The 1,120,926-nt window shown below is 41.7% G+C and overlaps 108 protein-coding genes across 187 annotated transcripts; 50 read left to right on the plus strand and 58 right to left on the minus strand.

Annotated features, from left to right (window-relative positions):
* Positions 1 to 1,707: 1,707 nt before the first annotated feature.
* On the plus strand, positions 1,708 to 32,981 carry LOC132260688 (uncharacterized). The gene is made up of 20 exons (XM_059758971.1): positions 1,708 to 2,030; positions 5,352 to 5,532; positions 13,486 to 13,563; positions 14,517 to 14,656; positions 15,403 to 15,869; positions 16,095 to 16,863; positions 21,375 to 21,766; positions 21,835 to 21,887; positions 21,930 to 21,967; positions 22,006 to 22,602; positions 22,670 to 22,920; positions 24,259 to 24,452; positions 27,048 to 27,181; positions 28,279 to 28,413; positions 28,967 to 29,106; positions 29,185 to 29,351; positions 29,420 to 29,539; positions 29,772 to 29,842; positions 29,955 to 30,672; positions 30,734 to 32,981. Exons 1-20 carry the CDS (start codon positions 1,708 to 1,710, stop codon positions 30,887 to 30,889), a joined length of 5,124 nt encoding a protein of 1,707 aa, XP_059614954.1. The 3' UTR covers positions 30,890 to 32,981.
* Positions 32,982 to 33,296: 315 nt separating this feature from the next.
* Positions 33,297 to 60,523, minus strand: LOC132261341 (scavenger receptor class B member 1). Of its 2 annotated transcripts, none has more exons than XM_059760165.1 (6): positions 60,047 to 60,523; positions 40,593 to 40,845; positions 36,728 to 36,901; positions 35,819 to 36,387; positions 35,060 to 35,181; positions 33,297 to 34,257 (listed from the first exon to the last, which is right to left on the minus strand). In XM_059760165.1, exons 1-6 carry the CDS (start codon positions 60,084 to 60,086, stop codon positions 33,877 to 33,879), a joined length of 1,539 nt encoding a protein of 512 aa, XP_059616148.1. In that variant the 5' UTR covers positions 60,087 to 60,523; the 3' UTR covers positions 33,297 to 33,876. The 2 variants fall into 2 exon arrangements, with proteins under 2 accessions (XP_059616148.1, XP_059616147.1); XM_059760164.1 differs by lacking the exon at positions 60,047 to 60,523 and adding an exon at positions 44,328 to 44,419.
* A 2,656-nt stretch (positions 60,524 to 63,179) lies between these two features.
* On the minus strand, positions 63,180 to 75,848 carry LOC132260689 (uncharacterized). The gene is made up of 11 exons (XM_059758972.1): positions 73,932 to 75,848; positions 72,956 to 73,792; positions 72,093 to 72,345; positions 71,948 to 71,975; positions 71,219 to 71,834; positions 69,277 to 69,577; positions 66,463 to 66,554; positions 66,176 to 66,397; positions 64,432 to 64,722; positions 63,767 to 64,361; positions 63,180 to 63,693 (listed from the first exon to the last, which is right to left on the minus strand). The coding sequence occupies exons 1-11, from the start codon at positions 75,684 to 75,686 to the stop codon at positions 63,473 to 63,475; spliced, it is 5,211 nt and encodes a 1,736-aa protein (XP_059614955.1). The 5' UTR covers positions 75,687 to 75,848; the 3' UTR covers positions 63,180 to 63,472.
* LOC132259989 (suppressor of cytokine signaling 6) lies at positions 70,867 to 72,578 on the plus strand. Its single transcript, XM_059757869.1, has 2 exons — positions 70,867 to 71,754; positions 72,114 to 72,578. Exons 1-2 carry the CDS (start codon positions 71,093 to 71,095, stop codon positions 72,397 to 72,399), a joined length of 948 nt encoding a protein of 315 aa, XP_059613852.1. The 5' UTR covers positions 70,867 to 71,092; the 3' UTR covers positions 72,400 to 72,578.
* A 606-nt stretch (positions 75,849 to 76,454) lies between the features above and the next one.
* LOC132259987 (F-actin-uncapping protein LRRC16A) lies at positions 76,455 to 101,360 on the plus strand. Of its 8 annotated transcripts, none has more exons than XM_059757865.1 (22): positions 76,455 to 76,754; positions 86,080 to 86,177; positions 89,062 to 89,241; positions 89,354 to 89,437; positions 90,893 to 91,029; positions 91,355 to 91,444; positions 91,543 to 91,704; positions 91,792 to 91,889; positions 92,174 to 92,215; positions 93,211 to 93,398; positions 93,486 to 93,563; positions 93,649 to 93,830; positions 94,237 to 94,388; positions 94,460 to 95,265; positions 95,348 to 95,523; positions 95,985 to 96,147; positions 96,891 to 96,971; positions 97,679 to 97,699; positions 98,192 to 99,071; positions 99,221 to 99,391; positions 99,522 to 99,721; positions 99,895 to 101,360. In XM_059757865.1, exons 1-22 carry the CDS (start codon positions 76,706 to 76,708, stop codon positions 99,985 to 99,987), a joined length of 4,131 nt encoding a protein of 1,376 aa, XP_059613848.1. In that variant the 5' UTR covers positions 76,455 to 76,705; the 3' UTR covers positions 99,988 to 101,360. The 8 variants fall into 8 exon arrangements, with proteins under 8 accessions (XP_059613848.1, XP_059613849.1, XP_059613850.1 ...); XM_059757861.1 differs by lacking the exon at positions 76,455 to 76,754 and adding an exon at positions 80,348 to 80,696; XM_059757866.1 differs by lacking the exon at positions 92,174 to 92,215.
* A 120-nt stretch (positions 101,361 to 101,480) lies between these two features.
* On the minus strand, positions 101,481 to 102,157 carry LOC132259992 (GEL complex subunit OPTI). Its single transcript, XM_059757873.1, has 3 exons — positions 101,953 to 102,157; positions 101,778 to 101,881; positions 101,481 to 101,713 (listed from the first exon to the last, which is right to left on the minus strand). The coding sequence occupies exons 1-3, from the start codon at positions 102,055 to 102,057 to the stop codon at positions 101,527 to 101,529; spliced, it is 396 nt and encodes a 131-aa protein (XP_059613856.1). The 5' UTR covers positions 102,058 to 102,157; the 3' UTR covers positions 101,481 to 101,526.
* LOC132259990 (splicing factor C9orf78) lies at positions 102,156 to 103,581 on the plus strand. Its single transcript, XM_059757870.1, has 5 exons — positions 102,156 to 102,453; positions 102,530 to 102,644; positions 102,701 to 103,199; positions 103,261 to 103,457; positions 103,516 to 103,581. The coding sequence occupies exons 1-4, from the start codon at positions 102,320 to 102,322 to the stop codon at positions 103,398 to 103,400; spliced, it is 888 nt and encodes a 295-aa protein (XP_059613853.1). The 5' UTR covers positions 102,156 to 102,319; the 3' UTR covers positions 103,401 to 103,457; positions 103,516 to 103,581.
* Positions 103,582 to 103,724: 143 nt separating this feature from the next.
* On the plus strand, positions 103,725 to 115,458 carry LOC132259986 (cubilin homolog). The gene is made up of 8 exons (XM_059757860.1): positions 103,725 to 103,830; positions 103,897 to 104,169; positions 104,243 to 106,622; positions 106,679 to 108,445; positions 108,507 to 109,365; positions 109,430 to 114,538; positions 114,600 to 114,757; positions 114,815 to 115,458. Exons 1-8 carry the CDS (start codon positions 103,751 to 103,753, stop codon positions 115,364 to 115,366), a joined length of 11,178 nt encoding a protein of 3,725 aa, XP_059613843.1. The 5' UTR covers positions 103,725 to 103,750; the 3' UTR covers positions 115,367 to 115,458.
* LOC132259991 (CD82 antigen) lies at positions 115,411 to 126,004 on the minus strand. The gene is made up of 6 exons (XM_059757871.1): positions 125,562 to 126,004; positions 123,657 to 123,771; positions 122,282 to 122,380; positions 118,995 to 119,123; positions 116,127 to 116,309; positions 115,411 to 116,055 (listed from the first exon to the last, which is right to left on the minus strand). Exons 2-6 carry the CDS (start codon positions 123,720 to 123,722, stop codon positions 115,723 to 115,725), a joined length of 810 nt encoding a protein of 269 aa, XP_059613854.1. The 5' UTR covers positions 123,723 to 123,771; positions 125,562 to 126,004; the 3' UTR covers positions 115,411 to 115,722.
* An 8,893-nt stretch (positions 126,005 to 134,897) lies between these two features.
* On the plus strand, positions 134,898 to 140,435 carry LOC132259318 (transient receptor potential cation channel subfamily A member 1). The gene is made up of 12 exons (XM_059756891.1): positions 134,898 to 134,971; positions 135,188 to 135,344; positions 135,557 to 135,647; positions 135,716 to 135,911; positions 135,975 to 136,598; positions 136,668 to 137,465; positions 137,575 to 137,685; positions 138,512 to 138,619; positions 138,794 to 139,336; positions 139,390 to 139,506; positions 139,565 to 139,997; positions 140,057 to 140,435. Exons 1-12 carry the CDS (start codon positions 134,939 to 134,941, stop codon positions 140,356 to 140,358), a joined length of 3,513 nt encoding a protein of 1,170 aa, XP_059612874.1. The 5' UTR covers positions 134,898 to 134,938; the 3' UTR covers positions 140,359 to 140,435.
* A 228-nt stretch (positions 140,436 to 140,663) lies between these two features.
* LOC132259914 (zinc finger protein on ecdysone puffs) lies at positions 140,664 to 145,391 on the plus strand. 2 transcript variants are annotated; one of them, XM_059757732.1, is made up of 5 exons: positions 140,664 to 140,766; positions 140,946 to 141,300; positions 142,450 to 142,646; positions 143,747 to 144,858; positions 144,919 to 145,391. In XM_059757732.1, the coding sequence occupies exons 2-5, from the start codon at positions 140,950 to 140,952 to the stop codon at positions 145,251 to 145,253; spliced, it is 1,995 nt and encodes a 664-aa protein (XP_059613715.1). In that variant the 5' UTR covers positions 140,664 to 140,766; positions 140,946 to 140,949; the 3' UTR covers positions 145,254 to 145,391. The 2 variants fall into 2 exon arrangements, with proteins under 2 accessions (XP_059613715.1, XP_059613716.1); XM_059757733.1 differs by having other exon boundaries at positions 144,922 to 145,391.
* Positions 145,392 to 146,002: 611 nt separating this feature from the next.
* Positions 146,003 to 148,149, plus strand: LOC132259478 (uncharacterized). 2 transcript variants are annotated; one of them, XM_059757123.1, is made up of 3 exons: positions 146,003 to 146,297; positions 146,388 to 146,823; positions 147,154 to 148,149. In XM_059757123.1, exons 2-3 carry the CDS (start codon positions 146,401 to 146,403, stop codon positions 147,943 to 147,945), a joined length of 1,215 nt encoding a protein of 404 aa, XP_059613106.1. In that variant the 5' UTR covers positions 146,003 to 146,297; positions 146,388 to 146,400; the 3' UTR covers positions 147,946 to 148,149. The 2 variants fall into 2 exon arrangements, with proteins under 2 accessions (XP_059613106.1, XP_059613104.1); XM_059757121.1 differs by having other exon boundaries at positions 146,383 to 146,823; positions 147,154 to 148,147.
* A 3,959-nt stretch (positions 148,150 to 152,108) lies between these two features.
* Positions 152,109 to 153,586, minus strand: LOC132260046 (basic helix-loop-helix neural transcription factor TAP). The gene has a single exon (XM_059757951.1). It carries the CDS (start codon positions 153,538 to 153,540, stop codon positions 152,560 to 152,562), a length of 981 nt encoding a protein of 326 aa, XP_059613934.1. The 5' UTR covers positions 153,541 to 153,586; the 3' UTR covers positions 152,109 to 152,559.
* A 2,597-nt stretch (positions 153,587 to 156,183) lies between these two features.
* On the minus strand, positions 156,184 to 163,270 carry LOC132260690 (cadherin-23). The gene is made up of 5 exons (XM_059758973.1): positions 163,099 to 163,270; positions 162,465 to 162,608; positions 158,413 to 162,005; positions 156,624 to 158,050; positions 156,184 to 156,469 (listed from the first exon to the last, which is right to left on the minus strand). The coding sequence occupies exons 1-5, from the start codon at positions 163,268 to 163,270 to the stop codon at positions 156,379 to 156,381; spliced, it is 5,427 nt and encodes a 1,808-aa protein (XP_059614956.1). The 3' UTR covers positions 156,184 to 156,378.
* An 8,442-nt stretch (positions 163,271 to 171,712) lies between these two features.
* Positions 171,713 to 173,860, minus strand: LOC132259808 (uncharacterized). Its single transcript, XM_059757588.1, has 3 exons — positions 173,431 to 173,860; positions 173,164 to 173,352; positions 171,713 to 173,104 (listed from the first exon to the last, which is right to left on the minus strand). Exons 1-3 carry the CDS (start codon positions 173,816 to 173,818, stop codon positions 172,020 to 172,022), a joined length of 1,662 nt encoding a protein of 553 aa, XP_059613571.1. The 5' UTR covers positions 173,819 to 173,860; the 3' UTR covers positions 171,713 to 172,019.
* Positions 173,861 to 187,116: 13,256 nt separating this feature from the next.
* Positions 187,117 to 191,824, minus strand: LOC132260697 (mucin-2-like). Its single transcript, XM_059759001.1, has 2 exons — positions 191,760 to 191,824; positions 187,117 to 191,364 (listed from the first exon to the last, which is right to left on the minus strand). The coding sequence occupies exons 1-2, from the start codon at positions 191,760 to 191,762 to the stop codon at positions 187,117 to 187,119; spliced, it is 4,251 nt and encodes a 1,416-aa protein (XP_059614984.1). The 5' UTR covers positions 191,763 to 191,824.
* An 11,341-nt stretch (positions 191,825 to 203,165) lies between these two features.
* Positions 203,166 to 204,299, plus strand: LOC132259895 (keratin-associated protein 19-2-like). 2 transcript variants are annotated; one of them, XM_059757709.1, is made up of 3 exons: positions 203,166 to 203,293; positions 203,420 to 203,742; positions 203,986 to 204,299. In XM_059757709.1, coding segments are annotated over exons 1-3 (342 nt in total). In that variant the 5' UTR covers positions 203,166 to 203,275; the 3' UTR covers positions 203,987 to 204,299. The 2 variants fall into 2 exon arrangements, with proteins under 2 accessions (XP_059613692.1, XP_059613691.1); XM_059757708.1 differs by having other exon boundaries at positions 203,420 to 204,299.
* A 2,996-nt stretch (positions 204,300 to 207,295) lies between these two features.
* Positions 207,296 to 210,838, minus strand: LOC132260698 (neurotrophin 1). Its single transcript, XM_059759002.1, has 5 exons — positions 210,422 to 210,838; positions 209,595 to 210,352; positions 209,406 to 209,531; positions 208,265 to 209,367; positions 207,296 to 207,393 (listed from the first exon to the last, which is right to left on the minus strand). Exons 1-5 carry the CDS (start codon positions 210,836 to 210,838, stop codon positions 207,296 to 207,298), a joined length of 2,502 nt encoding a protein of 833 aa, XP_059614985.1.
* A 2,425-nt stretch (positions 210,839 to 213,263) lies between these two features.
* On the minus strand, positions 213,264 to 237,836 carry LOC132260401 (uncharacterized). 2 transcript variants are annotated; one of them, XM_059758473.1, is made up of 6 exons: positions 237,784 to 237,836; positions 231,693 to 232,435; positions 214,753 to 217,068; positions 214,493 to 214,692; positions 214,066 to 214,432; positions 213,264 to 214,002 (listed from the first exon to the last, which is right to left on the minus strand). In XM_059758473.1, exons 2-6 carry the CDS (start codon positions 231,841 to 231,843, stop codon positions 213,692 to 213,694), a joined length of 3,345 nt encoding a protein of 1,114 aa, XP_059614456.1. In that variant the 5' UTR covers positions 231,844 to 232,435; positions 237,784 to 237,836; the 3' UTR covers positions 213,264 to 213,691. The 2 variants fall into 2 exon arrangements, with proteins under 2 accessions (XP_059614456.1, XP_059614455.1); XM_059758472.1 differs by having other exon boundaries at positions 214,753 to 217,071.
* A 1,865-nt stretch (positions 237,837 to 239,701) lies between these two features.
* Positions 239,702 to 242,471, plus strand: LOC132259458 (PIH1 domain-containing protein 2). Its single transcript, XM_059757099.1, has 2 exons — positions 239,702 to 240,185; positions 240,726 to 242,471. The coding sequence occupies exons 1-2, from the start codon at positions 239,856 to 239,858 to the stop codon at positions 241,521 to 241,523; spliced, it is 1,128 nt and encodes a 375-aa protein (XP_059613082.1). The 5' UTR covers positions 239,702 to 239,855; the 3' UTR covers positions 241,524 to 242,471.
* A 4,448-nt stretch (positions 242,472 to 246,919) lies between these two features.
* LOC132259743 (uncharacterized) lies at positions 246,920 to 253,593 on the plus strand. Its single transcript, XM_059757494.1, has 5 exons — positions 246,920 to 247,092; positions 249,898 to 250,266; positions 250,344 to 250,510; positions 250,570 to 250,922; positions 253,340 to 253,593. Exons 1-5 carry the CDS (start codon positions 247,066 to 247,068, stop codon positions 253,486 to 253,488), a joined length of 1,065 nt encoding a protein of 354 aa, XP_059613477.1. The 5' UTR covers positions 246,920 to 247,065; the 3' UTR covers positions 253,489 to 253,593.
* Positions 253,594 to 266,246: 12,653 nt separating this feature from the next.
* Positions 266,247 to 268,361, minus strand: LOC132259982 (uncharacterized). The gene is made up of 4 exons (XM_059757854.1): positions 268,150 to 268,361; positions 267,939 to 268,076; positions 267,302 to 267,682; positions 266,247 to 267,238 (listed from the first exon to the last, which is right to left on the minus strand). The coding sequence occupies exons 1-4, from the start codon at positions 268,260 to 268,262 to the stop codon at positions 266,473 to 266,475; spliced, it is 1,398 nt and encodes a 465-aa protein (XP_059613837.1). The 5' UTR covers positions 268,263 to 268,361; the 3' UTR covers positions 266,247 to 266,472.
* Positions 268,362 to 272,166: 3,805 nt separating this feature from the next.
* On the minus strand, positions 272,167 to 272,935 carry LOC132260701 (general odorant-binding protein 70). The gene is made up of 2 exons (XM_059759006.1): positions 272,437 to 272,935; positions 272,167 to 272,370 (listed from the first exon to the last, which is right to left on the minus strand). Exons 1-2 carry the CDS (start codon positions 272,933 to 272,935, stop codon positions 272,264 to 272,266), a joined length of 606 nt encoding a protein of 201 aa, XP_059614989.1. The 3' UTR covers positions 272,167 to 272,263.
* A 268-nt stretch (positions 272,936 to 273,203) lies between these two features.
* On the minus strand, positions 273,204 to 288,328 carry LOC132261150 (2-oxoglutarate dehydrogenase complex component E1). 5 transcript variants are annotated; one of them, XM_059759737.1, is made up of 11 exons: positions 288,221 to 288,328; positions 284,943 to 285,049; positions 284,326 to 284,466; positions 283,957 to 284,142; positions 282,833 to 282,956; positions 280,255 to 280,333; positions 279,522 to 279,933; positions 277,594 to 279,357; positions 277,366 to 277,520; positions 275,974 to 276,228; positions 273,204 to 274,534 (listed from the first exon to the last, which is right to left on the minus strand). In XM_059759737.1, the coding sequence occupies exons 2-11, from the start codon at positions 285,036 to 285,038 to the stop codon at positions 274,435 to 274,437; spliced, it is 3,312 nt and encodes a 1,103-aa protein (XP_059615720.1). In that variant the 5' UTR covers positions 285,039 to 285,049; positions 288,221 to 288,328; the 3' UTR covers positions 273,204 to 274,434. The 5 variants fall into 5 exon arrangements, with proteins under 5 accessions (XP_059615720.1, XP_059615719.1, XP_059615718.1 ...); XM_059759736.1 differs by lacking the exon at positions 288,221 to 288,328 and adding an exon at positions 285,969 to 286,160; XM_059759735.1 differs by lacking the exons at positions 282,833 to 282,956; positions 288,221 to 288,328 and adding an exon at positions 281,342 to 281,444.
* A 294-nt stretch (positions 288,329 to 288,622) lies between these two features.
* On the plus strand, positions 288,623 to 580,762 carry LOC132261153 (arf-GAP with coiled-coil, ANK repeat and PH domain-containing protein 2). 5 transcript variants are annotated; one of them, XR_009468408.1, is made up of 8 exons: positions 288,623 to 288,963; positions 289,025 to 289,315; positions 289,394 to 289,664; positions 290,851 to 290,904; positions 290,983 to 292,302; positions 292,372 to 292,592; positions 293,816 to 294,097; positions 580,753 to 580,762. XR_009468408.1 is itself a non-coding variant. In XM_059759756.1 (7 exons), the coding sequence occupies exons 1-7, from the start codon at positions 288,911 to 288,913 to the stop codon at positions 293,973 to 293,975; spliced, it is 2,370 nt and encodes a 789-aa protein (XP_059615739.1). In that variant the 5' UTR covers positions 288,623 to 288,910; the 3' UTR covers positions 293,976 to 294,125. The 5 variants fall into 5 exon arrangements, 1 of the variants encoding a protein (XP_059615739.1); XR_009468410.1 differs by lacking the exon at positions 580,753 to 580,762 and adding an exon at positions 393,286 to 393,295; XR_009468409.1 differs by lacking the exon at positions 580,753 to 580,762 and adding an exon at positions 359,346 to 359,355.
* Positions 294,735 to 296,584, minus strand: LOC132261163 (transmembrane protein 11 homolog, mitochondrial). Its single transcript, XM_059759779.1, has 5 exons — positions 296,531 to 296,584; positions 295,953 to 296,286; positions 295,640 to 295,789; positions 295,230 to 295,410; positions 294,735 to 295,170 (listed from the first exon to the last, which is right to left on the minus strand). The coding sequence occupies exons 2-5, from the start codon at positions 295,988 to 295,990 to the stop codon at positions 295,006 to 295,008; spliced, it is 534 nt and encodes a 177-aa protein (XP_059615762.1). The 5' UTR covers positions 295,991 to 296,286; positions 296,531 to 296,584; the 3' UTR covers positions 294,735 to 295,005.
* LOC132261162 (hsp90 co-chaperone Cdc37) lies at positions 296,663 to 298,209 on the plus strand. Its single transcript, XM_059759778.1, has 3 exons — positions 296,663 to 296,822; positions 296,909 to 297,769; positions 297,832 to 298,209. Exons 1-3 carry the CDS (start codon positions 296,790 to 296,792, stop codon positions 298,060 to 298,062), a joined length of 1,125 nt encoding a protein of 374 aa, XP_059615761.1. The 5' UTR covers positions 296,663 to 296,789; the 3' UTR covers positions 298,063 to 298,209.
* LOC132260703 (uncharacterized) lies at positions 298,275 to 300,215 on the minus strand. The gene is made up of 2 exons (XM_059759007.1): positions 300,074 to 300,215; positions 298,275 to 300,011 (listed from the first exon to the last, which is right to left on the minus strand). Exons 1-2 carry the CDS (start codon positions 300,175 to 300,177, stop codon positions 298,301 to 298,303), a joined length of 1,815 nt encoding a protein of 604 aa, XP_059614990.1. The 5' UTR covers positions 300,178 to 300,215; the 3' UTR covers positions 298,275 to 298,300.
* Positions 300,383 to 319,795, minus strand: LOC132261151 (trafficking kinesin-binding protein milt). Of its 14 annotated transcripts, XM_059759752.1 has the most exons (6): positions 319,621 to 319,795; positions 318,113 to 318,303; positions 317,359 to 317,568; positions 303,795 to 305,344; positions 303,114 to 303,486; positions 300,383 to 302,476 (listed from the first exon to the last, which is right to left on the minus strand). In XM_059759752.1, the coding sequence occupies exons 2-6, from the start codon at positions 318,285 to 318,287 to the stop codon at positions 301,656 to 301,658; spliced, it is 3,129 nt and encodes a 1,042-aa protein (XP_059615735.1). In that variant the 5' UTR covers positions 318,288 to 318,303; positions 319,621 to 319,795; the 3' UTR covers positions 300,383 to 301,655. The 14 variants fall into 14 exon arrangements, with proteins under 14 accessions (XP_059615735.1, XP_059615734.1, XP_059615729.1 ...); XM_059759751.1 differs by lacking the exons at positions 317,359 to 317,568; positions 318,113 to 318,303; positions 319,621 to 319,795 and adding exons at positions 311,627 to 312,336; positions 314,213 to 314,241; XM_059759746.1 differs by lacking the exons at positions 317,359 to 317,568; positions 318,113 to 318,303; positions 319,621 to 319,795 and adding exons at positions 311,627 to 312,336; positions 313,516 to 313,867.
* LOC132260709 (transmembrane protein 209) lies at positions 319,230 to 322,577 on the plus strand. Its single transcript, XM_059759015.1, has 3 exons — positions 319,230 to 319,243; positions 320,808 to 322,347; positions 322,416 to 322,577. The coding sequence occupies exons 1-3, from the start codon at positions 319,230 to 319,232 to the stop codon at positions 322,542 to 322,544; spliced, it is 1,683 nt and encodes a 560-aa protein (XP_059614998.1). The 3' UTR covers positions 322,545 to 322,577.
* Positions 322,617 to 324,184, plus strand: LOC132259851 (phosphatidylinositol glycan anchor biosynthesis class U protein). Its single transcript, XM_059757647.1, has 2 exons — positions 322,617 to 322,889; positions 322,952 to 324,184. The coding sequence occupies exons 1-2, from the start codon at positions 322,754 to 322,756 to the stop codon at positions 324,115 to 324,117; spliced, it is 1,302 nt and encodes a 433-aa protein (XP_059613630.1). The 5' UTR covers positions 322,617 to 322,753; the 3' UTR covers positions 324,118 to 324,184.
* On the minus strand, positions 324,461 to 326,823 carry LOC132260710 (membrane-bound alkaline phosphatase-like). The gene is made up of 3 exons (XM_059759016.1): positions 326,742 to 326,823; positions 326,264 to 326,541; positions 324,461 to 325,856 (listed from the first exon to the last, which is right to left on the minus strand). The coding sequence occupies exons 1-3, from the start codon at positions 326,821 to 326,823 to the stop codon at positions 324,615 to 324,617; spliced, it is 1,602 nt and encodes a 533-aa protein (XP_059614999.1). The 3' UTR covers positions 324,461 to 324,614.
* LOC132260449 (importin-7) lies at positions 329,153 to 335,770 on the plus strand. Its single transcript, XM_059758561.1, has 6 exons — positions 329,153 to 329,334; positions 330,937 to 333,192; positions 333,391 to 333,536; positions 333,600 to 334,078; positions 334,152 to 334,295; positions 334,662 to 335,770. Exons 1-6 carry the CDS (start codon positions 329,251 to 329,253, stop codon positions 334,715 to 334,717), a joined length of 3,165 nt encoding a protein of 1,054 aa, XP_059614544.1. The 5' UTR covers positions 329,153 to 329,250; the 3' UTR covers positions 334,718 to 335,770.
* Positions 335,866 to 340,760, minus strand: LOC132260454 (rho GTPase-activating protein 68F). The gene is made up of 5 exons (XM_059758568.1): positions 340,289 to 340,760; positions 338,777 to 338,938; positions 337,810 to 338,356; positions 337,252 to 337,753; positions 335,866 to 336,506 (listed from the first exon to the last, which is right to left on the minus strand). The coding sequence occupies exons 1-5, from the start codon at positions 340,326 to 340,328 to the stop codon at positions 336,312 to 336,314; spliced, it is 1,446 nt and encodes a 481-aa protein (XP_059614551.1). The 5' UTR covers positions 340,329 to 340,760; the 3' UTR covers positions 335,866 to 336,311.
* Positions 341,553 to 344,269, plus strand: LOC132260450 (ATP-dependent zinc metalloprotease YME1L). 4 transcript variants are annotated; one of them, XM_059758562.1, is made up of 5 exons: positions 341,553 to 341,739; positions 341,853 to 342,527; positions 342,592 to 342,674; positions 342,743 to 343,961; positions 344,024 to 344,269. In XM_059758562.1, the coding sequence occupies exons 1-5, from the start codon at positions 341,713 to 341,715 to the stop codon at positions 344,207 to 344,209; spliced, it is 2,190 nt and encodes a 729-aa protein (XP_059614545.1). In that variant the 5' UTR covers positions 341,553 to 341,712; the 3' UTR covers positions 344,210 to 344,269. The 4 variants fall into 4 exon arrangements, with proteins under 4 accessions (XP_059614545.1, XP_059614547.1, XP_059614546.1 ...); XM_059758564.1 differs by having other exon boundaries at positions 342,758 to 343,961; XM_059758563.1 differs by having other exon boundaries at positions 342,604 to 342,674.
* LOC132260455 (fizzy-related protein homolog) lies at positions 344,388 to 347,303 on the plus strand. Its single transcript, XM_059758570.1, has 4 exons — positions 344,388 to 344,737; positions 344,980 to 345,499; positions 345,720 to 346,383; positions 347,004 to 347,303. Exons 2-4 carry the CDS (start codon positions 345,035 to 345,037, stop codon positions 347,288 to 347,290), a joined length of 1,416 nt encoding a protein of 471 aa, XP_059614553.1. The 5' UTR covers positions 344,388 to 344,737; positions 344,980 to 345,034; the 3' UTR covers positions 347,291 to 347,303.
* On the minus strand, positions 348,261 to 351,457 carry LOC132260453 (alpha-(1,6)-fucosyltransferase). Its single transcript, XM_059758567.1, has 4 exons — positions 351,118 to 351,457; positions 349,920 to 350,774; positions 349,700 to 349,853; positions 348,261 to 348,761 (listed from the first exon to the last, which is right to left on the minus strand). Exons 1-4 carry the CDS (start codon positions 351,339 to 351,341, stop codon positions 348,270 to 348,272), a joined length of 1,725 nt encoding a protein of 574 aa, XP_059614550.1. The 5' UTR covers positions 351,342 to 351,457; the 3' UTR covers positions 348,261 to 348,269.
* On the plus strand, positions 351,494 to 352,302 carry LOC132260456 (DET1- and DDB1-associated protein 1). The gene is made up of 4 exons (XM_059758571.1): positions 351,494 to 351,638; positions 351,747 to 351,885; positions 351,955 to 352,016; positions 352,086 to 352,302. The coding sequence occupies exons 1-4, from the start codon at positions 351,615 to 351,617 to the stop codon at positions 352,170 to 352,172; spliced, it is 312 nt and encodes a 103-aa protein (XP_059614554.1). The 5' UTR covers positions 351,494 to 351,614; the 3' UTR covers positions 352,173 to 352,302.
* Positions 352,311 to 354,884, minus strand: LOC132260452 (peptidylprolyl isomerase domain and WD repeat-containing protein 1). The gene is made up of 6 exons (XM_059758566.1): positions 354,715 to 354,884; positions 354,458 to 354,658; positions 354,204 to 354,387; positions 353,391 to 354,140; positions 352,735 to 352,974; positions 352,311 to 352,674 (listed from the first exon to the last, which is right to left on the minus strand). The coding sequence occupies exons 1-6, from the start codon at positions 354,788 to 354,790 to the stop codon at positions 352,311 to 352,313; spliced, it is 1,815 nt and encodes a 604-aa protein (XP_059614549.1). The 5' UTR covers positions 354,791 to 354,884.
* LOC132259054 (CDAN1-interacting nuclease 1) lies at positions 355,061 to 356,142 on the plus strand. The gene is made up of 2 exons (XM_059756600.1): positions 355,061 to 355,694; positions 355,796 to 356,142. Exons 1-2 carry the CDS (start codon positions 355,194 to 355,196, stop codon positions 356,135 to 356,137), a joined length of 843 nt encoding a protein of 280 aa, XP_059612583.1. The 5' UTR covers positions 355,061 to 355,193; the 3' UTR covers positions 356,138 to 356,142.
* On the minus strand, positions 356,158 to 356,957 carry LOC132259055 (zinc finger protein 706-like). Its single transcript, XM_059756601.1, has 2 exons — positions 356,732 to 356,957; positions 356,158 to 356,665 (listed from the first exon to the last, which is right to left on the minus strand). Exon 2 carries the CDS (start codon positions 356,650 to 356,652, stop codon positions 356,419 to 356,421), a length of 234 nt encoding a protein of 77 aa, XP_059612584.1. The 5' UTR covers positions 356,653 to 356,665; positions 356,732 to 356,957; the 3' UTR covers positions 356,158 to 356,418.
* On the minus strand, positions 357,142 to 363,955 carry LOC132261160 (ras association domain-containing protein 9). 2 transcript variants are annotated; one of them, XM_059759777.1, is made up of 5 exons: positions 363,595 to 363,955; positions 358,748 to 358,906; positions 358,212 to 358,344; positions 358,016 to 358,143; positions 357,142 to 357,947 (listed from the first exon to the last, which is right to left on the minus strand). In XM_059759777.1, exons 2-5 carry the CDS (start codon positions 358,895 to 358,897, stop codon positions 357,180 to 357,182), a joined length of 1,179 nt encoding a protein of 392 aa, XP_059615760.1. In that variant the 5' UTR covers positions 358,898 to 358,906; positions 363,595 to 363,955; the 3' UTR covers positions 357,142 to 357,179. The 2 variants fall into 2 exon arrangements, with proteins under 2 accessions (XP_059615760.1, XP_059615759.1); XM_059759776.1 differs by lacking the exon at positions 363,595 to 363,955 and adding an exon at positions 359,833 to 360,108.
* Positions 369,216 to 374,700, plus strand: LOC132260178 (facilitated trehalose transporter Tret1-2 homolog). Its single transcript, XM_059758141.1, has 3 exons — positions 369,216 to 369,954; positions 371,691 to 371,870; positions 373,255 to 374,700. Exons 2-3 carry the CDS (start codon positions 371,736 to 371,738, stop codon positions 374,605 to 374,607), a joined length of 1,488 nt encoding a protein of 495 aa, XP_059614124.1. The 5' UTR covers positions 369,216 to 369,954; positions 371,691 to 371,735; the 3' UTR covers positions 374,608 to 374,700.
* LOC132261155 (glutamate-gated chloride channel) lies at positions 376,053 to 432,915 on the minus strand. Of its 6 annotated transcripts, none has more exons than XM_059759758.1 (15): positions 432,549 to 432,915; positions 406,625 to 407,061; positions 398,670 to 398,999; positions 398,159 to 398,247; positions 396,323 to 396,409; positions 392,557 to 392,621; positions 392,260 to 392,480; positions 392,081 to 392,163; positions 391,446 to 391,586; positions 389,078 to 389,230; positions 386,794 to 387,008; positions 382,987 to 383,037; positions 381,072 to 381,293; positions 380,308 to 380,418; positions 376,053 to 379,865 (listed from the first exon to the last, which is right to left on the minus strand). In XM_059759758.1, the coding sequence occupies exons 3-15, from the start codon at positions 398,987 to 398,989 to the stop codon at positions 379,719 to 379,721; spliced, it is 1,905 nt and encodes a 634-aa protein (XP_059615741.1). In that variant the 5' UTR covers positions 398,990 to 398,999; positions 406,625 to 407,061; positions 432,549 to 432,915; the 3' UTR covers positions 376,053 to 379,718. The 6 variants fall into 6 exon arrangements, with proteins under 6 accessions (XP_059615741.1, XP_059615742.1, XP_059615744.1 ...); XM_059759759.1 differs by lacking the exon at positions 432,549 to 432,915 and adding an exon at positions 429,584 to 429,612; XM_059759761.1 differs by lacking the exon at positions 396,323 to 396,409.
* LOC132261158 (poly(rC)-binding protein 3) lies at positions 439,399 to 540,017 on the minus strand. Of its 6 annotated transcripts, none has more exons than XM_059759766.1 (15): positions 539,961 to 540,001; positions 539,292 to 539,461; positions 522,865 to 522,925; positions 506,525 to 506,559; positions 489,629 to 489,680; positions 476,031 to 476,579; positions 460,485 to 460,541; positions 455,757 to 455,873; positions 455,561 to 455,657; positions 454,508 to 454,671; positions 452,616 to 452,735; positions 451,328 to 451,459; positions 448,587 to 448,680; positions 448,119 to 448,395; positions 444,542 to 445,596 (listed from the first exon to the last, which is right to left on the minus strand). In XM_059759766.1, exons 6-15 carry the CDS (start codon positions 476,106 to 476,108, stop codon positions 445,155 to 445,157), a joined length of 1,578 nt encoding a protein of 525 aa, XP_059615749.1. In that variant the 5' UTR covers positions 476,109 to 476,579; positions 489,629 to 489,680; positions 506,525 to 506,559; positions 522,865 to 522,925; positions 539,292 to 539,461; positions 539,961 to 540,001; the 3' UTR covers positions 444,542 to 445,154. The 6 variants fall into 6 exon arrangements, with proteins under 6 accessions (XP_059615754.1, XP_059615749.1, XP_059615748.1 ...); XM_059759765.1 differs by having other exon boundaries at positions 539,292 to 539,485; positions 539,961 to 539,999; XM_059759771.1 differs by lacking the exon at positions 444,542 to 445,596 and adding an exon at positions 439,399 to 442,408 and having other exon boundaries at positions 539,292 to 540,015.
* Positions 525,358 to 527,519, plus strand: LOC132260748 (phenoloxidase 1-like). Its single transcript, XM_059759065.1, has 3 exons — positions 525,358 to 526,383; positions 526,442 to 527,072; positions 527,128 to 527,519. The coding sequence occupies exons 1-3, from the start codon at positions 525,358 to 525,360 to the stop codon at positions 527,517 to 527,519; spliced, it is 2,049 nt and encodes a 682-aa protein (XP_059615048.1).
* Positions 550,685 to 568,306, plus strand: LOC132261159 (uncharacterized). 4 transcript variants are annotated; one of them, XM_059759774.1, is made up of 8 exons: positions 550,685 to 550,751; positions 562,467 to 562,628; positions 565,049 to 565,192; positions 565,261 to 565,422; positions 565,482 to 565,658; positions 565,720 to 565,866; positions 567,446 to 567,735; positions 568,198 to 568,306. In XM_059759774.1, the coding sequence occupies exons 2-8, from the start codon at positions 562,526 to 562,528 to the stop codon at positions 568,270 to 568,272; spliced, it is 1,098 nt and encodes a 365-aa protein (XP_059615757.1). In that variant the 5' UTR covers positions 550,685 to 550,751; positions 562,467 to 562,525; the 3' UTR covers positions 568,273 to 568,306. The 4 variants fall into 4 exon arrangements, with proteins under 4 accessions (XP_059615757.1, XP_059615755.1, XP_059615756.1 ...); XM_059759772.1 differs by lacking the exon at positions 550,685 to 550,751 and having other exon boundaries at positions 561,433 to 562,628; XM_059759773.1 differs by lacking the exons at positions 550,685 to 550,751; positions 568,198 to 568,306 and having other exon boundaries at positions 561,433 to 562,628; positions 565,720 to 566,168; positions 567,446 to 567,591.
* On the minus strand, positions 569,283 to 571,627 carry LOC132261154 (heat shock 70 kDa protein cognate 4-like). The gene is made up of 3 exons (XM_059759757.1): positions 571,529 to 571,627; positions 570,961 to 571,290; positions 569,283 to 570,895 (listed from the first exon to the last, which is right to left on the minus strand). The coding sequence occupies exons 2-3, from the start codon at positions 571,283 to 571,285 to the stop codon at positions 569,292 to 569,294; spliced, it is 1,929 nt and encodes a 642-aa protein (XP_059615740.1). The 5' UTR covers positions 571,286 to 571,290; positions 571,529 to 571,627; the 3' UTR covers positions 569,283 to 569,291.
* Positions 572,164 to 588,272, plus strand: LOC132261157 (plasminogen-like). Of its 2 annotated transcripts, XM_059759764.1 has the most exons (7): positions 575,907 to 576,275; positions 578,240 to 578,814; positions 585,871 to 585,997; positions 586,057 to 586,240; positions 586,607 to 587,696; positions 587,759 to 587,895; positions 587,963 to 588,272. In XM_059759764.1, the coding sequence occupies exons 2-7, from the start codon at positions 578,740 to 578,742 to the stop codon at positions 588,144 to 588,146; spliced, it is 1,797 nt and encodes a 598-aa protein (XP_059615747.1). In that variant the 5' UTR covers positions 575,907 to 576,275; positions 578,240 to 578,739; the 3' UTR covers positions 588,147 to 588,272. The 2 variants fall into 2 exon arrangements, 1 of the variants encoding a protein (XP_059615747.1); XR_009468412.1 differs by lacking the exons at positions 585,871 to 585,997; positions 586,057 to 586,240; positions 587,759 to 587,895; positions 587,963 to 588,272 and adding exons at positions 572,164 to 573,117; positions 573,182 to 573,694; positions 575,039 to 575,467 and having other exon boundaries at positions 575,752 to 576,275; positions 586,607 to 586,712.
* A 114-nt stretch (positions 588,273 to 588,386) lies between these two features.
* LOC132259823 (uncharacterized) lies at positions 588,387 to 590,941 on the plus strand. The gene is made up of 5 exons (XM_059757612.1): positions 588,387 to 588,497; positions 588,600 to 589,829; positions 589,898 to 590,375; positions 590,452 to 590,495; positions 590,614 to 590,941. Exons 2-5 carry the CDS (start codon positions 588,604 to 588,606, stop codon positions 590,939 to 590,941), a joined length of 2,076 nt encoding a protein of 691 aa, XP_059613595.1. The 5' UTR covers positions 588,387 to 588,497; positions 588,600 to 588,603.
* A 385-nt stretch (positions 590,942 to 591,326) lies between these two features.
* On the minus strand, positions 591,327 to 593,015 carry LOC132259824 (inactive selenide, water dikinase-like protein). The gene is made up of 3 exons (XM_059757613.1): positions 592,883 to 593,015; positions 592,100 to 592,700; positions 591,327 to 592,019 (listed from the first exon to the last, which is right to left on the minus strand). The coding sequence occupies exons 2-3, from the start codon at positions 592,622 to 592,624 to the stop codon at positions 591,336 to 591,338; spliced, it is 1,209 nt and encodes a 402-aa protein (XP_059613596.1). The 5' UTR covers positions 592,625 to 592,700; positions 592,883 to 593,015; the 3' UTR covers positions 591,327 to 591,335.
* Positions 593,016 to 593,315: 300 nt separating this feature from the next.
* Positions 593,316 to 595,012, plus strand: LOC132259825 (CDK-activating kinase assembly factor MAT1). Its single transcript, XM_059757615.1, has 3 exons — positions 593,316 to 593,601; positions 593,663 to 594,374; positions 594,440 to 595,012. Exons 1-3 carry the CDS (start codon positions 593,478 to 593,480, stop codon positions 594,531 to 594,533), a joined length of 930 nt encoding a protein of 309 aa, XP_059613598.1. The 5' UTR covers positions 593,316 to 593,477; the 3' UTR covers positions 594,534 to 595,012.
* A 1,099-nt stretch (positions 595,013 to 596,111) lies between these two features.
* Positions 596,112 to 621,923, plus strand: LOC132259043 (histone H2A deubiquitinase MYSM1-like). 2 transcript variants are annotated; one of them, XR_009468306.1, is made up of 9 exons: positions 596,112 to 596,777; positions 598,936 to 599,448; positions 617,057 to 617,207; positions 617,267 to 617,387; positions 617,461 to 617,615; positions 617,679 to 617,933; positions 617,986 to 618,107; positions 618,172 to 619,760; positions 619,820 to 619,922. XR_009468306.1 is itself a non-coding variant. In XM_059756584.1 (3 exons), the coding sequence occupies exons 1-3, from the start codon at positions 619,699 to 619,701 to the stop codon at positions 621,876 to 621,878; spliced, it is 2,058 nt and encodes a 685-aa protein (XP_059612567.1). In that variant the 5' UTR covers positions 618,372 to 619,698; the 3' UTR covers positions 621,879 to 621,923. The 2 variants fall into 2 exon arrangements, 1 of the variants encoding a protein (XP_059612567.1); XM_059756584.1 differs by lacking the exons at positions 596,112 to 596,777; positions 598,936 to 599,448; positions 617,057 to 617,207; ... (2 more) ...; positions 617,679 to 617,933; positions 617,986 to 618,107 and adding an exon at positions 621,795 to 621,923 and having other exon boundaries at positions 618,372 to 619,760; positions 619,820 to 621,731.
* A 4-nt stretch (positions 621,924 to 621,927) lies between these two features.
* Positions 621,928 to 625,286, minus strand: LOC132259045 (serine/arginine-rich splicing factor 2). Of its 3 annotated transcripts, XM_059756586.1 has the most exons (6): positions 625,102 to 625,286; positions 624,562 to 624,839; positions 623,838 to 624,108; positions 623,572 to 623,712; positions 622,019 to 622,644; positions 621,928 to 621,963 (listed from the first exon to the last, which is right to left on the minus strand). In XM_059756586.1, the coding sequence occupies exons 1-3, from the start codon at positions 625,153 to 625,155 to the stop codon at positions 623,898 to 623,900; spliced, it is 543 nt and encodes a 180-aa protein (XP_059612569.1). In that variant the 5' UTR covers positions 625,156 to 625,286; the 3' UTR covers positions 621,928 to 621,963; positions 622,019 to 622,644; positions 623,572 to 623,712; positions 623,838 to 623,897. The 3 variants fall into 3 exon arrangements, with proteins under 3 accessions (XP_059612569.1, XP_059612568.1, XP_059612570.1); XM_059756585.1 differs by lacking the exon at positions 621,928 to 621,963 and having other exon boundaries at positions 622,002 to 622,644; XM_059756587.1 differs by lacking the exons at positions 621,928 to 621,963; positions 622,019 to 622,644 and having other exon boundaries at positions 622,912 to 623,712.
* Positions 625,287 to 625,401: 115 nt separating this feature from the next.
* Positions 625,402 to 630,237, plus strand: LOC132259720 (eukaryotic peptide chain release factor GTP-binding subunit ERF3A). Its single transcript, XM_059757466.1, has 7 exons — positions 625,402 to 625,729; positions 625,913 to 626,119; positions 626,879 to 627,374; positions 627,503 to 627,776; positions 627,902 to 628,165; positions 628,234 to 628,402; positions 628,470 to 630,237. The coding sequence occupies exons 1-7, from the start codon at positions 625,588 to 625,590 to the stop codon at positions 628,511 to 628,513; spliced, it is 1,596 nt and encodes a 531-aa protein (XP_059613449.1). The 5' UTR covers positions 625,402 to 625,587; the 3' UTR covers positions 628,514 to 630,237.
* Positions 630,238 to 630,272: 35 nt separating this feature from the next.
* On the minus strand, positions 630,273 to 634,097 carry LOC132259717 (solute carrier organic anion transporter family member 74D). The gene is made up of 5 exons (XM_059757462.1): positions 633,305 to 634,097; positions 632,304 to 632,536; positions 630,815 to 632,247; positions 630,545 to 630,750; positions 630,273 to 630,483 (listed from the first exon to the last, which is right to left on the minus strand). Exons 1-5 carry the CDS (start codon positions 633,486 to 633,488, stop codon positions 630,344 to 630,346), a joined length of 2,196 nt encoding a protein of 731 aa, XP_059613445.1. The 5' UTR covers positions 633,489 to 634,097; the 3' UTR covers positions 630,273 to 630,343.
* A 673-nt stretch (positions 634,098 to 634,770) lies between these two features.
* LOC132259718 (uncharacterized) lies at positions 634,771 to 640,429 on the minus strand. Of its 2 annotated transcripts, none has more exons than XM_059757464.1 (5): positions 640,187 to 640,429; positions 638,356 to 638,745; positions 637,424 to 638,286; positions 637,112 to 637,360; positions 634,771 to 636,244 (listed from the first exon to the last, which is right to left on the minus strand). In XM_059757464.1, the coding sequence occupies exons 1-5, from the start codon at positions 640,254 to 640,256 to the stop codon at positions 636,011 to 636,013; spliced, it is 1,806 nt and encodes a 601-aa protein (XP_059613447.1). In that variant the 5' UTR covers positions 640,257 to 640,429; the 3' UTR covers positions 634,771 to 636,010. The 2 variants fall into 2 exon arrangements, with proteins under 2 accessions (XP_059613447.1, XP_059613446.1); XM_059757463.1 differs by having other exon boundaries at positions 638,353 to 638,745.
* A 6,564-nt stretch (positions 640,430 to 646,993) lies between these two features.
* Positions 646,994 to 649,905, plus strand: LOC132260749 (juvenile hormone esterase-like). Its single transcript, XM_059759066.1, is given in 4 exon segments — positions 646,994 to 647,077; positions 648,206 to 648,755; positions 648,831 to 649,360; positions 649,417 to 649,905. Coding segments are annotated over 4 exon segments (1,653 nt in total).
* A 281-nt stretch (positions 649,906 to 650,186) lies between these two features.
* LOC132260750 (uncharacterized) lies at positions 650,187 to 654,193 on the plus strand. The gene is made up of 5 exons (XM_059759068.1): positions 650,187 to 650,868; positions 650,946 to 651,472; positions 651,528 to 652,011; positions 652,428 to 653,656; positions 653,726 to 654,193. Exons 1-5 carry the CDS (start codon positions 650,187 to 650,189, stop codon positions 654,191 to 654,193), a joined length of 3,390 nt encoding a protein of 1,129 aa, XP_059615051.1.
* A 1,232-nt stretch (positions 654,194 to 655,425) lies between these two features.
* Positions 655,426 to 658,149, plus strand: LOC132259719 (juvenile hormone esterase-like). The gene is made up of 3 exons (XM_059757465.1): positions 655,426 to 655,928; positions 656,468 to 657,514; positions 657,581 to 658,149. The coding sequence occupies exons 1-3, from the start codon at positions 655,740 to 655,742 to the stop codon at positions 658,043 to 658,045; spliced, it is 1,701 nt and encodes a 566-aa protein (XP_059613448.1). The 5' UTR covers positions 655,426 to 655,739; the 3' UTR covers positions 658,046 to 658,149.
* A 348-nt stretch (positions 658,150 to 658,497) lies between these two features.
* On the minus strand, positions 658,498 to 679,291 carry LOC132259721 (heme transporter FLVCR2). Of its 2 annotated transcripts, none has more exons than XM_059757469.1 (8): positions 678,711 to 679,291; positions 673,340 to 673,715; positions 673,147 to 673,267; positions 671,252 to 671,354; positions 670,950 to 671,078; positions 670,784 to 670,879; positions 661,056 to 661,197; positions 658,498 to 660,495 (listed from the first exon to the last, which is right to left on the minus strand). In XM_059757469.1, the coding sequence occupies exons 2-8, from the start codon at positions 673,467 to 673,469 to the stop codon at positions 659,798 to 659,800; spliced, it is 1,419 nt and encodes a 472-aa protein (XP_059613452.1). In that variant the 5' UTR covers positions 673,470 to 673,715; positions 678,711 to 679,291; the 3' UTR covers positions 658,498 to 659,797. The 2 variants fall into 2 exon arrangements, with proteins under 2 accessions (XP_059613452.1, XP_059613451.1); XM_059757468.1 differs by having other exon boundaries at positions 673,340 to 673,867; positions 678,711 to 679,290.
* Positions 679,292 to 679,388: 97 nt separating this feature from the next.
* LOC132260896 (uncharacterized) lies at positions 679,389 to 680,645 on the minus strand. Its single transcript, XM_059759287.1, has 3 exons — positions 680,539 to 680,645; positions 680,159 to 680,292; positions 679,389 to 679,864 (listed from the first exon to the last, which is right to left on the minus strand). Exons 1-3 carry the CDS (start codon positions 680,599 to 680,601, stop codon positions 679,444 to 679,446), a joined length of 618 nt encoding a protein of 205 aa, XP_059615270.1. The 5' UTR covers positions 680,602 to 680,645; the 3' UTR covers positions 679,389 to 679,443.
* An 810-nt stretch (positions 680,646 to 681,455) lies between these two features.
* On the plus strand, positions 681,456 to 712,803 carry LOC132260895 (mediator of RNA polymerase II transcription subunit 13). Of its 2 annotated transcripts, XM_059759285.1 has the most exons (15): positions 681,456 to 681,885; positions 690,861 to 691,191; positions 698,014 to 698,101; positions 698,171 to 698,254; positions 699,011 to 699,886; positions 701,200 to 701,451; positions 702,961 to 703,123; positions 703,191 to 703,747; positions 704,286 to 704,655; positions 704,718 to 707,162; positions 707,228 to 707,677; positions 707,749 to 708,594; positions 708,659 to 708,800; positions 708,868 to 709,019; positions 709,082 to 712,803. In XM_059759285.1, exons 1-15 carry the CDS (start codon positions 681,817 to 681,819, stop codon positions 709,460 to 709,462), a joined length of 7,206 nt encoding a protein of 2,401 aa, XP_059615268.1. In that variant the 5' UTR covers positions 681,456 to 681,816; the 3' UTR covers positions 709,463 to 712,803. The 2 variants fall into 2 exon arrangements, with proteins under 2 accessions (XP_059615268.1, XP_059615269.1); XM_059759286.1 differs by lacking the exon at positions 701,200 to 701,451.
* A 359-nt stretch (positions 712,804 to 713,162) lies between these two features.
* Positions 713,163 to 716,051, minus strand: LOC132260363 (cysteine dioxygenase type 1). 3 transcript variants are annotated; one of them, XM_059758420.1, is made up of 4 exons: positions 715,515 to 716,051; positions 714,405 to 714,738; positions 713,617 to 713,921; positions 713,163 to 713,555 (listed from the first exon to the last, which is right to left on the minus strand). In XM_059758420.1, exons 2-4 carry the CDS (start codon positions 714,653 to 714,655, stop codon positions 713,362 to 713,364), a joined length of 750 nt encoding a protein of 249 aa, XP_059614403.1. In that variant the 5' UTR covers positions 714,656 to 714,738; positions 715,515 to 716,051; the 3' UTR covers positions 713,163 to 713,361. The 3 variants fall into 3 exon arrangements, with proteins under 3 accessions (XP_059614403.1, XP_059614405.1, XP_059614404.1); XM_059758422.1 differs by lacking the exon at positions 715,515 to 716,051 and adding an exon at positions 714,888 to 715,448; XM_059758421.1 differs by lacking the exon at positions 715,515 to 716,051 and adding an exon at positions 714,829 to 715,448.
* A 2,294-nt stretch (positions 716,052 to 718,345) lies between these two features.
* Positions 718,346 to 720,140, minus strand: LOC132261264 (craniofacial development protein 1). Its single transcript, XM_059759989.1, has 2 exons — positions 720,020 to 720,140; positions 718,346 to 719,919 (listed from the first exon to the last, which is right to left on the minus strand). The coding sequence occupies exon 2, from the start codon at positions 719,907 to 719,909 to the stop codon at positions 719,172 to 719,174; it is 738 nt and encodes a 245-aa protein (XP_059615972.1). The 5' UTR covers positions 719,910 to 719,919; positions 720,020 to 720,140; the 3' UTR covers positions 718,346 to 719,171.
* Positions 720,141 to 720,255: 115 nt separating this feature from the next.
* On the plus strand, positions 720,256 to 721,710 carry LOC132261274 (transmembrane protein 170A). Its single transcript, XM_059760000.1, has one exon. It carries the CDS (start codon positions 720,563 to 720,565, stop codon positions 720,980 to 720,982), a length of 420 nt encoding a protein of 139 aa, XP_059615983.1. The 5' UTR covers positions 720,256 to 720,562; the 3' UTR covers positions 720,983 to 721,710.
* Positions 721,711 to 721,819: 109 nt separating this feature from the next.
* On the plus strand, positions 721,820 to 722,578 carry LOC132261266 (protein dj-1beta-like). Its single transcript, XM_059759992.1, has 2 exons — positions 721,820 to 722,014; positions 722,088 to 722,578. Exons 1-2 carry the CDS (start codon positions 721,844 to 721,846, stop codon positions 722,553 to 722,555), a joined length of 639 nt encoding a protein of 212 aa, XP_059615975.1. The 5' UTR covers positions 721,820 to 721,843; the 3' UTR covers positions 722,556 to 722,578.
* Positions 722,579 to 735,157, minus strand: LOC132261260 (transmembrane and coiled-coil domains protein 2). Of its 5 annotated transcripts, none has more exons than XM_059759981.1 (9): positions 734,793 to 735,157; positions 727,359 to 727,475; positions 726,520 to 726,726; positions 726,262 to 726,447; positions 725,819 to 726,193; positions 724,413 to 724,611; positions 724,006 to 724,339; positions 723,752 to 723,927; positions 722,579 to 723,684 (listed from the first exon to the last, which is right to left on the minus strand). In XM_059759981.1, the coding sequence occupies exons 2-9, from the start codon at positions 727,447 to 727,449 to the stop codon at positions 723,558 to 723,560; spliced, it is 1,695 nt and encodes a 564-aa protein (XP_059615964.1). In that variant the 5' UTR covers positions 727,450 to 727,475; positions 734,793 to 735,157; the 3' UTR covers positions 722,579 to 723,557. The 5 variants fall into 5 exon arrangements, with proteins under 5 accessions (XP_059615964.1, XP_059615962.1, XP_059615965.1 ...); XM_059759979.1 differs by having other exon boundaries at positions 724,413 to 724,623; XM_059759982.1 differs by lacking the exon at positions 734,793 to 735,157 and having other exon boundaries at positions 724,413 to 724,623; positions 727,094 to 727,474.
* A 572-nt stretch (positions 735,158 to 735,729) lies between these two features.
* On the plus strand, positions 735,730 to 736,710 carry LOC132261269 (mesencephalic astrocyte-derived neurotrophic factor homolog). Its single transcript, XM_059759995.1, has 3 exons — positions 735,730 to 735,846; positions 735,910 to 736,034; positions 736,097 to 736,710. The coding sequence occupies exons 1-3, from the start codon at positions 735,765 to 735,767 to the stop codon at positions 736,403 to 736,405; spliced, it is 516 nt and encodes a 171-aa protein (XP_059615978.1). The 5' UTR covers positions 735,730 to 735,764; the 3' UTR covers positions 736,406 to 736,710.
* A 43-nt stretch (positions 736,711 to 736,753) lies between these two features.
* Positions 736,754 to 739,756, minus strand: LOC132261270 (uncharacterized). 2 transcript variants are annotated; one of them, XM_059759996.1, is made up of 3 exons: positions 739,607 to 739,756; positions 736,940 to 737,361; positions 736,754 to 736,869 (listed from the first exon to the last, which is right to left on the minus strand). In XM_059759996.1, the coding sequence occupies exons 2-3, from the start codon at positions 737,334 to 737,336 to the stop codon at positions 736,772 to 736,774; spliced, it is 495 nt and encodes a 164-aa protein (XP_059615979.1). In that variant the 5' UTR covers positions 737,337 to 737,361; positions 739,607 to 739,756; the 3' UTR covers positions 736,754 to 736,771. The 2 variants fall into 2 exon arrangements, with proteins under 2 accessions (XP_059615979.1, XP_059615980.1); XM_059759997.1 differs by having other exon boundaries at positions 739,499 to 739,611.
* Positions 739,757 to 739,810: 54 nt separating this feature from the next.
* LOC132261261 (superkiller complex protein 8) lies at positions 739,811 to 741,100 on the minus strand. Its single transcript, XM_059759986.1, has 2 exons — positions 740,990 to 741,100; positions 739,811 to 740,904 (listed from the first exon to the last, which is right to left on the minus strand). The coding sequence occupies exons 1-2, from the start codon at positions 740,990 to 740,992 to the stop codon at positions 739,924 to 739,926; spliced, it is 984 nt and encodes a 327-aa protein (XP_059615969.1). The 5' UTR covers positions 740,993 to 741,100; the 3' UTR covers positions 739,811 to 739,923.
* On the plus strand, positions 741,101 to 741,811 carry LOC132261273 (NADH dehydrogenase [ubiquinone] 1 alpha subcomplex subunit 13). Its single transcript, XM_059759999.1, has 3 exons — positions 741,101 to 741,273; positions 741,343 to 741,563; positions 741,626 to 741,811. Exons 1-3 carry the CDS (start codon positions 741,186 to 741,188, stop codon positions 741,761 to 741,763), a joined length of 447 nt encoding a protein of 148 aa, XP_059615982.1. The 5' UTR covers positions 741,101 to 741,185; the 3' UTR covers positions 741,764 to 741,811.
* On the plus strand, positions 741,811 to 742,756 carry LOC132261263 (enoyl-CoA delta isomerase 2-like). The gene is made up of 2 exons (XM_059759988.1): positions 741,811 to 742,288; positions 742,343 to 742,756. The coding sequence occupies exons 1-2, from the start codon at positions 741,920 to 741,922 to the stop codon at positions 742,739 to 742,741; spliced, it is 768 nt and encodes a 255-aa protein (XP_059615971.1). The 5' UTR covers positions 741,811 to 741,919; the 3' UTR covers positions 742,742 to 742,756.
* A 37-nt stretch (positions 742,757 to 742,793) lies between these two features.
* Positions 742,794 to 743,587, minus strand: LOC132261272 (acyl-coenzyme A thioesterase 13-like). Its single transcript, XM_059759998.1, has 2 exons — positions 743,390 to 743,587; positions 742,794 to 743,170 (listed from the first exon to the last, which is right to left on the minus strand). Exons 1-2 carry the CDS (start codon positions 743,480 to 743,482, stop codon positions 742,799 to 742,801), a joined length of 465 nt encoding a protein of 154 aa, XP_059615981.1. The 5' UTR covers positions 743,483 to 743,587; the 3' UTR covers positions 742,794 to 742,798.
* A 2,008-nt stretch (positions 743,588 to 745,595) lies between these two features.
* Positions 745,596 to 749,030, minus strand: LOC132261164 (mitochondrial import receptor subunit TOM70). 3 transcript variants are annotated; one of them, XM_059759783.1, is made up of 3 exons: positions 748,833 to 749,030; positions 748,633 to 748,735; positions 745,596 to 748,573 (listed from the first exon to the last, which is right to left on the minus strand). In XM_059759783.1, the coding sequence occupies exon 3, from the start codon at positions 748,565 to 748,567 to the stop codon at positions 746,852 to 746,854; it is 1,716 nt and encodes a 571-aa protein (XP_059615766.1). In that variant the 5' UTR covers positions 748,568 to 748,573; positions 748,633 to 748,735; positions 748,833 to 749,030; the 3' UTR covers positions 745,596 to 746,851. The 3 variants fall into 3 exon arrangements, with proteins under 3 accessions (XP_059615766.1, XP_059615765.1, XP_059615764.1); XM_059759782.1 differs by having other exon boundaries at positions 748,825 to 749,030; XM_059759781.1 differs by having other exon boundaries at positions 748,800 to 749,030.
* LOC132260755 (neurogenic differentiation factor 2-like) lies at positions 745,738 to 746,298 on the minus strand. The gene is made up of 2 exons (XM_059759072.1): positions 746,210 to 746,298; positions 745,738 to 746,152 (listed from the first exon to the last, which is right to left on the minus strand). The coding sequence occupies exons 1-2, from the start codon at positions 746,296 to 746,298 to the stop codon at positions 745,738 to 745,740; spliced, it is 504 nt and encodes a 167-aa protein (XP_059615055.1).
* A 132-nt stretch (positions 749,031 to 749,162) lies between the features above and the next one.
* On the plus strand, positions 749,163 to 754,271 carry LOC132261166 (CCN family member 2). Its single transcript, XM_059759785.1, has 9 exons — positions 749,163 to 749,402; positions 750,925 to 751,022; positions 751,259 to 751,283; positions 751,674 to 751,756; positions 751,904 to 752,048; positions 752,135 to 752,361; positions 752,436 to 752,588; positions 752,662 to 752,844; positions 752,947 to 754,271. Exons 1-9 carry the CDS (start codon positions 749,372 to 749,374, stop codon positions 752,992 to 752,994), a joined length of 993 nt encoding a protein of 330 aa, XP_059615768.1. The 5' UTR covers positions 749,163 to 749,371; the 3' UTR covers positions 752,995 to 754,271.
* LOC132261167 (histidine-rich glycoprotein-like) lies at positions 749,399 to 750,455 on the minus strand. Its single transcript, XM_059759786.1, has 2 exons — positions 749,726 to 750,455; positions 749,399 to 749,667 (listed from the first exon to the last, which is right to left on the minus strand). Exon 1 carries the CDS (start codon positions 750,444 to 750,446, stop codon positions 749,727 to 749,729), a length of 720 nt encoding a protein of 239 aa, XP_059615769.1. The 5' UTR covers positions 750,447 to 750,455; the 3' UTR covers positions 749,399 to 749,667; position 749,726.
* A 155-nt stretch (positions 754,272 to 754,426) lies between the features above and the next one.
* Positions 754,427 to 757,147, minus strand: LOC132261165 (adenosine deaminase 2). The gene is made up of 4 exons (XM_059759784.1): positions 756,484 to 757,147; positions 755,571 to 756,393; positions 755,015 to 755,362; positions 754,427 to 754,946 (listed from the first exon to the last, which is right to left on the minus strand). The coding sequence occupies exons 2-4, from the start codon at positions 756,327 to 756,329 to the stop codon at positions 754,524 to 754,526; spliced, it is 1,530 nt and encodes a 509-aa protein (XP_059615767.1). The 5' UTR covers positions 756,330 to 756,393; positions 756,484 to 757,147; the 3' UTR covers positions 754,427 to 754,523.
* A 273-nt stretch (positions 757,148 to 757,420) lies between these two features.
* On the minus strand, positions 757,421 to 758,591 carry LOC132259515 (uncharacterized). Its single transcript, XM_059757181.1, has 3 exons — positions 758,058 to 758,591; positions 757,831 to 757,991; positions 757,421 to 757,765 (listed from the first exon to the last, which is right to left on the minus strand). The coding sequence occupies exons 1-3, from the start codon at positions 758,182 to 758,184 to the stop codon at positions 757,592 to 757,594; spliced, it is 462 nt and encodes a 153-aa protein (XP_059613164.1). The 5' UTR covers positions 758,185 to 758,591; the 3' UTR covers positions 757,421 to 757,591.
* A 97-nt stretch (positions 758,592 to 758,688) lies between these two features.
* LOC132259514 (selenoprotein F) lies at positions 758,689 to 759,441 on the minus strand. Its single transcript, XM_059757179.1, has 3 exons — positions 759,342 to 759,441; positions 759,163 to 759,281; positions 758,689 to 759,086 (listed from the first exon to the last, which is right to left on the minus strand). Exons 1-3 carry the CDS (start codon positions 759,375 to 759,377, stop codon positions 758,744 to 758,746), a joined length of 498 nt encoding a protein of 165 aa, XP_059613162.1. The 5' UTR covers positions 759,378 to 759,441; the 3' UTR covers positions 758,689 to 758,743.
* A 208-nt stretch (positions 759,442 to 759,649) lies between these two features.
* LOC132261267 (uncharacterized) lies at positions 759,650 to 761,703 on the plus strand. The gene is made up of 2 exons (XM_059759993.1): positions 759,650 to 760,134; positions 760,214 to 761,703. The coding sequence occupies exons 1-2, from the start codon at positions 760,063 to 760,065 to the stop codon at positions 760,769 to 760,771; spliced, it is 630 nt and encodes a 209-aa protein (XP_059615976.1). The 5' UTR covers positions 759,650 to 760,062; the 3' UTR covers positions 760,772 to 761,703.
* A 96-nt stretch (positions 761,704 to 761,799) lies between these two features.
* On the minus strand, positions 761,800 to 768,891 carry LOC132260756 (tyrosine-protein kinase Abl). The gene is made up of 7 exons (XM_059759073.1): positions 768,681 to 768,891; positions 766,137 to 767,659; positions 765,909 to 766,068; positions 765,715 to 765,835; positions 765,577 to 765,650; positions 763,469 to 765,440; positions 761,800 to 762,799 (listed from the first exon to the last, which is right to left on the minus strand). Exons 1-7 carry the CDS (start codon positions 768,889 to 768,891, stop codon positions 762,778 to 762,780), a joined length of 4,083 nt encoding a protein of 1,360 aa, XP_059615056.1. The 3' UTR covers positions 761,800 to 762,777.
* Positions 768,892 to 769,252: 361 nt separating this feature from the next.
* LOC132259039 (endothelial differentiation-related factor 1 homolog) lies at positions 769,253 to 771,154 on the plus strand. The gene is made up of 3 exons (XM_059756580.1): positions 769,253 to 769,490; positions 769,558 to 769,718; positions 769,792 to 771,154. The coding sequence occupies exons 1-3, from the start codon at positions 769,364 to 769,366 to the stop codon at positions 769,942 to 769,944; spliced, it is 441 nt and encodes a 146-aa protein (XP_059612563.1). The 5' UTR covers positions 769,253 to 769,363; the 3' UTR covers positions 769,945 to 771,154.
* A 1,367-nt stretch (positions 771,155 to 772,521) lies between these two features.
* LOC132261259 (locomotion-related protein Hikaru genki) lies at positions 772,522 to 794,619 on the plus strand. 2 transcript variants are annotated; one of them, XM_059759978.1, is made up of 11 exons: positions 772,522 to 772,543; positions 773,094 to 773,288; positions 776,604 to 777,161; positions 779,982 to 780,218; positions 780,582 to 780,679; positions 787,668 to 787,830; positions 788,411 to 788,719; positions 788,865 to 789,008; positions 789,072 to 789,281; positions 792,058 to 792,246; positions 792,864 to 794,619. In XM_059759978.1, the coding sequence occupies exons 2-11, from the start codon at positions 773,132 to 773,134 to the stop codon at positions 793,073 to 793,075; spliced, it is 2,277 nt and encodes a 758-aa protein (XP_059615961.1). In that variant the 5' UTR covers positions 772,522 to 772,543; positions 773,094 to 773,131; the 3' UTR covers positions 793,076 to 794,619. The 2 variants fall into 2 exon arrangements, with proteins under 2 accessions (XP_059615961.1, XP_059615960.1); XM_059759977.1 differs by lacking the exon at positions 772,522 to 772,543 and having other exon boundaries at positions 773,002 to 773,288.
* LOC132261268 (uncharacterized) lies at positions 785,126 to 787,046 on the minus strand. Its single transcript, XM_059759994.1, has 3 exons — positions 786,824 to 787,046; positions 785,708 to 786,035; positions 785,126 to 785,548 (listed from the first exon to the last, which is right to left on the minus strand). Exons 1-3 carry the CDS (start codon positions 786,930 to 786,932, stop codon positions 785,422 to 785,424), a joined length of 564 nt encoding a protein of 187 aa, XP_059615977.1. The 5' UTR covers positions 786,933 to 787,046; the 3' UTR covers positions 785,126 to 785,421.
* Positions 794,620 to 794,706: 87 nt separating the features above from the next.
* LOC132261262 (protein CNPPD1) lies at positions 794,707 to 795,863 on the plus strand. Its single transcript, XM_059759987.1, has 3 exons — positions 794,707 to 794,844; positions 794,901 to 795,320; positions 795,390 to 795,863. Exons 1-3 carry the CDS (start codon positions 794,776 to 794,778, stop codon positions 795,789 to 795,791), a joined length of 891 nt encoding a protein of 296 aa, XP_059615970.1. The 5' UTR covers positions 794,707 to 794,775; the 3' UTR covers positions 795,792 to 795,863.
* Positions 795,864 to 795,956: 93 nt separating this feature from the next.
* LOC132261265 (peroxisomal membrane protein 11B) lies at positions 795,957 to 797,104 on the plus strand. The gene is made up of 3 exons (XM_059759991.1): positions 795,957 to 796,153; positions 796,219 to 796,334; positions 796,396 to 797,104. Exons 1-3 carry the CDS (start codon positions 796,098 to 796,100, stop codon positions 796,926 to 796,928), a joined length of 705 nt encoding a protein of 234 aa, XP_059615974.1. The 5' UTR covers positions 795,957 to 796,097; the 3' UTR covers positions 796,929 to 797,104.
* A 1,251-nt stretch (positions 797,105 to 798,355) lies between these two features.
* LOC132259912 (RING finger protein nhl-1) lies at positions 798,356 to 807,346 on the plus strand. Of its 2 annotated transcripts, XM_059757728.1 has the most exons (11): positions 798,356 to 798,550; positions 799,028 to 799,170; positions 801,987 to 802,277; positions 802,339 to 802,481; positions 802,540 to 803,781; positions 804,024 to 804,739; positions 805,162 to 805,416; positions 805,580 to 805,683; positions 805,751 to 806,466; positions 806,533 to 806,750; positions 806,813 to 807,346. In XM_059757728.1, the coding sequence occupies exons 3-11, from the start codon at positions 802,007 to 802,009 to the stop codon at positions 807,024 to 807,026; spliced, it is 3,879 nt and encodes a 1,292-aa protein (XP_059613711.1). In that variant the 5' UTR covers positions 798,356 to 798,550; positions 799,028 to 799,170; positions 801,987 to 802,006; the 3' UTR covers positions 807,027 to 807,346. The 2 variants fall into 2 exon arrangements, with proteins under 2 accessions (XP_059613711.1, XP_059613712.1); XM_059757729.1 differs by lacking the exon at positions 805,162 to 805,416.
* Positions 807,347 to 807,351: 5 nt separating this feature from the next.
* LOC132260758 (origin recognition complex subunit 1) lies at positions 807,352 to 810,081 on the minus strand. Its single transcript, XM_059759074.1, has 2 exons — positions 809,891 to 810,081; positions 807,352 to 809,831 (listed from the first exon to the last, which is right to left on the minus strand). The coding sequence occupies exons 1-2, from the start codon at positions 809,992 to 809,994 to the stop codon at positions 807,437 to 807,439; spliced, it is 2,499 nt and encodes an 832-aa protein (XP_059615057.1). The 5' UTR covers positions 809,995 to 810,081; the 3' UTR covers positions 807,352 to 807,436.
* A 426-nt stretch (positions 810,082 to 810,507) lies between these two features.
* LOC132260124 (sodium-independent sulfate anion transporter) lies at positions 810,508 to 815,461 on the minus strand. Of its 2 annotated transcripts, XM_059758063.1 has the most exons (6): positions 815,365 to 815,461; positions 814,262 to 814,599; positions 812,576 to 813,201; positions 812,248 to 812,514; positions 811,509 to 812,181; positions 810,508 to 811,410 (listed from the first exon to the last, which is right to left on the minus strand). In XM_059758063.1, the coding sequence occupies exons 3-6, from the start codon at positions 813,164 to 813,166 to the stop codon at positions 811,133 to 811,135; spliced, it is 1,809 nt and encodes a 602-aa protein (XP_059614046.1). In that variant the 5' UTR covers positions 813,167 to 813,201; positions 814,262 to 814,599; positions 815,365 to 815,461; the 3' UTR covers positions 810,508 to 811,132. The 2 variants fall into 2 exon arrangements, with proteins under 2 accessions (XP_059614046.1, XP_059614047.1); XM_059758064.1 differs by lacking the exon at positions 814,262 to 814,599 and having other exon boundaries at positions 815,365 to 815,450.
* Positions 815,462 to 815,546: 85 nt separating this feature from the next.
* Positions 815,547 to 817,895, minus strand: LOC132260126 (protein RFT1 homolog). The gene is made up of 5 exons (XM_059758065.1): positions 817,668 to 817,895; positions 817,231 to 817,445; positions 816,953 to 817,167; positions 816,095 to 816,887; positions 815,547 to 816,032 (listed from the first exon to the last, which is right to left on the minus strand). Exons 1-5 carry the CDS (start codon positions 817,725 to 817,727, stop codon positions 815,636 to 815,638), a joined length of 1,680 nt encoding a protein of 559 aa, XP_059614048.1. The 5' UTR covers positions 817,728 to 817,895; the 3' UTR covers positions 815,547 to 815,635.
* Positions 817,896 to 817,969: 74 nt separating this feature from the next.
* Positions 817,970 to 822,938, plus strand: LOC132261035 (dnaJ homolog subfamily C member 5 homolog). Of its 5 annotated transcripts, XR_009468400.1 has the most exons (8): positions 817,970 to 818,175; positions 819,120 to 819,258; positions 819,422 to 819,574; positions 819,638 to 819,781; positions 820,914 to 820,982; positions 821,277 to 821,481; positions 821,678 to 821,790; positions 822,645 to 822,938. XR_009468400.1 is itself a non-coding variant. In XM_059759534.1 (7 exons), the coding sequence occupies exons 1-7, from the start codon at positions 818,156 to 818,158 to the stop codon at positions 822,671 to 822,673; spliced, it is 759 nt and encodes a 252-aa protein (XP_059615517.1). In that variant the 5' UTR covers positions 817,970 to 818,155; the 3' UTR covers positions 822,674 to 822,938. The 5 variants fall into 5 exon arrangements, 4 of the variants coding, with proteins under 4 accessions (XP_059615517.1, XP_059615518.1, XP_059615519.1 ...); XM_059759534.1 differs by lacking the exon at positions 821,678 to 821,790; XM_059759535.1 differs by lacking the exon at positions 821,678 to 821,790 and having other exon boundaries at positions 819,638 to 819,772.
* Positions 822,939 to 823,976: 1,038 nt separating this feature from the next.
* LOC132261034 (E3 ubiquitin-protein ligase parkin) lies at positions 823,977 to 825,773 on the plus strand. Its single transcript, XM_059759533.1, has 3 exons — positions 823,977 to 824,341; positions 824,415 to 825,398; positions 825,458 to 825,773. The coding sequence occupies exons 1-3, from the start codon at positions 824,087 to 824,089 to the stop codon at positions 825,662 to 825,664; spliced, it is 1,446 nt and encodes a 481-aa protein (XP_059615516.1). The 5' UTR covers positions 823,977 to 824,086; the 3' UTR covers positions 825,665 to 825,773.
* Positions 825,774 to 825,799: 26 nt separating this feature from the next.
* LOC132261036 (UPF0389 protein CG9231) lies at positions 825,800 to 827,206 on the plus strand. Of its 2 annotated transcripts, none has more exons than XM_059759538.1 (4): positions 825,800 to 825,961; positions 826,037 to 826,335; positions 826,405 to 826,514; positions 826,605 to 827,206. In XM_059759538.1, exons 2-4 carry the CDS (start codon positions 826,037 to 826,039, stop codon positions 826,736 to 826,738), a joined length of 543 nt encoding a protein of 180 aa, XP_059615521.1. In that variant the 5' UTR covers positions 825,800 to 825,961; the 3' UTR covers positions 826,739 to 827,206. The 2 variants fall into 2 exon arrangements, with proteins under 2 accessions (XP_059615521.1, XP_059615522.1); XM_059759539.1 differs by having other exon boundaries at positions 825,804 to 825,961; positions 826,405 to 826,496; positions 826,605 to 827,186.
* Positions 827,207 to 846,180: 18,974 nt separating this feature from the next.
* On the minus strand, positions 846,181 to 847,005 carry LOC132259687 (protein MIX23). The gene is made up of 3 exons (XM_059757419.1): positions 846,863 to 847,005; positions 846,465 to 846,737; positions 846,181 to 846,401 (listed from the first exon to the last, which is right to left on the minus strand). Exons 1-3 carry the CDS (start codon positions 846,902 to 846,904, stop codon positions 846,294 to 846,296), a joined length of 423 nt encoding a protein of 140 aa, XP_059613402.1. The 5' UTR covers positions 846,905 to 847,005; the 3' UTR covers positions 846,181 to 846,293.
* Positions 847,006 to 847,051: 46 nt separating this feature from the next.
* On the plus strand, positions 847,052 to 849,566 carry LOC132261033 (importin subunit alpha-7). The gene is made up of 5 exons (XM_059759532.1): positions 847,052 to 847,202; positions 847,396 to 848,278; positions 848,362 to 848,701; positions 848,776 to 848,935; positions 849,014 to 849,566. The coding sequence occupies exons 2-5, from the start codon at positions 847,398 to 847,400 to the stop codon at positions 849,196 to 849,198; spliced, it is 1,566 nt and encodes a 521-aa protein (XP_059615515.1). The 5' UTR covers positions 847,052 to 847,202; positions 847,396 to 847,397; the 3' UTR covers positions 849,199 to 849,566.
* A 108-nt stretch (positions 849,567 to 849,674) lies between these two features.
* On the minus strand, positions 849,675 to 856,589 carry LOC132261038 (condensin complex subunit 3). Its single transcript, XM_059759540.1, has 5 exons — positions 854,046 to 856,589; positions 853,699 to 853,949; positions 853,451 to 853,636; positions 852,764 to 853,380; positions 849,675 to 852,694 (listed from the first exon to the last, which is right to left on the minus strand). The coding sequence occupies exons 2-5, from the start codon at positions 853,879 to 853,881 to the stop codon at positions 850,030 to 850,032; spliced, it is 3,651 nt and encodes a 1,216-aa protein (XP_059615523.1). The 5' UTR covers positions 853,882 to 853,949; positions 854,046 to 856,589; the 3' UTR covers positions 849,675 to 850,029.
* A 110-nt stretch (positions 856,590 to 856,699) lies between these two features.
* LOC132261028 (phosphatase and actin regulator 2) lies at positions 856,700 to 929,593 on the minus strand. Of its 6 annotated transcripts, none has more exons than XM_059759527.1 (13): positions 929,293 to 929,593; positions 928,248 to 928,340; positions 895,572 to 895,739; positions 893,130 to 893,228; positions 891,168 to 891,542; positions 863,183 to 863,371; positions 862,805 to 863,113; positions 861,981 to 862,046; positions 860,707 to 860,992; positions 859,894 to 859,923; positions 859,014 to 859,366; positions 857,878 to 858,154; positions 856,700 to 857,807 (listed from the first exon to the last, which is right to left on the minus strand). In XM_059759527.1, exons 1-13 carry the CDS (start codon positions 929,378 to 929,380, stop codon positions 857,792 to 857,794), a joined length of 2,349 nt encoding a protein of 782 aa, XP_059615510.1. In that variant the 5' UTR covers positions 929,381 to 929,593; the 3' UTR covers positions 856,700 to 857,791. The 6 variants fall into 6 exon arrangements, with proteins under 6 accessions (XP_059615510.1, XP_059615508.1, XP_059615505.1 ...); XM_059759525.1 differs by having other exon boundaries at positions 929,281 to 929,593; XM_059759522.1 differs by lacking the exons at positions 928,248 to 928,340; positions 929,293 to 929,593 and adding exons at positions 911,027 to 911,594; positions 913,577 to 914,290.
* A 70-nt stretch (positions 929,594 to 929,663) lies between these two features.
* LOC132260774 (citron rho-interacting kinase) lies at positions 929,664 to 935,422 on the minus strand. The gene is made up of 5 exons (XM_059759096.1): positions 935,227 to 935,422; positions 935,058 to 935,155; positions 931,942 to 934,995; positions 931,384 to 931,870; positions 929,664 to 931,318 (listed from the first exon to the last, which is right to left on the minus strand). The coding sequence occupies exons 1-5, from the start codon at positions 935,420 to 935,422 to the stop codon at positions 929,775 to 929,777; spliced, it is 5,379 nt and encodes a 1,792-aa protein (XP_059615079.1). The 3' UTR covers positions 929,664 to 929,774.
* Positions 935,423 to 935,606: 184 nt separating this feature from the next.
* On the minus strand, positions 935,607 to 936,600 carry LOC132261172 (FGFR1 oncogene partner 2 homolog). Its single transcript, XM_059759790.1, has 2 exons — positions 936,360 to 936,600; positions 935,607 to 936,296 (listed from the first exon to the last, which is right to left on the minus strand). The coding sequence occupies exons 1-2, from the start codon at positions 936,492 to 936,494 to the stop codon at positions 935,688 to 935,690; spliced, it is 744 nt and encodes a 247-aa protein (XP_059615773.1). The 5' UTR covers positions 936,495 to 936,600; the 3' UTR covers positions 935,607 to 935,687.
* Positions 936,601 to 936,715: 115 nt separating this feature from the next.
* Positions 936,716 to 938,060, minus strand: LOC132261173 (zinc finger Ran-binding domain-containing protein 2). Its single transcript, XM_059759791.1, has 3 exons — positions 937,734 to 938,060; positions 937,472 to 937,649; positions 936,716 to 937,403 (listed from the first exon to the last, which is right to left on the minus strand). The coding sequence occupies exons 1-3, from the start codon at positions 937,799 to 937,801 to the stop codon at positions 936,954 to 936,956; spliced, it is 696 nt and encodes a 231-aa protein (XP_059615774.1). The 5' UTR covers positions 937,802 to 938,060; the 3' UTR covers positions 936,716 to 936,953.
* A 107-nt stretch (positions 938,061 to 938,167) lies between these two features.
* On the plus strand, positions 938,168 to 939,432 carry LOC132261171 (activating signal cointegrator 1 complex subunit 1-like). The gene is made up of 2 exons (XM_059759789.1): positions 938,168 to 938,359; positions 938,436 to 939,432. The coding sequence occupies exons 1-2, from the start codon at positions 938,248 to 938,250 to the stop codon at positions 939,356 to 939,358; spliced, it is 1,035 nt and encodes a 344-aa protein (XP_059615772.1). The 5' UTR covers positions 938,168 to 938,247; the 3' UTR covers positions 939,359 to 939,432.
* On the plus strand, positions 939,418 to 942,573 carry LOC132261168 (FAST kinase domain-containing protein 1, mitochondrial). Its single transcript, XM_059759787.1, has 3 exons — positions 939,418 to 939,860; positions 939,932 to 942,162; positions 942,359 to 942,573. The coding sequence occupies exons 1-3, from the start codon at positions 939,468 to 939,470 to the stop codon at positions 942,558 to 942,560; spliced, it is 2,826 nt and encodes a 941-aa protein (XP_059615770.1). The 5' UTR covers positions 939,418 to 939,467; the 3' UTR covers positions 942,561 to 942,573.
* A 78-nt stretch (positions 942,574 to 942,651) lies between these two features.
* LOC132261169 (uncharacterized) lies at positions 942,652 to 945,013 on the minus strand. The gene is made up of 3 exons (XM_059759788.1): positions 944,502 to 945,013; positions 944,291 to 944,434; positions 942,652 to 943,968 (listed from the first exon to the last, which is right to left on the minus strand). Exons 2-3 carry the CDS (start codon positions 944,369 to 944,371, stop codon positions 942,982 to 942,984), a joined length of 1,068 nt encoding a protein of 355 aa, XP_059615771.1. The 5' UTR covers positions 944,372 to 944,434; positions 944,502 to 945,013; the 3' UTR covers positions 942,652 to 942,981.
* A 127-nt stretch (positions 945,014 to 945,140) lies between these two features.
* On the minus strand, positions 945,141 to 946,650 carry LOC132259907 (solute carrier family 35 member F1-like). The gene is made up of 3 exons (XM_059757723.1): positions 946,485 to 946,650; positions 945,577 to 946,411; positions 945,141 to 945,520 (listed from the first exon to the last, which is right to left on the minus strand). The coding sequence occupies exons 1-3, from the start codon at positions 946,544 to 946,546 to the stop codon at positions 945,245 to 945,247; spliced, it is 1,173 nt and encodes a 390-aa protein (XP_059613706.1). The 5' UTR covers positions 946,547 to 946,650; the 3' UTR covers positions 945,141 to 945,244.
* Positions 946,651 to 1,026,636: 79,986 nt separating this feature from the next.
* On the minus strand, positions 1,026,637 to 1,061,116 carry LOC132261032 (homeobox protein araucan). Its single transcript, XM_059759530.1, has 5 exons — positions 1,060,202 to 1,061,116; positions 1,044,659 to 1,044,997; positions 1,038,786 to 1,038,892; positions 1,029,973 to 1,030,271; positions 1,026,637 to 1,029,562 (listed from the first exon to the last, which is right to left on the minus strand). Exons 1-5 carry the CDS (start codon positions 1,060,292 to 1,060,294, stop codon positions 1,028,802 to 1,028,804), a joined length of 1,599 nt encoding a protein of 532 aa, XP_059615513.1. The 5' UTR covers positions 1,060,295 to 1,061,116; the 3' UTR covers positions 1,026,637 to 1,028,801.
* Positions 1,061,117 to 1,077,228: 16,112 nt separating this feature from the next.
* LOC132260369 (homeobox protein araucan) lies at positions 1,077,229 to 1,108,992 on the minus strand. Its single transcript, XM_059758428.1, has 7 exons — positions 1,108,071 to 1,108,992; positions 1,101,211 to 1,101,633; positions 1,094,046 to 1,094,164; positions 1,085,058 to 1,085,383; positions 1,081,442 to 1,082,468; positions 1,081,308 to 1,081,379; positions 1,077,229 to 1,078,730 (listed from the first exon to the last, which is right to left on the minus strand). Exons 1-6 carry the CDS (start codon positions 1,108,116 to 1,108,118, stop codon positions 1,081,340 to 1,081,342), a joined length of 1,983 nt encoding a protein of 660 aa, XP_059614411.1. The 5' UTR covers positions 1,108,119 to 1,108,992; the 3' UTR covers positions 1,077,229 to 1,078,730; positions 1,081,308 to 1,081,339.
* Positions 1,108,993 to 1,120,926: the final 11,934 nt, after the last annotated feature.

The raw sequence follows: 1,120,926 nt of genomic DNA on the forward strand, positions 1-1,120,926 counted from the left end.
TCACGGGGAAATTTATATATAGAGTGTACAAAGTGATTTGTAACGTAGAAAATGTAAATATTTGTCAATTTTCTGTCACGAATACAGTCTTTGATTCCACGACTTCTCAACTCATTCATGTGATTGCGAGAGCGGATGTTGGCAGAGGAATTAATGGAGTTCAGTAAACGAAAATCATCATCATTTGAAGGAGAAAATCATATTTTTTTCCCTTTAAATTTTCTTTTTGTATCCGGCGAGAAGGAATCGCTGTTCTGTGCTTAAGTCCTAATTGAAGGGATCAGTGGTATAATTCAATTAGGCATCCGTTAATTCTTAAGATGCTTCCCAAAGGGTCTTGAAGTGCAGCGTGAAATATTGACTATTACTTCTGTGTGAACTCATTTAATGTCACTCTCCTTGACTTTAATCCCGCAGTGGGTTTTTCTCCTCCATCGAGCTTCTTCCTCAGAGCCGAAAAGAGAGAAGGAAGATTAGTGTGGTGCGAGAAGGAGTGAAAACACGAAAGTCCTTAAGGCTGAAAGGGAAAATCGATGGGAGGAAACTGTATGTAGCAATTCTACATCGCAACATATGATCCATATATAGTGACTTGTGAGGCGCTCCAAGTCAAGGAGATGGATAAAAGCTCAATTTCCTTGGTAAATGCGCGGGTGGGAGTGGAATGTGTGGAATAGTTGTCGGGATTTGGGCTGTGAAAATCGATTGGGATGGATTATGGTGGGTAACTTTAAAGGGATGTTTGGCAAATTTCACAATGTGACTCTCCGCAATTAGTCATGTATGTGTGTGCGTGTCCTCACAGTGGGTGGTTTGAGATGAAAATGAGATTATTGACATCCGTCATTAATTAAATAGGCAGCTTAAGTGAGGCAAAGTAGCAATGTAATTAATTTATAAATACACTTCCATTAGTTTCATCTCTTTCACATTGATTTGAGGATGGTAGGAAAGTGTGCAATTATCCCTTCATTTTCTTTCTCTTCTTCTCTCTCTTTGGCAGAGACTCCCCAGCGGCCCTTCGCTGGATGCTGTGCTATTTTGAGGGCGACTCCTGTGTATCACTATGGATGGCCTCTTAGCGTCTGATCCCAGATCAGCCAGCCAGAGCCTCGACACTGTGATGGAGGAGCAACGGTTTTGGGGCAAGGCGACCCCAAAATTGCATATTTAATCGGGGCCGATGGTGATTTGGGGCAACTTTTGATGGATTTTCACAGCAGGAAATCCCCAGCAGACCTCACGAGCATCGCGCAGAGGCCACGGAAGGGGGTGTGATGGTGAAAATGGCATTTTCACAGTGAATCTCATGATAGTGCTGTGCCACGTTGAACGTGAAGATAGGAATGATGGACGTGATCGAGTATCGCGGAGCATCCACTTCACATGATTATTTATGATACGTGCACGAGTCAGAGAACTTTAGGGTTGCATCTCAGTGTTTTTTCTCGGTAATTCCCATAGTGTTGTGCTGCGGTGCTCAGTGTCGGATTTCTCTGTGGCGCGCGGTGGCGAGAAAGAAGCTCAAGACACCGACCACAGAGAGTGTGTTTGGGCGCCTCGACTCCCCCCTTTCGGCACACCATGTCCGATGGCGTGAGGGCAGAAGCCATCCTCACATGCTTGTGCACAGTGGCTTGAAGAAGGACCAGGCAAACGGCGAGAGAGCCCGATAAGAGAGCCAGTACACATGACATAGTGGGAATCATGTTCGCATCGTCGATTTATGTGTTGTCACTCGCTGCATTCCTCTGCCATGCCGTCTCATCCCCGAGCGCCGCCACGGAGCACGCCAGCGACGATGAGGAGCCGCCGAGGGCGGAGGCGCTGGCGGGTCAGGTGGAGCTGGCCGACCTGCCGGTCTTCCCTCAGCGCTCCGACGCCGTGTACTTCGTGGTGGCGGCTGCGGGGGGCGCTCGCCAGTGGGGCCGCATCCTGGGGCGCACCCTCCTCGACATGGGACCACCGTTCAGTAGCCCCCAGGGCCCGGTGCTGCGGCCCATCTACGTGGATCTCCCGCAGAACGGCAGGTGAGCGGATCATTTTTTTTCGCCTTGCGCTGAATCTCAGCCAGAGATTCATCTCACTTCACATCCGTCTGAATATAAATTGCGTGCTATTATAGTGATTAAAATGAAGCTTTCACGGTGTTGGATTTCTTCCTCTTCCCGTGGCGTCACTCACGAGTTCGCACAATTGAGATCAACACAGTGAATGTGATGATGAAGAAGCCAGAAAGATTTATCGAATATTTACCCCGGGGCGAAATATCTCTGGGACAATTTAAAAAATCATTAATCTCACTTCTTGCATGCGGCAAATATTCTTCAGTGATTATTCGCAATTAGGGTGAGTTGGGGTGGCGGCGCGCGCGGCGTCTCTTGACGCCACGGCGCAAAACTGCGAGTAATTAGAATTGTCTCGTGGCGCGATTGAAAAATGAGAATGGGTGGCAAGTGGAGGATGGAACTTGATGATGTCTTGTAAGCGAAAACTCATTACAATGTTTATTCATATTTCCTCCTGTTTCCGCATATTATATGCGAAAAACTTTGGGGCTGCCGTGAGTGTGAGACACCCTCATATTATTTATGGTTCATCTGTCGCTATACATTATCTCGTGCTATTGTCTCAAACATGATAAATGACTCGGGAGGCACTTGTGATGGTGGGGCAAGCTGTAGGCCAAGGACAATGAGAGCCTCCCCATCCTGGCTGGGGTTTGACACACAAAAACCATGTTCTTTGCTTATGGAAAAACTCTCTCTCTTTCTCTCTTCCTCTCGCGCCTACACATTCTGCAAGATTTTCCAATGCCTTCCCTAAGAGAATGACCGTAATGAGGGATGAGGCAAAAAAAAGTCTCATCTTCCCAGATAAACTCGCCCATGAGTCATTAAAAGTGTGAGTAATGTGAAATCTGGAATTTTTCCCCATCTCAGCCCGCATTTCTCTGCCCCAATTTATTCTAATTACCGAATCATTCAACGTCTCGAGATGCTCTTCCCGCTGTGATTCATTATACGTATATTTTTCGCGATGCGCTTCTGGGTTTCAAACTTAACGTATAATATGGAATGCAGGTGCGAGAGAGATTCCACGGAGAATAAAGCGCGCATTGAGGAAAAATCGATTCAGCACTGGAGATTTAGTTGTGCAAGTGAAAATTGGGACTGAGAAAAACTGCAACTGCAGGTGTTTTGCAAATTGCTCACCAATTCAAAATTTTCCCAATCTATATATTTGACGAATCTTGCACAAATTACACTCTCAATATGAGATTTTCGAACAATTTCCAATTAAATCTCTCTTCAGTTGAGAGCGCCTAACTTATTCATCAATCCACGTGGCTCTGATGGAAAATTGGCTGCTGAATTTTTCATTACTTCATTTCGGTCTACAATTTCGAAAATAATCCATATAAATCGGACAGCAGCACTCACAGTATTTGCCCATGATATCAAATGCCGACGTTATTTGGGCCTCAGTTATTCTGAACGACACTTCCCACGCATCCTGAATTCAATCCTTTGTGTGTCATCGATGTTCCTCCACGTCCGGGAATTGCTATAAAGCTCATTAATCGCATTAGAGCGTCACAAAGGGAGCATTTTAGACTGACACTATTTGTTCCATATAGCTTCACTTTAATTCAAAGTCAACCGTCCGACTACATATAGTGGTGATTATTTAATCCTGTGCCACGCAGGATTAAATTTCAGACCAAAACCAACAGTTTATTAAACTATACAGAAATAATTGGGCGAGCCGAGAGAGTTTGAAATGCAAAATTTCCGCCTAGTGAAACACCTTAAGTAAAGCGATTCGCGGATTTTCTAGCAAAACATGATTATTCTCTGCCACTCCAATAAGCCACTGAGACGCGATATGCACTGTGGTAAAGCCTGGAGGATGCTGGGCAAACATGGCAAGTTGACATTCCCATAAGAATGTACCATCATGAGCATAAATTGTGGATTTTTACAATTTTACCATGTCAACTTCACAAAACTTGAGGGGTTCTTTTTGCAGAATTACACCAGCAGTGTGTGTTCTGTGGAGGAAACTGCGAGGGAAACTGTTGAAATATACCTCAAAGTGAGAAGAGGAAGAGAACTTTCACACACTTGCTCGAGGACAGATAATGAGGAAAAAATTGCAAAAGTTGAGAAACAATGTTGGCTGACGGAAAGAATGGGCCAGAAATTGTGGAAATCTCTGCCCATGACAAACTTTATATCATCATTTATTTTTTCTGCACACAATCGTTTTTATTTCCCGCCACACTGCAAATTTCCGATTGGAGCTTTTGCCCAGAAAGTTAATCGAGCCCTCCGAAGTGCGCTATATGTATTTGCGCTCTTCGGAGGAGTTTCGCCGACAGAAAGCATGTTTTAAATGAATTTCCAGCATTCTCCAACAACAGCCACAAAGAAGTACAAAGCATACAGAATGTGAAATAATAATCCTTTTTGCGAGCAAACAAGATCTGCATAGCATTTTCCACCGCGGGCGGTTGAAAATGTGTGATACAGAAGAGATTAAATTGAATTAAGCAATCGTGAGGAAGAAGGCACCGTCAATTAGGTTTTATGCTAAATACGAAGCACTCACTACATTATTTAAGATTTTCGTGCATTAATGTGCTTTGCGTGTGGCTCTTAAGAGGAACTGAAAAAGACATGAAATAGCGTTGCTGGAAAATCACATGGAAAAACACTGCGGGATGTTTGTGGAGCGAGAATTCGCGCTCGAAAGTCCCAACTTGTGTTTGATTATTCAAATTTTGCAAAAAGCTCAAGTGAAGCTGCCAAAATTTCACGTGCACACAGAGAAAAAGGATAAAGTACTTCTAAATTATATGCTTTTTTGCGTATTTTAATGCAGAACTGCTGTTCGCAGGAAGCTTCCTCATTTGTGCGCCCTTTTCTGCGAGTGTACGTCAAAGTGAAAGTGTGTCCTTATCTCTTGAACCCATAACGGATCACTGAAGGGATTCTTTTACCCTTCTCCCTGAGAGTGGCAAAAGTCTAGAATTTTCACACCTTTCTGTGCAAACACGCATCTGAGCTCTCCTGCTCAAGGGTGTGAGATGCTCCAAATGTGTGTCTTGTGTAATGACACGGCTTAACTGTGGGCTGAGGAGCCGCCCGGTGATTTTCACACCTTGTGCTCATAATCTCCGGCACCCAAAGTGACTCTTATGACGACATAACTCGGGGTGGCGTGACGAAAGTGGCAATTTTGCGACAACACGACGAGAAGTGTGACAAGTGGCGAGCCAAAAAGATGGATGAATAATTTATAGTGTAGCTCCTGAATAAACGCATCCTCTCTCTCTCACTCGGCAGGTTCTCCTCGAAGCTCCTCACGTCGCTGTGCCAGAAGACGGAGAATCAGCCACTGACTGGAATTATTGTGATTGGCGAGGGACAGTCCGCTCGGGCCACGGCATTGTCCGGATCGGCGATGAAGCTGCCGGTGCTCTGGGCCAAGGGCGGAACCGCCAGCCTTAATGGATTGCACAAAGAGGTAAACTTTTTCTCTCTCTCTCTTCACGTGTATTTGCATAAATCGATGCCGCGCTTCCCAAAGTCATTTCATCATCCTCCACGTCTTCATATCCGCTCCTCGGCGTGTGGCAGAAACTTCTGAGCATTTTTATGCCCAGGATCATTTCAAATGATGCTTCTGCGCCCCCCCAAAAAAAAACCCTCACAAGAAAAAGAACTCCGTCACTCGTGTGACCCAAAAACAACTTTCCAGCAAAAAAAAGAACCTTCTTGATGACTTGATCACTCACGAGGAGATTTAATTTGCAAAAAGGACCACAAAAAAATGCACAAAGTTTGGCATTGAGAGCTTTAACAAAGTATAAAAGCTTCCATGGCGGATAATTTTATGCGATACGTATGAAATTTTGATCAGGCAAAGAGGGATTATGTCAGTTTATTGTTAAAACACAGAATTTTATGCATTTTCATCCGCCTACAAATATGCTGTCACGTCCATGGAATTTTTGCATAACAGATCAGTGCTTGGGATGAATTAATTATCGCAGTTTTATCGAATAATTTCAAAAAATAATTACTTCGTGTAAACATAATTAAATAATAACACATTCATGACACAATTTCGATTGAAATTAAATGTTTTATCAGCCTGGATGACTGAGAATTCATTGGAATAAAAATATATATGTCAAGCATAGATTTGAAAAACAATTAGATTTATTCTCGTTGTTTTTTAGAGAAAAGGTTCTTTTAAATTGGACAAAGAGTGAATAGTGAAAGTCTCTTTTCGACCGAATTCAAACAGAACTAACAAACTTATGCACGAGGAATAACAGAAGCTCCGCTTTGCGACTCAGTGACCGTGAAGAAGCTCTCGAGTCACGAAACTTGTATAGAAATCCTCACAATTCCGCGCCGCATGCGAAATAAAGGAATGCTCGTTGTGAGGCTCTTCGGTGACTGAGAGACATACATTTTTGAGATTGTGTCACGATGTAAAAAATTCAAATTCTCACTCAATGTCAAATGCTAATGCACTATTTGCACAATTTAGCATCTTCTGAGCCATTCACTGGGTACTTTTGCGTTCCTCCTTTCGCTCTTATCTCGCTCACTCTCTTTGCATTGAGGAAAAGCGCTGGCGGAGTGAAGAAGCAGCATTTTCACAACGTGGAAACTTTCACCGAATTCACCTCAACGACTGCTGATATATACTGGGGGTCGTTGATTTTGTCAGGAAGAAAAATTCCCCCGAATAAGACACGTCTTCGTCATATTTGTTGTCACTAAACGCCCCTGGAATTTTATATTTCCTCCCATACATCAAATCACGAGCGTGAATGGAAAGAAGTGCAGAATGGGCCAAAATGCCATATTCCCCAAGGGTGAGAATCCCCTGCTTTTCAGTCATTCGTCTGCGCCAAGACAGTCGAATATGACGGCGAGATATCGCTTTGATGGGCGGGCGAAGAACTTGTGAAGAATGCTGTGTGATAAAAGTTTTCATATTTTTTGGGCGGCACTCGTCGCGTGAAGGATTGGAAAACATTGAATTAATTCGTGATTTCCTTGGTGTGTGAAGAAAAATAGTCGGTTGGGTGACAGGTTGACTGAACATGCATGCGGAAATCACACTGCAAAGCGTGGGAGTTGATTGATGATGAGGACCATGAGACTTTGCCAAGGGGGAGATAGTATGGTCAGAAGTGGTGTACAAGTCAGTAGAAGTATTTGGAAGCAAACGTGCTTGAATATTTTCAATATAGTGTGTTCAAAAGAAATTATCGCAAATACTTGGAGGATAAGAATTGTTCTTCACATCTTTCTAGGTTATGTTACTAATTTAAAATACATTTTTGCCACTAAATAACCTACAAAATCATTCATTTTTGCGCTTAATATGGTATAATTTCCATTTACTGGCTCAATAACAGTGAAATTTGATGAAAACTACAAGTTTTCAATATTAAACTGTGTTAATTATGCAAAGATTGATCATAACCTCCAAAATATTATTTCGGGATACAAAATTGTCTATTTTAATAGCTGTTTGATTGATTCTTTACTCGAAAATAGAAAATTTCAGCTTATTGTCGATTAATAACAGATTAATATTTCCAAATTTAGCTTTTAAAAGCATGATATCTGAAGGTGATTTTTAGGTTATGTTCCAAAGTGCATCCAAAAGTGAGACTGGAAATGGAATCAAATCAAAATGTCCACTAAAAACTTCAAATATTTTAGAAATACTGTTTCTCTGTATATTTTGAGAGTAAAAAAAGTAAAAATTGCGTCAATTTTTGAGTCAAAGACTCCTAAATTTGAGGTTATGATAATTTAGGCTGTTAAAAATCTATGAAGTTCATCAAAATTCAGAAGTTCAGACTTCTGTGATTCTGCACAGAAATTGTGGAAGTGCCAGGAAGTCTTGTACACTGTTTAGTCGTATTATCTCCCCCTTGGAGTGTGTGGTTGAAGGATTGACGTCGAGGGGCGGAAAAGTTCCCAATGCCGGAAATTGCTCATTGGTAAACAATTTGAAAAATGGCCATAATTAGTGAATATCAAATATTGCCGAAGTGAGCGAGGGAAAAATCGTTGAGAAATTATTGGCAATATATTGTCTCGATGGCAAATCATTGATTTCGTCGCCCCTCGTCGACAGAAGTTGACTCAAAAGGTTGGGGGGAAAATATGAATGGAGATTATAGTATATTTATGTTGGAGTCGGAGATGAAAAGTTTTCAACCGCCAAACTAAACACAACAAATAAAATTATATTTTATTTCACTGCTCATATAGGAAAATCTAGCAAAGTGCCACCCATTTTGGCCCATTGTGGTGGTGAAACTTTCACAACAATACACTCACGCCCGTGTCACGGGTTAAAAGGCTACAATCACATAAAGGCGCGCATGAAAAGCGATGTGAATTTCCCACACTGGAAATAAATAGAATAAATCCAACTGACGGTTTTAGTGAAATTGAAATTATTCATGAATTCAAAAAAAAAAGAGAAAAAAGATATCTTTTATTCGTTTCAGCGAAAATAATGTGGCGATAAGGAATAAATTTCCTTTTCACTCTGGCCGACAATACATTATATCCCACTGGAACTTGGCACAACCTTATGCCACGATAATGCAAAGGAGGTGAAAGTGAAATTTCCCTCAGATGAATAAATCTCAGGGGGTGACAAAGGGAGGTCCACACACTCGATGCTCTCGAAAGTCAGTCTCCAGAGCAAATCTTTCCCGCCATTTCACCTGGGCCGGAAGTGATAAATCGTCTCGCCATCGAACGGAGGGTCAATTACGCCTGGGTCAGATGGCAATTTAAAGAGAATATTTCTGCCCCAAAGATATACAAATATCCCAACAGATAAGCCGGCCATTTGGGCCAAATGATACAAGATAAGAGCTTCTACGTGGCGGGATTTGAAGTATTAATCCGCGCCATCGCGGAAGTCGGAAAGAATTATTTATTCACGCTCTTCACTGGCAACATTGCTCAATACCTTCCATTTCACGAGTAAAAATTTTTTTTCGTTCATTCCTATTTGAATTGCAGAAATAATGGCACTCATTTCTCATGCAATAAATTTCTGTCTGAAGGCACTTGCGAGAGCTTGTGATGGAAAGAAAGCACAAAACTTTGGAGTTTGGTGGACTGAGGCGCTTTTGTGGTTTTTTTTCTTCTTCACCCTCCTCGTATGCTTCAAATGGAAGAAAAGTCGCGGCATTAAAAGTTTTTTTTTGCATTTTCAGAAATATGAAAGGAAAAATCTTTGAAGGAAAATTTAAAGTGAACAGCTTTATTGCTGTGATCAAGTTATGTTTGTCTTTAAATGTTCAAACGAAGCCATGGCGAGAGTTACGTCATTCTTAGCTACTCGAAAATGTCCAATTTCCGCATATACTTCCTACTGAGACACCCGAAATATACCAGAGACTTTGTGGAAGAGATAATTAGTATTCCGGAAGTGTGAAGACTTGGAGTGTTGAATTACGTGAAATGTGCCTCTGACAGAATGTAAAAGCAGCCACAGTGACTTAATGATTCGATGAAGAGTCAATCATTGATTTTCTGCCCCCTTGAAAGCAATCCAAAAAGCCCCACGATGATCCCAAGGCACTTGTCTGCACTCATGTCACTGCGAATCCACCCCAAATGGAGGTTTTTGGTGCGAGAAAATATTCCTAAATCAGCACAATTTTACAGTGTTTCTCACGCGCAAACAATGGACGAAGAGCATTTTGGTCGTGGAGCGGCAAAACAAGTTGATAAGACAATCGAATCCCCACATATTTTTCATATACACAAGATGTTCCACTCTGGCAAAACAATCTCCCCACGTCGCGAGGCCTCCCCAAGCTTAACTCCTTTGCCGTTTAGGCTAAATCTACCCCAATAGAACAAGGCGCCAACCCCACCCGCTCGTTACGTCACTTCCGATAGTTGCCATGCCAACATAGTACAAGAATCAGAGATGAAAAACGCACTGGATCATGACTGTTCTTCACAATAATAAATTCCACTCTCGCCCTTGTCTCACACCCAACCATTATTTTGCTTATTTTTCTCCCCGCTGACAAGCGATTGATACATTTCCTTCAAAAAATTTACTCCGCCACTCGTGGAGATTTAATGGAAATCAATTAGAGAAGAATGCGTATTTGTCGCCGACGAGAGCTTTTTGTCTGGCACCGAACAATGGGCGAAGGGATTCAATATATACTCTTGAAGACTTTTTCTCACTCACTTTGCTCTTCTCGAAGATTCCTCATTGAGATATTAGACGAATTTTCCATACAATTTCACTGTTCATTGATGGATTTGAATGGCTTCAAAGTGCTCCGAAATCGATGTGAATGAACTTGGATATTTATTGTATTTTTTTTCTGCACAGCGTGTTCATGTAAAACATCCCAGAAGAGCCATTCAACACCTAATTAAATGTCGTGTAATTGCTGGAAAGCTGCTTACATAAATTCATGCAAATCCTTTGTAAGCATCAGTAAATTGGAAACGCGCATTTTCATCTGAAATCGACCACAAAATTGTGGTTAAAGACAAGATGATTCTTGTGTGCCCTTTCAAAAGGAAATGGAGTCAAATGTAAAAACAATATTTTGCTTAAATCAGGATTCAATTGATGCAAAAGTTTATCCAACTTTTCCATTTTCTCTCTGGGTGAAGTTTCTCTTCTTCAAAAACTCCCCTTTCATTGCCCATGGTAAATTCTCTTTGAGTGCGAATGTGGAAAAAAAAAGAATCTTGGGTGGAAATTTTGAGGAAAAATACACAATCTCTCATGGGAGAAATGGGAAAGGCTCATCCCTGGATGGGTAAAGTAATCCAATAAAGTCCGAAAAAGCAATAAATTAATCTCAGTGTAAGTGTTTACAGTTTCTCTGGGCAAATATTTCGACCCTCTTCATGGCGGGCGGAATGTTTCTTTGGCACAAAGTTTAATTGAGAAATGCTACAGATTCCGTGTGGGATGATATCCCTTCACCTGAGCAAAATTGAGTTAAATTCGCCCCATCTGATATTTTTGCAGGAATCTTCTGTTGTGCCATATCTTTGCGAAAATTTGTGGTGTTTATCTTGCAAACGGGAAATTGAACGTGAAAATTTCGCTGTGAGAAGAAAATTTTTTGGGAGATGGGCGGAGATGGCGTCAAGGGACTGGAGAATAATTATACGTACTTCAATGTATATGAAAAGCTCTCTCTCTCTCTCTCTGGGAAAAGTTTTCGAAATGCTCAAGCAGCCCGAAAATTTCTCATTAAATACTCCATGAATCGCCCATTAGGTTGTGAAATTATGCAATTTGAAAGTTCCTCAGCACCTTTCACGGCACTCCTTAGCAATTATGAATGGTCCATCTGAGTTAGAGAGTGCAATATTTGATATTTGTTATCGCGAAGTTATTGGTATTCACAACACCTGGCGTCCCCATTGCATATTCTGATATCGAATTTCCCTTTACAAACACGCCCGGAATACATTACACAAGAGTCTCACAGCATCTCATATTTACTTTTGACAGAATGCCATCAATACCACTATTACGCAATATGTCTTTGTCGTTTTTTCCCCTTAAAAATACCTCGAGCATCAAACAAGACTTCAAGACGAAACATCGCTTCACGAGTTGGCTGATGATTTTTTACAGGAAAAAACTGACTTTCAGAAGGCAAGGAGGAGATAATATGGATGAAATCTAAGCTTAAAATCACCTAATAACTGAGAATCTAACCGAAAACTAACTGAAATCTAACTGATAATTTAAAAATTCACGATTTCATACAAAATTTTATGATTTTCTTACGATAAAATTGCACTTTTGCGTATTTTTCTCGATCAAAATCCTACATTTTAAGTTTCTATTTTCTATCTACTCAAAATTGCAACTAATTTTTTCCTAAAATCACAATTTTCAGTGAGTAAAAGTACGCAAATCTACTGATTAAGTGAAAATGCTTTCATTTCAAGCACAGAAATTTCATCTTTTAGATGTTATTTAGTCTTGAACTTAGACTTTGATAAAAATTAATATCTGAGAATAAAATAATCCAAGTTGTGAGCCAAATATTGCATAAACTGCAATCCTTCTGACAATATTATCTCTTTAAGCTCTTGCAGAATATTTCTAGGCGAATTTTCTGTTCTGTCTTGAAGTATAATTTCAATTTTGACTTCTATTAGCCCATAAATATGTTAATATCGCTGTAATGTTATTGACGATTGCAATTCCGACGATGGCGTTCAATAACAAATTTCCAAAGCTCTCGAAACTTCCTCTTCACCGATTCTCAATATTTAACTGACGGCATAAGTCAGGACATAAAATATCTGCTGAAATATGAACTTTCTCTGTCAGTCACAATCAGAAATTCATCTGCAGATATGCAAATGCTACTTTTCCATCAAATTCAATAACTTCTTCTGCCCTCTGTGAATGCTGAAAATCCTCTGAAAGTCCCACAAAACCCACTTTTATGGCTGCACAAGTACTTTTCCCGCCAACTTTCATTCTCACTCGTGCAAACCAAGAGTCAGTGCAGATTTTTTGCATCTCGCCAACGAAAGCATATTTTATGGCTCGACTTTTATTGCCTCCTCAAGGAGTGTATTTGGAATTTAATTGTCTCTTGCGTTGTCAAGTGTGAAGGTGCGTGTGAAATACAACACTGTGCGGCGCGAAGTGCGCTCTTTTGAAGATGTTCGAGAGAGGAAATTTTGGCGAAATTGTATATGAAAATGGGTGGCTGGCGGCCGGGAAAACTGGGTCAGGAGCAAGCCGTGACAGTGTGAGGGAGCAAAATATGATTCAGCATCACCTCCATGTCACACAATGTTGATGTCTTGTGGATGCCATTGAGTCAATCAAATATGTATTATTTTCCCAACAAGGCACAATTTCCATCCGATGTGACCTTTCGTCAGAGGCAATTTGATATTGAGGAGTGGTAATTTTGCCCTAATTGTGTTTGCTGAACATTTCTCCCACTTGAGCGAATATCTCTCTCCTCGCCCAAAACCAGCACACTCCTTCCGAATTATATTTCACTTTTACACGCACTCACAAGGACCCTCCATCGCCTTCATGGCAGAAACGTGAAAATTTTCCCACTCCCGAGAGAGAGAGGATAATTATCATGCAGAGTAGTTTTGTGGCCAGTATCACCTCTACCAACGCTATCACGGCATTATCACACGTGAAAACCTCCTCCTTTTGCTGGAACACATCCAAAAACTCCTCTCGATTATTTAATTGCTGTTGGTCGTGGAAAACTTCCTCTCTCTCCCTCTCAGGCAAACGTGCAACTTTTGATCAAATTGCCTCTCATGGCATTTTAGTCATAACAAATTTAATTTACTCAAATTAAACTCCTTTTCTCTCACCTTGTGCATTTTCTATGAGGATAAACATTCTATGAATTAATCCTGTGCTCTCTTGCAGATCCAAACACCTTTTCAAGCGATGCTGCAACCGTCCTCGAAGGAAATTCTCGAAGCAATAAGAGCACTGTTTCTACAGGTAAGCTCGAGACACCCATTTGCGTCGGAGTAAACATTTGGGGATAATCAGGAGATGTTTGTGATTAATATCTAATGGGGTGAAGAACAAGGTCAACATTTATGTGGTTTTGGAGGGAAACAAGCGAAAGAAGTTAAGGCAAACCATCATATTTGCTTTAGGATTGTGAATTATGTATTAACGACCAACATATTCATTAGCTTCTTGTGTTCAATTAATATTTGTTATCTTTGTGCAATGAATGTTTCTCAGTTTCATCCCTTAACTAGCAATAGATCTTCTCCTGATGAGGGGAATTTGAGAGCATCTCTGAAACACTGCCAATGTTTGTTGTCAAAGGTAAATGTGAAATGGGGTGAAACAGGATTAATCACACCTTTGAGATGTTCACAGAATTGCATTTCCAAGGGCAATTATGCACAACCATTGAAACTAACAGCGTAAATGGGGGCAAATGAGATTCCTTCGCCTGTCGATAAATGGGGTTATACACGTTTTGCTGCTCAAGAGCGACAATATAAACGTGATGAGACGCTTGCATAGAGTTGGTCCTTTATCGAGTGGCGGGGAAAGAAGGCAACGGTCGAAATATCTGGCGCCACATTCATTGATTTTCCAGAGGGTGAATACCATTAAAAGATAAATGGCAACAGAAGATTTGCTCTCTGTTCAGCACGGAATCATTTGTACAACACTTGTGCTGGTGAACTTGGCGAAAGCTCATTAAATGCTCATTTTCGCCCATTAGGAGTTTGGATGTTAAATATTTTTTTCCTGATTATGTTTGTCTTTTAGGGAGGGTGTGATTCACACAGAATAGCAATGACAATTGACTTTTAATTAATATCGCGGCGAGAATGGGAGGCGCTGAATGAAAATTGGATTATTTTGCATGCTTTCCCATGTGCATCAGTCAATGCTTCATTAATCCCACTGCTGTCTTCTCCCCACAGACTCACTGGCATTCATTTTTTATCATGTCGGATGTGGAGGCGTCAATGATGCTGGGAGGAAGTGAAGGTGCACCACTGAGAGATCCACCACTTGTTCCTACAATTTTACCGCTTCCGGCAAACAACGACGATGTGTTCAGGTACTCTCTTCGCTCAATTCTTCACCACGAAGAATGCCCGCCTTTTCCATCTTCTTTACCCACCGTTTTTCACTTCACCATTTTTCCCGCACGTGCAAATATTGTCTGTCAATGAGTGTATTGTTGAGAAACGCGAAGTCAGCACTTTAATGAGCAAAGTTTAATAATGATCGAGGACACACATTTATTAATTAGTCTCTACTATTTGCTTTTAGTCACAAACAGTATAATTTGCGTCATAGACAATAGCATTATGTTAAAGTATGGTTCATGAATTAATTCATAACGCAATTTATGCTGTATTAATGTTCAAAACAGATTTATGTGTGGTGCGCTTTGATTGCCAAATAACATGTATATTCAAACATTTCAAATCTCGGAACTAATCTATTCACATCCGTGATAAAAATTAATCACACGGAACAGAAGATTGAAAATTTGAGATAAAAATTTCATAATAAACTTATCTCAAGACATCGTTGCGACAGAATCAAGGACAAATTCTTTGCCTCTCTTCGAAGGACTTCTTACATACATATGAAAAGAGACTTAATTCTGTGATAAGTGCTCTGAAAATTTCCATAAATGTCCTCATAATTTAGTATTATTTCTGTAATTATTTTCCCATTCATTTCCAAGTGAAACAAGTCGTCTAGCATAACTGCTGATCATGTCGTTTTCCATCTTCTCTCCACGGAGAAAAGATTGTGGTCTCATGTACAGAGTCAAATCTGCTCCCATTGCAGACAATTGGCCCAAGTGTCCAAGTCAACGAGGGGAGTTGTCCTGCTGCTGTGTGACTTGTTGGCAGCGCGGAAAGTCATGGCGGAGGCGCAGCGACTCAACATGGTCGGGGGGCACTTCATATGGCTGTGGGCCGACCCCAGCTCCTCCACTGAGTTCTACGACGTCACGCAGCCGTCCGAGGTGGAGCTGAGCGAGAAGCTGGAGAGTGAGAATCCCGAATTCACGGCCGCCATCCGGAGGGAGAGTGATTCATGGTTTGACCCCGTCGACGGGACACTCTCGCACCACTTGGACGACCTCGAGGAGCGCCGGTCGGACTTTGACGAGTACAGTGCAAGGAAGAAGCAGAGGGACAAGTCGCGGACGCTTCCCAGGCAGTTTGGTGGGCAAATTATCGGCCTGAAGGCGGACGATGGGGTGAAGTCTGTGAGGCGGAAACGAGAGGACGAAAGTGATTCATCCACTGGTGAGTTTTCTAGTTCACAGTCAAAAGTGCTCTTCGCCATGAATAGCATTTAAATTGCATGAGAATTTTACGAGGCAGAAAACGCTTCGTGTTCAATTCTGACTTCACTGAGAGGGATTTGCTAGTAAAATTCCGGATATTAAAGACAACTCCCAATTTAGAGCATAGCTTCGAGTGACAGTCTATTAATCACCCCCAAATCTCCATGAAATCCCCAAATTCCAGACACACCCTCGCAAGAGTCGTCTCTGGAGGCGAATTCCGGCGGCGCGGCACACGCCGAGGGCGACAGCGGCCCCTCCGACGACGACAGCAGTGACGAGATCCACCTCAATCCTGTGCACAGTGACAATAAGGCCGGCGCGGCGATCGACGGCGTCGCGGCGGACGCGGGCAAGCTGAAGCGCAACCCATTCCTGCACAACGCCACGGCGCACGTGCTCTTCCACCACTTCAACGACTTCCCCGTGGGCTTCCTGGCGCTGCGGCCCGTCCGGATGGCCGTGGACCGCCACTTCGTGCGCTCCGTGGTGCGCCTGTTCGCGCACACCTGGGCCACGGTGGAGCTGGAGGCGGTCGCCCAGGAGGCGCGGCGCGGCCGCGACCCGCCGCGGTCCAGCAGGCGTCTGGCGCGTCGGCGGCGCGCCAGCGGCAAAAGTGAAGTTAACAGTAGTTTTACGGCGAGAACCTTAACCACCCACAGTGACTTAAGTGTAGATTTAGGCAATAGACTTATGCGTGAAAACACAAGTGGCTTAAATGTTAATCACACAAGCAATAATCGAGCGGAAGAGAGCGTGAAAGTGAGCGTGTCCAAGAGGCAAAACACCTGGTGGTCGCTGAACAGAACGGAGCCCACGATGGCGACCCCGGGGCGCCCCAGAAGCCAGGTTGTGGAGAGATTGGGCAGGAAGTTCAGTGCGCCACAGTACAGAGGGGGATGCTTCGGCTCCCCCAGCAGAGTGGACGCTCGCCGGGCGGAGTACTTTGCCAGGTGAGTCAATATCCTCTATATATTATGAGCGTCAATGTGCACGAAAGCCCGCTGAAACACCACAACACTGGGGCGAATCCTGAGGATGTATCATCTGGCGAGAGGATAAAAGGAGGATGACGATGCGTAGAAAATCGATTAAGTGCTGGTGCCTTTCGCAATACAGTAAAATGACAGACGTGGTGTGAATGAAGCATCTCAAAATAGCGCCAAATTCACACTCAATCACTCCTCTTTCATTTTCACCACCCCTCGTGATATATCACAAGTTGAGAAAGTGTGTCATTTTGAGGGAAAATTTTCAATATTGTGCGCAGTTTTGTTGTGTGTATCAGAGACGAGGGAGGAAAAAAAAGGAGACTGAGAGCGCTGAAAGCAGGAAGAGCACAATATTGTGAGGATATTCAATTAATTTATTGTCGTTTCAGTCCTTCTCTGCGCATTATGTGGCTTTAATAGAGGTCATGATAGGCATTTTGCCTGCGTAGATCAACGTAGAGACCCATAAATAACCACCCTTATTAATCGGCCGAGATTTCTCGTCAAATGTCTTGGAGATGAGGGAGCTTTTGGAATAAATTGACTTCATCGCGTCGTCTTTCTATCGCTTGACACTCACGCTGTGGATCATTATAAATGTATAAAATTTAATTGTGAATATTCCCAGCAAATATTAAGCCTCTTCATCACTTTTTGCTGCGATCTAATCACAAAATTGCTGATTAAAGTTGTTGTCATATCAAAGAGAGCTCGACCCAAAATTATTCCAAATTGAAAACACTCATCTAATTAGACCGAAATTATAGTCTGCGGTGTTCTGTGCTTGAAATTGCAAATCGATTTATCAATTATGAGTTAAAATTCATTTGGCCAGCACATTATGTCGCAGCGTCTGTTGGGGGATGAAATTGGGTCACCAGTGGCAAAGTGTGCCAATATGTTGCAATAACTGTTCCCATTTAGCACTGACGAAGTGCCTGGCTGTCCTGTTTTACAAAATTTCACAACACCATTTTCGCAGGAATATCAATTTCACAAAAGCTTCTCGAGAATAAATGCCACACGCAACAGCTGTAGAGAAGTTGGCGAAATATGAACTAAAAGCTCACACAATTTTTCGCTGCAATTGAAAGCTTTCACATTGCACGAGAGGTGCTCCAATAAAAATAGTGTGTCTGTGAATGGGGATGAAGAGAATTCTGTCGGATAATGTGCCATGCAAAGTATAGAATAAATGCACAATAGAAATTTATTTCTATAGTTCATTTTTATTATACGAAATACACACCCGTGAACATGTGGGGAAACAGGGTTGAAAAGTGGAGGAAATCATATTTGCTGCCTGAAGTGGTTAGGTGTTCTCCTATATACAATATTTTGCGGAGGAGTTGTAGAAAATTGATAGGTCGAAAGCTCATTCCTTGAATCATTGATGGCTGCATGGATATAAATAAATAAATGGGATGTGAAAACAGCAATTTCGCTACCACGCAAGATATCTACTTACCATGGGAATTTCCTGGAAATTTACACCCCGCAAATATAGGTTATTTGGCCTCTGGAATAATAGGAATTCCCATTTGGCATCTCATTTTAACTATTCTCGATTAATTGCATTGCTCATGAAGCACTTTTCCCATTGAGGAAGTGCTTGTGTGGTCTTAAATCGCACAGTGACTCCAAATCAAATAGGGCCACCCGAGAATCTGAGACTGAGACATTTCTCCACCAATCTTCCCTCATTCATGAGTAATTACCATGCCAAGTTTGAAGACATTTAGCCTAATCCTTAATCCCTTAATGGCCCTCTGGAGTCGCACATTGTTCCCGCCCCATAACTTTATATTCACTTCATTAAATTTTGATATAAAACACTTATAAAGTTCAGATAAAATGTGAAAATCAACAGGACATTTATCCTGAAGACACTCCGGATACATTTAGACCTCATTAAGAACCTAAAACATCTTCAAGTGGCAATTCAAGGTGACCTTATTTGAGTTGGACAATTCATTACTGCTTTGGTTCAATTTTGACAAGTAATTGACAGCGCCAACGAACGACAGTCAAATTTACGCTGTCAAACTGTCGATCACTTCGTTCAGTTTTATCCCACCAATGAAAACGCGCCACGTTCCGAGTGAAGAGGGGAAACTTTCAAGCGGCAGCCATCTTTTTTCGGGTGCATTAAAAATCTTTTAAAAAATTGATTTTTGCATCTCTACGGTCACTTTTCGCCAGATATTTACGGCCAGTTCATCCACAGTTAATCAATTAACCTGAATATTGGTCCTTCGAGCCGGATAGTCTGTCCAGGTCCCATAAAACATCTCTTCTAACCTATATTTCCACACATTCAAGGTAATTGGCCTTAACAGTGATTAGTTATTAATGAGGGAAGATTGGTGGAAAAATTCAGATCTCTAGCTTTACGTGGAAATTCGCGGCACATCGATATGTCTCAGAGCCACGGGTGGCCCTATTTGATTTGGAGTCACTGTATGTTAAACTTTCACGATGATATCTAGTTGAATTATTTCCTCTCCACTTACTTGATGTCAAGCTTGAGGCACAGAATGGAAATTACTCAATTGAAAGTTCATATAAAGTGTCTTACAATATTCAAATGCAGCATAATTTTCAAATGATTCTCATGATTCCATATCATATTCAATGCCCTTATCTATGCTTTTGTGTGGCTTTTGGTGTGCGCGCTAAATTTGATTGATTTTTGGCTCAAGAATTATTCTCAAGGGAGGATTTGAAGCGTCTCCTCGCATTGTGCCGAGAAGCAATTTCATTGAGGAACACCCGCTGTTTCGTCCCCAAATCGATATACTGAGAAAAGACAATCAGAGAGCAGGAAGTAGTGCGAATGGCGAGGATTGAGGATGCGAGAGGACTCGGACTGTTTGATTGGCAACATCTCTTTGCGTGTGTGACGCAGAGCTTTCGCTTTTACCGGCCATGCGTGGCAAATGCACAATAAAAGACCATCGAAGTTTTCATTCTATTAAGGATGATTACGTGACTGGAAGGCTAATTCGTGCTCGTGATACTGTCGCATTAGTGGGCTCTCTGGTTGAGGCGATTTGTTACTCCTCGTGTTACCCATAAGCCGATGACTAACTGTTGATTTATGCAGTCAACACCGTTGTCAACATCTCGGATGTTTATAAATAAACCCCAGAGGACTCGGGGTGTGAGGACACGCCGAGGATGTGGGCGGAGGGACGAAAGTGTGGACAGAAATGATAGAATTCCCGGAGCCAAAAGTGGGAGCAAATCTCACCTGCTCGATGTCTCAATAAGTCTGGGGAGGAAATTGATTGTTCACTTTTGGCATGACAAGGGACTTTTCCTCTTCAGCAGCAGCAAATTTGATTCCAATTCCACTTCGGTGCGACTGCTAATGGACTCCAGGATGTTGTCTTCCCAATGGATAAGCTTTATAGCCTCTGCCATTCACTCCCAATCCCAATTAATGAATCAAGAAGTATTTCTCACTAATTACTGCGAATGTGCCTTTATTGCAGCTTCGCACTTGAAACTGTCGACACAATTAAATTTACTTAGGGATATTACTTCAATTACACACCACATCAGCAAAAACCCCCCTTTTCGCCGACACTTAGCGTCAATTTGTCCCGCACAGTGAATAAAGTTTGAATTTACGTGCTGACGTGAATGAGGTTTTGATTATACTCTGAAGAAATGCCATCTGCAGAGGGTGGCAAAAAGGGAATTCTCTCATATCTTTTACACAACAATGTATATGAATTTTCTTTATGACCTTCTCATAATTTTTGTTACCGTTATTCACAATGGTTTAAAATGAGGAAATTCTCTTATGGTAATTAGATTGGAATTTTCATACAATGTTTCACAAGTGATGAAATTGTATTGAAAAACGATTTCATTTGAAATTTCCTTACTCCTCCATCATCAAATACAACCACTTTGGCCTCAAAAGAGGGGGAAAAGTTGGGAAATAAATTCGAAAACGATACTTTTAGAAGGACTTTCAAAGTGGTCGACCAAGAGCAACTTTGCCCACCATTTCATGGTTTTCTCCGCCACCAGCAATAATTCTAAGTTTGCTTGTTTGGGAAATAGAGCAAAAGAAATATATCGAGATAAAGTTAATTAATCAATAGGTTTTGGAGAGGGAGAAAGGATTGCATTTTCTGTGACATTCTTGGCATTGGTTTCGATTGGTAGATTCAAAGTCGATTAAACAAACAGACTTTCAAGGGTTCAACTTTTATTGCCCTTCTTAATAACACTGGAAATAAGACGAATTTATCCAGATTAAAGTTTTGTATTTTCTCTAAATATCATCAGCAAATGGCTCGTGATTTTATCCTCTTGTCAGATAATAACATACTTTATAGATATGAATAACATCGTTGGATGGAAAAGCGTCTGATGCCGTGAATGGTGATTTAGCAATCTGACATGCAAGAGACTTTGAATAATGGCGAACATTTCTTGTCATTTCCTCCCCCCAGAATCTTGAGGGAGAACACTAAACTCGCCATGTCGGGCAATTTCCTGGTGGACGGCTTGCTGGAGAAGCCTTTAACGACGCACTTTGAGATCCTCAACCTCGTGCCGAGCGACATGAAGCTGCGCCAGTCGCCGGAGTACGGCTCGGACGCGGAGCCGGAGGACGACGGCAGCCGGAAGTGGCGCAGGGTGGGTCTGGTGTCCGGCACGGATGTGCACCTGGACACAATAGTGTGGCCAGGAGGGGACATTGTGGTGTCGGGACTCTCGGCACGACCGCGCTCAGTGTTCCGCGTTGTGACCGCTCTGGCCCCACCTTTTGTCATGGAGTCGGACCTGGACGAGGATGGATTGTGCCTGAGAGGACTGTATTGTCACCGATTGTCCACCGCAGGTGCGCCACTCAAGACAAAGAGCCACTCAATTGAATTGAAATAATGTGTCTGGGCGAATCCTTTTCAGGGCGACACAATCTCACGTTGATGTTCAATGATATAGAAACGAGAAATCGCCTCGTTAAGGGTGCAGTCGACCGAAGAGGTCACTCTCCTGGCCAGAACGACGAGGTGGACCGTCAGAGTGAGGCCAATTACAAGTGAGTATTTTTCATGAAGACGATTCTGCGAGAGAGAGAGAGAGAAAGAGGAGTGATTGGTGTGGGGAAAATGCTTTCAGGACAAAATGCTGCTACGGCCTATCCATGGATTTGCTGGAGAACATCGCCACGGAGTTGGGCTTTGAGTTTCATCTCTACATTGTACGTGATGAGTTGTACGGCACGAAATTGCCCCCAAGACAGCCGTGGGGACACAAATCCCCAAGCAATCACGTGGCGGAAGAGACAAAGAACCTGCCCGTGGCCACAAGTCACAAATCAACCATTGACAAGGACAGAGGCGATGGTGGGACAGCTGAGAGGTTCTCCGGACCGCAAGCCTACTTGGGCGCCACTCTCGGGGGCGCCACACTCGGCGGCGCCGCGGAGGACTACGAGCAGAAATATCGCCTGAACGCCAATTCCGACCCGAACAACATCTTCGGGCGCAGGAACCAGAAGAAGTACTTCACGAGGGGCGGCCAGAGGATTGACACCGCCCACGAGTCTGACCCCGTCAACATCCGCAGCCACACGGGCCGACGTGACCTGAGATCGGAGCACTGGAATGGGATCATCAGGGACTTGGTGTCGGGCTCCGCGGACATGTCCTTTGCCCCCCTCAGCGTGTCCAAGTAAGAGGAAACTTTCTTTCGTGTTGTCTGTGATTTATCACACTCCTCGTGACTGTGTTTGTTGCAGAACCAGAGCCGAAGCCATCGACTTCAGCGTTCCCTACTTCCACAGCGGAGTCTCGCTGCTCGCCGCGCCCAAGACCAAGTCCGACATTCCCCTCCTGGCCTTCCTGCTGCCCTTCTCGCCGGAGCTCTGGATTGCCATCTTCACGTCGCTCAACATCACCGCCATCGCCGTGGCCGTGTACGAGTGGCTCAGCCCCTTTGGCCTCAATCCGTGGGGGCGACAGCGCAGCAAAAACTTCAGCATGTCCTCAGGTGAGCTTATTGATGACATATGCAGCTGAAGTTTCACATTTCTCCCTTCCTTCTTGAAATTCACTTCCCTATATTAAAGCCCAGCAAAAGTAAGATGATTCTCGTTTAAAACACATAACTTGAACTATCAGCAGAATCAAGGGGGAGATAATATGGCTTCCACAATTTCTGTGAAGAATCACAGTCAATTTCAGAACTTCAGCAGTGCTTTAAACATGCGTTTTCATTATTTTCTTCTCTTTTCTCCGAACTTCATAGACTTTTCCAACCGCTTAAAGTATCATAACCTCAAATTTAGGGGCTTCTGACCCAAAAATTGACGAAATTTTTGCTTTTGTGAGTCTGAAAACTTGCAGAGAAACAGTTTTTAAGAAATATTTGAAGTTTTGAGCAAAAATTTTGATGTGAATCGCTTTTTTAGATCAACTTTGAATCATAACCTAAAAATTATCTTAAGATATTCAGAAGAATCTCTGAAAGAATCTTAAACGTAATGTTTTGAAGGCAATTTTGGGGAATATTAATCTACTTTAGAGTTTAAAATCAATCAAACAGCTCTCGAAATAGACAATTTTGTATCTTGAAACAATATCTTACAGGTTATGATCAATCTTCGTATAATTAACACAGTTTACCACTGAAAGCTTGTAATCTTCATCAGATTCTATTATTATTTTGCCATTAAAGGGAATTTATACCAGCTTAGGAGCAAGAAAGAATGATTTTTGATGTTATTTAGTGGAAAAGTGTGTCTTAAATTCATAACTTAACCTAGAAAAATGAGAAGAACAATTCTTTTTCTCCAAGAATTGCGGTTATTTCTTTTGAAAGTAGCTTTTTAACGCTTTTTAACCATATTGATGATATTGAGACACTTCTTAATACTTCTGCAGAGTTGTACACCACTTCTGACTATAATATCTCCCCCTTGAGCAGAATAATCAGACAAATTTGAGAGCACACAGTTTCTACTGTTTCTACAGTGACACAAAACTCTCACAGAGAGCTTTTTGAGTTCCATTTGATCGCATGGCATCAAGTTTTAAATTTTACGGCTCTCGTTAATGTCACAATAAAACATTTGAGGCCATCAAAGAGGGAATATCAAGTGAGGGTAACAATGAGGCTTACCGCAATTTTTCACTCGCAATAAAATGTTTATTTGACTGATTTTTGACAGATTTCTCCCATTGTGGTGTATTTCCGCACCGCGCTTTTTGTGCTATTCAATATCAAAATTGCATTATCCCGACATTTTAACCCGACACCGCACTTCACTTCACAAGTATTTGTCCACGCTGAGCCTCCCGATAATTGATCCTGTGCGCTTATTTTCAGCTCTGTGGGTGATGTGGGGCCTCTTGTGTGGTCATTTAGTGGCTTTCAAAGCGCCCAAATCGTGGCCCAACAAGTTCTTAATCAACGTTTGGGGTGGCTTCAGTGTGATATTTGTGGCTTCGTACACCGCCAACATTGCCGCCCTCATCGCCGGTCTTTTCTTCCACAACGCCGCCAATAAGTATGATGCATCGGTGAGTATTTATGTGTGTGAAAAAGGTGTGGAGAGGCACATTTAACTCCTGGCGAGACCTCTCTTTTGTGGTCAAATTGTGTGGCAAGTGAATGGAAAAATATGGGCCGGACAGCTTTTATGTGCTTCACAATTGCACATTTTATTGTTCACCACTCACGAGGAGATGGACTGAAGGAGGCTTTCGCCCTCCTCTGCAAATCCGTCTCCAAATTGGATCAGTGGTGCTTTCAAGGAGAGGATTTTCCCTGAGTGACCCAGGGATGGACGATAAAAATGAGATACGTTTTATGGTCCTATCGAAATGTGTCAGGATTAATTACGAGGACACGCTGAGCTCTTCCGCTCTCTGTCGGGCTGCTCGTAAAATGTTATGGAGCGACAGATAGAGTGAAAGAGAGCCCAACAGGAGGGAGGCTGAGAATGACTGCGTGCGAAGATGGTTAAATATTCATCTGAGAAAAATCCTTTTATTCTCTATTCAATTCACATGCTTTCTGACGATGAATTTTTTTTCCCCATCTCGAGGAGGACTTTTTCCTCAATACTGACAGATTTTCTCTTGCTCTTGATGTGAAATAAGGAAGAAAAAATGGCAGCATCAGCATAATATCGTACCGCATTTCAATTTTTTTTCATCATCATCATCACTGACAGAAATATTTTGGTAAAACCAACAAATTCTTCGTACACTCTTGATGACAAACCGATATAATTTCACTAGCACGTGAATTGGGAAGAATCTGATATACAGTAGCGAAAATTATGTTAGGACACCTATGAAATTTAGGACATTTTTCCTTTCAGTGCTAAAAATTCAATGTTTCTTGAGATTATTCTTGAAAGATTAACTTGAGCTCCTATTCTACATTTTATAGAAAACCTGTAAACAGGATTTGAGTCACGGTTGTGCGTAAGACATGAAGAAATGATTACAAAAACGTTAAACTTTAGCTCAAAACATACAAAAAGCAATTTAACAAGTCCAAATCCAGGCTCCTTTTAATGTAAATGTCTTCTAGACATTCCAAATTCATGATTTAATGTGATTATCAGAGTTAGTTTTATGATTATAACATGGATTTAGAGCAAAATATGCAGTGTCTTAAATTAATTTTTGCTGTCTTTTTGAGCACATCTCTCTGCATTTTGCAATATCTCAGCCCTGATTTGAGATATCATCATGATCTCACCGCCATTTGAAAGACAATTAAATCCTAGTTATTTCTTGTCTTAAGGTAATTGTCTCGAAAATTGAAAGAAACATTGAATTTTAGCACCAAAACGAAAAATGGCCTAAATTTCATATGTGTCCTAACCGAATTTTCTCCACTGTAAATTTCTCATTTTAAGAAAAGAATGCGGTGAATGATAGTTTTTGCGGTGAAATGATGCTTTTACTGCCATCTCATGTATCTAATTCTTCGTGGTTTTATTCTCCATGTTCATCGCCCAGTATTAAAAGTCTTCCATTGGCTTTTTTCTCAGTTCACTTCCATCATCAGTCTCCTCACTTTCCGCCTTTTTTCTCCCCCGCACACAAATGATACTTATGTCAATACCGTTCGCATTATCCATTCTCTTGTCCATTCTTCTCTTAAGCAGAAGCTAAGAGACGATTTCAGCGAAGGAGAGAATATCGTGGGCGATTTGTCTCCACATTCCTTCACTTTGCCATGCGACTAAGTCAGTTGCTGGAGGAAAAACTTGTGTCATTTTCCGCCAAGAAGTAAATGATGTGACAGAATCTACGGGAATCTTGTCCTCTTTTTTTCTTCCTCCCTCTCGATGAATAAACTTTTTTCTACCCTCCGTCGCTTCCATCCAAGTGAAATTGCAAGGAGGGATTATAGATAGCACGATACTTCCACATTATCCGCCAAATGATTTTCCATTGAGGAAAGCGACAGGCGGAGATGATGGGGCGAACCATGCGACATTTATTGATTGGCTGAATGTTCAATGAAGAAATTCTTGAGGTATGACTTCGGAGAAGGGGAAAAAAATTGAATAGAACACGCGAAGCATAATCAGACGAAAGTTTACTTCGAAACACAAAGATTGTGAGCAAAAATCCTGTTTGCAAACGACGCATTGTAAGTGAAACTTTCACTAGTTTCAGACTGCGAGTGTTTCTTCATCAGTAATATTCATTTTTTACCCGAAATGCATGGATTGAAGTCCATCTAGAATAGCCTCAAGTCAATATAGCATAGTGATTTTGCATCAAAAGACTTTTCGCGAAGCGTTACGAAAATTCATCAGCGAATCTGTGCCGCCAAAGCGGTCATTCTGTCGACAAGTCTTGCAGCAGGAAACGATGCATGATCTGCGCTGTATTTTCCGCTGCAATGCACAAAGTTCAAAATGAAATTCTCTCTCAATATAGACGGAGATATTTTTGTCAAAATTCCCCTCGCAGCACATGCAGGAGATATTTTGCCAATTTGTGCATTCATGGGACTTGATAAATATTGCTCACATCGGAAGCAATTTAAATGTTTTGGGTTCGGCACTTTGTGGCGCCCGCATGTCTTGTGCCTTTGCTATCAGATGAATGAAAAAACTCTCTAGTGACTTGATTGCCTACCCTCAGCTGCTTACCCAGCGCGTCGGAGCGCCAATCGCGTCAGCTGCAGAGACGTACATCCAGAAAAACGATAAGCACTTGTGGGAGCACATGCGGAAGTACTCGCTGCTGAGCATCGAGGAGGGCATTCGTGGCTTAAAGTAAGTGGCGTGGCATTACATTCACTCTTGTACAAATTTGAGAGCATGACAGAGAGAGAGGATTAGCCCAAGGGGCAAGTAATTTATAAAGCAATGTGCAGATTGCACGATAATCGTGCAATTTACGGACATGTGCCAAGGGGGAGATAATATGACTTTCTAGCAAGTGTTTCCAAAATAGGTTGCAAATTATAATAAGTATCCTAAGGTTTCATGCGATATTTGAGTAAAAATTCACTCAAAACCGCTTTTTTCAGCGTCTTATCCGACCATAACCTCAAAAATATCACTCAGAGGTCTTAAAAAACTCAATTTGGAAGCTTTCTAGGTGATAAAATTGCTGATTCAGAGTCAAAATCATCAAGAAAGTTGCTCTAATAAGCATTGTTCAAATCCAAATAACTATTTTTGAGGTTAGGTTTCACTTGTGAACACAATTTGTAGTGTTTTTGGCACCAAAGTTTCAGAATAGGAATATTTATCGCATGAAAATGCCTAATTCCGCCAATAATTAGCAATATTGGTGACTTTTGAATAAGAATTGATGTGATAAAATGCTGTGATTCCTTACATAACCTAGAAAAATATTGTTTCTGCTTACAATTCAAAAGAGATTCAAAAGAAATTCAAAGAATCAGGATGATTAGTCAGTAAAAGAAGCACGTAGGAAAGGAAGATTGTAAGTTTTTGAACACTTTCACTTCTCTTAAGTTGTTCTGCTGAGCTGTACACCACTTCTGACTGTATTATCTCCCCCTTGATATGTGCGATTTTATGTATATCTTAATTCGTATGACGATGTGGGAAGTGTAAAAGATGTGGTTTTATTTTTAGAAGAGCAGATTTTAGGAGATTTAGAGTAACAATTTAGCCTCATTCACTCGTTTTTTTGTGTATTTTTTTAAATTAAAACTGTGATTTAATTATGAAAGACCACAGAGTAGCATAATCTCTCTCTCTCGTGATGTTTCGCTTCACCACGAATAAATGCAATTACATGAAGTTTTGTATGAATTGAACGTGACAAAATGTGGTTTTGTCAATTGAAATTCGCCCCAAAGGGCGTCTCATAAATGCACTTTTCCACTCAAAACCAGAAATGGCTCGTTGGACTTGCTCATGGCAGACACACCAATACTCGATTACTATCGCGCCACCGATCATGGATGCAATTTGCAGCGCATCGGCGAGACGTACGTGGAAGACACTTATGCCATTGGAATGACAAAGGGGTGAGTGTTGACGAACCATGTATTTATTGTGCACAAATTTCTGTTGACACACACACAGTAGACGAAATTCAGCAAATTGAATGGCAAAATTGTGAGAGAGTTTCACAAGAGATGGAATTTAAGAGTGTGCATTTTGGTGGATGAAATTGAAATCATGTTTTGGTCATGAGAGCAAGATGTATTTCTTAACATTGCACCAGGGTTTCGGCACTCGATGTTTGTGAAATACATGGATTTTCGTGTGTTTTTCACTCGATGGAGAAGTAAAAGTTGTTCTCTTATTTTAAGAGTTGATGGATTTCATTGATTTGCCGTATTCATAAACTCACTTTCTATGCTTCAGTGCATTCGGAGAGACAGATAGAATCTCTGCACGAAGCCTTTGTTTCACTGGGGTAGTCGCAGAGGGTGGAAATATGGAAAAATTGCCAGAGTCGACAATATCAATAAATTTGGCAGAAATTCACATGATTCTTATTCATTCCATCCCACTCACATATTCTTTCACTTTCTCACCCCCAAACGCGCACCCCCCGACTAAATGGATGTGTAGCTTCCCTCTGAGAGATTCAATATCGGCACTGATAGCAAAATATTCGAGTAATGGATACTTGGACATCCTCACGGAGAAGTGGTATGGTGGCCTGCCATGCTTTAAGCTGGGCATTGAAATTGCTCAACCACGTCCGCTTGGTAAGGAAAAAAAACCCATGCCGAGGACCACCATTAGATGATTCTCATCTCGCTCTTTTTGCACCCCCTTTTCGGCAGGAGTTGCCGCCGTGGCGGGAGTTTTTCTTCTGCTCGGTCTGGGCATGATTCTCGGCTGTCTCATCCTCATCTTCGAGCACTGGTTCTACAAGTACGCCCTGCCCATCCTCAGGCACAAGCCCAAGGGGACAGTGTGGAAGAGTCGCAACATCATGTTCTTCAGTCAGGTACTGTATACAGTGGGTGTGTGTGGCGCTGCAGCTCCGCAAGTGATGTTCTTTCGGTCCATTTGCAGAAACTGTATCGATTTATTAATTGCGTGGAATTAGTGTCGCCACATCATGCGGCTAGAGAATTGGTGCACACGCTGAGACAGGGACAAATTGCCAGCTTGTTCCAGAAGAGTATAAAGAGGGTGCGTATTAATGTAATGCTTCAAGGGGAAACACCCCATTGACTCGGCGGATTAGAAGAATTAAGAAAGACTCTGCGCGTGATATTTTTCAATCCACTTAATTGCCCAGAGGGATGATTGCAAAATATCCACGCCTAGAGTCATAACAAGTGAATAAATTCAAACTACCCTCATATATGTGAATTGTTTCGTGGGTGAAGAGGAGCAATTATTTGATCGAAATTTGTTCTAGAAGGAAGATGAACAACGTCGCCGCAGGAAGAGCAAGGCGCAATTCTTCGAGATGATTCAGGAGATTAGAAGGTGAGCTCTTATCAGTGTAGTGTCGATAGTCTTCACCACCCAATTGGCCACCTCTCGATTCACCCACGCTCTGAACTCACTCTCTTCCTGATAGAATCAATTTCCTGTCCAGAGTGCAGCAGGAGGAGCGCGAGACGCCGCTGCCCGTTGTCGAGGAGATTGGCTCGAATCTCGAGATGGCAGCGGCTGCGGCGCACGAGAATCCACCCAAGCATCCCAAGGTGAGTCCCAAGCCGAAGCTCTTCGCCAAGAAGGACTCCCGCTCGCGCTCCAACTCGTCGGGACTCAACGTGAGGCGCTTCAGCACGGACAGCATTCTGGGCGAGAGAATGGACACAATTGGCAGGAGGCTCAGCCGAGACATCTCCTACTCGCCTCCTGACCTTGGTCACAGATTTGAGACCTTCGGGAAAGGTCTGGGCGCGTCGTCGTCCAAGTTTGACACCTTCAGCGGGACTAGAAGCAGTCTGCCGGAGGAGCCTGATGTGATTGGGAAGAAGTTCTCCAACAAGAGAACACCGCTGAATCTGGATGTGTACGAGGGCAGGAGATCGCAGGACAATCTCGATGCCATAACGCCACTCAAGGAGCGCCTGGCCCCTCCCATTTGCATCCTGGAGCCCGCGAGTGCAGTGCTGAGGGACAAGCTGCACGAGGAGCTGAAGGAGAAGTACGGCGGGAGCAGGAAGAGCAACCAAGTCCGCAGGAGTCTGTCGCAGCAGCAGGATCTGTCACCAGCGACAACTTCACGGAGCAGGAATACACTGGACATTGCGACGAGGAGTCAGCAGGCGACTCCTTCGCCGCACAGGACAAAGAGGGATCTCGAGGTGGGCGGGAAATTAACTTAGACAGTGATTTGGTTGCTATTGAATTCTTTGATCCTTTCAGTGCACTCGCGCGCCGAAAACCCCCGCAAAAACCAATGGCAAGAAGTACTCCCTGGAGCGCCTGTCCAGGGAGGAGCTGATGAGGCTCTCGCACAGTTCGCAGGACGAAATCCACGAGTACCTCGAGAAGGAGATACAGTCGCCCGAGCCCCCTTGACGGAAGGATTCGTACGAGGATGAAACCTCATGGATTTGATTGCACCGCGCAAGAGGCGACTCCTGGTGTGACAATCGGGAGTGGCCCGTCGACAATTGTGCAGGACTCTTTCTGGGCATCCTCGTCAGACAACTTGTTCATAGTTCCACGTGCTTGAGGGGATGGAAAATTTGTTAGAAACTGTGGTGGATTCAGGAGAAATCCTTAGTGGTAAGTTTGCTTGCAGGAATAAAAAAAAAATATTGAGTAAAATGAAAGTGAGGCAGAAATCAACTTAGAGAAACACAAATTAATTCAAAAGAAAAAAACAAGAAGATATAATCAAAAGACGAAGACCTTAGATTAAATTGCTTGAAATGAAAATAAAGAGAAAAATAAAATTGAGTTAGGAAGAATTTGAGGAAGCGATTCGTGAGCGAAACAACTCTTGTTAGCTATTAAATGAAATATACAATTGCAACGACCATTTTAGACTCTAGCTGAAATATTTATATTAGCTAATTAGGCGTGAAAAAAATGATAAATTCTATTGCGCGATGACACACTTTAAGGGCATCTATGATTTTCAAAACATTTTACTAAATTGAATGAAGATTTAAGAAGAAAAAAAATGTATTAACTTCTCTAAGAGACGAACTTTAGCCTTGAAACACCTTTTAAAATGAAGAAACTTAGTATAGCGATTGAGAATTAATATATCCCCCTCGTAGAGCAAGAAGGAAGTATTAAAAAAAAAACAATTTTGTAGTGAATGGTTGTCAATTTCAAAATTTTACTAGTGCTGAAAAAATCTATAAACAAGAAAATTATGAAAGAAGAGTTGAAATTTATTAGAAAACAAATAAAAAAAAATTTGGCTTAAGATTTTCGCAAAAAGTGAGAAACACTAAAAAAAAATTTCGAGCAAAGTAAAAACATCCGTTGACGTTCAAATCCTAATCAAAAGAAAAATAAAGATCAAGGTGAGTCAGAGGGAATAAAGAATCTTATTAGTAGAAAATAGTGTTATTGTAACTAAGAGAAGAGATATCGATTGATATATTTTTATCGCACAATTTCATGATAAAAAAAAAGAAAACATTTTTTGTATAATGATAAAATTGAAAGGAAAAAACCTTCAGGTGAGGAAAACACTGTAAATTCGCGCCTTTATCTCATGACACTTAAGAAGCCAACAGGATGACAAAGCGAAAAGAGAGGGAAGAAATTTGTTATTTATTGATACTTTCATACTGCCAAGTGGATTTACCTTTCATTGATGTGTGCGTGTGAAAAAAAGATGCACAAATGGAATGGCGAATGAGTATAACAAAAGAGATAACATTAACAGAAGTGAAACTAAAATCGTTAACACTAAGTAATGAAGGTATTTGAGTGGTGGGAAAACATTAACAAAATACACGAGTTGTTAAAATAACCTTTTATTAACATCATAAAATCAAATTGATAAAAATTTATTGAAATGTTAAAGAAAACACACTAAAAAAAAACTACTTTTTGACGAAATTGCACTCAAAGAGGGATTAAATAAATAAATTTAAAAAAAAATGTTATTTGAGAAAAAAAATTAGACGAGAAGTAAAGTGGAAGAATCTCTAAATTTATGCTAGTTATTCATTGAAGAACCACACAAATTATTTCTATCTAGATGAGGTTAGGCTAAACAAAGAGATAATCAAATTTAATAGAACAAATATCATCTCTTATGTAAAGTTCGACATAGAAGTGTTTGTAAATTAGCGAATTGCCTCCCGAGTGAGAGGGAGAGAGAGAGAGAGGGAGAAAGAGGGATTCATGCCAACAATGCACTTGAAACTTTAAATATTTATTGGAGACACTGAAGAGGGTTATTGATTTAGGGCTGAATTTCACTTTGATAACAATTGGAGATGAATGGAGAGAAATTTCCTAATGGAATTGTTCAATTTGTTTGGAAATCTGTTCTCTCAAAGTTATAATATATGATGAAGATGGATTCCACAAGAAAAAAAAAGAGTCATATTTAATTCTGTGAAAACGATGTAAATAGTGTAAATAGATCGATTAGACCAACAATAATAAAAGAAAAATGTTAACAAATTACTATTCTAAACATTCTTTTCTTTTTCCTTTGATTTTTTTTTCGGTTTCCACGAATAAAAAGACACACAGAGAAAATTGTGAATTTACAGTATTTATTAAACAAAAACCAACTTTATCACAAATCTTATTTTTTCTATCAATATTATCCGGAGAAATCCTTCATAATTTTCAACAACTTTTTGTTCACTTCCCAGCGATTTATCGCTCTGCTACACTATTTTCTTAGTATTCTTTTGGATTGTTCTTCGTATTATGTACAAATATTACAATTAGAGAAATATGAAAAAGGGGGAAATGTTATATTTTGCTCTGAGTTTACGTTACATTTAAAAAAGACACAAATCATTATGAAAAAAATTGGACGGTAATTATTAGATTGGACGGATTTATATTGCACAGTGTTGATCTTAACACTTTGCTTCGTGGTTTTCTACTCACTCAACCATTCAATTAATGGTCAATTTATTCTTCTCCTGTTTTCTTAACTAACACGATAGAGATAGGCTTTTACAGTGTGATAAAAAATTATAAATTATTTACAAATTATGGAGAAAATTACCATTGTCTGAGGGTTGGAAATTGGGAAAGTGAGGGCGCGACTATGGCAACGTGTGAAAAGAGGGACTTTGGAGTGAGCAAGGTGCGAATGCTTTATAAGATGTTCTGGGACAGGATGGGCAAGGATGCAAGGATGCAAGGAGGATTGAGATTGTATGGTAATTTCTTGTACACTTGCACTTAGAATTTCCCTATCAAAAAAGATATAAAACTTGTCCACATCATCTGGAATACCTTAAATACCACTCTTAATTAAATACACCAGTAATTACTGTATTTGTTTTCCATGTCTCAAATCGAGGTGAGTCCTACACACATTCCTACAGGCTACCTAACACGAAATTGGGTTAAAATCGCTCTTTGTTGTCCATCTTCGACTTCTTCTTGGCCTGATCGATTGACGCCGTGGCGAGGAAGTTGGACGAATCTAAATGCAGCGTGCTCTGCCGGTGCGAACTCCTCACCAGGCACGTCACGGCCAGGACGAGCAGGAAGGCGCCCAGGGCGTACAGGGCGATCATGAGGCCCAGTCGCGCCTTGGGCGGCAGCGTGTTGGCCAGCGCCATGAGGTCCGTCACCTCGTCCGGCAGGCTGTCGATGCCCTCCTCGAACCACAGGATGGGGAAGATGATGTCGGGGAAGTTGGCCACCTGCTTGATGTCCACCACTTGACTCACAGCCAAATTGATTTGAATACGAGCCCGGGCCCGAAGCGCTGTTCCCATTTCCTGCAACGGTCAGAGTGGGATTCGCATGAGTGACCAAACCAGTGCACATGAGCGATTGCCCGGGAAGGGCTTGAGGTTTCATGAAAATTCTCGCTAATTGCAAATCATCTATCTAAAGCAAGGGGGAGATAGTATGCCGTCAATCTGTACACCACTTCCAAACACATTTTCCACATTGATTCCCAAATTGTAATGAATCTCTTAAGTTTCTGTTCGATATTTCTGCAAGAATCGGGTTAAAATCGCTGTTTTTAGACATCTTTTCCAACCATAACCTCAAAAATATAACCAAAAGATCTCCAAATACTCTGCTTGAAAGCTTTCTAGATAAGAAAATCATCTCTTATGATCCTAAAATTACTGTTTCACAGTCAAAATTGTCCAAAAAGTTGTTTAAATGGGTATTTTTCAAGTCCAATTGACTATTTTGAGGTTATGTTCAATCTTAACACAATTTGCAGTGTTTCTTGGCAACAAAGGATCATAAAGCACTGTTTATTGCTTGTGAATACTTAATTCCACCAAGAACTAGCAGAATTTATGCACTAGAATGCGAATTATTCACTAAATTTATCCTTAATTCATTACATAACCTAGAAAAAGATTATTTCGTTTGTTTCTGAGTGAAAATCGAAGGAAACCCACAGAATCTGGATGACTGGTCAGTAAAGGAAGCACGCAAGAAAGTAATATTGTAGGTTCAAGTACTTCTGCTGAGCCGTACACCACTTCTGGCTGTATTATCTCCCCCTTGATTGAAACTTGAAACATTGCAGCATTAAAGCAGAACTACTGTATTTACCGGTTGGACGTCGATGTAGAGCTGATGCTTCTCTTTCTCAGGTGGCGAGATTCCCTCAACAGCCTCTCTGTATGTCTGATCAGCCATGTAAAAGTGCGGGAAACTCAGGAGAATCGGCGAATCTGCAGACAAAACATTGTTCACATCTCTTAGCCCATGATATAATACTCTTTTACAGTTTCTCTCTCTCCTCCGCATTGCATAATTGAAGCAAAATATGATTAATTGCTGGAATATTGTTTTTAAGCGTCTCACATCACTTCCAATGAGAGATTCCGCATTGGATTTTGTCCCACTGACTTTAATTGCATGTTGTTTTGCGATGGAAGTGCGTCGATGCAGTAGAATTCTCAGAATCTTCTGCTATTCTCTGAGTCATTGAAGGCAATTAAATATTGGTCGAGAATTTTGCCACAAAATAGCATGTTTGACAAACATCCGTGAAGCAAATGTATTGGCAAACAGTACAACTTCTGGTTCTGAACATGTCTGTCAGAAGCATTTGGCCAAGAATGTCTCAGCCCAGCAAATATATGTGTTTGATTGAGTACTTAATCAATTGCATAACAACATTTATGGAATTTTACATCATCCAAAATGAAATCTCAATTGAGGCAAATTGATCCAACTGTGTGGCTTCGATTATAAAACCAAACAATTTGATCCGGGTTAATTATCAGGGTTATTATAAAATATTATAAGGCGAAAGTGTGAGTTCGTGTCATCATAGCGATTGCGGCGGGGGGTTTTTCTCCTCACCGAATTGGCAAGCTGAAACGTTGAAGAATCCGTGAGGGGCACACGGGGGTCCCGAGGGGCAGAAGCACTTGTTGTCGGGGTTGTTCTCCACCGAGGCGAAGACGTCCTCAGTGGGCGTGAAGCGATATCCTGGCACGTTGTTCTTCGTGTTGACCTCCTTCTCGAACGTGAGCGGCATGAGGCGGCACAGGTCCTTCTCGTACACGAACAGCGTGGTGTTCTTCGTGATGTGCGGCGGGAAAATTGAGCCGTCGGAGCCATTGAGTCTGTTGCATCGCTCCTCTGACCAGTGCGGCAGATGCGAGTATCCGTTGTACTTGTCGATGATGCCGTAGCGCCTGATGTCGTCCACTCCGGACCAAATGGTCACTCTGTCGCGTGAGGTGCTGTTCTTGCCGTACATCAGGCCGAACTCCTCGTAGGGCAGCTTCTGCTCCTTCGGCACCACGTCCTTGGCCAGCTTCAGGAGTGGATCCTCGTAGCCCCAGAGCAGTTGGCCCACGGACACCTCCACGAAGGGCTTAATCTTCAGGATGTCCATTATACTGGCCATCGCCAATCGCAGGAATCTACAATGGAATCGGAACGTAAGACTCTTCGCCCGTTAATGGAATTCACAACAGAGTTGAGTTCAGACTCTGCGGAGTATTTTATAGACCAAATATTTTATTTATGAGTGTGAATATTTACCCAAAATGCTTTCAAACCATCAATTTTTGTTAATGTTTGAGCTGTTTTTAAATATTTCCGGTCATTTTCGCAACAATTAACACCGCAATGTTATTAAACTGTCGTATTTTCATAACATTTTCAGTATGCAAACAATTTCCGATGTTGTAAAAGGAAAGGATCTGGACATTTCGCAACTCTGGATGGTGAATTGAGATATAGACTTGGCTGAAGACTCACCTTGCAGCATGTTTGCTCTGTGAAGTTGCACTCAACATGGGGATGTTGGGCACTATTACAACATCGTCCTCTGAGCCACCTGAGAGCTCTTCACTGAAGATATACACCCTCTTGGCATTAAAGCTCAGCGTTCCATTGTCATTCTCCACAATATCCACCTTTTCCCACTTTTGTCTGCGAAATAAGAAGAAGGAAAATTGGATTAAGAGTAAATTGCCAACGCGCGCTCAACCTTTAGTCGCAACATGGAATCTGATCGAGGAAGCAGCATAATTCCAGTCTTTTTGCGTGCTCAAAACCCAACTCACAATTACTCTTGACTTGTTATAATGCCATCAATGGGGCATTTCAATTGTGTGTCAAATAAAAACACATGGATGGAAAACAACTTTTTTGGCAGCTCTTGTGCACCATGAACTTGAGCTTTTCGGGTGGTAATTGCGCGCTTTTGCCTTGGTTGTTTTTTCTCTGTGAGATTGGCAAAAAATAACCGCGGCACTCAACAAAGTCATATTAGAATTTTATATGCTTCGTTCCTGATCCCTCTCAAAGCAAAGCACACGTTCCCGGTCTCTTTCACCTTGAAAGTTGAATTTTTTAACTGCCAAACTTGATGGATTGCCATCGGAATCTGACTGATCGAGGATCGAGATATAATTACAGGGCCACGCAGAGTAACGATGATAATAATAATTTAACAGCTGGCGAGAAAAGAGATCATTTGACTGCAATTCTCCGGTTTAATGACAAGTCACTGATAATACCTCCAGTTTCATGTGATCATTGAACAGGTAAATTCACTTCTCTTTGCTTTCTTCTCGCTGCTGTGTTGTTTTCTTTTTTTTCTGCATTATACAACGCAGATATGCATCCACATATACTAGTATTTTTATGGATTACTTTCAGTTTTTTTTTCTCTCTACAAATAATACAGCGCGAATTGTGTGGCGAAAAAAAAAGTACACAATTATTAAATAAAGACGAAAAATATTTCACGAGAGTTCCGACTATATGCATTGTGTATTTTTGTGGCACACGCAGACCAAGAATGAGCGATGTGAAAAATATTTCCCATCGTAATTATAACATGAAAGAAGTGACATTTTGTAACGCTTGCAGAAAAATTGTGTTGCAATGCGTTCGAAGCACACTCCCGCCTTGGGAATCGCGCGCGATATTTTTCTTCTCCATTTTTCCCATGCGCACAATATGAAAAACACTGCACAAACCGAAAAATATGCAAATATTTTGTCAGGGAGTTTGTCATAAATCGCCAAGATTGCGTAAAATCATGAAACATGTTCGATATTAAGAAGAAACATGTCGATGAGAGAATCTTCGACTGGGCTGAGACAATTTAAGATGCTCTTATTGTTGAAAATTATACATTTCTCCGGTATCTGCGCAATCAATGTGGTTTTTTCTTCTCTTTCTTAACACGCTTTTTCCATCGAGTTGCTTCTCTGAGTGCGTCTTCCACGTTCATTGAAGAAAAACCAAAATGAGTCACTTTCTCGTGTGTAAAATGGCAAAATAACAAAGATTGATACGATATTGCTGTCAAAACTTTTGAAATAAAAACATCTGCACAGCATTTCACGATAAATTTCTGCACTGCGAGTGTTAATAATGTAATTTACGCAAAAATTGCTATTTATAGTTTGTGTTCTTCGTGATGGTATTTAGCGCTGCTGAGGCCGAAAAAAAGAGCAGAACAAAAAACCGGCCAACACCTTCGAATTGCGCGGCTTTTTGGGCGAAATGAAGATGCTGCAAGAGTGCAGACAAGTGAATAAATTAAATTTGCCGACTGTGTGTGGCCAGAAAACTCAATAGAGGGACTCTTGCGGAGCCAGATTGTTGGCACAAGAGCACACGAGAGTAATCCTCGGCTTTATCTGTTGACAAACTCGGTGGCAGTCTGGTTTGGAGTGACTTAATTGACCTCAGCAAATTTAATTGGGGACTTCTTGTGCAACTGGAAATTTGACAGACTCTTGACTCCGACAATGGGTTGTCTGTGAAACCTCATCGCCCGTGGAAAAGGTCGCGTATCGATGGATATAAAGAAATTAAGTCGATATACAAAAGACGCCATGAAGTACGTATGGAAAAAAGGAATTTAAATATCGCAATTGTGAGGCAACTTTCTCTCTTCGTGTGTGATTCTGCAATGCCTTTTTTTTCACAACATCAACACATTTTTAGCATATATTTCACTCCATGTTTTGTGTGCTGTTTTTTTCTCCTCCTTCTTTTGCCCATCGCGAGCCCAAAAATCAACATCCTCACCGGACAAATTGTGCGATCACGTGAAGAGGAGGAGCCCAAGTGGAGGAAATCATCAAGGTGACGTCGCACAGGTGTGAGAAGAAATTTAATTGACACTAGAAAGTCAACCAGAGTTGAGTTAATTTGTGTCATGTTCGGCGCAATGAGCAAAAATTCAATATTACCATTGTTGGTTGGCGGTAAATCTTATGTGAATCCATGTGTTAAATTGAAGAACGCCAGACGAAAGTGCCTCCCAATGTCTGCTTAAGACAATTAATGTGCCCACAAGAGGACTTTTTCGCGATCGCGTCTGCATGAAAAACATTGCATAACGAATTTCTGGCCTGTCTTTTCGCCGACACTCTCGTGAGGCAATAATCGTAATTCAGTGGGTGAATTGAAAAGAGGAATTCCCGCCGGGAATGTCCAAAAGCACCGCAGTGAAATTGTAAAAAGAAAGCGGACGTGCAATCTTGATAAAGCACAGAAATTGATATCTTGGAGACTTATTATTGTTTCTACTCTGCGAACATTTTTTTTTGGCAAAATATGAGTCATATCAATCGATAAATCAATATTGTTTGTGTAACTCTGCGTGCCCTTCAAATTCCCATATTCTAAGCAAACTCAGGAAAAATTCCATCTACTCAAGAACGCGCCATGACGCGATTTTACCATATTTTTTTCGCGGCAAAAATCTGCAAGACAACTTCTCTATTTGCTTCAGATATTCAAATCTCTTCCCAATATCTCGCCAATACTGTTTGACGCTCAATGAGTGTTGAATTTCAACACAATATTGACGTCAATTTACATATTTCTGAGTTTAGATGTTTTAATATTCATGATTACTCATTTCAAAATCCGCAGTTGCTGGTTTATTTGTAAAAATTATGATGTTCCGCTTGGCATTATCGCATGAATTAAAATTCAATCGGCGCAGTCGGAAAAGTCAAGGGGAAGATAATATGCCTTAAATCTGTACACCACTTCCTAACACTTCCAGCACTTGAAATTCTCAGACTATATCCACGCTTATTCATAAATTATAGTCAATTTCTTTTAGATTGCTGTCAGATATTTTGGCCAGAAACCAGTGAAAGAGGATTTTTCTACATGTTTTCCGATCATACCCCAAAAATAGTTCTAAGAAATCTTTAAAGTCACCGTTTAAAACCCTTCTAGATTACGAAATCATCTATTATGATTTAGCAAAGAACTCAAAATTGATAATTCAGACTCGAAACCATCCGGAAAGTTTCTTAAATAAACATTTTCCAAATTCACATTATTCTTTTTGAGGTTATGTTCGATCTTATTGCAATTTGCAGTGTTTATTGGCATCAACGATGCAGAATAGGAATATTTATTGCAGAAATCTGCCTATGAACATAAGAATTGATGTGCTAGAATGCGAATTATCTACTAAATCTATTCTTGATTCATTACATAACCTAGAAAAGTATTAATATTTCTATTTCTCCGTAAAAATCTGGAAGATTGTAAATTTTTGAACACTTCCACTTCTGCTGAACTGTACACCACTTCTGACCAAATTATCTCCCCTTGGGAAACGTGAGGCTTTACTTACAAGTAGACGTAGGGTCCCAGCTCGTCGAGGATGGGCTTGGAGCCGTTGTTGAGGAACTCATCGGCGTTGGTGACGTTGTACACGTAGAGGCGGATGAAGGGCTCAACGGGTGGCTTTGACCACCACCCGAAGGACTGTCCGCCCGGTCGAAGAGCCACTTGGTGGTCAATAACTAATCTAACTAGAGCTGAGAATCCAAATGTGACTAGAACACCTAAAACTAGAAGGCACAGCGCGAAGGCTATGACAAACCCTGCAACGACAGAGAAGAGAATGACGAGATTAATGGGTGTTAAAATGTTGAGAAGTAATTGTGGAATGTCTTCCTAATTGGCAACGGTTTCCTGCATCTAATTAGCATCTTGTACTGCCGTTATTGTTTAAATTCATCGTCATATTTGGACACAAATTTCTCGCGGTGTAATTAAATTAGATGCCATTGGCAAGGTGTTGTGAGCTTCTTCGCCTCCGCGAAGGTGAGATATGGTCATTGGACACTTGTCCGTGCATTTAGAGTGAGAAATGCTCGGACAATTGCTAGCTATTTCAGCTCGTTGTGGCGTCAATCGAGGGCATATGGTCAATTTCCCGGACGTGCTGTGCTGAGAAGAGAGTGTGAGAAATCTCAATGAATAATCCCCGAGTGTGTTTGCGAGGAGTTTAGAGTTCAGGAACAAATCGTGAATCAGTAATCAAGAATTTTATTCAACGCAATAAAACGTGCCAAGTCGCTTGGACTAGCATTGATTGCATGATTAGTGGTTTAACACGAGAGATGCTTTTACGATTCAATTCATCCGCATCTCGATCCAGAGATGAGATTCCACATTAGACACCCTCGTAAAGTTGCGAACATCAAAACTGTTGAGGACAACTCATTGACATAGAGAGAGAGAGAGAGAGAGAGAGAGAGAGAGAGAGAGAGAGAGAGAGAGAGAGAGAGAGAGAGAGAGAGAGAGAGAGAGAGAGAGAGAGAGAGAGAGAGAGAGACTTGAGAGCATTTTCCCATGGACCGCGGGAAAATTCATGGGCGAAGCGGACTTTTTTCTGATGAAATCTATTAGGCGAAACTAATTGAAATATATTTTGAGCAACAAATTCTGTCCTTTTGCCGCGCAATACTTCTTATTTCTCTCTCTTTTTGTGTGTCAGGAAATGTGAAATTTCATGTGTGAATCGAGTCAAGTCGATGCACTCTGTGAAATCCACTCTCGGATTTGCATTTCTTCGCCGAGAATTTCATGCACAACTTAATTCAGACACCTCAGATTCAGACACTGCAACACAACCAGGTAAATTGACGCCGAGAAATGGCTCGCAACAATGCCCTGTCAATCAGCCTGACCAATTAAATTAGCCACTCTTGCTCACTCCCTTAACACACTTCGATGTCTGGGCTTTCATGCAAATTGAAAACTGCATTATTGAGAAACCGTGTTGACTTTAGGAAATTGCCTCATTATGCATCTCTTAAAGCCCCCCAGAGAAAGTGGTACAGATTAGCACTCTTTTGCCCAGAGATTTTCACTTGTAAAAATATTTAGTTATACATTCTAAAAAAGTAAACATTTCATTGGCACATCGAAAAAACATTTCAAGTCCACATTTCAACATCCCAGTGAATGTTCTAACAAAAATGTAACCTTCAACTTTGTTATTCCGAATTTATATTCTATATATTTTTGTTGATATACAACAAAGTATATTCTTTTTTCCTGTTGCAAATTTTCCCTCAACAATTTTATTTAAACATTTTGTGCTGCGCAACAGTAAAAATAATAAAATAAATGTGTATGTGTTGAAATACAGGGAAACCTTCCTCTGAAACATTTCCTTTTATAGTTGAAAATTCCCTTTCTGCACATTATCACAAATGAAAGCACTTTGAGTGGAATGTTTTGCTGTAAATTTCCAAGTCAACCCGGCATTATAAGCAGCCAATTGAGTACTTTTGAGCTTGTTGATCTTGTTTGCCATCTTGAAATGAAACCTGTGCGATGGTGTAGATGCTGTTGATCTTCGGATGGCTGCTATTTTCTCAATAAATCAGCCAATTTATGTGAAAATGCCTGAGTATTGTTTGTACACCATTTGGCGGGAATGCGAGAGATACAATAAAACGAAAATCACATGTCGTATGTCAATAATACACGAAGATATTTTCTATGGAGAGGTTCACGCAAAATTCTCACACGATTGGCGTCTATTATCACAATGCTAAGTAAGAGATATTGAGCGTTTCCAGGTAAAATAGGCATCTTCCAGAAGCTCATTTGCTATTTATACTGCGCCTTTTAATTTAATTATCCGTCAAAAAAGACAAGAGAAAAAAGCGCCGTGAATATCCATAGTCGAGGCTTTCGCAATAATTTGCACTTTATTGAGAAGGTGGTCGTTTGCTTCCAAAGTGTCGCAATTTGTGGGAATTTCTGCCGCTCGCGAGTCATGCAACTTCCCACAAGAATTCATATACACAACGCGCGCGACTGTTGACAAGGGAGGATTTTCCGTCCCAACGCGTCTTTGTCCATCAGAGAGAAGAGAAAAAAGATTCGATTGTATTCACTGACCCCTCGACAATTTTATTTTATCACTTTTGTTAAAAATTTTCTCTTCGAGGTTCACTCGTGAGAAGGTCAGTCTTGCAACACGCGCTAAAACTCTCTCAGGGAAACCATAGTGCAATTCCCTCAACAATATGATGATTGACAGTCAGTGGGATTGTTAAGAAAAGTCCACTTTGAGAGTGACAAATTCCGATTTTCCCCACCCAAAGCGTCCTCGTGGCGAGACAAACGCAAAAAATGTCAATTAACCGGCTAAAAATGTCGCAGAATTGCGTGCCCAAGAGAGCTTCGTCGGTTTGCTGATCATGAGGACAAAGAGTGACGGATCGGTGGCCAATCTCCGGCGGCGATAATTTGGATGCTTCAGCCAGAAGGTGAGAGGAGTGAGAAAACATCCAAAAGTTCCCGCCAAGGCTCTAAAAAGGCACAGCATTTGAGAACAAGGTTGTCCAAATCTCGTTATCGCGCCCAATCTCTCGACGATATACTTGTAGTTATTAAAAATGAACCTAAAGGCATCGACACTTTATTAATCGAAATGATTTTTGCTGAACTAACGCACACACACACTGGGTCAATGCTGCCACTCAAAACACTTTGCATGGCGTTGCGAAAGAAGTACAAATCGCTCAGACAACTCACGTTTCCACCTTGGCGCGTTGCACAAAACTTTCAGGGCACTTCATTATGTATTTCAGAGATGAGCGATTTTCGGTATTGATATTCGGATCAACACCAGCGCGCGATTGCACAAAAAATGCCTCTTCACATCATGGCAAATGCAATTTTCTCTTGACACCCAAACGGCAATTTCTGCGATGGATTTACCTGCGGTGATTTATCGTTGACATCTATTAGAAGAATTCACATTGCAAACCCAAGATTTTACCGTCAAAACCCATTGAAATATGCCGAGAATTTATGATGAGTTTTTGCCCTTGCCAATGGCGACAGACTAATAGAGAGTTTCTATAGATAAATTAATATACAGTTGCATAAGCATAAATATACACCCTCAACATCCGCTAGATGGTTGGTCTATTACTATTGTCTTCACAGTATAATTTTGTCACGAAACAAACTGAAAGTTGTTTCCATTTGACAAGTATTTCTTGAGTCATTTCTCAAGAAATCTGGCCAATAAGCATAATTGCGTGATAAAACTTACACCACTTCCGAAGAAAAGCGCTGGACAACTTTGCACAGAGTTTATTCCTTCTGCCGTGCATTTTGCCAAAAGAGTCGCAACTTCAGTAGAGAAAATCGTGTCTCCTTCTGACCTCAATGATTGTCTCGAAGATCACAACAGTTTCTTCACTTCTCAATTCAACACCAAAATCTTCCACTGTTGAGTCCACTCTTGTCCCTCGATTTTGCACCTATCTCATTCTCGGTTTTGTTTTTGAATTTCCGGTATTGTCACTGATGCACAGAATTAATGAATTGATTGTGGAAACACGAAGAAATCATCTCTTGATCGAGTTGAAGGTGATTTCTTGGCATTTCGCACCCGAACCGGAGCTCCCTGAAGACGCCAAAACAGAGAGAATCGATCACCAAGGGGGAAACGATGGCGTGTTTTGGGGTCCATGGGCATGTTGTGTATTGGGTCAAGTTTACAGCATCAAAGTCACTTGAGCAATATGTCCACTTAATGTGGTTCAATCATCAGCCAGTTTGATTTTGTAATCGTCATCGTGTGACATTATCACGCAGCAATTTATATGTGCATTTATTTGAAATGCTTATTCGCGCCTTCTGAGAAAAATCACCGATGATTTCATGTTGGTTTTGAACTAATAAGCCCAATTCATACATTAATTAAAATATATCACACCGCAGTTTCAGGTTTTCCGTCTTTTTTCTCGTCACTTTTTCTCTGTCCGAATTCCTCTCGAATGTCTCACCGCCCACAATGAAATCACATCAGATTTGTCAGCGTGGAGAGGAAATATTGCATTACTAGAAAATCTCAAGGTGGAGATAATATGCCTTAAAATCTGTGCAACACTTCCGAACACTTCCAAAGTTGCCTGACACTTCTAAAACATGAAATTTGTAGTCTTTTTCCACATTGATTTCCAAATTATAATTAATCTCTCAAGTTTTCGCTGTTTTTGAACATCTTTTCCAAACATAACCTCACAAATACAACTAAGAAATCTTCAAAGACTCCATTTAAAAGCTTTCTACAGCACAAAATCATCTCTTATGATCTTAAAATGAGTGATTCACAATCAAAATTATCCAGAAAGTTGTATAAATGGGACCTTTTCAAGTCCAAATGACTATTTTTGAGGTTATATTCAATCTTAGCACAATTTGCAGTGTTTCTTGGCAACAAAGGATCAAAAATCACTGTTTATTGCTTGTGAATGCTTAATTCTGTCAAAAAGAAGCAGAATTTATGCACTAGAATGCGAATTATTCACTAAGTTTGTTCTGAATTCGTTACATAACCTAGAAAAAGATTATTTCGTTTGTTTCTGCGTGAAAATCGAAGGAAATTCAGAGAATCTGGATGATTCGTCAGTAAAAGAAGCACGCAGAAATAAAATATTGTTAGTTTTCCAACAATTCCACTTCTTTCGTACTTCTAATTAGTCGTACACCACTTCTGGCTGTATTATCTTTCCCTTGGAAATTCTAAATAATAAATAATTCATAGTGAAGTTCTGCGAAACATGAAAAAAATACTAATGCAACAAAGTGCGAAAAAAAACTCTCTTTTCGCGATCTTTTTCTCCCTCTAAGCACGAATTGATTTTTATATGATGTTTCCGAGAGAAAATTTTGCAGCATACCAATGTGGAAAGTCTGCTTTGGTCGAATTTATTTGCACACTTGAGGTATTTTTTTCTTCATCTGTGGAACAACCGCCAAAGAGCAAAGTCTTTGTTATTCCGTGCAATTACCAAGCAAGTTGTTGCTCACATAGTGAAATAATTCGTTTGAAATGGAAGAAGGGGAAAATGCAGACATTTATAGTTATGTGGTATCAATAATTTTGGATTATGTTCCAGCCATTTATCTGTCTAACATTTGGAAATGTGAGGCGCGATGAAGAAATGGAATGCCGAATGAGGTGCGAAATATGAAATTCACATTAGGAAAGTGAAAGATTTTTTTTTTAATTCTCTCGGGGCAAATTGGGACTCTTTTTTTCTTCAAAATATCACGTGCAGTTGACAATAGAATAAAAATGTGGTTTTGAAAGGTCTCTCAAAGCAATTCCTGAAATTCTGCAATAGCTGTGATTTTAATTTTTGCCTTCCAGTGAATAGAAAATATATATTGGAAGGAAATCAAGAGTACAAGGTGAAATGATTGTGGAAAAATATACACTGTGTTTGCTTGTTGTTTTGAGTGTTATGTCACTTTCCGACCGTCTTTTGCTGAACTATATTATTTCGCACTGGCCATGCGAAAACATTTTTCTGATTTTTAATCATAGATTTACACACCATAAAGTACGCCATGTGCGTTTTTCCACAAAAATGTTACGTCAAAATTCATACAGAAATTTAGTTTCACTTGAACTTGTCGCTTAACATCCAAACGACTTTATCCAACTACAACTTCTTATTAAAAGTCATTAATTGCTACAATGGGAAAAAGTTTTGAGGCTTTTATCATAGCAGAAAAATGAAATTGGGAATGTTGGAAACGCTCATAAATTTCTCATATGATCGGAATGTTAAGTGTATTGCAATACACCTGTAAATGTCTTCCTGGGTTGATATATCACCGGAAAAGCGAGAGTGGCGGTCTTTGGAGAAATACACGGAGAAGGAGGAGCGTCTTTTTTCTCTCCAACACGCACAAATTGATTCATACTTCTTCAAAAGGTGTATTTTATGCGAATTTTATACGTGGGAATTGCACAATTATGCAACATGAGAGTGGAGGAAAAGTGTTGCAGACAATATAGAGCAATAAATGAGATAATATTCCCGTGCATAATGCCGAAAAAAAAATACAGACAGAGGATTGGAGGTTTTGCCAGCAAGTGTTGCAGGAAGAGAAAATCTAGTCAATTGGCGGGAAATCGGATTTTCTGCGGGGTCATCATCGCAAAACCATGAGGTCATGGAAGGTGGATGATTGAGAAAGTTTCGAAGAAACGGAAGTGAAAACAGATGAAATACTCAATTGAGCAAATACAATAGATTTCGTGCTCTGTTTAGGCATTAATGAACTTCAAGCGTCTCTTGCCTAACTTTTTGGCACTTCCATAAAAAATTGGACGCTAAATCATCTTTCGATATCCATCAATAATCATTTTGTGTGATTGCACAAATTCTGTTGCAAGTTCTCATCCACGTTGTGCTTTCGCTTTAATCATTTTACACATCACAGAGCAGAAGGTCACCTGCTGATTACGCACATGTCATCAAATTTGTGTGCGTCTCACTCCGATGCTCGCACTTTGACACCTTTTCCGGGCATTATTGTAGTGCAGCAATTATTAAAATTACTCCAATTGATTTTTATAGTCCACATGACGTAAAGACAAAATGACTGAACACTCTGGTTATTCAATATTTCACTGTCTTTGGGGTTTTTTTCTTCTCTCTAATACAACAACCCAGCAAGATTGACTGAGTAAGACCTCAATTCCGATATGGGAGTCAATGAAACTTTTTTTGTACAATGTGAAAGACTAGTGGCTGAATTGAAGACCAAAAGAAGTCTATTAAATTACATAATGAAACTGACATATTGTAATATTTCGTGGAATATTTGTGGTTTCACTGCACGAGTGAGATGAACTCTATGGCATGAATATTGAAAGCAACGTAATTTATGTATCAAACTATCATGGATAATGCCTAACGCGGTGCTTATTTGCCTAAGAAATACATCGTGATGGGAGATTTTTTTCTTGTTTGCCAAAATTGCTACAAATACAGCCACATGGAAGAACGTTGCGAGAAAATCGGTGAGATTGTAAATTATGTGATGATGTTCACCATGTTCAAGTGAATGTCTTCAACTAAAAATACATTTCGTCCTTCAGTAAGCATGCATTTTGCATAGGAATTTGCATATATCGGAGACCTCTCACTGACCATCGAGTAATTTACCATTGCAGTGGTATTTATTGCATGGATCTGTCAGTAATTCTGAGGTTCTTCTGCAGAAGCAGTTAATCAAAATCGAGGAGATGCGCTTTTCTCGATCATGCTCATGTGCATTTCAAGAGCCCCAGCAATCCATACTTTTCTACAATATCAAATCTAGGTTAATGGATCATTATTCTCGCTTCAGCGCGAAAAATCTCATGGAAGGTGGGTTTTATCTTGGAAGCATATTTCTGACCAATATCTCTCTCTCCCTATGAGATTAACACCTTCGCAGCTCTGCTGCTCTGATCAATGTTTCTGGGCTCTCGTGGAAGGATCTCTCAATGAGATGGTGTTTCTTCACCAATTGACACACCGCAGAATACAACAACGATGCGAGTGTATCGAGAAAAAAAAAGAGAAGGAATGATTGAGAAAATTTCTAATTCGACTCGGGAAGTGAAATCTCGCTGTGAGATGTAATTGAATCATTGGCACAGCGTCTGAACCTTTCCCATGTCGCCCAAATGGACCACAGCGAGACCCTGGCGTCACAGTGGCAACCTTAATTGATCTACAGAGGCCTTATCGGGTTTCCCAAAGACGGCAGGAAAACTGCGCTAAATGTCACTGAAGCGCGCTACTCGACGGACACTCATTTCCGCGTGTTTTCATGCCTTTGATGCATTTGCTCGAGTGCCTGAGACTGAGTGCACTTTTGACCCACTAAACCACCTCACGATGGGCTGACGCCCAAAAGTTCGCTGAAGTTGTGCAAAAGGCGAAAATTATTCAACGGCGAAAGAGCTCCAGTTTTTGTCGCTGTTGGATTAATTTTCCGCAGTCTTCACTTTCGATTTTACATCCCAGAAGATGGAGAGACAAGTTTGCATTTAAATGCGATCCGAAGAGATGTCGATTCTCTCTGCTGGCTGTCTCACAATTCCGCGCGCCACGATTGGAAACGGAACCGGAATATTTTCACTTTGATTTTTTTGTCCTCTTCCAATGGAGTATGGAAAAAAGAGAGGTGATAATTTCCAGTTTTGATATAAGATGTTGCGTATTCACACTAAATATTGCGATGCATAAATCACTTGATTTGATGGAATTCTTTTTCTTTTCTGTCACCCAAAAGAGTGACAAATCAAAAAATTCACAAAATTTGGCTTTGGCGCGCGAGTTGAAGAAATTTTTGCCACCTGTGCAAGAAAAACACACTGCAGAAATTTTCACCTTGTACCACCAGAGAAAAGTATAATTGGAAAGGTAATCTCGAGTGCCCAACAAATCACAACACTTTGGACTTATTCGATCGCGACGGTGAAACGGTTGGAACGTTCTCTTCGCGTTGCTACCACTTCAAGACTGCGAGAGGCATTTTACTTCTTGTTTGCATCACCACACGAAACGCGCGCGCCACTCGCATACCACACTTTGCCGAGCGATGGTAGTGGAAATCGCTGTGCATACACACTTAGAGCCGATAATTTTCATTTTACACTCCATACCTGAGCACGTTTGGCTGCCACACCGACAACCTGGGCGAGTTGCTCGCGGTGTTGACGAAACCGCGCGCCAAGACTTTCATCTCCTCTCTGCAGCAATATCTTGCAGAGCTGGAGGACAAGAATCTAGCGAGATTGTCTACCTTCGAAAAAGCCAATTAATGTGGTTGTAATTGAAAAATTCCCACTGTCTTCGACAGGTATTGATATGTGCCTTCCTTTGCACAATTCCAGCCATGAGTTTTGAGCTTTTGGGAAATCTTAATAACCCATTCCGCACTTACATCACGAGCTCCCGATGAGTACACACATTTTCTCGAATGGTTAATGAATTTTTTAGCAAATTAGTCGTTCTACCGTCCAGAAAGTAAACCAACCTAGCAAGTCTTGTTTGCTATAATTGTTTTGTGTGTCAACATCTTAATTACAACCCGCTTAAGCATAATTTTATATTTTTCCACGAGGCTCAGCAACGAGAATTTCTGTGATTCACTTGAGCTTCGAAGAAAAGAGACTCACTGAAAAAATATATAATAATAATCTCTGGATAGATTGAGAGAAAAAGACTTGATTCATTACAGGGCTTTCTGTACTTATTAAGTATGTACATAACTTTGAATGGAATGTTAGAAATCGCAGAAGAATCGACAGAAATAATTGCTAATATATTATTCTCGTTATAATACGAACTTGAGACTAATCTAGATTAGATATCACAATTATATCAAGAGGATTTTTCATTGAATTTAAGACAAATGTTGCTCCGGTTTTTCGTGATAATTTATTCGCATTTTTTCCACAGTAATTCGAGGAATTCTCAAATATTCGCAAACTATTTCAAATATTGCCTTAACCACCCAAATTTTCTGGCCTCAATTGCATAAATATATTTCGCTTCTAACAAGTTTTTTTGGGCAGTGAAATTGAATTTATTAAAAGATCTGTGTCAAATCTCTTAAGAATTTTCTATATAGTCTTAATTTCTCAGATTCATAAGTTGTGAAGTAATAAAAGTTGGTGTCTTTCGCAATTTTTCCACACTTCTCGTGAAATCTATAAACCCTGAACGCGCGATGCACGTGCCTCAATAGATGAGTCGAATTGAAGCAATTTGATGCCTCTTTCACAAAGTGCTCGACAAGGTGAAAGAAATCAATTAATTGATCATATATTTTGCATCACATTTCCAGTGAGTAAACATTTTGCTTCGCCATCAATTATTTACACAATTTTGCCCCAATTGTCAGGCGTGTGACCTGGTAAAAGCATCTGGAGAGTATTCTCACCCATTGAGTCATCTTTTTTGGAGCACTCTTGACAGAAGCACATACTTTTGCCCATATTCAGAGCTGTAATATAAACTTCCTGAACTCCCTGGGATCACATCCCTGAAAACGCAACACTGCTCGTGATTTCTTTCACCTCAGCGCGACATTGCTGTCAAGTATGATTGCAGTGAAACTCACAGAGAACTCAATGCAAGAAGGTATCGGGGAAAAAATTTATGATTCATTAGAGAAAATGAATAAAAATGAGCGGCTGCTCTGAAGGTTAGACGATGTCGTGCAGTGTTGAGGAAAAATTTTCCTCGTACGCGCAAAAATTCCCGGCCGCGAGTCTGTATGGGCAGTTTGGATGGTGGCAGGAGGACGCTCATAGTGACAGGTATTTTCCAAGATTGCAACAGAAAGGTAGTCGTTATGAGAAAATTAAAAGTGTTGCAGCATTCACTTGAATGTGCACATGCTTTTCTGTGATATAATCGACAATTGAGAAATAACAACTCTCTGATCGTACAACATCTTCATAGAGAGAGGAAAGCTCTCCTTGCTCTCTTCACCAATTCGCACACTTGAGGCGCTTTTCCTTTTCCACAGCATTTGTGACCCCCAGGAAATGCATGTGGGAAAGTTTCACTCTGAAAATCAAAAACCCATCGTCAGCAAGGTTTTCACACAAAAACTCCACTGGCGTGTGTTGTCCAGTGCTCAACAATTAATGTGTCAGGCACTTCTGGCCAGGCATTTCCCAGACAAGGAAGCATCAACACTCAATTGAGATTTCTGTATTTTGCCAAGCTTAGCACTTCTCCGGCAGCCTAACAATAGCTTCGCATGATCTTTTTTCCTGCTCACCTCTTCGTACACCTCAATTACAGTCTCTCAGGCAATTTTACGCTTTTTTAACTTTATGATTTGCCTCTTCCACATATCACAATTTGACTATTATACCTCCAACATGAGCGATTCATGTGCCCATATGGCTTGTGGTGTGAAAAATTTCTTCCTCACACCGCGACATGATTTCCCCAATCCTATCGCGAGTGGAGTAAAATCTCACGATGAGATCTCCTGTCTTGCATGCTGAAAGTGAGACGATTTGGGGCTTCGCCGCGACAGGCGCAATTGTGGAGCAAATGCAGCTTGCTTAATTGCATGGAAGGTACAAAAGACTAGTGAATATCATTCAGATTGCATGAACAAGTATATTTTACAGCCATTTAAACCTCTGTGCAAATGACCAAAACGCTGTCCGAATGCCTCTAAAAAACACATACACACGTTACAAATGCCCAAACCTAAACCTCTCATGCGCAAATTTTCAGTTACTTCATATAATAATTCCTCAAAATACACTTTGCATATACTATTTGGCCTGAAAAATTCTTCTCAATACCGCGTGGAAAATGAAAATGCAGTTGATCATAATTCAGCAAAATTGCAGCTACGGAATCTCAGCACTGCACAACTTAATTGACTGTCCAAATGCGAATTTCTCAACATCCCCAATGAAACCAGTGCTAAGCGATCAGCATTTTTGCTGGTTCGCCTTCTTGGTTGCACTCAAACTGCAGCGCCGATGGATATGATGGATAAAAAACTGGAAAAGCGCGAATGCTGAGGACTGAAAAGACACACTCATACCTAGGAGGCCCGGTTAGTTTTCCATTAATGAGGTCAGTTAAGTTGTGACGCGTATTTTTTGACGGAGCTCAAAGACAGAGCGAGAGAGAAAAGCCCCACTTCGAGAGAAGTGGTTATGAAACGCTTAAGGTATAGAGTATAAAAGTCTCATGTCTCTATACAGAAATTCATGGTTTATTGTGGGGAATTATTTTTGATATATACAAACACCCAGACTCAATATTATATAACACAACCGACAAAAATTGTGCTCATGATCAATTGAGTGAGAGAAGAAAAAATATCCACATCGCCAGATCCTGCTTTGAAAGCTTTTTTTGTGCCTCACATCATCTGTGTTGGATCGCTAAAAGCTCTCGAATACCTCTTCAGCTCATTAAGAGATGATGTGGACTTTGGGATGACGATAGAAGAATTCCAGACGCGGCGGTGGCGGGGAAAAACGCCTGGGCTGAGATATTGTAGAACAAGAGCTGACAGACCGGTTCCAAATGGCACACAGAGACTCTCCATGTGAATAATTACAAAATGCAATCGCGAGACTCGCAGTCTTTCGGTCGCGAGGTTGTGACTCTCGCGCTGTATTTTCTGTCCCCGCGAACAATGGGGGCCTTAATAGAGTCACCGGCGAGGCTGCGGCGGGAAAAAAGAGCAAGAATTGCGCAAAAGAAATTCAAGTGCTCAAGAACGGATGAGCCTGGCCATTGTCGAGTCATAAATCATGACATGAGAGTCGCGCCTGGCCGAGGAGTTGCCATAGAGAAACGTGCCATGCACTTAAGGAGCTCCGCCACATTCCAGCCTAGCCAATGATCCGGCTGCCAATGTGATTGACCTGCGAGATCTCCACTCCTCACACAATCGGCTCAAGCAGCGATGAGACAGTGGTGTAAATGTGATTAGATCTTCTTGGTGATGAAAAGAGCGATGCACTGAGACAAATTTGTCCTCAATAACAAACTTTTACCATCACTTTATGCATCGCTTATCGGACACAAAAGGTCTCAAGATAGCACAATACCGTATTGAATTGATTTTTCTGCCACTTGGAATATCCATGAGATATTTTAATAAAACACACAATCTAAACTTCAGTGGAAGGAATCACAGAAATGTGAATTTCAATCGGAATATCCGACAAATTAGGCAATCAACGGAAATCCTATTACATTTACAAGAACAAATCCGCTTAATAAGCATATCAAGCAATTTTTTCAATGATTTAGGAATGAATATGAGGGAAGTATTTTGCTCTCAGTGCGCATTCTATCGGGTTCGTTGTTTGCCATTGAAGTCTTTCCTTCTAACACTCGTGGAAAATGCAAAATAATAGATTTTTCGCCAATTCCCCACCAGCATTGATTATTGCGGAAATTTCCATCTCCTCACACAATCTTTTCTCCAATTCATGTGCGCAATTGCAGTGAAATTCAATGTGAGATTGTCTCCCTGTATATGAAATTATATATGCATCATTTGCCGGCATAATTCTTGTGATTTTGCATAATGTGAGGGAAATTTTCCGCATAATTCCAACGACTCACGTTCACTTTGACACATCGCAACAATTGCTGTGGCTCTTGATGGATTTGCTGAGAGGATTTCGTGCCAAGATGAAGAGATTATAGACGGAGAGTAAATTCAGTACAAAATTACTCTTTTTCCCACTTCTTCGGCCCCAAAAATTACAATGAAAGGTGTTTTCTTGGCTCAGAATGGACCGCCTCAGGAGTGTCACCCAGAAATTTCACTCTCAAGATCAGCAATTTGGCGTCTCCAATTGTTTCGTCTAATAGCACAAAATTGCACCATTGTTCCCACGAGCTTTCACTTTCTTCTGCAATTCACTGGTGAGCTTTCATTTCCACACTTGGACGCAAGCTTTTGACTACATTCAGGCTCCAAAGCGATGACTTTTCAACCTGACCAGCAGTGTTTTTTTTTTTCTTTGCATTCGCTGTATTTATGGAGAGAAAATAGTTTGCAGAGCTTTTTGCCACCACGCGAAGTCAGACTTTAAGCAATCCATCAGTGTTAATAGTCTCTTGATCAATCAATTTATTGCTCAAGGTTTCTTTTAGACAATTTTTCATCTCGGAACACACTTCATTATTAATTGATTTTTAATGGAACTCGCCATGCTAAAGCTCTGGCTGACTGCATCGAAAATAGAAATTGCCAAAGTGCAGTGAATTTTTACGAGTGGGAAAAGCCTCATTAGGCACGCAAGGTCGTAGAAAATGCTGCATTTGGCAAAATCTCCGCCTGACAAATTCTATTGACATTTCTGATGTGGAGTCTTGAGACGATGAGAAACCGTTGTCCACATCCAGTCACAAAGGCGCGAAAAACAGCATTGTTTGGCTGCTTAAGACAATCAGATGATTGGCCAATTGTTTGCTGTATTTCCATATAGAATTCCTCAATTTCCTGATGACTAAACATTATGGATTTCAGTGGCGAAAACATGCGCTTGTCCAAGAGGCGATGAATGCAAATTGCTTGAGTAAAAATATTTGATGTTTTGTGTTTTTTATTTCGAGAATACAAAACAGAAGAGAATTGCACCGTGAGGCGATTGAACTGCAATTTCGGGAATGTGTCGAATCTAAACAAATGGCATTGTTAAGGTAAATTTCTCAAAAGACAAGGCAAAATTATGTCTTGCGTTTTTTTTTCATTGCTGAAATGCAAATAGATCGAATCATGTCTCTCTGGAGGCCGTCAAATCACACCAAAATCACAATTGCCATGGTGATTCGGAGGAATTATCACTGGCCAAAATTTGTGATACTCTCTGAAACATTCCCATTGTTTATGGCCAGAAATTTGTGGGCGTCAAAGGTCACATGTTGAGCCACAGCTTCACACGAGTCACAGTGATTTGAGATTTTGCTCTCAAAAGGCATACAAAAACCCCCTCCTTTTGGCAACAAGAAATTCTGACGATTGAGAAAAGCAAACACAGTGTTCTTTTTGTTGTCACAAAACGCACGCAAAGTGTTAGGAAAGAAGAAGAAAAAAAACCTGAAGAGAAGTGTAATTAGTTTTCAGTTGAATATCTCTACAAATTCAAATACTCATGAGAGACCTTCGGTGACAGAGTCTGAAATTTTTTCCTCACACTAATAACACGTGTCGCTATAATGGCCCAATATTAATTTTCTTATGTGTGGCGTTCTTTCATCACACCTCAGAGAGAGATCGCAGTTAAATGCATTCGCGCAGGTTCAATTGTGATCCAGTTTCGTGCAATTATTCATTTTCATAAATATATGACCAAGAATGGAAAATAATGCGTATTGTGTGAGGCTTTAATGGTTTTCGCCGATTTGACTGAAGAGAAGCACAATTCTTCGAGTTGCTGAAATTGAGTCACGTGCAACTGGTTGTGGCTTTGACTTATTTCGATGGTTTCACAATAGATCATCGCGAGGTGTATTATCGGCTCAGAGAACAACACCGCATGAAGCTTAGGCGAAGCGGTGAGAAAAACAAGTCAATTGCCCACTCAAGTGGATCATTTGCTGCGATGGAACCATGATTGACGCGCGCAAGAGCAAAGTGTATGATTAAGGAGTGCAAGAAGACTAGGTCAAGAGTCTGGATCTTGCACAAAGTGCCGCTACGAGTGAAAGAAAAAGTGAATAAACAACTCACTATGTTGGTCAATCGCTCGGCCCAGCATAAATTGTCTGAATCAAACCGGCCTCAAGTTAATCCAGAATTCACTAAAACACTCTCATTAGAGATAATCTCACATTGCGATATCTCAATATGATGGAAAACAATTTAACACTCTTTACCACATGCTTATCAAAGTGTTTTAGTCTCTTTTTCTCGCCAAAACAGTCTTTTTCTAAGTGATTCTTGAAAAACTTAATTGTTCTAGACATTAAGAATTGTCAGTTAAAGTGAATAAAACTCTTGAAAGTCACCTTAAAATAGCTATTGTAACTCTAAACTTATGTTTTCTTGCCTCATCCATAGAGAATGCATCATCAATTCTTGCTCATTTCTCTCCCTGAAATGTAAAGTGCAACAAAACACTGCTCAATTACAAGACAACTAATGGTCAGAGTGTCGTATTGTCCAAATGGATTGCACATGAGTCGCTGCAGTCGCTAATTATTTCGCAATTGCCCCTTAGATGCTCTTTGAGCGACACCGCTGAAGTGCCTCTGAAGTGCTAAAACGATCTTAAGGCTCGTCTTAAGGGTATACAGCGATGCGACGAGGTGAAGGTCCAGCTAATGCATTTCCATGAGCCGTCGCTATTTCATGGGAAGAGCATGTGGCACAAGACGACCCATTCATTTACCGAAAGCCAGCACTTGACGGTTAATTTGGGTTCTCAATTCGGGTAATTCATGCCGATGGACGTGATGAGCACTCAAAGAGCTGTGTAATTCACTATAAAAATCATTTCATGTATTCGGGTCGTCCGGACGGGACAGAGCGAGAGAGAGAGAAGGAGAGAGACTTTGGGGAGATTGATTATCCAAAAATGGATTGAGTGTGTTTGGCTACCTTCGGCAAAAACGCGTCTCTGATTAGCAATTTTGGGGGCTTTTTGCCCCGCGCGCGCATGCCTTTCTTGCATCACTCCAGAGAGAGACATACAGCGAGAGATCCACACAGATCTTTGGGGGCATGCAGAAAAGGCAGCAATTGTTGTCGAAATGATTTCGAGAAAGGTGGGATGACGCCAGCAAATTGCTCGAGTGTTGCAAAAGAAATAAGAAAAATTGATCACTGCGCCATGAATTGGTTAGAAAGGTTCGAAGGCAAAAAAGAGTGACACAAAACGACCACTCTGAGTATTTTGAAACTCTAATTGTTTGTTTTGACCGCGATTGAGCACCTTTTGATTTATTCCTCGATGGTACTTTGCGAAATTTCACTCTCCAGAAACCCACCAACTGTGCCGCAGTGTTTTGCCCACCAAGAAGGGTCAGAATTCCACACACACAGTCTTGGCGAAAAGTCGCAGCTTGTGTGCAAATAAATTCCATTGAGATCAATTGCAACAACTAACGCTTTGAGCCCCACAACAGATGAGGAATCAATAAAATCTAGCGGCAAAGAATGTTGTGAAACATCATTCGTCTCAGGTGCAAATTGACGCCTCGCAAGAAGCTCAGTCAAATATTTAGAAGACTCTCAAGCGTCACACTTGCTGTAATGGCCGCAGTTGGACAACATTTGATTCTCGCAATTAGATGAGCCATCAAATTATTGTGATTGTGAGATCATAAAGAGCCGCACCTAATCATTTGCTTTAATTTAATACAAACACGGAGGGAGCAGTAGCGCAGAGACAACAATTTGCTCTGTCTCACAAACATAATGATCGCTATTGAGAAGTCAAGGATGATCTCTCGGAAAATAAATCGGTTACGCCTTGCCAATAACCTTTAGCAACATGGTTTCAGTTCATTTGAGACACGATCTGAGGTCAATTTCTGCTCAGAATACTAAATTTTCGGGGAGAAATTCGCTACAAAATTATTCAACTTCCGTCTCAACTCTGTTTTTCGCTCATTTTTCTTCCTCTTTGCCTGCGATCGTGTTGGAGTTCTAATGATGATAAGGGAAATCTTCGAATAGTGATTGTCTGTTTAAGAGCTTCGTGAGGAATTTCCAGTATCCCAGTTTTTTTCTTTATGTAATACAGTTAAGACACAGTTCAATGGCAAGTGTGAATTCTAGTAATTATATTAAACATCGTGTTTTCCTCATTTTTTAATATACAAGAAAAATTGCGCAAAAAAACCATACAAACAGAAACATTTGAGAGAGCGTCAAAGGAAATTTTTTTGTGTGTGGAATTTATTGTTTGATTTTTTGGTGAGAGTAAACAAAAGGTCAAATAGAGTAATGTTTAGTGGAATTTCCTAGTCCAAATACACTTGTTCAAGGTACTTGATTTGGCCCCATGAAGAGCACAATCACATTTGGAGAGACAATAAAAGAGGAATCTATTAAACTAATATTGATTGCAAAACAAGCGTTAGTTGCTGGTTAACATGATTGATTGGTCAACTTGAGAAAATATAATTATATTGGGAAATAGCACGACACTTCCTCTACTGCGGGAGGAAATATGGATTCGTCGTTTGTCTCTAAGCAATTACCATGGGTGGTTGGCCAAGGAGTCTTTGGGAGTCACAGAGAATAGCCAATAGCGTCAATAGTCTGCTCATTAGCAACTCAAATGCCGCCGAAAGCAGTTGCCCAGCTTCATTAGTGGTCTTCAATGAGGCTCCATCCATTGGTCAAAGTGGATACTCTCGAGGAAAATTGCCCGAAGGCGGAAGATGGAATCGAAAGTTTGTGAAACCACGCGGAAAAATAACTATACTTGTACTTTCAGTTGATCGTCTGTCATATATTAGTTTTTTTCTACGCCAAATGACACGTCTGCTCCAGTGATTCTTGCAATTTTTAAGCCCTCATGTTCTCCTTCAGCACGACAATTATTGAGCGTCTTAAGATCATCAATACTTCACGCCAAGGACGAGTAGAGTTGAATAAAACAGCGCATGAATCTTCTTGGACACGGAGGAGCAGCGCAAGAAGTGGCAAAACCTTCCCGCAATGCACGACCTTGTCTCTGGTCAACTGCAAGTTCATCTGTCGCAATCCTCGCGGTTTTCACCTGATGGAAAATCGCGGAATTTGCATTTCGACGCCGAAAAGCTATTTATGTGCAAATTGCACAGCATTAGACAAATTTGGCGGTTGCGTAATCAACAATGCCCTGAATATTAATGTCGAAAGTTCATAATTCACTTTCAATTTCGGCCATTTTAGCGCATCATCATCACAATTAGGATGTGTTTTCCCTCCCCCATCAATTATTGCAACTATGTGCACGAGCTGTGGCACTAATTGATCTCTTAGTTTGAAAATGAAGACAACAAAATTGTGGGAAATGTTTAATATTCTAACGGAATTGTGTGGAAAATCATGGAAGAAAATCATTCTGTTGCGAGATAGAACTCGACAACATTGGACATATCAAGGAAATCTTGTTACAACTCACAGTCAATATCATTTTCTCTCACTCCATCTCACAATATTGTTGAATATTTGAGCCGAATGTGCACACCGTTCACCTTTCGTTTCGTGACTCTTGAGCATTTATGCTCTCGCCGAAGAAATTTTTATTGTATTTTTTTTCCATCTGCCGCGTGTATGAAATAAAATTGTTTTATGCCGAGAGAAGATCGGTAAAAAATAATTTATTTTTAATAAGTAAAAGTGGTGATGGCTCAGCCTCTCGGCAATTTCCGTGACACTATTAATCTACGGGTGTCCATTGTGCGTGGAGAAACCTGATAATCTCCCCTTAGAGAGCTTAACTTAAGCCTAAGTGAGACTCACATATTCGCATTTTTCTGCTGCCACCGACAATGTGACTCATGATGATTGCTTAGTTTTGCTGGTAAATCACTGAATTCCCGATGACTTTCTTCTCCAGATTCTACAGTCACAAATAATGTTCCTCGCGAAAAAGCTCCGCACTTTTCCACACCCAAAAAAATTCACCGTATATTTCTCTCCACGACAAAATTCACAAAAAATCACACTGCACAAGATGGCAATTTGAGGACAAATTCTCAGCAGCAATCGCACAAGAATGGTGGTGGAAAGGTAATTGAAAAAGAGTGACCGCGCTATTTCAATAGCAGCACGATACTGAAAGGTGCTCGAAACTGAGCCGCGCTCGCATCGTCTGTATTGTTGACTTTGCACTACACTTGTGTGGAGAAATACAGCGAAAAATCAGTTTCTGGGAGAGAAAACTTCGGCAAGGTAGTCCCACGGAGTTCGATGGGATTGGACCCAATCCGCACACAGATTTGCAATACAAAGCTAACCTTTTTTTACACTTAAAGCAGCAGCAAAGTTACTCGATTGATTCTGAGTCTTTTTTGCTTCTTAATCTCACAGTGATTGTTACTTAGACACTGATTGAGGCGATAAGATTCCAAAGTTAGAAAAAAATGCATCACAGCGATTGTCTCTGTTCCTGGAATTTTTTTGTGTGATGCATTTGAGCAAGAGGATATAATACACCTTAAATCTGTACACCACTTTCGAACACTCTCAGCACTTGAATTTCAGACTGTTTCCATCCAATATTTCTACAGGAATCCACTTAAAACCGCTTTTTAGGTATATTTTTCGATCATAACCTAAAAATATCACTAAAAGATCTTTAAAGACCCCGTTTGGAAGCTTTCTAGATCACAAAATCATTAGGTCAAAATTTTTAAGAAAGGTTTCTTGGACATTGTCCAAGTTTACATAAGTTTTTTGAGGTTATGTTAGATCTCAGCGCAATTTGCAGTATTTCGTGGTATCAAAGGCTGTTTATTGCATGAAAATACTTAATTCTGCCAATTACTAGCGATCTTCCCAACTTGAGTATAAGAATTGACTTGCTAGAATTCAAATTGATGAGTTACATAACCTCAAAAAGGATTATTGTGATTGTCTCTGTGTGAAAAATAAAAGAAATCCAAAGGATCTGGTTAATTTGTCAGCAAAACAAGCATTCAGCGAAGGAAAATTGTAAGTTTCTGAACACTTCCACTTCCTATAACACTTCCGCTGAGCTGTACACCACTTCTGACTGTATTTTCTCCCCCTTGCATTGGAGTCAATTTGTTGTAATTAATTTGCCATCGCGATGTTATGTAAGTTTTAAAATCAAATGGATATTGATTTCACGTGCTAAGCAGTGAGAAATCTAAAGGGCGCAGAAGGATAGTCATCTTCAGCACAGATCCACGTGTTCCATTAAAGAATTGCTCAATGATATTTCCTCATTTGTCTTCTCGGGAGACTTTCTAATGGTGTTTTTGGACGAAGCCTTGAAGTCAAAACTCTAATTTCCTATTGAAGGGGTCGATTGTGGTGCTTAAATGACTGACAATGCTACTTATAGTCATTCCTATTTGAACACTAATCGACACTCTCTTAGAAAATGGTCTGCAAAGAATCTCTGTGAGAAAAAAAAAACTCAGTAAACAGAACAGTAAGTAATCCTTACATCCGTTTATCACGTGCACAACGTATAGAGATGAACACAGCTTCAGTCCAGAGATCTTCTTTTGTTGGCGAGCTTTATTGTGGAATTTTTTTGCGATCATTTGAGAGTTGAGAATCGCGAAAATAAAGCAGCAAAAATGTACGGAAATTTTTTATGTAAAGGCGTCTTTCGGGAACGAGTTTTGGCACCTTAATTTAATACCATGAGATGGAGCAAAAATTATAATTCTTATAAATACCACTAAAGCGAGAACTTTGACTTTATCTCGAAGCTGATTAGTCCGGATTCTCCACACGGAGAATGCAAAGTGTAAAATCATCCGCTTCAGACAATTGTGCCAATTACCTTATTCGATATCGTCACTCCAACTCATTAATTAGTGCCTCTCTAATTATTCAAATTTGCTGCAATTCAACGCTTGCAGTCAAATGCCTTCTATTTCCACTCGAATCTCATTTCACAATGAAGGTGGTTTCTTGCAAAGACTGTACAAAGATTGATTCACATTGCCATTGCACATATCATGTGACACCGTCAATGAAATCTTCATCTACATTTTTTCTTTCCTTCGCAATTGTCTTTGCAGCACGAAGAGGCGTCTCTTCTCCCCCACTGAGAATGCACGTGTGATTAGATCACCTGAGAATTGCATTTGAACACGTATTTTGGCTGGAAATTCAATGACTTCTTCCAATCTATGCGGAATGCATAAATGCCACAAAGCATCGAGTGTTTACAAACATTTTATTATTCATAACTCACCAACTTTGGGTGGGAATTTCATTGATAATAATACTTTTTTTCTGGTGGAATATTCACGATTTTTGCTGCCTCTCTTTATTCACCATCCGATTCAACCTCGGGCGAGAAACACGGTGAATTTTAATACTCTTGCGCACCTAATTTTAGATGGTTTAATTCTAACTGTTGCTGCAATGCTTGTTTCACTCCGCAAAACCTCAATAATATCGCACATTTAAGCCTTCATACCGTAAAAAAATGTGGAACAATCTTGTTAAAATATGACCAGAACAATTTCGTGATTCTTCTGTTTCTAATTTATTATATCTTTTCCCTTAAACTCTCTCTCTCCTAGAGGTCAAGATTTCTTGGGCGAATGACTTACAGAAAGCGCTCAAATATTTGATTTGTCTGCGACTGAAGATGAAGTAAATTGAGACTCTGCAGAATGGTCGTCTCGAGAAAACAGTTACCGTGAAGAAAAACCACGACATGATTTTGCAATTAAAGATGTCTCAAAGTAAATTTAGTGTTTAAAGTTGAAACGAGTTCAAGCCTTTCAGTTTATTGAGCTGAAATTAACACCGTCTTTCGCCAAGTTGCACGCAACCCACAATGCAATTGCGCACTTTTCTCACTTCTCATTCTCATTTCCCAGCGCCCAGCTGAACTCGTCAACGCCAGAGGCAATTTCATCGGTACTAATACCACTCGATATGGTCTCTCATCAACAGTATATATTTTCAGTATAAAATCCTAAGGCTTAGCAACAGAAATTACAGAGATTATCCTCCTCGTACGCTACAGAGCACCCAAATCGTTGTGACGCTTGATAGGAATCTGCCTAATGATGATCGTGCTGTTTGGCTGGATGGTGGTTCGTCCCAATGTGGGTGAGATTGAGATGGTCTGGACGCAATCACAGCTCACACTCCCGGATGCCGGGGGGACTTTTCGGGCAAATCCAGCCGATGCGCGCGCCCAAATGGTTCTAGCTGAGGTCTTGGCGATTATTGCTTGGAGTTCTTGCCACGGTGCCACCAGACGCCGATGAGTAGGGCCAGGAAGGTGGCCGTGAGCAGAAGTGAGCCGTATCTCAGGCCGATCTGGACAGCATTGGCACTGAAGGAACTGTGGAAGATCAGCGAGATGAGCTCATCCGAGAACTCGCCGGGAATGACTTCGAGCCAGAGAACTGGGAGAATGTCGCCCTCCTCCAGCGGATCAATGCCTGTGTGGAGGGAAATAGAAGACAATATATGAGAATACAGTTGAGAATCTCAAACCAAAAACCATCCACTCACCGGACACAAAGGTCGGCGAGAAAACCTCCACGTTGATCTGAAATCTCGAGGCGCCGTTGATGGGAAACGCGAGTCTGGGATGAATATCTGCGTACGTGACGTGCTTCTCAGGGTCAGGCTTCAGACCCACGATCTTGTCGTGGAGTCTCTCGTCGCCGGTGAAGAAGTGCGGGAAGGAGAGGTAAATGGGAGCTCCGTAGGCGCAAACTGAGGAGTTGAAGAGGCCCGACTTGGGACACTCGTCAATCGGCTTGTGGCAGTAACACTTGTTATCCTCATTTTCGCTGGGATGGGCAAACACATCGTCCGGCGCTCTGTATCGCCACGCTGGAATACCATCGAACAGCGTCACATCCTTCTCGTACTCCAGCGGGAATTTGCGACACATATCCTTGATGTACACCTCGAGTTTGTCCTTCTTCCGCAAGAAGTGCGGCGGAAACTGGGATCCATCAGTGCCACCCATGCGATTGCACTCATCACCAGCCCAGAAGTCCACCGTCTTCTTGCCATTGAGGCTGAGAATCACGGCCAATTGCCGAATGTCACCTTCGCCACTGTGAATTGTGAAGTTGTCCCAACTCGTGGCGTTTCTCTGCAAGAAATAGAAAAAATTATGATGATCAAAAATCTTCCCACGGCGCTGAGAGTCGAGAATCTCATACATTTATCAGGAGACCAAACTTTTCGAACGGCGGCTGTTCATCTATCGGAAGCATTGCCTTTGAAATGCTGATGAGACCATCCTCGTAGCCCCAGAGGAATTCATTCACTGGCAGGTTCTTGAAGACCGTGGATTGGGTGCTTTTTAGTGTTGCATCCAGAGCCATTTGCACAAACACATTTCTTCCCTTGATCTTCTTCATCGCCGTCAGCATTGGGATATTCGGCACGATCACATTGTCCATGTCCGATCCGGTGCTCATTTCCGGCAAGTACCTGTTGACCCGCTTCTCCTGTGACACAGAAAGCCAGAAATCAGACACAAATCCATCACAGTCAGATTCTAGAGCACAGCATTTCAATCCATCTCTTATCAGTTCCATGTCAGAGAGTCGCTCAAATATTGCATCTCAGATCACAATTCTATGCTTGCGTGCAAACATTCTTATCAGCCCAACTGTATTCGTCAATACGTCGTTTATTTTTGTACTATCAGTTACGGAATCGATACTCAATTTCTCTCCCCTGGGAGAGATTACGCGCGGGAAAGTTCATGAGAGAAATCTGCGAGATGCCAAACCAGAGCCAAGCCAAATTGATCAGGAAGTGAATTTTTTTTCCCTCCTGACCTCACTTGATCTTGAGATGATCTTTTCGCATCTTTGATATTTGAATGAGATCGCGCGCTTCTTGGCGGCAAATTTCGTGAGATCTTTGAACTTGACGCACGCAAAGTTGCTTCTCCGCTCAAGGAGTTCAGTCGCGATCTTGGAGAGTTCAATTGCCCGAAATATCACAAAACACACCTCAAAATATTGTATGCTTGTGCGACTTTGGAATTTGAGGAAATCAATATGCTTAATGATATCACAATTTGTCCCAAGAAAACCATACAGAGAAAATCACAAGGAAGGAATTCCTCTGCAAAATCATTGAAGAGCATCGTCAAGTGTTATGATATGATAATGCCAATCAGAGTTGACCATGAACTCAAATATAATCTATATCTTCGCGAGATTACTCCAAATCCCAACTGAATTGTTTCACACAACGAAGAGGAATTTTTCCTCTGCATTCGCATACAAATCAACAAAAAAAAAGACCTCTAAAGTGGGAATTATTGTTATTTTTTGTAACGGAAAATAAAGTAAACACGATTGAGAAAAGAAAGTTTCACTATTGAATGTGTTATGATGACATGTTATTGAAGATTAAAGCGTTAAAATCCAAGCTGTAAAAGAGCAATAAATTTTTACAGGGCCAAATAAACCATTATAATTGACTGTATTCTCAAGAATTGTGTAATTATGTTGCCTCGCTCTTGATTATCCCCAAAAAAAATCGATTAACTAATGACTAATTCGTAACTCCTTTTTTTCCTTTGGAACTCAGTAATAAGAATCCTTCCACGATGAGTTGAAACAAAGTAGACGAAATGGAAGACGGAATGGAAATTTGCATAAAATCTGATAATAAATGAACAAATACTGATGGCTCAAATAAGTAGATTGACTGGTTTTCAATCGTTTAAACAACGCTTTTTTCCTTCTTTCTGGCAAATAATGACTTCTCGTGAACAATTCGCGGTCCGCGTGTGAAATGATTTCCACCCAACATTATCACTTTGACGCCTTATCACTTGAGCAAACTACTCCAAACTGTTTTGCTACAAGCGACACCATTAAAGTGCTACTGAATAGAGAATTTAGCCTTAAAGCATCAATGGAAAGCCACACAAAATCTCACCCTGTACGATATCGTGTTGTTCCCATTGAAGACAATGTGTTCTTTGGTGAGTTTCTCGTAGTAAACATATGGGCCAACTTCCTCCACATGAAGCTTCTTATCGGTGCCAACCAAGAAGCGATCCACATTTGTGTAGTTGAAGACATACACCTTCAAGTAGCTGTGCAGAGGAGGATTTGCCCACCACTCGGCGGCAAGTGTGTTTTCCTTTAAGACTAGTCTCTGCGGAAGGAAGATCAGCATGAGTTAATCGCCATTAATGGCAAAATTGCCACGATGACACTCACAGATATAAGTGTGTCATTGTAGATTTCCGTAAACCACATGATGAAGAGTCCTGTGGCACTTATCACAAGGCCCATTAAGAGTAGAACAATTGCTGCAAGATAAATTAAAATGCAAAGATCATCCACTGACAGTATGTAAATCGATTTTATCTCAACGCGAGCGTCCGAAGGCTAAGGATTTATGGTAATATCACACTGATGATGTGCACTTAATTTCCTCTACAGCTATTCTCACACGCGGCGCGTCTCCTCAATTTTCCCTCATTGCGCATCTGCAATTAATGCAGTCACTGGAAAACTGATAGAAATCTACAAGCTTCAGACTCTGTCTCAATAATATGCTGATTCTCAAGTCAACGCTGACATGCAAAGTGATGCAAACTGTTGAAATTTCCGAAATTTACCAGAAAAAGCCTCTTATCGTTTTTCCGCATTATCACAGCTTTGATTAATTAATTTGGGATGGTATAATATGGAAAACGATTATGTTTTAATTATAATGAGCACCATTCCTGTTATCGCTGGATTGTTAAGTCACTGCAAGCGCGCGATAATCAACCATTTATCGCGTTGTTCAATTCCCTGGTGCAATAAAAGTCAAAAAGGAAACAGTCTCGCGTGGAAAAAAGCCTCTTTTTTTTCGGGGTGGTGGGAAAAATTTGTTGTTGAGAAGAAAGAGAGTAATTGGACTTTATCTTCGATTGGAAAACATTTACAGAAGTCTGTCCATGACGAGATATCTTCTCCTCTGTCTTGCAAAACTGTTTACACTCATAGATAGTGGGCAAAATGTTCATTGTTTGTCGAGGAGAAAAATCTCACAATATCACTTTCAATGTCTCTTGAAGTGCTGAGCAATGCACTTTTCACAAGTAGCGTAATTTGTATTTTTTTTTTCTTTCTCTTTACAATGTGTTCACCACATTTTGCGCCCCGTTTAGATCACAAAGGATTGCTAGATGGGGGTAATTAAGTTAATATATGTCGTAATCAACTGTGACTCTCCAAGAATTTTCACATCAGCATCAGAAAAATCCACCAAGGGGGAGATAATACTGCTAAACAATGCACTTCAAGACAGTCAAACATGCATTTTACTTATTACTTCTTCTTTTTCTGGACTTTATAGAATTTTCCCACCGTCTAAAGTATCATAACCTCAAATTTAGGACTTTTTGATCTAAAAAGACGCTATTTTTCACTTGTGTGACTCTGATAAATTACAGAGAAACACTGTTTAAGAAATATTTGAAGTTTACAGTGGATATTTTGATGTGATTTTTTTTGCAATTGTTCTTTTAGATAAACTTCAGAACATAACCTAAAAATTACCTATTTGAGAACTTTTAAATGCAAATCTGGGGAAAAATAATTCGCTATAAATCCACAATGAGCTCAAATTTGCCATTTTAGAGTAGAAAATCAATCAAACAGGTCTTAAAATAGACAATTTTCTATCCCAAAACAATATTTTAGAGGTTATGTTCAATCATTCGTGATCAACATTTGATCACGAACCCTGAACTTTGCTAAAGAATATGAATTATTTTAATTGGAATGACTGAATTGGTGTTTCCCGATGTTATTTAGTCACTAAATTTTGCTTAAAATTAGTTACATAACCTAAAAAACAATTAGATTTTTTTTATCGTAGAAAATATTGTAAAAATTTTCAAAGTCTTGCGCTAAATTGCTTTGAAAGTAGTTCTTGAGCGCTTCAAATTGCAAAGATTCAAGCACTTTCACTTCTTAACACTTCTGCTGACTATAATATCTCCCCCTTGAAGTCCACTGAAATCTGCGATCGACATTGAGACACACATTAGCTTCGCATTGACGGAAGCTAATATTGTTATCGTAAATTCATCGTGTTGCATATTCATTCAGCAATAATTAATAAATTGTGGGCTTGACTCACTCCTGAACTGGATTGACTATTTCACTCGAGACTGGCCTGAAGGCTCTCATTTAATCTGACAATTCTAGAATTCTGCTCTCAATGTGCTTTGCAGTGAATGAAATACTTGAGAAAATATATTATTTATTTATTAACTTTGCTATCGACGAGACTATTGCAATGCAAATTCTCGTGATTTCTTGGAACACATAAAAAGCCTATAAAATATTCTCCGTTCACAACGTTCATGGACTATATAATTACGCATTGTAAATATTTTTCAAGGAATCACACATAAGAAAATAGGTGGAAATAATGCGAAAAATAATACTTTCATTAAGTTTTATGATTCGTCAATCAAATCATAGTGTTTTCCATCCAAAATAAATCACTAAACATAACTAATTTCTATCAGTTTCCGCTCGGAAAAAAACCATCTCTCGCATTCAATGAAATTTCCCTATCAGTCTGTCTTTAGAGGAAGTATTATAAAACATCTTTTATGACAAGTCACAATCACTTCTCTATTCCTCTGTTTCCCAGAATCAGTCAATATGGGGAAAAATCTCAGCACGATAAGACGCCAAGAAACTTCTGTCTATGTTTTCGTGTCCTTTTTTGCCGCTGATCTCTTTCCTCGGTGGCTTCTACGAAAAAAAAACCTCTGGTCGCTATCGGTGTTTTTAAAACTTGAACTCAACAAAGATAGGTCACACCAAGGGTCACAGCGTCAGCGATAAGGCCTCAATGATCGAGAGTTGGTCCCGAAGCTGCGTCGTGAGCAAGTCAAGTCGCGGGTTGATCGTCAAAAAATTTAGCTCAATACGCAAATTCTCAGAACGTCTTAGAAGTTGACTTTTCTTCCGCAAAAAATCCGTCCAGATTGGCGTGAGAATTTCCGCATTTAATAAACTCACCTAAGAGTGTGATTCTCTTCTTTTTGGATTCGCTAGCTTTGCTTTCGCTCTTCGACGAGCTGCCGAAGATGTCGAGGAGGGTGTCCAGGAAGGTCTTCTTCTTCTCCACCACCGGCGTGAACTGGTACGTGGCGGTGCTGGGGACAACGTGGTCCTTGGACGGGGACTGCAGCATGCGCTCCTCCTCGTCCCGATTCACGGGTGTCTCCTTCTCCTCCATCTCTCTGCGGATTGTGGGCGCGAAGATGCGTGTGAGGAAAGGCACTTCCGCGGGCTGAAAGCAATCTCTTTGGCACAAACTCTAACTCTACAGCGGCTCTCGAGGCATCCCTCGTCCCTAGAAAACTGCCCAGGCGCGCGTCTCCTGGCGAGAATCACAGAGTGACTGCTTCGCGATGCGGACTACAACTGAGATTCCCGAGAGCGGACTCGCTCTCCCATGAGATTGGGATGGAGGCGCCTTATCGCATGCCACATGGAGGGAGAGTCACAGTAACGAGTAGCGCCTGATAGCGGCCAGGAGATGATGAACTTGGTGCGTACCACTTTCGATATCACAACATTGGATAAACAGGCGAACTCTCGTGGGTTATCACACTCGTAGTATTGCACATGTTTGGCCAAGAGCGGCAGATTTGCCCAAGATAGCAGATTGCAGAAATTCTACTTTAATCCCAAACACTTTCCCATCTGAATCATGTGGAGAAATCAACGCTGAAATGCACTCGCCACTGATAAGGCCTTTCTTTTCGCAATCACACTCGAAGCAGGGCGTGACAGTGTGTGAATTTCCTGCACGGAAAATTTGATATGGACTTTGGAATTCTAAGAATGTCAAAAACAGAGTTTTTTTTTCTTCTTTCAAAACATCTGCGAAAACACCCACAATATTTCACCACCCAAGTCAAATTTCTAAATATAAAGAAAATTCTCCGCAGCAGGAAAATCCTTCCTCTCTCGGCGGGTGATAAGAAGAAACTGTGTTGACACGGGTTTTGTGTTCTAATATAGAAATCAATCTTGCATGCTTGCAAGTGTGATAAAATTGCACCTGTGCAATAATTACCTGTCATTTCCATTAACTAGCAATTCCCGCTCGCCTCCGCACGCACTTAGCATGTGTTTACGTGTTGCAGCGTCTGGAGGTTCGCGCTATCAGTCGAGATCTTCTCAGGTGATCCCTTTTGGGAAGCTGATCAAACCAGAACAATTCACAATTAAAGCGTTCTTCTCCGTTTTGCCGCATTTACCCGACTTTAACTGCCAGTGAATACGCTCAATTACCAGCTAATGATATTTTATTAACTGAGATGAGTAGGTGTTTATTTTACATATTTGCATTTTCTTTCAGAATTTCCCATGGTAGCATTTCGTGGGCGGTTTTCTAACAGTGAAAAGACCTTGATCAATTTGAAAATGTGTCCCAAAAGAGCGGGAACGACACCTTTGCCATCTACTGGAAAAAAAGTGAGTGACTGACTTGGAGGATTGAATGCACTGGAAAAAATCACACAAAAACTCGCTTCAAAAGCACTTTATTCGAGCCAAATCTATGGTTTCTATCATGTTTTCTAAACACATTCTCACTGCATATGGTTTATACCCTAATTGGCTATAAATAAGGGTGGTTTTTAGTACATTTTCACTCGTTGGAAGTGGAACTTTCTTTTCCCACGCATTGACAGTGTGCCGCCGCCATGATTTCTCGACTCACAATTCCTGAGCTCAGAAAGTAAATTTTTTTTTGGCAGAAATGTCGTGCAGAGATATTTCGTGAAAAACTCCCCCAAATTCCCCGTGAAATACTCCCCCAGGGATGAATGAGGGCGACAGAAGACTGAGTGGAGCCCTCGAGGGCGACGACACGGACAATCCGTACAAATTCAAGTGGTTCATGTCGCTAACGAGGCGAAAGAAGGGAAAGCAGTGCAACAAAGAGAACCAAAGTGACTTTGAGGGCCTCCCGGAAGTCCTGGGTGACGCCCCAACGCGCCCCGAGGCGCCCTACCACAGCACCAACATCTTCTACACGCTCCGGAAGCGCTTCAAGAGGCGCTTCTCGCGCTCCCGCAAGAGCTACTCGCTGCCCACTTTCGAGCCGGGGCCCCTGGAGCCCGCGCTGCCGCGGCCAGCGCCGGAAGCGGCCGCGGACACATCTGTGATAGCCGGCAGCGACACCGTCTCCTCGCCGCCGGAGCCCGAGGGCGCCGAGAGCCTCGCCGAGCGCACCAGCAACATCTACGTGAACATGAACGAGGTGCGCGACAAGGTGATGAGCAACGAGCGCCTCGTCCTGGCCAAGTACGGCTGGTATTGGGGCCCGCTGTCGCGCAATGCCGCCCAGAAGCGGCTCACGTCGCAGCTGAACGGCTCCTTCCTGCTGCGCGACTCGCAGACGGACAAGTATCAGTTCACGCTGAGCTTCCGGAGCGCCGGATGCACACTCCACAGCCGGATCGACTACAGGAATGGATACTGGTGAGTGCCCAAGTGCTGATAGCGATTGGCCTCGATTGCGGAGAAATGATAAGAGCGATAAGAGGGCTTGCCAAGGAAGGCTAGAAGACATTCAGCCGAATCTCTAACCCACAATTCTCCATTCTCAAACTGGAAAACTAGTCTTTTGTCACACTGATAAGACACTAATAATAATAACATCTTGAGAACTGACCTATCAAACTGGATCCAATTTGAGGAGACTGTATCACAAAGGAGCCCCCAATTGTTACGCATCATTCGACGCAATCGATATTTTGATCTACTTTAAGTGACCCGCAGAAGCCACACTTTCGCGATTCTCCAGGCCAATAAGTCACGCTGTGTTTTCTTCAAAACAGGCACATCGAGTCCGATCGCTACAAGTCCATCGTCGACCTGATCGAGGACACCATGCGCAAGTCCAAGAACGGCGTCTTCTGCTACGTGAAGACCAGCTCGGAGATGCTGCCCCCATTCCCCGTGCGCCTCACAATTCCCGTCAATCGCTTCTACGAGGTGACGTCGCTGCAGCACCTCTGCCGCTTCATCATCCGCCAGAAGATCAATCTCAACAATGTGGAGCAGCTGCCGCTGCCCAGCAAGCTCAAAGACTACATCCGCGAGAACTTCTATGAGAACTTGTAACAATTGCTCTATAATGTTTTACTTCTCTAATTTATCGCCTTATCGCGCCGCCGCCCCCATTCCGGGAGGAGACTCTTCGGGGGGCGCGCGCGCGCGTGCAGAAAAGATGGCCAGACAGTGGCTGAATAAACATTTAACGGTTTACACAGAGTCACTTTTGCACTTCACAACAATTCCTCCTCACTATCGCCGGTAATTCAATCCCAGCATGTTTTTGCCCTGCAAGAGAGAAAGGAGAAAACGTTGAGATGAAGAGCAAATAAGCACCGAAAAGTTCACATGCATTCAATGAAGTTTGTAATTTTGAAACCGATTCGGAAGATAATTTACTGTAATTAAAACGGGAACTCTATTGGTGTGCTTCTCAGCACGCAATCTTTCATCAATCTCTTCACTTCTCAATCAAATCTTTCCATGTTTTGCGCGGAATGCAGGAAAATGTGTGGACTTTTTCGCGGGAAATGCCTGTGATTGTTAAACATCTTTTTTTTTCTGGTCAATTACTTGAGTCAATAGTGCGAATAATTGCCGATCAATTGCAGCCAAATTGACTCACCGTCTCGAAAGCGGACGTGATGGCTTTCTGCATGTGACTCTTCGCCTCGTCGGACTGCGTGAAGAAGGAGTGCAGGAACACAGCGTCCTCCATGCGTCTCTCCAGGAACTTCCAAGTGTTCTGATGATCCACCGACTTGTCCTGCAGCATGTACAACTCTGTGATCTTGATGATCCCCGCCACGCCCACGCGTCTCGTGTACCAGGTAATCTGCCAGGACGAAAGGACACGCGCGGGATTAGCGAACACAGCACAAATCCAGAAAATAAAGTGACTCACATTCACAGCTTTGTCGCCTGAGTAGTAGCAAATATCATCGGCAAGAGTGAGGAGATTGGCCAGAGCCTTGGGCGCATTCTGCGGCAGAGAGAGAATCCCGATGGCCTGCGGCCATGTGGAGAGGAACGGCTGCAGCATCCTCAGGCGCGTCTCGATGGCACGACAGACGAATTGAGTGGGATTCGGCACCTTCTCCACGCCTTCCGTCTCCTTGCGCAGCCACTCCACCAGCCTGGCATTGCAGTCCGAGTAGAAATACTGAATAAGCTCAACGCCACCGTCCGGGAACATCCCGTGCGCCACGCCCGGAAAGCCCGCGCTCTCGGCACCCTTCGTGATAGCCTCTCGCGTCCATCCCTCGCTCGTGGCGAATTGCAGGGCAGCCTTCAGGATCTCACCGCGAACTCTCTCCTCCTCGGGATTTTCCGTGGCCTCCGGCGAGGGATTCACCTGATCCTGGGCCTCCTGAGCGCGGTGAGTCTCCTCAAATTGCGCCTCGCGAGCCTCTTCGCGCGCCCGGAAGTCATCTATGGTGGAGGAGGGAGGTTTGACGGTGTTCTGACTAGAGAAGTGTCTCCGAGGGAGAATCTGCAACTTCCTGACCGCCGGAACACAGGTCGGTGGGAAGGACGTCGACGGCACCAATATCCGAGAGAAGAAATTACCTGAAAGGTCGCATTTATTAGAATTCGGGGACATTCTTCAGGCACTCGTGCACCCTCGCCAGGACACTCTCGATCACATCGAGCTTCATCAGGGAATTGTTCATCACGTAGAGCTTCTGATCGCGCGTGAGCTTGGGCAGCCGCTCGCCCACAACATCCACCGAGATCTTCTCCGACAGCTCCTCATCCTCACAGTTGACAATCTTCGTGCGCTCCGCCTCGTAGTGCACTCTGCCCAGATCCATGCTCTGGCGAATGAAGTGCAGATAGTTCTCCTGCAGATCCGGCACGAGATCCCAGAAGGAGGTGCGATTCTCGTGATCTCTGAGCGCCAGAAAGCGGATTGTGTTGAGACAGGCGATGATCGCTTCCGCCTCCTGGACGAGATCCGTGGCTTCCTTGTCCTTGAGCGTGGTCAAGTGTCGCTTCATGATGCGCAGGAATCTCTCCTGAACCGCAAAGCGATTCTCATCCCTGGACAGAATTTCCGCCACGAAGTCTTTGAACTGTGTCGTGAGAAAGCCTCTGAGATTGCTGGAATTGCTGCTGTACTTTTCAAAGAGCTTCTCAATGATCAAAAATCTTCCCTCGTCGTCAAATTTCACCAAATATCCCTTAAAGGCGGCGATTGAAGTCTTCCGGATCTCCTCGGAAGTTGAGAAAATCATCAAATTCGTCACACCAAGGCAGAGATTCGCGTGAATCTGCAATTCCAGTTGACTGGAGGACAAAGTCTCCAACTCCAGATTCGCCAGAATGACTTGCAGCAGTTCCACAGCCTTCATTTTCACCTCCTCGAGATCACTCTCGAGCGAGGGCGTGATGAGGTACAGCATAATCTCGAATATGTAGACCGGAGAGTAGATCCGAGGGCTTTGGGCGGGGATTTGCCGGCCCACAAACACAGCGTAGAAGAAGATGAAGAGACTTGAGGTGGGAATGATGTTGTCGCTGAGGAAAATACTGCAGTTTTTGCCCTCCTTCTGCTTCAGCCAACGAAATCGCTCCTCAATCCACGGCAGGATGCAAAAGGGATCGCCTCCCAGGAGAGCTGTGATGCTATCCACCAGGAATCCCGAGCACTGTCTTGAGTAAGTGTTGATGGGCTTCTCCTCGGCCTTCAGATGGAGCCTGGCAAAGGAGTTTCCCAGCAACTTCATCAGGAACTTCAGGAGAACTCCTCGCCGAGTGTTGACGGGAAAATTAGCCGACTTGAGCAGTGGAATCTTGAGAAATTCATCCCTAATGGGCTCCAGAAACAGCGTCAGAGTGACATAGTTGGTGAGGAAGCGCGTTGTGTTCTTCTCGTTCTCCAGCAATTTCTGTCTCTCCTCCGCATAAGGCTCTCGGGAATCGTCTGCCAGCGGCAACTTCTCCACATATCCATACACAGCCTCGAAAGCGTGATCAATGGAGAGAATCTTGTTCTCCGGAAGCCGCAAAATGCACACTTGCAGCGACTTCAGGGCGCTTCTGAACTGATTGTCATCCTCGCAAGCCTCCACGACGGCCAGGATCTCCAGGAGCACCTCCTGCGGACTCGCCACATTCGTCACCGTCTTCAGGATGTCCTCGCAGGCTTGGTACAGCTGGGGATTCGCCTCGAAAGTGGCGGTTTTGAGGAAGCCCGCCAGCACAGCAATGGTGTCGTAGCAGTTGCTCTTGAGGCACGCGTGGAAGCGATTATCCGCCGTCACCTCCAGCGCCTCCTTCACCCGTCCATTGGTCAGGTGCTGCAGCAGACAATCCGCCAGACTGGTGTCCAGTTCAGGTGGTATTTCACTCATTTCAGCGGACTTTTGCGGCGTACTTTCCACCCACGAGAAAATGCGACGCAGAACTGTCACAGTGGCGTTTCTGTCCCAATCAATTTCACACTTTTCCAACCAAAAACACAGCTAATAGCTAACGGTGGAGTGCTCAGCAGATGCCCAGGAGTGTCAGGGAGTAGGGTAGAGGGAGGAGGACTTACCAGTATTCTTAATAAGGCGAAATTTAGCGATTTTTTCCAGTGCCATGACGTCCGAACAGCATGCAAACACTCCAAAATTTGAGCAACTGAGAACTGCGCCGAGTCGATTTCAGGCGGCGAGAGATGCAATTTTGTGCAATAATCGCAATAATGTTCCGTTCTGGGCTTTTGATTGTCGAATTGTGGCTTCTTATTGTGCTCGATTGAGAATTCAGGTTTAGGAATACCGCTGAGCATTGTAAGAAATCCTATATTTAGATAACGATCCGGATAACAGTGAAAGAAGAGAATTTTTGCACTCAGCCTTGAAAGTCATTTATACAAAATAATTCAATAAATCCACGAATTAATCTCAAATAATAAGATATATTTTCAAAGATATATCCTTGACTTGCTGAATTGCAAGGATTTCAAGCCTGCAAGACGATTTTTTTAATCTTCCCTTCGTCGCGCGGCAAAATCACCCATCGACGAGTCGACCATCAGGCGCGCTGTCCCACCGCCAGAGGCGCTCAGCGTCGCTGTCCCACGTAATCGATTTGTCGATTTGTCAGCCCGAGAGCCTCCGTCAGTTTTCTGTTTTTTCTGCGAAACAGTTTTTCTGCAAAAGTCACCTCCGCCAGTGGTTCGCGCGTGGAAAATGTAAAGGAAAGTTCATCGCGAGGGTGTCTGTGAGCGCCAGTGCCCTGTGAAGTGCGTGGAAAAGTCCATCTCGTCGCGCTGTGACTGGAGAGTTTGTTAGTGAGTTTGTGCAAAAAAAAAAAGTGCTCCTCCTGCGAGGCCCGAAATTGCGTGTTTTTCGCTGCTTACGGACTGCCAAAAAGGACATCCCAGATGTTTCACAAGATGTCGACGCGCTCCCAGCTCACCAAGGATCTCAACGGTGAGAACGCCTTTATCGATTTGCGTGGAGAAATCCGCACAGACTCCGGGAGGGAGTGTCTGCGGGTGACCTTCGGGAGGCCGCCATGGGCCCGAGGCCCCCTTTTTGCGCGGCCACGGGACGGCGAGACACAGACCCCGGCGACGCTCTTCCGCTCTCCCACCCGGAAAATCAATAAAGTCCCACTCCCCACCACAGCCAGTCCTCCGGGAACCGCATCTCCGGACGCTAAACCAATTACGTGAGCCGTGCACAGCCACCTTGTCGCCGCTTTTCGGCCTTCCGGAGGGTGAAAACCCCTAGAATTGTGCCACGGCGAAAATCCCATGCAATTGACAAAAGCGCCCGGGCGAGGGTTGCTCTTCCATTTTTGCCATGCGAATGAGATTTGGTGGAATATTTAATGAACTCCGATGAGCGCTCTTCGGGTCACTGGCTGACATACTTCCGCGGGATTTAAAGGGAAAGTGGCCTAAAGGACACTGTCGTGCTTGATTGATGGCCTGAAAAATTTTACGGGCTTTCCACAAGGGTTGCTCTGTCGCCCGGGATGAACTGATTGAGCGTTTTATTGGCAGACAAGAGCAAAAAACTGGAGTGTTTTGATTGGTTCAGCAATCAAATCAAGATCAAAGCCGTGTAATAAACATTCACCGAGCGCGGTAATTCTATTGGTCACTACACTCGAAGGTGTTGCAATTGATAAGGTTTATCAGAGTGTGTTTTCATCTGTATTGGTTGCTGGGCTTCTATCAGGGCCTGATTTGCGTTAATCAGTTAACAGATTCTAAAACTCTACAAAATTGTTTAACACAAATTCGACTGGTGAACCGAAAACTATAGAAAGTCAAAAGAACGTTACTTTTCAATTTACATCAAAACCCTCAAAATACCTTCTAATAAATACTTTCTGAATTTTTAAAATAAGTTTTATTGATATTTATTAAATTTTTTGATTGAAATATGGCAAAGTTAATAGAAAAACTTTTAAAAAGTTCTAAAAGAAACTTTTTTTTATATATAATATTATCTCTTATTTAAAGTTTTTAATTGAAAAAAAATAAAAATATGAGAAATATTCAGAGAAATTTAAAAAAAAATTTAGGAGTATTATTGAAAATTTATAATTACTTTCTTTGACTACAATTTGAGACAATTTTCATAGTTTACATCGCAAAACATGAAATTATTTTTACATTTGTGTTTTTTTGGATAAATAATATTTTTTTTACTATTGTCTCAAAAGGTAGGAATTTCAAAAATTTTGTAGTAGAGCAAAAAAAAAATTGACTAATCAGAGATTTTCTAAGCAAACACTTTACTCGGTTTTTCTTTACCGAATTGGGTAAAATCGTAAAACAGCTCAACTATGATTTATGTTGTGAAGAAGCACTTTATTGTTTGTACTTCCCACCCAAAACGACAGCAGCTGAACATGCCCAAAAAAAGATAGGTAAAAATAAAAATTGAAGGGAAAGGAAAACAGAAATTCCTCAGTTGTGTTTGCAAATGAGTTCCAGTTGACTAATTTCAATAGAGCTCTTGAGTAAATGTTTAGGGATGAAGAAGGATACATATTTCCACACTTTTGATTATATCGTTTAGTTCACTTTCTTTTCAATCGCAATCATTTTAAATCTCAGAGGAGAACACTTTATTTATCCCAGAGAGAGAGTATTTTGATCTCCGATCCTGAAGAATTCAACAGTCATTTGTAATTCTAAATGACTTCCTCAATACTTCAGTAGGAGAATTTGAAGAGAATATTTTGTGTAGTTGAATCGATGAAATGAGAAACTCCGTGTGTATTTCTCTGGGGAATTGATTTTTCACACAAAGAAAAGAGGTTCTTCTCTTCCTGGGAGATCTTTTCCTTCTGATAAATATAGGGGAAAGAGTTTCGTCTCTGGGCAATCAATCATTTGTGTTGTCGGTGGCGTATAATTTGAAAAACACTAAAACTAACGATAAAATCCCACATTCTTCTGCAATTGGTGTTTTGAGGAAGTTTGCGTGTGATTCTTGAGACATTGAGCGGTGAGGGTGGCAAAATGAAATGCCAAAATTTCACTTTAATTGGTTATTTATTGAGAGATTTATGGGTGAAAACGTAGAAAAAAGACATTTCCGTCAGAGGGAAAAAGGGTGGGAAAAAGGTGGTTTCCTGGATGAGACAGTGAGTTGTTCTTTTAGTGGTTTTCTTCCCTTATCACTTGACTATAAAGTGAAGAGGGAGAGTGTGTTTTCAGCGATGGCATGGGGATTATCTGATAAAAATCGATTTCCATCGTTTGCACACTTCCTGACCTGTCAAGTGCATCAATCGCGCGCGCGGGTGGGCGAAGAAAGGGTGGCAGATTGTTGATTTTTTCATCAACACAGCACTTTTTTTTTCACTGAGCTTCGACCAACAGCAACTCAAGAGGAAACACTTCACGTTAATCCCCATGGAAAAGAGCTTCAAATGTATTTTTTTCAAGCTTCTTCCGCGTGGATTAAAGACATACACTCAAACACGTTCCCTCAGACCTGCCATTGCCAATAGCAAAACTTGCAAAGAATTCACTCGGTTTTCTTTTCCATATGGGCAAAAATATGGTCGAGGAAATATATACACGTAAATCATATGCCTCATAATTTCTCTGAGAAGTAATTTCATAATTATTTTTCATGCTCTCGCTGCAAAAAGGGAAAGAAATAATAGAAAAAAAAGAGGCGAGAAAGAAGTTTCGAATGCGTATGAATGGAAAAGATGGGATTTCGCTAAAGTCATTCTTCACGTAACTGGAATTATGTTGGCTGTTTACCATTTGGATTTATCGCTTTCAATTTCCGCTCAATTCTGATTCACTCAGCACTTATATTTCAATATTTTCATCCAATGGACATTGAGACAAATGGGATGAGATGGCATTAGATGAGCGCATGAATTAATACATATATTGCAATTTATCTGTCCATTGATATCTCATAGGTTGTGGAATTATTATAACCAAGAGGCGTTTCTGGTCATGCAAAGAGGCTGGAAATGGATTTATTCACTTTATTAGCTGATTAGGAATTTCTGAGAAGCTTTTGGAGTAAATAAAGACTGTAATTCATTCAAGTTTTACTCACATTTTGTGTTGAGAAAATTATGAGACGTTTATTGATTGGGGGGTTTTTTGTGTAATTGTAGTTAAAATATTTAATCGCTGAAGAAAATTTAGGTCAAATAATCAATCTGTGGCTTGATAGAATATTTTTGGCGGCACTAAGAAAGTCAACAGGTTTTGTATTTTGACTCTAATTTTGAATTAATCTAAAATATTTGCATCTCCAAGAAACTGGTTCCGAAGACAAATGACTATAACAGTTACTGATTCACTTCTAATCTTGATTCGCCATCGTGAGGTTGGCAAGTTAGTGTGGGGAAAAATGTGGCACTTACAGCGAAATTACCTGAAAATTGTCGTATTTTTATCTCTCACTTTGATAATCCAATGCTTATCAGGCGCAAAGATTGGCTGGGCAATGCAATATTGAAAGTGTGTTATCGCAAACGAAGCACTCCCGATGCTCTATCTCGCGACGATTGAAGTCCCCGTTGTTTTCCACTGAATTTCTGTGTGTATTTATTAGCAATTTTCCTGTTAAACAGACGACGACAGAGTGTGAAACGGTCGGCGACACTTTTTTCGATTCAACACGGATTAGTTTCAGTTGAGTTCTTTTGCAGTTTGGATGTCGAGGAATCTGTCTATTTAGTGCGTGTCGAAATGGCAGAATTTTTGAATAGTATCCGTGGTAAATTTATCGGTGATCAAGTTGTGCCATCAGGCAAGAAGACATTATCAGCAATTGAGAATCGTCGCGAAATGGAGCACAATGAGATGCTGATGGTGGATGCGGAGAAGAATTTGCGTGATATCTTTCAGCAATTACTGAAGGGAGATGAAACAGGTCTTGAAAAATTATAATTTATTCAAAGTCACACGCTCGTTTTTCGCCACAGTGCGCGCACTTTTGGGGGACATTTTGAGACTGGTTTCAAAGGCATTTCAATATAAAAATTCCACCACATGCCTTCTTACACAACTCATTTGTGTGCACTCAATTGCAATCTCTCTCTCTGCTATATGTGAGTTTCGTCATGATGCGATGAGTGTGAGTGATGAATTTCATTTTGTGAACTTTATTGCTGACTTCAGAGAAGTCAATTCAGGCACTCTTCTGTTTGTGGGTGAAAATGGCACAGAGGAGTGACTTTTTCAGCCTTATCAACTGTGTGTCTTCTATCATATAAGTGTCTTGTGGGGAGAGAGAATGATGAAAGTCTCAGTTCAATGGTGTTTACATTATTCATTCGAAAATGCTCTGCTATTTCCCTCTTACTCGCCTTCAACTGACACAATCCCATCGCATTTGACTTGATAATGAAGGCACACAGTATAGACAAAGTGCATTTAACTTCTCTCTAAGTAAAGAAATAGTAGAAAACTTCTGCATGGCTGCACCTGAACAAAAAGCCTAGAACTTCCCTTCAATTCGCCATCATCAAATGAGGTTCAGTGGCAACAAAAAAGAGCCATTGTGAGTTGGAAATTTGAGCCACATTTATTCCGTGTCAGTTTGTTAAAGACATTGGCACGCATGCATTTCAATCAACGCAAAGAGATGGAAGGTGAATTCCTGCTGATTAAATCAACTCCCTGTTGTGTACCAAAACACCTCTCTTTCTCTCTGTACTTCCTCAAGTGGAGCAATTTCTCTCAAAAAGTCACTCTCCCATATTGTAGGATGAAGACGAAGAAGAAAAGAGATGCCTTTTTGGGAGGCCCAGACAAAATAAGATGCCATAGAGAAGAGACTCTCAGCCATGGTGAATGTTTAAAGTGTGGAGTCTTTAATTGTTTGTTTACATTTCACACAGCAATTTTCTCAGCATTGGATATATCGGTATGAAACATGGAGACTCGTGAATGTATTTTTTTTTTACTCTTCACATGCTATGATGGAATTTTTAATCTTTTTTTTCTACTTGTGGTTAATTTCAGGGGAATTTAAAAAGTAAAATGATACTCGGAAGTCTTTAGGCAGGTTTTTGTTTCAGTGTCATATCTTAATTAAAACAATTAAAGTGGGATTTATGTAATTTTACGAAATATGTTTGGGTTATTCATAAGTTTTATGTTCCTAGATGGCGCCACTATGCGGTAGTTTAACGCCAAAAATCATAGGCATAAATAATGCTCACTGTAGGTGTTACACTTACCAGGAAGCTCTGATAAGCGTTCCACTGTGATTTTACAGGCTTTTTTGGAGATACATTTTCATAATATTTTCGAATTTTTTCATAAACCTGAAGCATGAAATTTTTGGATATCTTCAAGAATTCCAGCTCGAAATCCTCCTCGGATATTGACCAGGCCGTCGAATCCTTTGCGGAGCTACTATGCAATGCCGCTCGTGACTCTACGCCGCCTGCCAAGGAGATTATCAACAGAGGATCGAGTGGCCTTTCCAAGCCAATTCGTGATCTCTTGGCCCAAAAGCGAGCTCAGAGAAAAAAATTCCAACTGTCGAGAGATCCCAAGGACAAGACGCTGCTGAACACCCTAACAAAAGAGCTCAAATCTGCTCTGAGTGATGCCCGAGAAAGTGATCTACAGAGATACCTCAGTGGCTTGTCGCCCGACGCGTCTTCTGACTATTCCCTGTGGAAAGCAGCTCGCAACTTGAAAAGGCCGAAGATCCCTGATCCTCCACTGAGGCGTGATAGTGGGGACTGGGCTAGGAAGAGCGAGGAGAAGGCTGAGTTGTTTGCTTCGCACCTGGAAAATGTTTTCTCTGCTCCTCAAGCCAGAGTTTCACTTATAAGGGACTCATCGCCTCCACCACCGGATTCTTCGATCAAGTGCTCAATCACAGCCCTCAAAGCCCTCATTAAAACATCCATTAATGTGAAGAAGGCTCCAGGTATCGATGGCATTAGCGGCAAAATGATTAAATGCCTACCCGAGATATGCGTAAGGTTGCTTGCATACATCTTCAATGCAGTGTTCAGGTCGGGTAATTTTCCTCAATCCTGGAAAGTGGCAACCATACGAATGATTCCTAAACCTGGAAAGGACATCTCCCTGGCTTCTTCCTACCGACCTATAAGCCTTTTACCAATTTTGTCCAAGTTATGCGAGCGAGTCATTTTAAACGACCTCCTTCCCGCCATCAGAACTCTTAAGCTTATACCTGATCACCAGTTTGGATGTAGGGCCAGTCACTCCACAGTGCAGCAAGTTCATCGCGTTGTCGCAACAATCCAGGAAGCCCTCGACGCTGGGAAATACTGCTCTGCTGTGTTCCTGGACATAGCCCAGGCCTTCGACAAGATATGGCATGAGGGGTTGCTGTACAAAATCCGCGGAAAACTGCCTACAAGATTTCACGATCTCTTGGAGTCTTACCTCACCGAAAGAGCCTTCTTCGTAAAAGTAGACTCAGCTCTATCATCTAGGCGCTTCATCCGGGCTGGGGTCCCGCAGGGCAGCGTTCTTGGGCCCACGTTGTATATGCTGTTCATGGCTGACCTGCCCACCTCTCAGGATGTCCAAATGGCCACGTTTGTTGACGATACAGCCATCATGTCAACTCATGCCAACATGAACACTGCTTCTCGTGAGCTGCAGACCCACTTGAACACCATGGCCGAGTGGTTCGCCCTTTGGGGAGTGAGACTAAATGAAGGGAAATCCGTACATGTCTCCTTCTCTCTAAAACGCAGATCCTGCCCAAAAGTCAGCATTAACAACGTGACTATTCCCCAGAAACCTGAAGTCAAGTACCTTGGCCTTCACCTAGACAAGCGACTCACATGGAAAAGCCATATCAGAGCGAAAATCCAGCAGATGAAGCTGAAAATGAGCTCCCTTTACTGGCTCGTCGGTAAGAGATCGAGTGTGTCTCTGCATTCTAAAGTGATGCTCTACAAGGCCATGATTGTTCCAATCTGGACCTACGGTATCCAGATTTGGGGCTCTGCCAGCGAGACCAACTTAAAAATGCTTCAATGCTACCAGTCTAAAGTTTTGCGTAGACTAGCAAACGCTGACTGGTATGTGACCAATGAAGTTATCCATAGAGATCTTCAAGTCCTGAATGTCAAACAGCAAATCCTACGGCTCAGCCCCCGCTATATCCACCAACTGGAAGTCCATCCGAATACCCTAGCCGCTCACCTGCCTACCACCAGGAGATACCGGCGCCTTAAACGTGTCGATCCTCTTGACCTTCCGTCTCGTTGGATCCCAGATTTATAAGTATTATAAATTTAGCGAGTTTCTCATGGTAATGTCTGCATTGGCTGTTCATTCCCACTATAACATTGTGATTTTTCCCTTATGTGAATACATTTACTGAATGTCCTCGGACAGCTTGTAAATAAAGTTGTGAAACGGTGAAAAAAAAAAAAAAAAAAAAAAAGAATTCCAGCTCAATTTGTTCCTAACTAGAAACTCTTAACGAACTTCTCCAGCAACTCAGACTTGATTCTCCATCATGTGTGAATTTTAGTGTTGTTATCACGAGCTTAAGAGCAGAAGTGAGGCACTCTTCTCGTTCACCATGTCAAGATGTGGAGGTATTTTGAAGTTTGGCTCCTGCAATGGCTTTTCTTGAGGAAGTTGTGGATGGCTTAATTACCATTCAGCAGCACCGCAGTGGAATCTTGAGTGAAAATTAACTAATTCGGGACTAGGCCTCCCACAGTGGATTTCATCATCTCTCACTCCTTTTCTACATTGTTGACGTGAGTTTTGGCTGTGTTTCGTCGAGGCGGAGGCTGTGCGGGATGAGTATGCTAGAATTGGGCATTTACTTTGCATTGTGATGTGAAATGTGTTTAATTGATTTTGCAAATCACGATGTGATGAGGATTTGGGTCAGACAAATTAGTTGCCAGGATGATTTTTGATATTTAAAATAAATTAACGTTCGCTGTTTTTCGGGAGGAGCGCGCAGACCAGCGGTCTTCCGCTTGAGTGTTTACAGTGAAAAAGAAAAGAAAGAAAATGATGAGAGACCTTTTGGCTTCCGTATTTGGGGAAAATGTCTCTTGAGAGAGTGATTAAAGTTGTGTGATGAACAATGACTGGCGGGGGAATTTCATAAACGAATTTCTTATCTCTTCCACAAGACTTTTCTGTGTGACAATGCAATTGAAAATCCATACAAAAGATTCATTGAAATTTTAATAATTTCCACTGGAGTGATTCATGTGGTTTTCTGTGAATGGCGCAGATTGAATCAAAATGATTTCATCTTTTGAAGGGATATTAAAATTAATATACCGCCTCGATATTTTTTTCTACTTCCATCGTGAAGGCAATAATTCTCGTCAGAGGGAAATAACACTTAAAATTTTTGGTATTTAATTTAATTCGAATTTAAGTGCAGAAGTAATTCATGTTTATGGAATATAATTTTTCAACATTGCTAAGACAGAGAGAGAGAACTTTCTCATTGCAATTTAATTGATTTGGATATTAATCTGTTGAAGTTTCTAAATGTGTTGTTTCTCTGTAATATTCTCCATCTGTTTGGAACAGGTGAAAATGATTGAAATTACGTCTGGTTGTAAACATTTTCAGCCATTGAGAATTTAACATTGGCAAAACATGTTGATTTTTCTCTCTTAACAGCATCAAATCATGCATACGGTATTTGATTTTCCTGACAGACAGAGAGAGAGAGAGAAAAGGAAGGAATTGCGTAGATTACAAGTTTATTTTTGACTTTTAGCGTCTCTTGTAATATCGCAACCCTTTTTGACCTTTTCCAATGATTCTTTTTTGCCCTCAGCACGCGTTTTACTGTGTGAAATGGTCAAATGACACGGAAATGTTATTTAGAGACACTTCCCAAGTGTCTCATTCTTTCCTCTCTCATCATGGGACAGAGAAAATTGCCCACGAGAATGCGATAAACACGATAAACAGGGAATTTCCTCACGAGGTCGTTGCTTAAAGAGGCCCCAAGTGTCCACTGAGTCATGTAATACTAATCTGTTGTTGTTGAACTTGTCTTGTTTGGGAGGTGAAGGAGTGAAAATGTTGGGTGTGGGCGTGAAAGAGGATATCTTCGTTGGTAAATCTAGGATTAAATTTTTCAGTCGTTTTTTGCTAAATGAAATTACAATTTGCTGACTAGAGAGATTTGTTTATTTTTTCAATTGTAATTTGTTTTCAAATAAGGGGATTTTGATAAGATAAAACCACACTCTTGCACGGGAAGGAAAAGGAAATGGCGTATTAATTGACTAATTGTTGATTCTCTTGTCTGTCTTTTGCAGAGAGTGTGAAAGCCCTGCTAGGTCGACACACGAAGATCCTGGTGAAATATATTGTGAAGTTGGAAACGAAAGGTGACAAGACAGAAAACAGGGTGCTGGTGAGTACAAAAGATGAAGAGATTTACGTACAACAAATGGGGATTTATGTAAAATTGCCACGAATGTATAAAAAAACATAACAGAGATCTCTCACAAAATTTTCTCCAACTTCTCTCACAATTTTACTTGTTTCTTTCATTTATTCTTCTCTCTTTCCCTCCTTGGAACTGTAATTCAATGAAAGTTACACCAAAACAGAGAAGAATCCACGCAAGATTAAGTATATCGTTTCGCCAGAGCATGGAAAAAAAGTGACTTTAAAAAAAGACTTGTACTTTCTAAATACGCGGAAATGCAATGTTTCTTTTTTTTCCTTGTCAATGATTCTGTGTGACAACTTAATAAGCTTTTGTGGGCTTTTGTAGATGATTTGATAAGGTTTTACAGTCAATGATAATAATAATAATGTTTTGTGTCAATGAACGGGATGTGATTCATGCGCAGAGTTTTGCAAATGACGCATGAATAACTAAATTAGTTGTGAAAATGACAGATTCAAAAGTGCTTTTCAGCCGATAAGAATACATAACAATAAATGCGATGTGGCAAAAGTGACTGTATTGATTTTTCACAAAGAAATTAGCACGAGCCGACAGCTTATCATAACTTGGCATAATTTCTCTCTCTCTTCGCTTGAATATATTCCTCACTTTCAGGCCTATTTGCAATGTGAAGAAAAAAATAGAATCTGCCACATGAAAATGTTTTACGATGGAAAGAAGTGAGCTTGATTGATGAATATCTTATGTAGTCTACAAATCTTGGGATCTTCACATAAGACGATGCTTTGCATGCATTAAATGCAAGTTAATTGCCTGAATAATGATGTACTTGGCAGTGATTACACTATATTATTATTATAGTTTCAAGTCCGGAGACTGCTCGAGAGATTATCATAATCGACAGAGAGTGAGAGAGATGATTGTGATTCAGGAGGAGGGTTTTTTTCTTAATTGAATTGAGACCACCTCTTAATTGTTGTAGCGGCAAAATGTGAAAGAAGAAGTGGCACGATTTTCCACCAAGACACCCACATTGACACGATTGGTGATGTTTTTTTTCTCCTCTTTTGGGGCGCTAGAATTTCATCGTCAAATCACCAATTAACATGCAAAGTTTATGAATTATTTCAGGTCTAGACACAATTTACTGTTACTTCTCTTCGATTTTTCTTTTGGAATTGTATTCAAAAGTATATTTGCATAATGTTGTCATGTGTTTGTGTGCGCCTTTTTCTTTCTTCACAAACTTTTTTACACATCATCGAATAATATAATTAATGTAAATGAATTTTTATTGACACTCATTGAGAAAAAGTGCCTCTCTGTGTGCTGTGCTTGTGCTTCATTTCTTTCTGACCTAGAGAGTCCATTCTACCAGATTGAAATTCCTCTGGAGGCGCTTACATAAAATGCTAAATTCAGACCCATGTTCCGTTACGTGTGATGATATAAACCGGGGGGGAAATGTATATCAAAATGTCAGTTCAGAGAGTTCAGTGTATATTTGTAGCCAAAGGAAAATAATAAAAAAAAAGTATAATTTCACTAACACAAATTAAATTAAAACAGATGAATGTGGCTATAAATTGACGATGAAGTGTACACAGGGTCATGATGAAAGTGCGATTTAATTTCATTTTGTTCATTGGGAAAATGAAAAAGGCAATTCTTTGCTCAGTTGCTTCACTTGCAAGTGCTCAATATTGGGACAATTTCATCAGTCTGCTTTGCTCAAAAGGCGCCTGAGAAGAGAAGAATTACAGGGTGAATTATGAGAGGAAATGGTAAAAGAGCACAATCTTGATTGAAAAATTACATGATGAAAGTGCTGAAATGTCTTGCTTATAACTTCCATCATCATCAATATTACATATTCAATCTCCTATTTATGTTGAAAACCAGATGACTTGTTTAGATAGGTTTTTTCTCTGTTTTTTTTTTCTTTGGTAAATTTATGGATTAATTAAAATGTTTTCTTGATTTTCTCACTACTTAATTGGCAATTTGGACCTTTTTTGGCTGAAGGCAAAGAGTCAAAAAATGTTAAGTAGTCTTTATGGCCTAAACACGCGATTATTTGTCGGAAAAGACATAGAAATGATACTAAAGTCCATATCGATTTGCTTAACTACACTTGGAAATACTGTCATTTTTTGAGTGTAGAAAACCTTGACTTGGATTTTTCTTCGAAGTGTACAAGGAAGTGTTGCTAATTCAGGACAGAAAGATGAAATTTTAACCACATTAGCTGAGTTAATGACATTTAAACTAACCCCTTAATGATCTCACAGGATTTAAATGGAAATTTGCTGAAATTAAATCATGCAAAATTGCGCCATGTCGGCTTTCGCGAAGGGGTGAGGAAATTAATGGGGGTGTGAGTTCCAGAAGATTAGTGGTGTAAGTCGAGTGGTTGAATATGTGGTGGAAAATGTTGCTTATTAGGAGGGAAATTGCCAAGGAAAGAGAGACTGGGAAGAATATACCTAGAGGAAAAAAAATCGTTATATGTATTTCACCTCAAAATAAACGATGCAGAAAATCTGAGTAGGGAAAAGCCTAGAGGGTGAATTTTCCCACATGAAATTGTTGTTTGCAGAGTTGTCTTTGGGGGGTGAAAAAGAAAAAGAAAGAGAAAAGTGTATTTAATACTTTTTGCACTCACAGTTGAAAGTCCTTCTAATGAGCCTTGATAGGTGAAATGTTGGTTGGATTTCTTTGCCACTGAGAGAGAGAGAAATTTGTCATTACTTAACATTTTTCCCTCTCGAGACTCTCGAGCATTTAAGACAGAGAGATAAGCTGGGTTATGTTGTGTCTGGATGATTAATAGCCTTTTATATTTTGCATGAGTAATTTTTTGGTTTAAAATTTCTCATAGGTTTTTACACCAGTTCGGATATACTTGCTGATTGCAAAGGTGCCCACAAAGATAGACTGCCATTTTCACTATTTAGATATTCAATCAATTGAAAGCAAGAGGCCAACACATTTTTCAATTACAACCAATGAACGCACTTACTCCTTCGTGACAACTGGTGATGCAGTGAATTTCAGCTCTGTGAGTATACACAATGCCTTTGGAAAAGAAGAGGAGAGATTTATTGAGACGTCGTGGATTGAATATTGCCTTCTTTTCTCTCCCCCATTTTTCATTTCTAACTTGCAACCAGAACGCCGATGTGATTCTCACTGATTTAACATCGTCAATAAAGCAGATATTTCCAACAGTTCCTCTCAAGTACATCATCAGGAAGGTGAGTGTAAAGTGCCTTCCCCCATCTTTAATGCGAAGCCCTCTAAGTGTTGTCTAGATATTGAATTAATATTTTAAGTGTTGTCACGTTCAAAAGACTCAACACACGCGGCGTAGTTGTATTTAATTTATTATTAGTGTGCCGATGGCGAAGAACATTTGCCCGCCAGGCTGAAGTATGTTGTTGTGTGGTGTATTTATGTGAAAAAGCAGACCATGAAGACGGGTCAATTTGTGTATATGAAATATAATTCCCATGTTGAGAAATTGACCAACATTGTGTGCAATCACTTTCACGTTAGTCGCAATTTCAATGACCAAACGCCATGCAATGGGTCAGACGTGCACGAGAATTGCTGTTCCGATCGTCAAAATTATGTTACACAGCGGTTATGAGATTGCCTTCTTTTTATCAATTAACGGCTTGAGTGTTCTTGTACATGCGTTATATAAGAAGCTTCCTCATGTTTTGCGTCTTGTTTACCACGCCATTTTTGCTGATGTTTATTGGGTGAAATACTAGAAATGCTTATCGTGTTAACACTGAAGACGGTTTTTGGTATTTGCAGGAAATTCCTAAGCATTTTCTTCGGACTCAATTGAAGTGACCAGACGTTGAATTGCTTGTGTAGGATTTATTGTGTGATTATTGGAGAAATTCTCAGTCAAATACAGACATGTTTTAGAGTTTTAAGCGATTCCACAATGTGTAAGAGAGGAAAAATGGTGAAATTTTCCTAAATTGTTAAAATGCAAGTAAATATTTAGTAAATACACGATAAAAACAATTTACTGCATATATCTTTAATATTCATGCTTGAAAATTAGAGCCACAATTGCAGATTTATCCATTTTAGCAAGATATTTGTGGATTCATATCTGTCACTCATTTGTTCTTTACACATTCCACATTATTTCAAACAACAACCTCTGGACGTCGTGTTAAATTACACATTCAGACGATACAAAATAGTTAAACATGTGTGATTCAGAACAGCAAAAGCGTGTGTTAAATCAATATAACACATTTTTAACATTTCTTGTGTGACTGAGAATTTCTCCATATTTTTATCAATCTTGTCTGATTTTATGAAGAATCAATTTATACTTAAAGTTTCTGATTTATTGAAATTATCCCGTCCTAACTCACATGATACGTTCGGTCACTTTCTAGTTTAGACAATATTCACAGAACATATACTTGGCATGGGTCATAAAACATGGTTGAGAAGTTGACTGGAATGCCACAAATGAATATAAAATAATCCGTGTTTAGTGGGATGATTCCACTGACATTGAGTGTGAATCACACCATTTAACCCTCTCTGCATTGCTGGAAATTATGGTTGAATGCATTGCCATTGCATTGTCGTGTGAATTCTCAGCATTTCGAGAGAAAAAAAAGTGTGTATGCGCGCTTCTATTTCATTCCAACCTTCTTTTCCGCCATTCGCAGATTGATGTACAGCCGACAGAACGTGAAACGATATTCTCAGACGAATTGAGGCCATCGGATCCGAGAAATTTGGGTCCATGTGGCGGTTTTAGCACGCAATATGCATGCATGTGTGATTATCATGGTGTCCCCTACAGGTGAGTAACACCTTCGTTCTTTTCACCTTGCTGACGGAGGGAGAAAAAGAAGAAGAGCGAGAGAGAGAGAAAAGTGGGAATTTAAATATAAAGTGTTTTTTAGTGAAATATGACAAATGAGAGTTCTCAGGTTTTTACCAGCAAAAATAAAACTACAATTTTCATTTCTTTCTCGCTCTCTTTCTCTCTGTGGAGAATAAATATAAATATTTTATGCAATGTGGAAAGGTGGTGTATAATATGGAGAGTAAAGTGGAAGAGTTCAGTTGAATATGGTAATAATATATTAATATATCTTTCCCACTCTTTTTACACTATTTTGCAGAGAGGAAGTCGCTTGGGATATTGACACAATCTATCTGTCTCACGATACGAGAGTACTGAATTTACGAGATTTCGATCACTTAGAACCAAAGTGAGGCTCTTTATCACGACAAAAATATGTGTGATGTTGTGGAATGGATGTGAAAACTTTCTCTTCTCTCTTTTTCACGCTCGCCCACGCAAATGAAGGGACTTGATGGCGATAATATCGGCCCTGGAATACAACACATTCTTTCGTGGATTAAAAGTTTCTCATACACGCCTTTCCAATGAGTCACTGGATAGAATCCTTCATGTTTTGCGACGGTCAATGTGGCTGGAGGAGTTACATTTGGAAGCTTTAGGACTTCGGTAAGCTCTCTCTCGATGTGGTGGCAAATGTTGTAATCTTCTTCTGTCCCAAATGGAGGGGAATTGTAATTGAATTTTCTCCGTCAGGTCTGACTTTCTTCATAAGCTGGCTGTATCTGTGATCACCAATAATAATCCAGCTCTTCGAACCATTGATTTAAGTCACAATGTCATCGAGGATAAAGGTGAATTGAATTTTTTTCTGTCTCTAAATAGACTGCAATGTGTGGAGATTGTTGTTGATTTGGTTCCTATTTTTCTTTCATTTTTTGTGTTGGTTGAGAGTATATAAAGAAAAGGATATAGAAGAGAAGATGAGGCAAAATTCAGAATATAACTTTGTTAACATGTAAAACAATTGGACGAGAGAGAATCAGATTTTAGGAGTGTTTTTTTGTTCGGTGTAAAAATCTTATATTAACTCGATTTATAATCTATCTGGCCTAACTCTTACATGATTGTCTTGTAGGTGCAACCTCCCTGTGCGCCCTTGTGGGGAAGTTAGTGCAAGGTTTGCATTCCCTACATTGTGTCCTCAATTTTCTTTGGCAACTATTTTTATTATTATATACTTCTGAATGTGCGCCTCTTTGCCAGTTTCATTCAACAATTGGCCATTTTTTTCATACTTCTTCCTCTGCTGTAGATGCATTTTGATTTCCCTTCACTCGTACTATTATTATTATTATTTATTCTTTCCATGCAGAGACAGAATTGGAAGAAAGTCTGACATATAGAAAACAGAAAGCAAAATTTCATTGATTTTTCTTTTAAAGGGGAGTATTTCAATGAGAGTGATTCGTCTCTGTATTGCAATTGATGAAGTGAAATAGATTTGCTTTTTCACTCTCTATGAAATACTCTGGTTTTATTTCTCAGTATCGAATTGAGTTGCAATGAATATTCACATTTCCAATAATAACAATAAATTATTATAGTTTTCATGTTGATTGCACGTGATATAGAAGAAAGCTAGAAATCATATTATTTCTGCCATTCATTTTTCATCTTCTTCTTCTGTTAAAAAATCCACTTAGGATAGGGAAAAAGAAATGATCATTGAATGTCTTCTTCTTCTTTGTCATGTGAGAAGAAGAAAAAAAACGTAAATGGGAAGCTTTTATTGAACTTGTGAAATGGATTTTTTATTTAATAACACATTTTTATTGAGGTTCTTTTGCTGCTCAATTCCAATCATTTTCCTCGTCATCATATATATACATCTCACACTCTTTTCATGTTTATTTTGAGTCCACAACACGCTACACAGTTTTGACACACGCAAGCATTAATGAATCCAAAAGAGAAGCAGGGAAAATCATCTTGTTGCATTATTTCCCTGTTCATTCGTTCTTTTTTTATATACTTGATTTAGTGACTCAATTTTCCTTACTTAATATACTTAAGATAGTTGACAAAACTCATCGCGATAGTTTGTGTTGTTGATGACAATTGAATTTTGGCCCAATTTGTTCATATTAAATGGTGTTTAATTGGATTTTTCAGGCGCCATTCACTTGGCCGGACCCATAGCAAAAGTGTCGAAGGGTCTGTGCAAACTCTCACTGTCTCACTGTGGATTAACGGCGAAGGGTGTTAATCAAGTTGCACACTCACTCTCCCTCAATCAGAGCATTTCCAATTCGCTGACCTATTTGGACTTGAGTGGAAACAATTTGAAAGATGACATTAACGTGAGTTGATGCAATTAAGAAGCAACATCACGCGTCAACTTAACATTTTCCACCCTTTTTCACTCACTGTTTTTTTTATTTCTATAGAATCTTTACAACTTTCTTGCTCAACCTAATGTGCTGGAACACTTGAACATTTCTGCCACGGACACCACGTTGGAAAATGTAAGGGGAAAGAGAGGCTCTCTGTGTGGAGGATGGAAAGTTTTAAATTAATCTCTCTCTCTCTCTCTTATCTTTGGCTGTGTAGCTATTTGGTGCCCTTTTGAGGGGTTGTGGAACCCACTTGGCGCACCTCAACGTATCGCATAATTCGTTCAACACGAAGAAAGGCAAGGAAATCCCACCGTCGTTTAAGCAGTTTTTTACAAGTTCACTGAGTTTGAAGCACATCAATATTTCCTACTGTAAACTCCCGATGGAGGCTCTCAAGTGAGTACTTTTCTTCTGGTTTTTGTAGACAAATTCTTGTATCCTTTCAAATTGGCACTTGTGTCATTTAACAAAAAGGGGGTCTTTTGAGGAGAAAATAGGGATTTTGCTGTGAAGAGTACTTAAGTGAATTGTCTTGAAAGCAAAACAATTACAAAAGAAGCATTTTACAATACATTGTAGCTACAGTTAGTTGGAGATTTAAAGAGAAAAAAAAAACACTCTCCACCTCGCGTATGTTGTCTAAAATTGTAATGAAATTTCCCTAATGAATTTCCCGTTTTGTCAAAATGATAAAAATACCATTTCCCTTGCGAAATGGTGGCGGAAAAGCGCGTGACAGGCGTTGTACAATGGAATAATGGTGAGTTGACTAATGACCTTTTGACTGCTTTCCCCCTGTCAGGCACCTCCTTCTGGGTTTGGCGTGCAATGAGTCCACAGCTGGCCTGTATTTAGACCTCAGTTGCAATCAATTGGGCTCGCAGGGTGCCCATGTACTCGAGTCATGTATCCATGGGGTTCGCGTGCTGCAGAGTCTGGACATCAGTGACAATAGTGAGTGTGCTCGCAATTGTTTCCCTGCCACGCAAAATACACATTTCACTCTCCTTCTCTTTTCTCTGCAGATCTTGATGCCGAACTGTCATCTGTTCTCACGGCAATTGGAAAGAATCCATCTATCAAGAGTCTCCACATGACGAGGAGTTTCACGGGAATGAAGGTGAAGCACATTGGATCTGTAATGGAGGCTCTTGTGGCGCTCGTGCAGAAGGATGACTTCCCATTGACGGAATTGGTGTTGTCGGAGAATAAGTTGCGCAATGATATTCACAATTTCATCAATGCTCTGGGCAGCAATCAGTCACTTCAGATGCTGGACATCAGTGGGAATCTCATGGGTGATATTGGGGCGCGTCTATTGGCAAAGGCATTGCAAATCAACAATAAGTTGCGAACAATTTCAATGGATCGCAATAATATTACACTTCAGGGCTATTCGGATATTGTTTATGCACTTGAGAATAACTACAGCATGAAGACAATTCCCTTTCCGGTGTTTGATATGGCGCCATGTCTCAAGAATCACCCGGAGAAGACGGACAGCGTGATGAGGAGGATGCAAGAGTTGCTGCAGAGAAATGGGAATGGCTTGAAGAGGAGCAATGGACAAGGATTTAGGCTTCAGCATGGATTCTTGCTGTCATCAACACATCAACTTATCGACAAATTGGTGTCTGAGACACAAGAAACAATGTCTCTGAGACAGAATTCAAATGACACAGGAGTTCAGAGATTGCTAGATGATGCTGAGAATTCGAAGCAACTTCTGCCGAAGCTTCAAGAAGCAGTGAGATGTGAAATGCATCCAATTGAGGTGAAACTTGGACGAATGGCGAGTGACTTGAGCTATGTTATTCAAGCTTATCTAGAGGTGAGACTCTCTCATATAATTTATCATGTTAATGCCGATTTATCAAAAAATTTTGACGCCTTTTCATGGAAAATAATGATAGGAAACGATGGAGACAATGCTGCGCACGGGGGTTGACCAGTGTCCGAAATCGCTGGGAAATCAGAATGTTATCAACGAACTGAGGAAGAACTGCCTGGAGAGACTCAATGTGTCTGAGGAATTTCTCACAAGTTGCATCGTAAATAGTGCTGGAAGTGAAATTATGAATAAAATCAGGTGAGTTTTGATATTCTTGGTGGGTGGCTTTGTGATTGAGAGAGAGAAAAAAGTGCCTTAAACGGCTTTTATTTTGTGCTGAAGTGACGAAAAAGTCTTCATTCTGTCTGTGTGTGTGTTTGTGGGTTATTTTTCCGTGTAAGAAAAACACACGGGAAGGTGATAAAAAACACTATCTTACACAATGATAACTACTACAGCACAAGGTTTGGCACTGAGTGTGTGATTTTTTGTGGGGTTAAGAAATATAGTGAGTGTGGATTGCAAACCATGGGCTGTGGCTGTTTCTCGTGGTGCTGCTGTTGCAAGAGGGAAAAATCCAGGAGAGCCGCAGGCTATGATGAAATCCCATTGAGAGCAGATATTGAGCTACAACATATCAAGTCTCAGAATCCCTTCAAAGTGTCTCGTGATCAGTGAAAAATCACCCACAATTTCTGTCTTTTCTTATTTTTTTGCAGTGAAGTGGAACAAGCGCTGGCCGGAGTGATTGCAGATCGTGCCACAGATGAGGTTGTTGAAGCTCTGACGAGATACAGAAGAGGACTTGGCATTGCCGATTCACCACACTTGACCTATGATGATCTCAACACGCCAGATGTGCTCAGGAGTAGATCAAATCAGGTATAATTCTCTTATCTCTTGTGTGCACTTCTCAAAGGCAGCTTTTGGGCGGTCGCTGTGATGATATTCAAGTTAATTAGCGATGTTGGTGTATAAAATCAAAAGTGACTCACAGTTATTCTCAGCATTTCTGGTCAGAAACCGACGCGATTCTCAGAAAAACAATCAAATAATGGAATTTATTGAATGGTTCAGAAGAATTTGTAGCTGAATTTGTAGATTTAAACGATGTTTTGAAGAACTTTTCTATAAGTTTACAGATTTTTTGACTGTTTGAATGTTTTTTTCTTCTTGCCACTGTTATAAATTGCCTAAAATCAACTGTTGCAAAGTGAATACTTTGTTGGAAGTAATTTGAAAAACAGAAGAATTGTGGAAGACAAGAAGGAATGAGGTTAAAGTTAATTTGCCTCCATGGAAAGCCATGTATTTCAATTAACTTGATTTATTCTCAAGAGGAAACCGTCTCAATGAAAACTCCCCAGTGTCAAATTAATGACTATTTCCCTTTTCTATCGAGAATCTTCACTGCTTAAGCAGCTCACTGTGTATTTTTCTTTCGCATCGAACTCAATTTTCTCTCTCAGTCGGTATTAATGTTATCAATTGGGTGGATAGGAAAAATATGCGTGCGATAAAATTGATGGTATCTCTTGTGTGAACGTTTATCACACTTGATCCTCTTAATTGTACACTTCCCTTTCGGCTGACTAAGACACACTCTTTCTCTCTTTGCTTTGCAGAACTTCAAAGACTCAATGGGTCTCATGTCGCTGGAGACTCATGGATTGGATCTGCCGAAGTTGGGTCTCGATTCACCCACTGTGAGTATTATCTTCATTGTTTAATCTTATTAAATCATTTGCATTTAACAGTGAGAGATGGAGCGCTGTTTTTTCGATGGGCTTTCTTTCTCTAATTCATTGCAATTGATGGGATGCTTCAGTGGGCATTTCACAGTGTCATTTAGTGGACACAATGGACACATTTTGGGAGTGAGACAGAGAGAAATTTGCATTTTTAACCAATTTCCAGGGTTGGGAGAGATCATGTTTCTGCTTCTTCGCAGAGCTTTGTGACTCATAATAAGTTGATGTAAATATTTTTGTGTGTGGTTTTTTTTTTTCCTTGTCACATCATTTAATACAATCACTGGTGTATTTATTGTGTTTGACGAGGAAGTGAAGGGAAGAATGGAAGAAAGATTGACGCATCAAAATGTGACGAGAGAGAGAGAGACAAAAGAGTGAAAAATTTCATAACACTTCACTTATGGTTCTTCTGGGAAATTAAGGAGGAAATTGAAGGGATATTTTATATTATATATGGGTGGCAAATAGTTACTACAAATGTTGATATTATATCAAAATAATTCATATACACAACACTTCATAATGCCGTTTATATTGACACACGACTAATTAATCCATTTGTGTTTGTTTATTGTTTCGTTCGCAACATCATCGGCACCCATAAAATTCCACTCTTATATATATATAAAATATATCACGACATTTCACAATACAAAAAGAAATTGGAGTATTTGAATCTCGTAAGTAAAATATCATATTTTATGTACAAAATGTTGTTGTTTGATTGTGCTTTTCTTCATTAACATTGAAAATAGAAATATTTTGGTGTGTTTTTGCAGGAGAAAAATTGTTAATTAATTCTCAAATCAAGCTTAATTTTACTCTTAAAGGACAAAATCATGTTTCCAACGATTAATTTCACTGCAAAAACACATCGAAGAGGTGTGAAAGTCATATTTCTGTAAATATCTGCTTCTACTAATTTAATATAGTGCCTTCTTTCCTTTCTTTTTCCCTCCTTTTACACCCAATTGACACGTGGAAATTATGATCAATTTAGAATATATACTTGGAGAAATTTTCCACATTTCTCTTCTTGTGATGACTATCATTTTATGATGATTGCTCGTGTTTTTTTTCTGCTCAGTTGTTCCTTTTGACCTTCCCAGATGGAGAGTGAAAGATAGGAATGGTTTTAACATGCAAATCTGTGTTTGATGATAAAATTATAGGCAACGCCCCATTTGACGTCCAAACGACGCTCAATTGCCAAGAAGGTGCGCCCGCAGTCGGTGGTGGGCTTGGGCATTGAGAACCTCAGCTTGGGTCACATTCCGGACTTGCTGGAGTCGCCGGTGTCCCATCGGAGTGGCGTGCACGAGAAGGTGGATGAGAATTGTGACTCGATCACGGAGTTGCCAAGCACGTCGCATCAGTTGCAGCATTTGGTGAAGGGGCGGCCGAAGAGGGCGAAGACGAGGGCGCCCACGCGACCGCTGCTGCAGGAGCACACAGTTCATGGCGATGGTCTGGATCAGTTCTTCCGCCCTGGCTCAGTCACACCCACCACAATCACCCCACTGGTCAGTCCCACGTCCGAGGAGTGCAGCTCGCTGAGCTTCGTGGACAGTCCCACGATGAGTCGCGACGAGAATGGGAAGCTGTCGAACATGACGTCGGGCGAGACGACGCCCATTCTCGAGGAGCGACGCCCGGTGAAGCTGGAGAGGAGTTCACCGCTGATGAAGGGTGTCGTGTGGACGCCCAGATCGCGCTCCACGGACAATCTGGAGAAGTGTTCACCGGTGATTGGGCGCAAGTCGCCACTGGTGAAGATGAACACCGACGCCAGTCCGACGACAGTGGCGGTGAATCATGAGACTGAGGAAAGACTGATCCCGCCTGTGAATCACGATGCGGGCAAACTCAGATCGCCCAGCAGTGAGTCGATCAAGAGTCACGTGGCGGATCTGAAGCCGGGCAATGGAATTGTCAAGACGCCTCTGATCAGTCCCAAGCCCAGGCCCTGGTCAGTGGCGGGAAATGAGGCGAAGTCCGACTATGGCAGCGGCAGCGATTCCACAAAAACCACTCCAGATGGCATAGACAATGGTGAGTGGAGTTAATTGATCAAGCTATCAATCAAGATAGAAAGCGAAGCTTTGGAAATTGTGCGTAATTAAAGAATTGTTTAAGTGGGCGGGGCTTTCAATTGGGCGGAGTCTAGCGTTCAAGTGCTGAATTCTCTTCTCTTTGGGCAGATGTGGACGTGGTTCCGATTGCTGGACAGGCTCCTGGTGGCTCAATTGTGGGAATCAGCCCGGGAATTGCTCTGGGCAGTGGCGGTGGCAGCATTGTGGGCATCACACCGGGAGCAGCGCTGGAGAGGAAGTCAGTTCGGGACATGGCGGCTGGATTGAATCGTCTTGGAGGTAAAGAAAAAATAGTCTCATCTTCACCATCTTGTATTTTGATTTCTTTATCACGACGCTTTTATATCCTTTCACTTTTGATTTTGAGCATCTGCGTGTGTCTCTTTCTCTCTCTTTTTTTTCTCTTTAGTTATTGACCCAAGTAAAAAGCCCATCCCCGTGCCCAGACATTCCCAAACCATCAGCAATAATAACAATAGCAGTAGTGTTAATATGAATGCAACGAATGCTGTGAATGTAGTGGAAAGTCCTCCTAGTCCTCCAGTGGATGCCGCCAAACCCGAACCCGTCCGCAAAATTGCTGGCAAACACATTTCCACCCTATTTGAGGTTTGATTTTGGATTTTTTTTTTTATTTCTTTGTGTTTCATTGAATTTTCTCAGCACATTTTGCAAGCAATTTAGTTTCTTTCTCTCTCTCTTTGGATTTGTGGAGAAAATCTTTGCTTATGGCATATTTTGTGAAGATGGATGGAATTAATGCGTTTCTGTTTCTCTTGCAGGAGACGTTAGTTGAAGGACTACAGAAATCCTACCTCCGCCAAACAGTCTACAAGGAGACGCAATACACCAAGGATGATTCAGTCGACGTCTAGAGTTTAGCATTTTTTACAAGCGACAATTTCTCTTTGTTCTTTCTTTTTTTTTAAAGTGTCTCTCAAGTTTTCTTTCCATCACGACCGAATCGTGTTTGAAATTTGTATGGAGGAGAAAAAAAGAAGAAGAGGAGATTTTATTGATGATTTTTCTTGTAAATACGAACAATTCGACCTTTTAACCCATTATTCGGACATTAATATTCAATTAATCGGACAAAAGTTGTGGTACACGTTTAATATATTTAATGAAAAAGCAGGGAGAAATTTAATCCGAAAGAATAGCAATTGGAAATGATGATTATTTCAGGACTGATGATTCGTCTTAAAGTATTAGAAAATCTTCCAGAAATTCAACTGTATTGAAGTCTTTTTTTCGGTTTTTATTGGCTTTTGGAAGGAAGAAGAAAAAGAAGATGATGAAAAAACGGTGCCAATTTTATCGTGCAAGTGAAAGAGAGCTGAGAGGGGCAAGATTTTTGCTCTTGAGATTAATTTTCAATTGAAAGTGGAGGCGGAGATAAGGAAAAAAAGAAAAGAGATGGATTTCTCGAGAGGAGAGAAAAAACATCCATTGTGAAAAATTATAACTTATACCCTAGTCTATTTGGAAAGTTTTCAATTTCAAACATATTTTCATATATAGAAAGGATTAAACGAGAAGAATCTATTAATCACAGTTCATATACAACACATAATTATATTTAAAAGAAGAAGAAAAAGAGGAGAGAAAAGAAAAGAGAGAGAAGAAAATGTGAAATAGTGTTTTAGCGAGAAGAGAATAGGATTAGAGTTGAAAACGGTCTTAAAGCAAAGAAGAAGAAAAAAAAGTATAATTCATTCGTAGTTTTTTGGAAAAATAATTCATTGAACGAGACAAACCCACGGAAAAAAACATAGTAATACAATATATTGTAGGTGTTTCAAGAAAAAAACCTTTTAGAGGTTTTTTTCCTTTCACTCTCTGTGAAGCATTTTCTCCCGGAGAAGAAATGAAAAGAAAAAAGATGATTTTCTTTCTGGACCATTTTGAAGGCATTTTTCTCACAACACTTGGCGACACACTTTATCCCGCAAAATGACACACATTCCAAATGTTACTTTTGAGATAGAAAAATTAATGATACTTTTGAGAGCCAGAACTGCCATGAAGGCCACAAAGGTGGATTTCTTTTTCCGAGACATTTTTCTGTTGTACATTTTATCGAGAGCGATGGCGAGAGGCATTTTCTGTCCTGTGATTTCTGTTGACTTTTTTTTTTTGTGTAACACTATAACAAAATCTTGCGTTTTTCTATCCAATTTTCTCGAGATGTGGAAACATAACTTGTAGCGGGAAAGTAATAATCTAAGAAATATAGTGTTCGATATGACGATTGTCTTTTCTATTCCCAGAGGAAAATGGCACAAAAGTCCCCGGAATCAGTCAATCGCAATAAATTATTCTTTAAATGGTATTTACACAGTAATTCCTTAACTGAAATGTCTTTGATCCATTGCTAACTCCCTTCCGGTGGCTTCAATCCAGTTCGCCCGGCGCTACTCCTTCACGAGTGTCTCGTAGTGCAAGCCCGTGTAGAAGATGATCCAGGTGACCAGGAAGCAGGCGAAGGAGGTCATGAAGCCCTCCTTCAGCAGTTCCCACACGCCGCCGTACGCCTCCTCGTCCACACCCTGGAAATTTATGCAGTAAAGGTACACGATACCGCAGTTTATTGCCACAAATCTGGAAAAGGAGGAATGAAAAGTCATCTTCCGGCTATTGAAATGCAGCCACAAATGCAACTCACAGAAACAGAGCAATGAATCCCTTCAGCGGTACAATTCCCCATGCAACACCTATCAGGATGCCCAGCAGCTGTCTCGCCCAGTAGACGACATCCAGAAACTCGTCCTGCAAGTGAAATTTCCCGGGAAATTAGCGATTTTCCCAGAATCGGGCTGGCGTAGTTGAGGTTATGGCACCTTGTCTACCCATTCACTCTTCGTGAACGCCTTCGCCCATATGGTGGGACCATCGCGAGCACGAGTACTGCTACTCTTCTCGATAGTGCTGGTTTTAGTGGACATTCTTGGCCGAAAGGGTGCGGAAAAACGAGAAAATTAGAGAAAACACGGCACTACAAAATTTCAACAATAAAGGGTTGCCACATCACGCGAACAGCAGCGACGCTCTGCGGAACTTCGACGCGATAAGTCGAAATATCCGTGACGTCATGAATCAGTTGGATTCAAAGTGTGGTTAGGAGTTCTTCTTGGCGTTCATAGCGCAAAACGTTTGGTGTTTTCATCCATTTCCAGCGACTTTAGTGCGAATAAATCGTGGAAAAGCATGTGCGACGAGGGAGAAAGTTCTGGTGCCCAGAGCGAAGTGAAATTCAAGTCCAGAGGAAAAAGATGCTTGCGACAGAGGAGAGAATCTTCCGGTTCCAACTCCAGCAATGAAGGAAGTGGAGAAGATCTGAAGTAAGAATTGACATACTTACATACATACATTGAGACATACTCAAATAAGCCGGAAGTAACTGATTGTGTGTTTCAGCTGCAAGCTTGAGGAGATGAAGGAGCGACAGCGGCTGCGGAGTCGCCCTCATGGCGTGAGTCTTGTAGGATTGGCGATTGGAAAGAAGACATCGATGGAGGAGGATTTAACAGTGGTAAGAAGTGTCCGGGAGCCTCAATTCCTCACTTAACATTCTCTTTGGACTTCCAGAAAGACCCTTTCAATGTCAAGACCGGCGGAATGGTGAACATGAAGGCGCTGAAGGCGGGCAAAGTGAAGACTGTGGATGACGCTTATGACACGGGAATTGGAACGCAATTCTCAGCGGAGACTAACAAGAGGGACGAAGACGAAGAGATGATGAAGTATATTGAGGATCAATTGAAGAAGAGAAAGGGCCAGAGAGAAGAAGAGCAGGATGAATTGCTCGACAGTTCTGGGAAGTATTTGAGTCCAGAGGAGGCGGCTTTGATGGCGCTTCCGGATCATCTGCGTCACGGTTCTTCCCAGAGATCAGAGGAGATGCTGTCAAATCAGATGCTGAGTGGCATTCCGGAGGTGGATTTGGGCATTGAGGCGAAGATAAAGAACATTGAGGCCACTGAAGAGGCCAAGCAGAAACTCTTGCTGGCCCAGAAGAACAAGAAAGAAGGTCCATCGCAGTTCGTGCCCACGAATATGGCTGTAAACTTTGTGCAGCACAACAGATGTAAGTCCTTATCGGTGGTTTTGTGTGATTTTGACCCTGACTTCGTGGCGTTCTATTGCAGTTAACATAGAGGACGATTCCAGGAAGAGAAAGCACAGGGAGCATAAGAATGAGGAGGGACAGAGAGACAAGCCAAACCAGAAGAAGGCAACTGATGATTACCACTATGATAAGTTTAAGAAGCAATTCCGGAGATACTGACCTCCGGCCAAAGATAAGGATAAAGAGTAGTTTTAACATCAAAGAGAGGAGAGAAAGGTGAGTTTTATTTATCTCAAATTGGTATAAATATTATACAATTTATTTCTATTTTCAGACAGACGATTTTTTATTTATCAATGAAAACTGAGACGATACGGCAAAGCAGACGATTTGGGGGTGGAATCTGGATGATAAGTTGTTCTATAAAAGCAGCCGCATTTTGTGAACTGAGCATCAGTTTTGTGTAAATACTGTAAATAGTAGTTAAAGTGAAAAAGCCCACAGCAGAAGGATTATCAGTGAAACTCTTAGGATATGTGCAAGTGAAGTGTTGAAGGAGGAGCTTCGAAATGCTCAGAATCAAATTGATTTGTGAGATTTTACTAGTTTTAGTCATTCTGGAGATCAATGCTGTTCCTTACGACAGCCAGTGAGTTGTTAGTCGAGGAGAAGTGGGTGAAAAGTTGAGTGAATCCACCCCTTTTGGGCATTTCAGGCCAAAATTCATCACTGAAGATGGGAATTTGTGCATCTCCTCGGCTGTGGACAGGAATATCACGTTGGATTTGAAGGGAAGAGGACGATTTCTTGTCAACAATCTCGATATCCTGCAGATCATTCAACGCAACTTCACGATCAGCGATGGAGATCGCATTCCTCAGGACTCAATGTCCACGACGAGGCTTCTGAATCGCGTCAACATCCTGTACAATGACGTCAGGGGTCCCAGGAGGGGAATTCTACAGAGATTGAGTCGCCTGGAGAATGGGTAAGTGGAGAATCCGCCCTTTTTCCGCCCGTGCAGCCAGATAATTCGATTACAAATCCGCCTCATTTGCCAGCTCGAGATCTGGCGCGAGTGGCTTTCAGCCGCGGAACCTTCGATTGAGAGTCTTGGCGCTGGAGACGAAGATGGACTCGCTGATGACGAAACTGGCGGAGGACGACTGTCGAAGCAATCCGTGCAACAACGGTGGCACTTGCGTGGACATGTTCGATGGCTTCCTGTGTCACTGCACGCCGCAGTATCAGGGCAAGACGTGCGTGCACGATGTGAATGAGTGTGAGAACTTCGACGGCACGGATTTGGGCTGCCAGAATGGAGCCACGTGCATGAACACGTACGGAAGCTACTATTGTCACTGCGCTGCGGGATTCCAGGGCGTGCATTGCACGAAGAGAGACTCCAACTGCCAATCGGCGTCCTCGCGGGAGCTCTGCGATCATGGCGTGTGCGTGCCCTCGGGCGATCCCACGGGCTACAGATGCATCTGCGACCAGGGATGGATAACGAACAATGTCACCGTAGTGTGCAGCACAGATGTGGACGAGTGTCGCAGTTCGGTGTCGCATTGCTCTCGAGATCCTCCGGTGCAGTGCATCAACACACCGGGATCGTACACTTGTGGCCCGTGTCCGGTGGGCTATTCGGGCAGTGGACACTACTGTGTGGACGTGGATGAGTGCCAGGTGAACAATGGCGGATGCAGCATCAATCCACACGTGCCGTGCATCAACACCAGAGGCTCTTTCACGTGCGGAAGCTGTCCTCTGGGCTTCAGTGGTGACGGGAGGAGTTGCATTCAGGCAGGATCTGGCGGCATTTGCCAGTCTTCACCTCACGTGTGCCATCCGGAAGCGGTGTGTGAAGATGTGGGACAGTCAATCATGTGTCGGTGCAAGCCTGGCTTCTCGGGAGATGGATTTGGACCGCACGGATGTGTTCGGGACTTAAGCACCTTTTGCAGCGTGAATCCCTGTCTCAATGGAGGATCTTGCAGAGTCAATGCCACATCTTTCGTGTGCATCTGTCCAGTGGGAACGTTGGGACCACGGTGTGAGGATTCTATGGCTGATCCGTGCTCTCTTCAGCCCTGTGCAAATGGTGGAACGTGCGTGAATAGAGCGAATGGCAGAGGATTCGTGTGCAACTGCACGCAATCGTACACAGGCACGCTGTGTCAGGCGGAAAGACGCTCCTGCGGTGGAACGTTGACTGGAGACAGAGGTGTCCTGAAGTATCCTGAGGACGGAAGCAGAACGTACAATCACAACTCCCGATGCGCCTGGCTAATCCGCGTGAACTCCACCAAGATCCTCAATGTGACATTCACAAAGTTTGAGCTTGAGAACTCCTTCGAATGTCGCTACGATTGGCTCCAGATTCACGATGGAAGATCATCTGCTTATCACATGATAGGCAGATTCTGCGGCAACAACATTCGTCCTGGACACTGGATGACATCCACCCACAATACTCTGTATTTGTGGTTCAGAAGTGACAGCAGTCAGAGTCGTGATGGCTTTGAGATCACCTGGGAAGCCATTGATCCTGTTTGTGGCGGACTTATTGACACAACATCCTTCGGGGTGATCAAATCTCCCGGATCACCGGGAACATATCCGCCGAACAGAGACTGTCAGTGGCTAATACGCGCTCCGGCGGGGAAGAGACTCCAATTTCACTTCTTCGTGATGCAAATGGAGTCTCATGAGAACTGCGAATATGATTACTTGGCCGTTTACAATGGTCCATCATTGGATTCGCCGTTGCTGGAGAAGTTCTGCAACACTTCGCATCCGCCGCCACTCACTTCACCCTCAAATGAAATCACAATGTTCTTCCACTCTGACGAGGACTCAACGGACAATGGATTCCAGATTCACTACTCAGTGGTGGAGGGTTTTCCGGGCTGTGGAGGTGTTTTCACAGCATACTCAGGAGAGTTTGGATCACCAGTTGAGGATGAAAAGTATCCGCACAATCTGTTGTGTGAATATTCCATCAAGTATCCGAAGGGAAGCAAAATCAGACTCACTTTCAAGAGCTTCCAATTGGAAGTTGCCGAAGAGTGTCGTTTCGACAGTTTGGAGTTGTTTGAGATTGCTGCTGATGGAACCCGTGAGTTGGTGAAGAAGTTCTGTGGTGACACACTTCCGAAGCCGTACAAGTCAATGGGGAACGAATTGCTGCTGGTCTTCAACACTGACTGGTCACAGTCGTTCGGAGGCTTCAGGATTGGCTATCAGATTGACTGTGGAGGAACTTTTGAAGCGGAAAGTGGAATCATCACGTCTCCTATGTATCCACAGCCATATCACGACTCCAGAGTGTGTGAATACATCATCCAGGCGCCGATTGGGAAGGTTGTCGCTCTGCAGTTCCTGGATTTTGACCTGGAAGAGAATTCCTATCCGGATTGCTATTACGACTACGTGGAGGTGAGTAATTCTTAGCTTCAGTGCAATAAACAGTTTGTAATACTCTTCTTTTCTAGATTTCTGATGGCGTTCCTTCGAGCAACAGCACCAAAATCGGTCGATACTGTGGAAATATGTCTCCACCGACTATTGTGTCCACTTATAATGCTCTCTTCCTCACACTGGAGACAGACAGTTCCATTTCTGGTCGAGGATTCAAGGCGAATTACACCTTTATCGATGTTCAATGTGGCGGAATAGTGACAACATCGGGAACTGTAATAAGATCTCCAGAATCAACAGAGAGTTCAACTTCATACGCAGAATCTGTGAACTGTCGATGGTTGATTTCCGCTCCTGCTGGTCATAATGTGCAGATCACGTGGATTAACTTCCAAATTGAGTCTGAGGATAGTTGTGCCTATGATTATGTGCAGTTCTTCGACAACAGCACTCATCCGGCGAGATCTGTGGGGAAATTCTGTGGCAGCAGAACACCTCCGGTGATCAACAGTGTGGAGACGATGATGACTGTGGTCTTTGTCACTGATGAGTCAGTGAATGAGGGCAGTTTCAGCTTCATGGTGACTTTCGTGGACATGTCGAAGAGCTGCGGTGGGAATTTCTACATGAGCTTCGGCTACATAAGATCGCCGGGCTATCCTGAGCCATACATGAATGACAGGCAGTGCGAGTGGGTGATTTCGGTGGAGAATGGTGCGCAGATTGAGCTGAAAGCCAATTCTTTTGACCTGGAGGAGCATCATGAGTGTGAATTTGACTATGTGGAAGTGAGAAATGGCGGAAGAGCAGATTCACCGCTGGTGGGAATATACTGTGGCAAGAAATTTCCATCGACAATACGTTCGTTCAGCAATCAGGTGTATGTGAAGTTCGTCTCGGACTCGAGTAGACCAGAAAGTGGCTTTGAACTCGAGTGGGATGGCACAATTACTGGCTGTGGAGGAACTTTGACGGCTCCCAGAGGATCTATTGTCTCGCCAAACTATCCTGAGCCTTATGCTGAGAATGCTCAGTGCATCTGGAAGATCACAGTGAGTGCTGGATCTGTGGTGCAGATCATTTTCAGTGATTTGGACCTTGAGAGGAGTCAAGATTGCGTTTATGACTACTTGGAGGTGTTTGATGGACGAGATGCCTCCAGTGTGTCGCTGGGGAGATTCTGCTCAGCCGAAGATCATCCACTTCATCTGCAGACAAGCAGCAATTTCGCCATGATTCGCATGCGAACTGACTATTCGGCACAAGGACGTGGCTTCAATTTGCGCTACAACACGAACTGCAATAGGGAAATTGAGAGTGTGGAGGAGACCATCATTGAGTCACCGAATTTCCCCAACGCCTATCCACATTCCCTGAATTGCTTGTGGACAATCCGAGTGCCGCTGGGCAATCGAATCTCCATTACGTTTCTGCACTTTGACTTGGAGAATGGTGACACGTCAGAAGACGAAGCATCGTGCAAATTTGACTACTTGATGATCGAAGAGAAGGTCAATTCTGTTGAGGTGGTGAAGAAGACGAAACACTGCGACAAGGCTCCAGAGCACTTCATCTCCGCCGGTGAGGTGGTTGAGGTGAGCTTTGTCACGGACATCAGCATCAGTCACACTGGATTCCGGTTGGAGTTTCACATTGAGGGATGCGGAGGATTTCTGCGCAATCCCACAGGGAGTATCAGTTCACCCAACTATCCTGGCTTGTATCCTCATCATGTGCACTGTTATTGGCTCATCTTGGCGCCATTTGGACACTCAATCGAACTGACAATATCAGATTTTCACCTGGAAGCGGCAGATCAGTGCTCTTATGATGGGCTTCGAGTGAGTTTTTCTTGTCATTCCTTGATTTTTCCTACTGTATTTCTTCTGTTGCTTCTTACAGATTTTCAATAGTGACAACATGACAATTACCACACTTTGTCATGTTCAGACAAAGCCAACAACTTACACCTCAAATGGTGCCATTATGAATCTGTACTTCTACACAGACATGTCAATTGCGGGAAAAGGCTTCAATTCATCATACAAGTTCATTCCTCAGAAGTGCGGCGGCACTTTGTCAACACAGGGCAATATATACTCTCCCAACTATCCCAATAACTATGACAAAGCGAGTTCATGCGAGTGGCTTTTGCAGACCGATGAGACTCACGTGCTGGAGATAAATTGGCTGGACTTTGACTTGGAATCGAGCTCAAACTGCCAACATGATAGTGTAAGGCTCTACTCTGGACCTACTATGGATCCTAAACACCTGACCATGACTTGGTGTGGATCAGAGCGTCCGAATAAGACACAGCAAATTCTGGCCACCAATCAGGCTCTGCTGATCTTCCGATCAGATTCTTCAGTTGAGGCAAAGGGTTTCCATCTCAACTTCACGTCGGCGTGCGGATCGCGCATTGTCACCAATGGCAGTGGCGAGTTGGTGAAGACTTATGGGATGTACGATCGTGTGGGCAATTGCACGTGGACGATCATCTCGGATGATCCAGTTGGCAAGCTGACTTTGACTATAAGTGAGCTGGACTTCTTCAAGTTCGACGTTGAGAATCGAACTCAGTCAATATTGGAAGTGTTTGACGGAGATTCAACAAATGCCACTCTTCTTGGGTCATACAATGATGCGCCGCCGACGCTGTACAGTTCTGGAAATGCAATCACGCTGAGAATGAACTCAGAACCGAATCACGAACTCATTATTTCAGGCTTCAAACTATTCTATTCAGTCTTTGAGAATTGTAAGTTGTTTGAACTTTAAAGACTTTAGACTTTAATAAATTGTTCTTTCTGTCTCATTTTCAGTTTGTGGAGGTGATTTGAAGGCCGAAAGTGGACAATTTGCCTCGCCAATGTATCCCAAACCGTATCCAGCGAACATTGAATGCATCTGGAACATTGAAGCGTCGCCGGGAAATAAAATCCTCGTGGAGTTTTCTGAATTCATCCTGGCAGATTCACCGACGTGCAGCGAAGAGTATGTGGAGATTAGAGAGAAGAATGGCGGCGGGAAGCTGTTGGGAGTGTTTTGTGGCTCCAATCAGCCCACGAATCTCACTGCAAGTGAATCATTGTGGATTAAGTTCCGCAGTGGAAGTGATGTCATCAATGAGATGAGGAAGTTTTACGCATCATTCGCTTATCAGAGACTCGTGGAGATTACAGATAAGGATGAAGGATTTGTCACGTCACCTTTATTCCCATCCTCGATTTATAGATCGATTGACTACAAGTGGAGGATCACTGTTGACTTTGGCAGTGTGATTAGTGTGTCTGTGAAGGATGTTTACATCCTGGGCGATTGTTATTTGTACGTGCAGATTTACGATGGCTTCAATGAGGACGCTCCAGAGCTGGGTGAGAAGATTTGTGGTGTGGAGCCACAGGAATCCGTGACAAGTTCATCCAATGTGATCTTCATCCATTCCAATCTCTACTATCCAAGTCTTTTAGGATCACACTTCCGCATCCAGTGGAAGAAGGTGCCACGTGTGCTGAGAACTTTTCCTGAACTGGAGGCTTCAGTGTGTGGCATGGAGAGTCTTGTTCTGACGAAGAATCACACCAATGTCAATATAACATCACCTGGATTTCCTTCTGGCTACGATGCTAATCTCAATTGCACCTGGATTGTCTCGTCGGACGATCCGGCCTATCATCCGGTGTTTGTGGTGAATTATCTAGATCTGGAGGACACGGATAGTTGTCTGACGGATCGATTGGTGCTGTCTCAGAGCAGAGATTTGATTGTTTGGAAGCAATTGGCGCAGATATGCAACATTGACTATCGCAATCAGCAGACTTACTATGGGAATCCCTATTTGAAAATTGAATTCCTGACTGATTGGGGCATGAACAAGACAGGATTCCGAGGGCTTCTCGTTGAGGACTGCGGCGGATACATGACAGATGCCACGGGAAAGGTTTCTGCTGGTGTTCAAATGCTCACCGAACGCTATGTCAGATTCCAAACGACGTGCGTCTGGGAGATTCATGTGCGTCAAGGCAGAACCATCAAGTTTGAATTCCAGGAGTACTATTTCCCGAAGAATAGAGAAAACAGCGTTTGTGACGGATTCATCATGTTCAAGAATGGTGGCAGTGAAGATTCTCCTCTGCTGGGCGAAGGAAAGTACTGCGGCGAAGGACAGAAGCCAGACATTCCAGAGACGATCAGCAATAGAGCGTATGTGAAGTTTGAATATGGCGGAAACTACCGAACACGCTTCCAGATGACTTACAGAGAGGTCAATCTTGCCTGTGGCGGCACTATTCATCTCACGGAGGATGTTAACAGCACAGTGATCACATCGCCAAACTATCCCAACATTCCGCATCCACACACGGAGTGTGTCTGGCTGATCTTCGCCCCCAATGGAGAGTCCATGAATGTTGACTTCGAGGAGAGATTTGACCTGACCAGGAGTCCAGGATGTGACAAGGAGTATGTGGAGTTGAGAAGTGGTGGAACGACAAACAGTGAGTTGCTTGGCAATTTCTGCAACACAATGCCACCCACAATTTCCACCCACTCAAACATATTGAGAGTGAAGTACTTCACGGATGTGACTGATCCTAAGAATGGATTCAAGGCTAAGGTGTCAATTGCCTCGTGTAGTGCGACATTAAGGCAGAATCAAGGAATACTCAGTTCACCGAAGTATCCGGGAAAAGGCGCTTATCCAGCGAATAGCGTCTGCACGTACAGAATTATAGGATCACCGCTGACATATCTCAACATCACCTTCGTGGACATAAATCTACCGCCGAAGGGAGACAATGACACCTGTGTGAGTGATCGAGTGTCTGTTTATGCTGTGATTCCTGGAGACAGTGAGGGAACACAGCAACAGCATCGAGGCACTTACTGTGGCTCAGAAATCCCAGAATCCTTCTTCATCGACAGCCACGAAGCTGTAATTGAGTTCACAACAACTGAGCATCAGGATCTCTACACGGGCTTCAGTATGCGCTTCAATGTGGGCAAAGAGACGTGTGGAGCGGAGATAAATGCAGAATCGGGCATTATAACGAGTCCTGGATATCCGACTGGAAGGCAGAATCGACGATTCTGCGAATGGTCGATCACTGTGCCAAAAGGCAGAAGAGTTAAGGTTGAACTGTTGGATCTTGATCTCATTCCAGCTTCGCACACTTACAGTCAACGCATTGGCTTCTACCACGATCATCGGTATCTCAGCAGAATTCGCTTCATCAAGGGTGAAGATCCGCTGCAGACTATTTACTCGAGTGGCAACAAAATGTTGGTCAATATGTGGGTCAGAGTTCCGAGTAATCATCGTGGCTTCAAGCTGGCATTTTCCTCAAATGAACCGACGGTGTGTCAAGGTGATCTGAATCTTCCGGAAGGTGACATTGAATCGCCGAAGAATCTCAGCACTTACTACTGCGAATACATCAGAGATGCCGGCTTCTTCTACCCTGAGGAACCCACCGTTGGGACGCTGGCGTTGAGAATCCAAGACGCCTTCATCGGTCGCTCAATCTCCTGCCGCTTAGCATCCACGAGGATTGCAGTGTCTTGGCTCAGTGGTCCTGATCTGGAGTCACCGTATCTGCAGTACCTTTGCGGCAATATTTCCGACACAACCGTGAGATCACCCTTCCCGGATACCAAATTGGAAGCCCGCCAAGGACTCTACTACGGACCAATATCATTTAGGCTGCACCACAAGATGCACAAGTGTGGCGGTATTATTAACAGAGCCTCTGAAATCACACAGCCCAGCTTCCCGGCGAACTACGGACGAGTGGATTGTGCCTGGCACATTCGACAATCCAGTGGATTTGCCATTCAACTGCAAATCATCAGGCTGGAGTTGAGTTCATCGTGTGATGATGAGTACATTAATGTCTACAATGGTGCCACACAGCTTAGTCCGCATCTAATGAAGATTTGCGGCAATTCTTTCGATGTGCGGCCAATAATGTCGGAAAATAACTTCCTCTTCATTGAGTACTTCTCAAGAGTGTACAATTCATCGGCGAAATTTACATTTAAAGTCAATCCCGCTGTCTCTGGATGCGGAGGAATCATTCACAAGTCCACGCAGGTTATCAAGAGTCCGGGCAATTCTTCATACTATCCCAACAATATCGAGTGCATCTGGGAATTCCGACCCGATGCGGGCTTCCATGTGGGTCTTGAGTTTATCGATAGATTCTACATTGAGGATTCTGTGAATTGTACCAAGGATTACATTGAGATCTTCGATTTGCGCAGTGGAGAGTGGCACAGTTTGGGACGCGTCTGTGGACGTGAAACTCCTCCGATCTTCAATGCAACGGAGTCAGAGCTGAAGTTGGTCTTCAGGACGGACGGAAGTGTGTCTGGTGATGGATTCTCCGTGAAATGGTATCAAAATTGTGGAGGACTTTATGAAGTTCGTGATAAAACACCCGAAATAATCTTCAGTCCAAATTATCCATCAAACTACGTGAGACTGCTCAACTGCAATTACACGTTCGTTGCGCCAACTGATAACTACATAATCCTGGATTTCCAGGACTTCCAACTGGAGGAATCCATTGGCAGATGCATCTTCGATAATGTGACTATTTACAAGGTTAGCGAGTGGAATCCGTCTCAGCCTTTCATGGAGCATGGAGTGTATTGTCGCGATAATTCGCCGGGAAAGGAGAGATACAAGAATAAGGTTTCAGTGGTCTTCCGCACGGACAAGTGGGTGGAGAGGAAGGGCTTCAAATTTACCTACTATTTGGACACTTGTGGCGGCGCAATCAACAATTCCACCTTAATCACCTCACCGGGCTTTGATACCATGACTTATCCTGGCGAAATAAACTGTGTGTGGAACATAACAGCGCCTGTTTCCAAGATCATCCTCATCAAGTTTGAGAAGATGGACATTGAGAGTGTCGATACGTGCTATGGAGATTACGTGAGTGTGTTCAAAGGACAAGAGATGAAGGACGAAAATAGGCTGGCGAAGTTGTGTGGAAATATAACAACTCCTCCTGCCATCAAGACAGACTCTTCTTCAGCAATTCTCAATTTCAAGTCGGATTTGTACAACAATATCGGAGGATTTTCCGCCGCGGTGCTCTTCATACCATCGTGTGATCGTCGAATAACACTGACCAAATCTTCACCCATTTACCACTTGGATGTGAGTGATTCTAACTACGAATATCTCCTGGATTGTCACTTTTACATTAAGGCTCCAGAAGATGACAATATTCGTCTTAAGTTTACACAATTTCACGTTGCTCCGTGTGACAATAACTCCACAAAGACCGACTGTTCGTGTGATTTTGTGGAGATTCGCGATGGTGTTGGACCTTTCTCGGAACTCGTGGGCAAATACTGTGGTCACGAACTTCCTCCAGACGTCCTCACGTCGCGACCTGCCATCTACATCCGCTTCGTGACAGACTCGAGAGTGAACAGCAGAGGTTTCACCGCTGAGATCAGCACAGTTGCGAATCCTTGTGGTGTTAGATATGTCAATATCTCCGATGGCGTTAGCAAATCCATCGAATCTGGACCTGCACCTTATAAGCCGAATATGAGATGTTCCATCATCGTTGAAACCACAATTTATGAGCAATTGCATCTGATCTTTGAGAAGTTTGACCTACAAGGACCGAATGCTGATGGAATATGCGCTTATGATCAACTTGAGATTGCCGATGAGGGTGTTCTGGAGTACAAGGATGTGGCTTTCGGTCAGGATTTGGTGTACAATGGTGTGGTGGGTGGACCAGTGGGCTTCTACATGGGCACAAGGCATCCCTTAGCTCATCACCACTACTGTGGCAATGGAACACCGGCGGATTATGTGTCGAGGACTCACAAGGTTCATCTCAATTTCAAGTCAGATGCTGAACATCAGGCAGCTGGTTTTACGATCTTAGCGGCTCCGATTAAGGGTGAGATAAGAAGAAAAGAATAATTTGTGAGTGTCTTTGACATTCTTTTCTGTTTTTTTAGGCTGTCACAGGAATTATACAGAAACCCAGGGAAGAATATTTGTCTCCCAGAGCAGAGATTGCGATTATCTTATTATTGTGCCTGAAAACTACACAATTTCACTCTACTTCCTCTCTATCACGTTCTACAATATGGATTGTGAGAAGAATGGGATAAAAGTAAGTGAATTGAGTAAAACACAAGGAGATTCTTCTAATAATATTATCTTCTTGCAGGTTTACGATGGAGACAATGAGAATCTGTTGGGATCTTACTGTGGTTACACTGTGCCTGATCCTGTCTTCTCGACCACGAACAAGCTTCGCCTGTCAGTTAAGGGGAACATGAAGGATTCCGGATACGTTTACGGTGGGAGTTATGATCTCACCTTCCTGGCCACGGACGCTGGTCGTGGCTGTGGAGGAGTTCTCTACAACTACGGCGGAACCTTCTCCAGTCCTCTCTATCCGCTGAACGAGAGGAACAACACGTCGTGCGAGTGGGATGTTCACGTGCCCAGCAATTTGCTGGTGGCGATGCGATTCAACGTCTTCGACATGGGCACGAAGGTGACTTGTCCGAGCAATTATGTGCAATTGATTGATGTAGATCCGGATGGGCAACAGACAGTACAGCGCCAGTACTGCGGAGATGACGTTCCAGCGGTGTACAAGAGTGGTTATAATCACGTTCGCGTGCGCTTCGTGAAGGATGTGAACTTTGCGGGCACTGGCTGGCTTCTGCAGTTCATGGCGGTGAACAGAGATGCTGAAATCTACAATTGGTAGTGAATGGATGTAGTTTCCTTATCAAACATAATCATAACAAATAATCGCTTCAGATAGAAATTATATTGCCTTCTTCTAAACAGTTTACACAATAGCTCTGATATTTCGTGATTTTTTTTCTCTCCTTACATCTAATTTTACTGCGCTCTTTCTCCTCAGTATAACAATTTGAAAGAATGAAAGAAAAAAAAACGTGAGATTCACTTGTGGGACAAATTATCGCATGAGGACACAAAGAGACATTGTACAATGAGTTTTGATTTATTCCTTTTCTTTTGATTGGGTTCGGGGGGCGCGGGAGAGAGGGTGAATTCGAGTGATTTCTCCGGGGTTTCCTTTTGTATGCTGAGCCCCATTTAGAGTCTCATTCCGCGGAATTTGTCAATGGCTTTGCACAGGCAGAAGGCGAGGAAGATGGCCAGGAGTTGAATGAGGCCAATTCCAATGCCCACGCCAATAATCAGGGTCTGATGTGACATTATCCACTCGAGGACGGTCTCGTAGCAACCCTTCCTGTAGAAGCTGTTGGACTCTGACGGTGAGTATGGGCAGTTGGGATCCCTCAGCTCCAGCATGGACTTGTCGGTGAGCACACAGCACGCCTCGGGAATGGTCCTGTTGCCCCGGTCACGCATCCAATTCTCCGACGAGCTGAAGTCTTTGTAGTCATTCACGCCGCAGCAAGACATCTGTGTGTGCGAAAGAGCAGATGGTCAATCACCCCCAATTAGACTAATTCGCTCCGCCAATTCCTTCCCACCTGAGCCATTATGTGATTCCACATGAGAGTCACGGCGTCCGTGTGCTCTTTCGTGGAGTAGTATCGCGTTATTGTTGACTGCAGGAAGGTCTTCGTCTCGGCCTTTGTGCGATCCTTATAGGCGGCCGCGATGCTTCCCACGGCAATCTCCGCCACGAGGATCAAGATCATCAGGGATGCGTACTGCAAAAGGGGGAAGGAAGAGAGAGCAATTAAATCAATTCACTCACTCTCTCTCTCTCTCTGAGAGCACTTCCTCTGCATAATGAGGCGAGAGACGATTTCATTATCATCAGCAAATGACCCGAAGAGTCTCCGATTTGCATATCAACTCAGGCGGTATTATTAATTTTTTGCCTCTCTGCACTTTAATTCTCTGTTGCAATTGAACATCGCCCACGTGGTATTTGCAATTATAACACACTTGCTCCACTCTCAATTGATTTATTGAGACTAATCTCGCAATCAACAATGGACAGACACACACTTACACACATCAGTGCGAGGAGTTTCTCTCCTCGTGATGGAGAATCAAAGGGCGATTTTGAAAATCATCTTCTATTCTCCTGTCTCTCCAATCCCTTAATTAATTACTTCCACCCACACGAATACTTCTTGCCCGACAGTCTTTTGCGCAATTGCGACTTCATTTTGCAAATTTATTCTTCACCGTCTGCGCACAGAAACAATCCCAAAGATTTTTTCGGCTATGCTCGCGACTCCGCGTGAGCAATTGCTCAATGTTGGATTGAAAATTTCCTCTGTTTGTAAATTGAATTAATTACATATATACGAAAAAATTCACGGGTTACTTGCCGAGAGGAGCGCACACAAAAAAATATTTCATCCATATAAAGTATTGCACAATATATTATTGAAATACAGAAGAAGAAGTATGAAAAAAAGATCGTGCAAAGTGGTGGAAATATTTACAAAATAGTGGTTGAGTGGAAATAAAAACTTTCACATTTTCCGCTTCCCCATGCACATTAATTAGAGTGCAAATTTATGGGTAATTTTTCGATGTCTGAGCAAAACCTTTACAATTGTAGGTCTGTTGAATTTGGTAGAAGAATGGAGAAAAAATAAAGCATGACTGACGCATAAGTAGCAAGGCCAATGTGAGATTTTTTCAAAAAAAAATACAAAACAAATTATCATTTTTTGGTATAACATTTGCGGAGAAATTAGAGAATATTTTACTATACTTTTGGTACATCGTTATCAATCTAAACATTGATGTTTACATCAAAACATGCCATTTGAAGAGCGCGATAAACAAATATTTATGCCAAGCCGCTAAATTTTTAGTTTCAGCTCTCACTTTTCCCAAGGGGAAAATAATATTGTGAGAAAATGTGTACAGATCAGTAGAAGTGCTTTAATTTATTGAATATTTGGCTTAGAACTTGGATTTTCTATTGATTATTTTACTTTCAGAAATTAATTTTGACATATTTTTCTAGGTTATGTCACTGATTAAAATCTCAATAACATCTTAAATTAGAAATTATTGCTCTTAAAGTGAAAGTATTTTTACTTTATTAGTAGAATTGTGTGTTTTTACTCAATGAAAATCGTGATTTTGGAAGCTGAAATATTAAGAAACAAACTAAAATGAAACAAAACCTTACTTTTCACTAAACAGTAGAGATGTAGAATTAAAAAGATTCTTTTCTATACCTTTGAAGGAATATTTAAAAATTAAGATTAAGAAAAATACGAAAAAGTTCAATTTTAGCGGAAGAAAATCTTAAAATATTGTATGGATACGTGAATTCTAATCTTTTCAGTTAGATTTGAATTAGTTTTTGGTTGATTTTCATGATAATAAAACTAAAGTTTGCACAATATCGCTGATTTTCAGCTCTTTCAATGTTCTTCGAGGAGTTCTGGCGAGTTTGAAGGATTTTTCATACGGTTTATGAATCGCATTGATTAGTGCAATTAAAAAAAGAAAATCATCTTCAAATCAAATATTGTGTAAAATTTCCATAGGACAGTTGGAAAATTAGAGTTACAAAATTCGCTGTTAGATTTCAGTTGATTTTCCATACAAATTGTGAAAGTGTCAGGAAGTGGTGTACAAATTTTAGCCACATTATCTTCCCCTTGACTTTTGCAACACAATATTTGCTTGATACAATTTTTGTGATTAGACCTCCGTGACTTTTTCCTACTTGTCAATGATCACAATTGAATGGAAGAGTATAATTTAGAGACAGTGTTTGAATTCAATTGATGAATTCACTTGTGCTTTTTTCAATGCGTCCTCTGAGAAGTCACACACTTCCGCTGCTCTCGCCCGAGAGTGATCGACGTCTTTTTGTCCATATGCAAGTGATTGGAAAGTTTAAAGTGAAAAAGCACGGGTAAATCGTGCATTTTAGATCACTTTGTCTCGCCCAGCATTTGACGAGAAAGTGATTTTTCAGTTATTTAAGCCTTCAATTATATTGCAAGAGTCACATTATGTTGATCATCTTTCTACTTGGCTGCGCCAGGGGACTTTCTAAGCGTGAAAATGTGAAATATACCAAAGCACCGGGGATTTACATTCAATACTTCGAAGGCATGAATGAAATATTAAATGCTCAAGAAGTGGTGACAAACTCTTAAGCATTTTTTCTCTCTCTCTCTTTGCCTCACATGATCTCAGGCTTTGCTGGCAATTTTCCTTTTGCAAAATGCAACAAGTATTTGTGTGAAAGAAGACAAAATAAAAAAAGGTGTGAGAGAAGAAAGTGAAATGAGTCCATTTTCTCAATCTCCCGCCATTGAGTGCGGCGGCGGTTGTTGGAAATTAATTTATTCCCGTCCACGAGTCGGTGTGGATTTGACTCCAGATTTCTATGCACGTATACTCACCGTTGTTAGGAGACATTTGCTCTCTCGAATGGCACCACAATAGCCCAAAAAACTGAGCAGGAATGTTACACTTCCGCAAACTATGAGGACATAGGCGAGTTGATCAATGACGGCGGGCTGAGTGAATTGCTGCAAAGAGGAAAGAGAGAAAAGAGATGTTGAAAGCTGCCACAGAGTATTTTTGCTTCAATTAATAAAAGACTCGTTATTACGGTGGTCAAGTGACTGTGACCTCAAGCAGGCAATGATAAAACACAGCCATCTCGATGGGACATTATCAAATTTAATTTGACTGGGGACTTTTCTTCTCAATTTATCACACGACCGGTCAAATTCTCATTTCGGTGGCACTGAGAATAAATTGCTCAGGCTGAAATCTCATCTCCTGGCGACTGTGAAATTTATTAAAATTGAGCATCATTTGAATAGACGACGATAAGTTGTGGTTGCAGAGTTTTGGATTTGGAAATTACTTGGACAAATACGTGACTTTCATGAATTGGAGTTGCGCGAGACCCAATTTATCGTTTTTTCTATTCTCCCAATTTACAGTGCGCGCGTACATAAGAAATTTCTCTTGAGGCGAAAATTTCCAACAATCGATTTCAATGATTTCTCAGCAAGAAATTGCCTATATGAGAGGAAATTCTCAAGGTGTGGGGGAACCTAAAAGCACCTCTTACAAGGTGTATAATGGGCTGCCAAGGTGATTCTCAGTAGATCAGAATGAAAGATTTTCTACCATCTTTTGCGTGCTGTTGTCCACTTAGAGACGATGGCGCTTCATAAATTCCTCCCATCGCCCTTCACCAGATGCTGAAGATATTCTTGTATCACTTCCCCTCGGATTTCCTCTTTTTCCACAAGCACCGCGTGAACAACAGTTGGGATTTTTCCACGCGATCGGCGTGATTTTTTTTCTCCATAAATTTCCACATAATAGATGAATTAGTGATTGTGAAGAAGTGTACTTTTGTCCGCCAGAACACAAGAAGGCAGATAGTCACAAATTGTGGGCTGTAGCGCAATTTCCATAAAGACATGCTAATTTAAATAAATTTACTCAATAAGAATTTGTGTACTCGAGTAATTTATGAAGTGCCTGCCTCTTTGTCTGTTATGCAACACACACACACGGAGACTCTCACCGAAGACCTGCCACGGAAAAGAACAAGTTTTCTTCATGTAAAACTTTTCCTCACTTCTTTCTCCTCACGTGAAAAAAAAGCACTGGAATTGACCCATTTCTCACCCAATATCTCGTGAGCCTGTTTCTAAAAAATTAATTAAGTCAGGTTGTCTCTGATTGCTGGACTTCCCAGGCGTATTTCACAATTTGGACGACATCCATATTTTATCGCCGGGGAAAAGAGTCTCTAAAACTCCCTGGGCAGACCAAAAAGTGAATGTGGCAAGTGTTTCAATAAACCACCTTTCTATTTTATTGGGCCTCTCTCTCCTTGGAGTGCTCTTGGTGTGCTTGACTAGGAAAAAAAACACACACCGAAAGGAGCCGCGCGATGGATTTTTGAACACTAAAATATTCACAGCACTTGTAATTGTATTTCATTCTTTCATCATTTCATAGAATTTCCCATGATTAATACTCGAAAACGGTGTTTTTGTACCTCATTCTTCTTCCTGGGTGTTACTTTTTAATGCAATTTTTGTGTCGACTGAACGGCAAAGGTTGAAAGTGAGGTGGATTTTGTCAGTCACTTCTTTACGATCCATTGTAGATAGTATAACTTAATATAAATTTAATGAAACAGAAATTCTAGACGCAGAGAATAAATTAATAATGTGAAGCCACGCCCACGCGGACGCCCCGCCCAGAAATGTATTATTATTGTAGAACTCTGAAAGTAAACATATATTTTTCCACTTTACATTTGTGCATTTTAGAAGACCAATAAATCATAGGAAACCCATCAAAAATATTCCTTGTTTTCCATTTCACTTTTTCTCTAACAAATTACACTATTGTCTCTCTTGTTGGCGGTGAAACAAGTCGAGTTAACAGAAAACTACACGACAATAATTCGTGTCTCTCTTCAGGAAAAAAAAATCAGATGTGCATTTAATTGTACACGAAAGCATAGGCAATGTGGAATAATTGCGGTATTTTGATGAAATTTATCATTTTGCGTGCTTGTTGGAAAGTAATAAAAATCACTCCTTTCACACAATTGAGAACATTATCGAAAATAATCGCTCTTTCTCTTCACTTTGCCATCCCGATAAGCGCGCACATGATGGAAATGAGCAAAAAGCCATTTCTTTTCCATTCTCTTGAGATGGTCGAACAACAGAGAAAAAAAAGAGCGTACAATGCCAATTTGACCCTGTCTTATTGCAACTAAACGTGCCCTAGAGTGAGAAATCCAATGGAAAATTGACTCTTCCCGATAATTTTATTTAATTTCACGTTTCCTGGGTTGGTTAGTCGTATGACCCATTTCATTGTGAGACACATTCGTGATCGCAGGTTATTACATCGGCGGGTAATATTTGTAATTTAGTGGCTTGCTGTTGGTCACTGTATATCGACCTAAAAGTGCATCGAGTGCAAGAGGGAAATGAACTCATTGGAAATTTATGGGGAAAAGTTGGCAATCAGGAGGAACAGACTTTCCACCCACGTGGCTTCGCTCATTGACTATGTCCGGTTGTCTACCATTTGATTTTATATTCTCTAATAACGTGATATTTTGCAGGAAATTACATACTCTTCACCAAAATGTTGAACTAGATTTTTCTTTTCTCTCTCCACAAATTGAGCTGCGCTTTGGCTCTTGTGGTTTTCTCTACTTCAATCTCTCTCTCTCTGTCTTCTAATACCTTAGAAATTCAATTAAGAACATAACCAATTTTAGCCACAAGAGTTTTGTTTTGTCTTGGAAAAAAGTGTGCTTGCTGGAGGATAAATATTTTCTAGCCCAATTCCAGTCCAATTTGCAGGCGAAAAAATTCACCTTGTTTATCCCAAATTGCTCAATTGACTGTCTGTTTTGCTTCATTGCCCGAAAAAATTCTCTGCCCAAATAAATACTCAGGGCAGTAGAAAGAAAAACAAACAGTTGCTCTTCAGTATTAATATTCAGTCCACATGTTAATTTTGGCGTTGGAGTTGCCGAACGGAAGAGAAATAGACCACTTTTTCTTTAACTTTGGCAAATATTTGCTGATGCAGTGCGAGAAAATTCAATAGCGGTAAGCTTTTGTATTTGTGCAATTGCTATCTTATCAGGAAAACTTGGGGAATACATTTCAATAATATTACTCACCTCCACGTGCTCATTCTCCACCATCTTCAGCAGCGCCACGAAGGACGATTTGTCCGCCGCGAGCCATATTCCAATGCCAAGAACCACTGTGCCGAGAATCTGCGGGTGAAAATGACGGAAAAAATCGTTTTAGATTGTAACACCTTGATCAATTCACGCCGTCAGACAGAAGGCATTCCGGAAATTTCTCTCTCACTTCTTCATTGCACATTTTCATAGTGATTCATGAAAATTTGTTGACTGAAAACCCGCGTGGATATTTTGTTAGGTTTTTTTCCTAGGGGTTTTACCAGAAATTCACATTATTTTTTAGACTTCCTGAATTTCAGCAAAGGAAATCCCTAAAGCGAGTCTTCCTACTTTATAGATAACAATCTTAATAAAAAATCGAGTGAATAAGAAGCACGGCATGCTAATAAATTTTATTTAATAAACTCCTTTGTTAGGCTGAAAGTCTGCAAGATTAGAGGAGAATCAACAAGTGAGTTTGCATGCGATGATTCACCTATAAAGCTCATGATTCACTGGAGACCATTTGGGAAACCTCCAGTAATTAGGCGTTACAAAGAGCAATTTCACTTTCGTCACTACTCAATTTTTCACCAAAAACTCTTGCAAGACTTCACACAAAAGAAAGTGTTATTTCTTCACAAGTCACTGGCTTTTCAAAGCTGATTTTTCGTCTCTGGAATGGTCTCTTATCGAAAAAGCACAATAACTTTGGCAAATACAGCAATTTTTTTCTTACACTTCTCTCTAAACAAATGGTGATGTAAAATATTTACAAATTGCACTGTGCAATTGATTGTTTCACATTCTTAACATGTGCTGCTCAATTTGCAGCTTCGTAAACTTGTGCGCACGTAAACTGTTTGGGAATTCAACAATTTCCGCCTGTAAATGATCACAAGTAAAGTAGCTCGTCAAGTTGAATTAGAAGTGACTTCCTCACTCAAACATCCACGCATTCATTTTGATTTATTCACGATTAATAGTATATCCCCACAAGGATTCGGGGAATTGAAGTAGTGAAATTAAGTCCATTCAACAAAATATCTTATAAATTATTTGTCCTACTGCTATAAAATATAAATGGTGAACGGAATGAGTAATTCACCGCCCAATAAAAATTCAATAATTGCAAGTGCTCATTGAAATCGAAAGTACTTGGTGTGACTGTGGGTGGCAAAGTGGTGAATCCAAAGCCACCAAAATCAAGGTTATCAATTTCGTCATGAGACATTTTCTAAATATTACACCGAGCGTTATGAAATGCCACAATATATCTTTCATCTCTCGCACACTTGATACAATTTGTCGAACACTCCAACGTTTCGCCTCGGATAGAATTGAGGTGTTTGCAATATCTACTTACGAAAAAGATGAAGTTGAATAGGCACAGCACGTATTTGGCGATCCATGTTCCACAATCCAGCGACATTGTTGATGTTCTGCGAGTGCACAATTGACACCGAGAGAACCAAATTAATCTGCAATTATAAAGGAATGTTTTGCTCTTATGAGCCACCTAATTAACATGTTCCACGCATGCAGAACTTCATTGCCCATTTTTTCTCACTCTCTCAAGGGGAGGCTTAAGCGGAACGTGATGCTATTTTTTTTTGCGCCCGAAGAATGGATGGGAAATTTTCCCCTGTCTTTTTCTTTTCTCAGGAGTGTAATCACAATTCCTAGAGAGTGCAGGAAAAAAAATGCGGTTGAGGTGAAAAGACTGCTCGGAGGCAGTCGCTCTCCACTTGTTGCATTGCATAATTTCCATGCCATTCTTGCACACGTATTGGTATGCTCAATTCTCTACGTATTTGCATGCTAACTCGGGGGAAAATCACTTCTTCAGCGCATTTATGTAGATAAGTATATGTTTATAGTAAATATTTTGATGTTCACAATCTCATCATATAAATATTTAGAAGTCTCAGAGTTTCACAGATGATTTATTAATTGCTCAGCATCTTAGCACAAATTTTTGAGGTGAAGGTTTTGTGGAATATTCTTCTTCTGTGTCTCAGGCTCAAATGTAACACGTTAGGGCATGAGATTACACTTGAGATTTACAAGAGGAAGCAAAAACTCATCACATAATCATCGTAACAATTTTTTATTCGTTGATTTTGTGGTTAATGAAGAGATCTCCACTAATATCTCAACTATATTTTATAAGAAAATATTACGAAAGTCAGCAGAAAGATGAGCCGTCGCTCTGGTTTTACGCAATCCAACAATTTATCAAGAAAAAAAACTAAATGACTGCACGATGATAGATGATTCCTCAAAATTCAGAACGGAGATGAAGAAAAAAAAATTTCGCTCGAAATAGTAAAATTTTCTCATATTATCACTCATTAGCCATCAATTTACAATACATCGTTTATTTTGGGACTACAAAGAGACGCTCAACGGTGAGATCTTCACGATATAGGTCAGAGGTTTTCTCTGGGTGTTTTTATGTACTCGCCACATTATCGTATTGTTTACAATTTTACGTAAAACCATCTCTCTTTGCGCTCTCACTGTATAGACTAATAATTTGCAGGTTGTTTCAGCTCTCCAATGCCTCAACACTTGCGCGCGCGATCCTCAATATTGGTCGCCCAGTGAGCAGAAAGAATGGGAAAAAAATATCGTAATGTGTGTTATTTTAGAAAACATCTGTCTATTTGGATGGGAACACGGCAAAAAAGCGCGACGCATGATATAAGAGAGGATGGAAGTTTCCAATTAAATATGCTAAAGAGTCTGTGAGAAGTGAAAAAGATAAGAATTGATTTGCAATTGTTTCCCCAGACTCACGAAATTTTCCTACATTTCACCGCAGATTTTGCCTCGTGCTTTGTTGGTTGAAATAAAATTGTTATAAGGTTGTTTAACATGTCGCAGAGAATCTTTTTTGTGATACTCGCGACTATTGCTTGCTCAAGAGTGTGGTTTTGGGAAGCGAAGAGAAATTCCCAATAGGTTGGATGTTGCATAAAATCAAAGGGGTAATCATCTAAAAAAAACATCTATGCATTGTTATGCTGACGATCGTGGCTGGAGAATTTTATCTTTTTCAATTCTCTCCCGAAAAGTGACTTCTCCTGCAAATGTAGGCCACTCTTGTATAAATTTTCATCGACTATGAGCGGCCCTTTAGGCCCCAAGACTAACTGTAAAAGTCCGCGAAAAGAGAGACAAGATATGTGGGCTTTTTCGGCTGCTTCTTGTGCGCGGCAAGAAATTCTTCAGCGAGCATAAAACATCGCGGCTTGTGGATACTCACCGAGAGAGTGTGTGAGAAGAGATTTATCTCATGTTACAAATCCAAGAAACACTAAAGAGTTCTCAATGGTCACTGTGGGAGAGTTTTTCTACGCACAAACACTATATAGGGATGTCCCCAGACACTCTCTTCAGGTCATTCGCACTGTCCTTTCGCAAAAGGTGAATGATCCCGCGCGCACACTTCCTTTTTCCTCCTGCCCTGGCAACACTCCTGGTGAAAGCACGCTTGATTTGCTAATCAATTTCCCCAGAACGCACTTGTGAAATTCTCAGAGCCACTCCGCAAGAGTGTCACAACAAGTGGATTTGGGCGGTGAACTTCCTCTCACACTCCTATTAACAGTTTCAAATGTAATTTGGCCACTGGTTGACGCGACAGCAACAAAGAACTCACTGCATTCGCCACCAATTCTCCTGCTGAACTGACACTCTATGCTTCGAACTGGAAAATCAACTTTTGCTGGCATTTGGTCCCCATACGCGGTACTTGAGTGTGTTGGAAAAGAAATCGTAAGAATGTGTGCAATGATGATGTGGTTTTCACATACATGAGCATTGTGTGTAAAACTGGGCGGGAAAATTTCAAGTAGGTTTCAATGATTTCAGTGTGTTTCTTCGGCGGGAAACTTTGAAAACTGCCATGAAATTTTGAGAAGATATCTTTGGATTTTAAGTAATTTACTCAGATTGATGGTTCTAGATTTGAATGAGAACAAAAATGCCTGAAATAAGAAACATTCAAGACCGGAAAAGTCTCCTTTCTACCCTCAGACTCGTCCAGTGTGCTACAATTAATTATTTTCGGTCTATAAAAATTTATTAGGACACTCAGCAAAAATTCGAAGCCTAACTCAGCAGCAATTCGCTCTCCAACACTGTGAAGAACGCGCCTAAATTGATTGCAGTTGTGTGTGCGCTCGAATACGCGCTCCCGAAGTCATCATCATTTGGTACGCACTTGATTGACGACGAGAGGGGACTCCCTTCATTCATTCAACTCCTCATACTCACACACCACGCCGCAGTCAATTTGGCGGGGGCCTGGCGTTGGATCTGTGCGGAGAAAAAAACATGCACTGCGTGGTTTGATTAGCGTTTTTAATTAGGAGACAATGAGAGACACTCTGTGGAACAACCGTTAACAGTCATGCTGTAGAAATTAGGAGAATTTTGAAACAAGACCACTTTCTGGAACACCGCGGAAATTTCCCGCGCAAAAGCAGATTCTGCGCAATCCACGTGCAAAGTGAATACGGCGGGAGACAGAGTAATTGCGCGGGAAAATACACGTTCTTTGTGTGAAAATTGATCAATTATCTGGGGATGACTGAGGGGTTTATGACAAACACTGTATTCAACGTGAGTAAGTCAATATTAAACAATGAAGGGTTTAATCCCCCGAGGTGTACGAGAAATTTTCGTTCTTGCATAGGTAATAATTTTTTCAATTAATTTCAGCATAATCGATAGAGTAACCAGTGAAACAAATGAGTATTTACTGTTAAATAAGCTTTTCTTTCGAACAATGCAGAGAATTCAGAAGAAGCTCATGAGAACGAGGAAGAAGAACAGCGAGCAGGACTTCCTTCTCAGCATTTCGGTGTATCAGGGGAAGGGTTTGCAGGTGCAGCATCTTAAGTCGTTTCTCGAGGTGTCTTTCAGTGGAAAAGTGAAAACGACTCGCGTGGCCAAATCCTCAAGCAATCCACACTTCAATGAGGTCAATCATTGCTCATGGCTCTTTTTAGTCTGCTCTGCCAATCCAGTCTATCGTGTCTCTCTCTGTAGTACATGGTCTTCGAGGTGCGATGCACTCTGAGCAGGCTGCTGAGGAAGAGCGTCACGTTCAGGCTGTACCACGAGGCGTGCGTGAGGCGATGCTCCGGGGAGTTGGTGATCGATCTGGAGGCAGTGTGGAATGCCGATGGAAGGGGTTTCTACGGAACTTGGGGTCGCTTGGTGCCTTGCGCCGGTTCAAGGGCAATCAATCGAGGTGAGAGGTCAGACTGTGGACTCCTCCAATTTGATCTGGTAATTCTTTCCGACAACACAATGCGACTGCCCAATCAATCTGACCATCAATCGAGTCAAGTACTCGAGGCCGTCAGGCAGAGAGTTCTGTTCAATTTCAACCTCCATCGCGGCTGCTTTCCCACGATTGCTGATTACTGTGTCGCGGTGACTCTTTGCGGAGTGAAGATGCACTCGAGAACTGCCAGAATGACTGAGTATCCAGAGTGGAACCAACAGTTTCAGTTCATGTGCTTCTTCCCAGCGCTCTGTGGGAATTTCGGCGTGAAGGTTGAATCTTCAGGTGCTCTCACCATGAAGACGATCTTCAAAGGGAATATTCTCTTGAAGGATCTCTCGCACGAGATCAATGGAGAGGTCACTCTGCCCACATTTGACCCTTCATGGTGGCATTTGTACAAGAACACGGACTATCTTGGAAGGATTCTCATCTCAATCCAGGCTTCTGTTCAGCCAGAGGGAATTCCCATCAATCGCTCAACTAAAGTGAATGGAATTAACAGATTCTTCGAGGTGATTGACATCGTTTATTAAATTTATTGCCTCTAATATGAAATAATTTATCTTCTCAGAATAATTACTGGACATATTCAAGATTCACAATTCACCTTGCCATCACTGAACTGGACTTTCTTCACACCTCTTCAAAGCACATTTGCCTCCGGATAATCTGTACAGAAGAATCTTCAGCTGATTTGAATCTCCTCTGCTCTGAATACAAAACCAGCAATCTCTTTTCCATGCAACACTCTGAGAAAATTCCCAACTTGTCCATGGAATTATTCCTCCCGGACCTCCGCAACATTCTCAGAGATGAAATTTTCATCAGGAAATTCATCTCGCATATTATGTCAAAGCGTTCAAAGCTCATTGATTTCCAGTGTATAGAAAATGCCCTTAGGGATCTGAAGAATATCCTCTCGAGAGAAGATGATGGTGAAACTCTCACGCCGTGGCATGTCAACTTCAGAGCCTCCATTGTGGCCTCCCTTGAAGCAATAATTGATGAATTGAGCGTATCGTCTTCAGCCACACAATCACTTGATAAATTGTTGGACAAATTAAATGATATAGTCAATCAGGGAGTGACTAAATGGCCGGATCTGTTTATACAACTTCTAGATAATCATGGAAGTGTATTTGGGATACACAGAGTTCGTCTGAAGGATATTGTGCATTGTGGCGGATTCTTAAGCGGCCGAAATTACAGCATTCTCTTCAAGAATCCCCAATGCACTCATGAAGACAGGGTTTGTGGCTGCATCTCTGGCCACGGAAGTGTTCTTCTCTGGATGGGAACGAGAAATGAACCATCTTCAACTGCATAATTAACAATCCATCCCTCTATGACACCCTCGTGGAGGTTTTCTTTGCCGGATACCATGGAAAGTTTTCTATTAATAGACAGAGTCACGTTCCGCACTGGAATAAAGTGTTGTGCTTTGACAAGATTTCCTTGGCTGGCGATGTGGAATCAATAATTCAGGATCCCCCAAAAGTACTCTTAAAGCTTCGTCATGGCAATGGAAGGATGCATAAATTATTGGGCATTGGATACACTTCGACTGAAGTGAAATTGAGCGATTCAACTCAATTAGAAGAAGTATTGAAATGGATTCCCTTATTTTTAAAGGGAATTTCCACTGCTCAACTCCTTCTTCGAGTTCAATTGGAAGAAGTTCACCCAAAAGAAGATGCAACTGACATTTCGAGTCCTGGAATAATTTACAAGGAAGTGGATATTCCTATAAAGAAATTTCACTTGATCTTCAGTCGCTTCGGCCTTCGATTGATGAATAAGATCGATGGAAGAAAGTCAGAAATATTCATGGAATTCTCAGATGTTACCCTATCAATGGGATCTAGTGGTAAAATCTTGGGCAAAAGTTGCAACTTTACAAATTCTGTTAGACATGCGGAAGTCTACTTGCCGGAAAACCTCGCTTATTGGCCTCCAATAGTGCTTAAACATCGAAGAGTGAACTCTAATAAATTGATAGGCATTAGTGTGATTTCGGATAGTCAGAAATTCTTGCGAAACCCTAAGTGGGAGTCGAGCAAACACAATTCCGTGAAATTAACTGACCCCAGCGATGACAGAGTGGAATTGAAAGTGTCCATAGAGGAGAAAATTGAAGGTGGAGGCCTTGATTTGGCTAAGAGCTTCATCAAGTTAGCAATGTCAAGGCTCCTGTGCACAGAAGAAGAGACAGAAATCTCCAAAAGTGTGAATGTGGAGATGGGAATGTCAAAGAAAGAGCTTGAAAGTTCTCAAAACTTTACTTGGTGGTCGAAATTCTTCAATTTGCTGTACGAAGGAAGCGAGAATTTTATCGAAACTGTCCACAAATTGAAGATTTACTCATCAGAACTGGAAAATCAACAAGAATTTGGACACTTTCGCGACTGGGCAGATAATTTTGAGTTGGCAAGAGCAGGAAAAGAAAACCCGCAGAGATACAGTTTCCTCAGAGGTCACATTGATATCTTCACGAAGACTCAATGCTCCATGAGAAACTCATTAGGTAAGAAGCTACTATTCAACAGGTGTTCTTGGTAGACTTTATTGAATTCTTTGCAGGTATCAACAGGTGTCTCAACACGCTCGCGAAGTGTCAATTGTGGTGAGAGTTTATGTGGTCAGGGGAATTAATTTGCGCTGCCGTGACGCTGGCAATTCCGATGTTTACACGTGTTTAGAGTTTGGTAAGACAAAGATCATGGATCGAGACAATTGTGTGAAGAATGAGATTCATCCCTTCATCGGGAGATGCTTTGATTTGAGAGGAAAAATTCCAGAAGACCACATTTTGAAGATTTCCATTTATGATCGAGATTTTAATGAGCGTTCCGATGATTTAATTGGAGAAACTTTCATCGATGTGGAGGATCGTCTCTTCACGAAGCACAGAGCATGTTTCGTTCCGATCGTCCAGGAATCGAACAAGGAAAACTCCAGCTTTGGGTGGAGATCTTTGGCAACAGTAAAATTCCTCCAGACATTGATATTTCGCCTGAAAAACCAGTTAAATATGAATTGAGAGTAATTGTCTGGAACACAGCTGATGTCTCTACGAAAGTTGCAACAATTCCTGGAGCAAAGATAAGCGATATCTATGTAAAATTGTAGGAAAATATAATTAAACTCACCTTCACAGTGCTAAAACTTTCAAGTTCATCCCTAAAATTTCGTCTGCAATTTCAACAGTTGGCTGATGAATCATGGGAAGGATTCCCAGAAAACGGATATTCATTATCGCTCATTAAATGATGTAGGAAAGTTTAATTGGAGAATGACGTTTCCCTTCAACTATACATGGAGTCGGAGAAGAAGGTAAGAATTCACTTGATCACGCAAGAAAATATTAATTGTGCATTAATTACAGGTAGTCTTCACAAAGAAAAGGCGTTTCTATGGGAAATTCGATGCCACTGTGAAAAGCCCACCGCTTCTGAACGTTCAAATTTGGGATAATGATACGATGTCTGCAGATGATTTCATAGGTGAATTCAAGCACGAGTTTTGAATTGTTTGTACATATTGATTACAATGTTTGGCTGTGATTTAATTAGGCGCCACGGTAATTAATTTAAATCATCTCCATGCGCCATCATCTCTGGCCACAAATTGCTCTCTGACGGTGAATTCCACGGCGGAATTAATCAATCTTTTCAGCAAGAAATCAATAAGGGGATGGTTTCCTATTGTGGGCAACTACAAAAGGAAAGAAGAATTGACGGTACAAATATTGAACTTGGCGCCAAATTTATCCATTTAATACCATCGGATTAAGTTTCACTGTTTTCCAGGGAAAGGCAGAACTGGAGTTGGAGCTCTTGGCGGAGACAGAAGCGAGGATGAGACCTGTTGGACGACAGAGAAAGGGCCCAGAGCCATTGGAAGATCCAAGGGTATTGATGACTTGTATTTGCCAAATAATTTTCGCAATCAGCGATAAAATGTTGTAATTGAGAGAATATGGTGAAAATCTCTCTCATTTCACAAGCGGTACTCGCGATTGAAAGTGATGTAATCTCAGGGGGGAGAAATCCCACAACGAGAAATACATATCGCACTTGTAGGAATTCCGTGAATAATTTGGCTTCCACTGGGGAATCAACAAACAGTCGTTTAATTACTGTATCGGACGCGACAGTCGAGCAGAGCATTGACTTTGTTGCTCATCTAATGAATTGCCATTCCATTTCAGTCGACCCGAGATCTCATTTCAATGGTACAAATCACCCTGGATGACGCTTCGGCACATCCACTTGCCCGGCATCATGGGCAAGTGTCCTGTGCGATGGTGTTACGTCGTTGGGGGCGTTCTGCTGCTGCTCATTGTGCTATTTTGGATACTGAGAGCACTTGCAAATGGGACGTTTAAATAAATTAGCAGTTGCAATTTATAATTAAGTACTTCACGCTCAATGAAAGCCCTCCAAGTGCTTCCAAAGGGGGCCTCAAGTGGTGACGTGACCGAGGAAAGGGTGTGTCTCTGATGGAGGAAGCTCATGTTTTACCAGCAAACGCGATGGTGTTTCATATCAAATAAAATGCGTACATGTCCGGGGGTTGGAGAGGATGGTCGTGGGTGGAGATTGAGAGTGAAGAGCCTGTCACAAGCATGAAAGTACAGACTGCTGCTCAGTTTAGTGAACACTACTGATGTGGACGGTTGATGGGGACAAAGAAAGGGACATAGGTTTTCAATTAGGGTGTGAATTAGAGTTTTACTGCACAAGGTTCCTCGACCTTTACCGAAAGGCCGCAATTTGCTGATGTGTGAAGAGTACTTCTTGGGAGCGGAAAGCAATTAGCTGGACAAGTCTGGAGATTCTTCTTGGAATTCTCACAATTGCACAGGATCCACTGGATACAATTTTCTTGTCAAGATGTTAACATGTCAGCGAGAAATTGTGAAATTGTGAATTTATATTATAAATGAAGTGAATGGACATCTGAAAGTGGGTTGTCACTCAGCGAAACAAGTTGTCGGTTAATATTTAATACTTGAATTTTTCTATAAAGTCGAATTGGGTGCATTTTCTGGAAAGTTCAACCTTGCAGACGCCGTGACTCAGTCACAGGTCACAGTCAAGGTGAAGGCATATCCTTCTGGAAAGCCCGCCAATCCATCATCAGCGTGTCCCATCTCCCCAATCAATAGCCAAGAGGTACGTGTTGGGAAGTCATCGAATTATTTGTGTAAATTCATAGAACGTGTCTTCTCTCTTGTTGTCTGAATAATTAATTAATTAATCGTTGTATATGGCAATCACTCATTATATGACAAGATTAAATATAGAAAGAGTTGCCACTACAGCCCAGGCATCGTTGGAAGAGAGCTTTCCTCATGCGATAGGATGATTTTCCATTCCATTACAGGGTTGATCTATCTCGCGTGATCGACGAAATTTCGAAACATTCTCGGAAATTGCGTATAAATAAACTTCCCCTAATCATGTTGATAAAAATCTCAAAACGCTCACAACCACCGATCAATATATTTTCATTTTGTTTCACCGCCTCACAGTTTCATCTTCACATATAGTTATCTATCACAAGAGAACTTGATAAACCCGGCGTCTCCACTTTTAATCATTTCATTTCACCCAGTGTTAACTCAATGAAATGATTCAATATATGAGAGCGGAACTGATTAGACCGAATGTGTGATTGTAATTCAACAGATGGCAATTATCACTGATATAGCATTTGGGTTTCTGCAAATGCAGAGTATCGATCAGTCTTTGTCTGTTTGCAGAGAGTGACTCTCGAGAGGAGCTGTTTTGGGGGATTTATGATACGCATATTCACCGTGATGCCAAGTCCCTTCTATATAATGCACAACACCAGAGCCGTCAGTCCTTGTGCAACGGATGCCAATGCAAATCAACAGAACCAGGATGATGTCCCGACAGTTGTAGTTTCCACTGATGTTCCCGAAATTAACAAACCTCTCAGCTTGAAGGTGAGCACAAAATGCATAGCTAGACTTTCTATAGACAAAATATGTGTTAAGTAGAACTGAAACTCTTTGGTAATGATTTTTTGGACGTTAATTTTAGAGAATTCAGTCAATAACTATGCAAGTAATATGAACATTTCAATGTTCATTATCAAGTATTGACGATCTGTTCGAGTCTATTTCTAGCATTTCTTATTTAAAGTCCTCCAAATCAGACCACATTTCTTCTTTTTACAATATTTAACACTCCTGGAATATAAAATGGGAGCTAAAGCTCTTGCCTTGTATTTAAATTGAATTTCTCTGCCAAGTTTAAATTGAATTCAGGCCATCAGCGATTTAATCGTGAGTATAAATGCCAGAAGCGTAAATAAAAAATTTACTCTCGTAATTGCTCAACAGACATGGATCCTGACTAAAATCATTGGGCAATCTCTTGAAAATATGCGGAAAGACGTGGAGAAGTCAACATCTGGGGCAGCTGAGAATGAGACTGGACAAGAGTTGCAGGCCATTCTCGCTCCGGCCGAGGAAGTGTGCCTCCTTCGCGACAGTCCCTTTCGGATCCTGAGGGTGAGTGAAAATGAAAATTACTTTCGCTGCTGCGAGAGTGTTAAAGTCTGAGTTAAAGGGTAAATGATGTATAACTCTTGCCATTGAATGCACGCGATATTGAGAGAGCTTTCGCTGAGCTTGGCCCAGAGTTTGCGTGAAGAGAGTGCACGAAGGATATGATGTGTTCGCGCTCTCCTTCTCTCGATGGTATAAAATAGTGGTGGCATCTTGGAGAGTTCGCCAGTTGCCGTCCAACCTCTGCATCTGGAAAGTCGCGTTCGCAACTTGAGGACCACAGGAAGGCCAAGGAGTGCTTCGTGCGACACTTGACTTCTCGATGTGGAAGATAGTGCTCAATTAGTGCTCGTGTTGTTGCAGGACATATCACTTTTAGCTGACAAGTAAATAGAAGGGCAAATTGGAGTTAAATAGAGGATGGGACTTGAGCTCTAATTTGTGTGGACAGCTATAAAAGTTGATGACTGAATATATGAATAGTAGATGAGCAAAAGTTTGCGTGCAGAACACGCGAGAAAGACAAAAAAAAAACAGGACGACAATTTACTCAAAATGCGCCTCTTCACGTGGCAATGATCCTAAAATCACACCTTTTCGAAGGGAAATTATGAGAATATCCTGTTGAAATAGTTCCGCGAATTCAATGGCAATTTCAATAGAGCAAAGTGGAAAAATGGCGAAATTCCAGAGAAATTCATATCGTGTCCTTTTCGGTGGATGCAATAATGGTGCCAACGTTCCAGTTCAAGCATCCCTGAGACTGCCCCGTGCATGGACGAGGGTCCTCAGACTGGCACCGATGCCCAAAGTGCCAATTGAGGAAATTATACAGGTCCAGAAATAAATCAATCTTTACAGACCTTCAAAAGTTCACGTTGAAAATTGCAGTGATTGACGAAAGGAAAGAATGTGTTAAAAAGCAATCAATTTGCATTTCTATAACACGCCACAGAAAACAAGCATTTGCTTAAGAAAAGCTCACGAGTAGCTTTATTTTCAACAATGAGGATAAATTTGAACAAAAATATCTTTCTCAAATCCTTTTCAGGCGGCTGAAGCAGGAAATCTTGAGCATTTTGCTCAACTCTTCAACAGTGACAACACAAGATTGAATGTGAAGGATGGCAAAGGACGAACGGCGGCTCATCAAGCAGCAGCAAGGAATAGAGTGAACATTTTGCAATTTATACGTGACCAACAAGGAGGTAATTAGTAAGAGTTTGACCAAGAATTTACTCAGAATGTCAATTGAATGTGTGATGGAACTATTATACATTGCAATACTGAAGCAGTCTTATTAAGTTATCAATCACATCTTCTTGAATCTTACCTGGAACTGAAGCGAAAGCGTAGTATTGCGAACTTTATAGCGTTTATAACCCAATTTTCTTTCCCATATTGACTATTAAATCTTCAGATCTCAACACACAAGACGCTCTTGGCAATACACCTCTTCACATTGCTGTGGAATACGATGCTCTGGATGCTCTTGATTTCCTTCTCTCAGTGTAAGTCATTCCCCGAATTCACTCAATGACTCGTGAATGCTGAAATGTGATGCTTTATTTCTCTGCAGACCCGTGAATACCACAACTCTCAATGATAAGAAGCAAGCTCCAGTGCATCTGGCTACAGAGCTCAATAAGGTGGAGGCTCTGCAGGTGATGGGAAAACACCGCAATGCCATAGATATTCAGCAAGGTGGTGAACACGGTAGAACGGCCCTGCATTTGGCAGCGATTTATGATCACGAAGAGTGCGCCAGGATTTTGGTGGGTGGCTTGAGAAAATTGAAAGAAATCAGAGCTTTTATTTATGCCTTTTACTGCTTCCAGATCACTGAATTCAAGGCTTGTCCCCGAAGGCCTTGCAACAACGGTTATTATCCTATTCACGAGGCGGCCAAGAACGCCAGCTCGAAGACAATGGAGGTCTTCCTGCAGTGGGGAGAGTCTCGAGGATCGTCACGCGAAGAAATGATTTCCTTCTACGATTCCGAAGGCAACGTCCCACTCCACTCTGCTGTCCATGGAGGTGATATAAAAGCAGTTGAGCTCTGTCTCAAGTCTGGCGCAAAGATCTCCACGCAGCAGCACGATCTGTCCACTCCAGTCCATCTGGCGTGCGCCCAAGGCGCCCTGGACATCGTCAAACTGATGTTCACTCTGCAGCCCAATGAGAAGAAGACCAGTCTCACGTGCACGGATGTGCAGAAGATGACTCCTCTTCACTGTGCCTCGATGTTCGATCATCCGGACATTGTGGAGTATCTCGTGGCGAGTGGAGCGGATATCAATACGTTGGATAAAGAGCATCGCTCACCACTCTTGCTGGCTGCGTCCAGAGGAGGATGGAGAACCGTGCACGCTCTCATCCGCTTGGGAGCCAACATCAGCCTGAAGGACTCGAACAACAGAAACGTCCTGCATCTGGTCATCATGAACGGTGGTCGTCTGGAGGTAAGACACTTTAACTTCCCTCTATTCCCTCAGTATATTCTAATACGCATGCGATGTGCTCTATCCGAGGAGTTTGCTATGGAGGTCTCAAAAGCACAGTCCCAGGCGCATTTGCTTCAGTTGCTCAACGAGAAGGACGACACAGGATGTTCTCCTCTGCACTATGCCAGCCGTGAGGGTCACATCAAGTCCCTGGAGAATCTTATTCGATTGGGAGCGTGCATCAATTTGAAGAATAACAACAACGAAAGTCCACTGCATTTCGCTGCTCGCTATGGGAGATTTAACACAGTTCGACAGTTGTTAGACTCTGAGAAGGGCACTTTTATCATCAATGAGAGCGATGGAGAGGGTCTCACGCCACTGCACATCGCCTCCCAACAGGGTCACACAAGAGTTGTGCAGTTGCTGCTCAACAGAGGAGCTCTGCTCCATCGGGACCACAATGGGAGAAATCCTCTCCACTTGGCTGCGATGTCTGGCTACACGCAGACCATTGAGTTGCTGCACTCCGTCCACAGTCACCTCCTGGATCAGGTGGACAAGGACGGCAACACAGCCTTGCATCTGGCCACGATGGAGAACAAGCCCAATGCCATCGCCCTGTTGCTGTCGATGGAGTGCAAGCTGCTGTACAATTACATGGACATGAGTGCCATTGATTATGCTATTTACTACAAATATCCCGAAGCGGCTCTCGCGATGGTGACACACGAGGAGAGAGCCTCCGAGATCATGGCGCTGAAGTCCGACAAGCATCCCTGTGTCACATTGGCGCTCATTGCGTCCATGCCGAGGGTCTTCGAGGCTGTTCAGGACAAGTGCATCACGAAGGCGAACTGCAAGAAGGATTCCAAGAGTTTCTATGTGAGTTTCCCCGACAATTCCCCCGTCTTTGATAATATAACAGACTTTTCCAGGTTGGACAATCTTTCAATTGTCAATAATGACTAACAAATTTTCCCATAACATGCAGATCAAATACTGCTTTAGCACTCTCCAATGTCCTATGATGTATGCTCAAATGGATGAAAAGACAGGAAATGCTGTGCAAATTTCCAAACCCATCCCATTGCCAGCACTCAATGTAAGACAAAAAAGGCATTTTTCCAGTATCCAACGCTGAAGAGCTTTGTCAAATGCGTTTGAACATTCCCTTAGATGTTCTTGTTATTGTTTGCAGAACATTTTTCATGAAATTTTCTCGAGTGCATTTTGCATTTTCCCCATAGGTGAGAGGATGACGAGACTACATTGGTGAATCAGTGCAGAGTTTGTTTGCTAGAAGCATGCTCTCCGATGGAGTCTCCTCTTTCCCTACAAAATTTGCATGAATTTTGAACATTCCCCGTATTTATCAAATATGCGCAGTTTATTGAATAGAAATGTGAACGGAAGGGCTTCATTGAAAGCTTATGAAATTTTAATGTGATTCAATTTTCTGCTACTATTCATCATTATTAGAATATTTTTATTAGAACAAATTACATTCTAATGTTTCACATACGGAAAATATTCCTGGAAAATGTCTAGAAATTTCTGTGTTCATCAACACGAAAATTGCTTTTTCTTTATTTTCACAGAACATTTCAATTTTCCTAATGATTGAAAGTTAAGGTCATTGAGAGCTTGATTGAAAGTTGAATTAATTTTTGAGCTTTAACTTCATTTACAAATCGATAGCACTTCATTAACTTCTTTCTCTCTAGTTTTTGACCTGAAAACTTGCAATTAAAAGTAAATTAACGTGACATTTTCATAAAGAATCTTGCTTTTTAAAGGAGTGAGAAAAGTGATTAAGAAGCATGACTTCCCATCAGTGAACTCGATATTTCCTGTCCGACTAATAGACCCCTTTTTTCCCCCTAATTAGTTGTTTGATTGGCTCTTTCTTTGGTTTTCTTTTCTTTTAGATAAAATATTCCTTTTCGGCGTACCAAAAATCCCAGAAGAAAATCGATGAAATCCGTATTCGTCTTAATGATCCCAAATGGCGACCTCCGCCTCTCGATGTTGTCAATGTGAGTCTCTTTTATTTCCCATTCAATCCTTAGCAGTTCTGCATGAAGAAAGTGTTGCATAAAGTGTTCAATATTGGCGCGCTTGAGCTTTTATTGACCTGACTCTTGACTGCCTTCCAACTTTTCCAAATTGACCTCTTATTTGTTCTACACTTTGGCAAACGACACAATCAGGCGATGGTAACACACGGCCGCGTGGAGCTCTTGGCACATCCACTGAGCCAGAAGTATCTGCAAATGAAGTGGAATTCGTATGGGAAATACTTTCATCTGGCAAATCTACTCTTCTACTGCGTATTCCTCTTCTTCGTCACGATGTTCTCCTCACAGTTGATGCACAATCACGTGTCGGCCACAGCAGATTCCAATGTGACCACCGTCTCGGACAATGTCACCGCCTTGCCGCCTCACCAGCATCATCAGCACTCAACTATGAAGCTGGAGATCACGACGGCGATGATGGTGTCTGGAATGGCCATCGTGGCCTACATTGCCATCAATTCCCTGAGGGAGATTGTCCAGGTGTACCAGCAAAAGTGGCAATACTTGCTCGAGCCGAACAACTTGATCTCCTGGACACTCCATCTCTCCTCACTGACCATGATATCCGCGCTCTTCTGCGGTGGTCACATCTCCGATGCTCACTACTCAGCCGCTTCCGTGACTGTCTTTCTCTCCTGGTTCAATCTCTTGCTGTTCCTCCAGAGATTCGATCAGGTACGCCCAGAAATCCTCTATTCAATTCTCCTACTAACTCTCTGTGATTCCAGGTTGGGATTTACGTAGTGATGTTCCTGGAAATTCTGCAAACTCTCATCAAAGTGCTGATGGTCTTCTCGATCCTCATTATTGCTTTTGGACTAGCATTCTACATTCTTCTGTCTAATGTAGGTTTTTCTTTTGAATGCTTTTAAAAGCACATATAATGATTCTTCTCTTCTTCAGTCTCTGTATCTGCAAACCACTTACTCGTTCTCCTCGATTCCGATGTCCCTCATGAGGACCTTTTCCATGATGCTCGGCGAGATGGATTTTGTCGGCACTTATGTTCAGCCTTTCCATCGCAATGAGCTCCCTTATCCGATTCCCGCCTTTGTCATCCTCTGCCTCTTCATGGTTCTCATGCCAATCCTCCTGATGAACCTTCTTATCGGTTTGGCCGTTGGAGACATCGAATCTGTCCGCCGAAATGCGCAGCTCAAGAGGCTGGCCATGCAAGTGGTTCTGCACACTGAACTGGAGCAGAAATTGCCGCAAATGTGGCTGGAGAAGGTGGACAAGATGGAGCTGATTGAGTATCCGAATGATACCAAATGTAAGCTGGGCTTTCTGGATTCCATTCTTAGAAAATGGTTCTACAATCCCTTCAACGAAGACGGTAAGACTGGTAATATTAGTGACAGAAAGCAACTCGTGTTCTATGTTGTTCTCTTTCAGCTGGACTGGATATGGTTCTGGACACCAATCCTGAGGACTATCTGGCAATGGAGATTGACAAGCAGAAGAGAAAGTTGAGAGAGATTACGAGCTCTCTTGAGCAACAGCATCAGCTTCTCAGATTAATTGTCCAGAAGATGGAAATCAAGACGGAGGCTGATGATGTTGATGAGGGTGTTCCTCCCAATGACTTGCGTCCTCTCTCAGCCACCCCTTTCAACATTGTTAGCAACTCTCGCTGGACTTCTCCCAGGATCCGCAAGAAGTTACGCACGGCTGTTAGTTTCAACAAGAATTTGTAATTCACGAGCTTCTGTGTGACCTTTTGTAATGTCAATCCCACTTATAGTATTGTTGCAATGCTTTATGTGAGAAATAAAGGAGATTTCTAGGTGTCAATTGAATTTCTCTCTATTAATATGATTGAAAGAATTCCAGAATCAGTTTGAGAATTTTAAATTCACGCGCCACTTTGCCATCTTTCGGGGAATCTCGATGTGCCGCTAACTTCACTGTGTCGATAAGTCGAACAAAGCGGCTTCACATCAGCTTGTCTCTTTCTGTCCCACTGCAGTTTACGGATTATATTTCCCCTTTTGCGCTTTCTCTCTCTCACTCTTAAATTCGCATTAAGTGTGGACGCCATTGGTGAAAAGTGAACAAATTTGTGCATTTTCTCCTGAAAACTCTCATCGTACAACATCTTAGAGGTAAGCAAAGTGTTTCCCAAGCAGCCACGCACAGGAAAGAGCAGAAATTTCCTGGCTGGGTGTTCTATCTTGAGTGTAAAAGTGACTTTTCCGGTGGCGTCATGGAGACTGTCATTGCGGCCCCCTTGACTTGTATTTTTCTCAATCCTTCAATGCGTCTCTTTGTAATTGCTTCGCAGAGAGATGGCTTATCGGAACAATCGGAGCTTCGATCGCAACAACTATGGCGGGTCCATCAGCCGCAATGTGGATCCGTGGGACACGACCAACGACTGGGGAATGCGCGGGGGCGGCGGCGGCGGCGGAGGTGGCAATTACATGGGCAACCAGGGCCAGAATCCCTCGGAAGCTCTGGCGCTAGCCAACAACCTCATCAACAACATCCTTCGCGGCAGCCAGCCGCCTTCGCTGCTCGACTTGCCGCCCAATGACATGCGCGGCGGCGGCGGTGGAGGCTTCGGCGGCGGATACGGCAGGAACACGGGCGGCGGCGGCGGCTACGACCGCTTCGACGATCGCATGGCTGGACGCATGGTGAGTTTTGGGGCTCCAGGAGAGTTCGGGAGGATTTGCAAAGTGTCCTAGCCGGTGGAATTTCACCGGCGGCGGCTGTATTCATATTCAAAAGAAGCTTTCTAAAGCACTTTTAATTAACCCTTTACGACAAGAGCGTTTAATAAGACTCAACTTCGATTTCACCAAATTCTCAGGGCAATTTTCTGTCACTTTCAACACTTCTAAAATGGATTTCAAATAAAGCATTAAAAGCATGCTTTGTTATTCCAAAAGAATCTCATTAATGCAAAATAAAGAGTATTTTGACACAGTTTTCGGGAGAATTCAACAAATTCATGGCAATTATCTTCTGGGAAATATTTCACCGCTCTGTTTGTGAATATTCTAACATCCTGTAAAACTAGAACTTCCAATGAAAACTCAAATCAAATTAAATTGCACTTCTGACCCATTTTAAGACAATCTACTGATTCAGCGATGTTGAATATCAGCTGACAATTTCTCTTTTCTCATCTTTTATGTAATAAAATTGGACGCCAACAGTTTGCCTAGCAATTACTCATTTATGGGGTGGTTCTATTTGCCTTCTCACGTTCAATTGATGAGTTGATATGAATACAGCTGCTTGTTGCGTGATTTCTGCCCGCTAAGATGCAAAATCCGGCGATAAGTGAGAGAAATCTGATGATATATAATTCTGAACGTTGCTTAGAAGAAGAGATACAATGGACGAGAGCTTCGTCTCTCTGATTGTCCTCTGATCGTCCTGAGCTCGACCCCAAATGCCAACTCGGGGCTGTTCCGCATGAGCTCAGCGTGCCCAGGCCGAAGTCCTCACACGTTTTCAGCATGAGCCAGAATACCCAAAGACCGAGGAATCTCGTGCGCCAGAGACAATTCAGTGAGATGATGATCGTCTTTCAGGGCGACATCTCTCCTTGTGCCGAATCAAGTGCCATGATTGCATCACGCAAGGATAAAATCATTTTAAGAAAGGAAAAAAAACTTTACTTCTGACCCGCGTGACTTCTCGCAACATCAATGCCAAACACTCACGACAGTTGACACACTTTTCACCCAAGAAAGGATGTTGTGATGTCAAGTGAGGTGGCAAAGACCGAATCGCGGGTCACACACGATTTCTTCTCTTTTTCTTATCTCACTCAGATGGGCAATCGCAATGCTGTTACCAACCGCAATCGACGTCCTGGCGTTAATGCTGGTCCGCGCAACAATAAGCCCACTAAACCGGGCGGCATTCGTAAACCCAATGCCACTGATCGATCTAAGAAAGTTCTGGCAAAGAATTCTAACAATTCTAAATCAACAAAACCGGACGACGGTACTAATAAGAATACTGAGAGGTAAGCCGATGATGATCAACATTTCTTCTTCTTTCATTTGCTCAGACAGAGAGAGAGAGAGTGAAAATTACTCCCCATTTCTCAAGTTTGACTTCCCCTTCTTGTTCGAAGCTTTATGATTTGTCACTCGATTTCTTCCAAAGTTTTTATACAAGAGACAGAAAAAATGTGAAACAATAAAATGCTTGTCCTCCTTTTTGAATGGATCAAAAAGGGCTTGGAAGGGAGAGCATTTGATAAGAGAAAATGTGTGTAGTTTCCGTGGCAAGAAAAGGGTCAACAACATACCAAAAAAAAAACCTTATTTGTTGCAGCATTTAAAACATGGAACCTCAGAGAAAACAACCCTTTATACCAAAGTGTTTCCAAATGTATTTTGAACTATATTTATGTAGTTGCATTTTCTTAGATGTTGCAAGAGAAGAGGTTCTTCGTCATTTTCTTTCATTTTACCATGCAACCTTTTTGCCACACGCACTGACACACACACGCTGTCACGAAAGAGTCCTCAAAGAGACAGATTTGACCATTGAGAAAACTCACACTGAGCATTAAGATGTGTCCCCCCCTCTCCCCTTTATAGACAATCATGTATTTTATACACTTTGTATTATTATAATTTATATATTACCTTCTCTCGTAAGAAAAAAAAAGAATATTTTTCAACAGTTTTTTCAAAGGTTTGTATGATGATACTAATTGGATTCCAGAGGGTTTATCTGGTTTCATTGATATAGAGAGAGAGAGAGAAATGACATTTAACATCTCTTCTGAACATGATTTCATACAAGATCTGAGTTGAAATCACTTCTTAATCGCTTCTTTGCAGAACTTGTTTGAGATGGAGCAACTTTTGCTGCTCATTTCCGCTAAAATCTGGTTTAAACAAAAATTTCAGCGCATTCTTTGTGCTTCAATTGACACTGTATAAAATTGGTAAATAGTGTAATTGAGAAGAAGATAAACCCTTTGAACTAAATCTCTACTGAAGAAGGCATTTGATGTGAAATCTTACATCATATCTCATCAATTCTCACTACTAATATTCTCTCAATTCTTCTCTTCCTTGCCGCGCGCCTGCAATTGACCATGCATTTTAGTGGTGAAGCCAAGGAGGACTTTGTGGAAGGAGATCCGCAGGATTCACTGTATGCTGATGTGCCGAGTGACATGTTCTATTGTCACATGTGCAAGAAGCACATGTGGGACTGTTTGTCCTTTGAGAATCACATCAAGGGGCGTTCGCACGCGATGATGAAGGAGGGTGTTGAGGAGAGCTATCGCTTGCGTGCCACGATGATTCGCCAGGAAGCGAAGATTGAGGAACAGCTGAAGAGTATTGAGATTGAGCGTCTGAAGCGCATTGGGAAGAATGTGAAGGCGACTAATGTGCGTCGTGAGTACTGTACAATGTGCGATTTGCACTTCTATGGACATTTGTCGTCGCATCGCAAGTCTGAGGGACACTTGACGCTGAAGAAGTTCCTCCATCCCAAGTGCAATGACTGCAGCATGGAGTTCCCAACGCGGATTGAGTATGATGCCCACTTGTTGGCGCCCAATCACATGATCAAGGCGTCCAAGAGGGCGCATCGTGCTGAGAAGCGTCGCAATCAGCTGGTGATTCACGGTGAGGCGGATGAGATGAAGGATTTGCGTGAGAAGGAGGAGAAACCGGCGGGTGAGAAGGTGGCCGAGGGCGAGGAGCCCGCTGAGGGGGCTGAAGTGAAGGAGGGCGAGGAGACAGCTGAGAATCCAGAGGGTGGTCAGAGTGAGGTGAAGCCCGAGGTGGAGAAGGAGCCGGAGAATGTCATTGTGGACTATGTGGAGGGTGTGACTGAGTTGCCGGCGGAGATTGAGAATCGCATTCCCAAGTACAATTGCCATCGGCAGTTGGGAAAGAGTCTGATTGGGAAGTTGGATTGCTATGAGTGTCGCATCTGCAATAGATACTTTGACAATGAAACCACGGCGGAGATTCACACCCGAACGATGTCACATCATCGTCAGTTCATCAAATTCCTCAATGAGAAGTGCAATGAGGTGAAGATTGCGGAGAAGAGGGCTGCGGCTACGCTTGAGAATGAGCGCAAGAAGAGGGCTCGCATGGAGGGTGAGCAGAATGGGAAGTCAACTGCTGAGAAGCCCAAGATTGATCCATCTGAACTCTATGATCCGTGTGAGGCTACTGAGGATGACGATAAGCCCAATGGTGAGTGTTAATAATTGTACACAGAGAGTTTGGAGATGAATATTGTGATTTCTCCCTCAGAAGCTGAAACCACGGAACCAGAGGTGAAGGAAGAGGATATGTCTGGTAGTTTGGACGCCACGATGGAGTCTGTGAAGGAGGATGTGAAGCCAGAGCCAGAGGAGCAGCCCGTGGAGCCTGAGAAACCAACTCCTGAGCCTGTCGTGGAAGCGAAGGTAGAGCCAAAGGCCTCACCGGCCAAGGCGCCGGTTGTGCAGACGCCAACGCCGACGCCAACACCGACGCCGACGCCACAAGCGAAGCCACCACAGCAGAAGCAGACTGCCACGCGCGGACGTGTGCCTCAGCGCGGTTCTCCGCGTGGTCGTGGCCGTGGACGCTACAATCGCTTCTAAGACGTGCGAAGAGAGAGAAGAGAGCCAATTAATGCTTCACAACTCATCTTTCGGCTGAAAGGTGTTCTTTCATTATATTGCACATTTTGCCCTCATCAACAGAGTCGACGGAATATTTTAGGAAGAGAAAGAGAGAAAGAGAGTAAACAGAAAGTAGTAGCATATGCTTACTTTAACACAATATTTTACAAGAGGAGGAAATTTTAAAAAGTACATATACAACATATTTAGAGATTTAACATATAATCTTAATCATACTTTTAATGTTTATTTTGATGTAGGTTGATGTCGTGACTCTTGTGAGATACAATTAATAATAAAGAGTGTAAGAGAGAATTGTGCTTTTTATTACTACGGTGGTGATTTATTACTTTCCTTGGATAATTGTGCACAGTGTGGCGTGGCCCTGATGTATGATGTGCTGATGAAAAATTACAAATGAGTTCACATTTGATAATTATTGTTGTAATGCAATTGCCGAGTAATATTTGTCTATTTGGCAACTTTTTGTTTACTTCAGCGAGCTGAAGACTGGAAAAAGGGAAGGAGAGTTTTGAAAACATGAGCTAATCAAACATCTCGATTGAGTCACAGTGTAAATCATTTGCAAGGCTAATGATCCTCATTTGTGCGTACTTGCTTCTGAATTTATTAACTCAATTGTACTTTTGTCAAATATAACTCTTTTACACACAGTTTGTCAACAGAAACTTCCGCGAAGCTGCTTTAGTATGTCTTCAGGATGACCAGATGATGCGCCGAGCGCCTAAAGTTCCCACGCTGTGTGATCTTACTGTGACCTTATCAGAGATTTCATTCAGCACTCCGCTTAGTATAATCTCGCGTTTGACAGTGATAAGTGTGCAATTGACTCTCTTCGCGGACAATCATGAAGTGCCACACCGTGGAAGTTGTCTAGTGTCATCACTTTCCCCCCTGCTCAATACAATTGTCCGTGAAGATAAGGATGCCTCAAGTAGCTTCTCTGCTGATCTGTTCAACGTGAAATTGCCGTGAAGACTGCGTGATTTCCCATGCAAATTGGTAAATTTGTGGCACACAAGAGAGTTTTTGTGAAACGCAATAGATCGAGTGTGTTGCACTGTGTTTTTTCTTCAATTTTTCACAGTATAGTTTCTCCGTCGCCATGCACGGAATCAAGAGGGTGTGCATCTTCTGCATGCTCACCACCCTCCTGCCCGCCATCCTGATCATCCTGCCACTGTACCTGAGACACAGCCGCTTCGCAGATGTCTCCTACTCACTCGCCGAGTCGGACATTGTGGAGATCAAGGAGGGCATCTCCACGATCTTCTGCGAGCAGCATATCCTCCGCATGAACACCTCCTTTCACGCCGTTCAGCTCACGCACAGTCCGGAGATCTCGAAGAAGCGACGCAAGCACATCCGCCTGAAGAAGTCCATGACGCTGCCCGACGACACGCTGGAGTACTGGGGCTTCTTCCTGCTCAAGGGCGCTTCCGTGGCGCTCAAGGTGTGCTCGCGCTTCGACGGCTCGCGCATTCTGGTCGTCAAGGGCGAGCGAAACCTCAAGACGTGTGGCCTACAGGTGAGTCTCCGATCAACCCAATTCTCGTTTTCGCTGCGCGGAAAAACCCGCATGAATTAGTCGATTGGGATTTCTGCAAAAAATTGCTCTGTTGATACACTAAAAACTGATTGTTTATGTGCAAATGTCGCTGAGTACAGTGGAATTTAATAATATTCATGATATTCATGAGACACATTATTTATTCTATGGCTGTGCCTGCCATTCAAAAGTGAGACATTGAGCAAACACTCTACAGAAGTCGTTAGAATTGCATGTAAAGCTTTTAATTCCATTAGTTCCTGTTATTAGTGGCAAAGTCTCTAAAATTGTAATTGTAATCCTTGTCAGGACCACAACAAGAACAAGCCTAATGGTGCGAATCTCGGCAACGGACTGGGCACTGTGAGTGTGACCTTTGAGACGGTGGCGGAGGAGGTGCACGACGATCTGCCCAAGTCATTCTCCTCCGAGGAGGCGAAGATTGAGGAGATGGCGAGGCTCAAAGAGGCGGCGGAGAAGTTCATCAAGAATCACCCCAAATCGATGCTCGCCGAGACGATTCTCGAGCTCAAAGCCAATCACACTGTTCGCACGCGACGGGATCTGGTGCTGGACAGGCGGATAAATCACGGCGGAACAGCGCTGAACTACACGGAGGAGGACTCAGACTCCGTGTCCAGCTTCGAGAATGGCCTCCTCACGTGCTACGACGGGCAGATTCTGGTGTCGCAGAGCTTTCCGCCCAGCACGCAGTGCACGAGCGTGAAGTTCCTGGAAAATGGCACGCACATGGTGATGAAGCATGATGCCACAGCCGATGGCTACTACTACTACATCTTCTATAGTGACAACGATCTCGTGAGCAACGACATCAATGCGATCTTCGACATCCACAAGCCAACATTCCAGTATTCGCGGCGCGAGGGCTCGAGGGACTGCGTGAACAGCACCACTTGCGTCTTTCCCATTCACTTCTTCTCCGACGAGACGGTGATCGTGGAAGTGCCGACGCGGGACGGCATTGAGCACGAGGACGAGGACTTCACCACGCTGATCTCGTCCTGCAAGCCCCGGATGGCGGTTTATGTGATCTTCCCCATTGCCATTCTCTTCCTCCTGGTCACGTGCAGCTTCATGTAGACTTACTCCTTGCCATGTGTTGTCCATCCACTTTTACTGTACTTGTATAAAAGACATATTTTACATATCAAATACGTTACTTGGAAGGCTTTTCAATGGCATGTGCGCTGCTTATGCTTCCATCGCGCGTATGCTGCACACGATATCCCGCCTTGCGGCTGTCAATGCGAGTCAATATTTGATTAGGAAGCTATTCTTCTGCGAGCTCTTCTCTCATTTTCAGGCACGAATTGCATTTTTTTTCGCCCAGGAAAAAATCATTCAAAGAGAGTATTTGAAGAGGAGGAAAAAAAACTATTTGAATTCCTCACTCTCTTTGCAAATATTCCATCAGTTTTTTGAGTGACGCGCAGAGCGATTCTTATTCATTTGCCTCGCGCGCATAATTGCCTCGTGAAAACACAGGCAATAAATCAAATAGATTTGTACATGGCAAGGAAAAGAAGGCTGGACGCCATGTAATCCTTTTCCTGTTCCCTCTGCGCCCCTTTTCCGGTCCACACACAAAAAAAGTGTGTCGAATTTCAGCGCAAACAGGCCCATTGAGCGGGATTTCATGCATCTGACTGGCTTGCGGCCATGGAAAATTGTCAAGAGAGGGTCAGAGGCGGAACGCCTCATTGGGACTTAATTAGATTCCCAGGCAAATAATGCTCCAGGCGACGAGTGAGAGATAGTGTTTGCACAAGGCGAAGGAGTGTATCATTGGCCACGAGCACGTGTCGCCAATCAAGTAATCGCCTCCTTAATGGAGTCTTCACACCACCCACTTGAGCGTGCGTCGTGGCCACGTGCCGCCCAGGAATCTGTTGCTCTCCACCAGCCCTCAAAACAACACGCAAATTGTCCGCACGTGGCCGGGAAACTGATCTTCTCGCGCCGCGACGGCTCATCTGCTTTTTTAAGGCCAACGGATTGCATCTCACGCGGACACGCGACGCCTCGATGGGTTCTTGTGCTGATCATTGAGATTAGTGCTATTTTATTGACAGGATCATCACACAGCCAGGAAATGTGTGAAAACTCACGACAGATGTGACCAATTGTGCTACAATGGATTTTTTATGCCATCGTCAGTTTTTTCCGAAAAGAGAACTCAACCGCAAAAAAATCTAGCGAAGTCTATTGTTGGAAATGTGTGATAATCCTGGGTGAAATTCGGAAGCTGGAAGTAATTCGTCAGTGATCAATTGTGACATCTTCCCATTGAGGAGGTCTTTTGAAGATTCTCTCTGTGTGTGGAGATAAAAGTGACCAGAGATTCGAGTTATTTGATCCTTCCGACTCCTCAGCAATATTTGCACTTCATCTCGAGGGAATTGTGCAGGGATTCTTGGTCAGTGTTTCCCTGTTTCGAGGGAAAGAGATTCCAATAAAACAATAATTGAATTTTTCAGCAGGATAAATTTTTAATGAGCCAATATTTGTATTGATTTGTATTCACTTTGATGTCAACAATGGAGAAATGGCAAAAACACGGCATAAATCTTGGGGAGTAAGAGTGTTAAGGATGATTTACAAATACTGCAAAATTGCAAAGTTCGACTCCTTTTATTTGCCATAGCATGAATTGCTGCATCCTTTCGGATACATTCTCTCGTCTCTGTGTCTGCATTTTCCACTCTATCCATCTCGTTTTTTACGACCCTGAAATATGATCCTGAATAATAAATGAGTTGCATGAATTGAAAATGTATTAAGAAGAGAGTGAGAGTTAAAAATTATTATAGACTTTGTACAGATTAGCTGAAAAGGGGGTGAGTTTTTCCTGTCAAGAGGGTTGTGCGCAGCAAAATACACCACAAAATTATGCATTCTGCATGGTTTTTCCTGTTCAAGAGTTCAGAGAGTGAGTAAAAGAGGAAGTTTTGTTTTAATTATTTTTCAAGCAAATCTCCTGAGAACCCCTAAATCCACTTCCAGTGACTTCTCACTCCCCAAAAATCGACGCCAATCGCTGGTCGTTCTGCATGGCTGAGAATTCACGGCTGAGGAAATTACTCACCAGCTGTGGTGGAAACATTTAACACGAATCTCAATTACAATCGAGGGTTGGCGGTCTTTTTGTCCGTCAAAAATCAGCGCCGGGAAGAGATTTCCTGTCGCCGGAGCTAAATTGCAATTTAATGTTGCAAAAGTCAGTGTTTGGAGTGTTTTTGAAACCTAACGTGTGCGACCCCTTTAAAATAACATTTGTCCAAAAATTTCTGGCCTTCCAAATTCATGCGACCCGGCTCAATTGCAAATACCGAAATTGTTGTTTGTTCTTCATATTTAAGGGATTTGTCAGTCAATTGAGGGCCGCTTTTGTGTGCTCTTGGCAGGATTGGCGCGACAGTGCGATGGCAGAGCTGGAAATGAGAATGTTTGATATGGTTAGTTAGAGTGTGAAATTTTGGGTAATTTCACAAATTTGGGAAATACACATCCCGAGAAAGCATCACATATTTACCTTCAGGGGGTGAAATTTATTTGATCACGGATCATGCCTCATGGCATTAGAATGCAAATCTCTATGCTGGAAATTCTGTCGCTTCCGGGCATTTCGGGGGTAGAAGAATTATCGGTGAAATCCCATGTGAAGCTGAAACGGATCAAATTTCTGGGTTTTGCAGTGATGAAAGAGGAAAAATGCACTGCATTTGTGATACTCAATCCTCAGTATATTCATGTTTGGTCGCACTTTCGAGGGTTTCGCATCTAATCTAATCTCATTCCACCGCGAACTTGCCGAGACAGTGACCAACAAAGCGCAACTTCGCATCTGCAACAATTTTTTTTAAATGAAAACACACTCGTGAAAAATGCTCGTGTTTTGATTCTCATGTTATTCTTTTATGAAATCCTCAAGTGGCCACTTATCGAGGACTATGTTTGGGCTATCTGAGTACCAGCTGCACGATGTAAACTGATGCTTAGCTGGGGATATTCTCATTGGGATTCACTTGCCATCGCACACTCATAAAGTTTCAATTAATCATCGAAAGATTGTAAATCTCCCGATAACATCTTGCCAAAAAAAAGGGGGAGGGAATTTATTGCTCGCATATGTAAATATCACGCAGAGTTTTCTTGTTCGCTAAACACCTCGACTGGAGGGACGCGCGAGGAGGAGAAGGACTAAAAAGCACCCATTCAGGGCATTAAACCAATCGGTGGAATAATCCATTGTCACTCTGATGGCAATAGTCGCAATTTTGCCGCCATTGTCTGTGAGCGTCGAACGAGGGCTTGTCTCACTGCTTCTTCGTGTTGATGTCCTGTGACCAGACACAATTGCAGAATGGCACAAAAGTGCTTAGCCAGGATTATTTATTGTCAGTTTTCCAATTGAGGTTTTATGCTGGACCATCAATAATTTTTTTTGTCTCCTCTTCAAGTTCAACTTGAATTGAAGTGATTCTTGGAAGGAAAATTGTAGGAATTTATAAAGCGATTTTCCTGCAAATGAAACAAGTGGAAAATTGTGTTTGTATGAGGCAAAATGACATATTTATTTGAAAAAAAAAATCTCTCTGCGAAACAATCATTCTTTTGCGACCTTTCTTCCTCAAGTGATCCATCCAAAATTTGCTTTGAAGACGATCAGACCTCACTTGGCACACATAAAAGAGTTGACGTGTGATGAAAGGGTGCCTCGGAAAATATCATAGGAATAATTGAGGCTCGCTTGATCTGAGCTTGAGGCTCGACTGCACCCCAGAAGAAATCAAAATACGAATAATTCAGAGTTGACACCTCAGGGGGTCTCTCCATTATTATAACTATTATTATTTCTATGAATTGTAACCCTCTTTTGCTTGCCAATTCCATTCATTTCCATTGAGCGGGCGAGGAGTTGTTCCCTGCCATTCCATCCCGCTAAATACAGGCGAGAGAGCGAGAGACTCCCTCGTCGGCGACCGGCGCTGGGGTGAGAGCAACAATGGACGCGATTTCACGTCACCTGCCAACCATTATAAGTGCGCGCCGGATAGTTGGCTTGCAACAGAAAAGCACCCCCAAATTGTTGTGATTCTTCCACAGGCCGTGGAAGGGTGAGCGCAACTGATTTCGCCTCAATTGGATTCTGACTTTAACGGCCATTTAGCTGGGATGCCTCAAGAAACAAACAACACATTAACAATTAGTTATGCTTTTTATTGGTGCCTTCGACATAAGGAAACGATCTTGCATCATTCTAACAATATACATTTGTCATTTATTGATGATAAATACAAAAATTTGTGCCTTCTGCATAGAAAATGTTGGTATAAACTCGTTTATAAGTTCCACTTGAGCACTTTATATTAAGGCAAAAACTTACAGCTAGTGAAAAAATGACTAGAATTGACTTTCATTTGATAAAATTGACAAAATAATATTGCTTCATGTGTGAAATTGCTTCTTCAAATTCAAATACAATTTTTTTTTTTCTAATGGATTTCCTTCTATAAATTACAAGCTAAATTAATACAAAAAGGATGTGCACAAAAAAAATTGGAATGTTATGAATACTTGGAGATTTTCTTCAATATACATTTTGTATGATATTCAATTCAAAAGATTGGCAAGAAGGAAATCCTCAACATTCCTAAGAAAAAATCACGAAAACCCTACGCCAAAGAATGTCCTTTAGAATCTCTCACTGTACTGAAAAGGCTCCACAATTGGGAACTCATTGGATTCCCGCCACGGAGGCGTTTGATTGTAGAAACTGCTGTTCTGATGATAATTCCTCTCGCTTGATCCAGATTCAGCTGCTGCTAAATTCGTCATCGGATAGCCGGTGTTCTGCTGAAGATAGTCATAATTGGTCATCGATGGATGCGTTCTGGCTGCGCTGTGGAAGGCGTTTCTGAAGATGTCGTAGTTCTGCTTGGAGAATCCTGGCTCTGGCGGATGAGGATTGGCGACAGACACGCTGTACTGCTGCATGCTGTGGTAGAAATCCATTGAGGAGAATCCCGCCGCCGAGGCGGTGAAAGTGCGCGGCGAGACGTTCCTGATGAACAAGGCGTGGAAGAGATCCTTCGTGATTCTCTCCCCGCTCAAGGTGATGCTCTGCAGCTTCTCCAGATCGAAATTCACCGACCCATCGCTCTCCAGCAGTTGCTCCAGCGAGAAGATGTAGTTGTGGGCGAAGCGAAGCGTCTCGATCTTGGTCAATTTGGTGTCTTCGGGAAATGTGGGCAGCGCCAATCTCAGGCGCTCTAGAGCCTCATTGAGCGTGTGCATTCTGTTCCTCTCGCGATCGTTGGCCTTCATCCGTCGATGTCGCTTAATTCTGAGGATTTGCGTTGGGCTGCGGGATCGCGTGACGCGATTTTTGCCGACGGCATACTTCCTCTTGGGCTTCTGGGCGCTGGAAGCGTCTTTGACGGGCGTTGAAGTGCCCAAAATCGGAGCGAAAGTCTCCATTTTGTCCTCTTCTCCTGCCATTCGGGGTGTGGAGGAAATCTCCGGGACTATTCCCAGGCCACAGCCGGAGTAATTCAATTGGTATCCTCCGGACAAGTCAGACGATTCATAGCTCTTCTCGAAGCCACTATCCGTGGACGAGACGGACTCGTTGAAGCCATAAGATCCATCATCGAAGCCACTGTAGCAGGACATTGCAACATAATTGTGCACAAACACTGAACAAATCAATTAAAAATCGATGAGGAAACACAAAATTTGGACACACACGAGCACGGCGATCCTCTCGAACTGACTCGCTGAGCGCCTTTACGCACCCTTAAATAACACCGAGAGTGCTGAGGACGTGTTTAGGGGTTGGTCTCCGGCGAGCGGCTCTTTTGCACCAATCCCTCCTGCTTAGATAAGAACGGTTTGCGCATGACTTCCTCATCACAGTGCATTTCCCTCTGTAGGAGGGAAATTCTCTCTCCCTCGTACCTGCTATTCAGCACACAAAAGCTGCAAGATGATCGCAAAGAGATAAATCCTCAAATAGTGGGAATTATAGACGAATTTCTGGTGTGCCAAATATTTGCCGAATAACAATAGGAGAAGACAAGAGAAGCATGGCAAGGAAAACTTCCATCAATTGGCATCGACTTTCCATTTTTCACCCCTTTTTTTGGTCGCAGAACAGCGAAGAAACAAACACGAAATCAAATAAATCGCATGAGATTCGTCACGATTGCAAAAAGTTAATGTATTGGAAGAGTGCAGAAAAAAGTCTGCAAAATTGCCATGAAAAATGAATTTGGGCCATTTTATGTTCATTGCACAATTGATAGGAGAGAGAAAGAGTTAAATGACTTCTTGTTACAATTATTGGGATGTGTAATTTGATTGAAAAATTGCCAGAGCAGATGGTTTTTTCGGCTATGAGACGAAATGGATTGGTGATGGGTGAAATGGCGATGAAAATCTAATGCGCCGAGAGAGATCAAAGGCGTGGCGATGAGAGTAGATGAAAGGATACAGTTTTTATTTTCAGCTGAGTGAAAGTGCTGAAAATTCGTTGAAATGACAAAAATGTTTCTTTGTGCCTCGGCGAGGGTGTCAAGAGTGGCGGCGATCAACACGTGAGGAAGCCAGGTAGCCCATGAATTGCTGGCGCGCGCGTTCCGCTTCGGTTATATATGAGAAAATACCATTTAATATGTCAAATATGATATTTCAAGTGGCCCTTATCAGTCAATATAAATATCCCTTACAAGTGTTTTACAAATAAAACACGTTCTCCACCAAATATTAAAACAATTGTACAAACAGTGAATTACTCACATATGTTCTGCATGCAAACTCCCAGTGACTTCAATTGGACTGTCTCTCGCCATCGTGGCCCTCAGCAAGAGTGGGTGCCACTGAGGGGGAGGCAGGATGCCTTTGTCACCTCACTTTGCCAACACTTTTATTGCCGCAATTCACGCCATCAGCAACTTCTGCGCGATCCGATCCCTTCCACGTGTTTGCTACTGACGATATGCCCGTGAGCAGCTTGGCATTTAATCATTTCTGTCCCACTTTCAGTGCAAACAAATTAAAATTGTCACTCTCCAGGAGGTTCCTTCAAAGGTTTTAATCCTTGGACACTTCGCAAAGGACTGGCAAAGATGAACATCGATTATTTCTGCCTAAAACCACACAACTTTATCAAAAAAGCGCGCAAAATCAAACTCAAAGAGCAGCTTAATGACCAATTAAAGCTGTTAGTTCAATCAGTGAGTTATTTTATTTGCTTGCATAATTATATTTCATTGTGTGTTGGGCGCAATATTTATTCAAAATTTTGTCACAGAAGAAGTGCGAGTCATTAAGCAATCCTTTTCCATGTCACACATTTCTGCATATTTCACCAATTGTTGGTAATTGGTGGATTTTTGCCTCTTCTCCAACTCCACATCCTATTGTTATTCAAATGACTCAAGAGTGTTGTCAATTCATTAATTTCTGACACACCACCGTCTCGTTATTTATAGTTGCTTCTGCCACGAATAACCAAATAAATTGCCCCTTCCCCTCGCCATTGCACAGCAAAAATGAAGTGCATTGTTCTTTCAATTCAATTACCTCCTCTCTTCACTCCGTCGAGGGTGTTTTCCAGCGCCGAACTTCTGTCCAAGGTGACACATTCACCCTTCCTGCGCTTGACTCTTTTTTTTTCATAGACTGACAAAATAGGCAGCCAAACTCTCTGGCATAATCATTTTCAGATAAATCCTCACCCTTCTGAGGAGCTTCTCTTTAAAATTTATGTTAAATGAATGCCACGATATTTACTATCAAGCCTCTTCGATAGTATAAAGTCACCCTCGCCGCTCCCTTGAGAGGTGCTGCTTGCCAAAGGGTGGCGAATTTGTTTTTCCAAGGAATTCCCCACAAAATCTCCGACAAATATTTGCGTGAAAATATTTAAAATGATGATTCTCGAAAATTAATCCCCCAATAACACAACAGTCACAAGCTAAGCCATTTGCCCCAGTGCATTTTAAATCCATCATTACATGGCTTAAGTTGGGAAAGATACACTGAGCGCAAAAAAAGTCGTGAAATTGCAGGAGAAAAAGCCCAACCAGGCCGAATTGCCATTGTAACATGTCGAGAAGGGGTTGAAAATTCGAGGAGGGACTTTAAAAAAAAACTGTTTTTGTAGCTCGACACGAAGGGGTGAGGGTTTAGGATTTAAAATTCAAAGACTCTTCAACTAGTCGTGTCGCATAATGATGACAAGATCAAGAGATTACATTGAATTTTTGGGCATTGCGTGAATGATTCCTAATCCTGTGTCGTGGATTTGGCGGCGGTGTTGATTGTCGTCTGACGAGTGATTGATTTATTGATACGCCCGAAACGGTCTTATCAAACAGTTTGATGACACTGTCGAATATATTTGATTGTGGCAAATCAACCCACACTCTCCGTCTGATAATCTTTATTAGGCCTCACGCTCACACTTTCACACTTAAATCACATTTGGTGGCAGTTGACTTCCGCAGGTCAGAATGGCCCATAGAGGACGGGAGCCCCGGCCCCGTACGGCTCAGGCGGCACACGCGGCGTTAGAAATCTCTTTGTCTGCACCTTGAATCTGGTGGGAAAGAAGAGCACAATTGCAGAACGATACACTGAGAAATACCTCATTAAGTCTTTACGAAATACATAAACAGTGGCTGTTGTGCACTTTGCAGCATTAATCTCTGAGCTGTTGTTAGAAAAGGTGTGAACATAAGTTGCCTAATTACCTTCTGAATAGGCAGAACGACGTGCAAGTCGCGATGAGAGCCGCCACGCCAATCAGAGCCGCCAGAATGACCAGCCACGTTCCCGAAGACGACATGAAGCTACCCGTGGCGAGATTTCTCTTCACGGCGCATGAGTCCACAGCTGACACTGAATACTCCACATATGTCGGGGTCAAGAGCTCCCTGATCTCATCAGAGTCCATGACCTTCTGCATCTCGTGTGGCGGAAGGGCTGAACCGTGGCGGGTGAGTTGGAAGCAGGAGCTGGTCGAGCTGAAGTCCAGACTGTGATCAGCCTTGGAGAGAACGTGAGTGTCGAAGATGTGCAGCTCTAAGGCTGACGAGTGAAGTTTCTCCTGGACAATTCGGCTGAATTCTCCAATCATCGAGCGCACTTCCGCCGCTGGCCGGCCAAAGACGAATCGCAGCAGAGATTTGTCCCTTATGATGAATAACTTGATAACATTGTCTGTGAATCTGCTCGCGTTGTGCGAGTTATTCGCCCTGATGGTGATCTCGAAGAAGCCATCGACATAGTCACTCAGGCTATTCAGGGTTCGAACTTCAGCAGTTTGATTGTCCAGTGAGAAAAGAGACCTCAGATTGTGGGATTTGTTGCTTCTCTTGTAGAATTGCGGAGTGTAAGTCACATTCACGAGTTCCAGACTCACCGGAAGGGCGTCAGGATCCCTGTCCGAGACCTCAACGGTCAAGAGACTCATGTCTATTGGGACATTGTGACGCACGCCAAGAGTTTGATTCGCCGGATGGAATTCCGGCAGATGATCGTCCACATCACGGACTTTGATTAGCACCTGAATCTCAGACATATCGTGAGGATTATAGGGTTTTCTTGAAATCCTCGGATTGCTGGTGAACTTGAAGCACTTGATGGTCAACAGATGAGACTCAACAGATTCCCTGTCCAATCGTCCATTGACTAAAATCATAGCGCTGTTGTTCTTGGTTCGGGAAATCTTGAACAAGTTCTCCTGATTTCCATCAATGATATCGTAATCAATCGCTCCATTTTCGTCAATATCCTCATCTACCGCTGAGATATTCCCAACAATTGATCCCAGACTTTGCTCTTCAGGAGTCTCAATCTCGAACGGTGATGCGTGAATTTCTCGCACAAATCTCGGTTTGTGGTCATCAATGTCCAGCACATTTATCCTAAGGACTCTCGTGGACGCCTGAGGAGGATCGCCCTTGTCCGCCACAACGATTATCACACTGTACGACGCCTGAGCTTCCCTGTCCAGAGGCTGAGTCGTGCTTATCAGACCCGTTTTGCTGTTGATCCTGAAGGACTTGGCGTCGTCAGTGTCATTCTGGATGTTGAATCGAAGCATTCCACTAGGACTCGCCGGACTGTCTGGATCACTGGCGATGACTTGGAAGACTGGTGAGCCAATGGTAGCATTCTGCAAAGAAAAGTGACACGAATTTAAAATTCAGTGACTTTCTCTGAATTTTTTGTATTATTGCACAATCATTTGCTTAATTCATTCAGGAAATGCATAAAATGTCTACACACTTTTTCTCATAGCGTGAGAAAGAGAGATAATAATGATTTCGGATAAAGCTTCGCAAACTAACGAAATTGAGGGTGGATTAGCAAGTAAGCCCCTTAACGAGATTTGATATTAAAATTACTGTCTCTCATTAAGTCGTCATAAGAGTTATCCATCAAGATTGTGAAGTTTATATGAGTGGGAACTCTTGAACTTTGATTGATGACATGATGGATGAGGTGCGAGAGAATACAGCATAATTGATTGCTCACCTCAGTCACATTGGCAATCTGGCCCACATGCGGGGCGATGAAGAAGGGAATCCCATCGTTGGCACTGACATCGCCAATGTAGAGGGTGAAGAATGCGTCGCTGTACAGCGATTCCTGCTTCGGAACCTGTCCTCCATTGTCCTGCGCCCGTATCACCAGCTGATAGGGCTCAGCTCTGCCCTTTCCCGTCAGCGGAATCTTCGTCTCCACCAGACCCGTGATGGGATTAATCCTCAGCAATCCATTGGCTTCGCCTTCATTCAGCAGATCATAGCGAATCTCTCCTCCAGGCCCCTCGTCGGGATCCGTGGCTGATATGTTGATCACCTGTGAGCCAATTGGCACGTTTTCCGGGATCACAGCGCTGTAAGTCTTCATGGCGAAGGCGGGTGGATTGTCATTGACATCGAGGACGTCGATGACAACATCTGATGTGCTTTTTCGGGCCTCAGAAGGCTTCCCAAGAGCGTCTTCAGCTTGTACGGTGAATTTCAACACCGACTGCTTCTCCCGATCAATTGTATGATTAGCGGCCACAACAATCTCTCCCGTTGTGTAATTGATTGTGAAGTATTGAGAATGCTGACCGGATATTGAGTAGCTAATCTTGTTAAATCCATTCACTTCATCTCTCTCCGTTAGCACAGCATCGTTATCTCGCGCCAGAACTGTTGCTATTTTCTCTGGGAACTTTACAGACTCCATGATTGTTGCTTTGTAGATTTTGCTCGAGAAAATTGGGACGTTATCATTGACATTCAGCACTGTGATGTTGACATTCGTGACTGTACTTCTCTGGCCATCTCTGCTTGTGGCACTGACGCTGAAGAGAACATAAGGAGTGGTCAAGTTTTCGTAGTCAAGACGTTTCTTCAGCAGAATCTCTCCACTCTGGCCGTTGATCCCAACATAGCCGCCCAGGTCAGGCGAGACGATGTCAAATTCCTTAATTGGCTCCTCTGTTATCGGATCATCAGCGGCTAAAGTGAACAAAATACTCCCAATAGGCATTTCCTCCTTAACGTCCTTGTATATCACTGGTCTTGTGCTCGTCCAACCCTTGTTCTTAAACACAGGATTTGTGTCCTTGAACGATTGTATGTAGAGCGTGACTTCAGTGGTGGTGACTTGTTGCTCAACATTGTACTCTGCATTCTTATCTCTCGCCTCAATCGTTAGAATGATAACCGATGCCAGATTGTAATCCAGCGAAGAGTTAACGAACAAACTCCCATTCTCCGCTTCGACCCTGAAGGCGTGCTTGAAGTCAAAGGCGTGCGTCGACGTGAGCTGCAGACCCGTCTTCGAGGTGGCTCTGATTGGCTCCACAATGCTGTACTCAAGATCTGCATTCAAGTCCGTGTCTGTGGCTGTGATGTCCAGCACTTTGCTCCCGATTTCTGCCCTCTCCGACACGTACGCCGAGTAACTAGGCTGCTTGAACTTGGGTGGTTTGTCATTAACATCTTGTATCTTCACGTAAACTGTGGCGGTGGCCGTTTCGGGAATTGGGAAGCCCGCGTCAATGGCATTCACAACTATTGTGTAGCTATCGGCATTCGAGTCACGATCGAGCCTCGCCTGTGTGGACACTGTCAATAAACCTGTGTCTTCATCGATCTCAAAATTATCACTCGCTCCCACGATCTTGTACTGCAGCAGCGCGTCAATGCCATCGGGATCGGACGCCGACACTGTCGTCACGTTGAATCCAGCTTCCGCATTCTCTGGAATGGACACTCTGTAGCTCGGCGGCCCGGGAATCGCCGTGTGCAGAGAGGAGAAGTGACCTTTGAATATCGGTCGCTGATTGCCAGATATTCCAACACGAATGAGGACTCGCGTTGTATTCTTAAGCGGTGGCTTGCCATAGTCAGTTGCCGCGACCACAAGTTCATATTGACCTCTCTCTGTGTCCATTGACGACACGTGAGTGAGAATTCCAATCTCTCCAGAGTCTCTGTCGATGCTAAAGACTCTTCCTGATATGCTATTCTCCGCCTCGATGGAGTAAGCAATTCGGCCGCCGCCTTGAGTTGGACCATCAACATCCGTTGCTCTGACAAAGAACTGAGGCTCGAATTCTGTGGCTCCTTCGCGAATCGTGCGCGTATATTCCAGAGACTCAAACTCGGGATAGTTATCATTCAAGTCAATCACGTCAATGAATAAATTGGCATTGGTCTCCAAACCGCCACCATCGACAGCCGCCAACGCCATGCTGTAGCTCTTCTGCTCCTCATAGTCCAGGTTCTTCTTCACATAGAGTCCGCCTGTTTCGGAATCCGTGTAGAAATTGTCCGACCCGAAGCCTTTGAGGATGTATTTAAGCTTCTTATTCACTCCCGAGTCTTTATCGGTGGCCTGAATTTGTGCCACTTGAAATCCAACCTTTGCATTTTCCTCCACTTTCAACTGATAACTATTATCTGTGAATATCGGGGCGTTATCATTAGCGTCTTGCAGATGAATTGTCACTCTTGATGAAGCCTGTTTCTCCCCATTAACTGACGCCACCAAGTCGAACTCGAGAGTTCGCAAATCCTTATTGGCGACATCGTAATCCAGACGATTGGGATTTACTACTTTCACTACCAAAGGAGTTCTTCCTTCACCGTAAGTTGGACTGACGGTGAAGACGCCGTCGGCGTTCTTTATATTCTCCAGAGACAGATTGTATCGACTGTTTGGCCCCAGATCTGGATCAATGACGTACACCGAAAGTCCTGGCAAAGGCGTGTCAAAGTCCAGATTCTCAGGGATTTCAATATCAAATTCAGGAGCATTGAACTTTGGCCTGTGATCATCGACATCAGTTAGGACGATTGTGACTTGTGTCAGGGCTTCATCAGCAGGAACTTGACCATTAATGAGCTCAGTGGCTTTGATATTAAACGTGTAAATCCCTCCATTCTGCAGCACATCAGGATCTTCGCGATCCAGAGGAACTTCTGTGGTCATGAGAACAGCTTCTCCGTCTCCCGTTGACTTCAGGCGGAAGTGATGGTTCTTCTCCTGGTCTAGAGACAGGAGGATCTCTCTGGGATTCCCTGTGTCTCCATCCATGGCTTTGATGGTCATCACTGAGGTGTCTGCCGGAGTGTTTTCCTCGATTGTTGCCGAATACGGAGCATTTACGAAGACTGGAGGCTGATCTTGCACGTCAATAACGTTTATAGCCACGCTCGCGAGGGCAGTCAATGGGTTAGAAAATGCCCCATCTTTCGCTTTCAGCGTCAGCAAGTACGACGGACGCGTCTCAAAGTCCAGTGGTTTGATCAATCTGATCGTGGCTGAGAAGTTTCCCTCTGCATTCCTCTCCGTTGTCACGCTGAACACATCGCAGACACTGTAGGTGTCCATCGATGCCTCCGAGAAGCAGGAGATCGTCACATCGGCATTCATGCCCTCATCGCGATCGGTGACAGTGATCGCTGGGGTGATTATCACAATGCTGCCCACAGGAGTTGACTCGCTGAGCGATGCCGAATACGGTCTGCCCGTGAAGATGGGCGGATTGTCATTGTAGTCCCTGATGGGAATCTCTCGTCGGAGTGAGACCGTGTTGGGTTCCGTGCCGAGAACACCTTCGTCTGGAAAGCGAAATGATAGAGGATGCATTTAGTGAGACGCGACGCTTCGGGGTGTGGGTCAATGAGGTGTTTTCACTGCATTCCAACGGAGGCAATTAGAGTGATCATCTCTGGATTTACATGCAAATGGGAAGAGAATACTTTTCCAATGTCGGAGAAAGGGGTTCAATCACTTTCAGTCCATGCCATGCATTCAATGCATCAGTGGATTAATTACAATGAGAAAATCACTATTCGTAATTAGAGTTGATGCATTTATAGATTAGAATATTGTGCAAACTGAAAGTGTGTGATGAGCAAAAACTGGAAATTCAACAGTCGAAAAAGTGTTGATTTTTAGTGAAATTTTACATTCTTCACGAGTGACTCATAGTTTCTCACGTTCTCTTTATCTAATCTATAAAGAAGTGCAACACGCACTTCTGTCTCTCTCTGTTGATAATGATGAAAATTACCCACCTGTGATGCTAATAATCACCTCCACAGAATCTTGTGCTTCGCGATCGAGCTCTTGCCGGAGTCGAACAACGCCAGTGTCACGATCAACAGTGAAAACAGGCCCAGAAATGCTGTACCGAAGATCACTCCCTTCAGGATCCACACCTACAAGAGAGCGAATGAAAGGAAGATTGTGGTAAATGTTAACTCATCTCATTCTCACACACGAATTATGGCTCAATTCATTGACGATGGAATCTCTCATGACACAGAAAATGGCTTCTTGTGTGTATGAAAATGCTGAGAGACCCAACTTCCCGTTATTTGTATCTGAATTTCTTCTCGCTGGATGCTGCGCGAAGTCATCTCCATTGACTCAGCAGTCTAACCCAGAATATTGCCCGTTCTTTGACTCTGACGGAGACAAAATACAGACCAAATCGACTGGAAATGCTGGGAAGAAAGTTACTTTCTGGGCGCGGGTTTCTCTTCTTGCGACAAGGAGGGATTTTTTTCTCACACGATTGTATGACAATTGGGCTGCCTTGAGTGGGACAATCGTGTTAATTGCTGGCTTGTGGGAGAGGAAACATCCACTCTCGATGGCATTGCTGAAATTCACTGTACAGTTACGCTAAGATCATCGCATACAGACCTCTCAATTGGTATACGGGACTGCCGACTGGAGTGTTCTCGGACAAGCTGAATCTGGACATGTCTCCGGAGCCGGGAATAAAATGGGGAATCCTGTTGATGAGCTGGCCAGCTGCCAGGAAACTCCTCAGGCCAAGGATGATGGCCAAAAGTCCCACTCTTGACCACTCCATGGTGAATTTTACCACACTTTTTCACTATAAAGCACTTTCCAACAATGACTCATTAGAGATTGTGAGCCTCTCTTGCTGCCTTCTCTCCCTCACACTCTGCCTCGAGACAATAACATTTGTCGATTCCCAAGATTTCCCGTCTCTCGTGGACTCCGGATTGAGGTCAGTGCACGGTTAACTAATTTTTCTCAACTCAACTTCGCCCCAAGAACGCGAGTGTCTTGGAGGGTCGACGCTGGAAGGAGGCCAATATTGCCTAATGCAAGACACTGTGGAGTGAATTTAAAAGACTTTTTGCACTTCACCAATTCGTCAAGGCTACCACTTTTGACCTTTCACTCACAGAAATGCCAGAATATGTAAGCACTGCACTGGGTGGTGATCTATTCCGGTTTCAGTGGCACTTTCTTGGACACGTTGACATCATCGCTGCTGAGCAAGAATGCTGAGGCATCTTCACACAACCGTTTCCAGTGAGACACCTCAGGAGAATGCTCTGGCCAGAGAGATGATCACTGCGGACGCCAAGGCACACAATACATGCAGAGAAGAGGCGGAGAGAGCGAGAGATTGTCCAGGTGCTCTCTCGCACACTCGCAGAACCGCCGAAGAAATTCCCTCTCGGAGTTCCGTGTCTTTCCAGCGCTCAACAATGCCGGTGAGAAAGAGCATTAAGTAATGCCGCTGTGGTATTGGTAGACATGCCGAAGTGACCTACACAGTCGAGGAATCATGTGCTGTGTTCGCATCGCACCAAACCGTCGATTCGGTCGGTGTGGCGAAAGAAAAAGTGTATATTTCCCTCACATGTCTTCACATGGTCAGCTCCGTTCCCTCCTGGACCCGATCAATGTTTACACTCAGCGCGAACGCATCGGTGTTAATCTCTCTCATTCTCTCTCCCTCTCAGCTAAACACACAGAAATCACTCATGCGAAAACAATGCATGCAAATGCGATTGAATCATCGTGATTATATAAAATGTCTTACAACAAATTGCAAGAGAATTTCCTCGAGTTCCCGCCGTTTTTTGCTAATCAGCCACTTGGCGGTTTTGCCGCCATGCCGGCGCTTTAGAAGCACTCGAAGAGTCTTCTGATTTATTCAAATTGTACGCATTGCGTTTCATTAAATACTATATTATTATGACTAATTTGCAATTCAATATTATATGCATCATTAAGTAGTGATAATAGAAATTTTTTTTCTTGATATTTTTTAGAGCATTTGTAATTGCTTCGAACATGAATTTAAGATGTTTTGCTTTGCAGAGATAGTTGAAGAATTCAGTTGATTTTTTTTCAAAGTTGTTCAACAAATTAATTTGCATAATTGAAGCAAGAAAATGTTCACGATTCCGCGTAAATATGTGCAATTACATTACAGCCTAACACGTCTAATTGAGATAATCTTAAGCATTCCTTGCAAAAATTTCAAAATCAATTAAATCTCTTGAGGGTTTATTGGATAATCTTCTAAATGTCTCTCTCTCTCTCTGTTGTACAACAATTGCTGGATTTGTGGAAGACAAAGAATCTTACTGACCATTTCTAATGCATCTGGATCGCGTCACTGGAGTCGAATCTTATCAATTCATCGGAGGGGATGTCGAAGTTTCCCATCTTATCTGATGTGCGCATTCTCGAATCGCGGAATTTATTCGCCGCGACGAGCATCGGATTGTCAGGCTGCTGAGAATTGTGCATTCTGAACTCATCATCCGCGAAGACTTCCGTTGACATCTCAGGCGGAATGTTTCCGCGCGGGTGGAAAACCTCCAAGTGACTCTCTCTCTCAGACTTTGGAAAGACGACAACAGCTCTGTTTCCCGGAAGCGTTTGGGGCGGATCCGATGGTGACAAGTCCACAGATTTCACAATTTCCACGTAGGAAGTGGCGTTGGGATAGTAGATTGTTGTACTCGAGTAGGGATTGATTGTCTTCGGGATCTCAATAGCTGTGCCAATGCCCAAATCTGGATCATCTTGCTCATCGTGGGGTTGAGAGTTGAAGAACACTTTCGGTCGCAGGGGCTGGAATGAGTCCTTTCCATTCTCAATGTTAGGTTCAGTTCTCTTATCCGCCTCAGAATCAATCCTACCCACCCTCTTCTTGTTCTTCGGATAGAGATTCAGGTGCACAATCATCTGGCTTGGCTTGTTGGTGGTGTCCTCAGTGGGAATTGGGTCTGGATATTGGATGTGAGTCCAGTGTTGATCTCTGGGAGTGCTGAAAGGTCCTCTGTAGTACATATTGTGGTAAAAGTTGTGAATTGGCTGGTGATTCTGAGGGATCTGAGGGAATGTCATGGAGCTGTAGTAGGATGAAGTGTCCAAAGTGCTGTAGTAGGGTTTTCTGGTGACAACAGGAGGCGTCTTGGCCTCATCTTCCTTCTCATTCACCGGATAAATGTCCAGCATCAGACTGAAAGGTTTCTTTTGATTAGGTTGACTCTCATCGCGATTTCCTCCGAATTTCCCTCGATTCTTCTCGCCTGATATGAGATCTTGGTAGAGATTGGAAGCATCTGCAGTGCTCTCCGTGGCGAAATGATAGAACGCCGGATGAGTTCCTCGTGCTGCTGGAGATTTGTAGAGATAAGGAGCAAATCTGAACTGCTTAGTGGCCATCAAGTTGACATCGCTGGGCGTTTGGGGCTTGTAATTGTAAAAGAGATCCGCCGGAGGAGCATTTGTGGTGATGTCAAAGCTTCTTTCAGTCGTTCTCGTGATGGGCATGATTGTGGTCCTTCGCGGAGGACGATAGTGAATCATCTTGGCGGGACTTCGATAAACCCCTGAGATGTGAACTCTTCTGACCCTTGAAGAACTGGCGTCCGGAGGTTCTCGCAAGTCTCTGAGAATGTCTTGGATGTTGTTCGCACGATTTACAGTCACATTTGGCTTCCGGAAGGCCGATGGAATGGGATCGTGCAGTTCATATTCAAATGGTCGCGGCGGAAGAGACGATCTCCGTTGACTCTCTGGGACTGGAGGTGGTTTTAAGTACTTGCTAGGGCGAAGAACCAGCTTCTCTGACACAATATCCGTAATGTTCTCCACCAACTTTGGGCTCATTGTTGTGTTTGACCACTCTTCGGTGGTGGTTGAAAGGGGGTTTTCTGTGGGAAAGTCCGTTGGTCGATCGAGAGATGGAAACTCGATGAATTCATGTCGTTCTGCGCACAATTCTTGTAGTATGAAGAATACCTGAAAACCACACACAATCCACTTAGCACTGAACTTTGCAGAAGAGTTGTTCTTTGAATTTACCGCCAATATGAGCAGAATTGAGCACCCGAGAATCATGTAGAGCCCAAGAGTGGGCTTCCAAGACTTCCTCGATATCTTCTCACTCTCACCATCATCGCGGTATAATCCAAATTGCGCCAGCCAATTTGAGCTGCCCTTAGCACCATCGGGCTGAGACATTTCACTGCCAATCACCCACTAAATCATTCAAAAAACGGACACTTCCTCCAGCTCAAAGTGGAAGATGTTCACTACTCGAGAGATGCTGAAGAACTGAGGGCGAATAATTATTCCAACCATCTCCATGTCGCGTCAGTCACAAAAGCTCAAGTAGCCGTAAAATTGCTCATTTATATCAAAATGCGTTTTTCCTCAAGCTTTCAAGATGCCTCGGCACGTGTGAAGATGTAGTGCGAAGATGGTAGAAATTTAATTGTACGTGAGACGTGTTCAATGCTCAGCCAAGCGCCTCTGCTGCATCTTCCAGCAATGTTCACATCACAAAACCACCCACCAGCGACGAATTCTTCCCTAGGCACGCCAAAGAAGTGAATAAAAACCGCCTCTTCAGCGTCTCTTGTAGATCAATTCGCATCTGAGGAATTCCAGCCAGGCGTTTCGATGATATAATTAAAATGTGGATAAGCACACGCTTTGCGTTTGCTCATCAATGAAATGAATCCTCGGAGTGTCATTGCTTTTGTAGTGAATTGTCCCCAGATAAGAGCTTGTTTACGCAGGAATGAAAATCACAGGGAAATGGGATTGTGCAGATGACATCAGGGAAAGTTCCTGGCTATAAACTTCCAGAATCGGAAATCAGCATTTGGAGAGAATGACATGGTATTTTATGGAACACGGTTAATGAGGAAATCAATAAACAAGAACACATTACTAAAAAACTAGAAAATGAACTTATATTATTATACTTTTTTAATATTCTGTTCAGATAAGAAATTTCATCAGGTAATTATTAATTTTCCAAGCAATTAGTAACTCTATTCACCGTGTAATTTTCATGAAATATTTTACTGATTACAGCGATTGCTTGAAGTTTATAAATTAAAAGACAGAATTTTTCATCATCTTTATTAGTGCACATTTCATAGAATCGAGATGAACTTCAGTGTGTTTGCAATCGTTCTGTTTATCTTCATGGCAGCAGGTAAACTTCTGCACAAGCTTCTACACGTAAAAAAAGGCATTACTTGTTTAATAGAGTGACTTTTCTTTTAGGTCTATGCACAGCTACTGTAAATCAGAAGTCTGAGTCTCGAAATGTTATTGGATCCAATGAGGAAAACATCGGCTTTTTCAAATGGTTGTCTGGAATTTCAGGATGAAGAAAGTGTGAAGTGATTTTTGGAAGTAAAAAGAAAAAAAAACCGTATATCTACTTTTTCAGTGGCTTTTTCCGGGAAATCAGCAGAATAGTGAATGGAATTTTGTGTGCAGTGGCAGGAGATAAATTTTCCGGGGGAAGTTGACAAAGACTCCGAGACTGTTAACTGTGTGACCTTTGACCTTCCATATCTCAGCTCCTAATGAATAGGGCATCAAAAGTAACAGGTCGTTGGAAAGGTCTTGAGGTCAGCTAAAACATACCACAATTTGAGCCCTATTCATGTCATAGGGACTGAATAATTGAGGAAAGAGTATTTTGGCGGTGCTCAAAATGGCGGACGGAGTGGTGGGGGTAGGATTTGACAAAAAATGTTCATTACCACTGCATACTTTTAACTCTTTGCCGCAAATCACGTGTCGATATCTCTTACCGTTTAGGCCCCACAAATTCGTTTGTCACGACGGACGAACGGACGGACGGAACGACAAAAAGACACGAAAAACCCTCCAATTTTCGTAATATTTCGCCATTTTAAGGTAACTTGAGTCGATTGAAGTTGATTTTGCGAGGTTCGATCTTCTGCGCGATTACATTAGCTGTGATGTAAATCTCAGCTATATAATAAGCGCAACGATTTGATTGTTTGCACTTGTACCTCATATCTCTGCACATGTCAAGGAAATCAGGTTAATCTCAAGTTCATTCCGCCACTCATATCTGCACGGAATTTTAGCCAGAGACAATGAAAGTCTTTTCGTCAGGTTAATTGTACTTTTACTCGAGAACTTTCTCAAAAAAACAAAACATTGGCACTATGCATCAAGAGGTTTCATCGCTCTATTGTTTGGCAGTGATAGACAGTGTTGTTACACTACATTACATTGTTAATATTTCGAACGATTTGGAAGAGAAAAATCTGCAACTTGTACAGCAAAATAATTTTACAAACACAAGTCAAGAGGCTATAATTATTGTTATAAGTTTCGACTTGTGTAATCATCACATCTGACAAATTATCGTTTGGTAGAAGCAATTCAAATAAATTCTGATGTTTATGTACATTTAGAGACATTTAAGCAACACTTTATGCTAGAGCGATGATTCTCTCACTGATGATCTCATTAGTTGTTAGTTTTTCAGCTAGTCTAATTGTCTATCTTAAAAGTTAAAGGGGTTGTTATTCTGAGACGGAACCACATAAACATATCCTCTCGGCGTCGTTGTGGTTGTTGTCGGCCTGGGCGAATAGGAGTAACTCCGCGTCGGGATGGGCCTCATTGTGATTGGCACAGGGATGTAGGTAATCTTGGGCAAGGGATTCATGCTGATGCTCCTCGGAGTTGTGGTCGTTGTGGTGTAAGTCGGTCTGGCCGGTGGCAAGTACATCGGTCCAGGCGTTGAGGATGCGGGAATTGGCAAGTAATCTCTGCTGGGCAGAATCGCGTCATATCCTGAAAATTCCTTAGGCCTTCCCGGTGGAAATTTACCCTCAGGACCAGTCGTCTCAATCACAATGGCATTCTTATTCAGCTTATCTGTCAACACAGCATTGATTAGCGCTTCTTCTCTTCAATTTCAAGACTTCATTCAAGATCAATTTAATTACATGTCTTAACTGGCGGAAGAATGTTGTTGGACAGGAAATTGGCTTCTCTCACACCCGAAATATCACATTTTGCCACGGTCAAGATGGCACTGATGAGAATTACGATTTTCTGCAATTTGAGAGACAAACATTCATGATTATTTTTTGTTCGCATTTTAAGACGGAAAACACCATCAATCTCCACGCCTATTATTATGGAAATTTCATTCTCTTCACCACAAATCACCTGAATTGACAAATTTATTAGCCTTCACAATTAGCGTGTGAGAAATCAATTACAAGTGTAGCATTGAACTATAAATTTATTGAGATCTCTGTGACAATGTGCAAAGAGAAATTTAACGATTTGACTATAAAAAATATGCTAATTGCCCCAAAGCACAAAGCTTTAATTGGTTACCTCGGGCAAATTGCAAATTGATAGTTATATCTTGACGTGATGCTTCTTTAATTGAATACATTCAGCCACTGTCTTTAAGACATAATGAAGGATTTCCCTTATTGGCAAAGTTCAGACAAAAAGAACACGTGCATTATGCAAGAATCACCACAAAGCACAACTTTTTCTCACCTATAGAGCTTTTGCATAATTTCTCTGCACAATCATCTATTGGTCACACATTAAATAATAATATCGAAAAAGTGACATTGAGTAATTCCATCTCGACAGAATTCCATCCTTCAAATTGCTAAGACATTCTTCCAAGTGTGTGGTAATTTGAAATTAATCATTCCATCAAACAGCACATCGTCAAATTATGTGTAAATTGTGAATTCGTTTTTTTCTGCAAGTCTATAAATTAAATATAGTTTCATGCACAACCTCAGAGTGAGTATCAAATTATCACAGGTGATTAGCACTTGAGCACTTTCATAATTCCACTGAACTCACTCTCAAGCACACTCCTAACGATGCAAATTTGGAGTTAAACTGCCGGAAGGACTTACCATTGTGGACAGACAAAAACCACCTCAATGCAACTTTATCAATCTGCCGAGCTTTTCGCAATGCGTCTTTGATACTGACCGATGGTCAAACAATTTCGGTATATTTATACCGAGGCGATAGTGGGAGATGCAGAGCCTCTTGCTGGCTCCAAAGCGCACACGCGTCTTCTACTGATGAAAATTACCAGATGAATGAGACATGTTTTCACGGAGCACACCTTTTCGCCAAGAATAATTTGCTGAATTTATTTTGGGGAGGGTGACAGTGCAATAAATCAAACAAGATGACGCGGTTCTGGCCATCTGCTTTGAGGAGGGACTGAGAAAATGCGGTTTGGATTTGTCATTAACGCGACAGCTTTTAAAAGCTTAACGATGTCATCGATTCCCCACAAATCTATAATGTATTCTCTATTATTTATTAGATTTTAATTGACGCGTTACTGCTTTCCTTGAAATGCATAAGAAGAACACGCACAGAATTCCATAACGAGCAATTGTCAAATAATGAGGTTTATTGATATTTCTGCAAATTCAATTCAACCATAACAGCCAATTAATTCTTAGAAATTTCTGCACACCATCAGAGATAAATTAAGGAATAAATCGTACGTTTGAATCTTGTCAACCTTCAAAATGTCCAAACATTTTACCTAAGACGCATCTCAAGTTTTATTCACTTTATTGAATTTTTTTTGCGCGTGGAGAATTCAATCAAAATATGATATTGAAGTTGATAAAGAATTTTTGAATAACATTTAAATAAATGAGCATTTCAAGAACTGGCGGTTACTTTTTAAAGGCCACACGCTTCTAACAGGATTTTACAGCAACACAATAATGTGATGAAAAAATCATTAAGACAATTGCTATAAATTAGAAAATTGCGATAAACGGTGTAGAAATTGCAGACTCATCTCGCCAATTTAGTACATTTTGTGGTGATATTAAATAATTTTTCATGATGCAATGCCAGAGACACACCCGCGAAGGCTATTAAACTGAATTTAACGATGATAAAAAATTATTTAGCGGCGAATTAATAAGCCATTTGTAAGCTGATTTTCTCACGGAAAGATGAATTTATTGGCATCGATGACTAAGGTTAATTCAAAATCGATATCAATGTGCCCAAACTATTGTATAACCGCCGAAGAGATGCAAGAAGCGCCCATTGTTGGTGTCAAATTTATGATTTTATACACTTTAGAGCGTTCGCTAGAGGTTTCTGGGTCATTGGGTGAACATGATCAGCTGTCAGAGAGTGAAAAAATTATGTTTTCCACAAGATTTATACTTTATTAAATTAACTTCACGAAAAGAATGAGTATTTAGAAATCTTTTGGACTGATTTAGCAATTTAGCACACCATTTTCATCAACTCCTCTTTGCCACTGTTTTCACAACAATGCAGAAATTGTCTTGCAAAACATTTATCAGTGAATTGGCAGTGTTTTTATAGAAGTTCGTCATGCGAATTTATAGGGTGTTTTCTGTTCCAATTCTCTAGTCTGTCTACTATTTGATCATTTAATCATTCTATCTGGTTCTTCGATAAGTTAACAAACAGCCACTCATAGAGTGGCAGTGACTCTTCTTTTAGAAATCGAAGGGAATTGCAGGCTTGGGGTAGAAGTATCCGCTGGGCTGGGGCGGCAGGTATTCCGGAGCTGGAGTTGTGGTGCGAGGACTGGTTACCGGCGGCAGGTACGTTGGAGTTGGTGGTGGCGCCCTGGGCGTTGTCACTGGAGGCAAGTAGATCAGCTTCTCAGTTTGGAAGACCTCTCTTGTGGTACTAGGGGGAAGATATGTCGGCGTTGGTGGTGGTGGTCTGGGTGTTGTCGTTGTCACAGGAGGGAGATACACTGGCTTCTCCGTTGTGTAAACCCTTTGAGTTACTGGAGGAAGATAAACTGGCTTTTCCGTTGTATAAACCTTCCTGGTTACTGGAGGAAGATACACTGGCTTCTCAGTTGTGTAAACCCTTCTGGTCACTGGAGGAAGATACACCGGTTTCTCCGTAGTATAAACCCTTCTGGTCACTGGGGGAAGATAAACTGGCTTCTCTGTTGTGTAAACTCTCCTGGTTGTTGGAGGCAAGTAGGTTGCAGGAGGAGCAGTTCTAGCTACTGTAACAATAGGCAAAGGTTTCTGTGTGGTGTAGACAGGAGGAGGAAGATAGGTCGGCGTTGGCCTAGGCGGGGGCCTAGGTGTCGTCGTCGTCACTGGAGGGAGATAAACTGGTTTTTCTGTTGTGAAAACCCTCCTAGTCGTTGGAGGAGGTAAGTAAGTTGGAGTGGGTCTAGGAGGTGGTGGCGGAGTCGTTCGTGGTCGCGTCACAGGAGGCAAGTAGGTGGGAGTAGGAGGAGGAGGAGGTCTTGGTGTGGTTGTCCTAGGTGGCAGATAGACGGGCTTCTCCGTTGTGTAAACTCTTCTGGTCGTCGGCGGCAGGTACGTAGCTGGCGGTTGCGTTCTCACAATCGGCAGAGGCTTCTGCGTTGTGTAGGTCGGTGGCGGAAGAGGCCTGCGAGTCGTTGATGGTGGAGGTAGGTACGTTGGTGTTGGTCTTGGTGGCAAGTACGTTGGAACTGGAGTGGTCCTGGTTACAGGCCGCTCAGTAGTATATACTCTGGGTGTAGGTGGTGGAAGGGCGAATGGTACTCTTGGGCGTGGGTAACTGTAACCTATAACATTATTACAAATTCATTATGAACAGTACATCCTAGGCATGCGGCTAACATACCTTCAATTACAGGTGCCTTTTGGACAATAACTACCGGAGGTGGCGGACGAGGAGTTGTGGGTGGTGGCAAGTAGGAGACAGTTACTGGTTTCGGCGGAAGATACAGAGGGGTTGTGGGAAGAGCCTTTTCAGCGGTAAAGACCCTCGGTGGCAGAGAGAAAGGTACCACAGGTTTGGGATAGTCATAACCTTGGAAGAGAGATAGAGAGAGAGAGAGAGGTTTATGAGGTGAGTAGTGTTGATGGGAGGATCACTGAAAAGTCAGACCTTGTTTGACAATAGGTAGGGGTTTAATGGCTGTATAGGTTGGCGCAGGCCTTGTTGGCAGAGGAAGACGAATCTCAGGCTTCGGGTAGAAGTAGCCATCGACAGGTTTGGGAGGCGCTGGCGTGGAAATAGGGACAGCTTTTTGTGTGGTGTAAACTGGCCTAGGAGTTGTTGGCGCTGGGCGAGGAGGCAAGTAATCGTTGAAGGGAATTGCAGGCTTCGGGTAGAAGTAACCATCGACAGGCTTGGGAGGCGCTGGTGTGGAAATAGGGACAGCTTTCTGTGTGGTGTAAACTGGCCTAGGCGTTGTTGGCACTGGACGCGGAGGCAGAGTCAGAGGAACCTTTGGAACTGGATAGACATAACCTGTAGAAGGAATCAAGTTCATTAACCATGTAGAAGTAAGTCATATAGTGGTTGAGTGACCTTTAGTTGGGGGTGGAAGGGTGACGGCCTTCTCGGTCGTGTAGATTCGCTGAGTCGTTGGCGCGGGCAGATTGAAAGGCACCACTGGTTTAGGGTACTCGTAGCCCCTCACCACGGGTTTAGGGGCTGTCGGCTGCGGGAAGGGCACTCTGGGTTTGGGGTAGTAGTAGCCCTGAGGTTCCACTCGCGGGGCCTTCTGCTCGACGAAGACTTGCCTCGGCGGCGGACGTGGCGTCGTTGGGGGAGGCAATGTGAAAGGCACTTGGGGTTTGGGGTATACATAACCGCTGGGCTTTGGTGGTGGTGGCAGGTAATCCGGCACGATTCTAACAGGTTTGTATTCCGACACGGGCGGGAATGGAATTTTGGGCTTTGGATAGTCATATCCTGAAATGGAAATGTATTGAGTTGCGACATTAGCATTTAGTGTTAATGATGATGTGGTTTTACCTTTCTGGACAATCACAACTGGTTCCTGGTATGTGGGAAAGGCAACCGCGGGTTTGGGGTAGAAATATCCATCGTCATTGGCGGAATTTAAGGATCCAGCCGATATCAGGGAGATATCAGCTCGTGCGAGGGCACAAATCGCCAACAGAGCCACGAAGACTCTCTGCAAGAAACAGGAAGTCATCGTAAATTTGACTGCATGTTGTGTGAAACGACACGACATCGTATCGAGTTTCCATCATTGTGTTTAGCTCCATATAAATTTTATTTGTTTTTTTCCTAACACTTGAGACAGTCGCTCTTCTTTGTGCCATCAAGTGAACCGTAGGATGTTGGTAATTGCTTGACAGATTAACTTAAGTGATTATGTTGTTGGAACCCACGCTCACCTAATTTACACATCGCAAGTCAATACCATAAATTTGACACTTAATCGATGCGAAATTTCATTGAGAGAGCTTTTACATATAATTTTGCATATTGAAAACACGGTCAGAGCGCGGAGTTCTTGCAAAAGACACCGAAGATGGCGAACCTTGAAATATTCCTATGGCATTCCGGAGTGCACAGCAAAGGTGTTTTCTGCTGCGGGGGATTTTAGCGCGCCATCCACAAAAATGCCATCTTGAGAAATATGACCCATGAACAAAAAGTGTTAGAAAGAGTAGCGTTACAAAATGCTAAGCATCACGAGGAAGGTATTGTCGACTCGTTCTCAAATGCATCAGTTTTGTCATAGAAGAAATTTCACTATTTCGCGGATGGTTTATGTTTATGGTTTTTCGCATTACGTAAAGTCGCGATCATCTTGATGAGATAGAGTATGGGTGAAGTGTTATGATTCTGCTTCAGTCTGTCCGGGTGTTCTTTGTCGAAGACAATAGGACAATAAAAGTGTGCGAATTTTCGCGTGCCTAAGGCTAATGAAGTCACTTTTGGGCAACATCACGTTCCATACAGCTTCTGTTCATTTTGAAGTTCAAAGCTGGTGCTGAAAGCACGAATTTGCTACCTGTTCACCTATCTTGAGGCGCTTCGGCCACTCACGATGGTCTCAGGTGTTTTATCGCACCTTTCGATTTCATCTTCAGTGGCTGTTAACATTTGCATGTGACCTCCAGATCCCACCAAATACTCAAATACACCTCATTGTCATTTAGGAAACTCGTAAAATTTATTAACACCCAGCGGACCACGAAACAGATGTGAAAAGGTGCTCCACATCTAACAACTCCTTCAAGACATGTTTCTGCATCAAGTCCAAATCACTTAGATGCCTATCGCGATGCCATCCTCAAAGTTCCCTCATTAGCATCAACATTCCAAGCAACACAAAGAGAGCTTTTCCGGCTCGCTGGCGATGTCGCAAAAAAAATGCGATCGATGCCACTGAAGGCTGTTCTTCACGCGAGATCATCTTTATGGTGACATAGAGAGAGCAATTTCAATAAAATAAATCTCCTGCGTGTTCGCCATCTAATCAATTTAGAGTGTGTGTTGCTCAATTTGCCAAAAATGCCAACAAACATTGGTAACTTTGGAGATGATTTTATATACCAAAGAATTGTGGTGTGGATTGACTCATTTAAATAGTTAATTCGTTTAGTCACACACGCGTTTTATTATTAATGCACAGCGTTTATAGAAACCTTGTCAAATGCCATCTTCTGGTCCAAGGTCAGAAAAGCCATACTGTGGCATTTTTCCATCGTGTGTGCGTCTGAGGGGAAAAGTGGTGTTAAATATTTCAAAGGAATGGCGCCAATTCCTGCTTTTAATTGCACTGCGGGAAAATCACCACATCAAATATTCGTTAATATTGATCACAATTCAACTTGATAATGACCCTCAAATATCAATCTTTATTGCTTGTTTTACGCCTTAAAAAATGTTTACGAGACTATTTCACAAGATTCGTGTTTTTTCTCCCAAAAAATATGTTGCAATTGCAGATGACTATTTTATCGGCGTGCCACCAATCGATTAATATTCCAAATGTGAATCTCATAAAGTGTTGAGCATTAAAAATGCCATGAGGAGGATGTCCCCGGTAAGTGGAGTGAATGTAGTTCAATTAAGCATAATTAATAGCATCTCTGGGTATTACGTCTAATTAAACTAAGCCTAGTGAGTTGATTAAGATGGCAATTGTGTGCGACGAGTGTGCAATCTCAAGAATTGCATACAAGAAGAGACGGGCACTTGGGAAAACTGAACGACATTGGACTCTATTTGTGCACATTTTTTGGAATTGCCACTAATTGTAGAATGTGGTGCATTTCATCATTGGTTCTCACAGTCCCAAAAACACGCGCGAAGACGGAAAATATTTGCTGATGCCTTCATGGACGGTCGGAAAGCAATTTATGTGTCGCACAAAAACATTCAGATTGTGACCTTTATGTAGACTTTGATATGATTTTCTCGTGTTTTTCTGTCTATTGTAATAAACTGCACGCCATTTCAACATCCCGAAAAAACACTTGAGAGAGTCGACAACTCAGGTGGACAGAAATAAAGCAGTTAACACATTTAAAAGACCACGTCCAAATCCACCCACAATTTGTCTCTTGGAGTCTTTAGTCACGGTGACGTCACTCCTGTGGCTTTTAAGGTGGTTTTCATGCCAAACATCAGACATCGCGCATTTTGCGGAATTTCAATCAATTTCACTGTGAAATATTTCAGAGACATGAAATAATTTTCATAAATTTGCATTGTGAAATATGTTTTCTCACGCGTCCTTGTTGTCAGTAAATTTTGTCGATATTGACATGCTTATCATTGTTATGAGACTGATATTGGCATAAATTAGAATAATTTATCAAGCCGATGACTTGTGCAAATCTCAAGTTTTCCAAATATTTCTCGCGTTTGTAATTTATTTGCCTATTTGGACACGAGCTGATCTTTTTATTCTAAAATTGGTTAAAAAATCAATTTATTAATCTGATTTCAATCTGTTCCATTCAAAAAATATTATGTTGCTATTCGTGACATCGTTTTGAGAGATAAAATTGCAAAAATTTCTTATCTTACTTATCGAGTTCAAGAATTACGCTTTTAAGATCATCTTATACAGCGTGGGCACTAATTATAGCTCCACTGTAGGTATCCAGGGTGTAGGTAGTCTGGGTCAAAAACAAAAAAACCAAATATGGTGTTTGATTGCCTATCCATAGCCAAAACAAAACCCCCAATATGAGGCCCCTCCGCCGGATCCTAGGGATTCTAGGGAACTTTATCACTTTCTGGCCTGGCACTAATTATAGATCCACTTGGGAAATTTCACTATATCTCAGCGAAAAAAAGTCGGAAAATTCTGAAAATCATAAGGATCCTTCATTTTGAGCCCAGAAACTATTTATCGTCGCCACACCCCGCCTCGGTCCTCCGTGGACCCCACTGTTAAAGGTCTTTGCCTTGCATAACACGATATTTCAAAATGGCTCCTCCGGATTGGGGCGGGTGGCCCAATGCCCATAAACTGCTTCATAGGGCAAGACTGAAGCCTTTTGAGCATAATTGGGCTATCTGACCCCGATTCCATCCTTGAATCCTGGCCTTAAGCACTTCTTCCAGGGTCTTTTTCTGCTTCTAAGAGCCCAAACCACCCCAACCCCCGGACTACCCCCAATGAAATGGGGCGAAAAGTTCTTAGGACACTTCTAGGAAACCCGTGGACCTTAGATCCGGGGATGGGTAGCGCCTCGGAGGGAGCGCCCTAACGTAGAACGAGAGCCAGTTGAAATTCAATGAAAAACCATACACTTTTAGGTGGTTTTCGACTGGGTCTCATTCCACGGTGTGGCGCTCCCTCCCAGGCGCTACCCATCCCCGGATCTAAGGTCCACGGGTTTCCTAGAAGTGTCCTAAGAACTTTTCGCCCCATTTCATTGGGGGTAGTCCGGGGGTTGGGGTGGTTTGGGTCCAAAGAAGCAGAAGAAAGCCTCGGAAGAAGTGCTTAAGGCCAGGATTCAGGAAGGGTATCGGGGTCAGAAATCCCAATTATGCTCAAAAGGCTTCAATCAAGCTCTGTGAAGCAGTTTATGGCCATTGCGCCCCCCGCCCCAATGCGGAGGAGCCATATTGGGCGATCATGTAGTACTAAGCAAAGACCTTTAACAGTGGGGTCCACGGAGGACCGAGGCGGGGTGTGGCGACGATAAATAGTTTCTGGGCTCAAAATGAAGGATCCTTATGATTTTCAGAATTTTCCGATTTTTTTTCGCTGAGATATAGTGAAATTTCCCAAGTGGATCTATAATTAGTGCCAGGCCAGAAAGTGATAAAGTTCCCTAGAATCCCTAGGATCCGGCGGAGGGGCCTCATATTGGGGGTTTTGTTTTGGCTATGGATAGGCAATCAAACACCATATTTGGTTTTTTTTGTTTTTGACCCAGACTACCTACACCCTGGATACCTACAGTGGAGCTATAATTAGTGCCCAGGCTGTATTGTATGAAATATTGCAAACATTGCAAAAAAATCATTCAATTCAAATACCGTAGAAATTTTCCATTCATCTTCTATACAGTCTGTGCGCCTTCGCAGCACAACGAGACACTCATCTAAGACATGAATTGTTGAGTCGAATGCCTGGGTAATGCAACATTGGGTCTCAGCAGTGACTCGTGCAGAAATCAAAACACTACTCACTCATGAATAATTCATAAACCGCTAAAATGTTGTCAAATGCCTGAGCGGCAAATGTATATTTCAAATATGAGAGAAGAACTTAATCCATGCTTGTGATCGCTGAGCAAATTGTTCATCTCTCTCGCCAGGTTTTCGCTTTCATGATGGAATGTGCTTAATTGAAGCCCACGTGCGATTTGGATCAACCTGTTTGAGGCGTCGTCAAAAGTCTATTCTTGGATCTGCTCAGTTCCGTCTCCAGACTCTCACTGATCGCCAAATTAATGTCGTATCGCTGCTCGTCATTAAAACGTGCCATCTCCGCAGGATTTCTTCAAATGGCCTTTTTTGACCTTCCCCGATCGCACAGAATTGCCGATCGCGAGAGTGTGGCAGTGATCAGAATGGGCAATTTAGTGTGGAAAAAGGCAAGAAGAACAATGGTAAATGATGAATGCTGCAAAAATCTGACTAATTTGCATCTGTGCAATTGAGAAGCAAATAAAAAATCCCGCATAATTCTTTTCATTAGCTCACTCAGGCAGTTGGACAAATAGCAATCAAATGGCGCATTTGGTGAGTGAGTCTTGCTAATATGATTGACATTGAAAGATTTACGGTGGCTTTTGCTCCATCGCAGAGCGCCCAGCATCTTTCTCAATAATGTGGAACCTCCGCTTATGAAGATTATTCCATCCATTGTGTGGTGTTTTGTAGTTAATTATGTTGATTAATAAAAATTAAATGGTTTATGCAAACAGAGTCTCTTCTCTTTGCCACGGGCAATGCGTGAGTTTTGAATTTTATGTAATCCCCAATTGATGGAATTTCTTCATCCACTAGCCGACGATATGAGTCTCCACTGAAAATTAGGAATCTAATGAGGATAAGTGCACGTTTGTGCCACAGAACACATCATTCTGTGCCACAATGGCAACAGTGTTAAGACACTAAATCGCATTGATGGCTCAGCTCCTCCACCAACGCAGGAGTGCGCGATGTTTGAAGAATGTCGCCTCTTTTGGCGGACAACGAAAAAATCCGTGGGATGACACAGTCTTTTGCAACACAATCGACACATCATTCAATGTCTCAAGTGTTGTGTTACTCCACGGTGCCAAGAAAGTTTCGTGATAAAACTGATAACAAAACATGCGTCTGTAACTGAACTTATTCGCCCTGTTTGTGTATTTTCCCATAGAGCTCTCTTTGACCAACTTTTTAGTGTTGAGGTCGAAATCGAAAGCATCGCATAAATAATTTATGTTTTTGGTATTTGTGCGATTAGAAGGCAGAAAAAAAAATTTCAGGAGAAATTGCATAACAGCCAAACACAACCTATTGATCAGCGTCACATCCAACTAATGTTAATTGCTAATGATGGAATTTTCTGTCTTTAGCACTATTATTATACAATTTATACCCCCATGATTAACCCAAGTCACATCGATAACTTCGCCATAATGGCTTTTCACCGTGTCACAGTGGATTTGTTTGTTTTCATCTCTCGTGGTTTCGCCTCTTTTTTATTATTGTTATTTCGCGCCACGTAAAAATGCAGCTGCGATGCATTCCAGTCAAGGTGGATATTAAGGACATCCACATCTTACGGCATCGGTTCTTCTTCCCAAAAACAACAAGTACAACTTGCATGCGACATGCCAGCGACCTTCTGAACTCCGCGGGTGTGATGTGGTAAAAGAAAAGAGAAGCAGAATCTCTGAAAGCAATAAATTTCAAGTGTATGGAGCCGCTTTTTGTGCATGATCATGAAATATTTTCCTAAGAGGAGCCACTTAAGGTACCATCACAATACCCTATATTCCCACAAGTAAATTTTAATCTATTTTGCAGACATGGATAGGTATTTCATCAACGTACACATTTCATGTGGATCTCTTGAATTTAGGAGTCATTTTTCAGGCGTGTAGGAAAATATACGTACAGTGGAGAGTGTGGAAATCTTAATGAGATCTTGAGATATTCAAAAGACACAACAGAATATGTTCTCAAAGGGAGCGCACACAAAAATTGAATTAATAATCCATTTCGTCACTGGATGGATGTCTCACTTGAGATTACTCACAACTGAGCGTGTAATTTTGTCATTTGGAGCGAGATAAATCAAAAGACTTCAACGTAATCAAGCGACGAACCCCACGCAATATCACACTTTAGGGATCACTTTGCGCTCTCCTTCATCCTGTTTCAATTCACTTGGATTCTTAACAATCAATTTCTAGACTTATTTAAAAAGGAATATGTGTGGGTGGCAGGCGGAAAATCACTCACCATTGCATGCACTTTAATTGTCCCTTTTTTTGCCTAAAAATATATTTGTAAATCCTCTTATTGGAGCACCACACTGCACCTCGTTCCCCACTCGCCCTGTCGAGAAGGGTCCAGAGCACTTCAACTCGGAGAGTCACGGCAAAAGTTTTTGTGGCAAAATTGTAATGCCAACTGAAGTATTCATATCAAGATTTGCCATATTTATACCGTGCGATGGTTCACAGATGGTGCGAAAGAGATCAACACTCTTGGGGATCAATGTCTATGGGTGATCTCAATGTGAGACTGTATATGTTGCCTTTATGCTCAGCTCTGCTTCCCGCTCAATAGCCCGATTCATCCTCCGTGTGTTGGCGGACAGTAGTTCACTTTTCCGATGACATGCGAGCCTCATGCTGGTCATGAGGTGATCTCCAAACATCACACCAACACATGCCAACACTGCCAAAGCGTTGGGGAAAAATCTAAGTCAGATTTCCATCGCGAAATGAGATCGTGAGCTGAAATTGAAAGGAGGCACACAATTGATGATGATCTTGATGATGAGTGTGATCGACTTTTCTCTACACATTGACAAATGGAACGGGTTTGCCTGTTTGATTTTTGAGTGACATTGTCTGTAGTAAAAACTTGTGTAATAGTTGAGACACATTACCGATATCCGCCAAGATGTTTATTTTTTACCATAGCGTCACACTCTCACAGCGTCGCCCAGTCCAGATGCTCAAGTATCTTTTGATGAGCTTCTCACGCCTTTTGCTACACAATTTGGCATGCGTGTCAACTCTTGGTGTGGAATTCGCTCCGAATTGTAACTCGCGATTTGCAAGGGTATATACAGGATAGGAGGGGCAAAAGATCATCCATCCAAAGTGGCTCCATAAAAACTCACCAGCGACAGAGTGGAGATAAAAAATGATTGATAGAGGACAATGAAAAATTTTATTGCATCCTCCTTGAGGTTGTTGGCGTTGCCGGAACCGCGAAGTAAATTTCCATAACATTTTTTTAATTGTCAATTTCGACAGAAAATCAAATAGATTCAGCTAATTTGTCTCACAAGAGTTGTCAATTGCTGATTTGTGGTTTCCTCAAATATTTGCCACAAAGCTCCAAAGAGCATTGACAAAAATTTTCTCGTGTATTTGGAAAATGCTTTCGAAATCCATATCGTCCAAGGCTAGTTACAGCGATGAGCTGAAAAAAACCTCCTCATAGTGAATAAATTTACCATAATCAACAATGGGGGAGATGAGAATTTGAGTGAATAGGTCCAATAAATTCCAAATTGGAGCACAAACAAGGACGCCAGTGAAAGATCACACATGCCATGTGAGGACGCAAAAAACCTGCTAAATTGCTTGAATATCGATGTGAAATATTGGGCAAAGAGTTAGAGAAGATAGTGCAGAATAAAGCGAGACGTTTAGGTGAAGATCAACGAACTGTCGCGTGGAAAAAAGTCCATTCTTATGAAATATTGCATAGAAGTCTGCGGAGAATTAATGGTGAGACAAAAATACCCGCTAATATATTAGTCTTGGACATGTCTGACGACGAGTTGAATGCTTTCCCATTAGTGAAGTATTTTGCCGCATGCAAAAAAGCTAGAACACTAATCGCTCAGCGAAGGCCCACATTTTTTTGCGCGGCAAGATCAACAGCATTAAATATAGAACTATGAATTGTTTTATATCAGCAGCAACGGTGTCTAGAAATTCAATGACCTCTTGTTGTGATTTCAGCGCGAGGCACATTTTTGCCCATGTTACAAAACAATACAAAAGGTGTAACCTCCTATTGCGTCAATTAACACTTGTCAGTAAGAAATTTGTCTCTTTTTCCCCCTCTTTTGCATGCTTTTCTCGGGAAGAAGACACCCAAGAGGAGAGGCAAAAAATCAACTGGTTTCCATAATGTCACACTCGCCAAACGACCCCCCATAAAACAGACTCTTTCCCGAGGAATGGATCCTTCTTCTCTTCTTGATTTAGAGTCCGGCACAAATTGTTCGCATAATTATCCTCCCCACCAAAAGGTGATTTGTTGATATTTAAAATGTTACGTCAGACAAAAGAAAACTAGTTCAGATGTCTCTCCAAAAAATTCCAATTGAGCCGAAGATGTGCCACAGACGTAGGAACAAGGTGAACTGTGAATAATGTCAAGGGGTTTCATCACCATTTTCAATTCAGTTGACAATTTCTCGAGGAAACGCCGAGCAATTTATATTTTCTTCCTCTCTCTCTCTTGCCCATCAGGCATTTCTTCAGTGGCATTGACCTTGCGGATTTTCCTGAAATTTAATTACATCCATTTTTTCCCCTCAATTGCTTATCAAGCCATTTCGCTGAGATTCAGCTGGAGAATACCATAAAACTCCTCATGTATCACCGCTAATCCGGTTTTAAAGCTAAAGACGTACGTCTCGAAGCCGAAAGCATGCTTGGAAGGAGTTGCGCAAGTTATGCCCGATTATTTGGAATGACAACAGTTGTAATAATATTTTTACACTCTTGGATAGAGTTCAATAGCAAAGCACGTGCTGTTGATCTTGCAACTATTAAATAAATAAATTACTTAAAGCATTATAACTTATGATATATTCACAAAGACATTTCCAATAAATTTATCCTGTAACACTGAAATTCTTAACATAAATACTTACGACATCGATTTGTCTCTCAAATTCAGACGTTTAGTAAGAAAACGAAGAAATCAAAGTCTATAATTCTTCTAAATCTAATTTTAACACGAAGAGGGGATTTAATTACTCTCTGGAAATTATGGAATATTCAATTTTCTTTTCCGTGAAATTTTCAATCATAAACTAAACACTTCACCATCGAGAGTGTTTGTGCGTTTTTCATTAGTAAATATCGTCTTCATATTTTTTGTGCATGTAAAATAAGTGATTCAATAAATAGTGTTTCATGAAAAAACCCGATCTTAAGCAACAGTCCTTAATAATTTTAAATGCTTCTAGTTTGATCATTTTTAAAACCGCCATTTCATCTCATTATGTTTACAATTTCAGAGTTTTACCATAAAAACACATACAGACGAAGATGGGCATTTCTTGCAAGCGCACCTAAAGCTCTTTTTTTTCGGCAGAAAAAGCAGTGATTTTCGCCCAAATTCAACCCATGGTCTTTTTCCAACAGCGCGTGTCTATGATCCGGCAAGGAATATTTCACAGAAAGATCTTCTTCAATCTCATTTGCATACCAGATGAGGAACTTTTTATAGTACCACCAGGGGCGAAACACTGAAAAAATGCCAATGTGAAAAAGTCACTCGAGTATCCCATTAAGTTGAAATTTATGAAAATGCTACCAATAAAGTGATCTCTTCAATATGATTTTTAGAGGCTGCTACAGGTGCGATTACTAATGGTTTTCATGCTTGATATCTCAAGCATAATTTAGGAGTTTTTTTTTCGAGTGCACTTGCAAGAAAAGCTGAGAATCCGGAAGCGAAGCAAGGACGACTTTGCGACTCTCTGTCAAGTATGAGAACATTTTCGAGAAGACACTCAGTTTTTGCCACGAGAGGTCAGGTGATTTGCAATAAATTTTCGGGAGTCCGTCTGAGTTCCGCAATCCTATAATGGTTTTTTTTCTGCGTTTCGCTCAAATATCTGTGGTTGACGCGCTAAAAACATTTCTTCCCATTGCCATGCCACACTCATTCCTCTGCAGATGCATAACTTTATGATTGGTCTCTCTATGTATTTTTTGATGAAACATTTACCACGCGATTATGTGCTTTTTCGTGGTGTGGAAAACCAGAAAGCGGGTCTCAAAGAGGATGACCTTTAAATCGGTAAATAAATTATTGAACTATCATCCGAAATATTCTTAACAAAGTTGCAAATTACTTTGGCAGATTTACAACAATAATATCGCACAGTTTTGTGATGTTCAGCGTTTGCAGTGCGCGATGGTCTTGAATTAAACACCACGCATTCTTTGGCTACACATAACACCTCGACTTGCAAAAAAGTCTCAAAAAGTATCTTATCTCATCCACTATTACGACAATTTGGCAAATTAATTCGTCAATCATATTCACATGAATTGAGTTGCAATTACCACGTGGCGGCAAAGTGAAAGACATGGAAAGACATTGTTAGTGAAGGAATGGGTGAGTTTGAAAGTTGATTAAAACATTTGTATTAATAAAATTCATTTATTTTCAACACGGCATTTTTTTCTTATCTGGCCACTTGAAGAGCCACAACAAGCCTACAATTGAGCCAGGAGAGTGATTTCAGAGCAGTATAATTAGGGAATGAGAGGGTTTTCTTTAAAAGTACCACGACTCGCGCAAATCATAAAGTAAAGCACAAGTCTGCCTACCTTTTCATGTGATAATCTCGTGGGTCTTCGCAAAGAGCCTAATTACTTGTGCAGCGGCTCAAATGAGATAGCCATCTCAGAGACATTTGACTGCTTCTTCAGGTGAATTTCCTCACCTGGAACACAATGTTCACGTGCTGAATGATGACTTAATGATAAGATATGTATTTGCCATCTATCATAACTTATAACCTTTAACGCAACTCAAACTATCGCCTCAACAGTCAAGGCGTTTTTGTCCCATCCAGCCAGCGAATAACGCCTGCGAAGATGTCACCAAATATCAATTCAAAAGCACTCTTTTTGGGAACACCTCTTTTACACATATTTGTTCGACAGGCCACCATCAATTAGCATTTTTTCTAGCGTCTGAGCGAGCGCCTATAAATATGTAAAACAAACAAGTTGAACTTTCACAAGAAGAGCTTTTTTTACTGTTTTATATGCCATATGAAAAGTGAATCTTATTGCACGATCAGTTGGCTCTCAGAATCCGAAGAGGTTTATCAAGAGAGAAAAAAAATAATAGCGTTCATCCATTTGATTTTGTCATCACTTGAGTATTTGATATTGAATAAGAAAAATTGACACGAATCTTGAGCAATTAACATGTAATTTCACTTTCAACGGAGTCTGTTCAAAGATTTGTCCAACCAGCCAGTGTTCATCATGTGTTCGTCTGGTGGATTTCACGTTTTCATGCGAAAAGTTAACACAACAGCGCATGAGGCTCTTGCGGCTGGTGTTGTAGCAGTGAAAATGGCAAAGGTGCGTTCGAGTCACATCGCGATTCTAATCGCTTCTTAAAATGTTAAATTGACTCTTAAACCTTTTTTCTTCGCTTCACTGAAAATCTCCCTGGATATCTTGCAGAGATTGTTGTTTCCATAGATCTCTGGTGCTCATCTTCAACCTTTTTTTTTGTGATGTCTGATGATATTTCCGTGGTAACTGGTCAAATTTTCATGAGGCCTTGGACCAGGCAGTGGACACAGGAGGTGGAGGAACATGTCGCAATAAATTCAGCAGCTGCCAATTTCCGATATCACATGGCTTCCCCCGAAAAAAGCAATCCGGATTTCACATACTGTTACAGCATCAATACAGCCGCAACAATCAGCGTCATAAAAACTGTACCCAGATTTGCCACTGAAGATGATTTCATTCAAGACCGACTCCAATGAAGACTACTCCGACAAGTCCCCTTTTCCAACTGCTAATTTCCATCGCGCGTCGCAGCGTTTAATCACCAAATACAGAGACAAACTCGGTGGAGCTCTCGCTCAGAGGCATCTTCCAATATAATAACATTGTATAATATAAGCACATGAACTTTCACGATTTTTTCTTTATTTTTTTTTAATTAATTAATTCGCTTTACAAAAAATGAGTCGTTTCAATGCATTTGAACTTGAGTGAATTCATTATGTAACTCTTGTATTTTTGTGGCCGCGTTGCTTCAAGCAAATTTTCATCTCGTTTTTTTGAGTCTGCTGCGTGGGAAACAATTTTTTTTTATTTAGAATACGAATGGCACAGCGGGCTTAGGGTAGAAGTAACCCTCCTGTTCGCAGTTCGGGTAGGTTCCAGGGCTTCCGGGTGGGCACACTGGACGAGGTGTTGTGGTGGTCGGGGAGTAACAATTCGGGTAGATGCCAACTAGACCAGGAGCACATCGGGGTGCTGGGGTGGTAGTTGGGGCGTAACAATTGGGATACACTCCCACAAGTCCGGGAGCGCATCTTGGAGCGGGCGTCGTAGTTGGTGGTGCACAGTTAGGATACACTCCGGTGTATCCGGATGGACACCTCGGGGCGGGTGTTGTGGTTGGGGCATAGCAATTGGGGTAGGTGCCCAAAAGTCCCGGAGCACAACGAGGTGCTGGGGTTGTTGGTGTGTAGCAATTGGGATAAGTACCTAATTCACCAGGGGCACATCGTGGAGCCGGGGTGGTTGGACGACGGCAATCTGGGTACCTTCCGAAAGTTCCTGGTGGGCAAACTGGCGCTGGCGTTGTCGTAGGTGCGTAACAATTGGGGTAAGTTCCCAGGAGGCCTGGAGCACAACGGGGTGCCGGAGTTGTTGTTGGGGCATAGCAATTTGGATAGGTTCCCAGGAGTCCAGGAGCACACCTAGGTGCCGGGGTTGTTGTGGTGGGTCTGCGGCAATCAGGATATCTTCCGAAAGTTCCTGGTGGGCACACTGGCGCTGGCGTTGTTGTTGGGGCATAGCAATTAGGATAGGTTCCCAGGAGTCCTGGAGCACAACGAGGCGCTGGCGTTGTTGTTGGGGCATAGCAATTGGGGTAGGTGCCCAAAAGTCCTGGAGCACACCTAGGTGCGGCTGTAGTTGGCCTGTAACAATTAGGATATGTTCCTAATTCACCAGGAGCACAACGAGGTGCTGGTGTAGTTGTGGTAGGTCTGCGGCAATCAGGATATCTTCCGAAAGTTCCTGGTGGGCAAACTGGCGCTGGTGTCGTTGTTGGGGCGTAGCAATTAGGATAGGTTCCCAGGAGTCCAGGAGCACATTGGGGCGCTGGCGTAGTTGTTGGGGCATAGCAGTTAGGGTAGGTGCCCAAAAGTCCAGGGGCACACCTAGGTGCGGCTGTCGTTGGTCTGTAACAGTTAGGATAAGTTCCTACTTCACCTGGAGCGCATCGTGGAGCCGGAGTTGTTGGTCGGCGACAGTCTGGATAGACTCCAACAAATCCAGGAGCACAGCGTGGAGCCTGAGTGGTCGTTGTGTAACGTGGAGTCGTGGTTGGAGGCAAATATGTATTACGCTCAGTTGTTGGTTGATAGCAATTGGGGTAGGTTCCCAAAAGTCCAGGGGCGCACCTAGGAGCGGCTGTCGTTGGCCTATAACAATTAGGATAAGTTCCTACTTCACCAGGAGCACAACGGGGTGCTGGTGTTGTTGTGGTGGGCCTGCGGCAATCAGGATATCTTCCGAAAGTTCCTGGTGGGCACACTGGCGCTGGTGTCGTTGTTGGGGCGTAGCAATTAGGATAGGTACCCAAAAGTCCAGGGGCGCACCTAGGTGCGGCTGTCGTTGGTCTGTAACAGTTGGGATATGTTCCTAATTCACCAGGAGCACAACGGGGTGCCGGAGTGGTTGTGGTGGGCCTACGGCAATCAGGATATCTTCCGAAAGTTCCTGGTGGGCAAACTGGCGCTGGTGTTGTTGTTGGGGCATAGCAGTTAGGGTAGGTTCCCAGGAGTCCTGGAGCACACCTAGGTGCGGCTGTAGTTGGCCTGTAACAATTAGGATATGTTCCTAATTCACCAGGAGCACAACGAGGTGCTGGTGTAGTTGTGGTAGGCCTGCGGCAATCAGGATATCTTCCGAAAGTTCCTGGTGGGCAAACTGGCGCTGGCGTTGTTGTTGGGGCGTAGCAATTGGGGTAGGTGCCCAAAAGTCCTGGAGCACACCTAGGTGCGGCTGTAGTTGGCCTGTAACAATTAGGATATGTTCCTAATTCACCAGGAGCACAACGAGGTGCTGGTGTAGTTGTGGTAGGCCTGCGGCAATCAGGATATCTTCCGAAAGTTCCTGGTGGGCAAACTGGCGCTGGCGTTGTTGTTGGGGCGTAGCAATTGGGGTAGGTGCCCAAAAGTCCTGGAGCACACCTAGGTGCGGCTGTAGTTGGCCTGTAACAATTAGGATATGTTCCTAATTCACCAGGAGCACAACGAGGTGCTGGTGTAGTTGTGGTAGGCCTGCGGCAATCAGGATATCTTCCGAAAGTTCCTGGTGGGCAAACTGGCGCTGGTGTCGTTGTTGGGGCGTAGCAGTTAGGGTAGGTGCCCAAAAGTCCAGGAGCACACCTAGGTGCGGCTGTCGTTGGTCTGTAACAGTTAGGATAAGTTCCTACTTCACCTGGAGCGCATCGTGGAGCCGGAGTTGTTGGTCGGCGACAGTCTGGATAGACTCCAACAAATCCAGGAGCACAGCGTGGAGCCTGAGTGGTCGTTGTGTAACGTGGAGTCGTGGTTGGAGGCAAATATGTATTACGCTCAGTTGTTGGTTGATAGCAATTGGGGTAGGTTCCCAAAAGTCCAGGGGCGCACCTAGGAGCGGCTGTCGTTGGCCTATAACAATTAGGATAAGTTCCTACTTCACCAGGAGCACAACGGGGTGCTGGTGTTGTTGTAGTCGGCCTGCGGCAATCAGGATATCTTCCGAAGGTTCCTGGTGGGCACACTGGCGCTGGTGTCGTTGTTGGGGCGTAGCAATTAGGATAGGTTCCCAGGAGTCCTGGAGCACAACGGGGTGCCGGAGTTGTTGTTGGGGCGTAGCAATTGGGGTATGTTCCCAAAAGTCCAGGAGCGCACCTAGGTGCGGCTGTCGTTGGTCTGTAACAGTTAGGGTATGTTCCAACTTCACCAGGAGCACAACGGGGTGCTGGAGTCGTGGTTGGTGGTGTACAGTATGGTGGAGTACCACTGTATCCTGGAGGGCAGCGAGGAGCTGGGGTTGTGGTTGTCGTCGGACGACGGCAATCAGGATACCTTCCGAATGTTCCAGGTGGGCACACGGGCGCTGGCGTTGTGGTTGGGGCATAGCAATTGGGGTAGGTGCCCAAAAGTCCCGGAGCACAACGAGGCGCTGGGGTTGTTGGTGTGTAGCAATTGGGATAAGTACCTAGTTCACCAGGGGCACATCGTGGAGCAGGGGTTGTTGGACGACGGCAATCTGGGTATCTTCCAAAGGTTCCTGGTGGACAAGTAGGCGCTGGGGTAGTGGTTGGAGTACGACAGTCGGGATAAGTTCCAACTGTTCCCGCAGGACAGTAAGGTGCGGGGGTCGTTGTTGGGCGACGGCAATCTGGATAGACGCCCACAAATCCAGGGGCGCACCGTGGCGCTTCAGTTGTGGGACGACGACAATCAGGATATCTTCCGAAGGTTCCTGGTGGGCACACTGGAGCTGGCGTTGTTGTTGGGGCATAGCAATTGGGGTAAGTTCCCAAAAGTCCAGGGGCACAACGAGGCGCTGGCGTTGTTGTTGGAGCGTAGCAATTAGGATATGTTCCCAAAAGACCAGGAGCACACCTAGGCGCGGCCGTCGTTGGTCTATAACAGTTAGGATATGTTCCTAGTTCTCCAGGGGCGCAACGGGGTGCCGGAGTTGTTGTTGGGGCATAGCAATTGGGGTATGTTCCCAAAAGTCCAGGAGCACATCGGGGTGCTGGAGTCGTAGTTGGTGGTGTACAGTATGGTGGAGTACCACTGTATCCTGGAGGGCAGCGAGGAGCTGGGGTTGTGGTCGTCGTGGGACGACGGCAGTCTGGATAATTGCCAAAGGTTCCAGGTGGACACACTGGACGTGGTGTCGTTGTTGGCGCGTAACAATTGGGGTAGTTGCCCAAAAGTCCCGGAGCACAACGGGGTGCTGGGGTTGTTGGTGTATAGCAATTGGGATAAGTACCTAGTTCACCTGGAGCGCATCGCGGAGCCGGGGTTGTCGGTCGGCGACAATCAGGATAGTTTCCGAATGTCCCTGGTGGACACCGTGGTGCCTGAGTTGTTGGTGCTACACACTTTGGATAAATTCCAGTTGTACCTGGAGGGCACTTTGGCGGGAGATACTCCCTATTTTCATTTGTCGACTCTTCACATGGTGGCCCTACTTTGCCATTCGCACACAATTGGATCTTAGGTATTTCATAGACGTACGCTCCATCGGCAGTTTGGGGTTGCAGTATGTGAGACACATCAGCACTCACGAAGGCGTTGAGCAACGCCACCACAATAAGTAATTTCTGCAACGAGAGAATGCAAAAATTTTCTTTCATTACTATCATAGAAAGGAGAAGTAAAATAGACGAAAAAAAAACTTTTCACCAATAACTTGTATAAATATTAATCTTTCTCTCATAATTCACAATGATTGACAAATCACGAAAATTTTAAACAAATTAACTTTGGTTGCATCTCTGCGCTGTAAATATTTGGCAATTCCGATTTTTATTATCACGTAATTCACTGTCCAACTTTGGTGGATGATGAGTGAAAGAAAAGAAACTGTGTGGCGATCCAAAGATTCACTATATATGCAAGATGCTGGCAATTAGCTTTTTGTGTTGCTTCCAAGACACTTTAGCACTTTTTTTTTATAAATCCCAAATGCTGGCTGCGAATGTTGCGTAAAACTCACCATTTGTGTATGAAATCTATGGCTTAAAAAGAGTTTACAACTGAACACCAGATGAGCTTGACTAGGTCGCGAATGAGCAGCAATTCGCCGTTCAACTTGTATTTATACTCGCGGGTGGATTTAAGAGACTCTTACAAGATGTGTGTGTGGACTGGTGGTCATCTTTAAACATTTTTCGTGGCTCTCTAATGTTTCACTATATACCACTACAGGGGCGAGAAAAAAACCGCAGAGAAGACTCTGATGGCCATCCGGATGTCCAAGGCGGGTACACACACTGAAATAACTTCTCGGAGAAGATGTGCTCACACTGGAAATTGATTATAAGATTTTTTGCTAAACGGAGTTTTCCCCCCATCACTCAGTAGTCAGCTTCTTTTTTCCCTCCCAACATCGTCTACTTCTTTATTGATTAGTATCTGTTAAATATGTAAAACAATGCTATTCTTTGTGTCATATATGTATGTATATGCACACCACCGGAGTGTGCTAACAATTTATTCATTCCAAGGCAGGATCTACATTATTTATGGGGGGATGGGATCGGGTCAAGATAGAAGTCACCAGGTATTAATATCAACGATTAATATTCAAATTGTGACATATGTATGTATACATATAGTATATAATAGAAAAAATGCACACATCCATCGATCAGCAAATTCCACAGCAAAAACGTGTGAAATATCACTTGATTTTTCCTCCTTTCCAGGTGCAATACCCTTTTGTGTGTGTGAAGTGTGTTTAGTAATTAAAAGAAAGTGCCATATGCAAATATTGACATATTCACTCTCATTTTCTATTGTCATACTTTGTACTGTGGCATAATTCGTTACAGAAAAGACCTTTCCAATCGCAGCCTCACTGATTATATTTTTGGATAAATGGAAGTCACTGTGCGTCCATTTTCATCGGCATAAAGACATAAAAGCCAAGAGACCGCATGAGGACAATTAGAGAGAGAAAAGGTGTGCGGTATTGAACTTTATTGGCCAAATAGTCAATCGCCGCTCTCGAGAAGGAGGTTTTCCACTCATTTCCTCCTTCTTGACTTTTCAGCCTCTCTTCCCCTACCACAAAAACTGCACGCGCAAAAGTTTACTAGTGTCAAACATATCCAATGTAGAGTATAAATCAACAATAAACATAAAGGTTTTGTTGGTTGACAATCAATTGGCTGTTAATAATTCAAAGTCTCAAGCATCTCATCACAATCTCCGCACACAGTCATGGTGTAACTTCAAGGTAGCATTTTCATCTGTGGCCAGAAGCTACAGTCGGATGTTGATGCTGGGAAGACGCTACTGGAGGATGAAATAATTCTGTGGTGCGTGTCAATCAGTTATGGTTGATGGGAAAGATCTGACCGTCAGGTGCGTGCCAGGTGGCCCAACAAGGTAGTGTTGATTTACTTCTAAGGTCTATGCGGGCCCACGCATCACCAGACCTGACTTTTCATTAGTATTTAGTGGCTGGTGATATGTAGAGGCGTGATTTGTAATTCAGTAAGCTATACGCTTTAGCTTCCTTGTAAGGCCTTTTACCCAACAAGGAACATCACTCATTAGCATTGGCCCATGATGCAGTTCTTGCTCAAACGCTTGATTTCATTTCAAAGTATATATTTTGTCGCAAACTGAATATTAACCAACATTTTTTCTTTTAAATTCGCTGAGCAAAATGTCTCGGAAACATCCCAACCGGTTTTTACGACACTTCGAGGCATTCTTGTGTGTATACATAAATATGTATCTATGTTTTCTTGTCATTTAGAAAAATCTGAATTTTTTGATTTTTCATGGTTGCGCCTCTTTTCACGCGAAAACGGCAATAATTCTCTGTTCACGGACCATCACAGTAAATTTGTGTCTATTTATTCATTACTTTAATTGAGTGTACTTTGCGATTTGAAATTCCGGGTAAAGAAGTAAAGAAGTAAAGTGGCAAATCCTGAAACGGTCAAAACATTCCCAGCAACCCAGCGAATAAACAGGAACTCCTCTTTTGAATCACCGTCTGATGGAGTGAATGGAACCACAGTGGATTTTCCATACTTTATCGTCACTGTCACGCAAATTGAATGGGCCGCTGAAGATGAGTTAGAATTTTCCCAGCATCTGACTTTTGCACTGTGTGGTTTTCACTCACTCAGACGCTAAAAGAAGATATTATGTACGCGCACATTATGCGGAGAAGAAATTTAACCCGCGCGACTCCGGGCCAACACAATAAACACGGATAATCGCGAGCCCAAAAAGTTTAAATGTCGTCATTTTTATTATTAAACGCTTCTTTTTTTTCGCCATTTCATCTTAAATATGCTTTTTATCTGCCCCACCACCCAAGGTCGCGTCTTCATATAATTTTATTATCGAAATCATTTCTATAGGATGGGTAGCGGTGGCAATATGTGCATGTGGCGTGTGTAGTGCCTCTCTAAACCGCAAAAAGATTCGAAGGTAGAAATTCTCGAGAGGAGGTCCTCATCAAATGGCCATTGGGCATCCCATGATGAAAAGCTGCTTATTACATTCCGTAATCTGCTAATAAGTAACTGTATCTGTTGAAATTTGAACTCTCAATTTCATCGATGATGATCCAGTCTGATCGGTTCTTCTTGCGTATGTATTCTGTGCCACCAAGGTACTGGAACGCAGCGTCATTGTGTATGGCAAAATGTGAATAAGAAGTGTTAAACACAGTGTTAAACAGAAAACTTTCGATTTCATTTTTGTTGTTCATTCACATGTTTGAATATCGCATTTGGAAGATGACTCCTCATCATCGAGATAATCCAAGGCCCATTTTTTGAGATTTGCCCAACCAGGCCTCAAGTCATCTCCAATCGTGTTGGTAAATAGAGGAGGTACATGTGTGATTGTAAGTGACTTTGTTAAATAATTCGAGATGACAAGTGTGTTGTTTCGTGATGAAATAAGGAAGATCTAATGTAATCCTATTAGTTGCTTGACGTGAGGTGCGAATGAGAGCTACCTTCTGCCTCTGTCATTCTCACATGCAAGCTTATACGCGCTAGATTACCATAAAGCTTTTTTCCCCCTCGCCTTCCATCTTCGTCACAGCGGCGTCGCTCTCGCTCTCTCGATTATCTGATTAGATGTGGACATTAAGATGAGAAACCACAATCGGGTCATTGATGCCATGATGAATTTCTTTTGAACAAATTTGGCATCTATCGCGACGACCCACCGCATTTCGCGTGGAATCACAAATAATTGCATTACACTTTATATATCTTCTTTCACTCTTTTGCAAGATGAATAATTACCATAAAATTTCTCACAACATAAAAAACTATATTGCTAATCCATTCAGTGGTCACATCAATTCACAACATAATAAAATATATTACTAATGTCCGTGATTTATTGTTATTTAATTATGAATCAAAAGTGCCATTTAATACCTCTCTCACTATCACCCCATTGTATCACTATTTGCAATGCTCCAATGATTTCTGCATAGCTTCTGGAGCTTATTTCATCACACCAGGCGCCTCCATCGCACCCGGCGCCTCCACTGTGCGCTGCATTTTCAGAAGTTTTCCCAAGTAGGAACACTTTTTGCTGCACACAACTGAAAATTTCCACACCTCGCCATCATCCTCTCTCGCGCCTGAGCTGAAAATTATGCAAACATCGCGTTAATTAATTTGTGTGGCGTCTGACATGCGTTAATAGGCAATTAACACATGTACAAGAAGTGGTGCATCCACCTAATTATGCACTAACTTCTCTGCACATAAAGTTGCGTCCCGTTGCTCTAATTTGAAATAATTCTTCGCATGACATTTCCCAGCTGCGGAATTAAATTTTATACACTTGAGTCGAGATGTTATCTCGATCTTGATACTAATCTCAAATATATCGCATAACATCAATTCGCAGAATTTCAAAGATGCTCCATGAGATGAAGTTGCTCTCCTTCAAGCCAAATCATGAGTAAAGCAAAAATATACATTCTTGATCTCTGTGGCAAGGAAATTTCGGTGAATGTTTGCCAATTTTATTTGGGTAATTAGTATGAGTGTGTTTAAATTCAAACAGATTGCACGGCAAACTATTTCCGAGTTGACGGCACACCGGTTTTCCAAATGTCTCATCAGAGGAGCTTTATTTATTTTGCGAATAGAGCCTATTTGATATATTGGCAGGTTTACATAGGAGTCTGACGATGTGACCTCTAAAATTCGAGATGGAAAATTTCCAGTTTGACTAAAGAACTTTCTCAGAGCATCTTGGCAATATTGCCACGAGTGACTGGTTCAAATCATATTAGGCGTATTCGCAGTAACTAGAGTAGAGATTTTAAGCACAATTAATCTAATTTTTGCGAAAATCATGTTAATAGAAATTGTTATATGAAGACAAATTTATTATTCATTTTGCAAATATTGTAATGTGTGAAGTGGCGCAAAATATCTCAGATATTATAATTCCATTCGTAAATCACACATATATACGCTTTTAAGTATGATTTTAATTTAATTTAATCTTCATAAAATCTCTTTACTTCCCAGTACTTCAATGATTTCAAATCTCTTCATCAAAAGCACAAGTTTAGTATTTTTTGACATAGCCTTTATTCACTTATGACACTACATTGTCTCGTTGTGACATAGCATTTTACAAAAAATAATAATAGCCATTGCGGTAGAAAAACACCCTTTTACAATGTTGCAATACAGTTGCAATTCACTTTAGAATATTAAGAGCACTTTTTCCGTCGAATCTCTCTGTGGCGCTTAGAAGGTGAAGGGTTTGCTTGGCACGCGATACTTGTAGCCATCCTCGTCCAGGGTGTGGCTGGGCAGGATGACCTCGGGCGCCGGCGGCAGATCGGGCTGCGTGGAGGAGATCACCGTCTGCTGCGTCGTGCTGCTGGGGATGAGGATGAGCGGCGGGGCCGAGGGGGAGGGCAGTGGGATGGGCTGCGAGACTGGCGGGAGATATTCGCGGGAAGTTGTGGGAATCACGATGGGCACGTCGTTGGAGGGACTGGGACTCGGGCTGGGCAGGTCGAAGTTGACTGTTGGCCTTGGGTAATCGTAGCCCGTGGTGTCTTCGGCGGCCACGGTGACTGGCACTGGAGAGGCGGCGGCCGGCGTTGAGCCGCGATTGTAAATCACGGCCGGAGGTGTTGGCGCGCGGAAAGTAGTGGTGGAGATGCGCGTCTCAGCCGTGGACGGAGGCAAATACGCGGTGGAAGAGACTCGCGTCTCAGAGGTCACTGGTGGGACGTAGGTCGAGGTGGCGACGCGCCTTTCGGTGGTCACAGGCGGCAAGTAGTCGCGATTCACGACTCGCGGGCTGACGGCTGAGGCTGCTGGGCGAAGGGGCGGCAGGTAGTCGCGGGACGCCACGAGGGGTCTGTTGGTCGAGGCTGCAGCCACTCGGGGAGGAAGGTAGCGGGCAGTTGTGGACGGAGCCACTATCGTCGTGGAGACCCTATTCTCGGCCACCGGAGGCAAATACTGGCGGTTTTCGTTCAAGGAGCTCTGCACGATGGACACTGAGCTGGGCGCTGGCAGGTCAAAGGGCACTGTTGGCTTTGGGTAATCGTATCCAGTGTGGTCCTCCTTGGACAGCCTCGCCAGGAGGTTCTGCGTGGCGGACGTGAAGAGTCTGGGCGATGACGTGATCTCATTTATGTTATTGGGGGCTCCGACCAGTGGCACGCCGTAGTCGAAGGAGGGCCCGTTGATGACGTGCGAGACATCAGGACGCGCCGCTGCGAGTGCCAGTGAGCAGAGTAGCAGGATGGGAAGCTGGAATTGCGGAGAACAATTGAGTAATTCCGTGTTAAGTTTTCGTGCTATGGAGAAATTTCTCTTTTGGCAGCGCGATCCTTGCGCAACATTCCGATATAATCAAAGGTGATATTCGAACAGAACATGCATCTGCCGCGTCTATTCAGCATAACACATTTTATTGCTCAAACACACTGTCTCGTCTGAGGAGGAATAGCGCGGAGTCCAATGGAGTTTTAATTAAGCACCAGATGAGCCTCCCAATTGATCGTTTATGCATTTATTAATAGTTTAGAGGCCAAACGGGCGAGAGATGCCCAGTCTTTTGTGGATTTATGCAGAGGTCAATACTGACAAGATTAGATGCTGAGTGCTTTTTCAGCAACACCTCATCAGCATAGGCAAAATTATGCTATATTTACGAGCCTATTTGTATAACTTCTCTTATTTTTCATTATTGCCGTACTCAATGGATGGCCTTCCTTCATTTCTCAAGAGATTTTTCAAGATCAAAAGTTAATTGCAACAGAAGGAATGGGCCGCAGTTATTATTAGATATTTTCAAGCATCCCGAAAATGTCTTGCGCGCTTCTCTTCAGCTTGTGGACTCCTATCGAAGCCTGATGCATAATTTCTTAATTACTAGTTCTTTGGAAGGTCTTAATTAGTGATATTTTTCAACAATTTCCACGTGCTCAATTCACATCACGCACACGACGCTATGCTCAAATAATAGAGGTGAGAAAATTGGTATGATTTATGACACACGCGGATAAATGGGAATCTCGCAACGCCATCGGGGAGTACGTCCACTGAACCACAGCCAACGGTCGCTTTCACTGCCACAAGAACTGATAAACTTACCATCATGGAGAGATTAGGTGTATCTTGATCACGAAAAGCCACCAGTGTTAATGGCGAGAAGTCCGGTGTGCAGCCGTTATTTATACGTTTCAGTGTCACCACCTCACCTGAGAGACTGACTTCAGTGGCCAGAGGCTGGCGTGCAGATGCCGAATGCAACACTAATGGCATTGTATGCATTTGGGTAAACAATGCACGCCGGGGAGGCTTTGCCTCCCACCCAGTGAGTGTGTCAGGAGGTGAAATAAAAAAGTTCATTGATACCCGCATCATCGGACACAGACAAAGTCCGCAACTGTGCCATTCATGTGGAGATTGGACAGAAAAAAAGGGTATGTGTGCTCATGAATAGTCTGCCGAATCATTAGCTATTCACTCCGCTACAGATTTGCATTTTCTCACTGGCCACAGAGACTTCGGTGAAAACACTTTCTTTCAGACGTCCATAAACACCTCATGATCCCATTATTTACTGTGATGGTCTTGTTGTCGCCAAGCTTCCACTTCTTGCTTCACATCTCGCGTGTCCAACGAAAGCGATAGTTTTCCCATGAAGGCGCGGATTGCAGAGAAGCACCAGCAATTTCTCACTGGATTTTCGTGAAATTCCTTCCCTGAAATCACAGAACAGATGGAATTTCACCCATTTACCCACTGCATCGAGTAATTTGCATAAAACACGATATAGTAACTTGATGAACTCGAGGTGATGCACTGAGAGAAAAACATCTAAGCGATGCACTTTGCAATGAGTGAGTGAGAAACTGCAGTGATTTTCCCTCAGTACATCCACGAGCCAACAATCAGCAAGTCTGTAATGTCTTTCAGAGAGCATAAACACTGGCTGTGACCCATTGTGAACTCCAATTGCTTAATCGTGTGTCACCCAGTGGAAAACTCACTTCCAATGAGATGATTTTTCACGAATTGTCGCTAGTCAGAGATTAATTTCTCTGGGCAGCAATTCAGGTTTCTTGCTCATCGTCATCCCAAGTCTTTTGTTCTAAAGCTCAACGATAGTTGCATTGAGGACAACATATTCTGTGTCGCTGTGGGTAAATTAATTTATTGTTGTCCGTATTTAGTCAGAAATATATATATTTTTCTATCGATTTTTTACGACAGAGCAGAAGATGCGACAGCCGCGGATACTTGACCCCAAAATTTTAAGAATAAATAATTCATTTGGCGAAAAGAGCGATATGGAAAAATGCCTGGTTAATGCGTCGATGTAAGAATCAACTCTTCAATTGCATAACTTACCTATTTTATTTATTAATATTTATACGAATTTGATTGTAAATTCAGGGCTATGCATGCAATGTTTTACATGCATGATTTTTCTCACTCAGTCACATGGATTTAACACGGATTTCTTACCTTTGCTCGATGCGAGAGTGACACAGCGCCAAAAGAGAGCTAAAGTGGCATAGGTCAGGGATTAAGAGCTACAACAGTCACTGAGCAGAACTCGTAAACGCACAAATTAGTAATAGTTATTTATGATCTACTTCGGAGATTCACTCATTTGTCATTGCCTTTGTGCGATTGATTTAATTGCCAATCGTCTAATGATGGTTCATAACGCCTTTTTCTGGTTAAAAGCTCATCACTTTATTAGTTCATGGCCACATAATATAATGTTTGTTTTCAAAATAACAGTGATAAACCGTACCATTTGGTGTTATAATCTCTTTCAAAGTCACTGTGCGAGATTTCACAGCTTTCCTGACTTACCGTCTTAAGCGAAAACTCCCTGATGTAGACAATAAAGCTCCGCCAAGCTTTTACTGGTAGCTTTATCCAAGAGGAAAGTTAAAAAAGAGGTTTGAAAATTAACGTTAACTCTTCGAAGACGCTTGACTAGTTTTCTCACAGCCATTAATCACTTATGAACGCTTTCAGTCATGTAATTTCCTGAGAATATTCTAAACATTCCTAATTGAGTATTTAATAACAGAAATTAATTATCTTTAACTATTTATTTCGATGTAATTTATTATGGTCAATTTAACCTGCTAAAAATACGGTAAGAATATTAATATTTGGTGAAGTAGAAATAACAATTGTACGTTAAACGACAAGGGGAAAGAGACTCACAATTTAAGACCATTAGTTCTGTGATTTTGATTGAAAGCTTCACTCTCGTGCTCAAATTTACTTCTCTCCTGCCCAGGATCACGCCAGGATGTCATAAAGTGTAAAAATGCGTGAAAAAACAGAGAAAATTATGCGATATTATTAGCGTTCCCCACGCCAACTTTGCTGCCCTCTGGCGGCGATATTTGGTGTAAATAAATCAGAATATATTATATTAGAATATATTGTGTTAAATTTTTGTTTTTTTGCAATTTAACGTGGAAAAAAAATTATTTTTGATTATTTTTAACTGAGACCATTAAGATTCCTCAAAAATCGTCTTGTGTCTTGCCTCTTGACTATTGAGGTGTCAGAAGCCAAGAAATTGTATTTTGGGAATAAGAATAGTGTGCAAATCTCATTTCCGCTTGTTGCTTTTATTTCATGTTCAGGTGTTGAAACCTTCAGAACATTCTCTTGTCAAGTTGAATAATTGCCAATTTGAAACAGTTGCACGAAGTTCTGTGAGAACTTCAGCAATTATAATATATAAAGAAGGTTTCTTTGCAATTGCAATAGTGACACAAGCGCACAGATTGTCTGCCCCACAACTTTCCCTTTTCGCTGACGACACGGAGTTTTAGGGTAGAAATTGATACTCGCCGTGCGCAAGAACTGACCTAACATTCACTCGTAATATTTCACCGGGTGGAACTTATGAAATGGCATTAGATTTCAGGTGTAGTTGTAAAATATTGCATGGTCTGTAAATCTCTCTGCGAACGTGATAGATAATTCTCTGTGGAATTGCAGAGATTCATCTCGGCAGAAATTGCTAAACATCACGCAGAGGCGAGTCAATTTTGCCCAATTGATTCTTCTCAATTTACCCACAAACAGCCAGCATAATGCATGAATTTGTTTGTGCCTCTGGTAAGGTGAGGATTTGTGAGCAATTTATTTGCAAAGAGCATGACTACTTATGTGCGATGCTTGTGGAAAATACATGAGATACATAATTGGCCACACCTGACCTTCGTTGGGAGCACAAGAATCGTGTGTTTGAGGTTCATGTGAGCTTATATTGAAAATTGTTTCACTCCCAATACCAACAATATGTAATAGTAGGTGTAGCTTTTCCAACGACCATGACTTCCTCTCTGCGGGTTGTTTCGTACCAGCGCAATTGCACAATCGCAAGCATAGTGCTATATTCTTTGCAGCAGACAATACACGAATTCTCTCACAATCTTTTTCTAAATTGCATGCATGATCAGTGCTAAGTCGTCGTGCCAGTGACTCTTAGCGAAAAAATCAATTCTAGTATTGTTTTTCTATACGCGCGCGCGCGCGAAGAGTAGTAAAAACAACCCTGGGCGGAAAATTGCCGGAGAGACAAAAAAGGGAATTATATGAAAAATTAATAATTACCGCAATTCTTCTCAGATGCATTCCGATATTGTGACTTGCACCTTTTGAATGCTGACATATGAGAAAGAGGTTGAGTCGCCTTCTTTGCGTGATGATCAGCCAAATATAAGACGTACTTTGCCGGCGTCCTTGCTGTATTTTTCCAGTCTTTGGGCTTGTCTTTGGGTGATTAGGGAGACATTAGGCGGCAGTGTATTGAATAAATTTTCAGCAAGAATGCGTCATTTATGCTTGAACATTAGGAAATCGGAAAATTCTTCCAGCAAGCTGTGCACACTTCGAGTAGGCGAGATTCTACTGAGAACACTGCAAGCTTTCTGTCTTCGTGAATTCTCTCTGTGCACGCCAGCAATAGCAGTGAATTCTTGATGGGCATTTTCCACCTGACAAACAAATGATAATACAACTTCAAGGCTGTGCTTGTGGGCAAAAGTGTGAGAACATTGATAGGGTAATCACCGCTTGCAATCGATTTCATAGCTAATTGAATTCTAATTTGCCAGAGAGACACTCCGGCAACAGACCAAATCCGATTGACAACAATCAGTTTATTATTTCCTTATTATCACTGACAATTTAATTGACTTCACCTTCGTCCTCGGTGGTGAATGGGAGTGATCTTTTTTCCCTGTGCCGCGAAAAACCATCTCAGGTGATTCTCTGCGGCCGCGCGCCCTCCTTGCCAAAGCTGCCGGAACGCTCGTCTCTCCTTGGGCAATAATCTATTGCCAATGCTGCCCCTCCCCCAAAATCGAAGGGATCCCCCGCGAGATTGACAAACCTCGCGCATCGGCGGAGAATGGGAAATCATGCGACATGCTTCTCGAAGACACGCAACATCGTCCAAGAAGTTATTATCATCTCTATTGACCGTCAATAGAGCCTCGCGGGGTTCCCATCCGTGTTGCCCAAGAACAAAAGAGCCGGAGAGCCTTGCCGTGGCACAGAAACAGCCCGCGCTGCCCACCAGGGGCGCACTGGGCATGAACTTGCCGAGCGGGAGGGCTTTTGGCACACATAGAGGGTTACGCAACTTTTCCAGAATTGTTGAAAGATCACACATGCCCATTGTTATTAATTAGCGATCGACCAACTAATAATAATGCACTGTGTGCTCAGCAATGCATGGAGGAGTCTCTTGAGGGAGTGAGTGGTGGCTTGGCATTCACGTGGTTTTCCCGCGTCACAATGGGAAAATTCAACTCGCGAGACATGCGGCCCACCCGTATATAAACAGGGAGCCAATCCGGCATCTTGGTCAGTTTTGTATCAGTCTCAGCTACTTGCTCTTCTCCTCGAGAGACAGTCTAGTGAGAATTGTGCATATTTTAACCTCTCAAATCACACCAAAGTGTCCCAACCAAATCCTACAATGGCTTCATTGAAAATCGTGAGTCGATGATTTAAGACTGTTTTTTTCGGAATATCGGTGCTGGAAAGTGGACAAAATTAATCGTGACTCGTCCTGGGGAATTGTGTGAACTCCTTGCTAAGCCCAGATATTTTCTTAACGCAGATCGTTCTCTTCCTCGCGGCGGTCGTTGCGGCTGTAAGTGCGGCTTCTGCTCCTCTGGCGGCCCGTGCTGTGCCACAGAACCAGGCTGAGGTGTTGCAACAGAGCGGAGCCGAGGCTCCTGGAGACCTGAAAGGATCCGCCTCCTACGGCTATGGCTTCTACGGCGGCTATCCCGGTTTCGGCTATGGCGGCGGACTCGGCTATGGCGGCTTCGGCTATGGCGGATATGGCGGCTATGGACTCGGATATGGCGGACTAGGATACTCAGGATACTACGGCTACCCCTACTACAGGAACTGGGGAGGACTTTACGGGGGCTACTGGTACTAAATGACCAAGAACTGTTCCAGATTTTTTCACCGACCATATTGCGAAAACTCATCTATTCTCTCTCACACACAACACAACACACCCAGCCTTTATACTATTTACAATCGTGAAGACTTTAGTGACATGATTTACTTGAACTCAGACTCTTCGGCTTGAGGCGGAAAAATATCTGCGACAGTTTTGTCTCTCTTGCACATGTGAAACGGAAACTGACTAATTTCTTTTCTCGTACGTAGATTTCATCACTAATCAAAGGATCTCAGTGGCCATCATTTGGTAAATGATAAGAAAATTGACATTGGACCGATCATGTAAAAACAAAAAAAAACGCATTCAATCATTTGTCTCTTCTCTTTTTCCTTCACTTTCCCTTTCATTTGTGTGTGATGTCTGTCGCTGAAGAACATCGCTCAACAACTCTTTTATTTTTGTATAAAATGTTTACCTTTTTAGTTCTATCTTTTTATTCTTTGTAATAAAATCTTTCTTCTCTATATATTGCACTGCTTTCAATTTTTACTTCGATTTGAGGTCACCCCAGAATTAAAAATAGCCAAGGAAAAGTCCACAAAATAAATAGTGTTTATTGTAAGAAGTTTTGCAAAAACCGAACAATTAGCAGCAGCTCAGTGGAGGATGAATCCCTCGTAGTGGAATTTTCGGTGCTTATTTCTCTTCAGGGCCAAGTATGGATGATTGCCAGAAGACATAATTGGATGTACAATAAGCTGAGACCTCACGGGTCGAGATGTAACCGTGTCTATCGTTGGGAAAACCGTGTAATCTTTTGTCTTGTGTGACACTCTCTTGTTTTTGGGTTTGTTCACTTTCCTCGGCTGTTTCATCACCGTCTGCTGTGGCTGGATTCTGTAGACTTTGCCACTCTCCGGCTGCATCAAATAGAGTGGTGGGAAGTACTTGGAAATATCAAACACGATGTCATTGTGATTCACGCTGTTTTGACTCGCCTTCTTCTCGTCGCCCCTCAGCAGATCTCTCATCCTCACCAGCTTCAGCTTCGGCTGGGGTTGGGGATCCACTGGCGGCAAGTTGAGGAATGCCTGGCGATTCCTCGCGTGCCGACTCACAGTGTCTGCCACAACGGCCGCCCTGATATTGCTTATAACATCATCGTACACATTAATCATAGGGTTCCGATGGTTGTTCACTTTCTGATGCTTCAAGGGATCCACATTCTCCGTCTCTATGCTGGCCGTGGTGGTTTCCTGGCCAACAAACTCCTCGCGGAAGATTGGATTGTCCAGAGGATCTTCTCCGAAGAATTTCTCTTTGATGCAATCGATCTTCTCACCCAAATTGTTGAGGCGCCTCTTTGTGCCCATATCCTTCTCAGGATCCACTTCCTGATCGATTTCTTCGCAAATCCTCTTCCTCTTCGTCTCGTAGAAGGTGCCACCGTGGCGAGGAAGGGTCTTTGGGGTTTCCGCGTATCTGCAATGGTAAAATTTCAATTTACGCTCGTCACTGTTCATTGTACAAATCAACAAAGGTTCAATGAAAAGAAACATTTTTCCGCAAAATATCTTCATTTAACAAATTCAACACACCTCTCAACTCTAAGCATACCTCAGCGCTGACGACTGTGGCAAATGTTCGGTGGATGGCAAATAATAGAATGGATATTTGGCCTTGTGCTCCGACTGGCGAGACTCACTCTCGATGGCGTCTGGCACTGGGAGTGTGAACAGCTTCTCAATCTCAGACTTGTCGAGGAGGTGGGATGTGAAGCTGAGGCGGTCGTCCTCGGGATCGTCCGGGAGGTACTTTGAGCTGTTCCTGATCACCTCCTCCAGATACTCCAGCACCTCCTCGCCAGTCACATTGGCACTGCCAATTAGCGCCAGTGCCACTGGCAAGTCTTCCTCTGTCTTTGCCACTTCCGAGTTTCTCTTCACACGGTCGCGGTGTTCCGCAAACTTTTCCTCATCACCGTGATCGTATTTGGCATCTTCGTAGCCATCTTCGGAGTAGACCACATGAACCTTCTTCGTCTGCAGCCTCTCGCGCGCCCGCGGCTCGTCCAGCTGCCGCGGACGGTGCTTCTGGGCGTTGGAGTGGCGCACTTGGGCGTACAGACGAGTTGGCACGAATCTCGTTGGGGCTTCCTCTGCGGTCTGATTTCTCTGGGGCGGCTTCCGTTTCCGCGACGGTGGCGAGATGTTCTGCTTGAAGTTCTCCTTCTCCCTGGCGAAGACTTCATAGCCAAGAGGCGGTTTTCTCTGTGCCTGCGAAGCTGTTTTCTTGGCATCAAACTGTGGCACTCCCTCCTCCTCGGCGAACTCATCAACGTGCTTCTGTCGCAGCACCTTGAGCTGATTCATCAGCGGATTCACGTCAAAGCCAATGGATGGGCGAGGTGGTGGTCTGGCGAAGAACTCCTTCTGCTGCTGATAGTGATACTGACGCGGATCAAACTGAATGGGCAGCGCTTTCAGTCCGGGATTGCCATAGTCAATCTGCGGTGACAACTTCACTCTGTTCCTGAGGTCACTTCTGGAGCCTCCGCGGAGGAACTCCTTGCCGCGCACATTGTCCGGCGGCTGGACAATCTTGATCACATCCTGGCCAAAGACGGCCGCACTCGAGGCACTGTCAGCATTTTTGGCGCGAATCTGAGGCGACGGTTGGAAATATGCGATCATCTGAGGCACTTTGGTGGTGGTTGTGTAATACTTTTGACGCACAATTGGTGACACTGTAATCCCAGAAGTCAGTGTCACCAGAGCACAAGACACTAGAGATAGCACGCCAGCAATCATCGCAGCCTCCACGTCGTCGCACTGTTCAATTTACAAAGAAACTGTAACGAAATGAATTGTCCGTGGTGCTTTTATATCTTTTCCACCGAGTCACCTTCTGTACACTTTCTCACCGAAGCCCACCACTAAGCTTTTGGCATATTGGGTTTGGGAGGCTGGCCAATTTATAGTCAGACTGAGAGATGTCTTGGAACAATTCGAGGAAAGGGAAAATGACTAGAATTTAGAGGTGGGAAATGTTGCGGGAAATTTATGAAATGTGAGTGAAATATACGGAGAATCTGACGATTGAATTGTGGATGGTTAAATTGAAAGCTCTTGAAATCTTGTTCGCCAGCAACTCTCTTAAATATTCAAGAGAAGAAAAAAGAAAAAAAAACCTCACTATATAAGGAGCAACTTTATTTCCACATCGTGATGAAAAGAAATTGATCAACACTCTGGTCGATTTGGAGTCAATTTACTCATTATTGGGTGAAAAGAAAGAAATCTCTCGCGCGCTTTTCACCCAAATTCAATTTAGAACAATTACCCGCGACATGGCAAAAAGCTGTTTCTTTTCTCCTGGGCGCATGATCATTAAATTTCATTGCTTCAAATTGCAACATTAATGGGCTTTTTTCCCCAACACCTCGTCAATTCCAAACAAATTAATTAAAATGAGCTCAATGGGTGATTCTGATGGGAAGTTTTACCTCCATTCTCAAGGTGCCACACTTTCATCCGAACTCTCTGTTAGGAGAGTCTCTCAATTAGGCGTCTATCTTCATGCGTAGCTCTCGACAGATTCCTCGGCCAGCGTGATCCAATCCAGGCCGCCGTGATAGACATTGGCATTCATCAGTACACATCGTGCCTGAGTTTCTGCATATTCCCAGCATGAAAAGCGCTTTCATGCGACTCTCGTGCCGCAGCACAACGCCCAATATTTTCATACGCTATTATGTGATAAAGTATGTAATTTAGCGCACTTAAAGGTCACTTGTCCCGCGCTAAACCACCATTGGTGCTCGCGTATCATTTGGGCGCCTGAGTTTTATGTGATTTGTGACTGAGTGTACACAAAATTACAGCGTGCAGACTCGGAAAGTGACACCTCTTTGGATGCTGAGCATGACAAAAAGAGTCTCTCAAACACGGGGTTTCGGTGTATCGGCCAGCAAATCTCTTTCTGGGCGCAAAAACCCGACATCACTGTCACTTTCCCTGTGTGGAAATGAAATGCGATCACTTTCTTTTCACGACCACCTCAACTGTGTCTCCCCATCAAAAATGCTAATCAATTGTTGAGGGCTAATTGAAAATTTTCTCACATGAAATTTTGCTGAGGGGTTTGTCAAACAGCCACAGCAAGAGCTCATCTAACATACATTTAATCAAACTATTCCTTACACGCGATTTTACGATTGTGTGGGCGGAGCTTCTGAATGGGCAGGACTTTAAATTCTCAAACTGTCTCTCTGAACCCAGTAACTTTTGTACCTCACGCCAATACTGACGAGCCTCTAGAATCTCTAGAAAAGTCTCTCATGCATGCAAAATCTCCCATCACTGTTCAATTTCACACATCTTTTTGCAAGGATCGCACCATTGAAGCACACTTACATCATCGTCTTCTACACATTCCTTTATTGGCTTCGCACATGCATTTTCCACCAATTGATGAATAAATACGCAAAAATAAATTACACCTTAGAAACTAATATATCTTGCGGCATTCATAGCCGCTTTTTGCCATTGATCATTGGTTGCCAATCGCTGGCGCTCGCGCCAATTCGCGATTCTTTTCCGGATGCTGCGGCCTGTGGCACTTCCACACCCCCCTTCACGGCCCCATTCTCGAAGAACTCTATTATCGGGTGGTAGTTGTAATTCACGCGACTGCTTCCGCTCTCGCTCTCGAGGCCCGTGTTGGGCAGCCGCGGCGTGATCTTCTCCTGACTGGCTCTGGTTGTCGTTGTCACTGTTGACCGCCTCTTGGGACGCTCGGTGATCGTCGAGAGCGTGGACGGAAGCGTGACTTCCCGATACTGAGTTGCACTCTCGGCTAGGTTCTGATCTATGCGACTTGTGGGCCTCTTGCGACGCTTGCCCGTGAAAGGTCCTCGCTTGAAGGACACCAGCTCCCCGAACTCATTCAGCGGAGGACTCAGATAGGGCTCTGGTGGGGTGTTGACTTGCAAATTGAGACCGTGACCAATGGGCAGTTTGAGCTGATCAACGCGGATCTTTGGAACGCTGGAACTGGACACGATTGCCTTGGAAGGCTTGCGAATCCTCTTGAAACCATCCCCAAACTGATAGGCGATGTCATCGTCTTCGTCCTCATCATCGCCATCCTCGAAATCCTCGTCATCGAGATCGTAGTCATCGAGATTCTCGCTGATCGCGGCATATGGCTTTGTCCGGGAAGATGATCCGAACAGCTTCGATGTGGTGTCCTTGTAGGAGTTGTACTGGCTCGTGCCTGTGGTTAAGGGTGGGTAAGCGTCTCTGTATCCATCAATGCGACATGAGCAGCACGTCGGAACCTTGAAGATGTCCACGTGAAGACCTCTGGTGTTGTCCCAACTCAGCAGTCGATGGTAGTTATACACCTGAACACATCTCGATTTGAAGTTCTCAGTGAGATATGTGCAACTCTCCTGGGGATTGCTGCATTTCTCAAGACGCAGGGTTTGCGTGTGCTTCCCGGTGTTCACAATGTACTTCCACTCGCCAGTGGCAGATCTTGCTTTCTGGGGCCGAGCATACCGGATGACGCTGTTGCACATGGCTCCAGGCTGTCCAGCGTTCACGTCCTCGCGTCTGGATAACAAGAAACCAATAAGTAAATTCCTTTGTAGGTTTTTATCAAACTATGCGAAGAAGTCTACCTTTTGCTTTCGTATAGTAAATCATCGGAAAAGTCAGCATCTTGTTCCTCAGCCTTGTCACTGTATTCTGCCAGCAAAGCATTCATTGCGTAAGAATGTCTCCTGATGCTTCCCATGATTTGGTCCCTGTTGTACAATACTTATAAGAAGTGGTTCTTTCTTAACTTCTTAACTCTGTCAAATACTTACATCGGATAGTCATCCACCCTTAGACAGATATTCCCAGTGAATCTCTCACAAGTGTGCGAACTGAGATGAGACGGTTGTCTGTAGAGGAAAGATGGCGGAGGCTTCTTCCTGTGCCTCTTCCTGCCAATCAGCATTTCCGGAGTGGGTAAGTTCTCCGAATCCGACTCTGCTGCTGGTGAATCTGTGGAATCCGTTCCATTTAGCGACTCAAATGCCAAATCCTCAATTTCCTCCAGAGTCAAGTTCCTCTCAATGGGACTTGCTCTGGTGAGAGTGATGGGCAGAGGCCTCGATTCCCCAACCAATTGATCTGTCGCTTCTGTGGGTGACTTTTGACTGTCCTGCTCGAGCTTCTGCTCGAATTGCGGCATCATTTGCACGAGTTTATCGTAGTGCGGAGGTTCTCTGGTCACGAGAAATGCTCGAGATTCGCTCTGCCTGGGACTCCTCTGACCCTCATTCGTTGTCACAATTACCCCATCATCTTCTTCAACAGACAATCGATCATCTCTAATGTTGCTCATTGGATTTGCGGTATCGAGACCTGCCGCGGCGGCCTCATTTCTCTCATCACTTTCCACCGTTGATTGGGTGTTGAAGCTTCGACGAAGCAGTTGCGCCTGAGGAATGGGTTCATTCTCGAAGAAAGTGTCGTACGTGGTGTAATGAGGTGTTGTGGTGGCGAATCGCACAAGATTTGCAATATCGAGAACCAGAGGCAGTATCAGATCTTTCCGGTCACCGAACATGCTTTTCACCTTTGCAGAGAAAAGGAGAGAGAAAATTGATTTAGTGAGCGCGAAAAACACAATGAAACATGGATTCACCTGGCTGAGATTCAATTCCCTGCCTGGCTTGGCATTGACTTGGGCCGAAACGAGAGCAGCCAAAGCCGTTCTCTGTTGGCTGGACAGCATGCGAAGAATAGGCAGAATTTCGGCAAACTTTTGCCGCAATTTCAGATTTGCCCACGCTTTCAACAGTGCTGCTCTCACTTTCTGCTCTTTCGTGTGAAAATTCACAACTTCTTGCCCATCTGACTCCGTTTCCACATCGCCCAGATCGTCCATCAGCGTGTTTCTGTGATTGCTGGCAACCACTTCGTCGGCATACTCGTAGTCATTGGTGGGTGTTTGCGTCTCAAATTCAAAGTCCACTAAGTCATCTGTCTCCTCACCATTCACAGTCACTTTCAGTAGTGTCAATAGTGAAAAGATCACGAGAGCTTTCGTTACAGTACACATTTTGTTGAGGCCTATTTCGGCACACCTTTCGCACGTGGAACCTGCAAATGCGTTGAGAGAGTGAGAGACTTTGGCTAATTGGTTATTTTCCTTTAAAATCTACACGTATTTCTTAAGTACTGGCTAAGATTAATGACTCTCTGCTTCTGAGGTCCTCTTGACTGACCTCATTAAACTTGACACTAAACATTCAAGTGTATTATTACAAATTTTCCTCTCTGGTTTTACTTCTAACACTTTCTCAGCGATAAAATCGCCCAAGTGTTCTTCTCAAATTTAGCATTTTCAGCAAATTACGTGTTCCCAAAATATCTCTTCTGCAGCCTCTTTCGGAAGGCAGCCGTGGAATTTTAATGAAGAAAAAATTCACAGAAGAAATACGGTAAATCTCTTGCAAGACAAAACTGTAAAAGACGCCAATTGAGATGCTTCCGTGACTGTCACCATCATTCACAGATGAAATGCGACACATGCGTGAAAAATTACTTTCCTCACAGTTTAAGGTTGAATAAACTCAAAATATCAATATCACGAATCTGTGAAGGCGCGCGAAACACCGAAAAAAATCACAACAAACTTACTGTTGCGGTGCAATTAAGCGTGTTGATCGGGCATTCTACATATAAACTGCCTTATTCGATTAATTGCCAGTCCAGTTAAGTCTCTTTTCACTCTGGCACTGCCACACTGGTGATGTTGTCCACAAGGAAAATCACGAGAAAATGATGTCTCGGGATTTCACTGCACAAGAGTTTAAAAACACTTAGCAAGCAAATTGAGCAATGATTGTGGACTTTTCACCCATTGGCTCTCTTAATGGCAGAATGAAATTGATGTCAATGACATAATCACTGATGAAAGCACCGAAAAGTGTCCACGAAAGAAAGACAAAAAAAAAACTGGTACTCCTCAGTAATTCAAGAGGTCAAATGCCATTTCAGTGGCGCACACTCTCTGCTTTTCCACTAATCTTGCCTGTTTTTCAACTTCCTCCTCATTGCACGCCAATTGCCTGGCCCTTTCACTGATTCTGAGATGGCCGAGCGATGGGAGTTCTTAGACCTTTTGCAACACACTGATCGCCGAGAGTTCAGACTGAAACTGATCTGTTGCTGAGGAATTGAAGACGCGGCAAGCGCCCGTGACCTAGAGACGGACTTTCTGGGCTCTTGTATGTGTTACTCGTTGACGATTTATTACACTGGCTATACAGAAAAAAAACCTCCCAATCCACATACACTTTCTTCAAAGAAAAATTACACGAGAAATCAACACCATAAGCTCCTCACACAGCGATCGAGATGGTATTGAGTGTGCAGCAATGGCTTCGATATCTTGTCTTGGAGTTGTGTGCGAGCGCGAGAAAACCCGCTTCCATGAAGTGAAGAAAGATGGAGAGGCAAAGACGTGATTATGGCAATTTCAATTACTTATCAAAAGTGAGTCATTGAAATTCAAAAAGAACCTTCAAACATTGATTGATTGTTGAGTTTTTGAAAATATCAGATGTTTGTTAGATAAATCCGATAAATCGAAGAAAATCACTTCCTCTCCATGCTGATGCGCTCAAAGGTCACTTCCTACCTTAAGACTACGCACCTTGAGAAGGTGGTTTGAAGCTGTGCGGAGAAAAAAGAGCCTGTGGAATGTAGAGATGTCCCAAGATGCAAACTTGCAGCACAAACTTGCTGGGCAAATGAAAGTTTGCATATCGGTTTAATGCACTTGCTGAATCGTTTTTTTTTTCTTTCCTCACCACCGGAGACAAGTTTTGACAAATGGACTCGTTTTGCTTGCCTTCAAGAAAGTTTCAATCAACGCGATATTGCACAAATGAGAGTATTTGCACCAATCAACATTCTGCGCCGATCAATTTCACACACAGAAATGGACACAGAGGCCAATGGGAGGAAAAAACATGTGGTTTTCTCATGATTCTGGGCTAATTCCGGATTAATAATTTCTTCAAGTTTCATTAGCAATTTCACTGCGCGTTTTATCTGCAATTCTCTAATTGCTCCAATAACTTCTTCCGACTCTTCGAGTCTCATCACCTCGCGATGGCCGACAAAACTGCGTCTCGCCCACTCGAATTTCAATGAATTTCGGGCGCAAGCAGTTAAGAAGGCGCCATGCTTTGTAATTGAATTTTCAAAACACAGAGGCTCTTCATCCCAAATGCTGAGACACACGAGATTTTCTGTCGTAAAACATCTCTTCAACGCCTCTGTCTTTGTCACTTCCCACCGCAATTTAATACCCCTTTCCCTCTGCTTGTATCGACAAATATATTCATTACGATAATTATGCAAAACTTATTGAACTTTCTCCATAAAAAAAGAGGCATTTCTCAATTGCCCGCAAAACTGTGCCACAAATTTCTCGGCTCCAAACACATACATCCAGAGTTGTTTTCACAGATCTTTTTATTCGATTAACGTCAACAATTTCAGATAAAGTAAAATTCATTCACTTAATAAATAATGAAGGTATTAAAATTCATTAAATTATACTTCCATTGTAAAGATTTTCAGGGAAATCATTTATCAATTCACTCTAAAATTGCTTTCCATATTTTTCACCTCAGCAGACTAGATATTTCTAAAAGAAAAAAAAAAACGAAGAGATTTTCTTGCCATCTTGAGCGCCATTTATACTCGAAAATATATATAATAATTTTACTTAGATAATTAGAGTCCAGGAAGAATTCTGAACTGCTAGCAAAATTTGTGTCATTACTATTTACAAGGAGTGTTATTGTCACAAAAACAAAGTCTAAGAAAGTCACGTGCAATCTTTTTCTAATACTTTGAGACTGGCGCAGCACCAGATTTGCCATTAGGGCGACTCTAGTCAAATATCGCACTCAAACTCTGATATTCGCCTATTGAAGTACACCATTCCGTGCTCGAGATCCTCGCTGAAGCCACTCACGTCGAGGTACTCCGAGGAGTTCTCCTGCTCGATCTCCCACTGGCGCAGGGCGTGCGCCAGATCGCTCCTGGCCTCGGTGAAGGACGGCCTCTGCCTGGGATCCTTGCGCCAAGTCTTGGTCATCAAGTGATACAGCTCAGGGCGACAGTCTGGTGGGATTTCCGGCCTGATGCCCGCAGGAACACTCCGCACCACCTCGCGACCGGACAGATTAGGATAGGGAGTGCATCCTGGAACAAATAAACAACTTTTAGCACAAATTCAACCAGCATCCTCTAAGCTAGAGCTCTAACCGAGCGTCGCAATTTCCCACAGGACGATCCCAAAGGCCCACACGTCGGTCTCCGCGGAGAAGATGTGATACTGCAGCGCCTCCGGAGCCATCCATCTGATGGGCAAGGCGGGTCTGACCTTCGTTCCGCAGGTCTGACTCTCACTGCGACACACGCCGAACTTCGTGTCCAGAGTTGAGAAGGGCTGGAATCTGAATCGCGACTCTCCACAACGACTGTGCGATCTCCTGAGGTGTGACTTCCGGGAATACAGAGTGTGAATCCGCTTGGATTTCTCCACGTCCAGAGACATGCCAAAGTCGCAAATTTTGCACACTCCATTGTGATCCAGAAGCACATTGCGAGCCGCCAAATCGCGATGGACAATCTGCAATTGAGGGTGAAGAATTAGAACACTTCTACCGCAGAGAATAAACAGTTTTCTTACCCTCTTGCTGGCGATGTATTCCATTCCTCTGGCGATGTCATGAGCGAATCCGGACAGCCTTCTGGGCGACAGTGGGATGGCGGCAGTCTTAGTTGTGCTGGGCGTTGACTGGGGAACAGAATGCACAGCACTCCTGGCAGCACGCAAAAGAGAGAGCAATCGTCCTCTCATGGCGAATTCCATGATGAGAAGATGAGGTTCTGCAACACAAACAATCATTACACAAATTGTCCTCTGCGAAATTGCCGCAATGTTCTTACCTTGATCTATACAAGCACCGAGAAGAGTGACTACATTCGGATGACTACCCAGCTTCCGCATTATGTCGGCTTCCATCTTGAGGCCACCGCAGCCATTCTCCGTCCTCTCAGTCTTCACCGCGACGATTCTGGTGGTGCCCAGATGGCCAGCCAGATCGTCCGCCTCCGCCTTCCACACCTGGCCGAAGTTGCCCTCGCCTAGCAGACTCTTGAATCTCAGGTTGTTGCGATTGAAGTCCCGCTCTGTCATGATGGACTCCTCCCCGGAGGAATCTTCCATCTTCACCACAGGACTGATGGGCTGGCCGTCATTCATGTACCTCTCAAGATCACTGGACTGCTTGGCTTCTCGCTTAAAGATCACCGTCCGCACCACATAGACAATGATGATGGCGATGGGGAACATTCCCAATCCCGCCAAAACGTACGCTGCCATGTTCATCCTGTGCATCTCTATAGTGACGTCGCCGTTGCGTCGCAGCAGAACGCCATCCAGGCTCGTTGGAGACTTCTTCGTGGCTGAGACATTCCCCTTGGGCACACTCATCGGCGGGAAGGTGGGAAAGATGGAGGAGATGTTGAAGGAGGCTGGAAGAATGGGATCGGAAATGTTGATGGTCTTTGGCGTGGTTGAATCTTCAGAAGCCTGTGAGCTGGCCAGAGGAGTTGACACGTCTTCTTCAGTGGTGCTGGGCGTCGAGCTGGATGTTGTAGGAACACTCGTTGATCTCACGGAAGTCGAGAATGTTGTTTTACTGACACTTTTACTGGTGCTTGAAGCGATCGGCAGCCTGATGGACTCCTCATTGTCCGGTGGCAAGGAAGCCGCGGTGGAAATGTTGGGGAAGATCGCCTTGATTCCAGGCACAATGGAGTAAGCCCTGGTGTTAGTGTCCTCCTCTGCGCTCTCCGGAGGCGTCAAGGAAGGAGGATTGGGAGTAGTTGTGGTTGATACTGGCGTGGTTGTGGAAGTTGACGATGTCGTCGATGGGGTTGTTGAGACGGTAGTTGTTGTGACAATTTGAGAAGTCGAAGGCGTTTCTTCTTCTGCGCTGGTTTTGGGAATCTCAGCAGCTTCCGTTGTTGGCTCAGGAGCCAGATCATGATTAATCGTCAGGATTTCACTCCCATTTATCACTGGAGCGACCTCAGACGGGGAAGGATTGCTATCGGGCGGCTTCTGCTTCGTGAATATCACAAGATTGATGTCCTTATCGCTGAAGGCTGACGACGGAGGATTCAGCGAGTGAATGTCCAGAGCTGGCAGGGACGACGGGGGAACCTCGAGGATGATCCCGTGGAGGTTCGGATGAGCCTTTTCTATGTCATAGGGCGTGGGAGCCGCATCTGTGCTCCTCAGAGTCACCAATTTAGCACTGCTGTTGTTCTCAGGAATGTGAATTACGTCCAGTGGCGCATCTACCAGGTCCCTGGAAGTGCTGGCGTCGGTTGAGGTGTTGGGCTTGGGACTGCCGAAGCCTGACATGTTGAGGCCTCGTCTGTTGAACGCCACGATATTCCTCGTGGGATAGTAGAGCCTACTGTGTTGCCAGAACTTGCTCTTCTCCGTTGTGGATGTCTTTGGCGCTGACACTTCCATGATCTCATCCTCGTCGTCTTTGGCCTTCAGGGATTGCTTGGTGCTTCCACTGGCGAAGTAGGGTGACCTCTTGGTGGTGATCACTTGGTTCTTGGTCTCCGTGATCTTCGTGGCCGTGATTTTCTGGCCGAAGAAGAAGTAAGGAATCAAATCGCCCTCCTCAACGGACTTGTCCGTTGAAGTCTTCTGCCGCTGCTTCGCGGCCTCGAGTCTTTTGCTCCTGATGTCCACATAGGATCGCGTGGGTTTCGTCGGCGTCGCAACATCCTTCTTCGACGAGTTTGCCGCCGCCTTCAGCTCGATGTCCAGGGAATTGTTGCTGCCACTCTTGGACACATTTCTGAAGGACTCCAGCTCGCGACTGGTGTGGATGATTGTCATGCCATGGGCAGACTCTTCCGTCTGCAGCAACTCATCTCGGCCATTGACGATCGTGTTGGACTCCGAGATGTTCTCCTCCTCCCGCGAGGACGCCGGCCGCCGCACGGCCGCCCCTCTGAGGGACGCACACCGCCTCATGCACTCCGGCGAGGGCTGAACGGTGAAGCTTCTGGTGCAGTTGCGCTCGCACTCGCGCACCGGCTCGTTGGAGAGTGTGGAGACTTGGCGGGAAGTCACGTGGCGCCCCCTGTCGCGCGCTAGAGCACTCCGCCGAGCCGCCAGCACCGACATGAGCTTGTTGTCACGATCCACGCTGATCCGCCGCGGTTGTGCTGCTGCTGAGAGAGAAGAGAGATCACGTTGAAAAAAGATGAACTCATCAAGCTTCATAATTGATAGGAAACATTGAAGGGAGATCACTTTCAAAATGAGCCCATTTGAACAGGGGAAACGTGACTCGTGGGTGGGACTGAAGTACGGCATTAGCTCTACAGTGTTCATTAGAGATCACAAATTGGATGCTCAACTCTCTGGTAGCGGAGCAACAGTGAGGAGATTTTATCGATCACTCGTGCTTCTACACTTCAATAAAATTGGGTTAACTCGAGCCACATTACCAACGTCAAAACAGATCATGAGGCGCGCAAATAAGGCTTAAAGTATCAAGCGTACCAGCGCGCGAAAGGTGGATGACCAGTGCGGTGTTTGGCGTATCTGTTGCGGGTTTTTTATGTGCCTCCTCAGCCTCTCCGCCGAGGAATTAGCAGCTCAAGAGTAAGAAAATGCAGTAAACAAAAATAATGTGTGTAGTGACCCAAATCAGTTTACATCATTTCGGCGGGTGGTGGGCAAATGGCTCAAAACAATAAAAGTTCTCACATTGGCCACATTAAAAATGTCTGATTGTTTAGGCTGGCTGTTGCAATGGGAATTGCACTGGTCGGTGTGTGAAGAAAATAAATTGACGAAAATTAATTCGTTTGCGCCTTTCATGTTGTCAATGTCACAGCTTTACCTCATCACTTTCGTTTTTATCCGCGCGCGCACTATTGAGCATTTCCCCGTTGTTTTTTTCCTTCGAGGGAGTGGCGCTTCCGAGGTATTTAAAAACAACAGATTTTGGGGAAGGACAGGGTCACAATCTCAGCATCTTCCTATACAAAATTGACATCGACAGAGCGGAAACACCGCGTGATAAAGAGAATTTCTGTTGAACATGTTCGCAACAGCGCGAAATGCAATGACGCTCCATTTGCTCAGCCCCGCAATTGTATCAGAGACTTCACAGGCAAAAGGCATTTGTTAAGGCTTGAAGAGCATTTTCCCAACTCACCTCCCATGCTATTTGTCGATTGAGCCTGAATCGAAGCGAAAAAAGAATCAACAAAACACAATTTCCTCCTCCAATAATTAACAATTTACACAATGACTCAATATCCATTGTGTTCTGCAGCGGATACTCTTTCAGTGTGTATACAAAAGTGCAATATAAATTGATGATAATTTCCATTATTTTCTAATGGCGATGGTGTAAATCCATGCCGGTCTTTTTTTCTGCTACACACTTCCATTTCAGAATTTCGTAATGGCCAAGATAATATTCACAGTCGCGTACATGGCTTTATTTTTATTTCACTCCACCAGAGAGTGCCCAAGACTTCACGATTTTATGTAACACGGCCGGTGATAGTGGAGCATTTCAATTGCCCCAGTGAAGACCAAATGGCAATAGTCGTTAATTCAATGCAAAGATGTTGCGTGGATGTTGAAAAATCCTCGGATATTTAGAGCACTTTTCTCCGCGAATATCGGCACGTTTCGCAGTCTTGTGTGCCATTTGTTGAAATATAACAACATTTTCGCGATATTTTGCCATTCAGATGGATGTTTGGAGAGTTCTCTGCAATGTGGTGAACAATGGGCGGAGCTTTCAAGTGGGAGGAGCCTAATTACTCAAGGGCTTCAAAAGAAGCCAACTTTATTTTATAACTTCAGCCCTGATTTCTAGGCTAAAGTTCTCTTAACTGCGTGATTTTGGATTTCTATACTGTCCGTCATTCTTTTATTCTTCCAAAGTCTAGCACTGATTATTGTTTTTTTCCTTATTTAATTATACTATCTTGGCGTCATTTCAATATAATAATCTCTGTTCTCGGTAATTTGTTTACCAACAATTCCCATCACTAATTATTCCACATGTTTGTCGCCTTTTGCACAGCACAAGAGCCTCAATCGCGCTTTACAACATCGTGCAATATATTACGTTTAATTAATAGCCATCATCATTTGTCAATAAAACCCATTTGTACTTCGCGCACCGGAGAATATATTCTCTGTACTGGATATAACAATAGTCCGGGAATGCTAATGAATGAATCAGTTTCATTTATATCACTATCTAAAATGGTCTGTGATTCAATTCTAATTGACTCGATACTGGCGGTTGATACAAATGTTATTCAATTTTTTGCGTGCACAATTCTTTTTGTCGGTGCATGGAATAAATCAAATTTTTCACATATGGGGAGAATAGAGGTGTTATATTTTCAAGCATGTTTTTCATTATATAAGAACGAAGAAAAATTATTATCGGTCAGATTCACTAAATTTTCCACATTACCAGGCGTGAACTCTGGCTGAAATTAACTCCACATGCAAACTGTATCGATGGCGGTGTTGATGGGAAATTTTTGGGTTTTGTGCGCACTTCCTTGCGAAATATTTGATCTCATTTCATCGAGGATTTACTTAAGTGTGTCTCTCAACACACACACACCTTATCGATCGAATTCCACGAGGAATCTCACTCTGTAAAATATTTGTGTCGCGAAACAGGCACAGCGCATTGCAAAATTTCTACCATTAAACATATCAAATGGTGTTTCTTGGCAAATAAAAATTTAATGGACACACCTCAGATTGGCAATGCGAGGTGCGAGCATGACTGGACGCTTTAATTAATTTACTCAAGTGATCCTCCACGGCGGACTTCGTCACAAATTGACACTGAGACGCGTCTCTTCATTGTTGACCCAGAAAAGCGCCAATAATAGAAGTTTCTTGTGCATTGCTCAACTTGTTGACAGAATTCTTCCGTGGCGAGAATTGGATATTTGCCGAGTGTTGGCGTTGAGGGGCGCTTAAGCCATGAAATTACTTGTGTTTTATTGCGGAAAGAGCAATTTAATTGATTTAGATTCACACATTGAGAGGTTCATTTTATTGACGTTGCGATATTAAATCACATCAATGGAGCAAAGCAAAAACTTGCAAGATCTGCGAAAGACTAATTAAACACCCCCAGAATCGCATATTGACCGTATATATTTTATTATTGTGTTGTGTCCCATTAAACCACTTTTCATGATAAGTAAACACTCTTGTGAGTGACTTTGTGAGTCAATGGTTTTGTGTTGTGTTTTTTTCTCTCTCTCGACCTGCCGAGGAAACGCAAATATAAATAAACGTCGGAAATATTTCATGCGATTGAAAAAAATAAATAAAGCGTCGCAACATGGAATATTTTAGCGTTTTGAGCTATTTTGGCTGTGAATTTCCGATCAAAATATCGCTCACTATCGGAGCGTGTCTCCGGCCTTAACAAAAGACTCCAATTCCCATCAGTCTCACCGGCGCGAGAGCCGAAGCGGTCAGAAGACCCACCTTAAATCAAATTGGGCATATAGAGGCGTGCGTTATGTAAGATGACCATTTGAGGAGAGTCCAAAGCAGAGGGAAGTGCAGCTTTTATTCAATTGCAGTTCCAGCTCGTCAGGCTCTGAGAATGCCTCACGAATTGCCAATATAACGACTGTGGGATTTTCAATTCATTTTATACAATCGACGCGCGAGAGAGTTTTGTTGCACCCAGAAAAACTCCGTTGTAGATGAACAGATCACTTTGATTCGCGAGAGACTTCCGTGTTTGTTAAGTGTTTGCCAAATGGAGTGCGTTTTCTAGCATTTACCAGACCCCAGAAATTGCACTGCCGAGTCTCATGGGAGATTTTCCCACAGTATCTTGAGCCGAGGGAAAAATACCTGACGTGCCGTTGGATCACTCAATAATAGACACACAAGTGGCGTAGGAACAATGTCATACTTTGCACGATAAGATTAATTACATCCGCGCAAAATATGAATAGCGCAAAGTGTCGGGCGGCAAAGTGTTCACGAAAGGTGTGTCAATAAATGAAAATTTCAGGGGAATTTTCCATACAATTTACATTACAAGGGAGATCCAGTGATTATTCCAATTTAAAACTGGATAAAAATGCCAATTTTGCCTCTCAGTGTCTCCAGGAAATTTCCCCTTCTCTCTTTTAATTGAGTCATTAAGTAGGAGACTTTACGAAGTATTTTCATTCATGGCTTATTTCTGAATCATCCTTGGGATGTTATTTTTGAAGACGCACAAAAAACATTTATTCATCTCCTTGGATCAATAAATCTCTCAAAGTTCAGTAAACTTCCGAAATATTTCCGCTATTAAAATTGTAATGTTTGCACTTCCGTTCAATCATGCAGACCATTAAATAAATTAACTACATTATGTCCAAAGCTATTATAGAACCTCTAAAACAAAGGTTCAATCACTTAAAATCACATAAGATGGGAAATATGAGTCTTCCTGGGAGAAATTTAGCATGAAATTTGCATTTCTGTCAACCAGTCGTTCGTCTTTGTTTTATACTGCAGAAATCCCATAAATAGCAAAAAAAACCTCTCTAAGATCTACACCTCAAAGCGGAATTTCGACTGGCTTTCTCAATATGCAAATTCGCAAATGCGATGAAAAAGAGTTGAAGCGCAGTCAATTAACCAATAGTAAAAATTTTATCATCATTTAATTGATGTCTTCTCTGCATACATAATAAATACCATCCACGCCACTTTTTCTCACAGGTCTTTTCACGCTGCTATCCTTGCTGAAAATCCGATCAAAGAAACACCCATCAATTTCTGAAGGTTCACTTAATGTTTGTCCATTAGATTGGATTCTTTCAGCGCCTTCACGAGTCAATAGAGCCGTTCTGAAGTGTAGCGAAAGATTACCATGAGAACACATATACTTTTTGCATTGAATTTTAATTGCCAAATTGGTATGTTAATTGCCATCCCAGGTGGAGTGAAGTGGCGAGAATGCCATGCAGACAATCTTGTATGACAATCTCCCGGCGATCATGTGGGCAGAGAGACTTTTCCTGCATCTCTCTCTCTGACAATGGCCCGCGGCTTCAATGAGGTGGCAAATGAAGGTGAAATTGGCACAGGGAAATTGCGGAGATTGTGGGAAAACGCGCTGGATTGACTAACAATGAATCAGAGAGTCATTATGCCGAGACAACATCAAATTAATGATTACTTCTTGATGAATTTCGCTCTCCGCAGACTGAGCGGGTGTTTCGCGCTGACCTCATGGCGATATCTCGGATTCTTTGTTATTTTTTTTCTCCTCTGGAACTGCGTTGAAAAATATATCTCCCAGTTCATAAATATTTCGCTGGATATTGTCTCTCGCGGTGTGTCTCAATGACTGTCCACAAAGTCCTTGATCACAGATCACCGGCCATTGATGGCTCTTGAGATGTTTTGTCGCGTGATTTTTTCGGCGGTGCGACGTATATTTTTTCGCGGTTTTTGTATTTGGTCGCTTCCTCGTAATTTTATTGTCCACCAGAAAAACACGATGAGGCAGTTGAAAAAGGTAAACAAGCGAAGAATCAATAATAAAAATTCCACGCAACAATCAGTCTCAATCGTTTTCCCACTGTATTTCGATGATGTTACAAAACACCTTATTTCTTGTGCACGGTGCATTAGTTTGGTGTGTGATTCAAACTTTCACTCTCTCAGCCTGCCAAGAGATCAATTGGACGGAGAGTTTTGTTCAAATCGATTTGAGATGCATGTTAAAGTGGTAAAAGACTGAAATTTATTGGTACTCTCGCGACTTGTACACTCTTGCTCTCATTCCCATGACAATTCACATGCCTTCGCGCCCAATCCGCGCGAGATTTATTAATAAGCAAGACTCCTCTGTGCCACTCAGACTAATCTCGATGGTATTGGCAAATATTCTGTACAGTATAAATTGAGTCCAATTATTTTCCAAACAGTTATAATAACCCAGAGACGCTTTTCTGCAGGGTTACGCTCGTTGAGAAGCCATATTTTCCACAACTGCACGCAGCCAAGGGGGAAATAGTATGGTCAGAAGTGGTGTACAACTCAGCAGAAGTATTTGGAACCTACAAAATCATTCATTCTTGCGCCTAAGATGGTATAATTTCCATTTACTGGTACAATAACAATGAAATCTGATGAGGATTACAAGTTTTCAATATTAAAATGTGTTAATTATGCAAAGATTGATCATAACCTCCAAAATATTATTTCGGAATACAAAATTGTCTATTTTAAGATCTGTTTGATTGATTCTCTACTCTAAAATAGAAAATTTCAGCTTATTGTCGATAAATAACACATTTATATTTCCTAGTGTTGCTTTTAAAAGCTCAATATCTGAAGGTGATTTTTAGGTTATGTTCCAAAGTAAGTTATCAGGGTAAAAAAGTAAAAATTGCGTTTTATTAAGCCAAAGACTCCTAAATTTGAGGTTATGATAATTTACAGTGTTAAAAAAATCTATGAAGTTCCGAAAAATGTGAAGAAAAAAGGAAAACGCATGTTTTAAGCGCTGCTGAAGTTCTGGAAGTGTCTGTGATTCTGCACAGAAATTGTGGAAGTATCAGGAAATGATGTACAGACTCTAGCCGTATTATCTCCCCCTTGCAAAAGCAAATCGTCTCCAACGGAACACTTTTTGCCGTGCCATCTTCACTTTGGACAATCATGGAAAATTGCCATTGTAATTCATCTCCGCCATCACGGCTTTTTTGTGGGCTAACGATTCTCACATATTTCCCTCGATTGGCATCCTCATGCCAAAGACATGTGGGTAATTTTCATTGTGAATCGGCCACCCACTTAATGGCCATGACAAAGTTGATTTAACCCAATGTGTATTGGCACTCTATGGCCAACAATGCACAAGAAATGATTACTTACAAACGCATTACATATCTCTCCTTGTGGTCGAGAAAGTCACGATTTCGTGGTCAGCCAATTTTATAATCACATCCACCTCTTTTCTCTCCCAGACACTTTTTCCCGCCTCTCTCGTGAGGTGTCAATGAAGAATTGGATTTAGTACAATTGTGAGGCCTTTTTGCCAAATGCAACACCACTTTAAATGGCAGTCATTGGCTCTAAAGAGAAATAAATTGAATGTTTTTGTCATACTTTCCTAAGTGATTTTCTTTCAAAAAGTGTCGTTGAGCAATTCGAAATACCATTTAAATGGCGTCTTTTAGAGCTAATAATAATGAAAAGCTTTTCAGCTCTCTTATGACGAACTCCTCTAATGTTCACCGCTTCCAATATCCAGAATCTGGCGGGAATAATTTAATGCCCACCAGAGAGTCCCACATTTGCGTGATAAATAAACAATGATGCAGCAAAGATAGCGCTCATATTAATGAGTTTTTTTATTATGGGTCTCGAAGATGTAAATTTGAGAGAAAATCCACTAAATGTTGGGTGAATATTTGAAAATTTCACATGGCAATTACAAATTAGCCTTTGCACACTGTTATTGCTTTCATATCAAACCATATAAAAGCGTCCCCTAAATCACCAGAGACACGGCAATTTATTGTTTTACACGCGACTGTAAATCCCAAGATGAGAAAAACACCGCGATGGTGAAAGTTGCAGATCATTGGCGAGTATATTTTTTCCTAATAAATCACCATCCAGTGTCGAGTTGGAAATGGATTTTGCCATCATGCTCTTCTAATGACAGATTAATAAAATACCACCAGTGATCAAGATGGAGATTGGAGAGCTTTGGAGGATTACACATAGTGAAAATTCCACTCGTGCCATTCCGCTCCAGTACGATAGATCATTTTATGGTATTTTGCAATACAATCTGCTGACTTGCACTAATGCGAATTGCGTGGGTGTCGCAATTAGCACATATAAGCTTCTTTCCTCCGTGACTTTTTGAGGTCTCTCACCAAACAGCCGCGAGGAAGCCCATCACTCATCCACGAAATTAAGAGCGTCTCACCCAGTAGCTGACTCGCACGCAGATTTATGCCTCAAATGGATCAGCTTCGGCTTGAAAATGCCATGTTACAAATTAATTCCCAACAAGTGGAGAACTGATACTCCGAAAAACACCTTTCTAATCGACAAGAGTATCGCAATTTTGCTCACCGCGGCGGTTGTGCATTGAAAATTGTCACTTGGAGAGTGGGTCATTCGCCTTAAGATCATAATATGCTGCCTGGCAGTCGATTGAAAAGTGGTTCCTCGCCTTATTGCCACACAAATGACATGCCGAGTGAGGAAAAAATTCCTATGCCCATGAAAGAGATGCAAGAGACAGACAAAAAGTGTCCTATGACTATGTTTTATATGAGACAAAATAGTGACGCAGGGCGCAAAAGTATCAACTTTTTCGTCTCTTGATTCACATTTCAAATCGACTCTGTGTTAGCTATCTGCCTCCTGGACTAACAGATTCAGCGATGGGAAACTCACAAAAACCTCTGAACTTCCAATGTGATCTTGTGAAATCAATTGAGCTTGGGATATTGTCGAAAATACACAGCTTTTTTTCCAACTCCCTCCGTGCCTTTAAATGCTTCCACGGTCTCGCGATCTCTCTGTGTTCACATAAAAATTATTTGTATAATTAATAAGTGGAAAATTGCTGTGCCGCTGGTATAGAGAGAATTTGAAAATGTCAAGCGGTCGAAATCATCGCGTCGAAGAGAGCCAACAAAACAGCAAACATCGCGGGGCACTATTGCAACAGAAAATGCCACAGAGTCCATGATTTTTCCCATGTACTATTCCCGCAAAAGGCACGATGCCGATGTCTCGGTAGAGAAAAAAAAAACCGCCATCCGAGGCTCTAACAGTACCGTGACCCATTGAAATTGGAACATTCGACCAAGAAAACGACTACAAGAACACAATATGGTTTTCTTCTTTATGATGAAAGTGTATAGATGGCATTTAAGCATCTCATTTCACCATTTTGCATCGCATATATTCCCCAGCAGTGCGCGGCATTTCTTCCTCTAAAAGTCTCAGAAAACGAAAGACTTGCGCGCGCGCAAGCGACGAACCTTCTCCATATCTTGTCCCGTACAAGACATTTCCATACCATCGAGTGGATGAATATGGTCTTAATGAATTTATTGATTCGCCAAGTGCCCTCTTGTGTGCATATTTCTTGTCTTTGATCTTATCTTTCGCGAATCTATGGCGGTCGCGCGAGTGGGAATTGGCAAAGAGTTTCGCCATGGATGCCATGAGACAGTTAGATGACCACTCACAAGCCCCAGCCCGATTTTTTATTTTCACATTCAGCCATAATCGATAAATACTAACAATTCGCCCGCCCAGAACAGACTCGCCAACAATCGTATCGATTGGGCAGATCTTAACAATATTATTTGGCTAAATGATCATGTAAAGCTAATTGAAATCTCTCAGTGGCAATATTTATGCTATTGGGAGAGCATTTGTTGCCCAATGCCTTCGGTTTTATTGCTCTTTCTCTCACTCTCTTGGGAAACTCTGCATCCAAAGATCGCGAACAATCCCAGAATGAGGCGCTCAGAGTGCAAAAGGTGAGAAGTCATTTTCACCGCAAAGAAGGGAAAGTTGAATGTTTGTTTTACAATTGCCTTATTCAAACAACTGCTATATATGCAAAATAATCCTATTTTTCATCAATTTTCCCGCCCATTCGTGCTCGAAACGAAAGTGTTTATTTGGGCGTGCTGAGCATCTCAAATGCCTCTCTCAAATAGAGGCGTACAATATCGATATAATTGATTGGATCTGCCCGAAACGCCACAGCCAACAATTAGAGAAATATTTTTTCGCCCAGATTGCAAATATGATTAGAAAAGTTTCGCTTTTCACGTGCATCATACCTGGCAATCCATCACTCGTGGCACTTTTTTTTCACTCACCAACACCTCCATAAGAAGTGATACAGTGAGATCAGGGCGTATGAAAAAGTTATTAATTTGTGTGATCGCACTTCTTTTCATACGCCTTTGCCTGCAACAATGTGCGGTGGATCAGTGACTACTGGTTCAGCAACTTTCTCTGCTCTTTCATGCGCTCTTCATGGGAGAAAGTTTTGGTGTCTTTGCACGTTCTGCGACTGAGGCGCACAAAATCTCGCTAAAGCATCACTGATGCTGGAATGGAGAAGAATGACTCCTCGCCCGAGGGATTTCCAAGGGAGAAAAGCTCAGAAATTTCATTGTGGGCCCACAAGGTGAAAAACGATCATCGCAAGTGCTGATAATGCAACCTCGCGAGTTTCACAACGTGCAAATTCGATATTCCATGTGGAGATTTATAGAGATAAATGATATGCAGTATGCATATAATGGAGGAAATTGTAATCGGACGAGTGTTTGCTCAAAACGACACGGATAAAATTGAGAGGAACTCACGTGTTGGATGCAATCATGCACTTCCATTGTAACGTCGAATTGCAATTTATGCTGTCACTCCAGACCTAATCAGCCGTACAGATGGAGAGACACACAATAATTATGAATTAAATTAAGAGGCACTGATGAAATTCGTAATCTCATGCGAAATAATAATCACCGACTCGTTCGGAATGCCAATATAGAAGCCACAGCATTGTTCCTCCGTGACCCTCTTGGATGGGAAAATCACGGGTTTTCTCCGTCATTACGCAATTTGTTGGAAAAATATTTTTCATCGAGCGACAAAGTACGCGATCATCTTGTGAAAATGCACCAACTGTGCGCAATTCACATATGGATTTCCACACAGCGAAATTACATCACGAGTGTCTCCAAGAGGCTATCCGAGGGCAATTGCTTACCATATAGGACTTTAAGACATCTAGGAATATGGCCAGATATTGCGCCAATCTATCGGGGAATATAGCATATTTTCATTGAATATTAATTAGTGCAGCGCGTGAAAAAATCTCACTCACACTTTCTCACTGAAATCTTCGGCGAGTAGCCTTTGTTCGGTTGCCACGTTCTGGAGGATTCAAGAATGCCAGCAAGTGGCCAAGACATGGCGCAGAAGAAGGAGAGCAGCGCGAGAGATTATCATTTGCATTCTGGGGTATAAATTTAATAAATTGCCACCATTCGTGATTTGTAAAAATAAAGTCGAAAAGCTCAGCCAATGCATGGTGTCACGATCAAATTAAGGTATGAGATTGTGTAACACGAAAACGATTGAATCCAACATTTATCGTCTGGTGGATGTTGCCACGCCTCGATATTCTAATAATTATTCTCCGATGCAATCGCTGCCAATTATTGTGTACAGTGTGACGTGTGGGCTCTTTCTCACCCGCCACAATAACTCACGGGCAGAGGTGACCGGCGGAGGCTCTTCAACTCGCGCCATCGGCTCAACGTCAATGTCTTGTCGGCAGAAAAAAGAAGTGACAATGCAGAGGTGGAAGCCACCAGGCTTAATATGCCGATCATAAGCCATCGGTGGAATTTTTATTATTGAGTTGTGGGTGAATTTTTGTTAGAAAGTTATCCATGAGCGACAGTTTTGCTGCGAAGGGAGCCACGCATGGTGGGATATTGATCAATTATTCCTATGACATAAGCATTTTGCACGAGCTGTACCAAACTACTTAGCATGCAGCTCGTGTCGCCAGCCTTTCAAACAATGCGATCCGCAATCGCGATACTTTTCTCTGTCTCTCTCCACATTGCAGAGGCTTCTTTGACGAAATAATTCGCTGGATGGCACGGGCTTTGACGCCTGAGAGCGTCATCGAGACACACACTCACTCCAATTGAGCCCGAGAGTGATTTCTCCCAAGGTATTTTGGTGGTTTCATTGCTCTGGAGGCAAGAAGACATGCTATATGTGGGGCCTTTGTGCGAGACAATACGCAAAAGAGGTGCGATTTATGTCTACGAAATGTGAGGGAAAGTGGTGAATCAATTGCTCAGAGTGGGAATAAAAATTTAATAACACAACATTACAACACCTCAAACCAATTTATGTGTCTCTGAGACCGGAAACCACCTCTGAAAGTGTCTTTTTTCCCCATCAACACCCGACAATAATAAACGAGAATTGCTTTAGTACGTGCCACTCGGTGCGTGCGTGAGAAACTCTCAAAGAAGGCTCACTTTCTACACACAGGGCACACTTCTTTGCGCCTTTATCCGCTGACCTCCGAATGGGAAATTGCACAATTTCCACGTCTGTGGTCAGCGTGCTCGAGCAGAAGAAATCATCTCCTGGCCGGAGCGTGATGGGGCGTGGCGTGGAAGATGTGATTTAACCCCGCGGAGACACTGATAGACCAAAGAATTAACCTTGAAAGTAGATAAAACGGAGACACTCAGTGCACGAAGATCATCAACCTGCGGATGATCTTCTTGAGAGGCGCTGAAAAAAGGTGATCCTCTTCGACACATCAGCTTGGGTGCGTTCTATCATGGCCAGGAAGGAGAAGAATAAGAAAAAACGCCCCGAGAGCGTAAGAATGTGCCGCCAAGTAATCATACAACAAAACAAACTCAATAATAGAAGCCTTTTTCCCCTGTCTTCACGACTTGATTGAGTGCATCCGTGTCGTCTTCAGAAAAATAGATGGAACAGGTTTTCCAATGAGTATCATTTGATTCTCGCAATTATTTCCTCGCCGCATTGCATGATCATTCCGGGAGGGGAAATTAATTAGACGTTCTTCGTCGTGATGCGAGACAGTGGTGAGTACCTGTGCTGAAGCATTTCATGACAATAAAATTGAACGTCTTGGAGATGATCATTGGGCACAAGACTCTCCGGCATGTGCTTGATGAAGAAGTTTTTGCATGGAGAGGCTTCTTCAGTTGCTCTCCTAGGCTGAGAGCATCAGATCACCTCTTTGGGAGGCAAACACACGTCATCTTCAGCGTGTAACCGCAAAATGTGCACTAAGCGATTGAGCTTCTTGACGTGCCCAATCACCACAGGTATTTTCTGTGGCAGACACTCGATCACTATCGTGAGCGCAAAACGCGCTTTTTTTTGTATGAATAAGCGATTGGGCTCGCGATTGAACTGGATTGAATCAATTTGCATTTTTCTGTCTCACCCGACGCACTCGGCCGAGCAAAAAATCCATGCTTTGCATACAAGATCAACTCTGTCGCATGTGAAGTATTATTTATGGCGAATTCCCTTGCATTGTATTCAATTGGGACTCAGCCTCGCACCCCTCTCGAGAGATCACATAGAGATCTCTGGAGACGCGCAACCTTCTTTTGTGTTACGTCCCCAGTGTCTCTCATTCAGCTCGCCAATGGATATTTCTCAAAGTGTTAGATAACGATGTATGAAAAATTCATTAAATCATCTTTAATCAGGAGATTTTTGCATGCTGAGGAACACACTTGTGTGTCAATGGAATGGCGAGAGTGAGAGAGAGAGAGAGCGCAGGTGTTGTAATAAGCATTTTCTCAGAATTGTTTCAAACCTCTGAGACAATCCCAGAAGTCAACGCCAATTGAATTCCTCCACCTTCACAATGCCTCTGGGCACAGAATCGCGCTCTGCCCGATCGATTATACAATTCCACCAGAGTGTCTCAGATCCATGGAAATGATCCGGAGCAGTAAAAGCGCCAAGAGAAATGAAGATGTCTCAGAAATTGCTCAAACAATTAAGTCACACTAAGAGGGATTGTTTGCCTCTTGGGCAATTTTCAACACAGTGAATTCCTCGAGCGCGACATGGAAAAGTACAGCAGACGCATTTTTGGGGCAAAGCTCAGAAGAAGGCCCAAACAATCCAAATAAGAGTGGATTTGAAGCCGGTTAAGGATGAAATGTCGATGAGAGAGAAAACAATCGGGTTTCGGCATAGCTGGTCAATGAAGTTATGTGTGTTATGTCTTGGAATATTTGCTATTTCAGTGGAATTTACGAGTCAAGACAGTCAAGAAGAAACTGGTAAGATGACGATCTCAGGGTAAATATTTGACTGGTTGAGAGGTTGTGGGTGTGCTGAGAAAAGCCAGTGTGGCTGTCATGTAATTAAATGATTGAGTCTTGGATTTTAGGATCCCGCCTTTTCTCACGCAAATGCTAAGATATTTCTTGACGAAAAAAAAGGTGCAAAAAACACTTCTGATATAAATGCTGTATCTCCGAAATCAGAGCAACATTTGTAAATTATGGAATTATATACAATGTGAGGTCATATTTGTAACAAACAATTTAGCAATGAAGGTTGCACATGGGATGTTGTTTAAAATTGAATTTAATAATATTCAACCATTTCAGATACAAGTGCTCGATATGAATTCTGATTCAACACAAATGTTAGCATTTAACCAGTATTATTAGAAGGGAATTTGTGCGGAAATTCTTCTTCGGAAGTACAAAACCACAAACGCAAGGTTTGTGTTTAAGCCGAGTGTGTTTCTCCTCAATTGATTTTCGATTTTTACATAATCCCAAAAGCTTCCTAATCTCACTACAATCAGCTTTAAGCATGTTTGTTGAGGTTGAAATTGAGTGAAAATTAATCACAAACATCTTCATAACGGATAATTGAGCCTTTGATTGATGATGAGTGATGCTTTGTTGCTCCACAAGATCAATTGTGCATTAATTCATGTTAGGAATTTTTCTCTATCGATCGCTTCGCGCTGCCAGTACAGTTAGTGCGCGAGAAGAAAGAGGCGCGATGGGAGAAATCTATTTGTAGAGTCCATTAGGCATCTCTGAATTAATCGCCGGAACACAGCAAACGGATTAGCATAGGTGGAATAGCGCAGTAAGACTAATTGCGGAAAGTGAAAAATTCTCAGACGCACAAGCGTCGAGAGACACAAAGGACTCACCGTGATCGGAGGTGCAATTTGCACGCACTGCCTGGCCATCGGGAGCGCTGCAATTGGTGGCCGGATTAATTGGCGATGGTGCGGTGGCGGCTCCTTCACTGAGGACAATCAGCAGCAGGATCAGCGGTGCTGACAAAAAGACAGATTGCATGCTGGCGCCGTAATCCTGTGTATCGCATTTAATTGGACCTTCTTCGGCATGGATGTCTCCGCGCGGCTACATCTTTTCGCGGATCCTCTCACTCGGGAAATGCCCCCCTCTTGTTCTTGCACTTGCAATTTCAATGCACTCACGCGGCTTTAAACAGCGAATTGCACACCTCCTTTACTTTAATTGTTCAATACAGCCTGAGCACAATTCGATGCTGAGAAATGCCTTCTTCACAGAGACACGAGTGAGCCGCAGCATAAATTCCATATATGAGAAGAATCCACCTCCAATGCAATGCGTGTAATTACACCGAGGAGTTTCTATATCCACACACAACACAAGAGAAACTGATGCAATTTATTCTTCTTCGATGTTGCCTTACAATTCTCTCAATTGAGAGAGAAAATACAAGAATATTGCTTCACTTTTTTTTCATACCTCGCGCCTCACCACTGTTATTATTTTAATGTTGAGAAACACTTCATCACTTTAAATACGCACTTTTTATCCATCACAGTTGTGGCATGCAAAGTAGGGTGTAATTGTGTCCACTTTCCATATATGCGAAGTGAGAAGAAACTGTCTCGATCGTCTGCAAAGAGAAGGCAAAGACTTGACGTGAGCAAAGAGATGTCTTGTAGGGCGAATCGCGGCTTTTTCGGCAAGCTGTAAATCTCTCGCTTGCAATGCAGCAATAAATTAATACGCCCTAATACCCTTTATTTCTGAAACTTTCATATCACTGGCTTATAAGCTTCTTGAGAGCACCATGGAATGGCATTAATTGGGACTTGAATGATTTTATTTCGAGGTGAAGATTTTAATCTTCCCGCTCGCTGTTTCACACGTGCGTGACGGTAAGATTCACTACCCGATTCTGAATGTTCTAAAATCCCCCCATTCTGCAGCATTTGCCACCAAAATTTATTGACACATCAAGTGTAATCTTGGTCCAATAGAGCCATAAAATACGCCGTGCCATTCAGATCTCCCAGAAGGACAGCGAGATTCTTCACTTTTCGATCGAGTGCTGAAAACATCGATCTCGTGTTGCGATATCGCGTCTCTGCAGATCGTATTTAACAATCAAGTGCTCAACAGATGAAAGTGGAACAATCTGGTAGCAGCAACTTCTTGTAAGAGGCTTTCATGATTGGAAAATTCACCCGGGAAGATTTATGATAAAAATGACGATGATGAACGGCTTATGATTTGTTACGCTGTTGATTTATTAGGATGTTAAATTCAATTAAAATATTTTAGACATCAATGATTTATTGGAAATTTGATGACCATTAGGGAGAATATGAGTTAGAAAATTGTTTTAAATCTCAAATGTGTAACGCGTGAAGGCAAGAAAATGCTTAAATCTCCTCAGATTGCTACATATAAATTTGTCAATCTATCAAGATGACCTTTCCAAGTGTTCCTCTCGAATTTCCCCAGAACTATATCTTTACGATTTTACATCACGTTGATATGGTTTGTGTCAACTTCTCCGAAAAAATCTTAATTTCACAAACTTGTCCAACAATAATCGAGAAGATCTCTCGCATATATTCTCGTCTTCACTTTATGGGCCTCGCAAGTGTCCAGACAATCTTGATAAGTTCAAGAGACCCGCACATCTGTGTCGAAACCACCACTCGAGATAGTGTGGTTGACGGGTGTTCTTGAGGGTCAGAGGCCCTATGAAAAATTCAACGAATTCTCTGATGCGTCCGAAAATGGAAATGGGTCAAATGTTATCTCCGCGGCCATGCATCAATTAGCGGGCTTTTCGGCTGATGGTGCTCTTGGGCGACACAATGAGGCCCCCGTTGGGCGTTCTAAGTGACCATCGCGAGAGTATGTTGGAGATTAGTGTGGGCCATCAACTCCCGACTGAACTTTCGCGCTGTGCAAAACACGGAGCTTTTGTATAATTTATTTGAGTCGAGGACACTCTCTTGGGCCCCATTGTTGCATGTGGGGAGATAGAGAGAGAAAAAATTCCATTCTATGAAGCGCTCACTAAATAATTTTATAGCATTAAATTCATTTGGTGCCGTATGAATTCTCTTCACGTGTTTCTCGCCTTAACCTAGTGCGAGTATCCAGTGGTGAATTCATGAGGCGCGCAACTTTTTGCTCCATCTTTTGTTGCTTCTTCTGCGCTGCTCTTCATATTGGATGTTGTCTGCAGCCACAAACTTGTCCCAATTTCGGCCACGCCGTGTGCGTTTTGCTGCACGGTCACGAGGGTGCAAAAAGAATGGTGCAAATGCAATTATGCACGGAGATACCTGAGCACTCAATCAGTGCGTACGCGGCGGAGTGAGAGAGTCAGTCATGCAGTGCATGGCTGCAGGTAATGTGCACAGGTGGGCGATCAGTTGGAAAAACTCGTGTGTTTCTCTCGATGGAGACCTCATATATTTGCATGGCATGGTTTGGGCGGGAAAGCCGCGCTCGCGCAGAGGTTCACCATTGTGAAAACATCGCGCCGTACAAATTGCTCTGCCAGCAATATTGAAAGTTAATTGACAAGTGGCCCAAGGTGAAAATTCACCGTTTTCGCTTCTCATCCAATTTTCCATTGATTCTTCTGTGGCATCCACAACTCCAAAATGTCTGGAATAGGCCAATTGTGCAACTGAGGAGGAAATCTCAATTACATCTGGCCAAACCGGAGGATGATGAAGGGGGCGGAACGATGGTGGGAAATTTATCCATCCGGCCAACAGAGACTTGCTCAACATGTCTGAATTATTGCTTTTTGTGTTCTAATGCAATCTCCGCAACATCCAGCGCGTCTCCAACTTCACAGCATTTATCGCCATAGACAGGTTTTACTGGCACTGTTGCGGGAAGGAAAATTGATTTTCTCATTGCTCAACTCACTCAATGTCCACTCGTATTCGTCAAATTGATGGCAATTAGACACTTAGAATATGATTAGCCAACATTTGCAGCAATTTCTCATGCGCTATTTATAGTGCAAGACATTCTTCAACTTCCTACCTGATTTCCTTAGCTCAAACTCTTTCGACAAGTGCAAAATTTTTTCCAGCAAAACAATTCAAAAATTTCATACCATCCGAAGGTCAAAATATCCAAGGCAGGTAAACAGGTTGAAGTTATCAAATTAGCAACTTTCATCTTACAAATCGTGCAAAATAATCACATGGTGAAGCACTCACCAATTTTCAAGCTCAGTAATTTTGAAATTAAATGCATGATTGTAACTTTTTCATAATTTGCGAGTTTGTAAAAATTGAAGAAACAGCTCAAAAAATGCAGATGCAAAAATACATGTTTTTCTGCCAACGTCAGTGTGTTAAAATTTGATCAAATTTCCCACACATTTCCGCGACTGTTATTAAAATGTTCTTAGAAATATGAAACAGCTTTCAAAAATTACAACTCTTTATTCGTGATGTGCAATAAATGTAAGAGTTTGAAAGCATAACTTTATAGGAAATTTTTAGGGAAAGAGCATGATTTGTGCCTTTAAGAAAATCTCTAAAAATATATTACTCAAATTTGCTCTGCTTTTACAACCTTTTACTCATTTATGGGCCGCAATAATAAAATTTCAGCATGAAAATCACCTCGAGACAATCATAATAAAGTTATTTATAAGCTTTATAAAGATTTTCGAAAGGCTATATTCCAGCTAAGGTCTCAAGTTTACCACCTTTCCATCAATGAATCGAATCGCAGGGTTTATCAGATTTTTAATTCATGCAATTAACAATTATCCCCAATGAATATTAATGCAAACTGTGCTATGATATGCGCATCTGATAAAGGTAATTTACTGCCGAAGATGAAGATCTGGAGAAGTGATTTGCTCCCGAAGAAGCTCGCATTTTGGGCTGAATGAGTACATCGTGGAAGAGTGGCGTGGAGGTCAGTTTTAATGAATTAATGAAATTTTATAATTATTTTTATCTAATCTAAAATTCAATGTATGAGTCACACAGCAAATGCGTTACGCGAATCATATTGTGTAATTTCTTGCTCAAACATCGTGCGAGTGTATTTTTTATTACTATTTTTTTTTGAGTGAGTGAGAAAAGAGGCAGAAGAACGCCTGCCAATATTGGTAATATTGAGTGATGGTCGCAGGTGAAATGCTTTCACTCTTCAATAATCTCTCAATTAGCCACACGCTGAGGAAAAATGGTTGAACAATTTTCTCAATTGACTCTCTGGGTGAGTGTCTTAATTTTTATATTTGGATTTTTTGTCCGCACTTTGCAGAGGAAGAAGACTTGGCGCAGAGCTGCTATTTCGCGGCTTTTTTTCTTCTTCTCTCAACTGACTTGTCTAGGAAAGACTGAAGAAGCGCGTAGGATTTTTTGTACTTCTCTCTCATTACATGAAAATGTTTCCTGTGTGTTTACCAAAGTGGCAAAGTCATCAGTTCACAAAAACCGAAGTACATGACAAAGAAAAAGGTCGTAAAATACCTCGAAAAGCATTCCAAAATTACATGGAGGATTTTTTTTTTCTTCGTACGCCTCTCTGTGTTCGGATACACACGAATTATTTGTTTAATTACTTTTCGTCGCGAAAATGTATATTCAAACATTGCGAAACCTTGTGTGAGAAAAAGATCTTGCGAAAAAATACGTTTCCACAGCTTGACTTAGTAATTAATTATGGTCTTTAATGTATATAAATTCTTATCTATGACTTGTGGGTGTCTTTTTTTCGGCATCTCGTGATCAAGGAAGCGTCATAATTGGGCCACAATTTGAGGGTGGATAAGTAAGTTAATAGTGGTCGCTTTTTGCAATAGAAAAAATATTACTAATCTCAAGGGGCAGATATTATGGTCAGAAGTGGTGTACAGCTTTGTGGAAGTGTTTGGGAACTGAGCAAAAGCTTCAGTTTTAACAAATTCGGGCATTTTCTATATAATTTTAATGAGAATAAACAATTTTTACTGTTTTTCTAGGTTATGTGATTGATTTAAAACAGATTCTATCGATTTAATAACCTTCAAATTCATCAAATTGTGCTTGAGCTGAGATTATTTCTCTTTTTCTCCACAGAATTGAGTATTTTGATCAAAAAACACTTGATATTGACTGAGAGAAAGCTTAAAAGTTAATCATAACCTCAAAAAGTCAAATTTCAGTCTAGAAGAATTTTTCTTTGTTTAGTCATTTTCGTGGTTTTTTGTTTTAAAGTGATCTGAAGTATTCATAAATTCAATATATTTACTCATTTTCAGGTTCATAAAGATCTTAATTAGCTCAAGAAGGAATTTTTAGGTTGAATTCATAACCTTTTAATTTGGTTAGAATTTTTCAAAGCATTTTCAGTCAAAATTGAGTGTGAGAAACAGCTGAAGAAGTCTAAAAAGCGACGAAAAATGCCTTTAAACACGTTCAGAAGTGTCTGAAGTGGTGTACAGTGAGGCATATTATCTCCCCCTTGACTAATCTAGAAATAATTGTCATACAAATTTTCCTCTGTTTATCATTAAATTTCGAATTGATTCAAACATTTGATGTAAGAGAAAATGGCTCAATTCCGATGCTGTCTTCTTATGGCATTTGTCAACCTCCGAGCCGGACGAACTTGTCTTGTTTACAGAAATACCTGCACTTTCGAAAATGGCACATTCACTCCAAAATCTCTCCTTGTCGCACGGGGATTACCCAATAATTTATATCACACGGATCTTTTTCTCACATCTGCCACACGAGCGACGAAATTAATTTCTCTCTCTCTCCATCATTTGCGCCGATAGAGAAAGATTGGCGACATTTTCACACAGTATAATCCTGAAGTGATGTGTTTCAGGGGGAGAAAAAACTACTTTGAATTTCTTCGATGGCACACACCAAGAAGATTGTTTCACTTTCCCCCAAAAGCGACAGTGACAATTTCTCGTGGTCGCGAAAAAAAGCGGCAATTTGCTGGGCGCAAAAACACACTTACACAGTGACAAAAAAATGAGCGTGATTCTTTCACCTCAATTGGTCATCGGGCGGCGATGGGTGATTTACGAGAGAACTCAGTTGATTGGCATGTTTGGCACCGACAAGAAGCCATACGCGCTCAACGAACGTGAAACTTGGACTGGCGAGGAAAGCCGCGGCGCATTGACTGGGGAGCTCTCGTGGGGCATCGCGCCCGCGGAGAGACACCAGGTGGGGGCCTTCGCGACTCTTACTCACGTACTACGCGAGCGTTCATTCAGAAAGCACGCGAGGTGCCCTCGAGGGAGTCCCCAGCGTCTCCCCCGAATTTCACAGCGCGACTCTCGCGGCTTCCCTTGCGCAACGCCGCAAAGAAGATGCTGGAATGCCTCATGAGGAAATAATTTGCATTCAGAGATGCTTAATTTAATCCGAATCACAATTGCACAGAGCGCAATGAAAAGCGCAAGTGATCTCTTTTTGCCTTCACACGGGAAAGCGCGCGCGGTGTTTTAAATTGGAAGAAAGGGCGAGCAATTCGAGAGATCCATTGAATGGCGATCAGTCTTGAGGTCTCGTGAAAGTTTTCTTCGCCAGATAATTTTGTGTAAAAGCAATAAAGTGATTCCATTTTTGCCGGGGAATTTCATTCAAAATACCTTAGAAAATGAGAAGAAATTGGAAAATCATGCGCTGAGTAATATTTTTTTTTCAATCTCTCCGTTTACTCATGCAGAGCACGTTCTAAATTGAAGAAAAAAAAATCTTCATTGCCGCGCGCTGTTAACAAAATGTCCCGCTGAATTAGCGTGTGGAAAAGATGCTGAATATTGAGTCTCTTTTAGTCAACTTTCTTAGCGGGAACATAACACAGATTTTATTACTAATATTCTAACAAGAATTTCATATATTGACATGCTAACGGTTTGTCATAAAATGTCTCAATCTTCTCGTGCTTTCTTCTGTATAAACATAATTATTACCTGCGCAAATTCAGTCACTTTAACGCCACACTGAATCAGAATACAATAGCAATATAATTTTTTCTAAGACACTCACTTTTGAATCTGCTCTGAAAATCGCTCACAAAAGATCTCTTCGCCATAATTCGACGCTGGAAGAGCACGAAATCTTTTGTTCGTCGTCACCATCAGAGCAAGTGAAATTTCCTAATGAGTTCTCAATTAATCGCCTCGCAATTACGTGGAAATTATCATTTAATTCGCGATCCACTCTCTCTCTCTCTTCTTGAGCCGTCTTTAGTCTTGATTTTTCCTTAATTCAATGCAATTCACGGAGTGTTTCATAACATTTCTGCGCTCTTTTGCCGCTTAATCCGCAGAAGATCGCCGTGTCAATATCTCACACTCCCAATTGCCTTTTCATGAGGAGAGATTCTGTTACCTGTGTCGCTGCTTTTATCTGCATTTACTGTTATGATGGAATTTTCGGGCTATCGCGAGGAATAACTGGATGCTGCGCGTTAAATTCTTGCGAATGACCCATTTCTCTGAGATTTGCTGTGGCGATCGAAACGGCAGGGAAGAGCGAAGCAACAGCTTGGGATAATAATTTCAAATTAACTCTCCGAAATGCACACTCAAGTGTTGAGGAGAATTTACGATTATCTTACAGATTTTGGAATAAAAATCTTCGTTGATCTCGTGCGAGAAAATTCTATAGAAATGCACAAGCTTCAGCGCAATAAGATATATCAATTGCCTAAGGTGGAAATTCTGTAGTTTATTTGATCACAACAAAACCAAAGAGTTATTTATATTTTCTTACGCCAGATGTAATTTATTCAGCGACTCTCGGCGCCAAGATGGCAGCACATGAGAAACTCACCCTCACCACACTGTGTCTCCGCTGCGGTTGAGGTGAAAAAGCTTCGAATGTGGAGCGAAGAAGAAGAAGAAGAGTGTATTTCGCTGGGATAAGAGAGAAAGGGAAACGCGAAACATTTTTAGACAATAACAGACTTGTTTATTCCTCCAGCAGCCCGTGGAAAATCCCATCCGCGGCGTCCAACTGCCCACGGCGGCGTGAGAGTAGTGAAAAAGGCACGAGCGATCCGGTGAGTGCGCGATTATGAGCAGTCCGCAGTCGCCGCAGCACCAGCCCGGCCGGGAGGCGCCAGGCATGGGCCCCATCGACGAGGCGGACGCCGCGGAGATGCCCGCGGCGGGGGTGACGGCGCAGCAGAAGCAGCAGCAGTTTCAAATGGAAACGGCCGAGCGACCGCCCAGTTTCCGGCACTCGCGCGCCTTCAGGAACTTCAAGAATCCTCCGCAGCCCAGGATGTGCATCCGGGACACCACCGTGGACGGCGAGGAGCTGTTCATCAACGTGATGAGCTGGTCCAGGATCGTGATGCCGTCGAATCCCAACGATCCGATTCCACTCTACGGCGGAATGAGGGTAAAAATCCTTTCACTTTTACTCCTTCGCTCTTCCAATAGGAAAGCGCCAAGGCTTGCAAGATTCTCCTTCTGTGAAGCGGACAAAGGGAACCTCTCGGAGATATTGACTTTCTGAGGAGGCAAAGTGACCAAAACAAAGCTCTGAAGAAACGGGACACTTTTTGCGAGACTTTGGCAAGCATTTTCGTGACTCTGATGTCTTTTATCGCTCGACCCGCAGTGCCAAAGCGATAAGGAATTGACATAGAAAAGCGTCGGATTTCAATTAAGTTTGAGACAGAGATGGATAGAAACGCAGAAGGAATTTGAGAAGAATGGCGAAAGAAAGTAAAGTTTATCAGATAATTTTCCAATTACTGGCGCGGTTGAGGAAAATCGCACAGTCGATGCGAGATTATCAAATGTTCGGTTTGTTCTGGGTCGCAAGAAACTAACTGCAAATTGCGTAAGAACTTCAATTGGATTACAGAGCGTGATAGAGTCGAGGCTGTGGGTAATGAAATTATGCAGCACTCAAATCTCATGTCTCCGTTTGCAGGTCTACTCAGGGAATCCTCGCTCGCCGCCGCTCGTCTTCGCCGTGATGGCCAATCCGGACGTGCTGAAGGAGACGGGGCGCAACATCAGCGCCGACGATCAGGCGCGACAGGCGCTGGTGGAGCTCATGTGCGAGTTCGTGGAGGCGATGAATCCGGGGCTGAAGCTGATGCGAAAGCCGGTGGTGCTGAAGGATCGCGACCTGTCGGGCGAGCTGAAGGACGTGTGGGGCGCCGTGCAGGCGAAGAGGGACATCGAGCGCGAGGCGTCCTTCCACGAGCAGATCGCCAGCGCGGGAACGAGTGAGTCGAACCTAGTCGTGTACACAGAACTGGGCCCCGAGACGGCGCCCACGTACAAGAGCAGCCAGGAGGAGGAGGAGGAGTGCTCGCCACCAAGTGCAATTACCAAAGCATCCGCCGAGGAGGAGGCGGTGGATGCCGGCAAGGCGGAACTGATCACGAGTGTGCACAACGATTCACTGCCAGAGACACCGCAGAATGCCTCAATAGCCAAGGGGAAGCAGGAGAAGAAGCTGACGGGCTTCCTGCCCAACGGATGTCACAATTTCTTCAGCAAGAAGCGGGACAAGGCGGCCGCCAAGGAGCCCAAGGAGAAGTCCAAGAATCGTGCCAGTATTAAGAAGTCCGGGAAGGAGGCTGACGGCAAGAGCCTGGAGTCGGAGATGGCGTCCCTGGACATCAGTGGGCTCGGCCAGGAGCGCGACGGTGTAGTTATTAAGGACGATGCATTCACGGACATCGCGCAGTCCGTGAAGACAGCCACAACGGCCAAATGAGACGCTCCTCGGCGTCCCCGTGACTCTTCACACTTCCTCTGCTCCTCAATTGCTCCTCCAATTTCTGAAATTGTAGACACAAGACTCCGTTTAATCTCTCAAGACGCTGTTAAGACATATTTCGAATTCCTGCCGTGTGGAACAGTTCGACTTCCTTCAACCTGGCAATATTTCATCTTCCAAAAAGACACTCCAATTCCCTATTTTCTATTCTTTATTTATGTACGCCCATGATTCTTTCGAATGTTACTAATCTTAAGCCACTTGAGCACTGAATCTTCTTGAAAAAAAAACGTTTTCGTAATTTGCCATCTGAGAATGAGATTGAAGAAACCCACGAGGTTTTGTTTATGAGCCTGAAATGCCACGAAAGATTATATTGATAGAGAAAAAAAAAGTGAAATTTATATATTTAAGACACAATTTCTGCTGAAGATTTCGCATTGACGATAAGAAGAAAACCATAGATTTTTGTAAGCGAGTAAAATTGATGAAGAAGAAGATGAAAAAAAACTGCAGGGAAAATGTATTGAGAAAATGTAATAATTCTCTATTTTCACACAAACACACACGACGCAAAATGTTCTCGATGTCCTTCGACACTCGCATTTTCCGCGTTTCTCTTGACGCAAGAAAGTTTTGCCATAATTTTTCCAGCATTTCTTTCTCCAACTTTTATCAACGGTGGAAATTTTTTTTCCAATCCAATTATAGAGTATTTTAATTGTATTCACTCTGATGATTTTTTTTTCATTATTATAAAGCGTGTGAACTTTTTACTTGTTCGATGTTTTTTTTTATTTAGACATTATTTGAAGACTATGAAGCGATGTTTGGAGCACCAGAGCGCGCTCTAGGCAAACATTCTTAATGTATTCTGCATTTTTATAGAAATTAATATACATTTTTTAAAGTCAAGCAATCTTTTCAATTTGTCTCCACACTCTTAGGCATATCGGAAGGTCTTCTTTATGGAGGTTTTAGCGGTTTTTCAGCAATGGTGAATTTGTGGTTTTCGTCTGGCAGATAATGCCTTGAGTCATTTGCCTTTAGAGAATGAAAAGGAGAGGAAATGATTGAAATATTTCATGACTTCTGACTCATTTGACTCCCTAAAAGTGAGCAGAATTAGATAAAAATCACTCAATTTCCTAATTGAATTTTCCCCAAATTACAAAATTAACTCCTCAAATCAATTTCCAATTCAATTATTGGTTTGTATAGTTAAACAAATGAGTATTTCTATGTTTCCTCTTCATCCAAACCCAGCATTATGTGGTTTTCACAATCATATTTCACTTAAGGCGAAAAGCCTCGACTGTCTAATTTAAAATTGATCGGCATTTGTGAGGCAAATTCTCGGGAGTGTTGATAAAAAAGACCCCAGTCATTATCCTCTCCAAACAGTCTCTTAATACGGTAATTACTAGGAACTCGTGGGTGATATCATAATCACTTGGCGGTCTTCCCTGTTGCCGGAGACTTTTGCTGATGGTATTTTGAGTCGTAGCGCGCGCGCGCGTCTGTTGTGCGGCCGCGGATTCTCGTCAGCAATGTTACATCACGTGGTGATTAGAAGATGTGAAAAACGCAATATAATCGCTCAGTGATATTTTTATCGAAAAAATTAACTAATTTTTATTGATTTGCACAACCAACACTGCGTAGAAATTCCTCCATTCCGACGCGACCTTCACCAGCCCCGAAGCTCGTCAGTTTGTTGGGTTTCTTGAGAGATATTGAGTTAATTGAAGCTCGCGAGATGAGAGCATCAATTGACTTTTTTTTCGTCACAAACACCCAGAAAGATAAATTGGTTTGAAAAATCTTCTTTTTTCCCCACCTGCGTGTCCACCTTCGCACGGTGACGCGCTCTTTTCAATCACCCCGGCCGACGAGGTAATTCTCTTATGGTGTTGTCTAACATTTTCCAAACACATGTAATCATCATTGGGCCAAATTAATCACTGGCTGGTTGGTTTCAAGGGGTAGATAGTATGCTCTCAGTCTGTACACCACTTTCTATCACTTGAAACTGCTTTATCAGTATCTTTTCCCGATCATAACCTCAAAAATAACACTAAGAGATTTTAAAAGATTCCAATTGGAAGCTTTTTAACACTTTTAGATGATGAAATTATCTTTTATGAGTCGCCAATAAACTCTAAATTGCTGATTCAGAGTTAAAAATTGTGCAGAATGCGGTTTAAATAAACATTTTCCAAGTTCAAATTACTCTTTTTGAGGTTATGTTCGATTTTAACACAATTTTTAGTGTTTTTTGGTATTAAAGGTAAAGAATAGCAATACTTATCGAATGAAAATGCCAAATTCTGCCAATAACTAGCAATCATGTTGACTTTAGCATAAGAATTCGTCCATAATTCATTTCATAACCTAGAAAAGCATTGTTTCTTTATACAACTCAAAAGAAATCCAAAGAATCGGGATTATTAGTCAGCAAAAGAAGCACTTAGGAAAGGAAGATTGAGAGTTTTTGAACACTTCCACTTCTTAAGTACTTCAGCTTGAGCTGTACACCACTTCTGGCTGAATTATCTCCCCCTTGGGTGGTTCCACAATTCGGCATCAGTGACCCGGTGAGAAATGTGGCCGGCTTTTTGTGCGCATCGTGACAATGAATGAGGCCAGAGAGTTTTGCGCGCGCGGGGCTGATAAATCGATGGACTTGTTGTGCAAAAGCCAGAAAGTGCAGTTTTATTTGCCAGCCATCCGCGTGGGTCAACCGTGAAGCCAAGGGAACCCATTTAGAATCACTTGTCATTTGCATTGTGGGAAACTGGTAATGAAGATATTTATTGCATTGAGAAATATCATTTTGAACGTTGTGTGAAAAAGTGCGTGACGCGATATAAGAAAAAAAAAGAAGATGATCATTGAAGTCTCTGGCAAATGAATAGGAAATCATGCTGTGTTTGTTTTTCTTCGTGGCTAAATAGCAAGGAAAATTATACCCAATTAGGAATAGGATAGGAAATTTCGTTGGAAATTGTTGCAATTTCGATTTAAAAAATATATATATTTAATAATTCCTAATATCCGTAAAGGTAATTTTCATTCTTACTATCACAGATAAAAATGCAGAAATTAATCAATTTTCCCATTAGTCTCTCATCAAGAATTAATATTTGAATAATTAATGGACATATCGGCTTTGAAAATACAGAAATAAACAAACTCGTGGCTTCACATTAGAATGTCTGGATGTTGTCTTTGGCTGACGAACCGACTGAGTTAAGAATTATTTTCATAACTTGAGCTGACGCCTCAGAAATGTGCCTTTTTCCAACCATATAGAGTGAATCACTTTCAATATCAAAGCTGATTTGCATTTCTAAAGCTCCCTTCCCCAAAAAAATTCCAGTTACAAATATTGTATTCAAATTAGCCACTTTTGTCACTAACAATCAGCGTCATTTCGCAGAAAATCTCGTGAAAATTGTCACTGAAACACTTCTAAACATGTGGCAAGGAAGTGTTCAGTTCAATGTCTATCTATTCTGCGGATACGTTTTGAGATTTTCATTGAGTCGCGCTAGAAAAAAGGTGTAGAGATCTGCGTGGAAAAATCATTAAGAAGTCAATTGAGAAGTCATCAACACGGGTGAGTTGTTAGCCCCATAACACTTGACATGAATGAGTTCATCTCCACTAATAGAACATCTCCTGGCGTGGACTTTTCGGGCCTCCGAATATTGTTCTGCCGTCTGAAGATGATAATGATAAAGGAGAGGTGCAAAAAATGTGAAAAATATGCAAATTAATTGACAAATATCAATCAATCGGTGACTGACTCTGGGGCAGGGCAAGTGATCTTATTTGCAAAGCTTCCACCTTGTTTACACGTAAACTAATCAATTCCATTTGCACGATAATCACTTGATTGCTCTTCCCGCTTCTCAATGATTTCCCTCACGATGCCACGCCAATAAATGGTGTGTGAATGTGCCTCTAACAATGGGACCATCAGAGAATCTTTATCAGCCACATGCGTAACTGCCTTTTTGCTCAACATCGTGTTAGAAAAATGTCTTTTCAATAAAAATCCCATTTGCGTGATTTTTTCCCGATGATGAAACGCTCCAGTCACTTCTCCAGTGAGGTAAGGCGTTATGGTCACCATGTACCACTGCCTTATCATTGTTGATGAATTGCAGCAAGAAACGTGACCTTTCAGCATCTTCGCGACTTGTCTCTTCGTCCGCCGTGAGGTGTCAATTATGGAAGATGCGCGCTTTTTTAGCAGGAAAAGCGAGACCTTCGCTGGGGCCGCCGCGAAAACCTCCAGCCGAGTCGCAAGCAAATTGTGCACATGTCGCACCGAGAATTACTGTAATATGTCGCGGAAAAAAGCCACACAGACATTGACTTTATTATCCTCTCAAGGTCGCACAATCCTCAAGCACAGCGTGATTGCAGATGAGTGCAGAGAAGAGTCTCATCGGGGTGCAACGAGGCGCATAGAGATGATAAAAGCATATTCTAGTGAATTATTTCACGGTTTCCTTTTTTTGGTTTTGCACATTTTGCACGCACAACGTTAACCCATTTCTGCTCGTAAATGTCTTTATCCTTTAAGAGCAGATAAAACTCAGAGGAATGGGTTAAAGTCAGTGAAATACATAATCCCAAGAAATTCCCTGAAAAAAGCTACAATAATGATAGGATAGAGATCTCAATGCAATATCAAGAAAATTCTCGAGAGCTTTCAGTGTAAACGTATTTTAATAAACTCTATAAAATAAAATGTGTGTAAAAATCCTCTCACTTCCCAAACCACAAATACAGGCTTAAAAAAACACTCAGTCAGCGCAAAAATGTAAATTGAACGACAATCGCTTCAATCTTGCGCGCTCGCCATTAATAGAAATGTTTCAATATAATCTGCTGTGCATTGAGAGAAAAAATCTAGAAATTCCCTAGAGTCGCCCAATTAGAATGTCTAATTGAGAGAAAAAGTAATGATTACGGAGGCAGTGGAGCCATTTTCGCTGTGAAAATTCTAAATCGTGTGAAAATGGAATAAATTTCCAGCGGAAATTGTTAGCTTCGTGCACAAAAGACTCCAATAGGCGATGTGAAGAGGAACCCTTGAAAGCACGTACTTTTCGGCTATGATGACAAGAGAAAAGCCCCAGAGAGTGGAGAAGCTTTTTCGGCTGTGGCCGATTAAGGGGGAGGGAAAAAAAGGCGCGATGGTGAAGAAGACAAACGATGATATTAGGTATCTTATTAAAAATAGAAAATGCAGAAAAAACAAGTCGCGGATCTTCGCTGTGAGTCTCATCGAAGTCATTCTCATTGTTCCTCCCCGAGATTCCACCACAGACGCAGCGCGGAGAGGCGAGGACTGCGTGGCGCTGCGTCTATAAAAGCCCGCGCAATTGAAGATTCTACGCTATAGTGGTGTCAGAGGTGGAGGTGATAGGATAGCTTTGGGAGAGACTGTGAAGGAAAAATTTGTGAAATTCGAGATCGAAGAATCCACTGTGACTCGGTGTGAGACGCGTTCTCAGATAAGATGAAGTGTCTTGTGATCTTTGCCATGGTACGTGCCCCAGATCCTTGGACTTGGATGATCTCTCGCTCCCTCTCTCTCTCGGTGATCGATCACTCCCAATTAGCCTTGTCGCCTGTTTATCATTAATTTGTGAGCAACAGCGTGATGTCACCGCAGAGTTTATTGTAACGCGCAACTCACGAAAAAGCCCAGCATCTTGTCTAACTATTGAGCAAATTTAAATGGTCTTTCGACGCAGAGAAAAAAAAACACCGCCAAGGCCGAAAAATCATCTTCCTCTCAATTTCCGCTCAAGAGTCGCAGACGTGCAAGAGCAATAAAAATAAAAAAAGGCGCGGGAATTTCGCGACATCCAGAAGATCATATTATATTCTGCAAGGGGTAAACATGTGGCGCAATCACGGTTCACTCAGAACGCAATCTTCGCAATCCCAAACGCAATCCGCAATCCCTAGTGTAAAATCGCAATCTTTGGGCGCAATCCGCAATCTTTGGGCGCAATCCGCAATCTTTGGGCGCAATCCGCAATCTTTAGGCGCAATCCGCAATCTTTTGGCGCAATCCACAATCCTTAGTGTAAAATCGCAATCTTTTGGCGCAATCACCGCAATTCTAAGTGCAATCTTAAGCGCAATCCGCAATCTCTAAGAGTATTTCGCGGAATTTGGGTAGTTTTTCTCGGAATTTCGCACGTATTCAGATTGATTTACTATTTTTAAATGGCGTGGTGAGCAAAAATGTGGTCTGTTCTTTGTGATATCTTACTAGTAATTCTCTGATCCAAGTAAGTAATTTTATTATTACTTTATACGGTCAATCACACAGGACGTAAAGGTATAAATTCTACCAGTGATCTCGTAAAAAAAATGTTTAGAATATTCTCATTTAGTGAATTCACTAACAAAATATATTTTTTTGGTTTAAACTTGGGTGTGAATTCCTTCAGATACCTGCTGCTCAAATGAGATTTCACGATAGGTATTTACTGGAATTATAAATATAGGCAGATTAGCACTTTTACATTGCTTCGAGTCGATTTTCTACCTGAATTCCTTGAAACAAGGGCAGATTTTTACAGAGCAAAATGCAAAATTTTGAACCACGTTGAGTCGTTGGCAAATTTTTTTCGAACGCAGGGTATAAATTTTAAACATGTTTTTGATCTGCATTTATACAGTGTGGCAGAGAGAAGAAAATTATTATCATTGAAAATTTGATTGATAATAATTGCATTGGACTGGCTATTTTCTGACCAGGTCATATTTGCAAGTATTAGTGTGAGTTCAAGCAACCCAAATAAACTTGGCCATTGAGAGAAAGTGTTGCAAAATGAATATAGGGATTATACATGGGTATTTCCCAAAGGATTCTCTGTCTCTGAAATTTTGCTAATTATTGTAACGAACTTTCTTCTTTCCTTAAACCAATGGTTATTACTTGAGAAAACGTTGAGTTGAACACTTCATATGCCTATTCAGACTCTCAGAAATTAAAATAGCAATTCCATCTCGAGGTATCAAAAAGTGTTTAGAAAAAACTTCCAGATGACCAATTAACTACAGATGAGAAGGTTTTCATGAATGTCTTTGGTTCCGAAGTTGTCCTCTCTGATCTAAGTCAATCTCTACCTGGATCTGCTTGAGGATCGTCTCTCGCTTTATTTTCATTTATCATCGCAAAATACAAATTTATTTAGGCAGTAAACATGCAATACTTGTGATGTTTCTACAACTGTAGGATATACGTATTTTTGGAAATTTCACGTCTCAAGGAAAAACAAAACAATTTTTTTTTTTTATATTTCTATGTACGCGCCGCACGTGGTTGACGAGTGAGTACAAAATTCTCAGAAAAACTACCCGAATTCTGGTCAAATTCCGTTTAATACTCGAAATTAAGTCGAATGACCCGAAATATTACCCAAATTCCGCTGAAACGCAATCCCGCAATCCCAAACGCAATCCACAATCCCTAGTGTAAAATCGCAATCTTTGGGCGCAATCCACAATCTTTGGGCGCAATCCGCAATCTTTTGGCGCAATCCGCAATCCTTAGTGTAAAATCGCAATCTTTGCGCGCAATCCGCAATCTTTAGGCGCAATCCACAATCTTTAGGCGCAATCCGCAATCTTTGGGCGCAATCCGCAATCTTTTGGCGCAATCACACAATCTTCGCAATCCGAGTTCACTCAGAGTGGCACATGTTTACCCCTTGATATTCTGGATTTCGATTGACTCTCTGCCACCCGGGAAAATGGCAAAGTTGAAGGTTTCTCTTTGGTGTAATTTATTGCGAAGATGTGAATTTCGGGAAAATTCGACACGAGTGTGATCTTCGTCCCATCGCTTTTAGAGGCTATAATCTGAAGTTTATTGGTCCTGGCGATGATCGTCAAAATTACGACTTGTTAATAAAGTGAGCTTGTCGATTTCTATTGTGATAAAAGCAAAACAAATAATAAAATTGAAGTTTTTCTCCTCTTAAGGGGGTTAATATATGGATCACATTTTGCACACGAGAACTATTTTTGGGGAATGTCATAAAAAAATAGATGAATATGCAAAATAGGTGAACGCTGTTCTGACTGGTGATCTTTATTCAATTTATTCACACTCATTGAACCAATTCTAGTTGAATCATGAGCGCGTGGAACAAAAAATATGATCACTTCTTGAGAGAATTCTTAAGAGAGCGTCAGTGAATTGACAATATTTGTCAAGACTCCGCGAGATCGGCAAATATTTGTGCTTAATTGATAAACATTGTGAGACAACCAGGAAAACTGCATACCTTTGCATAATTATGCCTCATCTCTCTCTCTCTCTCAACAGCTCGCCACCCTGGTGTGGAGTGAGCAGATCATGCTGCTGGATCTCAGTCCAGAGGAGGCCCAGAAGTACATTGCGGCACAGTCCCTGGATCTGAGGTATGCCAAGAAATTGGGTGAGGAGCGTCTCTCGACGCTGCGAAGCCTCGACGGTGAGAAGCGCGACTTCTACTACAACGGCCGCATCATTGAGAATCCCGAGGATTACGTCCAGGAGGAGTTCGAGGCCAACCAGTTCCATGGCCAGGACGGACTGGGACGTGCCATGTTCGGGTACACCGATTGGAATCAGGCGCGTCTGGAGGCTCGCAATGCCAACGGTGAAGTGCGAGGCTCTTACCAATATGTGGACGCCAACGGTGACGATGTCGTGGTAATTATCATAGTCAAACAGTGCGTAAGATGCTCGAGAGTGGGACACTATGTGGGCTTTTTAATTATCGCCAACAGGTGAATTACTGGGCGGACAGCTTGGGCTTCCATCAGACGGACAACCGACCTAAGGTGGTGCTCGAACCGGTTACAGACACGCCGGAGGTTCAGGCAGCCAGACTGGCGCACGAGAAGGCATGGGCGGAAGCTGCACGCGCCGCCAAAGTTAACCCTGACCCCAACAGGTGAGTTCACAGGCCACTGCCTCTTACCCTTTACTAAACCAGTATATCTTCCGCTCCAGTGACTTGTACAATGCCCATGCGAATCGATTGTACGACGATCAGGCGAAGCAGGAGCAGACACAGCAGCTTCTCTCTGTTGCCAACCAAGCACAAAGTCTCACCCGATACCCCAACCTCCCCTACACGATCACCCCCGACAAGTCTGCCGCATCCTCGCAGCAAGACTCAGTTGTGGTTGAGGTGCCTCAGCAGGCGAGAGCGCAGTACCAGCAGAAGTCCAACTACCGCCAGCAGCAGGAGGAAGAGGAGGAAGTCACGGGTGAGCCTCGTGGCTTCTTCTACAACTTCGACTACCCCGTGCAGCTAATCCGCACCCTCGAGGAGGCTCGCAAAGTCAAGAGACAGAGCTCAGGTAATGGCGGCAATAATCGCAGAAATTACGACCGTGAACGATCTCACACACGCATCGTGATTCACGCCAAGATCACGAAGTTCTCCGATCGCAGAGGTCGCTCACGACGCGATATGCCTTTCGATGCTTACATAGTTTCTTCTAATCGCATGTCTCTACCTCTCACTCCCGCTTTTGATGCTTCTTACGATACTAACTATTATTCCGAGATCAATCGGGCAAAGCGTGCCTATCAGGCATGGAATGCCATCAAGGATCTCATCAATGTAGATGCCCTACCAGAAGAGTCAAATTCAAGGTCAAAGCGCCAAGCTCCTTCATTGGACTCACTCAAGAATGACACCCTTCTAGATGCTATGCTTCCCAAACAGGCTGGAAATGACACTGCGAAAAAGACAAAGCGTCAGACAAATCCTATGGACACTCTGAAGAACATGATGAACAGTACTGGAGCTCTTCCGTCAATGTCATCCATTCCAGGACTTTCCAGTATTCCAGGAATGAGTAGCCTTCCTAAAATGAAGCGTCAGACAAATCCTATGGACACTCTGACGAATATGATGAACAGTACTGGAGCTCTTCCGTCAATGTCATCCATTCCAGGACTTTCCAGTATTCCAGGAATGAGCAGTCTTCCAAAGATGAAGCGTCAGACAAATCCTATGGACACTCTGACGAATATGATGAACAGCACTGGAGCTCTTCCTTCAATGTCATCCATTCCAGGACTTTCCAGTATTCCAGGAATGAGCAGCCTTCCTAAAATGAAGCGTCAGACAAATCCTATGGACACTCTGACGAATATGATGAACAGCACTGGAGCTCTTCCGTCAATGTCATCCATTCCAGGACTTTCCAGTATTCCAGGAATGAGCAGTCTTCCAAAGATGAAGCGTCAGACAAATCCTATGGACACTCTGACGAACATGATGAACAGCACTGGAGCTCTTCCGTCAATGTCATCCATTCCAGGACTTTCCAGTATTCCAGGAATGAGCAGTCTTCCAAAGATGAAGCGTCAGACAAATCCTATGAAAACTCTGACGAATATGATGAACAGCACTGGAGCTCTTCCGTCAATGTCATCCATTCCAGGACTTTCCAGTATTCCAGGAATGAGCAGTCTTCCAAAGATGAAGCGTCAGACAAATCCTATGGACACTCTGACGACATGATGAACAGCACTGGAGCTCTTCCGTCAATGTCATCCATTCCAGGACTTTCCAGTATTCCAGGAATGAGCAGTCTTCCAAAGATGAAGCGTCAGACAAATCCTATGGACACTCTGACGAACATGATGAACAGCACTGGAGCTCTTCCGTCAATGTCATCCATTCCAGGACTTTCCAGTATTCCAGGAATGAGCAGCCTTCCGAAAATGAAGCGTCAGACAAATCCTATGGACACTCTGACGAACATGATGAACAGCACTGGAGCTCTTCCGTCAATGTCATCCATTCCAGGACTTTCCAGTATTCCAGGAATGAGCAGCCTTCCAAAGATGAAGCGTCAGACAAATCCTATGGACACACTTACGAACATGATGAACAGCACTGGAGCTCTTCCGTCAATGTCATCCATTCCAGGACTTTCCAGTATTCCAGGAATGAGCAGCCTTCCAAAGATGAAGCGTCAGACAAATCCTATGAAAACTCTGACGAATATGATGAACAGCACTGGAGCTCTTCCGTCAATGTCATCCATTCCAGGACTTTCCAGTATTCCAGGAATGAGTAGCCTTCCGAAAATGAAGCGTCAGACAAATCCTATGGACACTCTGACGAACATGATGAACAGCACTGGAGCTCTTCCTTCAATGTCATCCATTCCAGGACTTTCCAGTATTCCAGGAATGAGCAGCCTTCCGAAAATGAAGCGTCAGACAAATCCTATGGACACTCTGACGAATATGATGAACAGCACTGGAGCTCTTCCTTCAATGTCATCCATTCCAGGACTTTCCAGTATTCCAGGAATGAGCAGCCTTCCGAAAATGAAGCGTCAAGCTCCATCTCCTGATGCAACAACGAATACAACCAACAGTACAAATACTCCAACTTCTCCAGCCACCCCAACGACACCAGCCAGTGCAACGACTCCCACCACTTTAGCTACACCAAAGACAAGACGCCAAACCAACCCCTTGGATATGGGAAAGAGTATGCAGAATAGTACAGGAAGTGTACCGTCACCTCCATCTTCTTCTGCTCTCCCAAGTGTCCCAGGAACGGACTCTTTGCCAAAGACAAAGCGTCAGGCGCCAACTAACACTACGACTTCTCAAAGCTCAACTCTAAAATAGAATCTGCTTTCTGTGCTTTCTGGCTTTCTCTTCTAAGCTTTCTGTCTAGAACGCTTTAGTTTCTTCAATGTAGTTGTTAGTGTGCTGTATATTAATGGTTGGAGATACTTTCCAGGCGCACCAGAAACAGTTCAGGTGTCTGCAAGGGCGGCTGCTCAGGGTTCAGTACCAGTTGATGCCGTGCACGACACCCAAGTGCACCCTAAACAGAAAGATAATGTTCAAAACAGCCAAATCTTGCCAGTCTTAGTTCATGACGAGTGAAATCATCGACCGCCTCATGGAATCGCAGTATAAAGTGTGAGAAATTCAATAGAAATGTATATTCAATATCATTTTGTACAACAATAAAAAGGCTGTTACAGAAAATTGGTCTCTAGATGGTCATTGGGATCAGGTACTGTGGCTCCTCGCCTGGGAATGGCTCTGGTCTGATTCCCATCTCTTTGTCATTCTTAATTTTTGGCAGGATGTATTTCTTTCTCTTGTCGCGGCTTTTCTTCCTCTTCCTGGGCTTTGACTCACCCGTTGTGCCCATGAGTGATCCCAGAGATGACGTCATGTAGCTCCACGCACTGCCAATTCCTGAGAAAGTGTCCGACACACTTAGCTCAATGGGAAGCCAAGGGACGGAATCGATAAAGCTCTGCAGGGCACCGGTGAAAATCCGGCCAGTAGATTCACTTCTCGTGGGCATTCTCAGCGATGCGGCGGATGAAAGTGAGAACAGCAGAAGATTCCCGAGCAGATGAAACACTAACAAACACCTCAACTCCATGTCTGTGCCACCGTTTGTCTTGAGGCCTCCACAATGACTAAACCACGATGACCGAATGTCTTTGACTTCATTTAAATCCGCGTCGCGCACGTAAACAGCGAAACAATGAGCTTTTCATACACTCACGAGCACACGATGCCAAAACTGATATATTAATAAACGATACTTTCTTTTCGCGATCGTCACCATATACAAGAACGCAGGAGAATACAGCTTGATGATAAATGACACGTCGCTGAAGATTTACGTGCAAAATCGCCATCGTAACGCATAGAAAACGAGATCAACTGTTGGATATTCATGAACAACACAGGTCATGTGCGAAATCGACTCTGTTTGATATGAGATAATGGAGGAATGTAGAGAATGTGGATGAGGAACATCAGAATAAATTACGCGACTTCACGACGCAGGCCAGAGTTTCCCGCCAAATGCAGTACGCAAAAATTCTCCCCACTTCGCAGCTCTCCTCAATTGTCGCTGGTTATTGTGGATTTCTTCTTGGCGATGAGCCACTTGAGAAAATACCTTATTCGCTCACCTGAAGCCACGCGGTGTTATTCATTGGCATATTTTCTACAAACACCATGAATTTGCTCTGTGAAAACACTCAAAATGATGGGGAAATCAGAGGCACAAGATTTGTACATTAGTTACTTGAGAAGATCTCAATATCACGTATTGATTTTAAGTATTACAGGTTTAATCAAGTTTAAGTTACTGTATTTTATCCTAAATTTAAAATAAAAACCAAAAAAAAACTCTGCATCCATTCGGCGAAATGCTTTGCCCTCTGCTGCTTTAAAACTTTTCATTGTCGCACGACCAGCTAATGCTAATAATTGCTGCTACCACCAAAAGATTCAATTGATATGGCATGTGTTGTGCATTAAAAGAAAGTTTAAACAATCAACAATTTTTGTATTACAAGCTATTCAGGAATAGTTCTCACTCTCGAGCATATAATAAAAGTTTGGCGGTGACCAAACGATGAATGATTGCGAAAGACGTTGAATTATTCGCCTGAAACTATGCGAAAGTGTTGAAGATTCGCGGTTTCCGACGATGAACTCCTCTATCAAACTCATCATCTCCCTCGCCGACATAAATGTATGTATCATTCTCAACGGAAATGGGTTTAGTGAAAGTGACATCAATGAGTTCTGAGCTGTGCTCAGGAAGATCAGAATACTGTGAATCTACTGCATACTCAGCTTGCTGAAAGAGTTGTGAGAGATACTTGGTGGTCGTGTGCGTAGGCTTTCGCGTAGTGGCGCGTGTCACTTTCTTCGTGGTTTTGCTGGGAATTGGCGATGGTTTTCTCGTGGTGTGGAGAGTAGATTTTATCGTGGAGATGCTGGAAATTGGTCTCCTCGTTGTGTGCGGAGTAGCTTTAGTGGGCAAGAGTGGTTTTCTTGTAGTGTAAGGATTGGCACTGGTGGTCGGGATGGGTTTCTTCGTGGGTTTAGCGGTCGAAGTTGTCCTGTTGGCCAATTGCTGCGCACTGTCCCATGTTGGTGGTCGACTCAGATCTTCATGGGCATATGTAGAGAACATAGATTGAATGCGTTGAGCCACCATTTCCAGAACCAGCGGGAATTTACTCTCCGATCCAGCGCCCACAATCTTAATCGGCGGCAATTTCACGACGCCCCCGTTTTGGAAGTTTGGATGCTTGTAGAGATTTGCGAGGGTGTCTTGCCAATTGGGAGCAGCATCGCTACTGTTATCTGGCTTGATGAAGGCATAATCCATGATCGGTGTGTATGGCAAATTGGCGTAGTTCTCCTGCGGCGCCTCACCCTCGAATGCCATATGCACCGCATTGTTGTTCTGCACGAGATTCGCGAGGAAGTTGCTGGCCACGGATGACCCCGGCTTGGCGGTGTGAAGGAGCACAGATGCGGCTGTGGTGGAATCAGTGCCATTCTGACTTAACGACCCCTCGTCTTGGGTCTCTGCTCTGGTCAGAGAGGCCAGCACGGCATTCCTGACCGGGTTCAAGGCTTTCCGATTGGCATCAGCCACTTTGGATGATGGCACTGGCGATGACCAAACCGGTGCGACGAGTATGCAAAGCACAGCATGACACGAAAATATCGCAATCATTGTATTCCTCGGGAGTGCTGTGCTGATTTCTCGCTGCCACGTTCCTGGAATCACTGCCAGAACGGCCAGAACAATAAAAGTCGCGAAAAGCACTGGTGGCATTTGCATATGTGACCAGTTATCACCGAGAACCACCTTCTTCGGGAACTCACCTCAATCTTCACTCTGAGGCAACAGAATCTCTTCCAAAATACTTAAACCACCAAACCAACTGGATACCACTTGGAGAGTGCTCTCAGCTTCAACTGCCAACGGATTTCATCTCCAAAGAGGCACTTTCCACCGTCCAGATGCGCTAGAAACCGGTTGAGAATTTTCTGGGACACTCTCGGAGACTATCTTTATGCAGAAACACTGCGCAAATTTCATTGATCGGCGATCATGTATTTTTTAATACTTTTTATGGCATTTTACATTTCTTATCTTTCTTTTTTTTCGATGATGATTGATGAGTATTCTTGATGAGATGATCAATGAGTACAAACGATCCCGTATACAGCCGCTCCTGATTTTGTGGAAAATTCTACATACATTTCAATTGTCGTGTCGGTGGATTTACTCGCCCTTCGGCTCCTCTCGTGGTTCCTCTCTCGGCGCCTCGTTGGGCGTCTCCAGATCGGCCTGCTGCACATCAGGGAAATCCCCGGCGATGGAAGTGGCAGTGGGTGAGGCAAATGCTAATCCGCCCCTGCTCAGAGACGCTGCCGTGGCCAATGGTTCAGAAGACGCCACTCCACCCAGTCCGGCAAAGGCGACTCCAGCTGGAAGTGCCTGAGCCACACTTGGATTCTCGGATTCAGCCTGATTCCTGGCCAATTGCATCAACATCTCCTCCCTTTCAGGCCCAGGAATGTCTTCCTCATTCTCTTCCCTCTTCAGCTCGGGCATTCCCTCAGGCATTTCCTCACGTCGTAAGTCAGGAATCTCCTCGCGTCGAAGGTCAGGAATCTCCTCACGTCGCATGTCTGGAATTTCTTCGCGTCGCATGTCAGGAATCTCTTCCCTTCGCATCGCCAAATTCTCCTGCATCATCTCCAACTTCCCAGCTTCAGCCTCATCCTGATCAACATCGTCGAATTGTCCCCTCTCGTCCAGGACGAATGCCTTCTCCTCAGTGGCATTGGGGTCAGAATCCATCCTCACAGTCATTTCAGAGATTTCACTTGGGCTCATCAACTGATAAAAATTCACAATTTAGAGCTTTCGAATAGAAGTAGAAGAAGAAAGATACTTACAGCGTCGTTTTGAGTCCTCGGGATCTCATTGTCTGTTGCCCTGGCTCCCAGGATCAGATTCTGAACTGGCGGCAAGCCAAAGACTGGATTCAGAGGTGTTGCAAAAGCATCGTAATTCCCAAAGAATTGGGGTTGTCCTGTCAGAACGAAGACTTGTTCTCCAGTCCCTTGGACAGTCTGACCCAATTGTTGTATGGGAGCATTGGGTAGTCCTGGCAGCCCTTGGGCGGGAAGATTGGGCAATTGAGGAAGAGGAAGATTGGGAACCTGAGGCAATGGCAAATTAGGGACCTGGGGATTCTGGGGGAATTGCAAATTAGGTGCTTGAATTCCCTGCAGATTTTGCTGGTTTATTCCTTGCAGAGGTTGCTGAGCTGGCTGCTGAGGTTGCTGCTGAGCTGGCTGCTGAGCTGCCTGTCCTCCCTGCGGAAGTTGTAAGTTTGGAATTTGTGGAACCTGCGGCAGCGGCAAGTTTGGAATTTGGGGAACCTGCGGCAGGGGTAGATTTGGTATTTGAGGAAGCTGGGGAACAACATTAGGGAACTGAGGAACAACGTTAGGAAGCTGAGGAACGTTAGGAAGCTGAGGGACAACGTTGGGAAGCTGAGGAACAACGTTAGGAAGCTGAGGAACGTTAGGAAGCTGAGGAACAACGTTGGGAAGCTGAGGAACAACGTTGGGAAGCTGAGGAATCACATTCGGAAACTGCGGAACCACATTGGGGATCTGAGGGAGCGGCAAATTGGGTATTTGAGGCAAATTAGGGATTTGAGGAATCTGTGGAATCTGAGGAATTTGAGGCGCCTGAGGAATTTGAGGAATCTGAGGCGCCTGAGGAATCTGTGGAGCTTGTGGAGCTTGTGGTGTCTGCGGAGCTGGAGAGGCTGATGGCAGCTGGGGTGCGTTTTGACTCAAAATTCCAGTAACCCTCTCAATGTCCACTGCTCCAGCATCAGGAAGGAGTGGCGACGGTGTCACAGGACGGGTTAATATTCCCGTGATCTGTGTGGCTGCAGGAAGTGATGGCAAGGAAGACGCTGGCGAAGCGGACGCCGCCTGAGTGGAAGTCGGTTGCGAAGGCAGAGGTGTGGATGGAGTTGAGGAGGCTGAAGGCGCCTGAGTGGATCCCTGCTGCTGTGGCCTCTGCTGGCTCTGCTGGTCAGTCCACCAGTTGTTGATGATTTGGAAAATATCGTAGCCACTGCCATCCTGGCGCTGGAACGATATCACTGGTCTATTGTTGGCTCCGGTTGATGCGCCATCAGGATAGTAGAGCACAATCCTCTGGTTGCCGGCCTCGATCCTGCCCAGCTGCTGAATGGGGGCAATGATGGGTTGCTGCTGTTGCTGTTGCTGCCTGGAGGGCTGCAGGAAGTACTGTGCCCGCGGACTGAGAAGCAGGAATTGCTGGGGCGCACTCTGAACCATCGCCACCGAGATGGCAATCCAGAGGGTTACTTGCATCATCTGCCGAAGACAAAGAAGTGGTTTTAATCGGCATTCCTCATCACATCGATCGCGACGCGCAAAGCCGATTGCATTGAGGCAGGTCATGGACTGACATGCCATACGAAAATTGATCATTTAGCACCAGAATGCACTGCCATTCGAGCTTTCGCGTGATCACACGGCACACAGCACACAATCGCGAATAATTTCCGGGATTCTGATGAGGGGTTCTTGATCACAGGAGTTGAGGAATAATTACCTTCGCGCTCTGTGTCGTCCGTTCTCGACACGATCCTCCCGTGCACTGTATGCCGTTGAGGGTTCCGCACTGCCCTTTATAGACTCGCCATCGATTCACGATGAAGTGCAACAATGCAAGTGCTTCTTATGTCTGCAGTCTTGCAGCTTTTTCCGCCACTCGCAGAAACACCTTGCATCGCACACACTATGGTCTTTTTTGCACAATTGGCTGCTCGCCGTTGTGCAATGCAATTGGTAATTGACGGCGAATTTTTGGCGCACTTCCACGAGTGCATCGAATCGAGTGAAATACTGGCTGAGAAAGCACTGCTGAAAAAGTGGACTAGGAAGCTTCACTTTTCACCACACCATCGAATGTGGCTTAGAAGGAGTAGAAATGAAGGTAAAAGTACTTCTCTTAACACTGGAAAGTTGCTCATTGCAATATATTGTCTTACCTTTGCGCATATGCAATGCGAAACCACGTCAATCGATTGCAATACAGCTTTTCTCTCGCAGAAACTCTTTGCACTGAATCCCAATAAATGATGTACAATGGGAGAAGAGAGGAGAGACTTTGAAGGTCGAGAAACCAGTTGTATATATGGATGAATCTGTCTTTATTAGGCGACTCTTCATTGCCTTCACAATTGCCAATCTTCCTCAACAGACGATTCATCAGTGCTTAAGAGTAGTCATGATGAAATGGATTGAAGACGGGGAGGAAGGGATAAGGCGGTGATCCGCCATGAAACTGATCACTAGGCGGAAGATATTGCGCCGGCGGGAAGTTGTTAAACCTCTCGGGATAGTCTGGACTGTCGAATCTGAAGTATGGCGGGCTGAATTGAGGAGGAATCAAGGGATACTGATTGGGAATCAACTCTGTGGGTGCTTCAGCGAGCTTCTTAAACTTCTCCATGGCAACAGTCTTGGCATCATTCTGCTCAAGATCAATCACGACAGTGTCAGGATCTTCAGCATCGATTTTCTTGTCACTGAAGCGAGACTCTGTCTGGAATCCCGGACCCACAAGGACGTTGACGCCATTGTCCAGGCTCAAGAGGCCATATCTGGAGGCCAGGGAGTTTCCTGAGCCGCCCTCCCGGGGAAAAGAGGGAACACTGCCGAAGCCAAACTTCTGGGGCATCGGAAGGTTCAGCATGGAAAACTGTTCCGGCGTGATGCCAGAGATTGCAGTGGCCACTGGACGAGCCACCGCGAGTCCATCCTTGCTCACAATGGCTGTGGCCACTGGCTTGGAAGCGGCCAGGCCTCCGGGACCAGCCACGGCCAATCCTATGGGCTTCGCCTCGGCAATTGGAGCCTCCTTGGGGGGAGCATTCACCGCAATTCCCTCCTCGCCAGGCACCTTCTGGGGCTCCTCTGTCGTCTGCTCAGTCTGCTCGGGATACTGAGAATGCTCCTCCTCGCCAACATTGTCAAAGTCTCCCTCACTCGGCGCATTGCCGCGTCTCGTGTCTGTGTCTTCGCGGTCCTTTGCAATTCCTACCCAGACAAGAGAAGAGGTACAAAAAAGCGCACTGAGTGGTGGTGGTGCAGAAAATAACATTCTCGTGTTACCTTGAAAGAGCAGATTGAGATCATTGTCCGCGGCCTCATTCTGCAGTTGCGCCAATTTCTGAGCGGAAATTCCCAGCATCTCCAAGTGATCGGCATAAATTTTCTTATCAGCCCCACTCAATTTTCCCGTCAATTTCACGCGCTCCTGCAGGGACACAAGGATTGCAGCCGCCTGTTGGATGGCGGTGAGATGGCTAGAAAAGTCCGCCGAAGGATCTTCATCGGCTTTCGATTGCTGCGCCAGAGTTTCTGTCACGAGACTTCCATCGGACTTCTTCTCAATCTTCAGAACTGATCCCCGCGCGCCTCCGTAGTAGGACAGGGTAGTCACCCCGTCAACCTCCTGAGCAGCAACATCATCGCCATCCTCTGAGCGGTGCTCCACTTTGCTGGGAAATCAATGGGTGAGAGAGAATTGCTATTCTTTAATGAAGGAATTTTGCTTTCTACCCAGTGGAAAATTAATGTATTCGGCTTTTCTGTTTTTTTTTTTTTCTTTTTTCATTCCAAACATGAAACACGTTTTGAAATAGATATTTTACACTTTCCTTTTACATAATTTACTCATTGATTTGTAGATTTGCAATTTCTTTCAAGTTTATAGGACAACATTCTACAGCCAATTAAGAACATTAGTCACAGGCTAAGAATTTGGAAGAAATTTCGCCTAAATGGCAATTTTTAAGACTTTCCGATCACAGAGAGTCATTTATAAAATTAGCAGGTGAGAAGTGGCATTAAAGATACTACTTGCCATTCATTACATGTTTACCAAAAACTTCGTCCCAAATTCAAGAAGCATTTTCCCACTAGCCATGAGTCAATAGAGCGACAGAGAAGTCAAGCGATCAACAATTACCTAATACGAACTCCACACGGCTACAAAAAAGTGCGCAAAGAATGCGAAATGAGATAGGAAAGTGGCGATAGATCGCTTTATTTTGCATATAAACTCTCTTCCTTCACTCGTAGGTGTAAATTTCCAAGTCGGAGTGGGCGTGAGCTCTTCCTCCAGGTCCAGCGATGGCCACAGCTTCGGGGTGAAAGATGAGCGTGGCTCGCGTGTTGGGTGGGATAACAGCTCTGGCCAGTGGAGTGGCAATTGCAGTGCCTCTCTCGCCGGCAACTGCTCTGGCCGATGGAGCCAAAAGAAGTGTGGACTCCGCTTGAGGAACAGCGGATCTTCCCTTGTGAGCAGGAGTCTTGAAAATGTACTTCAGAGGAGCCTGAAATATCTTTTCAATGACGAATCTCGAGCTGTGCTCTTGGGAATTCTTCGGTTGTTTCTGGATCAGCTTTTCAGGCTTCGCAGGAGCATAAGTCGGGGGTGGTTTTGTCGTTGGTTCAGTCTCACGAAAGCCCGTGCTTGGCGGTTCATTGTGAGACAAGGGCACGTCATTGGTGGTGTAATAGACAGGGAGTTGCACGATGGGGATTGAGAGAAGCCTCGGCAAATAGGGCCAATTTGGGGTGAATCTCCATCTAAATCAGAGGGGATTTCAAAGTCACTCTCAAGTTAAGGTCCGTAAAGTGTCAAGAAAACTATTCAACCCGATAAAAGTCAGGCAATCAGTCATGCAGTTAATAAATTAGTGACAGGAGTGTCTCCTGAAGATCTTTTATTGGATGTGTGTCTGTGAAGTATTTTTTGGCAAGAGTCCTTGTGACAGTGTTCAATGCTCCTTTATCTTCCCGGATTGTAATAAACTATCGGACCTGTTGCCACGATTTCAGTGGGAAAGGAAAAGTCCCTGGACGACGCTGTGGCATTTAGAGACACTTGTTCCAGATCCGTGGTCTCTGGAACTGAATAGATTTTCGCTCCAGGTCCTGCAATTGTCAGTCCTCGAGGATGAGTGAAGGCAATGCCACCTGGAAGATGATTTCACGTTAGCAAATTCCTTGATTAAAGAGAAGAGTCAAGATATTATTACCTGGTCCCACGATTGCTGTTCCTCCACTTCCTGCCGTGGCCACTCCTCCTGGTCCCGCGATGGCAATTCCTCCCTTCCTCACTTTGAGTCTCTGGATGATGATTCCACCTCCACTGTCCTTCAATTGCTCACTGGCAGGCCGAAAGAGAGCCCCGAAAGGCGATTTTTGATCCTCTGGATTGATCACATCAGTTGGCTTCTTTGTTGGTGGTTTCTTCGTCGTGGTTTTGGGCTTATTAGTCGGTTTGGTGGGTTGTTTATGTGTAATTGGCTTGGGCTTCTTTGTCGTGATCAGAGGAAACTTCCCTTCCTTATCCAAACTCTCTTCCTTCTCGAGATCTCTCTTGCTCGGCGCCACGAGAATATTCTTGTACAAATCATTAATGTATTCATCATTGTCCAAGCGCAAAGTTGATGAGTCCTCTTCATCGTCATCATCATCCACCATTTCATCAATAAAGACATCGAAAAGGCTGTTCTTTTTCAGCATTGGAGGCGCTTCAGTCCTCTCATTTTCCGCTTTCTTATTCTTTGAGGACTTCTTATTCCACTTCTTGGACAATCTTGCTGTTCGCGCGGAAAAGTGCGGAAATATCTTGCGAGAATCAGTCTTGATCGCCACGAGAGAGGGATTAAGTGGGATCAGCAGGAATTTTCTTCCTTCAGTCTTTCCTTGTCTCGACTCTTTCTTATACCTAATCCTCTGACTTTGGACCTCTTCTGGCTGTCGTTCACTGATCCGCCCGACAATAAAGGTAAATTTCCCAATCTTTCCCATCCCAGGGGGATGAAATGGCGTTTTGGGAAAGAACAGGGCATCAGCCAATCGTTGTGCTTCTGACACAGTCTCTTTTCTGGGCAGATTCTTCTTCTTATAGCCCAGAGATTCATTTATCCGATCAATCTCTTTCAAAATCCTCCTAGTTTCATCAATTTTTGCCGTAGAATTCATGGCGGTTATGTTGTAATTTCTCGATATATCCACCACATGGTGCTTTTCCACCCTAAAAACACCACAAATAACTTTAATATTTGATCACCACAGAAACCACTTTGTAAAACTATCAATAAAATCATCCATTTATACAGTAAATATAAAAATCCATCAAACTAAACATACCTTGTTTTACTAAATCTATTATTTCATTGTTATCTTCAATCCAGGTGTAAAACTATTCACAATATTCATAAACTTTATCGCCACAAAATATCCCGCAAACAATTTTTTTTCTGTCTGTACCAAATAATAATAAATCTGCAATATATTTACAAGAATTACAATTTATATCTAAAAAAAAATGTGTGTTGATCGTGTCTTTTGGAGTGTGTTAGTGTGAATGTGAAGCACTATAAACCAGCAAAAAAGTAGTTCATTAGCCCAAAAGCATTGAATTACAAGAAAAAAAGTGCCATAATGTCTTAACGATCATTTGTCTTTCCAGATGATCGTCCATTCAACTTACTCAACATTGCCGGGTCTGGCGAATATTTGGCCCAAAACCACCGTGAAGATTGCTATCTGGAATAAAGAGGAAGAAAAGAGGGTGATCTTCACTGATCTCCAAGTGATCATGAGTAGTACAAAAATGCAAACGAGTTCAATGATCGCGAAGATATTCTCATGTCTGATCCGTAGATTCTACTTTTTTATCACGTATGATGCGAGTTAAAATGAAAAGTAAAAACCGATCGCGAGTAGAGAAGATCTCTCAACTCCTCTTCCCCATCAATCGCAATTGTATCTCATTGGGCTGTTTGAGGATTTAATTGCACAAGTGAACCTCTTCATTACCTCCAGACACGATCGTCACTTCTGTGGAAGTGATCACAGGGGAAAAGTGTATCTGATCACACTTTTCTGGGTCGTTTCTCTCCTCAAGATTTACCCAGAAAAATTTGAATTTGGCTGACGATCAACTGATTAAAGTCGCTTTACGTGTTTTTATTCCATCCAGGCGTGAGAAGAAGTAAGAGTTGATCTCGTGGCCCCGATACACCAAAAAAGTCTCTCAATATTTAAGAGGTTTTAAGCAAAAATTCCGGCACAATGTCGTCTCTCATGTTGATCATCAAATAAATCTCTAAAGTGTACACAAATGCTCATTAAAGGCGTCAAATGCAGACTTGTGCTCCATTCGATCGCACACGATCATAGCACACTCTAATGTCTTTTCGTGTACCGATATTTGCATAACTGTAATCAGCACTTAGCAATTGAATTCCTCAATTTAACAGCCTTTGGCTCTTGGCAGTGATCTTTGCCGTGAAAGATCACTGTGAAGATCACTTACCACAAGAAATAACTTCATCTTTTGTCACTTTTCTGTTCGGCTAAAGACACAAGATCACTTGGAGATCACTCACGCTCACTTAGGATAACTTTCTGCTAAAATTACTCTTGATTAATGGTGTGTTGGTACAAGAGTGTTAACACCTCATTCCTCTGCGGCACTGCCTCGCCAACTGATGTCTTCTTCGGCGCGGGAAGAGATCACTGATCGTGTCAACAGTGTGTAATGAACTGTGCGATCTTTTGCCCAGGCAATCTGGTTTTAAGAGACCCTGACATTGTGAAAGACACTTGGTGGGGCTGACGACTCGCGGCCGAAGAATGAAAACGGTACATTTTTCGCCTCACGATTTTCAATTTTTGTTCCTCTTCTTCGCCAACACCTTCATTGCCAAAACAGTAACGCTGACTTAATTGGCCACCACACGATCACACACCCCTCGCAGATCACTGACTTTTTGGCCAAAACACACACAATCTCTGGACGAAGATCGTCGGATTTTCGCAATTTTCCACCTGCGATCACTTAAGATCACTTTTACGCCCAAAAATTTGCCATTCACATCTTGATTTACTGAGTAATCCCACGAGAAGTCAACGTAAACCCGTTATGTTGCAGCAGAGTAATTACGAAAAAAATTTCAGAGGTATTTTACATGCGAAAAAAATACATTTGATTGACGATGGAGACGCCGTGATGTGAATTAATCGCAAATTGATCATTTTAGGCATGTTTGCGTTTTATGTGAAACACTTTTGTGGTATTTTTTCTCCACAATTTGCTGAAAAACTAGCAATTATCTAATAAACATAAAATATTGTAAAGCATGAGTAATAATTGTGTCATCCAAATGTATAGAGAATTGTTAGACTTTCACTCTCTCGCTGAGTAGAGGAGCAAGAAAAAATTAGACGCAATTCCAATAATAGTAATAATGTGCGGAGGTGTGAAGAATGTTGATTTTTTGTTAATATGACAGATATTTCGTGGAATTATGCACTTAATCACCAATTTATAATCCCTTTCTGGGTTGCTTCTGGCTCTGGGAAGGTCGGACGGAGAACTTGAGAAAACAGTCTTCCGTGTGTCGTTGAACTTGACCATAGAAAATTCATAAGTTTTTGCTGAGAGATCTTGGCACGATCACGGAGCGATCGGATGAAAAAGATCATAAATCCAATTGTCTACTTCACACTTGGTTGCAAAAACTCTCAGTTTCACCACATTTTCACAGGGTTTTCATTCTCTTACCATCGCTTTTTTATTGCTCACATGGCGAAGATCAGTGATCTGTATTCATCAACGCATAGGAATTAGGCTGACGATCACTCTCGCCATGGACACTCGAGATCATCACTGACAAGATACACTAAAAAGTAGAATAAGTACCATAAGTGCAGTTATTAAATTAAAATTTATTCATTAGACAATATTAAATGATAAATTCTTTACAAAAACGTGTGGCATACCCTAAATAGAGATATTGGGCAAATTACTGTATAAAGCAAATGGTATTTATACACTATGTTGGGCAATGTATCATCACTGATCTGGATCTTCGGCCCCACTCACGGCCTGCGGATCCACTCAGTGAGCTACAGAGTATTGCGCGATGATATAGTCTCTAATCACAGATTTCGCTGTTCATCGAGTAGGAGCGCCTCTCCGGGAGATGGTGGTCTGCCGCCCTCGGGCACCAAGTCAATGTTCTGCACGTGCGCCCTGATGGCGATCCCAGAGGGCAGTGGCGGACGCTCGCGATCGTAGTTGGGATCTGGACCGCCGCCAAAACCGTCTTCATCCCCCAAATCCGATCCAGTGGCGTCGATTATGTTGGGCGTCACGGGCACATCTGTGTAGTCCAACTCTTCCGAGCTGCGTCGAGCAGGTGTTGTGCCGCGTCCGCGTGGTCGATAGGGTCTGGACGATGGCGGTGGCACAATGGCATTGGGATCTCTGCCCTGTGGCACATTGTCGTAGGAATTGTCGTTGCCGTCGAAGAAGGCTGGACCATCATCACCCAGATCACCACCATAACTGCCAGGAGTCGGTCGAGGAGTGCTGCTGAACTCCTTCCGATTGGGCCTCGGACTCACTGGACCGCGACTGGATGAGGTCAGGAAAACGCCGTCGTCATTGAAGTGCGGAGTGTCTCTGCCCAAGTCATTCGATTCCGGCGAGAGAACACCCAATTCGGGAATGGCTGGCCGAGGAAGATTGTGAGTTCCGGGACCTGTAGTGCTCTGGATGATCTTGTATCCTATTCCAGCGCCTGCGATGTACTGAACAGTCCTCTGAACACCTTTGTCATCGAGATAAGAGTAAGAACCACGAACGATTCCGTCAGGTCCAGTGCTTTCGGACCTTCTCTGATCAGGTCCGGAGGAGATAAAGCTAGAAAGTTCATAGCAGATGATCAGATCATGTCAGTACATTAAGGATAGTAGGAGTCCTTACTTGTACTGTCCTCCTGGTCCTCGCTGAATGGCAATCCTTCCCCTTGTTCTCTTGTTAGGTGACTTGTAGAGCGGTGAGCTGTACTTGACGAAGTTTGGCGCGTCCGGATAGGAGTTGATGATGTTGTATCCTTCGTCCGTGCCCGCGGCATAGCGCACCAGATGCTTCTCCCCAACGTCATCAACATAGGAGTACAAGCCCTTGACCCTTCCGGCGGGATCTGCGTCCTCTTGGCGCGTGTACGTGGGCGTCTTAAAACCGAAGCCGTAGCTGGGATCGTCGAAGGGATCCGCCAGTGGATCGTCGGGGCTCCCAATGGGCCCCCGACGGATCTGCGAGAGGTCCATTTTCCTCGCAATCGACGGTCCACGTGCCCGGAATCTGTGTGTCGAGATTGATGAAAACAATTGCATGTGAGATTTAATTGTTGGCCAATTAAAAGTGATCATGAATATGGATGTTGAATGGGGCAAAGTGGGTCTTCACCGTGAAGGCAACCCAGGGAGAGAGAGAGAGACTTTTCACTGAGGCGGAACAGCGCGCCAAATGGAAATGTTCTGCGTGAAGACACCCAAAAGTGATCCACTTGGCAAATGAAAGGGAATCTTTGAGTGTTACGTGATGAAATTACACTCACCCACGAGGACCAGCGGTGTAAACTGTCTCCTCAATTCGCTTCGAAGTGGGATTCCTGGAACCGAAGCGTCCTCGGATGATCGTCTTAGGATTGCCACTTGCCATGTGATAATGGCCACCGTTATCTTCGGTGTTCAAACTGATCAGGAGAAAGTATGAGAAAGTAAGATTGTTTGTTCTCTGTTGCGAAAGAATCATTGCTGATTTGTTACCCAAATGAAAAGGATCCGTCAGGATTCACATTGTTAAAATCCGATGCAGCATCTGGGAAAACACCGGAGATTTTGCACAAAATCACCAGAAAGATCACTAAAAGTCCTCTCATCTTGTGGCAAATTTATCAACACTTTAATCCTCTCGCAGATGTCATCCAATAATCCTAAAGCACAAGAACACAATCACTATTTTACTCCGACTACCTCGAATGCTAAGATACAAGTGACTACCTCTAGTCTCACGGAGGAGTCTTTAAATATGATGAATCCCTCTTCTCGCGAGCTTTTCGCGGAGTTCTTGAAAGTCTGAGTAGGAAAACGAGCAGAAATGTGTGAGAGTGACTGGGGAAACACCATGAATTGTACAATTTATCTTTTCCACCTCTCCCTCCCACTCTGGCAATATCAGAATGCTTCTGTTTGAAAGAGGCTGTAAAAGAATTTTTATGGTATACTTTTGATGTTGAAGGTGGAAAAGTTTTACAAGACATTCTTCAAAAAATTTTGATCATCTCTTACAATGACTGACCTTCCCTTCATTGGGTGTTTTGTGATGATCTTCTTGTGATTTCATCGTGTCCACGAAGAAATATCACTCTTCGCGCATGCCAAGCATTTCGCAAAAATATGCTCACACATCCTCAGGACCACATCATATCGATTTCCCATCATTCCACATGGCTGAGGAGTTCGTGTCATCTCATTTGCATACACGGACTGAGTATTGCCGAATTTCCCTTGGCGAATCGCATACATTGGGGGCCCTTATCTGCGCCTGAAATCATCTGGTTTTGATTGTTATGAAAGCCACACTTTGGGAGGAAGCCGCGCCGAGATGAATGATGTTGCTATTGTGAAACATTTTCCAACTTGTGTTGCTCCGCGTGCAATTTCTTCTGCACTTCAGCTGGTATTGATTTATGGAGTCGATGAAATGTTCAGGAAAACATTTTCGGGCATCGGCCAGGGTCAGAAGCCCCAGAAGACATCCACCATAGGACAGCCAAATTAGCAACGATAATTACCAAAGGCAGTCACCCGAAAGTTTGCTGACTTACGAAATCATCATACAATGCGCCAATCTCTCAACTTCCTTGTCACAACTACCGAAGAAGTTCACTCTTATGCGATAACAATGGACACGAGAGACAACACGGCAAGGATGTCCGAGCCAATCTCCCATATAAATCTGGATGTAAACATGCCGCTAATCCACGCAGTGATTCTCTCTGCTGGCTTTTGTGCTCAATCTCGCCGAGATGACAATGAAAAGTTCTCCTCCGCGTTTGGCGCGCGCGCGCGCGAGAGAGAATAATCTTCACCTCAATAGCATTAATTGCCCATCTCTGGGAGATTCCTCAGCAGCAGATAAAGCATCCCCGGTGACGAAACGGAAGCTGGAGTCGTAGCTTATGGGATGTCTTATGGATTCAGACCAGCGACGCACTCAAGCATTGTTTTTCCCATCGTGCCTGTACAAAGTGGAATAATTAGAGATTTTTCATATTTCTTTCAAAATACCCAACATAAATTACACCCAAGCTTGGAACGATAGACAGTCTCGGCAGCGCAAGTCAAGGTCCATCCGACTTTGGGCTTGGACGCTGTGTGAAATTTATCACACAGTCCAGGAAAAGTCTGCAAACTTTATTAAATGAAAAGAAAAAAAATTGCTTCACGTTTCATTTCACATTGCAAGAATGCGTTCTTGTGCAAGAGTGTTAGCAAGTTGGATGAACGTGTTGGAATCAGTAACAAGAAACTGAACAAGCAATTGCGCATGTCAATCAGAGTTTCAACTAATGAAAGTACAAATGATATCTAACAAAGTTTCGCCCACAGTTTTGCCAAATTACTATCATCAAAAATTGGTGCGAGAGAACAAATGTTTTCTTTAAGAAAACACGCGGTCTAACTTCTCTATATTTTGTAGAAATTACTGCCGTTGGCGTATTTAGGAACTCTGATTACTTACTATTCGCAGACAATTTATTCAAAGTAATTTCCATTTTTCCAATGTTTCACGCGTTTCACTTGAAAGTTTCTCGCCAAATGCCATCCATTGCGCTTCGCGCCGTCCATCATCGTAAACAGTCAGCGTATTTGCCGAGCATAATAGGTAATTTTGTATTAAAAATGGAACAAATTTGAATACACTTGAGGTTGGCTGATACATTCATCAAAACTTTGATGTGTTTTGTGTACACTTTACACCTTTTCCAACACTCTCAAACTCCCACCAACGGCTTCGCATTAAAAATAATAATAATAAAGATTCCGTGTGAATGATTTCGATTGTGAATGAATTTCTCACTGCAGAATTGATTGAACTTGCATTTGTCGGAGATTAATGAATGACACTGAAGATCATAAAGCGCACCACATCAGCGGAAATTGCCGCAGCATTCTCTTGGCGGAAATCTTGTGGAAAATGTCGTCGTTTCCTAATTGTGTCTCCAAGGAAGGGGAAACGCTCAAATTTGTCGTTTATTGTGCAATAAAAATTAAGAGAATCTCATTAGATGGACTTTAGCGTGGCACTGGAGCATTTGAAGTGTTCATTTGTGCCATTTTGCAATGGATTTATGGTGAGAAAACATTTGGAGTCTCTTTGAATTCCACCTGGGAAAGTTACCTAAATTCAAGTTTAACGGGTTAAGGGCGCCTTTCCATGCAGTAAAGCAATTTGACATGATATCAACTGCATAAAAATACACACAGATATTCTTGTATTTCATCTTCTGGGAATCATTAAGGCAAAAATTCAACAAACGCCAACATTTTTTCCCGTTCAAAAAATATGACAACAAAGAGGATGAATATTTTTCTCTTAAAATTGCCGTCAATTATTTCCACAATGAGTCGTAAGAATCAGAATTTAAATAAGAATTATCAGAATACGATGTTCTTTGTCTCCTTCTGGCCTCATTTTTCCTTTGTTTGGCGATTCTTTGAATCATCTTGAAAGCTCCACAAAGAAGTGTGCAAAGTTTTTACTAGATGGTCATCTTGATTATTTTGGGTCAAATGCGTGATATTTATTTGGACATTCACACAAACATTGAGATCATTTGATTCATTAGAAAGGAACTTTATCGCGCTGATGTGGAAAAACTTTACAACACAATTAGGCGCATCTTCGGATCGTATGGAGGTCAGAAAAATCAGAACAGCGCAGAATCTATGCAAAGATGATGGAATAAAAAATAGAATCTTGATAATTTCGCACAGAATCTATCTGATTATGGCTTTACTGAATTTAATACATCATTACTTTCTCAATTAAATCATTAAATCGATCCATTCATTTCCATATACTCTCCTATTAATTGCATTCATAAATACTGAGTGGATTCACGTGCCAAGAAATCTTCTGACACCGCAGAACTTCTTCAAAGCAAATAGAAAAGTGTTGAGCGAGAAAAAATTTGGCGTGACAAAGTCTAAAGAAGGCTGGCAATGAAGTGAGATGTTATCTGGACAATAAGAGCCTCATAAATTCCTTCCGATTGCAGTCATAAATATGTATTCAGATAGTGAAGCTCTTGAGAGAAAAGCGTGGATGGTTGAATAAATGCCGTAGGAATTAGTCAAAATAACAAAGAAGCGTCGTAAAATGTTATCTCAATTACTTAATTTACGAGTGCGAAAAAAACCATCGCAAGCCGAAGATGGCTTTTCAGCAAAACGCCTCTGTAGAGTTGGTAAAATACCAGAACTGTGGTGAATTTATTAACACCTCTTCGTGGGTTAGAACTGTAGCAATTAGTGGTGATATAAATTATATATTTTGGATTCTTGGAATATTTAACTGTCTGTTACGCAGATGCAGTCTTTTTTTAGCATAGGAATTCCGCACATCAAATCATGTGTGAAACGGCGAATAAAAACATTTCAGTTCATGTTTGAATTGTTTGAATTATACTTTTTATTGTCAGAATTAATATATTTTAGCAACAATGTATCAGAAACATTACAGCGAAATGTAATACTGGATGTTTGAGATCTCTTACCTAATCTTTCATTTTCCCTAGGAAAATCGAACATTTTCCGCCAAATCCACGGCATGCTTGACGTCTTGGGTTGAAGAGCAGTTGGTCAGCTTTGGAGATTAGAGAAAATCATTGGCAGGGAGCTGATGATCGCTGCAGTACTCTGTAATCTTGTCGTGCAGGCAGTCGAATACGTCGAAGGCGACATCGCAACTTTCACGATCAACTGGAATATCGGGCAGAGTGAGAAAATATTGCGCACATGATCGAGAGACGCTCTCACCGGCGTTGCTCGGGACGCTGTTGGCGTACTTGTGGGCCACGCCAGTGATGCACTGCTCGGCGGCGCGCAGGACCGCCATGAAGTACTCGTGATCATCGACGCCGTCCGTGTAGATCTGCACGAGGCCGTACAGAGTGGGATAGCCGAAGTAGTTGAGCGCCTTGTTGCGCTTGTAGAAGCACCGGAGGAGACATCCGGCCAGGCGCCGCTCCACGGGAGTCACTGTGTTGGGATGTTGAAACTCCTCGGCGTCTCGCTTTGATCGTCTGAGGGTGTCCAAGCGTTGAATCGATTGCGCGGCAAGGTCGAGCTGTGGCTGGACGCTGAAGAGCTGCAGATTTTCGCGCGCGAACTCATAACTCACCTCCTCTTTGCACTCGCCCAGTACCGCCTCAATCCTCTTGTCCACACTGGGCAGTCGCCGGCACTTGATGGCCTTCTTCAGGAAGTGGATGAAGAAGCCATCCGCCGTGGACACGAGCACGAGGATCACCAAACTAAGTCGCATTTTCACGCTCAATGCGCGTCACTCTGCACTCGGCGGACTCTTTTATAGCTCAATAGAGCCACAATAGCAGATTGCAGTGAGGAGGAAAGTGGATGGACAATTTCCAGTCTTGCAATTTTAGCACTTGCCATCGAGACTTTCTCTGTCGCGCGCAATTAATTAATTGTCTCATTGGGACACACACTATGTGTGCAGAGATCCAAGATCAAGAGCAATTGCATCACAGCAAAAAAAAACGCACGTGGCGATCCAAAGAAAAACACAAGTGTAAAGTTTTTGATGTTGATGTTCTTTATTTTGCGTCTTAAATTGAAATATCAATTAGAAATAAATAAATGATGAATCTTCCTCCTAAAATAATAACACTAATAAATCCGATTGAGTCAAGTGTAGAACATTCTTTTTTTTTCAACGTCAAGATTCCCAAAAATACATTTAAAAGGGGTTCACAAATTGGTGCGCGTCACGAGAGAAATCATGCACATCAGTAACATCATTTCATAAGTTATTTTTCTTTACTTTTATATATATTATCTCAGTTATCATTAAAGAGGTGAAGAAGGTGCAATTTTTGTTTTCTCTACAAACATTAAAGAATCATTTGTGGTAATATCACGCTTTTAAGCACTTTGTAGTAACATTCCTCTGAGTGGTAGTTTGTCCTCTATAACTTCTACTTGTTAGTTTATAAAGTGTCTTAAAAGCAATCATTTATAATCATCTTTCATTTCCTTTTATCTCTTCTTCTTTTTTTTTTGGTTAACAGATGCGAAAGTTTCTTCAATACTGACATTTTTTCTTTCTTCTTCCTCTTTGTATTCCATGCGGATTCCATTCAGTCCACCTGAAAAATTCCACTGTCTCTCTAGCACCCATTCAACAAAACACTCTCTGCAATGGTTCTCTTGCCCTCTCTCAGTGAATTTCCACCCCCAACCGCCCTCTCTCTCACCTGTATCACTTGAATAAATATATAGTCAAAAAGATTTCTTCTTTTCCTTTCCTCATCCTTGTATAGAATTCTGGCCACATCAAAAGGCAAAAAGAAAATAAATCTACGAATTCATAACATTTTTTCCTACATTTCTTTTTTTTTCTTAGTTCATATCATAATTTTATCTCTTTTTTTTATGTTTGCATCAATCTAAAGAAAATTACACATCGAACAAAACTAAAGACATCACACATCCTAAATATTCGTAATTCGATAGTTTGTTCTCATCAGCAGCGATTTCTACATATTTTCTTCATATCAAGATTTCTTCTTTCATTGTTGATTGTTTTTTTTTAAGATAAACAGAAAGAAAATATTTCTCAATACATGATAATAAAATAAATTACTTTTAAAATTCCTCATCATCATCATCTGTGTTATATGACAAAATACAGTGTTTCTCTCTTCTTCATTTTATCTATCAGGTTTGATTTATATCTGGTATTCAATTGAAATAAATTAATAATTTTCCTTAAGACATCAAATTTCTCCTTTCTCTCGCCACTTAAAGCGCCATCGCGTCCTCCAGGAAGTGAGCCAACTCCTTGTTGTGCTGTGCCTTCGATCCAGTGGCCGTTGAAGCAGCAGTTGGACGACCGCAGTAGCTAAATTCCGATAGGAAATCGGGCAAGAAAGAAAACAATGTTATTTTTGTACACCATAAAAACGCCACATTATCAAACTGTCGTCTCTTCTTTTCCAACTTATATAACTCTCAATTTATATTTAGGCGGTAATAGAGAAAAAAAAAACATATCGCTGAAATTTGGACAAGGATCCATAAACACGTTATTTTTTGAGTTATCAACATGCACATAACAAAGACTCTAAAATAATAAACACAGTGTTATCTTGAGAACATTTCTCTCTAATCGGCAAAAGGAAGAGTGTTTTAGAGACGAAAAGCCAACATAAATATAAATGAAATGGTATTTTATATAATGAAGTATGGACTGAAAAATGTATAATTTCTGCATGAAAAGCTATGAAAATGCTCAGCTGGAGGATTGTTAGTTTGCTACTGGCCAATTAAATGAGAACTGCGCGTTGTAACTAGCAAATAAGAATAGTTGTGATGGAATTATTGAGTGTTTTCAGATGTCAAGCAATGAATTTTGCGTAAAATCACTGTAAAAAATTAGCCAACATTCTGAAAACCCCCCAATAAATCCATCACAGAAATTAGAATGAAGAGTGGAAATTAATTCATATTTTTGTATTGACTTGAGAAAATCATATCTAAACTCATACAAGAAGCTCTGCAAAGAAAATTTCGGTGAGATTGCAAAGGGCGCAAAATAAGTGATGTACCAATCCTTAATGAGTTTAAATCAAAGAAAAGGAATATCAATGAGTGATTTGTTCATGAACAAAAAAGAATCTATGAATGACAAATTACAGAAAAATCATGGCAAAATTTTAAGCAATTTTTGTATCTTTTCAAATTTTTTTTTGTAATTTTCAAAGAGGCATCATTGTGTAGAATTGGTACATCCAAATTTCTAGAGTTATTTTGTGATATTCTTGCTTGTGGTTTCGGCTTATCTTTCATATCTACAACAAATTTAGTAATAAAGAAAGTAGAGTGAATTGTAGAGAAAATGTGTGATTTTTTTTTAGATATAGTTAAGCTTTTCTTCAGTACATCAGTGTTCTTCTTCTGAGACATGCCAATTTTATATAGTGTCTCACATTCTGTGTTAAAAACAATCACAGATCATTGATTATTATTAATATTATTTTGTTATCAAAATCACCTTTCCAGTGACATTCAAATTACTTTTATCCAAAGTATATTCAAAATCTTTGCAAATCTAGTCCTGCAACTTGTTAAAAAATAATAAAATATAGTCCAAAAATTAATATTGACATATTTTTTAAAAATAAAAAGATAAAACAAAGACTTCCATTTCTTAAAAAACTTAATTCATCCTTTTCACAATTAACCATTAATGTGTTTTTTTCAGCCTCTATATGTATTCTTACATAAATTATAAGAAAAAAAATGCATAATAAAAGGACAATCATTTCCCGTCCCCCTCACCTAATCGTTCTCGTCGTCGTTTTATATGATTTTTTCACTTTGGCCGCATATCCGTCAGACGGCCTATTAAAATCACTATGCGTTGGTGAAAAGTCGGTATTAATATTCGCATGCTTTTTCGGGCTCTGCGGCCCAAAAATACGACCCAACCATGTACCATCATTTGATTGGTCAGTAGTAGCAGACGATGATGAAGCGGAAGCACTGGACGCAGCAGCATCTGGAGTAATCTCTCGGTTTCCTACCTCATGACTACTGCAATTTTACAAATTAGTCTTTTTGTGTGTGGTTTCTTCATATGATAAACAATTAAACCCTATTCAATACCATTCATTCAATAAAGCCCAATCAAATTACTAAGAAAACCAGTTAAGAATTGCTTATTTCTGATAAAAAAAGGGGTTTTTCTTTTCTTTTCTCGACAAAAAAAATCAATTAAAATAGAGAGAAAGAAATTAGGAGATAAAATGAAATGTGAAATATGTGATAAAAGGGATGAAGAATGATTCAAAATATGATTTTGACCTCTGAGAAAATCAACGAGGATAATAATAAAGAGCTGTAATAATATATATATACTTTGTAATTGTGACGCTACTACTTTAAAGGAAAAGATTTACTGATAATTGTGCAATAAATTGTCCACAAGTTAAAACACCTAGAAAACCAACAATTATTAGACGATCATTGTATTAATAACTGAGGATCAAACAAGATTTTTTTTTTTACATTTGATACTTTTCAAAATAAAATAAATCCGAAATAAGGCTAGAATCAACTTTAACTGCATTTTTAGTTAACCTCTCCCCTTGTTTGCAAGAAATACCTAGAGAAATTTGGAGTTATTAGTGAGAAAACACATGCAAATAGGCGGAGCATTTAAGTGGGCGGAGCTTCTGAACATTTTCCAATCTTCTACTCTCTACTTCAATGTATTTATAGGTTTAAGTTTTCAATTGTCGAAGACTTTCTTAGGGAATCCTGCCTTAGTTTCCAGCATAAGGGGGGAGAAGCTAACTTGAAATGTTGTTAAAGTAAAAAGCCCAGAAAAAAGAGTGAGGACAATCCAAACGAGCATCAAAATCTTGTGTATATCGAAACGTAAAATTTTGACACCCTCACGCCAAATTTTCAGAGGGTATTTTCAACCAATATTTTGCGCCAAACAGAATTCATAGGAGAAAAAACTCTTTCAGACTCTAAAATGCATGCTTTTGCTCAATTTGGACACAGAAAAAAAAATAAGAGGGAAATTGAGTAGTCAGAAAAAAACCAAAGAAAATAAAGGGGAAATATAAGACTTACGCATAAAATGTGAGAAGATTACAATTTCTTTGCCACGAGACAAAGAAAATGTGAAGAGAAAACCCTAGGGGATTTCCAAGTAATTACCTGACTTCACGTGCTGCATTGAGAGCCGTGTGGAATCGCGGCTGAACATAGCACCAGGCTCCCTGATTCTTCGCCTCCTCCTGAGTCCAAACCAGCTCAGCGTTGCTGTACTTTTCCGCCTCCTTCTTCACCAGATCATACGGGAACGGAGAAATCTGCGCCACACACAATAAGAGTCAACAATTAGCCATCAGTGGTTTCATGAATGAAAAATGCCTTAAAACTCACCTGCTCAACACGAGCAATAGCAATATCAGATTCAAGTTTCTTATCACGTCGCGCCTTCAGCAAGTCATAGTAGACGCGTCCACTGCAGAAGATGACCTTCTTCACGCCAGAGGCATTATTGGCGGCATCACCGTCTTCCGGGATGAGACGCAGGAACTCCGTGTTGCCGGTCATCATGTCAAAGGAGCTCTTGCACTCCGGATGTCTCAGCAGCGACTTGGGCGTCATGAGGATCAGTGGCTTGCGGAAGGGCATGTGAATTTGCCGACGCATGATGTGGAAGTAATTGGCCGGCGTTGAGCAATTGGCCACAATCCAGTTGATGTCGTGCAGCTGCCGAATGGCAAACTCCTCAGACTCGGGTGGGAAGTAGTCGGGATCGTCAGAGGAGAGCTGCAAGAAGCGCTCAAGACGCGCCGACGAGTGCTCCGGACCCATGCCTTCCATGCCGTGCGGCAGGAGCATCACCAGTCCACTCTGTCGCACCCACTTCGCCTGGCCGCACGAGATGAACTGGTCAATGATGCACTGGGCGGTGTTCATGAAATCACCAAACTGGCCCTCCCACATCACCAGGGCATTGGGATTGGTCATCGAGTAGCCGTGCTCGAAGCCCAGCACCGCGAACTCAGACAGGGAGCTGTTGCAGACGGTGTAGGGTCCCTGGTCGGGGTACAGGTGGCACAGGGGCCTGTAGGTGGCCTTATCCACGCGCTGGTGATGCAGCACATGGTGACGATGGGAGAATGTGCCACGCTCCACATCCTGTCCCGACAGACGCACGTGAATTCCCTCCTTCAGCAGCGAGCCGAAGGCCATGGCCTCGCCCAGAGCCCAGTCGACGGTGCGCTTGTCCACCATCTCCTTGCGAGCCGCCAAAATACGCATGAGACCCTTGTGAATGGTGAATTCGGCCGCATTGGGCGGCGGCTGGGAGAAGCGGTTCCCAATGTGCACGAGTGTCTCCTCGTGAACGCCCGTGGGGCACACCTTCAGCGGGTCCTTGCCCTCGAAGAAGCCCGACCACGGTGAATCCAGCCAATCCTTGTACTTGATGTGTGTCTCCGTCTTGGCCAGCTCGAATGCCTCCTCACAAATCTTCTCATATTTATCCTTGACGGCCTTCACTTCGTCATTCGACACCACACCTTCTGTCACCAGCCTGTCGGAGTAGATCTCCAGGATGGGCTTCAGCTGCCTGATCTTCTGGTACATGAGCGGCTGCGTGAACATCGGCTCGTCAATCTCATTGTGTCCATTGCGACGATAGCACACCAGATCAATCACCACATCCTTGTGGTATGTCGCACGCCACTCCGCCGCCACATTGCACACGTGCATCACGGCCTCAGGGTCATCGGCGTTCACGTGGAAGATGGGCGCATTCACCACACGCGCCACATCTGTGCAGTACGGCGACGAACGTGATCGACGCGGATCCGTTGTGAAGCCAATCTGATTATTCACCACGATATGAATAGTGCCGTGAGTTGTGTAATCGGGCAAATCGGCCAAGTGGAACGTCTCAAAGACAACACCCTGACCACAGAATGCAGCATCGCCGTGCACGAGGATCGACATCACCTTCTTGCCCTCGCCATCGCCACGGTAGAACTGCTCAGCTCGCGTCTTGCCCTGCACAACAGGATTCACACACTCCAGATGAGACGGATTGGCAACAACAGCCAAGCGAATGTTCTTGTTCGTCACACGATTCAGACGCTCAATGTACGTGCCCAAGTGATACTTCACGTCACCTGATCCCTGTTCGAAGAGAGAATGAATATCAGTCAAATTCCACAGCAAACATCACGAGATTTTATGTAGAAATAGAGTTATTTTCAGCACTAATAAATCCACATTTTCCCGGAAAGTCTATGGAATTAATAATCCTGCTCTGTAATTTAACTGATCTTCGACAAACTTACATCATCAGCAGCCTCGAGACCGGCAAATTGTGTCAGAATCTGATGCAGTGGCTTGCGACAGACATTGGCCAGCACATTGAGACGTCCACGATGTGGCATTCCCATGATAATTGATTCAACACCAAGTCGTGTTGACACATCAATCACCTGCTTCATGGCTGGAATCATTATTTCGGCACCCTCGAGACCAAATCTCTTCTCCGACGAGAATTTCTTCGCCAAGAAGTTCTCAAAGCCAGCCGCACGACTCAATCGTGCCAAAATCAGACGCTTCTCATCATTGGTGAACTTCATTATTTCCGGCGTCTCAAACTTCTGTCGAATCCAGTTGCACTGTTCCAGTGAGTTGATGAACATGAATTCCACGCCAATCTTGTTGCAGTAAACATGCTCCAGACGATCGAGAATCTCTCTGCGAGAGGAAAAAAGGCAAATTAGAGAGTTTGCAGAGCAAAGTCACGTAAAAATGTTTCAGTCGTCGGACAATTTCATTCAATTATCACATGAGAAATCCGAAGCGCAAATAATCTAATTTGCATCAATTACATATAATTGCGCCAAATGTCATGGTCACAATGATAAGCGCCTCGTCCGGAATATTAAAAAGAAATCCAGATTAAAATTAAAATAATCATATTAAATGGAATTATTGTAGTTGGACGAAGCGTAAAATCAATAGTTTGTCCTATTTATAGACGCAATTGCTTGGAGAATGTAAAGTCAAACGTCTTACCTCAATGACAGATATTTCTCCTTTCCGCCAATAAAAGTGGTGCTTGGGAGTTTAAACACCCTCTCCATATCGTGTTCACCTATTTTTCCATTATCGGGACATGAGAAATATTGATTTTAGTCAATTTCATATAATGCCATTAGCCAATTGATCAATAAGATTGTGTGCATTAAATTTACTACTCTTACAAAAGTTATTTAATAATAAAAAAAAGAAAATATATCTAAACTTTTATTATTGAAATTCGGAGCGAAAAAAAATGATTAGATTACTTTTTATCAAATTTAATATATTTTGTTAAGTATATTTATGAGTTTTAGCACTATATTTTAACTTCTTATCATAATATGTATAATCCAATGTTTGCGCTTTTAACACCACTTTCCAGAGGATGAATTGTTAGTATTATAGAGTGTTAAGTGACAGAGTGAAGTCAATTTCTAAAATATAAATGAACTACATGTAGATATTTGCAATCAAACTTCCAATCAGTTATTCATGCTTGAGGATTTGGTGAAGAGAGAGCATTGAGTGAAACAAGTGAGAAAAGAGAGAGCATTAAAACACCATGCTTTAGAGAGAGAGAATAAGAAAAGGAACCAACTAACCTGAACCAGTGTGAAAAATACTTTTTGAAAAATATATTTTTAGCCAAAGTTTTCTGTTTTTTTTTTAGCATTCTTTTTTTCCATTACAACAAACCAGAAGTTACGCCAATTAATTTGTGTTCGTGGATTCGTTTAATAACAAAAGCAATCTACACAGTGTGGGAGGAATTCTAAAAATATATACTTTCAAACTAAGAAACAGTGAATAAAACCAAAAGAAAATATCGTTTTATCTCCCTTTTCCAAACAACTCTCCTTTCTACACACACATTTATATGTAAGTAGATTATCTATTTACAAATGAAGAAATCAAATTCTTTAATATTTTTATACAACAACATGTGTTTTTATCACTCGGAAATGATTTCTTTTCTTTTTTTTTTTGGAGTTTTGAAATTTTTTTTCAGAAAATAAAACTTTTGTCTTAATCTTTTTATTTTTGCTTTTTGGTGGGAGTGTGCAGGAAAATGTCTACTTACCGAAATTAAAATTCGCGTAAATTAACTTCGTTGATTTTTTTTCTTCAAGATTAATGTTGTTAATACCAAGAGGATCGGTTTGAGCTATATGATGACCTCGAATCTAAATTTCGTCACGGATTTTAAGGGATTCCCATCCGTAATAATAAGTAACAACAACAATAATAATAACAATAATTAAATGTGGATGAAAAATAAGATTATTCTAGCGAAGAAAATATTATGTAATTTTCTTCTCTATAAATTTAAAAAAAAAATCACATATAATAAAAAATAATTAAAGAATAGAGTAAAGAAAAATATGATAGAGTAAAATTATAAGCATAGAAAAAAAATGTGTCTTTTTTATATAAAAATGTATTTTTTTTTTGAGTCAAAAGAAAAGAAAGTGAATTCTCCGGTATATTTTGATAGAACTTAAAATCAATTTCCCTTTTCATCCCACTCTCGATTAGATGTGTTTCAACAAAAAGTGCAAAAATATTTTATTTACAAAATGTTAATATTATGTTTTTATATAAATTATACTCTTGTATGTAGGTAAATGCTTTTTTTAGTTTAGTTTTTCCTTCCACAATTTAATCAGTATAATGTTTTCTGTTGTCTGTCACAGTTTTTTTTTCTTCTTTCTTTCTTTCACATTTTCAGTGTCTCGTGTCGTAAAGGGTATTAAAAGAGAGTAAAAGAAAAGAAAGGAAATGAACACATATAAAAATTGACGAACTAAGCAATAATTGTAAAAATAAAATAATAAGAAAATGGAAAATATACAGAGGAAAAAAAACATTAAGAAGCTGTCAAAGAACACCACACAACTTTGCTCATAAGGAATATCAAACATACTTTGGTAAGAAGGATAAGAGAGAATCACCCAAAAACTGGTCTTTTTAAATAGGAATTACAACGCAATGTTTCTCCAAACAAACATAACAAGAATAATAATAAATAAATAAATTGAAGCCATGAAAGAGTGATTATAAAATTCCTCAACAAACATCTCAATTCAAGTTAAAATAAAAAATGTGCATCAGAAATTTTAATCACTACAACAAACTAATTAAGGAAAATCTTTCCACCCGCTTTTTTTCTTCTTATTTTTACCCCAGAAACAAATACAATTTGACCCATTATTAATTTTGTGAAGAAGCATTAGATTTGTCCAATAAAGTCTCCTCTTTCGCTTTATGCTTGATTTTTGTCTCAATTTTCCAGCGAAAAAAGGGCCAATTTTATTAACCCAATTTAACACAAATTTCTGTCCAAAGAGCCTTTCAAAAAAGCAGTGATTTGTCTGTTTTCCATTGTTTCTCCTAAAAATAATTCATCTAAATTTTTTTTTATTTACAAGGCGTGTTTTCTCCGAATTTCAATCGATTTTTGATTGTTTGATCTTAAATAAAAAAATTAGTATTTAAAAAAAATAATAAAAGAGAGTAAACTATTTGTAGAGAAAAAAAAATGGTATAAATTTTGACATTGAAGTCTAATTACCAAAATTCATATATTTTCTCGTCACTTGCTCATTAGCACGTCGCTTCACTCCATCCGGACCAACTTTAAGCTCAGAATTCAATATTCCGAGCGGATCCAAATCAGCCATCAAATGACCACGTGACTATTTTGGCGATTATCAACAGATTTTTAGAAAATCATAATTATTTTCATATGGGGAAAATATGGAAGAATATATAGGAAAGAAAACAGTAAATTGTAAAATAGAGGAATAAAGATCTGTTTGTTCACAAGAGTCAAAGTATAATATAAAGGTAAAGGACAAACTTAGACAAAATCCTTGCGAATGAATTTTATTATTCAGTGAAAATGACAAATTTTAAGTAAATTCATTCTTTCTTTTCGCAATCATTGATGAAAACAATCAAAAAGGGGATCAAAAGTAACTCAAACTTAAGGGGAATATTTTGAGAAATCTCCAAGAATTTAGCAACTTAAAAAATAATAAAAACTATAACTTCAGACATACAAGAAAATAAAAATCAAAAACACATTAATGAACATGGAAAAATTATACTGATAGTCTGTAGGTGAAAGTTGTCATTCATCCCAATTTCCCTCAATAAAATACACAATCTAGGACTAGAAGAATAATATTTATACGGAAAAAACGCAATATTTGCGCCACAATTGAGAAAAATAGTGTAAAAAACTGAAGGTCACATGCAATAGATCTCTTTTTACAATATCATTCTTCTTATTGTTTCGCTCTTTCTTCTCGCCCAACTCCCAGTGAATTTCTTCACGTTTCATTTTATTCCACACACGTTCTCTGTCCCCGATAAAAAATTGTACAAATTTTAAGCTTCACTGGTTTTGGAGGCGAGCTAAAAATTGTTTTAGTTTGAGACTTCTTCTTCTTCAAGATGCTCGCTTGATCATTAAAGGAAAAGCGAAATCAGTTAAAGTAAAGCTGTCATCGCAAAAATCTTTTGTACACCCCATTTTTCTACCCCTTATTTACACTCTTAAAAATCCCCCAAACTTGACTTGAGAAATTACAGGAGAAATAGAGGATATTTCCTTTATATTTTGACTCAAAACAATCATAGAAAAAGTATCAAAGAAAAGTCTATCAGTGGCAAATAAATATTCTTTCATACCTGATAACTCCGAATGATGGCCTGCACGGCCAGATGATCGTCAATCACCTTCTCATCAGACGACATGGCAGAGCCAATGCCCGCTGGGAGTCCACGGATCTCAGACAGAGCCACATGTCCCTTGGGAACCGGCGCCAATGATGGTGGCGCGGTGTATGAGTTGTTTCTGAAGTACGCATCCCAAGACTGTAAAACAACCATGTCCAGATAAGATTTGAGATTCATCAATGGGCAAAGAAATTATCGCGAGACACCAGTCTTAAAATTGCCCGTGTTGACTTTATAAATTTACAGCTCTTGTGCCGCATTTTTTTTCGACAATGTCACGAGTTTCCCGATAAGATTGACGTGTTCACACTTGATACGCACCGCGTGCACTGACGCCGGGTCTCGCAGCCAGGCATTGTACATGTCCTCCACGTAGTTTGAGCTGGAGCCATTGAGGAAGGGCTCCGCCGCAGCGGAATTGTACTGTCTCAGCGATGAGGCAGGAAGTAATTCGCTGGCAATCTGTAAATAGTTAGAATTTTCCACTTAACATTGACGGACAATTTTTCTCTGATCAACACACATATCTTCACATTTGGCAGCAACAGAAAAAAACAGTGACAATATGGTAAACTCTCATACACAAACAGGAAGGAACCAGTTGAATCCCATGCAAATGGATTTCCTAACATCGATCATGACTATTTCGCAGACATTTCAAATATACGTCATGATATTTTTCCAATTAGACAATCACGCGGGCGAATCGTCCTTACCACCACCACTGGTCTTTTGTGCCACATTCAGTACATTTCTTTAAGCACACAAAAGTCATCCAAGTGTGTGATAATGACGATTTACAATTCACATTAATAACATTATCAACCACAACTGGAAAATACCGCCTTCGTGGATGTTATGACAAATGCAAATCAGGCGCACAAAATGTGAGAAGATCAGATTTCACTGAACCATAAACAGGTGGAGGATTTTCTTACTCTCGATTTTGAGGCACTGCAATTCAGCCATGATGCGAAAGATTGCTGTCCGCTGGGGATCAGCATACAATTCAGTGCACTCCGTGCTCTATGCATTTTTCTGAGGGCTGCAATGAGAAGAAAAAAAACGGAACATTAGAGAGATCAATGGCGATTTTAAAGGTAAATTTATCATGGATTTTGCAATGCTACTTTGGAGGTCACAACACCACACAATCCGAATCGCCTGTGCATTCATAAACCAGTGTACAATTGGCGCTTTAATGATCACCCCGCCTTCCCTCCAATTTCCCCGCTCTGTGATTCACTTCAGACTGTGGAAAATGTGAGTCCAGTTGATTAACCCTGAGAAATTATTCAGATAAGATAGCAAAGACTGTGTCGTGACAGAAAAGTTTGAAATTTTTCCTTCAAGAACTACGCAAAAACACAGCAAATTTGAAGAAGTGAAATTCTGAGTGACAATTTTCTAGAAAAGAAGAGAAAATATCTCACGTGAAGAGATCTTTTTTCGCTTACGGCATGTCGAGCATGTTATATAATTAAATGTGAATATATTTTTTATTCTCCTTCTCCACACACAAACACACAATTCGTCTGTATATATTTGTGGCAAAAGCACACTTGTGAATTTCACAATCATCAACCTCTTTTGGGATTCTTAACACTCTCTCTCTCCTCTCATTCACACATTTCATTTCTTCTTTCAACTTCTTTTTGCATTCCTTCTAACGTCACATTTTTTTTTCCACACTCGCACGGCAAAAATTTTCCATTGAAGCCCAAATATTCACGAAAAACACCTCGAGATTTATGGATTTACTGTGGATTCCTATCATCTCTAAATTACGCGCTAATAACAATTGATTTTCACACACGCACAAGTAGATATTGTGGAAAATTTATTTCTCCATCATGAGAGAGGTCAACTCTTTCACTCTCGCTCTCGGTTCTCCAAAAAACGAAACAGCAGAAGAGAAAAAAATGAAACCTGCGCTCCCATAAAAACTTTATCTTAGCATTCACCTCTAAAAAGAAACACCGTATAAACAAGTCACTGATGCTGTCCTACTTTCATTCAATTCTACACAAACTCTGTGTTGCAATAAAAATACTTTTTGGTCTCTCGGCGCGCTCGTCTCTCAAGTCAAAAAAAAAAGAATTGGTTAGCGTTGGTGGACTTAGAGCCTATATCCGCCACATGTGCGAGAGCGTTTGAGCTCGTTCACTGCCTCAACTCGACTGACTCAGAGTTTGCGCCAAAAAGCCATGAGCAATGGGCTTCTCTCTCTTGGAAATATACACACATCGCAATACAACACACAAATCCATCCAAACATCGCGCGCCCGGACAACGTCAATGGATTTTGCCACACACCCATTTTGCTGCGGCATAAATTGCTTATCGAGTCTGGCCAAGGCATGTGATAAGCAAGTCAGCCACACATTCATGGAAATCCACGAGGAAGTCACAAAATTCACCTCTCGCCTGAGACACAAAATGAATCAAAGAAACCCTCTCTTATTGTGCACTTCTTCTTCTTAACGGGAAACCACCACAAGCCGTTCGGATTGGCGATTCACTGATCCGCATCGACTTTGCCTCCAAAAGGTGAACAACATGTTTCATTCCATATTAACCATTTTTCTTGCATTTTCTTGATTAAAGAAAGAAAAAAACACACGCCTCTTGTGGCCACGAAAGTCCAGCGATAAATGCTGAAAAACACTTTTACTGCCTGTGAAATATGTTGTATTAAATGTAATCTCGGCTTGAGTTATGTTTATGTAATGGTGAGTTTATCAATTTTCAACTTGAAATTGAAAGTTCAATTGATGAGAAATTGACTGAACAAAGGCTAATTGTAAGATAAGAGAACCACTCGCTCTACGAAATCCCAAGAAATCCCGAGAAATCTTACAGCGCTTTTCACTGATTATGGACCATTAATTGATCTATGAACTTTTCCAGCTGTTTCTGCCTTTGTCTTCAAGTCCAGAATTATGATTTTACTGTAAAAATATGTCTAAAATCAATCGATGATGTTGGAGATTTTTTGTGATCTGAAATTTCATGCTATTTTTCCCTCTCGCTGATCTTTTGGCAACATTTCAAGGACCATTTGGCGCACTTTCCTTTCAAACACACACACTTTCTATGTAGATTTAGTCTATTTAGTGTAGAAATTCCCTCCCACTTGCCCGATGATCTTGAGACCGGATTTCAGGCTTGAATCTTTTGGAGAAAATGATCGAGAAAATGTTACATGAACTGTTCAATGAGACGGCATGAAACGACATGTGATAAGAGAAATTATTATCTTAATTGTGAATAGTTTACTAGTGTGGTGATTTGTATTGTTGTCTGACCTACACAAGATCTTTCCCACTAAATCGCCACTTCACAGTTCCAGACAAAATAAAGGAAATACTTTTCTCAACAGGTGGAAAAGTACGATCGTCGAATGCGAGCCCGCGAAGACTTGAGCGAAATCCTCTGGAGAGGCCATAAATTTTCATCCTATTGTCGACACTTGCTTGATAACTTATCAAGACAAGCTCAACAGAGCTTGGGAAATAATAAGCGGTTATTATGAAATGAAATATACCAGAGAAAATGTGGCTGTAATTTTCATTTTCTCCTTCTCATCTCGTGGAATTGATGGTATTTTGGCGACAGAGATAATTTTGCCGCGCGACCCCGAGACCCCGCGACATTGTAAACATGCCAAGCGAGTGCAATTGGGGGCTCGTCCGGAATAATTTGATACAATTTCTGCCCTATCAAGATCAAGTGTTGTGACGCCTTTGACTTCCTCTTATCAACAGAACACCCTCGATTCCACTGACACGATAATCTCAAATCCCCTCAAGTCAACTCCGCAAGTCGCGCACACAAAACAGATGTTCGATCAGAAACATAATTTCCCCGAAAGTCAAACATTGCGTCACTATTTCCGGGCTGAAACTGTCATTCTATGCAAAAATCTAGGAGCCCCTGGGAGATAGGCAAGCCACCAGAGGGACTTTTCCCACATTTTCTAACACCTTTCCCAGGCTTTGAGCCACTTCGGACTGGGGCGAAAGGAGGAAAAGCGCAATTTTCACTTTGCACACTCTTCAAGGGTGTGTTACATAACGTGCCGAAAAACTCCCATTTTCCACCTTTCCCACCTACAATTCAAGTTCACTGCACGTGAAACAGCTTCAACACACTTTTCCACCCACTTTTCGCACTGAATTTAGCGAGAAAGTCTGCAAAAAACGAGCCTTTTTACCTGGAAAACTCCCGTCGATGCGCTGCTGCTGTCACACTGGCACGTTGTGGAGTTGCGCGGTGGAGAAACCCGTCAACGGCGAAAGTGGTGAATTTCGCTCCAATTGGAATCACGATGTTTTGTTTGCTACGTTTTGAGTTCAAATGCACTCAAGCAATTGCAGCTGTGTAGTAATATTGTAGCAGCACGTCAATGTGATAATAATAAGGAGTTTTATGTAATTATTCTGAGGGTTTTCGGCAATTATGCGGAGTTCTTTGGATTGGCGGGATTCTGCACGCTTTGAAATCGGTCAAAACAATATTATTTTGGCGCTAGTTGGCGCTGCCGTCTATGGGCACCCGACTGAACGTGCCTCTTCAAGTTATTTCATTTCAAATTATCTCATTTTCATCGCTACAAGACGTGCAAAACAACACTTCAGATGCTCAGACAAACCCCAAAGCAAGCAAATAATCTAAATATTGAGTGCTATCACACTTTTGGTAGATAAATCTGGTGATATTCTAGGTGAGTATGTCACGAGTGGGCATATCGCAGCGACAGGCAATGCGCAGTCAGTCGGGCATGGAGGAGAGCAAGAGCAGCGAAAAAGAAAAGTGAGAGAGAGAAAACAGTCAAACAAATTAATCATCACTGAGGAGATCTGAGAAAAGTGCTGTGGAATTCTGGAGTGTTGCGACGTCCACCATGAAGTCCAAGATCGATTTCAACGAGGCCCTGAAGGACTCACCGACGTTCCGGTGAGTGGCCAACAAGTGGCTCAAGTGGTGGCGTTTCTCTGCACAGTTTCCGTGTTTGTAGGTCAGTGCTGGACGAGGAGGAGGGTGACATCGATCACCTGGAGCAGAAGATCGAGCGTGTGCTGAAGATGTGCACGGCGGCCGTGGACTCGGGAAAGGAGTACGTGAAGAACAACTCCGCCTTCGCCACTTCGCTCTGGGACTTGCAGAGGCACTTCAAAGACGACCGGACGTCACACAGCGCCCTGGAGAAGGTCATCCATTGCCTGCAGGAGATGAACAAGTTCCACACGATCCTGCTGGATCAGGCGAGCAGGACGGTCCTGAAGAATCTCACCTCCTTCATCAAGAGGTGAGTTTGTGGTGCCAGAAAAGAGTGCTTCCGGGATTTACTGGTTCATTTCCTCCCGTTTTCTGCTTCTCTTCGCAGTGAAATCAAGGAAGTGAAGGACTACAAGAATCTCTTCCTCAAAGTGTCTGAGAATCTCGACGGGGCACTGCAGAAGAACGCCCAGGTGAACAAGAACAAGCCCACAGACGTGCAGGAGACGGAGAATTACCTCTCAGCCACGCGATCCTGCTTCCAGCACACCGCTCTGGACTACGTCAACATCCTCACGATGCTGCAGGCGAAGAAGAAGCCCGAAATACTCTCCACACTCCTCAGCTACGTGCAGGCGTGCAGCACTTACTATCATCAGGTGAGCCCATTGATTTTCCCATCCCTCCAGAAGCGCGCCCTCGGAGGCGTGAAAAGGTAGCTGGTTTTACGACGAAGAGGCACGCTTGGGGAATCCAAAGCGAAAAAGTGAGAGTGTTGGCCACGAAATGCCTCGCCGGAAATTTCTAAAATGAATTCTTAATCATGCCATTTCCATAAACAACCCAAACCCAAGAGGACGACTCGCATTGCTCCGGGTGAATTGAGGGCAGAAAAGGTTTAGTCGATAATTCTTATGACTGTTGCTCATGCCATTCGGGGGTTTATCTGTTGGAAATACTCAAGAGAATCTTTGGTGGAAAGTTGTTTTCCCTTGCAAATGCATTTGTAGAATTGGAATTTTGTAGCAAAATATTCGTACGTTTGAGCGTGAAGAAACGATAAATATACAATTATTGCGTTGAGGAATCGCACAATCCATTCTACAGTCACATAAGTTTGATGTGATGCAAGATTTTGCTTATGAAATTCATATTTTGGCACTGAATTGCTGAAATATTACACTTTTGAGAATGCTTTACATGAATTATCTGACATTTTATCACTTGTCCTAACTTTAGCACTCAAGTGCAGATAAAGTTTTATGGGCAAACATTGTCACAGGTTCGTAATTTGTAGGAATTTTTATGCACTGATTTTCTGCCCAGATAACACATTGTTGGATGGCGTGTGCGAAATCCGTTCTTTAGCAGTTGTTCTACAGTACCAGTTCACGTGCTGGTGAAATTAATTGAGTGGAGATATCAAGAGCGTATAGAGAAACTCAACAGTTGATTGTTTTTTTTTAACTGGCCAAGAGCAAAAGATTGTCCAGGAAATTTCTCTCTTAATGGCCATTTCTATATACCTCGATAGACTGACCAAGAAGAGAGAAGAACATAAAAGAGCGGGATTTAATGATAGTGATTGGAGATGTGTGTGAGCGATTTCACAAAGGTCTTCTTGACCTTTTTTTTGCGTGCACTTGTTTGGCGTGTCAAGAAGTCGCATGATTAATTTGAGAAATTACAACTCCTATTTCACGGGGTGTGTGAGTATTTTTTGGGCGGCGTGAGAGTGGCCGGAAGAGTGAAAGCTCGTCTTCTCTCTCTTCGTTTTTCTGCGATAAGGTGTGTGTGACATGCTTCTGACTGTCTCGATATTGATTAGCAATTTCCCGTTTGCAGGGCTCTGACTTGTGTGAGGATTTTGATCCGTACTTCAAAGTGTTGGCCGATGATGTGAGTAATGTGTGCTTTTATTAGACCCAACTCACGACGGCGTTTTTGTGAACAATGAAATCCTTTCTCTTGGCTCAGATTTGCACGATGCGTAGTGAATGTGTGTCGCTGGAGAAGACAATGCAGAATCGCCATGCGTCAGTGACGAACTTCGATCAGGGCCACACGGAGGGTTATCTGTTCAAGAGGACCTCCAAGGGCTTCAAGACGTGGAACAGGCGCTGGTTCTACATCTCCGGCAATCAGCTGCTCTATCGGAAGCGCAATGGGGAAGAGAGTCCCACGGTGATGGAGGAGGATTTGAGCATTTGCACCGTTCGGCTGGCCAGTGAGTGCGACAGACGCTTCTGCTTCGAGGTGATCTCACCCGCGAAGAATCACATGCTGCAGGCTGACTCTGCGGAGTCCCTGAAGGCCTGGATCTGTGCACTGCAGACTGGCATTGGGACGGCGATTCAGAACAACAATTCCAAGGCTCTGCTGACATCTGCGGACTCATCAAAGCCGTCTGGGGACTCGAAGAGGGTGAACTGGGAGTACTTCCTCACGATTCCCGGCAACAGCATGTGCTGCGATTGTGGACATCCGCAGCCCAAGTGGGCGTCCATCAATCTGGGCATCACGCTCTGCATCGCCTGCTCGGGCATCCATCGCAGCCTCGGCGTGCACTACAGCAAGGTGCGCTCTCTCACGCTGGACGCCTGGGAGCCGGAGATCATCAAGGTGATGACGGAGCTGGGCAACGGCGTGGTGAATAGAATCTACGAAGCCACTGCCGATGGAGCTGCCGTTGAACGGGCCACGGAGAATTGCGACATTTCCGTGCGTGAGGCGTGGATTAAGGCGAAATACGTGGAGAGGCGCTTCGTGGCCTCTCTCACGTCCATCACGGATGCTCTCTGTGCCGAAAGTGCACGCAATTTCGGCACAAATCATCGGCGTGGAAAGGCTTTCCAGGCTGCCAGATGGAGTGTGAAGAAGCTGAGGCGCAGACAGAAGTCAACGAGTTTGAAAGCAACTCCTGCCGCCGAGGAGACTGCCTCCGGTGAGTCCTCATCCGGGCAGGAGGAGCACGATGAGGAGGATTGCAATGAGGACAAGGACGATGGGGATGAGAAGCAACCGGTGAAGGTGGACGTGGTGTTTGGGGAGAATCTCAGTGAACCCCTCAATCAGGCGTCCTTCTGTCTGGACTCTGACGATGAGTCTGTGAATGACGAGGAACAACCTCAGGACAATGAAGACATTCAGAAACTCAATCCAGACGTTCTTCTCTACAAGGCAGCTCTCAATCACAATTTGCCCGTCATGAGTCAAGCTTTGGCTTTGGGAGCCAACAAGAACTGGACGAATGCCGAGGATCTCGACAGGACGTCACTTCATCAGGCTGTTTTATCTGTAAGGATTAACTTCGCAGGACGACATTCGCCGGGGAATAATCACAGCGGTTTCTTTGCACTCTTTCAGGGCTCAGTGATGGCTTGCGAGTTCCTCCTTCTCAACGGTGCCGATATTAATGCCAAAGACCGCAACGGATACACGCCTCTGCATCTGGCCACGGAAAAGGGTGGCACGGCACAGGCGTATCTGCTGCTGAAGAATAGGGCCAAATATGATATTGTGACAGCTGAAGGAAAGCAGCCAATCGACATTGCTGTTGACAATGCAAATGCCGACATTGTGACGCTGTGAGTAACTTTTTTCCCTACAACAGTTCTGTTTTATGGGCAAAAACAGAGAGCATAATGAAATTGTTCGTGTTTTCTCACTGAGTATAGAGTTTAGAGAGAGAGTTGAAATTGTTATATTCATATTCGAGATTTTATTAAGGCTAAATTCAACGGATTACAAAAAATCAATGTGCATCGCTCTCGGTCGCAAATTATATCTTGTAAATCTTGGGCTTCGAAAAGCGTATGTGCGACAGAGTGGACAGCGTATAAATGCAATTGATTGACTTAACATACAAGATTTCACATATTTGCGCATACAAATCCGACAAAATTCGTGCTCGCATTGCAGACGCAAAGCGTCAGTGATTGTTTCCAAGCAAATTGTACAAATTCGTTTTCTGGCAGCTGCAAAAGAAGCGAAACATTGCGAACAATTCTCTCTAAATGCCAATTATAATAACTAACCAAGACGGGCAGAAGTTCTTCTCACGGGGAAAATGGTGTCTTGACCAGCCATTGTGCAGTATTATTTCAATGAGACAATAAAGCTTCCTAAAAAAGTTACTAGGATTGCTTTGATTTTCCTGAAAATTCCTAGACAATTGCTTCATTTTTAACTCCACCTTCGATTATTGCAATATTTTTTGGGATTCAAATTGAGGGAAAATGCTGAAGAGGAAATGAATTGCAAAAATTCCCATGAAAGTTTAATGTGTCCACAAGTTGTGACGAACATTCGAGAGGCAGAAAATCTGTTTTTTTAAAGCAAATAAAGAGCTTCATTATTAATTAAAATGAACGATGACAAAGCCAATGACTAGTCGTGACTTGAGGCCAAAATCAAATGACTAACAATGACAATTTCATGTCAACTGCTGGATTTCTGACCAAACTTCTGCCTCAGCAAGGAAAGATCGTGAAATTCCTCAATGTGTTTACATTAATTCAATTGATACGCGCTGTGGAAATTGCGCTGAATTGTGTGTGGCGCGCGATGCTGCGGAATGTTCACTTGTGTGTGAATTAAATCGACAAGTGGGCACGTAATATTCCCATTGAGATAAATTGAAGAGAATCATTAGCAGCGAAGAAGACTTTCGATTGTAAATCTCCCCCTCGGAGGAAATAAGTGGTTGGGCTCTCGAAGCGATTAATTAGCGCATTTGTTTAGATGAAGATCTCTAATTTCCATTAGTGGCTGCGGAATGTCTTTTGACTCTCTTTCTCTGTCTCTGCAGACTCCGGCTGACGAAGCTGAACGAGGAGATTGGCCTGTCGGAGCAGGGATTGGGCGGTGATGAGACTTACAACGACGTGATGAAGGACTTTTCGCATTTCGCTATAAATCAGCCCCATCGCCTGCAGCGCCCGAAATTGGACGATCAGGAAGCGGAGTGAAAAACTCTAACGCAGAATCTCGTATGTTATTCCACTAACTGTAATTGTAAATTTGTGTTTTTTCTCATTTTCTAATTATTTACTGTTTATACAAGTTTATTCTATATACAAAAGCAAAAAAAGTGAAAGAGAGAATCGAAGTGTTGTTCCCGATTATGAACATTAAACGAAAAAAAAGGTATTATGACAAATGCTGGAATGTTTTTCCTTTTGGCGCCTCCTCGAATGGGGAACAAAAAAGGACGAGAGGGAAGAAAAGAAAACCACGCAGTTCTTGTTGGGAAGTCTATTTGGAAAAATATCTCAGGATTTCACTTCGTTTTACTAAATGTATTTCTAAATTCCTAAAATCAACAATTTTACGCTCTTTGTCTTCAACTAATATTTTATTCCCCCTTACATGCCTAACTTTGTGCCTTTTATTCAGCCATTTGACATCCTTTTTTTGCACGGATCAATTCGCCCTCGAGACAGTAACAAATGTGGACGAATTGCCGAGAAAGAAAAATGAATTTGACATCATTGAGAAAATTCCTAATACAAAAACTAACACAAAAAAAGACGTGGAAAGTCCTAAGAAAAATCCTAGATTAAATACACGAGAAAAAAAATCTAATCTTGAATGCCAAAGCAAATGAATAGAGTCACAGTTTCAAAAAAGATTATTCACTCTCTCTTTGCCACGAAACTTCCTTCACGCGCGTCACATCGTCTTAAATGCATCATTCTCACATTTTTTTTGAGATTTGTGTGTTTTCCTTTCTTTTATCTTCCTCACATTTCTTTTCTTTTTTTTGCCTAGTAAAGTTTATAATTTATGATTCCTATGCAGAGACTATTAAACTTCAGCCATTTATCCAAATCCACCATACAAATTACTATTGCTCTCCAGAAATCTCTCCTGATCACTCGTAATTTTCTTCACCATATAAAGCTCATTAAGAAAAATCGAATGCGGAGGAGAGAGAAAATCACGTGGACAGTGTTTGCTCAGTAATGGATAAAGATTCTTCCTCACCGCGATCATTCCTCACTTGAAGGACACGTAGAAACGCCAGGCGCAAAAGGCAGTGGCCAGGACAGTGATTGTGCACTGAAGATAGCACTGTCGTGAATTTTCCGTATACGTGAGAACGACAGGCTGAGCGGTTTCCTTGTCCGTGATCCTCTCCAGTGTCTTTCGATTCTTCTCCACCTGCAAACAGGAGGCACAAGTGAGAGATTTGTTGACGGGCAAGTGATTGCTCATCTCACCTGGTATTGACAACAGGGATCGTAGTACCAGGAAACTGTGTAGAGACTCGTGAAGATGATCGAGACGACACACAGAGGTGCACTCACGATGAAACGACCCGGCAGTGCGAAACCCGAGCCAATGGACAGTGCTCCGGTCACAATTGAGGTCTTACTCAGCAGATTCCCCACTGTGATCCACCTGAAAAAAGGGGGAAGTTTAATTGAATAATCTTCGCTATTTGACTAAAGTACAAGAATAAAGCCATAAATCTCTGGGTGTGATAAGAGAAATCTCTTGATCACATGAGATAAATGCAAACAAGATGCAAAAACACGACGTTCGCACACAAAAGTCCGCATTTTGGTGATTGCATAATAAAATCAATAATGTCCCACTTGTTTTGTGGGCCACGACGAGAGACACTTACCTGGCCGTCTCCTCGCCCAGACGCGGCGGCTCGATGACGATGTACTTGTAGCGGGCCAGCAGGGCTCTGTCCAGTTCAGACTCAAAGTTCTCCTGAGCATTGCCATCATCGTACACTTCCTTCACCACGAAAACCGGCGGCAAGTGTTCACTGAAAGAGAGAAGAAAGGACAGTCAATATCTTTGGCTCTGCCAAGCTTGGCGCATCTTGCATTGCTGGGCGATGAGGCGGTGATGAATGGGGGGTAAAGTGTGAGGGGTCAAATTGTGCGATGCATGATAAAAAAAAAGAAAAGTTGGAAGAAAACACTCACTCAATGGGACTGAGACGCTTGCCCTCGTGAAAATCCATTGAATTTCGACCAGAATCAGTGTCTGTTTACTATTTACCTCAATTCAGGGACAACTTGTGGCCACTCCCGGACGGGAATCACATGGAAAAACACACACACAAGTTTCCAGATAAGGCTCAAATTGGCAGAGATTCGGCGGAAGGGTGAACAACACTACCCGAAATGGGGCACAGTTCAAGGTTAGGCAAAGGGGATTCGCATTGCGGAATGACCAGAGGCAGAATGTGCACTGGATGCGAGTCAAGGAGGCGACACAGCAGCCGGGGAGGTGGACAGGAGGCAAGGGAGTGATGAGCTAAAATGATAAGAACCTTGTGAAAGAAACCTTCAAGCGGTGACTGGCAGCAAAAAGCGATGCCATTTGTGAGATGCGCAAGAGGTGCGGAAATTTTGGGGAGTGAAATATGGCACGTGACGACACTTTCTCAAGCGTATGACTGTCGCAATGGCGAGCTGACACTACAGGAGGATGATTGTAATGCAACAAAGACGCTCTCTGGCTTTGCTAGTGGGCTAAATCACAGGGAAAATCTCTCTACCTCATAGTTTTGTATCGGAAAAATAAAGGGAAAACACACACAGCTGTGACGGAAAGTGACAGCCGACTGCATTCGTGACATTTCTAGCACTCGTTCGGGCATCAAATACCGCCAGGAGGCGTTGGCGATTGCAGTTCGAAGAGCGCATCGAGAAGATTCGCAAAAACAAAACCGTCTGAGTACATTTTCTGGGGAAATCCACCCTTTGTGCTGGAAATTCAGTGAAATTATTCTGAGAGTGTGAAGGCAAAGCATCACCATGGTGGACTACAGCAAGTGGAAGAACATTGAGGTGAGAATTTAGGTGATATTCTAAATTGAGAGGGTGGGATTGGAGGTTAGGGAGTGATTTGACTTTGTGGATGAATTTCTGGGCAGATTTCCGATGATGAGGATGACACTCATCCCAACATCGATACGCCCTCGCTGTTCCGGTGGCGACACAGAGCCCGCGTTGAGCGCATGGAGGAGGCGCAGAAGGAGAAGGAAGAGTTCGAGGCCAAGAAGAAGGAGACGGAGCAGAAGCTGAAGGAGCTGCAGACAAAGGTGTCGCAGGAGCCGGAAGCGAGTGATGCGAAGAAGGAGCTAGAGAAGCTGGAGAAGGCGAAGAAGGAGCTGCAGGAGAAGGAGGAGGAGATGGTGAAGAAGGAGCGACAGACGCCATGGAATGTGGACACAATCAGCAAGCCGGGCTTCGCAAAGACCGTTATCAACACAAAGCCAGCACGTCCCAAGGATGAGGAGTTGACTGAAGAGGAGCGCGAGCAGAGAATGAAGGACTTTGTGAAGGAGAACGAGAAGTTGCTGAAGAAGTTCGGAATGTTGCGCAAGTTTGACGATTCGAAGCAATTTCTGGCTCAACATCATGAACTCGTGTGCGAGAATACGGCCAACTACCTCGTGATTTGGTGCATCAACCTGGAGATGGAGGAGAAGAAGGAGCTGATGGCCCACGTGGCGCATCAGTGCATCTGCATGCAGTACATCTTGGAGCTGTCGAAGCAACTGGACGTGGATCCGCGCGCTTGCGTGAGCATGTTCTTTTCCCGCATCCAAGTCGCCGACGTGGAGTACAAGAGTCAGTTTGAGGATGAGGTGGAGTCCTTCAAGCAGCGCATTCGCAAGCGGGCGGCTGAGAAGATTGCCGCTGCGGCTGCCGAAGCGGAGGAAGAGGAGCGACTGGCGCGCCTCGGACCCGGCGGATTGGATCCCGAGGAGGTTATCAATTCTCTGCCAGAGGTAAGAGAACACTTCCTAATCTTGCTTGGAAGCTTGGTTTTGATGCGCTTTTATTTCTGCAGGAGCTGCAAAAGTGCTTTGAATCGCGCGACGTGAAGCTGCTGCAGGACACAATCGCCAAGATGAATCCCGAGGAGGCCAAGTATCACATGAAGCGGTGCATAGACTCGGGCTTGTGGGTGCCGGATGCCAACAAGGGGGACGCTGAAGATGAAGAGGAAGGTGAGGAAATTTATCAAGAAGCCTCGTCGGAACTCCCCAAAACCACAACATCCACTGATGATGTCGATTAATCCCAACTTTTCCAACATAATTGCTATGCTTACAACGCTACCGAACACCTTTACTAACATTTCGGCTCTGAAATAACTTCTAATTTTAAAGTTTATTATTGATTACGAGTAGATATTCATACAATAAAGGAGGCAAATTGATTTTGAAGCCAGTATCAATTTTCCACAGTGATAAAATTTCGTCCCTGAAGACAAAAATACTCATTTTGGCCTTTCAGAATATTTATTGATTTGTAAATTAGGAAACTTGTTCCATTTTCCGCTTTTTCGCCTCATTTGGCCATCGAACGTCCTCTTTGAGGGAATTTTCCACTACTTTTTGGTCTCTTAAGGGAGATTTTCTCGAGGAAAATCCTTCCAAATCGTTGACTATGTCGTTCCACAATCTGAAAAGCGCTTCCTTATTAGCTTCTCCACTCCATTCTTGACCATTTTTTCGTGTATTCTCAAATCTGCTCACGATATTAGGATCAATCTTCGATTCTACGTAAGTTTTAATCCTCTGAATGTCTTCCTCGCTGAAGTTCTGTTCGGGCAAATCAGCCTGATCGTCTGAAAAGCCGCTCTTCTGTGTGATTTTAGGGACTTTAGAGTAATCCACAGCGTTGGAGTCGAAAGGAAAGAGCCCTGTCGTTACAAATCCTGATCTCACATCACTAGATATTTGATTGTCTGAGATGAAAGTGTTAAGAAGATCCGGGATATCAAATTTGCCAACTTCCCGACCATGAGTGGCTCTCCATTCCCTCTTGAGACTGCGCCAGGTGGATTTAAGTGGCTGGAAAACTGCCCCATCGAGAGGCTGCAGCAAATCTGTCGCATTCGGACAGAGCGCAATAAGGATTATTCCGCAGTCACTGCACAATTTGCTCAAATGCATGGTGAGATGAGAATTTCTGCCGTCCAGGAACACCACAACAGGCTTCCCGATTTCCTCTTGGTGCAGAAATGGCAGGAAATCCTTCTCCATGTACTCATAGAATGCCGATGCCTGCATCAAGCCGGATTCCGTGCTTCCAATCCGCCAGTTTAGAGGAGCAAACTTCTCAGCTTCGGATGGCATTTCTTCACTCTTAAAGACCGTCAGCGGAGGAGCAAATTCACCAGTCGCTCTCACGACGAACAGAGTCGTGATAATGTCTTTGTCACACTTGGAAGATTCCACAAAAACATTGCGATTCGTCGAGGAGATGATTAATTTTCCCGTGGGCGCAAGACAGATAGGAAAATCGTCCAGACAGAAGATTCTCTCCGGATGGCGCAAGACATCCGCATTTTCACCCAATTGTCCTTCGACATCGCCGAACCACTTTTTGAGCTTCCTCTGAGACGCACTCCATCGCGCCCTCTTGGCGTATTCCGCCCTTTTCTGGCCCACTTCCGGATGCCTTTGTAGGAAACTGTAAAACCATCTCTTCGACGGTCTGGTGTTCTTGAATTCATCCGGTTTGAACACTGAGCCGCTGAGGATGATCTTCTCCGCTGTCGTCTGCAGACCATCTTTGGTGACTGGGAATCCTGCGCTGGCGACAGAGAGCACCCATCGCACGATCTCATCCTCTGTCTCCCTGCCCAGAGCGCTGTGATAGCCTCTGTGTCCGGGAGTCTCCATCGGGGATTTGCCGGTGATCTTGTTGCGCAGAGTCGAGCGAGGAATCTGGAAGTGCTTGGCAGCCGTCGTCACGGGCATCCCATCGTCGATGGCTTTCAAAGCCACTCGCATCATCTCTGGCGAGTAGCCGAATTTCTTCTCCGCAGAACAACTCAATTTCCGATGCTGCGCCAAGACGCACGTCTTGATGTGGTGATTCCTGGCATGCGGAGATGTGAAGAGCGTCTGACAGTAAGGACACTTGTGTGTGCTCCTTGTCTTCGTCTTATCTGACTGGGATTTGTGAATTTCCTCCTGTTTAACATTCTTAACATCAGGGAAATCAGCATCTTCAAGTCTGGGAGGAAAAATGCAGTGTCAAACCAAAACACCTTTATGTTTGCAGCAATTCACACTCACTCGCTTTTCATCCATGAATTCTCCACTTCCTGAATGCAGTATTCTTCCTTCACAATGGATAAATCGATGGAATTATCCTCTTCCTTGACTTTCACAACTTCCATAATCTTGTGCACCTCAGTTTGCTCTGTTTACTTATCAAAATCATAGAAAACACACGTGGTTGAGTGTGTGAGTGTCAGATTGCCAGATGAAGAACGGCGCGAAATCCAAATTTATCAAAGACACACTTTGTCGCAATATCCTGGCCAATACACAAATGGGCGGGGCATTCCATTGGGCGTGTCCTGATAAGTGAAAGAACTCTCATTTCAGTGATGTCTTAAGCTATCATTTATTATTTCAAAATAACGATATATCTCATACAATGTCTATATTTATCATATCTCACAATATAACTTCAGAAGAACTCTTTCTAATGTTTTCTCCTTCCAGCGTCATACAAAAATATATGTATAAATTATAAGGGCAAATCTTCAAATAAACGCGATTTTCTTTGTCACCTCCTCAACACTTCCACAGAACGATAATCGTCCTGCAGAAGTGTCTTCGCAAAATCTGTTTCTCTCTCTATTTATTTACACACACACTTTCCATTGCTGGGGAGAAAGTCATACTAATAAAAAAAAATACTAGTTTCGTTCATAAATAAAATTGCTTCTTTTTTTCAAAATAATTATATATATATATATATATAGATAGAGTCCTCTTCAATCACATTCTCTTGTTCAAGAACAAACGGGGAGAGGCAAATAAATCTCTAAATATTGTGTGATCAGTGGATACTTTTTCTATCATGGTTCTTCATCCGATAAAGATTATTGAAGAAACTCCTAAACTGTCTAACAACTGTTTGTCTTACATTCTAGGCTTTCATTTCTTTGTTTAAGTTTTTTCTCACTTTTCTGTCAAAATTCACTTTCGCGACTTCTCTCTTCTGTCAGAAATATCAATTTTAACATATTTCATTCAAAATACATGTTTTTCTTTGCCCACCTTTCTTGGCTAATTCAACAAACACAGCGCCTCATCTGTTCTGCCAAATGATATTAAACAAATTGTCGCTCTTCTAATACAAAATGTTCGATGATTCAAAGAAAAGAAGAAAATGAAAACACAAGAAGCTAAATATTAGCATACTCTGAATACAAAGCGCAAAGTCGATCATAAAATGGTCCTTTCCAGCTCATCATCCAACATTCTTTCACTTCTCCTCTCTTTGCACGAAAAGAAAAAATATCATAATATTTCAAAATTATAAAAGGGTGTCACTCTCTCTCTCTAAATTTCCTTATAAACTAATAATCAAAAGAATATCAATCAGCCAGAGGGATGAAAGAGAAAGAAAAATGTGGAATGTTAAATCCTACGTCAAATCAAACTGGGGGAAAATCCTACAAAAATAGTCCTGAGAAAAACATATATCCACACTCCGACCATTTTACGAATCAACAACTAGAGAAAATCCAGAAAAAAGGATAATAGAAGAGAAAGAAAAAAGAACTGAAAAGAGGGACTGAAGAAAGTAGAGTGTGAAACACAGCCTCGAGTGACTGTCTTGCCGCCCCATCGCAAAGCACTTTTACAGCAAGCCACCCTTGCGTCCGAATAGCAATGAACTGATCGTGCCGACGAATCCCTGCGACGCCTGCTTCTGCTGCTCCTCCCTCTCTGGCTCCTTGGGCGCCGCTACACGCCCCAAATCCCTCCTCATCCTACCCCCACTGCTGCCCACTGTGCCCAAATCGGGCCTCTGTCCACCGCCAGCGGCGCTGATGAGACTCCTTCGCGACTTCTGGCGCTGCATCTGCTTCACGCGCGTCTCAATAGCACCCGTGCCCGGCCTGGCGGGCATCCCCATCGTCCCCGACGCGTCTGACACGTCCGATCGATCACCCATTGTGTCCTCAACACTCGAACTCGACGCCACGCTGCTGCTGCTCGCCTCGCTGCCGCCGCCCTCCTTTCGCACCGCGCCGCTGCCGCCCTTCATCAGAATCGCCTTGATGGCATCATTGCTGAGCAGCGCTCCCTCGCCGCGTCCCTGCAGGTTCTTCAGGCTCGTCAGCTGCGCCATTGGGCTGGCATTGCGCGACCTGGAGTGGTAGAGAGATGTGGCCGTTCCATGCACCGCCAGCGGACTGATGCCACGCATCTGTTGACCCGTGCCCACCACATTGTCCAGTCCCAGACTCTCCACCTTCTCCAGCAGCTTGATTGAGCGCAGCGCTCGGCGCTCCAGGCGCGACAGGCTGATCTTATTGTGAACACTCATGCGCGACGGACGCTCCACCGGCTGCGGCTCCACATGGCCGATGAGCTTGCGCCGCAGAATGTCCGCACCCGAAGACAGGAAACCCGAAAAGGACGGATCTGGCGACAGTGAACGTGTTGGAGATCCTTCTGCAAGACACAAAGCCAAAAGAGAAAGAAAGAAAACGAGAATTAGTAACTCTTCTTGCCACTTAACTTCAAGAAAAGGCTGATTAGCACAGATAAGATGAAAGTGTGTTCCGCCCTTTTCATTATTTTGTTGCCTCAATTGGTGGTTTCGAGAAACCTCCAATAAAAACATCTTATCAAAGTCTCTAATTCAATTATACAAATATTTCCATCATTGCTCTACATAATAGGACTTTCTCTCCTTCTCTCTCCAAAAACCTCATTACATTTTATATGTAATTTTCTGTAAAATATATAGAGCATTTTCTCAAATTCAATTAAACCCAAACAAAACAAACAGCAAAAGTATATCGAATGAGATAGTCATCAAAGAAGATACCTGAATTCAATTTATATAATTTTATGTTGCAGAACATCATAAGAAAACACAATTTCCATCAATTTGTTCAAAGCAGCAAATAGACAAATTTAATGGGAAGTGAGCTGCAGTTGATGTTCTGAAAATTGCTTTTTTTCCCAACCACTCTGCAATAAATTATGCACACGAGGCAGCGATAATGCAGCCGAAAAGCCGCTAGCGTGACCGATAATCATATTTTCGTGAAAGACCAGCCGAAAAAGCGATGGCCACACTCACCTGGACTGTTGCAAGGAGTGACTGTGGGGGAGAAATTGGGGCCAGCGGGTGTGTTGAGGGCGCTCGGGGTCACTGCCTTGATGCCGCGCTCATTGAGCATGGAGGCCAAGCCCAAATTCACGGAGAACGTCGAACACGAGTTCCGACGCGAGAGACTGTGACGCGGCGTCGGCGGCGCCGTGGATTGTCGTGAATTGCACTCAGACGCCACTTGAGATGTCATCTGTGATTGTGGCATGCTGAAGCTCAGCGTCGTGCCATCGTCCGGATGCATCACAGTGCTGTTTGTGTACGTGTAGATGCAGCCAGACGCTTGGAATCTCTTGCCCGGATGCTCCTCAGCGTCCTCCTCCACGTCCGACAGCGAGTAAGTCTGCAGCGAGAGACGGAGAAATTGAGATTGCACTTGTCGAGAAAAGTCTGGCCGCTCAATTGCAGCACACAATCACTTCTAATGCCTCAACACCATCACTTGGCCAGAAAATTGATTTTAATTGCAATGATTGCCGTTCTCCCCCGAGTTAAATGCACGATAAATTGGCCTTTCATTCAGAATTAGAAGCACAAAAGTGGAAATTATTGTAATCTCTTCCTCAATTAACATAACCACCAATATTTTATACTTCACTCAATCAACTGGCGGCTAATTAAACTGGAAGGAAGTTAAAAAGAAAAACTCACCTGCAAACCAAGTTCGTCCAGTTCTCTGCCGCCGCGGATCTTCACGCCAGGTCTGTCCTCCAGGAGACCACTGAGCGTTGGCGTGGCCAATCGTGACCAGTGATGTAGCGTCTGAGATCCCTCCATAGGCTTCACAATCTTCAGCTTCTCCGGCAAGCGCCACGAGGGATGATGCAGCGACATGCCCGACGATCCTGTGCTCATGATACTGTCCGGTGTTCTGTAGCCCAGCGGAATTCCCGATCCCATCTCGTCATAGCTGTACGTGCCCGCCGGCGCATGTGACAGCATCGCCCGCCTGGCCAGCACCTCAGACGGCGTGAGACGCTTCAGAGCCGCCTCGAGATCCTTCGCCCCCGGCACACCGGGCACTCCAGCTCCCGATGGCGCCGGATAGCTGTCGTCCGAGTCAGAGATGAGACTCTCCCGGGACTGCGTCCGGGCACCCATGGAGCTATCGAATGTGGGATAGGCCACAAGTGTAGAAGACTTGGTCGTCTTGGGCACCGTCGACACACTCGCGAATGATGACATTCGCGGCTGTGACGTGAGCGAAGTGATGGACATCGCCCCCAAGTTCGACACTGTGCTCGATGAATCCTGACTGCTGCTCTTCGAGGCGCACTTCACCGTCTCGAACACCTTCTTGAACACCGGCGTCGTGCCACCAGCTGTGCCTCCACGCTCCGACGCGATGCCCGAATCCAGGCTATTGTCTGAATACAGCGATGACTCCATCAATTCCGACTGCAGTGAGTCAACCTGAGGGATTCCCATGCCGGGAATGAGAGAACTCCTCACCGCCGGACGCTTTTGCACCTTCTTCAGCTGCTCTTGCGTCTCGTGCAGCAATGCCAACACTTCTTGGTAGCGCGTCTTGAATTCCGCCAATTCTCCCGCCAACAGATTCTGATTCTCTTTGGTGATGCACAGCAGTGATGATTGCTCCTCATTCTCCGTGGTGATCTGATGCAATCGCATCTCCGCGTCCGCCAGACGCGCCGTCAAACTCATTATCTGCTCATGTTGCAGCCTATTCTCCTCCTTGTAGCGCTCCAACTCCAGATTCACCCCCTCGAATTGGGTATTTGTGCTGGACAATTGCTGTGTGATATCCGCCACGAGGCGTCTCTCCTGCTCCTCCGCCTCATCGAACTCCCTGGCAATCTCGGCCGTCTCCATGCGCAACTGTCGATTCTCCTCCTCCAACGTGCCAATCTTCTTCTGCAGCAGATCCAGATTTATTGACTTGGCCGCACTGGGTGATGCATTTTCACTGCCACACTCATCACAGTCACTCGTGAGCACGGCCAGGAGTTCATTCTTCTGGTGAAGCTCATGTGACAACTGCGACAGATTCTCATTCACCGTCTTCACCTCCGTCTCCAGCTCAGCCACACGCGACTCCAGACGATTGTTCTGTGCCAACAGCTGATTCCCAATGTGCACCGTCAACTCTAGATCCTTCTGCTTCTCTTCCAGCAATCCTGTGATGGCCTCAATGTCATCGTATGTGCGGCTCATTTGGCTAACACGATTTCCCGAGAGAACTGCAAGACAGAGAGAGCAGAGAAAAACACCATTAGCTACTCCTCCCAAAGATTCTACGCATCCCGGAAAACCTCTTTATCTGCCTCTGATGCAGAAAGTCTGTCTGGCATGTGAAACACTATAAATTAACTCTTATGTTGCCTTCAAAAACCCCTATTTTACCCTCCTATGACCGTAGGAATCAACAAAGAGACTTTAAAACTGATTTTTTGTCGATTTCTTGCCGGAAATCCGCGAATTTTTCAAATTTTTCACACTTCCTCCCAGATAGTTATGACGTAAACTCAATATTTTTCAGCAATATCCATGCAATATGGATCCTTTTTCCTCGCGCAGACTCAGAACATTTTCGTGAATATTCACCTCACCGTGTTTGACCCCCTTTGCACACGCTCTTCTCTCGTCACACTCTCCTCGTGGGAATTTCACTGATACCGCAATTATTGAGCTACATTACATAACAACACTATTTTTGTGACACATCAATAGAGTGTAATTCTTGTCTAAATATCAACCCAAAAAGTCACCCCCCAAAAACCACTCCCAAAATTGCAAACTTGTGCGCATTATTAGCGAATAATGTGAAAAATTTCACCTAAAAAGCCGCTAAAAAGAGCAACATTTTCTTCATAATTGCTGAGAAAATATTACTTAGGCGCTCAGAGAATCTCTGACTGAGAAGAGAAGTCTTAAATTGGAAATGAGTCACACAGATGGAGAATGGCTTTGGCACGATTTCTGCATTAATTCAAACCAGAGCCTGAGGATTTTCTTCTCTTCTCATGACACAACTCATGACTTGAAACTGAAAATATAGAGTAGAATATCTGACGAAGATGAAGTCTCTCTTATCAGCAGTGTGAAAAATGTGATTAAACTTGAGGCACAACATGTGGAAGATTCTCTGAATTTTTTCCCCGTGAATTATCACTGAGACAAACACAAGATAAATGACATAACTTCGAGTGAAAACGAGTCAGTTTTAGCCATGAAAATTATTTTGTGGTTTTTCATGTTAACAACATTAACCCAGCAAAGCTCCGGACGCACATTAATATCTATATATTGATGTGATAGTTACAGAACATTCAACTCATAATGGGTTAACAGACGTTCAAGAAGATCTCTCACCATGAAGGTTTTTCCACGCTCTTGCATATTAATTTTACTAAACGAGACCTTTAACAGAACTCAACAGAAAATTTACATACAACATTCCACAAATGTGAATTGAGGAAAAATTCATATAAGGAATTTCTCTATAATTCATGTCTTTTTCTTGTCTTCTCACACAAAATCCATTGCAAAATATCACATTACTGGGTTAGAGGAAATTTCTATGCCCACGCAAAATATGCTAAAAGCACCTTTTATGCAGAAATGAATATACCCAGAATGAATGAATGCGCGTGAGATTTACTTCATACAATTGAATGATGAATTTGATGAGACGAGCTAGAATGTGTTATATAATACAATTGAGTGAATTTCACGTGCAAATTATCTCGTATAGTCAGACTAACTCTCCTCATCTACAATTAACTCTCAATCTAATGGTCTATTAAAAGAAATTGGCGCTTTAAATACACCTCCTGAGAGTGCAATGCTTCTTCTTCGTCATTTTCCTCTCTATTTCTCTAGAGATTAGAAGCGAAGATGCTGGGTAAAATGCCATCCAATGCCATTGACTTTTTATTTGTTCATTTGCCTCCCATTCACCCCAATATGCGCACATCTTCTTTACATCATTCACTAATAAACACCCAGCTTTCCTACTACTTTTTTCCACATCTCTTCTTCTTTTTTTGTCCCTCATTTAACACTCGCTTCACCGCAAACAATATATATTGTGAAGGCGCGAGGGAGACACTTAACTGAGAAGGTCAACAAAAGAGATGTGTAAATATTCTCAATCAACAGTCGAAAGAAAAACAGAAAATGTGAAAATTAAGATCAAGCACGTCACAAGATAATGCAGAGGGTGATGAAGAAAATACTCCTTATGTCTCTCTGTGGGGCTAACCTTTGGAAAAGAGTTGTTCACACTCTGAGTCAGTTAGTAAAAATGATTCCTTGAATTCTTGATAGTATAAATGACCATTGAGTGGCGATGATGATAGTTCACAATTATGGCTGATATTTGTACTGTTACAGTCTTCATTGTTGCGCCTGCGACTTCCCACAGCATCATAAGAATCTTCTCGCGATATGGCATGCACTCGGAAGACACTCTGTCTCTGCTTAGCACATCGAATTGTCTCACAGTTCTTGGATATGCCAAAATTTGCACCTGAATCACACTCATCCAGTGACTCTGCTAATTCATCATTTAATGAAATTTCCAAACCATCACACATTTCTTCACCATTCACTGCCTTTCTTGGCCTTTCCGCCAACCAACGGAAATTAACTTCACCATCAACATGACAATCATCATCATCTTCACTCATCCCGTCAACCAAACAGTGATTTATCTTGCCTAGATTTATTTATTTATTTTTTACCTCCTTTAATGGTTCTCAACTTCCCCCTCTTGCATTATTAAAACAATTTCATATCAAGCAAATTACATTCTTCAACACAATTTCTGGACTTTCTGATTGAAAACAGGCAGAAAAGAATAAGAGTGTGCAAAATGATGGAAAAAGTAGCGCTAATTTTTATTTATTTTTTTTCTTCTTCTTCGTCTTCTCCTTTTCTTGCACTGTTGCTCACTTGTTGTGTTTTTTTTTATGTAATAAAATTGTGAAAATATCGATCAAGCGTGTACTAAATGAAAAAATACGTATAATAAAAGTTGCACAAATACACCAAAGGCACACACAGCAACACCTTGAAAAACTATTACAGCAGCAGCAGAGCTTTTGCGCCCAAAGAAAACACACTCTTTCTTCACCCAAAGCAAAGTGCCTCCTCCATTTGAAATTACGTGATCTCACAAATCGACACAGAATCACAACCAACTCAGAGCAATTCACACGATTAACTGAGTCAAATACCACAGAGTTCAACCTCTCTTCGCGATGCTCTTTTTCCTACAATATCCAGCCAATTGTTTTGCACACCCTCGGCGATGGCAAATCTCACTCTCTGCATGTCACAGAACAGACAACAAAATGAGGATATAACATTCGAGTGGAATCAGGTCATTGGTGGATATTTGTGGATAAAAATATCCATGGTTGAATTGCAAAAAAAAACAGCAAATCGATAAATTTTTCAAAGAGAAGAAATCTCTTGCCAAGTTCATTGGCGAACATATTTCTTTCTTTCTTTGCAATTTCCTTCCCAATGATCACACGCAAAAATATATTATTATACGCAAGCCATTTGCACAAATATTTTTAAATTTGAGAAATCGTTGAGAAGAAATCTGCAATATTTGCCTTCTTTTAAAAATCATTTCAAACATTCATTACAAATATCCATTCTAGTGATGAAATATGCTGGATTTTATGATTTTCATTTTACTATTATAATATTCATACTTCATCGAACATTTTGTTTCAAAAAAGTGGTTTAGTGTCAATCAGAAGAAACTCTCAAGTGAGAAAAAAGAGGAAAAATTGTGTGTTGATTAGCAGAACAATCAAGTGTGAAAAACTTTGCTTTTTTCACATTTCTTGATAAGCATTAAATAAAGTAACTAATCTGTAGACTTGCTCTAAAAGCGAATGATTCTTCTTAGAAAATCTCACGTAAATTAGAGTCTTAAAATGCAACAGAGTCAAATTTAGTGCATCTGCGTGACAAACAGCAATCAACTTGCAGCCTTGTGCATTATCTTTTACAAGGAGTGGCTTAAGCTTGGTGGAAATTACCCACACAAATTTACTAGGGAAAGGAGAAGCTCATCTTCTTTCTCTCCAATCTACCTGTTCCCTCATTTACCCTCCTGAGAAACCAAACAGACAACAGCAAATATTGTATTTAAGGGAAAACGCAAGGCACCACTCACTGCCCATTATCACACAAATATTGTCGTATATTTGTTTAATTAACAAACATTTCATTTTTCTCCGGGTGTCGTTTGAGCGGAAAACTTCCTTCTCATGCCGACAATAAACAACTTAAGAGAGAGCCTCAATTATTGCATGAAAACTACAAATGTTAAATGTCTTTTTAAGTGTTCACAATAAGCATTATTCGTCAATCGCAAAAACCAATATTTTTCTGTTTTCTTTTTCTAATTCTCCTTATACTTTAATCATTATAAATAGGAAAAATTAATGCAATTCCTTATGGATCACTGAAATTGTGAACTCTCAAGCTAAAAATACACTCATTTTCAACCCAAAATTTCATACAGAAAAGTGTGAAAAAAAGTGAATTGTAATCCAATTGAGTGGTAAAAAGGAAATTTCTACTCAATTATTCATCACATGCCGACGACTTTCTGCCAATCTCCAAAAGGTGAGAAATTGCTAAGTCAAAGGCATTCTTCTGCCTTTTACGTCTCTCCCAGCATGAAATTCCTTATTCGCATGAGAATTCTCTCTATTTCAACTTCTTTTGGGTAAATAAATGACTAGAATTCTCAGTTAATTTGTGTTGTTATTCTCTAGTCACGCGAAATATTCTTCTGTCCACCCAAAGAGACTGTAATTAAAGAGATTTTAGTAAGTTGAAAATGAGGAAAACATGAATGATAAAAAAGCATAAATTCTCATGAGATTTGAATCTTTTTGTGTCGCTTCTTTTGGCAGCTTTTCACTCAATTTATCTACTAAGAATTCCCGAGAAGTGTTTGAAGATTTTCCCGGCTAATCCGACTGATTTTCCCTCTTCCGAAAATTGATTACCAATTAACCATAGATTTCTTGTGACCCTCAAAATTCACAATCATGGATTTCTACTGTTGGTTCATTAACTATAACCAGAGGAAATTGCTGTTTCTCATTAATTGCCGTACGTCATTGAACAGTGACGTGCTCTTTTCACGAAAAAGTGAATTTGTAATTCACTCCGAGTCTCGTGATCTAAATGGAACTTTTCCCCTCTCTTCAACTGTCTGTCTCTCGCGCCCCGCATGAAAAACAATTCTCGCAGCAGCAAAGTAAATCGGACAAAAAATGCTTAGGCACATTCAGCACACCAATTACCATAAATAGATCGTAGAAATGAACAAAAATATACCTGGTGAAAAGAAGCAAAAAGCTTTTTTGTGAAAAGAAGTGTGAAGAATTTTTGCAAAAATATTTGGCTTTGTCAATTCCACCACACGCGCGCTCTCCTTCCAACTACGCACAAGTGCGCTTTTCCATCCACTTTTTCACCAACTACTCATGTCCCCAACAGCACAGCAAATGCCTCATCATGCACTCAATATACTGCCAATGCACTATTTCAATCGAAATCTTCTGTTTTCGGTGGATTTTCTGCACAAAATCACTTTATTTTTGGGGCCTCCTCTCAACCTTCGCCGTCCAGACAGTTCCGTGACATTTCACCAACTGACAACCAAACATGCGCATATGCACGACGCGAAGTTTGCCGCACACACCATTCTCACCACTCCATCGCCGCGAGTCACAGTGGTGAAAATGTGAGAGCCGCAAACACGCGCGTATTTCATGTAAAAAGCACATGAGCTCGAATTGTTACATAAACTATTCGCTGAAAATAGCCTTATCAGTCTCTACAAATGCTACATTTTTCGCCAATTAATCCAACACTATTTACTCACGCTGTATTCTATACAATCTTGCTAATGCAGATCCCTGAGATACTCGCAAAATTAATCGATGATGTACACAAACGCAGAGTAATTTGATATACTATACAGCTAAATAATGGGGATGTTTCGTAACAACATTTTGTCATTTGTAAAATTGCCAGCTAATGCCAAGAATTGGAAGCATTTCATTCATTAAATTTGTCACAATCATCTCAAATTGGCAGTCATGATGATGATTAGTTTCATAGTTTTGTGATTCTGAACGTTATCTGAACACAAAGCCTCTAAGAATTTTTCAACATGTTGCATTCAGAATTGTTTTCGCTTGTAAAAATAGATGATAAAGATTTTGTTGAGCTTTATATTCGATTTTTGGGCGGTTTAATGTGAAGCTCCGCCTATTCAGATGCCCCGCCCACTTGAAATTTCCTTACTACTGAGATTTCTGCTGTGAAATCCTCATCCTATGCCTTAGTGCTAAAAACTTTATCAAGCACTAGAATCTCATCCACTCCAAGTGAAGTGTGCATTTAGACAATGATATCAGTAACCATTTCCACATACTTGCAAAAAAAAACGAATGAAATATAGCCGGAAAAATTACCTCTATCGTCTCTTAAATGCTTGATAACACGAAGGTAGAGATTTCCCGTGGGCTCTTTGGCAATGTGATACAAATAGTCCGGGCGTTCGCCCTCAGTCCTCAGGACATCTTCACCACCACACTGATCACTGTGCTGTTCGCCAGCCGGAATCACGGGATTCTCCGCGAGATCTCTGTGCGAGCAGAAATTACTGAGAAAATCCCTGAGCGAGTGATTCTCCGGCGTGTTTGCGAGCTCGCGAATCCTTGTCGTGGCCTCAAGTTCCAATTCCAGCTCAGTGGGAATCGGCGCGAGATCCTCTTGGACGTCAGACTCCTCGCTAATGGAGTGAAGGAACGCGGGCAGCACGAGATCTTCGCGCCTCGGCGACGAGACACTCTGCGTGAGAACCTTGATTGTGTTCCCGAAGCCACAGCTCGAGTCAAATGGAATGGATTTGGGTTTCTGTCTCTTCTCGCCACACTTCTCCTCCTCATAGTCACTTAACAGGCCACCCTTATAGTCACTACCGCGATCTACAGCGATCTCCTCCGCACATTCCTTGGCAACACTTCCTCCACCTCGGTAACTTGCCATTCTTCTTCTTTTCTTCTTCCACGAGTCACTCGGTCACAAGCATTCGTCATCACTGGCGTTTTTGGCTATTTTTAACACCACTTTCCCCACACACTTTGTATCCTTTTCCGCGCTCTACTCACGCTTCGCCACTCTGTGAAAATTCATGCGATTCACTATCGAAATGTGATAAGATGAAGAATTATATATTATATCAGCACAAAAAATCATTATATTGAAGCGACGTGACGAAAAGTAGAAGAAAAGAAGCGAGATAAGACTGAAGTGCAGAGTTCTCCTCTCTTTGGTATGTGTAATTAATTCACTCTTTGAAAAAATCATTCAATTGAAATATTGAGTGGAAAATTGCGTGATTTTTCCCTTCAAATGTATTACTCAATTATGGTTCATTCTGCTATATATGTATGTAATATAAAATGAATAGTAATTTATTCATAAATTAAATACTATAGAGGAAAATCCTCTATCATTACAGAGTGAGCCCAATTTTCTGTGCAAAAGATATCAATTAGATTCAATATTGTGTTATTTTTCTAACAGAAAACTCCCTTTTCTTACAAAGTGGAAAGCGCTCAAAGAATTGAAAGGAATAAAGGACGATTGCTGATTAAACTTTAGACAGAATTCACATAAAAGTGTACAACAATTACCACACCCTGTGAAAGTTATCCATGTCTAAATCGAGATCCAATTGAGTACTTTCTTAGCTTCTGCAGAACATTAAAACTACATTTTTTCTTCAATTATCTCAAGTACACATCTCAGCCCAAAAGGTGGGAGAGAAAATGCTGTAATTTTCTCTGTCTCGACACACTTTATCACACCAAGTAATTATTATTTGCTTTTAATACAATTCGAACAGAATTTACCAACTCTCCCAATTACAATTAATTTAATTTAATATCCAACTCATATATTTTTCTTCATTTGCAATTACAGATATGAAAAAAAAGAACTCGTGCTTTCAATTTGTAACTTCTTGTGTGTTTTTTCTCTCTCTTAACTCGCCAATGGAAAGAAAAACCCCGATTATATTGCACTAACGGCGAAAAATTACATATTCTCACATTAATTTCTTTTTTTTTTTCGACACGTCACAATAAACAGTTTATATTGGTAAACCGGTATAAAATATTGATTTATATGATTCTTCATATATCACACAACGAATTCATCATCATCATTTAACTTTTTAACCTCACTCACATTATTCGACAGATTGTCATACTTTTCTCTCCCACATGAATATAAATTTCCACAATTTACAAAACACTCTTCAATTGTGTCATCTCAACGCCCGAAAATCACTCACATTCTCTCTCTAGACACACAATAAAAATGTGTAGTTTCATCGGACTGCCTATAAATAATTATTAAATATTATTAACAAACATGTTACGTACGTCCGGCACTCACAGCGGTTCAGTCAATACTAACACACAACGCAAGTGCCTACAAAAGTATTTTCAGACTCGATAATCGCGCCTCTTTTCCTTCCCTTCTTTTCTCTCTCATTTCTCTCACACCCAATCTATATGTGTGCGCTGCCCATCGAATTATTATTTCATGAAATTGTAAAGTCATAAAATGCAGAGGTCTCAACAGAAAAAAAACACTCTGCAGATAAAATTGCCACCGGCTGAAAAAGAAGTGAAATTCTGTAGGATTAATCAAGAGGACTTAGAACCACTTTTATAAATAAAAACAATCTAATCAGCGCTTGCACGTTGGCTTATCGCACAGCAACAATAAATGTTGAGACCAGAATCATTTTTTTGGTAGCTTTACTCATTTCTTGACACCTTTCAGAAGGACCGCAAATGAATTATTCCATTGAATATATTCACTCACAATCGCACCCGACAAATTGTAATCATGATCGCAGTTGCAATAAAACATTCAATTTATTGATTTCCCCACCACAAAAAGAAACGCTAAAGAATCAGCCCAAAAAGATAACAAAAGGCCAAAAGAAAGCGACGCAGTTGGAGTAGAGAAAATTCACCCACAAGATAGGATGAGTGAAGGAGAAACACTGAGAAAATTCTGTGACTTGAGAAGCCAAAGTTTTCTGGAAATCGTTGGCACTATTCCAACTTAAACACACACACAAATACAGACAGAAACTTCAGCAGTAAATGGCCCAAAACACACTCGTATTTTTCAGCTAAAAGCCAGAGATAAAAAGGCACTAAAAGTGACCTATGACCTCTGTACGTATCTGAAAAGTTCTGTCCTACTTCCCTAGCTAGCTTTTGCCATCCAACAGACACGCTGTCGCAAAATTGATCCACACACCATTTTTATTCTCCCTCCCAAAAGAAAGCCGAGGGGACAGCGACTTGGGCGCTAAACGTTGCAGTGAAAAATGCATTGCCTGTGAAATATTGTGCAATTAGTGGATAGAAAAAACACGATATATTTTGACAATGAAAATGGAAAACCGCCAAGAGGTTATTTAAAGAGATTACGTGACACAAAACTCTTTTTCTTTCATTTCAATCACGAACTTGTTAAGCGAACAAAAAGAAAGGTTTTCACACATTCAAGTCGCTCTCCAGCGGGTTTTTTGGCAGAAGATGTCCAATTTAGATGACAGACGTGAACGAGAAAAAGCAATTTTTTTACCCGATAAAAAATAAGAGAAATTGTAACGATGCTCACGAATGATATTTATGATTAATCCTGTTATTGATGGGAAGGTGAAGAAAAAAAAATGGTGCAAAACACTTTGGAGAAATGTAAATTGATGCATTGCATAATTTGAGGAAGCAACCTTTTACTAATCCAAAGAGTTAATCTTCAGATCGTGACTTTGAAACTGAAGGAAGAGGAATTTTAACTACATCTTCGCTCTCTTCATTTTTATTCGATTTGTTTTATTTTTAAAAGCTTTTAACTCCATTAAAATCTCACAGTGAATACTCTTAATGATTCACCGAAAGTTCCCAGTTTGAGTGCTTCTTGATAAACCAAACTGAATTGATAAGCGAAATCATTTCTATGCGACTGCTAAAATTCAAATCTTTCCTTTTCTGTTTCTTTATCTTCCCTCGATTATTAATACCGTCGACCTTCGCCTAAAAAAGCCATTTAGAAAGTAAAATGAAATTATTCTAGTCAACAAAATACACGAAATGTCGAACACTGTCTCCATTCTCTGCCATAAATTCTTAATGACATTCTAATTTTACATCGCTGAGAAATTGCAGGTGGTCTGCGAGAATAAACTCTGGCTTGTTATATTTCTGATATTCTTTTCTCTCTCTCGGCAGATCAAACTAGATATCAAGAGAAAGAAAAAAGTCTCTGCGCTGGTCGAAAATACGATCATTTACGTCACCGAATTCTTCTCAAGTGCTTCACACGAGTGAAGTTCAATATAGGAAAACAAACAAGAGATAAATCTCAGCGCAGAGAAAAATCATTTGCAGAAATGTTCAAGTGTTGCATGGCGCAAAAGGAGAACATGTTCCCATATTTCGCACACTGTGGCCCAGTAAAGTGAAGATCATTCCGACAAATTCTTCTCCCTCAACGCATTGATTTGCAACACAACTAATTCATCTCTCACGAATGCCAATTCGTCACAAGGTGAAGTAAATAGGGAAAAAAACATGTCTATTATATATTTCTCCATATCACACACACAAAAAGGAGTAAAAAACTCAAATAACCAATGATCACGCGATAGCACAAATATGCTTTGCAAATCATACCAAAATTATTCAATTGTGAATTGATGTTCATTTTCATCTCAGGAAGCTTAATTGGCAGAAGATTACATTTTTTTTTATTTAATTTTGAAAGTCACTCTCTTTGCGAAATTACCATTTTATTATTATTATCTTCTTTTGCTATATTTTTGTTTGCACTCGCGGATGGAAATAAGTTTCTAGAAGTGAATTACCGTTGAATATTTGATATTTCTCTCTCTCTTCAGTTATTTTTTTTTATATTCATTCATATTATTTATTAGTCACACTTTGATTACCATTGCCGGATGGAGTACACACAGGGAGAATTTATGCTCCACATGAATAAAATTGTTGTAGATAAACTGTAATCAAATTATGGACAAAGAGAATATTTATTGCAACAACAATGTTTCTATATAGTGTGAATAAACTCACACTCGAGGGTCAATCGCGTGGTCAGTTTAATTCATCTTTGGCGCAAACTAATCGATAGATTGCGATGGCCTAAAGACTTCAATCAAGGCAGCAAATAAACTTCAATGTACAACACGCTGTTTGATATCATAGAGAAAATTACCTTTCTACATTGCGTTTTACTCAATGAAATTCGTGAGAAAATAGTAATGATTCATTGTAGAATTTGCTCACAACACAGCTCCGCCCAAACCCACTTCTTAAAAAGCCTCTTAATGTACAGTAAAGTCATATGAGTGGAAAGAAAAATCAATTTCATACACTCAAATTACGTGTCGCCAGAACTCCAGCAGAGAGAAAAAAAAGGTTCATAACAAGATGATTTTCTCTCTGCATAGAAAGCCAAACCAGAGAGAAGATTCGTCTGGTAAACATGGTTAAAATCGCACATATCTTGAGTGCAAAATTCATCATTTCACGAAGGCAATTTTGCTCACTTATCGCACTCAATCATGCATTGAAGTGGTTTAACAATGCTCAACAGGGCTCAAAAATGTTGAGAAACATGAGAGGAAGTCACCAATTAATGAATTCACGCTTTTCCACCTTCACGAGGAACTCGGAATTTTCCATCGTTTTTCGGGAAAACTCCACAAATTCACGTTGATTATCTTTTACACGGCTGTGATTCTGTTCATATGCAGTGTAATTAGAGAAATGCATACATAAATAGCATTCCATCTCATATGAATGGTCAATAAATTTCCAACTTAGACTCTCAGCACTAATTGTAACATGGAATTGTAATGAAGGAACACAAAATTCAACAGATAAACAGAAATCGCAATAAAGATTGTACAGAGAATTACTGTGATGACCTCAAAAATGGAAGCCATCACACACTTTGTGATTAATAACTCATCATTCTGCTGTTTTCACCATTATTCACTCCCGCACTCGACCTCAAAATCCGCCCAATAAAATCAATTGTGACGCCAGAACTTCGGCGACAGAATCAAAGAAGAGATATAAAATGTACTTACAGAAGTAATTCAGTGCCTCGCGACACATTTCCTTCGACAGAATGAGTCCAGCATCTGGTTGTGGAAGTGCCGGAAAAGGTATGAACCAATCTTCATTCTCATATCCACCGAATTGCGTCAGTGAGTCTGCTCGGAGTTTGTACTTGGGAATTTGCTCCTCCAGCAGTGAAAATATCTCCACTTCGGGCAAACAATCAGAACTGCAGAGATCTGAAAGACAAGAGAAAGAGAGAGCGAAATCAATTGAAATTCAATCAAAACAAGTGGAATAAATTGTCTATTTATCACATCTACTGACGATGAGACAGAATCTTTACATCTGCAACACATTTTCCAAGAGGGAATAATATAAATTACACTGACAACTCCATCCATTTCCTTTGAAAAATGACACATACAAATTTCTACATCGCGTATTCTCCAGAAAAAGTGATATCAGAAGATCAGCATACAAAATGCAAAAATGCCCTGTGAAGAAAGTTGTCTCTCATTGTGAATTCGAGCTGTGTTATTTTCTCTCAGGCCATTTACGCAATTAATTTTTCTGGCAATTGCCGCCTCTAACGCAAAAACCCCTTCCGCCCGCGTGAATGTTGCGCCATTTGGAGTCACGCCAAGTCGCCAGTGGGATGGGGATGAAGCCTCCCAGTCTATTCAACTTTTTCCACGCACGCCAATTGATTTTCCCGCCACTCTCTCTGTGTCCTCTTCCTTGCGGTAGCTCCTCTCCGTCATTCGTCCTTTGTCAACCCACCTGTGAGACACTCGGCATCGCGCTTCTGAACGACGTGAAATGTGGCGGACTGGATGAGACGCTTGGATGGCAATCCCGGCAGGTGTTTCTTGATGGTCGTCTGCGTGAGGGGACTCAGTGCGCTTCCTTCAAATCCTCCATGCCCACTGCTTCCGCCCTGGCCAGCCGGAATCATTGATTTAAGCTCTTAACTGGTGGAGACACACGAAAAACAAGAAACTCATTAGATTCTCGCTCCCCAAACACTTATAATCCCCCCACAAAATAGATTGCAGGTGATGATTGTGATACAGAACAAAGGCGCCCCTCGATTGATAACTCACTCAAATACCGTGGAAAAGTGACGAAAACGTGTCAGAGCTCATGCAACGCTGGAGAGACAGTCACAAACTGACCTCCAAACCTCTGGCACTGCCTTTCGCACCCTTGGCAATCCCTCAGGAGTGTGGGAAAGGGAATTAGCCTGCCAGAGTGAAGAATTAGGGATCAATTGTACACGAAAATCTTCCACATAGAGAGAGCAATTGATATTTTTAACAGGCTATTTTGAGGTGCATCTCTCACTCGATTATCTAACAGGGCATATATCTCAATTTCCTCCTCTTGCAGCCTCTTTGAATGCCCACACAATGTGTTTTTCGGGTCACGAGACAGGCTCGCAACTCACTCATCAGGTCTCCTGAGAAGTCCTGGAAAATTCCCAAGATAAGTGCAACATCTGCTTCGCATCTTCACGTGACTTTCTTCGCAAATCTACCTGATTCTCGTTATCTTTAACACCCCGCATAAATCAACAAAAGCCTTTTACTTTCTTTGACCTTCCCGGACTCCAATATAATCCATCCAAATAAAGACCTAAACTGCCAACAGCCAACAAGGTCTCTTCTCTGCTGGTCAATATATTTCGCAATTCTCTTGCAATTTTACACCTCTCCGCCTCAGAAGTCAGAATCGAGCGTGTAAAATAGATCGAGGGTGTTGGAAAATAGCTGAGGAAGTCATCTCTTTGCTCCTTTTGCCTAACATTTTGGATCACGCACTAAAAATAAACCATCAAGCAAACACATTTGCAGAAACTTTTGTGCTTCACAGACCGATTGTCAGCGAGAAAATCGCAATGGAGGCTCTCAAGTGAGTCTCACGGATGATTTCTGCACGCTCTCCGTGGGATTCTGGCCGGCACTGAGGCGAGAGAAGCCTCCTCTTTTCCTGGAAAATGCTCTACTTTTGTGGAAAACGAGCCACCATTAGGGGATGAGGGTCTTGTGGAGAAAAGCAGGTCAATCACACACGATTTGCCCTCAGAAATCGATGAAATCCGCGCTGCCAAGACTTCTTGCTTCTTTTCCTCGCACATTTATCATCCTCTGTCTCAAGTCCAAGCACTTTTGGGTGGCTTCTTGGCAGAATTGGGCAGATTTTAGCCGAAAAGCGAGGCAAGTGGCAAGCAATCGGGGGGTAAGCCTGTTATGTAAATACACAATCATCACTGCTTTTGCGGCATTTACCTTCTCGCTCAACCACAATTATCCTCTCAATTGTCTACTCCATTGCCCAATAAACAACACAACATCCATAAATTTCAACTAATATTCCTAGATATTTCACTATTTAACTTTTTCTCGCGTCCCTTTTAGCACCACACACAGAAAAGCAAAAATTTCCCTCTGACATTCACACTTGGTGGGGAGTTTGACATCGCGAGTGGTGAGTAGCCGTCGCCCCTGCCACCAGAGGGCCACATTCAAATGCAACGGACAATTAACACCTGGGTGATTAATAATTTGCACCTCCTCTCTATTTGCTCTTCTGATAAATTATCTGACGTCTTCGGGAAAATATTTGCCAAGCAAATGTGCTCTTTCGCGTCAGTGTCTCTATTGCGAAGGATGAATTTGATGAGAGGGTTTATTTGCAGTCAGAAAGCAGGTCATTTTCACTTTTTAATTCACCAAACAAACACTTACAAAACTTGGTAAATCCAAAACTACACGAAACCATGAAAGGCTAAAATTAGATCAATTATCAGACTTGTTTATAAACACTTTTCTTTGCCACGATTCTACAGATTTACACCCATGAAGCCACTTCCGGAAGCCGACTGATGGGTATGTTTGGAAAAGTCACAAAACACAAGTCTTATCGATCGATTGCTACCCCTCTTGCCCACCTTGGCCGCAATCTGGGCATTCCAAAATCCATTTGCTCACGAGAAATCGATAAAACTGCGGATTTTATTATCGCTCGCGAAAAAATAAATGATCCGAATCATCAACAAAATGTTAAGCGTCCCTTTACAGGAATTACACACTTGATGGATCGATTGTAATTTCTCTAACTTCTTTAGTTTTTCTCGTTTTTCTAGGCTCTCCTGAAGCGCCCCATTCCAAGAGGCGAAAATGTGGGATTGCGAAAGGCGGGAAAAGAGCAGAGCGCCATTGTCAGTGAAGCGGCGGATCGGCGAGCGTGTGTTTATGCTTCACGGACACCCGCTCTCGGCTTATTTTTTACTAATTTGGCCAGGAAATTGTGCACAAGAGTGAAGTGAATCCTTCTTCGGAGGCTTTTAAATATTTCGGTGCAGAATATTTCCTCATAAATTAATTAATAAAGGTGAGAAACGATTTTTCCTAAGAGCGTGGATTTGAAGGTTATGTTTACAAATGTAAATTTCCTTTATTTTCACAATTTTCAGTGATTTTGCGCAACGCCAAGGATCAAATCATGATTCCAAGGTAAGCTGCAAGTATTCCAGAAGAAACTGGATAGTAATCTTCAGCAATATTCGCAGATCTCCGGAGAAATCAAACGCTTCCATTGTCATCCAAAGTCAGCATATTAATCTGCAGGCGAAAATGAAGAGGGAATCCCTAAAATGGGGCGCTATAAATGTGGCTCTTCTCTCCTTCATCACTTTCGATCTCTCCAACAAGTGTCCGGACGCATTCTCGCGCTGGTTCTACGTGGAATACGCCGCAGCCGGCGTTCTCTTGCTGAGCATCATTTACTACTTCGGCCGGTATCTCTACTTCCTGTACACTTTCTCGCCTATCGTGGGCAGTGAGCAGCAGAGGAAGTTGCTGAACTTCGAGGAGAGCGACACGTCGTTTGTCCTGAAGCCGCCTAAGGAGAAAGTCCAGGATGTCACGTCGTCGCCGGTGAATGTTTCCGGACTAAGTTGGAATTCGTCGTTCAATGACTCCACCACGGCTCTGTCCAGCAGCTGGGCGTACAATCGAGGGTCTCCTCTGCAGGGCACCTTCAACTGCTCCCGTGGACCACTGAATACCAGCAACTCCTCACCAAACACCTCAGCGAACTTCGTGTCGCCCTACAAGAATACTTTCGCTAAGGATCAAATGATCACAGATGAGCAATCTCTGCAGAGTTACCTCAAGGAGACGTCCCTGCAGGAAGCCCGAGCGCTCCTCGAGGAGAATGCTGAGAACAGTCTGGCCAACAACTCCATAAACTCCTTCTGGAACAACTACAAACTCGATGACTATTCTGCTCTCCTGAAGATGTCCATCTACCAATTGTCGCCCACAGCTGCTGCCCCGAAGCCAGGCGCTGTGGACGAGGTGGGATTCTTCTCGGGCACCGATCTGAATGGATCCTTCGAAGTGGGCAAGAAAGTTTCGTCGGCAAAGCTGTCTCACTACGTGACGAATCTCAAGCGGTGGATTTCCTGCACGATTCTGGAGCCTCTCGTGAGTCAGATGGACTTCATTGACAAGGCTTTCCGCGAGATGGGCTTCACGGATGTCCAGCTGGGTGGCGTGGGGTTGGAAAGGTTGCGGAAGACGGCGGAGAATCAGCTTGTTCTCATGCGTGTTCCGTCATTGCCACTCGTGACGCCCTTCCTGGAGGTTTCGCCCAATCAAGAGTATCTCGTGCATCGCATCAGAGACTTGTCGCGCGGCACTTGCATCGCCGACTATCGCTGGAATGCCGGCGCTGTGCTGAACACGCACAAGTGGGATGAACATCTGCCCACGGACTCCGCCATCATCTTCCATCTCTTCTGCACGTACTTGGACAGCCAACTCATGCCGCTGCCGCAGCCCGGCGGAAGGCCGTTCAGCGATCGATACGTGATCGTGGGAGACAAGAAGTCCCAGAAGGAGACGCTGGCGGAGGTGCGCAACAAATCCAAGTGTGCCATTCTCTGCACAAATCCCATCAAGCCATTCTTCAATTTCATCTCTGACGACAAGATTCACGAGTCTGTTCACGTGAGTTCATTTTGTGCTCTCTTTGACTATTTAAAAATCATTTTTTGAGCTGCTTTTTCCAATTGCAGGACCGCAACAACTTATTTCATGTGCTCACCAGATTCATCATCCACATGAAGACTCACCACGAAGGACTCCTAGAGGGCGTAAACCTGGGCAAGAGCGGCATCAATATTTTGTGTGTGGTGGAAGACTGACCGTTCATTGGTTAATAAATTTGAATTTCTCACTTGCAAGATTCTCCGTTGACACTGAGGGCGCTACTGTGCAGTTTGTTTATCATTTGACTGAGATTTCGTGTTGCTAAAGAAAAAGCATTTTTCCACGTTTTTCTAGTGATTTCCCGAGACATGTGTTGATTGTTGGTGCTAGAGGAAGTGTTGAGGAAGATATTTCTGTAATCTGCATGAAAATGAGTGGCCGCGTTGGCGCGAGTTTCCTCATTGCCGGCTCCATTCGATATCTCTTGATGTGCTCCACGTTTGCGTCGTACATCCGAGATCGAGTGGAAGTGTCTACGCCTTTGAATTCCTGGAAGAGAGGTAAGAAGTGCCGTGCAGAACACTGTGGATGCGAGCTAAGGTGATTTTCTTGTGTCTTGCAGTACTCGAGGGGGCGTATTTGCACGAGAATGGAGTGGATCCGTACTCCGGTGACATGTACCATGAGAATCCGCTGATTCTAGTCACAACAAACGTCCTGATAAAGCATCTCTCCGCCTTCATACCGCACCTCTTCGTGGCCATCGATCTCCTGGCGGCTGCTTTCATCTTCGGCACGGCAAAGATCGTGGCGCGCCAGCTGATGGCGAAGCAGAAGCGCGAGCAGAGCACTTATGCCAAAGGCACTGAAGAACTTCAGTTGCTGCCTGAGGATCAGATAAAGATCCCGCTGTACTGCACTGTTGCATATCTCCTCAATCCCTACTCAATCCTCAATTGCGTGGGACAGACGACCACCGTGTGGAGCAATTGCCTGCTCGCGGCGTTCTTCTTCTTCATGGCGCGCCGGCAGATTGTGCCTGCCGTGCTGCTTCTCGTCCTGGAGACGCAGAGGAACTTCTATCCGGCTGTGCTGATTGTCCCTCTGGCGATCGATGTGTATCGACAGGATGGCAATGGATGTCGAAGGTGCTTAGCAATCCGGACGGTGGTGCTGTTCGTCATCGGCTTGGTGTTGGCCACAGTTTCCGGATACCTGATAACGGAGAGATGGACGTTCCTGGACGCCACGTACGGCTTCATCCTCAACCATCGGGATTTGCAGCCGAATATTGGGCTCTTCTGGTACTTCTTCACGGAGATGTTCGATCACTTCCGCGATCTCTTCATCTGGACCTTCCAGATCAACGCCACGGTGCTGTATCTCGCGCCACTGGCGCTCAAGCTGCGCCACGAGCCTCTGATGCTGGCCACAGTCCTCACCGGACTCGGCACAATCTTCCGCTCTTATCCGTGCATCGGCGACGTGGCGCTGTACATGTCTCTGCTGCCCATGTGGAAGTTTGGGCAGAAGTTCATGTCGCACAAGTTCATCGTGGGATGCTTCTTCCTCATCACATCGGTGCTGGGTCCTGTCGTGTGGCACCTGTGGATCTACTCGGCGTCCGCCAATGCCAATTTCTACTTCGGAGTGACACTGGCGTTCGCCACAGCGCAGATCTTCCTCGTCACGGATCTCCTGTTTGCCTACATCAAGAGGGATTTCTGCCTGAAGAACGGACTCACGTTCACGAAGGACGGCAAGGAGGGCAAAATGACCCTCGAATGACATGAGTTCTACATGGACATGAAATTCTAATTCGGCCACAATAAATTAGTAAGTTGACAATTTATTGATGCGGGCAGATCGTCTTGAGTGGGCATTTCTTGACCTCATTGACCTTGTTTGGGGGGCGAAACAGCAAATTGTTTCGGGAGTTTTTATCAAAATAGGGAAATTCTGAATGGACAAATTCCTCCGTGAAGCGTAGAAAATTGCTTAAACAGCTGTTCCGGTGGTTCTGGGAAAAGAAGCAACATTTTTCGCACTTTTTGCAAAGCAACAAGTTCGTGTTCTTGAGCTTGGAATATCCGGAGAATATCAATTTGAAAGACGGAAATTTTCTTCGCACATTCTATTTAACAACATTTTCTCTACCTTCTCTATGAAATAAGTTAAACATTTTAATCCTAATCTATGACTACTTCAGTGACTCGATGTACAGGAAAATCTGCAATCTTCACTCTCTTGAGGGAACTTTGAGTGGGTTTCTGGGCTGGGTTCTGTCAGTGCTTCCGCCTGTAGGTGCTGTAAGTGGCCAGGGGTCTTCGGCAGGCGGTCAGGCCTTCTCCTATGCAGGATGCATAGCCAATGGCGTGCGGGATGAGATTCTGCTCGTACATGCCCACGAAGAGATGCGCCCATGGACCGTTTGCGAACACGGCCACGTCGTCTCCGCCGTGCGTTTCGTCCTTCAGCGGCACATGTGCGGGATAGACGAAGTCATTGACGGTCGGATTCATCTGCGAGAGTCTCTGGGCGTCGGTGAAGTTGGCGCGCGGCATGGCGCCTGGTCCGTTGGCGTACATGAGAGTAGTGTAGGGCAGATTGTCCACATTGCTGCGCTGAGAGTTGAAGTCCAGGATGTTGTTTCCGCGCTCTGCATAGCCAGAGATGGTCATCGTGTGGCTGTGATCAGACGTGACGACAATGAGTGTGTCGCGGGCGTTCGTGAGTTCCGTGGCCATGCGAACAGCTTCGGCAAACTGAACTGTCTCGTCCAGGGCGAGGTGCGCCTTGGCCTTATGGTGAGCCATGTCAATGCGAGCGCCCTCGACGAAGAGGAAGTAGCCACGCTTCTCCTTGGACAGCATCTCAATTGCCGCCACCGTCATTTCCGCCAGCGACGGCTGCTCCTCGTGCTGCGCCTCGAGATTGTAATCCATGTGATCGGGCGCGAACAGTCCCAGCAAGTACTCCGTGGAGTTCGTGTCCACACCCATGAGACCCTTCCGGTCGGAGACGTAAGCCGATGGGCGGCGTTTCTTCTGCACCATCCACTCGTGGATGAGATTCACCCCATCGATGCGCTCACCTTTGCTGCCCTGCTCATCAACCATTCCCTTGGGCAGCAACTTGTTGCGTCCACCGCCCAAGATCACCTTCAGCTTCCGCCCAGGATCACTGTTGATCAGCTGACTGGCGATGTCTTGGCACATTTTGGGATTCTCCTTAGATTTCACCACATCTGCATCGGATTCCCAGTCGCGGTTCGCCGTGTGCGCATACACGCCGGCCGGAGAGGCGTGAGTCACGCGTGCTGTGGTGACGAAACCCGTTCCCTTGCCCGTTTTCTGGGCCCACGCGGCCAGTGAATCGACGTGAGTGGCGGTGTCTCGGGCGCTGGTGCAGTTGTAGCGCTTTACGGCTGCCGTGACGCCAATTGTGGCATAATTGGCTTTCACGCCAGTCAAGTAGGCTGTGGCTGTGCACGCAGAGTCAGCCACTTGCTTGTCCACGCAGTACGTCTGGAAGACAAGATCAGATTTCGGTTAGAATTGCGGAAATTGAAGATGTTCATGACCCAATTCGGCCCATGCAAATGTGAAAGTGTGACAACCGGAATTTTTGGGGAAAAGCACCGGAATTGCTTGCAAATTGGCGAGGAAAAACACTGCGTTAAAATTTGGCTGTTATCTGATATTCCCACAAATCGTCAAACATTTTAATATAAAAATCAATACAACCATAAAATGATCACGTTTCGCGGAATGTCGTCGCGAAGGGGGACAAAAAGAGACTATTATGTATCAATTTCACGTTCAATTAGTTTGATGACATTGAATTGCAAAGCGCGTCGATCGGAGCTGATCATTGAGAGTGAAAAATCGGCACAGGTGAGGGAGAGAGAAAGAGAGTTATCAAGATCACACACCTTTGCCAGTCCTGTGTACGGGAAGTCCTCGAAGAAGAGGCGCGACTCCTCGCCAGTGTGTCCCTGCAGCTGACCCAGGTACATCCGGCTGGCCGCCAGTGTGGCCACGGACATGCCGTCGCCCAGGAAGAGGATCACATTCTTGGCAATGTTGTGATTGTGTCGCACCGAGAGCTGATGCAGAAGGCGATGTTGTGCGTCAAAGTTCCAAAACTCCGCCAATTGCTCACCGCTGGCGGCACGTGTTGATCTTCGCGCTCTCCATTCACTTCCACTGGCTGCGGAGCAATTAAGAGAGATCACACAATTATATTGATCGGAGCTTTTCTTTCGCTAAATCACACTCTCGAGAGGGAAATGCATGGAATGGCGCAATTTGATTGAATTAGCCTTTAGGTGAAGGTTTTTCCCTCATGATGCAATTCTCGGGGGATATTGAGCACTTTCTGTGCGCAGGGATTCGCGCACAATCACTTACAGTGGTATTCATCGGCCTGCACACCGATGAGGAGGACTGTGAGGATCAAAGTGAGGATGATCGCGAGGAGATTCAGACCCATTCTGCTGCACAAAGTCTCACTGGTTTCACTCTGAATATATTGCACTTTTCGCCCTCTTCAGCGATCACACGATCGTGTGTGTATCTTGAACGATCTTCAGGCGGGAACTGCGAGTGCTGAACTGTCCTCGCCGAGCTTTTATACGAAAGAGAGCGCCTCAATGGGGTGTCTCGTGGCGTCACTGGCGCGCGCGATGTAAGAAGTTTCCCACGAAGAGGGGGAACATGTGCTCGATCGACATGCGTCGCACTGTCTTGGAGATTCCCTTCAACGCTTGTGATCTATATTAATCCGATGTGGCGTATTTCCCACACGTCTTCGGAGTGTGATGGTCTAGATTGAGAAAAACGCACAGTGGGGAAAATCCCTCCATAATCAGTATTCTTGATCAATTTCTCCCAAAGATGCCAAAGAATTCGCTGGAATTCAGAATGAAATCACACCAATCACGCCGTGATTTATGACGATTGGGAGTAACATGTAATCTTCTGTGCATCACTGGAAGTGGTGAGATGATCGTTTCTCGATTAAACACACTTGGTTGTAAAAAGAATTTTGATTATTCATTAATGCCACGCAAACCGTGTCGCACCAAAAGACTGTCTTCCTCCAATTACTCGGATTTGATTTTTAGCGAAGCAGAAAAAAAGCACATGGTGATAATCGATAAAGATTATCGCGCGACGTGATTTTGTGCCAAGACGACGACAAAGTGGACATTTGAGACTTTGAGGTCACAATTGGGTGTCTACGCTTTTTGTGTCTTTGTCCACATTGTCGCGACGTCAACAATGGGAAGATCCTTAAGTAGAATAAATGTGTTTGATTAAGATCTGGTTGTAGATTTGATCCTAGAATGTTGGACAAATCTTAATAGCCACACAAAACACAAGAGTCTGTCTTTCCATGTGTTTTGTGTGCTTTTAATTAGGATTGTTCAATAGATTCTTCAGCAGCTAATTTAATTCATGTCGCCAATGAACTGTAGACTATTAGCACATCTCTGCGGATTGGGCAATTTTCACGTGTTGAATTATTTTATGGGGAAGATATAATGATTTTTTTTTCCAATGCAAAACCACATTCACTGATTTATGCATATCAGCCAAAAGAAACTCCGTCATGAGACGATAAACCTGTTCAAGGTTCTGTATTGGATTCTCTTCGGCAGTTTTAATGTGATGACTCTCTGAGCACATTTTTTTCCATTTCATTAATCCGAATAAATCGAAATAAATTGATGTTTTATCATTCATTTTATTGTATTAGAAAATATAGTTTGCATATCAAGTGACTTTGGCTGGCAATGACGAAAGCGACGAAAGTGTTCATGGGGTTCATGGCATCGGTGGTTTTTCGTTTCCCAAGAAAGCACAGGAAGATTATTCCGTCGCCAGTGATCTGTATCCGTGACGTCTGAAGAATCGTCGATGTGTTTTATACATGACGGACAGGCAAGTTCCCAAGATGAATGCAGAAATAGCGCCGATGTAGATCATTTTGGGAAAATGTGTGTCACCAGAAGAACGAGGATCATCAGGTGATAGAGTGGTTGTAATTGGTGACTCAGTCGGCTCAGGGGATGGCGGTTGATTGTCTGAACAATGTGGTACGATGTATGGCAATATCAATGCTGTGATGGCCACGAAGTGAGACAAAAATGATAGAATATTGCCAAAAATGACAAAGGCGTTGCAGCACATTCCGCTGAGGGAAAGTACGCCACTTGATGCCATGCCAAAACCTGCACCAAAATTCTTCAATATCGGCAACCAATATGTGCAATTGAAATTGTTAAAATCAATTGCTTTTGTATCCGGACGATCCAGAGCTTCTTTCCTGTGATTTTCAAGGCTCGACTCTATAAAGTAGATTATCCAGAAAATAACTAAGACTACGTGAACGATTGCAATGCATACAGCAGGATGCATTGTGAATGAAGCTCAGGATGTGAAGATCAGGAGTGTTTATAAGAGCTGAAAAGAGAAAAACTATTACTCGGGGATTTCCCTTTTCGAGCAGCCATAATAAAAGATCCAAAAGATAAAGACGCTTGCAGAGGCGTGTCTTGAAAGGGCCACAGCCTTGCAGATAGAAAGTGAAATTGTTTTGTCATTATATTCCACTCAAGCAAGTCTTTAATTAAACAGAATAATCATCTTGATATTCACTGTTGTTTAGTAGAAAATACCACAGAAATAGCGCGATCACACTCAACAGCTGAGAATGGCGAGCGATTCTTGCAGATTTGTCGCCAGTGGAGTGCTAGAAAAAGCGCGGCGAAAGTTTGACAGCTGCGATTTCGCCGCGAAAATTCCCGGCGGCAGCAGAAGAAGAAGAAGTGTCATTCGTCCTCCGATGTCGATTTTCGTGGGGCCCCTTTTATGACAATTTTTCGGGTGAAAAGTTGATAGAAAGTGAGATAAAATGGACACACGGAAGCTTACCGACCTCCTGCGGGCCACCATGGACCCGAGCCAGCAGCAGCAGGCCGAGGAGCAGCTCAATCAAGTGAGTTCTCGGGAGGTGCTTTTAGGTTGTGGAATGCGGTGGCCACATTTTTTGGACTCCCTGGCTTTGCGCTGGCCATGTGCTCGTATTTCGCTCCCGGAATCGCCCCGACGGCGCTCGAGTGGCGCTCCCGAGGCGCTGTGCCAGCTGTGGGGCACGTTTTGGGGCTCGCAGGGAGTGCGGGGTGTGCAAATGGGGCGCCAGGAGGTGCATTTAGTGGGGAAAAATGGCAGAAAGTTGATGACTTGGCGTGCGGTTGTGTGAGTGGCGCGTCACAATTGGCTTGTCATGCGGCCGGGGATGGTTTTCTGAGAATTTCCCCGCTTTCGCGGCTGTCGGAGGCGGCCTGGGTGGGCGGTGAACACCCTTCGTGGGTCCTTGAAGACGACCCAGCGGGAAATTGTCACCAGCCACGAGAGATTCAGCGGGAAAATCGATAGAATGCCATGCGGAATCACGATGACGAATTGCCCCATTGATCGTGCTTGGAATTTCAATTGGATTCCCATTTATTCTGCTCACATTTTCACCAACATCTCAGAGCCCCCAACGAGGGCCGTGCTGGCTATTTGGGTGGGATTTCCGCGGGGAGTCACTTTAGGGATTCACTGTGAGGGAAAGTGAGAGTGAAATATCGCAAATATGCCGTGCAAAAAGTCAGTGGAACAAGAGGAAAAGAGGGTTGAATTGGGAGAGAGAGGAAAATGCGGGAGGGAAAAACTAGTAAAATGATATTGTAATTTATGCAATTCCAAGTCTGTGATAATATCCAATTTTGCTGCATGCTACTGCAAATTGCCATTGATATTTCGCTTCACCTCCTGACACAATGAAAATACTCAATCGTAAAGCAGAGAAGGAGAATTCTCAAACGCTGTGTAAAATCAATCAATGAGAAGATTATTATTATTATTGCTTGAATAGAGAGCTTTTAACGCTTGGGAGATTTTTGCACAGATTGAACATTCAACTTTGAAGACCAAAGTGTCCTTTCAGGCTATGGAAATAAGCACAATTAATATATTTCTGGTAGGAATCTTGATTTAACTCTCTAATAAAAAGTACAAAAACACATGAGAATCATATTCATTTTCAGTCCAATTATTATGTAAGATTGAGAAGAAATTGCAAATTTACCTAAACATCTCGCGAAGAAGCAAAGCAAACAGGATTTTCAGTTGAAGGACAGTTTACTTAAGGATGATCTGTGTTACTTTATTCATTGGCTGTGCAAATTTTCGCAGCACTCAGTGGAGCTGTTTTTCCACTCGGTTTTCCTTGCATAAATTACCATTGTTTAACTGAAATGATGCACTGATGAGATTCCTCTCAGTCGCCAGACATTCAAATGATGAGGGATCAATACGGTTGAATTCTCTCTCTCAACTCTGGGTTGATCATGTCTTGGGAGGGACTTTTTTTTTGCGCACTTCCACACGCTCTATTATTAGAATGGGGGAAAAAAAAAGGAAAATTCGCGAGAGAGAAAAAGAAGAAGAAGCCACGCAATTGAGAGTTGTATTGATTTAATAAACAGAGTGAGATTGGGGGAAGTCACAAATTTTGCATTTGACGGAGTCTTTCTTTCCTGTGCCTCTGCAGATCCACAAGATAATTGGCTTCGTGCCCACACTGTTGCGGATTGTCATGCAGAATGACTTGGATTTGCCGGTGCGACAGGCTGGCGTGATTTACCTGAAGAATCTGATCACGCAGAACTGGCAAGATCGCGACACGGAGCCGGGGACGCCGATGGTGTACTCCATCCACGAGCAGGATCGCGCCATGATTCGCGACAGCATTGTTGAGGCGGTGGTTCACTCGCCGGACATCATAAGGGTGCAGCTGTCGATCTGTGTGCATCACATAATCGTGTGCGACTTCCCGGGACGGTGGACACAGATTGTGGACAAGATAAGCATCTATCTGCAGAATCCGGACGTGAATGGGTGGACGGGAGCGCTGATATGTCTGTATCAGCTGACGAAGAACTATGAGTACAAAACGGCCAAGGACAGGACGCCACTGACGGAGGCGATGAACCTCCTGCTGCCGATGATGTACCATCTGATGGTGAATCTGATGCAGGACCCGGCGGAGCAGAGTGTTCTGCTGCAGAAGCAGATCCTCAAGATCTATCATGCTCTCACGCAGTACTCACTGCCGCTGGATCTCATCTCGCGCGAGACCTTCTCACAGTGGATGGAAGTGTGCCGACAGATTGTGGACCGGCCGGCGCCCGACTCCAGTCACATTGACGAGGATGAGCGTCCGGAGATGGCGTGGTGGAAGGTGAAGAAGTGGGCGATGCACATAATGGTGAGGATGTTCGAGCGCTACGGCAGTCCAGGTCATGAGATCATCAAGGACTACCAGAAGTTCGCCACATGGTTCCTGCCCACGTTCACCACGGGCATTCTGGAGGTGCTGCTCAAGGTGCTGGATCAGTATCGCAACAAGATTTACGTGTCGCCGCGCGTCATCACGGACATCTTCAACTATCTGAAGTTGGCCAGCGAGCAGGCGTACTCGTGGAAGCTCATCAAGCCCCACATGGTTGTGCTGATTCAGGATGTCATCTTCCCCATAATGTCCTACACGGATGCCGATCAGGAGCTGTGGGAGACGGATCCGTATGAGTACATCAGGGTGAAGTTCGACGTGTTCGAGGACTATGGCTTTCCCGTGCCGGCGGCGCAGGGATTCCTGCTGGTGAGCTGCAAGAAGCGCAAGGGCATCCTGCAGAAGACCATGCAAACGGTGATGACGATGCTGACGCATCCCAATTCCGATGCCAAGCAGAAGGACGGTGCGCTGCACATTGTGGGCACGCTGGCGGAGGTGTTGCTGAAGAAGAAGATGTTCAGGGACCAGATGGAGACGCTGCTCACGAACTACGTGTTCCCGGAGTTTGCCAGTCCCAATGGGATGTTGCGCGCGAGGGCGTGCTGGGTGACGCACTACTTTCACGAGATCAAGTTGAGCAATCCGCAAGTGCTGGCGGAGATCATGCGACTGACCTCGACGGCGCTGCTCACGGACAAGGAGCTGCCGGTGAAGGTGGAGGCGGCCATAGCGCTGCAGATGTACTTGACCACTCAGGATCACTCGCACAAGTACATTGAGGCGCAAATCAAGCCGATCACCATGGAGATCCTCACGATAATACGCGAGACACAGAATGAGGATCTCACGAATGTGATGCAGAAGATTGTGTGTACTTACTCGGAGCAGCTGCTGCCCATCGCCGTGGAGATCTGCCAGCATCTCGCCACGACGTTCAGTCAGGTGCTGGAGTCGGATGACAGCAGCGACAGTCGTGCCATAACAGCCATGGGATTGCTCAACACCATCGAGACGCTGCTGTCGGTGATGGAGGACCATCCGCAGATCATGTCGAATCTCCATCCGATTGTCATTCGCGTGGTGGGTCACATCTTCCAGCAAAGCGTGATTGAGTTCTACGAGGAGGCGTGCTCACTTGTGTATGACCTCACGGCCAAGGTCATCACGCCGGACATGTGGCAGATGCTGGAGCTCATCTACCAAGTGTTCCAGAACGATGGCTACGACTACTTCGTCGACATGATGCCCGCGCTGCACAACTACGTCACGGTGGACACGGAGGCCTTTCTATCCAATCAAAATCACCTCATTGCCATGTTCAACATGTGCAAATCCATACTGACAGGAGACCCTGGTGAGGATCCCGAGTGCCATGCCGCCAAGCTGCTCGAGGTTATCATTCTGCAGGCCAAGGGTCGCATCGATCAGTGCATCCCGAGCTTCGTCGAGCTGGCGCTGAGTCGTCTCACCAGGGAGGTGAAGTCATCGGAATTGCGCACCATGTGTCTCCAGGTGAGTCTTGATGGATTGTCAGGTGGAGAGCCGCCAAAATAGTTCAGTGTTGCGGCAAAAGAGATGATTTTCATGCATTTCATTAAGATTAAATCGCTGTATAAACACTCTTTGCCATGCAATTCAGCATTTGAAAGGCACACAGAGTGTGAAAATGGTTGATTTCATAGTCAATTTCCACTTGTCATTCACACACAGGTCGTCATCGCGGCATTGTATTACAATCCGACACTTCTTCTGTCCATCCTGGACAAGATGCAGTCACAGCTCCAGCAACCGAGCACAGAGTCAATTTGTTCGCACTTTATCAAGCAGTGGCTTCACGATACGGATTGCTTCTTGGGGTGAGAGAGATTTTGTACACCAAGAAGAAAGGAATTTTATACTGATTGTGTGTGATTTTGCAGAATCCACGATAGGAAATTGTGCGTTCTGGGACTCTGCACGCTCATGTCGATGGGCGAAGCACGTCCGCCGGTGCTGAATGAGCTGGTGGCACGCATTCTGCCCGCTCTCATTCTGCTCTTCGAGGGTCTCAAGCGTGCCTATCAAGTGCGCGCTCAGGAAGCGGAAGAGGAGGAGAGTGAGGATGATGATGATGATTGCGAAGAGGCGCTGTCGAGTGATGAGGATGATCTGGATGAGGCGAATCCCAACTTCCTGTCCAATCTGGCGGGGAGAATTAAGGAGAAGGGAGCGAATCACAATTTTGAATTCACAGAAGTCCTCAAAGATGCCGACGATGACGACTCAGATGGGAATGCAGATGATGAGTTTAGCAATGAGATCGATGAGACTGCTCTCGAGAGTTACACAACGCCTCTCGACGATGAAGAAGATCCTCAGACGGTGGACGAATACATTACATTTCACGATGTCTATCAGAGTAAGTTGGTTTTTTGGGTGGGAAAATTCTCTGTATTCGTGAATACTTTATTTGATGGGCTTTTCTCTTGCAGATTTAGCTAAAGTTGATGGCTCATGGTACGAAGCGCTGAACAGGTCGCTGAGACCTGAACAGATGCAAGCAATAAATGAAATTCTCCTTCTGGCCCAGCAGAAAAGACATCTCAAACAGTCGAAGCAGATCGAAAAGAGTGGCGGTGAGTTTGACTGAAGAAGTGACTGAATGTCTGAAGCATTTCAATTTGAGAGTAGATTTCGTATTCTTTTTTTTTCCTCCTGCTCCTCCTGATAAGAGCCAACACGAGCGCGTCATAATTATCTTAATTGAAAAGTTTTTGTCCATGTTTGCTGTCTATTGTTGCTGATAAATTTGTGGCTGATTGCTTGAGACAAAGGAGACAAATTACATCAGTGACTTTCGTGGTTGATTTAGACAGAGAAGATAGAAAAAAGACAATGAAAAGAGTCTTCAGACATTTTTTTCCTTAAAGGATGAAAGTTTTATTAAACATTTCCCTAATTCTCAATCTTTTCTTCTTTCTTTCTTTGTTCACAATATGCAGGTTACGCATTCACGCAACAAACTATTCCGACGTCTTTCAACTTTAGTGGATCATAAAAGTTCGACTACAACGTTTTTCTTTTCTAATTAATTTTTTTTTGTCTTAATTAAGCAACAAAATTGTGGATGACGATGAAAGGTGAAGAAGAAAAAATAGTCCGAGAGAAAGAAAGAGAGAGAGAGATGGTAGGATAGTTATTGTTAAATATTGAACAGAAAGATTGCTTTTTAATAAGAGTGAAAACAACAAAAATGATTAAGAGAGAGAGAGAAAAAAACCAAAATTTTACACACAAGAAAAACAAAACACAAAAATAGGACGAGAAAAAAAATTATTTTCTATAGGAATCCAACAAATCTATCCTTTTTGCTTAAATGATTCGTTTCAAAATAAGTGGGAAATGTGCATGTTTTCCACAATATTTTTTTTTAATATTCGTTGTTGAACATGATTAAATAGTGCGTAAAAAAAGTGTAGGTTTTCTTTATAATTTGCAAAAATTTAATTTCTTCTCACTGATATTTTAATTGATTTGTAATTTTTTTTTAAACTGTACAGATATTTTTCTGTTTCAAAATATCCTCTTTTTCCTATCTTTAATAGACAGATGAAGAAGAAATTATATGAAGAGAAGAAAAAGTGTATGTAAAAAAAAAATTGTAGCAGAGAAAGAGAAAATATTTTACGAGAGGTATAATTTTTAAAGGAAATAACGAAGAATTACAGATGTGAAGAAAAATACCAACTCTTTAGATATCTTTTAGGGATAAATAAATGAGCGAAAAAGATGATAAGAAAAAAATGAGAAGAACAGATGCTTGTAATAAATGAAATTATAAACTATTTATGTATACTTTTTCTATTCTCTTTATTTACGACATTTAAAGTTTTTATGTTTCTTTTTTTTGAAGTTTCTTCCCTTAAAACACTAATTCTTGTAGAATTTTCTCATCAAGTCATTATTACAGATTTATTATTTACACTAAATCCATTTTCTTTTCTTCTACATTCTAATAAAAATATACCTTTTTTTATTTAAAACTCTCTAAATATCTAATAATTATTATTTCTTCCTCTTTTCTTCAAATATTTTGATTAAATACTTTTTTTTTAGAAAAAATGCAACACTATTGTAAAATCTCTCAAGTTATCCCTTCTTTTTTCTTTGCTAGATTCAATATAGAAAAAAAGGATTGTTTTTAATTTGTTCAAATTAAGGACAAAAACACTCGCATTCATTTTTTTTAGTCATTCTTTGGTTAACTCTTCACTAACATTCCTCATCGTTCATTCGTTTCGTTCTCTACAGTCTCTAAAATCTACGTTAATCTACTTCTTCGTTTTCATCTTAAATCATAGGTTCACTTGAAGGATTTCTATACGATCATAAAATGTCATCATAGAGAAGAAGGGGGAAAACTATCAACAGCCATAAAGATAGATTCTCTGCAGAGATTTCAATGCTTAAATCGTGCATGAGTTCCGGAAGAAAGGATTGGGAGGAAGTAAGAAGTCAAAATATAATTCACTATTATTTATATTGAATGGTGGAAAAATATACAAATAAAAAGGAGCGCCGAATGCGCGCGAGGGAGAAAAAGGGAGAAAAAAAATCAAGAAGAACGACAAACTAAATTACAAAAGCCTGGGTTAATCAACAGTCTCTTTCGGATTGATGTCCACCATGTAGATGTCACGGTGATTCTGCAGCACGAACTCAATGAAGGCATTAATGGGATTCACCTCTTCCAGAGACATTTGATTGTGCGCCCAAATCAGATTCGGTCCAAACACTATTGCCAAGTTCGACGAGGTCATCTTGTTCAAGTCCTTGCACTCCATCACCTGCAAAAGGGCCAAAGGAAAAAGGACACAATATTAGCATTTCGTGAGCAAACTTTGTCAGATTTATCACTTCCACAAAACATTTTTCACCAAAACTTTCTCACTATTCCGGGCATAAATTCATGCTTTCATGCCGAGAAATCGATATTTTGTGCTGCCAAGGAAATATATTTCAGTAGGTTTTCCACACGTTCTGGAAACTTTATATAAACAAGATTGTAATTCATTAACTAGAAACAGGTTTTTTACTTTATCTACTAATTTTGTGACATGAAAATTCATGAATTTCAACAGTAATTACCACAATAATCTTATGAGAGCCAACACAAGGTTTTCCCATTCAACACTGAATGAATGCAATTCTCTCTCTCTCCCCAGTAATCAATCTTATTCTACAATTTCACTCAATCATTTCTTGTCTTATGCAACACTGCAACGAAATTTAATCATTCACCCTCTCAATAAAGCCACTCTAAATTCCCCAATCAATTATCCCAATTACATTGATGCACTTAGAAAGATCAATATATCCCTCATTGAAATGCAAATCACTTCGATGTGACCTCATAAATTTCAGCATCCAGCAGCAAATTTTACTGCGAAGAGAGAAACTGGATGCGAAAAATGTGTTGTCCAAAAATATACACCGAATGGCAACACCCTCAAATAGAAGAAGACCCGCGGTCAATTAGAGTGGCGCTGAGCGATGGCGACCAATTACACGCGGACGGCCTTCGACACTCACCTTCACCAAGAACTCGATGATGTACTTGAAGAGCTCATAATTCTCCACGGGCAGCTTTTCACGCAGCATTTGCTTCACATTGCGCGGTCGCTCCTCCTTGGTCCACTCCAGGAACTTGATAATCTCATCGTACAAGGCATAGGTGAGGAGGGGCTCATTGAGATCCCTCAGGAAGGTCTTCAGCAGACCAGCCACCACGTGTGTGTCCTCATTCTTGAAGTCCACATTCTCGCCCGCATTCACGGACGCCTTCAGGCTATTTATCCGCCCATAGTTGCCAGATCGCCGGAAGATTCCCTCCGTGTCAATCACTCCACTCACAGACAAGTGATCCACACACTTTCGCACCACCGGCGGAATGTAGTTGAGACACGGACTGTTTTGATTGATAAAATCCAGCGTCACGCCAAATTGCGTCGTCTTCGCCAGACTGGACTCATCTGATCTCCTGCTTCCACTCAATCCCGACGATCTTCGACTCGCGGAATTGCGATCGTCAAATCTGCAATCGAAAGACAATTAGACAATCACCAAAAAATACCTCTCAATAAGACTCACTCTGTGATATTATCCGGCAACTTGAGACTCCTCAAGCCAAGATTCTCCTTCAGCTCATCCAAACTGGACACGTAGAAGAGCTTGTTCTTGAACTTGACACTGATGAAGGGCTTGCAGAGATTCCAGATCACGCGAATGAACATCGTAGGATGGACGACATAGAGACGCTTCAAGTTCTTCTTGAAGCTCCTGTCCAGCTCCTTGTAGGAGTTCCACAGGAAGTCCACCGACGGCTTGCTGTCATCCTTCAGACCCTGATGGAAGTACACCAGCACATAGTCATTCTGCACGAACGCCTCCATCTTCTGGATGATGAAGTGAATGAAGGCCGTGTTGTTGAGCTCACTCTTCGGCGGCAATCGACAGGCAAAGATGGCAATGATATGTTGTCCCTGTTTGTCCGTGCCGAAGAACTCAATGAACTTGAGCTCCTCGAACGTCTTCATGCTGCTAAATTCGTCCATTTCCGACGCCACACGCAATTGCTCCTCGTAATTGTCCGCCTCCAAATTGGTCTGAATATCGTCAGGCGGAGTCACAAAATCACCTGCAAATGCCCGAGAAGAACATTCACTTCTAGGCCCAGCACAAAAGCCCAGCGGCCACAGAGTGACGCATTGGATTGATGTGCAGAGATAGGAAAAAAGTTTCCCTCGAGATAAGAAAAGTAAAGCCCAAATCGCCTGTGTATATTCACACTTGATAAAGTGTTTCTATTAGCAGCGAAATTGCGTTCCCAATAAATCATCAAAACTCTCTCTAGCTAGACTTAATATTTAATCTTTCTTGTCTTGCACAATCACACGCACTTCGCAATCATCCACAATGTTAAATAATAAAGCATTTATATGCTCCTTTTGCCTTCCTTCGGCCCCACAAGAAAAATCGATTCACTTTTTTTTCCTCTCGAGCGGGTAAGCAGAGAAGAAATTGAATTATTCATTCAAACACCAATTGTATTCCTCACCTGATATCAGAGCATCATCGTCCAGCGTCACAATGAGACGCGGATCGGGCGCCTGCGATAGTTCTGTGTCATCAAACTCCAAATTTGGCTCATAATCGTGCCAATCGGAGAGACTGGGATGCGGATCTTCCGTGTCCGTGAGCGAGGGTGTCAATGTTGGCCCTGAAAGTGGACGGAAAATTGGCATCAAAATCCCTCTTTTTTTGCCGAAAATCTGCTCAATTTCTCAACCGACTGGAAAGTGTCAATTTTTTGGGAGCACAATAAAATAATAAAACAATATCGTGCAGGGTGGGAAAGTGGAGCAAAATGTGTGTGTGTGACGAGACGATTGAAGACGTCGTTGGCTCTTGAAAAAAATTTCCCACAGAACAATTTTATTGTTTTTCCTCCTCATACGGCATTGATGATTACTTGTGCACAATCCACGCAAAAGTTGTGCAAGTATTTGCACAGCAATTAAAGGAAAATGAAGAGTATTTCTAATCTCCTCAATAAACCAAGATAACTTGCGCACTTGTTTATGTTTTTCATACTAGGAAATGTTTCGAAGCTCCGCCTACTTGTTAGCTCCGCCTCTTAACCTAGTAATAATCTGAACATGCGGTAATTTATAGAGCGTTGAAGCTGTAGTTCTTTTTAATGATAAAATAGGCAATGAATCCCTTACAATCCTCACAATCTAGACAATAATTACTCATATTTTCCAATTTGAAGAATTCCAACCAATAGGATAAATATAAGATTCACATTGAGTCACATTTTGACCACAAAACCAAGGAAGCGTTAATAAATGGAAGTTAAGCAAATGAGAGTGGAAAATGATGTGATATTATCATACATTTAAAAGGATCTAAAAAGTCAAATAAACGCTTCATTTAATCTCCGCTTTATCAGAATTTATCTTCTCGTCTTTTCTTCTTTCGACCCTCCAGCATCTCTTGTTCTCCCTTCTTCGCCATCAGTCTTTTGTTTTATTTTTAGGACACCACTTTTTCACTCTCTCTCTTTGGAATTCCTCCGCGTTTCTATGGCTGCAACACGGCAATGAGGAGTCTCATGACATCAAAACTGGCTCCTCATTTGGCCTTTCGGGCGCGAAAAGCGGCCACGGCGCGTCGTGAGAAAAAGCGAGAGCTTCTTGTGCGCTGGGAAAGAATGCGAAATGCACTTGATTTCGCGCTGCACTTGCGGCAGTTGCGGAGGGAAGGCGCGCTGAGTCACACACTTGATTTCATCTTTTCCCATCTTCTGCATAGACGAGCTTAATGAATCTCGCGCGGATGGGATTCACTTTCTGCCCCAGTGAGGCGCGCCCGGGGAGCGCGCGGGAGGAGAGCGTGCGTCCGGAAAAGACGGCTCGCGCGCGGCCTCGCAATATCGATGTTTTTCTTGCGGTTGGAGGTGGCCGGGTGACGCAATTTTCTTCACCTCGCACCTCGTGGGCCCGCTGAGGCTCAGGTAACTCGGGGCAATTGATTAAATACTGAGGCACCGAAGGAGAAAATTCACCTGGAAGTCGTGGCGTTGTTTGCTCCACAGATGTTTCCATTGTCCCACGAATTTTCGTCGCTCAGCCACCAAAATTGATCCGCGACTCTGGCGCAATTCTGAAGCACCACAGTGTGCCTTATCGCGGCCAAGTGCAGCTCTCGCCACTGATAAGGAGTTGCTTGGGTGGAAACACTTTTTTCACTACGTCTCAACTCTGCAAAAATCTGACGACCATTCAAACACTTTTTCTTTTGTGCCACAGAGAGAAGAAGACGTTTTCACTTTATGCCCGAAACTCCAGCGGAAGCGCCACTAGCAGGGACTCTTTGTTACCAACAGACGCACTGCACCTTCTCCCCAATCATTATACTGAAAATGTTTCGATAAATAAACGCGTTGTGTGATATTTTTAGCAAAAAATACACCTCTTCGTTTTTTCTGCGATGCCCACAGTCACTATTTCTTCCTGAACACCCTGTTTGACGTTTCACTTCGCGCTGGCAAGCCAGTGCGCGGCGATGTTTCGCAGGGGAATTTCGAAAAGCGAATATTTGTCAGGAGCACCGTTGGTTGTTTGTTTCTGGGTGTTTACAGCTGATTTCCTGGGCAAGAAGATAGCCTCGTCATGGATTCTCCGGCAGCGACACACCAAGATCTCCCCTCCGAAGTTGTGAGTATGGCTCTGCTGGTGGCTGTTGCCAAGAAGGAGAAGCAGGAAGCGCAGGAAGAATACACCGAGAGGATTGATAGAGCGGTCAAGAAACTGGCTGCATTGCGTGAGAAACTCGTCCACTTGGACGAAATTGTGCGTAAAATGCTCCATATGGCCAATATTCTGCAATTCATCGACAACTTGGCTCCGTCCCTCGAGGAGATCACGCAACAAATCGCAGAACACACGCTCAGTGTTGAGGAACTCAGTCACCAGATGAACATTTCGAACAATAATAATCTCTTCTACGGATCCGGAGTGGATGTGGAGCTTGAAGGGAATGTTCAGGAGGTGTTTGCGGAGAAATCCGAGAAGGATCTCAAGAATTTGTCAGAAGCTGTGAAGATCTTCGCTCAAAACACTAATAAGTGTGTGGAAGACTACAATAAAATGATCCAAGGGATGTTGGAGTACGCACCAATGGACTAATCTCAGGGATTTTGCTGAATAAAATCATGTTTTCTCAGCATGTTTTTGTGATTTTCCCTCCGGCTGAAAAACATCGCGCGTGTATTTTGAACATCGCGACTGGAGGGGAGATTGTTTCGGACGAGTCTTCTGTGTAAACCGGTTGAGGCGCCACTGCCGCAGAGGACAAATGTCAACCTTGTCGCCTTGCGATTTTTCTCAAAAAGTTTTTATTTGGCGATAAAACCCCCATTTATCGTGCATATTGGGCATTTGTGAGGCTCTGGTGGTACAGTAATAGGTAAATTGTGCAGAAGTGACAATGTTTTCCCTAAATCATCACAATCAAGTGAGTATTGGAGGCGATTTCATGGACTTTCGTCAGACCACCGAGTCTGCACGTAGGCCTTGGCCGACAGTGAAAAGTGGCCAGTTCACTCTCTGTGCCCTCGAATTTTCCAGCAAATCCTCTTCCATCTGAGCCAAATAACACCGCGGCGGAACAATGTGGCTCTGAAGAAACACAAGACAAAGAAGAACGCTGCGACTGAGAAACATAACCACACTCTTCAGTTAGATAAGACGATACTGTGTCCGCTGAGTATGCAGGAAGTCCTCCAGAGTATGCGATTTGCCCCCTTTCCCGCCCACCAGAGGCTCTCGAATGCACACCTCACGGAGCTCTGCGTCGTCCTGCACCCAGAGCGGAGGATACCACGGGATAAGTCACCGTGGAGAGTGAGTTACGTGCCAGAAGACTCATTTAGCATAAAGCCCACGACCAGCGGAAGGATATCGAGTTTCCCGGGAAGTCTCCTGGCCAATAATCTTAAGTGCAGCATCCAGATCCGCGGATTCAAGACAGACAGATCCATAGACGCCGAAATGAAGCGAAATCCGGGGCTGTTGGCGAGATTTCGGGGGAGTTTGGGGCCCAGCGGTCGTGCAGACGCCCCCCATGTTCCGGCCAGTGCCACATCCGGCAGCGAGACGCTGAACAAGCTGCTGCAGCAGGTGGAGGACGGCGGACTGAATGGGGAGCAGAAGCAGAGACTGAAAGTGGCCTTTGCCGAGGGTTACCTGGCGGCCAACAGTGCCGATGGCACCAAAGGGAGTCGAACTATGAAGTACCTCAAGGTAGGATCCGTGTGCGCGCCCTCGCCCCGCCTCGCCCTAGAGAGTAATCTTCCATTGCTTGCAGGTTCTCCAGCAGATCGTGATCATCATTGTGTTTATCGGGATATTCTTCAGTCTGTTCTCCTCGACGAGTGGATCGGTGTTTAGGTAAGGATATTTGTCTTGTCCTCTCGCTCTTGACTCATTGGGATTCACGCTGAGTTGTGTTTAACAAGTAATTCCCAAACTAGGATTCAGCTGGGCAACCAAGTGGAAGTGGATCCGGAGGAGATCAATGTGACTTTCGAGGACGTCAAGGGATGCGACGAGGCGAAGCAGGAGCTGAAGGAAGTGGTGGAGTTCCTCAAGAATCCCGACAAGTTCTCCAATCTGGGCGGCAAGCTGCCCAAAGGGGTGCTGCTGGTGGGGCCGCCGGGCACAGGGAAGACGCTGCTGGCGCGTGCAATCGCCGGAGAGGCTGGAGTGCCCTTCTTCCACGCCGCCGGGCCGGAGTTCGACGAGGTGTTGGTGGGACAGGGCGCCCGGCGGGTGCGTGATCTGTTCAAGGCGGCCAAGGAGAGGGCGCCGTGTGTGATCTTCATCGATGAGATCGATTCGGTGGGCGCCAAGAGGACAAACTCCGTTCTGCATCCGTACGCCAATCAGACGATCAACCAGCTGCTGTCGGAGATGGATGGCTTCCACCAGAATGAGGGTGTGATTGTCCTGGGCGCGACGAATAGGCGGGATGATCTCGATCAGGCGCTGCTGCGACCGGGGCGCTTTGATGTGGAAGTGGTGGTGCCCACGCCCGACTTTGGGGGCCGCCGAGAGATCCTCACGCTCTACCTGGCCAAGATTCTGCACAAGGACATCGACATTGACACACTGGCGCGCGGAACGACGGGATTCACGGGCGCAGATCTGGAGAATATGGTGAATCAGGCGGCTCTGAGGGCGGCGATTGATGGGGCGGAGGTGGTGACGATGAAGCACCTCGAGAGTGCCCGCGATAAAGTGCTGATGGGGCCGGAGAAGAAGGCTCGCGTGCCGGACGAGGAGGCGAACAAGATCACGGCCTATCACGAGGGCGGACACGCCATTGTGGCGTACTTCACGAAGGAGAGTCACCCCATTCACAAGGTGACCATCATGCCGAGGGGCCCCTCGCTGGGGCACACGTCGTACATCCCAGAGAAGGAGCGCTACCATGTCACAAAGGCCCAGCTCCTGGCCATGATGGACACGATGATGGGCGGCAGGGCGGCGGAGGAGCTGGTTTTCGGCCCGGAGAACATCACTTCTGGCGCCGGGAGTGATCTGAAGCAGGCCACGAGCATCGCCACGCACATGGTGAAGGACTGGGGCATGTCGGAGCGCGTGGGGCTGCGCACGATTGAGGGTGCGAAGGGGCTGCAGCCGAGCGAATCTCTAGGGCCCAACACAGTTGAGCAGGTGAGTGGGATGATGATGACTGGCCATCAGAGCAGAATGAGAGAGTCTGTGTTGTTCGGCAGGTGGATGCGGAGATTAAGAAAATCCTCAGTGATAGCTACGAGCGGGCCAAGGCGATCCTCAAGGCGCATCCCAAGGAGCACAAGGCTCTGGCGGAGGCGCTCCTGAAGTACGAGACTCTCGATGCTGAGGATGTCAAGGCCATCATGGGTGGCTCCAAGATACACCAAGAGGCGAAGGCGTCGTAGGAGAGAAAGCGCTTAAATTATCTTGTAATATTTAGTTCAAATAGAACGATTCCACTCTCACGCGTGATATCAAATAATTATTTGATATGCTCTTGAAAAATGATTCGAATTGATAGTGCAACGCCCAGTCGCATGGAGCGCTGGCGTCGGCAAGTGTGAGAATATGTCAACGGTTTTTTCGTGCTGGACAACCCTGTTTATGGCAATATTTGAAATCTTTTGTGAGGAAAAGATTCACCTGAGATGTTTATTTTAATGAATTAATGGCAAGAATTCAGGAATAATGCTATGTCGCGTGAAATACAATCGATTGGCGGAGAAATTGGGGAATTTCATTGAAGTGCGAGAAAAGTGAAATTTTCTGTCAATTTTTCCATTGGACAACCCTCCTTATTATGGCGTGTCAGTCGGAGTTTTGTATGTGGGTTTATTTGAGAAGGTGATATTTTGCGATTATCCCAATTTTGTGCTCGTAAAACCCACTTATTTTCGTGAAAACTCTCGCGGGAGTCCACGTCGGACGTGCAGGTAGTGAAATTTCCCGGAATGGGCGTGTGAAAGTGGCTGAAATGGATGAGTGTGAAATTTTTGCTTAGAGTGACAGAAATCCCGTTTTTCCACCAAGTCATATTGCTTCCAATTGCATAAATTAGTCACTCTGTGCGGTGCATTTGGGCTATTTGTGGGGTCGGGCGATAAGGGCATGGGTGTGAGTGAGAAATATGCTGGCCAATTGTCTCTCTATCGCCCCTTCTCATCGTCTTTCGCAGGCAGTCTCGCTCGCTGGAACATGATTGCGTGCAGTGACTGAGAGTGAACGCAGCCATGAATCCGGAATTCGAGGAGCGCATCCTCAAGCACTACAGCCCCACGTCGAGGCGCCTGAGTGAGAACAGTGGCTCGCCACTGGACAGATTCATTCCGTGTCGCGTGAACAACAACTGGCAGACGAACTTCGCCACTGTGACCAAGTCCGGAGATGCCACGACGCCGAGCAGTGGCAAGAAGCATCGCGACTATGGGGACTCGATGAGGGACAGCGTGGCGTACTCGTGCCTGCTGCGGAATGAGCTCCTGGGCGGCACAATTGACGACGTGAAGTGCGTGGATGATTCCACGCCCACGAAGCATCAGGCGCTGAGCGCCAAGAGGACACTGTTCAAGTACCAGGCAGAGGAGGACACCAGCGAGCTGTGCTCCTACTCGCTGTCGCCCATCAGTGCCAAGAGCCAGAAGCTCCTGCGGTCGCCCAAGAAGGCCATGCGGAAGATCTCCCGGATCCCCTTCAAGGTTAGTGCCGATGCACGTCGTGTGGTGAGGCTTCGAGATAAGCCGCCGTCGCTTCCTGATAATGCCCGGGGTCAAGCTGCCTTATCTAGCGACGAAGGGTTCCATCGGTTGCGTAATGACTGCATGTGGTGAATGTCAATACCTGGAACGCCCTTTTAGTCATGCCAAAGTCATCTGTGTTCTCCATTTCCGGCGCTAAAAATAGCATTCCTTTCCGCAGGTGCTGGACGCGCCGGAGCTGCAGGATGACTTCTACCTCAACCTCGTGGACTGGTCCAATCTGAACGTGCTGGCCGTGGGCCTGGGCAGCTGCGTGTACTTGTGGAGTGCGTGCACGAGCCAAGTCACTCGCCTCTGTGATCTCCATGCGGACAGCAACTCCGTGACGTCGGTGTCGTGGAACGAGCGCGGCACGTATGTGGCCGTGGGCACGCATCACGGCTACGTGACGGTGTGGGACGTGGCGGCCAACAAGCAGGTGAACAAGCTGATGGGCCACTCGGCGCGCGTGGGCGCGTTGGCGTGGAATGGCGACATCCTGTCCAGCGGCAGTCGCGACAGGCTAATCATGCAGCGTGACACGCGCACGGGCTCCGCCGTGCCGGAGCGCCGGCTCACGGGGCACAGGCAGGAGGTGTGCGGCCTGAAGTGGTCGCCGGACAACCAGTATCTGGCCAGCGGCGGCAACGACAATCGGCTGTACGTGTGGAATCAGCACGCGCTGACGCCCGTGCAGTCGTACTCGGAGCACATGGCGGCCGTGAAGGCCATCGCGTGGTCGCCACACCATCACGGGCTGCTGGCGAGTGGCGGCGGCACGGCGGACAGGTGCATTCGCTTCTGGAATACGCTCACGGGACAGCCGATGCAGTGTGTCGACACGGGTGAGTTTGGGTCATCATCATTGACCAATTTCCGGGGCCCAAAAACAGTTAGCAGACGACAGAGAAGGAGAGAAGAAAATGTGTGGTGGCAAAAGACACATTTGAATTGTGATGAGATCATCGGTTCTGATGGTCTTTCACCTTCAATTGGAATTTGCATGGGAAGTGCCGCGTGTGTAATTTAATTACGAACTGAGATTTGAGACTCTCTTTGTAGCCACAGAGAAAGAGAGAAACTTGTCAATTGACCACAAGAATATTATATGGGGACAATGGCAAATTTCAAAGGCAAAGTGTGCGACGGTGATAAAGAGTTAATTTGTGAAACAAACACTATCGGTGGAGAATTGGGTCACACACACGCACGCACTTTAGAGTTGTGCCTTTGCGAAAGAGATAGAAGAAAAGTGCGTTGGAAGTTCATTAGCACGATAAATGATACAGAAATTCACATAATAAAGAAAAAAGAGGTCAGAAGAAGTGCGTGAAAATGTCCAGACACGAATTGTGGTTTCTAATAATAGGAATTCTCTCTCTCTGTTATCACTTATTTATTGGCAGTGGAATTAGAGCAATGCCTGATCATGATCTTGATGCACTTTTCTCGTCTTTAATTGCAGGATCGCAAGTGTGCAACCTGGCGTGGTCGAAGCACTCCTCAGAGTTGGTCTCCACGCACGGATACTCGCAGAATCAGATCCTGGTGTGGAAGTATCCGTCGCTGACGCAAGTGGCCAAGCTCACGGGTCACTCGTATCGCGTGCTGTACTTGGCCCTCAGTCCTGACGGTGAGGCGATCGTGACGGGCGCTGGCGATGAGACGCTGCGCTTCTGGAATGTGTTCAGCAAAGTGCGCAGCCAGAAGGAGAACAAGAGTCTCCTCAATCTATTCTCGTCCATCAGATAGGAAAAATTATCCCCAATTTCTGTCCGCGTGACTGCGTGAGTTTTCTTTTCTATTTCCGATGCATTTTTTTCCGTTGTTAGGATTTCTTTTCTCACGGGAGAAAAGGAAAAGGGTGAAAATATCAATAGATAGAGATTGAGAGTGAAGAGCGTGTCAGCGTATCTCTAATTCATGCCGAAGAAATGTCAGCATTTGCAGTCTTTTTCATTGCGCGCAATGTTTGGAGAGATTTTGTGAAAATTCTAAATTGTGAGAAGATTCTCAATATGTTTTTAGCTCTTTTGATTTCTTGATACTTTTCTATTTCGGTGAATTTTGTTGTTTAAGGAAAAGACAGAATTACAGTGTAGAATTGAAAGTAAAAATTTGTGGAATTTTGAGAAAATATTTCCCAGTAAGTGAGAAATTTGTGTGTAATTGATTTTTTTTTCTAAGGATTCTTTTAGGGTTTAATAGAGTTAATAGAAAGTTCCACAACTCTCGATTCTACACTGTAATTGAATGTATAAAATGCGATATCTAAATTATACTTGAGATGCAGTGAATAAATCTCAAGAAAGTGATGTTTTTCGGACTGTTTCTGAAGCCAAAATTTTTGAATAAATTGCCCAAGAAAGAAATCACATGATCTCGCCTTAAAGGCCTGTTGAGAGTTTTTTCACCACGATTTTTAAGTATATTTTCCCTAGAATTTTCACATTTTCTCATTATGAAGAGACAGAAAATGACTGCAAATGCTAATTTTCTGCAACACTCTTGATTTTGTAAGAAGATTAAATAAAAAATGCAGTGTTTTCTCAATTAAATTATCACTGTAATTATGATAATAATAAAAAACAGACGATCTAACAATATTATTACGCTCTAGATTTATCAGATAAATTACCACAAAATGATGCACTTCCCAAATTGACAGAGAATGAAAAAATACTTGGCCTACGCGTTGTTTCTGCCACTGGGAATGTCTTTTTTTGCTGAGCTACGTCTTCTGGTTGTACGTGGGAAAGTCCGCCACCTCCACTTTGTCCACCACCTTGAAGGAGGGAAAGAGGCCCACTTGATTCGTGCGGGTGTTCTTGCCCTTGGAGAAGCCATTCCAGTGATTCCCCGCAATGCTGATTAGGTCGTTCTTCTGCATCACAATCTCGCGACTGTTGCGCGGCGTGTGCGGCAGCACGGCGCGCCGATTGTGGGCATTTTGGCCGCCATAGTAGTAAATATCGTCCAGTGACTTGAAGCGCTGCGTCGCATCCTCCGTGTGCAGCGTCTGCATGATCTCATAAGCCACGCGACACACTTGTGAGCTGAACGTGCACACGAGATAGTCGGAGAGAGAGAGCAAGTGCGTGTCCAGGATGATGCCATTCAGGGAGAAGTCCGTGTAGCGCGACGACACGGCCGCCATTCGGGCCACATTCGGATCCCCAACGACTTCGTAGTGAGGATAATTCGATCGCGCCTCTTCGATCACCTGAAAAAGGGTGAAAAATTGAGGGTTGTTCAGTCTCACGATTTCGCTCTTAAAAATCCATTCAAATCTCACATAAGAGAATTTAGCACAAGATCGTGAAGTCGCGGGTTCGATTCTCTCGCAATTGTGTTTTTTCACAACTCTTTCTCACTTCCCTTTTCTTTTTCGTGTATTTTCCTTCACTTTGTCGCTTTATATCGGCATTTATCCCTCAATTTTCGCCTAAAACCATCAGCTGATCAGCTGATGAAGCTGAAAAGCTTTCTTTTCGCGTTTAAATTCCTCTCTTTCCTGACCAGGATTACGCCAGGAAGTCAGCTCTCCAAATGAGTATTGTGGAATATGACATTTTTAGCTTTTTTTAAAAGAGTTCTTTGGAGAAGTTTCAAGCCTGAGAAAGGACCTTAAAGCATCAAAAAGAATGTTAGGGAATAAACTTAGAAAAAGAAAAGCAATTCTGAGCCTCAGATGGAGTTATTAGAGATAATTTCTAAGGTTTTTGATTTTTAATTTTATCTTTTCCTAGATTCCCGTCCATTCCTTGATATTCCTGCTGAAGTGATTCGTCCGTTCTTCACTTCAGCAACCCTCGGTGGGAAAAGTTAATAATGACTTCGAAAAACCGCCCAAAACTGGCACGAAAAGTACTCAACTACAAAAATACAAAGTAATTTGATGGTCTTTTTATACACACAATGATTGATAAATAGTTTATTCATCGTGCGTTTTGACCATGTAGAATTTATTTTCAGACTCTTTCTAGATTACGCTTTTATCACTGCTTTTCTGGGAGGAAATTTAACAACATTGATGAATACGCTAAAAACTCTTTTCTTAAATTTTGTATCTCCTTAATTGGCCAATTAGAGAAACATTTCTCTCTGGAAAATCCATTCATTATCACACACTCACGTTATCTCGCCTTAAATCGCGCTCACCTTGTAATCATCTGAAGCAATATAGACTCTCCGCTTATCAACACTCTGTCGCAGCTCAAGTTGATCGTAGAATTCATCAACGGCTGTCATGTACTCGGCGAGACTGTGAAACGCCGCCTCTGTGCCCACTTTATCGGTGCGTCGGATGTGAACGCTGTCGAGGAATTGGATTAATTAGATAAATTGGGAGCTAATAAAGCCATCTCCGTGCCAAACTCACCCAACAATGGGATTCTTGAAGCCCAGATTCCGGATTCCAGTGTCCAGCATCTGCTGTGTGGACGCTTGTGGTCGCAGCAGGTATTTGAGGAACTGGCCGACCCACCACACGAACGGATCGCCGTGAATGCGCGTGAGACGCGGCGCCAGATCGGCTGGAATGGCGAGCGGCAGGTGTTCAGGTCGCGGATGCAGGGAATCAATGATGGGCAGCGTGAGGACCTGGGTTGAGGGCTTCCCAGGCCAATTGGCGTGCGTCTTGCCATTCACATCCACACACGTTTCCGAGACAGGCTGGAAAATCTCCTCCCATCCGGCCTTGTGATATCGCCAGCCCTTGGACTTGAGGATGAGCGTTCGCTCAGTGGCGTAGGCCATGATGAAGCAGTACACGACGTGATGCAGCTGACAACCGTAGCCACAGCCCTTGTTCAGGCGACACACAATCTTCCTGGCATTGCTACAGTCCGCGGGATTCTGCAGTCGATGCAGTCTCTGCTGCACGAGGTTCGACAGATTCCTGAATTCCTGCTCGCGCCACTGCTCGTGTCCGTCCGATCGCCTCAGATCCTCGATGTCCGTGAGGAGGGAACCCTTGTGCTCCCTCAGCAGCTTCATCGCCTCGTCAACGGCGCTCACCACCTCGGGATTGGCCGTCTTGGCACGAATCTTGATGCTGCTCATCTCCGCATTCACGAAATTGTACATCTCCTGCGTGTTTGTGTAAATCCGACGGAGGAGATTATCATACTCTGCCGGCGGTGCGCTCTGGGTTTTGCTGCCTATCAGACTCTTTATCTTCACCTCTATCTTCTGCGCCAACTCCTTCTTGTCCTGCTCGTCGAAATTGCCATCCCTGGAAGGAGAGAAAATGCATTAGAAAAACTGGCTTTTAAGTGATCAAATCAGTGCGTCTCGATGGAGAAGTAATGAGAGAAAATAAGTGATTCCCAGAATCAGGAATACTATATTTAGAAACCGGTTTAACTTAAGTACTTCTCCCGAACTCCAGGCACTGATCTCTGCAGATTTTATGCAAATTTCCCACACCGGAAGCTTCAGTCCTATATTTGGCCATTCTATGCATTCTGTAGCGTTTATAATCTTGGTTTAAGTGGACAACAAAGCGATCTGTTCACTCGCAAACCTCCCGGTGTGCTTCCAGGAACGCCCTGTCATCGGGACACGTATGTACTCACTCCAGATGCTCCCGGAGGAGGTTCTCGATGTGATTATTGTTGGACTCGAGCATGTTGACGTAGGAAATGGCCCTGTTGAGCCTCCGCAAGTCATTCTCCATCAAGTGTTTACTATTGCTTCCGGACGATGTGAGATTTGTGAGCGACAGCAGAACCGTGGCGCCCCACAGAATTATCACAATAATGAACCATTGCACGCGACTGCTCAGGTTGAGGGCGCGCATCGTGGCCAGCCTCGCCGTGCCGAGTGGAAAGTATCACTGGGGAGTTCACACTGCTTTTCCTCCCGCATGAAAAGCCGCGGCACGATCGATCGGAATTATGTGTGTCGAACAGTTTTGCTGTCAGTCCGCCATTGTCCGACAAATTTCTGACAGTGTTTTTGCACGCCAAAAGCATAGAGATTTTCCAGGACGCCTTTTTCCACGAGCTTTTCCACCGCACCAGCAATCTCCAGTGATCTTGTGGGTGAAAGGACGCAGGTACAAAAGGAGAAAATGAAGACTGTAAAGGCCGATCAGGTGAGTTGCGAGGGGGAAAAACGAAAAACCTTCGCACTGTTTTGCATCGACTGTCTTGTGCTGATTGCCCCTTCTCGGGCCCTGAGGGGCTCTTTTTCTCGTTGCCAGACCATCACGGAATTCCTCAAGGATCTGCCCTCGTACAATGCCAAGAACTTTGCTCTCTTCAACACAGAAAACGGCCTGCGGACGTCCTCAAAGCGACCGCCAGTGTACCTCCCAACTGTTGACGTTCCAGCTGAACAAAGTAATTAAATTTGTGCTCGCAAGGCTGAATTTCTCACTCACAAAAACCCCCCGATTTCTCTCTTCCCAGTCATCGTGACGGAGAAGAAGAACATCCTTCTGAGATACTTGCACCAGCAGTGGGACAAGAAGGTAATCCGGAAGCGTGCAAGCGAGTCTCGTCCTCAAGCTCACTGTTTTTCCCGTGGGTTTTTCTTGCAGAACACCGTGAAAAAGCGAGACCACGTGGGAGATTCCGTGGAGGCGAACCGCAAGAGACCGCGACTGGACAGGGAGACCTCCAACTGAGCACCCCTTCTCAACGTCCCAGACTTCATGGTGTGATTTCTTCTGTTTTTTCATCATCAACTTCTTTTCTTTTTGTGCCCAAGCGGCGCGTCGTCTCTAATCTTTAAGAATAAATTATGTGTAATGGAAGTATAGATTCTAGTGCAGCTTTATTGACACAATCTTCACATCGTCGTAGGGTTTGTCCGACTTGGGATTCGTCTTCACATTGCAGATATTCTGCACCACTTCCATGCCCTTCAGCACTCTCCCGAAGACCGTGTGCTTGTTGTCCAGCCACGGCGTCGGCAGCACGGTGACGAAGAATTGGCTGCCGTTCGTGTTGGGGCCCGCATTGGCCATGCTCACCGTGTAGGGCTTGTCGTGCTTCAGCGTGGCCACGAACTCGTCCTGGAAGTCCGAGCCCCAGATGGACTTGCCGCCAGTGCCCGTGCCCGTGGGATCGCCCGTCTGGATCATGAAGCCCTTGATCACTCGGTGGAAGATGTGGCCGTTGTAGTAACTGGAGGATTGACTGATTAGCGTCCCGCAGCCTCAAAATCTAGTTTATCGTCCAACTTACCCATTTTTGCTGTGCGTGCAGAAGTTCTCCACCGTTTTCGGACACTGATTGCCGAAGAGCTTCATGTAAATGTCGCCCATTGTTGTGTGAATTGTGGCATTGTCGTAGATGATCTGACTTCCCTGCGCGTCGGACACAGAGATGATGTCTTCCTTGGAAGGTTTCTCATTGAAGATGTCTCGATCGCTATTCTGCACATAAAGTGGCGATCTGCGGCTATAAAGATAGAATCGTTGCTTCCTGGAAACAAAGAGAAAACAAATTTTGTGATTACGATCCAAAAGACCCAAAAAAAAGATGCTATAAATGCGATTCACACCTTTTCTCCTCACAAAATGTCGTTCAAGTCAAGTAATTTCCCACTTCTGAATTTAAAAAACATATTCTTCTTGAATGCTTTCTCTTAAATCCAGAAAAATGTTGAGAATTTTGCTTAGCTTCGCTAAAAAGCGTCTAATCGCCATGACGCTTTTCGAGAGAATGATCGAATGACGATCGACAGAACGCGAGAAACGACAAATTTCTAGCTTTTCTAGCACTCCTTGCCCTTCACGAAAGGACACAGAAATCCACCCTCTCACCTTGAACATTTCCTAGACATTTCCAAGGCTGTCTTGAGATAAATCGACGAACTGTTTCTACTTTTGTTTACTCACTTGTAAGCCGTTGCGAAGAGTGTTGGATCATTGGCGATCGATTGAAGTGTTGGATTCTCAGACGCTTCCTGTTCCATCGTGATGGCGCCCTTTGTCCTCCTCACTTTTCCCTGATACAGTGAAATGTGCAGCGGCCGGAGATTGTCGCTACTGCCCAGAATCTTGACGCACTTATTCGTGTCAATATTCACCAGCTTCACGCCCAACATCGTCGAGTACAGAATAAAGTGTCCGCTCCTGTCGAAGACTACATTAGATTGGGAAAGCTTGTCCGACTTCTCCAGATCCTTCTCATTGGCCATTCGTCGGCCGAACTCCATGTTCGGCAGCGTGGGATGTTCCTGATGGCGCTCGGAGAATCTCGCCAGCGATTCGTCATACACGCGCAGAAGTTTGCCCGAGAGGAAGGAAAAGACTCTCACCATCCGATCCGATGACAGAGTGGCAAATTTCCGACCATCTTCGCTGAATTCCAGACTGGAAACTATGGTTTTCTGCTTGGCGAACTCGAAGAGACTCGTGTCGAGTTTCGACTCGAAGGAGACGATTTTGCTGGGGAAGGAGTACTCATTCCTAGGCCCTGTGCAATACTCCAAAATCCCTCTAGTGTCCACAGAGACGACAATCTCGAAGATGGGATTGTATCGCAGGATAATAACGGGCGCCGTGTGGAGTTTGTCAAATGTGTGCAAGAGTTTGTTGTCTCCTTTGCCGTCATAAACGTAGATCGCATTGGAATCTGTGTCTGTCCTGCAAGGAATACGGAGAATAATTAGTTTCCCGGGAGATTGCAATGCTGAGACTCTGACTTACACCATCAAACTGGCTATTACGTCGGATCCTGAGTAAGTCCACTCCGTACATTTGGGCACATAGTCCACCCGGATCATGTTAATCATGTCAAAGTTGATGACATCAAAGACTTTGATGCTCTTGTCCACAGAAGCGGTGCACAGAAGATTCCCCTGACAATCCACAGACACACTCGTGATGGCATCTGCAAGAAAATGACATTGTAGACGGAGTCTTTGTGGGGCGAAATGCATCAAAATCGTCCTGGAACTCACTCAAGTGACTCCGGAAATGCTTCACAAACTCCACTCCCTCTTCCATCTTCTTCCAGAACTTTATGTGTCCATCCACGCTGGCTGTGACGATGAAATCCGTCTTGGTCGTCACCACGTGCGTCACCACATCCCTGTGCATGTAGCTCTTCTCGTAGGAGTCGGAATTGGGCAGATCGGCCAGATAGAGATCCTCATGATCCACTGGAAAAGACGAGGGAAGTTAGTAAACATAACCCAGAAAGCAGATTTTCACTCACATCTCCGTCGTTTCACAGGCGCTCCGGGTGTCTCCTGCTCCTCAGGCTTGGCGTCATTTGAGCTATCATCGGACATGGCGGAGAGGCGTATATTTGTCCAGGAAACAAGAGAAATGCAGGAAAAACAGTGCTGGATGTGCTGAGAAAACGTAAACAACACTGACAGGGTGGGGAAACTGAACGCTGTCAGTCCGCAGTTCGACAATCAGCAGTTTGAAGAATTGTCGATCAACGGAAATAATTTTCCAGGGATATTTTCCGTAAAATCAAGACTAAACTATTGAAAAGATGATGGAATTCTTAATAAATCCCTCATTTGTCTTTGTCTGCTCCTGATCCGTGGAAATAAATTCAAAAATTGTGATATTCCTCTCTTTCTGATCCTTTTTTTACAGTGTCGATCAGCTGTGACTTTGGGATTGTTTACAAACTGTTGGGGTGGCTTTTCTGGTGGAGAATCTCGTGAAAATCTTGCGAAAATGGTGGTTTTAAGTGTGGAGAAGTACAACAATATTGTGGAGTTCATCAGAAACTTCCGTGGTCTGATGATAGACTGCGAGAAGGAGCTGCAGAAGGCTTTCCCTGAGTTCTCCGACACTCCTCAAGTGCTGGCCAGCATTCTCTCTCGGGAGGTGCAGGCTCGTCTCAAAGGCACTTACTACGTCATCCAGGCAAAGTCTGCGCATCTCCTGCAGCAGTTTGAGAAGCAGAGCAAGGAGAATCCGCACAGTGATTCTCTGCTGCTGGAGATGTCAGTGGATTTGAGATTCTCTCCCGTGGGTCTGGCCAGATTGCTGCTGATGGAGAAGTACAAGGGCTCCCGCACGAAGAGTGACGTGAGCAACATGGTGAAGAATCCGTACTTAATTCCCGATGCGGCTCTCGGGATGAACGTCCGGAAGTGCCTGTTCAACGACAGCTTCGACGGTCCGCTCACGGACTTTATTCGGCGCTTCGTGGGCGAAGAGCATGAAATTCGAGTGAGTCAATACTCGCGTGTGATTGATTACTTTACGACGATCGCTTATCAGTGATGTTGCGATGTGGAATTGAGGGAAATTCATGCTCTCTTCACTTGCAGCTGAAGCAAATGGCCAAGGATGCTGGCCTGGTGTTCAATGATGAGGGCGATTTGAGGCGGACGGGCTATGACAAGACGCCAGATCTCAAGCTGGCTATTCCCTGTCTCTATCGAGGCGTGCCGATTCACTGGATCGAGAGCAAGGCGCTCTTCGGCGACACCAGCAATCACGAGAAGTACGTGCGTGAGCAGCTGTCGTGCTACCGCAATCGCTTCGGCGCGGGCATCGTCATCTACTGGATGGGCTACGTGGAGAGCGTCCTGGGCTGTGATAACGACATGATCTTCGTGAGGGACACGTTTCCGGAGGCGAGTGAGTTGACGCTGCTTAAGATTTGTTAGCACGTTTTTTTCTTTTTTATTACAATACACGGCAATTTATATAAAATGAAATATCACTATTGGCAATGCGACTGAAGAGTGTGTGACGATGAACTGTGGAGAGGAGGACTCTCGGAGAGATGGTGGAAAAATGAAAAGACAGATTTCACCCGACTCGTGAATGGCTATTTCTTTTCCCCTCTAAAATGTGTGTAACATCTGCGTTACATGCGTGCACATGAGAGAGTCCTGATCGTGTGATGGTGGAAGGGAGGGATTGAAAACGGGAGGATCAAGAGGTGCTAGACATCTTTGAGATCGGCCGGGAGTTCTGACTTTGGGTGTTTGTTCTCGAAGTGCTGTTTGTAGGTCTTGGGATCCGGCATCTGTGCCTTGCACACATTGCAGACGTGGACGAGGGCTTTCTGGGCGGCCTTCTTCTGCTCATTGGCATTGTGTCCCTGCTGCTTCTTCTGCTTGGCCTGCTTCTCCTGCGCCTTCGCCTGTGACTGCAGCTTCTGGTGCCCGCGAGCCATTCTGCTGTGTCTTCTGCAATGAGAGAAACATCGCATGATCGTCTCTTCTCTTTGTGATGCCCCTTCTTCGGCCACTCACATGAGGTGTCCCTATTTCTCGTGCCACACTCTCTCCAACTTCCTACGGCCTATTGCACGGGTATCCGATGATTTTGGGGCTCACGGCCAAATGCAGTCCAAGTGGGAGTGTTGTGGATGCGGAGGTGAAAGATAAAAGGAGGATTGCAGTGAAAATTGGTGAGAAATTCCTGTGGAATGCAGAAATTCTGTGAAAGCACTACACAGCGCAATGCTCTTGACAGTTTTTGGCACAATTTCCGTGGCGCCTCTCGCGGGATTTGCGCGAAGCCGCCGCACGCGCTTCTCCAGTTTCGAATGGCAAAACATAGAATAACCGTCGCTTGCCATGCTTTTTTCCGCGAGAATGAAAATACAAAGCGCTTTCATTTCTGCATAAATGCAAAAATTAACAATAAGAGACCCTCTAAGTGTATTAAAAAATGCCAAAAATTTATTATGATTGTTTCTCAAACAACTATTGTATCGTTGATATCACAAAATTCATTGATATTGTCAACAAATTCACTCTCCATGAACAATCTCTTCAGCTCATCTTCGCCAAAGCCACTCACGATGTCACTCTCGATCATCATGCTCTTGAGATCCTCAATGATTGAGTGGGTCTCCTGGATCTCCAGCTTCGTTCTGAACAGCTCATCTTCACTCTTGACAATTTCTTCAGTGCATTTCTGCAGATTTTTCTGCACACGCTCAATATTTTTCCCAGATTTCAAGTCTGTGTCAATGTAAATTTCATTTTGGCGCTTATATTCCTGGTTTTTCACTTCCAAATGCTCTATGAGCTCCTCTTCTCGATGCAATAAAGTCTTCAGGTCGTACATTTTGGCCACGATTTCCTTCCGAATGGTGTGAAATTGTAGGGAAGCTCTCTTGAATTCCGGTGGAATGGCAAAGTCGGATAATTTCTTAACAGGTGTTGAAGATTTGCCAACATTTTCGAGTTTCAAGCCAACAGAATGCACTCCACTGTCCAAATCATCACACTCATCGCGATCTCTCTTCTCTGCGAGTGCCTTTGTGGTGTCTTCGAGAAAAGTGTCCATCAAAATCTTCTTCCCACTCGGATTGCGCTCATCGAAAGCCTCGAGGTGCTCTTGAATGATTTTTCCTTGATTCAGAACGCGCCCAACGAGTTTCTTCAGTCTCTTGTACTTTTCCCTCTTGTTTGATGTTTTCTCTTCAGTCCTTCGGGCAATTTTCAGTCTGAATTTCACCTTTTGGTATAGAAAAGAAAAACAACACATTAGCAATGCAGCGTGCAATTAATTTCATACTATTTCACCTCATTTCTCGCCTCACCCCACGCCAGCCACAGGGGTGAAATCAACGTATCGCCGGATAATGGTTGTTCCGCAGAGCGCCATTTTTCTGTTATCACGTAATCTCTGACATCACGCGACGCTGCGACATCTGCAAAAGCATCGCCATGTTTCAGTCCCAACCCAGTATAATGTGTGAAATCTTGCTGGGGTGAATACCTTTCGGGGTGTTTTTCAGCTCATCCTCGATCAGGGCTTGTATGAGATCGCGACACGTTGTGGCTTCATTGATACCGGAAATGTATCTCGGTTCACCGCAGATCCAAATCGGGATCTCGTCATCTGCTTCCGGCTGTGGAAAAAGAGTGAGAAAATGTAATGCATAACTTTTAATGCTTCCTTTTTAGGGGTTAATGATCGAAATAAGTATGATTGTTGTCTATTTATAATTCTAAACATTCTAAATACAAAAAAAAACACTTAACCCCGTGATATCTTGTGCAGCTCTTGACGTCAGAAGCGTATTTTCTCCCCCTTAAAGGTGTGAATGACACCCTCTCGAATGGTTTTATAATAATAATAATAATAGTGGAAAGTTTTGAAAATTTCAGTAGATTAGGGCGCAGTGGTGTTACGAGGAGGGGATGAAGTATTTTTCACCCTCATTGTCAATCATTATGCAAATCAGGAGGGTCACACAAAAGCCATCGTTTGCGACATACATAACTATGGCAAGGTGTATAAACTATTTTTACCTGAATGGCTGTAGTTGAGGTGCATATTGATTTTCCCCTCAATGGACTTTCTTTTGGCTGGCCATGGGGTAAAATTGGACTGTAGCGACTCAAGTCTGAGGCTGAAGCAGCGACGTTTTCGTGTAATAACGTTGAGTTTTGCGGCGCCATTTATCAGCACTAAAATATTTAATCAATAAAAGCGAGGGGTTAGTGTATATAGCGGTGTGGGGGGATCACATATAGCAATTTCTCAACTAAAGCTCTGCACACCAGAACACGAAAGGCACGTATTATTGTGGTGATGGAGAGTACAGTGATTTTTGAGAACGATAAACTAATTTCATGTAGCCGTGTAGCGCAGCTAATCTAACTACCTTCCCATATAGGCGTCTCGTTTTCTTTTCAAACTACCCTCGCACCCCTTCCGCGGTCCTCGCCCCCGGGCGCCACCCACTGGGAGAGACGCTAAACACGCCCCGGTGGCGGGAAATTTTATGTACAAAGGTAGAAAAAGAGGAGGTGTATTAGAATTAGCATTGATTTATACCACCCACTCGGTGGATATAAATTTCCCACCCACTTTCTCAGACGTCGAAGTGACTTGAGAGGGTGAGAGAGTGAGAGAGCTATTAATTTTTCACTCCAGACCAGAAAGTCATTCATCAATTTATATGTTCTCTTCCAATTCTCTACCACCATTAAATAACCTTGATTGCATCAATTGGACGAATCCTCTTTCACGAAAAGTTTTATCAATAACTTATTCTTGTCCTCACCATGGAAATTTTTTAGCAAGGGAGAGCGACAGTGAAAGTTACGGGGCTTTTGCGGGGGTTTTGCGGTGTTTTTTCCCCCCTTAATCTCTGCTGATCGATGATGTCCTGTAAATTGTCTAACGATGGCACCAAAGGATCCACAGATACTCTTGCAAAAACACTGTGAATTCTCCCAGTGCCAAGGTTCTCCAATTTATGCTGAGTGTCGCCAGAAGATCGTCACTACAACTGTGGGGTCTGGACTTTGGACAAAGGGTGAAGAAAGAAGTTTTGTGGATTCTATCAAAGTGTGGGAAGGTGAAAAAATAAACATTAGAATTTACTTACGGGCTTGATTTTTTCCCAACAACGCCCACACGGGGAACCACCCCAGAATTGAAGCACTATTTTGTCCTACTTGAATTATTGATAGGATCACCTCTTTTTTCGTTCGATCTGTATTTCGAGGGTTGGAAGACCCTGTCCGGAAAGGCGCACGAGAAACATTATGAGAGAGAGGAATTGTCTGTGAGTTACTGGCTTGACGAGAGACTCTAACCACAACTGTCCCCTTGGGTGCAATTTGGCAAACTCTGGATCACGGAGCTTCCTGGCACAGTCGAGAGGGCCAAATGAAGCCCTCGGGCGCACCAAAGAACCGCGGCTGCCGAAGGAATTGTTTGGCGGTGTGTTGCTAAAGTAACTCCTTCTGTTTTGCCACGGAGTATCCTTGACAACTCCACCAAACGACTCACGAGGCTCCACTGGAGCGAGTGAGAAGGGACGAAAAAAACTATTTAACTAAAATACATACTCGCGATTGGAGTGTGAGAGCTAGCGTGACTAGAGGAGCCATGTTTGGTGGGCGCCAGCCACCCTCTCGCGGCTCCGTGCGATAGAATTCAATTTTTCCAGCCCCGTTCTGGCAAAAGTTTCAAAAGAACCCCAAAGATGGAAATGAAGCGCGATATTTGTTACGTAAGGACCGAAAGGCCTTTTAAAATGTGAGTTCATTAGTTGCCAAGATTCATTGCTAAGCAATAAGTGCAATATAAGATGTCTGAAATCTTGGCTAAGAATTGTTCACGGAAAAGTACATAATTTCATCTAGGAATGCTTTTAATAGTGCAGCTAGAAAGGCAAGTCACGGGGAATAATGTGTGGCTTCTTGTTTGAATAGTGTCAAAAATTTCATGGAAAATTACGCGGAATTTAGCAGAGCAGTCTGAAAAATTGCCAAAACAGTCTTTGTGTGATAATAAAAACGCGGAGGAGTGTAAAAATACACATAACAGCGTGTAGAATAGCTAGACGTGGGTGCGCATTTTCACCTGTTATGCCCATTCCTCATCTTCTCTTTTTCGGCTCTTTTCCATGCCCATCAACACTAGCATTTCGCGCGACGAAGAATCACACGCACACAGAAGCTGACTTGTGGGTTAGAAACTTGTACAACACAATTAGACTCCGGGCTGGAAGATTGTTAAATCGAAATAGCAACATAATTTTGTTGTCCTTCCACCCGTGCCGCGACAAAAAGTCCCCATGTCACGCGGAAAACACCAACAAAAGACACCCAATTCTGGGTATATTTTCTCTCTTTCGTCGTCTAAAGCCTTTTTCCACCTTTTTTCCCTTTGCGTTCTTCGTGCTGTGTGTGTGGGTGTTGGTTTGGGAAAAAGGTAGCGAGCAAGAGTGGAAAAAAAATGGGAATGACGCCAAGAGGGGAGGATGAGTGACGATTTAATAGTGAGGGTGGCTAGGGAGGGTTATTGCTTAGCACGAAGAGGTAAAATATGAAAAAATTATACTACAAGTCACAAAAATGGCGATCCAGAGACATGCACAAACCCTCCCCAGTATTTTTTTCTTCACCACATAAAACCAATTCCCACTCCACGCCTCTTTCCCACTTCCCCCAAAAAAACATACATGCTCACTTTGGGGAGGAATACAAGAAAACATATTTAACGATTTCAGCAATGACGAGTGAAAAAAAGCCTCCCAACCCAGCGCCAAAGGGGCGGCAAAAGCTATCGCCGGAGTCCCAGAAGGAGTGTAATTTTCGATTAAAAACACCGTCCACACAAATAAATAAATGCATCGAGGGTGGGTGGGGTGAGAAGTGCATTAAATGGTGACTTCACATATTGGAAATTCTATTTAAAACAGCCCCGGCGACCGAGTTCCAAGAACCGGCCGGCTGTCGCGACGGCTTTCGTGTGAGGCAATTCTTAGAATTCACCCGTACACAAATATTTAAATTAGGGGTAAGTGGGGCAGCTTCAGATTCAAAATGCTGTTCCAACTTTAGGATTTTTTCTTGAAAAATCGACTAAATATATTGAAATAATCACAACGCTCAAATAAACTCTTGTTTATTGAGCTTCAGAAAATGCCTTTCATTGGGCATTAAAACTGATCCTTTTTCCTCTAAAGGAGAATGAAAATAATATTGTAATTAATCTGAAACTGCCCCGCACGGGGATGTTTCGGATTGCTCTGGGGCAGCTTCAGATTTTCACTTATATTTCCTTAATTCCATGTGGAATTGTGATCCGGACAAATAATCACTTTGGTTTCTAATTACACACTGAACTGTTTATCCATCGCTTATTATTTTCGGACTTTGGCCTTGGCGTAAAGTGGCGAGATTGCCGTCATTTTTCTGTCGCGGTGTGCTTGAGCGCCGCGAAATGGCTCTCGAAATTTGCCTATCAGTGATTTCGCGTGTATTTTTTTTTCCACTAAGAAGTCGTTAACGTGATGAACAATGCAGCACAGAACGGCACTTGTGAAAAATCTTCAATATTTCCACAAGAAAATTCGACGTGATGTTGCGTCAGACTGTCAGAGCGCGCTGTGTCAGTCCGTGGGATCCGAAATGCCCCGTGGGTGTTTGTGTTTTCCACCACCACTGAAAGGGCCGTGAGGAGGAAAAGTTCGGGCATATTTAGAATCTCTACTTAATCTCAAAACTTTGATTGGTTTCACGCGAATTGTGGCTTTTTTAATGGAGAAAACACGCAATCAATCGGCAGCAAAATTCTAGTTTGTGAGTGATTTTCATTTTCACTTATTTATCTAAACAGTCAAGGCAATCCTGTGCAAATTTTCGTCAATTGTAGTCCTTAAGGACTACAAACATTGTGTGAAGACCAGGAATTTATTCATGCAAAAATCTCTGAGAAAATTAAGAAATCTGAAGCTGCCCCAATCTGAAGCTGCCCCATTTACCCCTACCTTCCGTGATGAGGGTATAAAAGCTCAAAGTAAAAGCTTTGGGGAGCGGAGTGTAACTTGCAATGCAATTTTCAATCAATTATTCCACTTGTGAATGTTGTCTAAAGTACAGGTTGAGTGCATTAATATATTATAAACGAAAGAATTGAAGGAGGAGTGAATGGATTTTTGTTTCTGAATGTCTTTGCATTGATTTCCTCATACTCATAGAGGAATATCATTCAATTTTTCAATACAATTGGCTACTTGTGGTTCTAATTTCGCTCTTTAGGCATTTTTAATTTCATAAACACATTTTACGTAATTTAATCGTATTCAATTTTAGAATAATTTCACATTAATAAAAAGTCACCATGTTTCCTCACTTTTATATCTGACTTTCCCATTGAATTACATTAAAACTCAACTCATTAATCAACACTTGAAAACCCCTTTTGGTAATTTTTTCATCATAAATTCGCTGCTCTTCTCAAATCCTATTGAAAATATTGAAAAATGCACTTTTCCGCTCGATTTTTTGCCAGCAATATCACTCAACACAACACTCTCGATGAAACTGTGGGGCTGAATTGAAAATGCCTGTGCATTATACGCCCCAATTGGGGTTAAAATTTAAATGTCATTCATTCTCATGGGATAATAGAAAATTTAACATCCAACAAAGGTCAGCGATTCCGAAGTGTACAGTCTGTTGTCCTTTTTGTATTCCAATCCCAAAAATAGATTGACTCTTGTCTGGCCTCACAAGAGATGTCTCTCTCTTTTGTCTCAAATTTCCATGTGGGTTGTTTGTGTGGAAAAAAATCTCATGTGTTGGATCTCTCTTGCGGTGTCGACAGAGTCGCTGGGAAGCAAACAATAACTCACCTCATCACTTCCGGAGTGCTCCGGTGCGGGCACAAAAGATTCCAATTACCGGGATGGTGGCTCAGAACTGTTTAATTGACGGTGATGTAATTGGGGAATTAGCGCTGCGATGCGATATGTCGCCGGAGTCGGTGTTGTGCGTGGGGAAGACACTAATCTCGGGTGTTTCTCGCCAATGGACTTGGCCGGGGGTGTCACTCAGGTGGTCGGGTCAAACACCAGAGCACTACTGAGGCAACCGATGGACTTACTAGTGGCTAAAGGTGATAGTTTGACGGATTACAAGCGCGACTGAGTGGACGATGGTGTAACGAACAGCGAGAGACCTATGGTTTGAATTAAATTTCAGGCCCATGCAAGAGAGTGAGGCAGTGGTGAAGGAAAAAAAATTATGCTCGCCGTATTTTTTCGTGTGTGCGTTTCGGGAGAATAAAAGAAAAATGTGTAACATGGGTAGGGAGGGTGTTCGGCCACACATATATATGTAAAATGTTTCACTGTGTATTCACGATTGTATTTACATAATGTACCTGGCACACGCTATATAGTCTTTTCGGGCTGTTGAAAAATTATATTCTGGAAAATGTTTTCCTTTCTGGGCGCTGGTGGAGAGGAAAGTTGAGTCAATACGCCAAGAGGTTTTCCTATCCTCCTGTGGTTCTACGATGGTTCTTAGGAGCTCATCGCAAGTGGTGCACAGGTAAAAAAAAAGGGTAGAATCTAATTAATAATCTCACCCCTTCGGGTGCTCGAAACTAGCATATTCATGAGGCAAATGCCGTGGCGTAATGGCTCTGATGGTGTGGGTGGGACCGCGGAGACTTTCGATTAATCACAAAATATATTGATCAATTTCTCGCCACGATTCTAATCACTTTGCGGGACACAAGCGTAGCGAAGAAGTCCATTGTCTCCGCCAGAGAGGCACTTTCTCAACTGAATACAACTATAATGAGTCAGGTGGTTGGCCACAAGGTGTTTTCCGTTGATATTTTTACACAAAAAGTCATACATTCTGGCGGTAACTCTCTTTTTGCCTCCCGTGAGACCCAGCAAGGTGAGCAAGCGAGCATGTGTTTGTGCCTTGCAGCTTCGCATCACTGCAGTTGCTGTCTCGTGTTCAGTTTCCCGCCAATTTCATCAATATACACCTCTCCTTGGACTCATCAACTTTATTTCACAGCACCCGAAACAGCCTGCGAAACAGGTGTTGCTTGGCGCGATCATGTCTTGTGCGGAGGATTAGAAGAAGTGCCATAAAGCGTCCCTTTGCAACACACAGTTAAACTTTCTTAGGTCAGGCGAGAGAAGTGTCTGGAAAATTTTGATAAAATTCAATTCTCTTCATGTTCTTTTGTTCGAGAAGGAATTTGAAGAATTTCTTGAAAAAAAAAATTCACATGATTTGCATTGCAAATAATGATGTGAAGTAATATATTTATAAATCCTATACAGACTACAGAACAATTATAAAGATTAAATACTTGCTGAGCCGTACTGGTTATTTTTATTGTACCTATCAATCAAAAGAGACTCACTGTTTGCGTAACTTACAAAATGCATTGTTTCGACGGTGGTTCTGTCTAAATATTAAGCAATTAAGACAAGCAATGGACTCGATTTGTAGCCGAAAAAGAAGCATAATTTGCTCAGGTAATTAGTCTCTATTCTAGAGCGTTCGAGTCGTTCGAGTGTTAAGTAATTTTAGCTGATAAAATGAGTTGATTGATTGTACATCAATTCATCGTATTGAGACACTTTGGTAGACTTATTAAATTTGACTTTATTGCCTCTCAATAAGCAAAGTCACGTACAATGTCCAAAGCTTCTTGTACTTTCTCTCTGCTGTACACCATTAATGTCTCTGCAGTACTTCCCCTTGTCATTAAGTCCTCTTTGTACCTCTTATTCCACCTGCAGACTTGATCTGGCTGCAGTCCATTGCGATCATAGCCTCTCGGCGCACAGCCCTGCCTTTAAAAGGACACCTCACTGTATAATGAAGTATTTTTTTGTACAATCCATTAACGGACAAATAAAATTTACTTCATGCTTGGGTGAATTTTTGCTGTTTTTTCAGCATTCAGTTGAAATTTTATGCTATGGCTGGAGCGAGAAAAAAATTGTTTCACTTGTCGTATAGTCACAGTGCGATGTATATAGAATACGCACACAAGGCACCTGTAAAACTGTTGAGGTGTTGAGAGGCACTCTTTTTTTACGTCCAAAGAAACTTCCATGGTGTAACATGTGTTCTTGCATTGCATTAGCATTTATAATTATATAGTCGCGATTTAATTTTGCATGAATTAATGCGGAGGAGGTTTTATGCGTTCGGTGATCGTGATGTGAGGAAAGTTCTGTTTGGTTGGAAACCTTGTTAAATGTGTATGCTTTCGGCCCAAATTGACTTTCACGCGAGAGACCATGTTCAAATTGAGAGGGAATAAATTTCCCATCGGAAATTCTGCTCTGTGTGTGCGCGGACTTGAAAAGGAGGGGTTGGAGAGGAACAGGAAAGGAATGTTTCGAGGAGAATTCCTTGCCGTATTTCCATAATGAAGATTAATTTAATGGGTTGGCGGCGCTTTCTTCGTGCGCGTCTGAAATCACAATTGAGGTCACAAATGAATTTCTTCCGTGATCGTGAGCTTGAAAGAGTCACTGAAACTCAAACAGTAAAAGTCAAGAATATTTGTGATTCAATTAAATTTATTGCATATATATTTCGTAAAAAAGGAAGGAGTATTTGTAGTGTTTCTCAACAAATAAAGAGCCGTGTGAGTTTTCTGCTGTTTGGATATTTTCCTTCTGCCGTTTGCTTTCGAATGGATATATGACTCTAGTGGCAAACAGAGGGCACGTGTGGCGACAGATTGAGCACATGTTTGTGAGAATTGGCCACAAGGGAAGTACATAAAATGATATTTTTCCAGCCTTTCCGATCTCTTAATAAATTGTGTTAAATAAGAAAACTGTGCCTGTGTACATATGTAAGAGTTCACGGAGATAACATGGGTAGCATTGCGATAAATCACCACACAATCGTCTTAATATTGCGGAACAATCTTTTTCTCGTGTGACAACGATCGCGCTCGATCATCTAATTAACTTGTGGCGCGGTGCGGAATATATGGGAAGAGGTATTGCGAATTGCCGAAGGTCCCCGTCTCGATCACCTGTAATTTGAATGTCACGAAAATGTGTCACAACAGTTGCACTTGATCAGGGACTCGCGAGATGCGATTGTAAAAATTACAACTATCTCAAGCATGTGCGCGCGCGAGATAAAAGCTTACCTTCACGCAAATCATCTAACATGATATACGGCAATGTGGTTCAGTGAAACGCATCGTAATTCTGTCATTTTCTTGGATGGTTTGATCAATGGAAAGAAATTGAAGTGCTCTCATCTTGGAATGTGGGTCAAATAAACATATCGATTGGTTAGTCTTTTTATCAGTACCACGAAATAAAAAAAATCGCATATTATTGAATTGTTCGTCAATAAAAGCCGATCAAGGGCGATTTGTTTTTCTCCTCCAACATGCATGAGTGTCCATTTTTGTTTAATATGATTGCGCGACTGCAAATTAGCGTATATTTCTTGTTAAAATACGTTTTTCGATTGCCTCAGTGATTGTCTTGTTGTGTTCAAATCTCTTCTTTCAGCGATGATTCATACGAAAAATTTAGATAATTTACATCTCTTTAATTATCAAAACAGTTCTGCCGAAGAGATGTGAGCCATCGCGGCCCAGGGGGAGGATTATGCGGAATTGGGCATGAGTGATTGAGTTGTTGGTTGAATGATGAAAATAGTTTTGGTAGCAAAATATTTGCACAAGGCACAGAATCAATAGAGCGACAATGTGACCGTGAGGCAAATTTACATTCACAATTAGAGTGGAAGGCATATCAATTTTTCTATTTTTGCTACAATATTAAAGCTCCATTGAGAAGAGGCATTCAGAGTTGAGAATGCTCTTTGTGTGCAATGATGGTAATTGATTCGTATAATATCGGTTAGGATCAAGAACCGCAAAATTGTGTCAAAATAACAAACATGTTTATATGCATCGAGGTTAAAACAGAAAAACATGGAAATTTTGACATTTTATTTACGAAATTGTAATGTTATTACTTGAGAAGAGTTCAGTGAACCGATTAAAAGTGATCAGATTAAAATGGGGAAATTTATCAATTAACCAATTAAAAGATTACCTAATGTAGAGATTAGGTAATTTTAGGGATTTTAAGAGCAATTTTGCGAAATTCTGTGCCAAATTTGCAGAAAAGTAATCATCCTTGACGAAACTCGGGGGATTTTTTTCTTCTTCTTTCAAAATGAGGAAGAGAATTCGTCATTTGGCTTCTTAAATAAAAACTTATTAGCGTCAAGTGACGATCAAAGTCTATGATAATGAGAATTGTAAGCAGTTATGATCCGAGCGGTGTCTTGTTAATTTTTTTCCCATTTCGGCAGTTATGCCAGTCCGAAAGTTGACTAAAGTTTTTTTTTCTTCTTAAGTAAAAGTGTTTCTGGGCAAAGTTTCCATGTCTCGAAGGCGTTTCCCAGCTGGCTCAGCGACTCTCATCTCCATGTCAGAATTTCTTGTATTGCGCCATCAGGACAGGTTGTTTCTGGATTAGCTTTCTTAAATATCAAAGTTTACGGTGTGGTTTTGTGGACAAAAACACTTAATGTTTATTGTGTTTTCAAGAGGCGCTGATGGCGAAGGAATCGGGTCAAGATCGATTAGACAGGCTCCAAAAATCTCTGGCACTCGAGAGGACATGTTTGAGTGATATTTAGTGAATGATAAATAAAGAGCTTCTTGATTATCATGACAGGATTTATGACCCGCCAGGATTTTTCATCCGATAATTGGGATTAAGTTATTAATAAAGCACACACTTGTATTATCACCTTGGTACACTTTTGCTCTTCACGCGGTGATAAGATTTGCAGTGTTTTTGCTGGTGAATTCACTCAATTTTTCGGCTCATCTTCACGCTCGGCGGCTTGTGCGGTTGGCAAGTGAGCGAAAATTGCTTCCGTAACTCTTGCAATTATGCAACATTGTATTGCGCTTCCGAGTTCTTTGGCGCGCGCGCGCGCACCTTTCGGCTCACAACTCCGCAACATTTTTGCAATTGCGAAGAGCGATGAACCGCGAGGTTCTTAGCCGGTGCATATAAGTTTATGAAATATCGGCGATTGCCTCATGCGATGAAATCAAATTTTCTCTAGTGTGACCGCCTTTTGGCGACCTTGAGCATTTGCGGCTCTTTAAAATTACATCGCGTCGTGCGAGTTGAATTTTAGAGGAAAAAAAATCAGGTCATGCACTCGAAGCCTGACACTGGGCGAGTGGCGATGCAACAAAGTGCCTCGGCGCTTTGCCTTCTGAGGGTGATCTGCCATGTTCGAGCTGAGCAACTTGTTTGTCATTGTTCACCTAAATGGAAAATTTCAAGGGGGGTTTTGCGGGAAGTGTGTGGACAATATGGAAATTATTTCCTAGAGTGGGAAGCGGAGTTTGAGGGATAAAAAATGGCTACAGTATCTCATAGTATCTCACTCAGCCCACCCACTCTGGCGGCCCTGTCTTCGGTACTGCGAGATAGTGCGTTGGAATAAATGTAATTTCACAGCGCGATTTAATCGTCAGTCTGCAATGAGTCGCCGATAGAGACTCATCCATATTGGATCGTAACTAGACAAAAGTCGGGAAAGAGATATTTTTGCGCCTTCGCGTGTGTTGGTCACTCGACGTGCACGATTGTTGCTTGGGAAACAGCTGACTCCTTTGCATGTGAAGTGTGTGTTTGGCTGATTGTGTTGATGAAAAAGAGGCACTTTTGTGAGGGAAGGCAAAGCCAAAGGCGCTTCGCAACAAGAGATCGGCTTGCCGCATCCGCGATCAGTTGCTCGTCAATATTTGCGGTGAAAAGAAGAAATTTCACTCATCATCGCGAAGACCAACTCTCCTCAACCATCTCGCAACTGTACCAAAAGTATTACAAAAGAAGTGTGGACTCTTTTTCCTACCAACACCGCCACTGTGTCCATCCATTTATTGACACTATAATTATGTGAAGCCAAATCGCTCATTGTCTCCAGAGTATTGATATGAGTGATTACAGCCCGAGTGTGTCTCCGCATTTATGTTCCTAACAAAGTGAGATCAATTGATCAGTTGAAGTGCGTGTGATAGCTCATAAAATCAGCCCCTCTGAAGGACTTTGCTTCCAGCAGAAACTGATAATCAATTACAGTCTATTTGTATCTTGTTAAAAAGTTATTTGACTCGCTGTGAAAAACATTGCGTCATTGGACACTTCTTCACAAGTCAAGTAAATAGCATTTAATTTTTTGTGCTCCCTCATCTCCGAATCCTATAATAAACCATCATCAACATGTCTTTGGGTAATGCGAAGAAGGAAAAAAAAACAGTGGCACAAGATACAAAAGGTGTACTTAGCAAGAAGCGCTAGGAGCAAATAAGTATTAAATGATGAGATTAAGGCATTTTTATGGAGCAAAATGCGATTTTATATGTGGCACTGTGTTTGAACAATTTTTTTACGACTCCAGCATGATGGCATTTATTGACTTGTCCTTCGTTTCTGTGCGCCAAATGTGAAGATATTTTTGTAAATACCGCTTTTTTCACTCCTTCTCCGACACCTTGCTGAAAACTCACAATTTTCTTTTTCTCCTGGACTTGTTATGCACTCAGGGAAAACCCGAAGAGCGCACAAAAGCTGACGTGGGTTAATGTGCTCAGAGTTGTGACTGCAAATTCTTGATGATTTTTTCTGAATTCAACCTCAAGTAGTTCATAATCAATTGTATTAGAGGAGAAGATATAACTGCGCTAAGTGTGGTCATTTTATCACTCTGTTTTGAAACTTGTTGCTAATATGATGGAATTTATTACGTACACTTAACCCTTTAATTCTGGGACGAGAGGAGTTTAGGAGAGTTTAACGACAGCGTGAATGCGCTTAGAACATTTTTTGGAATCATTCTCGTGTTTGTTTAGTACTTTCCGGCGTGTAATCACATCAAATGGGTCATTGTTTTTGTCCAGAATAAATCCGTTTACGACAATTTTCAGTGACCGATAAGATTTACAGACTGTTTTGATCCAATTCGCCTTCGTTCAGTTGAAGACTGAGCGGCTGAAAATACGTCCCAATGCGTGCATATCGATTTCTCCGAGTGCAAAAAATATACTCCATTGTAAATGATAATCTGAATGTGTGGTTTTTGTGCCGATTCCACGGCTGTATAGTGTTGAAAAAGCGTGTTTCGGTGGTATGTTTTGAAAAATACTAGATCCAGAACATGCGCGGCGCTGCAAAAATCTCAGCGAGAAGAGATGAAAATCTCGAGACGTCACAATTGCACTCATTGGAATATAATTGATCAATTTTCAGTGCGCGCGATCATAATGATATGCTCTAGCATTCACTACGGTGAGTTTAACTTGAATTGATGCCGATCCGTTTTGTGGAACTGCGTATGCAAATTCAGCAATTTAGATGATTTTATGCGATGAATTTTGCCAAGCAATTGATTCCCAATCAATGACAGTGACGAAGGATAAATGAGTGGTGGCCCAAGTGTTGTCCGTGTGACGACAAAGTGAAAGAGATCAACAGTTTCAAGAGCGCGACTTTGTGCATGCCAAGAAGTTCACCTGGTGTTGGCTTTGTTGAGGCAGCGGAGATGATTTTCTGTTCTGTGACGCGCTCAATAAATTACTCGTTATCGCTGGGTCGGTATTTAGCGATTATTGTGTGTATTAAAAGTTGCCCGATAAGATTGACAATGCGCTTCTGTCTCCAGAACTGTGCCACGTGAGGTCAAACGCCTAATTGCCTTTTCTTGTCCAATTTCCCAATGCAGTGCCAATTTTTTTTCTTTCATTACTCTTTTCACTTTCAACACTTTCATTTTTGCACTCCATGGAGTGTGTCTCTTTGTTCAAGCAGCGCGAAAAAATGCCGAGAGGCAAGCAAGACCGAAAAATGAAATTGTGTAATAAAATGCTTCGCCATGTCTCTTGGATCCTCTCTTGCAGACACTCGCACGCGTGCAGGCAGAAGGTTAGGGGCCGCGGGCAAGAATGCCAGAGGAGAAGGTCCATCAGGGTAAAATCTCTGAGCCGCTGAGCAAGGGCGAGAAGATTGAGCCATTCGAGGAGGATGAACTGATCTTTGGCAATGCCACACGAAAGAAGTTTTCACCGATGTGGCGACAGGTAAAGTGGAAAATTCCAATATGAATTTCATATGATTTGGGAGCTTTCAAATCTCTTTTTTCTGCTCGCCGAGCAACTATTCACTATGTCGATTGGCATGAGTCAGAGACGGCCAGCAATTTAGGGGTCGAGATCAGTTGAATTTTTGCCAGATATAAAAAGAATTAAGGCTGAAAAAAGGTGTTGTTTTTCTCTCTCTCTCAGACTGGATATCGGAGTCTTTGGGCATGTTCACAAGAAATCACTAAACGTCTAATACCGGTTCTTCACTTCTTGAGAACCGATTTTGCCAAGTCTGCCTTTGTCAAGCTGCGATATTAGCTTTCAGACTGTGAAATGGTTCTTTTGTGAGCTTTATTTATTTTTTATCATCTCGATACATTTGAGAGAAACATGGTAAATTTCCCACGATCAACGGCGCAGGAATTATGTATATTCTCATAGCCAGAGTTAAAATTAGAATAGAATAAACCGCGCTGTAAACATGTCGCCAAATGACTCGTAAAATATTTTTGGGCACTTTTAAAATTCACAACGAACACGATTGCATGGATATTGGAAATTTTGCACTACTTGATATTCACTGTTTGTGCCTAATCTTTGCATATGACATAAAAATCCATCATGTTTGTTTTTTTCGACCAATTTAGTGACCTTTGCTGTGTGTGCGTGTTTCCTTGACTTGAAATAAATACAATCGGTTTTTTCTCTCTCTTGAAATGCACCATCAACATGATAACAGGAAGTAAAAGTGTAAAAAGCGACGTCAGATTGCTCAGTTTTTCCAGAAGGAAGACTTTCAATTTGTCTCTGCAAACTGGATAAACAGATTTTCTGGAACGTGATTCTTATAACAGTGTTTACGATGAATGATTTTTTGCGTAGAAATAATACTTTACAGACCAGATTTTTTCAATTCTTTTTCCATACAACTTTTCGGTCACTTCCATGGGTGTTTTTTTTCGCAAAAATTTTGCTCATGTTGAGCTTGGAAATTGCACAAAACACCTTCAAGTCAGAGACATTTACAGATGTTTTTCTGCCAAATGTGACACACATAGTTTGTTATCATTATTATTTTGAAAAAGAAGTCAGGGATTTTGCTTTGATCTAGATTCTAAATGTAGATCTTGATTATCTGGCCGAATTGCTGCAAATTTGTTTTTGGGCTTAGCCCAGGAATTACCAAAATTTTAAGTCTTCCCTTCACACCTTTGTAGGTCCTTGGCTACAAGGATCCATCCAGAAGAAGACGATGGCCCTCTTATAGTCGGACGCCCCAATTGGACTGCAGGCATTTAGGCTTAAGCATAAACCTTGCATTTTATAGCGCACCTCCAAGAGCTTCACACACTAAACACCCTATCGTTTCTCCTTTGCAAAGGTATGGGCTGCAACCGGATGTATTTTAGCCACCATTTCCGCGGGAATGACCTCAGGATATTCCGCCACACTCTTGCCCCAGTTGCAGGCGAATGACAGTGAGATTGTCATCACGCACGATGAATCCACGTGGATTGCGTCGATGGCGGCCCTTCCCATGGCCGCCGGCTGCCTGATGGCCGGCTACATGATCGAGCTGTTTGGCCGCAGGATGTCCCACCTGATCCTGTGCGTGCCCTTCGTCGTGGGCTGGGTGATGATCGGCATGGCGCGCACAATTGTGTGGATTCTCATCGGCAGATTCCTCACAGGCCTCTGTGTGGGCCTCCTGGGGCCCGTCGGGGCGGTGTTCATCGGTGAGACGAGCGGCCCCAAGTACAGAGGCATCCTGCTGGCGGCCATCTCGCTGGCCATCGCCGTGGGGATCCTCATAGCGCACATCATAGGAACTTTTCTCAATTGGAAGGTGACGGCGATCATCTGTGCAATCTTCCCGCTGCTGTGCTACATTGTTGTCTTCTTTGTACCTGAAAGTCCCTCGTGGCTGCTGTCCAAGGGTGACGTGTCAAAGGCCACGGACGCCTTCTTCTGGTTGCGCGGCTACGACGAGGAGGCCATCGCTGAGCTCAAGAGTCTGATGAAGAAGTACCAAAAGAGCGACAATCAGAAGACCACGTGGCGAGAGACGTTCGAGAAGATCAGACAGCCCACATTCTGGAAGCCACTTGTGATCCTGCTGGTGTTCTTCTTCACGCTCCAGTTCTCAGGCGTGAACACCGTGGCCTTCTACTCAGTGACCATCATGAAGGACACCCTCGGAGATGGCATCAACGAGTACCTGGCGATGATCATTCTGGACATTGTCCGGACAATCATGTCGGTGCTGGCGTGCGTTCTGCTGCGAGTGGCCGGAAAGCGGCCACTCTCCATCGTCAGTGCCTTCGGCACGGCCATCTCCATCTTCGGGCTGTCGGGATTCCTGCTCTTGGCGCCGCCAAACTCCTCATCCCTCGCCTGGATCCCGCTGGTGTGCCTCGTTAGCTACATTTGCTTCGTCAGTATTGGTCTGATGCCCATCCCGTGGTGTCTCACCGGCGAGGTGTTCCCTCTGTCGGTGCGCGGCATCGGGTCGGGCATCTCGTCGGCCTTCAACTTCTTCACCTTCTTCGTGGTGGTGCAGACGGGTCCCTACATGTTCCGCAGCTTCACCACGCCCATCACGTTTGCCATCTACGGCTCCGTGGCGTTCTTCGGGGGCATCTTCCTGGTGTTCTTCCTGCCAGAGACGCGCAACAAGACACTCCAGGAGATCGAGGAGACTTACATGAGACGAAAAGACAAATCACAACCGTGAGAGATGCTCAGCAATCCTTAGGCCGTTCTATATCGTATGTGTGTTTTAGTCACATTCAAGCAATTAATTCGACTCTAGGGTACAACGAGAAATACAGTGATTTTTTATTTTACAAATATTATGCTCGTCTGTTTCACTCTTGCGATCAATCATACTTTTTATGCACACGCTAAGGTCATGGAATGGTCGATGGGAGCGTGTGTCGAGCGGCTCGATTGGGCGCAATAGAGAAAGGTTCTTGGGAGTGATAAAATTCGCGGAATTGCTCGTGAAACTGTTCAGATGAGGTGAATAACACGACAAATCGTCTTGAAGAGTGTCTACGGATTTCTAAGCAAACAAGAATTTGGCACACAATTCGTGTGGGCATTGAACATGTGGAAGAGGCCGCCTTTCAAGGTTGCCGCTCAGGTTACGAGCATAATCTGGCCGCAAAAGCTCGGCCGGAGAGCTTATGCTTGACAACGGAGGTGCGTAGAGTGGGATTGGATGAAGGTCGTTCGCATAATATCCAATTCTCTTCAACCCCCCAGTTTTGATCGTTAGGTTTTTGGGAAATACGCAAACTTGTTTTCAATTAACATTTCTTGTTTATCTGGAAGACGATGACTAATATTGAAATTGGCAGGTCTGCAAAAAAGCATCATCAAAACTTGATAGTTTATTGCTTCACGATGGGAATCCTCCCATCCATCTAGTGAATACATAATTTATTTGGAGAGTGTGAGGGTAAATATACTCGGTACAGAGTTTGCTCTTTCTCTAGTTTTCAAATAATCAGCACACTTCTCAGAAATGCGAGGCGAATCGCTCTTCAAATTGTTTTCAATCGTCTGAAGGAAGAAATTACCGAAAATTTGAGATGGAAAGCCTGATTACAAGTAATCCACAATCTCTATTACTTCCGACGTGTGTTTGAGCAATTTTTAAAAATTGCATTATTCCCAATGTTTGCGAAACACTCAAGCGAATTACTGAGTCTTTGGAGAACACGACAAACAACAAAGAGCAATGAAATTTATTGCATTTTTCATGGAAGACGTAAGTATGAGAATTAGATAAGGTTTGTCTGCACTCAAATGTTTGCCAACAATCAATAATCCATGAGTAGATCTGTGAGGCATTTTGAGACATATTCCAAGTTGATTACCCCTCAGAGTTTATGCGAGTATGATTTGCTTGAGTTGCTCTCCTAGCCAAGACACGCGCGCGTGTCTTTTAGACGAGTCTCTCAGAAATCTCACCAAGTGGGCAAATAAGAGACAATCTCTTAACGCGATTTATTTATTTATTTAAACTGACGTCTAAATTTAAATTTTACATTCATTCAAAGAATTGTCGAAATAATTTGACATCTGCTTAACAAATCAATAAAGGTAATTGTACAACTTTGTCTGTCAGTAACTTAACTAAAAATGTGTTTGAAACGTGATAAAGGGTTTCTCTTTTTATTTCAAATCTAAATAGACTCTGGTCTGCATTAATCTCATAAAATGATCAACTCTACAATTTTCTTCTTTTTTTTTACTTATATTTTCAGTCCATCCTTGAGTAATTTCCTCCATTTTCCATCATGTCAATCTCTTAACATTGTCCTAAGATAATCTCTCTTAATTTTGAATTCGTTTTCCATCTTCTTCTTTCTTTTTAAATTATCTACACTCTATTTACCATGTCCAGTATAGTAAATGTGTAAAATTTGTGATTCTAGTATTTACAACAGTTTCCCAATTCGTGATTTATATTCTCTTCATATTCTTGTATCTCTCAATTCTACACTCTTACACACTCTAATTGGCTGCATTGCGTGAATACTTTTATCTACTTATCAACTAAGATATCGATCTAATAGTATAAGGTTTTCTCTCCATGGATTGTGATATATTTTTCATTCAATAATTATTCTTACTTCTCCTCCTTTTTGGGGTGGCTTCTGAAATATATGCATTACAATTTGCTTCCTTTTCTTTTTGTCTTTTTTGAGCCTGTGAAGAGTTAATTGGCAAAGTATAACGAGGATGAATTAATAACATAACCAGGGTCTCTATTCACCTAGAAATCTTTATCTATAACGGTAGCAACGATAGTTAATGTGAAAAAATGTTTTGCACATTTTTCTTTATTTTCATATTTCTCTCTTTATCTACTATGCATGTACGATTTTTTCCCCTTAATTATACCCATATTGTTCGAACATTTTCTCATTTTATACTCTCCTTTTTTTCACCATTTTTTCTCATATATTTTTTTTCTTTGGCAAATTTGCAATGTAACTGTTGCACATTCTATCGTATGTCACTTCTTCTCATAATAGTTTTTATAATCACATTATTAGCTGAGCTGTTTTTTTTTATTTATGTTTACATTTATACTCTTTTCTCTTGGTGTAATTTCTCTAAAAAGTATTATTTTAAATTTAAAGGTATTTTTTCTTTGTACAGAAATTTTGAAAACTACAAAAGGTGTGTGAATGTGTGTGGAAAACAATCAGAGAAACTAAGAGATTGCAATTTGACGAAAGAAAAAGTGTATTGGAAAGTTATGAGAAGAGATCAAGACAAAATCGCTGATTGAAACACAAACGATATGTTGAAAACAAACATTTTTAACAGTTTTGTATCTTCAAGTATGCTGAGAAAGAAATAGTTTAAGTAGAGAAATAGATTTTCTTACGCTATGCAATGTTTCTTTATTATTTACTTTAAGATATGGTCTATCTATAATGGTATGAATTGTAGTTTTACTACGCACAACTATTACGAGATTTTTATACATGTTTTCTTTTCTTTTTAGTAAGTTTTATAGCTCTGGCAAATGTGAACGAAAAAAATAGTTGTCAAAGTTATTAAAAACTTTGGTTTTAAGTAGATTTCATTATTGAAATTTGAGAAAGATAGCTAAATTACTTAGAAAGTCTGTTCAATTCCGAGACGCTTTTTGCTCCCTCTGGTGGGGTGAAAAGGAAGGAAAGCATAACGAAAGGAGAAAGAAATGATTTTGTCTCAGAACTGAAGAGTCTTTCGTCGCATCCAAAATTATGTCTTATCAAAGAGTGGTTTTTTTTCGAAAAAATTTACATCTTCATCTCGTCGTCCATCAAAAGTTATTTGCTGTGAAATATTCACCGTCATTCTCGCTGTATTGCAAATGGTCTCGGAAGATAATGATTAAGAAGGAAAAATATGACATTTTAAGGCAATGATTTTTACCAACTAGTGCACTTTTGGTGTGATTTTCTTCTTCATTTTTTTTCTCTTTTACTTTCTTTCCAATCCGCTGTCGATGAAGGCGTGTTTTAATGTGTTAGAAATCGCTGGGAAAAGAACCGTTCGCATTAGCAATTTGTCATCTTCGACACTTTTTTCTCGTCCTTAAGAAAATAATTACCAAATATTCCACAGCAAATTGATATGTCAATGAAAATATTGGGCACAAAAATCACAAGATAAGCGCTGTTGTCAAAAATGTCTTAAGTAGTCATCTGTGTAAGAAATCCGTTTTTCACAAGTTTTCACTACTAAAATAGTTCTATTCTCTTCATTGTTCGCAGTTTTTTCTTCTTTACTTCTTTTTATAATATAAGTTTTAGCGTAAAAGTGATTTATAATTTGGTCCAATTTTTTCTTCCTAAAATATCTTTCTCGTTTCTTTCTTTTTTTCATTCTTTCTGAGAAATATTTCATACAGAATAACACACAAGTGGCTCTTCTTTGGAGGAAATTCTGAGCATGATTTCTCACAATATAATCCCATTTGCTTAATATTTCGCACTCGTCTGTTCCTTTCTCGGTTTTGTTTTTTGGAAAAAGCACGTGCAATGAAAAATTACAATTTTCCTTGTCTGTATTTAGAATATTTCCTATGTATAAAATATATTTTTTTTATGTATAGCATACTTTTAATATTTACAAAAGATAGGTGAGAAATAGCAGTGAAAATTCCTCCCATTTCTTATCCTTTTTTTTCATTACTTTTTGGGTGGTCGTAAAGAGAAACATAAATAAACATACAAAGTATGAGATACATAAATAGCTCTTTCTATGCATTTTTCTTTTAATTATAGGTATATTTTACAATATCTTAATATTTTCACTCGATAAAAATGTGTGAATTTTTTGGTATATTTTTCTGAGTGTTTTTTTTTTACCCCTTATTTTACAAAATAGTCTTATTTATTGCTCTAATAAATTAGGTTTCTTTTACTATTTTTTCTTGGGGAATATCCTTGTTGTTTTCGTTACTGTGACTCTCTTTGATTTTTTTTTGAAAAAAAATCTATTTGAATTATTGTATTTTAAATTTAAAGTTATTCCTTATGCAAAAATCGTCGCAGTGAGTATTCTCAGGATTCCCACATGTTATGTTTTCACCAATATATCTGTAAGTCATGTGCATTGATATAGCTTTGTCTCCATTTGTTTCCTCGCATCCCATCAGGCAATCTCCTTCGCGATGCTATATAATGTAGCCATGTTTCCGTTAAGAGGGTGGGCTTAAGAAAAGCACACGAAGCTTCAAATTTGCCGTGGCAATTAAATTTACTCATAATTATATATTATTCATTTTCACCTCGATACATAAAGTATGGATTTTATAATTGCGAATGTGTTTTGCATTCTAATGCATATTTTATACGATACAATGTAATAACATCCTTGACTTGCATTAAAGAAAGGCAGTATATTTTCTTCATTTTTGTTCTTGTAGGTTTTTTTTGTTGTTGCTGTTATTTTTCTTAAAGAAAATGCCGTGTCAATTTTTGCAATATTTGGTATAATTTTTGTTTGTAGCTTTGGTATTCCATGTGTGATATCTTATACTTCTATAATTGGTAGTTTTTTTTTCTTGTTTTAAATTCATCTTGCGTGGTTTTCACTCTTTTCTTACTCCCTCTTTTCTTCCTCTCTAAATACAGACATGAAGCACCTAAGTTGATTTTTCTCGAAATCATCCCCTTTTCCGCCCAGAAGATCGATATTTTATAGTTTAAATTTTTAACTCTATTTGTAGACTTCCTTCTCCACACTTCACATAACCAGGATATACAACTGAAGTGGAGTAATTGCAGCTGACTCGTCCATGTTGAATGATAATGCGATGTTGAGCCATTTCTAGGAGAATCCCTTGTAGTGTATGAAGAAGAATATGAGAAAGATGGCGTATGCAGTTGGAAATGTGATCCTAGCGATGACGTCAATTGTCTTGGCCACCCTTATTGGGTGGGGTGGTTCTTTTTTCCGCACTTGGACGAAGCACGTCTAGACACAGGGATTGAGAAACATTAGATCGAAAAATCTTCCTTTTTGAGGGCTTTAAAGTGCAAAGATATTTCAATGGGGGATTTTTAGAAGCTTCAAAATGTTTTAAAAGATCAAGTAAAATCCATTTCAAAGTCGGGTTTTTTGGAAAACAACAATTAATTAACTAATTTTTATGTCAAATTTAAATAATTGAGGTTGAAAGTTTTCCGTCAACTTCACAAGTTGTTCACACATTTGACTTTAGCACTCTCTCTCAGATTTATTTGTCGAAGCAGCTCCAATCCATAACAGCGCCTCAGGACGCTTTTCAGGAAGTTGCCTGAACAGTGAATTTTTAACAACACCCGCCACTTCCGCAAAGTTGGGGAGAAACTTTTCAACCGCTCGTTGAGATAAAAGCCTCGCAAGGGGGGAAGTGCATAGCAAAAAGCGTCCAAACCTCTGTTGCACAGCCGTTGTTTGCTGAATGTGTGCAAGGACTCGTTCCACCTCCGCAACTCGTGCACGCGACGATCTCATTAGGACCTCCGGACTCGCGCTTCTTCTCACCCTGTGCGGAGGAGAAGGACAAAGAGGGGTGTTATCAATTTTCCGACACTGTGCCGCGGGTCTTTCCCTCCGCCACCCAAAGCATGCAAATCCCACTCACCGGCTGCAAGGATTCCATCCCACATGGCGCAGCAATGAATTGAGAATGAGGTGGTGAATTAGCTTACAGGCAGTTTTCAGAGGTTATAAGTTTTAATAAGTTGTTTATATGTAAAATAGAGAATTATGGATTAATTGAGCATTGAGTAGCAAACAGGGGATAAATGCTATATGCACGAACATATCGCAATAAAAGGAACTAAAATAAGATATATAGCGACCTGCTCAGTATCGGCAAGTTTTGTGTGGAATCCGTTTGCAGGACTTTTACGTAATATATATCGATTGATGTGTGTTTGTGTGTGTGTTTGATGTGTGATTCGTGAGTGTGTTAGTTGAAAAATAAGAGGACTTGTTAGATAAGGTTATCAGCAGTTTCACGTGTAGACTGCATTGGCACGTGATTAAATACCACAGATATACACATTATAGGTCTCCAGCAACGCTCTAAGACTCTCTCAACACCTCGTGTCAGTGGATGCGTCTCGAACGGATATCATTAGTTGGTTTTTTTGGCGGGAAAACAAATCAGCACAGTCATGGAGAAAGACTCACGGGCTCCTCATCGTCGCAGTGGCCATTAATCGTGGTTTCGTATGGGACTGTGCGTGAGATTTTCCGCCGAGGTGGCTTCACGGGTGAATCGCCGCCACCCATTTCCACATCCTCCTCCTCCTCGTCCTGCGGCGCTTTCTTGGGCGCCGGCCCCTCCTTCCCTGGCGCCTCCGGTGGCTTCTCCGCACTTATGGCAGCCATAAATTCCGATTCGATCACTTCCTATTTGGCATTTGCAACATTATTATGTATATACCTCACAGATCAACTCCCAACAGTCACACACATGTTCTGAGCGCCTCTCGCACGCGCGTGTTAATCAAACATTAAAAGAGTGGAAAGACTCCACAGAGGTTAAAATTTATATCAATTTTGCATGAATCGTGTCTCCGAGTGTAATGAATATATCTTGACGATATCTTGTCATTTGAGTCTCTCTGTTAGTCTTTTATGTGCCACAACCGAGCTTTTTTTTATGCAAATAAGGGCAAGTGGAAAGGCAAGGGGTGGAAGAAAATCCCCACTTCTATGCCACGGAGACAGAAACATTTAAAAGCCATTTGATGGGTGAATGTATAGCATTTTGAGCTGACAAAATACTACAATGTAGAATTGAGGTCAAAAATTTATTTATATAATGATAATACCATGTCCCAATATTTCTATGAATCTTCGCGATTCACCCCAATAATGCGAAAATTCCACACAAACAATGAAATATGCTCTGCTCTCTCCCGAGGGGCGTTCAACTGGGCATCTCGGCGCCCCTCGTAGTCAAACAAAATTTTGATAGAATGTAAAGTTTTAAAGAGTACAGAAAAATGCTATCTATATCTGAATGGAAAAAAATGTGCATCAGAGTGTTGTGTTTCGTCAAGACGAATAGAAGGATACAATATTCATCGCCAAGAATCCAATAAATACGTGTTCACCATACAAAATCTACGGTCTAACATCGAATTTTTAGTCATTTTGTATCACTCACTTTTGAACCAGCAGCATCACTCTGAGTGGACGCAAAGTAAAGGGAAATGTCAGTTAATCACGAAAGCGGTTTTCACACAATTTTGTCATGTTCGTCATAACTTTGGAGAGTTCATACAGAGAACATTTACGGGAGAGAAAATCTACGGAAATTCAAAACATGTAATTCATCTGCTCTAGCTACAAATTATCACAGGAATATTGTATAGAACAACTCCCTAAGTTGGGTCTCATTCCTTTTCCAGAAGGTGCTACAAAATGAGCTTCACAAAATCATCGCTGCCCGCAGTTAAACGCCCCTCGTTGGTCTCTCGATCAAAATGAGTTTGCTGCATAAATTTCGATGTGATTGAATAGAGTTTACAATGCACGTTAATGGCATATCACAGTAAAAGCTTAATAGTTTCGAAACATGAAAGCAATTTTATGGGGTTTTCCTCATTTTTCACTCTTCCAATTTTATAACCACATGTCAAACAATGCATTTTGGAAAATATACATATTGGAGGAGGTGCAAAGTGCAGTTGCGCTATAAATATATGTATTATTTCTCAACCATATCGCTACCCGCTAAAACCATCGCCATTGATAAGGTGAGTTTTGGATGTTACGACAGGGTAGATGAAATGAAGATAAAGAGAGAGAGAGAGAGAGAGAGAGAGAAAAGAAATCTTGCAAGTGAGACACAAAGGAACAGAGAATCATTGTTGCAATGTTAATACAGAAGCGCAAAAATGGATAAATTAAAGATGAAGAGGACGGAAGGAATGTGACTAGTTCTTTGGCCATCCTGCAAAATGTCAGGGCAGAAAACTAAGGGAGAAACATTCTTCTATTTTCTTTTGCACAGAAGAAAGAGAGCCAGGAAGACGGAGTGGGGGAAAAAGAGAGAGGAAGAGAAGCAAGAGAATAAATAAAAGTGATAGCTTACCAAGGGACTTGCGAGAATAATTCCAATCCTGCTAAGGACAGCTGGAAGTCGCTGTAAAATGATAGAGTACACATATTGTTTGTAACTAAAAGACACACTTTGGACAAAAGAAGACATGTGCTTTTTTCTCTTCTCAGAAAACAAAATATATACCATTCTAGAGAGATTTGTTCTCTTTCTCATCTTTCAAAAATCGCAACCACAACACTTTGTCTCTGGCAATTGCTACACTTCTTTCTTTCTTTTTTTTTCTTGGTGGGTGCGGTGAAACATGGACTTTTACCACACAACACACACTTTTGTACACACAATTCGGTGGAGGGAACAAATGGGAAAGATGTACTTTTTTTGTTGAAGAAATAGTGTTAAACAGAGTTCTGTGATGTACAAACAATACTTTGACCTCACCAACATCATTTCATCGCTCTGCAAATTGACAACATAAACTTGCAACAGAAAAAACTCCAATTAGTGACACACACTCCCACTCTCTCTCGTGTTTCCCGCCAATGATGCCGATGTGAAACAAATAATTTGCATAAAATTAATTTTGAAATAATACAACATGGAGTGAAATGAACCAGAGAAAAGCTCAATTGAGCAGATAACTCACAAAACAATAAAAGGAACATCCAAATCTCATCAGAATTTTTGTCCAAAAATTTGTGTTTAATTCAGCCAATTCATTTGCTCGAAATACAATTTTCTGCCCAACATACATTGCGATTCACCCGATAAAGTGCGTGATCCATTTAAACTGACGACTACAGCTCTACATTGTGTGGCAAAATGTTATTTGGATAGTGTGTTTCATGTGTTTTTCTGTATTACAAAAGTTTATTTCAAAAATACGCGGTGCATTTGACAGAATTCCGCTCAAAATTCCCTACAAAAATCAAAGATCTTTCGTGTGTTATGTAGAAGCGAGATGACTTTAAGGACAAACAAGAAGACATACGTTGAAAGAAAGTGAGATTGAAATTCGTGCCAAAGCCACGCAATGCAAAGGGGATAGATAAATTGGATTTTCAGCATCAATTGATCATGCTTATCAGGAGTGAAGATAAGAGTATTAAATGCAGACACACTCGTGCAAATTGAACCAACTTTTTCCTCCGATGAAATATGTATGACTTGATGAAGAGTTCCGAACCCGACCAGAGAGAATTGATCCAAATTTCAATATTTCATCCCTTCACGTGGTGTAAGGAAAATTTGAAATACATTTGATGAAAATAATACCATACTTTTTGCCTGTCTTGAAGTACATATTGAAGTAAATAATATTGGATGATGGACGCTTTTCCTTTCCGCCCCAGGAAAAAAAAACATTATAATGAGATGAAGTGAATTGCGAATATATTTATTGATACTCGTACATGAAAGCTTGCAGTGCAAATAGTTTGAATTAATGAGAAAAGATATTTCATCTTGATTCATATCTCAGATGAATGCAATTCAATTTTCACATGAAAATTGCTTTGGATAACATCTGCATTTTATTCTCATATATTTTCAAATTATTTTCCGATTTCAACTGTCAGCGTCCAATTTTGCCATTAAAACCGCCCGTTCAAGTTGTTTGCAAAATTCAACAATTGCTATTTCTTTAATATCTTATTAAACATCATGAATTGAGAGCAGAGATAATTTAGGACAATTTAATTATTCGGCGTTGTTGCAACTTTGCTTTCATAGCTTATTAAATAAGCTGTCATAGTTATGAATTCGTAAAACTGCGCTGTTAGATTGCGATTCATAACATTTATGACAAGACAAGCCGGCAAAATTCCGGCTTGTGAAAAAAAGAGAGTAACGATGTTTTTAGACTGATTAGTACAGTATAATGCTATTTATCTATTTATTTATTATTGCTAAATTGAGGTTATGTGTTTCCGAACACCCTCTAAATCCTTTCCAAAAAAGAAATGGTTTTTTCACAGTTGAAATTCGTATTAAATAAACTCCCGAAATTCGCCTTTCATCGCCATTTCGTTCTGATTTCATTGTTAATATAAGCTATGAAAAGCGTAATGTTGCAACCCAAATTGGTAGCTTTCACGAACTGAAATCTGTAAAGTCGCAACGACTCATTTGCAACGATACTCAATTCACTTTAATGACACTTAAGCGGCATTTAAAGAATGGTAAGCAATCCTAGTTTATTAATGAGTTTAAATACAAAAATAGCCCCAATTTGTGGACATTTACTCTTCAAGTATGACTAAATATGCATCATTTTATAAATTTATTTGCTCTTCGCGCAATTACGAGTATGTTTAAATTAAAAAGTATACTGAGGGCGGCGTGTACATGGCAATTGGGCCGCGTGGGAGCTCTGTCAATTCGTCATCGATTGGAATTGATTGAAGCGTGATGCTCTTCGAATGTGTATTGGTGGATATTGGCGGAAAGGAAAAAAGCATGAGAAATCAACTGGGGACTTTCGTCGATACATTTTTGCCCTTCTTTGTGATATTTTCACTTTTTCAAAAATTCACGACGTCACGAAGTGAATATTGATGGAGTTGTTGAAGGAAAGCGCCTGGCTGGATTATGAATACGCAAGAAAAGCCCTTTGTCAAGTATGGGGAAAATGAGGGAGCATTTTCTACTCAGTTGTGTGTCTGGAGTGTGTGTTGGTGTGTCTTATTTGTGTGTGTGTGTGTCGCGTTGACTTTTGTATATTTATAATTATTATAAATTAGATTCCGCAGAGTGTGTGGATTTGGAAGTGGAGGGAAATGTTGGGTTGAAATTTTGTAATTCCTTAAAATAATTGTAGGTCTCTGTGGGTGAAATTACAAAGTCTCTTCCCGGGTAGCAAAGCTGTGTGATAACACTTTGTTTTCAGCCCTTTTGCAGCCCAAGCAAGAAGCTGAAGGAGCGTTGAAACAGTGACAAGATTATTTGCTCACACTTTTTCGCCAAATGTCAAAAAATTGCACAGCTTTTCAGCGTCTCAGAGCGTATGGAATAATGTTGAAAAGTACTTCACCATACACACCTTCTGCCTTTTCCCCCAGAATCCTTCCAGTCCACACAATATATATCTCACCCTCCGTGCTTCTTCACACGAGAGTGGGTATTAAATTTTAAATCCCGCTTCTCGTGCGATTTTCAATCCTCACACTCTCAGCATCTTATAAACTATACAAGATTGCTTATCTTCGCTGTGGCATTTTCTTGTTATCTGCTGGGTATACCTTCTAGTGTTTTATTACCTTTCAATGCATCGACGGGGTATCATCTGTACTATTTTGCTTTTCTTCCTCTCTTCTCTGTTTTACAACTACAGTCATACTTTATAGCTCACAGAGAGAAAGATCTCAAGATGGAAGAGAGAAGAGGAGGTACAAAGAAGCTAAATAGAGAGCCACTACATTTGTCTTTTACATAATTTCAAATAATGTTATAGGATTGTCTGAGAGAAGAAAGAAACACACTAATTTGGCATAATGCGAAAAATTCTTCAAGATCAATAGAGAGAGAGAACACATGAGATTTCCAGACAAAAAGAGAGAGAGAAAGAGAGATATAAAAGAGGAAAAGAAGAGTTTAAGTAGAGAAAAAACACAACATCTACAGCAAGAGCTGGAGGAGTAAGATAAAGAAGAAGTGGAATTGAGCCATAAGGAGGCTATCTAACAGGGTTTGAAGCATGTTTTGTACGGAGGTTATAAATTGTAAGACCATAAAACAGAGAGTATGTGAAAGAGTTGCAAGTATAGAAAATTAGATTTGGACTCTGGCAAATGTTTTCCTGGGCCCTATAACACTTCTTTTGCATGGTTATGTGCTATTTACCTGTGTAACAGGATTCTCGCCTGGTCGATAGACAACATTGTGGAGTGGACGCTTCCGTCCCACGTAATTAACACAGACAAATTCCAGCAGGGATGCATAGATGAAGCACATGCACACCCCATCCCACACGTTCATCGCTGTCAAATTGGACACCACCGGCAACGTGCTCCGGAAACCATTGGATGTTGTGAAAAAATTCAACATTGTTGTCACACCTGCAATGAGACAAAAGTGCTGAGTGGCAGAGTTCATTTATTAAGCACACACTTGGGAAAAAGCTCCGCCATCAGGAGTGTTTGTATTGCTAATTTCAGAGAACAGTTGACGTGACGGAAGATATCCTTTTTTCGCAATTTAACAGTGTGTATTATCTCTGTCAAATTGCTCATCAAGAGAGTCTCTCAGTCATTTAAACTTGCATGTTTCATACCAAGGGGGAGATAATATAGTCAGAAGTGGTGTACAGCTCAGCAGAGGTACTTAAGAAGTGGAAATGTTCAAAAACTTTGAATCTATCTTTCCTACGTGCTTCTTTTATTGACTAATCATCTAGATTCCGATTAGAAAAATCCTTTTCTAGGTTATGTCCCTAATCACGAACGGATTTAGTGAATATTTTGCACTCTAGCACATCAATTCTTATACTAAAGTCGCCAATAAAGAATTCTCAAGAATATCTCTTAGTGATATTTTGGAGGTTATGGTCGGAAAAGATGATTAAATAAGTGGTTTTTAGTGTATTTTAACAGAAATATCACATGAAACCTTGGGATATTTAGTATAATTTGCGAATTTTTGTCGAAACAGTCTAAAAACTTGAAGTGCCGGAAGTGTTTGGGATCGATGTACAAACTAAGAGTATACTTTCTCCCCCTTGTTTCATACAAATTACACATTTCGCCCGAATTCAAATCCTCAACTGTGATGCAGATTGTTTTACAAATTTGGCCAAAGCGAGTGGAAACAATACCCATTAATCTGACGCTGGCATATTCAATTAAAAGCCGAAATATTCCTTGTTTTGAAAATTCTCCTAAAAACTTTTCCTGCCCATCATAATAAAATAATTGGCTGGGAAAAACATAATGATGTGCTTCATTAAAATACCCCAAAAGCTGCTCGTAACTTTGCTCCCATGACGACAAATCCCCTCTTCTTCCAAATTGGTGTGTAATCGTGTGGAGGGCAATAAATGTGAATATAAATTAATCAATTAGATGGACAGCAATCGATAGTGCGTTGAGTACAGGGGTGGCACTAGCTAAACAACGGAGGAACTAGTGTACCAGCGTCTTTTCCACACACTCCAGGCCATATTGCTGATAATCACTATGCTATTGGGTGGAAATTTATTTATCCTACACATATTTATCGTGGGACACTTTAAGAGCTGCTGAGCTTAGTTGTGACGCGTTGTGTCATCTCGGCCACTTCCGTCCCACACTTACTATGGCTCAGTGAACTATTTAGCTGTGAGTGAACCTGGTGGGAGGCAAAAATCCATTGAACCACTTTTCATGGGGCATTGGTTATGTTTAAATATTCATTCGACAAAGAACTCTGACTGCATGAACTTGTGGCTGCTTCTCTTAGGACTTATGTATGTACAACTGGCACCTCTTCCAATCAATACACGCTTCCCACGTTACTCAGTGTTTGAGATGCACGTTCGATAGAAAATGAGGTCAATTCACAACTTTAACAATATCCGATAAGTATCCATTATAAGCATAGGGATTTACTCACACTCGGTGTAAATAATCATGCTAATTTTCCACCCAATCTTTGCATTGTGCGAATATTTTCCAGCATTAAATGGCCAACACTATGCAAATTCCACCCACAACCAATTTTCTCGGTCCGTTCCACTTGTTTGCTAATTATTATTAGTATAATATGTTCAGATAAGGGATTTCAATTGGATGCACCGTGCACACGATAAATTCCATTGTTACACCGCTGAAATCCTTTAATACGATTTTTGTAAAGCGTTTGCGCATTTTTTCCCACGTCATTCCTGATGGTGTTTTGCATAAACCACAATTAACATAATCCAAGATTGACACTAATGGCATTGTGGATAGTAATTTAATGGAAATAGTTGAAATTCATTCCGACAGTCGGGAAAACCTTGTCGGAAATTTGGCAATTAATCAAATTGATACGCCACACCAGGCGTCCCCACTGGCAGTGGAGACGCCGGGTTGGGCAGTGCTTGGAAGACATATTCAGGCGATGGAAATAACACAGTGTAGGGGGAAAATTCACTCAGGCTGTAACTTACCAATCATGACTCGAGCTGGCACAGCGTTCCATTCCAGCCAGAAATTAATGAATGAAGAAGTAACGAGTATAATGCCCGGTATAAAAACCGTGGTAAAGTAAAATGCACGATCCCTTGTGAATATTAGATCCACCTTGAGGCAGCTATAGTTCCCTGGCGAAGCACACAAGAAGAGGGAATCAGTTGGTCAGTTCATTCACTTGCCAGTTGAAGGAGAAAGAAACATAAAATATATAGAAATGTATGTGGATAGAGGAGATATGGTGAGGAATACTCGGGTTACGGTGGAACCAGAGTATTCATCTTCTGTGCAATGCCTCCACACCAAGGTTCTAACCAGTTCTTGTACAAATTTGTCTATACAGAAATCATCTATATTTACACAGTGTTGCTGCGCGAGTGATTCTCAAATTTTCTGGTAGCCTAAATTTGTATTTTACGGCCTTTATTCATGGAAATATTCAAAATTATAACTCTCTAAACTATTTTTAATAATAAATTTGAATACAACTTGCAATACAATACATAACTGAGGGGTGGTAAATGAACTAATAAAAACAATATTTCTCATTAAGACATCTACTGAAGACAGTAAATCAGATAAGAAATGACTCTGAATCACAAAACTGAGGGAAATAAAAATAAATGATCTGTAAATGTAACACAAAAAATGTTATACCTTGCTGTTCAAATCGTCTTTGACAAAGAGAGCACAAAAACTCCTCGTCTTCTCTAGACAGAGTCTGTCCATCAGCTATTTATGCGGGTAATTTTAAATTTTCTTTTATGTATATCATCTTTCAACTGGGATAAGATTTCATATTTTTCGCAAATATAAATTGTTATATGGAGAAATTAACGAAATTTGCTATTAACATTCTCTCAAAAAAAAATAAAGGAACAATTACGATTTTCATATATAAAAGCCAAGACCAGAAGCTTCTTCACCAGCTCTCACGTGAACGTACAAAATGGGAAAGTATGCGAAAAATGTTACAATGAGTTTTTCATCAAATATACCTTCTACATATATAATTACATATGTACAAGAATTATGTACAAACAGAAAATACGATGTTCAGATGTATCTGATTACGTGCGATGGCATATGACAAATTGAATTCATTTGGGAAGACCGATTGAAATGCTGCTGAGAAATCGTTCTGCATTGAATAAGATAGAAAATCAATGGTGTTAAGGATATTAAATAAATGCATACTTTGAGGGACTACACCGTCAAGTCCTGCAACAAAAGTAACGTTAAACACTTTGTAAAAATGGGCCTAAAATTAAATTAAAACAAAAAAGTATAGAAAGGAAACCGAAAATAAAGAGATGTGATAATGTGTGGAAGACCACACAAAGTGATACTTCTTGCTGAACAATTTATCATCTAAAGCGAAAGCTTCAATTCACCCCAAATGTATTTAATTTCATATCATATTTTCCTCGCAAATATATCTTCTCTTTTCTTCTCTCTTCCCACCCACAATTTCTTCACGCTGGGTTGTGTGAGAAAAAAGAGAAAATCAATTGTGTGTGAAAATTTATGTGACTCGTACAAATACATAAACATGATGGGAGAAAGGAAGATCCGATTGCTAAAGAGTGTGAGAAGAGTGTTTTTTCTTCGGCTTTTTTTTATATTTTCAATAGAGCCAAAAATTGGATAAAGAAGCAGAAAATTAGCATACATCATTCCTCTCGCTATCATGGGTAAATATTTGACATTGAGCTATCCATCATTCTCCTTCGGTGAGCCAAACTCAAAGTCAAATATTGGACAGAGCACATTCGCGCAGCTTTTGCGGAGCATTCCAAAATCCGTACGGGATTCTATGATACGTTTAGAGCCACTTGTTGATAAGCCAAAGTGGTGACCAGATGTCTTTGATATAGTGCGTTAGAGGCAGGACACATAGACATGAAAAAAGTGCGACTTTGGAAGCAGAGTTGGCCATCGAAATACGTAGACTAGATTTCTGATAAGGGATTTTACTTAACAAAAACATTCAAATCGATTACATTGCAAAGTTCGAAAAATAACGGATTTTTTTAACGAAGTGAAAAGTGTGAAGGAACTTTGTTTTACCATAAAATCTCTATTACTTCTCAACTCTACTCTTGCTTCAAATGTCCACATAAAAAGAGTTATTAACAATGAAAGCTGAGTGTGCTTGCTGAAAAGTTCGGTGCATTTATTGAAGCTATATGGTTTGAGATACATAGAATGACATAATAAAAAAGAGCATGTGTGATTTGACAGTGAATGGGTGGAAGAGTGTGTATATCTGTTGTAACGAAAAAAAGAGGCACTAATTGTGAGTGATAAAAGAAGAAATTATCAGCATGAAATTGTAATCCTTACCTCTCCAGCTGGCTTTAATGGGACACGCTATCGTTTGATTTTGAATAAGGTACGCATTGAGGGTCGTTAACGATGGACTTTTGCGTAGTGTATCCTCATCGTTCTTCCACACGTACGTTATGGCTGATTGCTCGTATGATACTACAAGAGACACATAGAATTTTCCTCATGAGAAGGCAATGTGGATTGGCTGGAAAAAGAATCGCTCTTTACGCGCCTACAAGTTGAGAGAAAGTAAGATGTGGCAAAAAGGCAGCGAAGAGAAAAGTGTGAGAGGACCAAAAAGAAGATGTATGGTAAAATAATAATGCTGATGCTCTGAAGATGGCTGAAAGAATTTTTCAAAAGATTTCTATCGCCACATGCCGCGCAAAAATGTATCTCTTTTTTTTACGGGTTGATGATGTGTTATTGCGGTGAAATATTGGCGAATGGTGAAGTGAGTTGAAATGAGTAAGAAAATAAAAAAAAAACAGGAGCCAAAAATATAGCATCTGAGAAAGGGGGTGGAATGGCGAGCGGTGTGATAGAGAAATATATAAGTTGTGTTGTGGTAGATTGCAAGAAGTGGCGGAAGAGCACAAAGAGTGGTGCGAGAAGGAGTGAAAATGGTGAAAATCAAATGAAGTACGTACTACTTTCGAGCGCAAACGAACATAAAGGATCGTCAAATGGAAATATATTCAGCCGTCCCTGGCACGATAAGATCAAATGGCGCCTATAAAAGGGGGAAATTGTCGGTTTATCTCTGTCCTTTACACAATTTATAACTCCAAAAAGACACATAATGCATCTGGTCATCATTTCACGTTACCTCATTAAGTAGTTGATTGTCCCATTTCGATAGATGCGCAATGCAAAGTGCATAGGAATAATTGGATCCTTAAAGTCACCATGCATTATGAAATAAGTATCTGGCAGCCATATATCTTCATGGTGATGAATCGCATTTAAATATTCGTATTGGGATTGATTGGCATACCTCAAGCGTGGATCGTACCACTGTTGCTGCAGTAAAAATTCAACTTCGTATTTCTGAAAGAGGGAAAACATTGTTTTCGGTGCAAAATTTTCCATTTAACTTGTGCGCTCTGCATTAAATAGAACTTACCAAACTAGATTCATCGGGTGATGCTAAACTTAGTAATAGGACGCTAACGTTAACTGTCAAGGTTCCTAAAATGAAACAATATAAATTCACAGAATTTGAGAAGATGAAGCAATTACGCAGGAAAATTCTGCAATTTGGGTTAATTTGCATAGAAATTTTCATGTTTGTGAAACAGAAACAAGTGATGAAAAGAAGCACAGAGACAGAGAGAAAAGTATAAAAAACAATAATAATAATAATATTCTATAGAATTCTCGCGCTTGACGAGTTTAATGAGAGAAATTGATTCCTTCTCTGCGAAGAACTGTATTACTTCCTCGCCGCCTTCGGCAAGTCCACAAGTTTGCAATTCTTTAATTACTTCATCCATTTCAATGGTGATTCCCACAGCAGGGGAAGTTTATCAGTCTCTCTTGGGGCGTATTGAATTAATTAATATATACCCACACACTAATCCTCGGAGATTTCTTGTGAAATTCCCCGAAATAAAGTTAATGAAAACACACCACCCATTCAATGGCGAAAAACCATAGCTCATTTACATTGAAAGTACAACTTGTTGGCTTTCTGGCCATGCATTAAGTTTCGCGCGATACAGCGATAGAGCGAAATGCCACTCACCCACAAATTCTGCACAAACACAGAAAATCTGCATGAAATCTTGACTTGAATTACAAATTATTTTTATTAAAATGTTTACATTTCCATTGCGTCTCAGAGGCGTGTCAGAGTGGAGGAGAGCACTTGAGTGCTTGAGAATATGAAAGTTGTATGAATATCTTCATCGCCACTCTTCTCGCCTCCTTCGCGTGTCCTCCATGGAGACATCGTAAAAAATGCGCAATTGAGTATGAATGAGGAGGTGGGAGGGTTGAAATTGGTAAAATATGCTGTAAAATTCTTTATATCTCCAGCGCCAAGGCGCTCAAAGACTATCTCGTGGCAATAATAGACGAAGGAATTTATGATCCTCTTTGAAGGCGTCACGGCGTTTGATTATCCTGCCCATTGAGACAGCACGCAGTGAATAAACACCCAATTCTCCTCATGCCCCTTTCCGAACTCATGTTATCACTTTGCTGAGTACATGTGATAACGTGATTATTCAGCATAAACACCAATAATGCCACTCAAGTTATTATACAGCGGAATTGTAAATTAATAGAGGAGGGTGCGAAACCGACCTGCAAATTAGTGAACATTTCCCCTGGAACACTGGGTGGAGCAAGTGTCTCATGTTGCCTCCGACTGGAGCATAATTCGATAATAATGAGCGGGACATTGAGACTTCCAAGTGATAAATCACGTTTAATTTCATAGCGACACAGCGCGGAACTTGCTTTATCAATCAGAACACTCTCTTCTCTCTCTGGCTCTCTTAGACCATGAGGAATGCTGTGTTTTGTTCCATTTTATCTCCTAAAATTCTTGAAATTTTTTTCATCAATCTTGCCCTCCTTGTTCAGGGGGAGAAAATCAATACATTCTCGTGAATGACATGTGAGGAATCGCATTCTTGGGACGAGAATTCTTCGGCGGTTGGGCAGATGATGGTGAATTGGCAAATTTGTCCTATTCACTTCCCGGCTAAAGATGTCAATGACTGTGCATTTTCGCTAAAGTGTGCAAGAGGAGAAGCTCAATCTTCACCCAGGCCGTTGTGTGGAGTGTTGGCAAAAAGGCCACACGCACAATAAGTGCTCAGAGAATATTACATTTGCTGGAACTGCGGCAACACGCGCTGTATCGGAAGTGACTCCACACTGTCACACCGCATTGAGAGTTAAAGTTGTGCCGGGACACGTCTTTGGCATTTAATGCGTTGGACCGAGGCGAGAAAAAGGGGTGTGTGTAATGGTTCTAAGAGAGGGATTTTACGAGAGGGTGAGCTGAAGAGTGAAAGCATAAACTTTCAGCAAGTTTGCCTATTTTACAACACAAACAGATTCATTGTTTTGCTATCGCTCCTCCTTTTTGGCTCTTCAACATGAAAACGCGGAAGGCAGGCAAAAAAAGCGAGAGCGAGGGTGAGCAACAGACGTCGAACAAACGAACTGGGAAATGCCTCTTCTCACCCACTCGATAAAGGCAGCCTCCATTGGGGGGTGTTGGGGAGAAACTTAAAGTGTCGCACACCATCAACAGATGAAAGTGGATGTCGTTATTAAATTTTCCATAAGGACTTTTTCCACTTCTCCAATACAAGGCACCCACGCGTCGTTTTGCGATGAAGGGGTGCTTTTCCGGGAGACTTCCGGATTATGTTCCTTTCCGCAAAAGGCAAATTTATCAACTCAAAATGCAATTACTTTGCTTTACAGGCACCACTAATTGCTGGGGATAAAATTAGCTCAATCATGATGAGTTTTTCTTGCCAAGTGCCGCAAAGAGGAAGGATTACATCAACATGTAAGCCTCTTAGCTCAACCAACAATTTTTTTTGGGGGATATTAAAATCATAATGCCACACTTGAAGTGTTCTTCTTCTGTTATCTTAAGTTGCCACTCAATATCTCTGCCTGAGATTCAATTATATCCAATCCAGCGATAGAGTGATATCTGCTAATTTATGTCTTATATCCGATCTGCTTAGAATATAATATCGCCAGTGAAATCGATTGATTAAGTGATAGGAATACAGATTCCTTGCACAACTGCCTTCAAAGGTACAATACTATAGCAATTAAGTCAAAGTGTTCCATCTTAGATCTAAATTTCATTTTAATTTAATTTTTCACTCGGAAACTTCACATGTTCCCGCCAAATAACCATGCTTTGCTATTCATCAGTCCCAATTTTCCTGTTCTGGCACACATAAAGCTCAATTAACCTCCTCCACGACAATCTCGTGAGTCTCTCCCCGGCACGAGGAGCTCCCATATTGCCCTTATTTCAGATGAAACTCATCCGAGGACTGAAGGAGAGTGTGTCTCACGATGGGAAGTTTCTCGTGAACTTTCTCCGGCTTTTTTCATGCTCAGTGAGCAACTTGAGGCAAATATTTTATCTCGAGACATCTGCTTATTGCACTCCCTGTCCAACAGAGCACATCTTCTCCCCACTTTCTCAATGTATATAAATCTACAATTCACAGTGAGAATATAATCTTTTGGATACGGGATGAGTTGTTTGCCATTCTCTTGAAATGTTTGAATATTTTTCTCCCATTCTCCGTCCACGGGGAGCACGAAATGAAGTTGAGAGTTGAGTTTGAACGAGATAAAACGAACTTAGAAAACTAAGTGTAGGAAGAGAAAGAAAAAAAGTCTCCGTGAGAAGAAAAGAATTTGGCGAAAAGAAGTGAAATTCAAATATATAAATTATATCTTTTGGATTAACATACAATTGGATATTGTAGGAAAAATTTTTCATGGTGAAAAGTCATAAGATTATGGTATAAAGAAAAGTTCGCCATGGAAACTTTTAACAAGGCAATGTCACCCGAGAAAACATACTTTAGATGTACTGAAAAATAAAGAAAACTGAACGGACTATCCGTGAAATTATCTCATTCTCACGAACAAGACTAAAAATATGCATTTAATTTAAAATTTTCTCTTCCATTTTCACAGACAGTTGTGCAGAAAAGAGGGAATTACAGTTTTGTGTATGATTTTTTTTCTCTGTACAATTGGAAGAGGTAGAACCGAAACAAGGAGAAAATTAACAGCACACACAAGACATGAACATAAAAAAAAGAACACTATATAAGTAAATTTAGTAATTTTCAGTGGTCTGGATTTATAAATTAAAGCTCAACACGGACCACGATTCTGTACACGTCCAGGTGTTGCTCGAATCGATAAGTTTTTTGCCATTTCCGGCGATTCCATACCGCAACAGAAATCTGCATCTGGAAATACAAATGCAAAAACCAACTGCAATGCCAGGATATGCAAGCAACATGTTTCTTAAGAGGCTCATTCAAAAAATCAGGGAGGACAAAAATTTCAATTTCTATGCTGATTCTCTGGAAAACAATATACCTAAATTCATAACAAGGACAATAATATGGAATACAAAAACAAAATCTCATCATTCCGAAGAGTTCCCAAAAAAAACAATCAATAAAGAAAACTGAAAGAGAAAAGTAAAGAAATTAACATGTTTCTGCATAGGATGTTATTTTATTGAAGAGAGTTTTTTTTCCAATTTAGAAATAACTTAGCCAAATCAGATATTTTATTTTCCACGTGAAAATTCATATTCTATTTGTATCCGAATAGCTAAAATCTCCTCAATTAACCCAATGGATAGAGAGTCGCGGTTCATGTTAGAGTGATTTGTGCAAAATGTGCATCTCAATTCAATCCATTTGACTTTTAATCTAATCGTGAAAAATCCATTTCAGCTTTTAATATTTAATGGCGATGCTGATGATTCAGTGAAAAAAATAAAAAGTTGTTTGACGTGTGAGGGAGAGACATCGCGTTTGTATTAAAATGAATAAAATTCACAAGAGTGAACTCCTCAATGGATCGTAAATAATTGATTTACGAGCGACAAGAATTCAGCTCATCGATTTTGCTATCTCTCGCAATATGGGTTTATTTTTGTATCATGTGTGCAAGTTGACTCTATTAAATTGCCAGATATCAATTTTCACTATCAGGAGTGCATCAATGGGTGCGATGGAGGTGAATGTTAAAAGCCTCCATACGACACTCATGGGAAAATTCACACCAAGAATCGCGCTGTGCAAAGTTCTTCAGAATTTTAAAATATCTCCAATGCATTCACCAAAGGTATTCGCCTATTTCCCCAACGGAATACTTGAGAGGAAGTCTTTGTTGCTAATTTTCTTCTCAGAGATATGGTGATGGAATTTGAAAAAGATCTTCACAGAAGCCACTCAATGGATTCCGGGCATTTGGATGAGAAATTCATATGAAATGGAGCAAGAGATTTATTGCAGGAATTTCCATTGTGTATCCATCTGAGAGAATCTTTCTCAGCTCACAATGGAGCTCTTCCTCAGACAGTTTGTACTACTGATTTTTCTTTCCCTTTATTTATTGTCTCTTATTTCATTGATGAATCCGTTGTTCTCTTGCTGCCAATATTTCGTACATCGAACATTGATGATGTCGTGATGCTAATAAATGAAAAAAATGCTCCTATAATCCTTATCTGTGAGCCTCGTCACGGGATCTGAATGTGAAATTTTCAACACTGTCAGAGGTGAAATTATGAGGAACACCTCCATTAGAATTGCCGAGTGTAATTTACATAATTTGCTTACTAATGCCCTCATAAAGGCATCATATATCCTCGATGATGGCACTACAATAATAACACTCTCATCCTCCTCAGCTCATGCGGGAGAAAGATGCGAGATAAAAGGCCCTAGAGAGTTGTAATTCAAATCAAGATTTATCCCTATTTGTTGAGAATTGTTTAATTATAAATGTGCTTTTGTGACACAAGAGTGTGGAAGAGCCCCGAAAAAGGTGCTGGGTAATAATCACTGGAAAAAAAATTTTTTTGCACAAAGGTCGGAAAAAACAGAACGGAGTGATGAAAATAAGTATAAAAGGATATAAAAATGGTTTGCACAGTGAGAGATTAATTAGAAATTTAGGGGGGAGGAATGTGTACTCACCGTCTACCGGCGGTAAAAGTCTCTTATCGTATCTCGAGTTCTTGAGAAGATGATCCAGAATTTCCTTATCAGACTTCCCCTCGGCGAATCTATATGTTGGAGAAATTTCCAGTGTTACGTATCGTCATATAGAAATTTTATGGCAACATAACTATATTTGTCTAGCGACGCACGCATTCCAAAGAGAGAGAGAGACCCTCCTCAACGCAACTTCAATTGATTTTCCCTTTTGGGCTTCTTCCGCACAATGATTTGTAACCTTCGAGTTTTTAGTGGATGTCGTTAACTAAAATTGTTTCATACACGAAATGACTGTATTATTTATATTCAGCACGCTTCTGCCCTATTTTGCGACGCGGAAAATCGATATGGAGAAGCGATACCGCGGTGGTGAGCTTTCGCCACGCTCCCCAAGAAGCGCGGCCTGTGCTTCGCCCTCGACTTGCTCTAATTGAATTGCCCGGCGAGACTCGGTGTCGGCGGGAAGGTCAGCGGGAGTGCATATGCTTACATGGGGTGTGCGGTGTCTGAGGCGGCTGTCGGGGTGGCTAGGTAGCACAGGGCGAGGATGAAGCTGGACGCCGCGTAGAGGCACAGAGAGTGCCGCACGAGGCAGTGGCTGCTGGTGTAGGAGGCCCTCGCGATGCTGAAGTTCATCAACTGCGATAGCTTCGTGGCGATGGCGTGCGCCACATCGGCCGACGTCAGGGCCGCCTCGCATGGTGCTTTGCGGCCTAGCCGGCGCCGGCGGTGCTTCCGCCGCGGTGCGCCATGGACCTCGGGCACCAGTAAATCCGTTTTGAACAGCACTCTTTCACATGGCAAGTCCATACTGTGACATCTGCAAGCAGAGCGAAAGAATTACTCAACAGAGATGACTAAAACTGGGCTTATTTCCAACAATTCGCCAACAATTCTTCTGCCAAAGAACCCCTAAAAAGCTCCTGAACAAACAGAATAGAAGAGCACAGGACTCTCGTCGATATCATTTCACCTAAGCATATGCTCTTTATATGCTTTGAAGTGTTGAATTTTAAAAGCTCAACAAGCTCCACGCGTCATTTTGAGTTTGTGTCACATGACATAAAACGTCGAAATAATTATATTTGAGTCACTCCTCTCGGCGGAGAAGTTCGTCATGAAACTTAAAACAGTCGCACCCGCATAAGTGAAAAGGTTACATTCCTCCTCGGCGGTGTCTTCATTCCGCACAGCACTTATGGCGGGTTTGGGGGGTTGAAGCGGGGTTTGTGATGTGAATAAATTAGGGTGACATGCTGGAAAGTCGAGAAAGGCACTTCAATAAAATCACTCAAACAACCCTCCGGCATTTCGAGACACCTTGACCACAAAATTGAGCAACTTATCTTCCTCGGGATGCGGACAAACTCCTCTTTTGGGGCTGCTGGTTTACTGATTGCTTGAGATCTGGAGATTGTATAGTTTTCCAGTGAGTCTCGTGAGAACAAAGACATGATTTTGCCATCGGATTATTCCACTCAATCAACCGACTGAAGGGTTTGTGAGGCGAAGATGAAGAAATCCTCAGAATTGCAGCGCATAATGTGCGCCTTTCACCATGAATTCGCCATTAAGGCTTCTACAGTGGCGGGTAAAAATTGGCTAATGTGAAAATGAATTTATCCCAATTTTATCCACATTTCAATTAATTCTCTGTGCATATTTCAGCAATGACGTTAAAACACACCCGTTTGGGGTGGAGGAGAAATAGGATAAAAAAAACAGGCCAAGTGAGATGATATAGAGTCCCAGTGGGAGGAATTTCACCCACAGCACTAATGACATTCTCCCTGTGGAGCTCTTTTTCCCCATTTCGAGAGCGGGAAAAACATGCAGAAAGAAAACACTCTGCGAAAGATACACCCGAGAAAACTCAATAAAAAATGTATATGGCAAAAGGGCCAAAGTCTGATCCTGTATGGCAAAAGCCTTCACAGTAACATGATATCTGCAGAAATGCACAAGATTGAATGGTGCTTTTCTCCTTCCAGGTGCTTCTTAATGAACCCATGCCAAATCATTTCTCATGCTATGGCTCTTGAGGTCTTTCAGGGTGCACGTCAAAGGGGTTGAACACGATTGTCCTGGAGGATTAGAGATGAATCTCGGAAATGCTACAAGCAGCGACTGTACATACAATCCACTGAATAAAGTATTTCCCATGTTGCTGTCTTCCTCCTGTTGAACTTCTCGTTGGCAAGTTGATTAAAAGTCACGGAGAAATTTCTGTTTTTTTTTTCATTCCTGCTTGGGAAACTTATCAAGCTTGCGCTGCTGATAAACACGATATCCTCGAAAGCCAATGGGGAAAATGGAGTTGTTTTTCACCACTCCATCGAATTGAAGGGGACTATTTTGGTGGGTGTTAAGCGAAAATTCTTGCTGCGATAAAAAATTTATGGCTTTCGATTTCTAAAATATCGCATACGGAGGGGTGTGACACTCTAAACGCCCATAAAAAGCACTAAATGATAAATTTTGGATCAACATTATACCTCGAGTGAGACAATGGGTTGTTATTCTCAATTGCGCGCTTTCTCGTCTTTTCCCCGAAAATGAAATATTCATGGTAATTCTGTGCGACAAGAGATTATGCGTTGCAGAAGTGCCAACTGTCTCGAATAATTTTATTCCATTTTTATTACTTTCCCTCCACGCGTGGCTCTGCGACACAAATATCTGTACGTGTTCTTGTCAATAGTTGTACGTATTTACGCCAGAACAACTTCCCCAAGCATTCAAGTAACAGGCAAAGTGTCTCTCACGGATCCGGCAAATCGCTGAAGAGGTTTTTTTTCTGCTTCATCCTTAACAGAGAAATTGCTTGTGTTTTCCCAGAGTCAGGCCAGATAATCCATATTTTCACAACATCTTCTCCCACTCTGGGCAACCATTCAATTGTACTTCAACTTCCTTCATTCACGTGTGCGCCCGAGGGGTTAATATCTCGGGGAAATGGGCTATGGGAAACACAATCCGGTGTGTGATTAATTTTTCAGCAAGTCACAAATTAATTGAAACATCATGCATCATTGACGAAGGGACTCACTTGGGACACTTTACTCAATTAGTTCCTGGGCTTTTGTGTACAGCAAAATTGAATTCTGGGGGATTTGATTAGAAGATTTCACTCCTGAAACCTTTAAGAACTAAGTGTGATTTAAAAAATTCACTCTTGGATTTCGTTGAGACGTTTACCCCTCACCAAAGCACTCTCGCGTGGCTGTGTGTGAATGAAAGCTCTCGTGGTACATTTGCTGAATTTGCGCCGCAGAACAAAAGCTCGAATGGATGATGAATTCCTTTTGAAATGTAGCGCAGCGTTTGCCGAATATTGACGCTCTTATGACTATTTAGTCGTGTACAGAAGAGCCATTCTGAGTATTTAAATGTTAATTTGCTGCGTTAATTCGCATTGATGCAAGACAAAGAGGCCACAGGGGCACCAAATTGCTGCTAATTCCCATGAATGTGTTAACTCTGGGTGATCATTAGGCATTCCACCTAATATGAGCACTAGAATTTCCAGTGAAATGTCGCAAGCATAAATTTATGCAAATGCAAAATGTTTTCTCAAGTATGGATTTATGCAACTACACACACACAAGAAGAAATTTTTGCCAGGGAAAGTTATAGTGAGAAGAGAGAGAGAGAGGGTTTGGAAAAATGCCACACGAGCAAAGTGAAGTACTGCAAACTGGGCTGTAAATTCATTCTTGTCACACAAATCAATCAAACCATTTTGTTACACACGAACGGCATCAGTGCGTGACATAGAAAAATTTTCTGATTAAATCAATAAAAATCACAGTGAGTGAAGCACATTGTAAGAGTGGCATTAGTGGTGGGAAAATTAATGTCACCCTTGGGATTTTACGCATTAGCACGTGATTTATTTCACTGTAAAAGCCGGTCGTTGGGAAGCCTTTCAAATTCTTGAAATATTTTTTTATGATCCGCTTTTCGCACGATATAAGTTTTGCCAGAAGACATTAGCATTTTGCAAATTCACTTTGTGCGTTCCCTTTTTTTCTTTTAACCCACGAGAGAGTGTAATTAGCGGCAATGGAGCGCAATGAGAGGGAATAATCAGTGTTCGGGGTTTGTGGCCATTGCTGCTGTTTAGCTACAACTCCCAGATAGTGCATCTGTAAAACACATAAATTATCGCCAATTTATGCCTCTCTCTCATTTCCATCCACATGCAGGAAAAATTGAAAGCCTCAGCTTGTGTTTTTTCGCAAGAATCCCCAGTTAAATGAGATCCCTCTCAATATTGCCGAAGGAAATTGCCCTCTTAGAGCAAGAAATGGCTTCTATACATTAATGTTGGCTTTGTTCATATCCCACACCCATAACTAAATCCATTGGGGTTCCCTATCCACCCCTCAATGGAAGCCCAGTTTACACTTAATTTAATCCTGAACAAATTTATGGTGAAAAACTACAAGTGACACGACAAAGTGGAACAACTTATGCCCACCAGGAAAATTTCCATATCCACCTTGCTGCCAGTTAAGTGGTTATCATGATTGCAAATAGAGTTAGGAAAGTTGGGAATGTGCTCATAACTTGCGGAACGTCGTCAAAACTATCCCCGAGCAGGCTTAGAGAACAATGTCATTGCCATATGGCCCCCTGAAGGTGAATGTGTGAGCCTGATTATGCAATACATCATGTTTTGGGTGAATTCTCAAGACGCCGGCATTCGGTGCAGAAGAAAGTTGCCTTTCGCACATAATCATCGTGTAGTTTTGATGCCAACCATTAAGGGGGTTCCTGCTAGTGCTGTACAGGGAGCATATAGGGAAAAAAAAGGCTGGCAAATGGAAAGGGGTTGGAGCTTCCTTATCTCCCAGTGCTTTGCTTGATGGCAAAAGTTTACTTCTTGTGGCACACAAATGAAAAGGGAAGGATAAACAGCCAAAAAGCACATTCTCTGCGGGAACAGGATATGAAACAGCAAGAAATTGCGAGAGCGTATATATTGCAGAGGAGGAGAATTGGAGCTGAAACACTTCGAAATGCTAGATAAAATTCTGTGTCTGTGTGTGAAAAGTATTGAATTCATAACAGCGAAGAAACACAATTGAGATTATCCAAGTTAACTTGAAGAGCATTGAAATTTAACTCCCTATCTATACATTTTCAAACACACTTCAACTCTAATAGATCATGTACTTCTCTTTAAGCAAATTCACCGATTTTTTTTCGCCATAGAGATCCATAGATGTGAGCTTATTTAAGGCTTTGCGACGTGAAACACAAAAGCTGAATGTGATTTGAATTTGAATCAAATTGATTGCTCGAAATGCCTCCAATGTTAATGCCGCTTTCTCTTGAGCATTCTCACACACAGAGTCATATTTTTAACCACGAAAAGCTACCCCAAATGAGAACTTGTGGAGCTGTTCTGGGGCCCGAGAAAATGAACGTGACTTTGCGTGTTCTTGAAAAATTTTCAATTTACCACTGTCCTATGGCGTTTGGGGCATGGCGGGGAAAATTCAGTGCCACGAGGCAATATTTAAGACGACTCCGGCGACAGTGTGACTGAGGCCAAGGCGCGGAAAAAGTGAAAGAATTCCTTGTGGGTGACCTTGGGTGTTGCATTGTGGGTGAGGCGGCTGATGGCTGTTTTACACCACTGAAAGTCATGCACCGAAGTTTTATTATGCTAATTAGGTGAACTGGCCAGAAATAATCTATAGTATTACTATTCGTGTGCCTCGCAATGTGTGTTTCTTGTGTGGCACGATTTCATCAAGGAATATCATGCAACTTTCATGCACTCCAACTAAACTCTCTCTCACTATAGTATGCCACATAGTTAGGGGCGGGGGAGGGACAAAGAGAATAACTTTAGTATGCTTTTTGTGATGTGATGGCGAAAAATCCATCGGGACAGCATAGAGTTACTCACCACAGGAGATGAGAAACGGCAGCTGCGATATTTTTATCGCGCCCGGCTAAAAACTTTCATGCGGACTTTCCTCCAGGGAGGGAAAAAAAAGCTCCAAAAGCTCTGGGATGCAGGGAAATGCAGGGGGAAAAAAGTGAACAAAGATGTTGGCTGAATTATTCAGCAATTTGCTCCGCTCTACAATTCATTTAAAATACACTCCACAAGCGTCGGTATATAAGCATATTCCACTTAATTACAAACTTCCTGCCTTCTTGCAATCACGATGGCAAATTTGTGTGGGTCCTGCTTTGGACAGCTCTACCCATGATCGATGTTGATGAATTACATGTAATTTGCATAGAGTGACACGCTGCCGTAATTATTACTTCTTTTTCCCCAGGATTAATCATGGAAATCGTTAAGAAGATTCATCAATCTCCCGCGAAGAGACAGGTGGAATTTCAAACAAAACACCACAAAATACTCAATTTAATATCAAAACGAGGCAAACAAAAGTTTGAGAAAGTGACAAAAAGTCTAATTAAGATTTCAGCACTGTTTGCAATTATATTTTTCCTTTAATCGATATTCTCCACATCGCATTCTATGCATGGCAGAGTGAATTTTCCCCCATTTTTAGTATGCACCCAATTCCTCTCAATTAGTCTCGTTGATTTGATGAGGTGTCGTGTGGCGTCTAACCGCCCAGCAACCTCATTTGACCCACTGTCCAGTAATTAACTTAAAAACAGACGTGCATAAAAATACATAGGTTTTTTTGTGTTACACAAGCCTTGTCAAACCTATGCACTCAATTGCATTGTGTGTGCCTATTTGTCGAACGCCTATCATCATTAACGAGCGCCAAAAAATAAACTCAATTTCCGCAGTTTTTGCAGGATTGTGTGATAAATTTTGTGACCATCCATCCCAAAATGGAGATCAAAGGATAAAATAATAATAATCAAGCGTTATTTTCGCTTATCTCTGCCCAATAGACATTTGCAAATAGTTTTTTTCCAATAATAACTTGATGCATATTGATTGAAGTGCTCGTTGGGAATAATTTTCTAAAATGCAAATGAAATCATTTGGAAGCTGATACTGAAACACAAATATTTATCCCAACACGAAAATATATAATTCGATAGGAGTGTTTTTAATGAAAAAAAAACGAGAGAATGGCTATTTTTATCAATTAAGATATCTGATTTTAGTATGTTGCTCCATTAATTTACAATTTATTTGTGACTCTGGCAATATTTTTTTTTAATTATCTACATAATAACAGCCTCGAAACTAATAACAACTGTGCAATTGTACTAAAATAGATGTTAGATTATAATAATGTATGATTAAAAAGACATGAATAGTTTTAAATTGTTTTTCAGATGAATATAAGTGGTTAAAGTTTCGCTCACTGATTGTAATCAAGATTGCAGTTTTTGTAAAGTAGAATTTACAATTGTGTTAATTGCAATTTTTTCACGTTCACCACAATTTAAGAGAGCAAAACCTATTTGTTCTCCTGCAATTGCTTAACAAAGTTTACCCAGAGAAATTAAACTTCAATATATGGTGCAACTAAAATTGGTTCTTTGTCTGAGCGATGAGATGCAAACACTATCTGCTGTTCAGACCATTAATTACAAATGAGATTTTCGTATCGTGAAATCGGGGGTGCAATGAAACACATCTCTTGAGCGATAATTTCTCAATATATCGACAGTATATCGATTTTGGGCGTATGTACTCAGGGAAGTAATTCCATGGGAAGACATTTACTTTGCACAAGAGAAACTTGTGCAACCCACTAATTCCCTCTGCAAATTCTCCGCCACGGGTAATCGAAGGGGTGATGTGCTTTCAGAGATTAACCATTTCCATTACAGTGATATGCTCGTGCTCTGAGTGTCGATTGTGCATCGCTGTGGTGCCATTTGGGACATTATGTAAATTCCGCGAATTAAACTTTCACACATCGATTGTTATTGCAACGATAAATTACGTGGGAATTACTTGTCTCTGCGATTTTTACTACTTCAGAGCTTTTTTCGGGGGTTGATTTAGAGAGATTCTGTCACATGTGATTCTCCTTCTCAATATATAGTTTGTGGAAAATCATGGAAAAGCGCAGAAAATTGCAGTTCTGTATACATAAAATTAATGGCATTTACATAAAGAGAGCGATGCAAAGTTCTCTCTAACTATAAGAAAGCATTAGATATGAAATTGTACGGTTTTCTCATTCTCAGAAAGTCCTTTTCATCGCATCTTTGTCGCAAGCAGTAACATTTTTCACCACCAATCTGCACAAGAGTGCATATTTATGAGTGCAACTTTACCCATTCGCTACCAACTCCACCACTATATTCTCGTGCACTTAACCATGCACTCTGTCATCTCTTGATGGTGCCTGAAAGGGGTAAAGCTCGCGAGCTTATGTAAAATGCGAAGAGCGAGCATTCAAGTTTTTCCTCGCATGTGTAAAAACGAGTGCCTAATTGTGAATCATGTTTCCCTCCCAAATTGCCACATACCTTCCTGTGAGCTCCAGCGTTGGTTCCAGCTCCGTTCCTTGTGCAAGGATCCGTCCTTGTGCTCTCGCGCACCGACACCCAAAAAAACCACAGACGCAATTGCTCGGTGACACCCCCGGAGACACCTGCCTAAAATCTATCGGTGACAAGGTTGCGCCCTAGTCATAAATCTTGCAGAAACTTCATTGTCTTCTGTAAAATTGCACACTCAGAATTGACTTTCCAACTAAGTCGCTCTGCGGAAATATTCTGAATGAATATATCTGTGTAAATTCACTGCTTCGCAGCTTCACTTGCTCAATCGAAGACTTTCCCAATTTTCCGGGTAATTTACTTTTGGTCTGTGTGAAGAGTGGAAAGTTTATGCAATTCTCCTTCCGGGAATTTAATGAAAGTTTTCAATGAGAAACCGTTCCAGTTGAGCTGCACTCGTGAATCTGCAATGATATAAAGATAAAAAAGGTGACGGCTTTAAAACAAATTATTTTTTATGAAATCACATAAATTTTTGTCAAAAGGAATTATTTAGAGAATTTGAGTAAAAGTGAAACTGTGCAGTAACTGAATTCAGTATTGAATTATCCAGATAAATTGAATTTTTGCATGGCCGCATGGAAAGGAGTGAAAATCAATTATTTGTGTAAAAATATTCAGAGCCATTTGGAAATGGGAGACACCAATGACACCTTCGGAATGTTATCAGGTCCCCAAAGTGCTTAACGACGCAACGAACACGGGTTCACCATTAAATTGTACTCTGGGTGATATTGTAAAGTCTAATCCCATCTGAAGTTGGTTGTTTTTCTTGCTTCGCATGCAAAAAAGCCAATTTTCTAATAAAGTCCATCAACGATGGGGTAATTGGGGGTGGCAGGTTTCGGTGTACACCTCTCAGGAGCCTCGCCACCACGCTCCAAGAGGCACATGCGAATTTTGCCAGGACGTACGCACTTTCAATGCGGAGAGTGCTTTTTGTGCTGTAATTGGATTAAGGAGAGCTTTTTTCATTGCGAAAACACTCAATTTTACACAACAATCAATCAATATTTACTGAGTGCTTGACAGAGAGCCAGAACGAATTTGGGCAACATTTATTCCATCTCTTTCTGGGGGGCGCTGAATATCAATGCGAAAAATATTGCGTGCAGATATTTTTGGCACCGGCGGTGCCACCCATTCGCGAGTCCACGTCCTGTGCAGAAGCAGCCCGAGAGTGAAATATCAACACAAGGGTGTTCTCATCGTGCTCATCAATTTAATGCAGAATTGGACGAAGTGAACAATTAAATGGGAACACGTTCCATATGGCCGAGCAGCCATTGGAATAGTGTCTATTCTGTTCCCCATTTTAAATATATCCCCCGAGTTGTGTATTTGCCAGTGACGCTGACATGTTCGAAAGGACATCATCCTCGTGTCAATGGCATTTACAGGGTGTTCCCATGATGAATGCAAATGTTGCGACATCAGGGAGTGGAATTGGGATCTCCATGAACACGGCTTCACCACCACCACCACCACTTCTCCACCCTCCGCCACTGCAGCAACTCTTGCACTCCATGGAGTGATGAATCATATGAAAAAATCCACCTCATCGTCGCTGAGACAAGGAAATATTCCCGTGAGAGACACAAACTATTTCAATAAATCACCTAAAAGTCAGTATAAAATGTGTGACGGTGAAATGCCATCGCCAAACACTCTCGTTACGTTTGCGAATGGCTGGGAAAAGCTGAAAAGTTCAGGGGGTCAATAACTTGATCCATACTTCTTTTGCGCTATGAATTTCTCACAAATGCAAATGTAATTTTTCTAACAACACAAGTGCTTGAATATTTCATTTTACCACTAAAATATACAGTAAAAGTAATGTCAGAAGCTCAGATTTACAAGTAACGACTCATAGCTTTCTTAAAGCGATTAAAGACTTGCCGGTTACCCTCGAACTGTGTAAAACTGAAGATCAGCGATAAGTCATGGTTAATCTCAGACATAATTCGTGGCTGAACTGGCGCTAAACACACTCAGGAGTTATTTTTCTTTATCGACACTAGCGACAATTTTCCTTCGTGCATTCAGCTGTCAGTTGATTTGTTTATTATCTCAAAATAATAATAAAAAGCGTGAAATTTTACGATAAAATTGCAGAAGAATTTAAGAATTTTAAGATTCCACGAAATCATTCGCAAGACATGCTCCATTTTGTTCATTTTGAGTTGTGAAATGTTTCAGCGAATTATCAGCGCAGAAATATCGGTTGAATCTTTGATATATCGGGGGATTAATCGCGTTTTATGGATCAACCAACTTTCAGTCACACACTCGCTCTCTCGCTGATCCTTCCGTGAATCACCGGCAAGTCTGTAATCGCTCTTATCAACTTACTTCCAATTGATTTCTCAACCACTTCCACGCTATTGATTCAACTGGTTGACTCTGCAGTTCTTCAATCAACATCCCTTGCTCCTTTATTTGTCCGACATCCGGAGTAAAGGCGTGCATCTACACATTTCTCGGAAATTAATCACAAAATGACGTTGTGTAATTCATCCATATCCCCTTGGCAAATATTTGCATTGACTTGCAGAATGTGTGCATGCTTGCTCGCCCCGCGTCTGGACTTTTGGCAGGACGAGAAGCTATTAAAGTTTTACCCCAGTGAATAACTTGGCTTTGCACAAATTCCAAACTCCCACACTCCATGTGACGCCCTGAGGACAAGCTCGGGACTCGGTGGCGACTCCGTGAGTGGATTAGACAATGTTAGTTTTCTGGGAGGAAAAAGCGCTCGCGATTAATCCTGGAGCGAGGGTGGGAAAAATAAATTAAAAGTCGCATTCTGCCAACGAAAGGGTTCTGCAAGCGTGAAGTTCATTGGTACTTGTGGAGTGACGTAATGAGAAAATCCGTGCCAGCACTGGGGTGATTGTGAAAAATGTCTTGCGGGTCTGAGAGCAAGGAAGGAGCCATAAAGGAGTCCTTCTTCCTCATGTATGACAGAGTGCTTCCTTCGCTGCGCCAATGATCGCGTGGTTGATGTAGGGTGGGGCCTCGTGAAAAACATGAAAAGTTGCTGATGAGGCGAGGAAAGCATTAATTAATTGATTTTCTCCGGTTGTGCCGACGTGGAACAATTGGGGATGCTCCCACTCGGTCTGCCAGCGCGAGTGCTGCGCCTTCGAGGCCAGGTTTTCGCAAATAATGAGATTTCATCCGTCGCATGGGAAGTGAATTGCAATATTAGTTGACTCGATTAGAGCCATAATTGAGCCGTCACAGAACATTGACTTGTACCTCAATTATTTCACGTAATTAATTTGCGGACGGGAAAAAAGGGACTTCCAACCGCAATTACCGGATGGAGGATCGTGGCGCTGTTGCTGACGGCATATGCTCATATTTTTTTTTAATTAAATAAATACAACTACATGTTTCAAAAGCGTTTCAACACTCTCAGCAGTCATCGTCGCAAAGACTTGCCATTAGTTTGACCCAATTTTTCACGTGAAATTTATAGTACACGCGCTCGAGGCGATGACTCACTGAAAAATCTCATCTGCTGAATTATGTTCTCAATTCTGTGTCAGTTTTCCTTGGTGTGACTGTAAATTGGGCTAAAACCCATTGTTTTCTCACGTCAGTTTATTTCAGTGGTAAACAACCACCTTGAGGAAGTACTGACTGCACTTTTCGCAATGCCCTCATTCATATTCCCCTGCTTTGCTGGACTATTTTCGTGCAAGACTTTTGCTGAATGGTTGAATGTAAGGAAAATAACACAATTTGCAGCATTCCAGTGAGGTGATAAATAAAAAGGATTCAATGTAGCGCTGAGTTGATGAAATATTTCACAGAGACTGCTTCTGGACAATTGAATGAATGGTTTCTTTGAGATGCAATTTTCCATTTTGCATAATCAAGAATACTGATGTATTTTTGAATAAATCGATGGTTAGTGGGGGAAAATTCTGCTTCCTTCCTCGTGCACAAAGTAACAATAATCATAGAATCGTCTCAATTTCCGACCAGAGTATCATAAAATGTGGCAGACGTAAGTAAATAAAGTGAATATGAGCCATTTCGTAATACTTAAATGCACCCATTGACACACTTTTCACTTGCTCTTCCTCTGGCAATTTTCCCATCTGGGGGTTTTCAAGTTTACCAATTGTTCCACACGAATGCAAAATGGAAAACACGCAAATTGTTTGTGAGTCTCCTCAACATTAGACCAGTCCTTGAGCCTCTGCAATTGATTTATGCTCTCCGTTCTTGACCGTCGCGCGCGGTGCCGAAAGACTTATCTGGCGTGCACATATCAAAATAAAAGTATGTATATAATGCCGACAAGCCGGAAAGAACTCCACTCTGAGTGGCATTAACACCCACTTTGAGATTTCCATTAGATGACTGTTGATGGAGGATTGACTGCTGCTATTTTTGTGTGCCGATTTACTATATAGGAAATCTTCTCAAATCCTGATCCACTTCTGCACACCATCAACTTGTCTATATTTCTCAAATCACTGCATTTTCATGTGTGTGAGAGTTGATTTTCCCAACAATACTTGTTGAGAGAGAGAGAGTGAGAGACACGTTTGAGGAGAAGCCACAAATAAATCTCGGTGAACCTTCTCGTGCTATTTTCATCTTGACCTCGACATTTTTGCCCCTTTTCTCCTCGCAGGCAAAACAGACATAAATTTGAGTTTCACTTTTTTAGGGGTTACATTTTGAGGAATTAACAGTGATTTTTTTTTCGGCCACCTCAACTTTTGCACGGTTCACCGTGAGTCATGGTCGCTATTTATCAAAAATATATTTTTCGTGCCGCGCCACCATCATTCTCGCAATATTTACCATGGCGGCGGCACCAACAAGAGCTGCGCCCGAGAAAAAAAAAACCGCCACACACATAAGAGTGTATGAATAATGATTACAGAAATTGGATAGTGTTCTCCGTGGCAGAAGAAAGAGAGAAGTCAAAATTTCCACACCATTCATATCGATTTTCTCTGAATGCCCAGAGAGAGAGAAATGCTGCTGTACAAGTTTGCCCTCTTCGGGCATATCTTGAAGTGATGCATTTGGAATTTCTTCCACAGACTTAATGTGGAGATTTATATATGTTCCACTTCGGTGAGGAAGCATGTGGTGAAGAATTTCCTGAGAGATAATTTTTCTTGTAACGAGTAATTTTCACTTTCAGAAGAATGTTTTCCGCAATTTTCACATGGTTTTTCACCGGGTGGAAAGGGCTTCGTTTTGTCAGATAAAAGGATACCGAAAAAAACGAAGAGCCTGCAAAGGGTGCTTTTCGTATTCCCAAATAAAAATTTTATGAAAATTATATTGCCTTTTAACTGATGGTTTTGCATATTTAATATAGGGAAAATCCGAGTAATCTTTATTCCATCTGCAAGCAATTTTCGTATTTTGGAATAATAATAATAAAAAAAACTGTATGAATAACTCAAATGTCACGTGGAGAGATTAAAATTTGAAGGTACATTTTTGCACAATAATAAATTGTGGAAAGGTTCTATTTTCGGGCTGTGACAGTATTTAACGATGCGCTCTCAAATATTAATGCCACTATTTAGTTACTTCGCATGATTTATTACATCGTGCCGACATTTTTATACGCATGTAATCGTGATGATCATGTGGACTTTTTGCGCAATGCTTTTTCCGTTGATGTTTGTTTTGCCGCGCGGCGAAGTGGATAAAAAAGCATCCAGACGCAAAAACATGTCGCATATTTCAAATGTTGAACGAGAAAATACACTAATTTTCACAAGAAGCACTATTAATTTTCTCTCATAAATTAATTTTCTCCCCACAAAACAACACAAACACTATACAAGCGTGAATATTAATTTGTCAGAGAGAGAGAGAGAGTGAGGATGGTTATGAAGTTATGAATTTTCATTGTAGTTAAATGTTCTCACAGAGAAAAGCCTCGAGTGGAAGCTCGAGAAAGCAATAGATTCCCGTAGAAAGGCGCCAATTGTTCTCGAAATGTAATTTACAGAGGATACTTTGTTGGGTCATGCTGGGTCGTTGACACAATGCGCCTTTCAGCTGCTAAAGCTCTGAAAGCTCTTCGGGCATACGTGAGCTTGGCAGTGGAGAATTATTGAAACAGCTGTTCCTCCGATATGACAAAAAGTTTCCACACTTTAGAGGATACATTCTGGCAGGGGAAAATCTTAATTCATGTATACAGACTCAGTGGAGTACGTAGATAAAGTTTATGGAAATTGAAGCAGATGTCTTGTCAATATTGAAAGAACATTTCTCTGAATAAAGAACAATCCTCATAGCAATTGTTCGTTATATTGTGTTTTTCCTCTTATTTTTTTTTCTTTACAGTAAAGTATAGTTTTCAGGATTTCTCTGGGGGTTCTCGTTTCGCAGCAATAACGTGAGAATTTGATGTGAAGGACAAAATGAGAAAATGTGTCACACAAAACTGCCGAAAGTCTGGATGTATAAAGCTCAAGTGGTTTCAATTAATCCTCCGCAGGCTTTGTGGTCAGAAACGGTGACGTCGCACAGAGATTTGATTGCGCTGAGGCAATGCTCAAAACTATGAAATCTCCAAATGTTGCCAAGGCGAAAAAAGAGCCGCACACATTGAATTAATCTTGGGAAGTTTTGTGGTTTTCTTGAGGCAACAATACGGAGTTGAGTGGAAGTGAGCCAAAAGTAATCCCTCACTCATGTTCCACGTGTCGTGGCGGGAGCCAGCTTGTATGGTTTTTGTTCATTAAACTTTTGGGTGTTCCACCCCCTCGCCCCCAAGAGGTCTGACAATTTCACGTTCTGCAGGGAAGCGCCACAGTGTCCCCAAAGGCGGGCGAAACTTTCCGCTATAAATACCACCGCAACACAATGGGTGTTGCATTAAGTTTCACATATGTACATATATTGTCAACTGAGGTAAGATGAGCTATTTTTATTATTTAGCGCGCATCATCGAGCATGGCAATGAAAGCCAGGCGGTGTGAAGCACACCGTATATTTATTGATATGCAACTCATCGACATTCAGCGGAGCCGCGGGCGAAAATATGCCATCAAAAAGCCTCAAATGCCAAGCTCCTTTCGGTCTTCATGGATGATGAACACCACGAAATTGCCAATGTTTGGCTGAACACAAATGGGCAATATTTTCTCTATGAGCTCCGCTTCGCCCACAACTTTTAACACACCACAATATTGAATTTTCATCCCCTTCTCTTTGCCGGGCGTTTTTTCCCCGAGGTCGAAGAACCGAGCTTCTGAGGTCAAACATTTACAAATAGAGATGGATAGCTTTCAGCCATCAGTATTATACATATGAGTTTAGCATGGGAAAAAAAGCCTTCATATATGGGTTTGCACAGTTATCAAAATTTGAATAGAATCGCTCCGCATAAGGTTTACACAGGCAACAGAGACATTATTCTGACCTGAATTTCACAAACCCACAACATTACATAAGATTCATTTAAATTTGGATAACTGTTTGACTGTGTTTAAGAGCAACGAGCGCTGCAAATCTCTATACTTTAATGGATTCATTCGTCAAAGAAGAATTTGCATATGAAATAGGGGATTAAATATGGAAGGAAGTCTTATGAGAAACTTCTCGTTGTGATCATGTTTCACATGCTAAATCTTTTACCCCCAAATAAAAGACTACTTCCTCTGCTAAATAGCTTATATTTTGATTTTAATCCCAATACACGAGTGACACTCAACTCCCACAAGTCACGAATTGCCACAAAAATAGAACCATCATCCGAAATAAAATTATTCTAGCGTAAAAGTCAATTTCTTTCCATCACAATTGTGCAAAATTCAATGTGAAAAATGAAACCGCAGAGCTGAAAGGCTGCCCAAAAAGTGACTCAATGATTGAAATGCCATAAATGTCATATTAAGGCTCACGAGACAACCCCTTTTTTGGCCAAATGATGAGCTTTCACATTGAATTTTGACTGTTTTCACCCCACATTTAATGTATTGGAAGGGAATTGGCGTATTAGAGTGTCGATCAGAGGTGGGAATTAACCGTGAAATTCACGTCAGGAGGTCTTCTTGTGGAAGTTATCAATAATTTTCCATGTCACACGAAACTTTTAACTCTGTGACTTTTATCACACTTTTCTCCAGTGAAGAGCTGAGCAGTTGCGAACACTTAAACTTTGACTTTGTGACCGCGAATTTGAAGTCCATCTAACTTTCTCTACAGTTTTAAATTTATTTAATTAAAAACCTTAATTTCAATTCAGAAAATTTGCTGATGTTTAAAAAAATTAACAGAATTTGCACAATTTTCCCTCTTCCTGAATATCTAAACTAGTTTTATTAGTGATTGAATTTAATTGTATTTAGAACCAATGCTGAAATGAACGTATTTGTGTAGAGAAAGCTGAAATGTTTATTTACAGAAAGACGAGGAGTTCATTAATTAAGAAATCCCCAGGAAAAAAACTCGTAAACAGAATTATTTCGAAACACCAATTTGAATTTTCAGACCATTAATTAGTGGAATCCGTGGTAATAGTTTCTGAATAAAAGCTCCCAAAGTTCCGGGTAAAAAAGCTTCGATTGGAAATTGAGTCGCTCACGGAGACTCATTTGCTGCATGGGAGAAAAAGATGAAAAGCTCAGGATTTACACAGAGTGCCATTATTTGCAGAGAACGTGACGGAAATACCTAAGGAATTCGCAATGCTCAAGTGGGAATCGCCAGAGATTTTCCACCCTAAGTAGACGACAATCTTCTAGTATCTTGACGTCGGCATTCACCATTTTCTCCAGCATTGGGGAAACATCATATGAAAAGGACGCAAATCGATACGTCAACCAACTCTGGGAGCTTCAATTAAAAAACTTGTCCAATCCTCGTCGGTTCAGACTCGCCGCATTCCTCTAATTTCTGACGTTATGTTCACGGGAAAAAAAGCAGACTAAACTCAGTCGCCTCATTGAAATTCATAAATTCTGCATACGAGCCATTCTCTTTTTTCGCCACAGTGCTCAAAAGCTCATCCTCTCGCATGATTTTATTCATGCAAGTCCTTTCAGTGTTATTAAAAGAGTTTAAACAATTACAGAAGCCCATCAGACACTTTTTCTCTCGCCATGTCTCGTCTCTTTAATGGGGTAGATTCGTGCCACCCTTTCCCCCCAGCGCTCAACTGTATACTTATTGCTCTATTATGCGAAATGAACACGTAAAATTTAAAACATGCGTAAGGGGATGGAGGGATGTTTAGAAAAAAAAACAGCGTGCGTCATTCTTAACGCACCATTAAGCGTCACATTGCAGCGATAGACCGTTGCAGAGGCGGAAAAAAGTCACAAATTTGACTTCGTGAGAAAGTTATTGCGATGCAAAGAGCTGGAGATGTGAGTCGCATTGGCGGTTCGACAGTTTGAGAAGCGTAGTTTTTGCGTAATTTTCCAGATAAATAATATAATCAAACACTCATTAATGCCACCACAGGATTTGGCTCACCACAAATAGAATTTACAATCAATATTTACTGCATGATTTCACAGAAGCATTGTAATTGTTCCAATGAATCACCCCCAGTTGAGAGTACAAAAATACATTTCACCGCAAAGCTCAGTAGGATGGATAAACAGTGATAAGCTTGCATATAATTTATATGTATTTGCCCGGATTGAGCCATGAAGCTCGGGACTAGCATGAGTCTTAAAAGCACATTTTGGTCGCTTTGAGGGATTTCTGACGCAATGGCTCACACTCCTGACTTTTTGGTGTATGGAATTGGCACGAGGCCGGGACTTTATATGGGGTATAACATTATAACGAAAGCCCCAGCGCGAAGCATGCAAAGGCAGGACAAGGAAATCTGGCAGAATATTTTTATTAAATGAATCCAATTTTATTGGGTGTGTTGAGTCGCCTTTCCTTGGAAGTCACAGAGGGATGTTGGGCGAAGGGTTGGGGGTGAAAGTGCGTGAGGGTGGAACAAGATTTCCTAGCCATATTTAAATCATGTACACAGAGAATTATTTATGAGTCACTCTGGGTGGGAAAAGCTGCTGGTGGCGTTGAGGAATGAAAGAGAGAAAAGCTCTGTCATGGACTGGACTGAAAGCCTGTTTGATGAAAGCACCTGGAGTCGCTGCAATTGAATTTCCCAATCATGCATACACACGTGGATAATTGATCACATTGGGGTGGGTGAAAATTAGCCATTTGTGTCGATGAAATGTCACTCTATTGAGTTAAAGCACTCACGGCGGCCCAGAGTAAATACTCCTGGGCATGGACTTGTTGACGTGAAAATGTTATGTGTGTCAAGATTTTAGAAGTGCCTCTGCGGAGGGCAGAAAGCCACCCCAGAAGAGGCACCGGATAAATTGCATCCGAGCCTCATTTGGTGACATTGTATGGCAATGCGTTCGTCAATAATTCATCAATGGGACGGCATCGCACGGATCGAGTCCCGTCCAGGACTGTCCAGACGATTCTGACCCCTTCTAATTACACCCAGTGTTATCCATCAGTCGATGGGCATTTCGAGTGAGTGAGTGAGAGAGCTGAGGGAAATGAAAATCGTGTGTAGAATAGGGAAGATCAAAGATAGACACTTTGCTGACCGACACTGGAGTATTGGAGCGAGGGAAATTTCCCTAAAGAAATTACCAAGTGGGACATATGAGGAATAATTTAGCATTTTATTGCAATGGCACTACACACTGTGGCTTCTATTTAATTTGGCCTGAGAGGACAAATGAGACAGGACATGCCATTTCTGTGGCTCTGAGGGATTTATATTTACAGCGTAAAATATACCAGAAAACCACATAAAATATTCTTCAAAACTTGACGGGGAAACTTAAATATGAATTTCTCCAGAAAATTGATTAAAAATCAAAGTAATTCGCAATAATAAAGTTATGTTTTATGTGCCACAAAATTAAGCGACAAGTTTTTACACGTAATTTTCCATCAATTCATGCGGAAGTGATTACCAAAAGAAAAGCGGAGGGAAAAGTTTGAAAACTCAATGGACACATTTTCTCTCTATGTACATTTCTTGGTACATTTAGGACAATCTCGCTGTATATTTTCATGTTCATGGCACTTTGTAGTGTTTCTGCCAGGCATTTCCAAACATCTTCATGCCTTCTCAATCTTGGAAAATGTTTGGCTTTATCACATGGAGGTGGATGAAATTCGGAATTCTCCTACTCCATCGGGCATGGAAAAAAGAGGAGGAAAGAAGCGAAACCTTAGTAATTCTTGCACCTCCCGTTGAGGGTAATAATTCAGTTGCTCAGCACAGTGCACATGAAAGGCGAATTTTCAGCAATATGGCCAAAAGGAAGGGAAAAAAAGCAAACAATTTCCATGAATACAGTAATGTGAACTGACGTGCTTAAATACAAATGCACTGTGCAACTCTTGCGAATTGCTTTTCCTCGCAGGCTGAATGTGGAAAAAAAATCTCTTTGCATTTATTCAGGAGTTTATATAGAAGTGGATAATTTATTGCCTTTTCTTATTCTGTTCACTAAAGAATCCAATTAAATTGATCACACACACAACTTGGTCATGCTCATTTGAGGAAGAAAAATGCTCTCTTTGGCTGCGAGAATGATAACACGAAGAAGTTATTTGCACAAGGATTGCTATGTTAGTTGACAATTTTAGGGGAAAAGATCATTTTACTCAATTGAGAAAGTTTTCACATCATTTTCGCTACTTTTCTGCTTGAACTTAGAATTTCATCTCTAGTCTGAACTCTGCGCCATTGCTGAAGTTGGTTGAAGTGGTGAAATTTTTTAATTGAGTCTCGCGAGCTTCTGTTTCAGGCTAAACTCACTAAATTAGAGTTAACAATATATTCAGGAGGTTGCAAGGTCTTTTTTTCCTGTAAAAATATTTAGTTAATGTGCAAAAATTCACTACAAATGCAAAGTTTCATTATCAAATTAGCTCTCATGAACACGTAATTGTTTCAGAGGAAACTTTGCTGCTGGGAATCAAACTTTTCGGATATGGCATCAGATGGAAACTATCAACATGGAAACTTGAACGGATATTTTCTTATTTGCAAAAGCACGTGAAAATTAGTTGGGAAAGTAATTTGTCAAAATGCTGCGCTGAAAAGATATTCATCCTGTCGGATGTTCGCGATTACTTGAGACATCGCGGAAGAAACATTCACTCTTATGTTAGCATGAGTCCAAAGAGGAATTCTTCATTAGCCAAGGGCGCTGGATGGGTTCTTGGCATAGTCAAAATGCTGCACATCCACATATTTGCGAGAATGGCAATCTGCAAAGTGGACAAATTGATCAAATGCAGCAGAATGGTGTTGTGGAAAATAACAATGTCAGTGTGGGGTGGCGATCGTAAAAAGGGGCGGCAAAATACCACGACGAGGGGTAGAAATCGTGCCGTATGCTCTCTCGGACCGTCTCATCACTGCTGGCAATAATAATAGTTCACTTGACACTTTAATACAATTCCCACCGTGGAGTTGTCCCCGGCGGGAGTGGGTGGCAAATATATCATTGGCTTTTCTGAGAGAATGCCATTCACTCCAAATGCCATGAATGTATTCATTTCATTTTTCACTGCGAAAGGATATTATTTATTTCACATACTGCGACAGATATTGCAACCACAGCGAGTGTGAGAAAGCCATACAAGGTTAATTCTCCCAAAGCTTCAGCCTTTCGGGGAATTATTTTCAATTTGTGTTGCTGCCTTTTTTTTCGGAACTCGAAATTGAGTGAAAGCCGCTCGAGACATACTATACACATGTGAAAATGCCAAAAGGCGATGAAAAAAGGTGAACTTTGTAATGGCAGAAAGACGGAAATTAGAAGAATGATTGCTTGGTGAATTTTTCACTTTTCACAAATATATAAATTGAATTCTGTCCAGGGGCACCGGAAAAAAATCCCACGTCATGTATTACATTGCAGTGTGTATAATATAGAGAAAATCATGATTGATCGCTGTAAAATTACAACTTTTGCCATTAGGATTTGCTCTGGTCGAGCAATATAACGATATGATGAAAATTCATTGCCCACCCAGACATTCCAGTGTGTTAATCATTTTTGCAGCCCACAGAAGTGGTGATGAACTAGAATGAAGACTGGAGCCGAGCCTTGGGGAGAGTCAGAAGGAAATTGTGAAAAGCTCTGCTCTAGGATATTCAACTCTTGTGGGCGAAATGGGGGATAAGAGACGATTCCGCCAAGCTGCACTTCCATGGGCGCGCACAAACAACACAAAATTGCCAAGACCATTAATTTTGGAGTCATAGAAAGCTCTTTTCTAAATCGCTCTGGGGGTGAGCTTTTCGCGAAGCGGGTGAGGAACGATTATTACAGTCAACCCAAGAGTGGGTGGGATAATTTATACGTCGTGTCTCTCTCCATTATCTCTATTCACTGCAACATGCGTTTATTGCTCATAAGCAAAATGTTTCACATATGTATGCGATGCAATTTCCTTCAGTTGGGAACAGCACTCCTGGGAGGAAAACTTATCTGCTAGTGATCGAATTTTCCCCTGGAATAGTGGGAAACTTTTCCCATTTCAATTTGGGGACGCGCGCTGTGTGTATTTTCTTTGAATATCACCACACCGTGACATTGCAATCCTTTAGTTTGTTACCTGGCAATAACGCTCTCCCCTTGGTCGTCACCGGAAGGTCCTGGTGATGGGTTCACACGGAAAATGTTCTCACATATTTTCCCGGGAAAATGTATGTCACAAAGCAAGCCAATGTGTGTTGTGTGACATGAAAAGTTTTCCACGGCATCTCTCGTCCCATCCTAGATACGTAATTGGTTAAATATGACGCCAGAAATGACACACTTTAACACTATGAATCATCCATTTAGTCATTGCTCCCCTTGAGTTTACCATGAAGAGCCAGCTAATGCATGTGACTCCATTTGGAATCCATTGACTTCATTTTATTTACTCAGCCAAGTGATGAGTTGTGTATATTTAATTAGCTTCTCTCGCTAAAACTTTAATCGAAATGGCAATGAAAGTTTTTCTTGGTATAGTGTCGGAAAATTTCACCCAATAATGGATAGCATATGTGTCAAGTTATCAGTGAAATCTTGACCTAGATTGAGCGTGAATAATATATTTCTATTTCAAAATCACGAATTCAATAAATAAGACTCAAAGATTTCATATATTTTGAACGAAACTAATAATTGTAAAGTAAATTTATTTAATATTACATTTCGTTGGGATTGTTCTGACCTTGTGATATTGTGCTATTGAGGTAAAATTGGCGGAAGTGTGCTGAATAAATGATATTAATCATATAGAACATGTTCTTCCACTGAAATTACCCTCAATTCAAAGTGAATGCTTTAGTGAGAGATTAAAGAAGAATTTTTCCGGTTAAAAGAGTAATAAAGAACAAAATAATTCATAATAGTAATTAATTAAATTATCCCCAACCGCAATAAAGAGGCACTAATTGTTCCAAGATTCCTTGCAATTTGTATTAATATCTCTGCCTGGGACTTCCTTTTTTCCACCTCATTCCTACGAATCGCCACTGGCGAAGGTGAGATGGAAGTGATTCTGAAATAATTTATCACTGTGGGAAAAGAAAAACATGCAATCTAATGGAATCAGAGATGGAGAGTGTTAGTGAAAATGCCTGGGCAATCATTAATAACCCCGACAAGGAGTCAAATTGGCCTCTGTTGAGTTAATCTTCGTGGTGGCTTTTTGAGATTTCACCACGATGGGCCTCGTAATGAGTGGGAAAGGGTGGAAAGGTGTAATCTGATGAAAATCCCATTGGCATTCCGCAACTTTTCACTCACAGGTCGGATGGGGGTGGGTGGGAAAACGACTCAATTGCGTTGAGGGATAATCCAAGTTAAACAATTCCAACCGCTTTCCGCCCGAAAATGCCTAAATCTCACTCAATTTCCCATCCAATTCATGCCCTCTGTCTGCCTTCCCACGCCCATGGACCGGAGAAATTCCAGAGATAATCGCCCGGAGAGAGTTCAGCAAATATTTTCCTTCCGCAACTCTTTCAACGACATGGAGATCGAATCACAAGAGCTCTCTGTCCAAATAATGCAGCCAATTTTCCTTCCATCCTGCGGGAAAACAAGCGACACGAACATCCATGAGGCACCGGAAATCAATGATGAATTAAGTGAGCGACAGGGCGTTGACACAATCGTGAAAATAGGGCGGGAAATTGGATATTTCAGCTTGCTTCGAGGGAAGATATCCGAATAAAATATATACCCATATAAAATTATGAACGATTCTGATGTGATGATCATGACATCGCGTTTACCAACTATATGTACTTTTCCTCCTTATCTCACGCCTTATTCTCGCGGGAGGAATAAAAGTGAGGAGAGTTTTTTTTCATCCCAAGAGAATCATTTAGGTGGACTTTTTTTGTCGCATTCTGAACGCGAGTTGCACATGAAATATCAGAGTAGAAAAATACATCTGGGGATAATATTTCCGTGTGAACCAGAACTCTTTTAGAGACATATATTAATAGATTTAGATATTTTATGCTGCAACTTTAAATTACTGAAACGAGGCGCGTTTAAATTCAGACTTACAATCGCATTGTGCATTTTTCTAGACACATTATTATAAAAAAAAATGAGAAGGAAAGTGTTCTGACATCGCGTAAAAATACCTCGTAGAATTTATGCTGTCTTGAATGTGATGAACAGATTGGTGTTTGTCAGAGTGTGGTAACGTGCATTCCATGGTTACTCTCTTGGGCACGAGGAGGGCGTTTGGACGGAAAAGTCTTGGCGGTAGCTTTAATTCAGGGTGTGTTCTGTGGCGTGCAATATTGAGAGTGTTCCATATGATTTCCAGCGGCATTTTCGGCCTCTGAAATAACCCAGCAAAATGCTCCGGCTGTAGAGGCATTGGCGCCAGGAGGGCCGTGTCCTTTCTCTGGCATGTCAAACATGCTGTAATTTTGAGTTTAAAGCCAACCCAGAGACTTTTTTTTCACACACCACATGAGAGCTTTAACGCTCCAACCCCTTATGACGGCTGTGTGAATGACTGGGGAATTAGTGACACGCGCACGGCCTGGCAACTGACAACGACGGACACCAGAGATGACCAGAGTGGAATTAGATTAAGGAGAAACACACTGCGTGCTCGCATGGGCCGTAAATATTTTATTATTGTACAATCATTGGAAGCCTCAACATCTTGTATCCCATATGTAATAAAAATCAAGTCACGAATCCCTTTTTGCACAGGATAAAAATGCCCACAAGAGCCCAAGGATTCATAATTCTCAGTACCATCTCGTCGCTTTTATTGCATTCGCATGCCATATTTTATTAATTCATGCCATTGCCGAGAAAATTCCGGAAAGTGTTGGAGGAAAATCATTTCCTCAATGTCTCAAAACTTTCCCATTGATGATAATGTGGTGTTCTGCAGCTAGAATGTTATTCTTTTTTTTTTATCTTACTCAACGATGCTTCTTCCGTTCTGAAATCCTTCCTCAGTTGCTTTTTCTATGGCGCCAAAGTGATAAATGGATTAAGAGTGGAAGTACAACTTTGGGTGAACAACTTTCGGTGAAAAGTTGTCAGATGCGGATTTCTCTTTCATGTTTTTTCCCCAATATTCATCCAAAACTGTTTTATATCGCAAAATAATCATAGTTTGCAATTATAAATTACGCATTGAACTATCTCGAATGCCATTAATTTAACAATCCGACATTTTCAGTCGTGTTGGTAATAAAATAGTCAAACGCTGTGCTCATATGTTTACACATTTATAAGCTTTAAACTGATTTATTTCTAAATAATAGTTTCCCGTGTTCTTTAAGTTTTCTGCACAAAGTCAAATAAACACAATTTCGCTCTGTTTGAAGTAGCAAAGTATACACATTTTCCGAAATGTTCATCTCCTCTTTTGTCCTTCATTGTACGGGCACATTTTTATGCAACACAATTAATTATTCTCTCCTCGAGGGTGTAATTAAAGACAAAGTTAATTGTGCTGAAGAGTTTTGCGAGGTTTAAGTGACACAATGCGGAAATTTATGGGTTGAAGAGCAAACACTAATTCTCCAGATGTCCATGAAAACCTGCATGGAATAATTCTACGTTGCAATGAAGGGTTAATTCCACTGATAAATTGGGTATGTTGTCTCCGCGACTGGAGAGAAATCCTTCAGCATAGCCTGACATATAGCATCGTGACATTAAATTCTTGAGTATTTCGTGGTGTGAATGAGAAGAAAAAATCACAATAAATTCACCACAAGTCTTGTTTGCAAAAGTTTCTCACTCATTTTTCACGAGTTGTTGAATCGGTTCAACACCAAACAACCCACTTGAAGCAACAAAGTCCTCACCGCACTTTGTTGGTCAACTCATTTCGATCATCTTTGTTGTGCTTCCCTTGCGTGGTGAAACTTTCGCACAATCGTGGCAATTATGTGTGTTCAATTAAGGGTGGGACTTTTGAGTGTTGATAAAAATGCTCGTTCGTTGGAGTTTTTATAGGTGTCGAGAAAAAAAAGCACCGGCGGAACAAGTTCTAGGTGAGCTTTTGTATGCGAAAGCTCGGCATTTGAATGTGAATGCCAATGGGAAAAGTCTCGAAATGGCACTTTAAAGAACAACATAGTACCCTCTATTGTCTCCCCAATACTTAATCATACGTTTTATGTGTGAAAAGTTTGGCTTTTTGGGGGAAAAAAAGAACATGCAGTGGAGGATGTGTGATGAAGAGAAGGGCGATGGGAGGCCCTTGAATAAAATAATAGCGAATAGGGAAGTTTCTCAATCTGCTCAATTCCTCAGCAATAGTCGGTCGGAAGGGCGTCATTGTCCCCTCTAGATGTTATATGGTAAATAGTGGAGGGATTTCCTCTTGGCCGAACAAAACTATCAGATTTCCATTTCAGTGAGGAAATGACATGATGCGGCCGGAGAAGGGGATAAATGGCTTGAAACAACAAACAGTGACTTCAATCTGGTCAAATCTCAATTTATGTCTTCAATGCCCTCGTCAAAATTGTCCTTCCATTCGGCATGCAAAAGGTGATTTTACTGCTTCTCCCTTAAGACTAAAATATCCACCTCTGCCGACCAACATCTTCACGGAAAATCGATTCACAACCATTTCCCATATCAATTTTTTGGATGAAAAATATTCTCACTGGTCGCCGTGGACTTTGGGAGTTGGTGGAAAATTGAAATTGGTTCCCAAATACTTTGGAAAAAACAATATAGAATTCCAATGAAGCACTTCTTTGTGAGTGTTTTCTCGGCACATTCACCAAAAGTTGTGTAATTGACTTTTACCCAGCAACGTACACATAGCATTTGAATGCATATTTAATTTAGAGTTTCGAACTTATCTGAAGTATTTTCTTTTTCTCGAGAAACCCATACGTCTCACGGAATTGTTTAATGTCAGTCAGCTCACTCACCTGAAAAGAGGAAGAGAAGAAAATCCAAAATTAGTAATTAAACAAAAAAGTTTATTTAAGGAGCAGATTGTGCATTTTAGTGTCATGTTTTAGAAAGTCTCTCTAAAACTCCATTAAATTTGGAAAATGCTTTCAATTGAAATTGAAATGGAGTGAAAACATAGCCATCAAAATATGCTCATTTCTCATTACAGTTGCAGGAGTTTCTGGTGTGTGTGAGTGTGGGAGAAGGTGAATGGAAATGACACATTTGATGATAAATGGAATATTTTGCGAACCATTGTGAAAATAATGGACACAGGATTTGTTATTTCACGACGACTTTTCAGAGTCCTTTTGGAAATGAAATTCGTGCCCAGTATATCGTGTGTGAGACATTCTCACATAATTGCTCCAAGCTTCAACTAGTAATTAAACCACATCTGCAGAAAAAACGCCGCTCAACCCTCGTTGGCGGATAATTTCGGTGCGACAGCTTTAGTGGATAAAAAGTTTCTTTTCCGAGAAACATGAGTGGAAAAGTCTCTCCTCCCCCCCGCAAATATAACATTTATTAGCTACTTGATATTTGCATATGAAACTTTTTAATGTGTATAGCACAGCTCAGAAGTAAGGCAGAGAGCTCCCAAATCACTCAACTTTTTACACCCCTTCATATTTTAACTTTATTGCATATGTATGTATCACAGTATATTACTCTGCTTTATCTCCTTTTATTGTCCCAACGCGCTTTTCGACTTGGGGGTGGAGCGAAAATATGCCACACGTCACAGGTCGAATTTTGTGCACGCGCCATCGGTCTACCAGGCGCCTCCACTGCGTCTCCTTAGGAAATTGTCCCCATTTTTTTTTTCGCCACACTCACCCACAAACCTGGCACGTGAGAATTGATTTTTACAGAGCAATTTGTCTCAGCACGGAATCGATGAACGACCCTCTCTCGGTCGAATCAATAGTATGGCAAGGGGCATAATTATTAATAAACAGAATTCACACACGCAGATCCTAAAAGCACGGCAAAAAGGAGGTAAGGACAGCACTTGCGGAAGCGACGGAGTCTTTCTGTGGCTCTCATGATGTGAAGAGTGACAGCAAAGGTGAAATATATTGAAGGGTAGTTCAGGATTTTGCACTAAACTCTCACAATTGACGAGTAGAGAAATTGCCCAGAAACGATTATAGTCAATGAAATATTAATGTTTTAAAACGAACATCCACAACTTTCACCAGTAACAATAGCATGGAGTACATTGTCTGCTCGTGGATGGCGTGGAAAAGGGTGAAAAAAAAAATGTGCCAGAAAATACCAGAGAGCAAACAAATACCCTCAACTAATTATATCTCGGGTGGAGAACAAACCATCGATTTTCTTGCTCACCCACCAGAAAATGTGCGATTCATGCTACAAACCATGATGCAAAAGTTGGACTATGTGCAGCCTGATTGAAATTCATCTACACTCCACTCGGAGTGTGTGAAAATTTGTGCATTTTCCTCCACCAGAGCGCTTTGTCATGCAAGTACTGCATATGCAAATTTCCCTCAAATACTTTCCTAAGGATCCACTTTTGCCGAAAAAAGAAGAACTGTGTGGCTCCACAGAGAAGCTCATGGAAAGTGTGAGGAAGGTACTATAAAATGAATTGCTTGCGATGTTGATAGAGCGAGAGAGAGAGAGAAAAATCGACACGAAAAAACCGACCATGACATGATGAAATTATAATAAAATCACAACACGAAATCGCGTTTCTCAGCACACTTTTCTGCTGGATCTGCCCCCCAAACGCCCCTTTATCCACCACGTGCCATTTCCTAATGAACGAAGTGGTTGGGAGATGAAGAGCGAGTTCTTCTGCGTGATCCTACTAACCATTCTGTCTGTCGCTTTCCACGCTCAAACGCCGTGAGCCGGCACTTTGGCTACGTTCCTGACGTTGGCGCAGAGGATTTCTTAAAGAGAGAGAGCGAGACACTTTCGCCGGTCGTATAAAAATGACAATCCAATTGAGTCGATTGAATTGGAGCAAGAAATCTGTTCACAACCCTCACCGTAAGTAATTGTATTTCAAAACTATATAATTGAATGAATTATTTCCATATATTCAGGCACTTCCACTCGATTTAGCCAAAAGTTGAATCACTATTTCAGCTCAATTCTCTGAAACATGGCAATTTAGTACAAATATTGATTGAGTGGTTGGCAAGTGTAGCAAAAAAGCTTGAAAGTTGGAGTGATCAATCAAATGGCGATTCTCACAATTCCCTTTGAAGTGTGAGACCAATGGATTCGTTTGATGCAGTCCGACTGTGCTTTAGCAGCAAGTGAAAGAAATCCCAGAATCTATCAATCCATGGGACGTGGCGCATGAAAAAGCTCTCGTCCATCGCCATGCGACTGCAGGAGAGATGTGCTATGTTTGGCCACATTAAATGGAATTACTGAGGCACTGGACGAGGCAGGTGATTGATTGTCTTGTGCGAATGTGTGAAATTCCACGGCTTAGTCTCCAATACAATTCCCAGACAACCATTTATCTCTGTGGCTCCGGCGCGCCATTAAGCGATTAATGCATTTTCACACACACACACACACACACATCCTCCATGGCCCCCGGAGACCCCAATCCACACCTCCCAATTGCATCCACCGAAAGAGCCTGGCCATTCTGGCACCCGGAGAACGCAAAACGGCCAATTCAGACGTAACCCGTCAGCCAAATTGTTTAATGTGCGCGGAGTGTTCTCAGGCAGCCATCGTGTCCGGAAATGTGGAGTCGCTTCCAGCCGGAGTATTGATCTGACCCAACTGATTTATAGGCCATGATGCCGGCTAGTATTCCCAATGGAGAGATGAGCTGACACTTTTCAGCATTTTCAGCCAAAACAGGTTCAGTTCCTGACATTCTATTCGCCATTGTAGACACCTGAATATGTGACACTCACAGCTTAGAAAATACGCAAATCATTTTCGTGATTAACCTTGCTGATTAACTTAACATGAGTACGAGTGAGGAGTGTCACAGCTTTAGCTCTTCAGGGACTCTCACACCCCCTAGAAAACATGTCCATTCAGCTGCCCCGCCCACTCCAATGCTCCGCCCATTGATTTCTCTTGGTGCTTCTTCGCTAACCCTCAATATTTCCACGCACGAGTTACAGACAAAATATACGGGAAAATTGCATTGAAAATTATTTCAAAATAACTTTTTTGTTGTCATTTTGTGCTGAAAATACAATCCAATAGAATTTTAATTTCGTGCCTCTTTGCTCGGTCCCATTGTCTACCACAAAACTCCATCTTCGACTGTCAAAAATTCCATGCGCCGCATCTCTTCTCCTTGCCTTTTCCCACAGAAAGTTTCTCTTGGCCACAACCACTGAGCAAACACATAAATATTTATCGGATAGTCGAATTCCCACTTGAAAAGTCTCTACAAATGCATTTCAATGAATGTGAACGACATGAGAGTCTCAACTGCATGTTCAAAGAACAGGGTGGAGCGTCTGCCTTTCTGCCTTGGGCAAAAGGGCCTCAGGAGTTTTGAAATTTCCGCTGCAATTGAGGAGTATTTTTGGCAGCCATAAAATCGAAAGCTCATATTAATTTCACTTTGTCATGCTTCGTAGTCGTTCTGCTCTGCGATTTGCGACTTGGTGGGGTTGGCTTGAAGGTGGGCTCAGGAGAGTTTGAGGAGCAGCGAAATGGGGTCAATTCAGTGGATATTCTTTGTTCTCTTCTGCCTTGTATGGGATTTATTGTGAAAATTCCACCTATTGATCGCGGACAGAGGTGGGAAAAATGATCCTCCACGGAGAGATTTCCTCTGGACTGAATAATTGCTGTGTGGAGATTCTGCATTGTCTTTCTGGCTCACCTGAAGCTTCGCCACACGAAAGAATGCTGAATTTTCAATTCCATTCAATCGGATTAGATTTTTCATGTGGAAAGCCATGCTAGAGAAAAGCAGATTTTCCCAGAGTGTGAGTGTGAGTGAGCGAGAGGCGAATGAATAGGATTTGTCATGTCTAACAAAAAGCGACAGCCACAGTGTGGAATAAGAGGAAGAAGACAATTTTGAGGTAACACCTTTTCATCTCTGACCAGTGTTTTGTGTATGTGAGAAAATTGTCGCAATTTGAGAACAGACGACAAGCAAATAGAAAGGTGGGAGTGTAAGGAAAGTGAACAATAACGATGAGCTTTTTGCTCGTCTCTCCTGTCTCTGAAGAAAATTTCGACAAGCTTTCGGGGTGGATTATGTGCCTCAAACCCCAACAGCAAACGGCAATTTGTGGCGGGAAGCGGAGCCCCAGCAATTGGATTTACCACCCACCCAGAGGTACACTTCCCCGTCTGTTTTATTTAGCAACAAAAATATGTTGACTCTTGCTCCAATATCTGCCCCACTGAGCCCACCTCCTCCATCAATTTCGATTGTTGTCACTGAATTCTTGTGTTTTATTTCTCTTACCTCCACTTTAACATGGCTTTTCGCTGTACACCCTCCGCCCCCATCGCCTGCGAAGCACTCCTTTTATTTTTGGTTTTCGGGGAGGCCTCAGTGTGCTATACATAAAAAACAAACCACGTACACCCAACTTATTCACGAGCAAATGCCCGACAAACTCTGATTAACATGAGTCTCTCGAGTTTCTCCCCGCAAAATGAAATTGACCGCATGGAAATAAGAATGATATTGGATGGTGGAAATCATGGAAGGAATGGACAAATATGCATTGGGGTGCTTGCCAAACCGTCGCCTTCGCTTCCACGCTCCTCCATGTCTTGCGTCCTTAGATATGTCCATGAGAGGAAAATTGGATTTTCCGACTTTTCACGGAACACCTGGAGAACAAGGAACTAACAGCCAAAGAATCCTCATTTCGTCGGAATTTTTTATTAAAAGCTTCTTTTGTTTAGAGAAGATTATTTGATCAATTTTCTTGAGGAAAAAGCTTGCATTTATTGATGTCTGTCATGTGAGTTGAATTTCAATATTGCAACTTGTTGTCGGGCGAACAGACTGAATTCTCGGAACGAATTATTCTTGTATTTGCTTGCTTATATGCAGAGGAAATTGCTCGCATTAAGTTGTTTTGCAATCTGGGCTTTAATACAGAAAATTTACTGTTTGCATTTTATAAAGAGGTATAATTTCTCATAAAACTCCAATTAATACATATTCATAAGCATAAATCTGTCTCAATTGGAGTCTTTGAAATATCCTTTAGAGACTTTAAGCATCTTTTACAACCAATGAATAGTATTGGTTTATCATTATTGTCCACCTATCTAACAATAAATTTAGTATTAATGACCGTAATTGAATATAAACATCTCAGCTATGAATAATGTAATGGTATAAAATAATAATGAGGTCGTTATGCAGAATGAATGGGGTTGATTTGAATTTAGTGCTCTTTGTGACGACACTCAAAAAGCGAGATGGAGACGCCTGGTGAGGAGACTTAAACTGGCAAATTTTCCCTCTTGCGCAACATCCCGTGATTTTCGGCCGTAAAAGTCTGCTCAGGGCGTGCAATGGGTGTCTCCAAAGAGCCCCGTGAGTGACAGCAACTCCTCAGCAGGGAGTCCAAAAAAAAAAATTTATGCAGAAAGTCTCACGCGTGTGCAAAAAGTTGCGCGCGGGGTCGCGTAGTGTTGGAAAAAGTGTGTCGCGCGGTGGAAAATGTAAAGGACGAGAGCTTGGCCGTGTGCCGCCCAAGGAGACGCGCGAAAATCCTCCAAGTTCTCCACCTGTTCCGCGGAATGTGGTTTCAAAGTCACCAGATCTTGACCCAGAGGCGCCGATACCCACAGTGACTCCCCAGCAGACGCCCGGCTTCTCTCACTCCCCCTTTCAGCCGCGCGCGGGTTTAATTTATTTTTGTCCCATCATGCAAAATGACGCAATTCTCAAGTTTAATGTTGCCTCTCCTCGCCATCGCTCTCTTTCACTGCCACGGCGGGCTCACGAGGAAATTGAGAGCACACACTCTCTTGTCAAATGGCCAAGTTGTTTTGAATTTCACTCATTTCTGCATTTCACTGGTGTTTTTGTCATGTGATTTGGGCACCGCGAAATGGGGTCAAATTCCTCCTCGGGATGGCGAACAAAAGTGCATTCGATTCCTTGCATGATTGCAAATCCACATTGAAAGAATGCATCAGTGCGGATAAATGTAATTTGAATGTTGAAAATAGCACCTGTCAGACCCATGTCAGTCTCTCAAACTCAAAAGCCCTCCTCTCCCTTATCGCAACACAGCGATTTCCATTGATAGTAATCTGTATATCCCAAAATAGCTCCCTATTCAACGGAAATGTTGTGTTTTTTTTCTTATTTTGAGGAAATAACCCCAGAAATAAATCAAATTATATGGCAAAAATAGAACACATCCTATAAGACGTTCCCAAAATACACCGGGGAAACCCGCATAAGCTCCTCCTGCTCCGTCAAAATGAGCTTTTCGGCAGTTTGATCACGTCGCAAAATTCTCTCGGCCATTCTTTATGCACTTCACCTCCCGTAAGCTTCCACTGACAATTTTTCTGCCGGCGCGAGGCGAGTGCTAATTGTCGCTGAAGGAGGATTTCCCACCCGCGATGGGTGACGTGTGGGGAAAAGCTGGGAGGATTTGTCAGGAAATTTCCAGCAGGAAGTATTGAGACGGTGTGATTGGTCTCCCCAACCAAGCGGATGGATCTTAATTCCGCTCTGTGGTGAGACATTTTCGGGATGGGTGAAGTGGAGACCGTTACACTTTGAAAATGTTTGAAAATTCCGCAACTCTGCGCACACCTCGGAACAAAGGAAAATCTCTTCTGCAGATGTAAAGTCAAGTGAATAGATTTCCCGGCAATTATCAGTGAGTTTCGGGCGGTGAAACAGTAAATTTTTCACTAGCAATTGTAAGCGGGAAGTGATGGTGTGGGCGGTTTGAGTGTTAAACACTCACTTCCTCCACATTGAATCCCCAAATAATTCCCACATTCAAATGGGCCACTCGTCTCTCTTTCTCTCTCGATTGGGGTCAATTTGAGAACAAAGGGGAGCTTTTCTATTTCGGTCATCTCACCTGACAGACTCTTGTGCCTTTTCTACGCGCCTCTCGGCTGAACTTTAATCACCACATCGCACTTCTTGAGACACCCTCGAGAGGACATCCCTTCGCGGACACTATATATATTCCTGGTTGGGTGGCGAGATCCCTCCCTACCCCTTGATTTTTCTTCTAGACTTTTTGGGGCAGCCACGGACGAGGAGTTATTTTCGAAGGTGCGATGATGAAAATGTGTGCGAGATCACGATGTCACTCACGAAAGTGTGATTTCTCAGTGTGAATTTATAACTATATGGATGTGTAGAGAGAGAGAGAGAATGAGTGTGAGAAAAAAAAGCGAACTTTTATCGTTTTCATCGCATAATTAATTACCTCACATTCGGGGTCTAAAATAAAATTAAGCCGCTCGAATGAAAATCGATGTTCAGTTCTTTAGCTGGGTGTACGTCGCCTTTTGCCCAATTGCCACCCCCAAATTGGTCACTCCTCCTTCTGTTGCCTCCGCGGCTTTTCCTACGGTGAAATATTAACGACTTCCTCCGCTCTTCTCTCTCGCAGTGACACAAAATAACAACACACACAGGAGTTACACACTTAAAGAGTCAAACAGAAAATTCTCATCAAGCCAAAAGTCCCTTTCTCTCAAAAAGTTCCCACACAATATATAGTTTCTTTCAGTAACGGATTGATTTTTTTTTGTTCTTCTTGCCCTAATAGATGAACTTTATACGATGGTCTGTACGGTTTAAATGTGAACCATTTGAAAATCCGCAACGAACTGAAAAGCCACGAGCGGTGCATTTGGGAAGGCAGCAGCGAAGGAAAAGCGACGCATGCGCTCTCTCTTCCCCTCATTTCTCAGAGCTTTTCGGATTTTCCACACGCACACATGCCTTTCTGCGGCACCATGGCACAGTGTCACACTGGCCCTCACTTCCCCTATGGGCAAACTGACGGAATTCCTGCCAGCTTGTCACGCGGACAGAGTGGAATGCCTTATGCGGAAAATGTCTCAATTATCTTGTGAGCTTTTTCCTTATTTGAATGCCGCCGCCTCGTCACAGCAGCATTGAGATGCACTCCGCGGCCTTCGCCGCCAAATGCTGTTGGGGGGTTTTCACGCCGACTCGTCGGAGACACACCCCGGCGTCGCGGGGGGAAATCCGTCCGTTGAAAGCTCCGAAAAAGCTCGAGAAAGGGCAGTTGAAAGACCTACACATGGACTTATTGTGCGAAGTAAGCGCAATTGCAAAAGATTGTGGACTGTTTTGTGAGAGGAAAATCCGGTTTTGGCTGACAAAAGGCAACAATGACGGCTTGTAAAACCTTATTAATTACTTGAGAAGGTATTAATCATCTTTGGGGCTTCTCGCGCTTGAATGCAACATTAATTAGAAGAAAAACAACACACATTTGTTAGCTTTTTCTATACACACAATTTTATTTAACTGTTTGTTTCTTTTTTTTCTTTATCAACAACAAAAATACATAAGACATAATACAGATCGGTAATTTAAGTATATAATATTGTACTAAACTTGATTCATTTTTACCCTTTCACCTCTGCAAGATTCACCAATTTTACTATTTCCTTGCAGTTTTTTCTTCTTCATCTCCTCACATGATTCAGTTCTGAAAGTCTGGCTTTTTTCACATCGTGTAATTATCATTTTAATTCTTGCTTTTTTCATATCTGTATACTCGAGAAATTTTCCTCCGAATCCACCAATCAAATGTTTACAATAAATACCTTCCATTAGCAATTATTGTGGATCAAAGGGGAAAAGTGTGTGTTTGTGTGGGAATTTTCAGAAGAAAAACGAAAGAAAAAATCCCAGATAATCCAATTCTGTGATGTGCTCGGCTTTCAAAGTGCATTTTGAAGAAAAAGAAAACGAGACTGTGAAATGCCTAAAAAGTGAATAATGTCAATATCAAATACATTTACGAATTTCTGTCTCGCACTTGTCAATTTGTTCCTTTTTTTGGGGATATTATTGAGTTATACTTTTTTTTCTTGTTAATTGTGATAAGACTTCATTTTTTTTTTGTATTCTTCTCCTTTGCATATTTTCTCATGCTCATTATATTCATGGTTCGCCATCGTTTCTTATTTAATAAATATATGTGGAAAAATGTCAATATTACTTTGTGATATTAAATACAATGAAATATTATGTGGGATTAATTATGTTTGTTCTTTATCGCATTTCCATCATCTCATTAAAAGTGTCCACTGGTGAGGTTAATCTTGATTAAAAGTGTCTTTATTTGCGCTAAAGTGTGATTAAAGCAAGAAATTAATTCATGTTTCTTTTTCTCATTTATCTTTCGAGCTTAGAGTGAAAATTTGATATGGTAGTAAGATTTTCCGTTATACTTGTCTTCTCATTTTCCTCAAAAAAATTGACAATTTTGATGATATTCACATCATTTTTCCGTCTCTAATATCTGGATAAGATAAAAATCTCTTATATTGAGTGATTTGGCTCCTCATCTCCGCTCTCCCTTTTTTCCTTCTTCTTTTTTCTTTGACTGTGTCCTGTCTTACAGTTAGCAATATTCCGATTAGATGTAATGATAACACGTAATGTAATAATATTGCCTAAGATATATATAATATATATTTTTTAAATATATAATACTATAATATTCATTATAAATATTTCCAAAATACACTACATTGAAAATATGTCAATATAATTTTAGTTTAATTTTCTTCTCATCTCGTGTCCTTCTTAAAAGATACTCCTTGTCCACCTTCTGTCCTTTCAACACAAACAACTAATTTGTCACTTCAATTATTTTCACGTCTCCACAAAGACTCAATATTGATCAATAGTATCTTTACTCTTTTATACTTTAATTAAACTTGTCTTCTCCTTTCATTTTTTCATCTTTTTTTTTTATTATATTTGGCGACATCATAAGATTGGCTTTTGGCACCTTTGCATCTAATTGTATACTCTTCACGATAAAATTTGCTTGTTCTTCTTCACTAATAAGACGTTTTCATCATCTTGTAATTTACCATTTAATATTCACATTAAGAAAATGATTGATAAAATTATAAACAATTTGTAAGAGAAGCGTGTAGAATTTTTTCTTCTTTATTTCTGTTTCCATCAATTTTCTTTTTTACTTCGCACAGCTGTAAAAGCCTTTTTCTTTGTCAATAATAATCATATTAAGACATTCTATCAACATGAAAATTCACGGTCTAAATTGCAGAACCGCAAAAATTTTCCCATTTACCGCAATTTTTCTTCCTGATTTCATTTTTTCCACTTCATTTTCTTCCTTGTATTTGTCCTCAAAATTCTCTGTCTATTGATTTGCTGGAGGTTCATTGAAGGTACACGAAAGATTTTCTATTTTCCTAAGCATTCAAAATACCTGCAAATCACCCCCATCTTTATTATGCTGTTTAATGTTGTTACATTGGAAAATTAGGAAAAAATCCTTCCACTCTCAAAGTCGCAACGAAAAATTTTTCCTATTTATGTTTCCTCTTTCTCTCCCTTTCTTTTTTTTAATGTATTTCCTTATGTAAATTGCGAAAGACCCTGTATATTAAAGGCTAAATTGGTTCCCGATTGAGAATGTCACTGATGCGCAATGCAAATGCTTTCGCTTTCTTGTCTTTGTTCTTCTTCACCGGCGCATTGAGCGCCAGAAACACTCTCATTTAGAACAATAAAATTGTAATTCAATTCAAATATGTCTTTTTTATGTTATGTGACGTAAATATTGTTGATAAATATTTTCTTTTATACCATTATTAATCCATGTTCTAATGTTTCCATCTTTTTTTTACATTTATCTCTTTTATTGTGTATCATGGGTCAAATTCTCATTGATTTCACATCTCATCTGCTCTCAATCCACTCCTTCACGCGTCTTGAATCTCGCATTTTCCCTCTCCATATAGTTTCTTCTTCTACAAAACAACAAAGATAAAGCTCAAAACCAATGGTTGTTTTTTTTTATCATAAAATTCAATTCAGAACTCTGTGAATGTTCAACTGCTTCAGCTGCACTTTCTTAGACAATCCACAGAGAGAGAGAGAATTTCTCTCATAAAGTTGCACAGCTGATGCAGTTTGTCACTAACCGAGGACTTGTGATTCTCCTAAATTGTATATATAATTAACATAGAGAAGGACAAAATGAAAATTCCTCACACTTGCAAGCTGTTCATCTGCCATTGCAGCTCAAAAGAAACATCTCATCTACAGCACAACAACTCTACACAAGGCTAGACCAAAGAACAATAATATCGCCAACGAAATATTGTTAAACGCAAGTGACAAAAAGGAACTGAGGCGGTAAATTCAGCTGTTGGCTCCTACTTTCACTACAAATCACAGCTCTAAGAAACCATCGCGAAAATATATTGTAGAATTGGTGTTTTTTTTCTTCTGATTGGCGCGACCCAACGCTCAAGTTCAAGTGCTCCTCCCTTTTTTGTTGCTCTCTTGCTTCAATGCCGCGGATGGATGATTTTCCCCAAACCGCGACCGCTTTAAAAGGTAAAACTGTGTGACTATTAGAATACAACTTCACAAAATGTTGCTTATTTTTTATCCCTGTTTTGCCACCTCGATAGAGTTTTTGTAATTCACTCTGGATATAGAAGTTATACAGTTCAATCAGGAGAATCTGCATGAGCGAGAAGAACTGAGAAGAAAACAATTACTTACCAAAAAGAATGGAGAATTTGTAAAAGATTAACACAGTGTGGTGGAAAATTGTCCAAATTACTTTGATAACTTTGAAAACCACACTGATAAACTAAAGAAAATCACCCTCCTCGCTAAGACAGTCTCTCCTGACTTTGCATGATTGTTATAAGAGTGGTGTCAAAAGAATAGTTTTGAAAATAGTGTAAAAGAAAGATGAGAAGCTATAAGAAGTTTGCACTATACAAGACTCTCTACAAGACAGACACATGGTTTAAAACTCGCCTAAGCAGCTTATAAATTTATTCACATTCACCACTCGTCTAAAGACATTTGTCCATTTATATCAAAGAAAAATGTCTGAAATTGTGATAGAAAAAGAAGATTTTTCTGTGTCTCTCTCTCGAAGCTCTCTCTATCAATATGATTGCCTTGCAACGATCTAGTTTAAAGTTGTCTTTCTCTCGGAATTGATAAGTTTTGCGCTCCTTCAACCTCCTTTTTTCTCTTCTTCCTCTTCTTCTTTTTGGCTCTATAATATAATGTAAAATTGTAACGTCAATCCTCAAAGTCGACTTACATGCTAAATTGATAAGGGGAAAATTGTTGTATTTTTCACACACTTGAAAGAATGTCTGAATTAGGAAGTAAAACGTCTAAGATTGAATAAACACCTAACTTTGCATTTAGAATGTACACTTTTGTGGAGCCAGTTGCCTTTCGACGCTTCAAATGTACATTATTTTTCCTCTTATATTCCTCACGACATCTCCTAAAACATCAATGAGTTGAAAATTATTACTTTTTTTTCCTTTTAGATTTGTTCCATTTGGTGAAATGGTAATGAGAATGGTTGTTGTGTGTGTGCTTTGTGGTGTGGAAAAGGGGAACTTTACAATGCAATTCTGATACGATTGTCCAATAAGTTATAGTCAAAAATTGCAATTATTGTAATTTCGTACATCAAAAGTTCTCATTGAAAATATTTAAATATTTGCCCTCTTATCGCCCCTTCTTTTTTCTTCACTTCTAAGAATGTGATAAAATATTCTGTGGTGGGTAAATACACATTTATTTACGTTTTCATGCTTCACTTTAATACCATTTAATTATAGTTTTTCATCATTTTGTCGCAAAAATTGTTTTTATACACACACGGTTGAGCTATGAAAGAAAGGAAAGGAAAACAATAAGCAATGAAAATTAGAAAATAAAAGACTTGCTCGTTTTTTAAATAATAACGCAATTTATTTCAGAGACAAAATAAAATATTAAGTCAAAGATTATTATTTTAAAATATAAATCGTAACAAGTATTTTCTTTTTAGAGTGAAATTTTGACAAATAAAAATCAGAGGAATTCAGTCTCATTGAAAAATCAAATGTAAAAGAAGAATCTCGATTTAAAACCAAAGTTTTCGTCACTTTAATATTAGAAATAATCAAAATATAATTAGAAATATTGTTAAAATAATAATTGTATAACAGAATGAGCAATATTTGTGTACCCTAAAAAAACCGTCTACAATTACCTCAAGGTTAATTTGCTAAAGTCTATTAAATATTTCTCTTCGCATTTTGGCACACAACAATACATTTTTATGTAAAATAAAAAAAAAAGAGTTTGAAAGTAAATCTTATGAAGCTTGTCTATTCTCAATAAAATCATATTATCTTCAGAAACCAACACGCCAAATAGGGTTTGTTTAAAAAAGAATTAGCCTTTTGTCTTTGTCGAGAAACTCAAAAATCCATTGGATAGTGAATTCTCCCTTTAAAAATCCTTTTTCTCATCTTGTTTTTTTTTTTTCTTTTAAACAGCCCTAAGTTACGTATTATACATATATAAATATCGTACTTTTAAAATTTTATTATTATTTAATAAGATTTTAGTTAATATTTTTGCATCTACTTAATTTTTTTTTCATCTTATTCTCAATACTTGCAACTATTTTCTGTTCTTCCTCATCATTCTCCACATTTTTCTTCTTCTCCTTCTTCTTCTCAGTATATAACAATAAAATTCAACGTGTTGCCGACTATGTTTTTTTTTCTTTATCATCTTCTATAGTTATTTTTCCTTATCATTTTATTTTCATCTTATATAGTATTTAATATACTTTCTTTAATATTGCATGATTTTTCTTCTTTCAATTACTTTAAAATTTACAATTGTCAAGAATGATTAGACAGAGATTTCTTAATATTTTCTTTTTTTTAAATAAGAAAAAAAAAACAAATATTTTATTTATTTAAAAAATGTTATTTAAAATATTTTCGAGAATACAAATACGATAAAAGTCGCAATAGAAAAAAAATCGAGGAAAATAATTACTTTAAGATCAAATTTATCATCTTCTTATCACAATTTGTATTTTTTTTTCAACTCTTCTCATTTCTAAAAATTCCGTGTTTTTTTTTGTTTTTTGCCATGAACAAAAATCATCAGTTTTTGAGAAATTACAATTAATTTGGCACTTTGAGTGCAGTTCTAATGAGAAAAAAATTTCACTCTTTTTCACATCTTTATGTCCATCTATATTTTTCTTTTATTAAATTAATGATTTCCATTTCTTTTTTTTTCACACTATATATTTATAAAATTCTTTGGCTTGATCCCATTTTCCGAAAAAACTACCAAAAATCATAAACTTGATGCATTTTCTTTTTGCAAAAAATTTCCTCTTATGCTGGAGTCAAAATGAGTTCGAGGAAACTCTCTTTTTCTTCTTCATTTTAAATTTCTTCGTTGCATTCTTACAAATATATTGTTTTTATGAATTTCTTTTTTTTCACTCTTCAGCTTGCTTTTTGTTCAATTCAGAATGAAATTTCTTTTTGGAAAATCACCAAGAAAAAAAATTCTCATTTCTATAACATTTTTCTTTTGTTATATTTAATATTGCTTTTTTGTCAAATTCTTTTACCATCGCTTTCTCTCTCGCTCTCATCTTTCACACATTTGTCGCAATATTTCTCCTTTTACTTATTAGATATACGATAAGAGGTCCTTATCATCGCATTTGTGTTTTTATCATTTGTTTCTCTTTATTCTTGCTTGTGAAATAATTTGACAATGCAACGTAAATTCGCGAAAACTTGTTTATCTATTATTCAATACTATTTAAAAATTGTTATTGAAGATATACTTTGCTTTTCATTCACTTCTTCTTCATTAAATATATATTTTTTTTCCAAGAATCTCCTTGTTTTTTTTTATTACCATACATATTTCACGTCAGATACATTAAGATTCGAAAAAAGAGTGTGTCTTCCTCTTTTGTGTGTGTGTGTGTTGTCACCATTTAAATCTACATACCATCAATTCATATGTTTATCATTTTTATCTACAATTAATATGACAGTATATTTGAATTAGAATTAAAAAAATGAATTGATATTGATATAATTTCTTATGATAAGTAATTAGAATTAGAATAACTTGTTCCCAATTTTCTCAGTTATTCATTTTATTGTGTTAAAATGATTTTTTTTTATTTACCTTTTAAATATGTTCTTCTTCTTTTTCTTTTTCATCTTCTCGCCCACTTGCAATAACTCTTCTTCATCATCACTACTACAATATATAATTCTTTGATAATTGTAATTATTTCATCATCTGCCTCCATATTACTTATTATTTACAAATAATATTGTCTTTTTTCTTAAACCTCCTCGCATTCCAAACTCCTTCACATTGTCATCTCTGTTTTTCATCTTCATCTTCTTCAATTTCTCATCATATGGAGTCTCTCAGATACTCTTATCAGCAGCGATTTCAGTTGCAAATTTGCTCATTGATTACCTATGCTTTTCTTACCATTTCTTGCTTTTAAAGTTGTACTTAAAAATTATGTAATAAAGTTTCAACACATTTCACCTTGTCCTCTATATTATCTCCACTACCAACTCCTCCTTTCTCTCCTTCTTCCTGCTGAAGACTATATGAACTCAAGTAAACGATAAAATCTTCTAGTCAGTTTCGCCCGTTTTTTTTTGTCTCTTCTACAAATTCGCTTATTTAAGTATTTTGTAATATAATAATAAAATTAGGAAAGAAAATCAAGTCGCTTTCTCTGTGGCTCTAAATAATAAAACAAAGAGAGAGAAAAAAAATCCAACACTCATTAATAATGCTACAAATATTGATCCTCATTTTGCCTTTTTTTTCACCTCATCTTCACGTTTTTTCTTCTATCTTTTTTTATTTTTAAATACTAAACTAAAGTTAAATGTCTCACGTTGTAAAAATAAATGTCTCGTATTTACTTCTTTTAGTCAATAAAGTATAATTTTTCTCATCATTTCATCTTCTTCTCTTTTTTTTTCTTCATCTTTCTCGCAAAAAATTATCACTTGATTTCCATCTTCTTCTCTCTTTCGCACAATCCTTCTATCTTCACCTTTAAAGTATCCTCTCGTCATCTATAGAATAGTATTTTATTGGATAATAAATAAGAATATCTAAAATACATTCTACCTAAATTACACGTATTTGTTACTCTTTTTTTTGCATTCTTTTCACTTTCTCAGCGCGCAGAGCTTTTCTTTCTTTTTTTTTCTCTCTCGCACAAAATCTCTCGCGCTCTGTCTGAACTAAAAAATTCTACACTCCTTTTTTATTTTACCTTCTCTAAAATATGCCCCGCGTTTGTCTTATCGGTGACATAAATAAATTCATCTCTGATAGCGTCTCCATTCGTGAAAATTGTTTAACATTATACCATGTTTTTCTTTACAACTTCTTTGACGAAAGAATAACCAAGTGAGGTTGTGTAAGTTTGGCACTTTCAATAAATTCATCATTATTCACTCCACCATATGAGATTGTGATATTGCTCTCCACTCATATGCGTGTGTGTGTGTGTTTTTCCTTAAGCATGGTGCTATGTTTCATCAAATTCCTTCTCACGATACGTCGACGAAAGTGAACGAAAATGGCATGATTGCTCATCTGTGTGACAAATTGTGGGAGATATGTTTGAAAATTGTCTCTGACAAGAGCGAAAATCCATCGTCAAGTCGGTGTGTAAGTGGGTAGAAAGTCACACAAAATCATGTTTTTATCTTTTTTTTTTTGAAAATATACTGAGATATGTGTAGTGTTTGAATTGAGATATGTTTTTTTTGGATACTTTTACAAAAATGTGTCAATTGAAACGCTGTTTTTCATTTGAATTGAGAAAAGATAACCCGACTACAGAGTAACCGTTGAATAGTGGCGTTAAAAGAGAACATTTCTCGCTAAAATCTCTCTCTGTTTCTCTCTCATCCGTCGGCCGCCGTGAAGATCTCACCGGCCGCCTTCCACAGGTGGGTGACAAAGTGCGGCCACCGGGTGGACGTGGTGGGAAAAGAAGCTGGAGGAAGTGATTGTGAGAATTGCTGTGGCAGAAGAAAGTATTCGGGCGTCAGTGTGTTGTAAATCTGCGGGCGCAGCATTCCAGATCTCGGCTGCTGATGAATTCAATGGATCGGCGCCTTCACTATGTGATTTGGGGCGATGTAGTGATAGCCGGGCAGCGGCAGGCCCGCAGTCTCCATGGAAATCCTGCAAAAAGCACACAAATCCAACATCAATTAGTCCAACATCGATTCCAAACACACCCACACGCACTCTATCAATTACTGTTGAGAGATAAAACAAAACTCCCAATAGAAATAAAAAGAGAGATAACATATGAAGACAAATAAATCCAAAAAAATTAAAATCAAAATAGACTATATTGTCAAATCTAACTAAGTAAAAAAAATAAAAAGAATATCTCTATTCACTTCTAGAGATGAACAAGATTTACAAGGAAAACATGAAATTATATTTGGAAGTTAAATCTACATTTGTGTGTTCAAAACATTTGTCCAATTGTTGCTTTTCATCCAATTGATGTCATCTCTTTCTTTTATCACACATCTCATCTGATCAGACTGGAAAAGGTGCATTGAACACATTTTCTCTATAGTTCAGCGCACAAAATTTCAATATATATCATCAGTAAAACCAAAAAGAAAAGATATATAATAGTTACTCATGTTGTTATTTACAACATCTTCTGTGCTTTTCCCACAATTAGTACATATTTTTTCTGGTCTGTTTGCAAATTGTAGTTGTTTTGCAAAGTGTTTTTTTTTCCTCCCAGTGAAAATGATGATTGGTTATTGACAAAGTATGACAAATCAGTACATATTTTTTTGTTAAAGCTGAAGTTAAATCACAAATGAAGTAGTAGTGATGTTTACTGTGAATTAATTTAAGCAATGTGTCCTTAAAAGAGCGTTAAAATGGCATTTCTTTCACATTCCATACAAAGTGAAACATGTGCGAAAGGAGGAGCATCCATGTGGGCGGAGCCTCCAAAGCCACGCCCACATGGAAGCACAGCAAAGTCTTCACAGTGAACATCCTATAGAGATAAATACTCTCTCTTTAGATGATGAATAAAATACCCTTCAAAAAGTACAAAGAAAAAAGAAGACATAAAAGAACAGAAAGAAGCTTTATGATAAAATTATAGGTAAAAAAACAATCTTACCGGAATTTTATGGTTGGATGAGGTGGACAAATTTGCTTGAAGGTGGAACATTTGATATGATTTGTTTTCATAAATCTGGATAAGTAAAGGATATTTGGTGGTCGGTCATCGTTCAGGTTGGTGGTTGGTAGTTGAAGAGGCAAATTGTGATTTTTACGATTTGTAAATTTGATAAACACGCTACTATATATTTAGCAAACGACGCGCGAACATACATACACAACGCCCTCCAAATCCCACATAAACAATAATGTCGTGATGGGCGAAATTAGTTCATTTTATTAATTGTTTTAGGGGTAATTTTGAATGTGCTGCTGAAAAGCAAATAGATTATTATTATTATTATTATTGATCGGTTATTTTGTGGAATCTCTCTCACGCACCGCGACGTGGCAAATATGAGTGAAAATACAATTGGGACATTTTGCATTATGCAATTTATTAATAATCAATTACTTTGGTGGTGAACAATATTGTTTTTGTTATCATTCACAATTAATTCACTCTTCCATGTTATTTAGCGGCACGATAAAATTACTATTATTAATATTTTATACTTCTTCTTTTTATCCTCTCAAATTGCCTGTGATGTATCACTTCCAAAAGTCCATTTCGTTTAAAATCTATTTTCAATAAATTGGGGCATTGATTTTACACCGCTAAATATTTTCACCTCATAAGTCTATTTATCATTTTTTCTTTTCCATTTGTATTTTATGTATGTATAGCAAGATAATTCCCATTATTACTTATTATCGCAAAAATGAAAAAGGAAAAAACACCTAAAATTTTGTTTCCTTGTTTCTCTTTCAGTTTATATATATGTATATATATAATCCCACACTATAATCTACAATATTCTATGAATAAATACACTTCAGTAATCGCTTTTTTTCTTTTTAATATTAAATTGTAAATTCATGTTTCATCATCATCATCGATAAAATATTGTCTTGAAAATTTCATAAGTGATCCATGATTTGTGATTTCATATTTAAAAAACAAAACAATTATAATTCGTGAAAGATTGAAAAATTTTCTCACAATTTGTGTGTTAATTTATAATTTTCTTTTTTTTTGTCTTGGGGGGAGGGGAATTGAGACGGAAAACTTAAGAATTTGGGTGCAAAAATTGCTTCTCTTTTTCATTTATCTTGGAATATTTTCTTCACGCGATGAAAATGAAACCATTCGTTTTTCCTTCCTTCTCTTCCTCTCTCTTAACATCTAGGAAATCTAATAAAAAATAGATTTTACACCTAACTGAGAATAAAACACTCCAAAGAAATATCTATCTATATATATATATGCTGAATAAATAAGGGTGTCAGAGCGGGGAGAATAAAGTGTTAGAAATCATGAGGGATTCCTACTTTTCCTCTCATCTCCCGAATGAATGACAGTCGCGATGCGATATTATATCATTTGTGATTATGACAAATACAATTTTAGAGATATATATATATATAATAATTTTAGGATGAATAACTATCAGCTACAGTTTTATATATTCTGTAAGGAGATTTCCGTTAATCTAATGGGAGGGGCATTACTACTTATATACTCCAGTGTAATACGTTATAATTAATAAAGAAAATCAGAAAAAATGGACACAGAGGTCGGACTGTGAAGACACTATTTGCTCACAAACTCTCGCAAAGACCTAATAATAGTAATAATGCTTAAACCGAATGCGAAGAAGAGTGACAGATGCACACACAGAGTGAGTGTGAAATCATAATCTTAGGGCGAGAGTTACTCCTCGTCCTAATAGGGATTGAACTTGTTTCTGTCACTCTTCTTCTCCGACCCGCCGGTGCCACTCGAGTTGGGCGACCGGAGACGCGGCGTGAAGGTCTTGGGACGGTGCACCCCCGTGGTCTGCACCGGCGGCCCCAGATTCGCCAGACCCCCGAGCAGATCCGACAGCCCACCCAGCGCACTCAGGCTCGTCAGCGCATTGAGCGCGCCCGGCTTTGACAGCAACTGCGCCAGCGGAATGGCGCTGGCCAGTGAATTTGACGTGCCACCCGTGGGACTCGAGGTGGCCGAAAGCGCCGTCTGCGCCGCCTGTCCGGACGATGAGTTGCCACCACTGCCACTTCCGGCACCACCATTATTACTACCACCACCACCATTACTCGCACTACTTCCGTTACTTGCTGTTTGATTGTTTGCATCGGCTAGATTCGCCTTCTGGAGTTCGACGCTGTGGGGATAAGAGAAGGAGGTTCATGTTAGGTATTGAGGCATGGGGATATTGGCAAAGAGAGTGTGAGAGTGAGAGCGAGAGAAAGTGAGATAAAGAGAAAGACAGGTGAAGATTGTCTCATGTTTTTCTTTCATTTATCAGTTTTCCTTTGACTAAAAGTGACTCAGTGTTTGGAATTTTAAGAATTCCCACCGCCAAAGTCACTCTAATAGGAACAACCATGTCAATATTCATCAATTTCTAGCCATTTTCTGAGACATCAAAGTATTCTAAATGATTTTCTTCAACTTTCTCACTATGTCTTCTCGAAAGATTTGTCGGATCGGTGGGAAATTTATCGGATTGAGAATTATCATCTATCACATTTCCTCTATTATCTAATTTGTTCGCACTTCATGACTGTTTATCAATAAAGGATTTATATTCACGTGAACGAGCACAAAATAAAAAAAACGACTACAATCGCCACCAAAATGTGGAAGTTTGCCTCCAGCTTTTATTCACCAGTTGCTCAATGTGAAACTGATATGAGACAATCTGGTGTGTGTGTGTTCTCTATTGTCTATTAGAGCCAAACTTTACATTTCCTTCCTCTTCCTTTTCCTCTCATCGCTTTTTGGTCGTTCCAATGTAATTTTATCAATTGAAATTGTAGCTGAAGGTGCATCGTTTGCTTTCAATATCACTTACACATCCTTTTTTCCAACTATTTTGCATGTTTTCGCTTTGAATTCTCTCTAACATTGCAGTTAATTCTATTTTCTTACATCCTTTGTTCATAAACAGTCTCTTTAATCGCTGTATTTCTTAATATAAACATTTATTTTATCTTCTTTTCCTCTCTCAAACATGTTCTCCGTGCTTTTTACAAGACATCCACACTTTGTTTATGTCAATTTTGTCAATTAATTCGACGAATCAATCGCGTGCTCCGAAAGCATTGAGAATCATGTGCAACAATGTTTGCAAAACTATTTATCTACACACTGCGCGACATTCATATTTGTCGATGACTCTTTTTTTATTATGCCTGAAATAAATAATTCATGTGACAGTATTTTTCACTGATAAAAATGTCCCAAATATAGAAACGGTAAAATGCATTCATAATGCAAAAATCATCATTCAAAATGCATTAAATATTTTTCAGCGCTGAAATCCAACTTTTCAATATGCTCTTTTATCAACGCGAAAAATCACTTCTCTACCAAGTTTGGGGGGTCTTTGGAATGGGTGGGAGAGATAACATGTGTGGGACGTTAAAAATTTGCAGTCATATGAAATTGGGCTCTGGATTCTGTTGCAAATTCTCATTTTTTTCAACACCATTGTTTTCGTTCATTTTTTCATTTCAGTTTTAGGAAAGAGTGAGTTGATAAGCGATTTTTCTGGCATTTTTTGTTGTTGTTTGCTCTTTTTTTTTGGGGGGGCAGGGTAAAGTGCGGGGGTTGGAAATTGGGTGACATTGTTTATTATTAATCACAATAGCAATTGAGTTAATATGGCAAATGGCATCTCCATGGAACAGGAATGGCAAGAGTGTTTGTGTGTTATATAGGAATTACATTTTGAGAGTAAAAAAAACATAACAAGTGATTTTTTATGTTCGCCTTTTTCAGCACAGGCCGCTTTTTGAGGGCTCAATTGGGAGTGGGGGATTAGTTTGTTGTGATGAAGAGAGCATGAAATTGTGGGATATTTTGCATGGCGGGGCTTTGATGACTTTTTGAGGGTGGTGTTCGGGGGTGGAGAGAGAGAGAGAGAACAGAGAGAGTGTGGGTTCGGAGTGGTTTTTGGGGGGTGGACGGAAGCACATAGTCAAAAAACGTGTTACACACATTTGTATAAATACAGAGAGAGAGAGAAAAAAGGACACAAGAGTATGAGGCAAGGAGAGAGAGAGAGAAACAGTAAAAATACAAACATGAAATATATATATGTTCTGTGGTGTGATATGATAATAACAAGGGGCGGAGGTAGAATGATTTTGAGTTGAAATAAATTTGATTGATAACAACACATCCCCCAGAGTTTGTGTCACTCCAATTGGATTTGTTAATAAAATTTCAGGATTATCCTATCACTCTGCGAGATAACATCTCCAATCTCACAATCCCTACCCCTCTTTAGTGATGGTTATATACTTGGAGGGTGATATATTTAATATGAATTAATCCCATGATTTACCTCTAAAGTTATTCATGTTAAAGAATATATCGTACGTTATCATCTTATCATCCCCTTTTTCAAAATATATTTACACAGGTGTTAATCAAATGTATTCAAATGGATCTTTCTCACCATTTGAAAGATAATTTCCTTCTTCTCTCATAATCCAAAACAACAAAGTGTAAACTATAGAGAGAAAAAGGGAGCACACAACCATCTATAAATATATATATCTGTGGATTGTGAGGGGAAAAACGATGTCACCCCACAATATCTGGTTGGGGGTGGCTCTTCTCTAATCGGGGGGATAAAAGAAAAAAAGGACAGCACATCAATTTCCCAGTACATACCTCATGTTGATGAGATACTGAGCCAGAGCCACAGAGTCGGGATTTCCACTGATTGTGATTGTTCGATCGGTGTTGCCACCTTCGCGCTCCTCACAATTCGAGATGCGAATCATGGCACCTGATATTTGTCGAATCTCGGCGATTTTGGTGCCACCTTTGCCAATAATGCATCCAATCAAGTCATTTGGCACCGTCATTTCATGCTGCTGCTGATTCGTCTGTTGATTGCGATTTGTGTTGTTCGAGCGCAGCTGAGATCCAGCCAAAGCGGCCAATGCTAGAGACAGAGAGAGAGAGAGAGAGAGAGGAATTAAATGGACATCAATTTAGAGAAAATGCAGAAATCTTCCCACCCATCAGTGTTTACCCACAGACTATATATGATAGAGAGGTTATGATTGCGGCTGAGGCTTTGGATGCCACATACATTCTCATCACTCTAAACCAGCCAATGCACCAGTTTATTACCTGTGGGATTCAAACCTCCTGTGTTTGCTGGAGCCATTCCAAGAGCACCCAGAGCTGCTAAGCCGGCCAAGGGATTCTTGGTGAGTCCGCCCATCTGGCAATTGGCACAAAAAGGAAGAGAAACAAATATCGAGACATTTAATTAAATTCAGCACACAAAATGGGCATTTTGTCAACAGTTATTGCATAAATTTGTGATATGAAAAAGTGTTTTTTCTATAATTTTCTTTCTTTTTTTATGTATAAGGACGAAAAAAAAATGAAAAAGTAAAACGGAATGGTTGAAGGATAGTCTGAAAAGAAACAGAAAACATCCATTTACATTCGCAAGGAGTACACAAAAATATGTTTTTTTTTTACCATTGAGACTCTACTAAAAAACATTTTTTTTTGGATACAGAAGGAAGGTGTCGTCCATCAACCTTTAGGAGAAGATTCATATTAATCATATTATTTCCGCCTAGTCTACAGTGTTATTAGTGGACAAGTCAGTCAATTGCTAAAAATGAATATACGGGAATTATACATAATTCTGGCTAATCATCTTGAAAAGGTGCTGCCCAAAAAGAGAATTCACGCTAAACATTTCTTACACATCATATATTCTCTTTCTTGTACAATTTCAAACATTACGCTCTGGGTTATTTTGGCATATAAATACATAAGAATACAAAATGCCAAAGAAAGTCTAAATTGAAGAGAGAAAAAAAAAGCTTCTACGCATAAAATTTTCCACCCATAAATTTAATCATCCACCCCTTTAATTAATTATTAAATATCCCACGTATTATTTTATTAATCGCACAAAATACTTTTGCCATATTCATTAATGCTTCCAAAATAACAGAGTGAATATCAGAGAGAGCGAGAGAGTCAATTTTGCTTTAAAATTCATTGAGATATTTTCCTGGCGAGTTTTCGGGTGGAAAAACAGGCAGGACAAGAGAGAGTGAGAGAGAAAAAAGGTTGAGGCAAAATGTTCGGTATACAAATTGATTTCTCGTCCGTGAATTGGGTTGTGTCAAAAGGTTTAATATGGAAGTCACTCTCAGAACATTCACTTTACATTTTTTTCTTCTTCTTCTCTTCTCTTCTTCCTTCCTACGCCGGTGTTGTTGGCTCTGTGTTTTTCCGCCCCCAAAACCCAGTCAACACACAGAAAACGGGGAAAATATAGAGGAAAAATCACATTGGAGAAGTGTGATCAAAAAGTGCGCGGCGGCATTTGGAGTAAAGAAAAAAAAGAGAGGATGGTAAGCTAATTTTTCATTCAACCTCCTTCAATCTCTTTTAATTTCAAATAACTTTGACACTTTGACACATTGCCAGCTTTCATTAATTTCAAATATTTACACACCACACTTTACATTTTCTCCTTCATTATATTGGGAAGACACAAATTAATCAAGATATCAGCCATTTCACCTTTTTCCCCGCCCATCCACTCTATACAGAGCTTCACCGATGGCATTTCGACAGCTGTGCAAGGAGAGAGACACCCGCGATAAGCGCATGCTATTTTGAGGGCACTTGTCTTCTATTTTCCCACCCGCAAATTCCACTTTATACCCAACATCGATTACATGCTTGAGAATTTTGGCCACTAAACATGTCTCAAATGTCACCGTTGAATCAATTTCGTCTCGAAAATTCAAACATCAAGTGAATTATTCTCCATTTTTCCACTCGTGAATTATAAATTTATCTTCTCAACAGATTTTTCTTATCCTGGAATTCTATAGAAAAACGTCTCTTAAAACACCCCAAAATAGAAACAGATTGTAATTTTTTAATGATAAAATACCTCGCTAGTCTCATAATATAAAAATAGCGTACAAAAAAGCATTTATCATTGAAGCATTTTGTAGTGACAGTGAATTTCCATGAGTAAAATCACCAAAAATAAAGCTCTTCGCCAACACACAAATAATAAATGAAAAATAACAACCTGATATTGCAGATAAAAAGCATCAACCAAAATGCGTGTTAGTATTTGTAGACCACAAATAAATTTTTAAACACGAAAAAGAGAGAGAGAGAAAAATAAATTGAACAATATTAATTGAAAATTGGATAGATATTCGCAGGCCATTGAAGCGAACTTTAATAAACTGTGTTGTTTCAAGCTCTGGCTACATGTGGAGTGCATTAAAAAGCGCTCTCCTGGCTAGAGCTTTTGCCGCCGTTGCCCAGAAACCATATTATAAGCTTTAGAAATTATAGCATAATGCGCCGCCAAAACAGATAATATATATATACACAGTATGCCTTTTCTCTCATTATCCTGTCACTCTCTCTCACCCTTTCACACACTCTCGCAGTCTCCCTCACGTCCCCTTCTCACAAATACCACTGGCAATCTACCAATTAATTTGGGATCGGATTAAAAATGTAAATATACATAAGAAGTATTAAAATTCGGGTGAGATAATGTGGGTTTTTGGGTGGTGGGAATTGAGGGGCATCGAGAAACGACTATTAAAAACATGAGATTATATAGCAAAGTATGGGGTTTAATGCTTTGCATGGAATGCGGGGGGTTTTTCAGAAAGTTGGATCGGATACTTTTTGGCAGAGTTTATCTTGTTCAATGATATACAATATAAAATTACTTTGATACTTATGCTTGTTGATATAGAGATTCTTTCTTTTTTTATTGTTCTTTTCAGATAGAGAGAGAGAGATGTTTTTTTCTGGATGGATTTCTGTAGGGGCAGCACCAATCAAAACGATTAACTCACATCAGGTATTTGCTGTAGATGATGTGGAGGCACTGCGGCTGGCAGATGTGCCCCTTTCAGGAGTGGATCAGCCAGACCCGAGATGCCAGCATGAAGGCCACCGGCCAACGCTAGTGGAAATACTGTGCAGGTCTATAATCGACCCGTTTATGCGCGCAAAAAACACAGAGAGATAGAAAAAAAGAGAGAAAATAAATCACAGATTAATTAATGTCCAAACACCATCACTGCGAGGACACAGGATCAACTTTGGGGGGACACAGGCGTCTCATCCTTTCACACTCTTTTCGGCCAGAGGGATGCGTGTACACGATGTTTTAGTGACGGAATCTAGGGGCTACGCAGTTCGATTACAAAGGTAAAACACTGGTGTGAATGAGGTATTAGCGCAAAAGGGGGGGTTGTTGGTTTCTGGACAAAAGGGCCACAACATGATGAATCTACAGGTAAAGAGAGCGGGGTCCAAATCATGTGGTGAAGGGCTCTAGAAAAGTCATATATACGCTCTATTTTACGTCATACATCCTCTTGAAATCACTACCACACAACAATCTAATCATCCACTCTCAATGCACCATTCCAGATGCCACCCATCTCTGAAGACAACAGCCATTTAGAATATCTCCTCTATCGTCGAGGAATGCTGAGGGGAGACACAATCTCTCCCCCCACGGCAGACGTGTGAAATATTGTCTTTCCCATCTAAACTACTCTAGGCAAACACATTCCACCCTCTTCCATCTAAATACAGTGTATTTCAACTAAGCAAAATATGTCCCTTCGAGAAGTAATACACACAGATATGTGTTTATAATTCCATTCTCTCACAATTTACCTGCACAACAGCATATGTCTCACAAGTAAATTGACCACTAAAGGTTGATATGACTCGCCAGAGACAAATTAATTCAATATATTGCTTCCTTGCATTTCTCACATACTCAAGACTGCCAGTGAATCTCCAAAATATCATCTCGCCCGCCTCGAAAGTGGAATTATAAACACACCATCAAGTGTACGGGAAACATTCATGAAAAGACTAAGTATTAATATGTCGCAGAGAAATGTTAAAATAGCACAAGACAAAGCGCCATGAGCACATGAAGCATTCTACCAACATGTAATCAATCACATTACTTTGCACAACTTTATTAATTAAACTTGATATGGCGTCAGCTCAGAATGTTTCTGTTCTATATATGTGTTAAAATAATGGTGTATTTATGTAGAGAAAAGCAAACCATCTTTATACATGGACAACAATATCACCATAAACGCTAAATGTTACCTCTTGAGCTGGCACCGCATAATTTCCTTGAATGGTGTACGCCTGTCCATTGGCCAGAATTACAGGACCATTCACTTGTGGTTTTGGTCTGTACGGAATTGTTGCACCCTTTGGTGGTGACTGCAAAATTACAAAATTAATGCTTTTATAATATCATCAAAAAAAAACCTTTGCACACTCTTGAATTCTTCCCACCAAAATACTCCACTCATCAATTAAATTCCACACACACACACACAAAGAAGATCAATTGGGAAATCCATCAATCATTTAATAACGAATTTCCCATAGTAGTATATGGTTCACCACGCTATTGAACTATAGATATCTCCCCTGAAAATCACGTTTAAAAAAAACAATTCACATTTTTCACTATAAAGAGTGTGAGTGAATAAAAAAACTGAGGCAAATCCCAACAATGGCAAATCAATTTATTTCCATCCACCGAAAATTATGTACGAATTGTGATAAAGTTGCAAACTCTGCAAGAATTTTCACAATCAATTCACATGTGGTGTATTATCGTTAACGCATGAATTTACTGTCATTTGAAAAAGAACCAAAATTCTATTGTTGACATCGCTCAATTCCTATTGATACAATAAAATTATTGTGGAAGATAAAATTGATTTTCTCATCTCAAAATCGCAATGAATCAATCAAACACAGAAATTACTTTTTTTTTCTACAGCTATTAAATTAAATCCACTCTTATTCACTTATGTTGCACAGATTTATGAGAGTTCAGAATAAGGAATGTTGTAGCAAAACAATCTAATTGGAGAAATTCGTGGATATTCCCAAAAGAAATTACGAGAGAAAATCCAAAACTGAAACTCCATTCATCCTTATTGGACCACTGTGGTTAGCATTCCTGTATATTTTCACCTCAACATTACTCATAACTCTCATGGGAATATTTACTGGAAATTCACAGGATTGGATGTGTGTTTTATATCCACATATAGTAGATTTGTTACTTGATATATAGCATCAACATTGCACTCAATTCTCAACGAAAAGAAGAGTCAAAACATATTGTAAACAATCGACTTCTCTGCACAAAGATTGAGCACACGACAAAGCTCCAACCTTTCGATGTATGAAATTTTTCTGTGCTTTATCACCCGTGGAAGGAAAAGGTAACAGTGGAAAAGTGAGTTTTCCCATTCCTCAGCCAGAAAAAATAAAATCTATTGGATGTGTATAGCAGAAATCCATAGAGGGAAAAAGAGGAGAGAGATTCAATTGTAACACATTTATCATTGGCAGAATATTATTGTGTAATGTTCAGTGTGTGTGTGTGTTGAAGTGGGAGATTTTTCGGAAAATTGAATTTCTTGACACACAATCGAAAATATATATTCGTCCTCTGTGTAAGGACATTCCTCACACAAGAGTGACAATAAAAGGCAAAAACCTTAAAGTTTATGAAACATTCATTCAAAATATACGCATCATATGGCAAATGTTTTTTAATTGCCAGTCATTTATCATCGAGTATTGAATTCATTGCGCCATTTTTCACCCATCAACCATTCTGGACAGCTCTTTCTTTCCTTCTTTCTCCCCCCCCCCCGCCCAATCGCACATACGATGAAATTGCAGAGAAAATTCTGCTAAAAATGCATCAAAACTGAAATTTCTTCTCCACCACACACAAATCGTATAAATAAAAATGGGAAGTAATTCCAGTTGAGCAATTTATATTGCTCCATTTCAGTCACAAAAGAAATCAATAAAAGAACAACAACAACAAAAAACAACCTCTTCACTCAACTCATACTGTATTATATCGCGCGGATTAATGTCTTTCCAAAGAGATGCCATAAAAAATTTTTATGAATGAAAAATCCCATAAATCAGTTCATGAGATATGATAGGCCACTCACCTCCAGCATCACATAGCAAATATGATAAATACACTGAGTTATTTGATCAGCAGTTCCACTCAGTGTAACAGCACGTTCCGTCGAATTTGGCAACATCTCACTAGCCACTTGAATGGAGCAACCAGTTCCCTCGCGAATTTCCTTGATTTTAGATCCGCCTTTGCCTGCGAAACAACACACACACAGAAAGAATGCAATTAATCGCTGAATTTCCATGCAAAATGACATTTCTTTATACGCAGCGTACGGAAAAGAACCTACAGTGACTCCAAATCAAATAAGGCCACCCGAAGCTCTGAGACATATCGATGTGCCGTGAATTTCAACGTAAAGCTACAAGTCTGAATTTTTGCGTTTTTCCTTTGTCGGTCTTGCTTATAATCCCAGACTCATGAAATCTGTTCCTCGCGGTATTAATAAGGATTGGAGAAACCTTAGAAAACAATTCCTAATGGATCTTAGAAGCAGACATGATGAAATTCACTTAAAACAACTGAAAGTTATTCAACCCTTTTTACGCAGTCAATTGCACTCCAAATTCCCTTTCTGGAATAAGAGTTCCTTCTGGTTATTACCTTGATTAAAAATCCTTTCTTGTACAGTAGAAAAATCTCTGGAGTCGCGTATTGTTCCCGCCCCATACCTTGATATTCACTTAATCAAATTTTGATATCGAATACTTATAAAGTCCAGATAAAATATGAAAATCGACAGGACATTTATCCTGAAGACACCCCAGATACGTTTAAACTTCATCAAGATCATTTAAAGGGGCCCTATTTGATTTGCAGTCACTGTATTCAAAGTGTTATGCCCTCTAAAGTACATCTGTAACACCCTCTCCTTATCCAATTGAATTTTATTCAGTCGATTTTGAGGGCATTGAAGGCACTGAAGACACTAAAGACACTCTGAGAGATAAACTGGGACACAAATTTGTCTTGGCGTTGTCGAAAAGGGGCAATTTAAGATAATCCACAGCACAATTCAAGAAAAATAACACTGCGATTTGTGATCCCTCCAATTGGCGAGCTGACCAATACAAATACTCACCAATTAGTGATCCACACTGACTTGCTGGCACAATCAAACGAATCGGAATCTGTGTCTTTCCACCTGGAGTATTGACATCATTGAATTGCGAACACCACTGTTAAATGAGATAGAAATTACGAGGGGTTCAATTTGCAGTTAAATATCAAGGTAGTGTGTCAAAATCAATGGTGCACGAGAAGGAATATCAATTTACCTCTTCAAATTTCTTTGTAATGAGTGCAAATGCCTTGAAGATGGCATTTGTTGATCCAGACACCGTCACAATTCTCTCCGGACATGATCCATCGGAAATATTTATTTTGGCACCCGACTGAAAAATTCATATGAAAAAATTTGTTTAAATCAGATGAGAAAATTTCATTGAGAAAGTAATGCAACTTCATAATTTCTCTCCCTTTCTTCTTATCCCTCAGAAAACTTCCATGACAAACTCACACCCAGAACCTCTTCTCTTCTCTCTTTTCATCCCTCTTCATGCCACATTATTCAGTTACTTTAGTTTAAAATCATGAATTTAACATCCAAAAACTTTCCCCTCATGTGTCTCTTTCACAGAGTGGGGAGAATGAGAAAATTGGTAACTTTATCGTTGTTGGCCAAAAATTTAGGTCACTTCTCTTCCAGGGAAGGGAAAACACTCCAAATTCACAATATCCTATACCTTCAAACTCTCTCTCAGCTATTTTCATTAAATTTTCCCAACAGAAAGTCATCTTCAGCGGCATCGCATGTCTCTTCACCCTTAAAATTTTAATCAACTGACATGTACACACCATTCACGTTGCATTAACATAAATCTATTCATTTTCTAACTACACCGCATGGCAACAGGTGAGAGAATATTAACGAAATTTGAATGTGAATAGAGGAGAAAGAGGGTGTCGTATGGGCTAAACTAAACTACCCTCAACAATTCCAACGAAGCTGTTCGCCAAAATATTGTATGTTCCTGTGTTAGTGTGTGTGTGTGTGTGTTGCGAAAAGCCAGCCGGTGATAGATGATGGATTATATGCAATGGATGTGGGTGAGATGGGGATAAAATTGAATTAAAATTTATGGAATAAAAATACAGAAAAAATACCCTTACTAATGATGCCGATCTTCACGATAATTCATCATCTTATAAACGAGAGCAATTATGATTAATGAAAGTAAAACTTCTCTCTTCTGGGTGGCTTTCTCGCCTCTGTCTCTCAACTCCCTCATTCCATATAATGCACTCACTTTTCTCACTGACCTCTGTCCATAGTTTCATTTTTATATAAATTGACCACTTCTTCTCCCCCCAATTCAATACCACGTGGCTATAAAGACAATTCTATGCTCTCTTAAAATCCAATTTATAAATTTAATCTCCAACAGATGATAAATGATTTATTAAATGCACTCAATAATTGAGTGACATTTCTCTTGTCTCTCGTCTGTCACGCTGAAATAATAGTTGCACTGATTAATCTTTAATTATGGTGACGAAAATAGTTCTAGCTGGAAAGTTTATAAAAAGGTCAAATCAATATTTTCAACGAAAACTCAAGTAAACGCGATCAAAAGTATCGCTTTCTTGTGAATGAATGAAGATTAAAAAAAATTCCCTGTAATGCCAAATGCATAAATTAACGTCACAACTTTATAATGACTATCGATGTTTGCCTCATCGCACTGATATTGGATTTTCCGCGAATTTTCGCTGTTTCATATATACATTGTGATAAGTCAAGTTAAAACTTTTAATTAGAGGTACGTTGTTCGCAATTTCCATGTACCATGCGCGCATGGTACACAGCCAATAAGCTTTTCCAAATTACCCCGTGACACTCTGACAGAAAATTACACTCACCATCGGGGGTGTGAGTGGCATGAATCAAAAGTTCATTTCTTTCCACCGAACAATATATATATAAGCGCGAATGCTGAGCGTGAGCTTTTCTCACAAGTCATCATTTTCGCGGAAAATTTATGTGTTATGCCAAAGTTTTCACCGTGAATGTTTTGAGAGAGGAATGTTTGTGTAAATTCTCTCCCTCTGAGAAGGGGAGCGGAAAAATGTCAATTTTCAACTCTTTTCACTCATGCGTGTCTCTTTTTCGACACTTCATGAGGAGGCGCGCACACATGTGTGAGTGATGAAGAAAATTCACCTTTCCACATATTAGCCCCAGTGTGACTGTTCACCTCACTCTGTGCCATATGTAGAAAACGCATCAGTCACCATACTGTGTTAATTAAGCTCAATATTTAATTAGAGAATAATTTTCTACAGTGAGAATTTTGTATTCTACCCAACATTCAAGCTCAAAATTCATACATGTGTACAGTATTTTCGTTGTGGTCTGACACAACTCCTCCCGCTCTTCTCACACATCATGATGGAAAATTCAATATGAAAATACTTTTCACAGAAATTCTGGCATCTAATTGGCACTGAAATGAATGCATGAATTCATTGCAAAATTCACCAGTCAGACAAATCATCTACCAAAGAGGTGAAATGTGCAAAATCACTTTCACTCAAAGTCTAAATAATAATAATAACAATTCTAACGAGACCTTATTTTAATTATTGTGCACATAGAGAAAAATCCCAAAGCTTACAGAAGGTCAAATTTATTTTATCAACAATAACAAATTGCTTTGGTTTAGTGTGAGTTTATCAAGAAAAAAAAAAAACAGTGAGAAGAGAAGGAAATTAAATAATGACACAAACTCTATTCAATATTGATCAATAAACAAATTGAAACAATATTAGATATAGGAAAGTTTCTCTTTCTCACTCTCCTCATTTAGATTGTGTAACACAGACAAGTTATGTATGTTTGAATTGAGCAGACTTTTCTCAACACCCACAGCAACCCTCCTTAGAAAACACTGACTTCTTCCCTCTTCACACTCTTTGTTAAACTTCATCTGTTTGGGGGTCTCTGTTCGCCTTTTCCCAGCCAACACTCGTAACTATTTGTGACTTTCAATTGAATGAGAATAAATGGAATCCACGTGAACTAATATCCTTGATTGCATCCATAAATTTCTCATCTATTTCCCTTAAGATTTCACCCAATTCTTTTCCTTCCACCCTCATCAATACACATTATGCTCTGCATTCTATGCGATATACATATGTAAGCAAATAAATGTATATTATTATTGCCAAGAAAGAAAATCCCAAATCGCACCAGGTTATAGTCAGTCTGTGCTTGTTTCGTGCTTTTCTTCTTTTTAACCACCCCCTCAACTTCACCGAAAAACCACCACACAACTACAATGTTGTGCGGTCACAAAATAATAAATAATGCGCCCCGCAGAAACTTTGCCATTTATCTAATTGCAAAATTAGTGAGCAATTTATTGATGGACTTTTCCCCAATTTCCAATGAAGGAAAAACATAAAAGACTTCTTCCAACAGCTATTCTTGGCACAATTAGTGTTGGAAAAAGGTGAGAATGAAAGGGGTGAGTTGGGTTGGAAATTGTGGTTCTTGGAAAAATATTTACTTCTCACCCAAAGAAGATTTATCTCATTTAAGGCAGAAAACCTGAAAAAGAGAGTTTATAACCCACTCCGGTGCACTCCACAGTGAGAACTCAAACTTTCAACTGTGGCAATGATGGTGTAGTAAATTGAACAATTATCCTAATTGTGTGTACAGTGACGACAGAAAAACAAACTTTGTCGCATGTCTCTCTTCAATTTCTTATTACATCTTCTGCCTCATTCATCTAGCAATTTCCTCTCAATCTTCCTGGACACGAAGCAGAAAAACCCACCCAAAAATACATCGCTCTCCTCCAACCACCTCCCCCCAATTTTCTTGTCATGAGGGATGAGCAGACAGAGGAAACCTCAGCTAATTTTATAATTGCTTTGTTTGATTAAAAAACTTCTTCAGCATTTTAGTCGACATCTTCAGTTCTGTCCCTCATCCTATATATATATTCTGCCTTTTTTTCCCTCCACCCACTTTCATCCACTTCCACCTCTGTCGCTTCTCTCGCCGCGGCGTTCCCACAGAAACGATGGAAACAATGCCATTCTTAATTTGAAGGATTATAAATTCGTAAGGGCGTTTTAATGGGATCTCTTTTCATCCACTTCCATACAGTCTTGGAGACAGCACACCCAAACCGCCCACCCCATTTTCCACCCCTCTCTCTCTCTCAGCCCAGACGGAAAATTGTGTCCAGGAACGCTCTAAAACACCGCAATTTAAAAACCCACCCACTCACCAACCCCCTTTCGCACTCGAGAGCGAGTTCACTGTAAATCCCACAGTCATTATCTTCAGCTTAGTAAAAAGTCACATCATAAAACAATAATAAAAACCCCTTAAATTTGTACCAAACCTCGCGAAATACCAAAGTGACAGACACGTACTGGGAAATGTTATAGTCTCTATTCTCCGTTTTTTTTATTACCCACAGAGCAAAGAGATTTTCTCAGGAAAAACTTTGAGCAAACATTTCATTAAAGGTGTATCTTAAGGACATATATATTCTCCCTCTTAAAACCCCTTAAAATATTGGATATGCCAAAATATTTTACATTAATCTGTCAAAGTGGCATAAAATGCCTTTTAACAGCAAACTTTGAGAAATAAATGAGGAAGGAAAATTTTTATGAATGATGATGGATGAAAAATAATGGTGATGAATGATAACTGATTCCTCAAACTCTCCAATATATATATACTCCTCTCGTCATTTAGTGGTTGTTGCCATCGCAAACACATCCGTTTCTCTCTTTCTCTTCCATTTTCTCATTTTTTTTATGCTAAAGCAATATTTTTCATAACATCGCCAACACTGACATTGCAGAGTTGATGTTGTGTGCAAAATAACCCCAAAGTGTCATGGAAATCAAATGCATTTCACAGTTTTGAGAGGGAGAGAGGAGAATCAAATCAAAAATATATATGGTTCACTTACCTCTTCGCGAAATCTCTTGACAATTTCACCCTTTTTGCCAATGATACTTCCCACTTCCTGCAAATAGAATGAAAAAAAACAGACAGAGCATTAGCAATTTTAGCCAGGAAAAAATGTCACATGTATTCTAAATTGACAAAGTGTCCACAGGAAAGAAAGTCTCCGGGAGCATGAGAAATGCTGAAATATGAGAATCACGCGCACCCGTTTCGCTGCAAAACGGTGTTTATGCCACACAGTGCGAATAAAGAGAGGAACTCTAAATAAAAAAGCGACCATTAAAAATATGCAGAATAGACTCAAAACACTCGCTATTCCATGTATGGAAGATTAAATTGAAAGAACCTTCAGATAAGCTTTCTTTCTTCCCCATCTCTTCACATTCTAATTAGTGAACGTTTATGCAGAGTGAAGAGAACAAAAAAAAAGTCCAGCGTCAATAAAAATCTAACCATAAATTTGATGGTTGGCTTGATTAAAAAATGTTGCCGTATTAGCATTGAATTTCATAGTATTTGCATAAAAACTGTAAAAGGATGACAAAGTTTCATATCGCAGCTTTAATATGAATTTTGATCAAATCCTAAAACCATTTTCCGCTCTTCATTTCACAGATCTCATTTTCCACTGTTCATCCGAACGAAGTAATTCACTTAGTGAACTAGCAAACAAATTCATGTAATTAAATTTCCCTCTCGGTAAAACCTCATAGTATCATCAACTTGATGTGTAAATCCAATCAGAACAGCAGAAGAACAGCCAGTTCATGAGGTGGCAAAAGACTCTCACACTCTTCGGAAGGTGAAATTCAAAGTAAAAAATTAAAATATACCAACAAACTGCAACATTCTGCTGTGTTTCAACCTTATTTACTCAATTTCGGATGAAAGAATAAACCTTCGTTAACCAATTCAACCACCTTGACACCATCAACTTGAGATACTTTTTCAGCAATGCTTGGCTGATTTCTCAGATAGATGGTTTGTTGACGTTATAGTCAGCCCATATAACAAGATATCGTTGTCGCGAACCAAGCGATTCTCGCAGTTTGGAATATAATACACGTTCCATCAGCCCGTCCACCCCCTTTCCACCCCCTCCCCCCCGTACACGCTCTTTTACATACAATATTGCAATTTAAATCGCACATCACAGCCAGCAGCTTTCAAAGTGCAGAAACAGTGGGAATCTTGTGCTGTGGCTCCTCTATATATTACATCCCATTCGGCCATATAGTCAAAACACCATCAACCATCATCATCCGACAGTTGAGGTAGTGGCAACCACAAATTCTCTCTCTGTCGTCACCGTTTTCGAGGAAAGCACAACGTGGTGTGCCTTACTGGTGTGTGATGTCGACTTATATATAATATTAAGGGAAAACAAGTAGAGAGAGAATCTCCTCATCTATACAATATTACATATAGCGTCAACCGTCGAGACAGGCGAGACATAAAGAATTTCAATAAACACACTGCCGCATGGTGTACAAATACATTTTGCATCCTACCATACAATATTCACAAACTGATATCTCTTTTCTCATCTCACTCACCCAACAATTGGATAAGAATAGCAAAGTGTGACAGAGATCACGGTGAAATTCTCACAGATTTTGCCACACATTGTGTACATGCAAAACTTAAAACCAAGAGAGAGAGAGAGAGAGAGAGAGAAGTGAAAGAGGTTGTTTACAGTGACAACACAGCATACAAGATTGAGGAATTTCTCTCTAGGAAAATCTCATTGTACAGCATCACCCCTTTTGCATATCCATGCAGCTTGCCCGTTAAAGTTCCAAAGGAGTAAATTAGAATAGATGTTACACGATGAATTCAAGTGAGGGAAAATTGCAATGCTCCTCTCAAACCACCAACAGCGCGCTGTGTCGGCTGGGCCATTTCACCCTGGCACATTCTCTCTCCTCGCCGCACACACACCCCACAGAAGAGAGCGACAATCCATGTGCAGAAACACACAATATATCACATCGTGAAGCTTAATATGTATGTACATAGCCAACAAGATAGACAATTACACAAATCAGTTTCCTGGCCAGAATCCCGAAGAGTTTATCTTATGCATTGCTAAATCCAACAACAACAACATCTCTTGAGGCATTCAAACTAATTACCACATCTATTGAAAGAGAGAGAGAGAACAGAACAACAGCTGCCCCGGTCACTCAATCAGTGGAGCGTGGAGATTCTTTGGATTTCGGGAGCAGGTCAGTTGAGTGGCCACAAAGATAAGAAGAAGAGCGGTGAGATTTGCTCCTTTTGACTGTATCGTGTCATATTACTCCTCAAATCACTCACTCGTGCAATTTCTCACCACACACTCTGCATTGTATTTATTCTCAATCTGACACCGGCACAGAATAGATTGAATATTTTCTTACATAAACTTTATCTACAGACACGCCATCATATCGTGTTATGGACACAAATGCTGACAAAGAAACCACCAAGATTTCTTCACATTCATAAAACTTTTCTTATCTACTGTAGCATTGATGTCTTTGCAAAATCCAAAATATGATAAAATATATTAAAAGGAAAAATTAAACTTTGGTAGAAGGTAAGACAAAAAATTTGTTACCATAATAAACTACATCTCTTCACATTGTTCTACAATTTTTGCGCCACAATATTCTATGTACACACGCCGTTTCATATGTCAACCGAAACACAAAGTCTCTCGTGTGTAATAAAATCAATATACTCTGCACGAATAGGCAAAGGCACTTTATGATCGTCTATATATAAATGCAATTTTATAAAGATTGTGTGAAATTCAAATGTTGGCCTAAACGCTGTAACCTCAAATTGTTTACCATCAAATTTTTAAACGTCCAATTAACATCTCAATGGTCTCATTAATTGGCACTATATACCAAATCCTAAAACTATAGTGTTCTAAATAAACTCACACAAACCGTCAAAAGTCATTAAAAAGTGGGGGCTTTTTCAATTTAATCTGCTCTTGATATCCGGAAATTCTTCTATGCATGTCATTGAGAGAGAAAAAATCTCTCTAAATCTACACTCATCCATCAACTGCAGTTGAAAATCACTTTGGTGAAAATTCCCCTCGTTGAAAGTGCCAAAGAATTCACTCTTATAAATCCACTGGTGGTAAATAGCCTCAACAACACAGAGTGATGCTTAACTGTCATAATATGTGAAATACAACAAATAGTCGCATGCAATTAAGTGAATTTATATTGTCAACAAAATTTCCCCTCTAATTCTCACACCAAACCCAAAGTGTGCACATCAAACCAATGAAAACATTAAATCAATGCTTTATTGGTCACATTATGGGTGTGTATTTGATTAAATTATCTCAAATATTATTATGTTTTGTAGTTAAGGAATGAGTAGCTCAACAAAAGGCCGTCAAAACCCCATTTCAGAGTGCATTGTCAGTGAGGGATTAATTTAGAAGTTGGCGTAAAACTTCTTCTTAATTAGATTGTCGACAGAGATTGTAGGAAAATTTTATTTCCAACTCATTGTAGTCCATCTTAATTTTAATATTGTCTGCACTGCATGATAAAGAGAGTTTGGGTTGGAGTTGAAGGAGATAAAAAGACGAAAGAAAAGCTTCTTTATAACCCTTGAAGACCAATTATCTTTTGATAAATTTCAATAAGCTCCCCTTTTGTGAATATTTCTCTTAACAATTTTCTCCCGCCGCTTTTTTTTTGCCTTTCACATTCGTCGTCCGTTCTTCTTCTCTTTTTGTGCATCAACACACAATTTATCCCAACTCTGACTCTTTTTTTCCACTCTCTCTCTCGCTCTCCTTATTCTTTAGCAAAGCTCTCGCGCGCGTCACTGTCAAACATGAACAACAGCGGACTTTTCTTTAAACATGTCCTTTATTCACCCACACATAGATTTATTATCCCTTCAGCGAGAATATCAACTTCCTTCTATCATATTCAATACATTATTCTCCCCCATTCTAATCTCTCCTTCGCCATGATCAGTAATCACATATTGACAAAGGAGAGCAAAATCTGTGACTGAATATGTGATCCAGCATCTGGATTGAAGAAAGAATGTTGCAAATTTGGATCTTTAACCTATTTTACACAAGCGCACTATTTTTAACCATAATCCAAAATGTGAAAATTGTCTTGAGAATGTCGCCCAAATATTCTCACTTGATATAAATTTAGAATAAATGAAGACCCTTTTCAACACATAATTTCATAGCAAAACCCATTGTTATTGCACGACAAATTTAATAGTGTTTCACACAGACTGAAAGATTTACGACTATCAGTATATTATTCCGCATTATTATATCTTATAGTGGCTCTAAAGCACACACACTTACAAAACCACCGAATGTCGAGCAATTTACATAATATTCAAAATTATTCTGCAAATCATTCAATATTTAATCTATCTACCTGACTCATACACGTTCTTACCCCAAAATTTTCATATGCAAATATATATATATGTACATAAACCCTGGAATTTACACGGTATTTACCTTTGAAATTATCTCAAGAGGAACACATGTGGCTCTTACTCATAATCGAATTAATCTCATTAATTTTATGAAGTGATCTCGAACGAATTACACATTTTACCGTGCATTACAAACACTAACTCGCGGCGTGATTCTATTTTAGAGTTTTGAATTTTGTCCTCACAAAACCACAAAGCACAATGTATGTAAAGTTGAACGCATTTCAGACTCAATTACGTGTGCAATTTGCAATAAGAAAAAAAAACACACAAACAGAGAAACAGCCATGATAAGTAGAGAAAAGAAGGAAGAGTGAGAGAGGAAAGAAGTCTTTCTTCTCACGTTTTGACCGAAATTTCCCCAAGACTCAATAGTTCAATAGAACAGAAAAACTACGATGCATAGTGTACATTGTAAGAAAAACTGGCAATTTCATATGTAGTTTAATATATTGTTTATGCATTGTACACTCATTCTTCTCAATGCGTGAGTATGAAAAGAAATTGATTGAATAACATGTACACACATTTGGCTTCAGCCTCTCTTAAGAGAGCGCACGATTTTGTGTATTATTATAACGGAAGAAGTCATTTAAGATCAGTGTCTGAGAGAGTTCAGAGATCCTCACGAATTTTCACCTGATACCACACACCGACCATCAGTGTGTGTTTACATTTTCAATCAGTCTTTTATTTATTCACGATTATCTCCACTCAAATTGCTCTCGCCTCAATACCGTTTTGCTTGCACTTCTTGTAACAATTTTCAAATTATTGCTTATGAATTTCATTATCTACTTATGTTTCGAAGCACACATTGTTTAACTTTTAGGGTTTCTAGAGATAATTTGAATATATAAAAAACACAGTTAAGATATCCTAAATATTTTAACCTCAATTATAGGCAAGAAACATGAAAATCTCTTCTGTATTTTCGTACGCCTTAGGGCTGCATATCTTTCACAAAATCAAGTAAATTACCTTTTCTTAACGGTTTTATATTCTAATGCCACACATTCAATCCCACGGGATTTCCCGTGCCATCTCAACACCCAGCAAAAGAGCGGCAAAAGTGAGCCAAGAGACGCGATGAGAAAGTAATTACAAATACATCAAAAACAGCCATAGAACTGAGTCGCAAAATAATCTAAGGAAAATATGTTTGAGGATTAAATAAATCGGTTCTCTTGTCAGCGCTTCCCTGCACACACACACTCACTCACTCCACTCTAGCCCATAATAATAATACTGTTGGAATATCCTCATATTCTATTTCAACATGACACTAATTGCGGTCATCATCATCTTCATCTTTCTCTCCAACACTTCTTATCAACACTGTTAGGTACACACACATGCTATTATTGTTCAAATGCGATGCTACCATATGCTTTTCCATTCTTGTCCCTCACTCAAGCCACACACCATATTCCAGTTGTCTCAATGCCACTATATAACAGTGTGTATAATCATATTTGCTGAAATCATACTTGTTCGCATTACTGACTGGTTTTGGTTGAGACTGGATTATTTGCCTCCTTTATGCTCTCCTCTCGCCCATCTGTAGAGTCTCCTCCCTCCTCCCCATTTACTAAATAATCCCCAACCACAAGTATATTCTATTCCCAAACATTCAATCCTTCCTCTTCAGCTCTCTCTCTCTCTGTCTTTTGCCATTTTCCATGCTGTGGCATTTTCTCCAAGTCCAGAAAGTATGAGGAGACCATTTTATCCTCTCGCACAGTCCCTCCACACACTCCGATCATCCTCAAAATGTGCTCACAAACACACACACATTTGTAGCATACAAACATACAAGCATGTAAAAGTACAATCACAGTATTTATACTTAGGAATATAACTAGATAAAATGTCACATTAATGTGCATTTTATTGGATGCTTGCCAATCTAATTTAGATTTACTCTTCTATCTCACTCACATTTTTTCCACCTCACCACCCAATACTGGCTTTTTGTTGAGTGTGTACAAATTTAGAAATTCAATTTAGGCAAAGGCACATCATCATGAATTTGTTACACTTCACTCTCGTGAAACCATTGCGAGACGAAGGCATCCAACAATTTTCATCTCCAATTCATCATACTCGTTATTTGATATACAGACACACGCATCTATTCAAATAATTTGCAAAATATTGCGAATATCACCATTAATTAATGTGTTAATACTAACAAGATGCCAACAGAGGAAGAACCATTTTATGTTTTTCCCATGTATTGTATACACCTTTGCCTACACAATTTTCTATACACCAAAACATTTTTGCAAAAATTATAAGCGCACATAGAGACGAAAGGGAAGCAGTTGCAGACTGAAAACATACATTTATCTCCCCCTTTATATATAGGTATCTCTGAATTTTCACGTAATGAATATACAACATTTAGTATATAAAATGAAATCTTTGCTCTGAAAGAATTTCTCTCTCTCTCTACAAAAGTGCGATGAAAAAAACAGAAGCACAAAGAATGGAATGCGAATAATTTTGTGGGAAAAGGGAGAAATGGAACGTTATCAAGGCGGCAAAAAAGTCCTAAAACTCAGAAAACTTCATATACAAGAAAACTCCACAGTGTTCTCGGTATCATGATAGTAAACTTTTTGCCATTGCAAAACTATATAACAACTTTTTCCTAACTCTTGAGAAGCACAGCCAGTTTTTTTCCGTTGCATCTTTTTATATTAATTTCCGTTGCACAAATTTTTTTTTCACTGGTTCAAGAATTTTGCGGGTGCATTCGTCATATTCGAATCAGAAAGTCTCTTCTCTCTCTCTCGCACTCAAAACATTGGCATAAATTCTTGTATAGCATACAAAATTTCACACAAAATATTCTCTCGCTGATTTATTGTGGTTACGGCCAAAGTTGGATTTGAGAAATAGCAATTGAGAATAATTCGAGGTCAATACTGTACTGCAGTAAGTACATCACATTGAATTGGTGCATAATAACACAATGCGACATAATAAATCTGTCTGCGATGCTAGAAATAGACAGTTTTTTTTGCTGCACGAAAAGAATATAACTAAAAAATTTCCTTCTGTTTAATTCAACTCTTAAGTATGAAAATAAGTTGTTTATAATTTTTTTTTAAACTGATTCTTAGAAACATAAGAGACATTTTAGAACCATCGAATCGTACAAAATTTATAGTTTCTAGTTTGTCTCTCAACAGTTGAATACAAAATGTGTCGACTTTATCTCTCATGCTGAACTGAAAAGTGTCGCTTTGGTCTCTCATCTTTTCCACCACATCGCACAAATCTCGCGAAGCTTATTCTGTATGTTCAACTCAATTCTTCCTTTCCATATACAGCCAAAAAGTGCATTATATTCCAATGCATAGTCATATACATTGTAAAAGTATTGCGCACATATTGGGCTTGCATTGAACCACGTCTCGGAATATAAAGGTAAGATCCACTTGTGCTGCTGTTAATGCTTGCACGTACATGTTTAGCACATGAATGAGATCTCTTTTTCAGCTCAGCTCTGATTAATTAGATCAATCGTTTTATTTTTCTTCTAACAACATAAACGTTTTATAATAAGAAATTTGTCAAAAAAAGCGTGTTAAAGTGCCACAAAAGTATGAATTTTGTAGGTTAGACCAACAATCTTCCAAGCCAAACACCAAAAACGGCTGAAGCTACATACAAAATTAATTTACTCCACACTGAATACCATCATTCACCTATGCAAGAGACATCTTTATGAGACTGTAATATGTTTGCCATGACTACGTACACGGAAAGACGACATTTGTCTTTCGTTTATTTTTTCTCTGTCCCGTCGTCTGTAGTCTCTCTTTTATGCACTTGTCTTCAATACCCTTTGTAGAATAGGGGCGCGCCTTGCAGTTTCTCCCCAAAAGCCCACCCTTTTTTCACCCCCCCACATTTTCTCCCCTAGCCATCTTCTCGCATACATTTTTCCCATACAAATTTTATACACGAGTAACGAAAATATCTTCATACAAGCCTGAGGAAAGGCGTCTGTCTGGAGGAAAAATTGCTCACTAAAAGGTTACCTATTCTCTGCCTCTTGTACATACATAGCTCTACACTTCCACCTTAGCACAGAGGACAATAAAATATTCGCTCATCCTTGCACAATTTCTTCTCTTTTCCATACAGAAACATATAGCAAAAGAAAAAAAGGAACGTATGTTCTCAATGCCAAAATACTCCACACATTTATGAATACAGCACGTAACTAATCAAATAAATTTCCTGTATATGCCATAGAATGCATCTTCTATAGTGCAAAATTACATTATAAATCTCATGTCTTTCTCTCCAACAAGAGCGCGCGCGCTATATATGTGAGTGAGTCATATAAAATTCATAATTTATGCACAGAAGTCTACACTTAATTTATAATTGTACATCCTCTACTTAAAATGCACTTTTGCACCATTTCCACAAGCGTGTATTACCCTCCATTGATGTGTTCACATTCAAAATATTCGCCACGTAATAATAAATTAATTGCACACACCGTTATTTAACATCAATGATGTGCAGAGAAAATCATCAGCTTCGAGAGCCTATAGACACATCTCCGACACTCTATAGTATTCTCAGCTATTATGTCTGATTAATAAATCTTCCACAGAATATCACAATGCCTAAGATATGAAAAGACATCCACTTGTTTGACAAGAAGATGCGACAAGGGAAAAATGAAGATTGTCTGTGTATGTAAATCGCATTAATAGCATAAATCATTCTTCTTATTGCACACGTAATTGCCTTTAATATCTCCCGATAGACTTTTCCCCCATTATGTCAACTCCCAAATAACACTCCAAAAACCAAAACTGTGTAAAAGGATCATTGAAAGGCGGAGAAGAAGCATAAATAAATTACAATTTTTCTTCCCCATTTTCAGAGAAATAAGAAAAGAATAAGAAAAAAATCAATGATAAGTTATGAGAATGGAATCATGCCCATATATTATTGCACTGATTCCACCAACTTACATCGAAAGTGGAAGTATAGGATTGCGATGTGGAGCCTGTAAATGTCGAACTCTTACGATATTTCATGATATCTGAATAGAATGGATGAAATTTGTTATAACATTTCCCTCTCTCCGTTGTTTCTACCCTTCACATATGGTTTACAGATAAAATATCCGTGATATTTTATCATGACAAAGAAGAGAGAATCTACACAAAGAGATTTGTTGTTTCACAAGAAGAAAAAGAGGAAGATTACTGAATTTGTGTCAAATATTAATGTCCCTCCTCTTCTGGAAAAACTTTCTGGTCACTTTGGAAATATTGTACATCTGAGAACATTTTCACTTCTTCTCCAACCCTAAAATCCGTTTTGGCGTGAAATTTCTTCCCCTTGGGCTCTTGATATTCCCATTGGAATATTTTACCGGAATTCCTCTCCAAAACATTGTGTAACTGATAAATTCCCCAGGTTCCGTGGATGAGCAAATACACAGCGTACTTTGGTATGAGGAGAAACTGCTAAATTTTCAATTGATAGCTTAAATCGATATAATTAACTTGTTCAACTATTTTCTCTCCCGCAAATTCAATTGATCCCCATCACACCCCGCCACACCTTCAGGCCATAAGCTCATATTCGTCTGCACACCGCCCGCCCATAAGTGCACTATGCATATGTATATCTCTGGCCCGTATAGCACACATAATGTATATTCCAGGTCAACTTGCTCCATCTTCCACATGCCTTTGCACCACTTCCACACCCACCCCCGCCTGCTTGCGGTAATGGTGATGTGCCCTCTGAAATGAATGAATCAATTGTTCAACCTTCTGCTTGTTCACGATGCCCTCCGACGCTATTCCACAGCCCCAACCAATTCACCCCTCAATATGCCACTGCAGCAAACCCTCAACGCCTCAAATCCACCCCCCGCCTACCCATCCCATTTCTTCAAGAGTGAACTACAGTGGTTTTACATTTCAAATGTGATGGCAGCCCGAGAACACTCTGAACTTCAGACACAATTTCTCAGTTTGTCCGATGCATAAATTCAATATGTATGTACGTTCATATCGTCTATCATCGTATGAATACGTTAATCACTATGAAAAAATTATGTTTTTGGATAAGATAAGTAATCTGAAAATCTTCCCAAAATTCCCATATCACACACCGTTCGTTGCAACATTATTTTCATAACATTATAAGTAAGCTGTCAAAAATATTAATTTATAAAAATGCGTTGCAAGATTACAATTCATAGAATTTACGAAAGTGGGGAATTTTATATACTTCGAAGGTAAATTAACACAAATTTGAGCCCATTTCAATGCACACGATTGAGGTTATGTGTTTCCGGACATCCTTCGACCATTTCTAAGGAAACTAATTGGGTTCCGAAGCATTTGCTTTGATTCTATTTATAAAATAGAATAGAATTGTCACTAGGAATCACTATTTCGTCCTATTGAATTGATTCTTCCCGTTTGACAGCTGACATCCATATTAAATAAACTATCAACTGCACCTTTCAATGCTTTCTCGTTCGTATTTCTTCGTACTTTACACTAGCGCCGCCTGGCGGCCCTTAATATAAGCTGTAAAAATCGTAAAGTTGCAACCCAAATTCATAGTTTTTACGAAATGGAAATACGAATTGCATAAAATTACAATCGTTCGTAGGTATATTTTAAGACAAGAATATAAAGTAATAGCTTGAAATTTCATATTCAGTCTCTGGGTAGAATATATCAAGTGTGCATTGCACACACGTTATATTGTGCAATTCCATGGGATTTACAAATGTGGTTGAGTGTGCAGAGTTTAGATCAGAGATGCTTGTTTTGCATTTGATTTGTGGTTTTTCAAACGTAATCACATTCAAAATTGCTTTTCTGATCCCTCACTGCTCTCCCCCGAGGTCTCTCTACACTCAATTTGCCCATTCTTTTGCCCTCTGCTCACCTCAAATGCTACAATCACTGCAACTGACATTGGCGAATTAACTATCACTGAGTTTTCCAGTAAGTAAATCAAATCGAGAAGTGAATGATGATGATTCCACCTCAAATTTTGCACACAGTTAACACACATACAATGTGTACATATTCATTGAATTCAACCACTTTTGGTAATTTAATCTCCACAAAAGGTTCAATGAAGATGTCTTGTCACCAATGTGTAAAACAAGTACTTTAAAGAGGATCCAATGAGTGCCTGAGTACATATAGTAAAGGGGCTTCAGGGGTGAAAATACACACAAATTGAAAGTGTCAAATAGACAAAGTGCTTAATTACAGTGACATTTTCATTAAAACAGTTTGTTTTTCCTCACAATTGTCTACATTTTGTAATTAACTGGCACTAAAAAGGCACACACAAACACTGTTTGCAACAGCAGGTAATTTAGAATCACAACGCTATATTTTCAATTAACTCCCCTATTTATACATTCTACCTACATATATGCATAGGTAATATCAATTAGAATCCCGCGCATACACTATGCGAATCGTTTTATGTTTGGATTATTACAAAAATTGCTCGAATCCTCTCAAACATCAACAATATTCTTTTATCAGCAACCCTCATTCTCCATGTCCTTTTCAAGATGCTCCACGTGCAACATGAATGCAAAAGGTAAACAGTTATACACATTTTCCACAGATATCCTCAACTTTGCAGCAACAAAACATGACGGCACATTTGGTTACACAGCAAACGTGTAGTGAAAGAGGGGTTGTTGGAGGTGAATCACCGTGTGCATTTGAAAAGTGTTTGTACACCATGTCCAGAATACTAATAGAGTGACAACACAATGAAATCAACTCTTGAGCATTTACCAACTTCACAATGTGTTGTGCGCTATAATAAGCCACAAAACATCATAAGACATGACCCCCCGAACCAAACTATAGATTCTCAATTACGAACACCATCAAGTGTGTGTGTTAAAAATTTCTTTTTCCACCATTTCTCTCGCTCTGTCTTTCTCTCAATAAAAATTCTTAGACTTCAGGCTCACGACATCTGAAATCGCATAATCTCAAGTGTATCGCGAAAACTGTCGCAAACTCATTTGCATTCGCACACATAACCATACATAACTGTGTTATACGACATTCAAGCAAAGAAATTCTTGCACTTTTGGATATTTTCAGTCTTTTCACACACTCTGTGTGAGTTTAGTTCTAATTTTATATCATTTTAAAACGAACGACAAATAGACGTGAGGCCATTGAACTAATAGATTTAATACAGCATTATGTACAATGAAAAACATTATTATTCACCCGTATTTTTCACACCTTTCCTCTCACTCTCTCTCTCACTCTCTTCCTTCACACCTCTTTAACGCTTTATGCTCAGAGTCTTGAGGTTTTTCCAACATATTTGTCTCACTGTGTGGAAAGTTTTGCTTTGTCAACTTTGTAATTCATGCTCAATTGGATTTGCCATTTATGCAATGTTTTTTCTCATTCGATTGTGCGATACGAAAAAAGGGGGAAATTAGATAATAATCACACAACAATTGAATCCTGTGTTTAGAAACCACGAAAAAGATATAATTAGGGATTTTCCCCGGCAAATCTTCTAATTAAATAATTTATTACTAATCATGAGTATTATTTGCCAAATCCGATATTAATTACATAAAATAATTTACTGATAATATGATAGATAATATTGAAGGTAAACCAATCTCGCATAAAGCAATAAAGCACACTATAATTGAAACATCAGAATCGGATTAAAGTTTCAAACCCAAAATCCAATAGTCAATTAACGACCATCAAACAACAAGCTTCTGCCATTTGCTGGGGCATTGCCACCGTATACACACAAAATGTGGGTGAATCTCATGAACTTCCAACCACTCTGCGTTGTGTATTATGTACCGAAATTCACCATATAAATGTTGCCACGAAAAACCTTTATTAGAACCGTCGAAAAATCTGTCGGAATGTCACGAAAGAAATGGCAAAACTGCATTACACAATAAGAGATTGAAGTATAGGAAAAAAAGCTGATATATTTACGAAAATTAGGTTTTTTTTCAGCATATTTTGCATGGCAATTTTTTGACATTCTTGTAACTATACCCTATATTATAGATTGTATATTGTATTGTTCCTCTCGCTTCACATTTACGTCCTATGCAAAACAATTTTCATCTCCTCTACTCACTGCATTTTTATCGTTTATTGCCCACCAGGCAAATTCATAACAATGAAAATTTGATGAAAATTTTTCAGCTACAAAATTTTGACTTAAACGGGGTTACAAGGATAGCCAGGCAAAATGGAGAAAATACCATTAAACAAAAAAAAAACTAGTCAATATAAAAATAGAATCTAATTTTTTCTCTCTCTCTCGTTGCACTCATGGACATTTTATGTGCCAAATAACGCGTTGGAAGCACAAATTTCGTGCCAGTCCTGACACAACAAACGAGAGCAAATGGTTTGAGTGGGGTTAGTGATAAAAGGGGTTAGAATGGCTATTTTGCGGTGTGACAGACTCGCGAAGCAGGACAACACCATCGAGATTGCTCCGCAGGTGCAACAAGGAAGTCCATGAGTGAGTTTAAAACTCTCTCCACACTCTCTACTGTTCACCCCCGTTCAACTCAATGTGTATCCACATTTATATTTATTCCGTTGCAGTGCCGTAGTTGTTCTTCTCCCCATTTTTTCCACCCTCTCTCACTCTCCCTCTCTCTCTCTCTCTGTGTACATGCACATGTATGTATCAAAAACATTCAACCCCCAACAGAGGAAAATTCAATGATGTTGACCAGGAAAAAGAGCAACTTTCTCCCACCCCCGCAACACTGCAGGTATTCTCTCTCACACAGCCGCCCAGCCAACACAGCCTCTCGCATACAGAATACATCATACGACACGTTATAGTTTTATGTGAGCTTCATAAATATCAATTCAATTTGATTCTGAAACACAAACACACACACAGCCAGACACACATTGGGGTCAGAGGGCAAAAAGGGAACAGTGAAAAGAGTGCAAAGTCAAAAAATGTATGGCAGAGAGCAAAAATTAACTCCTATATATGCCCTATATTACCTGTCCTTCTGGGATAGAACAGAAAAAAACAATATCAAATTAAATGTCTAAAGGGATACATAAATATTAATAATCCTCTTTTCCCCACACGTGAACATACATTTTTATACTGAATAGTAACATACGATATAAACATTTTCACCCAAACGCGCGCCACCCAGCCAGACGAAGACTATTTGAATTTTATGATGCTCCTCAATTCCCACAAGTGTGCCAATTTTTTTTTTTGTTTTTATACCACAAACAACCATTAAGCACATCAAATCGATTGCGTCTTAAAGACTCTTACAGTGTTGAGAATAGCCCAAAGAAACATGCTGAATTTCTTCCCTAAATTTGAATATATTGAAATTCATGCACAAATTGCACGCGAATTAGTTTAGTTAAGAAGTTAATTAACACTATACTATAATTTAAATTAAAATTTCCATCTTATAAATTCCCTTGTGAGAAAAACAAACAGCAAAATTCCTTCTCCACCTCTTGTCGGAATCACTTAAAAACCAATGAGTCCCCAATATAACTAAAGTGCTTCTAAATACTAACTTCTTTTTTCTACCTCTAACAAATTGAACATAAAAAAGTTGGAATTATCAACTTTTAAGTATCACATTTTATGAAGCTCGTTAACGCTATATAGCCTATCTTAATGTGTCTCGCGATTGAAAAAGGCCTCGTGCATTAAATCTCTCATTCTCACTGTTGAAACCAATCCGAATCATCTTCTATATAACCTCCCCAGTGCGCGAGTCTTTCTCTCTCTCCCTTTTTACCTCCCTGCGAAACTCACTCGAGCGATCGTAAATTCTCGAGAATAGACAAAGTTTCCAACTCGCTGTGCGGATTTAATTGGCACAGAGGCACTTTTGTGTGATTGAGGTGATTCTCTCTCTTGCTGGGACGATTGATTCTCTTCGTGTTGTTTCCACTGTATTGTGTACATATATATATAGTAATATGGCAGGCAAATATCAACTCACCTTTCCCTGCATTATGAGACGAATTGTGAGTGTCACTGATGGATCTGCAGACTCCATTTTCTTATTGGTTTCATCCATTTTGCCCTCACACTGCTCTTTCTCTTGCCTTTAATCCAACAATCTCTTTCTCACTTGCTCAATTTCTTCTTTAACGGATTCTATATAGGATATCTGGCCGTCAACTGAGTCACACAAGTGTTGTGTGCGCAATTTTCGCGATGAGAAAACAAACTGTCTTGATATTCACAGTGTGCAATGCGTATATTGCTTCTTCTTTTTGTCGTGTCGCCTCCTTGGCGAATTCAAAACTTGCTGGATGGCAATGTTTGCACCGAATTGAGAGAGATAATAATTGAAAGCTGTGAAAATGTGTGTGAAATTTTCGTCTCCAGACTTGAAGAAAATTGTTGCAGTTGCAGAGAGATCGCGCGCTTCTTCTTCGTTTCTTTCTTTCTTTTTTTCTCCTCCTGTCTTCGTCTCTTCTCACACACAGTTTGAAGACTCAGCACAGCTGTTCCACTGAACTTACAGTGAGAGATACGTTGGAAACTGCAAAAGAGACAAGGGAAGAATATAAATCAATTAATTCTGCACATAAATATCACATTATAACCACGCTATACACATAGGAAATTTGCCACCCCACTGAGAATTGCCCAAGAGGATAGAGGCAAAAAAGGGAAGCAACTCCTTCCCATATGGATTGCACAGTGCGACATAAAACTGCTACATTAATTTTCCACCCTTTTTTTTTGCTCCCTCGCCAGCCAGCCACAGTCATTTTTCTCCACTTGTAATCCCTCCTGATAGAGAAAAAATACGCACATTGTACGATATGTCCCGAACCCAATGCGTTGAGTTCACACCCACACACACACACGCACGAAGCGTCTCCACATCCGCCAGAATACATCTTATTTAATGTATGTAATTCCCCAATTCCCAAACTTTTCCCATACGTAATTTATCAATAATTCCATAGAGTACCATTTTCACAGTTAGATGGTATGTCACACGCCAATCTACCCTTTTCTTCGGCATAACGACAGGGTAGGGAAAAAAGCACCTTCCCTCAGCCATCATTGAATGAACTTTCCACCCTCTCCGCACTCACCCTTCCGTCAGGAGAGACATTCTTTAAATATTCACACACTTCCGCGTGCATCATGAAAGATTGAGAGGTGTTGGGAAGAAGGAGGAGAATAATTGAATCTGTGAGTGGTTTGAGACATCTTTTCCACTCTCCTAAACTCCGTCAACCCCTTGTGTAAAAAATAAGGGGGACGACGAAGATGTTCGCCATCGGGAAAATCTGTCCACTTGTTCTCTATCACTCAATTGTCCCTTTTCACTCCTCATTTCTCTTGTTTTCTCTCACCCCGCCTAAAGTGAATTATGTAAAATCAGTGAATCTTATCTTCTCCGTCTTGTAATCTTCATCGTGCCCGCAAAAAATTGCAAAAATTCATTGGCTTTTTACTAATGTGATGAAGAAGAAGAAGTGACAAATTGCAGTGGAAAAAAGACTCTGTCTGAAGTAGAGTAAATAATGTTTGAATTGATTCATGTTCATTTAACCAGTTCAACGCAACCGCAAAACTTTTCATTGCAAATAATTCATTGGAAACTGTTGCACTTTTCTCACATAAGCAAAAACACACACACACACTTTATCTCAAAAGAGGCGATAAAATTTCATTTTAATACCATTCTGTGCTCAGCCAAACACCGCATTTTACTCAACTCTGGTTCAACATTTTGCAGAAATTTGTTGTGTACTAAAAAGTACACACAAGGATTGATCTTCTCTCCATGAAGTAAGAAAATCCCCATAACTTTTTCCCCCCACACACACACACATCCTCTCTTCTAACAAGTAAGCTTTTAGGAAAAGGAGAGGAGAGAAAAGTTTTCCCTCTTCCCTTCTTGTCGATATATATTGAATTCTCCCAACTATTCTAATTCGACTTAGACAACTTTTGTGCAGTGAATGGCGAAGCCGAAACATGATATTAATACAGCAAATATTTCATTCTAGGGTGACTTCATTGAAAATTCCTCTCCAATAGGAATCCATGAACTTCACTCACAAAAATATTCAATATCACACAAGAAAGGAACCTAATAACATTTCTCAACTTTCTTTCAAATGCAAATACCATTTCCTTGTCTTCCTCACCACTCTCACTCACTCTCCTTGATCAATTTTGATCAATGGCATTCGTGAGGATTCACTTTTTCTGTGCGTCAGGTGAAGAGAGAGAGAGATATAAATCAAATTTCAACCCCGGAAGAACTCTTTGGGGCGCTCGCTTTCTTATCCCAGTCGCGCTACAGATTAGGGAGCCGCGCGATGTGTCTTGCAAGAGGGATTGAAGGATACCCAGAATAAAAAAAAAAACTGCCACGACGCAGAAGGCGCGCACTCTTGGGCACCATGAAGAGGGATCGAATCTCTGTATATATATCTCTCTTTTTGAACCAATTCCCACCATTTGACTGAATTATTGATTCCCATCCGAAGAGAAAAGAAGTTGGAAAAAGAGATCCATTTTAGCCAAACACGTTCCAATGACCTCAGAAAGCCACTTAACTTTATGAACTAATACACATGTTTCTTTTTCTGCACAAAGAAGAAAGAAGAAAGCAACCAGAGAGAATGAGTGAGTGGCGAAGAAAGAGGTGAATATGTGGAAGAGAAAGAGGAAAAATTCTCTCCATATCTCCCATTCTTTTATTCAACTTCTTCACCATCATCATCATCATCTTCTTTCTCTTGCCATTCCTGTTCTCCTCTCTTCATCCACACAACACACTCTCTGTTGTTGTTGTGTGTGCGCCTCACACACATTTTTCTTCTTCTGTTCTCAATTCTCTGGATGTCAGTGACTTCTTCTTCTGTTGCTCCCAGCATAAAAACAAATTGAAGAAGCGCGCCCCATCGATTGCCTTCTCTCTTGCCAATGTGATCTTCCACTTCTTCAGCACGCTGGCAAACACACCTCCTTATAACTCCTCTCTAAGCACCCGATGATTCACGTTTTCTGCAATGCCGTGGACCTCGGCATTCTCAAATCATTCCCGCGCGCTCTCAATTGAAGCCTCTCGCAGTCTTTCTCTCTCTCACTCTGTCCAGCATGTCCAAGACAAGAGCACACAAACACCGGTTAGAATTGTGAGAAAAAAGGGGCGATGCAGTTTAGAAAAATGCAGCCTTGCTGCACTTTTCAACACTCTCGCAATTCGTCTGTGTTTCAAAACCAGTTCAGAGCATAAAAAAAAAACAAATTACTGCCTTTCCACCCAAAAGCTAGGTTACAAATTTGCATTCGACAAGATGAACTGCGCGCGCGACCTTTAGCGATAAGAGGCAAACGACCTTCCCATTGTATTAGGCTGTCAACTGATACAGAAATAAAGCCTATCCAGAATCCTCCTTTGTCAGGTTTTTAATCAAATTGCAAAGTGCCGAGAATAGAATCACAACGATTGCGAAGCAAAATGCCTTTGTTGTGCTTCTGCCAGACTTCGAGACGCTGCTGGAGGCCTCCTTCGAGTACTCTGCCGCTTGGCGTGCAGCGCCCCTTGCGAGCCGGCGAGCGCTGGACGAAAAGGGGGCGCGCGCGAGAGCGAGAAAGACTCATCGCAGAGTCGAGTTCACATAACGGTGCTACCAGTTTGTCTATCGATTGACCAAACATGACCGTTTTTGTATATTTCTACTAAATACGTGGAGAACACACAAGAGTCTTGTGAAATTTCTACGGCTTTTCCATGTGATCGCTTTTCCTCTCTCTCTCTCTCGCATTTCACCCCAAAACAAATCCGCACACACAAGGCGCGCGCGGTGTGGCTTCCACGAGTTCACCCATCGCGCGAGTTGGGTTGATTTTTGTGAAGGCGGAATTCTCAGAAGTCGCTGAAATTTTCCGGGGGAAAATTGACAACATGATCCCCATGCAAACAATCTCAAGCAGTTCCGCTTATCATCGTTGAGAGGAAATTGTGGGAAAAGTGCGTAGAAGCCAAATAATAATAAAAAAAGTGTGACAGCAATTGTCAGCAGTCGGTATGGCAGAGCCACCCTGCCTTATCCACGTGGCATCGATTTTTACGCGTATGTAGTTTTTGGTTGTGAAAAACAACTCGATGTTTTTCTCTTTTTTCGCCCCTCTCAATTGCATTTATTGCAGTCCAACGAGACTTTTCGCGACTGCAATTGCATACAAGGTGAATAATTTGGCGGCGAGGCGATAAAAATAGACATTAGCGAGTGAGCCTCACCGTCGATGTGAGGCAAAAACAAAAAGAAGACCCACTCGAAGGAGGCTCTCGGCGCTGCACCGTTGAGCGAAAACGCCCCAAAAGTACCCACCGGAGGCGCTCCGGCCACCCCGCCGGCCACACAATGTTGCAGAGGAGTACTCACAAAATTGCGTCTTGGCGTTGCACTCTCGGCTTTTCATCTCAATGGATGGCTGGCATGGGTCATTTTTCGACAGTTCGCAAACACGCTCTCTTTGTCTCGCACTTTTCCTGGCGCCCTGCACGCTTCACTGGATGCGGTGTGGAGGTAGCGAGAAGGGGGGAGACACACTATTTTCCTGGGGCACACAATTACAAAAAACTCACTATATAAAATAAGAGAGAATTTCTGTTCTGGGGAATAGAATAAAAGGTATGAGATGTATCGCGTTCAGAAAGTGACTGACATTTTGCCTCGAACAGCGCATAGCGGTACCTCCGGTTCGCTCTAGTGCTCTCACTCGCACACCCGGCGCCGCGCCTATCGTGCCCTCTCTGTCGCTCGCACGGCACCAGCGCCGTTTAACGGCCAATGGCGAGAGCATGCATGCTAGTTCGTCTCATTCGCACGCGCTTACACTCAGAGAAATGAGCGAATCGCTGAGATTCGTGTGCATCAAAAGCGGCGAGTTGATAATAATTAGCATATTTCTGATATATTATGAGCAGAAATCAAGCTGATTTATGAATTTTTAACATCCTAAAGTCGTAACATTTTATTGTCATTCAACAAGCGCAGAAAGACGATCTTTTGTTTGTTGTTTTTACGTTGTTTTCAAATGTAATTACAAACAAACATATTCGAGAGAAACAAATAAATAACATGCTCTGTGAAAGTACTAAATATTTTATATATTTTTGAGGACTTTGCACAGATTTTACACAAAATGAAATGATGGAAAAGAATTTTTTAATAAACTCTTTGCTTTTGTCCCTTTTTCCAACTATTTTTTGGAAGCTTTATGTGCTGTGAACAAAATCATGTGGGTGGAATTTTATTAGAATGAAAAGGCATTCATGAATTTTTCCAAATATTCACGCATTTGCAGATTTGTTGTTTAAGTTTGCTTTTAATGCTCTCTATTCACTATATTTTCTAGCAACAAATATTCTTCAATAATCCTCAATAATCTTTCAGCATTTGTCGTAAAACTTCACACACACAGGAAGCTCTGAAAACCCGGAAAAACGACCGGAAAGCTGCAAAAGTCCGCAAATTTTGGCTTAAAGAGCGCTCTGAAAAGGCACATTGTTTGGGAAGAAATTGTTTGGTGGGCGAAACCGACTGTAGGACTGCATTTGATGATAAGTTCCGCAGGAGGAGCTTTCGTGGCGCAGCCATATATCGCATATGCCACCCACTTGGCAATTGAAGCGTCAGGGAGGTTGGCGGGATGATTGAAGTTTCGGCGGAACGACTGTGGGTGGCCCGGAGTTCAAGAGGCTGAAGCTCATCGAGGGAGCTTTTGACTGGCATAGAGTGTGTGTGTATGTGGAAAAGTGCAAGTATGAAGATGATGCAAAATTTTCCGAGCAATAACACATGATGCTCGCAATTTGTGTGCTGCAAGAGTCCTCCACAGGGTGGCCACCCTCAGGCAGCCCGGGTGAAACTTCATTCTCATGCACGAAATTTAATGAAATTCTCCAGAGACTTCAGCTCTCTGGGGAGAGAGACACACTTTTCACCTCCAGTGATTTAATTAATAATTCTTGGCAAAATCGAATAGAAATGCAAGTTTCGCCACGGGGTGGGCGAAGTTCGCAGTGGTCGGAAGATGTCTTGGCAAATTGGATTAGAGAAAGCCGTAAAAGTGCGTCCCAAAACCATAAAAGGGTCGCGCGCTCACAAACAATAAAAAATGCACATTCCTCGAGAGACAGAAGAAGAGGAAAAGTCTGAGCGAGGAAAGAGAATGGAAGCCAGATGATTGTTGGATGGGGCGGAGTAAAATCAATTTTCCTCAATAACGAGAATTTTTCTTACTCCTCTCGCCAAATAATTGAGTCATCGTCATTTCTTGTGAGTTAATCAAATCAGGGTGAAAGGAAATATTGACTCGAAACACTTTTCTTTGGATTTTTTCTCCCCCCCCCTTCCACATCCCGGGACGTCTTCTGAGGAATTTACTCTCCCCCCCAACCCCCTGTGACTCGAGTGACATCATTCGAGGAGCTCTCAAGGAGGAAAATCGCTCTGCAATCATTTTATATCGGGGGACAGTTTGTCGCCGAAGTGCTTCTCAAAACCGTGGCGAGAGAGAATTTCCATGGATTTGTTTTATAGATCAGATTTATACTAAGTTTCCTCCTGGGAAGTTATTCGTGTTAGTTGATGATCGTTGGTGTGCAAGAGAGTCTGCAGTGCTTTAACCCCCTGACAATTTGCTCCGCGCCCCAGAAGGCGAGATCAAATGGGACAATTTTAGTACAAAAGTGTGTGTGTGTATACAAATATTGAAAAACAAACAACGGAGAAGCTCAAAAAGCTCTCAAGCTACATGGAATTTTGTTTTCCTTTTGGTGAACTTTTACATCCTCGCTCCCAACTTTTATTGGGAATATTTGATTTTATCTCTCCTGCATCCGCCTGGCAAATAAAGTCACCCCCGCCCCTGTTGAAGTGTGTCTCTCTGGCTCCGGGAAGAGAGAGCTCCGCCACCATAGCTTGCATAATGTGTCCCATTTTACCGGCAACAGCACCTCAAAATCAAACACAATTGTCAGATTGATTGATTGAGTTTCGGGGTAGTTGAAAATCAGTGAAATTTCATGTGTGATTGAGAGCTTTCCCGATCATGCCAAAAACCCTTCACGAGGGGATGAATTGGGAATGAGAGATAAAATTATTCTATTTCTCCGAAATGTTACCAGAAACAGAGTCAGAGAATCTCTCTCTCTTTCTCTCACTTGCCCATAAGACACATTTTATTCACCGGCGTCATAGAGGAAAATTCACTTCTATTTAATGGTTTTTAGGGAGGCGGAAAGGCAGAGGGAGAGTAGAAAAATGGGGAAAAGCCCCAGGATGCACACACAATATTAATCTCAACGAAAAGCTTTCAGAGGTGCGGCAGACTTAGAAAAATAACAGTGCCTGAAGGTATTTTTAGTAGCATTTTTTGACTCTCTAAGGTGAAGTTGAAAATCTGAATTTTCACCTCGTTTTTCAGAGGACTCTCAAGTATAGCTTTGTTCAAGTTTTCTTTGCCATTGATCGACTTAAAGACATTCAAAGTCTCTCTTCTTTTTTTTGTTGGAGTTAAGAACTCTTGAAATGTGCAATAACTTTGATGCAAATCTGACGAACTATAACTTTCTTTTTGTGAGAAGCTGGATTACAGGGACTTTTAAAAGTATTCTTCTTATGAAATGTCACTTTCAACAGTTTCAATCTACTAAAACTGAAAGCTTCCTTCCAGTTTTGATTCTCTCTGGCGGAAATTACGTGGGCGGTGACTGTTTCCATCGTGGATGTGCTGAAGATTTATTCGGAGCCAGGGACAGAAGGTTCTTTGATGTTTCCACCCTCCCAGAAAATGTTAACATAGAAGGGAGTCTCTTTTTATTCATCCGAAAGTTTCCCTCTTTTGACAAAACGCTGAAAGCTAGAAAAAGAAGATATTAAAGTTTGATTCCCAGTGTGACAATATTGCAGGCAGTTTTGGGCTGTTTTTATTTACCCTTCCGCACGGGTTGGGCGAACAACCTGATAAAGGGGTGTAATAGATCGGAAAAGAGGCACAGCCAGAGAAAACATCATCCCCATTCGACAGGCCGAGAAAAAGGCGCGAATTGTGTGAAGAATACCCGGTCTTTTGTATGTGATTTCCGGTGACGAAAGTCTCTCTCCCATTGTTGTGCGGCTCCCCCGCTGATGGCCCCTCACAGGAGGGTGTCTAACATAATATTTCTTCCGCAATTTCATCCCCATGCGGCGTGTATATCTTTCTACCGCCGGAGCGGAACTTTGCGACGCGTGGTTGAGGGCGTTTTGTCGTCAAATCCACAATACTCGAGGAGAATATTCATATGCTCGGGAATTACAACAAAAGAAACTTTTCTTCCGTCTTGACTTGATGTTGAGAGTCCTTGTCAAAAATGTCATGCACGCCTTAAATAACAGCTGGATTGTCTGGCTGTTGTGCTTGATAAAAACGCGTAAACGATTCGCGTCAGGCTGAAGGAGGAAAGAAAGGATCTATCGGGAGCTGTCGCCATCCGCTGGGACGCTCTTTGGACGATGACAAGGGGAGAAAAGAATGCCGGATAAGACAACTTGCTGATATTGTGATGGATTTCAATATTCGAGCAGTCAATAATCACTGACTGTCTCTCTGGCATGTTGAATAGAATGGCGCTTCGCACAGAAAGATGCTCATAAATTGAAGATGATGTTCTTAAAGTGAAGCAAGAAATAAATTTCCCGCGTCCAAAGTCTGCGTGGCTTCATGTTTTAAAAAGGACAATAAATAAAGTGAAGATTGAGAGGAGATTTGTAAAATAATAAAATAGGCCCAGAAAATGTATCAAAAACAAACAGGAAAACTTCCCATCTGAATATTTCTGGTGAAGGAACATTGAATTTTGGGGATGCTATATTTGAGAGTGGCTGTCAAAACTTTTGTGGGTGGATATGTAGCATTTAAATTTAAAATTTTCCCTCACAAAAGGCAATATTTTGGCTCACTGTTGCGCACATCAAATATTCAAATGATGCCACAACACAGCCTCCACGCAATTTTCAATAACTTCCAATCATGCCGAGGCTCAGCGACCTTAATCACCCAATGAAGTTTATTGGGAAGAATACCGATACAGCACAAAAGCATGGGGAGAACACAAATGTACATAGTAATGCAAATATTTTGACTTGATAAAGATCATTTGTGGCACAGATAGCGAATAAAAGTTCGCTACATTTGTAGCGTTTTTAGGGGAAATCTCTGTTAAAATTCCGTTTTTTCGACATTTGAAAAAGTTTTCACTCTTGCTGATGCCGAATCGTTAGCCTGACGTTAGCATTTGAATCTCAAAAAGCACCTTAAAGTCCAGCAAGTTTCGCTACAGGTTATAAATCTATCAAATAAGGCCATGAAAATGCCCGTGAAGCTCTGGCCATAACTTCTCCATCAACTTCTTCAGTCGCGAAGCTTGAGAAACTTTCCCTGAAGCGCGGCCATTCATCTCCAACCCCAGGGTTAATTCTAGCCCTCTTTTAACCAGGAACTTCACAGCATGGAGAAAGTTCCTCCAGTGCAGCTCATTTGAGGAATGGAGTCGATACAGTTTTCATGCTCCAAAATGATCAAAATTTTAATACAAAGCACACCCCGCAAAATCGCCCCTTCCTTGCCCAGGAATTGCAGAGAGAACCTGTGCCAAGGGTTCATCATAGCGCTGAACCGACAAGCATGAGCATAATGACATTCCTCGCTGAATGGCAATCGAGACTGCCAAGTTGAAGCTGGGAATGCATTTAATCATTTGCATCCGGCATATGTTTGATTAATTGCTCGATTGTACTTATCAGATCACTTAAACATACCATCAGGTGAGCCTCTGTTGGCAGTTCTCCCTTCGACGCGACGACCGACAGCAAATATGTTTACACCTGATTACCTCAATTTAATGAGTCACGTGTGCATTTTACGTGTGCACAAGGATCATGGTGGAATCGGGATTCTCTCTGTGAATTGTTAAGCCCTCAACTCGAGACACTCTCTTCAGGTTTAATATCAATGCAATAAATTCGCCACACACACACACAACACACGCGCGCCACACTCTAGCAATCTCACCATGAATATCAATGAAAATTGTCTAAGCACGTAGACTAACAGTGAATTTATGTTGGAATAAATTTTGGCGCGGAGATTTGCCAGAAATCTTACCTTTCCCACAAATCAACTAATTGTTGCCAAATTCAGCTTCTTATGAAGCTTAATCTCACCACTTAGCTATATGTATAAATTTATACATCATTGTGTGAATTGAGCGTGGTAATAAATGTCAAGGGGCAGATATTATGGCCAGAAGTGGTGTACAGCTAAATATTTGCATTGCAAAAGGTTTCGTTTCAACAAATAGAGGCAAGAATTTCCAAAATTTTAATAAATTCGTCACTTTGAATTCATTTGAATTAAAATCTCTTCTTTTTCTACAATTTTTATGGCCTCCAAAAGGCAAATTGTTCGAAAATGAGCATTTAAGTGCTTTTAAGCTCTGTCACTATTCTAATCCTCTCCACTTCTTATCCCGAGCTTAGCACGACTCTTGCGGAAATGCTCATGCTGACTGTCGTCCGTGGAGACTGAGTTGGAATGTTGTTTCTAGTGAGTGTTGCATGAGGAAAAAAGAAGCTCTCCAAGGACAAAATGGGAATTGATTTTGGAATTTTCAAACCAAACACCAACAGAGTTCGGAAATACCATTTGGAATCTGTCGATTTCAGTGTTACCATCGAAAGTCACTCCACCACTTTCCTTCCCCACTTCTCTCCCTCTATCTCTGCTCTTTCCCCATATGAACTGGCACATGTCGAGACTCGAACGTGGTGCCTTTTCCTTCATCCCCTGTCGAGTTTTCCATATGCCGGGGCCAAATGCCAACGGTCGAGGCGGGTTGGGGGTGGCTGTGGTGCCGAAAAAGCCAATATGGATGGGCAAAAAAAGGGGAGAATGGATAAATAGGAGGACAATTGGGATACAAAGTGCCTGCAATCGGTGCGCCAGAGTCTCTAAATCAATTGACTCCCCGGCTAACGGCGCTGCGATTTATCTGATGATCGTGATTTTCAATTGATCCACACTGTAAGGAATATAATTGGTCAGTGGCCGTTGCAGCTGCGATTGTATTTGCACTTCTCCGGCGAAAATCACAACAAAATGTTAGCCCGATAGAGCGGAAAATGTTTACACTGGACAAATACGCCAAGTATTTGAGTAGCAAACTAACTGGAGGGACGCTGAATTGATGTTTGACTCACCCACTGAACCGGATGGCTTCCTGGGGATGTGCAAGCGCCACTGAAATGGGACATTAATGAATCGTGTGCGAGGATTTGCTGCAAATTGCAACATAGAATAACTTTTCACTCGGATTTGCCCTGAAAAGTGCAGCTGGAAAAAAGGTCTACTACAAAAGGTAAAAAAAAAATCACTTTGGATTAATGAGATTGACTGTGCCATATTTTGAAGGGCTTTTAGACTTTATCACACATGCAATTCCAGCATTAGAAATTACTGTGTGAAAAAAGAGATAAACCCCGTGCGAAGCATTTATGCAAGCGCACTGACTTGAGAAGAAAGGGGCGGGGCGTTCTGTTGGGCGTGGCTTTCGATATTCCCCTAAAATCTCGCTTAATTGGAAAAAGGGTAAATGTTGATTCGCAAATTGTAATTGCACGTTACATAACTACTTTCCCGAAAGGGCAAATCCACATTTTCAAAAGCAACCTGGAAAATTTACGCTTTCTTTTGCCTCTCACAATCAACTTTTCTCGTCGATGTAATTTTAGCGTGGCAGAATTTAATTGAATATGATTGAATTTTCAATTATGAAACTTTCCAGCGTGTGATTTTGGCAATTGTGCTCTTGGAATCATTGTAAAACATCACTCGGATGGAAATTCGATTAGAAAAGTCTATTATACCCCCAACACTTTCTATCATGATTGTCACCATTGTCACACTCGCTGGGTGTCACAATTGGTTATACTGCAATTCATACTGCTGTGAGTGCATTAATGCAGTCAAAACACTTCTCAAAGTGACATGCAAACAAATTTTCACACATGTGAGAGCTTTTCAGTGTATTTGATGAATTCATTAGCCATCTTTTTTCTTCCTCTGTTTGAGGGAATTAAAAGAAAAGTCACGGCTTTGCATGTTGTGTGGCATTGGCGTGAAAAAGTGAATAATTCTGAGGGAAGGGCGTGTAAAAAATTCAAACATTTCCCACCCCGTGTATCTCTGTACTTTTTGAATTATTCATATGAAAGTAATGTTATTTCTCATGAGAGATGCTTTCTCATGCTATAAAACAATCTTCGCAAATTGAGGATTTATGTGGCTTTCATTGTGATATATGTCTCAGAATATGATTGTGTGAGAGATTTACAAAGAAGTCTTACTTCTTGCCCATCAATTTTCACGTCTTCTCCGTCGTTTTTGCCTCATCCTTGTGTATGTGTGGGACGAGAAACAATTATTTAATTGCCCTGCAAATACTTAAGTAAACACAACTCCTGGGCTGAGAGTAGAATTCACCAAATTCGTGAGATGTTATTGAAATTACCTTCATACTGAATGCTTTCAGGAGAATTTCAATATATTTCTTTTTTTCTCTCAGCCCAGGAAATACTTCCAAAGATTGTACGCTTTGTGAAGATTCACTGCGCTTTTGCTCAACTTCGAATTAGAATGTTTCACATGAAAGGCACATAAATTTGCAAGAGATGTGAGTATCCGAGAAATTCAAATCAATTTCCCAGATCATTTTCGCCAAATTGGTCAAATAGTTCTGTATTCATTCTGTGAGTGTATAAGAATTTATTCTCACATTTCTTTCAACAATGTTTTAGAAGTGCCATTGAGTCACGTTCTTCCACGAGCAATGCTGAGAATATTTCACTTGATACTGCTGAAGTTTATTCATAACTGTCATCATGAAGATGATTGAGTGTCTATGAATGCACTTCACATATTCATGGATAACGAAAGGGACGAAAGAGGGACAAAAAGGAGCTTCCAAATTCAAAAATCTTGATTGTTGTTGCAGAAAATTTCAAAGATAAAGCTCAAATCTTTTTTTTTTCTTCACCCAAGAGGCAAACATTTGTGTGAAAGAGCCACAGAAAGAACGTTCGGGGTTCGTTAGAAAATATGATTGCAAACGAGTGGAGTGGATGTAAAGTATGTTTGCCGGGTGAGATGAGAATGAAAACGATAGTGAAATGCGACATTGAGTTATGGTTATTGCATTTACCTCTCTCTCTCTCTCGCTCCTTCTCTTGGAGGAAAAAGCTCGACTGCTTGAGCTATGAAATGTGTGATTATGTGTCTGGTGAGAATTGATTTCTGCTTTTGATGAAAGTGGCTGGCAAGACGGTAGATTCGATTGAAGGAAATCCATATCGGAATATTGGAATGTCTGAGGGTGGCAAGAAAAAAGGCCACAGCGAGGATGCAACTCAGACAGCCAATTTCCCCTCAGTTCAATTTGGACAAACTCACACACAGCAAATTGGTTACATTGCCAGTGGGACTTGAGGGAATATTGGTACTACTCACCAGTCTCCTCAAACACGAGTGCGACCCACCAAATTGACCCAATAGCCGTAATCTGCAATACAACAAATAATTGATAATTAATGACAACCACATGTAGTATATTTAGGCAATTATGTATGGCACATATATTGGGAATATTAGCAATTGATTGTGTTTACAGGTTCCTCCCTCGGGAGAGCGTCATTAAAGAGCCGTCCTTGCTGAATTTAATATTGCCGGATGGAAGCCACAGCATGTGAATTATGACAATTTCATTAGCACACCGAATGGCCCAACAAAGTGCCAGCGAGCTCGCGAAAATCGGGAAAATATGGGAAATCTTCTGCCACTTAGTATTCACCCATTGTGCTAAATATTGACTAGTTTTCTACAGTAGAATATGAGCATAAATTACCCAGCGGAACTTTTAGGTTGTTTAGCTGAAAAGTGCTAAGTTTACTGAGCTAAAATTTTAGCAGTACTCGAAGGAAAAGTGTTAAGCCGAAATATTGAAATGGAACCGAGGAAACTCTATAGAGCTACAAACACAGCAATTTCTAGCACAATATTAAGCCTATGTTCAGAATTTTTCTGTTGTTTCTCACTAAATATTTTGCTAAATTTATTGCTTTTTCTGATTAAAAATGATCAAGGATACAAAGATACAAGAGAGCATACAAATCTCTCAATTTTGAGGGTTTTTACATTGCTTTATTTATACAATTAACTTGAGTGTTGTTATCACGAAGAATATCATTGAAATTAAATGGTTTTACATGATGCGACATCTGTGCATTTAAGTGCGCAAAATATTAGCGAAAAATAGCGAAAATATTAGCTTTTTAGATCTTAACGTTGAGATCTTAGCATTTTGTGCTCGCTGGGTAATTAATATGAGTGTATTTGACGTGTAAACTTGTGAGAGAATCTAATTTAAATAATTTTTCTCGTAATTTTAGATGCTCTCGATAGAAAGCTCAAAGGTTAATGTTACATGGAATCCAAAACAGCGTAATATTCGTATACACAGCGCGTAATATACAAGCACCTTATTCACCTTCCCTCTGCTAATGGTTATATCCTTCACTGTTGGGGGTGAATTTAATACTTGCGCTGTAAATACCAGGACACCCTTCCCAGGTGGGGAGTCAAATTTGAGTGTCTTCCCATTGTTGACGGCGAGGAGGTGAATAGACGTGAATATCGCCATTGATTAAAATGTATCCCTGGTGAGTAATTAAATCAGCACAATGAGTTATGGGTGTGCTGGAGGGACTGAGAAAGGGCCATTGGAAGTGACAATCATTGCCGTCCTAATTATTTCCGGGGCGCACTTGTGGCACTCATGGTCCGAGCTTTCGCCTGAGCCACATTTCATAAGCTCCAAACCGAACGAACCACAACATTATTTTAAGCGCACAACAGGCAAAGTTCAGTGCTGTGCTTAAAGCTCACCCTTGGGAATGCACAGTGGACGGGCGGGAGGAGGGAATGGTGTGTAAAATTATTTTAAAGAGCATCCCAGACAATTTTGCAAATCCACCAAAATGAGCAATTTCTCCCAGTGTGATTTCTCTTTTATCCCCTCATTATGCTCTGATCCACTCTAGAAAAACCATGCAATTTGCATAATTACTTCTTCCACATGGAAATATGCTGCCGAAGGTGGAGAGAGAATGTAAGCCAGAAGAAATCTATCTTCATCTTGCATAAAGATGCCTCTGATGAGATGGGAGGTTTTACTAACTTCGTCATGAATGGAAAAATTTCACCCCAATGGAAAGCGCCCGATCATGAGACCATGACACGGACTAAAAGGGAAAGTCGCAGTGTATCAGAGAGTGGAAATATTGCAAAACTTTGTCGTTGTGATTTTTTTGTCGCTCTCCGCCTTCTTCTTACGCGCCGCAAGTCGTGAGAAACTTTCCTTTCCACACTCCATCTCATTAAGTATTTTGTCGGACACCAAAAAAAAACGCTGCCTCTTCACCTTTACACCTGGAGAGATCTTCATGATCAGAAGGAGGTTGTGACACGACAAAGAGGACTTTAATTGCCTTTCAAAATTCATTGTTACTTCACCATCACGAGCGACACGTTTTTGGGTCAATTCTTCTCGCATGAGAAGATTATGGAAATGGGGTGGAAGCACTCTGTGTGTGTGGACCTTCTTGTGCGTTTTATGGGTGTACACATAATTTCCTCCCTTTTGCAATTTTCACACAGGACGTGCGCTCACCACCCGAAAGCACCAGAGAGTGGAAAGTCAAAGAAGTGCATGCGGAAAGTCTCGTAAATCTCATACTCATGAAAATATGTTGTCTCCTCGAGTTGAATGCTAAAGCAATGGGCAAATGTAGATAAAATTGCAACTTGCCAAGATGGTAAATCAGCGAAAAACTTCCCTAAGCTATCGTAAATCATATCAAATGCTATCTATATACCTTCGAGGTGCTTCATAGCAATGAGCTGATAATCCACCAGTTCAGATGCCGCCATGGGGTTCATGTGAAACAACAATGATGATTTATGGGAAGCAATTGTGACCCTCTTTGTCGTCTATAGATCATCGAGTAGCAATTGGAGCTCAACTAGAGGAAAATTTGTTGAATTTGTTGAATTTTTTGGCTTAGAAAGGAGAAATTCAACAATTCTACAGCTTTCGAAAGTTGTGTTTCTCAAATTCAATCTCATCTTCCATCTGAAATCTCACAAGAAGTCCTGAATGTGTGCAGCTTTAGAGAGAAACTTCTTCAGGCATGATCTCCCCAGTCATATTTCCCCATATTGACTGTCTCGATGGTGGAAATGTCGAGAATATTTGCAATCTCATATTTCCACGCGACAACATCGCAAAAGCAACTGACTCAAGATATTTCCTTTTCGGCCACCAAAGATGCAGAGAGACATCCCAGAAATGGAATATAATTGCCTCAAGCCCTCAACTTGCCTCAATTGGGAAGTTTTTTTTCCGTGGCACGATAAATAAAAGTCACGAAGGAGTGGGAAGAAGTTGAGGGTGTGCCTCTCGGGCAGGACTTTTGCTTCCCCGTGTCACCGTGAGTTGAGTGTAATCTGCAGATGGATCTCAAGCTGAAGTGACTGGAGTAGATGTGTTCCTGGACGTCATTAAATTTAAATCGATTGCCCAACGCGATGGGATGATACTTGGGTAAATAATTGCACACGGAGAGAGAGCTTCGACTTCTTCTATTTTCGAGGGTGTTCGCGGGGGTGGAGAAGGCCAGTGTAATCTCCCCCACACGCTTTGGCTCCTTGAGAGACAAAAGTGGAGAGGAGATGAGTTTGGCATAATTTAGATTCGCCTTCGGAGAGTAGTTGAAAAATCCATGAGAATTATTATCTGTCTGAAATGGTGAATCCTCTTCGATTTAGCAAAGTGATTTTTATTTGGGATGCTAGCAAATCTCAAAGCACTTCACACCCGCCTTTTATGTGTTCATCCTTCATCCCCACCCACCGGATCACCCTCTCGGCTATGAAATCGTTTCATCTCAATCCCCACAGTCCACACATTGCCACCACCCGCCATCCCCAAGCCAGCCTCGGGAGTGTGGCGGCAAATAAATTGCTGAGAAAACAAATGTATTTTCTGATCGATATAATATATTGAATTGGAATGTAATCGCCTTAAATTTATCACGTCGTGATCGAACAAAGACACTCATATAAATATTCAGTTTGCTGGCCACGGTGCTCGACCTGACGATGGTAAATAAAGCTCACTCTCACCATCTTGAGGCTTTCCACCCCACTCTGTGCTCCCTCTCAATAAAAGTGGGAAAGCTCCAATTGTCGCTGACGCTGAATTAAATTGCTCCCTTTATGAAATTACACTCAAGAACACATATATTGCCAGAGTTGAAAAAGAAACGTTGCGAGGAGTGTGTAGAAAGGAGCACAAAAGACGCAGTAAATTGATTCGCCATCATAAAAGCACCAAATTGAATAATTCGTTTTATCTCGCGAAAGAGATAAAAAATCAAATATAATCTAATTTGCCGAGATTTTTATGAGGATACAGACAAGAAATGGAAAAATGTACTTTAGGAATTTTTCACAGATAAAAGGGAATAATTTGGGTTTTCCGCCCTTATCCGGTCGACTGAAGTATATAAATTTGAATTTCTTCCTTATTTTCGTTCCGTTGTCAAATGGCGGAAAACTATTTTCCTCTCTCCATTTCGACGGGTGAATTGAAAACTATGAAAAGTCAATTTATCATAGTTTTCGTCAAAAATGGCAATCAAACGCATAAAACGCTTTTCAGAAAATAGTTTTAGATTTTCAGAATTATCCTTAAATGTTTTTTAGATTTTGAACGAATATTTCTCATATCTTTTAAATTTTTTAACTTGAAAACTTCAAAGACGAGTTGATTTCTTAGAACTTGTTTGGATTAAATTGACTTTGGGAAGTGATATTTATTTTCTTTTAATTTTGCTATATTTTAGTGAAAAAATTTCAATAAATACCAATAAAATCAACTGAAATATTTACAAAATAATAAATACAGAGCAATATTTGCACTTTAACGGACGATTTGAAGGCATTTTGAGAGTTTTCAAGTGAATATGGCAAATTTCGCAGCTCTTTTAACGCTAAATTTTGAATTCGCTCTGCTGAAAGTTTGTGATTTTGACTTTTCATAGTTTTCGATTCACCCGTCGATTTATGACGCCCATGACTTTACACACACACATAATTCTCCATCACTTCACAGTATGTGATAAAACGCAAAACTCCCCACAAAGAATTGCCATGAAATGAAGCAAGTTCCATCCGGGAAAAAAGCCACACAAAGTTCCCCACTCGCGGCAATATAGTTTGTCCGTATCAGGAGTGCTCAGGAGACAAGATGAAGTGTGACATCATCTTTTCTGGGGGCTCCAATTGTGTGGCGGAGGATGTAATGTTTATTTAAAACCATATGACACTTCCTCGAGCAGGAAATTGGGTTTGGGTGTGCAACTTGGCGAAATAACGAGGAAACTTTCCACCCAAACTGCGACGACAAGTGATATTCACATGAGGAACTTTCACTCCTTTTGCCTTGCGAAAAATATCATCGCGAAATCTCAGCCTCGCGATCCCGAAATTTACTAGGGTGGCATATGCAAATTTTATGACAGCAGTTTGAGGAATGTATTTACTTTGCACTGCGCCGTACAAAGTTGATCCAAATTGCTTCACGTTTAAATTTACTGTACATATTGCAAATTTTCGGCAATGGTATTTAAATTGTCACTTTATTACTGCCTCACGATGTTTGCCATAGACTTGCAATGAGATTAGTCGTTTTTCCTGTGCATAGCAAAAACTGGGAGTATTTATACTCTGTTTCCAACCGGAAAATTACGGTGAGCAGAGACATTTGTGGGCAAAAGTAAGGCACATCACAGCATACATAATACAAGTTTTCATGGGTGAAAATGGAATTATACTTCAATGAAGCGTCCCTGGAGCAAAAACGAGCCATTGATGGCGGGAAAGTGAAGGAAAGTTTCTCCCAGAAGAATTCTGGATAGAGAGAGTGTGTGTGGGAAAATTTGTGAAAATGTGCCGACGATTATGACCAACTTTCTCATCCTATTTAGTTAATATGGAGACCTCAATGGCCATTTTAATAATGTGTATTTAGCGTGGCTATGGTTTCCTCCTCTTTCTCTCCCTCTCTCTCTCTCTCTCTCTCTCTCTCTCTCCTTGCAACATTGTTTACTGACTAAACGTCTTCACTAGTCGGGGATCCCGCGAACATTTTGAGCTCTTCGTCATGCATATTTGATGACAAAGAAGTCGCTTTTGTACTTTCACATGCACATTTATCTCGTTTCTAGGGGGTTGGAAAGTGAGTAGAATGCACACAATTTCCTGCACATGCAAATACGGCGGCAAAATAAATCGCGCAGCAAAATTCAAAGTGACTCAAAGTCCCACAAGAGCAGATACATATGTATTCTGTGGGTGGCCCTCGAAGCGCCCGAAAAAAAAAGAGACATCGCAGCGCGCGCAAAAAAGTTCCTGGCAAGTCCTTGCGACGATGCAGTATGCCTCGCGTCTTGTGAGCGCAGCGAAGCAGCTCCAGTGGCAGGAATGAAGACACGTTTTTATGTGTGGCAATTTTGCAATGTTGCTCACATTAATTTTACGGCTTCTGCCAATTTGCATATGGCGCACTCCGCCCGCAACTGCCGCCCCGTCGCCAGCCCACCACCGGCGGATTCCTGCCTCAGCATAAGTGGCATTTCATTCCGCGGGGCGCGCAAATGATCGAAGTGGCGCTGTGATGTGTGTTTACTTCCTTTTTGCCATTTCATGAGAGCCTTTCTATCTGATGACTCTATGTGAATTGGAAAGTTTTGCTAATTTCAATTTAATCTCATCTTCTGCAGCCACTCAAAAAGCATCATAATTCCGCACACTGGAAAATGTTTTGCCAAATTTATTTCGCGTGCTGTGCTTTTGAACGTGAACAACCCCACGGACAAAGTGAAGCACGAGCCACACACTCAAGTTCATCATTTGCCTCTGCGCATATGCATAATGCTCTGCGGCATCACTCTTCCAGCCACCCAACTTATGTTGGGGGGCTTCACCGGAGAGATGGATGAGTTGTGGGTTGGAAGAGAGTGGCAAAAGGGAGAAAAATAACATAAAATTCAGCGTAGAAATTATTTCAATGGCTTGCCAAGATTCCACCATGAAAATGTAATCTGCGTCTCGTTTCATTTTCTCAAGGGGCACATTTGGCTAAAGGACCTCAAAGCAATAGATCCACAATTTCGCCCTTTTTTCCCGAGGTTAATTCATCAGCCCGAGAGTGATCAAGAGGCTGTTTTTTTTTCTTCGATGGAAAAGTCAGCAGAAATGAAGGTAAGATGATGGGATTCTTTCTCCGTTTGAGGGAAATTCCACAGTTTTTTCCTCTTTGTACTTCCCTTTATTATTTTCACCCATCATCGAGACACATACACACTATAAAATAAATTATCTCATTTATCCCTGTCCTCGAAAAATGAAGCAATTCTCATAAGTATTTTTTTTCTTCTTCCTTTTGCTGCTTCTCAACTCACTTTCACGCTTTACTTGCAGGGGTGATGCGAAAATTTTTATATTATATAAAAATATTTATCACCGCCGAAAGCTTGCAACTTTTTTGCTTCTGCCATAAGAAGGAGATATTTCATGTATTGTGAGAGAATATATATTATACGCAGTTCCTCTTTTTGCTCCCGTGCGACTTCTTATATTTCTCATTCATAGCATTCCTCTTGGTCTTAAATGTGTGCCAACGAGAGAGAGAAGGTGAAATTCACTTTAGCGTGTAAAGAAAAACAATTTTTCGCTCATAAATTGAGATTACGGATATTTTTTTCCCCTGATGATGGCCTGAAAATTTTCACCAAGTGCGCCCAAAAGTTGTTTTCTCAATACGAACAAGGTTTCCACACTGGATAAATCCACCGTGCGATTTCTCAAGTTGTGTGTTTGAGAAATGCAGTGATTTTTTAGCAAACTTTTCCCGATCTGCGAAGATGAATTCGCCTCATTGGAAGTTCTGAATCAGAAATAGATTTTCTCCCAAGTAAATCGTCAAAATTCTCCGTGAACATAACAATCTCCCATTCCAGTGCCGAAGCGTCGTCATTACTTGAAACATTTCCTCTAAGTCCGTTCTTTCAGCTTCATCAGCCGATGAAGGACAAGTTTGAGGGTCTGTATTTTTGCGGGCAACGCCGAGGAGGAAGCGAAGAAGCTGCCATGATTGCCATTGTTTGTGGAACTTTTCCTTCATCTCATACAACTTTTATAATGTGTCATTTGCGATGATGTTTTTCGCCCGCCCATCCGTCGCCCCCTGAAAAATCTCACCCCCGCCCCGCCGGCGGACGCCCAGGAATTGCCCCAATCAAATTGAGGCAGAGACAAATGTGAAGATGTTAATTTCTCCGTTTGTACACACGAAATGCAATCAATAAATGTACGACAATGTGTTGTTGCTACCTCTTGATCCTCCCTACCCATCTGAGTCAGTATTAAATACCTCTCCTCAGGTTATTAGTCTCGTGCCAATGTTATATGTTCTTGTCATTCTCCGTAAATGGCTTTGCCAAGTCATGTGGAATGAGTGATTCTCAAGGAAAATGTTGCTCTTGCGATGGTGTGGGAAGCTATGGGTGTCACAGAACATTGCTGGCATTACATGGGAATCCTCAATTTAATAATAATACAACCATCACATTGAAGTTTCAATCTATGCTCGCCTTAAATTTCATACCATCAACTGTCAATGGGGAGTTCCTGGGCTGACGGCAAAGGAACAGTGCATCCCCATTGAAGCGCGGGACACAATCTAAGTGAAATGTGTGACAAGGAATTTTTGCCATTTTCACGACATTGACACGAATGGAAAGATAGCACAATAAGCAGTGTATGCAAGTGAAAAATCAATTTTGTCACGCAATTTAGTGTTGATCTTGATTATGCGATTGCAATGAAATGCCACATTAAAAGAGAATCTGAATGGGTGTGAAGGTATTAAAGTTAATTTTTCCAATGAGCAACCTAAAGTTTGCGGTGAAAATGCTCTCATCGTGAGACCAAACCGTCGAATCCACGTCAGAATCGATGCTTCGAGTAAGTATAAAGTTCTGAACTTTGCTGTTAGCAAGCAAGTAATTTACCCCCAGTTCAAGAGATGCCGTGACACATCGCCCAACATCAGAGAGCCATATTTCCGGACTTGTGCTGACATTCCGTGTGGCCCCCTCGGCAATTGGGACCCCATAAAAAATGCATGAGGCTAACTTATCCACTTGAGAAGATGCTGCTACACTTTCTTGCCCACCCAATGTGGCCTGGGCAGCCCTCAGCGTTGTGCATAGCTCCACCCCAACTGACATTGCCTCGTGAATTATAGAGAAGGACGTGTGAGTTGATTACCAATGGTGAATTATGTAGAGTCACAGACACGACATTGGGAGTGTTGGTGGGAAAAAGTGGCAATTCTGCAGCATCATTTGATTATGTTTATTTAGTGGTAATAGTTGTTTGAGGAGGGCTTCGGCCGCCACACCCTTGGGGATGAGGGCACTTGATGGGCATATGCTTTGTGAAATACCAAAATATTCCTGTACAGTCACTGGCCAGCATCGCAAGTCAATTGGCATCAGCCATCGCGGAATGAGATAAGAAATGCCATGAGCAGCGGCAATTTCTCATGTCACGGAATTACAATCGATGCGATAAAGGGAAAGGGCAGAACTTTTATTGCACTTGAAGCATCATTAAAGGCGGAAAAGGAATTGTTATCGGAGATTTAATCATAAAATGCAGAGAATGTTCCGAAGCAATTGGATTATATTGCGCGTCTCTCGTTCACCCAAAATTGATATGCTTTTCAATCAATTTCCCATCAATCTCACCGGGAGGGGAGATTTTATGATCAAACACATATTCAACTGAGGGTAAATTGATAATTTCTCTCGATTTTTGCAAAAATACTCCATGCAAACTCGCACATCGACTCAGAGAAGCTCTCGCGCGGCCATCAATAAATGTTCGACGAAGAATTTGCTTTGGTGATAAATGTTGTCTTGCATGGGAGAAATATTCATGTAATAAATTTTACCAAAAAGGTTCAACTGTGTCTACATTTTCTCCCAACAAAATGGTGTTACAACCGAAATTTATATCATGAATAATTATTAATAATTTTGTCATCTTCACCAAACATCTGATACTCTATCGCAATTACAGCAAAAGGTTCTAATTGAATTAGTTTGAGTGTGGGTGTTTTAATGAGTAAATAAGATAGATTTTCCAGCAGGGAAAATTTTCCCATATTATCTATTGATCTTCGACTAATTAAATTATGGCAATTTCGCCCCAATCTCATCTCCAAACATTTTCCAACGTCTTGACGTGAAGTTTGCGTGATTGGGGACAAACACACACATATCCTTGCTTGGTCAATTGAGGGATTATGTGAGATAAATTGTCCATCAAATGGATGGGAGAGTGTTAAAGGATTTCCAGATATGAGACATTCATCCCATGAGACAATATTCGCCCAATTATTCTCCCTCAGTCTGGCGCAATTGAGATAAATTGCAGGTTAATTAACTTGCTTTCTTTTGGCAGATGAAAGATTTCACTGGGAATTTTTTGCACAAACTCCACTCTGACATGTTCAATGTTTCTCACAATGTTCAACAACGTGTCACGGAAGAACTTTCATATAAATATTTACTCTCAAGACGAAAAGCTTTTGCTTACAATGCACATTATGTTGATATGTTGTAAAATGTGAAGAGTGAATTTTTGTATGCATCTTTTGTTACTCTTTGCATTAGCTATGCTTGGGTTAAACACCTTCGGGGCAGAAATGAAAAATCTCACAAGAAGTTCCTCCAAAACCATGCGCAGCATTCATGTTAAACATGAAAATATTTCCACTCAACTTTTCGTCAAAACTTTTTCCGTTTCCTATACTTTCTCTTTTCTCCCTCACAGCCAGTGAAAAACGACGCACGATTTTCTGAAAATGTGCAATCTCATTGAAATCTAGTGAGAAATTGCAATAAACTTCATAGCATTTTCCCCCAAAAATTTCCACACCAAATGAGACGGAAAAGCTCCACATCAACTCTATTTAGCGATGCGAGACGATGTCATATGATGAAATTCCTCAACCATTTGCACACAAATTTATTTGTCTTCCATAAACACTGTCCTCAGCCATTAACTGTGGAATTATCCTCCTCGTGATGCCAGCCAAAAATTTACAACACTGTAGAACTGCGCATTCTTCCACGATTTAATCTCACGAGAATTTTACACCCTCTCTGCCATATGACTGCAATCAGAAATAAATAAGATTCTTAAGGCACCTCGCAATTCCGCTGCGCAGTGCTTTTATTGTAAGAGTTTACTCGCGAAAGGGGTTGGGGGAGACGGTGAAGGGACTCCTTCAGGATGCTGTGAGAGGTTGCTGAGAAAAATTCAAAGTTTATTGACTCTTTTCCATTGATTGAGAACGTCGTCATTGCTCCTTGAAATACTGAATAATGGGGCGAAGTCCTTTGGCACACACAAAGCGTCCAAATGAAAAGGAGGTCTAATGGGGTAATTTGAAAGGAGTTGAGAAGAATGGGCGGGAAAATCTCATTTTAATGGGCCTTCGACTTTTTTTCCCTATAAAATTGATGAAATGAACTGTGGACTTTCGAAGAAAGATCGTAGAAAAGTGAGAAAAGTTGTGTGAAAATCCAGAAACAGCAAGTTTATACTGAATGGAATTAAGGGAAATGGGAGAAAAAGTGAGACTTTGACTTGTTTCAGTGCTTCTGCAGAATCTCAAGCAATAATGCCAGTTAAAAAATAAAATATAGAATTTTTCCCAATTTACATGATTGTTTTTTCCTCTGTTTTCTGAGTGTGTATGAAATATCTGCTCAGGTAGAAAATGCGGCAAAAAAAGGCATTAGAAGAGGATCGGCAGAATTGGGGCAAATTTTGAAAATTCCCCCCGGATAGTAAAGTTTCCACAGTTGGAGTTTTGTCATTTTCCGTATATATAAATTGTGTTGCGCCACAAACTACAAAGTTTTCCCTCTGGCACCTGATGTCAAATCACCACAATTTTCAACTCTGCATGAAAAGAGGATGCCTGACACTAAATGGACTCGATGTGAAAATGCCGACAAGGCTTTAATTGTTTCTTCTGCACAAGTTAGACTCTTTAAAATGTGAGAGTTTTAGACTTTTGAGGTCGCATGTTGAAATTCTGCACAATCACATAATATCGTATTTTCTTCAGTGTGAAAACATTTCTATTCTATACACGGAGATTTCTTCCTTAAAGCATTGCGAGCAAAGAGAAGAAAATGCCTAATCATGTTAGGAAGTTCATAAAATTACACAGTGGAAAAGGAAATCTGAGATGAAGTGTTGCGTTAAATTTTGCCAGGCTTGGCAAAAATAGCGATTAAGTTCAATTAGAGTGAAAATTGTTGGATAAAGTTTTGCCAAGATGCGAAGATGAGTCCTTGTTATGGAAGAATTCTCGGAGAGAGAGAGAGAGAGAAATTTTCCGTGAGTTTCATGGACAAGATATCACAAAAGTTCCGCATCACCCCAATTAAAATCATATTTGGTAGCAAAAACGTAACACCGTGAAAATTGCGATATTTTCCACCAATATATATTATATAGACAGTGGAGAAAACTCAAAACCTGCTATTATTATCCGTTTAATTGATATACAAAAGCAATTTGGTTAAAATTCAGTGACGGGAACTTAAATTCAGCCAGCAATTCATTTTGTACACCAACTATTCAATTGTGCGCCAACTGATTCAGTTGCAAAAACTCAGCAATGCGTTCCGAATACAATCAATCAAAACACCACACAATCAGCATATATGGAAATTGACAAAATCAGCGACAAATAGGACTCATTTGCCAGTGAATTTGTGCTGTGATGACACGAAAATGTACATTTATGGACTGTCTAAAGAGCGATAAGACGAGCATTGGGGCTGATAGAGTCGATTTATTCGGCTGTAATCCACTTCATTGGTGTGTCTCGGTAAGGAGATTTGTGAAATTTACTTAATAGTGCATTAACCATCCACTTGCGCACCCCCCGTCAACCCCTTCCCCCCGCCGCCGTCCAGGATTTATCCAATTTCATGCCGACCGGCGAACAGGGGTTGGGCGCTGGGAATTGCGCACATAGCAAACATCATCCCGGCAACTTGGCCCGTGCGACAAGATATAAAACCAAAAGACATGGGGTGGAAAAATGGAAAATGTCAAAACCGTTAAGTCACATTTTCCTACTTTCGCCAACCCTCGAAGTCGTGGCAAAAGACAACCCCCGTAAACCACTCAATCTGCCGGCAGTTTATATTGTGAAAATTGGAAATGGCACCGAGTGCTTTTAAGGCACAGCACTCCACAGTGTAGTGAGTAGTTTCACCGTCGAGCTTTTAAAGTATTTTGTCGGGAGAGCGAGAAAGGAAAAAAAAACTCGGAGAGAAAGTTTATAATATTTTAAAGCAGTCTTTTGAACATTGATTCCTCACACACACACTTTTCACCGCATCGATGCTGTGCAATTTATTTCATGGTGCTGGAGATTGTAGCAATTGATGCATATACAATTCGGTTTCGTATGTTTTTTATCCCTTCACAACACTTCTCGTGTGAATCAAGGGGGAGACAAAATGCCTTAAATCTGTACACCACTTCCAAAGACCTCCAAATTTTCAACTGTTTTCACATTCGTTCCCGAATTATAATGATTTTCTTAAGTTTCCATGCGATATTTCTGCTAGAATTCATTTAAAGACGCATTTTTTGTACAACTTTTCCAACCATAACCTCAAAAATATAACTAAGAGATCTTCAAAAATCCAGTTTCGAAGCTTTCAGAGTCAAGATTCAGAGTCAATATTGTGTAAAAAGTTTTCTAAGTGAACATTTTTCAAGTCCAAATGACTATTTTTGAGGTTATGTTCGAGTTCAATACAATTTGCAGTGTTTCTTGGCATCAAAGACTCAGAAAAGCGTCGTTTATAGCATGAAAATGCCTAATTCTGTCAATTACTAACGATTTATCGGACTTGGGCATAAGAATTGATTCGTTACATAACCTAGAAAAAGACTTTTACGATTGATTTTGCATGAAAATCAAAGGAAATCAAGAGAATAAGGACAATTTGTCAGTGAATGAAGCACTTGGGCAAGGAATATTGTAAACTTTTGCATACTTCGACTTCTTAAGTACTTCTTCTGATCTGTACACCTCTTCTGACTGTATTATCTCCCCCTTGGTGTGAACTTCTGTCAGGGTTTATCATGGGCACAGCATCTCTATGGCACATGCTCTATTGCCAGCTGGATAAAAGTGGAAAAACAAATTAATTTTCGAGCGTCATTACTGAGCGACGGTGTGTGTCGAAAGTTTCTGCCAGGGAAATATACTTTGGTGGGTTGCGGAGAAAAACAAGACGGGAAATCTATCTTGGATGTGCTGTAAACAACAACAGTATGGAGAATGATTTGCATAAATACATTTTGATGAAGCACTCATAATCCACGTGCACGGCAATCTCACAAGATATCCTCACACTTTCACCCAATGGCACAATTTTCGTTTCTTTTTCGCCACACTCTGGCTCGGTATGTTTGCAATTAGCCAGAGACAATGTCGTGGCATGAATTTATGCATGAAATTCGTCAGAGTTTGAAGATCGCAACCAATTCAATTTTGCAGGATTTTGCATTAGAAAGAACACACCCCTAGCAAGTAAAGCGCGGAGATTGAGCGCTCAGGGATGAGACAGGGGGTGGTTCGCAACCCACAGAGTTCCACGCGATGTGCTGAATCGCGTTTAATGAGTATCGAATGCTAAAATTACATTATAATATGCATGCGAGACGACGACGAGAGGCTCAATACAATTAGGGAATCATTAGTAACGTTGGATTTGGCATTGATTTCAAAGTGATGCACGCATTTGGTGGTCTGAAGGGCAACACGAATTGTCCTGAATCTCGTGCGACTAATTTCACCACCAACGAAATCGTCACGCCATGCCTTTGCCACACTGCGATATTCAATAAACTCACTCTCTCTCTCTCTCTCTCTGTGTATTTGGGGGGAGCGCAATTTGCAAATGGGAAAAAAATTGCCCAGGCATTGTGCCCAGGGAAAATGCTGGTAAATCATTTTGGATGAGTGTGAGGACATGGAAAAAAGTTCTACGCCTCAATAGGTGGGATTTTCTCTGGTGCGTGCTGGTGCGTGGAACTTGCCATAATCCATCCCTGAGAGCGTCCTGGGGTTGATCATGAAATCCATTTTGATGGCACAGTTGTGGCGGGAAGGCGCGCCCACCTCGCTTGGTAAACAGGAAGGATTTTGTTGATTCGAAAAATATTGTGACAAGGGTTCTTTTGTGTAATATTCTATCCTCTGAGATCACTTTAATACATGTGTGATGTTGCCACACAGCGAAACTTCTCCTCAGTGCCACATCAACAAGAAACGCACGCGGATCTCACGACAAACACACCCTCCTCTGCACCCCGCGCCAACCCCCTTGAAGTGCAGCAAAAACATACACATGCGCTTGAGACGGGATAATCGCCGCTGGTAAACATATCCCTTGTGCTTTGGACACTTTTGCCGCCAAAGTGTGTATATAGTTATGGTCGGGAAACCTCGAAGCTTATTCTTTTATTTATCAGTGGCTTAAGCCAGTGTTGCACTAACCGACAAACAGGGAGGGAATTTGCACACAGCGTGTGCTCATTGTTATCCTTTGCTGGTGCTGAGATTATTAAATATTTCTCAAATAGCCCCAAAAGGTTCTTGGCAAATTCAAATTATTAATTTCCCTATTTGCAAGACAATCTCAATCTCCTTGTTCTTTTTCTTCTCCCATTGCGAAAGAGAGTCAACTCTCTATTAGATAAATGCTTCCGGGAAGTGGAACTAAAGCGAGAGAGCAAACTTGAAGTCAGAACCAATTTAGCTTTCACTGGGGTAGAGTGTGTCTGTGAGAAAGAAAAATATTTTGTTGCTGAAGCTTTTCAACCGTTTCCCCGCCGCCGGTTTTTGTGGACAGAAAATTGCGGAAAAGTTAAAATCATGTGGCGTTTAAAGTATTTCCGCTCTCTATCTCCTCCTTTTTCACTTCCCTTCGCGATCACACAACCATTTCATATATCACATGAGCTGGAAAAAGACAATTTTCACAAATTTTCACTCACTTCATTTGAATATAATATGCATAGGAGAGTAATGCCATTTTGCGATACACATCTCAACTGATACAACACCTCGAGAGACGAGGCATAGTGAGCCCAGGGAATTCCGTGGGGATGTGCTGCAGAAAGGGGAGGGGTTATTTGAATTTTATAAGTTGAAGAAAAGTGGGTGTCTGTCTTGTGGGAAATTTATTCCCAAAAATTTTTCTCCCACACAATTCGAGCGATGATAGTATCAGAGAGGGGAAATGGCCTTCTTCGCCACATGAAGTGCGGTGAAAAGCGAGTGTTATTTTGCATTGCAGAGGCGATTTATGCTGTAGTTTCTGGAAGATTATCATATCGCGTGAAGCGATTAAGCTTCAGCCACAACTGTGGCATCATTTATAATGATGGAGAAAGAGCATCATGAATTTGTGTGACTAAAGTCAGAAGACTAATCTCAAATTTAATATTCACCGTATTCACCTTTGTGCAATCTCTCGCACTGCAGTGCAAATTGGGATTAAAATAAATAATGGCAAATGCTGCGGAAGTAAGAGCCTAACTTTCATCACACACACACATCAAATCAAGTTTGCCATATGGAAACTTCCACTAATCGTCTCACTGATACACCTCGATTGCACATAAATCAATTTGCAAGGATGAGAAAGCATAATTAGGCAATTTTGCTGCCTTTGATGTTTCCATGTGTATTTTCTGCTCTGCAGATTTCACCCCTCCTCGAAAACAATACATATATCCGACACACAAAATTATTATTCACGGCGTGTCCTTTTCCTCTTACTGAGACTCACTCTTCCGGAAACTAATTGGAGATGGTCGTCGGGGGCAACTTTGTACAAATTTCAATTTAATTCCCAATCGTCACTTTCCCCTCTCTCTCTATCAACCCTTCAGCGAGGGGGACATTTTTCGGTCCTGTCATCGATTATGAAGCGCCCAAAGGGGATGAAATGAGCAGCTCTTTCCCCGAATTTGCGAAAGGTGAAATCGATCGTGAACATTTGAGCAGTTATGTTAATTTATTATTTTCAGGTAAAAGCTTGGGTAAAAGGGCAAATTGATGAGTATTTTAAAACAGGTTCTTTAGGAATATTAATTACATACCGAATTCTTAGATCTCGAAGAGGATCAGCGAAGATCTGCAAAGACAAGAACACAAATTATGAAATTAGTGTTTAGTTGATTCGTTCTGATGGAAATGCGTCTCTAATTTGAATAAAAACCTCCGCCGAGCTTTTCTGTATAACCTCTAACTATCTCTATGGCTATAAATATTTCCGTGTCGACATCGTGGAAACATGGTAGGCAATATTGGGCCATTTTCCATGAGAACTCAATAGAGAGAAAATACAAACTGATGTGTTATTTGCTTGTCTGAAATTCGCTTCAATGGCTCCGAATGGCAGTCCCTAAGAGGTTGTCGCTGCACGAGGGCGCCTTTATTGTGCTTGTTACACAAAACATAATATTTGTAGGTGGAAAAGAAATCACTCTCCATTATTTGATATTCAAGTGAATTTGTTGATCTGGAAGTGATATTTGCAATAGACTTCATGAGGACATTCTCAAAGCAATGCGACTCTCAATCGCCGAGTGGCTTCGAGGAAGAAATCGCAATATTGCTGAGAGTCACCCATAATAGAGTCAGATGATTTATTGGCAAAGACGAAGCTCACTGCAATTTTTGTTTCTCACGCGAACAGGAGGTCTTTAAATTGAGCTTCTCTAGATTGAAAGTTGTATATATTAAGTGCGTGATTGAAAATGTTTACCATCTCTTTGACCTTTCACTTCCATCACTCATTTTCCGCGCCTCCCCCGTTTTGCGCGCCATCCCAAAACTCTGACCTGCCTTGGGAAGCTCTTTTTCAATTTCACAAAATCCAACTTGGAAACAACTGACAATACAATTTGTGCTTGCTTATCATTATTTTGTTACTCTAATTAGCGTTCTATTGTGTTGAAATGAATTTTATAGGGACGCCCCGAGGGCTTTCCTTCTATGTTTCTGCTGTCATTATTATTAATAAAGTGTATGAAAGCTCAACATCCTCTCTCTCTCTCTCTCGCACACATTCACACACACTATTGTGAAGCTGGAGAGTGGAATTCTCAAGTGGAATAGACAACAAATGAGAATCACATTCAGCATTAACCCACCATCTGATTTTCCGGCTCTATTACCCTCAATATGAACTTGCTATATAATTCACCATTAATCCAATAATTCTGCAAAGGATTTTAGACTGATAATTAAAATTTAATGCCACCACCCGGTCATTTTCTCGATTTTCTACGCGCTCAAGGCGACGAACGAGAGAATTGGTTGAAAAAGAAGTGTATTAAATTGCTCAACAATCTGTGTCATTACGTTCTTATCATGCTTTGCTTGCCAACTCGACGAAAAGCTCTCTGGGGGTGGAAAGGGGGAGATTTCACTCTTGATCTCACAATACCCCACTTGGCTTCAGAGTGACCGCCCTCATCAAACAGTGTACATCAATAAGTGGAAGCTTATTGCGTCCTTTTACATCTTTTTTTTTCTTTGCATGAAGGAAAGCAAATTGATAAAATCAATACATGATCTCGGATTTCTCTTAACCAAAATTCTATTTTCCACATTAATCACATTGCACTGCAACAGTGCGAGCAAAAGTCCTCTTTTCCGGGGGAAAAAAAAAGGATGAAAAAGTTGAGACCAAACAGTTTGTCACTGTCTGTGAGGCAAACTACAATTCTTGGCGTTGGGAGAATTCTACAAAAGCCAACAGATAATTTATCTGATTAATTAGGTCTTTATGCTTTTCTTCTCTCTTCTTCTACTTTCTGCACTTTTCCACTCTTCGCTGCCATCATGCAGGCCACAATGTCACCATTTCCTCGCTCAAGTCCACGCAGTGAAATTTTAAAGACACTCACTCAATTGTATAGTTTAATCCTATTGGGATATATCATCAAATGGAGAAAAAAGCTCCAGCGCACTTAAATTATATTGGAGTGTAGCATAAAAACGAAATTGTCTCCTCATCTTGCGGGTGGCAATCGCGCGAGCATGAGAGGATGAGTGAGTAAAAAGAAGATAAATAGAGAAACGAGAGAATTTCATTCAATTAGGATAATAGCAAGAAAAAGAGACTTTTACTCTGTAATGATGACTTCTCATGTTTTAATTATCTCCACCAGCAGTGGGAAATTTAATACCCCACTAGCGGATCTGGAGCTTTTTTCTCCACCACTTCTCCCCGTAACGAGTTGAGGCAGTGCACCTGAAAATGATAGGTATTGTTGGCAGTGTTTCAAATTGTCTTGCATGGTGAATTTTTACTGGGGAGATTCTTGAGCGCCCTCGAAACCTCAATTCTGGCCACCTTGGCAGTTTGTCGTGGTGTTCCAAGGCATGTGAAGACAAGCACGTGCTGGAGAAAATGTTGTGTGATTTTAATTGAAGCCTTCTTCTTTTCGACATCATTAAGACGTCGCGCGCTGGAAGAAGTGCTTCTCTGCACCCACTTTTATACTCTTGTCCTGGTTTCCTCTGCCGCCTATCTTGCGCCCCATTCCACGCCTCTTTGTGGGGGGGGGGGGGTAGTTCGAAGAAGAGACATTTTGTTGACAATAAGACACTTTTAATTGCAGAGAAAGTCACTCCGGGCAGCGCACTTCCTCGGGGCCTCGTCGACAAGACATTGTGCAACGCGTCCGTACACATTACGACTGCATTTTGCACTCTCAAAACGACTATACACAGCATGAGAAGTTGCTTCCAAGGGGCAAACTTTATGATTGTGTCTCTCCTGTTGCCACTCTCACCGTACTTCCTCTCGGAAAGCCATCCATTCACTGTCCTTCCGTTGGCTCATGAAGGTAGAAATGGACACTTTATCGACGGAATACAATCTGTCGATTCTCATGTAATCCATAACGCTCGTGATCCGATTAAATCAATTGATAGAACCTGAAGAGATCGTAATTATCAGGTGAAGGAAGAGCTCCACAAGTTGAAATCCTCTTGACTTGCAACGTCTTTCAACTCTTCTCGCTCGATGACTCGCACTCATCTTTCATATATAGTTGAAATTCAGCATTGTGTGGAGGTGAATATTTGCCGTGAATCAACGACTTGACGGTATAATTGGTAAATTAAGGGAGTAAATGTTAAAATCTCCTTGAATTTCTCACAAACTTTGCTTTCCGCCTGTCGAAGAGAAGATTATTGTAGTAATTCTTACAAAGAAGCTCCATAAGTTGATAATGACGAATTTTCCTCCCCTGTTAACCCTGCGGAAGTTCACTTAACCTCCCGAGTTTAGTAATAATATCAAATTCGTGAGAAACTGCTAATTAATGAGGAAACTGCGCTTATCAGAGTTTCACTTAAAAATACAGCAAATAAACATTTTATCTTGTGTTTAGAGGAGAATTTCTACAATAGCCGAAAGGTGTGTGTTGAGCCTGTGCATTGAGTGTTGTTTTCCACCATTGAAGTGGCAACAAAGGGGATGAATTTTCATCACTTGGTAAAATTGAAAATGCTCCGCACTCTTGCGTGGCACATGTTAAACAGCCGCTCTTCATTTATCAGACCCTCGCACGACAGGGTGGTTGACGATATGGGGATATTTGCGCCCCCGTCGCCGAAATCTGTGCACTTTGCAATATTGTAAGCACAGTGGCTCACAAGCGGATTCATTGTACATGCGACGAAGTTTGTGAAAAGGAAATTTACTGGTGTACCAACTAATGCTAATACAGAGTTCTGAGAGTTGCTGATAAATCTTATTACACATACAATTGAGTGAATCATTTCTTGTACTCAGCCCGGGATATTATATCTAATGAACTCCTCTCGTTCACCCCCCAAACCAACCCCCATGCGTCTCCTGCACTTCCGTCACTTTGATTTTCCATTTACATCCGCACTTCTTCATCGCCACACCCCCGTTTTCATCCCCCAAAGCAATAGTTAACAGTGGAAATGCGGGCAACTAGAGTTGATCACAAGTACAATATTGCATTTTGTATAGAGAATTTCTCTCACTCTAAGTTTTCCAATATCTCAATTCATATCTCCGATGATGTCTTTAACATGCCAAATACGGTAAGTAGATTAACCCAGAAAAGTTCACCCAAAACCCCAGGAATACTCGCAAATTACATTAGAAATGAATTCAGGAATTGAGAGCTTAGTATTTGCAAATTCAATTAAACTTTGAGCACTTGATTTAACTTTAATAACTATGGAGAAGCTTCCGGGTGCATTGAATTTTTGCATATGTCTGCATCTCTAATCTCTCATCTGCAAGTCCTCCAGCTCTTCGGAGGGCAAATTCACCCTTGGCCCACACCGTGTGGTCCCCCGTCTCAGCTACATGTGCTTTGACTGGCTTGGTTACAATATAAATTACAATTTCTAATTGATTTCGGATAAATAGAGGTGGAAATGCAGGGCGTGGATTCCACCCTCTGCCATTCGGGATGAATTGGATGAAGTTTTATTACCAATTACTGATTGTGCGACGCTGAGCAGGGAGTTTTGCTGGGAGGGGATGTAAAAGTTTAAAATCCTTGTTGTCTATAACACTTGAAATGACTAATGGAAGTAACATAAATTGGGGCTATGCCGGATACTATATACACAGATACCTACGGAACTCATGGGAAGTGCTCAGATTTCTCTTCTCATCCACACTTTGCCTAATGAATTCTGCATGCAACGATGCAAGGAACAACTTTCTGTTCATGACGTACACATTTATGCCATGAGATACTTCGGCTTCAACCCCTACAATGTCAGACTGTATTCAATTGTATATCCCAATGGGAAAAACCGATATACAATTAAAACTTTCTTTCGCTTGTTTCACTTGGCAATACTGATATAAGGTTTCGCGTGCTCCCTATTTAATTGTGTTTTAAAACTCTTGCAGTTTCAGCTGTAGTGAATAAATAAATTGAATCACTTATGAATTTAATTAATTATTTAGTCCAAGGATGAGTTGGAAAACTACAAAATCCCCCATGAGTGATCAAGGAGTTTTCCGGAGCAGACACTTTTTGGAGGACAAACGATCTCTGGCACAACTCACTTGTCTCCCCGCCGTGGGGAATTGTAAGACAGGTGAAGAAGGTCGCCGAGAGAGAAGCATTTTTAATAATTCATCCACTCATCTTGATCAATAATGGCTGCCTTGCATCATCCACCCCTTTTCCTCCCCTCGAGCGCCCAAATAGACGGCATCAGTGCCAAGTTTGAATTATCATTTGGATGTGCTCTGGGTGTTTTGTGAGTTGGCATGAATTTTATAAACACTAAATTGTAAGACCTCATACAGTTCCACATCAAGATATCGCAATATTGTAAATTGGAACACTGTTGCCATCAAAACACTCCCTCGTCTCATGAAATTTAAATTCCACCTCCATATATGTGGGATATTATACATTTCCAGGGCATATATAGATGGCAAGGCTTCCGATGAATTGAGCTGAGATGCTCTTAAATCAAAGAGGATGTTTCTCATCATGTGCCCTCCTCTCCTCCTCTTCGATTTTGGGCATCGGCACTGCCCATGATCGTCTCTGTTTTCACCTATTCTGGCAGCATCACTGCTCCTGACAGCTCCTTGCTCAATACACCTCTCCACTTCCAATCTGTCCGGCATCAGCCACCAAAAATATGTATCCATGGCACACACATTGATCCATCCAATTTGAAGGGTATTTGCCCAGAGCCATGATGAATTCGTACAATTCTGGCTTCACTCAACCAGCATGTGTAGAATCTACAGCTTTTTTCCCTCATCGCTTCAAAATACACTGCAACTTTGCACCAAATGTCAATTAAAACTTTATGAAATGAATTACAATTAAATATTTGGCATGAGTTTCGGACGAATCACATAATCGTCACTCTTGCTCACTCAGCAATGCTGTGAATTTTGAGAGATTTAAACTATAACAACATAAAAATACTATTTGCACTCGGTGTTGGCAATACAGTCGCATTGAAGATGGTTGTAATCGCCACGATAAGTGTGCAAAGAGGGAAGCACTGGAAGACCATCTGAGAAAAGAACATCTTTTAAGACTCCTCCTCGATGGGCGACAATTTTAATCCACTCCACACAGTCTGACATTCAGACAGTGAAGTGTAATTTTTCTAAAATTCTGGCTCAATGTCAAGTATTTCGAAGAGACCAACACTCCTTTTGGGCAATTTTCGGTGTCCAAATGGGCCAGTTTAATTGAATAGCCAGTGCGGAGGGATTAACTTTGACACAATCGTCAATTTGTTAATTAATGCGGCAGTTGATTTCACGTCACCCAGAGATCTCTAAGTGATTTGGTGAATTTCCGAGGCTCCAAAGAGGATTACAGCCTGAATTCATGTGTGGGTTGAAATTGGGAAAATGTCCGCGCGGCAATTGGAATTTGTCTCCACTTAAGTGATAATTTGCCAGCCATGAGATTTGCATTTTGCTCACATTTGTTATTCACTGGTGAGACGACACTTCTGGATTCTCACCTCCTCGAAATTTGCCAGCGTGGCCCAAAACGGAAAATCAATTGATTGTGCTGTTTATGGGCGCGCAAATTCTGTTCGATATATCCGTTCAACGAGAATTCCATACTTTGGATTTATTCTGGGGCTAATAATGAGAGAGTGAGGGGGGAGTTTTGGTATACATTCCATTGGGAGCATTTTCATTGAATGGCCATCAGTAAATTTTCAGCATTTGGCACCACACTAAAGCTTACTAAATCCCCTCACTGAAGCATTTATGGGGACGCGGTTACATTTTAAACCGCACGGTAATGGCACCACAAATACATTACATCTCTTGAATTAATACTTTGCCATTCGACAGTATGATACTTTCGATTAATGCTGAAGCCTTTCCAGAGGGGAGAATAATTTAGAGGACACCGCAAAACAAATCTATCGTTGACGTGAGCCAGCAATGTTGCGCAATTGAATATTATCGAGTTAGGCGAATAAAATTTATGGCTTCACTTGTACTCATTGATAATGCATTGCCAGTTTCCAGAATTTCCAAAATGCAGATGCATTATGTACATATTCCATGGATGGGTATTTCAAGCGAAAATTCAATGCACAGCCTCGCCTCACGTGAATGGATTTGCTATTATGTGCGGGTAATTCCATGCGAAATGGCCTTTTTATAGGTATAATTTTAATTCCCGCTCCCGGGAAAATACATTCATAGGTGAGAAAACTATTTCGCCATAATCTCTATGTTCTGGTTTCAAAATCACGATGTTAAAGCATCCAAAGACACAGTGTTGAGCTTGTTAAGTTTACCAATTACTCACTTTTCCACACATTTATTCTGCAACTTCAGTGGTAATTTAAACGATAAACACATTCAAGACAACTGTTGTTCGGGAAAAATCCACCTCAATCAAGGGGTGGAAATCCGGTGAGCAGCTTGTTTATTGAGCAAGCAAATTACACCACTGTGGCAAATGCATTTACCGCCACGAGAGATCAAATACATCCACCCTTTCCGCAGCAGGAATCACCCTGGCGAGTCCGCCGGAAGTGACACACCTCAGAATTCGCACACTCGGCCGAAATACAAGGTGAAAGAAACCCCCCAAACAACCCCTTCCGGATGCTCCGCCATCCTCTGGAATAATTATAATTGTAATGAAATTTCCAATGACAATTTTCCCCTATATGAGCCATGTTATTCAATTGATTACTTTCAATTTGCCACCATGCGGAGCTCATCTGATGTCGGGGATGAGCCATTGGGGGCTGCTTAGCAGACCCAGCGAGGGGATGATTCTCCGACAGCACAGTTGGTGCAGCGATTATACTTTTGGGGGGTGAAAATCAATTTCCTTTTTGTCAGGGAGATTTTCGATTTTTCTCCCAATAAATTCGCCCATCCATGGACAAAAGGCGTTATAATAAATTTTTCCATCAAACTCTATTAATTATTCATTCTTTGAAAGTGGATGATTTGAATGAATTTGCATGTCTAAAGTGCCAATGACGCCCCATTGCACGACTTTACGGGAATCTCATCTTTCAATCTTCCACTGTTCAAATTGATTTTCTGCCAACTCACCCTGCTTTCCGTGGCCCTTCGGTTTATTTCTGGCTTGGGAAATTTTATCGGAAAAGCAAGATAAACCGTGAAACTGTCTGCACGAAAGGGTCTAAGTCTCTATACTGCACATATTGTATGCACAATGTCAACTTGAAATGGAAACTCTGGCCGATTGCTTATATTTTGAGAGAATATATACAATGTAGAGATTTTAAATAGTGCCTCTTGTGGATCTGAGACATTTCGGTTTGCCGCGAATATTCATGTAAAGCTAGAATTCGCCTGAAACAACTGAAAAAATTCGTCGAAAAAATTATTTGCTGTTCAGTTCACGACACTTTTTCCACGAAATCAACCCTTTTTACGCGATCAGTTGCGCTCAGAACTCTCTTGTTGGGATAATAGGTCCTTCTGGTTATCTCCCTGATTAAATGTCCTTTTTTGCACCGTCGAAAAATCTCCGTATGATCCGATTTGGTGTTCATTTAATGAAATTTTGATATCAGACACGTATAATCCAGATATAAAATAAAAATCTATAGGAAAATTGTCCTGAAGACATCTCGGATTAACTTAAATGAATTTAAGAACCCAAAACATATGTACCGGACAAATAATCAAAGATTGCTGAAGCGGCGCTATTTAAAATCTCGGGCTATTTACTACTTTGCTTCGGTTTTGATATCACAAAGGGATTAAAGATTAGGCCGAATGTCTTCAAACTTGGCATGGTAATTACTTATTAATGAGAGAAGATTTGTGGAAAATTTCAGACCTCTAGATTTACGTGAAAATCAGAGTCGCGGGGGGTTATTTAAAATCTCTACACTGTATATAGTTCTCATTGTTTAATTGAATTTGATTCCTCGCAGAAGGATTTTCCATTATGCAGATATCGTTTTAAGCGAGTGAAAATATAAAATTGAATTCACTCTCTATTCGCCCAGTATTTTTTTCTCTACAATATACGGAAAACTTGATAGAAAAAATGGCAAGAAAGAATAAAAAGTGGTGATAAAAAAGTGAAAGAGTGTTTGCGGAAAAAAGTTGGGAGTTTTCACAATAATCATCAGGAGACCACAATTCTTTAGCCACAGGAAGTTGAATGAGATTGAAAAGTTTTAGCCTTTTCTGATACACTCATATGCCATTCTTCTCTGCTACTTTTTTTTTTGCTCTCATCGCGAGCCACAGCAAAAGGCCAGGCAACAGAGGCGAAATGGAATTATTTTCATTGAAAATGTTTGATGTTCTTTGCTGTGGCTTTTCACTCTTGCGCCACATAACTCAATAATATCCAATGCACTGCATCCCCACAATGGCCCGGTAAATTTCATTATGGCATTCGTCAGTTGATATTTGAAGGATTCTAACTGAGAATTCATTTCACCCCTTTTCCCAGGTATGTTATTTCACCTCGAACAATGGCCACTCTTGGCGCTCTCAAGCGACTGTTTACCAGCCCATTTTCTCCGGGTAATTTTCTTTCCCTGTCGTCCGGGTGGGAATTATTTCAGTGATTACACTTATCTACCTTTATCCCGGCGTTAATTGGTATCATAGATAATGCCCCAGAATGAGAAGTGGGTGACACATTAATGAGGGGCAATAAGACTTCCATGAGGACCGTAATAATACTTATTATTCAGGATCAGAGTTGAGAAAAACCATTTCTCGCTGTTTATCTAGTGCAGGAGTGAAATGAGGAGAAATTGAGGTCTTCTGTGTGAGTCTTGTCAGCTGAATCATTAGGAAAAATCAACCCCCATCTAGCTTTTTGCAGCTCTAACCCTAACCATGCGCCATCTAATGAATTACACCTGATGGTTCAAGAAGTCGTGCAGCCCCCAGGAATTGATTTATCGCGGAGGCATAAAAGCCAGCATTAGCGGAAATATGAAGACAGTCAATTCTCATGCGATAATCACAGGAAATTACAAGTTGTTTCCAGCAATTTTTCCCTCCGAGCACACACACACACACACACACTTTGCATGGGAAAATAGGGGGAAAATGTGTGTGACAAAAGGCATCCCAGACAGGATCCATTAGGGAGGTACTCGCAAAAGAATAAACGTGACAAAGACGTGTACATGCAACAAAGAATGTTAAATGTGAAAAGCAGTGTGCTTTAAGCTTTTCACTTCTGCAAAAATATTTTCAACACCCTTCCACAGCTCCTTTTGTGCTTTTCTCTTCATCTGTGAATTTTCTCAGCACACGCGAATTCATCGTCAAATAGTAGTTATTTCGAATTTAAATATTTACACGGATGCTTTATCCTTTCTCTGCTTTTTTCCACACCAGCGCTAATTTACCAGCACACTGAAGAGGTGGAGAAATGGGGTTTTTTTTGCTCTCTCTCTCGAAGCGAATCCCACGCTATTCCGTCTTTAGAACGAAAGGGAAGACAAATCAATTAATAACGCATAAATTAAAAAGTTTCTACTTTGTGCACAATCAAGTGTTGTATTTCCATGGGAAAAAAACAGATTTTCCTGTATTACTCAAGTTTTCATTTCAATACTCTTTAGCTCAGAGAAGGTTGGATGTTGCAAAATCCAATTAACCCTCAAAGTTCAAGTAACTTCAGAGATATTCTGGTGTTCATGAGCGAATAAAAAAAATTCATTTTTTCTCATTTTTCAACGCCACTTCTTCTAAGTAATTGTTGAGCTGTTAACTTCACAATTAAATTCATCCAAATAAGAATTCTAATTCAATTAACTTAATCATTATTCAATAATTTTGATTTTCGTGATTTTTATTTAAATTCAAATTATTTCACACAAATTTTAATCATTTTTATGTAGAAAGAGCAAGATTATAAGTGTTTTCCAAATTTCTTCTTAGTCTTTCTTTCAGAAGTTCGAATCAAGCTTGTGGCAAATTTTGCGGCTTTCTTCTGTTATTGTTGTAATATTTTTTATTAAATATTCAAAACATATATTTTAATATAATTTGATTATTTAAATAATTCAATTTTCGATTATTTTGCATATTTTTCTTGGAAAATAACCATATTTTTATTATTTTATGTAAATTTTGATTATTTTTCCCATACAAAGTAAAAATAATATTTACATATTTGATTGAGTCCATTAAAATTCTTCGAAAATCGTCTATTGAATTTCCTCTTGGAAACAATATATTCAAAATCCTGAAACGGTTTATCACAGCTTCTCTTTTCAATTAGAATAACTAAATGGAATATTGGTTGAATTTATGTTTCAGCATCACTTTACTGTGTGTGTGAGAGAGATTTTGTGGAGTATCGCTTTAGGAAAATCTCTCACGACATGCTTAATCTTCTGTGCATCAATTTCTACGTGATGGTACATTTGAGAGACAGTGTGACACGCACCTCTGGGAGCGCTGCTCCATCCCTGAATTCCCAATGCCATGGATTCCTCTCGAGACTGATTCGAGGAATTAAATGTGGGCAGACGAGAAGAAGAGAGAGATAGAGGAAAAAATCAATTGCTGTTTAAGTATCTAAGAGAGGAAAAGAGCATCGATGGACGTCTTGAGTCTCCTCTGGGAAACACTTAAAATATTAATGCCTGGATTAGGATAAAGGATTTCATCCAAATTGAATTCATATCTCATCATCCGCCAATATCTACATTTCACGGACGGAGATCCACAATCGTGAATAGAGTCACGTACGAGCTACCTCGTTGGAGCATTTAGGATTTTATTTGATTTTCTCGACGGTTTCCTTCCTTTTCGCCACCTTCGGCAGCAGTGCATCCCGAAGACACACCGCGCTCAACATCTAAATCTTCATTCTTTGCTCCTCAATTCGCCATCTATCGCTGACGCCATTGCGAAAGGATGAGGTGTGCGCAATATAGGAATATTTTTCACATAACTAGCATTCACTGTATCATGAAGAAGTATGTTACATGGTGTGAATTTTCCACGAGAATTCCTCAATGTCCCGGGATTATTGCTGAAGTGTGTTGCAGGAAAACTGTGTGCGGAGTTCGGAATCTCGAGTTTGTTGGTGCATGGATAAAGAACACATATTTACACGATAGCTCGGTTGCTTGGGAGGATAAATCCACAAACTCATGTGCAATTAACTACACTCTTGTCTTTTTCTGACACCACTTTGGCTGGAGAGAAGTGCAGACGGAACACCCCAGATCGAGTGCACTCTTAGAAATTGGAGCGTAAAGATCAACTATACTGAAGCGCTACCGAATTTCACCGAGCAACAATCCTCTGCCGCAGGGACACACAGTGAGTTAATGGAAAAGGATAGCATCGATGCGTGTGTTTTGGCGCGATACTTGCCACGTTATTTTAGATAAGTGTACACACCTTGCAGAAGACATATTGCACAACACGTCCAACGGTGAATCACTCTAATCACACCGACGAGCTTGGTGAAAAGTTTCCACCTCTTGTATGGTTTCCTGAGCCCTTGTGGAAATATTTACATTTGCCCTCAGAAAGTGCGAGAGAAAATCCCTCAACAACCCCACACCCTCGCAATTGGAGGAGCATTTAAATGCCTCTCCCGCCCATACTGTTCAATGAATATTACAGCTGTATATTCCGAACGTTTCTCTTTTTCCACACACACACACACACCGCATTTAACGCCCTGGGTAAACATCTGAAAATTTAGGCCATCGCACTCAAAGGCACAGACCGTCCGCAAGAGAATTTTCTGCGGAAGTGCCACGGGAAAGGCGATACTTCACAGCGGCAGAGAGAGAGATGATTTACACAGGTGACTCTCGGCCGCCCACAAGAGAGGTGTAGATGGTTCTTGTGAGTGTTTGCAGAGTGTAATAAATGTTTGAGAAAAATTAATTGGATTTATTCCATGGACTTCTCGTGCAGTTTTTGCCCAATTGAAAAGGGAGAAAAATGGGGTGGAAAAAAGTCCAGAGTGAGGATTCGCTTCTAAGTTTCGAAAGTTCTGTGGAAATCTCACGGGATTAAAATCCCCATTAATTGCCTAAGCTGAGGATTAAGGAAGAGCTGATGATAATTTATTACTTTGTCTGCGGGTGTAAATGTCTTTTGGCGTGAGATAATTGAATATTAATTGAAATCTTTGCAAATAAACCGCAATTTTTCCTATACTGAATATAAAGAGAGACGATTTTTCCATTAATTCAATACAGCTTTTGTCGTGCTGTTCTCTGTCACTTTAATGGTCCTTTTCTCACTTTTCACAAGTGTAATTCACCACAAGATTGGACCGCAGGATTTGTGATTGCAACTTCAAAATTTTCCCATGCAAGCTTCTCAACTCTTGAGTGGTAGGTAATTAATTTAACTTGAGATATCCTCTCTCTCTCTCATCCATTGTTTTCGCTAAACAAAAGCATCATGTCCAAGATCGTGTCCCAGATTGAAGAGCTTTGGGGGATGGAAAGGAGAAACAACTGGGGCAAATATCACTCGTCGTTCAAACTCAAAGTCCCTCTCTCTCTCTTCCCCAACAAAGTGGATGAAAAAAGTTGTAATTGAATTTAGAGAAGACTGGAAATACCTCTGCCAGTGAATGCACATGGAGATGGCGCAAATATGATGGAATTTCCTTATGCACCCATATTTTAAAAGTCTTCAGAGATAGGCGATATTCTCTGCACTGATTGACTTATAAGTTTTCCACTGAATACAGAAGCGACCGGCGGTTGGGGGGAAACCATAGGAAATACCCTTCGTTTCCCCATCATCTATGTGGGATTGGAAATTCCACCGCACTGTAATTCATCGGGAGTCGCACGAGGGCGACTCTCCAGCTGCACAATACAAAAGTCATAGATCCACACTCTGTACGTGGGAACAAAGAATGGGGATGGCTGAGATCCATAACTTTGTACTTTGATACGTACATGATGGTGCTATTTAAATGGAATTTTCTCGAAGCCGCAGAGCCGAGGAGGGGATGGTGGAGCTTCAATGGTATATTCAGTGTGGCCGGGAAAGCGCTGTATCAGCTGAAAAAGTGGAATACACCACTAGCGTATTGTGGGTGTTCTGTTGTTAATTAAAATCGATCATTATGTAAGTTTTGTGTGGAATATAGTAGGTGCTCACATGCTCCCCCTTAGACGTCTCTATTGCCTACCCTATTTGGCACAAATGAGGCCCCCGTGACGGGGCTTTTCACTCCAATAGCATGCGGTTGCCGGCTGGGAGTTAGCATAAAGGGCGGATGGGAGGGGGGGATGAAACTGGTGCTATACTGAAGAATATTGCGGATATGCTTTCAAAAGTTGGCATAAAATCTCATGGTGGAATTAAATTTTCATACCCAAGTGTTCGATGCAAAGAGCCATATATGACTACACAACAAGCTTTTATCCCTCAAAATTTTACTGGCATCACTTGTGAAAAGTTCATTGTGGGGAAGAAAGTGTACCCCAGACTTTGTGCCCCTGTGCTTCACCCCAACTGTTTGAAATCATATTGAATACGCTGCCGGAATACTAAATCCACCCCCACTTGAGTTTATTGAGAGTCAAGAGAAAGGTCTCATGGTGAGGACAACAAATCAAATACCTCGCAATTATACTTTGCAGTTCTGCTTCTTCCCCAAGCCAACCCCCAAGCCAACCCCTCTCTGACTCTCCCATGGTATGATTCTGACGAAAATTCCCCACCCAGGAAATGATGATATGAAAGACGCCTTAAACTTCCAACGACACCTCTTCTTTGTACATTTTCCCAATGAAGGAGAAATGATTCATACTCATGCGATTCCAGGTGAACAATGTACGACCACTGTGAAATGGTAAAGTTTGTGATTTGCAAGTTCTCTTCCTGCTTTTCTACCATTTCACACACAACACAGCCATCAGCAAATGCACAATGCCAATTGAAGTCTCCTCTATTCACTTAATTCAATCAGCGAATTGGGAAGATATTTAACTTTGTGAGAGATTCAATTGGAAATGTTTGTGAAACTAAAGGTAGGGGTGAATTTTCTTCAATTCATAAAGTGATTTCCCGAATAGATATCAAAGAGTGGGTTTTGCCGTGAAATAAGAAAGTGCGCATTGAGAAATTCTGAGATGTTGCAGAGCTTTCTTTTTTCAAAATTCCCTCCACAAATCGAGCTTAAACTACTGCATTTTCACTTCAGTATGTAATCTTGAAAGTTCTGCTCGATGAGTTCTGTGTAAAATTCAGCAGTAGATTCTGTGTGCCGTCAAGTGACCCCCATTGAGAATGACAATCGCAATTGGTCTCATCTTCAATCTAAAGCCCCTTTTCAATTTCTCAGTTGCATATTTGGTGAAATGAGATTTCTCATCTGTCCTTTTGTGCAGGCTCTTCATCCGCCTTGTGTCACTCTGTCGCCATCAGTGCTTTCGGTGGCCTTTTTCGAGATGAGGATTTCCCACTTAATCCCAGTGTGGATGGTCTTCTGGCGCTCTGGCTATCTCATCCTGCACAATTAGGGGAGTCTGGAGTGAAAATTGCTGAGAATGCCCGGCTGATGGGCAAACTTTTGATTGTAAAATTCCCATGTGAGCTCTGGCAGTGCGCAGAAATTGCTCACTTGAGTGCACAATTGGCATGTGAAGATACACAGCAAACTGAAGATGACACCAAAATACACACACACACATTTTTGCCAGTGGAACAATTCACGGGTGAAATTGTGCAGGTGCACAGCGTCAAATGCGCTCCTTGGGATGGTGATTGAAAAATGGGGAGCTTTGTCGGGAGGGGTGGAAAAAAAATCGCGGAGGAGAATTGCAGACTTTCCCTTGTGCTTATGTTAATCGCATGAGCGGATCTGCGATGCACCCGGGAAGTTCTTGACGTGGCAGCTAAATACGAGTAATTAGGGAAGTTCTCAAAGTTTCACATTTCAGGCGGGATAGTTTGAGAATTATCGGGGCTGCCAGAGAGAGCTTGGCCCACATGGTGTGAGAGGACACTTTTGCACAACACGATGTGCATTGTGTATATTGTTATTCCGATGGTGTCGGAGCGAGGAAAATTAATGTGCGTTTAATTGCTCAGTGGTAATTATCTTTTGTGATGGAATTATTCATTCTTCTGCGCCCCCAACAGTCACGTATACAATTTTTATCACACCCAAAGCCACGGGAAACAGAAGAAGCTCAGGGGCGGAGCGCACAAGGCCCGCACATTGGGCCGAGAGTTGGTCTGATCGTGCCTTAAATCGTCAAAAGAGATGCCACGCGGCGCCCCACACCCCATCGCCCACCCTCCTGGATGCTTCTGCGGTGGCTGCAGAGCCGTGGCACAATGGGCGAGAGACATTTCAATTTCCGCATAAAGTGAGGCGAGACACGAAATGAATTGGATGGATTTCATAGGAGATACGCACTCCATAAAAAAGTTCATTGCTACTCTTACCGCCTCCTCAAGATGCCGAGGGGTGCGTAGCTCAGCGGAAATCCACGGTGTTCTTGCCTGCCTGCAAAAGGAAGGAGAGGGAAGCATTGAATGTGAGTTTAAACTGCCGGCGGATTTTGAGCGCATAACAATCTTTTTCATGTGCCTATATGGCGCATAAATTGTGAACTTGAAAGTGAATTAGCGGCAGGCTTTTCGAGTTTGTGCGGGAGAGCTTTCACGTTCATATTTCATAAAGTATTCAATAGAAAATTTACGGGTTTGCCGAAAATTTTAACTACCAATACAACTTCTCTGTGGCTTTGAGTTCTATTTAACCTGGGTGTTTTAGGGGAAGTTTTTTGAACTTTAAGTTTGAATTTCATTAAAAAAAAAAAAAAGTCTTTACATTCTCCTTATTGTGTAACAATCAATATTTTTCTCATTCTTCAGAGCTTTTAAATAAGACCAGTGAGATTTTTAGGAAAAGAGTAAGAGAAGCCAATTGGAAAATATAGCAAACACTATTAAAAGTTGCAGAAGAAAGCGGAGAATATTTAATAATAATCACCAAAAGAGGCTCAGGAGAATATGAAGTTTGGAGGAAAAGTTTCGGAAAAATAAAACTGTAAATTTCCATCTCTGCATTAAAAGTTTTGAACCCTCGCCAAAATTGAGCAATCACTCACAAATTTGCAGTATTTCTTCCACTCACACCACGAGCGTGAATACATTGTCTCAGGAAATTTAAATACACAGGATGACAAAAGGTCGGACTCAGTGTGAAATTTCCTGAATAAATAAGGTGAAAAAAAGTATCTCCGTTTGAGTTAAGAGTGGTGGCAAAAGTTTTTCGTGATGTCTTTTTCCGTGCGGCGAGAGTGTTTTGCATGGCGTGCTTTTGGGAAATGCTGGAGTAATGAAATGAGAAAACAATTTCATTTCTCTCACGAGGGATTTTCCTCCCCGACTGAATGCGTGGCACATGGACGAGATATTTCAAATGTGATGAGGAGCAATAAAATGCGTTGGTCGGGATGAATTAGAAAATTAATTTTTGCCCTCTCTCACTCGGTGAAGGATGTGGGGGGGAAAGGGCAGTAAAATTCCGCAACTTTCATTTGTACAGGCATAATTGCGGGTGAGAGAAGCCATTGGGATATTAAAATATTTTTAAGACATCCTCGTGGCACAAGTTCCAGCAATAAATCCAACGATTAGAAAGCCATCATGCGCGTAGCGACAAAATAAATATTTACACTTCGTTTCCGTTTGGCCGTGTGTGCGCTTAAAGCTCAGACGAAAGCACTTTGATAGATCCCAACAGACAGACACGAGTATGTGTCTCTTTTCGTCCTCTTCACTGAATTTTCACACACACACACTTGCAGAGTTGCGAGCGAAGCAGATGAAGGATGACGAAGTCTGTGAGTTGAATCGCCATGAAAAAGTGCGATATTTATCTAGAAAAGCTGTCAACTCAGTAGAAACTCCCCAAAAAAACGCTAAAAGCTCACTTAATTGGTGGAATTCCGGGAAAATTCCTCATTAAAAGATTCCTATTCATCGCGATGTTGTAAAATCTATTGGGAAAACAATCCACGATTTTGCCCACTTTGCATCGCGATTGAGAAGAGGGCTCAGCCGCCAATCGCCTTTGATCGGGCGAGTGTGAAAATATTGCGATAAAGCTCGAGAGAAGAGGAAGAGCCGGTTGTGGTTTTCCGGATCATCTGTTGTCAGCCGCACATTTTATTGGAAGGTTAATGAAACGGATTTAGCTCTGTGCTGGGAGATGAAAGAGTCTGGACAGGCGAGTGGGGTGGGCCTCAACTGGAGGGTTTATCGTGCTTCACCCTCGACGGTTGCCCCGGCAGCCCGTCCAGATTGAGTGTTAATCGTGTGTGTGGCAGCAATCTTGCAGAAAGAAGAGGGTCATGTAGGGTACGTCGAACATGCTGTGATAAATTTGGATAATCGTGATGAGGTCATCACCGTGTCGACTTGCTCCACTGAAGATTTATGCCAGGGCCTCGGCGAGGTGGCTGGAAAATTCCGTGAGAAGGTGGAAAAGTCTCAAATTGAAATATCTCACAGAAAAAAATCCATTTACACAAATTTGAAATTCATGCGACTTAGATTGAATATTAAATCCCAGAATCTAAAGCTTTCCAGTTCAAGGAAATCTCAAAACTTTATCAGAACAACATGGAATTGCAGTGCTACACAATGTTGTTACTAAACTCGACCATTTTCCTCCAAGATGCTGTGCATTAACCACTCGGAGCTCCCCTAATGACTGGAAATGCCGCAGAATCTCTGATAATTACAATTTTAAGCATGTTTGCAACATTGTTGCAGTGCAACCGAGATAACTCTCTGTGGTTTCAAACCTCTTCTATGCACTCAATGTCAATACACTCAACATCCTCTCTCATTTCAGTATAAATACAGCACATTTGCACTCAATCTGCTCAGTTTTGAGATTTCGGGGCGTTGAAGGAGCGCGCAAAAATGTCGAAAAAAGACGACGTGTCCACAGACGTTCTGTATCAGTGTCTCGATGCGCTCTTCACGCGACCCAAGGAGACAATCCTGAAGCCGAAGCAGATTGAAGGTGGTCGATTCTATCAGTTCCAAGTGTCCGATCAGTTTGTGTCGAAGAAGTACCAAAAGTACGGCAGTGCATTTCTCGAGCACTGCAACAAACCCGTGAGCAATGGACTGGTGATCAAGATTGACGACTGCAAGAGCATTCCAGACCTCAGATTCGCCGATGACCTCAAACACGATGAGTTGTTCTCCATCTACATTCCACTGCATCAGAAAATTGCCACGCAACTCCTTGAGATCTTCATGAATTGTCCAACAATTGATCAATTCATTTCAACAATCGTTTACTGCCGAGAGCGCGTGAATCCGTATCTCTTCAACTGGGTTCTCACCGTCACTGTGCTCAATCACTCCCACACGACGGACTACTGTTTGCCAGTTGTGCCCGAAATCTTCCCCGAGAAGTTCTTCGACGGCAAGATCTACCAGCAAGCCGAGCAGGCTCTGAGGCTGATCCCCATTGAAGATCGCACACCAGTAGAAATCCCGCAGAACTTCACTGCCACACTCTTCGATCATGAGCAGCGCTGCGCTTACTTCCGCGAAGATATCGGTCTGAGCTTCTACTACCTCATCTACAGCTACGCCTATCCATTCTGCGGAACTCCAGATGTGGTGAAGAAGGAGCGCCGAGGAGAAATCTTCTATCATGTTCACCGACAAATCCTGGCGAGGTACAACTTTGAGCGCTTCTGCAACGGACTCCATCGTACAAATAGGCTCAGCAACTTTGAGAAACCCATCGAGGAACCCTACTTCCCGAAGCTCAACACAACAGTCGCGAACCACAACTATCCACCGCGCTATCCGGATTCCCATCTCGATGATCTCGCACGCGCAAGGGAAAGTCTCGTCTTTGACAAATCCGCTCTCAGTCGATGGCGCGATCGAATCCTTGAAGCTTGCGATCAAGGCGTCGCTCTGTGCGTAAGTATTCCAACCCTCTGCGATTCCCTTTCCTTTTTCTGACTTTGTGTGTTTGCAGGGCGATAAGAACACTGTCAATTTGAATGATGATTCCGGTATTAATACTCTGGGAAACATGATTCAGTCCTCGCTTGAATCTCCCAACCTCGAATACTACGGCGACTTGGCCAACACGGGCCAACTGGTCGTTGGCTACTGCCACGATCCTGACGGACGCAATCTGGAGGGCTTCGGCGTGATCAGCGACCCTGCGACATGTCTTCGAGACCCCGTTTTCTATCGCTGGTACTCTCTCATCGTGGACATGTGCGACCATCACAAGAAGTATCTGCCGCACTACACCAAAGACGAACTGGGCTTCCCCGGCATCAAGATCAGCCACGTGGAGACGTTCATCCTCACGAAGCAGGGATCTCCCGTGAAGAACGAGTTGCTGACTTACTGGGAGAAGAATGACATTAACATTTCCAAAGGACTGGATTTCTCACCAACCGAACCGATTTTCGCGCGCATAACTCATTTGCAGCACCAGAAATTCAGCTACAAAATTGTGGTGGAGAACAGTGGATCTCAGTGTGAAGCATCTGTGCGAATCTTCTTGGCCCCGAAGAAAGATGAGAACAAGCTTCCCTTCACCTTCAATGACCAGAGGAATTTCTTCATCGAAATGGATTACTTCAACACAACTCGTAAGAATTTTCCAACACTCTTTGTGGTTTTGTCTGAAGTTTTTACCTTTCTCAGTCCAATCCGGATCCAATACCATCGTCAGACGGTCTTGGGACTCGAGTATCCTGGACTGGATGAAGTTCACGGTCAGCAATAATTTCCGACAGAAGCAGAGTGAGAAGCCCAACAATTACACAGGCTTGGGATGGCCACTGAATCTGCTCGTGCCGAAGGGAAAGAGTGGTGGATTCGAGTGTGAACTCTTCGTGATGGTGGGAAAGGACTTGATTAAGCCTCACGGCAGTGAGAGGAGTTTGGGCTTCCCATTCGATCGACCTGCGCCATCGAGAGTTCACTCACTCAGTGACTTCCTCTGCGAGAACATGTTCGTTCAGCCAGTCAGACTCTACTTCCTGAATCAGACCCTGGACAAGACGGAAGGCACGGCGCAGCCTTTTGTCAATTGAGGCGAAGCATGAAGACATCTTTCACTAATATTTCAAGCAATAAAGCGTAGCTATTTAACAAAAAAAATTCAGAGCGCTCATCCTTTTGACGGTTTTTAACTCTTGAAGATCATCAAAATGTCTTGACCTTATTCCGCTTTCCCACCACGCCCAAGACATCACGCAATTTTCAACCCTGCAAATTGCTGGGGTAGAGAAAATCCCTCGTCGGCACTGAGATTGGCTCAATTAGGAAAGAGGATGCCTCGAAAATTCGTGGAATATCACGCAATTAGCGAGGAGTCAAGTGGAGCTCCCCTGTATTTTGCATGAGGGGATTATCTCATAGTAAATTCATCAAAATATAATTTGCTAATGCGTATTAAAAGAGAGAAATCTCGTATTATCATCAAATTTCTATGCCATGCCCATATTTCACATAGTAATTTCTCTAATATGAGAGCGGTGGGGCGGCAGCACCACCCCCGAAAACAGATTATATTCTCCTATTGCTCTCCCCGGGATTGCTCATCCCGCGCAGAGAGATGGAGAGTGATGTGTGCGGGCCAGAAGACGATGCCAACATCTCATCACGCCACGTTTATCATCTGTGCAATAAACAGCACAGCTCCGACAGTCTTGTGAGCATCCAGCAAAGACAAATTGAAAGTTCCCTCTCGTGCCGCACTAGAGTTGAGGGTTGAAGCGAAGCTCTTTGTGCCCAGTTAAACTACCACCACATTTCATTATGTTTATATTTAGCCGCCCGATGTACAGCTTTCGGGGGAGGGTTGGCTGTATCACGCAGTAATGCAATCTTCCCTTCGGTACATCCAACGACAACCCCTCGGATTTCACTCCATGCGGATAAACCTCTTTGGAGCGCACAGATTCAACTTTCCACCCGCTCTCGCACTTCCACGAAATTCAACGCAATACAACACGCTATAACAATCATTATAAAATATTACACAATATTTATTCAGCACAGAATTGGCCTTAGAACAGCTGTGGGAAAAAGTCGCTGTTGGGAGTTTGCCGTGTGGGTTTCACTCCGCTGCCGAAGAGAATCGGTTTGGAGAAAAGGCCAAATTGGGCGGTCGAACCCTTTCCCGTCGCCACTTCGATGAAATTACAGACTCTTGTGTCTTGCTATTTACTCTCCACCGGGAGGAGCTGTGCAAATATTGCGAGTGCCAGTCTGAAATTATTTTAGGCATTCTCTCCCTTAGTCAAAATTGCTCATGGGCCCCACTGGAATGCCTATTGGTATTTAATAACTAGCATTCCACTTTATTAAACACCTGCCCGGAATGACACAATTTTTCCCCAACACGTCACATGCATGTGAGAAAGATTTTTTTCCACCCCCGGCGGCGCCGCATCACGGAAAAACTCAGAGCTGGGCGAACGCACTTCACAAATCCATTTTGAAAGTGATGCTTGGGAGTGGCAGATCAGACAAATTGCCGTCATTCCACATGTTTTGTGCGCAATACAGCCATGGAGAGACAGAAAAAATATGTGCCACAGACGTGCAAAATGATAATTATTTCCAACTTATGCTCAACATTGACTGCAATTTGTGACACAGTTGACACTGTGCACTTTGTCACTTGTCGCCTTATCACACCATTTTCAGCCACTGCATTTCTCCCAATGCATGCATTTTTCATGTCACATTATTAATGACGAAGCATTAAAATTTCTTCACATCCCCTCAAAAGCACAATCCCAGTCAATATGCCACAGAGTTGAGACTCTCTCGGTTAAGGGATTTTAAGAGATACTCATCGACATAAATTCAGTGTTATTTCCTTGGCTTTTCCCGATTTAATGCGCTAAGAGCGATTACAGACTTGCGAGTTACCCTCGAATCGACGGGAACTAAGATCATTCCTCTGTGGATGAGCTTGGAATGTGTAAAGATCAGATCAGCGACAAGTTGTGGTTGATTTGACTTTATATACTCACTCAAGAGTTATTCTTGATTTGTTTATTTTGTCTAGATTTTACCAAAAGCGATGGAATTTTACGTAAAAATTACGAAAATGGAAGATTCACAGAAGAATTAAATGATTCTAATAGCCCAGGAAATCATTCTCAAAGTATTCGCCATTTTGTGCGTTTTGAGCTGTCAAATGTGTCAAATAATTCGGTGAATTTCGGTTGAGCGCGCTGCCGTCGGAAACTCCAAAAATATCGGCTGAACCTTTGATATATCGAGGGATCACTCGCGCTTTGGTGCAGAGAAAAGCTCTGAAAACAATCCAATTCAACTCTGTTATCTATTCAGGACTCACAGTGAATTGAATCACTTCAATTCATATTTCTTCCAGATCCACATTGAATTGTATTTGCTTTAAAATTCCTTGTAATACATGGCCAAAAAAGGCGACACGGGTGGAAGGCTTTCGGGGGAGGCTGTTGGCGATGGTGTGGGTGAAGCTGTACAACAAAACGTGGAATTCACGAAAGAATTTCTGCAGCTTTGGGAAGGTGAGGTCGCGCCCGGAAGGGTGGGCGCGCAAAAAAGGCGGATAAGGGTTGAAGGGGGTGGAGAAAAAACGAGTACATGAGCGTGGAGTGTATTTTGGAGGGATGAAGGAGTGTTGAGAAAATGGTCGGGGGCCACAGGTGAAGGGATTTCAGGCAGAAAAACTGATTTCTTTGCCTCAGAAGCTCATACACTGCGCCATTCTGCTAACATTTTATCGCTATATTCATTTATTGAGAAATTCGACACGAAAAGAGGGTGTGTGGGTGAAAAATGAATTTTTGATAGCATATGTACGTTCGGATGTCTATAGGTGGCTTCCTTTTCCTCCCCCCCTTGTTGGGGCGGGGGAGGGCAGGCCTCGAGGAAATTTTATATGTGTGTAACATAAAAAGTACACCTTACATCATTTATTGGGAATTTGTCATACAACTTCGTCTCCGGCAAGATCTTGAGCCCTTCGCAAAATTTTCTCCACTCCACTTCCTCTCGTTCGCCACGCCATGGTCGATGATGGGTATAAAATGAAATCCTGACTTGAAGACATTCGCTCCGTGCTCCACCAAGGGGGAAGAATAGGAGACTCCAAGATATTTCATCAGTTGAAATTTTCAACGTAAATATGCCGACGGCTATTTATTGTGCGGTACAGCGTCGCTGTCAATATTGAAAAACCTCTTGCCAACCGTGGCATCAACTACTTTTTGCGCAATAACTTCCATTCCGCAATGAAAGGACTCTCGGGGCAATATTCTACCTCTGTAATGCATTGAAAATTCCATTTATAGCTATTTCATTTCCACGTACATATGTATGAAATACATTTTTTTTTCCTGTTCTCACAATTTGGGTTTATTTTTTCCGTTACATATTTTCGCGCAACGACACAGCAAACAAGGCGACCGCAGTAGAGCAAAATATACTGATAAATAATGAAATTAGGATTAGGTAAACACACACCTTCACGCCACAGATCAATTGAATTTTCATGCAATTTATCCTCACCATATTTTAATTAAATGCCAACACTCCACCGGAACTCCCTGCCGCCCTCCGGAAAAGTGCATTTTCTCGTCCACAGAGAAATATTCATAACAACTCCATCGACTTTCATCTTTTCGCCATAGTGAAGAATTTTTGAAGCTTCTTCAGCGGAATTTTCATAACAATGTGCACCCAGAGTTTGAGGCAGGAAAAAAATGTTTCCACACTCCACCAACCATTCCCACTATCACTAATTAAATCCCTCTCGTGCCCCCCCCCCCCCTAGAATGGGGAAAAAGCGGAGGAGTTGTGGAAAAAGTCTTTCTGAATTGTAATTTTATCCAAGCCATGTAAGTGTTTGTGCGTTAATTTAATCAGATTGTGTGAATTTCATGCGGAAAATCCTCCAGAGTGTGGACCTCTTGGCGTATAAATCACTTTTCCTCTTATTTAAATGTGCTGAAATTTGCATAATAGAGTGACTTAATGGGAATTTCAGGGAGGATAAATATATTGGCTATTTTTTTCCCCGAGAATCACTCTGTCAGCAATTACCCCGCATAGTCATTTCATCACCAGCAAAGCCATCTCTGCAAAATTACCTCCAGGAAAAGTGCACAAGTTCGTTTTGTCGCCCCGAAAAGGAATCTCCATAAGCAATCAGATAATTAAGTGTCCTGCTTAAAATGTGTCTCTCTCATAAACACAAAATAACTATTGCTCAGAAATCCTCTCTCCCTTTGGATCATTCGGCGCAATTTCATCATCCCAAAATGAAGAGACGCGCTGTTATTGTCGTAAATGCAAACGAGACGGTGCGAGGCTGGCAAGGTTGGAAGTGGTGAGAGTATATACAATTTTTAGTGTAATATACACTCAGGAGAAATGGGTGTCATATTAAAATGGAAGAACGCTGTAGAGCCAGAGTGAGTTGATATTTAAATTTTATACTTTATAATTCATAAAAGAATACGAGAAATGGAAGGTGAATTAAGTTGCAGTTTCGCGTGAGTCGGGCTCATGGGGTTGAGGGTTGTTGACGGTGACACAGAGAGCATCCCCTTCGCGAGTTGGTGGGCCCAAGCGACTGAACGGACGCGCTGGAGAGCCATGAAAACAGTTTTGCAGCTGTTGTCAAGGGGGAGATAATATACATTCAATCTATACACAACTTCCAAACACTTCTAAATTTGCCTCACACTTCTAGAACGTGAAGTTTTCAGACTCTCTTAAATTTCCATACGATATTTCCGCAACAATTCACTTTAAATAGCTTTTCAGGACATCTTTTCCAACCATAACCCCAAAAATATAACTAAAAGATCTTCAAAAACTCCGTTTCAAAGCTTTCTAGATCACAAAATCATCTGGTTATGATTTCCCGATGAACTAAGAAGTTTAGAAAATTTTTAAATAACAATTTTCCAGGTGTAAATGACTATTTTTGAGGTCATGTTTGAGTTCAATACAATTTTCAGTCAGAATAGAGATGTTTAGTGCTTGCAAATGTTTAATTCTGCCAATGACTAGCGATTAGCACGATTTGAGCATAAGAATTGATGTGCTAGAATGCGAATTATTCATTAAATCTTTCCTTATTTGGAACATAACCTAGAAAAAGATTTTTATTATTGATTTCGCATAAAAAATCGAAGGAATTCAAAGATATGGGAAAAATGCGCAGTAAATTAAACACTCAGGAAAGGAATATTGTGAGTTTTTCTGAGCTTCACACCACTTCTGACTGTATTATCTCCCCCTTGACTATAGTTGTACAATTGAAAATTCAGGTATTCATTCTAAAAGATTCATCTCATCCCGAATTACTTTTTGGCCCCTGATTCCAGCTCTTCCGCCCTCCATTCTGGCCTCGTCTTTTTTTCCATTCAATAAATCTCGTTACGTAAATGTGTACACATACAAAATACAAGTTTCCCTGGGATTTGTTTTGTCTCATTCTTCATCCCTCTGGTGCTCCATCATCATCTTCATCTTCTGCAGCATCGCCCAAATGTTGTATTTATAAAATGCGGTGCAGCTGTAAAAAAGCTCTCGGGATTTCGATGTAATCTGTTTTTCATAATAACATCCGCAACATCAAATGTAATCCCTTCATCTGTGCACATTTGTAGGGAAAAATATACCAAATTCGCATTTCTCCTTTTGCTTCTCTGGGTGTGTTTTTTTTCTCCACACTCCATATTCCACACGGATGGGGAATAATTTCTCTCCACCCCCATTTTCATCACCATGAAGTTTTGCAGAAATTCCAAAAATTCCTACCACAGTGTCTGCTGAAATTATATTGAGAATACATGACAAAAGCCACATCTCAAATATCGCCACTGAAAGTATATCTTTTATTCATTTGTATATAATACGTGGATGATGTGAAAATGCAATTTCGCGAAATGCAAAATGCATGAAAATAATACGTGCAATTGAATAATGCCAAGAGATATTGTTCTAATTGCCATTGGGCGCTATTCTCTTGCCACGAAGCAGACATGCACGTCTAAATATACATTTTGCGCTTCTGAATCCGGCCCTCCATTGATCCAAATCACAGACAGCGACATCCATCCCTGCTTCAGTACCAGGAACACTGTTCTTCGTCATATCTTTTGATTTTCAGATTAATTAGAGTCCATTAAATGCGCCAATTGTGTGTGAGAATAGAATTAGGTACCATGAGGAAGATATAAGTGAGGCTCGTGTCAAGGAAAGGGGAATTTAAATGCTCAATTATAACGCTCTGACAGGCGCTCTCTAGATCTAATCAAATGTGTATAAGATATGTGATGGGCTATTGTTGAGGCTGTCATGCATAATCGTAATAATTAAGAGCCCAGCTGCATAATGGAATCATTTGTCAACACCCACAATTCAATAATGTCTCAATCCCATCATATTATCCATAGAATATTTGCAATTTTATTTACACCAACAGTGACAGTGATTCGATGATTAATGGTTAATTTGGCGAGAGTGCTTTTTACAGAAGATCACCATTAACAGGCCAACAAGCTGTCAACATCTCGTTGGCGATTAATGAGAAGCCCCTCGGCATGTGTAAAACAATTAAATGTTGTATGCACTTCGCATGAAACGACGCATCAGATACAGAGTGAAAACTTCTTTGACGGTGAGCAGAGAGTGAGACAATGCCTCGATGGTATTTGAGACAGTTGGGAGTGTTGCGATTTTATTTATAAAACAACTCACAGCCATGCAATCCTCCTGAGGAATTTTGCATTTCGTCTCCTATTGTGAATCACCGACAGATTTCCCCTTGGTGGCGCGCATCAACCAAATAAATAGCACTTTTATTTATAATGATTATAAATAAAATCAGAAAAGACACACAATCGTGCGCTATGGGGGACACTTTTTCACCACGCGGCACTGAGAAATTGCTCTTCATCAGTTTCACTCGCTAAGGCGGGTGGGGAAAGTCAGGTGGGTGGTGTGTGAAGGGGCGGACGAAAGAAATGAGTGGAAGATAACTTAGTGAATTCCTTCACTTCCATCGCCTTCGAGTGTTGGGGGGTTTCTTGGAGGTGGGAAGGAAAACTTGCCAAGGAATACAATGAATTCAATGAATTCACCTTCAGCCCCAAGAACAGTCCAATAACTGTCGAGAGCATCCTACAGGGCGCACCATACATATAGTGTTATTAGGGAAATGAATGGTACTTGTTTCCAATGGAACGTGGCTTTTCCGCTCTTCGTCTTAGTGGTAGAATGAAGGGTTGGCGGCGCCAGAGGAGGCTAAATAAGTTTTGCCAAAGAACACCCCCATAATTTTCCAATCGCCCACTCGAAATCACGGTAAGTGCACCGAAACTGAGTCTCTAAACACTTGTGGAGTTTTCAAACAATATTTCCACACTCGAGGTGAGTTCCTGTAGCTTTGGGTTTCTCCTTGAATTTCAATTAGATTGACTTCATCGAAATATTAATGCGCCATGGGAGTCTCTCTTTCTCTCTCTCTCTCTGTTGGATGTGCAAACATTTATTTTCGTCCCAAAAGTCATGTGAATATTTCCCCCCTTCGGAGATATTTTATTGAAAAGTTGAGTTAGTCAAGTCACCCAATAAATCCCCTATTATGAACCAAAACACACACTCTTGAGCATCCTAAAGACACGGCAAAATGGATGAGGAGTGAAAAGGTGAAGAGAGAGAGAGAGAGCTTCAAACATACCCGAAATGAATAAAGTTCTTCAATGAAAGTTGGTCTTATTTGTTTAACTTTCTTGAAGATTTCCGGTGTGTTTTGATTGAAATTAAATCCACCCACACCTCTTCTCCCCCTCCGCCCCAATGCCTTTTCATTTTGCGCCTTTTGCAACCATCTCAACACTTCACCCAATATACAATATTTATTTAGTCTATTACCATCACCTCACCGAACGCCTTTCTGCGCTGCGCGCCAAAGAAAAGTCTAATGAAATTCCACCTTGTGAATTCTTTCATGTGCAAATCATCGCAGGGAGGTGAAGGAAATGATACACCCAACATTTCTGCTGAATCGAATGGTAAAATTCACGAATCGCTGTCGTTATTATGCTTTTAATCTCCCACTCACACCCACATTTTTACGCGGATTGTTCATTTTCAGCTCATTTCCACGTTCTCTGGACTCGCGGGTTATTGGGGGAAGTTGGAATGTTTTGGCAAATTTATTGGAAAAGGGACATTCATCCACACAAATTGAGTCTCAAGTCTTTAGAATTACCCGCGTAGGATCAAAGGTTTTAATTAAGTGTTCTGTAATTTGTCTCATTTTCACAGAAGTACAAAGGATTCTTGTGAATGCACATAATAAATGACAAATGGTCAAATGATAGCAAATAAACAATTCAACAGGTATGATAATAGTATTAAACTAAACAATACATAACAATTATTATTTTTAGGACAATTTAACTTTCGGACGCAATGAATAAAATATCATTATTTCCACTATTTATGAATTTCCTATTCACAGCCATTTATATATTTATTTATAAATTGAGTATTACCAATTCAAATTTCATGGATAATAGAGCATTTGTATGCAATGCATGCAAAGTGTGTCCAGAAGAGTGCAAAGGTACATTCTGGCAAATATCCTCACTTCTGCACCCATCCTTTATGACTCCTCAGAGAGGAGTATTCGGCGAATAAGGAAAAACCTAATTCGCCAACCGGGGTGGGAAAGCGAGTGCGAGACGAGATGGCACATTTAGTGGGAAAGTCACGAACCATCTGTATTACAATTTTCGTCCAGTGGCTCAGTGGTCTGGCCCTTTCGGGGCGCAGCGTGTGGAACAAAGGGGGCGATTTATTGCAAAATAATTCCCAATTTATTGCTGAATAAAAGTTTCCTGGGGTGGCAACACTCTTGTCCGGCTCTTCAGCGAAGCACCACCAGAGAAAAAAAGCTATGTATGCTGATGGGTGTGAAATTTGTCGTGTTGCCTTGATGCGGATGTTGATTCTGACACACACTCACGACGATTGATGGGCCTTCAATGAAGAACTGGGTGGCAGATGATATTTACCCATGTGATCCATGTGATGCTTATTGATTTTGGACAGCGACTCACAAGCTCGGCCCCACGAAGAGCCCACATATTCAAATTTACTCAACCCAATTTTCATATTTGATTGTTAGCAAGCACTGTCATTGTGCGTGATTATCATTCATCCCCGTCATCATTCTGCACCCATTCTGACTCTCTCTCTTTCTCTCTCCCCCCCTCTCGAGCCCATTGTCGCAGCACCTCGGGTGAAAAGGACTTGAGCTTTCTGAATGGCAGCTCCAATTGAGACGCTACAGCTCACTCTCATCACCAACTCATTCACCATAGCAAAGCATGAGATATTTGCAACAACAGCGAATTGTGTACGTTTGCATTGAATATCCGTCAAGCTTCTTTGCCACACTTTACTTTTGTCTGCTTGCCTGGGAATATGATATAAATTTCACAGGCACAGATTGGATAGACTATGGAAATTGGCTTGTTTAAACTTATGCATTATCTTAGTTATTTTGCCACTTTTGATGCTTAAAATGGGGTGATTTGAATTTGCAACAAGAATAGAATTGAAATTCCAGGAAGCAGCAACTCTACAACGTCATTCACTTGAGGACTTTGAGATAAGGTGAAATCAAGACCGAAATATTGTCTGAGTTGACAATATCCTTTCAAATGTCCATAAATAACCGTAGAAATGGGGTTGAATTGACTCATATAAATAGAATATTTTGTTAAATAAAAGCTCTATTTTTACATTCACGTGGAACTCGTGTTGAGGATGGGTTAATGTACAATTCGTCCCTTTTCTGTCACTTCTTTTCTGATTTTTTTTATCCCATTTAATTCCTTCAGCATTATTCCGCTTCTTTCTGAGACATTTTAGGAATACAGAAGATCAGATGTTACTTAATAGGGAACAAAAATCTATCGATCTAAAAAAAATCTGACATGAAGGTTTTTTCGTTTCGGAGATGTTGCACAAAAGATCTTTTTTTTTACCAATAAGGAGTGAGTTAAAGTTCCCACAATGTTTTTCAAAGTTGTAGATAATTTCAATGTCTATCATTTGAGCTAAATTCGGAGAAAATCCGTGGAAAATTGGGCGAGATATGAGTAAATATGTGCGGCAAAGTTGGTGTAAATAAAGAAAAATAGGCTCCAAGAGGAGAGCCTGAGGGTCTAGAGAGCCAAGTGAGGCATCGTTGGAACGCTAATAACCCAAGGAATCTAAAAAGGGCAGAAATTTGTTTCCTATAGTGTTATCTAATGCAAAAGATTCACTTTCCACTGATCATTGTGTTCTATAATAGACAGATTACGATAGAGAAAGAAGCTCTATAGTTTTGAATATTATGGCTAAAGTTTGAGCATTAAAGTAATGAAAGCGAGCTACAATAGTGATGCTTGTGCAAAAGTTGACCATGGACTTCTCTCATGACAACTCAAGTGAGCTCTAATGAAAGATCTTTTGAGCTGTACAACAGGTTAGAATAATTGAGCACAGCAGTGAAAGCACAAAGGCCAGAGACAGAAGAAATAACAAACGCACCCTCCATCATTGTTTTCCTTCTGCAGCACCATCACAATGCCCTCGTCCATTGGCGAAGGGCTGCCAATGAGAATTTGCGAAACATTAGCAACTATGCCATTGAAGACCCTCCACTAATTCACATCGCCATTAATGGTACTTTGCGTGTTTTTCGAGTGTTCAATTCAATTGGAAGTCTACCAATGTGGGCGCTTTTTCACTCCACACAACCTCATGTGTGCTTCCTTCTTCCATACGCCATCGAGTGTGAACCACAAATTTCACCAGTTAATTTTCTCAGATGGCAGAAAAAAGAATGCGAGATGACTTTGAAATACTTGGAAAGTCTTTCTCTCTCGCATGACAAAAGTTACACAAGGCATCGTTGGCAAATGTGGTGGATGAAGGGATGATTTGGGAGCTGGGTGGAAAAGTGTTGTAGTTTGTCTTTCAGTCTACTTTCAAAATTTCCCCCTCCTCGTCCCTTTTTTTCCCTCTATCCCGCGCATTTCTTTTTCCCTTCTCTTTGTTCAGGCTCGCCTCAAGCCGACGCGAATTCAATTTGCACTAACGTTGTGGTGAGCAATTTAAGTTTCGAGACGACGAACATTCTCCAGATACCGGTGAAATGTACACATGATAGAAAGGTGAGAAAAAAATTAGAGGAAGACGAAGGATAATTCGAGAAAACTAAGTTTTCACGTTTCATTTCAACACGACATGACTCTTTTCTCTCCTCAAGCATTCCAGTGAGTTGCCGAGTGAGTCTCTTGAGACATGAAGTGTGCTTTTTTTCGGGTAAACAAACATGGAATTTTTAACAAGATTTCTTTCGGAAAATAAAGTCAGACACTGTAAAATAATTCATTTGGTAGGAGACAATAGTTGAAGCATTCCAGGAAACTTCCGTGAGAAAATGAGTCAATTTTAGCAGTTTTTTTACCCCAGTTTTCACTTCCACTCTGGAATTATAAATTTCACAAGCGTGTGGGAGCTGAAATTCTCCTCAAAAGTTTTAAACTTTTTTTTTTTACATATTTTGCAAATACTCTTGATACAATTTCACGCGTACGTTCAAAGGCTTTTGGGTTTTAACATGCTGCAAAATCGGCGAGATGAAGAATTGTCAATCTCCCTTCAACGGGAGACGGATGTCGCGAGGAAAGTCAATTTTCACAGTGTAATTAGACGGTGCAAAGGAGCGACAGCGAATCATTTTGGGTAATTAAGTCTAGAGAAAATTCAATAATACTTACAGGCAAAGTGAAATCCTGACTCCTCGTCGAGCAAAGAAAAGTCCACAGACACGAGAATTAACTCTGGGATAATTCACTATTCAATTGTTGCGGGATTTTTTTCTCTCTTTCTCCCTCTCAATTAGTTACTCAACCCTCCACCTCGTGAAACTTTCTCCTCGGCCGGAGAGCTTTAGAGTATATATAATATGCGACTGCACAACACACTTTAAGCGAAAGCCAGAGACAGAGTAGTATCGTGTGATTTGAGGGAAATCTACTGGAAATTGAGAAGGATTTCCAATTTTTCACTACAACTCTCTGGATTTCTCTCTAAACATTCGCCGCAGAAATCTTCCGGTGTGCAGAGCTTTCACCGCGATGTCTCTCCCAAAGGGTGGATTGACGCGCGCGGGTGAATGCCAATTGTCGACGCTTCACGTGGCTCTTTGGCTCCTTCGGTCTCGGTGACTATCTAGCCGTGATAGTTTTGGAGAAGAGAAGATGTGATTCAACAATTTGACCGGTGAGAAGTGTGAGCAGAGAATTCTTCAAAGAGGCCCAATTGCTAATCGCGGCGGCTCTTCCGGTGGTGACTCTGCCAGTCGGCCTGAGCAGAAGCTTGACGTTGTAAACACGGGATACCGGATGGGGAGTTGATTGGATTATGGCGGAACAAGAGAACTTTACTTGAAAGCGCGTCTGCACGCCCGCACAGATCGAAATCGCACAGAAGACTGAAGAGTGTTTTGGGGCGAGCACACCAAAGTGCTTTCCCTCAGCTTGGCATCTCGACGTGGTGCCTCCGAGGGGACGTCGTCGCTTGTTCGGTGACGACACACTTCACAGTTTTTGCCCTCCACTGCGGCGCCGCGGCGCGGAACAGGGACAACACCTCTGCAGCAGGAGTGCTCCTCGACAGGTGTGCTCTATCCATATGCCATGTGAGGGTGGCGACAGAGACAGACAGCCGCCGGCCGTCCCGCTCCCGCCGAATGCCCCTCGAGGAGGGAAAATGCAGTGTGTTTGCACGGAGGACAGAAAAAGGGGTTAAGTGATATGAAATGGATGAATAATGGAAGTGAGATGAATGCGAAGCAAGAATATTAATGATGAAGGGAAGATTCACAGCGCAAACCATAATTCACCGTATTTGATTTACCTTTGTCAATCTTCACATAACTTTCTAATACAATTCACCAACTCACTTGACTCGCAATCTCACGGATGAACTTTCACATGAGAAAGTATTCATGAAGTCAAGAATGTGCTCACATTTCACGCCGACATTCAGTTGAGGCAAATGAGACAGTTTGGAGAATTTTCTTTCTAAAAACAACTCACTTTTAGTTTGATGTGAAAAGGAACTAAGAATATAATTGACAATATTTCTTGTTGCTTAATTTTGGCATTGGCTTGACTCTGTTTCTGTCTCAGCGACGGAAAGCTCCGCCCATTTGAATGCTCCGCCCAGTGGTTATAAACGCCTATTTCTGCTCCACAGTTTCTTACAATTCCAATCATAACAAGACGCTGAAACTTTTTCTATGAAAAGTTAAATGGTTTTAATTTTACTTCATTGGAGATTTTGTCTTCTATTCTTTTTATTTCTTCAAACAAAAATCAATCTGGCGCACTTCTTTTGGAAAGCTCCCATGTACAGCTCAGCTGCTTCGTGTAACCATAAGTGAACTTTCTTGTCTGAATCCACTTTTGTTGGCCAATAGCAGAAAAATTCGCAAAGATGGTACGGACTTTTCGCAGTTTCCCATCTTGTCGTGTGATTTAATACAATTGTTTCCAGTTTACTCACTCAACCTGTTTATTAAATTGTTCTTGAGAACTTTCACTGGGTGGCAAAAAAGTTAACCCGCATGGCTTGGTCGGGATCAGCAAGAGTGGATGGTTTAGCGGAGTGTTTTCAATGGGCGACCGGAAAGTGGCTAGAAAAGTGACTAGTATATCGCAAAATCCACTCTATCTCAGTAATTTTCCACCACCACCCTTGTCACCTCCTTGAATGGGTGGAAAATCTGGGCCAGTGGAGGGTTAATGAGTGGACGGAAGTTGACTTGGTGAGAAGTTGAAAGTGTCTCTGGGCCTTTGGGGTGTGGGTGTGGGAATAAATGTTTACATGAGAAACAGGCAGATGCGCTGGCAGAAATGAAATTAATTTCAGCAAGAGAATAAAATTATAATTGCGTATTTAATCCCATATCCTTCAGAGACACTAGAGCATCCGCCGGAAAGCTGATGACGCGCTGACTCCCATGCGAAATCCGATCCGAAGAGCTCAAAGCCTCGCATTATATTCCACCACAGTATTATACACACATCTTCCACATTATGTGAACCATAAGATGATATTTACTTTGCCAAAACTCTTCTTGTATCTCTTTTTGTGCCACATCTCTTCCCTGGGCCTTGTTTGCATGGGCGGAATATTGGCAGGAGAGGGCGCACAGAAAAAAGGACCACAATTTTCCGAGAAGCGCCCCCTCACCCAGAGAGCTTCGGCGGGAGGATAAGGCGGCGGAAGGAGGGGGAAATGGAAGAGAGAAAAATACAATGATTATGGGAAATATCGTGCTAAAATACGACCAGCGTAGATTATTAACCCATTTCCCGTTCGGCGGCATCAATTTTTCAGCGCCCGAATGAAATTTGAGCCCAAGCTTTCCCCAAAGTTAATAATGTGAAAGTTTCATGAACTTGCGCGGCGCGCGATGGTGGGAAAAATTCTTCCAGAACTCATCACTTTTTTTTTCTCCTGCCGCTCAATATCAATTTGGGTGTGCTTTTTGCCACCGTCGAGGAGTGAGTCGCACCACATGCAAAAATGATTGATCTGCAATCGTCCGCATTTTTGTGTGCGGCGCAAAAGAATCAAGCAAATCAATCATTGTATGTCACTCAATGTGATGGGAGATGCAACCCGCACGATGCGCAATACAGGAGAGCTTTGGGGAGCTTTCTCAGGTCGCGTATAAGGTGGGAAAAGTGCACGTGAAAGGGTATGTAATGTGTCGATTTTCCGAGATTTTCCACTGCAAAATCTGCTATTTGTGTAGGTAATCCCTCTGCAAAAGGGGGAAAGAAAGGCTTCCTCCCTCTTTGAATCACAACTTCTCACTCCATTGACACACACATACATAAACAGCATCCTTTAAGAATTTTTACGAAAACTGCAAATTCCCTCTATTGAATTTCTAAAATCTCAGTTACCGCCAACAATGAAATATCTCCTCTCAAACCACTCAGATTCAGCAGAGACAGAGCGATCCCTCGAGGAGAAATTCAACGAAAGCCCGAGGGTAATTTTGCACAATTGAAAAGTTGTGTGAGTGTTTTTTTTCTTCTTCTCTCCTGTTGGTGAATATTGATTGATTCAGTTTTTGAATTATTTGCATACAAAGAGATGGTGTTTAATGTTTGATTTCCATCAAATTGAATTTATTAGCAAAACTGTTTATTTTCCCTCCACGTTCGCATTTCACCCCTTGGCAGGGGGTTGGTGCTGTGCTTTCCCTATAAATAAAATGGGTATTACAAATTAAATTATAATTTTCAGTGTCCGCCATAAAGTTACACGTATAGCATTACATTTAATGCTAAACCAGGTACTATACTCATCCCCCGGCTCGTCTGCACACTCCCTCTCTCCGCTTTTTATGTGCTCACCTCAACCACTCTGCGGATGCCACACACAGTGATCCACCGGCAGTACTCCACCCGGCGCCACCCCCGCAATTGCCTCCCTGCATGCGCCCCTGGAAAACTACCGGCGGAGGGTCTTTGAGGAGTGAAACGGGGAAAAATTTCATTATGTGGTTGAATACAGCGACTCGTTTTTCCCGAGGATTGACAAAGGTTCCGCCAAAAGCCGGTGAGTCAGTCTAGAAATTATGGGAAAAATGAAAAATGTTTAGTCACGCTTCTGCCAAGACGTAGTTTTACCACAAACCACGGATCAGTTGCAAAGTGTCTTGATTTTTGTGGTCAAGATAATACCTACAAATCCAATGTTAATTGCATGTTCTTAACACCTAATTAAAGTTAACTCGAAACAGATCAGATTTAATGAATAAGGAGGAATTGCATAAACACAAATTAGAGTGCATCAAATGTGTATCCTCTCATTTGGTTTAGAAATGCCCATTATTTGCATGCATCAAGTGCAGTGCAGCACATATTTCCACGCGATTTAGTCCACGCATTCATAGATCAACCCATCGGCCGCGCACGAGGGCCTGTGAAAACGAAAAACTCAGACAGTTTATAATTATTTTGTTGAAAAAGTTAATTTTGCATGAAAATGGCAGGACGTGTGTGTGACTGTTTCACACATTCGGAAGCTCGTGGGGGTGTGAGCAACTGCACCGGGGAGCGCCGAATGTGGATGAGACACCCTGCGTCACGAGAGGCGGGAAAAAAATGGCAGAAAAAGTTACTCATGAAAATAGATTTTCATGAAGGGAGTCGTAAATTAATGATATTTTCGAGTATAGACTCACGTGTGTGTGTGTTTTTTTTCCTGCCCCGTTGGTGGAAAAACTCCCTCGCTTCTGCAGCACCTCATTTGGCACATTAATGAAGCTCCGAGCGGAAAGTTTTTGCGCTTTTTGCATTGGCGCGTTGAAAGTCACCAAGGGGCAACTAATTTATGGCTCCTCAGCACGGGAAGTCTGGCGGTTCCCGAGATTGCAATTCTTCAAATTGCTGGCGGTATAAAATAGATGTGCGCGCGATTCATATTCATGAATATCCAGCGCTTTTGCACACTGAGTGATATCAGAATGTGATAATTAAATGCGACAGAATGTGATGATTTTTAAACGACTCTGGCAATGCATGTCATAATTGAAAATGACATGTAATTATTGCGTAAATTAATTGAAATTTATTTGTTGCTCCAATTAATGAAATCGTACATAATTGAACTTTTTAATCAAGCGCACAATATGGTTGTACTAATGAAGGGGAAAAGAACTCTTTCGCAATTTTTGCTAAAATGTTAAGAATTTCATCGAATTCTTCGCCCCTCAACTGCATGTTTTTCACATCATCCTATTATCAATAACACGAGTGAATGCGTACTGCGAGGCTACTTGAGCAGCAAAAGGACTTAATTAGTGTGTGTATTGCTAAGAAATAAATCGAAGTTAATTGTTTTTTCTACCCTCACCTTCAGCCACTGCACTCCATTCCTCGATGTGGAGTTGAAAAGCAGCCCGTGCACTCCTCTGGGGAACTCCCTCCATTTTTTCTGCAAGTCATAATACCCACTTTCGAGGATTAAAGCTCTTCCCAATGAACTTTGCGCATTGTATATGATGGGTATTATTGTAAGTAGATAGGGAGTTATGTACTGGGATTGAATGAATATGGATTTCCCATCAGCCCACCTCTCACTTTCACCCCTGAGGAACCCTCTCAATTTCCCTCCTCAGCCGGATCGAATTCCGTCCGGCTGAAATATGGGAAGAATGAGAGTGGTAGAATTCGATTTTTTAGCCCCCCTCAGACCCGTCTTTGCCGCCGTCTTTTCAAGTGCCGAACCCCCTCCGTCCAATTTGACTTTCGATTCTCACAAATATTTAAAATATTTAAATTCAAAGTGGAAATTCAACTCTTCACGCTGTCAACAAAATGACATGCTCTCCATGGAGCCCATATCCTCGTGAATTCCCATCTCACCATTCTTATCCCTCCGCCACATGCCCCGTGACTCTTCCCCTCGTCATGTATGTACATCGGGAGACATAATATATTAAAATGATGCCCGAGAGCTTCCCGTGGAAAAGAGTGAACATATCTACAGAAGGGGTGGTTTTCACTCTAGCGACGCACGACAACAAAATGTCATGAAAATTGAGATTTATGCTACTTTAGAAGGTGTTCCGGGCTCACACCAAACATCGTCCGCCTCATGTTCACCTTCTCAATAATATACTTGTGTGTCACACAAAAGTGCCACGAGAATTGGTCCTGCTTCTGTTCCACAACATACGCTGCAAGAATATTAAAATTCGTCACAGAATTTATCACATTTTAGCAGCGCGCAAAGCAAACTTTGGCCAACTTTTCAACCGAAAAAAAGAGCATTTCAGAGAAATCATATTACTAATATACCGTTCAGAAATGCTAGCGATAACTCATATGTTAATTATCCAAAAATTCTCCACCAAATTGCCTCTTTCTCAATGTAATCTATCATCCTAATTATTACTGACTGCCTAAGAGACTTACCTTCAATCTAACACGTCTGGGAAGCTTCACCCACTCGTCTCCGTGGCTAATCATTATATATAGGAAAATGCATTAAAATGTCACAAAATCGCAAACAGTTAATGTAGCATCGCGGTGGGTGGAAAATTGTCTGTCGCCCTTCGTGGAAAAATGCCACTGCGCGATGGAGTGTGAGCTAAAAAGCTGATGCCTCATTCACTTTATCGTAAAATTTTTACCGTGGCACTCATTGAATTTTCTGTGACAGGTTTTTCCGCGGAGGGGCGGACGAGGATGGATTATTTTGATGGATCTGCCGGTGCATGAAAATTCAGGGCGGGAAATGAGGACGACAAGATGAGGTGGAAAAGCAACTGTGTTTATGCCTCGTGGCATCTCCTTCAACTCCCGCACCCAACTCACCCCGTATTCCTATGCAAAAATACATTTTCGTCAGCTTGGAACATTCACATCAACATCCGCGATCCCGTGCCCGCTTTTCATATTGACTTTCAGCTCTTCGGCCAAATTTCTTTCACCTCAGTGAACTCCCAACCCGCAAACTTTTGCCCTTCTGCGCCTTTCACTGGAGAAATTCCTTTGCAAAATATCAATAATACCCCGCGGCAAGAGGACATCCTTTAGTCGTGGAAAAATGTTTTCCCTCCGAATCATGACTCCTCACAATTACAGACAGCTGAGCTTCCGAGTGACGCCAAAAAACACTTCACGGAAGTGTCTTAATGTACATCCAACGTGGAATGGCACGGAAACTTACCAAATAATTCCAATTTATCACACACGAAATGACAAAGTCCAACATTAATCTTCATTTTCTCACATTTATGATGTTCCACTCTAAATATGTTGCTCGTGATGTGTTTTTTTGGCAGACAGAAAAATTAATTATAGGATTAGTGGAGAAAGGATTACTGGCTGGCAAAATGCTGAAAGACAAAGGCATTATTAAAGGGGAAGTAATGTGGCATGAAAAGTGTTAAATTCTGTGTTTATACATGGATTTCCATCGACACACGAGCGAAGGTGGAGTGAAACTTTTTGGAATACACTTTTAATCACATTTTACGGGACGAGCAAATAAAGAGACAAGCACACTGCGTCTTGAGGAAGCAATAAAACAAGAGTTTTATTTGATACCACAAACGCAGGCGACCGAAATTCAGGAAGTATTTTTAGAACAAATCATTTGCTAATCGATTTCCCAGTGTCTTAAAAACATATAATTATGACACACTTTGAGGAATGTTCGAAAATAATTCATTGGAGTAAAGAAAACAATTTATTAATTGAATGGAAATATTTTGCTGGTGTTTTTAGGGATCAGAAAGTAGTTACTTACTTCAGTCCACCATTGATTGTCAGTTGAGAATGGAGTTCTCTAAGAGTTTCGGAATATTGTTAAAAATTCATAAGTTTGTATTTCTTGCAGACTTTGTAACTTGCAGTGCAAGAAAGAGATTTTTCTATGTCTTGTGGTTCTTTTTTTTAATTGCCTATATTATAATTTTAATATTTACATTAGGTCAGATAACAGCAATAGCAAAAAGTGAAGAAAAAAGATTTATAAACACGTTCAGTGATAAACCATCTCCAGTTCTAACTGATTTGTACATCTGGGAAAAATATTGTCTTATCCTTTGTTTTCTGTTAATTGTGATTCTTGTTTACACAAAGATAAAATCACACTCGGAATTATTGTGTTCCATAAATCGGTTTGAGACACTTTTGAAAGATTATCCAATACAATTGATACAATATCGGAATATTAAATTCTCCGCAAATTTGCAATTTTACATCTTAACAATTCATTACATTTTACGCATAGTGCTGCCAATTGCAAATATTCGCAATTTATACTATAAAAACCCAACATTCAGTAATTTTCTTAGTACTACTATTGATATTTTCAAATACAATTTTACTTTATATTCACTAAAACTATTAACTCTTTATATTACAAACTTTGTTAGGTATTTTTCCTTTGAAATCGATAAAGTGCATAAATTTATTTCTCAATACACCAATCAATCAAATGACAAACATATTTTGAAGCTCTTGTTAGCAATTTCGGAAATTACGAACCTTGTAAACGACTCTTTTGCCACTATTCTATTACTTTCAAAGAATATGGAAATATTTCACTTGACTTACTTTATTCATGTGCTCATAAGATGTATTCTATTGATGAACAGAAATCTGAAGAATAATATTATGATTGCTACTATGGGATTATATGCTCTTCCTAGCATTGCAATGATCATAATTATTGCCCATTGCGGAGAAGTTTTCAACAGATCGGCGGAAAAGTTCAACGCTTCAATAGGGAAATCCGATACGATCTTGTCAGAGCCTTCGTCCGTTCGTCAAATTCTCCTGAGACGATTTCACGTGCCTTTGTCATTGTCAGCTCACTTTGAACCTATGAATTACACCATCTTCTTGACCGTAAGTTTTACATTTACCGCTAAATGAGTGCAGAGGAAGAAAAATATTTGTTTCCATCACATTTTCAGATCCTCAATGTTGTCATTGTGTTCTTGCTAACCTTATTGTCGTTCGAAGATCTGACTGAGGATTGAAATAACTCAAGAAATCCGGATTCACGAACACTTCAATTGACATTTTCTGTGACAATGAGCTCTATGTCTTGCAGAAGCAATAAAACAAGAGTTTCATTTGATACCACAAAGACAAACGATCGAAATACAGGCGGTATTTTCAGAACAAATCATTTGCTAATCGATTTCAATGTCTGGAAAACATATAATTATAACACACTTTGTGAAACGTTCGAAATAATAAATTCAAGTAAAGCAAACAATTCGTTAATTTACTGAAAATATTCCGCTAGAGTTCTGAGGAGTCAGAAAGTGGATATTTCAGTCTATCATTGATTGTCACTTGAGAATGGAGTTCTCAAAGAGTTTCGGAATATTATTGAAAATTCATAAGTTTGTATTTCTTGCAGACTTTGTAACTTGCAGTGCAAGAAAGAGATTTTTCTATTTCTTGTGGCTCTTTTTTTTAATTACCTATATTATAATTTTATTATTTTCATTAGGTCAGATAACAGCGATAGCAAAAAGTGAAGGAAAAAAATTTAAAGAATTGTACAGCGAAAAACCATCTCAAGTTCTAACTGATTTGTACATCTGGGAAAAATATTGTCTTATCCTTTGTTTTCTGTTAATTGTGATTCTTGTTTACACAAAGATAAAATCACACTCGGAATTATTGTGTTCCATAAATCGGTTTGAGACACTTTTGAAAGAATATCCAATACAATTGATACAATATCGGAATATTAAATTCTCCGCAAATTTGCAATTTTACATCTTAACAATTCACTACATTTTACGCATATTTTTAGCAATTTTTAATATTCGTGTTGTATACTATAAAAAATGGACATTTAGTGACACTTTTCGTTCTTCTTTTGATGTATTGAAATACAATATTACTTTATATTCACTAAAACTATTAACTCTTTATATTACAAACTTTGTTAGGTATTTTTCCTTTGAAATCGATAAAGTGCATAAATTTATTTCTCAATACACCAATCAATCAAATGACAAACATATTTTGAAGCTCTTGTTAGCAATTTCGGAAATTACGAACCTTGTAAACGACTCTTTTGCCACTATTCTATTACTTTCAAAGAATATGGAAATATTTCACTTGACTTACTTCATTCATGTGCTCATAAGATGTATTCTATTGATGACAATCAGTGTTAAGCAAGGTGTTAAGAATACAATTATGGTTACTTTACTGGGATTATATGCTCTTCCCAGCATTGCAATGATCATAATTATTGCCCATTGCGGAGAAGTTTTCAACAGATCGGCGGAAAAGTTCAACGCTTCAATAGGGAAATCCGATACGATCTTGTCAGAGCCTTCGTCCGTTCGTCAAATTCTCCTGAGACGATTTCACGTGCCTTTGTCATTGTCAGCTCACTTTGAGCCCATGAACTACACCATCTTCTTGACCGTAAGTTATACATTTACCGCTAAATGAGTGCAGAGGAAGAAAAATATTTGTTTCCATCACATTTTCAGATCCTCAATGGTGTTATCGTGCACTTGCTAACCTTATTGTCGTTCGAAGATCTGACTGAGGATTAAACTCTGTGTCGTGAAAAGGAATTAAACAAGAATTTGAGCTGATGAATCAAAGAAAAATCACAGGACAATCGTAGGCAAATTAAAGGACCGTCCTATGAGATTCTGAAGAACTGCGAATGGAAAGTCATACGATATTTAATTTTCCGCCAATGCTTCACAGTGACCTCAAACACTGAAGTGTGTTTGAGAATTATTTATATATTTTTGTTGTTGTATTAATTGATTTGACATTCTTGAAAACATTAAATTATACCAATCTGTGAAATTATAAGAGGAATTCTTTGAAATCAATTAATTGAGTAAAGCAATCATTTATTTCTGTGTGGTTGAAATACTAGTAGAATTCACAAGCAATCTAGTTTGCTCCTTTCCACATAAATTGAAGATTACTTAATCTCGTGTAATGTTAGATTACTGCGAAAAGAAACGCCCTCATCACTCGGAAACCTTCCATCTTAACACTTTCTCGCCCCAACTGCGCCACACTTTATTCAGAGAGTCTTTCTCAACTCACTTAAGAGTTTCTCTAATGGTTTTTCTTCCCAGTATTGGTCATGAATTTTTCACTTGTTTTAGCCTCATTTTTCGCCGGAAATGAAAACTCCGCGATAGTATCTCATAGCCAGCGCCAGAGAAGGAGGAAATGTGACACACTTTGACCTTTCGCTACCCTCTATCACGTCTATATTTACCAGAGAGCTTCATTACAATGTTTTTTTTTATAAAATAAATTGTGTGTTAGCATTCGTTCCATTTCTCTCGGGCGGGCAAAAGAGAAGGAAGGACGTGAGCTTCCCAGTGTTCTAAATAGCGACAATATTGATGGTAAAGTGAAGCGAACATATAGAATTTCCTCTTCAAAGTGCGCTCTTTCCATCTCACCGATGAATATAATTTCCCTTTGGTTAATTGAATTATTTCATCCAAGTCCATGAACCATGAATGTGTATGGCAACAAATAAGTGCCTTTACAGCAGTATAGATTTTCTCCTCTTCTATTTTAGAACCCACCCCAAACTCCATGGCCTCACTGAGCTTTTATAATACATTTTATTGGGAGGAAAAGTGCTCCGTGGAGTGGAATAAATTGCAGTGAATGCAGGTGAGGACTCAATCATCGAATTAGTCCACTGAATTGATATCCACTTTGCTTGTTATTCGTCCGACAAACACCATCCAAAATCACTTACTGGGGAACTTTGAGTGCCGTGAGCTTTCCCCAAGGGCAGCGCGAAGCCACATGATATAATCACTCTGGATGCCATATCGCAGCAATCATAATTCATTTTCAAAATTAATGTGGAATTTCACATGCTTGGACCTACAAAAGCTCGCGCGCGCGCGTGTAAATGAGACATTTCGTCGGTAGAACAAGTGATTATCACAAGCTTAAAGTGTTAATTAATGTTTGAAGCAGATTGAAATAATTTCAGCTCTCGTAATTATTAATTTCCACCACATGAGAAGCACAACATGAGAGCTTTTCCATGCGCTTTTGGCACCATATGAAAAATTCCTCTACAAGCTTGGTGGTTAAGTTGTTAATTTGGAATGTTTCAGACGTAATTCAAGGCGGAATTTTGGGGCAATTTAATCATGCGTTACTTTGAAGAAATCGTCAAATTAATCGATTGCCAAACACTTTTTGCCTCACTTTCAGATCACTTAATAAATCAGCCCAGAATAAATGGTGTGGCAATTTTTCAGTCATCCAATGAGCTCTCAGCAGATCTTGTAGTCTATGGGGAAAAAATCCTCAGTGACTAATTAGTGGCATTCGTCATTTAAGCACATGTACATCCGACCACCACCTGTCCCTCCGCACGGCGATTAATTAGCGGGTAACAATCTCACCCTCGCGCTCTGGAAATGTCAGGGGAAATTGCGAAAAGCTGCACAATTTTCATCCCTCGACTCGTCAGTCCGTAACACGGTTAATCTCTTTTCGTATAATTATTTCTGAAAATTTATTTTGCCACTCGGCACAGCCGTGCGACTGGGGAATTCATCCAGAGAATGGCTGAATGGAGGTCGTATGCAAATTTTATACACCACATACTTCACATTGTGCTGCCAAGTAATCCGTCTGGTGTATTTCTTCGAGTCCCAATTTAGCAATAAAATAATTTATGCCCTATACAAAATAATTCATACGTGCCACTGGCGATGGTCCATTTGCAACCCTTCGGACTCCTTGTAATCACAGTGGATGCCGAGAGGCCGCCGGAGAGCTGCCCACATGGCGTGGATGCTCAGTCCATCCTCAATGGGGGATAATACTTTAATCCCTGTTTTATATATGAATTAGGACACATACGGAGTGGGTGAGAAAGAAGGGACTTATTGCTGGCTGTAGAGAGTCAGATATGCTTTTTATTATTATTTACATGACGTGTCGCATGTGCAGGGAGAAAAGGCGGAGAATCAACGGCATGAATATTGCTCCTGGGGAAACACACTGGCTCAAGAATTCATGGTCAGCATTGTGGGAGCTTTCATTTGAAACACTGTGCGAGTGTCTGGGATTATTAGTATTTTATTATTAATGAAGGTACTTTTCAGGGATGGCAAAACGTGCAGCAGATGCTGTGTAGCAGGACACACGCAGACAATGTGCCGTGAAGGTGCTTTATGCTTATCGACACTCTGCCATTTTGCTCAAAGAATCATTTGCGTTGGTATTAAGCTCGGCACATGAATATGGGTGTTTGCTGGGGAGTTTTCCCACGAAATTCATCAAAAACACCTCTGGGACATCTCCCCAGTGAAACATCCCGCACGCATGCGAAGGGTGAAGCAACCCTGAACCACTGAGTTCTATTGTGAAGTAAATCACTAAAAGAACAATAAGGATTAACTAACGAAATTACATCTATTTCCGTGATTCTCATCGAAAAATGAATAATGGGAAAAGCGAGGGGAAGTTTTTCAATTATTTACAAGATATCATTCATTTCGTAGCATCGCCAGCATTTCTCGAAGGACTATTAAGAATAACATCGTTGGATGATGTTTCCATAAACACTACGCAATTAAATATGTGGAGTGAGGGAATTACACAACATTGTCAATCAACTGATTCGGGCATTTGAGTGACAAAAGAGTTCATTAGGCAGATTTTGGACATTTCAGTGGCATAAAAAATTTACCAATATTTTCAATTTTCACAAATTTCATACATTTTCGATCAATTTGTTTAATCATCAATTTTATACATATAAAAGTATTCATGCAAAAACATACACTTTTTGTTACTCTTTGATCCTTCAGTGAAACAATTACCAATGTGGCATAAAAAAAGGCATAATGAATTCATAATTTTATTAATTGCAAAGTGCATTTCATGAAAAATTCACTAGCATCACAGTTGCTTTTGATGTGTGTGCTTCACCGGTAGAATTTAATAAATACATTAATTTTTTCGCTATTCAGAACAATTTTCAATCTCCGAAAAAAATACATATCCAATTAACTGGAAATGCATACAGGATTGATTACAGAACTGATTTGACATCGCAAGCTTTTGTGTGGTGACTTTTATGTACACTGAGGGAAATTTTTAGAGATGCCATGCAAATGAAATGAAAAAAAGGTGCCCGAATAGTGAAAAACTTAACCCTCTTTTCCATTGTCATCCCTATGATGGTGAGGGACAGGAAAGAAATCCCACTAGAACGTGGAGATGATGTGCAAAGGACGAAACATCCATAGGCATGAATGTCTCTGGTGCAGAAATATCACATTCTTCCTTCCGTTTGCACCCTCATGAACCGGATACTCTCTCAGGTACTAACCCGTCGGATTGTATATTAATCGTGAAAATTCAATTTGCCCAACTCCCCGGTCAAGTGCCGCGCTCCACGAGGACGGACTGCGATGGAGAGCGGCACTGGGGTGGCTCGAGTGTTGGAGCAAGTGAGCTCGAATTACACCTGGAAATTTTATTACGTATCCGAAATGGGATAAATGTGATATTTTTCACCCAGTCTCTCCTCGCACAGCGTCAAAACACGTTCCATTTGCATATGTGTCATATAAATTGAATAGAGATGTGCTGGAAGAACAGAGAGCACTTCGCAGGTGGATGGGGAAAAGGTGGAAAGGCGCACCTCTTTGCTGCCCGAAATGTGACGATCTCGCACCAACTTTTATTGCTCATTCACTTTTGCGGATAATGCTCAATTTAAGGAGGTGTTTTGAGGGTGATCAAAGTTGCTAAATTGTCTATTAGGCATCACTGAAGACCTGACATTATATTAAATAATGTTTAAGGATGTACTTTGAGAGCGAATTTCATTGCTCGATTCCCGCGCAAAGTTATAAAAGAATATTGATGAGGTTGAAAAGGATAATTGGATAAATTTTATATACTTAGAAATCTATTTCGAAATCATCAATTTTTGTTGCTAATTCATGTGGAAAATTGCCATCAAATTATATCATAACAATCATTGATTTTCAATATATGAGAACTATTATTGTATTGTTCCAATTTTAAGTTTATGGATGTGTTTTTGCACAAACAAACCTCCTGAATCCTTATTAAAAATCTTGATAGTATTCTTCTGGAGACAATTGCAACGTCTTCGTTAATGACGTGACATTTATAGTGAAAATCATTCTTAATTCCACAACTTAAGCAACTTCTGACTTTATCCAGCTCTTCTTTGTGGTCGTCAATTTCTCATTTCCATCTAATGTGGAAAAGAATGAGTAGTTTGTGTGTTTGGGAAATGGATGAGTGGAGGGAAAAATCAATTTTCAGAAGCAGATACAGACTCCAAAAGCTAGCAAAGTGTGACATGAGAACCCACGTATAACAAAGTGCCACCATAATTACTGGGAGTTGGTTGGAAAATGGGAAAGTGACAATTTTCACCAGCTACACTCTCCATAAGCTCCCATCCGCCCCGACGTCGCCCATCTTGCTGCATCCATATGCCAGGGGTGCGCGCGGGTTGAGGGGGTGGTGGTGGAAAAATATATGCTGACATGATACCCATAAATCAATAGCTTCTCGATGGAATACAGTGTGGCAGGTGAATAATGTTGAAGTTGACCATCTAGTCTGGCAGTTGTAGATTAACACACTCGAAAGCTCTACATTTTCATCCGCCACCCGCGCCGCAAATGAGCTTAAAGCTTGCGGATATGTTGGGATGAGTGTTTGTGTGGACATGCAAGTGGAATTGAATAAATGAGCTGGGCCAATGATCACCGATGATAATGTCGAAAGGGAATATGGGGTGATAAAGCGACGGTGACAGGTATGTGAGAGCTTCTGTCTGTGTCACATTCAAAAATCATTTTGTCGCTGACACACAACTCCGAGCGCGGTGCATATAACCACAAATGCATGGCCACTGCCAGTTCATCATTGACTAACGGCGCCGATCATAGGAAATCGCGAATAGTTGCGCTTCAATATTGCTACACTACCATATTTATCGCCAGCAAACTCCTAATTGGATTCTATGGCGTTCATTAAATCGAAGACCAAACATTTTCCTGCAATTTCTCAAAGTTGAAAAACAAGCCAAAAGCCCCCTTCGCATATTGGAATTTGTGCTACATTGAGTGTCCTCCTGAATGGAATGAAAATGAGTGGAAGGGGCCGGAGAATCTGGAGAAGTTGCGAGAGTTCAGCCATGAAGAAAAACAGTTGAGATACGCAATTTTATTCCTTTGGTGCTTTATCACTTCTTTTTCTCGGTCGTCCTTCCACTTGAGGAATTTTTGCTGCTCCACCAGTGAAATATATTCACTATTAAATGTTTTGGCGGCAACTGATGTCAGATATGAATTTCTTATGGCATCTTATTCCTCCCTATTTATACACCCATAACTCATCCTGCGCTCTCACTCTCTCTCTCTCTCGGCAATAAAGAGGTGGAAGGAGCTCTGAAACAATTCATTGGGGTGGCTTTTTGCGCACACCCATCATCACTGTGCGAGAAAAAAGGTAATTTATGAATAAAAATGTGGCAATTTGTGCGACACGGAGACATTTTAGTGATTTCCATTGAAATACTTCAAGAGAATTAATTGTTTGATTGCCGTACGTGAATGATATTTAATGAGTCAAATCCCTTCTTCGGCGCTCTTTTTTCACCTATTGCACATTTATTTTCGGCACGCTTGGTTTGTTTTCAACTCCTATATTTGCTCTATTTATCATCCTTCTGACACATTTATTTTTATCGCCACATTATATTGAATAATATTTTGCCAAAGTTTCAACACACAAATGTATGTATTTAAGGATAAAAAAATAGTAAACTCTAAATGAAGCTCATTCGTTTGTTGTTTGTATTTTCTTTTCAAATATTTGGTCTATCATTTGATTTTCATACAACATGTACAACATTTATGTAAAAGTGTTCAGATCAAAATGAAATTCTAATTTTTTCCCGGGTTTCTGATCTTGTTAATTTTGCTCATCAGAATTTTTTTCTATTTCTACGTGTAATTCACTTTAACATTTCGCTCACTTGTGCATTTTCTACAATTTTAGAGTTGCAACTCTCATTAGTAAAAATTCAAATTGAATCATTCATTTTTTGCTACTTCTCATGCCTTATTTTCTAATTTGCATAGCAAAGTCAACATTTTCAATGACGAAAGGCTAATTCGCTTCCCTCCACATCATCATCATCATCATGAGAAGAACCTTTCAAACATAACGTTTGACTGCATCAAACGTGAATTATTTTAATTGAAAGTTTTTCGGAGAATTTTATAATATAACCTAATTAATTGGGTTAGCTTAATTTCAGTTCTAAACCCAATATAAATGCACTAGAAGGACTTCGGATTCAGGGGAAAAATGGCACCAGGTAAACACCTTTTCACATGCCATTCCAGTTGACGACTCACGCTTGACGGTGAAAAAGTGTCGCCCAGAGGATGTGGAAAATAGTTGGTGCGAAAGGATGGAAAAAGTTCCCCCACGGACAGGATGCCGGATGGAGCTTTTTCCCTCCCTCCCCTCCATCCATGCGTGGCCTTTGGCACAGAACAAACACACTCTCACGTTTTAATATGTGATTTCGTATACCGTCGATGTGTGGTTGCATTATTTGGGTGTGGAAGCATATCAAATATTCATTAAATAACACCGAATTGGTTATTGATGAAATTGAAACCCACATTGACCAAACCTGGTCCCGATTGCCCCCCATTTGTCCCCTGACTCCGTGTGTGTGGAAACAATGGTATTTTCGTGCGTCCCATCCTTTGCCAACATTGCGAACCCCAGAAATGGACACAAATACAGTGGCTCGCAATTTTACTTATTTTCAATGTATCCTGACGCCGCTGTCAATTGCACAAAACATTTCAATATGGAATTCCAAATCACGAGTGGACGATGTTGCAGCCAAAGCTCAACACGCAGAACGCTTTTACATTTCCTGTGGCTTCCGCAGACAAGCTCTAACATGAATTGGCCCATGAATTTCATATGAGCATCGCCATGATCAAATTGAATTCAAAAAGCAAACCGAAGTCACCTTGTGCTGCACACTTTTCCACTGCACCCCAATGTGGAACAATGGAGACGCCTGGTATTCATCGCTTGAAGAAATATCATGTGGAAAAAACACACACCAAATTAATGGTTTTATTGAGCGAAATATAACTAAAAGTTGAGCAATTAAAAGAGACTTAAAAATCCACATAAAAACTTCCCCATTCAATGAGACTCTCATTAGTGTGAAAAGAACCAAGAAATGAGGTGGGAAACTTACAAGAAAAGTTTCGCTGAAAAAAAATGTGCGGGAAAATTACAGCGTAAAAAAGTAGTTTTAGTGTATCCTGAGGACTTAATTATTAAAATTTTTCACACATTACTTAACACAAAATACCAAAGACAGGATATTCTCTCACTACACTTTGAGTTGAAAAATTATAAGCATGATTATAAGTTTTTCAAAAGGAAGGGTGAAAGTATGTGAAATTGAATTCTGTGGCATAACAGCATTTTATCATTTAATAGAGTGTACAGTTGAAGGGTATTTTTATCTTCCTGCATTTGACTTCTCCCGGAGATTCCACAGATTGTGAGACTTGCGAGAATGTCGTTGGACTTTTCATCTATATAATTTGCTTCTGATATCTTATCAGGAACTTCGAAAAGGAGTAGAGAAAATCCCATTGATTCCCTGAGAAAATGCATAAGCCCCAAATCTGTTGAGTTGTGGGATGGAAAATGCTTTGGAAGATTTCATCGGAAACTTTTCTGCCAAATAATGGGAAACTGTTCACTTTTTCCACGAATTGTGGAAATGATTTTGGCTCCTTTTCATCCAACAAAGTTGTACAACGCGAAACACTATAGAGCTCTCAACTCACAGAGATTCTCTGTTAAGTGAGATAAATTTTGGAGTTATAAAAATTATTTATCTACAATTGACGAAGGCATGATTTCGGCAACTCTGGAGCGGAGAAAAAAGCTATAATAGCGAAACATTGATGTGGGCAGGTTTTATTAATAAAATATATGTAATGTATGTACATTCGACATATAGTCGAGAATGCTGATGGAAAAAGTTTTGTGAAAATGAAAATTCATTTCCCTGTGCATGTTTTTTCTCTCTCTCTCTTCCCTCAGCCTCCGCTTCTTTGACACCGCGCTCTGTGTTCCAGAGCAGTGTCCCTCGATGTATGATGGAACTTGTCGTGTATGGCGTATTGTATATCACCGTGTGTAGTGAATGATAAATTGCGTAGAGCGTCACAATGAAGCCTCCACCAGCTTCGCTTGCCCACCGAAAACACTCCGCCATGGACTTTGGGCACTTGTGCAGCTCACCTGTCGAGAAAGCTCCATTCACACTGGAGCTTCACGCACAACACAAAATATTGTGATGACGGATTAGATGAAAACATGCAACCAATTAATGTTTTTCACTCCCCCTCCTTGACCACCCACTAAAACAGTACACATTTTAAATGCAACCACAAGATAAACTCGTTTTGCCTTCGCCAGGTGCACATTTAATTTCACTGCACCGTCCACTGATATGAAGGCTTTTGTGTTCTCTAGATTGGATAATCTGCCCCTTACATTGCACCCTCCCCGGCCATTTTTATCCACCCACTCGTGCACTTCATTGTCTCTGCGAAATGAAATCCTCACAAAGTGTATGCTCAACTATTTCTCCTGTTCTGCATGCCCAACCTAATGCAGTGTGCATATCCATAAAGCCCGATTCATTTGTACACAAGGAAAGCTGAAATGACAATTGTTTTTGCAGGAAAAACACGGTAATAGAGGTTTACAAATGATATTCATAATTCAGAGAAGCACAATTAATCTCGGTCTACGCATGCTTACGTAGGAAGAAATCAGTGTAACTAAATGAAGTAGATAAATAAAGTAATTCTCAGTCACACAAGAAATGTTAAAAATGTGTTATATTTGTTGTTATTTGTGTTGTTATTTATACATGTTTTAAACTATTTTGTATCGGTTGAAATACAGATCAATCTGCAAATGTTGCTCTAATTTTCAAGCATAAACATGAATGATATTTACAGTCAAATCTTTTTACCGCGGATTTACTAATTATTTACTTAAAAATTAATATTTTCGGCATGTTTTACCATTTTTCTTCTCATACACATTGTGATGACGCTTAAAACTCTAAAACACAGTTTTAGCGAGAATAGCAAGGGCTATTTTTCTTTATACTGTTTAACATTCCTGTGTTTGACTGGGACTTGATCTAAAAATTTGTAATCTCCCAACGAAACACACAACTGATGAATAGAATTTCGTTCAATAACGACTGGCGACACATTTGGTTAAAAACAGAATTTTTGAAACATGAATATTGTCAGACGTAAACAGTTTCAAAGGGTTTCCAGGAAAAAGAGTTTAATTTGCACGGCAAATTAAAATGTTTCCAGCAAATATCACTTTTCACTGTTTTTAAAAATAGCAAATTTTGCGGAACGTAATTAATATGATATTTTGAAAAACAGGATAAAATGTATTTTATTTGTGAATATAAAATTACTTGAAAACCCACAAATCGTAATAAATATTAATTTTACACCAAGTTTTGCACTCAAATATCATTCTCCGAATGGTGAATCAATCTGCAACTATAGTCTATATCAGATTTCGCAAAAGTTGATGTGCCCTGCAGTGGTAAATGCCACACAGAAAAAGCAACCAAACTCTCTGAAAAGTTCCACATGTCAGTGACAGAGCTCAGTTTTAATTGAATATCGTCAAAATTGGGCGAAATAAATTATTCATTGTGAAATTAGGGAATTCAAACATGGCGTGAAAGTAAAATTAAATTAGCTACAGTGCGGATTTTCTCTATCAAACCCAGTGACTTTTGCAGATTTCCTCAGCTAAGCGCCATCAGATACGGCACATATGCATTGTGTATGTCGACAAACATATATGGTGTGTTTATCAAACATTTCCCCACTTTAATTTCCTCTATCCATTCCACAGCGTGTTCCGTGTGCGAGACAACGTGCCACATTATTTGCATTGATGACGCCAAGAGTCTCATCGCAACCACGGAATACCCATGGCAATTCGTGAGTGATAGGCGGAAGTTTTTGGGTACATGTTAATGGTGTGACATGGAGAGGTATTAAGAGGTGAGAGCGGCACATGTCCCTGCCTCACATCACTGCAGATCGCTGATGGTGCTGTGCAAAAAGTCACTTTAATAAGTTGGACAAAGTTTGTCCGGACGATAGGCGGCAAATTCAGCAGTCAATAGCACATCACACGAATCTTCCCAGATAGCTGAAAACGCTTATGATGTAATTGAATTACTCGAAATAATTGAGTTTCCTGTCACATCCATTAGAGTCCTTTATAGCCACCGCCTCTCGTACGGCCCTCCGCCATCCCTTTCCTCCCTCGCCCCGCTGCGGAATCAGTCACAAAGACAATTTGACTCCGATACCCCATCATGAAACTTCACATCAGAGTGCATCAATACTCATCGGCATCTACCCTCCGCCACTGCTCAGTCTCTCGTTGCGGAGGACTTTTTCCCGCCTAGGCCGTCCGCCTGGCGCATGCCAATAAATTTCCCGGGAAATTGATGATAATGGAGTGGGAATTGGATAGCATTCTCTCTTCTTGCAAATTGCGCATTATTTCCTTCATACTCTCATGCGTATCTTATTCACTATTCAAGGAAAACCCATAGCAGTGAGTCGTGGACGAGTGAGAGCTTTTGCAGGTAGCACGAGAGCTTTCTCGCATATCTTAGATTGTCGCGCAGTGAATGTGTCACTGATAGAAAAGCTCAATGCTTGTGGATAAAAAGGAGCTTTATCCAGACGACGGAGAACATGACAATGTATTGATAATCGTTGTATTCGATTTATTGCGCTCACTTGAGCCACAGCAGAACGAGTGGAACATAGTTTGAAGATTTTTATAAGAATTTTCTTGTTTGTAAGCATTTTATTTAGTACTTGAGTTATTTGAAGGGAAATTATAATAAAAAAATCATTCTTCAAATACAATAAATATTTATTCATTTTACAAAACACAGATTTTCATGTAAAATCTCAGGATAAATCCTTTTTTACAGTCATTTGCACATATTACATATTAATCAGGGAGCTTTCTGGAACCCCTTCAAGGAGAAAGCACTCGAAGTCGCCCAAGCACTCTGGAAGCTTGGCAGAAAGTTTGTGCGCGTGTGTTGTACTATTCTTTTCCCCGCGGGGGAAATGGCACGAGTGTGGTCTGTGAGGGTGAAAATATAACTTCGTACTTTGCCGGAGACGTCAGTTTACACCATCATCAGCGAAGCGATACACTTTGCAGGACGAGCGCACATTTTTGCATGGAAGCTCTGGTGAAGTTCATCTAAGAATGTGACCCAAATAGCATTTTCATCCAGATATTTTCCATCGTGAAACACAACTGGTTTCGCTTGCATTTGTGCCATTAACAGTGTCTTTCCCATCTGCTGAATGTGATTACTTTGGAGGTTTGCAGTGACTCTGTTTGGGGGTGAGAGAAGAAGGGTGTCGTGAAAAATTAACAGTGTCAACATATGCAGGTGTCTTCAGTGCACCACTCATGAATAACTTGAGAATTCCTCTGCGTGAACTTTCGTGAGCGGATGTGCTGATGTGCAGCGCAAATATCACCACCGAAAGTGCTTTAGAGGAGGGCGTTTTGGCTGCATGGGAGCTTCTGCCTCCCACTCGTGATGCAATAATTTTTGGCTGATGCCTCCAGGCTCCTAGATAGCACAGCTATGACGATTTTTCACAGGGCTCTGTGCACATAAAAGGATGCTTGAATGAGCCTGAGACGCAAGAAGCGACGACGAGGAGGAATTTTGCGTTTCATTTCACATCTCCGTTGAGCTCTCAATTGTGTTAAAGTGTTTTCGAGGGGTGAAAATTCCCATTCTGTCACGTAAGATTTTTCACAAAATAAAATAAAGATCGTGCGAAAGCTCACCAGGCGCCCCCATCGAGAGCATATCTTTTGCCGGGTTGGATAATGGCTGGAGTGTGAGAAAATTCGTGCATAAATTACTATATCATCTCCGTGTCACCTCATAAACAATGGGCAAGTGTGAAAAGAGCGTTGAATTATGACCCGCAACAAATGCTGTGTCAATTGCTTCCGACAGAGAATTCTTTAGTATTCCAAAGTGTTTCTGTGCGTGCTTTCGGCAAGCCCACACTATGAAAAGTGTCCGCTGGACATTGAAGCCGTGGCCACTCACCCTGTGCTCACGTCGGACCCTCTTTTGCTCGGCAATTATTGCAATTTATGGCTATTTAGCCGTTTCCCATGTGCCTCCAGTTTTGGCAATAAACGCCACCGCGAGGAAGTCCAGCGACTTGGCAGTGCACTCGAGAACAATGCCAGAAATTGCAGAGACTGCCCCAAATCTCGATGACGATGACGAGTACTTCGAGGACGGCGAAGATGCGGAGATTGAGGCCCTCAAAAGGAACGGATCAGGTAAGTTGCCAAGTGCATTTCACCTACTCTACAACTCCGTGTCGTGTGATTTTGCACCTGCAAACGCATGCGCTGGGACCACACATATATATCTAGGGAATACCCGCATTCGGCCTGCCCGCAAATTGCAAACACGTACCCATAAATAGATGCATTGAAAATGTAAATTGCAACTCTCAGGAGTGAGTGGGAAGATCATTTTTCAACTAATGAGAATATTTAGCAGTGCTACACGTGACACAATTTAAGGGTAGAAAGCATTCAAAGAATATAATACAGTGCTCATTAAAAATACCTTAAAATACCCTTTTGAATTCAGAGTGCTATTGTAGAAGGTTTAAATGGATTTTGGGGTGAAAGTTCTGTGTAAATATAGAAATAAATTCAATTAAAACAAAGCATTAAAACAATATTCTAAAAATAATATTGTCTGCTATATTTGAAGCTTATATAATGTACAGAAAACTGTGCAGGAGAAAGCGATTTTCTATTTTTAATACAGGTCAGGATTCCTCCTGAGCTTTTGTCGAATGGGAATTACTGTAATATAGCAAACATTCATATTGTACTTAATGAAATTTTCACCTGATGGAGAATGAAAGGAAGTTTAATGATCATGACATTTTTTTACGCCTTCCACGCAGTCTGATATTTTGCAAGATAGGAGATTGAAGCATAGCAGATATGCTTAGCAGGGAAGGATGTTCTGCCGAGGCAGCATAACCCAAGAGGGAGTTTGTAGATTTCGCAAATTTTGCTATTAATTAAAAAGAAGCGACCCTGTTGGGATAGACCATTCCTGAAAATTGCTAATTAGCTGTTTTGCACCTCACTGTGGGCATACATTATGTACAGCAATACATAAATATGTATCTGATGGTCTCTGAGCAGGAAAAGGGGGGACGAGGCGCAAATTGCAGGATGGTGTAAACATGAAGCTTTTCCACCCATCTTTTTCGGTTAATGAAAATGCCAGGAAAATAAACTCCCACGTGGAGGTCTTGATGAAAATTTTTAGAGGCGCAATCCCAAGCAAATAATACAAGACACCTGCCTTCGCAGTCTCAACGTTGAATCAATAATTCCTCCCGCGCTGACAATCACTGAAGAAATTTTATGATTCGCCAATTGACGGGTCATGAACTTGAGATCCGCATCCGTGACATTCGTGGGATTTTAATTACATTGTGGGTGTTTTCCAATTACATTTTGCAAAATGAAACCAACACCCTTTTCCGCAAGTTGAAGTTGCGAAAGTTTCTGGCAAAGCTCGGGATTTACAGGTAACATTTTAAGCTCTGTGTATTGCAGAAATTTTGAGTTTCATTCCATCGAACAGTCCTTGAATTGTTCAATGATCCGTTCGTCATTTCGAGTGTTTGATGTGGTATTCAGTAACTTGGTAACTCTCTCTCTCCCTCTAGTTTTCCAATGTTTTCCAACGGACCTGTCATTGAGATCGCAGAACAGAGCGAGAGAGAGAGCACGAAAAGAGCTCTTATTGCATAAAAATCCATACACGAAGGCTTACAATTTCAATTTATTGCCAATTGAAATTGAAATTTTAATTTATTTTTCGTCACCATGAAAGCGTGCTTGCAAGCAAAAATTCAATTTTCTCTCCCTGTTTGTTTTCCACAAATTTATTTCTCTGATTCCCAGAATTATTTGTGCGGAGTGAAATTGTCGGTGGAAATCTCTCTCGCAGACACATTACATCAAGAGGAAATGATGTGAAGATTTTCCAAGCCAAGGGCGCTCGTGAGTGGTGATAGTGTAAGAAAGCACACAATGTCCAAAAGCTTTCTCAACCGGAATTTCATCAGGACAGCGAAACAATTTTAAGCATTTGGCTATCTCTCCCTGTGATCTCAGCGCCTAATTGGTCTTCTCGTTTCGACCATCAAAGCCACTCACCTTTCACAGGGAGTTGAGGATGGAATGGTTGGAAGACATGCGGTATTTTTAGATGGAAAAACATTTCACATTTCACACAAATCGATTCATGTCGAGTGTGATTGAGAAAATTGCAGGAAAGCGCGAGAGCGAGAGACCCAATTCTGCGAGACAGTCACACAATTTCCAATGCAGAGTGGCATAAAAATAATTTGCACAAAAAAAATTATGCCATCGCATCCCAAGAGTAAATTTCAATATATGCAGCTCGAGATTTATGCGCCGTTTCGCGTAATCGCTGCACACTTCTTTTACTATCAAGTGCGCGCCAGGCCTCTAACTCAATTGTCATTCCTCAAATAGCAATCCACTGGCACCAGACTTTCTAGCATCTCTAAATCCCAAAATACACCAATTTGTTGTGCCACTGGCGACTGTCCAAGTCGTCCCGGTGGGATAATCTGAGCGGAGAGACCATTAAATTGATTCCATCTTCTTCCATTTCAACCACTCCGGCCGCCCAGCCAAAGGCATGTACATCGGTGCTGAATGCGAATTCACCTGCAATCCGAGACTGCGTCACGTTTTTTGCGACCCCAGCTCCAATACGTGTGGCTGTGAGAGGAATTATCCCGTGGTTATTGGCAAAACCAAAGGATGTGCCAAACGTAAGTCTCCCGAGGACCGTCTCGCGATGCAATCGCATCTGAATCTGACGTCTTTTTGCCCTTTGCAGCGAAGAAATTAGGTGATCAGTGCTTCTGGCATGAGGCGTGCATGTACAATGATCCCGAATCGCTCTGTGTTCAAGTCAGCCACAATGCAATATGTCAGTGCAAAGATGGCTTCCACTCGGTCAGCTACATAAAGCCAACGAAGAGGGTCTTCTGTACAGAAGGTAAAGTCATCGCATCCCAAACTAAGTGTATAATCTGACTCCTCTTCTTCCCCTTCCAGACATTGCTGCTATCACGTCAGATCTGCCGACTCTCCTGGGCGTCACGACAGGGATTGCAGTTCTGGCTGGCCTCATCTGCATGGTTCTGCATCTATTCTCAAAGACCAAATATCCGCGCCATCGGAACTTCGGTGACGCTAGTCTGCCTCCGCCTATACTCTACTCGAGCGATACAGGTAATCCATAGTTCACTGACTGATTCCTGGTTAAGGCTGTCCTAATCTCTGGCGTTTACAGGAATTCCTCTAACTATCCAATCGGCACGGCCCTCATCGAGATCTAGCATCCGGTCCAGCGGTTCTATTGGCTCCTTCACCACCCGACGTGCCTCGAGCGCCCCCCAGAGCGGCTCCAAGGGTGTCCTGGTATCCACATCGCGGACAGGTGCGGCCAGATCGGCCGCCATATTGCTTATCTCGTGTCACATTTCTGCACTGAAGGCCCAAAGTACTGAGAATGATTGTAATGCGAACATGACCAAGTATTTAGAGAAACAATTGAATCAGCAACGGCAGTTGCTGCACTTGGAATTGCCCGCGACCACCTCAAATAGGCGCATTAAAGCACTGCTGGGATTCCCGGCCGACACCGATGACGCCGAGGAGCACCTCTATAGTTTAGACTATGGGGGATCCCTCGCGGTGGGTGCACTTCCAACGCCAGCCAGTGACACAGCCAAAGTCGCGGTAAAAGTCATGCCACTCATACTTCATTGTCCGCCCTCTCTGACCAATTTGTCTCTTACCAACTGTATACCAATTGGCGCCCATGAGATGCTTCACCAAATCCCTGTCATAACCACTGACTGACTTCTCAGACGGCCATTTGTGCTTTCTGTTCGACCACCAAACTCAACTTTCCGTTCTTCCTTTTGTTTTTCTACTGGATCAGAGTTGGAAAGAGGACGATTTTTCGCAGATACGATGAAGAGTATAGCTTCACAAATTGATAATTGGATAATTGGCAATAATTGAGGATTAAAGTGACAAATCATTTCGGTGTATCAGAAATCTTCATCATATCTCTCTCTATCTCTCTAGTAACTTCAACTCTGCTCGTGATCGATGTTATGTAAAAATTTGATGGAATGTTGTTGACAATTTGTGATAAAATAATTAATTTACGTTTGTGTTGTAGACGTGTGTATATCGATGTTATCAAAGGGTATAGCCATATATCCTACATTCCTCTCAGCTCACAAGTCATTTGCCAATATGAAAATGTGCCAAGGAATGGCCAAAAGAGTGTCAGAGTCGGAAATGTAACACAAAAACGGGCAATATGGCGGTTCATTTCAATTTCAAACACTTAAAAAGCTCAAAGCGAACTTTGTGGTAAATCTCAGTGAAGTTTATCAATTTACTTCTTTTTACCGTCTTTCTCTTATTACGCTTTTAATCAAAATTCACCCCCCCCCCCAAATCCCATTCACGACAGCAGTGCTTTAAATCTCCACCCATGAATCAGTATTAATTCGTATTAATTGAAATTTTCTCGCAATTTGCATAATGTCTTCTCGCAGAAAAGCCTCCGCATACATATTCAAAAATTTTTCTAATGAAGCAATGATGATTCTAGGGATTCACGGGTTGTTTGCATGACTGTCTGGCTTTTAAGACACATTTTTTCACATACACTTACACAAAACACACATAATCGAATTCTTTTCTCTTCAGCGAATATGGTGAGAAACATTCTCAAGCACCGCTTATAGTATATCGTTCTTATCACAAGACAATCTTCGCCAATCAGTGCTAATTTGACATGATAATGCAAATTCTTCTTCACGTGCTTTCTGTTCTGTACTTTCGTGTAACTATGCTATTTTTCTAACCACTCTATATCTCTATTTCTTGGCGGTCTTTGCCCATTTTTGCCACCTTCGCAAATTGCTCAATTTCATTCAAAGTTCACTAACAGATTGTGTATTTCTCTCGTCGGCCAAACATTGATTCCGCCGCAGGTTCTCGACGACCAAGTTTAGCGTCCGTGCACAGCACGAGTTCATCGGTGAGGAGTTACAGCATGATGCGCTTCGAGAAGGAGCTGGAGCAGAAGCAGCTGCGCCAGGAGATGAAGGTGCGCCTGGCGCAGCTTCAGCGGCAGAACATCCTGATCAGCAACCGACCGCACATCACCATTGTGGACACAATGCACATGGCGGGACCGTCGAAGTCCTCCGCCGCGACGCCCAGCCCCATGACGCCCAACTCAACGGATGAACTCCTGCCCATCGTCGACGAGAATCAAGAGGTAAAAGCCTCTCTCTGCGGGCTAAATTTAACAAAATCCCTTTCACCCATCAATCCCACAATGTTTCACGTGGAAATTCAGCACAAAAAGGCCTAACAGAGCCATAACTTATTGATTTCACTCCATCCCCGAAAAACCAGTGAAGACGTTTGCTGACCTTTTTCAACTAAAATAGCACTGTCAATCTTAATATTGATACAATTTCCCAGATAAATTGTTTAAATCAAAAGTTTCCCGCTCTGTATTTATTCTAGGCATATAAAATTCTCTCATGAATGACAAGACAATCTACATTTCCCTCTCGAATTCAAAAGCTCTCTTCCTCCGGAATAGAAAAAAAGGAACACTGGGCAGAACTGATAGTGAACAAATGACTGCTCATTTCCTAAAAGTTTCTCTTTACGATGCAAAAGTGTTATCAGAAAATATGCTAATGTCCTCCCTCAATTCTCTCACTTGCAGTTCACATCACTCTTCACGAGCAGACCATCTGCATCATTCAGCGGAGCTGGAAGCTCCACGGAGGGTCTCCTCTAGATAATATCACAATAGGATAAACGGAAATAGGAAGATAATTTGTATGATGACTTCATTTGATTGCGCGAAAGTCTCCTTTTTCTCCTGGAAGTCCTCATTTTCCCTTACGAATGAGAATGACATGATGCGATGTAGTTTTGTAATATTTCGTAAAACAAAAGAAAAAGAATCAGTATAAAAGGATGGACAAGAACCAAAAATGTACGATAAGTAGATTCTTGTTAAATGTTCAATGTTCTGATTTACCATGAGCTATATCAAGTGAAAGAGGCTCTAAAAGCTACTCTTTATCAATTGAGTTGAAGCATATAAAGCATATCCTGAATGATTTTAAATACTTCCAGAAACAATAATCTTATTGCGAAAGCCTCAAGTTTGGGACTCTTGCCAGCTCTGTTGAAAAGATACATAAATCTTATAGGTGAAAAATTGCACCACTGAATAAACATAGTATGAATTTGAATGAGGCCATATTAGATTTTGCAAATCTACTGCATAAATCAATTTAGTTATAACGGAAAATATTTGTAGATAGATGAAATGAGTGAAGATGGGCAGTTTATTTATTGTGTTGACATTGTTGAATAGCCAAGATACAATAAGAACTTATACACAGGTGAAAAAAATGGTAGAATTTTCATAATCTTAGTGCAAGAGACGTTTTAAAAGTGAAAGGATAAACGCGTGAAGAGAAGCCTAAAAAATAGAGACGCGCCTAGTACTTTTGATTTCTATTTGAAGAATCTCTTTGTCAACTGTTTAACTTAAAATGAAAGATGAAATTTTAACAACGACAATTTTTGCTACACAAACCAATGATAATTTTCTTGATAATTCTTTTTTTCACACCTACAAAAAGACATCGTACATTGGAATAGAGATTCAGGAGAAAGATTATAAAATATTCTCATGTAATTTATGGGTATCTAATGTAAAGTTTATCATCAAAAGTACATAGCTGTGTATTGAAGAACATCCAAGGGAAGATAATAAATCAAATTTCGTGAAATCCTTCTGTCTTAGTCCACCTCTTCTATGGTTGGTCCTGCTCCGGATTGAGGTGGCGGTGGCGGTGGCGCTCCGCCTGGCATGTTAGGTGCCCCACCAGCGCCCTGATAGAGTCTCGTGACGATGGGATTGCAGATCTGCTCCAACTCCTTCTGCTTGTACTCAAATTCATCCTTTTCCGCCGTCTGATTGGAGTCCAGCCAGGAGATGGTTTCATTGCACTTATCCAGGATCGTCTGTCGCTCAGCATCGCTGATTTTGTCCTTGATATTCTGGTCCTCAATGGTACTCTTCATGTGGAAGCAATAAGATTCCAGAGCATTCTTGGCCGTGATCTTGTCCTTCTGCTTCTCATCCTCACTGCGATACTTCTCAGCCTCGTTCACCATCCGATCGATGTCCTCTTTGCTCAATCGCCCCTTATCATTCGTGATCGTGATCTTGTTCTCCTTCCCGGTGGATTTCTCCACCGCGGAAACATGAAGAATGGAGTTTGCATCAATGTCGAAAACCACCTCAATCTGAGGCACTCCTCGAGGCGCCGGTGGAATGCCAGTCAACTCAAATCTTCCCAGCGGATTGTTGTCTTTGGTCATCGCACGTTCACCCTCAAACACCTGCACAAGGACACCAGGCTGATTGTCCGAATAGGTGGTGAAGGTTTGAGTTTGCTTGGTCGGTATTGTGGTGTTGCGCTTGATAAGAACAGTCATAACTCCACCAGCAGTCTCAATTCCCAGAGACAAGGGAGTCACGTCCAGCAGGAGAAGATCTTGCACCTCTTCAGACTTGTCACCATGCAGAATTGCAGCCTGAACAGCAGCTCCGTAGGCAACAGCTTCGTCCGGATTGATGCTCTTGTTCAGGTCCTTGCCATTGAAGAACTCCTGCAGCAGTTTCTGCACCTTCGGAATCCGCGTAGATCCTCCGACCAAGACTATCTCATTGATCTGTCCCTTGTCCATCTTAGCATCCCTGAGAGCTTTGGCTACAGGCTCCATTGTTCCCCTGAACAAATCCGAGTTCAACTCCTCGAAGCGAGCTCGAGTGATGGAAGTGTAGAAATCCGTTCCCTCAAACAGGGAATCAATCTCAATGTTAGCCTGCGAGGAGGCCGAAAGAGTTCTCTTCGCTCTCTCGCAAGCGGTTCTCAGTCGCCGAAGAGCCCTTTTGTTGCTCGTGAGATCCTTCTTGTGCTTCCGCTGGAACTCCTGCACGAAATGATTCACCATGCGATTGTCGAAGTCTTCTCCTCCCAAATGCGTGTCTCCTGCAGTGGACTTGACTTCGAAGATGCCATCCTCAATGGTCAGAATGGACACGTCGAAAGTTCCGCCACCAAGATCGAAGATCAGCACGTTCTTCTCTCCAGAACCCTTCTTATCCAGACCATAAGCGATGGCAGCCGCTGTTGGTTCATTGATGATTCGCAGAACATTCAGACCAGCAATTACTCCTGAATCTTTCGTAGCTTGGCGTTGAGAGTCGTTAAAGTAGGCCGGAACGGTGACAACGGCGTCTGTAACGCTCCGTCCTAAGTAAGCTTCAGCGGTCTCCTTCATTTTCGTGAGAACCATCGAGGAAATTTCTTCGGGAAAGAACGTCTTCATCTCTCCTGAAAGCAACAAATGCAAAACCGGTGAAGATTCGCAGCTTATTTAACGCAGTCATCGAACTTACCCTTGTACTCAACCTTGATTTTAGGCTTTCCACCTTCGCTAACGACCGTGAATGGCCACAATTTCATGTCAGATTGGACAGTTTGATCATCAAAGCGGCGTCCAATAAGGCGCTTAGCATCGAAGATCGTATTGTTGGGATTCATTGCCACTTGATTCTTCGCCGCATCGCCGATGAGACGCTCGCTGTCCGTGAAAGCGACATAGGAAGGCGTCGTGCGGTTTCCCTGGTCATTGGCAATGATATCCACTTTCCCGTGCTGAAAGACACCCACGCAGCTGTAGGTGGTGCCCAAATCAATTCCAATAGCTGGTGCCTTTGCCATGATCCCTGAAATTAATTCAACATCTGCAATCACTGCCAGCCAAAATACATCAGTCATTGTGTTCGGGAAAAGTGTCTCGAAATTTCCACTCGCTTCTAATTATAGCTATTTGCTCAAGAAATTACACTTGTCTCCCGAAATAGACATCCCCGTCCCTTTCCATTTTCTATTCAATTAATAACCACATTCGAATTGTTCACATCCTGGGGGGGAAATTGTATCAATAAATCACACTAATCTTACCTTATAGAGAGAATGAGTCCTTCTTCCACCACAATTTATATGCAAAGTCTCGAGATAATGAGCTAAAGTATCACTTTCTTCAGCGGTTGCGACTGAACTGAAAGTACGACGATTCGGCAAATCTTTAAATACTCTCATCGTGGATTTTCTTGACCACTTCGCGAATTTTGACGTTCAACAAGTGGAAACTTCTAGTGAATGTGAACAGATGTTCTTGAGGCTTTACACATTAGTAGTGAGTTCAAGCACGAGATTTTCTCGTAGGCAATAACTCTTAGCTTTCAAACAGTGTAACATTTCAGTCAATCTCCGGTGATTATATACCACAAATATTGAATTTTAGGTAATAAATTAATTCTTTGGAAAGAAACTACGTGAAATTCTTCCATTCAAACGCGTCACAATTGGGGAAATGCATCAAATGCTTTCTTTTCGCATTCACATCAAGCTCTACTTGACCGTGAAAGCCTGCACCAGACTGATAAAGCCCCTTTAATGCTCTGGCCATCTATTGAGCTTGGCCATTGAGAATTTGCATGAGGTGCACGTTATCTTATCGTAACACTTTTCGCTTTCGATAAGGCGAGACTGCGATAAGTGCCTGTTGAGTGCTAATCTCGCCTCAATTCAGTCCAGCAAGGCACAGTGGAAACGTGCTACACAATTTAGCGAAGCATCTCACAAGACTCTATTGTCGTCCAGCATCAATTGATTGTGCTTCACTGTCAGTTGACGTCCTAATTAATCCTCAAGTGTAAAATTGCCCAGTGAATTGTGCCGATAGGGTGACACCCTGAGCAGAGTGTGTCATTGAGGAATAATTCCGGCTTTATCGCCCAAAAGATAAGAGCTCAGACTGGCTGAATCACCTTGTGAAGAGTGTGTTATTTTTGGAGACTTGGACGGAGAATCATCCGAGAGCTAGTGGTCAGTGTTTGGGGAACTCTCTCAGATTGATGATGTTTTTGTGGAGAACAAAAACACCTACATATTCAATCATTTTTCGACCGGTTTCCTCAGCGTCTTCGTCTCGCGCGCGCGGAAAAATTGGGAGTTTCTGTGAATTGTGCTAAAGTGTGCCTTGCGTCACCTGCAACTAATTAAAATTCCATCAAATTGTAAAGCACTTTGAGGTGTGTGTTTTGACAATTCACGGACAAATTCTTGCCAATTTGTGACCAAATCTGTTCAGCAGATATCATTTGATTCGTGAGCCGATTAGTGTCAAAGTGTGTGATGCAAATTGCCTATGCAATTATGTGATCAATGCGAATTGAGGCGAAAATTCCTTATTGATTGCACAAGAGAGTTTCATGTGAGAATTTATGGCAATGTCATTGTCGTTCAGCAAATTAAAGTCCCTCCTCAATGTGGCCGACAATGGCAAGTCCAATAGGAAAGTGTTCGAGAAGCTGGAACCCGTTGTGGGGTTCAAAATGCAACTCGTGCCCGGGAACAACACAGCGTCGCAGGAAGGCGGGAGTCAGAAGGTGGCATCGAATGTGCCTGAGCTCTGTGTTCATCTCATAGGCGCGCGCCATCTGCCCGTCACGTTCGGCCTGAAGACGGTCGAGGGCTATATGGTGATGGTACGCACTATCTGTGTGCACCGGCTCTCGAGGGGCGGCTAAGTAACGAAGTTTCCTCTCCCAGGTCAAACTCTTCCCCGGATCCGTGCGCTACAACTCGCCCATCGAGACATCGTCCTGGCCCAAGTTCAACGAGATCTTCAAGTTCCCCATGGCGAGCTCCACGAAGAGCTCCATGAAGCGCCCAAAGAACGCCGGCGTGGAGCAAACTCTACCTCAGAAACTCTTCAAGGGACACTTTGTGGTTCTCACCGTGTTTGCCTTGCTCGAACTGCCGCCCAATATGGGCTTCGCAGCCGGCATGAGACAGACCTACCACTCAATCAGGCGCAAAGGCAGTCTCCTGCTGAAGGACATCAACAAGAGCACGGACAAGCCTGACGAGGAAGTGTCCAGCGGGGAGATTCTCAAGCTCACCAAGAGCGAATCGAGGAGGAATGTCGGTTCAGTCACCTGCTTTCTTGATCCCAAACTCTTCACGGAGAACACTAGGACGGGGATTTTCCTGTCGGATGAGTTTTGGTTGCCTATCAAGGATATTACAGTGACACCGACAAACAGCACAATAACGAATTCAGTGAGTATAAAAATCCTACTTTATCTATCCCTTTCAACTTAAGAGAGTCCCTCTAAACTTCTGCAAATTACTCGTGTGATCTTCCTGCAAGACACAAGTCCAGATGAATGCAAGAATTGCGTGTTGAGGAACAATTTGTACCTCAATTTGCAATCCACTTTATTGAGTACGGAGGGAAAAATCAAAGTGAGAGACACAATAAATTCCTCTCAACACTCTTGTGAGATGATTTAAATGGAAATTTAATTTACTATATCGCCAATGCGGTATCTCTGTTTTGCCTTTATTGCAGAATAGGCCAAGATGTTGCGAAGAAATTGCAGTCTTATCGCCTCTCCGGCGAGATACAATAAATTCAGCCAATCGATCTAACATTAAATTGATAGAGCATTTTTCTGGTCCACTTTGTGCGTTATCAATCAGTGCGTCATGTAAACAAGAAAATGTCGACAGAATGCGGAAGATGGATCTTCTCTTGATCTTGAAATTTCCATAGAAACTTCATTTAATTCAAATTAAAAATTAGGCCTTTTGGCGATAAATTTGCCGGAAAAAACCCAAATGAATGTCGAATTGTGGAGAAGCATATTCCAGATGTTGATCCTCAGCCTAAGAAATGTTTCACGTGAAGTGAAATTGAGTGAAAATTGACACTGAAAGTGGGAGGCACGAGAAAAGCCATGAAATTGAGATGAATTGGTAAATTATGGGGCAAAAAAGACCATCTCAAATTGTCAATTAACGTCACACATCTGATGAACCAACACTCTTTCGTGTGTCTTTCCTTGGGCGAGAGGAGAGAAAGGCAAAATTGATGGCTCCTTCCTCCCTCATTGGAGGCGTCCCAGAAAAAGAAATGCATTAACATGCGAAGATGCGTTTTGTATATGCACTCCAACATGACTTTATGATGGATCTGTAAGTGTTTCTCGTATTTTCCACCACAATTGCTATTTCTGGAGTCAACTTTGATGCCACAAAAACCACCAAGATCTTCTGTTTCATATAATTTGATGTTTTTACTGTATTTACTGGATATTCTATCCCCCAAAAATAGCGCCCTTCCACTTCACATGCCAAGTGTATGCAATTCTGTACACAGAAAGAAATCATTCGGTGAAACTTCAGAGCATTCAATTTAAATTTTAGATCAATTTTGTAGTATATTCAATATTACTCTATCACGTTTTCCTGTTAGAATTACTATGAATTTTAAATTACTGGAAATTCTTTTAGAAAAACTTGTCTTTGCACTTCGATTGATCACTTTCTGTGTATCCATTTCCCCCTTCATAGACTGCACAGTTCTGGTGAATTAATTAAAATTGCACATTTCACTCGCAGATCAACTCCAGCACCAAAGGCCAAGTTGAGGTGATTCTAGAGCTGTGCGACCCCATCCAATTGCCGGCGCCCGAGGAAGACACCGTGTCTCAGATCTCAGACAATCGCACAGCTTCCAGACGATGGAGCATCGGCGATGTGAAGCGGAAGATCAAGAGCGTGACGCGCAAGGAGAAAGCCACCCATGGAGGACTCACGCTCAAGATTACAATGGCCAAAATGCGGTGCGCCATTAAGGTGAAGGAGGAGTTCGAGAACGTGGCCGGAACGCTTTACGTGAAGATGTCTGTGTTCGAGAGGGACATCCTGTTCAGCTCGTGGCGCAGTGACCCATTTCTCCCATCGCTCTCCACTCGATGGGACCCAAGTGACTCCACCATTCGCATTCCACTCACAGACGTCTCAGATCTCGATCACATTTCCATTAAGGTCAGTAGTCAATGATCACTCACTGATTGGAGATGAGAGGAAAACTACTCTCAATCTACTTGAGGAGTAATTTTTCACGGGAAAAAATGCTGAAATTTTCACAATATACGATTGAAAACCTTGAAAAGCAACAGTTTTCAGTGCTAAATGCAGAAGAACGGGAAAAATCTCTCTTTCAACTTGCTTAGCTTGAAAATTTCACTACATTTCCCAGAAACCCTCTGATATCTCAAGAGATGAAAGCCTATTTATCTAAGCCTCTTCTGTCAATTTCCCTTCCTCAGTTCTCCGTGGCCACCAGAAGCAAGATGGGCAAGAAGATCGTTCTCGGGACACTCATGATGGGCGCTCCGGCGAGCTGTGCGAAATTGGAGCACTGGGAGTCGATGATTGAGTCTCGTGGATCACCAGTAGCCATGTGGCACAGCTTCGAATGATAGTGACTCCAGCATAGCCTAAAATAAATCTTTGACCACGTGAATTGGGGCATTTTTCGCGGGAAGAGTCCATCGGCCGCGAATTTTCATGAGCGCGGCTCGCAGTGACGCCGTGGTGGGATTCCTAAGAAGGCACACATCGCAGAGTTTCACTGAACGAGAGATTTCAGTGCTGAGACAATCGCGCTGCGAGGCACACGAAGTCTTTCAGCTCAAGACGCGCGCCTCAGAATCACTCTGTCACTCGTCGTGTTCAGTTAATCTGTGTCGCTCTGGCAGGAAAAGTGCCCAATTTCCACCAACACTCGACCGATTAATGGAGAAGTGGTGATAAGGGGAGAGAGAGAAGGTCTCTCAGATCTTGCAATCAGGTAATTTTGTGTGAAACCTCGCACAATTCCATCATCTCTAAAGTGTGTATTCTAAGTGATCACTTGAGCAAAAGTGCAGAGTGACTAAAAATAATATTTATCATCATTTTTCTTCTCTTATTGTACAACTTCCTCGTGTGGACACAATGCCGCTCGTCTGGCTAAATTTACTGAAAATCGCCATTTTCCCCCTGAGAAAAGAACCACTTTCTCAGCTCCTCGCATCGAGTGCGTGAATGGCACTTAATTGAAAGTAATCGGAGAATTTCAATTTGCCGCATCAGTGTTGATGAAAAGGCGGAATTTCTCGCGACAGAGTGTCAATAGAGGAGTGCTGATAAGGCCACAACAGTGTTGCAAAAATCCCATGTATTCAACTTATCAATAAGCTGTCTTGCAAAAAATTCGGCTTGGCTTTTTTTCTCAGTAGCGCAGCACAATTTATACGCTTATTGTGCGTCTGCTTGTCCTTTTCGCAGCACTCGGCAAAGTCTCTTGTGCGATACTTCGCTGGGTGAGATAATAAATTGCGAGAGACGCCACGAAAGGAATGTGTAGTCTTGTAAATTACGCAAGAAAGTGATTAACAGAATTTTGGCAAATATTTTATATTCACATTCCTCCAGTGACGAAAAGATCCCGCGCATGACATGAGAATATTTTTTTTCTTCCTCGAGGGTATTTGCACAAAATTTCGCAAAATTACAATTCTCCTTATCAATCACCAGAAACTGAACACACGCGTGTCCTCGAGAATTCTCACCGCAGACCAAAGATGGTCATTTGATGTGGCCTCGCGACGGTGAATTTCTTATTCTCGCCACACAATCATTACATGTTCTCCATACTGAGCCTCTCAAGCTCTCTATCTCGCGAGATAATCTCGAGCGCACTGTGAAGTTTTGTGTCGTGGATATTTAGATGGGAGACAGCTGAGGGAAAACGTCACTTTATCATTTGGCGAATGGCAGAAAAATTCCTCCTTCTTGTAAACACTTTCCTGTGGCAATTTCATTCATAAAATGACTCAATAAATACCTCCGGTTGCTGTAAATTACGCGAGAGCGTAAAATTGTTGAGACAAAAATGCTAATTGCGCCTGTGGGTTTTGCAAACACCGCGAGCACGCCTCCGTTGGGAGGTTGGAGGGCAGATTTTATGCCATCACACACCACCTCTGGGATGACCCCGAAGCGGCAGACTTTCGCGACTGTCTTTATTCCTTTTTTGGCGGGAAAAGACAGTGAATTCAGGCCGTAAAATTACCCACTGAAAATCAACTCTCTTGCGGCTTTGCCATGCGTTCTGCCGAGGGGTGAATGACTCTGTAGTAAATCGAGAAATCTCTCTCCTGGGTGTGATTTACATTCAGCATTGATCTCCACTTATTCTGGGTGAAATCTAACAAAGAAAACTTTTGTCTTCCCTATCTCTTATCTGCAACTGGAAGGTTGAATAGCAAACAAGCCTAAATTAGAGCAAGAGTTCACAACCACTCTTTAACAAATTACTGTCTCGCTTATTCTCTTTGGAGTTTCTTCTCCTAATTAGTAAACATAAAACTACAGACTTCTCAAAGGGAGTGGGAGATTTCACTCTCTAAACACACACCTTGCAAATTTTCCCACGACGAACTTCACGCAAAGAAAAAAGAGGTGAAAATCTGGACAGAAAGTATGCCAAAAGTGCATATGAGGCAGCATAATTGCGTTTATTGTGCCTGCCACGAAATATTTTACACCTTTGAACGGTGTAAGTGCGATTCTCGTGATAATAAAGACTATCGCAAGAGCATAAACTTTGATAATATGCCGTGTTGAGTATGTACACATGCTCTCCAACATTATGTAATCGTCACAAGACGGCAATTTTGTGGATCATTTGACTGGGATTTGGAGGGTGATGTCGTTTAGAGGGTGATTTACCTTCCCGATCAAGAGCTTTCATGTGCTGTAAATTTTCAGATGTCGGACTGCGTGCGATTGTGTGTGGCGCCAATTGAGCATTCCTCCCACATCGTAAATTGTACTCTGCGGCCCGACTCGCGAGAGAGACATTAGAGAGCCATCGAGTGATCATTTGGCATGAGACAGAGGCTGAAAGAGTGTCCAAATTGCCCTCACGAGCCGCCCAGGAAATTCCACTGCCAGGAGCGATTTGTGGCCTAATGTGTGAATTATCGCCAATATTTTCCGATAAAAGGCGCGAAGGAGTCGAAAAAGTGCATCACTCAAGTGCGAAGAGCCCACAGTTTTTGCCTTAACTGAAGACTTGGCCATATAGTAAGAGCTGTGCTTGGATGGAGGTTGGACCGCTGTGCGATGTGCAACATTAATTTGCAATTGTGCGGCGCTCAATTTACGCCCACGGACGTGATTCAGCCACGCGCTGTAATATGTTAATTTCGTGGTGGATTTGAGTGATAAGGTGACAAGCGTGACCAACAATCAACACGAAAAGCACAATGGACAGGATTATCTGCAGCATATTTCTATTAATTTTCCTCCTCCGCATTGCAGCAGCCGCCAAGGGAAATCAGGTATGAAGAATGTTCCTCGAGAAAACCCTTAACAACGTCCATGATCACGCGATGGGAAGTGCAATCCGGGGGACAATCGCATCATAAACTATCTAGAAAGTATAGTTAACTATAGAATGTGATCGAGGGAAATACTTGTTTGTTAAGGCAACGACGGCAACAACACAGATTCTTTTCGTAAATCAAATGATTTCTCTCGATCGTGTAAATTTTAATTGAGTCATTATGTTGAGATTCGCCTGATAAGCCTAAAGCCACCGATCGCGATCGCAATATTTCACGGTTTATATATTAATTTCCCTCAATCAGGTAAACATGCTTGGCAATAGCCGAGAAATCTGCTCGATCGATCTCGCGAGTCAGTTAATCACCCCTCGACAGCAAACGAGTCGCGCGTTGGAAAATCACCTCTTAATAAATGTTCAATTGGCCAAGAGTGCATAGAGAGAATTGGATTAATTAAAAAGCCATTTAATTCCTCCTCAATTCACATCTCAATTAGTCATTCGCGGCAAGATCTTCATTTTCCACATGTCCAATGGATGTACTTAATTCAATGCACGTTAATCACCCGTGGCAGTTTCTCGCCTCACCAGAGAATCCAATTAGCCACCTAATGATGTATGAGACAATCCAGGAAGAGGACCCACCCACCCAGGAGTTTTATCGCCAAAGAAAGTTATGCCATTATTTCCATACCAACACCGTCACGTCTCTTTGGGGCGCAAGAGAGACTCGGCGGCACCGCGATCGCGTGCTTTGCCACGAGAGCCCATGTAATATTGAAAAGTGGACTTTTACAAATCACGTTCTGCACTTTTTGTTCACTTCCGCCCACTCACGCTTTAGCCATTTGATCTCGAGTGGCGTGGAATCAGGAATTGCAGTGGCCAGAGACTGATCTCATTGATCTCACCACGGACCACTTGGACTGCACTTTAATTGATTCCTGACGAGATCACCTCCATCTGCAGTTGGCAAATGGACTGCCAGTCGCTCCGAAAGAACTCCGCATAGCCAAGTGGTGAAATAGCCCGAGAAATTACAATTCACTATCTTAATGATTATCACTCCTTTGCGTTCTATATGCCTTCCATTTGCAACATTTTCTCCAATCTCACTCCAAAAGCCACTCAAGTTGCGGTGCGGAAACACTTGGGACACATTAGATGGCGCATTAAAAATAGACTTTATCGGGGGGGTTTTCAATCCCCCCGCAATCCCTTATAGATCCAGTCATTCTGACTATAGTAGATCAAACAAAAATTCACCAAATGTGATCAAGATGAATGTTTATCCACTCAACATTCGGAGAATGAGGCATTTTCTCGATGAAAACTATAAATCATGAACCTGAATTTCTCTTCTCCATCTGCCATCGGAGCCATTTTCGACAACTTATGCCGATTCACGAGCATTCCTGCGGTAACTTTTTCTCACATCTAGCGATATAAATTAATGACTTACTATCAATTAAGTGCATCACATCTTCAGGCAATCAGAAGATGATGCATGGGCGACAAGATCAATAAATTTCATCAATGCGACCTCATAAATATGCCCATCTTCCACGGCAACAGCGGAGATGAAGAGCGAAAAAAACAGAGATTTTCCATCCACTAAATCACAAGGCGGACGCGTAATTTGATGTAATTTGTCCATCTTGGGGAATCTCCACACATCAGCTGCCAATCCATCCCTTTTTCTCCCCATCGGGAATTGTAGTGCTTCTCTTCCAGTTGGAATTAATCGAACCCTGACCCAATTAATTTTCATTCGAAAATGAGTTTGAAAGCGATCTCGGGACAGAGTCAATCATCGAGTGCTAATTTTATTGCTCTGCGCCGTCCTATTAATTCACTTACGCGCATTGAACTCGTTTCTTATTCACTTCCCTCCAATTTTCATCAATTGACTCAGATTGAGTGGTTTATTTAGTGAAAAAGAGCCGCAATGATTTGATAAATTGTTGGATATTGTCTTCCTTTGATTTTTTGTCAAATTCAGGGGGTGAATAGCGTCTTGATGGGTAGATTTTGGCTGTTATTTGCGCGCAAATGTGTTGAGTAGAAATTAATCCACCAATATTTGTCTAAGATCTTCATTTCTCTACATTTTTCCCATATTTTGGTTGCGATACTCTCTTGTCGATACAGTACTCTCGACATGTTAAATATTTGCCTCCTCATCCCGCAGACTATTAGTGTGAATTTCATCTGAAGAGTGTGAAAGAACTGAAACACGAAAAAGTCACGTAAAACAAACTTTCGGGCTAAGAGCCAAGCAAAAGGTGAGACATGATAAAAGTAGTGAAATTCTTGCCAATTTCACTCTGTGGAGGAGTAAAGAGGGAGATTACAAAGTAATTTTCATTCATGGGTTGGGACAGGATGAAAAAATGGCGTGTCTGGAGACAGTAAATGGAAATAAATTGCACTTTTACCCGCGAGTGTATCTCTGTCTGTCAGGCAAATAAGAGAAGAAATATTTAACAATTTATTGTATGTACTTTATTGCACTATTATTCTCCCTCACATGATCTGCAATCTTGCCAGTGTTCGCACAAAAGCTGTGGGCAATTTGGAGGCGACTCTTTTTCCTTATAGTATAAATATGATTTAAATTCAGTGGTAGAATTTATCGATCTCTCCGCTCTGCACACATAGAATCCCATAACTCATCTTGTGAATGATGACAAAAGCCATAAATGTGTGACATCTTCGAGGCATGAAGACGGAAAAAAAGCAAGCTAATCCCAATGCTTGTTGATCGCTGCTGACAGGCTGTATTAAATGGAACCGGTTGAAAATTACACATGAGCACAGCATCTAAATTGAAATTAATTGAGGTGTCACTTTTTGAGGTGGTCTCTCGATCAATTAATAAATTTTCTGTATTTCCCCGCCGAACAGCCAATCCGTTATATCAACGGGCACGTGGTGGGGATAAAGAAGAGACATCCTATTAAATGAAAGTTTCCCACATGAGAGATCATCGCATTACAGTCAATATTTGATGTATAGACACCGAATTCCTCGTGTTCCCTGTCTCACGATGAATCGCCATTCATTCATCTGCATATCACCTCGACTCGATCATCCCAGCATTTTGTCCAACAAGCCGGCGAAGAATTCTCCAGTGTAGGCGAAAATTGAGACTTTTCTGCCATTCACCACGAATGATATCAGATTTTTGTGGGACTCTGAGAATTTTCTGAAATTTACACTCACTCAGCGAATTGATTAAACCCACAGTAGACTTATTGACACAAGTGAGGAAGTGGTAAACAGTCCAAATCGCCCGCTAAATCAATTTACATTGTCATTTATCAGTCAAATATTAATTATCCCAAGGGGGAGATAATACAGCTAAACAGTGTACGCCACTTCCTCAAGAGAATCATAGACATTTGCAGAACTTTGACAGTGCTTAAAACATACATTTTTCCTGTTTTCTCCTCCTTTTTCTGAACTTTATCGATTTTTCCAACCACCTAAAGTATCATAACCTCAAATTCAGATATATTTGACTTAAAATTACGCCATTCTTACTTTGAAAACTTACGAAGAAACACTGATTAAAAAATATTCAAAGTTTATAGTGGATATTTGCTACAATGTCCAAAAATTTTGATAAAATGCTTCAACTGAGTTGTACACCACTTCTGATCATAATATCTTCCCCTTGAATAAGCCTAGAATTATCTGAGACAAATGTTACTTTATGCTACACATGAGGCACTTTTCTCTACCCTTAAATAAATTTCCCAGTAAATCTTTACATACCAAATTCCAGGAAACACTCGCGATGTAGTGAATTGCAAATTTGGCAGCACAATGAGAAGATTCTCACTGGCGCACTCTGACCTTTGTCTTAATGAGAATTTATTCCTTCTTCCTTTTATCTCACTCGAGGCCAATGCCACGAGGTGAATCAACAAATTGTACAGCCGCCACGGTTTGTATTCACGCGGTACACAAGCAAGAGTTAATTAAGAGATGAAATTAATGGATATGCCTGTTTACATAATTTTGCGTATACAAAACACGAGGAACTTTGTCGCTTAATCATCGAATCTGGAAAGCGCGGGAAAAATGTGCAGCGAATGTCTTGAGAATTATACCTTAAAAACATCTTGGTGCGATCGTATCTGTATTTGGCGGGAGAAGAAATGCCACAAGAACTCGAAATGCGAGAGAATGAATTATCACGAATGGTTTATCGACTTGGACGAGGTGCAAAATGTGTGTCACAGCGCCGTTTAACATCAACAGGTAGCAAAGTTGCTGAATATATTTAATTACTCACCCGATGGATTTCCCACGTCACGCAATCGCGCGCGTCTTCGCATATTTTCAGCATTTTCATGATGACATTTCGGGTGGAACTCCGCTGGCAAAAAGGGGCTTAGAGAGGCATTTTTGCACTGGAATGCGCCTCAAGAGTGCCAGCCTGTGCTGGAGGTGCAAAAGTGGGCGATCGAGAGTGATCTCGTGTGATCGTATAGGAGCGTATGATCATGTGAAGTGATTGAAAGAGAAAATTGTACGTCTCGTGTGCGTTGGTGGGTGTCCCAAAGCGATCAACATCTTGGAGGAATGTAAGTGCCAGGGGATTTATTTATACACCAAAGTGCAGAGACACGACAAATTCTAATGATCATTTGACATATTATCTGATCCTCTGACGGAGTACAGCATTTGAGCTCTCGAAGAGCTGAAAACTTCCGCACGTTGTAGTGTTCAGCATCTCTGGCTTTTTTGTAACATCTTATAATTCATATATTATTAATACCAACACACGCGAGATCATCGCCCACGCGATCATTGCGGAGCAGATGAGGAGCGCGGAGTAGAAAAAAAGCTGTTCATTCACCAGAAGGCAGCACAGCAATTCCATTCATTCCATTCATGCGGTAAAACAATCAACCAGGCAATCTCCACTGATCTTGAAGACTTGTTTCATCGACCAATATTAATCGGAAGCATCGTAAAATAGCTCAAGATGATCATTTCCATGTACGAACGCCGAAATTTTTGGCTCTCACTCGAACGCCTATCGTCGCCCAAGTCATCGCCCATTAGTGCTGATGGAAACACATGGCAAACATAATCGAACATGATTTGTTTATAAGCAAAATGACAAAAAATACACGACACTTGCATATTTCGTATACATTAACCTACTGGTTTCTCAATTAAAACCAATTGCAAACGATTGCCTTTCGAGACTCAACAAGAGGTTTGTGTGCTTTTCTGGTAGGCGAAACAATGGGCGCCTAAAAGACTATGAAAAATCAAGACTGCAAACTATAGCGCAACGCACACTTTAGTGACATCTATTTGAAGAGAAGCATTCACTCACTCAAATACAAGGGGGAGATAATATGGTCAGAAGTAGTGTACAAATATTCCTTTCCTGAGTGCTTCTTTGGCTGCCAAATTAGCCTGATTCTTTGGATTTCTTATGATTTTTGCGTTTAAATTATCACAAGAATCGTTTGGAAATAGACTACAAATATCAAGTTCAATTTGAAAATGTTCGAAAGTGGTGTACAGATTTAAGACACATTATCTCCCTCCTTGGTTAAATATACAAGAAACAAAATTGAACATCATTTTCTTCGAAGATATTCGCCCAGAAAAACCCGATCAGAAGTGGAAAAATGCTGCTAATGGCGAAAAGCCATTGGTCGCTGCTAATTTGGCAATTTCTATTCTATATTGTGATTTAATTTGCCACCATCAATTGAGTAGGCACTCTGGACGTGTGATAAGTTTTTTTTTATGATAAAATTGGCGCCGAATATAATGGACAAATTCCACACACGCCCTTTTCCGCCTTCCCCCCCGGAAAAAGACACTCCATCTGGGCGCGATCGACATCGCAGCATGATCCCCAATTAATTAATATCCCCCATTAATCTCCTAGGATTGTGAAACACTTTAAATGTCTCGCGATACACTGGGGAAATTATGTGAATCGTTAAGTAGAACATGACGATACTTGACGTTTGGTTATTGTTGTTCTATGCAAATTTCACTTATTTTTCATCCGCACTCTCAAAATAGATATAGATTGACCTCCTCCCAAAAAACCACACCACAGAGCGCCCAAATTGATTTCCTCCATCAGTCGTAAAAATGAGATACACTCTCTTTCAATATCATGTTTATATTATGCTCGAATCACGCCTTAACGAATTATGAAGGAAAAAGATCATGATCTATTTTTTTCGTCTCACGCTGAAACATTATTTTTTTTCGCAAATTTCCATATGGGCGCCTCCATTGGAATTTTATGGGATTTTATTCTCTCAATATCAGGGACATTTTACGATCGTGGGTCTTAACCCTGTTTATTGTGGTGATTTATGTGACTCTGTGCGGAAAATGCTTTTTGGCCGAGTGATCCTCAGCATGATGAGCCACAGAAAATTGAAGAAATCAAATTGTGGGATGATAGTAAAAAAAAATCACTGTTTTATGTTAGAAAAACACTAACAAATTTCAGCTTGACAAAGTCTAATAATAAAATAATTTGTCTTTTTTTTCGTCTTTTCCTGGCTAAAATCATGCCTTTCGCAATTTCCCCGCATGCGAACCACTGAAGCAATAACCAATAGATTATTGCAAAATGTGATCAGTGAAAATATTTATGGATAAATGTTCCTTATGGCCGAAACATCAATTTTATAGGCTATTTCTGTGGCCATTCCCATCCTTGTTCCACTGCGCACACTCCCCGATCCGAAATGCATTCAAATGCTGCGATGCGTGCACTCAATGGGCAAGCTCTAGGCCACACAATCTATACCTCAAAGAATTCATTAACTTCACGTGCATAACTCGCGGTGGTTAATTGTTTATGGGCGTCTTTATGGGGATACTTAAGAGACAGAGTTTCAGTCACGCATGATCGTAAGTTTGCCATTCGCACGAATTTCAATATCGAGAGCCCCATTCATGGCACTTCCTTTGCCCCGTTGCGCCCATTGTGGCGGCAGAAAATTCATTAAGAGATTTCACCCCCATTTCCCCCTCACTCCCCGCGCAGACATCACACGTCCAGCCGGCCCGATCACGGCTCCGCGATGCCATCACTCATGATGCAGACCGACCGCATCACCTGGCCAACGATCTCAGCAGTGTCCGACATGATCTTCGTGATCGCCATCGAGCAGGTAATGATTTCTCACCCGCAACTCGAGAGGCTGGGAATTAATTCTCGCGCTGTGTTAAGGTGTGAGGCTGTCTGGACGGTCACGACGCTGGAGCCACAGAAGACGACTGGGCGGCGCGGATTTCTCACCGTGGTCCACATGGTCGCACTGTGATATTCACTGCCGACAGAAGCGCGAGCGTTTCTGCACCGTGCGCAGGAAATGCCGGGACACAAGACACTTCGAGGAGCGTCGATGTCGTCGGTGAGTTGCCCTGAATCCCTGTGTGTAACATCTTCACACCTGCTTTTCATAGTATCATTTAGCTTTTCATCACTCTTCCTCGCTGCAATTTCAATAATAATAATAATAACATTCCGACCTAATCTGTTCTTTGAGGAAAAGAGCCCGCTGAAAGCGAGCGTGATATCATTTGAAGTGACTAAACCTCGGAGATCCCATCAAATCTCCACTTCTGGCGTCTCTGGCTCGGCGCCAAACACGCTGAAGCGAGAATTCCGCCAATAATCCTCCAGCGGCAATTTATTTAGAGATGCGGAAAAGGCCGTCTCTCACAAATGTGAGTAATGTGTTTCTAATCGGCCACACTCTCTGCTCAATTGCATCCAGATGTGCTCCGCGGAGTGGTCAGCAATCCATCAGCCACGACGACAGCGACTACTTCGCCATTGACGGGGCGCATCAGAAGAATCTGCTGGTGAAGATCGTGAAGAAGAAGAGTCCGCGCGCGAATGCCACGACTTGGGACCTCAAGTCCGGGGACATTCATGGACAGGGCCTCATGCGGCGCCTGGGGGACATCGTGGACGACGAGGAGGACGAGGTGTTCGAGGATGAGGCGCCGAATGTGGCGACGCGGGGTCGCGAGAAAGCTGTGATCAACATGCCGACGACGGGCAGATACCGTCGCGTGTACTCCAAGTGGAGCAAGTGGAGCAAGTGCACGGCCAAGTGCACCACGAGGCGCTTCAAGCGCTGCCGCATGCCCGAGGTTTGCGGCCACGAGGTGCTGCGGGAAGTGGCCTACTGCTACACCGAGGGCAGCTTCTGCCAGGAGTGGATTTCCGCCCAGCTGCACACGCCCTCGCGGCCGCCCGCGCGCTCAGCCGCCTTCGCCATGGATCCGTTCTTCTCCTCCCGCCGCGATCTCAATGCCATCGCCACCCACCCAACGCAGCCGCCCGAGGATCACCCGGAATTCAAGCCGCAGGCGCTCAAGTGCGGCATTCCCGCGATTCGGCCGCGCCGCGACTACTGGCGCATGCTGAAGATCATCGGCGGACGCACGTCCAGGCGGGGCCAGTGGCCTTGGCAAGTAGCCATCTTCAACAGGTTCAAGGAGGCCTTCTGCGGCGGCACACTCATCTCTCCGCACTGGATCATCACGGCCGCGCACTGCGTCCGGAAGCGGCTGTACGTGCGCCTCGGGGAGCACAATCTGGAGGTGAAGGACGGCACGGAGGTGGAGTACCGCGTGGAGTACGCCATCAAGCATCCCAAGTACGACAAGAAGACCGTGGACAACGACGTGGCCATGCTGAAACTCCCGCGAGAGATGATCCCGTCGGCTTTCATAGGCTTCGCCTGTCTTCCAGACAAGCATCAATCCCTTCCCGTTGGTGCTCAATGCACCATCATCGGATGGGGAAAACGCAGGGATCAAGATGACGCAGGAACGAATGTCCTGCATGAGGCAGAAGTGAGTATTCAGACAGATCAATGCGCGAATTTAATTGCTGATCTTCACGCATTCCTCCTCAGGTGCCCATCATTACGAATGAGGAGTGCAAGGCTGTCTACTACGATTACACCATCACGAAGAACATGTTCTGTGCAGGACACAAGAAAGGACGAATTGATTCCTGCTCAGGCGACAGCGGAGGTCCAATTCTATGCCGGTGATCATTTCCCCGCACAAATCCTCCATTCTTCCTCAAATAATCCATAATTTCTCGCCCGTTTCAGAGACTACACGAAAGCCAGCAATCCCTGGACAATCTACGGCATCACCAGCTTCGGAGATGGGTGTGGAAAGAGAAACAAATTTGGGATCTACACGAAAATTCTCAATTACGTGGATTGGATCTGGTCCGTTGTGAATTGTAACGGCGTCTGCAAGCACCACAATGCTGCCGAGACGAGATTCTAGGCAACTCTAATCCAAGCACTCCCAATGCATTTAGCGAGTCACTATTTGTTTGTTGACGTATCATTCTTGTACATATTTCATCAATTTTGTGTAGAAAAAAGCCGATAATAAACTTGTGGTAACTTAGTGGCAGTTGCTGATATGATTATTTGGATCATTTGAAGAGCAGAGAGTGTTGGTGAGCAGATGGCGCTAGACGCTGTCGCTGAGTTTTCGGCATGTCGCTCAGTGTGCTGGATAACCTCACTTCAGTTGCATTTTCACCGTGTCTTGTAGTTGCGCAAATATATCTGGCATTTTCTGTGAAACAAACAGCTTTTACTGATTGACAGAAGCCAAGGAAGGACACAGGTATGTGAGAAAGAAGCTGAGATCTTATAATACTAAGTAGCTTTGCGAGAGATTGCAAGAGAACTCATATTTCATGTTCAAACTTTCTTTGTTCGCCAATAGAAGGATGGCTTCCTTATTGGAGTCAACGAAGACGATAGTGAAGTCCCTGCTGGTGTCCGTGGGCGGAACAACAACGGTGGAGTTGTTGGAAAAGGACTATATGAATATGGAAGAGGAGAGACTTCCCTACGGCATGCTGGGCTTCTCAACCGCTGAGGCTTTTGTCAGAAGCCTGAATGATCTCGTGCGCGTTAACGGACATGGACGATCGGCTGTTGTGGAGCTTCTCGTGACGAAGAACTCCAAGTCACTTCATATACAGCAAATGGTGAAAGCACAGAAAAAGGACAAGAAGTTCAATGAGAAATTCCAGCGAAGCGCTCGACAGCACAATAGTGGGAATTGGCAGCGCAGCCGCTACAGCACGAATCAGAGGAATCAGACGCAAACGACTTATCCTCCAGCGCCTCTCTTTAATCAGTATACAGCAGTACAATATCAGTACCCGATCCCGTTAAGTATGATACCGCTTCAGGCCTTGCAAAGTGTTCTAACAAGGAATGTATTTAGGGATAATTTTCCGGAATACTCACCAACATTTCCATGCAACGCTTCTCATCCCTTGTTCAGCAATGCTCCACAGCCAACACAGCATCCGCCGCAGTATTCCCAGAGGCTGATTGAGACGAGCATTCGTCGTGAGCCTGAGAGAACAAAGACTCCGTCACCGATCAGAACGCCTCCAAGGACTCCATCGCCGATCGAAAGGCCTCAGACTCCGCCAAAGACAGTGCCTCAGCTGGCGTCGCCCGCACAAGAGAGTCCAGAGCCTGTAGAGTTTGAGGATGAATGGGAAATCCCTGATGTGACGAGCATTCGTCCTCCGCCAGGATACACAGAGTCGTGTTTTGGCTCAAAGTCCAGCATCGGCAGCACAGAAGACTTCTTTTCCAAAGTCACGGACAACATTGCTAAGCTGGAGAGATTGAGTATCACTGAGGATTCGGTGCACACGCATCTGGACTCCATCTCGCTGGAGAGCTTGACTCTGGAGGCTTCCGGGAACATTGCGGATCCCGCACTGCCGGACTGGGTGTACGAGACCATGGAAATCGTCCCGGACGGCATGGCGAGCTACAAGGATGAGCTGAAGATCAATGAGCGCACTGACATCCTGACCATTGGGAAGTGGTCGGAAATCTACGTGACGGAAGTTCACAATCCGCACAAGTTCTTCTTCCAGACTGAAAAGGAGCAGGCGGAACTCAACGCTGTCATGGATGATCTCAAGTGCGTTAGAGTGATTATCTTATCTTCTGTCTCTCATTCTAATCCCGCTGTTTCTCCCACCAACACAGGTCCTTCTACTCGAGGTCATCCAATGACTCGCTGGAGCCGAAATTCCACGAATTGCGTCCAAAATTGCCGGTGGCTGGACTGTTTGAGAATGTCTGGCATCGTGGTGTCACACTTTCTGAGCCATTTCAGCTGCAGAAGCAGAATATGTGCAAGATTTACTACGTGGATTACGGCACGGTGGACAATGTGCCGCTGGCGGGGATTCGCTTCCTGCACAAGCGCTTCCTGGATCAGCCACAACTGTGCCATCGGGCCTCGATGAGTGGCATTCTGCCCTTGGGCGAGTCGTGGGACGTCAAAGTGACGCGATTTCTGCTGGCGCACGTGATTGGACGCAAGCTGTACGCCATCGCGAATAGCTTCTACGCCCCTGATCGCTCGTGGCACGTTGAGCTGGTGAATCCTGCCACAACGCCCAGCCTCAACATCAACATTGCCATGATTGAGGAGGAACAGGCGAGATATTACGACAGACCGGTGAGTTTGCCTCTGGGATGATTTGATTTATGGACGCTGAATTTCATGTGTTTTTCTCTTCTCTTCTTCACACCAGGATCTGGAGGACTACATGGATTATTACAAGAAACATCCTCCGACGTAGGTTTGATAGTCAAATTCTATCCTCATAATTAAGTAACTTAAACTAACCCCTTAAGTTGTGCTTAGCAATATTTCGGGCTCCTCGCAATATTATAATCGCCTCTCACTTCTACAGCTTCGATGAACTGATCTGTGGGCAATATCCGACGTATTCCGAGCTCCTGGAATACAACCGGCTGGGAATTGAGTATCAGATTGAGTTGCGCAAAGAGTCGCGTGCCACTGAGGAAAATGCGGAAAATGTGTTGTATCTCAGTGAAACGAATCCCTTCATTGAGATGTTGCGGGAGAAAAATTTCCGCGTCATTCCGATTCAGCGAAATTGCTCTTCCACTCAGAATTGTCTGGATAGTTATGAGAAGAAGGCAATTCCACTGGACAATTTGAACATTCCAATTGACAAGGCGCACATCAGCACAAATCCTTTTATGAATTACGACTAACACATGAAATCTCATCCCAAAAATATCGTGCTTTTTTTCCGTACCTGTCTTGTTCTTCATTATATCCTTCATCGCTTTATTGACGCGAAAGAGAGATTGAACTGAAATTCGTTACATTTTTGTTAATTATAGAAGAATTTATTAATCAATTAAAAGATTGAGGACAAAAACGATACTTCATGTTGAAAAACACGCCCAAGTGTGTGTGTGTTTGTTTTTGATTCCATTACAAAAAAAGAATAAGAAGTTGTTGCTTCCGGAAACGAAAGAAAATACCCTTACAACTAATCCTGGAGCGCCGACAGTCATCTCATCTCGGGGGAAGATTGTGGGTATGGAAACACGAAGAGAGATTGACGGGAATATCTAATTGCAGATAAGCATTGATGCTCAATTAGTCCTTGGCTGGCACCTCAATCACCCTCGGCTTGTCGATAATCCTGGCCGTCCTGTTGCCCTTCTCCACAATCCCGATGATCCAGGCCTGGTAGCCCTCCTGCTTCTCGATGTCCTTGCAGTACGCGGCCGCCTGCTCGCGCGGCAGGCAGATCAGCAGGCCGCCGGACGTCTCGGCCGAGTGGCCCTGAAGCAGCTGGAACATGTTGCCGCACGCCTTGGCCACGGCCGCCATCTTCGCGATCACCGGCAAGTTGTGGATCACGAAGCTCACCTCGTTCTTCTGATGGGATGCCAGGGTCTGCGCGTGGCCCAGCAGGCCGAAGCCCGTCACGTCCGTGGACCCGTGGGCGTTGTACTTGTGCATGAGGCGCGCCGCGATGCGATTCAGGCGCGCCATCGAGTCCATGGCACGGTGATACGCCTTCCGCACGTCCTCCTCCGTCACCACCAGCTTGATGCGGTTCCAGCGCTCCGGCTGGTCCAGCCACTGGTGTGCATTCACCGCCACCTGCGTGCCCAGCGGCTTCGTCAGCACCAGCACGTCGCCCACCACGGCGTTGTCCGGCACGATGTACTCGTTCGGCTGGCAGATGGTCGACGCCACGCCGCCGATCGTGCACCACGGGTTCACCACGCTCTGGCCGCCCGTCACCGAGCACCCGGCCTCCAGGGCAGAGTCCTGCGGAAGGGAGAACAGTGAGATTCGCTCTAGACTTTCGCAATCCAATAAAAGATCACACGGGAATAATTCCGCCTCACCTTGAATCCCCGCATGATGAGCGGAATGACGACGTCGCGCTCCTTCTCGGTCATCTTGGTGCTCACGGCCAGGAGCATGAGCATGTTATCGCACTCCGTGACGCCCATGGCGTAGAGATCGCTCAGCACGTTGGCGCACGCGATCTTGCCCATCATGTAGGGATCGTCGACGATGGGGTAGAAGAAGTCCGTGGTCTGCACGAGGCACAGCCCGCCGTGGCGCAGGGGCGTCACGGAGCAGTCCAGGCCGATGCCGATGCGCGGCAGGGACATGTGCATGAAGTGGGCATGCTCGTGTTCCGGCGCTGAGTAGTCCTGCTGCAGCGACGACACCAGCTTCGTGAGCACCTCCTGTGGCACTTTGCAGCCGCGCCCCTTCAAGTCGGCGAACCGCGTGAGCCGGAAAGTGGCCTCCAGGTCGTGGGCCGTGGGATCGAAGGGACGCCTGAGGCCGAGAGCGTTGCCCTGCAGCTCCACAGACGCCAGCCCCAGCGAGTCCTGTCCCACATTCTGATAGTCACCCATCTTCTCAGCGTGCTCAGCTACCTGTGCGGTGTCTCAATCAGCCAACAACTGTGCGGTGTGTGCCCCAAAAAGCCGCCTGAAAGGGAAAAACGGGCAGACGCTCAAGATGGCGGACAGCAAATAGTCGCATTCCCCCAAAGCCATAGAATGAGACAAACCATGGAGCCGCTATCGGCACCTTTTTCCCACATTTTTCACCTACTTCTCCTCCCAACTCCACCACCCGACGCGCCCCCGGGTGCTTCCGCCGCCACCTACCTCAGTGTACAACGAGGAAATCCAGTCAAAACGCCAATTTACGCGGAGAAATGGCAAACACAGGCAAATCGCCTCACCATATACTTTACGACTATGGTCAGTGTTTTGACGAGACGCATGCGCAGGGGAGATTTTCCCGCACGCTCATTGGCCGGTGGAATTTCAGGAGCCGTCAATTACTAATATGACTCCTCGTCGGTCTTTCAAAATAACTGATAAACACGGAATTTGTCGCGCAAACCGCCCAAGAGGGATGCTAACTCGGCCCCAGGGCTATCTGAATTCCTCTCCGGGCGTCTATGACACTCCTCAGGGGCATTTTCGCGATTTTCCGCGGAAAATTTGTGATCATCTTGTAGGGCGACAGTGGCGACACCATGTGGGCACCGCTCAAAAAACCCAGTGCTGTTGTCAAATTCGTGTCGCAAGAGAAACATTTTCCTCGCAAAATACCTCTTTTCTCAAGAATTGCAGTGGGATTTTTGCACAAATTGCTGGCAACAATGTGTCCTCTTGCGCCGCAGTGAAGAGAAGAGGAATTCCCAGTGATCTGCAGAGATTTCCACCCTTACAGCCTTCCTAACCTGAAAAAGCCATGGATGACCAAGTTTGTCCGCGATGCAAGACAACAAAGTACCGGAATCCCTCCCTGAAGCTCATGGTGAATGTCTGTGGGCATACGCTATGTGAGAGCTGTGTGGATTTGCTCTTCCTCAAAGGTGAGACGCCCGAGAAAGACTGTTGCGCAGAATGTGTTTTGCAATGTGATGTAATTTTCAGGCTCCGGCGCTTGTCCGGAATGCAATGTTCCCCTGCGGCGAAGCAACTTCCGCATCCAGCTGTTTGAGGATCCAATGGTGGAGAAGGAGGTGAACATCCGAAAGCGCATCCTGCGTGACTACAACAAGAAAGAGGACGACTTCGACAGCCTCGAGGAGTTCAACAATTACCTGGAAGAGATTGAGTTGATTGTGTTCAATTTGGCGAATGACATCGACATCGTGAACACCAACAAGCGCATTGAGCAGTACAAGAAGGACAACCGGGAGGTGATCACGAAGAACAAGGGCAGAATCGGTCGCGAGGAGTACGAGCTGGACGAGATGATTGAGGAGGAGAAGCAGATACAGGAGGAGCGACAGAAGCAGCTGCAGCAGTTGGAGCAGGAGAACAAGAAGAAGAAGCTCCGCGAGAAGGAGGCTCTGATAGATGAGTTGATGTCCAGTCATCAGAATGCGGCGGATATTGTGAGTGTGTATGCGAAGAAGGCCGAGCAGACGCAGGAGGAGGCCAAGGTGATCCCCGTGGCGAAGGCGACACAGTTCTCCACGGGCATTAAGTTCTCTCGGAGTGGGCAACAGGGATTCCTGCCGGTGCCGAAGCTGGAAGAGGGTCCATTGTACAGTTACAAGCCGCTGATTAAGACTTTTGATGGTCCGGAACCACCGCAAGAAGAGGAAATCCTTTCTTCGGGCTACATAAAACACATTCGGTGAGTATTGCTGGGCGAAAACTCTCTCAAACTCATTTCATAATGCTGGTGATTGTTCTTGGCAGTGCTGAAACCTCTCAGGAGAAGGCTGGAGGATATACGGCGATTTATGCGTGCCAGAGAGCTCTTCAGGAAGCTCTGCAAGGCCTCTACGACTGACCGTCCAAGATTTCTATAGGTAAATAGCTTTTAAAAATTGTTTTTTTCATTGAAATAAAAGAAGGACTCCCAATTGAGGGGATATTTTGGTCTTCTGGCCTGCGTGGCTTTGCATACATCCCGGCAGTGTGACTCTCAGGTGAGATGGTCTCTCTGGCGTGACTGTGCTTGAGGCTCGAGAGAGCGAACAAGGTGTAAAAAAGCGTCGGAGGTGGAGTTTAAATGGTCGGAAGGCGTGTCGAAGGCCTACGCATGCGTGCTGTGGCGCGGAAGTTATCAGAGATGCGGTCAGGAGTGGGTGAAAAAGGGACGACATGGCCATTTGGCGCGGATGATCGAGGAAGAATGGAAGTCAGCAAGGGAGATTTTGGCGGCCAAGCAGCCAGGAAACTTGTGGGTGGCTTTGGTGAGATGCTGGAGATTGTGCTCCACGTGGTGTGAATCCGTGGCCAGGCATCTCTGCCATTCGACACATCAGCGTGGCAATAAAAGATGATTATGTGAATTTCTATACGTGTTTTTTTTTCTTGCTGTAGCCCAGCGAGGCTCCTTGTGTTGGGCCACCTTTTCACATGTCTGGATCCTCGCCGGCCGCGCACAGAAGAAAGCCGTGCATGGGGCAAAACTGATGATTATTGCCAAAGGAAGATTGGGCGCGATGTGAATGAAGAAGACAAGTCAAAGAAGTCGGCAAAAGCCATTTACTTCACTGACCAAGAAGAAGTTGTACATAAGGCCTGTTAGATGTGGAAAAGGGAATTTTTTGATTCATTCCTTTGATCTCTGAGCGGTTTCCGTTTGCCGGCAATCCAAAGCTCCGTCCATTTCTCACTCGCGGGCCCCCGATGATCACTTTCAGAGATGCAGACTCCGCGCTACGACAATGCACTTCGATGATATCAATAAAATTACCTTCTCTTCCACACTCGCGGAGTCACGGTTAAAGCGGTGATACTCCAGCCAAAACCCCTAATTGATTTTACATTAGGATCGCGCGCATGGGGTATTTATGAGGGCATATCTTTGGTGGTTCAGCCTTGCTCAACCGGTATTATATGCAAAAGGTCGATGTCACTTTCGGGCTGAAATTTTTGCTGTAATCTACACAAGCCAAAATGATAATTTTCCTGGGCGAGGAGAGATAAGAGATCTGAAGGAATCGTCGCATTATATGATTTTACAGTCCTGTTTTCTCCTTCTGCACACTTTTCCAGGTATTTGCTGAAGATGTTTCTTCACTGCAATGCCGCTCTAAATGCCACACAATAGAGCTCTGCAGAGGTTTGCATAAATCGCAGCCTCTGCAGCCCCTGAGATTTGGGAATTTCCCATGGGTTTTCCCCCAAAAACGAGCCATTTTTTACACTTGCCTACACTTAGCCAAGGGTCCAGGCCATAGAGAGGATCACCATAAATGCATAAAAATGCCCGAAAGGCTGAAAAGCGAGATGGATAGAGGAGGCCAAGCGCTTGTCCAAGGAAGGGAAGAGATGCCGAATGAACAAAGCCACTTTTGGGGCGCATGTCGCTTCTCTTTGGGCAACCTTCATCCCCTCTGAAGTGGGTAGCATCAGTTGCTTGGAGGTTTTCGTCCTGAGCAGTTTGGGGTTGCTGACGCGAGAGGAGTGAGAGATTTTTTGGAGTGTGTGGAGGCAAAGAAAAAGAGAGGCGCTACAACAGCCCAGAAAAAGACACGAAGACTGAAGTCGGATTTTGTGTTGCGCCGGCTTCCAAGTCAACACACTTTGAGTCGTACTTTCAGTCCAATCTGAGTCTCTAACGTGGAATGTTGCGAGTGTGAAACACCCATGAGATTCTCGTGCCATCCCGTCAATAGTGAAGTCTCTCGCCTGTAATGAGAAAGTGAGAGTCTGAGGAAAGTGCAGGAAATCCTCATCAAGGCAAACAACTTGAGAACAGTGGACATTTAGCGAATTTTGTATAGAGAACAGGAAAAAAAAAGAGAAGAAACAGTGCGATTGAATTCCTCCCATTTGCACACTGGCGAGTGTCTCTCAAATGTATCCCGAGAGGAGTGAGAGTGTTGTGTTTGGATGATCGGGGAGTATTTAACGATTTAAATATAAATTAATTAGGGGAGACGCCGAGAAGTGTGTGCTTGGAAAGTAAACCGATGAAACAGATGTAATCTTCGAAATTACACCCAAGTTCGCTCAAATCGTGTGACGCTCAGCAGTTTCCAGCTAAAAATATTCCGCGAGAGGAAGGAACACAAGAGCAAAGGTATCTTATTTTGTCACCACTTTCATTACTCAATTTTCTCACTCCCTTTTCTCCCATTTGTGACCGTCATTCTGCCATCCTTTCCAACTCACTGTCTCAATTAATGTGACAAATTTCACATCATCTGCCTCTTGAAATGAGTATTCAAAGAGAGATATTCCCAGTGCCATGATTAATGTGAAAACCAGAGAACAAAGTGTTGATTTGCTTTAATTTGATGAACTTCTTAAACACCTACGGTTCTGCAAAATGTCCAAAAATCTTGACCCGCACTTCTCTATATCGAGAGATTTGTGTCTAATTGAATTGATAATAGTTTTTATCATAAAAGATTGGTGATTAATATAAATCTTTTGAGCTCATTTACAACATCATAATTTAAGATTTTTTCTGCTATGGTCATAAATTTTTCTTTACAATTTCCTAGACATTTCATTACGATATATTTTAGAAATTTATGGACAGCAAAGTCAGAATAGCAAAATAGCCAAAAAATCTTGTTGATTGAAAATCAACGAAAATAGCGCAAAAACTTGATGAAATTCAGCGAAAAGTTTGAGACTAAATTTTCTGGAAGAGCCTGAGTTATAAATTGTTTATCCATTGATGTGTGAAAAGGAGATCATCATGCCAATTAGCAAATTCCGCACAATAACGAATTTTTCAACACCACAATTTCCTGTTAAACTCTTCCCTCAATAACACACTCCGTACCATAAATCGCCGTTATTTGATGAAGAAAATTCTAATAAATCTCTAGAGTCGCACACACTCTAAACAAAGTGCGCTCTCCTACACTCTTCACCCTCCCGAAAAAGCCACTCTTCCTGGGCGCAACTTCCTCCGCGAAGAATTTGTGTGGCTCTTCGAGGCTCCACACGGCTGGCGATATTTACATACGGAGCTGTGTGAGGAGAAGTGCGGCGAAATTGCGCAAAATTATCATGTTCAGCGGTGGAAAGTATTTAGTGCATCTGTTAGTAAATAAATCACTCATTTCCACTTCATTAACTCCACGGCATTGGGTGTTCCGAACGCCCTCGAGGCGCAAATGTGTCCAGGAGGTGCCCGACAGCCCACCGCTCCCCGGCCCACATTAATAATGATGCCTATAAAGTTTGTTCTTTGGCCACCTTGCAAATATCCGAGCCATTTGCTGGCCGAAAATTATTATTAATATTGATGATGATGCTATGGTCATTGCCACAGTTTATGCAAATCACTGCCCAGACAGATAATCTCTTATTTCGCACAACATCATCAGCGTTTCTGGCGTTGGAGCATCATAACCAGAATTATTGAAGAAGATATTGGCTAATGGAGTGGCTGCGGACAACAAGGGGTTGGCAAATCAGGGATTTTGGTTAGTAGAGCGCTGGGGAAAACATTATCACGACATTAAATACAAACAAAGAGACTTTTTCACTGTGAAAAATCACTGTGAATGTGTGAAACTACGATAGTGGAATCTTTAAATTAACAATAATATCCTGAAATATCCCAAATCTACTCTAGAAGTCCTGTTTTTCGTGAGATTTCCTCATGTTGCGACATTCACAAGATCAAATCCTGATCCCAGCAATTCTTTTAACGCTTTTCACACCAATTATCCACCCCTGAGTGGTGGTCAGACACACAAATTTATAATTTAGTGAGCATAAAACGTCCAGCACTGAGGACTGATTTTCAATTTCATTGTCACCAACTCACCCACGCTCGTGTGCAAAAAGCCCCAAAAGCATTAAGTGCAGGAGGTTTTGAGACAAAGAGGAGCTCTTCGGGAGGAATTTGGACATTCCCCTGAGAGAGACAGGAAAAAAACAAGAGAGAGACTCTCGTGTCGAGATAAGAATGTGTAGAGGAAAATATGAGAATGTCAATATGAGATTTGATTAAAATTGCACCCACATTTTCATTGTTGTTCTTGTGCTCTGGCACAAGTCATAAATAACATGAATTTCTCGAGGGGTGCCTTTTCTTCTGGGCATCATGCGAGATTCTTCCCTCGACATTCTGGACGGGCATGAATGAAATTCCACAGAATATTATTAGCCAAATCCTCATTGTGCCACAATCCATCTGTGCTTTTTTCTCCTCTCCTCCATGGCCGCGCATAAACTCTGATCTCTCTCGCTAACTGGCGTTGTTGTTCTTTCAGGGAAAGCCAGGCTGCAGTGATCGGGAGGATGACCAGGCGGGTGCTGTCTCCAGGCCACAATGTGAAGTTCAATGCAGTGCAGTGTGTTTGCCATTGGCAAGAGTAATTGCAAAATTGTGTTGTGCGGCTGGTGTGAGAATATTTTTTTATTCGCCGCAAAGGCTGTTCGTGGACCGCTGAAGGCGATTTTTAGAACAATTCACAAGAGTCACAGAGACCATAAATAATTGTTGGGTGCATAATTGGCATAGTTGGTCCTCTCTCTCCCTCTCGCTCAACCCCCTTTTGGTGGACACTTAAATCTCCTGCACCACGAGTGGCAAATATGACCCGAATATATGTGAAAATATCGAATGACAAATTGAGCGGAGCGACCGAGTGCTGGGACGGCACCACGGCGACCACCATCTCGATGAGGAGTACCAGGAAGATGAAGAAAACTCACGTTTCAGCAATGGGCTTCATATTGCTGCTGCTGACGGTGCTCGTGGATTTGACCTCGGCGAGCTGGTGGTGAGTTGTGAATTCCATACTTTATTATTTATTGACATCCACAGCATGGCCAATTCTCTCCCATGACTCACTCTTCGACACTTTTATTCCGACCCAGGAGTGCCCCAACAGAATGGCGCACACAGAAAGCGGGGAATTCGGGATTGTTTGGCGTGAAGCATTGCAAAATATGAGAAATGATGAATGAATGTTTGAAATTTATCACCAACAGATTAGCAAATCTTGCCCAAAAAGAACAAACACTCCACTTGCTTGCACTCTAATCCACCCCACAGAGTCCATTTCATGGGGCACAATGGGTGAGTATTCCGTGTAATAAACGTGTCACAAGGCGGCAGGGCATGGAGGGATTTGTGGTCGAAAGAGCAATATTTAATGTGATTGTGCGGTGAAGAAATTTGTGATATTAGCCGCTCTGGTGATCCCATGAATAGTCGGGAGCCAGATGTGAACAACGTCCAGGGCGGCAATTGTGTCCCTCTCGGAGCAAAAGAGTGTATGGTTTATTGAATTCTTTTTCTGCTCTCTCTCTTGACACGGCATGCTTTTAATGGTTTTGGCTCTTGGGATGGCGCAATTCAATGAGATCCCCGGCAAGAGTGTCCAAATCTCACTATGTGCTCTCGTTGAAATGTAAACTATTAAGTGCCGAGGGGTGTGGAGTAATTAAAGTGGACAATTTCTATGCCACACACACATACACAAACGGTGTGGATAAAGTTTTGCACTCACGAAAATACTAGGATTGCTCATAAGCGGGCAAAGCCACGGGCTGGACAATTGATTGTGACAATAATAGCCCTCCTGGTGGGGGAGAATTTCATGCTTCTGGATGGTGAACAATGTTAATGATGCATATAATCATTTTTATGTTGTCGTCCGCAATTTTTCCACTTTGTCGGATTCAGTGGATTTTAATTTTGTCCGCCTCAGGCTAGCTAAAATATAATTTTCATCCGAAATTGCCGAGAAGTTTCAAATGCATAGGAGAATATGTGGCCCGTTTTCATGGTTAATCCTTATATGTGAACACCTTATGGCGCACCGTTAGTGGTATTTTGTGCAAAAAGGGGCCATTCTGGGTAGAATTCATGTTATCGTCTTTGTTGCAAAACTCTTGGCAAATCATTCTGCTGAAGCATCAGGAATATTTTGCAACTTTCATCATGTAGTTTTAATATCTGGTGCGGAACATTTTATGGGCACATTTCTAATCCTCCTGGGCTGGATTTAGAGTTGATGGAGTGTTGTTTGAAAGGCATGACGCATTCTTGTCTCATATCCAGACTTTAAATGTATACTCGGCTCCTCTTCACTCTGGCCATCATCTTACTCTTGAGTGTCTACGCGATCCTCCCTAATCGCATGATAATTGTGGAGTCTCTCCTAGTTTCAATATCAGACAAATTAATAAAGATAACCCCGACGAGGAAGACGAAGAGGAGTGTCTGGACAATGCGGACAATAGCTGCTCGTTGAGGGGAAAAAATCCCGTGATGGCCTTTTTATTCCTTTCCTCCTCAATCGCTCAAGGAATTTTAATAACTCCCCTGAAATGAAAAATTCATCCTCCTATCGATTGACTGGAGCAAGTGATTTTTGTTGTTAAACATAAATTCCTGCCTCGGCACTCATCGAACACTCCCTGACAGAAGGGGGATAATTTTCTAATGATTCCCTGTGTCATGGGAGAACCACCTATGGTGGAATATAAAAGGGTGAGTGGGACATGAGAATGGAGTGAGGAGGAGAGCAAGAGCCGAGAGTCTCGGAGGGCCACAAATTCCAGAGCATTTCATTTCTCACAATGAACCGTGAAAAATTTCGTGGGGTATTAATATGCCTCTTAAGTGCGTGGAGGATTTTCTTCAGTGCGCACAATGGAAAATGTTGCTAATGATGACGATGTGGAGTCTGGGATTCATTTGCTGTAATGTGTGTTTATCTCTTCATGTCTTATACAACAGGTATAAATACCCACTTTTCCCCACTTTTCTTTTGCCTTTTTCATCACAATTTGGGTGAATTGGGAAAAAAATATCGGAAGATTTTATTCAGTTGCCACTCCAGAGTTGATAGTCACTTGGAAAAGAGAAGGAATTGATGGTGGAAAAGGGGCTTATTTTGAAGAATCCCTAACTCTAGTTGTGGATCGAAACTCTCTCAACTTTCCAATAAGTGAGGAAATTTGATAAAAGATCTGAAATTTACTTCATACTCACTTGCAGAATTCTATGAATTCTGAACCTCATCTATTACTTGTTCAAATTTCTTTGGAATCGTTTTTTCACCAACTATCTTTGTTGATATGATTTCCAAAACATTATGTATTTGTATTTTATATAATAAATTAATTCTTGAAGCCGCTGAACTTGATCAGTTCTTCTGGAAAGTAATTAATTTGCAAGTTTATTTATTTCAATATTCCGCATTGGCCTATGAACTACTATTATTCCCATATAAACTAGAAAAGACTCTCAGCCTGTGAATCTCAAATCTAATTGAATATAGGAGAAGTACACATGATTCCTCTCCTTCTAATAAGCTCAATTTGTATGTCTGAATTCCCAATTCTGTGGGTGTAAACAAAACACATGATGAGATGAAGAGTGAAGAGGAGCCACGAAATCCTGGCGTTTTACGAGACTCACGTGTGAAAAACATGCCCTCACGCGTTCTTTCTCCGTTGAGAAGCTTATGGGAAGAATTTGTCACTAATTAGTCGATCGGATGGAGTGGCTGTTTCGTGGCTCCCACACATGAAGTTTCACCCATGGATTTGTGGGTAAATTATGGCTGATACACTCTTCGAATCTCGCCCGGTGGAGAGAAAAATCGCGTGAATGAAGACACAAAAATATGATATTCTTCCTCTCTAAGTCATTGCGCAATACGGGGGAGAGAATGAGTGTAGTTGCTGGATGAGACTTCTTGCTTGAGTATGCAATTATCAATTTAATACTGTAGTGATTGCAATCTAAGTAGAAAAAAAAACTCCTGTGCGAAACCTGCCATGATCAACATCGAAGAAGAAGAAGCAGAGTGGAGTTTACAAGGAGAAATGACACGACCACATGAGTCGCGATTCAATTTCTACCGCTAATTTATATTTTGTAATTATTAATTATTTTTTAAGAGGTGGATATTTGCGTAGATTGTACATTAACTTCTCATTAGTTCCATGCATTTGCAAATCGTCAGGGGAATAAATTGTGCAAATTTATTGAAATATCTTCTTCTGCAGCAGCAAATCCAACCCAAGTCACTCCGCAAAAAGGTGAATACAAAGTACAAGCACACAACTCCATTTCAATCTCACTTGGATACTCGATAGAGCTATTAAATTTTCCCTTTCCCTTCACTATCCATGAATCACATTCCAGCCGCCAATATTTTCATATCTCCGCGGAAATTTAATTACACTTAGTGCGCCGCTCCGTGTGCTGTTTCTCTTGGGGGTCAAAAAGGGAGGCCCCCGAAAATATGTGCAATCACACCGTGCAAACCATGGGAAATCACTTAAGGAGCCCTCGATTAAAATACCGTAAAATGCATTAATGATAGCAATTGAGTGGTTAATTAATGAAATGTACCCGCAACACAGATAATTTGTTCATTAAGCGTCATTTTAAAATATTTATGGAAAGTTGATTTAGGGTGATACATGCTATAAACTTGAATTTCTTACTGATATGCGGCGATTATGTCAATCAGATTTATGTTAAATTGAATTCAATAATTATTGCAATCTTCCATCAGTTTCGACTTTTTCCACCGAACGCACCTTCGCCCGTGCACATTTTCATCCCCAAGGGGTGTGCAACTGTGCGATGCAATGCATGGTAATCTGTGCGCAGACTTGGGGTCTGTGGCCCCTCGATGACTGGCATCGATTAGCCATAAACAAATGGCAAGAATGAGAAGGAAATTTGTGTGCATGGAAGTATTGAGGAAGCGTGATTTTACCTTTTAGCTGAGCGAGATAAAAGACATGAAGGGTACAAAACGAGTTCCATGGCACTTTTCCCAGCACCAACAGTCACACTGGAATTGGCAACGAGCTCCAGTGGGGCTCCCACTCGTCGCACATGGCTCATGCGGTGGGCCCCCAGTTGGGACACTCATGGAGTGTTTATTGCCTGAAAAATAAGTTAATAAGTGACTCTCTGAAATTCATCTCCTCAACAAATCGATTCCACATCGTCAGTCTCTTTGGAGACTGTGTGCCGGGCGAGCGGGGGGCCTCGAATGGGGGCGAATCGGCACAAGATTGTGTCTCTGAGAAATGAAGATGTTTTGAAGATGAAATATGAGGAGGGATTAATAGACACAATCTCTGATGGGACAGAGTCGTAAAAGTGGACTCTTTTACGATTGCTCCGAAGCATAACATCATCTCAAGTGCACTTTTGTGAGCGGAGAGGAACATTAGAGAGTGTCTTTATTTGATGCTGTCTGAGTGCTGAATTTTTCACCCAACCAGTTGTGTGATTGATTGATTATTTGTGTTTCGGCGGGACATAATTCACGCCAATAAATTCACCCGGATAACCTCGTGCTAATCCACAATGGAAATTCAGTGGGAAAATTCAGTCCTTCTTTGTCTCTCAGGGTGTGTTTTGATTTAATTCCGTGGCCAGATTCCATCCATGTCATGGCCATTGTGAGGAATCACTTGTCCGTGTGAGCGTTTTGTGGATTTTTGCATAGATTTGACACACATTGCATAGACACACGGAGTCAACATTAATTCCCAGTCACGATCTGTCCCTGGGCGGCAGGGGGAGGGGTGGGGGGCGAAGGGACGGGCGCGGAAAGTGGCCGGCGGAGCAGCATGCAGAAAAAATAAAGATCCGACGACACACAAATGATTTATCCAACCATGCAAGAGCACCTTCGAGATCATAAATTTCATTTCAATTACCCATCCGAGACTTCTTCTTCTCCCGACAATTCACGTACGATTTTCACATGAATTTCCCATCTCATTCTCGCTCTGCATTTCATCGTTTCACATTTCACGGATACACGATGGATTAACGTGTAATTTATATGAATTAAGAAATAATTACACGCACTAGCTGCAGCCACGGGAACGTCCTCCAGCAGGCAGATGGGCGCTCTCATAAATCACTCGTGCTGGAGATTCGATTCCTCGAAAAATGGCTCTGCCATGGAACGTGCGCACGCAGCTACTTCTCACGTTAATGGCACATTTCACACACGATGAATAATTTCTAGTCTCGACTTGGCCCCTCAGATTATCCCATGAAGATCACTCTTGTTCTCCTTAATGTACTTCTTCTTGTTTCCATCAGCGCAACTTTAATGGCAAAGTTCGGTTTTGCGATGAATGAAATCCATCTTTTTGTACACAAGAAGACGAAGAAGAGGCGCTTTACAATTGCACTGACAATCGTGCTGAATTAAGCACACTTAATAAGAATATCTAGGACGAAGGTGAAAAATTTCGTTATGGTATTTTCAATGGAATTCCTCCCCGGAAAAATTAATTTTGTCCCGTCGACAAAAAGCTCTTTAGCGAGAGTAATTAGTGAGATCTTTTTTTCCCTGTACTTCGCCTCCAATGGAGTCTCGGATATTACAAGACGTCTTTTGTATCCCATAAATGGACTAATATGTTTTGAAATTCTTGGCGTGTTTCTCTTCCTCTCCACTCTGCTTTTCGCGCGCACTTCGATCAATTTTTAATACACCTCTTCAGTGGCCATCGAGAGAGTATTTCCTTCCAATATACACTGCTGGGTGAGAATTTTTGCGATGAGTGGAAGAAAAAAAGAGAACAGGTTTTGTGCTTGGAGAAAATAATATTTTTGTAAATGGGCAAAATAAAAGATTTATTCTGCCAATATGTGAAACAGGGAAATATTTCATTTGTAATCTCCGGCAAGTCTCTGGCCGCCTTCGTCGCGCTCCTTCGGCTATTGGCTTGAGATGAAATTTTTCTACAATTTTGCCACAAGTGAGATAATTTCTGACCACACAAACTGGTTGATTGAGCCTCTATTGCACAACACGCTGGCCAAATGTGTCCTCAGCTGAAATGGCGCGTTTGATACATGATCAATTTGTCAGTAATCCGGCGTGATTTCTCTGCTCCTTCCAAATGATTTTGTAAAGATTTCCGACCTCTCTTGGCAACACTTCACTCCTCTCTCACTCTCTCGAGTGAGTTTTAATTGAGAATCCAACAAAGTGAAAACTCCGAGACATCAGCTCAGCATCTGCAGATGCTGCATCATGGCATCTTTTGCAAAATCTATCAAGCTTCTCACCTCCCATTTTGGCACAATTACACTGTATTGAGTGCAAAATAATGGGTGCCATGGCTTTTTCGGGGCGCGATACTCGTCTGGGTGTGTTTCAGCTCATTCTTCAGTGGCGAATTTCCATGGTGAGAGAGAGAGACTTCTTCTCTTCTGCCACACGGCGAAGATGTAATTAAAAGATAGCACATCTCCTCGAGGTTGCGGTGAATGGATCTCTCCCCCGAGAAGTGGTCTCTTTAGCATCTCAAGACGGACGGGGGGGAGCGAAAGGATTGATGGTGGATAAAAGAGTGAAGGTAGAAGACACATTAATTGAGAATTTCAATTCGAAACTTCGCATTGTGCCCTCACGGGGTATTAACACTCTCTTAAGAGAGTCAAATGGTGGGATTAAAAAGGATTTTCAAGTCATTCACCGCACGTAATTTTGATGATCATCAGCTCTTGGAGACGACGAGGAAGACGAACTAAAGCTCCTGAAAGATATTCTCTCCTTCCTTATGTGTTTGGAAGATGGAAAATCATTTGGCAAAACTTTACAAAAGAAGAATTCACTGAGATCAGTTAACCCCTCGACTTTCCAACACGGCGCACAACTTCATTTCAGTCACTGGGCGACACTTTATTGAAGTTCTCATTTGCTGGATTGTCCATTTATTGATAAATGAAGTCAAGAGTGACTCGTATCAATTTGCTGGCGAGCGAAACGATGGACACCGAAAAAAACTTAACAGGGGGGAAATTTCAGTGAAAGAAAGTATCTTTTTAGCAGCTGGAAGTGTTCATTAATTTTCATTTCTGAATTATCTCACCGTGTAATTACGTCTCTTTTCATGTTTGGCATTTTTGCAACAAGTTGACCTGTGCGGAAAGGCGAACGAAGAACTCCACGTTGAAATGTGTTTATCTCTGATTGGGGAGCCTTTTTTTTCTTGCGCCTCTCTTTCCTTCACCTGGGCGACAAAGCCTTGGCATAATATCTCACTCTCGTGATGAATTTTAAATTGCTGAGAAGGTGGAGAAAAGGAGCCGGCGAAGAAGTGTTTTATCGGTGGTAATTTTCAAAAATTACGCAATTATTTGTCCATTTCATTTGCAAATGGATCATTTGCAATCTCATGAATACCAATTTACTGCTAAAATATTCTATTAACCATGCGAGATCACTGGTTCCCATCACTGAGGCGATCTTCTCTGTCTATAATTAAAACATTTTCATGATGCTATTGAAATGTGAATATCAGACTCATATTTTTTGAGACTCTCGGGCAGGAAATTAAGGCAATTTTGTGCATATTTTCCTATGCTACAGACGTAGAATTTGGAAAATGCATGCTATTTGGAATTTATATACCGAAAAGGCGAACAAATCTTCGAGATTTCAGTCCCAAATGTGTATAGAAATTGCGCTTCCAGATGGTATCTCCATCCGTTTCATCACTGAAAAGTACACAGTGAGAAAATGCTGGTGCATAAAGAACTCTGCTCAACTGGAAGATATGCTCTCAATTATCATTAATTAATGTTTATTATTTCTGATCACTTCCACTGAAATGGGATTAACAAAAATGAACTAGATTTTTTCGATGGAAAGGCGCGCAGACATAAGAAATGTGTCTGTATGAATTTTTCATCTCACCCGGAAAATTTTATCAAGCAAAGGTGTTAAGGAAAATGCACTGGACGAAGATCAAAAGACTCATTTTACGGCACATTACATTTTTTCAGCAGCTTCTCAGCTGTCTTTAGAGAGAGATTATACAATGTGAAGCTCACTGGAATAGCGATGAAATGTTTAAGCGACTCCAAAGCAATCTAAATGGCGCATTCGCTGAGCACGAATTAATTCGAATTATGATTATGCATAATTATTGTGTAGTCTCTTTAGAGAGAGAGAATATTGATCTGCACTATGAAACACTCCTCCTTTGTTGCCTCCCTCGCTTGTATATCAAATAATCTCCAAGCCACAATTTGTTGTAAATGCAAAACACTGGCTCGACCACCGTTTGGTGAGCATTAGGAGTTCCTCACCCTTTTATATCATGTTTCAAAAATATTTATCTTCCATTGCCAAAAGTAGCGGCCAGAGAGAGAGAGCGCGCGCATGAAAGAGCGCCGAGTGAGATGCTAATATAAATAAATTAGGCAAAGGAGAGAAGTACCCTTTCGAGAGGGTCTTTTTATGTGCATGCGACACGTGTTTACATGTCATAATTTAATTGGCTGCAATTGGATTACATGTCGGAAATGTGTATCACTGCTTCTGCTACATTTAATAGCCTAATCTCGAGATTGGCGATAAAACACCTCGCGAGACTTGGTGATTAGATGTGGGCAATATTTCATCTTTTAATCACAAAGAGTGGCGGTAATTCCACGTCTTCCTTTTGCCATCTGAGGGGTGATCCCCACCCAAAATCCACCCCCTGATAATGATCCCTTTGCCGTACGCGCCAACCTCTTTCTCAACATGTTTATACCTTTCATTCATCTTCCCTCGACTCGGCGGAACAACAGCCAGCGCCTTTTTTCTGGGTGCAGGCATTCACCGTTGACTATAACATCTCATAATAAATTCATGGAAAATGCGCGCGGGGGGGGGGAGGAAAGATGCGATGCATATTTTTCCAGCGGTTGAGCAATTCAAACAGTGAACAAATGATGAGGAAACTATGAGGCATCCCGGCGAGAAGCGGGAAAATCACTCGTGGACTAATTATGATGAATGCGAGCGAATTATTCTTATTCTCTTGGCGCTCAGAGCAGGACATTTTACATTATGAATAATTCCTTTTGCGTCGTGCAATTGAGGGGTGAAGAAGAAGGATTGCAGCTTACACTGTATCCTGGAAATGCAGCTTCTCGGAAATTAGGTTGAATCTGTGAATTAATTAGATGTCAGTGGTATTAATTTCCATAGCTTTAAGCTACAGTAATTTCCCTTAACGGTTTTAATCTCATTTTGCTTCTTTACACACTGAAGACTTTCTCAACTCAAGAAGCTCATCGGAAATTGAAGTGTATGATAAAAAAAATAGACGCAATCACGAAATATTAACTCATCGGTAAGTCATGATAAAAATTTGACTCACTGCCAAGCAATTCCTTTGATGGCCTTTTACCATCAATTTTTTGGCAGAAAAAACCCAGAGATAAGAAATATTTTCAGTTTGTGCAAAAAAAACAAGAAATAAATAAATTTTCCACAGTGTTCGACATCAGGAGGACTTCTTTTCCATTAACTAATGAAATGCCGCCAAAAGTAAATGGTATTAGTGTACAAGGGTGAACGGTGAAAAGGTGAATTGAAGCGTATTTTCCAATGGACCAACTTTTCTCCCGCAGAGAGAGAGAGAAAGAGGAAAAATCACAACTGTGAGGGTAAGACAAGACAAAATATTGTCATTGTCTATTGTGTCTAATAACTATTCAGCAGATTTTACACAAATTGAAATGCCCAAGCGTAGATATCTGGTGTATTTTTCTGCAAGTGGTCAGGAGGAGAGACACATAAAATTCCGTCAACTGGAAAGTTTTTATTGCCCAGCCAAAAGGGGGTAAACACAATATCAATTGAAGTACATTCGATAATGTAAACTTTACAGGATAAATATATAACGTGGCATTTTCAGTTGAGCAGAATTACCAAATTATCTTCATGAGATATAAACAAACAGTTCTTGGCAAATTTGCTTATTTCTCTAATTTATTCAACATGCTCAATACGAAAATGTTCGACAGTTGCAAACTGTCTGAATTGGCGTAAAAACAGAGAGTTTATTTACTTTGATTTTTGTCCCACCTAAGCAGGAGATTTCTTGGGAAAAAGGAGCAATTGTGGGAAAGAGAGTGATGGTCATTTTATCCCCTTGAGCGAACTTTCTCTCTACCTTTGCGTTTTGCGGATGACTCAATGCGGGGGGGTTGAATTGCTCCCTGTCTCGGTCAGAGGCACCCTTGTGCGCCTCTCTCACCCTCGTCTTGAGCCGCATGGACGCCGAGGAAGGCGCGCACAGACGCATAAATCCCCCTTTTCACCGTGGCCTGGTTTAATATTCATTGGTGCAAATCACAGGATGTTTTTCTGCCCGCTAAAAGGGTAGGCGAAGAGCTCACAAATTCACCGACCCCACTTTTTGAGATTGCCCTCTTCCATTGATGACTATTTATATTGCGATGGGGCGCACAATTTCCCGCCACAGAAATGTGGCATTTTTGTCTCAGCGCGATGGTTTTCGGCCCCGGCAGATGCCGCATGAGCAGACACGATGATGAGGAAGAAAGAGGTGTAAACAGACTCCCTCGTGCATGACTAAATAAATATAAAATGATTTTCCTCCTTCAGGGCCGACTTTTTTTTCACAATCCCATTCGGGGCCCTCTTGCCAACCCCCTTCACACACTCACTGGCGTACATGCCGGCTTAATGACAAAGTGGTTGATGAACTCTCTCTCCCCCGCCATGGCCACGATGGAGATTGGGCCGCGCGCGGTTCATCGAGGAGCGGAGAAAAAAGCCACAGATATAAAATGCAAAATTAACATCATCCTTTCGCTTCATTATTTGCAGGTGAATTTCCATGTTTTCCACATACGTGCAAATATTTGTCAATGCTGAGGGATTACAGTGTCAGCATGTGGGGTGATGCACAGAATTGGTGGAACTGTAGATGAAAATACAGATACTCCAGGTTAAATAGAGCCACCCAAGGCTCTAAGACATATTGATGTGCTGCGAATTTTTACGTGAAGCTAGAGGTCTGAAATTTTCCACCTATCTTCTCTCATTAATGCGTAATTATCATGCCGAGTTTGAAGCCATTCGGCCTAATCCTTGATCCGTTTGTGAGACTATAACCGAACCTATGCATAAATGATTCTCCAAATTAAATGTGTGTTTGATATAAATATTTGATCAGGTGAATATCAATATCATAACTTTGTCGACGAACTGTTCAGTTGTTTTAGGCGAATTCCGTCGTGAATTACCGCGAGGAACAGATTTCATGAAATCTCTAGCTTCACATGGAAATTCGCAGCAAATCAATATTTCTTAGAGTAAGAAAATGCTAATTTCCAGACATTGTTTAAAATCTCAAATCTGTATTGAAAACCTTTGCCTCCGATCAACTCTGTTGAGGGAAAAGCAATGCTAAATAGTGTCTGCATGGTTGAAGGAATATTCATTACGAATTTTAGCATTAGCGCAGTTCCACCTTAATTCCCATCGGGAGTCACCGCGTGGCACATTTTCGTGATTTTTTGTACACCGCCGAGCCACAAAGCTTGAAGAGTGTGTGCGAGAGAGAGAGAGGTGCAATCTAGAAGAGGATTAAATTGAGATTTCGGAACGAGATACAACATTCAGTCTCACTTAAGTGGTACAAATAATATGTGAAGAGATAATCTCCAATAGTGGCAAATAAGCTGTGAGAAAAAAGACGACTCTGTGAATGACTGGGGAGAGGGAGGAGGCGAATTCTTGGAGAACAGGTAGCTTCAATCACTCCATCAATGGAGGTGAGGACACGGCCGAGAACAAGGGACTGAAGAATGGGATGAGAAAAGGCGCCCGGGGGAGATGAAACCAATAATTTGTGAGCATGTTTGCGCGAGGGCAAAAAATTGTGCCTCTGTCGGTGCCTGAGACAGGAGACAAAGGGAGTCAAACAGAGAGATTATCCTAGCCGAAAGGAATCGCTGCTGCTCTGGGGATACACTTGAATTCCCCATGAATGGACGAAGGTCAAAACTCCCGTCCGCACTCAATGGACAGCAAACAGCGCGGCTCTCTGCCAAGCTCCTCGAGGAGTGCATGTGAATTGCTTAAAGACACCGGCCGCTGGCCCAAAGACATCTCCATGCGAGATCACTGGCAATATTTGTACACAGTCACTTTCTCACGGGGTGTTAATTCATATCATCGGACACACATTATAAGTTATTACCACGAAAATAAGGTGCATTATTATTGGTGAAAAAGAAAGCGACGTGCGCAGGATCTTCAACATAAGGTTGTCTCTAAATGTTATTTATTTAAAAGCGTCGACAGGGTAAAAGACACGCATAAATAGTAGTTGATGCCGGTGTTCTTTGAAGATGTGCGCACACCATTAAAGACACACAACACACAGGAAGATGTACTAAGTGAAAATTGTAGAAAAATATTGAAAATTTTATTGGTGCTTAATTTTTATATACATTTTCTTGATGTCTATAAATGGGATTCCAAGAATAAATGAGTTCAAAAGAGTTTATTTAGACATGCATCACACGGACGAAAGTGATGAGACAAAAATCTCGTGAAGCACGTGAACAAAGGGAAGAACATTTTGAAGAGACATGCAAGTTGTTTTTTTCAGCAAGGATTGCAAACATTATTTTGTGGGTGAATCTCATTGGGGGTGGTGAAAATTCTCAACTTTATGGCTCTCATGAATTTTACAGCGGAAAAATTGGTATTTTTTCCTCCACTGTGACACTCAGTTTTCCATTCTGTCTCGTCAATGAATAATAAATTGAAGATGCTCTCCTCACATGATACCCTTCTTGTTTATGCATAAATGCCATAATACTTAAAATACACTCTTTTCGTCTGCACCACAAGAAAATGTCGACTCTTCGTGCCCCATGGCAAATTGCAATTAGGCGTTATCTATAAATAGATAAGGCAAATAGAGTGGTGAAAAACAGTGATGAAGATCAAAGAGGAGGAACAATATTTTATACCATGGTTCACACCGTTTAGACGCTTTATGGGTGACGACAAGGGAAAGATAATATGGCTAAAATCTGTACACCTGATTGTTTGTTTTATAACTTTGATTTTCAGTCTCTCTGCTTTTAATTTCACTTTTAGATATCAGTATTTATTGTTAATTATAATGATTCTAGCCTAAAATTTGGTATTGAAAATTAAAATTTAAGGTTATATTTGATTTGAACTCTCTTCGCGTTCAGAATCATGATTTGCATTGAGTGCAAACACGCAATTCTACACTTATGAATGCAAATAATTGCATTTTCAGTGAAAGATTTTCCATCTTAAACTCTTTTTCGTCCTAAATAGATCACATAACCTAGAAAATATGTGTTCAAATGAAGAAATTGATAAGAATTGATTCACAATTCGTATGAAAAGATTACTTTTTGATTATAATGAAAAATGAGGTTAAAATCAGTCTAATTTTTTAGTTTATTACCCTGAAAATCAACCGAAAACTATAACTGAAATCATAGAAAAATTTGTCAAAATTAGCAGAAAATCAAAGATTAAATATTTCAAAAATTAAAATACTTCCATTTCCTAAAACTCCTTCTGATCTGTACACCACTTCTTGCCATATTACTTCCTCCTTGGGTGACGAAAAGAATGCTGGCTCCGCTGGCAAATTAGGAGGCGCTCGGCATTGAATTAGGTGACAGAGAACCTTGCAGAATTGGAGACTCTTATAAAGCACAAAATTCGGCATTTTGCATTGTGTGAAATTTACAATACGCAGTCTCACTAATTGGATATTGAGTAATTTTGCATATCAAGGAAGTACTTTTGCGTTTTTTTCCTGCCTCTTCTGAAATACGTGGCTCGAATCTGCGGAAGAATGATTACTGAGGGTTGAAGAGGGAGGTGAAAGGAGAACTGTATTCATTGTATTCGTGAGTGGAGATGCTGCACAAAAACATCCTCTCGTCTAAAAGAAATATTATTAATCATAATTCCCTATTCATACATTTTTGATCCCCTGTCAAATGGTGGTGCATTATTTAATGCGGTGTGCAGGAAGCAGAGGATGAGCACAATAAAATTGTGTGGTGTGTAAATGGGGTTGAATTTCGTGCTCTTGCTGGCGGCAAATGAATTTCGTTGTGGCTGAAGTGGCTTGGAAAAAAAAGAAATGCCTCTGAATCGGCGCTGTTCATATTAACCAAGAGAAAGAGAGTCTTTCGCACAACATTGGAGTTTGCCTCGCAGTGCGACAAATTGAGCTTTAGTTCAGATCATCCCCCGGCTTGAGTATATATCTCTCCCAGTGCTGTCATCGTTATGTCGTCACATCCCTCACAGCAACAACATCCCCCGCAACAACATTGGAGCGAAAAAGAGAGCTCGCACGACTAATTAGCGAATTACGAACAATGCGCGGCAAAGGCCTTCGGTTATTGTTAATGTTGTGTTGAGGATTTTGTGCATTGTTTCCTCCCTCGAGCATTGGCGGGATGGTTTCATTAACCCTTCCTCACACTCCGGACCATCGCAGCCAATCGCATTCGAGTAATGGCTTTAATTTTCTCGTGTGCTTGCAATTTTATGAAGGATTTTTATTGAGACGCACATGGGGGCCCATCTGCTGATGAAGTACTGGCTCACAATGATTTTTGCATACACACACGCACACACAATGTTGAGATTTAGAAGACCTTTTGCTTTTACAGCACGTCAGCCTTCGGGCTTTCGCCATCGCTGCTTTAACGAAATAATACATTGTGCGAAAGTTAAGGTGTTGTCCAATGTCTGAGGAGTCTTCGGTGATTATCCATTTGATTTGTAGAATTTCCCCTTGATTTTTATTCAGCTGTTCTTCATCTCAAAATCAACAGCTTCTGAAGAAGACACTCGATACATTTCCTCCGGGGCTTATCAAGTTAGTGCTTTTTATGTTGTAGTCCTGCTGAACATAGAAATCATGTTTGAATATAACTAATTAATTTATTGCGAAAAGAGCTACAATTTTCCATCTTCATCTCTCTCTCATCGCATTGTGCCTCGCAAAGACTGGGCGCAACACCAAAGAGCGAATGAGGCCCCCAGGGCGGCGCGAAAGAGCGTGAGGAGTTGGGTGAAAAGACACCCATCATAAAGCAGATTTTCCATCAGAAGAAACGTGAAATATCCTCATCATAAAAGCGCTGTCTCCTCGTATCATTTCCATTTCCCAACACACGATATTAAGTGCAAAAACCCACCATAAACATTAAGAGAGTCATCGCTGGCAATAAAATTTTTACTGTGCATTGAGACTGAATTTCCACAATTTTTATATTTATCGACAACTCAAAGTGTGTCCCTACGACTTTTATCATCCTGTCACATGCACACTCACACACACAAACACACTCCTTATATGGCTATCAAACTCCGGGAGCTCGAGGGGTGGCCGAGAAGGGATGCCCTCCGCAGCTGGCGAACAAAGACTTGGTGGAAAAGTGCATTTGTAGCGCGCGACTTGATGCGAAATTCCAGTGGTAAATGACTATGAGATGGTTCTCCTTTGGCTGCTCTCGGATCCATAAAAGAAGATTGAATCACCGTGGAGGGAGGACAATTTTATTGGACTTGTACGTGCATTGGCAAAATTTAGACGTATAATCACACTCTCCTTCTGGCCATCCACCCCACCATATCATCTCTTTTATTTATGCAATTTCACCACACAACCAGGAAGTTTCAATAAACCATGAGACGAGTGCATGAGTCATGAGTCACGATGAAGGATACCTACACTCAAAAACCCCACCAGAGTTGCTCGATTGAATGCTCCGAGGATTTTTATAGTTGCTATTAAAGTAATTCAAACGAGATATAAATATTTTAGGCAAACAAATGTGCATTGAAATTTATAACTGGATAAATTCATGCAGCAAAATTAAATCCGTAATTTAGAATCACTCTTTAATCTTCCTTCAACAACTCTTGGCCATTCCATGAGCGAGGAAAATGTTGTCTTCCAATAGAGAGATTCCTTTCTCCTTTTTGTGTTCCTCCTTCGTGTGTTCTTGGGTGTTTAAATAATTTATTTAATGGACTTTGAGTCATACAAACAGGTGGAAATTGAAATGCGACAAAAGTAAATTTACACATGATGCTTAATTGTCTCTCTGCGGAGTTTATTTCAAACGGCAACTTTTGAAAGTCGGATGGCCGCGCGCCTCCTTCTTGGAAATCTCGTCATTTCCGATGCGCTAAACAACTCCACACTGATTAGTGTATTGCATTTGGAGGCCGCTAAGGCACAACAAAGGGCCGACCTGTGGACACACGGCGTGATTGAGAATAAACATTGGGCAAAGAGTTTATACACATCGCGCGCATTTTCGGACGCATGGATCTCTCATGATGGGCCCAAGAAGCGCGCCCCCACAGTGTCTGGGGGGGAGGAGAAAGAGAGGGCGGCCAAATTAGCTGGATAACTACTTTGTTTGTGCTTCTCATGCTCCAGATTTTTCTCTGTCCTCCACAGAAGTCACTCCTCATCCTTGGCAGCTGTTTTCCCGCCAAATGGACCGTGTATACAAATGTCTCTGTTGCAATCAAAACATCCACCCACCCCTCGAGTTTCCTCCCTCTTGGAGGCACAGTGAGAGAGAGAGAAAATTGATACTTAATTGGGAAATTGGGCGGAAATTCAGACCGACATCTTCTGCCTTTTGGCAATAATCAACAGATACAGCACGCATGGCGCTCGATGGTCTCACATTAATGGGAGTGTGAGAAAGAAAATCTGAGAATTTGATATTCGGATTGTTTGATTTTCTCATTTTTTTCCTCTATTTGTTTTTCCCAGCGTCTCAGGCAATGTTTTAGCCCTTTTACTATGCTTTTTCTTCGTCTTTCTCTACCTTCTCTCAGCGACTCTGGGCAAAGAGATGAGCTCATTTTCTACACAAAACCCGTGATTTTGCGTAAACTTTTGCTTATAACTTGAGAATTCAAATATGTATGACCAGAAATTCCAAGACATTATGAATATTTCCCTTTTTATGCAATTTCCTGAATCTCATTCAACACACCTGAAATCTGCGTGGAAGTGTTTTAGGTCAATACAAAGTGCCTAAATGAATGGTATCTTGTGCAATAGACCAAATACAATAACTGGAAGTAAAAAAAGATCTCTGTTTCTTATCAAAAGGCAAATTTTGAGACTCGCGTGTACTTTGAGATTACAGAAAAGTCATGTATTTTTCAACTAATTGATCGTTAATTGTTGGGCTTGGGTAAATGTTGAGCGCACGCGGTGGAGACTTTTGCGTTTGTCAATTGCGGAAAAGTTTTTTGAGAGGAAAATTCTGTATAAATAATAAATTAGAGACTTTGGAGCACAGCCGTTTCCCTTCTGCTGTGCCATTCATGTTTTCCGTTCTGGGGTGGAGTTGTGTGAGCAAATATTATTAATTGAGTCAATTCCGATGTGCGCACAAGAGCGCTTAAGTCAATGCTTAATTGCCAAAAATTTCCCCGCAACATGACAAAGTGTGTGTGTTTGCATTTAGAGAAATTGCATAAGCTAATTGGCCTCCAATTTTCTTCACCCCAACAGGCAACTCCCGATCATCCCCTTTTACTACTCACACGGCGGATTGCACAGTGAACCGTCACAGAAGTTGGTCAGAAGTCAACTGTGCAACAATTACGAGAACTCCTCATTCGACGTCCGCCGATTGTGTGCCATCAGCAATAAAGCCATTGAGGTGAGTTTGGCGTATTAGAGCGGAATCGGGAGAAATTAATCAAAATGTCTCTGCCGCAGATTGTTGTGCGAGGAGCAAGGATCGGCATGGAGGAGTGTCAGTATCAATTCCGTCACAGCAGATGGAATTGCACAGCAACGCCCAATTCTACGTCGCTCTACGGCGAAGTTCCGCTGACCAGTAAGGAAAAAAGCCTCCTTATTTGCTGCAAAACTCTATGGATTCCTCTTTTCTTCACTTTTTCCTCTTGCAGAGAGTCGCGAAACTGCCTACATTCACGCCATCAACGCCGCAGCTCTGGCATGGTCCATGACCCAGGCTTGCTCCAAAGGTGAACTCACAGAGTGCGGCTGCGATAACACCAAGCGGAAGCGGAAGAAAAAGTGGCAATGGGGCGGATGCTCAGACGTGAGTTCACGAGAAAGCTCTCCTTTGGGTACTTAACTAAAGAATTTCCCTCTCTTTCTCCAGGACATCAACTTTGGCGTGCAATTCTCGCGGAGGTTCATCGACATCGAGGAGGACAACAGCACAGAGACTGGCCTCATGAATCTGCACAACAACGAAGCTGGCAGGAGAGCTCTGCGCTCCAGGATGTATCTCATGTGCAAATGTCACGGAATGTCGGGCTCGTGCACAACCAAAGTCTGCTGGAAGCGCATGCCGACCATGCGTGTGGTCAGCGAGGCTCTGGGGCAGCTCTACGATGGAGCATCTCACGTGAAGGTGAGTTTGAATTAACCAACGCGCAGTTGAAATTCTAACTGCTTAATTGCAGTTTATCTCTCGCGGAACAAAGCCACCAAAGCTGAAACCCAAAGAACTCGATCACAAGAAGATCATGAAGACAGGATTGGTGTACTTGGAGGAATCTTCTGACTACTGTGAACGCAACGAAGAGTAAGAGCTTGAAGATCGCGTGAGCCATTTGGTGGCCCAATCTAACCACTTTCTGACTTCCCAGGCTGGGCATTCTTGGGACACGCGGCCGCCTGTGCAATCGAACATCGCCGGGCATCGACGGATGTCGTCTCCTGTGCTGCGGCCGTGGCTACCAGACGCGCGTCCGACATGTGGAGGAGAAGTGCAACTGCCAATTCGTGTGGTGCTGCAAAGTCAAGTGCGACATGTGCAATCACACGCGAGAGGAGCACATCTGTAATTAAGAGCGCAAGAGCCAAAAAATCCATTGTGACAATTCAGCATAGTTGGGTTATTCTTTGAGTTAAGGAAGAAGAAGGAAAAAAAATGTATTAACTTTCTCATTTTTATCATGTGTAGTACGCTGTATATATATTTATAGAACTTCCTTTGTGAGATATAAGTTATTTATTGCCAATATGGCGGATCACTTCGATGCATCTTTGACTTCATACCGGATAAAGTACTACTTACATTAGCTTTACACATCTCCTTAGAGCACACGCGCACTTCATATCGAAAGGCACTTTGCGAATAGACACGTTTTCCCCTCTTAGTTCGCCTGATCTTAGATCTTTAGCCTGCAGTATAAGTACTTAAAAAGTTTCGATGAAATGGAGTAGAAAAGTCGAAAATTTCGTATTAGATTTTACCTTCATTTTCTCACATGGTTATCGAATTCCGTGAAAAACTACTCAAATCCTGATTAAATTACCCGAACGACGATCAACCGCGATTTCACTCCAGAAAGACATGTTCATCCCTCAATTGAAAGAAACTGTTTTCTTCTTGTTCATCGGACTGGAGAATTCGTAATAATTGAAGAAAAATACCAAAGCTTCACTCATTTTTTTATACACACTAAGAAAACAAGTAAGAGAAGAGAAACTAAAAAATAGACATAGTAGTTATAACTAGAAAATAGCGAGGAAGCAAGTTAAATAAGTATTAAAAAAAAAGAAAGAATGAAATTGGAAAGGAGATAAAACAATAAGGAAAAAAAATACTAAATTATGCAATTAATACTCAGAAAATAGTATTCATGGATTAGAATTCCGCTTCGAAAAAAAACACAGAGAGAATAAAAAAAAACCGTGTAGATGTATAAAAATGGATGTAATTAAAGTAATTTATTGTGTAACCTTCAATTTAAGATAGCAATTTTAGCGATGAAAACCACGGAGAAAGCACAATTTTCTGAAAATATTAGAAAGAAAAGAAAAATCAAAGGCTGATGAAGTTTTTTCCAATGTGAAGTATTTCGTATTGAATTTGTCTCCAATAGACATCATAAACGCATTTAAAAGTATGATGATGAAAAATTTGTGTATGAGATGTAGTAATAAAAGTTTCAAATCAGATAATAAACGGTTTCTCTACTCGAGCAGCAATTTGTATGCGAAGCGTGGGGATGTTCAGCCGGGTAGCTGACAGCATCTCTGATGTCATTGCATAACCTCAAAGTCGCGCTGATTGAATTGCACTCGAGCCTCAGTAATCCGAGTAATCCCTAATTTTTCCTCAATGTTCTCGTGATTCCAGTGAGTGCAACGGCAAACAAAAGTCCCACATGTCTAAGACAATGGATGAAGAGGAGGAAATCGATATAATTGGGGATTACGAGAGAGAAATGTAAGTGAAAATGGGGAAGAAAAGTGTCTTGTTTACATTTTCTGTCTTCGTTCACCCAGCTCAAATATCAGCTCCGGGCAGATACTCTCCTGCGAGTACACTGTGCATCCCCGGTGGCTCACGGACAATGCGGACTTGTGGGCAGATAGCAGTGGAAAGGAGTCTCAGTCGAGGGAGCCAATTGAAACCATCGAATTGGCGGAGATCAATGAACTGGAGTGGTCCAATCAGCACGCCTGTGAGAATTTTATCGTTCTGGACAAAGATATCCCGGTGACAATAGAGGAGGAAGTTGTGGCATCGTCGTCAGGTGCTGGAAAGGGTGCCAAGAAGAAACTTCAGCCACACCCGCGAAGTTTGCTGAAGAAATCCTTCCTCCCAGACGAGATCTCAGCGGAGAATGCGTCTCATGAGAAGCTGCAGCAGTCGCCGGAGGCGCACGCCCGCCTCCGGTCACTGTCGGAAGCGAGTGACTGTGATAGTGAGAGAGTGACTAAAACCACCTCGCCACGGATTATGCCGACAATCCCCGTGAAGATGGCTCGCCGGGAAAGCCCAAAGAAGAGAAGAACTAAAGGAAAACACTCAAGTCGACCGCCGAGGCATAAGAAAAGCGACAGACAAGACTTCGGAGAGAACATCACAATCATCCACGATGTCACGAAGGGTGCAGAGTGTCAGGAAGGTTGGCTGGGCAGGGATTTCAATGTGAAAATCTCCCGGGAGGAGATAGAAAGTGACGAGGAAGTGGACATAGAGACGGAAGACAGTCCAGCCGAACTACAACCATCGGTTCCCAAAGAAGAGACATCAGTGCCCAGAGAAGAGACGAAGTTCCCCGGGATTCAGACTCAGAGACCAGAAGTGCCGCAGAACATCCGAGAGATTCTCGACAGCGTCGACATTCCGCATGAGGAGCAGAAAATCATCCCCACGGAAGTCACTCCGGTTGAGAAGTACTTCTTTGCCGAATTCTTCGACGGACGAGCCACGAAGACACCCGATCGCTTCCTGAAGATTCGCACGCACATCCTGAACTCGTGGACGAACGGGAAGCCAGTGTATGTGGGAAAGACGGCAGTGAGAACAGGACTGAAGAACTGTGGCGATGTGAACTGCATCAGTCGGATTCACACGTTCCTGGAGCAGACAGGAGTGATCAATTTCGGTCACGCTGGCGAATACTTCCACTACATCCGGCCACTGTGGCGTCTCCTGGACACTTTCACGAGTGTTCCGCGCAAGAGTTCTGCGGCCGAGGGGAAAATCATCCCCGGCAAGAGAAATCGCGTCCGGCACAGCGATGGAATGAATGTGACGATCCAGCACTCGGAGGAGAACCTCATGCGCGTGTCAACAGTACCTGAGAGGACGGACAAGTGGAAGAGATCGCGTGACATTGAGCTGGTCAAGTGTCGGAAGTTCTCACCGACAGATGTGCCGCCGTTCTCCGTCACAGTGAGTCTCAGCACACTGCTGTGCCTTCAGCTGCACTCCCTCACGTCCCACCACGAGGTGATGGGCTTCCTCGGGGGCCACTGGCATGGCGACAGCATCTTCCTGGAGCGCTACAAGCCCTGTCGCACGTCCAAGCAGAGTGGCACCATGTGCGAAATGTGCCCCGTGTCTCAGGTGGAGCAGAGTGATTGTCTCTTCATGGAGGGCTTCCAGTTGCTCGGCTGGTTCCACTCCCATCCACTCTTCCCGCCCAATCCCTCGCGCATGGACATTGAGACGCAGGCCGAGATGCAGCGCCACTTCTCGGCCGACGATGCGCCCTTCGTGGGCTTCATTCTGGGATGCGTGGAGATGAACTACAAGTGCATCTATATTGTGGGCGGCGGTGAGAGTCCCGAGGAGTCCGTATATGAGATTGACGTGCACGTGAGTGGTGATTCTGGTGCTCTCGCGAGAGATCTTCAGGACATTTTGCCACAATTTGCACCACTGACCAAGGAAACTGTCGAGAAGGTAAGAACACAGGCTATTTTCTTTTTATGCAAAATGTTACCACATTTTCCCTTCTCTCTTCAGTTCCACGCATCCGCAAATACTCTCTTCCAGCGACAGGGATTGAGCTGCGACATCGCGAGTCTCCTCAACATCACAGACTTCTGAGAGCAAGCGAGGATTTTTGTGTAAATAAATGATATTTTAACGAAATGAAGATCTTTATTTCTGACGCCTGAGTTGCGGACAGAGCCTGAAAAAGTGTGGGGTGAGGCGGAGGGGAAGAAAACAGGGCGGTTTTAACTTACCTCACGCACTCTCAAATAGAATGATGGATGATTCTGAAATAGAACTCATTAATTGGATGGTAATTTTAGAAGATTGTGTGTATATGTGGATTATTTCTATCTTCTCCCAATTTTATCTACTTTGTGCGAGTCGCGGATATCATTTTGCTTGAGTTCATGCGCGGGAAAAAGGTGTTTTTTTCTTTTCTTTTCCCAAATAAAAGAAATTTGGGAAAAACCTCAACCGGAGAATATCGAAGAGTCTTCAAAATTATTTGGAGACTTTTCGATGTCAATTTTTTTCACCTTTTTCTTGGCCATATCATATCTGGATCATGGGATTTCTTTCAAAGAGAGTGTGTTAAAAGCCATTACTCATATTCCGTGTCACTCTCTCTCTCTCTCAGCTCTCTGTCTCTCTGTCCCCTGTCTGTTGATGACAACAGCAACACAGGGCCACGAAGGCAGCGAGATCTTTGAAAACAGGATCCGCGGACTCAGCAATCAGCACCCGCAAGGCTGTTTGCAGCACACTCGGCAACCCCGCAAACACAGCAACTCGCCCGCACTTTCTCTCTTTCAAATCTCCCTTCTCATCTCAATGCTCTCTCTCTCGCGGCTACACCGGCGTCGCCGGAACTGATGGCCTGCATCAAAATATACTTTTAATCATTCCATCCTCAGGGACTCAAAAACAAAGAGATAAAGTTCATGACAGAACCAACACATCCTAAGTCTAGTCTGTTTTTCTTTTTTTTTAACTTTAAATATAAAAACCCGAGAATACTTGCCGGTAAAATTGGTTAAACAATTGTACATTTTGATATTTTTGCAATCTGTTATTTCTTTTATTCCTTCCTCTTAAAATGTGACAGAGTAAACTTTTACCATTACTAATTTTTCTTCTCATCCTCTTTTTAAATATCAAGAGTGTCTCTCTTGCAGTTTTGCTTATCGTCTATTCAGAAAAATAATTGTTTAATAATTATGTGCAGTTTCTAAATATATTTCCCAATTATTGTTTTTCTTCTATCTCTCTTTGCAGTCAAATAAAAATTGTTTTTACACTGCATCCTTATTAAATTCCTCTCTTTCTTCCTTTTTTTTTAAATAGTTTACACAGTTATTTTCACCTACAATGAGACAATTAACTCTTGTATTTCTATAGAACGGCTAACTTTTCTCATATCTTTCTTTTCTTCTCTTCTCTTATCGTCTATTGGAGTTAAAATTGTATGAATAGGATTTGTTTTTCTCTCATCAAATAGAAAAATCAACCCAAAAAAATCCTCACTTTTCTCTCTCATCCTCAAAATCTTGCTTATTTGATATCAAAATAAACTCTGGGCAAAATATTACAAATAAACTAAAATGCATTCCAAAGAGAATTCTTGCTTTCTCTTCTTATTAATAATCTTCCACTTTTCTTCTCTCACTACAAAAAAATGTTTCTTCATAAGTTGTAGAAAAAAAATTGATTTGAAATATAGTTTTTGTTTTATGATCAAGCTGATTTTTTTTTTATAATTATATATAAAATTATGTGTATTTTAAATTGGACTTTTTATATGTACCTTTTGCTCATCTCTGACATTTTTCCCACTTTTTCGGACATTCACTCTCTTCTCTGTAATATCTCGTCTTGCGGCGATCGGGGGAGGTTGTGTGGTGAGACAGGTTGCAAATGATCATCAAAATGTGTGTTTGGCGAGATGCTAAGAGAGGGAAAACAGAGAGAAACAAATCCACCCACGCCAGGCGTTAAGTGTTAATTACAGCACACAATCCCACGGACCATCGCCATCCACTCAAGAGGCGCTGACTTAAGAAACACACTCACCTCGTTAAAATCGCCAGCCAGAGTTCATCTCCTCGCCCTCTTCCCCGCGCGATCCTTCCCTCAATCGCGGCTGTTGCTGCGCGACATGCTGCGGCTCCGGCTGATGGACTTGGAGCGCGCGTGCACGGGACTGCGTGAGCGCGAGTCACGCCTGCCGCGTGACGACTTGCTGTCCGATCGTGATCGTGAGCGCGAGCGCGAGTACGATCGCCTGCCCCTGGAGCGGCTCCTGGAGCGCGAGCGACGACGATCGCGAGAGCGAGATCGGGACCTGAAAAGTGACCAAGTCATTTGCATTAACGTTTTCACTTCCATCTCATCTCATTCACCAATCCATTGATGGGAAAATTATGCTAAAATCCACCAGACGCGCGTCATCTCTCTCTCATCTTCTTCTTCACTCTTTTCTCACAAACAGAGAAGAACACGAGAAACAGTTTGGGCATTAAAAGTCAATTGATTGGCATTAGAGTATCGAATGATTTAAGGCTTCACTCAATTCCAAGATTTCAAGAAAAGCTCTGCAAGATTTAACGTTTTGTTCACTGAGAAAATCAAAATCTTCAAGGCTGTAAATATGAAGCCCAAAAGAAGATCCTTGAAAATTTCCCGAGGCCATTTGAAATATTGGTGAAATTTTCACAGGCTAACATTTCCCATCGAAATCTCTCTTTTGGTCGCGACTGTGCTTATCGCTAATGCCGCTAATGCAATGCATTCTCACCTGCGACGACGATCGCTCCGTCCGGAACGCCTGTGGGGGCTCGTGGGGCGACCGTAGCGCGCCATCTGGACACGAAGCTCCCTGCCGTCGAGAATCCTGCCGTCCATCGCCTCCAGCGCGTCCTCGGCGTCGCGCTTGTCGTAGAAGCGGACGAAGGCGAAGCCACGGCTCTCCCTGGTGAAGCGGTCGCGTGGGATGTAAATATCTCCCACTTCTCCGCACCGCTCGAAAACACGCCGCAAATCTTCGGGAGTGGTGCGATAGGTTAAGTTGTCAACCTATTTTTTCACACCCGCAGAAACACAACAAAAACACATTAGAATGACAAAATACTGCGTCAGAAGTGCTGGCATGTGGATGGGGAGGAGGATGCGCCAGCGAGATGAGGGAGATTGGGGTGATTTGTGCGGGAAAAGCGATTTTTCTCGATGCGGCTTCACCCCCACCGAGCGTGACGCCATTTTTCCATTGACCATGAAGCGAAGCATCCACTCGATGCCGCCTTTTCTGCTCAAAATACCCCCTTTCCGGGGGACTCACCTTCAGCGACACCATCCCATCAATCCGAGGCGGTGGTCTTCCACTCATTCTCATGAAATTCACGTGAAATTCGACTAAATGAAGCTGATAAAGTGGCAATGATAGCAGCACGCACAATTTTTTCCGAACCACTCAAGCTTGCCGTTTGACACTGCGGCGTTGCGCGCCTTCGCTGGTATTGCCCAATGCATATGGCGCGTGAGTGCAAGCGAAGCGGCCGCGGCGGTGCGAAAGAGAGGGCGCGCTTGCGGCGAAATTTCGCCGCGTGCGAATATTCTGGTACCACCAAAATCTGGGACAACTCATCTGGTACCACGCAGCGCCATTTTGAATTTGATGTGTCGAACGCGTGTGGAAAAGTTTAGATGTAAAATTTTCCATAAATTGTAATCTTAGCTTTTTTTTAGTGATAATAGTTAATTTTTGTAATATACTGTACTGAATATTGATTGTGAAGGCTCGTCTGCACAGCGAGAGACCGTCACCATGTCGCAGGAGAATGCCGAAATCAGTGCAAAGTTCTCCACACTCAATGTAAACGCAATGGAATTCGTGCCGAGCTTCTGTCAGGAGCGCACATCGTCCGTCACCACAGAGATTATCGAGGAGAACAGGCCCGAGAACAATGGTGAGTGTCCGGTGGGGTGGCGGCGCCGCGGACGGGCGGCCGCGCGAGGGCAGCGCGAGTGGTCGACAAAAAATGTGCCACATCGTCGCGAGAAGACATTTTGTCTTTGGTGGAAAATTTTCGGCATGACACACATTCTCTACCCCATCCTCATGGCCAACTCACACTCTCTCCCGCCCACAGCTACCGTGCCCGACAATGATCCCCTCGACAGCTGGGACGTCGAGGATGAGCCAGTATTAACGCCCGAGGACGAGGAGGCGGAAGAGGCGGAGGATGGCGATGGCGAGAACGACGTCGCGCCCAAGCAGTCCAAGAAGAAGTCCCAGAAGATCGAGGAGAGCAAGAGCAAGAAGGAGCACGTGAATGTCGTCTTCATTGGACACGTCGGTAAGCCCACACTAGTCGCTCATTGCCAGCTCAACTGGCCACAAATTCCTTCCTGATTGCGCCGCGACAGGAATGTGAATTGCGCGAGCCGGAGAGTTGGCACAACATGCCCACCATATGGTGACTTTTCCGGGTGGGCGAAAGTGGAGAGAGACTCTTTGTTGTCAAGCCAGAGAAGGAGTGTGAGGTTCTTTATCTTTATAACCTTCCTCACGGCCTCATTTCACTGGCTTCTGGACAGGAGATTCTCCGGAATTCTAGGAGAATGTGTCATTGAAGAGTAGAAGGAGGGTTTTTTTTTCCGAGAATCTGAGTAATTCATGGAATCATTGTACAGGTTACAGAGAAACCATGTGTAATTGGTCTTAAAATCAATACTTTACACTTTGTTGTTCTGCATTGGATTGAGTATTGCACGAAAATGCGTAATAATTTCACTCTCAAGGTGAGCATTCAGTCGGACGTTATTTCGTGGAATGCAGAAATAGGACAAATGATTGATGATCTGTTGGTGCGCTTGAAGTTAACCCTTTGAGAACCACAAGGTTCTGGGCGAGTGTGTGAACATGTATTTTGCACGTTGAGGGTAAAAATCATGACATGAATTCACAAGGGGGTTGCAAATTAATCAGGACAGTATGTCATTCTGTTCTTCAGAAGTTGAGGAAATTTCTCAGAACTCAATTAGTCTGGAATGTGTTGTGAATGTGGGTGAGAAATGTGACACAGTTTGAGATGATTTTCCCTGTATTATTGCAGATGCGGGAAAGTCGACAATTGGCGGGCAAATCATGTCGCTCACGGGCATGGTGGATAAGAGGACGCTGGAGAAGTACGAGCGTGAGGCGCGCGAGAAGTCACGAGAGAGCTGGTATCTCTCCTGGGCGCTGGACACTAATCAGGAGGAGCGCGACAAGGGGAAGACGGTCGAGGTGGGACGTGCCTATTTCGAGACGGACAAGAAGCACTTCACGATCCTCGATGCGCCGGGGCACAAGAGTTTCGTGCCCAATATGATTGGTGGGGCGGCGCAGGCGGATGTGGCCGTGCTGGTGATCTCGGCCAGGAAGGGGGAGTTCGAGACGGGCTTCGATCGGGGTGGACAGACCCGAGAGCACGCGATGCTCGCCAAGACCGCCGGTGTGAAGCACCTCGTTGTCCTCGTGAACAAGATGGATGATCCGACAGTGAACTGGGATGAGAACAGATACAACGAATGCCGAGACAAAATTCTGCCGTATCTCAAGAAGCTCGGGTGAGTATGTAAGCCACAATTTTCACGTTAACGAGTCAAAAGAAAAACCGGCGTGTGTATTGATTGACACACGCACGAATAATTTATAGAGAAAAAGAGTATTAATTGTGAATGATTCGTGTTTACAGGTTCAATCCGGCAAAGGATCTTACTTTCATGCCATGTTCTGGGCTCACGGGTCAGGGCATTAGGGAACCAGTGGATCCGAGTCTCTGTCCATGGTACTCGGGCCAGGCATTTATTCCATTCATCGATGAGTTGCCCTCTCTCAATAGAAAAACAGACGGTCCATTTATAATGCCTATTGTAGATAAATATAAAGATATGGGTACGGTGGTGATGGGAAAAGTGGAGTCTGGTTGTGCGAAGAAAGGACAAAATCTACTCGTTATGCCCAATAGAGTGAGTATAATATCTCTCTTGCTTGTCACACACTTATCACACATTGCGCCAAATGTGTTTGTTGTGTTGTCTGTGCGCCTTATCAATATCTAATTGGATGTGGGGGAATTTTCACTGTTTTGCAGACTCAAGTGTCGGTGGATCAGCTATGGTCGGACGATGATGAGGTGACAGCTGTTGGTCCCGGTGAGAATGTCAAGATCAAGTTGAAGGGAATCGAAGAGGAGGATGTGTCGCCTGGTTTTGTGCTCTGTGATGCATCGAATCCAATCAAAATTGGCAAAATCTTTGATGCTCAAGTCGTCATTCTCGAGCACAAGTCCATCATATGTGCAGGATATTCGGCCGTTATGCATATTCACTGTGCAGCTGAGGAAATTACTGTAAAGGTGAGAGAAAATCATGACACTTTCTATCGCTGTTCAATGTTAATTATTTGTTGATTGATCTCTTGCAGGCACTAATCTGCTTAGTTGATAAGAAAACGGGCGAAAAGTCACGATCAAGACCACGATTTGTGAAGCAGGATCAAGTGGCAATCATGCGAATTGAATGTTCCGGATTGATTTGTCTCGAGCAGTTCAAATTATTCCCACAAATGGGACGATTCACACTCAGAGACGAGAGTAAGTTTTCTTTTTTTTTTGCAGAGTTATTGAAATCAGAAATTTCAATGTCTAATTGTCTTTGCAGATAAAACCATTGCAATTGGAAAAGTGCTTAAGGTGATCGAGTAAAGAGTGTGTGTCTGTTGAAGCGACTTTATAAATGTAAAACACCATCAACTATCATGGCAAAAGAAAAGCGAAGAAAGAGAGGGACAAAATCATCAAATACAACAAGAAGAAGACGAAGAAAAATCTACTGAGGTGAGTAAATAAAAAACAACAGATTGAAGTGAAAGAGAGAAATTGAGAAATATTGAAAGATGAGAGCATAATATCGCAGAGAAAGATTTAATGTATGATATAAATTGTTATTATTATTCTTATATATAATTTTTTTTATCAGAATAATGAATAGAAATGCAGAATTGAAATCACTTATTGATATATATATATATAAACATCTTTGAAGAGATGCGGTGAATAAATACTGAAGAATTTTTCATTTTTTACTATTAATGTCCGAAAATGTGGAGAAGAAGAGGAAAGTTTGATTCTAATCTTTAATCCAAGAAGAAATGAGCTAATTCTTTTTTAGATGAACTCTTATATTTGTTCGGTTGAAGTGACGAATCGCAAGGGTTGGAAATCATGTGAAATTTAAAAGAAAAAAAAATCGTATCTTATTTAATTTAAAAAGAAGAAAAAAAGAATATTCTTATTAACTCATATTCACTACTTATATTGTTGTAAATATTTTTAATATGAGAGAAGATTCAGGTGAATATTGAAAATATTATGAAATTGAATATTAACAAAAAAAAGAAGAGAAAATGAAATGAAGACATTTTTTGGATCAAAAAAAAACAACGTCAACAGAATAAAAAAGAAGCACAATATTTCACAGAGTTTGCAGAGGGAAGAATAATTTGAGGACAGATAATAAATTTAAAGAAAAAACAATGACAGCTAATACATGTACATAAATGAAATAGAAAGCAATTGGGAGGAAGTGAGGAGAATATACTTTGATAAATCTCATTTGATAAGAGCCAGTTTTGATGTTTCCCAATTCCAGGATATTGAGAGAATTTTTCAGTCACACTCCCTGTTTTATGAGAAGCGAGGAAGAGAGAGAGAGAAGCAGAAATGAATATTGAATCCAGAGGACATAACAAAATAGAATGATAGAGAAACAGTTTAATCATTTTCTATTGAATATATAAAATATTCTTTGTTTTTTTTATTAATGAAAACTCTAATCATTAATCGCTGAAAGTTGCGTGAGAAGAGAAAATAACGAAAAATGTCTGTAAAAGTTTTTTTTTGGTGTATAAGAAGATACAAAAGATGAGAGAAAGAGTGCGAGAGAGAGAGAGAAATGATTCTTTTCGATGGTCGTGGATTTATTTCATTCAGAGCGCTGCCTTACAATCAACCAAAATATTTGTGGTAAAAAGAAAACTAAACAACAAATAGTAATGAAGAAGAATTAAAAAAAAAGAAAAATGATGAAAAGACACATAAAAATAATAACGTGAATAGAAAATGAAGAAGTTGAAAAGAAAGAAAAAAACAATACAAGAAATACCTAAAGATAAACATTTTCACATCAAAAAGAAATAGAAAGTTAATAAAAAAGAAAAAAAGAAAAATAATGAGACGAGTTGAGAAAATGTGAGAAAAAATTTGTAGATGAGAAGCGAGAGAGAGAATTTCAATTAAACATCTCATAGACGAAATGGTGAAATAATTATTAACTAAAAAAAACAACAAAAAGAAGGAAAAGTGAAAGAACACACACAAACCAACTGTATTTGCTGGAATTAAACTGTTTTCATAATATTAAAAAAAAACCATGAGAGAGAAAAGATGACGAAAAGCCAAGTGATTGATCACTTTTTCCACTTTATTTTGTTAAATACGCGGGCTAAAATGACATAACAAATAATGGCTTAAATCTCAGCTTTCGACGGGTTTTCGCCTGGTTTTACTCCTGAGCTGTTTCTGATTAGTTTCAGCGTAGTCTTCGCTGTAGAAGTCCAGATGTCTGCCGTGATACCACACGAGAAAGTCGAAAACCATGGCAATAGTCGTGAGAACTGCAAGAAAAGGGTGGTTTTTACGGGGGTTTTTCTCTTTAGAATTGTCTTAAGGACTCACCAATGGCCGTCGCGTTGACGTAAACACGGAAATCACGCTGATTATACATCTGGCAATTGCCAATCGTCTCGCAACGATAGTTCCACACCATGCAAGTCTGATCGATGATCCAGCCGTAGAGAATTGGTCCGGGAATCAGGCCAAACAGGCTGAACATCATCAGAGCGAGTCCTTGGGTGAAACTCTTGTCCTCCACGGAAACAGCCCTGGAAATGCGATACGCAGTTGAATGAAGGGATTGAGTGTGAGATTAGTGAAGACAAGGATTACCTGTAGTTGACCAAGACATTGCCGATTTTCCCGGTGGCGCCCAGGAAGTTCGTAATGCTGGAGACGAGAGAGAAGAGAATGAAAGCTTGAGTGCAGCCTGCCATGCAGGCTCCCGGAATGGTTGTCATGGTCTCCACAGTGGCGTCTAGAGTGCTTCTCCGCCGCCTCGCTGAGATTGTCTCGTCCGGAGGCGTTGTCTCTGTGCCTGGAGGACTCTCTTCGGCGCTCTCTGTGAACTCCACCGTGATCTCTTCGTACTCACTGTCGAAGACGGGCCGGATTGGCTGCGATGGCTGAAGCCACTTGAAGTGTGACTCATTCTGAGGGGCTGTTTTGGTGGCCAGACACGAGCAATTGCCGTAGAACTTCTCGCTGGAGTTCCACTCGGCGCAGCCGGCGTGACAGGCGGAGAAGTAGGTGGTGCCGGTGGCCTCGTTGCAGACGGGATTGTAGGGCACGTGGTCGCAAGAGCAGTTGCTGTTGCAGCTCCTGGTGAGATTGAGGCGACCGTTGACGGGCGTCGGCATGTTCTCCTCGGGGCACGTGAGGAAGAGGTAGCTGGCCGTGCCGGCCACGTAGACGCAGCCCAGGATGACGTTCCAGAAGAGCAGACGCGACGCCGTGGGCTTCTTCTTGGTGATCACCCAGCCGGAGATCAAGAAGCCCGCCACCATGCCGAAAAGATTGATGGGACCGGCAATGATGGTGGAATCTGAGCGGGTTTTGTGGAATTGCACCTCGATGTACTTGGCGAAGAAGGTCATGTAGCCACTGGCGCCCAGGATGTAGAAGATGCCCGAGATGAGGTTGAACATGATGACTTTGTTGCGAAAGAGACGCGCCAAGGCTGCCGGGAAGTCCTTCATTTGCGCCTTCGCTGGTTGCGTCAACACAGGCGGTTCTTCTGCGGGCACTTCGGGGATTGCTTTGGACATTCCCTTGAGTGGCACAGCTTCCTCAGTGATGGCATTGGCATTCCCATTCACCCCTGGTTTGGGCTTCTTGGGCAAATCCTTGGGAAACATGCCAATCAGCACGGCGAAGACGATCATGACGGAGCCCATGACGATCCAGCCCATCCACCAGGCGCCCATCCAGCGCGGATCGGCGGGCGTGATGAGTGGCGTCTTGGTGGGATCGATGTAGGTGTTGAGGAAGCCAAAGGCGACGAAGAAGCCAATCAGTGGTCCGAACATCCTCAGGGAGAAAGCGTAGCCCAGCAATTGCGGTGTGTTTGTCTTCTTGGTGTTGTCGTCCAGGTAGGCTTGTCCCAAGGAGTAGTACAGCGTGTTCCCGATGCCCAGCACGAATTGGGAGAGGAAGATGAGCACCAGCGGCACCACGGAGAAGAGCTCATCGCAGTCGTTGGCGTTGGTGGGATCGCTGGAGGAGCAGAGGCGCTGAGAGCTACTGTCGAAGAGGCTGGAGGAGTTCTAGAATCACAGTACATTATTACACCCTGTTATCCTAGAGCACGGCAAGCACTAACCGCGAAGGTAACGGGGCTCTCGCGCACGAACTGGTCCTGGTACTCTTGTGTGAGGCGCAGGGCGTCTTCGCCGGCGCCGTAGATGAAGTGCGGCAGCGCGAGGATGAAGCAGGAGAGACCGCAGATGGCCACTCCCCATGCTATCCACAGTGGCCTGTTGCGCTGGCCGCCGAAGTAGGAGAGGAAGAGCGACAGGAGGATCTGCGAGATCTCATTGCCGCTCATGATGATGCCTGACATAGAGAAGTGTTGAGGTAGGAGAAGAGTCTTATCGCGCGACACGAGTCAATAAAGTGATATATTGTCGTTTTGGAAAAGCGCAAAGTCGCGATGAAACGGCAATATTTTGGCGCCAAACACAAGCTTTAAATATAATACCGGCCAATAATCTTGATAAATTATTGTATTCAATCCCTAGACACACACAGGCTTAATTCTCCCATCAAGCAGAGCCTAGTTATAATAGTAAATTACCCCGCCAAATTGGAAGTTACGCTCAATTACTTAATTGCACATAAACTATCCGTTTAGGTATTTTTCCGAGGGAAATTCATTTATGTTGTGCAAACTTGTAGTGCTGAAATTCTCACATAAACCTCCATTAGATCAATATTGAGTTTTCTTCTGTGTCCTCAATACTCTCAACACCAATTCTTATCAATGAACGCTGAAGTATTTGTGAAAAAAAAATCAAGACATCACTTGAGAATCACAAGAAATGGTCACTTTTGCCACAAGTGAGCTCTTCATATCTGCACAATCGCGCACTGCGATAGCGCTTAACTTCAGGGCATCCGCGGGGAAGCTCTTGAAGAAATACACATAATAATTCATATAAAACTACTGTGAGGAAAAAGTTCAAACACTCTTCATTATCACGCTGTCTTATCGGATGTTTTTTTTTTATGGTCTGAGGCCATTGAGAGGGGCTTAAGCGAATTCCGCGTTTTCTAACCCTGTGCGGATTCGCGGTAATCTTCTTCCCACCTGACTGAGCTCACCTGTTGTGTGGGAGGGAATCTTGAACCTTCTCTCGATGGTGGTGAGCGTGATGACAAAGTACATGTAGCACATGGCCTGCGTGGTGCCCAAGAATCCATAAACCACAATAAAAGTCCTCGTATTGGCGAATCTCTGGAGCCATTGAGGCCTCCACAGACCCACGCCACACTCCGTCTTCGGCATCTTTGCTGCACTCGCGCGCTATCTGACTTCCAAAATTGTCCCGGGAGACACAGAGTGAATTGGCGGCGATGCTCTGGGATCGCATGAGGAACATTCACTGTGTCTGCGAATGGGTTTTGTCACCTTCGAGAGCGCGTGAAACGACCACAAATCTACCCGTGCCGATAGTGGCCAGGGAGGGCAGTCTGGTGATTAGATTAGACAGCCACTGATAGCGCACAGGGTCCACACAGTCGCCTCCCCGCGGGGAAACTTTCACCGCCCAGCCACAGACACGAGAGCAATTCCCAACTATTTTGCCACTAAACTGCCAACTTGAGGCCTCAACTGATGCAAAGGTCAATTCTACTAAATTAGTGATTTCCGTGCCTTTTTCGCGGGAGACAATCTTCAGCTTCTCTACGCGCCGAAAAAGCTCTCTCTCTCTCTGTCTTCCCACAAAAGTCTGAGTCAGAAAAACGACTCTGTGGCGATGAGAGTGACCAGGAAATCCAGATAAACCACCCAAAGGTCTTCTGGCGAACGTTATCAGTCAGAATACATCCAATCTACACTTGAGAGTATTTCACTCGCAAACCATTTGGGTTAAAGCAACATAAAGTGACCTTCTCAGGTCTAAAGTGCAGGAAGAAAACAGAAAATTGCGTTTCACATCCTCCTAAAGGCATCGTGCATATGCTCTACATGATGCACTGAGAAAAACACACGTTTTTCTAAGGTGAATGTGAGAGTCGATTTATTTCCTAGATATTCTCCTCTTTTTTCTCTTTCTCTCCATTTACAATTCTCTTCGCAATCAATCCTCTCATTAAACATTAAGACACAACAGCAACAAGACAATATTCTCAAATATTTCTTCAGGGATATAATCTTTGTCTTTCTGCTCTTTAACCATTTTTTTTTCTTTTTCACTTGTATTAAGCAACATTATCAAACATTTTTTTTTGTGATTATAGTTTTATCTTAATTGGATTTCTCCCAGAACTCTTCTTCTCATTTATCTTTCATTTAATCTCAGTTTTTAGTTGTTAAAAATAAACAGCAGAAAAGGTAAAATTGAATCACGTACAAAAAAATGATAAAAAGTAGAGGAAATAATCACAGTAATATTTTATCTTTTATTATACTTCAATTAAGAGAATATGTAAACGTTATTTTTTACTTATGGATTTACTCAAATTTATTCTTCTCAACCACGAAAATATTAGATTATAATTCGATATCTTATTCTTTATACCACACATTTAATAAAACTTACTACGAACTCTTCTTCTTATCTCGATTTTACTCATCTAAAATATTGTATAATTAAAACGCTTATATAAAATATTGACTTCTGCAGTTGTCTGATAATGCATACAAAATGTATTATAAAAAAGAGAAATACAACGGAGAAAGTAAAGGTGAATTTTTATGTATCGCTAAACGCTATAAAAATCAAAAAATGTAAATTTTCTTCTTTCATTCTTCAGCAAATCTGGGGATGGTTAAAAAGGCACCTCAAAATATTCCATCAATTTCTTCTTCTGCTCTTCACAATCTTTACAACATTTCAGCACAATTTACAATTTGTTCTTCATTGCAAAAAAGAAAAACGTAAAATTTATCTAAATTTCCAGCAAAAAGGGGAGGAAAAATTGTCTCAAACAAAACATTATACAATAAATTGGAAAACGAGCTACAAATCAGATGCAAAATTGAAAATGATTAGAAAGTAATTCCGCTGTCATGAATTCGATTAAAATTAATAATATCATAAATAGAAATCATAGATGTTATATTTTATTAAGTCAACTAATCGATTTATGTACATTCTCTCCGACAAGAAAAATGCTTTTAATAAGGTCATAAAGAATAATTAGTGTGTGTTTTTTCCCATGTTACAACTTCACTTCTTTTCCAATCCTACTTTTTTTTTGCTCAGGGAATATTCTTTTCTCTCACATATTTCTTCTTCTTTTTTTTATTAATATTAATTCGCGCATCAAATTTATATTAATTATTCTCTTTCATGGAGTTACTTTGCGTGATTCGCAATGTTTTCTTTTTCTTTTTGTCTACAATTTTTCTGCCTAAAAACGTTAAATTACTACACATGAACGACGCTGTATTTTTTTTTATATTCAAACGAATTAACACGAGAATTGTACTTTTCCTCTCAAAAATATCAATAATAATAATATTTATATTCCACGACAAAGATTTTACAATTCTCTGATGTTTTTTGTGATTTTGTGCTTTCAAAGTATAGTCAATTTATCTCATTTACAATTTTTCTCTCTTTTCCCGAAATAAACAACCAAACTAAATTCCTTCCCACCTTCAAAGTGGGCATAAAAATGGGAGAATCCACATCGTGATCAAAGTCTGCAGACTCACCGAGAGAGAGGATCCGTCGTGGACAGCAAATTGGGCGTCAGCAGTGGGGAATTTTGTCATCTGCATCAGCAAAAGCGCGCGCGCGTGATATTCGAGTGGAGAAGGATGTGTCGCCGTCCGCCTCAATTAGAAAAAAAACCGCCCTAATTAACACCATTGGAGTCGCCATTCTGGGCCTGATTCATGGCCATCCGATTCTTCCTCTTCAACTCCATCAGCTGCTTCCGCTGAGCCTCCCTCTTCTGGGCCGCCAGCGTGGCCGCTTCGGACTTCTTGGACGCAGCAGCAGCTGATGATGAACTCCCCTTGGCGCTGCCCAGCGGCCTCTTCGTCAGCTTAGCGCCCTGAGGCGGCGCCGGAGCCTCCACGGATTTCTTCTGTGAAAGAAAAAAAGACAGAGAGAAAGCCCACGTTAATCCTCAAATTTATCATTTCAATCACCATCACACAAAAGCCATTTGGTGATTTATGCAACTATTATTATTATATTTTATCGTTATATGCAAAAGAAAAAGTCACTCTTTTCAAATATGTCACACACTTCGAGGCGATTATCCGTTGAAATATTGCATTTTATATTGAGAGCGACTCTAAAATTAACACACTACTTAGGTTTACTATCTTAATCAGGGAATAACAATTTAATATTAGCATGTTACACTTTATATAATGTACTATTCTATATTATATGACGGTGAAAGAGGCGAATTTTGGAGATCAAACTCCTTAATCTTGAACGGAATTAAGTTTTGTTCATTTTTTTCGCATTAATCGTAATAATTTTCTTTTAATTTCACTCTATTAATATTCTTTTACTAACAAATGTATAGAAATTTTTGGCAAATTTAGAGCTGAAGCAAAATTATCTTCTATATATTATATATTTGAATATCTTACGAATTGTAATATATTTTGAGTGTTTAATAAAAATCAAAGATTAAACCATTCTCTCTCTGTCAATTCTCCATGCCAAATTTGTCCATTTCTCAAGATCGTGAGAAAGACAATGTTTGACCACCGCCAAAGATTTTCAACCCAGTCGCAATTGAGATAAAAGCAAAAGCAAAAGCGTAGGAACAACACACGCCTTGAGTCTTCTATTTTCCTCTTGGCTGTTTTGAGTGTGCGAGAGAAGTCAACATGGGCCTCATAATCCATTTCAAATGGCCATAAAACGACACTTCTTGTCTGCTCCACTTGGAGTTGGACATCAGAACCATTGTGGGTGGGATTTTTAAACTCACCTTCCAGTTGTTCACCTTCAGCGCTTCAATCTCATCAAACAGCGAATCCACGTGGTTAACCTGAAGCATCACCATGTCCCAGAATCCTTGCAAATCTTCATCCGTTGTCTGGAACTTCTCACCCGGCGTTTGGGTCAGATTCGTGTGACACAATCCCTCAAATTGCTTCATCTTCTGCGCCGCCAAGAGTCTCGCTTTGCCCGTAGCAGCTCTCAAGTAGCCAATAGTCTCATCCGAAATGTCCTTGTCCTGCAAAACCCACAACAGTTGAGAGAGAAATCCTCTCAATTCCACCTTCCAGTGATACTTTACCTTCACCTCCTCCATATATCCATCCACCTTGTCAGCCAGAGAAAGAATTCTCTGTCTTTCCTTCGTCAAAATGTCCAAGAAGTAGTTGCCATCCTTCGTCCTCACCGACTGACTCGCGGCAACATTCTCCACAATTTCACCGGGTTTCTCCTCAATCTCTTCACTGACAATCCTCTTCTCCGGAGAGCTCACCGTCTCGATGCTCACCATGTGGATCGTCTCACTGGGCTGTCGCGCCCCATTTGTCAACACACTACTGTGAGTCTCCTTCGTTGGCGGAACATAGCGACGTGGTGATGTACAAATTGGAAGTTGCTCCCTAAATTCCGGCCTCAGGTGCCTGAGAACTGGCAGTGCGACCTCCAGATCATTGAGATTCTCCAATCCATTCCCATTAACACTGCCATTCGCGCTCCCATTCGCCACGGCCTCCTTGCGCGTCATCTTCACCACTGGCGAAAAGTAGTTGCGTGAGTTCATGGACTTCTCCGTCAGCACACACGTGGCCTGGCCATTCTCCATGGAGCGTCGATTGGTGTGAAAGCCCTGCGCTAGAGCACCGGGGCCAAACAGTCTCTCCACATGCTGCGCTATACTGCCCGTCTTGTACTGCTGCTGCTGCGGCACTCCGTCGTCCACTATCTTCTTCGTCGTCGTCGTGGACACTGTGTGGATGTATTTTGTCGTCCGGAAGTGCTTGACATTGTCTGTCGTATCATCTCCGCCACCATTCGTCTCCGTCACCATCATTTGCTGTGTGAAGAGTCGCTTCTCCGGCGACATTAGTGACCTGTGACCCTCCATCAAATCCCCTGACAGTCTTATCGTGGCAACCTGAGGTGGCACAATCAGATGCTTGACACCTGAAAACAGCCACAAACACCCATTTAATTCAATTTCTCAGGGAGAATATACCTGAATCTCCTCACCACTCGAATCCGCCTTCGTGTAGGACTGCAGAGAGGCGTAAGTGATGGGCCGAATGGGTGACACTTCCCTGGATTTATTGATATTCTGCCTCAACTTCGAGTCATACGTCGTCAAATGCGAATAGCCATTCACGCAGCACGCCAAATTCAGATAGCTCGGCTTCTTTGGCTCTTCCTCACCCGGCGGCGGACTCTCGACAATCGTCGGCGGTTGTTGTCCCGATATGATCGTATTCACGCGTCCCGATTGCGGATCCAGCACTATTGACGTCTGCTGTCGGAACACGGACTGAGGCGGTGGACACTGACTCCTCTCGTGAATCCGCGTGATAAACTCCCTCGGGAAATCCTTGGCACTCGACGGTGTTAGCAAATTAAAACTGCCTGATGTATCTGTGCCAAAGAAAACCAAGATGAAAAGTGCATTAGAAATTTTCCCTTCCTCTTTTTTCTGTGCTTTTTTTCCTCTTCATTTCCCTCACAACTCCCTTGCCATCATCATCATCTCACATGCCAGAGAAAAGAGCCCCACTTCTCACTGTGCACTCTCGAGAATTCCTCACACATTCTAACAATATCAATTAATTACCGAGTCTTTCCTGCACTTTCTTCCCATCCATTCAATTTCCTGCGGAAAGAATTACAATTATGCTGTGTAAAAGGTGATTTATTTGATAAAGTTGAGATATTCTCAACTCTCTTGCAATAGGAAATTTATATCAATTCAATGCCACAATGAAAATTGAAGTTTTTCTGTTTTGTTCTCAAAGCTTCCCTATTTTTTGCCACAGTAAATAAAAAAACTACAAATTCCACTCATTTTATTATCAACTGTGCTTGAGTGCCGCGAAATTTTTCTATCACTCACGAATAGTCCAATTTCATAACGTTCTTTTTTCTCTTATCAGAATCAACACAAGCTGAAAGTATTTATATTTCTCAAATTGTAATAATATGTTTTTTTATCTTCAATGTATTTATGTAACATTGGAAATTCAGTGTTATGTCTGTTATTTTCCTTGAAAAGTTTGCCTTCTTATACTCACTCTCAAATAGTTTGAATATAAAAGTTGTGATATATTTGCTTTTCGACTGATCATCTTTGCTAAACATCTTCTCACACAAGATTTTTCGATACTTTTTCACACAACAATTCAACAAGTCACTCGTGATTGGAAATGAAACTGTTTTCATACCAAAATCCCATCACAATACCTCTTCTTTAATATAGTATATCTTATCATGCGGGCTAACTTGGCATTTCTTTCGGCTTGATAAGAAACCTTCTCTCTCTCTCTCGGTCGTGGGAGAAATGCAGATTGCATTGTCCGTGGACAATTTGATGAGTTGCTAAACTGTGTTCTCTCTCTCTCTCTCGGTAGGAAATTGACACAGAAAGATGATTGAGAATGTGAATGAGGTGAAAGAAGGTGTAAAATCATAAAACCTAACCGATGAGGTGAAAAGTGGATGATGAAAACCAACTTTTGGGGGAATGTTTAAGCAAGAAAAAGTGAACAAGATGATGATTAAACACCACACAATCCATTGCTCAATGCGAAATCTCATCTTCTGCTTTTTTTTCTCCGTGAAATTCACACCACAAAAATTAATAGTGTTCTTCTGCTCTCCTCCTCCTCCGGCTCAACAAACTTCTTTCACGCCATTCACTTTGACACTCCCTCTCGCAAAAGAAAAATAAAATAAAACATCAGATGTGAAGAAGTGCGTTGGCAAAAGAAACGTTGGAAAAAAGGGTGATAAAATTCTTGTGTGGCACTTTCCGCGAAGCAAAAGAAAAACACAATCTTTTCTTCTTTTTGTCTTGAGATACCTGAGAAATCAGTGGACTCAGCATCAACATCGAGGGAGCAGCTCCCGATGGAATCCACACTCCTGTCCATGCTGCGATTCTCACGCTGCGGCAGCGCTTTCTCACTGCCCTCCGTCGTATTGAGCAAGTAGATGTGATTTGGCGCCTTGGCTGGCGGATGATCGTCAATTATGATTGCTGAGCACTCACGCTCGCACGACACATTATTCCGCCGCGTGCACACGACAGGGATGAAGCCACACAGGCCACAGGAGCGCGTGACGTGATCACTGCCCGCGCTTGCCGGTGATATTTGGCGTGTCGTGTCGCGATTCTGGAGGAACTTTTGCGTATTGAGGACAAATTGTCGACTCGTGGCCACTTTGACTGGCGGCAGATGTGTCACATTCTTATCATCACCAATCCGCCCGTGTGTGATTCTCGCGCCGGCACCGCCTTTTGCATCATGCCCAGAGATGTACAGTCGCCTCGGCGGTGATGCAATGATTGATCGATGCGACTCCCCAAAGATGAAAGACTCTTCTCTTCTTCCTCACACACCAAACTTGAAAGTCTCTTTTTCTCTCACTCCCAGCCAATTGCAATATCTCTCCCTCTTTCTCTTCTCTGTCTCTTGATGTTTATGCACTGTTACAAATATAGAATATCATAATTTTATGCATCAATTTATCCATTGATTTCCATCCTTGTCTCTTTGTCTTCTTCTCTACATCATCAACTCAACAATTTAACAATTCTTTTATTATGTAGGTGTGTTGTTTTGTGTCTTATGCTCAATCTCATGTTATAACTTCCTCAAGAAACAAAAGAGAAAAAACAACATCAAGAGAAGAAGGATAAAATATATATAAATTTCTCAATTAAAGATAGCATTCTTTATACATATTATTTCACAAGAAAAACTCAAACAGAAAATTATACAAAAGTCAAAAGTGCATAAATCAAAGCCACAGAAAATTGAGTGTTTGTGTGTATTCATTCTGTACAAATTGCATTCTGGCTCAATCAGGAGGGTGTGTTTGTGTGGGTTTTGTGACAAAAAGTGTAATTATAGAGACTATCAATAGCATTAGAAATAAAGGTATAATAATAATAAAAAGACACATTCAATCGCTAAGAAATAAACAACATTAACTCGTGCATAACAATAAATTTGTGCAATTAATATCTTCTTCATCGTTTCACTTCCCCTTCACAGAGAAAATCCATTCAAGCACAAATTCAATCAATTTATTCCTCTTCCCTCCTTTGCGCATTTTAGGAGAAGGCAAGTCTATTTGTGATAGGACCCGAAAATACCTCACAAATTCGCGTAGGATATCAAGCAGTCTCTCAAAGGACGGATCGTGAAAGGATTCAGTTTAGTTAACAGACATAAATATCCAAGTTGAAATATTCTATTACAAATTCACTGCTGAAAATCGCTCTGTTCTCTTTCTCTCTCTTTCTTCCAACAAAAACGCCTCTAATTAGACGAACAGCCACATCAACAAGAGAAATGGTGTTAGAAATTTGGGGAATAGGAAGAAAAATATGCTTAGAAAAGAGAGTAGATAAAACTTTCGGGACTTAATGAATCAATCATTCATTCATGCCAGAGAAAATCACAAGGAAAATCCCATCCAAATATACCAAAGATTCCCAATCCAAATCGACATTCAATACAGTATAAAAGATGTGGTAAATTTTATGAACCTCAAATGCACCACATAAAAAGGCCGTTTTATGATCAATTTCGAAAAAGACCAAAACAAACTCCTATTCACACGGAAAAAAAACACACACGACCAACAATGTGATCATCAGTGAAGACAAAACTTGCACTTGTGAGAAAATTGTTGCTCTCACGAAAAAAAAATCTATGCAGATTTCTTTGCGTAACTCGTGAACAATTTCATTTCATCCCATTACATTTTTTTTTTTGGACTTAACCAAATTGCATTAACTGGTGGAATTTATGCTATACAAAACTTTGTAATGCAAAATAGGAGGAAGCACACATAAATTTCACGCAGACCTCTTCACTAAATCACTCTGACGACTCACATTTTTCACCATGGTTCACAGATTGAGAAGACCTGCCCAAAATTCAATATTACGCGACTTCCAACATTCTCAGTGCTTTGCTCGTCTGGGAGTAAATAAATTTATTACCTCGATAAGCTCTTATTTCTATCGCTTTGTCGGATGAAGAAAAATACAAGGCGGAAAAGACATTAAACTTCATAGTTTTCTGAGCGCAAGAGAAGGCAAACATTCTCGATGGACTTGTTTTCTTCTTTTATTTTTTTTTCATAAGAGATAAAAGTAAATTTTTAAAGGAACCCAACAATTCACTCACCCGAAATAAAACTCTGTGTCTGAAGTGAGACAATTTAAAGAAGAAATTGAGGCTTTCTTCCAGTGAACTTTCACTTAAAAATCAATTACTCCTTCATATATGGGCAAAAGCAGCTTATGCACTTTTATTTCTCCCGAACTGATAAACTATAACTCAAGTCAATGGACGATGATGTTCTTCACGAGTGAAGCACAGCCAAAAGTCCACCTTCTAAGGCCCACAAATATGTGTGCACAAGAGCGTCTCGTGAGACTGACTGGTCTCTGGTGACTTGGAGAGAGATCATTGCTCTCCGCGTGAATTCCGTCATCGTGAGCCAAAGGCGAGCAAGAAAGCCCGCAAGAGGAGGGAAGAAGTATAAATAAAAATGCAACATCACACAATTTTCACATGTAATTCCGGTGTGATGTTGAATTTAACACACACTCCACAATCTCAAGAGTCGCACTCCGAGTGTCACTCACGTTCAATCTATTTTCAGAGTCACCCATAACACAAAAAGAAGAACCACAAGACATTTCTTCAACCCATGAAGGAGCTGCAGAAAGACAAAATATCCTAAAGATTGTCAGTAAAAATTTCCACCGTCAGACTCGCTTCACGAGACATTCAGTGCAATTTTCTCCAACCGCAAGAACATTATTTTGACCAAAAAGGAAAACACGCGGCGCGCCATCGAGAGTCAGATGAAAAAAAGTCACAAGGGAGAAAAGAAGTCTTTTCTTATAGCGATAAAACCACATGCATACCCAATTTTATCATCATGAAAGTTCACGTACACATACTATACCAATAAATCCCCTTTATTTTATTTATAGGTATTTTTCCCCTCTAATTATTTCACTTTCAGCGCGACGACACGAGAAAATTTCTCTATTAAGAACAAAATTTTCTCATTAGTGGTAAAAATATATATATAATGGAAGAGTGTTGGAGGGGAAGAGGCGAGAAGACAATAAAAAAGAAATGATATTAATTGTGTGGAATTAATGAAGAAATCTCATATATATATACAAATACTTAATTAACCCATGTGAGATTTTCAATAACACGCCGCTAAAAAGATCATCCGCCAATACAAGAATTCAAAGAAAAAAGAAATAAAAAACCTTCCCGATTGTCTAATTTCAAGATCATCGACCAAAAATTATGCAAAAAGTGAAAAGAAGTTTATTTTAAATGCAAATGAGCACTCACACTCTTTTTGGCAGCACTCTTTTTTTTCTGTCCAGTTCACCTTATTTGCAAAATCTCCGCCGAAAGAGCATCGAGAGAAGTATAAAAACACACACTATTTGTAGAGTCATTATATGATTGAATTATAATTTCCATAATTAGTTAAGAAAGTCGATAACTATCTTCACGAGAAAACCAATTCAATTGATCAGCTTCTGCATCCACGATGAATAAACATCAAATTAGTCAAATGAAATATCTCTTTTTTGCACACTAAATGAGTGAGAGTGTAAAAGCATCACGGTTATCAAATTTAACTGCTAAAATGCCTCTTTTTTTGCATAGAAAAGGTGTGAAGATGTTTATGCTAAACAAACATGATGGATAAAAGGTAATTATATCACTGAGCCATGGAGTGCTATTCAAAATCAATTTATGCAGTTTTCTAGTTAATTATATGTGTTTAAGTAGAACAAGGGTGGAAAACATTGAGATCTTAGTTACTCTGTTTACTTATGATTAAGGATAAAATACTAGTTTTATCACTATCTTGCCACTGTCATAGTTTCTTAAATCCCGCCCACTTGTAAGCCACGCCTACTGGTCAATGATAAGCAGAGGTTTTGTGAAAAAGAAAACTTAATTTAGGAAAAAATCATATTTAGCGTAAAAAATTATAGTCAAGAAATACTTTCTTATGAAAAAAGACTGCAATTCTCCCGCAATGCACCGCAAAATCTTCAATCTCAGCAATCATATTCACAATACCTCATATTTTAGTAGAAAATATTGCTCTTAGATCACATAAAATGATCTTCATTGATGCATGATCATCTCACAAATTGAGATAATCCCTCTCGCCTAGACAGACAATGGGTTAATCATCAAGTATCGGTGAGAGAACATGATGGAGAAAAAGAGCAAGAAAAAAAGACGTGAAGAACAGTTAGTACAACTGAAATTCATTTTGACAAAACACACCGAGAATTTTCAGACCATAAATTCTTCTTCTTCTCAAGCACAATCAACCAATTCGCCTCTCTTTTTATCCACACAAACACACAAGACACTTAAAGAAATGGCACATCGATTGACGATATGGCATAAATGCAGAAATAATAGAACAACGTGAATGTGTAATCTTTTCTCTCTCTCCTTATTAAAGTTACATTTCATTCGTGAAAATGTTTCATTTCACCCGGTGATGATCGGTGAAAATCAATCATTAAGTCACAAGAATAAAAAACATTAAGTAAGATATTCAGTCAACCAATTAATCATTGTAATTGTTTTCTGCACTTCAGCGGAAAAGAAAGAATGTCTCCACTTTGCCCGGTGTGTTGCCAAAGACAGTGTGTTATACATTTATATTATTGGCGGTAAAGGTGAAATAGTTAAGACTGTATTTGTGAATCTTGTGTGGGAAATTCAAGTTATTTATTGAGCATTGACACAATTTCCAAGGAAAAAAAGAAAAAAAAAACGAGACACAAGCAGCACTGGTGCGCAAGAAGAAGGTGAGATGAGAGCGAGAAATGGAGGAATTCGCTTGAAGGCAGAAAGGAAACTGAAAGAAGACTTTTATGCAATACAATTTTGTGTGGTTAAAGATGCATGAGTGACATATCGATAAAACAAGACAATCGTCGCGGACTATCGAACACCAGACGAGCAGAAACAGAAGAGCAGACAGTGCGGGTTCAATTGACCAAATTGAAACAAATGACAATCATCAGATATTCAACACGGTGTCCAACAATGAGTATCCCAATGCGGAGGCGGGCTGTTTTGTTCGTGAACCACTGAATGAATTTCCTTCCATCGCGCTCGCGAGTCTCTCTCTCGCATCGGCGAAACACCAGACCAAATATTGGAGTGGCACTCTTTTCTTCTTTTTATCCATATCCACTCGCCCAACGCAACCACACAGCAACAGACAATTTCAATTCAATAATAATGCTAATATGCAACTCCATTCAGTCTTTCCCAATACACTTTCCTCATTCACCATTTTTTCTCGCCGCCGACACACCTTCGGACCAAAAAAAACACTCTCTGAAAATATATGATCAGCAGCATTGCAAGGCTTCTCAACACGTCCACTCAATATCCCAGTAAGACAAATTAGGTCACAGTTTGACTAATATAGAGAGTGTCTTTCTCTGGAGAAAAACATGATTCACACCATTCGGAAAGTTACAATTACACTTATCTGTCTTTCTTCTTTCTTCTTGCCTTGTGGAAATGGAAAAAAAACGTTGAACATTTCCCGAGAAACAAGTCAGTGAATTTATGGAAAGAATTTCATGCTAATTTGTTTTTAAATGCCACAATTAAAATAGGCATAAATTTATATCATTATTAGAAATCCACTGTATTATTTTCCCGCACGATTACAATCAAGTTGTGAAAAGTGTTCAATACCTATTGAGAATTTTTCCATAAAACACTTTTTTCACTCTTGTTTTGCCCATTAAATTTGCTTGCTTATGAAGAAGTTAATAGCAATAATTTCAAGTTCAATGAGTAAATGTCACAATTTAGATGCTTCGCATAGTAAACAAAACATTTACTGTATTGGATGATTGATGATAATATTATATTGTAAATGATGAGTCAGAAAAGTAACAGTTTAATTGAATTTCAATGCACAGATCTCTCGATTGCCATGCAATCAATTCGAATAGCCGTTAGATTGACTGATGAAGATAATCAAAAAGAATTCATTTAGAGAGCATTTTTCTCATCAACATCATTGAATTCCATCAATTGTGCAATCTTCTAAATCCCCTTCCTTCTTAGCAGGACTAAGATTAAGGCTGGATTAGCTGAGAAGTTCACAAAGTTCAGGCGAAAAAAGTGTTTGAGGCCTAATATGAGATTCTCTAGTGTTCTTTGTACAATTTTTACTATTGAAAATCAATCTCTGCTTCACCCTGAACACCGTGAATATTCATTTATGCAAATCCGCATTGAGTTGCAGATATTTTGTCTCAAAACAACCTCTTTCTCAAGCTCAACTTCTCTGACTCTTTCAGAGCGCTCTCTTTCGAGAGATCAGCAAGGCCGCAGAGTTTCCTGTGAATCTTCTTCTTCTCTTCCCTCTTCTGAGAATCTCTGCTGTGCGCCTCGTGGCTCGAAACGGGAGAACTTGTGGCCACCTGTTCTCGGTGGTCATTGATGCAGATGCCTTTCTCGCCACAGTTCGCGAGCATTGCAGAGTCGGATGTGGAAGTGAGCGCGCCAGCGAGAGAGAGAGGGAGAGAAAAGGGGGAACAGTGTGGGTGGAAATGGGCTCTGCGACCGCGTCCGGCGACAAGTGTCACGTCCTCGCGAAGAGCCCCATCATGGGGCTGTGATTGCGGAGTGGGAGAGCGCAAGAAGGAGCAACATTGCACACGAGCAGTGCGGAAAACTGTACGCCCAAAGATTAATGGTCTTGTGAGTGATATAACGGGAATGTAATGGTGGTATAAAGGCCAAAAATTAGTCTCAAACATGCGATTTTTTCGGGGCACACACAAGAGAGAGAGTATTCTGTACAATAGAGTTTGGGGCTCCTCTGGCACCGTGTGGCATTCGCTCGCGATGCCCCAAGAGAGGGTGTGAGTTAACACAGGAATTAAAGCACATAAATTAAATTATGTCAACAGAAATGTGTGTGAGGAGTGTGTGCGATGTAGTTTCTGGTCATCCACAGTTATTATGCTACTCACGTCTCTTGGGAAAAATTGAATTTTCCACCCAGCTCGCGGGGCCTCCTTGGCAGGCGCTTCCCTGGAATCCTCGCACTTTGCACTCGTCCACACCAGCGTGGCCCTGCAATTTCACCCCAGATCGCTACAGTTACGGACACTTGGCCACATCAATTTCACGGACACGCCAGAGAGCTTGCAGATATGCCAATGGAAAGGCCGAGAAATTAGAATTATTGTGATGCGAGAGCGACGAAATTTGCACTCAACACGTCAAACACTAAATCGAATACACTTCCCCCTGGCGACAATGGCCACAAGCTCGATCGAAATCCAGGTGTTGCCATAGCAACTGCGCGGTTCTCATTCGAAGACGTGTTTGAATTTTCAAATCAGACTCTGCAATGCGATTTCTGCGCCATCTGCTGGCTATGCATGAGCTGGTAAGAAATTCATGCTTCGTGTATCCGCTAAATTAACCTATAACACAAGAGAAATACTGAAAATTAAACACTGGGCAAAGCGTTATTGAGAAAATACAATAATTCACGTTTCCTAATTATTATTGTTGGATGGTTATAGATTTTTCATGTCGTTCCGTGGCTCACGACATTTTCCGCGCACGACTGAAATTGTATATAAATGAAACTTTTTCCATGAGTTGGACAAGTGAAAATGAAAGTTTTAACTCTGCTAATCCTCGCGGTGATCCACGGATCAGTTTGTGCGAATGACCAGAGAAATAGTTTAGTGGTTTCTGTGAAAAATGGACTCTTGAAGGGAAAACTTTGCTATGGCAATGAAAAGTCTTACGAAGCCTTCCTCGGCGTTCCTTACGCCAAACCGCCAGTCGAGGACCTGAGATTCTGCAGTCCAGTGCCTTGCGGAGCCTGGTCCGGAACCTACGACGCCACGTATGCGCGGAATGAGTGCCTCCAGAAAGTTTACCTCGTGCCCGAGCCATTCATCAAGGGTAGCGAGGATTGTCTGTACCTGAACATCTATCGTCCAAGGAGAAGAAATCCCAACGAAAAACTGCCTGTTGTGGTTTACTTCAGCTTCGGAGCTTTCGCAACGAGTTTTACGAGTCCTGAAAATCTTTCTCCTGATTATTTCATGGACACCGAGAAAGTGATTGTAGTTATTGTTCAAAGTCGTTTAGGTGCTTTTGGATATTTGAGTTCAGGCGATGAGCATTGTCCTGGTAACTTTGGCCTCAAGGATCAGGCTTTGGCTCTTCAGTGGGTGCACGAGAACATCGAGTCATTCCAAGGAGACTGCAATTCTGTGACTCTTGTGTGTCCAGCTGATGCAGGTGCTTCGTGTCAATATCACTGGCTTCATCACGACACATCGAGTGAGTTTCGTCAGCACCTAAATGTGCCAAGCCAACTTTAGTCGAATTGGTCACTATGTCACGATTATTTTCCAGAGCTTTTCCATAAAGTCGTGCTGAAGAGTGGAAATGCCTTTGCAATCTGGGGACTTCTTGAGCAACCAAAGCAGCAGTTCCTTGACCACGCAAAGCTGATCGGAATTGCTGATCCCACAAAACTGACTTCATTTGAGATAACGGAAAAATTGAGGAAAGCCGACGCTAAGACGCTCCTGAGTGCTATCGATAAAATTGGCTTTTGGATAGAAGATAATTATGTTTACTATCGTCCAGTGGTTGAAGTTGACTGCAAGGATGCTTATGTTAGGAAGAATCCTAGAGAAGCCTGGAGATTTGGACATTTTGATCCTAAGCCACTTTACGTCACTTTTACTCCTAACGACGGAAATGTTAGATCATCACTGCTCTTGGCTCCTGAAAGGAGGAAGATTTTCAATCAGGATGTTGATTATCACCTCTCCGAAATATTTACAGTCAATCCTGTTCATCTTCAGACATTGAAAGACTTTTACTTCTTTGATAAATCGTGCAAACTAACAGATAAGACGGTCTTTACATATCTTGAGGTATATATAGGTTGATGAATATTTACTTGCACTATTAATTGAAAATAATTTTTCAGCTCCTCACTATGAGGCTATTCCATCAGCCAATTTACAATTTCCTCAAATACTACGTCCGGCACGTGAACACCCAGAAGTATCCTTTGTTCGTTGAAAAATTCAACTTCGATGGAGTTAATCACTTCTCAACAGTTTTCTCTAATTATTATGTGGATCTCAACGTTGGATTCTGCGATGATCTTATTTATCTCTTCCGCTTCCCTTCGCTCTTCCCGGACTTCGACAAGAATTCCATTGACTACCAGATGAAGAACATTTACGTCGACACTCACGTTAATTTCGCGTGCACCGGCGTGGCAAACACGTGGATGACTGTTGCTCCATGCGACGACGAATACTTCAGAAAGTACGGCTTCTGCGAATATCAATTCTTCGCCAATCAAACTGCGTTCGTCGATGGAGTCCTGAACAATCAGGTCACCGTGGATATAACGAACTACTTCCCCCTAGAGGAGGTTCACATGTGGAACAGAATCACGGAGAGTTGAATGAAGCTCAACATTTAGTTGTAACTTCACTTCAGTTTGTTGATTTATCCTTTCTCAATACATAATTATATAGAATTAAACCATAGTATGAAGAATATATATATATATATATATGGATTTGCACGAAATCTATCAGCGTAAAATCTTGCATTTAACCAATGTTGCTGGGCAGTTACTGATTTCATACCTTTTCGTGTTTCACGACCTTTTCCGCGCACGACTGAAATGGTATATAAAGGAAACTTTTGCAGGAATCGAATCAGTGAGTTGAAGAAGTGAAAATGAAAGTTTTAACTCTGCTAATCCTCGCGGCGATCCACGGATCAGTTTGTGCGAATGACCAGAGAAATAGTTTAGTGGTTTCTGTGAAAAATGGACTCTTGAAGGGAAAACTTTGCTATGGCAATGAAAAGTCTTACGAAGCCTTCCTCGGCGTTCCTTACGCCAAACCGCCAGTCGAGGATCTGAGATTCTGCAGTCCAGTGCCTTGCGGAGCTTGGTCGGGAACCTACGACGCCACGTATGCGCGGAATGAGTGCCTCCAGAAGGTTTACCTCGTGCCCGAGCCATTCATCAAGGGCAGCGAGGATTGTCTGTACCTCAACATCTATCGTCCCAGGAGAAGAAATCCCAACGAAAAATTGCCTGTTGTGGTTTACTTTAGCTTCGGAGGCTTTGCAGTGAGTTTCACGAGTCCTGAAAATCTTTCTCCTGATTATTTCATGGACACCGAGAAAGTGATTTTAGTCGTCGTGCAAAGTCGCGTGGGCATATTTGGGTATCTGAGTTCAGGCGATGAACATTGTCCTGGCAATTATGCCCTTAAGGATCAGGCTTTGGCTCTTCAGTGGGTGCACGAGAATATTGATGCATTTGATGGAGACTGCAATTCTGTGACTCTTCTGTGTGCAGATGACGTTGGTGGTTTGTGTCAATATCATTGGATTCATCACGACACGTCGAGTGAGTTTCGTCAGCAACAAAACGTTTTAAGCAACCCTATTTATGACTTCATTTACTATGTCACGATTATTTTCCAGAGCTTTTCCATAAAGTCGTGCTGAAGAGTGGAAATGCTTTTTCACTCTGTGCTCTAAATGAACATCCACATCAGCAATTCTTCGATCACGCTAAATTGATTGGAGTTGATCCCAAAAAGGTGACTTCCCTTGAGTTAACGGAAAAACTGAGGAAAACCGACGCTAAGACGCTCTTGAGTGCGACTGATAAGCTTGACTTTTGGATAGAGGATCAGTTTGTGTTTTACCGTCCAGTAGTTGAAGTTGACTGCAAAGATGCTTATGTTAGGAAGAATCCTAGAGAAGCCTGGAGACTTGGACACTTCGATCCCAAGCCGCTCTACATGACTTTTACTCATAGCGAAGGAAATGTTAGATCGTCTCTTCTCTTGAATCACCAAAAGAGGAAGATCTTCAATCAGGATGTTGATTATCACCTTTCAGAAATTCTCTTGGTGAATCCCGTTCATCTTCAGACGTTGAAGAATTTCTACTTCTTGGACGGAATGTGCAATCTAGCAGATGAAACTCTTTTCACTTATCTTGAGGTGAGAATTCATCCCACAAATATTTTTTCACTCTACTAAATTGCTTTTGTTGTAGCTTTTCACCATGCCGCTGTTCCATCAGCATTTGTACAATTTCCTCAAATACTACGTCCAGCATGTGAACACTCAGAAGTATCCTCTATCTGTTGAGAAGTTCAACTTCCATGGAAATCATCACTTCTCATCAGTCTTATCAGGATTTGATGTGGATCTCAACGTTGGATTCTGCGATGATCTTATTTATCTCTTCCGCTTCCCTTCGCTCTTCCCGGACTTCGACAAGAATTCCATTGACTACCAGATGAAGAACATTTACGTCGACACTCACGTCAACTTCGCGTGCACCGGCGTGGCAAACACGTGGATGACTGTTGCTCCGTGCGACGACGAATACTTCAGAAAGTACGGCTTCTGCGAATACCAATTCTTCGCCAATCAAACTGCGTACGTCGATGGAGTCCTGAACAATCAGGTCACCGTGGATATAACGAACTACTTCCCCCTTGAGGAGGTTCACATGTGGAACAGCATCACGGAGAGTTAATTTTATGTTCTCATATTATAAAATATAATTTTTCAAGAGGGTAAATCAGAAAATCAATAGCTTTAAATTCAAATCCGTTATCTCCAAGAAGTCGCGTGTCTTAATTTCTTTTATGGAATTAACTCTGACGTCAAACACTTTCGAAACACAAAAAGTTATTTGAAGAAGTAAAAAATCAACCTATTAAATTAAAGCAATTCCCAAACGTTCTGAAGTCATCTAGAACGAAAATGGATTGGTGACTTTCAACAATCTCTTTTATGACATCGTTGCTTTGCAGTTCTTGATACTATAAAATAAAGTGTATCTCGTTTCAATTCTCAGCTGTTCTCCATATCACCTTCTCTTTTTCTCACCGTTATGATTGAAGATGTGGATCAATTTCGGATGGGTCAACAACTCTTCGATCAGACAGAAGAAAGTGCTCAAAGATGAAGGTTGCATTCGTGCTGTGCTTTGTCGTTCATCTCTGTGTGGCGACATTCAGTGATAAGGGAGATTTGATCGTGTGTCCGCCGATTGGATGCATCCAAGGCACGGTTATTCCTGGTCACGTCAGATCTTATGAGGCATTCATGGGGATTCCCTACGCCAAGCCTCCCGTTGGAGAGCTGCGCTTCAGGAATCCAGTGCCAATCGACCCGTGGGGATCGAAAGTGTGGAATGGAACTTACTCCAGAGACACTTGCATGCAGAAGATCTTCGCATCTCACACGACAAGGAGTTATGGCGCAGAGGATTGTCTCTACATGAACATCTATCGTCCCATCCGGAAGCTGAAGACAAAACTCGCGGTGATTGTCATGATAACTGGCGGAGGATTCTCATCTGGAACTGCGCAAATTACTGATTTCGCTCCCGATTACATGATGAACAGGAAAGACATCATCTTAATTCTGCCGGAGCATCGTCTGGGAGTCTTTGGCTATTTGTGCTCGGGAAACAGTGTCTGTCCGGGCAACTTCGGCCTCAAGGATCAGCAGATGGTTCTCGAGTGGGTCAGAGACAACATCGAAGAATTCGGTGGGAATCCCTCGCAAGTGACTCTCCTCGGCCAAGGATCAGGATCAGCCTGTATTCAGATGCACATGATGAATGTGAAGTCGTCGCTTCTCTTCCATCGTGTGATCCTGCAGAGTGGCTCCTTGGCCCATTGGGCGCTCCTGCGGAATCCCAGGAGTCAGTTCATGCGTCAAGTGAAGTATGCCGGCATCAAAGGATACAAGAACATGACCACAAGCGAAATTATGGAGAATCTAAGGAATGTGGATGCGGTGACGCTGAGAGAGACTGTGGACAAATTCAAGTTCTGGCACTTTGAACATCTCGTTATTTATCGTCCGTGCATTGAAAAAGTGACCTGGGAGGATGCCTTCCTCACCGAGAATCCCTACGATGCGTGGAGAAATGGCAGATATGTGCCTAAGCCCGTTTTAATTACTTTCACACCAAATGACGGGACCTACAGATCACCAATTTTAACCAACGATTCCGCCATTAACGACTTCAATGCGAGAATGAGGAAAATCCTTCCGAAATTTCTCGAGTTCCCTTCCAAATACGTGGATGATGTTGTAAAGTTCTACTTTGGCAACCACACTCCTCACATTGGACCACAAAATGAGGAGGTTTTCATAAATGTAAGACACACTCACCCTTTTCCTCCTCAATATTCCTTGATTAATTAACTCACAGCGACTCTGCTCCAGATGGTTTCCGATAGATACTTCCATCAATCCTTGTACAACACCGTTCAGCAGCTGAGGATGAATCGCTTCGCGAAGATGCCGCTCTACCTGTACAAGTTCAATTTCAACAGCGAATTCAGGTACACCAAGAGGACAACACTGACGGACAAGAACTTCGGCACAGGATATCGGGATGATCTGCTCTTCATGTTCCGCATCGCGAGTGTCTTTCCCGCCATTGAGTTCGACTCCGTGGAGGCTCGCATGAGTGACTTGTACGTCGGAGTGTTGGCCCACTTTGCCACTTTTGGCCGCGAAAAGTCGTGGCTGAGTCATGAGAAGTGCTCGGGAAGTGTGAACGGGTTTTGTGAGTATCAGGAGTTCCAAAAATTTTCCGACAACACCACAAGTGAGGTGCTCGTGAAGGCATCTCGCCAATTTCGCGTGGACGCCGCTGAGTTCTGGAACGAGATTGACGGGAGAAAGTGATGCAATCACTCAATTATTTTCCCCGTCTCCTTTTGGGATGCATTTCGCGAGTGCTCCACTTCTGCGCTGACCTCAAAGTCTCAAAATCTTCTTAATCCCGCGCGCCTTTTATCGAAAATAAAACCAGTGTGACCCAATTTCTGGCACACGAGCCTGTAATCATTCCACAAATAGAAATAATAATGCCTTGCCCGAAAAGTGACATGAAATAATGACTTTTTTCGGGTATTTGATAATTGATTGCCAATACATTGTTTCTAAGAAGCCACGAGGGAGACGCATGTGGAAGTGTCTGAAATTCGCACCTGATTTATTTCATTTTTCTTTTCTTATAATTAAATAGTAAATATTTTGGTGTTTAGTCACTTCTGTCTTCTGACCACTTAATAATTGTTTCACCGCCAAGCGACATAATGTAGTTGGCGGAAAAATACCGCCACATTCAGCAATTAAACATCAATTTTTTATTACATCAGGTAAATGGTGAATTGTGCCATGAAATATGCGTTATTGCGAACATTTTATCACACGTCATATTGCTTTCAATTCATCACTTTCCAATCATACATAAAATATTGTGTATCTTCTGTGAGAATTTCATTATGAATGGAATAACGATTAAAAGATTACACGTGTTCTTAATTGAACTCCAACACCGTCATCGGGCTGAGAAACTACCGAGCAACACACGATGTGCTTGGCTTCTCTGTGCAAAACTATCTTAAGAACAAATATTTGGTGACTGTCCTTGAGTGTAGTTGAAAAAATATAATTCTTACCTGAATGAGTGGTGATTAATTTGCGTCTCTTGGCGTCTAATTCGGCACAGTTGAAAACCATTTGAAAGCAATGCATTCCACTAATCGCGTTTCGCTGGAGAGGCAAAAAGTGGCGCCAAAATATTACAGGTGAGTGTCACAATGTGTGGTGTTATTATGTAGGCATTGGTTTACATCAAAATAGCGCATTTTCTATAAAAATAGCACGAGTAACATGTTTTGTAGGGTCAAAACTATACGCACAACCACACGTGCAGCAATTGCAAGCGCTCGCAATTAGTCAGGGAACAGCTTTAGATGTGCATACAATGTATTTTCTGCACCTCTGTAGACACATTACATTGGCATATATTACAATAAATTTTAACAAATATCATCGCGTGGAGTATTTTGCGAGTGTGTGTGAATTTTAAAATATATAAATTTTGCCTCAAAGCTCTCAACGTCTTCAGTATAGCGTGGTTTATTCGCGTGTGAACAGCCACTTTTCCCCCCTTCAAACACTGGGTGAAGTGATCTCGCAAAAGCTCTTCTCCTTCGCCTCTAGACGGTTTTTTTATCGGCCATCCGGCAAAAAATTTACACCTGTGTAAATCACCGAAAGATTGCTGAGCGATAACAGTGGCAGAGAAGATGAAATACATGTAATTTGTCTATAGAGAAGGTCCAAAGCGTAGCGGAAGAGTGCAAATATTTAACTCCATTGTGATATACTCGTGCCAACAAACATTTATTACTGCGTTGAAACATTTTTATCACCCCCCAAAATGGGTCCAATTCCGCTAATACTATTGGCAATAATTGGTCAGGTGTTCTCTGTGCCGCTCGTGTGTCTCAAGGAAGGCCAATGCATATTAGGATCGACCATTGCGGCAACCGGAACTAAGGCGAAGAAGTTCGACGCCTTCTATGGGATTCCATACGCTAAACCTCCTGTCGGAGACTTGAGATTTGCCGTAAGCTTTTATTAGCTTAACACTAAAGATTTCTTTTGTGGATTTCGCGCGCGAATATTCGTGTAAAAACTTACAGAGTCTTCTGCTTGACCTTCGCCTTGAGAGGCTTAAATTACTGTGGAAAAAATGTGATATTTCTTCAAGAATCTTCAATTTATTCATTCTAAAATTGAATTGCACTGCAATTCAGCGACAATTTATCTTAAAATCTCTGTTATGAGAAAGTTTCTAAAACTCAGCGATATGAATATTAAATTCTAGACAACTTCCTAAAGCGAAACTTTTCGTTGTCTCAAAAGTTTCCTCCATCACAATCAAGATTAAAAAAGAATTGCCGAAAAAAAATCACAAAACCGACAAAACATAAATTCGAAATCTTTATGAGTTGAGAAAACTCATATTCTTAACACGGTATCATTAGATGGTCATTAAAAACAGCTCAAGTATCACGAAGGGTAGCAAATCCACATTTATAAGATGTAATGAAGACTTTTGATGTGAGACAAAGCATTAATTTCGCATTACTGATTCCGTGATAGGATCCTCAGCCGGCGGACAAGTGGAACGGAACACTGGACGCCACACTGGAGAAGCCGATGTGCATTCAGAAGAATGTCCTCGTGCCATCTCCCACTGTTCAGGGTGAAGAGGATTGCCTGTACTTGAATGTCTATCGACCGAGAAGTGCCAATGGGTGGCTGTTCAAGAAGAGCCTTCCGGTGATGATTTTCATTCACTACGGGGGTCTCTTCGCAGGCGCAATCACGCCATACCTCCTCGGGCCGGAATATTTTATGGACACCGGCTCAGTGATTATGGTTATGATGCAGTATCGATTGGGGAGTTTGGGATTTCTCAGCACGGGAGATTCTGCCAGTCCCGGAAACTATGGCTTCAAGGACCAGGTGATGGCCATGCGCTGGGTCAAGGACAACATCGAGTGCTTCGGCGGTGATCCCACCTCTGTCACGCTCTTCGGACAGAGCGCCGGAGCCGTTTCCACCCACATGCACATGCTGAGTCCACTCTCCAAGGGACTCTTCCACAGAGCCATCGTGCAGAGTGGAAATGCCATTGCACCCTACAATTTCCCCGTGGACGATCCTCTGCAACAGGCTCGAGAGCAGGCCAAAGTTCTGGATATTCCCAATGCCTCGACTCTGGACTCCGCCAAGATTGTCGACGAGCTGAGGAAGGTGGATGCCAAGCGTCTGGTTGAGAGCTCGGACAAGATGAAGTTCTTCTCCGTGGATCCAATTGTGCTCTTCAGAACTGCCATTGAGCCTCCCGGGCCGACGGCTTTCATGAGCGAGAATCCCATTGACATCGTGAAGAGTGGCAAGTTCCAGCACGTCCCTTGGATGACTGGTTTGGTGCCCAACGAGGGCATCGTCAGAGCAGCAGCGATTCTGACCAATGAAACTGACTTGAAGGAATTGAACAGTCGCTTCGATGAGTTGATGCCAAAACTCATGCAAATCAATGCCACTGCTGAAGAATTGGCGACTTTCTGGCCAAAGGCGAGGGATTTCTACTTCAATGGCGAATCCTACGTAAATGACTCCAACGCGCAGAGATTTATTGACGTAATGCACAAAGTTTGATATCGATTTTTCCAGCATGTTAAACACTTCCTTTTTTCGCCATAACAGATCTTCACCGATCGCGCCTTCTACCATCCATTCTACAAGACAGTCGAGGCTTATCTATCCTATGCAGACACCACTAAGAATCCCCTTCATCTCTACAAATTGTCTTACAAGGGCAACTACTCGTATTCAGTGGTTTATACGGGAAGCACGAGAGATTTTGGTGTGGTTCATTGTGACGATCTGCTTTATCTCTTCCGCACGCCAGCAGTCTTCCCTAAAGGACTCCCGCCAGACTCCTCGGATGAGAAAATGAAGAACATCTTCGTGAAGACATTCACATCGTTTGCCACGAGTGGAAAGCCAAAGGAGTGGACAAATGTTCCCGATTGCAACAAAGCGTCTATGAATCCAATTTGTCACTATCAGCACTTCAACAATTCGCCCACCGGCGATATTCTGGTGAATTCCTCACAGCAATTCGACATGGCGCCCGTGAGGTTGTGGGATGAGTTGAGGGAGTATTGATTTAATTTGGCATAAGCCTATATTATTTACCTAAAGTGATCCTCAATGTAAGATATACTTTGTCTTCCAATAAGAGATATTTCAGGAGCAATTATGCTTATCAATCCACATGTTTTTATTTCTGAGAGATTTTCCCACGAAAGCAGAACGAAAATCTACTACAAGCTGATGATCCCTGAGACCCCCGTGAAAAAGTACGACAGAATCATGTGAATGACCGAGATTGCGAAAGATTATTATGGTTAATATGAGTGTAAATATTTTGCCTTCACTTACCGCAAATGTGATGAGTCATTAATCAGCGGGCGGACGAAAATATGACGAGTTGCGGCACGTGCCGAAGAAAAGACGCGGGAAAATGAAGATAGTGTGTGACAAAGGAAATTATTGCCACCCATGCGATTCTCACGTTGTAATTGTTTATTGCGAAAAATCAGAAATCAATAAGAATATAACGTCTTATCTGTATTTATTTTCTCTATTATTCTCAGTAACGATCCATTAATTCTGAACATTGGATGTTCTCTATAAGCATCACACATAGCTAGAAGGAGCAGAATACAAGTAAATCTCACTCTATTGCCTTTCTTTTTCTAGAGTCTCACAATACTGAATTGCACAGCTTTTCCTTGAGGAGATTCAACTCCTCACGCATGTTTTGGCCTTCAAATTTTGGGGGGAGGAAAAAATTATTGTCACGAAAATTTTCTAGTGGCGGGCTTTCTTTTTTCCAGTGAGTTCTTCTTCTTTTCCTTAGGCTCTCCATTCTCGAAGCTTGTCTATAAGTAACAATTCACTTTTCTCTATAGTTTTACACATAGAATGGTATTTTGATAGAGTCAACAAGATAAAATCTATAGTGAGAGAAGATTTATAGATCAACATCATTCTTAGTGACAATCTCTTATCACTCTTTTTCACAACATGTTCAAATCTCTTGTCTTTTTTTTCAGCTAAAGGTACTCAAAGTACAGTAAAATTCTTAAAATCACAAAATTGATTCTCTCTTTCTCTCTTTTCCTTAACTTTTTTGGCGTCACAATAATTTCTAAATTTGCCACACTTTTAATCTGCTTTCCTCTTCAAATCTCTCACAGTCTACATCTTAAAAGTCTGGTGTTTGCACAACAATTTTCTGGTGAGCAGGTGGATTTTTTTGTTCCTTATCTTCCTAAAAATACATTATCATTTAAACATTATCCTTACTGTCTAATTCAATTGCATGGGAAGTGAGAAGATTTGTTCTGTTGAAGCCACCGGAAAGAAAAATGAAATTGTGTTCCTTTTTTTGTATTTTATGGCAAGACGAAGAAGCCAAGTTTTATTCTAAGGAGTAATACTCAATTTGCATAGAATTTTCTCCTTGATATAATATTCATTTTGGCAACATTATTGTCCACTAAAAAGTATACACACACATCAGAGTACATTCTATTGCTCTATAACTTTCCAACCTACACAGTTTGAAAGAGGGAAAATGGGAAAAATACTTGAAATATATAGAGATTGACTTGGCTCAGGAAGTGAAATATATCATCTGTGGGACGTTGAAGAGTATCGAGAAAGTATTGCACTAAAAATTTCACATATCCACTTACATTATGTACAACTTATCCTTATACTGAAGACAATTGATATATAATTTTTTTGAGTTACAAAAATAAAATATAGCAACAATTTGATAAAATTCTCAAAGTGTTAACGAGAAGTAGGTCGATTGGTGGAATTACTAAAAAAGAGAGAAGCACGAGCTTATGCGTTGGGATTCTGGGCTTTCTGGCGCCTGAGGTCAGAGCCAATGACCCCAGTGACTACCGTGCCAATAATCAGCATCACGCCCATTGTCACGTTGGCCGAGATGTCGCCGAAGTGGTTGAGAATCTCCGCATAGCCCATGGTGAAGATGATGCCGAATACCTGTGCGGCGGCATTCAGGATGCCCGCAGACGTGCCCTCGGGCTCGGGGTAGGTCAGTTCGGCGGCAAACTCGAAGCCAACTGGCAAATAGCCGGTCATGAAGAAGCCCAAAAGAGACGACGTGACGTAGACCACCCAAATGCCGCCCGTGTTGAGGGTGAATGTGTAGATCCACATGCAGACCATGGAGAGCGCGTAGACGGCGAGGGTGGTCTCTTTGAATTTGTGCGTCTTATCCAGCACAATTCCTGACACCACCGAGCCAGCCATGCCCAGCAGAATGATGCACAGCCCAATTTGGCCGGCGTCCAACTCATGGCCGGGGTAGTGGAGCAACACGATCTGGTTGAGGAGTGTGGAGATGGCATAGAAGACGCCCACGTTGACGCCGTAGGACACCAGCAGGAGGATGTAGTTCTTGTTTGTCATGAGGCGCTTGATGGAGTGGAGGAAAGGTGAGGACTGGAGAGGGTTGCCAGACATTGTGGCTTCCTGGGCGGCAGACGGCGGAGTTGGCGGCTTCGCTTGAATGACTTCAGGTGTGAGGATGAAATTGCAAGAGAGAGAAAAAAGCCTCAATATCTCAAGCTCTCTGCCGGAGAGACAAAGTGGCTGCATTCTGAGTGGATTAAGCCCCACCAATCAAAAGTGTCACTGCACTGCAACTCTTATTATCTTAAGTAGATCGCGCGAAGTGGTAGCAGTGTCTGTAGCAATGATTAACAAGTGCATTTTCTGGAGGAGTTCAACATTTTCAACAGATAATGCGAGATAATGTGGAGTGAGTGTTAGTATTGTCATGTGCAGTTGTGAAATGAAATCTTGTCTGTGTTGTATTTATAAAATATATCAATAAAATAGATTAACTTCACAGACGTCAGCACAAATATCGTCAATTGCATCACCATTTGTCCTATTTTAAAATTGAGGGCTTTCACCACATTTAAAAAGCTCCAAAGAACATTCATCCCATTCTTATCTGCCACACGAAACTCCTCTAAAACTGCAGCCCACTTTCTTGTACAGGGCGAACAAACAGTTTCTAATTTCCCACACCATTTTCCCAATTTCTTCTGCATCCCAGCATACTTACAGATAAGCACGAGGACCACCAGCAGTGATGTGTATCCAGCCACTAGGTAGAACATAAATTTGAGGTCTCGCCCCACCAGTTCCAGGTCATCGTGGTTCCTCACCAGAATTGGTGGCATTACGAAGCCAATGGCGATGCCCAGCTGCAATAAAGGAGGAATTAAATTCACTTTGCGAACTTTTCCATCAGCTCATCGAATTGCTCACAACTTCCAAACCATAGAGAGAAGGAGTCATGAAATTTTGATAGAGTGCTTATACTCTCTATTCTCTCCATCACGATAAAAACCCACGACGATGTGGTGGGGAAAAAAAAGTGCCTTCATCTATTGCTAAGTGGCAATTAATGCCTTTCATGCATAATTTCATAAATCGTCAGAGCGTGAAGTATTGGGATAAAATATATCGTAAAGAGGCTCCGGGGAAGCATCTCATCCGAGCAAGTAGACACAGATACGCTCCCCTTTCCCCCCGGAAACTACTCTCCAGCGTCTATTTTTCCTCTCCTCTCCCTTGGGCTTGTGCTTGTGAATAAACAAACAGATACAAAGTAACGAGATTCACATTGTCTGCGCGATATTGATTTGAAATTGGGCGTAGGATGAGGACTTGTAAGAATGGGGACATATGGAAAGCTCCGGTATTCACCCTCGCAAAGCCATTATATGGAAGATGTGGAGCTCTCGGCGAGAGGATTTGGCGACAAACACCCTTGCCTGGGATTATACCCTGTGAATTGGATCAGACGTTAATCGCCTGACCCTCAGCAATTGCCCCCCAAAAACTTCAAGCACACTCGAAGAAAAGGCCTTTCACAGCGACTCTGCCAGGATTTCCCACACTCTCTCTCTCGCCCAACCTCAGGCACGTGTGCTGGAGGAGAAGGAATTTAAAGTGCTGGCAGATTCAATGAAAATAATTACATGAATTACATTACACAGGAACTGAAGAAGATCCTTCTTGCGTTCTTCCTTTTTTTCTCTCTCTATCTCCGCGCTTTCGCTCTAGGATATGTGGGAAAAATATACATTTTGACCCCTTTTTATTCCACACCGAATGTGATGAGGGTGAATGTATCCACCATCCGCTAAGAGAGAATGCGAAAGTAAAAGAATTTTCATGTTGTTTTTCCCAATTTGCAGTGGTACGTGTTGGTTTTTGTACGATGTGAAAAGTTTCTCGTGTTAAAATTCAATTTGTGAACCGTGCAAGTGCACAGTGTCATATTCATAGGGGCATTTTTCCCCATTTCCATTTGTGGAATATAATGTATTACATTTGTTTAAATATCATATTTGCAAGAGAGTGTGTGTAGAGAGTGAATCATATTGTCAAATATGATCTTATATCTCTGGTGTGCAAGATAAAAATCTCCTTATTCATATTTTTCCACGATAGACGGACAAAAATTTTCAATATATACACATTTTGCCAAGGAAACTTTCAAAGCGAAGAAGCTTTTGTATTCCTTTCTCGAATATCACATAAAATATACCATCTGAATAGGAAAGTTTCTCTCGTGTAGAGAACTGAAAAAAATGAGATAAAATTTTTGTTTATATTCACAATAAACATTTCCATGTGTTTGCAAATCACCTTTTCATGAGATTGTTTGCACTAAAAATAGCGCCAGCGCCACTATACAATCCCTCTGACTCCGTTTCTCCCACCTAATTTCGTGAAATGTCACAAAAATTCATTACCCGTGGAAGGACATTTTGTAATTTCCGCCATGGAAGGGAAGGGCAAAAAAAACACATCGAATTCAAAGTGAAAACCACGGAGCAGAAGTCACACAGGGCCATTGCAATTTTGCAAACTTATCTCCCACACTCATTCAACGCGACTTGCATGGAAATTGAAATTGCTGCTCGTTGTGAATTCTAAATTAGACTGAAATTGATGGAACTCAGTATCCTTGTGTATAATGCCACTGTATGGGGATCTTTTCAGTGCGACAAATGATTGTCTCCTGCAGCATAATCATTGTTTACACTCCAAACCGCCAGATAGTCATATTGTGTGCAACGCTTGGAATAAATCCATTTTGCGCGAAGGGAAGCTCAATAAATCCGCAGCACGAAGAAAGGATGCTGCAGAAAATCCCGCGAAAAGTCTCCCGATAGGAACATAAGAAGGCGGAATTCATAAATTGCACTCTGGATTAAATTCAGTGCGATTGGGTGGAGTGAAATTTATATGTATCGCTCCAAAAACTCACTGTGCTCAGCCTGAGAGGATATAAATATGACTCCCTATTCTCTGGCTTGTCTTCTTGACTATAAAGTGATGTGAGAGATAAAAGCTTGTACAATAGAGTGTGTCTTTATTGTGAAACTTCGGACATATCCTCAGGATCACCACTGAATTGCTCTCATTCAGTAATTTCCCATCGTACACACTTCGGGAAAGTTCTCTTAGGGTGTCACATTCAAAAATATGGAATTTCTTCTCAGGCATCTTCAGAAACTCCCAGGAAAACCAGACTCCAAGGGGGAGATAATACGGCTTAGCAGTGTTCAGCACAATTTCTGTGAAAAATCACAGACAATTTCAGAGCTTTGGCAGTGTTTTCGAAACTTCATAGATTTTTCCAACCGCCTAAAGTATCATAACCTCAAATTTAGGTCGTAATTGTTATAAAAAAAACTAAATTTTTACTCTGAAAAAAAAACCTACATAGAAGTATTAAGGAAATATATTAAGTTTTCAGTAGATATTTTGATGTGATTAAATTTTAAACGCTCATTTTGGTGCACCGTTGATCATAACCCAAAAATAGCCTTGAATATTTAAAAAAAAATCCTAGAAATAAATTTATTGGTGTAGTAAAATCAGGTGTGACAATCAAAATCCCACCGATTTCCATCAATATTCAATTGTTATAAATTGACAATGAGTGGAAATTTGCTATTTTAATGTTGAAAATCAATCAAACAGGTTTTAAAATAGACAATTTTATATCCTGAAACAATATTTTAGAAATCATGACCATTCATAGCGTAATAAACACAATTGAACAATTTGAATATCAATTACTCCAATTTGAGTGCATAAAATAGTGTTTCCCGATGTTATTTAGCCACTAAATTTTGCTGAAAATTAGTTACATAACCTAGGCAAGCAATGAAATTTTTATTGAAAAAAATAGTGCAAAAATCTTCAAATTTTACGTGAATTTACTTTGAAAGTAGCTCCTAAACGCCTAAACACACTTCTGCTGAACTATACACCACTTTTGACCATAATATCTCCCCCTTGTCAGACTCCCTAAGAACACCCCCAAGAGTATTATTAGTAAATTCACATCCGGAATCTCCTGAATGGCAAAAGTCGGACAACATTTCATCATTTTCATGTGAAAGACTTCATGGCAATGCATTCAACTTGCAGAGTTTAATGATATTTTAAGTGTGAGTGAAAATACCTATCTATTGTCTAAACTTTCTGGGTAAATTAATTTATGAATAGAGAATTGAAGGAAATTATCTCACTTTGCTAAATGTATTCTCCACCTATTTCAGACTGATAAATTTCTATCAAGCCGATTAAGCCATATTTATGCACATCCATTAGGGTTTTGGTCATGAAAATGCAATTAAAAAGTCACCAAATTTGACACTTAACAAGATGACTTTATATTTATTATATGTAATTAATAGTCACGGTTTTGTGCGTATGTCAAAAAAATATGTATAGAGACTCTGGTATACGGAATTACGTTATCGTTGGCTGTAGTAATAGATTAAAATATGTAATTTAAATATTTCATTTTGCAGAATTTATTTACATACCAGTCACTAAATGCATAGTCACATTATGTTCGCATGAGATGAGCATAATTAATTTTGCCACATTCGCTGCAAATGAGGAAAATCTCGAGGAAATTTGCATAGCCAAATAGGGAAAGTTTTACCAGACTTTTGCAGACTTTTCCACCGTGACGCACATATTTTCCAATTAGTCGCTCAGCAAGAATGTATAGCAATTATTCTTACTTTCTGCATCGTGCAAGAACTTTCTGATGATTTCCTCTGAACACTTTTCTCCAATGGGAATCTTTTTTTTCTTCTCGCGCCATATATTTTATCCGTCATAAATGATTGCGTCACGCTCGGCACATTTATGGGCCAACATATTTTGTGTGTTTTTTTTTATAACAAATCGCATTCCATTGGTCATTTTTGGATAAAGTATTATCGCACTACATCGAGATGCATAATCAATCATGAAAATTTGTGGCCATTCATAAAGTAATTAATGCCATCCACACCAAATGCCACCACTTGAGACAGAAAATTCACCACTCTGAGCGACATTTTTCACATAATTTTCATCCCGAGGATTCATCCCCAGTCAGAACAGGTGCCACAGTATTGCTGGGTTATTTCACATTTCTCACTTCATTACCGCTGTTTTTTCTGCGGGGGAGGTTGGGGGGAAAAGTGTGGCCTAAATGAAATTAAAATATGGCACCATGGAGGATTTTCGTCAGCACAATTTACCACTCTCACTCGAGCAAATTCGCCCCGGTGAAAAGGATGTTTCTATATAATGAAGAAGGAGCACCTTCAGTGCAATTCTCCAGGTGAATGGGTGAATTGGGGAGATAAATTCCGGAGCGGGAAAGTTGTGATTCACACACACACAGCGGCAAATTTTCATTATGTGAAACAATGAAAAGGAAGAGTTTCAATTTTGCAGGTACAAGAAGTAAAATTCCCATTTTGAGCTTTATTGCCCATTTTCCTCTCGTCACGTGGGAATTTCACCTTGAATTCGCCAATGCGAGGATTACACACCCCATCCCCACCAACACAGCACATTCTCTCACTTTTTCACAGATTATATATGAAATATATCTTCGTCATGCTCGTGGTAGACAGATTTTTATTTTCCCGCTGGATTCATGGGTAGCGCAGCGGTGCACAGTGACGCTCATGGGAGTGATAACACCTGTCTGGTGTTTGAGAGATGAACCCAAAGGTGTAATAAGCAAACAACAGCCCGTGAAGTATTACATCGATCGTGTGGACATCTTAAGAAAGTATCCACAGAATGATAACTCAATAAATCCTCACTCTAATCCCTCGAAATCTGAGAAGTTCTCCCATAATGTTGCTATTCCAACGCACACGAGTGTACATCAGGTTCCATTAGGAGATGCTTGAAGGGTGTAGGAAAGTGCGCTGTTGTGTCTGCATGAGAATGGGAAATTGTAAATGGAGTGAGAGAAGGGAAAATGCTGGGATGCAACACCGCATTTGTCTGTTGTCATGGACAGAAGCCATGGATGAGAATCCGCCTGTGTAGTTTTTCTCTACATCTCGCCACGATTGGGGCAGAGCCAGCTCGTGTGTGGAGGAGAGACCAGTGAGCAGCCCCTGAGTCGTCATTTGCAAACAAACTGAGAGTTTCTGTGCCGCGGAAGCGGAAGTAGCACGTTTGCACGTAAAATTTCGCAAGTGAACACCTTCCAGTTATGCTAGCCCCGAATAAAGCATTCCGCCCTCGTATTGCGATCATGCATGAAGTGCTGGCTGGCGAATGGGGAAAATCCTCGAGGAAATGTGTCCATTTTGGAGTGTGTGTGCGAGAGAGCATTAGATTAATGGATGATGTGAATGAAGCCACGCGAAATTGTGGCATTACTCGGGAGAGAGAGTGTGAGCAAATGATGCTGATGGTGCCATATTTTCCCTGTTTTTCGCAAACTTCCGTAGTAAAGAAAGCGATACTCTGTCCACGCTGACTTTCCTTCCTTCTTCCTTACTGTGTTGCTGCACTGCAATATGCTTCCCCGAAACCTATCGCCCATGAATCAATTGGCGAGTGTGCTTTGTCAGGAGCGTTAGAATGTCCTGCGATGGGTGATAAAAACAGTGCCATACATTTGCTCCTCTCTCGAGAGTGGCAGCTTCATTTATTCTGCACGGCACTTTCTGGCTTCCCGCGTGAAAAAACAAAAACTCACCAAACATGACACATTGCAATCAATCTTCAGTCGCTAAAATAATTGATTTTGGAACGTGTGGCTCTCGCCTTTTCATCTGCCCAGGCAGAGAGCTGTAATCCCCAGCGGGCACATGGAATGTGGTAGAAAAACATCCCAGAATGGGTGACCAAAAAATACAGTCTCTGGGAATTTATCACGCTGAATGCCCTGAATACCAAAGTTCGGGTATCTCACATCTGGGAAAAGTGTGTCACTTGAGCACCACTTTAGGTGTTGGAAGTCACAAATTGCAATTGGAAACTAATTAGCGAGGAGAAAAGTGAGGAAGTTGTTATGCAAACAATTCTGTGAAATCATGTAATTTTCTTCTCCAAAAACACTCTTGGCATGCAATGAGACACCCTAGCAAATATCTGGCTCTCGTGTAACTTAATGGAGATGCTGTGGGCAGAAATATTGCCTCAAGTGTATCGATTTATTGGCAGAGGATTAATAACAAGTAACGATCATCCCTTTTCTGCATATAAAGTAGTTTCTCTATCACACTTCTTCCTTTAAACATCACTTAACCAAATATAAATGTACAATATATCTCACGATATTAAAGTATGAAAAGGATATATACATAAAGTAAAATACAAAGAGCCATAAACTATCGTATTCGAAGGAGAAGATTCAACTTTTAGAGAACATCTACTTTCCAGCCAGTATTTCTTCTCAACTTTCCGTTATTGCACATCTTGATGGTTTTAGACCAATTCTCTGTGCTTCATGACTTGAATTTTCATCTCCATCGAATACACTTTACTATATTTATATATTGTGTATTTCTTTAGGTGTTTGCAAAACTTCTCCACACAGATACATTATACAATATATCCACTTCCGTTTACCATAGAAACTTGAGAAAGTTGCTGTGTAATTATTATGTACCCAGCGAAGAATTCCCATGAAATGAACTTTCCTCCAGAGACACTCTTCGGTCGCATCGGCGGCATTACATTTCAATGGTGCGATCATTTTAGGGAAAACTTGATAATGTGATAAGTTTGCACCATTGATTTACGATGGTTGTAAGCGGAAGATTAATTTTTGCAGTGTGAAAAGGCAATATTATAAAATGTCTAATAGTGAGAAAGAACCAAAAGCTTTTAAGACTCAACAAAATTGCAACACCAGAGAGATGAAAGCTTTCAGAAGTTTTCACTTTATATTCCAGTCTTCGTTCTTCAATGTTTGATGTTAAATATGGAATGGCATTTTCACATCGTCAAGAAGGCGAATTCTATGGAGAAAAATGTCCGTGTGAAGCAAGTGTTGGAAAAACTCATGAGAAAGTTGATATTCCATAGAGATTCGTCCATCTATTGATTTTACCATTCAATGAGCGACTCTGTGACTTATGCCTGTAATTATACCCAATATCTGACACACTCTTCCAACACTTTGTGCCCATAAATAACACCACATTACAGAGACACAGTGCGGGAATTGCGAAAGAGCGCTGAAAATCTCCTTCGCGAAGTATAGAAAAGAATGAGAAGAGACCAAAAGAAAATCAATTTCCCCTCCGAAAGTCACCCTTCTCACACTCCAATGGATGAAGAATAACGAGAAAAAATCTATTTCCGTCCAAATCTTTTTTTTTCGCCATGCAAAAATGTAAATTCTATATCACACTGATGAAATATTACCCCAGATTCATTGATATATTGACCTTTCTCCTTTGGGTTAATGAAAATCAGATGAATCTCAATGGGAGCCGCAAATTGAATGTCCTGTGAGAATCGATGCTCGAGCTTTATGAAGGATGTGGGGGGAAGAATTTTGAGGAGAGATGGAGAAATCAATAGATAAGAATAGGAAGATAATACTCCTGTGCAAATCCTTGGAGATGTTGACGTGTCCACTTAGGCATTGATACGAACTGCTGAGCACCAATGACTCATTGATGATTGCAAGTGTCACTTGAATATCCCCAGGTAAGTCTCGATAGCACAAACGACCCCAATTGCAGGGTTGAAGCCAAACATGAGCACACTATGTATTGCAATATTGTATTAAATAATACAATAACCGACAGGACGTGTTGATCCCTTTCGCTGAACTGCACTCTATATAATTGTTAGGGGTTGAGATTTTAATCGTGTGTTGCATTTACACTGGCCAAATTTGGTGAAATCACTTCATTAATCTCAAATTAGCATTTCTCTCCTCATTTCAACTAATTCAACTTGGGGAACAAAATGAAAACGTAGACAAAAATTAATGCAAATTCTCACCCTTCAAACTCTGGCGTTTTTTTTTCCTCCTCCTTATCGCAATTTCACAGTACGACAGTCACAATTTACGTATATTATACCAAGTTAGATCGAAAGTGTTGAGCATGAAAAATAGGCAAGTTTAATCCTCCTCACTTGAGTCTCAACTGGCGCCTCCATTCACTTCTTCCCGCCCCACTTTCCACCCCAATTGTCAGGGACTTTCAATAAAATACCATCATTGCAGCCTTCGAGAGATTCAAATGCAAAAACTTGTAACGAGTTGGACACTTTTGACGCTTGCAAAATTACCAAATGGATGCCTTTAATAATTTCCCATAAACTTTCATTGCCTCATTTTCTCACCTTCGACATTTTTATCTCGGCATTGCTAATAGGGAAGAATTCCCATAAATTCCAACATGACCATCACATAAAATCACAATGCAATTTTCTTTGTTGACCAACGCCGAGGGCGAGATGGGGCGGAAAAGATGGTAATTAAGAAGAACAATATCGTGCTGAGAAAATGTTCTACGAATTGCCACAAGGGACGATATGAGACGCAAAAAGCGGCCAAGACGAGCTTTCTCGGACACGATAATAAGGGGAAAAATATTAAAAATATCGCTAAAAGGCGTTCAAGAGAATTCCAGCGAAGGCTCCTTCGTTATCAACAATTAAGTCATTTCCCATCAGAAGCTGTTAATCAAATTTTACGACACCCCAGTATGACTTTAAATCCCTCGCCCGGACTGGAAGATGTGGGATATTTTTGGCTTGAGTTCACCCAGCGGAAATGGCCTCCATTTAATTGCATAATAAATTGCTGATGGTCTGTTTGGATCCTTGTACAGACAAGTCCAAATATATGCTACGAAGGAAATTCATCATAAAATGTAGAGGCGGCAAGGGGCGCTGAGAACCGATAGTGTCCACAAGCCCACACCATTTTTTGTTCATCAAATCGCATATAAAGAGTTGTGATAAGCCAAAACCTCAATCCCTCAGCTCTGCCCGATATTCATTACAATGAGCATTGGGCCCGAGCCAGGGGATGATGGTTTTGCATGCAGAAAAAAAGCAGAACAACCACAAATGTCGCGCTCTCGTGATGGGCGGAAAAAAAGTCGTCAGCAGAAAATTGTGGAATTTATTCTACCATTTCCACTTGACTCCACTTCGCGCTGTTTGGCGTGCACCCGGGAATGGAAGCGCTGCCCCAGTGAAAATTGGCAAAACGGATGGCCAGAGTGGCTGTGCCAGAACCAAATGGCACGTCCTGAGTGGACAGCTTGTCAGGGTTAAAGTGATTGCCTGCTAACTTTGGTCGACACGCTAGGACGCTGAGAGAAATGAGATCACTTGACTGTGGAACAGGCCGAAGGGAAGTTTTCACAAATGGACAAAGGCTGTTTCCTCTCACACCATCCACTTGACCCTCGAGGTGATTTACCCCAGCATTCAATGTCCTGATGATTAATGCAAATGAGGAGAAAGTTTCATACTCACTTGATTCCCAAACACACCGATGCTGCAGGCGGAAGAAACTTGGTCAGGACCGAACCAGAGAGCGGCCAGGCGAGCCGGCAAGGAGAGAATAAACACCTGAAATGGCGGCAAGTGAGTTTATTGATCACCCAAAGTCCAGGATCTTGTCCAGGAGGGAATAATTCACCTGTGACGTGGCCACAATGCTCTGCCCAATGAAGGATACATAGAAGAGATCTGGTTGCACAGAGAACACCTTAATCCACGCACCCAGGCATGTTCCCAGAACACCGCAAATTGCAGCCACCCGCAGACCCTATGATGGAACAGAGAATAGTCGCATTCAATGTCGCTGAGCTGAATCTATTTCAATTGATAAATTGGTGGTTCTTTGTGCGAACGCCGCGTGTAATGAGGAAGTCATCATAGACAAATTGCCTCTCTCTCTCTCTGTGCAGAGATCTCAATGTCACAATGCGAGAGTCTTACCATTTTGTCCAGGAACCAACTGGCGGGAAAAATGAGAGGAATGTAGAGCACCATGAAGATCATCGAAGTCCAATCCACCCAGGTACTGGTGATGCCATAGTATCTGCAAGAGTCCACATAACAACTTAATTTAACCAAGCATTTCCACCCAGATTTTACACACAAGAACGCTCTCTTTGCATAAATTTTCACCTGAACGGGAATCTTCATGCTTTTCCCCTTTTTGGGAGAAACTTTTATCCCCCAAGAAACTTTTACAACCCATAGTTTATCTCCTCAATTGCTGGGAAGAAAGTTAAGTGTACAAGTACATGTCACGTAAAGACTGTCTCTCGCTCTAGAGTTTATAACCATGAGTTTGCTGTATTGTCACAACATCCTCCACAAGAAGCATAAGGATATTTACATAGGAAGTTTAATAACTTGGCAAAGTCCACAGCCAGCAATAACTCAAGTAATTCACTTGAGCATAAATGTGCGACTTCTAGGAATGCACACAGTATTGCTTCATGAAGAACACTTCCGTGACACATTTCAATACAAGAGAGACATTTTGAGAAAGCGAACAGTGCACAATTGATCTGCTATGTGAGCTTTTCAACACTCTAAACTTCTGCACTCAACACTCTCAAAAGAGATTGAGTTATGTGCTCTGATCAACAGATAATGTTCACTTCTGTGCCAATGCATTCTTCATTTCTAATGCATTTCACATGTGATTGCAAAAAATAAAGCGTACAAAAGACGTCTGGCCATCGTCCAATCCCCAATTCAACTTCCTGCGAGCTTTCCAATCGAACAGCGAATATCCCCAATAAATCACATTGTTTTTAATCCATTGACTCTCTCACTCTCTCTCTCTCGTCTCACTCCACCATCCAGGATATTGAGAGGAAGAACTCCGCACCCAAATCCCACTCGGCGGTCTCCCCAGATTCACACACGAGGCCGCGATACATATTTCACCAGCGAAATTCATGAATTTTCGTGCAAACAACACAAAATATTCCATTAAACCTTTTCGGTTCTGTTTGCCGTGTGCCACAGAAATGATGAGGAGGTGCGCGGGATGTCAGACCTCCGCAGCTTTTTTATTCCCCAGCAACTTTCGGCATGTCTGGGTAGCTTTTGGTGTCCAATTTCAATTACGCTGGCCGTACTTCAGGCTGGCATTTTAATTCGATGGACGGATAATTTTCCAACACTCTTATTTTTAGCACAATTTTGTGGAAAATCCGCAAATTTAATTGGTTTATTGTGCAAATTCCATAAGAGTGAGAGAGCTCATAAATTTAACAGCAGAAATACGAGTTCCCGAATAATTATATTCTGTGCGGTTTGAGTGAAAAGTTATCGGATTTCTGTGATAGGTCGAGGACGAGTTCGCAAAATTACTCATAGATAATTCATTAATATCAAATTGTTCTCTTTTTCTGACCATAAATCACGCTCATCTCCGAGGTTCACTTCAAATTTCCACTGATAAAGTTCGTAAAAATGCTTCGCATCCTATCAGAATGTTAGCGATAAAATTCATGACCTCGACGACAAACTATAAAGTTTAGTCGTAAAGAGATTGTTTTGCAAATAGGCATAGATTATGCTCCGCTCGAACATTTCTCTGCACATTTCCCGGCGCAAGACACAATTCGGGGAAATAATGTTTATCTGTTGGTGAAAGATGTGTGTTTTCGTGTTTAAAATGCTCACAAAGTGAGACTTAAGTCATAAGTAATATGCTAGACATATTTGCTTATGGCCCTCAACTTGGCAAAGAGCATAGCGAAGTCGTTGGCTTTTCCGGCAAATTTCATATTCCACCTCAAAAGCTCCTCGTCAGCGTCACTAATTGGAAAGAATTCGCAGAGAAGTGCAAAAGGGTGAAATATACTCACCGTTGCACGATATTCGCTATGATGCTAAACTGAATCCACTGGAGTGCATTTGATGCGGAGTAGAGGCAAAAAATGGCCAGGACAATCCATCTTCTCTTGTAGACACGGAATTCACCAGCAGCTGCAGGAAGGGATTCGCACGCGGCGGTGATTAATTACGGGCGTGAGGAAATGGGAAAAGGGATTAACGTACCTGGCTTCTGGCTCTCCAAGTGATCATCTGACGCCGATGGTGGCTTTATCAGATCCGTTGACTTGCTGTTGGGCACAAAAGTCTCCACCGAAGTGGTGGACTCCACAGTCTTTGAGTGCTTCAAGTCCATGATTAGTTGATGACTTCCTTCCGCGGGCCGGAAATTTTCCCCCCGAAAAGATCCTCTATCTTATATCTTGTTCTTCCTTCCGGTCACAATGCCAGAAATTCAGTGAGGCTTGTCCTTCCTTCTGGCGCTTTTTTACTCGCTCGTTCTCTCTTCCTCTTCTATGTCCTTGCTCAAATTATTGCCACGCGCTCTCTTGTTTCATGCCCAGGCAATTTTGTGAGCTCATCTGAGATATGGGTTGTCTCTCTGTAAATTACCAAATTCTAACTCAGTACACCTTTATTCACACAGGCCTCAGAGTCACTTCCGGCGTGATATGATTGTATTTGCCATCGCGTGGCGGAGTGAAGACAAATTTTCCGGGGTTTCCATGGGACGACGGATGGTGGCAACGAGTTCTGCGAAATGAGAGTGAAATGTGAAAAGGATGAATGATATTTGCACAGCACAAAAGCCATTTATTCACACTACAGACATGAGCAAAAGAGGACGGGTGACCGAGTAACTCAATGCCACAATGAAGCAATTTATAGCCAACAATGATTGCTGCAATAAAATTTATACCGCCCCATGTATCACCTCCATCGTGAGAATTGAGCAGCTATCATTGGGACTCCCTGGTAAAGTGTGTCGTCTCTCAAAGTGGTAATCACGGCATATTCTCGTCCTAAGAAATTCATTGCTGCGCAATCAATTCCGAATGGCGACGATATGGGAGGATTAAGCACTTATCATTACAGAGCCATTTTCACTCTTAATTGCCATAACATTCAAGTTCGCCCGTGAATTTGGGGGGAAAATGTGAAAATGGCACAATTAACTATTGATTGTATTCTGTGAGAAGCAACACGCTCTCTCTCTCGAGTTGCTAAAATTGAATTAGCTCTATCATGAACTCCTATTTAAGCATCTCACAGAGAATTTACCTGCCATAATAATATAAAAGAGCGCACGCAAAACTTCCAGCGTAAAGTTTGCGAGAATCGTTTCGCCACATTTCAACCCGTGGAAGGAAAGAAAATTCCAAGTTGCTTTCACTCTTCTTCGCAATTAGTTTTACGTTTCTTTGAATGAGAAACGCTGGATGTGAAAGGAACATTAAGTAGATGAACCAAGGGAATGACAGAGAGTAAAGAGAAGTGTACACAGTGGAGATGTTTCACGGGATCCTTCTACACTTCTTTCACCCACGTACACCACATTCCCACCCATAAAACTCCCCTTGACAATGCATAAAAGAATCTCCTCACTCGCTCTCGTCTTGATTATACTTGAGAAAGCATGAGGAGATTTCATGAGTGAAATTCCCTTTGATACATTTGGAGAACTGTTGAATAGCCCGAGGAAAAACTGAATTCCACTCTTTATATGCTCTCCAATCCAGTATATATGACTCATGATAATTGCGGCCCATTTGATATGTCTGGAATATTTTCAAACAGACACTTTCCGCAAGTGTAGCGATAAGCTGCCTTCCCAGAGACCATCTTACGATTCTTTTCAACAACGTCATCCTCTTATCGCAGCCATCCACATGCTCAAAACAGTTCAATTCCCATTCGCATTCCCCCATTCGCCGATAATCAATCTCCCAAAGTCATATACTCCTCAAAGAATCTTAAAACGCCCGCGCGGACTTTGCACGGAATCAGACGACTTCAGCGGCATCATAAATCAAACGCACCCCCGCTTTCTCGTCTCCATTGCTATTTATTGGCAATTTATTTCCACTCGGTCTAGCTTTAAGTGGGGTGGCATAAAACTGCACAGAAATCTCCCTTGGCAGCTCAGCTGGGCTCGTTACAGGAAAATATTTCGCAAAGCAACGGAAGTATGATATATATGCGATGGGGGGAAAATCTCACATTTCCATTTTACGGCATCCACGAGATACGCGATGCCATGGGAAATTCTGAAATAATCACAATTTCTCGCGAATCACTGGCATACAAAGCATAAATCAATAAATTGCATTCATTGTGAGACGACATTTCAGAAGCTTCTCATGCCATTTAAAATTGAATTTGCCATATGCAACGACAATAAGTTCCAAAATCAACTTTCAAATATAATTTCGCGAAGATGTTCTTCTCCACTTTTTGCCCTCGCCCCGCGAAAAACTTCTTAGTTGGATTAAATATAAAATTGGCGTCGGGGCAAAAAGTTAGTCAGGAGTTTTTGGTAATTTACTATAGCAATTAAATTGCATTTATTATGAAAATAGATTACAATTTGTGCACGAACAGAAACGTTAATTATAGTCAATATAGTCAATATTCATTAAATAGCCAATTAAGTGAAGGATTTGCACAATTCCTACTGAATTCTCTCTCTCATCAATATTTGTAATATTGTATGTTATATACATAATGTTTATTATTCATTTCTCCCCATTCAGGAATATTGAATCTTGATAGAGTTATAATTAAATGGAAATGTCAACGAAAAAATACCTCGAATGCTTACTAATGTTTCGCTTCACTGACATTTATTGATTCAAGGAAGCGATTTACTGTGTATTCAACTATGCAATTTTTTGCCACTTAAATAAAGTGAACCACTAATTAAAGAAAAGTGCACATAAATTTTTATACATTTCGCTAAACTATCAATTAAAACTTTTCCAGAAAAGAACGAATTAAAAGTCTGTTTTCGCACAATATGTTCAACTGCGCTTTTTGCCTTATTTTTATTGCATTCAACAGAAGATTTAAGACTCAACTCTTCAGTCGAAAATTGTCACGATTTCCCATATGTATATTCATTAGATCTTGAACATGATTTATATCACATTACTCAAGCACAAGCTCAAGCATGTGTGTTTGGCAAAACCGAAAGTTTCGTGCTGAATAATGCAACTTTGCTGGGGAACTTCAAGGGAGAGGAACTTCTGTCTCTTGTTGAACAACAGAACCTGTTGTCGTGCGGATGCACTGTAATTTTCGTCTTCAGTTTGTAATACAGTTAGCAGAGTTACTCCTGTGGCAAGTCTTTTACACCAAACAGAAACTCACTCTGTGCCTGATTGTTGTTCTGGCTGTCGAGGGATTGCAATTGGATTTTCAGCCCAGGTAAACCACGCAAATCTGATTAAATAATTCATAATGGGTCTTTGCATCCAGGCAGGGGAATAATGAAGCCAAAGTGGGGCGTGTTCGTCGAGGGGTGAGCTCGCGTTTTGTCTAATTTGTGACGACAGCCGCATTTCAACCCCATTCAACCCCCACAGCGACTCTCATGGCTGATGAAATTCGTGTGAATCTATTTTGCTGGGAAATCCGACTATAAGAAAAGAAAATCCTTCGCCTGAGCTCTCCACAGTGAGTGCGCTTTTGCCGAGAGCCGGAAGAAAAGTCCCAATCAAAATGGTTCGCCCCGATTGGGGCGAGAGTTTATGCCAATTGCTGGTGCCAGAAAACCTCAATGGAGCACTTGTAAATCTCATTTATCCCTCCATTCAAAATTCAATTAGTGTGATGCATTTTTTCCAACTCTGCCAAAGCATATAGAGTTTTTTCTTCACTGTGCAACTCAACAAGAAAATTTCCCTCTGTGTCTCAACTCATAAATCATGTAAACGCTAAACTTTGAGAGCAAATAATCTCTAATTTCCTCCGTCGTCGCCTTAATTCACCGCAAAAGCGTCAAAAGTATCGCTGAGATCATTTTGTGGTTTCCATCGAGATTTTCTCTCTTTCTCTCATTTCAAAAAGGCGTGAACTTTTGCATTTATTGAGCCACCCTTTCTGCAGAGATGTTTATTTTTATCACGATTGAGATAAATTGTATTCTGGAGAATCACCATGGAAATTCAAATGGGAAACTTCACCCTCGTGATGCTCGAAAGTGTCGCCCGAAACTTTTAATCCATTCTACATCCTCTTAAGCATTTAACAGCAAATCTTTATGTCACACAAAATGTTATAACATAGAGTCAATTTACATTTTAGATTATTTTTTCTTCCTTTCTTTCAGGAGTTTATGGCAAAATTAAAGACACAATTTTGTCAGGGAATTAAATTCGAGGATAAAGAGGAAGATTGTTACAAATGAGTCACGGATTTTTCTGACGATAAATAATGTCTCAATTTCATGGAACAACTTGAGTGGGCATCATTATCGAAACGACACTAAATTATTCATTGCATGCTGAGAATAATTCACGAGATTAAGTATGATTTGCCTCATTGTTTGAACAAAATACATGGTGAAAAAGTGTTATTGGCAAGCAATGAATGCGATTATGAAATTCACGTGATAACAGACAGAACAAGCAGGTTAAGATAAAGTGTAGTATTGAAGGTTCTTTTCGAAACCTCAGTCAATGATATGGAATCACTGAACTGGGTCGCAACGTCGGAATTCTATGAGAGACGCTGAATCAGGCGAAAAATTCCCCGCGGTAAATACACTACAAACCTGATTTGCTCAGGTGTTTTTGAACACGTTTTTGCATTAAATGTTCTTCACCTCTCTCTCTGCGGTAAATACACACCAAAAGCCCCAGTCAACATCGATAATTATTATTTACACATGAAATGAATCGCGAAGCAGAAGCCATGATTCTCCTTCGACAATGTGGAAAATCCAAAAGACAACGCCATTGGAATGCAAAACATGGAAATTGAGTGAGGAAAGAATCGTAAAACTCGACAAAATTGCACTTCTATTAATATTATTGTGATAAACAACGGTCACAATTAAGAACAACAATTTGTCGCTTCACACAAAGGCACGCAGAACAGAATGAAGTTACAATTTTCACAGTTTATTGCTTTTATAGTATTAAATTTTCTATATACCAGTAAATTCAGTGGAGGAAAAAAAACCGATCAGTTTGCGAGAGTGCCGGAGGAAAAACATAGATTGTTGCTGACATCAGAGATATGGTCAAGTGTATGTGATGTAAATGAAATTATCCCTTTTTTGTGACATAGTTAGACGAACTATTTGGGATCGCTGGACGATGGGGAAGGTTTTGTGCTTCCTGCTGTAACGAACATCCGATTGAAATATTCTACAGTGGGACAATTTAGTAGATGAGCAAGCAAATCCCATGGAAACTGTCGATGCAGCATGAGAAAAAAAGGAACAAGTGGAGGAAATTTCCTATGTCTCCAAAGGGAGCATTTAAAGTCGTTCCTAGGAAACGACACACTTGAGGATATCTCAGGCCTGATAAGAGGTTGATACTCTCCAAATTCAATTTTTTCCTGGTCTGATTATAGTTGATAAGCTCACCTGAATTAGTGCTTCGACCTATTTGTTATCCATACAGTGAATACAATTGAGCATTTAATACTCCCGCCTTTTTTTTACATTGTCTCGCGCCACACACAGTTTGCGCAAAAGATCACTGAATTAGCACGTTAGCCACAAATTACATGAAATCTTGTTATGTTGAACAGTCACGTGTGACGTTGAGGCAGGAATTCAGCAGCGTCCACCTCTGACGACGGCTTCCGAGCGACTGCCCAGATGAGAAGAGCTCAGAGCGATCCGCCTTCCCGAGAGACAGCGTGCCAACTGTGCACTTCCAGGCGCCCGGACTTATCTCCAGTGGCACTGGAAGTGCTGCCTGGAGTGGGAGAGCGCGTGTGTGTTGGAAGGAGGGAGGGAATTGGCCACCCCATTGATACACCTTGACTCCTTCAGCCTGCAGAACCCCATTCAGCGCCTCTTCACGGGCAAATCAATGGACTCCTGCTGAAGACTAGGCGTGAAAGAGGCTGATGACAAAGGAAGTGAGTGGAAAACGGAAGAAAGAAATCTATTCACTGTGCCGGAAAAGAGAAAATCAATAGGGATGCTGAAAGCTCCACGGGTGGGTGGGAAAAGCTCAGAGAATCCACTGGACCGCACCCTCCGTTCGTTGCCGCTAGAGGCGCTGTTGCCACTAAAGAGTCACTTCAGAGCGGGAATCTCTTTATTCTACCGAACTTTGCGATACAAAATACTAACAGACTTTTGCCTTCTATGGCCAAGATCTCTTGGCAATGTGGCCTCGGTACTTCTTCCTGTACGTCAGACCCGTGACGAGGGTTGAGCTCTTTGGGAATGCACTCACACCGCCAAACATTGTGTCCTCATCGGGCAGGAACCTCTTGAACTCGCTCTGAATGTGAAGATTCACCGGCAAATCCTCCTGTTTGAGCGTGTCCAGCGGCAAAGTGCTATCCACTGGAGTCTCATAGAACTCAATGACATCCTGCACACCCTTCAGCTTGTGCAACTGCGAATTGGGCACTTGGTGATTGAAAATCTTCCGGCACTCTTCTAGGAATTTGAATTTGTCATCCAGCGAAGAAAAGACCGCAGTGCCGGCATAGCCCAAGTTGCGTATCTGAGCCGCTACGTCGTGTGGAGGTGTGTATGGCTGGCATGACCGGAGGAATCTGCAACGTGAGAGATTTTATTGATTTGAGGAAAATTTGCCAATGAATCCGAACGACACTCTGCTGCCATCTCGCGATGCACTTGGTAAGAGGTGCACGCATGCGCCAGCTGATTCACCACCGTTGCCGTCTCGCTCGCGTCGCCCTCGGCGCGAGTGCACGCGAGCGAGACGGCCTCTATGTACAGGCGCTGCGAGTGTGTGCGCGGCGGCAACAGAGAGTCGTCAGACGAGTTTTTGGTCAATTGAGAGCCAAGAGAGTGTAGTTTGCTTCGATTCCTCTAACTGTACACACCCTCTCGAGGCGAGTGATTGTGCCACAGAGTCAATTCGCTGTCCTCCAGTTTGCAACTTCTTCTTCGGCTTCTTTGGCTCCCTCGACGGCTTCGTGCGGTAGTTGACTGAGCTCACGCCGAACCATCTCGCTTCCTGCAAAGAGTGCATTTCCGGGGTGATTCGTGAGCAATTGCGCGGAGAGATATTCGGTGAACGGGATTGTGGCGGTTGCGGAGATGCGTGTTCTCCTGTGACGTCACCGAGCACTCTGTGACAGTGTGCGTGTGGTGGAAAAGTAGGTGTCGCGTGGTGGATAAGATGAATAGGGAAAATGTGCCCGAAATCATTCCGGGAGAGATATAATTGATGGTGTACAATTGAAAAGTTGTCGGTACTTACGAGTGTGCTGGAAAAGTGTTGACCTGTTTTCCACACAGTAAAATGTCGAGCAACCGCCGCCATTTCTATTGTAATACAGCGAAAAAGCCGCACCACTTCATCGACTGACGTTGAGAAATCTCACCACAGCTCTCCGTCCGCGAGAGAGACTGCACTATGTGAATTGCTGTACGCCGAGGTGCGGAACAGAGTGAGAGAGAGCAAAATCTCGAAGACGTATGTCGAAACTAGGGTGTGTGAGTGCCAGGGCGCTATGGGTGTTCGTGGATGTGCGAGCGGGACAGGTGACCCATTGATTCGGTTCGCCCTTCGGTCGCATTCCGGGAGCCCCGAGTGAAATTCGAACACAGTGTTGTTTGAGAACCAGTTGAACCCTACAAGCCAGAAAATGAGCTTAATGGCCAGAAAACCGTGCACTCTCATCAAATATAGCAGTAATTTGTGAGTGAAAAATCGGTAAAATTACGGTATTTCGTGAGGAGTCGGCGCTCGTGAGCCGCCTGCGGTTGGTGAGAAGGACACTCTTCCTTGCTGAAAGCCTGCGTGAGTGAATATTGGCGGAGGATTTTCACGAAGTGCACGGGAGACTGTGCAATATGTGAAGAATAGTGACAAAAGTGATTGGGAAAGCTAGTGCGAAGAGCCAAAAAGTGGTGAAAAAAGAGGTCGGAATTACAGTGGAGCAGAGGAGTATGTGTGTAGCATTTGTATTCAGTGCGAAAATGGAAATTTTCCCCAAGTTGAGAATGGTGAATAAGGAAAAATCACACACCACACTTGGTCTCCATTAATTCACCATTGTTGGCTGAGTGTTGGAGGTGAAAGAGAGAGATTGGACCGAGAAGAGTCTTCCGACACGAGCGAGAGGCGCAATATTCGCGGCTGGCGCGGGTCAGTGTGTGCGTGCGTGCGCGTGAGTGTGTGTGCGTTTCTTGCGAAAAGCACGAAACGTCAACCTGACAGGGACGTTTACAAGGTGTTGCAGCGGTGTGCGTGGCGAAGTGGTGTTGGTGAAGGCTCTGTAAATACTATCACTATCTCCCTCTGATATATTCACCACCCAATCCATCGTCGAGTGCGTGAGTGAGACAGTGGCACAGAGTGACAACTAAAGTGAGATCTGTCCGCCATTTTCTAGTCGCCATCGAAGGTGAAAACCTTACTAGATGTTGGTGTTAAGAGAATTTTCTCATTTCTAGAGTGATTTTGCCACTGTTTTAAAGTATTTTATGGCTAAAGTGAAGTGTTGTGTGACATGAAAATGTATTTACTGCAGCAATGACGCATCAAAACCACCAAACTAACGGCGCCAGTTTGGAGGATTGCCACACAAATTTTTTCGCCTTGGTAAGTCTCTCAGGGAGGCCTCCCCACCTTTCGGCCACAGTCCGCACTCGGGAAAATGCCCGAGTTGTTTTCCATGAAGGAAGAGAAGAAAAAAAAGTGTGTGTGTTTGCAAGTGTTTTCCCCAATGTGGAATTACATTTTCCTTGATCGTTCCATGTATAATTGATGTTGGATGAGATGTGTGAAAGGAGAGGAGGAATTGTGTATGAGGGAGAGAGAGAGAAGAATTGTGGCATTAAATTGCGACGCAAGATAAATTGATTAGTTTGTGTGTGTGAGTGTTTTCTTGCCTGGCTACGAAAGAGAGTTGAGTGAAGTTTTCTAAAAGGGGGCCCCAATTTTTCGGTGATCTCTCCCACTCATTGGGGAGCACTTTGGCTTTGAAGCATATACACAATATGCTCTGAGTGAGTGTGAGAAAGGCCGAAGATCGACTTTTCGATGAGTGAAAAGTCTATCTTTTGACTGACTGTGAAAAGTCTGTTCTATATTCAGTGGGATGCGTTCCTTTCTTTTTCGCCGAACTTGCGATCGCGCTCTCCCAAATATTGGAAATGCCGTGAGCGAGGCTGAGTCGTGAGAGAGAGAGAGAGAGGGAGAGCGAGAGAGGACTTTCGATTATGTACTTTATGAATGGTAAAGATGGGCTGTGAGAGTGTTGGTGCGGTGGAATGAAAGAGTGTGCTTGATGAAAAACTGTTACAATTTTGATGTTTCTGTTTATTGTTGAGAGGAGGTGGAAAAATTATGTGTGGCCTCTTTGGCAATTGAGATGCTGGGAAAAATGCGGAAATTTTCTACTTGGGAGAAGAAAAAAAAGTCCGTCGATTTGGATGAAGAGAGTTTCTTTTTGGGTGAGGAAAAATCGATTGCGGCGCTGTGTCGGTTGCAAGACTGCAAACGAATGTGAAAGTCGGACCCGCGGAGAACAAGCCTCTGCCATCGCCATGTTTCATCACGCAGGCAGAGTGTATTTTTTTCTTCTTCTACAGTATAAATCCAACTATCGATTTGAAATTTACAACAAGGGAAAACATGGCTGAGAATTTCGGTGTGCGAAGGAAAGAGCAAGAGAGAGAGAGAGAGAGAGAGAGAGAGAGAGAGAAAGAGATTTCATGGTGCGTTTGTCAATATGAAGAAATCCTTGATGTTGGGCTCGCCGGGAATGGTGAAAAATTATGTACATTTCCACTGTGAAAACCCCCTTCTTTGCAGCGGGCGAATGTGTGTGGGGAAGAAAAGTGCGGGATGAGTGGGGGACAGAGAGGAGAGTCATTACTTTAATAAGAATTTAATCGGTGGCGCGAGAGAGGAGAGAATTAATGACTCTGGAAACGGTTTCTTCAGATGCTCTGCTGATGATGATGTTTAGCTGTATGACTGTGTGTTTGCCTGAATGTGTGTTGTGCGTCTGACATTCTGCTATATACAAGACGGTTTTTTTTGCCTCCCAATGTGGCCCTCTTCTCATTCTCCCAGCGAGTGAGAGAGAGACTTTTTCCATGATGTATGTTTTGTCGTGGAGAAATCACGACTCAATTGATGGCGAGCCGTGGAAGAGAAAAAAATCTTTGTACGCCTTTCATCAGGGGGCTTTGCAACCCTTTCTTTCGCCCAACAACACCCGATGCTTATCTGGATTTCAATTCACTCCTCTGGGCCGCCGCTGTACATACAGTGCGATTTAGACTGCAGGGAGAGAGAGGAGGCTTGACTCGTCTTGAGCGGGCCACACAGTACATAGTCGGGGTAATAATCGAACGGGAGCGCGCCGTTTTCGTCACGTCTCCACACGCCGAACATTGTCGTATCTTGGTCGTCGGAGTCTCTTTTGTGCCATCTCTCCACCTCCTCGTTTTGTATTCATCAGCCTCACTTCATCTCACTCTATCCAATTTCATGGAAATATAATTGCAAGAGGAGGACGGAATGATGGTTAAATATTCCACCCGATATGTACATATGTAGTGAATTGAGTCGACGTGCTTTAAGAGCTTTCTGATTCGACGTCTCTCTTTGCGTCCCATTAGTTTCTCTCCTCTCTCTCTCTCGTTCTCTCTCTCTGGCTGTGTGTGTCTTCATTTTCGTCGAGTCTCACTCTCTCTCTGTGGAAATGTCAGCCAAATTTTCCTTTTTGTGTCTTTTGTCGTGGAATAGGTTTCACTTCATCAAAGTCGCCTAATCGATTAACTAAGTAAAGAAACTTCAAATTCGTATGAAATTATCTGCGTTTCTTTTATTGTCTAAGAAATCTTAAATTCAAAATTTCTTCTGACTTCATGTTTCAAATCCAAACTGCTCTTGAGCTTGACCACAGTTAATGCCTTAATTTGCATTTTCTCCCCCTTCATTTTCTTGCCCTCCAGAGGAAAGTCGCTGGGCAAGACGAGAGGAGAGTTTTTCACTCTTATGCGCCAATGGTTGGGGCCTTTCGCCATGTAAGCGGGCGCGATTGATTCAAAGACGAAGGTGTATACAGTTGAGAGAAAAAAGATATTGCCAGTGTAACATGAATAACACGCGAGAGAAGAAATTAAAATCTCCACATAATATATTTTAATGTGGAGCTTTTTCTCTCTCACAGCAGCAATATTATTTCAAAGAGGGAATTGAAGATGAAGAAGAAGTTGGAGAGAAAAAAAAAACTTTGATGTTTGAGAGAAAATATATTTATGCTTATGCTGTGCACGAAAGAGACAGAGATTCTTTCCATTCCTAAACTGTACAGCCTTAATGTGGTTTTTTTTCGGTCTGTGACACAACAGATTTCTCATTAAATAGAATGGAACGGTATGTTTCTCGCTGTTTCTCTGCGATTCTCATGAGTCAAAAATGATACATAGGTTTTTGGGAGATCATGTGGCAAAATCTGAACATGAGTTGCTCAACGGCAGGGTTTTGATTACACACTTCAATGATGTGGAGTGAGTTTAAAGGAAGAATGTTAAGTGGCACCTGTGAGAGAGTGTCTGACTGACGAGAGAGCGTGCGAAAAAGAAGTGGAAGCGGATGTTGTACAGCTTGCATTCAAACACAATATCATCTTTATTATTTGGGGTGGAATTGTGTTTATTCTGTAGATAAATTTTCTGCCTAGATGCCGATGGAGTGTTTTGCTGGCTGTCAAGTTTCTCAGAAGAACATATTCTTGCACACCGAAAATGGTGTGTCCTTCGCAGAGTAATAAGAGGTTTATTACACCTAGGGTGGTGACTGTGGGTAGAGAAAAGGTAGATGTTGCGCTTCTCGCAATTGACTCCTTAACAACTACATACCTCAGTTGTGTTGCATCTGTTTGTGTTTGCCATGGAATCTTTCCCATGGGTCTAATTCCACAATGAATGTTTCTCTCTACCTCTGAGTTTTCTAATATTCCTCAATTCCGCCGTAGCGATTGTTGGACGATGAGATGTGTTGAGCACGAAGGAGGGTATTTGAGGAGGCCTTTATGTGGAGTGACGCGCTGTGAACCCAAATCGTTGGGTACTTCTTGCAGCCCAGAGAAACATGTTCACCATACAAAATAGTACATGTATAATTATAATCGTGGTAGTAATAATGGACTCTCTTCTCAGTTATGTTTGCGCTCGAAAGTAAATAAACATGGTTTGAGGAGAAGAAGAAGAGCATGTCAAGAAGAAGACTTAAACTCACACACGCGCTTTGGTGTGCGTGTGTTGCCGCTTATGTATTCAAATCTATTGGCTTTTGAGCCATATATTTTCCTCATCTGAAGATTGCGATGAGAGAGAGTGGGTCTGGAAACCCACGTTGAGGGTTGAGAAATCAAATACTACGACACAGTATTTGAGAGTTGCATTTCGAAATTTGATGGGAGATTTCGGTTTATAGTTCAGCCACGGAGAGCAGAGAGAAAGAGCGTGAGAGAACGAGAGACGAATTTATTTTAATGCAATTATGTGTGCATTGATCTTGTGTATTTGGGAGAAATATGAGACGACTCCGGGAATATGCTCACTTCCATCCGATTCTATGTATGGAATGGAAGAGAGAGATATAAGAAGAGAGGTTGAAGTAAGGAGGAAAAAAATGTGTATGCCTGGAAGTTTTGCCGGTTGCCTGAGTCGCTCTTGTCCACTCTTGTCTTTTTTTTCTCTCCTTCCCATGCCGTCTGCCTGGCCTCACTTCTGGCCCAGATGCAGGTTCCCACCGTCAGGTACCCTAGAGCACTGTATAGGGGAGATTGTGTGTGAGGCAGACGTTGTGTATTGCAAATTGAGTGCGAATACGCTGAGCGAGTGGACGTGTGCTGGTGAGTGAGATACTGATGGTATTTTCGTGTGAGATAAGAGGAGAACTGCGAGAAAGAGCTCTGGCCTGAGGTGAAAAGGCATAGGGTTTAGTGGTATGCTCCATTTCCTAACCATTGTGCTGCACAGGCTGCTCTTCTCGACTGTTGACTAAAATGTGTGTTGTGATCTTGAAAGTCTACCCGAAGGTCGTTAGCATTATGTTCGCCAGTGTTGAGCCTGGCTGATGCCAAGTGGCATTTTAGGAAAATGACACATAACATGTATTGAGGAAACTTATAAAGAATCTCTCAGCCGTCGTCAGCACAAGTGTTGTCATTGTTGAAATGCTCAGTGAGGATTTATCAAAATTGCGGTAAACCTAGGTCCGGACGATAAGGTTGTTATCAAGTTCGAGAATGCCTACATGTATGGCACTTTATGATTATGTCAATGTGTTTTATGTATCCCTATCGTCACCCTGGCTCGTGTCACAGTCGTGTTGATGCTCTGACCCCAATTATTTAGCACGATTCAATGCTTGATGTTCAACATTGTAAATGGAGGGTTGGTTAAATTGGCAGAAGGAGCTTGTTTTGTACAACACTTTTTTCTTTCCTCGGCGTCCGTGTGTGTGTGTGTGTGTGTGAGGATAAAATTGATTGTAAGATATTTATTATCTGCAAAATTTGCTATCTCGCCTCACCCACTATCTTCTCACTCACTCTTGATAGTGGCTATCAACTGATATGCGCGATTGCAGACGTGGGGCTCTCCGTTCTGGTCGCGCTCTCTCTCTCCAATGTAATCGGCGTCTCGTTGGATGGCAACTTCAAAATATATCTCATCAATATACAACTGGGAATGCGCATGTTCTTGCATGTGCGCTAATCAAACCGGTGCGGTGTCTTTTGCCGACTTTTTTGTTCGCTTCTCTCTCTCTCTCTCGTCCATTGGAAAGAAGAAGGAACCTTGATGGAAAATTTGCCCAATGACTCCGCAAATGGCTGTATTTTGCTTTTCTCCTTCTCAACATTCTTCTCTCTATCTTGTGTATAATATTTACATCAAAACATCTCTATTGACACATGTGGCATTTAATCAAATATATATATACATATATTTATATATGTATTTTCCTCTCAATTCCATTTGATGAGAGAGAGAGAGAGAGAAGCAGAGAAAGAGAGTCGATTGAGGGAAAAACGTCTAAATGTATTTAATATTAAATGGATGCCACGCGAGAGAGGGAATTAAAAGTTGAATTGATTTTCTATTTGAGTGTATACTTGTATAAATTATACATTTTTCCCATTGTTTGTACTCAAAGTAGATTTACTTTTTGAGTGAGGGGAAGAAGAGGTGAGGAGGATGTGTAATGTATAAAGTTCCATTTGTGTGTGGCGGTTATGAATAAAATATAATCATGTCTTTATTATTACTTTTGGACAAATAAAGGAGAACGCCGCTAAGGAAGTGGCAATGGATAAAAGAGACAGAGGCGTTGAGCTTGAAATACACATGTGCGTCGTTTGTTCTTGTCCAATTATCTGTTGCTATCTCTTAATGGTGTTTCTTTGTACCTCAGAGTGCGAATGAGATGGAGAGAAAATCCACACTTATGATATGATTATTGCATGCTGGCTCTGTACACATGCGCGCCACTTCGTCCCCGACATCCTTCGTCTGTCAAAACAATAGGGCAGCAATAGTACGATAGGCGACCGTCTGTGCTGTGCGGCGGGGGGAGGAGGAGGAGGAGGAGTTGATGTAGGGAGAGAAAGAATGAGGCGAATTCGATGATGGAAAATGGTAACTGTGTGCAAGAGATGGAGGTGAATTGATGAGAGAAGTCTGTTGTTCAAGTGATTACATAAAACTTGTTTTCATGCTTCTCACACCCTCACAAACAATGCATCCGGAGAATTCGGAAAGAATATTATTTAACCTTATACAATTTCTCTGTCAAAGAATGGCAAAATAGAGGATTTTCAAGTCAAGTGTAATTAATTTGGCTCTGAAAAAAAAGTGCCAAACATTCTGTTCTACAGCAAGAAATAAACCCTTGTTTCTTGATTGTGTTGAAAGTGTTTGTAGAAAATGATATTGCACATATTTTCTATTGTTCGACGCGAGAGAGAAGTTTCTCAATATTTTTCCCACTTGTTGATGTTCCTTTCTTATTAATTTCATAAGATTCATCTTTGCCTCACTTTTGGAAACAATCCTCTATATAGAAGAATGTGTTACAAAAGTCTCTCTTCTCTCTCTCTTTTTCTCTCCTTCTCGATGCACAATCAAACACCTTGTTGACTGAATGCATTGAACGCGCGACTAAACATTTGAAATTGAGTCTATTTAGTTGGCGATAGAGCCAACAACCGATTATCTATCTTGCGCGGCCTTACTTCTGTTCAGGCTGTTCGGTATGTGTTAATATGAGTTCTTATCACTCGCCCACAGAGTGTGTTTCTTTTGGGTGAATGGAATGAAGAAGCAGAAGAAAATTGGACAAAAATAAGCTTCGCCACAACACAAACCTTTCTCTACGAGGCATTTATTGGGTCATGATGATTTTTATTTAGCATTGTCATCACTTTTGTAATTTAACATTGCTTTGAGACAGACACTCTTTTGCATTCATTCTGAAAATATTTGGCTTTTGCTGTTGTTGCTGTATTTGTGGCCTTTTCCACAAATCCACCACGACGCGCGGTGTGCGCAAAGGCGCAAAAAAAAGAGGCAAAGAGTGTCAAAACTAAAGTGGAAGCATGAATATAAAGAGTAAGATTGGGTGTTTGCGAGTGTGTGTTATTTAAAGAAAAACAAAGCTTTCTCTGCTATAATTAGAAAGTCGATAAAATACTTATAAGTGGAGTCAAATATAGCGCTCCATTGCGATGCAATTGTGTTGAGATGACTGTGAATATGAAGCCTTTTTCTTCTTATACACCAAAGTTTGTTTGCTATTTTTCCTTCATGTTGCTGAAATCTCAGAGTTATATTGTTTTTGACATTTGCAGCATGTCAGCAATATTTGAGATTCATCATCATCATCATCATCACCAACATACATTGTTGGTATGTTGTGTTGTGTGAGCTTGTGTAAAGATATAATTTTCCCGTATTCACCGTTAGTCATGTAACAACAACACAAAAGAAGTTAAGTGAGTGAGACGCGTTATGAAGAGATTACATACTTGCTGAGATTTTACTTTGAGCCATTATAAGAGAGACACACAGAATCTTGACTTGGTTCTGTTGATGATATGGATTTAATAAAGAAAATCCACCTTATGTCTTTCAATACACACGGGTGTAAATATTATTATTATTATTGTGTGTGAGTTTCTCTTTGGCTTCTTTTCTATCTTTTCTCGTGTGTAAAATGCGAAATTTGAATAATAAGTTGGCGTGCTGTGTGAATGTATATTACAAGAGAGACGGAGAGAGAGAGAGAGGAGAGAGAAAAGCAAGTAAAATAAGATTACTATATACATATATATTTTCAATGTGAAAACACCGATTTTTTCGCTATTCTTCTCTCCGTTCCGAAAAAAAGAGAGAGCCATTGTGTGTGGAGAGAGAGAGAACTGTACGAGAGAGAGAGAGAGAGTGTGTTTGTGTGTGAGTGTAAAGAGAAGTAAAAAATCTCAAGGCGCGCATGCAATACGAGAGTTTGGAGGTAACAGAAAAATTTCACAGAAAATGAGGAATGCGCAAGCGAGAGGCATGGATGGGTTGTAATGTGGGTGATTGGCGGTGTTGAGAGTGTGTGAGCGAGAGGAGGATATATCGATTCAAATAAATTTTGAGAAAAAATCTCAGTGGCAACATCGCGGTATACACGGTGTCGGTCCGTTATCGGCAAAGGTCGGTTTTTCCGTTTAATATGACATACACACACACACGCACACACCCATGTGGGCCAGGGGAGTTTGTCACATGTGTATATTTTGATATTATTTTTAATTCGCTATGTACTCCCTGCCGTGACTGTGGCAAAGTGTGCACAATTCATTGCAAATGTACATTAGGCACACACGCCGCGCTCTTGGCGCGTGTGTGTGCGCGGTATAACTTTAACTGGTTGACTGGATTTAGCCAAATTGTGTGAATTTTCCATTTAATTTGACAGACAGTGAGAGAGATATAGAGAGACTTTTCTACATAATGTAGAGTCAGAGCTATACATTGTTGAAACATAAACATTATAATTGATATCGCAGACTTTTCAACACAATCTCATCCACTTCAGTCATTATCACTCAGTAATCCACCACAAGCGACAATATTAGTGTGTTTTAAATTATCACGAGTGATTTTTTTTGGTATTTAGCCAATTGGAAGTAATTCCTTTTCAAAAAAATACACACAAAAACAGAGATATTGGATAGAGATTTTTTCTTGCGATATTTCAGTGAATTGCGTGCAATGACGAAGGAGAGTATACGCTTTATTTTGTATTTTTGTTGGAAAATATTTATACCACTTTACACACATCAGGCAAAGAGTCCTTGGCCCAAAATTAACCTTATGGAGAAATTGTGTCGATCGTGAATATTAAGAGAGGTACAAATACAATGGTTAATTTAACACATTCGAGTAGTTAAGCATGTTGAACATGATATATTTATGTTGCTCTGAACTGAGAGAGAGAGAGAGCATCGCAGGCAAGGTTGTTGATAAAGTGCAGCTTCTAATTGAATTTTTGTCTCCTTTCAGACCGATCTTTGCGGCATAAAATGGCGTAAATTGGTCATAGGTGAACGACCGAATGCGTCCAGTGATCCACTGGACGATCCAGTATTGCGTTCATACTCCCGATGTTTAGCCGCCGATATGCTGTGCGTTTGGCGACGTGTCGCCGCCGTAAAATCGGAACCGTCCGGTGCTTTATACGACATAAGTTTGCCGGTACAGGCTTCCACGGGCAATGGATATGTGGTGCATCCACCCCTGTCGCTCAGCGCCGCCAAAGAGCTCTGGATCTTTTGGTATGGCGAAGAGCCAGACCTGACTGATCTGGTCGTGCCCGAACTTCTCAAGGCTAATGGTAAGTTAATCTCCTTTAGACTCTTTATTAACCTATAAAACCGCTGGATTGGGCGATATTCTGTCATTTGCACATTGTCACAGATTCGATAAACATCTCCTAAACCACTCTTTGGCATAATTGGCTGTTTTACGGGGAGGGTGGCGACGCCCTTGGGATATTTTGTCACGGGGTTTTGGGGGAATATTTGCGTAATTGCATTGTCATATGCATTTAACCACCTTCGGTCAATGTGCATAAATTATTTGTGTGGTAACATATTCAGTCAATTTGGTCATATATGAAGGGAATTTTTGCTCTGTGCCACTTCTCTCTCTCTCTCTTTCACTGTATTTATCACTTGAATTTCAAGTGGCAGAAGGTGGAAGATAGATTCTTTTGTGTGACAAAGGGAATACCTGAAATACCAAGCATGCACTCAATTGCTCATTTTTTGGGGGGTAAAAATGTGGCATTATACAATTATATATAAACACACACACATGAGCAATTTCCGTAGCTTTTTCCTTCCTCTTTGGCGTTTTCTCTCTGCTGGTGGTTTTGTACAAAATTGCAGCAAACTGAAAGAATTCGCGGGAAATGCCTTGTGAATGGAGGAACGATAGTTTCTTCAGAAATGTATAAGTAGTAAATCAACTGGCAACAATTGGCCATTTAGTCATTGTATGAGGATTCTTTTCTTAGTCGTTTTTCCTTTGGTTGTTGCTCTCTGTGCCAACCCCTTGAAGAAGCATTTCACCCCATTCCTCATGGCTTCTATTTACCACTCACAACACAATGTATGATCGATAGAGCGTGGCTGGTGAGGTGTTGTTTTTCCTTCTGCCGTTTCGCCGTCACACCCGTGGATGGGTTACAATAATCGACTCTCTTTGGCAAAGTGTTAAACATCTAACGGAGAATTGCTTGTGAGGAAGAAGAAGTACACACATTGGCAATTGGGCGGGCAATATATGATGTTTCATTCACGGTTTCTCTTCTCTCAGCCCGGGTGGTGGATTTGCAAGTGTCGCATGCCTTTCTGGTGGCACTGCTTTGTTATCTTTGAAATCTGCAAGTCTGCAGAGACAAACAAATGGAGGGAAGAGGAAGATTGAGTCCTCTGAACATGATTACAGTCAATGAGCCGGTGAGTGCGGAGGCATTGATAGCGAAACGGGAAGGAATGGTGTATGAAATGTGTTTTGCCGTATCATATTGGGGTGTGTATTTGGAAGATCTGTTTCTCTGGGGCTCAGGAATTCGAGAGGGTGGAGGAGGGGGGGATTGTGTATGGCATCTCTATTGAAGACGAGAGCGTGGATTGCGCGCCCCACATAGGAAAGGGAGGCGAGCGTCGGTGGCAAGAAGACAGAGAATGAGAGACAGAGAGAGAGGGAGTGGAAAGGCAAGGAGTCGGATGTGGTGTGAGATGGGCAGATTGTACGGAAAAGTTGAGGAAACTCCCTATGTAATGTTTGCAGGAGTTTTTGGACTGGGGTTGCTGCTTCTCTGTGATACTTTGAGAGTGTCTATCCCACTCTTGCGCCAGCCCAGAGACTCGTGTGGCGGGAGAGAATGAGAAAAGATATGATGAAACATGTATTGGATGGGGAATGCTATTGTACATATTATATTGAATACAGAGGAGTTGGTTAGGCGAGAGAGAGAGAGAACGAGAGAAGAGTTGTTCGCAGTGTTGGGCTATATGGTGATGATGATGATGGTGAAATATAGAAAAGGGACTTCTGCCAGTAAATGCCGCTTGTTGTTCCTGCCTGAATAGAGGCACACAGTCTACAGACAGCGATATAGGGAGAGAGAGAGAGAAAGAGAGAGCAAAGTAGAGAGAGAGAGTTTGGATCAATACAAGAACGAAATATAAGCCTGAATTTATATTGATTTTACGTGCGTGGCTTCTATTACTTCCTCCACACAGCTCGGGAGCCTTTCTGCCACTGCTTATGGTTTGGGCTTCAACAGTCCTCTGGTTGGGAATCAGGAGGAAAAAGAGATTGATAGTTGTCACATAGGAAAATGAGACGATAAATTGTCATGTTTCATTGATTCACAGGATTCACACATTGTTGAGCATTTGATAGAGATAATTTGATCCACATTCTCTCACTTGGCCATGTGATCAGTGTTTGAGGGGGTGGAAAATGTGTCCACTGTCGTCCACTCGTCATGATGGAATTACCCGAGTTATTTCACCCATAAGCTCACATTGCGGTTTTTCCTGAGTGGAAAGTTGCGCCCCTCAGCATGGGGTTGTTATGTGTGTGCGGTGCTTTTTCTCATTATCCCTCGAAGCACTGTGAATTGTATATCAATTAAGTGTTTTGTTCATTTGCTACAATTCTCAGGGCAGATGACACTGCATTTTTCCTATGCATCCAAATAGCTTTGAGGGAGAGACTTTTCTCAATTTTCCCATATATGTATAGAGAGTGTGTGATGAAGGGTGTGTGTTGTGTGGCTTAATAGAGAGAGAATTTTCCAACCCACATTGTTACTTTTGTCGGACATGTATGTACATTCTTCCCTTATGTATTGTGTCATGCGGAAGGTAAATGCTTGGACAGCACTTTCTTTATCTCAATATGTGAAAGAGGTGGTGATCTTCTGGGGGTGGTTTGAGGGCCTCTCTGCCTTCCACTTGACCACACATATTTCCTCCTGGCTTGTGTTTTTCACACCTTTTTCACGTGTGATGAGGAGAATTGGAATTGTGACAAGGCGGAAAATATGGTCAATTTCCTGGGAAATTGCTCACACGTAATAAGAGTGAAAATATTCCTTTTCTTTTAGTACATCATAATGAAGCTGTTGCTCTTTATTGATCCATAAAAATTACACAACTCGTTTTTATTTGTGACGTGGACTTTTCTTATGAACCAGACACACGGAGTGTGTCTTTTATTGCAGTGGGTGGGATTTCAGGGGGGTGGGAGTCAAACTACATGTCATGGAGAAGAGAATAAGAAGTTTTCAGTATTTCTGGGCGTTGGAATGATGTGTGTTCCTTCTGCACGGCGGCAGAAAAAAAAGAGTCGTATGGAAGAGAGATGCTTTTGTGAGACTGAAAGCTTTTATTATTATGTGTATCTATATTTCTTCAACTGTAAGTCTCTCCATGCTCTGAAGCATGAGTGACGTTTATGGGACTAATGTTGCGAATCATGGGTATGAGGAGGGAAGAATAAATGTGTCGACTGAGACGTGGAGAGAGAGAGAAAGATGCTTTCTTTTCTCATGTCATGTGCATTTTTACCCACACACAGAGTCGTGAGATTTGCTGTCTTTTCTTCTTCTTCTTCTCCGCGAAGAGTGGCGCGATTGGAGTGGGTGGGAAAAGTTCCCCTTGAAGGCAAAAGCGCGTCTTGCACAGACACACTGTACATAGTAATGCTTTCGGTGTGTAGATTTTCCCGTAGATGGGCGAAATTGTGGAGAGAACATTTTGTAAATCGATCGATATACAGCGCAACACATATAACGGTGGTTGGAGCTTTTGGCGAGCTTATGGAGATTGTGTGGCTCGAAATGCTTCCCTCTCTCGAGTGTGACAGTGGCTTGAATGGGTGGCGGAAGTGATGGGGATGCTCCTGGCAGAGAGCCGAGGGTGTTGCGGCAATGTATGTATTTTTTTCCCAAGCACCGGGGGCGGCAGATTGCTGGCCGACGACGACGACGAGAGGTGGCAGTGTGTGTGGGTGGCGCAAAAGCGAAGAAGTTTATTGTGTCTGCATTTTGGGTGGGATTGAAAGAGACGACTGGCGTGTACTGGAAAATTGTGGGAAATGCTGTGGGCGAAAGGGCGCACTGTGCTGTGCTGTGTGTGACGAGAGTGAGTCCTAGAGTTGATTCCCTCGTCTATGTGGGTGGGAGAGATCTCTTTCCAGGGTGGTTGGGTGGGTGGGTGGCGGTGGAAAATGGCAAACATATTTCCATAATGAAGACAAACGTGAATTTGTATAGAATGTGCCAAGAAGTTTCTCACGAGCTCGATATCCAGGGCGGAATGGAGTCTCTGTGCCGGAGAATTTATGGTCACTAATCACGATAAGAGGGAGTCTCTCTTCGCCTAGCCATCCTCGCCTCGTGGCGCCGAGCGATGAGGGGATTATGTTGATAGATTTTTGTCATGAAACTTTTTCCACTACATTTTCAAATGGTATTTCCGAGGTGACTCTCCTGCCACGAGGATTAATTGGGTATCATGAGTTGTTGAGAAACTGTTGATTCTTCAGCGTCGTCGAGTCACACTTGCTTCTTCTCAATCCGCGCGACCTTTTCTCTTTCTTCCCTCCCAAGTGCAATTTGCACAACAATGTTCTTATTTGAAATTGTAATTTCCTTCTTTTTTTTTTGCTCTATAACTACACATTAGAGTTTTTCCTAACCATCCCCGCTCGTGAGGTGCGTTGAGTTGTGTTGTGTGTTGTGTGTGTGCGGATGTGTGTTTGTGGTTTAGTTTTGGTTCTCTGACCATCGCAAGAGTGAAGGATGTGACCCAAATTCCTTTCACAATGCCTTGGTGTCGTAATGCCACCACTAATTTGTGCGTAGGTCATTGATTTTCACAGCCAAGTCACCCCCCAAGTGTGGGGTCGTGGAGACTCTGTGACCTGTGAGATATTTGCACCTGCACAGACTGTTGGGGGGGCAGTGTTAGACGCATTTTGGACGTTGGTGACCACAAAATAATATGTATGCTGCTGGGGGGGAATCAAAGATTTCTCGGTCAACCACCTTCTTTCCGTATATGTAGTGTAAAAGGCACAAGAGTGCGATGGGTGTGTGTATTTGTGTGCGCGCGCGAGAAGTTCTCTCATGGGCCTCATCAAAGTTGAGAAGACGAGACGAAATAGCATATTTTTCCGCTTCTATGATCGCGCGCGCATTCATTTGTATCAATATCCACCACATATGACGACGGACTTGGCACACGACGACCTCCAACTTTCCAATTCGAGCTTGTGGGTGAAATTCACACTTGTGCGCCACTCTTTTGTCTCTCGAATACTTAGTATTTTATTGAGAGTCACGCAGGGGTTTTTGCTTGAAAATATACAATATACAATTTGTAATAATTGAAGCTTTGAAGAGCGTAGAATTTAGTTTGATCTAAGATCATTTTTCTTGGCACATTCAGAAGGATAAAATAAGCTGATAAGATGACAGCAATTGTCGGTTAATATGATGGTGAATGAGAGGATGTTGAGGATATAGAAAAAAGGAGAATTATGGATGAATATCTTTGATGTTTAGCGTTCATTCATGAGGTCAATGTTTTTACACTCTTCTCTGTCCAATAGTCTCTTAGAAATGTATTCTGTGATGACTTTAATCACAGGAAGATTATTCTTTATTCATCAATTTCACCTTCTCGTGTATTTTCCACCCACACACAAAGAGGCGAAGCGATGGAAATGAAAGTTGATTTCATTCATTGCAAGAAATGGTTTTGGAGAGAAAAAGAAAACCTTCGAATTATTTTAAATAAAATGCACAATTAGTTTTAGTTTATTGACCCTCATGAACTACCTTCAAGTCGCAACACACAAAACACATACACAGAGAGAGATACAAATGAGCGCTGAAATGGACGGAAGAGTGGGAAATAGTCATGTAATCAAAATGAAGAAAATGTACACATTTTATTATATTCTTTTATATGGGGATATTTTATAATAAATGTGTGTATTGAAGCGGTGGAGAAACGGTTTTCTTTCCTATGCCTTTTTCTTGCATTTCATACAAAAGTCGCACGGTTTTGTCCGTTGCTTTTAACATCGCGCCATCAGCCATACATTTTAAAAGATGAAATGAAATGGGTAAAAATTGTGTGTCTTCTCTCGCTAGACTACAAAACGCAAGTCGTCCACTGCATGGGTGCGAGAGATAAGGAAAATGTGTTGGTGAATTGACTATTATTTACTGCGGGGGGCTTTGACGTGCTGAAAAAAAAAGTGCCACAAGTGATAAGCGAGTGCCTTATGATCAGTGCTGCGGAATCTTCCACACCGGGGGAGATTATGAGGGTGTGCGTGGGATTTCCTGGGAGTGTGGGCAAATGATGACGTAGAGAGATATGCTTTGGCGTGTGACCTTGGCGGGAAAGACACCTCAAATCGCGCAATTGGGCAATGGTTCTCGCCACAATCGTCACCAGCGTGATAAAAGGTATAAAAGAGAAATGAAATTGAATTGAGCCAGTGCGTTGAATTTGCCCTGAATGAAAAGAGTATTGATTAGAAATTGTCGGCTCTCCCTTTGGACACTTTTCACCCTCATCTTGACTGCTGCTGCTTCTGCGACTGTGGTTGTATTGTATATTTTTCGTATATAATTGTTTTTTAAGGGAGGGTGACACAATATCATAAGCCGTGTAAAACATTAGCTTTGGGAGATATTTGTGTACTTAATCGTGAATGTCTAGACACACTGGATGATATTGCAATGATTCAGTGTGTCTCTTACACTTTCTCTTTCATCCCACTTTGGGGTTGTTTGGCTGTGAAAATTTTGTGATTCTTTTCTCAAGTGATGCGAGAGAAGTGGGAAAAAGAGAGGAAGATGAAAGGCGCGCACATTGAGCGTTTGTTGACTCTTCTGTGTGTGTTGGCTCTGTTGGCACCCTATTCATACACTCAATTCCTTGCACAAGAGAGAGAGAAAGAGACTCGTCGAGAGAAATGGTCTTGGTTTGAAAGTTAATAACCACCGAGGGGAGCGGCGAATTATGGGATTTTTGAGCCCTTTCTTTCCGTCACAAATTCCCGAATATTGCTCTGCAATTTTATTCACTAATGCGTGTCTTTTCTCCTTTTTTTGCAGAAGGCAGTGAACAAGGATCGTGGGAAAGCGCCTTATCTTATGAATGCCGTTCTCTACTCTTCAAAGCGTTGCATAATCTCATTGAAAGGTGAGTGGATGGCATTTTTTGGACTGTTGTGTGAGCGCAACAATATACGTGTCTTCTTGCTCTCCTCAGGAGTCTTCTGTCGCGAGATGTTGTCCGCCTTGGCAGGTGGTTCGTACAGCCGGGCTCAGGTGGCGATCGTGCATCTGGCAAGAGGTGAGTTTTCACACACAACGATGATCCCTTTTTTTGTACGTTTGCGAGTGTGCATGTGGACTCTCTGTGTTGCTCTTAATATTTTCAAGGTGGGAAAGTGTATTTATGTAAAACATTCTTGTTTATTAGTTATTAATTTGAGCAAGGTGAAAGAGAGATGTACGTGTTGGTGGAGAAATCACTCTGTTGCATGTTGAGCAATAGGGCAAAAATAGAATTTTCTTCAAATTGTGCCTATGTAGATAGGAAAATGGGATGTTTCTTTTTTTCTATTTTGTTTGTTCGACACACAGGGAGAAGAGAAGAGTGAGAGAATATAGCATGCATGATGAGTGTTGTTAGAAAATTGGAACGTAATCGAATTGAAATTGCTGATTGAATGAAATATCATTTAATCGTGAAATGCAGTGCAATTCCAATTTGATGCCTTCGGGCAAGTGTGTTCCAACAGTAAAGTGCGGGGTCTCTGCAGTTGATTCTTTCACCGTTTAATGAATCAATCTGTCGTTCACTTCGTCACATTCTCTCCACCATTTAGTTCCAATATGAGCATGATCTGTTGGACAGGACAGTGGGTGGAGGTGTTTTCATTTCCTCACTTGATTTCCTAATTCCGACAAGCATGAATCTTCAAATTGTCCGTATTTGTGGAGAAGTAGAAAAAAATTATTGATTGATTATATCTCTTATGTGAAATGAAATATATATTTATTCATCTTCTAATCTCTGAATATTGTCCGCTTTGTGTTCCAACAGCTCCCACCATCTGTCATTCTCATTTGCATTCTTCGTGCACGGCGACAGCACGGTGTGCGCCTCGATGGACCTGCGAGAGCATCCAGTGGTGCGTCGGCTGACGCCAGAATATCTGGCGGAGGCGCAGGCGAATAGTGGCGGCGAGGTGCGCCCGAAGCCCGTCATCCTGGCACCATTTGGCCTGTCGGCGACCTTGACGGGACAGACCTTTCGGTCTGGATCAATGGATCCGGTCACGCAGAAGGCACTGGACGACTGGTGTGCCTTCTATCCGCTCAACACCAGCGCCAAGGAGGCCACGGATCTGCCGCCCATGGTGGAGGTCGTCTCGGGCGGCATTAAGCTACGTTACCCATCGAAGTATGTCCTAGTCACGGATATCGATGACAGTGCCGCAACTGTGGGCAAATCACTCACCGCCGGGCCCCAAGGGATGCCCAATGGTGTTGTGAGTGAGAAGTGTTCAGCTGTGGTCTCGGAGAATGAAGTCACATCACACTCACTGCCTGACATCCCCTTCAATCACAATGATCTGGGCAATCCGCTCAGCATGCATCTGGCACCATCTGTGGCGACGGTGTTGCCGGAGCGCGTGTGGCAGGATTGCATCACCAGTCCACTGGCTCAGGCCTCCACGGCGACCTCGTCCTCCTGCGGCAATGTGGTGCCCATGTCGTCGACATCGCCGAGTGGGAGCAGCAGTAGCAGCAGCAGCAGTAGCACGGGGAATTCGGGCAGTCAGGGCATCACCATTAAGCAGGAGCCCGGCGAGGTGGGAGCAACGCCACCATCAAATGGTGGCAGTGACATTGTTACCTCGACGGGCAGTTGGAACTTCACAGATCCAACGCTGAAGGCATCGTGCAGTTGTCTCAGGTAAGTTTGCACACGTCTTGTGTCTTTTCCATTAGTTCTTATTACCTCCAAAGACACCCGCTCTCGTGTTTAAGAAAGTAACCGTGGTGATAAGCCGAAGAACAATGAGAGAAAGAACTTTGATAGTTCCTGGAAACAAAAAACAAGAATCCCTTAGACTAATTCGCTAAACTGAGGGGGAGACATTGACGATATGCTACTTGTCTATTTTTTTGGTATTCTTTTCTCCAATATTCTAATATATTTTTATTCATTATTATGTACTGCGCACCTTGGAAGAGAAGAATAAGAAAATATATATTGTTGTGCATTTTATATACCTACTATAGGATGTTGAAAATAGAGTCTGCATAAATTTAGCTGCACGTTTTTTTGTTAACTATTTTTAGTAGTTAAATGGCCGAGTATATTTATTATTATTTTCTATAAATATTCCTTTTAGTTCCTTCCATTGAGACTTGCTGTATGAATATATACAAAAAAAAAGAATCGTTAAAGTTTGATACCATTTACACAAGGAGTGTGTGTATTAGGGGTGTTTTATTTCTGACAATAATGGGCAAAAGAAGGATGTTTGGAGTGGGAAAAGAAAAGGAGAGCAAGAGAATTTCAATGAATATAATTTATAGTGGTTCAACTCTCGCTCTTTATGTATTTATTATCACACTCTGCTCTTCAATATAGGGTGTCTCAGGTTGTGAAACTCTTTAGATGGAAATGAATTGCAGAATAATATCTTCCTTCAAGAGAACTGTGCTTTTTGTCAGGCATTCAACAATATTATTATGAGTATTATTATTGTTGTTGTGAAAACATTTCATAAAGTGAGACACCTTATCAAATTTGACTCCTTCTTTCTCTGTCAATTGTCTGTAGTTTCTAATAATGGCTTTTCCGAAAATTCTCCTTTGAGTTGAGCGTATCATTTTCAATGGCATTTCTTGAGAGTTTTTGACAAAGTTTGTATAGAAAAAGAGAAAAGAAGCAATCCTCATTCCATGCTTTTGCGGTAATTGTGTTAATTTGAATGACATAATTGGAATTGATTATGATATGTGCTACTGTTGCATAGATGTACTTTTGAACTTCCTTTTTTTCTGTGTTAATGTTGGCGTTGTGAGATGATCATCATTATTATGGGAGATGATAAGTAGATAGAAAATGAAAGTATTTGATATTCAAGGGTTTTTGTTTGGGTGGGTGAAAAATGATCAGAGAGAGGTGCGAAAATAGGAAGAGTTCTTTCTCCACGAGAGTGAATTAGTGAAAGAAAAAAAGCACTACACTGAAGCATGGGCCAAATTGGCTTTCAGGTGTAGAAAAATGACTGGACGCTCGTCGGCGACAAGTGGTGGGAAATCGAGTGGTCGGACTGAGAAGGGCGGTCGCTTGAATCGGGTGCTGTTCCATCGGCGACCCAACTCGATGGTGTTGCATGGATCCGGTCCGGCTGGATCAACAAAGCCATCCGCATCGCCTCAGTCGTCCCCGTGTGCATCCACGATCGTCGCCACAACTGGCAAGGATGCCTCCACTTCCTCTACTGCCACACCGACCAGTCAAAGGTTTGTCCCTGTGAAAGACACTCTGTTGAGCCCTCCTCCACTGCATCAATCATCATCCCCACATTGGCACTCAGGGCAGGCTCGCTCTCATTCTCACACGCTACACGCATATCTTTTTCTTACCTCTGATCCACGCCAAGTTTTTGCATGATGTGTTTGAAGGGTGTGATGATGGTGGTGAATACACACACAAGACACTTTTGTATAAAGAAAAGTAATAATAATAATGGCATTTTTCTCCCTATAATTATAGCATTATTATTGAAACTTTCTTCCACGTATCTTTTCATCTAATGTTTCTGTTTTCTTTCTAATATAATTTTCTCACACTTCTCTGGCCTTCATTTCGTCCTTGAAGACTAAAAGACAGCAATGAAAATTGTATAAAAACATCTTGTGTGAAAAGAGTTATGCGAATTCGACACAAGAAAGTACACAAAAAGATAAGCTGAATTCCATTGAAAGAGTTGACACACTGCTTGTGATGCTTTTACGCTATATGGTTTCTGGGCATCACACTCTTCGGTGGCAAATTTGTAGATTAAATTGAAAATTAATAATATAATTCACTTTTCAGATTTCCAGCACTTGATAGAATGTGTGCTTTTGACTGACTTTAATATTTTGACTTGTAATAAAGGTGGTGTGTTGATTGTATTTGCTTAATCTGTTTGATTGTGTGTTTTTTCGACTGTAAATACAATATTTGTGTATTGTTGTTGTATTATATGAACAATATTCTGTACATTTTTACGCTACATTATATTTGTTTTCACTTGCATGCCTTCAATTGGTTGCATTTCATCATTAAATATGTGCATTTCCGTCTCATTTTTTTTAAATACCTTTTTTCTCTGGCCCTGTCATATATTTATATGTGAAAAAAGTATTTGTATATTTCATGTTAAACAATGTTAATGGTTTGTGTGCTAAAAGGGATTTTGTATTTTCCCAAATTCATTTATTTAATTGGCACAAGAGTTAAAAGGCTGATTTAAAAATGCGATTTAAAAATTCCTGATGCGAAAGTCGAGGAAAGGGGGTTGTGAGGTGCATTTTTTTGTGGTGTTGGAACACAACGAACGCATTCCTCATTGTTGCATTAATGTATTATGATTTATAATCAAATAACATCAATCGATGCTCTCTTTCATAGTGTTTTTTATTTCTTTATTCATTATTATATTCTGTGCGATGTATTATCTGTTTTTTTGACATTATTATTATTATTATTTGTGCAACATTGTGCCATACAATGCGATACAGAAAGAGAGAGAGCGAGAGAGAGAGAGTGAATGTAATGGACAGAAGCAGTGGTATATCATTCACAATTTTACTTCTCCATGATTTTCAAATATTAAACGAAAAAGTGGACACATTTCATATTCACGGGAAGCGGTGTGCAAATTTAATATAATAATGTATAACATAATACGATATTTTTTTTTGTTCAGCTCTGCAAATTGAATAACAAAAATGCAAAATGTTAATTCATGCTGTTAATTGCAGGGTGGGAAACCAGCAACAGAGCCATCCATCATATCCAAGACACTCGTCGCTGGCTGAATCTCTAGCCCCAATACCGTCCGTCGGATCTCCAGGCAGTGCGGGACCATCGCCTCATCCCAACTCCACGCAGTCACAGCCCACGTCTGTTCCCTCGGCGGATCAGGTGAGTGTTTTATCCTTCTGAGCTTTTCTGTGCGAAAGACAGACTAATTTCCTTCCCACTTGTGCAGATGCTATCAACCATATCACCGCATCCACCGTCATCTGTGAGCGCCATCGTTCAGCCACCGACGCCAATTGAGGCGCACCTGGACAAGAACACGCCCGCCCCGACGCCAACGGACCAACACGATGCCAAGGCGGTGGCATCGCCATATCAGCAGCAACAGCAGCAGCAGCAGCAATCGATATCTGGTGATATGACTGTGGCGACGCCGACGAGTCAAGCCTCGGCTGTGGCGTCCAGCGCGGCCACCGCGACGGCGTCCTCGACGGCGCCCAAGAGTGAGCAGCAGATGCTGCAAGTGAAGAAAGTGGACCCGAGTGGTAGTCTGAAGACTACGACAATTCTCAGTAACAATATTAGCAGTAATGTTTGTAATTTAAGTGTTAATAACAGTGCTAGTAATTGTAACTTAAGTAACAATAGTGGAATTAGTTGTAATAGTAGTAGTTTTGTGTCATCACTGAAGAGACCACAACTTTGTTCGAAAGACTATGAGAATATCATTGATGATGACTACGTGCCGCACCAGCTGCTCTATGATTACTCAACATGGGAAGCATGGTGAGTTGAGAATTTTTCCTCTTTTTCAATACTGTGTGTGCGCTTTTTCAGTGCACAGACTTTCTGTGTGCATTCCTCTTTTAATTGTATGGAAATAAGAAGCAATTTGACTTCTGTTGCAAGAGAGATTTCTTCGTTACCTCCGAAATATCTCTCTTGTGATGCATCATTGTTTGGGTGTTTGATTTCCTCAGAGCGCGCGATGATCTATTGTGCATCTTTTTCAAGCGGAAGCAACATAGTTTGTCTAGAAGAGTGAGAGAGAGAGAAACCTGAGGGAATTATGCAATTATCAGCAATGTGTTGGTGGTTTATCCCACACTCGCGCTCTCTCAACACTTTCACTCTCAATTCCATGACACAGTTTTGGCCAGAGAGTCTCCACAGGGTTTGGTAGTGTCACAGTATGACTACTGAACTATCTTAGGGCTCTAACAGCAATGACTTGCCACACAATCGTGGTCAAAGAGAGTGGGAGGATGTCTTTCTCACATACGCTTAACTAATAACATGATACTATGCATTGTCCCACTTACAGGCTCAATCATCCAGTAAAACGGTACAAACCCAACGAAGAATCAAAGGTAAATCAAAGCTACGACTTGTACGCGGGCCGAATTCACACGCAGCCTCATTTTCCACCCGTGACGCCACCGTTGGCAATTGAGGGACAGGCGAAGAGTGCAGTGAGTGCGGCTGGAGCGATCGCCGCCACACCGATGGATGAGGAGGTGGCGTCGCCGCTTCTGCAGGCGCACGAAATCAAGAAGGAGGCCGCCGATACTGAGGCTGGCAAGGAGGCCAAGTGTCTCACAGAGAGTCTCTTCACCAGCGAAGGTCTCCAGGCGTCCTACAAGGATCTGGATCAGATCTTCGACAGTTCAGATGAGACATCAAATGATGAGACGGTAAGTGACACTGATTTTCTTCATTGGGATTCAACACTAAAGTCTCTCTTTCCCTCTCACAGATACCCGTCAATGTTCACACCCCACCTGGCTCCAATAAGTCCACCAGTGGCATGGATGAGAAGCGATGCGTGAGCAATCCCAGCACCGGTGGCATCAGGCCGTATGGGAATGAGGAGTTATCGAAGATGTTTCCCACGCCGCCGAGTCTGGAGCATCATCCCAACTCCAGTCCGTGTGGCGGAGCTCTCTCAGATGTCCCCATGACAGACATACACAGTCCAAAGCTGAAGCTGGAGAACTACCCGAATCTGGGCAGCCCCGGCGATGAGCCCATCGAGGATTGGACGTATGTGTTCGTCCCGCCGAATATGACAAAGTTCGTGGGTTCCTCCAAATACTCCCCGCTGACGAATTTACCCAGTCAGTCGCTGATGCCGGTGTCACTGCCGTCGATGGCGATGTACAAGCCGTCCTGGTTGCAGCAACAATTGACAAGCAGCAGCAATAGCAGCAGCAACAGCAGCAACAGTGGCTCGGGTGGCACGACTAGTCTGCCGAGTGGGAGTGGAGATCGCGGTGGTGTGACGCAGGTGAAGCAGGAGCGCGTGGAACCGCCACTATCAACGCCAAACACACCGGCAATGCCAACACCGCCAAACCCCATGTCCCGACCGTCGCCTGTTGGCTTGATGGGCGGACCCATGGGCGGTGGACCGCCACCGCCGCCGCCGCCCAACATGATGACGCCAAATGTGATGATGCCGATGGGGATGAATATGATGGCGAACGGGAACTATGGTCAGGGACCGCCGATGCAGGGCCATCCCGGAGCGATGCTCAAGCCTGGCATGTCGCCCATCTCACCGGCAACTGGTCAGTTTCCCACTGTGGGCAGTCCCATGCATGGTTTGCAGCATCCATTCAGGCGGACACCAATTCCACCGCCGCCACCGTATGAACTGGCCATCGCCAGTCCTGCCACCTCCACCAGCAGCTATCTCAACAAGCAGTTCAACTCACAAGAGCCGGCGACGCCGTCAATGGGGCCTCGCGGGGCGCCCGAGGCGAATGCCCTCCTCGTGAATGTTCTCCTGTACGACACCCTCCTCAACATTTTTCGTGATCACAACTTCGATAGCTGTACAATTTGTGTGTGCAATGCGGGGAAGAAGTGCGTGGGGAACATCAGAGGATCGGACAGTGGAGTGTATCTGGCGCTGCCGGGAACCACCTTTGCCTCCATGACATCAGCACTGGGGAATAACAGCTTGTATGGTGGCGGAAACTTCGGTATTGACTCGCCGGCGGGCATGGGAAATGGTCAGAATGGATATTTTGATGAGGATCCCATCAAGTGCCAGTGTGGCTTCAGTGCAGTGATGAATAGACGACTGGCGCATCGCGCCGGGCTGTTCTATGAGGATGAAATGGAGATTACGGGCATGGCGGAGGATCCGAGTTGTCACAAGAAGCGCTCTCTGTTGACCATCATTCTGGGACAGGCGACTGGTGATGGATCGCCTGGCGGTGATGCGAAGGATGTGGTGGTGAAGCAGGAGAAGACGAGTGATGGTGGAAGTTCAAGCAACTGTGATAATATGCCGCTGGTACTGATGGATTTGCTCCGGGAACAGTGTGCAGTAGTACAAAGTTCATCCAATTCCATACAGCGTGCAATCAAGTGTTTCCGGGGACTTGTGGCGACGTCCACAGTGGCCAGCACATCCTCTAGTGTCACACTCAATGTGCTAGACTACACTGATGCTCAGGATGTGATCAGTTTGGCGCTGGAGCAGGGCAGAATAGCGTATGAGACGAACATCATTTGCAAGATGGAGATGGATAGTCACTACAATTCGAGATTGGCAATGGTGCCAGGACCGCCGGTGAAGAATGGTCTGAGTGTGCACAAGTGGCCGTACGTGAGGGCGAATGGACCGCGGAGTAATCAGGACATTGTGAGGATTATGAAGTCGATGCAGCCTCTGTTGCAGGATGCATTCCACAAAAAGTGCACCACTCGACTCTGGGATGCGCCGTACACTGTCCAGGGGCCGCTCACGTGGCGACAATTCCATCGATTGGCCGGCCGAGGGACGGGACAGTGTGAACCGCAGCCCATTCCGTCAGTTGTGGTGGGTCACGAGAAGGATTGGCTGTCCGTGGCGCCCTATGCCATTCACTACTGGGACAAGTTGCTCCTCGAGCCCTACTCTTATGCTCGTGATGTGGCATATGTTGTCATAACGCCGGACAATGATCATGTTGTGAATCGGGTGAAGACGTACTTCAAAGAGCTGAGCACGACGTACGAGATGTGCAAATTGGGACGCCATACGCCCATCAAGGGATGGGAAGGAGTGATGCGAGTGGGCAGGAATGTGAAGAATCTCTCAGCTCTGCCCGGATTGACACCAAATGCCACGAGCAATGACTCCATCGATGAGTGGTTCACGATGTTGGGTGACAGCAAGATAAGCGAATACCTCAAGTTTTATGCACAGGTAAGAGATTCACGCTTTAGGCGCTTAAAATGTATCAGAAATTCATGCTTTTATCCCACTTTCAGGCGTGTCAGGTGCAATTGGTGCCGTATCTCAACAAAGTCTCGACGGACAAGAGTCTCCTGGATCCACCGGAGAGTGCAAATTCAATTGGGAGCGGAAATCTCAACAAGGATCGCTCACTGCCCAGTCCAATGCCACCACCGAGCACGCCAGAGTCATCGCAGACATCCGACAAGGCGCCAAGTACACCAAAGTCTGACAATGATAGTGAAAATCAGCGAGAATCACTCAATACATCGAGTTCAACGCCCAACAGTCATTCTGATCCTTTGGGATCGTCTGAAGACGATGAGGTCAATCCTCCCTGTATTGTTGTGTACATCGTTGAGCCCTTCACATGTCTGTCAAACACATCGGATAAGCAAAGATTGGCTGTATTGGCACTCCTGCGCTGCTACTCAAACATCCTATCGTCTGTGCCGGAGGGAATCAGGAGTAATATTCAATTTCAGGTGAATATTTCTCATCAATCACAAATTTGACATGCTTTTAACCCATCCAAAATGTGTGTGTTGTTTTGCAGCTGATTTCACAAGAGAGCATCATGGAATTGGGCAGGAGTCGGGATCAGTTGCGTTTCAGTGATGAGATGCGCTGCCTGGCTCTGAGTGTCTTCTCACAATGTCGTCGCTTCCTCACGCACACGAGCAATGTGAAGAGCTTGACGGGCTTCGGAACAGCAGCTAATATGGAATTGTTCTTGAAGAACAAGGACGAGAAGAATCGCGAGCCTTACAAGTTGTACACGCCGCCGTACATTTTGGCGGCGCAGCATGAGAAGAGTGAGAATGCGGAACTCTTTGGCACGGCCAGTATTGAGCAGCAGTCTTCAGTGCTGTACTGCAGCTATTGCTTGTCAGAGGATCAGAGTTGGTTGTTGGCCGTGGCGACGGACGAACGGGGTGAATTGCTGGAGACGGTGACGATAAATATTGACATCCCGAACAGGAGTCGACGGAAGAAGGCGTCAGCCAGGCGATTGGGCTTGCAGAAGCTGATGGACTTCATTCTGGGTGTGATATCGCAGAGTGTTCAGCCGTGGCGACTGGTTGTGGGTCGAATTGGACGGATTGGGCATGGTGAACTGAAGGGGTGGAGTTGGCTGCTGAGTAAACAGAATCTCCTTAAGGCTTCCAAGCAGCTCAAAGACATCTGCAAACAGTGCTCTCTCATGTATCCTCATGCCGCACCCAGTATCCTCAGTGCATGCCTAATCACGCTAGAGCCAGACTCCACACTTCGCGTGATGCCCGATCAATTCACGCCGGATGAGCGCTTCAGTCAGATCTCAATGCAGAATCCCTTGTCGACACCTCAGGATGTCACATGTACGCATATCCTCGTCTTTCCCACCAGTGCCATTGCTCAGGTGAGTTTCATATTGAGATTTGTGGTAGTTTATCAGGGAAATAATTGATTTTTTCCACGCACAGTCATCACAAACCGCCTTCCAAGACATCCAGCACATCAATGACCTGGATGAGGAGTTCTTCCCGAGCCTGGACGATGGAGAGGGCATGGATGAGATGGATGCGACCATGAATGGGCTCGGGGACATTTTCGATCAATGGGACAGTGAGTTTGGCAATGATTTGTAATGTTGCAATTGGTGATTAATTTGCCTTCAATATTCTCCCTTTAGCCGAACCACAAATGCCGCCTGCAAGTCCTGAACGTGCCTCCAAGTTGGGGAGTCCTGGCGGAATGGAGGACAACAGGAGTCGCCAGAGTCCGGGTCCCAGCGGTGGGAATTGTCAATCGAGAAATGCTCACTCGTCGCAGGACACGGAAGAGGTGAGAATTGGGAGGATGAATGAGTGCACGCAGAAGTCTGCATTGTTGTGTCTGTTTTGCAGGTTGGCCAGTTGTTGCAGCAACCACTGGCGCTGGGCTACTTGGTCTCCACGGCGCCCACGGGCCGGATGCCGTCGTGGTTCTGGTCATCGTGTCCGCACATGGAGAATGTGTGTCCGGTGTTCCTCAAGACGGCCCTCCATCTGCACAGTCCGGCCATTCAGCAGAACACGGACGACTTGCTGCAGCAGAATCACTCCTCCGCCACGGATCATCCGCTGGATTCGCAGTTCACGGCAGATGTGCTGCGGCACGTGCTGGAGGGCTACAATGTGCTGTCGTGGCTGGCGATGGATGCCAACACGCGTGACAGGCTGTCGTGTCTGCCCATTCACGTGCAGGTTCTCATGCAGCTCTATCACATGACGGCGGCGCTCGCGTGAGCGGAGTTGGACGAAATACTCACAGGAAACTGACTTCCGTAGATTTTTAGGCTTGATATAAGAGAGAGAGACGCGAACGCTGATTGGTTTGAGTCTATCCGGAAGGAGAGAGTTGTACCAGAAAGAAATCCTGTAGAATATCATTTTAATTATATTGATTATATTGAATAGTTGATTTACATCCGCATAATGGCCTCCTCTTTGGATTATCTGTGATACTAGATACTAATATGTGAATGATGAGCGAAAGGGAAGAGAGAGAGAGAGAGAGAGGGAGTAAGAGAAGGGACGATAGTGAGAGAAAAGCATACAAGTAAATTATATAAAGAGACATAGAGATGAGAGTATATTAAACAATTGAGAAGAAAACACACGTTTCAAATGTATAATTCTTAAGAATTGTAGCTGAATATTTAAAAACAATATTGTATTTATATGCAATTTCAAAATGATTTTTCAAAATATTTTTTTTTAATTAGAAAATATATATATATATTTAATTTTTTTCTATATATACAGAAATGATAATTGTATAAAGAGCAGCATATAAAGGTAGTTAATTCTAATGATACTGAACGAAGGTCTTCTGTGGAAGAACACACAAAAAAGCAACATAAGAAATGTAAAGTTAAGTGGAAAAAAAGTCCTTAAGTTTGTCTCCCGTTTTGCCCATTTTTCAAAAAAAAACAGTGAGAAAGATGGTGAAATTGTAGGTAGAAGAAAGAAAGAAGTGTGAAAGGGAAGTAGAGAAGGTATTTTTTTAGTTAAAATTTTTTAATTTGCAAATAACAAAGGCGACTATAATTACTCAGAAAAAAGGAGAAGAAGATAAAGAGCGACACTAACATTTATTGTGAATAGCAGAAGAGATGTAAAAAAATTTATCTAAAGTTGATTTAGGTGACAAAATTTGCGTAAAAAATTGTTGGTATGAGAAATTTTTTGATTTAATCGAAATTATAATGATCAGAAGATGATCAAAATGTTTAAGCATGTTTCGGCAAGTTTTTCACACACACACACACACATCTTTGTAAATCTTAATCATTTTCCTTTTAATGCTTGTAGTGCAGAGAAAAAGAAAAAGTGCCCAAAGACTGACTTTGTGGCCTCTGAAGCCACACAGAAGAATATAGAGAAGATTTCTTTCACATAATCCACTCTCACATTTATAAAAAATAGGGAGGAAATGAAAATTGATTTCACAAAGAAGAGAAAATGCGGAATTTGAGGTGGAAAGAGAAAATATAACGTACGTAAAAGGTTTCAATGTGAACAAAGTTGTGTAATGTCTTAACATTTTTTTTTTAATTTTATAATTTGAACAAAGGTTTTCCATGAGAATTTTCTGTTTTTCTTTGTCTTTCTGTATTCCTGTTCTTTTCTGATTCTTGTCCTTTGCCGTGACGGTGAAATGGGGAAAAAAAAACTTAACTCAAAGTCAATATTTAATGAAGACAATTTAAAAAGAGCAAATTTTAATAAAATATAAATGATGATGAAGAAGAAAAAGTTAGCGATAAAACGGGGCCAAACTGAATGCGTGGGGCGAAAAAACTTCCATTCATTAACAAAAATGAAATTCTTCCTCTTTAATGAATTATTTTACTCTCATTTTCTATCACACTTATAATAAATAAAGAAAAAAATCTTCGCACTGTCCTCGAGCGCCCTGCGAATTTTTACATGACAAGATATGAATGTTTTTTGGAACCATTTTTATCAAAACCACTCCACAATTCGTGCGTGTGCGTGAAGAGAGAACATTTTATATCACCAGTGAAAATAAGGGTGGGGGAAGAAAGCGCAGTGGAGGAGGAAAAGTATTGGGAAAATTCTCTGTAAACAATGTTGAACAAAAAAAAAGTAAAGAAAAATAGAAGGAAAAATCAAATAAATTCTGGCAAAGTTGAGAGAGAGATTTTATTGGGCGGAGGCGAAGAGAGAAAGAAGCAACAAGAATAGTATAAATTGTGTATTAGAACAGAGTCACAAAAGTGTTTGTGACACTCAAGTAACTGATAAGCGGATGAAAAGTGGAGTAAGTCTAATAAAAGTGAAATTATTACAATTAAATGTAATGTTAAAACGAGAACAAAAACCAAATATTCACAAAAATCTGGACACAATATTAAATTATTAACTATTAAATTACTAATTGTAGCGTAAAGTGAAGTTTGTATAAAGTTGAGAGTGAGAAGAGAAGTAGAAAGAAGGGCGAGAGAGTGAGAAATTATTTGAAGAACACAAGAAGGAAGAAGAAATCAATTTATTAATTAATAACTAACAAAAAAAAGAAGATATGAATGTAAATTATTGAGGAAGAAAAAACAGCACATGATCACATTTAAAAAAAAATGGTAAAGAAGATATTTAAAGTTGAAAGGAGGAAAATCCGTAGTTTTCAGTCAATTTGTAGAGATTATATATTTATTGATTCCTCATCCGCGCCCTTCCTGACTAAGAAAAAGAAGAGAAGAAGCAAAAAACAGTGTTTCAAATGACGGCTCATTTTTGTGAGGTAAACAATTTGAGGAGGAAAGATTGAAAATCACTCATTATAAAAAGTAATTCATAAATTAAAGGTATAAACAATTGTAAAAGGGGGATTTAAGTGATTTATTTTTTAGGAAATAAAAGGAAAGCATCTAAATTAAATCTTGTACATAGTGAACATAATTTTAAATTAAATTATATTTAATTCAATGATGAAATTACAAAAAAAATATATTAACTTAACAAAATATTGTATTAATTATTGACAAAAAGAAGATGAAGAAGAGAGAAGAACCTACATTAATTATTGCTGTATTTAATGCGAAAGAGATGACGAATTCTTAAGGATTTATCTAAAAAAAAAAAACTCACTCCTAATTAATACACATTACACAAAGAGAGAAAACAAGCAGTAATTTTAATTTTAGTGATATAAAGTGAACATTTTGAAAGAAAAATGATGAAAAGTATATATTAAATGTAATTATTAAACTGAAACATGATTGATGGCAAGGGAGACGCGGTCATTGAGCAACAATACCAACTGTGTTGTCTGGAGTGACGTAATGTGGAAAGGAGACTGATATCCCATTTAATTTTCCTATTATCCTTCGCTCCTCACTTGACAAGAAAACCAACAAAATACAAACTTTGTAGTGTGTTTAGACGAGAAATGAAGGTTTATTCTCAAAGTTCATCCCGCACACGAACCCTTTCGGCTTAAATCACTCTGGACAAAGTGTAATTATATATTCGAGGAGAGACACAACACAAAATATTATTACGATGATTATTAATTATTATTATTGAACTTTATAGGAAGAGAGATGAAAGAGAGAGAGAGAGAGAGAGAAAAAGAGGAAATGTGAGAAGCGAGAAAGGAGTGAAAGTAAAGAAATTATACCTTAATAGGCCAAAATTAAAAACTGTAATATATTGCAAGGAAGAGAGTAACTGTAAATGTTAAGATTTCATTTTTAAAAACCCAATAAATGGAAATCTATACTTGAAAAAACATTCTTGGTTTGACTTGTTTGGCGCGTTTTTGTGCAACTAAGCGACATTGAGCGACCTCTGTGAAGAAATGATGAAATAGCACGAATCCCGCCGAAGAAAGCTGCAAAAGCTGCAAAGGTGAGTGCTCTCGGGGTTTTTGATCTTTTTTCCACCATTTCCATGGTGATTTTGCATGAAAAACCAGTGATAGATTGACGAAACTTTATTCCCATGTAACATAAGTACAGTTGTAATACCACTAAACACAGTAATTGCGGCAGGAGAGGCAACATGCTCTCTCCATTGTTCAAGAGATTAAAAGTAGTTTCTTAACATATTATAGCTTTATTCTTAACCAAATATATTGTGCTCCTTAGAAACTAAAATGGGGAATCAATTCTGCACTATTACTTCTTACAACACGAGTCTCCATTGCCCATGTTCTCGTCGTACTTGCTCCAGAAAGTCACGTTGCAGTTGGTGCGCTTTCCGGTGTTCTTATTGAAGACGGAACAACTGTTGAATGGCGGACAGTACAAATGCAGCGACACGGCGACATTTGAGCGGTTCGGATTCTCAACTCGATGCAGACCGAGAGTGTCTAGAAGGGTGATGGGGGGGATTAGGGCTGCTTTGGGGTGTTTTCATGGGTTCTTTCTTACCATTGATGTAGCAGACTCCGTTGAATTCCAGAGCCTTTCGCGAGAGCTCCTTCAGCTCCTCGCCCTTGCTGTAGCCGCTGCCGTTCTCATCCAGGATGCCAATGTCGGCGGTCACCTCCTCGTCCAGATCAAGCAGCTTCTGCTTGGGCCAGGCATATCGCACCTCCTGCAGCTCACCCATCAGCATCTTCATGAAGCAGTGCGAGTCGGCATGATCGTGAATCGCCGATCCGTGTCCTTCGCCCCAGCACAGGATCATGAGATTGAACTTGCCATTGCCCGAGTCCACCAGGTTGCGTGTGTACCTACAGAGAGAGGACAACCCAATTTACTTTCTTGCCGCCACTCGAGAGCCACTCAACAATCAATCTTCCTCCCTCATTGCCCCTCAAGATAATTGCAAGGCAATCTATCGACGCCACTCCACAATGATGATAGAGTCTTTCCTAATGGCAGAAAATTAAGTGGTTCACGCGCGCTGTTATCATCGGGCTGTGTGAGAGATGTGTATGAAAACAGCCTCAAGAGAGTGCGAAATCTTCCGCATTTTCCACGGTGAAATCTCCTTAAGAGAGCATTTATAATTATTTGATTGCGCAGAGTGGCACTTTTGCAAGAAAATCACTCCTGCCAAAGCTTCCTGGTGTGCATTTTGTGATGCACACAATCGCCAGTGAACTCTGTAACGGAGCCCAGAGATAGCGGAGAAAGATCCAAATTTGCTGATCTCACTTTGTCAATTCCCAAGAGGCACGAAGAATGAATTGGGGGGAATAAAAGACACTCACCTGAATCTGTCGAATGAGGTGAACTTGATCCAGTCCACGGGATTGGAGTTGTAGCTCAGCAACAGGTGGTTCACGTACTCAATATTCACGCTGTCCTTCTCGAACACGCGATGCAGTTCTGTGATGAGATCCGCCAGGGAGTCAACGCCGCGGGCATTCTTCAGCGGTCTCTCGATTCCCCGGAAAGTCTTTGTCAGCTCCCTCAGCCTCCGCTCGCGATTGATGTTGTTCAGCTCGGCCAGAGTGGACATGATTGCCAGTCACTTTGTTGATCACACTTGTTGTCCGTCCAACGGGAGAAGGCACAATGAAGAGGGCTTGTGTGTGGCTTGAACTGTAGAAATTCCCAAAATATTGTGATGATGAGTGAGGGAGAGAAAAACGCAGCTCAGAAAGCTTTTCTGAGATGAAAATAAATACACACGCTGCGATGATTCGGATGGGGTGAAAGATCAGGCAAATTAATTCAGCAACAATTATCACCTCTGGGCCGATGGGGCGCTCTGTGTGCCTGGGGGGGCAGCGCGGTGGGGAGATTCGGTAGGAAGTGACCTCTCTGGGGAGATCCAGTCGTCTTGTGGATGCCAAGAGATCACTTTTGGGGTGATTAGTCGTGACTTCTGGGGGCTTGTTGGCACTTGTTGCCGCAGCAACACTCAGACTTTATTGCGACTCAATTGGAAGGGGAGATTAGGGGGTATTTTGCCTGTTTTTTCATCTCTGAATGATGGCAAAGTGGGGAAAACCTTTCCTCCCTTTTGCCACACATTGGCTACTGCTTTGCTGCTGCTGGAGGAACTCCAAAGGTTATCTGGGATGAGTTTGGGACTCTCTGACGCATACAAGTGAAAAAATTTCCACACAAATTGTACACTCTGTCATACTTAGAAACAAGATCTCATGAAATATCGATCATGTTTTGCGGTATTATTGCTGAATTACTTGTAAACATGGCAAATCAGAAAAGGTTTTTCTCAACTCTATCATTTCTCCGGCGATGAAAGGATGAAAAATTGAGATTTCAGAGGGGAAAAGGTCGTGTGTGATGTTGTTTATGATCAAATTGATTGCACGTTGTTTGTGAGGAGAGACTGAATAATTAGCACTTACCTTTCTTCACCAGCTTTGAGGTCACTTTCAAGTGGTTAATCTTTCTCCGCAAACACGCACTTTTATAATATATTTTACTTTCTTTTTTATCTATGCTCTTTCTTCTCGCACACAAAACACACACTCTCCGGATGATCAGCGGATCACAAAAGGCTTTTTAGAGAATTTCTTGAGAGTATTTTTTCGCACAAGCAGCAAATATTGGCAGGAGAGTTCCCAATCACTCGATTCGAGGTATGAAATTAAACTGCCACTAAAGGCAGAAATTGCCAAGATTGGAACTTTCGTCTCACCCTCTCGCTCGCACACTGTGCGTCCGTCTCGCTTGCTCGTGTCGTGACGATTTGCAAAGAGTGTATTTCAGTTGACTGAGAGACGATGGACGGGCAGATCTTCGTGTGGCTCCTCAAGTACTATCACCACTTCCATCCCTTTCTCTCTCTCACTCGTGCTCTTATCACTCTCAACTGCAGGGAGGCACGATTTATTCCTCTCCAACTCCTCCTGTGCAGCCAAAGACGATCGCTATCGAAATGTATGCTTCTTGCATATTCTGTTGAAGGGGGAAAAAAAGAATGTTAATTGGAAGAGTTTTCTTCTTTTTCTTCCTTTCCGCCGCGCGATCCAGTTTTGAGATTGCGCGCGCACTCTTGAGAAGAATTCCAGATTGTTAATGCACGCTTTTTTCCCCTTCTCTTCCGCTGATTATCTTATGCGATGTTGCTGATGTTCTTGAACCTAGTTTGACTGCATTAATGCATCAAGTGACCAAATTTGGCTTCTTTCAACATATATTGATGGCTTCCTTCTTCATCGCATTGATTTGCGCGACTGGAAAAACAGAGATTTAGCATTATCTCGTCTTTGAGGAATTGTCAAGGGGGAGATAATATAGTCAGAAGTAGTGTACAGTTCAGCGGAAGTCTTGAGATGTGGAAGTGTGCCAAAATCTACAATATTTCTTTCTTGAGTGCTTCTTTGTTACTTTTCCTCTCGGTTTTTACGGAGAAACAATCATAGTAATTATTTTGATTATTTTCCTAAGTTATGTGACGAATTAGGGTTAGTTGTTATGAGCAATTTGCTATTTAAGCAGATTTATTCTTATGTTCAAGTCGGAATGATCATTAGTCATTTGCAAAATATGAAACATGTAATAAATATTGCTATTTTGAGCTTTTGATGCCATAAAATACTGTAAATTGTGTTAAAGTGCAACATAACCTCAAAAAGAGTTGAAAAATGTTGATTTTGATAACTTTCTGCACGATTTTACTCTTTATGAGTAATTTTACGTTCATTAATAAGACATAAGAGATGATATTGCGATCTAGAAACCTTCAAAGTGGAACCTTGAAAGATCGTTTTGTGCTATTTTTAGGTTATGGTCAGAAGAGATGATCAGAAAGAGTAAATTTAAGTAAATTCTTACAGAAATATTGGATGGAAACTTAAAAGATTGATTATTTTTTGAAATTATTGGAAGTGTGACCCAGATTTGGAGTGTTCAGAAGTGGTGTACAGATTTAGGGCATATTATCTCCCCCTTGAGAATTGTAAGCAATAAAATTTTGTGAGTTACAGCGATAAAACGGCACAATTAGTCAGCATTTCTCAAAGACATTCTTAACCTTTTTTGTGCGTGTGCGACTTCTGAAAACTCGTGATTTTTCATTCACGCATTATCGAGAGCGCGACTGTTTTTGTTGTTCAGATCAGTTTGATGCTCTTCAACCCAATTTTTCGCTAATATGTGTTTTAGAAAATATTTATGATCCATCCTTATCACACGTGCGCATCAGAATTGCGTTAAATCTACGCACTTTTATTTTTGCTTTTTCACACATTTTTGCAACTATTCGTCATGTTTTGATAACATGTCGATTGAGATATTTTTGTTAGGACAAAAAGGAATAGAAATCAGGAGATTATCCCTCATATCAATCACATTCTCAGCACTCGAGAGGCTTTTCAGTCTGTCATTGATGTTTTGTAGAATGCACAGAGCAATTTTGTTGCAAAATAATCTATAATTGGCACATTTTTTCCCATTGTAATTATCGATGGGGGAAAAACAAGTCAGACCAGCAAATTTCCTCCGCCTGTCGTTAAGGTGACTTCACTTTGTGGCGAGTGAAAATGACCGGCAACGATAGATTTCATATCACTAACGTTCATAGGTTGATTTCCCATTGATACGCGACGAGCCTCTCGACAAGTGTTTTAACATCAAGTTCCAGTGTGAAAATTTCCCAACTTTTCCACCGTGTCGCGAACGCTTGGCTGCGGTGTGTGAACAAAGTGGGTTGTTTTGAAGCTTCGCAGAGCGACATAAATCTAATTTAATCACACTCCTTGTCACTGTTGTTTACCATTAAACCAGTAATGCCAGCAAAATAGCAGCAAATCACAAGACAAATCAATCACTTTGGTGTATTCATTCATCTCTGGGGGCCTCCAATCTTGGGTGTTGATCGCAGATTTGCAGCGAGATAAATCGAGTTCGGGTCACCGGACTCGAGTTGATCTGTACTTGATCTGGAGCTTTTTGCAACATTTTACTAATGATCATATTTATTCATTTTCTGCGTCACTGTGATGACGACTTTTTGATAACAACACTTGATTGGAACAAGTGTGCCCAAAATATTATCACACATTCTCAGTGTGTTTTTTTCTCCAGAAAAACCATGAGATTTTCCAATTTTTAGCCATGTTTTATAAACAATTTCGAAGGGAATCTCAACATTTCTTCCCCCTTTTTTAGATTTCTAATCTTTTGGGAAAATCCCACAAGTGACTAAAGCATCTAAAGCTGTGCTTAAATTCCACTCTCTTGCTGTGAAGCATCTTCTGATAATCGCTCTATAAATATTGCATCGTGAAGCGTGTGAAAATTGTCAATTTTCTCAGAATCTGTCTTCTGAATCTTCAATTTTTATGGCGTATTTGTGGTATTTGCTCACTTATGGAACCATCTTTTGCTCTCTATCTCAAACAAAGCTCTCTTGCAACATATGTAGTAATAATAGAAGCTTATAAAAGCAACACGTGAAGGGTGTGACATTCATTTTCGGGGAATTTTGTATTTTTGAATGTTAAATTTTATTGTGTTTTTGCGGTATTTGTACAGTTAAATTCCTTTTTATTCTTCTATACAACATAGCAATGACTCTGTGGATTGTAAAAATACGTGTAGCATTGTAAAAGGTATTTTTGTTGAATATCAGTTGATTTTCGTACATTTATTTCCGCTTCTGATATCGGATTTGTTGATTAGCAAGTGTCATTCTAATCATAATTTTTCTGTTCTTTGCTATTTCACCTCTCAACTCAACGAATATACGGCGGAAATTCCGAAAAACACAAATATTTTCCTCACTAGAGTACTTTATTACTCAATTGTAGTTATAATATAGTCATGTCTGATATTGAGTCACTGCTTTTGCGTCGCTCAATTCACATTTTCATTCATTAATAAAATATTTTCGCTTGAGGGGCAAATTAATCTCCACGTGCGATACATTTTTGATAGACGCACAAGACTTCTCGCGAAGGGTGAAAGTGCAGGCGACTCACATCTTATCGTGATATCATTTGAGACGTTTTTATTGAGTATATTTTTCTCAATTTCTGATGTGGATTTACGTGATAGAATTATCTAGAGCTGCGCTTTTTCTGCCTCATGTCGCGCTCCAAGTCAAATTGGCGATAGTCCGTGCGCTCCAGGAAGTCCTGCCGCTCCAAGTAGCCATCCTTGCCCTTGTTGAATGTGGCCAACTCCTCGTTGATGCCTTCGGTGTTTTTGAAGCGATCCCAGTCCAGCTTCGACTTCTCTAGCGTGCCCATCTTGGGCTTCTTCCCAATGGAGCCCAGAATGGACGAGAGTCCTCCACTGCTGCGACTTGGACGCGCTGTGGCAGCCGGTGGAGGTCTCTTGGTGGCCTTCTGGGCACTATCTACTGGAACTTTAACTTCCTCTCCTGCGAAATTGAATACTTTCTCGACTGGCGGTAACTTCTCAGCTTTCTGGGGTGTTTCTCTGACGGATTGTGGGCTTTCTTCCACTCTCTTAGCCACTTTTGCCTCTTTCGGTGCATCTTCTCTCCGCGGTGGTGGATCCACGTCGCTCAGGAAGTCTGCCCAGAGTGCATCAGCGTGTTTCTTCTCTTGCTCATCCGTCACGGTTTCCTCGACTCTGTCAGGTGTTCCATTGTCTTTCTTTCGTCGCTTCTTGTGTGGCTTTTGGCTCTTCTTCCCTCTCGATTCACCATCTGAGCTGTCAGTGGCGTCATCGGAGTCCTCCTCACTGCCCGGACATGCCTCCCCGCGCTCAGGCTTGTAGTCTTCATCGTCACTGCCATCGGAAGTGTCGGGCTCCTCAACCTTGGACATTGTTGATTTCCTAGTGGAAATTCACAACATTGCTGACTCACATTTTGGCTCGCGATGTGAGAAAAAGCTCAATGTTTGCGTGCATTGTGATTCCGTGGGAGTTGACTTACCGAATACTGATGCGATGGGCAGAGTTTTCACGGGAAAAGTGGTGAAAATCAATATTTTCCGGCTTCACAAGAAAGCGTGATTTTTGACGTTCACACTGACAGCATAAAAATCATATGTTGCCTTCTGTTACCCGTTCGCAGAGGGCGCCGCCGCCGTGGTATTGTCATGTGGCAACCCCACTGTTTTGGGAAATGTCAAGTGTGAAGAAAATATTTTGTGTTTTATCGTCCCTGTGATTTCTCATTGCGCCCCCCGAAAATCATGGAACAAGTGGTCAGTTGTGATGTGTACTGAGCTAAGGGATAACTGTGGCGTGTGGTGCGGCGTTTGAAGGGACACAGGAGATGGTGTGGTGAAAAGGAGACACACTTCAAGGATTTCAAACTTGTGCTGTCCGCAAGTTATTGATTTGTCAACACGCATCGAGATTTTCCAGGGGGAGAGCAGCAGCAGCAGGAGGAGGTCAACAGCGTCCGGGAGACATGAGGTGGACTGCCGACAGCCAGACAGACACAATATAAGAGGTGCTGCGGGGACCTTCGATGTTTGAGCAGAGAACAGCAAGACAAGTGATGATCAGCAACGACCAATCCGACACCTTTGACTCCATTCAAGATGTGATAGGGTTCACGCAGAACAACTCCCTGCACACATTCCGGGAGATGTGGTATCACATCTTCCTGTGGGCGCTCTTCTCCTCCATATTCGTCCACACGATAGCCGCCCTGGTGGCCTTTGTCACGCTGCGGAAGCACAAGTTCGGGCGCTTCTTCTCCATCCTCATCCTCATCATGGGCGTGGTGTCGCCGGCCACCAGCGGCGTGATCAGTTCGGCGGCCATCGCCTTCGTCCATCGGGCGTCCAGCCTCCAGATGAGTCCAATTTACGCCATGATCTGGGGTGTTGGCCAGACACTCCTCTCCGCCTGCATTGGCTTCACACGGATCCTCGCCACGCTGTAGGAGTCGCAAGTTCTCGCCTCCTGTGCGCATTCGTCCCTCTGGACTGTTGAGAGAGACTCTGTCTGCATACTTTTACTGTGCGTGTGTGATTTTTTGGCTCTGCATCTGGAACAGAGCGCTCCTCTTCACTATACAATGATGTAATTTTCCAGTTTTTCACTATATAGAGGCATGTTGATACCATTAATACACATAACATTATATACCAATTCAGAAAAGAAAAGCTCACACAAGTGGCAAAGTGGAAAAGTGCGTTTGCCAGTTCAAAAAAATCATTTTTCTTTCAATAAGAGGATAAAAGAAAAACAACTGTTCACAATCATATCAAAAAACTGTCTTTTCACAAGTCCTGCAAGGACGAGTGAAAGGCGCGAAAAGAAATGGGAAAAGTTGTAAAGGAGTATTTTTTATAAATTGTAGATTGCAGTGAAACTGTAGTTGTGAAGATCTTTGACTACAATTTTCTCTCACTTTACTGATTGTATTCTATTATAGGTCTCTTGTACAATTATATACGATTTATTGATAGTTACTATATTGATGGGACGAATGGGAGGCGAAAATGTGCAGAAGGAGATTTAAGGAGGAGAAGGAGGAAAATGAGAGAAAGCGAGGACGATTGTTCTGTAGAAATTACACTTTTATTTGTTGATGACAATGTTGGTGGGCATATAGCGTAAATAAACAAATATCTAAGTAGATAGTGAGCTAGAAGGTATCTTTAAGTGTACATTATGTAAATAAAGATTTGAGGAAAATTGCTACAGTCGCCGAATTTAAATCACACCCTCGTTGAGAAGCATGTCAAATGCCGCTGCGCATCAGTGTTGAGTGTTTGTGTGTGTGTGTGTGTGTGTGCGGATGTCATCCATTGTCAGCCGGTCTACTTTGCGAGTTTTCCCCAGAAATTCCCTCTCTGGCCAGTTGCTGATCAATCTCAGGAGGATGTCCAAGAGTGCTCTGGTGATTCTGGCTCCTGGAGCCGAGGAGATGGAGTTCGTCATTGCGGCTGACGTTCTGCGCCGCGCCGAGGTAAGGACAATTGCATGACCTTCATGACTCTGATATCGTCGCTATCTTAATTGCTAATTTGTCTCTTGGCCAGGTCAAAGTCACTGTGGCTGGATTGGGATCAGCGGGACCCATTAAGTGCTCGCGCGACGTGGTCGCTGTCCCTGATGTCTCACTGGCCGACGTGGCTGGGCAGGAGTTCGATGCAGTTGTGCTGCCGGGAGGTCTTGGCGGCGCCAAGGCGCTGTCTGAGTCGGCGGAGGTGGGAAAAGTGCTGAAGCGCCATGAGGAGAGTAACAAGCTGATTGCGGCCATCTGTGCGGGTCCCACGGCTCTCGTGGCGCACAAGATTGGCGTGGGAAAGTCCATCACTTCCTACCCAAGTGTCAAGGATAAGGTAACCGAGGACTACAAGTATGTGGACGACAAGACGTGCGTTCAGGATGGACAACTGATCACCAGTCGTGGCCCAGGAACGGCCTTTGAGTGGGCCCTCAAGATTGCGGAGAATCTCGCTGGACCTGAGAAGACTCAGGCGGTGAAGAAAGGCATGCTTTTGTAGAAATAAAGGGAGACATTTTGCCATACTTTTGAGTTTTCTTCTTTTATTTTTTACCGAAAATCATCTCATGGAATTACGGACTTCTCTTTTTAATCGTCTAACTACCGAATAATTCTAAAGCCTGCAACTACTTTTCGTTATATAATTCCTTTTTATAAAGTGAAAAGTTGGTGCATGTTTTCTCTTATCGCCTAAACACATTATCTACAAAAAATTGGTTTCTTTTTTCTTCTTTATTGAATTGTTTGTAACCAAGGGCGATAAATTTCCAACAAGAAACTCAAAGAAAAATTCAAAATAATTGTACATGGCATTAATGAAAGTGATGTATAGGGATTATTACAGTTATTATTTTATAAATTCTAGAGTTTCGTCTTTCCAATTTCATTCACTTCTTTTGTCTTGCTCTTCTTGGTTAGCAATCTTTTTGCTTTGCTCTTCTGCTTCTTCTGCTAAAGGACTGTGTCTAGAGATTTTCAAGGTTTATTCGTTGATGTCTTAACAATTATTTCAACTTTTTTTTGCCTAAAATTATTTATTTACACTTTTCTTAATGCATTATTACAATGAAATTGAGCGTTTGCAGTGTCTAATCAACAGTTGATCAATGTATCTTCTCTTCATGTTCTTCTTGTTCTTCTTTTTTTTGGTGTGAGAGCCTCACTGAGAATTTGTTCTCATGTAACATACCATTTTCTTCAGCCTTGCTATACTTGTTTAACACTAGATTTCCTCTACGCTACATGGATTGTAATTCTACTAACTTTCTCCACATTATTCATCACCACATTGATATTATTATACTTTTTTGCCTATAATGTCCCTCCCACTATTCAACCCAGTTTTTTTTCTTCTTCTCCTCCTCACGCGCTTCATTAACTAGAGGTTTTTTGCTTTTCCTCGCGAAAAGCGAGAGAGACAATAAAAATAGTTAGTTTTATAGTTATTATTATTTATAAACCCGGAAATGTTGAAATGATCACAGGACCACAATGATCATGTCTATTTGACAACAAGAGACTCCTTCAAGTGTCGCACCATGTGAGAACCGATATCTCTAACGTCTGGCCACTGGCGTATCACAAAGATGATCACTAGGATGAAGAAGACTGTCGTGAGGACACGAACTCTGCAAGATAAGAGAAATTTTCTGTCAGTGCTGCTAAATTCCGTGATGTTTTGCGTTTGTATTTTACCTCGTTTTCAAGAATGGCATAATAATCCCTGCCGCCGTTGCCACAAGCAGTAGCACCACTTGCAGAACTGTGAGGACAACGTTGATCAGCTTCACAACAAGCGCCCGGGCATTTGAGTTGTCAATTCCCTCCACAGTCACGTATTGTTGCTGCGACAAGTGCTCCATTTTCGATATCTGCACAACAAACAGAGAGAAAAGAGGAAATCAGTTGCTGGACAATGTTTCCGGCAAAGTGTTTAACCGCCGACTCACCCTCGTCTGACAATTCTCCAACACCTCATTCACATCCCTCAGTCTTTCGTCACTCTGATACTGGACCTTCTCCTCCATGTCCGCCATGGCCTGCTTGAGGTTCTCAATTTCGTTCTGGTGCAGCTCCGTTAGATCATTCACCTGCTCCTCGAGGCGCTCCGCCCTGTAGCGCTCCGTCTCGAGCGCCAATGCCAGATCGGACAACTCCTTCTGCATCGTCTCGAAGCGCTCCATCTTCTCGCGCAGCTTCTCACTCTCATCCCGGCGCTCCTGCAGCTCAGCTATGATGGCCTTGAGGACGACTGTGTTGGCTCCCAGCTGGTTCTTCCCCGATCTGCAAATGCCAGAGATAAGATATCAGTTGGCTGATTCATCGCACAAAGAGTGACTTGATTTCTGCGCCTCACCCAGCTGGCAGACTGTCACTGGTGACACTGCTGCACTCGCTGTCGTTCTCACTGTTGAACTTGCCACTGCCTCCTCCGGCGGTGCTGGCCTGATTCGTCGGCGGCATCGTCACGATCATGGTGTTGTTGGGCGTCGAAGTGCCACCAGCGCCCAATTGCGCCTCCATGCCGGCCAGATTGAGGGTGTTGAGCTCGGGATCTGTGTACCAGGCTTTAATTGAATATCCCCTTCTAATTAGTCCAATTTCACGGGAAGGTCACACAACATAATTTCCACACTGAGCGCTAATGATCCATGCTTTTTGCTTCTTGTCGCTCTCTCTCTCTCAACTTACTTGCTTCACCCGCAAGATTATGCTTCGGACAGCAGATGTTTGTCGCAAAGCATCTGAATATCGAGGAGGAACCATTCGTTGATACCATTTGGACATTCCTCACCACACTGACCTCTCCCGCGATAACGAATATACTCACTCTTTCTCCTTTGCCTTCTTCTTCTTTTTTTCTGCTGTATATCGATAACAGAGCCAAAGCCCACAACTCTCCAGCCCCACAATATACAATATTGCATATCGCTTGAGTATATAGCACACCGCCACAATAAATTGAGCAGGTATTATTAAAAGTGAGACAGACATAGATAAACTCTGTGTAGAAACAATGGAACGACCACAGGTGATTTAGAGAGAAGTGAAGTAGAAAAAAAGCCAAGTCTGCGCTTGTGGGTGTTGTTTTTCGTATATTGAGGAGGAGTTCACTGTGGTGTGCAATAAATTGATCTTCTTCGCTAAATCATTCTCCACACAGCAACAAAAAAAAAATTGGATTCCATCAATATTTACACACAACATCAATGCGGTGTAGAGATAAATTCCAACTGGAAGTGTTTAACTTTGTCTCACAGCATTTTATACCCTCATATTGTACTGTATTTTGTGCAATTTTTTTATTTATAACTTTTCCCCCGTGAACGCCAAGTTTTCCCCACTCGTCAATCCACCTGAATTCAATTTGTTGTAATGCTGTTTTGTGTACAATTTTAGGTAGGAAGTATAACTTGTGCAGATATAGTTTGTACTTCATTACAGCAAAAATAAACTAAACTAAATATAATACCATTAATCTTGGCAAGTGTAATAAAACCAACTTAATTGAGTAAGTTGAGAGAAGCGAGTCGAGTTGAAGGTGAGAAAGAAAATCAAGGCATTTCAACTGTGCGAAAGTGTCATGCAACTAAATGGATTATGTGCTATGTATTCCTCTTCTAGGATTTGTCTTGTTTACACACTGCTCAAATGGAGTGCCTTTCAAGAACATGAGCGACAATCACACTGTGATGTTTTTTTTATGTATTTAAGGAAGCTTAAAGCCCATGCACAATTCAACACAATCTCAACACAACTTACTTGATGATAGTTGATTGATATTGTCTGCACTGCCGAATTTGTTCTTAATCAGATGGGCAAATTCTCTCGGTTTGGACATGACAGAACCACCGAGTCCTGTGATGCCATCGCGAATGTTGCCACCGACATTCTTGAGGCCCTGACCAACGTCTCTGAGCACCTCACGCGGCTGACGATGGCTCTGGTGCTGGCTCTGCTGCTGCGTCCGCTGACTCTGCAGATCCTTCACGCGCTTGCTGTAGGACTCCAGCTTCTTCTGCAGCTGCGATATCGTGTGGGCACTCTTCTGGTTCTTCTTCTCGAACACCGCCTTGATTCGCTGCAGCTGCTGCTTGTCCGCGTTGGCCGCTAATTTCAGGTACTCATTGACATTGTCTGGAATAGAAGACAAAGATTTAGTCATACAACAGTTCATGATTACTCTCTGGAGTGTTTTCAAATACCATCTCTAGCAGTCTGTTCCTTTCTAATTGACTCTTTAGTACAGGCAATTTTGGTGTTGAGTCGATCCAAGGCCTGGCAACTATTGGTCCTCTGATGGTGCCGCCCTTCACCGTGACCGGACATCTGTTGTCCATCTATGATCTCCTCTGTGCCGGCAAATGTCTGGTAACCAATTTCCTCGGTTCCTGCAATTCACAAGGCGGAGAAAATTCGCTCAGATTGGATGCTAAAGCGCATATTACGCATTGTTGACTCACCAGACAACCGAGAATCGTCAAAAATGTCCGAATGATCCGCCGTCATGTTGCCACGATCTTCAGCTCCACTCTCCGTGTCCCTCTGTGACTTGTCAGCACCGCCTCGCTCCCGCTCTCTGCTGCGCCTGTGCGTGGACGGACTCTGGTTCCTGAAGCGCATTCCTCCTCCGCCCGAGGCAGAGTCTGTGGCGTCACGATCTCTGGACACTGTGAGTGTGTGATTTATGGCGGGAAGAGTGTTTTTGGGGGGAGGAAGAATATGGAAAGTCTTATTCTCAATTCACTTCGCTACCACACAGATCCTCTATCATCATGATCTGATGTGATTTGGTTACATTTTTTCGCATGTGTTTTTATTGTATGTATTTTGTTGGTTGTGTGAGTGTTGCGCGTGAATGATAAAATGCAGGTGAGGAGGAGAAAGAGAAAGAAGAAACATAATGTAAAACACAAAAATGCCGGACAACCACACAATGAAATAAATCAGAAAAAAATAAAATTGGCGAGTAGATGAGCAAAAGTGAGAAAAAAACAGGGATAAAAGGTGAAAATAAAAGAAAATATAATACAATACCTAAAACACTTAAGCTATAGACAACTTGCATGAGTCGCTTCAACCCAAGCACCATCTTTTCCAGTCTCTCTCTCTTGAGAAGTCAATTTTTCTTTTTTGGTTCTTTTCTGCTGCTATAATAGCCAATTGTGTTAAGCAAGAGGAAACAAAAAAAGGTCTGCAGAATAGATAGTGGACTAAAAAGCAAGATGATAGCGGTGGTGTTGTGGTGGAGGTTTTTCTTTTCTTTTCTTTTAGTTTAACCACACATATTCCTAATTATTACTTTGATCAGAGCGACACGGTGATGCGGCACGACTTGATGTCTTGCTACTTCCGGTTGTTTGACTCTGCGAACACACTTGCAATGTGTCCATTCTGACGCTCTAACTCATTGAGAAACCTGCGAATGAAGAAGAGAAAAGGCGAAATTACTCAACAGCTATAATTTATTCACTATACATTCTGCATGTCTATAAATGGTAAATATTCAAATCTATGCGATGCTAATTGAAATACATATATTAATAAATATGTGAACAGTGCGTTTTGACAGTCATAGCAGCCATCAAATATTTCTTCAACTCATACATTTTTCCCACCACAACTTTACTTATTCACACCGCATTTCGCCTGTTGACCCAATAATGGTTTGCTATTGATTTCTTTCCAAGTATTCCCATTGTCTCATTTTCGCAATATTTCGTTGTTGATTTTTCTTCAATATTTTCTTCCTGATTTGGAGTGACTAATAATCTGTGGAGTTGAGTAGAAATATTTCCTCACAGAAATACACAATTTTCAAGTGTTTATACTTCTTGGTACTTTATTTTAATCAAAAGTACAACTCTCAAAATGTATAAAATGAGTTCAATTGCCACGACAGTGTCTTGTATAGCATATTCTTGTGAAGTGTCAGAAAGATTCATTGTTGGGACGTTTGAATGATAAAGCTTTTTGCGTAACATCATAATTAGACGTACTGTATGGCATTCAAACTATTAAGCATATACAATTTTTCCTCACACGACAGCAAATTCATCAATTGATCACGCGCCAAATTAGCGCACTATAGAGTGACTCACATGATATGGAGAGTCATTATTAAGTTATGAAGCAACAAAATATGTATGTACAATCTTGCTTGCATTGGGAAAAGTGTGTATTCCGTAATATTGCGAGTTTTTTTTTCGTTTCATTTCGAATGACGAAAGATCACGTACTTTAATCTCTCTTTGTGACTTCTCTGTCAGGAAATTGACTTGTTGTCTCTCCATTATCACAAACTCACTTGACTCCTCTTCTTCTGATACTATATATTTGTGTTAAAATTATAGTTTATGCTGCCACAAGGAAATCTTTCGCAAAACTTCACATTCATCGTCACTGGTCATTCATCAAACAACCCGAGAAGAGTCTCTCTTGATTGCTGAGGCATTCTTGGATAGCAACCACAATCCGCAGTGTTTGATGATAAAGTAGGGCATTCTCATGATTACAGTGATGTTTCTATATAAGAGTTGAAAAAGTGCCGGTTTTTTTTCGGTGTGAAATGTTAAAACATCTATCTAATCACTTGCTCTAATAAAATCATTAAACAGCTGTGGGTCAATGTATTGCCCCTCAACTCACGCACCCAATATGGGGAGAACGAACAGATGTTGAGGCCACAGTGTAAAGTGTGTGTGGAAAAAAAAGAGAAGTGACGAAGAAAAATTCCTCGATAAGAAGTCAATCGTAGACTTATCGCATGATTTTTCATCATACGTTATCGCATAAATGAATCAGACGCGAGCGCAATTTGAATTAAAACAAGGAAGTGAGTTCAAAAAAATCATCTCGCTCAATAAAAATTGCCTTGAGACCGGAATCAGACACTCCGAAATTGATGGTCGCGTGGAAGTGGCATAGCATCAAATCCTGAAGACTTCACGAGGGTCATAAAGTTTCATAATATCACTCTCCTCCACTCACACACTCTTCAAATTATTTTATAAACAACTGTGCACGCTCGTGCGCCATATGGCGGTTTAAATGGTGGCATTTGGGAGATGGATTTGACTGAATAAAATAAAATAAAATGAGACGCCCTAGCTAGAAAAAATATGTGTGATAACATTTTTGAGTATATTTTCCGCAATTTTTCTGATTGAAATTATCTGCAAAGCAGTGACCATAAAATACGCTTTCTGATCTCGTTCGATGAACTCTGACACTCGAATTTTATTCCGAAATGTTCCTTTTTTTGATAATATTTTGTGTGTGAGGAAATTTGATTAAAAATAGACCCCATTTGATCGTCATTCGCGTTACAGATCAACCACAATAATAATGTTAAAATTTAGGTTAAAGTTATTAATAAATCATTAATTGCAAGACGAGTGTGAATTTATGTCTGAATCTAACATTTCGTTACATGTTTTTATGCATGTTTTTCTCTCTCTCTCTCTCTATAATGCAGAAAAATTGGTTGCCATGGACTTGTACGCCTTAAGTAATTGTGAAATAATGTTAGTCATCCAATTAACCTAAACTCATCCTAATACACTTGATGTTGAAGAATACAAGTCTTTAATAATATGATACTCTTTCTATACCTTAATGAATTTATTATCATCACCCTTCAGCGTCATTGTTGCCTCTCTCTTTCACTTTATGCCAGTGAATAATGAAGGAGGTTTTGTAAAATGGGCCTTTTTTGCTCATGAATGTATCGATTTATTCACAAGAGGCTTAAATTAGAGCAGTAGTTCCGTCTCTTGTGCTTTCTGTTAAGATATCAAAAGCGGAGTGTGAAGTGTAATGAGGCAAAACCACTTAATTGAGTTGCGCTGTAGCAATTTTCAATATTATGAATTCCTTTAAAATATGTCTCTTTTTTGTGTGTTTCGAAGTAAACAAATAGAATTACTGAGAAATAAACTTTAACAAGCTGATATTTTGCGTTCCCTTTTGGTCCTTCTCTGCCTTTTTTCTGCCCCTCTGAGGAATTGCGTTAGGCGAACGCCCACTTTCTCAGACTGTGTCTGCAAAAAGCCACCCTTTTTGTCGCCACGTCTTTTATGCGTCCACCCACAGTTTCTACTTCAACCAGCAAATAAATCCAATATAGAACGTATAACCTTTTATGTGTTTTTCCGTGTATTTTCTGCTCTCGATGGAAAATTTCAGTATCAAAGATTGACAGTGAGATGGTTTATTTATCATCAAGGCATTTTGCCATGGCAAAAAAAACACTCCCTTATGAATTAGCCTCTTCTTTTTTGGGAGCTTCATTCATTCCATTAAACTCATGTACGCGATTTACTCTCTTCGAATTCAATTGATTCAGTCAACCACTCTTATTCCATTTGATTATTATAGTTTTCCATTCGGTGCTGGGCTTTTGATATTCACCATCACAGATGAGTTGAAAAGGGAGAGAATTTTATTATCATCAGCATAATGATACGGATGAGTTGGGTGAGAGAGATTTGGTGTGATAGCACGACCACAGGAAATTGCTGTACAAGCCATGTGGGAATGGATGGTCTTTATTAAATTTAATTTCATTGGTGTATTTTCACATCTTTTTCCTCACTCACATTTCACAATGCGCTCTCTTCTCTCCTCAATTCTATTCTAACTCACATTTTCCGCCACTGCAATTGACCCAGAAATTGTAGGACATCGTTTATCAGTGCATTTCTCATCTGACCTCAAACATTTGACCCTCGGAAAGAGGTTCGCAAAAGCTCTCTGATGGGCATTTTAAAAGCTCTCTTTCTCTTCTTCCCCTCTAGAGAAAGTGGACTTAACCTGAGAGTTTCTGGTTAAGAGAAGTGAATAAGTTTTTACAGAGAGAGATAGATAAAATACACTGAAAAGAACAGGGTTTATATATACAAGGTGGTAAAAATAGCGTGATTGAAAAAAATATTTATGGCATCCACTTCCACGGGATAGTTACATATTTATCATCTCACTCACTCTCTCTCTCTCTCGTAATATGTTCTCTCCTCGTGGGACACCCTCAATTGACTCCCGCATTTATTAATCTAATAGATTATGTGGCGGAAAATAGAATTGTCGGCATATTAAGACAAAGTGGCGCAGAGAGATGAGAAATATTGAATTAGATGTGACTTGCGTAATAAGATTACTAATGCCTTTATACGATCTTTTTTCTGTGTCTACCTAAATGCAAACGACATCGTTGTCAGGCATTTATTCTATATCCAAAGCAGTAAATGCACATTCACTGTGCAAATGCTATTTAGACATGTACAGTGGATATAAAGTGTGTTTATGGTACTTTGCATATGGAAGAAGTGTATTGCGAAAGGCATTAATTGAATTACTCGCATCTCCCTATTTCCCTGTGCTCGCAACTCCTCGATTTGTGTGGCATCGAGCTTGCAAACGTTGCAGAAGAATGAGGTGTGTGTCAGTGGACAGAGACAGAGCGAGAGAGATAAATGGCAATTTTTCCTCAATACTTCCTATTAAATTACGACACTCTTTCACTCTCTCTCTCTCTCTCTGTCATTCTGTTAAATGCCCTTTGTTTCTGCACACTCCCTCACTCCTCCTCCTCCTCCCTCGACTGGATGAGCCGCAATGCAAGGCCAATACTTATGTGATTCTGTGGCCCAATTCACACCGTCATCAATTAGAAGCGCTTGCATTCGTGCCATTTCCATATGTCACGTCTCTTCCCTGCCCTTTTGCCACTTCGTCGCTCAGCTCTGTGGCTGCTAAAATTGTAAACAGTGCCATTCTACACTTTGCCAGTGCCACAATGTTGTAAATAGCTAATTAAATAAACATTTTCATCGGATTATCTGTAAAAATGCTGACTCGCGCTGCTCCTCTTCTGTTAGTGTCTCGTGTTGTAATGAGAGGCAAAGCAAAATTATTCGTGAATCACGTAAATATTTAAGTATCATTATATTGATTCTCTCTGACACAGACAAAATAACTGCGTGATAAATCATCTGACGACGCGGAGAAGGAAGAAGTTCAGGGATACGCACGTACAAGACTTGAGAGACTTTGTAGCATATATTGTCAATTAATTCACTTGAATTTGCTCACTCTCTTGCAATCTATTAAATCCACTACACGCAAACATGTTTTCCCTCCCCAACACCACATTGACTTTATACAAAATATTATGACTCATTCGCTTGGTGAATTTGAGCCATAATCAGAGTCCATTTCAAAATATTGTATCTCATATGTTGTGTTGTACTCTGTATAATAGTGACTGAAGGCAGAGCTGTAAATTCCACGGAGACCCAGAGTTGGAGAAAATAAATAAAAACGCAATTTGACATTTTTTTCTCACACACTCCCAGTGGCAATAAAAAGGGAAATTAATGCTTAACGGAGACGCAGAATTGCACAACATAAAAAAACACCAGGTGAAACGATCAATAGAAATCCATCAAAATTAAGCTTTGCCACAATTTTGCAAATGTTGATTGATTGGAGGACCTTTTCCAGATGCCAATTCGTCCACTATACAGAGATTTATCACAATCTATGTCATACTTTAAAAACAATTTCACTGATAAAGCATTCCAGCAGAATTATTACACATCAAATCTCTCTCTCTCTCTGCGAGAAGTTATGACCTTAGGAAACTTCTGGAGTATTGGAAGAAAATTGATACACTTCAACTCTAGCCCTCTGCCCTTTTTCAACCTTTTTCCTATATACTACACATACTATCTGGGATGGTCAAATATAGAGAAAGTTCTTTATTTTTGGATGACTCACTCGGTGAGACATTTATTTGACTTTTCTCTCGTTGATATTTTACGACACGACACGCACAGTGAAAAGGGGAGAAATCATTAATGTTCTAAAGTATTTATCATTTCAAAGAAAATGGGTAAAATTATCCCCCTTTTATCATATATTTATTCTTAACACTTCCACGAATATTGTATCGTTTATATGCTTGATTTCACCACTTTCTGCGAACAACAACGTCCTCGATGTGTTAAATTGATCACTCAGAACTCTGTCGCCGCCAAAGAGTTAAGGCTGTCATGCTAAATATAACTCTCCGTTCTTGTATTTCCTAGAATTCCTGATATAAAGTGTGTGATTCGGTTCTTTATCTCCAATAAATTGCCTGTTTTAGGTGAAATTGATTAACACTGACTCAATGTAAAACCCCACAAATTTTTTTTCCGTCTCTTCAGCCTTTCCTGTTTTGGGAAGCTCTTCACAGTCCCTGACCTGGGCCAATGAAAGTATTTTCGGACAATAAATGACAAATTCCATTAGTCGGCAGTCTTTTATGTGAAAATATTTAATTCAGTTATTAGCCATCGAACATTGGTCATAATTATGGCAATAAATTGAAATAGAGATTCATCCACTAATTAAAAATCAGGCTAATGTGCAGTCTTGCTAATTGCCTTGCTCTGGCGCGTCGAGGCTTAATGGGCAGCTGAGCAGTGAATATTGGCTAGGAAAGCTTCCATTCTTCTCGAGTGCTCTCGACTGCTCTTAACGATCATTGCGGTTCCCTTCTATATTTGGGTGAAAGTGTCTGATTGCAGAGATAAAACACATTCCATCAGGTAGAAAGAAAAGCCCAAAAGCTATTAGAGATGAAGTTCAAGCTTTGCGTGCACTTAAGCAAGTGTTTTTAGGTGTGAGCATGAAGAAGCGTCTAGTGAGGTGATAAGACATGGTTTGGCCTTTTCCCCTGTCTCTCTTTGGTGGATGGATTAAGGAATTAGCATTACGGTTTTCCCCTAAGACTGAATCACTTTATGCTATGTTTTTATATATTGGAATGTCAAGTCTCGCTCGCTTTTATCTTGCTCGTGCACGAAGGGGTTAACAAACAGTCACCCGCAGAAAATATGCACATTTCAAATAAACTCTCGAGTGTCAACTTGTTGTGAGGTCAGTGAGCTCTAAATAATAGCTGCAATGGTGATTATTGCTCATGAATGCACTTCTTCAACACAAGAACAAAGTGTGCAACAAGAGACACTCGAGAGAGTGAATTGAAGTGATTTTATTCACCGAGAGAGCTCTGTATTGGCCATGAACTCCTCCGGCAAAGGCGCATTCTCTCTAATCAGTCACACAACATCCCGGAAAAATGGGCAGTTTTCTGGGGAAATTGCAAATAAAATTCTTCAATGTGTTTGCCTCTGTCCTTGGTGAATGGTGAGAAAAAGGTTTATAGTTGTTGTCACAGCCCGAAGATTGGCCAACAAACCCACCAAAACATTGGGTGGCTTAGGATTGAGAAATTGCAGCTGAGAGAGGTCACAGAAGAGGTGGGAATGAACGAAAGCCCATGCCAATGAGTTGTTTTGACTTGCTATAAAAATACACACAAACACACACATAAAAAAGGGAGGATGGCAAATAGAAAAAAAAAGAAAAACGTTGCATGGCATGATGCAAGTGAAAATGAAAATGCAACGCGCAGAAACGCCTTAAAAGATCGTCGTCTCCTCACCCTGCAAAATTGCACTTTCTCTACCCCAGCTTTTCTGCCTCGTTCACATTTACACACTCATCAACCTCGGAAATAGAGCTGAGAAGTAGAAGGAGAGAGAAAAGAAAAAAAGATATTTCCGCATTTGCTTGACTGTCGAGGTGAAAACACCCACTTTTTTTCCTCTCTAATGATACAAAAACTCTAAAATTTCACTCCTCTACACATAATGCCCAAAAATAACAGCATAACTTCTAAACTTACATTAAACTCCGAAGGTGATTCCGAGTTAGAGAGAGAAAGAGTGTGTGTGTGTGTTTTGCGGGGGGGTGCCTTTACACGATGGGCGGAAAATTCTTTGTTGAATGGAGAAGAAGAAAAAATCACCCTGCTTTTGCACTAAACACAAAATCGTGTGTATTCTTGAGATCAAAATTGCAGTTCAATTGTTTATGGTGGACACACGAGCGTTGTGAACTAGCACAGAAACATGTTTTCAAAGCACTTTTCAGCTGCCCCAAATCTCCACGGCGGCCGCACTTGGGCAGTAAGTTGAGTTTTTCACAAACAAGAAGAAATCACTACATAAAATACAAGACCAAAATTGACAACCACTCAATGCAGACTGAAGGTAGAGCATTGACAGCACTTGCGGGTTTGGGACAATGTAGGGGGGATTGTCACAGAACGCTGGGATGTGGGACAGATGGATTAGGCTTCGGTACTTTTCCTCACATCAGTTCTTGGAAAAATATCTTTGAAAGTCTGCAAAAATCCTCACCACACTGAAACTGATAATACATTGCGAATAGAGAGTTTGTCTATCGAATTCTGAAAGAAACTCAAATCAGAGCTTTCGGAGAGCCGAAAATTTCGCACACTTCTGCGAAACATAACGTGGAGGGGAGGGTCACAATTGTGGGACAGCGGACCGCTTTCGCCATCTGGCAACACATTCCTCGCCGGCCAATGAGAAGAGGCCAAGTTGTTCCCGGTGTCAGAGAGGCGATTTGTTCTCGCAGGCACTTTTGGTGAAATTCTTTTTTATATCATTTCCAGCTCAGCCAAGTGGTGTGCAAGAAGATACACGTTGTGATAAAAAAACATTAGCAAGTAATTACCCTTTCGTAGTAATTTGGTGAGTGTGGAGAGTAACTAAAACGATTGTATTCTCTGGTCTAACCTAAAATTCTGATTTCAGGAATAAAAAAGTGTTCAGGAGAATTCTGTGTAAGGATGAAGACTTATATTCTGTACGTGGCAGTTTTGTCCTTGTCGTGGACACTATCGTCAGCACTGAAGGAGGAGGATTGCGAAGGTGAGATCACGCGGAGGAGGATTTTTCTGTTCAGAAACATTGAGATATGTGCTTTAATTGCAGTGTGCATCAAGACCGTCCAGAGATTCGCTGACTCGCTGACGGACAATTTGAAGAAGGACACAAAGAAGATCGAGGAGAAGTTCAAGGAGTTCTGCAAGACGCAGAAGAACAAGGAGCACAGATTCGTGAGTGCTGCAAAGAGTGACGTGTCCCTTGGAGAGCGTGACTAACATGTGTTTCTTTGCAGTGTTACTACTTGGGCGGCCTGGAGGATTCCGCCACTGGCATCCTGGGTGAGCTGTCCCGGCCGCTGAGCTGGTCGATGCCGGCGGACAAGGTGTGCGAGAAGCTGAAGAAGAAGGACGCACAGATCTGCGACTTGCGATATGAGAAGCAGATCGACTTGAACACGGTGGATCTGAAGAAGCTCAAAGTGAGGGATCTGAAGAAGATCCTCACAGACTGGGACGAGACGTGCGACGGATGCCTGGAGAAGACGGACTACATTAAGAGGATAGAAGAGTTGAAACCTCAATACACAAGGACTGAATTGTAGGGTTATTCTTTTCCACGCATCTCGTAATATATTTAGGAAGGATCTTTATAAAAATGGGCGAGGAATAAGATGAACATTTTTTTGTGAAATATAATTCCTCCGGCAATTTGCAAAAGAAAACCCAGTTCTCTCCGATGCACAACAATCCAGACGACATTATTTAATCTCTAGAGTTAATTTATTTGTATCATCCTAAGTTTATGGCTCTATTCATTTTATACAAAAAAAAAGAAGAGTAATGAAATGTTTTGCAAAGAGTCAGTGAGGGGGATGAGGAGGTAAATAAATTATTAAGTTGCTGTAAACGTCTACAAAACACACAGTCAGTTGGATTATTCACATCTCCGACCAGACAGGCACTTTTCTTCAGCGACGATATGGTTGCGAATATCTGCCGCGGTCGTTATCTTCTTTGAGTATCATGAAGAAGCTGTATGTGACCATCCACATGTAGACGTAGATCACTGCGGAGGAAGAGACAGAGAGAGTGATTAGGCGGAAGAGGAGGCGCAGTGATGAGGAGAGAAGACTCACCGACTGACAGGAGGCCAAAGATGAGCCAGAGAATGCCGGCCAGCACGAATCCGTCGATGAGGAACACTACGGCTGTGTAGATGACACTGACGAGCAGCCCGACGGCCAGCACAATGCCCAGCACCACCCAGGGCAGCATGAGATAGTGATTCCTCTTCAGCACGCCCACGATCATCAGCGTGCAGATGAGTATCGTCATGCAGAGATTGATGGCGAGGATGATCTTGACCACGGACGAGGGCAGCCAGTCGATCACGATGGTCTTAAACTCCACCCTGGCCACGAACATCACGATGAGCGACGCGATGGCCAGCAGGATGCCGCACACGCCGGAGATGATCGCGCCCGTGCGCAGAGATTGGCAGTGGCAGCACGTCTTGAGCAGTGGACCCGCCATCCTGAATCCGTGTCTGGTGCGGTGGCTAAAATTAGAGGGGCGAGAGTGAGTGTGTGCCGTGCAGAGTCATCTGATGCCATCAGATGTGACTCCCGAGTTGGGTGACCTTCCCCAGCAATTGCTTTGGATACGCGCGCCGTGCGAGTGTGATATAAACCCAAAAACCCAGAGAGACTGAGAGTGTTTCAATTTTCTTCCCTTGAACACATTGCGCTAATTTTAAACTTTGATGCTCCGCCGTGAGGCTGGATTTCCTCACGGGAATGAGTGTCAAGGCTCTGTTGTGTGAAGCGAATTTATTTACACACATAACGCTCAATTAAATCTCTGTGGCCACACTTTCGCAATCAGCTGAGCGGATTTGATGACGAATTGTAAAATTGGAAAGACTCTATCTAAAAGGAAGTGCAGTAAATCACATGAATTAATGGGAAACTCTGAAAAATGATTGTCATTTCATTTATCAAAATGAATGAGCAATTTTATGTGTTAAAATCAGAAGAAACAAATATAATACAAATGGTTATTAGTCCTCATGAGACTAATTAGAATGGAAAAGGCGCTGAACTGCATGTGAAATGTGCGAGAAGAGTTTCTGACTTCTTGTTGGGCGGAGAAAAAAAAGCGTCTGTGGCCAAATTGGAATTATGTTTCTAGTGTTGGAAAGAGGAAAACATATAATTTGACGAAATAAAAATAAATAGGGATCCGCTACAAGCTCGTGATTGATGTGTGAGAATTTCCACTGGATACTCGTGAGTTTAAATAACACTGAAATTTCACACCAGCGAAAGTGAAATCACCGGCCAAGTCACGATCTTCGCTCCCTTGTCTCAGAGCTCAAATCTTATAATATGTATATAAATCCATTAGAGAGACACACATCAAGTGGAAACCACTGGATTTCAATATCTTTATTCTGAGAATATTGATTTAAGAGAGGAATTTCCTGTTTCTCATTCAGGTCTCCTAAATGCTAAAAAATAATATTTGTCATGGACACGCGCGTGTGGGCTTCAGCTGAATGTGTTTTTACTTAATAATCAGAATTCCCATTTAAATATCTCTCGGCATCGCGCTGCTCGTTGTGAAGGAATCTGCAGCCTACACAGAGCCAGTGAGATGCGCCTCACGAGACCTTTTTCTGGCGACTCGGGAAATGCTCTTCCAAAGTGATTTACATAAAATAACAATTGGATTCACATGTGCTGGGTGTTAATAGCATTCTGACCAACATGTTTTCATTCTCTCTCTCTGACTTTGCTCTATTCGTGGCTTCTCTATTTGTGTTGTGCATCGGAAAAGAGCGAAGATTCGTCATTATGGCCACGGTTGCTGCTTCGGTTGATGAGTCGAGACGTTCCCACTCGCGGTAAAATGGCAAGTTTTCAGCCCGAAAAACTCAATGGCCAAGAGCACTAATGTGCGAGGGAGAGACCGAGATTGGCATTATTTATGTTCTCTCGCGCCTATTTTTACCACCAAAGAAAATACACATCGGCAAACGGTCAAATTGCCTCCCTCGACTTCTCTCCTTTGGCCAGTCTGGCGGAAATTGGGTGTCTTCCATTGCTCAATATCGACGCTGATCCTCTCTCTCTCTGTCTCCTCATTCACGGATCGGATATTCTTCTACTTCTTTTCTGTTTTGCTTCTGAGAAACGCGAGGAAGTTGGCGAATTCACTACCACATCAGCACCAGCAGCGACACAGAGAGACATTTTTCTTCAACTCATTGGCGAACACAGAGCATAGAAATACGATATTATTACAGAAAAAGTAGTCCAACAAATATCTTGTTGCATCACATATTAAATTGAACCATTGCGCGTATTTTTTCTGTTCACATTTGTCGTTCTCATTAATATCAAGCGTAAAGTGGGGAATAAAAACTGAGTGGCGGGGAAAATGCATGATCAATTTATGCTCTCAATTAGACAAACAAAAAACGGACAAGACAACACGCGTATGAAATCTCAGAAGCACTTTGGCACTTTTCCCGGATCCACCCTGTGTGGGGCTGTGGTGATTCCGATGGATTGGATAAAATGTGCAATATTGAGGAGTCCAGAGAGTGTGAGGAAAGAGAGAAAAATCAAATATCCGCCTTCTACAGAAGGGAGGGTGAGATGCGATTGAAGTAGTATTTTTAGATGAATTACGTTTTGCTAAATTCCACAGATGAGAAGCTCACATATGGCCAATAATCGGGTCAATTTGGCGGCACGGAGCGGCTCATTTGAGCACAATGGGGCGCCCCAGTGACCCACCTTGCGTGAAATTATCCTCCCACTCCTGGGCAACTGCGAATCCTCGCGATTCCTGTGACTGTGCGTGGGGGATTCACTCGCGCAAATCAATTTTGTGTGACGACTCGAAGCTTCGCGATGGACTGACTGCGGTCGCTTTTTAGAGAGACTGAAGGCAAACTGGCTCTCGGTGTCTCTGCGGGGCGGAGAGGCCCCTCTTATCGTTGTGTTGATTCCGCGGCCACTGAGCGCGCGGTGATGTAAGAAAATGATGTGTGAGTGTAAAGTCGCACGCAATCAGTTTCACGCAATTTATCTCTTTCGCTCCACTTAAGACTCTACACAGCATTCTTGGGGCAGTCGTACAGGTTGATGTTCCTGTCCTCGGACACCGACACCACCTTGTTGCTGTCCGGACTGTAGCTCACGCCCCACACCTGGTCAGCGTGCTCTGTGAATGTGTGCAGACAGCTGCGAGTCGCCACTTCCCAGATCTTCACGGATTTGTCACTGGAACTGGAAGAGAAGAATCGTCCGTCGCCCGAGAAGGACACCGACAGCACCCAGGAAGCGTGTCCAGACAAAGTTCCCACCACGTCTGAGTGAGCCACGTCGTACAGCTTCATGTGACCATCGTCAGAGGCGGTGAGGAGCATCTGGGAGTCTGGAGAGAAGCATAAACTCCTCACAGACATTGCGTGTCCCTCCAGCGTTTGAGCCACTTTCCCCGCTGACACGTCGAAGATGTTGATGATGCCGTCGATTGCTCCGCTGGCAATGTACTTCCCATCCGGACTGTAGGCTATGCTGAGGGTGAACTTTCCGTTCTGCGGATCCAGAACCTGCTCAGGCTTGCCGGTCTCCACGCTGTACAGCGAAATCTTGCCATCGTGAGAGCCTGAGATGACGTACTTGTCGCACGGAGAGAAGGCCACAGTCCAGAGATCAACAGGTCCCAGGGAGACTTGATTCAGGAGTTGACCGGTCTCTGAGCTCCAGAAGCACAGGCTGGAATCCAATGAACTGCTGACGATTGTCTTCCCGTCAGAGCTCACGGCCACTGACACGACTCCCAGCGAGTGACCGGTCATCTGATGTCTCAGCCGGAGGCGATTGTCAGTGAGATCCCAGACTTTGACGATGTCATCCAGTCCGCCGGTCACGATGAAGTCACTGATCTTGTCGCCTACATCGCTCGCCATCGAGTCTCTGCTGTTGTCTGGGTCATCGTCGTTGCGGCTTGAGGATGTCGTTCTGCCCCAAGCACAGGACCAGATGTTGACATCGTGGGCATTCTCCTCCTTGTGCAGCAGAGAGTACTGAAAGAGCGACCGAGGTTAGAACATCAAATCTCTGGACATACTGCAAAATTATTGTAAATAACTGCCCAGAAAGGTAACTTACCATCTTGAGAATGGAATAAACTAGAAATATGTGAGGAAAAGTGTTATTTTCCAGGAGTTTTCCGGCAAAATGCAAGCACGCTCGTCAATGCAAATTGTAAACAATGGACTGACATGCTGTGAGTTCCGGAAGTGTCAAGAGTGGCTGTCATCCGTGGGTTACATAAAACGCAAGGCTCGCAGAGCTCCTGCAAATTATGGCCGCGAGGACTCAAGATCTGCCCCCAAAGGGGGGCTATGCGTCCATTCCGTACAAGAGAATACCACCCAAGTCATACTTCAAAGGCAAGTCCATTCAATCGCTGAATTAGCACAACAAACGACTGACCATGATTGCCGTTCTTTTTTCTCTAGGACCCGCGATATTTGCAGGATTCATAGGTATCTCCACAGTTTCTTTCTACCTGTACGGCCTGAATTACAAGAGAGTCGAGAGAGAGGAAATCGAGATGCGCTCTGCCCGGAATGCTATTTTGCCTCTGCTCAAGGCGGAACGTGATCGCGAGTACCTGAAGCAGTTGCGCAGGAATCGCGACGAGGAGGCCGAACTGATGAAGAATGTGAAGGGATGGGAGGTGAGTGGATGTGGAAGAAGCGTGAGGAGTGAGATTCTTATGATTTCGTGGTTTTTTTTCAGGTGGGCACTTGGTATGGTGAGCCTGTCTTCAAGACTCTCCCGAAGGACGCCTTGGTCGAACCAATGTTCAAGGAGTTCTACGTTCATGCACCAGAGAAAGCTGCAGCTGAGAGGGCTTACGTGAAGCTCTGGAATTAAATTGTTCAGATACTAGTAGAGAATTTGCAATAAAATATTGTGACGAGATTGCGAGTTTATTGAAATTCCTGGAAGAGGACGCTGCGAGGCCGACTTCATCGCAAGAGAAACAAAAATAAATTGCCAATTCACTTCGATAAGACAAGTTAAGTGAGAATGTCCGTGATCAAAGTCGAAAACCGGGAGAGATTGAGAATAATTACCATTGACAATGTGAAGAAGAGGAATGCCCTCAACCGAGAGGGTTATTTGGCTCTCACGAAAGCCCTGAGAGACGCTGACGAGGATGAAAGTGTCTCTGTGGTGGCGTTGACTGGAGCCGGGAACTTCTACAGCTCCGGAAACGACATCATATCTGCCATGAGCAGCACTGATCCTCCTGAATACGTCATGTCGGTGCTGAGAGACCTCATCCGCGCCTTCTACAGATGCCGCAAGATTCTCGTGGCTGTCGTCAATGGACCGTCGATCGGCATTGCAGCCACAACTGCCATCCTCTGCGATGTGATCTATGCAGAGAAGGATGTTAGTGAACCCAAATCTCGACTTCCTCCCATTCTAATCCTCCTGCACTTTCAGGCTTACTTCTACACTCCATTCACTGCCTTGGGGCTCTGTTGTGAGGGATGCTCGTCCTTGACATTCCCCCAGATCATGGGAAAGACCAAAGCGAGCGAAATGCTTCTCTTGAACCACAAGATGACTGCCGAGGAAGCGCTTCGGTTCAACGTGGTGTCAGAAGTCTACACGAGAGATGAAGCGCAGACGAAAATTTGGCCCAGGATTGAGGCATTTGCAAAACTGCCTCACAAATCTCTCATCATAACCAAGGGTTTGATACAGAAATTTGATATTGACGCCTTGGAGGCGGCTAACAATGCGGAAGTGGAAGCCTTGCGAGAGAGGACAAGTTCTGAGGACTGCATTCAAGCTGCCATGGAATTTGCGCAGAGGAAACTCAAGAAGTCATCACTCTAAATCCGACTCTTGCATTGGATGTATATTTCAGGTATTTGGGAACTAAAAGGACATGGTTTAGGCTGAAATATTCTTGGAGTAATTTGTCTTGACCAAGTCGACGAATTTCGTTTGACTTCCCTTGGCAATCAGTGCTCCGCTGTCTTTATGCGTCAGCTGGCATTCCAGAAAAGCCAGCGATCGGCCTGTCTTCACTGTAGTGGCATCCACGAGGACTGAGTCTCCCTCCTTGGCAGCCCTGAGGTAGCTCACTTGCAGGTCCACGGAGACTCCTGGATGAGTGTCCGTCGTCATGAGAGCCACGGTCGTCAGAATATCGACTAGAGAAGCCGTGAAGCCCCCATGAAGGCCTCCGGCACTGTTCAAGTGCTCAGGCAGTACCTTAAACTCCGCCTTCAGTCTCCCATCGCCACCGTCCAGCACCTGGATCTGTGAATTTCACAGGAAATTAGGATCTCAAACGGAAATCATGTTTGAACGTGTTTTGAGAACAGTTCGGAAAAAGCTCCACAATTGTGGCGATGCAGATGTCAAACAACTTAGCGGTATGCTATCATTTTCTCACTGTTTATGCGATTATCTTGCAAATACTGCTCTTTTATCATCATGAATGTGTGATACGAAAGTCAAAAAAGTTGTTGAACTCACATTCTTCAGACACGCACCGCCGAAACTCCCATCATTGGCCATATACTTCACCACACTTCGCATAAAGTCCACTCCTTTCTTCACTGAGGACATTTTCAGGTAAATTAATATCTCTCACAGAATATTACAGGTGAATGAGAATGTGGAATTCCACGTGTGGTCAATTCCACTCGGGGGCAAAGGTTGACTAAGAATTATGTGGACCTTTTTAGGGATTATGTAATTTATTGTTTTGTTTACCCGAGATTTCACGCACAAGTAACAGGTTTCACTATTTCATTTCAGGTGACTGTGATGGATTTGAATGAGATTTCAACGTTTTCCCACCGGAAGCAGAAGATTTCCCGGAAATTCTGCCTCAGGACGTCACCTTGTGGCCGCTTCTATTGCCTGATGTTGCTGGACTCTGCGGTGGTGAGAAAAATCACGCATTCGCCCATCGCAGACATTTCCGTGGTGAACTTCCAAGTGAACAGCATAAAGTGTCCTGAAGGAATCGCTACCCAGAATCTCCCGAGGGACTTTGAGGCAATCTACGATAGTGCCAGCTTTGAGCAGAGAACCTCAATGGTTCTCAATCCAATGATGTGCATAAAAACCGTGGAAAATGTGTCGATATCGCTGATCGACTTGCAAATCTCTCCGTGCATCAGTGGAAAGTCGGATGTACTTCTGGCTGCTGTCCAGAACTCTATGGGATGTCTGTACTTCTATGTGCCACAGCAGATGGAGAGGGAATGGAGAGTTGTGCTAGATGTCTCCAAGGAGATTATCGTGAAACGGAGGAATAATATGGAAGTGATCAAGACATATTCGGATTTGAAGACAAACATCCAGAGTCACACAATCTCTGCCTTCTCCTGGACAATGACAGACCAAGAGAGTGTGTACAAATTCTGCGTGCTTATGCAGAGCGGAGTGGCTGTCTTCTGCACCTTCGATGGCCAGAAGCTGGAGATTGACTTCGAGAGTGATCTCTTGATTCCCGACGCCAATCGAATCAAATGGTTTCACTTCCATGGCAAATCCTATGTGATCTCTTCCGTCGTCTCGGGAGAGATTTACCTCTTTCGCGTCGATGAGCAAGCGAAAGAGTGCATTGGAGTGGCGACTCTCTGGACAGATACGGACTATCTTCAAGTAGATCATCTAGAAGTGAACACTACGGGCGAGGATGCGCTGCTCTTTGCTGTGAAAGACTGCTTTCTCATCACTTTTACACTGAGCGAGGCGGAGAATATCTTCTGTCGCTGTGACGAGTTGGGCAGAGCGGCAATTATTGGACTGAATCATGTGAATTCCTGGGATTATTTGATTATGTTTGCTGACCGATTGACGAAATTCATCGAAGTCAGCAACTCAGGAACCGAGATAAATCTCAACGAGAGCGTCGTCAGCAATAATTTCAATGAGAAGTACACTTTATTTGGAGCCATTTCCTCACCACACAAAGTCTTCTGGATGCTGGCCGCTGAACTGCTTCAGCCTCATGATATTCACACATGGGCGAATTCTTCAGTCATCGTCACAATTGCCACTTTCTCACTTGGCAATTGTCCACTGGAGCTTCTCACGAGCGCCCCCACAGACTCTCTGTCCAGAGAAGATTGCCAGGAAGCTCTGCGAGTGCGCTGGTTCAAGGAAGTCGACGTGAATCCGCACTACTTGGAACTCGTGGGACAATCAGTGGGAGTCGACGCAGAATCTCAGATAAACCTCCGCAAAAGATTGATTTATCTGGGGGCCAAGAGTGGCTCTCTGAAAATTGGTCATGAATCTCAATCTTTGCTGTTTCTGGAGGAGTTCAGGTACATCAGGAGCACACTGGTGGCTATAGGATTCTACAGGAGTTTCATGAAGCTGAAGAGGAATTTCCAAGAACACAAAAGCATCACAACAATCCAGGCGAATGCAATGAAGCACTTCAAAGTGGGCATCAGAGAATTCCTGCTCACGCCGATGCCTGAAGAGTACGATGCAGGACTGGAGAATCTCAGGATAACGCTGGAAGAGGTCACCATGGAGAGAGATGTGGTGAAATGCATGAATCCCTGCCAAATGTGCCAGAAAGAGTTGAACGAGACAAACTTGACTTGTCCAGAGGGACATGAGATAAAGAGATGCATCCTGACCAATTTCCAGGTAAGTTTGGGCGCGTGATTGGCTTGACTGAGAGAAAACTTACATTGGGCATCTGTCTTGCAGGTTTTTATTCTGAATGAAGGTGTTTGTTCTCAATGTGATCAAGTGATTCTCAATGATCGCGTTGTGCTGACGGAAATCCTCCTCTTGAAGGCTGACGAGGAGGTGATTTGTCCAGTCTGTGACATTCCCATAAAGGTGGCTTGTTAGAGGGGAAACTCGAAGGCATCGAAGTCCATCCAATCCGTTCTGGAGTCACTGGAGGTGCCCGAGAAGGTGTCACAGGAGTGGCAGGAGCACCAGAATCTCATGGAATTCTCATCTGCAGAGTCTTCAATGAGACACTGAGCCAAATGGTATTCCAAGTCAAAGCGTAGGCGAGCTCGCAAGAGATTCACTGTGGTTTGACTCAATCCTCTGGACAGAATGTAAATCAATTCCTCATAGTGAAGCTTTCGGCCCCACGCCAGACTCTGTCCCAAGGCGCTGATGTAGTTGTACGCCAGCCGAAGTGTTTCGATCTTGGACAGTTTCTGATTGTGATTCTGGTCGAGTTCCACAGTGGCCAGAGTGGGATTCAAGGGTACTTTTGTGCGTAGATTGTCGAGAGCGCGATTGAGGCTGTGCAGAGATGATTAGTGAAATGTGGGTGAATATCTGTTTGTTGCAAAACTTTACCTGAACATGCGATTTCTCTCACGAAAATTGGCTTTTGACCTCCTGACGCGTGCCTTGAGACTCCTCTCTTCCCGATCCTCCTTGACCATTTTTCCACTCTAATATCCAACCACTTTTCACGCTATCTCACCCCATTCTGACGGGCGTTATCGGGAAATTGGAGCTCTCCACACGGCAATTTAGAGATCCTCCTCAATTAGCGCCCTTTATCTACCCATCAAATTACTCTCTGTTTGCATATCGGCAGATATCGAGGCATAGCTAATTATGTCGTGGATTGATAAAATATTCAAGCATTGATTTTTCTCCCTCAAACTCTCAGGTGGAAAATGCAAATAAAGTGAAAAGTTTTAGCAGTTGGTTTTATAAAAAGAAAAATCTTTATTTATGCGGGTTTTTCTTGAACAACACTCTTCTTCATCTCGCTTTTATTAATCCATAATGTGACTCTACTCAGCAATTCCACTAAACTGTACATGAAAGTGTATAAGTAAATGCGCGGTTGTGGGTAAAATGTCTCTACAATTACACAACAAAAGGAGAGGTAAGGAGTCTCAGAAGAATGTGGGGAGAGGAAATGTGTGGTCTAGCGCCAGACTTTTATATTAGAAGTCTCTCTCTACACAGTGATAAACAGGCGATTTAGGCCATAGCACTGGCCGCGAGAGCCGACAGACTGCTCGCCTCCATTCCCATCCTGCTGGCCACATTCATCTGCGCGATGGCGGCATCCTTGAGGGAGAAGAGATGTCGCAGCTCCGTCTCGGATTTGGCCAGATTGATGGCAGCATTGAAGAGATCAATGGCCTTCTCCATATTTCCGCGCTGCACTTCAATGGAGGCCAGCGTCTCGAAAGCGAATTCACACTTGTCGTCCACCTCAATAGCGTGCTGGAGGTATTTCAGGGCAGTCTCCACATCGCCGCGCCACTGCAGGTGCAGAATTCCACGGTGAACGAGCAGAGTGGCGTTGCCGGGATCCATTTTGATGCTCTTCTCGAACAACTGGTCGGCCTCCTTGTACTGTTGCTGCTCTGTGAGGATCTGAGCCATAATACTGTAGCACTCCACGCACTTGGGAAAGCGCTCCATGGCGTCACGGAACTTCTCAAGTAGCTGGAACGACCTGACAGGATCCTCCGCCATCAAGGCATTCCGATACTCCACATACAGCTTCTGCACGTACGCCATTCCAAAGTTCGGCACCAACTCTATCGTGCGCTCAAAGTCCTCAACGGCCTCCTGCAGGCGCTGCAGCAGCACATACATCTGCCCACGATGGTAGTACACGTCTGGATTGGCGGAGTCGATCTTCTGGGCCTCGCTGAAGTCATCAAAGCATTCCTCTATATTGTCCAGCTGCACTTTGATGGAGGCACGCTTCACCAGCGCATTGACGCGGATCTTGGCGCTGACTGTGCTGTCGCCAATGAGAGTGGCAAAGTCCTCCAGGGCTTCCGTGAACAAGCCCATCAGCTGGTACATCGTGCCGCGTAGCAACAGGGACAAGGCCCTGTATTCGCTGTTCTCATTCTGCAGCTCTTCTGTGCACGCCGGAATCACCTTGTCCAGGTTCCTCTGGTCAAACTCTGTCTTGGCTAGCATGAAGCCACGTGGATTGATGGCTGCCACGGCGATGTCCTTCAGGGGATCACAGGAGAAGGCCTCGCAGAAGGAGGAGACAAAATGCGACGATGGAGGCACAGGTTTGCGCTCCTTGATGGCTTCGGTGGCGTGATGAGCGCCCAGCGTGCGCAACACCCGATCAGCAAAGGCAATTGATGACTGATTCTGGAACTGTTCGAGAATGCATGTGGCCGTGATGTCTTCCAGGCTCTGCGAGAGATCCTTCAGCTGCTCATGAGCCTTCGCTCGTCGATTGTACGCTTTGACGTATTTGGGATTGAGGCCTAGCGCCCTTGTGCAGTCCTCGCGCACAGCTGACCACTGCTTCAGCTGCTCGTGGGCTGCGGCTCTGTTCTGGTAGAACGTGGCCAGCTCCACTGTGTTGCTGCCCGGACACGCCTCGATGGCCTGCCGGTAGAAATCGATGGACTCGTCGAATTTCCCCAGTCTATATCTCTCATTGCCGCGGTTTTTGAACTCCATCGCCACTTCCAGTGGGCTCTGCTTCGCCGCCGCTTCCACCTTGGTGGGCCCATTCAGGTGCTCCTTCGCCTCGTCGCCGTCTATGGAGACGGACTTGTCCGCCTTCGCGAGCTTCTTCTTCCTGTCTTCGCTCTCGCTGTGCGTCTGTCGCCGGTAGTACAGGTAGCCCAGAGTGAGAGCCACCGGCGCCCCCAGGATGATGGCCAATTGCCACTTGGGGAACGTTGATCCCGTGCTCCCGGTCGTCATCTCAGTCTGCAAAGGCAGATATCAATGCGGTCATGCCATGTGAGGTTATCTCCGCTTCGACTCACCACAAGTCCTATCCCGTGATTTCAGCACACTCGGCAATTTATTCCTCAGCTCTCGCCTCGCCGCACGCTATCAGAAGTGGCCCGAGATTGGAAAATAATCCGGCTGTCCGGGCGATGCACGGTTGAGTGTTTTATGTAAGTTGAGGATTAAGTCTTATGTAACTCACACGCATTTATATACCAAAATGCCACCTGAGTACCCACGCTTGCCCCCAGCACGCTGCTTATCACTCACGGCACGCGATACAATGAACGAATGTAATTTTCCACGCACAAACAAATTTCACTGAAATTGCATGACACATGGAGCGGAATCCGCCATTAGCGAACAGCGGCAACTATCGGGAAAGAAGAGTTTCAGCCGGGTAGCTGGACTTATTTTGGCGATTTTTAGCAGATTGAGGGAGTGTCGCTGTCCAAACTGTGTCCAGTGTCGTGCCAGAGATTTGTGTTAGCTCATGTGGAGGGCAGTTGTTGCTGGGAAATTCTTTGTTCACTGAGTTTTCCCAGATATTCTTCGCCAGGCAAATTTGCCGTCGCCGAAGGAAATGCCAAATGGCGCCACTGTCGATCACCAGTGGCTCCCTCAGTCTCTTTCCCTCGTCATCGGATTTTTTCAGTCCCTCTCCGTGTGTGTTTTGTGCTGAAAATGATTTAAATCTATCCGCAGTTCTTGCTATAAAGTGGTCCCAGAGAGAGTGTGTGATTCTGTTTGTCCCCAGACTGAAGTGACTGGACGATGGTCTTCGCCGTGCAATTGCGACTCAGTGGTGAGTTCGGGGTTGGCTTTTTATTTTGTCATGGAGGAGAAGGGGTGGTTTACAAACACAACAAATAAATCAACAATAGCCCAAGGCAGTCCTTTGCTGGTAGGGAGTCTCACCCCCGGCGGGTGAGGGGCGGCCCTGGGACTGGGTAAGTGCTTCCGGAGCGACTCTGGCGAGTGGTTGAGTGCTGTCCGGAAGGGGGTGATTTTTGGGGGTTGGTTCCGGGGGTGGAAATGCTATCCAACACTCGGCGGAGAGCGTCTGTAGCCTGAAATGTCGGTAATTAGTGAGGGGCTGAGTGGGGGTGGGAAGTAGTGGGGACCCACCTCAGTCTTCATCCCTGTCGTGGGAGTAAGCGGTTTCCTGGACAAGTGCTGGGGCGCTGAAGTCATCCGCCCGATGGCTGATGTAGTGGCTGTGGGCGCCGTAGTGGGGGTAGCCGACCTTCTTCACGTCCGCCACGAAGCCCCCCTTGGGATCGGAGTGGTAGGAGACGATGCGCTTCGTGCCGTCAGGCTCCTTGACCGTGTACTCTCCCTTCACGTAGTCTCCCAGGCGGCTCTCCCAGGCGCTCTTGTGGTCTCCCGAGTGGTAGTCCTCCACGCCGTACTTGTAGCTGTAGTGAGGGATGTGATGACTGTGGATTTCGCGCTCCTGATAGGCGCTTCCGTGCGAGTATCCGTGGTGCTCTGTCGTCTCGTAGTGCTTTGGGGCCTCGTAGTGCTTCGGGGACTCATGATCGTGGTAGTCGTGGTAGTAGTGCACTTCGTGCTCCTCATGGTGTCCACCACCGAGGCCGCCGAAGAGCTTCTGCCGAAGAGCCTCGTACTTGTGCTTGTTCTCCTTGATGTGCTTCGACACGGCAGGAATGACGATGTGCTTGAGGGCTAATCCCTTGATGACTGCTCCCTTGATGGCGGCCGCCTTGAGGACGGCTCCCTTGAGTGCGGCGGCCTTCAGGAGGCCACCGACAACAACGGCCTGCTGTACGCTCGCCAGGGCGCAGGTGGCCACCAGCAGCAGGAGACAGATCCTCAGCAGAAGCATCCTTTCTTTTGAGGGAGGGAAAATCCGACTAGTTGTAATCCAATGCACAATCGATATTCACTCAATCACTGTCGAAATGCAACTGCTTGATAGACGGACTCCGCTCCTCCAATATATATGCTACTGGGTTAATTTTGGCCGCCAATTAAGTGGTGTATTTCGATCGATTGTTATGCGATTGGAGAATTTACACGAAGACACATAATCCAACAAGTGTGGAGAGCATTGAGGTGTTTCCTCTTTGCGTGTGCATTATGGGCCACCGGGAGCAATGAGCATGCATCCAATTGAATAATAATAGGGTCGATGGGGGCAAAGTGGCGCTGATATGTGTGTAAAAAGGCGCCAAATCAGTTGCGTAATTCATACAATTGCGTGGAGGAATTATTTAAGTGATGTTTTTTTTTCATAGCAATTAATTATAGTGTAGGCTTAAAATGTTGTAGGAAGATTTTGTTGCATTTTGTCCCTTTTGCAGATCAACACGAAATCATGGCGCAAATCTTCACAGGATGTATTTTACTTCCCCTTCTGTTGTCCTCCTCGTTGGCATTCTCGATCAACACAGACAATGAGGTGAGGATTGAGTGATTTACTCAACTGTGAAATATGGATGAATCTCGTGAATTTGACGCAATTTTTCGCTAGATAGAATATACATTTCCCTCCCCCTCAGCGTCATTTTTTTATGGTTCCTCTTGTAAGGCGAGATGATAAATGATGCAAATTCCATCATGATTGCAAATGAGAATCCTCGTGTGTGCGTCTATTTTAAATCCACTAACAACACAATTCATCTCCTCTTTCTGCAGGTTGATCCGGTGAGGACAAATTTGGGTGAGTTGATGGGAAGAAAATTCCATAATTCATGAAGATATTTCCCAAAAATGAAGTCAATTTATTCATGAGGAAAATCCATCCCACACCACAAAAATATATGACTCTCTTGACTTTCTTTGGCGCTGGCAAAAGTGAACCAGGCAGAAAAAAAGTGGAGTATAACTTCAGAGTCTCTATTCCTCCTTTCATTTGCTGAAGACAAGTTGAACAAATTAATTCCTCTTCCAAGTTCACTTTCAAGTGAACCATCAATTTATTGAAGTGGTTGGGAAAATTGAATGAATATTGGGTGATTTTGCATGGTGTACATTTGTCCAATTTTGATTATTTGCACGCAACTCAACTGTTCGCGTCTTTTCTCCCTCTCTTTTCCATTGCACAACACAGAACAAGACTGCACAGTCGGAAATGCAACATTTCTGCATGGGGAAATTTTCAAAGTGAACTGCAAGACTCAGTGTGTGTGCCAGGTAAAATGCTCACAATATTCATAATAACTTTGAGAGAGAGAGAGAATGACTTTATCACATGAATGGGTCTTTATATATTCCACATCTCTTTCCCCGTGGTGGCATTGTTGAATGAATATTTGATGCGATGGCGATGAATATTTGAAGAATGGACGACACGCCTGCTCCTCACTCTGTCCCCATGAGAGCATCTCGCCACCCGGGAGTACGTCGGAGTGTCGCTCGCCCAGACTTGTTGAAGTTTCCGGCTATTGCTGCAAGATTTGGCTGTGCGAAATGCCCAGCACGGATGGTAAACTTTTCCTCTTCCTTCACCTCTTATTCCTCGCCATTTGAGTGAGAGTCTCGAGAGTTCCATCTCTCCGTCTATTCTTTCAGTGAATGTCACCTGTGGGAATTCCTCAACAACCCCATGGACTCAGTGTTCGGAGGAGTGCGGCGTGGGTGTCTCAACGAGACATGTGGAGACGCCAATTGGATGCCGGGATCTCACTTCTGTTCGTTTGTGTGAGAATCGCCAGTGTGTGAAGGAGGACAAGGTGGAGGAGGACGATGAGGAGGTGCATTCTGCCAAGAAATTCCCTCTAAATCTCTACAAACATCGGGTGAGAACCACAACCGTTTTCCACTTTGTCGACAGGAAGTAGTGATTAGTTGTGTGTTGTTTTCCCATCTGCAGAAGGGACATGGATGTCGAAAGATGCAGAAAATGGGACCGTCTAGGATTCGATTGGGGCCTTGTGTTTCGCGAAGACTCTATCGTCCCAAAATTTGTGGCCTCTGTCAGAATTCCAACATGAATTGTGTGCCTTCGTTATCTACAACTATACAAGTGAGTCTTTTCTTCAATTATTCCTCTCTTCAAAGTGACTATTTTACAGTGAGATTGTTATTGATGATTTCAGGTAGAATTTTTATGTCCTCTCAACTCGGGAGATCCCATCAATTTCATCGAGACTGGATACGATCTGTGGGACAACAGTTGGCTGGATCCAATCGATCAGGAGCTCCTTCACTCCCGGAATATCCAGATGGAGAACAAATTCATTGGTGTTCAATGGATTCTCAAGTGTTCCTGTGGATCAAGGGTGAGTTTATAAATCATTTTCACCCTTATTTTATGCATATTTATTGACAAATTTCCATATTTTCACGCTGCTCTGGATATTAATAATGTTTATTGTCTGTAGTTTTCTCTGTTGAGAAATATCCTCCAAAATGACTATGACAGTATGTAATTTTGGAGAAACGGGTGCTTGAAGACGATCACGAAACATATCTAAAAACTTGACAAGATAATTCTATAGAAAAAAAATCACTCTAGCGTTAAAGAAGAAAAAAAAAAGTGTGTAAAATGTCTAAATTGACCAAAAGTAATCTCCTATCTTTGGCATATCTTCGAAATGATTTTATTTCAATATGTGATCTTATTTTAGGCTAATGACTCGTATTGATTGCACAATCTACCAACTACAACTAAATTGCTATACTCAACATTTTAGGACATAAGGGAATTTGCATAAAATATATAGAGAAAAAAAGTAAGCAAGCAAGAGTAATTGTTCACATGAAACCACTGCATACCTAGTGAATAATGGTTTCAAAATTCTATGTACAGAAAGAGAGGGAGAAAGAGAGAGAGATGACGGCGAAAAAAAAGTAGAAAACAAGTTAGAGGAAGGAAGAATTTAATATTTTTGCGGTTTTGTGCCTCACGAATGCTTTTCGTCGACTGTTTAAGTATTTCTGGCATAATTTACTCTCTCACCCACCCGGGTTAAATCCTCTTTGGTGGAATTTCAAATGACTTTGCGACACAATTTGCAAGTTTTGTGCACTCTCCATGGACTCTATTCAATTATTCAGTGATATAAATAGGTTTGATGTGATGATAGCTTTAAATTGCTTTCTCAAATTTGCCCAGGGGAAAAAAGGAAAGGTGGTGTAGTGTAATTATTTTCCCACGATAATTAGAATGTTTGAATGAAAGCAATATATTGGATCGCAAGAAGTGGGGTTAATTTTTTTCCACGTAATTTTTGGGCACCAATTTTTAGCAGCAACAATTCGAAGGAGGTGAATTGAGGTGGTGGTGGAGGAGGAGGAGAAGATGATAAGCAAATGATACGTATACACAGTGTCTCGTCACATATCTTTAGTGAGAATAGAAGGAGAAGGAAAAAATTTACACGTCCTATTTGTGAGATAAGTGTGGAGGATTACGTGGATTATAGCCGATAAGATTGATAAGGAATGATTGTATAAATTATATAGTTAACAGTATACAAATCTACACACAAGAAACACATGCAAAAATGCAATTTTGAGCATTGCCGGATTCACGGTGAGCAGAATTGAGGACAGAGTTTTGTGCTTCTGTTCAATTTCTGTCTCATTGATGATCTGATCTACATAATATATATATGTATGTATGGCAAGAAAGCTCACAAAATCACACAAATTCTAAAACACTGAAAGTAGGCACTTGATAAAATGAAATTGAGATGGAAATAATGGAATGAGGTGGAAGAAAAATAAAGTGTAGCAAAAAAGCGTGAAAAAGCGAGAGTAATCAGTCTTACATGATGGTGTGTTGTTTTCTCATGGCGCTTCCAAGAATGCGGCATAGCAAAAGAGAATAAGAACACATGTACAGCATATGTACATATTCCGGAACAATAGTTCTCTTTATTGACGTCAATCGCGGCCCAATACATTCGAATAATGATAATATTCAATTGATAAGGCGCAATTGTATCTCTTTGACTTAAGCGGCCAATTCGTCGATGAATTTCTTCCACTCGGCTTCCCAGAGACGCATGGCGTTCATCTTCTCAAGTGGCGTCATGGCGCTGTACTTGATAGAGTTGATGGCCAGCTGCTTGAGGAGACCCAGACCCTGGCGTCTGGACGCGAGTCCCATCAGGGCCATGTAGAAGTCGTGGCTGAGAGGCTTAGCCTCCCAGAATGACGGATCATCGGAGCTGATCACCACGGGGTACTCCTTGTTGGCCAGCAAGACAGATCCTGGATGGTTTCTCTGGTCGGCGACGAGGCGAAGGACTTGATTGGAAACCGGACACACTTCAATGGCGATCTTGTCGCGCTTGACTTGCTTCAGCACGCGAGGGTGTTTGAGAATAGCGTATCCGTGACCGATTCTCTTGGTCCCCAAAAGGACGGCGTCAATCTGAAAGGGAAAAAGTGGATGAGAATGGGTGAAGAACTTCAATCAGATATCATTGTTGATTTACTTACTAAGTTATCATCTGTCATTCCATCCCAATTCGTCTCGCCGGCGTGGAAGAAGAAATGGATGGAATCGCTCAGTGACATAATCCCTTCACTGAAGTCAATTAGGGGTCTTCCCTTGTCCTCCTGGCCCACAAGATCGAAACCGGCCATAAAGTTGGGATACTTCTCATGCAGATTGCGTACTTTATCCATCAATGGTGGGATACCTTCGTCATCGACCACTCTCACGGGGGCGTAAATAATTTTGGCGCCAATAAAGGTGGGATTGTCCTGTTTGAACTCCCTCGTGGCATCCTGGTAGATCTGGAGGATCTCTTCTTCATTGTAAATGTGTCCATCGAGATCGTAGAGCTGCGAAATGTTATAATTTCATCGTTATCAGTTTAGGAAACTTTTCTACTAATCAATCGAACGGAAAGACTCTGATAAGACATAACATAGTAACATTTTTTTGTGTGGTTTAACGGTCAAGTGCCTCTTTGATATGTGTGCATATTTTTGGAGCATGTTGAGCAAGTCACTTTATGATTAAATCTTCTCATCTCCAGGATTTACTCACCGGCGGAAGGGTGCTTCGCAATTCCAAGTATTGAACGCCATCCTCCATCATCTCCTTGAGGAATTGCTTGTAGTACTTCTTCCACACGGGCGCATAGCAGAGGAGACCGTCATTCACGCCGAAAATACCCATGAACTGGCGCCAAATGGAGTCCACATCGCGATTGTGATTGATGGGATCCTCGTTGTACATGGAGAGTTGCGACCTGAGATTGGAATTGTACTTCTCCTCGCCCAGTTTTGTGCGTTCATCAGCCGTGCGACTCCATTGGCAGTTCTCAGTGTTGGCTGGCGCCTCTCGGGAGAACTTGAATGTCAGAGCGAGCGTCGTGGGATTGGTGCACTGCCAGAGATCTGGCTCGTAGGTGAGTGAGATGACGTAGTCAGTGCTGCAGAGGGCCGTGTCGTGGGCATGGAGAATGCCACCCTTGGGCATGCGATGGATGATGTCGAAGATCTCGGAGGAGTTGATGCGATAGAGGACGTCGAAGAGATGATTCCACGGTATGAATTCGGCTGGATTCTCGAGGCCTTCCTGGAGTTCGGCTTCCTTGAGTGCCATAAGACGGGCATTGACGAACTGCTCCTTCGCTGTCAGCTCAATATCACTGCCCACGGAGCGATCCTCCTCCTCGGCGATGTAGTAAGCGCGCTTATTCAAGTATTCCTTGTACTTTCGCTCCATTTTCCAGGCGCGAATGTCAAAAGCCGCATACACAGCACTTGTGGCCAGCAGCCAAACAACTAAATGCGATATCATTTTCACACCGTTGCGCAAAGACAGTCGTTGGCAAATTGGGTGGTGCAGATAAGAGATGCGATAACTGGCGATCAAGTTCAACAATGTTTCACTGATAAGCCCTTTTTCGCGTGGGTACACGATAAAGCTGAGAATAGGAGAGAGCGCAGCTCACCTGTGCTGGATGAACCAGAATCTCTCTATGAAGACTAGTTGGATCGGTGCGGATTATTTTATATGATAGCCCACAACTTCCGAAATATTAAACACAGAAGTTCCACATGCGTAGGCGTAATTAACATTATCTGTTCAGGTGGTCTTTTTTCATAAACACAGAAATTCTTCAGTCTTTTTCCCTACAAACTCGTGCAAAGATGTTTTCATCGGTTTAGAGCTCATTAGGTGATTTTTTTTCCACTCACTTCTCTTCAATTCCCCAAGCAATAGATCACGTTACAATCACTTTTTGCTTATTCTCCGCTGGAAATGTTGTGGGTTTGGTGTCTGTCTTTGATAAATATTCACTTATTTGATCAAATACTTTTGTAGTGAGAAAACTCGTCACTAGAATCCATATGGTGGATCAGTGTTGGAGAGAGAGAATTGGGAATGTCTTCCAGTGGGGGCGAGCGCGGCAGGAGGACAGACTGGGAAGCACGACAATCTGGCTGTGCTCCCAGTTAATGACTGAAGGGAAATTGTTGATTTATGAATGTTGAGCCTGTCGAAGAATCAACGCAGACGCGACACTCAGAAAGGGTGATTTAATTGTGTTGCGCGCTTTGTTGCTGTATCCAAAGGAAGGGGAAGAAGAAGAGAGAGAGAGGAGATCATCATTTCTGGATATTTCTGGTTAATTGCTTTGAGTTTTCTGTTCAGCATGTTTTCGAAATAATTTGCATTTCTTTAATATTAAAATACAGTAGAGAAGATAGGTAAGAATGGGGAAAATTCGTGGAAAAAAAAACCATTATTTAAATGACTTAACGGGTTCCTTAGAGACTAATAAATATTTAATAGTTTGTTTTAGTATCTCTTAATTGAGCTCTTTTACACAAAAATTTACTGATGAAATTCAGTACACTTCGTGAAATAACAGTCATAACGGGTTTAAAGAATATAAAGCGAATGAAGTGATAAGGTGTGATAAGAAGACTCATTTCCAAAAGCTTCCGCAAAACAACTTAAATTCCTGAAAGTATGCAAGATTTCTGTGGTTTCCTGCATCTTTATCAATTTTTATTTGATCAATCAATAATATCTGAATGGCCAATTGATGGAGTTTAAAATGGGCAGCAAGCCTGTCCAACGTCTCCTGGCGTGATGCACTGTCGTCCCTCGAAGCGACACACGCTGTTCTTCACCACCATCTGGTGGATTTCATCGTCGCTGAGGGTGAAGGAGCCCTCAGTCCAATCCAGGAGATCCATTGAGAAGTCTTCTGGTGTGGAAATGGCCTGAAAGTGGGAAGAATTACTTCCTATTCTCTACAATTTTCCCTATTCATCTCTTTGCAGCTTACCCTGAGGGTCTGATAAGTCTCTGATGAGAGATTGATGTCTTGAGGCAACTCCAGAGGCTCAGTTTGCTTGTCCTTAGCTGAGCGAGTTGGATCGAAAGGCGTTGCGTGCGCGCGTTCATTCAATCCCAGCGCCAAATGCAAGGTAATGAAGTGGTTTTGTTCTGCGGATGAGTAAATATGTAACAATAATGTTTTCCTTTAATGGAAGGAAATTTTCACAGTCTTACCTTGAATAGGAACAGAATCGAATGCCATTTGATTGGGATTATTCCAAAATTGTTGTTTGCCCTTTGATCGTCCTTCGATAGCACACAAAGTGCAGTAAATGATGAGAATGAGAAATTTGATCTTCATGCTTGACACCACTTGATTATTGAATTGAATGGAAAATATTGCGAAATGCACGAGAATTGTTCACTTGTGACTTCCTCAAACGGTGGAAAGGAAAGAATTAAAGTGATTTCGCAGCGTAATTCGGTGGTCAATCGAAGTGAGGATGAGATTAAGAAACGAGGCGGTTATGATGAAAAAAGCAGCAATTCATCTTATCTTTATTGTCTTGCTTTTCAAACTTACTTGATCGGCCTTTGGGTGTCTTTGTGCTGAACGTCTTAATCACTAGATAATCGATTAATTCTTCGGGCTACTTTTAAACTCACCGTAATTGGAATCATAAATTTTCATCAGACGCTGCAATATGTGACTCTTTTATTGGGAGTGTATCATGATCGTTGAACAGTGAACAGTGGCGGGAGTTCGTCATGAAAACGGGGGCTTCTTGTGCACGGGATGACTGTTGAAATGTGCCACTGTCTCACATCCGGACGGAGGGCGTCACGTGAAAGTCATAAATTCCGGTTTTCAACCTCTTTTCGCAACTTTATCTATTCTCTCTGTTTATGCCTACACGCGGCTATACACGGTTCGTCTTTAGATAATCTTCCTCATCGTCACCTGCGTTCTCTTTCTCCAGGTGTGTCTCGAAGAACTCCTGCACCGTGTCGGTGTTCCACTTGGTGATGGACAGAACTTCCTTCACGGCTCCCGTCTTGTCCAGGAGTTTCACGGTGGGATCCAGTCCGCGCAAGTACTTGATCTGCAGATTGGGGAACTTCAGCGGGCGATCGCTCTTGATGAATGCCTGAATCTGGGGATATGCGCCGAATTTGCAGGTGCAAACTTCCAGGATGGCCTTTGGATACTTCCGGCTCACAGGTGAGTCATTATCTTTCTGACAACACTCCAGACAAATGTCTCTGCAATGGTGAGAGATGATGAGATGAATAAAACACAATTCTAGCAAGTGCATTAGATGCCAAAGAGTGTCCTTACTTGAGTTCCTGGAGAGCAAAATCCAAGTTATCACACGATGAACACAGCAATTGACTCTTGATGAAGCCCAATTCTCGGCAGTCTTGCGTTGAGTATTCCGCCCTGGACAGGCAGGCAAGCTGCAAATGGAAGCTGGATTAGCCACAGTAGTTGAGAGAAATGATCTGGAAACTACTTACAAGGGAAAATGTGACTAAAAACACTGATTTGTTCATTTTCAGCAGGTTAGAAAACGTCAGCACCAAAACACTATGTTTTTTTTCGATGAGGGAAACCCAGCTGAACGCGTCGTCGCTTTTCGCTGGTATTCGTCAGGTGTTTTCCAGGGTTCAAAATAGTCCGTTAATATAAATGCAGACATGCCTTGAAATTTTATAAGAATGATTAGAAAATGTTCTAAGCTTGAAATACACTTGATTTTTGCTCAAAAACTAACAAGAAATTCTCGTGCAGTATAAAATTAAAGTTATAAAAGAGATTTCCTTACATTTTCCCCTTTGAACTTTCTCAAAGCCAACATCACGCGAGTCTCGTGATGTGGACAATGGCGTGGAAAAAGCCGATATATTTGGTGAGACAACACAGAGAGGAGGAATGCTGCGTGCGCGCGTCGCATAGAAAAGTCAATGATAAGCATCTATGCTCCGTTGGAGATACAAATTAAATTACACAGACTTGATGTTTCAACTAATTATTACACTACTTAGCACCTGTTGTGACTCAGTTTCTTGGGTAAATTGTGCGAACATGCAATACGATCAAAATGTTTACCCTATCTCTCGGATTCTTACATATTCTTAACTTTCCACTATGTGTGTGGCTTCAGCCCCACCAGATCTCTCATCTCTCTCTCCCAGGAGTGGCGAGAGTTTGTGGTATAAAAACCACTGATCACTAGAGATGATCACGTATTTTCGCAGCAGTGTGAAGAAAAAGGAATACAGCAAGATGTCGCGTCTTCTCAAGATAACAGTAAGTTTATACCAGGAATTCTCAAAATGACCTCAATTTAGAGTCGCAAATTGGGTTTTGTTTTTTGCCCGTTTTCTAGTCTCTCTTCCTGGTCTTCGTGGCCATTGTTGGGGCTTTTCCGACCAATCAGGGCCCAACAAAGACCGGCAAGATTCAGCACATCTCCGAATACTACTCCAGTGATCACTTGAGTGCACGCCCAGGTGTTCCCAGTCGGCCAACTCCCATCAATCCGGACATCAAGAGCGAGCCGAAGCCTGAAGAGAAGATCCATCTGATTCCGCCCAAGGATGAGGAGAGTCATCGTCAGCGACGCTACGTGGACGAAACTGAGGCTCAGGATCAGCCGACAACGGCCAGGCCAACTCGCGCGTGGTGGAGGAGGATGAATTATGAGCGATCAACCAGGCAGCCTGAGCAGGCGGCTGCCGAAGAGGCTCCAGCCAAGCTGGAGGAATCTGCTGAGGAGGACAAAAGTGCCCAGAAGGAGCCGACAAAGGAGGAGAACTGCGAGAGTGAGGAGCAATCGAAGGAGATTGAGAAGATCAACAAGCAAAGCGTCAGCATTCAGCGCATCCAAACGCAATCCTTGCCAGTCATCCAGCCGCACAGGGAGGAAGAGGATGAGGAGAAGTGAAGTGAAAAGCAGTGGTTTTTTGTACATCCGAAGGTAGATTATTAAATTATATTTACCATCTCAATCAGCTGGTCTTCTTATTTGCCATCGCGGGGAAACTTTCACGCGCGCGCGCGAGGAGTTACACAAGGCCGAGTCTTTATTTAAAATCAATATTTATTAAATCTCACTAATATACTTATTGTGATACATTTTGTTGTCATGTAAATCCTTTTTTTTCGTCATGTTTATATCTCACTACGATGTAATTAAAATAAAATTATTACACATTTTTCATCGTCCATCTGCGCAATCCTAATGCTTGCTAATTACACAATATTCTACCGAAGATTTCCTTTACTCATATAATGTCGTTATTATCTATCAATATTGTTTATATATATAATATTGTATATGAAATAATGGCAATTTACCTTTCCTTTTTTTTAGAGGGCATAGCTAAACTACTTTCCTTTCGAAGAACGCATCCTCATTTTAAATACGAATAATTTATTATAGCAATACCTTAAGCTAGAGATTATTGATATTTTTTTTTATTATTATAGTGTGTCTCATCGTTAAATAGCCTTTTTGCCTTTGGACCTACTGAAATGCGCGTGCTTTTGGAAATTCAATCGACAACTAAATACAAAAAAATTCTCTCTCTCTCACTAGCGCTCACTCTTCTCTGGGACGACAGACACATGCAGACCAATAAGACCTTTTTATGACATGCACTGGAAGTGCGTGGAAATGATAGGAAATCTTTGAAGGTCCCTAAAGTATTACATTTTGTTTAACAAAAAAAAATCCTATGACACGAGTCACACACTAAAAATACGAATCTCTGCATAAATTAATACGATTTGAATGTTTCTTGTTTTTCTTTTCGTCACGCAAACTCTCTGAAATTTGCGTTATCATTAGCAAAATCGCGCTTCAGAACTTTTCTTGAGCATTAGCTTACTTATCAATCTTGAGCTCCCATTCTAGATTCTACAAATATATCTTCTTTTTGCTCCACTTCCACGGCAAATCTCTATATCATGTTTTGTTTTTTTTTAAGTTAATACAAATATTTATTTCGTCAATATATTGAAGAAATTGTTTAATAATATTGGTCTTACATAGTTTTTTTTTCTTTAATAATTTTTTAAAATACCTAGACTTTCACCTCTCTTTTATGCATCATCAATGAAATAAGTCGAAAATCATTCTTTTATCCTTTCACTTTAGTTTCGTCTCACAGTAAAAATACACAGTAAGATAATTGTTTTCTTCTTCTTTAAACTTATCTGACATTGAATACTTGACTTTCTATTAAGAATTATTACTTTAGCTGTGGCTACTGGACACTAAAATAGTGTATCGTTTAAAACGTGTTGGTTTTTTTCTTTCTTTCTTGTAGTAGTGTTGAAAATTCACTGCTGTTAACTTGCGAAGGAAAAAATATATACGATTGGATAAGAAGACTATCTTTGGGGTAGTTTTGAAGAAATATCCTACATTCCAATATTTATTATTTCCCATCTATCTAATCATGACATTTTTTCTCATAAGATCTGCATTTATTATTCTAACAAAAAATAATAATTGAAATAAAACGCAAGTTATTCACTACTTCACCTCTGATCTCCTGTTTTTCTTCCTCCCTCGCCCGATCTTCATTGTAAAAATTACACAAAGAAAACAAAAATGAACAAAGGAAAAGCCTTACACCCTTATCACTACGACTAGAATAATGTATTGTAAGTTTCCTAAAAGAAAAAGAATTTTTTCACTCTTCTTTCAATACCTTTTCTTCTCTCTCAATCTCTCCCTTCCAACTTTATTTTTCCCTACATTGTTTCCACTTTTCTTCTCTTCACTATCTGTCACTATAAAAAAGAGTACATTAGGTTTACATTCTTTTCATCATTCCACTATTGCATTTAATGTATATTTCTTTGCAAATTATATTGCAAAAACAACTCATTTCTCTCTCTCTCTTTCTGTCTCTCGACTCTCTCTCTCTCTCTCTCAAGAACTCAATAACTTTTCAGTGGTTTGCTACGGAAGAAAACATAATTGGTTCTATTGAAAATGGGGGAAAAAAATTATAATAACATAAAATGATAAATAATAATAATGTGAGTGGAAAAGGAAGGAAATTTTACATAGAAATTTCGTGTCTAATCGAAAACTGTGATATCGAATTCTCGAGATGTTCAACACGAAATTCTTATGCTTTGGGAATTGTTATTTAGACGATAGAAAGGAAAACTGTGATATTATCCATAGAAATCACATCATTTTGATGCGTTCTTCTTCTATTTTTCTGTCTTTAACTGCGCGCAAAGAGAGAAAAGCGAAGAAAGCGCTTTTCTCTCTCTCTCTCTTTAGTCTCTTAAAAAAAATTGTTCCAAAATATATCACAGTGTCTTCACTAATGGAACAATGTGTCTCTTTGATCATCTTTTGCATTTTGAAGAAGGAAATACGTTTGGGGGAAAAATGGGAAATTTCATTGTATAAGTTCTCGAAGAATAGTTGAGCTCTTTTGTTATGCTTAAAATCTGCACCAATCAGTGGATTAAATTTGGGCAGAATTGTCATTTCTTTTCCATTAATGCAGAAAGTTAGTGTGTCTTTTATTATTAGACATTATCGACGAAGAAGAAGTGTTAAGAGAGAATAAAAAGGGGGGAAAATGTCTTCACACAGTGCAAAGAAATTTACCTGTGAAGTGCATTTGATATCTGCTTCAGGGACTGTCCCACCTCGAGCACGAGCTTCTCATTGTCCTGGACATTCTTGCTGCCCGCAGAACGAAGACTCCGCGATTGATTTTCCACACGGGTGACGAGCTCGCGGAAGTGGAACTTGGAATGTGGCGGCATTGTCTCCTTATCTGCAAAAGTGACACAGGAGTTTTGCAAAATGTTGAGCTTATCGCTGAGCTGGAGCCACTGTGAGGCCGAGATTGCGGTGACGGGAATCTTCAGGCTGCCCTCCAGCAGAGTCACCAACTCCAGAATGCCCTCGCGACTGATGGTGGCCGTGATGGAAGTGTTTTGCTCCTGGGCGGGCGCCTTTGTCGGAATTGGCGTGGCGTAGATTGTGAGCTTAGTGGGCTTCATGGGAACAGCGGGCTTCTTGCTGGTGCCCAAATTTGCATTCTGGCCCTCTTCCGGTGTCTCCTCATCACCAGTTGATGCCTTCTTGAGGCACAATTTCGGACTGAGCTGAACCGGTGGCGGATTCTCCGGAGCCATTGTGTCTTTGGACTCCCACAATTTCTTCAGACTATTGATACTTCCTGTACTCTTCCTCTTATCCTCCTCCTCACCCTTCTCCGGCGCCTTCTCACCCTGGATATCTATTTTGATTTCAGTCTTTTTCACCTCCCTCGCCTCGCCATTGCGCTTCTCCTCGTGGCCACTCTCTTCCACGTCACACTCCACCTTGCGTAGGCGCGACTTGAAGTCAATTATGGCCTCGTCCTTCTTCTCGCCGAGCACCTTCTTTGGTTCCACCTTCTTCAGCTGACTCTTGAATGTCGCGTGATTATCCACCATGGGCTTCGGCGGTAGTTTCTTCATGTCCACACGGCCCTGGTTCATGCTTTCCGCCAACTCATTCACCAATTGCGACACGGGATCCACGCCTTTGGCCTCAGGTGGCAATTTTGGCACTTTCTGCTGATCACCAGCACGCTCCTTTATCTCCGCCACCAACTTCATCTCCAGCTTCTCCTTCACATTCCCCTCGGCAATTGCGTCCACAGCTGGACTGCCCAAGGAGTTGCACGAGTCTGTGGAGGGCTCTCGCTTGCGCAGACTCACACCGAATCTCGATGAAGCTTCCTCCACACTTGGCTCCGTGTTGGAGACGTCATAGGATGGCGTCAGGATCTGCGATTGAGTAATACCAGCAGCCGAAGCGGGCTCACGAGGTGGCAACACGTCAATCTCCATAGCAGGCGTCTCAAATTCCTCAGGCGGCGGTGGAAGATCCAGTGGAGGTGGTGGAAACTCCAAATCGGCAAGTGTTGGCTGAAAACTCCTCTTCGGACTGCCACTGACAGCTCCTCGGAAAGAGGAGAACGTTATCATACTCCCATCCGTGGTGGTGCGATGACGCTGCAATTTATTGAGACTCGCCGATGCGGAATTGGCCATTGTCACGCCACCTGAGGAGTTACTGCGGATCATCTGTGGCTGACTCTTGATATGATTCCTCGGTGACAGGACACTCGCAGCTGCTGGCGGCGTGGAATTCACCACTTCAGCTCCAGCACTATTCTCTTGCGTGAGCGATGACTGGGAGGTTGTTGCCGTGCCAGAGTCTGGCGTTGTGTTCTGCCTCAGAGATTCCAAATATGCCCCAATTCGTGCGCCTTTCGGCAAAGTGCCGTAGCGATTGATGGCTCTCTTGACATTCTGCACCTCCAGGGCGCCCACAGTCACTGGCGATGCAGTCTCACCGCCAGATGAACTGCCCGTGGTCGCTGGCTCCTTTCTCTGTTGGAATCTCTTGCTATTGCGCGTCTCCAAGCCACGATTCCCCATCACGGGTGTCACACGTTTGAAAGAGCCACTCTGCTGTCTTTGGTGCATCTGTTCCTGACTATCTGTGTCCGTGTCTGGTGTCACTTCCGCTCCGTCATTCTCCGAATCGCGATTTCCCAGCGTACCATCGCGTGTCATGCCTTCAAAGAAATTGTATCACTGGTTATTGCGTGATCTATGATTGTGATATAAATAGTTCATTTTGCAATTTTCACAAATTTTCAATTCAACCTGAGCTTCAGAGAGCATCAATGATTGTGCATAAGGACAAATTACCATTGGTATTGAGCTCGTCTAGCAACTTTCCGTCATCCTCACGATATGTAGAGTCCCGGCTCGTGGAGAGAAGGCTGAGAAAAAGGAGACAAATCAAGTATTGACGGAACTTTAGAAGAAAAGAACATTGCATTTTACCTAGTTCTCTTCGGCGGAGCAGGAGCAGTCTTTCCCTTCTTGTTAGTCGTCCGTCTCATCTGGACACTTCCCATTTTGGCGGTTGAAAAAGTGCTCAATTTCGTGGACGATGAACCAGTTTCTACAGTGTGTTGCAAATGGCATTTCATTTAGCGTCAATCTCACAAAAGCCACCTGAGCGCAAAAAGCATTACCTGACATCGGTGTCGTCACAACCTGCTCGTGTTGCTGCTGCGGCGGCGGTGGTGGACTGTGAATGCTCATTTGGCTCTTCTTTCCCATCTGCGGCGTTAATGTGGGAACCTGCGCTACACCTTGCAATTGTTTTTCTACGGCTTCAGTGATGGAAGATTCCTGGGCAAATGGCAAAAAGTGTCGCATTAGCATTTTATTCCATCCCCCGCCACAGTTCATTCCCTCACCTGAAACATATGCTCAAGAGCATGATGGATGCTCTTGAATGTGGGCCTGTCTTGGGCATTCCACTGCCAGCACTGTCTCATCAGATCATACACTTCGGGCGGACATCCAGGCGGTCTGTCCATGCGATAGCCAGACTCCAGCTTGTGGAATACATCTGTGAGATCAATTCCCGGATATGGTGACATGCCATATGTGGCGATCTCCCAGAGAAGCACCCCAAAAGCCCACACGTCGGACTTTGTGCTGAACTTGTTGTACGCCAAGCCTTCGGGAGCAGTCCACTTGATGGGAAACTTCGCTCCCGCATGAGCTGTGTACGTGTCATCACGCATGAGCCTGGCCAGCCCAAAGTCTGCCACCTTCACCAGATTATTCTCTCCCACGAGACAATTTCGCGCCGCAAGATCTCGATGAATATAATTACGACTCTCCAAGTAACTCATCCCAGATGCGATCTGAGTTGCCATGTAGAGCAATGCAACGGCATCCAGTGTTTCCCGGGCGGCCGTCCTGAGGAAGTCCAGCAGATTTCCGTGACTCATGAATTCCGTGATGATGTAGAAGGGCGGCTCGCGAGTGCACACGCCAATGAGCTGCACGAGATTGGGATGCTTCATCTCCTTCATGATGGACGCCTCCTCGAGGAAGTCTTTGAGAGCCATTGTGTCCTCTTTCAGCGTCTTCACCGCCACCGTGTTTCCGTATCTCTTCCACACCGCCTCGTACACTTCGCCATATTGACCGCCGCCCAACTTATGCCTCATCACGATGTCCGTCCGGCTGATCTCCCACTCATCTGGCTCCGGACTGAGCGGGAACACTGTGGGCTTATTCTGCTTGGGCGCCGGATAGAGCAGCGGTGTAATCAGTCCGTGTCCCTCATGCAGAACACTGTGGTGGTGCACAAGTTCTGCCAGAGTGTTGAACTTCGCTTCAGTCGTCACATAGACCTTCCCGTCTGAATCCTCCTGTATCCTGTAGTGATACACTCTCCCCTCATATCTCAAGCTGATGCTCCTCTGGCCCGGTGAGCTCTCACTCTCGCGCACCAAGAAGCTCCCATTGATGCCAGAACTCAGCAAATATTCAGCAGCATTCCTCGATATTGGTCCATGATACCACGAGTGCTTCTCCAGTGAATTCACCGGCGTCACGTAGTTGGATGGCACCCATCCCACCAGTCCGCTGTCACTGTGCGCCTCACACCACTCGCCCGACTTGTTGTACGACAGGATGCGCACCTGCTCGCCCTTCCGCAGGCTCAGCTGATTCTCCCCGCCGGCCGTGAAGTCATACAGTGCCACGAAGAGCTGTGGATCATCCTCCTCTGGACCGGGCGTGAGCAGATTCTCCTTGGATGTCCAGCGGTGAGCCGCTTCGAAGCTCACCTGCGACTGCTGAACACTCTGGGCGTTCGTCAGATGGCTGATGTCCGTGCCCTGGGCAATTATCTCATCCGTCAGACCCACCACGGTGCCCGGCGGCGGGATGTGGGGCAAGGGGCGAGATTGCAAGAGGGCCTCTGCGGAAGAGAGAAAAGTCGGAGAAATTTGCGGTCATTTTCACGGAAATTTTGGAGAAAGATAGGAGAAAGAATTAGATTGTTTTGAACGTCATGGTTCAATTGAGTGACTGAGAAATCTCCAAATCTTAATCACTAGCGTTAAATATCGTGCTTATTCACTGAACAGAGAATCACTTTTCCTCGGCGGCTGCTGGCATTCGTGAACAGCGCGTCTCCGCGCGCTCATTTTGCTACATTATCACCATTAGTCACATTGATGATTGCTTTCGTAGGAAATTCGACTACGCTCTGGAGGTCTTTTCTGACAATTTGCAAAATATGCCTCTATATAGACACACACAGTCTTCTCATGGGAATCCTAACGCAGTATATTTTTTTCGGGTGCTTATGTGGCAATTTTTTTGCCAGATCTCGGGAAAATACCTTCCATTGTTTCACTGGTTGGCAAACTACGAGTGAAGCGGTAATAAGACCTTTTTCTGACCAATATTTAGTGGTGAATTCACCCGTGAAAATAACAAACATTTTCACAATGAACTTGGGCTGTTGTAGGCAAAATGTTTTGGATCATATTTTCTTTCATGCTCTCTTCGGTGTTGAGAGTTTTTAATTATTACTTCACATAACTCGCCATTGCATGGCAAAAAATTATTATTTTAAGTGTGAGATTTATCACTGCTGCTGAATTTTCCATTTTACTCTCTGGGCAAAAGTACTGAGACGAGATGTGAATTGGATAGAATGGTTCAATGGAGGCATTGAAGGGGTAAAAAGTGAAAATGGACAAGGACGTCTCGGCGTTCTTGAGCTAATATTCTCTCACTTTTTCTTTTTCTTTGTTGGTCTGCTGTTTGCCATTCAGAAGTCAAGAAAAGCCACCTCTTCTTCACTCCAGAATCTTGCCAGCATCCCAGCAAAACACATGCATACACACTTTTCTCTCTGTCTAGTCCGAGGAGGAGGTAAACAGGAAGCTCTGGCGCGGGGGCCTTGAGAGTGAGGGGAAAAAGGAACTTGCCACTGTGCTCGGTGAAGATGTTGGAGCCCAGGATGCCGCGCTGCTCCTTGGGGCGCGGCTTCATGCGGCTGGAGCGGAGGGCGCCGTGACCCAGGGTGCCTCCGCCACTCGAGATGGTGCCCCCGGCGCCACCCACGGCGCCTCCTGACGCACTCCCAGCCCCGGGCGCGCCACAGCTGCCGGAGCGCTCCTTGCCCTGTTGCTGGCCCATTTCACCCGACTCGCGGCACCTTCAGCAGATGGCCCCGGACGACATTGTTGCCCCACAGTGAAATTTTCAACACGACGACTGAGAAGACTAAGAGGGCATCGCAGACGGACTTTTTCACACCCACCACAGGGCGCACAGGGAGCACGGCGCACTCCCGTCTATGCACTTTAACGCTAACCCACACGATGCACTACACTTTGGGCCCCTTTTTCGGCCAATCCATTAACTTTCCGTGCAGTTATTTCACAATAACTTTTCACTTCCCGACACTTTTTGGTGTCCACTTTTGACAGCTTGTCGCGACGTCCACAGTGAAATGCCGCAAGGTGGCGTGCGTCACGCAAGAGAGGTGTGAGCCGCGAAGCGAGTTGTCAAAATCTGCCTCATTTTTGGGAATTTGCCTTGCTGAAATTTCACAATTTTGCTTTAGAGTGATATTATATTGGTAGTGTGCACCTGGAGAGAGTGGAAGATGTCGTCAGACTGGGATACAGTGACTGTGCTACGCAAGAGGGCCCCCAAGGCGTCTGCCATGAAGACGGAATCGGCGATAAATCAGGCAAAACGGCAGGGCCTCCAAGTGGACACCCAACAGAAATGTATGACGAACTTACATAAATGGTGAGCCTTTATCTGCACAAATGTTAATTGGCCCGGTATCTGCAGATGGTGCTGGTACAAACAAGCAACACGTTGCCACGAAAAATACTGCCAAGCTGGACAGAGAGACTGAGGAACTGAAGCACGAGAAGATACCGCTGGAGGTTGGGAAGCTCATCATGCAGGGACGTCAGGCGAAGGGAATGAGTCAAAAGGAATTGGCGACCGTGAGTCTCAAGTCCTGCGGGTCTTCATGGAATGTCCTCTTGTCAGGATAATGCTGATGTTTGTCTTTTGCAGAAAATCTGCGAGAAACCTCAAGTGGTGAACGAGTACGAGGGCGGCCGCGGGATACCCAACAATGTGATTCTGGCCAAGATGGAGAGGGCGCTTGGAATAAAGCTCCGCGGCAAGGAACGCGGCAAACCGATGGTGCCTCCTGCGAAAAAGTAATTCCGCGGGAGGCACGGCAATACATCCACCCCCTCGTCCCGGAAGCACCCACACAACAACAGCAACTCAGCCCAGGATGTCCTGGGTCAGGTTGGGACGAGGGGAGGACAAGAGTTTTCATTGTAGATTTCCAGCGGTTTAATCTCATTGTTGAAACTTGATTCTTTCTCATCGGAGCTGCGATTTTAAACTTTGTAAATTTCCCTCTGTGCATTTCAATTTATATTATTAACTATTCTCCCTCCGGACACAAAAATGCAAGTTCAAGGATTTGTAAACACTGAGAAAATTCCTCGTAGGCATAAAAATGTGCGACAAAGAGCAACAATTCCTAAGTTTATAAACACAATACACGATGATAATTTAGTCATTAGATTTAGATTGCTCGAGCAATAAATGCATTTTTTGCAAACTTGTAATCCTTCAGAAGCCAAAATGATGAGTAAATAGTTTGCTGCGCAATAAAAGGATAGAAAGTCACTTTAGGGGATGTGTCGATTAGTTTGCAGATGTAGTGGAAAAAAAATTTGTCATTTAAGATGTTGACTGGAAAATAAGTGTTTGCGAGAAATTATCATATGAAATTGTAGGTCCATTGATTGAAATTTGTCTGTGTGTATATAAAAAAAAATTAATTATAGTGGCATAGAAATCGAAAAAATATTCGTGAAGAGTCTGAAATTCTTTCAATTCCGTCATTATCAGGATTAATCAGTGACTTTGAGTAATTTTGGGTTGAGGGATATACATAGAAGCTAGTGTAATCATACTTAAAGTTTGTAATTCATAAGATTCTGTTGATTTATACCGAATAACAGCTCTCATGCATTCTATTCATCACTTTATAAGAATAATAATCAACATCAACTTGTACAAGACCGGCTTAAGCAGAGTAAATTTTAGATGATTTGTATTACGAGTTTCTCTGAACTGAATCCCCAACATGATCACAATCAATATTAGGAGAAGTGAGAGGGAGGAGAGGGAGAGAGGTCATAAAGGAGGTTATGAATTTTGTGTGAAAAACCTCATCGTCTTTTATGTGTGGAAAAAGAGTGAGAGCATAAAATATTCGGCACATCCCTTCTTTTTACCCTTCAATTGGGCATCATCTGCAATTCTTTTTTTCTTTCTTGAGCCTCTTTCAAACTGTAACGTACAGATTGGTGTATTTTGCGAAGTTTAAATAAACATTTATACTAATCATCTCAATCAATTTACCCAATCTTTCAGTTGCGATGCGGAAATCTTGTCGTGGAAGTGAGTGGCAAATTAAATGTTGTGTGCCAGCAGTTGTGTGTCAAAGGACATTCATCAGTGAGTTAATTGAGGATATTTCTCACAATGTAGCACAGCAACTGCGAGAGCACAGAATGATAGTGAGCCATGGAGAATTTGTCTTATTGTGTGAGAACTTGCCTCAAGTTTTAATTTCCACTCCATTTTCCACCCTATTGTAACACTTGTTCGCACTTTGTTGGGTGAAATGGGGCGGCAGAGGGTCGCCACAGCCGAAAATCATAAAAGCTCACCCATTCCATGAAAGTAATGCGGTAGGTGAGTTTAGCACCTGAAAATTAACAAACTGTTCACCCTCCCGCTCTCGCAACCCCCGGTGTTGTCGCCTTTTGTTGACGGGCCCCCGGAGGTGGGCCATGGGTCCCTCTTGCAAGGACTGTGCGCGGGGCAGGGTAGAAAAAGGCACAAGAAAGTTTGATGTCATTCATCCCTCGGAGTCGCCCTATAATGGTGTCGAACAGCGTGAATTGCAGGAATTTCAAATTGGATTTTCTTCTGGCTTTTCCTCCATACATCAAAACTCTCCATATGGAAATGTGTGTCCCAAGGTGTGTGTAGTGGTGATTTTCATTCTTCCCGAAACACGACAAAATCGTGTTCTCCCAATCCACCCCCAATCCACCCTGTAAAGCTTCGTGTCTACCACATTCTTCATTTTCCACTCCGATGCCATCCGCAGAGGTGCCATGACGATAGATTAGGGACAGGTTGATCTCAAGATGTGCAATCTTTCACGTTTCACTGCTTGAGCAAAATTAATACTCCCACCTTTTTGAATTTATATCTGTTTGCTTTTCACTTGGTGATTAGCTTGAGAAATCTTGTGATTAACCATGATTATAATTTTATTAAGATATATTCTCCCAAGTGTTTCCTTGCAAAGCATATAGATTAGAGAATATATTTTGTGTATATTGATTGTATCCTTTATCTGCTTCCTCATGGCTTTTCCTCAGACTCATGTAACGGATTGCAAAGGACACTGGCTCTTCGCACGCCCAAAACTTCAGCCATAAGCCGAAGGAGATGAAAGCGATTAGACCGGTGAGACAAATCCACATCTAATCTTGGAAAATCCGACCGCCAAGGCCTTTGCAACTCTGGCATAGATGAGTGGGAGGGCGGAAAAGCTGGCAACTCGTGCCCCATCCGCTTCAATTCGGGCTCGCCTTCGTCCTGCCATATTTTCCGTGTGTGTGACGGTGGAAAAGTGCGAACAGTCAGTCGCAGATGGGATTCCGCGCGAAGTGGTCGCATCACTGTCACCCTGGGCATCATCCCTGACTGTGTGCTTTCACTGGTGCCACCGGAATAGTTTGTGCTAATTGAATTAATTCCACCAGCACTGTGTGGTCACTTTGTCCAATCATTCTCCAGCACATTCCCCCAAATAGTCCAATGGACAGATAGGCAAACAAGTGGGTGGCTAATTGGACTTGATTGTTTCTCGCTGGAGGGCGAGAAAATTGCGTGAATTTTCCGCTGAGGAGGTGAAATTATTAGAAAACTTTCAAGGCTTCTCCCCTTGTGCCACACTCTCATATTTTTGTCTCCGGGCCGAAATTGTTTTCTCCCTCTCCTCCTTTTTTGGCATTCGCATCCATCCCATGAGGGATCCAATTCGGGACGGTGAGCTGGAGGATCCTGGAGAAAAACTACACTTCTAATTGAGAGATAGAAAATGTGCGATGGAGTAAATTTTGTGTCCAACACGCAAAAGTTGATCTCAATTAAATGTGGTATCTTTGCTATCATTAATCCTTAAGCCACTGTTGTCAGTTGGTTTTTTTCCTCCTCCCCCTCTTCTGCTGCCCCTCGTGTGCTCGTGTTGCGAATCTTATCACTGAAAGTGGGTGAAAGGACTGACAAAAAGCGGACGAGTGAGAAGATGAAGGCGTCTGTGGGGAGAAAAAGTGGCCGGAGTGTTGAAATTTGTTCAATTCTCATTCTGATGATTGCTACAAAATGTTTGGCATCATCATCGTCCACATCGTCGGAGGAGGAGTCCACTGAATCCACAGAGTTCACATCCACCATAGAGCCGGGTAATGAAATCATTCTCTCACTTCTATATGTGTGCTTTCGCGGTATGCTCGCTCCCCTTTCATTTCACATGCCCATACCATTTATGCATCCCGCATCACTATCACGAGGAATTTATCTTAATTGACGATTAGGTGTATTTTTTAAATGGACCCAAAAATACCTCTGTATCCTCAAAATTCTGCGTATTATGTTTGCTTTATCTCTCTCTGAATGTTTTCGGCATGGCTGCATGAGCTTTACGTGATGAATTTCTCTATACACGTTTTATTATGATAAAGAGTGAGGTAGGAAAAAAAAAATCAGACAAATTCATCAATAGACGTGACTAAAATTATTTCGCCTAATTTACCCACAAATTCCGTGGTGGATTTTATAAATTTTGGGTCGAAGGGTGAAATTTCAGGAGGGAATTTTGCAATTTATAGCGGGAAATGCGAAATATTTTAATCACTGCAAAACATCCAATGATTTATAGATGGAATTAAAATTATCGTGATTATCTTTGAATTGGTTTAGTGACACAATTTATTCTCATATGACTAATCAATCTGCTGTAATTAATTTTACTTCTTTTTCCCATCGGTAATTTCAGTTTGGATAAAGAGAGGGAGACCAAATATTTGACCAATGTCCATGGGTGTGCGGAAACCAATCAACAAACACTTTCGCGAAACCATTTATGTTCCAATTTACAATTCATTTCAATATGAATCGGTTTTATTTGGATATTGATAGGATAATTAATTTTGTGTGAACACAAAACAGTGTCACACCTTTTGAAACGCAACACTGAGCCTTTTTTTCCGCGTTAGAAATATAACACTGCAAAAGTGGGATCTAAAATACTGAATATTTATGCATTTAGATTTGATCGCCAGATTAAATATAGTTGAAATGCTTTTGTACGGTAGATTTTCAGTGCAGAAGAGCGCAAAAGAATGTTATGCAGTAGTATTGCGAGGAGAAAAAAAGCACGCGAGGGTAGATTTTTATACACTCCACTCGTTTGCAAAATAATTCATGGTGCAGAGGCAATATAGGGATATATGAAATTGTTGAACAATGCGAGGCTTGAAGAGGGCGGCATGTATCCATTTGCTGGTGTAGTCTATTTGGCGAAATAATTTATTGATGATCACATGATACTAATTTCATGTTAAAACCCAACTCATTTTGTTTTGAAAATGCCTGTATTTAGTAGGAGTGTCAGACAAATACCATTTCTCGCAGGCGATATCAAATATCCAATGTTGGGAAAGTCCAGTGTGTGTGTGTGTTGTAATTTATGGGTGGCATTGCGAGGGGGTGGGACAAAGGGGTGGTGGCGAGATTTTAATTCAAAAAGTTTAACACACCAACTCTACGATTAAATTTTGTTCCCCAGCTCGCCAGAAAGTTGATGAAGTAGGAAATATTAAAGGCGTCAGGAAAATGTGAAAATGCTAAAATAGATATAAATTAAGTGGAGTACTTCCCCGGTTGAAACATTCAAACAACTCACAACTGAAATTAGTCACTTTGAACATAGTCACAAGGGCGCGCGCGACGGGAGGTGGCATGCCAACACTTTCCGAAATGTTGTAAATTTTAATACTCCACATTGCTACAAAAGTCCAAAAGCGATTCCTTTTTTTCTCCCTTTCGCCATTTCCCCATCAAGCACCGCCGCGGGGTGCAACACAGAGAGTCCCTCCAATTAATCAACAAATGGGGCGCACGAGGCAGAGAGAGAGATGATGGAAATGATTCTAAAGTCCCTCATTCACAGCGGAATTATCATTCTCTCGTCTGAAGGGAAACATCATTAAATCTTCGGCGATGCATTAATTTTTTTTTCTCCACCCCTGGAGAACAATGAGAGACAAATCCTCGCGCAAAAGCTGGCGAGCATTTCTCACGCCAAGAGCTCGCGATTTTATTCAGCCATAGCAACATCCAGTGGACACACATAAAAACTAGGAGATGAAATATCTCTTCGGAATGTTTGCATGTGGAAAATGTTTCGTGATTTAAGTCCTGAGTGAAATTTGCATTTCTGGGTCACGAACTAATTACCAAAGCGGGGTGGGCAAAAATCCTGCAAAGAAATTCGCCATGCAAGCGAGAGATCTCAAATAAATTTTCTCAACTCCCTGGAAAGGCAACTAATGGTTGAAAATAATCCAATAATTTTACCAATCCTCGCTTTTTCCATAGCAGCATGGCAAAAAAGTAGAGAGAGAGAGAGAAGAAGAACTCGTGTGCAAACATATTGAAGGGGATTTGAGATTAATTCGATGCGAAATCCTCAAGCTTAGAGTGGTATTTCGGGGTGGCTTCATGTTTACCTTTTGGCAGACAGATTAAAATATCATCTTTACCCTTACCTAATGGGAATCAAAGTCATTTTAAGAGAAATTTCCTGGGAAATGTATTGGGTCAAAGGTCGTACATCATATTGATTAGTTTGCCCATATATTCACCATATAGTACAATTAGAGGCGACAGCGTCCATGACAGTGTTTCCGAAGGATTAGAAATGCATTTTCTCTCGCGCGGCTGATGCTGAAATAATTCCCTGGCACTCCAATTGTTTGTATTTTGAGAATTTATAGAGTATATTTCATCATACCGATGGTTGGTAAAAGCTTTGCTGAGCATTTAGTAGAAATTTCATTCTCCACAATTCCATTAGGAAATTACGCTCTGTCACCATTCATGTCTGCATGTATCATGAATTTGAGCTGTTAAAATTTTCTAAAATCTACACAAAAGTTATACCCTAAAAGGGGAGTGAAATAATTTACAAAGTATGGGATTTGTGCCAAGATTTTGAGTGCTCTTCTCCCTTTCTCTCTCTTTTTCTCTCTCGTTTCTTTGTATCCGTCTATTGATTGACATTCAAGACGGAATTTTATTAAAAATTGATGTTGACATGGTGAAAGTGGAAACCCTCTAACTCTGACTGGGGGTGAAGTTTGCAAACTCCTAAAGAGTGAATAACTTTCTAACTTTAATCATAATAATAATTTTAAATTTGTCGGAAAGAAAATTAATTGGGGTCATTTAATGTCTGGAGTTATATCAATTTGTTACAGTCCTTAGACAACAATGTGAATTTTGATGGGATGAAGATAGAATAGATGGAAGAATGTAAGAAAGTTTTCCGTGAAATGTGTTGCAATGTGATAAGATGCATGCAAATATTTCAGCCATAAATTTCCATTGAGCACTCTACTTTATCATCATTTCCGTATTTAGCGGGGGTGAATGCATGAGAGAATCATCCACTGACATGAAGACTAATTCCTTCCTATGCTCTCACGTTCATGCAGATGCGGCTCCCGGATGCAATCCGCCGAAGATAGTGAGGCCGGTGCGCGAGGGCACCAGCACTGCTGCACCGATAATGTCCATCGAGACGACGACCATCTACCTGCCGGAAGATTTCACCACGGCGGATTTGGAGTTTGTGGACGCGAAATCCTTCGTTGAGCCCTCAGAGTCGCGCTACACCAACTTCTCGCCGTACTCGCTGAACCAGCAGAAGAGTCGCGCCAAGAGGCGACGTCGCAGGGGGTTGCCGGTGGTGGAGAAGGAGGCAGCCGATGCCCATATTTATATCCAATCGGCGGATTTGGTGAGCAGTCTCGCCTCGGGTGAGGCAAATAAATCCGCAGGCGAGAGTGTGTATTATGGATTGAACAACAGCGGCAAGCGGGGAGTGTTTAATGAAACATCAGACGCACATAAATCGAATGGATCAGACACAGATGCTGGTCTGCCACATCAAAGGGTGAAGAGAAAGTCGGGAAAGACCACAGGCGCGCTGAGTCGCCCCAAACCAGGACACTCGGATTCCAGCTCCAAGAGTACCAACCGGAAAATGCAAGGTAAAAGGTCACATACTCTGCCATCTCCCCTTCGCATTTGCCCTCCCCCCATACTCTTCTTTCGCACACTTTTTTGGCAACATCACAAGACGAAGTTCTCATGGTTTTCCGAGTGGCTTTGATGGTGGTGGCGAAGTGACTGGGGGCAATTTTAAAACACGCTGGGATCCATGCATAAAGCGCTCAAGTGTCTTGAAAAAGTTAACCTTTGAGAGGATGCCCCATCCACTGGCAATCTTTGGGGATATTTTCAATTAAAATCTCAGCCAAGAATGCGCATATTATAGCTGAAAAATTGTTTTCCGCCGAAGAGTTTGGGGAAAATCGTTCTCCCGCAAAATTGATTGGCCACCCGTGGAGAGCAGCTCCTTGACGGAATATGAATGTCACTAGCAGAAGGAATATATTTAAAAGACTCTCCATGACTGTGATGTGATGCTTGGAGAGTACATTTTCCAACTACTCATGGTGAATATTATGGGGACACAGAGAAAGGCTATTTTGTGGCATATTCGGGCGCGGTGATCTGCACATATATACACAAGGAGAGCCACAAAAGGAAGCTCGAGTGCAAATAGTTTTCAATTAATCTTATCACTCGGAGCTCCGTCAGAGGGACTTTCTCTAAGGTTCATCATCTCCATGAGATGAGAGAACAAATTGACTCGGTTTGCCGGGGCTTCTGTCTGTTCTGTGTGAAACACAGCATCCCTAATTGAATCCCACCTCAAAGACATCCCATTTTTCCTGACACACACCACACACATAAAATCCTCGGGGCCTACAAAATCGCACTCACTGCTCGTCTCGAGAATGTTGGTGAGACGCGCGAAGAAGGAGGAAAATCAAGATAATAATTTTGGCAATATATACTATAAATAATTCTCCCACTCTTTCCAGAAAGAGAGTCGTTTGAATTAATAGCCCAACCCACACACATTTCCACTCAATATAGCCGCAATTAATATCTAATAAGTGAAAATAATTCACGGAATATTCCTATTGTTGGTAAATGATGGTGTGAGAAGACATAAAAATCTCTGTGCAATTTAGTCCCGCCACGACTTCACGCCCGGGAAGGAAAGACTTTGGAGACGATTTCAATTTAAGTTTTATTACTTTGTCAATGAACAAAGTATTTCACAGCTTAAATGCTCCTCTCTACACAACATCATCACCCATTTCACCGTCTCACCCTTCTTTTGAACATGATACTCACTCTTCTCACCCTTCGACACACTTCACACTGGTGGCGTGGCAATTTTTCTACGCCACTTTTCCAGCTGTATTTAAATAAGGATGTTACCAACATTTCAGCTATTATTCTTTCGGCACTTGATAATGTAGGGGTTTTTGGCACTGAAACTCATGCAAATTGAATTACAATTGAAGTGCACATTTTCGGTTTTATTGTTCATATACACATAATGTTCAGACAGAAATTTCATTGGCCTTTGTCTCAAATTGATGATTGAATTCCATGCATTTGGTGCAAAGAGAGATACGAATAATTTTTCCACCCATAATGTTAGCAATATTGCAGACAATTATCGGAATAACATGTTAATTTAGCCTCTCGTTTGGTTTTCCAGTCATTTCCATCAGTTGCAATTATGATAACATAAATTTTACATTATGGTTTAGCTTTTAGTATAATTATTAATCTGTGTTTCAATGAGCCCAAAAAAATTGGGCTACTCGTATAGTTCCAATTATTGTGCACTAAATGGCAAACCCGAGAAAGTTATGTTCAGAAATCTTAGACGATACCTTAGGTGTAGACTTTTCCCCTCGTTAAGTGAACCTCGCATTATTAGTTGGACTGAGTAAAGTTCTGAAGATAGCGAAGAGTTTTCAGGGCAGCAGTCTTGTGTGTATAATTAAGGAAAATACAACATACTCAATTTTCGGGACTGTGATTCTCAGAAATCCTTTTTTCGGCACTCCAATATGGGGATCGTGTTTGAATCCTTAAAGGACTTCTCACACCTAAGCAGTGTTGTTTATTTATAAACCTGTCTATCTCTTTATGTATAATGAGGCAAAACAAGTCTGGTAAATGTAATTAGATACAAACAAGTGAGTAATTTCATTAGTTACACGCACACAAGATGGTACAGATTGACGCGTAATTTATCACCATACGCCAAGCATACGTACTTTTTGCCTGGAAACATCAGAGAAAATCGTTATTTATTAATGAAAGTCGCTTGAAGATGTTTTCTCCCGCGTACTAAATTGCTGCTTAAGATTGAGCCCATCCTGACTCTGGGGTGTGTGTGTGGTGTGAGACAAAGAAATACGAATTGTACACCATGGAATGAAAAGGCGTTGATTTGACGATGGGGCGCGATGGGGAGAGTCACATCGCCCTTCCAACTGTTGGAAAATTATTGACATTGCTCTTCTATTCTGTTAAACATTCCACCCCCGTGAGCATTTATTGGGTGGCACTGGGGCGGAGGAGAGACCTTTTGTTGTGCATGCATGTGAGGCGAGAGAAAAATGGGATTTAATTTGAATGAGCTGCCAGAGCGGCTGAGGAGCTGGGGTGGACTGTTAATAGAATTACAGCCATTGAGGACTTGACGACAAACTTCTCAGTATGAACTTTATCGAACGTGAAGGGGAAGTCAAGAGCTGAGATTTCCTCGAGAGTTTAGTGAAAAATTGAGGAAAGTTTCTCGGAAAGATATTTTGCATAGTATGTAGGAGAGGAGGTACTTACAGTGTATCCAAATCCCATTGTGTATTACATATTTCCTGAGAAAGAGCAGAGAACATCCATTTGATTTTGCTCCTTGTTTGTGCATTTTGCAGTTGGACCTGATGATGGCAGCGAAGATCATAGATTACCCTATCCGGGTGAGTATTCGGAGTCGGAGGAGGAGGAATCTGAGGAGGATGCCGAGGAGAAGGAAATCAATCAGTTCCGCATCGTGAGCGAGATTCGCTTTCCGAGCGAAATTGGACCACTTGGCGATCGAAGGCTATGCAAGATTAAGTGTATTAAAGGAAAGTGGGTTGGACCACTATGCGCTGCATCATTGGACGAAGGTACTGGTGCAATTTATCCAAATATTAGAGAGTTTATTTATCAATTGAGACATCTACAACTTGATTTTCCCATCAAACTTGCCAAAACAAATAAACTTTCCACCCTCGTGGCGCAAGGGAAACTTTAAGCCCCTCTGCCTCACTCCTGTACCTGGGTGTGATACACAGCCAAGAGGAAGACATTACGCAGGGTAGGGGGCGATGTTTCCCTTTAAAGCCTCATAAATTGACTTATTTTTTCCTCAATCACTTCTATTGTTATTCTTTTTATGGGATTTTTTATGGCATAATGTTGAATTCCCCCCTTTCTCTATCTTTTTTCTTTTCTGCAATATCATATTTTTAAATGGAACTTCCCGGCAGACGAATACGGAAATTTCAAATTTCAACCACTCTACAAAAGCTGTCACGTCAATCGGATTCCACCTCATTTACTCTTGAGCTACAGAAATGTTTCAGTGGTGAGTGAAAGGGTGACTGTGGGCTGAAGGAATATGTATTGAACAACAGCAAAAAATAATAGAGGATATTTTGTGGAATATCTCTCGCTCGGCACCCCCCAAAACCATATGCTCTGCCGCTTCTCCCGTCCCTTCTGGGGCATCCTCGAAAAATCCTTGTGTATTGTGTTCCTTCTTCACCCATGCGAAGGCAAAAGCTGCAAAGATTTTCGCCCATCGTCGCAATTACTTATGCGAAAATCTTCTAATTAGTATAATTTAGAGTTAATGAACTTTCTGCATGTAAATTTATGTTTATTGCCTCGGTGGGCATTAGCGTTCGTCTTTTTTCTCGCGCGTCCTCATCTATTTTAAATCTCCCCTGTTGAGCTCTTCAAGCGCATATTTTGGAGACTTTGAGAAGACTTTCTTATCAAAATACCAACGTGGGAGGCATTGGGAACTTTCACCCTGTGAAGAGGGTTTCTCAGTCCACTTGGCAGAGTCACCGCATGCTTTCGCAGTCGCGAGTGGAAGAGATAAATTTCAATATGTTCCACTGTGCGCGCCAGTGGTATATCTGAGTGAATTTTTCATTCTTGTATAAACATTTTGATATGTTTCCCTCCCACACTGCCATTATTTTTAAACCCACCGCATTTTCTCTCTGACTGGTCAAACGAATATTTGTGGGGGATGAAATGACGTTGATGCTGAAACATTTTTATGATGCTGCGAGTTCATGAAGAGCTTGGCACTCTGTGGGAAATAATAATATGGATGAAAGAGGCTCAGTGTAATGTGTCTGCAACAAGCGTTTAAGGGCAGTGGAGTGAGAAATGTTGCCACGGACATTGTATTATTTCCTGCAAAGTCTCTCAAATTACATTTATACATTTGCTACTGACTTTATGAAAGGGGTTGAGAATGTCGCGCAAAATTCCTATGAAATATAATATGAATGTACTAAGTATAGTTTTTCTGCAGAGATGTGTTTTTTTTCCTTGAGAATGGAAACCTCTTGGTTATTATTTCCCTCAAGAGGAATCACAATGTGACTATGAATTGTCTGTGGGCTATATAGAAGAGAGTCAAATAATTTTATCATTGCACATAACATTTACTTATGTATCTCTTTTTATTTATATCGTGTACTTTTTTTCATAAAACTTTTCCCTCCCCTTGTGTGCTGTGAGTGTGTGTGTGTGTGTATATGTGTGTGCCTTGTTTTTATGAAGCAAAAGAACTTCACTGAATTTTAATAACAGGTGAAACTCATCTGTAATCTTTCCCTTTTTAAGACAATATTTCTCCCCAAAGTGCCATGAAGTGTAGCTGTTCTGTCTTCACATCTTTTTTTTCGTCTTAGTGTTGCTGAGAGAAATATTTTGTGAAATTATCATGCGAAATTTTTACATAAAATATTACATTATATTCAAATTGTAAGACATCACTTCATACAGACAAAGGAGAATTTTATTATGTTTGTGCCCCGTAAAGTGAGGGGTGGTGAAAGGGACGAAGTGAGAGGGAAATTTAATGAATACCAGGCTGTTTTTATTCTCTGATATTGTGGTGAATATGCTGCAGACTCTTTTTTTTCTTCTTCTTCATCTCACATGTATTCTCGGAGTAACTTTTTTTCCGGAGGGGGAGAGAAGAGAGGAAAGGAATATATGTAGATGCCCTTTCCGCCCTCCTGGGGTGCAAACAGAGGGAAAAATGTGAGAGATACCCGGAGAGCCTGGGAGCATAATCTTTTGGGGCACGGAAGAGAGCTCTTTAATTGGGTGATTTTTTATGACTGACACTGGGGGATTTTTTATGATATCACGCAAAGTATCTCTCGGTGAGAAATTTTACAATATCAAAAATTGCACAATGGTTCTCACCATTCCTCGCCCACCCATATCAGCACGATATATTTAATATGAGGGCTACACTCTAGCATTCCACATTGCCCATAAATAATCAAAATTAAGTGAAGTGTGTGTATGGCTGGGAGAGATACATTCCCTTTTTTGCCAACCACACAGATGTACTTGATTGTGGGCCCCAAATGGACTATTGTGAACTTTTCCCTCGACATTGACTTCCTTGCCATTTCTCTTGGAGTCTCTCTGCGTGGTATTCCCCATTGTTATAAAAGGATTACTGGAACTTTCTTATGCTATTAATAAGTTTCGCTCAGCTTACGCATTTCCTCTCTGTCGTATCAATTACATTGGAGGAGAAAAGTCTCATGTTGCAGAAAAGGATTTCTCAAGCATCTCCACACTCCAGAGTCGAGGGGGTGAAATTATTGATGTCGAGTGAGGATTCTCTTGTATTGCTATTCTATGAGGTGACTCACCCATTCTCCTTTGCAATTTTTCAAGAAGCCAGCTACTTTATATAAATACAGAAATTGATTGAAGAAAGCAAAGGGAGCAAGAGTGTTTTCCGGAACACAGACGCAATTTCGCATCCATCGAGGAAAAATACGAGGGAATTGGAGGAAAAGCGATGAAACCAAATGAATGAGAGGTTGAATTATTGGCGATGGGGCACAATGCAATGCAGGCAAACACCTTTTCCAATTCTCTCCCTCGTCGAAATTGCGGGAGAGCTGTAAAAATTTTTCCCCGGAACTTTGTGCTGATCAGAAAGCTGAGAGCATTAGGGATTTCGTGGTGAATTTATTGAAGGTCATTTGTTCACGAATTTCCCAGCTATACAGTTAGCGAAACATGATTGGAATCACCTGCTGTGTATAGTGTAGGCTTCCTTATCCTTGAGACCATACATCATTGATTTTGAGATTTAGATAAATGAAACAAATTTCGTAGCCCAATGAGAGGATCACAATTTAAGCGGGGATATTAAGTAGATGTTGAGCGATTTTCTATTCACACTTTAATGATTGTATATACATGGCGGTATAGTTGTTATTAAAGTTTCTTTAAGTGTAGTGCTTCTATTTTATCAGCACGAAAGTCTGGTGGCACGCAAAATTTTCCGTATATTTTGAACATTGTGGAGAAAATGGAGAAAACAAATGTTGTGTATATTGATTAAATTTCAAAAATAGCACCACTTTCTGGGGCTTGTTGTGTGCTCACCTTGTGAATTTATGCGACAGAGCAAAATGCAGTTGGTGTGTTCGATATCCTTATCTGCTTTAGTGGCTCGAGTCAATTTCATCGCTCGATGCTCTTCGGGGGTGATAATAGAAAAATTCCGTTGAGACAATATTCCCAGTCTGGTGCTCCAGCAAAAACAATTCAGTGGAAACAGTATGTTGCAAATTAAATTTTCTCTCTGTTTCTTTTTATTAAAATTAATTGTTGAATTTGTTATTATATGGTTTTCGGACAGAAGTCTTGGGAGTCCACAGTCTGTTTGAATTAAATGGGGAAAATTTGCAAGGGATGAGCTGTGGAGGGTTGAAAGGAAAGGAAGGAGTTGTAGAATTTATAGGTCCTTGCAAAAGTTCATAAACACGAATTGTTCTGCACTGAGTGCTGAGAATGGAATGGGAAACTTCCCGTTCGCAACAGAGGTTCAGTTTGGTGTATTTTATTTTCTCTTGGTAGGAAGAAGCTCTTGAATAAAATTAACACACTTTTTCGTGCGCCCAAGTCTCGAGCAAAAGATGTAGTGCTAAAGCGGGGAGGCTTAGAGTTTGCCTCCACTTTTGGGTGAACATATCTCTCTTTGATTTGAAAGTGGAACGAAAAGTTGTTATGTAAACTGAGGAGAGAAATATCAAAGGGATTATTTGTACTACATAGAAAAGGGGCTTTATGGTCAGAAGAAGCTGAATTTTAATTTGTTTCACATTATTTCACAGGGGGTGAGGATTGACCTCGAGAAAGTTGCTCAGGTGGGTTTTTTAGATCAGAGGTCATCATCGCAATTCTTCTTAATTCCCTGTTGATTTTACTTTTTGAATTAAAACGGGGCGTGAATAAGCAAATTGGGCGGTATATATTTTCCCCTCAAACCCCCAAATTCTCGAATGGCTTTAAATTTACTGGGATTTCTCTCAATGATGTGTGTAGGAGATACGCTGAAATGATTGATGGTGGGAAGTTTTCAATAAAGAAAATCGTATGTTAGGCGATGAATGGAGAGAAGGGATTTTCTGTATGGTAAAATCCACCCCTAATACTTGCATTCTATCATAAACCATTTTTCAAGTCATCCGGAACAGTCCCAGCAGTGAAATATTTCTCTTTTGTGGAAATCTCCACCAGATCACCTTATAAATGTGAGTGATACTGAAAAACTCCACCCGCTCCACCTTTCCTATATATATACATATTGGGGGAGTGGGAAATGCTCGATGGGAATCACTTTTTATTAGAAAATTTACTCATTTCACCACAATGCCACTCTTTCAGGGTTTTGAGCGGGTCTGATCCATCCCAGCTTCAGTCCACCCACGTCCTGTGGTTTACGGTTGAAGGTTGGTCTTTCTCTCTCTCTCTCTGTCATCAGAAAAATGATTTATTGCTCAAACCTATATAGCATTCAATTACAATTTCCACTCCATTATATTCCCTTTTCTATACATATTTAAGTTGTGCCACAAATTATGTCAATTTTCTGATTTTCTTATGTAATATTTGAATTTTTAATGCCCCGCCGTGTTCGTTACTCGCTCTTCTGCGACACCCGCCGGCGGCTCTTTGATGTATTGGACGCTTTAGAGTTTTTCATCCTGACTCCTGCTCCTGCTCCTCCTCCTCTTCCTCTTCCATTAGTGTTGAGATTGAAGTTTACCTTTTCATGTCACTCTTTACGTGCATAATTTCGATACTTCCTGTGTGAGGATTTACGCTTACGTAGAAGTTTACCGAGAAGGTGACTTGTTTGACCAATTTGCAACTTTCCACACTTCCCATTCTTTGATGTCAATAGTGTGTGTGAGTGTGTCGGAGGTCCGCACGGGATGATGATGGGATTGCATGGCGAGGCAGAGAGAGAATGAGAAAAAGGAAAAAATCGATTAAATATATAAATAGAAAAAGTCTTTTCGGGATTCAATGAATGTCTCCAATATACTTATGGGATTCTTCCGGCACAATATTTGGCTTCAGTGTGACGTGATTCGGGGTGCTATTTTTCACATAAACTTGCGACTTTTCATCAATTTCGTGAGATGGTTGCTCCGCTCCTGGCGTCGTGGCGTCATTTGCCGCATTCTCCTCATGATTCTCAGTTCCAAAAGGACGAGATATTTGAATATCCCCATTCTCATCGAGATTGCACACATTTAGAATGTCCTCGTCGCTCTCGTTCCACAATTTGTACTGATCCAACTCCTCTGGGGTGTAGTAGGTGATGTAGTCGGGGTATTGACCGTGGACCACGTAGTAGCAGCACGCCTCGACTGTTGATAAAGCGCGAAAGGGGGAGGCACAGGGAGAGAAATATTAAGATTTATTGCGTGAAATTAAATCCCCAAATAATTTCCTAAGAAACACTCAAAGATTCAATGGTATTTCACACTCGGTTACATCGCAATTTTCCGCGGAGAATTCAAAAGTATTTCCCCCTGGACTGTTACAGCCGTTCAATTTTGGTCCAGTGAATTTTACTGCTTATTGCAAAAGGGCTTGTCATTTTTCACAAATTTCCTTCAATAGCACTCGCTGGTCACACAGACAAATCGAATTTGGGAGAGAGACAGGGCTTCACGAGGCGCAGAATGTCTTTCTATTCTAGTTTTATGAGCCATGAAATATTCTTGTTATTTATTCTATTACGTAGAAAATTGCCTCAGACGGGTAACCATGATTTAGTGACACGCTTTGATGGAGATTTGTAATACAAAGTGTGTGCATGAGGAATAATCCCCTATATATACATGGTGTGGAAAGGAAATTTGGTGGGATTTTAGGGGATGGTTTCAAGATTTTTGTCACGTACTGTACACCAATATTGCTTCCGTTTGTCCGGTACTAATTAAAAATTTAATATTTCACTCTGGAAGGCAAACGTGGCAAGAAATTCCAATATCCATGATACTCCCAGTGTTATTTCATGCTTCTAATCTCTTCTAAATATTGCAGCACTTTTTGCTGATAGAAATCTGGTACATGAGCAAGAGAAGTTTGTGATCATCTGACAAACCCCTTGATTAATTCTAGAGAATCTCTTAAACCCTGAATTTATTACGTCTTCTCGATACTCTGGACTTTCGGACTCCCACGGTGCCAGAGAGCAGTGCCATGAGGATTACGAGGGCCAAGACTGGTCGAATTATTTGATGGAGACTCTGTCTCATTTTAATTTCATGATATAGTTCTGCACATTAAACAGTCCACTCAATTTTTATGCACAGCACTTTTTTTTCGCCCAACTACAGCAGCGGAATGATTGAAACAGAATGCGACTGTGGGGAAAAATGGGGGGGAAACGAGCAATTACGGAGACAAATGATTATTGCTTCTCACACACAGTGCAAACAGTCGTGAATAGGTCTAATTTCATTAGAATATAAAAATATTTTACTACCCCCAACAAGGCACTATTTTTTGCCATATGGAGAAAAACTAAAATTTTGTATCCAACCGACTCGGGAGAATCAATTTTTATGTTGTATGAATAATTTAGCTTAGTGGGTAATTTATTATGGCGTGTATATGTGCTTTTTTTCTCTCTGTGTTTCTTTTCCATATTTATTATAACTTTTTCCCCGTCACACTATTCACAATGCGGTCTCACACTCTGTGACGTGGTGAAATTCGCTCACATTATCGATTGTGTATGTGGGGAATCCCTTTTTTCTCCCGCATGAAAAATGGCTCAAATGAATTCATGCTCAGACACGCAAATATTTACTAAATGCTTGATAAATCCTCTCCTTCAGTCCCCATGAGTGGCGAGCTGTGGGCGCCTCGAGAGATGGGATAATTGTTATTAATTTCTGGGTGGGCTGCTGCTTCTGCTTTTCACACCATCGCAATATGTCTCTTCCGTGCAAGAGCGCCCATTATGTTAATCACTGCCACCCTTGCAGACCGTCGGCTGGGATCTGCCCCACGGTCACTCACTCCAGGCCAGATGCAAGGATTTGGGCATGTACAAACTTCTGGGGGAGTCTCGTGTTTTGTGCTCCAATGGCCTCTGGGCACCACGGATGCCGTCATGTGTTCCAACAACACTTCTCACCAACTATTCAGGTGGGTGTTGGCAAAAAGAAACCATCGCCACGAGGAGACGAAGAGGGAGAGAGAGTAGAAAAGAATATAAATTTTCAAGTGGAAACTTTATGATTCTCTCCAAGAGCACAGACTTAAGGCCACGATAGATGGGAGATTTCTTTTTCTCTGTTTCTTGCGAATATATTGCTGAAGAGAATTAAGGGAGTGTGTAAAGCATTTCTATTGCCGTCAATTTGTCATGAGCTTTTAATTTATCATCACGCTAAAGTTCATGTTTCAGTAGCTCTGGAGAAATAATTAATTCAGACAAGTGTACATTGTGCTCTTGCCATCAACACTTTCATCGCTCATGCTCGGCGCTAAATCTTATTAATCTCCTATCTTGGATCTGGCTGAGATGGTTTCTGTGTAGCCTGTCTTGATGGCCATGCGAAGAAGCTCCTCGGGGGAAAAATCATCGGCTGGAAGGATGTGCACTTCTTCCCTCATATGGGGAGATTTGCATAGTCTTGCCGGTCGTTCAATCCCTCTCTCACTCTCCCTCTGGGGAGTGTGAGTGAATTTTAATAAATTGATTGAAGTCCCTCCCTCTCTGCAGATGACAGCCCACCGTCCATTCGGATAAAGGTGGGTGTGGGGTCGGGTGCCTTCGAGCCGAGTGGTGTGCTGGCAGTGCTGCCCGGCAGCACAATTCATCTCGACTGTATGTACCCGAGGCACCGTGGGACGCCAGAGTGGACATGGACGGGGTACTTTCGTCAATATCTCACAGGATGGTCCACGATGCCAGAGGAGAAGGCCACCAAGTACCGGCTGACGATAAAGGATATTCAGAATCAGGACACTGGCACCTACACTTGTGCCTCGCCACGCGGTTTGACCAACAGCATCGTGATTGTTGTCGCTGGTGAGTGGCTTTGGGTTGGATTAGTATATGTTATAGTTGAATGTGTTAAGGGAGGGAAGACCTCAACTGTTATTTATGGAGAAGTTTATCGCTGCTGTACAAGCAACTTTTTCCTTTCTACAATGCCATGACTTTGCCCTTGCAGTGTCTCAGTGTCCGATGGTGCCGGATCCGCAAGCTCCGCTTCAGCTACGTCTCGAAGGCACGAAGCTGGGCCAGAGAGCGCTCTATCGATGCCCCCTGGGATACAGTCTCGATGGAGTTGCCAATTCCACGTGTCTGGCAAGCGGTAGGATTTCACTCAATTGTCCCATAGGCACCCTCTGACAGTCTGTATCGTGTCCACACTCAGGCAATTGGTCATCACCACCACCCACCTGCCATCCAGTTCAATGTCCGTCGCTCTACCTGGAAGATCCCCACCTGAGTCTGGTGGAATTGAATACATCGGCATGGGGACGAGCTGTGTTCAAGTGCTCCTGGGGCTATCGTCTCAGCGGTCCGCCAGGCCTGGAGTGTGAACCATCTGGTGTGTGGAGTGGACCTGTGCCCCGATGCCGAGGTGTGTACATATGAGAACCCTTTTCCAACACCTCAGACTCAAGTGGATCCGTTACTGGCTCCAATGCAAATCCCACCCAAAAGTAATTGTGGTGTATAAATTCATTTACAATCTTCCCCGTGGGGATGCATTTGCCCATCCGACACTTGCGATTTCATCCACTTAATGGGGCTTCGTTCACACATATATTGGATTTTGGGGAATGCAATTTGTTGTGGCCAAATCATGTGCTAAAGCGTCCCTGCATTATTCACCTTATGGCAAGAAATAAATTGCCTTTTTCCACTACATTGCATAAAATTATTTATAGATTTGTAGAATCACGAATCGTCCACACACGAACGGTGACTTTTTAGTTGAGTTTTCTCAACTTTAGGAATTTCATGCACATCGTGTCTACTTAATGAGTGGAAACGAAGACAAACTGAATAATAATTTAAAGTCAATAAAAGTTAATGCGATAAATTGTTCTATTAGCAATGTAAACTAAGCACTGAAAGAGCTACTAAATTTATAATTTTAGAGCGTTTAAGTAAAATAACAATCACGAATATGCTGAATTTATGAATTCAACAGAAAACATTATCCAACGGTATTCAAAAGAGTCTCAAAATTGTTATTATTTTTCAGGAAAATATTGTTTGATGTTTAATAATTGAATTGAATTATTCAAATAACCAATCTATGAAACCAAGCGCAAAGAGAGAGTGTGGGACAGGCTTTCACATAGGTATACACATATATCTCATAGTAATGAATATTTAATTACTTCTGCATAATTGGTAAAAGCGGCAAAAAAAAGTACATTATTGATCAAGTATTGGCAAATTAAATGCAAACATGCTTTCAGGTTAATTCGCCGCATTAAACAGATAAACCCGTATATTGAGGTTACAGCAAAAAAAGAAAGATGTTCTTGCATTGGACGATTTTCTCGGTGTATCGGTGAAAAATTGCAAGAATGCTTTATTTGCTCCTTTGCACATACACACATCGTCATATTGGGCTTCTTCTTTCCTTTTCTTCGCCAGCTGTCGAGAGGGCGAATAATGTTAATTCATCATTTCTGACCTCAAATCAGGATAATGTGGGAAAAATGCGAAACAGAACGTGTTTAGTCGATCCATGGGATTATTTGCATAATTCTTATTTTGCATAATTTATGTAGGATGAATATTTTTCTTAGAAATATCCTCCTCGTATATCCTTAAAGCCATATACAACACCAAGTGGCTTTTTGTTCGTCTCTGCACGCGATCGATATGTCTTTAAGTGGAGGGACTTTTTTCTTCCTTTCCAAAATATTAGTGTCACATTTCCATTTAATTCAAACACATGTCATTTGCATAATGCCATTTTTGTGAATATCCATCACTGGGTGGGATATAATTTTTGGCTATGGCAAATCCCAAGCTGAAATCGAAATATTTGCATTGGCATCTTTTTGTGTCTTCTACCACAATTTGGGAGGTATCTTTTCCTATATCAATAAATTGCTTGGGAAAGGGGAAAAGCATGCAATACATTCAGAGATAGCTTTTTCCAGTTGTCACGCAGGGAAATCAATGTGAAAATTTGACAGAAAAAAGTCATCAAATAGAAAATCTCAGATCTGAAATTTAGTTGAAAGTTTAATATATCATAGTTTTGCCATTCTGAGCTTCGAATTAATATTTCTGGGTTCTATTATAGCCGGGAAAAAGTTTTTAGTGCAAAATGTGAAAAAATTCCGAATCAGAGCCAATTTAATTGGGCAGAATTTGTAAAAGATTCCGAGAATCAAATATTATTTTGCCATCAAATTAATTTCATGCTTTGGGAATCGTCAATGAATTGATCAAAGTCACGGTAATCGAATATCAATTAATATGCATTTGTAAACTAAATCCGTTGATAGAAATTTTCGATATATTAAACAGAAGTTGTTATTTTGCCATTAATTATAATAGCAACGATGATAATTAAATATCAAACATTATTTGACTCGAGAGGTGATGGGAAATTCACGGGATTTTCCACACACACTCGCGCGCGAGTGATGGTGAGGGAAAAATCCCAGGAAATTAATATAATCTTAAAGCGTAATCTCATTCAAGAGAGTTACTTTGCAAGTGAGTGATTTTCAAAGCCTGACTGATAAGATTGTAATCACTTTACACGGCTTTGTGCTCCAATGAATCCCTTTCACCGTGTCCCAACTGTGAAGCATTTTATGTTTAAATATAATAATGAAGTCTCACAAGCGATTTTCATGCGGCTGCAAATGGTAGCCAGATGTACTCTGGGTTTTTTTTCACATCTGAGAGCGTCGTTAGTGCTATTTTTCAGCAGATTTAAGCTGCGACAAGTCTTTAATGATGGTTAGTGAGGGATTGAAAAAAAGCAGTTGTGTTGAACAATTCGTCGTGATGTATGATGGTAAATGCGCCATAAAACTTCCGTTTTTTTAATACCACGCAAAAGCTTTGATTAAATCCATCAGCGTGCATGAATTATATATTTTTTATTTGATATTTTGATGGCTTTCCTCGCAAACGAGGCTCTCCAAGAATTATTTTGTATTTGAGAGCAGCTTCAGAGGAAATCCCTGTGCTCCATTATCGGCACACCCGGGGCATTAAATCAATTTCCAATTAGAGGGATGATAGGATGCAAAGAAAATTGGGTGGCTGTGGGCGGAGGGCGATGCACAACATGGGAATTAGTGGAGGGAGGGAGAGGAGTGTGTGGGAGCATTGTTGGAATAATACAAGGTGTGTCTTGTCGATTTGTACAGCAATCCAGTGTCCGCAACCTCTGGTGCCAATAAATGGTCGCATTGATGGAACAAGTGGCTCCAACAGCCAACGACGCTACCCCGTCGGCGCCCTGGTCATGTTCAGCTGCACTGAGGGGCACATCCTTGTGGGTGAAGCGAGTATTGTTTGTGCCGAAACTGGGTTGTGGTCCCAACCACCTCCGTTCTGTGAGTATATCTTTTAATTTCGACTCCACTTCGCATGAGAGCAATAAGAGAGAAAGATCCCCAACTGAGAATCGATAGATGGGATGAAGAAGAAAGTTGCGAAAATCCATATATACAGAAAGAAGGGAAGAGATACTGCACAGCCACAATTGCCGGGGAAATCTGTAACATTCAGCATTAAATTGAGGATTTCAAGTGGGAGATGAAATTCTTGGCAGACTTTTAAAACGGGAAATTGGAATTTTTTTTTGGTTGTTGTTCTAAATCAAACGATTCAAACAATTTAAAAGATTGAAAGATTGGTGTTAGATATTTTCCATATAGTATTTTGGGGGTATTTTCAATGCTCTGTTTAAAGTTCATCCTCTATTTTTTTTTGTCCTTGACTTATCTGACACAGAAGAGAAAGGGAGACAAAAAATCCCTCCCACAATAGCTGCGCTAAATTATTTCTACTCTCAATCTTCCACGTAGTTGCGATTGGTGGTCCAAATGCAGATGGGAGTAGAGCGAAAATGAAGCCAAGGGGAAAAAATTATGAAATGAATCTCTCGTGTGCTGTATGATATGCTGCTGTATGTTTGTGGTGTTGTAATTAATTATTTGTGTGGTTTTAGGTAAAGCTCAGTGTCCATACCCCGGAGATCCGCCCAATGGTTTAATCGCCCCATTGAAATTTCATTATGATCCTGGAGATTATCTCAGTATCCAGTGTCGGCCGGGCTTTGTGGAGTATGGGGCCAATGGGCCACCTGAGCGGCCACGATGCCTGCCGGATGGGAATTGGTCGTCACCTGTGCCACAGTGCAAAAACTACGAAGATGTATAGGAGTAAGGAAAATCGACATCTCCCCGAGGCGTACTATTTTCCTCAAGAGTCGTCATTCCGCTCCGGAGAGCAAGAAGAACAAGAAAACAGTGGAGAGAAAAGGCACCACATGGGCGAGAGTGGCATAAGAGATTATTCTAAAGCAAGAGCGTGAGAAGGTATTCATGTAAAAAAAGGAGTATTTTTTGTAAATTAAGCAAGCAGGGTGATAACTATATGGTTAGAATGATAGATAAAGTCCTCCTTTAGATAGTCATTCTATGAATATATAACAGAAAATCCCCCCTTTGACGCATAATCATCTCCAACAAAAGCACCAAAGCCGATTGAAATATTGACCACAGAACCATTAAAAGTATTCAAGCAGCTACTATGTGTACAAATCATCCCCAGGATCTTGGGTAATGCCATTGAGAATTTCCGGGAATTGCACAGACATTTTCAAAATTCATGACTTGCACGAGCTTTCCATTTCAATTTTTCCTTGCCAGTGTTCAGTGTGATCAAGGGGAGATTATTAGATTGGAACGTGGTGTGCAAGCATTGCTCAAAACTTTGACACTGGTTATTTTGGCACATAAATTACATACATATGTATATTTAAGGCATAAAAAAGAGCATTTTAATCTGTGCTGAGAAAATAGATGGTAAAAAATTTACATTTTTTACCAATTGTCACACAAATAATTTTCAACCATGCAGCAGAATTTGCTGTGAGGTTGTTTTTTTTTCTCAGTGTTTCAATGCTGTGTGTTCATGGGGTGAGCGACAAACGTTGTGTGAACACTATTATATGGTGAATAATGCAAAAATGCATGGCAAAGTTTATGGAATACGAAATTGAGTGATAAAATGCTCCTGCATGAATTATTTCTCTAGCAAATTTTCTCTCGTGGCATCAGCAACAATTATAACTTTATCAATATTAAGAAAATGATATTGAAAAAGTTAGCAATTGGAGAATCCATTTGAAATTGGAAATTTCAAGCATGAGCAACACGAGGTATTGTTGCAATTTAAGCTCTCGCGTTGAGTCTCCCCTTGACGTTGTTCTATTATTCAGTCTAAGTGTACAATTATTAGATAATCCACCGATAATCTCACCATGGCTTCTCTGACCTATAATCTTTGCAAAGAAAGTGACTCTAACAAAATGCATATCACCAGAGTATTTCTTCATAATCCCTCAGATGACTCAGTAATATTGTTATCACAGTGATCTATTTATCAATGAAACAAGTAGTGTATAGTCGATAGGATCTCAACAAGGAATACTAGCGATGAAATGGTATTTGAAGGCATTTTGTTAATGAGGACAAAAAATGTTGATAGTGCATTGAAAAGTATCCGGAAATTGAAAAAAAGGAAGTGTGCAGAAAATTTATGTAGCATTTTGAGATCAACACGATTGTTACATTTTGTAGTTTATATTTATAAGGAAACTATTATCCAGTATTGTGTCATATCGCTGTGTATGTTGAATAATTAAAGTAAAAGTCATTGAGATGTATTCAATAAAAGGATGTCCAAGGAAGTCCTCATAACCGTTGAAGTTTGATTTTCGCCTCTCATCGGTTCGATGTATCGGTTTCTGACGGCGATATATCGTCAGTTGACAGCCCATGACGTCATGCGCTTTTATTGTGCAATTTCGTTGCTTTTTCGAGCAGTTGGATCTGATTTCCTAGCCAAATAGCACGATGAGGAAGCGCGTGAGTGTGAAAAATCTCAACGTACCTTTGAACCCCAGTGATATTCTCTCCTATGAGGTAGGAGATTTCGTGAAAACCCATCGGAGAGTGTCCTAATATCACCCTTTTTGCAGGAGTCAAAACATCACAACATCATGTTGCGCATCCAGAAGTCTCTCTACTACGGTGGCTTCCAGATGCTTCCGGAACTGGAGAGCATCAGCGGGCCTTTGTGCGAGATGGCAGCTGGTTTGTTCTCCAATTGCCACCGTGGCTATTCGCTGCAGCGCCTCAATTCCGTGACAATTGGGAAAGTGCGCTCGTCCCCATTTCCACTCATCATGAGCCTCGTGTACCTGGACCTGCTGCAGGAGCTGGATCCCACCTTCGTGCAGACCGTGACGCCCACTGAGCTGTTTGTCTGCGTGATGGTGATTGCAACGAAATTCTATTGCGGATATGACGAGGAAATCTGCTTGAATCAGTGGGCAAAGTATGCCAAAGTCACGGTTGAACGACTGAAGAAGATGGAATTGGAATTGCTCAAAGCATTGGTGAGAAATTTTCACTTTTGGTCGTAGAAAACACTCGTGTGTAATTGTTGGCGATGTGTGCTTTTGCAGGACTGGCGGATTTACATATCTCATGACACCTTCTTCCGGAAGTTGTGCACCATCGAGAATCTCCTGGCGCAGCAGCAGGGATTGCGTCGTGGTTGGCTGACATACACAGAACTCACGCAATTGATGCCTTCCTCCCTTCTGCCCATGGAGATCGTAAGTCTGAGCTCAATGCTGGCGCTGTGCTACATCGTCGCCCTGGCCGCCGCTGCAAGTGCCTTTCTCGTTGTCCATCACATTCCCGGAACCATATTCTATCACAACCCCTACCCAGGCATCACAGAGACCCTGACTGCATCACACCACTGCCTCCCAATGCTAGACATCATCGCCACAAGGTGCATTCCCTGCGACCAGGGAATGGTCGAGAGGGCGGCTTATTCTCTCTTCCTGCACGATAGCTAGGAGTTGACAATGTGACGCATTAATCATATCAGATAAATACATCTTTGAGGTGAATTCAAGGATTTTTTCTAATTGCGTCTTTCTCAGAAAAGCTATGATGCAGTTTGCAATGCGGGATGAGTTTTTCAGGTAGCATATACCCTAGACACCAACCAGAAATTGCCCGAGAGATGTCGCGGTAGAGTTGACAGCTGAGCGGCTGGAAAAAATTGTGATTTCACTTTCCCTCGCGCTTTATTCAACTCATTTGTGCTGAGTTCCCGGGTGGAGAAGTTGCAGCATGGTGAGGAGATCCTCTGCCCCAGAATGGACACGCTAATACGTCTCAATAACTCAACAGCTGGTCGGGACAAGACCGCCAGGTATGATGCAATTCCCTAATTGTTTCACCAGGACAGGATTGTTATGGCATTTACTCTGATTCCAGACTCATCCAGTACCTCTGCAAGGCCCTGTGGGACACACTGGATGCCAATGATATCAATAGCCACCTCATTGATCAGCTGCGAACCTTTGAACTCAGTTTAAGCACATTCCGGAAAAGTACACGCTCAATTGGTGTATAATCTTATCAGTCATCTCAAGAGTTAATTGTTATTTGCAGCTTTACGACTTGGAAAGTGTATCGATACATTCTACGCCTCCCTCACGTCTCTCCACTATGCGGATGCTGTGGTCCGGATGACGGTGACGCTCAGCAAGCTGGCCAGCTCAATGTTCCTGTTCTGCGATCACATGATCTGGTTCGCCCGGACGGGCTTCGTCAAGGGCGTAAATGTGGAGAAGTGGAACAAATTAGCCAATAAGTACTGGCTATTTTCCGTGGTGATGAATCTCGTGAGAGATTTCTATGAGATCCAGCGACTTCTGGCCACGCAGACGCCAAAGAAGGCAACTGTGGATCAGGGCTGTCTTCAGGAGGTGATCAGCTTGCCACTGCAGACTGTCAAGTGCATCTGCGGACACAAACCAGTGCTGTGGGATACGGTGAAGAATGCGTGCGATTTGTTCCTGCCTCTCAATGGACTGGGATTCACCAAATTGAGTCCACGGACGATAGGAGTGCTGGGCTTCATCTCCTCTCTGGCCGGACTGATACCACTCGTGGAGCCTTCGGCGAAACTCTCGCCCGCCTGAGCCGGCGATGGGTAGGTAAATGTTTTTCTATGTGGGCCAAAGGTTAATGAATGAGGTTGAATTAGCATTTCTTTCGCTCTGAGGTATTTTAAAGCTACGGCGTGACTGTAAAATTGTAGGAATTTTCACAATAAATTAATTGTTGTAAAGGGATTATGAGCTTCACAGTGTTTGAAGGGTAAATATTTACCATATTTCTAGAAAGAAGAATTTTTTCATTCGTTATTTGTTGTGATATTTCAGCAAGTTGGCAGTTGACATTTAAGATGTTGTGTTTTGCCAGCATTTAGGCTCATTTTGGGCCACTTGATGGGCATTTTTCCGCGAGGAAAATTCCACGCGAGTCGAATTAGTTCGTCTGTTTTGTGTGATGTACTACAAATTATAATTTATCATAAAGACATTTCATTGCAGGCGTTGGTGAGAACGAAGAGTGAGAAGATGTCAAGACCAGAAACTCATTCATGATGTGAGAAGAAGACTTGAGGCATTAACACTGGGTGAGAATCCACATAAAAATAGTTCATTTTTCGCCAAAGTCTGTGTGAAAGATTTCTGCTTACTCATTTTCCATCCTACCTCATTGAGGAAAATATTTACCTGATTCACCAGCTCAAATAAAAATAAATGCGCGATAGCTAAAGCTGACGATGATGGAATATGCTGAGTATTTTTCTATGATAAGCAGGATGTTTTTTTATTTTTTAATTTTAGATCACTCGAGGACAGAAGAAAATAATTCCCACGCGTTTATTCCCTTCCTCATAAATTTGCACACACTTTTTATTGGCTTTGCCACGAGGTGATCATCGCATTTTTTTTGTCAGATGTTTCAAATTAACCTTTATTGTCTGACGCGCGTCTCTCTCTAAATGATCTGGAGTGCGACAGGAGATGTGATAAGATGACTTTTGTTGCGGTGAAAGTAAATAAGAACATTAGTCAGTTATTTATTGTGACGCCGATGGAAAATATTCGCACGTTTTTCACACATCTCTTTGAGCTTTTCTCTCACTTCAAACTGACCATTAGCGCATTATTATGTGGCCAACAGAATTGCAGACAGAATTTGAAGATAAATCATAAGAGATGTTAGTGAAATACAATGGGCAGCATTAAGTATGTGTAAATGTTAAGACGCACTCTGGCCGGCAGTCCTTTATGCTCCTCTGCGATGTATCATAAGCAGTCGCCCACGCACTGACTGACCGAGCAAATGGCCCATCTCGCATCTACGAGCACTTAAACTCTGATCTCGCTCTCGCGGGAGAAGCAACACGGGCAAAAAGGAAGAAGAAAGGAAAATTAATGTCAGAGATTGCGGCTCTCGTCTAAATTCACGCAGTGCCGATCGGTCGGAGAGCGAGATTCCCGCCACTCTTGGCACCCGATAATACCACATTCTAACGAGAGTGCCGTCTCAGTACCTTAGAGGCCTTCGGGCCTTGATGACCGCTTTAAAACTCCGGATCAAGAAAGCATTTAGAGAGAGAGCGGGGATTTTTCCTTAGAGCAAATTTCCCCCCATTTTCCCTTCAACACACTTTGAGAGTGTGTTTGCATGAAAGGACATTTCGGTGGGAAAGCCGGTTTGTGCGAAAAGTTAAAGACATTCAATAGACGTAAGTAGAAATGGGACGCGGCGCAAAGTGTGATGCTTGAAGTGCAAAGGAAGTGATTGTATAATTAACTGTGTGGATATCAATTTAGTGATCAATGAAGATTGAGTGTGAAATTTTCCTCTCAAAAAAAAAAATGCTCCTTGTCCTCTACTGCGAATATTTCTCACCCGCATTTTTTCGCCTCTATTTTTACATGAACGAAACACTTAAATTTATGACATGACACATGCTCATCTCAAAAATTACATAATTATACCCACAATTCCTCACACAACAAATTGTCCATGATCGTGTGTGGCGTTTAGTAACTCTTTTACGACCACTTTTCATGGACGCGCGAATCCTTGAGTGTGAAAATGAGAAGAAGTGCTAATTTTCCTTCACTTTCACTACTTGCCGTGTGCGCTAGAATTATTTACCAGTGAATCTCAAGATGAAATGTGTGTGATTAATGCTATTTTTATCGTGTTTGTACAGATAGGAAGAAATAAAGTGACCAAGGAAGCCCCTTCGGGGTGCCTCGGAGAACCGCAACGATCAGAGACTCTGTCGAGAGACATAAATTCTACTCTTTCCCTTGGGAAAAGAAACCCTTCAAGGATTTCACTCTCTAGCTCAAGGTGAGTTCCTTTTTCTCAACTGCTTCGTTATTCAAGCTATTCAAAATCTCAAGCGATTTGAAGTGTGTGCCAAGATGTAGGCAAAAGTGCTCGAGTATTTCTCGTGAAAAGGGAAATTCCGTGAATTTTCCATCGTTAACAAAATGACAAACATGTTCACTTGTGCTTGTGAAGATGATGTGCCAAAAATTTTGGACCTAGTCAATCTCAGGCGGAGAAATCTAATAATTCCCGTGATCTCTCACGCACACTCGTTGGCACGAGAGAATCTTCTAGGTGAGACAGAAATAGCACGAACGTCTCTCGAGGCACTGCGTGTCCCATTGAATGTTCAGAGAAGTGTATAGAATTACACGGCGAGGAATCAATGGAGAAGTGGTGGCTGACTTGCGCCAAAATAATTAAATTGCAGGCGCCTTCAGCTCATGAGAAAATGATTAAAATGCAGTGTTTAGCTTAAAACATCACATCCTGCATAATTACCCATGCAATGTGTGCACAGTGTTGATTTTGGGCACTCAAAGATCAGCTTCACTGCAGCTGCAGACAGATTTTGTCTCTGGGAAAATGATGAAATGTCGAGAGTTTGCAAGGAAATGTATCACAAAATAGGAGGAAGGAGAAATATTCCATTGCAAAAATTACAATTAATTACTAATGTGATGAAATGTTGATGTGAGGACGGCAAAATACATTCTAAACACAATGGAATATATATTTTTCTGCGACATGACGACAGGGACTATTTCAGGGGCATTGACGCAATATTTTCGCCATTTTCGCTATATTGGTGAAATTGTGGATTCAAGAGCGTGGGATTTTCCTCTAAATATTCCCATTTCTCACTCTACTGGACTCTCATTTCCTCTCAATATTGAGAATACGTTGGGAAAATGAGTGATCTTTTCAGGGTGAAAGAACGATAACTTTTGGAAACAACGACTTCCCTTGATTAGTTTTAAAAATATACCACTCAATATATGAGTCATGAAGAAATGCGTCCCTACAATAGTTAATCGCACATTGATCTATTTCAGTGCGAACAAGAGAGGTGAAGAGGTCACATTGTGACTGAGAATGGGATTTATTTTTGTCCAGAATTTCAAGTTTACCCGGCGCGTTTGCTCGCCAAAAAGGCAAAACCCGCCAAAAGCGAGAGAAAGAGATCAATTGGACGTGATCGCATGTGGTTTGATTCCCTCCCTCCACGCCGAATTATTTCTGTGGTGCCTTCTAAATCGGAGTTGGAGGATTCTAGACCGTCTGACGTGCTGGTGTGATCTTGTAAATGTTTATGACTTGAGGGCTTCCACGCACTTATTCTCCGGATGTTAATGTGACGATCGGCTGACGCAAGAAGATCTCCGGCGGCTCAGGAAGTGAGCAAGCATTTTATTTTATTTTATTCTCTGGGATGCACACATTGTGAAGGAGTTATTAAAAATAAGTCACACTTAACTATGTCACGTCAAGATTGTATTTTTGACGATGATGGAGTGTCATCGAAAAGTTGGATTTCTATCGCACGTCGATCACAAGATGCTCCAAAAGAATGAATCTTTGTTTGCCTTTCTCCGAAATTTCCCTTTTGCAAGCGCCGATAGAGAGAGAGATGCTTTCCCGCGTGCGTGATTCACCCTGTCGTTGAGTCTTTCTCGTGATTTCGTTGTAAAATTTAAATTTAGAGATTGCGATTCGATGATCTATTTTTGTAGCCGGAGATATTCTCCCAAATGCGAAACACCATGAAGAGTTTTAGTCAGTCGTAAGAAGTGCTGAGCGTCAGTCTCGCATTATTCGCGTGAAAAGCGCACAAAGAAGTGAAGATTTTTTCCAAAAAAAAAAACGTAGGCATTTTTGTGTTTTCCAATATTATAGAGAAGACGAAAAAATACACGTGAACGAAACTCTTTGTAATAGAATATATATTTAGAGAGAGACAGTGAAGAGCATTGTGCACTGATCATGATCTTTGTCTCATACTGAGACCTCGTGAGTTCAGGAAAAAAAAGAAGTTTTGCTGGCCGATAAAAGACTGAAGAGATCCTCCATTGGCGAGAGATAATCCAATCTTGCAAGAGCACCAGGAAATCACATGTAAGAAATATGTGTGTTGGGGAAAAATGTACTCTCTGTCTCGTCGATCGACGCCACTTAACCGTCGCGCGGCGGGTTAAATTTACCACGTTATGGGGGGAAATGTGTGGCAAATGATAAGTTTATGAAATGCCTCTCGTACAAGTACTTGGCACAAATTTCCCCACTCATTCATTCATTGTAAATCAGCTTTGCAGTTTAACCCAAATTGCAATGACCCAATAAGGATCCTTTTTCTGGCAAAAGAACGCCCTCAATTTCACGATACAAAGATTGAATCATGAAGGCCAATAACTAGCAAATTAGGAAAAAGTTCAATGTCGAGATCGTGTGTTGGGGAAATTTCACGAGGAAATCACACATGTTGGCTGACAGCCTGAATGTAATTTCCTCAAACTACACACGCATATATAATAAATTACACAGCAATTGTCTTTCCCTATGCAATGATATCTCTCTTTTGTCACTCTTGCATATTTTGCTGGGTTTTCAGCACCATAACTTGTGTTCATGATCATTGGTCTTTGCGTTCAAGGAAAATCCCGCAAAATTTTTACGATATAAACCAGAGATCGCTGATTTTTTTCCTCTCTTTGTTAGTTTTCCTAACAAAAATATCTGCGACTTCCCTTCATGCGATGGCCTCTGGCCAGAAATAATCACCACTCGAGGCTGACAAACTTTTTTTTCATTCCTCATTTCTGTGGTTTCTCTTGCAGAGAAAGCGTGTGCATAGGAAATGGAGCAATTTGAGCAACTTCTCACGTGCTGCGTGTGCCTGGACAGGTACAGGAATCCGAAGCTGCTGCCATGTCAGCACTCCTTCTGCATGGAGCCGTGCATGGAGGGCCTCGTGGACTACGTGAGGCGCCAGGTGAAGTGTCCAGAGTGCAGGGCGGAGCACAGAATACCCTATCAGGGTGTTCAGGCCTTCCCCACCAATGTCACACTGCAGCGCTTCTTGGAGCTCCACATCGAGATCACAGGAGAGCTCCCGGATCCCACATCGGGTAGGAAGACTGGCACATGTTGCTGACTCGCCGGAAAGACTCTAATCTCGGTGTCTTGCAGGACAAGTCATGGAGAGATGCAACGTCTGTTCGGAGAAGGCTTACTGTGCCGCATGTGCTCACTGCGAGAAGAAGATCTGCGAAGACTGCAAGAGTGCTCACATGGACATCCTCCGGCGAGAGATCCTGAGAATAAACAGCCAGGTGAGCTTCCAATCTCTGAAATTGTCTTCGGCAATCTACTATGGCTTTTCGTCCGCAGGTGCGCCGTGGAATAAATCGCTTGCAAGATGCTCTGGCGATTGTGGAGAAGAACACCCTGAGTCTGCAGTCAAACTGCGTTAGTGTGTCAGAAGAGGTGGATGAGATTTACAGGCGTCTCAACAAAGCCCTGAAGGATCGATCAGATCATCTTCGCACGGAGATTGATCGCTACTTGGGCACAGAACTGCGCAATTTGACGAATCTCAGGGAGAATCTCGACCTGGAGATTGGAAACATCCAGAGCAACTGCGACTTGGCGGACAAGTACATCACAGAGTCCGTGGAGTGGGATGACAACGAGCTGATGGACACCAAAGAGATCTTCCTTAAAACAGTGGAGTTCTTGAGGAACTTCGAATATGAAAATGCCGACTACAGTCGACGAGTGAGATTCCTCATGGCCATGGATCCCAATCAGTTGGTCATTAATGTGTCCACGTTTGGAGATCTGAATATCGTACAGCCCACCACGTCCAGTCCCAGCGGAATGCTTCAACCGCCGAATGCGGGTCCTGGACTGATGCGCAGCAAATCGGACCACAGATTAGCCACTCAGTTCCGGCAGCAGGAGGAGCAGCGAGGGCACGGATACGACGATGAGCCGCCACTCAGTGGACGGAAGTTTGGAGAGCGTCATGCTGGACGCAATGCAGATCGCTATGGTGGTGATCGCTACGGGCGGGATTATGGAGGTGATTACGAGTATGATGAGCCCTCTTCGCGACCGGGCAAATCCAGATTCCGGTCGCGCTTCGTGCGTAGCCACCAGGGTGACAATGACTCAGACACGGAGCCCAGCCGCAGCGTGAGATTCCACGAGAAGGAGAAGGAAAAGGAGCGTGATCGCGTGATTGACACTGAAGATGTGGCCAGAGGCCAGTTGAGTGGAATTATAAGACTCACGGATTCTCCGCGCGTGATGAAGCGCATCCAAGAGCAGAGCAGGGAGAAGAAGGAGCCCACTGTTCAGGTGGCTCCGGCTCTGCTGGCGCAACAAAAGACTGCGGCCGTGGCGAAGAAAACACCGGCGCCGGCGGGTCGTCAAGTGTCTGAGGATGATGATATTTCGAGGATAAAGCGACAGAACAAGGGAGCCCCGTCCGGGGCCGCGGCCGCGGAGCCAGAGCGTCCGGCTGCTGAGCGCGTGACAGCGCTGAAGAGGACCACCGCCGGTACGGCGTCCGACGATAGTGATAGCTCGAGGAACTCAACAGCGAGAAAGACGCCTCCGCAAGTTGAGGTGAGTTACGAATTCGAGTTCGATGATTAAAGATTCTCTCCCACCCCCTCACACGACAGAAACCATAGTACAATAGACAGAAGGGTATCTCCAGCGGGATTCCCGAGAGTCCCCCACTAGTTTTCTAGAGATTAAGGCTGACATGCGATCGAGACTATATTCAAAATTTTCACCCACCGAAAGACAGTGAGAAATGCTCAACTCCTGGACACCACACTATAATCCTCCGTTCTGTCCAACAGTCCACGAACTCAGGTGCCCCAAAAGCACCCACGCCGGCACCCAAGAAGACCACGAGATCCGCCAGTAGTGACTCCAGCACGTCCACAGATAGCTCGAGCAGTGCGACAGGACCGAGGAATACTGGAGCCGCGTTCACCACGGAGGAGGTGAAGCAGAAGTACCTCCAGAGGAGCAGCATTGATGCCACGGCGGACGCCACGCCGCCCAGGACTCGTCCGTCCGAAACAACTTCCAGTCCCGCCACCACAACAACGGCCACTGGCGAAAAGAAGCCCTTTCAGAGCCGATTTCTCCCCAACCACCAGTCCCCAAAGCCCAAGGAGGAGTCAGAGTCCAGCACAGAGGAGGAGACCAGCACCGAAGAATCAGAGGAGGAGGAGGAAGAGGAAGAGGAGGAAGTGAAGCCGGCTGTAACGACTGCAGCGCCCACTTCTGTGGTCAGAACTCCTCCCAGAGATACGGCAATGAAGACGGATATTGGGCCGTTGCTGGCGCGGAGCTCACAGGCCAGGGAGACAGGAGAGTCGCGAAGAACTGCCCGGGAAGAGCCGAAGAGCTACACAGGATCCACCAATAGTTATAGGAATTACGAAAGGGACACTAGTCCGAAGTACGGCGCCGCGGGAAGCTCTGGAGTGAGATCACGCGCAAGTGCAGCCCATGCTGAGCCAGAGGAGCACTCAAGGTACGGCAGTGGAGCCTCCAGCGGAAGCAGGTGAGTGACCGGGAAGGACTGTGTGTATTATTATTGATGCGAATGAGTGAGTGGACAGAGAGACTTGGCGAGTTGAGATGCTAACATTCACGATACTAACCAAGAGCGCTCAGGTGCCACAGCCAGCCATTCCCATTCCTCTTGGTCTTTGAGCTTCTCCTCTCCCCACGTGAGACCTTCAAGTCCAGATGAACTAAAGAGCTGTGTATGATTGGCAGGCATCGACCGTGCATCCACATCTGAGTTAAGAAATGAGAAATAATGGAACACGGGAAATCTAGAGCTTCCCAAAATCCGGATGTCATGTTTAGTTGTAATAGAGATGTGTCTCGCTGATGTCCTCCTCCTCGTGCCACTGTTTTGGTCTGTGTTTTTGTACTTTTTCGATTTACTGAAAAGAGCCCCAAACGTAAATTTTACAGCTACACAAGCCGCTTTCTAAACAAGAGCAAAAGCACGGCCGTTGTGCCGCCGGATGAGGATCGAGATCTCAGCACAGCTGAGGACTCCGACAGCCGATATGGGAGCAGCGGACGGAGTCGCTATTTGGCGCTCAAGGAGCGTCGAAATCGTCTCGCCAGGAGTCGTTCTTCACACAATTTTGGCAATGATGACGACGATCTCGATGAGCCACTGTCGCCCACCACGGCGTCCCCATCTGCTTATCTCGCTTCCAGGTGCGCCCATCTCTCTAACTTCACCTCCACACACGAGTCTCACTTTGTCAGATGACGACGAGAGTCGCTCGCAAAATTAACAAAGAGAAATTCAGCACAATAACATGTCCTAAGGATCTTTTCGTGCTGATCACTTACTGGATTTTGTACATGCATGTTTCAGATATGGAGCATCATCTTCTCTGGCCTCACAGTCATCAGATCTGTCCAGAAGCCGTTCGTCACATGCCTTGAAATCCCGCGAAAACTCCCCGGACAGGAGCACTGGTGAGTTGAATTCATCCTCCCTCTTGAGGTGCGCATTCACTGATGGCTTCCTCTTCGCGTCGTTTAGGTGGTGACAAGGATGGTGCTGCCCTGAGTTCTTGGGCGCGCTACTTGAAGAATAAGTACGGCAATCGATCTACAGCCAAGGACGCCCGTGATCCTGGGCCGTCGTCCACATCCAGTGTGGCCTCGTCGTCGGCATCGAGACGCCTGAGTCTCGGACTGCCGCTGCGTCAGGCCAATGAGCTGGCAAGTTCGGATGATGACTCAAAAAACGGGCTAGGCTCCCCTACCTCTCCTACGGTGGCAGCAGTCGGTATAACAGGAGCAGCAGGTATCCTAGACAGGTTCCCTAGGACGCAGTACCTGCAGAAGCGCCGACAGCTGTTCCAATTGGGAGGCCGGGGGAGCGAGCCCGGTAGTTTCACGTGGCCACGCGGCATCGCCGTGAGTCCGGACAATAACATCGTCGTGGCGGACTCATCCAACCATCGTGTCCAGATCTTCGATGCCAATGGCATCTTCATGAAGGAGTTTGGCGAGTACGGCAACGCCGAGGGCGAGTTTGATTGCCTGGCGGGTGTGGCAGTCAATAGGATCGGTCAGTACATAATCGCCGATCGCTACAATCATCGCATACAAGTGCTGGATCCCGCGGGTCGCTTTCTGCGCGCCTTCGGATCGCAAGGCACGACAGACGGGAAATTCAACTATCCCTGGGGCGTCACCACAGACGCCCTGGGCTTCATCTACGTGTGCGACAAGGAAAATCACAGAGTCCAGGTAAGATATTGCAGGGATTCATCAGTTTGTAAAAATTCCCTCCATGATGAGATCCTCTTTCGCCAGGTTTTCCAGTCTGATGGCACTTTTGTGGGAAAGTTTGGCACTTGTGGCAGCAAAGAGGGACAACTGGAGCATCCTCACTACATCGCTGTGTCCAGCACGAATCGTGTGATCGTGTCGGACTCCAACAATCATCGCATTCAGATATTCGACGTCAACGGACGCGTTCTGTCGACGTTCGGCAGCGAGGGTTGTGAAGATGGCCAATTTAAGTTCCCCAGGTGAGTGTCTTCATCGGTTGAAAATCTTTATCTCAATTGTGACATTGTGATGATGATTGCAGAGGCGTTGCTGTTGATGATCAAGGGTACATTTGTGTGGCGGATTCTGGCAACAATCGCATTCAGATCTTTACGCCGGAGGGCAGTTTCTTGCGCGCCTTCGGCTCATGGGGCTCCGCAGATTCGGAATTCAAGGGGCTCGAGGGTGTGGCCATCATGTCGAATGGAAATATTTTAGTGTGCGATCGCGAGAACCACCGTGTCCAAGTGTTTTAGGTGATTAAGGAGGGGAAAGAAAAAACCCTATTGGCCACTCATACTTACCATCCTCTCTTCACTAAGAATCGAGGGTTATTCGCATATCTAACTAACAGCCCTAAATTTATAGATTGTCGCGTGTGTTAACTCATTATTTCTCTCTTTTTCTCTTTGTTGATTGACTCTCAATTTAGTTGTCATGATTAAATTGATCAGTCGCTCGATCGCAGTTTTTGCTCGAAAAAAAAAAATTATAAAAACGTTGATTCTTATTGTTGAGAAAAAAAAATCTATAGCAATTTGTATAATTTCTTTGTAATAAACCATTTTTATCAATAGTTATGATCGCACTTTATTCATTTTAAAACAATCAAACAACACTCTATAGAATTGGTTAAATGTGTAAAATTCAACTATGAATTGTGGAATTAGGCGGTCTTGTCCTGAAGGGCATAATGGACATCGTCGGGACTTACATTCAGCAGGACTTTTTGGGCGAGATCTGTGCTGCTGTGCTGTCCAATGAGGAGACGATAGGCTCCCAGGCGACTGCAAATCTCCAGACTCCTGCTCACTGTGGGCGTCAAATGGCCGGTGATGGAGATGATTGTCTGGAATTGGGCATAGACGCCCATGAAGGTGGTCTCCTCGACGCCCGTTCTGAGACTCTCAGCTATGACGGCTTGCAGGAAGAATTGCTCCATCTTCGAGCACGCCTTGATGGCCTGAACTTTGGGATTGGCAATCATCTCCGCCAGCGCCTGTTCCACGTGATTCATCGCCACCACGTCTTTTCCACCTCTCTCGGCGATTTCAACAGCTCTCCGGCAAATGTCCAACGTTCTGCGCGCATCTCCTGACACGGCAGCCACTTTCCTGGCCACCAACTGCATGGCGTCGCCGTTGAAGGCGTCGAAGCCCGTGAGGCGCGACGTGACGATCTGCTGCAGCTGCCGGAAGGAGTAGGGCTTGAAGGTGAGCCGCGTGAGACCGAGTCTCGATGTCACCTTGCCCTTGAGCAGTCTCTCGGGCAGATCCATGGTGTTGGCGATGGTCACCACAACCAGATGCGCCGTCCTGCTTGACGGCCAATCCAGCAAATTGTACACGACATCCTGGCGTCTGTTGCAAAGCATATCCAGTTCATCCACCACGAGTACAGTGACACCCTTCTTGGTCGCTCCACCGCGGAATCGCTTCTCCAGGAAATTGTACGCCTGCATCCAGGGCACCGTCTTGCCCTGCAACTGTCGATATATGTGCACATACGCCTGTCTTGGCTCCGTGAGGCGCATTCCGTTGATCTCCAAGTAGTCAAACTGCGGCAATTTCTTCTTCTCTGCATTCGCCTGAAGACAACGGATCACTTCAGTCACTGTGGCAGTCTTTCCGGTGCCCGGAACCCCGGAAATGTACATGCATCCTCCACAGCCGTCCTTGATCTTGCCTTCGAGGAACTGGAAAATGTCCTTGAACTCATTCTCCCTGCACGGGAGACTTTTCGGTACTGTTGACACGTGCAGTTGATCCCTAGCGATCTCCAGCTGCGATTTCCTGCCCTTCACAGGCCCCTCGCGATTCCCAACTGTTGACGAGATTACTCCCTCGCGCAGCATCTTCATCTTTTGACTGGGAGTCGTTGTTCTTGAGGCTTTTGGCGTCACTGCTGATTTTGGCGTCGAAGGAGTTTTGACTGCTTTCGCACCACGAGGCGTCCTGAGCTCAGGAGAATCCCCAGCATCGCAGTAGAATCCGATTGTCTGACGCCTTGTACACAGTCTTGAGGGCCTCGCCGAGGAGCTCTCCTGTGGGATGTCTGAGAAAACGATGCTTTTCCTGGGTGTCGCATTGTTAAGCTTCGACGATGGCGTCCTGAGAATACTCTTGCGCACGGCAGGAGTTGCTGCGATGCTCTTGCGTGACTTTCTCGGGGAAGTTTTCAATTCTTCCTGCGGAGAACGCTTCCTGGGTGATTTTGGTACTGTCTTTTGCCTTTCAGACACTCTAAGACGCACTTTCAGAGCATCATTCTCCACATTGACGATGGAGTAGTTTAAGGTGTCAAAGTCCTCAGACTGATTGAGACTGTCGTTGAGATTCCTGCGCACTCGAGACGTGTTCAGCGAAGATCTCTTCCGCGGAGTGCCGAGAGGATCGTCGGAGTTTCTTCGTTTGTTAGGCGACTCGTTCTCAGCATCACTTGACTCACTGTCCAGTGTTTCCCTCTTGACAGACTTGGAAGTGGACTGCCTCACAACACTTCTGCCCACGATTTTGATCGGCGACACGGTTTTCCTCGCTAAGATAGACTGTTTTCTCTCGGGATTTGTATGCGGAGTGATTTCCGACAGTTTCCCACTTCTCTTTGAGCTGTAGTCGTTCAAGTAAGGCACCAGCTCGTACTGTTTCGCCGTTCTCCTGACTAACTTGTACCGACAGATGTACGTGAGCGTCTCCGTGTCACGCAGTGAGGGATTGTCCGCCAAGAGGGAGTGGACAGACATGTCCTCCGGAATGTGAATGATGTTACACGTCCCGGAAATCGTGCCTAGAGAAATGTTGCTGTCGTACGAGCGCCAATCCTCCACAATCTCCCGTTCGGGATCCTCAAATATTACACTGGACGTGACGAATTTGTTCAGAGTGTCTGCCCAGGAGTACCACTGGACAATCACCCTCGCCCGGTCATACTTGTAGTCCTCGTCAGTCACGCAAAAGAGATGAAGAATCTTGCCTATATCTCCCTTCTTGTTCTTATGCTTGTAGTTGGCCACAACGACGCAAGCATCCTGGTATAAGTCAATGCTTCCGCACTTTGCTGAGCTGTAGAAATCAATGAATTAGTGAGAAAATGCCCCAAGAAGTGGGAATACCAAACTAACCTATAAAACGTGACCTCTCGATTCTCGAGCTCTTTCACTTTTACACCACTCAATTTCCGCCCCCATTTCACGTTAGTCGGACAGCCATAATCCTTATTCATCATTTCATGCACAAAAATTTGCAGGTGGGAAGCAATTAAAAGCGCTTTTGCGATTTTTTGCTGATGTACGCAGAACTAAAAATATGTCAAGAGCACCTGTATGACTTTCCCGCCAAATGCAACCGATCAGCGTTCGGAACCCGACTGATGCGCACTCAGGTGACACACAACTTACGTGAAATACATCAAATTTATCACTCCAAATTATATTTACTTATTAGATGGCCAGAAAATATGATCGACAAGGTCCTGAAATTCCTCCGTAGCAATTAGCAAGGATAAAATCAAGTAAATCTAATTGCAAAACACTCGAAGTAGAAGCAAGAATGAGACGCCATCTAGCAGTAAATATCATCACTTGACAACGCTGATTCGCGTTGCGCGTCACCTACATTCGGATAGATCATGGCGCGTAATAAAAATATCGCAGATCTGATAAAATAACTTACACGCTTTGCTTATTTATGTGAAACTGGGATTGTGGAGGCCAGATTTTCATGTTTTCGGACTGTTTTGAGATGACAAAAATGTTAGCAACGATGTTTACAGAGGAAAATTAAAACACGCACATTCTTGATATGAAATATTTACAGAAAAGACATTGCATTTGAAGATAAGCAATAACGTATTGCAATAACAGTGTCTTTTGTCTTGCAGAGTAAAACAATATATCTTTTTCTTAGTTTAGCATACGGAGTATGATCTTTTGATATGATTATTGCAACTGGTTTAACTCAAGGTTCTTGTTTCACTCCAAACTTAACGAGGAGCATTTTTATAAGGAAAATTATCTTCTGCTTCCCTTTACAATCTTCTCTATTTCATTTGTAGAATTTCAAGTACGACGCATTCAAAACTTTTTCATGAACCAAAATTAAGCGGAACGTTTGGTATTTTCCGTTTTTTGCGCATTTCGCACCAAAAGCAAATTACATTCTTCACAATTTGCTAAATCGATCTTATGCAGCAATTCGGTGGTAACTTGTGACAGAAATTTGCGTGACTGCATTCTGTATGGTTGGCAAATTGTTCAGGAAACTCCGTTTCTGACTTCTAAAAAATTGTGTTACGTGGAGAGCAGAAAAATAAAGACAAAACACGAGAAAACTAAGGAGAAATGCTTAAGACTATCGCTAGATCATTATGTACTTCTATCGCCTAGATTATTATCTAATTCGTTTGCATTTAGCAGTGGCACGACGACCTCCTTCATCTCATTCTTTGCATTCTCCGATCGAATCTCCTGCAATTGCCTGTCCAGCTCCGCATCGTTTGGAGCCTCTGATATTGCTATATTGATGGCACCCTTGAGAACTGATGTGACCTCCTTCGGCGGCCCCAGAAGCACCAGAATCACCGACGAGGCGGCCAGTTCCTTGTGCAAATCCCCCAATCCTCTGGCCGCTGTGAAGTCAAACTCTGCGCAATGCAAAAAATTAATTAATTTCTCAAACGTGCCGTGAAAAAAACAACAACTTTACGACACTCGTGATTTGCACATAAAAACCATGACTCACCGTGAAGATTTCTGCAATCCAGCACGACTGGGGCTTTTCCGTGCTCCTTCACTGCCTTGGAGATTCCATTGCGAACCCACTCAATGGCAGGGAAGTAGAGATAGCTGTGACGTGGCCTAACCAGGATGTACTCCATTCCGGACATTGTCACTGATCGCTCCACGATGAGTGCAGGCCGAGCGGCTCTGTAGACGAGAAAGCCCAGATCCGCCACAACGCCGGCCAGCAGTCCGATTTCCACCCCGAGCCACAGGCTGAGGATGAAGGTGATGGCACCGGGAAGAAGCTCTCGTCGGCTGCAGCGCCACAGCGGCCGGATCACTTCGTACTCAATCATGAAGATCACCGCCGAGATGATTACGGCGCTGAGCGCGGCGCGCGGAATATAGTGAAAATAGGGCGTGAGGAGGCTGAGCGCAAGGATCACGAGGGCTCCTGTGTAGATGCCGCCGATGGGCGAGCGAACGCCGCTGGCGTGATTCACGGCGCTGCGCGAGAACGATCCCGTGACTGGCATGGAGGAGAAGAATGAGCCCAGAATATTGCTGAGAGACAGCGCGAAGAGTTCGCGCGTGGCATCAATTCCACTCCCGCCGAACGCCTTGGAGATGGCAACGTTGCCCAGGACGGCGATTATCGGCACCAGAGCAATCGAAGCTCCGAGTTCAGAGAGCTGCAAAGTCACCAGCAAACATTACCAACTCTGCACATTATTCATTGATTTTGTAAGTTGACTCACCATGTCTTTAAAGTCCATTTCCACCAACGTTCCGTTTGTACCTGCTCTGGTGGTTGAGAAGGGCGGAAGGGAAACATCTGGCAAACCACTCCGCACAGTTCCTGTGAGGATGAAGGGCGTTTTCCCAGATTGAGCAGCAGAATAAGCTCCCAGACTGGTGAAGAACACCAGCAGAGCATTTCTGGAGGTTCCAATCAGCCAGAGACTTCCGTAAAATATTCTCTTCCTCTGCGTCGCATTCTCTGGTGCTTTGAAGTCTTTTAGTTTCTAAAAAAACCAATCCAGAATAAGCATATTTCATCACATATTCATATACAAAATTCCTTACGCGCAAGAGAAGAAGAATTCCGATGGAACAAATCCCAAGCGCTGCATCTGGAAGGCGAATTTGATCTGCCTTCGTGAAGACAGTCTGCATTGTGGCAATAAATCCAGATCCACCGCCTCCCTTGAGGCCCAGAAGACCTTTCAGCTGCGACGCTCCGATGATCACAGCCGTGGCTGAGGTGAATCCCACTGTGACTGGCGTGGAGATGAGATCCACAAGAGCGCCAAGGCGCAGCAAAGCCATCAAACACTCCACAATTCCTGCCAGGAAGCAGAGTAGAATCGCCAGATGCGGTCCAGATGTGCCTCCCAAGCCAGTGTGACGACTGGTCATGAGAGACAGCAGAGCCGTCGGTCCGATGGTCACTTCACGGCATCCGCCGAGGACGGCGTAAACAACGCCACCCATGAAGGCTGAGTAGAGACCGTACTGGGGCTCCAGGCCAGCCAGAGTGGCATAGGCCAATCCCTGTGGCAGCACCGTGAGACCAACGGTGATCCCGGCGATCACGTCCGCCACGGCGCTGCGTCCTGTGTAGCCGCGAAGCCAGCGCGCTCCCGGCACCCACTTCTCCACTTTACTCAGTCCCATCCTTGCCAGGACTCAGCGTCTCAGCACCAAGAGAGCTGCGAGAAGAAGAAGGAAGGCAAAAGATTGATTCTAGATGAAACGCTATTCGACGTTCGCTGACCGGCAAATGCCGGTATCATTAAGAGCTGCGGACAGATTGATAAATGCTTGTGTCGAATAAACACGTTTTTCGTATAATCAGCGACACGCTGATTAAAAATCTCACATGACACATGTGAGATTTTTACCAGAAGATCAGCATTGATTTTACACGCAATTTTCCCCTCGTGATCTCTGTTCTTGTTCCAGTCTTTATCACGCATTTTTACCTTGACATTTACTCACTCTTTTATATATGTATGTCGCAGTAAAATATTTAACTCTATGACTTCCAGTAAAATGCAATTTTTGTACTTAATCACTCACGAGAAAATAAGATATCGAATTGCAGAATAAGCCATGAAAATTGCAAATTTCGCTAACTAATCGTTACGTTAGAAATTCTGAACAGGGAAGTCAAATCAGCTCGATATCCTTGTCGTGAAAATAAGACACGAGGGTGTGTTATTCGCATGTTATTTGGTCAATTCTAGGAATCATCAAAATTAAAAACACGGTGATTTACCAGTAAATCGCGTGGACAATGTTGTTCAACCGAGTTCCGTTTATATATTCTCATCATTCTCATTCATTTAAAATTACATACTTCACAAAAAGCCGGTTGTTAAGTAACTTTTTGCAATGCCACAAATAACTAAACCAGATAAGCTACTCATGAGTAGTAATTTCCATCAAGATATTGAATGAAATTTGTAAAAAGAATAATAAGAAGATTTGTACATTTATCATTTATGATCATAAAACATTTCAAATTTCACTTCATATGCGTCATAATGCGTGTTGGAAAAGATTTAAACGTGGAGAAAAAGGGAAAACTGTGTAACATTCTGAAGCACACACCACAACGAGTTCTTAAGTCGGAATTTTGCAATTTTCACTCAAAACCAAAATATCTCACATTCTTTTTCCCGAAACACACAATAATAACACAAAATCTCAAAGAAATAACGGCAAACAAACCATCATTCGACTCAATCACCATCTAATTGTGTTTACCTGGGATAATGAGAAAAAGAAAGTATAATTTTCAGCTGAGTCTTAACCAAGCAGACACACTTTTCCTCTTGGGCGAAGAGATGTAAACAAAAGTTTTGTGCGGCACGGCAAAACCAGTCTTGACTGCAGTGTAGAGCATCTAGAGACAAACTGATACCGCGACCAGTTCCTGCCACTATTTTCATTTCGTGACCACTCGCTGCGATTTTGCCTGATTCGTTTCATTGGCATGAAGTGCCGAGTCGTCACGATTCCCCCATAAAGTAGGTAAAATTGCTACAGTTGGAAGTTGGAGCCTCGCCGGAGGTTTTTCTGTCATCTTCTTCGTCTTTTAATCTCTTTGGTTCGCTCCAGCATACACACACAAAAAATGAGCGAGCTATTTTGTCAGGAATTCCGCGGTGAAATTAAATGACGAATAGCGAGAGCAAAACCCTTCCCTTTCTCTCTCTAAAACCTCCAACTTCAAATTCTCTTTCTACACACACGCGAGAGAGATGGAAAATTGTGAGAGAAATGTGCCTCACAGCACACGAGAGAGATGATTCATAAATTTTCTCATTACTTTATCTTCCCAACTTGCATACTAGGGCTACTATATATCCGTTGCCCTGATGAGATGAAGAAACATTTTGCTCCCTTATCACTTGAGAGACGACAATCGCAGAGCTCGTGAATTGCAAATTGGCGGGAAGTGGATGAGGAGAGCGCGTGATTGAAGTGAATTGTTGTCTAATCAAGACAATTAGGCAAATCAAACATGTTTGCAATCATGTGAAAGATCCAGAATCATTGAAATCTCCAAGACGATATGAGAATTGAGCTCATTTCCCAATCCACACTTGAAGAATTGAGCGTCTATAAATGATTACGAGGGCCTCTAATTTGACTATTGTTCCACATTGAACCTCAGGGTGTCCCCCAATCCTATCACCCCTGTGGCAAAAAGAGCGACCTTTCTGCACTAACTTGACCAGAGACGCAAATTGTGGCGTGAAGCTGGAAAATTGAATTGCATGGTGTGTAATTTGACCTCCGTGAATTTGACGCGATTCACTGAGTTTAACGTACTATAGCCCTGAAGTGTTTCTATAGCGAATTACCTGTGAATTGTGCATCGTAGATGATATAAGATGAGAAAACAGCAGCTTTTCTACTTCACTCTCAACTGCAATATTGCAAGCCCAATAAGGCAAACCCATTGACATTTCAAACTACACTGCGCGCGCGCGAGGCAGTTCGCGTGGCGCTCAAGGAGTCGTGTTTAGGTTCCCCGAGAGTCTTTTGGCGCGAATCAGACTGTTTCGTCTTGAACAAACTTTAGAGGCTCTTTATTCACATCGCGAAAAAACACATTTGCACACTGAATTTCCACTATTGACTCTTTACTTTGGTGCGGAATTTGCTAAAGCCTAGCAAAATGAGATCCCTATTCTCATAAGACCAAACGCCTAGTGACACTACAGTGCAGAATGCACCTATTACAAGGTGATAGAGCATAGACGCTGGCAAAATCTTTGCCTCAGAGATCTTACAAATCACCCCACACGCAATGAGAGTACTCAAAAAGAGTGGTCCAGGAGGAATCTTCCTCAGAGGATTGTCACCAACTGGCCTGTACTGTCGATGTATGAAGCTGATGCTGTAGCCTATTCGGAAGATCATGTTGGCACAATTGGCTAAGATAAATCCTACGGGTCCCAGAAGATTCGTCAATTGGTAAGAGAGCAGGAGGAAAGTCACTGAGAAGATCGCCATGTAGTAATTGTATCTGACAAAGAACAGAAATAAATACAGAAATGGAGGATAAATGAATGCCATTCTGTCTCTCACCCATCAATCTCTTTGCTGGTATTTGTGGCAAACATGTAGCCTTCGCTGATACCATTCACCGCCAACAGAATAATCGCCAAGCTGTGCCATCGCAGGAGAAGTTCTGGCAATCCTCCAGCCACGAAATCTCTTCCGCCATAGAGCAGAAGAATTGTCCCAGAATAGCTCTGTCCAAAGACAAAACCCATGAGACCAATTGACAACACGACTTTGCACACATTGGCCAACACTTTGCTGGCCTCGGACACTTTCTCGGGCTCCTGCTCCTTCAGTTTCAAGTTCCTCGCAATGGTCTGGGTGAAGTAGAAGTAGCTGCTGTCCTCGATGGGACGGAAAATGAAGCGAGCCGCCAGACTGCCCATATTGTTCACCACATCGTAAGTGGCTTGCTCGCTGAAGGACAGCACAGGACTCACAGACATTACATACTTTTCTCCCTCAGTAAGGATTTGCTTAAGGATACCTTGCTTCACGAAGCTGAGGATGAGAATTTGGAGATCAGCGTTGAGTGATTTCATTCCACTGGGTTGAATTTTGGGCAGCAGATCAGTCAATGACTTGAGTGGAAAGTCCTCCATGTGATCAAACTGCGAGCCCATCTTTTCCAGCAGAGATTTCTTTTCTTCCTCATTCTTCTGCCGGAAATCATTCAGCCTCTTTGTGTAGATGTAGAAGAAGATGTAATTTCCCAGAATTATGGTCAGAGCGCTGGAAAGTTGTGCTGTTCCAAAGGCATATATAGCGATGGACTTGTTGTTGCTCACAATGGTAATAAAGACCACAGATCGAACAACTGAAAATCAAGAATATTGTGCGATTACTCAAATGATTGGTGAGAAAAATGGCCAAATTACTCACAAATGTGCAAAGTGTCTAAGACAACTTTCAGCCTTACGAAGCAGAAAACCTGCCCCAGAAAGACTGGAGCCTCTGCGCACATCTCAATAACACAAGAGACAGCAATGGCATAGCAGCCGAAAGCGTATTGGTCCTGGAGTTGTGGGTCAACTGCTGAGAGTAAATTGAGCCAAATATACAGGAAGGGGAGGCAGAGGAATGCACAAATGGGAACTCTGCCAAAGAGAGGAAGACAATTAGTCTCTGTATCAGATAGGCTCTGGCGGCACAGCACTTACGTCAGCCACATTTGATTAATCAACTGGGGCCAGGTGCAGGAGCTCCGCTGAAGACTCGTGGCGCTCAGGGCAGCCCGGCTGGTGGCTTCACGGGAGAGGAATAAGAGGGTGCTCTCGAGAAGCAACAGCCTCACATTCATGACGCCCAAAACATCACGTCCCACTGAGCGCACGATGTAAGCATTGATGGCAAATGTGACGCATCTGCAGAGGATCTGTGGAAGCGAAAAACTAAGATTAGAGCAAAGCCTGACTTCTGCGCTGAGAACTCGCGGGGACTCAAACTTTTCGATGCAACACCCTCAGGTCACAGCTGACCGAGAGACGTAATTTTGGTGCTAAATATAGATACACCTCGTCATGGTGTGGGGATGCAAAGAATTATCACCTGTGGATGCAGATGGGTAAAAATTGGTGTATAAAACATAGTGAAATACCTGGAAAACAATGCTGAAAGATGCATTCTGGAGACTACTCTTCAGTATGTTTCTGCCCATATTTTCGTCAAGTACACAATTTCACAACTCTGGCTATAGGTGGAAAAGCACAACAACTACATGTTTTATAGATATTAAGGGAGGAAATTGTGTGTCATCCTGTAAAAAGATGAGAAAACTCGAAAGTTTCTATTGCCAGCAACACACCTCCGCTTGACGGAATATCTGACGTGTTCGACACTGGCGCCACTGCGCGGACATTTTCCCCCCGAAATCACCACCACAGGAGGGAGAGCGCTGCAGTCTATGTGTCATCCGCCTCGAGGAACTAAACAAGTTCCTCACTTTAAGTGTGCTCAGAATAAATGGAGATTTTTAACACTAAAATCAAGCTTCATTAATCGCAAAGTGATTGAAGAGTGACCGGTGGACTATTTGTCGAGATTCTGAATTGTTTGCTTGAGTGATTTTGCAACAGAAGACGCAAAATGGACAAGAGAAAATTGTCGTAAGTAAAAAGGGCTGCCTCGCCAGACGGAGGCGATCGATATTAGTACAGTGAGAAAAAAGCCATTCATTGTCACATGAAAATTGGTCTGGAATATGTCGCCAAGTGTATGGAAGACGCGGAATTGGCTGCGAAAACTCATAAATCGCAGACGTGGATTGTCGAGAAGGCGTGGGAGACCGTAAAAGGCGCTCCAAATGTCAGAATAGGGAAAGGAAGTTGAGGCATATTAGTCACTTTTCACGGAGTTTGAGAGTGTTAAATTTGGAGCTCCAATTCTATGGTCGCATTTTATAGATAGCCAGAGTGATAAAATGTGACGGAATCTCCTAGATTCCAGGACAAATGCACCGCGAATTGTAGATTGAAATGAGGACAGCTGCCAAATTGTGGCCTGAGAGAAAAAAGCACAGGGGTGGCCATAAAGTGCGTAACACTCCTCTAAATGATTGGTGACAATTTTATGAATTCGCATCTGAATATGTTGCCTGAATACACACATGTTGTGCATATAGTCGGGGGAAATTTAGAACAGGAGTTATTATTTTCTGAGAATAACCTTGTGGTAGCAGCAGCTGCTTAAAGCGTTTCTTCTTTTGCGCGGACGCAATTTGACACGAATCACAGAGAGAGCCCCAATTCAGGGGTGGATAGGTCAAGGCAATCAACAGCGCACTTCAAAAGTCCTTATGAGAAAGTTCCCAAGGAGCGCCAGATCTCCATTCCAACGCGTGGAGGACAAGTGCATATTCTCACGGTTGCCGTTTTCTTCTTCCTCCCTGTGATTCTTGCTGCATGAAGAAATCTTGGGAAAAGGTGTTTTTATCACAAAATCCTACTATCTTCGGGTATCAGGGAATCGCGAGAATTGTGTTGATAACGTGATAAATTTTCATGTTAAAGTTGTTACATGCTTTTTTCCTTCTCTCTCTGTGTGCTTTTAGAACTGCCGGAGATACTCTTTATGAGACTCTGGGATTGCCCAAAACTGCCACGGCTGATGATATAAAGAAGACTTATCGGAAACTAGCATTGAAGTATCATCCAGATAAGAATCCCAACAATCCAGAAGCGGCTGAGAAAGTGAGAACACAGCTATTTTCTTATGTTTGTTTGCATGAATTTTTCTGTGCATGATAACGAACTATGATTTACTTTTCTTCAAGTGGATAAAAACCATTGTTTATGATAGGCTTTCTCGCATGAGTCACAGTTTCACTGATAAAGCTCAATATTATTTTCACAGTTCAAAGAAGTCAATCGAGCGCATTCCATCCTTAGTGATCTCACCAAGAGGAATATTTATGACAACTACGGATCTCTCGGTCTCTACATTGCCGAACAGTTTGGCGAAGAGAATGTGAATGCCTACTTTGTGGTCACTTCACCGGCATGCAAAGTAAGCTAGAGTGGATTTGATCATGTAAGGAGTTGGAGGATTAAATACTGTTTTTCTTCGTAGGCGATCTTCTTAATCTGTGGCATCGTGACGGGATGCTACTGCTGCTGTTGCTGCTTCTGCTGCTGCTGTAACTTCTGCTGTGGGAAATACAAACCAATGCCACCTGAACATTCCGGAGACTATCACCATTTGAACGTGAGTGGTGTAGGTTGACGCTTTCATTCTCAACTAACATATCTCTGTTGTGTGACCACACATGTTCCTCACTGAACAAATCAGTTTACTTTTGATTACAATTCCCTATGTAAGATGCTAGAGAAGACAGGGCACATGCAAGAGCAATTTCTGCATGAGAACACACTCACGAAGGTGTAGTAGAGATATGGTGTCAATGTTTGTGAGGGGGGTGAAAAAGGAGGTGAAGGAGGAAGGTAAGTGCTTCCGTTTTTGCTGAAAAAAAAGAGCATTTTGATGTGTAAATACTTTTTGCCTCCCTCTCTCTCTCTCTCTTTGAGGGGAGAGGAAAAGATTCTCATGAGATTTCATCATCATTAAACTGGTGGCTGAGTGAGGGTGGGTATTCGAGAACATCATTGAATCATTTATAAACTGTCTAAAGCGCAAAATAATGTGAGACGAATGATGAGAATTAATGAACGGAAAGTGGCATAATTCAGGAATAAACAGAGATATTCCACATCATATAAATATTTATGTAACATTCATTATATTTAGAGTCTCTTAGAATTCATTCAGAGTTCTAATATTGAGTCTTTCAATGGGTGTGTAAGATCTATGATGGAGAAAAAAAATCAAAATCATCGGCAAGAAGTTTTGCATGCTTTCTTTTCTTACTCTCCAATTTCATCTACTGATCCAGTGTGTTGTTTTTTGATGAACTAATATAATTTGATACTAATGTGAATTTTGCTGAACTAATTCTATTATTAGTAGATCACATCATTGCAAAGTGGTTGTACTCCTGCTACTGAAAAAAATATCACAAAATCATCAATCATAATCATCTTCACACTTTCACATGCTGTTGTTTTTCTTGTTTTTCTGTTTTTGAAGATGACAAATCAGATTTTGTTCAAATTAACCTTTTTCTTATGAGTTCTTTTTAACCACTAAAACACAGTCTTATGTCATAGGAAACTGTACTGTTTTTTATTATTTAGTTTGTGTTTCTTACAACTGAGTTTGTTTTTTGGATTGGAACTTTTTTTTGGGCAATGAAGAACTTTTTTGTTCTAAACTTCATGCGGCATAAGTTTGTTCCAAAGGAATATATTTGGTTTTTGTTCTTTTTCTTTCTTCTTTTTATGTTTGTTAGCGAGATGGAGGCAATGCTAGTAATATGCCTGGAGGATCAGGTCCAACGACTCAACAGCCTAGAAGACGAGTGAGTAGAGACTTCTTAAGCCTCATTTCATCCACACCCACGAAAGAGAATCAAACCATTGGCATTATTCATGGCTTTTTATTTATATCCCTTTACTTTCCTTTGAGTTTGCATGATAATCTTAATATATATATATTTGTCAATTTCTCAGAGATAAAATCAAAATTAGTCCCCAGATCAAGTTATTCTCGCTGTGTAGAAAAAAAGGGAGTAATAGAGTAAAATTGTCAAATTGGGTGTTTTCCTCTGTGCTGTGGGAGAGACATTAGTGAGCGTCTGTTTGTCTGTTTGCAGGAGGATTTGGCTGATCTGGAGGATGTGAAGGTCGGCGGGGCTCCGGTGACTTCTCAGCCGACAGCTGGACAAGCCAGTGGCGCTGGAATGCCCGTGTACGCGATGCCACCGCCGCCGTCAGCTGCTCCTAGTACAAATCCCTTCTACGCTGGAGCAACAGAGTCCACTTCACTTAACACTAGTGAGCAAACCACTTATACTCCCGGTAAGTTGATGCCACGCAATCCATCATGCACTTAATTTGTTGTATAAAATATTCAAGGATTACTTTTTGGTGAGAAATTATCCAAGATATTGCTGTGTATATTAACACTTACAAATATTTCTTTTTCTCTTTTTCGTTTCGTCTTTCGCCTTTCCCAAAAAATATTCTCAAACAAACAAACAAAAAATACCTTCAGGACAATAAAAACATGCTCATTAAATAGCAGATCGGAAGAGTTTTCCAAAAACAATATTATACCTTTTCTCATATAATGGAAAATAAGCAGAAATGTAGGAAATATGTGTTGAGGTTTGTTTGATCTTTCTACTATTTTCACCTCTTTCTCTATTCTAACGAATTTTGCACACTTTTTATCCTTGTTTTTGATTGATATGGAATGTTCAGAGAGACATTTTTAGATGAAATCCTTTTGTAATTAAAAATTTTGAGTGTTTGATCTGCACGCAGAGTTGAAGAGGTTTTCTTTTTAAAATTAAAAGACTAATTGACTGTATATCTAGAATTCTATACTACCTAATCAAAGGTTGAGGTTCTTAAAGAAATCAAGTTGAAGGGCGATATTTTCTTTAACAAACACTGTATTCAATCTATTCTATGCTAATGATACTTTCTCTTCCAACTGCTCACAAATCTCTTATCATCCTTGTTAGAATGCTTTAGTGTGGTTGAGTGTTTTATTGGTTTTCTTTTGTAAATTATGTAAACTAATTGAAAAATGTTTTTGCCTTATTTTTAGAGATGAAAACTCGCTACTGACAACACTTTGTAGATAAATAACAGTGTTTCACAGTATTTAACAAAGCCATTATACATTAAAAAGCATTAATTAATTTTTATTGGAAGTAAGTTTTCTGTATTTCTCATCTTATCGCACTTTTTCTTGCTTACAATAATAATAACTCATAGTAAATTACCACTTTACTCTCTATACTTTTTTTCACCTCTCTGTTCACATTCATAGCTTGTATTGTGCTAATAAAATATAAATATGTATTCACACTTTTTCTGTATTGTTGTGCATTATTGCAAACTCACGAATAATATTTCTAAGTGTGTCAAAATTCTTTAAAATATCTTTATTTCTTGTGCTGAGTAGTTTTTGTGGGCATTTCGTAAGATGCTTTCTGATTTCTTTTTTGCAGGAATGACTTCATCTCCGCGACATGGTTGAACCCAATAAAAGAGAATTTTAATGTTAGTGTCGTAAAATTAAGTGGCGATGAAGTTAAAGTGAAGGGAAGCACTGAGGAAGTATACACACAAGGATATAAGAAAAAAAAACAATTCTAATCATGGAATTATTCGTTCGATGTACTTTTCAAATGGCATTTTTTTGAGAAGGAAAAGCCAGAAGAAACCAATAAAAACCAATCGTAGCACCAAATAACAATAATGGAAAGTAAAAAAAAATGCATCTTGAAGTATTTTCACGTGAAGAAAGAAGAAAGGAAAGTAATGGAAAATCTAGTAATCTTAATTGAACTTCACCTATGCTGCAGATTTATGATTAAATATTAATGAACATTAATTAAAAGAATATGTATTTAAAGAAAAGCAAGTAAATATTTACGTGTCTATTACATTTAAATTTATGAAAATAAATATTGTATGAACGGAAAAATATATTTACCTTGCTAGATTTGAAAGGAAAAAAAACCAATTAATCAAATTTGAGAAAAGGAATTTGACGTGTTTTTTCTTGATCTTTGAAAAAAAAAGTATATTTTTGTAAATATCCTAACAGAAAACAGCAGACGAAAATCTAGTATTTTTTACTAAACATTCAGCTTGAATTTGAAAAAATCTTTTTCGGTTTCACCCTTCATATTTCTTATTCTCTTTTTTTAACATTAGACAAGATAAATGAATATAATATATACTTGTTTGATAAAATTTCTATTTCGTACGAATATAAATGAAGTTAACTTATTGAATCATTTGCCAACAAAATTGATGTTTGAGGAAAAAAATCATTGAAGTCACGGAAGATAGTCATTTTACTCTTGTTAATATTCTTTAGACATAAATTTGTTAGAAGAGTATGTAAATGTACATTTGAAAGGTAAATAAAAGGAAAAATACCTAAATGTTAATTGACGAGTTAATTGAGGGAATATTTATTGAATAATTTTCAAGTATTTTGTATTTTTAGTTTATGACTTGAAATTGAAATTGAGATTGAGTCAAGAATTAGTGAATACACTTTTAGACAATATCGTAATCTTTAGTTATCACATACATATATCTTGATATTTTCTTTCATTATTACCTATAATAAAAAAATTCAATTATTATGTAAATGCTAATTATAGTAATGCAGAAGATTTTATGTATATCAACGAATGAAATAAAATCTGTATCACGTATTTAATCTGTTCATTTTCTCATTACCTTTTTGCTTTTTGCGGTGTGCAAACGAACCTGAGAAGCTTTTGCTTCGTGATTTTTCACAGTGTATTTTAGGAGATCATCAGCTGTCAAAGTGAAAGGTGGAGTGAAAAGACGAAAACAGAGTTCCATTCTGTGATTTTTCCCAATTATGATAGCAATTTCTCAGAGAACAATTGCGTTGTGTTGAAGTACAATGAATATTTTTGAGATCTTGAGGAATTTCATTGCGAAAATGTTACAAATACTGCTGAACAAGAAGAAAATCTCGAATGCCCTCAACGTGTACGTGAAGTGCAGCACGGGCAGCACGTTGTCCCTGGAACTGGACCCCAATTGGGACATCAAGAATGTGAAGGAGATCATCGCTCCGCAGCTGGGCTTCTCCTCGCCCGACGAGGTGAAGATCATCTTTGCCGGGAAGGAACTGAACGACGCAATCACCTTGAACGTAAATAGAATTGCGAGGCTCATGTCAGTTTTCGAGGTTCTTATGAAATTCTCTCTCAATCTCTGGGCTTCAGGAGTGTGACTTGGGCCAGAAGACCATCCTGCACGCTGTGAAGAGCAGAAGACAGCCGCTGAAGCGCCCTGGGAATCCCACATTGACAGAAGATGAAGCTGAGGCGGAAGAAACCTATCGACCCTTGTCTGAGAGTCTGCTGGAGGGCGAAACTGACACCCTGCCGAATGACCCAGACGACAGTGAGCTCCGGAAGACACCGCAGAAGGCTCAGTTCTTCGTCTACTGCTCGCAGTGCTCGAAACTGTGCGCAGGGAAGCTGCGAGTGCGTTGTGGCACGTGTCGCGGAGGCGCCTTCACTGTCCATCGCGATCCTGAGTGTTGGGACGACGTGCTGAAGCCCCAAAAAGTCAGTGGTCACTGTGAGTCTCAGCACATTCCCTGCGTGGCGAACATCTCAGAGGGAGATCCGCCCTTCGCTGAGTTCTACTTCAAGTGCGCCGAACATCCTTCCCAAGGTGAGGAAGACTACGCAGTGGCACTCAATCTGGTAAAGGTGAACTCCAGAGAAGTGCCATGTCTCGCCTGCACAGAGACCACTTCTCCTGTCCTTGTCTTTCCCTGTGAGGCTGGCCACGTGACGTGCCTGGACTGCTTCAGGGACTTCTGCCAGTCTCGCCTCGGCGAGAGGCAGTTCATCACGACACAGAATCTGGGATATACTCTCTCCTGTCCTGTGGGCTGTGCCGAATCCTTCATCGAGGAGACACATCATTTCCGATTACTGCCCAGGAACCTCTATGATCGCTACCAGCGCTTCGCCACTGAAGAGTTCGTCCTGCAGCAGGGCGGAGTGCTCTGTCCGCAGCCTGGCTGCGGCATGGGACTGCTGGTGGAGGAGGATTGCCGCCGTGTGCAGTGCCAGAATGGCTGTGGCTACGTATTTTGCCGCCAATGCCTCCAGGGATATCACTTGGGCGAGTGCATTCTCGACTCTGCGGCTAGGATGTCGGAGAATTTCCAACAATTCTCCGTAGATCCAAATGTAAGACAATCCAATTTACACTGAATCCCAGAGATTAACAATAATGTGGCATTTTTCAGAGAGCGGCCGAAGCAAAGTGGGATGAGGCGACTAAGACGACGATCCAGATCTCCACGAAGCCCTGCCCAAAGTGTCGCACGGCCACAGAGCGGGACGGCGGCTGCATGCACATGGTGTGCACGAGGGCGGGATGCGGCTTCGAGTGGTGTTGGGTCTGCCAGATTGCCTGGAGTACTGAATGCATGGGAGCCCATTGGTTTGGCTAAGTGACTGAAACTGATTTGTTTTCTGCATAGTACTGAGAAAATTGTAGATAAAGGATAAAAGCGATAAAAGCAATATTTATAAGCGTTGCCAACAAATTTACTGTGTATCCGTTGAAATTCAAGAAATCTAGGTTCCTCTCGGTGTTACCTGATGGGACGTCGCTGGCACAGTGTCAAGTGCGGAATATTAAGGAGTCTGATTTCATTTGTCTGGGAAAATTCTAGTGTAAATTTGATCTTATTAGAGACTACTAATAAACATCTTAAGCAACAGAAGGATTCCGCTGTTAAATCAAGGTGAGAATTCTCGACCACTTGATTGTGCAATGTAATGTGACGTTTGAGTACCTAATAAATTTTCTCCCCTATCAGATGATTCCTTCAGCATCAGCAGCGAGATTGAGTCTCTACCGACTCTCGTACCTCCAGAAGTCCGTGCCGAGTACTTTCAGCCTCCGATATTTGTCCTGCAACTCCAGGCAGCTGCAAAAGGAGACTTCCGGCGCACCAGCTTCAGTTCCCACCGAGCCGGCAAAGTCAAGTTCAGAGGATGCAAAAGAGGCAAAGCAGGCTTCGATAGGCAATTCGTACAAACCCGATAACTTCGATAAGCGCGTTTTGGTTTGGGCCAAGAAGTACAAAAGCATTGAAGATGTTCCCAATTATGTTAGGTAAGTCCTGTCTTTCTTCTAAACACCTTTGCAACTCTCGATCTAATTATTATTCTGCCTTCCATGCAGTCGCGAAGAGATGGAGAAAAGTCGCAGCAAGACGAGGATTCGTTTATCCAACTGGATGATTCTGGGCACTCTCTTGGGATGCATAATTATGGGTAAATTTCTTCCATTCGGTGGGCAAACTTCCATGAAAATCCCTTTGGGCAGTCAAAACTTATGATAAATAACAATCTTATCTTCTTCCCTCCGCGCACGCGGAACAGTTTACAGCGGCAAGCAGGCAGCTGAGAGGGGAGAAAGTGTGAGCAAGATGAGCCTGGACTGGCATGCTGAGCTGAAGGAGCAGAAAAAGGCGGAGGACGAAGCTGCTTTGGCTAAAGCGTACAATACCAAATAGAAGAAAATTGACGTGTCCCAGTGAAGGAAGGCATCCATCGAGATAGCAAGAGTGTATATATTCTCAAACTACCCCTTAAACTGTGTATAAAGCGCAGGAAGATGAAAAAAGGATTGATTGTTATGAAAGGGAGTCTTTCTAATGGCATGTAAAGCAGGAATTCTGTCTCTCGGAAGAGATTTATTTATCCAAGTCATTCAAACACAACGTTGCATTTGAATGTGTTTAATTGCTTTGCTTGCGCCCTTTTTTCCTTGCCCATCTTTGTGGTCGAGAGACGAAAGCATTAGTCTGTTAATCATAGTGAAGAGAGAGCAATGTGACTTCTCCATATTCTTCGTCCTTTTATTCACATATACGAGAGTATGTTAGAGTCAAATATGATAAATGCTGTTGAAGATGTTTCACAAAGAGATAATTGATCAAAGAAATATCTACATTGTTGATTCCTACGTCGCCTTTTGTGTGGAGAATCGAGTGGAAAATCCATAATAAGAGATGTGTAGTCATCTCATCTTGTTTCTTTTTGGACACTTTGAATTACTAAAGTTGCCGGGAACTCTTAAATTAAGAGAAGGCACTCAAGAGGTTTGTGATTTTGATCTTTGAACATTCCGTGAGACTTTATATGGATTTTCAGGTATTTTTCTCCAAATAATCATTAAAGACCATTAAGGTGGTTGAAAATTCCTCCTCTAGTTAGGCATCTTTGTTAACATCTCGGAAATCATTTCGATTTTCTCTGGAATTTTTCCTTCATTAGTGTGGCAAAAGACACACATTTTGTGCGTTCCGTGAAAATTTACTTAAGATCCAGAGTCCATACACCACGTGTCATTGAAAAGTACTTTGCAAACATTCAGTGGAATTTCATGTGCTCACAATGTGAATTGTCTCTGGCTCTTCTGGGGTCTCTCTCTCGAAGGAGGGTAAGAAAAGATTTACCTGTTGAAACAGGAGGGAAACACACAGGTAGTTTCCTTTTGTTGTAACTTTGGAATAGTGTGCATGAGTCTCTCTTGCTTACCTCCTCTTTCAACTTGCTTTTTGTTCACCAGAAATACACAATTCCATTCAAAGCGATGAACTCTGAACGCTGAAGGTGCACAAAGAGGAGTCGAGAAAGGACTCATGAGGGTGAATCCTGGAAGAGGGAGAGTTAAATGGGAGAGATAAAAACTGAATTCGCCCAATAAGAAAAGGCCACGAGGAGATCTTTTTCCGAGAAAGCCAGGAGGAACTGAACTCTTTTTGGGAATACATTTTCAGGCCTTTTCAGAGCCACAGAAATATCCACTTTCCAAACAAATTACCTGCACAATCACACCGGTCATTTTTTTCTCCCTCCTGCGCTCCTCACATGCTAATCTTCGGTAATGAATCAATGTGATTAATTTTTCGTGTGCCACGGAGGGAGAAAGAGTTCACGATGAAGATTGAGTGACTCTTTTGTATAGTGAAGAGGATCCAGCAAAAGAGGGAAGAAAAACCAATCCAGCTCATGAGCATTGGGATTCTTTTGCACTGTCCAGAGGTTATAAGGGATAAAATTAATCTCGCCTGGCAGTTCACAATAACCGCGACTCTCTCATCGACACACAATGCCGGTCAACTAATGATTCACGGCACACACAATTTGTGGTTTTTCAACTCATCTCAGTGAAATGGCGCATAATACACACCTCAACCGAGATGCTGTTTCTCTGTGAGCGAAATTTTCCCCTTGAATTGAGTCACGGTGCTTCTCAGAGGCCAGCGCGTCCATTCGCGGTGCTCCATCATACGCCTCCGCGAAAATCTCAAGTTCTAGCCTCGTGCGACCGCCACGATTTGCGCGCACTCTGCGATGCTGAAGAACAGGAAAAAGAGACATTTGACCTCGGAGAAATATTGCGCGGAATGCGTCAGTGATTTCTATCTGTCTCGATACTCTTGGGGGGCCTCCGGCTCGCGCCCACCCCTTGACGTCACTCGCGATTGCAAGTCATACATCTTTTGAGACAGTGAAGACTGCGGCACTTTGGCAGTGTTGGTCGGAAAAATTTCCAATTTTTGCAATACACTCCAGATCAATTGTGCACAATCACTCTCAAAGGGGCGTTCCACTCACGATGATTTCCCGCGAAACACCGCGCGGAAGAATAATAGAGACAGTTGTGTTCTTCAACTTAAGAATCTGAAGATTTAAAGCAACTTATAAAGTGTGTTTCTATCCCATTGATTCTGACTGTAAAGTCTTCAAGTATTTACAAAGTAATATAAAAAGAGACCGAAAAGAAAGAGGGCAAAAAGCGACTGGCAGTTAAAATAAGAATTAAATGATAGAGATATGATGAAAAAGGAATAAGGAATCACATTTGCAAATATGAAGAATAGAGCAATTTGATTTAGACAGTTGAGAATCAAGCAGCAATCTCTGTGGTAAACTTCAAAAGAGGTGGAAAGAATTCATAATAAAAACTGACATAGCTGGAAAAGAAGCATGATTACACTTGAGCACTAAATGAAGAAAATTGCTCTCAATCTCTAGGAAACGAATAAAGACATTCATTCTGAGCGCGCGTTGCTTGCGATTATATGATGATGGAGTGATTTTTAATAAAAATAAGCAGACATTAAACCTTTTTCAGACACTTCTTTAGTGATCCTTTTCTTTGATTAAAACCTCTTTTTTAGGTTTATTCACAGATTCCAAGAAATCAGAAATTAATTATCAATTCAATCCCCATTAACTTCTCAGCCAGTCAGCTTTTCAAGAGACTTTCGAAGATAGAGAGCCTCTCGTGATTGAGGATATAGAGAAATATTTTCTCTGGCTCTAATGAGATTCTTCTGACGATCATAAAACCCAATTTGGACTTCTTTGACCTCTCAATGTAATTTCCTCCAATTAGTGGCATATTTGTCCACCAAACATGAGAGTGTTTTCTTTCAAATTTTGTCGCAGAAACGTGCCAGACGAAAGGAAGCGTTTAACAGTAAAGGTTCTGTCGATTAAATGAGTTTTTACCAACTTATTTCAACATCTATTGACTTCCTATTGAAACGCCAGAGAGCAATTTGAGTGCACGGATCATAAAAATAAATTAATATTCAATAGAAGCCAGAGTCAGGAACCAGCAAATTAATTAAAACGCATAAGTAACGATCCAATAAGACAATAAATGCGGACAAAATCAATTTCGCTCGGGGCTGATGAAGAAACTGAGGAAAACAGATGCTTCCTGTATGATCTCTGGTAGCGGCAATAATGCCTTAGTCTCTCTGAGCCTCGCAAACAGACACAAATTTATTCTACGGATATTAATTGAAATATGCGGCTGGTAGCATCTCGAGGGCTGGAAAAAAAGTGACCAGACAGCGGAGAGCAGCACTGGAGGAGATTGCGAATTGGAAAATATGAGTGGATTGCGCTGAAAGACAAGGGGTGCAAAAATGGAATTGGTGAGGAACAAAGTGCAGAGTAATTGGCGGTATGCGCTGCAGATCATTATGTTGTGTTCATGTGCAATTTCATGTGCTGTGGCAGAGCAGGAAAAGTTGCAGTGAAATGCAGAGAAACGAGATACCTTCAATTAAATGGCAATAAATATTTTTTTATATGAATTACATATTTCATTGGCCATATCGGTGAAGACTGAGTTTTAGAAGCCATACAGACATATTTTATATCTTTTGCACTTTAAACTGACTCGTTTGCCCGCCAATGCACTCAATATTTTCATGGTGGAAATTTGCGATGCGAATGAAGAGGTTTCAGGAAAGTATTTCTACAAGTCGTTAATATTAAATCTTAGTAAATCTTCTCATATCAAGATATATCTTGAAAGAATTATTGAAAATATCATAAGGTTATTTCTCTGTGTAATCCAATGCACGAAAAGCAAGGGTAGAAAGCCGAATGAAATGAAGAAAGACGGGAAAAATGAGAAATGCCATAGTTGAAAATCAGCCAAGTTCGTGGCCAGAGGAACAAGCTGAAGCTGAGAAGTGATAAACCTCCTGCTGATTGTTGAAAATTCCATGAGGTAAGCGTAATACTTTTATTGCACAGAGAGACTTAAGATGCCCAAGAGAGCTTGCGCGAAGATGAAGACGAAGCAATGGCGATTGGAGAGGAAAAAAAAGAAGGATTGAATGGTTCTTTTCTCATATCTAGCGCGTTTTCTTATTATTATATTCCTCTGTGGTGTGTTCTTCATCTCCCGCCCTCCCTTTTGTGCGCTTCTCGCGGGATTCTGAAATGATTCTTGGCCCTCTTGTGTGTGTGTTTTATTTTTTTTTATTATTTTTCATCTTTACCTCCTCTCCGCATCTCGATTTTATGTTTATTCACTCTCCTCCTAGCATGTTCCCTGACTTTTGTACATTTTTCGTGTTGAAAAATAAATTTCCAATCCAATGGCAAAAGGAGTCTCTGGGGTGAGTGAGGAGAGCTTGAGATACAAGAAAACCTGTTTTAGGAATACATTTTGAACATTTTTATAGCATCATCCACTCAACGAATTCCATTTCTTGGCGATCAAATAATAATTGAATCCAAATATATTCTCTTGCCTTCCTTGCAGCAATGTCTCTCTCTCTGTCTTTCTCGGTTTCTTTCTTCTCGTTTTTCGCCTTTTTTTCTTTTCTGCGCTCAGCATCTCGAGTCTCTGTGCCCATTTTATCCTCCACATGGAGTCATCTCTACTTTTATACTTTTTTCTCCCGAGCAGAATTCCTCCTTGTGTTGTACACTTAATTTATACGATTTATAATTTAAGAAAATAATCTCACCAATAGATCAAGAACTCGAGTCCAAATGCAAAGACTCTTTGGATGGCGTTTGCTAAATGGAAATGACCACGCAAGGGATCTATTTCAGACGACATGCCAGCGAAATTTTCATCCAGAATCTTTCATTGGAACAACTTCAGCTCAATCAGGCGATCAATTTGCGAAAGATTGAGGAAACTTTCAAGCTTTTCAGCAGAAAATCACTAACTTTGGCGCAATTGAAAGCCATCCTCATCGAATGGATGGTCTTCTATTTGCGGTTTCACACAGTCTTCTCAAATTTATGCCCATGTCCGTGGTTCTCCCATGTTGTGCGCGCGCGCGATAAGTTAGAGGAGCTCATTGAAATTCCTCCGGTTCAATTCATCAGGCGCAGAAAAAGGTTTACGCCGTGCATCCAGTATGCTGATGAGGAGAGTACCAATTGCTGACAATTGAGGCGGGTGCAGAATCACGAAAGTCACTCGCGTTAATTAATGTCCTGACTAAAAGGTCCGCACAATTTTCTCCTCTTCCCTCGCGCTCCACACAAGACTATTTATAGCCAATTTCGAGTAAGCTTAATTGCCACAGACTTGTACATCGCTTCTCGCGAAAGCGTCTCTCCTATGCCTCGTAGCATCTTGATGCACCACCACTCGCCACACAGTCGCCAATCGTGTCCCTTCTGCTGTCCATTCTTCAACCCAAGTCGCACTCATTAGACGTTTGCGCGCTTTTGAAAATTGCAAGGGATTTGATCTAGGGGAAAATTGATTGCAATTTTGATTAATTGCATTATAATTTCAAGAACCTTTTGCAATACACACCAAAAGGAGGAGACACACTTTACGCAGAAATTTCAAACACATGGCAATCGATCGTCCAACGCCAAAACACGCATGCATTTTAGATGCATAACATTAATTTGCCTTCCCTACAATTATTAATTATGCCTCTGGTGAAGATTGGCACAAAGAGAGACGATAACATGCGCACTCGCAATTAAAGTGTAGCTGCTCCCATGACAAAATTAATAATTAAATTTGGCAGGGTTCATCAATATTCCCTCTTTTGTGGTTTTGATCACACCAATAATAAGACGAACAAAGAACCACAGAGGATAAGAAGAAAAAATCAAGAAGCAAGCAATGAAATGTATGATCTTCTTTGCATGGTTATCACGGTAATTTTACACAAATTTTCAATACAAATGATGAAGAAGTTTTAGATTTTTACTCAAGATATTAAACACTTCGTTTATAAAATTTGACTGTGACTCTATTAAATAAATGTGACTCAAAATATCAAATCTCATCGATTTATGACTGAGATTGATGTTCGGTTCATTTTGGAAGAGATTCTATCAAATTGATTGATGAAAGTTTCTACCTGTAGAAATCATTAATTGAACCCAAGAATGGCCAATAAACGATGAGATGTAAACTTTTTCTGCGTCTACCGATCACAAATCGTACAAATTCAATTAATTATCTCATTTTCGTACAGCCAAAAGACATGAAATTGCATTATTTTTGCCGTTGAAATTCCCAGAGGCACAGTGCGATGCGCTTAAACAGAAGATTCTCTGGCTCAAAGTTGAATATGGCAGAGATTTTTATTTATACTAATGACGCAATAATTTTTTTTCCTCTCCTCACCGCGAGTTCAAGTCACTCCTCGATAGACACGTTTCTTGTGGTTCGTCTATAAATAGTCTTTTAACAATATAAATTGAATAAGAGTGTTCAGCTCTCCCGAGACATTTTAATGCCTGATTTGAAGGCACATGATGCGTGGATGGCCATAAGACGATGGACGATCTATTCCCGAAGAGCGATGTATTTCATCTCCAGCACCCATTATATCTCCATACTGACAGTGTTAATGATTGATCATAATGATGGGCCATCAAATTGCGCTCCATTCGCCCAGTGAATACAACCCGGAGATGGGGCACGACGTGGAGAAAAATGGATACACGAGTTATACCAAGAAAATTTTGAGAACGCGTTGGTATCTCTCTCTCCTCCTTTACAGTCTCACCTCTCCATATTCCCTCCGCCGAGCATAATAATTCTCCCGATATCTTGACTCTGGCCGTATCCACCTTCTTTTTTGTCGTTCTCTTTCTGAACATTCGCGAAAAACCGGTCCTGGATAAGCACAAAATTCCACTCCACATCCCAAAAATCTCACCCATGTCTAGAGCTATTTTGCTGCATACATATACATAATGTTCCCCATCCAGAAAATATGTTCACAAATACAAGCTCGATTCAGTTGAGATAGCAGAGAATTTCGTGAGATGCCTAAACTGCATAGAAACCTTAAAAAATTAGAGACTCTCCCATATCAAAAGGGGTTAAATTGTGATATCCTAAGTCAATTGGTTACACTATAGCTCTTCTTCTGCACTCGTGAACACGAGTTGGAGGACCACGAGAGATCGAGATGGTTAAAAAAGACCCCCTGCAATTAATAGCAGCGATGGAGAAAGATTCAGGTTCGTCGTCTTATGTTGCCATGAAGTCTTTCGTTTTTTTTCTCTCTCTCTTCTCCTTCAGTTTGCCCACGAAAATGTGCGTACAGAGAGAAGATATCTCTTCTCAACTGGGTGGAAAACTAATGAATTTATAATTCCTCCGCGTGATCAACGATTGTTCACGTCGGATAATTTATTCTTCATCTTCGGCCCCACCACAAATGACCATAAGAGAAGGAAAAAGCAACCACCAAAAGAATCATGACCAGTGGATGTGATATTGAGAGGATTCTGGATGGAGTGACGCTAAATTTTAACCAAAACCTGTTCTTTCGAGCAAAAATGTGTACACGTAAGAGGCTGGAGGAATAAAAAACGACTCAACGCGCTCTGAGATAGTGTGCTCAAATGGTATTTTTGACCGACACACAGCCTCCATCCACCTCTACTGACAGCGCGACTCCAGTGACTCCAGAATACAAATATCTCGTCGAGAAGACAAAGTTGCAAGTGATAAAATACGATGAGATTCTCTTCACCATGAAATTTCGCAAAGAAAAATATTACTTTTTTATTGTGATTCCCGATCAATACTTGAAAGCATAATTTGAAAATTCCAACGGAACTTCTTCAACTACCCAGAATAACCACTCAAAAATTCATTCCTCCGATTTCCTCCAGTCCAAAGTCAAAATTTGCCGGTGTTGCGAGGCACGAGAAAGAAAAAAAGATACTCATCCCATGCACATGCCTTCGCCTGTACCCATCAACATCATTGGCGTTTTTTCTACCACCTCAGCATCACTCTTGGAAATTTCAGGTGATAGGAAAAAAGGGAGCCGGTTCAGTGGATTTTTTCTGCCGTCTCTCCTTCCCTGAATATCTTTTTCGATCGCCTCTCCCTCGAGCATCTCTCTCTCTCTGTCTCTCTCTTCTCATCGCTGCCTCTCTCGCCACACGATTCTATTTGTTGGATATAATTCTGGGCTATTGTGTAGAAATCACGCCAGACAATCTGAGTTGAGAAAGAGCCCACACCATCGAGATGCCATTTGATCCCACCCCGAGAGATGGTGGAAGAAAAAATTCCAATCACATGCGTCTCACCGGATGATTCGGACCAACGGCCATATCAATAAATTTCCACTGAGCATCTCTCGCCCAGACAGCAGCATTCCACCTCCGCGCAACAGTGTGAATTTATCGGTAAAATATTATGCAAATATCCATCCCATGTCTGCCATCGATCTCGTCAGGGAATCTTCTCTCCTGTCGAGGTCCTAAGAACACAATTAATAAACTGACATGATCATATTGCAGGCATTTCAGCAATTAAACCCAAATTGCCAATAAGATTAAATATCACCTCAAGGTTCCACGGCGATGTTTATGACTGTAAAATCTCCGCAAAGCCACCCTTAATATTGTGGAATCAAAGAGAGACAGAGAAGAAACCAATCAAGTGCATATTTTGACCTGCTGAAGTGTATCAAAGTAAATAATATTTTTTGCACTCGCACTAAGTGTTAATGATAAAATTTGGATCAAAAATAAATCAAGCAGACACATGAATAGAAACGCGTAAGGAAAACTTTGAATATTTATATGCACTCCAAACTCGTTCAAAGCACTTACAAAGTGACTTTTATTGCACACATTAAAGATATTTTATCGTGTTCCTATTTTATTATTAATTTTTTTTCTTCTTCTATTATAAAAACTTTTCCCTTCAGCTACTGGGAAATTAAATGCCGAAGACGAGTCGAGATCATTAAAGAGAAATAGTCAATTTGTCAATTTCACCATCAATTTGCTTTGTGGTTTGTTAAATGACCGCTTGTGCGTCTATTCACGCGAATTTAATAGTGTCAATTTTGTCTGAAAAGAAGGTCATTATCTTCTGAATGTCAAGATGGCCATTCGCTGGATAATTGTCTAAAATCTACATTGACTTTTGGTTCGTCCCATGCAAAAAAAATTGGGTAAGAAGCTGCTCTGCTTAGCTGATTTGCAGCTGGGATTCTTGAGGACAACTCGAACTGTGGAGAACTCAATTTGAAGCTGAACTCCAGCGATCTGGAACCAGAATTAGAGAAATAATTTGTACTCCGCAACACTTAATTTCGCGATTTTGCGACAGAATTCAGAGAGTGAGAAGCTTGTTTTTATATTCAAGCTCCCAAAGAGATTGTATGGAAAATTAATTTTAAGAAAAAATAGCAAACCAGTGGATTTTGCAGCACGTCTTTTCAATGGCAAATTCCACTGGACGGCACCACAAAAACCCTCAAAAGCATGATCGCCTTCGACCGGTGAAAAGTGGTTGGGTGAACCACATTGGCGAGGGAATGGGAGTATGCGGTGTGGCGGCAAAAAGAAATCCTCTTGCTCCTCAGCAACTATTCACCAGTTCAGCCCATACAACAGCACAATCTCCCCGATAAGTATCTATTGCGAGAGTATTATTATTCATTGCCAATAGTCATGGCAGAGAGTAATAATAAAAATTATTGTACATTGTGTTGTAGAGTCTTAAAATCTCCGCTGTGAAGTTCAATTCTACTTATTGACTTCAATTCATCAAAGGCAACACACATGAGAGAGGGAGATGTGGTCCTCTCCTCCTCCACTGCCATCCACCATCGACCCGAAGCATGAGTTTTGTATCTCTTATTTTGCACCATCAAGAACAAGTTCAAAGAAGGCGAATTCTTTTTGCCGTGGCAGCTCGCCAAGAAGCTACAGATATTGTAGATGAATGCAAAGAAGCTCATGTCCAAAAGTACTTTTAATATAAGACATTAGTCACTTTAACAGTTTCTTCAACTCTTTTAGTCCCTGATGAACTTTGTGATCCGATTTTATTTCAGTTTCAATTAAACTTCAGATCTGTACATTCCAAAATCCCACAAGAATCATTACATTTCCCACAAACCACGTCGGCTTCTCTTATCTCGCGCACTCTAAGTCAAAACCACCAAAAGTATAGGATGGGGAAGAAAAGAGGTTTCAGTTGTTCTTTCAATTTTTCTCTTCTATCTTTCGTTATTGTGAGTTTATCTCGAGTTATTTTTTCCCTGATCTTCCCTCCCTCTTTTCCATCCACCCATCCATTTGCCTGAACCATCTTTGTGCACCACAAAAACATCCATTCTCTCCATGTCTGCCTTCTTGCAATACCGACGATTTTATATCTTATAATAAACAATAAATTCAATTCAATTGAAAAGTCAACAACGAATTCATATTGTAAATTTCGTGCTCTTGTATTCGCATGATCATTCTCCAATTTTGCCTCCCATTCAATACCGCAGAGCATTGCAAATGGGGGGCTGTCCTGAGGACTGAGAGAGCGCACTGCATCCCAAGGAGGGGGATGCACAGCGGCCTGAGAGATGGTTAATGAAGGCAAAGGTATAAGGGGAGAGGGAGAAAAAAATCTTGCTGCGAGGCGCGTTAAAACACATACTAGCAATTAAAGTTAACGATTTAAAATCGCTTCATGGATGTTTTTTCGTACACGATGGAATACACAGCCTGTGTGCTCTTCATCTTTGTTTCTCTCGGCTTTTGTCTTTATTGCTGCCAAGCAGTAAAAGCAGTTTTATCCACTTCTTCCATACCATCTTAGCTACATTTCACATTGACTTGGTATCGTTATAAGACACGAATTTCAAAATAAAATAACATTTTGTATTTTTCGCTTTTTCCCTCGCTCTTCATTTTAGTACACACTACATGTGGCTCTCTTTTCACCATTCTACTTAATGCCCCTCGCTTGCCTTTTCGCCGCTTCCATCCGCGTTTCGCCAATATCGATTTGGAGATGAATATACACACCATAGGTAATATTCACTTGAATTACTCTCTCGTTGTTGAGGTGTTTTAATCAAAAAATTTCTATTTAATTCTCTCCCATTTCGGCTTTTCATTCACCTTCTTACATTCCTCCGCTGGACTAATCAAGTACAATCAGTGGTTTTCAGGGAAAAATTGCATTTTCCGGTTCATCAATTCATTTGTGGCGGTAATCATCCACCCAAATAATGATAGGTAACTATCTGGGATGTATGAATTAGAGAAATTGGTGGATGATTCGAAGAGTAATACAAATTTTCACATCGATAATTCCCTTGAGACTTTTGGTCCAATTGAACAGGTCTTTCCTCCGCGACCTTTTCATATCCCCGATAGAGAGATTAGGTCAGAAAGCCATCCATTCCCTCTTATTAAATTCAATGTTAGATTCCCCTTGTGAGACGAACTGGAAGAGATGCGAGGTGAAAAAACGGCAAGAAAGAATTTTAAGGGAAGAGGTGGAAAAAACAAACTTTTCGGTATCCAAAGACATTGAAAAGAGACAATTCTCTACTTCAGGCTTTTTCCACCTCTCCCGAGAGACCACGTCCACCAACTCTCGTGGGTAAATGGTATAAATGTGAGAGGTGGGTTTCAAGCGAGTTTTAGGAGCGATTGTACTCTCAAGTGTCTCAAGAACAAGTCACATACAGACGTGGAGAAAAATCTATTGAGTGCCTTGATAGAGAGCACGTTGCTGCAGAAATATTCAAATTCCATGTCAACAGCACCTGGAGATGAATACAAATCAGGGTGGGAGAGAATGATTAAAGAGGTGAGCGAAGCATTCACCTTGTGTGTCATTCTTCCATGGATTGAACTTAAATTGGCGAAGACAGAAGAAATTGACAACATTTTTCAATCAATTTCCCCACCGCACTGTGACAATCTGTTCGTCATTCTGTCCATTCTTTCAGACACCAAGAAATGTGTGTTCTCTCGAGTCCAACAAGTGAACTTCTCAGCCACCAGAGGTGGTTAGACCAGTCGTTTGAAAATGATTTAGACTAAAACATATTTATACCAATTGACTAGTCCTCTTCTCTCTGGCTTCGCTCGCGACTCCGCGGCCATGTCAATAAAATGCCAAATGCGAAATATCTCGTATTCCAACCTCAGGAGAGAACACACAAAAGTCGTTAATCTCTCATCCAACACAAGCTGGGAATATTAAGTATTAAATGAAGAAAAAAAAATTAGAGGAGTATAGTTCTAGAAAAGACTCTCTTAATGTGTTGAAAACAGTCATCATTTCCATATAAAGCACTGTGAAACGTGGAATGAGAGTGGGTGTCTCCTGGCCAGATCAATTCCGGAAAATCACACGCTCACAGGCAGTCTCTTTACCCACACCGAGTCATCTCGGAGGCTTGGGAATCGAGCGCTGAAATTTATTCAGAATTTTATCATCGCGACCACTCGGGGCCAATTGAGATCCGCCTGGAACTTGGCCACGACCACGATGACGTCACTTGGATACCTTATTATTCACAAACTTGTCTCCCTCTCTCCCACCTCTGAGGCCATGATGCCTTGTCATCTCGCTGGCGACGTGGAATTTGCCAATTTTGCATACGCATGCAAAGTGCAAGAGACTTTCGGCTTCTCGTCTCATCGCACATTCGACTCTTTCCCCGCTGGCAATCTCCTCATCATTTTTATTCTTTCGAAGGGAAAGGGGTGGAAATTACCCGAAAAAATCATAAACCCAGAGCATTATTGTCACGAAATGTGGATATTTTTCATGCAAGAGACTCACTTTTTCACTCCACATTGAGGTAGATTTGATGGGAAAGCGGTAAAAACGCCCCAAAATGTAGCATATGGTAATTTTCACCATGTTCCTCCCCATCGGTATATTCAATCTTCTCTTTTGCCTCGCAAACTCACCGCGTGTGGAGCCAAACGAGCAGAGAGATGAATTCAAGTGATCTTATGGTGAGGCTGAAGACAAGAAGATTTAAATACAATCCCAACTTTGCCGCCAAGAAGAGTTTCTTCAATTCCCCCATCAACTCTGTGAGCGTCTTTTGGCTTCATCATTTCTTCTTCTTTTTTTTTCTTCTCCCAGGCCCGGTTTTTTCGGTGTGTGCACCTCTCTCGCTCTGCTGGCAACTTGTTGGAATTCACTTGAACTCCCCTCATCCACATCTTCAGCAGAGCACCATTGAAAAATCTCTCCTCTTCACTTCTTCTACCACACATCTCTCATCCACACAACAGAGAGAGACTCTGTATGTGCGTCTCCAATGGACAAAAACCGCCAAAACCACGCTTCATACCATCAGATCTCAACTACATCTCTTTTTTTCTTGCTTGCATCACATCTTTCACTATTAAATTTAATGACGATGCCAATAATAATCACATTTTTTTTCGGTGAATATCGAGGTGAAAAAGGCGTTGAAACGATAATAAATTGCTAAAGAAAAAAAAATCTCTACACAGGATTGGAGAGTATCAAAAAGTGATGCTGGAATATGAAACATCCTCTGATTCTGATTTTTGGAGAGAAGAAAAAGAAAAAAAATCACCAACGGAAAGCCAAAGAGACCATTTTTAAAGAAACCTAAAAAAAATATCTTGAGACACCATCTCTTGCCTCTTCTCCATCTTTCTCCCTATTAAGCCGCACTGGTGTTGGTGTACACCTTCTTAAGAATCTCGATGGTGGACAAGGTAAATTTTCGAGAGCCTGAGAAGCCAGTGAAAAGACAAAAAAGACTATTAAGGTAATTTTTCGACATGGGAGTGAAGAATTCCACCTTCCTCTCAACTCTCAGAGCCGGATATTCAGAGAAGCCATTTGAGAATTGATATAAGAATTACAACTTAAACCTATCAGAGCTGAACCTTGCTTGTTTTAACTGCAAAGCTTTCTTATAATATTTTAAGTGTCAAAACTTGATATTCAAGGAATGCAGGTAGTTTTCTTACCCTCAATTTTCATTCAATAGTGTCTCGAAGAGGTTCTTTTAGAGGTAAATCACAAGACTATGGGAAGTAGTCTAGGTATTCCAGACGACGTTCAACCTTCTGCGAAAAAGCCAGTTCGGCTTTTCAGTGCCACAGCGACAGAGGCAGTACTCCCGGCACCCATTCTCAGATACTGTCTACATGCGGGCATTTTTCACTTACCTGGCAAACACTCTCCGGTGCCCGCACCTCCCGCATCCGCGCTCCCTCCATCCAGTCAGGCGGCTCAGGTGTGTTGGTGTCCAGTGTGAGGCCGGGCGACCCCCTACCGCCGCCACACCGGCAAGCGCGGCTGTGTGTTTGTGTGCTCAAGTGTTTAGCAAAACTGATCACGGCCACAGACGAAACTTCAACTTTAGTCTTGTGGTGTTTGGCGTCAGGGAAAATACGTTTCGCCCAAAAGTGCTCGTTTGCTACCTCCTCGCCACCCGTCGTTGCTTTTTCATGAGCCAACCAGTGTGTGACCAAAGTTTTCAAATCCCACACAGTATTCTCTCTCTGGGGTCCCCACAATTTTACCGGAAGAAAAGCCCCACTTCTTTCCGGGTTTTTTCCCATTGCAACTTTTCTGCAAAAATAGACAGACAGACAGAAAGAGAGAGTTAGTGGAAAAATAGTGGGAAAATTCCGTCATTTGACAGTCATCAATGTGATCATTTCTGGCATATTGATTCTTCACGCGCTCATTCGACTCCAAAATTCAAGCTTCACAGTGAAATTTTTGGCGGGAAATCATTTCTCCCTCCTCCTCAACCCGTGATTAATCTAGGATTCTCGCTCTCTCTCTCGGAAAACATCATCGCCAAGTGTGATGTGAAAATAGTCTCTGAGTAAGACAATTCCTGAGGAAAAAATGAAACACGCAAATACGATAGAAAAAAAAATTATCCAGTACTTTGGCTGTAGCGAAGCTCGATCTTGAGTAAATATTTAATCATATACATTGAGTAATTGTCATTTTACCAATCCCCTCGCAGTGCTGCTTCTTTTTGAGTCAATATGCCATGGAGATGTAATATTTCCGCAAGAGAATTTCTGCTAAATTATGCCATAGTATGAGCGACGACACACCATCATGGGAATAGCGTGAATAGGAATTATTGATGAAATTCACTTAATTATATTTCTTCTCTCTCTCTTTTCTTCTGCCCTGTTTTGGCACATTTTTTCGGAATATATATATATATATATATGTATATTCTCAAGCCCAAATTCCCGCCACGGTGCAAAGACACCAAAACTCCTCTCTCTGTGTTCACGTGGAGATATTTGAGAATCCCACGCTTCATAATTGAATTTCACCGTGGCAAATTGAGGAGAATTCCAGCCAAAGTTCACTCCATCGCCGGCTCACTTCACACACTCCCAAGAGAGTCACCCTCATGGACTGGTGGAGCCGAGGAGGGAATATGAGAATATTTCAGCAGGCTGAAAATATTCTGCATTCACATAAAATACTCCATCAAGTCTATTTTTACTAATTATTTAAATGTACAAGTCTTCTTTTTATCTCCACCACCCGTTCCATTTGGTCTGTGAAAAATCTTTCGACTAGAAACAACACCCAGAGAGTTCCAAGAGTCACGGGCCATTGTAAAGTGTGTGTATGTGAAACGCGCGGCCCGGAGTTTCCATTGCGGATGAGACGGCCGAGAAGGCATCCAAACAGTGCCCAGCGTACCACTATATTTTCGTGACCATGGTCCGGTGAGTTCAAAATTGTATATATACACTCTAATATTACAAAAAATATCCATATAATAGTTTTTCACTCGAGGAAGGTACTTGAAATACACCCAGAAAAACTATTTATACAATCTTCTTGACCACTTTTTTTCTCTCTCCTAACATGTAACAATCTTCTCAAATTTTATTTTTATTATGTGCTAAATAAATGGTTTTCTCACTCGCTGGACGCGATTGAATTCATCTCCGCATTGCCAAGAAAAGCACCCAAAAGCAAGAACCACTCTACATAATCATCGTGAATGGCATTTTGTTAATTGAAGGGTGAAGAAAGCCGTCAAGACAGAGGAAAATCTCTGTCCTCCAGCGAGTCAGGGAACCACGAAAAACGGCCACGTTGTACATTGAATGTGGTGGACTCTTTGCTTGGAAATTTGTTCTTCTTGACTGCTCATTTCGCACGTTTTCTCAGTATTCCCCCATCACCAAAAAGTCTCTTCGCGCCACGCAAATGGTAAAAAATAGCGCAAATACAGAGCAGCCGCACACAGAGAGATAGAATATAATTGAGTTAACTGATTTGAGACGTGACTGATACAATAATCTTATCAGTTGCTATTCCTCCCGACGGGAAATTCAGTCACACTTTCCTACAAACACTCTCTCACTCTTTCTCTCTCTCTCTGCTTCCCTGTCTATCTCGCGCATTCACTCTAAGCGTCACTCATAAAAGGTAGAACCAACATACAATTTTGTTGTATACTGATAGGAACGCGCTTGGTGGAAAAAAAGTTTAGAGAGTGATAAAAACATGAAGTTACGCTTTTCCCATCAATTACAATCACCTCTATTTTGTGACACCCTCCACTCTCTGTCGCGCACTAAATTCACTTTCGGCATTTCCTGCAACGCATTTTCACCTCAATCACGCACACAAACTCCCAGCTTTAGTGGCCATTCTTTACTCGGGGATTGGAGAGAATTTATTTCTACTTCTTCTTATCTCTAATAGACAGTCACAGAATTGAGGTTGATCTGTAAATACAGAGCACAGATTGGCTTATAAAAGGCATTTTATACAATAAATCGTTTCCCGGTTGATTTTTGATCATCGCGAAACGGACAGAATTCGAAAGTATATTCACGCCAACAAGAAGCGTTCTTACAGTTCACTGACTTCGCATATTCTTCTCTTTTTTATTCTCACCTCTGCAAAAATTAAGAAGATTTGTTCTCCCACTCAGTGACTAATTTCTGCTAAATTCAACCATCATTTTCCCACTGTAAAGTCCAAGTCGATAAACCCGTGAAATTTCCATGAAGAAATGAAGAGTTTTTGAACTAGTAAAAAAAGCACACCTGAATCGTTGATCGCCCTCATGTTCAGACATTATATTCGTTCTCGATTATCATTCCTACACTACACAGCCAGCAACCGAAATGCCTTCTCTTTGCCATCAATATTGAGTAACTCTAGTTAAAATTAAATAAAAAAATTATAGAGATATGAGACGTCAAGAGCCAGTTTTCCGCCATACAATTGCCATCAATTAATTATATCATTGGAAACCGGTCTCATACCCGAAAAATCTTTCTTTTCTCGCACTCCTTTTTCCCACTCATGGGAGCGCTCCATCGACAAGAGTCAGCGTATAAGCTGAAAAATATCTGTGAGAGAGAAACAGGTTTTGGGGATTTCATCGGCATTTCATTGGATTTTTCTTCCAAAAAAAGAAAAAAAGAATTATAATTCCTCTAGAGAGACAGCCAAAGTGAATTTGATACTATTTAAGAAGCCGCACCCCTTTATTCAACCTGCCCAAACACCCTCTTCCGCGCTCTCACACTTTCTGTCTCGTGGGCAATCAAAATACCACCTTGTTGAGCGCCTCTTGAAAAAATATTATTTTCCTGGCATTGTGTGATCATTTTCCTGTCAAACAGTGCAATTTTATTGAATTTCATTGCGCACCACGCATTTTTATCCGCCTCGGCAATTCATGGGAAAAAGTGTTGCACTTTGGCTGTGGTGGCATTGTGAAAGAAAGACTCCAAGGAGAGGAGAAACAATCAATGTCAAGAACACTCCTAATTTATGACTTGTGAATACAATGAATCTCTGCTCTTTCTCTCTTCTTTCTCTCTCTCTTTTTTTCGGGAAGGTGAGTGTATAGCGAGACAGAGAGAAAATTAGACAGTTTCTTTAAGGGAAAATATTTCTTACCAATTTGACTTAATTGAAGCTAATCACGGTGACTTCTCCCCTCGTGTCTTCTCTCTCTTTTTTTGTCACTGCACCTCATTCATTGTGGGGGCCTCACACGCAGATTCCAGGATTGTCGAGGGAGCGACAAGTGTATTCTGAAATAATTAACACCAATAAATATGCGTCAAAGTGATAATGGAATTATACATTTATTCACCTTCTTCGAAAAGGTAGAAAATAGCAGCGAGGTGCCAAATAGATAAATCTGCGCGGGACACACTCACACACAATAGCCACCACTTATGAATGTGATCAGCGACTTGGGAGGAAAACAGAAGCCACGACATGACGGAGAAAATTCCCCGTGCACACTTTTTTCTCCCGCATTCCACCGGCATCGGCTGCTTGGTGGCAAAAGAAGAAGTAGTTGCGCCTCTCTGTACAATGGTGATAAAAAGTGTCACCAAAGTGAATTCTTTTGATTATACTCATGGTGTCTTTTAATTCCCTCTTTCCACATGCCACATTTTCTCCGTGAAGCACAAGTCACGATTTTCCTGTTTGATCGTCCGTTAAACACGATTCGTTGTTCTTCTCTCGCTTCTGATTGCCCTTTATGTCTCTCCCTCACATATTTAGCCAATCTATCTCTTTATTTTTTTTGTCTATTCCCATTACAGCAACAAATTAATTCAACTGAAGTGCCCATTTTTCTGCCCCACAGTCCAGTTAGTTAAACAATTTTTGCATTTTTCAGGCCTCCGAATCACCACCAGACAATTTGGATTCCTCACTTGCCATCGATAACTCGGGCGCTATAGTTGTCTTTGGTTATCTAGCTGTATGAGTGAAATTAACGTCATAAAGCTAGTTTACCGAAGTTAATATTGGTGCCTTTTCACCTCGTGCCATCGAACCCATCTTACCGAATTCATCGAGTTTTCCACCCATCAATCACCGCGGAAATTATCGGCATCATTAAGAATGTGTGGCCAAAATAATCTCTGTGTTGTGGTGAATGTTATTATTATGTTCGCAGGAGTTGTAATTCCATTTTTGAGAAGAGTTTACAATAAAGAGTTTTTGCCGAAGAAATTTATGATGAAGAGAAAAATACGTTCACTATCTTTTATTACGGTACATGGAGCAAAAAGGTGAGTAAAAGTCTTTTTTAAAGTCAGTAAGAGATTAGGAGGTAAAGTAGGAAGTTAATTCAATTATTGCATGGAAATTATCATTTTCTTTCGACATTACTCTTCACAAAAGGGTGTGAAAGTTTGTGAATTTTCAGTGCTTGACTCTTTTTCCATAGAGTAAAGTCGCGTTTTATGTCGAGACAGTTCAAATTCTACAACTGCCATTTTCAAGTCAATAGTTTTGCATACTTTCAGGGGATTTCATTCCAAATCACAGACACGAACCATTCCGCACTGCGAAGGAACCTAGAAAGCCCAAAATTAAGTCTGCTCTTTAAACCATCATCAAGTTGTTGTATTGGCAATAGAAAAAATCTAAGAAATCTATGAAAGTCAATGGAGTTCCTACCACTCTTCCCAATTTGGGAAGAGATTTCAGCTTCTCCCTCAACATCACAAGGAGTCCGGCTTGAAGAACAGTCGACATCGCTCAGAAAATGCCTTATGAGTTCTCTCCTTAACAATATCCTCAACATTCAGTTCAGACTGCAGAAGCCGCAACTACCAAGAGAGGCGGCAATTGGAGATCATTCCAGAGAGAGACTGATAAGATGACAAACTCACCTTCCGCTGCTCCGCTTTAAATGACTTATCTATCCCCACATCATCCCTGTTTCCATCGCGCTCTTCCCGCAGAACCTTCACCCTGTCCGCAGCAATGACAATACAGTTCCGGATGGCCTGTTCGCGTTCATTGTGCGCCACTTGAAGCTGCCGGAAGAGCCCTTCGCACGTTCCTTTGGCATCCACCTGACCCTTAAATGACTCCGTGGGTATGCTGGTGTTCAGCGCATAGATGATTTTGTCGTCCACCTCACGCATTTTCTTAAGAGACTCCTGCCAAAGAGAGAATCACGGAATTCAGATGATTTTATATGGCATGTCTGATAGGGAAATGTAAGGTTATGCAACAGCCGATAGGATTTCCACCCTGTATCTCACTATCTGCAGATGATTCTTACTTGAAACTCCAAGAAATCACCGCAGACATACTTTATTGCCATTATTTACATAAAATAATGTTGGAAAAATGCGGAGAAGTGTGGAAAAATGAGTAAATTGCACAACTGAAAGCTCTCGGGTCGAGCGGAGGGATGATTGCGACTGTGACGCCGCGGAGTGTCGATCACGCGGAATTAATCCGCTGGCAGCATCGCGTAGCGTAAAAAGTGGGAAGTTCGCTTGACAGAGCTTTCGTGGAAAAGAGGTGATTTTAATGAGGTTTTTTCACGGCAATTGAGAGTATATTTTGACTAATTTTCGTGCAATTTTACTGAAAATCCAAGAACAAATTATACATAGGTGAGTCCCGGCGAGTAGTTGCCCCGGAAGACTATCGCACCATGGTTTGTGGGGTGGAAGAAAAACGTGTGAATTTTGACACACACACCTTCCCATTTTTTGGGTACTTTTTTCTGGGTGGGCTCTGTTTCTCAATTGATCATACATTAATGGCTCTAATGCAATTCTTTTGGCCATGCGTGCGTCCCAGCAGAGATGTCCAGCACACATAAACATCGGTACAAGAATGTTGGCATGGACTCGTCGGAACTGCGCCGTCGGCGAGAGGAAGAGGGCATCCAGATTCGCAAGCAGAAGCGGGAGCAGCAGCTGATCAAGAGGCGGAACGTGCAAATGCCCCATGTAATCGACGACGCGTCGCTGCCCAGCGCCGAGATGCCCGTGAGCAGCTTCGAGGGTAACACACTGGTGAAGAAGGAAATGGTGATGGCGCTGTACAGTGACAGTGAGCAGGAGCAATTGGCGGCCACGCAAAAGTTCCGGAAGCTTCTCTCGCGTGAGCCCAATCCACCCATTGACGATGTCATCCAGACGGGCATCGTGCCGCGCTTCGTGGAGTTTCTCAAGAATGAGAAGAACAGCACGCTGCAGTTTGAGGCGGCGTGGGCGCTCACCAACATCGCCTCCGGCACGTCCCAGCAGACGCGGATCGTGATCGAGGCGGGCGCCGTACCCATATTCATCCGCCTCCTCTCGAGCCCGTTCGAGGATGTGCAGGAGCAGGCTGTGTGGGCGCTGGGAAACATCGCGGGCGACTCCTCAGAATGCCGTGACCATGTTCTGGAATCGGACGTGCTCACGCCGCTTCTGCACGTGCTCAGCACGTCCAATCGCCTCACGATGATCAAGAATGCCGTGTGGACACTGTCGAATCTCTGTCGAGGCAAGAATCCACCGCCGGACTTTGCCAAAGTCTCCAAAGCTCTTCCGGCACTGGCGCGCATCATTTACCATGTGGACCCGGATGTCCTCAGCGATGCCTGTTGGGCCATCAGCTACTTGAGCGATGGACCCAACGATCGCATCCAGGCTGTCATCGATTCGAATGTCTGCAGGCGACTCGTGGAGCTCCTCATGTGAGTTAACTCCTCAAGAGGAGGCTAAGGATGAAGCGCTTTTGGCAGAGATCCAATACAGTCCAATACTTTTCCCATTTCAGGCACAATGAGCAGGGCGTCGTGTCGGCAGCACTGAGAACTGTGGGCAATATTGTGACGGGTGATGATGTGCAGACGCAACTGATCCTCAACTGTGGTGTTCTGCCGTGCCTCGTGAGCTTGCTCATGTCGAGCAAGGATTCTATACGCAAGGAGGCATGTTGGACAGTGTCTAACATCACGGCGGGCAACAGACAGCAAATTCAGGCGGTGATCGACATGAAGATCTTCCCAATTCTCATCGATATACTGCAAAAGGCGGAGTTTAAGACGAAAAAGGAGGTCGCCTGGGCCATCACGAATGCAACGACAGGAGGAACACCGGAGCAAATCAAATACTTTGTATGTTGAGTTGAATGATTTTTGGTGATTTTTGAGAATTGTTTGATTGGTAATTGTGTGTGCTTCTCTTTCAGGTCGTGATTGGATGTATTCCACCACTCTGTGACCTACTGACCGTGGCAGATCCGAAGATTGTTCAGGTGGCCCTCAATGGACTGGAGAATATTCTCAAAGCGGGCGATCAACGCAATACTAAGCCCAATCCGTACGCTGTTGCCATTGAGGAGTGCTATGGTGAGTAAAAAAGTGGTCTGCAAATTTGCTTCTCAATCTCATTGATTCGCGCGCTTGTCTTTTATTGTGATTTGTCAGGCTTGGACAAGATTGAGTTTCTTCAGTCGCACCAGAACATTGAAATCTACCAAAAGGCCTTTGACATCATCGAACACTACTTTGGCAGCGAAGAGGAGGACGCCCGCGTGGCACCGTCGACGGAGAACAATCAATATCAATTCAATCCAGACCAATCTGTGCCAACTGGAGGCTACCAGTTCTAACACCCAAACAGCACTGACGAGGACGGTGGAATTGATGACACAGGAAGGGATATTTAGACAAAAAATACGCCCCAGACTCTCTTCTTCAGGATAGCGAAGAGCCAAGAGAAAATAGCCTCCCAATTGAGATAAACTATCAAAAGGAGAATAAAACAATGATGATGATAAACATTATTTAACTATCAATTAAATTAATAATCTAGCAAAAAAAGGGATGAACTTTAACCCGAGTCAATCGTGAAAGAGCATAGAAGCGACACACAAACACATGAAATTTCCAGTGTAGAAAAAAGGAAAAGAAATTTGTTGTGAACAAATTAACTTTAAAGAAAAGAAAAGAAAAGAGATACACAGCATTACAAAGAGATGGTGGAAAAAAAAGATAATAAAACGACTACGTAACTCTAATTTCACGTAATCATTGGATTTTTACACTTAGAGAAAAAGAAACAGTAAATTTGCAATTTAATTAAAAAAATATATCTAACTTGTGCTTCTTTTTTTACCTTATTGCATACAAAGAAAATATAAATTTTTTTGTTATTTGTTTGGTAGGTAAATTGCAAGTGCGGAGGTGAGAAAAGAAAATGAGAAACCCAATTTGTAAATAATGAATAAAAAAAAAAACAATTAAATGTGTATGAAAATAGAAGGAATTCTTTTTTATTCAATGCGAAGACTCATTGCCATTGACAAAATTATCGCTCGCATATCTTCCAGACATCACAAGTGTGAGATAAAGTCTGGCGACGCTGCATTTTTTCCCCCTCTGAAGAGAACACATGAAGAAGCAAAGGTACGTAAATTTAGTAGAGTTAGTGATCGAGCAGATTACTTCTTCGATTTCGGTTTAGTCGCAGATTTGCTGCGCGGAATTCTGCTCGGTGACAAATTCTGACGCCTCGTGCGGGTCATAATGTTGCTCTGGATGTAATCATCAGTTGTGGCACTCCTGGTTCTGGGACTCTGCATCTGGCGCTGAATGAAGGAAGCGCTCAATGGTGACACCGCGACGACGGGATCTTTCATGCGTTTGGCAACACTCGGACCCACGGAAGTGACGCTGCTGGCTGAGGAGGATTGCGACAGAGTCCCTTCGACTTTCTTCTTCTCCTTCTGGGACAGTTGCTTGCTCTGCTTCGGCTCCTTGTCCTTCTTCTTGGCCTCAGCAGGAGTCGTCGCAGCGGCCGCGGCGCTTCTGGTGATCTTAGTTCTTGCATTGGGCGTTCGTGTTTCTATGGTGCGCTTCTTCGAGGCCTGCAAAGTCCTTCCGCTTCGGGTCACTGGAGTTTTCGGACTGGAAACAGTAGATCTTTCCGCAGAGACACGACTGCGAGTCATTTGCCTTCTTGTGAAGATTTTGGTAGTTTCATCCTCAGATGGCTCAATAACTTCCGCTTCACTCGATTCAGCAGATTTCAGGCTTTCGTGCAGGAACACCGAATCATTCTCTGTCTCATTCAGATCCTTCGCCTCTGTTGTTCTGGAATTCTCCTCCGTCACTTCGACAATTGACTCCAGTTGAGCTTCTTTCTCAGTCTCTTCGATTTTGTCCTCTTCCTCCGAATCCCGCTCCCCGGCAAAGGTGGACGTTGTTATCCTCGTGGAGGAGAATGTAAGAGAAGGACGCTTGATTCCGTCCAGCAGATCTTTGAATGCAGAAATATTTCGTGCAACTTTCTCATCCAATCCAGTGACTTTCAGCAATTGTTCGCAGGAATTTTTCAAGTCTGTGCGGAAATTGCGATCATCTGAGATCTCAAGGAGTAGAAGTCCCTTGGACAGCACCTTCAGCACCTCCTTCTGCGTCACATTATCCTGAATGGCACTCATAAATGACATCCCAATGGTGTTGTGAATGTTCAGACCGTGACTGCAGAACTGTGGCCTTGTCACGTCAATCACGAACTTCATCACCTTCTCCGGCTTGATTTCTTGCAGAGGACTATCGTGCGGAGCCTCAAAGATGAAGAAGAGTGTGGGCAGTAGTGCCGGCTGCAAGTATTCCTGCTTCCGCTCCGATGTCAGATTTTCAAAGAAAATTCCCAGGATTTGTGTGATTTCCGCATCTGTGGCGGGATTGAAGTAGAAGAGCATCAACTTGGACACAATATTGGACTCCGTGTAGTGTCCGTGAAGGACGAAGCGACAGAATCCTACCACCAGCGCCTGCAGGATGGATCGGTGCTCACAATTCTCCAGCAGCACCGACAGATGGCCAATCACCTCCACCAGACTGAGCGGCGCCTCCTGATCGCTCTGCAGCAGCGTCGACGTAGAGAACAGCTGACGCGTCTTGCTCCTGCCCACAGTCTTCTCCAGCACTGTGTCATCTTCCGAGGGGGCGTCCATGAAGAAGTCCAACCCATATCGATCCACCAACTCGAAGAGACACTGAATGGCCGTTGTCCAGATGCGAATGTTCTGATTCTTCACGAACTGCTCCGAGAGCGTGCGTGACACCTCCTTGGCCAGCATTGAGTACAACATGCTGCACGTTGTGGCACACTTGAACGCCCAATCGCGCACATTCACCTGTTCTGAGTTCATGTGGCGACATATGAACTTGTTGTAGAGATCCACAACGGATGGCGTGATGGTTTGCGTGTGCGCCGAGCAGATGATATGATACGTGATCTGGAGGCATCTGAGAGTTGTCTCAGTGCCGATCTTGTGCGTGGCCTTCAGCAGACTCGCACTCAGTGAGGTTTCATCGGAATTCCCCTGATCCGCCAAGAGTGGCTGTAGCAACTTGATGTACTCCTCATTGCATTGCTCCCACTCTTCAGTGGCCTTCTGGGCATTGACGTAGTCCTTCTTCTGACCACACACATTCTCCTGCTCCTTCAACTCCATCATCTTCACTTTCAGCGACGACAATCGCAGCTGCAGATCAATGCCCGCCTTCTGGAACAGTGCACTCTCCATCTCACTGTTAATTGTCGCCGAATTGTCGCCAAGTTGAAGAATATCACTCACAATCGTCATCACTGTATTCAGACGATCGTCCGTGATTGGATACACTTGCTCGAAGATTCTCGCCATCACGCAAATGTTCGGCTCATCCAGATTGTACTTTGACATGACCGTCGAGAGCAACTCTTTGAGATTATTCCGACCCACTTCATCGCCCAGATCGTACTTGGCCACAATCTCCAGCAGACTCAGCAGGATGTACTGATTCTTCATCTGCTGCCACTTGTCACTCTCATAGTATGTAGATTCGCAGTACTTCTCCACGTATTGACAGAAGACCGTGAGTTCTGGCAGAATCACATTCAGCTCATCAAAGTCATTCTGTTGCAGATAATCCACGGCTGCTTCCCAGTACACGGCAACTTCCACGCTCAGCTTCTTGATGGGCACACAGCGAGGGAACTCTTGATTGTCTGTTGTCGTTACGTCTTCCTCCTCATCCTCATCATCGGTGTCTCTTCGCGTGGGATCAGGCGCATCGAAGCCCAGCTCCGTCACGATCTTCCCAGCATCGGCTTTCCTGCAAATCACACAGTTAACAGACACTAGAAATCTTCTTGCAACACGGAAAAAAACCCTGAGAACTCACTTGAAGATGTATTGCAGCACTTGAAGAGCACACTTCTTGAATCTCTGCATTTCCTTGTCATTTGTGTCCATCTTGAGAGCGCCCAGGAGAGCGATATAGTCGTGATTGTAAGTGTCCACCCACCGCGGCAGCATCACATTGACAGTGGCTTTGCGTACCAGCTCACTGTTGTCATTGAGGCCCTGCTCCAGGAACTTTAGACGCTCAGCCACCATGTACATGCGCACGGAGTGCGTGCTCATCTGGATGATCACGTGACGCCGCACTTTCTCATCCAGATCCCACAGTCGCTCGATGATGTGCGGAATGGTGATCATGTTGCGAACAATGCACGTGATGATCGTCTGGCGCACTTGCGCACTGGGATCAGTGCTCAGGTGGAAGAAGTACTGCTTCACCACCGTGTCGTTGGGCTCTTCGGGAATCTGGAGACGCTGCAGAGCCAGTACGGCTTGGATACGAATATTTGGGTTCATATCGCTCAAGCGAATGCACATGTACTTGAGGATTTTGTCGCAAATATTGTCGTCCAGCAGTGCATTCTCTTCCAGCGAATTCAGAATCATATTGACAAACTCACAGAGTCGCAAACGAATATTTACGTTATTGCTCGTCATCTGCAAGTGTGAAAGAGACAAAATTGCTTTAGCAGAGTGTCTTTTGCCCAGTGAAGATACCTCAACTTGCCTCAAGCACATAATTGAAGACATCTGTGACCAGAGGATGAGTCTCTCCGGTTTCTCTCTTGTTGTGGGCAGCAACAAACTTGGCACAGAACTTCAAGGCATTCGTGGTGTATTCATTTGAGACATCCTTCACCGCCATTGCACGGAAGCAGATCAGGAAATCACTCAGAAATGTCTTGTGGTTGGACTGCAAAGACATTAGCAGATACATTAGTGTCTGAAGCATTCTCCCAGGAAGCTCCAATTCACCTTCGCATAAACACCCTTCAAGTCCTTGACGTAAATATCATGCTGTGTTACGGAATCCTGGCTGCGACAGATCACTTCAACGATCTCCTTGTTCTTTGGCGCTCTCGAGTTGGATGAGTTTGCAGGCTTAGCTGGTGGCTCATTCTCATTCTGAGCAACCCGTATTTTCCTCTTCCGGGGCATCTTCGGCGCTTCGCTTTGTCTCTCCCTAACCTCACAATCAAGCGTCACTGGCAGATGAGATATTTATGCTAAAAAAAAGGAGTATTTTCACGAAATCTTCACCACTGAACTGTGCTGGAGTTCTCAGAGAAGAATTTCAAGAATACTTCAAGCACAACACTTACCTTAACCAAATAAAATCGGCGATTTGCTGCAGATGAAACACTTTGTAAACAACAAACGACCGTAAACTTCGTCAGAACCGTTGTGTACTAAGAGAAATTGGAGGGGATAGACCATGTACTAAATTTGTCACAAGTTTGAAATATCAAACTAACGGTCGTGTGACATTCCAATGAATGTATAAGGATTTAGTCTGCTTTTCATTGGGTTTTACGAGATTGGCAGAACGCCGAAATATCCTTGCGAAGTCCAGTGAAGGCAAATAAAAGAGCAAGTGAAAGTTTCTACACTCTATTTTGTTCTTTCTTTGAGAATTTGCACAGTAAAAAGAAAGTTCTTTCTCAGCAAAGTCTTCTCAGTTGAAATTGTTTTTTTTTTTAATCATTTTTGGAACTTGGTAATTCTTCATCAAAAATTTACTATATATGAACATTAGTCTGTTCTTTTGACAATTTATCCACTCTCTCTCTCTCTCTTTCTTTCTCTCTTTCTTTCTTTAATGTAATCTCACTTTTCATCAATATTTAATTAATTATTAATTTTTAGTTTTATTTATAGATATCTCTTCGTCTTGCTAAGCTAAATTGCGTATGTTTTACATCATTTATTTCATTCTTTTTTCTCCATGCCAAAATCATTTCTTCATTTTCTCTTATTGTTGTAAAAGAGGAAAAATCGCGGCCATGTGAAGAAGTTGTCAAGTAAAAAATCGACGCTATATTTGCGGTTGATTAACTTATCAATTCCATTGATTAGGAGGCGATTAAATGAGACGCCAAATCAATGTTTTTTAATAAGTTTTCATCACACCGAAACAAAACAGTGTCGAATCTCACTTCTTCACCTTTGCCAAAAACTCCTCTTCTCACTTATCTTTACAAGAAATTATTTCATTGTATAGTACAAAAGCATTGTTTTTTTATAACTTTATGTTATACACAAATTGTAGATTTCTCTGATAGTTATCAATGTCTTTTATCTATTGCAGGGGTTTGAGGAGGGGACAACAAAATGGGTTTCTCTTGCGGAAAAGCAATTTTCTCAACGAGTTATCTAAACTCATTTAGCAGTTTGGTGAGAAATTAATTACACTCTTCAGTAGAATGTTTGCATTTGTCCAAGGGGAAAGTTTTGCCCAACAACAATTTGTTGCACAGAATGGAAAGTTTCTTGTGGTTAGAAACTGATTTTGGGGGTGTTTTTTTTCTTATTCAGCTGTGAAAAGTTCCACAAAGCTCTCAATCATTCTCAATTTTTTATTTTTTACGTTTTATTATTAACTGTGTTTTTTTTCTGTCAAACAATGCCTCGAAAAAGCACCATTGCATTTAAATATTCAGATTTTCTCTCACCTCTTCTCACTCAAATACAATTACGAATATATTTTTTTTTTCATTACAATGAGTACTTTTTTCTTCTTCTTCCTTTAAACTTTAGCAAATTTTTTTTCATGTCATTTTATTAGAAGCAGCAGGATTACAATTGCATGTAGTAGATTTTAGTCAAGTGATTTTTCCTTCCTTCACTATAATATGTATTCTCTGTTTTATTCAATAATTTGAGGATAATTTCTTTCTTTTTATTTCATCTTCTCTGGAAAAATAAATGATTTCTTCACACTATTTCTTGTTTTTTCTTCTTCCTAAAAATCTCTCACAAATTTTCACCATTTTTATCAACTTTCAAATTGGAATGATTCTCTATTTCACTTCGCCATAAAACCTATCAAACTATTTACAAATGTCTTATGGTTTCGTCTCACTTCTCGATCAACATTTCTGTTGGGGGTGGAAAAAAACTGTGCTTGAGTTTAAATGAAAAAAAAAATTCTTCTCATCAGTGCGAGGGAAAAATGGCATTTTGGCGCAATTCTGTTTTTCTTCTCAGTTTTTTTTCTTCAGGAAACTCTTTGTTGAATAAACATGTTTTCTGTTGATTTTGTCCAATATGACTTTAAACACAGCTTTTTGTAGAGTCAAAAATTTGATTTCTTTCACCCTAAAAGTTGTCGAAAAAGTTCAACACTTTTGCTCGCGCTGTCTCTAAATGTTAAAAGTTTAAATCGTCCTTTTGTGTGTGTCAATTACCTGCAACAATTGTCCAATGGAAACCTCAATTTACACGAATATATACTTGTTTATTTTATAGTCTCTATATATTCCATACTCAAGTAGAAAAAGACATTAGAGATGTACAAAAATGTTTGTTGTGAATTTCTCTGTTGATGAAATCAAGTAGGAAACTTAATATTACAATCTCTCTTTGTGACTTTCTTAGCAAAAATTTCAGAATTTTTTCTTCTTATTGCTTTTTTAACATTTTGGTCATCATCAAACGCTATTATTCATCATCTCGTCAGCTTTTCTTTTCACACAAAAAACACTCTTCTATTGCATTTTGTAACGGAGGGAATAAAGTAAGAAATGAACAAAGTTTCAACACTTTCAGAAGAATGTGAAAGTATAAAGAGGAAAAATTCGTTTCTTCTCTCTTTCTCTCTCTTCTTTTTTTCTCAATACATTTTCGGTGTGCGCCAAAAAGTCCTCCTCATCGCAGACAAATCGCATTAATAATCCCTTAGAGAGAGCCTCTGGGGCTTTTCTTCCAACACTCTCCAAAACCCACTTTTCTTTCACCTTTCTTCTCACTCTCTTTCTTTTTGATTATTTTTATATATTTCTGTTCATTGCTAAATATATTTCTTACTTGTATTTTTTTACGTTTAAAGGGTTTTTCATCTAAGATTTCACTTCAATGTGCCAGGGACATTATGAAAATTATGTCACAAATCTTCCCTTGCACGCCCCTGTCGATCCAACACTTCGCGAAAATTGCAGATCTTCCATCTCATATTTTTTTTCTTCTATTTCTTCTGCTGATTCTCATCAACAACCTGCTGTTGATGGTGTGTGAATTGGTGACAAAAAAACAAAACCATATTTTCTTTTACTCCAACTAAAAGTATAGAAAATTACTTAAAAAATATACGCAAAACTTCTTCGATATGTACAATACAACTAAATATAATTCTCTACATGTTTTTCTTCATTTCTATTTACTGTACCAAGAACGACTGACTTTCTCTCCTCGTCGGCAGAGCCAGACAACAATTTCCTTCTCTCTCTCTCTCTCTCTGACTTGTGTCTCTCTTGTCTCAGTCGATGGAGATTGATGTTCTTCGCATCTTCTCATATTTTACCAATTAATTACAAGAACATTCATAGGAATTTCTTGCGACTTTTCTCTCTTTCTCTTTTTTTTCTTTCTTCCACCGCGTGGCCATGAAGAAGACACATTGTGTCCTCGAGGAGAGAGAGAGAGGAAAAAGTGCCATCATTGTCTTTTCATTTCAATTGAAGTGGAATTTATGGAGACATAATAATCTCCTATCATTCCTCCCAGGCAGAGACAATTCTCTGTCTGTCCTTCGTTCTCCACCGTTGAGATAGAAAAAAGAAGTGTTCAATGAATTTCTTTTTCTTCTTCTTCTTCCTCCTGCAAAGTGTTAAATGAATCTCGTGTTTCCTCCTCAGCTTTACATCTCTTGCCTAATTAAAATGAATGGCGCTCGCTAAAAATTATTAACGTCAACAGGTCTATCACAGCAACTCGCTTCGTAGCAGCAGTTTTTCACTGTCGGCACTTTAGTGTACAGAAAAGAGTCAATTTCCGGAAGGATCAAGTGTGACAGCAAAATCAGTAGCATCATCTCTGCGCCCATGTCCATCGCGATGAAGCATTGCAATCGTCATGGTCTATGGAATCTGCATTGAGGCCGTCAGATAAGCGATTAGAGTCACATTTATCAGGTGACATCACACAAAACAAACATACCTCGTGAGATGACGACTGCCTTCGTGCACAGCCATTTCTGAGCTCTTGAATTCATTCAACTCCTTCCGGATGGCGGCCTTATCCTTGGGCGTCAAGCGAGTCCACGGCTTATCCGCCCTCCGATCGTAATCATGTGCCTGAGTCACTTCAATGTAGTCATTGAAACGGATGATTTTCTTCTCCTTCAGCTCCTCAACAGTTGGCCTGAAGCTCAACTTTCTCAGCAAATATCTCTTCTTCTCCTCCTTCTGCTTCTTCTCCTCGGCGGGTGTTTGGGCTGTTTGGCGAGAAAGACAGCTAGTAAGACAACCACACACACTCGCACTCACATCGCGTGAAGAGGTGTGAGTGCCAAAAAAGGGTCTCGAGGTGTGAATGCCGAATTATATATCCACTTGAGCATATTTCTGAGACTTTTCCAAGGTATCTTGGAATCTCAGCTGCTACGAGCTCTTCAAATATTCATAGAATACATTAGGAAATAATTTAAATAATTCTACTCTCTGATTTTCTGTCTCTCATGTCAATTCCAACTGTTCACTTTTCCACAATGAAAAAGCCAAGGGGCCGACAAATCGCTTTGATAGCGATGGGTCTTGATAAGAGGGAAAAAAAACCACCCTCTTAGAAGATTAAGAAAGAAAGAAAAAAAAAACCCTTCAGAACATTTTCCTAATACAGCACTTCCCGAAATCACGCCATTCACACAAATCTCTCTAATCTCTTCCCCATCATCGTGAAGAATGATAGGTATTTTCTGATTTGAATTCTAATACTCAAAATCTCCATGACGGGATTTTTTTTCTCTTGTTTACTGCTTAGAAAATTCCCAAACTCATTTATGTCCCCACCAATAACATTAATATCTCCTTCACAGTTTCCACCTGAACTTTTTTTTCTAACAAATTAAATTATTCCCTCTTCCACAATTTCTCTCAACATCTTCTTAACAGCAAGAAAAAAAGGGGGGGGATGAAAAGAGACAGTAAATTGGGAAAATTGTCAATTTAGATGTTCACAAATGAATAAATAACAGGGGTTAATTTGAAATAAATTGAAAAATTCTCAAATGTCAAGTGGATATCGCTTGTGTGCACTCTTCCTTTGATCTCTTCTCACACGATGGATTTTCTTACTTTTGAGAATGTTTCGCTCCACCAGCTCCTCAGCTGTTGGTCTCATGGATAGACGCCGGATGAGCTTAGCACCAATTGCCTCCTTGGACTCCAGACGCTCATTGTCCGACTGCGCGTGCAGAATGTTGCGGTTGATGAGATCCTGTCGATCCGGACGAAGGGCCAGCTTCAGCGAAAGGCTCTCCTTGCGCGCTATCTTGGCCGCACGATCGCTCGCCGTGTCGTCATCGCGATACAAGATTGGACCATCGCTTTGGTCACTGTCCGTGTCCTCACGCACGACATACGGGCGGGCATTCTCCTTGTTCTCCATCGTGCACGGCAGCCCAATCCCAAAACGCATCGGTCGCGCACTGTTGAGAGAAGACAAACTCAATTTCACAACATCAACATCACAAATTCACATATGAATAATAAATTATTGTCAATTCTCATTATGTTGCCAATTGAAAAAAAGCGAGGAAATAGAATTAGGATAAAAAGAAATTACACCTTAAGCATGCCTTAAAATGTTGCTCTCAATTTCTATTTTTCACATTCTTTATTTTCTCCTCATTCGCTGACAAATGGGGATGATAAAAACAGTGGAAAGCTCTTGAGTGTCCTTTTGGAGAGGAGATTATAGGAAGAAAAGAAGAGAGCAAGACAAAGAAGTTTGATGTGACAAAAAGACAACAGAAAAGGGATAATCGAACTCATTAGAAATGCTGCAGACACAATAATTAAGGGGCGAGTTGTGAAGATAAAAAAAATATATATTCAAATATGCATGAGAGGCAAGAGAACGAAACAGAAATTCCTTTCGGTGTAATAAGAAACAGCAAATGATGAATGATAAAATTAAACAATAAATTGAGTTATTGAGTTACAAATTAATTACCATATTCTAATCCTTGGCCGCAGGATGGGCCTATAAAATTTTCAATAAATACAAACAACATTAGACAGAAATTTCTCCACAAATAACCTTCACACATTCGCATCATCTCTCTCTCTCTCTTTCTGTTAATCAAAATCCTCTAACATTGAATTGAAGAGGACCCAGTTTTCCTTCACGCTTGATTTTGCAGCGCACCCAATTTTCAATAGAACGCCAATTTCTCAACTCTGAGAGAATTCCAAATTTCCCTATTCACCATTCAATATTGATGCATGACGGCAATGGCGATATTCATCGCCTCCCCGAGATTCTCTCTCCTTCGCACAGAATTTCCCTTGGTATTTCACCTCTTCGCCAATGTCAAATTGGACGATAAGGAGAGATACAGACAAAGTGACAAAGGTCATGAGATATCGACTAACAAGACACTTATTGGATTCACATTAGTCTAATGCGTCTCTCCGCCTTTTTTCTCCCCCATGGAAACAACCCTTAACGTGACTTTTAGGGGGAGAAAAATACTCGCATTTTATCCCCTCAGAGATTTTTCTCCATGGACACTGAAATTCTCAGAAATTATCAGCTTTCACATTTGCCTAACTTCTTGTGACTACACAGAATCTTCTGTAGTTCAACAAGAAGAGATTTTGTATGCAAGAATATGGGAGATATGAAAATTTAAATTTCATATTTAGTGTCTCAATGCTATTCCCAAATCCAATCCACTCAAAATCCACCACCACCAATTTGGACACCATCCAAGAGAGTTCAGGCAAAGTTGAAGAAGAACTTTTGGGCATATAATCAACTCACTTGAGAGACGAATTGTTCTCCTGACGAACAACCAATGGACGATTGTTGCTGTTGTTGTCCTGCGTCGGAGTGCCTGGACTCGAGCCTGCTGACGTTCCCACACTCCCAGGGCCCGAGTTGCTGATCTTCTTCTTCAGTGCAGACTTCAGGGGCACGGCATTGAAGAGGGGCTCCTTGGCGGGAATCTCCTCCACACGCCCCGTGTCGATGTTGGGATTCGGTTGGTTCATGTGGAACATGTACTCTTCATCAGAGTCCAAATCCTCACCATCCAACTCATCTTGATCTGTTGTACAGAGGAAGAAATACACATGAAAATCTGTACTGAGTAAATTTCAAGCAAAACCATGAGATTCAACATTCAACCCTTTTGCTGACAATTTCCGCCCTTTTGAGAAGGTGTTTCTCAGAAAATGCCTCCTTTTGAGCTACTCATTTTATCATCATGTGGTTAAATTTTGTGACAAGAATGTGTGGTTTTGTGTTCAACTAAAATCCAAACAATTACAGTCAACTTTCTTACTTTGTGATGGCGTTGCAATTAAAGTATAGTTTATGCAGCAATAATAATAGAAATTTTGATTGTTTTGTTTAAAATTCTACACAAAGAAATTTTCTCAATTTAAGTGAATTTGCTCTTGGCAATTTTGTTCAACCGTGAAACATGATTTTGCAAATTGGTTTAAAAGGAAAGAAGCTTTTATGCTCATTTCATCATTTACTCCATATTTTGCACGATGATTCTTTTTTTTCCCGCCTGTGTTCTCATTTTAAAAGCAAATTAGGAGGATTTTGCTCTCGTTTTCATTTGCATTTGTGCACACAAAAAAAAAAAAACATTTCACAATGTGCAAAACCAGCACAAATTAAATATAAATTGCGATGAGTGGTGGAAACAAATTACTGAATATTTTACTGTGTGCATCAAAATATTACCCTCTCCAAATTAATCTAATTTAGCTCAAGATATTTCTTGCATTGTTCTCTATTCATGTTTTGACGAGGTAATTTTGCGCCAAATGCTTCAAACCGACGTGTTTACATCTTCAAAATTGCAAAACAGGATTTATATTTCTGAAAGACTCACTCATCAGTGATGAATTTGCGAATTATTGAGGAACACAAATTGTGAAGTGAGATTATAATTTTATATAGGTGAATAAAATGAGAGCAAAAGAGCATTTGGGTATTAAGCGTGATTCGGTGCAATTTTTGATCATTTTTAAAATTTTAAAGAAAAGATTTCTCTTCAAATTCTTAATCACTCAACATACATGTTACGCATTTCAGATTTTGGCGTTTGCAGATTGCTAGCTTCAGTTCCATGCTAAAATAGCTTACTAAATGGGGGAAAAAGAGTGGGAGAAAGAAAGAAAAGAGAGAAATGCATTGAGAGAACGATTCAATATCAAAAATAAATGCTTAAGAACTAAACTTCTCTAGAGTTTAATTGAAAATTTCGTCTCCTCTTGAGTTTGCATTAATGTAAATTAGAGTTTTTGGTGCATCATGTTAATCTCTTCAAGTGGAATATTCTATTATGGGAGAGTCAATGAAATGCCACTAAGTTTTCCAATTGAACTTTTCTCTCCCATTAAAATAACTCGTGATAATAGATTTTAACACACACACCAGAGCATTGCAAATGTTCATCACAAAGTACTAGAGAAGGAAAATTCACTTTAAGAGAGACTGGCAATCAATTTTTGTCATGAGACGCGAGTTAACGCTTGATTCTCGTGATATTGTGTGTTGAGAGCCAAAAAAGAATGGGACGATCGTGAGGAAATAAATCACGAGACGTTTTCTATATAGCGCCATGTGAAATGCGGAAATGAAAACGCCTCAATGCGAGTGTATGATGAAGTGGAAAGAGTTCAGGGGGTGTTTATCTGAGATGTGAAAATGGGGGTTAAAGGATTATTGCTCATATTTTTGTGTGCACAAAAATGATCGATTGCGCGCCGACAAGATCTTCAAGAGATGTTTCCACCCCCATTCGAGTCACATCGCGCACAGAGAAAAGAAGGATAAACACCCCCGGGCGTTGGGAATGCAAGAGGATGACTAAGAGTGCTCGTGAGAAGCAATTACACACCGTCGTAGTCGTAGTCTGCCAGCTCGAGTTGTGCGTTGTGAATACTGCCAATGCCGCTGTTGGCACCGCCATGCATCTGAGCGCCGGGCCCGTGCGGCCGGCCGGCTATCAGCGTGGGACTCGGCGTGGAGAACATGGGCGGTGGTGGGATTGGTCCAATCTCTGACACTGGAATCGGTGGTTCCGGTAGCTCAGACAGCAAGATATGGGCCGACAGTTGCTGCTGGTGTCCATCGCCTGACGGCGTCTGCTGTTGGCCGGATGGCGGGGGAGTCGGCCCACGGATTCCACCCTGTGGCTGCTCTCCATCTTCAAGAGGAACCACCACATGATGTCAATAGATAGACACTCACCAGAGCTGCACAGCAGCACACTTACAGTGATCCCCGTGGCAGAAGATGATGCGTCTGGACAACTTCGTGGGACCCAGAGAATTGGGACGTTCTGGCTTGTTATTGTCACCATTTCCGCAACTTCCCGGCGGCAGTCCAGAGCCCGGCTGATCTATGCTCGGAGAGAGAGCACTGTTACCACCGGCATTAGCGTCAGTCTTCTCTTTCCTCGGTTCTGCAAAGAGGGAAAAAACAAACACACAAGCTCATTAAAGAGAGAACATTCTTTTCAGTTACCACCAGATTTAATATAAATTCTCTATACACGAATAAATAAACACATGAGGTGAGAATTGGTCTGGAATTCCACAACGCACCCAACCAAATTCTTTGTTCATTATCACCACGAAAAAAAAAAAAAAAATCCATTCAAGTGAAATTTTCCATTCACACAAACTTCTTCATGTGGTTACGTCGTCATCATCAATTTTACATCATTTCACCCACGCGAATTGCATGGCAACTTTATAATTTCTCAGGGAAAGATGGGAAAGATACAGGATGAGGAAGAGAGAGAGAGCGAGAAAACTCAGTGAAAGATTGCTAAGAGCTTGTTCAAGTCATGTGTTGAATGAGATTATAGGCACTTGCTGAAATGATGCGTGAATTTGCAGACATTTTTACGCCGATATGATTTGCATAATACCTCATTCTAAGCTCCCCAACGATTGAAATCGCTGATTTACGGATACAGAAGGACTTCTGTGGTGTGAAAGTTAGCATCGTTAGCATATAGAATTTATATTTTATTAACATAAATTCCTTTAAAGCTGATCAAGGGAGAATTTTCCTGGATTTTTCTAGCATTTCAATAGAAAATCCACCTCGATTATGTAGTTTGTAAAATAGTTTTTCCTGCAAAATTATGCATTGGGAGTTCTCTTGCCATTTCCTCTCCATTTCATCGTGAGAAATTTATCCCATAATTCTCAGTCCTCCATCCCCGCAGTTCCTCTTATGACCATTACCACTTTCCACGCGCTTGAACTTGGGCGCTGATATTGATGTGACTGTTTTTCTAGTTCGTAGGAAAAAATTCCGTGGGACAGAGTCTATGCGGCGACGTCATCGTCAGACGCTACAGTCCAACAAGTGACGCCAACAGGCGATGATCATTAATTATATTTTTACACTCATTCTGCGTTCTTTCGCATCCACACACATTTTCTGCGCTGCCAAAGCCGGAAATTCTACCATTGGGACAATCGTAAGAGTGCCAAGGCAGTTTCCACACCGGAAACTCATATTTATTTAATTAATTTCACACCCTCTTGCCACAAGTGCGTGGCCTGATGATGAGAAGATCGAGTTCGATTGTGTGTTGAATTTAATTGAATTTTTCCTATCTTACACACATCACTCAGCTTATTGGCCAAGGGATTCACTCCGATCCTCAAGATTGGCTTCCCACTCTCCCTCTCTTGTCTGTCAACAATTCACCCTCACTCCCTTTGTTTGCAATGGGTAGAAACCCCACAATATTTTATCCATTCTGCACACTGTTTATCCATTTCCCACCGCCTTGTCAGTACCACTGTCTGATTGTGGTGAAAGCGAAGTCACGCGGGTGGAAAATCTCTCTCCTTAGATATATTTCACAAGATTAAGGATTTTTCTTTCTTGCTCACACCGAGAGCAATGGCTCGACACACACACAGTACGCCAGACTTTGCTTAAAATATCACCGATACAGTGCATTTATAACTTTCAAGTCGCAATCGCACAACAATTCTTCAGCTCAAATTCCCTTCATTCTTTCCTACTTAAACTAAAATTCACGTCTAATTTTATAATATTTCAATGAAGTGGTAATTTTACACTCAGACAACATATCTGTGAAGTGAAAGAAATCGAAATAAAACGACAAAACGAGAAACCCATATCAAAAGTGCTCATGGATCATTTCTGCCCTTGTTCTCTTCCCTTCGTTCTTTTTTTTACAGTAGAACCAGTAGAAGTATAAATCAAAGTGACAAAAATCCCACCACGTTGAAAAAGCAACCAACATTAAATCTCCTGAGAGCGCAAAACTTGCAGGAATTTTCAGCTGATACGCTTTTCCCGCCAACGCCAAGTGAATATTCAAGCTACAAGATGAAACAATCTAATATTTATGTGTAATTTCTTGGCAAGAATGCTCTCATGCCTCTGGCCATCACGCATTTCCTCTTCCCTCACGCCCAACAAGAATCCTCCTCAATACAGAAATCCATTACATTAAATGACAATCTAACGATTCTTCTTGTACGCAAGGTTTTTCTTGGCATCCATCTCACTCCCATCCCTCTCAGTCTCTCACTCTACGCAAGGACGCCACGTGAATCTTCCGTCATCCTGTTGGGATCTACTAGAGAATGGCGAGTAAGAAAAGCAATTTCGGCCAGAAATATGGTGTGTCTTTATTACTCACTATATACACACACTTTTTGCCCATCACAGACCCATAACACCCCCCATGAAAATGGAGTGTCGTGTGAGTGATTTTGAGTTTACTTAACTTGTGATTGTCAGTGGGTGAGACAGTCTGATAAGAGGACTTTTGTCCATCAATCCGGCGCCTTCATGTCTCATTTCCCCACTATTTTCACCCTGTAAAAGAGTGCGTCTCGCCGAAAGTTATCATTTCCCATCTTTCTCCCGATCATTTTTGTGATTTTCCGATGAAAACATACTCAATGAATGTGTTGAGAGACAGAATTCAATTTCATATCTTTTTCATTTCTTGTCATGTTTTCATATAATTTTCAATAAAGATTCTCTCTCGCGCTCAGGAAACTTTTAAGTTAAAACAGAATTTATATTGTTGATCTTTCTTAAGTGATTTTCGACCAACGCGCAGAATACAACAAGCTGATTGATGAGTTTGCATTAAAGTCTGTGTAATCTCAGAGTGTAAACTCGTACTTTAATATTCAGATAAAACTTTCATGGAATTTTCCAGATGAAACACTGAATGTTTCGCATATTTCTGCAATGATATGCCAACAACGCTTCTTTCGAAATAAAAAGCGTCCTTGGAGGAGCATTTCTTGAGAAGGTGTATTAAAAATTGAAAAAAAAACATCCCTCAATTCGGATAACAAGTTAGACTCTTGGCAGGCCTTTATCTCACACCAGATGCCTCTGGAATGGGAGGGAGGGCGAAGGGAGAGGCATTTGCTGTACCAATTGATGTGGGAAAAGGTAGGAAAAATACTCTCTGGGGCTTTCCGTAAATCTTGATTGCCTCTCTCCCTCAATTTCCTTCTTCCAATTCCTCATTCACGCACACAGACAACACTACAACTGACTTTTTTTCCGGAATCTCTTCATGCTTGACACCCCTTTCCATGTCTTGGGACACTTGGGTGTTTTCCTCATGGGTTTTCCTTCATCACCACATCACTCAAGTCTCTATATTTTTCATCCACCCCTTCGCATGTGATTGACAGACGCACGGAGAAGAGAGAGAGAGAAAGACAGGAGAAGATGGTGTGACACGTTTGTTCTTTGTGTAAATTAATGAGGAAAACTACTTTCTCACAAATTAATTGTGCACGATTAAATTTAGAAAAGCATGTCAAATCGACACGATAGTCACAAATTGGCCAAATTCCACATTCATGTCGTAGATAATGCCACACTATATTGCGATGGTGGATACGAGGAGGCCCAAGAGTGTATAAATAAATAAAAATCCTCAACACGATCACATTCACAGCGTCATGCAAGAGAGTGTTAATGTGCGAAAAGCACCATCTAATGTCGCCTGTTGCCATTTGATAAAAACACTTAGTAATAGACAAATATATAAATAAAAATGCGTAGACAGGAGGAATTTGGACTTGTTTTGCGAATATTTCGCGTGGTGAATGTGGAAATTTTTCTAGGTGAACCAACAGGAATAAGCGCCAAGAGGAAATTGGGGACAACAACCGACCATTATTAATTAGTCAACCCCCCCAGGCCTGAAATATCCATGCGAGGAGCCAGTAAAACATTTAATTCAGCCACTGCGCCAATGGAATATAATTAAGACATCATGGGCAGAATTTATGAATTAAACAACAATCCGCTGCTGATTGATTTACAGCCGGTAATTGTGCGTTTTGGCACACACGTTGAGTCAAGTTTTATATTCCGACGTTGGTTCAAATTAAGCTAGTGGAAGTGTGAAATTTGTGCCATTGGTGGGAAGATCACTAATGCCGCATTTGTGGCATTTAATAAACATGTACACAAACAATTTTTCTGCAATATTTCCTTCTCCACCTTCTGCATCAAGTCTTCTCTCCTTGTGTGTAAATTAAAATATCAACATCACATATACTTAAAGTCTTTTGCAATTCCGCAATTTCATATCACTTTGACAGTGTCATAAAAATTCAGCATAAAAGTCAAATATGAGGAGCTGAAGCCTCTTGGCAGTTCATTTAGCACGTTTTATGCCAGTGAATAGGCTCAGGACGATATGAAAAGGCTCCCATCCACAAATATATAGATGGTATTAGGATTATTTGTGCTCCAAAGGAGTTACCAAACTCCCAGTAATTACACACGGCGTGTAAGTAAAGAATAATTTCCTTGCGAGAGTAATCAAATAAGCTGATGTGTTCTATCACTTCTTGGTGTCCACAAACACCCACTATTTGATAGGACAACGCCCAGCACGTGATTTCCAACTACTCCGCCTCCTCTGTGACTAAGTAGCTCCCAAGGATTCAATCATAGGGAACACGCGCGCTCACAGCCTTCCATCGCGTCCTTCATCTTGTCTTATCCAAGAAATCTGGGTCACAACATCCCATCTTCACTTGGAAGCAACCAGATATTCCTTGGGTGCCACTTTGAAGGGGCATTTCGAGGTATAGCCAGAAACTTTATACTTGTCTTTTCGTTCTATCTCACCTCGGCCAGAAAAACCTGCCCAAGAAGAGAGAAAATAAAACACGCACGTGGAGAAAAATTCAACATTTATCGCTATAACCAAAGGTAGGTAATTTTGGGCGAAGGAAAAACTCACATTAAAGTGTAATGAATTCTTTTGGGGACCACAGAAAAATATCCCAGGGAGAGAGATGAATACACATGTCTTGTTTGGAAAATTGTGAATTTCTCTATGAGACCACAAAGTTAAACTCTCTGGTATTTACTCTGACGACGTCAAAAAAATATCCATTTAAACGCGTGCTGATCAACTAAGGATGAAATTAACTTTTCTCTTTGTTGTGTCAATATTTTACACAAGAGAACAGTCAAATATGTCTTAAGATGCTATGTTTACACGCATATATATATTTAAAATAGAAACACGTGCGACATCAAGTTGTCAATTATTTTCATTATATTTTACCCAAAAAATAAATAAAAGCAATCCTTATTAGATTATTCCTCAAATGACCACAAAAATTAAGCCAAATGTCCTCCTCACGTCCAATCCAATCAGTTTAATCAAATCCATTATCTCGTCTTGCGAATCACAGCAAATCCCCCATAAATACCACAATTACTATAAAGTTACCCCAATAAATTAGAGACAGAGGGATTCTCTTTGCGAAACGGAAAAATTCAATTTCAGCATTATTTCACATGTACAGTGTTATCCACCCCCCAATTGATGTCATAAAACACATCTTAATATTCCTTCGGCGGCATTGTTTGGCTTCGGTGAGGAATTTACCAGCGCCAAAGGATCCCCCTTCCCAACACAGTGGCTGTAAAAAGGCAAGCAAAGGATGGTGTCTTCCACCTGCTTATTTGTATATTTATTTTCACGATACATTCAAAGTTTTCCGTATCGATTTCATTCACGGTGTGTTTTGCATTTTATATGCGTCAGTATGGCAAAAAAAATATCTTCATTCAAATTCAAATTGAACCCAGAGAGATATTTCGCTCTCACACTCTCACTCACATGTAATACCATCGCTTTTTCCGCTGATATGCCATACTTTCTTTCTGTAAATATTTTTCAGTGGGGGCTTTTTTCACAGTTTGTGTGAAGAAGGGAACAAAATAGCATTACCCTCAAAGTACACAAAAGTGGGCATGAGAGAGAGAGAGAGAGAGAGAGAGAAATGACAGAAAAAGGAGCTCGTCGAGGATTGTATGTGAATTGTACGAGAATTGCGGAGCTTCCTCCTGGACGAGCTTTGAATGCCAAAAAGGCTTCATCACCGCCAACCTCTCTCTTGTGCTGCCGGGCTCTTTGAGCATCCAAAAATCCACATTCTGTGGCAGTCTATCAGGCAAATTGTCGAACAACGAATACACCCCACAGTGTCTCTCCTCACTCTTTGTCAACCTGATCCACTCGTGTGTGGAGAGATAATAGAGAAATCACTGTTCAGACCTCACATAGGAGAATTGTTCAAACAGCCAGAAAATAAAGTGACAAATTAAGAACAATGTCGTACGAAAAACACATGAATATATGGACTTGGCCTTTCTGTGAATTTTGCAAAATTTCACATTATTCCTCCGTATTTTGACGACTTTTTTTTCCACATATTGTACACATTTGAGCCGCGAAAGAGGCCAAAACTTTTCTATGACTAACAGTCGCAAATATGTTGGCAATTTGCCTAACTTCATTTCACATTTTGAGTACTAAATAAATGCCAAAATACAGCCACAAAACACTAGAGATCAACCTACGACAGGCTGTCCTTGCTTATGACACATGAGATTCTTCAGTTGAGGCAGCAAGATTTGATAGGCGCGTGGAATTGTAAACTAAATAAAAATGTATAAGAATAGACATTTGTATTTTTACTATATCATTAATCTATTCAATTACAATAGCCGTTAGACTTTCCTCAATTCTATTTAAGTGGACACAGACACACACACATGAAACCGCCAATGTTCAAAGATTCATCAATTTATGCCTCTCCATCCCGCATTCATCTGACTCATCTATGCAGGCGAATTGAAAAAAGCCCCCTAGACAGGTGGTGGGTGTGCACGGTATTAAAATATCACTTGCAAAGCAAGAGTGGTAAGCTGAATTTCCCAGAGAGAACACCAGAGGCTAAGGTCAAGTATCAAATTAACAAACAGACCCACGATCAGCAACATGGGCATCCGACAAAATTGGCTCCCCGAGTTGAATAATTTCGCATACATGACACACACACACACAGGGATTATCCCTGATGGTGGAGTTGATGGAGAGAGGATTTTTACAATTGGTCCTGGGCTCCTTTTGACGTCACCGCGCGCCGCCCTCGTCCAAATTCATGTGAGATGGAAAATCAATAAAATGCACATACGAATGAGACCCCAATCCTGCTCCCGAAAATCTCCATTAGTCCCTTCTTTTCGGGGGATGACGCTTAGGCGCCGTATCGATTTGCAAGGGTTGGGCCATTCGAATGGCAAATAGGAAAAAAAGTAGCGTAAAATGATAGAGATTGCGGACAAACTGGGAGAAGTCTCGGGTAATATCCTTGAATTGCAGCAGCAGCAGCAGCAGCAAAAAAACCCACCCTCGACATCCATTGTAAAGTCCTTGGAAAATACCGGAAAGCCTGAAGCTTCCGAGGTCATGCAACAATTGGTCAAGGGAATGACAATGAAAATCAGGGGGATTTTCCCGCTGGGAAATATTCCACCTACACTCTCAGTCATGTGCTCAGGGCCCTGGCGAAAAAGGGATGGATTGTTGCAATTTTCACAAATTTCCTGCTCTCACACAATCCATGACGTCTGCATCTCTCTCACCCCTTTGCTCTGGCGCTGCAGTCCAGTGTACGCAAGCGTCAAGACCTTGCCGTGATCTCGTCATTGAAGCTGTTCAAGAGCAAAATGAATTGTTGAGGATGTGGGTGATGCTCTATCTTGTCGAGAATAAATTGAAAGTGCCCCATAGACTTCCCAATACCTCATTTTGCGGTCGCTTTATTGACTGGGAATGGACAGATTAGATAGACAATTCGTCCCATGGAAGTGACATATGAAGAATGTTATCTGACCATGAATTGACTTTGCATTTCTCTACAATTCGAGCTTCCGGAACAAGTGGAGAAAATATACACAGTTTTCAAATGAATATTTTCCTAGGTATAAAGAGATGTTAAAGCAGACGTTTTAACATTCCTCCGCCTACATGGCATTTGACAAATCATATAATTGGACTTTACACTTCACGGAATATTAAATTGTCAGATTAAATAAAATAAAACACGCTCCTTTCCTTTTAATTTCATGCTGGTGGTTTTCCCTTCAAATACACTCTCGAATCCTGCGAGTGAAACGTTTAAAGCACTTAAAGATATAAATTCTCGCTTATTCCTTCTTTCGTCATCCAAACCACTGGATTTTATTCACTTAGAGTCACTCCTCAGCCAATTTCTACCACGGCCAAGACGTGTGGACAACGATGAAGGAAGAAAAAAAAAAAAACACTGGAAAAGTCATCATGTTAACCCAAACGACCGACCAATGGTGGGAGGGAATTGGAAAGAAAAATTTAATGGTTGGGAAGAAAATCAATAAGCCATCAGAAGACGGGGGCTAACATTGCAAAATTTTATATAACCCACCAAATAACATCTCGAAGGAGAAGAGAATTATTATGGGCTTGCCTGGAAATCACCCATCTTCCAACGGTACCAACCCCAAACCCTCATCAACCTCATCATTACACCCACACCGGTACATCATTACAATATATTTCCGCCATCGTGAAAATCTAACAATGTTAAAAATGAAAATCCTCAAATTAAATTTCGTTAGTCGTACTTTATGTGTATTTACTCAGACACTCCCCCGGAAAATTCACTCTCTGCCCCCCCCCCCCCCTTTGCCTCCTCCCCCACTCCTTCATGACGATGGCAAACAAGAGAGCGCGAGAGATAAAGTTTCAAGTGAAGGAGGAAAATCACCCTCGCATCACTTTCTGATCTTTCCCCAATGGAAAGAATGGGAATTGTATGGGGATAAGGAGCGCACGAAGACTTTTCAATTTCAAGTGGCTTCCTATTCATTAGCATTTGAGAGAAACATGGGCGTGTGCGTGTGTGTAAAGACATTTTCGGGTTGCTTTAGCATGATATTCTACTTACAATTTTCACACCATTATAGCCATCAATGGCAAAATGTGTGACTCTCACCCAGACCCCAATGCTGGGACCATCATAAATTACAATTCGTACATCATCCCTTCCCACCAACAAACACGATATACCCCCAAGAATTTCCACCATGTTCCATCACTCCTCCACGGCAGCATTCATACATAAATAATGAGACGATTTCCCGCATCTTTCCCATTGGGCTCCCCAGTGCTGCTGACTCACACCCCAAAATCTAATCTGAAGAATTTTCCTAAACCACATCCGTACACACACACACACACTCTGACAACGCACCCATTTCACCCACACTCTGCACCCCTCGCCCTCCATCCCTTAAATAAATTTAAAGTAGACAAGCTGGTAAATTAATCCAATCTCGCCCCTGGCTGTGTAGCCAAACACCTTGGGGCCTTATTAAGCGGACGCGTCCATGGAGGAAAATCCTCCCACGATTCATAATGATAATTACACATTAGTTAATTTATTTACTATATTCCCACCAGTGGAGGCAAGCAAATTGATGCTTATATGGGGAGAAGGAGAAAAAAAAAACGTGACGAGGGGTCCTGCTGACACTGCATCACACCATCCAGAGTCAAGTCAAGGCTTGTGCCGAGAGTGAGTTCATTTTGCTAAAATTATGGCTGTTTTGGCATAATGATCTCTATATACTTATTAGCTGTACGAGAACACTGTCTGCTACACTAATTTCCCTAATGACTTTTGTGTCTTCTCGATGATAGACCATCTGCGGTGCTTAGAAATACGTCTACTGCCAATTTGGCTCGAGCAAGTTCAGCGAGAGAGAGAGAGAGAGAGTATTGTCTTGATTGTTGAACATGAAACTGAAAGCTTAACAATTCAATCATCGCTGTCGTTATAATTCTGTATTACACTTCCATGCTCGTTTACTAAAGCCACTATATATTGTAGCCACATTTTGACCCCAACAGTGAACATTTCAGTGATTTCACTCATTCATTCCCAAGCGGTGATCGCAAATCTCCGACAAAAAGGACACTAAGAAGACTTTAGCGTGAACATTTGCATGAGCATAACCAGAACAAACGAAGCGAGTTGATCCCATCTGTCTAGCGCCTCTCCAACTGTCTGCCAATGATGACAAGTCTCAGCATAGCTTATGCTTTCCAGCTAGCACACCAGATTTCGGCAGTGACTCCCCAGCTGTTAGATTATAAAGTTAATTGGCAGCCTGATGGAAATTTAAGGGCTGTGTGTGATATCTCTCGCCCACGAACGACGGAAGAAGCGATAGAGACGTGGAACGTGCTCAAATTGCAATGGGATTTTTCACCTTGAAGGAGCACAGCCGTGGCTGGCCGAAGTGAGACATCTCAGGGTGTGGTGGAGAGTGTGTGTGTGTGGTGGAGGGCAAGGTCGCTCACCTTTCTTCTTCACGGTGGATGGGCGTTTGTAGTTGGGTGGCCTGAAGGCGGCCGGCGGCGTGATCGGTGGTGCTGGGATTGAGTCCCAACATGGCACCACATTCGGTTGCTGATCACTGCCATACAGTTCGAGATGTTGCCTCTCGCAGCGACGCCTTCGCCGCACGCCGCCTGATTGGGGGGCAAATGGTTTCATTGCCGTTAATACGTCACTCATCCTAACGCTTCTAAACTCTCTGTTTTTCTTTTATTCTGCCTTTTTTTTGCACAAAACCAAAAATATCATTCAACTCCTCTAAACAGCGTCAAACGTAAAAATCCTTAATCAAGCACAAATAAATGAATGGTGATCTTCGAGCCTGTCTCCGTCACGCTCTTTTCTCATCTACCAATGGAACCAAAGTCACTACTATGCGCAAATGCCTTTTACTAAATGATAACAAAATAGAAAAACACAAATAAATGTCTGGCGTGTGCTCTTCTACCACAACTTGTGACAAAAGACGCAAATCAAAGTTTCCAAGTTAAAATACAATTTCAAGAGGGCGGAAATTTTCACTACTTTACTTCTCTCTCTCTTTCAATATTTTTAATATTCCCTCAGCAATAGACACTCTTATATCTATTGCTGAGATTCTTTTCGACCGTCTCGAAAGAAGGAAAAAAAACATAAGAGACAAATGAAAAAGAAGTAAATAGCTTGAACGAATAAAACAAAATGAAAATAGACAACGATAAATCTATCAATATTTTGAATCTCTCCTTAAATCAATTTACTTGAAGCCATCTGTTATTGCTGCCAATTGTGAAAATTAACACTGCACGATGTCTCAATTAAAATTTTACTTTCTCAGTGATACATTTCTTCAAAACGAAGAAAGAAACATTCATCTCTTTGATATTTCTCCGTCCTTCTGCGCTCAATGTGCAGATTCATCTTCGCTCAAATCTCTAGCATTGACACACATTTCAAAATTAAATGTCGTACACGGAATTTTATATTCAATTCCAATTATTTTTTTGATCTCTCTTGCTCGTTAACAATTTTAAACAGCCATCTCTGAACTGTAGGCAATAACACTTAGTGTAAATATTTAAAACTCTTCTCAGGCGCCAAACTTTTAGCGTTTAATTTTGTTTTACAACAACAAAAAGAGTGACTCTAGCGAAACAGAAATTGATTGTGACTTTGACGGCAAATTGAATTTTGGACACTGGGATCCAAAGGAATCCTCTGAATCCGCCTGAGGAGCGAATACAAGGAGCTTCACTCACAACCTCACCACTTGATGTACAAACTGACACTGAATGGACCACCGAGGTCTGACGATGCGGATGGAAAATCTCATCGAGACGCCGTATTGAGCTGCGTCGCGTCGAGCAGGACAGAAATATATCGACTTTGGGGTCGAGAATTGAGAGGAATTCTTTAGCTTATGGTGCTACACTTGCAAACTTTACTCATCTGATAAATATAGAATTAAATTTTCAAGGATTCCCCCACTCGTCTCACTCACTCTCACTCATTCCTCAGCATCTCTCTGCACCAACTATTGATCGTCTCCTTGTGTGCGACAGAGACTACTACACAGTTTCAAGTTCACTAATTTCCGCTCCTGTCCAAACACACAAAACACACTCTCTCTCGCATACTATTCATGAGCATCAGAGTCCCTCAAAGGACAACCTCCCATCCATCTATCGGGCTTCTACATTTTGCAACAATACCAACTCCAGCCCACCAACTTGATCCCAATAACATTCCCACCCACATGAACTTGAAACTTGAATGGAGTATCGAACAGGTTGTTTTTTCCGCCCTTCGCCACACCTCAAGAGCAATTTCCCAAATTCCTCCCCGCCCCACCTCTCCAATGTCAACCCAATGGGGATGTTCACGATTTTTGCCCTTTCCGACAATTTTTCACATAAACTCTCACGCAACACACTCCGACAGAAGTAGGAAGATAAGATGCCTTTTGGCAGTCTATGAAATATTTGCTTCATTTGCCACACAGATATATTATGTGCTCCAAGACTGTCCTTCGATCTTAACCTCCAAAGAAAAACCCTATAAAAATTGAATGTCAATGTTGTTCGTGGAAATTGCCACTACTTGTGTGGAAATTCACTCAGATCCGGAACACTTAACGAGGTACTTAGAATAAAATACAAACCATTTTAATCATTTAAACATCATTCGAAGTAGAAACTTTTACTGTTTCTTAAATTGACATTCTTCTAACCACACAATTGGATATAAAAGTACCTCTTATAAGATGCTAAAGTCTATATAAAACTCCTAAACCCCCCTATAAAATACTTGGTTCGATGTTCTATCCTTTGCCCGTGATGAAAAATTCATTGGAGGCACACAAAGTGGGTTCGTGATTAGTGAAAATTCATCAAAATTAAGCAAGTAGTGTAGCAAACTTGTTGAATAAAGTGAAGGGATCGCCGTTATCGACATAATTATACAACATTCGCGCTGAGTTATATACATTAATCAAGAGGAGTCCGACACTCAATGTATATTTTAATGAGCTTTAGTGCTGAAATGAATGGGACAAAAGCCACCCCAAGACCCAAGAAATTTTCCCCCACAGATATTTATCATTTTTGGGGAGGCGATGGCAGAAAACTTTCTGATGTATTCAATATTCACAACCTAAATACCACACACTCACCATTTTAATCCATCAGCGAAATCAATCAATCCCTACTCCTCCGCACCCCGGAAAAAGGCCAATTTTTTTTTTCTTAGAAGGATTCACACACAGGAAGCGACGCAGCGGAGATCCTCAAGACAGCATGTCGATACACGCTAAGGCAATAATTTATTAATTAAATCAACAATTAACTTGACACGCACCTGCGACTCTAGCAAACACCCACAAATTACTCTTCTCAACTCTCTTCAAGACATATTTGCCGATACTTCGAATAAATGAGGGAATTTATGCGAAACAACAATTCTCCCCGTGGGAAAGAAGATAGATAGAAAATAATAATTGCTGTGTATATATATTCGATTTGTGTGTATTCTTTGGCAAGTCAAGTTTGGTTAAATGTGTATTTTGAGGGTTGTGCAAAATTGCCTTAATGCCAAAGTGAAGGTAATGTTGAAAATGACTCTCAACTTGAGAGAGATTTTCATTCATTTTCTGCTGAGATAATGGTGAAAAGCTGTTAATTATGCATTAGAATTCAAATCAACTTGGTAAATATTGAAATTTCTCCTCATTCACTTTATGACAGAGTGAGAAGGATATATATATATATACTTTCGACTGCTCACTTCATCTGCATCATGTTCACTTTCAGGGGAAAATGTCATGTTCAGCGTGTGGGTGTTGGGAAAGTGTAAATGAGAGCAAAAGAGAAAACTCACACGAAAAGTCTCTCTCGTATTGACTCTATCTGGAAAACTAAGTTTTTCTCTTTTCATCTGTTATTGGAAGCTTTCGCTACTCACCACAGAATAGCGCCAGAATTCGCGAAGGAGAACATTTCGACAAAGTGTAAATTTAACGAATCCCTCCCAACGTACACACACTCTCTCTCTCTCTCTCTCACACACATCAAAAACACTTCTCATTGTATAGACGTGGAAATCACGAAATTATCCGTCTCGTTGGTAATCTCACCGCCTAATCCTAACCGAAAATTTCTCCACAACATCGCACTGTATCATTTCTCTTTCATTTTTCATCCCTCAGCGCTGTTGATTCTTGCCAGTCATACATTATATACACCACCATCAACATTTTAATTAGAAAATTCTCCGACATGAAAATACCTCGAATCATCCCCCAGATTTTTCACCCGCCCCAAAAACTTGTCTCTCTGTCTACTTGTCCTGGAAGTCTCCACCCATAAGATTTCAATTGCAATTTGCCTCTATTTAGCATCTTTCGCCCCACAATTTCCTCTCACAATTGACACTCACATAAAACACCCATTGAGCAAAGTATCCTAGGTTCAGCATTACGAAACTTTCCCTATACAGCAAACTTCCTCTCTGCTCAACTCAATTGGTAGAGACCATAGACCAGAGGCTGTAAACTTTCATCCGAATATCCACTATGCAGACTCTGTTGCAAAATATGTACAATATTCAGACTTCAATAGACATTCTCAAAGGTCCTGTAACTACGCTTATTCCCTCTAAAAGTGAATGCATTCATGTTCAGTGGTATTTCACATCCAGAAACTTTGTAGGAAGAATATTTCGCTGTGCAAAAAATTGTGATAAATCTGAAATTGGTCAGTAACGAACAAATTTCCGCCACAGTGGAGTAAATAGATTGTGAGAGAATTTAATTAAGAGATAAATTATCACCCAATTAGCCAGGAAATAATGATGTATGTAATTACCACCGTGGCTAATGAGTAATATTTTAACATCTCCCACAACCACAAAGGGATTCACTGTGTTTAGAACTCCCATTACTTATTTCCTTTATTAGATTCTAGACATTCCAGAAGCAAAATGGAATAAAAAACCTTGAGTTTTTTATGCTCGCAGATAAAGGGTCTTCTTTTTTGCATTCTTCATTGACTCATGCAAAATTAATTTGAATTACCAGGAAAAATCCTTTCAATTTTTCACGAAATAATTCATCTTTCACATCGGTTTTTTTTCCACCTTTTCACCCCATCATGTCGATGAAAGAGCGGAAAACTTGCCAACATTTCACTGGGTGTACTTTATGTTGAAGGAATGAAGCATATCTCGTAGGAGCAGAGAATTGTGAATGTCGGATTTGTGGTGTGCACGAGTACAAAATGTAGAGAGACGAACAAGAAAATTCATCCCCTATAAATCGTGATTAATGAACAACATTAGTTTCAAATTCTTCCATTCTCCGCCTTTTCACTTGCATCAAATCAAATGTAAGAGCAAACTGAAGTTCAATTTTCCTCCCTTTTCCCCCTCCCTTCCATTTTACCCATGAATTTTTGGTAGATTACAAAAAAGTAAAGTAATTTTTCAGGGCTTCACTGCAAAATTCTTATGTGTTTGTGAGGGTTTCTCCGGAAATGTTTGATTTTTCACTAATCCTCCTCGTGCTTGCGAAAAGTACACGCAACTTGTGACTTTGCCTACCATCAATTTTCTTTCTTTTCACCCTCAAATCCTTCCATGTTGAGCAAGAAACAAATCCACCCTCGTGAATTACTAATTGCACACAATCACGTCAGCGTACATTTAATTTTATAATTTCATTTTAATTTCAGAAATCTCTTTTGCGCATTTTCGCCAGCCTATGAAAAACAGTTAATATTCCTAAAAATGCATTTTTCTGACAACGCCAATTGTTATCTCATAAATAACATTCTCATACACCCGATAAACCACAAAAAGCGCCAGCAAAGTACGGGAAAAAGTCATAATCTGATAAGACTAGCAAAAACTCTTAACCACATTTGGTCAAAATAACAGACTTTTAGCCAGAGAATATGCACGATGAGACACAGCGATAGCATTCGCAAATTGCATTAGGAAGACAGTCAAATTGACTCTTAAAAGCGGAATTTGCATGAAAAAGTGTGAATTTTCACATCTATTTCCATTGTGACTCCGGAGATCTGCTCAATTTTTTCCGCCCCCTTCTTTGCCACATGATTGAGTGCACAAAAGGGGCACAATGGAAAAATTTCTGCACAACACCGCTAGAGAATAATCCTATCAAAAACGAGACAGAGTTTACTAGTTCGGCAGAGAGTATATCCTGCACAACGTATGAAACTTCCCCATTTTATGTATTTTCACCATTCCTCTGATTTTTTTCATCCTTTTTCCCACTCTCTCTCTCTCTCTCGCTTTCTATATATATTTCACGAGAATGCCACAAATCTTTTTGCTCTGGCACCGCAAGACAGATTTTCCTCCACATCACACAATGGATTGGCAAAGGCTTGTGCAAAAGAAATACCTCCAGCCCTTTTCTGGATGAAAAACTACGCAGATTCACATTCAATGGAATTCCATATAGATTTAAATTACATCGAAGGGAAATGTAATTCTCTCCATAAAAGCATCTCATTTGCTATGTTGTTTGTGTTTGGAGTAAATAAAATTTCACACATGCTTCTGACATAATTTAAATGAAAATTTCCTCTTTCGTAAAATTGCAATGTTTATCGCTTAATGAAATATGTATACACTCTTAATAAAGCCAACATATATAGTATAAAATGGGGTGGGGGTTGTTCTTTAAAATGGGAAAAGTTTCACACACTTCCAATTTTAATCATAAATATTAGGGTCAATATATGTACATTGTGAGTAGCGCGTGTTTGATTTACTCAAGAAATTGAATTTCTTACATGATCTGAAAAATTATAATAATCACACACATATTTAAAGGGTGGAAAAGATCGAACCTTTGAAACAGGCACAGCCCATAATGTATCCCATCATCGGAACTGTTTCTGTTGGATACGACGTGTGATAAATGAATGGAATCTAATGGATTGTCAGTAGATCTGTTGGTCCACGGCGATTTTCTGCTCTCTGCTCGCAATGCAGTCGACAGTGGTGAGTAATCCTTGTCACAGCACACAATTCCTTCGCAAACTGACGTGTTTTCTTCACACCACCCACATTCCCGTATTTTATGTATCATTTCACTGTGAGATATTTGGCCATGTGCAGAAAGAACGCCACAACTCGCCTTTTTGCCACACAATTGTCATACACTTCACGTATATGGATTCCACACTAGCACTTGTCCATTTTGCCTCTGCATCATCATCATTATCATTGCCCCATAGCCAGAAAACTACCCACCAAATCCGTGTGGTGTTTACGCAAAATGTCGAAATATTTTGCGGTGCGGAGATAAATGTTTATTGCGAATGGGGTGCAAAAATAACGACACAAACACCCACTCCAAATTTCACCCCCTCAGGTTATCAAAGCGCCAACGAGGGTCACGTGTCAGTTCATTGGTGGCACCGAGAGTGATTAACAGTTCGCCCAAATTCACTTGCACTCTGTGCACTTTTCCAGCTCACTTTTCCAGTTCACTTGTGGCGTGGATGAAAAAGTGTACCAACTCTCTTGCTTCAACCATCTATCAATTATGCCCACACTATAAAATTGAATTAATTTGTCAATCGATTTTTTTGCCACCAAATTCCTCGTCATTTCCTCTCATTCCCTCAATACTTCGCTCTCTCTCTCACTCTCTCTCTCTGTTTGTGTGTTGGGGAAAATTGATGAAATTTTCACAATGAACAATGTCAAGTGAAGAGAAGAAAAAGGGTTTTGTTTATGGAATAAAATCGATTGCCAGCGACGTCTGCACTGCATAATGACTCACAAGCTGTATAAACAACCACCTGGAAATATGGTGCGTCCAAGATATTCAACTTTGCATGCCAACCATTGGCATAAAGTATGAAAGGGTGTATAAAAGAACAGAATTGTGAGATATTTGCATGCTAAATTTGTCGATGCAACAAAATTCTCGAAAGAAAACCTTGATAATCCGATTTTTTTTCATGCCTCTTCAGCTATGAAAAGACCATAAATTCCTCAATTCTGCAGTCAGAAATACATTGAGAGGTAAGGATTGTGGAGTTAAATCAAAATTCCTTGATTGCCAATCATATTCTTCAAGATTTTCCTCCCTTTTCGCACAAACACACACACACAGACAATTTTAAAAGAAACATAATGGTTGTTCCAAAGCACTTTCGTCTAAAATTGAGTCACTCTATCGTGAGAAATGTAATCAATGACCATCTCAGGGCGAGAGATTGTGAATCTTTCACCCCATTAAACGCCATTCCAAGCTCCGCGATCGCTGTGATAAAATTGAGATGAATGCTCTTCAAGGGGAAATATTGAATGGTTCGTAATTGCTGAGTAAATTTACAAAATATATAACATGCCGATGGAAAATTTTCCATTTATAGGGAGGCATAATATACAAACATTAAATATATTCGAGAGGGTGGTGGAAAATTCTTGACACGAAACCACCATAAAAGTGTAACACGTCACACAAGAAGTGATTTTCTCTCTCAACTCATTCACTATAACATTATAGCGAAAATCCGGATATACTTTGAGCCAACACAAAATAGCGAAAAAGCAAAAAAAAAAAAAATACAGAGGCACAAGAAAACATCGCGCACTTCCAATGACGCACGAATCACTTTACTCCTCATCTACTCTGATATATGTACATAAGATTCTTCGATTTGTGAATTCAAAAGGAGATCTAATACTCAAGTGGCTCTGGCGCGATGGAGAAGTAGGAAAAACTTGTATTTTTGCACCTTGTTGAGTGTCAATAAAATCCTACTTTGCCAAGTGCGTCTGTTTGTTTGGTTTGATTCATCTTTTTGTGTGTGAAAATACCATCACTTCACCTCTTTCGCCACACTCTCTGGATGGACACACTCAGGAGGAAAACACTTTCAGTGGGTGGAGAAGTGGAAATCCAAAGGAAAGCGTCAAGAGCACAGCATGAGGGTGAAAATTAAATAAATGGAAATGTAAAACTCACACGTTAAACGCTCTCTAGCGAGAAATTGCTTAAATTTGAATGAAAAGTACATATTGAGGGAGAGGGAGAACAAGTACATCGACCGACCATTTGCAGTTCTGACCGTGAATAGATTGAGTGTCGCGACCATTTTTTGGCTGACGCTAAAACACCTCCATTTCCACACAGAACTACATACATGGGAAGGAAGAGCGAGCCAAGAGAGGAGGAATAAATGAAAATTGCCTTTCACCCGGAAACTTCAGACCGGTATCATCAATCATGTCTCCTTTTTTTCTCTCTCCTGCTTCCACACTCTTCTTGCAGCCGTTCATCCGACAGAAAGTCAAATATTCCACCAGTCGAAGATCCCAGGCGTGAGTCAAAAAGGAGTGAAAACTTCCCAGGGAAAATTTAATAAAATGTTAAATAATTTTTTCGCTCCATTTGTAATAAAAATGTGTGTATACAGAAAAATCGCTAGCAATATTTTATCCATATGCAACCGCTATAGTATCCGGAACGGAAGGGCTGTTGCTCTCTCCCAGCAAAACACTCAAGAATTTTGCATATGGTTGAGTTGAATCCGGGCTTGCCGGGATGAAATGTGTGTGAAAATTTCTCCTCCGGAGTAAATGGAGGGACATCAGAGCGCCGAAGCGAGCTTTTGCAATGGTTGCCATGTGAAACACACTCAGCCACTCTCGTTACCGGACACAAATTGGATTGGTTCACCTGTGAAATTTATTATTTCACTCCTTTTTGCCCTTTGGCTGTTCGCTTTCTCGCGAAAAAGTCAAAACAAAAACAACGAAGGAATATATTTGATAAATCCTTTGCATATTTCGTCCAACAACTGAAATGGCGCATTGTTGTATTCAAATCTCACACTATTTTGCCAAAGTTTATTCCCTCTAAAACATCCCCCTTTTTGTCAACAAATGAACAAAAGCATCAGCAGTACAAATTACCGGAAGAAAGAAGTAATCGAAAGTGGGACAAAAGAGGGACAACTCCAGTGTCCGAGGAATCATTTAATTTTGATGAGTCTTGAAAGAGCCGGATGGTATTTTCAACACCAATTCACGTTTATTGTCATTTGAGCGGATCAAAAGAAATACAATTTTCTCTCCTCCAAAAAAAAAAACACACTCACACTCAACAATATATAAATGCTGAATGGCGAGCAATTCCACTCGCAGTATTTGCTCCGTACACTCGAGGAAGAAATGGACGATCTTTTGGCAAATTGTGCAATGCTGAAGAGACACAAGTGCGCGAGACAAGCACAATGTGAGCTCCAGAGTGTGTATTCTCTATTGAGGATATCGCAAATCGACCAATTAACGCCAATCAACCTTAATAAACGCGATCCAACAACAAAATGACTCCACAGTCTATATATAAACCACGCTCACTCTCTCTCCATTCATTCGAATAATCAGCGCGACAACATTTGATGGCCAACAGTAAAATTGTAGGCGGATTTAATGAAATCGACTCATGCACTGTTGAATTTTAGATGGAAAGAGAGAGAAAAAAGGGTTGTAATGCTCTCTATTCCCAAGATAGACGAAAAGGATTTCTTTCTCTTCTCACTCTTTTCTTACATCTACTCAGGAAAATTCCAAAACGCCCTTCTCAGCACATCTTTATTTTGCCATAAAAGTTTTGACGTGGAGAAAAAAAAACACATATATAGCTGCAGAAAAGGGTGGCGAAAAGGGCTAACATCACACTTTTATAGTTAACAAGAAACTTCCATTGGAGGTGAAAAGTTGAGAAGGAAAATGCATCGAGACACAAAATATACCCTTGTAAATATCATAAAGTGTCTGATTAACTGGAAAGTTAAATTTTTTTCATGTGAATTTGCATACAATCGCCTAGAGGACTTGTTTTTCTCCACCATCTTTTCCTCCATGGAAAAATTAACAGAACAATTTCATAGAAAATAGAATTCACTCACACACAAGAACCTCATGCTACTTAGGCGAAAGAATGAATAAAATAAATAATAACTTTTCATGAATAATTCAAAAAATTATTCCCCCCCATCATCATTCGTCTAGGCTTTTTTTTCTCCACCACCCCACAACTCTGGTGCTTTTCTGCCCACATATTATAATCTGTTACATGTTCAACTTTTCACCCTCATCTCTCATCCACCAAGTGTGGAGTGTATATTGTATGAATTCCATTAATGTAAATCCCATTTGTTGGATTATTCTTTTTCTTCCTTGTCCATAGAGAAAAAAAAGGAACGATCCACTCTCTCTCTCTCCTCCTTTTGTTTCGCCTCTTCATCACTCTCATCACATTTACACCACTTGTGCCATCATCTTCATTTTCTCATGCATTTTTGCGGGCAAATGAATGAACCATCGCAGGTGTTTTGCCACCCCAGGATGATATTCGCTTTGTCCAAACTCTGGCGTCCAAAACAGACATCGATCTTCAGATAGGACAGAACTTTTGACTGTGGTTCAACTGTATTTCCCTTGTGATTTTCCATGAAAACAATCACCCTCCATCTGGTACAGCAGCAATATGAAGACAAGGAAGAGCGAGAGAGAATTGTCTCAACCCTGAGCATTTTTTTCTGTTCTGCACAATTCATCCCTATTGTTTTCCACCACACATTCACGCAAAATCGATTGGAACAGGTGATTTTTTTTTGCCCTTTGCCATCGGTCAGACCATTTGGATTGAGCAAATTTGGGGCTTCTCTCCACATGGTTTGCTGTCTTTCCCCAACCGATCCACATGTGCCAACATGACACAGGAAAGCCACAATAATTCGCAATGCCAATAATTAAGTGTCACACACTCACGAGAGTTCGTTTAATAGGTTTCCTAATGCGACCTTCTTTTTTCTCTCCCTCTCTCTGCCGAGGGGATATCACAACAGCTCCCCGCACATTCAGCACCTTTGCCGGGCAAACAGACACACCAACAACACTCTGTCGACATTTTCCTCGCCTTATGGCATCTCCAGAGCAATGATAAGAATGAGAATGTTTCTTCAATTTGGCCCCCTTAAATCACCCCCCGACAGAGAGAATTGGCAAAATGATGTGCCAAAGGAGTTGGGGGAGTCAGTCAGACTGGAGGGTTGCGAATTTTTGTGTACTTTTCGGCACCCACGAGCTAAATTGTCTCCCATGGTCTGAAGGAATCCTCTTCCATCGTCAAAACTAACGTATTTTTTTTCCTCGCTGTCTCTCCTCCTCCTTCTCTTCAGCAAATAGAACGCCAACAAATAGAATCAGTCAGAATCACAAGAGAATATATATCTACTTTGAGAGATTTTCCACTATATAAATGTGTATATTGTAGCCAAGCACTTTTCTCTCAACTTCTCCTTTTTCGCCAATTTTTGTCATCGTCTGCTGAACCATGACGAGTTGTCCAAACCGAGGATTAATCCAGACACTGGCGGCTAAAGAGTTTTTTGGGGGTGGAAATGCTTATGGCGACAGATGGAGAATGAAAATTTATTTTGCATCCATGTTTGGATTAATTTTTCATTTCAGCCAAAGTTTAAATCTTGTACCTCTGTCAAGGTAATTATATGATGCCGAAACTTGGCAGATAAATAAGAAAACATATGGCATGTAAGAAAGAGGACCTTCCCTTTTTCACCCTCATTAGTTCAATATGAAATTTTGCAAACTTCCTTCTTCAAATATGGCATATTAAAGTGGATGCAAATGAGGCATAGCCTGAAGGGGTTTACTTCACAGCCCCTGAGAAATTAAGTCAGCACCGCTAGCACGGAAAACAAATCAATTAACCATGTCGAAGGGTAAGGCACTAGAGTTTCCTCTTGACTGAAAATACCTCAAGTGAGAGAATCGATGGATTAGACATATTTTCCAGTTGCACTGCAAATTGAACGTTATAAATCTTCACAGGGTTTTAGCAGCAAGTAGAGAGAACACAAAGTATGCCAAAAGACAGGCCATAAAGTAATTGAATGCACCATCTTCTCTGCCTCGTCTATTATCCTGTGGAACATTCACTCCCTTCTGTGGGTATTCAAGCAAGGAGTCTCACATTCACGGGCACAAAGTGATTGGTATTCCGTGGAATTCATTCAAAATTGAAACTTTCGCATGAAAACTTTCGCCAATGGTGCAACCAGAGGGAGAGAAAGAGGGGCGCGCTTTTGTGGGTGTGAGAGAACTGAAGGAAATGCTAGACCGCGCACTTTATCACCGTGAAAATTAGACGGAGCACCAATCTTGGATACGACGCGAGCCTTACTGACCTACACTGGCAACCAGTGAGCTGCTTCCACCCGAAAAGTCGTGCACTCTTCAATATTACACTCCCCCTCGATTCCACACAGACACACAGGCCGCTCCAACGCAGTTTTCTGCGCTGACATCGTACGCGAAAACTACCAGTTCCACACTCATAATTAGTATATCACCCCTCACAAATTGCTGAAGTCACCAAGGGAAAAAAATGAGCGTCTATTTCACCCACAGTCATGGCAGAGTAATCAGAACTTTTATTATTATTTCCACAAAAGAGGAGAGAAATCATCTCCCAACACCGGAACACAGACACAGGATGGCAAATGTACCGATATTTCGTTATCGATAGGTGAGAAATATACCGACTTTGATGGCTTCTATGCACAAGCAATATCACACAGTGTGGGCAAATGTGTGTACAACAAACTTTTATACTAAATACAACATTTTTCACTCACGCCAGAAACACACAAAACGACTGCTGGTCATGCGCATTGCGATGCCACCTTCTGTTTTTCGCCCTTTTCTCACTACCCTGCTTCCGTTCACCCTGTGAACAACCCCCCTGTCGGCTAGCTGGCACAACCACACTCCCCACTTCGCACTCACACACAGCCACATTTGCCAGACTGAAAACCGCATTTCCATTTTCTTGAGCAGGGATTAAAGATGAATTCTTGCGTAATTGAAATTGCAAAGATTCTACATATTCCTAGAAATCCTTCCATGGATGAATAGAGGCATTTCTGTACACGGAACCAAGAGATATTTGCTTCACTTTGATAGATTTTTCAACTATTTTCTTGTCTTCTTTACTCACTGTAGAAAAATTCACAACTTCCCGTCTTAAAGTATGTGCAGAATTTTTCTCATCAATTCAATATTTATCCTTCATCTACAGTGTTGATATACTCTGGTGACAAAGACGACGTCGGCGTATAGTCGTCGACGAGTAAAAGTCACTGATACGCTTGTTGTTCTGACTCACAGAATTCACCAAAAAAAAAAAAACAGAACCGGGAGGCAACGAGAGGAGGTGGAAAAAGGTCTCCGAAATTCCCAGCCAGACAATTTAGCAATATTTACATTCATTTTTCCATCCACGGAAGTGAGTTGCTTTGATGTGTCTTCGCGGGATGGAGGGAAAAAAGAGAGAAAAATCACACACACAGAACATCCCTGGGAAGAAGAAACCCTTTGTGACATTGAGAGAATTAATTGAGAAATTGTGTGAAATTCCATTGAGACGTCTTAGTCTGAAGAGAATTTTGCAAGGCATTCATATCCCCATGATATTCCTTCCCCTTTCTCGCTCTCTCTCTCTCGCTCTTTGCCAACTTCCCAAGTTGAGGATGAACGGAAAATTCTCAAAAGCAAAGTTATTGCTGCAATTTAACGAACACATTCCCCGCTCTTTTACCTCTCTTATCACTTTCCGCCTCTTCGCACCCCAACTTTTCTGCCCCAATCACGATCAATTTTCCCACCCGCTCGTGGGGTGTAAGACAAATAGGTCACTCACCTGAAATGAGAGGAAAAAAAGCTGCAATGAGTACAATTGAAGACGAATTGGTTGGGGAAGAATATTGAATATTCAGTGGAGCGGAAAGGTTGAGGAGAGATATGTTCAAAATTTATTGGACTCATTAAAATTCCTTCACTCTCGAGGTAAGCGTTCTGTGTCAAATTCCATCTATTTATTGGCACTTGACCTCCCTTCGCGCCAAAAGAGGGAAATGGAAAGCAGACGGAGACCAGTAATAATGTCAAAATTCCACCGGCAAAGATATGACACCACCCAGGATACAATGGCATAAAAGATCATAGAGAACAATAGATTGTGAGGAAATAATTGGAATTTCAAATTCAATTCGTCATATACACTTTAAGTGTTTCAGTCATTCACTGCGTTTCAAGCAACAATCAATCGCCTCAGATTTAAATTAGAATTCAAAACTCTGTCAAGAGTGTCTAATGTGTATTGACGAGACGCAATTAGCGATAATTGAATTTATGGTCCAGAAATGTGTGCGTTCTTCATTTTGAAAGGAGCATTTGAGGAAGCAGAAAACAGTTGAGGCAATTTTCTCAAAGTCATGACAATATTTAGTCAAGAATAGTTGTGAAGAGCTTCACAAACATTCCTTAAATGAAAAGGTGACGCATATAAGAGAAATAACAGTCTGCAACTTTGATACAAGCGCCTATATACAGAATTGTATGTTTTCCACAATCATTCCAACGTTTTCCTCCACCCAAGCATTTCCCTAAAGACTAATTTGTGCTTTTGCAAGAACTTTATAATGCACTACTGAAAATATCACACATGAAACTTTAATGATAGTCTGTGTGGCAAAGAGTACATCAACCTTAATCCACACTTTTTCCTCTTCGCCCCATTTTCCCATGAGAAACTCTCTGGGTGAACACACATAGAAAAAAGAGGAATACTTTTCAGTTCAGAGAAATGAGAAACGCCACATTTTCCTCGCAGTGCACAAAATTCATATGCAAACCAACACACTTGAAATCCTTCAAATTGAAGAGATTTTCGCAATGTGTAAAGTAATTTAACACACAGAGCGAGGAAGATGAAAAAAATGAAATGCTGCTAAACAACTCAATTGCGTATGCGAGTCCAGGGGAAAGAAGTGAAAAAAAACTCAATTGCTCTTAAGACGAAAAGACGGAGAGAAACATATTCAATTTGTTTAAGATAAACTCCCATTTTGTCATTCCTCATTCCAATCCCCCCGAAAGTCCTCATCCACAAGAAGATGAAATTAGAGAAGAAACCTCCTTATGTTACAATTGGAATACATATAGCAATTTTTCCCCCAAACACACACACAAACACAGAATGTGGGACAGATGATATGGGGAGCCTCATTGTCATGTACGAGACATTGAATGAGAGTCTCTGAGGCCTGGGAGAGGATCATCTCTTTTTGCTCGCAGCCTTTTTGGCCGCACTATTGCGAAAAGGGAGAGGCGGCGGTTGGTGGTGGTGAAAGCCATAGAGGAACATCACAAAGTCAACCCCCCTAATTTCAGTCTCCAACTCACGCTCGCCCCCAGTGTTGCTCCAAGAAATATTTATACAATGCGTATCGGGAGAAGAAATACTTTGGACATAGACGACGATACGAAGCAGAAGAGAGTGAGAAAATAGGCAATTTATATTGTGATGCGAGAGTGTATGAAAGATAGTGGTGAAGAGACAAAATATCACCCATTGTCTATGCCATCATGGGAATAGGCAGTCTGTTCAGGATGTCGTGCTAACATCTAAACTGCTTAGTTTTCACTTATGTCTTACTCAGAATTACCAACTGCATTAAGTTGTATTTTCCACAATAGCAAAACAATCTGCAAGAAGCAGAAACAAAGCCTGGATAAATACACAAAATGATTATTAGATTTTCCTGAGACTTTCAAATGACAATTTCAGCTACCATTTTCACCCCTTTTTCTGGAAACTTTTCCCCCTCACGTAGATTGGATTCAACAAGAACACACACACCCATTTTCCGGAGAAAATCGATGTGTTAAATCACAATTTAAGGACAAGCCATCAAACTCTGGACACACAGTATTCTATGTATGCCTTTGCATTGAGATCCTTTTGATAGAAATTTCTTTTCTCTCTCTCGCTAGAGAACAATACAAACAAGGGATTGTCTGACTTAAAAAAAAAAACACACACGCAAAAGACTTTTATCGACTTTTCCACAGAATTCTTTTACACTGATGTTGACACAAGGAACAATGCACGAATGTCATTTCTCTCCTTCCCAACTTTTGCGGCATTAAAAAAAAAGAAATCACCAGAGAGATATAAAAAAGGAGTCAAGCATTATCATTAGTAAGTTTCACGACTTTTCATCGTCAGCACATGAGAAGCGCCGGAAAATTGATCTGCCTGAACGATTATCATCATCTTAAATGCAAGTGGGAAAAATTTACATTGGAAAAACGTTTTCACCATCAACATAAAAGTGAGTGTGTATTGAGTACTAAATCCACCCCATAGCATCTCAACATTCAATTTATCCTGAGCGACAATTCAATAACAATAAAGAAGGAAAAAAAATACACCAGAAGAAGGCGTGGAAGCAAAGAAAATATTCTTAATGCACTTCAGAGTTTAATTTTTCTCTTCTCACCCAAGCACTTCGCATCACGTGTCAGTCATAATTAAAAATTATGTGATAATTGGCAATTTTCTCGAGTGCATCCTTGAAACAAACAGGAGCTATCCAACCATTAAAATGTTGTGTGAAATATTAGTGAGTGTTTATCTTTGCGCGAGTGCAAAAGTACTCTGACCATTATTTTTCCTATTTTCCTCTCGTTCGTTTCTCTCTCTCGTTCCGTTCCGCTTTTCTTTTCCCATGAGGAGTGACAAAGAAAGGCAATTTTCTTGTAAAATATTGTTCACGAACTTTTCTACAGTGTCTTTTCTGTGTGTGTATGTTTTGCGAATATCACCCTGAATGTTGGGGTAATCTATATTGAACTATGAGAGCGAATACACCCTGTGTAAAGTCATTTCCACGGGATCAAATTGTCGTAAAACCCGTGAATGCCTTTCTTCGGGCAAACATCGTGTGTGGGGATGAAATAAAACGAAGGCAGACACATAAAGTCCCAACGTGAGAAATAGGCTAAAAGAGTATCCCCGCCACTGAAGGACAACATTGCATGGCAAAGGAGAGCATCGCTCAGGACACTCACCGAGGTTGTTATTGGCGAAATGCTGCTGCAGCTGCTGATGGAGCGCCTGCTGGTGTTGCGCCATAGGTGTCAGTGGCGCCGCTGGTTGGAGGCCCAGCTGATGCGCCGACTGTGAGTGCGCAACGTGACTGCCGCCGGTTCCGCTGCCCGCCATGAGAGCCGCAATTCCCGCCGATAAGTGGCTGCCGCCAATCTGCTGTGCTGACTGCGACGAAGGCACATGCCCCGAAGACATCGACACCGTGCTGGAGTTGTTGTTGTGATTATTGTTGTGGTTCTGCGATAGCAGTGACTGATTGTTTGGATTGGTCGGACTCGTGAGGACGGCATTGTTTGTACCGTTGGGAGATGGACTGTAGAGGGACGAATCGTCACCTGAAATATTTTGTCGAAAAGCAAACATTCCGTCAGTAAATGCTCAAGACCAGAGAATCTCAGGCACACTCGTCGTCATCCAATACATCCACCACCAGAACTACCACCAAATCTAAGCTACAAGAAGTGCGCGCGACCCTCGACAAAGCTCCACAATCCTGCCGCGCTTTTGTGCGCCTCAATTCCAGAGAAGAATACACTTCCCACAACACTAATTGATCTCTCGCACTCTGCAATTGTCACTATTAATGGCAAAGTGAAGCAATCTTGTACAGTTACTCATCGATGATTGAACAGAGGGGAAAATTAGACCGGATGCAAAATGCATAGTATAAATAGAATATAATCCCAACGTGATGAAAACTATCAGATTAACAGTGTGAACATCCGTAAAAATAAAGCTATAAAGGCATATAATTTACTCACTGGGGGAAAAAAACTACCGCATTAATTGAGGCATTTAAATAAGAAAATAAAATTGTGTAATCACAAAATATACAGAATAATAATGACTTTCGCACGACATCATAATATGAAAAAAATATGATTATAAATCGCATAACGAAAAAAAATATATTTTATTTGTATTTTAGATGCTGCATTTTTACTACATATAATTTTAGCGTTTATTGAAAATCACAAATTTATAAATGATTCATACAAAAACACACAATTTAACATGCATTTCAACATCTGTGACTAGAAATATTATTCAACACAATTTTATGCAGACACTTTAAAAGCTCAGCATTACCATTAATACATGATAAATGGATCTATTACGAGTCTATTAGTTATAAATCCAGTGATTTAAGAGTCGGAAATCATGCTAGAGTGTTTAAAATATTATGATTTTTCATTAATTCCGCAAAGCCAGACTCAAAACAAGCTTTAAACTACACAAAACACCAACAAACTTTGCTAATTGAAGTAACATTTGCAAAACTTATACACAAAACTAGTGGAAAGTTTCGTCATGCAAAACTACACAAGAAAACTTTTCAACACACTTCAAACAGCCAAAATATTTTCTATGTCACTCAAAATTTCAAAAATCACACAGGAAGAAATTTCAAAATTCTCCACATAAAATGCATAAACAAGCATTTCCGTCATACTTTCCTACAAAGCAATATCATACCCAAAATTCATGGTGAGAATGTTGGGGACATAAATAGCAATGTGACAAGTCTGTAATTTATATATCATTTTGCCACATCTTTAAATATGAACTACACCCAAAAATAGAGACAGACAATTAATGGCTATAAGTCTCAAATCGTCTAGACTCCATATCACACATCAGCGCACGAATACAGTGAATGGGTTGGCTGACGATGGCGAAAAATGTACCAGCCCATGAGTTAATTAGGACAATTAATGTTAGGCAATGAAGATAGTGCAGAGAGAAAAATTAATTACAAGCTCTTATGGAGATGTTAGTGACAAATATGCTACAAATGTTCGTAGGCAAAAGCTCTCTTGACCCCAAACAGCCTCAATTCTTTCCTCCCCCTCCGCACTAAACCTAAAAGCATCTCTCCACACCCACGTGTGGAGCAAGAGTGGATTGATATGTCTCTCTACCTGACTCTGGAATTGTTGAAATTGGCGAATCCGGCAAAAGAATTCCCTTTTGAACTAATTCTTCACGATTGGCACGGACAGAAATTTTTCTCTCTAGTGCTATAAAGGAGAAAAAAGAACAAAAAAAAACAGAGCGCCACAAGAAGTGGCACAAATTAGATACCAGTAAAAAAAAAATACATCTGAAAGAAAATTAAATAAAGTGAATTGTGTTTAAGAAAGAAGAATCAGTGCACAGAGGAAAGAATAAAACATTTTGTTGTTTAACTTGTAATTCGCATTCACACCAATTTGTAATTCAAGTCAATTCAGTAATATTTCCAATTTCTTCTTCTTCGTTCAAGTTCTTAGCCTCATTCGGTGCTTTTCAGCAACTTCTCTTGCAATTAATTATCACTTTGACAACATATAAATCATTATTTCCTCCTTAACTTCCATCCCAACATCGATTCACGATTAGATAGATGATATTTAAAAGCAATTGCCACACACACAACATTATATGTTACATATATTGTGAAATACACGATCCATGAGATATTTTAATGACTCATTGGCAAAAGAATAAATAAAACACACAATCAGAAGAATATTGAATTAATTCAGCGTCTTCACATTCAAGGAATTTAAATTGCTCTTCAGACTTGCAATCAAACTAATGCTTGCGAGAAAACTGCAATTACTCAGATAATATTGATGTAGCAAAAATGTGAATAAAGACTCCAAGTTTGTACATTCGTCGCTCTCGTCACGTCAGAGATGCGCGCGTTAGAGGCAAAATTTGCCAAAGTGAAGAGAAAAAAATGTCAATGTCACTGAATTATATAGCGAAAAATGATCATCATTCGCGGAGAGAAGCAATAAAGTCTGTAGCTTTTGTATGGCGCAAAAGTCCAAAAGCATTGTGAATAATACCCTGACCTCATCATCCCACTTAATTTCACGTTTCTCCAATCATTTTAATGGTGATGTTAATGAGCAAATAATACACGCAGAAAAGATAATTCTTCTCGCTTAAGTAAATTTTTTTTCCAAAAAATCATCAAAATTTGTTGAAATAAAATTGTGATTTAATATAAAACTGAAATTGAGAGTAATTTGAAAAATACACAAAACATTCACGGGGGTATTTTGACAAAGGTGTCGAGCATGCAAACAATCTGATAACGTTTACCCAGTGAAACATGCTCTTATTAAATATTGATATTACGAGTCATAAAGCCATAATAAACTTTGCATTAATCAACATTCCAAATGCTTATGAAGCTGAATTTATGAATTTCATTGATGCATTTGCTGAATTAAAACCGCACAATTTGCAATGTAAATTCAAATCGTGTCCCTTTTTGGCATCCCTTCCAAGGTGGGACACGAGAGAACCATTTATTACATCAGACACATTCCGTTTAGTCAAATGAGACAAAATAAAATTCTCAGAATGACATGAAGAAAGAATAAAAAACCTCACGATGACAAAGAATTACTGACAAATGGCAAAAAAAAACATTTTCCCCACGTATTATTAGCAGGTGAGAATCTCTCAAAGAATTCAACCTGAGAAAACAACGTGCACTTTTTGTATAGCTGAAGATTTTCCTCTTGCAAATTAATTTCACGAGTATTCTTCTTCTCTGTTGTCTGTTGAGAATCTCATGTATAAAATATCACCAAGAGCATATTAATTTGCTGCGGTTTCATCTATTACACACACCCACTAAAGATCATTTTGTCCGCCTCTTTTCAATATTAATAAATGCTCTGTTATCTCCAGATATTATCCCGAAGCCAATAATTTCACTTCTTCTCAACCGGGAGAAAATTAGTGTTCCTCTTTTTCAAGTGATAAACCACACAGTCTATTCAAAGACCCACACTGGATGGCATTAAACGGTGGAAAATACACTTGAGAAACTGCTGTGATGTTAAGTGGTGTTCTACATGATCCACTTTTGAGGTGAACAGAGTGAGATCCATTAGTATCTGGAGAAAACACACCTAATAAATAGACCACCCATGGAGGCAAGTTTCTATTAACTGGCAATGACACATTGACTTCAACCCCTTCTGTTAAATTTTCACACTTTACTTCTGGCTCAAATCCCTGGTGAAAATGTTATTAGACTAAGTGAAATTCAATTACAAACCATCTTCTTGGTGGAAAATATGTAACATCAGAAACTAGTTTGTGGTGTGTGGGAATGTAAATGATAAGACATCGCGTGAGTGATATGATTGAAAAATTAATAACTTCGCGACAAATTGCAATTTTCTGGCTAAATAAATGATGATCATCGCTGTGGCTCGCGAGTGCACTCGCTTAAGGCAATCGCCCTCGGAAATCTAATACAATTACAACGGGAAAATGAATCTCTCTCACATCCTTCTCTTCACACACAACCATTATACAAATATGAGGCATTTTATCATCCAATTTCAACTCACATTTCGATGTAGCTTCAAATTTTTCACTCTTCTTTTTTCGTCGCCACTTCCATGGTTTGAAAAATCGTCCGAATGCACTAAATTTGCTCTTTCGCTCAATCGGCGGTGTCCTAGTTCCGGAACCTAAACTATTTGTACGCAGTGCAGCGCCGTTGTGTTGTTTTTTCGCTGTAAAGAGACAGAAAAAAGACGAGAAGAAAAATAATTAATGAGAAGAATCATTATGCATTACACTGGGATAATGTTGAATAATAAATCTTGCAGTATTTCAACAATAATGATGTGTATATTAAAAATTTACTATATCCATTAGTGTCTTTAAGCCAAGGGTAAATTCATTAAATTTCTGTCAGCACAAAATAATAATAATTTCAGAGGCATCAAAAATAAACAAGGGTTGCAAAGGGACGTTTAAAAAATGTTGTGTGAAAGACCAACAACATTATTTTGTCTGTTTCGTGACACTTTTATGAGGATACTATGAAAAACTCTGTCAAGAGTTAAATTTAATCTAATTTCAAGGGTTTCACCTTCGCAGACGGTGAAGAAAACTCTCCACAAATAGCCAGGATAACCCTAATGTATTAGAGATAATTGCTTTCAATTCTTTTCATCCCCTCGAAAAATCTGCTTAATAGACTTTCGAAGAGGAGAATTAATTTTTAGACAGAGAAAATGATTAGCTAACCGTCTTGGTAATGATTGTAGATAATTTACCAACCCCTTCGATTCTCAACTTCGTTAAACCACCAATTTGCTTGCACAAAAGTCTTTCACCACAACCAGTAAAAATTTGGGGAAAATCACCCTCAACTCACGAGTGAGCTATAGGAAAATATATATCACTGGAAATTCTTCACGTCTTCACGAATTTTCCTCTTCAACGATAAATTTTCATTGAGTGAGAAAAATATGGAGAAATTGTGAGACGCATGGGAGGAATAAAGAAGGGAGAAAGTCACAAAAAAACGTACACTCGTTTTTCATATGAAGGTATGACATGCTTCAAATTCTCCATATAGATTTCCGGTAGGAAATATAAACACCGTCACAATACATTCGAAGGGAATTTCACAAAAATCTTTCCATAAAAATGCAGCACAGAAGAAGTTATCGAATTGCGACTGATAATATTCAAATGGAAATTGATTGACACATCTCTCAGAGATTCTATAGATCCTCTTTCCCCTTAAAATATTACAAATTCGCAAATTGACAATTTCCTCAATCTTCTAATGGTGGTCACATTCACCATACAAACACCCTCAACATCACACATTCACTTCTCACTTCGGAAGTCGTGGCTCTTCTGCTGCGCCTTTGGGGGTGAAATGTGAAATGCACTTTTGCAGTTGATGTATTCTTGAGCACTTTGTACCAAGTCAATACCAACAGAACTCCTCCACGTCGAACTCCACCCACACGTTTGTCCGATTTTTCACTTTGAGTCACGCAAAGAAAATCAATTATATATTGCCTTCACTGTCAATTCCCATGTGTCACCTTAATTAATTAACCAGATAGACAATATAAACAAAATATTGCCTCCAAATCGTGACTCAAAGCGGTCAATTTCAATGGCCAATGATTCGAGAAATTATTGACATACAACAACAAAAGTAGAATCTTTCCGTTCTCTTTCAGTGGCCTAACAGTATCTGTAGTAAAATGGTTGTCTTTATTGTCTATTGAACTGGATTGCACAGTGTTATATACAACATCAGCGGAATTTCTGCAATAAAAGCTTATATATATGTTTTAAATGGTCATAGCTTTAAATACACTCTCCATGAGAGACGAATATGAATTGAAAAAGAGAGGCAAAATTGTTCAAATTTTCACATAAAACATGAGTAACGCACATTCAAAAAAAAGGCGAACAATTCACCTCTCCAAAGCCTTTTAATGGGAACTTTAGGGAGGATTTTCCGCACAAGACAGGAAGAAAATCCTGAGTAGCCATTTAGCTGCTAAATCAATATTGATATAAGGAGAAAAGTGATGACATTGCATTGATTTTTTTTCCACTTCTAGGAACTTGTCAAGCATGATATGTCGGATACTGAAATGGGAACTTCACCTCTTCTTGACTTTAGCCATTCCTGAGGAATGTTATCCTCCAGCAAAAGGGATTCTTGAGGAATGTGTAACTTTTTTGTACTCAATATACATTTTCTTCCGTGCACTTGCGAAAATTGATTTAAATTATTAATCTCAGTGTAATTCACGTAAAAAGGGGACCGGGAAAAAATTTCACAAGAACAAGTAAAACACGTAAAACTCGGATATATAAAAGCTCTCTGTTCATTTTCGACGAAATTTCCGTGCTAAAAAGCCTAAGAATAAAATCCCATCTTTTTATTATCGCCTCTTTTCTTCTCAGCAATTTGAGCTTTTAACCAAAAAATGATTATCACCTTATTTGGCTGGTCATTTTCCGCACAAATTGGAACATGGAAGCGCCCATATTGTGCGTATGTGTCGTAAAAGTGAGATTTTGATCTATTTTTGCAAACCTTCGCCAGAGTTCTTGCTCTTGACTTCCCGCGAAGAAAGTCAAATGCCAAATAATTAATTTAAATTCTCTCTTTCCCTCTCTCACACACTTTCTCGATGCTATTTCTGTACCAATCTCACCACCCTATTAGAGGCGCCCATTGAAGGTCTCCGCGCGCGCGGGATAATGCGACGAACACGAGGCGCACCTTCATTGTACAGCATTCACAAGATAGAGTCAATCTACTGAGATGTTTTATTGTTATTTTAGATGCGCTCCGCGAGGCATTTTATATAGAGAAACATTTTCCAGTTATAAATAATGACTAGGCCATCATCAGCGGCACCAATGTCATTTTTCATGGTCATCCGATTATTTATGTTACACATATTGTAGAAAGAAGCCAAGTAGGAGAGAGAAACACACACCCGAATCATCAATTCAATATACAAGATAGCCAACCAGCATTTTACAAACAAAACCCAGCAGCAGCCACAGCTCGTCTCGGATGGGAAGAAGTGAATTGTGTATATAGATGAAATCTCCACCGCGATGTTACTAAAATATCACACTTTCCGTGTCGACCAGAAATATCCACCGAGTGGCTACTATATCGATTACTATCGCGAAAAGGAGACAAAAAAGCGCATATCAAACATATGAATCATTTAGCCATCCACTTGTATTATGCATTCCAAAAGCTCTCTTTGACAACACCGCCGAGGACTGACTTTCAGCAACACCCAAATTCCACCATCCAGCTCAATCTCAAATCCTTCAAACATTTACACAGTTCGCCTTAATTTCCTGTCTTCAGCTCAATTTCCATCTGCCTGCTTATGCGAAGCAACAGATTCCACCCTCCTCATTCGGGGGACACTTTGCCACGATGACAAGAGACAATTGAGAGAAGCAAAATAGGTACAAGAAGCCAATGGAGGAAAATGCGAGGCATCAGTGTTCATAATGTGGGAGAAAATAGCTTTTTCGCCACCTCTTCACTCACCTTCTCCCTCTCACTCTCTCCGCCAATGACTCTGTATCTCACTTTGGCCCGCAGAGGCCAAAGTATGAGGAAAAGTTCGCACAGAGTGTGCAGAACAATTTGTTATGATTGAAGTTGGAATATTGGCACTGTGTCAAATTTGCTTGAACCATTATGAATTTATCTCCATTCATAAATCGTCAAGTTCATGAAATTTATTTCATTTCCAAGATTATTGCGTGAGATTGAATGGTTTTTCGGATAACAATGGACTAATACAGAAGCATTTCATGCACCATTTAACTCATACCAAAGTGAGATGTGCCACTCCAGAAGCAGCTGTCTCTCTCTCCATTTGAATCAATCTCCTCTTGTTTGCCTCCAATCCATCCATAACCATCGGAAATTATTGCCAGAGGAATTTCTCATTGCTTATTTACAAGCAGCAAAAACCCTCGAATATATGTACATATTGAGCACAAGAGATGAAAATCAATTGTCATTAATTTTAAATTCAACATTTTGATACACATGCAAACACTGATGGTGGAATTCCATGGAAGGAAACTGATGGAAATCCTCCTTATTTCTCCCCCTCAAACATCCCAATTGTATACATAAAACCGACTGGAATTGTATAGCATGAGATATTTGAGAGACAGAACTGTTGAATGAGTATCGAAAAAAAAAATTCACATCACTCAAAAGTGCAATGATACACGCAATTTTTCCCAACTTATTTTCCGCACACGCCCAGAGGGCATCACAGATCATACAATTGTGCAAGAAATCATATCTCTTTCACATCGAATAAATCATAGAGTGAAAATATAGGAATTAAAGTGCGCTTCAATTGCAAAAGGTGATCAAATATGCAGACAAGTAAGAAAGAAAGAAAGAAAAAACCGTACATGAACCATTTTTATTTACGACTCTCAACTTTCTTATTCTCGCGCATAGATTTTTTCCCATCATATATATCCACCCAACTTCCCATTCGATGGAATTTTTCACTTAAAAACTTTTACGACTTCATTCATCGTCTTCAAAGTACGTATTTTGCTTCATATTTCACTCCCTTTGCGCGCCTCCTACATTGGAAATGTAATACACATTTCGGTGTTTGTTACGCCTTCTCATGAGAGCATGAGGATGACTGTATCTATATAGTCAGTTTGTTTGGTGAAGAACTCGCGCGAAATGGTCAAAATTGTTCTCATACTTTCCCCCCTAACAGCATGGGAAAATTCTCATAGTCGGCACCAATGTTTCCCCATTTTCCATTATATTCAAAACAGCAGTAATGGAAAAAGATGCCATGGATATGTTCTTTTCACTATACAGCATGGAGAAAAGCAATAATAATTGCATCTCTACAATGTGATTATTAGTATCAGAAATTTAAAATTCAAACGATGAAGAATATATTCACACAAAATCGTGGGTCGCGTCAAATAAACCCCATTATGCAATTTGCAATCAACCAAAGGAGTAACAAAACACCGATGTTGTCCACAAATCACATCTCCACTTCACTCACACTCACTCTGTGCAATTTTATAAGCCACATTTACATGTAATTGATTGCTATTGACTCACACCTCAAATCACCATTCGTACACACAATTCTCTCTCTCTCTCTCTAAGCACCCCACATTATTTACATGCCAATATATAATTGTGACGATATGTTTAAATATTGGCACACGCAGCAAATACAAGAAAAGTCAACCAATTGTGCCAATGAGCATAAAATGCTCCAGTCAGGCGGGAATTCGCCACTATTTTCCCACCTGAATTTCACAGAACCAGAGCACAATTCAGGAGGGGATGGGAGAATGTTGGGAATTTGAGGACAACCTCCGTATTTCTCTCCCACAACATGTTCATTGGCCACAAAAAAGAGGCGAAGTGGGTCGATTGAATTGCCATTATGTACAGGTCACTTATCACGGGTGGAGTGTTTGGAGATTCCATCGAGAATTTGTGCCCAGAAATACCGAATACAAGTCACAAGCAGAGTTGAAAAATTCAGAATGCACCAATTAGATAAGATAGGAGAAGCGGAAGTCCAAATTATAGGTCACTGGAGACGTAAATAAATATGGATATCTTTTGTGTGCTTTACCAATATTTCCTTCTTCATGTCAATTCTCATCGAAACTGTGCGACTTTTAGATAAATTTGATAAATTTCACTGTCTCTTTTTCATATAGATTTTTTCTATGAATAGATCTATAAAAATAAAAAAAATTACATTCTCCAACTTGTGATCTAGAGTTAAACATAACAAAGATAGAATATTGAGGAAGTGGAAAAAGTCTAATAAAAAGATACGCCAACAATTACTCACTTGGCACTTTGCCAAATGAAATGATTCTTTCAATATCGCACAATTATTATGAGAGGAAATTAATAATAGAGAAAAATTTCTTCCGCAAATTGCCATTCATTGGGAATCAAATGAAAAACTCGGAAGTTGCTATTTTACAATGTTTTTAAATACCTCACAACAGTGCCATTGAAGAGAAAATCAATTTTCTCTTATTATAACTAAATCAATCTTCCCTTAATTAGCCAACTTGCTCCGCACAGGAGTCTTTAAAGTGGGGGATGGTGGTGAATGGCCCTCATTTGAAGGGTGGAAGTGTTCTGAAATAGAACTGTCCTCGTCAATTTGCAAGGCCTTTACATCAACCCTCTGTTGTAGAAGTGGAAAAGCCGCGATTTATCCACTGCAATTTCAATGGTTGATGATCACCATGGAAACCCGCTGCGAAGAGAGAGAGAAAACTGTCTTTTCGCAAACATTTCCCCAAATACGCTCTCCTGGAAAACTCACTCACTCTCTCGCAATCTCCACTCTCGGTCTGTCTCTCGGAATTCCAAGTTGAAATGGGCTCGTGGACACGGAAGATATTGGCTACAGAAGGAAAATTAGAGCAAGAATTCAAGATAAACATGATGGATAAGATTACTCTTGTGGAATAATTGTAACAAACCCAGAAGAGAAGCCACCTTTTGTACATACAATGCAGTTGAAATGTTCGACAAAGTCACAATTGATTCACAGATAGTTCTTCTGTCTCTCTGAAACTCTGAAAAGCCACGAAGATTATCCATCTTCATATGTGTATATTGTGAAAACATGACGAACTGTTGATTCACATTTCCCATGTATATGAAATGTCTTCATTTTGCCACAAATCCCATTTGAAAATGTGCCAGAGAGTCACTCTTAATTGTGGTTAGAAGCAATTTATTACAAAATGTATCGCACATCTTTAAACAAATTGCATTCATTTTGCCATCAAGTGCAATTAATGAATGGAAAGGGAGAATTGTGTTCTTGCACACACCATTACAAAAGAGAGTTGGCCGTTTTTCACCAGATGCCACAGCTTAAATTGATGATTTACTCAATTCATGCCTTTCACTGACTAATCATTACTCATCTCTCATCATTTTAATAGAACTCCTTGGCTCTATAGAGGAATAAAGAAGAAGTGAAAAGATCGTGAAAAACTCCAGAAATGTGCACATCCGCGGAATTTAATATTTCTCCTCATTAAGCCACTTTAATATCTCCTCATGATGAATACTGACTCGGAATTAAATTGTACAGAATGCAATAAGATTATGCAGAATTAAGTGGATTGTGTTGAGTACTGAATGATTAAAGGAATCACTTGAATTAGCATTTCATTGCTGAAAATTAAATATCAATTTGCATAACATATGGAAGAATTTTAACCAACAAAATAAACGAAAAATATTTGTTGCTTTACATGCGAGGCAATTAAGTAACATAAAACGGTAATAATATAGGAAGAATCTCGTGTAAACTATCACTTAAATCCACATGGTTTCAGAGAATTCTCTGTGCACAGAGTCATCAAGTGCAGAGATGCGTCAAAAACAATCATGAAAATAAAAATCTGAGAATATTCCTAACACAATAATATAAACGCATCTTCGAACTCACGTGTTAAAGATAATAAAATCATCAAATTTAGTGAGAAAATTCAATTGATAGTCAGAGAAACTTTTTTCTCACTGTCTCACAGAATTCCCACTATTATGAAATTTCAAATAAAATTTCGAATCTCACCAAGAGACTTGTATTGAACATTTTTACGGGATTTTTCCTCTCAGTTTTGCAAACTCAAGGAGAAGATTTTCAACTTTGTTTTGTATTTATTTGTACACTGAACTGTTACACGCAAATGAAATGCGTTAATTATGCGCGGCTCTCGATTTGCATAAGTTTTTTTCTTCTTCTTCTAGTATTTTGTGCAAGTAAAGTTGCGTATAAGAATTTCATAAGAGGAACAAAGTAGATAAATATAGAGGAAAGAAAAGAGAGTATGTAATGAGTATCTTTCGTTATCGTTCTCCTTGTTGAGTGGAGAAACGGTCTATTTGCAACATCAAACACCCAATACAGTAATTAATAGCGATCTTTGATAAATAATTTATTTTATCTCCTCTCCCTCGTGACCCAACCATATTAACAGCAATCATAAATTGTTTGCTTGAGTATTTGTGGAATTTATGACACCAGTCATGAAGAAAAATTCTAAATTCTTTCTTTTTCCGCCAAGACGCGCTCATATCGCCAAGTGAAAGAGGGAAAAGATCACCACTGTGCATGATAAATGGCATGGAAATTAAGTGTGGAATTCTTCTCAAAAGTGACTCCATAAGGTTATTCTCTTTTTTTTTCGCCGTGTCACGATTTGTGAGCATAGAAATTCACCATATAACACATAAATAATCACACCCAAATATCATTCTCGACAGATATCAATTCAAAATCTCTGCCTCTCACGCGACAAATTAGATTAAAAACACAACGCGTGGATATTTATTCAAGAAAAGGAATCTCAATAAAGATGATGTATGCATTGTCATGTGGGTGGAAAATTTATTGTTATTACACACACTCCTCCTCATCGCCATCTCTCTCACTTCTTCTGGATCCACACAACACTCGAGGCTGGGCGAAAAAATTCAATAAAGTCAAGATTGAGTGAGATGTTAGGAACTCCTAAATTAAAATAAACTCTATCATTGAGATACCCCCAAAATATTTTGGATGGCGTCCAAGAAAGTGCGCGGGAAATGCTGCCTTTTCATCCTATACTCTTCTAGCACACTGGGAATAACACCATCCACAGTGCAGAGGCATGTGGGAAGTTCACTGGTGAGAAATTCCTATGTCTCACCATCCTGGTTGAGTTCACTTTATGAATGGATGAGCGCCAAGGCGCACAAATTAACTCTACGCGCGTGGATTCTGCTGACTTTGCAGTTTTTCAGTTAGAAAAACATACATTTTGTACGGAAAAAAATAGCATACGTTTTCCTCCACTTGGAAAGTTACCAGCAGAAATTAGAATCAAATAGTGAATTCCAATCGTTTCTAGCGACTTATTGAGATTATTTTGGTCAGAAGGGCCAGGAAAAGAATAGCTCAAGTGCAGTTGCAAGTGGCGAAAATGGAGGAAAAGACACTTTTTGGCTCATGGCCAAGGAAAGTCGTCCACATTGTAATATTATTCATGCTGCGACTGCGACAATGAAACACACACCCTCTTGAGAATTAAATTTACAATTCATTGAGCCACTTATAGCTAAGCAAATGAAATTCCAATTTTCCACCAATCTCTTTTATTACATACAATTTTACTTTCATTCCGCCATCCGGTCTCGTGAAAATTTGCATCAATGAGAGTGATTTAACGGAAAAAAACACCGCATGCATGAAAATGCCATTAATATTGATAGATCGGCGAAGAAACACTGCTCGGCGGTCAATTTGGAGCATAATGAAAAGGCGTCTCTCTCTCTCTCGTGCATGAATAAATTAATTAAATATCAGGTGTTTCCTCTCCGTCTACAAGTCCGTATCGTGTTCATCAAATTGGACATCTTTTCCATCTTTTTGGCCTGACTTTTTTTTTCCACCATCCAGAGACAGAAGAGACAGTCTTCTGCTGAACCTCCTAATCGCCACCACTCATTCGCACACACGAGAGTGCAAAACTTTCATTTTCTACACTCAAGTGTTATTGACACCGCACAAGCAACAAATATCCAACAGAAAATTATGTGAAAATGAAGTTAGCCAGACATCAATTGGTTTTTCATCTTATTCTATTTCCATTTTATTTTACTTTGCTGGACTAATTGAAGTGAAAACTTCATAATTGCGTTGGAAGAAAAATGAAAATCAATCACATTTAGTCTTTCTTTCCCATCCAATTCATTTTCCCTCAAAGTTTCACTCAGATGAGGAAAAGACGTGCGCCCATGGAAGAAAATATATATCCATGAGTTCACATTGTGTGTGAAAAAAAAGCTCTAGAGATGCAATTAATTATTTCTCATTTCTTATATGACCCATCCGAGCGTCTCAAGTGTGCTTCGCAGCACAATTTCTGCAAGTGGCTGATTGAATAGAGTTGATTTGTTCGACCGTGATTGATGCGAATAAGAGAGAGAGAAGAAAAAAACTCTAATAGCCAACCAAGATCAAATGCAATAATATCGACAAATATGACCCCAATGAATTTTGCAATATTAAGTAACATTTCACAAAAGCTCTCTTTCCCATTTTCCATATAATACTCAAAGTTGGACTGCTTGGAATTTGTTGCGTTGTTGTTCTGAATAACTGGAATTCAAACATAAACAAGAATACTTGTATTTTGCCTCGTGAAACCCATAAACTAGACACTTGGAGGACTGAAAATGTCTATGAGCAACTTTTACTATATCACCCAAGAGAGATACGCGAAAAAGACACACAATTTTATTGCTCTCTTCCGAGGGGTTTCTCACACTTTACCATCTTGGGCAATCTTCTCCTCCTAGACACACGTGTGTAACTTAAACGTTTCGAAATAAATCATTACACAAATATATTTACAGCATTTGTGAACACAGGAAATAAAAGGCTCTCATCTCTATTCTCAGGAAAAAAATTTATATCTCTTATCGCACGCAATAAAAATCCCAATGAAAATTAAAAAAGAATGACACCCACAAGACTCCTGATTTAAATAAAGAATAAAACTGTGACATTCAAATCATCATCTTAAGACAAGATTCCTTTGAAATTGCTCGTTTCCGTAACAACCAAATGTATTCAGTGCCGTTTCTTGTGATTCGCCCCTGAGCAATTTTCCATCATCATGGGCACTTGTACCCGAAAAATCCTCTTGCATTTGCCGAAGAGTGGCAATAAGATGGCATACATGAGCAGAGAAGCTACTGAAGGGTATGTTGTTTTGGATTTATTGAGGACTGAAATAAAATTCTCTCTCACTCTCTACATAGGCATCATATTCGAGCGCCACAACTTGTTCTCTCTCCCTCTCTTTTGCCCCTGAATTTTCTCCACTGTGTATTTTTTTTTCATCATCATATATAATTCTCAAACTCTCCTTTGTCTTGGTTTCACAAAATCCATCTCAAGCGCCTGTGAGAAAATATACGAAAAACCTGTTCCACTCTAGACTTATTATTTTCTTCTTTTTGGCATTTTACACACTCCCTTGCCGAGGCTCTCTCTCTCTCTCTCTGCCATCAGCCAAGATCATATAAAGACATGCGATCAAAATGTTTTGTTTACATCAGCCAACAGACATCAGAATATCAAAGAATTTCGACATATTTTTTTCCACAGAGAAAAAAAATGGAAGAAATAAAATCTTCAACTCTTCTCTTTGGAATGAAAATCATACACATTACAAATGATTTTTAATTACAACACACTGAGTGATATTCACAGTTACGATTAAGAGCCAGCTAATTGATACATATTCTTTTCGATTCCACTTCACAAGAAGCAAGAGAATAATGATAAAAATAAAATATTACAGATGAAAAGAAAAGAAAAAAAACATGAGTAGAAAACAGTGAGTTATTGATCGGAAACACTCCCCGTTGTTATGTTAAAAAGCAGTTGCAATTTTTTGCAAAACTTCTTCTTTCTCTCTAAAAAAAAAAAAAAAAAATCTCTTCCTGATACAACCGTAAGTATTCATCCAATATTCAGGTAATTTCACGCACTAAATAATAATTGCAATTTAATAGGGAATTTGCCTATTAAACCCATTGTACGCAGTCATCGACATTCGACGGCGCTGTTTATTTTGCTAATAAATTTCAAAATTGGATGTTTATATGTGGAAGGAGAACTTCACGTGAGCATATAAACACAAGAAGCATGAATGGAAGGTAGGCAAAGGTACAGATCGTTGCTGAATTATACAACAAACATGAGATACATTATATTGTTAATTATTTTGGTATTGATATTGGTCGTCATTTCAATTGAATTCGAATACTCTTAGTCTATATGTACTTAAGAGCTCACAGTCTATCTATTTCAATTAGCAATTATCAGCAAATTCATTTGTAATTATTATCAATTCAAATTTCATGCTTCTCTTCTGAGGAGAACTTTAAAGGCAAAATCACCATAAATTTAAGCAAATTCATTGCTTTATTGTCGCACAATTTTATTCGGATTTATTGTGTAAAATATTCCGAATTTAAATATTTTGCATCCAAACATGCATGAAAATTTGATTAATATTGAAAAATATACTAAAATATAAAAGTATATTGCGATTGTCGTGATCAATCTCGACGGCAGTAACTCAATTTCAGTATAAACAATATGAACCAATGTGAGAAGCTGAAACACGATACTGGGTGATTTTAATTAAAAGCTAATAGGAATTGGAGGAGAGGAAATCTCATCTATTTCCATCTAATTTTACACGACTCTGGCCTGTATGAATTATTGATTTTCCTCCCCTTCTGCAACCCTTTCGCCACCATTGATTCCCCACTGAGTCAGTTGCAGGAGTGGGAAAAACCGCATAAATTCTGTCTTCCTTGTTTCCACTCCAAACATACAAATTGATGCATACATAACTGTTCGACACAAGTTGCAGAGAATCATTGAAAGGTGGAAATGAAGAAAAGTTATGAAGAGACGCATAAATAGAAGTGTTTGTTCAGCACCTTGAAGTGCAAAAAGGTATGAAAAAAAGCACCAGATTTCCTTATCTCGCTGTCTTTCAACACTGCCATTATCTTTCATGTTGATATTTTGATATCACATTTCAAAGAGTGTAAAAAAAACACGTCTTCACCTTTATATTGCAACTTCATCGTGTGCTTTGAGAATCAGTGGAGTGATGAGATTTTTCTGCACAAACTCTTCTTCTTCATCCATTGGCATATTGCACATTTATGTACATATATATGCACCAATGTAGCCTTGAATTGCAGCAACATCAATTTGCATTTTGTGCGACATGAATGAAAAATTGAACATGAGGAAAATCTCCTTGAACAATAAAATTCTCTTCATGTTCCAAACTCCTTCATTGAGATTTTATATGCCAACGACAATGAAGGTACTCTGCTTCTCCTCTCATTCAAACTTCCCTGGCCGTGTTCAGACATTTGCAGATGAGCGCGCGCGATGCTCAAGCCAACAATAGCTCTATAATACATGCTTTTTTGCAAATTGAAGCAATACATACAATATTGAAGCTTGAAGGAAAAAAAAGAGCCGATTTAAAATAGAGAGAAACTCACAAGAGTACAACTTTTCATTTCTCAATTTGCAGCGCTAAGCTTTTTTCCACCTCTTTTCTTCCTCCTCTTGTCACAATTTGATGAATCTTCAATGATTTTCCATGGTCTCTCTGCGCTATTGTGTCTGATCCTCCTCATCCGCACCCTTTTACAGACTCTCTCCTGACTGTTTGCAATTCATATTAATACCCTTGAATGCAGGTGTGAATAGTCAAAAGGAAGAGGAATGCCATTAATCACTGCAGCATTTCATTTACCAATCCGCCAAAGATGTTTTATCACTCTCAGTTGAAAAATGTCTTTGAACAACAAAGTGAGGTTCTCCTCTCACGGTATTTATAGAAAAAAGAAGAGACATGCATGCACAATTGTTTTCCTCCTCTCCAAACCCAACTTCACAATCTTATTACTCACTCTACCATATCTCCAGATATATTTGTCGTGTGCAATCTTGCACAATAACTCATTCATTTCCGTGTAGGTAATAATTAGAATTTCAATTACCAACGATGAATCTGCAATACGGACTGTGACTATTAAGGCATTACCTGTTGCCATTTCAGGATAAGACAAGACAAGGACAAAATTTCAGTCTTAGTTCCAATATGTGAGAAAAGTTTCATAATAGACAAGTTTTTTTTTCTGTGAAATCTCATGATTTCACGTCATAATTTCATACACTTCACCCGTGTTATTTCCTCCCCGTTTTTCTTCTTTAAGCACGTGAAACGATAACATCACGAACAGCATATTTTGGATTTCTTGCATCAAAACACTCTTCCTGAGGAATTCTGTCATGGAAAATTTCACAAATAATCCCATCATCTTCGCAGGAAGAATATTTAGCATGTGTAGAAGGTGAAGAAACATAGAGAAACTTGTAGTATAATTTATGATTGATTCCCTGTATTCTCACAGGAATGTGCCTCTATTGTAACCCATAATTATTTCACCTGGTTTCACATCTTGCCATCAGCAGCCCGAGCGCATATTCTCTCCAATACCTCAGCATATAGTGTCAAAAAAAATCGTATACAGATTACAGAACAACATACCAGAGGATGATCGTATTAAAAGTTAGGTAGATTACGCATTTTGAGATGAAATGTACAAAACACATACGAAAGTAAGAATATGGTGAGAGCCACGCCGAGGGAATAGTGCGGTATTTATTTTTACCAACCCACATCATCTGAAGAGAAGAGAAAAAGAAGCGACGAAAACCCATAGTTAGGCTTCTCTCTTCTTCCTATATTGGCTCAAGTCAAATATTGTCTAAGAGACTCTTTCTCCTATATTCGGTGCTTTTCTCCCGCTGTTACCTTTCTTCCATTCTCACCTCCTCTCCCTTCGACACCTCATAGTTGTATATGCAGGCATCAAGCATCTTCTTTTTTCTTATATGGAACAAACATTCCATGCGTCAGTTAAAATGTCGGGGAGAATTGAATTTGAATTTTACAAAGCAATTTGTGGAGTGAATTTTTGAGGTTTTGAGGAGTGGCAATTTCCTAGCCAAAATACCCAAGGCAAATGGTAGACACATTTTAGCGTATACGCTTTTATTTACTATTCCATAATGCTCACACAGTGTCAATGACCCCAAAAGAAATCCGGTCAATTGAACACTCAACATAGCTTTCTCACCCACTTTGTCGTCGATACTTTTCAGGTCATCTCACAGGATGATAATTTCTCACATTCATAGAATAACATTCGAATTTCCCAGTCATCATCAAAGTCCAGAGTTCAGTGACCTAGACCAGAGATTTAATTTACAATTGAAATCGAACAAAATCCCCAGGTGAGCCTCACAAAGAGAGAGAAATTCTCTCAGATGCCTGTTGTTGTATAAATTCAATAAAACATTGCCCATCCCAAAAACCGGAGTAAATTACAGTGATTCAACAGAAAGATTCTCTCTCTCTCTGTGCGCAAATAATTTTCTTGGAATCATTATTATAAACACTTTGTCGTAAGAGGAGGAATTATAGTGATTTGCAAATAAATGCACAGCTATGAAAACAGCCTCTATTTGGTGTATTTTTTTTTAGACAAATTCCTATCTTTTGACACCCATTGAAGGGTGAAAAAAATCAAACAATATTTGCAGATTGATTAAAAATCAATACATTTTGCACTCACGTAACAAATATGCTTTCTCCTACATTATTTCAACACTATCCAGTGAATTTTCCTAAGCGGAAAATTCTCCAAAGGCTCGATATTACATTCTTTCCACAACCATTATAGCGAAATCTCGTCAATTTTGCAACGAGAAACACAAACACACAGACACATGAGGAGGAATTCTTGCAAAAGATGTGCACATAAGTTATGTGGTCGTACCTATAACCGTGTTCGCTGCCACCTCTTTGGCCGCCGCTGCCGCCGCCGCGGGTCCGCAATGCAAAATATCCGACAGCGAAAGTGACGACGCGATCAATTGGCGCTTCTCCTCGAAGTTCAAATAATCGAGCGAATTGCTGCGCTGTGGCGTGACAATTGCCACGGATTTTTGCATCACAACAATATTATTGGCACCACTATTGTTGCCACCGCCAATACATGGACCACTGCCACCCACATTTGGCGATGGCTGCTGCGGAACCATTTGGCTCCGCATCGACATGATCGTCTCACGCTGAATTTAACGCACTTTCTTCGCAAATCCCAAATTCTTCACTATCGCCGCGCACTTTCCTCTAATTGAACACACACAAAAAAATTGATAATCAATACAGCACACACGCACTCCTTCGCACAATCCTCAACGATGGGCCATTGTGGCCAAAACAATCTCCCAGAAATTGCTTGTTTGTATCAAAATATGCACATTTCATTTTGGGAATCACTATTATTGGCACTCAAAATACCCCACTTTGGCTCTCTCTCACTGCAATCTCTACAAAATACTCTGAAATAGCATTTCCATATTATTAATTTTGCCAATATATAGAAGTCCAAAACGCCCAGTGTTTGTGCCTTTTTCCATCCTCCAGTGTTGCAAAACCTATTTTTGGCCAGATTTATTTGCCCACCCGCCTCAATGTGTAGCCAGAATAACTGACTCACGGGTGATTACCAACGGAATTTCCACCCGAAAATTATCCATTTACGACGTTTATTGGCGTTCAGCCAATAAATTATTTATTTTTTTGCACACTCAAAGCATTCTTTCTCTACATATTAATACGGAAAAAAGAGCCTCTTAATTGACTGGTTTTGGGTAGCGCTTCATGAAGCCCAAATATTCCACAACTGTGTTTTCGATAACAAAATTCTTTCCCTCTATAATTTCATCACTATACATACATATCTTCATGAATAATTGAAAGTTGTTGGATGAGAACAATTTTTATGTTGAATTTCTGATTTTCTAAACCAGCCGAAAGAATTTTTTCATTAAAAATTCCAAACATCAGCCACGTGAAATTCCTTCCCGAAAAAAGAATCAATAGATAAGGGCACCAATAACTCCACAGCCTCAGTATCTAATTGCCCATTAATCTGTGAATAAATTGACTAGAATGCGTAAAATTTGACATTCCTGACTCATAAATTACTAATCAGTGCCTCGAGTTGACCTCCAAAGCGAATGCCTATTGTCGTCGTTGATCAAGTTCAGGCTCTTATGTGATTTCTCACATGATTCCAATCACCTGGTCTGTGACTAAGACGCACTTCTCGGACCTACATTTATTGCTATTTGAAATTACTATTGGCACATTCCTCTATTTGCCATCATGTTAATCATCAATTACATAAATTCGTTGTGCTTCCTCACTTGAAAATTAAATGAAAATATAGAGCTCTGAATTACATGAAGCAATTCGGTGTGACGCCGAGTCCATTTCTTTGTTCACAACCCAAACAACACTCCTCATATCTTGTTTTTTGAGGGGCTCAAGCACACCTGCCACCTGCCAGGCCCACGGGAACCCTCCTCAAACACACTCACGTATAGTTTAATGTACAACTTTATAGGATTGTCTGGTCTCAACTTCCCCTGTCTGACTTTTCACCCTATCGCCGTTCCTCTTCCACTCACAACATCGTGCATATATGCAACTTATGTGTGATGTCGCAGACAACAGAGAACCAGACATTGGCTAATAATATTATTGGAAACTGGATAAAATGTGAAAGTGCTTAGGAATATCGTTAGATTTACAACTTGCACGTCCAATTAAGATGAAATAGAAGAGAATATGAATCAAAGCGCACATGCTTTACAAAATTTCCACCCAAATCCAATTGTAGCTTCACATTGAAAAGCTCTGTGAAAAATCACTCCCATCTCGTCTAGGTAGAATTTCTCTCTACAGGAAATTCCGTAATTTATCTCTGCGGAGACATGATAAAAAAGACTCCCTCTAATTCTACGTGCTCGTCTTTTTTTTCTCATGTAAGACCAGGCGTCACACACAAAACACTCATCACTTTGGTATTCGTATGTTAATTTTATATGTAAAAAAAATTGCGCTATATAGTTGGTGGTTCACCATCAACTCAAACATATGTCAAGCATGAAGAATTTTGCACCGAAAGCCACGCAAAACAGCGCAATAACCATATTTTTCTCTCTCTCTCTCGTCGAACTTTGAAATTATTATATTTCGCCCCAAAGTGAATTGCACTTCTTTCAGCGCATTTTATTATTGATGACTATGCTGACAATACTTTACTATGGATTGAGTGTTTGTTGTGTGTGTGTGGAAAAAATATGCAAATTCCGATATGCGTCGAAAATGAATGGGATAAAAATAAATCTGGCCAAAATATTGTGTGTGGAATTTCATTCCACTGAAGAGAAGATCTTCTCCGCACTGTTTGGATTGTAATGGAAAAACACACATTTTCTTCACACATTTTGTCTCCTCACTCTTGAGACTTTACCTATTTCTCGAAAATATTTGACATTGCCTCTAAATTGCCGTAGTAAATGCACACGAGAAGAAGAGAAGAAGAAAAAAAAAACCGAATCAACGCAACACACCCAAGAAATGGACAGTGGTGTGAGTTTTGTTGAGGGAAAACACGAATATTGTCTCTCACTTGCACACTATCTCGCCACTCTTCTGTCTCTCTCATAAAATGGTCGGCACAAACGATCTAATTTTACACTCAAGAATTGCATCGATATGATATACATTTGTGGCACATAATTGAAGGAATTCAGCCATGAAGAGACACTGAACAGTTTTCACAGGAGCGCATCACTCTCTCTCTTTCTCTCTCTCTCTCCTCCTCCTCCTCTTAAGCTAATCCATAGGGAAGTTGTATGTAAATTTGGCGGTGGTTTCTTGTAGAAAAAAAATTAGTCTTCTCCGCACAACACAAAATATTCACCACAGGTTGTAACGATAGGAGAATATATAGAAAAATTACTATACAACACTTTCTCACGAAGGACGAGACTTTGCTGCTGCCATCTCACCACAAAGAAGTGCTATAAACGACTAAATTGTCCTCTCTTCTCATCGTAAAACTCAAGCTATACACACATTCCACAATACTCTCCCTCTCTTTCTCTCTTCCCACTCACACACACGCACACACTCGCCGTGCATGCTTAAAAACACTCACACTGCGCCAAAACCCGCCTGTTCGCCATGGAAGCGCGCGCGAGAGAATGAGAGAGAAAAATACAAACCATAAGTTTGCCATAAAAAGATCCCAAACACACACCAACACTCGTGCACGCCATAATTTCTCTCAGCGCTTTGGATAGCATATCTCTCATGGCATTACTTGTCTCTCTCTCTCTCGCTCTCTTCCACTCTGATGTTCTATAAATTTTCAATGGCTGAAGAGGGCAAAGAGAAACATTGCTCCATGTGTTTACCGGTTATTTTTCTCTTCACTAACTCCATCGCACTGCGCAATCTCAGTTTGGTATTACTACCAAAAAGCACGACAAACAAAAGCTCCATCCGGTATCTCATGTATGAGATGCTCATCATCCCATTCATACTCTTTAAAAGTAACACACTTTGACTCTGGCTGAAGAGACTACTTGAATAGACACACACAGGAGAGTCAGAAGACTTTCATGCTTCTCAAATTCTACCCAGAATTCACAGATTGCGAATAATTTATTCACATTACAAATTTAAGCACGTGACGCGGTATCATTTTCATCACAACCGCAGTTTGTACTTTCAAGAATTTGCGGCTATTCGTGGAAACCGTGAAGTATTGAAATCTCTTCACTTTCACTCTCTCTCTCCACATCGAACATCAACTGTATATTTGATTGATGAGGATGATCACAAGTGTGAATAAATCTCACTTATCAATTTTCACACTTCATACAGGTAGCACCATAAATCGCCAATATCTCTCTCTTTTTCTCTCTCTCTACTATTTGCATGATATATCAGCCACTTCATCGCCAACAATTTCCATCCCAGATTACTTTTTCACCTCTTCGACATCCAATATTATTAAATCTGCCTTCCACAGCGTGGGTGGAAAGGGCAGTGAAGATTACAGTGGGTAAACAGCGATGTTCTGAGGCATTCGCGTAGTGCTCGAGTGGCATGAATTCCTTATGACACACATTGATTATGCATTTTACCGCACTATATTCTCATATTCTTCATGTATTTCTCAAACGTCTGTCCCAAATCTACTGAATTATGCGAATTTCAAATAAAACTGAAGGTTATAGAGATTAATTATTAGTGAATTATACCACAATATCTCTGAAATCACAATGAGAACTCATCCAGATATTGTCGAGACCAGCATGAAGCCATATTGAGACTGTATTCCTGAAAGAAACTAAAGGGATATTGGTGGAAAATCAATATCTCACAATACTCAGAGAGAGTCAATCAATTACAGTGTCGCTCTTCCGCTACAGTCAACTGCAGAGGTTGTGCAATAAAACATATCGAGAGAAATCAATTTCTCCCAATGGATTTCATAGAGAAGAATTGCTATCCAGATGGCTAACAGAATGACTACATTTCACAAAAATTGAACCAGCCAATGAGTGACAAAAAAGAGACGAAAATCACACTTTCTGTATGAGTAATGATAATAAGATTATTTCATTAAATATTAATTTGATTTCAACCAAGGACAAAGTGAAAACTGAGACGTGATTCTCAGCAATTCTTCTTCCCATTCTCACTCTTCCACATCTTAAGATTGTTCCGAAATACACACAAAGCAGAGACGAGAAATGATTTGAGATGGAAAGAGCTAGAACCACACTTGATGATGAGTTCAACGTTTGAAGGATGATCACATGAATGATTGACAGAAACAACAAAATATATACGAAGAAAGAGATTTACTTCACATCTCTTTCCCCCGCACAAACATAAACAACGAGACAACTTATGAAGAAAGTCTCTTCTCCAGACTATTAATATCATGAGTATCCTTAGTGGTGATTGAAGCAATAAATTTCGTGTCTTTCCTATTTGAATATTTATCAATATAGTGTACAAAAATAGTAAATAATACAGAATAATTGTACTGTTTCACCTCTTTACGCTATCACATGTAATCTTATTCTAAAATCCACCCTCGAAATGTCTGAAGAAGAGGCAGGATTGTAAGATATCTCATCCACTTTGCTTGCTTGCTCATTGGTTTGTTCATTTTATTGGAAAAACATGAGTTTGTCTTCTCTCATTCCACAGGCTTATTTGATGGCAGATGAGACTAAGATGAAAGAAATTATTTGTATATCGATTTCAAATAAAATTCCCATGAAGAGAGGGATGTTCAAGTGCGCAAAGTGAGAGTATCGAATGAGAAGGGCATGCGAAATAATGAATTCAGCACCCATTCTTCTCGTCAAAGCTCTCACATAACCACCACGCTTCGTATTCGCCCAAAAATCCATTCGCATATCATATTTGATGTTTCATGTATCGGAAAGAGGAAACACAGCAGATAAATATATACATATAAAACATGTACACAGGATATTATGTTCTAGACGATGGTAATATTTCGATATTCTCAACAAATATGTGTGCCGTGCGTGAGGGTGAGAAGTATTCCAGTGCTCTACATGCCGATGATGGTGAGAAAATTAGGACGAGATTTGGTCGAATTTGCACTTAAGCCAAAATCACAAGCAAATCATGTTAATTGTGAAATAGTAGAAGATTTTCTTTCTGCACTTAACATGTGAAATTCATAATGAATTCTAATTTAAAATGGATTTATTCTTTCTTATCCACGATAAGGAGAAGAAAAACTTCATAATAATGTGGGATAAAAATTGCAAAGCTCACAGAAAATATACTTACTTTGCTCATATTCTTCCTAATATGAATTTCCAAAGGAGAATTCCTCCTTAGTTTGCCATTACATAGTATTATAACGACCGTCTTATGTCATTTACTTAGGATATTGAGCTACACTCGCTGTTCTGCACAAGAAAGTGCATCACGAAGAGAATGCACAGCAATTTCAACACACTTCAAGAGTTCATTCTCAGCTATTTCAACTATTGCGATCGCTCATATCATTACCGAAACAAATTCATTTAAACAGGAAACTTTTTCTCAACGTCCAAGAGATAAGACACTGAGAGAAATGAAAGAACAATACAGCAACTATAAAGCCTTTACTTTCTCTCAATTTCAGGAGTCTCTTGTCTTTTATCTCAATTTCTAAGGATGACTCAGAGCGAGAAATTGTTTTCTTCACTCTTGCCGCTCTACATAATGCTATCCAGGGAATTTTCATTAAGTTCAGCATATGCTTAACATTGCCGAGGGTTAACATGAAAACTTCATTTTCACATCTATCAACCATAATACAAAATACACACACCCATTTTCTCTTCTCTATTCTGTGAAAATACTTTGCACAAAGCGATGGAAAGTCATGAGGTGAAAATTCTCTTGTTTAAGATGCGTCTCAAAACTAAACTGAAAATTCACAGAGAACAAAAACACAAGGACTAAAAATAAACTGAGACTAATTAGTCAAAGTATTTCAATAAACATTTCTCACTTGTTCCTTTTCTCTATATTTATCTTAACTTCCAAAGGACTCTTGTGAGCGCCTGGAAATTTATATGTGTCTTTTCCCCGTGTGAAAATGAACCCTAAAATAGCCTCTGTCTCGCGTTCTCTTCCCCACTTTCTCAACACACTGGGAATCTTGTGAGATGGATGAAGGGAAGTTTTCGCTCTCTCTGGAAACATTCTCATTTGTATGTGTGAATCAAATTAGCATAAAACATTGTCTTTCTTGTAAAATGGCAACTTCTTATAGCATGTTATTCAGGTGAACATAAAATGCTAGAGGGTGAGAAGAACTTCACCCACTTTCGACAGCACTTTAAGTGTCCCAAAATGAATTAAGTGCGCTTTAAAGTTATCACAGCCAACAGGAATTTGACTTGGAAAATGCTCTAATTTTCCTACAATTGTTCCCAAAATATTATCACAACGGAACTGCGTCACACGCAAAAAAAAGGACTAACAGGAGAGAAAACTTTACAGGAGTGTTGGAAAAGAACAAAGAATCCTCGAGAGATACGAAAATTCCTCCAACTAATTCAGAGTTACGACACAGGGACCCTCATATCCATATAATAAATAAAAGCATCAACAGGGGAGAATTCAGCTACGCTTATTAGTGCAAATTATGTGAGGACTAAGACTATGTATGGCGCAACACCAAAGATACATAATGTACACCGAAATGAGCTCAGATTAAACATCACACAGAAACACACATGCGAATATGCTGAAGAGAGTGACAGTCAATAATTAAATTTCATACAGTTGATCTCCCAGCGGTATAAAATTAATTATAAATAACCGAATTGATATTTCCCAGCAGAAATGTCTCACCTCTCTTTGCAGGTGTACAAGCATAAACTTTTAATTGCCCCTAAAACCAATAATCGAAGTTTTGATGTTTCCGAGAAACATATCAAGAGCCAATATCGTCAAATCACAGCTGCAATAAATGCCGACACACACACAAATTCACATTCTATATAGTTTATAGACTTTTCCGCCTTTTCCAACACCCCAAAATCCACATTAGCTTCCGCATAAATACTGGGATGATTTTGAAAGTCAACAATTGCAGCGCAAGAGAATAGCATTTAATTCAATTTCATGAGCTTATGCGCTCTGCTTTCACATGCTAAAATATACGATAGCTCCGAAATTACTCCTAGAAATTCCTAGCGGAGGGGCAAAAAAAAAAACACCCTGTCACCAACACAATTGGATGCAATTTCATCTGATGGGTGGATAAAAATATAATAGAACATAACCCCGCGTGTCTTTATGAGGGAATTTTTCAATGTTGCCACTCACAAGCGACATAAAGCTTTTTCGGACGCATTCAGAAGTGCTTTTGGCACACACCCACATGTACAATCTCACACCCTCGCCAACCATTAAACTGCGGCCCCTCTGTTTGCCACCATAAACCCGATCCGGAACACAACACAAATTACAAATCCTCTCAACATGAATTAATTTCATATGCATGAACTGTTTAAATGAAGCACTGAGCAAACAATATGAGACTCCATCGTCTCTAATTTGTCCACGTTCTAAACTTGCCCATTTACTTCTCCACACATCGGGAAACTTTCCATTCTTTTCATCATTTGCAAAACTGCATAATTTCCACTTTAACACAGAACAATTCACGTAATTGTTCTCAAGCCCCCTAAATGAGAATAATAAATTTTGCCGAAGGAACCTGAAACTGGGACAGATTCTGCTTATGCAAATTCGATTTACGTACAGGAATTGTGAGAAAATTAGTCTAATGACAAACATTTATTTAAGACTAGATACGAAAGAAGAGATTGCATTCAAATTTTCCACACATATTATACAAATTTTAATCAAACTTTAACAACTCATGTGTGTATGTCAAAACATTGATTTTCCATCAAGGTAAAATAATCTATAATCAGTGTGAATATTTTAATTGGCAGATAGAAATGTTTACAAATTTACTCAGTTATCGTATCACTTCAGTTGAATTGACTCTCTACCGTGATTGATTGCCTAATTAGACACAATAATTAATTTGATTTTCCCATTTCACAGCAATCGAAAACCCACTGGAAATTATTTCAGTGCATAATTCGGGAAAATGCTGGTAAAATCCTCTCCAGACTTTCATTATATCACCGGAGAAATAAATTATATATGAACTGTGCTTATCTAATTTTTGTCCACACAAAATTCATAGACATCCACAATTTCAGCCACTTTGGCACGTTCAACATCCCTCCGGAACTGAAAGATCCTTGAATTCTGTGATGTAGATTTTAGATTTCCTCATTTTCTGCTACAGAGACATTTGAATTTAGTTTTCCGGACGTTGTATTCTCATATGTACGAATTTCCTTTCGTCCTGTGATATTACTTGGTTATATGAATTTCACATCAAAACAAAGTGCCTCCAGGCCAATTCGTACCTCTCGAAACAGTCACTGCGAAGCATAATATCGTCATCAACATTAAATACAAACAGCATTCACAGACAAAGAGAGAGTGAACACTCATTTTGGGGAGGAAAATGTGAACTCCATCGAGCACGTTCGCATGGAAAATCTTGCTTTACTATACATATAATAGAGATGTGGAAATGAGAAGAGAGAAAAGAGCATGGAAAATGCCAAAGAGAATTATGCGAGAGGATATCGATCGAGAAAACTATACGCTATGAACTTTTCATCCGAAGAAAATCCTTCACCCATTGTGCCCCGATAGAAACTAAAAGCATCCTCACACCTATTCTAATGTACATTGTTTGAATGAGGTGACAATATACACTCTTTGCCACCAGTTTCTTTCCCCTTTTTTTCAACCACCAATGCTGAAGCACGAAGTTGAGGAGTATTTTGCCCTCTTGAGGAGCATGAAAAAGGAGCAAGTTATCACATGTATTCGACACTTTAAGATTGCCTCTCGACAGAATCAATTTAGGGCTCGTTTACCACCCCCAACACACATCTCCTCAATTCCGGGCAAACTTTCCATCACTCCCCACACCCCCAAAGCTCGACAGGGTGTGGAGAGGGAAAAATTAATAAATCCCATGCGATTTCACTCCATCGTGCCCTCACAAATCACCCACTGTTACTCCACATCAATAAGATCAACACTCTCTCCACGACTTCTTCACTTTTTCCACGCTTCACACCCGGAAAATCTTCCCCATCCGGGGCCAGGGGAGGACGGAAGGGGTCACACGAAAGGGGCGAAAAATGCTTTGCAAGGTAGTAAAAGTCCCAAGTGTCCACTTCAATTTACTCACTGTTCATTTCCCCCGAAAGAATCACAAAGTTATACATTTTTGCCTCTTTTTCCCACACTTTTTCCGCCAGAAAAACTCAAGAAATTACATATATATGTAGTATGTCTTTTCTCCAATCTCCCTGTTTGTGTCCTATTCACCAGCAAAAGTCTCCCTCTCTCCTTGACATCAACTCTCGAGTAAATAAATTCACCCAGAGAAAGAATCACAAAGGAATATTAAATTGCTCAACAATGGGAAAGTTACGTCCATTTTCCTGTGCACAGAGATACACGGTGAAATTCGTCTTCCCTTAATTCTGTCCCTTTTCTGCTTTATATATCTTCATTTAGTCCACATAATAGCTCAGTGCCTGTTATCCTTTTAACTCAATATTGCTTATCTGGTAGCTTTTTGTAAAGAAACGTGACGCTGGGCAAAAACTACATTTCTCTCTCTCTTTATTACAACAACTTCTTCTAATTGGACTTCATTTTTTATACTCCAGTGAGAAATATTTGCAGACTCAATGTGGATCAGACTGAGAATTGTTCTGACATGACGGTTTGTTTCATTTCAATACAATCATGCCACCAAATTTGTCGCTATATGCAAATTGGCGCTTGATAAAACATTGCTCACGCGGAAAAAGCCTCCAAAGCCAAACCTTACCGTGTTCACTTCTGCAAGATATTAGTTGACATAGCCTTGTGTATATACGCACCGTTCGGAGATATATTTAGAGGACAGGAGGCAAAAAATGGCTGGAATTTATCAGACGCATGTAATGTTCAAACAGTATCTGAGAGACGCCCCGAAAAGGCGGCCTACATATTGGAGAAGAGGAGAAAAAAAAGGATAACGTGGGAAGTATGTAAGTCGATTATATCTTTTCTTGCCTCCCAAAACTTCCGAGCTTTTGAGGGGGGGAGAGGAAGCATCATAAAATACACAATAAATGTTTAAATTTCCGGTTCAATTTGTATGAAAAAAAGGACTCAAAAGCATATCCCATTTAGTTCTCACGTGATGTATGTTTGTACAATCTCCCTCTCCTCTTCCTCCTCTTGGGCTTTTTGCCTTTTGCCCACACCTTCAAAAAGGCGCTCTGGATATTAATAGAGGTATATCAATGACAGAAATAAATTGCCATCCTCTGTGTGACACAGAGGAATATTAAAAATGCCTCATGACGTCACTTTCAAGCAGTGTTTTTGCAGCCAAATCTTTACCTTTACTGCCTCTCTTCGATGACAATCTCAGCGGGGAGTTTCGACGGAAGGAGCTAAACATAGCTGTGACACGGGAAGAACACACCCTCGAGAGATTCCCCTATTAGTTAACACAACCAAACTTTCAAGTTCAACACGATTCAGGCAGCTTTTATCCTCTGTCTCACACTTCTTCTTCTTCTGAAGGATTTTTTGTGTTAGCAAAAAGAGAGCGAAACAGAGCAAGAAAAAATGGAAGAAATCTAATTTCAGCAACTTGTCTTCACTGAATTCACTTCGTCCACTGAATGCTAAAGTCTATCACGATAGCATTTATTGGCTGAAATTCTCTCACACCTTAGAACATATTCATCCGCCCTTATCTTATCTCACCAATTCCCCATCGAACACACTTAATCATTCACTTCTCTCACACATAATTTCACTGCTGACTCCTGATAAGATATTGACTAAACACACACTGTCAATTACTGACTTCCATAGTGCTGAACTTTTCAATTAAAATTGTATGAAAGCCCACAAAGAAGGGCAGCCAGGATAGAGTCGGCAATCACATAAACAATTTCACCTCTGAGTTCGGGATCTATTGAGGGTTATCGAATCAACTATTTATCAAAAGGGTTGGCAACAGTCCCTCAACTTGTCTCATAAAGACACCATAAAGACCCGAGTGCGCTTCACTACGTTCAATTTGATGTATTCCTTTAGACAAAGCAGAGATATAAAAGGCTGGAGAGCAAAGGTCAACTTATGTAAATCTATGAGAAATTGTTAATAATATCCCAATTTTACTAACATCATAAAGAAATACATAGATTTTCATTCTTTACGTAGATAAAAGCTTGTATTTACAAGTTCATAGATCACAACTATAAAACTCTATTGTGTAGAAACTCTTCATAACACAACAAATTTTTACTGTAACTTACAGAATTTGTGAAATAAAAGCGTTGTTGCAACATTATGGATTTCGTATTTCAGTTCATAAAAGCTACCAATTTGGTGTTGCAACTTTACGTTTAACGTATTAATAAAATACGAACGAAAACGCGTTGCAAGGCAAGGTTTGGGTTTATTTAATACGAATCTCAGTGACAAGACATCTTCATCCGCGACTATCCCAGACATTAGACGTGTTTCTGATGGGATTTTTGAAGGATTCTGCTAGCCAGAATGTCCGGAAAACTGTCTTTGTTGTGACATTTCATCACAGTCGCGTTTTAGAACTCGCAAAGAAGAAACAGAAACCAAAAGTACTTCTAAATCGCTGGACGCTCGGAAACACATAACCTCAATCTGGTGCATTGAAATTTGTTTGTACTGCCGTCTTCTACTTTAAATTTATTCCTTATTGCAAACAGTGTTGGTCAAACAGCTTCCTAGTAAGCTAGTACCACACTCTAAATTCTTATTATCGTGCCCTCCTGTACAAAAATCCCTCCTTGTAATGTCCCTTTGGGACTCCAATATACATCCAGTGATAGGGCTTTTCCATCGTTTTGCCCTTGAGGATGGTAAGCAACGCTAAGACGGCGATGGACGCATGGGGGGTGGGGCAGATAATAATTGAAATAAACTAAACTAACTAAACTAACTAAACTAAATGTACACAAATGGCCAGAAAAATCCTATTTTACATTCTTCTTTCTTGTCGTTTCAGGGCTTGTAGAAGATAAAATCACCACTTTCGTAAATTTTATAAATCGTAATATTGGAACACTTTTTTACGAATTCATATTTTTCACAGTTTATTTAATATGTATGTTATGAAAGTAAAGTTGGAACGACGCTAAAATGATATAAAATTAAAGCCTGAGAATGTTTTAACATAATTCTACGTGAATTTATTGGGTAGTGTCTCAAGTAAGCACTTTAAGAAGAAATATTTTCAATGGTGTGGAAATTTGAACCATTTTACATCTAATCCTCGGAATGTCTTGCCAAAGGGATAATTAAACTGAGAAAACACTTGCAGAGGAACAGCGCAGTGGAATTCCTCTAAAAAGGACGTAAACACAATTAACGACGAGATGGGATGAAATTTAATGAGCAATCAATGTCTGCGTGGAAACCCTTTCATGTGACCCCTGAAAAGACAAACAACACAATAAACTCACCCAGCAATGCCCAATCTCATTAGGCATCAGAGAAATATTAATCAATTTATTGTTTGTTTTCCATCAACTCAAGGCATTATTGCATTCTTCGGAAACAATTCGTTCACCATCAGGATTTGTGTTTGCATGCAGCCATAAAAGCTGTGTATGATGAAGCGATGAATATTCCTAAACTTTGACGCCAAACTGGCGTCTGACCTCGACGTATTAAAAAATGAACACATCCCCGAAAAGAGATATTCTCTCGTGAATAAACCACCCTCTGTGGTGACCTCCAGCGGAAAGATATTCTCAACATCCTTCTGCGAAAAACCCCGCGCTCGCCTTGAAAATTTATTCAATATTGCGCGCGTGCCAAAGATTCTCCTTCTGTCCACGGAGGAGGCAAAAGTATTCTTTATCCAAAAACTTCCCAGCGAGCAATGAAAATTAATGGCAAATGAGAAACGGAGAGTGACTGGGTAGAAACAGCGCCCAAGAAGAGAGAAATTCCTCTCCTCTCAATTGCTCCTTTGACCGCGCGCGTATTACCGTTTAATATGATGGGCAAATGTTGCGGAAATCACGGGGTGAATCGATAAAAAAAATACCACCCGCCGCCCATTAATTGAATAAATAGAGGCCACCCTGGCGGGGGTGAATGGAAAAGCTTTCGTCAGTCAGCGTGCTGTAGAAGGAGGCGAAAAAGTGATTTACCTTTGCGATACAGCACAAATTGTCCATCACTGTGACTGTGGCTCAACATAGGACTCCTGCAGCGCGATGGAGGTGCCGAAAGTGCCAAAGGAGCTCCCCATGGACCAGAAGGATCCACTTTGATTGCAAATTTGCTCCTTCTCCTGCGATGTCTCCGCCCCAGACGCTCAATCGTCTTCTCCTCCTCACAGTATTCCTCCGTCATTCAAATCACACTTGCTTCTTCTCCTCACTGAATAACATTTTTTTGCCAGACAAGGAGTAAGGGTTGTTTTTCCTTTCACTTACAAAGTATATCACTTTATCTGCACCACACGCATCACATCAAAAAGAAATTCCCTCCGCAAATCCTTAATAGATAAATTGCCTTCACACAGAAGCACACGATATAAATTCAACACCATGAAATACAACATGTTCTCCTTGGATCCTATTATGTGGCGAGGAATTGAATGAATTAAATTGAATTACTTAACACACCACAAAACAATTTAATTTATTCCAATGACACACATCGAATCCTTCAGGCGAGGCTCAACATGTTGGGCCATCATAGATATGGTTGCAAGACATCCAGAGGCAATTTACATTTCTTACTCACGTCTTCAATGAAATGCGGTGTAATAAAATAAAATATCGAATCAGCTGCATTCCCATTTTCCCTTCCTTTCTTCTCAGGGTGTTTTCCACTGAAAAGAATCCCTCTGAAAGTTGCACCATTTATTGTTTGTCAGCAACACAGTGCAATAGTGATGCTTTGCAGTCGATTTATGAATTTAGGAGAAAAAAAATCAAGAACTCCTTAAAAAACTTTTTAGTTTTCCCCGCAACAATATCAAGACATAATGTGATGTTTTGCAGAGCTTTCTGAACTTTGGAGATTCTCAATGTATTAAAAACGACGCTACTGTCTCAACTTCATTTATACTGCACTCGGTTGACCCACTTTAGAAGGACCTCCCTCGCCATTCAGCTGAGACTTGCAGCCAGTCGAGATAAAAGATATAAAAAACGACTTTAATCATGCTTACATGTGCACAATTTCTTAAAGAATTTACCCAAAAAAAAGCCATGAGTTTGCCAATCTAGATAGGAAAGTGTCGATTTATTCTTATTACGGAAAATCCCACGTTGGAAAATTCAATTATTGAAAAGAAATAGAATCTAAATTCCCTTTTTTTGGAATGCTTCATCTGAGCTTTAACGTCCCACTGTCATCATTCACATTTTAATCCTTGTGATTCTGCACCCTTGAGATTTCACGAGAGTTTCACACTTTAACCGGATTTACCGCCAATACCCACTTGGCTCAGCAATCAGACTCAAAGTTGCGCGGGTTAGATTAAGCGTTGGGAGAATGGAAATAAATTAGGGAATTAAAAACCTAATGACATGCTCACAGTGGAATTCAGCGTGGCAGTAAATCTTTCGATTTAAAGCGGGAAATCCTACCCTTCAGCATTTTATACATTGTGTATTGAAGGACACAATATCTTGGGCTCCTGCTTTAAGATTCAGAGCAGCAATTTAAGATTTTTTCCTTCCTCTCCTTTAGCTGCCATTCGAAAAACCCTCCCATAAATCAGGCAACAGAAAGAGAGAAAAAAGAGGAATAAGAGAATAAGAAACATTGGTGAGAAGAGTGAAAATACCAGCCAGAAAACACCACACAAACCACAATCTTTCTCCTGAAATGATGATGATGATGGGGCGGATTACGTAATCCGCTTAGAATATTATAAAACTTCATTCCCATGTCCACCAGAATGCCACTTTATACTTCTTCTCTTGGTACATGTTTCACAGCGAACGCGAGAGAGAAAACATGAAACATATTAAGAGAAGCATGGATTCTGCAAAAGATTCCTTTTCCTCAACATTTACTCCATTACGCGTCCCTTCCTTCCCTGCCAATTCCTCCTGCAAACACACAAACTCACGATTCCTCCTGAATCCTTCCAACCATATCGCAAATATTATAGAGCATAAAGATGCGAGAAGAAATTCTTATGAAAAGATTATCACGTCATTTTTTTCTTCTTTCCCTTCAATACTTTAACATTCATGGCAAATCTTTCCACCAATTTCTCTTTTATATCACAGGAAATTTACAATTTCACACGTCAAGGGAGGTACTTAAGTCACACTTTCACTGAGGATTTTTGTCACGAGATTCTCTCGATCCATGGATTTTTTTTTTCTTTAACACAAACACAAACTCTGGTTTGATCTGAACAGGAAGAATGCCAAGACTGAACTGCGTAGCGAAACGAAGCAGGATATAAGGTCGCGCCAGTGTGGAATTCGTTCCAAAATATACCCCAAATGAGAGACTTTCGCCAAAGGACACAGCGAAGAGAGAGAGGAGAGAGATTGAGAGAACATTTTTGGGGCTTCTGGCGAATCTCATGGACCGGCAAAGTTTCAGCTGCAACACGAGAAAGGCTTCTGTTACGGCACAATACCTTGCAAAGGGCTGAGATTCTATCGAAAGTCACTCGACGATACTGTGAAAGCTCTGAGCTTTTCCAAGAATGTGTATTAATTAGCTTTCCTGGTAAATTTATTGCTATTTCGGTCGTATTTCTACATATTTTCTCACAATTTCTGTACTGAAAATAGACTTTGGAAGTATATTTTGTCTACGAATTGAGACGAAAATATCGCTAATCAATCACAGACACTATGTTTATTAGCAATATCTGTGAATTCTTCTTGAAATACCCAGAAAATCACGAGCAGAGTGAATTCTCCGATTTCTCGAAATAAACTCTTACGCGACCTTTAGGAAAATGTTCAGTATTCCAAGAGAACCTTCACATCTTCGAGATCCTGAGCAACAACAAAAAAAAACTCCTCCGAAAGACCAATTTAAGGATAACAAATGGACTTTGCGAGAAAAGTCTTTTGCGCTAAAGTGTCTCTCTTTTGGAGCATCACTGGCACGCCCCAACCCTCGTCGTGGAGTCGACAATGGCATTTCAGGGGTGGCCAGAGCACGACCTTGACTGTCTTACGCCCTCCTTAAAATCCTCTCAGCCTCGGCGCCACACATGTGACCGAGAATTATTCAAAATCACCCGAGATGTAATGGATTGAGAAATTTGGGCGGCATTTCTCCTGCACGCTCGACAGTGTTTTGAGGGTCAAGTGAGAGGCTATTATTGAGACATCCTTTCGCACGCCTTGTTTCAAGCGCTCAGAAGTGAGAATGCCAAAAAGGGTTGAGAACGGGTGAAAATGGGGAGTAAATTTTGGACTTACCTTCTTCATTTTCCGCACTTTCATCAATCTGCATCGCTTTTTCCCCTCCATCTGAATCCTTCTTCTCACACTCAAGCGAAAACGCACTGGAATCTGGAAGAGAGCACGAGAAAATAGGCTCCAAGTCATGAGAGAGTCACAAGAATTGTGTATTTCCAGTTAATGAACTAAAGGAAAATTAAAATTAAAAGAGATCTTGAATTATGCTGCCTGAATGCTGGCCAATCGCTGACATGACTCTGCGAGATTTCTCCGTGCGTTTCTGGGCAGAAGCTTGAAGATTTGCCCAAAGACAATGTGAGGCATGCTAAAGAGTGATGGATACGGGGCGACAGTGGCGTGATTTTGCATGAAAACATCCCTTGCCGGAATTATGAGCTTGTTCTTCGCCTTCAGAGACAATTCTTGGAGATTCCTGAAGCTCCTGTGAACACTCTGTTGATTTATCATTGGAACGTAGCGCGAGATGGAGAGAGAAATGCTGAAGCCCGAGTGAAATCTCGGCGTGAACGTGGCACAGAGTGAATCGGCTATTCTCTGTGTGATCAGCGTGAAGTCCTCATCGTAGTTCAGCAGGCGGAATCGTCGCTCTTGAAAGCTTCCGGACTGTATCAGCCACTCAATTGGCACACTGTTGGCCAATTTCCGGGCCCTTGAGCAATTGTAGAAGCCCCCAAAGGCCTCCCTGACCGCCGGAGCAGTGTCTGTGTGATGCGAGAAGCCACACTCTGCCATGAGGAGATAGAGAAGAGTCACAAGGAGGTTTTCCGGTGTCAGGAAGCCTCTTGGGACACGCTCCAAAAGGATTTTCATGTGCTGAGGCATCAAATTGAGCGTCGCCTCCTCCACCAAATACACTTCATCGCTTCCTCTATGCTCCCTCTGATCCGCTGCAAAACAATAGGCATCCTTTTATGTCCCGGAAAGCATTATGGGGAGGACACACAGAGCAGGTGAGAAACATTGACAGCCAATTGTGAGGTTAGATCGAACTCCATACCGTTTAGCATGCAAATATGTATGATTTCCATACCAGTCTCCTCACCTGGTGACTCCCCAGCATCTCCTGCTGCATCACCGCGAGTGATATCCTCACTTTCCTGGCCAGGAGACTCCTTCACAGCCGACGCCATAGAGCAAAAGCCACCCACACAACACACTCAACTTTCACACCGAAAATCACAGCTGTGTCTGGTCAGAAAACCAGCATTAACACGTGAAATGCTTCGTCCACTCACTGTGCAGTACCTGGACAGGTAGAAACACTGATTATCACAAGAATTACATGGAATTTTGACCCAGAAAAGCCTGTTGCATTTTTGTCGGTCTTCACATTCAACAAGTCATGCGACAGAGCCTCTGGTGGACAGCACGCGAATCGCAGATAAACCAAAATTCAACGAGTTTCCACCAGAAATTTCAAGATTTATTATCAAGATTATAAAATAGATAGTACTAACAATTCAAGAAGCAAAGTGATAAGATAATGTGGGCAAGTACAAAAATTTTGTCAAGCGAATAATACTCTCAAACAGCAAAACTCTTCACTCTCTTCAGCGATCCGGAAGAGGAAGTCTGCGGCGAGGAGGACGCCGTGCTGATGGTGGTGAGAGTGTCGAGAGAGCCAGTAAGAACTTCCCCCAGAGCCTTTCCACCATCCACCAGAACCATCTTCTGCTCCTCCGTGTCATTCTCCGTCGCGAGCACATAAACTCCCAACTTTCCGGCACTGCTGAGGATCTTCGGTCGTGGCAATGCAATGAATGATCTCGGATCATCAGTCATCTCCGCCTGAGCACTGTCCTCCACGTCGAAGGCATCTCTTGGCAAGCAGCGACGAATGCGAATCACCTGAATCATGTTGTAGTGCGTCACGAACAAGATGCCATTGCGGAAGGAGAATCCTGTGGGTGTGTATGTCCAGGAGATGTTTCCCGGACGACTGCGACATCCGTACTCATCGGTGAACACGCCGTACTCGCTGAAGCACAGCAGAAACTCACCCTCAGTGATCTGGAAGGCTGCCATGGGCTGCCACGAGCGACTGGACGCGAGGCTGGCATCCGACAAGTCCACAAACTCCTCCGCCGTCAGGCTGTCCAGGTCAATCTCGAAGAACTTGTCTGAGCTCACGATGGCCGTGTGCCGTGTGAACAGGACGCCAGTCACGGGAGTAGCCGTGTCCAAAGTGCGCGTGGGTCTGAACTTTCCAATGCCCGTGTCGAAACGCATGATGAGAATGCGCGAAGTCGTCGCGGCGATCACGATCGCCTCGTCCAGACGCTCATTCTCCCCGCGGATGCGCGCAAAGTGCCAGCGTTCGTTGCTCTGACGATTGGCAAAGGGTAAATTGAGCACAGACACTTCCAGTTTCTCCGCCTGCGGCTGCTGCAATCCCGGCAAACGACGTCCGCGCGCCAAGAGATGCCTCAAATCGCACTGATAGAGATGCTCTCCGCCATTCCCGATGAGAATCACCTTGGCCAGAGTCGGTGTGATGGCGATATAATTCACACAATCCAGTCCTTCGATGGGAATCAACTGCTGACTCTCTTGCAGATGCAGAGAATAAAGTCCAGTCTCACAACCCAGAAGAATTGTCTCATCATTCACCTCATAGATGCAATGCACGAGAACTGGAGGAGACAAATCCGTGGGCTTGAACAACAACTCCCCGCGATAAGAGTCTCCAGTCGTTGTCTCGTAGACATCCCGTTCAGTGGGTCTGGCATCCACCTCATCAATCGCCTCCAGAGGTGGCAAAATCGACTCTCCGTCGCAGGACGAAGTGACTTTTCCTCTGCACTTCCTGTGCACAGTGCAGCGACACACGCGACAGCGCCAGAAGGTGTTGCTGGTCATCACCGGATCATGGCACACGATGCAATTCACACCAGGCTCATCCGTGCCCTCCATCGTCATCTCCAGATGATGCATCCTGTACGAGCGCTTCCCGCTCGAGTGACGCGACAGTGTCTCCTCCTCACGCTTCTGGAACTCCTTTCTCTGCTCCTTCTCGCTCTCCACATCACTGGCTTGCTTCGGTTCCTCCCAAACAGGCGCCGAAGGCTCTGAAAAAGGACACACAAATTCCAGTTTGCAGACATCAATCTCTCAAATTCACATCTCAACTCACCTTTCATTGACCGAATCTCCGTCTTTGCCTTCAGCAATTTCTCTGTCAACTGACTATTTCTATCCCTCGCCTTCTTCAACTGCTCCTGCGTTGTCTTCAGCTTCCCCGTGGTCATCGGAAGCGTCACATTTGGTGTCACATTCTCCTTTCGATGGGAATCCGAACCACCAAATAGCTTCTCCAGCAGATTCTTCTTCTTCTGCGGCAATTGTTCCACTTTTGCCTGCAGATAATCAATGAGTTTCTTGTGCTGAGCCAGAGTTGCTTCACACTTTATGTCCCGCTGAACATAGTAGTTCTTCTGCTCAGACAGAAGCCCGTTCAGATGATCAATCTCATGCTTATGCTCTGAGATCTCCATTGAGGCCTCGCTGAGTTCGTGCGCCTGGCGACTAATCTCCTCCTTGGCCATGAACAAATCCGTGAGGATCCTTGTGTTCTCCTCCTTCAGCGAGCGCACCTCATCCATGTAGCTTCTGCTGACCAACTGGAAAGGAAGAGAAGAAAAAATGACTTAATTTCATTCACTAATTTGCTGACAAATGTCTTTAAGCTCACCTGCAAATTATCCACTTCGTTCTTGGTCAACTCCAACTGCTCCTGACCATCAATGAGATTAGTCGTTGTCTCCACGAGATGCGTCTGCGCTGCTGTAAACTCCGACGACACCTTCTCCAGCTGATCTCTCGCATCCACCAGATCATTCTGACTCTGCAGCAATTTTGCCTCCACGGCGCGCTTCTCCGTCTCCAGAGTGTGAATCATTTGCTTCAGTTTCAGCGAATTCTCCTCCTTAGCACGCAATTTCGCCAACAACTCATCCATGGAAATCTTCTGGCCAGCATTTAACTTCCTCTCAGCATCCACCATTGCCTCCAGTTCCGTGAGTTGGACTTCCATCACGTTGCACGCCTCCTTCAGATAACCATACTGCATCTGGAAGTTCTCCAATTCAGCCTGAATGTCACCACGCTTGTCCTTGTTTCGCTGCGCTTCCTCGCGCTCACGACAAATCTCCTGATTGATTTTCTTATTCTCCACATTCAGCGATTTATTCTCCTGCTGAAGTGTGCAAAGTGTCCTCTTGCCATCCTCAATAATCTCCTCCAACTTCTGTATTCTCGCCATATGTTTCCCCACGAGAATCTTCTGATCCATCAACTCTCGCTCAGAAGTGCGCCAATGCTGAGTCTCCTTGTCAACTGACGCCCGCAGATGATCAATCTCCTTCTGAATGCGCTCAATCTCTCTACTCTTGCTGGCCAGCATCTCTTCGTCACTTCTCAACTTCGACTCCAGCCTGGATTTCTCCTCCCCAAGCTTCCTACACTTCTCCTCCATCAACTCTGCACGTCTGGACTGCAGCTTCGCCTCTCCCTTCAGCTCCTGATTGTCCTTCTCGAGCTTCCACATGGACAACATCGCCGTGCGTGCTTGTTGCTCAGCAACTGCCACATTCTTCGCCTTCTCCACCTCTGCCGCAATCCTACTAGCTCTCGGAGCACTTCTCCCAGTATCTGTGGACTCCAGACGAGCAATAACTGCCTCCAGACGCTGCGTCATGGCCTCCAATCCATCCGCTCGCCTCTTTTCTGCCTCAACACGCTCATTAGCACGCTCCAAATCCGTTCTCCATTGCTCCTCAACAGCCTGATGAATGTCCTGGAAGCTGCTCTTGCAGCTGCGGAAGTTGTCATCGAGATTGACGGAGGAACGATGACTCTCGGCTGTGTATTTTTCAATTTCTGCATGGAGATTCTGATTCTCCTTCTCCAGATCGTCAAACTTCACCGTCAATTCTTCCAATTGTCTCTCCAGAGTCACTTTCTGCTCTCTCATCTTCCGATTCTCCTCAATCTCCTGCGTCATGCGATCACGCAGATCAACTGACACGCGTTCAGACACTCTTCTGGCATCCTGAAGGATCGTCTGCTTAGCTTGATGACTCTCCAGATCCTTCTTGAACTCCTTGAGAGCCTTTTGCGTCTCGCGATGGGCGTTTTTCTCCTCATTCAAGCTCCTCTTCAACTCCTGAATCTTACTATCGTAAACTTCCTCCAGATTCCTCATCTTTCCCTCAGATTCCACGCGATCGCTGCTCAGTTGCTCCTTGGATTTCTTCTGCACATCTCTGTACTTCTCAATTGTGTCCAACAATTGGAAACATTCGGTCTTCTTCGCCCTCAATTCCACCTCATTGTTACTCAATTTCTCATTCAAATGCGCTATTTGAGCTGCCTTTTCCGCAATTTGCTTCTCATACGCTTGATCAGAAGTGTTTTTGATCTTTTCCCACTTCTTCTTGTTCGACCGCAAGATCTCAGTGATTGTCGTCTCATTCTTAATGCGCTGATCTTCCTCAACCTTCAGTGAACTCTTCAGCGTCTTCACCTCAGTCCTGCACGATGCCAATTCCTTCAGCTTCTCCCGCAGTTGCTCCTTCAGCGACACCACCTCAGCTCGTGCCTCCTTCAGATTCCTCTCCGCTGATCCCTTCTCAGCAATGCTCTTCTCAGCACTGATCAGTTTGTTCTGCAGCACACGAATCTCTTCGCACTGCGCCTTGCCCAGACGCGTCATTTCCTTCACTTTGGCGTCGTGATGCTTCTCTGTGGGACGCTGGAGCTCTTCTGGCACAGCCGAGGCCTCCTCATGGATGAATGAGTAGCCGATAAATGGAAGATTCTCCCCGGAAAACTCTCCATTCCTCGGCGCCGCCGAAGTGCTCTTGGTCAAGTATGTGTTTCTCCTGCTCTTCCTGTCCACATCCTCGAAATTCGACACATCATCGTCACTCTTCAGCGTCGGTATGATCGGAGGCTCTCGCTGTCGCAAGCCACTCCACATGAACTCCCTGAAGAACGGATGCTTGAGGATCCTGGCGTGCGTCAAGCGATTCTCCGGCCCTGTCAGGAGATTCTCAATGAGATGCCTGAAGGGCTCGCTAGTCTCCAAGTGTTCAGGATAAGTCAATCTCGGTCTGAATGATGATTTCTCGCAATGCGCGAGAATCTTAGCGTAAGTCTCATTGACGCTGTCGTGATGAAAAGGCGTGACTTCAGTCACCAGCTCGTATCCGATGATTCCCATCGACCAGAAGTCACAGGATGCATCGTGGATGGTTTTCTGACCCTTTCCGGCACTCGTGAGGGCTTTCAACAGCTCCGGAGCGATGTAATCTGGCGTCCCGACCGGTGATAAGCTTATAACGTTTCCGTCTTTATTGATCAGCGCCGCATTCCCAAAATCCGCCAGCTTCAGGTGACCACAGCGATCCACGAGGATGTTCTCTGGCTTCACGTCCCGATGCACGTAACCCATCTGATGCAGGGCATTGAGGCCCAGCGTGAGTTCCGCCAGATAGAATCTTGCCGTCTCCTCGTCAAATGCCCCATTGCGGATCATCAAACTGAGCAGATCTCCGCCTGGAAGATATTCCATGACCAAGTAGAGATTCCTGGCGTCCTGGAAGGCGTACTGAAGGGACGTGATCCACTCTGACGCCCTCATGGCCATGATATCTCGCTCCTCCTTCACCTGTGACGCCGTCAAGGCAGACTTGCTGATCTGCTTCATTGCGTACACATCCTTTGTGCTCTTCTCCACAACCAACTGCAAAAACACCACGCCATTAATCTCCCTCCTCACACCCTCCCACATCTGTCTATCCTTACATGAACGTCGCCAAAGTAGCCCTTCCCGATGAGACTCTTCACGGAAAAATCCTCCATGCTCACTCGAAGCAATTTTGTCTGCTCGACTACTGGTTTGTCTGCAAGGATTGCGCAAAAAACAGCCCTCTTAGTTTATTCACAAACTCTCCCTCACTCTCGTCATACTCACATTTGGTCAGAAAATCTGCCACATTGCGATCAGATCGCTTCACTTTTTCCCTGCTGCACTCGTCGAAGAGCACAATAAAGGCGTCGAGGAGCTTTTCTCGGTTGAGGCCATCCTTGGACGCCGCCTCATTTCGCCCTAAAATCTCCTTCGTGAGACGCGTGCTGCGCACACTTATCGCTTCTTTTGACACAGACATGCTTAAGCAACACTTGTGGACACTTTTCACGCAATACTGGGCATTTTCCACTGGGAAAATTGAGAAAATGTGTAAAAGCCGCGCACACACAACACAAACCAAACTTTTGAATGAGAAAGACGGTTGCACTGACAATCACCCTCAGCGCCTCTACAAACTCACCCAGTAAAACAACAACCCGGCTGTAATTCTCCTTATATTTATTCAATTACCATCTGGGCAGGACTCGCAATAAATAGCTTTGATACATTTGGGAAATGCAAGATTATTCAGATTCCTTCTCCTCCGGCTTCGACGAGGACTCCGCAGGAGGCTTCACCATCTCCACCGTCAGGTTCTTCTCACTGCCTGTGTCCTTCTCCTCCAGCGTCTCCTCGTCGGACTGATCGCTCGTCTGCACAGATTGCTCAATGCGGTAACCGTCCGAGCCGTAATTGAGAGAGCCAAATTGCCGGGAGATCTGCAGCATTTCCCTGAGTCCCTCGTTCTCCCGCACGAGCCGAATCAAGCCCTCCGTCTCCCTGTGGATCTGCTCCTCGTCCATCGACGCCGCCTTCTGCATCACAGCAGCCATTTCCAGGATCTTCTCGTTCTGCTGCTTGATAATCTCATCCTTCTGCTGCAGGAAGTTCACATCCGGCAGATCCAGCTTGTTGCTCAGCACTTTAAGCTGTGTGTGCTCCCGGTACTTGGTCATGATGTGCTCCATCGTGCGCTGATAATCCTCCAGGCACGCCTTCAGCTCGCGATTCTCCTGCTGGATTTCCCGCATGTGAGGATTCTCTCGGTTCTCCTGGTTGATGATCATCACGAGTTCCGCATTCGTGTGACCCCCTCGAGCGACCCTATTCAGCGCCTCCGTGTCGTCCTGAAGCTGCACAAGAGAAGCATTTGCCACAGAGATCTCAACGTCACCAAGAAGCGCCGGAAAACTCACCATTCTCATTGACTCGAGCTTCTTGTTCAGCACCAAACACTTGAAATACAGACTCGACGCGAACTTGCTCTGCTCATTCAGACGATTCGCCGCCAGCTTTGCGTCCATTATGATCTGTTCCAGCGTGATTGACATGATTTTGTGACTACAATTGCTACAATTTGTGGGAAAAACGCAAAATACTCCACTTCTCTCGCCCTTTTTTCTCTGACACTCTTTTGTTATTCTCCCGTCGCGCTGGCATGCCAGCAAACAGCTGGTGAGAAACTTCGAAAGCCATCTTCGAAAAATAAAGCTCAAATCACAAACGAACGCTGATGAATTGCTGCACTAAAAATTATTAATTTTTAATTTTAATTTGACTGTAGTGGAATTATTCAATAATTATCTCCTAACATTCGCGTCTTGAGAGTGCAAAATGTTGTGCTTACAGTGATTAATATAATGCGAAGCGCAATCAACCCGATAAACGATAAAGTCCGTCGTCTAAGTCTGGAAAACAGCGCAATGAGGAAAGGGGGGTGGAAATACTCTCAAAACAATCACTAGAATGCGCCGCCCCGCCGATGGTTAGACAGTTCGGTGCGCGGCGAGTCAGCGCCGGCGTGAGTATTTGGGCGAGCGGCTGCGGCTGCGGGAGCGCGAGTGGCGGCGCCGGCGACCGCGCCGCCGGGAGGAGCTGGAGCTGCTGGAGGAGCGCGAGGACGAGCGCCGGCGGCGCTGCGATGAGCGGCTAGAAGACTTGGAGCGGGACCGTTTCGCGTCCTCCTTGTCCGAGCCCCACAGGTCGTATTTGGACAGATCCCCGCCCTCGTCCTCCTCGTCGTCGTCGCTCTCGGCCGGCGGCGGCGTGCGGCGGGCCTTGCGCGGCGGCCGCTCCTTGCGTCGTCGCCGCCCGAACTCATCGTACTCGTCGTCGGATTCTGCGCGCTCCTTGTACTCTACCACGCCGCGGTCGTTGTAGCCGCCGCCGTAGCCGGTGCGCTCCTCCACGTCGCAGAACTTGGGGCTGTTGCACATGTTGCAGGTCTGGCGGCGGGCCCACTGCAAAGAGACGCCAATGCCAAGAGACAATGAGACATGCCCGCCCAGACGCCCTACAGCCGGCGTACGTTCACATTGGCACACTTGCTGCACTGCCAGTCTTCGGCGCTGAACAGCCCGCGGCTCTTCTCCGCCGCCGCCTTGCCTATCTCCGTGCCCAGCTTCTTCTTCGCCGCCCCATCCAGCGCCCGCTCGCGCTGGCAGCGGTTGCAGTGCGTGCGCCGCGCGAAGTTCAGGTTCTTACAGCTGCACGCCAGCCAGGGGAGAGAAAGCCCATCAATAAAGCTCGGCCATTGGCAAACACTGGAAAGTTTGCGATATTTTCCTTACTCCGGATCGCTGCAGATCCAGTCCATGCCCGACGACGACGAGCGCCCCTCGGCCGAGAAAGTGCTCATCTGCCCGAAACGCGCCCAAGTCGGCCCACTTTCAGCCCGTATCGCGGATTTGGGGCACTTTTTGCCAGCGAAAATGGGTTTTCTCAGGGCCCGGAAAACACAATTTATACCAAAGTGACGATTTTGCAAGAAGTGACGTTCGAACTGCAGCGAAGCAGCCGTTTGTACACAGTAAAGATAAAGATGGACTTTGCTCTGTTTGGCTGCTTGGCTAACCAGAAGAAAGGTCGCTAAAATCTCCTCAGAGATCCTCTTATCGGATATTGTGTCACCACAGTTTCCTCGTGTGCTGAGGATAAATAAATGCAAGGAAATGGAAATGAAGACCAGAAAAAGATTTGCTGATGGAGTTTGCCATCTGACAACCCCAAAAGCTGCAGATTTTCTGCACGGCCGCTAAAGCCGCTAAAAAGTGTCAACAGAAATTCCCGTGTAAATAGAAAGTGATGGACGTTCTTCAGCCAGAACTTGTTTGGATTGAAAATCGCTGCTATCGCATAAAGTCCACGAAGGAAACTCAACAATCATCGCAGCAGCGTTTGGGCTACGTTGAGGCTGGCAAGTGACGAAAATCCTTCCATGAACTTCTTATTGTGCATCTAACTTTGGCAGCTCTCAATAAATTTCCCAACAGATCTCGAGAGTGAGGAAGAAGACATCCAGATTGACTACGAGATTAACAGGACTGGCGCGAACTCCTTCAACACCTCCTTCCACGTTCCGTCGGCCTTCCATGGCAACATCATTGGTCAGAAGGGCGCCACGAGGAAGCGTCTGGAGAATGAGACGAGATCCCTGATTCAAGTGCCGCAGAGGGGAAGCCAGGGGCCAATTGTGGTCACAGCGCAGCGCGAAACGGACGTGGTGGCGGCCAGGAAGAAGATTGAGGACATTGTGGCCTCCGCGCGCCAGAGAAACGACATAACGCACTTCCTGTCCGTTCCGTGCTGCAACGACAGCGTGAAGGCGACGTTTGGGCAGTTCCGGGAGGCTGTTTTGGCAGCACTTCCCGCTGACTGTCTACCCGAGATGGTCCAGATCCCCGAGAAACTGCATATGACACTCTCAGTCATGATCCTGATGGACGACAAGGAGCGAACACTGGCCAAGGATCTTCTGCACGGAGAGCAGGATGCGATCAGGGCAATTCTGGCGGACTTTGGAGGCAAGGCAGAGGTCACAATCAGAGGTGTGGACATCATGAACGATGATCCGGAAGCCACGAAAGTTGTTTACGCGAAAGTCGAATCGGAAGCGCTGCAGAGAATTGCTGATCATCTCGATGGGGCTTTTAGGAAGAAAAGACTCGGCAAATCGAATAGGCATCAGGACAGCGTGAAGCTCCACATGACCGTGATCAATTCTGCATTTGCTGCAATTGAGCAGGAAGAGCCAAAGAAGTTTGTCCCTTTCGTCACATTCAATTCCTCGAGAATTTTGCAGGAATTCAAGGATGTCTTCTTCGGATCCTTTCCCTTGACAGAAATTCACCTGTCCCAGAGGACTAGTTTTGATGATAAGGGCTACTATAGAGCCACAACAATTCTTAGTCTCTAGAAATCTTGCTAGAAATCCATAGAAATAAAATGATTTTTGGTGCTTGGAGATTTTGGCGCGCTTTTCATCACACGTGCGGGGCTGACGAGAGCGCCGCCTATGCGACGTAATGGCAAAACTCGTTGCACAATCGCGTGTTTATGTGATTTTTCCGGGGATTTTCTCTGTTTCCCGCCCTGGAAACATGTTTAGGATAGTGAGACAGTGTCTGGTGGCCCCGACGAGGAAGATTCCTCGAGTGGCAGTGGAATCTAGTCGTGTTTTCTGTGCTTATTGCTCGAAACAGAGCTTTCGGGCTTCTGCCGGCGCCGCCGGCACTCCTTTCCTCACAGCCAGGAAGTTCTCCTCAGACTTCTCGGATGAGGAGGACGCTCCGGCTGATGGGGAGACGGAAATAGGACCAAATGAGGTGGAAACGAAGATCAGAGACATTCTGTACAACGATCCATCGAAGTTTGACGACTCGATGAGGAGACTGAAGGAGTGCTCTGCTGATGAAGACGTAACTATTCTGACCGAATCCTTGGACTCTGAATGATCTTGAGGAGCTAAAGTTGTCTCCTTGACTTTCAGATTTACGCTGAGCTGCGGAGTTTACAGAGCAATCCTCAAAGTTTGAGGTTAGAGCATCTAATTCAATCCATTCTGTCCTTATGGGATATCCTGAAGGATTCCACGCTCAGTGGAACTGACAAGTCTCCAGGCAGAACTGAGGATGTGCCTGAAATGCAGTTCCTTCTTCAGACACTCGAGCAGCTTGTGGATGATCTCTCTCCCGAGGAAATCTCCTGTTGTCTTCTCTACCTCAACAAATTGGGCCTCGAGGGTCAACCGGCGCTGATAGAGAAGCTGCTGGACAACTTCCTGCACCACTTAACCACCCACGAGCAGGACTTCCCTCTCACCGCCCTCTCGCGCTTCACGGTGTACGTGAACGCACGACGGAACCTCAGTATTTTCTCCATTTACAGCACCGTGATGCCCACCGTGATTCACTTGCTGCAGAACTGCGCCAGCAGCGAAGACATCCGCCTCCTGACCATCTGCATGTGCAACCTGTTTCACATTGTCACGCCGCATCAGATGGACATTTACAGGGAAAAGGTGGAGGAGCTGTATGAGCGCGGCATCCTCAGCAGTTCCACCATCCGAAGTGTTCTGCGCGTGGTGAATTTCCTCAACTTCATCGCCTGGTCGCACAACAACACTCTCCTCATCCGCAAGCTGCTGCTCCTGCTGCAGGACAACATCACGCGGATGGACTCTCGGGAGCTGGTGAGCCTGTGTCGTGTGTTCTACAGTAAACTCGAGCCGGCGAACTTCCTGCCCGACATTATCAGTCAATCTGAGCGCCTGATGGAGCAAACTCCCTCTGTTGATCTGCTGGAGTGCTTTGTCCTGGACATCGTGCCGGAGACGCGCAATCGTGTCGCCCAGGAGGCGGAGAAGTTCATGCAGCAGGGCGAATGTCTCACGCCGAGCGCATTTTCGGGCCTCTTCAAGGTGCTGCGCTTCCTCAAGATGTCCAACACGCGCCTCTTCAACGCCTACTGGTCGCAAGTGCTGAGGCAGATCTCTGTGGACGAGCTGGAGCAGGAGAACTATCGTCTGGCGCGGCACTGTCATCGCTATATGCACTTCAACAACAACCTCGGCGGCACTTACAGATTCCTCAGCTTCGAGCGGTGCCTCGTGAGGCTGATCATGAAGGAACTGGAGACGGGAGTGACTCGCTTCATGCCGTCCAAGTTCGCCAAAATAGCGCCCTTTGTCATGGCCTATGGACACACGGAGAGGAACCGGGAGCGACTGCCGGACTTCCTGGTGGAGCGCATCGAAGCGATGAAGGATCAGTTCTCGAGCAACGACTGCCTCAGCCTCAGCCGAGGCATCCAGATTGCGCTGGAGTTGCGCTACAAGGGCAACATTTCCCACGAGCTGGGCAGACAATTGGCGCGCATTGAGACGGTGTTCAATGTGTGCGCAGAGAAGTTCCTGGCGCAGGACATCAGCTTGGTGGATCTGAGCTCGCTGATTCGCAGCTTCAATGCCAGGCAGGCGTCCAGAACCACTGACATCTTCGACAGACTCCTGCGGCGATACGAGGACGACACATCGCAGCTGAACTCGCGCCTCATTCGCGACATCACCTTCAATCTCAACGTCTCGCGCTTCCATCTGCCCAGGATTTGCGATCGCATGCTGCGGTATCTCGTGGAGAATGAGAGATTCGTGATGGGCGACACGGCGGAGAAGGTCATCTTTTGCTGCTACAACCTCAGCCACGCGATTGACGACGAGGCGACGCTGCTCACGATCGCCAGGATCATCCGCAGGGACTTCAACTTCATGAGCGGCCTGTCCATCGTGCAGGCCTGTCTCTCGCTGTGCTTCTACAAAGCCCTGCCCGGCGACCTGGTGGATCGCGTCTTCTGCACGGACTTCATCCGGCGCATCGAGCACGAGATCCGCCTGTGCTACTCCCGCGCCACCTATCCGCAGCGCGTCTTCCACCAGGTCATGCAGCTCAACCGGGCCGTCTGCCTGGACTATCCGGAGCACAATGTGCCGTGGTTCCAGCAGAACTTCATCGAGTCCCGCGTGGCGGCCAGCAATGTGGCGCACAGCAAGTTCCACGCGGACGTGCACGAGATCCTGCACTCGCTCTCCACGTCCAAGGACGTCATCCGCGTGAATCACATCACGCCGTACGGCTACAGAGTGGACTTTGTGATGCACTTCGACCACTTGAGGCGCCTCATCCCGCCGCCCAAGGGCGATGCGCCCGCGGAAAACGTTTCAAAGTGAGTGGAAAGATCCATTTTTGTGGATAAGACATCAAATTTAGGAATTAGTGATCTAAGTAGAGGAAATTTTTGATGCTGAGCGCATTTGCGAGCAATGCGCGCATTTAAGCGAAAATCGCGCAAAATAGTTTTTCCCGCAAATGCGCGCCAAATTAGGAATCACTCACGTTTAATTCCGCCTTTTCGTCCACAGAGTGGCGCTTTTGCTGCACAAAAGGGACGTTTACTGCGAGAATTCCAACACTCTGCGCGGTCCGGAACAGATGCGCCATCGACACCTGGAGATCCTGGGCTACTGCGTGCTGCATCTGGCGCAGAGCGACTGGAACTCAATGTACCTGAGTGTGCCCGGGGCGAAGAATCGCTTCCTGCGCAACATGCTGAGAATCACTTGAGTGATCCAAATCTTAGAATAGAGAGTCTTTTAAAACGACGCCGTCTTGTTTTAAAAGTCCTTCGATGATCGCGCTTCTGAATGTCCAGTGATTTTCTCATTCCATTTATTTATACTTATCTTCTCTCGAGATAAAATTGATAACTAAAATATGTTCGCCATCGCATCATCCTCACTTGATTGGTTAAATATTCTCTAGAGACTATTTTAAAAGGTTTTTTTTCTTATGCCCACGGCAAACATTTCTCTGCACACTTCTTTTGCCGAATTACTCGCGAAAGTCTCTCTCAAAATTGTCACATTTTTGTGTATTTCCAATTTTTTCATAATCATTTTCCCTTCTTTCTTTCTTTTTTTTGTTTTTGGTGAGAAAAGTCCATAAATTTATCCCTCACACACACACACTTCGCGGCGCCGCGCTCTCAATTCCCATCGGCCACAATCTCAATGTTCCCGTCGCTGCTGTCGTTGGGCTCCGCGAAGAGCTCCCGCAGCGACTTGTGCAGCACATTGAGACACTCATTGAAGTAGAAGCTCGCCGCCTTAGGCGATATGCAGAACTGATAGGCGAGAAAGGTGAGCGGCAGCTTGAGGCGCAACTTGAGGAGGGTGAGAATGAAGATTTCGAACTTGGTCAGCGCCGTGGATTGCGGCAATTCCGCCTCGCACGTGTTGTACAGCGTGATCATCGTGACATACGAGTCCAGACCCGTAAAGTACTCCGTCCGCTTGTCGTCATTCTCAAACATCTCCGGCGTGTACTTGCACTTGCGCATCTGCTCCTCCAGCTGCATAATCTTCATCTGGCTCTCATTGTGCAGCACCTCATACTGCTCCAGCAGCTCCCCCGTCACGTCCGTCTGCGTGGCGCGCTCCATCTTGTTGCGCACCAGCCGCACAATCTTCGGCATGCCCGTCACGCTGTCCTTCTGCTGCAGCACAAAGTTGCCCAGCGTGCGCGCCGGCACCGGCTTGAAGCGCTTGAGGTCCATGGGCAGCTTCACCACCACCGGCGACGTGTCGATCTTCCGCTTGATCGTCGTCTGGCCCTGCACGTGCGAGAACTTGAACGTGGAGTCCGCCTTCGGCACCACCGTCACCGTGCGCGGCGACTGCAGCATCTTCTGCGTCACGATGATGGGGTTCGTCTTCGTGCCCGCCGGCGTCACTTTGTACTCCTTGCGCCCCGAGAAGGCCGCCGCCGTCACCGGCGTCACTGTGATCTTCTTGATCGTCGTCGTCGTCGGCAGCACCGGCGGGCGCGTCGTCACGACCACCGTGGGCGCCGGATTGGACTCCAGCACGATCTCCTCGTGCTCCTCGTCCTCCATCATCTCCACCGACGACATCGTCTTCTCGCCCGAGTCGTCCGTGGGCTCCTCCTCCTCGTACTGCACATCGGAGATGATCTGCAAGCGATCGCACAGAGGGTCAGAAGGTCACAATAGTATTTGCGGGCGATAAGAGGGAAAATTGCAACATCAGAAGCTCTAAGTGTGCCAAATTCGTGGGAAATGTGAAATCATTCTGTGTGTGCATTTCTTTTGTGTTTGTTTGCAGCAATTATTTCTTTTTTTATCAAATAAGCACATGTCAGATTATAAACATTATCTTATGAAAATGAAATATTTATCATAGCGTCTTTTTTCGCATTATTTCCGGCAAAAGCCATGAAGAAACACACACACTTTGAATAACTCACGGAAAGCCACAAAATTCTTCCAATCTCACCTGCTCATCAGCCGATGATCCATCGTCCGTGTGTTCCTGCTTGAAGACCATCCTGCCACTCCTCTTTTCACTAATGTTCATGATGAGCACCCAACCAGATGCTTCCTGTAGACGCTTTCCTCAAACTCGTGCTCCTCTCTTTGCCTGTCCCGGAAAGAAAACCACAGAGATAATAGACGCTACAACACCCAGACATTCTCCTCCAACTCACCCACTCTCCTGACCACCGCCTCGATCAAGTGGCGCCACGCGAAAGCTCCTTGAGATCCTCTGAAACCTTTTCCACCAACTTTTCCTCTACCTGCAAATCACTCGAGTCCCGCAGAACGTGAAGTGTGGCCGCTTGTGAAGTCACGATATAGCGCCACACCATTGTCCGGTGGCCCCCACTTCAGTCCGCCCCGGTGGGCATTCACGGGAATGCAAGAGTCTCCCGGAAAATCACTGTTTTCCACGAAAAGCCATCAGCTGTTTGAATTGTATCGACTCCGTGACGTCACGGCAGCCATTACGCTTCCACTGGAGGACAATTCAAGGTAGGCTTTTTGCACCTTTTTCACCCACTAGCGACACTCCACCCGGCAATATTGGGCCGAAAGAAGACTCTCAAGGGTGCACTTGATGGTTTAGTGGCAATCCGGCACAGGAAAGTGTGGCTTTTCCTGTGTTTTCAGGCAAAAGAAATTGCGAGCGAAGCCCTCAGAGCATTCGCGTCACGCTGCAGTTGATTTTGTGCCTGCCTGGTGGCGCTGATGTCGGGGAGTGGCCCGAGTTTCGCGCTTGAGTCCACACGTGGCGCTAGCGCCGCACCGGAAGAATGATTGGGCGGGAAAATTCTTCACATCTCTCTAAATGCCTTTATTTTTACGAATCGCTGTGGTAAACACTAAATATCTTTGGGAACATTTGACTAGAGATCGTTTGTTAATGGAGTATTCAGGGGGATTGACTAGCCTATTTGCGGTAGAACGACGAGAATCCTGTGGTGGCTGAGTGGGAGTTGATGAGTGAGTCCGACGACACGGTGTACGTGGGAATGGAGGAGGTCATCTCGAAGTGCTCAGTCTCGAATGCGTAGTCTCGGGGCGGCTGGGGCGCCGGGCGCTCCTCCGCCGATTGCGAATTATTGTTGGCCGCGCGCTGCTGGGCCGCGATGGGCGTCTTCTTGATGGTGAAGATGTAAATGCCGCTCATGGCCAGGAGATAGTTGAGGAAGTAGAGACCGTGGAACTGCGAGAGCGACAATGAGAGAGAGCAGGGGAGGAGAAGAGGGTTAGAATACTCACGCGGAATTTGTAGAGAACCATCCCGATGATGAGCGAGAAGAAGTCCGAGGTGAGCAAGTAAAGCTGGATCGCCGTGGCGCCCGAGTGGCGCAGCACGTAGGGAATGAGGGAGTAGAAGACGAACTGCGTGACTCCGTAGGCTGCCAAGTAGATGAGGATCGTCTTGTCCTCCCAATTGACGTCCACGAGGGCGTTGCGCTCCAGCAGGTACATCTGGATGCCGCAGATTATGCTCCCGGACAGTCCCAGCATGCCCAAGTACTCCACGCAGTCCAGCGTCTTCACGACCAGCTCCTGCAGCACGACCACCACGGCGAAGAGCACGGCGCCGCCCAGGCAGAGCATGTCGCCCACCAGCTGGCTCTGCTGCGCGTCCCCGGTGGCTTTCGTGGCCCCCACGCCGGCCCACACCAGGCAGCCGACGCCCATGAGGCACACGGACACGCCCACGATGTGCACGAAGCGGAACCGCACGCCCAGCGTGAGGCAGCTGAGCGCCAGCGCGATGGGCAGCGCCACGCAGTCCAGCAACTGGATGCTCACGAGCGTCGTGAACTGGTACGACGTGGCCAGCAGCGTGTTGGCCTGCACGTCGATGAAGCCCAGCAGGATGTAGCGGTAGCCGCGCGCCTTGGCCACGGAGATCAGCCCCTTGTCGCCGCGGCGGCACGCCAGCCACGTCGTGAAGACGGCACAGAGGAGAATGTAGTGCAGGTAGTTCTGCCCGGTGGGAATGGCCAAGTGCAGGTTCACGGTGAAGTGATGGGAGAAGAATGCGAGCACGGAGCACAGCACTGAGCACACCTGGCCGATCAGGATGGTCCGCCAGACGCTCCTGGGGAGACACCAAAGTGACCCATTGAGCACCACTCCCTGTTGGCAAACAAAGATAGCGCCAAGAAACTCACCAATGTCGATATTCTGCCAGATATTTCTCCATGCTGTCCATCGCACACTCGTCAGTCTTCATTTCTGCATGCTCCACAGGTAGAAAATGCGCGTTTTTCCGCCCTTTTCGTCAATTTTTCACATTCTCTGCGAAAAGGAAAACAACACCCACAACAAAAACAAATGACGTATGCTGTCAGTTTTTTACAGTGGCACCGCCGTTGCAAAAATCTAGTACAATTATCCGCCAAAATCAGCCAAAAAAGTGGTTGCGAAGTAATTTGAAGGTGTTTTGTTATCTTATCACGGTCATTGCTCAATCATTAAAGTAATTAGTGGAGAAAAACTTCCAAAAACCGGCTGGAAGTTTTATTTCATGATATGAAAAATGCTGTGTTTAGTCAGTTCTTTTCGTGATGGCGCTACTAGTCACTAAAGATTTCCTTTCAAATGTCAACCAACAGCAACGGAAATTATGAGTTAATATATTTATTTTCTTTATTCTCAAATACAACTACTCCTTCTGATATTCGCGTAAGAATTCTGGGCAGATTGACGCGGAGGCTGTGGTGAAATCTCAATGAAGTGCTGTGCGCGGTGTTATCACTCGTGTAAATGAAGAGAAATACCGCGAAAAATAATTACTCGCATAATGTTTCTGGGCACGTTTTCGGGTGGAACAAAGCGCCACAATGCGGTTTGGTATTTGCTAATTGTGATGTTGCATCTCGTGGTCCCAATAAATCGCAATCAGCATTCATCGCATGAATGACAATCCGCTGATTGCGCGTCCCGAACCACTCTTCTGGTGGTCGCGACCGCGCCAGGGACAAAAAAAAGTCCCGCGGAGTCTCATTGAATTTCCTTTGGATTATCTCTCTCTCGTGTCTGATTCACGAGCACGCGGCGGCTGACTTGGAGGCGTCGCCGGAGATGAATGGACCAAGTGTGGGGGACACGGAAAGATTTTATCGACTGGCCATTTATCTTTCGGTGCCACTGTTCGCGGAGACTCGGATTGGGTCATTAATATCTGAAAGAAAATGAAAAAGACAAGTGCTAAAACACGAAACTCTCCAGCAGGGATGATGGGCAATCAGATCAATTTCTTCCTTTTCGAGGGGATTTTCAATTACACTCGTTAGAGGGAAGGAAAAATTACGCTTACCGATTTTACTGAGGAGTTCATTGCCTTCTGCTGTCGCTTAATGTTCGGACAATTCGATGGTGAGACATCAAAAAGATCGATGACCATAATTTTTATGGCAAAGTGTCCTCGCTAAATATCAAGAAATCAAAATATCAATTAACTTAAAATCGCTTGAAAAAGGATAATTGAAGTAACTAAAAATACAAAACCTGAGCGTGTTATCCTTGTCTTTTATTAGCGTTGAAGTGATTGAAGTTATCTATACTTATAGTCAATTATCGATACGAATAATTCGATAGGAAAAATAGTTAAAATTGACAATTTAAGAACTAATTAGTGAGAATAATGCGGTCGATATGATCTATTTTTCCCCAAAATCATGTTAAAAACTGAAATTACACGCATTTTGTATTGATAAGAGTCAATAAAAGTCGATAACTCCAACAACTTTAATGTGAAAAGGGGAAAATTGGACTTTAAGCTAAAGCAAGAGTTCAGAGGCAAGATGTTATTTTAGTGACATGATAATTGAGAAATATTGAATCACAAGATAAATTTTTAAAGTCCTTCGACAAGTCTTCAAAAAATTTCGCTTCATTTGAGTGTCCAATGCAATTTGTGAATTGAAAAATCAATCAACCCTCAATTGACTTGGGGAAAGCAATGAGTCTCTCGAAGAATTGTGCCACGGGGTTTCGCTGGCTGAGCGGAAAACGAATGCCATTCTGATGCACCTCTCACCTCCCGCACAGTCAGTCAATCCCGGGGAAAAATGGCTCGCGAGGGGTGCAGGCGGGATGCAGAAGAGTCTCTGGAGGACGCCAGGAGGATGCTGTTCGGTGCTCTAATGTGTTTTCCGTGTAATTCACATGTTCATCGCAGACTCATCTGAGAGCGAGACGTGAGCAAAAACCAAACCGAATAATTTCTATTAGTTCCTCCTTCGCCCCGAACGCCACCCACTATTCCGGCGATGAGTGTTAACTTGGTGTGATCTCGTTTTTGGACCGCTTTCCCGCACCCCCAGGGCGCGTGGGTGTCGCTGAGATGGCGAAGCGCCCGGCATTTCCTCCAAAAACCGTCAGTCTCTGAACTGAATTTATTCGATTTTTCATTGCCACTGACAATTCATTTCTCTATTTTTTGCAGTTGCACCATTCGACAGGGACGAACAGAAAAAGCGCATGGACAAGGGGAAATTCACTAGCCGATTTTTGAGGAATCTTAATGGACTCAATGAAATATTTGAATATCAATTTGTATTTTGCATGTAATAAATCAAAAATTGATTTATTTAAATATTTTGCCGAAAATATTCAAACTATAGGTATTTTCTAAATATTAAATAGAAAATTAAATACATTCAAGTATATTATTATTTTCTCCGCATATGGCCGTCAGAGGGCAGCAAAGTTGGCGTGAGGGAAGCTAATAATATCACATTTATCGCATAGTTTTCTCTCTCTTCTAATGCATTCTCATACTTTATAATTTGTGGAGCAAATAATAAAAAAAAATGGAAAAAATGATTAAATAATGATAAACTGGTTTAAAATCGCGAGTGATTTTCCCCTTGTGTGTGATTTTTGTTTTTGCGACAAAAAGAAGTCAAGAGATTTATTTATTTCCAAATAGAGAAAACAGCCAAAGTTCAAATTGATTGCAATTTCTGGGTTGACAAAAATTCACATACACACAAAACAGAAAAATGCATATAATTTGCATTTGACGAAAAGTGAGGAAGGAGAAAAAGAGAGTGAAAAATTCACCCGAAACATCATTCACGGACTGTTGTAATTAAATGGATATTATGCGATGATGAAATTGAAATTACCATCTCCAGAGTGAACAGAGTGAAAAATGGCGGGAAAAGTTTATTTTATTAGCCAAATTCGAAGCATTCTCGTCAGCGCAATTCTTTTTTTCTTCTTCCCTCCAGCAAATTGAGAGAGTGTCGGTAATGTTAGTTTGCGAGTAATGTTGATTAAAAGTTTGACTTTAGTGTGGGAGAAAACAATGAAAATTTCTCTTTCATGGGAATTTGCAGTGTTTTTTCTCTAGTCCTCTTGCTTGATGGATCATCTCATCCTTCTCCCCTTCCCCTGTTTTGGGTGCTCGGGAAAAGCAAGTCAAAAATGTAGGCAGAGAACTTATAAACAATCTCTCGACACGTGATACATGGCAAAATACAATGATGAATGGCGTAGAAGTCAAAATGTTGTATTGCGGCTTTGATTTGAGCATGATATGCAAATTCGTCGGTGTGTCTAATGTACGCCGCTTGCACTATTTATCATGTGTGTGTTTATAATTTTCCCCGGGAGTTAATAAGTGCCCATTAGAGTGAATGATGGGGCACAATTGGGTGTCAGAGGAGGCTTTTGAGGACTCGCTCGCAGTTCAACTTCCGACCACCGAATGCTTGTAATCACCTCTAGTTTTACAATATCAACACACAAAAGCCGATGGCGGGGGGCATTTCTTGCATATTAATTCCCCTGTGCCGCCCCGGGGTCACGGGGTCGCGCGGGCATTTTTCACCGGGACTCCTTGGCATGCTTTTGTCTGGCGCGGGGCGGAAGGAAAAATGCGCAGAGAGAGAGAGAGAGAGAAATTATGCACAAAAGACGCGAGCATGGTATAAAAGTGAGGAAGTAAGGAGGAAATCCATTGAACTCGATATAATTAAAGCTGAGCCTTTGCTGGTACGAACTCTGTGGCTCTCATTGTTTCATCCGCACCCCATCTTTGTGCAAGACTTTTATCACCATCTCTCCTCGGCGGCGAAATAAAACCCACGGCGAGAGAATGAAGTTCACATCAGTATTATTTAATTAATGGTTGATACTTTGCACTGACACCTCCAACAATGCCATTCACCAGGAGTTCCTCCCACCCCCTCAAATCGCCACCCCCAGAGCGCGGCACACAATTCGCCTCTGCCATTCAACATGCACCAAAGCTCAGCCCCGCGCTGCGAAATATGACAAAACTTCTTTCACAACACATTGCTATTATTTATTTATTTACACTGGCTGTCGTCGCTTCACCGAGGAGTATAAAATTGTCAGTGTTAACCCAGCCAAGAAGGAGGTTTTTCGTGGCGCGCGCGAAACAAAAGGGATGCAAATTACTTCATGCACAACCATAACTTATTTTCACCCAGAGTATTTTGTTCTTCTTATTTGTACTTCATGATTCGCAGTCGCCATGAAAGGGTTAAGTTTGAAGTCTTTTAGTGTGGATTGAAAAGCTAATAAACAAGTAGTTTTTGTGCTCAGCCTCTGTGCAGAATTTTTAACACTTCAGAACGTCTTTAAAGGCATTTTCTATCGCTTTTAGACTCTTTCTACTGTTTCTTGCGCACATTTCTAATTTATTACCTTGTTTCTTACACTGTAATTCATTTTTTTGTCCCAGGAGGTTTAAAAACCGACTTAAAAACTTCCCTGAACTAATCCTTTTTAACCTGAAAATACAGTAAATTTAAGGAATATCACAATGTTTCTACTGAATAATAAAGTACAAACCGCGGAAATAACTAAGCAAAAAGACATTTTATCACACTGAAATGATATTTTTGAGGTTATGTTTGACCTTAAAACTGGTTTTCACTTTCAAAATTTAACCAATTTGAAGTTTTCTGAACACAAATACTGAAATGTGTCAAGAAGAAGAGAAATATTATAGATTAAACACAAATTTGATGATTTAGAGGGTAATTTAATCAATCACATAACCTCAAAAAGTAGTAAAATTGATTTTTCTAGGTAAAAAAAAACTTAGAAAATGAATAAATTTGTTGAAACAGAAGTTTTTGCAGCACAAATATTCTATATATTTAACCACTTCCAATTCCCAACACTTCTGCAAATGCTGTACACCACTTCCGATCATAATATCTGCCCCTTGATTGTGTCTTGATATAAACAATATCTTGTTTTACTGCCGATAAAGAGTTAATATCAGTGGCAAAGTCCATTTTCCACCTTTGTGGAACTCGCGTGGCTGCCGTCATAAAATTTAATGACAATTTTCAAACATTTTGGCAATTTTTTACCTGAGAGCGCTAAAGAGGGATTATTATATGGCTGAAAGGGGAATGTCTGAAAGACAACAAAATATTACTTGTTCACTGAGAGAGGAAATGTTTTATTGTACAGCTTTTTTTGTGGTCTCCATTTCACCTTTTCTTGACCGTACTTAGTGCTTTTAATTACGCTATTTTCTTATACTGAATTTGGCGCTGAAGGAGTGACGGAGAGGGGAAAGGGAGAGAGAGCATGAATAAAAAGTTGTGTATTTCCGTCTTTATTGCAGAATAAACACGTGTTAATTGATGGAGGTGAGAGAGCAAGAAAAGGTATGGTTGGTGCAGAAAAAAGACTCATTTAGAACTTATAACAATGAAAAGACATAAAAACTCTCCTTTATACGCCTCTTCACTTCACGGTATTTAATTTATTGCTGATTTTTATCGTATTTATTTTATTTGCCTTATTTATATCCGCACTCAAATGTTGATTTTTCAACTATTCCACGTTGTTATTCCTTCGACCCGGTTTAATGGTAATTTTTACTTGACAAAACTATTGGTTCGGGAGGAAAAAAAAGGAGATGCGAAAGCACATAGGATAAATTTGAAATTCCAATAAACCTGTGCGAATGGGGTAGAAAAAAGGGGCTGAAAAATTCAAAGTGAGGGAAAAATCACAGAAAGGAACACAGAATCTTTAATTTATCGCCTCCACCCTCACACATGTTCTCATGGTGACATGGCAAAAGAGAGACGAAGAAGGGTTTGGGAGGGGCGAGAGAAAAGAAAAGTCTCTCGCTCTGGAGTTGAGCAGTGAAAATCTGCGATTGTGTATTTGGGGAAAATTTATTGGAGGGTTGTACGTCATTGAATGGCGTCTTGAGAATTTTCCAAAAAGGGTTTCCCCATTGTTCAACCACTTCACAATTGTCATTCTCAATAACCACCCCCGCGCCAGGGTGGCCACCCCGGCTCCCGGCGTGTTCGACACCCTCGTGAACAATATGTTGTGAAATCACGTCGCGGGAGGGAAAGTTTCTCTCGCACAAATTTGTCCACAATTAATCGATTTATTATACACACTCCACTTCATCTCGCACCCAATTCAATTGACTATATATTGGCGGTGAATTGAGCAGCGCCAAGACCACGGATGTGAATTGCCGTGGAAATAGATGACGACTAAATGGATTTGTTGCGTGAAATTGGCCGAGGATGGCGAACAGCGTGGCTCGAAGGAGGAATTTTTTCAAATGTGTTAATCATTCTTCATCTCTCTTTCGTGCCCTCTTTCATCTCTCGAGGATATCACAAGGTGTTCCTGTCCGCTTCAATCATACATCATAATAGCTGGGTTCATCCACAAAAACGTGTACTCGATGATTTTCGACACAGATAGCAGTTATACACTCGTCAAAGCTGTCAAGAAGGCCTAGTATTAGGCATTAGACGAGGCGAAGGAGTTGTTTTTTGATCCAATCCGGGGAATTTAGAACAAATTCTACCTGTTTTCACCTCTGTTATGGTGTTTATTTCTCATCTTGATAAATTAATTTCGCTGCAATGCCCTGAAATGTTTCATCTAAGACCCTGAAAACTATTCTTTTCCTCCGAAGGTGCATTAATATTCGCACCATTTCGTCCTCATTAAGAAAAGAGGTTTTCGGCTAAAGTGAGGGGAGATAGTATAAATGGAAGAAATCGCATGGATTAATGTGCCTGGGACATTTTTTTCCATCAGCATTTTGATAACTGAAAGACAGGTGAATGGAATTTCAGTTAGTTTGAAAGTGGCTTTCTTAGAAAATGGCGCGCGATAATTTCTTTATTCCATTCACGCAAAACTGCAAATAAAACCTGTACCATCTTGTGCAGTTGTGAATTTTTTGCACACACTCCTTGTGAATCTATTAATTAATAATAAAATATGAAATATGGAAAGGCTTCTCCCTCTCTCGTGCAGCTCCACTGGCAATATGGTTGGGAAGTCTTGTGCACTTGCATTTATGACATGTTGTCATAAACATTAATTAAATTCTGTTATTTCATCAATTCTCTAATTAGTTGGAATTTCCTTTTGACATATTTTTTCAGTGGCAATGGCAAAATGTTTCACGGTGGGTTGTCGTGTTTTCAATTTATATTGCTGGTGCGTAATTTTTGTCTGGAAAGAGGAAGCTGAGAAAATGTCACTGAATTTATGACGAATCATAATATGGGACAAGATTACAATTTAAATCATCAAATGAGTTGCATTCCAATCAGACTTTATTAATGTCTCTCCCAGTCAATCAATTGGCAAATAACTCTGTGGCAATATTGAACGGTGGTTTGGCGGCGTGAAACTGTTTTCGAAATTGCAGAGGAAGTCTGTAATCACGATAGTTCACCACCAGAGAGCCACAAGAGCTTGCTGAGAGACGATCGTCAGATATAAATTATTCATAATTAATTTATATAATTGACATCTGTGGATGCGTCTTGGACGCCGTATCGAAATTCATGTTCATTGCGCCTCGACAACACGCATATCAGTCACATGTCGATCTGATTGTTATTCAACACAATGAGTGAATGCTAATAAATCGAACTGCCACGTCTAGAATACTCAAAACTCACACGCATTGTGATTCAGAGACTCTGGGAGGTTTCTCAACTGTGGATAAACCCTCAAAGGAATGTTGTCGCTGTGCAAGAAACGGCGAATTTCTGCTGAGATGACGAGGAATATATCGAAGGGTGCTCCGAAGACTATGAAAAGTCACAACCGTCCTTTTGCAAGAGAGCAAATTGAAAATTTAGCGTTAATATTGCTGCAAAATATGCTAAATTTACCTTAAGACACCTCATCGTTCAATAAATTGTTAATATTGCTGTGTTATGTTTATTCAAGAGAACATTTTATGTAAATAAATGCAATTTAAGACATTTTTCTAGCGATTAATAGTTTGGATAGAGTGAATTTCTAACTATCACTCTATAAAAGAGAAATATATTTTTTTTAGTAATAGAACAGATAAAGAGCTTTTCAAAAAACACTAGACGTAAATTATGAAAAATTGACTTTTTGTAGTTTTCTTTTCACCCGTCGATATGGACAAATAACTGTGGATTTGAAGACTTGTGATAATTCTGTGTGTATTCTTCAGATAGTCAAGGAAGCCCAATGAATGATGTTATAATTTGATAACACCTTATTCGTCACTCCGCAGAAACCCTTTCGGATTTCATTTTTTTCCTATTCAATTCTAATCTTCAGCGCCGCCGAAAGAGAGGAGCGAAAAGAAGGTCGCTAACAAATTGACCCTCGAGGGCGAGTTTTAATGTTGTGTATAAGAATTTTACGAGATGCTGACGCAACCCTTGCTGTGCGACAAAATAATTGAATTAAAAATGATATAAAAGTTTTAGGCCATCGCCACAAAATGAGAATACTTTTAATTAGATGGAAAAGTGGTTTAATTGCAATATTCCACTGCGGCTATATTGAAGAGAGTGTGTGTTGGACGGAATGAAGAAAGGGTGGATCTGAAGGGGTGGGTGTATTTTAAAAGCATTCCATAATTGTGTCTAATTAAACCACATGACTTTTTACTTTCGCATGTCTCTTATTTGCCGATGCCGCGGAAGAAAAGTGGACAAGAGGGAGTAAACGGAGAAGTTTCTTGCGCGACAGAATGGCCAAAGGGTGCGGGACGACAAAAGACATTAAATGGACCACGCGAAGGGCTGAGAAGAGGGCGGGAATAAACACGAGAAAAATTCTAATTAGTAATAAAATGGGTCTCTGAAGTGATTGACAAATAAATTAAAGTTGTCGCTATGGGGTTGTGAAATAAAAGTTTTCGGTGAATGGCACTTTTTTTTTCAACTCCTCGCAGCTCTGCCGCTGAGTTAAACCATTGCCGGGGTTTTTTTTTGGCGGGCAAAAGCGCGCTCGGACGGGGGGAAAAACAAAAATCCGTCTGGCAAATTTATTTGGGTGAGACAAGCGCGGCAAAGGGAGGCACACAGTGTGTATAAAATATGACCCTTTCAACATAAAACGATTATCCGCGATATCATTAGCGACCCGACAAAATTTTCACTGGTAAAAATTCAATTCTTCTCTTTCGACTCTCACCACCATTCATTTTGTGCCGGACAAATGCTCCCTTCGGGCCCAAAAAAGCCAGCCAAAAATGACTTTTGATGGTCATTTAATGCCTCTTCGCCGCTGCCACTGAAATTCCCCATTAATGCTCGGGCGATAAAAGAACTGGAGGAGATCATAGGCTTATATTTCCGGCAATTGTTTTCATACCTTTCAGGAGGGAAGATTACCATAAAATATTGACAGAAATCCCTTAATTCACTGCGAGATATCTTACTTCGGCTGAGGAATGCTGTTGTGAGCAGCTGTTTATCTTATTATATTGCTTCCATAACTGCTTTTTTCCCTAACATATTGCCGATATGCTTAGCTCGATGCTCAGTGTAGTTGTGAGCATAATTTTTAAAAATATATGTCCTGCAAGTATGAATTTATCACGCCTAATGGAATAACCATGCATGTGAGTGTTTTTTTTCTCCCTCTCCGCATATCTAAATCCATTTCGTCATTCTGAATGAATTAATAAAAGCACCCTTAAAAGCATCACAGAGAGAGAGCAACTTACTTTGCCAATAAATGTGCTACATTTTGCCATTGTCATTCGGTGGAAATTCATCCCGGCGCGGCAACACCCCCTCGAGGTGTATTGAGAAGGGAGTGTATAGTGGAAAATGACATACCAATACACGTGTCCATCGAAAATGACAATCGAGTGACATTCGACGGTATGAAGTGGTTTTGGTTTCAGCGAAACAAGCGTTTTCAATTCACAAATTAACATACGGCAAACTACAAGAGCGCCACTGTATAATGTCTAGTCACATAGAGGGGGTTGTGATTGAAGTGTGGACTCGCGAGTGGAAATGGCAAATAGATTAACAAAAAAAGAAGGTGGAAAGTGTGAAAATATGTTATGATTTTCGATGAGAGCTTCAAGTTGGTTTTTTGCCCTTTTCACATGGTGATAAAAATCTTAAATGTGGATTCAGGAAAGGGGTAAATATTATGGTCAGAATTTATGTACAGCTTTTGAGGAAATGTTAGCAATTGGAACTAGTACAGAATTTGCACTTCAAAAGCATCTTTTGCAAATAATTTATGCATTTTCTAATTTACTTTGCTTAGAAGATCAATTTTATTGCTTTTCTAGGTTATATGATTAATAAAAGAAAACTCTAAAAATCATAAAATTTATGTTTAATCTGGGAATTCTTCTCTTCTTCTTGACAAAGCTGAGGATCTGTGTTAAAAAAACTTCGAATTGATTAAATTACAGTAGAAATCAGTATAAAAGTCAAACATAACCTCAAAAATCGCATTTCAGTGTAGAAAAATATCTATTTGCTTAGATATTTACCCGCTTTGTGCTTTAAAGTGGCAAATTCAGCCTCAAATATTCACAAATTTCAAGGATATTATACCAGATTCATAACCTCACAATTTTTAAAGACGTTTTCCTAGCATTTTATGAAGATAAAGCTTGAAAACCGATAGTTGAAAGAATCGAAAAAGCGATGGAAGATGCCTTTCAAGGCGCTCAGAAGTGTCTGAAGTGTTGAATATTCTGCACAGAAACTATTATCTCCCCCTTGGATTTGGGTATTCGTGACGAATTCTCTAAAATACCTCAAATCTGAGGTTGCCAAAGCGTCCACTGTCAAAAATGTCTGTTCAGAGCGATATCACAGTCCGGCGATTGTGATGGTTGATCAAAATAGGCAAAATGCACGGGCAGAACAGTGAATTTATGCAGAGCGAGCCATCGAGAGCTGTCTGATTGATATAGTGCTTGCGGATTTGATTGATTTTGCGGCTTCTCGACAATGAAAATACCTCGTGAGATTTACCCAGCGAATGCAGATGGCAAGGGTGGGAGACTTTAGCGCGATTTCTTGTTCGACAACTTGGGAATTTTATTAATTCAGCACACACACACACACCTTTTCCAGTGAAATTTCCCGGCTGATAACCACACCAAATCTCAACCTTGTACAGTGGAGTTTGTTGTGTAATTAATTATGCGATAAACCCCTTTTTCTTCCTTGTGGGGATCACGACCAAATGCTACCAATTCCCTGGAAAGTGCTCTTCTGTATTCAATTTTAACCAACCCTCTTTTTCCTATTGACGTCCCCATCGAGCACAGGAGGGGTTGAGGTGGTGGTGGTGGTGGTGTGAGGACCGCACGTTTCACGTTGGGGTGAAATTAGATACAGAACGCCAGCCGAGTTGATAAATACATATAAATACACAAATAGAGTGACTTACTCGATGGTGCGAGATTGAGGGGTGGCGTGGAAGGAAAACATAATTTTATCGAATTTTGAGGCGGTGTTCGTTGGGCCGAGAAATAACGTATTTATTAAAACAACCCCTCATTCAATCCAATAAAATTCAGCGCACGCGAATATATTACTTAGCCCAGCAAGATAAACTGGCTCACGCAAATGATGCTGTCTCCATGAGATACCCTTTGCATATCATGGACAAAAAGGGGTGGCAATGAGAGTGTTAATGCCCATTAGATGACTTTTTATTAAATTTCATAATTTTGACACGATCCCTTGCTGAAGGAAATTAATAGAGAGCAACCCTTGCAGCTTAATCCTGCTCTCTTCCTCTCTGGAAAAGTCATATTTTTTTCTCGCGCGCTGTTTTCTTTCAATCGCTCGCGGATAAGAATGGAAATGGTGATGTTCACGAGTATAAATTTGTTTTTGAAGCAAAATATTTTCAGGAATGTTATAAAGGCTATGAAGAAGTGTCAGGTGGCGAAATCATTTCTAAACTTGTTCTTTTCCTCAGGTATTTTCCACTTTCTTCATCATCTTCCTTGTCAACAGTCGCGCATTTGTGTCAGAGTTGGAGATTTTATAGATGAATATAGAGTATATTTTCCGTAAAAATCGACGTGAGATGTGATTTCATGAAATTCAAAGCCTTATCTTTGCAAAGACAATGAAATTTCGCGAGCAACTCAGCTGTGCGCACGAAATACATTTCGGCGCGAAGAGAGAGAAGATGCGAAATGAGAAAGCGAGCCCGAAGGAAGACAGTGTAACTTTCTTTCCAAGGTGTATATTTCCAATTTTGCACTCATCCTCGTGCATCCTCTCGGGTGGATAATGCCAGCGACAAGGGTGGTGTGGGTGGGATGAAATTAATTTAAGACAAAGAATTAATTCAGTCGATGTTTTCGTTATATTTTCCAGGCAACATCTGGCGCAACCACCAAAGTATTGTTAAGTTGATAGGCTCACCCTTCCTTCCCCACGTCATTCACCTCCATAGCGTCCGGAAAAGCTCCTTCCTTTTGCCACCTTTTACACAAATTTTCATTCTCCATTCACTTCTAAAATATAACATTGCCGACTTGTTATGATAATCGCAAAGTTTGTTGTTTGTCACGAAACATTATAGCATTTTCTTTGGGGGGGTGTCATTCATCCCCCTATCAAGACATTGGCGATGGGGAGAGAGGCAAGAAGTCTGCGGGAAAAATTATATGGCGCTTTTTTTGGACTCTTCTTTAGGTGCGTTGAACTATCAAATACTTTTGGAATGTGATTTATGGCTGGCTGAAAGATGCAAGTCTGGGCGAGATTTAATTGGTCTCTCATGAGTAGAATTGAAGATGGGCCATAAATTGACCTAATTTATTGCTGTCTTCATACACCATTAAGTAACACTAACCAAAACTCAACCAAAGTGTAACATCAAACAATTCGGGTGCAGGCCACTAAATCAATTTATCTGGACGGAAATTGCTAACATAAAAGCAATTAGCACTACACATAGTGCTTGTCTAGCTCTCATCTGTTCTTCCCAGCTCTCCACAACCCACTCCACATCCCCGTCCGTATATTAATTCCTTGACCAGTCGATTGGACCTTCATGGCCGCCCGTCTTCGAATCAACATGAAATGACGACTTTGGTCACCCTCGGAGGATTTCACTTATCCCCGTCAAAACTTATGTCCATGACCGGCAGTACAATTCAACTTTAATACACATTTCATGTCACTGGAATTTCACCCCGCGTCCCAAAAGCCTCTCGCACTCGGGAGGATGATTCTCGGGGATTTTTCTTTTGCGACGTTTCAAATATCTTCCCAATTAGGTGGCAAGTGTCGATACATGGTGGAAAAAAAAGCCAGAGAGAGAAAGAGAAAAATGGTGACATCTGGCTGAGATTTTTCTCGTGTAAATCCCAACGTGAGGGTAAATTATTTTCAAGGGTTGATATGACACATTTCACTCTCTTTGATAGACAACCTTTTGAGTACATTTCACAGTTATAATTTCTGAGATGGTCTGTTGAATTTTCCTGGAAAATTCCAATTAATTGCCTTCGTTTGCCCCGAATTCCTCTCAGATTTTGATGCCAGCAGGAAAATGCACATTTTTCCAGCGATGAATTTCCGCTCGAAACAGAGTTGATATTGATGAAAATAGTTTTGAGAAGAGAAAACAGACATTTTTCCAGCATTCTTAAGAATAATTCGAGAAAGAATCGAATGAAATCTTCGTCTTCTTCCATTCTAAACGGTGTAATCTAGAATATTTGCAGCTCTGCAGCAAACTGCGATGCTCATTTTAAAAGGATTCGACAAATTGAGTTAATTTCATCCTTCTCCTTCACAATGTAGAAATGACGAAAATGGAGCAAAAAATCGCAATTTCCTCCCACTCGAAGTGTCCCGGAAACCCCTAAAATATTTCCACAGTGGAAGGATTTCTCGCGAAATGCATTAAAATCTAAGTGAAAATGCTGCTCTGCGCCGAAAGATGAATGCCCGTGGCGAGTGTTTTGAAGCTTGAGGACAAATAAATGAATAAGTCAATTCGTTAAGGCACGTGTTGGTGACACTTGTCAACAATTGGCCTGATATGCAGTGTGTGTACTTTATTGTTTGGCACTGTGTATGAGATTGAGTGGGTGGGTGGGGTTGCCGGAAAAAGAGACGCGCGAGCGTCCCTTCTGAAGAAGGGTGAATACAATTTTGGGCCATAATCTCTGGGCGACAACCAAACACCAAATTCTGCAATGTTGCTGACATTTTTTGGAAGAACGCGCGCGCGAAAAAGGGGTGTTGAATATATACTTACATCAATGTATTTTCGTATATTTAGATTTATCAGTTGATTTCCATACACTTGGCGTGATTCTGCTGCTCGGCGATAAAGGTCTTTGGCACTCACGCGTGGATTTCTTTTAGCTTCAATGAGAAAAAAAAAGATAGAGACATTTGCCCAGTAATTTGTGTGCTCATTCAACTTAATCCAGGAGGCAACAATGAGTGATTTCGTGTCCATTGAGTAATTTTTGAGGCAATTAAGAGTTAATTAATGAATTATTACTCGCGAAACATCTTGTATCGTACAAATTTCTCCCTCTCATGATCAATGTTCAAGAGTTGGGCGCTTTTTTCTCTCTCCTCTCCTTGTGCCTCAAAATTATAAATGCGATATTTATGTGAGAAATTTCATACAAAGTGTCAATGACATCGAATTGTATATATCTCATACTCTCACGTCTGGCGGAGGTGAACGCTGGTGGTGTCGCCAAAGATGAATGAGAAGAAAAAGTCCTGAGAAATATGAAGTCAATAATATTACAAATATGGGCACGAATGCATTTTTCCCATTCTCGCCGTGCAATTCGCCTCCTTCGCTGGAGTCTTGTGGCATTTGGCTACCTTACACTTCGTCCAAGACCACCTTTTGTGTCTCCCCTGGCAATTCTTTTCCTCCATCGCAATTATAGACATTTCTCATAAGAACAATTGGCGGTTCTGGGGTGCGATATTGAAAATATTTACGTTATTTTTATTAGTGTGCATAGCTGGCATAGCCAACTCAGCCCACACACATGATCCACCCAGTGTGTCTATGGGAAAATATTTTAAGTGGAACGCACTTTGGATGGGCGAGAGTTAGAAATGATTAATCCCCGGTCATAATTGAAATCGTGCAAGCGTCAGCCATAATAAATGTCGCAGAGGATTTTGTCGTGAAACCAATAAAACGCGTCAGTGGATTGGAAAACACACCGCCCGAGCACCCCTTTTCAAAGAGCCCCCGATCTCGAGTCACCGATATCACTGGCAGCCCTCAACCCAGGGCCAAATAATCCACTATCAAAACTTATGTAGACACAGAAGCCAATATCGATGGTCACGTGTTTGGGTTTATACAAGAGTCACTCTGAGCGTCGACAGAGGAGAGCAACTTTTCACCATTCCGCACACGGCAAAGTGCCACAGGAAGGGATGTACTCCAGGGCGGATTTGCCCTCTGGCAGCCTCGTTATATTTTTCTACTTTAGGCGAGTCACTTCATCACTTGAGAATTGCAAGTAATTGGGATTTGCTGGCGAAATCTCGCCAGAAATTTCGGTTGGAGTTTCTTTTGCCAGCTGATATAAAATGCCACGTTTAGGTTTAAAAAGCTAATTGTTCTGCTTTCTTTCGCTAAGATTTTAGCCATTCGGTAATAAAACCATACACTTTCAATAATATACTTCGCGATAACAACACTAAAGGTTATTGTTTGAATAGCGCCATGAAATAACCTCAAAAGTGAGAGATTTACATGCAAACCAGATAAGGAAAGTCCATAAAAGTTTAACTTCTTGTTTTCCTGCTCCGTTCTGATCAGAAAAAGCCAAAAATTTAGCAAAGAACAGTAGATAATGTCGGAAAATTCAGAAAACCGCTTAGGATATTGATAGAAAATGAGCAACTTAAGCATAAAAATTCCTATTCAGTTTTCTCCAGCTGCTAAAATTTTACCAATTTTCAGCTAAAAATCTGCTTTTTTTTTGCTTTTTGACTCGCTAATAATTTGTCGTCTTATCTGCAAAGTCTCAGACGCCTTTGATTAATTATCTGGGCTATCTTGAGTTCGGCTCTGGCAGACAATTGGACACCTTCCGTTCTGTGTAGATTATTATGAAAATATTGTCGTCATTGAGAATGAATGAAATTCGGCATGAGGCACATCAAATTGCGCCCGGCGTTCCTCATTTGGAGATAAGCGCCCCTGCCAGGGAGAGACAGAAAAAAACGAGCTGGAATTAAATGAGAAATCACTTGTTCGCGCCCTTTTCAAACAATCCCACCCCTGCCCACTGGAAATTGGATGTATTTGCTCTTCTCACGCTCTGAGCAATCGGAGGGTGGTCGGTCGAGGGTATGAATTGGTAAAAAGGACGACGTCCGCCTTTGTGTCGTTGTTTGCTTATTGCAGCAATCATTAATCTGATTATCAACATCAAATAGTGAGATGATGACTCTGTGCTCATATAATGCCTCGGCAAAAATGTATTTGGGCTGTGGAGGGTCTCATGTATTTAATGTGGAAAGTGTCACATCATGTGGTCACATTCGATGTGTAGCCCGTGATTGATGACTCTTGTGTGACTTTCCCTGACAGAGGGTCCTTCAACTGCTCTAGACACTCGCTCATGTGAAATTGAGACGTGCGAAGTCTTACATTTACACTACATGTGTTTCCATTTATAATACCGAAATTCTCATCTATTGTGCGAAACACACTAAATTTCATATCCAACACTGCGTGTAGCGGTTCTGCTGAGCCACATTATTCAATACGAGAAATCTCAATTCACGCTCTTCCTTATTTCCTCGCCTTTTGGCCGCACTGGCGAAACAGCCAAAAAAAAAAAAGCTTGTTTAAGTGGGAAATTTAATAAATTAACACTTGCGAGAACATCCAAAAAACACATCATTCTACAAATTTATCATCAATAAATAATTCACCGAAAAACTCCACTTCTTAGCTGTAAATGTTGTGTTTAATTGAAATTAATTATAGCACAATTTTTATGGAGATATTTCCGTTCCAGAGGTGCGTAATTTACAAAGCAATAAAGTGCAATTTATATGCAATATTACAGCGCATTTTCTTCAAAAATATGCCACTCCTCAATTTTCCACCCTTCACAATTGTGAGCTCTCGCCAAAGATTTCACCACGCACATTGACACTCTCAACAAAAATTTGCATAATCAAATTTTTCATAACACTTCAGCGCCAAATTTTCCGGCGCGTGCAAGGAGTGAATTTGCCGCATAAATTTGTTCGCGTGCACTTTTTCCGGAGGGAGAGAAAATTAAAAGATTACAGATGGGGCAAATACAGCAATTTTCCAGGCTGCGAAGTGTCTCGTCCCGGGAGATTTTGTGCTCCTTCAGGGACGCATCGCTCTGATGGTGATAATTGCCTCGCACACGGAGAGGCAAAAAAGGAAGGCAGCGATCTTGAGCGTGAAGCCGAAAATGGGAATTGCAAATAAAGTGTTTCTTTGATATGTTAATAAAACGGTGAATTACTTGATCATTAGACGAATGATATTTGAAAGCTGGCAAAGGGGCTTCCAAATGACAGAGAAAAAGTGCGTTTTAAGGATTCCGGAACTGGATAAAAACTACACGTTGATATATTTGAATATTTTCTCATCCTAAATTTATGCAAAATTCAGGATCACAAGATTGAGTTTAAGTCCAAATTAGTGAGAATGTAAATTAAATAGAATTTGCCTAGATTAGGGAGTTTTCCCACTATATTTCCTAGCGCTAAACTGAGCACAAAGATCTGAGCACAAATTTTCAAAGTTGTATTTTCACTTAATTGTGGAGTTAAATTGGTTCAAATCCAAAGGCAATTACTAAATTAGTAATAACAAGACCGAATTGCCTTAAAACAGGTCCAAAAATGCTTAAGTTGCTCAAAAATTGACAGTTTGTCTTACTTCAACTGTCACTAAATAATCATTTTTCTCTGTTTTTTCCTTCTCGTCCTCGTCCTGGAACTCCTGCACACAGTTTACAGCAGAAGAATCTCTTCTTTCTCACTTGAACCACTGATTATCATTGGTTTTTCCCATTTCCCAACTGTTCTAAGTGTGATCAACTGAGCAAATTGAGCCATAACCTCAAAGAAAAGACACACGGTAAACTTCCATATTTCTTAAATGAAATGACATGAAACAAGTTATATTGAATGCTGAATTTTGCATGCGTTGCGTGAAGAGAGTTAGTTTCCAACCCTGAGGATTACGTTGGTACAATTAAGTGGCGTGAAAAGAAGCGGTAGAACGATTTCTTTGCCATACACTCTTCCACCTTGAATGGGCCAAATGTTCCCAGAACATGGCCAGAACTAAATCAAGATATCAAGTGTGTTAATTGCGGGGCAGCCTCCAAATTGACAGGAACACGAAAATATCACTAATTGCACACCAGGTACAACTAGGCCTAAGTGCATGTGCAGAGCATGGGTCTGCGGCATGACGTGATAATGATGGGGTGAGCAAATTGAGATGCTTCGATCGGAGACGGTTTGATTCTGCTGAATTTAGCACATTTTCTATATGTATATGCCGCGGGAAGGTGGATTCGGGTGCTCGAGGCATTTGTTCTTTGGACACCCGCACAAAAAGAGCGCGATGTACAAATTCGATAATTCCCAATTAGAGTGGCAGGTGTGAAGTTGTGTCCGAGATGGATTACAAATATTCTGAGTCGTGTTGAAAGGTCAGACTGTTAAGTTTGGGAGACAATGGAAAATCAATGGAACTTTTCTCTGGGATTTGTGGAGGAAAAAAGCTCGTGCTGATGGTGTGAGTGGGGAAAAAAAGCTCGAAGGAACGAGTGTGTGCATGTGTTGAGACAAGAAAAAGAAGGCGAAGAGCGCCAATCGGGAAATCGAACCGGTAGAGTTCCCCACTCCAGCGCCCCCTCTCGTGGGGGCTCCCTGGCTGCGGGTGTGTGGGTGAGCGACTCCCCACTTGGCGTCTCGCGACTGTACGACTGAGAGCGAGACGGAGAGTGGCGATGAGTGGTGCGCGGCTGAGTGTGTGGGTGCCATTGCATCTGGAATAGTGTGGCCGCGCCTATTTGTCACGGTGGCTCCACCCCACTCGGTGGCCTTTTTTCCGCGGAAATCATCGCGCGCACCGCCGTTCCTCTCGCTCTGTCGCGCTTCTTTGGCCCCACAGCCAGAGGCCCTTCTCTTCGCCCATCGCTGTGGCTGTGCGCCGGCTGTATACATGTTTTTCGTATGTACAACAAGGATGCGAAGAAGTATCAGCGTAGCCGGAACAAGATCTTTATGTGTTTCCAAGTTGTATGCCATTATGTACCAACGACGATGACTGTGGTGTATTGTGAAGCGACTGGCTGCTGTTGCGATGAAACGAGCAACGAAAATAATCTTACAAGAAAGCTTACATACATACAGCTCCCTCTCCTCCCAACTAGACTTTTTGTATGGCTACCAATATAGTGCCATGGGGAGTCCAATAAAGCCAACTCTATCTCATGTGCATGTGTGCGCTGGATTCGCTGCTGCTGGATTCACTTCTCCGGCGCGCGAAGGGGGAGGGAGAGGAAAAAAGAACATATCTCTCGACAATGTTTTCCACCCCGGGAGTTGCACAGAGGTTGGGCGATGCAAGAGCAAAGGGGCGGATAAGTGACCGTCTGAAGTCAAAGAGTCTCAACTGTAGAAGTCTTTAATTTCGAAAATCACTTCGTTATTCGAACTTATCCAATAAAACTTGCCATTGATTGTCCTTCGGACGTGGATTTGTGGGTGAACGAAGAGGATGATCATCGATTATCTCTGGCTTCTGGGGGGAAAAATGCGAATTAGTGTTTTGTGAATCGATGGAACAAATTCTGAGACTTTCTTGCTCACCAATCAACACACCTTAACTGCGCCCAGAAATGACGGAAAATCAATACTTCGCAAGACAGCGAGATAAAAAGGAGAGAAGAAATGATAGAAAAAAAGGACGCGCGTTTCGTGAAAAAATTACACCACGAAAAAGTGGTTCGCATGTTTTCTTGCCTCCAATCCCAGCGACTATTAAATATTTTAATTATTTAATCACTGAGCTTGACGTTCTTCCAACAGACTTTTATTATTTGTCACCCACGGAGAGACTGATATTTGAGAGAATTCTACTTTTATGTGTTTACTCACTACGGTTTGTGTTCCCTTTTCATACCAATTTTCATCGGCTTTATGATTTTCCTAATCATAAAGTTTATTGACACTCAATTTATGGTGCTAAACACTCAAATATGTTTATATTATTTTTACAGCACTTGATGAATAAGGGATGATGAGATCCACAATAAATGGTTCAAACACCATCAATTTAGGCTCTCTGGAATGCTGGAATTCTCGAGCCCATCAAGAATCTGAAGCCTCAGCGGATAAATTGTAGTTGTAGAGGCGCAATTAAGACGTAAAAAAAATCTGACATAAATATTCAAAAGTAATTATGACAATTTGATGAAAGCAAGTGTCGGAGTTTTTGCTCTGGATTTTGATTTGAATTTCAAAATATCCCCAATTAATTCAACATCTTTATCTGTCTTGTTAATAAGATTTCGACACAGTCTAAATCGTACTGAAATGAGCAAAAATCGTTTTGCTGACTTTTCACATAAAATTAATATTTCACCTCGTCGCTCGTAATCCCACGAAAACGCATGCATTATTTATAAAACCAGAGATAATATGTAATTTTTTCCTTATCTCCAGCTTGAATCTCCTTAAGTGTTATTCGAGGCAGTGAAGAGGTGAACTTTACACTGATCCGGAAGTGAGCCGGGCGAAATCAATTTGAAGTAGTTCAAGCCACGACTATTAGCAATCTTGCCAAACCTTCACCTTGGCAAAGTTGACCTGAGACTTGTTTCTAAGTGGATGAAGGTTTAGGTGGAAAGTTATTCGTTGCAAGGGACAATTATGTAATGAAAGTTCCAGCCCCTTGATTCATGGTTATTTGACTTGAAGGTCGTTAACTTTATATGTTTGTGCGGTTGGATTACAACCCTTATTTGCCCTGCATGTTTGGTGGCATTTTCGGGGCGCTTTCGGCGGGTGGTGGGGGGAGGAGAGCTTTGTGAAAAATTCTCCCGTGCAGCCCGAACTTTCGGGAGTCACAATTAATATTCATGCGAATGTGGGGAATGGAGATGTCGTCGGCGTAACGATGTAAACTTTGGCCATCCATCCCGCCCTTCCGCACAATGCAAGAACTACGCAATGAGCTTGTAATTAACAGACGACCTCAAGCACTTGTTCATGTTGAATTTCGTGTTTCGTGTGTCACTGGCGTGGCTGTTGCAGCGCCAGAAAGCATAATTAAGGAGTCGCAGTGGAAAACATCCGATTCGATTTAATTGTGCATATTCTTTTTGGTTCGTGATTTCCTTTCTTGAGATATCAACAGAGCAGAGGTGAAACTCCAGCGGGAACCAATGAAAACGTCCACTTTGGGCATGTGAAATGATAATTAACTTACACGCTTTAAATAATTCTTATCGCAATACAGAATAATATATGAAATAATAAAGTAACGAGACGGTAGCGAGAAAAGAAAATGCCCGCGGAGCTTTATCTCTCAATTGTGCTTATTAGTCATAATTAATGTGAATTGATTGACCTAGAAATTTAATTTTCTCCCTGTAATTTCCTCCATTTTCCTCTCAATTTTCTGATAATCAACACGCATTTCTGCCCGTGTTAGAAATTAGACGATATGTCCGGGAATTGGTGCGAAGAAATTCATCTTATTTGCCTCTATTTGAATGGTTTAATTTAAGATCTCAATTGAACTAACTTGCCAATGAATTTCTGCTGAAGATCTCAACAATTTTCTGTGACAGCAAGTCTAGGACATATTCTTAAGTGAGAAAGGGGAGAAAATTTACGTGTTTTTCTCAAATTATGCTGTTCTCAAGCCATATCTTTGAGTTTTATTTTATTTATTAGGAAATAAACCACCAAAAATCTCAGATTAATAAAACTGCCATCACTTAGCCAACACACACACAATATGTGCGGTTTGGGAAAATCTTGGGGAAAGTTGTGCTGACCAAAAAGGGGAAACGGCGTATTGCAAATAAATATCATGGGCATTTATAATAGTTAATAACAAATAAATGAAGTGCTCTCTGGTCATTCTAACCGCACTCTCGATGGCCCAAAACCAGGCATTGTGTGTGGCAGACCATTTGAGGGATGCGGTGAGCGGACCTTTGACAAATGAGTGTATTAGGAGAGGGTTCTCGAATCACTTTCGGATGACAAAGTGTTGCACACGAATTAGAAGGGAAAGTTGGGGGTGGTTTTGAGTGAAAGTGAAAGGATGTCGTATAATGCGTTCAATGATGTTTTTGGGGATGATGGAAAGTACATTCCTGGGTGAGAGTGGGCGACTTTCCTCCCTGTCCAGCTGTTGAATAACATCGACGCCAATATTCCTCAATCAAAACCCCGAAGAGGGATGATTTACAAGGCTCTGCAGCCATGGAGAAAAATTGCCCTTCTCCATTGCCACGCGCGTGCATTTAAATGCTTGGGGATGGTTTTCTCTCTCTCTTTTTTTTATTAAAAACCATCCATTTTCCCAAAGAGATGTCACGGTGTGAAGACATTTTCCACAGCGCTTTTCATCACATGCCCATCAGCGATGGAGCTTCGAGGGAATGCGAGGAGCAAATAAATGTGGATGTTTGAGTTGTTATCCATCGATATGCCTCATTACGGCTTGAAGGCAATTAATATTATTATTGGCATGACGAATGAGGCGACCAATGTAAACAACGGCCCACAGAAGATGCGGAGAAAGACATTCACAAGCTCCGATGAGAGACAACATTCGAGTCCCAATGGGTAAATCTTTACACAAAATGTGTATTTAAGGAATTTGTGGGCAAAGTTGACGATAAAAATGGAATTGCGGCAATTCTCCTTCTGTCTCTCTCTGTTCATTTTGCGTGTCTTTTGTACCTCTTTGGGGCCGTTCAAGTAAGTTTCTCCTTGTAATTTCGCTGCTATGCAGCCACTTTTGTCTCAATCGATTAGGGCTGCGCGACTGTGAATCTATTAGAGAAGTGAAAATATTTTATCTCATGTGGACTTTAGCTAAACACACCCGAGAGTGGTTGAAGTTTCAACTTCACCTGCTGCCGCTGATAGCGAGTCTCGCGCGATATCTCATGAGCTTGTATATAGATTTCCTCACCCAAATGACCAGAGAGAGTCACTTTTTTCTTGTTCTACCTTCACTGGGCGATATATATTTCCTTGTGGTATAACATCATAATAATAAAAACAACATGCGACCACCATACATGGTAAAAAAAAGTACAAGTCCGAATTGTATCCAATCTGTAATCTAGCTTAAGTAGAAACTCATGTTACACGATACCAAAAACTTATGGCTCTACTGAGCGTCGTAATGCGTCAAGAAGGCAAAACTCACCGCCAAATGGTCAAAGGAATGGAGTCTCTCTCGAGGCATAGAGGGAAAAAAAAGGAATCCCATTGAATTTCACCTTGATTCTCCTCCCCTAAAGCGTATCCCATTTCCATCTTTGTCTCTTATGAGAGGTGTTTATTCAAATCTCCGCTGTGATGCTGCACGGCGACATGAATTGATGGATTCGATAAATTGCTGCGGTTAGCATGAGTGACTCTCGAGATGTGTTTCTTCCTTCTCAAACATGCCCAGGAAGAGGCACTCCACTTGTACCAAATGATTATTGAGATTATACGGTCATTAAGTAAATGACTCAAATACACAGTGAGAAAATTCTCCCCGGAATATTTCTTGTTATATATCTCTCGCCGTTGAGGAGCATCTCAAGTATTTAGCCCAATTTTCACAGCGCATAGGAATATCTGTGGTTGAGTAACTAAACTTGTTCGACTCCTCATAAAACTCTTGAGTTTTGAAAAAAGGTCGCTTCATGCCTAGCAATGCTTACACTGATTGTGATTCTCGTGTTTCCCTCAGGAAATCCATTAGAGATTCATTTGTGAATAACTCTAATGAGGTCAAGAATAAATAAATATCTCTTAGGATAGATTGATCTTAAGAAGATTCTTATTAAAATAGTTTTTTTTTTCAATTATATAGAATTTTAAATATACTTTTAATATCGACGAGTGAATTGAAAATGACGAAAATTCAAAATAGTAATTTTTCAGGACAGCAAATAGATTTTTTTTTTAAATTGTAATATCGCTGAAAAATTTACCAGTTTTACTTTAAAAACTCCTAAAACACATTCAAATCGTTATAATTTTCTAATTTTTGATTAAAATATGGCAAAAACAATGGAAAAACAGAAAATATTAGTTTCCAAAGTTCCTTTTATTCAAACAAGTTCTAAAAAATCAACTTTTAGTACTTTAAATTAAGTTTTCTTTAACATTTTCAAGTGAAAAAATTAAGAAATATGAGAAATTTTTATTCAAAGTCTAAGAACATTCTAAAAATCAAAAAATTATTTGTCAAAGAAGCTTTTTATGCGTTAGACTTCAATGTGAGACAATTTTCTTAGACAAAAAGTTAGGCGTAAAAGTTGACTTTTCTTGGATAAATAAGATTTTTTTTACTATTGCTTCTTATTCATAATATTTGTAGTAATAGAACAGATGAAGATCTTTCCAAAACTTGACTTTGCATAGTCTTCGATTGGCCCTTCGATTTGCAAGAACTGTGATTTTCTCTTAGAATAAAACATCAGAGGCGAAGCATTAAATCTGTCGGACTGATCCGAAATCGCATCACGCGAATTTTAGCCTAAAATAGCTGGGGCGTCCCTGTCAGAGTTAACTAGTGCAATTGGCAACCTTGAGGTTAGCCGGCATCCATTCATTGCAATTTGCTGTCAACATTTCGGGTGCCAGAGAATGTCTCGCAGTGAAACGTGAAATATTCTTTTGACTTGTGCTGCTTAGCATCGAAATGCTTGTAGTGACAAATGTTTCTGCCTGTTTTAGCATCTATGCAAAAATTAAATTGCATCTGAAGGAAGAGCCATTGGGGAACAGTGGTAATTGTAGATCTGTGAATTTCACGCATCCCTCTTTTGATGATGCCTCGGAATGATGTCAGTCCGAGGCATCATTGAGTGCGCGTGGTGATTTATTTTCAGACAAATATGTTCTGGCTCTGTTTGTAGGTAAAAGAAAAGTGCCGTCATGAATTTTCAACGAGGCCCGAAAATGTAATAAAGATGTCCGAAATGAAATTCCAAAATGGTACATGATCAACACAAGAAGAAACACTCCACCTGCCTTCAATTTTCCAGTGGGTGCTCCTATTTTCGGCCTTTGTAATTCAAGAAAAAAAATTCCTCCCAAAGAGCAGTACAAGAGTATGCCATTGGGCAGAATTAAAAGTTTCATTTTATTCGTGGTGATATGCCGCAAAAGAGCAACATCAAAAGCCATCCAGAGTCCAGATTGTGGTTTGAAGTAATAAATGACTGTTTTAGTTTTAAATTAAATTAATTAGTTGAAGATTTTCTTCTTTAGTGTTCGACACAGATGAAGGTGGATGGAAGGAACTGACAAGGGAAAAAACGTTATCGAAAAAACTACTGTCCATTAAAATAACATATTTAAGTGGAATTATGCATATAGTAGGATAGCCGCTTTGAAATCATGTTCTCGACAATGTTTATCCGTTTTTTGGTCATTTTCTCCGTATTTTTCGTCTAAATTTCGTATAAAGTAACACGATTTTATGTATATGAGGTGACAAGGTGGGATGAAGGGAGACAGATGAGGAGAGAGACGACCGAGAGACGCAAATGAACCCACTCAGTTTCGAATGTATAACTTTGTATTCGCGGTCGCTCCAGAAGTTCCGACGCCGTTTTCACTGCACAAAAGGCAAAAAGTGTCTTTTTCTAGAATCTAGCATAAAATGTGATAGTTAAATTAATTTTCCACAGAGTGATTTTTCATCATTTTCAACAGTGTTTATTGAAAATGTTGCCTTTTCAGCACTTCAATCAACTCTTGAGCATGTTTCTCAACTTTGAGATGGTCAAAGAGAGCGATGCGAGGAACTTCTTTGATATCAAGAATGTACAAAAAATTAATTGTTTATTTTTTTCTGACTTGGAGCAAAAATACAACGACTTCTTTTTCTGCCTCAATGGAAATGGGAGACGATAAATTGTAATTTTCTGTGAGATGTCACAGCAAAAGCTCTTCTTTTTGTCTCCACCACCACTCTTTGATGGTGTACAAAATCTTTTTTGGAGCTAGAATGTGTCGCTTATACGACAAACACACTGCTCAGAGCTTCTCATTTATTTATTAGGAACAAAACTTAATTTGCTGTCATCGAAAAACATGAAAAATACATTTATTTCGATATCGCTGGAGAAATCTCGTTTTATTTTTATGATTCCTTCATGCATGTAGATTTCTTTCATTGGCGGCATGTATCACAAGAGAGTGTGAGCAATATAGAAGAGATGCGAGGTGGAATGAATGGGAAGACATCGACGGATCTGGGGAGGAGGGAAGATTTGTCTCCCCGGGGAAAGAAAAGAATAAGAAAAGAGGGAGAGAGAGAAACTTTTTCACTCTTCCCGCAAAAACAAAATATCTCCCTCGTTATCCTGTTTTTATGTGTTATTTATTAAAATTGTCCGAGTTTGGCTTATCAGCGAAAATATTCACTTTGAAACATGTACGAGGAAATATTTGCGATTGGATCGTGAGTCGTTTTCTATATGTCTTCTCTCTTGGAAGTTCACAATATAATTACAGTTTTATGCCAAATGTATCGTCTAAACAAACTTATCAATAGCCAATTCCACAGAGCCATTTCAATTAATTAAAATATGCTGCTACTGATTCTTTTTCACATTCCTCTCTTCGCTCTCTCGTCGTGTCTCTTCATGAGTAAAATGCTCAATAAATTTTCCGCCCACGAATTCACCGCTTCGAAAATGTGTATTTTCTATTTTGCAAAGTGGTAAAAAAGCACCGCCAAGACATGGAGTGAGAGCATGAGATAAAATAGAGAAAGAAGAAAGAAAAATGAAGCGAAGAAAAAACCACCTGATGCAATTAAAATGGCAATTAAATTCTTTCAATGGCGCGGTTTCTTTGCTTGAGCATTCCGGACAGGAGGCAAAAGGCATCGAAAGGCATCACAGGAAAAAGAATTACCATTAAAGGGAGCCGCAGAGAGAGAAAATTTCTATTTTGTAATGTTGTGCTCAAAAATCGTGGTTACATTTTGAGAAAACACAGCATCTGGAGAGAAAAAATCCTTCGCCACAGCGTTGTCACGTTTCTCTTGGAATTCATTGAGTTTTTTTCCACACACACACATCGTCTTTCAGTCTCAATCTTCACGGCAAAAAACCCCATCTATCTCTTTTATTTACTAATTATTTTGTAAATTTAGTTTTCACTGGTATTTCGATGTGTTACAGTTACCGAGGAAGAAGAGGAAAAAAGCGCCTAAATGGAAAATTAACGTTCGATCTTTAGTGAGATGTTAAAAATTCGAATGGAAAAAAAAGTTATCAACATCAATTTGGCTACCGGAGTACAGTTTAACAGGCACAAAGTCTCAAAACATTCATTTCTAATTATCTCTTATCACGGCCGTAATCAGTTTCTCGTTTATTTGGTTGTTTAATGCTTTCTTCAAGAGCCGCGCGATGATATATCTTTTTCGGGAGGGGGAAAGAGCATTTCTTGGTGGTGGAAGAAAGGTATGCAAAGGAGGAAAAGAGATGCTTTGTTGAGAGGTATTCTCATAAAACGTCAACTAATTGAAAGATCAAAGGCTGAAGCACCGAAGAGCTTTGCAATAGTTTCACTTCCAAAGCCTTGTATTTCATTTGATAAAAACTCCCCATTTTTCCCTCCACCACAGCATTAATTTGATGTTGTGTGATGGTGTAATGGTCGTCCTCTTGATTTCCAAATTCAAATTGTCCATAACATTTGAATTTCTGGACCAGGAGAGACAGAGAGAGAGCGAACCTTCCCCGATAACTTAAGAATATACACAACATATGATCCGGATAAGAGAATTCATTCGCTTTCGTATATATTCACGATGGAGTTGCCGGGTCGTTAATTTAATTGAACCCGACAAGCTTCCAAGTTGATCATTAATGAAGTTCTTAAGTGCCGCTCAAATTACCTTCTTCCCAGTGTGATTTTGGTGAGACAATTTATGCGACACAATCAATTCTCGATGGATTTTTAACATGGCGTTCTCCCATGATTTTCATAAATATCGCGATGAACATGCTTTCTCGAAATGCATAATTTCCAAAGCTCGCTTCTCCGATACATAATCACTCTATTAGGATGTAATGGCTTAATCCACAAGCCAATATAGACTCCATTTTTAGCTTTATGGCCAGAAATTCACCGTAAAAGTGTCCCATTTCCATCAGAAGAACATTCTGTGTGATTTTCCATCAATTCATCTCTTTTCTCCCAGACTTTCTTGCGCAGCCAATGTTCAAAAATTGAAGCTACTTAGTATTTTCTTACGCTGTGTGTTGAAGTGTATCGCGCAGCATCTCAATTTGCTAGCAAATTAAATGATTTCTAATTTTAGTTCACCCCTTTTGTGTGGATAAATCACCGCACATTCGTCATGGACAAATTAAGAGGCAACAGAGCACAAGACAGCATTCGATTGTGCAGCCGAAGAAAAAATATCCATTAATCATTGCGGGGAAATAGATTTTCGTGCCACTATTTTAGTCATTTGCATCCTTTCGACGGAGGAAAATATTGTACAAAAATTCTCTCTCTTTCTCTGGGGAAATTCTCCACTCAGACTTTTAACGCGAAAAACAATCACATCAATTTTACACGCGACAAAAGTTCTATCGACGAGCTTTCGGGACACTTTTCTCGTGAACTTTCAACTCGAGCTCAACTTTTTTTTCCTTCTCTCTCGCTTCGCAAGACAAAAGCGATTGCAAGAATGAAAATTAATAATTTTCTGTGACTCCCTTCGCTTCTCGCCGGTCGCATTTTTTTTCCTCTCCACAACGAAGCCATCTCTTGTGCTGCTAATGATATTACTCGTGTCAATGACTAATGATGTCTGATTCTGACAAAATATTTCTAATGAGTGTGCCACAAAAATTGAATGAAAAATCTCTCTTTGTAAATTACAAGCGAAAATAGGGAGCTGAAAAAGCGACACAGACACCCGGAGAATTGTCTGGTGAGGAGGAGTGGAAAAAAGTGGCGAAGGAAATGATTAATTTCTCACAATGAGCAATTCTCCTCTCTGCTCATTCGGCAAATAAATAGTAAATATTAATATAAATAGAACCACAGCGGCACAATGGTGGGCATATGCCGCGGGAGGAGGAGGAGGAAGACATGGCTTCTTGCCTTGGGGCTGGAAGAAACCTCCAACGTAACGATTTTCCTCGTTTCGTGACACCTTCCACAACCTCTGGTTACTTCCAAGTCCCTCATGAATGATTTTAATCTCTCGGCAGGAATCTCTGGCACCGCGAATGGCGCCTGTTAATCGATTTAACAGCTCGCCAACACACTAAATTCACTCTTCTTATTATATCTCCTCTTGTGTTCTGTTTTGTATCCTTTGTGATGTCACCACATTTCCAGCCAGCTCCAATTTGGTCTCGATTCACTTATGCCACTTTGTCGCTCCTTTTTCCACCCCACAAAACCGTCTGAGGTGCGATCAGACGACAGACTCCTTATGAATTTATTTATTTGCACTTTTTTTTGCATCGAGTGTCTTCCAGCAGGGCCGAAGAAGGTGGGAAGATTGCTTGGCAAATCATAAGATCCATGAAGTTTTTGGCGAATAAATTTCGATCCATGGATTGAAGATCGTCACAGACAAATTGGGAGTTTGTCGAAAAATCGATATTCTCCCCACAATTTGCAGGGTGGAGAGTTCATCCCTGGACTTTGGGACATCGCGAAGATGAGACAATAAAAAAGTCAACACCAAAATGGTCCAATTTTATTCATTGAGATTGAGGCGCGAATAGAATTTCTCATTGTTCTGCCCGAAAACAAGTGGCATTCTGCTGCATTTTCATAAAAATGGCGCCGAAGGTGCATTGAATGGATCGTCTGGGGTGGAAAAAAGGTGGTATTTCGCAACTCTGTCTCCGGTGGAAATGCAGGTATGGAATAATTGATGAGGAGTCCTTTTGATTTGACTGGGAGGAGGGAAAGGAGTGGGGATTGTGTGAGAGTTTGGACATACAAACGTGACTTGTCGCTCATCGAGACGATCTAAAACCACTTCTTTGACTTGCCTTTGACGAAACAAACAAACATACATTTCTGTAATTGGAGAAAATGCTAACAAACTCCGGAATGAGAAGGAGAAAATAACGTGAATTGGTGCTGTTATATTATATTTTTATCGTCATTTCCAGTGTTTGTCGAAGTTGATATACTTTTTTCACATCTCTCTCTCTCTGTCGCTCCTGCTTGAGACTCCCAACTTCTCCATCGCCGGCGAGAAATGTATAGCAAACGCGCGCTATCTTTACACAATTTCCAGAAGACCGCAGAGGAGAATGAAACATGCACTACTCTTAGTTAACTTCAATGTTCTTTCAACTAGATCCACGTGAGAGACGAGGAGGCAAGACGACGAAAAAAATCTCAAAAGTCATCGCAGATCCATTAATATTGTGTGACTTTTTCTCTTAGACTTGTTAGCACCGAAATCCCTTTGGAAGTTTGTCGTCTCGCCACTGAATTGTGGCATTTTCGCCCAAGAGATTAGAACCACTCATAACATATCTCAATGATTTTCCTCATTTATCATGCCACAGCACGCAGGAATTCTCGGACGAAGACTAATTAAGATCAGGAACAAAAGACTTCTGGTCTTCTCTTGGATCTTTGAGTAGAGTTAAATGTTAGAAAATTGTAAATTATTGCGAATTTTACAACTTTTTGACATCCTGAAATCAATATTTGCCAAATTTGAGGAAACTCGTGGATTTTTGCGTATTTTCTAACATCTTAATCAGCTCCAGATGCACTACAAAAATGTCCTTCTTAAGTGATTGAAAAACAGAAATAACATTTCCAGTGTTTCTTCTCCAAAGGAGATCACATTGGACACAAATTTTTGTCACAAATTAATTAGCTCTCCTGCGAGATAAATGGCCATCAGACTGGACCTTTTTAATTCATCTTCTACACACCTTTTCCATATCGCTGGATGGACGAGAGAAAAAAAGAGCATTCGCTGAGAGAATTGGGGTGTTTGCTGGATTCTTCTTTGGAGTGTCTTCTTCCGTCTCAGATGAAACTTGAAGGAGCAAAAAAAAAGAGTCAGGAGAGCTCCGAACCCTTTGAGACGCCTCAAAATACCGCTTGTTGGCGTAAAAAGAATTAACAAAACGATAAATATCGTGCTTCATGAGTGTTGTCTGCATTTTAGTGCCAAAAATTGAATCTCTGTAGACGCGATAAGTATTTGTGGGCTGAGACGTGAAATTTATAAAAGCAGATGAGAGTATTTCGCGGTTTTTTTCGCTTAACATCATGGCCTGCTGGAAGGGTGAGACAAGGGCCTCGGCGGATTCTTCACCGCCACAGTGAAGAATATCAGTTCTTATATGGCGCGGTGTTTGGAATTCAATAGGACGCGCCTGGCGCGGCTCAATCAAAGGACCAAAATCCCCATCCACACGGACAACGAATCGGAAGATAAGGGAAACTAGTTTTCTTGTGCAAGCGCCATCTTGTTCCATAAATACCTATAGCAGCATAACATTTGATACGACGGCGCCACAATTATATCCAGCCATCTTTGCTTTTTTGTGCCACAGGTCGCAGTTTATACCTTGTTATCGTGGACAAGTGTGCTCCTCTTCTGCGACACCATCTCAGCTCAGAAACACTGGCCAAAGATGGAAAAACTGCGCGGTTGAACACGATATTGGGATGTGAAATTGGTCGGTGTCCACGGAGGTATTCTCTTCATACATACCACGATGTTGGAACACTTATTAAATCGCCAATTATATTGGTACGAGAGGTGAAGGAGATTGGTCTTTTTCTCCTATTCACTTCTCCCTTGTCGCAAACATATAAATTGCACAGGGTTAGTTGTAAAACAGGACTGTTTATCAGTGAATTTTCATGGATTTCTCAAGACACTTCTCCTCGTGAGCGCTCAAAACACCCTCCGACTGAGCAAATTCAGCGACCAGCCCTGTCAATTAGGGGATCGGCGGGAGAGGAGACTGGCCAAAAGGGGGAGACTTGGAAGGCTTTGGGCAGAAGAGCAAAAATGAGCGAGGCGAGAAAGAGCACGAGATCCCAAGAAGTGATGACGATGTAAGAGAAAAATAATGAACCACGCCTTCGTCGTTTTGTTATTGGTCTTTTATTAATTGCGCCATAAAGGTGGACACTATTCAATGAGGGCCGCTGACTCGTCACGCAACGCTCTTGTCCGTTGCCAACGTAATTAATATCAAGTGACTGCGTACGCGCAGCTGGACAAGAGAATGGCCAACTCTTTGCGGTCTCGCCTCTGGGGACATCGAATTGAGGTGACACTGCCCTATGGTGGCCTTCTGGCGCTGGGGCCGCATTAAGATAAGGGAAATTGGTGCAAAGTGCATCACTTCGCTGCCCAGTTGCACTGATAGTGGCGCAGCAGCTGCCAATTTGTCATCAATACTCACCTTAATTGATCCTGTGGCGTTTCTGGAGCACCGCCAAACCCCATCGATGGGCTCTGGTGGCCGAGAAAGAGGGGCGCCAAAGACAATTTGACTTTAATCATAACAATAACCCAAGGGAAATATTCCACAGTCCATCTCCGCTGTGGTGAATTTCTTAAAACACATCCGGACATCGTATATTAGGCATCTTTATTGCCACTGACTGACTGATAAGCGAGTAATTGGTGTGATTTATTCCACTGTCAGCACTCAACACAAAGAAAGAAATCATTTGTAATTAACAGATTTTTTTCGCGCTTCACATTTTAGTCATAAATTTTGCTCATAAGCACTTCTGGACACAAAAGACCGCCTTGTTTGAGTTGAGTTGGCTTGTCTTTGGAGAGAACTAAAAGTTCACTCTGGCGGGTGAAATGAATGGCGTTGAGAGTCACTTAATATTATTACCCGCAATTATAAGATTTTCATCCAGCGAGTGAGATTGAAACTGTCAATTTCTTAACCTTCAACATGGAAACTTTCTCTAGCCAGAAGATGAAGATATATAGTTTGAAGTTAAGCATCAATAAATTCCGCATTTCCCCAAAAGAAAATCATGTGAGCAATTCATTAAGTGCGAGAGAGACACTTAAATCTCCGAGCAATGTGAGAGCTTAGAAGAGTATTTCCGATGATTTTTGGTGGCTAGAGTAACAAAATGCAAGTGTAGGAAAAAAAGAGGAGGAAGATAAATAAAAGTCAAGTGAATTTCAACGTTATTATGGATGTGATAAACATAAACTTCTCCTTAAGATACTCTTTTAAGTATTACACTCTGTTTGGAGTGATGATCATAAATGAAAAGTTGTTAAATTAAGGCGGGGAATATTTACATTGTCTACTCGGAAATCACTTTCTGAAGTGTGCCCATAAACTTTGGCCACTTGAAGATGTCAAATAAACCTCCAAAGATTATTTGGCATCTCTATCTTGGCGCGCGGAAGGCTCTTCATATGCCGTGTGGATTAGTTTCTTGTGGACTTCCATGTGACTTCAATTTGTCTTTATTAAAATTCCACAGCGCGATAAAAATTGAGCACTCTGGGTAATTGTGTGCCCAATAAGATGGATATTATTGCGATATGGGGAATTATTTATGTCAAGAGTGCGATATATTTGTAAATAAAATTCCATGGTGAATGAATTTTTTTACACATCCAATGAGATTTGCATAAAAATTCATTTTACTGTGATTATTTCTGTCTGTCTATCCTCCCTTTTCGCCACTCCACGTTAAGCGTGCCCACGAGGGGAGTTTTCATTGCAATTTTATATATGAAAATCTCAAATTATCCACTGATGATGACACCCCATCCCCCCCTCCCCATGCAAACGCAGCCCTGCGTACATGCGGCAGTGGTAGGAAAAAAAATCGAGTGAATTTGTGATATATTCCGCAGCGATGGCGGCTTAGAAAAATCCCTTTGGATAGCACTTTTATCTCTCATTTCAAATTTTTAATTTAATGAAACACACATCTGGGGGACTCTCACTCCTGCCCAACACATCGCAGAATTACACTGTCGAGCAGTTTTTTGCTCGTCACCAAATGAGCTTTCGCTGTCCTTTCCACTGAAATGAGAGGCATTTTAGAGAGAAATCTCAAGAAGTCATTATCAAGTAAAGCACGCGAGAGAGAGAGAGATCTTTGAGCCATAAGATTGTAATAACAATAAAAATAAATTGCATTTCTTATACCCACAAGAAATCTCCTTGGCTTTCCCACGAAGTCCTTGTGTAATTTTTGTCGCCATCGACAATTTTTTTTAAGCGCCTTCAATGGCCAAATTCCTTCATAAATAAGTGAGTTTGTTTAAATTGAGAAACCAATTGTCTTAAGGGATTATAGCGTTTAATTTTCAACAGCTAATAGTATTTTTCTTAATGTAAACTTTCGATGTTTTCCAAGAAATACGGATCAATTCTCAGTCAAACACAGGAATGTTTAACTTTTTGAAAGGAAGAAGGAAAAACAGCTTAATAAATTGTAAATATTTTTCATGCCTGAAAATTAGAGCCACAATTGCAGATTTATCCATGTTTGCTAGTTATTCTGCAGTTTCCGATCTGTTATTTTGGTTTTTACACATTCATTAAAACAACCTCTGGCGGTCGTGTAAAAATTGCCCATTCAGACGATATTAAATGGTTTAAACGTGGGCCAGAATAGCAATTAACACAAGTGATAAAATTTAGTTAGCCAGGAAGACCGATATTCCGTGGCGTCACGTGTCATAATCTTAAGACCAAGCCCAATCTTACTCCGTCTAATAAATGAAACTAGTGAATTTTTAACACAAATGGTGAATTATTTTACACAATCGCCATTTTAATCCTCTCAAAAGGTATGTTAAATCAATAAAACACATTTTTAATACATTTCTCGTGTGACTGAGAATTGATCCGATCGTATGTTTATGCGAAATGCGTCGCAGTGTCGATTTCCTTTCTCAATAAAATAGTGTCTGTGAAGTGTGAAATTAATGACACAGAGTTTAATTGTCGCTTTCGTGCCTTATGGTTACTGTCAATCGACAGAAGATGCTCGAGCTTGGGCGTTATCGTCTCGTCATCGCATCCATAAGTACTGGTCGGCTGGGAGACAGCCTCGAGAGAGGGTGCTAATGAGTGCCCTTTGTGCCATATGGATGCGAGTCAGTTGGTGTCAGTCGTTAAAAATCAACAAGGACAATAATGCCCAATTGACATCCTCTCGATTCCGTGGGTGTGGAGAATGAAATTAGGCGCTCCTCGCATGGCGAACACACTGACAATGCGGAGAATGTCATAAATTTCAGCCACTCTTGTGATTGTCCCGGACATTGGGGGTGGGATCGCGCGGAAAAATAATGCAGAATAGCCGTCTCGCCAGAGGACTTCCGTCGAGGGGAAGTGATTAGCATAATTGCGCCATTGCTTGTGCATTCCTGGACCGATGATCTCTGGCAAGGAAGGCAACGGAGAGGACATTGCCAACACATGTATAGCACGTGGACACTGTGGCTGGGATGTGGTGAATCCGAAGGCGTGTGAATGGGAGGAGTGCTCGTGATATATGTCACAATTTATTTAAGAATATGACCAATGCAGGCATTTATTTCATTTTTATTCACACATTATTTTACGCCGCCCTGCACTGCCTCACAATAGAGCTCATTATCCTGCGGAGGAAAATGTTTTCTACCAAATCCCACCTAAAAACAATAAAACCGTGCAAAAGCTGGGTCTGCAAGTGAAATAAAATAAGAGTTAATAGAATTTTCACCTATGTTAAATGTGAATTTTAGAAATTTTCTCTCAGTACAATTTTTGTTTTTGACACACAAAATTCCACCAACCAATCAATATCAATAAATATTGTACTGTCAAAATATATAATTTAATTGCTGCTGCGGTATAAATTGTCAATTGCAATATTAAGGATTGAGAAATTTATCGGAAAAGGAATTGAAGATCAAATTGTTGGCGGCAAAAAGCATTTATTGGCTGTGGCAGCATAAAATCGTGACCAATAGCGCTGCAGTCATTTATTATTTCCCGCCACATTTGCATTAAATTTTATGTATTGTACCACAAGCAAAATTGGTGTTGTATTTGTCCAATTCATTGTTATTCAACTAAAATGTACGGAGAATTTTGCTGTATTGTTCTTTTTACTCAATTTTTTCCGCTCTTCGCGTGACAATTTTCATTGGGATGCCATTTTTCCTGGTGCAAGCGACTGGGAATTGTGTAATATTTCTCTTTACTCGCATGTAACACTATTCTATTTGCGTTACTGCGAGAACTTATAGCAAATATAAATTAATTAATAGTGTGGCTTTCAAGTGTTCAACTGTTCAGCTCAAATGTATGGGCTTTTTTCGTGTAAATCTGACATTTTGTGCAGAGCATCAAAGAGACTCGTCCCCATTTTCGTCCGATTGAAGGCATTTTCGTGGCTACAACGCGGAACCAAGGAGGAGATAATATACCTTAAATCTGTACACCAGTTCTGTACACTCTTCCAAATTTGTCTGACACTTCTAGAACATGAAATTTGTAGCCTCTTTCCACATTAATTAAGGTTCCATTCAATATTTCTCTTAAAAATCGACTTAAGAACGCTGTTTTTAGACATTTTTTTTATCATAACCTAAAAAATAATTAAAAGATCTTCAAAAATTCTGTCTGAAAGCTTTCTGGATCACAAGTCACATGGTTATGTTCAATCTGAACACAAATTTGCAGTGTTTCTTGGCATCAAAGGATCAAGAAAGCACTGGTAGTTCACTGAATCTTTCACTAAATCTGCCTTTGATTTGCTACATAACCTAAAAAAGATCATATCGTTTGTTTCTGCGTGAAAATCGAAGGAAATTCAGAGAATCTGAATGATTTATCAGTAAAAGAAACACGCAGGAAAGGAATATTGTAGGTTTTTCAACAGTTCCACTTCTTAAGTACGTCTGCTAAGCTGTACACCACTTCTGACTGTATTTTCTTCTCCTTGCGCTGAACAACACCCTTTGTGACAGAAGTCACGGGTGGGCGAGAGAAATTAAATAAATAATGCGTGATTTGGAGAGAAAAAAGATTGTTTGTGTGTGAAGGCATAGTAATTGAAGAGGAAGTCTCATCGGATTCGCTGTATTGGCAGAGATTCTGAGCGAGTCTCGCGTGCGTGAGATTTATGGGAAGCCGAGCCACGTGTCGCCACGCAGATAGACTATAAGGACACAATTTAAGTCAGTGCCACTAGTGTGACGGGTTGGGGGATGATCATAAATCATTATCAGACGCCGAAGGAGATTTCCTCCGAAAATTTCATGGGAGTGTTTTTTCCCATCTTCTCCAAGTTGAGCTGACTTTTGAGCGTCCCTGCGAGACTCGCGAAAGTTTTTCGTGAGAAAATCTGTGGTGATTGCATCAATTTGAATTCCTTGCCAATATATCTCCTCCACCTGAGCCCCTCCCTCTGAGCTAAATATTTTATGTTTCCTCTCCTCGTGAATATTGCACTCTATCTTGGGCTTTCAGCATTCAATGTGTATCTGTATAAAATCGTTAACGTACAAATCTCCGTTCATCTCTTGCGAGCTGTGTTGCACCCCACGGTGCCATGTTCTTGGCATGTTGCAGGAGGAACATGCGCTTACAACTGTTAAGTGCACGGAGATACCAGTGCGCAAAGAAAGCAAGAGGTTAAGAGTGCCTTGCTTGGGGAATTTCTTGCCCAGTTGCAACCAAAAATTGCTATTCACTCCACCTTCACATGACTTCTCTCGATGGGTGAGAAAAGTTTTCTCCCATTTCACGAACTTCCTCCTGATGCGCAATCCAAGTGAAGTTCCAACTTCATGGTCACTCTATATCCGCGGGTGAATTTCGGGGTCTCTCTCTTGGCCATGTTTAGTCTGGAAATCTGGGCAAGTTGAGATGAATGTTGGGAGACAAAAGAGAACAACGAGATAAAAGATATGAATACTGCAAAAGTCTACCTGATGAGATTTAACTCACCAATTTATTGTTTTTCCCTCGCAACCTTATCATTGGCGCCATCTCAACTTCTTGCAGAGACTCGGAGCGCACATGAAAATGGTCAGAATTCAAGACTCCGTGTCAACCATAAGGAGAAACAATGACCAGAAATGTTCATTGATACCATTTTAAGTTGGTGATTTTCTCTCTCTCCTGACCATGTTTCTGCCCCTCTTCTGTGCCCAGGAGACATTTTCTGTGATGGAAATGGTGCCGAAGATCCCAGAAAAAAGATGCAAGAAAGCCAATCCATTTATCCTTCTCAATTCAATTGATTTGCTACTAAGTGAGCAAAGAATATCCGCATGATTGAAAATTCAACAAATATGTGTGAACTCACGATTGGACTCACATCGTCTGCACCTTCTGCTGTCTGTCTAATAAATAAATTTAAATAAAATGTTAAGGTTGCCAATGGGTGAATTTCTTTGTTTGATTTTTCGCCATTGAAATGTGAAAACATGGCCCTCCCGCCGTGCCAATGGAGATAAACATTACCTTCTCATAAATAGTGTACAATAAATGTACACAAGAATTGTTTGTGCTGCTTCTCAGTCCTTGTTTCCTTTTTTTCCACCTTCTAATATTTCTTAAATAAACGCGAAAAAAGACAACCGAGACACTCTTGAGAAAACATGTCGATGAGTTCGCTACAATTTTTGCCATGCTTTATTTTCAACGGCAAATTGTTTATCTTGACCGATGAGGAAATGAACTTTGCGGAAAGAAACCTTGCGATTTTTACACGCTCTTAGAATTGTGATCACTGATCAACATATCAATGGGCGAATCGAAAACTATGGAAATTGAAAATTAATAATTATTTTCTTAATTTTTAAAATAAATTTAATTGGTATTTTTTAAAATTTGTGATAGAAATATAGCAAAGTTAATAGCGACGGGTGAATCGAAGACTATCAAAAGTCGTTTTTTAATAGTTGACGTCTTATGTATTTTTGGATTGATCTTAATGTCTTTTATCACGTGTAAAAATATTACATTGGATTCATCGGCAAAAAATAAAGAAATAAGATTTTTCTTAAAAACACCGTGTGTAGAAAATTTCTCAATGTTGTGTTGAAAAGTATGAAAAGTCGACTTTTGATAGTTTTCGCCGCACAAATCATCCTGACCGGAATTAAATTCATTATTCGATGAGCTAAAAAGACCTCAATTTTGAAGTTTTAAATCTTGCCACTGGTTAATTTATCAAAAACCAAGCCAGAAATCCTTCGTGAGTGTCTTTCGGTTTATAGACGGTAGACGAAAGTGTGAAAAAAATGAGCAGGAAAAATGTAAAAAGTTGATTTTTACGAATTGTTTGAAAACAAAAATACACAAGAATTATCAAAAATCGACTTATTGTAGCAAATTTTTCCAATTTGTCTATTAATTCTTCGTATTTTAGTTAATATTTCAACAAATAACAGTGGAAAAACCTAGGAAATATTGCATAAAAATAGAACAGAGCAATTTTATCAATTTACTGGAAGATAACAGAGAGTTTAATGAAGAATTAGTAAAAATTTCAAAGCAATATCAAATCTCAAACTTCAAATCGCTCTACTGAAAAATGGCGATTTTGACTTTTTATAGTTTTCCATTCACCCGTCGATAGGGAAACTTAAAATATCACTTTTCAAAGTAAATTTTGAATAGTCTTTGAGTACATTTTATCCAGAAAAGTTCTAAAAATAAACTTTTTATGCTTAATATGACCTTTTTTTTAACTAATCAAGTGAAAAAGTTAAAAGTAATTCTGAAAAATTTATATTTATTTTTCAAAGAGGCTTTTTATAAGTTTGGCTACAATTTGAGACAATTTTCTTAGGAAAAATGTACGGCGTAAATTTTTAAATTTTTTTCCATTTGTGATTCTTGGATAAATATGATTTTTTATGATTGTTTCACTAAATACGAATCTCAAAATTTTTGTAGTAATAAAACAAATAAATAGCTTTTCAAAAATATTTAAAACTTAAACTATGAAGAATTGAGTTTTCACAGTTTTCTATTCACCCGTCGATATATGATTCGTGTAATGAAAAGTAGTTTTCATGTGTAATTAAAGTGTTGGGGATGTTGAGTAAAAAATAGACGAGCTGCAGGGGGAAAATTCATTTTCATTAGTTGCTATGCTTCTTCCCGCTCCTCGGCGGTATTACAGGCGGGGTGGCTTTTTTGGGGGTGGTGAAAGTGACTGTGGGAGATTGAAGTGGATCAAATCGACATCACACAAACACTTAATGGCTTTTTATTCAATCCTCCCACAAGTGACGAAGCGCTATATTATCGTTCAGTGAGAATAAAGGATCCAATAAGGCCTCTCACTCGCGCCAGCCCTCGGAAAAAGGAGCAACTATGGAGTGTCTGTGTGAAAGCTTATTTGAGTCTTCCACTCCACTAAAACAGCCATTGATATATGCATTTACTTACCACACACTCGCCCCGGCCACCCTCACGGTATTCCTCCGATATTGAGTGGCTCTGAGCCTTGGATTAACTTATTCTGTATTTTATTACTCGGGGTGATGTTGTTTACACAATACACAAGGGTTTCAAATTGTATACTGTGTCTCTCCTCTCCTCGTCGCACAAAGGGGGCGAAAGAGAGAGAGAGCGGGATGGGGGCCATCTGAGTGGATGGGAGATACTCTCGTACAAAATATCGAGAATGATAATAACTGGTAAGCTCGGGAAGACAGTGAAAATATCCTTGTGACACAAATACACGAAAGCAGAGAGATATAATGGGAATATTTCTGCTCGAAACGGTGTTCTCGGGTAGACACAATTGATATTTGGGGAGGAACACAAGAGAATCTCTCCACAAATAACATGAGAAAATTTCGCCAAATTTCCCCTCAATGGACTGGCATTCGGAGTGGATACCAAATTAAATATACATAATAACGCGCCACTGGATTCCGGCATTTGTGGGTGGATTTGGGATCAAGGGGTGTCTCGAGTGCACATCGTAATTGATATTTCAGCTGCGATGATCTGTCTCTGAGGGTGCAATTAATGATGACTTTGAGTATTTGCAAAGCCACTTAACCTGAATGAAGGAGCGGATTTTTCAATATTTAGCGAGAGACTTTGTGAATTGAGAGAGATCCAAAGAAATGCAGCCATTTGACTAATTAATTCACTCGCCAAATCCCAAAAGCAACACCATTCGCAGCTTCTTAACCCCTCGGCTCGATGGGCGACGAAGAGGAAAAGGGCAAGGAGTGTTGCAATCGCATTTCACTCCCTCAGAATATTAATAAGGGCTTACGTTTTGTGGCTGCGATACAATTCAGCCACGATATAATAAAAGAGGCAGAAAAAGGGGGTGGTCGACAGTGAATTTCGGATACTCCGCACGTAGTCCTCGATGGGGGTATATTTTTCCTGGCACCCGAACTCTCCCCCGCAAGCCACGCCACCCAGTGAGCGTGATAAGGGCGAAAGAACTTGTAAATGTATTTGTTTTTGGCGTGTTTTCACCATGATAACACCAAAAATATATTTTTCCATCGAACCACCATTTTCCATCCCCGCTGGGGTGGCGAATGGAGGATTCCGTTGTATTATTTCATCGCGATTTTATTTAGATTTTTTTTTCACCATTCAGGGGGTTGTATTATTTCATTCTTCACCATGTTATAAGCCCTCGGTTTTTTGCTCTCCACCCCCACCGGGGTTGTTCGGGGGGGCGGCGGCGTGTTGTTTTCCATATACAATAGAGGGAATATTGGTGGAGTGAATTTTGACACCCTGTGGAAAATGGTGGCCCCCCGAGAGAGTGAAAATTGTGTGATGGAGAATGATTTTTTCCTTCTTCATCCAATTTTTATTAACTAATTGGAATTTGTTGTGGGGAATTTTGATGGCTTTAACTGGTGGATTATGTGAGGCGGTTTTGTGATTGAATTAAATGAATTTGAATATTTTTTCCGCACTCCTCCGGACCAGCAATTTTCCATGTGGCTGACGAATTCATTTCCCTGATGGACTCCGGGTCAAATCCCCGACCGAAGTGAGTGACAATGAAATGGTGCGCTCTGGCCAATTGATTGCGGGCCACCCAAGAGCTTGTCTGGCAAGAAGTCCACCCACCCACCCTTGCCAATTCAATTTGGCGCGCGAGAGCAACCCTCCGTCGACTCTCGGGGGTGCCGTATTAATTTTTCCACTGTGTAATAACTTGTGTTGCTGATGTTTATTAATAATAATTATTACTTTCGACGGGCACATTTGCAGCACAGTCTGTGCCGTGCATGGGCTCAATGACTCCTGCGGGAGGAGAGGACCTGCCACTTGGTGGCGCTCAGGGGGTGTTTAAATAATTTCCCCACATCATAAGAAGCCAACTGTCTGGTGTTGATTGCGAAGAAGAGTGTCGAACAATGGGCGGGTGCGGGAGTAATCCCGAAACGATGCGATAAACATCAAATTCTTCTATTTCCACCACCAATTTTCCCAAATCCCCGTCTCAATAGCACTCCAATAAATGCGAGATTGAAGGCAAGAGGGAGATAATAAATTAAATTTTCGCAAATTGACAAGCACTCGACGGAGGAAATTTCTTTTATATTTCGCGCTAAATTAATCCAAGAAGAGGATACAGGGTGTGCCAATTCACCATAACACGCAGGATTTCAGATACACTTAGTGTGAATTAAGGGGGAGAGAGTATGCTCTTAATCTGTACACCATTTGGAATTTTGAGACTGTTTCCACAATAATTCGTGCGATATTACTGTAAAAATCCACTAAAAACCGCTTTTTTCAGTGTCTTATCTGACCATAACCTCAAAATATCACTAAGAGATCTTCAAATACTCAAATTGAAAGCTTCCTAGATTATAAAATAATCTTTTATGAGTTGCTACTAAGCTCAAAATTGCTGATTCAGAATCAAAATCGTGAAAAAATGGTCTAAATAAACATTTTTCAAGTCTTAAATTACTCTTTTTGAGGTTATGTTCAACTTCAACACATTTTGAAGTGTTTTTTTATGTCAAAAGTTTAGAATAGCGATGAAAATGCTGAATTCTCTCAATGATTAGCAATCTTGCCGACTTTAGCATAAGAATTGATGCGCTAGAATGCGAAATATTCACTAAATCCGTCCGTAATTTGTTACATAACCTAGAAAAAGGCTTGTATTTTTTTGTATTAGTTAGTGTGATTAGTCAGTAAAAGAAGCACGCAGGAAAGGAAGATTCTGCTGAGCTGTACACCACTTCTGATCACATTATCTCCCCCTTGGGATGAATCGCCTATTAATTTATTTTTCTGTGAAATTCAGCAATTAATATTGTTTCTTTCCTCTGCACTTGGGTTTTGTGGATAGAATTCGGACACTGTGCTGTTCCACTTTCTCGAAGGACATGCGTTGAAGTTTAAATGAAGTCAGTGCTCCGTGTGGCGAGCTATGAAAATAATCCCTGGGTGTTGACTGTCCTGTAAACACATCCCTTTTCACTTTATCGTGTCATCCATTTGGCTTTCGCTGGTCACTCTCTGACCTCTGTCACAGACTCCGACATGTTTGATCGTTTCGACGGCAGAAAAGCCACCCACTCGCCCTCTTCCTCGTGAGGAGGGAATCTCAAACATGGTTGTTGAGCATCCTTCTCACACTCAACAAATTGTAAGAAAGTGCCTTTTAGAGACTTCATGCGCAGAGGAGTGTCTTTGTCTCCGGCGTCTCAGGAGGGAGGACAACTCCGAGTCCACCCACAAGTTGGAAGGGAAACTTTGCCGGCGCTCCTCTGGAATGGGGAGTTAATATTGTTGGATGGATCTCAACAACACGTTTTTCTGTGTTTCATTTTTCTTTTCCTTCACGCTGACATCATTCGATGACAACGTCGTCGACGTTCCCTGGAGGAAAGCGACCAGCAAAATGTAATCATCTATCTCCTGATGGGTGGCTTGGTGAGACTCTCGCCCCCGCCCGGCCTCCCGAGGGAAGAAGTGGCGGTGTTGTGAAAAAGTGGCGAGATATAGAATAACATAAAATGAGATCATTTTTATATTTGTCACACTCACATTTCATCCCCCGCCCGAGGAGCTGTCCGGCCCCATCAATTATGGACCCCATCCGAACCCCTTGAGTGCCCGAAATCCCCCGAAATTTCCACCTTCACCACTGACCACTCACGCTCTACCTTCCTCAGCCCCGAAGATCATTCATCCCTCGGCGGATGTGTTGATATTAACCGTATTTCATTCATCTTTTATGTGCTGTCATTATATTGGCTCCTCTGGCCAACCTTTTTCTGCCACTTCGGCCCAGAAGAATGAGGGGCAGATTCTGGAGGCGAAGAAGTAAATCTTATCGCTTTATTGGATCTTCACATCCCTAAATAATGGACACAACCAAACTCTCTGACACTCCACTCGTGAAACAGCCAGACAATGTCTTTACAGAATATTAAATCACATTTTCGCATCTCTGTCCATCTTCCATTTCCAATTGTTGACACATTCTGCCTCTCCAAATCACCGAGGAAAGTTACTTTTCTCGCCATCTACATGGATTATTCATCACACTATTGAGACGGAGCGTTTAAAAATTTTATTTCATCCATAAAATATTATTGAACAAGAATCGAAGAACTTTATTCAGGAGAATTAAGAAATTATTTTTAATTTACACATGTTTAAGAAACGCCATATCAACAAAACGAAAAATTTTATCCAAATAGTACGATTGGAAAAATTTTATGACGTACATTTTTGTAAAGAAAATTCTTAGATTTTGAATAAATTAAATATTTCCATGTCTTTTATTTTTTTTTACTTGAAAACTTTAAAGATAAGTTGATTATTTAGAAGATATTTTGATAAAATGTTCTCGAAAACTGTTAAAAATCGACTTTGGAAACTAATATTTCCAGTTTATCTTTTCTTTTTGCCATATTCAAATAAAATCAACTGAAAAAATTCAGAAAACAATTTTTAGAAGATATTTTGAGGATATTTAGGTAATTTTGGCAAGTTTCGAAGCGTTAATTACACTAAACTTTCAATTCACTTTCTTGAAAACTGACGATTTTCACTTTTCATAGTTTTAGATCCACCCGTCGATATTTTCCTGTGATATTTCTGAAAATGTTTACTTAAGTCTCGATGATTTGTATGGTAATTGCATTGAATGAAGATTTTTCCATTTGATACTGAGTGTTAATATCGGAGTTGATGAAAAAAGGTCTGAGCGAGAGAAAGTTCGGCGAATGAGAATTTCAATTGAAGAAATTAACATTTGTAAAATGTCTGAGAGATTGAGTGTATGTGCAGCTATTGTTGGCGGTGAAATGGCGCAGGAGGGACACAATGAGAGGAAAAATCCAATGAAAATTGTACTTGAGATTGTAATTATTTCGCTCTCAAATGGAAATTATATTGCACATCTCCATGGATGTTGAATTGCTGATAAAGGCACTTCTTTTATTTAATCTCTCTCTCTCTCTCTCTTTTGGCAAATAAATGATAGTAGAAGTATAATGTTGAAATTTGTGTGGAGTATTGTTAAAATAAATACACATTTTGGGGATCTATTCAAGCTGCAAGCTGAAGTTGGGAAAATGTCCCTTTGTCTAGCCTCAGTGGAAGAATGCGTCTTGTTTGGTTTTATTTGAGAATTTTCCTTTCAAGTGATGAAGTCAATACTTTGCGATGACGATGAATGGGGTGAAGTGCTGAGATATTCGCAATTTTGACTTTCCCAATGACTTTGTCATGAGAGTAATGACACGTTTCTGGGGGAGGCGAGAATTCGTCAGTGAACATTTGTAAAATGTGAAGTTTTGCGCAAACATTTCGACTGAAATTATATTAATTAAACTGGAAGGAATATTAATTTACTATGGGAATGTAAAATCTCACAATAAAATTTTGATTTTCACTGCGATTTCCACCTCTTTTCCCTTACATTACCCTCTCAGAATATATATTCTAGAGTGGGTTTTCCTCCCTCTAAATTAAATTAAATGTCTTCTTCCTGCCATATTGTTGGCTGTTTATATCGCGTATTTTCGGTGCAAAATTTCTTGTATTATTTGTTAGTCCTGCAAGTAAAACAGGAGAAACTTTTGGCCTTTCCTTTTTCCTTCACATGCGAGCAAATATATACGGGGAAATTGTACAATGGTAAAATGAAGATTTATGGTTGGTGGCCAACACAAAGGAAAACTCCTTCGCAAGCATTTTCCCAGATTTTTTTTTTCACCCACCACCCTCTGTGGGCGCATTTTTCCTTCTCGCGCGCGCGTCTCCTCTTTTTTTCCAACCCTCCTCGTAATGAAAACTTTGTTTTCTTTCCTGCCGCAACTGCAACATTTTCCACTCTCTCTCTCTCTGTGCATTTTCGCCTCAAGAGTCTGTGCGGTTCTCCCTTCACTTGCTATTCCTTCTCATCCGGCGAATTTTAAGGTATTCGCTGATGGCCAAAGGGGAGGCAAAGGGAGGAGCAGTGAATAAAAAGCGAGACAAGCTTAATAAATGAAAATTAATGAAATTTTATTTTCTTTCTTTCCCCCAAGTGAGAACATAAAAATTTCTCATCTCATTTTGAAAGGATAATTTGCTGAAAATACATCTTTTCTTGTCATACATTGCTCAAGTATGAATTATGTTGGGGAATGGATGGAAAATCGAATAGAAAAACTCTGTTATTGTCTCTAGATTGATAATTCCTTTGGATCAATAAATTCGACAGACATTTTTATTCATCTTCTGAATAACTTGTTCATCCATATTAATGAAACATACCTAAATTAATTGCAATAATACAATGTATTTAATATATGTATCATTTTTTCTCCATGAATAAATTTTCAATTAAAAGTTAAAGAGATACAATGAGAGACTTTTTTCTGTGTTCGTCTGTGGAAGCCGGCAAATTATCACATTTCAGATCATATTAGTCTTTACACACAATATTACACTCGTAGGAATATTAATGGCAACACTGCTCATTAATTTCAATTGGTGGGCGGGAAAATATCTGCTCTGAACATGGGGGAAAACTTCACATTAAACTCTTGGTTGGTTTTCAGGTGACTCTATGTGCACATGTACAAGGAGTTACACTATATTTGTGTTACCTTAATTGAATACAGTGGTGTAACTATTGCGTGATGGCATGCATTTTTCCTTCAATGCGCCCCAAACATGTGGAAAAAAGTATGGCTGGGTGAGGAAAAACGGCATCAGGGGGTGGCGAAAGGGCCACTTCATCGTGTAGAAAAATGCCTAAATTCCGCGCAATGAGACTTTTCTCTGTGGCTGGATTTTCATGGGTGTGATGAGGGCGATTTTTTCCTCCACTAATGAGGACGTTGAAAGTTCATAAAAGTGTTTGAGGGTGAGATAATCTGAAAATCTCAACAAGAATAAAATAAATTAGGAACATTAATGGGAAATTCTTATGGTAATTAAACATAGAAAGAAACTTTCCTCTATAAATTACACTGAGGTATGGAATTATATAAGAAAATTCCTTCCATGCGAAGCTAATTTGAGGCTTTTACCGAGCCGACAAGGTATTCTTGTGTTCCAACAGAAATGTAATTGATGTCGATGGCATTGGAGGCCAATTAAGAAGCGCCATACAAAAAGGGAGGGAAAAATATCAATTTCGCTAAAAGTTTTTCCATGACCGAACACTTTTATTGCTTTTCAGTGAAATAATGGACAACATTTCATGTGTAAAATATTTTTGAAAGACTATTTTGCGAACAAGAAAGTGTATTTCGACCTGAGAAACCCACCTGAGATATGGCAAAGAAATGGCCGAGAGAGAAGGAGTCCAATAAAGCAATTGCAATTAGTGTTTTTCGCGTGAAAATGCAATAAAAAGGCACCTTATGGCGTGAGGTGAATAAAATAAATTGGGACATTTGTTCAAATGAAATGTTTTATACATAAAAATACATCCACTCTTATGACGGCGCAATCATTAGCGATTTTTTTTTCTGCAAGCACTACAAGTCGCCGCGAAATCTATAGGAAAAAGGGTTTCGGAGGGAGTCGCACTAGTGTGAAAAAATGCCAAGGAGGGAATTCAATGGTGATCGCGTGCTGGCTAAAATTGCTGAATCTCCATTATTATAAATTGTATTCATTGAGGTTTCTTCTCCACATCTTGCAATTTCCATCCATAGTGAAAATGAATTGCTAGTGTTTTTTTTTGCGCTGTGTCTAAAACAACACATTTAATGCCTGTTGTTATTATCTAAAAATATGTTCGACATAGAAATTGCATTTTGGAAACGGTAAAAACAAGCCACTTCTTCGGTTTATTGTTATTTATTCAATTGTATTAAAGTGGAGTGAGTGCGAGTTGAAGGAAAAAAAAGTATAGTTGAATAAGAAGTTTCAATTGAAATATCAGCGATTTATCTCTCACACCTTCTCGGCATAATCTTGAGTGTCTCACTGAATCTCTTTGCTTTCACGCGCAAACACAATTCCCCACCATTTGCCATCTATCGTCAGTTAGCATTTATAAATTGTGCAATTTAATTGGTTTTGTGGTGCGCCGAGTGACTAAAGAGGACTTGAAAAAGGCGTTCCAGCAAAATATTGTGAGTCTATTTGTGAATTTATGGACACATTTTTTATTGATCCATGGAAATTAAGGAGATTAAATTAAGAAGTTTATTAAATTTGAATTTGGAAAAAATAAAGATGAACTGCGGGATATTTTTGACCACCAAACTCTTCGCCAATTCATCGAATAATTGCAATTATTTATAAAACAACCGCGCGGAGTTTGATTCAAAATGGAGCGCAAAGAAAATGCCGCAAATAAAAATACAATATATAAATGCTAAGGAGAAAAATCTGATGGAGAACACAAATCCAACATTGATTTCATGTTCTCGTGTGCCACATTCGCTAGTTTACAATCTCGTTGCCCCCTTCTAATCGTCTCGCAATTTGAGTTAATTACTTTGGTGGATATACTGTCAGATTTTTGCCAACATTGCGAAGCACAAAAGGCACATTCACCGCCAATCCGCCAAAGACATGGGTCACAAGTACCATGAAAAACACTTTAGACTACACACGAGACAAATGGCAGCGACAATGCCGAGACACGAAGCTCTTTAGAGATTCTTAATTAAAGTATCTCTCCTCGACTCGATTCGTGCCGAACACAATTATCAATTGATTTCCATGTCAAAGTGCTTATATCACTTGTGTTGCGCCCGAGGAGAGGAATTTACCGGCCTTTCCCTACTTTTTTTTTTCTTTCTTTCTTAGCAGTTCACACTCTTTGATTCCCTCTCTCTCTCTCTACTTGATGAGTTATGACATGAAATCGGATTAAGTGCTTGCCAAAGAATAGAGATCAGTTGGGGTCTGCAGATGTAGCGCAACTGGATGTGAAATGGTTTAATACAATTGATATAAATTTTCTCTCTCTCTCTCTCTCTCGAAACGCACAAGCATTAAGAAAGGTAGAAAATCCTTCGAGTCCGAAAGTAAATCCGATATATGGAGTTGGACATATTGATTTCTGCTTCTGCAAGCGTCCATCCAAGGCGCTGGACAATGCCAAGAAAAAGGCGGCGTGGTGTGAGATAAATATAACGACATTGTAATACCCACTGCCATACGTTTCGCTGATCAGATTTAACGGGCCCATGACCAATTTCCTCCCAGGAAGAGACCCTCCCGACCGTATGCCTTGAACTCTAATGTGGGCATAAGCTCGGCAAAAGCCCATATTCACTGGAGGTCAGCAATTCTCGTCCCCATAAGCTTTTCCCAGGCTGGGTCACCCCACAGCTGGACAAGCTGTATTTGCTTTTATGGCCGTTAAAAAAAATATCGCCATAAAGCACCAAAGATTTTCGGACAATAAACATGTTCATGATGGAATAATAATTCCGAGATACATGCCTCTGATTTCTCTTGCCGCAAAGGTGGGTGGATTCCTTCAAGTGGAAGCAATTCAGAGGCGAATTCTTTGTCACGAAGAAATTTCTGTGGTGAATTTATTAAATATATTGTAGCATTTTGGGCTTTATTTCAAACGTCAAACCTAGTTTGAGAATTGAGAATATCTTGAGATTCTCTTTAGAAGCAATTGTATGAGATCCCTTTGGCGATTTTCATCCCCCATTTTCTCTCCGTAGATGTGAAATGTGTGCGCGATGCCGAAGATTTGCTGTGAGTGTCAAGAGTGCGTAAAAAATGGGAGGATTTATGTATATGTTGTTTTATCTTTCAAAAAATGTGCTACCTTTGTCGCAAAACGAGACAGAGTGGAGAAATCTTGAAGGAATATCGCCAGAACAGGGATACGCCATGTTTATTTATTGCCTATTTTATATTGAATAAATGCGTGCATAGGGGATAAATTTCGGGTGGTCTCCACCCACAAATCATGGCTCTTGGCTTTGGGGGTTGAAGAGCGCCCCGCTTTGGTCGACGTTTGTCGTCGTTAGTCACGGAAACATCATGTTCTCTTGCTATTTGCAATATTTTTCAGTGGTATTCGAAGACTACGCGGTTCATATGTCACATGAGGTATATTTTCCAACCCACCCCCACGCCAGGGTTGCCATAATTTCACTCCAAAACGATAGGGGGTGGTGGTGTTTTTCGACTTTAAATTTTGGAGTTCATGTTTGCCATTTGAAATTGTTTTCCCCACTCTTTCATCTCCTCTTTCTCCGTGAAAAACAGAGAGAGAGAGGAAGGCCACATTTCGTTCGGCTTTTACAAAAGGGGGTGGCAAAAGTTCAAATTTTCTGATGCGCCAAAATATAAATTTAACTTATTTCTGCATCGATGCATGACTTATGTGAAATTTGCATCAATTCAGTTGAAAATATTGGTGTATTTTTGAATGTCGCTTTTGAAAACATTCTGCAGCAGCAATTGTTGTTTTAGGATAAAATACCAAAATGACATTATTATCAATTTTCCATTTGATTGCCATGTTTTCTCTGAGCCATTGGGTAAATAATACAATAAATTCTGGGCTGCGCTTCCTAATGCATCGCGGGGGAAAAAAATGGCCTATTGTAGAAAGCTGAAGCCACAGAGTGGCTCCTATATTGGCAGTGTGTTTGTCTCCAAGGTGGGACTTTGTGTAGACTTTTTCGTGATTTATTTATTGCCATTGTTGACTCCACTTTTTCACTGTTGAAATATAAGAGAAAGATTATGTGTTGTGCAACAATATAAATCCAGTTTCACTTTAATGTGTGTGACACTGAATCGATACGCAACATTGAGGATTATGATTTGAGAAATTTGAGCCAACATGGACAGAAAGAACTAAATGCAAATTTTTCAAAGGATCTTGTATGACTTCTTGTAGTCTTGAAAACATCCTTAAGTCCAGTGAAATGCCAGCAACAATCCGCTCAGCGTGTGATAAGAATTTACCTGCGATGCACACCTTTGTGGAATTGTAAGAAATGTCGGACATAAACAAATACTGAGACCACCAGCATCTTAGAGATCAGTGAATGGGCCTCCAAGTAAGCTGGAATTGGAGTAGAAAAGCCATTGGGCTCATTTCATTGTTAAATGTGGTGCTGATTGTATTAAATAGATTTCTCAGAGATACACAGAGAAGGGAGAAACGATCACGGGGATTTGAGGGTGAGAAGGGAGAGAAAAAAAGGTGGTTTCCTTCAGTCTCTCCTGGGTGAATGTGACAGAGAAATGAGGACAATATATCATGAATACAACTCCTTGTTTGACAACGAGAGTCATCTTAGTGCCTTCCTCTTTGACTCGAACAGATCATTCTCATCCCTTTTCGCCCGGGACATGTTCTTCGATTCCGTTTTTGCCTTGTGCGGACAGGCGAGAATGAGGGAAAGAAGGCTGAATTACATGGTGTGAAATCTATGAAATTTCATCCTTAGTCTCCTTCTTACCTCGTCTCGTGTCAACAGGAAGAAGGATTTTCAACGTTTCTCCTCTTCTCTTGTGATCTTACTATACAAGGATAACAATTTAATTGATTTTCAAAGGATTTCTCTCCCTCTGTGGCTCAAAATTAAAATCCATTGATGTCGTATAAATAAATGACTTAGTGGGACAGTTAAAACGTTAAATATTACATGACAAAAATGTCTCTATCGAGGTTTTCATGGGGCATTGGCAAAAAAAGATGCTGCATTCGGAATTCTTAGCAGGAGGTCCTCCATTTGTATCCAACACAAAACATGGTCAAGAATGGGATACAATCTGTTCCACTGAGACGAATATTATTACAATGTTCGTTTGTAAATTTTCATGTCATAACATAAAATATATCAGTGTCTTTTTTATGCAATTCAGCAAAAATGTTGCCTTTTTTCCCGCTCGCCTTCATTGTCTCTCGTCGAATCTGTATTTCATAAAATATTTGTATTGTTGACTCACTTTTTATTGCAAGAAGACAATGCTCGCGGAATCTGTAAATAATAATTCTTCGATAAAATGGAATTAGATACGAATGCAAGGAGAATGCATACGCAGAAAGAGTTCGAAGAGTTGTAAATGTATTTGATTTAATTCCGCAGACATCCAGAAAAAAAATCTGCATTCTTCTTGTGCTCGATATGGAATTATGATGTCCACAATTTTGTGTTGTCTTGTGCCAAAAATCTCCCCAGATAAATCAAAATCAATGTCTATTTCCAATTCTTTCTGGTCCAAAATCACCCCATGTTTTACTAAAAACCCGATAAATCATCTTCATGCGTGAAAATGGGGAGCGAACTAAGGATGTTCTATCAATAAAGGTCTCTATAGACCTTTGCCCTTGTCCTTTATCAATTTTTATTGATAATATTCATGAGGAAAACATTGGAAAAACACCCCATTTAAGACTGAATAAATTTCCAGCAATGTTTTTGCAATTTTTAATATCATTTCACCTTCAGAACACTTGAAAATCTTATAATGTCTTGGGAGAAAAGGAACTCAAATGCAACACACTTTGTGATATTGATAAATGTCTTTGCGGTGCGAGGAATAAAATGTCTCAAACCTTCGTCATTTTTGGGAAGCATTAAAAGTCCATGTGTGAGTTGAATTTCAAATATCTGACCTCTTGAGTAAAGGGCAACGGTCAGGAATCACTGAAAATATCCCAAAAGGATTTTATTCACAAAATTTATGGACATGATTTTCATATTAGTGAAAATGCTGCCAATAAATATGTATTGGCTTATTTTTATTTCATCATAGGGAAAAATGTGTGAAAATTCAGAAGTATAGGAATTTCTCATGTGGCCTTTTTGGTTAAATAACCACAAAAATTTGGAGTAGATTTATCTTGCGATTTTGGATGTTTGCATGAAAGAAAAATCGGGGAAATAAGGAAATCTCTGCACTAACATTTTGATGGTTTCATGCAGAGTATTAAATTGTAAATAAGGCATCTTCAAAGTGGCAATAAACCTCATCCAAATGCTACTAACAAGCGAAATGATGGTGATTAAGGAGATTCTAATATAAATCTCGCAGATAAAAGCGCGCGCGGAGGCAATTTTTAATAAGAACTGCGGCAGCACGAGTAAATGCACTTGACACTAAATTTACGTACAAATCCAACAGTGGATCATAAAATGCGATGCTCGAGCCACGAAAAAAGCATTAAAAGCTCCCCATTTTCGCCTCAAGTGGCGTGTCACCCATCTTCAAAGCCCTCCGCCGAGGGGAAGTGGGCAGAGTTGCGGTGATGAAATTGCTCCATGTGGCTTAAGATGATTTTATAGAAAAATTTTTTACGCATCTCAAATCCACCCTCCCCCCCACAAGGGTGGCCTGGGAAGCGTCCGCCCCTTCAACTCTCATTTCATCTCCATTCGCGCCACAGAATTTATTCCATCAACTGGGTGGATGTTTTAAGAGCGCCGAATATACATGAGAATTTCTCTCTTTTCCCTTGTATTATGTATTTATTCGTCGTCATTACGTATGTATGAAGAGTGAATCATTTGCGATGGCAGCTTTTTCGCCACTTCTTCGGCTTCACACCCCGTGAAACCACCCGGAAAATACACATATATCCAGCCCTTCGTGACGCACAGATCCCAATAAACGTTTTGTGAAGTTCTCTCGGTCGGTTGCTTTTGATGATGCCTCCTCAACCCCGAAAGAGGGGCTGCCGGAGCATAACATAATCTTCGCATAGACATAAACGCCCTGTTTTACATATTATTATTATTTGTGCCTCTTGTGCGTTCCTCGAGGATTTTGATGAAATTCTCCGTCTCTCGGGGTGGAGCGGAAAATCATATATATACGCTCGTGCGGGTGGAAAATCGATTGGGAAATTTTTCACCCCCGCACATTTAGAAACCGAAATCATCCTGGTCATTTTCATTTTCCATGTGGAAATTGATCCCTCGTCAGGCGCAGACGAGTAATCTCGAAAGAATGAGTGCACGAGGGAATGTCTTGGGATTTCCCGGCTGTGTTTTTCACCTTGTAACACCATCGATTCCTATTAGATGACAGACTCGCACTACTTTCGCCACAGCGGAAAAGAAATTGATATTGATGAGGTAGTTCGAATGGTGTCTGATCTCTTCTCTAGTCTCGCTGTAATCATCGGGAAATTATCGATTTTTTTCATTCGCCACACAAAGTGTGATTAATAGTCACAAGTTGAGATGATTGTTGCAAACAGACAGAGAAGATAAATGTTAATTACACTGGGCATTGTAATGACATCCTTAATTTTTAATATCTCACTCGCAATGCAAGATGTTTCAATTGGAAATCTTGGGTTTGTTTGCCTCATCTGCGGAGTGAGCATATCACTCAAGTCTCCTTATTTATATTCAATGAAATATTCATTGTGAAATAACTGGAGTGTCTTGAGAGAAATCCCAATAGATTGACGGTTTTATTTTAGCAATTTAGCAAAGGTGGCTTCCACAACCGCCCTCTCAGTCAATTTGCAATTCTGCAGCTTGATTTTCTCTCTGTCATTTTGGGTTAAAGAAGTCAAAGAAGGTGTTTTCACCAAGATCCACAAATCTTGAGAGGAAGTTCTGGGTTTTGGGCACAATTGCTTAGGGATTTTTTCGCAATCATTCAAAGATAAATACATATAAATTCACCAGCATAGTTCATTCATTTCCTCATCGACTGAATGAAGCACTCTTTCTTGCAATTGTAATGCCACTCGAAGACATGTAATATTTGCACATTCTCCAAATTGTGCCCAGGAAATCACATTCTCTCCGTCTCAATTGCTTTGTGTGCTCGTCTTTCCTGAATTCTCTGGAAAAAGTGTGCATAAGGGCAAAAATAGTCTCTCCTAAGAAATTCAATTGATGCATTTTATTAATGTTTATGAATGACACAAACGAGGATGAGCGTGTGAGGAGAAAAGAAATGAAAACATCAACTGCAGATGTTTTAATTTCAAATGACTTTCCTTGGTTTCCTCTCTCATGGCGATTACTTAAAGCGTCTTTAAGATATTGTATGTGTTTTTTTTTATTGAAATGCAGTGAGAAGAGATTTGTTGCCCGCTGTGCTATTCATGTTTTCCTCATTCTCCGTCTGAAAAATTACACGAAGAAGATATGTTAATATATGTGAAATTGTTGGTGCCAGAAGTGACAATATCTTGAGTAAATGTTGTCCCGTTGCAGGAACAGAGATTCTTGGGAGGACTACGAAGATTTTAACATAGAAATATTTGCAGTTTTTAAAGGAATTCTGTATTTTATTAGCCTTTTCGTTACTGGTTTTGCTTTTAATAAAAATTCAATTATTTCTTCTGTTGCTTTTGAACTTTGCAAATCCGAAATGCATTCAGTATCTGTGATTTTGTTTTTATTAATGTCATCTGCTAAAAATCTGTTTCCTTCTTTTCTTCTCACTCTGTCCTCTGCATCTATGCTTTGCACATTTCGTCCTTCTCAATTGCATTGGTGGAATTGATATGTTGAAGAGTAGAAAAAGTCAATTTGGATTGTCCTCTCCTGCACACAGGGTGTAAATTCAAGAGCCACGGGGTTTCCTGCAAGCTAATTCAACCCCGCGGTGACTTCATCCCCTTTCCCGAAACCTATTCAACCCCCGAGAATGGGCTGCAGAGCCCAGAATGGAGACCACCAAAGTGAACGAGAGCAGTGAATCATTTAATGTCCATCAGTGGATGTCCTATTGAGAGCATGAGGAGCAGAAAGGACGATGTGGTAGAGGACGAGGTGCACAATGGCGAGCTGAAGTTCGAGGGAGCCCATCAGGCGATGCGGTTCCAAAAGGAATTGTCATCGTAAATAAATTCTTAAATGTTTGTTTGTTTGTAAACACACTTGGGAACATCGTTAGGAGATCCTAATGTGTCTTCTTCGTTTCTCAAAAAAAAAAAGAAAGACTCTGGGGCTATTGAGACCCTTCTCTGGAGGACTCTATGCCACACATGCATTGACAAACGCACTGTGAAAAGGTCGAGCGAGGAGTGAAGGAAGCATTTCCCAATACAATTGTAATAATATTGGGAAGTTACCGGAAATAGGATATGATAAATCATCATTTACCCCTCGTTGCCACAGAAATTATATTTCAATTTATAATTTCAGGCCGCAATTTCACAAAGTTTAGCATTTGCACACTGCGCACATGGCTTTTCTTTTATCTCCACAGGGACGCTCCTCTCACTTTTGCCAGATAAATAACAAATAATACTGCATGAGGGGCAAATGGGAGTGCAAAAAATGCCATTCATTTGCAATGCGGCCAAAGTGAGATGGCACCAGCGAAGAACGAGTGAGCAACATTATGCACATTGCCATGTACTACTTCAATAAATTCTTAAATTGTTGGTTCAATCAACGGGTGGTCGTTGCGTATGCATTCAATGGTGAGATAGTGGAGAAAAAGTGTGCAGAGGAGCGATAAAGACGTATCTTTTGGACCCATTTAGGGATCGTGGCGGGAAAAGTACCCTGCGTGACTTCTTTTGTGCGCTGGATATCGCCAAGAAGGTGTGATAGAGAAGCTCTGTGAAATTGCATTTTGAGAGCTAAGAGAGAAAGTTTGTGATAAGATTTTGGCGGTTAATTCATCAATTTGGCGGAAGTTGCACCAATTTTGATCGCATTTATGCGCCCTATGCATTCGGTATAGAGATTAAATCCACCCTGTTGTGACAAAAATGTTTGCGCTGGCATAATTCGAATATGCAACGCATGACAATGGCATTTGACATGTCAATGTTTCTTCGGGAGCGAACATCTGTTCACTTCCTCCACATAATCTTGCTCTGCCGGAGCTCAGCATGGCACTTGGATACTTAATAATGTCCCGACAGAGTACAAGGAGTCGACGGTTGGTGGATGAGATGCAATTTTTGGGACACTTTCACGATTGGAGATCCTCTGGAGGAGTGACAAGTTATTAGCAAAGTTTCTGTGGCTTCTTGCAGTGCTCGCGCGGGAGTGAGAGCGACACTCCAGACGAGGAAATGAAATGTTTCATTAGTGTGGAAATTCCATTTTGATGCTCAAAGTGGGTGGTTTGTTCGTCTCTCCCGCTCTTGAAAAGTTTGTGGACGTCGCATTTGCACTCTCACCCCCCCAATTCAACCCTCCACATTTGACCCGGGCGCAGCCTCTCATGTCACAAGGCTGCAGCACTGCACGGAAAATCTCCATGAGCGGATTGACGTCGTCCTGGGGATGTACAATCGAGCAAACAGACGGCTCGAGTGTTTGGCAATACAAATGTAATAAAACTGAAATCATTCCGCAAATACGAGCCGTCTGAATTACTCAGCGCCCAGACGAGGCAGCCAATTTAATTAATAATCGACTGCCTTCACCCACACACGAGCTCTTATCGTCCTGTTTAATATGTGATAATGTTTCCATGAATGAGAAACTCACCATTGTGGTGTCGTGTGGTGGGAATTGACAGATATTTCAGCAAGTAATTAACTCGGCGCTTATTTCAAAACTTCCACACAGCAGATTGGGGGTGATTTTTCTCCGCGATTTCCCGCGAGTGGCGGCGTGGAAATGCAGAAAATGCAAATGTACAAATTTCATGCAATTAGTCCAATATTGCATCCATTCTGTCAATTATTCACATCTAACAGAGTTTCAGAAGTATAATTTCAATACATTTCCAAATTATTTTTGCTATTGAATTATTGAAATTTCAATAAAAGTTACTTTTTTAATTTGATTATGAAAAAATGCAACGTCATGAAGTTCACAACATTTGAAAAATTAAAAAAGCTCCATTTGCATAATTAATGACATTTTGTGTATAATTGACTTTTGTTAGCCCCTCGATTTTTTCGGGGGATTCTCTGAAGATTTCTCAGGGGATTGCAAGAAGGTGTTTTTGTATGGGAATCGATGAACCGTAGAGGTTATATTCTCAACGGCAATACATGTGATTTTTTTTTAAGAACTAGAGAATATTGGCTTTTCTTTGAATGCGACAAATGTCATCAAAGAGTTGAAATTGATATGAAAATTTCGACTTGAAAATCTTTGACGCAAAACTTGCTTCTTGATCTGCAGAATAAAGTTCGCCCTTCAATAGCAATCATCGTAAATGCTATTAAAAATACGAAACCGCCTTTGTTCCAGAGAAAAATTGAGGAAAGTAGATTTTCTTTCCGGAATCATGATTAGTGGCATAGTTAAGCATCTGTTCGAGTGTTTTTCGTGGCACATTTTGAGTAGAGAAATTCAAAATTCTTGTGTTTAAAAGCTTTTAGAGGCAATAAATAAATATTTTCGGGTGTTTATTGTCGTCTATGACACTGAAAATCGTGAAAAACTGGAAAAAATATCGATTTTGTGCACGCCGATCGTCAAATCGATTGATATATCGAGGAATCGAATTTTGGTCACGTAATTTGAACGTCTTGCAATTCTCTGAAGATTTCTTCTGCATCGCGTCTGTTTGATAGATAAAATGGAGTTGCGATGTTGGAGAAGCAGAACGGCTTGATTGTGTCTATTGGGGTTAATTCCACCCCAGAGAAGTTTTTAATCACAACACCAAACAGAGTCTTCAGTCCTGACTTCGTGATTAAATGACTTCCTGTCGGATAATCTTCAACTCTGGGCTATGACTGATTGTATGTTCTTGTCCTCCTTTTTCACACATCCTCCCTCCGTGTGCGTTCTTCCTGCATAATTATTAATTTGTCTCTCTTGCTAAAAATTCATCCCTGATCCGGATTAAGGTGGCCAGTGGTTGATGAGCAAAATAACTCTGGGTATGGATGAGTGAGAAAAAAAAAGGTCCACCGAGAGCCTTCCATTGCGGTGGGTTTTTATTTATTTTTCACCCCAAAAGCCGGGTGGGAAAAATTTCAAGCCATGCACTCGCTGAAGATGAAAGTTTGACGAAGATCTCGGGTAGGAAAAAAATCCTTTTTTGGTCATATCTCTTTGTCAAGGATCTCCATTCACTTCCTCATTTACACATTTTAATACAATTTATGCAAATTCACACAAAACGAACATAATCGTTTAATGTTTATTCAAAATTTGGATTAGGTTTTTGCCGTTGTGCCATGTCATTATACAAATTACACGGATATACCAAGTCTGGAAAGTGTGTTTCAGCCACATATGAGTCGCTCCATGTGTTTCAGATTTACTCCTTTGATGAGACTGCCTGTTGACAGGGATGTTTTTCAGGGTGGCTGCTGAGATACAAGTTAATTCAATCACTGTAGAAAGTTGACAAATTTCCGCGCGCGAGGATAATTTTGGGGATTAGAATTTTCGCTTTAATTAGAGATTCTCGAGATTCTTAGGTTGTGCTTTAAATTGAAATTATTTTCACCATTTTTCCTGCAATTGTGCGTCATTTATGAAAAAAACCCAGAAATAACGAATGTGATCTAATCTTGCGGCTTATCGGGAAATTTAATATTATGTGTTGGGCATTATGTGTGAATATTACCGCCACAGTAAAATTTACCACCCATTTTTTCCGGGCTCTGCGACCCCTCGACAATTGAACGAAAATATTTTTGTGGGTGGCAATCGCACGAATATGTGTTGTATATATTTTTATGGCAAAACAATCCAATTGAATGTATATGTGGTGTACAATAAAAAGTATCGTGAAATGATGTTTGTTCAATTAATTAAACAATATTCATGGCTGAAATAATCTCGTTTGCAAACACAATTCTGAGGCTTATATTGTGAGCTTTCGGGTTGGCTGTGTGTCACCCTTCCCAGCCGCTAATTCATCAATTAATTTATTATCATTGAACTGGTGTTTCATTTCCCGCATCATCTAAAACACTAAAACAATATAAATACCCATGGCAGTGCGGCAGTGAGAATAATCACCATAAAAGTATTGACTGTGACAGCGTGTTGGTGATTAGGCGCACTGGGCGGAATTATTGAAATTTTATTAATAAGGCAACTGTTGCCAATAAATTGATTGATAAACTCAATGCGCCATCGGCCATTCATCACTGCTTCGCATCGTGCATTCGCCTTCGAGAAGCATGTGGTGATGAGGTGGATCCCGACAAGGAGGAATTAGAGTGAAAATTTATTCAGCCCAGAGAGTGGATTTGGCATTGCTTTCGGGGGTGGCGGAGGCCCAGAAAAATGAAACTTATCAACTTAATAGTATTGTATATTCACTCTCTATCAATCAACTGGGAGAAAATCCCTTAAAAGCCATTTAGGCTTCCGCTCTCACCCTCATTTCGGGGTGTCTATTTCGCGCTTCTCCGCATGTCACACGACACAATTTTTATGTATCTTCGAGCGGGCCCCGACCACCCCCTCGCGCAACCCCGGCCAACAATGGTGAACAAATTTTCACAACTGCACTCTCAAGTGGCGAACGCCAGAGCGAGAGAGATTTCGCATTATATTCAATTTCAATTCAATTCCACTACCCCGGCTTTTTACGGGAACAAACCCGAGGATTTGTTGTGACACTCCCACTAAATACCAATCTCATGCATAAAATTTGTATTAACGCACATGGCGTCCCTCTTGCGCGCTCGCTCTGGCTCACACGATGGCGTGCCAGGGTCGATTGCATTCATGTAAAACCACCCGCATGGCCGAGGGGTGGGTCGCACTCGAGGGGCGACAATTTATCGAACACTGAACTTCAATTGAGTCTCCTTTCGGCTGTATTTATTTATATACAGAGTAATTGCGATTGATTCTGTTTGCATTGCTCGAAATGAATCTCTGAGCATTAGGAAAATTGTCATTAGGGCTGCTTTGATGAGAGTTTCCGTTGAACTTGCTTTGGAAATTGGTCATTGCGATGTTCGCATTTGTATAATGAAATAAATAATCTTAACTACACATTCATGCTTTGCAATCTACGGAAAGTTGACTGAAGAAAATTATCACGAATTACATTTTTCCGCATAAAATGATCTTTTTGATATTTTTGAATTTTTCCTCCCGAAAACGTCGAAAAAATCCATGAAAATTATGAAAAGTTGATTTTTACAATTCATTTGTGACAAAATGTGCTCGAAAACTATTACAAATTAACTTTGAAAAATATCATTTTCAGTTTTTCTATTAACTTTGTTATATTTTAGTAAAATATAATAGATTATTAGCATTCTAAAGGACGATTAGATATTTTAAAATAAATTTAGGCAATTTCTCAGCGATATTAACGCTAAATTTCCAATTTGTTTTCCTTCAAAAAGGCCGATTTTGACTTTCCATAGTTTTCGATTCAAACGTTGAGATAGAATTGATATGTTTTTCCATCTTGAATTTTACTTTGCCAAAATTTTCCTCATTTGGCAATTGAATTGCTTATCAGTGTAATATATTTTTTCGCTGCTCTTGCGGAGACTGATTTGGGAATCCTCCATAGCCTGGCATCGGAGCTGAAGATGCACGATGAAAGCCACACAGGAGATGGCATTTTTATTATTCACGAAGAGCCAGAAAAAAATGTCGAAGGGAGGCAAGGCAGGCAAAAAAGACGCGCAAGAGTCGTCGTTGAGTAATTGTTTGCCGCGCGAAGCAAGGAAATAATGGAGATTTATAAAGAAGAAAATTTAACTTGCGAAAAGCAGGAGCGACAGAGACGGTGGAACTGAGGAAAGGCGGATCCCATGGAATTTCTATTGCATATGTTGTGAAGTAGCTTTGTTATATATATGTAGTATTTCAATTTGGATACATTTTTTGCGAGATGATGCGGTGCTTTTTTTGGAAAATACAATTCACCGATTGAGTTTGAGGTGCGGTGATGATGGTGGAAAAAGTAAAGCAAATGTAAATATTTCATGGAATGTTGGCTCTTTTTTCACGGCTTCTGACAGAGAAAACCCCTCTTCACCTCCGCTGGGTTAATATTTAATTTCGGATAAAAGTTATACTGTGTGTGATTTGAGCAGAAATCCACTTTAAATAATGCAAAGTGTGGAGAAAAAAAACGGAGAATTTTATTGATATGAGAAATTTTGATGTTGAGTATTTATTCACAAATGTTACTCCCTCTGTCACTTTCTCACGATTTTCTTACTCTGTGCCCTGTTCATTGTGAGAGCTTGACCATATCTTCATGTATTTTTGTATTCTCTGGTCTCGGTTCTGGACAGTGTTCACGGTGATTAATTAATTCAACGGGAGTTTAATACGTTTTCATGTAGTACAAACACATTGGATGCGATGTAAGTTGAGAAAAAGAATCCATCCCACAAAAATCCACTAATCCCCCTTGATTTTCTCATCAAACAGCCACTCTCTCAATGAATATTTTATCGAATTGCTACAGTGTTAAAGATGTTCCTCCCGCCAATAAAACTCACGTGATTGTATCTCCACGGCATCGTCTGCATCCGCTCCGCTGTTCCTTACATGCGGCGACAGGACTCCAGTGTGCAAACTTTATTTTATTGCAAATTCAAACAGTGCGGAATAAAGTTTCATATATTTTGCAATAGAATGAGGTGTTGTACGACCCCTTCTTTTTTTTCCCAACTCTTTTTTCGGGCGCGAAGAGCGCGCGGAGAATCGCGCGTTCACAATTGCCAGGTAACACAGTGTTCACAAATCGACAAGAAGCCCAAACCACAGTGTGGCAGGCAAATCAAATAACAACCGGAGTTGCGGGTGATAAAGGTGGCGAAAAAGAAATGAATGTGATGTTGCACCAAAAAGCGCGGGCGGGTGTTACAGGGAAAAAAAGGAACTAACACGAAAAAGTACAAAAGATTCAAGAGTTTTCTATCTTACGCCATTCACCCGGTGTATAAATTGTCTGTTCGGTTCTAAGGGCGGACAAATGCGCGAAAGACAGCAATTTTTCGAATTACTTTTGTGCCAAAGGGTTTTCTTTGGTCTGCTGTAAATTGGCCATCAGTTAAAAATCAGTTTGGTCGGTAAAAAAATCAATTTGATCAGTAAAATATCAGTTTTCTCAGTAAAAATATCAATTTGGTCAGTAAAAATTAGTTTTGGTCAGTTTAAAATATCAGTTTAGTCAATAAAAAATAGTTTATTTAGTAAAAATTGTCGTAAAAATAGTATTTTTACAGTTCGTTCAGTAAAAAATAGTTTGGTCAGTAAGAAAAATTGTCAATTAAATTACAGTTTGGTCAGTATAATTACGGTTTGGTCAGCAACTCTTCTGAATTACTGGCCAAACCAGCAAAAATACTGACCAAAGTGCAATTTTTACTAATCAAACAACAAAATATTGACAAAATTTATTCATCAAAAACTGAAAAATTGAATTATTTACTAACCAAACAAATTTTTGTACTGATCGACAGGTTTTAACCTTTTTTAATTGGATAAATTTGGGAAATTGTCGAAATTATCGTGAAAAGTGTGCAATTGAGGTGATTTTTCGGCTGTCTTCTGCTCAGCGCGCGCCCGGAAATTGCACTTGGCAGCCCCATTTGGCGTGGAGGTGAAAATGAAGCAAAGCAAGGAGGAGAGATTGAAGATCGGTGACTAACAAGAGTCTGCGAGTGGGTGGAAGAGCTACTCATATCTATCCAATTAAAATTAATTTATTTCTTTGACGTTGATTCTGCCCAAAAATCTAGAGAAAGAGATCCAGGGAAGAGGATTAAGGTGCAAGAAGACAAAGTAGGAGCAGTTGAGAGTGGCATTGGGGACTGTCGTAAATATTTTTGGCACACACTCATTCATTACCGGCGGAGTGAGAAAGGTGGAAAAGGAGGGAGAGAGAGAGAGGAAATACGGGCGTGAGGTGGAAGAGCTTCTCGGCTGAGGGAGAATTCGTTGGTGTTGAAACATACTCAGATTTATTTTAATTGATAGCCACGGCCCAAAGTATGCCGTTGTATTACTAATGCTGTTAGGAAATTATAGAAGAAATACAACACTCTTAAGCATGTTGTCTCTACGGGTCCGAAGCGGCATGTTTTTATGGCTTATTATTTCCGTTTCTTCTTGGGTGATTTTTTTTTTACTTCTCCTCTCTTCTCGCGCCGCCAAGGCGGATAGGGAGATTGTCCCATGGGATGGATGGAATTGAATAAAAATACACACTTTTGCCACTCTTGGTGGCGACAATCGATCACTGCCATCGAACAGCGACCTGATCAAATGCGAGCAAAAACCCACCAACTTTTCTGATGCTCTCAAACAATTTTCCCACCAACGAAGAACCACACAAATGAAGAACCATTCTTTGTCTAGTTACCAATCTCTCTCTGGGAGATTAACTGAAAGTATGTCAGGAATTCTGCACGACATGCTCCCAAAAGACCTTTTAGCGCGCATTTGATCGCAGATTTTGGTGCAGCCTCGCGAGTTCCTTCGTCAGGTGTTGCGTTTGCTTAAGACAACAATAACACCCAATAAATATCCGCTAAAAAATATACTCCTAATCCAAATGGCTTTTCGGTGGGTTTCACACGGAAATCCAGGCCCAATGGGAAGATGCTGCGAACCCTATTGTTTGTTAGGTTGATTTATTAATGAGGGGCGACTCTCCCTTGTGAAAGAAAACAGAAGTTCTCCGAAGAATTTCTCAAGTGTGAAATTTCGGAGGCGCAAAAAAGCCACAATCAAATCCCAAATGAATGGAAATTGAATGGGAAAACACACCCTCGATGGGAGTCGGAATTAGGATTTTGGGCAGAAGAACCGCATGTCGGAAGGAAGTTTCTGACAATTTTTCGATCTGTTTCGCGTTCAAAGACAGAAATCCACCCTCCCAATCTGCGCCTGCCTCCCCACCCCCCGCCGAGAAGAGACACACGAAAAAGGGGTTCAGAAAGTGTCAATGGAAGATGGTTTATATTTTTAGTGGGAAATTATTGAAAATTTATTAAATGAAAAAGGGAAATGTGTTCGCCAATAGGAGGAAATGTGCTTCGAGGGAAAAACCCACCCTTTTCCGAGCTGCTTGTGAGAGTTTCAAAAGCCAATTCACAACACGTGTGTCACTCATAAATATCCAAATCAAACAAGGCGCAGAACAAAATCTTAAATCTCTTTTATATCTTTTTATTGGTGCTTGGGTTGGGGAAAAGTGGGTGGAAAACTTCAATTTCGCATCCGGCATTGATGCAATGAATATTGTGTCTCCCAACTGAAGCACTCCTTCAGTCTCTCCTAATGTAGATATGCTGGGGGAAATGAGGTGGGTTGTCTTGTATGTTCTTCATTAATTGGCCATTGCAATTGTTAATAGATTTGCATGTTGAGAACATGCAATTTTATGCATGTTTCACTCTGCAAGATCACCAGGAATCAATTGCAAACAGTGGTGATTGAATTAGACATCAAAATCAAAGGGGTTCCATTTACTTAATTGTTTGTATTAAATACACTCAAGAAGACAAGCAAATAATGAGAATACATTTTGGTGAACAGCTTTTTCATATTTCTGCATTTTAATTCCCCTGGAGAGAAGAAAAAGACATAATCCAACACTTTAATAAGCACCACCTGTTCGACTGACCTTCGCTGAGGCATATCAATGGTAAAATTAAAATGCACTTAAAGATATCCCAGCTGGAAATACATCCCATTCGAGAGCGGGTGAAAAAAGCGAGAAATGAAGACGAGTAGTAAAATGAAGAAGCATCTAATCAAAATGTTGATGAATATGTATGACGAATGGGTTTCTCACTCCGACGCTGATTCACGCAAATCTGCCAAAATGATTTCCGGTGGCTTGACTGCATTTCTCTGACGTGCAAATATCCCAACCAAGGAAGGAATGATGAGCAGAAGTTGTGCGATTATGATCGTTTACCGCGGAGAAGTATCAGTGGCGGTCGTCTGGCGGGGCGGCGTGTGTATTTAATCTATTATTAAATTAACTGGTCAGCCCATCAAGTGTGTTGAGGAAACAATGAAATAAATGTCAGTTTTTATAGTTTATTATGTGATGGACAACATTTCATCGTAAAACGCTCAGTGTTTTATCTGATCGCCGGGGTGACTGATGTGAAATGATGGGTCTCCGCGGAGGAACAATGGGATGATGGGCATGAGAGGGCGAAAAAGTGAGAAACAGATTTCTTTTAACTTTATTGGGTCACTCTTTAAACTCCGCACTGTGTTTATAATGGAGAATCATCTATTTATCATCATTTTTATCCCATCCTCTTCCTCTTGTGTGCATTCACGTGCAGAAATCTCACATGAAGATCACCTTCTAAGAGGCGGAGAGAGAAAGAAAATTTCTCTGGTGGGGTCAAGGGAGAGATAATATGCTCTCAATCTGTACACCACTTGAGATTTCGAGACAGTTTCCACAATAATTCGCAAATTATAATCAATATCTTAAGGTTTCATGCGATATTTCTGTAAAAATGCACTTAAAATCGCCGTTTTGAGCATCTCGTCTAACCATAACCTCAAAATATCACTAAGGAACCTTAAAAGACTCAAATTAGAAGCTTTCTCGGTGATCTAATCATCTTTAATAAGCTGCTAATAAACTCAAAACCTCTGATTCACAGTCAAAATCGTGCAGAAAGCGGTCTAAAAATACTTTTTTTGAGGTTATGTTTAACTTCAACACAAATTTGCGGTGTTTATCATATGAAAATGCTTGATTATGCCAATAATTAGCAATTTTGGCGACTTTAGCATAAGAATTGATGTGCTGGAGTGCGAAAAATTCACTAAATTTGTCCGTGATTTGTTACATAACCTAGAAAATTAATAGTTCTTTGCGCAATTCAAAAGAAATCCAAACAATCTGGATGATTTGGTAGTAAAAGAAGCACTCAAAAAAGGAATATTGCAGGCTTTTCAACACTTCCACTTCTTAAGTCCTCCTTCTCAGTTGTACACCACTTCTGACTGTATTATCTCCCCCTTGGGCGAGAGTTGTGAAGCACCAATTTTTCCTCTCCAGACGGATATTTTAATAATTGACTTGTCGGTGCAGAATAAATTTCATGTGAACGAAAAAATCTCTCATATTTTCTGATTGACCAACTTCCTCTTTCACTTCGGAATGCCGTCAGTGAATCCGTGGACTTTCATTATTTCCCTTTTTTCTCTCCTTCGATTGTGGCGCGCGGTGCCTTATTAAAATTCTCCACATCAATCTTATGTAAACATCTTTTGGGAATAAAAATTGAATGAAATCCACCGAAATAACAATTAGAGAATTGTGACGCGTGTAATTCATGCAAATAAGTCTCCGGTTGCGTTGAAATTTTCCAAATTTTTCACATTCTACCTCAATTATTACTTTTCTGCATTTCCCAGAGGAATTTCAATTGTGGAGAATTTTAGGCCTCCGCCAGATAAACACACACAGATAAGATTCCCCAAGCACTTGAGACTGTTTAAGCACTGTTTTCTGCTAATTAAGCAAGAATTAAGCCCGCCAGAGTTGAGATATCACTCTCTGGCTCGACGTGCAATTTATTATGCCACAATTTAGTCATAAATATCAATTAATTCTCTGATGATTTACAGATTTTCCAAAAAACGTTCAACCCACTTTTTTATCACCTGATTTTCCTCATTTAACAGTGTTTTCTAGATCATAAAATTCACTGACATGTGAACATGACACAATTCATCTCTAAGTGCAGTCCGAAATAGTGAGGGATTAGGCATTTCCTTGTCATTGGAGAAGTTGGGCTCTCAATTACATATCGCCACTGTTGTTGTTGAGGAATTTATCTCCTCAGTCTGACGATGCCGCGCTTCAGAAATACTCTCAAAAGACATCGATAAAATCCACGTGAAGAATGAGGGAGTCTCAGGTAATCACGGTGATTGAGTGAGGGAAAAGGTGGAAATTCAGAACATGTACAGTACTTTGGAGCGACTCATAAAACGCTAATCCAAAGTGCAACTGATGTGAGGCAAGGTGAGAAAGAGGTACTGAGATCTAGAGAGGATGAAAATGAATGGCGGAGGAATGAATATTCGTCGTCGGCTTTACAATTTATTCACATTTAAAGTGAATTTGAATTCAAAAACACTTTGTCAGAAGCAATTACTTCTATATGACTGACACTGAATAATGTTTCGCTGTGTTGGCACATCGAGGCATAAAAGACACCGGAGGAAGATGTGCCACACAAGGAAAAAAAGAAAAAAGGAAAACGAGAGCTCGACTGTCCCGCGAGATCAAAAGGTGGCACGGCAGAAAGGTGAAAATATTTTTAGGGTTTGACAATTGGTCACGAGGAGAGGCGCGAGATGTCGAAATCTCTCATCGCCAATTAATTAATTCATTAGATTAATTATTGAGATATCATCCGGTCTGGGATGTTTTTTTTCTTTGAAGCTCACTTTGCGCAGCGAAAATAAATCTGCCAAAAGAGTCAAACAGAGTTATTAAGCAAGAGAAGTGCAAAAATAAACAATTCTGCAACTTCTGGCCAGATGGTGGAAAAATATTGTTGGAGCTGAGCAAGGAAAATTTCGCTGTGGTGGTCGCTTATCGACACGACGTTGAATTGGTTTATTTTAGCAATTCCAAGCGGATGTTTATATAGAGTTGCAATTGTAATCTCAAATATAAGATGTCCGAGGTGATATTTCGCGCGCCCACACACAGAATCACAACACCATTTGTGCTTCTTGAATTGGATTTCCATTCTTCAAGCACGCGGCTTCGGTGGAAAATAGAGAGATGCCGAGAGAAAAATGCTGTGCGGAGAAATAATTCAACGAGCATCAACTGATGTCCAGAGTTGCATTTTCTCTCAATTAATGGATCAATTTCTGTGATTCCAGCAAAAAGATCAGTGATTAGTCAGGAGTTTTCGCCAATATTGGGTGTGTCATTTCACCAGCGACATAATCTTTGAAATTGGAATCTATAAAATCCGCTGGCTATCTTCTTCGCCACTCTGTAGCTGCGTTGAATGGAGATGGAAGGACGGCGGAGAGGAGAGAAAATACATCTCGCGTACAAAGAGAGGCCACAATGCGAACCACCAACGAAGAGTCCAACTTAAACATAATAAACATCGACACAATAAACTTATGGTTGACAACAAATTTGAAATTGAATACCATCTTGAATGAGGCGTATCGTGGTTGAGAAGTGGCGGGAGAGTGCAGAGAATGCCGCGAAGTCTCTTGTATCCGCAGAGCGACTTGTCCCTCTGTGGCCGGTGGACAATTGTTATCTGTCGTTCCCACCGTGCCCAGAATCCGACGATGGTGAGCGAGCAGAGAATGAGACGCGGAGGCGGCAAATTGAGTCCAGAGGGAGTGACGCCAAATCTGCTGACGTCCAGACTCTGGCCAGATGCCATGGCGGTGTGAAATAGTACACAAGAAGCCACCCAATGAATTCATTTTCTTATCGACAACAAACAAACCGTTTATGCCACACTTCTCATCGCCATGAGGAGGAAAACTTCATTCCGCACAGCCATATACTATTCAATTTCTTCTGCCCAATGCCACCCACTGCACTCCGCAGTCCATCGCCAGTGTCAACAGCGCACTGAAAAGCGCTGCTTTATGCAAATTTGCGCACCGGACTAGCCTCTGAATGCGCCTAATCGTGTTACTGTGTTCACTTGTTACGCGAGATGTAATTGTAGCTTGTGGAATTTTTGCATGATAACAGCGAAAAAGTGCTCAGGACACATGAATCTTATATTTCGCACTCACTTTCAGCACACCCAAGTGATATTATAGGCTCAATATATGGAGCAAAAGTGATAAAGGGAAAATCACTCGCGATTTCAGGCCATTAATTTTGTGATTATTCAATCATTTTATGATTTTCCATGATTTTTATTTAAATTCAGACGGAAATAAAATTTATAAAACAGGTAAATTGAAATATTTTCTGCATATTTAACGTAAAAAATAATTATTTGATTGTATTTAAATCCAGAATAACTTTAACTGCCAAATTTGTCTTTCGGAAAATAAAGCGAAACTTCAACATGCCTTTCAAACTTAATCAAGTTTCTTAGTTCAAGTTTCCATCTCTCCTGGCCAGGATCACACTAGGAAATCACAAAATGTGAGAATACGTGAAAAGAAGTAGAAAATTATGCGAATAATGCGATATTATTAGCGTCCCCCACGCCAACATTGCTGCCCTCTAGCGATAATGTAGTGATAATGATGAAAATATTCGATTTTTGTTTTTTTTGCAATTGTATCTGGTAAACAATCATTTTGTCAATAATTATTGTTGTTCAATTTTTGAATTTTTGGATTTTTACATACAAAGTACAAATTGATATTTAAATATTTGATTTAGACCATTAAGATCGTCCAAAAATCGCCTCTTTGATTCGCCTCTTGAAAAGTGATTAATTCGGAATGGAAAAGTCACCAATCCTTAGATTTGATGACAACGTATCTGATATGAGAAGTGGTTGGAAAAAAGCTTACACAAATTCCTCTAAAGCTCTATAGTTGGCTCTTGTCTCATGTGGTATGCAAATTTTTAGGGGGTTATTTGCAGAATCCTTTGAAAATGTGCGGCACAAAGACAGGGAGTCGACAGGCAATTTCACAAAAGAGCGATCACCCTCGCCCACCCCCGCACGTGATCGCTACAAATGATAATTTGGAGCGTCGCAAGGCGCCTTCCCTCGGAGTCTTTGGGTGTCATATTTGAGGAGGCCAAACACATGGGGCGAATAGAGGGGATTAAGTCATTGTTATTGTTGTTAATTAGTATACAAGAACATAAGAGCTTAATTTACACACATTCTCTCCCTTGTCCTCCATCATGAGGCGGGAAAACTCCTTGTCTTCTCGGGTGAAAATTTCCATTCATTCGCCCTTGTCGGGTGAGATTCAGAAGACACAAACCCCATTTCGGGGGAGGTTGAACTGCTCTGGGGGCTCTAAATAAATTTGTTGAATATTGTTTTGCCACATTATTGCCTCACCATTGAGTGTGTCTCGCATATTGGACATTGTCTTATCTATATACTCTCGTGCGACGCCTTTTCCCGATGGGGAAGCGCACTTCTTAAGGAGATGCCATAAATCTCACACGCCGTGCATTGTGGCAACCGGTTGGATAGCGCCGAATGCGATACATTTTGATTGAAATTCGCTTTTTGGGTATAATGAGAGAGCGAAACAAGGAAATCCTAATACATATTTTTGGCTTTAGCATTAAAACACTGTAAATCAGCAAAAGCTATGTCGCCATGTGACTATAGTTATAAAAATTTGCATTTGAATGCTACTTGTCCAATAAATTCATCCATGCTTTAGTGTCTTCGATTGCTTCAACAAAGAACCACAGATGCTTTGCCTTCATTCACATGTGACTTATCAAAAGTTATTTTAATTGGCGTATTAAAAGTAATCTCTCGTGTTTGGTGTTTTTGGGGGGACACCATTGAATTGATTACCGCGCGTCTTGTGCAAAATTCCGCGCCGCGGCATAAAAATGTTATCTCTGGCATTTGAAGTGAAGGCATAAAGCTTGTAAAGAGTTCTCGTAACAAGTTCTGAGTGATGTGAATGATAGATCGGATGAATTTACATAAATGTCTCTGATTTTAGTATTCGCGGCGTTCAATGATGCGGTTTGATTTTTATGGCTGAAAAGTGTATGTTGGACATTGTTTTCGAATCTGTTTGTTTTTCCCTCTGCGTGATTTCTAATGCTGACCAATAAATTTTTATGGCGACCTCTTTTCACCGCCGAGAGATACTTAAGAATTTTAATCGATAATTAAAGTTGATAGATTCTCCCAAAAGTGAATCCAAGACACAGTGCGATCAGCCCGCGAGTCTGAGGCGCGCTGTTGAAATTGTTAATGGTGTCTCTCTCATGTGTCCCACCAGAGTTCCAACCCCGATTATTCCAGTGTCTCAATATTGCTTGTTAAAATTGAAATCCATGCGAGTGTGTGAGGATTAAGTCATGTAATCCACTTCTTGTTCTCCTTCTTGCTCTGTGATTTTGATTGCCGTATCATTGAATTAAATAAAACAGAAACATTTTGGGATTCTGGCGGTGGGTGTAGAGCGAGAGAGAGAGAGAGACGGTGAAGCTATGTTGGATTAGTGGCATGAGGAATTCACATCCCCGGAGACTGTGGCTTTAATAATAAACATGTGCTCAAAAAGCCGCATTCATGCTTGATTTGGGAGCAATAAATCCATCAGGGAATTTTGCCATGGCTTCAAACCGCAAAAAGAGTCATCATCAAAAGATGTGTGCGCGCGTAGAGAATCGGTGTCGAGGTAATTAGAAGAGTCTGTCCACCTTCTTATTTTTTCTGCTGTGCCAGATTCATCAAAGAAACATATTTGATTCGTTGTTGGATCATCTTGGCGGCATTAAAATTAATTCACACTTTATTATTACACGTAAATGTGACTCGTGAGCGATGATCGATCACCTCCTGGAGACACTCTTTGATCTTCAGCATCTCCATACTCATCTCGCTGATGGATTTATTTCAATGGATTCACAGGAAAATATTCTATCGACAGAGGCACACACTTGTGACGATAAAAAACAATGAGTTGAGAAAAAATGACCGGAATGGTTTATTTTTCCGATGGAAATTAAATCTGCTGCCGTTGGATTTTTATTCAGCGAAATTTGTCGCAGGGAATTCCTAACATATGTAGACAATAATGCAGCTGTGATAAGGAAATAGTGACGCAGATGACTGAAAAGCGAAGACGTTCGTGATCAATTGAAATAAAAAGCCAAAATTGCAATTTCTCAGCAGAACGAGATCAAAATTTATCGTTAATACAGCTGATAAATTTGCCAAATTTACTTAAAAACCCTCAAAAAGTCTTCAAATCGTCCGTTAAAGTGTAAATATTGCTCTGTATTATTTATTTTGTAAATATTTTAGTTAATTTTATTGATGTTTATTGAAATTTTTCACTAAGATATGGCAAAATTCATAGAAAATCTGAAAATATTACTTTACAAAGTCAATATTTATTAGTCTTTGAGTCGATTTTATCAAAACATGTTCTAAAAAACCAACTTTTCATACTTTACTTGAACTTTTCTTTAAAGAATTCAAGTGAAAAAATTTGAAAGATATGAGAAATATTCATTAAAAGTTTAAAAAAAACATTTTAGGTGTTTTTTGTGTTTGATTGCAATTTATTTTACATATTTTTCTTTCGATTCACTCGTCGATTTGCGTCACTATTTTAGACACAGCGCTGCTTTCATATCACTTACGGTTGACTTCTTCATCCTTATTTTAGTGTGTTTTTTCCCTCATTGAGGAGGAAATCATCTGACTAAATGTTTTCATTTGGGAGTGAAGCGTAAGAAAGTGGGGAAAACAGAGTGAATTATGTGACTGAATATTAGATAATTTCATTGTAGGACAAGTTTGGGGAAATTTTCTGGTGAAATTTGATCACTTTCCGCTCACACTTATTCCGGGGACATTGGAAACGATAATCGTGCCTGGATATTTTATGGCAGAGCGAGAGAGAGCGAGCTAAGAAGATGTTGAATAAATATTTCAACAAGCGATTTGTCCTCGACATCGTCAAGAAGCTAATTGTGTGGAGTTTTATGCTATTCTCGTCAAGTTGAATTTTTGAATAATACTAAGTCGCACAGGCACACAAATGACTTCACGACACAATAAATGAAATCAACAATAGTGCAGGAGAAGGCAAAAAAACGCCACTCTTCCAACATACAAGAGGAGTATGATGATGATGAAAAAAAAGAGAGAAGACCTTAAACGATAAACTATTAACTTGTAATTCTTGTTCTATTGTTTATTGTCTTATTTTAATGCTGACGATTTTCTTTTTATACCCAAGTCAGCCCTCCTCTTGGCGAATAAAATGTTTTGTCGTCAAGATACAAGCAACTTTTTCGTGACTCGAAGGATTGCACGATATTATTGTATGTGCGCCTTTCCTTTAAGCCCAAGTCACTTGGTTTGCGCGAATGCGCTTCTCAAAATTCAGTCCCCAAAAGTCCGCGCGCGCACAAGAGGAGAAAATTCATTCAATAACTTCCATCCCAGGGGTCAGCAGATACCATCACTCCTCGACTGTCTTCACTGCACAATAATGCAAATTCAATGTAAAGCAGAATTGCCAACACTTATTCGACGATCAGGTAGTTTGCCGCGATATGAAATCACCACGAATTATAATAATTAGATTGGAAAAAGAGGCTCAAACCGCTCGTTGCAACTTTACTGATTTCGTATATTACATTGATGGCCGTCCGGCAGCGCTAGTGTAAAGTACGAAGGAAATACGAACGAGAAGGCGTTGCAAGGCAAAGTTGGGTTTATTAAGTGTGAATTTCATTGCGGCTACTTTTGAGCAGTCGTAAAGTACGAGATTTGCTCTTTGAGAGTGTTTTTCTGGCTATTTTCCCTCACGAGGAAAGTTAGAAAATGTCCTTCAGTGGAAGTGAAGCGCATTTTTTCCGTGTTCCTACGAAATTAATCTGAAGAAACTTCCAGGAGTTTTCAGCGATTGCTAAGAGATATTTTCAACGCAAGAATGTGTTCAACAGGGCAAAATATGGAATTCCAGTGACAAGACATCTTTATCTGTGATTATTCCTGATATTAGGTGTGTTTTTGATGGGATTCTTGAAGGGTTCTGCTGGCCAGATTGTCCGGGAAGATGACCGGAAACACATAACCTCAATCTGGTGCATTGAAATGCGCATATACCGTCAGGAAAATTCAATAAATATGTAATAATTTACATAAAAATATCATTTTTGTCTATTTTCTTGGATTTTATGCGAATTTTCTGGCTTATCATGTCTTTACACGACTAAAAATATGATTTTACGTCAGGCGGCAACTTTTGAAACGTTTATTAGTAAATAATATGAATTGTAATCTTGCAACGCCTTTTAGCAAAGCCACGGAAAATGTCTTGAAGTCAGGATTTCCGCCTCTTTTGAGTAACTCTTCAGGGTTTTTCACGCAAATCAATGATTGATTTCAACGTGAAATGTCCTTCCTAAAAGGGGTATTTAAACTCTGTGTCTCTTTCCTTTTCCAGCCATCATGTGGCAGTTTAACCTTTTCATCCTTCGCATTCACTTAAGCACAAAATGCCGAGGGAGTGAAGATGATTTGGGGTCTGACGAGGGCACGGGAATGTTAATAAGGAAATCAATCATCTCACGGAGGTTGTTCCTCGTGTCAGTCACTGGGTGTTAAACACGCCTCAGCCCAGGGATCTCGCGTGGCGATCCTGGGCGCTGTTTTAAAATTAAACGTGACACTTTCCGCGTGATTACCGGGCTGAGACACCTCAAATGACGAGTGCAAGTTGGAATTTTGCCTTCTGGTGTTTTTCGGGATTGTGGGAAAAAGGGGGAAAAATATTGATATCTTACTATTTATTTTCACTTAAGATGCCATCGTGAGTGGAGACTCCGTGTCTTCGCCATGGGAGACGAATCTGTTGACTTGCCTTCGAAACTAACAGGCGCGAAGACACAATTTTGCTTTTTACGGTACATTAGAAGTACATAATTAAGTGAGAGATGTGACATAAACACCGAAAATCTCAAACAACTCATTGGCTGATGAATTATTGGGCTGATGGTGGAATTTCTCCGTGAGACTGTCGTCTGTCGTCAATCCTTTCACGGGACGCAAGAAAGCGTCAGTTGCACAAAGAGTGGCTTAAGGGAAATCCTCTGGTGAATAAATTCTTCGAATTATTTCGACTTCATTGCTAAAAAGCCCAGCATATTCATCTCCCATTCTCTGTTTTTCTGTTAGCTGGAAGGAATTCTGTAGCGTGTGACGGTGAATATTGTAAAATAGACGTGAAATCAAATGAGAGAAGTTGGAAAAAATGTGTTTCCTCCATTGAATATCTCCTAGCCTTCTATTGAGATGAAAATCTGTTAAGCTGTTGCTCAAGCCTCAAAACAAATTTCTAATAAATGGAATGCTGCTACTTAATAAATCATTCATTTCAGCCTCAACCGTCTCTTTCATACGATAATTCCTTGCTCTTTGCGCACATTTGTCCGGACTGAAGAGCTGAAGAATTAAGTCTTGGCCCGCGAGGAGCGCGAGAGAGAGAAAAAGAAGCCACAGTGTTATTCATCAGCCACAACTTATAATCTACGTCTTCTTGTGATTATTGCTCTTGCGCCCACGTACAAATCTTCAATTCTCTCCCGGCCACCCGACCCCAGCATAACAACATGATACATTACAATATAGCAATAATAAGAAGATGAAAAGGAGAGGAAGAGGTAAATAGTTGAAGAGACTCCATGACAACAATACAAATAAATAAAAAATCTATATATTTGTAATGCGCGCCTTTTTATTCATCTCGCTCGCCTTTTTTTGTTCCAACACACACTGCGACTCTTTTTCCTCGTCCGCGTCTTTTGAAGATTTATCTCTGTCCAAGAAGAAATGATCCTCTGTTGAATGTCGAGGAGCTGCTGCTTCACAAAATTCCCGTATTTGTGGATCGTCATGTTGGAAAAACGATGGGATTTTTGTACACTCATTGTGATTGGATATTTACATCTAATTAAAGCTCTTGTAAGAGTCTACTTGGCCGCGGATCAATGGCAATTCATTCCATCCTCTCTCTCTCTCTAAATTGCTAATCACACACCAATTGTGTCAATCACAGAATTCCACGAATCAATCCAGAAATCAAAAATCAAGAGATCAACTTTGCCTAATGACACCATCTCGGATTCACTACAAGAAAGGATTCTTGTCTGGGCGCAAGTGTATAGAAAAGGACACAGAGTTTTTGACAAATTTCCGAGGATTGCTCAAGTGAAGAATGAACGAATCATTTGTGATACCAAAATTAAAGCATTTTCATTTCCCTTTAAGGTAGAATACATCGAATATTTTTATTAACCGTCTTTTGAGTGTTGAGAACGAAAAGTATTCCGATTAATAATATTTTGCGGGGTTTGTGATGGATAATTATTTATTAAGAAGCGTTTAAACTCTAAGACATCACAGTCTTAGAGCTGGCGCTATACTTGTGCTAAATTGTCATATGAAACACTTGCGCTGGAACTTGTGCAAGTCTTAAAAATTGAATTAGAAATTGGGAAATATAAAGAAAATTTAGGAATTATTCAAATTCAAACAAGAGCTTCGTTAAGACGCTACTAATTTGAACTGTCGTGACTATACTTTATCAAGCTCTGATCTCACATGTGTTGTTGCCTTTTGAAATACAATCTCAAATTTTCGAGAGATTAGTGAGAATCAATGACAATGCGATGAAACAGCGTCCGGAAAAAGAGCCCCCAAAGCGGATTATGTGAAACCGTCTCCTCATGTTTTCGATGATGATGAATTCCCAGTGTTGTTGACAAGTCTCCCCATGTTCATCATCATTATTCACCAATAATTTTCCAAATTTATGTCTATTGACTGCCCTCTTCGGGGCACGCATATGAATTTCCAATGAGCCTCTCTCGAGAGGAGAAATGCTGCATGCGAAACATATTTTTCCGTCATGTTTTCTACCCATACTTTCGCCCTCAAATCGGCCAAAGTTCCGCCAGGAGAGCGCGCACATAAAAATTTATGTTGGCCTTTCAATAACCGACAGATTGATAATGCATTCATAATTTTACATCTTCATTAAGTCACCAAGAAGTGCACCGTGTTGGGGCTGTGCCGTCATCCTCCTCTTTGGTGCCTCTTCCTTTCTTGCCGGCCTGGAAGCTGGCATTTGATGAATCGCTGCTGACACGCACTGCCCTTATTCATTCATTTAACTAAATGGTAAAATATTCCACTCGAAATGACTCGAAATGACTCGAAATGACCGCGAAGGAGGCTGGAGGGAAAAAAATCTGTGATCTCTATAAATCACCAGGGGAGATGTTCATATTATTCAGATTTGGTTGTAGTATTTTCTTGTAATATGTTTGTTGAAGACAACGATTATGATGAATACCGATCTCAGCATCCTCCGCGACTTCTTTTGAGGCTCTCTCGCGAGCCCGCTTTTTTCTCCTACAATGAAATTCTCTCTCTCTCAGAATGTCATCACATGAAATGTTTATATCTCCAAGATTCACCGAGTCACTTGATAAATGCATTCTCAAATTCCACGACATAATATTTGATTATTATGCTAAGCACCAGAGCGCGAACGAGAGAAGGGGAAACGTAAACAGTTAAGAAGTGCATTTTGGATGCAATTCAATTCTTCCTGCTTGCACTCGATGTCATCTCTGACCATCTGGTGACCAAGAGAACTTCTGCTGAGGATCGCTTTCCATGTGAACAACAACACTTCAGCGCCTGTGAACTTGAGAATCAGCGGAAATACCTTTTGGATCATCTCACTTTCCTCAGAAAACCGACAAGATGAGCGCCGAGAGTTGTAAATTTGATTGATTTAATCATTCCACTAATGGGTCGTTCGGAATGAGAAGAAGAAGAGCGTCCTTGGCCTCGTGAAAAGGATCAAAAGACGAAGGACGCCTCCTTTGCGCTTCACCGTGAAGCCAGCTTGTACAATTAACACTGTTTTATTTCCACTCATTTCAGTCAATTTCCTCAACAATCACCTGCAATAAAGAGGAATAATAAAGGAATTAAAGTTTGTGTGTTTAGGAGAACGAGAAAAAAGAAACCTTGTCGCATTGAAATGTTTCTTGATCAAAGAATCCAAGGGGTTTATCAGCAGCTTTCAGTGATTTTTCTATTGATTCTGAGCGACTTTTCTGTCTCTTCTTTCGTTAATGGAAGCAATTGTGTGAATGTGAATTAAAGAGCGTGATTTTAATCTCAAATTCAGCAACAATATTGCCTCCTGAGCCATCGTCATCGCTTCAGGTAAACAAGAATGGGATGAAATAGGAACAGAGGTATAAAAAAAGCCTGATTATTGGTTTCTGCTTGGAGTTTTTAGGTGACTCCAAATGGAATTTTTACGACTTTTATGGAGCTGCTGTAAAATTAAGAACTTTTCTGCCCATTATCTATGAAATTCGCCTCATAGTTCTCCAAGTGTTCTTAAGAAAAAACTGAGGCCCCGTGAAAGGGCGCTCAGGAGTGAAAATGGAGTGAGTTGGAGTTCTTTTACAGCTTGCAATTAACGTTTGTCGGAAGCCGAAAAGTGTGTTCAATTCCATTGGCTCACGCTCTTCTCAATGAAAATGAGACAATAATTTGTCCAGCAACTCCTTGCTGACCATATTCTCGGGTCTTTTGTGTTCATCGCGTCTCACCTGAGTAACCTGAGATGCTGGGCGAAGACGATGCGAGAGTGGAGATGCCGGAGAAGGAGAGAGACTGAAGACGCTGTTAGTCGAAGACATGGAAATGTATTTAAGAAATTGTAAATGATATCCCAGAATTCATAGTAATTTTTATCTCTCGATTTTTTTGCTGTTGTATCTACTCATTTCATATATTTTAATATTTTTTTTTTATTGCAACTAGACTTTAACATTACGCTCCTTCTAAATGATATTTAATTATACAGAATTATGTAAATATCTATACACAATATTTTCATTAGTACATTTTCATTAACTGTTACTGTATTCCATATTCTTATTATTTTTTTTCTTCTTCTCATTATAATTAACGTCTCTCTTAATTAATTTTATTGATACTATGTACAAACTCCTTTGCTGTTATTTATTCTTTGCATTTTTTGCCACCATCTCTCACTCTCCATTCACAATTTCCATTCTTTTTATACCTGTTTTCGCTACATTCTTCTCGTGAATTTATAATGTCTTTTTCCACCGCGAGATAGAGTATTTCATCTCTCTGTTCTCTGCACAGAGAAATGTATATATTGTTCTGCCGCATATGGAAAATGGTTTTTGTGTATTTGACAAAATAAATACTCCGAAACCAATTAGTTTAAAAAAAAAGAAAAAATCTTTGAAAGTTCTGTCCCAATTTCCCTCAGCTAAATGTGTTCACGATGCAAGACAGCGACCTTGGAAGTGGGCAGGAAAATGGCATTCACTGAACATTTTCACACAACAAATTACATAAATTTATTGGAATATTTTGCATTAAATTTACAAAGTAGCAATTTTCTCTTTTTTTTCTTCTCCTTCTTCTTTTCCACCCACACCCGAAACTCTGTATACATTTTCACGATGACAATATGAAATGATGATGTCTTTTTTTTCTTTCTTCTTTTCGAATACATTTTTGTGCTCCGTTTTAGGTTTTTCTTTATATATTGCGGTTGATTTTCATGTCACATCAAATGAATTTATCCGACTGATTCACCCTGTGTATTCCATCGGCATTCCATAGTATAAATTTTATTATCGGTTTTTATTTGGTCACAATTTCAACGAATTTCTTGGTGTCTTCTTCGTCGCTTGCACGATACAATAAATTCATTTTATATCCATCCGAATAAAAGGATATTGATAAATATATATATATGTGGAGGAAGGGTGTGCATTTACGGCTGGTTAATTCAGCGCCAGTTGAATTTACCTCCAACACGAAAATCCAGCATTTTCCAATACCAAAAAAACTCACATCATTTGAAGCTGAAATAACATAAGAATTCGTTGATTTTTCCTTTCTTTTTTTTTGTCGAGAGTTTTAGTGAATCTTTTCCGGTACTTTTCTGTATCTCGAGAGACTAAATAGTTAAAGTGATTCCTTTTCTCAAACACACTTTTACAGCGAAATAAAATATAGTATTAGTCAGGTTTGTTCGAAGACGAATTCACTATTAAATGGGTTTTTACTTACAGAGTGAAAATCAATGAGTCCATTATCACATTTAACACTATTTTTGCTCACTTCATTTCTTCTTTTCTTCTTTCCATCCTATAAATTGTAATTAATTTATACATTTACTATGTATAGTTTTTTGCTCTATAAATACTCACACTCGTCACTTGATAAATTCTTACATGGAATTTCTCTCAACTTAGCCTACAACCCCTCAATTCTCAGTCCTCACTGTTCCCTGCCTTTCACTCAGTCACTGAGACACTCGCTTCGTCCTTAGGTTTTGTTCTCTCCCTCTCTCTCTCTCTCTCCGTCTTGCAAGAAGAGAAAATGGTATTTGGTTTCATCACTTCAGCAACACCGATTTGGTTATTCATTTTCCCCCTTTTTTTATAATTCTTCTTAATTAGTTTGCCATATTATTTAATTTAGAGTGAAATCTGCATTAATTGTCCAAGAGAGTTCAAGACACGCGAAAACACTTGATCAATCCTCCCAAGTTCACCGTTCTCTTGAAAGCTTTTGTTGTATAACACACAGTTGTTTCTTTTTTTTCTGCCTTTTTGCATATTAAAATGAAGAATGCACCGGATTTCATACCCTGATTTTTATTTTCTCAATTTCCTAAGATTTACTTTTTTACTCCTTTGTCGCGTTTTCTGCACGCCCGCTGAAAAATACCTCTGCGCGTCTTGATGGGTTAGTCTTGCGGCCCGCGGGCCGCTCTGTTCAATCACATATTCTTTATTGTCCGAAAATTCTGTGTGGGTGCGTCGGGGTGTCTCCGAGTGGGTGGTTTGGGACTCACGGTCTGATGAGCACTTGCTGGTCGCTGAGGAAGTCCGCGGCGCCGGCCAATGGTCATGGCTTGGCGGCGCCGGGCGACAGCTTGGCCGTCGTGGCGTCGCCGGAGGACGTGCTGGAGGCGGACGGCGAGACGCCGGGCGGCGGCGCCGTGTTGGCCGACGAGGTGGTGAGGCTGAGCGGCGCGAAGGGCGGCTGGCCGCCGCTGACCGCCTTGGAGATCATGGAGCTGAGGGCGGGGTTCATGGGGATGCCGTTGTGGGCGAGACTAGCACCGAAGGTCCGCTGGTAGGACTCAATGAGCGCCACGTCCGGCGGCGCGCCGCCCAGATGCGCCGGCCCATAGAACGGCCGGAAGATCTCGGGCCGCGCGTACGGGTGCGGCATGTGCATGCGGCCGGCCAGGGGCATTATCTTGCCCACGGCGGCGCAGCCGTACAGCGTCGCCGCGGCGGCACTGGCGGCGGATGGCGGGGGAGGCTCGGGCGAGTGGTTTTTGCTCTCTTTGCTCGCCATGTCGGCCAGCGACCAGATCCGCGGCTTGCTGATCACGCTGGGATTGGTGCTGGCGCTGGGCGGCGGCCCGCCGTCCGGCGGCGAGCTCGTGGGCGGCCGGAAGTGCATGGCGGCCGGGTGCAGCAGGTGGGGATTCACGCTGGAGCGATCGAAGATCTCCGGCGAGCCGGGACCGCTGCCCGGCCGCGACTCGGACCACTCGCTGTCGCGCCCGTCGCCGGCGCCCGATCTGTCCAGCAACTCGAGGCGGTTCGACGGCCGGTCGCCGTCTTCACTGGAGCCCGTTCCTGAATCCTTAGAATCTGCAAAGAGCCGAGAAATTGCCGTGGAATGGCACAACATGAGCATCGTCACAAATGTACAAAGTGTCATAAAATAATCAACGCAGCGCATTAAGTCAATAAAATTGCACGAACCGCGCAAGACGCATTGAATTACATCTGTACACTCAGTTTTATAGCCCAGGTTATCTTGAGTAAATTATTAAAACTGGTGTAATTGTTGGCGCTCAACTCCTAAGATTTATTAGAACGCTAAAACATATGTTAGCTTCCTAAACACGAAACACTTTTAAGTTTTACGATATGAAAAAACATAATTTTTAATGCACATTATTGTAAAATGGATGTTATAGATATGAATGAAGACATTAAAACGCGTGCATTCGTGCGAAATTGAGTCCCTAATTGAACACAGTGGCAATTCGACTCACCTAATAAGTCTTTCCCATCGGTACTCTTCCTGTCGTCATCATCGACATTGGCATCGTCGTCATCGACGCGATTCCGCGGCTCCCACGTCATCTTGTTCTCCTTCTTCAGCCGCCGCCGCGCGTTGGCGAACCACGTCGACACCTGCGTGAGGGTCATCTTCGTGATGATCGCCAGCATGATCTTCTCGCCCTTGGTGGGGTAGGGGTTCTTCTTGTGCTCATTGAGCCACGCCTTGAGGGTGCTCGTGGTCTCTCTCGTTGCATTCTTCCGGCGGGCGCCATTGAGGTCCACGCCGTAGCTGGAAAAATCACCAATAAATTCACTCACAAGATAAGGGATGATGTGGAGCAAAAAAAGGGGTGCAATTGTCTCCTATCTAGGATTGAATGTGAGGCGCAGAGCGATATGAGAAAAGTTCAATGTAGGAAAGTTTAACAATATCACGAGAACAGGTCATGATAGGAATTGAATTTTCCTCAGTTTCTCTTTTGCTCCGCCGTTTCACTGTGTTGTAGATAACAAACGGTATATAGGGATTGTACATAATGTCTCTCTCTCTCTCTCTCTCTCTCTCTAGGGTGAGCCAAGGGGGAGATAATATGCCTTAAATCTGTAAAACACTTCCAAACACTTCCAGAACATGAAATTTCCAGTCTATTGCCACATTAATTCACAAATTATCATGAATCTTGAAAGATTCTATTCGATATTTCTATAAAAATCGACTAAAAACTGCTGTTTTTGGACATCTTTTTCGACCATAACCTCAAAATATCACCAAGAGATGTTCAAAATTCCGTTCGGAAGGTTTCTAGATCACAAAATCATCTCTTACGATTTGACAATCAACTTAAAATTGCTGATTCTGCGTCGAAATTGTCCAGAAAGTTGTTTAAATGCATATTTTCTAAGTTCAACTGACTATTTTTGAGGTTATGTTCAGTCTTAGCACAATTTGCAGTGTTTCTTGGCATTAAAAGACCAAAAAAGCACTGTTAATTGCTTGCAAATGCATAATTCAGCCAAGGATAATGCGAATTATTCACTAAATCTGTTCTTGGTTCGTTATATAACCTAGAAAAATATTGTTTCGTTTGTTTTTGTGTGAAAATCGAAGGAATTTCAGAGAATCTGAATGATTAGTCAGTAAAAGAAGAATTTTTACTCCTCAAGTACTTCTGCTCAGTTGTACACCACTTCTGACTGTACTATCTCCCCCTTTGAGGTGAGCTTTGGCAGGCAAAAGCTCCCGTCTGACAGAAGAAGAGGTCAAAGTTTTTCTCCCTCCTTTGCGCTGATCTTCTTCGCCCGATAAATTATGGCGCCCCTTCTATCCGCCCAACATCTCACAAGATCACGCACTTGTTTTCTCACTCTGACGCCTCCCACTGTCGTGACAAAACGCTCCATTCCCCGGCTGTTCCCCTCTATTGGCGCGCAGGGGGGAGAGAAACTGGATGATTTTGATAAATTTTGCGCGAGTTCACTGATGCAGACGTGATCGCGTTTGCGAGTGTTGCTGAACGAGGTGCTTAACTCGCTCCTCCGCCAAGGGCTTGCTTTAGTCACCATGACGACGATTAATCCGTTCGAGTGAACTTCCATATAACCAAATCATACGGCGCGTTATAACACAAAATAACACACTGCACTACACCTCCGACTCAGCGCCGAGGCGCCGGAGGGAAGCGTGTTCCTCTCAGCTTCATCCCCATTAGCTTCACACAACTTGCACAATTTAATGGAGAAGCAGATGGTGACTTTGGCCACATATTTTTCAGGGGTGACACACACTTGCACGATTGCTGGCCTCTGTGCCACCCTTAATGCACCCTCTCCTCTCCACTCTCGCCGATATTTTCGCCACTGTACCTGCAAAAAGTCCACTCTGCGGTGAGATATCAGGCCGCAGAGCTTTTCGCCGCACATGAATGGACTGAGAGGAGGAGCCAATATTGGCCCAGAGTGCTTGACTATTAAATATTTCAGGGTATTTCGCGGAACAATTTGGCTAATTGTTCGAAATCGGTGCAAAATTGTACGAAATCATTCCCTAATTTTGCTATACAATTCCTTTTCATCACGCGTTTCCATCCACAAATGAAATCCACTGTAATATTCTATTGAATATTGGCCTCTATTAATAGAGTTTCGAATTCATTTTCAGAACAGCTTTAAAAAAGTACACACAGCTCTTGTAAGGTCAAATAGAAGCACAATGCACAGTGCTGAAGCGATGGTGGATCTGGGATTTTATTACACTCTCTCACCCAAATGAGTGAGAATGTCCATTAAAAGAACTAATATCCCCTCAGTTAGTTGAACTTTTTAAGCTTTCCACAGCTAGTTTCCATTGTTCTACGTCGCTAATCTACATCTGCAATCATTCATTCGGTGGAAATTGGTGAAAGTCCTCTGTTTCCCCTTAATCACTTCGTGTATTACATATTTATACGCAAATGGTGAGGTGAAGTGGCCAAAAGGGGGCGTCATGGGGGCAAAAAACGCGGCAACAGGGGACAGAAATAGGAGATTTCGTGACGATGTCACCCGGCGAAGGGGTGGGTGTTTTTTTTTCGAGGGTAGGCGAGAGATTGTGGCGGTGGAGAAGTTGTGGAAAAAATCAGCGAAACAGCAGGTGAAGCTCGTTATCTAATTGGACGTCGGATTTATAATTCACTCACTTGTCCCTCTCTTTTTGCCATGGGATTGTGTCAAACGCCCGGGAGTTCATTGTCGCCCAGAAATCCCTGGCGCGATTTTCGCGTGAAAAGTCCCTGATTTCGGGGAGGGTTGGAAGTGAGCAACTGACGCTTTCACTGTCTCGTCAACATCTCATACACGCGGGATGACGTGGTGGCGAAAAGTTTCCCCGCATGGTGAAAAAGGGCGGGGGCGGGAAACTGAAATTCAATTGAAGCGTCTGAAAGCTCTCTCTCTATCGTGTTTTAGGGTGATTTTTTCGGTGCCTCTGCACACCACAACTCACAATGGGGGATTTATTTGGACATTTACTAGACACTACAACGATTGATTTTTTCCAACCCCCTCCGAAACGCCACACATGTGCATTTCCATCACGACTATATTGTACGTTCATTTCACCTGAGCTTTTATGCCATGGAGAGTACAAGTCTGTGAAATGAAAGAGCTGTTACTAATGCAATATTCAAGCGCTATAATTCGTACAGGATATTTTGTGAAAACTTTTGCCAGCTCCATAAATTTTCTATAACCTCACCACAAAGCACAATACAGCACTGACGTTTACGTTCACGTTCACAGTGGCGAAAAGGGTTCTCAGAAAAAAATTATATTAGTGAATAAATTAATCAACAGCTTCAATTCGTTCCAAGATCTGTTTTTCAGATGTTCAGGAAGGTGCAAAATCGCTATTATGGAAAGTTTCAATGCTAGAGAATATGTAAATGTTATTAGAATCCTTTTTTTAATCATACATCAGTAAGAAATTACTCATTTTCCGGACATTATGATAAGAAATTGACTCAAAATCATACTTTATAAGGAGCAAAATGCTGTAATGTTCACAGTTCATGTTTTTATGCTTTAGAAAAAGCCTGTGAACAGGATTTGAGCCGCAGTTGTGCGGAAGAAATGGAACAAAGGCGTTAAACGGTAGCTAAAAACATACAAAAAGTAAGTTCACAAGTCCAAATCAAGACGCCCTTTGATGTAAATGTCTTCTAGACGTTCCAAACTCACGATTAAATGAGGTTAAAATAAGGATTTAGAGCAAAGTAGTCTCAGAGAATGAAAGAAATATCGAATTTTTGGCACTCCAGGTGTCCTAAGCTAATTTTGGGTACAGTTTGTTGAAGATTTGTACGCTAGGCGAGTCTAATTTGTGACCCAGAGATCCGCGGGCAGTGACAAAGTGGCCGAAGGAAGGCCTTTGTCGGCTCTCGGCCAGGGGTTGAGACACGAGAAAAAGCCCACGATGACCGTTCAACGCAACGCCATACTGAATTTTTCAATTGAATGAGCAGCGAAACATGCACAAGTTTGGACAGCCGAAAGGTCTCGCTCTCTCTCTCTCGCTCACGTCTGCTCACGTGAGCTTCCCGGGCGATGGAGATGGACAATAATGCCGGCGGGCTGTCGTTCGGATGTTGTACAAGCAACACTGGGGATGATGTTGTGTGTCGCAACATAATCCTCGCAATCGGAACAGCGGACAGTTGGAGCCCGAAAAAGAGGGGGACTTTGCGCATGTTGCAGCCATTCGCCTCCTAATCCACTCGCCGCTGGAGCTTTTAATCTCTCACACATTCTTGCCCATTCCCGCGGGCCAATCGACACGGCACTCCGGCCGATAACAGCTCCACATCTTCCATGGCGCAATTGTGTGTGCAAGAAGTTGTGTGGCGCTTCTGCCTCTCCTCGTCCGCGTTCAGAGAGTCCACAAGGAGTGGTTTGCGCGATGGTCAATGCTCGACATTCAATGAACTTTCGTGTCTTGTATTAATTTATTTGACCATTTTCCTCCTCTTTCTCCTCTCCATAATTGTTGATACTCGCAGACGCCACAGTTCAAAAACTATTAATTCACTCAAATTCCTCCTCTCTCGCCCGCACAGTGGCCAAGAATTATGAGCTACACTTCTCGCCGGTTGGCCAGAGTTAAGAGAGCGTGAAGAAAGTGCTCGGCTGGGGTGGAATTCAAGCCGCGGACTTTGTCTCTGGTCTAACGGTAGGAGATTTTCAAAAAATACTCTCGGATATTTCACTTGACGCACTCAAAGATTCTTCTTTCGCAACACGACCAAGTGGATTTTATGTTGCGTTAAAATTGTAATTAATGTAATATGTGTTTTATCACCGGAAAATCTCCGGTGATGTCTCATATTCCGCTTCTTTTCCAGCACTCTATTTCCTCTCATTCGCTCAGAGTTGCACTTTTTGCCTCCGCTCGTTTTCTCCTTTTGTCAATGTTGTGTTAATTTAAAGTCATACACAGAACTGCTCGCGGTTCCCATAGGAATATTACAGACCCCATCAGCGATCAGTGTCTTGAGTAACTCATCGAGAGAGTGAGAGTCAAAGTTGAGACCATATAAAGCAGGTGGTTTTCATCATAAGAATGTCATCAGTCAGCTTATTTGTCGCCTCACAACATCAATATCATGTGTATAATGTCTCAGAGTCTAATTAATAACAATTCTTGCGCAATAAAAATTAATAAATTTGCCGATATTAGCACAATATTGGGTAATAAATTTCAATTAAGTGCGAGATAGTCTGAGCAGACACTCAATTATTCTATGGAAATCCATTCATTTGCCAGAGGATATTTCGCTAAAAGCATCATACTTGATAAAATCAACATTTATCGCAAAGTTGCACAATTGAAAATATATTCTTTTTCTATGCGCGCAACTGCTCTATGGCGGGGGGAAAGAAAAAGAAGAACTCGAGCTTTTTCAGCTGCGGTGTTTCTGCTGCTCATTAGAGTGAAAATCGTCAACTTGTCCATCGGGAGAGAGAGAAACAAAGACAGAACTTTCTGTATATGTTGGGATGGAAAAATAAAATGTAATGCCATAATCATTTCTGTCAATCTTCCACTTTTGAGGAGTGAGAGAAGAGAGTGTAAGAAGACGGATCGTTTGTGACGTGAATTTGTGTGTCTTTCAAGTTTGGCCATTCACTCCCTCACACACAGCACGAAATTCCCAGTGTGAAAAAAAATTCAAATATCGAGAAATAGAGGCGAAATTTATTCAAATAAATTACCACCAAAATCGATTATCAGGGGAAAATGTGTGTTGGTTCATGTTTTAAAAATGCGCCACAAGACATGGAATATTTGTGATAAAAAAGCGCGCCTCTCATGGACAAAAGCTAACACATCGCGCAGCTACCAAAAGCATTTCCATAGGCATAAAGAGGCGTTAAAAGTATAAAAGGTGTGTAATATATTTTTTCCTCCGCGCTCTCTTCCTATAAGTAGATGAGTGATTAATAAATCAAGCGAGAGAGACAACCTCACGCTCCGAGTCACTTTAATAAGCAACCAAATGTACAGACGCGGAGAAATATAAATGTCTCCCCATTTTAACTTACACACCATACAACAATGTGTGTCATTATTAAATAGCTATAACATCACACCTGCACGGCCAATGTGAATACAAAATGCTCAACTATTTAATTTACATACTAACAAATGTCTTCAGAAGCAATTTTAAATCGCGTCTAATTGATTTTAAGGCTAACTGAATTAATACACATCCATTTACATCACTATTCACATTGAAATTGAACCTCTGCACTGAGACTTTTTAACTGCACGCACGTGATGATAATATTTTTGCATTCTACAGAAAAATGGGGCATTTTTGGACAGGTGAAAAAAAATTTAAAAATATTTTTTTCGAGATTTTTGAATCGAAAACTATAGAAAGAGAAAATCGCCATTTTTCAGGAGAGCAAATTGTAAAATTTAGCATTAATATCGATTCAAAATTTCCCAAATTCATCTTAAACACATTCTAATGGTTTCATTAAAAAGCTTTAGAAAATTATCTTGTAAATTTTTCAGTTTATCAATAGAAAAACTGAAAATATTGCTTTCTAGAGTCGATTTTTATAGTCTTTTAAATCCAAACAGCGTCTTAAGAACCAACTTTTCATGCCTTTAATGAACTTTTCTTCAAAGTTCTCGTAAGAAAACATTAGAAAACAAAACAAATATTAAATCAATACAAAGTCTAGAGACATTTTATGCGGATGACTGCAATTTAGGGCAATTTTCTTAGGAAAAATGTATAGTTTTAATCATGAATAGTCGCCTTTTCATAGTTAACGCTGCAAAACATGAAGATTTTTGAAGGCAAAAGCAATGAAAAATCGACTGTTCATAGTTTCCGATTCATTCGTTAATTAGTACAAATTAAGTAACACAATAAACCTGTCCCAATTGACCCTCTTTGTCCCTTTATTACATGACATTGTAATGATTTAAATTCACCATAAAACTCTTAATTTATAAAGCAAACGTCACTCTATTCATTTCCCATTTTGTGTGGCGAATCTTTATAATCTGCAAACTTAGATAATTTTGCATGCATTATTTTGCAAAATTTATTAATTAGCGAGTGAAAAGAAAAGAAAAAAAACTTTGCTAGGCAAAAATTAATTTCCAACGTAAATTATGACAAAATGCGATTATCTCTTGCGAAATTGTACACTTTTGCCAGCATGCCTAGATAGTCATCTCCTAAATGGTAATTTGGGAGCTTCCGAATTTTAATGAGATCATTTTTCAGCGAATCTCCCATGGAGAGTGAATGGACACACATAGAAAGAAAGAAAAAAAGTGATTTCAATTTCCACCTTTTCTTGCGCGCCTATCGCACGCTATATTGCATCATCTTTGCGCGCCGCAGCCTAATGATAAATTCGGCGGGCTGTTGGCATTTTAGTATCGAGTCAAACACGAGCTACGTGCCGTGGAGGATTCTCGGGAAAGCCACCCGAGACACGTCGCACAAGTATTCGCGCATGAAGCCACTTATGGGACGATATTTCCGGTCACATCAACTTGCCAGCAAAAATCAATGTTGACACGCAAAAGCAACAATAATTCTTTATTGTGGGGGTTCCGTTTTCAAGTGTGATTTCTAATCATGACTCCACACACCTTGTCTGACCATTGCGCAAATCAATAACGTCTTGTTTTGGGATCAATTTTTGGGCATAGTCGCGAGCGGATGGTCGTGAATAGTGACGAGTTGTTCACTTTTGTCCACTGTGTATGACAATTACAAGGAATTGATTAGTGATTCACACGGAGTAGTGCTAATAATAAGGAATGCAGAGTCGGTAATGCGATGCACTTTAAACACTTCTTGTCCAAGGGGTGAACAAATCCTCGGTGAAGTGCTGAGAAGAGACGCACGAGCAGCTATTCGCCCCTTCATTTGCCAATCAATAAGGCAATCAACTTTGGCAATTTCTTTTCGCCAATTTCGATGAGCCTCAGAGGCTAAATAGACAGTCAAATCACGGAATTGGTTTTATATATGAAAATTTGGAAATAATTAAAATGATTTTATATTCTCCAGAGTCATTCGTCTTGTCGAATCCCCCGATTTCTCATCACCTCCTGTGTGTTTGTGTGTCGTGTAGATTGTATTATTTATCATATACAAAAGAAATCATTTCGTTTATTACAAACAGACGTGACAGATTTTATCGTACATCCTGCAACTTTTCTCCATCGCCCAACAATAAAATATTATTCGTCTCATGAATTGCCATGAGAGTCTTCCAAGTGAGTCATTGGTGACATAAATTCATGTTCAATGCCTTTTTCCTCTCTCGCTCTTGCCAACGCTCGCGCGCCCCGAGGATCGATATGTTATTATCGCATGAACACTATGCGCGCCATGGTAAGAAAATACGCACCCGAATAGCCAGTCTCTCAATAGGGAAAACTGACGAATGAGAGTGAGAGAGGAAAAAAGGAGACACTCTCCTGAGTAATATGATGAGTTGAAAACCCAAATCAATCCACACCAATTTGTTATTTTCACACACAAATGTTTCCGCAATTAAAAGAACATTTTCAACAATAATTTCTCATCATTTTTTTCCTCTCTTTCCATCTCTTGTCTCACATTTATCCAAGTTGGAGTTTAGGAAGGAAAAAAAAAAACATTTTGGGTACAGAAATAACTTCCCGAAATACACGCATTTTCGGAGACACTTTCTATCTCTTGAGAAGTCGCATGTTTAGTCGCATTTCTCCTCAAAAAATCCAAAGGGAAAATTGTGGGAGAAAACTCACCCATTGAAGGGGTATCCGGCGAAAGCCGCTTCGTAGGAATGATAGACTGGATATGGCCAAGAAGGTCCTCCAGCTGCAATATTTTCCTTTAGTTCCAAGGCTCCAGCCTGAAAAAGAGCAAACAAACAAGTGTCAAAAATGCTACAAAACTCTTCCCCAGTCAATTTAATTTCCAGAATAATCACAAATTCAGAGTGTACAAAATACTATAGAGAAAAAAAAATCATTCAAATTCTTATTGAATTTCAAGAAAGAGCGGCAAAGCAAACAGCCGCAGAGTTTGAACACAAATCTCGACAGTTTATCACATGAATCATTCAAACTTGAAGACATTTCTTTTTCCTAGAGCGTCTCGAATTCAATAAAATGTTCCACCCATGTAATTTTCGATGTAATTTAAAATAATCTTCATAAATTTTCTCCGTCCTCTTGGTGTCTGTTGGCCGCGGAAAAAAGGCCCCGAAACGGGGAGAATTGAGTGAAAGAACTGTGAGACAAGTGTCAAGGGGTCAAACAGTGTGTTATCGTAATGTTGGGTATGTCTGAGGCGAATGTTTGTGATTTATTTCAATGAACGCTGACTTATGGAAATCAATTTCCAAGCCGAATAACAAATTTCATTACAAGTTAACATTTATTTCCCCGATAGTACGCGCCTCTGCCACATGGTTCGCCGGACTTTTTCCACTCTTCCCCTCCTCCCCTCCTCCCTCTTTGTATGCTATTTACATTGTCAAATATCAAAAGCTGCATGTTAATGAGCGATGGAGGGAGAAGGAGCGACGCGGCTATCGCTTATACTGCCTATCGTCACAGTTTCTTGTTAATGGAAAATATTATAGGAGAGACACTTCTTATCTCCTTGTCTTTTTTCTTCAATGGACCCAACGGAGAAGCGAGGAAAGTGTGTGATCAGAAATGCAAGAAATTCTGCGCTCAGAGTGTTGAGAAAAGCACACAATTTTTGACACCGCCGAGGAAGTTGTGTGTCTCCAACAAGGGGGAGATATTATGATCAGAAGTGGTGTACAACGTAATAAGAAGTATTTGACAGTGGAAGTGTCTCAATATTTTCAATATAGTGCCTTCAAAAGTCTCTTTTAAAGGGAAATTACGCAATAATTGATGTAAAAAAGCTTTTTACATTTTTCTAGGTTATGTTGTAAATTTAAGACCAACTTTGCCACTAAATAACCTTCAAAATCAATAAATTCTTACAACCTGATCTTGTTAATCATGCTAAGATTAATCATAACCTCCTTAATATTGTTATAGGACATAAAATTGTCTATTTCAAGATCAGTTTGATTGATTTTCTAGGATTTTTTAGGTTATGTTCCAAAGAACATCCAAAGCAGTGATTGAGGATTGAATCACATCAAAAATATCTGTTTCTCCGTAAGTTTTGAGAAGCACACAAGTAAAAATGGCGTCATTTTACGGTCAAATACCCCTAAATTTGAGGTTATGATACTTTTTTGGGGTTGGAAAAATCTATAAAGCTCGGAAAAGGAACAGAAATATAAGGAAATTGCATGTTATAAGCACTTCTGAAGTTTTGGAAGTCGCAGGAAGTGATGTACACCAAGTTTAGCCATATTATCTCCTCCTTGATTCGCAACACGCGCGCTTTTCTGGGTTGTCTTTATTTGAATAAGCAGGGCCACAAGACAAACCGAAAAAAACACACACTAGAAATACCGAAGCAGTAAATTCTTCTCTCTGTCGATAAGAATTAGCCAATTAGTTGAAAATTGAGCGCGAAACTACCTTCCAAATCCGACTCTGAGCTGTCTTTCAACATCATCAGCCACATTCATTGTCAGACGCTTAATCAGAGAAGTGCAAATTTAACAAAATATAAAATCACTATTTTACAATCTCATACAACAAGCCAACAACGACTCCCTCTTATCAGCAACGAGTGTCAGGTAGTGTATTTTATTGTGTTGAATTTATGGAAAAATAAATAAATGCTGAATAATACAGTCGCGCAGAAGTTGCTTAAGTGTGTTTGAGAGCCAATATGGCCATTCGCTGCGACTGTAGTTGAGGACATCGACGGAGTGAGAGGGACACGAGTAATATAGCTACCAATTTCAACATTGTATGCGATATATTTTATGAAAATCTTTTAATGAAATGCGTGGTATCGGCGATGAGTAATGAAATAAAACCACCATATGGAGATATCAAAAGCTGTTGGGATATTCAAGATGTGAATACCAAATTGAGTCAATTAATTGGATATTGTAATCAATTTTCTTCCACTGCCAACCAATGAGAGAGAGACAGAATATCCTGACAAGCTGCACACGATGAGCAGAACATGAGATTCTCATGTTAACCCTCTGCCAATTAGAATGCATTAAGAATGCAAAAGTATCTTCAAAATTTATTTATAAAATAATTGTGCACAATTTTGAAAGAGTTAAAAGCGATTTTATCAGCTGAAAAGCTTTCAAACACAAATTAATAGACAACATTGCTTAACTACTTGATCTTTAATCGGATATTTACGATTTTACGCAAGGTTTTACGATAAAAACGAGTGTGAAACAGAGAAAACTTCTAATTTAGGCACATAAGAAGAATCTTTAATAATTATGATGAAAATCTGTAGTCGGAAATTCCTTTTTCTACCCACAAAATACATTTTTTCTCAAAAAATATTCTAATTTCTATATTTCAAGCATTCGAAATTCACCAACACACGATTTTTCACACATTTTCTGCTTACTTTGCACCGAATTTTCATTGTGCAAAGTGTCCTCGCTCGTTAACAATATCCGCGAATGCTTGAGCAATCGCATGAGGGACAAGAAGTGACGCTTTTATCTACAAGTTATGTATCTCTCATATCGCATCTTTTAATCTAATAACACAGAGTACACTTGAGGTGTTTCATATATGTGCAATAAATTGTCTTCTATATGCAAAAATTCTGCAAATGGAAAGTCTCTTTTCCCCCACAAATAATCTCTAACACACCAAGATGGTTGGGAGAGATTGCAAAAAAGGTGGAAAATATTTATGTCTTATGTATGTCACTCGTCGATAGCATGTTTGTCTTACGAGTGTATTCTCTCTATGCGAATGTTTCGCATTATCATTTCAATGTGTTGCACTTCTTTCTTACAGAAATCTTCGCACTTTGGCGCCAAGATTCTCCATTTGAAATTTCCCACTGTGCGCATTTTCCTTGTATTTTAACGCCACTTCAGCGCATTTCGTTAGTTTGGCCGAAACACACCTTTTTCCCGTGTGGTTAAAATTTATGGTAAAAGCTCTCAAAATTTACTGACAGCCAATTTAGAGGGAGAAAAGGCTACATTTAATTCTCCTTAATTGTAGCACAAAAAAAGCGAAGCCCACCATCGGCGACATGCAAGGAAATTGATCTAAAAAGATATTTATTAATCCCATCTCCAACATCGAGAGTGGTACAATAAAAGTGAACAGCTTCACGGAGAATCCAATGGGAAATGAAGGCTAAAAGGCGAAACGAAATTTTGAAAGAGAAATTCTCTCTAATAATGGCAATAATGGTTGGATCGTAAATTTGAGTTAATTTGATAAATCTATTAAGATCAATTGGAATCTCTTTCGAACATAGTGTGAGAAGAGAGTAGAGTGTTTTCCATAACAATAACCACACAAATATTTTCCTTCACACCCTCTCTCAAAATGGGATGTTACGATACGTGTCTCACAAGACGATAATCTGTAATTTACAATCGTCTTCCCGATGGCCTCAGGGGCGAGAATTTATCTATTTGGGGTGACCACACCCGAATTAACAGTCTCTCTCGCCTGTTCTCAATGAGGCCACCTTTGGCCCGTGAGTGCTTTTATTACGTGCGCCGCCCAGGGAATTTCTTACCGCGTAATTTATTCACTCCAGCCAATGATGGCTTTTCTAGATCTCTTCAAGCTCTGGGAGAGATATAAATCTTACGGGCTGATCTTATTTAGATTGAAATGCAGACAATTTAGAGCTCTATATCTGTTAAAATCACCTTCAATAGTCACAAAATTCGTTAATTGTGGAGACTCAAGAGGAGTTTCTGTGGCCGTCGGTTGATGCGCGCGAAGGGGTTGCGACAATCACATGAAAATGTAACGCAATTTCCCTCTTTTCTGCGGGAATCCTATCAATGAAAATTGAATGAAGTGCGGCTTTTTGGCGGAGGGAATAGAATTTGGAGCGTGTGTGATTAAATCAAATCACACATTCAACAGAATTGCCGATGCGAAAAAGGGAATTGGCTGACTTTGAATTTGAATCTCATGCATATGTCAATTGGGGAGCATGTCGCACACCGAATCCCCAACAATGTATGAGCAAATGTGCGTTCGGGAAAAATGATCCTCCCCAATAGAAGTTCGACATGTGCTCCCCGTGGATGTATCCCGGCAACTGACTCCTCACTCAAGCTTGTAACTCAATGGATGTATGTGTATTTATATTCCCGCAGTCGACATGCCACCAGGCAACCAGAACCTGGGCGCCCAAACCCCCTCAAATCTCTGGGAAAATTGTGAAGCGCTGAGGTGTTCACACACACACACACACCCTCCCGAGATGGAGATCCACATTGTAGCAATGATTTGGTTTTGTATCCCCCTCAGCCTCGACAAATTTGCCACCCTCGCACGACAATTTCCCTCGGGGAGCTTTTCGCCACTCTCACTGTGAATACTTTCAACTCCCCGTCGCAGTCACTCATATGTTCAACACACATTATTTCCACGCTTCTCTCAATGTTTAACATCCCCTGTGGTATGTTGAGCTTTTGCACTTCAACCAGAAACTTGGCCATCACCCCACACCCCCGCCGCCCCTCATCAGCTCACACACTTCCACTTGGGTGGCTGGTAAAAGTTCCATGCGACACGATACAGCATTGTCCTTGCAGGAGATTCGTTCTGGCTGCACTTTGAGGAACCGACGAGCGTCACTCGGTTAAATTGGTTAAAATGCATACAAAATTTGGCCAAAGAGGACAATTTCCACACTTATTATTATAATGAATTTTATAGCGAAAAACGAGCTTTTGAGCGACTTTTCCGACCATAACCTCAAAAATATCACTAAGAGATCTGAAAAGACTCCTTTTGAACGCTGTATAGTTCACAAATCATCTTAAAATTGCTGATTCAGAGTCAAAATCGTACAGAAAGTTATCCAAATGAACATTTTCCAAGTAAAAATCAATGTTTTTGAGGTTATGTTTCATCAAAGGCTCAGAATATTAATGTTTATTGCATGCAAATGCTTAATTCTGCCAATGAGTTGGAATCTTGGCGACTTCAGCTTAAGAATTGATGTGTTAGAATGCGAATTATTCACTAAATCTGTCTATGATTCGTTACATAACCTACAAAAATATTATTTTGACTGTTTCTGTGTGAAATCGAAGGAAATCTAAAGAATTGGGACAATTTCTCAGTAAAATAAGCATCTCTGGACGATTTGCTCACTTCCATCGAGCTTTACCAAGAGATTAGGCTCTCTCACTACCATTTCTAACAGTGCAGAAGTGAAGACGGCATCAGTGAATTCTCGGCACAACTCTCACTTTTGGTGGTGACACGAAAGCTCAAGTGGCAAAGCTCCGTCCCCCATTCTCGGTGGCGCCTTTTTAATCAAGAGCCACCGAGGAGAACAAGGAAGCAACCATGAGACAAGCCACTGGAATATGTTGCAGAGAAGTTGGAAATCCGCAGAGCATTGAGTGGAATGACATGAGGGTGTGTAAAACAGCGACACTCCGTGTTCCCAACTCTCGGTCAAGTGTTAAGCACTCCGGAGGTGTTTCTCTGTTCGACACAGTGTCGCTGGAATGCTGAGGAGAAAGAGAGAGACTCACCGGCGTTGAGTAGAACGGCGCCTGGTCCGCTCCCAGGGTGGACAGGTAGGCGGGGAAGGTCTCGGGGTACGTGTTGCCGTACACGGCGGAGAAGGGCACGCCGGCGGGCATCCCCGGGAGGCGCTGGTAGCCCATCAGGTCGTACTGGCAGGAGCAGATGGTCTGACCCGTGATGGGGTCGCTGAAGATGGGTCGTCCTGTGTCGCAGCACCGCGACGTGGGCGGTCCGGAGGCCGCTGAGCACGGCGAGGAACTTCGGGCGCCCGGCGGGACGGTCGAGGTGACGGCCATGGCGACGGGGGCGGCGGGTGGTGATGGCGGAGCGGAGGAAACGGCGTTCTGCAAAGACAAGAATTTCCATTGAGTTTCCCAGTTTTCCCTGACATTCGATCTATCTTCAGCCAACTCAGCCAAGGCTCCTCAATTACCCAAATTGCGTTAACCGCTTGCGCAACGCTTCTCACTCACTCTCTGGATACTCTTTATCATGAAACCACAGAAAGTGAACACTGCCAGCGTGTGTTATTTGCAGAAAAGAGGCGATATATGTATTTTTAGATCATCAATAACATGATTTTCCTGTTGCCTCAGCCACAAATTGACATTGTTCAATGCCTAATAATGTAATTACATTTGTTACCAATCGTCGCAACTAAATAATGTGTGTTCTATTGCGCTGGCGAACAGCACAATTGACACACAACTTTTGAGTAAACAATCCGATTGCCATCAAAGTGCCGAATAGTGTTTCTGGCAATTATCGCAGCGTGTCAATTTTCTTATCGACATTCGCACCAGGACGCCAGCGGGGCATTGAGGGGGTTCAGGGGGAGATGAACTCCCCAGCAATTTGTATAATTGTTCTGCGTGCCGTCTGATAACGAGTCGCACTTGAATGTGTGTTCACACATGCGGCTCAATAGCTGCAGAAACACGAGTACTTTTCTCCTCAAAGTTTGCTCAATTTCACGGCATCACCTGAAATTGTGTGTATTTGAAAAGGGTCGCATTTTTTTGCTCTGCATATCAAAGGAAAGCTTTCACATTCGACCGATCAGTGTTTGTCCTGTAGAAATTTACCGGCAAGAAGAGATGCTCTTCAGTCACTGCACAGCTGTACAAACCGCTGACAACGTGTGAAGATCCCAAGGACTCGAGGGATGTTTGTCAAGTGTCCTTTGGGTGTCAATTTTCAACCGAGAGTCGGCAATGTCGTTTGATCGTCATCAATTTCATGGGCTATTCGCGCTCACTGATCGACTGAGAGGTGAATTAACACGCGGGAGAAACACAACACCAATCCAATCGCATTATCGATATATTAGTCAAATTCTCTGAATTAATAAAAATGTTCTGATCTCTGGACATCTTTTGTCCCTTCATTCCGGTCAGCAGAGTGTAAAATTCATGCTGTCACACATAATCAGATTACCCAGGAAAGTTGCGCAGTTTTGTGGGAACAAGAATGTGTATTAGCCAAAAGAGGGCTGTATTTTCATCCTCCACAGACAGTCTTTTTGTGCACATTTTTATCCTCAGGCTGCGATGTTAGTTTAGGAAGTGCCAGAATGGATTAGGCGAGAGAGAGATGAAGTTGCTTTACGTCAGAGGCCACTGGCTTTCCCGTCGACCCGAATACCTTTAATCAACTAGTCCCGGGCAATAGAAACAAGGTGTTAACCTTTTTCTCAAATTTGTCAGTCACCTTAAGCTGATTATGAGTTTGCAACTGACACACATTTGCTTCTACACACACCTTTTTTTCACGACCTCAGCAAGCAATCTGCCGCAGACGCACGATGGTCACTTTTTCCCACAATCTTTCCGGATTAGTGCAGAAATTCACTTCCGACCCAGCAGAGAAAATGCATATTATCTGTGCAACACTCCGTCGAAGGAAGTGACCATGTTCGCGGTATCACTTTATGCATCGCGCCAATTCAATTGGCACTTTTTGCCACTACGCGTCGCATTACATCCATTAAGAAAAGTCATGCGGGACACACAAGGAATTTATATAATTTCAATATTGAGGTATTTCTTCGTCAATCTCCTCTCATGGTGAATAAATTATTAATTTACACCAGTTTGAGGATTGCAAAAAAAGGCCACTTAATGAATAAAACGAGAGATACAAACAAACAATCTTGCTAACAAATTGACGCAATTAAAAGTTATTTCTGCAGACGAGTGTTTTAAGAGCTTGAAAAGAAACAAACGTCTCCCATATCGTTGGCTCTCTCCATGCCTTCTGTCTTCTTTCAATTCAACAATATATTATTTGCCTGTGTATACACTTTTTTTCTCCTAACCATCTTCAATTTCAACGCGCCAAGAGGAGCTAGCGGCGAAGGTTATTTTCATATTTATGCACAGAAATTCCTTTCAATTGTTGTATTATACTGACTCACAGAAGCGTTTCTTTGACACACGCAACACATATAATTGAATTTTCTCATTTACTATTTACATTAGTTCGCCCAGAAGAATTTTCCCCTTCAATTATCATATCAGTTCTCACTAAGAATCTGCTACCTTTTCTCACTCACTCCCACCTTCTTGCCGTCTCTTGTTGTGCGAAAACAAGCGTAAGACAGGCATAATTTACCATGAAATTGGCCAATATTGATGTCACTAACCAAATAACTAAATCAATTTGTGAAATATTCAATACATTTCACACACTGATCTCCTTCTCAGCCTAAACTTCATCCCACGACAGCCAATCTTTTGCATGTTGCCAATATATATTCGACAGCCGAAAAACCCGTCACGAAAAGTGACACAATTGTTGACATCGCAGCAGCAAAAAGGGATTTCTGACCATTTGTCCAAGCCAAGGGGGAGATAATATGCTCTTAATCTGTACAGCACTTCTAAAAACAATAATTCGTGTGATATTTCTGTTAAAATCCACTGAAAACCGCCTTTTTTCGGCGTCGAATTAGACCATAATCTCAAAAATATCATTAAGTAATCTTAAAAGATTCCGATTGGAGGCTTTCTAGATGATAAAATTATCTTTTATGTTGCTGTTAAACTCAAAATTGCTGATTCAGAATCAAAATCGTGCAGAAAATGGTCTAAAATCTACTCTTTTTGAGGTTATGTTTGACTTCAACACAATTTGCAGTGTTTATTGCATGAAAATGTCTCATTCTGCCAGTGACTAGCAATCTTGGCAACTTTAGCATAAGAATTGATTTTCTAGGGTACGAATTATTCACATAATCCCTCCGTGAATCGTAACATAACCTAGAATAATATTATTATTATTGTTTCTGTATGAAAATCGAAGGAAATTCAGAGAATCTGAATGAGTAATCAGTAAAAACAACACGCATGAAAGAAGATTGTGAGTTTTTGGACACTTCATAAGTATACTTCTGCTCATCTGTACACCACTTCTGATTGTATTATCTCCCCCTTGGTCTTGGCTCTCTATAATGAATTTTTCTCAAGTTTTGCACCATCCAAAAGCACATCAGCGAAAAGTGGGGTGGAAAAAAAGTGTAACAAGAGAAAATCACTGTAATACAAATAATGAAAATGGGATTGACATGTGTTGTTGTTATTGGATTATTCAGTAATGCGATTAATATTTTTGAGGTGTCGACATGTCATGGTGCTTGTTACCCATTCTCAATGCTCTATTCTCTCACTGCCACTGTAAATCCTCCGAGGTCACCCTGCATTTTGATGAATTCAATCAAAATTTTGCTCTTTTTCTTCTATTCTCCTCTTTATCCCAAAACAGCCTGTGACACGAGGGTGGATTTTGCGACAAAAATTGCCCCAATGAATTGTTCAGTCTTTTTGTCAATGGGAATTTCTCTCTGTGAGCGTGTGTGGTTCAAATCCTGACAGGATTTCCAACAGTCCTCAAGTGTTTTCACAGGCGATTCCTCTGACACGTTTTTCAATGCCACATATTGATTCATTTCTTTCTGTGTGTGGCTAATCAAAGGGATCTTCCTTTCAGTGCATTCAAACTGACCGTTTTCTATACTGAGTTTTGGGGAGTAAAATAAATTATCCTGCGTCTCTGGACACTGTGTAAATGTTTGCAAAACATTAAACGGCCTGTTGGCCACTAAAGAACCACAAATTTATAATCCATTTGTGGCGGCGTGTCTACAAAAGGCAAATATGAGGCCTTCTGCAGATAACTGGCCTTCGATAAGCGGTGGTCATCAGAGGAAATGCAACATGTGCATTGATTTATATGACATATCCAACAATGTTCTCTTGAGCAAACTTTTCCCGTGCCTTTGATGATGTCTTTCGTGGCGTACCGAAACGCTTTCTTATTGCCTTTCGGGAACTTCAACTCCGACTGACGGTCTCGTTAGCCCTTCTTTTTTTCGAATGCACACGCCAGACTCATAATTACTCAATTCTCAGTGTGGAAAAACTCCTCAAATTCCCTTCGTGAGTGCGCAGGTGAAACCCATCGGGGGAATTGATGTACAAAATGGATTAATAACTTTAAACATTCCACCCGCAGACAACCTTTTTTCCACACCTATTAATCAATCAAACAAGTGTTACTCCATTCTCGAAGAAATTTCATAATCTCATCACCTTATTGATTTGCTTTTATATTTCGCGTGACATAGTGAAGAAGAAGATGAAAAAAATTATCGATGCTGAACGAATTTTTTTTTAACATTATTATTTATATTTTGATACTTCAGCAGAGGCGCACAAGAGAGTCTTCTTTTGTGGATTTCTTGCTCATTCGCACCTCAACAACTCGCCCACCTTTCATTATTGCTCTTTTGCACGCAAAGTGCCTTTAAAATGTCCGAAAAAAAAACACACAAACTGGCAGAATACATGAGGAATACAAGAGAGAACGCGGAACATCTCATCAAACTTTCATTAAATTTTCTCCTCTATTGTTTACTTTGGCAAACATGAGGGAAAAATATATGCACAATGGTCACAATTTTTCTCCAGTCACTTAGGAAGATTTTTTTTTGTGCCTCTGAAGGAAGGAGAGAATCAGTTGTGCAACTATGAATGCAATTCTCAAGTTTTGATGTGAAATTTCTGCAATAATAAGCACTCGAGTGATGGGTTAAAAGCTCTTGTCGAGGCGGAGCAATTTCACCCGAAAAACAGACTCACCCTTCTCGATATTCCAAAGCAGGGCAATATCGCATAAAAGGAACGACCCATTAACAGCTGCATACACAAGGAATTGTTCCATCATTGTCGCTAAGAATGCATCAAAACATATTTCTATGCAATGCAATTGCCACTCTCAAGAGGGAAGCGCACAGAGATAATGTTTAACTACCAATATCCATTTTCCTCGTCATGCATTATGTTATTTTATTAATCATTTCATGGTGAAAAACGGTGAATCCCATTTACCCATGCGGCACACTGACAATTTACTGGGTGAATGTGAACATTGTGTAGAATTGGGGTTGAATTGCCATGTGAGAGAGAGAGAGAGTGGCGACAAAAAAGCAGGGGTTGTTTAAACATACAGAGAAAATGTATTTAATTCAGAGGGCACCCCTTGTGAGTCCTTTCGAGGGGATGGTCTCTCAATTTCCTCCTCAACGCCTCTCGCTCACATCCAACCGAAAGAGGCGCAGAGACAATGCGCTTCTCTATCAATATTATTCCAAATCTGCCGTAAAAATGTTTATTCAGGACGAATCAGAACACCAAATTCTCACCTTAATTGCACACTGAGAGTGCATCCAGAAAAAGGGACCATCGAAATCGGTCGTGAAACAGAGTGAAATACAAGGAGATCATAAATAAAATTTAATCCATTTATTGTGACATGGATAAATATTTGGGCACACACAGATCGAGGAAAAAGGAGCAGATGAGGAGAGAGAAGAAGAAAAAAACCACACAGAGGCCGATTTAGAGGTGAAATCCTTTTATCCTCGTTCCACTGGGACTCATTTTGGGGACTCTAGTTGACACTCTGTGTCGCATCATTGCAAATAATAGTGATAAATAGATTTTCGCAGGATCAAAAGTGCGCGCAAAAGGATGCTGGGAAGATTTATCAATGGAAATTTGCAATGGGTATTATCGATTGCCCTTTATTGATCCTATTGAACCAGAGAAAAGGGCTTCTATCTAGGGCATTTTTGCCTAAGAGCGATTGCAGACTTGCGGGTGATCCACAGGAGGATAAGCGAAGGTTCAACCGATATTTATAGGGTTCTCGAAGAAAGCGCACTCAACCGAAAATTCGCCGAAACATTTCACAGCTGAAAACGGTTAAAATGGGGGAATTCTTGGGCTCTAAAAATCATTAAATTCTTCCGCAAATCTTGCGCAATTTTTTCTTAAAATTGCACACGTTTTGATAAAATTGTCGCTAGTGTCGACAAAGAGGAATAACTCCTGAGTGTGTACAGCGCCAGTTCAGTCACGAATTGTGGCTGATCCAACATTTACACACTCCAAGCTCATCCACGGAGGATTTATCCCAGTTCTCACTGATGCGAGAGTAACTCGCAAGTCTGTAATCGCTCTAAATTTGTACCACTTTTCGGTGCTAAATGTTATGCAAGTTCTCAAGTAATTTTTTCCTTAATAAATGAAGGAATTCCTCACCATGTCAAATGCGTCGTTTAACGCGTGGTCTTTGACGAACAAGCAATTTTCCGGAACATCATCCGGGGGGATTTTGGGCGAAATTTCGAGCGTCGCACACAAAACCCATTCGTTTTGCCAGAAGTCAAGCAAATTGCACACGACTCTTGGAGAAGTGCGGAGAAACATATAAGTGTGTAAGAGACGCACTGTTGAATGGCATCAAACCGACAGTTGTTTGTTAAATTTAATTAATATAATTGTCGGAACAATTATCCGACATAATGCGTGCAAGTTGCCTTAACATGTACACTGGTAATTATTACAATAAATAAATATTTTAGAAATTTACATAATAAATACAACAATCGCCAGACTCTCTCGCTCTCTCTCTCTCTCCCTCTCTCTCTCTCTCTCTGGGGAGTTGTGTAGTTTTAGAGTGCGGATAAGCAAAAACGTGCCTCAACATTCTTCCTCTCCATGCACTTCAGCTCAACATATATTTTGTGCTTTTTTATTGAATTTTTATGCCTCTACTTTCAATGCACTGGGCAAAAGTATTTTTCAATGAGCTCTTGGCGCGGATGGTGCACGAAAGAATGCAAAAGAGCCGCATTTTTACACTTTTCCTCACGCTGAATTTCTATTTCACATTAAATCCATATCAAATTAAAGATCGAATTATTTGAATTTCTAACCGCTGGAATTGGAAGTATGTTTTTTCTGTGGCTAATGAGGAAGTGAAATCGCAAGTTCTAAATTTTCTGATTTATGGCAAAAATCCATCGAGCTCTCAAGATGGGAGTTCTTCTTGTCTGTTTTTTCTTTCTTGCCCGGCACACGATTGTCGGCATTGCCGTGAATGGGCGCAATTTCTTGTGGTCCGCTTGAAATATGAACGCCCTCCGCAGGACAAATGCCAGTGTGTGTGCGGTATTTTTATTATTTAATATTATATTAATGAAACATGGTGGAAAAAACGGTTTTATGGGTCAGTCTGTCGGCTCTTTTTCCCCCCCCCACAATTCCCTCTGAGGTCTTTCAATTTTTCTCAATAAAAACCCCATTGAAATTGATATAAATTTCAAATGAAATCTCATCTCTCTCTCTCTCTCGCATTCCTCTCCTTCGAAATTCTTCAGAGGAAGATATCAAGACAAGCCAGCATTAAAATATATTTTGACTATCGCTCGGAACAAGAGAAAAAAATGTAAAATTTATTCCGATTGTCTTTTTATTGCAGTTATCAATCAGTTTGAGTTTGTTTTATCTACATAAATTTCGGTGTGTGCCTTTTTCTTTCTGCTCGCGCACTAAATGACATGGAGAAACAATGATCTTTCTCTTTCGCAATGCCCCTTTGATATTTGAGGACTGTGTGTTGTCTCTCCGTGGCCAAACTCATAGCAATAACTATCCTCCTAACCTTATGCGCGCACAGTTGTGAAAAACGATACAAAAATTTTTCATTATGGTCATTACAATATTTTATGAATGAGAGAGTATTTCTAATTTATTTGCAGTCTCTTGAATTCTCTCATGTCAAAATGGTTTGTAAAAGATCAACGGGTGAATCGAAATTCTAATTTTAGATTTTTGAGATCAAGATTTGTGGGATTTTCAAAGAACTTTACAAAAAGTACAAGTAAAAGTATTAAAAGCTGATGTTTAGAACTCATTTTTTCGGATAAAAGGCACTTTAAGGCTATAGAAATAGCCTTTGCAAATTTATATTTGTAGGTTTTCTTTTCATTTTGCCATATTTTAAATAAAAACTTTAAGAAATACCAATAAAATCAACTGGAACATTTGCAAAATAATTATTGTAAAGCAATATTAGAAGCTGTTTGAGCTACAGTGACGAAAATTAGCTTAGGACACCTAGAAATTTTAGGCCAATTTTTCTCTTGATGCTAAAAATTTGAAATTTCTTTCAATTTTTACACATTTTTCTTAACATTTTGCAATATCTTGACCCCAAATTGAGATATCGCGATAATCTCAAAGTCATTTGAAAGATTATAAAATGTAGATAATCTTTCATCTTCAGGCAAAATCCTCAAAAATTGAAAGAAATATCGAAGTTTTAGTACCAAGAGGAAGATTGGTGTAAAATTTCTTAGGCGTCTTAAGCTAATTTTCGCCACTGTGCATTCGGCACAGCTTCAAATCGCTCTTTTAGAAAATGTTGATTTTGACTTTCGATACTTTTCGACGCACCCGTCGAAATGGAAGGCGAAAAAAAAGGTTAAACTCAAGAGTGATGCGAGAAATAAAGCTCCGCAAGTCGCACAGTAGCGACCGAATTCCTGCCCTGCAAAGGCACTCCAATCGCGTGATGATCGCGGGGAAAGGCGTAAGCGTGGAGGCGCCTCGTGATCAATCTGCTGGCCGGAGTGGCCAGAAAAGTGACGGAGAAAGGTGCAGCGAAAGAATTGGCAGAATAAATGAGTTGCCGGCGGCTATAGCGGCCACAGCCGCGAGAGAGATGCTATCCCATCGCCAAGGTGGTCTCATCTGAATGAAGGCAAGAAAGCACGTTCCTCGCTCAAACTGTGATTCAATTAAAAAAGTCAACGATATCATCACAATCTGTCTTACACACTCCAATCATCGAATGGGTGGTGATCTAACAATAAAAATTAAGTCCCTCGTGGCTCCGGACATATTTTTATGAGCTTCTATATGGTGATTGAAGGTGTGCAAGAGAGTGTTAAGATCTCTGTCAATTTCTCAGCTGGTGGTTGGGCTCTCGGGCGACGTTTTTAAGAAGAAGAAAAAAAAGGAACCCAGAGCTCGACATGAAGCTCTCTGGAATCGAAGGCATACATACAATTTAAGAGGCGGACGGATAGAAAGGTGATAAAGATCGCGCGGCTCTTCGGTTGACAACAGAGAGTGGAGAAGAAAAAAAAAGTCGACGTGCAGGAGAAATACTCTTTGTAAGTGAGCAAAAAGATAGACTTTTATAAGTCAGAAGGGACAAAAAAATACACGACAGAAAATTTAAATGGACACACACTGATCATTCAACATCAACAGCAGTAATAAATGATATTCAGTGTTTGAAATATTCAAAACACTTCCGAAGTACATAAACATCTGTCTTGGTGTCTCCGCGGGCGCGTTCTGTGGCATTAATGTTGTGACTCTTGGGCTTTACACGCGGTGTCGACGCTTTTTCCCTCACATTGTGTGTGCCAAAGGTAGACTTCAGCTTTTAACTTGATGTGCAATAATCTTTTTTTCACGCACAAAATCCAAATTATGCAAATCCATTTCAATTCAAATTTGAACTATGATCGAGTGATAAGTCGATCAATATATGGATTTGGATCATGAAATTTTGCAAGCCAGTGTAAAGTGTGACGATGAGGTCGAAAGGGAGCTGAAATGTGGAGGTGCCAAAGGGGGAATACACTTCATTGTGCCTTTCCAGAGGCTCCACACAAACATAAAATCTTCCCAGTGCGATGAGGAGAAAGAGAACAAATACAAAATGGAATTATATATGGAAACTAACACGGAAAGTCACGCTTTCCGAGTGACAAATGGATAAATTTCATATGCAACTCAGGGGCGGATTAATTGACACATTTTCCAAACCCAGCAATTGATTAGGTGTGATGGATTTTTCACGATTTTTCGGCATCCAACGTGAAATCAAAAGCTCCCAAAGTCCATTGAATCTCAAATTCTAAAGACATTCTATTGCGCGAGGGCGGCAAGAAGCGGCTCTGGCGCCAAACGAAAGAGAAATAATAATAATGCTAACAACATGCGTCCACATGAAATTCAATTCTGCTTCCGATTACATATAATTGCGCTATGCATGCATTAATTTTGTATGCATTACGCGAAGAGAAGCTACTATAAGAGGCTTATAATTGTCGACGTCAATCAAGAGTCGCGTCTTCGGCGGCCAAATCTGTCGATTGGCTTTCAATTAAACTGCTTGAATATCTAATTTATGCTTCTATTGCATAATTCTTAACAATATTCACTCCTCAAGATGGTCTTCTTTGGACAAAGTTTGGTGTGTCGCGAAAGCAGCAAACTAAACATGTGTTGACATCACGAAAGACAAGAGAGAAATTGATGGATTTTCTGTGTCAGTCACCTTCACATAATTTACACATTATTAATTAATTAATTCAAATTTGCAATTTATTCTCCTCTGTTGTGTCGTGTTGAGTGGGCAAAAAGTTTGCAGTTTCGGATTATGAGTCGCACGAGAAGCTTTGCCACTGTCTTTGGCGGTGTGATTCTTATGTCAGCCACGTCTTAATGCGCTAAAATAGCATTTCTCAGGAAAAACACCCCAAATTTTGCGATTGAATTCAATGATTTCTCGTCAATGGACGTGTCAAAGAGGCGACGCAGAAGCGCGGAGAAATGGTTAAAGAGAAAAAAGCGCATGTGAAAGAAGAAGAATAACGCTGGAAAACATGTGAAGAAATAATGAAATTAACATGACGTGTTAATATAAGATGAGGGAAAAAGAGGTGGAATCATAAAGATATTGTATTTATAATAATGTGGAGAGGACTCGAAAAGAGTGGCGCGATAGTGGCAGAAACAAAAGCCCCACCGAGAAAAGAAGATGGAATTGCTGACCTTATTGGACGTTTTTAGTGCTTGCGGAAATGATAAATTGTTCAAGAAATGGTAGCGTGAATTTATATATTTTATTATTATGTTAAAGACGACATCATTAGTTCTTTTCATTCAATTCTTGTCGGCCATACATTTTCTCAGTGCGCTCAATCTCGTCCACTGCGGCCATGCATAACATCTCTCATCTTGCTGAATTCTTATGGGGCCCATTTAGGCGCAAATTTATCAGCGAATTTATGGTGTACAAACAATCACTCTGGACTTGGCCAGAGAAACTCGCAAAGGAGAGAGACACACAAGAAGCTGAAGAATGAGAAACAGCCATTCGTGTAAATTATTTACGAGGATTGCACTCAAATATTCCACTTTTTGTTCTTCCCGTCAAACAGAATAGCCAGAGAATTAAATTACAATAAAAATCCAATTATTTAATCAAACACACTGGCAGAAAGACAACGACAGCGAGAGCCGAAAAGTCAAGAAGGAACAGCTGTTAAATTTAATGTGAAAACACCTTGTCAATCTCATCTTCACTCTTTTCTCTTCATTATTCGGTTAGCATTGTCACTTTGCTGACGGAATTGTACATCATTTTAACGATTTCCAGCCCTTATACTTTGTATTTCATCAATTAAAATTGAGAAAAAGCCCCCGAATTGAGTCATAAATTGTAACTTTGTCAATTCCCAGACACTCTGTTGATCCTTACAAGAAGCTCACAGAGTCCAAATGGATGTTTTGCTCATGTTCTCTCGGACAGGATTGCCCCAAAGTGATCAAATGAGCAACACAAGTAAGCTGAAAAGCAGAAAGGTTACTAGATGTTCTCCAGTGATAAACCCCTTCTGAGCTCCATCAACAAAGTTGACGATAAATATGTGTTTTTGAACACTCTTAATCCAGGTGAATTCACCGACTGAAGAGCGCAAAGAAATAAAGAATTAAGAAAAAATATATGCAGCAGCTATAATTTATATCGGCCTACGCGTGATTTTTTCTTTCATCTCTTGTTTTCCTAGGCGTTGTAACAAGAAGGTATTTAGAGGTGATTTTTACGCTTCCGACACTTCAAAGGCCGAACAAAGTGATGAAAAAAAGGCACCAGAAGAATCTCTTTCGTGAACTTATTTCCCCCCATTTCACCTCCTGAAGCATCCTTTCTCTTTGCCCGCCATAGGATCTAAATATGTTTGGCACGCCAGTGTAATTATGTAAAATTTATGACCGAGTCTTAATTATTAATTAAATTAATTGCACTTTCATTCGTCCTTTTTTTCCATCGTCCCCGCATTTTTTAACGAGCTCAAATGGATCTTGCAAGCATTGCGAGGATCACAGTGGAATGGCCAAAAGCTTAAAGCTCGATTTTTTTCCCTTCTCCTGTGGCGACTCCTAAAAATGTGCAGCTTAAGTGGAATTACTCGCTCTCTCGGCTTGGCGAAGAAAATCAATAGAGAGAGTCGCCGAGGGGTAATAAATTTCGGGACGATTGGCCCCTCGGACGAGCATCCTCCCGAAAAACTAACACCCAATTAAATGGCTGTAACATATTAAGCTAATTTATCGAACAGACCTCACAGCTTTTGGCTGCGCGAGGATCCCAAAAGACACAGACGAAGGAGCCTCGAAGAGTGTTGGCAAGCCATTTTACAATAATAAACATTTTTTCCTTATCTCAACACCAAAATCGACATCCGCCCAATAAATAACGTCTCGCTCTAGCTTTTAAGAGCCTGATGGTTCTTGTGGTGTTCTTTTGTTGCAAGACAGAATGAAGGAGGACAGGAGGCAAGAGACTCACACTTGCCATATCCACCACCATCTAGCCAACAATTCAACGCCAACCGTCTCACGCTACAAGACCATCCAGTTGATTCTTTAATACCTCCGGAGGACTCTCGATGGCATTTTTTTCTCCACCCAGCGCGCTTCTGCAGATTTGTCTCCGCACGTCCAAAAGAGCGCGACTCACCCAAAGAGTCTCTCCTCTGGCTGAGATAAATTTGCCCCAAGAAATCAACATTCACAAAGTGGAGAATTTGAATAAGAAAAACCCGAATACAAATTTCATTCATGAAAAAGTGTTTAAATGCCACAAACGCGCAAAATCGATGCATTTTTTGCACCTTTGGTCGTCTCTGAGGAAAAAAAGCGAAATAGATTTTGGAGTGTGATAAGAGAAAAATCTTCGAAATGCTTCCATTGGGACGAGAAGACAAAAATACACATTCTCTGACTTCTGTCTTTCCCTTTGCAGATTGCTTTTTGGTCGCCAGTTGGTGTTGAATTTCTCGAATGCGAACATCAAATGTGCATTTTTGCTACTTGCTCTCAGATTTTTGCGCTGCCAATAGTTTTTTTTTTTGTGTGTCTGAGATAATAAATCTTCACCTAGAGGTTGAATATTGCCCGCTTTATCCCCAATGAGTCGCCTATGCAAAAAACCCATGTTTTTGATTACTCTGGCGTTGCTGGTAATCAATCTTATGCTGGAGATGTGCAAATTTCACGGTCATCAGCGTCATCAGTCAATTGAAATGCCTGAGAATATTGTCACTTTGAGTCCCGGCGCAGGGTGGTAAAAGCCAACCCTTTTGCCGCGTGAATTCCGCCCAAGGAACCCCAAATGAATCAATCTCGAAGACACCGTCGAATTGCCTGAAGAGCCTAATTAAATATCACTTTAACCCACCTCAGCCATTATTGATGGCGAATTGATGTGAGAGAATTGCCACATTGTCTCTGACTTTTCTCTCTGTGAATCCTCAAGAGGGTGAAACACACCGTCTACACATGTTCCTCGCCTGAGGAGTGAAAGTGCTGGTTGAATGATGTGTAAATGAGAGTGAGAACAACCACATTTCCAAAGGGTTTCCAGAGGTTTCCCAGACACTCCTTAGACAATACACAAATTTTCAGCAATTTGCCACTTTCGGGCCATCGAAACCATGGATTTGAAGGGCTTTTCACTGCGCAATCTTGAGCATTTTCAAATTTATAGCCTATGAAGAAGTCGCAGATGTCTAAAATTCAAATGATATTTTTATTAAACACTTCTTAAGCGTCTTTTACACTAATTTTGAAGTTATCGCAAATGAATGTTAACCAAGTTTCAACACAATTTTAGAGGAAAAATAGTCTAAATCGACAATCTAAGGACTAATTAGTCCGTATCAGAAAATTCCAGGCATTTCCAGGATCAAATGACGGTTATTGATATTATTTACGTGCAATTTCTGGAAAAATCAGATTTATTTCAAATAATTACTCATTAGATTGTCGATTTCAGCTATTTTCCCCCAAAATTGTGTGAAAACTTAGCTGAAATTAATTGTCAATAACTTATTTGTCGATAACTTTAAAGCAATGAGAAGCAAGTGTAATATTATGCTAAGAATTCGAATCTATTTCTTATGCCTTAAGAGAGTTGTTCGGCCTTGATTAGAATTAATCAGAAGACGACGGGATTTATAGTCACTTTTTCGCCTGAACTTTGCCCAAAATCTTAGCTAAACTAGGTCAAATATTATCTATCTTTTCCGTACAAATACTCAAAAATGCCGGAGAGAAGAAAGCCCAAAAGTCTCCCTTGAAAACTCACACCACGTTCGAGTCAGTCAAGTGAAGATTTACAGCATAGTTATGCATCTGCACACTTAGAAGCTGCTTATAAATGCAAAAGGACACGAAGGGGTTGAAAATGATGATAGAACTGGGAGTCAATGAAAATGCTGGTAAATGCGAAAGGGGTTTTTGAATGTTTTGCAACATTCGGGGGCACATAAATGAATTCCACTGAACATGGGCGTCACGATTGTCTGCAGCTGATGCTGAGGAACATCCTTCGAACAAGCTTTTTGCCACCACCCCCAAAATTTCCCAGGACGCGCACTTCTGGCCCGTATGAATTTTGCATGGGAAATATTCCAGTGCACAAAATGTTCATTTGCCAATGTTAGCAGAAAAACACCGCGCGGCTCTTCTTGAATGGCGTGCAGGCAAACATGAATGAAGTGCAAAAACCGACGGACTTTACACTCTCCTCAATGAAAGTTGCTTTGAATGTGCGTCAATGGACTTCTTTTTTTTCCCCACCTTTCACAGGATTTTGTGCAAACATTGTCACTTTTTATATGTGTCATTCCTTGACTTGGCAATTTTCTTGCCTCTGACGCGGCGTGAAAATCTCAGTGCGTGAGCAAATCCAGTGTGTGAATTTCCTGCTCCGTTTGCGTAACATCCGGTGCGATTTCTGGAGCAACAGTGCGAGGTCAGAGACAGTTCTTGCCGTCGCGATTTCGCGGGGTGTTTGTGTGTGAATTATGGCTTAATGGAGAAATGCTTAAGTACCTGAACAGTTGGCGATCCTCGGAAGGGAAAATGTGACATGTTTTTCGCTCCGACAAAGTCAGATCGCCGATCGCGAATCACGGTCTCGATCATTCACTCTGCTGTTGACGAGCCATTGAACCACAATTTAGAAAAAAAAAATCTTGCAAGACGCTTCCAAACAGTCACTGTGGCTCGATGTGCGCACCCACTTTTGAATATATAGTTACAGGGGCTTAGGGGATGAACCTAGATGTCACTGTCACAGATCTGCACAGTTTCGCGGCAACACTTGTACCAGATTTGTCTGACAAATTGTCTGTACTTCGTATGATCGCGCTTGTGTCTCAGCTGCCTATCCATTTCATGCCAAAATGGACGCGATTAATCTTCGGAAAATAAACCCACTTTATTGTGTGACAAACTTCACTGATATTTTTATTTTTAGTACATTTTCATAGACCGACAGCAAATTTAGATTTCCGCACTTTTTGGGGGCTCAATCGGGTCGCGCTGTGCGTTTGCAGGAAAAATTGCTGCAAAAGTGGCGGCCGCAAGATGTGTAGCGGGAAAATCGCGCGCACGGAAAACGACTCAAGCCAGAGGTGGTGTATAAAAATTGATTATGTCGCTGGCGACGCGATCGCGAACGGTAGCCAAAACTTTACTGCTTTACAGTTTTGTCTCTGTATGTCACCTGGCCAAGATAATTGCCACTACACAATATTCACACAATACAACAGCAAAACACTGTTGTAAGTACATGAAAATCCGAGAGGGAGAGAGACACACAGTGCGCTCCCTCTCGCACGCTCTCCTGCCCGAGCTCTACCTCTTTTTTTGGGGGGTCGAACACGACGCCGACGACGAGTATACACTGCTCCGCTGTGATTGTGGCCGTGTCGCTCTGGCCGCGCGCTTATCGTTCGACTTTTGTGTTAACAAACACCGAACTGGATGTCTGGCAGCGAGGCAGCGACTTGCCAACTCCTCTCTGCACACCCATCTCGCTCGCGCCACAGCCGGCCGTCCCGCTCTGGCGCTGCGTTGCCGAAGAAACTACCGCCAGGGCGCGTGCTTCTCTCTTTCTTGCCAGGGCGAGGAAAAAGAGTGCGGCGCTCTGGGTCGCAAACTGCGGATGGTGGGGTGGTTCAGCCCGTCGAAAGGCGCTGCGACACTCCTCCTTCGACTGGTCGGAGCATCTGTGCCTCCCAGCCAATTCTTTCCTTCTTTTTCACTGCCGCGCCGCCAAGCCCCGTCTTCTTCGCGCGCCGGGCATTTTTCCAACCGCCGCTCGCGCGCGACAGAGACGGCCTATCCCACCCAACCTGTGCGTCAGAGTGGCGAGGCTGCTGAAGAATTCTCACACATTCGAATTTTTCCACTCGACTTCTCCTCACATTTTTCTCTCCTTCCACACGGCGACGCTTGGGAAGCAAATCAAATGACTTCTTACCGGCCCGTGTGCCTCTCTGTCACACACCCACACCACCACCGAATCGGTTGAACTTTTTCCCACACAGCCGCGCGCGATTGAGGGGAACGCGCGCGGCCACAGCGATAGTGCGGCCGAGGCTCCCATTTTAACACACCCAAACTACGGAGTCATCAGTTAATTGGGAATATTTAGAAAATTAGCATCAAGTTTCGGTGGTGTTTTGACATTGTCGTTCAGTTTATTTATTCGGTCGTTACAGTCCCCCAGAGAGGTGGTAGAGCTCACTTTCTCTTTCACTCCATCCGCCACCCCTTGCGCTCCCTCTCTCGCTCTCGCTCCATCTGGAGAGCTTCTTGTCGTCTTTTCACGAGAAGAGCTAAAAACGGATGTTCGACACGCCGTTTGAAGGCTCTCTCTCGTGCACATAAAACCATGTTGCTACACTGTGTTGGAGGAGAGTACATAAGACGGCGCAGGGAGTGAGCCGCCCGGTGGGTGGCTGTGGGTTTAGGATTTGTCACCGACGCTATTTTGTGAGCTGCCGTGATGGGTGGGAGAATTGTTTGCAGTTTAGAAGCGATACAAAGTGTATTACACGGTTACACTCAATTCACAGCAATAATTATATTTATTCGGCAACTTGCCAACTTCAAAGCTTCTGCTCTTTGACTTCTGAGCACACCTAGATCCTGGATCTGGATCAGCACCGAAATTTTATGGCTCGTTTGGGAGTTTAAAATTTTGGCGAGCGCGGGAAAATGAGGTGAAATGCACGGATTAAACCGATCGATATTGGCGTATTTTCATATTCTGGAACCTTTCAAAGAAAACAAGGGAAGAAAAAGTGACGCCATGGCCTGAAAAGGATGTGCAGAGAACGAAAATTATGCAGAAAAAAATAAAGAATATGATTAGCAACCTTTCGTATTTAGCAAGGCTTGGAACCGAAGTTAAATTCATCCCTAAATCGAGTTTATTCTACCAGAACTGACCACAAAATCCCTGTTCAGAATAAGCCAAGTAGAGCTAACGCCTAATCCATACATATTAAACCAATCGAAATGAGTTTTAGCTCAATTTAATTGCATATTGTCCGTGTAAAAACGAAGTGACTCGTATTTGGGACGTACGCTGGGACATCTGTAAGACTTGGCAAATCAAATGCTCGTGCGATTTGCCGAGGGTTGGAGGTTGTGGGGATTTTTGGAGCTTGCGCGTCTTGATTTTTCCCTGAGGACCTGTGTTCTCGTAATGCCAATGTTAGTAGCATACTGAACAAATTTATCTCCTCTCTCGCACGGCATCGCCCCAACCCTGGGATGGTGGAACCGCATTATTTCCCCGTACGAACTCGAGAGGTTGATTCCCATTCTTGTCGCTTTTTTCCGTCCCTCCGAGAGCCATGCTCCCTTCTCTTTTTATCTCGTTCAGATAAAATTTCACCCTGTACCCGAGCGTGTAACACCGTCTACCCTCAAGGGTTAAATAATTACTACATTTTTCGATGTATACTTGACTGTCGTGGTCGGGAACTCCTCTGATCCCCTTTTTCTCGTAGGCTCTGATGCTCGTTCCTGGAAATTGATTTTTTTCCCTCTTCGGGGATGTTCTCAAATTCAAATGAGCGCCTTTTGGCTGGGGTTGGGGGTCGCACCACTTGAGATTATCCCTCAAATTTGCCGATACAGCATAGCCAGTGTTCTCTGCAATTCTATGCTTTCCTCGACGCCGCCGGAATGGCAGCGCGCATTTTCTTTTTCTGGCTGATGTTGCCATGTTTCGCCGCAGCTCACCTTTGTGCTCTTGTCGAACGGATACCCGAGAATTGAGTCCAACATGATGTTTGGATGTTGAGCGTGTGTATTCGAAGGTTGAGCAAAAAACATGGGTATGGGTGAGTACTCCTAAACTAACCACAGTGCCACGCCTTTTGGCTGCTTCTCGTCCAATCGCCATGGCAAATGTTGATGGATTGTATGGGAATCGCGCGCGGCGCGCAATTCAAAACAATCAACGAGATTTCCTCTCTCAAATCCCCAGGCGTCCCGCAGAAAAAGACGCGACGGGGATGCTGTCCTCTTCCCTCCGGCGCGCCCTCATCGGTGTGGACAATAAAGTGGCGGTTTAACCGGATCAAATGCAGTGCTGATGGTTGACAAAAATTGTGATATATTTTATCACCGCATTGCCTCTAAATTGGACAAATGATGGTTTCATTTTAAATTCCATGGCGGTGACCGCGCTGGTTAATCAATAGAGTGGCTCCGCATGGCGTACAGCCCATCCAAATGGCAATTTTCTATCAATTGGCCACTCTGTGGGGCGAAACATTTGCTCTAACGAGGTAATTCTCGTGTTGTACAAAGACAGATGACTACTCGTGCGGTATTGCAATTTGGGGTCCACTTGTGTGGATATTATTTTAATGATTTATATCGCCATCCTAACAAGTTCTGCACTTTCACAGGAAATATATTAAGCCCCAGGATCTTTGTCAGCTGGACTTGGGCAATTTATTGAAACCACATTAAGAGTTCAGTGGAGACGCCTGGTTAATCTTTTTTTTACACCACTTTTCATCCCCCTTCCAACCCTCGATATTATTGATTTTTTCCGTCATTTTTCCAGGCATTCCCAGCAGGCGAAAAAGAGTCGCAGACATCACTCAAATTATGTTACCGCGTTTTTTTCCGCCAAACGCGAGGGGATTTAATGTCAGAATTTACATTTCATTATTTGCTGTTGCTTTTTAATTAACCATACAAAATATGTGTTGAACATTTTTAAGCACACGTGGCAGAGGGGGGAGGGAGGGGCGGATGGGGGGCACCAGAGTGCAATGAAGTGTCGTGCTGTGGCATAATACTTGGCCTGGCTTTCCCTTCGCCTGTCCTGGGCATCGAGATCGGAAGTGTGACAAGAAATAATGTTAGCTGATCGGCTGACACTGAGGTCAATTCGGTATCAATGTCTTCGGTGATTTCATTTGCATGGCAATTTCAAGTTGAGTGTACAATTGAGTGGCCAGCGAGTAGACAAATTCTTCGGCACGCAGGAATTTGTCGAGAGTCTTTCGGAACAATTGGCATAAACAAGGAGGTTACTTTCAGTTCACGGTTTCTTCTTTTAGTCGTGAATCATGGAGAATATTTTGAATGTCCTCTTAAAATTCATCAGACGATTCGAGAAACGGAAAAATCTCATTCAAATTGTTCGGATTTAGAGCTTATAATAGAGTCGCTTAGTTGGCAAATTGCGGAAAAACGTGGAGAAATAATTTTCCATCTGGTACCCCAAATATTGCAGTTTTCTTGCAGTTAATTTGAGAGCAGTGTCAATTAATTTTCCTCCCAGACCTTTCTTCGCATTCCTCTCTGATAGTTTTACAGTTTAAGAAATTAAATTAAGAGAAAGAGAAGAAAATCGTTGGAGGTAATTTTGACAATTCGAATCTGGCAACCCGTTCGAGCAGAATTCACAGTGTACTAAGTGTCTTACATTCATTAATAAAAATACCCCGGAAATGTCACAAGAATGTAAAATTTCTTTGTAAAAGAAGTTTATTTTTCATTAATTTATGTACACACCACGCACAGTGTTGTAACCCTAAGTCAAGGCTAAAGGAATTACTTCTCGCAGTTGAAGACACTATTTGGCTATGACCCTCGACCTGGCGGAAGTCTGAATATATAAAATGTGCGACACGCAAGAATTACTTATTCTCCCGCTCTCCATTTTCCTATTTCTCGCGCGCCCCAGAGAGGCAAATGCCCTGAGAACATCTGCGTCTCCAATAAATAATCCAGCGCCAATCGATGGGCCATAAATTGGTGAATTTATTTGGAGAAGAAAGTCTAGTTGAGTGAGGAAAATGATTAGTTCTCGGGTGAAGATACGATATGCTTGCGAGGGATGCGCGAGCACACACCTTTGCTTTCGTCTACCTTCAGGCGATTGTGTTATTTATGTGGCGAAGCATCGTGAGTGGCACTGGACGATGGCAGAATTGCTATCAGTCAGACAAACCACATATAATTTGCATAATTAGGCACATTTGAGGGCTGGGTGAGAACGATGGACTTCATGTAGAACAACTACTTAAAGTGCTTCGAGTGTAACCTGTTGGATCGTCCTGTTTTCATGTCGCTCCTCATCGTTCTTCTCGCTCACAGGACACGTGTTGTATTTATTTGTGAATTCTTCCGCCGCGTATCAATTCGTCGCAGCGGGATGGCCAGGATGTGGCCGAAGTGGGCGCGCGGAGAGGGCGCGGAGTGAGCGGAATTAAATGCGAGAGGGGAGTTAATTTCATTAAAAAAAGGCAGCCTCATTTGGCGAGGCTAAAGAGACTCCTGGGTCATTTGTTTAATGGTCAATGCCAGCGAACACGGAAGTCGAATATAAATTCCTTGGCTCAACTATCTCGACGCCATCTGCAGCCAACGAGAGGCCGCCACCGCCCTCACCCCCCGCGGTCAATTGGACTCCGGGGGCGAACAAGGAGTCCCGCTGCGAAAGGACACTCGAGATGGAATGTGACCATGCGTGAAATGGCATCTCCTCTACGCATATTTCTGCCCACAATTTTCCCCGATCATCGCGCGTATAGTCAATAAATAATCCCACGCAATGCACCTGTTGGCCAATTGATGGACTTTTCCACGGACTTGACCTCCGGTCATGGGCGTCAAGAGGAGTCAAAGACCCCGCGAAGACAACTCAACCATCACCCGCCGCATGCCAAGACATAAATCATGCGTGCAATTCGCCAAGAACATGTCGATAGTTTTATTCAATTCACTATTTGCAAATTGCTCGCCAAGTTATTCCGCGCCATATTTGCGAGGACGCGCTCGCCAGAGGCTCTCCAGGTGATTTTCGGCGCACAAAATATCGCTACGAATTTGATGGACTATTACTGCAAATGATTTACTGGTTCACTTGATGGTTCTTGAAGAGTTGGTCATATTCTGGCGAGAATATATTCTTGCAAATTTCGGCTCAACCGCCAATTTATCAACGCAAGTGCGGTTTTAGTCGAATATCGCCAAGGGGAAAGTCACTCAAACAAATATTTAAATATCGATTTGTACTTTGTATGTAAAAATATCAAATAATCAAAGAATGTTTATTTTCGGCAAAATATTTAATTAAATCAAATTATATTTAAATATTTGTCGAATATTGAAATTGAAATTTAATATTTGATTATTTTCCCCACATATCGCCGCCAGAGGACAGCAAAATTGGCGTGAGGGACGCTAAAATTATCATATTTTTCGCACAATTGATCCTGGCCAGGATTAGAAGGTTTTTGAGTGGTAAAATAAAGTTTTTCACGTAGAAAAAGTCCGGTTTCATTCTCAAATGATCAATATTTGAAATGCTTGTGAAAGTTTTGATTGTATTTCCAGATTATTTTAGAAAATAAACAAAATTTAAATAAGAATCAAAGAAATATTGAAAATAATCACAAAATTAATGGTCTGAAATCGCGAGTGACTTTCCCCTCGAACATTGTCTATCATGGCTCATATTTGGTGGATTAATGGGTTAATTGTGTTAATTTTAATTGCGTTGTAATTTCACTAAATCACTTCAGCTGAGCGCCAAAGAGTCTGCAACCAGTGGCACTGAATCTTCGACTCCGACTTTCCTCAACTCACGCTGGCGGAAATTTCACATTTCAGACCACCCACAGGAGGAATGCAGAAATATTAATTGCAATGGTATCTAAACATCGCGCGCGCGAAGCTGTTCCAAATGAAAAGGACCATTGTTGGCTTGTTTTTTTATAGGCAACTCTGAAGCATGTCGCGCGATTAAAGTTTCACCTCCAACCTCGGAAAGTGAGTTTGATTGATGATGACATGGAAAACGATCTTTCTTTTGACTATTTGTCCACTGTTGTTTGTCCACCCACGCACAATTTTGCTGGGTATTTCTCCCCTTCTCTCCATCGCGACGAAGAGTCTCTCTTTGTCTTTTCTTACACACTCTTTGCGTTCTCCGCCTTCTGATACACTTTCAATTAATTTTCCCAAATGATGGGGAAAGTTGTGCGTGGAGAAAAAAAATACGGTGCGAGATTTCCTACCAGAGATAGACAAATTCTGAAACATGTTTCTCTATTCTACACTTGTTTCTCCTTTTGTTGTTTGTCTATTCCACCTTATCGCGCGCCCTCAAAGACGGAGCATCTCATGACAAATGCTGAATGCATAATGGACACTTTTTTTTCTTCTCTCCACAACTCCCGAACAAGGACGCACTCTCAATCGGGGCGGATCGAAAGGGTGAGAAGCGATAGTAATCCTTTTCGGCATCGTCTTTGTATTTTTATATCGGAGGGAAAAAGAAAAAGAGAAATCAGTGAAGAAGAGAATAACCGGAAAAAAATCAACACGACACTCTTTCATATCCCAAATGATTCGTTAAACATGTTTGGAGGATCAATAACAAGGCGAAAAGTGGCGGCACTTGTCTCTCTTCTCAGCCCTCATTATTATTTTCCATTCGTCGGAAATATCGTTAACATGTCCTCAAGTCTCTGCTCGGGGACACAATTAAGAAATGGGCGCAGAGTAAATTCTTCAATTTTATTTGATGTTTCCCTGCCTTGTTTTGAATCTTTGCCCCACTGAGAAAAAAAACCACGAACAATCACAAATATCAATAAATCCTTTAGGTCATGGCGGCTTCCTTTTCACGTCCTCGGACAAGATAGATTTCAAGTGAGAGGATTTGATTTGACCCTTCGACTAATAGTATTTATTAAGATCCACCAAAAAGGGTTGAAGATCATGTTACTGATGTTTCATTTTGTCGGCAATTCATTTAATTTCAAGGGATTGCTTTTCTCTAAACCAACAAAAAGTGAAAACGGAATTATTTATGGCATATAAAAATCAATTTTGTTGCTTTTCTAGGTAATGTGATTGATTTGAAAGAGATTTTTATGATTAAATTACCCTCAAAATCATCAAAATTGTGTTTAAGCTGGGAATATTTCTCTTTTTCTCGGCAGAGTTGAGCATTTGTGTTCGAAAAGCTTTAAATTTAGTTAGAAAACAGTTCAAAAGTCAATCATAACCTCAAAAATATCTTTTCAGTCTAGAAGAATTCTTCTTTGTTCAGTTATTTCCGCGGTTTGGGCTAATTTAACCTTATTATCTAGTAAAAACATTGTGATATTCACTATATTTGGTAATTTTCAGGTTTGAAAGGATTAAAAATTGTCCAAGAAGGATTTTTTAGCCAGATTTATAACCTCACAATTTAGTAAGAATTTTTCTAAACATATTCAAAAGACAAAACAAGGAAATCAAGGCAGAAATGTAAGCATTTGAAGAGCTTCAAGTTAGAAATAAGTAAAAAAAAGTCAATTTGAAGGCATTTGTAAGTCTCTGAAGTGTTAAAGATTCTGCACAGAGACGGATCTGAGGCATATTATCTCCCTCTTGGAGAAAGTAAATGATTTCCAACTCACCACCGAAGAGGCCTGGAAGTGATTACAATTCTTCACTGTCTCTGGTACTTTTAACGCGTGTTTCCTGAGGCCATTGTCAAGGAGTCTCCGACATTTACCTAGATGTGCACTCTAATCAACAATGGAGCGGAGACACGGCGAAAGAACGACCACTTGGCACGAGACTCGTGCTTGAAATAACCCTCGGGAAGAAAGGGAGAGTGAGCGACGCTTCCGGAAATCACTCTTCTCGGTGTTTCTTTTTTTTTTAATCTGCCGGGCGGAACATGTATGAAAATTTAATTACTGCACCACGAGGAGAGTTACGAGGGTGGCCTGAGAGGAACAATTGTACAAGAAAAGTCCGCCAGAGGAGAGAGAGAGAGAAGCACAAGAAGTCGGCGTGCCCTTTGCGTTTTTGGGGTTTCAATTCAGCTCTATGTACAAATGGAGCTCGTGCGGCTATCGTTTTATTGAGGATTGTGATGTGCATAAATAAATTGTTCGTCTCTGGCGCCCACGTACTGTTGTCGGAGATGGAACATGGCATTATATTGGGCATATCATTTAATAAATGACAGAGAAAATGCCTTTGCGGTCTCACTCATAAGCTCATAAATCGCTGGGCTCTTCTAATGCTTTATTTTGCCGATCGTGTGCTCGATCTTTGGCTTAGACTTTGCGATGAAATTCGCAATGTACAAATTGCAACTGATGATCTCCACCAACAGTCCATGAGGAAAAGCCAACAAATGTTCATCACTGAAGGCCTTTTTTGTTGTCCGTAGGATCACACCACAAAATGGAATCATTAATAAAGTTAATTTACAAAAGAAATAACCAGAAGCTAAAACACACATTTGAGTGCTAAATGATTAAGAGGGCGATATTTGTGGAATCCCATAATTTTCGGCCTCTGATCCGGAGAGAGAGAGAAAAACAAGCCACAAAAGAGATCCGGAGGGAGGAGAAGAGAGAGCCATAATGTTGATAAATCACTATTTTTTGGTGGGTAAGAATTTCATGAATGAACTGCCAGAGGAAGCAACACTAGTAAGTGATTGAAATGATCTTTTGAGTGGAAGAGAAGGGAAATATCTTCAAATAATTGGCAGCTTCTCTTTACCTTCCAGGTAAAAACATTTCAGACGAATGACGCCTCGGCCAAATAATTTTGCTATATCTTCATCTTGTCTAGACAAAGGAGTCTTCCCACTAGGTTTGGATCGCTTTTTTGTTCTTAGGATCCACACATCAGGAGCAAGAGACTGAGTCAGAGAAATAAATAATATTGCAACAAAGTGCAGGAATACACACAAATAAATTAAGGTTGGAAGAAAAGGCTGTGCGCGATCTTCAGGTAAAAGAAAAGACTACGAAGGAATCCCATAAAGTCAAATCTGGCGCCCAAAAGGAGTATTGCCCAATGTTTCCAGCTTCGTTCTTTTTTCTCTTCTTTATCTTCGAGAAGCAACAGGAAGAAAAAAATTGGTGAGACAAAGTGAGAGATGCAGACACGACTTATCCATTAAATTGTCCTCAGGAGATCTCCAAGATATATCAGCCAATTTTCAGACAATCATTAGAGGATCATCTTCCCCCAGACGGACTCCTCAGTGCCCAGTGAGATGTGATGGAATAAATGAGGGATGAATTGACGACGCTCCATCAAATAATTGACGATCATTAATCTATGCATTTAAGGTGCACTGATGCTCTTAAATTTCCACCCAGCAATTTGTTGTCACTCCAACAGGTTGTCTGTCCATTGTGTCCAGTCGCTCATCCCTCAAATTGTGTGACATTCAAACCGAAATGATGATTTCCTATCTCTCCCAGCATTTCTTCTTTTATTATCTCGCCTTCTTTTCCTCCCCTGGAAATTGTCATGCAACTCACTGATGACGAGAGGGACATAAACTGTGAGCAGAGAGAGAGTCCTTTTCCTTATCTCGACAGGGACTGCTTGGGAGAGTCTTAAATTCTGTGTGAGGATCAGTATCATCTTTTGTGTTAAATTGTGTCCCTGATCGCATCAAAATGCCAGGCAGACAATGCCATAGTTTGAATTTGACTCAATTTATCGTTATTTTTTTCACCCCGCTTGACCATCCATTATTCTCCCCATTGATTTCCACTCGGCATGTTGGCAATTTTACCAATTCAAATATTGTGTTTCGTTAATTTTTAATGGGCACCGATGATAAATGGCTGTAGTCATTTTATAATGAATCAATTCACACGGCCAATTCGCGCTGCATCTCTATTTGGGGCTGCGATTCAGGGGGGTGCCACCCGGGGCTCGTGATCCGCCAATGGGGGGATTTATGTGCCCCTGGCACGGCATATTGTCGAGGAGTTGCCCGTCTCCGGCGACAGTGCGATCCACCTGAGCCGTGGGCCAGATGGGAGGCTCCTTTGCCATCTCGCTGGCGCTCGTAAATCCGCAAAATGTTTGCATGCGTGACAAAAACAGCACCACGGTGGCCTTTTTTGCCCCCAAACTCGCATTATTCTCGACATGTTTGCTCACAACACAGTGTTTAGATGTGTGTATAAATTTATTGGTGTCATATAATATTATTATTATATCAACATGAAAATTTATAAATATTGTAATTCAAAATGTGAACATATCGATCGACAGACGAGAACACATAATAAACAAATCGCGGGCAAGAGAGAGAGAGAGAGGCGCGCAAAAAAGAAAGACGAAGAAACTCCGCGATGAGAACAATATGCGCGCTTAAGTGAGGAGAAAAAAAAATTGTATGTATGAGGGAAGGAAACGGAGCAATAAAGTAAATAATGGTGGTACAAATTTATGAACCTCTCTTCCAACTCCTTTTCCACGGAAATGATCGGCGTGTTATTTGGCGTTTCGCGATTATCGCGTGAATATTTTTATATGATGCCCATGAAGGGTGGCAAAGCTACACATATTCTCAGCACACATGCCTCGAACATGGATTGTAGATGTTGCCTTTTGGCCCAAAAGTTCACGCTTGCAACATTGCTAACGATTTGCAGTACATCTTGAGAGTTTCACTAGCAACACGAGACATTATCTCATGTAGAAGACACGCCGCGATTGACTCGAAGAAAGGGAAACAAAGGGTTTTACAAGCTATGAGAATGAAAATTCATCGTATTACTTTTGAATGTGTTTTTTGACCTAGTTCTTGAACTATGAAATGAGTATTCTTGAGCTTCAGTTCCAAAGAAGTCTTGAAAATTGCCTGAATCTTCTTGATTTCAAGCTTTTTGATCGTCAAAAATTTGAGTTTTTACCTTTTCTTGTCGGTTTTCGCATAAAATCAATACCTTTATCGATTAATTTCAAGTTTTTTCGGCAAATGAATGTAAAATAAAAATTTTCAAAGACTAATTTCACTTCTAGACTTTCCTTTCGGCTTAATATTCTACCTTATTTTTAAAACCTTATTCTAATTAAAAAAAAAAATTGGAATATTTTTTTTTCACTGAAAAAGACTAAAATTTAGTAAATATCATAAAACCAAGTCGATTTCTGACTAAAAACAAGGAATTTTCTTCATAATCACAAGACTTTATCGCAAACAAATATAAAGGAACATTTTTAATGCTTCATTCTAAGCGAAAAAATACTGATTTTAAGACTGAAATGGACTTGAATTGACATTGAAATTTAGAGTTCCTCTAAGAATTAAGACTTAAATCAAGGAATAAAATGCCTTGTTTTCATTGGTTAAGAATGGTCTTGTAACTAGTCAAAATCATCTTACTTTTGGCTCGATTTTTTTCTCTAAATGTATGTTTTCTCTGGGGATTTCTGTCACTTCTTCCTCCTTATGCGACGTGTCGCGAGAGAAGTTTGACGCACTCCCTTCGGCAGGGGCAGAATTTTAATATTCATCCCCAGGAGCATGTGGAATTTCCAAACTCATCCATCAAGCATGGAATGAATCTCTATTTTACGCCGAATGCGCATTTGCATCAATCATTGCGTAATTCTAGGAGATTCACTTTCATGTGCGGTGTCTGGGCGACGAAATATGGTTGGCGCGAAAAAAGGAAGGAATGTCAAATGCCAACGAGCAGAAAAAAGTCACGAGAAGACAATTAACGTTGGCGAAGATGTGAATTTTGCAGTAATCCGTCATAAATTCCGTGTGCATCCGATCAATTTGGAATTAGCATTAATGACTTTATGATTGTCCTTTGCGTCACATTCACTCCTTTTCACGGCGCCACGGTCGAAATGCAAAAAGGCTGCAAGTGGATGATAATTTGTCAGGCACAGAAGTCACTTTCATTTACCATCATCCCTGTTACGTGAGGGAAATCCCGAACGATGTCAATCGCATTTATGCCATTGACGCACCCCTTCGGGATCTGTTCCGCGGTGACAGGAATCCCTTTTTTCCTGCTCTGGCGTCCATTGGGCCAAGAAAGGAGGCCCAATATGATTAATTTTCCCTGCATCTCCTCGTTCTTCCTCCCCTATTTGCATACAAGTCAATAAGGATTTGCTCTGTTGTTGGTGTCATCAATCAATTTCTAACTCTTTATGCAAGTTATTAAACTTTTTTCCATGACAGAATATTCAGAGATATTATGAGATTAATTGATCACTATTTGGGGATTATATTTCTACATAAGAATTTATTTATATTTTTATGTAATATAATATCTAGGAATTTGTACATCATCAGAAATACTTAAGAAGTGGAAGTGTTTCAATATTTGCAATATTTCAAAATAGTTCATCAAAGCATTTTTTTAGATTATACGACTAATTAAAGCAGAACTATGTAAGAAAATAACCGTCAAAAACATCAATACTGACGATCAAATTGGAAACAATCTTATTTATTGGCAGATTTTGAGCATTTCTGTTCAATAAAAATAGCGATTTTGGTGTTTGAGTAATGAAAAAGGGTTCAAAATGTACAAAAGAAAATCATAACTACAAAAAATGTAGTTCAGATTTAAATAATATCAATTTTTAGAGTTTTTTCAGCAAATTTTGAGTTAAAGTCTTTTATTTTGATTGTTTTATAAACGCTTAATGTTGTTTTGCTTAGACTATGATTTGAAAATTTCCTGAAAAGTGATTTTCAAGAAATTTTGTATCACACTTTCTTCGTGATTTCTTCTGAAATTCTCGTAAGACGATCGAGAATGTTTTTAAATTCTGATGAAAATGTCAATATTAATTCAATATAAAACTGATTATGCGTATTTACAACTCGTTCTACTTCACTGAAAAGGGAAAGTCTACTGAAAATTGATAGTAAAAAATGCCATTAAAGTCCTCCTCGAGTTGCCATTAAGAGTGGGTGTGAGTGTGCAGCATATGCTCTGTCCGCGTCAATTAATTTCCACTCTAATCGGATGATCTTGCTTTTCTCGCACTTTTTCCACCCTCGTGCACAAAGGAAATTCCACTTTTCGTCTGTTTGACAATGGGATTAGCAGCAGCCTGAGTTCCAATTGATTTCCACACAGCGTCGAGGGAAAATTAATAATATTTTCCGAAGATGGATTTTCACCATCCAAAAGCACTGTTGCGACTATTGACCTCATCTAAGAGTCATATATCTTGGCGAATTATGTCATATTTCTGTTGGATTAGAATGCATGTGTGTATTTATTGTGTAATAAATGATGGACTTCATTGTGTCGAAAGAGGGTGGATTGTCGGCAGGGTGTTTTGCGGAATCCCTCTCGTCTCCCTGGTGACTCTTGGTGGATGGCAAGAAGAATGACTCTCTCGAATTCATGACATTATCCCACTGACTTCATTTCTCATTTCTTTCGCTGCCTCTTTGCTCAGCAACTCAGGGTGAAAAAAAAGGTGGCAAATTTGTGTGGCATTCTTTGTGTGTGCTTTTCTGTGTGCCTTTCCATGGAAAATATCATACGAAAGATTCCACCGTGAACGTGAATTGCGGGCTTCTTCTATAAATTTCTTAACTCTGCTTGTGGTCTCACGAGGAACAGATGGGAAGAAGTGGAGGAGACAAAATTCTTTGGGCATGCAGAGAGACTCTCTTCCCGAAACAATTCACACACAGCACAGCATTTGGTCATTCGCTTGGCGAACCAGGTGAATTTTGAATAAATTGGTCGGGAAACTCCTTTTTTCCCAACTTGTGCATCCCCGCGCACAATCATCTGCTTTGCACACAATACACCAGCAGGAATGTGATCATCTTTCCCACAGGAAGAGAGAGGAATTCCCTCTGTGTCCAACTAGACACGCACTAAATAAGAAATTCCCATTAAAATTGTCTCACATTGAATTTATTTGTCCATGCCCAGGATGACCACAAATTAGCCACGAGACATTCATCTTGAGCCGAAGAAAGTGGCCCCAAAATTCAAATGAAGAGATCCATCAATAAATCATCGGGAGCTAATTCATAATCCACCTGTACTATAAATTTACATCGCGGCTGGAGAGATTTATCGATGAAATATTGTAATTTGCTCTTCATATTGAAATGAAGTGCGCTCGCCGTGTCTCTTTTTTCTCCTTGGGAGAAAGAAGAGATTCCGTGAGATTATACAACTCCTTCTTCGGGTTGGAGGGAAGAAATACTTGAAGATTTCCTCCTGTCAGTCTGTCATACAACATAATTTATTTTTTTTCCAACTCTTTCCTCGTCGCGTCTGTTGGCTTTTCAGCATAAACAACATAATTACATGGATATGCCAAACGAGTCAAATTTGTAAGTCAGAGTCTCTTTATTAAGTCAATTCGATTGTTATTCCGTTTGAAGGGACTTTATAGAGAATTTCTTCGTTTCATTTCTTTCGCCTGCCGCACTTTTTCATAATATTTGGGTCGACTGTCACACGAGGAGTGAAAATTTCACGGAATTTCACTAGTATTTTTCAAGAACAGTTCAATAAATATTTCTTTTAAATATAGTGAGCATTAAATTCGAATTGAAATTGGAAAAATCTCTTTGTAAATATTACAAATATTTGATTATTTTATAAGTTTTAATAAAATATTGAAATATTGGATTATTTTCTCCACGTATTGCCGCCAGAGGGCAGCAATTTAAACTTTAAAGGCAAGTTTGTATTTTTTTTTCCTAATTTTAGGTGTTCGAATACAGCTTGTGTCGGATTATGTGACTTATTTTTACTTTTTTACTATTGAAATTAAAATTTTTATTAAATATTCTGAAAATATTGGAATATAATAAAATTAATTTAAATTTGTTGTTCAGAAATATTAATTTTGAATTATTTTGTTATATTACTTGGAAAATAATCGTATTTCCTTATTTATATTATAATTTTTATTATTTGAAAGTATTAATCTATGTTTAAATATTTGTTTGAGATCATTAGGAATCCTCAAATATTGGCTAATTGAAAAATCTTAACAAATTTTCCAAAAAAGATTAATTTGACATGAAATTTTCAGAAAGTTTTTCCAATTTTCCCTCCATCTGGATTCCTACTATGCTGGTCTTCTCAATATCCCTCTCTCTTATGCTTCTCCTCCTTTGCCGAAAGCACGTGGATGAGGAAAGAAAAAAAAAGACGAAGCGCGCGACTAGAAAAACTGTCAAAGGTGAATTTATGAGTCCATTTCCGACGACACTCGCTTCGTTCGTGGCGCAACCCAAACGATTCCATCGAATTGTCCTATGAGACACAATAATTCATGTTTTATTTGGGCACCTTTTCGCCCAACAAATTTCTGTCCTCCCCCAAAATTCCACCCACACTCCAAAGGTGAAAAAAAGCGCTCGCGCGCGAATCGATCACCTTTTTTTTAGGTGAGTATGAGAATCCTTGGGATGCACTTTGAGGTGACTCGAATGAAAATCACCGAAAGAACAAAGAGCCTAATGGCAGAAATAAATTCCGATGCCCACGAGAGCTGCGCTGGGGAGATGATAAATGCGGTCATATTTGTGATGAATTGCGGTCGGTCGGCACAGTTTGGGGCAATGAGCGACCCGCGGGGCGAGTGTCGTCCTCCCGAGTGAATGTCTCAATGAGCCCCGCAGGGGAGGGAAATTCCTCAAATCCAATTAATTTATTCATGAGGAATGTCTAAATTATTGTGCCGTTTGCACGGCGACGCCACTTGACGGTCAACTGCACAATCTTTCGAATATCCTTCTTCGTGGGCGCGCGAGATTTTGTGGGAGGAAAGACGTGAAAGCCACAAATTAAATCTAATAATCCGTCTATTTTTCATGATTGTGAATTTATACATAGATTTGATTTCTTTATATACTTTATACGAATTATTCCTTAATTATAATGTAAATTGTTACTTGATGAATCTCCCCAGTCTGCACTCAGAGAAACGCATTGCACAATTTTCCATACATTTTTGCTTTGCATAGAGAAATAAAACAAGGGAGAAGTAAAACAATGAGTCAGAGCTGCATTTCTTGTGCCGAGCGTGCAGACTGAGGAGGAGTCATTTGAATGATAAGTAAGTAAATATTAAGTAAAATTGATACGAGTGTTCAAGTCACACTTACTCCAAAAAACATCCATCGTATTTACAAAGTTATACATTCAAAGTGTTGAATTAATCTTTTCTTCATGTTGTTTAAACTTACACAACTTTTAGTTTGCATCTTCAGTGAAAATCTATAGAATTTCTTGCGCCCACTTCAAAAATTTCACTCATTTCAATCATCTTTTGTGTAATTTTCTCTCTCTCATTTTATCCTTCAAAAACGCAACTCTCAATATTCCTTTTTTCTTCTTCCTCTTCTTTTTTATTTCTTTATCAGCACAGAAGCTCCTTAGAAAAAAAGTCGAATTTTCTATTCGTCTGGAAATCTCTCATTTTTTAAATTACTCTCATTTTACTTTTCATTTTTTAAAATATTTTAATTAGTATTATCATTTAGTAGTTAGTTATTTTTATCACAGATTACAAATGCTTAAACAGACAATTTGTGAATTTTTTTTCTCATTATTTTTGTTTAAAAATTTATCTTTACATTTACGTTTTCTTTGCGAATATATTTTATGTGAATTATTTTTTCTTCTCTTAAGATTGATGCAATTTCTTTCATTTTTTTTTCAATAAAAAACGGAAACTTCTTTTCTCGTCTCAAAAAAAAATTAATTACAATGATTATATTGCACAAATTTGCGTGCCAATTTTTTTTATCTTCTTCCTTAATTCTCAAGTCCATTTGTGGATTTTCTGTTGATATTTTTCAATTTTTTTGAAAGTGTGACAAAAATTGAAGAATCCCACAGAAAATGTCACTCAGAAAAGTCTTCGGTGAAAAGTACAAGTCATTTGGAAATTGAAAGTAATTATTTTCTTCTTTATCTAATATATTTTCCACTATTGATTATCTATAGAATTTCTGTGAGTGTTTTTCTTTTTATCTATTTGCTGTGTTTGAGCTATTTTGAGATTTTCATACCATTTAAATATTTCATATGCTTTGAGTAGAAATGAACAAAATCATAACATTGTCGCCTTTCTATTGAGATTTGTGCTTGCACTTTGCCCTTTTCCTTTCCCATTTCCGCCGCGCCATCGTTGTCCATCTTCGCGCGCAGCATTGGAAAACGAACATAAAAGTCAACTATCTCGTATACATTTGCATGAGTTTGCCGCATTCATTCAGTATTTCTCCACCGGAAAGCCAAATCTGAAAGAGAGAATGAGAACAAGTCTTAAGAATGGCGACAAAGACAGCGTGAAGACTTAGCGTAAAAAATAATTAAGCCAATCCACCCACGCGGCCATCAAGGTTGTTTTTTGGTCTCTTGTTGTGTGAATTGAATTCCGCGCGAACCCCAGAAATACTGAGATTGAGCGGGTGAATTTTATTGAATGCCCAGCGTTGTATTTCGTGGTGTAGAACAGCAATTTCGCTATCGGCACCTCAACAACCTCACTTGGCGTTCTTCCCCGCGGTCAGACATTGATGGACGAGTGGAGATGCTAATCTTCTTCTACGGCCCCTCAATGGAAAAACCTCATGGCAAGGGACGAGCCATTCACGTCCTCCTCGACACTTTCTTCCATTCACGCGCAAACCCAAAAGCGACAAGGTGCGGCTCACCAATAAATCCACGCGAGAAGAGGCCACAAAAATTCTTTCGCCCTCCTTGAGAGAGAACCAGGAGAACCTGTTTATTATTTCTTAAATGACTCTCGCGCAGAGGCTCTTTTTGTCTTTTGAGTCTCCCGATCGTCTGACCACAAAAAATCTGTCTCCTTCTTAATTTCACTTAATTTTTCATTGGTGTGACACCGAAGAACAAACACAGGTGGAGTTTGGAATCCTCCTTCGAGTCAGAGGCTCTTCGCTTTGTGATTCGATTGATAGTTTGGACAGCTTGGACGGAAGAAAAATTTCCCAAAGAAGCATTGCTAAGATTGAATTAATTAAGAAAAAGTTAAGTAATTAGTAATGAGTTTGCGTCATTTTATTTTATTCTTGCTATTCAGCTGTATTTTGTTGTACAAATAATATTTTTTCAAAATAAAAATGAAATAAAAAATCAAAAAATGGTTATTTTCCATGTAAAATTGCTAAGATTATTTAGAAGATATTCAAAAAATGATTGAAAATTGTATGGAAAAATAAAAATTTTAATATTAATAATCAAAAAAAAGGTTTTTTCTATTTCAAAATTGCTAAATTATCCAAAAATTCATTATTTTCGGCAAAATATTTTAAAAACTCAAATTATATTTTCAGAATAATAAAAAAAATAATCAAAGGATGATTGAAAACTGTATGACAAAAATTAAGTTTTCAATGAAATCCCAAGAAAAATGTTAAAAATTGATTTATTTGTTTCTTTTATCATAAATGACGATTTTAGTATTCATATATTTATCATAAAAATAATTTCTGAAGGTAAGTTTAGGTAGTTTATTATCTTTGCAAGACAATTTTTGAAGATAAATCAAACTAATAAAGTTGAAGTAGAAAAATGGGAACTATTTTAACATCTTCTAGCATTCAAAGAACTGCTTTAGGTGACTGGAGACTCTTTTATTCAACTGGCGAGTAGCCCCTAGAATCTCGAGAAAAAATAGCAAATCCATCACGAGAGGGTAAAAATACTCGGGCGTGAACTTCAAAAGGTAAATGAAGCAGAGATTTCAATAAAAGGTACGACGATCCTAATTTTCTGTTTGTCTTGTTCGCTCTCCGTTTCACCATTTCTGACGTATTTTTTCCGTCATCATTTATTAACTCCTCCTCTGATTTTTTTTTCTGTTGTTGTTCTCTTTACTTCTCCCAAAAAACACCTTCATTTTTTCTTGGGGAATCTCCTTCCTCCTCATTTATATGTCGTATTTTTCTCCGGTATGATATTTAATAGCACTCAACACTGTCATCTCATCAATTAAATCAAATAATTATATTATATATCCCCATAAAAATCAATTCTTGACGCTTTTCATCTGTCCGTGCGTCGTTCTTTTTCTCCAATTCTCTCCACCTTGTCGTCATTCTTGGTGGCTCTTTTTGTGCGCCTCCGCGGCGCGAAGATAAATTATGGATCATGGGAGCAAAAGAGCCCGTGAAATTTCTTCCCAAAACACACTCCAATTGAATCCTCTCCTTTCTGCCCAATTGATTGCATCACAGCCCCGTGATTTTAATTATTCACGTGCGACAAAGGACTCACGCCAGAAGGGACGCAAGCATTCCTGAAGATTGTCTGGGCTGTGGAAGGAGGATTTTAAAATTCACTTGGTCAATCAAATTGATGGATTTCGGATCCACCCTTCGCCCAGTATCGTTGCAAATTGAGTGGAAAATCATCCCTTCAATTTAATTCTTCTCCATTCACCCTTTTTCGCAGCTCACTTCCATGTGTGTGTTCTCCGCATCCCTTTGTTTGGCCGGAGATAATGCTGTGCTTTTGGGGTGTGAGTCACCCTCAAAAAATTGAGTTTTCGCACACACTTTAAAAAGCGATCCCTCAAGCCGAGCATTACGATCAGAAAGTGCCGAAAACTTGTGGCCGACTGTAAATGAGGTTGTTCATCCCTCTTTCGTCAATAAATTAGTCGAAGAATTTGCACGATTCTCGGCCTTATTTATGAGGCAGTTGAGCAAACAAAGAATCTCTCGTGGAACTCGTATTGAATCTCATCATTCTCACGAGGCTCACGAGCCTATGAGGACGTGTGCGATTGGTTAATTTGAATGGCAATTTGTCATCGGCATCCGGTTGTGGGTTAGATTTTGGAAACTCACTGAGGGTGGTTGTCACTCTCGGCGTCCTCGTCTCAGACCGGCGACACGAATCCGTTCCCAACCTGGTGGGCACTGCAAGGAAATCGGACTCAGGTTAGCGACAATTTCTCGACACTCTCGAGCGACGGACAAACCTCTTGTAGAAGGGCTTGAAGGCCGCCATGTCGGCGCTCATCATCTGCTGCGCGAAGTCCTTGTGCAGCGTGTTGTTGTTCACGGGGCTGCCCTGCATGCGCGCGAAGTTGCCCATGAAGCCGTTCTGCTCCGCCGGCGACGCGGCGCCGCCGTACGGCGCACTAGCCATGGCCGGACCGCCGTTACTGTAGCAGGTACCGGTCGTAGGGGTGGCCGAATGGAGCAGGTTCCCGGCCACGCTGGGCAGCTTCATACTCGGCGGCGTCTGGGGTGGCGTATCGGTCTGGACCTCGGGAAACCCCATCGCCGGCGGCGTATTCGTGGTGCTGCTGCTGCTGCTGGACATCTGCGTGGATTGGGGGCCCAGGGGCGTACTGTCCCCCGTGGCTAGGTGGCTCGGCGTGGTGCAGGGGTTGGGGTAGTGGTGGGCCGAGGGCGGCGGGGGCGGCGGCCCACTGAGAAACCCCCCGTACCGGCCATAGTTGGCGGTGAAGGGCGTCGTCATGGGGCCGGTGCCAGGCATCATCTGCTGCTGCATAGGTGGCGGCTGGCCGCTCGCCAGCATGCCATGCGGCGGCGCTCCGCCGGAGCCCATCATCATGGCGGCGGCGCTGCCAGTCGTCTGCTGGTAGCCGGGCGCCGCCATCCATGGCGCCGAGTGGGGTGGGAGTGGGGGAGGCGTCTTGCACGCGGCTGTGTCGGCCAGACTCCAGATTTTGGGCTTGGTGGCCGGAATCGGCACGCCACAGTCGCTGCTTGTTTGGTTTTTTGGCGCCGTCAATTGCTGCTCCTCCTGCTTCACGCCGTACCCGCCGCCCAGCATCCCGTGCGGGTGGTGGGGGTGGTGCGGGTGGTACGGATGGTGGTGCGGGTGGTGGTGCAGGTGGTGGTGGTGTGACATACCACCGCCGGCTCCCCCGCCGGCCGCAAGCATGGCGGCAGCCTCAGTTTTGCGGTCGTCGTCCGTCAGATCGTCCTCCTCCTCGTCCTTCACGTGCTGCTCAGACTTCACATGATGGATGGAGTCTGCAATGGCGAGAAGACTGGCATCAATACGCGGTCAGTTTTATTGGTGGCAAAAGCAGGGAAGCAATTGGAATGTGGAGAATTATCGCCCCAATTAAGACATTAATTCGCTGCTGTGTCTGATTAACCGTTTTCCTCTTGAATTTCACTCACTTTTCACACCCACGAATGGCTGAGTTTTGGGTGTTTGGGGTGTAGTTTGCGGGGGGCGGCTGAGTTTCCGCCGGAATAAACATGAATCCAATGAATGGCTTCGCTCTAAATTATATGTTTGCAAATTTTGCCAAAGAGGGCTGAAGTTTCTCAAGCGCACCAGGGAAACTTGCGCTGCGAAAGGGGTTGGATTGGGTCGCCCAGAGAGAGAGAGTGAGTGAGAGAGAGAGAGGAGAGATTTCCATCATGCGAGAGCAACCACGAGAGAGTTTAATGGCTTCAGGGGGACAATGCGAGGGTGGCTCATTCATATTCAACCCCAAAATGCTGCTCTCGCTTCCACTTGATGTATTTATGATGGTGGAAAATCGATCTGAAGGGTGTCACAGCATGTGTTTGTTTTTCCTCCTAACATCACCAAATCTCGCTCAACTGATTGATATAATGTGGATCATTTAAGGCGAACCACGCACATGAAGTTGTCCTTAAAGTCCGTCTTCTAGAGACTGAGAGGAATTTAATAAAATGATTTTCTCTTCCTCCATCCGGAATTCAGGGGTTGTTTAATATTTACAGATCCATAAATTCAGGTCGTGAAGATAAGAGAAATCTCCTCTCCGCAGGGAATTGCAGCCAAACCACCCCTGATAATTGCCCTTAAATAAAATATTGCATTAATTTCGCCCGGCGGAGGGAGTGAAGTGACGCTAAAAAGAGCACTGAAAGGGGTGACTTCCACAGCCACCCCCTGAGAGAGAGAGAGAAGAGTGCATTTCAATCGAAGGCGTGAGATGCATTCTGAGCGTATTTCTCACCATTCACACACCCTTCGCAATATAATGTTGAATTATAGTGAGAAACAGGGGTCATTGCGATATTGGGAAAAGTGGCTAAAAGCACCTCCTGATAATATCCTCCATTATCCGATTAGGCAAAGTGAAACTGCCACTTGTTACATGGGCAAGGGAAAAAAGACGGAAGACTTTCCACCCCGGATTCCACTTTGTGCGAAGGGATAGAATTAATTGTATGTGTGTCGTTTCAAACACTCGCCACCCTCGAGAGGCGAAAAAGGGATAAAACACTTCCATTAATAGTCCATCTACTCCTATCGACGCGCGTCCTGTTATTCATTAGTGGCGATGCCGGGGTTCAGATGCCATGAGAAGAAGCGGATATAATGGCATCAAACCCTCATTGTTGGTGGTTTTTCTTCTTCACTGCTTCATTCGTATTCGCCTTCCTTCGTCCAGGATCAACTCAAAAGTCCACAGGTATTGCGAGTGAGGCTCGTTAATTTCACTCTCTCTCTCTCTCTCGAGTGTCGAGATCTTGGGCTATTGAATCTCCTTACAGTCGACGCCAAACTTTGGCTAATCCACGAGTCCATATAATCTCAACCCTCGGCAGAACACCAGCCGCAGTCTCTGGCTTCCGCGTCACCACCCACTAGTTACCATTCGAGGGGAAGGCTGTCTGAGGAAATAAATCAATCCAGTTGGTGGCTTATTTAATCAAACGCAGATTTAGGCAATTTATGTGATGGCAAAGTGGCAATTATTTGCCTCGTGAATTTCCCCCAAGACGTTCTTTTTTCGTCCCTCATTAACTTCCTCAACTTTCTTCTCTGTGTGTGTGTGTAACTTTTTTTTTCTCCTCGTTAGAAGAAAAAGCGATAAACTTTTGGTGGTTTAGAAGAGAAAGAAGAGAGAGAGTAAAACTTTTCAAATCTCTCTCTCAGCGTGTGCAGAGAAAACTGTGGCATAAGAAAAAGTTAAGTGTCTGTGAGTTTAGGAAGAGAGATTTTCATACTCAATGTATTTAATTTGCATGAAAAGAAAATTCAACTTTTGCTTACACTGTCAACGGAGGGAAAACCGCCCAAAGGAGAGCTTAGAGGAAATTATTTTAAATTTAGAAGCCAAAGCTTTGAACATGTCAGAGTTGTTTAGCGTCTAGATGGCATGAAAGACGATTGAAGTTGACTCTTCTCGCCTTCAGCAATCTTGATTGATTTACTCTCTGCAAACTTGAAGTCAAACTTGTGCACAGATCATCGTCATTCACGAGATATGCTCGAGCACAAGTGCTCCTTGTGAAAATTTGCCATCACTCCTGATGGGCGAGAGAAGGAGCCTCTGAATAGGGGTGGAAAAGTTTTGCGTGAGGGTTGGCAAAATGAACATCTCACGAAGTGATGAAGTTGATATTATTATTAAGTGAGACTTTGGGGTCCTTTTGTCGCCATTGTGCGAGGGAAAAGTTGGCCGGGAGGGTGGATTTGGCGCGCGCACGGGGGTGGGGTTGCGTAAGGGTGCGAGGTGAGATCATCAATTTTCCAGTTTCGGCGGAAAATGGCTTTCGGGGGGTGGATGGAAGGGAATTTAGGGGGTGAACAGCTGTTGCGATATCTCTGTCACCTGTTTCGCTGAGTACCTTTGTGATCTCGGCTCTTGTCCATGCCGCCATCGAGGTCGTCCTTCTCCTTCTCGTCGTCCGACACCATTGCGTCGTCGTCGTCGTCCGTCTTGTTCTTGGGCTCCCACGTCATCTTGTTCTCCTTCTTCAGCCGCCGCCGCGCGTTGGCGAACCACGTCGACACCTGCGTGAGGGTCATCTTCGTGATGATCGCCAGCATGATCTTCTCGCCCTTGGTGGGGTAGGGGTTCTTCTTGTGCTCATTGAGCCACGCTTTCAGCGTCGCCGTGGACTCCCGCGTGGCATTCTTCCGCCTCGCCGCCAGGTCGTATCCTGCGCCGTACCTGCAACGATTCCAAGAAGTCGTCCCATGAGCAAACAAATCTTCTCACACACACAGGTGAGAGGCGCATTCTCACGAAAATCGAGGAAGAATTTCCACCGCGAGTGTAAATTAGAATTGAGAGATTGTGTGACGAGAACAAGAAGTGAGGCAATGAAATGATAAATACGAATCGATAATTGAAATTCAATTCTGCATGGCGCACAAGAACGCCTCGTTCGTGGCGCACAATATAAGAATGGGAGATTTCACAAGCGCACAAATCCCAAGTGGCGAGAGTTGAGAGAAGCTTGTGGCTTGTCTTGTGGGGGTCAGGTCGTGACTAATAAATTCATCATCGTCATTTTCTCCATTCGAGCGATTTATAATCCCAAATAACCATCTCACAGCCACCAAAGCCCGCCATCCAGCGCGGCTCGCGCATTTTTCCAACCATCATCCACATGCTTTCGACACACGGAAAATCCCAGGCATTAATTGTGAATAATGAGATATTCAGGTGGATTTTGCATATGTACATTCTGCAGATCTCCCGATTACGCTATTTCGTCGCTTGCACCAGCATTTGTCGCTTTTGTTATACTTTTTTCATCGCTCATGCCACAAATGCCGATGGAAGTGAGGCTTTTTTTATCCGCAGTGAATTGATTTTTGTCTCCGCCAAAAAGGTTTCAATTATCAATAGCCAGAAGGGAGAATTTCCACCCTCTGCATTTCTACACTGTCATAAAAATATGTCAAATACAAATTGAAAGTGGATGTAAAATATCTACACAAAGGGAAAATTCACTAGCCAATTAAATATTTAAATATTGATTTTGAAAAAATGATTGTTTTCCAAGGAAATTTGCTAAATAATAAAAATTAAATACTTTCTATGATAAATGTAAATTTTGTGTTAATATCGCTTCGAAATTTGCTGAATTTACCTCAAAATCCCCAAAATACCTTCTAATAATTGTTTTATGAATTTTTCACTGGATTTTATTGGAATTCGCGATAATTTGTTTACTAAAATATGGCAAAATTAAAAGATTAAGTGAAAATATTAATTTCCACAGTCAATTTTTAATCATTTTCGAGCACATTTTATCCAAACAACTTCTAAATAATCGAATTCCTTCAAAGTTTTCAAGTGAAGAAAATAAAAGATATGAAGAAAATTATATTTTTTCAAAATCTAAGAATATTTTAGGAAAATTCTATGATTTAGAACAATTTTGAAAAGCTCTCAAAAGCTTTCCAAAAATATATTAAACGAAAACTAAAAAAAATCGACTTAGAATTCAAGTGAAAATCACGATTTTCCCCTTGAATTCACATTAAATCGGAACGAATTGTGTTAAAATTCTGGATTCCATTTGTTTTTATCAGTGCACGGAAAACACTTCACATGGATTTGTGCATATTTATTCCTCGTCTGGCTGGTTTTTTTTCCACCTCAACTTTTGTGCAAGAAGCACTTTCCGGTGTTATCGGAAACGAGCGTCTCGGGGGTACAAGTTGTCACTTTGGCTTGCTACTAGTCATACAATCGGTCGCTTGGGGGTTGAAGTTCATTGATGGCGAGGTGCTGAAGAAGGCGAGAAAGACGCGCCGGCAAAAGGAATAAAAGAGGTGTTTTATACGCAAATTTCATGCCATTTTTTCACACGTTCTGCCGGCGAAGAGACTTTCCTCCATGTTTTCTCTCTTTCTTTTCTGTTGGAAAATCATGCGGCGGCGGGGGAGAAAGATGGTAAGTGAATCTGGTGTTCTCAGAGAGTCTCGCGCAGCATTGAATTTCTCCCAGAAGAATAAATCACAGACGATATAATTCACATCTTGTATTCCCCAACAATGGAGTGACTTTTTTGCAATTTCCCGCGAAGGCAGTTTTCTTTAAATTGTCGATTTAGCACGTTGTTCAGCTGGTTTGTCTCATGTGGTTTCCTTTGCGTGATTTACAAGAAGGCGAGTTAATATGAATGAGATCGGCACGGTGAGATTGTGGAGATTGTGGAGTGAATTTCCATCATATATTCACCCAATTGCGTCCCCATTAATGGAGGCGGTCGATCGAAATCTCCGCCAACGATCGATCTGCTCTTTCCACACACAACAAATTGTAAAGTGTTTTGTTTGATCAATTTAGCAAACAAGACTACCGCAACTTTGAAATTTATTGCCCGAGTATTGGATGCAATTTTTTTTTCCCAACTCAAAAATATACATATATGAATATATCGCGCGCAACTAATTTCGCATTGCTAACAATTTTGAGAGACATAAATTCCCATTAATGTATGACCGTGTGTGTTGTAATTTTGAACAAACACACAATCATATTGACAATAATTTATAATACATATTTTGTACATCAGAAAAGTCTACTGGAGATTTTCACATTGTATATGCGCCGCCAGATTATGCTGACGGGCGCAACATAAGACGCGTTTGGGAGATGGTGAGGAAGAGGAGATCAACTGTTGACTACCAACTTCAACTCCTTGTACATTATCTCGATTATTTCTCACATTTCTAACATTCACAAGTCCGTGCCACGAGCTTATCTGAGAATTCAATCATCATGTGTGATTTGGCATATTTGCTGTTGTGGTGCTAGAAGTGTTTTCTTTCTACACTTTTTGCATACCAAACATACCCAAAGTATATATCTGCCCTCTTAAGAGGTTTTCTCTCCGCTCCAGTGCAGAATTTCCCTCTTTGTCTACTGCGTTTCCAACACACAGTGTGGCCAGGATGTGATGTGATCAGATCGAGAATCATGAGACTGATTATTCTCATGGTTTCTAAAGCCCAACGAGATTTGAGACACAGCATCGCGCGCGGTGCTATATTAACTCAAAAGGTGCGGCAGAAATCACCTATAAATTCAACCACATTTGACGAGAGATAGTGAATTGCAATTTTCACGCTTTTGCGCCAAGCAAACACTGAAAGACTTTTTGGGACGAAATATACAAGAGCATAGAGTTTTGTGATTTATTCTCGCAGTGCTTTCAATTTTCTGTGCCACACTTTCGGGGAGGAGAATAATTAATGCTGCCTTGCGAAATGTTATATGCTTTTTCAGCTCTTGATTCTCTCCCCTGTAGTGAAATATATATATATATATGTCGGAAAGTGTACAGAATGTGTTCAGCTATGGTTTGTGCAAACTATCTTCTCAACTGATATGTTTCTGTCTGTGAGTTGAGCTTGAGAGAAACAATTTTCTGTTTGGCCGGACAGATACATATCTCATGAGTCAATAAGATACTCAAGCGCAAAGCTGAAAATTGAATGGTTCAATTAAATAATTTGCTATTATTTCCTGCCTCAATGCGTGTGCCTTTGAAATGCACAAAGCGCGCATTAATATTCAAATACGACGGAGTCGTTTTGAAGTCACTCTCGAGGCAACTTTCCGCCCAGCAAGAGAGAGATTCCTCACGACTTCCTTGAGCCTCAAGTAGGACGAGAATAGGGACAGTGAGAGTTACGAGATGCTGTTGCCACAGCAGCTAGAATGTTAGACATAGAGCCAGAAGGGAAAATTGGATTATCTCTGTCTGTCGGAGCTCCATCATTTGCACAACAGTGGAAAACTCTGTGTGTTTGTGTGTGTGAAACATGCGCTCTCGAGCTTTATCAACATTTTCACCCCCCAAAACATTAAAGCTTCTCTCCCGCCCGAAAATTCCCACATCCCTCGCCACTTTCCTTCCCTCTTCTCCCACCCAGCCAGTGTGGCATATCAAAGCGTTTCGGTGTGTGATTTTATAACGCAAAATGGCGACTCGTCTACAATCGATTGAGCTCCCGAGGGTCCTTCTAAATCACCCGCTCCCGGAAATGTGCGAGATGGCGAGAAAGAATTTAGCATTCCAAGTCACATGCCTAGCGCCATAATCGTATATATTCCGACTCAAAAGTATTTCTCATATCAAATATTTTGGTATTCATTCCCCGGCACGATTAAAATCCCATACAAGGACCGCTATATTAAGTCCTCCTTGGTGGGAAAACATATCAAAATTCCGATTTATTTCATACCACAGAGTCCCAAAAGTGCGAGAAATTCCATCACGCCTTCGTCGTTAGGCGCTGGAAATCAACTTATGGGTGACAGTGGAGACGCCGAGTGGCACCAGGCGTCTCCACTGCCACCAAAAATCGATACTCACTCTTGTATACTCACTTGTTTGCTACCCCCCAAAATCTCCTCTCATCTCACAACATAATTTATTCACAATATTGTGTGTGAAAAATCCACCAAAAGTGACACTCAATTCGTCAGTAAATATTTTCCAAGTCAATTTGTTCGGAGCTCTCTTTTTTTGCACCCCGAGAGAAGGCAAACACACATTCAATTGTCTGCCACCCTCTTTTGGGGTGTGTGTAAAGTGTAAAAAAGAGGCAATTGTGAGCCATTTGTCATTTTTGTTGGCTCTCCAGTGGACACTGTGGCACAGTGAGTATTCATTTTTAGAAATTGATTCACTTTCCCAATTGATTGAGTGCGATTGAAGTGATGATATGAATTTTTACACCCAACACTTTAATATCCCATGAGGAGGAGTGGGGAAAAATGGGGGGAGATCCTTTGGGTTTAAATATAGAAATTCCTCAGGGAGGAAAAAATGCGGAAACCCCCGCAAAAAGGGACGCCAGAAGTCAATCAAATTTGAGGCCCACGTTCTGTGAATATCAAATAAAAAGGGCCAGAGCGCCGAGGGAGGGCAAGAAAGAATTATGCGTGAGAATTTCTTCCCGGGGGGGCGCCTCATTTCCTCCACACGGCCCAATGTGACATATTCGGAGGGAAATTCTGGCGCTGACGCCGGGCGTCATAAATCACTGTGAGAAATCATCACCCTGTGGTGGCGTCGAAGCCTGTATATATGGGCGTATAAGTAGTGTGGAGCGTATGTGACATCGGAAATCTGGGGAGACATGCAATCCTTCGTGACAGCGTCCAATCAGTCACTCGCATCTCTCGGGGCCCAAACTATAAAACTCACCTTGCACGCGGCTTCGCGAGCCCCCCTCGCGGTGGGTGGGTGTCTTTTGGAGTGAAGGAGCGTGGGTGAGAGGCTCCGAGCGTGTCGCCTCAATGCCCCAATGCGAGAAATCATTCACTTTGTGAGAAGCTGGCAAACGCACCACCTTGGACACTTGAAGTTTGAATTATTGAACTGAAAAAGCCGTTCTCCAGTGTCTCAGAGTAATCAAAGAATGGTAGATCAGCGCACAAATCCTTTTGCAAATTGTGTAAAAGACGATATTTAGCGCTCCTCCTGGAGAATCAACAAGTTGTCTGAGCTCTCGCTCTTCCCACCCTCAAGCACTGCCCTGTCTCACCTCTCTCGGTCGTTTTTAGAATTCATATGAAAAACATCCAGGGCGAGATGACGACGAGAGGGGGGAAATTTATTAATCTAGCGAACGTGAGAGTGCAATAAAAAAGGCACACAAGTGCGGTGTTATTGAATCAGCTGAGCCATCCACCCACAAATGGAGGACATTTGTGCCCACCCACCCACTTTCGCTGTGCGGAGAGACTCCTGAGAGGCACAAAAAGTGCGTGCGACACAGGAAAGGCGGTCTACTTGAGACGCTGATAGCCATAAAAGTTGGTGATACTCCTTGGGAAGGATCTGGCCTTGTTTTTCCCCTGGACTGGGGGCAAATGGAACTACACAATTGGGAGAAAGTGATAAAAAGAGAGAGGAAATTTTCTGGAGGGTGTAGAAAATTCTATGGGATTTTTTCTTCCTTGCCCAGGGAAAGAGGGAAAACGGCAAAAAAAATTATCGGAAAAAAGGGAGGGAAAAAATGCAACTACTCCGGGGAGGGAAAAGAGGCTGAAAATTAGGAAAAATTGTGTTTTTGAGAAGTTTTTCTAAGTGTGTTCATGTGGAGAGTTGAATTAAATCGAATTTGATATGAAAACATGAGGAATAGTATTTTTAAAAATTCACCCACTTTCAGCAATCCTGAATAGCTTGACTTGTCAACCCCTGAGGTTGAGAAAAAAGGGAAAATTCTACCTCCAATGCATACAGTATAATAAATCGATGACGACGGAATAAAAGAGAGAAAGAAGTGATCTGTTTATACGATGAACTTGATGAATTTCCCATTTCCCAGAAGCTGCTCCCTCACAGAAGGGAAAATTGATGACACTGAGAGGCATATTTTCGGGGGGGTTGAAGCCCAGGGAGAAATATTGCCGTGGCAGAGGGAGTGAGTGAAATTTTCGGTGTTGTTTTAACGCAGATTTTGTACGTGAAACGAGCATCAATTCATCCAATCCCCATCAAATTCGCATTTCCACCCATTCTTTCGGGGTAAGATTGGGGCGTACAAGATTGTCGGGTAATAATTTTGCCATATCTCAATATTTATAGGGTTAATATTTGGTGTGGATCTCGTGTAACGTCAGACGAGCAACATTTCCGTCTCCGCATCTTATCGGTGGAATTCTCGCAGCGCAAAGTGATAAATACATATTCCAAGAATTATATTGGCGGAGTCTTGAGGCGAAAGTATAATAACAAATAGGGTGATATGTATTCATCCTTTTTACACCTTTAACGTGTTTCGTACTCAAAAAGCAATTAAAACCAATTCCTCGTCCCCCGCGCGCCTCAGCTTCCATCGTTAACAAGCCATTAAGTGGAGGTTTTTTTCAGTCATATCAATATGGAATATCTGTATCACATAGAAAATAAATTATTTTTTAAATATATCATTACCGCAGTGTTCATCAAAAGAGCGCTTGTCAGATATGGTGGAAAAAATGAGCGCGGCCAAGAGTCATGAAATTGCAAATAAATGGCAAAAAGCCGACTGTCGGTGAAGAGAGAAGTAAACAAGAAAAAGAGACATGAATTGTACACATGTTCACGCATTGCAATTTTAATAACATTTAATTATTGAGATCGCGTCATTCCATATATCTTACACAGCAATATTTTTTTTCATATATTGCCATACTAAATTTAGTGCTTCATTGTTAAGTTATGTGTTTGTATTTCAAACAAGCTATTAACTCACTTTTTTTCCACTCTTCCCACCCATTTTTCGCCCATATATGTGTGTTTATTTGTATTTTTAGATAGGAGTTTGCGTGATAGTAAAATTAATAAATAGTTGCCCGTAGTAAAATTAAAGCAATAAAAAAGATTCAGTTTTTCTCCACGAAATTCTTCAATACATATAATAGTGTTAGAATTATGGTTGGAAAATATTTCCAGACAAAACACTGTATATGCGAGTGTGGATTTTACTCTGTTTTTCACGCAGGGGCAGAAGTGAGGCTTTTCACAATTTTATCGAGGGGCATTAAGAGTCACTAAAGCACAAGCATTGTAATAAAATTAAACACAGAATAAAAAATTCGCAAGTCAAAATGACTAAAATGACGTTAAAACAGTGCAATGATTTCATTTAAGTGACGAACGAATAAAGTCTTGAGGGGCTAAAAACTTGTCTGGATCATCGTTTATTTTTAGAGAAATAAATGAAGGCGGATTAAGACTTTAGAGTTCTTCACAAGAAGACGTTTAATACGACACTGAGAGAAAAATCAATGAAAAGAAGAAATTCCAGTAATTATCTTTCTTAAAATTAAACTTTTTTCATGCTTCTTTAATTTTTTTAATCTTGATTATTTTTACCACAAATTGTCGCTAGAGGGCAACAGTGTAATGGTAAGGAAAAGTTCTGATTGCATTTCACAAATCAATTTGGGAGAAACGCCTTTAAATAATCTGAAATGTAATCGAAACTTCTACAAGCATTTTAAACTTAATCACCTGCTCAAGTTTCTTTCTTTCCTAGCCAGGATTACGCTAAGAAATCACAAAGTGTAAGAATTCGTCAAGATATAAAGAAAATTAAGCGAAAAATGCGATATTATTAGCGTCCCCCACGCCAACTTTGCTGCCCTCTGGCGACAATGTAGTGTTAATGATCAAATATTTAAATATATTTTAATTCAATTAAATATTCAGAAAATATTTAAGTATATTTGATTAAATATTTTGCCGAAAATATTCAATTTTGAATTATTTTGCAATTTCTTTTGAAAAAATTCATTTTTTTTATTTTTCTTATCAAAAATTTTGATTATTTGATTGAGACCAATAAAATGCCTTGTTTTTAATCCGTAAAACAAGAATAATCTCTTCTTATTATGTTTTCACTTCAAAATCGATTTGTTTTTATGATGATAATTACTAAATTTTAGTCTTATTCTGTTTTATTTAATTTAATTTATGAAGAAAATGCTTCTTTGGTTCTTTGTTCAAGAACATGCAAATTTTTCCGAGTGTCGAGAGTGGTTGATTAAATTCACTGATCATGTGTGCAAGCAAATGAATTGAGTGCCGGAAGAGATGTGACAAGACCTCAGTGGGCATCGGACGTCTGAATGGGCCTCATCTTTGGCAATCAATTACGGAACTACGGGAGGCGTCAATATTGCGGCTGAGCAAGGGAGCGAAGGCAGTGGAATATCGCAGAGGCGAGAAGCAGTCGAAATTGGCAGAGGTCACGCCATGGCCGAATGTGCTGAATTCATTCACTGCAATGAGCGCAACTTTACACGATCACCTCCGCCCCATTTTTGCATAATTACACCAATTGTGTCCTCTTCCTTCCGCGCAACTCACCCATAGGCCGCCAGTGTGGGATCGTAGGGATAGTAGCCGGTGGTCGGCTGGAGGCCGGCTGAGGTCCAGGCCGACATATCGCCGGTGGGTCCGCTCTCCTTCAGTCCATACGGATTGCTCTGCGGGCGAGAGAGAGAGAGAGGGAAGAGAACAAATTAAAATAATTAATTAATTTTAATCACCTCCTCCAATGTTGATATCATTAGATTACATGTTTAACAAATGTTTTTTATGGCATTATTCAAGTTTATTGTATATGTGAATTGGATTCATGTTTTATGTTGGATATTACGGCGTCTCTCTTCCTCACACTTTCCCAAAACACTCCTTTTATCTCATCCCAAAAAATACTTGCGAGATATCCACTGGGTAATACAATAAAAAGTAAAACTTTTTTAACAGCCACTTCTTATTAACTTTTATCTCTGTCATAATTCTCCTCCAGAGAGTGTGTGTGTACATTCCGGTCCACCCCACGTGAGAGAGAGAGCGCGTCAACGTCTTCATGTGCGGCGTCTGGGAAGGAAGCTTTAATTGCACAATCAACAGTCTCGGGAGTGTTTTTGTGTATAAAATGTTGCAAATGAAGAGATCACTTTGGCTGCGCCATAGAACCTCCTTATCGCCCCTAAATATTGCTTTTAAATAACCCACCAAGCCCAGAAGCCCTGTCGAAATTGCGACGAAGCAGTTGCATGTCTTCTTGCATGATGAAACCCCCTTTTTCCTTTTCCTTTCTGCCAAGGGGATCTTTCCGCCTCTTGCCACATCGCATTATCTCTCACCTCCCCATGTTGGTGAGCCTGTTTAGTGCTCCAAAAACAAAATGTACATTGCTCAACACTAATTAGGGAGTCACATCACGGGATCTCTCTCCTCAATAGTTGTCAGATGATGAATATGCATTAAAGTGGCTACCGGTGGCTGTGAAAGGGTGAAGGCGCGCACGGAGTGAAGGAAAAAAGAAAGAACAGTGAGAAATTAATGCAAATTGTATTAATATGTTAAGAGGCACTTCTGTTGCGCACACTAAAATTACAGTTCTTAGAGACAAATTCCCTTTTTTTCACCATTCATTCTGGCATATTTCTGCTGCTAATTTGCCAGAATGACCCCGCCATGCCATCAATAGTGACAATTTGGGCTGCTTAAAACCACAATGTTGGCTCAATTTGCTTGCTAAGAGACTGATAAATACTTCTGCATTGCATTAAAACACAATATGGAATACAAAGTAAAAAAGTGTGCTAATTTTATGTTAATCCACTTTGGTGGAGTTGGAAGAAAAATGAAATATTACAATCTATTCGCGAATTAAAAATAACAAAGAGCTGCATTTTTAAATTGTCTCAATTTCTGGTATGAAAACTATCAAGGGGGAGATAATACTGCTCTGCAGAAGCACTTAAAGAGTAGAAACTATTTCTTTTACTGACAAATCATTCAGATTCTCTGAATTTTCTTCGATTTTCACGCAGAAACAAACGTAATAATCTTTTTTTTAGGTTATGTAAAGAATTAAGGACAGATTTAGTGAATAATTCGCATTTTTTTGACAGAATTAAGCATTTTGATTGAATATAACCTCAGAAATAGTAATTTGGACATGCAAAATGTCCATTTAGACAACTTTGTGGAGAATTGTGACTGTGAATCGGCAATTTTGAGATGTTTTTTGATCTAGAGAGCTTCCAAACTGAGTTTTTGAAGATCTTTTAATGATATTTTTGAGGTTATGATCAGAAGAGATGTCCAAAAACAGCGATTTTAAGTCGATTTTTATAGAAAAATCGACTGGAATCGCAAGAGATTCATTCTAATTTGGAAATTAATGTGGAAACAGACTACAAATTTCATGTTTTTATAATTATCAGGCAAATTTGGAGGTGTTTGAAACTGATGTAGAGATTAATGGCATATTATCTCCCCCTTGGAAGCTATCAAACTAACACGCTATGCTCAGAGATGAGAGATAAATCTAGACAAAAATGTTGATGTGAGAATTCCATGCTAGACAACTTCCATCACAGTGTACTTATTATGTGAAAAATCGAGAGTAATTTGCTTTTATTTAAAAATCTATTAGTTTAGCGTAATTTTCACCCAGCACAAAATTCCACAATGTTTGAATTAAGAGACGCATTGTATCGTGCTCGGTGCACATTTTTATCGAATTAATTGCAATTTTCCTTCTTTAGTTATGCTCGAAAGACTTCGTTGGCAAGAAAGCCACGTCCAAGTCATGTAATTTATTAATTTTTTGTGTGTTTTCTGCAAAAATACACACACGATTTTGCCTTAGTTTTACTTCACTTTTTTTCGTGTGCGCCATGTCTCTTCATTTTTCCTTACGTAATTCCTTTTTTTTCGTACTAATTACGATGGAATCTCATTTCTCGATGGCCAGAGAGATTTCAGGTAATCGATAAAACTTCCCCATCCACATCGCCAGAGTTGAGTTATTTGAATAGTGAGAGAGAGAGAAGGGATTAAGAGGGATTTTCGGGGCGACTGGGAAAGTGGGTGAATTTGGTAATCAAAAAATTAATTGTGAATTCCAATTGAAATGATAGAGATCGAGTATGGTTTTGACCCTCAATAAAAGCCTCCCCTTCCCGGAGTGGATATTTTTCGGGTGTTGGGCGGCTGAAGAGCTTTTAGCAATTTGGCAGAGGATTGAAAATCATTTGGCGAGTGGGAAACACTCTTCAACTGGAGATTTGTTCCATCAGAGCACAAAATTCCGAATAAATTCAATAGATTGTCCACCCATGGAAAGTCCCTTGTTTAGCCAGGAGTGAATTGAGTGACAGAATTAATTGAGATGAATGAAAACAGCAAACATTCAGCCCTCCTTGAAATGATCATTCCCACCGACATGGCCACATTTAGGTTCCACATTTAGGACGAGTGATTTAGAGCTCTCACTCTCTGGTCAGTGGGAATCGGACAGGAGCTGCCGCAACTGGGTTCGCCGCATGACCGTGATGGCTGACACGCTCATCACACGGTGCACAACCAGATAATAAGCTCAAATAATGACAATAATTTTGTCACCAATGTCCACAATTATTGTTCATTAACATTGCTACACACTCCGCGAGATTTTGCGATCACGCGGACTTTGTCGCGTCTCAAAAGACAGACAAATATGCGCCGAGTGACGAAGAAACAGACAAATTGTTAGGAAGATTCACGAACAGAGTTGCAATTACTACTAAGTAGATAAGATAGGAATCTGTGGAAATTACAGAAGCTGCCTAAAATATCTCATTCATTGTCATTTGCAATAATTATATTCACAGTTGTGTCACAATTAATATGTGTGATAATATTTGAATCACTATTTAAGCAATCTTTATTCTTTTATCATTTCTACAATTCCATCATCAAATCCAATGGGAAAGACAGTGAATTCAGACAAATAAGATTGTAAAGACCTTAATATGTTCAAATACTGTAAATTTTTTATATTTATTGCTCTTTAATATATTCAAAATCAAAATATAATCTTTATTAGAACTGGAACTTCTACATAACTTTAAACTGCTAAATATTTCACCAAAATTATTCAGTTTTTAAATATATTTTCAATTTTACTTGGAAAAATATTGATTTTTTGTATATTTTCAATCAATATTTATATATTTTACTAGAATTATTCAATTTTTCAAATATATTTAACTTTTACTAGGGAAAATATTCATTTTTTGAATATTGTATTGAAAAACGAAATTAAAAATATACATTTTTTATATTTTTATTCTACATTTCAATATATTTCACAACAATTATTCACAATTATATATTTCTCATTTTTTTGGAAAAATATAAATTTTTTGTTTGTTTTTATCTTGATTTTTATTTAATTTTTCAATATCTTTTCAATTTTACTCGGGAAAGTATTCATTTTTTTTTAAATTTGTATTCGGCATTTGAATATTTTATCAAAATTATTCAATTTTTGCAATATTTTATCAATTTATCTTGTGAAAATATATTTTTTAACATTTTTAATCAATATTTTAATGTGAATAAACAAATAAAAGTCTGTGAACAGTTACAAGAAAGCTTCAATCTGATATCTAGACAGTCTTTTCTGGACAAAAGTGTGCAACTCTGATTCGAAAACTCAATTAAGTCGAGCATTCCAATAGGGCGATTTGGACAATTTTAATGCATTATCGCATTCTCTCTCTCTCTCTGCGCCAGAAGTAAACCAACTGGGATCAAGATGGAGTGATCTAAGGTGGCAAATTGCAGCATCACTTCCAAAGCTCCAGTGTGACACGGAAAAATTTCATCATTGTTCAAATTACTCGCGCGGATTCCCGGGCTTTTTCTCGTGCACTCAACCGCGGACACTTGCTGATAAATGTCTCAACTCCCATTTATTGAGTTGGCTACCGTGAAATATTTATGGTGGCTGGGCGATTGAGAAATTTTATCATTCATAATGTGTTATTCCAATGGCAAAGAATGTCTCGCTGTGATTTCAGCTCCACATGATTTTTCTTATATGGGCCTCACTCCTTCATCTTCCCTGGGTCCATTCATAAATAAAAGCGCGTCCCAACGTGAAGACATTCAACCAGAGCGGATGCTTGCCTCTCTCTCTCTATGCTTCGTATTTCTCTCTAAATACCGAAATAATATCTCTTGTTTATGCCCAAAGTATTGCCTTATATCCCCCAAGATACTTTATCTCTCTCCCCGTCGTCCAGCATGGGAAAAAAACGGCCCATTCTGAAAGGTGGGCAAAAGGTAAATCGGACTGGAGAACTGGTTCCCTCTTGTGTCTCATTCCATCATTATTATCATCATCGGTAGTTTCGGATGGAAAACAGAAAATCCAACACAATCCATAAGATACAATGAGGTGATAGCCACGTTTTAGAGTGATTTCTCGCGGGTGAATAAAATAAATCTCGGCAGGAGTTGAAGTCGAGACCGGACAAGCCTAAATGAATGGTTTTCGTGAATCGAGAATTTGTGGTGCGCCATAAAATAATTAAGAGTCTTCCTCGTTGTCTCCAAAAACCATATTCTTCTTGGTTCTCTTTCTCGTCTCACTGTCAGCGTCATCCTCAATCAGGTGCTCTGCGCGCGGTGTGATTAAAAAGCAATTCATATGCACTAATTAGGCACTTTATCATGCCCAACCGCGCCTTATCAAACCGCCTGCGAGGATCCAGAGCATTGTTTTGGCTCACACTGATACGTCGTATCGCAAGTAATTGCTGACTTGTGGCAATATTTCTATTGATTGACAGCTGACTTTCATTAGACCAATCGAATTTTCCCACAACAAGCGCAAGAACATCGCAATACATCATCTCAGATGCATGTTTATTCATTCAGTCTCTCTCTCTCTCTCTGGCATTTTGGAATTTCATAGATTTAAAGAAGAAAATTGTAGATTTTTTTTTCTCTCGCCACTTTCCAACATCAAATGCAAGAAATTTCTCACTCAAATCATTTGACGCATTTTCTTGATGCTCTTCAGAGCGAAAAACACACTCCAAATTAATCCACTTTTACCTCGCACTAATCCCTTCAATCACATCCACTGTAATGCACATCTTAATCCCATTTGATATACTTTCAACTATCGAATTACCTCTCAACATGTCCCTTCTTCTTCTCTAGCCTCGGTGATTCAAATATCATCCTTATTTAGTATCTCATTTCACAATGTTCATTTAACAGCGCAGCATTTTTCAAACTTCCCCAGACATTTTATCTCGCTTAGACGCTAATTCACATGGCCCGACATTTAATGGATCCGTAAGCCTTTTTCGTATCCCCGAAAAAACATGGGCGATATGGCGGCGGCCGAGAAAAATGCTGAGAGATTCACGGTGTATTTAATTCATATTAGAATTAATCGGTGGTGTTATCGCGCGAGAGGCACGCATTGGAGCCCATTATTGTGTGTCACATATGTTTCAGATATGGAAACTTATGTAAATAGACAACAAATACAATTATCCCAAATCTCCCCAACATCAGAATTCGCTCTGATAGCGCACAGTGTGCTCTCCAGGTGAAAATCGATGGCGTGAAAAATTCACGGCGCTGACTTTGGCGCGGGGAAACATTTGCGCGCCTCTCTCTAATGCATTCCACGCGAGGGGCGCGTCGGGAAAAAAGGAGCAAGAGATGAATGGGTGAGAGTTGTGTGCAATCTCTGAGGCTCCTCGCAAAGTGAGGTGTTCAGAGGCGACGTCATGAATATTAAGCAGACGAATGGCTCGGAGCTGGCGAAGGTATACAGAAGCATGCACAGATCCGTGTCGGAAAATTGGGCGCATCGCGCGGGTTCATCAGTGATTTTATCACCAACAAACTTGAGCGCTTTCAGCCAATTTCACCCAGATTGTCTGATTTATTCATCGGCACTTGTATCAAATGTTGAAATCTATATATAAACCAATTATGTCAGGTTGTTTCACAAGGAGCTGAAGAATCACATCAAGAACTTCGTTTCTTTCCAAATCACGGAGTTTTCCGGCGTACAACAATTAAGGGGTCGTTGCAACTTTATTGTCATAAAATATAAGATATGAATTTGTAAGCAATCCGAAAAATACACGTTGCATTCAAGAAAATTGGCAATAATGACGTTTTCAGATTGATTAGTACAAATTTATAGGATTTATCGTGTCATTTGTGCACATTTCACTGCACTAGATTGAGGTTATGTATTACCGGACATCCTTTGACCTTTTCCGAGGAAACTGATTGACTTTCCAAAGCATTTCCAAGAATATAAAAAGCTGTGTTTTGATTCACAATTGCGTCTTGTTGAAGTGATTCTTCGCGTTTGACAGTTGAAATTCATATTAAATAAACTCTCAACTGCACCTTGCAAGTAATTTACACTAGCGCCACTGGGTGGCCGCCAATATAAACTGTGAAAAGTATAAAGTTGCAACGCAAATTCGTATCTTTTACGAACTGTAATGCGAAATCTGTAATGTTGCAACGACCCGTTGAGTGCTGCTAAAATAGCGACTATGATCTGTTTCCCATATGAATTTCTTTCCCTTCGTGCGCGCCTTCAGCTCAAGTGGCGAGAGCAAAAGGGTGTCGAGAGCTTGAGATATTCGAAAGTGTTTATCAGAAAGCGTCTCCGGGGAGCTGTGATTCCGCAGGCACTTACCAGTGGTGAGTAGAAGGCGGAGCTGTCGACGCCGATGCTGGGATAGGGGTTCTGGTCTGTGGACGGATACGGGGTGCCGTACACCCCCACGCCTGCGGCCGGCAGGCGCGAGTAGCTGGACAGCGCGAGCCTGGCCGAGTCGTACTGGCAGGAGCACACGGTTTGCCCGGACACGGGATCCGTCATGATGGGGCGTCCGTTCTCGCAACAGGTCGACGACGCCGAGGCGGCCGGCGCGTTCGTGGACGTCTGCGACAGGGAGCCGGGGCTGAGGGCGCCCGGGCCGGCGCCCGTGGCGGAGCCCACGGGGCTCAGCGAGGGCGCGTTGGTGGCCGAGATGGGCGATTGGGCCGATCCCGCGGGGGCGCCCGTCGCCCCGGTCGGCTGGCCGCCATTTGTGCCGCCACTTCCGCCGACAAGGAGCTGCAAAGAGAGCCAAAGGCATCGATCAGTCAATCTCGCCTAATGATTTCCATATCGCTGTCCACGTCGCCGAAGATCTTGGGAGAGGCTCTTCTAATCTCCATTTTGACATTTTTTCCTAGACTCGCGCGCGGATCTCACACTCAATCTCAACAATATCACATTTCAAGTGGCTCTTTTTCCCCGTAAAAACCATTCCTCGCCTCATCTTCACCTTCCTTCTCAGGTGTGATAATCAGCATGACACGCCACTCATGGACTTCGCTTCACTGTATCTCAAATTCTCTGTGATTTTGGGGGGCTAAACAGAGTGTAAAATTAAAGTCCCCCTGAAGGATGTGACTCAACATCTTGCGCAGAGATGAGAAGATTACGTCTCCGAGTACTTTTTACTTCCTCCCCAGTTTAATTTGACTGCTAAAGAGCTTCGGCAAATAAAAATCATACGGATGTTCAGTGCGCGAGGGAAAAAGCATCCCAAAAAGTCTCAAGCGCGTTTGCCAACAAAGACAGCAAAACACACACACAGAGACACAAAAATTATCCACTCATGAGTTCAACAATGCTAACAAGTGCAAATAGATTAGTTGCTCGCGTTTTGTCAACTTCGCAATTCACTTTGTCATATTATACATAACCCAACTGATGAGATGCAAACATAATGAGACAAATCCCATAGTAATATCATTTGAATGCAAAAGCGTACCATTTGCTCACTTTTGTTTACCATTCGCCACAATACCTCCAACGTCATTGATGTTGTTGGGCTTTTGAATGGTGTAACGCGCGTTTTAGTGGTTGCTCCGTGCTCCTCTTTGTGGAGCCTTTGGGGGGTTAGCGCATTGTCATGGAAACGCGTGGATTATTCTTCCGTGGGAACACCGTCATAATGGCGTGCGATTTGTTATGGAGCTTTCTCCGAAACCACTTTCCGAGGACCGCTTGTGGGAGACAATTCTAGGCGGCATTTCGGATTTTTATCCCACATCCTTTCGCACCCAGCCGGCATAAAATGCTAAGATTTCAGAGTTGAGACTGAAAAAGCTGATTTTTTAGCGCTTTTTCGCTGAGATTTTTGCCCCAAGGAGGAGATAATATGCTTTAAATCTATACTCTTCTTCCAAAAACTTCCAAATTCACCTGATTCTGCGTAAAAATCGAAGGAAATTCATAGAATCGGGAAATTTTGTCAGTAAAAGAAACGCCCAAGAGAAGTGTATAAATTGCGGCACACGAATTTAGCAAAATTTTTAGCGGAAAACAGCAGAAAAGTAGGAGAATTGTTAAGAAAATGGCTAAATGAACTGAAGAAAATAGTTGAAATATCTTTACTTTAAATTGATATATAATTGATTCTTCGCCTTAGCATTTTTCAGCTAAAATATCTGCTTTCTTTTAGCTTTTCTGGTTTGTTGGGCATCTTTTCACCTCCAATACCTGAATGATGCATTTTTTCATCTTAGAAAGTCTGTCTCCAGGACAGCCTTTCTCCCCTATCCATCCTCTGTGTTGTAACAAGAATAATTAGTAATGAATTTCCCACCCACGCGGCGCTTCTCCCGCCCAGAAGTTGATCTTTTCCCGGAGAAGCAGCAAGAAGAAGCCGAGGTGGTTGGTTCTCCGTAGGCAAAGTGAATGGCGGTTGCTATTAATCACAAAATTATTCATTCTCATGCGTCTGACAGTCGTCTTGGGATATGAAGAATTATGACGTCGCATTCGAGCCGTAAAGACTGGCCAGTGAAAATCCTCCTGAGGCATATCATTTGACACTAATTAAACTTTAAGTCCACTTGAGAGTAACGGCCGTTATTGCTGACTTTACATTGGTTTCTGGTGTAAACACTATAGAGACAATTGCCACCTTACCATGAGACGTACATACGCAGGTCAGAAGACTTTTGGGCCCATTTTATGGCAGCACACAATGGGCACAATTGACTTACAACGAGTCTAGACTAATAACGGAATGGTTTTTAAATGATTTTTCCTCTAATTCAATTAGGACAGTTTGGCAGAAAAATATCCACGATATGCCCAAAGTCAATGGGGAATTGACGGAAGTGTCTCAGCAGGGGGTGAGATTGCTAATTTTACGACACTCTTACGTCATTCAGGTTTATATCTCCCTTCAATAGCCGCCCTAATTGCCTCCCCTTTTGCGCTAATTGCTCAAGCACGCAAATCGATTTGCATAATTAAGTGTTTATGATCATTGGCTTGGAGTATCTTCTGGCGAGACCATCTTCTAAGACGCCTTCCTTTTGTTGCTCTCCACACACACAGCTTGGAAATCAGATAAGGACAGAAGCCTTTACCTTTGACGCTTTATTGATCTGTGCGCGTCTCAACCCTAAACCTCCGCGAAGTGAATTTATCGCCAGGGGAATTAAATTAGTGGCACCGTGAATTTCCCACCGCAGAGAGTCGGTGGAAAAATTTACGAGATCAATTATTGATCACTGACATGATCGCATCTTGAGGCTCCACTTTATTGGCCAAATTTGGCCTTAGAGCACAAGAGCCACTCGTTGGCGACAACGACCAATTTGGCGTCTCCGTTCGCCAGCAAATTAAGAGGAAAAATGTTTATTCAATTTTTTCCAAACACACACCAGAAAGTTCCCATGCTTTCGCGGGCACGCGGTATCGCGAGCCAAAGAGACTGTCGAGGACCTCCAATCTCCCATCTATTTACCTTCTTCTCGATGAATATTTGACGGCTGTTAATGCGGAAAAGACAGCACAAGAGTCCCCAGAAATTTCTCTCCCGCAACATCAAAAGGCTGAGCCAAAAGTATTTACCAAATATGCCGGCCTTTTCCCTCACATATAATATCTCCCAGCTCCAGTGTGTGGAACAATACAATTAATATACTTTTTTTTCGGCGTTTGCCGCCCGAGACAAGGCAAATTGAATGGGCATTGAGTTGAGACATCACTTGAGGATGTTGCTGTCGTTGTTATATTGATCGAGCGGTTAATTAAATAATCGTCCAACATTAAAGTATTACACAATGTTTAACTGCTCAGTGTATAATAATATTATTTGACAGATTAATGTATATTTGACTAAATGAGTGTTTGTCTTATCATTCAGGACTGAAAGTGAGTGGGAAAATTTCAAATATTTCACTTTTGGGTCGGAGGAATTTTGAGAAAGGGAAGAGAATTTGATCGTGTGCCTCCAATTTCAGGTCACTGGATATTTTAACAAGCTAAACTAATCCGATTGTCTGTCACACTCTACCTTGTCTGGTCATTTGTAAATCGAGAAGTATGGAAAGTCAAAATCGTCATTTTTCAAGAGCGCAAATTGGGGATTTAGAGTTAAAATCACTGAGAAATTTGCCGAATTTACATCAAAACCCTCAAAACACATTTTGATAATTATTTTCTCAAATTTTTTCAATAAATTTTATTGGTATTTATTGAAATTTTTGACAAAAATGTAGCAAAGTTAATATAAAATCTTTTAATATTACTTTCCAAAGTCAATTTATAATATTCATTGAGTACATTTTATCCAGAAAGTTCAAAAAACCTTTTTTTTTAATACTTTTCAAGAGAAAAAATTAAAAAAATATATGAGAAATATCCAGTTAAAGTAAGGTTTTTTACTATTATTTCATAAGAAACAAACCTCCAAATTTTTGTAGAAGTAGAAGAAATAAGAAGCTTTTCAAAAATACATAAAACGTAAACTGGGAAAAATTGACTTTTCATAGTTATCGGATTATGGCGTGAGTTGGAAATTCGCTGCATTCTGTAAATCAGTAAACCGGCGAAATCTGTCACATTTCGCCCATATCAGCAATATATTACCCTTCGGCCCAGCGACGATCGGTTGGGCAGTAAAATGTCAAGACGATGATCAAATCGTTCGCTCACCCTCGAGGCAATCAACCCGGTGCGCTTAATTGGGCAGTGCGAGAGGGAGATGGAAGTGTCTCCTCGCCATCTTTCCTCCTCCTGCGGGAGCTCAAGAGAGTCAATTTAAATCATTAGAGGCCATTTAGCGTCAGCGGCGGGCGAAAAGTGCCGGAGGTCAGGACGCAATAATATTATTTATAGTGGTATCGACACACCGAATCACCATATATCGGCGGCGCCCCCGAGCTCATTGCGACTTGCAGAAGTTCCTCTGTCCACGAAATGCCCCACAAAGCAAAGGGCGCGCAGAAGACGGCTGGCGAGTCTCTCCCCTGGAATGGCCAGAGCCTATGCTGATAGTATCGCCGGGTCTGCGGATGTGTCCCCCGCGAGCCAAAAAGGAAGGAAAACGCGCAGAGACTGCTGATCGGCATTAAGTATGCACGAAAAAAATGATAAGCGTCTCGCGGCCAAACCGAATATTGTTGCTAATATAATTATTTATAAATATTTACAGGCATTCTTCCTTGGTGCGCCAATGCTTATTAGTATCTCGCCGTCATTATTGTTATTATCTTGTTGCATTTGTGCGCGCCAGCGCTTAAAATCAGAAGCGATCACTTAACGACATTTTTATCCCCCCAAACCACTCTTGTGACGATCGTGGCGTCTCTGGGCGAAACTGATCATCTTTTGCGAAAAATTGCCTCGATAAGAGATTCATCTCTTTTTCTGTGGCCCCCTTGTCTCATATCTTCATCTGTCTCCACATCCACGATCCGCAGCAGTCCCGCAAGATCGTTAGTCGACGGCCGCGGTGTAAGCGATCACAAAATACGGCACACAACCGTTGCAGAGAGACAATTTTGTAATGTACAAATTCCACGGTAATTTTTTCTTCCCCCCCCTCAACAAATCGAGATCGTAAATCAAAAATCTGCCATCACAGGAGACATTTATGCCATAAAAGGGATGCTCTTACAGCAGTCAATTGATTGTTACTGCAGGTTTTCGATTTGGTGCGGAAGAAAAAATGCGCCAAAGGAACAAGTTAGGAGTTTTTGGCACAGGGACAACAGCAACCATGGTCACATATGCGAAATCTCTTGGCAATATTAGGAGCAATAAATCAAAAATCATCGCAGAGTTCCTAAATAAAAATTCATACGAACACAAACTATGCTCCGAAGCACACTTCTCTTGCATAGGCTTTCCGGCCAGAGTTGGGCGAATTTCTGACATGTGTAATTTAAAAGACACGCCATGGCTCTACAAATAAGCAGTTTTCCCAGTGAAGACAAGAAACAAGTTGACTAGTTTCGCGAAATACAGGTTACAATTCTTCAGGTTTTTTTTGGGGAATAAAATTCAAATTTCAGACATTTGAATGCGTTTTCTTGCACATAAAATGTATTTTCTTAATATAAAAATTTTTAAATCATTTTTCTACTCAATTCTACATAAGAATCCCAACTCTGGGTTCTGACATTTCTAGAAATGTGTGATGAAGAAGGAATACACGATGGATTTTGGCGGATGAACAGCGACAGAAAAAGGTAGAATTCAAGAGCGCCAAATTGTTTTATTAAATATTAAATGAATAGGATTCGACAAGGTGAACTCATATGAATTATTTATCGATCCTCAACTCTTCTCTCTTCATTAGTTGGTCGTCTAAGACAAGTGGAGAGGAGCGCCTGAGACACTTCCCCAGCGCAAAAATCATCAATTCTCTCTCTCTCTCTCTGTCGCCCCCCAAGAAGGGCGACCCCTCATCGCAACCGCGAGACTTCTGCGCATCCCTCAGAAAAGGGTGAAGAGAGAAAAAAGTCACACCACGAGATGCCACCAGAAAGGCTCCCACGACAGTTCCATGAAGGAATTTCACGGCGAGTGTCTGTCCATGATAAATTAATTTGTAATTCAATTGGGGTCCCTTCGCGCACAATTAATTCCAATACATTTTCGGGACCTGTGAATTCGTGACAGCTTTGCTGAGAACATCTCGCGCGTACAAATTAATTAGCCAATCTCACAATTTTCTCACATGATTTTCTCCACTCACACACCATCTATGGTCTTCCGCCCGTTAGAGGGGGGGCAATCTAGTGGCAATTGATAAGGGAAAAACCACTTCTAGCGACATTTTTCCCCGACAGACCACCCGTCATGTGTGTGTGTCTCTGTGGCGATTCTGGGGCGCTGCAGTCGCCACTCATGAAAATCGCTACTGGGCATCGCGAGAAAATTGCAACGCCAAGTATGGAGAGGAGAATTAAGGTCTTCGTGATGCGAAGTGATAAAAAGAAGCCTTAATCATTCAGCACGCATGGAAATTATGTAAATGGCGAAAGAAGAAAAATTTGTACACTATATCTCACACGGCGATGCGTATGGAAAGATTGCAATTAAATTTCACTCCTATCCAATTAATAAGCATTCTTCTTTTTCTTCATTGTGCATGTGCACATCAAATCGAGGTGAATTCCTTGTGGTCAGACAATTCACCATCGGTTCTAAGTACATATAGAGGAGCCAAGCAGAGGGCAAAGTGTGTTCTTTACCTGACTTGCCGACGGGTAACTGTAGCCAAATTGCGCATATGCTGCCATTTGAGTCACCTGCACTATTTCAGTTCAGTTCTCACAACACTTATAGAGAATATCCGTGAATGTTTATGCCAAAGATACCCGCTGTATCTCAACACTAACTACATCGGGGATTTCTTCTTCGTCCTCTGCAGATCCCAGAAGGCAGTGGAACAGCCACCGAAGCCATAGTTCAGCACTAAACTACCCATTCCCCAAGTCAAGAGTTCCGAATTCCGTCACTATGCGTTGCTGCGGGTGTCAAGGTCACGAATTGAGAATCAGGCTAACTTGGCTACCCTACCGCGCGGTTTAGGTTGCTAAACCAATCTGCACAACACAATCAAGGATGCCAGCCTAGGTCCTTGCCCTTGAACAGCCCCTATTCTAGACCCGATTATACATTCGCTAGGCCCAGAGACAGCCCAAGTGTTCTCAGAGACACACAGTCCGGTGTTCACTGGGTGTTGTTCGGTGTTATCAAATAAAAACAACAAAAACAAATGTGCTGTTTTGGGGTGCGTTGCGTCTCCACTTTTGTTGCACAAGCACTTTATCACACAATAAAACACCGTCGAGATGCCACAGCTCAGCCACTTGTAGTGGTGGTGAGCAGCATTTTAGGGGTAGTATCAATTCATGTGATGCCTCTCCTCTCTGGCGCACCCCTTCTGGAGGCTCAACCCATGCCAGGATGTCATCTCCAGGCTAATTCCTCATGCGGAGGGATCTGTCCCTGAGTGTCCTCCGGTAGGAAATTCCCCACGTTCGGAGAGATTCACCAAACAATTCACACACTCACACAGCTCCTTCGCCAAGGATAGTCGAATTCGTGGGGGGCGAGAGGGGAGTACAGAGTCATTGATTGTCTCTCGAAAAAAAAAAGACCGAAAAGTATCGTCAGAGATTGTGTGCCTCACTCTCTGGATGCGTAGGACCGATGCGCACAGTGTAACGCTTTTGCACCGACTGCCCGCTCCGTGGCGGCTCGAGGAGACTCAGCACGATGCGGTGTTCTGCGTGAGAGAAGCGCCGCCACTGACACGTGGCTCCGCCCATTCGAGGGGCTATCGGATCAGCGATGCGGCCAATGGGCCGCCATTGAGGCGCAGACTTGCCAAAGAGGGGCACAGTGGCAACGCTGCCAGTGGGTCGGCTGGTACTGGAGTGTTAGCAGTCGGCGGGCGTGGCGACAGTGCGGCCACGCCTTTTCGAACATCGAAACACTCGGGTCGGGGAAGTGTGACACTCGGGTCCTTCGGAGCTGGATAGGATAGCGTCTGGCACGGCGCAGGACGAGCAATCCCCTTTACCCCAAAAAGCGCGTCGGCATGCGCCGAAATCGTCACCATCGACGCTACTCGTTCTCACCAGCAGCCCACCAGATATGAGCCTCTCTGTCGCACTCAGGGTGGCAGGGGGTGCCCGATTGAGGCTGCCTCGCAAGGCATCCTGTCCCCGGAAAAGGAAGGGGTTTTTGTGAAATATCTCCTCTGTAGCACGACGCGGAGGATTGTGACAGGACGTCTCGGTTTTACACGAAATAAAATTGTTCGTACATGACCCTCTCTCAGCGGCAACCCCGAGCCACCCCCTCAGGAGTGGTTGGCTCCCCCCACCTCCAGCCCCAACTGCGGACAAATCCTCGGGAAAAAGTGGCTATTGGCTCACAAAGCTCCACGACAAGCTGTTTTCATTATGTTTGAACTTGTGTCAACTATATTATAGTGATTTTTTCCTCTCTCCCTCTCGCTTCCCTCTAACCCCAACCCCCTCCCCCTACATTGGGCAACAATGAGCTTTTGTACCAGTGTTTTTCCGTATTTTCTACAGCCTTTCTACCTCTTCATCGCTTGTTTCTTGGGCACGGCTTATGTGCTCTGCCCTTTTTTTTGCATTAATTGCCAGGATCTCAGGGGTGATTTAATAGGTTCAATTGGTTAGGCTTCCGCATGGGTCCTTGATTCCTGAGTTTACAATGCTTAATTTTATTCTTCAGCCACCTTTTGTCTCCGGAATAGCGATGGAGAGGTCCTGAAAAGCACTCTCAGTGATAAATGATGCATAAATTTGTCAGGTGATTTCTTCTATTGTATGCGATATGTGCTCTTTTGTAATCATCATCCCTCTCGTGAATTTCCCACACCCCCGACCATTGTTCCGGATCTCCTCGTGTTAAATGCTACACGGAGATTGTAGGAGCTCAAAAATGGAAGGAAAGCTCCTTCAGACGGAGTGAGAGCGAGTCTTGTCCAAATTGTTTCAGGTGACATGAAACAACACTTAAAGCACCTCTTGCATTCTCCACACCACCCACCGGGGGGTGAGCTCGGGGGGGTGGAAGTTGTCGAAATGGAAGCGTGCGGCACAAGTGTGTCTTTTCGCATTGAATCCACCATCTCACATCGCATCCCAGATTCACCGGGGGTGCGATTGGGTGGTTGGGGAAAAGTGCTGAGGGGCACTGAAAGCAACCCCAAACCACCCGGAAAATGTATAGTTTCTCTGCATGAGATGGTAAGTAGCGCACAGCACAATCATGTGATAAATGACGAATAAGATACTCCATTTGAGGGAACTATTTCAACGATGTTCGAGGGGTTTTCTACAAACTGTTGAAGGAGGATTATCCTTGGTGTGAATTCAGAAAATTTACGCGACAAGATTGGATTTAGAGATTTATGAAATATATTTTCACTACTCTTCGCACAGTTGAATTGAATGTGAGAGAAAAAGTAGCTTCAATTTGTGTTCTCGCCCCCTTGGCAAAATGCTTTTGGGTGAAAATTGCTGGGAAACATTTCAAGTATTTCCACTATTTTGCCGCTTTGGCACGAGAAAATTCGACTATTTGTACAGCTTGAAATGCGAATTTTTATTGAAGCCCGAGTGCTTAACAATAAAAGATTTTTACTTCAGGAGCACTTTAGCAATCCTCCTCTGGCCATCATCGCGCGGAATACCATCGCTGGAGTTGTGCAGAGGGCGATATTGCACAAAATGGCAATTCTTCTGAGCCATTTAAATGCACTTGAGAACACGAGGAAGGAATTCGCCGTGCGCGATTCAGCGGTCGGAATTTCTCCTGGGCAAAAGGAGAGATGAATGCAGACAACAATGGGAGTGCCTCAATTGAGAGAGAAAGGTGTCTAATTTATGTAATGCAATCAGACTGTTTTAAGCTGTGAAACGTGTTTGTGGGTTCTCTGCAATCTCTTCCCCCCCCCTTTTTGGCTCTTGGGGGGATGCCCGGCCAAGGGCGGAATGGAGATTTAGTGCTCCACCACTTGCCAACATTTCACCCTGCGAAAATGTGTAACTGGGGAAATGCTCTTTGATACACTGCAAAGTGGTAAATTATACTGTGAAACTTCTCAATGGTATTCAGTGAAGAGAGAGAGAGAGAGATTACATGGAAAACTGCAATGAAATTGGAATGCTAAAGGGAAAATCTCCAACAATGTCATGATTGTAATTTTATGCACAAGTCCCGCGGGAATGGAGAGGGAAAAAATATGTGCGATGATCAGAAGAAAATATTCCAAAAAAAACACTCGAAAAATCTCCTGATATTTGCTAAAAACTTGCTATGGCAAAACTCTTGAGATTGTCATCGTAAATTTCATCGCAATAATTCGAAGAGAAAGGTTCTGATCATGTTCGAATCCGATAATATAAATTCTAATTTCTCTCACACAAGAGCCATTTATATTCTAAATTTGTCTACAGCTTCTGCTGTACGGTTTTTTCGGGTTAATTTATTAATTGATTATTTATACAAAATCTTGACCTTACTTGAACTTATTTTGGGTGAACCGTCAACGTCGGTTGAGCCTTTCAAAAATAAACTCTGATAATTAATTATGGTTGAGCATTAGTCCACGCGGACTTGCCATGAATATTACTGACAGTTGAATCAATTAAAGAATGCCGAGGGAAGAAAGACGCTCGCGAGTGTGAAAGATCTTGAGAAGACTCCTTCACGAAAGTGTCGAAGAGACTCTGTTTGAAATCTACGATGTTGATAAGAAAACTTACTGTCAATAATAGAAGACTTTTTACACGCCGGCCAAAAGCACAGACAAGAAAAAAAACAGTCCCACTGACGGCGGAAAAATCAACTATCAATCGGAAACTCACAATCCGTCAACGATCGATTAAAAAATTGTCACCCATCATACATGAAAGAGCCGCTCGTGACACGATAACACATCAATTTTGAGGGTTCCTCTTTTTTTGTCCTCCGCTTGCGCGGCTTCACTCCTCATTCTATAATCACTTGACGGTTGGAGAAAAATATTAATTAGAAATGTTTCTCGATGCCGCAAAAGGTTCTTAGAGAGGGGCGAAGAGGAGCCTGTATTTTTCCTGGGCCTGAGAAAGACGGAAATGCCGCCACTTGTGCATTTTGGGGCTTTGAAGCGAAAGAGAAGGAAAAAGCGCGCGATGTCTTGAAAATTTGCGCGATAACGTCACTGAAGGTGATAGAAATTTGTATTTTATCATCGACACCCAGAAAGGTGTGGAAAATATTATGATTATCTGCCACAGCGTGAGTCACATGCGCGTGAAAAGGTGTCTCACTATCCCAATCTCAATCCAAGGGACAGATATTATGATCCGAAGTGGTGTACAACTTCACGAGAGTGTTCAGGAATTGGAAGTGGAAAAATACATCGAATATTTGCACTGAAAAACCTTCTATTTCAACAAATTGAGGAATTTTCTTCATAATTCTGTTTGGAAAAATCAATTTTATTGCTTTTTTCTAGGTTATGTGATTTATTTAAGACAGAATCATGAAAATTATGTTTAATCTGAAATTATTTCTTTGATTCTTGGCAAAGTTGAGCTTATTCTGTTAAAAATAACTTCATATTGGTTGAGAAAAGGCTTTAAAGTCAATCATAACCTCAAAAATTGTATTTCAGTCTAGAAAATTATCTTTTTGCTTAGTTATTTCGGCGGTTTGTGCTTAAAAATGGTAAATTTAACGTCACATTCACTAATTTTCTGGTGTAAAAAGGTTCAAATTTGGTGAAAAAAGATTTTTAAGCCGTATTCATAACCTCACAATTTGATCCAAAGTCTTTTTTTTAACATTTTCACGAATCAAAGAACATTAAAATCAATTTTTTCAATCCAAAATCTAAGCATTTGAAGAACTTAAACTTCTTGAGACGGCAAAATCTGGATTAGATTTGTGATAAGTCAGAAGTTCGTGTTGAAGATTCTGCAGAGGAAGTGTGGAAGTGTCTGGAAGTGGTGTACAGATATATTATCTCCCCCTTGTCTCAATCCATTAGTTTGGAGCCCAGAGATGAGCCCATCCGGAATACGGGTAGAGTTTTGTGTAGAAAAATGTATGCTCATTTTATTTTATCAATAAACACTAAACATATTCAATTAAAGGTGTTGAAAACTTGATATGGAAATCAAGCTAACTTCCTCTTGCTTTCTCATTCTGTCGATTAGAATGCACTGAAACGCAGTTCTGTGGCAGAAATAGTAGAACAAGAGTGTTGGAAATTATTCATTTGCGCCTTATTTTGATATATTCATTAACTCAAAATCTATATTTGTATCACAATTTCACGCTGTGATCTGCTTTAATACACTTTTCCGAATGGAGAAACATCTCTCGAGAATAAATTAAAAGTGACTCGAGCTCCACTTTTTTGATAGTGAGCCAATTTGACTCACTATCCAGTGATACATTAAGAGGCCCCCAGAAAAAAGAGAGAATTTTTCCGTATACGAAAAAAGGTAGGAATTGAAATTGTGGACAAAGTCTTTGTGGTGAATTCACACACAAAAGCTTGAATGGAGAGTGAGAAAGAAGAAGGAATGGAAATCAAAAGAGTAAAACATTATCTAAAATGTTGTCTATTGAAACTAAACTTGAGGTCCCTCCTTTTTTGCTTATCAGTGACAATAATTTATTGTTCAATTCCTCTGATCATTCACAAACACACACGCCGGGGTGGATCTCGAAGGTGGAGGAGCACGTCTTTCCCGCCAGATAAAGTCGTGCACCTTCTTCCCAAACACATCTCGCGCCAGCACAAATAATGGTTTTTGTGAATGAACACGAGAGATCGCAAATTCAATTGATGGATTATTAATCTCCCTCTAATCTGTCCAATTAATTCCCACCTCATTCATCTAAATGTGAACACTGGGCGAAGATGAGAGATAGTGTGGAGAATCAATTGTAAATATTCCCTGCCTTTTTATTGCTTCTCACACTATTTGTCTTGTGTATGCCAAGGTGGAGGGAAATGTCTCGCAAAATAGCATTCCTGTGCTCATGTCACAGCGCTTCTCATCATTAATCCCACCCTTTATTGGAAACACTGATGGCCGATTTATTACACAGATTTTGTGGCGATTGTTTCTGCAGTTCGCATAGATTGACTTCGGCCAAGGGGGAGACAATACACTCAAAAGTGGTGTACAGCTTAGCTGGAGTATTTTGAAGTGTTCAGAAACTTACGTCATTCCTTTCCTGGACGCTCATTTTACTATCAAATTGCTCTAATTCTTTGGATTTCCTTCCATTTTCACGCAGAGACAATCATAAAAATCTTTTTTCTAGGTTATGTAACAAATCATGGATAGTTTGAGTGAATAATTCGCATTTTAGCATATCAATTTTTATGCTGAAGTCGTTTGTAAGCAGTAAACATTGCTATTCTGCACCTTTGATACCAAGAAACACTGTAAATAGCGATAAGATTGAACATAACCTCAAAAATAATACTTTGGACATGGAAAATGGACGATTTTGACTCTGATTCACTATTTTAAGTTCATTGGCAAATCATAGGAGATGTTTTAGTGATCTAGAAAGCTCTCAAACAGAGTTTTTAAAGATTTTTGAATTGTTTTTTAGGTTATGTTCGAAAAAGATACTCAAAAAGTGATTTTGAGCGGATTCTTGCAGAAATATCGAATGGAAACTTGAGAGATTCATTACAATTTGAGGATAAATGTGCAAACAGTCGAAAAATTTCAAGTTCTGATGTTTTGTGTAGATTTAGATTATATTATCTCCCCCTTGGACTTTACTGAAAAACATAAATTTACAAGCATGCATTTTTAACACTGATTTTGCAAACTATTTCACATTAATATGACAGCAAAGGCATTTATTGTGTTACTTCAAGTAATTCAACGCTGAATTTTCTTGTGGAAATCACACTTAGAGTGGCTGAAAAACATCTTGAGGGGATGAAGTGGGACTAATCTCATTCCGCCGCGGAAAAACCGTGCAAATGAAGTGGCATCCCGGCTCAATGGAAATGTCACCCATCACAATGGATGGGATATGGTTACACTTTACGACTGCTGGGGTGGTTTTCACCCCTCCCCACACCCTCTGCAGCATCCCGAAAGCTCGACATGGAGTAATATTTGGTTGGGGGAGTGGAAAATACCTCGAAACATTTTGTTGTGGGTGTTTTTCCCAGGGATGAGGTGAGATTTATAGCAGACACAACCATGTTAAATACTAACACCCATCATTTCAGCTCGCGGAAAAAGGGGTGAAGAAAGGGGAGTTACTTAGGCATGTGTGACGCCGCAGTGGAGACAGGAGCAAAGATCCTCGGGAAAAAAAAGCCACTGCTAATTAGGATGAAAAGGAGCGCGCGCTCTTGACGATTATTAAAACAACGCATGCACGGGTTTTTGCCACCATGTGAAGTATGGCATATATATTTTTAATAAAAGGGGAGGCTTTTATTAAATTGCACGTGACTCTGCGGGTGAATGAACTCATTTAGTGAAATTTCATACAGTGAAAATTACCCATGTGGCAGAAATTGTAAAGTTGCCAACAAGGAAGTGAATTATTCATGCAGCAATTTGCCCTCTTCGTCCCCAAAGAAGTGCGGAGAAATTTCTGGTGACAAATTGCATACAGAATTGTCAGGTGAATTGCTGGCTTTCTTGCGGAATCCACCAATTAATTGCGCCTCTCCTAACTGACCCCAGAGGAAGAGGAGCTTTGGGATGGTGGCGCTCTTAATTGCTTTCTCAGGGTGACCTTTGCGCAATCCTCACCTTCTGGTCACTCCTAAGCCCAAGTCATTTCTCACTTGTCACCCCTCAAAAATGCCCAGAGAGAGAGTGGCTGGGTGAGGTGGTGCTCTCGTGTAACCCGATAATTGGATTTGAGGCAGGTGAAGTAGTTGAATTAGACATCTTCCTCTATTCATCTGTATTAGCAGTACACATATTGACTGATTGATCTTGGTCTGATGACACTGAGAAATGCGGAATGACGTAAATTTCATTGCTGACAGTAAAATCTCCTGACCAATAAATCTGCGGTGGAAATTTAAATTCATATTGAACACCGAGAGCGTCTTTATTCGTGTCTCTCTACAATTAAAATCTTTTATGTGCGATTTCGCGTGAACAAGAAAATTATAAAATTTTCTGCACAAACCGCGCGCGCAAGGCTGTGGCAAATAATTCATTTATGGATTGCAATTAACTCTTTGAGAAAGAAGTTGCGAGCGAGAGAGAGCCTGAGTTGGATAAAAAGACATTTCGAGGAATCTTTATATTTTGTGCCCATGATTGTGTGTCTCTTTGACTCCGGGATGAACGCCACCATCGAGATGGTGTATTGTATAAAAAAAACGAGAGACAACAAATATGAAGAACTACTTCAAAATTACTCCCTGCGGTGAAACAAATGACTCAAGACTCTGGACTGCACCCCAAGCCATCAAAGTCTTTTGGCCAGAGCACACGTCGCAGTGTCTCTTCCCATTTGCCCGGCCTTTGAACAATTTTATTGCATTCATCTCTGTCGAAAATCATCGCTCAACTCATTCATATCTTGCGCCAGAAGGCGAGGGCTGGTCAGGACTGTCCTGGGACTCACCGCGAGTCACTTCCTCAAGAGTCTCGAGAGTCGATTTGTGCAGAAAAAGAGTGAATTCACTGCATTCCATCGGAGAATGTGTGACGATTAGGCATTTAATATTTTATTCCATCATTGTCTTCGCCCTGGACCGTCTCTTGAGCTCCTTCAGCTCTAGATAAGGCCCATTTGGGGTCTCCGGAGATCGCTATCGGGGAATTTTTGGCCAAACCTCACCGGAGGGTTCTCGAATTGTATTCATTTTGAAATACGATACAGTCAATTTCTGGATTTATTGCGTCTCGACAGTCTCTGGGGATATTTTCGAAGAGATCAGCGACTCAGTCGTCCTTTTTTTCTCTCTCTCAACCGATTGTGGCTCCTTGAGGAATGCCAAAATTTCGCCTCACCCTCACAACAGTTCAGGTAGACAGGGAGATCTCCCGAAGGATGCCAAGAAGAAGACATCCCTCGACTTGTTGGCTTGACTTTCACTTGAACAATGAATCATACAAATAGAGATCTCAGTCTGGCCAATTTCTGACCCATTTGCCATGGACCTCACAGATGGAAATCATATTGGGATAATTCCTGCTGTTTCCCGCGTGCAAACAATCTCAAGGAGGAGATATTGTGGTAAGAAGTGGTGTACAAGTCAGTTGAAGTATTTTGTGCGTTTAAAAGTCACTTTCAAAGGGAATTTACACAATATTTGGAGATAAAAGAATTGTTTTCACAATTTTCTAGGTTATGTTATGAATTTAAGACAAACTTTTCCACTAATTAACCTTAAAAATCATTCATTATTGCACCTAAACTTGGTTTTATTTGCATTTACTCCGTTGAAAATCACAATTTTTCAATTTTAAACTGAGTTAATTGTGCTAAGATTGTCCATAACCTCTAAAATTCTGGTTAGGGATGCAAAATTTGCCATTTTTAAGAGCTTTTTCATTGATTTTCTACTCTAAAATAGCAAATTTCGGCTGCGAACAAGTTTCTTTCACTGTTTCTTTTTGATATGTGAAGGTAATTTCTAGGTTATGTTTCAAAATACAACCAAAAGAGCGATTAAACATTAAATTTACATTAAAATATCCACTGGAAACTTCAAATATTTCTAAAATACTGCTTCTCTGTTAGTTTTCAGGGTCATAAAAGTAAAAAAAGGCGTCTTTTTGGCACAAAGATTCCTCAAATTTGAGGTTATGATATTTTAGACGGGTGGAAAATTGGGGAAAACGCATATTTTAAGCAGTTCTTCATGCAAATTGTGATTTTAGCCATATATTATCTCCCCCTTGAGCAATCTCAGCACAATTGACCCCACAATATTTGTCTTTCCTCTTTCTTTGGCAGAAAAGAAACCAAGAAAGTTGAAGATGTGTCGCCCGTTCTGGTGGTCCCTGTGGTTCACACCACGACACTTTTCACCTTCCCTCTGGTGGCATTATGTCCTTTTCGTACAATAAATTTAACGCATGTTTCCACACACACGAGATTCCCAGAAATCTAATCACAACAGTTCATCAGGTGACTTGGCACCAAATTCACCTCATTGGCACTTTTGTTGGGCATCTGCGGGAGTTCTGCCAATTGTGCGACTCCTCAGGTTACCTTTCCATGCTCATATTTATGTGTTGTATGCAATATTGCTCACGTGAAAGCCACTAAAAGGGCTTGTGTGTATACTCAAAATGAACCATATAGAATTTTGTCTAATTGCCTTCCTACAACAGTGCAAATTATGGTCCTCAACTGTGAGCAACAACACAACTTAACTTCCATGAATTATTTCATTAACATTCTGTGCCTTCAAGACTTTCCAGGCACAAATATTTCAATTCCAACTAATTTGTTCGGTGGGAAATTCTATTGTAAATTCTTTTTTCTGAGTTTCCTTTCTGGGGTGAATTTGTCGCGATACTTTGTTGCTCGTAAATTCTCGTGTGGTCAAATATTTGGCCTTTTTATGCCATCGTTAATCAACTCCACATTGATTTGAGGGTTGGCCAGATATGATTTCTTTCCTCAGCGGCAATAAATATCGCTGAGGGTGGAATTTTCTGCACCACGAGATGACTTTTATTCATCCCTAGCAATCGTGCGCTTCTCCAGCTGTCCATTAGGCGACAGTTTTCACCCGAAAAAAAACCTCCCTCCGCGCGCGTCTTTTTCGCCTCCTGAAGAGCGACACCAAATGGATTTTCCCTCCGCCCCGCACCCATTTTCCCCGGTCGGTGTGCGTGGAAAAAAAAGCGTATGCGAGTGAGTGAAGCATTTAAATGACGGACGAATATTGTCGTGAAAGTGCATAAAATTGCGTGCCATGTGGATTTGGTGTTGGCTTCACTCTGCAGTCTGCGCTCTCAGGCCATTCCTCGAATCCCCATGTGATTGAAAATGGCAAAATCTCTGCACGCCAAGTGTTCACTTTGCCGCGCTGCGGGATTCACACCCAGCATCCCTCCGTTTGAGCACATGGGGTGAGAGACCCACACGCACAATTCCACCTCCTTCTCATCCGTTTCAATTAAAACCATCCACCACACTTCATCCCCTAAACACATTTTCCAGCAGCAACACCACACAAGCTCACACTAGCCAACTTTACAGCTCAACTGAGAGAGCAGAATGCACTTAATTATTTATTGTGTCGCTTCTCTGTCCACATTTATTTTTTATTCCATCCCTCCAACGGACAACCCAGAGGAAAGTGAGCTGTAAAAAGTGTGGAAAACTATTTTAATTGACGCCAAAAGTCACTGTGACTCCGCACAGAGTGTGTTTGTGTGTGGAAAAAGTGGGATTCACGTCACGCAAAATCGTATAAAATGTTTATAATACACCCAAATTACTCTCTTTTGTGTTCATTTTATAACTGTGTGAGGTCGTAAAAAATATTTTCACTCATTTTCACGTGGCACTTTTTCATGACTTGATGAAATTTCACGTGGAAAATTTGGTGAAAAAGTCCCTTTTTCGTGCATAACATTAAAGGGAAGCCAGAGAGAGATAATCATTCAAGGCGTATTAAAGAAAAATCTTGATTTCACACTAAATATAGTTTTTTGAAAATATGCAAATGCCAAGGGGGAGATAACCGCAATTCCTCTGCAAAATCTTTAACACTTGAGACACTTCTGAAGCTTTTAAATGCATTTTCCACCGCTTTTTAGACTCTTTCATCTGTTTTCATAATTTACTTCTGATTTATCGTAATCTAAGCTAAGTTTTTCTATCTCAAGAAGCTTAAGCTCTTAAGTTTTGTTTTTGGAAGATGCTTAGAAAATTTTTGAATTAATTGTGAGGTTATAAATCCATCTTTAAAATTCTTCTTTGACTAATTTAAATCCTTCGGCATCTGAAAATGAGTAAATATAATGAATATTACGATATTTCTACTTGAATTTTCCAGTTTAAAGCACGAACCGCGGAAATAACTAAACAAAGAGATATTTTTCCAGACTGAAATGACATTTTTAAGGTTATGATTGACTTTGAAGCTTTTTCTCAACAAATATAAAGTTATTTCGAACAAAAATGCTTCATTCTGCTGAGAAAAAGAGAAATATTCTTAATTTGAATACAAATTTGATAATTTTGAGGATTTCTTAATCCCCAAAATTTGTCTAAAATCAAAAACATAACCTAGAAAAGCAATAAAATTGATTTTTCAAGGCAAAATAATTTAGAAAATGCCTCAATTCTCCCACTTTCGATTCCTAGTTCTTCCTTAAAAGTTATACACCACTTCCGACCGTAATATTTGCCCCTTGGCAAGTGCAACTCAAGCGTCGGTATAATTATAATATCGTCGCAATGACGTGAGATTTCCCTCCGACAAGTCTCTATGAAGTCAAACCATACATCAAGGGAGATCAAAGGCTCTTAGCGATGAATTAATTTGCCAGTCTCTTTGGGTGAACGTTGGAAATTCTCTGGGCAGCATTT

This window comes from Phlebotomus argentipes, unplaced genomic scaffold (genome assembly GCF_947086385.1).
Source record: "Phlebotomus argentipes unplaced genomic scaffold, Phlebotomus argentipes genome assembly scaffold_18, whole genome shotgun sequence".
Lineage (NCBI taxonomy): Eukaryota > Metazoa > Arthropoda > Insecta > Diptera > Psychodidae > Phlebotomus > Phlebotomus argentipes.

Bases quoted from the DNA above. Each gene is read 5' to 3' on its own strand.
- LOC132259989 (XM_059757869.1), top strand. From the start codon at position 71,093: ATGAATGAGGGCGACAGAAGACTGAGTGGAGCCCTCGAGGGCGACGAC. The intron at 71,755-72,113 runs GTGAGTGCCCAA...TCTTCAAAACAG, and splicing joins GACTACAGGAATGGATACTG to GCACATCGAGTCCGATCGCT.
- LOC132260698 (XM_059759002.1), bottom strand. From the start codon at position 210,838: ATGTGTACTGTAACGAAAGCTCTCGTGATCTTTTCACTATTGACACTA. The intron at 209,532-209,594 runs GTAAGTATTTGA...ATTGTACAACAG, and splicing joins AGGGTGGATGACTATCCGAT to GGACCAAATCATGGGAAGCA. The intron at 207,394-208,264 runs GCAAAAAGCGGC...GGGAATATGCAG, and splicing joins TTGGCAACCAATGATCAATG to AAACTCAGGCACGATGTGTA.
- LOC132260449 (XM_059758561.1), top strand. From the start codon at position 329,251: ATGGACACACGGAAGCTTACCGACCTCCTGCGGGCCACCATGGACCCG. The intron at 333,193-333,390 runs GTGAGTCTTGAT...ATTCACACACAG, and splicing joins TGCGCACCATGTGTCTCCAG to GTCGTCATCGCGGCATTGTA. The intron at 334,079-334,151 runs GTAAGTTGGTTT...TTTCTCTTGCAG, and splicing joins ATTTCACGATGTCTATCAGA to ATTTAGCTAAAGTTGATGGC.
- LOC132260895 (XM_059759285.1), top strand. From the start codon at position 681,817: ATGACGCATCAAAACCACCAAACTAACGGCGCCAGTTTGGAGGATTGC. The intron at 707,163-707,227 runs GTAAGAGATTCA...TCCCACTTTCAG, and splicing joins ACCTCAAGTTTTATGCACAG to GCGTGTCAGGTGCAATTGGT. The intron at 708,595-708,658 runs GTGAGTTTCATA...TTCCACGCACAG, and splicing joins CCACCAGTGCCATTGCTCAG to TCATCACAAACCGCCTTCCA.
- LOC132260755 (XM_059759072.1), bottom strand. From the start codon at position 746,298: ATGGTCAAGGAGGATCGGGAAGAGAGGAGTCTCAAGGCACGCGTCAGG. The intron at 746,153-746,209 runs GTAAAGTTTTGC...ATCTCTGCACAG, and splicing joins GAGAGAAATCGCATGTTCAG to CCTCAATCGCGCTCTCGACA.
- LOC132259825 (XM_059757615.1), top strand. From the start codon at position 593,478: ATGGATGACCAAGTTTGTCCGCGATGCAAGACAACAAAGTACCGGAAT. The intron at 593,602-593,662 runs GTGAGACGCCCG...TGTAATTTTCAG, and splicing joins GGATTTGCTCTTCCTCAAAG to GCTCCGGCGCTTGTCCGGAA. The intron at 594,375-594,439 runs GTGAGTATTGCT...TGTTCTTGGCAG, and splicing joins GGCTACATAAAACACATTCG to TGCTGAAACCTCTCAGGAGA.
- LOC132261164 (XM_059759783.1), bottom strand. From the start codon at position 748,567: ATGACGACCGGGAGCACGGGATCAACGTTCCCCAAGTGGCAATTGGCC.
- LOC132259717 (XM_059757462.1), bottom strand. From the start codon at position 633,488: ATGCCGAAGACGGAGTGTGGCGTGGGTCTGTGGAGGCCTCAATGGCTC. The intron at 632,248-632,303 runs GTTAGTGCTTGC...CTGTGATTCTAG, and splicing joins AGAGCCCCGTTACCTTCGCG to AACTCCTCCAGCCTCTTCGA. The intron at 630,751-630,814 runs GTAATCCTTGTC...TCGCATTTCCAG, and splicing joins AATGTCTTGGTCAACTACAG to GGCTGTTTCCGTGGAGGACA.
- LOC132260710 (XM_059759016.1), bottom strand. From the start codon at position 326,823: ATGGGTCTGAATCTCCTCGCGATCATCCTCACTTTGATCCTCACAGTC. The intron at 326,542-326,741 runs GTAAGTGATTGT...ATTGCTCCGCAG, and splicing joins GCAGGCCGATGAATACCACT to CCAGTGGAAGTGAATGGAGA. The intron at 325,857-326,263 runs GTGTGTGATCTT...CTTGTCTTCCAG, and splicing joins CGTACACAGGACTGGCAAAG to ACGTACTGCGTGGACAAGCA.
- LOC132260709 (XM_059759015.1), top strand. The intron at 322,348-322,415 runs GTGAGTTCATTT...TTCCAATTGCAG, and splicing joins AGATTCACGAGTCTGTTCAC to GACCGCAACAACTTATTTCA.
- LOC132261163 (XM_059759779.1), bottom strand. From the start codon at position 295,990: ATGGATTTTCACGAGGGCAAGCGTCTCAGTCCCATTGA. The intron at 295,790-295,952 runs GTGAGTGTTTTC...TCTCTCTTTCAG, and splicing joins AAGCGTCTCAGTCCCATTGA to TGAACACTTGCCGCCGGTTT. The intron at 295,171-295,229 runs GTGAGATGAGCA...TCCTGTTTGCAG, and splicing joins ATCCCTGTTGTCAATACCAG to GTGGAGAAGAATCGAAAGAC.
- LOC132259515 (XM_059757181.1), bottom strand. From the start codon at position 758,184: ATGAAGATCAAATTTCTCATTCTCATCATTTACTGCACTTTGTGTGCT. The intron at 757,992-758,057 runs GTAAGACTGTGA...ACTCATCCGCAG, and splicing joins CGATTCTGTTCCTATTCAAG to AACAAAACCACTTCATTACC. The intron at 757,766-757,830 runs GTAAGCTGCAAA...TCCCACTTTCAG, and splicing joins AGACTTATCAGACCCTCAGG to GCCATTTCCACACCAGAAGA.
- LOC132260046 (XM_059757951.1), bottom strand. From the start codon at position 153,540: ATGTCCTGCTACAGTGGCTTCGATGATGGATCTTATGGCTTCAACGAG.
- LOC132259987 (XM_059757861.1), top strand. From the start codon at position 80,513: ATGGCAGAATTTTTGAATAGTATCCGTGGTAAATTTATCGGTGATCAA. The intron at 93,399-93,485 runs GTGAGTTGATGC...TTATTTCTATAG, and splicing joins ATTTGAAAGATGACATTAAC to AATCTTTACAACTTTCTTGC. The intron at 99,392-99,521 runs GTAAAGAAAAAA...TTTTCTCTTTAG, and splicing joins TGGATTGAATCGTCTTGGAG to TTATTGACCCAAGTAAAAAG.
- LOC132261154 (XM_059759757.1), bottom strand. From the start codon at position 571,285: ATGGCAAAGGCACCAGCTATTGGAATTGATTTGGGCACCACCTACAGC. The intron at 570,896-570,960 runs GTAAGTTCGATG...TGTTGCTTTCAG, and splicing joins AATCAAGGTTGAGTACAAGG to GAGAGATGAAGACGTTCTTT.
- LOC132260688 (XM_059758971.1), top strand. From the start codon at position 1,708: ATGTTCGCATCGTCGATTTATGTGTTGTCACTCGCTGCATTCCTCTGC. The intron at 22,603-22,669 runs GTAAGAGGAAAC...TGTTTGTTGCAG, and splicing joins GCCCCCCTCAGCGTGTCCAA to AACCAGAGCCGAAGCCATCG. The intron at 24,453-27,047 runs GTGAGTATTTAT...GCCTACCCTCAG, and splicing joins CCAATAAGTATGATGCATCG to CTGCTTACCCAGCGCGTCGG.
- LOC132261034 (XM_059759533.1), top strand. From the start codon at position 824,087: ATGAATATTTTTGAGATCTTGAGGAATTTCATTGCGAAAATGTTACAA. The intron at 824,342-824,414 runs GTAAATAGAATT...TCTGGGCTTCAG, and splicing joins ACGACGCAATCACCTTGAAC to GAGTGTGACTTGGGCCAGAA. The intron at 825,399-825,457 runs GTAAGACAATCC...GGCATTTTTCAG, and splicing joins AATTCTCCGTAGATCCAAAT to AGAGCGGCCGAAGCAAAGTG.
- LOC132261035 (XM_059759534.1), top strand. From the start codon at position 818,156: ATGGACAAGAGAAAATTGTC. The intron at 819,259-819,421 runs GTGAGAACACAG...TTATTTTCACAG, and splicing joins ATCCAGAAGCGGCTGAGAAA to TTCAAAGAAGTCAATCGAGC. The intron at 820,983-821,276 runs GTGAGTAGAGAC...GTCTGTTTGCAG, and splicing joins CTCAACAGCCTAGAAGACGA to GAGGATTTGGCTGATCTGGA.
- LOC132259514 (XM_059757179.1), bottom strand. From the start codon at position 759,377: ATGAACAAATCAGTGTTTTTAGTCACATTTTCCCTT. The intron at 759,282-759,341 runs GTAAGTAGTTTC...TTCCATTTGCAG, and splicing joins TTTTAGTCACATTTTCCCTT to CTTGCCTGCCTGTCCAGGGC. The intron at 759,087-759,162 runs GTAAGGACACTC...TCACCATTGCAG, and splicing joins TTTGCTCTCCAGGAACTCAA to AGACATTTGTCTGGAGTGTT.
- LOC132259808 (XM_059757588.1), bottom strand. From the start codon at position 173,818: ATGAACTTGATTCCTTCTACAGGTTATGTCTATCCAGTTCCAAAGGTT. The intron at 173,353-173,430 runs GTCTGACTTTTC...CTCTCTTCCAAG, and splicing joins CCTACCTATTGTCAAACAAG to GTTATGACTATCCCAAACCT. The intron at 173,105-173,163 runs GTATGTTAGCCG...ATAATGTTATAG, and splicing joins AAAGGCACCTGTAATTGAAG to GTTACAGTTACCCACGCCCA.
- LOC132261160 (XM_059759777.1), bottom strand. From the start codon at position 358,897: ATGGCGCCGCAAAACTCAACGTTATTACACGAAAACGTCGCTGCTTCA. The intron at 358,144-358,211 runs GTATTCACCCCA...ATGCTTTTGCAG, and splicing joins GCTGAAAAACACCCCGAAAG to ATGTCGCAGCGTCGCGTGAT. The intron at 357,948-358,015 runs GTGAAATAGTAT...CTATACCAAAAG, and splicing joins GGGGTGAGGCGAGAAATGAG to GTGAAATTCAGACTGAAAAT.
- LOC132259992 (XM_059757873.1), bottom strand. From the start codon at position 102,057: ATGTCCACTAAAACCAGCACTATCGAGAAGAGTAGCAGTACTCGTGCT. The intron at 101,882-101,952 runs GTGCCATAACCT...TTTCACTTGCAG, and splicing joins AGAGTGAATGGGTAGACAAG to GACGAGTTTCTGGATGTCGT. The intron at 101,714-101,777 runs GTGAGTTGCATT...CTCCTTTTCCAG, and splicing joins GGATTCATTGCTCTGTTTCT to ATTTGTGGCAATAAACTGCG.
- LOC132259055 (XM_059756601.1), bottom strand. From the start codon at position 356,652: ATGGCTCGCGGGCACCAGAAGCTGCAGTCACAGGCGAAGGCGCAGGAG.
- LOC132259718 (XM_059757463.1), bottom strand. From the start codon at position 640,256: ATGGACAGGAGTGTGGATTCCATCGGGAGCTGCTCCCTCGATGTTGAT. The intron at 637,361-637,423 runs GTAAAGTATCAC...TGGGTTTTGCAG, and splicing joins GATATATGGAGGAGGTGAAG to GACAAGGACATTTCGGATGA. The intron at 636,245-637,111 runs GTGAGTTTAAAA...TTTCTTTCACAG, and splicing joins TGAAGGTGAACAACTGGAAG to AAGAAATCCGTGGAGGCTCC.
- LOC132261265 (XM_059759991.1), top strand. From the start codon at position 796,098: ATGGACACGCTAATACGTCTCAATAACTCAACAGCTGGTCGGGACAAG. The intron at 796,154-796,218 runs GTATGATGCAAT...CTCTGATTCCAG, and splicing joins GGTCGGGACAAGACCGCCAG to ACTCATCCAGTACCTCTGCA. The intron at 796,335-796,395 runs GTACACGCTCAA...TGTTATTTGCAG, and splicing joins TTTAAGCACATTCCGGAAAA to CTTTACGACTTGGAAAGTGT.
- LOC132260689 (XM_059758972.1), bottom strand. From the start codon at position 75,686: ATGAGTGAAATACCACCTGAACTGGACACCAGTCTGGCGGATTGTCTG. The intron at 69,578-71,218 runs GTTCTCTTTGTT...CTGTAGAGTTAG, and splicing joins AGGCCCTCAAAGTCACTTTG to AGTTTGTGCCAAAGAGATTG. The intron at 63,694-63,766 runs GTGAGTGGATGG...CCCTCCACACAG, and splicing joins CTCGCCGACCTTTGTGTCCG to GCATTGATCCGCTGGAGGAG.
- LOC132260450 (XM_059758562.1), top strand. From the start codon at position 341,713: ATGTTTTCCCTAAATCATCACAATCAA. The intron at 341,740-341,852 runs GTGAGTATTGGA...CGAATTTTCCAG, and splicing joins CCCTAAATCATCACAATCAA to CAAATCCTCTTCCATCTGAG. The intron at 342,528-342,591 runs GTAGGATCCGTG...CATTGCTTGCAG, and splicing joins GAACTATGAAGTACCTCAAG to GTTCTCCAGCAGATCGTGAT.
- LOC132261033 (XM_059759532.1), top strand. From the start codon at position 847,398: ATGTCCAGCACACATAAACATCGGTACAAGAATGTTGGCATGGACTCG. The intron at 848,279-848,361 runs GTGAGTTAACTC...TTCCCATTTCAG, and splicing joins CGACTCGTGGAGCTCCTCAT to GCACAATGAGCAGGGCGTCG. The intron at 848,936-849,013 runs GTGAGTAAAAAA...GTGATTTGTCAG, and splicing joins TGCCATTGAGGAGTGCTATG to GCTTGGACAAGATTGAGTTT.
- LOC132261166 (XM_059759785.1), top strand. From the start codon at position 749,372: ATGGTCTTCGCCGTGCAATTGCGACTCAGTG. The intron at 752,049-752,134 runs GTAAACTTTTCC...CTATTCTTTCAG, and splicing joins CGAAATGCCCAGCACGGATG to TGAATGTCACCTGTGGGAAT. The intron at 752,589-752,661 runs GTGAGTCTTTTC...TGATGATTTCAG, and splicing joins CGTTATCTACAACTATACAA to GTAGAATTTTTATGTCCTCT.
- LOC132261162 (XM_059759778.1), top strand. From the start codon at position 296,790: ATGGTGGACTACAGCAAGTGGAAGAACATTGAG. The intron at 296,823-296,908 runs GTGAGAATTTAG...ATTTCTGGGCAG, and splicing joins GCAAGTGGAAGAACATTGAG to ATTTCCGATGATGAGGATGA. The intron at 297,770-297,831 runs GTAAGAGAACAC...TTATTTCTGCAG, and splicing joins TTATCAATTCTCTGCCAGAG to GAGCTGCAAAAGTGCTTTGA.
- LOC132260124 (XM_059758063.1), bottom strand. From the start codon at position 813,166: ATGGGACTGAGTAAAGTGGAGAAGTGGGTGCCGGGAGCGCGCTGGCTT. The intron at 812,515-812,575 runs GTAAGGAATTTT...TGGTTTTTTTAG, and splicing joins GAATTCTTCTTCTCTTGCGC to AAACTAAAAGACTTCAAAGC. The intron at 811,411-811,508 runs GTGAGTCATGGT...TGCATTGCGCAG, and splicing joins GGATTGCAGAAATCTTCACG to AGTTTGACTTCACAGCGGCC.
- LOC132260455 (XM_059758570.1), top strand. From the start codon at position 345,035: ATGAATCCGGAATTCGAGGAGCGCATCCTCAAGCACTACAGCCCCACG. The intron at 345,500-345,719 runs GTTAGTGCCGAT...TCCTTTCCGCAG, and splicing joins TCTCCCGGATCCCCTTCAAG to GTGCTGGACGCGCCGGAGCT. The intron at 346,384-347,003 runs GTGAGTTTGGGT...CTTTAATTGCAG, and splicing joins GATGCAGTGTGTCGACACGG to GATCGCAAGTGTGCAACCTG.
- LOC132261264 (XM_059759989.1), bottom strand. From the start codon at position 719,909: ATGTCCAAGGTTGAGGAGCCCGACACTTCCGATGGCAGTGACGATGAA.
- LOC132261172 (XM_059759790.1), bottom strand. From the start codon at position 936,494: ATGTCAATCACGCTGGAACAGATCATAATGGACGCAAAGCTGGCGGCG. The intron at 936,297-936,359 runs GTGAGTTTTCCG...TCTCTTGTGCAG, and splicing joins AGCTCGAGTCAATGAGAATG to CTTCAGGACGACACGGAGGC.
- LOC132260401 (XM_059758472.1), bottom strand. From the start codon at position 231,843: ATGCAATCTGTCTTTTTGTCAGCACCGCTGATCCTGCTGCTGATTGTC. The intron at 214,433-214,492 runs GTAAGAAAACTG...CCTCAATTGCAG, and splicing joins AATACATCGCCAGCAAGAGG to ATTGTCCATCGCGATTTGGC. The intron at 214,003-214,065 runs GTTAGAGCTCTA...TATTTGTTCCAG, and splicing joins GTGGGAAATTGCGACGCTCG to GATGCACTCCCTATCCTAAT.
- LOC132261155 (XM_059759758.1), bottom strand. From the start codon at position 398,989: ATGGACTTGCCATGTGAAAGAGTGCTGTTCAAAACGGATTTACTGGTG. The intron at 391,587-392,080 runs GTACGTACTTCA...TGTCTCTTGTAG, and splicing joins TTCGTTTGCGCTCGAAAGTA to TATCATACGAGCAATCAGCC. The intron at 389,231-391,445 runs GTAAGGATTACA...GTGCTTCGCCAG, and splicing joins CATTAAAGCCAGCTGGAGAG to GGAACTATAGCTGCCTCAAG.
- LOC132260703 (XM_059759007.1), bottom strand. From the start codon at position 300,177: ATGGAAGTTGTGAAAGTCAAGGAAGAGGATAATTCCATCGATTTATCC. The intron at 300,012-300,073 runs GTGAGTGTGAAT...TTTTCCTCCCAG, and splicing joins AATTCATGGATGAAAAGCGA to ACTTGAAGATGCTGATTTCC.
- LOC132261274 (XM_059760000.1), top strand. From the start codon at position 720,563: ATGTTTGAGCAGAGAACAGCAAGACAAGTGATGATCAGCAACGACCAA.
- LOC132260454 (XM_059758568.1), bottom strand. From the start codon at position 340,328: ATGGAAACATCTGTGGAGCAAACAACGCCACGACTTCCAG. The intron at 338,939-340,288 runs GTGAATTTTCTC...GTCCACTTTCAG, and splicing joins AACAACGCCACGACTTCCAG to GGCCAACATTGACACCCTCG. The intron at 336,507-337,251 runs GTGAGTGTCGAA...GCCCTTTTGCAG, and splicing joins TCATCGAGTTCTTGGTGAAG to GTGATGGAGTGCAAGGACTT.
- LOC132260758 (XM_059759074.1), bottom strand. From the start codon at position 809,994: ATGATGAATAAGGATTATGGCTGTCCGACTAACGTGAAATGGGGGCGG. The intron at 809,832-809,890 runs GTTAGTTTGGTA...TGATTTCTACAG, and splicing joins CGAGAGGTCACGTTTTATAG to CTCAGCAAAGTGCGGAAGCA.
- LOC132259824 (XM_059757613.1), bottom strand. From the start codon at position 592,624: ATGGGTGACTATCAGAATGTGGGACAGGACTCGCTGGGGCTGGCGTCT. The intron at 592,020-592,099 runs GTGAGGCGGAAT...TCCCTTCCGCAG, and splicing joins TCATCATGCGGGGATTCAAG to GACTCTGCCCTGGAGGCCGG.
- LOC132259990 (XM_059757870.1), top strand. From the start codon at position 102,320: ATGTGCGACGAGGGAGAAAGTTCTGGTGCCCAGAGCGAAGTGAAATTC. The intron at 102,645-102,700 runs GTAAGAAGTGTC...TTGGACTTCCAG, and splicing joins TGGAGGAGGATTTAACAGTG to AAAGACCCTTTCAATGTCAA. The intron at 103,200-103,260 runs GTAAGTCCTTAT...GTTCTATTGCAG, and splicing joins CTTTGTGCAGCACAACAGAT to TTAACATAGAGGACGATTCC.
- LOC132261259 (XM_059759978.1), top strand. From the start codon at position 773,132: ATGAAGGCGTCTGTGGGGAGAAAAAGTGGCCGGAGTGTTGAAATTTGT. The intron at 777,162-779,981 runs GTAAAAGGTCAC...TGCATTTTGCAG, and splicing joins TACCAACCGGAAAATGCAAG to TTGGACCTGATGATGGCAGC. The intron at 788,720-788,864 runs GTGAGTGGCTTT...TTGCCCTTGCAG, and splicing joins CATCGTGATTGTTGTCGCTG to TGTCTCAGTGTCCGATGGTG.
- LOC132259458 (XM_059757099.1), top strand. From the start codon at position 239,856: ATGAGCAGTCCGCAGTCGCCGCAGCACCAGCCCGGCCGGGAGGCGCCA. The intron at 240,186-240,725 runs GTAAAAATCCTT...CTCCGTTTGCAG, and splicing joins CACTCTACGGCGGAATGAGG to GTCTACTCAGGGAATCCTCG.
- LOC132261171 (XM_059759789.1), top strand. From the start codon at position 938,248: ATGGACGTTCTTCAGCCAGAACTTGTTTGGATTGAAAATCGCTGCTAT. The intron at 938,360-938,435 runs GCAAGTGACGAA...ATTTCCCAACAG, and splicing joins TTTGGGCTACGTTGAGGCTG to ATCTCGAGAGTGAGGAAGAA.
- LOC132260452 (XM_059758566.1), bottom strand. From the start codon at position 354,790: ATGTCCGATGATAGCTCAAATGACGCCAAGCCTGAGGAGCAGGAGACA. The intron at 354,141-354,203 runs GTAAGTCAGAGT...TATTCCTTGCAG, and splicing joins GTAATAGCCAGTTTGATGGT to GACAGACACAGATTCCAATG. The intron at 352,975-353,390 runs GTGAGTAAACAA...CTTTGTTTCCAG, and splicing joins CTCTTCGCAACGGCTTACAA to GAAGCAACGATTCTATCTTT.
- LOC132261150 (XM_059759737.1), bottom strand. From the start codon at position 285,038: ATGCATAGAGCACGGAGTGCACTGAATTGTATGCTGATCCCCAGCGGA. The intron at 284,467-284,942 runs GTAAGAAAATCC...AACTATTTACAG, and splicing joins GCAGTGCCTCAAAATCGAGA to ATTGCCAGCGAATTACTTCC. The intron at 284,143-284,325 runs GTGCGTATCAAG...GTTGTTTTACAG, and splicing joins ACCCGGCGTCAGTGCACGCG to TCTTGGGATGCGTACTTCAG.
- LOC132261157 (XM_059759764.1), top strand. From the start codon at position 578,740: ATGGACAGGATTATCTGCAGCATATTTCTATTAATTTTCCTCCTCCGC. The intron at 585,998-586,056 runs GTAATGATTTCT...CGCTGTGTTAAG, and splicing joins TCGTGATCGCCATCGAGCAG to GTGTGAGGCTGTCTGGACGG. The intron at 586,241-586,606 runs GTGAGTTGCCCT...AATTGCATCCAG, and splicing joins GAGGAGCGTCGATGTCGTCG to ATGTGCTCCGCGGAGTGGTC.
- LOC132261165 (XM_059759784.1), bottom strand. From the start codon at position 756,329: ATGATATCGCATTTAGTTGTTTGGCTGCTGGCCACAAGTGCTGTGTAT. The intron at 755,363-755,570 runs GTGAGTAAATCC...AACATTTCGCAG, and splicing joins TGCGAAGCACCCTTCCGCCG to CTCTACGATCTCGATGGACA. The intron at 754,947-755,014 runs GTAAGTAAATCA...TTTCCCTTTCAG, and splicing joins GAATGACAGATGATAACTTA to ATTGACGCCGTCCTTTTGGG.
- LOC132260363 (XM_059758420.1), bottom strand. From the start codon at position 714,655: ATGTCCACTCTGGCCGAGCTGAACAACATCAATCGCGAGCGGAGGCTG. The intron at 713,922-714,404 runs GTGAGTGTCTTT...CTCTCTCTGTAG, and splicing joins ACCTCATTCGACAGATTCAG to GTACACACGCAACCTGGTGG. The intron at 713,556-713,616 runs GTAAGAAAGAAC...TCACCCTTCTAG, and splicing joins CGGAGTCTGCTACATCAATG to ACACTCTCGGTCTGCATCGA.
- LOC132261262 (XM_059759987.1), top strand. From the start codon at position 794,776: ATGAGGAAGCGCGTGAGTGTGAAAAATCTCAACGTACCTTTGAACCCC. The intron at 794,845-794,900 runs GTAGGAGATTTC...CCCTTTTTGCAG, and splicing joins GTGATATTCTCTCCTATGAG to GAGTCAAAACATCACAACAT. The intron at 795,321-795,389 runs GTGAGAAATTTT...GTGCTTTTGCAG, and splicing joins TGGAATTGCTCAAAGCATTG to GACTGGCGGATTTACATATC.
- LOC132260453 (XM_059758567.1), bottom strand. From the start codon at position 351,341: ATGCGCGCCCTCAACCTGAGCAGTCGCGTGCAATGGTTCATTATTGTG. The intron at 350,775-351,117 runs GTGAGTACATAC...CTCTCCTTCCAG, and splicing joins CTCCTCCGGGAGCATCTGGA to GGATGGCAATTTCGACGAGC. The intron at 348,762-349,699 runs GTGAGCGCGATT...ACCCTTTTTCAG, and splicing joins TTGCTTCAGATGATTACAAG to GTGATCGAAGAGGCGCGATC.
- LOC132259743 (XM_059757494.1), top strand. From the start codon at position 247,066: ATGAAGTGTCTTGTGATCTTTGCCATG. The intron at 247,093-249,897 runs GTACGTGCCCCA...CTCTCTCAACAG, and splicing joins GTCTTGTGATCTTTGCCATG to CTCGCCACCCTGGTGTGGAG. The intron at 250,267-250,343 runs GTAATTATCATA...TATCGCCAACAG, and splicing joins CCAACGGTGACGATGTCGTG to GTGAATTACTGGGCGGACAG.
- LOC132261260 (XM_059759979.1), bottom strand. From the start codon at position 727,449: ATGGACACATTGCAAGTGTGTTCGCAGAGTCAAACAACCGGAAGTAGC. The intron at 726,727-727,358 runs GTAATAATTAGG...ACACACTCACAG, and splicing joins ACCGTGTCGCTCTGATCAAA to TGTCCAGAGATCGTGACGCC. The intron at 723,685-723,751 runs GTAAAATACAAA...CTTATCTTGCAG, and splicing joins ATGCCATTCTTGAAAACGAG to AGTTCGTGTCCTCACGACAG.
- LOC132261341 (XM_059760164.1), bottom strand. From the start codon at position 44,388: ATGCACGGCAGAAGGAATAAACTCTGTGCAAAGTTGTCCAGCGCTTTT. The intron at 40,846-44,327 runs GTAAGTTTTATC...CTGTCGTTGCAG, and splicing joins CGCTTTTCTTCGGAAGTGGT to GGTTTGTCATAGCCTTCGCG. The intron at 34,258-35,059 runs GTAAATACAGTA...TGACCGTTGCAG, and splicing joins TCTACATCGACGTCCAACCG to GAAATGGGAACAGCGCTTCG.
- LOC132259043 (XM_059756584.1), top strand. From the start codon at position 619,699: ATGTCTAAGACAATGGATGAAGAGGAGGAAATCGATATAATTGGGGAT. The intron at 619,761-619,819 runs GTAAGTGAAAAT...TCGTTCACCCAG, and splicing joins GGGGATTACGAGAGAGAAAT to CTCAAATATCAGCTCCGGGC. The intron at 621,732-621,794 runs GTAAGAACACAG...TTCTCTCTTCAG, and splicing joins CCAAGGAAACTGTCGAGAAG to TTCCACGCATCCGCAAATAC.
- LOC132261032 (XM_059759530.1), bottom strand. From the start codon at position 1,060,294: ATGATCGAGACCGTGATTCGCGATCGGCGATCTGACTTTGTCGGAGCG. The intron at 1,038,893-1,044,658 runs GTGAGTCTCTCT...GCTCTTTTTCAG, and splicing joins CGCCGTTCTACTCAACGCCG to GCTGGAGCCTTGGAACTAAA. The intron at 1,030,272-1,038,785 runs GTGAGTTTTCTC...TGATTTTTCCAG, and splicing joins GCCGGATACCCCTTCAATGG to CTACGGCGTGGACCTCAATG.
- LOC132259823 (XM_059757612.1), top strand. From the start codon at position 588,604: ATGGCTTCCTTATTGGAGTCAACGAAGACGATAGTGAAGTCCCTGCTG. The intron at 589,830-589,897 runs GTGCGTTAGAGT...CCACCAACACAG, and splicing joins GCTGTCATGGATGATCTCAA to GTCCTTCTACTCGAGGTCAT. The intron at 590,496-590,613 runs GTAGGTTTGATA...TCACTTCTACAG, and splicing joins TACAAGAAACATCCTCCGAC to CTTCGATGAACTGATCTGTG.
- LOC132261159 (XM_059759772.1), top strand. From the start codon at position 562,346: ATGAAAAGTGTCCGCTGGACATTGAAGCCGTGGCCACTCACCCTGTGC. The intron at 565,193-565,260 runs GTAAGTCTCCCG...TGCCCTTTGCAG, and splicing joins AACCAAAGGATGTGCCAAAC to CGAAGAAATTAGGTGATCAG. The intron at 565,867-567,445 runs GTGCGGCCAGAT...ATTCCGCCGCAG, and splicing joins GGTATCCACATCGCGGACAG to GTTCTCGACGACCAAGTTTA.
- LOC132259912 (XM_059757728.1), top strand. From the start codon at position 802,007: ATGGAGCAATTTGAGCAACTTCTCACGTGCTGCGTGTGCCTGGACAGG. The intron at 804,740-805,161 runs GTGAGTGACCGG...TAAATTTTACAG, and splicing joins GGAGCCTCCAGCGGAAGCAG to CTACACAAGCCGCTTTCTAA. The intron at 806,751-806,812 runs GTGAGTGTCTTC...TGATGATTGCAG, and splicing joins GGCCAATTTAAGTTCCCCAG to AGGCGTTGCTGTTGATGATC.
- LOC132261168 (XM_059759787.1), top strand. From the start codon at position 939,468: ATGGCAAAACTCGTTGCACAATCGCGTGTTTATGTGATTTTTCCGGGG. The intron at 939,861-939,931 runs GTAACTATTCTG...CTTGACTTTCAG, and splicing joins AGTGCTCTGCTGATGAAGAC to ATTTACGCTGAGCTGCGGAG. The intron at 942,163-942,358 runs GTGAGTGGAAAG...TTTCGTCCACAG, and splicing joins CCCGCGGAAAACGTTTCAAA to AGTGGCGCTTTTGCTGCACA.
- LOC132261267 (XM_059759993.1), top strand. From the start codon at position 760,063: ATGATCACGTATTTTCGCAGCAGTGTGAAGAAAAAGGAATACAGCAAG. The intron at 760,135-760,213 runs GTAAGTTTATAC...CCCGTTTTCTAG, and splicing joins CGCGTCTTCTCAAGATAACA to TCTCTCTTCCTGGTCTTCGT.
- LOC132261158 (XM_059759768.1), bottom strand. From the start codon at position 476,108: ATGGATGAAACCAATAAGAAAATGGAGTCTGCAGATCCATCAGTGACA. The intron at 452,736-454,507 runs GTGAGTGGCCTA...GTAATTTTGCAG, and splicing joins TTTGCTATGTGATGCTGGAG to TCACCACCAAAGGGTGCAAC. The intron at 448,396-448,586 runs GTAATAAACTGG...CTCTGTCTCTAG, and splicing joins AGGAGGTTTGAATCCCACAG to CATTGGCCGCTTTGGCTGGA.
- LOC132260748 (XM_059759065.1), top strand. From the start codon at position 525,358: ATGTCGAAAAAAGACGACGTGTCCACAGACGTTCTGTATCAGTGTCTC. The intron at 526,384-526,441 runs GTAAGTATTCCA...GTGTGTTTGCAG, and splicing joins ATCAAGGCGTCGCTCTGTGC to GGCGATAAGAACACTGTCAA. The intron at 527,073-527,127 runs GTAAGAATTTTC...TACCTTTCTCAG, and splicing joins GGATTACTTCAACACAACTC to TCCAATCCGGATCCAATACC.
- LOC132259851 (XM_059757647.1), top strand. From the start codon at position 322,754: ATGAAAATGAGTGGCCGCGTTGGCGCGAGTTTCCTCATTGCCGGCTCC. The intron at 322,890-322,951 runs GTAAGAAGTGCC...TGTGTCTTGCAG, and splicing joins TTTGAATTCCTGGAAGAGAG to TACTCGAGGGGGCGTATTTG.
- LOC132261263 (XM_059759988.1), top strand. From the start codon at position 741,920: ATGTCCGTGATCAAAGTCGAAAACCGGGAGAGATTGAGAATAATTACC. The intron at 742,289-742,342 runs GTTAGTGAACCC...CTGCACTTTCAG, and splicing joins TGATCTATGCAGAGAAGGAT to GCTTACTTCTACACTCCATT.
- LOC132261151 (XM_059759751.1), bottom strand. From the start codon at position 312,203: ATGGCAAGTTACCGAGGTGGAGGAAGTGTTGCCAAGGAATGTGCGGAG. The intron at 303,487-303,794 runs GTGAGTTTTTCT...CTCTCGCTGCAG, and splicing joins TGGACGAACTTGGTTTGCAG to ACTTACTCGCTGTCGGACGT. The intron at 302,477-303,113 runs GTGAGTGTGGCC...TGTGTCTTGCAG, and splicing joins CACTCCTTGCAACAGTCCAG to AAGGATCTCCAACACGTTCA.
- LOC132259687 (XM_059757419.1), bottom strand. From the start codon at position 846,904: ATGGCAATAAAGTATGTCTGCGGTGATTTCTTGGAGTTTCAA. The intron at 846,738-846,862 runs GTAAGAATCATC...TCTCTTTGGCAG, and splicing joins GTGATTTCTTGGAGTTTCAA to GAGTCTCTTAAGAAAATGCG. The intron at 846,402-846,464 runs GTGAGTTTGTCA...CTCTCTTGGTAG, and splicing joins TTAAAGCGGAGCAGCGGAAG to TTGCGGCTTCTGCAGTCTGA.
- LOC132261028 (XM_059759522.1), bottom strand. From the start codon at position 911,309: ATGTCGATGCGGAGCCAAATGGTTCCGCAGCAGCCATCGCCAAATGTG. The intron at 895,740-911,026 runs GTACGACCACAT...GTCTCTTTACAG, and splicing joins GGCAGCGAACACGGTTATAG to CGAAAAAACAACACAACGGC. The intron at 858,155-859,013 runs GTAAGAAAATCC...CTCGCCAAACAG, and splicing joins GGAGCGAAACATTCTCAAAA to CCCAAACACCCGCCGAGGAG.
- LOC132259478 (XM_059757123.1), top strand. From the start codon at position 146,401: ATGCACGGAATCAAGAGGGTGTGCATCTTCTGCATGCTCACCACCCTC. The intron at 146,824-147,153 runs GTGAGTCTCCGA...AATCCTTGTCAG, and splicing joins TCAAGACGTGTGGCCTACAG to GACCACAACAAGAACAAGCC.
- LOC132259045 (XM_059756586.1), bottom strand. From the start codon at position 625,155: ATGAGAATGAGTGGAAGACCACCGCCTCGGATTGATGGGATGGTGTCG. The intron at 624,840-625,101 runs GTGAGTCCCCCG...GTGAAAAAATAG, and splicing joins ATGGGATGGTGTCGCTGAAG to GTTGACAACTTAACCTATCG. The intron at 624,109-624,561 runs GTGAGAATGCAT...GTCACTTTTCAG, and splicing joins CGGAGCGATCGTCGTCGCAG to GTCCCGATCTCGCTCTCGCG.
- LOC132260701 (XM_059759006.1), bottom strand. From the start codon at position 272,935: ATGCGACTTAGTTTGGTGATCCTCGTGCTCGTGTCCACGGCGGATGGC. The intron at 272,371-272,436 runs GCAACGCCGGTG...CCGATATTCCAG, and splicing joins GTACGCCAACAGCGTCCCGA to TTGATCGTGAAAGTTGCGAT.
- LOC132261266 (XM_059759992.1), top strand. From the start codon at position 721,844: ATGTCATCCATTGTCAGCCGGTCTACTTTGCGAGTTTTCCCCAGAAAT. The intron at 722,015-722,087 runs GTAAGGACAATT...TCTCTTGGCCAG, and splicing joins ACGTTCTGCGCCGCGCCGAG to GTCAAAGTCACTGTGGCTGG.
- LOC132261167 (XM_059759786.1), bottom strand. From the start codon at position 750,446: ATGCTTCTGCTGAGGATCTGTCTCCTGCTGCTGGTGGCCACCTGCGCC.
- LOC132259719 (XM_059757465.1), top strand. From the start codon at position 655,740: ATGGGTCCAATTCCGCTAATACTATTGGCAATAATTGGTCAGGTGTTC. The intron at 655,929-656,467 runs GTAAGCTTTTAT...ATTCCGTGATAG, and splicing joins TCGGAGACTTGAGATTTGCC to GATCCTCAGCCGGCGGACAA. The intron at 657,515-657,580 runs GTAATGCACAAA...TCGCCATAACAG, and splicing joins ACGCGCAGAGATTTATTGAC to ATCTTCACCGATCGCGCCTT.
- LOC132260774 (XM_059759096.1), bottom strand. From the start codon at position 935,422: ATGTCTGTGTCAAAAGAAGCGATAAGTGTGCGCAGCACGCGTCTCACG. The intron at 934,996-935,057 runs GTAAGGATAGAC...GTGTTTTTGCAG, and splicing joins GCTACTTTGGCGACGTTCAT to TTGGTTGTGGAGAAGAGCAC. The intron at 931,871-931,941 runs GTGAGCTTAAAG...CTTCCTTTCCAG, and splicing joins ACGAAGTGGATAATTTGCAG to TTGGTCAGCAGAAGCTACAT.
- LOC132261272 (XM_059759998.1), bottom strand. From the start codon at position 743,482: ATGTCCTCAGTGAAGAAAGGAGTGGACTTTATGCGAAGTGTGGTGAAG. The intron at 743,171-743,389 runs GTGAGTTCAACA...TGAAATTCACAG, and splicing joins GCGGTGCGTGTCTGAAGAAT to ATCCAGGTGCTGGACGGTGG.
- LOC132259914 (XM_059757732.1), top strand. From the start codon at position 140,950: ATGGCTTATCGGAACAATCGGAGCTTCGATCGCAACAACTATGGCGGG. The intron at 141,301-142,449 runs GTGAGTTTTGGG...TATCTCACTCAG, and splicing joins ATCGCATGGCTGGACGCATG to ATGGGCAATCGCAATGCTGT. The intron at 144,859-144,918 runs GTGAGTGTTAAT...TTTCTCCCTCAG, and splicing joins GGATGACGATAAGCCCAATG to AAGCTGAAACCACGGAACCA.
- LOC132259720 (XM_059757466.1), top strand. From the start codon at position 625,588: ATGTCGCAGGAGAATGCCGAAATCAGTGCAAAGTTCTCCACACTCAAT. The intron at 625,730-625,912 runs GTGAGTGTCCGG...TCCCGCCCACAG, and splicing joins GAACAGGCCCGAGAACAATG to CTACCGTGCCCGACAATGAT. The intron at 626,120-626,878 runs GTAAGCCCACAC...GTATTATTGCAG, and splicing joins CGTCTTCATTGGACACGTCG to ATGCGGGAAAGTCGACAATT.
- LOC132261038 (XM_059759540.1), bottom strand. From the start codon at position 853,881: ATGCCCCGGAAGAGGAAAATACGGGTTGCTCAGAATGAGAATGAGCCA. The intron at 853,637-853,698 runs GTGAATTGGAGC...ATGTCTTTGCAG, and splicing joins TGAAGGGTGTTTATGCGAAG to TCCAACCACAAGACATTTCT. The intron at 852,695-852,763 runs GTGAGTTCTCAG...TGTGATTTGCAG, and splicing joins GTGCTGCAATACATCTTCAA to GAAAGCCGATGCTGGGAAGA.
- LOC132259991 (XM_059757871.1), bottom strand. From the start codon at position 123,722: ATGTCGCTGGATTGTGGAACATGGATCGCCAAATACGTGCTGTGCCTA. The intron at 119,124-122,281 runs GTGAGTAATATT...TCCTCTTTGCAG, and splicing joins TGGAGAATGAGCACGTGGAG to CAATTCACTCAGCCCGCCGT. The intron at 116,056-116,126 runs GTGGGAAGGAAT...TCGCACACACAG, and splicing joins GGAATCACATAATGGCTCAG to ATGTCTTGCTGCGGCGTGAA.
- LOC132259982 (XM_059757854.1), bottom strand. From the start codon at position 268,262: ATGAGAGGACTTTTAGTGATCTTTCTGGTGATTTTGTGCAAAATCTCC. The intron at 268,077-268,149 runs GTAACAAATCAG...TCTCCTGATCAG, and splicing joins GACGGATCCTTTTCATTTGG to TTTGAACACCGAAGATAACG. The intron at 267,239-267,301 runs GTAAGGACTCCT...TGAACTTTCTAG, and splicing joins GGACCAGGAGGACAGTACAA to CTTTATCTCCTCCGGACCTG.
- LOC132259721 (XM_059757469.1), bottom strand. From the start codon at position 673,469: ATGGACTTGAAGCACTCAAAGACTGTGGAGTCCACCACTTCGGTGGAG. The intron at 661,198-670,783 runs GTGAGTATGAAA...CCTTTATTGCAG, and splicing joins TCGGTGTGTTTGGGAATCAA to CTGGGCATCGCCATTGGCTT. The intron at 660,496-661,055 runs GTAAGTATGCTG...TCACACCTGAAG, and splicing joins GGTGGTCCTCGTGCTTATCT to TCATTCAAGCGAAGCCGCCA.
- LOC132261173 (XM_059759791.1), bottom strand. From the start codon at position 937,801: ATGAGCACTTTCTCGGCCGAGGGGCGCTCGTCGTCGTCGGGCATGGAC. The intron at 937,650-937,733 runs GTAAGGAAAATA...GCTGGCGTGCAG, and splicing joins TGGATCTGCAGCGATCCGGA to CTGTAAGAACCTGAACTTCG. The intron at 937,404-937,471 runs GTACGCCGGCTG...GTCTCTTTGCAG, and splicing joins GCAAGTGTGCCAATGTGAAC to TGGGCCCGCCGCCAGACCTG.
- LOC132260690 (XM_059758973.1), bottom strand. From the start codon at position 163,270: ATGGAGTGGTCAAGAGTGGGACTTTTGGCCATCATCCTTGGCCTGAGG. The intron at 162,006-162,464 runs GTGGGTAATTTT...TTCGCTTTCCAG, and splicing joins GGTGATTATTAGCATCACAG to ACGAAGGTGTTCTCGGCACG. The intron at 158,051-158,412 runs GTGAGCAATCAA...TTTTCTTTGCAG, and splicing joins AGATTGCCAATGTGACTGAG to AATGCTACCATTGGCTCACC.
- LOC132261036 (XM_059759538.1), top strand. From the start codon at position 826,037: ATGATTCCTTCAGCATCAGCAGCGAGATTGAGTCTCTACCGACTCTCG. The intron at 826,336-826,404 runs GTAAGTCCTGTC...CCTTCCATGCAG, and splicing joins GATGTTCCCAATTATGTTAG to TCGCGAAGAGATGGAGAAAA. The intron at 826,515-826,604 runs GTGGGCAAACTT...CACGCGGAACAG, and splicing joins GGGTAAATTTCTTCCATTCG to TTTACAGCGGCAAGCAGGCA.
- LOC132261268 (XM_059759994.1), bottom strand. From the start codon at position 786,932: ATGAGACAGAGTCTCCATCAAATAATTCGACCAGTCTTGGCCCTCGTA. The intron at 786,036-786,823 runs GTAATAAATTCA...CTTTATCAACAG, and splicing joins GTCCAGAGTATCGAGAAGAC to TCGAGGCGTGCTGCTACTAC. The intron at 785,549-785,707 runs GTATATTGGAGA...TTGACATCAAAG, and splicing joins GTGCCGGAAGAATCCCATAA to AATGGGAAGTGTGGAAAGTT.
- LOC132261153 (XM_059759756.1), top strand. From the start codon at position 288,911: ATGAAGTCCAAGATCGATTTCAACGAGGCCCTGAAGGACTCACCGACG. The intron at 288,964-289,024 runs GTGAGTGGCCAA...CCGTGTTTGTAG, and splicing joins AAGGACTCACCGACGTTCCG to GTCAGTGCTGGACGAGGAGG. The intron at 292,303-292,371 runs GTAAGGATTAAC...GCACTCTTTCAG, and splicing joins TTCATCAGGCTGTTTTATCT to GGCTCAGTGATGGCTTGCGA.
- LOC132260750 (XM_059759068.1), top strand. From the start codon at position 650,187: ATGAAAGTTTTAACTCTGCTAATCCTCGCGGCGATCCACGGATCAGTT. The intron at 652,012-652,427 runs GTTAATTTTATG...CTCTTCGATCAG, and splicing joins GTGGAACAGCATCACGGAGA to ACAGAAGAAAGTGCTCAAAG. The intron at 653,657-653,725 runs GTAAGACACACT...ACTCTGCTCCAG, and splicing joins ATGAGGAGGTTTTCATAAAT to ATGGTTTCCGATAGATACTT.
- LOC132259318 (XM_059756891.1), top strand. From the start codon at position 134,939: ATGCCCAAAGTGCCAATTGAGGAAATTATACAG. The intron at 135,648-135,715 runs GTAAGTCATTCC...ATTTCTCTGCAG, and splicing joins CTTGATTTCCTTCTCTCAGT to ACCCGTGAATACCACAACTC. The intron at 139,507-139,564 runs GTAGGTTTTTCT...TCTCTTCTTCAG, and splicing joins TCTACATTCTTCTGTCTAAT to TCTCTGTATCTGCAAACCAC.
- LOC132259039 (XM_059756580.1), top strand. From the start codon at position 769,364: ATGTCGTCAGACTGGGATACAGTGACTGTGCTACGCAAGAGGGCCCCC. The intron at 769,491-769,557 runs GTATGACGAACT...CGGTATCTGCAG, and splicing joins AGTGGACACCCAACAGAAAT to ATGGTGCTGGTACAAACAAG. The intron at 769,719-769,791 runs GTGAGTCTCAAG...TGTCTTTTGCAG, and splicing joins GTCAAAAGGAATTGGCGACC to AAAATCTGCGAGAAACCTCA.
- LOC132260896 (XM_059759287.1), bottom strand. From the start codon at position 680,601: ATGGCGGCGGTTGCTCGACATTTTACTGTGTGGAAAACAGGTCAACAC. The intron at 680,293-680,538 runs GTAAGTACCGAC...CACTCTTTGCAG, and splicing joins AACACTTTTCCAGCACACTC to GAAGCGAGATGGTTCGGCGT. The intron at 679,865-680,158 runs GTGTGTACAGTT...CTCACGTTGCAG, and splicing joins CAATCACTCGCCTCGAGAGG to ATTCCTCCGGTCATGCCAGC.
- LOC132260178 (XM_059758141.1), top strand. From the start codon at position 371,736: ATGCCAGAGGAGAAGGTCCATCAGGGTAAAATCTCTGAGCCGCTGAGC. The intron at 371,871-373,254 runs GTAAAGTGGAAA...TCCTTTGCAAAG, and splicing joins TTTCACCGATGTGGCGACAG to GTATGGGCTGCAACCGGATG.
- LOC132261270 (XM_059759996.1), bottom strand. From the start codon at position 737,336: ATGGCGGGTCCACTGCTCAAGACGTGCTGCCACTGCCAATCTCTGCGC. The intron at 736,870-736,939 runs GTGAGTCTTCTC...CTTCCTCCGCAG, and splicing joins CTTTGGCCTCCTGTCAGTCG to TGATCTACGTCTACATGTGG.
- LOC132260369 (XM_059758428.1), bottom strand. From the start codon at position 1,108,118: ATGGCAGCATATGCGCAATTTGGCTACAGTTACCCGTCGGCAAGTCAG. The intron at 1,082,469-1,085,057 runs GTACTCAGCGAA...TCGCCATTGCAG, and splicing joins CAAGAGCCGAGATCACAAAG to ACTCCATCCATCATGTGAAG. The intron at 1,081,380-1,081,441 runs GTTTGTCCGTCG...ATTTCCTTGCAG, and splicing joins TTCAAGCCCTTCTACAAGAG to TGCCCACCAGGTTGGGAACG.
- LOC132259907 (XM_059757723.1), bottom strand. From the start codon at position 946,546: ATGAAGACTGACGAGTGTGCGATGGACAGCATGGAGAAATATCTGGCA. The intron at 946,412-946,484 runs GTGAGTTTCTTG...GTGTCTCCCCAG, and splicing joins CTGGCAGAATATCGACATTG to GAGCGTCTGGCGGACCATCC. The intron at 945,521-945,576 runs GTGAGTATTCTA...TCGCTCTCGCAG, and splicing joins TGGTTCTCTACAAATTCCGC to TTCCACGGTCTCTACTTCCT.
- LOC132260456 (XM_059758571.1), top strand. From the start codon at position 351,615: ATGAAGACTGTAAAGGCCGATCAG. The intron at 351,886-351,954 runs GTAATTAAATTT...CTCTCTTCCCAG, and splicing joins TGACGTTCCAGCTGAACAAA to TCATCGTGACGGAGAAGAAG. The intron at 352,017-352,085 runs GTAATCCGGAAG...TTTTTCTTGCAG, and splicing joins ACCAGCAGTGGGACAAGAAG to AACACCGTGAAAAAGCGAGA.
- LOC132259054 (XM_059756600.1), top strand. From the start codon at position 355,194: ATGGTGGTTTTAAGTGTGGAGAAGTACAACAATATTGTGGAGTTCATC. The intron at 355,695-355,795 runs GTGAGTCAATAC...CTTCACTTGCAG, and splicing joins GCGAAGAGCATGAAATTCGA to CTGAAGCAAATGGCCAAGGA.
- LOC132260756 (XM_059759073.1), bottom strand. From the start codon at position 768,891: ATGGGCCAGCAACAGGGCAAGGAGCGCTCCGGCAGCTGTGGCGCGCCC. The intron at 767,660-768,680 runs GCAAGTTCCTTT...TCTCTTCCGCAG, and splicing joins CATCTTCACCGAGCACAGTG to AGGCCCTCTTGCAATCTCGC. The intron at 765,836-765,908 runs GTAATGCTTTTT...AACACACTGTAG, and splicing joins TGTGACGACACCGATGTCAG to AAACTGGTTCATCGTCCACG.
- LOC132260126 (XM_059758065.1), bottom strand. From the start codon at position 817,727: ATGGGCAGAAACATACTGAAGAGTAGTCTCCAGAATGCATCTTTCAGC. The intron at 817,446-817,667 runs GTATTTCACTAT...TCGCTTCCACAG, and splicing joins CTTTCAGCATTGTTTTCCAG to ATCCTCTGCAGATGCGTCAC. The intron at 816,033-816,094 runs GTGAGAGACAGA...GTTCTTTGTCAG, and splicing joins ACCAGCAAAGAGATTGATGG to ATACAATTACTACATGGCGA.
- LOC132259986 (XM_059757860.1), top strand. From the start codon at position 103,751: ATGCTCAGAATCAAATTGATTTGTGAGATTTTACTAGTTTTAGTCATT. The intron at 104,170-104,242 runs GTAAGTGGAGAA...CTCATTTGCCAG, and splicing joins TTGAGTCGCCTGGAGAATGG to CTCGAGATCTGGCGCGAGTG. The intron at 114,758-114,814 runs GTAAGTGAATTG...ATCTTCTTGCAG, and splicing joins GTGAGAAGAATGGGATAAAA to GTTTACGATGGAGACAATGA.
- LOC132261273 (XM_059759999.1), top strand. From the start codon at position 741,186: ATGGCCGCGAGGACTCAAGATCTGCCCCCAAAGGGGGGCTATGCGTCC. The intron at 741,274-741,342 runs GCAAGTCCATTC...TTTTTTCTCTAG, and splicing joins ACCCAAGTCATACTTCAAAG to GACCCGCGATATTTGCAGGA. The intron at 741,564-741,625 runs GTGAGTGGATGT...GTTTTTTTTCAG, and splicing joins AGAATGTGAAGGGATGGGAG to GTGGGCACTTGGTATGGTGA.
- LOC132261269 (XM_059759995.1), top strand. From the start codon at position 735,765: ATGAAGACTTATATTCTGTACGTGGCAGTTTTGTCCTTGTCGTGGACA. The intron at 735,847-735,909 runs GTGAGATCACGC...CTTTAATTGCAG, and splicing joins GAAGGAGGAGGATTGCGAAG to TGTGCATCAAGACCGTCCAG. The intron at 736,035-736,096 runs GTGAGTGCTGCA...GTTTCTTTGCAG, and splicing joins AGAACAAGGAGCACAGATTC to TGTTACTACTTGGGCGGCCT.
- LOC132261169 (XM_059759788.1), bottom strand. From the start codon at position 944,371: ATGAACATTAGTGAAAAGAGGAGTGGCAGGATGGTCTTCAAGCAGGAA. The intron at 943,969-944,290 runs GTGAGATTGGAA...GATCGCTTGCAG, and splicing joins GATCATCGGCTGATGAGCAG to ATCATCTCCGATGTGCAGTA.